General features: G+C 45.1%; 3 protein-coding genes across 6 annotated transcripts; all 3 read right to left on the bottom strand.

Moving 5' to 3' along the window:
* Nucleotides 1–165,664: 165,664 nt before the first annotated feature.
* On the bottom strand, nucleotides 165,665–235,939 carry CDV3 (CDV3 homolog). Of its 3 annotated transcripts, none has more exons than XM_069211905.1 (5): nucleotides 235,626–235,939; nucleotides 210,590–210,666; nucleotides 207,324–207,457; nucleotides 205,783–205,936; nucleotides 165,665–168,153 (listed from the first exon to the last, which is right to left on the bottom strand). In XM_069211905.1, the coding sequence occupies exons 1-5, from the start codon at nucleotides 235,806–235,808 to the stop codon at nucleotides 168,027–168,029; spliced, it is 675 nt and encodes a 224-aa protein (XP_069068006.1). In that variant the 5' UTR covers nucleotides 235,809–235,939; the 3' UTR covers nucleotides 165,665–168,026. The 3 variants fall into 3 exon arrangements, with proteins under 3 accessions (XP_069068006.1, XP_069068008.1, XP_069068007.1); XM_069211907.1 differs by having other exon boundaries at nucleotides 165,665–167,977; XM_069211906.1 differs by having other exon boundaries at nucleotides 165,665–167,708.
* An 81,941-nt stretch (nucleotides 235,940–317,880) lies between these two features.
* On the bottom strand, nucleotides 317,881–404,518 carry BFSP2 (beaded filament structural protein 2). The gene is made up of 7 exons (XM_069211904.1): nucleotides 403,959–404,518; nucleotides 376,165–376,247; nucleotides 373,439–373,595; nucleotides 337,329–337,490; nucleotides 331,800–331,928; nucleotides 326,496–326,716; nucleotides 317,881–319,471 (listed from the first exon to the last, which is right to left on the bottom strand). The coding sequence occupies exons 1-7, from the start codon at nucleotides 404,409–404,411 to the stop codon at nucleotides 319,468–319,470; spliced, it is 1,209 nt and encodes a 402-aa protein (XP_069068005.1). The 5' UTR covers nucleotides 404,412–404,518; the 3' UTR covers nucleotides 317,881–319,467.
* Nucleotides 404,519–425,116: 20,598 nt separating this feature from the next.
* On the bottom strand, nucleotides 425,117–1,047,406 carry TMEM108 (transmembrane protein 108). 2 transcript variants are annotated; one of them, XM_069211902.1, is made up of 6 exons: nucleotides 1,047,309–1,047,406; nucleotides 992,022–992,137; nucleotides 667,775–667,860; nucleotides 492,187–493,275; nucleotides 434,591–434,745; nucleotides 425,117–425,468 (listed from the first exon to the last, which is right to left on the bottom strand). In XM_069211902.1, the coding sequence occupies exons 3-6, from the start codon at nucleotides 667,812–667,814 to the stop codon at nucleotides 425,349–425,351; spliced, it is 1,404 nt and encodes a 467-aa protein (XP_069068003.1). In that variant the 5' UTR covers nucleotides 667,815–667,860; nucleotides 992,022–992,137; nucleotides 1,047,309–1,047,406; the 3' UTR covers nucleotides 425,117–425,348. The 2 variants fall into 2 exon arrangements, with proteins under 2 accessions (XP_069068003.1, XP_069068004.1); XM_069211903.1 differs by lacking the exon at nucleotides 1,047,309–1,047,406 and having other exon boundaries at nucleotides 667,775–667,856; nucleotides 992,022–992,096.
* Nucleotides 1,047,407–1,092,386: the final 44,980 nt, after the last annotated feature.

Here is a 1,092,386-nt window from a genome sequence, read left to right as displayed (position 1 = left end):
GGGCGGAGATGTCCACACATTACCACCACCCTTAGATGCAGATGTCACTTACTTTATATGTCAACTGACTCTGATACAGTCTCCACACACAACTTTGCCAGTTTCCCAACTATTTCATTCTGTGACTTCAGGAGAAGATGTGAGTCATGAACTTGCACAAGGCGTGCCTTCAGTGCTTGGGGTCAGGTCACGGTTCAAAGTTGTGTGATAAATGAGTACCCAGGCTGCCTTCTTACCTACAGTTGTGACACCTTTTCACGTTGACCCATTTATCACACTGCCAAAGTTTTTCACTCCATCTTACTCTTCCAAAGACAAGAAGAGGCTCCATTGTCATAAATCCTTAGAGGTCTTCGAGTTTCTATATTGATTGCACAAAAGACCTTTGTGTGGATGATCCTCTCTGTGGGATTCTGTGGTGCAGGAAAAGGATCCTGTTCAGATGGATAGTCCTCTGCATCAGATTCTTCTATGTGCTGGCCAAGAAGTAGCCCCTTGAGTGCTTTGGCTTCATTCCATTAGGGCCAAGGCTGCTACGACGGCAATGACACGTGGCATTGGTGCACTCCTTCACGAAACACCACTGCCTTGACAGTCCAAACTGATGTGAGGGCCATTTTGCCCACTTGGATCTGCAATCCTTCCTAATTTGAGTCCACTATTCAGACCCTTTGCCTTTGGGAGGTAATGCTGTGGTATCTGTTCTAGAGGTGAAGAATCAGAGGTTAGAAGTACCCTTCAGTAGAACAAGTAACTTACATTGGTATCACTCTTTATGGTGTATACTCTAATTGCAGAGTCCTGTTTGCCCTCTGCTGAAAGTGCCCTCTTTCTTGGCATGGTGTCTCCCCATTTTCTGTCTATTGTCAGTATGTTTGACTGTGTGTGACTGAGTCTACTGGGTTCCTGCTAACCAGGACCCCAGTAGTTTTACTCTCTCCTATGAATTGTACCTTTTTCTTCCCACAATTGGCATATTGGTCCCCCAATGTTAAGTCCCTAGTATATGGTACCCAGGGCATTGGGGTTACAGTGGATCCCTATGGGCTGCAGCAGTTATTCTGCCACCCATAAGGAGCCCATGCAAAAGGTTCAGCAGGCCTGCCTTTTCACTCTGTGTGAACTGGGTGCACGCACCCAGTTTCACTACAGGTCACTGTAAGTCACCCCTATGGTAGGCTCTCTCAGCCCAGAGGGCAGGGTGCAGGTACCTGTGTGTGAGGGCACCCCTGCACTAGCAGAGGTGCCCCCACGAACTCCAGCACCATTTTACTGGACTTTGTGAATGCAGGAACGCCATTTTATATATGTACTGGACATAGGTCACTACCTATGTCCAGCTACATAATGGTAACTCTGAACCTGGGCATGTTTGGTATCAAAACATGTTGGAATCATACCCCAATACTATTGCAAGTATTGGAAGTATGATTCCATGCGCTCTATGGGCTCCTTAGAGTACCCCCAGCATTGCTACCACCAGTCTTACAGGGTTTCTCGGGCAGTCCAGCTGCTGCCACCCCTCAACCAGGTTTCTGCCCTCCTGCTGCTTGATCTGATGAAGCCCAGGAAGGCAGCACAAGGGATTTCCTTTGGGAGAGGGAGATAACACCCTCTCCCTTTCGAAATAGGTGTGACTGGCTTGGGAGGGGTAGGCTCCTCAAGTCACTGGTTTGCTTTGAAGGGCACATTTGGTGCCCTCCGTGCATAAACCAGTCCACACTGGTTCAAGGACCCCCAGTCCCTGCTCTGGCGCGCAACTGGAGAATGGAAAGGGAGTGACCACTCCCCTGTCCATCACTACCCCACAGGTGGTGCCCAGAGCTCCTCCAGAGGGTCCCTAGGTTTGGCCATCTTGATTCTAAGGTTGGCAGGGAACACTGGGAGCATCTGAGTGGCCAGGCCATGCAGGTGATGTCAGATTCGGCTTGCAAGATTCCAGCAGGAATCCTCTGCAACCTTTACTTTGACTTCTGGCCACCCGGAACCCCCACTGGACTCTCCAGGAACCTACAAGCTGCAGATCCACGAGGAAGACTCTTCTGCAACATTGTATCCAGAGTTCCTGCCAGCTTTGCAACAGTTTCCTCGCCGTGCACCCTCAGAAGACTGCAATTCTTCATCCTACCCAAGAAGAAGAAGAAATCTCCCTTGGAGTGAAGGAGCCACTTCCCTGCAACCGCAGGCATCTACAACAAGTGACGACCGGCTGAGTAGATCCCCTCCTGCTGAGCTGTGTGGATCCCGCATCACGGATGGTGGTCTGGAGTAGTCCTCTTGGTCCTCTCTGCCAGTTGTCCAACTTTGGTGGAAGTAAGCCTTTACCTTCCCACGCAGGGCAGCACACCCGTGCACCGCGTCTCTTGCAGCTGCCAAGGCTTGTTTGTGTCTCCTACAAGGGATCTTCAGGCGACGTGCAGCTTCAGTCCCGAGCACTCCTTTCTGCAAATCCCAGCCTCCTGTGTGGTTCTCCGGCAGCGTGGGATCCACTTTTGTAGTGCTGCGTGGGCTTCTGTGGCCCTGTTCTGTGGGACTCCTGTGGGTGCTGCTTCTGCTCCTGTGGTCTCTCTGTGACGCTGAGGATCCCCTGTGATCCCCCCCCCCACCCTAGGTTAAGTCCTCCTGGGCCTTGCAGCACCTCTTTTGCACTAACCGCAAGTTTGCCTTTGCCAATGCTTGTTGGTGGAAATCCTGCACCGACACCCGTCTGCAATCTTCCTTCTGGTGTGGGGCATCTTCTGCATCCATCTGGAACTATTCACCGACTCCTGGGATGCAGTGCTGACCTGTTCTTCAGAACTGTCTAGCAACTCCTGCATCTACAGCTAGGTGGGTAGTACCTCCTACTCCTCCTAGACTCCACTGTGACTCTTGGACTTGATCCCCTCTCTCCACATGTCTTCTTTCTTCAGGAATCCAGAGCTGGTTTTCTTGCAGTCTTCTCTGGGTGTCTTATTTTCCTCCTTTTTGGTGGTTTGGGGAAAATCCAGTGCTTTACTCCTGCATTCTGGTCGCTGGGAGGTACTGTGGTACTTACCTTTGTGGTTTTCTAATACCCCCAGCTCCCCTCTACACATTTTACTTACCTAGGTGAGGGGTACCTTGTTCACATTCCATTTTTTTAGTGTATGGTTTGTGCCCCCCCACAGGGTCACTATTGGTTATTACTGTTTGCACTTTTTTCTAAGCTTTTCTATGCCTATTTCGGATTGCTAGTGTATATATTTAGTGTATTACTTACCTCCTAAGTGTGGGTCACCTGTCTAGTGATCTGTGATAATCTGTGCCAAAAATAAAGTACCTTTATTTTTGTACAACTGAGTGTTTTCTTTCAAGTGTGTAAGTGCTGTGTGACTACAGTGGTATTGCATGAGCTTTTCATGTCTCCTAGATAAGCATTTGGCTGCTCATCCACAGCTACCTCTAGCGAGCTTGGCTTCAAGACACTGCCTACACTTCACTAAGAGAGGATACCTGGACCTGGTATAAGGTGTCAGTACCTTGGGTACCCACCACACATCAGGCCAGCTTCCTACACCCTCCCATCTCATGCTCGATGGAGTCAACTCCTGATAATCATAAGGTTCCACCTCTGAGGGTGCAGAATGTTGAAAGATTAAGAAACTGACCGTGCGCAGGGAAGAGGGTAACATTTATACGCTGCTCCTCTCCATCACTTCTGGGGTGATACAAAGTCACCGTGGAGCCAAATGGCATGACCTATCAGAATTCAGGAGCATTACTGAAGAATTCTCAGGATCTAGACTGATGCCTGGGGATATTCTACAGGTAAGGCACCTGCAGTTGGATAGGGTACCTACCAGAAAAAGCATTACTGAAGGTAAATAACTAGTCCAGCAGGAAAACTAATATAAGTGCATTTGCTGCCTTGCCCTCTGCATAGCCTGCTCCCATCCTGGTGTGAGACCTGATGCGTTATACATGGATATTACGACCAACAACTTTTCTACATCCAAGTACTTAGAAAGTTTGAGCCATTTTGGAGTCTTAGTTGAATGAGCTGGTGCTGCCTAACTGTGCAGACCTTTTCAGGTTAAATGAGCTGATGAATCTTGGGCATAACTCATATTCGCTGAACCCTAATCACCTGAAATGTTAGCCAGAAATGTCCTTTTCTATGTCATGCACTGACCCATTTGAAGATGTCCCCTACTCTTATGTTTGTATGTATCGCGGCTCAATATGAATTCTCAATAATTAAACCTTTCATAGATTCAGATCATTAATTTTTGACCTAGTGATGGGACTATTCCTGCAGTTACAGTCGAGTAATTTTTAGGACCGTCCCTTGGACCGTTTTGCTGTCTCACTAGCCTCATCTAATAATAAAAAAAATTACAAAAATAGGTATACATTCATAGAAAAGTTTGGGTCGGCCCACGTCATTGTCTATCCAACTGCGGTTCACATTTATTTAGCTTCTGCCTACCAGCGAATACTATAAAGGGCAATGGGTCAAACGACTTGACTATTGGCTCGCTTAAACTGTAAGAGAAGGCATTTCGTCTATTCATTTGTACCTCCGTCTACTTCTTTGTTCTTTTTTTTTGTATTCTTTGTATTTTTTTTGTTTTTATTTATCATTGTGTGTTTAAATTACGCCTTCCAGTTACAGTAATTCAAAGCCAAAAGTGTCTTTTTTGCTCCAGTAATAATTACCTTTTCCTATGAAGTGCTTTAAAACTAAAATCAAGCACTAGCCATAGTCCTGGCTTTAAAGGAATGTTGTATGGTAAAGTGAAGCATTTTAATATCGCATGGGAATGGATTTCCGTATGCGTGGAAGCAAAGAAACGTAGGGAGAAAACACCCTGAATATTCTAGTTACTGAAGAGACTTTAATAGCAGTAAGTCAGGAGTGTGCCTTTGAAAGTTCAAGATCAAGCAGCTGGATAAATAAACAAAAAGACTACAAAGTGTACGTCAAACACTTTATTTGTAGAAGCACACAACGTCTGCCCAATCAAAACATGCATTCCTGGCACACAACGTGTGGGCGGTGCCAAAGCCCCTCTGTAGCGATGCTCATATAATTGTCTGGCGACCATAAAATGACACCTGTACCTGTTCCAAGCATATTTGCCCGATAGGAAGCAGTCGTACTGTTGTTTTGGAATGATATTCAGTGGGTGTTTTTTTTTCTTCAAATGTTACATTTTTACTCCAAGTCCGGGCTCTGCACACTCAGGAGGTATCATTTTTTTCTTTTTCTAGCATATGCTTGCAATTACAAGTAAAACGTAATCATCGCACCAGGTTGCTACGGCCAGACTTGTTGGCTTTCCTAATTCTTCTTTTTCTCTAGCACATGGACATTTCCTACATTGAAATAATTGAATTATTTCCTGTCATCAGCTCACAATGTGAGGGGATTGTGACCTGATGTCAAGTCATAACTAAAACGTGAATTTCTGAAAACATCAATAGAGAATTAATTACAGATAATTAGTTATTATCTTGCTTATCTCTGTGTGCCCCTATACCTGACCTAGTATGGATGAGAGGCTGGGCGGACTCACCGGGATTCAAATTGGTAACAACTCTACAATGCATGCATTAGCCCACTGAGCTACTCTGTCACCAGATGTACTGGACATTCTCATCCATGAAAGTTCAACCAAATATCACAGCCTTATAAAGAAGAGATCCCCTGTGCAGTCTGCCCTCTAATAGGGAGGGGGTGCTGTGCACCTGGATTTGCCCAGGCTTGCAGCCAAAGGTCATTTGCCAGAGGTGCTGGTTCTAGACAATTCATAATCCAGTGGCACTCGGCGAATTACAGAACTGGTCCCAAACAGCCATCCCGCTGATTTATTTCTACCAGTTATCAAATGCCGCAGTGTGAGGCCACAGAAAGCATAGGAGCTGTCAGGGAGGACGCCGAGGCAATGAGCTGTATTGAGACTGAGCCTGCAAAAGAGAGTTTTACAAACCTGTGAAGAAAGGGATAGAGCAAAGGAGTATCATGTACAAACTATTATTTGCAGTGGAGAAGAGCAATACGACCACTGTTGCCCTAAACTTCAAAGACACCAATACTCCTGCCTGCTAACTGACACTGTTGAAGGGAATCTGCCAAAATTGATTTCAATGAACTGGTGGGATATCTCAAATGAACCGCACCTGGAGCATTGTGGGTTAAATGCCAGAGACGGAAGAAACTGAAACCACAATCTGTAACAAACATTGGCCGTGCCAAAAAGGTCTGGCTTATGACTGAACGCACCTCTTCAGTCACTGGTGAGAACTGATAGACACCTAGCATCAGATTCCTTAACTTGGAATCTTCCACCGGCGCCAGCCTGGATCTGGAAACATTATTCCCTCAGTACGTCTGGATGTCGGCAGAGGGCATCACATGACTCCGTAATGATGTCGTCCACTGGATGTGATGTCAACGGAGTATATAACTCCCCCACCGACACACTGATGCCAGTTCCTTCTTTTCCGTGCTTCCAGCGTGGATCCAGAGACAGTTATTCTGTCAGTTTACAGCCTCCTTCAACGTTTTCATCATCTTCAGAAACAGTGTGCTATGTCATTGGGATTTAAACCATATAGGTTCTGCGCACGGTTGATGTTGGCTACGGATCCCCATTCAATGAGCCTTTGGTGCTTGTATGAGCACCATGACACTGAGGACTGTGGTTTCTGTCAGCAACTTCGGCCGAAGACTCTTCGCGAGTGATGGATGAAGCTTGTGGTGGCGCGGATGCCGGAGTCTAAGGGCCAGATGTATCAAAGGGTTTTACCCATTCTGTGTCTATGGGAAAATGCTTTAGTACATATGGCCCTAGGCCTTCCCATCGCAGAAAATCTTCCTTTTGGTCTGACTTCTGGTCCCGGAGCTGTTCAAGAAGTTGCTCTTGTGGACGCCATCTCCTTTGACATCCACAGGTAAGTTACATGGATGGTTGAGGCCTCAGCATTGACCTCACCGCACTCGACCTCTCGTCATTCCTCTGCTGAGGAGACGAAGTCAGGGTCTGCCCCCACACCTTCCTCCCTTTCCGGGAGATGGGGCAGTTCTAGATCAGATACATGCATATTATTCTTCCCTGCACGCCTTCTTTGGTCAGCCACCTTTCTCTGGAGCGCCTGTTTGCCCCCAGGAGGTGCGTGATGCGGGCACACCCTCAGTTTAAGTAAGGCCTGCAACATTACTCTGACATGCCTACTGCGGCACCGATGCACAGCCCTTCAGGGATCCCACCCTTTGCGCCGACCGACATTCGATCAGCCGACTTTGCTGGCTGTGCCCATCTAAGTTGATTTCTCTTCTCAGTCTGACATCGATGACGGTGTCGTGGCTTTGCCTTCTCAATGACAGGAACGATGCCAGTCCTTCCTCTGCAAAACTCAATTTCTGCTGCTCCTGCTGCAGGGGATGGTGCTGAGGCGGTATTAGAGGAGGGCCTCCTACAGAGGACAGCTGGTTATCTGATCTGGCTACTTCTAGTGGCTTGGATTCTTGTCTGGCCTCAGGCCTTCTGTCCCCTCCTGGATTTGCTACAGAAGCAAGTTCCTCCTTTGCGGATCTGCTAAAGAGGATTGCCGAGGTGTTGGGTCTCACCCTTCCCTTAATGGAGTTGGCTTCAGATCCTTTAATTGATATACTCCACCATAGCCAGACCGGGGTTGAGCCGGTGCTTCCTTAAAGCAAGGCTTTACATGATGTCTTGTTGGGTGCTTGGGCTAAGCCTGCTTCTGGGTCACTGGTTGTAGGAAGTTGGCTCTGTATATACCATCTCAAAGTGAGAGAGACTGTACACAGAGTCCAAGGGTTACCCTTAGATGTTGATAGTGGCAAAGTTAGATAATACTAATGCTCTATTTTGTGGTAGTGTGGTCGAGCAGTAGGCTTATCAGAGGGTAGTGTTAAGCATTTGTTGTACACACACAGGCAATAAATGAGAACACACAAAGACTAAATTCCAGGCCAATAGATTTTTATATAGAAAAATATTCTTTTCTTAATTTATTTTAGAACCACACGATTCAGAATTTAGGTAAGCACATAAATTGAAAGGTACTTCACACAGGTAAGTATGGAACTTTGAATTAAAACGGTAATGTACACAGTTTTGGCAAAAATGGCAATAAGCTATTTTAAAAGTGGACACTGCAAAAATCAACAGTTCCTGGGGGAGGTAAGTATTGGTTAGTTTCTCAGGTAAGTAAAGCACTTACAAGTTCAGTCTCCTGGGCATAGGCAGCCCACCGTTGAGGGTTCAAGTCAACCCCAAACACCCAGCACCAGCAACATAGGGCCAGTGAGGTGCAGAGGTCAAAGTAGGGCCCAAATACCATAGGCGCCTATGGAGAACAGGGGTGCTCTGGTTCCAGTCTGCTAGCAGGTAAGTACCTGCGTTCTCGGGGAGCTGACCAGGGGGTCTTGTAGAGCACTGGGGAAAGGGGGGGGGTGAATCCCAACAGGCACACAAAATACACCATCAGTGGCACAGGGACGGCCAGGTGCAGTGTGTGAACAAGGCGTCAGGTTTTGTATTGAAATCAATGGAGGGACCCGGGGGTCACTCTGGCAATGCAGGCAGGGCACATGGGGCTTCTCGGGCCAGCCACCGACTGGCCTAGGATGGGGGCCGCCTGCTGGTCACTCCTGCACCGGTGGTTGGTTTCTCTCGGTCCTGGAGGGTGCAGTGCTTCTTCCAGGCGTCGGGTTCCTTTGTTACCGGGCAGTCGCGGTCAGGAGCCTCAGGATCCTCTCTGCAGGTGTCGCCCCGGGGGTACAGGGAGGTCGACTAAGGGTGTCCACGTCGTTGGAGTCGCCTGGGGGTCCTCTCTGCGGTGTTGGTTTTTCTGGACACGAGCTGGGGGCGTTTGGTGCAGATTTGAAGACTCATGCTTCCGGAGTGAGGCTGGAGTCTCTTTTGGTTTCTTTGTTGCAGTTTTGGACAGAGCCTCTGTCCTGGGGAGTTTCTTGGTCCTTTAGGTGCAGGTCAGTCCTCTGAGTCCTCAGAGGTCGCTCATCCCGCTGGATGCGTTGCTGTGCAGGTTCTCTGAGTCTGGAGATAGGCCGGTAGGTCTGGGGCCAAGTCAGTTGTCATCTTCTCTGCGGGGCTTTCAGGTCAGCAGTCCTTCTTCTTGTTTAGGTCGTCAGGAAATCTGATTTCCTGGGTTCAGGGCCGCCCCTAAATACTGAATTTAGGGGTGTGTTAGGGCTGGAGGGCAGTAGCCAATGGCTACTGTCCCTGAGGGTAGCTACACCCTCCTTGTGTCACCTCCCTTTGGGGAGGCGGGCACATCCCTATTCCTATTGGGCTAAATCCTCCAAAACAAGATGGAGGATTTTCCAAGGAGGTGGTCACTTCAGCTCTGGTCACCTTAGGGGTGGACCTGGCTGAGGGAGGGACTCCTCCTTGTTTTTCTCATTATCTCCCTGGACTTGCCGCCAAAAGTGGGGACTGTGTCTGGGGGCAGGCATCTCCACTAGCTAGAGTGCCCCTGGGAATTGTAACACAAAGCCTGAGCCATTGAGGCTCACTGCTAGCTGTTACAGTTCCTGCAGGGTGGGAGGTGTTTAGCACCTCCACCCAGTGCAGGCTTTGATTCTTTCCTCAGAGAGCACAAAGGCTCTCACCCCAGAAGGTCAGAAACTCATCCCTCAGTGGCAGGCTGACACAGACCAGTCAGTCCTGCACTGAATGATTGGGTAAAATACCTGGGGCATCTCTAAGATGCCCACTGTGTGCATTTTTTAATAAATCCAGCACTGGCATCAGTGTGGATTCATTATTCTGAGAAGTTTGATACCAAACTTACCAGTGTTCAGTGTAGCCATTATGGAGCTGTGGAGTTCGTTTTGACAAACTCCCAGACCATATACTTAATATGGCCACACTGTACTTACAATGTCTAAAAATGAACTTAACACTGTAGGGGTATATTGCTCATACAGCTATGCCCTCACCTGTGGTATGGTGCAGCCGGCCTTAGGGCTTAAAGGCCTGCTAGAGGGGTGACTTACCTATGCCACAGGCAGTATTTTGTATGCATGGCATCCTGAGGGAGATGCCATGTTGACTTTGCTTTTTTCTCCCCACCAACACACACAATCTGCAATGGCAGTGTGCATGTGTTAGGTGAGGGGTCCCTTAGGGTGGCACACTACATGCTGCAGCCCTTAGGGACCTTCCCTGGTCACAGGGCCCTTGGGACCACTGGTACTTTTTGCAAGGGACTTATCTGTGTGCCAGGGGTGTGCCAATTGTTGAAACAATGGTCAATTTTTTTGTGAAAGAACACTGGTGCTGGGGCCTGGTTAGCAGGGTCCCAGCACACTCTGTCAAGTCAGCATCAATGTCAGGCAAAAAGTGGGAGGGGGGAGTAACTGCAACAAGGGGCCATTTTCCTACACACAGGCTGCTTTACATTTCCCTGATATGGCATCCCTTACCAATGCTCCTCCTGATAGGAAGTCTAGAGACCTAGATGTCTGTGGCAGACATATTTTTTCTTCCACAAGTTCTGCTCTACATTCTGTGAACACATCTTGGGGCATATTTATACTCTGTTTGCGCCGGATTTGCGTCGTTTTTTTTTACGCAAATCCGACGCAAAGCTAACTCCATATTTATACTTTGGCGTTAGACCCGTCTAGCGCCAAAGATCTTGGAGTTTGCGTCATTTTTTAGCGTGGACACCTACCTTGCGTTAATGATATGCAAGGTAGGCGTTCCCTTCTAAAAAATGACTCTAAGGCATGTGCGCCTTATTTAAACTCCCGTGCAAAAATGACGCACAGGAGTGGGCGGGCCTTAAAAAATGACATCCAGCCGCTTTTGCGTAATTTTTTAACACCTGGTCAGGGCAGGCGTTAAGGGACCTGTGGGCTTGGAAGGAGCCCAGAGGTGCCCTCCCATGCCCCCAGGGACACTCCCTGCCACCCTTGCCCACCCCAGGAGGACGCCCAAGGATGGAGGGACCCATCCCAGGGAACTTAAGGTAAGTTCAGGTAAGTATTTTTTTTTTTTTTTTTTTGTGGCATAGGGGGGCCTGATTTGTGCCCCCCTACATGCCACTATGCCCAATGACCATGCCCAGGGGACATAAGTCCCCTGGGCATGGCCATTGGGCAAGGGAGCATGACTCCTGTCTGTGCTAAGACAGGAGTCATTTCAATGGGGGTTGGGAGTCAAAGAAAATGGCGCAAATCGGGTTGAGGCCAATATTTTGCCTCAGACCTGACTTGCCCCATTTTTTGACACCCAAGCTCCATTTTCCCCTACGCCGGCGCTGCCTGGTGTGGGTCATTTTTTTTGACGCACACCAGTCAGCTGCGCCGGCTAACGTCATTCAATAAATAAGGCGCCCGCATGGCGCTTTGGAATGGCGTTAGCCGGCGTTAAAATTTTTGACGCACAACTGCGTTGGCGCAGTTGTGCTTCAAAAAGTATAAATATGGCCCCTTGTGTTTTTGGACGTTTCTCTCAATCCTTATGGGACTCTTTAGCTAACAGCTTGCCCTTGTTTCCAGACGAGGTCTGGAGTATTCTTACTCCTATAATTCAGGACGGGCTGAATGCACCTAAATTGATCTTTCACTGTGGCATGGATTCTACTGACTCTGTGGGTCCAGCTATGGCTTCCTCAGTTGCTCTTAGTCACTGTGCCTGGTTATGTTCCTCAGTTTTTTTTTCATCACCTTGTTTTTATTGAGAATTTTGAGACACAGCTTAGTTATCACAGCATTAAAAATATAGGTCTGATATCAATAGGGATAGCCATTAGTCTTTACATTTTCACAAAGTTTGAATCAGATGTGTTGATATGTTATTTCTTTCATTCGGTATCAGCCATAGATAATATATCCTTGTGATTAATGTCATCGTAACATATATGCAATTTCTTGTATTCTCTTAGTCCTCAAAAGTGCCTCATGTAAACTTAAGTGCGACTATATAACTTTAAGATATAAAGGATGGTAGTCGAGCAGGGCAGCAGTGGTCGAGCCGAGAAGCAGCTCGTCATAGGGAGCAGCAGATGAGTGTCCTAGACATGTCACATTCTTAAACTGTAAAGTTCACTTATGTTTGAGAAAGATGAAGTGCTCATATGTGAGCGTGGCACGCGAAGAGTGGCAAGCCTTGTGAAAGGAAGTGGACCCCAAATAAAATCAAAGCCTTTCCTAGTTTCCTCCATTATGTCTGTCATGCGCTCCATTGTGAGTGTTTGCCAAAGGTGAGCATGCCATTATGATATAAGAGGGGCCTCTAGTGGCAGCTTCTTTTATTGATGGAATAAGAACTCAAATGTTTCAGATGTTTATAATGATATATCCCAGTGAGCAGTAAATTAATTTTGCTGCAACAACTCTCAAACGTCAGGATCTCTCCTCTATGTAACATATCTGAAATAATTAGACATCCGCCTTCCCACCATCCATCGAAGGGACCTTGGTGTAGTTATGGTTGAAAGGCCTCATTGTAGTGTATGGGTGTATAAGGTGATGGAAATGTTGCCAAGTTATTTGTGTTGGTTACTTTGTTCCATACTTTCAGAGTGGTAGCTGTCGGAGTGCTTAAATATGCAATTTTAGGGCGATGTTCTTTGTGTTTTCATAGTATATCCCACATTTTCCTCACTACTTCAGCCCTATCCATGTGTAGCCATTGTTTCTCAGAGGCTTTGAGGGACAATTCTGTTATGACTCTTAATTGTGATGCTCTGTAGTAATTTGCAAAGTCCGGTAGCGCTTATCCACCGGCCTCTCGAGGGTTGCGGGACTAGTAAGAGACAAGAGCACATCATCTGCAAAAAGGTAGATTTTATTTCTGTGGAACGAAAAGGGAGCCCACAAATCAAAGAATTTCCTCGAACTCCTGCTGCAAAAGGTTCTATGCTCAAGGCAAACAACAACGGGGATAAAGCGCATCCCCGTCTAGTGCCGCGTGATAGACGGAAAAGCTCCGATGCTATCCCATTTACCAGTACTCTCAAGTTTGGGGAGATGTAATTGGCTCAAATCATATTTATAAATCGTTCATCAAATCCACATTTGCGTAATGTCGGAAAGAGGGAACTCCAGTCCCCTCACTCAAAGGCCTTTTCTGTGTTTAGAGCTAAAATAATTGCTTTTTTATTGGCCTTCCCAATTAAGTGTATCACTGTTAGAAATGGGGTCTTTGGTTGGCAGTCAGGTTACCCCCTGTCCAAGCAAGGACCCTCACTCTAGGGTAAGTCACACACAATCCAAATCATCCTGTGCCCACCCTCTGGTAGCTTGGCACTGAGGAGTCAGGCTTAACTTAGAAGGCAATGTGTAAAGTATTTGTGCAATAAATCATACAATAGAACACACAAGAATACACCACACTGTGTTTAGAAAAATATATAATATTTATCTGATAATATGCAGGTCAAAACGATTAAGATGCAATAAGTATATGTTGAAATATCACTGTAAAAATGATATAAAGTGTCTTTAGTCTCTTAATAGCAACAAATGTCTCTTGCAAGCACAAAGTACCTGGTTTGCGTTCAAATTCTCCGCAAGGGACCACAGAGGAGGAGATGCATGGAAAACGGGGAGGTGTGTGTTGATTTGTCCGGCGTATACAGGCGAGGCGTTGTCGAGTTTTCACGGAGGGCAGGCTTTGTGTCGATTTCCGGCACATAGACTGGGATCCTCTTCGGGTTGTGGGTTTTTTGGACGCCCTGGGGACGATGCGTTGAAATCCAGCACTGACAGAATTAAGTCACAGGGGTTGCCTCTATCTGGTGAGCATTGCGTGGAAACTTCTACCGCATGGCAGGCGCTGTGTCGATTCCTCTCAGGAAGTCAGGCTGCGTTGTTCCGGCTCGGCTTTGCATCGATCCAGTGGGCCGTGCTTCGAATTTTCAGGCGCTACGTCGATCTTCTCCTTGTGAAGTCTGGCTGTGTCATTCTAGTTTGGCGTGTGGTGATTTTCACACCGCAATGCAGGCTGTGCGTTGTTTTTGGCAGGCTGTGCATCAATTTTTGACGCACAGGGAGTTCTTCTTGCAGGAATGAAGTCTTTTTGGTCCTGAGACTTCAGGGAACAGGAGTCAAGCTCTCTCCAAGCCCTTGGAGAGCACTTCTCAGCACAGCCAGAGAGCAGCAAGGCAGCAGGGCAACAGCAAGGCAGCAGCCCTTCTCAGAAAGCAGTCAGGTGAGTCCTTTGGGCAGCCAGGCAGTTCTTCTTGGCAGGTTGCAGGTTCTGGTTCAGGGTTTCTTCTCCAGGAAGTGTCCGACTTGGTAGGGTCAGAGACCCTGCTTAAATACCCAAATCAGGTGCGTCCCGTCCTTTAGGGTGGAGGGGCCATACCCCCCCACCTTTTCCCCTCATGAAGACTGTCTGTCAGGCTGAACAAAGGTCAGCCTGACAGACACTTTTCATTTTCAGCTCAGACAGCCAGAAGTGAGACATGTGCGATTTGCGCACACTCTGGGCTGCCTGAGCTGAACTTTGCTGGGCTGAGGAGGTCACAGCTCCTATGGGCGTGACCTCCTCAGTTCAGCAAAGGTGCCTCGAGGCCCTCCCCTGGGTGACGAGGAAAGCATCACCCATTGACTTCGAACTGGGCGCTTCAGGTTTAAGCCCTGAAGCGCCCAGGGCGAGTGTCAATCAGTGACACATCGTCACAGAGTGGGGTGGGGTCAGCATTCTCACTGACCCCATCCCACTCTGTGACGAGGCTGGGATTGCTGCCTTCCCTCATTGGCTGACCTTAAGGCAGCAGTCCCAACCCTCCTGGGACCTCTGAGGCTGAACATAAGTGTGTGTGAGTATGTGTGATGTTTGAAAATGAATGTTTGGTGCGTGCGTGCATGTTTGAATGTTATGAGTGTTGTTAATGGATGTGTGTGTGTGTGTGTGTGTGTGTGTGTGTGAAAGAATGAGTGTGTGTGATGTTTTAAAATGAATGTTTGGTGCGTGCATGTTTGAATGTTATGAGTGTTAATGGATGTGCATGCATGTGTGAAAGAATGAGTGTGTGTGTGTGTGATGTTTTAAAATGAATGTTTGGTGAGTGCGTGCGTGCATGTTTGAATGTTATGAGTGTTGTTAATGGATGTGCGTGCATGCAGGCGTGTCTGTGTGTGAACGAATGAGTGTGTGTGTGTGTGTGTGTCTGTGCGCTTCCCGCCCACCCCCTCCCTCCTAAAGCTGCCGGCAGCCACTGACCCAAATGTGCCTTTGAAGTGGGGGAGACTTCAAAGAGTGGCTTAGAAGTGCACAAGGTTCCCTTTCAGTTCCATCCTGTCTGCCAGGGTCCCAGTAGGGGGTGTGGCAGTCCTTTGTGTGAGGGCAGGCTACTGTCCTTTGACATGTAAGTGTCAGGCCCTCCACCCTCCCAGCCCAGGAAGACCCATTCAATATGCAGATGTATGCAAGTGTGGCTGACCATCCTGTGTTTGGGGTTGTCTGAGTGAATGCACAAGGGAGCTGTCTACTGAACCTAGCCAGACGTGGATTGTAAGGCACAGAAGGATTTAAGTGTAGAGAAATGCTCACTTTCTAAACGTAGCATTTCTTAAATAGTAATATGAAATCCAACTTTACCATTAAGCAGGATTCTGGCCATACTAAATATGACCTGGCTACTCTTTTTAGATCTGGATCTACCACTCAAACAGTATATGAGGGTAACCCTAAAGCTATTCTCTGACAGGAGCAGGCCTCACAGTGGTGTAAAAACAAATTTAGGAGTTTTACACTACCAGGGCATATAGAACACACATGTTCATGTCCTGCCTTTTACCTACATAGCACCCTGCCCTATGGGCTACCCAAGGCCCACCTTAGGGGTGACTTATATATAGAAAAAGGGGAGTACTTTTAAATACCAAGTCGAGGTGGCAGTGAAACTGCAGACACAGGCCCTGCAATGGCAGGCTTGAGATATGGTTAGGGGGCTACTTATGTAGGTGGCACAACCTGTGCTGCAGCCCACTAGTAGCATTTAATTTACAGACTCTGGGCCCATGTAGTGCACTTGACTAGAGACTTACAAGTACATTAAATAAGCCAATTGGGTATGAGCCAATGTCACCATGTTTTAAGGAGAGTGCACATGAACTTTGGCACTGATTAGCAGTGGTAAAGTGCGCAGAGTCCTAAAGCTAGCAAAAATGAGGTCAGAAAAAGAGAAAGAGGAAGGCAAAAAGTTTGGGGGTGACCCTGAAAAAGGCCATTTCTAACAATCACCCTTCTTAGATTGTCATGGGTCTGTCTGCCTAATAAAACTGGACTGGTCTGGATGTATTAATTACGGCATGAGATCTTCAAAACAGTTAGCCAAGATTTATGTATATAATTTAGCATCTATATTCAGTAGAGAAATTAGCCTGTAGGAAGCACGGAGTTGTGGATCTTTCCCGGCTTTCGGGAGAATGGATATCAGGGCTTCCTCCATTGTCGGAGTCACAGTCTGGGATTCTACAATGTAATTATATAAGTCCATTAGGTGAGGGACTAAATCTACACTAAGGGCCATATTTATACTTTTTGACGCAAAACTGCGCTAACGCAGTTTTGCGTCAAAAAAATTAGCGCCGGCTAACGCCATTCTGAAGCGCCATGCGGGCGCCGTATTTAATCAATGACGTTAGCCGGCGGCGCTGCCTGGTGTGCGTGGAAAAAAACGACGTACACCAGGCAGCGCCGGCGTAGGGGGATATGGGGCTTGGGCGTCAAGAAATGGGGCAAGTCAGGTTGAGGCAAATCTTTCACCTCAACCCGATTTGCGCCATTTTTTTCGACTCCCAACCCCCATAGAAATGACTCCTGTCTTAGCAAAGACAGGAGTCATGCCCCCTTGCCCAATGGCCATGCCCAGGTGACTTCTGTCCCCTGGGCATGGTCATTGGGCATAGTGGCAGGTAGGGGGGCACAAATCAGGCCCCCCTATGCCACAAAAAAAAAAAAAAAAAAAACACTTACCTGAACTTACCTTAATGTCCCTGGGATGGGTCCCTCCAGCCTTGGGTGTCCTCCTGGGGTGGGCAAGGGTGACAGGGGGTGTCCCTGGGGGCATGGGAGGGCACCTCTGGGCTCCTTCAGAGCCCACAGGTCCCTTAACGCCTGCCTTTTGCAGGCGCTAAAAAACGGCGCAAAAGCGGACGTACGTAATTTTTTTTGACCCGCCCACTCCCGGGCGTGAATTTTGCCCGGGAGTATAAATACGACGCACATGCCTCGGAGTCGATTTTTTAGACGTGAACGCCTACCTTGCATCTCATTAACGCAAAGTAGGTGTCCACGCTAAAAAATGACGCAAACTCCATGGACTTTGGCGCTAGACGCGTCTAACGCCAAAGTATAAATATGGAGTTAGTTTTGCGTCGGAATTGCGTAAAAAAAACCGACGCAATTCCGGCGCAAACGGAGTATAAATATGCCCCTAAATGTCTTGTAGAAGTGTGCATTAAATCCATCCGGACCCAGGAATTTATGAAGTTTAAGAGTGTTTATTGCATTTTGTACTTCCTCCTTGGTTATGGGCCCATTCAAGATATCATGACAAGTTGGGGGTACTTGAGGCAGGGATATGGTTTCTAAATATGCAGATTGAGCGTCAACATTCATACTGTCAGCAGTGTAAAGCGTTTTATAAATTTTTTTAAGGTTTCTACCTTTTCTTTTTCAGTGTAGTGAGTTGACCCCGAAGGTACCCTTATTTGGCTAATATGTTTTCTTCTGTTAACCCTTAGTTGTCTCGCCAGGTGTGTGCCTGTCTTATTACCTCATTCATATGTGGTTCTCTTTAGTCAGAGAAGCGTTAATTCTGCTCTGTTGGAATACATGCAAAAACAACAGATGATGGACGGAATGCAGAAAAAATCAAACATTCACCCCCAGTCACAGATCTGGGTTTAATCCATCAGTTTTTTTGCCTGCCATGCCATGCCATGCCATTCCAGTTCAGACCCAGCCATAGGCAAATCAGTATTGACCCTGTTCCCCATGGGAACAGTCCAGCCCGAACTACCAAGCCAAGTCCTTCCCTGACCAAAAACAAGCATCCTGCGACCCATTTCAGGGTATCACCCTTCATCAGCCAGGCCAGCTTGAATCTGGTGGCATAGCAAGCATTGCAAGTATGTCTCTCGGTTTCTTTATATTCCCGGGGTACTGTGATCCCACCCGATGTACTCTCTCTAGCCGCAACTCCTGTTGATCTCCTCCCAGTACCTCCGAGAACAGTCCAACTATGAAAGTCTCTAGATCTGACTCCTCCAATCCTTCCTCCAGGCCCTTCAATCGAATGTTATCTCTCTGGGATCTATTTTCCAAATCCTCGCACTTAAGTTGTGCCATCTGTAGCTGTGAATGCATGTTGCTCGAAGCCTGATCCAAAGGTTGTAGTCGATGTTCAATATCCTAGCATTGTGTTTCCAACTCTATCACACGCTGGCCTACGGAGTCTAGGTCTGTTTAGAAAGAGGACAAGCAAGTGTTAATCTCTGATTTGAATGAATCGAATGAGGCAGTATATCAGATTTAAGTTCCTCCCTCAGTTCAGATTTAAAGTCGTGTAGTGAGGAGAGTAAGTCTTCTTTAGTGAGATGTATGGTTGTGTTTATTGGAGAGTCTCCGTCAGTCGACCTTGCTGTCATTGTAGGGAAGTAATTAGATAGTCGATTATCGTGATTCTTCTTTGGTGGCATATAGACCGTTAGTCCTCCGGTTTAGGGAAGATTATGTAAAGGAGTTACAATTATCACAATGCCTTATTTTCTCCCAAAATATTTAAAGGTACCCCTTTTCCATTGATTTCTCGCCTTATTTGAGTGTCCTTCTATTTGGCGATGATGGGAATCTTTGGGGGCATATTTATACTCTGTTTGCACTAAATTAGCGTCATTTTTTATGCTAACACAGTGCAAACTCAACGCCATATTTATATTTTGACGCTAGACCCGTCTAGCGTCAAAATATTTGTTTTAATGTCATTTTTCAGATGTGTGAAACCTCCTTGCATCAATGAGATGCAGGGTAGGCATTCCCTCCAAAAAATGACTCAAACCCCCAGCGCCATATTTATCCACCTGGACAAAAATGACGCACGGGTGGGAGGCGGACCCAAAAAAATTACGTTAACACTGATTTGCATCAAAATGTAAAGCCTGGTTCAGGGCGGGTGTTAAAATGAGGCAAACTCATCACTACTAAGGAGAACACACAGAAGCAACATTACCAACCCACAGGAGAAGATGGAGGTGATACTAATCCAGCTTGGGAGACGACACGGAGGACAGCAACAACGACAGCAATCACCACCACTACAACAACGCAGCCCACAAAGGCAACGCAGAAGGCAGGAGAGGCTCTTCAGAACCAGGACAACCCTCCTTGGCCTCAGGGACCAGGACATCATTAGGACCTACAGACTGAACCAGCAAGCCATACTACACCTGCTGCACCACATTGAACCACAAACCACAGCTAGCCTGCAGACCCCACACAATATACCACCTGTGAGAAAGTTGCTAGCTATCCTGCATCTGCTGGCAAGTGGCTCATTTAAAAAAACAGGTGCCCTGGTTGCTGGTGTCTCACAGCCATCATTGTCGGCATTCCTGCCAAAAGTGTTAGACACTATTATCTCCCTGACACCCGCCACATCAGCTTCCCCAACACCCAGCAGCAGGAGAACAAACATGGGTTCTATTAAATCCATGGCTTCTCGCATGTGCCCTGTGCAATGCACTGCACCCATGTCCGGCTCCTACCAGCTGTAGCAACCGAACACTTATACCGGAATCACAAGCACATGCATTCCATTAATATGCAGGCCATAGTGGACCTCCGGGGACTATTCATAAACATTTTGGCTGAGTATCCTGGGAGTATCCATGATGCCTTCATATTCCGGCACAGCAGGATCAATGAACAATTCCAGGAGGGACAATATGGAAATGGCCTACTTGTGGGTAAGTCAACAAACCTAGCATTAAACACAAAACACACCAACCCTGTAGGACACACAAGACATACACCCCTGCATTAACACATGGCCAGGGTAATACAGATGTGCAGGTAACAACACATATGCACCATGCTGCAGTACAGCACAATCAGTGCACACCACAAACACATACACCCACATGTACGTAACACACCCACAAATTGACCGGCACACCACGTGAAGGACAGGTGCAGATATGTACCCCTTGCTAACAGAACTGCCCACAGGTTGCCTACTACGTACACTTCACACACAGTACACCAAACAAAGAATAGCACAGCCATGTCAGTGACATACACCATGCCCATGTCATGTAAGTTCCATATAGGCACAGTTCCCTCAAGTCATGCCGTGCAAATCTTTGCCAGAACAAACTTCAAATACCAGACAACTGCTGCATATACCAACTACATCTCAACATATACCTGACTTACCTGTAGTGGGTAGAGACATACATCTGCCTGACGCATTGGCTCAAACACATAGGAATACAAGCTCAATGCCCATCACATACCATGTGCCAGATGTGTGATAAGTGGCACCACACCTCACATGCACCACTTACTGACCCACAACACCTTCATGTCTGTATCAGATACAATAAATGGCCCACCATGGAACAGAGTCACTTTCAGATAGTGCAGATCATGGATGCCATAGTGGGACTCTGTGGGAGAATAAAGGCTGCACACACAGAGCCAATTGTCCATCAAAATAGCGTTGTGTCCTTTCCTGCACAGATACATCCACCTCAACAAGGCAGCTAGCCAAGTACCCTCGTGCAAGGTAGGTAGTGTAGGTGCACGGCTTCATATGAGCAACTGGCGCAGGGTTGGCTAGTAACATGTCACGCTCTTGCATAGTCTACATGTTGCAGGACAGTGAAGCCAATTTTGGTGACGTATTGTGCATTGTCACTTACCAATTTTAAAGGCCCAAGTGTTGCACATCATCTACAATGACACATGTCAAAATGGATGGGATGTCCAGGCTCTGTAGTGCTACCATGTTGCCACCACACCTGACCCCTTTTTGTTGTGAGGATGTGTCATGTCTCCTCTAGTGATAGCAAACTGATACAAAGGTGCACTACACAATGCATGGTACATACATACTGACAATCAATTTGGAATCCAAATCATATGTCCCAGATCCTTGAGCCAAACACAAGATTGTCATGTCCAACAACCCAGTGCAAAGGAGACATTACATAAGGATAGTAACTCACAGCATACCACAAACACATATGAGTCACAACCAACTCAAAATATCAACTGCCATGCTACATGACAAACCTGCTGCAAGCCTTAACAACAACTTACTCCTTTAATCTTTTGTAGCGGATCAGAGTTATGGCATACGGCCACGGATGATGACCTCATTTCCCAACCCAAGCACAGCATCAGAGAGTGCATATAATGAGGGACATCGGAGGACACAGACTATTGTGGAGGGGACATTTGGCATCCTGAAGTCCAGATTCAGGTGCCTGGACAACATAGGAGGCAGCCTCCATTATGCCCCATACGTCGTCTGCAAGATCATATTGACATGCTATCCTGCACAACATATGTGTGTGGATGAACATCCCCTTATATGAGCAGGTTAATGACCTGCCTGAGGAGGAGGAGGAGGATGGTGGTGATAAAAATGAAGGGGAACAGCACAACACAGCTGCTGGGATATGCCGCAGACTGCACATCGTTGAGAACTTCTTCACTTAATAGGCACGTAACTCACCTTGTACATTTTGTCAATAAACACCTCACTTATTCAAACAATCCGGCTTTGATCTCTTCAATCTCCACAACATATACCTCAGGATTGTGAGTCTAACCTCAGGGAGCTTGTTACAAACATTAATCTGAAAAGTACTGTAGCAACATCACATGTGATGCGTAAAATTGAACTGCTACCATCACACATCACAAACAGCCTCATCACTTGAATGTGACAACTGAAGGACACAATCTATGGACCACAACATATTGGTTACATCCATGTTGCCAACATGTACAACAATAGCTCATCACACACAATTACAACATGTCCAAATAGGAGGTAAACAAGGGCCCCAACACATGAGGCAGTGGATGTCAAAATTCGGTGAGCCTGTAATGTTTGAACAGACCACTGTCACAACAAGTGTGAGAGTTGCAATGGCTGCATGGAGCATGTGTGACAAGGGGAGGGGGGGTTATTGGTAACAATGGTCATCATGATTAGCCCAGGTATGACAAGCAATGGAAGAAGTTGGGCCTGCACAGTACATCCATGGAAATCAGTCCTGCCACTGCCATGGGGCCAATCCTGACACAGGGTACACATGACCTCACACTTTGTACGGACACGTCTGTGGAACGCACATCAGAACGGATGAGAACATATGCAGCTAGGGCATCAGGTCCACCACACAAAAACAACAACCATTGCTAAATGTAATGAGTTTAATATGACATTTGTGTGGAATGTAGGCAGAGTGTGTCAATCACAGTATGTACCAAATATATACACGTCAGACATATGTGTAGTCCACACACACCTCACCATAAACTCAAGATCAACATATGGAGACAGTTGTCGGGTAACATTTCTTAGATAGCATTCATCAGCCATCATCAACAATGCCCGAGCTGTGTATGTCGTCTTAAATATTATGCTCTGTAAGACAACTACACACATCACATAAGTGTACACAATTCACAATCACATACCATAACTGTTGCATAGAACTGACTGCCATAAAAATGTGGATACACTGTTGTCACACATGCATACATATGCACAACGTGCATATATTTGCATGCTGTTGACTCTGTAACACACACACACATCGGTGTATCAAACCAATCACACACAAATCACATTGTTGCATGGACCATACACAATATGCCACACTGCAGCTCAGCCCATTCCATTTGTATATTGATACAGGGTGCATCCATAGACAATGGAACAAAATCAAGCAATCAGGAATAGAGTCAAATTAATTAACGCAAATGCGTCAAAAACATCCGCAAACGCAAAGTATATGACCCATAGGCCCTTAGCATGAATTCCCCCTTTGCACTCATCTCAATGCTGATTTTCTGTTAATTCAATGCATAAAGGTAATGCGTAAAAAAAAAAAAAGATGTACGTAGGTCATGCGTCTGAAATATGTAAATATCACATGCGTCAAATAAATACACGCATTACAGAAAACGTGATGCACGGAGACAGGATATGATGTAATAGGAAATCCTGTTTACTGGCATGGTACGCTGGGTGTACTTTCACTTTCTCTTTACATTCTGTGCCTCTTTTTAATGTGTAGTTGTGTCCTGGGATTGGTGGTGTTTTTGCTCAGTATTGTAACTTGTGGTGTCCCTCCTGTTGTGTTTTTTGTATTTTTGATTGTACTTTGTCCCAGTGTTTGTAAATGTGTGTGTTTGTTTGCATCTATCATTGGACTTGTGCTGATGGTGTCTGTCTGGGATAGTTGATAAGTTGGCTTAGTTGGGATACATTTTTGAACCTTAAGTTTCCTTTCTATTCATTTTGTTTATATTCATTATTGTTGTCAACCTGTACCTGATAAATATGTCTGGTAGGGGGGTTGACAAGGATGAGGGAGGAGGAGCTGGGAGGCTTCGTGTGGCTGGTAGCCCACTACCTGCCATTAATGTTGGACATGAGGGGCCGTGTGATCCAAGGCTACCAGACGGAGGTAAGGCGGCTGCGGAGGGGCAAGGTGCGCCACCACCTAAAGAGAGTGTTTTGCAGCAGCCACAACGAGCACCAGCTCAAGCATCCCTGGGCACATCTGGTGGCCAGGGAGCAAGATCTGCCTGACCATCCTGGTGTGAGGATCAGTGGCCCTGTTGGTGAGTCTCCCATTGGCATACTATTACTGTTCGCCACTCTTGAATTACACTAGCAGATGTGCTGGAGTGCTGCATGCAATGCTTGTGGACTGGTTGCATGCAACCAAAATGAAGTCTAACTGCACCAGTCTAGAAATGGAGTTCACATGTCCTACCATTTTACCAATGCAGGTCAGATGTTTGGAGAGTCATGCACAACCATCACAAAGTCACACATTTCAGGGACCATGGCAACACCTGTGTCCCAGCATAGTGTCATGTATGATAAGCTAAGACACTGCCAGAATACCATATTTAACTGGATTGTGACAACAAAGTAGGGCAATCCATGTATAGCGCTACATTGTCATCATTTCACATACATGATCCCTGCCATTATGTTAGCAAAGGGAGCAGTGGCAATGGGGAATTGGACCATCAGACAACTTTGCCACATCAGTCATGGATTAGTCAACCCATGATCATTGCAGACTAAAAACTGAGCTGCATGTCCATCACAAAGGGCCTCAGGGTGCCTTCCAGGACAAGCCAGAATACCTGAGTCAGTTGTCTTGCAGAGCAGCAGGGTAGTGTCATGTTTTTGTCACACACCTCCACCTCATACCGTGGAGATCCATCTTCTATAGCTTGCCACATATGGTTGTTGCAGGGTGTCGCATTACATGAGTCTCAGGCCCAGTATAAGTGTGCAGATATGTGTCTCTCACTCACCTGAGTGTCAGTGTCATCATGGGTTTGCAGTGGTGTGTCTGTTGCACTGTCTTACACCAGGATAACTAGCTCAATCATCTAAAATAGTACACACTGTAATATGTTGTCCACTAGTAGTGACAGTGATATGACACTAAGCATGGTTTTCCATCCATATCTTACAGGTGGACCTGCCCCCTACACCATCAGCGAAGTGGCAAGATTTGAGGACCCAAATGTTTCCAGTAAGTGTGATAATGTCTGGCCTGTGTAGTGATTGAGGGTTTTGTGTGAGTGAGTCATGTGTGTTGCACACAAAGCTAGACGTGATGAGCTGTCAAATGATCCGATATCAAAGTAGGCTGGATGGTGACATTGTGTCCCATTTAAGGTTTCCCCATGCACGAGCAGAGAGTCATATCTTGTGAGGCTTGTGGTGCTCAGTTGGCCGCATTGTGTGAACAAGGTGATAACAAGCCACATGTAGGCCCATATGTGACTAAAAAGTGTACCGCTGTGAGAACATTGGCACTAGGACACACCATCATTCTCACAACACAGTGATGCAACACTTTGAACACAAACTGGTGCATCCCTGTATTGTAATGTATATGTAGGACTGGGTGGGCAATTTCCCCCCACCATGGTGCCCCATAGTATGTACTCCATTTACGTGACACTTATGTGGAATGTAATAGGTGTGCATGCAGGTCAAGGCCACACGTGTGCTGGCATTGATATGGGTGTGTAAGGAATAGTATCAGGTATTGATGGGTGTCTACACCTGGACACATGAATGTAGATGTGATAGACCTACGGATATCATCTTCCTAGTTGGCAGCCCTACTAACATATGGTCCACTCCCTGACTCCATATATGAGTGGCCATGCCTTGCTGGATGACCTGGACTGCTGAGATGATGGAATGCATGGCCATCCCACCGGAGGCACAGGGGGAGAGGAACAACAAATATGTAGGTAGATGTGATGCTCACAGTGTAGGTGACAGTCATTTTGAACAGGCTTGCATGTGTACTTATAAACACTGACCCTTATGGTTACCAACTGCATCCCATACTCCCAATAACATATTCAAGTTACTGGTGATGTATGGTTGAAAAATGATGCTGATGATCAGGAATATTGGCCCTGATCTATGTGAAGTTGACGCTGCCTTTGCATTGTTACACATGGCACAAAATCAATGCACACCTAATTTGGTTTGGTTCCTAATCTTGTTGTGTGTCGCTTTGGTGTCAATGAAATGATGCAAAGGTAGCGTTGCCGTTGTATTTATCAGGGCCATTGTTTTATCTTGAATGTGAGTTGGAGTGCATGTGCAATTAGATGTAGAGTTTAAACTAATAATCTGTACATACGCCACACAATGCTGACACTGATGGTTGCCTGTCTCAATTTAACAGCTGCCAACATGAACAATGAGGAACTGCAGGCATTTCAGAAGAGGGCAGTCCACTATAGGCACATCCTGGCAGTGGAATCTGGGTTCCGGAGAATGGCACACCGCTATCGCAGGGAGTGATCCACCAGGGAATGGTGGGCATTCACCCAAGGGGGACCCACACTGGACACACAGATAGGACCAAGCACCACAGCTGTGCAGGGAGGCACAGCTGCCACCATCACTACAGCTGATGAGGTGACACCTCAATATCAGTCAGTCATGGAAAGAGTTACCTAGGCGGGGCAAAGCTGGAATAAATGCTAACACATGTACAATGGATCTACTGGATGGACTGCTTCCAGACACCCACACATATTTTTACATACTACATGGGATGTGAAATGGAGACAACAGAAGTGGTGTAGCAGGAGTGATGTCGTATGTGTGTGTGTGTGACACATGAGAACTCACAAATACAGACAATGTAAATGTACCTATCAAGTTGACAGGAGAAGATGTGTACTACTACCATCAACACAGGTCACATGGGACATCATGTCCATGTATTAGTAGACAATATTGCAGTATGAGAAGTGCACAAAGTGCTAACAGACCAAAGAATGGGAGCAGGGTCAGTATATCACCCAGTAATGTTGTCCACTTGCATAGCGTGGTATTTGGCATTTTCAAATGTGGAAGGCACAACAGAGACTTTAGGCCAAAAAGATGCACAAGAGAAATGCCAAGGACATCAAAACATATCACATGTACTAAGGGGCATATTTATACTCCGTTTGCGCTGATTGTGCGTCAAAAAATTTGACGCACAATCACCGCAAACGTTGCCCCATATCTAAACTCTGACGCCCGAGCCCGCGGACGACAAAATTCCGCAGTGTAGGCGTTCCCGTCCAAAAAACGACACAAACGGCCGTGCGTCGTATTTATGCTTCCGGGCAAAAATGACTCTCGGGCGGGAGGCGGAGCAAAAAAATGACGCACAGCCCGATGTGCGTCAAAATTTAACGCCTGGGTCAGGGCAGGCGTTAAAATGGGGCAAACACACCTGTATTTAATCAGAACACACAGAACAAACAGCAGAGCAGCAGAGCAGCAACAGGGAGACATGGAGGTGATTTTTATCCAGCGTGCACGTAGACGCAGAGCCCAGCAGCAACAACAGCAGCTACAACAACACCAGCAGGGACCCCAAAGGCAGCGCAGAAGGCAGGAGAGGATATTCCGCCCAAGAACAACTCTGCATGGCCTCAGGGAACACAGCATCATACAGAGGTACCGGTTGAACTGGCAGGCCATTCAGCAGCTGCTGCGCAACATTGAACCGCAGTTGGCCCCCACTTTAGTGACACCCCGCACCATCCCAACAGAAACAAAGCTGCTTGCCGTACTTCACCTGCTGGCAAGTGGCTCATTTCAAACAACTGGTGCCCTGGTTGGCCGAATATCACAACCATCATTCTCTGCATTTCTGTCAAAAGTACTGGATGCCATCATTCGCCTGACACCCCTCCACATCTGCTTCCCTAACACACTGCAGAAGCAGCAGGAAACTAAACAGGGGTTCTACGCAATCAGTGGCTTCCCACACGTCCTTGGTGCAATCGACTGCACACACGTACGCCTTGTGCCACCTGCTGCAACAGAACACCTCTACCGCAACAGGAAGCACACACATTCAATCAACGTGCAGGCCATAGTCGATCACCAGGGATTGATCACCAACATCGTGGCAAAATATCCTGGGAGTGTCCATGACTCATTCATCTTCCGTCACAGCACCATCAACCAACACTTCCAGGATGGACGGTATGGCAATGGACTACTTGTTGGTAAGTACAGAAACCTACTTATATACACACTGCACAGCAACCCTCTAGGACACACAACACATACACCACAACAGCAACATCTAGACAGGAACACACTGAGGTCCTGACATCACTAGCCATGTTTCTTAACTCACCATTGAACCTGTCACACATTGGAATTTACTGTACAGCCTAATGTGAAGACATTAATGAGTGTGGTTGCCAAAATGTCACCTTGCACATTTTAAGTGTCACAATGACCTTTACATTAATACATTGCGTAAGTTTCAAGGTATGGGATGTACAGGGTACTTTGATATGAACGTGTTAACAACACTTCCAAATTTAAATGTGCATGGAACTATCATCTCACCCTCAGTGAAGACACACGGACACCTGTATCACAAGTCACAATGCTAGGGAGGGCACAATGTACTGAAAATCCCAAAACATACTGCTGACAAACGGTTAGCAGACAAACACTTGCTCAGCCAAGGAAACAACACAATGCAGATGGTATAGCCTACAAGTATAGGATGTCACATTAGTACACAAAAGAGTCACACACAACACAAGACAACTACTGCCATTAAAGGTCTTTTAAATAGTGCCAGCTACATCTACATGATCGCATTCTGTGTTTTTCTTTCAGCTGATCAGGGTATGGCATCCAGCCATGGCTAATGACACCATTTGGGAACCCGAGTACTGCTGCAGAGCGGGCATACAACGACGCCCATAAGAGGACACGCAGCATTGTTGAGCGGACCTTTGGGATCCTCAAGTCAAGGTTCCGCTGCCTTGACATCACTGGCGGTAGCCTACTATATTCCCCCGAGATGGTCTGTAGGATCATACTCACATGTGCAATATTGCACAACATTTGTGTAAAAAGGAACATTCCCCTCCTCGAACCAGACCCATTCATGCCTGAAGACGAAGAAGAGGAGGATGCTGGCCTGCAACAGGAGGGGGAACAACCAAACACGGCTGCTGGAGTGCGTAGGCGCCAATACATTATAAATAATTTCTTTTCATAATTATCACCATCACCACTTAATGCACTATTGTAAATAAACACTGATAACAAACACCACATCATGGTTTGGCCTATTCATTTCTGCCCACCTTTAGCTTGAAATATCTGAAGAAGAATGTCGTCTCATTGAGCAATAATGATATAACAATCATGACACAAAAAAATACACCACAAATGTAATGGCCACCATACAATGGTCAAATACACACACAATGTAAATGACAGACATCCTGTACAGTTCACCTTTGAAGGGCAATAGCTGAGGACCACACATATGACTCACATACATGTAGTAAACATGGATCATCGCAGCAGATGGCAAACAACTAAAACACCATCACTCAACTAGTGGAAAACAGGCCTCATACATCAGGCAGTTCACATGCTAATGCTTCAGGAACAGGAATGTAGTACTAGACTCCTGCCAACAGTAATTCCAAATACTTACTATCATTAAATGACTATCTGTCACTAGAGTTACACATAAGCAGAACATACACAGAACAAGTGCTACACCTATGACAAGCATCCAGCACATCACATCCCATCTACAAGTCAGCTCTTTTCTAAATACATTACACACACTTGCAGCTGCTCACACCCCACCTCTCTGAAGAGGTCCCTGGAATGCCGATTTGTGTACACTGAGATTCCCTCATCTACACACACACACACTCACAAGAGTCATCCAGTGTGCCACACCCTTTCCTATGCCTACCATTGTCATAGTGCCATCTCACTGCATGGAACTCAGCTCATATAATACACTGGCTTAGAGTTTATAAGGCCTGGTATCACCTGTAGATTGATTCTTCTGTGAAAGGTACTGTAGGCTATTTATCAGCAAATCCCATCTGACAGGACTAGTGAGCCACTGATGGAGGCCACACCAGTGATCCCCTCCATGCACACCACCCAAATGTACATGCCCCGTCCCTGCTGATGCCTCCTACTGCATACATGTTTGAATTTCAGCTATGACATCATTAAGCTTTGACACTAATGTTGCCGTAGAAAACTTAATCAGGGTTCATGTGTCACCTTCAAAACAACACAGGACATACACAGTGTGACATCTCAACTGTCCACTGCTCCCTCTGACCAGTCCTAGTCAGAACACTTGATCATGTAATTACTGAAAGAACTTGCTCCTGATTGACTCAGCATCCTGTCAGCCTGACTGGCACCTGTCCGTGGGTCACTCTACAGATACCTGGGGTCCACCTATGGACCACACATGCTGTCCAAAACCTCTTGTACCTCAGACACTAATTTGTCATTACCCTCATCAATGTATACTCAAATACATAGTATTGCATCATCTGACTGTTATTTGCATCTGATTTGTGGCAGTGCCCTTGAATAGCCAAATCTTGGCCCTTCCGTTGTCTGGCCCTCATTAATGCCTAAACTACAAAGTGTGACAGTGGACCAGGACCATAGTGTATGATGGTGTAAATGGCCTCCATCAAAACCAGCAACCTCAGATAATGTCCATGAAAAGTCAACACATATGAGGACCCTGACTGTTCAAACGCTGAGTAACATTGTTCAAATGATAAAGATGAGTCGTGTGTGTTGAATACCAGCCATTTACTTCTGCACAGAGGCTATGATGTTTCCTGATACATTACCATCCACAGAGGCCAACTGGAGTACAAATGTTGCAATGACACATGCCGGATCCAGACACCTGAGACATTCTCCCACTCAGCACACCAAGGTTGCCCAGTTGAATGTCTCATTACATGTTTTCAGTGACATGGTGGGACCATCCATGTGTAGGTGACCATGTCCTCAATGGCTTCTCTCAAATTTTGCTACAAACAATACCCAATAGAAACAAGATTAGATGCCACTAACTCATGAGTAGACCTGGAAGTTACAGTGACAACATACACCCTGACAGTTGATACTGGATCAATATTGGACCACACACATGTACATTTACCATTCAATCAACAAAATATTTGCAAGCAGCCGATCACAGTAGTGTCCCAGTTGTAACCTAGCAGGAAGAATGAAACATGCCACTAAACCAGGTAATGCATAAAGGGCCACATACATCAACAACCTATTTGCTATCATGAGATGAGGAACGTTGAGATTTTGCAAAATATATCAATGCAAAATGGTATGTCAGATTTCTCCAAAGAATCAATAGGGCAAACGTAAAATGGGCAAATGGGATTACAGAATGGCAAACAGTGAATCATACCCTATTTGCTTCCATGAGCCTGCTGCTGAAGGTTTAGCATCACTGAATTTGGGAAACCCTTGGATAAATTTGCAAGTCTGGAAGAGCAAACCCTAGGGTGCTGGGGGCCTAAGTCCACCTCTACTGCCCCCCAAATATACATTACTTATGCACATGTGAAGCACACACATGCATAAGGCGCATGTGGGCCCTACATGTCAAAAGTAAAACACATTTAAGATACATTAACTCGTAATTAGGACATGGTTACCCCCTTAAAAAGTGTAGGCGACAATTGCACTACCTATTTGGCCTTTATATGATTTTGGTTACCGTGATAAATGTGGACACATTTTTGCTAAGGAATACATCCTGGTATCCCATTCATATTTTGAAAATAGCCATCAGCAATTACCCACATATGTGTACAATTATGAGTAATATCCATTCTGACCAATCATTACTATTGCACTGTGAATACCTTCTATACATCCTATAAGGGACATTTGCCATAGCTAACCCCAAATGTGTATCACTTAGCACCGTTTGGTCATGACAAAATTAATTTCTCAAATTGACAAATGAAAGACATATTTGTCATAATGCGTCATATTTCCACGCATACAGCTTGTGCGTCATAATTTTTGACGCACAGGAGTGCAGATAATGCAGAGTCAAAAAATATTTTCAAAAATAGATATTATATCCTGCATAACATGGCCTCCATTTTTTCCCATAATGCGTCATATTTCCACGCATACAGCTTGTGCGTCATAATTTTTGACGCACAGGATTGCAGATAATGCAGAGTCAAAAATATTTTTCATATTTAGATATCATATTTTCCTGAGGCTTAATTTTCAACTCTAGAACTGTAAAATAAGCCTCAAACAAATATAATAGACCACTGAAGATTTTTTTTTTGACTCTGCATTATTTGCACTCCTATGCGTCAAATAATATGACGCACAAGCTGTATGCGTGAAAAAATGACGCATAGCGGGGGGGAAACGGCGGCCATTTTATGCAGGATGTGATGTAATAGGATATCCTGTTTACAGAATCTGTACAGTGGGTGTACTTTCACTTTCACTTTGCAGTCTCAGATTATTCTAGACTGTGTGGCTGTGTGCAAAGTGTTGTCCTGTGTATTAGTGCTTTTGTGTCCAGTGTACTATCTCAATTGTGCTTTTGTCATCATTGTCTTGTTGTTGAATACTGTCTGTGTCTGTGTTGTATTATTTTGTCAAGTCCAGTGTTTTATTTATTGTCTGTGGGAGTCTGTTGTGGGTACTGTAATATAGGGGTTAGTTGGGCTCTTCTTCTTAGGTTTTCTTTGTATTTCACTACTCTACCTTTCCCCATTTCCCCCTTTTCCTTTTTCTACAACTTTTTCCCCTTTGTCAGTGCTGACATGTCTGGTAGGCCACGGCTTTCCAGGATGGGTGAGGAGGAATTGGGGGGATTTATATGGCTTGTTTGCCATTTCCTCCCACTCATGCTGGAGGCTGGGGGTAGGGTGATACAGGGGTATCACACGGAGGCCCATAAAATCCGTTGGGGGAAGGTGCGCCATCACTTGGTCCGTGTATATGGTAGCCTAAGGAATGACCATCAACTGAAGCACCACTGGGCTGATCTGATATCCAGGGAGCAAGATCTGCTGGACAACCTGGGAAACAGGATTGGTGGCCATGTTGGTGAGTACAGATCAATTACATGTGCACATTTTAAAGCTGTGTGGTGACATGTGATGATTGTTACCCAATCTGCCAGATAAGTAGCTGACTGTGTGTAATGCTAGGGAAACCTACTGGGTAATTGATGCACAATGTGAAGGAAGACAAATGCTAGCAGTCAGGTAGCTCATGTTTTCTACACATACCGGTTGCCTGTAGCAGTATGTAATGTAGTGCTGCCTTTGTGTCAGACAAGCGACACATTAATGACGCAATTAGGACTCTACAGGTCACAATAGCCAGTGAAAAATGGATGTTGAAACATCATACCTACATATGTAGACGCCATAGCTAGACTGACATTTGTAAACCCTACATGATGCTATAAATGAGTGCTGCCTTCACGTCAATTGAAGTTAGCAATGTTGTCCACACATATGTCACATGTGTGTCTGGTTGGTGTGTATGGAAACTGACCACATAGGCTGTTTGAGTTTGAGAGGTCATGCAGTCCTCAAGTAACCAGCTTTTGGATGTCTCTCTTGGATGCACATGATGAGATGAATGCACCCCTATATTGATGCTGCATACTAATGGAGGTGCATCTTTGCCACCACATGACTGTTCAGGCCACTGCATGTGTGTAGTAGGGTGTGTAACTGTAGCAGGAGACTCATCCAATGTAAATGTTGCTCATGAATAATTCAATGCAGTATGAGCATGTGTGAAAGGGTTTCATTACTCATGTCATATTCTCACATTGTCTTTGTAATTGCAATTGTTTGTCAGTGCACGGATTCTGAGTATATTCTTCCTTCCATGCTTAACAGGTGGACCTGCACTGTACACAGTGGGAGAGGTGGCTCATTTTGAGGACCCCGACACCTACAGTGAGTGTTGCATGTGTGCTATTTTTAATGTTTGCTGGTGATGCATGATGGACTACTGTGTGTTGAACAGAATTCAAGGTTTGATGCGCTGCCCATTCATTAGTATTGTTCCATTAGTGGGTTTTCAGTTATCACTTCATTTTGAGTTGACCTATGCTTATCCATTTCTCAGATTTTGGGTCTGTAGGCCATTCCAGTAGGGCCCGCTATGGTGAATGGGGTGAGTCATGTGGAATACACTGGTTAATGTAAGAGTTGCTCTGGGACTTGTCTCGGACTGAGTCTGCATTTCAGACTGACATTCTCCCAGATAGCTTCTGCAAATGGCTTGTCTGAAATCTGCTGCTTCCCTAGTTAACGATGGACTGAGTACACTGTAGGTTGGATCTTCCGGGGGCATGTACTTCCACAAGTTGTACTAGAAGTGTGTGGGACTAGAGTGCAATGGCCTAGGTGTACATTCTACTCATGATCATGGGTGTTCTTGCTCCTCTGTGTCTGTAGAAAAATATGCCTCACTGGTAGTATGTGATGTTGGCCTAAGTCAGTACATTTTGACATGTGTGGACCTTGGATAGGACAAGGTTTAGCTGACTCCGATTTCTTGCTAGCCCTTCACTGGTGTTGTGTGTGTGGAGGCAAAAACTTGTTGAGCTTTCTATACACTCCTGGGTGTGCATTGATTATGGGATTGTTGGATGTTCTTCCCACCTCCTCCTCAAAGACTGCCATGTGTTTGGGAATAGGGTACCTAGGACTGTAGCAACCAGTATGTTACACAAACTTGTGACCATTTGAAACTTTGTCTTGAACCTAGTGTACACACTCGGTTATGGCACATGAGTTCTATACTAGCAAATCCAATTACAAATCGCAGATATTGAGGGTTGTGATTGTTATCACATACACTGACATATGTAGTCAAGGCAAAAGGCGGAGGAGGTGCAGCCATAATGTCAGCTGCATTACTAATTATTTTGATGAGAAGTTTAGGCTGATGTCACCCATCATGTATAGACATGTATATGCTAGGTGTGAGATGCCCTTTGTATGCAGGCTTCCCATGTACTTCCTCTGAGACTTTCAATGATCTATGTGGTGATATGAGCTGCTACAACTACAGTAAAAGTAATTTCAAATTGACCCATTGTGCTATTCCACCCAATGCATTTCCTATGGTAAATAGTTGCCCTTTCTCTTCACAGCTGCAAACATGAGTGCCGCACAGAGGCATGATTTTGAGAGGCGGGCCATGAGATACCGGCACATCCTGCAGGTGCAGTCGGGGTTCCGACGGATGGCCCGAAAATACCAGGCGGATCGGGCCTCCGGAGCATGGTGGGCCTCACCACAGGGTGGGCCAACGTTGCCCACTACAGCCATCACCACCACAACCACCAGTTCTCCCCAAGTGGCCCCAGCAACGGCGGGGACAGTTGTCCCTGCCTCTGCAGCACGACCTGGACCCAGCAATATCAGAGCTGCAGGACAGTCCAGTGGGCTACAAACAACTCCCACACAGAGCACCTCTGCCAGCACACAGACAGCAGCAGCACCTCCAATTGACCCTGCGGCATTCCAGGCTTTAGACCGCAAAATGGACAAGTTCATTCGGAAGGTGGACAAGCTGAGCCAGGATGTGGCGTACATAAAGAAGCGGGTCAGGTCCATCAGGCGGACCCTACGGAGGGCCAACCTCTAGGACTTATATGGTCTATTTTAATTTATCCCTCCCCTCTCTCCTCTTTCCTTTATATCATGATAGGTGGGTTTTGGGGATTAGTGTTAGGTTAGTATAGGTTGTTAGCTTAGTTAGTGTTAGGGAGGAGGGTGGGGGGTCCTTATTCTTTCTATTTTTCATTTTTGAGTGTGTAGGTGGGTGGGTGGGGGTCAATGTTGGGATTCCTGTCTGTTTAGAAGGAAAAATAAAAATAAAAATAAAATACCAAAAAATAAATGATTGTTTAGGATAGTATAGTATGTGTGTAGGTTAGTATGTGTTGTCCTGCATGTGTCCTGTCTCATAATGGTGGGTGGGGGGTTGATGTTTAGATCGATTCGTTATATGTGTAGAGTAAGTTTAGCTTAGGTTAGTTAGGGACAGTTGTGGGTTAGGAGTAGTCAGATTAGATTAGTGTAGGTATGACTTTTCCCTTAGTTGCCTCTGGTGTGAATACTTATGAATAAATATATAGTTAACCCTTTGCATTATGTGTTAACTGCTACTTGATCATGGCCTTGCCATCAGTGTAGGTGATTGTTGTTCTATGACATTTGTGTCCTATGCTACACACCGAAGAAGAAAGAGGTTTAAAATGGCAGCTACCCCTGTGCTAACTTGGTAAGTATCCACCATTTGATAGAACCACCATTTGGAGTTTACATGGCTCACAAAGGATTTGTGTTGATGAGTATGTTTTCTACATCACAAAGTGTGCTTCCAGACTTGGTATTGTGGGGAATTTATTAGGTCGGACTGCAGTGTGATGTTCAGGGACATCTTTGTAGATGAGGTGTTGTTAACACTCTTGTCTTCATTACTGACATAGATCATGTGTGCAACAATTCTGCATGACTTCCCTTCTTGGAAGTATACTCAGAAAGGGTGATTGATGCTGTGTTTAGTTGTGTTTGCTTAGATTAGACTGCATAATTTAATGTTTTAGTATTGCATGGTGCCCACATTTATCAGCCACCATTAGTTGACTTTGATTGCTATTGATGGAGCATTATTCTGTCCGACACAGCATGATTGTGTGTGGTTTCTCCCTTCATCAGTTATTCTCCTCAGGATGGTCAGGCTATGATGCAATCCTGGCCACTGCACAGATGTATCAGACTACATGATGTCAGGACAGTTGTATTGACAAGCTACATGGTTGTCACACAGGCACTTTTGAGTTATCTACTGCACAGTTGATGTGTCAAATTACACAGAGACATATTAGGTGTGCAAGTGCTATTTATTGATAGGTGCTGTAGTGCAAAATGTACATTGTCCATGTTTGCTGAGTCCATTCTAGTGCATTCTTACATGGTGATCCTACAGAAGGGGTGTGGATGATGCTCCTGACATGCTGGGGTGATGTTACAGACAGTGCAGAGGGACAGGATTTGCCGATTAGTAGGAGAGAGACATTCACTGGCAATGCTGACAAGTCATACAGTGGTTAGCAGAACAGTCATTGAGTATAGTTGTAGTGAGACTGGCAATTGACAAAACGTAGGACCTTGGTCAAAGTAGGCCATGGTGCAGGGACTAGTGCTTCCGGGTACTCTTCCGTGTGAATGTGATCTGTTCCATGTCTTCTTCTTCTGATGTGTGTGTTGCCTGCTTTGTCCTTGTTGTTGTTGGTTGTGAAGGGGCAACACACACCTCAGTGTTAGAAGACGTGGAGTCAGACATCCCGGTGGCTGCTCCCTGTGAAGGTCTTAAGGGCAGTACTGCAGCAAGGAGGGCCTGATGGTTTTTGAGAATAGCAGCTACATCACGATGGTAGGCAGCCAGGTCGGCCCTGAGGGAGTCATGATTGCATTTGTGCATGCAGTGGAAAGTTTGGGGTGCGAGGTGTTGTGGCAACTCCCTTACTGCAGTGGTGAATTCCTTTATAGTTTCTTGTAGTCCTTGCAGTATGGATGTTAGGGCTTGCATAGCTGCTGCCTGATCTGCAGATGACATCATGCACGAGCGCACCCCCTCAAGGCTGGCTGCCATATTTTGCATCCCCACTGCACCTCCTTGGCCAGCTCCCGCTGTACTCCAACTACAGTTCTTTCAAAGCTGGTACCAGTGTCGTCAGAGTCCTCAGCTGTGTAGGAGCTGGCAGTTCTTGCAATTGGGGCGGTGGGTGGTTCTTCTGTGATGGCTGCTTGTTCTGTGCTCCTCCTTGTGACTGAAGGTGGGGTCTGGAGGGTTTCAAGGACCTTTTGGATGGTCTCCTGGGGAATGTTTATGGGCTCGTCATCCATGTCATCAGGGAAATCAGGGACAGGCATATCGGCAGGAGATCCATGTTCCTCTGCAATGAAACAGGGTACAATTAGTGTGTCTGTGTTGTGACAATTTTGACGTAACATGCCAGCCTTTTGATGAATTTACTTTGCGATCTTGTTTGGTATTGGTATCTGCTGTCCTTCATATGGGCATTGTTATAGGCCTATGGCCCACCTGTTTGTCACATGTATGATATTGAGTTATCAGACTTGTCTGCCTAATCGCCTCTAGGTGTTGCTTTGTACCAAATAGGGAATAGCCAGCTTTTTGTCCTACTCAACCCTCTGTGTATATCCATTCTTATGGTGAGACCTTTCACTGGCTGTGGTTGTTCTGATTGCCCTGGCAGCACACTTGCCTCTCAGGACCTGCCCCAATCCCTGATTGTTCACATTGACTTAATTGTAATTGACATGTGGCATATCCTATGCATGGCAATGTTATGATGTGATATGGATGTAGACATTGTTAATGTGTCCTGCTGATGTTGGGTAATGTGTGTTTAATTGGATTGTCCTGTTTATCGTATCAATGTCCTATTTGGTCCTCTGACTGTGCAGGTGTATTTCAGTGACCAGTTGCATGTGTCCCCTCCTCAATGCTGTTGTCTGAGCAGTATGACATTTGTGATGTTGCCTGGTTAGCCAGGCACGTGAAGGACCCTGACATATGCAGCATGGGTGTGTCCTTAGTGCTGTGTCGCTCCTATTGCTGTTTACTTTGGCTGATGTATGTGACAACTATGGGCATTGACATATGAGTGTACTGGGGCCTTTGTCTTGTTTCAGGAGATTGTTGCAGATGTCATCCTCACCCCCTAATTTAGGTATGTGTGTGCCATGGGGAGGTTACTGCCATTGGCTACTATAGCTGCACATAGATCAGAGGTGGTAGTGTCAACTGTTGTTGCAGTTACATTGCAGTTGTTGTTTTGGCTAGTGGATTGCTGATAGGGCCCTAGTTAATGTAGCAGATATTTTGGCTGACAAGTGCCAGGGTGTAAGTTTGACGTAGTGGCCTTCCCTCCTGTTGAGGCTTTCCCTTAGCTCCATTGTTGTTATGACAGGATGCCCCCATGGGACTGTTGTTGGTGTTGTGTTATGTTGTGCCCCAGCTTCTGTATGTGCAGGGCATGCCCCCCTGCGGTGCCCCTTTACCCATGCCACTCCATGTATATGCTGACTTACATGCAATGTGTAGTAGGTATTTCCCCCCCTGCTTACAGTCAACATTATTGCATTATAATTCCGCATGCGACTTACCCTGCATGTGCGTTGTCTCGTGGTAGTCTGCACTGTCCTGTCCTTGAATCCCTGTGACGATCTCCTCAGGGATGACGGCTGCGACCATCTCCTCCATGTGGTCCAGGGCCTCCTGGTGTGCTGGACTCCCCCCTCCAGTCTGCAGTGCTGCCTTCCTGTTCCTGGACATTTTTTCCTTTGTCCTACGTTTGCAGTCATGCCAGCGTTTCTTACACTCTGTGACTGTCCTGCATACTTCAGCCACACTGTTGATCTTGTCAACAATTTGTTGCCATATGGCCTCTCTCCTACTGATTGGCAACTTAGAGGTGATAAACAGTTGGTGCTGGTGTTCCGTCACCTCTTTAACCAGGATTTCCTGCTCCTCTGCACTGAAGCAACACTTTCTTTTTTTTCTATATATGTCCTGGTTCTTGTATGGATCATCCTGGCTGGTTCCTGGTCTGCTGTCATCTTCCTGGGGTCTGTAGTGGCATCTGGGATCCATTTTGGCTCTCCTCTGCTGAAAGGGCAGTGTTCGTGGGTATTTTTGACGCTATTGCGTAACAAAAAAACTTTGCTTTCTGGGTTGCGCTGTCGTAAATCGACCCACAGTCATTTACGTCGCGTTAACGTCGTTTTCCTTTACGACTTGACGCTGCGATGTGCGTAAAAAAAATGGCTCCCACCTGTTGATTGCACTGCCGTGCGTCAAAGTATAAATTTGACGCCCGCACGGCGCATCGAAATGGCGTTAGCCGGCGGTAACATTTTTGACGCAAAACTGCGGCGGCGCAGCTTTGCGTCAAAAAGTATAAATATGGCCCTAAATGTCCAAGATCAGCGAGTTGTACGTGAGAGGGTAAAGCTGACATCAAGTACGGCAGTGGTATATAGGAGATCCAGGATTGCATGACCACAAATATGTATGTGTCTGGTGGGGGTTGTGCAAAGTGCAGCTGAGTGGCAAACATAAAGAGGCTAGGTTTGTGCTCAATGTACCCACACACCACTGCTCTAGCTACATGCACATCTCTCAATGTTAGGGGCCTCATGCATGTGCATGGGGTGAAATCAGACTGGGGTTCAATTGACTAACCTCCTCGCATGCAACCATGCTTTTGTGTTGCTCTAGGAACTCACACTGTTGTGATGATGAGTAGCCTGGCAGCTATACCAGACTGCAACACTTTGACAAAGTGGTATGCCATTGTTTGTGACAGTCACAACTGACCCGATGGGGACAAATATGGGTGCCTAGTCGATGGCATGCACACATATGCCACATATGTCAGCACACATGGACCACTGTATTGGCTCAGCCATGGATGTATATGGATTGAGACCAAAAGGCAACCTGGCACAAAAGTAGGGCATAGGTGTAACAAAGTCAGTGACTGACAGAAATGAGCTACACATGTGTTCCAACATATGGAAACATAGGTGGCACTGATGTGACAACACATTCATTTGTCAAATGGCAACATTTGTCCATGCAGGACGAATGTAATGTGAGATTTCACGTCCCATGAACCCACCACTGTTGTCACTACAGGATTCACAAAACATATGTCCATGCACACACATGGCAGATACAAATCTCACACTACACGTGTACATGACATCTCCTGCACTTACAATGCTTGGGGACACAAATGGCACACGTAGCAGAGCAACATGATGGGAAATCCAACTACACAGCACGGAATGAACACACATACACAGGCAAATTGGCTGGGTTTTTGTGATGTTATTGCAGCCCAAGTCCACTGAGTATTGTGTGAAGATGTTTACATTGTTGTCACGTGCATTACCATGTGTTGGACACAGGCCACCAAACATGTTTGGTGTCGTAGGTATGTGAACACCTGTATCTCTGACATACCAATGTGGTCCACACTAAAATTAGCTTACGTACACATAGCACACATGTGCCAACATGTCAGTGGACACAGTGTAGCCACACATGCACATGTGCACAAGGTATTCAGTAATCTCATGCAGCACACTCACATATGAACCCATAGGTCCAACATCCCATTGTCACTGTGATGACAGTACTGGACATACACCCACATGGTGCCATTACACATATCCACCATAGTTATACACCCCAAGTAACATCTCAAGTCACTCAGGGTGCATTCAAGGGTCACAATACAAAAATCCAGGCAATACCGTCATGCGTGAAAAATGTTCACGCATATGCATTTGCCATACAATTCCCCTAGGCTAATAGACACAAAGTCCCTGTGCGGTTATCGGACGTCCACTGGCATTTTTCACGCTAATGGTGTGAAAATACGGCGCAAAACCGTTATGATTAAAAAAAACAACGCATGACTGAAAAATGTGACGCACACACCCAGGAAGTAATGTACCAGGACATCCTGCCTGCAAACATGCTACAATGAGTGTACTTTCACTTTCACTTTGCGGTCTGTTTCCCTGTGACTGTGTAAGGGTGTGTTTTTGTTGCTGGTGATTTTGTGTAGTGTTTGCAGTGTGTGTTGTGTACACTGTGATGTGTTCTGTATAACATTTGTATTGTTAGTGTGTGAATACTTGTCTTTTGTCTGTTGAGTGTACTGTAATTGTCTCTGTATTGTTGGGGGTTCGTCTGGAGTAGTTAAGTAGTTGGAGTCGTTTGGGTAGGAGTAGGGGTTAAGTTTTGTTAGACTTGGCATCCTTTGCGCGGTCTCCCCTAACTTTTGGCCTCTGCTTCCCAGGTTGTTTCTGTGTGCTGAACTCTGTTTTTTCTGTTTTGTTTGCTCTGGACTTTTTACCACTGCTGACCAGTGCTAAAGTGTGAATGTTCCCTGTATAAATTCTATGTGTAAGTTGTCTTTTCCTTGATTGGCATATTTGATTTACTAGTAAGTCCTCAGTAAAGTGCACCAGAGGTGCCCAGGTCCTGTAAATCAAATGATACTATGGGCCCGCAGCACTGGTTGTGCCACTCACATTGGTAGCCCTGTAAACATGTCTCAGACCTACCACTGCAGTGTGTGTGTGTGTGTGTGTGCAGTTTAAAATGCCAATCCGACTTGGCAAATGTACTCACTTGCCAGGCTTAAACCTTCCCTTTTTTTAGAGGTAAAACACCCCTAAGGTAAGCCATAGGTAGCCCCATGGGCAGGGTGCAGAGTATGTTAATGGTGGGACATGTACTGATGTGTTTAAATGTCCTAACTGTGAAATACTGCCAAATTCATTTTTCACTGTTGCAAGGCCTATCTCTCTCATAGGTTAACATGGGGGCTGCCTTTAAATATCATTAAAGCGCAGATTCCCTTTGGGAGCAGATAGAAATTTGGAGTTTATGGTCTCTGAACTCACTTTAAAAATACATCTTTTAAAGAAGTTGGTTTTTAGATTGTGTGCTTGAAATGCCACTTTTAGAAAGTAGGCATTTTCTTGCTTAAACCATTCTGTGACTGCCTGTTTGTGGATTCCTTGTCTGGGTCAGTTTGAAAGTTGGGCTGTCTATACTTCTCCTCTAGGCAGTGACACAAAGGGAGCTGGGTGTAGCCTGCATATCCTGATGGGCCATCTGGGCTCGAGGGAAGGGGAGGAGTGGTCACTTACACCTGAAAGGGCTGAGCCTGCCCTCACACAATGCAGTCTCCGACCCCCTAGTGTGTGTCTGGGGCCTGGGCAAGGCAGGATCTTGAAAACAACAGAGACTTTTCTTTGAAGTAGGCCTACTTCAAAGGCAGAGAAGGGTATAAGAGGAGGACCCAAAACCCCCGAAAATCAGATTACTTCTGGGACCAAGAGGAACCTCTGCCCGGGAGTAGAGCTGGAGAAACTGGAGGAGGAGTACTGCCCCTTTGTCCGTGACTGTGCTTTGCTGGGTTGGCCTGCAGTAGCTGCTTCTGCCTAAGAGACAAAGACTGACTTTTGTGTCATTTCCCACTAGTGAAGAATCTCCAAGTGCTTGAACTGAGCTTGCCTCCTATTGTTGAAGTCTCAAGGACAACAAAGACTTTTCTCTGCCAGAACCTGAGCTTTCTGCTGAGAGTCCTGCCTGCCAAGTGGTGCCCTAACCTGTCTCTGGGCCCCTGAAAGGCAAAGCTGGTGGAAAAGGACAGAAATCCACGCAAAGACAGCCATGCAGGGAAACGTCTGATGATCCACGGGTGATAAACGACGCTCTGCCGACCTCATGCTAAAATTGATGCTCCACCTGCTTCACAGCTGGGAGATCGAAGCAACCCGGCTGGAGAAATGACGCGCAACACCCACAGCAGCTGCTGTTACCGACGCAAGTCCCCACGCAGCGCGGTTTCTTGACATCGTGCGACTGGATTTCAACACAACATCGCTAGAGGCGGAACATCAACACAAAGCCTGCCCAGACCCGAGGTGCCCATCTGGGATTGACACATCGCTCTCTTGTGGAAGAGAAGAAACGACGCACGCCGACCAGACCGGAGGAGGAACGACGCGCGGTCTCGCTTGTGAGTGAGAAATCAACACATCGCTGGCCTTTTTCGACGCACACTCCCCCGTGGGGCTTCATTCACCTATTTTCTAAACATGTGTTGTCATTTTGTAGTGTTTTCACTGGGTTACTATGTATTGGTATAAATACTTTACATATTGCTTCTGAAGTTAAGCCTGCCTTCTCGTGCCAAGATACCAAGGGGATAAGCGCGGGTTAACTGAGGGTGATCCTCCTTTACCCTGACTAGAGTGAGTGTCCTTGCTTGGACGGGGGTAACTGCCAACCAAGGACCCCATTTCGAACAAGTTTCCTTTAATTTTTGTTGTTGTGTGACCTGCAGTCACCCCTGTTAACGTCTGGGAAAGGGAGGATGAGCCGGATGTCTGCTGAGAGTTGGGAGGGTTCCTCTGGCTAGTGGCACATTACCTCCGGATGATACAGCAGCTGGGTGGCCGGGTGATCCAAGGCTACACCCGTGGAGGCAAGGCGGCTGCGGTGGGGCAAGGTGCTCTACCATCTGTCCCGGATATTGGAAACTCGAAGGAACAACCACCAAATCAAGCACCGCTAGGCAGATCTGGTGTTGAGGGAGCAGGATCTGCTTGACCATCTGGGAGTTGAGATTGGTGAAACAGTTGGTAAGTTATTCATTGCCATAGAGCCCAAATTTGTGAGCATATGCATGACAGTTGCTGTTAAGTTTGAGTGCTGCATGTTATGCAAGTGGACATGTCGTATGCAAGCTGTATGAAGAGTCAATGCCCCACGTTAGGGCAGCATTTCAATTGTACAACAAGGAAGCAAATGCAGGACAGATGTGAATTTTAGCATGCACAGCCATCTCCAAGTGTTGTGATGAATGCATATTGTAACTGGGTAATGAGCAGCTACAAATGAGGCCTACGCCATGCATAAAAGCGGGCCCAAAAACATTGCTGTGATCCCATTTTTCATCCCCTGAGTAAGTAGATAATTCCGTAGGTATAATTTTTCAGCACTCAGAACGGCTGCTGTGTGATGTAGGCATACAAATGTATGAGAAGGGCCCTCATTTACTTAGTAATAGTTCTGATGATCAGGTTGCATCTCCTGCTGAGTGCATCACTCACCTTCACATTGATAGGTGATGTTGGACAACACATGCAACATGGTGTGACATACATCTGACTACGCATACACATGGCAGTGAGTGAGGGGTCCACTGAGGGCCACAAGGACAGAACAGATGCAATTGGTAATGCACCACTGTAGTTCTATCGGGCCCTTTGTGTAAATAGCCATGGCCATGTAAGGGTGCCTGAACATGCAATGGTCCAGACTACTGGCAGTTCCATGTTCCAGTTCGTTGTGTATCACTGACAGCGTATACGATGTCAAAAACCAGACACGTGCTGAGTCATTTCCACAGGCTTGCCGCTTGTCACTAACAGTATGGGGCTGCCCTGCATCAGCTCCATCACTGGCATACCACTCACTAACCTGCACCATCAGATGCATCCTCTGAGCACTGAGCAAGTGTGTCCGTGTTGAGGCGTATTTATGTGCCCATGTACTTATTCCTCAATAGACTGATAAAGGTATACTATGGCAGCAAAGGCAGGCCACATAGTATTGGCACTACATCCATGATTTCATCCAGTCCATGTGCAGGAAGGTACCTCAACATCATATGTGTACACTACCATAGCTATTACGATAGTATGTGTGGCTTGTGGCTTGAGATGGCACACACAGATTACTTACTTGATTGAAGGATATATGATGCCATTCCCCAAGGCCTTGGAATACCCACACAACCCCAGGGTAGTAGTTTGTCAGTTTGCCATGACAATGATGTGGATGTTTACAACATCAGATGCAGGCTGGAATGGCATGGGTGTTACAATGGGCCAGGCACTGCGACAACCATCGCATGCCCCTCAGATGGAAACAACATGATCAAGCAGTCCCATATGGTAATGGAGGTGTTGTGCTATCAGAAAGCTACATGACAATGTCATGCAAATATGGTGCAGTGAGAAGCATCACAGGAGTGTCAGGGACAATAAAGGTTTGGATGTGCGTGGGTCTACCTTATCTGAGAGTATGTGTGATAAGTGATCGTAGAAGTTGGTCAGTTACTGTGTTCTTCCACTAGGACGACTATCTCATTCAGCCTAATCAGTTTACACTGTACAAGGTTGTCCATGTACTGCAACTTGCCTTTTACACTAAGCAATGTTTTCCATTCATGTCTTGCAGGTGAAGGAGCCCCCTACACCACTGGAGAGGTGGCGCGTACACAAGACCCTGAAGCATCCAGTAAGTATCACAGGCCAACGTGTGCTGCCATGGAATTGTGTGTAATGGGAATAGTTATGGCTGACCACATATTCATAGCTGTCTTCCATCATGGGTCAAAGGGCAGCTGGACATGTACATAGCATGCCTGTTGACAACCACTTTGTCAGAGCACCGTTGTCAGCACTGTGTGCCACACACAACATACACATATTGACATGATGATACAGATGTGGGTTCTATCTGCAGAAGTCACTAGGGGGACTATGTAGGAAACACACACACCACAGATGCGCAAGTAACCTTCAGACCTAATGTGTTTGTAGGACAGCATGGAGCCATAATATGTTGCACAGCAGGCAGTAGTGTACACAATTTGTCAACAACTCCACTCCAGATGGTTGTGGGAAATGTCTATGATTCTCCCATGCAGGGGCCCTATGCAAGTGCCCCTAGCATCACTGGACCATCACTTGACATGAGGCTGCAGTCGTGCTAACTCAGCTCCATATTTGCAAAATTGTGTGACAAATTATTTTAGTTGTGTTATGCCGCCTTGTAACAATGGACCCCTCTGATGCAGTGTTCGACATCAGAGGGGCGTGCAATGGGTGTTGATATGGGCGTGCCACAGCAACACCCATTGCATTTTAATGGTGCCTCAGAACCACGAGATTCCGTAAACCTGAGGCAGGGCCAAAATCAATTGCCACCCCAGGGAAGGCATTAGCAAGGCGCTACAAGGAGAAATACTTTTGTCCTTCTCATTCTTCCCTTTTCCTATGCATGCTCCATTCTGCAGCACGCATAGAAAGAGCCACATTACCAGGATATTAATGTTAATGTGCAGGAAGGGACACCTTCCCGCACATGAACCATAACAGCCCTCAACGTAGACATCCATGCACAACGGTGCAAGGACGCCTGTGTTGGCCCAGACATATATATTTAAGGCCCATGCAGGGGACAAAACAGTGTGCACCTTATTATCCAGTTACAAAAGGCACATCCCTGTGTGGTGAAATTGATGCAGCATCGTGCTGTCATTTTCACATTAAGATGGGCCCAGATGTCTGCAGTCCTCACACCACTGTCCTGCCACCATGATAATTGTGAATGATGTGATTTATGTGTGTGTAGCTGGTATCTTGATGTGGTATGACATGCATGCGCTAATGATATAACACCTTTCAGGCGTCAGTTGCAGCAACCAATGCTGTGCCAGTATCACAGTGGGATTAAGGCCATCTATACAGCCTGTATGTGCCATTGTACACATGTAGGACTACACAGCACAGCGTAGGGGGATGCAGTTCTGTAATGTCCTGACAAGTGTAATGTGCAGCTCAGACTTTGCATACCCTTTCTTTGGCCAACATTGCATCAGCTGTACATGTGGGCACATGATGGCCCTGTGTAACATAAACTCAGGGCTGGTCTTACACCAGGACACATGAATGTAGATTTACCAGACCTCTGAATGGCAGGTTGGCAGTTAGCAGCCCCACAATGATATGGGCCACACCTTGACACCCTAAGGAGTGTTCAGTCCGTGCTGTATCACCAGGGGTGTTGAGGAGATGGAAAGCATGCCCACACCCCCTAATGACCAAGGAGGCAGTTATTTCAGACCTGTAGAGGCACGTGATCCTCAATAGTTAGGTGACACAAATGTTGATGAGGGTTGTATTAGTACCTGTCGGTCCTGCGCCCATTTTCTTTTCAATGGCTTGCTGTTATCTCACTGACATGTGCATGATACTGGTGATGTCTGGTTGATTTTAGACATAGATGAGGTAGAACTCAATGTTGTGGGACTGTATGTGGTAGTTGCTGTTGCAGTGTTAATTTTGACTCTGTACAAACTCCACCCAGTGCTGATACTGATGCTTGCTTCTCCTCATATTTTAGCTGCCAACATGACTCTTGAACAGCGCTGTGTGTTCATGAAGAGATCAGACGGGTACCACCACATCCTGGAAGTGGAAGCGGCATACCGCAGGATGGGCCGGCGTTATAGGCATGAGAGAGCATCTGGGGAATGGTGTGCCTTTCCACATGGTGGTCCCACGCTGCAGGCATCAAGGGACACAGGAGCCAGCACCTCAGGGATGCAGGGGGTCCCTGCTCCACCTACACCATCAACATCAGCAGCACCTGTTAGCACATAGCCACCAGCAGCCAGTGCCCCAACTCAGTCTGATTTGGACCACAGGAGGGGCTTGAATGCCATACTCAAGTGCCTGAAGAAACTGGAAGAGGAACTGGCTGACAACTATAAAATGTTGAAGTTTCCTAAAGAAGAAGAAGATTAAGAAACAGCACAAATGAACTTCTGTACAATTTTGACTATCCTCAGTTCCTTCCCCTCCCTATTGCTTTTTTGTTACTTTTGGGCTGAGTTTTAGATAGTTAGTAGTAGGTTTGTGTAGGGTAGGCATTAGTTAGGTTAAGTATGTAGGGGTGAGTTTTTATTCTAATGTTTTTATTGATGGGAGGTTGGGTAGGGGGTTATGTTGGGGTCTGCATATTCATATAAAAAATATATATATATATATATACACACATTTAAAACAATATATATATTTGTATAGTAAATATATGTTGGTCCATGTGTAGTTTAGTAATTGTTGTCCTACTTGTATTGTGCCTCCTAAGGGGGCTGGTGGGGGGGGGATGTTTACAGTGTGGTGTTTCATGTGTAGGATAAGTTTAGAATAGGTTAGATAGGTGTAGTTGTTTTATGAGTATAGTTAGTATATGTTAGCTTAGGATAGGGTAGGTTTTAGTTTTAATATAAAGGTTGTTGTTTTGATAATAAATCCTCTTAATATTCCCATTCATTTACTGTCATTTGCCTGAATATCTAGTTCTCCTCATGAGTGCACTGGACAATTTGGGGGAATGGCTAATGGAAACCTTCCTGTCTTGTCATCTGTGTTTTACCATGTCCTTCCCCTATTGACAAAAGAGATTTCACTTTGTCTGCAACATCATGTCTACTGGTCCATGCATTTGGCACCCAGTGTACTTGCCATTCACAATGTCCATGTGTACTTTGTTTGGGACAGGTAAGTCTGGTACTTCAGCTGTCATTGGATGGGGTTCTGTGGCTGGTATATTGAGATCTGTGATACATCTGACAACAGGCACAATTAGAACTGTATCCTGCAACACTGACAGGTGGCCATCACTGAAGAGGTTAGCTACCTCTGCACCACACAAACAAGTGGGACTGCCATCTGTCTATATTGGCATTGACTTGGTTCTCAGCCATAACTGCCCTATAATGTATACAATAGTGGCGGCTCAGTGACTAGTTGAAGGCCCAAGGTAGTTATAGTACATTATGAGGCATATATTTTTAGTCTCTAGTGTCACTGGAGTGTCACGTCAAGGGACGCTCCAGTGGCCCAATGTGCTGCGTTGTATTTACTAGGTGGCATTTGACCATTTCTTGTGCTTTGACGCCACCATGTAAATATCCGCCCCTTCCCATGCCGCATTTTGTGTGGAAGTGTGCACTGGCTGTTGCTATGGGTGGCCAACGCCAACACCCATTGCATTTTTACACAGCCCCAGATCCATGTGTTTTGGTAGAACTGGGGCTGCACAGATGTCTATCACCACCCCAGGGGTGACATTAGCAGAACGCAATGTCAACATATACTGTATTTCCTCTTCATGTTTACCTTTGTCAATGTGTGTGACACGTGTACTGGCAATGCTACAATGAGGTAGGGGAGCATTGTTGTTAGATACACCATCCTGAGGCCACTCAATGTTATTGACTACCGTCCTAGTGTCAGATGTCTACGTTGTGTGGGTACAGGAAGTCTGACAATATGCAAGGGGTGTTGTGATGGCACAGCCCCAGGCACAGTATATACATGTCCCTTCCAGACAATTTGTTGCATATTTACGTGGTGGAGAATGGCCCTGTTGATTGGTGTATATCCACACTGCGTATGTGTTGGGGGCATTGCACATCCAAGGAGTGCGTACATGTGTTGCTTGTATGGGATAGGGCATCTGGATTCAGGCACATGTGTCCCCCATGCACTCCTTTAGCATGCATTGTCTCTTAACTACTCCACCCTTCTGGCATCTGTTAGATTCCCATTAATTCCCCCATGCAACTTACCCTACATTTGTGTTGGTGGTTGATAGTCTGCGGTGTCCTGTCCTTGGATTCCTGTGACTAGCTCTTCCGGGATTATCGCTGCAACCATCTCCGCCAGCTCATCCAGGTGCTCCTGTGGTGCAGGACTTCCACCTCCAGTCTGCAGGACTGCCTGTCTGTTCTTGGCCAATTTCTCCTTAGTTTTACGTTTGCAATCATGCCAACGCTTCTTGCACTCAGTGATGGGTCTCTTCACCTCTGCCACGCAGTTGATTTTGTCCACTATTTGCTGCCATATAGCCTCTCTCTTACCAACTGGCAATTTGGAGGTGACGAAGAGCTGGTGTAGGTGCTGTTGTGCTCCTCCTCACTGAAGCGACACTTGCGCTTTTTCTTCTCCTCCTCCAGGGACTTCGGTGGATCCCCTTGGCTGGTGCTTGGGCGATTGGGGTCTCTCTGGGGTCTCTCCTGGGCTGCTTCTTCCATTTTCAGTTGCACTTACACTTTTCCCTGTTTTTGTGTTTAAATTTGGCGCTAATGCGGGCTAAAAATTGTGGTAACCCTTATGCAACATCTGTACGTGCAGTAGAACAGTTCTGCGCCACTTCTGAAGCATTAACATTTCTTTATGACAGGGAGCAATGGTTAACATCATTTCTTTTTTTTTTTTTTTACACTCACCATTCCTTTGTGCCGGCTAGCCCCATTCCATAAATTTGGCGCCCGGCTTGGGCTCAGGAATGGTGCAGGCACAAATGTTTGACGCAAAACCGCATTTGCGCAGTTTTGCGTCAAAAAGTATAAATCTGGGCCTTAATTTGCCTTTGTTGCTGGAGAGAGATTACAGCATCAAGATATGTGAGGATTGCTGAGCCATGCATCGAAAGGCGCTGAGGGAGCAGCCCCATAAGCTCTTCGCTGCCCGATGCTAAATGACCCTGCGACATTCCAGATCTCGTTTGTAAGGAAAGTCCTGAGATTGTTCGCAGTGCAGCGCCTGACATTTGTTGTCCCACTGAAAGTCATTGGGAAAATCCAGTAAGTCCCACGAGGAAGTTGAAGAGGTCTTCGACTTTGCTGCACAAATCTCCAGCCAAGAAACAGAGCTATCGGCACTTGAGACCTAGCTCTGCAGTGAAGCGTGTGCCCGGGCCCAGCCTAAGAAATTTTACGAGACCATTCATCTCATCTTTGGGTGGCCCAACCCCTCAGGAGGGGCCCCTACTGGTTTTCCACCAGCAGGCCTCCCCTTGGTGCCAGTTAGGCTCCCAGGATCCAGTGACAGATTTCCCCCGCCCCCCTTTTCGCTCCCTTCCCCAATGTCAGAGCTAGTGCCTTAGTCACATGACAGGCCTGCATTGGGTGATGAATGGGAATGGTCTGAGGACCCTTATGGTTACCAGCCATCAGAAGACCCAGAGTACACCTTGTATGAGGTTCTGGTGAATACCAATGGACTGGACACTTGTTCCTATGCAAAGAACAATTGCCCACCACCATAGCCCTGCCCCAGGGGACCCCAGTTGCCTCACCCAGCACCCTATCCCATAGTTTGGTGGTGCAGTCTTCCACTTCCAATGTCAACCCTGGTGCGTTCCCACTCCACTAGATAAGGAATGCAAGAGGCTGAATACCTTCAGAAAGAGTATGTTCTCTTCTGCCAGCCAGGCACTGGGGTCGGTGAACAATGCATACTTTTGGGGCAATATTCCCATACCATCTGCAACTCTGCTGAATAAATGATCCCTATGGTCTTGGGGGAGGACCGAGCTATACTCTCTCAAGCAATTGCTGACGGGAGAGATGCAGCCAGTGTATGAAGCTGGCTCTGTATATACTATTTCAAAGTGAGAAATAGTGTGCACAGAGTCCAAGGGTTCCCCTTACAGGTAAGATAGTGGCAAAAGTTGATAATTCTAATGCTCTATTTTGTGGTAGTGTGGTCGAGCAGTAGGCTTATAAGAGGGTAGTGTTAAGCATTTGTTGTACACACACAGGCAATAAATGAGGAACACACATTCAAAGACTTACTCCAGGCCAATAGTTTTTATATTGAAAAATATATTTTCTTAGTTTATTTTAAGAACCACAGGTTCAAGATTTACAGTAAACACTTTAAATGTAAGGTACTTCACTTAGATACTTTAGGAACTTTAAATAAAAGCAATATCCCATACAGTCTTTGTAAAAATGGCAATAAGCTATTTTCAAAGTGGACACACTGCAGAAATCAACAGTTCCTGGGGGAGGTAAGTAAAGGTTAGATTAGGAGGTAAATAAAACACTTACAAGTCTCAGTCCTGGGGCATAGGCAGCCCACCGTTGGGGGTAAAAGGCAACCCAAAGTTAGTCAGGTGCAGAGGTCAAACAGGTGCCCAAAACACATAGGCGCCTTTGGAGAACACGGGTGCTCCGGTTCCAGTCTGCCAGCAGGTAAGTACCTGCGTCCTTGGGGGGCAGACCAGAGGGGTTTTGTACAGCACTGGGGGGGGTCACAAGTAGGCACACAAAACACACCCTCAGCGGCACAGGGGCGGCAGGCTGCAGTGTGCAAAGCAGGCGTCGGGTTTCAGGTAGGAAACAATGGAGGGACCCGGGGGTCACTCTAGCGGTGCAGGTAGGCACGGGGGCTTCTCGGGACAGCCACCACCTGTGCTAGGCAGAGGGTCGCCTGGGGGTCACTCCTGCATTGAAGTTCGGTTCCTTCAGGTCCTGGGGACTGCGGGTGCAGTGTTGGTTCCAGGCGTCGGGTCCCTTGTTACAGGCAGTTGCAGTCAGGGGGAGCCTCTGGATTCTCTCTGCAGACGTTGCTGTGGGGATCAGGGGGGTCGTCTCTGGTTGCTCACGGGCTCGCAGTCGCTGGGGAGTCCTCCCTGAGGTGTTTGTTCTCTGGATCTCGAGCTGGGGGCGTCGGGTTCAGAGTGTGAAGTCTCACGCTTCAGGCAGGAAACGTAAAGTCTTTGGAAGTTGCTTCTTTGTTGCAAAGAAGTAGCTGGTTTTGAACAGGGCCGCTGTTCACAGGAGTTTCTTCCTCCTTTAGTCCAGGGCAGTCCTCTGAGGCTTCAGAGGTTGCTGGTCCCTGTCAGATGGTCGCTGGAGCAGGTTTTCAAAGTTGGAGACAGGTCGGTAGGGCTGGGACCAAAGCAGTTGTCGTCTTCCTCCTTCTCTGCAGGCTTGTAGGTCAGCAGTCCTTCTTGTTTCTTCAGGTTGCAGGAATCTGATTTCCTAATACTGAATTTAGGAGTGTGTTTAGGTCTGGGAGGGCAGTAGCCAATGGCTACTGTCCTTGAGGGTGGCTACACCCTCTTTGTGCCTCCTGCCTGTGGGGAGGGGGCACATCCCTAATCCTATTGGGGGAATCCTCTAAACTCAAGATGCAAGATTTCTCACGGCAGGGGTCACCTCAGCTCAGGACACCGTAGGGCTGTCCTGACTGGTGGGTGACTCCTCCTTGTTTTTCTCATGATCTCCTCCAGCCTTGCCGCAAAAAGTGGGGGCAGTGGCCGGAGGGGCGGGCATCTCCACAAGCTGGGATGCCCTGGGCGCTATAACAAAAGGGGTGAGCCTTTGAGGCTCACCGCCAGGTGTTACAGTTCCTGCAGGGGGAGGTGAGAAGCACCTCCACCCAGTACAGGCATTGTTCCTGGCCACAGAGTAACAAAGGCACTCTCCCCATGTGGCCAGCAACATGTCTGGTGTGTGGCAGGCTGGCACAAACTGGTCAGCCTACACTAGAAGTCGGGTAGGTATTCAAGGGGCATCTCTAAGATGTCCTCTGGGTGTATGTTACAATAAATTGCACACTGGCATCATTGTGCATTTATTGTGCTGAGAGGTTTGATACGTTTTCAGTGTAGCCATTATGGAACTGTGGAGTTTGTGTTTGACAAACTCCCAGACCATATACTCTTATGGGTACCCTGCACTTACAATGTTTAAGGTTTGGCTTAGACACTGTAGGGGCATAGTGCTCATGTACATATGCCCTCACCTGTGGTATAGTGCACCCTGCCTTAGGGCTGTAAGGCCTGCTAGAGGGGTGACTTACCTATGCCACAGGCAGTGTGAGGTTGGCATGGCACTCTGAGGAGAGTGCCATGTCGACTTAATTATTTTCTCCCCACCAGCACACACAAGCTGTGACGCAGTGTGCATGTGCTGAGTGAGGGGTCCCTAGGGTGGCATAAGGTATGCGGCAGCCCTTAGAAACCTCTCTGGCATCAGGGCCCTTGGTACCAGGGGTACCAGTTACAAGGGACTTACCTGAGTGCCAGGGTTGTGCCAATTGTGGAGACAAAGGTACAGTTTAGGGAAAGAACACTGGTGCTAGGGCCTGGTTAGCAGGGTCCCAGCACACTTTCAAATCATAATTTAGCATCAGCAAAGGCAAAACGTTAGGGGGTAACCATGCCAAGGCGACATTTCCTTACAGCCTGGTTTGCCAGATGATGTGGCTGGACACAATATGCTGGCTAGGCAGAGCAATTTAATAGTCAGTGGCCCTTAGGTGCCATGCCTTGCTGAGAACCACTGTCTTTTTGGGGGCTGTCCAGGCCTCACTCATAGACATGCCCTTTGGTGACTCATGTTTGTTTGAAGAGAAGGCGGACTCAGTGACAAATTACTTTAAGAACACCAGGAATATGGACAGGTCCGTGGGCCCTTCCATGGCCCCTCACCAACCTCAGGTCCCCTTCCACCCCTTTTATGGCCATGGAAGGGACTTTCAACCTTGTATTTAGCCTCCAGGGCCAGCAGATGTCCCAACATTTTTGGGACGAAGGACACGGTTCCACCAGACCACATAAGACAGGTAACCAGATGTCACCCTCCCAACAGCCGCAGCCTCCAAACCCCTTTAGTTTGCTCTCAACTCATCATGGGCATCCAGCGAGAGACAGTATCCACCATCACAACTGTTGGTCAATAACATACGACTTTTGGGTTTTGTAAATTATTCAAAGGTTATTCCCTCCCCTCTGTGACCAATTCTCCACCCATGCCACCCACTTACGACAGGCTGATGGAGGATCACCTCTCCTTACTGTCAGGGATCGTTGGTTCTCTTGGCTAAAGGAGCCATAGAAAGGGTGCCAGCATACAAATTAGGTCACGGATGCCTCTTTACTATACTAGATCTGCACCTTCTCAACCTCTTTCTCAAGAAGGAGGAATGAAAAATACTGCTCATGTTCAGTCTGCCCTGGACCCAGGAGATTGGATGATAGCCCTGGATTTGCAGAACGCATATTTTCACATCCCCATCCTGCCTGCTCACAATTGTTACCTGCGGTTCATGGTTGGTCAAGAACACTTCAGTTTGTTGTAATCTCCTTAGGCCGCAGGTGTTCACCAAGGTGATGGCAGTAGTTAAAACAAATCTGTAGAGTTCGGGGGTGCAAGTCTTCCCTTATCTCGATGATTAGACGTTGATGGCAAGCTCACCCCAGACAGTCATCTCCCACTTCTGAACTACGGTCAACCTCCTCCACTCACTAGGGTTCACTATAAATGTGCTAAAGTCACACCGGACTCCTCCTCAGACACCCTCCATGATCTAAGCTGTTCTGGACATGGTGTGCTTTCAAGCCTATCCTTCTGAGTAGTGATTCCAGCATATTCAGGCTATGATACAGATGTTTCAGCCTCTATCCTGGATTTCGATGAGACTGACTGAGGCTACTGGACATCCTGACCTTCTGCATCCTGCTTGACACCTAACCATTGGAATATGCAGGCTCTGCAGTGGAACATGAAGGCCCATATTTATACTTTTTGAGGCAAAACTGCGCTGATGCAGTTTTGCGTCAAAAATATTACTGCCGGCTAACGCCATTTCTTTGTGCTGTGCGGGCATCAAATTTATACTTTGACGCACGGCGGCGCAAAGCACAGGTGTGAGTCATTTTTTTTTTTACTCAAACCACTGCGTCACGTCATAAAGGAAAACTACGTTAACGCAGCAAAAATGACTGTGAGCCGGTTTACGATGCCGCAAACCTAATACGTGTCGTTTTTTTACACAATTGCATCAAAAAGCGATGCAAACACTGCAAAATGTCCATAGGAGAGCCAAAATAGATCCCAGATGCTTGCACAGACCCCAGGAAGATGACAACAGACCAGGAACCAGCCAGGAGGGCCCACACAAGGCCCAGGACAGGGAGAAGAAGAAAAGAAAGTGTCGCTTCAGTGCAGAGGAGCAGGAAATTCTGGTTAAAGAAGTGACGGAACACCAGCACCAACTGTTTGTCACCTCAAAGTTGCCAATCAGTAGGAGAGAGGCAATATGGCAACAAATTGTTGACAAGATCAACAGTGTGGCAGAACAGTCATCGAGTGCAAGAAACGCTGGAATGACTGCAAGCGCAGGACCAAGGAAAAGATGGCCAGGAACAGGAACGCAGCACTGTAGAATGGAGGTGGGAGTCCAGCACACCAGGAGGCCCTGGACCACATGGAGAAGATGGTCGCAGCCGTCATCCCTGAGGAGATCGTCACAGGGATTCAAGGACAGGACAGCGGAGACTACCAGGATACAACGCACATGCAGGGTAAGTCGCATGGGGAATTAAAATGCACAAATGTTAACTGTAAGCGGGGGGGTGGACATACCTACTACACAATGCATGTAAGTCATGGTATTCAGGGAGTGGAATGGGTAAAGTGGTACGGGGCATGGCCCGTTCTGAGGAAACCTGGGGCACACTACTACACAACACCAACGACCTTTGCATGGGGGTGTGCTGCCATGCCAAGGATGTTGCAAAGGTAAAGTGACATTGAAAACATACAGCACAAAATAACCACACTTTGGGATCCATAGTAACCTTGAGTGGTGGGCGCAATGGATGGCCGAATCTTAGCTAAGTAGCTTTGGAGTAGCTGCTAATGTAACAGCTCAGTTGGGATATGGTTGCAGCATGGGACACAAAAGCTAATACAAAAGAGACACTGTTCACTCATGGCAAGGCCCCGATCTACAAGCATTTGACACATACTGTAAAGGGTTACCTAGATATTTATTAAACAGTAAAAACAGAAGCTAAAACCAGGGGAAACACCTAACCTAACCTAATCTACTCTAACTACACATTAACCCCAACTGTCCCTAACTAACCAAAGCTAAACGTACTTATCACATTTAACGAAACGATTTAAACATCAACCCCCCTTATAAGACGGGACACATGGAGTACAACAGATACTAACCTAAACACATACTATCTAATACTAAACAAATATATATTTTTTGAATTTTTTTTATTGTTTTTTCTTCATTTTTTAAAACACCAAAACCCCAACATTGCCCCCCACTCGCCCACCCACACACATAATAAAAAACAGTTGAAACAAGTATGAAACCCCCACCCCCTAACACTACTACTACCTAAATTAACAGCCTATACTAACCTAACAGTAAGCCCCCTACACCCACTAAGTTAAAGAACCAGGAAAGAGGAGGGAGGGGAGGGAATCATGTCTGAGTATAAGCCTACAAGTTGGCCCTCCTCAGGGTCTTTTTGATGGCACGCACCCTCCGGTTAACTTGTGCCACCTCCTGCTGCAGTCTGGTCATTTTCCGTAGGTCACGGTCCAAGTTCCTTTGCATCTGGGCAAAAGCTGCAGGGTCTATGGCTGCAGCAGGAGTGGTCTGGGTGCCAGTGGATGAAGTATGGGCCCTTGTCGGTGCCATGTCCGTAGGCTGAGGTGCAGGTGGTGCTGTGACTGGTCCTGGAGCTGTTGCTGTAGATGGTCCAGCAAAGGTCCCAGCTACTGTTGTTGCCACCTGGGTGGTAGTGGTGGTGCTGGTGGTGGTGGCTGTGGTGGACACGGAAGGGCCCCCTTGTGCAAATGCCCTCCACACTCCGGAGGCTCTTTCATGGCGATATCGTCTTGCCTTGTTGCGGTACCCGGACTCCACATCCAGAATGTGGCGGTTACGCATTGCCCTGCGCTGAAACTCTCGAAGCTGAATGGGAGTCATATTGGCAGCTGTTAAGACAAATAGAAAACCAAACATTAGGTACTGCATTGTGTGAAATGGCTCAAGAAGTAAATCAGACAATACATCTAATGTACCTGTATCAGCCCATATCATCATACAGATCACTGATAGTCCCTGAGTAAGTACATGGGAAGCCAGCCTACACATGTCCTATAATCAAATAGCACATCCAAACCCTAAAAGATGGGTAACAACTGGAATGACTTTGGCATCATTGTCCTGCCAGTTGTCAGGTAAAAATCATGCTGCATATCCTCCACCACTGAAAGGCCAACAAATGTCTATGTTCTGGATGGCAATCTAGGTCCACAAGATCAAAGAGTTGTAAATGGAACTGCCAGTATAGAATGCACGTGCTAATCATGAGTGGGTATCCTAGGTTTTGACAAGTGATTTACTGATTTACATGTCTGTGTACCAAACTTGGATCATCAGTCCTAGGTACACTATTCACAACCCTACGCCTGTGTCTGAGGGGTGGGCTGGGGGGTGGACAAGCAACTAATAATTTCTAACAACAAGGACACCCAGGAAGCTTTGGAAAGCTGTACATGGGTTTGGCTAGCACACCACAGTGAAGGAGGAACTCCAAATAGGATACACCCAAACCTTGGACAATCCCATCAACACATATCCTTGGAAATGCAGACCATTGTCTACATCATTTCCAACCAGTAAGCCATGACTTACAACAAACAGATAGATGCAAGCACACCTCTGGCCATGAGCTGCATGCACACCTAGGCCATTGTACTCAAATGCCTCATACTCGTAGCACAACATGTGGAGCTACATGCTGCTAGGAAGTTAAACATACAGTCAAACATGTTCATGAGTGAATAGGGCAGCTGAAGTCTGTGGGTAATACTTTGGCATCCCTATTCTGGGAGAATCAGGGTCTGACTGGCTGACTAATTAACTAAGTTGGTCCACTGCTACATTTTCGGATCTGAAGTTTTATCCACATAACTCATCCCTATTCACATTGCCGTGCCTACAGGGCTGACCTAGAATCCCAAAATATGACAATACGATAAGGATTGGCCAACTCAAAGATGGTGATAAAATGATACTCCACTCAAGGAACAAAACAGATGATTGACCAGCGCATCACACCTTGCTATGAGTCCAACACACAGGTGTCAATCACATATCATCAGAAAACACAACACAGAACATAAATATCAACACTTACTGGAGATGTCTGGGTCCGCAAATCGAGCCACCTCTCCAACAGTGTAGGGTGCAGGTCCACCCGTAAGGCATGGAAGGGAGAAATGTGCTCAATGTCTGTGCACTGTACAACACTTAAAAATACAAATACTATGTGTTATATTAACTTAGAAAGTAAAGCCTCTCAGACATGATGATACTGCATCCTACATACCACTGCAAACATGTACAGACCCGGTGACTCCAGTGAGTGATACACACATATCCGCACACATACAGTGGCCCTAACTATCATGTGGTGGCAAACATGCTCCTTCATTAGTGAGCAGACAAAATCATGGAGTGTATTCCTCTCATCATGTGTATCCATGAGAGACATCCAAATCCACTTTCTGTGAGGACTGCAATGCCAGTCACCCAGACATTGTGACTAAGACCAATTTTAGACACACAGGTACAATGTACAGATGGCCAGGGACAGTTGTTAGCCCTCAATTTGTATCATTTTCTACATTTGATGTGCCACAGCTATGGTGAGTTGCACCAACTGTAGAGATATGAACCCGTGTGCATACCTTTTGCCAGCCATCACTAATTGAAATGTGGCACTACAAACTCAAAATATAAGTCTAAGATGTTACCTGAGGTAAGCTATAACTTGTTACGTATGTGTCAGAATCCAGTTCAGACATGTATCCGAAAACAATTGAGGGACACAATATTTCTGGAAAAGTTCTGGATTTCCAAGATATGTTTCCTGATACACTCACCCACCACACATGAAACATGTTTGAGCCACATTGTCATCATCAATTGAGGTGAAGCCAGCACTAATTTTCAGGCTCCTGTTGTGTTTAGAAAGTTAGTCTAGCTGTTGCGTCAACAAATGACGGTAATGTGTAGGAAATTTGTATACCTCACAGGCAACTGTGGCCCATATCTATACATATTTTGCACCACAGTTGTGTTGCTGTTTGACACAAAGGTGGCGCAAACTTACAAAATACAATTGTATTTTGTAAGTTTGCGCCTCTCTTGCAAAACAGTTCGCAATTGCGCTGCTAACAAAGTAGAAATATGGCCCTGTATGTTTCACTGGCATTCCACATGTTCGAAAACATTGCCGGCAGAATATGAAAAAATCAGCTACTGTCACTACAGAGCGTTTAAACGTGCACATTACTCTGATTTGTACTCACGAACAGGGCCACCAATCACAATCCCCAGGTGGTCCACCAGGTCTTGCTCCCTGGCAACAAGGTCAGCTCAGCGGTGCTTCAGCTGGTGGTCATATTGCGGTGTGTTGTATATTCTCTGCAGATGGTACAACACCTTTGACCACCGGAGCCTCCTTGCCTCTGTGTGATAGCCTTGGATCACACGACCACCTGCCTCTATCATCAGGGGTAGGAAGTGGCACACCAACCAAATAAATCCACCCAGCTCCTCCTCTCCCATCCTGCCAAGACGAGGCCTACCCAACATTATTGCACCAAAAATAAAGAGGGGATAAAGGGGTACAAAGGAGAATAGAGGGAAAGTAGGACAGGAAAATGCAAAATAACTACGAACACAGCCCTACTATACCCAAACTACCACTACCCACAACAGACTCCCAACACAACAAAGACAAATGTTGACAATACAAATGACCACAAAAACACTCAGACAGGATACCACAGACAGTTATTATACACAAAAAGACAATTTAAAGACCACACTGGAGACAAAATCACAAAATGCACAAAGAGACAAGTCTATACACAGCCATACAGTCAGGAAATATCACAGACTGCAAAGTGAAAGTACATCCACTGTACCACATCTGTAAACAGGATATCCTATTACATCACTTCCTGCCTCAAATGCGGCGCATATTTCTTGTTATGCGTCAAAATATTATTACAGTCTGTGCGTCATTTGTTTATGACGCACATGATAAGCAATAACCGTGCATCCATATTGTTAAATATGTTTCATACTTAACCAATTTCCGGGGGGACAGTGTGGGAATTACCGCTCAGGGCCAATGGATGTTTCAGGGCATTGTGCGTCATATTTCGATGCATATGCATAATTTTTAGACGCATGTGCGTCTTTTTTTACGCATATGCGTCAAACTTTCTGTCATTAACAGGGTCTGGGTCAATTCTCATTTTGAATGGGACAGACAGTTGTGACAATACAGAGATAGGCTGATTGCACCCACATTGGGTATTACGGTGTATGGTCACATGTGACACATCATACTACTGCGTACCATGATCCTCTACTTGGTGTACTGGATTTTCACGCTTCACTGACGCAATAGATCGGTAAACGTGTGGGATACAATTATGTATTACCCAGTTTGGGCATGTTTTGCGTAAAGAGAGGATAGCAAGGCGACGCAACTCACTACAATAACTCAATGCCTATGGGTCAATGTGTGTGATTTGGCTACTACTATTGTTGTTGACCCACTGTGTGAACATCACAAGATGCATTTTTGCAAATCTGCTTGTATGCATGTGGAGTCAATGTGTCCAACCCTCAGATGCAAGTCAGTGTGGAAATGAGAGAGGACATGTGTTAGTCATACACATACCAACAACTGCTTTGTGCACTCCTTAGGTTTTTTGGAACATAAACACCACCAATGACAAAGCATGCACTGGATAGATAGCAGACGGTTGTTCATGTCAATGTTCCAAAACTTAGCCATCACATCTCAGGGAATGTTGGATACTACTTCCTAGGCACTTGTTTGTTAACCCACCATGAGTCAGGCATGGGATCATACTATGTGGGTACTGCGTTTGTGACACGGAGTCACAAATATAATACACAATTGTAATGTTATGCCACAGTTGGAGTCATATGACAGAGCCATGTCTCTCCTGTGGCAGTGGAGGACCAGCAGGCCAAGCATCACGTGTTCACATATTTCCAGTGGTACAATGCACAGAGGTGTCTGGTTCATGTGTGTGGGCCAATGTTTAGCCTGTATAATTATTGGGGTCTATGTTGTCACAGTTACGTGCAGGTCTAGTCTGTGGAGCTATTTCCTGTATCTACAAAGTATCCTTTGCAGATCAATAGAAGGAAAGCCAATGAGGATTTGAGAACACACATGGGGATGGTCCAACCGTGTCACTTTCAGACGTGTTACAAGACTGTCAACAGGGCAACCTTGGTGTGCTGACAAAGTTAATGTCTCAGGATTCTTGTACCGGCAGGTTTCCTCACAACATTTGTACACAGGTTGGCCTCTAAAATTCCCACAGCATCTGGGAACATCAGTGCCTCTGTGCTGATTACTCTCACAGCTATTCACCACACAAGCCCCATCAATAAGTTGGGAGCAATGTGAATCAGCATGTGGACTGTCAGGGTCCTAACATGTGTAGGCATTTCATGCACATTATCTGACGTTGTTTGATGTGCTGGAGGCACCATACCCAATCCATGCATATAGCCATGGTGCACTGTCACAATTTGTCACTCATGCATACATGAGACCCAGACAAGGGATAGGCCATGATTCGGCTATTTGGAGACAAGGTCCCCCCCATGGTACAATAAATAAACTGATTATGCTATACAATGTATTTGAGTATGCATTGTAGACCCACCTGACACAATACCCCAGGAGGAATATGAGGGTTGGGAAAGCAACTATGATACAAATGTAGGCCCAAGGAACCTTTAGGGTAACGAAAAGACAGGAGCCAGTCAGGCTAACAGGATGCAGGGTCAATCAGGATCCAAACATTTCACAAGGTAAATACACAGTGGTCAGACTGAGAGTGGTCAAAGGAGGAACAAGACAGTGGAAACGGAAAAGTGTGTTTGTCCTGTGTGTTGGAATGTAACACATTAACCCAAGGGCTGTGTTACACAGCTGATTTATACGGCAAGGCATAACAGTGTTCTAGATGAAATGGCTGCTTCTATGCTGTTCCAAGCAGCTGCAAGGGCAGTTCATGTTCAAATGGCTGGTCTCCATGGAGGTGCTCACAGGTGTGTGCAGCATCAGTCTCTCACAAGTCCTGTAGGTGAGATTCAAGTTCAAAGGGCCAACAGTACCTTTCAAATGGGAAGCAATGTACAGGTGATAACAGGTCTTAGAGACTATAAGCCAGTGCAATATTTAACCTGATGTCCATGCAGACAGAAGTACAATGACTATGGCATACCATACTAAAGAGGGAAGCACACTGGATTTACATTGTGAGTCTGGGAGTGTGTAGAGGAGGGATTATCTGGGGACACATATTACCATTCCAGGGACCTTTGAAGAAGGGTGGGTGAGACCTGAAACATGGGTGTGTCAGGACTTAGGACATGGGCTGCCATGTGCAGGGGATGTCATGTGAGCAATGCTAGTTATACCTGGGGCACTTGTGCTATGAATTTGCTGCTTATATGGAAATCTAGTCACACATAGTCCTTGCAAAGATAGGTGATGTACGACTTACTGCTGTCAAGGGTCTGGTCATACATTCCTGTTACCAATGCAATAGCACATCCACTGCCTCATGTATGAGGCATTTTTTTACCTTATTGACTGATAGTGTCTTAGTTGTGTGCCATATGCTGCGATGAACCATGTTGCCAACATGTATGTGTGGAATAGGTGTGGTCCTCTGCTATTGCCCTTCAAATGTGAAATGGACAGGATATATGTCATTTACTGTGTGAGTGAATGTGGCTGTACATTCATACGCATCAAACTAGTTTAGGAATGTTCTGTGTCCTAGTCGGTATTTCAGCAGTGCTCCATGAGGCTACACTCTGATTCTGATAGTTAGAGATAATGCTATGCAAAAATGAATACCCAGACCATGATATAGTGATTAGCATAGGTGTTTATTTACATATGGTAAGACAGTGGTGATGGGTGAGTAGAGTTAAAAGAAATTTTGGGCAATATGTTGTCTCCGACGCAATCCTACAGCTGTGTTTGGATGGTCCCCCTCATGTTGATGGACAGCATCCTCCTCTTCAGGCGTTTGTGGGTCGGGTTCATATAGGGGAATGTTCCTTCTTACACATATGTTGTGCAGGATGGCACAGGTCAAAATTATTTTGCACACCATTTCAGGTGAGTATAGGAGGCTGCCTCCGGTGATGTCGAGGCACCTGAATCTTGACTTCAGGATGCCAAAGGTCCTCTTGACTTTGGTGCATGTCCTCCTATGTGCCTCATTATAGGCACGCTCTGCTGCAGTGCTTGGGTTTGCAAATGGGGTCATGATCCATGGATGGATCCCATACCCCTGATCAGCTGAAAGAGAAAATTAGTGAGAACATGTTGATGTACCTTGCACCATAAATATCACTTTGCATGGCAGTTGTTCTCTTGTGTTGTCTGTGACACATTGGTGTTTGTGTTATTGTGTGGATTCCTAGGCTTCTAGGATGTACCATCAACATTGGGTTGTTTCCTTATCTGAACGGGTGTTTGTCTTTTGACCAGTTGTCAGCAGTATTTTTGTAGAGTTGCAGTACAGTGTGTACTCCCTTGCATTACGACTTGTGAAATAGGTGTCCCTGTGTGTTAACTGGGGGTGAGATGATACTTCCATACACAGAATCAATTCGACAGTGGTGGTAACACGGTTGCATCTATGCATTCTGGACATCCCATACAATTTGACATATGCAATAGATTTATTTAACCATCAGTGAGACCCTTAGATTTTGCAAGGTGACAATGTGCAAAACATCTCCATACGTTGTGAGCACTGACGTGTTAACAATTGACTATGCACTAATTTCACATGTGTGACAAGTTCACTGCAGACCTATTTCTCTCCCTTGCCAAGTCGACTCAGGTTGTAACGTGTACCTATACTACTGAACATGTTCTAGTTCAGATGGCTAACTTGGTTGTAAGGTTGGCATTTAGAGTTTCAGAAGGTCCGTATGCCAGTACATCTGTTGTCTGTGTGTATAAGTTGTCACAATGCATATGTGTAGGAATGTGCACTTTCAATATTGTCCCATCAAGATGTGTTCTTCGCACAGTCCTCTTGCTTCTTGGTAGTGGGCAATGTGAGAGCAGGAGTGATGGGAGATATTTGTACAGCCTCAATGATTGCACGTCGTCTTTATTGTAGTCATCATCATGCTATGCGTGTCATGATATTTGACCTGCAGCAAAACACATTACACACCCCTTACACAGTACGTATTGGTTTGATGGGTGTTGGATTGAGTGTTATTTATGTGATACTGAAAGATTAATCTTCCCAAATGTACTGCCAGTTGGGGCCATATGTTTGTTATTGTGTTGTTTTAAATTGTTCCCTTGTGTCTATGGAGTTGCATCTGTTGTTATTTGGAACTGTCATTTGTCCCTAGGTGTGTCTCCCATTGGGTGAGGATATCAAACATGCCTAGCGGTGTCACAACCTCAGTGTGTTCCTGTCCACGTGTCGATGTCGTGGTGTATGTGTTGTGTGTCCTAGAGGGCTGCTGTGCAGTGTGTATATAAGTAGGTTTCTGTACTTAACAACAAGTAGGCCATTGCCATATCATCCACCCTGGAAGTGTTGATTGATGGTGCAGTGACGGAAGATGAATGAATCATGTGCACTCCCAGTATACTTTGCCACGATGTTGGTGATCAAACCCCGGTGATCGGCAATGGCCTGCACATTAATGGAGTGTGTGTGCTTCCTGTTGTGGTATAGATATTCAGTTGCAGCAGGTAGCACAATGCGTACATGTGTGCAGTCAATGGCACCAAGGACGTGTGGGAAGCCATTAATTTGGTAAAACCCCAGGTTTGTCTCCTGCTGCTTCTGCTGTGTGTTGGGGAAGCTGATGTGGCGGGGTGTGAGTGAGATGATGGCATCCAGTACCTTGGGTAGGAAGGTGGAGAATGGTGGCTGTGAGATCCCAGCAACCAGGGCGCCAGTGGTTTGAAAGGAGCCACTTGCTAACATGTGTAGTACAGCTAGCATCTTGGTTTCTGGTGGAGTGGTGCGGGGTGTCTGCAAGCTGGGTGCCAACTGTGGCTCAATGTTGCGCAGCAGCTGCTGAATGGCTTGCCAGTTAAGCCTGTACCGCTGAATGATGTCTTGTTGGCGAAGTCCCAGAAGGGTTGTCCTGGAGCGGAATATCCTCTCCTGACTTCTGCGTTGCCTTTGGGGTCCCTGCTGGTGTTGTGGAAGCTGCTGTTGTTGGTCCTGTGCTCTGCGTCTGCGTGCATGCTGGATGAAAAGCACCTCCATGTTTTCCTTTTGGAGCTCTGCTGTTGCTTCTGTGTGTTTTCCTTAAGTAGTGGTGTGTTTGCCCCATTTTAACGCCTGCCCTGACTCAGGCGTTATTTTTTACGCAAATCGGGTTGTGCATCATTTTCCGCCTCCGCCTCCCGGCTGTGCGTCATTTCTGCGCGGTAGCATAAATAAGACGCACAGGCGTTTAAGTAATTTTTGGGACGGGAACGCCTACCTTGCATGTCATTAACGCAAGGCGGTTTCCCGCATCCAGAAAATGAAGCACACAGCTGGATTTTGGTGTTCGCGAGCTCGGGCGTCAAAGTTTAAATATGGTGCACGGTTTGCGCCGATTGTACGCCAAAATGTTTGACGCACATTCGGCGCAAACAGAGTATAAATATGCCCTGAAGTTCCAATTGGCACAGCGTCAGGGAAATCTCTCCACCATGGCCCTGCAGGTTTGAGTGTTACTATCCTGGAGTGCAAAGAGGCCATTATTAGAGGAGTGCTAAGGTTGTGGTTCCTGGCGTGCTGCTTAGCTTGTGTTGGGGCCACAGAGCTCCTGCATCTGACGACTTCTTGTTTAAAGATGTTTCTATTGGACAGATCCATTGACCACAGGAGTACTTTGGGCCATATTTATACTTTTTGACGCAAAACTGCGCTAACGCAGTTTTGCGTCAAAAAAATTAGCGCCGGCTAACGCCATTCTGAAGCGCCATGCGGGCGCCGTATTTATTCAATGACATTAGCCGGCGTTAGCTGCCGGCGCTGCCTGGTGTGCGTGAAAAAAAATGATGTACACCAGGCAGCGCCGGCGTAGGGGAATATGGAGCTTGGGCGCCAAAAAATGGGGCAAGTCAGGCTGAGGCAAATTTTTCGCCTCAACCCGATTTGCGCCATTTTTTTCGACTCCCAACCCCCATTGAAATGACTCCTGTCTTAGCAAAGACAGGAGTCATGCCCCCTTGCCCAATGGCCATGCCGAGGGGACTTTTGTCCCCTGGGCATGGTCATTGGGCATAGTGGCATGTAGGGGGGCACAAATCAGGCCCCCCCATGCCACAAAAAAATACAAATAAAAATACTTACCTGAACTTACCTTAATGTCCCTGGGATGGGTCCCTCCATCCTTGGGTGTCCTCCTGGGGTGGGCAAGGGTGGCAGGGGGTGTCCCTGGGGGCATGGGAGGGCACCTCTGGGCTCCTTCCGAGCCCACAGGTCCCTTAACGCCTGCCCTGACCAGGCGCTAAAAAACGACGCAAAAGCGGCTGGACGTCATTTTTTTTGACCCGCCCACTCCCGGGCGTGAGTTTTGCCCGGGAGTGTAAATACGGCGCACATGCCTCGGAGTCAATTTTTTAGACGGGAACGCCTACCTTGCATATTATTAACGCAAAGTAGGTGTCCACGCTAAAAAATGACGCAAACTCCATGGACTTTGGCGCTAGACGCGTCTAACGCCAAAGTATAAATATGGAGTTAGTTTTGCGTCGGAATTGCGTCAAAAAAAACGACGCAATTCCGGCGCAAACAGAGTATAAATATGCCCCTTTGTCTTTATCAAAGGCAGACAGTCCTCCCAAGGCTGTGGTGGTCGCTGGGCTGCAGAACAGTCGTCTTCTGGGTGCAGGTTCTTTGAAGGCTGCAGACATGCAGGTAGGGCTGGGGCCAAGTCAGTGTCTTCAGTCTTCTCTGCAGGGGCAACTTAAGTGTTGTCTGGCTCTTCTTAGGTCAACAGGAATCTGATTCTAAGGGTCAGGGGTGTCCACTAAATACTGAATTTAGGAGCGTTACAGGGAATGCCAGGTGCTAGCCAATGGGCTACTCACCTTTAGAACTACTGCACCCTTTCTATGACCACCTCCTTTGGGAAGAGGCATAGCCCTAAAATAATGGCCTAATTCCTTCAATGCAAGATGGAGGGAATAAAAGTAGCGTCCACTACAGCTCATCCAACCTAGGGGTGGGACTGGCATGAAGTGGGCACTCGTAATTTACTTAATTTTCCAGCCAGTCCTGCTGCCAAAAGTGGAATCAGGAACTGAGTGGTGGTGGTGGTGGTGGTGGTGGGTGGTGGGTGTGTGGGTGTGTGGGTGTGTGGGTGTGTGGGGGGGAGCGGGGGAGGAGCGGGAAGTTGGGGAGGAGGAAAGGTCGTCCTCCACCATTTGGAGAGGCCTGGGTTGCATTTCAAATGCAGCAAGGCTTTTGACGCACCCTGCACTGGAATGTCCATCCTGTCTGACAGATAAGCGCACACCTCTGCCCAGAGCAGGCTTTTGTTCTGAGTCCGCAAAAGCATCGGCTGTCACCTCAAGGGGCCAGATCTCTGTATAAAGTGGCTGTACTAGTTTTCACCAGTCAGTGCCCACGCTAGGATTTGGTAGGTTTTCAGAGGGCACCTCTAAGGGCCCTCTAGGTGCATGAATTAATAAATCTGTCACTGGATTCAGTGAGGGTTTATTAATATGAGATGTATGATACCAAACATCCCTATTGTCAGTGAAGCAATCATGTAGCTGTCAAACCTGTAATGACCAGTGTCAAGCCCATGTACCTAAAATAGCTTCATAGTTCACTTACTATGTCTGAGAATTGACAAAGGCATAGCAGGGGCATATCTGCTCATGCAGGTATGCCCTCAGATGTAATATAATGCACCCTGCCTTTAAGGCTGGAAGGCCTGCTAGAGGGGTGACTTACATATATTACCAGCAGTGCAAAGGGGACAAGGACAAATGCCTACCTACAAACATTAGTACACAGATTTGTGCCAAAGAACAAGTTACTTACCTTCAGTAACAAATTATCTGGTAGAGACTATCTAGCTGCAGATTCCCTACCTTAGAATTCCCTGGCATCAGCTTTGAATCTGGAATTGTTCTGCTGAGCAGTACCCTGTGCGTGCCGTCGGATGGGGTCATTTGGATTGCGTGGCGTCGTCAGCATCATTGGAGCAGTCTATGACATCACGGTTGTCTATATAGACGCAACCTCAGTGCGTGTACGTTAGTTCTTTTCCCTCAATTTTCCACGCCAGAAGCGCAGTCATAGAAGAACCAACATATTTTAGTTTATCCTTTTCCACTTGATTGAAGAAAAAAATGCATGCCCTTAAGAAAGGCAAAAATACCAAAAACATGTGTGTATATATATATATATATATATATATATATATATATATATATATATATATATATATATATATATATATATATATATATATATATATATGTGTATATATATATATCATATACTAGAAACGAGTCCCGGAGCGCAGGTGCTCCAACACAGCGGTCCTGGATGGGCTCCGAGATGCCCAAAATATCCTTCACCACTCCCTTGAAATATCAGGAGAACCAGGACACCTCCGATGTGCAAAAACCAATTTATTTCAGCAAAACATCAAACGTGTTTCGGCAACAGCCTTTGTCACGGATAGATTGTTGCTATAATGATGCAAATAAATAACCCAAATCCAACATAGACATAAAAAATGGACAAAACCACAATTCACACACCATTAAGATTTCAAAACGGCGGCCATCTTAAGATGTTCAATTTTAACATAAATAAACAATAATTTATACACTAATCTTCTGCCAATGAGTTAAAGTCAAATTCATCTCTGATATGAATCAATGCTTGTAAAACATCAGATTTAAAAGCTTATACAGTGTAAAATACACAAGTACTCTTCATATTATTAAGTTATATATATGTATATCAGATATATCTGACCTATTTTCATCAGACTTGATAACGCCCAAGTGGGCATTTGTATTCAAAAAAGCTCCTATGAATCAAAAAGAATTATTATTTTTTTCTAACGTTTTTTACAAATCTATCTACCATAGTTGCATATAAGATTGATAGCCCAAGTGGGCAGATACAAAGAAGCTCCTATACTACTCAAAAGACTAACTATAAAAAGACCCACATCGTATAGTTGACTACCACCCTTAGCAGATACAAAATTAAATAAATATATTAAATACAGTAATGTCCTCATTAATCTAAACTATTACTCCCCTAAAAAAAGCCACCATACATCACCCAACATACTACAAGTGAATATCAATTATCCCAAATGGATACTCAGCTCTTCACTGGAGTTCAACCCCACAGGTTCTAATGTCTCAAAGTCTATTATATATTTCGACTCCATAATGCGCAATAATTGCTCTCTATTACCGCCCCTTTTACTTGTCTTAGCCTGGTCAATGACTACAAACTTCAACAAGTTCTCATTGCCAAAATGTTGATTGAAGAAGTGTCTAGCTACCGGATAATTTTTGTCATAGTTCTTGATAGCTCGTCTATGTTCAAGAACTCTCTTCTTAGCACTGTGTATCATGCTTCCCACGTACAGCTTGTCACATGGACATATCAAACAATAAACACAATATGTTGTATTGCAGTCAAAACTTTCTCTAATCACAAAACCTTCTATTCTCCCTGGAATTTTCAGTTTCTTACAGCTATTGCTGGTTTTACAAGCTTTACATTTCATACAACAGGAAAAACCTCCTTCTGTATTGTTTTTAATATTCCCTTTCGATGTTATGTCATTGCGACACAAATCATCCTTCAGAGATCTACTTCTTCTAAAAGTTATTTGAGACTATCATTGATCCAATTACTCAAAACTGGATCAGTCTGCAAGATGTGCCAGCTCTTATTCAAAATAGACCGTACTCTATAAGATTGATTACTGAAAGTTGTGATAAATCGAATAAAGTCATTGTCCTTCTTCTGAATTTTGTTCATCCCATACAGAATATCATCTGACTTTAACTCATTGGCAGAAGATAAGTGTATAAATTATTGTTTATTTATGTTAAAATTGAACATCTTAAGATGGCCGCCGTTTTGAAATCTTAATGGTGTGTGAATTGTGGTTTTGTCCATTTTTTATGTCTATGATGGATTTGGGTTATTTATTTGCATCACTATAGCAACAATCTATCCGTGACAAAGGCTGTTGCCGAAACGCGTTGGATATTTTATATATATATACTGTATAAGTCTGAGTGTGTGTTCCTCATTTATTGCCTGTGTGTGTACAACAAATGCTTAACACTACCCTCTGATAAGCCTACTGCTCGACCACACTACCACAAAATAGAGCATTAGAATTATCTATTTTTGCCACTATCTTACCTCTAAGGGGAACCCTTGGACTCTGTGCACACTATTTCTTACTTTGAAATAGTATATACAGAGCAAACTTCCTACATTGGTGGATCAGCGGTGGGGTACAAGACTTTGCATCTGCTGGAGTACTCAGCCAATATCTGATCACACAACTAAATTCCAAAAATGTTCATTAGAAACTGATTTTTTAAATTTGAGCTATTTTTCTAGATTTGTAAAAGTCCTGCTAGGGCCTTTCGTTAGTCCCTGTTAGCATTTCTTTTAGAGTTTAAACATTTTGTAAAAGTTTGGATTAAGTTCTAGAGATAGTTTTAGATTCTTAAAAAGTATCCCAACTTTTAGAGAAATAATGTCTAATACAGAAGAGATGGTGGTGGAGCTTAACCTCACTCCTTGCCTGCATCTTAGGATGTCAGAGTTAGGGACTCTGTAAAATCAAAAAGATAAAAACTGGATCAAACCCTACCAAAGTACAGCTCCAGGAGCTTTTGGAAGAGTTTGCTAGAGACAACCCCTCCGAAGACAACCTTACAGAGGGAGAAACTAGTGACCAGAGGGCTAATTTCCCCCCTCCTGTCCTAGTTAGGGAGCCCAGGGTTTCTCAAACCCTGACTCCACAAGTGATAGTTAGAGATGATGCTTCTCCCACAGGGGAGTCCAACAGCTCTGGAAGCATTGAGGGCAGCCTCAATGAAGATGACCTCCTGTTAGCCAGAATGACCAAAAGATTGGCTTTGGAGAGACTGAGTGTGTTCTAGCCATAGAAAGGGAAAGACAAGAGATGGGTTTAGCTCCCATCAATGGTGGCAGCAACTTAAATAGGGTCAGAGAGAATACTGACATGCTAGAAACCCCCAAAGGCATTGTAACAAAATATGAAGATGGTGATGATATCACCAAATGGTTCACAGCTTTTGAGAGGGCTTGTGCAACCAGAAAAGTAAACAAATCTCACTGGGGTGCTCTCCTTTGGGAAATGTTCACTGGAAGGTGTAGGGATAGACTCCTCACACTCTCTGGAAAAGATGCAGAATCCTATGACCTCATAAAGGCTACCCTGATTGAGGGCTTTGGATTCTCAACTGAGGAGTACAGGATTAGGTTCAGGGAGGCTCAGAAATCCTCGAGCCACACCTGGGTTGATTTTGTTGACTTCTCAGTCAAAACACTGGATGGTTGGATTAATGGCAGTGGTGTAAATGAGTATGAAGGGCTGTATAGTTTGTTTATGAAGGAAAACCTTTTAAGTAATTGTTTCAATGATAAACTGCATCAGCATCCGGTAGACCCAGGTCCAATTTCTCCCCAAGAATTGGGAAAGAAGGCAGACCATTGGGTCAAGACTAGGGTGACCAAGACTTCCACAGGGGGTGACCAAAAGAAAGGGGTCACAAAGACTCCCCAGTGGAAGAGTGTTGAGACATCCAAGGGAAAAAGTAGAGTCTTCTACAGGGCCCCAGAAACCTGCTCAGGAGGGAGGGTCCAAAGCCTCTTCACAATCCTCATTTGGGTACAAGGGTAAAAACATTGATCCAAAAAAGGCCTGGTGTCGTAGCTGTAATCAGCAGGGACACCGAACTGGAGACAAGGCCTGTGCCAAGAAAGGTTCATCTTCTACTACTACTCCAGTTAGCATTGGAATAGCCAGTCTCCAGGTGGGATCAACAGTGTGCCCAGAGCAAATCAGGGTCCACACTTAAGCTACATTAGTCTCTGAGGGTGGGGTGGACCTAGCCACGCTAGTTGCCTGGCCTCCTAACATGAAAAAATACAGGCAGCAGCTCTTTATTAATGGGACTAGTGTAAAAGCCCTGAGGGATACAGGTGCCAGTGTCACAATGGTGACAGACAAACTGGTTTCCCCAGACAATACCTGACTGGACAAACTTATCCAGTCACCAACGCTGACAATCAGACTAAAGTACATCCCATGGCTATGGTAACTTTAGAATGGGGTAGGGTCACTGGCCTGAAACAGGTGGTAGTCTCTTCTGCTATACCAGTTGAATGTCTGCTTGGAAATGATCTGGAGTCCTCAGCATGGGCTGAGGTAGAACTCAAAACCCATGCAGCCATGCTGGGTATCCCTGAACTGGTGTGTGTCAAGACAAGGGCACAGTGCAAGGCTCAGGGTGAAAAAGAGGTGTTGGAGTCTGGAATAATGGCCCAACCCTCCAAGAGAAAAAAAAGAAGACAGGGAAACCGGCTTCAGCACAGAAAAATAAAAATAACCTCTCTTCTCAGGAAGAAGTTCTATCCCCTGAGGGAACTGAGCCTATAGAGTTGGAACCTTATCAGGTTGAGCTCTTGGGCCCAGGGGGACCCACAAGGGAACAACTGTGCAAGGGGAAAGAAACATGTCCCTCTCTTGAAGGCCTTAGGCAGCAAGCTGCTGAGGAAACAAAAGGAAATGTCAGTGGAACCCACAGGGTCTATTGGGAAGATGGACTCCTTTACACTGAGGCAAGAGATCCAAAACCTGGTGCCACTAGGAGAGTGGTAGTGACTCAGGAGTTTAGGGAGTTCATTCTGACCTTAGTCCATGACATTCCACTTGCTGGGGATTTGGGACAAACCAAGACATGGGAGAGGTTAGTCAACCATTCCTATCGGCCCAATATGTCCCAGGAAGTAAAGGAGTTTTGTGCCACCTGTGAAGCCAGTGGTAAGACAGGTGGCCACCCAAAGGCCCACCTTATTCCACTTCCAGTGGTGGGGGTCCCCTTTGAAAGAGTGGGAGTGGATATAGTGGGTCCACTTGAACCTCCCACAGCCTCAGGGAATCAGTATATCCTAGTAGTAGTAGATCATGCTACTAGGTACCCTGAAGCAATTCCCCTTAGGTCCACTACTGCCCCTGCAGTAGCCAAAGCACTCATTGGTATCTTTACCAGAGTGGGTTTTCCTAAGGAGGTGGTTTCTGACAGAGGTACCAACTTCATGTCAGCTTACCTGAAACATATGTGGAATGGGTGTGGGGTGACTTACAAATTCACCACACCATACCATCCACAAACCAATGGTCTTGTTGAAAGGTTTAACAAGACATTGAAGGGCATGATCATGGGGCTCCCTGAAAAGCTCAAAAGGAGATGGGATGTCCTCTTGCCTTTCTGCTTTTCGCCTACAGAGAAGTGCCTCAGAAGGGAGTAGGGTTTTCCCCCTTTGAACTTCTGTTTGGCCATCCTGTTAGGGAGCCACTAGCTCTTGTGAAAGAAGGCTGGGAGAGACCTCTTCATGAGCCTAAGCAAGATATAGTGGACTATGTACTAGGCCTACGTTCAAGGATGGCAGAGTACATGGAAAAGGGAAGCAAACAACTTGAGGCCAGCCAACAGCTCCAGAAGATGTAGTATGACCAAAAGGCTGCTATGGTTGAGTTTCAGCCAGGGCAGAAAGTTTGGGTTCTGGAGCCTGTGGCTCCCAGGGCACTTCAGGACAAATGGAGTGGCCCTAACCCAGTGCTAGAGAAGAAGAGTGAGGTCACCTACCTGGTGGACCTAGGCACTAGCAGGACCCCCAAGAGGGTGATCCATGTTAACCGTCTGAAACTCTTCCATGACAGGGCAGATGTGAACCTGTTGATGGTTACAGATGAGGACCAGGAAGCAGAGAGTGAACCTCTCCCTGATCTCCTCTCCACTGACCCTAAAGATGGCTCAGTAGTGGTTTACTCAGACATCCTCTCTGGCCAACAGCAAGCTGACTGCAAGCAAGTCCTCTAGCAGTTTGCTGAGCTCTTTTCCCTAACCGCTGGTCAGACACAACTGCGTACCCATGATGTGGACACAGGAGGCAGCACGCCTGTCAAAAACACAATTTTTTGACAGTCTGATCAAGTTAAGGAAAGCATCAAAGTGGAAGTCCACAAGATGCTGGAATTGGGAGTGATTGTACACTCTGACAGCCCCTGGGCTAGCCCAGTGATCTTAGTCCCCAAACCTCACACAAAAGATGGAAAGAGAGAGATGAGGTTCTGTGTGCACTACAGAGGGCTTAATTCTGTCACCAAGACAGATGCCCATCCCATTCCAAGAGCAGATGAGTTAATAGACAAATTGGGTGCTGCCAAATACTTAAGTACCTTTGACTTGACAGCAGGGTACTGGAAAATAAGAATGGCACCAGGAGCAAAAGAGAAAACAGCATTCTCTACACCTGATGGGCACTACCAGGTTACTGTGATGCTCTTTGGCTTAAAGAATACCCCTGCCACCTTCCAAAGGTTGGTGAATCAAGTCCCTGCTGGCTTGGAGTCCTTTAGTGCAGCTTATCTCAATGATATTGCTGTCTTTAGCTCCAACTGGCAGGATCACCTGGTTCACCTGAAGAAGGTTTTGCAGGCCCTGCAAGCAGCCGGCCTCTCTATCAAGGCATCTAAATGTCAGATAGGGCAGGGTACTGTGGTTTACTTGGGACACCTTGTAGGTGGAGGCCAAGTTCAACCACTCCAACCCAAGATCCATACTATTCTGGACTGGGTAGCTCCAAAAACCCAGACTCAAGTCAGGGTATTCCTTGGCTTGACTTGTTACTATAGGAGGTTTGTGAAGGGATATGGATCCATAGTGACACCCCTCACAGAACTTACCTCCAAGAAAATACCCAAGAAGGTAAACTGGACTGTAGCGTGCCAACAGGCCTTTGACACCCTGAAAAAAGCTATGTGCACAGCACCAGTTCTAAAAGCTCCAGATTACTCTAAGCAGTTCATTGTGCAGACAGCTGCCTATGAACATGGGATAGGAGCAGTCCTATCCCAGACAAATGATGATGGCCTTGACCAGCCTGTTGCTTTTATTGGCAGGAGAATACTCCCCAGGGAGTTGGAGTGCCATTGAGAGGGAGGCCTTTGCTGTGGTCTGGTCCCTGAAGAAGTTGAGAATATACCTCTTTGGTACTCACTTTGTAGTTTAGACAGACCACAGACCTCTCAGATGGCTCATGCAAATGAAAGGAGAAAACCCTAAACTGTTGAGGTGAACCATATCCCTACAGAGAATGGACTTTATAGTGGAACACAGACCTGGGAATGCCCATGCCAATGCTGATGGCCTTTCCAGGTTCTTCCACTTAGAAAATGAAGACTCTCTTGGGAAAGGTTAGTCTCATCCTCTTTCGTTTGGTGGGGGGGGTTGTGTAAGGAAATGCCTCCTTGGCATGGTTATCCCCTGACTTTTGGCCTTTGCTGATGCTAAGTTATGACTTGAAAGTGTGCTGGGACCCTGCTAACCAGGCCCCAGCACCAGTGTTCTTTCCCTAAACTGTACCTTTGTCACAACCCTTGCACTCAGGTAAGTCCCTTGTAACTGGTACCAAGGGCCCTGATGCCAGGGAAGGTTTCTAAGGGCTGCAGCATGCCTTATGCCACCCTAGGGACCCCTCACTCAGCACATGCACATTGCTTCACAGCTTGTGTGTGCTGGTGGGGAGAAAATGACTAAGTCGACATGGCACTCCCCTCAGAGTGCCATGCCAACCTCACACTGCCTGTGGCATAGGTAAGTCACCCCTCTAGCAGGCCTTACAGCCCTAAGGCAGGGTGCACTATACCACAGGTGAGAGCATAGGTGCATGAGCACTATGCCCCTACAGTGTCTAAGCAAAACCTTAGACATTTTAAGTGCAGGGTAGCCATAAGAGTATATTGTCTGGGAGTCTGTCAAACATGAACTCCACAGCACCATAATGGCTACACTGAAAACCTTTCAGTACAATAAATGCACACTGATGTCAGTGTGCAATTTATTGTAACATACACCCAGAGGGCATCTTAGAGTTGCCCCCTGAAAACATACCCAACTTCCAGTGTAGGCTGACTAGTTTCTGCCAGCCTGCCACACACCAGACATGTTGCTAGCCACATGGGGAGAGTGCCATTGTCACTCTGTGGCCAGGAACAAAGCCTGTACTGGGTGTACGTGCTTCTCACCTCCCCCTGCAGGAACTGTAACACCTGGCGGTGAGCCTCAAAGGCTCTCCCCCTTTGTTACAGCGCCACAGGGCATCCCAGCTAGTGGAGATGCCCGCCCCTCCGGCCACTGCCACCACTTTTGGCGGTAAGGCTGGAGGAGATAATAAGGAAAATAAGGAGTAGTCACCCACCAGTCAGGACAGCCGCTAAGGTGTCCTGAGCTGAGGTGACTCTTACTTTTAGAAATCCTCCATCTTGTGGATGGAGGATTCCCCCAATAGGATTAGGGATGTGCCCCCCTCCCCACAGGGAGGAGGCACAAAGAGGGTGTAGCCACCCTCAAGGACAGTAGCCATTGGCTAGTGCCCTCGAGGGTGTAGCCACCCTCAAGGACAGTAGCCATTGGCTACTGCCCTCCCAGACCTAAACACACCCCTAAATGCAGTATTTAGGGTCTCCCCAGAACCTAGGAAACTAGATTCCTGCAACCTTAACCAGAAGAAGGACTGCTGATCTGAAGCCCTGCAGTGAAGACGGAGACGACAACTGCTTTGGCCCCAGCCCTACCGGCCTGTCTACCAACTTCGAAGAAAACTGCAACAGCGATGCATCCAACAGGGACCAGTGACCTCTGAAGCCTCAGAGGACTGCCATGCAACCAAGGACCAAGAAACTCCTGTGAACAGCGGCCCTTTTGAACAATCTGCAACTTTCTTGTAACAAAGGAACGACTTTGAAGACTTCACGTTTCCCGACGGAAGCGTGAGACTTTCCACTCTGCACCAGACACCCCCGGCTCGACCTGCAGAAAACCAACACTACCGGGAGGACTCCCCGGCGACTGCGAGCCCGTGAGTAGCCAGAGACGACCCCCCTGAGCCCCCACAGCGATGCCTGCAGAGGAAATCCAGAGGCTCCCCCTGACCGCGACTGCCTGTAACAAGGGGCCCGATGCCTGGAACCAATACTGCACCCGCAGCCCCCAGGACCTGAAGGAACCGAACACCAGTGCAGGAGCGACCCCCAGGCGACCCTCTGCCTAGCCCAGGTGGTGGCTACCCCGAGGAGCCCCCCCTGTGCCTGCCTGCATCGTTGAAGAGACCCCCGGTCTACCCATTGCTTTCTATCCAAAACCCGACGCCTGTTTGCACTCTGCACCCGGCCGCCCATGTGCCGCTGAGGGTGTACTTTCTGTGCCTGCTTGTGTCCTCCCCAGTGCCCTACAAACCCCCCTGGTCTGCCCCCGAGGACGCAGGTACTTACCTGCTGGCAGACTGGTACTGGGGCACCCCTGTTCTCCATTGAAGCCTATGTGTTTTGGGCACCTCTTTGACCTCTGCACCTGACTGGCCCTGAACTGCTGGTGTGGTAACTTTGGGGTTGCCTTGAACCCCCAACGGTGGGCTACCTTGGACCCAACTTTGAACCCTGTAAGTGTTTTACTTACCTGTGAACTTGACATTTACTTACCTCCCCCAGGAACTGTTGATTTTTGCACTGTGTCCACTTTAAATAGCTTATTGCCATTTTTGTCAAAACTGTACATGATATTGTGATTATTCAAAGTTCCTAGAGTACCTGAGTGAAATACCTTTCATTTGAAGTATTACTTGTAAATCTTGAACCTGTGGTTCTTAAAATAAACAAAGAAAATATATGTTTCTATATAAAAACCTATTGGCCTGGAGTAAGTCTGAGTGTGTGTTTCTCATTTACTGCCTGTGTGTGTACAACAAATGCTTAACACTACCCTCTGATAAGCCTACTGCTCGACCACACTACCACAAAATAGAGCATTAGAATTATCTATTTTTGCCACTATCTTACCTCTAAGGGGAACCCTTGGACTCTGTGCACACTATTTCTTACTTTGAAATAGTATATACAGAGCCAACTTCCTACATTGGTGGATCAGCGGTGGGGTACAAGACTTTGCATTTGCTGGACTACTCAGCCAATACCTGATCACATGACAAAATTCCCAAAATTGTCATTAGAAACAGATTTTTGAAATTTTAGCTATTTTTCTAGATTTTTAAAAGTCCCTCTAGGGCCTTGTGATAGTCTCTGTTAGCATTTCTTTTAGAGTTTAAAGATTTTGTAAAAGTTTGGATTAAGTTCTAGAGATAGTTTTAGATTCTTAAAAAGTATCCCAACTTTTAGAGAAATAGGTGGTCATTACAACCCTGGCGGTCGGTGTTAAAGCGGCTGTAAGACCACCAACAGGCCGGCGGTAAAAAAAATGGAATTATGACCGTGGCGGGAACTGCCAACAAAGACAGCCACTTTACCACTCCGACCGCCACGGCGGTACAAACAAACAGCTTGGCGGTCACCGCCAACAGACAGGCGGAGGACAATGTACCGCCCACAGTATCACAACCTACTAATACGCCACATTTTTCAGGGCGGATTCACCGCAAACAAAAACACGGCGGAAACAGGACTTCAAAGGGAAAACTCTCACCTCAACACAACCCACGAGGAATCCGGACGCCATGGAACCCGAACTCCACATCCTGCCAGCCCTTATCTTCTTGCTCCTCTACCAGGACCCCGAACGCTGGTGGCGAAGACAACGGTGAGTACTGCACCCACAACACAGGGGAGGGGGAAGGGAAAAGAGAGTGACACACATACGCAACACCCCCAGCCGCACCCACGACAACACACACACTAATACAGCATGATACATTACAGTTACACCTCCCAACCCCCCGGGAAGAATGCAAGGACAAAAGGAAATTAGTGTAACCATTGAAATATATTAAAATCCAGTACGCAAAAATATATATATATACACTATAAACAAAATATACACCAAGAATAGTAGTCCAGGTAGTGCTCCATTGAAGTCCGTGGAACATTGGGCCCACGGTATGGGCGAGGCCCACACTCAATCCCCGAAATGACAGAGAGAACACTGCAGGGGCATCAGACAGCAATAAAACAGGCACCTCAGGCGGAAGGGAAAGGGGGGGCACCTCAGCCGGTTGAGTGCATGACGCCAAATCCACGAGGGGGCCACATGCCCACTGTTCCATCCTGGGGAGTGCAAAGCCACAGTCTTTCAAGTCTCTACAGTGGGTGGTTTGCCCATTGTTCCATCCTGGGGAGTGCAAAGCCACAGTCTCTCAAGTGGATAACAGTCTCCACTGGTTCTGGAGGGGGCATTGTCCCCAGAGTGCTTCATCCTGCCAATGACAGAGGTAGTGGATGTTTGTCTCCACTGGTTCTGAAGGGGGCATTGTGCCCAGAGTGCTTCATCCTGCCAAGGACAGAGGTAGTGGATGTTTGTCTCCACTGGTTCTGGAGGGGGGATTGTGCCCAGAGTGCTTCATCCTGCCAAGGACAGAGGTAGTGGATGTTTGTCTCCACTGGTTCTGGAGGGGGATCCTGCCAAGGACAGAGGTAGTGGATGTTTGTCTCCACTGATTCTGGAGGGGGTTGTGTGCCCAGAGTGCTTCATCCTGCTCGTGACAGACTCAGTAGCGTCAGTGCCGTTGGCGCTCATGGGCCAGCGGTGCTTGTTGCGGCGGTGTCATTGGCAGCGGTGCTTGTGGCGGCGGTGCCCTGTTCAGCATACTTGTGGCGCTGGTGCCCTTTTCAGAGGTGCTTGTGGCAGCGGTGCCCTGTTCAGTGGTGCTTGTGGCGGCGGTGCCCTGTTCAGCGGTGCTTGCGGCGGAGGGGTCATTTTGCAGTGACTCAGCTGCTGGAGGTCCTTCATGGCCCAGTGGGGCTAGTGCTGGCGGTCCTGTCTGGCCCAGAGGGGCTGGTGCTGCCTCCTGGGCAGCAGGCCTGGTGCTGGCGGTGGCCTCCTGGGCAGCAGGGCTGGTGCTGGCAGTGGCCTCCTGGGCAGCAGGGCTGGTGCTGGCAGTGGCCTCCTGGGCAGCAGGGATGATGGCGGTGGCCTCCTGGGCAGCAGGGATGATGGCGGTGGCCTCCTGGGCAGCGGGGATGATGCCGGTCTTCTCCGCCGTACTGCTCTTCCCAGACTTTCTGACTTTCTTGTGGGCCTTACCCACCTTGGAAGGTGTTGCAGCTGACTCCACACTCCCACCTGCACCCCTGGGAGCGGCTTTGGTGGCTTCCCTCTCTCCCGCCGGGCACTGGCCAACTTTTGATGCTTGACAGGTGGGGGACTGTCCGTGCTGTGGCTCCGTGCCACACTGGCTGCCCTGGTGGCCGGTGCACTCCAGGTTCCGGTGACTACAGGCACCAATGGTCTGGAGATGTTGTGGCTGAGGTGCTAGGTTGGGACCTGGCGAGTCGGGCCCTAGGAGACGGACGGGGTGGGGGAGGTGAGGGAAAGAGGTCAAGGTTGGACCGGAAAAGTTTCTTGGGAACACTGGGACAGGTAGCTGGAGGGAGTTTGGAGTGGAGGAAGAGGCTGTGGTTGTAGGAGGTGTTCGTTTGGTGACTTTGGGTGAAGGTGCATGCGCTGGAGGCTGTCGTGAGGTGGATGGCTGTTGGGTGGGTGTGTGCCTGAGTTTGTGTATCTTGGGAGGTGGCGTCACAGACACACTACTAGAGGACACAAGGGACGTGTGAATGGCAGTGGGGGTGGTGAATGCACGTGAGCGGGGTGTGTGTGCTGGTGATGGAACTAGTGGCTGTAGATGTAGTGCATGCAGGTGTGAGTGGAGACGAGACTGGAAGGGAGGGAGGAGGGAGACGAGGAGGAGGGGGACACAGTGGAGGCAGTGGATGTTGGTGTGTCTGCATGTGTGTGATGCATGCGTGAGTGCCTGTGGGATGTGTGGTGCTTATGTTTGCCTGAGCTTCCCTTGTGTGTTGACGTGTGTGCATGCTGGTCTGAAGGTGTGCTTGGGATAGGCTGAGGTAGAGGGGATTGGGTCTGGGTGGAGGAAATTGGAGGGGGGAGGCTAGACACAGGGACAATGGCTGCCATCAGTGCTGAGGCCAGAGTCTGAAAAGCTCGCTGAAGGGCCGTCTGACCAGAATGAATGCCCTCCAGGAATGCATTTGTCTGTTGCAACTGCTTTTCTACACCCTGGATGGCATTCAAAATGGTAGACTGCCCAACAGTGAGGGACCTGAGGAGGTCAATGGCCTCCTCACTGAGCGCAGCAGGGGTGACTGGGGCAGGGCCTGAGGTGCCTGGGGCGAAGGTGATGCCCACCCTCCTGGGTGAGCGGGCACGGGGCAAAGGCTGAGTGGCTGCTGGGAGGGCAGTGCTGGTAGGGGGGGTGGCGCCTGTACCTGTAGATGCAGGGGGCACAGATGTTGCCGCCGCCACAAGTGAGCTCTCATCAGAGGACGAGTTCGTGTCACTGGTGTCAGCTCCTGTCCCCGCCGCGGTGCTCCCCTCGCCCTCCATCCCACTGGTGAGTTCCGAGTCCGTTGTCTCGCCCTCCAGGGCCATGTGGGATGCAGCTCCCTCCTGCTCCGGTGCCACTGCTCCTCCGTCTGATGATGCTAATGCATACAAGAACAGGGAGACCACAAAAAGGGGGGGGGGGATGGCGACAGAAGAAAGACATGTTGAGTGCTTGCATTACCGCTACCGTTGGCGGACACGACAGACACAGAAGCCCCCTGCACTACGCTGCGCACTTCTGGTCCACTGTTCAATCCCTGGGACATGGCCTACAAGGCTATGGCCAACATCTGCACACATGGATGACACAGGAGCCTGACTAGGTGAACTTGGCACTGTACACAGGTGGGGTGGGGTGCCACAGGGTCTGCCTGAAAAAGGGGACTTAACTAGCACACTCGCCCTGGACTAGGGAAACCCCCAGCCCACCTCCCCCACCCAGACACCTCCACTGCGCGCAAAATCAGCAGAATGAGTGTGTACTCATCCCCTTCTGGCTGCTGTGATGCCCTCAAGCGCCCATCCAACTCCGGGTACGCCACTGCCAGGATCCATCCTGAACATCAGGGGGGGTCATGATGCGACGGGCACCCCTCCCACCTTGGGAGGCCATCCCCAGCTGCCCCCCGTCCTCCCCCCCCCAGGAGTGAACAGGTGTACAGAAACCGGAAGAGTTATCATTCCATGAATGTGCAGATGGTGTGTTTGGCAGACCAGTACATCTCCCATGTGAATGCCAAATTCCCTGGCTCAGTGCATGATGCTTACATACTGCGGAATAGCAGCATCCCTTATGTGATGGGTCAACTCCAGAGGCACCGTGTGTGGCTATTAGGTGAGCACCTGGAAGCAAGTCAGTGGGAATAGTTGTCTGGGTCTGGGGATATCCATAAGAGTTAGTGTGTGTCTAACAGTTGTCCCTCGCCATTTGCAGGTGACTCTGGTTAACCCAACCTGTCATGGCTACTGACCCCAGTGAGGAATCCCAGGACAAGGGCAGAGGAACGCTACAATGAGGCCCATGGGCGAACTCGGCTGATAATAGAGTGGACCTTCGGCCTCCTGAAGGCCAGGTTCAGGTGCCTCCTTATGACAGGTGGATCCCTATTCTACTCACCAAAGAAGGTGTGCCAGATCATCGTGGCCTGCTGTATGCTTCACAACTTAGCTTTGCGACGACAGGTGCCTTTTCTGCAGGAGGATGGTCCAGATGGCGGTGTTGTTGCAGCTGTGGAGCCTGTGGACAGTGAAGACGAGGAAGCAGAAGAAGAGGACATTGACAACAGGAACTCTGTGATCCTGCAATACTTCCAGTGAGACACAGGTAAGAATACAAACCTGACTACTACATGTACTTTAACACTACTACCTCTCTACTGTCTGTCGTTTTCACCCAGTGTATGGTCACTGAGTTGTCACTTTCCCTTACGATTTCACAGATGTGGGTCCCACTGTGTGACATCTGTTGTGTTTCCTCATGGACTAGAGCTGTGTGACATAGGTATGTTGACATTACATTTGAAAGAGCATTTTGACACTGTAATTGCTAATACGCTATTTCGAAATCACAGACTGACTCCAGATTGGTTTGTGCTTCAAGGGTGTTTATTTAAGTGCTCAATATTGGGGGGGGGGTTGTAAAATGGTGAGGGGTGATGGTGGAGGAATGTCCATGGCAGAGCCCAGTCTATTAGTCTCACAGGTGCAATGCCCAAATGAGCATAGGAAGTGGAGCTGGGCAGTTTGAGGATGGACAGGGTGACAAAGTGGGACGGAAGGATGACATTCAGGGTGGTCTCATTTCTTGGCGGGGGTCTTGGCATCGTTCTCTGTCTTTGTCCTGGATCTCAGGGACCGTTTGCAGGGTGGTTCTCCCTCTGCAGGGGGTGGGGTGCTGGTCCTGTGGCGGGGCATCCTGTCCACTAGCGCCGGCGGAGGTGGTGGGCAGTTCATCGTCCAGGCTGGTGTCAGGGGCCCCTTGTTGTGCCACAGTGTCCCTCCTGGTGTTGAGTACTTCCTTCAGCACCCCTACGATGGTGCCCAGGGTGGAATTGATGGATCTGAGCTCCTCCCTGAAGCCCAAATACTGTTCCTCCTGCAGGCGCTGGGTTTCCTGAAACTTGGCCAGTACCATTGCCATCGTCTCCTGGGAGTGGTGGTAGGCTCCCATGATGTTGGAGAGGGCCTCGTGGAGAGTGGGTTCCCTTGGCCTGTCCTCCCCCTGTTACACAGCAGCCCGCCCAGTTCCCCTGTTTCCCTGAGCCTCTGTCCCCTGAACCGTGTGCCCACTACCACTGCCCCCAGGTCCCTGTTATTGTTGGGGTGGTGGGTTAGCCTGGGTTCCCTGTAGTGCTGGACACACTGCTGATTGACGTGTCCTGGGGACAGAGGTATGGGCCCGCTGGGTGGGTGCTGTGCTGGTGTTTCCAGAGGGGGGAAGCTCTGTGGTGGCCTGTGACTGTGTGAGGGGAATAGACTGTCCTGAGGTCCCCGAAGGGCCGGGCTGGTCATCTAGATCCACTTGGACAGAGCTGTTGTCATCACTGTGGGACTCTTCTGTTGGTGGGGTGGACATGTGTGGACCCTCCTGTCCGGTCACGTTGGGTAGGGGTCCTGCAGGGGTATAAAAGGATGTTTATTACATCTGTGTGTGCCATGGTGTGCAATAGGTGGGTGACCGTGTACACCCCAATGCTTGCATTCCTGTGTGGGACCTTGTGTGATGGTGGTTTAGGGGGGTGTATGGGTATGTGCAGTGGCCATGCATTGGTGATGGGTGTCCATGCTTTGTTGTTGCATGCAGGCCTTGGTGTTGGGATGTGTGGTTTGTGGTATTGGGACATTTCTGAGTAGTTGAAGTGATGGGGGTGAGGGTGAGGGTGGGGGTGGGGGTATGTGATAGCATGCAGGTAGGGTGGGGGATTTAATAGTTAAGATTTGACTGAGCAGAGTCCATTCCTCCATCTACTCCTGCGAGGTCCTCAAGATGCAGAATCGCCAAGACTTGCTCCTGCTATGTTGTTAGTTGTGGGGGAGGAGGTGGGGGTCCGCCGCCAGTCCTCTGAACCGCAAGGTGGTGTCCTGAGACCACGGAACGCACCTTCCCCCGTAGGTCGTTCCACCTCTTCCTGATGTCATCCCGATTTCTTGGGTGCTGTCCCACTGCGTTGACCCTGTCCACTATTCTTTGCCATAGCTCCATCTTCCTAGCTATGGAGGTGTGCTGCACCTGTGATCCGAATAGCTGTGGCTCTACCCGGACGATTTCCTCAACCATGACCCTGAGCTCCTCCTCAGAGAACCTGGGGTGTCTTTGCCGTGCCATGGGGTGGTGTGGGTGATGTGTGGGGTGGTGTATGTAGTGATAAGTGGGGTGATATTTAGTGGTGTGTTGTGTGAGGTGCGTAGAAGTTCTATGGGTGATGGTATTGTGTGTCTGTGGATGCTTGGTAGTTGTTTGTGGTCTCTCTCTCTGGCCTTCTCTTGGTGATTCTGGTCGTAGGGGTTTGTGGGTGATGTAGGTGTGTGTTTTATATTGTAATGGGTGTGTGGGAGTGGTGTGTGTATGTGTATCAGGTGTGTGTATTTCGAATTGTCCAATGTTGTTGTATTTTGTAAATTTGTGTGTATTTTGAGCGCGGCGGTGTGTGTACCGCCAATGGAATACCGAGAGTTGAAAGACCGCCGCGTGGATTCGTGGGTTGTGATAGTGTGGGCGTATTTCTGTTGGCGTGACGGTGGAGGTTTTGTTTTCGCCAGTTTATCACTGACCTTTGGTGTGGCGGACTTGTGTGGGTGTCTGAATTTTGGCGGATTCCGAGCTGTGGGTCATAATAGCAGTGGCGGATTTCCGCGGCGGTGTGTTGGCGGTCTTCTGCACGGCGGTAAGCGGCTTTTACCGCCAGTGTTGTAATGAGGGCCATAATGTCTAGTACAGAAGAGATGATGGTGGAGCTCAACCTCACCCCTTGCCTGCATCTTAGGAAGTCAGAGTTAAGGACTCTTTGTAAAATCAAAAAGATAAAAACTGGATGAAACCCTACCAAAGTACTGCTCCAGGAGCTTTTGGCAGAGTTTGCTAGAGACAACCCCTCTGAAGACAACCTTACAGAGGGGGAAACTAGTGACCAGGAGGATAATTTCCCCCCTCCTGTCCTAGTAAGGGAGCCCAGGGTTTCTCAAACCCTGACTTCACAAGTGATAGTGAGAGATGCTGCTTCTCCCACAGGGGAGTCCAACAGCTCTGGAAGCTTTAAGGGCAGCCTCAATGAAGATGACCTCCTGTTAGCCAGGATGGCCAAAAGATTGGCTTTGGAGAGACAGCTCCTAACCATAGAAAGGGAAAGACAAGAGATGGGTTTAGCTCCCATCAATGGTGGCAGCAACTTAAATAGGGTCAGAGAGAATACTGACATGCTAAAAATCCCCAAAGTGATTGTAACAAAATATGAAGATGGTGATGATATCACCAAATGGGTCACTGCTTTGAGAGGGCTTGTGCAACCAGAAAAGTAAACAAATCTCACCGGGGTGCTATCCTTTGGAAAATGTTCACTAGAAAGTGTAGGGATAGACTCCTCACACTCTCTGGAAAAGATGCAGAATCCTATGACCTCATGAAGGCTACCCTGATTGAGGGCTTTGGATTCTCAACTGAGGAGTTCAGGATTAGGTTCGGGGGGCTCAAAAATCCTCGAGCCACACCTGGGTTGATTTTGTTGACTTCTCAGTCAAAACACTGGATGGTTGGATTAATGACAGTGGTGTAAATGATTATGAAGGGCTGTATAATTTGTTTATGAAGGAACACCTTTTAAGTAATTGTTTCATCTGGTAGACCTAGGTCCAATTTCTCCCCAAGAATTGGGAAAGAAGGCAGACCATTGCGTCAAGACTAGGGTGACCAATACTTCCACAGGGGGTGACCAAAAGAAAGGGGTCACAAAGACTCCACAGGGGAAGAGTGTTGAGACATCCAAGGGAAAAAGTAAAGAGTCTTCTACAGGGACCCAGAAACCTGCTCAAGAGGGAGGGTCCAAAGCCTCTTCACAATCCTCATTTAGGTACAAGGGTAAATACTTTGATCCCAAAAAGGCCTGGTGTCGTAGCTGTAATCAGCAGGGACACCAAACTGGAGACAAGGCTTGTCCCAAGAAAGGTTTCACTTCTACTACTACTCCAGTTAGCACTGGAATAGTCAGTCTCCAGGTGGGATCAACAGTGTGCCCAGAGCAAATCAGGATCCACACTGAAGCTACATTAGTCTCTGAGAGTGGGGTGGACCTAGCCACACTAGCTGCCTGGCCTCCTAACATGAAAAAATACAGGCAGCAGCTCTTCATTAATGGGACTAGTGTAGAAGCCCTGAGGGATACAGGTGCCAGTGTCACAATGGTGACAGACAAACTGGTTTCCCCAGGACAATACTTGACTGGACAAACTTATCCAGTCACCAACGCGGACAATCAGGTTAAAGTACATCCCATGGCTATGGTAACTTTAGAATGGGGTGGGGTCACTGGCCTGAAACAGGTGGTAGTCTCTTCTGCTATACCAGTTGAATGTCTGCTTGGAAATGATCTGGAGTCCTCAGCATGGGCTGAGGTAGAACTCAAAACCCATGCAGCCATGCTGGGTATCCCTGAACTAGTGTGTGTCAAGACAAGGGCACAGTGCAAGGCTCAGGGTGAAAAAGAGGTGTTGGAGTCTGGAATAAAAAGCCCAACCCTCCAAGACAAAAGGAAAGAAGACTGGGGAACCAGCTTCAGCACAGAAAAAGAAAAAGAACCTCTCTTCTCAGGAAGAAGTTCTATCCCCTGAGGGAACTGAGCCTATGGAGTTGGAACCTTATCAGGTCGAGCTCTTGGGCCCAGGGGGACCCACAAGGGAACAACTGTGCAAGGGGCAAGAACATGTCCCTCTCTTGAAGGCCTTAGGCAGCAAGCTGCTGAGGAAACAAAAGGAAATGTCAGTGGAACCCACAGGGTCTATTGGGAAGATGGACTCATTTACACTAAGGCAAGAGATCCAAAACCTGGTGCCACTAGGAGAGTGGTAGTGCCTCAGGAGTTTAGGGAGTTCATTCTGACATTAGCCCGTGACATTCCACTTGCTGGGCATCTGGGACAAACCAAGACATGGGGGAGGTTAGTCAACCATTTCTATTGGCCCAATATGTCCCAGAAAGTAAAAAGGTTTTGTGCCTCCTATGCCACCTGTCAAACCAGTGGTAAGACAGCTGGCCACCCAAAGGCCCCCCTTATTCCACTTCCAGTGGTGGGGGTCCCCTTTGAAAGAGTGGGAGTGGATATAGTGGGTCCACTTGAACCTCCCACAGCCTCAGGGAAACAATACATACTAGTAGTAGTGGATCATGCTACTAGGTACCCTGAAGCAATTCCCCTTAGGTCCACTACTGCCCCTGCAGTAACCAAAGCACTCATTGGTATCTTTACCAGAGTGGGTTTTCCTAAGGAGGTGGTTTCTGACAGAGGTACCAACTTCATGTCAGCTTACCTGAAACATATGTGGAATGAGTGTGGGGTGACTTACAAATTCACCACACCATAACATCCACAAACCAATGGTCTTGTTGAAAGGTTCAACAAGAAAGTGAAGGGCATGATCATGGGGCTCCCTGAAAAGCTCAAAAGGAGATGGGATGTCCTCTTGCCATGTCTGCTTTTCGCCTACAGAGAGGTGCCTCTGAAGGGAGTAGGGTTTTCCCCCTTTGAACTTCTGTTTGGCCATCCTGTAAGGGGACCACTAGCTCTTGTTAAAGAAGGCTGGGAGAGACCTCTTCATGAGCCTAAGCAAGATATGGTGGACTATGTACTAGGCCTACGTTCAAGGGTGGCAGAGTACATGGAAAAGGCAAGCAAAAACCTTGAGGCCAGCCAACAGCTCCAGAAGATATGGTATGACCAAAAGGCTGCTACGGTTGAGTTTCAGCCAGGGCAGAAAGTCTGGGTTCTGGAGCCTGTGGCTCCCAGGGCACTTCAGGACAAATGGAGTGGCCCTTACCCAGTGCTAGAGAAGAGTGAGGTCACCTACCTACCACCTACCTACCAAGAGGGTGATCCATGTTAACCGCCTGAAACTCTTCCTTGGCAGGGCAGATGTGAACCTGCTGATGGTTACAGATGAGGACCAGGAAGCAGAGAGTGAAACTCTCCCTGATCTCCTCTCCACTGACCCTAAAGATGGCTCAGTAGTGGTCTACTCAGACACCCTCTCTGGCCAACAGCAAGCTGACTGCAGGCAAGTCCTCCAGCAGTTTGCTGAGCTCTTTTCCGTAACCCCGGGTCAGACACACCTGTGTACCCATGATGTGGACACAGGAGACAGCATGCCTGTCAAAAACAACATTTTTAGACAGTCTGATCAAGTTAAGGAAAGCATCAAAGTGGAAGTCCACAAGATGCTGGAATTGGGAGTGATTGAGCACTCTGACAGCCCCTGTGCTAGCCCAGTGGTCTTAGTCCCCAAACCTCACACAAAAGATGGCAAGAGAGAGATGAGGTTCTGTGTGGACTACAGAGGGCTTAATTCTGTCACCAAGACAGATGCCCATCCCATTCCAAGAGCAGATGAGTTAATAGACAAATTGGGTGCTGCCAAATACTTAAGTACCTTTGACTTGAAAGCAGGGTACTGGCAAATAAGAATGGCACCAGGAGCAAAAGAGAAAACAGCATTCTCTACATCTGATGGGCACTACCAGTTTACTGTGATGCCCTTTGGCTTAAAGAATGCCCCTGCTACCTTCAAAAGGTTGGTGTATCAAGTCCTTGCTGGCTTGGAGTCCTTTAGTGCACCTTATCTTGATGATATTGCTGTCTTTAGGTCCAACTGGCAGGATCACCTGGTCCACCTGAAGAAGGTTTTGCAGGCCCTGCAAGCAGCAGGCCTCTCTATCAAGGCATCTAAATGTCAGATAGGGCACGGTACTGTGGTTTACTTGGGACACCTTGTAGGTGGAGGCCAAGTTAACCACTCCAACCCAAGATCCAGACTATTCTGGACTGGGTAGCTCCAAAAACCCAGACTCAAGTCAGGGCATTCCTTGGCTTGACTTGTTACTATAGGAGGTTTGTGAAGGGATATGGATCCATAGTGACACCCCTCACAGAACTTACCTCCAAGAAAATGCCCAAGAAGGTAAACTGGACTGTAGAGTGCCAACAGGCCTTTGACACCCTGAAAAAAGCTATGTGCACAGCACCAGTTTCTAAAAGCTCCAGATTACTCTAAGCAGTTCATTGTGCAAAGAGATGCCTCTTAACATGGGATAGGAGCAGTCCTGTCCCAGACAAATGATGATGGCCTTGACCAGCCTGTTGCTTTTATTAGCAGGAGGTTACTCCCCAGGGAGCAGCGTTGGAGTGCCATTGAGAGGGAGGCCTTTGCTGTGGTCTGGTCCCTGAAGAAGTTCAGACCATACCTCTTTGGTACTCACTTTGTAGTTCAGACAGACCACAGACCTCTCAGATGGCTCATGCAAATGAAAGAAGAAACCCCTAAACTGTTGAGGTGGTCCATATCCCTACAGGGAATGGTCTTTATAGTGGAACACAGACCTGGGACTGTCCATGCCAATGCTGATGGCCTTTCCAGGTTCTTCCACTTAGAAGATGAAGACTCTCTTGGGAAAGGTTAGTCTCATCCTCTTTCATTTGGGGGGGGGGTTGTGTAAGGAAATGCCTCCTTGGCATGGTTACCCCCTGACTTTTTGCCTTTGCTGATGCTAAGTTATGACTTGAAAGTGTTTTGGGACCCTGCTAACCAGGCCCCAGCACCTGTGTTCTTTCCCTAAACTGTACCTTTGTCTCCAAATTTGGCACAACCCTGGCACTCAGGTAAGTTCCTTGTAGCTGGTACTCCTGGTACCAAGGGCCCTGATGCCAGGGAAGGTTTCTAAGGGCTGCAGCATGCCTTATGCCACTCTAGGGACCCCTCACTCAGCACATGCACACTGCTTCACAGCTTGTGTGTGCTGTTGGGGAGAAAATGACTAAGTCGACATGGCACTCTCCTCAGAGTGCCATGCCAACCTCACACTGCCTGTGGCATAGGTAAGTCACCCCTCTAGCAGGCCTTACAGCCCTAAGGCAGGGTGCACTATACCACAGGCGAGGGCATAGGTGCATGAGCACTATGCCCCTACAGTGTCTAAGCAAAACCTTAGACATTGTAAGAGCAGGGTAGCCATAAGAGTATATGGTCTGGGAGTCTGTCAAACACGAACTCCACAGCACCATAATGGCTACACTGAAAAGTGGGAAGTTTGGTATCAAACTTCTCAGCCCAATAAATGCACACCGATGCCAGTGTGCAATTTATTGTAACATACACCCAGAGGGCATCTTAGAGATGCCCCCTGAAAACATACCCGACTTCCAGTGTAGGCTGACTAGTTTCTGACAGCCTGCCACACACCAGACATGTTGCTGGCCACATGGGGAGAGTGCCTTTGTCACTCTGTGGCCAGGAACAAAGCCTGTACTGGGTGGAGGTGCTTCTCACCACCCCCTGCAGGAACTGTAACACCTGGCGGTGAGCCTCAAAGGCTCACCCCCTTTGCTACAGCGCCACAGGGCATCCCAGCTAGTGGAGATGCCCGCCCCTCCGGCCACTGCCCCCACTTTTGGCGGCAAGGCTGGAGGAGATAATTAGGAAAACAAGGAGGAGTCACCCACCAGTCAGGACAGCCCCTAAGGTGTCCTGAGCTGAGGTGACCCCTGCCTTTAGAAATCCTCCATCTTGAGTTTGGAGGATTCCCCCAATTAATTCAGTATTAAGGGGATCCCCAGAACCCAGTAAATCAGATTCCTGCAACCTTAACAAGGAGGACTGCTGACCTGAAGCCCTGCAGTGAAGACGGAGACAACAACTGCTTTGGCCCCAGCCCTACCGGCCAACTTTGAAGAAAACTGCAACAGCGACGCATCCAACAGGGACCAGCGACCTCTGAAGCCTCAGAGGATTGCCCTGCAACCAAGGACCAAGAAACTCCTGTGAACAGCGGCCCTGTTCAACAATCTGCAACTTTCTTGCAAAAAAGAAACGACTTTGAAGACTTCACGTTTCCCGCCGAAAGCATGAGACTTTCCACTCTGCACCCGACGCCCCCGGCTCGACCTGCGGAAAACCAACACTACCGGGAGGACTCCCCATCGAACTGCGAGCCCGTGAGTAGCCAGAGACGACCCCCTGAGCCCCTACAGTGACGCCTACAGAGGAAATCCAGAGGCTCCCCCTGACCGCGACTGCCTGTAACAAGGGACCCGACGCCTGGAACCAACACTGCACCCGCAGCCCCCAGGACCTGAAGGAACCGAACTCCAGTGCAGGAGCGACCCCCAGGCGACCCTCTGCCTAGCCCAGATGGTGGCTACCCCGAGGAGCCCCCTCGTGCCTGCCTGCATTGTTGAAGAGACCCCCGGGTCTACCCATTGCTTTCTATACAAAACCCGACGCCTGCTTTGCACACTGCACCCGGCCGCCCCTGTGCCGCTGACGGTGTATTTTCTGTGCCTGCTTGTGTCCCCCTGGGTGCCCTACAAAACCCCCTGGTCTGCCCCCGAGGACGTGGGTACTTACCTGCTGGCAGACTGGTACTGGGGCACCCCTGTTCTCCATTGAAGCTTATGTGTTTTGGGCACCTCTTTGACCTCTGCACCTGACTGGCCCTGAGCTGCTGGTGTGGTAACTTTGGTGTTGCCTTGAACCCCCAACGGTGAGCTACCTTGGACCCAACTTTGAACCCTGTAAGTGTTTTACTTACCTGTGAACTTGACATTTACTTACCTCCCCCAGGAACTGTTGATTTTTGCACTGTGTCCACTTTGAAAATAGCTTATTGCCATTTTTGTCAAAACTGTGCATGATATTGTGATTATTCAAAGTTCCTAGAATACCTGAGTGCAATACCTTTCATTCATTCAACTAAGAAAATATATTTTTCTATATAAAAACCTATTGGCCTGGAGTAAGTCTTTGAGTGTGTGTTCCTCATTTATTGCCTGTGTGTGTACAACAAATGCTTAACACTACCCTCTGATAAGCCGACTGCTCGACCACACTACTACAAAATAGAGCATTAGAATTATATATTTTTGCCACTATCTTACCTCTAAGGGGAACCCTTGGACTCTGTGCACACTATTTCTTACTTTGAAATAATATATACAGATCCAACTTCCTACACATATATATATATATATATATATATATATATACAGACACACATATCTGGAGAACGGGGAGGCTTCGGTGGGTGTAAAGAATCTGCAGCTAGATAGAGTCTCTACCAGATAATTTGTTACAGAAGGGAAGTAACTTGTTTATCTGATAGAGGCTGCTAGCTGCAGATTCCTTACCTTAGAATAGATATCCAAGCTATAATTCCTGGCAGTGGGTCCTAAGGATATATTTTATACCAGGAAGTCCTGCAGGACTGAGCGGGCAAAATGCCCCTCCCTTCACTATCCAGGAAGTAGTGTCTTGCAAACGTGTGCAAGGAAGCCCACGTTGCCGCTTGACAGATGTCAAGCACCGGCACGCCACAAGCTAACGCAGTGGTAGCAGCTTTACCTCTGGTAGAGTGAGCCCTCAAGCCCTCTGGAGTCTGCTTCTTGGCCAAAGTGTAGCAGATCTTTATACAGAGAACGACCCAGTGCGAAATGGAACGTTTCTGTACTGCCCGACCGTTCTTTGCACCAAAGTACCCCACAAAGAGTTGGTCGTCCACCCGGAACTCTTTTGTGCGATCAAGGTAGAACGATAACGCCGTTTTTGGGTCCAGCCGATGGAGACGTTCCTCTTCCTTAGAGGGATGCGGTGGCGCAAAGAAGGTGGGCAGGGTGATATTTTGACCCAGATGGAATGGGGTCACCACATTGGGAAGGAAAGAGGTATGAGTTATTAATACTACCTTGTGAGGATATATAGCGAGATACAGCGGTTTTGAAGATAAAGCCTGCTGCTCCCTCACTCTCCTGGCAGATGTAATTGCCACCAAAAAGGCTGTTTTAATAGTGAGCAGCCAGAGAGGACAGTTATGTAAAGGCTCAAAAGGAGTCCACATTAGGAAGGTAAGAACAAGATTAAGATCCCACTGGGGCATGACAAAAGGCAAGGGTGGAAATAAATGCACAAGCCCTTTCAAAAATCTTTGTACTACAGGAGACTTAAAGATGGTTGATCGGGCAAGCGTAGAAAAGCCGATAAAGCAGCAAGATAGCCCTTAAGGGTCCCTAAAGAGGAACCCTGTTGGGCAAGAGATAAAATAAACAAAAGGATATTAGATAGAGAAGAAGAAAGAGGATCAAAAGACCTCTGTACAATATGAAACGAAATATTTCCATCAGCAGGCGTAAATTGATTTAGTAGAAGCACGCCTGGCTGCCAGAATGACACAGACTTTGGAAGGGAGGTCATAAACCATCAACTGTCGCCGCTCAACCTCCATGCATGAAGCCGCAAAGTTGACAGGTTCGGGTGAAGAACCTTCCCCTGCTGCTGCGAAAGAAGATCCTCTCGAAGAAGCAACATAATTGGAGGACTGATGCTCATTTTGAGAAGCTCTGGATACCAGACTCTCCGTGCCCAATCCGGAGTCACTAGGATTACTTGGGCCCGGTCGTTCTTGATTTTCTTGAGAACTCTGGGCAGAAGTGGTATGGGCGGAAAGGGGTACAGGAGGCCTGAACTCCACTCGCAACAAAAAGCGTTGCCTAGCGATAGCCCCCTTGGAAACTACAACAAGCAAAACTGCTGACATTGCGTGTTCTCTACGGAGGCGAACAGATCTAACCAAGGCTCTCCCCACTACTGAGAGTCCTTGCGCCACCTCCGGATGGAGATACCATTTGTAATCCGCTAAGCATTTTCAGCTGAGCTCGTCCGCCCTGGCGTTCAAAGAACCCGCCAGGTGTTGAACCACCAGGTTTATGCCTTGCTGTTCCAGCGATGTACAGAGACGCAAAGCCTCTTGACAAAGGGTCCACGACACCACACTGCCCTGCTTGTTGCAGTATCGCATTGCTGTGGTGTTGTCCATGAACACCTGCACTACCTTCCCTTTCACAACAGGAAGAAATGCCTTTAATGCTAGTCGGATCGCCCAAAGCTCCAAGAAGTTGATATGAAGCCTAGATTCCGCCAGAGACCAGTGACCTCTGATCTCCATCTCTCCCAGATGGCCGCCCCATCCCAAAATTGATGCATCTGTCACTACTGTGAGATCTGGTTGGGGAAGGGAGAGGAGTCTTGCCTTTGACCCAATCGCAGTTCACTAACCACCACTGCAGATCCTTTGCAGTTCCCTCCAAGATCTGAACCACGTCGGTAAGATTCCCCTGATGCTGAGCTCATTGGAACTTAATGTCCCACTGAAGTGCCCTCATATGCCATCTGGCATGCTTGACTAATAGGATGCAGGAAGCCATGAGTCCCAGCAGCCCCAGAGTCTGTCTCACCAAAATCCAGGATAGTGGCCGAAACATCGGTATCATAAGCTGAGTATCCTGGACTCGCTGCTTGGAACGATAGGCCTGATACTGCACTGTGTCCAGAACAGCTCCGATAAAAGTGAGCTTCTGAGAGGGAGTCAGGTGTGACTTCGGCACATTGATAGTGAACCCCAGTGAGTGCAGGAGGTTCGCCGTCGTCTGGAGATGGGTGACGAGAGCCTGGGGCGTGGGAGCCTTCAGCCGCCAATCGTCGAGGTAGGGAAAGACTGAAATCCCTGACCTGCGCAAATACGCTGCCACTACCGCCATCACCCTCGTGAACACCTGTGAGACCGAAAGGGAGCACGGTAAACTGAAAGTGCTCTTGGCCCACCTTGTACCGCAGGTAACGCCTGTGGGCTGGCAGGATGGGGATATGAAAATACGTGTCCTGCAAGTCCAACGCTACCATCCAGTATCCTTGATCTAGGGCAGACAAGACCTGAGCAGGAGAGAGCATCCTGAATTTCTCCTTCTTGAGGAAGAGATTGATGTCCCTTAAATCCAGGATAGGGTGAAGGCCCTTGTTCTTTTTGGGGACCAGAAAGTAGCGGGAATAGCAACCACTGCCTACTTCTGATATCAGGACCTTTCTATGGTTCCCTTGGCCAAGAAAGCCGTAACTTCGTCACGGAGCAAAACCAAATGGTCCTCCATCAGCCGTTCCTTTGTCGGAGGGATAGAGGGAGGAAAAGACTGGAAGGGGAGGGAATATCCCTTTCATATGATCTGCAGAACCCATTTGTCCGTTGTGATGAAAAGCCAGTGGGAGAGATGAAATTGAATCCTCCCTGCAACTGGACGGACACGGTCCTGCAGCACCACACTAGGAGGGCTTGGGCGCCGTGGAGGGGGGCTGTGTGGTGGCCGACCATCGGTCAGACCCTCTGGGACTGATGGTACCACGTCCTCTTCTGGAATGGTGTGAAGCCTGAGGACGGTGGCTAAATTGTGGCAGGCGTGGTACCACGCCCCTTCCGAAGTCTCGAAAGGGGCGAAAGACAGACTGCTGTCATGCTGGTGCTGAAAGGCCCAAGGATCTGGCCGTAACTCGAGAATCCTTGAACCTCTCAAGCGCGGAGTTTGCCTTCTCACCAAAAAGGGGAGAGCCATCAAAAGGCATGTCCATCAAACTTGACTGGACATCTCCGGAAAAGCCAGTTGAACGTGCCACTGACGATGCAATTGCTCTGCCCAGCGAGTCGGTCGTGTCCAATCCACACCTGATCGTAAACTTGGCTGCATCCCTCCCATCCTTGACAGCCTGGGTGAGAGTGTCCTGTAAGCCCTACGGGACCCGGGGCAGCACCTGTGCCACTGTATCCCATAAAGTATGGGAAAAACGACCCAATAGGCAAGAGGTGTTTACTGACCTCAATGCCAAGCTGGTGGAAGAAAACATTTTATTTCCAAGCTGATCCAGCCTCTTGGATTCGCTGTCTGGGGGAGCGGAAGGGAAGGCATCACGGGAAGTAGAGGCTTGGACCACCAAGCTCTCCGGGGTGGGGTGTTGAGTCAGGAAACTAGGGTCGCTCAGAGCAGGTCTATGGCGGCGGCTGAGTGTCCTATTCACATGAGCCCATGTACTGGGTTTGGACCAGGTTCCCAGAAGTGCGTCCGTTAGGGCCTCATTGAAGGGCAACATCACCTCTGATGTTGTCACCCCCGGTTGAAGCACCTCTGTCAGCATAGTCATCTTGACTGGCACCATGGGCAAGTCTAGGTCCAAGACCTCAGCTGCCCTACGCACCACTATAGCATAAGAAGCTCCCTCCTCCGTAGCCACATTAGGAGAGAGCATACCAGTATCTGGAGATGTGTCAGTCCACTGGCCTCCCCTAGATCCTCGTACCAGTCCTGTTCTAGGTCATATTCTAGAGGGTCCTCAGACCCCTTCCATTCCTCTCCTGTGCCTGGCTGTTCAGAATCATGCTCAGACATTGATCTGGGCCGAGACGGCGCCGGAGTCGAACTCTGTGTCATACCACGTCGCATCATCTGGAATGAGGATGGAGCTACCACCGGTGAGCACCAGTGATAGAGGAAGCGTCAACATCGGACCTGGCGCCGGAGGAGGTCGACTGAGGAACCGGCGCCAGTCCAGATCAGTTATCGGATCTTGGGGTCCCCAACGGCGCTGAGGCCGAAGCTGCTGACGTCAAACCCGATGGGGCCCCTGCTGACCCCGAAGACCCACCTGAGGGTGCAGCCCACTCAAAAACAAGGTGCATGGCCTCGTAAAATTCTTTTATTTGAGCGGGGGTGTAGGAAGTTGCCTCTGTATGCACTATTTCAAAGTAAGGAATAGTATGCACAGAGTCCAAGGGTTCCCCTTAGAGGTAAGATAGTGGCAAAAAGAGATAATTCTAATGCTCTATTTTGTGGTAGTGTGGTCGAGCAGTAGGCTTATCAGAGGGTAGTGTTAAGCATTTGTTGTACACACACAGGCAATAAATGAGGAACACACACTCAGAGACAATTCCAGGCCAATAGGTTTTTGTATAGAAAAATATATTTTCTTAGTTTATTTTAAGAACCACAGGTTCAAGATTTACAAGTAATACTTTAAATGAAAGGCATTTCACTTAGGAATTTTAGGAACTTTGAATTAGCAAAATAGCATATACAGTTTTCACATAAATGACATATAGCTATTTTAAAACTAGACACAGTGCAATTTTTCAACAGTTCCTGGGGGAGGTAAGTGTTTGTTAGTTTTTGCAGGTAAGTAAACCACCTACGGGGTTCAAGTTTGGGTCCAAGGTAGCCCACTGTTAGGGGTTCAGAGCAACCCCAAAGTTACCACACCAGCAGCTCAGGGCCGGTCAGGTGCAGAGGTCAGTGGTGCCCAGAACGCATAGGCTTCAATGGAGAAGGGGGTGCCCGGGTTCCAGTCTGCTAGCAGGTAAGTACCCGCATCTTCGGAGGGCAGACCAGGGGGGGTTTTGTAGGGCACCGGGGGGTACACTAGTCAGCACAGAAAGTACACCCTCAGCTGCACGGGGGCGGCCGGGTGCAGTGTGCAAACAAGAGTCGAGTTCGCAATAGAAATCAATGGGAGACCAAGGGGTCTCTTCAGCGATGCAGGCAGGCAAGGGGGGGGGAGGCTCCTCGGGGTAGCCACCACCTGGGCAAGGGAGAGGGCCACCTGGGGGTTGCTCCTGCACTGGAGGTCGGATCCTTCAGGTCCTGGGGGCTGCGGGTGCAGAGTCTTTACCAGGCGTCGGGTCTTTGAAGCAGGCAGTCGCGGTCAGGGGGAGCCTCGGGATTCCCTCTGCAGGCGTCGCTGTGGGGTCTCAGGGGGGCCAACTCTGGCTACTCACGGTCTCGTAGTCGCCGGGGAGTCCTCCCTGTGGGGTTTGTTCTCCACAAGTCGAGCCGGGGGCGTCGGGTGCAGAGAGCAAAGTCTCACGCTTCCGGCGGGAAACGTGTGTTGTTTCAAAGTTGCTTCTTTGTTGCAAAGTTGCAGTCTTTGGGGAACAGAGCCGCTGTCCTCGGGAGTTCTTGGTCCTTCTAGATGCAGGGTAGTCCTCTGAGGCTTCAGAGGTTACTGGACCCTGGGTACGTGTCGCTGGAGCAGTGTCTTTAGAAGTGGGGAGACAGGCCGGTAGAGCTGGGGCCAAAGCAGTTGGTGTCTCCGTCTTCTCTGCAGGTTTTTCAGTTCAGCAGTCCTCTTCTTCTTAGGTTGCAGGAATCTGAGTTCCTAGGTTCTGGGGAGCCCCTAAATACTGAATTTAGGGGTGTGTTTAGGTCTGGGGGGTTAGTAGCCAATGGCTACTAGCCCTGAGGGTGGCTAACCCTCTTTGTGCCTCCTCCCTGAGGGGAGGGGGGCACATTCCTATCCCTATTGGGGGAATCCTCCATCTGCAAGATGGAGGATTTCTAAAAGTCGGAGTCACCTCAGCTCAGGACACCTTAGGGGCTGTCCTGACTGGCCAGTGACTCCTCCTTGTTTTTCTCATTATCTCCTCCGGCTTTGCCGCCAAAAGTGGGCCCGTGGCCGGAGGGGGAGGGCAACTCCACTAGCGGGAGTGCCCTAGGGTGCTGTAACAAAGGGGGGGAGCCTTTGAGGCTCACCGCCAGGTGTTACAGTTCCTGCAGGGGGAGGTGAGAAGCACCTCCACCCAGTACAGGCTTTGTTACTAGCCACAGAGTGACAAAGGCACTCTCCCCATGTGGCCAGCAACATGTCTGGTGTGTGGCAGGCTGCTAAAACCAGTCAGCCTACACGGGTAGTCGGTTAAGGTTTCAGGGGGCACCTCTAAGGTGCCCTCTGGGATGTATGTTACAATAAAATGTACACTGGCATCAGTGTGCATTTATTGTGCTGAGAAGTTTGATACCAAACTTCATAGTTTTGAGTGTAGCCATTATGGTGCTGTGGAGTTCGTGCATGCCAGACTCCCAGACCATATACTCTTATGGCTACCCTGCACTTACAATGTCTAAGGTTTTGCTTAGACACTGTAGGGGCATAGTGCTCATGCACTTATGCCCTCACCTATGGTATAGTGCACCCTGCCTTAGGGCTGTAAGGCCTGCTAGAAGGGTGACTTATCTATACTTGTAGGCAGTGTGAGGTTAGCATGGCACCCTGAGGGGAGTGCCATGTCGACTTAGTCTTTTTATCCCCACTAGCACACACAAGCTGGCAAGCAGTGTGTCTGTGCTGAGTGAGGGGTCCCCAGGGTGGCATAAGGCATGCTGCAGCCCTTAGAGACCTTCCCTGGCATCAGGGCCCTTGGTACCAGGGGTACCAGTTACAAGAGATTTACCTGGATGCCAGGGTGTGCCAATTGTGGAAACAAAAGTACAGGTTAGGGAAAGAACACTGGTGCTGGGGCCTGGTTAGCAGGCCTCAGCACACTTTCAAATCATAACTTGGCATCAGCAAAGGCAAAAAGTCAGGGGGTAACCATGCCAAGGAGGCATTTCCTTACAGGGGGTCACTCTGGTCCCCAGAAAAGGGGGAAGACGCAGAGTCGACCCTGGCGACTGCTCTGCAGAACCACGCTCTGAATGCAGATGTTCCCTTGATGCGTCGGTCGACAGGTGTGGCGAAGTCAAAGTCCGCTTGGACTTCTTCTTCTTGTGCCTCTTACCTGAATGATTAGATGACCTCGAATGCGAGGAAGAGGACTTGGGGCTCCGAGAGTGGTGCCACAACCTCCTCCCACTGCGGGACTGTGACCTCCTCAAAGTTGCGGCGACCGAAGACGGCTGTCGGGCCGCAAGCAGCTTGAGGGACCTCTCCCTCAAGGCCTTCAGAGCCAAGACCAGACAGTCGGAGCAGGAAGCGGAGTTGTGATCCTTTTCGAGGCACCAAAGGCAAACTCGATGCGGGTCCGGCACCGACATGGCGCAATGACATGCACCACAAGGTTTGAACCCAGTCTCTCTCAAAGACATGACTTCAAACAATCAAAAAGCAAAAATGCCTCGACGAATCTTCATCTTAGAAAAGGGTAGCTCTTATCCAGATCTGCGCTTAACCGGTGCGGAAGGAAAAGATCTGACGTACACGCGCCGAGGTGGCATCTATATAGATAACCGTGACATCAGACAGCTCCAACAACGTCACACGGAGCCGGACGACACATGTGGATCCGAACGATGCCACTCGACGACGATTCAAAGCAGACGCCAGGGAATTCTAAGGTAAGAAATCTGCAGCTAGAAGTCTCTATCAGATATCTTACACCTCCTTGAGGCAGGTGTAATGAGAAATGTTTCTATTGGTCTTCATTTTTCCTACTTTGCATTTGTGCCACATTGTACAGCAGTCCCATCTTCCATCTGTTTGCACACTGGCTAAGGATACAGAGGGACACCTGGGATCGTGAGACCAGGACCCAAGGGACACTACTCCCCAAGTGCCATTAAAGTAACTGTACCTGTAGTCAATTCTCTGAATTATGTTATACATCATATTGAAGTACTTTTCTTTACCAAAGTAAAACATCACCGGACACTGCTGTTTATGGTCTAGTTCTGAGCTTATGTACACCCACACTACCTTCCAGTGAAGCCTGTGTATAGGAAGCTGGCTCTGTATATATTATCTCAAAGTGAGAGACAGTGTGCACAGAGTCCAAGGGTTGATAGTGGCAAATTTAGATAATAATAAATCTCTATTTTGTGGTAGTGTGGTCGAGCAGTAGGCTTATCAGAGGGTAGTGTTAAGCATTTGTTGTACACACACAGGCAATAAATGAGGAACACACACTCAGAGACAATTCCAGGCCAATAGGTTTTTGTATAGAAAAATATATTTTCTTAGTTTATTTTAAGAACCACAGGTTCAAGATTTATAAGTAATACTTTAAATGAAAGGCATTTCACTTAGGAATTTTAGGAACTTTGAATTAGCAAAATAGCATATACAGTTTTCACATAAATGACATATAGCTATTTTAAAACTAGACACAGTGCAATTTTTCAACAGTTCCTGGGGGAGGTAAGTGTTTGTTAGTTTTTGCAGGTAAGTAAACCACCTACGGGGTTCAAGTTTGGGTCCAAGGTAGCCCACTGTTAGGGGTTCAGAGCAACCCCAAAGTTACCACACCAGCAGCTCAGGGCCGGTCAGGTGCAGAGGTCAGTGGTGCCCAGAACGCATAGGCTTCAATGGAGAAGGGGGTGCCCGGGTTCCAGTCTGCTAGCAGGTAAGTACCCGCATCTTCGGAGGGCAGACCAGGGGGGGTTTTGTAGGGCACCGGGGGGTACACTAGTCAGCACAGAAAGTACACCCTCAGCTGCACGGGGGCGGCCGGGTGCAGTGTGCAAACAAGAGTCGAGTTCGCAATAGAAATCAATGGGAGACCAAGGGGTCTCTTCAGCGATGCAGGCAGGCAAGGGGGGGGGAGGCTCCTCGGGGTAGCCACCACCTGGGCAAGGGAGAGGGCCACCTGGGGGTTGCTCCTGCACTGGAGGTCGGATCCTTCAGGTCCTGGGGGCTGCGGGTGCAGAGTCTTTACCAGGCGTCGGGTCTTTGAAGCAGGCAGTCGCGGTCAGGGGGAGCCTCGGGATTCCCTCTGCAGGCGTCGCTGTGGGGTCTCAGGGGGGCCAACTCTGGCTACTCACGGTCTCGTAGTCGCCGGGGAGTCCTCCCTGTGGGGTTTGTTCTCCACAAGTCGAGCCGGGGGCGTCGGGTGCAGAGAGCAAAGTCTCACGCTTCCGGCGGGAAACGTGTGTTGTTTCAAAGTTGCTTCTTTGTTGCAAAGTTGCAGTCTTTGGGGAACAGAGCCGCTGTCCTCGGGAGTTCTTGGTCCTTCTAGATGCAGGGTAGTCCTCTGAGGCTTCAGAGGTTACTGGACCCTGGGTACGTGTCGCTGGAGCAGTGTCTTTAGAAGTGGGGAGACAGGCCGGTAGAGCTGGGGCCAAAGCAGTTGGTGTCTCCGTCTTCTCTGCAGGTTTTTCAGTTCAGCAGTCCTCTTCTTCTTAGGTTGCAGGAATCTGAGTTCCTAGGTTCTGGGGAGCCCCTAAATACTGAATTTAGGGGTGTGTTTAGGTCTGGGGGGTTAGTAGCCAATGGCTACTAGCCCTGAGGGTGGCTAACCCTCTTTGTGCCTCCTCCCTGAGGGGAGGGGGGCACATTCCTATCCCTATTGGGGGAATCCTCCATCTGCAAGATGGAGGATTTCTAAAAGTCGGAGTCACCTCAGCTCAGGACACCTTAGGGGCTGTCCTGACTGGCCAGTGACTCCTCCTTGTTTTTCTCATTATCTCCTCCGGCTTTGCCGCCAAAAGTGGGCCCGTGGCCGGAGGGGGAGGGCAACTCCACTAGCGGGAGTGCCCTAGGGTGCTGTAACAAAGGGGGGGAGCCTTTGAGGCTCACCGCCAGGTGTTACAGTTCCTGCAGGGGGAGGTGAGAAGCACCTCCACCCAGTACAGGCTTTGTTACTAGCCACAGAGTGACAAAGGCACTCTCCCCATGTGGCCAGCAACATGTCTGGTGTGTGGCAGGCTGCTAAAACCAGTCAGCCTACACGGGTAGTCGGTTAAGGTTTCAGGGGGCACCTCTAAGGTGCCCTCTGGGATGTATGTTACAATAAAATGTACACTGGCATCAGTGTGCATTTATTGTGCTGAGAAGTTTGATACCAAACTTCATAGTTTTGAGTGTAGCCATTATGGTGCTGTGGAGTTCGTGCATGCCAGACTCCCAGACCATATACTCTTATGGCTACCCTGCACTTACAATGTCTAAGGTTTTGCTTAGACACTGTAGGGGCATAGTGCTCATGCACTTATGCCCTCACCTATGGTATAGTGCACCCTGCCTTAGGGCTGTAAGGCCTGCTAGAAGGGTGACTTATCTATACTTGTAGGCAGTGTGAGGTTAGCATGGCACCCTGAGGGGAGTGCCATGTCGACTTAGTCTTTTTATCCCCACTAGCACACACAAGCTGGCAAGCAGTGTGTCTGTGCTGAGTGAGGGGTCCCCAGGGTGGCATAAGGCATGCTGCAGCCCTTAGAGACCTTCCCTGGCATCAGGGCCCTTGGTACCAGGGGTACCAGTTACAAGGGATTTACCTGGATGCCAGGGTGTGCCAATTGTGGAAACAAAAGTACAGGTTAGGGAAAGAACACTGGTGCTGGGGCCTGGTTAGCAGGCCTCAGCACACTTTCAAATCATAACTTGGCATCAGCAAAGGCAAAAAGTCAGGGGGTAACCATGCCAAGGAGGCATTTCCTTACAGGGGGTCACTCTGGTCCCCAGAAAAGGGGGAAGACGCAGAGTCGACCCTGGCGACTGCTCTGCAGAACCACGCTCTGAATGCAGATGTTCCCTTGATGCGTCGGTCGACAGGTGTGGCGAAGTCAAAGTCCGCTTGGACTTCTTCTTCTTGTGCCTCTTACCTGAATGATTAGATGACCTCGAATGCGAGGAAGAGGACTTGGGGCTCCGAGAGTGGTGCCACAACCTCCTCCCACTGCGGGACTGTGACCTCCTCAAAGTTGCGGCGGCCGAAGACGGCTGTCGGGCCGCAAGCAGCTTGAGGGACCTCTCCCTCAAGGCCTTCAGAGCCAAGACCAGACAGTCGGAGCAGGAAGCGGAGTTGTGATCCTTTTCGAGGCACCAAAGGCAAACTCGATGCGGGTCCGGCACCGACATGGCGCAATGACATGCACCACAAGGTTTGAACCCAGTCTCTCTCAAAGACATGACTTCAAACAATCAAAAAGCAAAAATGCCTCGACGAATCTTCATCTTAGAAAAGGGTAGCTCTTATCCAGATCTGCGCTTAACCGGTGCGGAAGGAAAAGATCTGACGTACACGCGCCGAGGTGGCATCTATATAGATAACCGTGACATCAGACAGCTCCAACAACGTCACACGGAGCCGGACGACACATGTGGATCCGAACGATGCCACTCGACGACGATTCAAAGCAGACGCCAGGGAATTCTAAGGTAAGAAATCTGCAGCTAGAAGTCTCTATCAGATATCTTACACCTCCTTGAGGCAGGTGTAATGAGAAATGTTTCTATTGGTCTTCATTTTTCCTACTTTGCATTTGTGCCACATTGTACAGCAGTCCCATCTTCCATCTGTTTGCACACTGGCTAAGGATACAGAGGGACACCTGGGATCGTGAGACCAGGACCCAAGGGACACTACTCCCCAAGTGCCATTAAAGTAACTGTACCTGTAGTCAATTCTCTGAATTATGTTATACATCATATTGAAGTACTTTTCTTTACCAAAGTAAAACATCACCGGACACTGCTGTTTATGGTCTAGTTCTGAGCTTATGTACACCCACACTACCTTCCAGTGAAGCCTGTGTATAGGAAGCTGGCTCTGTATATATTATCTCAAAGTGAGAGACAGTGTGCACAGAGTCCAAGGGTTGATAGTGGCAAATTTAGATAATAATAAATCTCTATTTTGTGGTAGTGTGGTCGAGCAGTAGGCTTATCAGAGGGTAGTGTTAAGCATTTGTTGTACACACACAGGCAATAAATGAGGAACACAAACTTAAAGACTTAACTCCAGGCCAATAGTTTTTATAAAGAAATTTTTTAGAACAACAAGACTCAAGACTTGCGGTAAGTACATAAAATGCAAGGTGCTTCACACAGGTAGGTGTTGAACTTTGTTTTAAAACAGTAGTACACACAGTTTAGGTTAAAATGGCAATAAACTATTTTAAAAGTGGACAGAGTGCAAAAATCAACAGTTCCTGGGGGAGGTAAGTTTGGTTAGGTTTCTCAGGTAAGTAAAGCACTTACACAGTCAGTGTCCTGGGCATAGGCAGCCCACCGTTGGGGGTTCAAGGCAACCCCAAAGTCACCACACAAGCAACCCAGGGCCGGCCAGGTACCGAAGTCAAAGGAGGGCACCTATGAAGAACAGGGGTGCTCCGGTTCCAGTCTGCCAGCAGGTAAGTACCTGCATCCTGAGGGAGCAGACCAGGGAGGTTTTGTAGAGCACCGGGGGGGGACATAAACACGCAAAGAAAACAAAATCTCAGCGGCACAGGGGCGGCTGGGTGCAGTGTGCAAAGTAGGCGTCAGGTTTGCTATAGAAAGCAATGGAGGGACCCGGGGGTCACTTAGGCGATGCAGACAAGGCACAGGGGGGTTCTTGGTCCAGCCACGGACTGGGCTAGGAAGAGGCCCGCCTGCTGGTCACTCCTGCACAGGTGGGTGGTTCCTCTCGGTCCTGGGGGCAGTGGGTGCAGTGCTTGGTCCAGGCGTCAGGTTCCAGGTTCCTGCACCCGACGCCCCCGGCTCGACCTGCGGTAAACCAACACTTCAGGGAGGACTCCCCGGCGACTGCGAGCCCGTGAGTAGCCATAGACGACCCCTCTGAGCCCCCACAGCGACTGCATGTAACAAGGGACCCGACGCCTGGAACCAACACTGCACCCGCAGCCCCCAGGACCTGAAGGAACCAAACTCCAGTGCAGGAGTGACCATCAGGCGACCATCTGCCTAGCCCAGTCGGTGGCTGGCCAGAGAAGCCCCCCTGTGCCCTGCCTGTACCGCTAGAGTGACTCCCGGGTCCCTCCATTGATTCCTATTCAAAACCCGACGCCTGCTTTGCACACTGCACCCGGCCACCCCTGTGCTGTTGAGGGTGTGTTTTGTGTGCCTACTTGTGTCTCCCCCAGTGTGCTACAAAACACCCCTGGTCTGCCCTCCGAAGACTCAGGTACTTACCTGTTTGGAAGACTGGAACCGGAGCACCCCTGTTCTTCATAAGCACCTATGTGTTTTGGGCCCTTCTTTGACCTCTGCACCTGACCAGCCCTGTGTTGCTGGTGCGGTGACTTTATGGTGGGCTGCCTATGTCCAGGAACTTGAACTTGTAAGTGCCTTACTGACCTGAAAAACTAACCAATACTTACCTCCCCCAGGAACTGTTCATTTTTGCACTGTGTCCACTTTTAAAATAGCTTATTGCCATTTTAACTAAAACTGTATATGTTACTGCTCTAATTCATATTTCCTTACTTACCTGTGTGGAGTACCTTGCATTTTATGTAGTTACTTCTAATCTTGAATCTTGTGGTTCTAAACTAAAGAAAATATATTTTTCTATATAAAAACTATTGGCCTGGAGTTAAGTCTTTGAGTGTGTGTTCCTCATGTATTGTCTGTGTGTGTACAACAAATGCTTAACACTACCCTCTGATAAGCCTACTGCTCGACCACACTACTACAAAATAGAGCATTATAATTATCTAAATTTGCCACTATCATACTTCTAAGGGGAACCCTTGGATTCTGTGAACACTATCTCTCACTTTGAGATAGTATATACAGAGCCAACTTCCTACACCATTGATACACCTTTCTTTCTTGTAGAATGTGCCCTAGGAGTGACAAAGTTTTCTCTTTGCTTGATGTAAAATGTTTGGATGCATCTAACAATCCATCTTGCCAACCCTTGTTTAGATATAGGATTACCTTTATGCGGATGCTGAAAGGCAACAAAATGTTGTTTTGTTTTTTTAAAATCTTTAGTTCTGTCAATGTAGTACATAAGAGTTCTTTTGAGATCTAAGGTATAAAGAGCTCTTTCTGCCACCGAGTCTGGCTGTGGAAAGAAGACTGGCAATTCCACTGTTTGGTTGATGTGAAAAGGAGATACTACTTTTGGATTTGTCCTGAGTACAACTTTGTGTTTGTGTACTTGGAAGAAAGGTTCTTCAAGAGTGAACACCTGTATTTCATTAACTCTTGGTAAAGAAGTAATTGCTACAAGGAAGGCAACTTTCCATGTTAAAAATTGAATTTGACAAGAGTGCATGGGTTCAAAAGGTGGGCATATAAGTCTGGTAAGTACGATTTTGAAATTCCAGAAAGGTACAGGTGGTGTTCTGGGTGGAATAATGTATTTTCATCCTTCCAAGAAAGCTTTAATAACAGGAACTCTGAATACAGAAGTGTGTTGAATAGTTTGTAAATACGCGAATATCACAGTAAGTTGGATTTTGATAGATGAGAAAGCTAAATTTGATTTCTGCAAACAAAGTAAATAGCATAGAACATCTTGTATAGATGCTGTAAGTGGTTCAGTGTTTTTAGATGGACAGTATGTGAGGAAATGCCTCCTTGGTATGGTTATCCACTAACTTTTTGCCTTTGCTGATGTTAAGGTATGATTTGAAAGTGTGCTGGGACCCTGCTAACCAGGCCCCAGCACCAGTGTTCTTTCCCTAAACCATACCTTTGTCTCCATAATTGGCAGAACCCTGGCACTCAGTTAAGTCCCTTGCAACTGGTACCCCTGGTACCAAGAGCCCTGATGCCAGGGAAGGTCTCTAAGGGCTGCAGCATGTCGTAAGCCACCCTGGGGACCCCTCACTCAGCACATGCACACTGCCTCACAGCTTGTGTGTGCTGGTGGGGAGAAAATGACTAAGTCGGCATGGCACTCCCCTCAGAGTGCCATGCCAACCTCACACTGCCTGTGGCTATGTAAGTCACCCCTCTAGCAGGCCTTACAGCCCTAAGGCAGGGTGCACTATACCACAGGTGAGGGCATAAGTGCATGAGCACTATGCCCCTACAGTGCCTAAGCAAAACCTTAGACATTTTAAGTGCAGGGTAGCCATAAGTGTATATGGTCTGGGAGTTTGTCAAACACGAACTCCACAGTTCCATAATGGCTACACTGAAAACTGGGAGGTTTAGTATCAAACTTCTCAGCACAATAAATACACACTGATGTCAGTGTGCAATGTATTGTAACATACACCCAGAGGGCATCTTAGAGATGCCCCTGAATACCTACCCGACTTCTAGTGTAGGCTGACCAGTGCCTGCCACACACCAGGAATGTTGCTGGCCACATGGGGAGAGTGCCTTTGTTACTCTGTGGCCAGGAACAAAGCCTGTACTGGGTAGAGGTGCTTCTCACCTCCCCCTGCAGGAACTGTAACACCTGGCGGTGAGCCTCAAAGTCTCACCCCTTTTGTTACAGCGCCCCAGGGCATCCCAGCTAGTGGAGATGCCCGTCCCTCTGGCAAGGCTGGAGGACATAATGAGAAAAACAAGGGGGAGTCACCCACCAGTCAGGACAGCCCCTAAGGTGTCCTGAGCTGAGGTGACCCCTGCCTTGAGAAATCCTCCATCTTGAGTTTGGAGGATTCCCCCAATAGGATTAGGGATGTGCACCCCCCCCCCCTCAGGGAGGAGGCACAAAGAGGGTGTAGCCACCCTCAAGGACAGTAGCCATTGGTACCCCTGTTCTCCATAGGCACCCCTGTTCTCCATAGGAACCTATGTGTTTTGGGCACCTCTTTGACCTCTGCACCTGACCGGCCCGGAGCTGCTGGTGTGGTAACTTTGGGGTTGACTTGAACCCCCAACGGTGGACTGTCTATGCCCCAGGACAGAGACTTGTAAGTGTTTTACTTACCTCCTAATCTAACCTTTACTTACCTCCCCCAGGAACTGTTGATTTTTGCACTGTCCACTTTGAAAATAGCTTATTGCCATTTTTACAAAGACTGTATGTGATATTGCTCTCATTCAAAGTTACTAAAGTATCTAAGTGAAGTACCTTATATTTAAAGTATTAACCGTAAATCTTGAACCTGTGGTTCTTAAAATAAACTAATAAAATATATTTTTCAATATAAAAACCTATTGGCCTGGAGTAAGCCTGAGTGTGTGTACAACAAATGCTTAACACTACCCTCTGATAAGCCTACTGCTCGACCATACTACCACAAAGTAGAGCATTCAAATTATCTACTTTTGCCACTATCTCACCTCTAAGGGGAACCCTTGGACTCTGTGCACACTATTTCTCACTTTGAAATAGTATATACAGAGCCAACTTCCTACATTGGTGGATCAGCGGTGGGGTCTAAGACTTTGCATTTGCTGGACTACTCAGCCAATACCTGATCGCACGTCTAAATTCCAAAAATTGTCATTAGAAACTGATTTTTACAATGTGAGCTATTTTTTCTAAATTTTTAAAGTCCTGCTAGGGCCTTGTGCAAGTCCCTGTTAGCATTTCTTTTAGAGTTTAAAAGTTTTCTAAAAGTTTGGATTAAGTTCTAGAGATAGTTTTAGATTCTTAAAAAGTATCAGAACTTTTATAGAAATAATGTCTAGCACAGAAGAGATGGTGGTGGAACTCAACCTCACCCCTTACCCCTAACCTGCATCTAAGGATTTCAGAGTTAAGGACTCTGTAAAATAAAAAATATAAAAACTGGATCAAACCCTACCAAAGTACAGCTCCAGGAGCTTTTGGCAGAGTTTGCTAGAGACCACCCCTCTGAAAACAACCTTACATAGGGGGAAAACTAGTGACCTGGAGGATAATTCCCTCCCTCCTGTCCTAGTTAGGGTGGCCAGGGTCCCTCAAACCCTGACTCCAAAAGTGATAGTCAGAGATGCTGGTTCTCCCACAGGGGAGTCCAGCAACTCTGAAAGCATTGAGAGCAGCCTCATTGAAGATGACCTCCTGTTAGCAAGGATGGCCAAACGATTCGCTTTGATGAGACAGCTCCTAGCCATAGAGAGGGAAAGACAAGAGATGGGTTTAGCTCCCATCAATGGTGGCAGCCACTTAAATAGGGTCAGAGAGGATACTGACATGCTAAAAATCCCCAAAGGGATTGTAACAAAATATGAAGATGGTGATGACATCACCAAATGGTTCACAGCTTTTGAGAGGGCTTGTGCAACCAGAAATGTAAACAGATCGGGTGCTCTCCTTTGGGAAATGTTCACTGGAAAGTGTAGTGATAGACTCCTCACTCTCTCTTCAAAAGATGCAGAATCCTATGACCTCATGAAGGCTACCCTGATTGACGGCTTTGGATTCTCCACTGAGGAGTACAGGATTAGGTTCAGGGGGGCTCCAAAATCCTCGAGCCAGACCTGGGTTGATTTTGTTGACTTCTCGGTCAAAACACTGGATGGTTGGATTAATGGCAGTGGTGTAAATGATTATGAAGGGCTGTATAGTTTGTTTATGAAGGAACACCTTTTAAGTATTTGTTTCAATTATAAACTGCATCAGCATCTGGTAGACCTAGGTCCAATTTCTCCCCAAGAATTGGGAAAGAAGGCAGACCACTGGGTCAAGACAAGGGTGACCAAGACTTCCACAGGGGGGTGACCAAAAGAAAGGGGTCACAAAGCCTCCCCAGGGGAAGTGTTGAGACCTCTAAGGGAAAAAGTCTTCTGCAGGGCCCCAAAAACCTGCACAGGAGGGTGGGTCCAAAGACTCTTCACAATCCTCATTTGGGTACAAGGGGAAAATCTTTGATCCTAAAATGGCCTGGTGTCGCAGCTGTAGTCAGCATGGACACCAAACTGGAGAAAAAGGCCTGTCACAAGAAAGGTTCCACTTCAACTACTACTCCAGATAGCACTGGAATAGCCAGTCTCCAGGTGGGATCAACAGTGTGCCCAGAGCAAATCAGGGTTCACACTGAATCTACATTAGTCTCCGAGGGTGGGGTGGACTTAGCCACACTAGCTGCCTGGCCGCCTAACATGCAAGAATACAGGCAGCAGCTCTTTATTAATAGGACTAGAGAAGAGGACCTGAGGGATACAGGTGCCAGTGTCACTATGGTGACAGACAAACTGGTTTCCCCAGGACAATACCTGACTGGACAAACTTATCCAGTCACCAATGCTCACAATCAGGCTAAAGTACATCCCATGGCAATGGTAACTTTAGAATGGGGAGGGGTCACTGGCCTGAAACAGGTGGTAGTCTCTTCTGCTATACCAGTTGAATGTCTGCTTGGAAATGACCTGGAGTCCTCAGCATGGGCTGAGGTAAAACTCAAAACCCATGCAGCCATGCTGGGTATCCCTGAACTGGTGTGTGCCAAGACTAGGGCACAGTGCAGAGCTCAGGGTGAAAAAGAGGTGTTGGAGTCTGGAATAATGGCACAACCCTCCAGGAGAAAAGGAAAGAAGACTGGGGAACCAGCTTCAGCACAGAAAAAGAAACAGAACCTCTCTTCTGCTGTGGGAGTGGACATAGTAGGTCCACTTGAACCTCCCACAGCATCAGGGAATCAGTATATCCTAGTAGTAGTGGATCATGCCACTAGGTACCCTGAAGCAATTGCCCTTAGGTCCACTACTGCCCCTGCAATAGCCAAAACACTCATTGGTATTTTTTACCAGAGTGGGATTTCCTAAGGAGGTGGTTTCTGACAGAGGAACCAACTTCATGTCAGCTTAACTAAAACCCATGTGGAATGGGTGTGGGGTGACTTACAAATTCACCACACCATACCATCCACAAACCAATGGTCTTGTTGAGATATTTAACAAGACATTGAAGGGCATGATCATGGGGCTCCCTGAAAAACTCAAAAGGAGATGGGATGTCCTCTTGCCATGCCTGCTTTATGCCTACAGAGAGGTGCCTCAGAAGGGAGTAGGGTTTTCCCCTTTGAACTCTTGTTTGGCCATTCTGTTAGGGGACCACTAGCTCTTGTGAAAGAACGCTGGGAGAGACCTCTCCATGAGCCTAAACAAGATATAGTGGACTATGTACTGGGCCTACATTCAAGGATGGCAGAGTACATGGAAAAGGCAAGTAAAAACCTTGAGGCCAGCCAACAACTCCAGAAGATGTGGTATGACCAAAAGGCTGCTATGGTTGAGTTTCAGCCAGGGCAGAAAGTCTGGGTTCTGGAGCCTGTGGACAGGACAGATGGAGTGGCCCTTACCCAGTGCTAGAGAAAAAGAGTGAGGTCCCCTACCTGGTGGATCTAGGCACTAGCAGGACCCCCAAGAAAATGATCCATGTTAACTGCCTAAAACTCTTCCATGACAGGGCAGATGTAAACATGTTGATGGTTACAGATGAGTACTAGGAAGCAGAGAGTGAACCTCTCCCTGATCTCCTCTCCACAGACCCTAAAGATGGCACAGTAGATGGAGTGATCTACTCAGACACCCTCTCTGGCCAACAGCAAGCTGACTGCACGCAAGTCCTCCAGCAGTTGGCTGAGCTCTTTTCCCTAACCCCTGGTCAGACACACCTGTGTACCCATGATGTGGACACAGGAGACAGCATGCCTGTCAAAAACAAAATTTTCAGACAGTCTGACCAAGTTAAGGAAAGCATCAAAGTGGAAGTCCACAACATGCTGGAGTTGGGAGTGACTGAGCACTCTGATAGTCCCTGGGCTAGCCCAGTGGTCTTGGTCCCCAAGCCTCACACAAAAGATGGCAAGAGAGATGAGGTTCTGTGTGGACTACAGAGGGCTTAATTCTTTCACTAAGACAGATGCCCACCCCATTCCAAGGGCAGATGAGCTGATTGATAAATTGGGTGCTGCCAAATACCTGAGTACCTTTGACTTGACAGCAGGGTACTGGCAAATAAGAATGGCACCAGGAGCAAAAGAGAAAACAGCATTCTCTACACCTGATGGGCACTACCAATTTACTGTGATGCCCTCTGGATTAAAGAATGCCCCTGCCACCTTCCAAAGGTCGGTGAATCAATTCCTTGCTGGCTTGGAGTCCTTTAGTGCAGCTTATCTTGACAATATTGCTGTCTCTAGCTCCAGCTGGCAGGATCACCTGGGCCACCTGAAGGTTTTGCAGGCCCTGCAAGCAACAGGCCTCTCTATCAAGGCATCTAAATGTCAGATAGGGCAGGGTGCTGTGGTTTACTTGGGACACCTTGTAGGTGGAGGCCAAGTTCAGCCACTCCAACCAAAGATCCAGACTATTCTGGACTGGGTAGCTCCAAAAACCGAGACTCAAGTCAGGGCATTCCTTGGCTTGACTGGTTCCTATAGGAGGTTTGTGAAGGATTATGGATCAATAGTGACCCCCCGCACAGAACTTACCTCCAAGAAAATGCCCAAGAAAGTTAACTGAACCTTGGAGTGTCAAAAGGCCTTGGACACCCTGAAGCAAGCAATGTGCACAGCACCAGTTATGAAAGCTCCAGATTACTCTAAGCAGTTCATTGTGCAGAAAGATGCCTCTGAACATGGGATAGGAGCAGTCCTGTCCTAAACAAATGATGATGGCCTTGACTGGCCTGTTGCTTTTATCAGCAGGAGGTTACTCCCCAGGGAGCAGCATTGGAGTGCCAATGAGAGGGAGGCCATTGCTGTGGTCTGGTCCCTGAAGAAGTTGAGACCCTACCTTTTTGGTACTCACTTCATAGTTCAAACTGACCACAGACCTCTCAGATGTCTCATGCAAATGAAAGGAGAAACCCCTAAACTGTTGAGGTGGTCCATAGCCCTACAGGGAATGGATTTTATAGTGGAACACAGACCTGGGACTGTCCATGCCAATGCAGATGGCCTTTCCAGGTTCTTCCACTTAGAAAATGAAGACTCTCTTGGGAAAGGTTAGTCTCATCCTCTTTCGTTTGGGGGGTGGGGTGGGGGGGCGTTGTGTGAGGAAAAGCCTTCTTGGCATGGTTACCCCCTAACTTTTTGCCTTTGCTGATGCTAAGTTATGATTTGAAAGTGTGCTGGAACCCTGCTAACCAGGCCCCAGCACCAGTGTTCCTTCTCTAAACTGTACCTTTGTCTCCACAATTGGCACAACCCTGGCACTCAGGTAAGTCCCTTGTAACTGGTACCCCTGGTACCAAGGGCCCTGATGCCACGGGAGGTCTCTAAGGGCTGCAGCATGTCTTATGCCACCCTGGGGACCCCTCACTCAGCACATGCACACTGCCTCACAGCTTGTGGGTGCTGGTGGGGAGAAAATGACTAAGTCGACATGGCACTCTCCTCAGTGCCAAGCAAACCTCACACTGCCTGTGGCATAGGTAGGTCACCCCTCTAGCAGGCCTTACAGCCCTAAAACAGGGTGCAGTATACCACAGGTGAGGGCATAAGCGCATGAGCACTATGCCCCTACAGTGCCTAAGCAAAACCTTAGACATTGTAAGTGTAGGGTAGCCATAAGAGTATAAGGTCTGGGAGTTTGTCAAACACGAACTCCACAGTTCCATAATGGCTACACTGAAATCTGGGAAGTTTGGTATCAAACTTCCCAGCACAATAAATGCACACTGATGCCAGTGTGTAATTTGTTGTAACATTCACACAGAGGGCATCTTAGAGATGCCCCCTGAATACCTACCAGACTTCTAGTGTAAGCTGACCAGTTCCTGCCAGCCTGCCACATACCAGACATGTTGCTGGCCACATGGGGAGAGTGCCTTTGTCACTCTGTGGCCAGGAACAAAGCCTGTACTGGGTGGAGATGCTTCTCACCTCCCCCTGCAGAAACTGTAACACCTGGCGGTAAGCCTCAAAGGCTCACCCCTTTTGTTACAGCGCTCTAGAGCATCCCAGCTAGTGGAGATTCCCGCCCTTCCGGCCACTGGCCCCCACTTTTGGTGGCAAGGCTGGAGGAGATAATGAGAAAAACAAGGAGGAGTCACCCACCAGTCAGGACAGCCCCTAAGGTGTCCTGAGCTGAGGTGACCCCTGCCTTTAGAAATCCTCCATCTTGAGTTTGGAGGATTCCCCCAATTAATTCAGTATTAAGGGGATCCCCAGAACCCAGTAAATCAGATTCCTGCAACCTTAACAAGGAGGACTGCTGACCTGAAGCCCTGCAGAGAAGACAGAGACGGAGACGACAACTGCTTTGGCCCCAGCCCTACCGGCCTGTCCCCCAATTTCGAAGAAAACTGCAACAGCGACGCATCCAACAGGGACCAGTGACCTCTGAGGACTGCCCTGAAACCGAAGGACCAAGAACCTCCCGAGAACAGCGGCACTGTTCACCAACAGCAACATTTTTGCAACAATGAAACAACTTTAAAAGAACTCTCTCTTCCCGCCAGAAGAGTGAGACTTCACACACTGCACCCGACGCCCCCGGCCCGAGCTCCAGAGAACAAACACTGCAGAGAGGACTCCCAGGCGACTGCAACAACATGAGTAACCTGAGTCGACCCCCCCTGCACCCGCACAGCGATGCCTGCAGAGAGGGTCCAGAGGCTCCCCCTGACAGTGACCGTCTAGTAACAAGGAACCAGATGCCTGGGACCAAGCACTGTACCCACAGCCCCCAGGACCGAGAGGAACCAACCTCCAGTGATCAGAAGGCGGCCCTCTTCCTAGCCCAGTCAGTGGCTGGCCCAAGAAGCCCCCCTGTGCCCTGCCTGCATCACTTAAGTGACCCCACGGGTCCCGCCATTGCTTCCTATAGCGAACCCCACGCCAACTTTGCACACTGCACTCGGCTGCTCCTGTGCCACTGAGGGTGTGTTTTGTGTGCCTGTTTGTGTCCCCCCCCAGTGCTCTACAAAACTCCCCTGGTCTGCTCCCAGAGGATGCGGGTACTTACCTGCCAGCAGACCAGAGCACCCATGTTCTCTTTAGGCGCCTATGTGTTTTGGGCCCTCCTTTGACCTCTGCACCAGACTTCACACTCTGCACCCGACGCTCCCGGCTCGAGCTCCAAAGAGCCAAGACTGCCGAGAGGACTCCCAGGCGACTGCGACCTCGTGAGTAACCTGAGACGACCCCCGCACTCCCACAGAGACGCCTGCAGAGAGGATCCAGAGGCTCCCCCTGACTGCGACTGCTTGGAACAAAGAATCCGATGACTGGACCAAACACTGCACCCACAGCCCCCAGGACCAAGAGGACCCAAACTCCAGTGCAGGAGTGACCATCTGCACCTGACTGGCCTTGTGTTGCTGGTGCGGTGACTTTGGGGTTGCCTTGAACCCCCAATGGTGGGCTGCCTATGCCAGGAGACTGACTGTGTAGGTGCTTTACATACCTAAGAAACTTAACCATACTTACTGCCCCAAGGAACTGTTGATTTTTGCACTGTGTCCACTTTTAAAATAGCTTATTGCCATTTTAACCTAAACTGTGTGTACCTCTGCTTTAATTCTCTACTTACCTGTGTGAGGTACCTTGCATTTTATGTACTAACCTCAAATCTTGAATCCTGTGGTTCTAAAATAAATTAACAAGATATTTTTCTATATAAAAACTATTGGCCTGGAGTTAAGTCTTTTAGTGTGTTTTACTCATTTATTGCCTGTATGTGTACAACAAATGCTTAACACTACCCTCTGATAAGCCTACTGCTCGACCACACTACCACAAAATAGAGCATTAGAATTATCTAATTTTGCCACTATCGACCTCTCAGGGGAACCCTTGGACTCTGTGCACACTATCTCTCACTTTGAGATAGTATATACAGAGCCAGCTTCCTACAGTGAGCATCTGTCTTGGTGACCAAGTTGAGCCCTCCGTAGTCCACACAAAACCTCATCTCTCTTGCCATCTTTGGTGTGAGGTTTGGGGTCCAAGACCACTGGGCTAGCCCAGGGACTGTCAGAGTGCTCAATCACTCTCAACTCTAGCATCTTGTGGACTTCCACTTTGATGCTTTCCTTGACTTGGTCAGACTGTCTGAATATTTTATTCTTGACAGGCGTACTGTCTCCTGTGTCCACATCATGGGTACACAGGTGTGTCTTACCAGGGGCCAAAGAAAAGAGCTCAGCAAACTGCTGGAGGACTTGCCTGCAGACAGTCTGCGGTTGGCCAGAGAGGGTGTCTGAAAAGATCACGCCATCTACTGAGCCATCTTTATGGTCAGTGGAGAGGAGATCAGGGAGAGGTTCACTTTCTGCTTCCTGGCCCTCATCTGTAACCATTAACATGTTTACATCTTCCCTGTCATGAGAGTTTAAGGCGGTTAACAGGGATCACCCTCTTGGGGGTCTTCCTAGTGCCTAGGTCAACCAGGTAGGTGACCTGACTCTTTTTCTCAACTACTGGGTAAGGGCCACTCCATCTGTCCTGAAGTGCCCTGGGAGCCACAGGCTCCAGACTTTCTGCCCTGGCTGAAACTCAACCATAGCAGCCTTTTGGTCATACCACAACTTCTGGAGTTGTTGGCTGGCCTCAAGTTTTTTGCTTGCCTTTTCCATGTACTCTGCCATCCTTGAACGTAGGCCTAGTACATAGTCAACCACATCTTGTTTAGGCTCATGGAGAGGTCTCTCCCAGCCTTCTTTTACAAGTGCTGGTGGTCCCCTAACAGGATGGCCAAACAGAAGCTCAAAGTGGGAAAAACCCTACTCCCTTCTGTGGCACATCTCTGTAGGTGAAAAGGAGGCATGGCAAGAGGATATCCCATCTCCTTTTGAGTTTTTTAGGGAGCCCCATGATCATGCTCTTCAATGTCTTGTTAAATCTCTCACCACGACCACTTTTTTGTAGCTGGTATGGTGTGGTGAATTTGTAAGTCACCCCACACTCATTCCACATGTGCTTTAGGTAAGCTGACATGAAGTTGGTACCTCTGTCAGAAACCACCTCCTTAGGAAATCCCACTCTGGTAAAAATACCTATGAGTGCTTTTGCTACTGCAGGGCCAGTAGTGGACCTAAGGGGAATTGCCTCAGGGTACCTGGTAGCATGATCCACTACTACCAGGATATACTGGTTCCACTATGTCCACTCTCACTCCCAGCCCTGGAAGTAGAATGAGGGGGACCTTTGGGTGGCCACCTGTCTTACCACTGGCTTGAAAGGTGACACAGGAGGCGCAAAACTCCTTTACCTTCTGGGACATATTGGGCCAGTAGAAATGGTTGACTAATCTCTCCCACGTCTTGGTTTGTCCCAAATGCCCAGCTAGGGGAAGGTCATGGGCTAAGGTCAGAATGAACTCCCTAAACTCCTGAGGCACTACCACTCTCCTAGTGGCACCACGATTTGGATCTCTTGCCTCAGTGTAAAGGAGCTCAACTTCCCAATACACCCTGTGGGTTCCACTGACAGTTCCTTTTTCTTGCACAGCTGCTTGCCGTCTTAGGCCTTCAAGAGAGGGACAGGTTTCCTGTCCCTTACACAGCTGTTTCCCTTTAGGGTCCCCCTGGGCCCAGGAGCTCAATCTGGTAAGGCTCCAGCTCCATAAACTCAGTTCCCTCAGGGAATAGAATATCTTTCTGGGAAGAGAGGTTCTGTTTCTTGTGCTGTGTTGAAGCTGGTTCCCCAGTCTTCTTCCCTTTTCTCTTGGAAGGTTGGGCCATTATTCCAGACTCCAACACCTCTTTTTTCACCCTGAGCTCTGCACTGTGCCCTTGTCTTGACACACACCAGTTCAGGGATACCCAGCATGGCTGCATGGGTTTTGAGTTCTACCTCAGCCCATGCTGAGGACTCCAGGTCATTCCCTAGCAGACATTCTACTGGAATTGCAGAGGAGACTACCACCTGTTTCAGGCCAGTGACCCCTCCCCATTCTAAAGTTACCATTGCCATGGGATGGACTTTAGTTTGATTGTCAGCATTAGTGACTGGCACCTGTATCCCTCAGGGCTTCTACTGTAGTCCCATTGATTAAGAGCTGCTGCCTGTATTTTTGCATGTTCCGAAGCCAGGCAGCAAGTGTGGCTAAATCCACCCCATCCTCAGAGACTAATGTAGCTTCAGTGTGAACCCCGATTTGCTCTGGGCACACTGTTGATCCCACCTGGAGACTGACTATTCCAGTGCTAAATGGAGTAGTACTTGTTGTGGGACCTTTCTTGGGACAGGCCTTTTCTCCAGTTTGGTGTCCATGCTGACTACAGATTGGACACCAGGCCTTCTTGGCATCAAAGTTTTTACCCTTATTCCCATTTGAGGATTGTGAAGAGGCTCAGGCCCACCCTCCTGAGCAGGTTTTTGGGGCCCTGTAGAAAACACTTTACTTTTTCCCTTGGGTGTCTCACCACTCTTCCCCTAGCGAGGCTTTGTGACCCCTTTCGTTTGGTCACCACCTGTGGAAGTCTTGGTCACCCTAGTCTTGACCCAATGGTCTGCCTTGTTTCCCAATTCTTGGAGAGAAATTAGACCTAGGTCTACCAGATGTTGATGCAGTTTGTCATTGAAAAAATTACTAAACTGATGTTTTTTCATAAACAAGTTATACAGCCCATCATAATCATTTACACCACTGCCATTTATCCAACCATCTAGTGTTTTGACTGAGAAGTGAACAAAATCAACCCAGGTCTGGCTTGAGGATTTTTGAGCCCCCCTGAACCTAATCCTGTATTCCTCAGTTGAGAATCCAAAGCCCTCAGTCTGGGTAGCCTTCATGAGGTCATAAGATTCTGCATCTTTACCAGAGTGTGAGGAGTCTAGCCATACACTGTCCAGTGAACATTTCCCAAAGGAGAGCACCCCAGTGAGATCTGTTTACTTTTCTGGTTGCACAAGCCCTCTCAAAAGCTACGAACCATTTGGCGATATCATCACCATCTTCAAATTTTGTTACAATCCCTTTGGGGATTTTTAGGATGTCAGTATTCTCTGTGACCCTAGTTATGTTGCTGCCACCATTGATGGGAGCTAAACCCATCTCTTGTCTTTCCTTTCTAGGAGCTGCTTCTCCAGAGCCAATCTTTTGGCCATCCTGGCTAACAGGAGGTCATCTTCATTGAGGCTGCCCTCAATGCTTCCAGAGTTACTGGTCTCCCCTGTGGAAGAACAAGTCTCTCTGACTGATTTGTGGAGTCAGGGTTTGAGGAACCCTGTTCTCCCTGGTTAGGACGGGGGGGGTGTTATCATCCTCCTATTCACTAACTTCCCCATCTGAGGGATTATCCTCAGAGGGGTGGTCCCTTGTGCCAAAAGCTCCTGGAGCTTTACTTTGGTAGGGTTGGACCCAGGTTTTATCTTTTTGATTTTACAGAGACCTTAACTCTGACATCCCTAGATGCAGGTAAGGGGTGAGATTGAGTTCCATCACCATTTCCTCTGTATTAGACATTATAACTCTAAAAGTTGGGATTACTTTTTAAGAATCTAAAAAAGTCTTCTAGAACTTAAATCAAAACTTTTACAAACTTTTAAACTCTAAAAGAAATGCTAACAGGGACTTACTTACACAAGGCCCTAGCAGGACTTTTAAAAATTTAGAAAAATAGTTCAAATTGCAAAAATCAGTTTCTAATGACTATTTTTTTAATTTAGACGTGTGATCAGGTATTGGCTGAGTAGTCCAGCAAATGCAAAGTCTTAGACCCCACTGCTGATCCACCAATGTAGAAAGTTGCCTCTGTATATACTATCTCAAAGTGAGATAGTGTGCACAGAGTCCAAGGGTTCCCCTTAGAGGTTGATAGCGGCAAAATTCGATATTACTAATGCTCTATTTTGTGGTAGTGTGGTTGAGCAGTAGGCTTAATAGAAGGTAGTGTTAAGCATTTGTTGTACACACAGGCAATAAATGAGGAACATACTCAGAGGCCAATAGTTTTTGTATAGAAATAAATCTTTTCTTAATTTATTTTAGAACCACAAGATTTGAGATAAGTACATAAAATGCAAGGTACTTCACACAGGTAAGTAGAGAACTTTGAATTAAAGCAGTAGTACACACAGTATAGGTTAAAATGGCAATAAGATATTTTAAAAGTGGACACAGTGCAAAAATCAACAGTTCCTTGGGGGAGTAAGTATGGTTAAGTTTCTTAGGTATGTAAAGCACCTACACAGTCAGTCTCCTGGCATAGGCAGAGCACCGTTGGGGGTTCAAGGCAACCCCAAAGTCACTGCACCAGCAACACAGGGCCAGTCGGGTGCAGATGGTCACTCCTGCACTGGAGTTTGGGTCCTCTTGGTCCTGGGGGCTGTGGGTGCAGTGTTTGGTCCAGTCATCGGATTTTTTGTTCCAAGCAGTCGCAGTCAGGGGGAGCCTCTGGATCCTCTCTGCAGGCGTCGCTGTGGGATAGCGGGGGTCGTCTCAGGTTACTCACGAGGTCGCAGTCGCCTGGGAGTCCTCTCGGCAGTCTTGGATCTTTGGAGCTCGAGCCGGGAGCGTCGGGTGCAGAGTGTGAAGTCTCACACTTCCGGCGGGAAGAGTGAGTTCTTTAAAAGTTGCAAAAATGTTGCTGTTAGGTGAACGGTGCTGCTGTTCTCAGGAGTTTCTTGGTCCTTCGGTTTAGGGCAGTCCTCTGAGTCTTCAGAGGTCGCTGGTCCCTGTCGGATGAGTCGCTGTGCAGGTTCTTCTAGTCTGGAGACAGGCCGGTAGGGCTGGGGCCAAGTCAGTTGTCGTCTCTGCAGGGCTTTCAGGTCAGCAGTCGTCCTTCTTGGTGTAGTTGCAGGAATATGATTTCCTGGGTTCTGGAAATACTAAATTTAGGGGTGTGTTCAGGTCAGGAGGACAGTAGCCAATGGCTGTCCTGGAGGGTGGCTACAACCTCTTTGTGCCTCTTCCCTGAAGGGAGGGGGGCACATCCCTAATCCTATTGGGGGGAATCCCCCAAACTCAAGATGGAGGAGTTCTAAAGGCAGGGGTCATCTCAGCTCAGGACACTTTAGGGGCTGTCCTGACTGGTGGGTGACTCCTCCTAGTTTTTCTCATTATCCTCTCCTGCCTTGCCACCAAAAGTGGGGGCAGTGGCCGGAGGGGCGGGCATCTCCACTAGCTGGGATGCCCCGGGGTGCTGTAACAAAAGGCATGAGCCTTTGAGGCTCACCGCCAGGTGTTACAGTTCCTGCAGGGGGAGGTGAGAAACACCTCCACCCAGTACAGGCTTTGTTCCTGGCCACAGAGTGACAAAGGCACTCTCCCCATGTGGCCAGAAACACGTCTGGTTGTGGTAGGCTGGCAGAAACTGGCCAGCCTAGCACTAGGAGTCGGACTGGTATTCAGGGGGCATCTCTAAGATGCCCTCTGGGTGCATTTTACAATAAATCTCACACCGGAATCAGTGTGCATTTATTGTGCTGAGAAGTTTGATACCAAACTTCCCAGATTTCAGTGTAGCCATTATGAAACTGAGGAGTTCGTGTTTGTCAAACTCCCAGACCATATACTCTTTATGGCTACCCTGCACTTACAATATCTAAGGTTTTGCTTAGACACTGTAGGGGCATAGTGCTCATGCACATATGCCCTAACCTGTGGTATAGTGCACCCTGCCTTAGGGCTGTAAGGCCTGCTTGAGGGGTGACTTACCTATGCCACAGGTAATGAGAGGTGGGCATGGCACTCTAAGAGGACTTAGTCATTTTCTCCCCACCAGAACACACAAGCTGTGAGGCAGTGTGCATGTAATTGTAATCGTATTTATATAGCGTTTACTACCCCTGACGAGGCGTCAAAGCGCTTTTCGATGAGTAGCACGCTACTCCGGTACCCAACAAGAATTAGTGATGGATTAGTATAATTTAATAAGGAGTACAGTTTTAGTATTATTATGAGTTAATTTGAGTTGCGGATATGAGAGTTTGTTAGTTAGATTGACTGGAGTAATGGAGGGGTGGAGGAGGAAAGAAATCCAGAAGTGTTAATTGGGAGTTTATCCTTCATTTACTCAATCCAAAGGCTTGAGTTGAATAAAAGGGGAGCGGAGGGGAAAGAGGATGTGGAAGGGTTAGGGAGAGCATAGTAGCAGGGTGAGATGAATGCAGGAAAATTTAGTAGGGTTGTGTGGGAGGTCACAGAGGTAGAGTGAGGTTTGGTGAGTTAGATGTGGAGGTGGAGGGAAGAGCTTAGGCAGAGATATTTAGGAGATGAAAGTGGTCGAAGGGATTTGGGATGAGTCCGAGTGAGAATGGAGGATAGTTTGATAGAGACATGACATAAGAGTGATGAGTAGATAAGTGTGATAAAAAGAGAGCAGAAATTCATAGATATCTAGTATAACAACCCAAAAAAACCAGGAGCCATGCAATGATCCACAAACATGCCAGGCACAGAAACAACATATACACATACATACACATATATATATATATTTATACACACACACACATGAATACACACACATATGCACATACAATACATAATTAGAATCATGGGTAAAAAATACTTAGTCAGACAGGTTTAAAAGAGTGTGTGTGTATTTTATTGTTATTGGTTTAGTTTCTGTAAAATGAGCATCGTGGCCTACCCAACCGGAGTATTTTCTACGAGTATGTCAGTAAGCGTTACCTAGCATGTTTTATACGCCCCGTTTATATTGTACACTAAGGGTAAGTGATGGGCCACGGGGTAAACGTCTCCAGCAACCTTGTGTGCCTTTGGCAATGTAATTGTTACTAGTGCGTCTTTGTGGAGATGTCCTTGTGCTTCTGAGCATCAACAACGCACCACCGGAATCGGCGGTAAACGCATTGGGGTCGTTTTGGAAAGCTGTCCATCATTCTGGTAAAAGGCGGGAATTCCTTTACCTACTTCGAGGGTGGACGGGGCGTGGCTCAGCGGGTGGAGCTTACAGGTGCTTTATAAAGGGAGAACCTTCTACTCTGTGTCTCCAGCAGAGGAAGATAGAACCCACGCGTCTCAGTCAGATACAGATTACGCTCCAGTACATCATCAGTTCACCTCCAGGATGGATTCTAGATCTTTTTCTGCTATGGGATCTCTGAGCGCACAGGCTTGCTTTATCTTTGCCAAGCCCAAGAGTTAGGGTGGCTTGTCCTTTCCAGAAGCTGAGCTTCAACTGCGGCACCTGCTACGTTTATATTTCCAAGTGCTTCCTTTGAGGTTTAGTTTCTGTAAAATGAGCATCGTGGTCTACCCAACCGGAGTATTTTCTACGAGTATGTCAGTAGGCGTTACCTAGCATGTTTTATACGCCCCGTTTATATTGTACACTAAGGGTACGTGATGGGCCACGGGGTAAAACGTCTTCAGCAACCTTGTGTGCCTTTGGCAATGTGATTGTTACTAGTGCATCTTTGTGGAGATGTCCTCGTGCTTCTGCGCATCAACAACGCACCACCTGAATCGGCGGTAAACGCAGTGGGGTCGTTTTGGAAAGCTGTCCATCATCGTGGTAAAAGGCGGGAATTCCTTTACCTACTTCGAGGGTGGACGGGGCGTGGCTCAGCGGGCGGAGCTTACAGGTGCTTTATAAAGGGAGAACCTTCTACTCTGTGTCTCCAGCAGAGGAAGATAGAGCCCGCGCGTCACAGTCAGATACAGATTACGCTCCAGTACATCATCAGTTCACCTCCAGGATGGATTCTAGATCTTTTTCTGCTATGGGATCTCTGAGCGCACAGCCTTGCTTTATCTTTGCCAAGCCCAAGAGTTAGGGTGGCTTGTCCTTTCCAGAAGCTGAGCTTCAACTGCGGCACCTGCTACGATTATATTTGTAAGTGCTTCCTTTGAGGTTTAGTTTCTGTAAAATGAGCATCGTGGCCTACCCAACCGGAGTATTTTCTACGAGTATGTCAGTAAGCGTAACCTAGCATGTTTTATACACCCCGTTTATATTGTACACTAAGGGTACGTGATGGGCCACGGGGTAAACGTCTCCAGCAACCTTGTGTTCCTTTGGCAATATGATTGTTACTAGTGCGTCTTTGTGGAGATGTCCTCGTGCTTCTGAGCATCAACGACGCACCACCGGAATCGTCGGTAAACGCATTGGGGTCGTTTTGGAAAGCTGTCCATCATCCTGGTAAAAGGCGGGAATTCCTTTACCTACTTCGAGGGTGGACGGGGCGTGGCTCAGCGGGCGGAGCTTACAGGGGCTTTATAAAGGGAGAACCTTCTACTCTGTGTCTCCAGCAGAGGAAGATAGAACCCGAGCGTCACAGTCAGATACATATTACGCTCCAGTACATCATCAGTTCACCTCCAGGAAGGATTCTAGATCTTTTTCTGCTATGGGATCTCTGAGCGCACAGCCTTGCTTTATCTTTGCCAAGCCCAAGAGTTTGGGTGGCTTGTCCTTTCCAGAAGCTGAGCTTCAACTGCGGCACCTGCTACGTTTATACTTCTAAGTGCTTTCTGTTGAGGTTTAGTTTCTGTAAAATGAGCATCGTGGTCTACCCAACCGGAGTATTTTCTACGAGTATGTCAGTAAGCGTTACCTATCATGTTTTATACGCCCTGTTTATATTGTACACTAGGGGTACGTGATGGGCCACGGGGTAAACGTCTCCAGCAACCTTGTGTGCCTTTGGCAATGTGATTGTTACTAGTGCGTCTTTGTGGAGATGTCCTCGTGCTTCTGCGCATCAACAACGCACCACCTGAATCGGCGGTAAACGCAGTGGGGTCGTTTTGGAAAGCTGTCCATCATCCTGGTAAAAGGCGGGAATTCCTTTACCTACTTCGAGGGTGGACGGGGCGTGGCTCAGCGGGCGGAGCTTACAGGTGCTTTATGAAGGGAGAACCTTCTACTCTGTGTCTCCAGGAGAGGAAGATAGAACCCGCGCGTCACAGTCAGATACAGATTACGCTCCAGTACATCATCAGTTCACCTCCAGGAAGGATTCTAGATCTTTTCTGCTATGGGAGCTCTGAGCGCACAGCCGTGCTTTATCTATGCCAAGCCCAAGAGTTAGGGTGGCTTGTCCTTTCCAGAAGCTGAGCTTCAACTGCGGCACCTGCTACGTTTATATTGTACACTAGGGGTACGTGATGGGCCACGGGGTAAACGTCTCCAGCAACCTTGTGTGCCTTTGGCAACGTTATTGTTACTAGTGCGTCTTTGTGGAGATGTCCTCGTGCTTCTGCGCATCAACAACGCACCACGTGAATCGGCGGTAAACGCAGTGGGGTCGTTTTGGAAAGCTGTCCATCATCGTGGTAAAAGGCGGGAATTCCTTTACCTACTTCGAGGGTGGACGGGCGTGGCTCAGCGGGCGGAGCTTACAGGTGCTTTATAAAGGGCGAACCTTCTACTCTGTGTCTCCAGCAGAGGAAGATAGAACCCGAGCGTCACAGTCAGATACAGATTACGCTCCAGTACATCATCAGTTCACCTCCAGGAAGGATTCTAGATCTTTTTCTGCTATGGGATCTCTGAGCGCACAGCCTTGCTTTATCTTTGCCAAGCCCAAGAGTTAGGGTGGCTTGTCCTTTCCAGAAGCTGAGCTTCAACTGCGGCACCTGCTACGTTTATATTTGGAAGTGCTTCCTTTGAGGTTTAGTTTCTGTAAAATGAGCATCGTGGCCTACCCAACCAGAGTATTTTCTACGAGTATGTCAGTAAGCGTTACCTAGCATGTTTTATACGCCCCGTTTATATTGTACACTAAGGGTACGTGATGGGCCACTGGGTAAACGTCTCCAGCAACCTTGTGTGCCTTTGGCAATGTGATTGTTACTAGTGCGTCTTTGTGGAGATGTTCTTGTGCTTCTGAGCATCAACAACGCACCACCGGAATCGGCGGTAAACGCATTGGGGTCGTTTTGGAAAGCTGTCCATCATCCTGGTAAAAGGCGGGAATTCCTTTATCTACTTCGAGGGTGGACGGGGCGTGGCTCAGCGGGTGGAGCTTCCAGGTGCTTTATAAAGGGAGAACCTTCTACTCTGTGTCTCCAGGAGAGGAAGATAGAACCCGCGCGTCTCGGTCAGATACAGATTACGCTCCAGTACATCATCAGTTCACCTCCAGGATGGATTCTAGATCTTTTTCTGCTATGGGATCTCTGAGCGCACAGCCTTGCTTTAGTTTCCAAAGAAACTATAAATAAATAGAAATATACATATAATCTGAAAAAAATAATTATCCACATAGGCATATGCAGTTCATAGTTGTTTGAAAAAGGTGGTTATGAAGGAAAGAGCCAACTCTTGAGTAGTTTCCTGAAAACAAGAAAGTTATCTGTGGCTCTTGTAGTTGGGGGTAATGAATTCCATAGTTTAGCTGCTTGGACGGAGAAGGATGTACCACCTACAGTCTTTTTCTTGTATGGTGGTGTTCTAAGGCGGGGTGCCAGTCTTGAACGGAGGGTTCTTTGTTGGATGTATTTGGTAATTTTCTTTCTGATGAAAAGCGGTCCTGTTCCATGTATAGCTTTGGGGGTGATACAAAGCAGCTTGAAAGTGCATCTTCTGGCAACGGGTAACCAGTGTAGTGCTCTCAAGGCAGGGGAGATGTGACTTGCGGCTTTATATGTAATAGTAGCCTGGCTGCGGAATTCTGGATACGTTGTAGTTTTTTCATAACAGATAGAGATGATCCATGGTAGAGGCTATTGGCATAATCCAGTTTGGATAATACAAGTGAGATAGTAGCTTGCACCTTGTGTGGAAATCCGAGGTGAGGGAAAATGCATCGTAAAGTCTTTAAGGTGATGAAGCTTGTGCGTGCTAATTTGTCTACTTGGGCATTCATAGTTAGTTTGGAATCCATGGTGATTCCTAGGTTTTTCACTTCCTTGGATAATTGAGGAGGTGGTCCGAGATCATCAGGCCAGACGCACAGAGGGTCATAATGTTTCCAGTCTCCACATATGAGTATTTCAGTTTTGGAGGTATTTAGTTTGATATGGCTCCAGGTCATCCACTGATCAACGGCTCTGAGGCAACTGAAGATTTGAGAGTTTTCAATGTTTTTGGGGTCTTCTAATTGAAGTAGTATTTGTGTGTCATCTGCATAGTTGTAGCATGTGAGATGGAAATCATTGATCAGTTCTGGTAAAGATATCATGTAGATGTAAAAAAGCAAAGGTGAGATGATTGACCCTTGGGGGACCCCTGTTTTTGTGAGGTAGGGTTCGGATGAGAAGGGGGGTGAGTGGATGATATTTGCTCTTTTTTGGAGATAGGAAGTGCTGAGAGAGTGGTCACCAGGGTGGCATAAGACAGGCCGCAGCCCTTAGTGACCTTCCCTGGCCACAGGGCCCTTGGTACCATTTACAAGGGACTTATCTGTGTGCCAGGGCTCTGCCAATTGTGGGATCAAAGGTACAGTTTAGGGAAAGAACATTGGTACTGGGGCCTGGTTAGCAGGGTCCCAGCACTTTCAATCATAACTGGCATCAACAAAAGGCAAAAAGTCTATGCTTTACTCAGCGACGGACATCAATGATGAGTTTAAATCTTATTATACATGTCTGTAAAGTGCGCTGGGGGGGAACTGACCAGGACTCTCTCCAGGCCTGTCTGGTGGGTCTGCACTTGGTAACGGTGGCAGAGCAGGATAGGGCAGAGTTGGGGGCACCGATACGTGACCAGGAAGTGGGAGCTGCCATCAAAGCACAGGCGATGGGAAAAGCCCTGGGAACCGATGGGCTACCGCCAGAACGCTAGCACCCCGACTGACAGATATACACAGAGGCCTATGAGATGGGCAAATTACCACTATCGACTAGGGAGACCATGGTGATCGCCCCCCAACCCCCCCCCCCCCCAAAAGAGAAAATGCGCTGATATGATGGTGGATGATTATCGCCCACTATCCATGCTGAACACAGACATTGACTTTGAACTATACCATGTGGTGGCTCAGCTCCAGTGGCTGGCGAGATGGCACGGACCAAACTCGGATTATTTGCCTAGACGTGGGACATACCCAGGAGGCGGGTCTACTGTCTTGCCTGCTAAGGGATAGACACCCCCCTGCTAGAACAAACTTGCTGGTGACTATGGAACTGGCAGCCTGGCGCAGAGCCCTCAGACAAATACACAAAACAAGCCCCTATGCCCCTGCCCTCCCCACTGGTAGGCATCCCCGCACGGGGAACCCTGCTCCGCCTTCACTGCACGACAATTACAACCGTGGACGGAGGTGGGAATTACAACGGTGGGGGACTTGTCCCCGGGTGGGTTGATACCCTTCTGTGACCTGACCGATCAGACAGGCTTGGCAGCAGGCTAGTTCCTAAACTATGAGGCTATTGTACGGGCCCTGAGACACATCATCTGGGGGGGGAACCCACCACAACTGCGATCTTCCAGTTTATGACGACACTGGGCGCAGACCCCGCCTAGTAACAAGGTTCTACAAAGCCCCGAGTGGGATGGTGGACCACCCCTTGGAGGGACTGAGGTAGGTGGGACACAGACATAGGGAGACAGGTGACTGACGCTGAATGGGCTCATGTCCTGGCCTACCCACGCACAACCTCTCGAATCACCCATTTGCAGTATATCCAATAGAACTATGTCCACAGGACCTACCTTACCCCCCCACACAGAATTTATCGGATTTATGGAGAAAACATTGGGGTCTGGACGAGATGCCAGTTGGGTGGCGCCAACTTCTGCCATATGACATGGAGTTACCCGCGGCTGCAACACATTTGGTGGGAGGCTATTGCTCGACTCAACAGCACTCTAAACAGACCGATGACAATGGCCTGGCAGTCTGCTTACTGGGACTTTTGATAGGCCCCCTCCTAACAAGGTGGGGGAACAGATTTATTGATCTGACGCTGGGTCTGGTGCGCAGGAGGGTGGCGATGGCTTGGAAGTTTAGTTTGGATCTAGGCAGAGTGCATGTGTGACATATGTCACACGTTGTGCAAGGGCAGAGGAATGGGACCTTCAGAGGGAAAAACAGAGGGATGAGGCGGACCAAGAGCCCCCTTATGGACAGAAGTGGTGGGAACATGGGACACATTTGAGGCTGCCACGGACCAGCCTGCGAATGTGCCGCTTAATCAGTGACAACAGGATCACAGCTTTACTAGACGCAAAGGACCTCAAGGCATGAGCATGCACAGCCCATGGCCCCTCGCCCCTCCTCCCCTGTCTGAACTCCCTGTAGACCAGATGATTTGGTTTGAATAGCTGGACACGTTGTAATGTTTTGTATGTTGTGATTGTTAATCATTGCGCTTGAAGTAGTTAGGCGCCTGAGAACCTAGAGTTGACACTGGTGGTGTACTGCCACCCCACCTCCTGAACACATTGCACAGACCAAAGAGCCATCGAAAACCCATGCTGTAATTGGTCCCATTGTGCATGGAGAAGGACGAAGTTTAGTCAATAGTGTGACACACACACACACACACACACACACACACACACACACACACACAAAAGGATAGCAGTGATGGTTAGCTGTTTAATAATTGTAACAAACATGTGAATGGTATGGCTGTAACAGCGGGGTGAATCCTGTAACTAAGGTGATGTACCAACCAAAATACTAATAAACGTGTGTGTGTGTGTGTGTGTATATGGAAAATGTCACTTACCCAGTGTACATCTGTTCGTGGCATGGGACTATGCAGATTCACATGCTGTGCATTATCCTGCCATCTAGTGTTGGGCTCGGAGTGTTACAAGTTGTTTTTCTTCGAAGAAGTCTTTTCGAGTCACGAGATCGAGGGACTCCTCCCCTTTCGGCTCCATTGCGCATGGGCGTCGACTCCATCTTAGATTGTTTTTCCCGCAGAGGGTGAGGTAGGAGTTGTGTATATAGTAATAGTGCCCATGCAATGGAGTAAGTATGTATGTACATAATGTGTTTAAAAGTGATATATATTTACAAATTTACAAATGTACAAGTTTTATCAACATAATATATATATAATTTTTATCAACTGATAACGGCTACAGGCTCCCGGGGAGGCAGGAGGGCACATGTGAATCTGCAGCGTCCCATGCCACAAACAGATGTACACTGGGTAAGTGACATTTTCCGTTCGATGGCATGTGTAGCTGCAGATACCCATGCTGTGCATAGACTAGTAAGCAGTTATCTCCCCAAAAGCGGTGGTTTAGCCTGTAGGAGTTGAAGTTGTTTGAAATAATGTCCGTAATACTGCCTGTCCTACTGTGGCTTGTTGTGTTGTTAACACATCTACACAGTAATGTTTCGTGAATGTATGAGGCGTAGACCATGTGGCTGCTTTACAGATTTCTGTAATAGGTATATTTCCTAGAAAGGCCATTGTGGCGCCTTTCTTTCTAGTGGAGTGTGCCTTCGGTGTAATAGGCAGGTCTCTTTTAGTTTCAACATAGCAGGTTTGAATACACTTTACTATCCATCTGGCAATGCCTTGTTTGGATATTGGATTTCCTGCATGAGGTTTTTGAAAGGCTACAAACAATTGTTTTGCGAAATTGTTTTGTTCTATCAATGTAATACATTAGTGCCCTTTTGATGTCTAATGTATGTAATGCTCTTTCAGCTACTGAGTCTGGTTTTGGAAAAAAGACTGGGAGTCCCACAGTTTGATTTAGGTGGAACGGTGATATAACTTTTTCGTAGAAATTTGGGATTTGTGCGTAGAACTACTTTATGTTTGTGTATTTGTATAAAGGGTTCTTGAATAGTAAATGCTTGTATTTCACTTACTCTTCTAAGAGACGTGATAGCTATTAGGAAGGCTACTTTCCAGGTTAAGTATTGCATCTCACAAGAATGCATGGGTTCAAATGGTGGACCCATGAGTCGAGTTAATACAATATTGAGGTTCCATGAGGGAACAGGTGGTGTTCTTGGAGGTATGATTCTCTTTAGACCCTCCATAAATGCTTTTATGACCGGGATTCTAAAGAGTGATGTTGAATGTATTATTTGCAGATATGCAGATATTGCTGTAAGATGTATTTTAATGGACGAAAAAGCTAGCTTTGATTTTTGTAAGTGTAATAAATAGCTTACAATGTTCTTTGTGGACGCATGTAGTGGCTGAATTTGATTATTATGGCAGTAATAAGTCTTTTCCATTTATTTGCGTAACAATGTCATGTAGTAGGTTTCCTAGCTTGTTTAATGACCTCCATACATTCTTGTGTAAGGTCTAAATGTCCAAATTCTACGACTTCAGGAGCCAGATTGCTAGATTGAGCAATGCTGGATTCGGGTGTCTGATCTGTTGTTTTTGTTGAGTTAACAGATCTGGCCTGTTTGGTAGTTTGATATCAAGTACTACTGACAGATCTAGTAGTGTCGTGTACCATGGTTGGCGAGCCCAAGTTGGTGCTACTAGTATTAGTTTGAGTTTGTTTTGACTCAATTTGTTTACTAGATATGGAAGAAGTGGGAGAGGGGGAAAGCGTAAGCAAATATCCCTGACCAACTTATCCATAACGCATTGCCCTTGGAATGAGGGTGTGGGTACTTGGACGTGAAGTTTTGGCATTTTGCGTTTTCTTTTGTTGTGAATAGGTCTATTTGTGGTGTTCCCCAGTTTTGAAAGTAAGTTTGTAGTATCTGGGGATGAATTTCCCATTCGTGTACTTGTTGGTGATCTCGACTGAGATTGTCGGCTAACTGGTTTTGAATTCCTGGTATGTATTGTGCTATTAGGCGAATGTGATTGTGAATCGCCCAATGCCAAATCTTCTGTGCTAAGAGACACAGCTGTGATGTGTGTCCCTCCCTGTTTGTTTAGGTAATACATTGTTGTCATGTTGTCTGTTTTGACAAGAATGTGTTTGTGGGCTATTAACGGTTGAAATGCTTTCAATGCTAGAAACACTGCTAGTAGTTCTAGTTGATTGATATGAAGCTGGCTTTGTTGAGTGTCCCATTGTCCTTGGATGCTGTGCTGGTTGAGGTGTGCTCCCCACCCTACCATGGAAGCATCTGTTGTGATCACGTATTGAGACACAGGGTCTTGGAATATCCGCCCTTGGTCTAAATTTATAGGATTCCACCATTGAAGCGAGGAGTGTGTTTGGCGGTCTATCAACACTAGATCTTGAAGTTGACCCTGTGCTTGTGTCCATTGTGTCGCTAGGCACTGTTGTAAGGGTCGCATGTGTAGTCTTGCGTTTGGGGCAATGGCTATGCATGAAGACCTCATGCCTAGAAGTTTCATCACTAACCTCACTTGATAGTGTTGGTTTGGATGCATGTTTAGTATTACGTTTTGGAATGCTTGTACCCTTTGTGGACTTGGAGTGGCAATCCCTTTTTGTGTGTTGATTGTTGCTCCTAAGTATTGTTGTATTTGACACGGTTGTAAGTGTGCTTTTTGGTAGTTTATTGAGAACCCTAGCTTGTGAAGGTTTCTATGACTTATTTTGTGTGTTGAAGACACGGTTTCTGAGTGCTGGTTTATATTAACCAATCGTCTAGGAAGGGAATACGTGTATGTGCTGTCTCCTGATATGTGCAGCTACTACCGCAAGGCATTTTGTAAATACTCTTGGTGCGGTTGTTATCCCGAATAGTAACACTTTGAATTGGTAATGTACTCCTTGGATTACAAACCTTAAGTATTTCCTGTGGGAAGGATGTATGGGTATGTGGAAGTAAGCATCCTTGAGGTCTAATGTTGACATGTAGTCCTGTTTGAGCAAGGGAATCACGTCTTGAAGTGTCACCATGTGAAAGTGATCTGATTTGATGTAGAGATTTAGTGGTCTGAGATCTAAGATGGGTCTCAGTGTTTTGTCCTTTTTTGGTATTAGAAAATACAGGGAGTAAACACCTGTTCCTTTCAGATGGTTGGGTACTAGTTCTGTTGCTTCTTTTTGTAACAATGCTTGGACGTCTAGTTGTAATAGATCCAAGTGCTGTTTGGACATGTTGTGTGCTTTTGGGGGCACATTTGGTGGTAATTGTAGGAATTCTATGCAATAACCATGTTGGATAATGGCTAGGACCCACGAGTCCGTAGTAATGTGTAGGAAGTTGGCTCTGTATGTGCTATTTCAAAGTAAGGAATAGCATGCACAGAGTCCAAGGGTTCCCCTTAGAGGTAAAATAGTGGTAAAAAGAGATAATACAAATGCTCTATTTTGTGGTAGTGTGGTCGAGCAGTAGGCTTATCCAAGGAGTAGTGTTAAGCATTTGTTGTACATACACAAAGACAATAAATGAGGTACACACACTCAGAGACAAATCCAGCCAATAGGTTTTGTTATAGAAAAATATCTTTTCTTAGTTTATTTTAAGAACCACAGGTTCAAATTTAACATGTAATATCTTGTTTGAAAGGTATTGCAGGTAAGTACATTAGGAACTTTGAATCATTTCAATTGCATGTATACTTTTCAAGTTATTCACAAATAGCTATTTAAAAAGTGGACACTTAGTGCAATTTTCACAGTTCCTGGGGGAGGTAAGTTTTTGTTAGTTTTACCAGGTAAGTAAGACACTTACAGGGTTCAGTTCTTGGTCCAAGGTAGCCCACCGTTGGGGGTTCAGAGCAACCCCAAAGTTACCACACCAGCAGCTCAGGGCCGGTCAGGTGCAGAGTTCAAAGTGGTGCCCAAAACGCATAGGCTAGAATGGAGAGAAGGGGGTGCCCCGGTTCCGGTCTGCTCACAGGTAAGTACCCGTGTCTTCGGAGGGCAGACCAGGGGGGTTTTGTAGGGCACCGGGGGGGACACAAGCCCACACAGAAATTTCACCCTCAGCGGCGCGGGGGCGGCCGGGTGCAGTGTTAGAACAAGCGTCGGGTTCGCAATGTAAGTCAATGAGAGATCAAGGGATCTCTTCAGCGCTGCAGGCAGGCAAGGGGGGGCTTCCTCGGGGAAACCTCCACTTGGGCAAGGGAGAGGGACTCCTGGGGGTCACTTCTGCAGTGAAAGTCCGGTCCTTCAGGTCCTGGGGGCTGCGGGTGCAGGGTCTTTTCCAGGCGTCGGGACTTAGGTTTCAGAGAGTCGCGGTCAGGGGAAGCCTCGGGATTCCCTCTGCAGGCGGCGCTGTGGGGGCTCAGGGGGGACAGGTTTTGGTACTCACAGTCGTAGAGTAGTCCGGGGATCCTCCCTGAGGTGTTGGTTCTCCACCAGCCGAGTCGGGGTCACCGGGTGCAGTGTTGCAAGTCTCACGCTTCTTGCGGGGAGTTGCAGGGTTCTTTAAAGCTGCTTCTTGAAACAAAGTTGCAGTCTTTTTGGAGCAGGTCCGCTGTCCTCTGGAGTTTCTTGTCGTCGTCGAAGCAGGGCAGTCCTCAGAGGATTCAGAGGTCGCTGGTCCCTTTGGAAGGCGTCGCTGGAGCAGAGTTCTTTGGAAGGCAGGAGACAGGCCGGTGAGTTTCTGGAGCCAAGGCAGTTGTAGTCTTCTGGTCTTCCTCTGCAGGGGTTTTCAGCTAGGCAGTCCTTCTTCTTGTTGCAGGAATCTAATTTTCTAGGGTTCAGGGTAGCCCTTAAATACTAAATTTAAGGGCGTGTTTAGGTCTGGGGGGTTAGTAGCCAATGGCTACTAGCCCTGAGGGTGGGTACACCCTCTTTGTGCCTCCTCCCAAGGGGAGGGGGTCACAATCCTAACCCTATTGGGGGAATCCTCCATCTGCAAGATGGAGGATTTCTAAAAGTCAGAGTCACCTCAGCTCAGGACACCTTAGGGGCTGTCCTGACTGGCCAGTGACTCCTCCTTGTTGCTTTCTTTGTTCCCTCCAGCCTTGCCGCCAAAAGTGGGGGCCGTGGCCGGAGGGGGCGGGCAACTCCACTAAGCTGGAGTGCCCTGCTGGGCTGTGACAAAGGGGTGAGCCTTTGAGGCTCACCGCCAGGTGTTACAGCTCCTGCCTGGGGGAGGTGTTAGCATCTCCACCCAGTGCAGGCTTTGTTACTGGCCTCAGAGTGACAAAGGCACTCTCCCCATGGGGCCAGCAACATGTCTCTAGTGTGGCAGGCTGCTGGAACTAGTCAGCCTACACAGACAGTCGGTTAAGTTTCAGGGGGCACCTCTAAGGTGCCCTCTGGGGTGTATTTTGCAATAAAATGTACACTGGCATCAGTGTGCATTTATTGTGCTGAGAAGTTTGATACCAAACTTGCCAGTTTTCAGTGTAGCCATTATGGTGCTGTGGAGTTCGTGTTTGACAAACTCCCAGACCATATACTCTTATGGCTACCCTGCACTTACAATGTCTAAGGTTTTGTTTAGACACTGTAGGGGTACCATGCTCATGCACTGGTACCCTCACCTATGGTATAGTGCACCCTGCCTTAGGGCTGTAAGGCCTGCTAGAGGGGTGACTGACCTATACTTGCATAGGCAGTGAGAGGCTGGCATGGCACCCTGAGGGGAGTGCCATGTCGACTTACTCGTTTTGTTCTCACTAGCACACACAAGCTGGCAAGCAGTGTGTCTGTGCTGAGTGAGAGGTCTCCAGGGTGGCATAAGACATGCTGCAGCCCTTAGAGACCTTCCTTGGCATCAGGGCCCTTGGTACTAGAAGTACCAGTTACAAGGGACTTATCTGGATGCCAGGGTCTGCCAATTGTGGATACAAAAGTACCGGTTAGGGAAAGAACACTGGTGCTGGGGCCTGGTTAGCAGGCCTCAGCACACTTTCAATTGTAAACATAGCATCAGCAAAGGCAAAAAGTCAGGGGGCAACCATGCCAAGGAGGCATTTCCTTACATAATGTTTTCCCAATTTTTGTAATAATCGGAGTCTCCCCCCTACTGGTGTTATGTGTTGGGGATTTGTGACATTGGAGTCACTGTTTAGTTTCTGGGGGTTTTGGGCTTTGGAATTTCCCTCTTGTCTTAGGGAACTGTCCACCCCTATATTGTCCCCGAAAGCCTCCTCTTTGGTATTGGCCCTGGTATGTGGGTCTGGCCTGTGAGGTTGAAGGTTCTGTGCTTTGGTCCCGAAACCCCCCTCTAAAGTGTGGCTTCCTAAAGGTGCCTCTGCTGTGTGGGGAGTAAAGCGCGCCCATGGCTTTGGCCGTGTCCGTGTTTTCTATAGCTGTATCCACCTCCGGCCCAAACAATTGTTGTCCATTAAACGGCATATTCAGCACAGCCTGCTGGATCTCTGGCTTAAATCCAGAGGTGCGTAGCCATGCATGTCTCCGAATGGTGACCGCCGTGTTTACTGTTCTGGCGGCTGTGTCCGCTGGGTCCATAGCCGATCTTATTTGGTTGTTGGAGATACTTTGGCCCATCTCCACAACCTGTTGTGCACGCTTCTGAAACTCTTTGGGAAGGTGTTCAATGAAATGTTGCATTTCATCCCAATGTGCCCTTACATATCTTGCCAATAAAGCCTGTGAATTGGCAATTCGCCATTGATTGGCTGCTTGTGCTGCAACTCTTTTCCCTGCCGCATCGAACTTTGTCGGGTGGTGGTGCATCCCCAGAAGTCTGTGAGTTTGCCCTTTTCTGGGCTGCCCCTACTACCACAGAGTGAGGTGTTAGCTGTAATGTACACAGGGTCCGTACGGGGAGGTTTGTACTTCTTCTGCACCCTAGGTGTGATTGCTCTGCCTTTGACTGGGTCTTGAAACACCCGTTTCGCGTGTTTTAACATGCCTGGTAACATAGGCAAACTTTGGTATTGGCTATGTGTTGATGACAGGGTATTGAATAAGAAGTCATCCTCTATAGGTTCAGAATGCAGTGCTACGTTATGAAAAGTAGCTGCTCTGGAAACCACCTGCATGTAAGCAGTACTGTCTTCTGGTGGTGATGGTCTTGCTGGGTAGCAATCTGGACTATTATCAGATACTGGTGCATCGTATAGATCCCATATATCTGGGGCATCTTGGCTCATCCCTGTGCGTTGGTGATTGCATCATTGGGGGTGTTGCAACTGGGGACAGTTGCGGTGAGTGCTGTGGCGATGGCTGTGGTGAAAAACGTGGTGTTTTTTTTTTTCTTTAGTCACCTTTGCTTTTGGCTGTTTTTCAGTATCCTGGAAAGCGAGTGTCCGTTTCATTTTAATTGGGGGAAGAGTTCTTATTTTCCGTGTGTCCTTCTGTATATGGAGCCTTCTTTGTGTATAGTCTGGCTCTCCCATCTCTAGTTCTTGTCCAAACTTATGGCCTTGTAGTTGTGAAGAAAGGCCTTGTTCCTCGGTATAAGAGCTTTGTTTTGGCTCAGAGGCTGGATGTTTCGGCACCGAAACCTTTTCCGCAGTCTTTTTCGGCTCCGATGCTACTTTTTTCGGTTTCGGGGTGCCGATATCTCGGTGCAGAGTTTGGTCAGAGCCGGTATCTCGGTGCCAAGTATACTCTGTGCCGGTATCTCGACTGGAGTCGGATGTCTTCGGCTCGTGTGTGCCCTTTTTCGGTGCCGATGCTTGGTCACCGTGCTTACGGATTAAGCCATGGCCTGTCGGCGGTGGCATCCCCTGGGCTTTCATAATTTTGGAGTGAGTTTTGGCCGAGGCTGTTTTACTCACGGTTTGATGCTCGTCCGAGTCAGGAATGGAGAATGTCTCTTCTTCGACGTCAGGGTGTCCAACCGGAGTCAACGCCATTTGAAGCCTTCGAGCTCTCTGGTCCCGTAATGTCTTCTTCGACCGAAATGCCCGACAGGCCTCGCACGTATCCTCTTTGTGTTCGGGGGACAAACCCAAATTACAGACCAAATGCTGGTCTGTGTAAGGATACTTAGTGTGGCATTTGGGGCAGAAGCAGAATGGGGTCCGTTCCATGAGCCTTGAAGACGCACGCGGTCGGGCTGTCCAGGCCCCGCCGGGGAGTGGAAACCCCAAAGGGCTACCTGAGCTCTTCTGTTCTTCGGTGTCGATGTGCTCTTACTAACCCGATAACGAGCGCAAAAAAATACCGGCGAATTTTCCAAATGTTAACTAACTTTTCCGAACCGAAACACGGAGCGAAGAGGAACACGTCCGAACCCGATGGCGGAAAGAAAACAATCTAAGATGGAGTCGACGCCCAAAAGCAATAGAGCCGAAAGGGGAGGAGTCTTTCCATCTCGTGACTCGAAAAGACTTCTTCGAAGAAAAACAACTTGTAACACTCCAAGCCCAACACTAGATGGCAGGATAATGCACAGCATGTGTATCTGCAGCTACACATGCCATCGAACACACACACACATATATATATATATATATATATATATATATATATATATATATGGAAAATGTCACTTACCCAGTGTACATCTGTTCGTGGCATTAGTCGCTGCAGATTCACATGCTGTGCACATCCCGCCATCTGGTGTTGGGCTCGGAGTGTTACAAGTTGTTTTTCTTCGAAGAAGTCTTTTCGAGTCACGAGACCGAGGGACTCCTCCCATTTCGGCTCCATTGAGCATGGGCGTCGACTCCATCTAAGATTGTTTTCTCCCGCAGAGGGTGAGGTAGGAGTTGTGTATGCTAGTAATAGTGCCCATGCAATGGAGTAATGTACATAATGTAGTTTAAAGTAATATATTTACAAATATACAGATGTTCAAGATCAACTTCTAAACAGCTACAGGCTCCCGGGGAGGCGGGTGGGCGCATGTGAATCTGCAGCGACTAATGCCACGAACAGATGTACACTGGGTAAGTGACATTTTCCGTTCGATGGCATGTGTAGCTGCAGATACACATGCTGTGCATAGACTAGTAAGCAGTTATCTCCCCAAAAGCGGTGGTTCAGCCTGTAGGAGTTGAAGTTGTTTGAAACAATGTTCGTAGTACTGCTTGGCCTACTGTGGCTTGTTGTGCCGTTAGCACATCTACACAGTAGTGTTTGGTAAATGTATGAGGCGTAGACCATGTAGCTGCCTTACATATTTCGGTCATTGGAATATTTCCTAGAAAGGCCATGGTAGCACCTTTCTTTCTAGTTGAATGTGCCTTTGGTGTAATAGGCAGTTCTCTTTTTGCTTTAAGATAACAGGTTTGAATGCATTTAACTATCCATCTAGCAATGCCTTGTTTAGAAATTGGATTTCCTGTATGAGGTTTTTGGAAAGCAATAAATAATTGTTTTGTTTTTCGAACTAGTTTTGTTCTGTCAATGTAGTACATTAACGCTCTTTTGATGTCTAATGTATGTAGTGCTCTTTCAGCTACAGAGTGTGGCTGTGGGAAGAACACTGGTAATTCTACTGTTTGATTTAAGTGGAACAGTGATATGACTTTTGGTAAAAATTTAGGATTTGTCCGTAGAACTACTTTATGCTTGTGTATTTGAATAAATGGTTCTTGTATGGTAAATGCTTGAATCTCACTTACTCTTCTTAAAGATGTGATGGCAATTAAAAATGCAACTTTCCATGTTAAGTATTGCATTTCACAAGAGTGCATGGGCTCAAAAGGTGGACCCATGAGTCGTGTTAAGACAATGTTGAGGTTCCATGAAGGAACTGGTGGTGTTCTTGGTGGTATAATTCTCTTTAGACCTTCCATTAATGCTTTTATGACTGGTATCCTAAATAGAGAAGTTGAGTGCGTAATTTGCAGGTAAGCTGAAATTGCTGTAAGATGTATCTTAATGGAAGAAAAAGCTAGCTTTGACTTTTGCAAATGTAGTAAGTATCCTACGATGTCTTTGGCAGATGCGTGTAAGGGTTAAATTTGATTATTATGGCAGTAATAAACAAATCTTTTCCACTTATTTGCATAGCAATGTCTAGTGGTAGGTTTCCTAGCTTGTTTTATGACCTCCATACATTCATGTGTAAGGTCTAAGTGTCCGAACTCTAGGACTTCAGGAGCCAGATTGCTAGAGTCAGCGATGCTGGATTTGGGTGTCTGATCTGTTTGTGTTGCGTTAACAGATCTGGTATGTTTGGTAGTTTGACATGAGGCACTACTGAAAGGTCTAGTAGTGTTGTGTACCAAGGTTGTCTTACCCATGTTGGCGCTATTAGTATGAGTTTGAGTTTGTTTTGACTCAACTGGTTTACTAGATATGGAAGGAGTGGGAGAGGGGGAAAAGCGTAAGCAAATATCCCTGACCAACTCATCCATAACGCATTGCCCTGAGACTGATCTTGTGGGTACCCGGATGCGAAGTTTTGGCATTTTGTGTTTTCCTTTGTTGCAAATAGATCTATTTGTGGTGTTCCCCCAACTCTGGAAGTAAGTATTCAGTATTTGGAGGTGAATCTCCCATTCGTGGATCTGTTGGTGATCCCGAGAGAGATTGTCTGCTGATTCTGAATTCCTGGAATAAATTGTGCTAATAGGCGAATGTGGTTGTGAATCGCCCAATGCCATATTCTTTGTGCCAGGAGACACAACTGTGTTGAGTGTGTCCCTCCCTGTTTGTTTAGGTAATACATTGTTGTCATGTTGTCTGTTTTGACAAGAATGTGTTTGTGGCTTATTATGGGTTGAAATGCTTTCAGCGCTAGAAATACTGCCAATAGTTCTAAGTGATTTATGTGAAACTGTTTTTGGTGAGTGTCCCATTGTCCTTGAATGCTGTATTGATTGAGGTGTGCTCCCCACCCTATCATGGAGGCATCTGTCGTTATTACATATTGTGGCACTGGGTCTTGGAAAGGCCGCCCTTTGTGTAAATTTATACTGTTCCACCATTGAAGCGAGGTGTATGTTTGGTGGTCTACCAACACCAGATCTAGAAGTTGACCCTGTGCCTGTGACCACTGTGATGCTAGGCACTGTTGTAAGGGCTGCATGTGCAACCTTGCATTTGGGACAATGGCTATGCATGAGGACATCATGCCTAGGAGTTTCATCACCATTTTGACTTGTATTTTTTGTTTTGGATACATGGCCTGTATTACATCGTGAAATGCCTGAACCCTTTGTGGACTTGGAGTGGCAATCCCTTTTGCTGTGTTGATTGTCACCCCTAAGTATTGCTGTGTTTGACACGGTATAAGGTGTGACTTTGTGTAGTTGATTGAGAAACCTAGTTTGTGGAGGGTTTCTATGACCTACTTTGTGTGTTGTGAACACTTTGCTAGCGTGTTGGTTTTGATTAACCAATCGTCTAGGTACGGGAACACATGTATTTGTTGCCTTCTGATATGTGCAGCTACGACTGCTAGACATTTTGTAAAAACTCTTGGCGCAGTTGTTTTTCCGAATGGCAACACCTTGAATTGGTAATGTATCCCTTGGAATACAAACCTTAAGTACTTTCTGTGTGAAGGATGTATCGGTATATGGAAATATGCATCCTTTAGGTCTAGTGTTGTCATGTAGTCTTGTTGTTTGGGTAGTGGGATTACATCTTGTAATGTCACCATGTGAAAGTGATCTGATTTGATGTAGGTATTTAATGTTCGGAGATCTAATATAGGTCTCAGACTCTTGTCTTTTTTGGGTATGAGAAAGTACAGAGAGTAAACTCCTGTTCCTTTCTGGTGTTTTGGTACTAATTCTATTGCTTCTTTTAGTAGCAATGCCTGAACCTCTAGTCCTAGAAGATCTATATGTTGTTTTGACATATTGGGTGTTTTCGGTGGGACGTTTGGAGGGAATTCGAGAAATTCTATGCAATAACCATGCTGGATAATTGCTAGTACCCAAGTATCTGTTGTTATCTCCTCCCAATGTTTGTAAAATTGGCTTAGTCATCCCCCCCACAGGTGTTATGTGATGGGGATGTGGGACTTGTAAGTCACTGCTTATTTTGAGGAGTTTTGGGGCTTTGGAACCTTCCTCTATTCTTTTGGAATTGTCCCCCTCTATATTGCCCCCGAAAACTTCCCCGCTGATACTGGCTCTGGTAAGTGGGTCTTGTTTGTGAGGTTGTGGGTTCTGTAGGTTGTCCTCGAAACCCCCCTCTAAACTGTGTTTTGCGAAATGTGCCTCTGCTCTGCGGGGAGTAGAGTGCGCCCATGGCTTTTGCTGTATCAGTGTCTTTCTTGAGTTTATCAATAGCAGTGTCGACTTCCGGCCCAAACAACTGCTGTTCATTAAATGGCATATTTAGCACGGCTTGTTGAATTTCCGGCTTGAACCCTGACGTGCGCAGCCATGCGTGCCTTCTTATTGTTATTGCAGTATTTACTGTCCTTGCAGCCGTATCTGCTGCATCCATTGAAGACCGTATCTGATTATTATAGATACTTTGTCCTTCTTCCAGCACTTGTTGTGCTCTTTTTTGGAACTCCTTGGGTAAGTGTTCTATCAAATGTTGCATCTCATCCCAGTGAGCTCTATCATATCTTGCCAAAAGTGCTTGTGAATTGGCAATGCGCCATTGGTTTGCTGCTTGTGCTGCAACCCTTTTGCCCGCAGCATCAAATTTGCGACTCTGTCTGGAGGTGGTGCGTCCCCCGAGGTACGAGAGTTTGCTCTCTTACGAGCTGCCCCGACAACTACTGAGTCTGGCGTTAACTGCGTTGTAATATAAACTGGATCTGTTGGCGGTGGCTTGTACTTTTTCTCCACCCTTGCAGTTATGGCTCTGCCTTTAACAGGATCCTGAAAGATTTGTTTTGAATGTTTTAGCATTCCTGGGAGCATAGGTAGTCTTTGGTATTGGCTATGAGCGGAGGATAGCGTCATCCTCAATTGGTTCGGAATGCAAGGTGACGTTATGGAAAGCAGCTGCCCTTGCGATCACCTGTGTGTAAGATGTACTGTCCTCAAGTGGGGACGGCCTGGCAGGGTACGAGTCTGGGCTGTTGTCCGATACTGGAGCATCGCAAAGGTCCCATGCATCGGGATCATCTTGACTCATGGTAGTATGAGTCGGGGAGTGCATCAGTGGAGGAGTTGCTACTGGTGATGTGTGCACTGATGGTGGTGGAGACGGTGGTGGAGTTGTTTTCCTTGCCACCTTTGCCTGTGGCTGCTTGTCCTTTTCTTGAAAGGCAAGTTTTCTTTTTATTTTAATTGGGGGAAGAGTGGTTATCTTCCCTGTGTCTTGTTGAATGTGGAGCCTCCTTTGAGTATAGTCTGGCTCTACTGCTTGAAGTTCCTCTCCGAATCTATGTTTTTGCATTTGGGAAGACAATCCTTGTTCCTCTGTATAGGAACCTGTTTTCGGCTCCGAGGCTGGATTTTTCGGACGTCTTTTTAGGCTCTGAAGAAACCTTTGTAATTTTCGGCGTGGTGGTGTCTCTGTGCCGAATTTGTTCGGTGCCGCTGTCACGGTGCCGAAATTTCTCTGAGCCGATGTCTCGGGTCCGAGATTGCTGTGTGGCGGTATCTCGACCGGAGTCGGATGACTTCGACACCAGCGTGCCCTTTTTCGGTGCCTTGGATCGGTCACCTATTTTTTTGGGTTAAGCCATGGCCTGTTGGCGGTGGCGTCCCCTGGGCTTTTGTTGACTTCTGGTGAGTCTTATGTTTCGACGTCTTACTCACGGTTTTCGGCATTTCTTCGGCCTCGAGCTCTTCCGAGTCAGACTCGTGGATATAGAAAGCTTCCTCTTCCTCCTCGAAACGCTCTTGTTCTGTCGGCGTCGACGCCATCTGCAGTCTTCTGGCTCTTCGGTCTCTTAACATCTTTCTGGACCAAAACGCTCGACAGGCCTCACAAGTATCTTCCTTGTGCTCTGGGGACAAGCACAAGTTACAGACCAGATGCTGATCCGCATACGGATACTTGTTATGGCATTTTGGACAGAAGCGGAATGGGGTCCGTTCCATCAGCCTTGAAGTCACACGTGGCCGGGCTGACCAGGCCCCGACGGGGAATCGAAAAAACCCCGAAGGGCCACCGGAGCTCTTCAAAATTCGGTGTCGATCTGTTGTAACTAACCCGATACCGAACGCAAACAATACCGAAGTTTTTTCCAAGATTCTAACTAACTTTCCGACCCGAAACACGGAGCGAAAAGGAACACGTCCGAACCCGATGGCGGAAAAAAAACTATCTAAGATGGAGTCGACGCCCATGCGCAATGGAGTCGAAATGGGAGGAGTCCCTCTGTCTCGTGACTCGAAAAGACTTCTTCAAAGAAAAACAACTTGTAACACTCCGAGCCCAACACCAGATGGCGGGATGTGCACAGCATGTGTATCTGCAGCTACACAGGCCATCGAACATATATATATATATATATATATATATATGTAGGAAGTTGGCTCTGTATGTGCTATTTCAAAGTAAGGAATAGCATGCACAGAGTCCAAGGGTTCCCCTTAGAGGTAAAATAGTGGTAAAAATAGATAATACTAATGCTCTATTTTGTGGTAGTGTGGTCGAGCAGTAGGCTTATCCAAGGAGTAGTGTTAAGCATTTGTTGTACATACACATAGACAATAAATGAGGTACACACACTCAGAGACAAATCCAGCCAATAGGTTTTGTATAGAAAAATATCTTTTCTTAGTTTATTTTAAGAACCACAGGTTCAAATTCTACATGTAATATCTTATTCGAAAGGTATTGCAGGTAAGTACTTTAGGAACTTCAAATCATAAAAATTGCATGTATACTTTTCAAGTTATTCACAAATAGCTGTTTTAAAAGTGGACACTTAGTGCAATTTTCACAGTTCCTAGGGGAGGTAAGTATTTGTTAGTTTTACCAGGTAAGTAAGACACTTACAGGGTTCAGTTCTTGGTCCAAGGTAGCCCACCGTTGGGGGTTCAGAGCAACCCCAAAGTCACCACACCAGCAGCTCAGGGCCGGTCAGGTGCAGAGTTCAAAGTGGTGCCCAAAACACATAGGCTAGAATGGAGAGAAGGGGGTGCCCCGGTTCCGGTCTGCTTGCAGGTAAGTACCCGCGTCTTCGGAGGGCAGACCAGGGGGGTTTTGTAGGGCACCGGGGGGGACACAAGTCCACACAGAAATTTCACCCTCAGCGGCGCGGGGGCGGCCGGGTGCAGTGTAGAAACAAGCGTCGGGTTTTCAATGTTAGTCTATGAGAGATCTCGGGATCTCTTCAGCGCTGCAGGCAGGCAAGGGGGGGATTCCTCGGGGAAACCTCCACTTGGGCAAGGGAGAGGGACTCCTGGGGGTCACTTCTCCAGTGAAAGTCCGGTCCTTCAGGTCCTGGGGGCTGCGGGTGCAGGGTCTCTCCCAGGCGTCGGGACTTGGGATTCCAAGAGTCGCGGTCAGGGGAAGCCTCGGGATTCCCTCTGCAGGCGGCGCTGTGGGGGCTCAGGGGGGACAGGTTTTGGTACTCACAGTATCAGAGTAGTCCTGGGGTCCCTCCTGAGGTGTTGGCTCGCCACCAGCCGAGTCGGGGTCGCCGGGTGCAGGGTTGCAAGTCTCACGCTTCTTGCGGGGAGCTTGCAGGGTTCTTTAAAGCTGCTGGAAACAAAGTTGCAGCTTTTCTTGGAGCAGGTCCGCTGTCCTCGGGAGTTTCTTGTCTTTTCGAAGCAGGGGCAGTCCTCAGAGGATGTCGAGGTCGCTGGTCCCTTCGGAAGGCGTCGCTGGAGCAGGGTCTTTGGAAGGCAGGAGACAGGCCGGTGAGTTTCTGGAGCCAAGGCAGTTGTCGTCTTCTGGTCTTCCGCTGCAGGGGTTTTCAGCTGGGCAGTCCTTCTTCTTGTTGCAGGAATCTAATTTTCTAGGGTTCAGGGTAGCCCTTAAATACTAAATTTAAGGGCGTGTTTAGGTCTGGGGGGTTAGTAGCCAATGGCTACTAGCCCTGAGGGTGGGTACACCCTCTTTGTGCCTCCTCCCAAGGGGAGGGGGTCACAATCCTAACCCTATTGGGGGAATCCTCCATCTGCAAGATGGAGGATTTCTAAAAGTTAGAGTCACCTCAGCTCAGGACACCTTAGGGGCTGTCCTGACTGGCCAGTGACTCCTCCTTGTTATTCTCATTATTTTCTCCGGCCTTGCCGCCAAAAGTGGGGCCTGGCCGGAGGGGGCGGGCAACTCCACTAGCTGGAGTGTCCTGCTGGGTTGGCACAAAGGAGGTGAGCCTTTGAGGCTCACCGCCAGGTGTGACAATTCCTGCCTGGGAGAGGTGTTAGCATCTCCACCCAGTGCAGGCTTTGTTACTGGCCTCAGAGTGACAAAGGCACTCTCCCCATGGGGCCAGCAACATGTCTCGGTTTGGGGCAGGCTGCTAAAACTAGTCAGCCTACACAGATAGTCGGTTAAGTTTCAGGGGGCACCTCTAAGGTGCCCTCTGTGGTGTATTTTACAATAAAATGTACACTGGCATCAGTGTGCATTTATTGTGCTGAGAAGTTTGATACCAAACTTCCCAGTTTTCAGTGTAGCCATTATGGTGCTGTGGAGTTCGTGTTTGACAGACTCCCAGACCATATACTCTTATGGCTACCCTGCACTTACAATGTCTAAGGTTTTATTTAGACACTGTAGGGGTACCATGCTCATGCACTGGTACCCTCACCTATGGTATAGTGCACCCTGCCTTAGGGCTGTAAGGCCTGCTAGAGGGGTGTCTTACCTATACTGCTTAGGCAGTGAGAGGCTGGCATGGCACCCTGAGGGGAGTGCCATGTCGACTTACTCGTTTTGTCCTCACTAGCACACACAAGCTGGCAAGCAGTGTGTCTGTGCTGAGTGAGAGGTCTCCAGGGTGGCATAAGACATGCTGCAGCCCTTAGAGACCTTCCTTGGCATCAGGGCCCTTGGTACTAGAAGTACCAGTTACAAGGGACTTATCTGGATGCCAGGGTCTGCCAATTGTGGATACAAAAGTACAGGTTAGGGAAAGAACACTGGTGCTGGGGCCTGGTTAGCAGGCCTCAGCACACTTTCAATTGTAAACATAGCATCAGCAAAGGCAAAAAGTCAGGGGGCAACCATGCCAAGGAGGCATTTCCTTACACAACCCCCCCCCAAACGAAAGAGGATGAGACTAACCTTTCCCAAGAGAGTCTTCATTTTCTAAGTGGAAGAACCTGGAAAGGCCATCTGCATTGGCATGGGCAGTCCCAGGTCTGTGTTCCACTATAAAGTCCATTCCCTGTAGGGAGATGGACCACCTCAACAGTTTAGGATTTTCACCTTTCATTTGCATCAGCCATTTGAGAGGTCTGTGGTCAGTTTGAACTAGGAAGTGAGTCCCAAAGAGGTATGGTCTCAGCTTCTTCAGGGACCAGACCACAGCAAAGGCCTCCCTCTCAATGGCACTCCAACGCTGCTCCCTGGGGAGTAACCTCCTGCTAATGAAAGCAACAGGCTGGTCAAGGCCATCATCATTTGTTTGGGACAAAACTGCCCCTATCCCATGTTCAGAGGCATCAGTCTGCACAATGAGCTGCTTAGAATAATCTGGAGCTTTGAGAACTGGTGCTGAGCACATTGCCTGTTTCAGGGTGTCAAAGGCCTGTTGGCAGTCCACAGTCCAGTTCACTTTCTTGGGCATTTTCTTGGAGGTGAGCTCAGTGAGGGCTGTCACAATGGATCCATACCCCTTCACAAACCTCCTGTAGTACCCAGTCAAGCCAAGGAATGCCCTGACTTGAGTCTGGGTTTTTGGAGCTACCCAGTCCAGAATAGTCTGGATCTTGGGTTGGAGTGGCTGAACTTGGCCTCCACCTACAAGGTGTCCCAAGTAAACCACAGTTCCCTGCCCTATCTGGCATTTGGATGCCTTGATAGAGAGGCCTGCAGATTGCAGAGCCTTCAAAACCTTCCTCAGGTGGACCAGGTGATCCTGCCAGGTGGAGCTAAAGACAGCAATATCATCAAGATAAGCTGTGCTAAAGGACTCCAAGCCAGCAAGGACTTGATTCACCAACCTTTGGAAGGTGGCAGGGGCATTCTTTAAACCAAAGGGCATAACAGTAAACTGATAATGCCCATCAGGTGTGGAGAATGCTGTCTTTTCTTTTGCTCCAGGTGCCATTTTTATTTGCCAGTACCCTGCTGTCAAGTCAAAGGTACTTAGAAATTTGGCAGCACCTAATTTATCAATGAGCTCATCAGCTCTTGGAATTGGATGAGCATCTGTCTTGGTGACAGAATTGAGCCCTCTGTAGTCCACACAAAACCTCATCTCTTTCTTTCCATCTGTGGTGTGAGGTTTGGGGACCAAGACCACTGGGCTAGCCCAGGGGCTGTCAGAGCGCTCAATGACTCCCAATTCCAGCATCTTGTGGACTTCCACCTTGATGCTTTCCTTAACATGGTCAGACTGTCTAAAGATTTTGTTTTTGACAGGCATGCTGTCTCCTGTGTCCACATCATGGGTACACAGGTGTGTCTGACCAGGGGTTAAGGAGAAGAGTTCAGGAAACTGTTGTAGGACTCTCCTACAATCAGCTTGCTGTTGGCCAGAGAGGGTGTCTGAGTAGATCACTCCATCTACTGTACCATCTTTTGGGTCTGATGACAGAAGATCAGGGAGAGGTTCACTCTCTGCCTCCTGATCCTCATCTGTTACCATCAACAGATTGACATCAGCCCTGTCGTGGAAGAGCTTAAGGCGGTTTACATGGATCACCCTCTTGGGGCTCCTGCTTGTGCCCAGGTCCACCAGGTAGGTGACCTGACTCTTCCTCTCTAGCACTGGGTAAGGGCCACTCCATTTGTCCTGGAGTGCCCTGGGAGCCACAGGCTCCAGAACCCAGACTTTCTGCCCTGGTTGGAACTCAACCAGTGCAGCCTTTTGGTCATACCAAAACTTCTGGAGTTGTTGGCTGGCCTCAAGGTTTTTGGTTGCCTTTTCCATGTACTCTGCCATTCTAGAGCGAAGGCCAAGTACATAGTCCACTATGTCCTGTTTAGGCTCATGGAGAGGTCTCTCCCAGCCTTCTTTAACAAGGGCAAGTGGTCCCCTTACAGGATGACCAAACAGAAGTTCAAAGGGTGAGAACCCTACTCCCTTCTGTGGTACCTCCCTGTAAGCGAAAAGCAGACATGGCAGGAGGACATCCCATCTCCTTTTGAGTTTTTCTGGGAGCCCCATGATCATGCCCTTTAATGTCTTGTTGAATCTCTCAACTAAGCCATTAGTTTGTGGATGGTAAGGTGTAGTGAATTTATAAGTCACTCCACACTCATTCCACATGTGCTTTAGGTATGCTGACATGAAGTTGGTACCTCTGTCAGACACCACCTCCTTAGGGAAACCCACTCTGGTAAAGATACCAATGAGGGCCTTGGCTACTGCAGGGGCAGTAGTCGACCTAAGGGGAATAGCTTCAGGATACCTGGTAGCATGATCCACTACTACCAGGATATACATATTTCCTGAGGCTGTGGGAGGTTCCAGTGGACCAACTATGTCCACACCCACTCTTTCAAAGGGCACCCCCACCACTGGAAGTGGAATGAGGGGGGCCTTTGGGTGCCCACCTGTCTTACCACTGGCTTGACAGGTGGGGCAGGAGAGGCAAAACTCCTTAACCATGTTGGACATATTGGGCCAGTAGAAGTGGTTGACTAACCTCTCCCACGTCTTGGTTTGTCCCAAATGTCCAGCAAGGGGAATGTCATGGGCCAATGTTAGGATGAACTCTCTGAACAGCTGAGGCACTACCACTCTCCTAGTGGCACCAGGTTTGGGGTCTCTGGCCTCAGTGTACAGGAGCCCATCTTCCCAATAGACCCTATGTGTTCCATTTTTCTTGCCTTTGGACTCTTCAGCAGCTTGCTGCCTAAGGCCTTCAAGAGAGGGACAGGTTTCTTGTCCCTTACACAGCTCCTCCCTTGAGGGTCCCCCTGGGCCTAAGAGCTCAACCTGATAAGGTTCAAGCTCCAAAGGCTCAGTTCCCTCAGAGGGCAGAACTTCTTCCTGAGAAGAGAGGTTCCCTTTCTTTTGCTGTGTTGCAGTTGGTTTCCCAACTGACTTTCCTGTTCTCTTGGTAGGCTGGGCCATTTTTCCAGACTCCAGCTCTACTTTTTCACCCTGTGCCTTGCATTGTGCTCTCGTTTTCACACACACCAGTTCAGGGATACCCAGCATTGCTGCATGGGTTTTTAGCTCTACCTCAGCCCATGCTGAGGACTCCAGGTCATTTCCAAGCAGACAGTCCACTGGGATATTTGAGGAGACCACCACCTGCTTCAGGCCATTGACCCCTCCCCATTCTAAAGTAACCATTGCCATGGGATGTACTTTTCTCTGATTGTCAGCGTTGGTGACTGTGTAAGTTTTTCCAGTCAGGTATTGGCCAGGGGAAACCAGTTTCTCTGTCACCATGGTGACACTGGCACCTGTATCCCTCAGGCCCTCTATTCTAGTCCCATTAATTAAGAGTTGCTGTCTGTATTTTTGCATGTTAGGCGGCCAGACAGCTAGTGTGGCTAAATCCACCCCACCCTCAGAAACTAGAGTAGCTTCAGTGTGGACCCTGATTTGCTCTGGGCACACTGTTGATCCCACTTGGAGACTAGCCATACCAGTGTTACCTGGATGGGAGTTTGGAGTGGAACCTTTCTTGGGACAGGCCTTGTCTCCAGTTTGGTGTCCATGCTGTTTACAGCTATGACACCAGGCCTTTTTGGGATCAAAGTTTTTACCCTTGTACCCATTGTTTTGTGAAGGGGCTCTGGGCCCACCCTCCTGTGCAGGTTTTTGGGGGCCTGTAGAAGACTCTTTACTATTTTTAGTTTTGGTTGTCTCATCACCCTTCTGCTGGGGAGTCTTTGTGACCCCTTTCTTTTGGTCACCCCCTGTTGAAGTCTTGGACACCCTTGTCTTGACCCAATGGTCCGCCTTCTTTCCCAATTCTTGGGGAGAAATTGGTCCTAGGTCTACCAGATGCTGATGCAGTTTATCATTGAAACAATTACTTAACAGGTGTTCTTTCACAAATAAATTGTACAGCCCATCATAATTACTTACACCACTGCCTTGAATCCAACCATCTAGTGTTTTCACTGAGTAGTCAACAAAGTCAACCCAGGTCTGGCTCGAGGATTTTTGAGCCCCCCTGAACCTAATCCTGTACTCCTCAGTGGAGAATCCAAAGCCCTCAATCAGGGTACCCTTCATGAGGTCATAAGATTCTGCATCTTGTCCAGAGAGTGTGAGGAGTCTATCCCTACACTTTCCTGTGAACATTTCCCAAAGGAGAGCACCCCAGTGAGATCTGTTCACTTTTCTGGTTACACAAGCCCTCTCAAAAGCTGTGAACCATTTGGTGATGTCATCACCATCTTCATATTTAGTTACAATCCCTTTGGGGATTTTCAACATGTCAGGAGAATCTCTGACCCTATTTATGTTGCTGCCACCATTGATGGGTCCTAGGCCCATCTCTTGTCTTTCCCTCTCTATGGCTAGGATCTGTCTTTCCAAAGCCAATCTTTTGGTCATCCTGGCTAACTGGATGTCCTCTTCACTGGGGTTATCCTCAGTGATTTCAGAGTTGTTGGTCCCTCCTGTGAGGGAACCAGCATCTCTGACTATTATTTGTGGAGTCAGGGCTTGAGAAGCCCTGCTCTCCCTAAGTAGGACTGGAGGGGGGGAATTTCCCTCCAAGTCACTATCTTCATCCTCTGAGTTGCCATCCTCAGAGGGGTTGGCCTTTTCAAACTCTGCCAAAAGCTCCTGGAGCTGTACTTTGGTAGGTTTGGGGCCCATTGCTATTTTCTTTAGTTTACAGAGTGACCTTAGCTCTCTCATCTGTAGATGGAGGTAAGGTGTGGTGTCGAGTTCCACCACATTCACATCTGTGCTAGACATTATGCTTCTAAAAGTTGGAATACTTTTTAAGAAACTAAAACTGGTTCTAGAATCTAATTCAAACTTTTACCAAACTTTTAAACTCTAAAAGAAATGCTAAACAGGATCTAACACAAGGCCCTAGCAGGTCTTTTAAGAATTTAGAAAACTTTTCAAATTGCAAAAATCAATTTCTAATGACAATTTTGGAATTTGTCGTGTGATCAGGTATTGGCCGAGTAGTCCAGCAAATGCAAAGTCTTGTACCCCACCGCTGATCCACCAATGTAGGAAGTTGGCTCTGTATGTGCTATTTCAAAGTAAGGAATAGCATGCACAGAGTCCAAGGGTTCCCCTTAGAGGTAAAATAGTGGTAAAAATAGATAATACTAATGCTCTATTTTGTGGTAGTGTGGTCGAGCAGTAGGCTTATCCAAGGAGTAGTGTTAAGCATTTGTTGTACATACACATAGACAATAAATGAGGTACACACACTCAGAGACAAATCCAGCCAATAGGTTTTGTATAGAAAAATATCTTTTCTTAGTTTATTTTAAGAACCACAGGTTCAAATTCTACATGTAATATCTTATTCGAAAGGTATTGCAGGTAAGTACTTTAGGAACTTCAAATCATAAAAATTGCATGTATACTTTTCAAGTTATTCACAAATAGCTGTTTTAAAAGTGGACACTTAGTGCAATTTTCACAGTTCCTAGGGGAGGTAAGTATTTGTTAGTTTTACCAGGTAAGTAAGACACTTACAGGGTTCAGTTCTTGGTCCAAGGTAGCCCACCGTTGGGGGTTCAGAGCAACCCCAAAGTCACCACACCAGCAGCTCAGGGCCGGTCAGGTGCAGAGTTCAAAGTGGTGCCCAAAACACATAGGCTAGAATGGAGAGAAGGGGGTGCCCCGGTTCCGGTCTGCTTGCAGGTAAGTACCCGCGTCTTCGGAGGGCAGACCAGGGGGGTTTTGTAGGGCACCGGGGGGGACACAAGTCCACACAGAAATTTCACCCTCAGCGGCGCGGGGGCGGCCGGGTGCAGTGTAGAAACAAGCGTCGGGTTTTCAATGTTAGTCTATGAGAGATCTCGGGATCTCTTCAGCGCTGCAGGCAGGCAAGGGGGGGATTCCTCGGGGAAACCTCCACTTGGGCAAGGGAGAGGGACTCCTGGGGGTCACTTCTCCAGTGAAAGTCCGGTCCTTCAGGTCCTGGGGGCTGCGGGTGCAGGGTCTCTCCCAGGCGTCGGGACTTGGGATTCCAAGAGTCGCGGTCAGGGGAAGCCTCGGGATTCCCTCTGCAGGCGGCGCTGTGGGGGCTCAGGGGGGACAGGTTTTGGTACTCACAGTATCAGAGTAGTCCTGGGGTCCCTCCTGAGGTGTTGGCTCGCCACCAGCCGAGTCGGGGTCGCCGGGTGCAGGGTTGCAAGTCTCACGCTTCTTGCGGGGAGCTTGCAGGGTTCTTTAAAGCTGCTGGAAACAAAGTTGCAGCTTTTCTTGGAGCAGGTCCGCTGTCCTCGGGAGTTTCTTGTCTTTTCGAAGCAGGGGCAGTCCTCAGAGGATGTCGAGGTCGCTGGTCCCTTCGGAAGGCGTCGCTGGAGCAGGGTCTTTGGAAGGCAGGAGACAGGCCGGTGAGTTTCTGGAGCCAAGGCAGTTGTCGTCTTCTGGTCTTCCGCTGCAGGGGTTTTCAGCTGGGCAGTCCTTCTTCTTGTTGCAGGAATCTAATTTTCTAGGGTTCAGGGTAGCCCTTAAATACTAAATTTAAGGGCGTGTTTAGGTCTGGGGGGTTAGTAGCCAATGGCTACTAGCCCTGAGGGTGGGTACACCCTCTTTGTGCCTCCTCCCAAGGGGAGGGGGTCACAATCCTAACCCTATTGGGGGAATCCTCCATCTGCAAGATGGAGGATTTCTAAAAGTTAGAGTCACCTCAGCTCAGGACACCTTAGGGGCTGTCCTGACTGGCCAGTGACTCCTCCTTGTTATTCTCATTATTTTCTCCGGCCTTGCCGCCAAAAGTGGGGCCTGGCCGGAGGGGGCGGGCAACTCCACTAGCTGGAGTGTCCTGCTGGGTTGGCACAAAGGAGGTGAGCCTTTGAGGCTCACCGCCAGGTGTGACAATTCCTGCCTGGGAGAGGTGTTAGCATCTCCACCCAGTGCAGGCTTTGTTACTGGCCTCAGAGTGACAAAGGCACTCTCCCCATGGGGCCAGCAACATGTCTCGGTTTGGGGCAGGCTGCTAAAACTAGTCAGCCTACACAGATAGTCGGTTAAGTTTCAGGGGGCACCTCTAAGGTGCCCTCTGTGGTGTATTTTACAATAAAATGTACACTGGCATCAGTGTGCATTTATTGTGCTGAGAAGTTTGATACCAAACTTCCCAGTTTTCAGTGTAGCCATTATGGTGCTGTGGAGTTCGTGTTTGACAGACTCCCAGACCATATACTCTTATGGCTACCCTGCACTTACAATGTCTAAGGTTTTATTTAGACACTGTAGGGGTACCATGCTCATGCACTGGTACCCTCACCTATGGTATAGTGCACCCTGCCTTAGGGCTGTAAGGCCTGCTAGAGGGGTGTCTTACCTATACTGCTTAGGCAGTGAGAGGCTGGCATGGCACCCTGAGGGGAGTGCCATGTCGACTTACTCGTTTTGTCCTCACTAGCACACACAAGCTGGCAAGCAGTGTGTCTGTGCTGAGTGAGAGGTCTCCAGGGTGGCATAAGACATGCTGCAGCCCTTAGAGACCTTCCTTGGCATCAGGGCCCTTGGTACTAGAAGTACCAGTTACAAGGGACTTATCTGGATGCCAGGGTCTGCCAATTGTGGATACAAAAGTACAGGTTAGGGAAAGAACACTGGTGCTGGGGCCTGGTTAGCAGGCCTCAGCACACTTTCAATTGTAAACATAGCATCAGCAAAGGCAAAAAGTCAGGGGGCAACCATGCCAAGGAGGCATTTCCTTACAATATATATATGGAAAATGTCTCTTACCCAGTGTACATCTGTTTGTGGTATGTTCCGCTGCAGATTCACATGCTATGCACAGGTCCTTCTATCTAGTGTTGGGCTCGGAGTGTTATAAGTTGTTTTTCTTCGAAGAAGTCTTTTTGAGTTACAGATCCGAGTGACTCCTCCTTTTCGGCTCCATTGCGCATGGGCATTGACTCCATCTTAGATTGTTTTCCCACAGATGGTAAGGTAAGAGTGATAGAGTGAGAATAGAAAGATTTACATGCAATGGAATAGAGCTGTATGTACAAAGTTTAAATAAAAGAATGTTTATATACATATGTACAATTTGTAATTATAACTTAAACAGCTACATGCTCCCGGGGAGGACGCATGTGAATCCGAAGCGCAACATGCCACGAACAGATGTACACTGGGTAAGTGACATTTTCCGCTCAGTGGCATGTGTAGCTGCAGATACACATGCTATGCATAGACTACAAAGCAGTAATCCTCTCCAAAGCGGTGGTCAGCCTGTAGGAGTTGAAGTTGTCTGAAATAATGTTCTTAGTACAGCCTGTCCTACTGTGGCTTGTTGTGTTGCTAACACATCTACACAGTAATGCTTTGTAAAAGTATGGAGTGTGGACCAAGTGGCTGTCTTACAGATCTGCCATTGGTATGTTTCCCAGAAAGGCCATTGTTGCTCCTTTCTTTCTAGTTGAGTGTGCCTTTGGTGTAATGAGTAGTTGTCTTTTAGCTTTCAGGTAACACGTTTGTATACATTTCACTATCCATCTGGCTATGCCTTGTTTGGATATAGGGTTACCAGTATGTTTTTTTTTTTTTTTTTTAATGCGACGAACTGTTTAGTTTTACGAAATGCTTTTGTTCTGTCGATGTAATACATTAGAGCTCTTTTTATATCTAATGTATGCAGTGCTCTTTCTGCCACTGAATCTGGCTGTGGGAAGAAGACTGGGAGTTCCCCTGTTTGGTTTAAATGAAACCGTGAGATGACTTTTGGTAGAAATGTTGGATTTGTGCATAGCACAACTTTATGTTTGTGTACTTGTATAAAGGGTTCTTGAATAGTGAAAGCTTGTATTTCACTAACTCTTCGTAATGAAGTGATTGCCACTAGAAATGCTACTTTTCAAGTTAAGAATTGGATCGGACAAGAGTGCATGGGTTCAAATGGTAGGCCCATGAGTCATGTAAGTACAATAATAAGATTCCACGAGGGTACTGGTGGGGTTCTTGGAGGTATGATTCGTTTTAGGCCTTCCATTAATGCTTAAATGACTGGTATCCTAAATAGGGATTTTGTCTGTTTATTTTGCAAATAAGCAGAAATTGCAGTGAGATGTATTTTGATGGATGAAAAAGCTAGATTTGCTTTTTGTAGGTGGAGTAAATAACCTACGATGTCTTGTATGGACGAATCCAAGGTGTTGTGTTTTGCTTGGCAATAGAAAACAAATCTTTTCCATTTGTTAGCATAACACTGCCTGGTTTTAGGTTGTCTTGCTTGTTTAATGACTTCAATACATTCATTTGGAAGATTCAGATAGCCAAACTCTAGGATTTCAGGAGCCGGACTGCTAGATTGAGCATCGCTGGATTGGGGTGTCTGATCTGCTGTTTGTGTTGTGTTAACAGATCTTTCCCGTTTGGGAGCTTGACGTGTGGTGCTATTGAGAGGTCCAACAGTGTGGTGTACCATGGTTGGCGTGCCCACGTTGGCGCTATAAGTATTAGTTAGAGTTTGTTGACTAGAAATGGAATGAGTGGGAGAGGGGGAAAAGCGTAAGCAAATATCCCTGACCAGTTGATCCATAGAGCATTGCCCTTGGACTAAGGGTGTAGGTACCTGGACGCAAAGTTTTGGCATTTTGGTTTGTGGCGAACAGATCTATGTCTGGTGTCCAACACTGACTAAAGTATTTGTGTAGTACTTGGGGATGTATTTCCCACTCGAGTTTGCTGGTGATCTCGACTGAGGTTGTCTAATTGATTGTGAATCCCTGGAATGTATTGAGCTATCTGGTGAATGTTGTTGTGAATTGCCCAATGCCATTTTTTTGTGATCGGAAGCAAAGTTGCGATGAGTGTGTTCCCCCCTGTTTAAGTAGTACATTGTTGTCAAATTGTCTGTTCTGACAAGAATGTATTTATGAGCCAGTAGAGGTTGAATGCTCTTAGTGCTAGAGAGACTGCTAGCAGCTCTAATTGATTTATGTGTAGCTGCTTTTGCTTGCTGTCCCACTGTCCCTGAATACTGCGATTGTTGAGGTGTGCTCCCCACCCAATCAATGATACATCTGGTGAGAATGGCATGAGGCACAGGGTCTTAAAGAGGCCTACCTTTGTTTAAATTTGTGGGATTCCACCACTGAAGCTAATAGTGTGTTTGGCGGTCTATCAACACTAGATCTTGAAGATGACCCTGTGCCTGCGACCATTGTTCTGCACGGCACTGTTTTAAGGGCTGCATGTGTAACCGTGCACTTGGGACAATTGCAATGCATGATGCCATCATGCCTAGCAGTTTCAACACAAAAAGGACTGTGTAGTGATGATTTGGCTGTATTTTTGGCAACATGGTGTGGAATGATAGCACCCTTTGTGGGCTTGGACTTGCAAGCACCTTTTAAGTGTTGAGTGTAGCTCCCAAGTACTGCTGAATTTGGGATGGTTGCAGGTGTGATTTTTGATAATTTATCGAAAACCCTAGTGTGTAGGGTATCTAATACATAACATATGTGATGTTGACACTGTTTTTGAGTGTTGGCTTTAATTAGCCAATCGTCGAGATATGGGAATACATGCATATGTTGTCTCCTTATGTATGCTGCTACTACGGCAAGGCATTAGTAAAGACTCAGGGGGGTGTTATCCCGAAGGGTAATACCTTGAATTGGTAATGTTTTCATTGTATAACAAACCTGAGGTATTTTCTGAGAGCTGGATGGATGGGTATGTGAAAATATGCATCTTTTAAATCCAGTGTTGACATGTATTCTCCCTGTTGCAGTAATGGGACTACATCTTGTACTGTCACCATGTGGAAGTGTTCTGATCGAATGTAGAGGTTGAGAGTCCTGAGATCTAATATTGGCCTTAGCGTTTTGTCTTTTTTGGGAATGAGGAAGTACAGGGAATAGACCCCTGTTCCTTTTTGATAATGAGGCACTAGTTCTATGGCTTGTTTAACAGTGCCTGCACCTCTGTTTGTAACATTGCAAGATGTTGCGATGAAAGTGTGTGCACTTTTGGGGGAATGTCTGGAGGAAAGTGTGTGAATTCTATGCAGTAACCATGTTGGATAATTGATAGTACCCATGTGTCTGCTGTGATGTTTAACCATTGGTCGTGGAACATTTTCAGTCTTCCTCCCACAGGGGATGTGTGTTGGGGAAAGGGGATGACAAAGTCACAGTTTGTTGTTAGTGGCTTGCTTTGCGGATAGGAATTTTCCCCTGGATTTAGGAAATTGCCCTCTGTAAGACCCTCAAAATCGTCCTCTTTGATATTGTGTTTTGTATGGGGGCTTTGTTTGTGAGGTGGATGGCTCAGAGGGCTGTGGCCGAAGCCTCCTGTATACTGAGGCTTCCGAAATGTCCCTCTGTATTGGGATGAATAAAGCGCTCCCATCGCTTTAGCAGTGTCGGCATCTTTTTTCATTTTATCTATGGCTGTGTCCACCTGTGTGCCGAATAATTGCTGTTGGATGAAGGGCATGTTTAGGACAGCCTGATGGATTTCAGGTTTAAAACCCGATGATCTGAGCCATGCATGGCGCCTAATGGTAACTGCCGTATTTATGGTTTGTGCGGCTGTATCAGCTGAGCCTAGCGCTGATCTTATCTGGTTATTTGTTCTCGCCTCTACTACCTGCTGAACTCTCTTTTGGTGTTCCTTGGGGAGATGTTGAATAATGTCCTTCATCTCATCCCAATGAGCCCTGACGTATCTAGCGAGGAGTGCCTGTGAGTTTGCTATGCGCCACTTATTGGCTGCTTGTGACGATACCCTTTTTCCTGCATCAAACTTTTTACTTTCCTTATCTGGAGGGGGTGCATCTCCAGAGGACTGCGAGTTAGCTTTTTTCCTCGCTGCACTGACCACTACCAAATCTGGGGGCAGCTGTTGGGTGATATACACTGGGTCTGAAGGTGGTGGTTTATACTTTTTTTCTACCCTTGGGGTTATAGCCCTTCCCATAACCAGCTCCTGGAATATCTGTTGGGCATGTTTGAGCATACCCGTGAGCATGAGTAGACTTTGGTATGTTGCGTGTGTTGAGGACAATGTATTGAATAGAAAGTCGTCCTCGAGTGGTTCCGTGTGCATGCTTACACTGTGGAAAGCTGCAGCCCTAGCCAAAACTTGTGTGTAGGAGGTGCTATCTTCAGGTGGACAGGGCTTAGATGGATAGCATTCTGGGCTGTTGTCTGACACAGGGTCATCAAAAAGATCCCATGGATCTGTGTCTTGATTGACTGCATAGTGTGTGTAGGAGACTGTGCAGTGGGTGTAGCAGGTGGAGAGACAGTTTGCTGAGGAGAATGAGGAGGAGACTGGGCTGGAGAAAACTGGCGAGGCGGAGATTTCTCTCTTGGCACTTTAGCCTTTGGCTGATCAGTGTCCATACGTCCATGGAATGCCAGCTTTCTTTTAATTTTGAGGGGAGGTGCTGTGAGGATCTTGCTAGTATGCTTGTGGATCTGTATCCTAGCTTGTCTGTCATCGAAATAGTCCATTTGTTGTAGCTCTTCCTCAAATCTATGGCTTTCTTTAAGCTGTTTTGAAAGTCCATGTTCCTCTGTGTAAGACTGTCTTTTCGGCTCCGAAGCCGGTTTCTTCGGCACCGAAATGCCCGGGGTGGTAGTAGGCCTCGGTTCTGAAAGGGACTTTCAGGGCCTCGACAGGTCGGTGCCGTATTTTTTCAGAGCCTGTGTCTCAACTCCAGTCCGAAGACTTCGATGGGGGTGTGGCCTTTTTCGGTGCCAAAGGTGTTTCTTGGTCACCGCGAGTTTTTCCAGGTGGAGCCATGGCCTTCCGGCAGTGGCGTCCCCGAGGCCTTATGTTTGGTCTTGGTCTGGGTCAGGGCAAGCGTACTCACATGCTGGCCCGCTGTCGGTGGTCGGTTGACGTTAGATTTGCCGAATCGGATCCTTGAACGGAGATGGCAGTTTGGATCATGTCCTCTTCTTCAGCGTCGAGGTGTTCGGTGCTCTTTGACGCCATCTGTAGCCTTCTCGCCCCTCTGGGTCTCAAGGCCTTTTTTGAACGGAAGGACCTGCAGACCTCACAAGTATCCTCACAGTGATCTGGTGACAAACTCATTACAGACCCGATGTTGATCTGTGTACTTGGCGTGGCACCGAGGGCAGAATCGTAACGGGGTCCGGTCCATGAGGCTTTGACGCTTCTTGCGGTTGGGTGCGGGTGCCCCGAAGGGCAACCGAAGGTGTGCGTCCGCCGGTACCAAGGTGTCGATGCAAGATGGGGCACGATCGAGACTAATACCGACGAATGTCTTATGCCACCCTGGGGATCCCTCATCCAGCACATGCACACTGCCTCACAGCTTGTGTGTGCTGGTGGGGAGAAAATGACTAAGTCGACATGGCACTCCCCTCAGAGTGCCATGCCAACCTCACACTGCCTGTGGCATAGGCAAGTCACCCCTCTAGCAGGCCTTACAGCCCTAAGGCAGAGTGCACTATACCCCAGGTGAGGGCATATGTGCATGAGCACTGTGCCCCTACAGTGGCTGAGCCAAACCTTAGACATTGTAAGTGCAAGATAGCCATAAGAGTATATGGTCTGGGAGTTTGTCAAACACGAACTCCACAGTTCCATAATGTCTACACTGAAAACTGGGAAGTTTGGTATCAAACTTCACAGCACAATAAATGCACACTGATGCCAGTGTGCAATTTATTGTAACATACACCCAGAGGGCATCTTAGAGATGCCCCCTGAATACCTACCTGACTTCTAGTGTAGGCTGACCAGTTCCTGCCACGCACCAGACATGTTGCTGGCCACATGGGGAGTGCCTTTGTCACTCTGTGGCCAGGAACAAAGCCTCTGCTGGGTGGAGGTGCTTCCCACCTCCCCCTGCAGGAACTGTAACACCTTGTGGTGAGCCTCAAAGGCTCACCCCTTTTGTTACAGGGCGCCATGGCATCCCAGCTAGTGGAGATGCCCGCCCCTCCGGCCACTGCCCCCACTTTTGGCGGCAAGGCTGGAGGAGATAATGAGAAAAGCAAGGAGTCACCCGCCAGTCAGGACAGCCCCTATGGTGTCCTGAGCTGAGATGACCCCTGCCTTGAGAAATCCTGCATCTTGAGTTTGGAGGATTCCCCCAATAGGATTAGGGATGTGCCCCTCCCCTCCCCACAGTGACGAGGCACAAAGAGGGTGTAGCCACCCTCAAGGACAGTAGCCATTGGCTACTGCCCTCCCAGACCTAAACACACCCCTAAATTCAGTATTTAGGGGCTCCCCAGATCCCAGGAAATCAGATTCCTGCAACCTGAAGAAAGAAGGACTGCTGATCTACAAGCCTGCAGAGAAGGAGGAAGACGACAACTGATTTGGCCCCAGCCCTACCGGCCTATCTCCAACTTCGAAAACCTGCCCCAGCGACGCATCAGACAGGGACCAGTGACCTCTGAAGCCTCAGAGGACTGCCCTGGACTACAGGACCAAGAAACTCCCGTGAACAGCGGCCCTGTTCAAAACCAGCTACTTCTTTGCAACAAATAAGCAACTTCCAAGGACTTCACGTTTCCCGCCGGAAGCGTGAGACTACACTCTGTACTTAACCCCCCCGGCTCAACCTGCAGAAAACCAACACCTCAGGGAGGACGCCCGGCGACTGCAAGCCCGCGAGTAACCAGAGACTACCCCTCTGCGCCCCTACAGTGATGCCTGCAGAGAGAATCCAGAGGCTCCCGCTGACCACGACTGCCTGTAACAAGGGACCCGATGCCTGGAACCAACACTGCACCCGCAGCCCCCAGGACCTGAAGGAACCGAACTTCGATGCAGGAGCGAACCCCAGGCGACCCTCTGCCTTGCCCAGGTGGTGGCTGTCCCGAACAGCCACCCCTGTGCCTGCACCGCTAGAGTGACCCCCGGGTCCCTTCATTGAAACCTATACCAAACCAAATGCCTACTTTGCACACTGCACCCGGCCGCCCCGTGCCGCTGAGGGTGTGTTTTGTGTGCCTACTTGTGTCCCCCTCAAGTGCTCTACAAACCACCCCTGGTCTGCCCCCTGAGGACGCAGGTACTTACCTGCTGGCAGACTGGAACCGGAGCACCCCTGTTTTTTAGGCACCTCTTTGACCTCTGCACCTGACCATCCTGAGCTGCTGGTGTGGTAACTTTGGGGTTGCCTTGAACACCCAAGGGTGGGCTGCCTATGTCCCAGGACTGAGACTTGTAAGTGTTTTACTACCCTCCTAATCTAACCTTTACTTACCTCCCCCAGGAACTGATTTTTGCACTGTGTCCACTTTGAAAATAGCTTATTGCCATTTTTAAAAAGACTGTATGTGATATTGCTTTCATTCCAAGTTCCTAAAGTATCTAAGTGAAGTACCTTACATTTAAAGTATTAAGTGCAAATCTTGAACCTGTGGTTCTTAAAATAAATGAAGAAAAGATTTTTTCTATATAAAAACCTATTGGCCTGGAGTTAAGTCTGAGTGTGTGTTCCTCATTTATTGCCTGTGTGTGTACAACAAATGCTTAACACTACCCTCTGATAAGCCTACTGCTCGACCACACTACCACAAAATAGAGCATTAGCATTCTCTTTTTGCCACTATCTTACCTCTAAGGGGAACCTTTGGACTCTGTGCACACAATTTCTTACTTTGAAATAGTATATACAGAGCCAACTTCCTACACAAGTTTACAAACGAGTGAAAGTGATGGGTGCGATTAAAAGCGTACAAAAAAAAAACTTACAACAGGTTAAAGCACTTGCGCACTCGACCTAAACAGGAATAACTCGACCTAAACAGGAATAAAGGGTAAAGTCTTTTGAGAGAGACAGCATCAGCGACGACTCAGTCTTAAGTCAAATCCCGGTTGCTTTTGGTGGGGATATATTTTTGTGGAGTGAGCTGCCCCTTCTCCCCTCAACCCTCTGTAGTTCAACAGCTTGGCAGATTAGTTTGTAAGGTTTAGACATAATGGTGGGGGATGCAGAGTAAAGATTCTGTAAGGAACAAAATCATTGCTCACTGGGAGGATGCAGTAGAAAATGTCTTAATCAAATGTTACGATAGAGTAGGTATTATGATGCATACATACTGTGGTCAATTGCTCTTTAAACACAGTAAAAGAAGCTGTGAGGGATTTTAAACTGGGGATGATGACAGCAGCTTAAAGTGGGGTGTGTGATGGTATATGAATATTTGAATTGTATTGCACATGTTTGTACTTGATTTCTATTGACACAATTCTAAGATTGTTGAGTGGTGAGTACATGTCAGTGGTTTCTGAGGTCAGTGTACTTCTGGGTGGGAAATGCTGATGGAAAGTAGGAAAGGGGATTAGTGGGAAGGATCGAAGAGGGTAGGAGAAATGGGCTTCAAAGAGAGAAGGTGCAGGTCAGAGGAACCAAAGATTAGTGGCAAACAGGGAGGGTGTGAATTTTGGGAACAGTGTTGCCATCACAAGCTCCGTCATTGTTGTTAGTCCATAACTTGTTGTTAGTTCTTACACTGCAGTAGTTTTAGAACAGTTGGGTTTGTGAGGATAGTTTTTAGAGTTCTGTATTTTGGGCACCCACTTCTGGATTGATTGGCTGGTCATTGGTCAAAGTGATTGTGATGCATGGCCAGATTTTATTGTGTTTCGGTGGATGAACCTTTGTTTGGTGCTGGAATACAGCTGTGGTTTGATGTGCCTACGAGGTCTGGCATATATGTGTTAGGGATGCTCCAAGGACAGGAAATGAGCGAACAGTGGTGTGTAGTCTAATGCCAAGTGAAAGGGTAGAATGTAAAGTTATGTCATGCTGGATGGTACGTCAAGTGCTTATTTTATGCGTTGATGTGTGTGTGATCCGATATTTTTGTCTTGTGTTTGAGGTAGTGTTTATTATTTAACATTCCACCATGTCAGCTAACAGAGTCATGATCTCTTAACACACATTTAGAGCAAAACTAATATTGAACTCTGCATACAGGATACAATACTTTCACCTCAAGAGAGCAGAAGACAAAATTGATGCAGAAATTAAGTAGAATACTGACATCAATATATGTTGATGCCTAGAAATGGTGAGCGCTTTTAAATTAAGTGTACTTTACCACTAGTGAATACACTACAAATAATTTACATTTTGAGAGCAGAATGAGTGTTTGCGTTAGTCCCTTTGCATTTTTTTTTTTTTTTTTTATAGATCAGTGTTTACAGTCCGGAAGAAAAAAAAAAAAAAAAAAGACTCCATTGCAGTATGGTTGCTTTTTACTGAATTTATTAATGTTACAGGGTATTTTGCAATGTCAAAACCATGACCGAAAATTCAAAGGAACAAAATAGGTACAATGGATGGACATAGTCACCCATTATACAACATTCTTTATTCATGTGCAGTTTGACATTTCACAACCTTTCTAAAAAACGTTTTGAGAATGGGGATTTAAAATCTGTTGTAAGGTCTTCCGAAAGTATTGTTATTAAAAAAAAAAAAAAAAACACTAAATGAAAATTTTACAGCCTACCACACATTTCACATAAATAACCTTATTTCAATTTATAATTTTTTTAATTACATCTTAACGAAAGACCTCTCACAGCTGTTGGCAAAGGATTCATACTCCTAGAAATACTTGGCTCAAAGGCCAATAGTTTAAATGTAGGTCTTCACCAACAAGATTGCATTCTTTACTTTCCCATATCTATTTTTGTTTCAAACACTCCCACTGTTCGTACATTGTTTAAAGACCCTCTGGTTACTTTTAATGGCACCCACATTGTGCTATATGATTTCAGAGCAAAGGGCAGTGCGCTAGGGGATTTCCACCTCCATTAAATACAAGGTGTATGACCTTAAAGTTAACGGTTCAACATAAAGGAAGATAGTCCAGCCATATTTGGACTGCCTAGCTAGGTAGCATACAACGTGATGTTTATTAGAAATACAAGCATTGCGCATAATTGCATTATACTGAACCAATATGAGCAGCTTGTGTCATCATTCAAGTTTCACAACAAAGATTCATCCCTTGTAAGTACAAACCTAGAGACGTGAAATAACATGAGGAGCTGTTAAAGCAAATTGGAAGCAATGTTTATTCATCCTATATAAATAACCTGCCTGCATCCAACAGGTATCACCTATAGGATATAAGTTAAGTGCTCAATAGGTTTTCTGTGGCCAATATTGATAATTAATGAAGATCACTGAATAAGTTAACATTGATCCTGCTTGTAGAAGGCACCACTAGTGCTTTTCAGAAAATTATTTTTTTGAAGCCACAATTTACTTTGTGAGAACATTTTCAAAATAGGTGAGACGTTTAATATTGCCACAGTTACTGTAATACAAGTTTGCAAACACTTAAAACAATCACCCAAGAAAAGCCTGAGCCCTTCTCAGTCTTCAAATACGCATCACCAACATTTTCAGTATTGAGGTTAGGTATGTAAAGATGGTTCAGGGTTCAGTGCAGTGACATGAAATAACAAGATCAGTGCTGGAAATAGCAAATAAAGGAGCTGCTTTGTAATTCACCACAACTTGCAAGCTGCAGATTTTACTGTTCCTCCAAACAAAAAGTTCAAAAATGTGAATTTAGGAACAAATCAATACATTTAAAAATGTAACAAACGGGCTGGCTAAATGCCATCAATCAACACTGGTATCATTAGAAGTGAAAAATTTGAAAGCAATATCAAAAAGAGAGGAGATGAGGAGTAGTAAATATAATATTGCAGTTTAAGTTCTCAAATTGAGATGGGAAGATTCAAGCGAAGGGAGCAAAACACCACAACGACAAAATGGTTGAGCAATCACCGACCATTGTTAAATCACAGTTCCACTTCACTCCCGACCTCCATCCCCTGCCTTTAAAAAAAAATAATCCATTTTTTTTTTTAAATAACTCAAAAGCAATATTTTTACTATATTTGAAAGGTAGACACTACAGCTCTGCAACATTTGCTTTAACAGACAAAGCTTTCTAAAAGCGACATTTCAGACACTCATATGTTGCCAAGGTTTAGTTTTAAAAAGAAAGAGCAAGGTATGATGGGCGAGGGGGCACGTGAAGCTAGACTTTTTTGTATTAAGGTCACTTAAATCCGTCATTTAATCTGAAATGGCTGACAGCACGATCTATGTTCACAAACCCGGCAGAGCTGGTAGTTTGATTTCTCTTCAAATCAACGTTTGCCACAAAAAAGCAGTTGAACCTTCGGCTTTTATAGAAGATAAATCCACGAGGAATCCACCACAAGTGCAGCACATCTGAGGTAGTCAACCCACATGACGTTTAGTATCTGAACGTAAAAAAAGATTTTCAAATGACCACTGGATAGATATATATTTTTTTAACAGTATATTTATCAAAGAACCAGTGAATTTAGTCCAAACATTTCAGGTACATTTGACACTTTTTCACCATTTTGCAAGTTAAAAAGCAGTTGATAAGAATTGCCTTCGGTAATGCAGGTCATCCAAACACTGGCTCACGTAGGCTGCACTTGCTGCAGTAGATCCAGCAGTTCAAGATGGGTATGTCCGGAGTCATCAGCTGTAGTTTAGTTACCTTAGTAGAGGGGTTATCAAAAAAGCATTCCTTAATTGTTATATGTGGCTTACTGGTCATCTAGCACAGCATACTGGTTGCCTAGCTGAAGTTGTTGCGCTTGGTTTTTCGAGCCCTCTTCCCTACCTCTACTTTTGTGTTTTACTACTTCAAAGGTCTTCTCCATTTCTCTGTCTCTAAGGGAAAACAGATACAATAAGTTCATATTTTTTTCCTTATTCAAATTTGTGTTTTTTTGCACCTTTAAGAATTTAAAACAGCAGCCAATTAAAAAAAAAAAAAAAAAAATCAAACTATAATTTTAAACAATTTACTTTTGAATGGGTATACCAGACGCCAAAGCACCAGTTTTAGAATGCGGAACTAGAGTTGACCACCATGTTTACAAAAGGATACAACACAAGATAAACATAGCAAACAGAATCCTTTAACATCATCACAAGATTAGAATAGCTGTCCCATCTTGTAAGCATACAACACAAAATGCGCAAAAATGCAGTAATTTTTTATCAGTAAAAAAAGGTAGAAGAGCAGGTTTTTTACTGGAAGTGAAAGACAGTGGTTTTTCCCTGTTAAGACGATAACTAGTGTCTGGAACAAAAATACTATGAAATGGCATCTTTTTTTCCCCAGAATTTCTGTAGCATTCTTGCACCTTCTGCCCTTTGCCGATTATGGTCTACTTCAAATAAAAACTGTAAAAATTTGCACTTGTATAGCGCACTACTCACCCGTTAGGGTCTCAAGGCGCTGTACGCATACCGCTTTGGAACCCCTCCTGGCTTTTCCCTGTGAGGCGCTCACTCCTGGGCACCCCCAGGGTGAAACCAGGCATCCAAGCGCTGTCAGGGCCGTTGTGGAGAATAAGCAAGCTATTGCCCAGAGTTACAGAGTGGGACCCATTAATTAGATTAGGCACAGAGGCGAGAATTATCTGGTCCAAGGGAATTGAGCCCAAGACCCGCTGAGGCGGGAATTGAACCCTGGTCCCAGGCCAGATCTATGCATCAGGGTCTGCCGCTTTAACCATTGTGCCACACTTCTCCACTGCCAACACAGCCAATATGCCAACAAGGATATGGAACTGTTCCATATATATTTATGGCACATGTTTATACCATGTGATACCAACAAAAATAAAAACTTTGTTCTGAAATACACTATTAAAAGATCTGCTCAACTGCAGATATACAGGTTCACAGCTACCTGTACAAGTGCCTAAATGAAAATTACTCATAAGTTAGACTTGATTACTTTCGACAAGTGGCTATAAAGTGGGTAAACAGTATAAAATCGGCATCCTAAGAAAAAGGTTTAAATTTGGGGACAAGGTTTAAGAAATGGATAAATACATCAAAATGTTTTTAGGATTGAACAAATCAGTACTGGTCAAACTCTTCTACCTAGTGTACATGTGAATAATTCCCATTTATTTTAGTGAATACAATTAATAATGTCAGTCAATGAAGGTCTGTGAAATGAGCTAATACAACATGGTTTGCTGAAGGCCTCATAACTGCCCGTTACACCTATGTGATACACAATTTACTTTTTGGCAAGCTCAAATAGGACTTGTAACACTAAGTGTTAAGAGGCTGGTGGGGGAAAATGTTTGATAATCGAGAGACGAGAAATAAATGATAAAATATTGGTGTACTAAGTGCAAGGAGAACTGTTTTTCTGATGTTCTAGACGCAGTACGAATTACTGAAATGATTAGGGAAGTGGCCTGAGACAATATTTCACGTGTAGAGAGGTTAAGAATGAGATCCAACTATCAGAACAGTGTACAAAAAGCAATGGGAATAGAAACACTTGTTTAGGTTGGAGAATGAGGCAATGAACTGGATAGCATTTTAGAGTGAACAATTTATAAAAGTCTCCCTGTTGATCAGTGAGCCAGCATATATGGGACATCTAGCTTGTGAAGGTGGATGATAGCTTGGATAAATAACAGTGGTTAGGGTACTTCAAGTCATTTTGGGGCAACCCTAGATAGAGGGTGTTGGAGGAGTGTACTTGAAGAGCACGGAGAAGGGTCTTCTTATGAAAGGAGAAACATGAATAGTTTTCCGATATGGCGGTGGAGTGATCGCTGATAACATTGAGTGTTGAGTATATGAAGTTTGGATAGCACATTCTTGTTATAGTGGATTCCTCAGCTATTAACAGAGAAAGGAACTGCATTGGGTCGATTAATGGTAAAGGAAGGGTTTGAACAGAGCGATAGAGGGATGGCTGAAGGGGGAGATAGCAGACCGTAGTTTGAGATGGGTTACTAGGCCATCATGAGCATGTGTACCAAGAACAGACTGACGATTGTGCAGTGTCATACAGGTCCCTGCACTCTGATCCATCTTTGGCTACTAGCAGACAGGTGAGAATAAACTCAGCTGAGAATCAGGGCTAGAACTGGTTAGTTAGAACAGCAACTATGGATATCTGACCATGTTCAGAAGCCATTTTACTGAGCTCCATGACATTGGCTGTGACATACCTGAGACACCCCTGTTTTAAATGAAATGTAAGAACAGAATATGAAAAAAATTCAAACTAAGGACATGACAGAACATCTTCACAGCATCACTAAAAGCAGAAACCATATACTAATATTTTTGTACAAAAACTACTGCTTGAAAAATAACTAAACCTCATCTTACATACAGGTACCTAGACTATTAATACGTAGGACTTTTGTAAAGAAAGAGCTTAATATAATGAAATTTTGCAGATCTACAACAATCTGCCAGTATGCTCCCTTTCACCATTGAAAGAGAAATTAAAGTTATGCTTCCAGATAACAGAAAGTATAACATAAATGGAACCATTCTGTGACGGCACAATCCACTATGAGGTGAAGGAAAGAACGGAATAAAAATTGCAACCTAGCTTTCCCTTGTAAAATCAAGGGAAAACACAAATGGTCTATGTACCAATGTTCCATAATGGATCATTTACATTTGAAACAACAGAATTAATCTGTACTGTGCTTATAAACTTAGAACCTCATATCAGATATGGTGCATGAGGAGGGGTATAACTGAGGATTTTGGCGTGAGTTTTGGCCGGGGCTGGTTTACTCACGGTTTTCGCCGGCTGCTCCGTTTTGGGCTCATCCGAGTCAGCAATGGAGAAAGTCTCCACTTCGACGTCGTGGTGTCCTGACGGCGCCGATGCCATTTGAAGCCTTCGTGCTCTCCGGTCCCGTAGCGTTTTCTTAGACCAAAATGCCTGACAGGCCTCGCAAGTCTCCTCTTTGTGTTCAGGGGACAATCACAAATTACAGACCAGATGCTGATCTGTGTGAGGATACTTATTGTGGCATTCGGGGCAGAAGCGGAATGGGGTCCGTTCCATGAGCCTTGAAGACTCACACGGTCGGGCCGACCAGGCCCCGCCGGGGGATAGAAGCCCTGAAGGGCTACCGGAGCTCTTCTTTAATTCGGTGTCGATCTGCGTTAACTAACCCGATACCGAACGCAAACAATATCGTCGAATTTTCCGAGATTTAACTAACTTTCCGAACCGAAACACGGAGCGAAGAGGAACACGTCTGAACCCGATGGCGGAAAGAAAACAATCTAAGATGGAGTCGACGCCCATGCGCAATGGAGCCGAAATGGGAGGAGTCCCTCGATCTCGTGACTCGAAAAGACTTCTTCGAAGAAAAACAACTTGTAACACTCCGAGCCCAACACTAGATGGCGGGATCTGCACAGCATGTGTATCTGCAGCTACACATGCCATCGAACATGTTACCCAGTGTACATCTGTTCGTGGCATTAGTCGCTGCAGATTCACATGCTGTGCACAGTCCGCCATCTGGTGTTGGGCTCGGAGTCTTACAAGTTGTTTTTCTTCGAAGAAGTCTTTGAGTCACGAGACCGAGGGACTCCTCCCATTTCGACTCCATTGCGCATGGGCGTCGACTCCATCTTAGATTGTTTTGCAGCAGAGGGTGAGGTAGGAGTTGTGTATGCTAGTAATAGTGCCCGTGCAATGGAGTGAATGCGTATGTACATAATAAAGTTTTAAGTAATATATTTACAAATGTACAAATGTTTAAGATCTAATTCTAAACGGCTACAGGCTCCCGGGGAGGCGGGTGGGCGCATGTGAATCTGCAGCAACTAATGCCACGAACAGATGTACACTGGGTAAGTGACATTTTCCGTTCAATGGCATGTGTAGCTGCAGATACACATGCTGTGCATAGACTAGAAAGCAGTTATCTCCCCAAAAGCGGTGGTTCAGCCTGTAGGAGTTGAAGTAGTTTGAAATAATGTTCTTAATACAGCTTGACCTACTGTTGCATGTTGTGCAGTTAGCACATCTACACAGTAGTGCTTGGTAAATGTATGAGGCGTAGACCATGTTGCTGCCTTACATATTTCGTTCATTGGAATATTTCCTAGAAAGGCCATGGTAGCACCTTTCTTTCTGGTTGAGTGTGCCTTTGGTGTAATAGGCAGTTCTCTTTTAGCTTTAAGATAGCAGGTTTGAATGCACTTAACTATCCATCTAGCAGTGCCTTGTTTTGAAATTGGATTTCCTGTATGAGGTTTTTGAAAGGCGATAAATAATTGTTTTGTCTTTCGAATTAGTTTTGTTCTGTCAATGTAGTACATTAGTGCTCTTTTGATGTCTAATGTATGTAGTGCTCTTTCGGCTACCGAATCTGGCTGTGGGAAGAACACTGGTAATTCTACCGTTTGATTTAGGTGGAACGGTGAGATTACTTTTGGTAAAAATTTAGGATTGGTCCGTAGAACAACTTTATTTTTGTGTATTTGAATAAATGGTTCTTGAATGGTAAATGCTTGAATCTCACTCACTCTTCTTAGAGATGTGATGGCAATTAAAAATGCAACTTTCCACGTTAAGTATTGCATTTCACAAGAGTGCATGGGCTCAAAAGGTGGACCCATGAGTCGTGTTAGGACAATGTTGAGGTTCCATGAAGGAACTGGTGGTGTTCTTGGTGGTATAATTCTCTTTAGGCCTTCCATAAACGCCTTTATGACTGGTATCCTAAACAATGAAATTGAGTGCGTAATTTGTAGGTAAGCAGAAATTGCCGTAAGATGTATTTTAATGGAAGAGAAAGCTAGGTTAGATTTTTGCAATGGTAGTAAGTATCCTACTATTTCTTTTGCAGATGCGTGTAAAGGTTGAATTTGATTATTATGGCAGTAATAAACAAATCTTTTCCACTTATTTGCATAGCAGTGTCTAGTGGTAGGTTTTCTAGCTTGTTTTATGACCTCCATACATTCCTGTGTGAGGTCTAAGTGCCCGAATTCTAGGATTTCAGGAGCCAAATTGCTAGATTCAACGATGCTGGATTTGGATGACGGATCTGTTGTTTGTGTTGTGTTAACAAATCTGGTCTGTTGGGTAGTTTGACATGAGGTACTACTGAAAGGTCTAGTAGTGTTGTGTACCAAGGTTGCCTTGCCCATGTTGGTGCTATTAGTATGAGTTTGAGTTTGTTTTGACTCAACCTGTTTACTAGATATGGAAGGAGAGGGGGAAAAGCGTACGCAAATATCCCTGACCAGTTCATCCATAGTGCATTGCCCTGAGACTGATGTTGTGGGTTCCCTGGATGTGAAGTTTTGGCATTTTGAGTTTTCTTTTGTTGCAAATAGATCTATTTGAGGTGTTCCCCAAATTTGAAAGTAATTGTTTAGTATTTGGGGGTGAATTTCCCATTCGTGGGTTTGTTGGTGATCGAGAGAGATTGTCTGCCAACTGGTTCTGAATCCCTGGAATAAATTGTGCTATTAGGCGAATGTGGTTGTGAATCGCCCAATGCCATATTTTTTGTGTTAGGAGGCACAACTGTGTCGAGTGTGTCCCTCCTTGTTTGTTTAGATAATACATTGTTGTCATGTTGTCTGTTTTGACAAGAATGTATTTTTGGGTTATTATGGGTTGAAATGCTTTCAGCGCTAGAAATACTGCTAACAGTTCTAAGTGATTTATGTGAAACTGCCTCTGATGTATGTCCCATTGTCCTTGGATGCTGTGTTGATTGAGGTGTGCTCCCCACCCTGTCATGGAAGCATCCGTTGTTATGGCGTATTGTGGCACTGGGTCTTGGAAAGGCCGCCCTCGGTTTAAATTTGTACTGTTCCACCATAGAAGCGAGAGGTATGTTTGGCGGTCTATCAACACCAGATCTAGAAGTTGACCCTGTGCTTGTGACCATTGTGATGCTAGGCACAGTTGTAAGGGCCGCATGTGCAATCTTGCGTTTGGGACAATGGCTATGCATGAAGACATCATGCCTAGGAGTTTCATTACCATTTTGACTTGTATCTTTTGTGTTGGATACATGGCCTGTATTACCTTGTGAAATGTTTGAACCCTTTGTGGACTTGGAGTGGCATTCCCTTTTGCTGTGTTGATTGTCGCTCCTAAGTATTGCTGTGTTTGACACGGCAAAAGGTGTGACTTTGCGTAGTTGATCGAGAAACCTAGCCTGTGAAGGGTCTGTATGACGTAGTTTGTGTGCTGTGAACATTGTCTTAGCGTGTTGGTTTTAAGTAACCAGTCGTCTAAGTACGGGAACACATGTATTTGCTACCTTCTGATATGTGTAGCTACTACTGCCAGGCATTTTGTAAAAACTCTTGGCGCAGTTGTTATTCCGAATGGCAACACTTTGAATTGGTAATGTATTCCTTGAAATACGAACCTTAGGTATTTCCTGTGTGAAGGATGTATTGGTATGGAAAATGTCACTTACCCAGTGTACATCTGTTCGTGGCATTAGTCGCTGCAGATTCACATGCTGTGCATAGTCCGCCGTCTGGTGTTGGGTCGGAGTGTTACAAGTTGTTTTTCTTCGAAGAAGTCTTTTCGAGTCACGAGACCGAGGGACGACTCCTCCTTTGTTTCCATTGCGCATGGGCGTCGACTCCATCTTAGATTGTTTTCCCCGCAGAGGGTGAGGTAGGAGTTGTGTATGTTAGTAATAGTGCCCATGCAATGGAATGAATAAGTATGTACAAGATAAAGGTTAAGGTAATATATTTACAAATGTTGGAGATTACTTCCAAACGGCTACAGGCTCCCGGGGAGGCGGGTGGGCGCATGTGAATCTGCAGCGACTAATGCCACGAACAGATGTACACTGGGTAAGTGACATTTTCCGTTCGGTGGCATGTGTAGCTGCAGATACACATGCTGTGCATAGACTAGTAAGCAGTTATCTCCCCAAAAGCGGTGGTCCAGCCTGTAGGAGTGGAAGTAGTTTGAAATAAAGTTCTTAGTACAGCTTGACCTACTGTGGCTTGTTGTGCAGATAGCACGTCTACACAGTAGTGCTTAGTAAATGTGTGAGGCGTAGACCATGTTGCTGCCTTACATATTTCGTTCATTGGAATATTTCCTAGGAAGGCCATGGTAGCGCCTTTCTTTCTGGTTGAGTGTGCCTTTGGTGTAATAGGCAGCTCTCTCTTTGCTTTAAGGTAGCAGGTTTGGATGCACTTAACTATCCATCTGGCTATACCTTGTTTTGATATTGGGTTTCCTGTATGAGGTTTTTGAAATGCAATAAATAGTTGTTTTGTTTTCCTAATTAGTTTTGTTCTGTCAATGTAGTACATTAGTGCTTTTTTGATGTCTAATGTATGTAGTGCCCTTTCAGCTATTGAGTCTGGCTGTGGAAAGAACACTGGTAGTTCTACTGTTTGATTTAAGTGAAACGGTGAGATAACTTTTGGTAAGAATTTTGGATTGGTTCTTAGAACTACCTTATTTTTGTGTATTTGAATAAATGGTTCCTGTATAGTAAACGCCTGAATTTCACTTACTCTTCTTAGAGATGTAATGGCAATGAGAAATGCAACTTTCCACGTTAGGTATTGTATTTCGCAAGAATGCATGGGTTCGAAAGGTGGACCCATGAGTCTTGTTAAGACAATGTTGAGGTTCCATGAAGGAACAGGTGGTGTTCTTGGTGGTATAATTCTTTTTAGGCCTTCCATAAATGCTTTAATGACAGGTATTCTAAACAGTGAAGTTGAATGAGTAATCTGCAGGTATGCAGATATTGCTGCGAGATGTATCTTTATGGAAGAGAAGGCCAGATTTGATTTCTGAAAAAGTAGTAATTATCCTACTATATCTGTTGGAGATGCATGTAATGGTTGAACTTGATTATTATGGCAGTAGCAAACAAATCTTTTCCATTTACTTGCATAGCAGTGTCTAGTGGATGGCCTTCTAGCTTGTTTTATGACCTCCATACATTCTTGTGTGAGGTTTAAGTGTCCAAATTCTAGGATTTCAGGAGCCAAATTGCTAGATTCAGCGATGCTGGGTTTGGATGCCTGATCTGTTGTTTGTGCTGTGTTAACAGATCTGGTCTGTTGGGTAGTTTGACATGAGGCACTACTGACAGGTCTAGTAGTGTTGTATACCAAGGTTGTCTTGCCCATGTAGGTGCTATTAGTATGAGTTTGAGTTTGTTTTGACTCAATCCGTTTACTAGATATGGAAGAAGAGGGAGAGGGGGAAAAGCGTACGCAAATATCCCTGACCAATTCATCCATAGAGCATTGCCTTGAGACTGCTGGTGTGGGTACCTGGATGCGAAGTTTTGGCATTTTGCGTTCTCTTTTGTTGCAAACAGGTCTATTTGAGGTGTTCCCCAAATTTGGAAGTAAGATTTTAGAATTTGGGGGTGAATCTCCCATTCGTGTACTTGTTGGTGATCCCGAGAGAGATTGTCTGCTAGCTGGTTCTGGATCCCTGGAATAAACTGTGTGTAGGAGGCTGGACTGGCTTGTAGTGAGTACCAAGGGGTACTTGCACCTTGCACCAGGCCCAGTTATCCCTTATTAGTGTATAGGGTGTCTAGCAGCTTAGGCTGATAGATAATGGTAGCTTAGCAGAGCAGCTTAGGCTGAACTAGGAGACGTGTGAAGCTACCACAGTACCACTTAGTGTCATATGCACAATATCATACGAAAACACCATACACAGTTATACTAAAAATAAAGGTACTTTATTTTTATGACAATATGCCAAAGTATCTTAGAGTGTACCCTCAGTGAGAGGATAGGAAATATACACAAGATATATATACACAATAGCAAAAATATGCAGTATAGTCTTAGAAAACAGTGCAAACAATGTATAGTTACAATAGGATGCAATGGGGAAACATAGGGATAGGGGCAACACAAACCATATACTCCAAAAGTGGAATGCGAACCACGAATGGACCCCAAACCTATGTGACCTTGTAGAGAGTCGCTGGGACTATTAGAAAATAGTGAGAGTTAGAAAAATAACCCTCCCCAAGACCCTGAAAAGTGAGTGCAAAGTGCACTAAAGTTCCCCTAAGGAGAAAGTAGTCGTGTTAGAGGAATAATGCAGGAAAGACACAAACGAGCAATGCAACAACTGTGGATTTCCAATCTAGGGTACCTGTGGAACAAGGGGACCAAGTCCAAAAGTCACAAGCAAGTCGGAGATGGGCAGATGCCCAGGAAATGCCAGCTGCGGGTGCAAAGAAGCTTCGACTGGACAGAAGAAGCTGAGGTTTCTGCAGGAACGAAAAGGGCTAGAGACTTCCCCTTTGGTGGACGGATCCCTCTCGCCTTGGAGAGTCGTGCAGAAGTGTTTTCCCGCCGGAAGGACACCAACAAGCCTTGCTACACGCAAATCGTGCGTTTGGCGTTTTTGGACGCTCCTGGGGCCCAGGAGGGACCAGGAGGTCGCAAATTGGACCTGAAGAGAGAGGGGACGTCGAGCAAGACAAAGAGCCCTCACTGAAGCAGGTAGCACCCGGAGAAGTGCCAGAAACAGGCACTACGAGGATGCGTGAAACGGTGCTCGCCGAAGTTGCACAAAGGAGTCCCACGTCGCCGGAGACCAACTTAGAAAGTCGTGCAATGCAGGTTAGAGTGCCGTGGACCCAGGCTTGGCTGTGCACAAAGGATTTCCGCCGGAAGTGCACAGGGGCCGGAGTAGCTGCAAAGTCGCGGTTCCCAGCAATGCAGCCCAGCGAGGTGAGGCAAGGACTTACCTCCACCAAACTTGGGCTGAAGAGTCACTGGACTGTGGGGGTCACTTGGACAGAGTCGCTGGATTCGAGAGACCTCGCTCGTCGTGCTGAGAGGAGACCCAAGGGACCGGTAATGCAGCTTTTTGGTGCCTGCGGTTGCAGGGGGAAGATTCCGTCGACCCACGGGAGATTTCTTCGGAGCTTCTGGTGCAGAGAGGAGGCAGGCTACCCCCACAGCATGCACAAGCAGGAAAACAGTCGAGAAGGCGGCAGGATCAGCGTTACAGAGTTGCAGTAGTCTTTGCTACTATGTTGCAGGTTTGCAGGCTTCCAGCGCGGTCAGCGGTCGTTTCCTTATCAGAAGGTGAAGAGAGAGATTCAGAGGAACTCGGCTGAGCTCATGCATTCGTTATCTAAAGTTTCCCCAGAGACAGAGACCCTAAATAGCCAGAAAAGAGGGTTTGGCTACCTAGGAGAGAGGATAGGTTACTAACACCTGAAGGAGCCTATCAGCAGGAGTCTCCGACGTCACCTGGTGGCACTGGCCACTCAGAGCAGTCCAGTGTGCCAGCAGCACCTCTGTTTCCAAGATGGCAGAGGTCTGGAGCACACTGGAGGAGCTCTGGACACCTCCCAGGGGAGGTGCAGGTCAGGGGAGTGGTCACTCCCCTTTCCTTTGTCCAGTTTCGCGCCAGAGCAGGGGCTAAGGGGTCCCTGAACCGGTGTAGACTGGCTTATGCAGAATTGGGCACCTCTGTGCCCAACAAAGCATTTCCAGAGGCTGGGGGAGGCTACTCCTCCCCTGCCTTCACACCATTTTCCAAAGGGAGAGGGTGTCACACCCTCTCTCAGAGGAAGTTCTTTGTTCTGCCATCCTGGGCCAGGCCTGGCTGGACCCCAGGAGGGCAGCTGCCTGTCTGAGGGGTTGGCAGCAGCTGCAGTGAAACCCCAGGAAGGGCAGTTTGCCAGTACCAGGGTCTGTGCTACAGACCACTGGGATCATGGGATTGTGCCAACTATGCCAGGATGGTATAGAGGGGGCAATTCCATGATCATAGACATGTTACATGGCCATATTCGGAGTTACCATGGTGAAGCTACATATAGGTAGTGACCTATATGTAGTGCACGCGTGTAATGGTGTCCCCGCACTCACAAATTTCAGGGAATTGGCTCTGAACAATGTGGGGGCACCTTGGCTAGTGCCAGGGTGCCCTCACACTAAGTAACTTTGCACCTAACCTTTACCAGGTAAAGGTTAGACATATAGGTGACTTATAAGTTAATTAAGTGCAGTGTAAAATGGCTGTGAAATAACGTGGACGTTATTTCACTCAGGCTGCAGTGGCAGGCCTGTGTAAGAATTGTCAGAGCTCCCTATGGGTGGCAAAAGAAATGCTGCAGCCCATAGGGATCTCCTGGAACCCCAATACCCTGGGTACCTCAGTACCATATACTAGGGAATTATAAGGGTGTTCCAGTAAGCCAATGTAAATTGGTAAAAATGGTCACTAGCCTGTTAGTGACAATTTGAAAGTAATGAGAGAGCATAACCACTGAGGTTCTGGTTAGCAGAGCCTCAGTGAGACAGTTCGGCACCACACAGGGAACATATACATGCACACCTATGAGCACTGGGGCCCTGTGTGACAGGGTCCCAGTGACACATACATATAGGCCACAAACCTATGAGCACTGGGGTCCTGACCAGCAGGATCCCAGTGACACATAACAAACATACTGAAAACAGTGTTTTCACTATGAGCACTGAGGCCTGGCTATCAGGATTCCAGTGAGACAGTGAAAACAGTGACAAACACCCTGACATACACTCACAAACAGGCCAAAAGTGGGGGTAACAAGGCTAGAAAGAGGCTACCTTCTCACACTGTGCTATTAGGCGAATGTGGTTGTGAATTGCCCACTGCCATATCCTTTGTGCTAGGAGACACAGCTGTGTCGAGTGTGTTCCCCCCGGTTTGTTTAGATAATACAGGGAGTGCAGAATTATTAGGCAAGTTGTATTTTTGAGGATTAATTTTATTATTGAACAACAACCATGTTCTCAATGAACCCAAAAAACTCATTAATATCAAAGCTGAATATTTTTGGAAGTAGTTTTTAGTTTGTTTTTAGTTTTAGCTATGTTAGGGGGATATCTGTGTGTGCAGGTGACTATTACTGTGCATAATTATTAGGCAACTTAACAAAAAACAAATATATACCCATTTCAATTATTTATTATTACCAGTGAAACCAATATAACATCTCAACATTCACAAATATACATTTCTGACATTCAAAAACAAAACAAAAACAAATCAGTGACCAATATAGCCACCTTTCTTTGCAAGGACACTCAAAAGCCTGCCATCCATGGATTCTGTCAGTGTTTTGATCTGTTCACCATCAACATTGCGTGCAGCAGCAACCACAGCCTCCCAGACACTGTTCAGAGAGGTGTACTGTTTTCCCTCCTTGTAAATCTCACATTTGATGATGGACCACAGGTTCTCAATGGGGTTCAGATCAGGTGAACAAGGAGGCCATGTCATTAGATTTCCTTCTTTTATACCCTTTCTTGCCAGCCACGCTGTGGAGTACTTGGACGCGTGTGATGGAGCATTGTCCTGCATGAAAATCATGTTTTTCTTGAAGGATGCAGACTTCTTCCTGTACCACTGCTTGAAGAAGGTGTCTACCAGGAACTGGCAGTAGGACTGGGAGTTGAGCTTGACTCCATCCTCAACCCGAAAAGGCCCCACAAGCTCATCTTTGATGATACCAGCCCAAACCAGTACTCCACCTCCACCTTGCTGGCGTCTGAGTCGGACTGGAGCTCTCTGCCCTTTACCAATCCAGCCACGGGCCCATCCATCTGGCCCATCAAGACTCACTCTCATTTCATCAGTCCATAAAACCTTAGAAAATCAGTCTTGAGATATTTCTTGGCCCAGTCTTGACGTTTCAGCTTGTGTGTCTTGTTCAGTGGTGGTCGTCTTTCAGCCTTTCTTACCTTGGCCATGTCTCTGAGTATTGCACACCTTGTGCTTTTGGGCACTCCAGTGATGTTGCAGCTCTGAAATATGGCCAAACTGGTGGCAAGTGGCATCGTGGCAGCTGCACACTTGACTTTTCTCAGTTCATGGGCAGTTATTTTGCGCCTTGGTTTTTCCACACGCTTCTTGCGACCCTGTTGACTATTTTGAATGAAACGCTTGATTGTTCGATGATCACGCTTCAGAAGCTTTGCAATTTTAAGAGTGCTGCATCCCTCTGCAAGATATCTCACTATTTTTGACTTTTCTGAGCCTGTCAAGTCCTTCTTTTGACCCATTTTGCCAAAGGAAAGGAAGTTGCCTAATAATTATGCACACCTGATATAGGGTGTTGATGTCATTAGACCACACCCCTTCTCATTACAGAGATGCACATCACCTAATATGCTTAATTGGTAGTAGGCTTTTGAGCCTATACAGCTTGGAGTAAGACAACATGCATAAAGAGGATGATGTGGTCAAAATACTCATTTGCCTAATAATTCTGCACTCCCTGTACATTGTTGTCATGTTGTCTGTTTTGACAAGAATGTATTTGTGGATTATGATGGGTTGAAATGCTTTCAACGCTAGGAATACTGCTAACAATTCGAGGTGATTTATATGAAACCTTCTTTGATGTACGTCCCATTGTCCTTGGATGCTGTGTTGATTGAGGTGTGCTCCCCACCCTGTCATGGAAGCATCTGTAGTTATCACGTATTGTGGCACTGGGTCTTGGAAAGGCCGCCCTTTGTTTAAATTTATACTGTTCCACCATAGAAGCGAGATGTATGTTTGGCGGTCTATCAACACCAGATCTAGAAGGTGACCCTGTGCATGTGATCATTGTGATGCTAGGCACTGTTGTAAGGGCCTCATGTGCAATCTTGCGTTTGGGACAATGGCTATGCATGAGGACATCATACCTAGGAGTTTTAACACCATCTTTGCATGTATTTTTTGTGTTGGATACATGGCTTGTATGACTTTGTAAACATTTTGAACCCTTTGTGGACTTGGAGTGGCTATCCCTTTTGTTGTGTTGATTGTCGCTCCCAAGTATTGCTGTGTTTGGCACGGCAGAATGTCTGACTTTGTATAGTTGATGGAGAACCCTAGTTTGTAGAGGGTTTGTATGACATAATCTGTGTGGTGTGAACACTTTGTTAGGGAGTTGGTCTTGATTAGCCAATCGTCTAGGTAGGGGAACACGTGTATTTGCTGCCTTCTGATATGTGCAGCTACTACTGCTAGACATTTTGTAAAGACTCTCGGTGCGGTTGTTATACCGAACGGCAACACTTTGAATTGGTAATGTATTCCCTTGAATACGAACCTTAGGTATTTCCTGTGCGAGGGATGTATCGGTATGTGGAAATGCGCGTCTTTTAGATCTAAGGTTGTCATGTAGTCTTGTTGTCTCAACAGTGGTAATACGTCCTGTAGCGTGACCATGTGAAAGTGTTCCGATTTGATGTAGGTGTTTAGTGTTCTGAGATCTAAGATTGGTCTCAGTGTTTTGTCTTTTTTTGGTATTAGAAAGTACAGTGAGTAAACTCCTGTGTTCTTTTGTGGACCTGGTACTAATTCTATTGCGTCTTTTTGCAGTAATGCTTGAACTTCTAGTTGTAGAAGGTCTAAATGCTGTTTTGACATATTCTGTGTTTTGGGTGGGACGTTTGGAGGGAGTTGGAGAAATTCTATGCAATAACCATGCCGGATAATTGCTAAGACCCAAGTGTCTGTTGTTATCTCCTCCCAAAATTTGTAGAACTGGCTTAGTCTTCCCCCCACTGGTGTTGTGTGAAGGGGTTGAGTGACTTGTGAGTCACTGTTTGGTTGGTGGGGTCTTGGGACCCTGAAATTTTCCCCGGTTTCTAGGGAATTGTCCCCCTCTGTATTGGCCCCGAAAACCTCCCCTTTGGTACTGTCCCTGGTAGGTAGATGGTGTTGTTTGTGAGGTACTAGCTTGTGTGGTTTGACCTCGAAACCCCCCTCTGAAGGTTGTTTTGCGAAACGTGCCAAAAGTGCCTCTGCCCTGCGGGGAATAGAGTGCGCCCATGGCCTTAGCTGTGTCAGTATTTTTTTTCAATTTTTCAATTGCCGTGTCCACTTCGGGTCCAAACAATTGTTGTTCATTGAACGGCATATTGAGCACTGCCTGTTGTATCTCGGGTTTGAAGCCGGATGTGCAAAACCATGCGTGCCTCCTTATGGTTACCGCGGTATTTATTGTTCTTGCAGCTGTATCCGCTGCATCCATAGAGGAACGTATTTGGTTGTTGGAGATATTTTGTCCCTCCTCAACCACTTGTTTTGCCCGTTTCTGGAATTCTTTGGGTAGATGCTCGATGAGATGCTGCATCTTGTCCCAATGGGCTCTGTCATATCGCGGTAGGAGCGCCTGCGAGTTAGCGATGCGCCACTGGTTTGCAGCTTGTACTGCAACCCTTTTCCCAGCTGCGTCGAACTTGCGGCTCTCCTTGTCTGGAGGTGGTGCGTCGCCTGATGTGTGCGAGTTGGCTCTTTTACGAGCTGCTCCTACGACAACTGAATCTGGTGGCAGTTGTGATGTGATAAAAGCAGGGTCCGTGGGCGGTGCTTTATATTGCTTCTCCACCCTTGGAGTTATTGCTCTGCTTTTAACAGGTTCTTTAAAGATCTGTTTAGCATGCCTTAGCATTCCTGGGAGCATAGGGAGGCTTTGATAATTGCTATGGGCGGAGGAGAGGGTGTTGAAAAGGAAGTCATCTTCGACAGGCTCTGAGTGTAAAGACACGTTATGGAACTCTGCTGCCCTAGCTACCACCTGTGCATACGCTGTACTGTCTTCAGGTGGTGAGGGCTTAGTAGGGTACGACTCAGGGCTATTGTCTGATACTGGGGCGTCAAAGATCCCACGCATCCTGGTCATCCTGGCTCATAGTGGTATGAGCTGGTGAATGTGACGGAGTCTGTGCCGGTGATGTATGAGTTACCGGTGGTGGAGAGGGTGGTGGAGTTAACTTCTTTACCACTTTTGCTTGTGGTGGCTTGTCTTGTGGTTGGAAATCGAGTTTCCTTTTTCTCCTGATTGGGGGAAGAGTGCTGATCTTCCCTGTACCACTTTGTATGAAGATCCGCTTTTGGGTGTGGTCTACATCTGTGGTTTGTAAATCTTCCTCAAACCTGTTTGCGCATTTGGGAGGACAGTGATTGTTCCTCTGAGTACGAACTGGCTGTTGGTTCAGTTGCTGGTCGTTTAGGCACCGAAACCGTGTCTTTTGTTGTTTTCGGCTCCGACAAGATTTTTCTCTTTTTCGGTGTTGAACTTTCTCGGCGTCGGCCATCTTCGGTGCCGCTGTCTCTGTGCCGAGCAGCCTCGGTGGTGCTGTCTCGGTGTCGACCCTTTTCTGCAGCACTTTCTCGGTCCCGAGATTGCTGCGTGCCTGTGTCTCGACCCGAGTCGGACGACCTCGGCACCAGTTCGCCTTTTTTCGGTGCCGATGGACGGTCACCTACTTTATGGGTTGAGCCATGGCCTGTTGGCAGTGGCGTCCCCTGGGCTTTGTCTGTTTTCCCGTGTGGTGCTTGCTTCGACGTCTTACTCACGATTTCTTCGACGTCGAATTCTTCCGAGTCCGATTCATGGATGGAGAAGGCTTCCTCTTCTCCCTGTTCCTCGAACCCTCGTTGTCCTGTCGGCGTGGACGCCATCTGCAACCGTCTGGCTCTTCGGTCACGGAGCGTTTTTCTCGACCGAAACGCTCGACAGGCCTCACACGTTTCTTCCTTGTGCTCGGGTGACAGGCACAAGTTACAGACCAAATGCTGGTCTGTATAGGGATATTTACTGTGGCATTTAGGACAGAATCGGAACGGGGTCTGTTCCATCAGTCTCTATGTTGCACGCGGTCGGGCCGACCAGGCCCCGACGGGGGATCGAAGTTACCCCGAAGGGTTACCGGAGCTCTTCAGGATTCGGTGTAGATTCTAATCTAACCCGATATCGAACGAAACAATACCGACGTAGTTTTCCGAAGTTATGACTATCTTTCCGTCCCGAAACACGGAGCGAAAAGGAACACGTCCGAACCCGATGGCGGAAAAAAAACAATCTAAGATGGAGTCGACGCCCATGCGCAATGGAAACAAAGGAGGAGGAGTCCCTCGGTCTCGTGACTCGAAAAGACTTCTTCGAAGAAAAACAACTTGTAACACTCCGACCCAACACCAGACGGCGGACTATGCACAGCATGTGTATCTGCAGCTACACATGCCACCGAACATGGAAATACGCATCTTTTAGGTCTAATGTTGTCATGTAATCTTGCTGTTTGAGCAGTGGGATTACGTCTTGTAACGTGACCATGTGAAAGTGGTCTGATTTGATGTAGGTATTTAGTGTTCTGAGATCTAGTATTGGTCTCAGAGTTTTGTCCTTTTTGGGTATTAAAAAGTACAGTGAGTAAACTCCTGTCCTTTTGTAGATTTGGCACTAATTCTATTGCGTCCTTTTGTAGCAATGCCTGAACTTCTAGTCCTAGAAGATCTATATGTTGTTTTGACAGATTGTGTGTTTTCGGTGGGACGTTTGGAGGGAATTGGTGAAATTCTATGCAATAACCATGCTGGATAATTGCTAAGACCCAGGTGTCTGTTGTTATTTCCTCCCAAAGTTTGTAAAATTGGCTTAGTCTTCCCCCCACAGGTGTTATGTGATTGGGTTGTGTGACTTGTGAGTCACTGTTTATTTTGAGGAGTTTTGGGGCCTTGGATTTTTCCTCGATTTCTTGGGAATTGGCCCCCTCTATATTGCCCCCGAAAACCTCCCCTCTGATATTGACCCTGGTAAGTAGGCCTTGTTTGTGAGGTTGTGGTTTCTGTGGGTTGACGTCGAAACCCTCCCCTAAAAGTTTTTTTTCGAAATGTGCCTCTGCTCTGCGGGGAGTAGAGTGCGCCCATGGCTTTGGCTGTATCTGTCTTTTTTTGAGTTTCTCAATGGCAGTGTCTACCTCCGGCCCAAACAATTGCTGTTCATTAAATGGCATATTGAGCACAGCTTGTTGGATTTCCGGCTTGAACCCTGAAGTGCGCAACCATGCGTGCCTTCGTATCGTGATTGCAGTGTTTGTCCTTGCAGCTGTATCTGCTGCATCCATGGAAGACCGTATCTGATTATTTGAGATACTTTGTCCTTCTTCTACCACCTGTTGCGCTCTTTTTTGGAACTCCTTGGGTAAGTGTTCAATGAAATGTTGCACTTCATCCCAATGAGCTCTGTCGTATTTTGCCAAAAGTGCTTGTGAATTGGCAATACGCCATTGATTTGCTGCTTGTGCTGCAACCCTTTTTCCCGCTGCATCAAATTTGCGGCTCTTGGTCTGGAGGTGGTGCGTCTCCTGAGGTATGAGAGTTGGCTCTCTTACGAGCTGCCCCGACAACTACTGAGTCTGGTGTTAGTTGTGTTGTAATATAGATTGGATCTGTTGGCGGTGGCTTGTACTTTTTCTCCACCCTTGGAGTTATGGCTCTGCCTTTAACTGGATCCTGAAATATTTGTTTTGAATGTCTTAGCATTCCTGGGAGCATGGGAAGGCTTTGGTACTGGCTATGGCTGGAGGATAGGGTGTTAAACAGAAAGTCATCCTCAATTGGTTCAGAATGTAAGGTGACGTTGTGAAATTCGGCTGCCCTTGCGACCACCTGTGTGTAGGATGTACTGTCCTCAGGTGGTGACGGTTTTGTGGGGTAGGAGTCTGGGCTGGTGTCAGACACTGGAGCATCGTAAAGGTCCCATGCATCGGGATCATCCTGACTCATTGTAGTATGAGCTGGTGAGTGCATCAGTGGTGGAGTTGTCGCTGGTGATGCATGTGTTGATGGTGGTGGAGACGGTGGCGGGGTTGTTTTCCTTGCCACTTTTGCCTGTGGTTGCTTGTCCTTTTGTTGAAAGGCAAGTTTCCTTTTTATTTTGATTGGGGGAGGTTATCTTCCCTGTGTCCTCATGAATATGCAGCCTTCTTTGCGTGTAGTCAGGCTCTACAGCTTGAAGCTCCTCTCCAAATCTATGTAATTGGGAGGTTAATCCTTGTTCCTCTGTATAGTAACTAGTTTTCGGCTCTGAGGCTGGATGTTTCGGAACCTTTTCTGAAGAAACCTTTATTTTCGGCGTGGTGTCTCGGTGCCGAAATTCTTCGGTGCCGCTGTCTCTGTGCCGAAGTTTCTCAGAGCCGCTGTCTCGGCTCAGAGGTTGCTGCGTGGCGGTATCTCGACCGGAGTCGGATGACTTCGACACCAGCATGCCCTTTTTCGGTGCCTTGGATCGGTCACCTAGTTTTCGGGTTAAGCCATGGCCTGTTGGCGGTGGCGTCCCCTGGGCTTTTGTGGACTTCTCGTGAGTCTTGATTTTCGACATCTTACTCACGGTTTGGTGTGTTTCTTCGGCGTCGAGTTCTTCAGAATCCGACTCGCGGATGGAGAAAGCTTCTTCTTCCTCCTCGAAACGTTCTTGACCTGTCGGCGTGGACGCCATTTGTAGTCTCCTGGCTCTTCGGTCTCTCAGTGTCTTACTCGACCGAAACGCTCGACAGGCTTCACAAGCATCCTCCTTGTGCTCGGGGGACAAGCACAGGTTACAGACCAGATGCTGATCCGTATACGGATACTTGTTATGGCATTTTGGGCAGAAGCGGAATGGGGTCCGTTCCATCAGCCTAGAAGTCGCACGTGGCCGGGCCGACCAGGCCCCGACGGGGGATCGAAAAAACCCCGAAGGGCCACCGGAGCCCTTCAAAATTCGGTGTCGATTTGTTCTAACTAACCCGATACCGAACGCAAACAATACCGATGATTTTTTCCGAGATTCTAACTAACTTTCCGACCCGAAACACGGAGCGAAAAGGAACACGTCCGAACCCAATGGCGGAAAAAAAACAATCTAAGATGGAGTCGACGCCCATGCGCAATGGAGTCGAAATGGGAGGAGTCCCTCTGTCTCGTGACTCGAAAAGACTTCTTCAAAGAAAAACAACTTGTAACACTCCGAGCCCAACACCAGATGGCGGGATGTGCACAGCATGTGTATCTGCAGCTACACATGCCATCGAACATATATTTACAGCTGTACGTTTACATTCTTTCACTCTATCACTCCTTCCTATACCCTTTGGCGGGAAAACAATCTAACATAGGAGTCAATGGCAATGTGCAATATTAACGAGAGGAGGAGTCACTCGATCCCGTGACTTGAGAAAAGACTTCTTCCAAGAAAAAAAGACTTGTAACACTCCTGGCCCAACACTAGATGGCGAATATATGCATAGCATGTGAATCTGCAGCACTACATGCCACGAACAGATGTACGCTGGGTAAGTGACATTATATATGTGTGTGTGTGTGTGTACATATGTATGTGTGTACATATGTATGTGTGTACATACGTATGTCTGTACATATGTATGTCTGTACATATGTATGTCTGTACATATGTATGTGTTGGCTCTGGATATACTATCTCAAAGTGAGAGATAGCGTGCACAGAGTCCAAGGGTTCCCTTTAGAGGTAAGATAGTGGCTAAAAGAGATATTTCGAATGCTCTATTTTGTGGTACTGTGGTCGAGCAGTAGGCTTATCAGAGGGTAGTGTTAAGCATTTGTTGTACATACACAGGCAATAAATGAGGAACATACACTCAAAGACTTACTCCAGGCCGATAGGTTTTTATATAGAAAAAAATATTTTCTTAGTTTATTTTAAGAACCACAGGTTCAAGATTTACAAGTAATACTTCAAATGAAAGGTATTTCACTCAGGTATTCTGGGAACTTTGAATAATCACAATAGCATGTACAGTTTTGACAACAATGGCAATAAGCCATTTTAAAAGTGGACATAGTGAAAAAATCAACAGTTCCTGGGGGAGGTAAGTAAATGTTAAGTTCACAGGTAAGTAAAACACTCACAGGGTTCAAAGTTGGTCCAAGGTCAGGTGCAGAAAACACATAGGCTTCAATGGAGAACAGAGGTTCCCCGGTTCCAGTCTGCCAGCAGGTAAGTACCCGCGTCCTCGGAGGGCAGACCAGGGGGGGTTTTGTACGGCACAGGGGGTGGGGGGGATTGGGAGAAACAAGCAGGCACGGAAAGTACACCCTCAGCGGCACAGGGGCGGCCAGGTGCAGAGTGCAAACAGGCGTCCGGTTTTGTATTGAAAGCAATGGGGAGACCAACGATGCAGGCAGGCACGGGGGGGGTGGGAGGGGGGGGGGGGTTCCTCGGGGTAGCCACCACCTGGGCTAGGCAGAGGCTCGCCTGGGGGTCACTCCTGCACTGCAGTTCGGTTCCTTCAGGTCCTGGGGGCTGCGGGTGCAGTGTTTGTTCCAGGCAGTCGCAGTCAGGGGAGCCTCTTGATTTCCTCTGCAGGAGTCGGGGGTGTTCAACTCTGGCTACTCACGGGCTTGCAGTCGCTGGGGAGACCTCCATGTAGTGTTGGTTTTCCGCAGGTCGCGCCGGGTGCAGAGTAGAAAGTCTCATGCTACCGGAGGGAAACGTGAAGTCCTTGAAGTTGCTTCTTTGTTGCAAGAAAGTTGCCGATGGTTGAACAGTCCTCTGAGGCTTCAGAGGTCGCTGGTCCCTGTTGGATGCGTCGCTGTGGCAGTTTTCGTCGAAGTTGAGAGACAAGCCGGTAGGGCTGGGGCCAAGCAGTTGTTGTCTCCATCTTCAATGCAGGGCTTCAGGTCAGCAGTCCTTCTTTAGGTTGCAGGAATCTGATTTCCTGGGTTCTGGGGTGCCCCTAAATACTGAATTTAGGGGTGTGTTTAGGGGGTGGGGGCAGTAGCCAATGACTACTGTCCCTGGCATCAGGGCCCTTGGTACCAGGTACAAGGGACTTACCTGAGTGCCAGGGTTGTGCCAATTGTGGAGACAAAGGTACAGTTTAGGGAAAGAACACTGGTGCTGGGGCCTCAAATCAAAACTTAGCATCAGCAAAGGCAAAAAGTCAGGGGGTAACCATGCCAAGGAGGCATTTCCTTACAATGTCCCTTTGAAATTATATCTAGGACCCACTTGCCCGAGGTTATTCTGGACCACTGTCGGAAATGGTTTGTGATTTCCCCTCCGATTCGAGATGTTGAGGCAGATGGTGTTAGGTCATTGTTTTCTAGAATTTCTGCCTCTTGCTGGCAACTTGCCTTTGGATCTGTGTCTATAGGCAGCTGCTGGAGGCTATCTGTATTGTTGATGCTGTGAATACGGAAGCCAGTAGTGCGGTTGTCCAGGCTGAAAGTGCCTATACGGTTGGTAACCTGCTCAAAAGGAATAATTTCCTCTTCCCCTAGCTCCTCGAAAGGGTTGTCTTCGGTAATGGAGCGTTTCAAGGGACTTTGCTGTTTCTGTGTCAGTCTTTGTAGATTACAATGCATCTTCTACATGCCTGCCAAACAAAGATTTACTGTCAAACGGCATGTCTAGAATGTCAGTCTGTATTTCTGGGTGGAAGGAAGTGGATTTTTAGCCATCCCTGTCTCTGATGCAGCAGCCACTGCTAGTTGCCTGAATCCGGTAGTAGATGCATCAAGTGCACAGTCGATCATTTCCGCTGAGACGAGCCACCCCTACCCCCACCCCCACCCCCAAACCCCCACCCCCAAACTCTCCTGTAGGATCTCGCGTGCTTCTAATTTCTCGTTCTCCGGCAAAAGGTCTATGTATGGTGCCATGCCTGACCACATTTGGCGATCATAACGAGCTAAAAATCCAGCAAGTTTGCTGCTCGTACAGTGGTGGCTGCCATTGCAGAGAATCGAGTTTTGTTTTTTTCAGACAAGGGAAGCTGGCGAATTTTTTTTTATCAAGGCATGGGATTACTGGAGATATAGTAGCTGGATTTTTCATGGTTTTGAGCCCTTCTTGCCAAATAAAGTCTATTACTGACTTCTTCGTGGGTTCTTTGAAGCCATACAGGAAACAGTATGTCTCCCTTGTTAATAGCAAACCTTTTCGCTGCTCTGTCCATAAGGTTATGGAATCCCCCAATGTCTTCTGGAGGGGAATCCACCGGTGTTGCCAGAGGTGGAAATGAGGTAGTGGTCCCGCTCATCTTGATCAGTTGTAGTCTCTTATTTCCCCGTTTGGGTTTGAAATAGGCGTTCTGATTGTGCCCTCTGACTTATAGGTGTGGCAGGTGTTGACGGTGGGAATCTACAATAATAGTTCTGTAACATATTGTAAATTTGTTATTAGGGAAGCAGGAATTGGAATAGATTGTTCCTGATGTTCTTCATGGAATGGTTCAGCTTGTTCACCTGCAGTAGAGTACCCCTTATGTTGTACATCGTCATCCTCTCCATAATCCTGACATTTCACCCGTCATTGGGACAGGCTGCTAGCCACACCAAAAGGGCCTTCATCGTCTGACTCCTCGTCTTCATCCAAGAGGTGTAAATGTGGGTAAGGCAGTATTTTACCTGGGAAGTTTCTTGGTAAAATTTTTGATTCTACTGACTGTTTTTATGGGCCTTACTGATATCAGAGGAAACGTTTTCTCAGCCCGAATGGATTTTCCCATATCTCCATTAACTATATCCTGTGCTGGATATGTGTTCATTTCTTGTCCTGTGGACTTTATTTGCAAAAACGTTTTCTTTAGTTTTTCTTCAGTCGATGGATTGACAATGGTGGTGTCGTCAACGAGGTCTTTTTCTTCTCTGGTGTCTTTTCAGTTGGTGTATTAGTTGACAGATGATGATGCCTTCTGTGGTGTTTGGAGGTGAGTCCCGTCTTGTAGTCTATGTTTTTAAACAATGACGGGAAATTCAAGAAAGCTGTCGATGGAACCTCCGCCAATTGACGCTTGACATTTTTTGTGGTGACCATTGTAGTACTAGAAAGCGGTGATATTCTAATCAGAGAGCTGGCTGTTGTGAATGTTGATGTCCCAGTTGTTGATATAGTTGCTGAAGGTATTTTTTGTGCTAGTTTACCGTCGATGATACAAACTTATCACAGGGAAGGAGTAGTAGAATCCTACCTAACTTTAGAGATAAGTCCTTCATGTTTAGAGGTCAAAGGATAAGCCTTATGCACACTTCCATAGTCAGGGTCAGTATTTTTTACTGACATTTGACAGTGGCTCTGAGGAACGCCTGGTTTCCTTTCTTTTCCTTCAAGTTGTAATGTAAGAGGAAATTTCACTGTCATCCTCTGACAATGGATACACCCTAGTTTCCAACTTTTTAAGCCACAATAAGATCCTTCCTTCTCTGTCCTTCAATGTCTTGTGAAAAGGTGCAACAAAATTGACATTCCTTTACTTTATGCTCTAGATAAAGGCAAGAAATGAATTTTTTATGTGGATCTTCTGAGTGGAGCCTTTTCTTTCGACAGGATTCACAATCTCTAAACAGGCCTTTTTTTTTTTTTTTTTTAGATGTCTGGGACATTTTTCCTAGTCTGGAGTAAGTAGGAGAATGAAATACCTCTTCAGAAGACATTTTTCTGGATTAAATAGGTGAGGAAGACTGGTTTGAGTAAAGCTCAAGGAGACTCCCTTCACACAATGTGCAGTAAAAAAATAATCTGAGGGCTTCAGCCTTTGTTGGGAAGGTTCTAGAGGGTGCTCTCGTCTGATTTGTTAAAGTGAACTGTAGTTTTTTGTTTGTTTTTGTTTTTGATTAAAAGGATGTAGATCGGTGTAAAGAAATGGCTCCCTGTTGCAGTTACCCCCCACTTTTTGCCTGATACTGATTTGACTGAGAAGTGTGCTGGGACCGTGCTAACCAGGCCCCAGCACCAGTGTTCTTTCACCTAAAATGTACCATTGTTTCCACAATTGGCACAACCCTGGCCCCCAGGTAAGTCCCTTGTAAGTGGTACCCCTGGTACCAAGGGCCCTGATGCCAGGGAAGGTCTCTAAGGACTGCAGCATGTCTTATGCCACCCTAAGGACCCTTCACTCAGCACAGACACACTGCTTGCCAGCTTGTGTGTGCTGATGGGGAGAAAATGACTAAGTCGACATGGCACTCCCCTCAGGGTGCCATGCCAACCTCCCACTGCCTGTGGCATAGGTAAGTCACCCCTCTAGTAGGCCTTACAGCCCTAAGGCAGGGTGCACTATACCACAGGTGAGGGCATATGTGCATGAGCACTATGCCCCTACAGTGTCTAAGCAAAACCTTAGACATTGTAAGTGCAGGGTAGCCATAAGAGTATATGGGCTGGGAGTCTGTCAAAAACGAACACCACAGCTCCATAATGGCTACACTGAATACTGGGAAGTTTAGTATCAAACTTCTCAGAATAATAAACCCACACTGATGCAAGTGTTGGATTTATTAAAAAATGCACACAGAGGGCATCTTAGAGATACCCCCTGTATTTTACCCAATTGTTCAGTGCAGGACTGACTGGTCTGTGCCAGCCTGCTGCTGAGAGACGAGTGTCTGACCTCATGCGGTGAGAGCCTTTGTGCTCTCTGAGGACAGAAACAAAGCCTGCTCTGGGTGGAGGTGCTTCACACCACCCCCCTGCAGGAACTGTAACACCTAGCAGTGAGCTTCAGAGGCTCAAGCTTCGTGTTACAATGCCCCAGGGCACTCCAGCTAGTGGAGATGCCCGCCCCCTGGACACAGCCCCCACTTTTGGCGGCAAGTCCAGGAGAAATAATGAGAAAAACAAGGAGGAGTCACTGGCCAGTCAGGACAGCCCCTAAGGTGTCCTGAGCTGAGGTGACTGACTTTTAGAAATCCTCCATCTTGTAGAAAGAGGATTCCCCCAATAGGGATAGGAATGTGACCCCCTCCCCTTGGGAGGAGGCACAAAGAGGGTGTACCCACCCTCAGGGCTAGTAGCCATTGGCTACTAACCCCCCAGACCTAAACACGCCCTTAAATTTAGTATTTAAGGGCTTCCCTGAACCTAAGAATTTAGATTCCTGAAACTACAAGAAGAAGAAGACTGATGAGCTGAAAAACCCCTGCAGAGGAAGACCAGAAGACACCAACTGCTTTGGCCCCAGTCCTACCGGCCTGTCTCCTGCCTTCCAAAGAACCCTGCTCCAGCGACGCTTTCCAAAGGACCAGCGACCTCTGAATCCTCAGAGGACTGCCCTGCTTCAAGCAAAACAAGGAACTCCCGAGGACAGCGGCCCTGCTCCAAAAGAACTGCAACTTTGTTTCAAGGAGCAGACTTAAAGACCCCTGCAACTCCCCGCAAGAAGCGTGAGACTTGCAACACTGCACCCGGCGACCCCGACTCGACTGGTGGAGAACCAACACCTCAGGGAGGACCCTCCGGCGACTCCGAGACCGTGCGTAACCAAAGTTGTCCCCCCTGAGCCCCCACAGCGACGCCTGCAGAGGGAATCCCGAGGCTCCCCCTGACCGCGACTGCCTGAACTCCATTTCCCGACGGCTGGAAAAGACTCTGCACCCGCAGCCCCCAGCACCAAAAGGAACGGAACTCCTGTGCAGGAGTGACCCCCAGGAGGCCCTCTCCCTTGCCCAGGTGGTGGCTAACCCGAGGAGCCCCCCCCCCCCTTGCCTGCCTGCAACGCTGAAGAGATCCCTTGATCTCTCATTGATTTACATTGAAAACCCAACGCTTGTTTCTACACTGCATCCAGCCGCCCCAGTGCCGCTGAGGGTGTACTTTTTGTGTGAACTTGTGTCCCCCCCGGTGCCCTACAAAACCCCCCTGGTCTGCCCTCCGAAGATACGGGTACTTACCTGCTGGCAGACCGGAACCGGGGCACCCCCTTCTCTCCATTGAAGCCTATGCGTTTTGGGCACCTCTGACCTCTGCACCTGACCGGCCCTGAGCTGCTGGTGTGGTAACTTTGGGGTTGCTCTGAACCCCCAACGGTGGGCTACCTTGGACCCAAACCTGAGACTTGTAAGTGATTTACTTACCTGACAAAACTAACAAAAACTTACCTCCCCCAGGAACTGTGAAAATTGCACTAATTGTCCACTTTTAAAACAGCTTATTGTGTTTTATGTAAAAAGTATACATGCTAATGTAATGATTCAAAGTTCCTAAAGTACTTACCTGCAATACCTTTCAAATGAGATATTACATGTAGAATTTGAACCTGTGGTTCTTAAAATAAACTAAGAAAATATATTTTTCTATAACAAAACCTATTGGCTGGATTTGTCTCGGAGTGTGTGTTCCTCATTTATTGCCTGTGTGTATGTACAACAAATGCTTAACACTACTCCTTTGATAAGCCTACTGCTCGACCACACTACCACAAAATAGAGCATTAGTATTATCTCTTTTTGCCACTATCTTACCTCTAAGGGGAACCCTTGGACTCTGTGCATACTATTCCTTACTTTGAAATAGTGCATACAGAGCCAACTTCCTACAATAGGCTTTTCCTTTCATGTCTTTATGGGCATTTCTGCAGCCTGATCGTAAAGCCAGTAGACACCAGGGATGTTTATTTACTTACTGCAAACAATTAAGGGGAGCGGCCCCTTGGGCAAGGGTTTCTCCCGCTTAGGTGGGGGGGGGATGGGAGAAGCATTTTTCTTATTAGGCCTTTTTTGCCCCCCTTTGAATCCCCCCCCCCACCCTGGAAGTTTTACGCAAGGGGAGCGACCTTAAGCAACAGTCACTCCCTTGGGGGACAAGTTTATTTTAGGCCATTTCTGCCCCCCTTTTGGGTCAGATGGGCCTATTTTAATTAGGCCGCTCTCCCCCCCCTTGGTGGCAGATACCACTAGGCATTTTGTTTTTTTACAGATGGGGAGGAACCAATTAGGCAAGGGTCACTCCCCTGGGGTTCAATTTTATTTTAGGCCATTTCTGCCTACCTCGGTGGCAGATCGGCCTATTTATATTAGGCAGATCTACACCCAGGGGTGAGGGTGGGGGCAGAAACCACTTAGGCACCAGGGATTGATGTGTGTTTTGTGTGCAGCTCCTTGGGCAAGGGTCGCTCCCCATGGGGGCACATTACTGCTGGCCATTTCTGCACCCCTTGGTGGCAGATCAGCTTATTTTTGTAAGGTACATCACCCCCAAGGGGGTCAGAAAGCCCATCAGACACCAGGGAAGATTATTTTTTTTTTAAATAAAGAATGGTTGGTATGGCCAAACTCCAGGGGAGAGGGGGGGGGGGGGGGGGGGGCGGGGGGGGGGGTTTGAACATAAAGTTTACTAGATGCCAGGGAAGTAATTATATATTAAAAAATAAAATAAATAAAAAGGTGGGGTGGTGACTGGCAACCAGTAGTTTTCAGAAATGCCTGGGTTTGGGAAGGCTTCCCTAGATGGCTGCTGAGCCCAGGACAAAAAACACAAATTCCCCACCCCGCAAAAACAGTTTTGTATTTGATCATTTTGATCCACGTAGAGTTTTGGGCCATTTCCTGTCGCAGGCACTAGGCCTAACCACACAAGTGAGGTATTTTTTATTTTTTTTCCCTCTTTTCAGGAGACTTCGGGGAATGCTGGGTGGAAGGAAATTTGTAGCTCCTCTCAGATTCCAGAACTTTCTATCATTTATTGCCCAAATTGAGGTTTACAAAGGATTCTGGGCAACAAAACCTGGAGAGAGACCCCCAAGTCTCCCCATCTTGGATTCCTCTAGGTGTCGGCTGAGCTAGAGGCCAAAATCCACAGCTAGGCACTTTCCAAAAACACAGATTTCAATGTAAAAATGTGATGTGTCCAGGTTGCGTTTCCTTTTGCGGGCACTTGACCTACACACTCAAGTGAGGTACCATTTTTATCAGGAGACTTGGCGGAACACAGAATAGCAGAACAAGTGTTATTCATTCCCCCTTGTCTTTCTATACATTTTTTCCTTCCAAATGCAAAACACGGAGTAAAAAAGACGTCTATTTGAGAAATGCCATGTAATTCACATGCTAGTACGGGGACCCCAGAATTCAGAAATGTGCAAATAACCACTGCTTCTCAACACCTTATCTTGTGCGCATTTTGGAAATAGAAAGGATTCCCGATACCTATTTTTCGCTCTTTATATTTCACCAAATGAATTGCTGTATACCCGGTATACAGTGAAAACCGAGTGCAAGGTGCAGCTCCTTTATTGGCTCTGGGTACCTAGAGTTCCCGATGAACCTACAAGCCCTACATATCCACGCAACCAGAAGAGTCCAGGAGATACAACGGTATATTGCTTTAAAGAATCTGCCATAGCTGGAAAAAGTTATAGAAGAAAATGTGGACAGAAATGGCTCTTTTTTCACCTCAATTTCGATGTTTTATTTTAGCTGTTACTTTCTGTAGGCAAACCTTGAAGGATCTACACAAATGACCCCTTGCTGAATTCCGAATTTTGTCTACTTTTCAGAAATGGTTAGCTGTCCGGGATCCAGCATTGGTTCCACACCCATTTCTGTCACTAACTGGAATGAGGCTGAAAGCACAAAAAAACAGTAAAAATGGGGTATGTCCGAGTAAAATGCAAAAATGTTGTTGAAAAATGTTTCCTGATTCAAGTCTGCCTGTTCCTGAAAGCTAGAAAGATGGAGATTTAGACCTGCAAAACCTTAAGGGAAGGGAGAAAAAAGAAAAAAAAAGAAAAAAAACACACATGCTTTCTTCTGCAGTTCCTTTCCCCCCCTTTTTTTATTTTTATTGTTCTCCTCCAGGGGAACCCACAAACTATAGAATCCCTAGGATTTTGGGAAAAAAGGACACAGGTTTGGCGTGGGTAGCTTATGTGGACAAAAAAGTTGTCTTACCGTGAACTGCCCCAAATAGGTGCCAAGCCTTTTTTTTTGGGGGGGGGGGGGGGGGGGGGGGGGAGGCCTGGCAGCGAAGGGGTTACTGTACCGTGGGACTCCCACTTCGACGACGGGGTATATTCAAGCATATGATTCTATGAAAGATCCAATACTGGAAAACGTTCCTCGATCCGTTCTAGGCATGTAAAGAGGGGTGATGTTCAGGCAATATAACACACACACTGGAGAATTCCAGACTGCAACAAAAGACATACAAAATGGCACTGTCCCCAAACAGTGCTCAGAGGAAAAGGTTATTGTGCCTGGGATTCTAATAATCCATTCCCAAGAATTCTCTTGTTGAAGATCAGGAATTGTTTGGATGCTTAGTTTCTTGTGGTTAGGGACCCTATGAAGGAGAGGGGTGCATCAGGCTATAGGTACCTGTCACCTTAAGTGTCTGCCTTAAGGTATGCTATATAAAGTCACTACAGTATTTTTCCTTCAAAGTCTTTAGTGCCCATACAGTTTTGAGAAAAGGCACGTATAAAGTATAGGTGTCTTCAGTCAGCAAGTCGGACTTTTGAAAAAGCTCAGCTACCAATATTACATTCCCTAAAACAATTTTTGGAATTTTACTTAGAATGGAAATGTATACATTGCAACCTGCATCCTAAAAAGTATACTTTTATATCGTTTTTACTGTCTTACTTCATGCCTTAGACATTATAGCTTTGTAAGTGGAAAAGATAACTTGTACTCTTTTAAATAGCGGTGTTCAAATACCCAGATATTAGCTCAAGAGAGATCAACTCATCAGTTTAGAGAATTGCAGAAATGATGGTCTTTGACTCTGTATCCTGACAACAGGATATAATCCCACCTAAAGCCAAGAAGAGAAGCACCTCATAATGGATTAGAAAGTGTTTGAGTAATGACAGATTATCTTAGATAGCTTTCACAGACCAATGTAAAATATAAGTATTTTGCTTGCTTTAATTCTAATAGTTGACTGTACTAAATCTGTAATGACTGTGTAGGGAGCTAGGGTTCTGGTGACAGTAACCCTCCTTTTGCCTGGTTTTTAGATGCAACCTTGCCTTAAGTGCACTGGGCTCCTGCTAACCAGGTTCCCCAGTCTCAGTGTTCCTCCCCTAAAACAAAATGCCTGGTCACTAGATCCTTAAGTGAGCAGACCCTTCACTCCCACCCCTGTAAGTCTCTACTAAATGGACCCCTGGTGCCTAGAGCACGGGTACTGAAGAGGGCCTCCCAGAGCTACAGCACAACTTATGCCACTCTGAGGGACCCAGCACCAAACATATGCAGACTGCCATTGCAGGCTGTGTGACAAGGTGCTCCCAAAATTGAAAACACTAAACATTTGTGTGCCATGCCCCCTAAAACAAACACTGCTTGTAATATCTGAAAGTCACCCCTACAGCAGGCCTTCAGCCCCAAGGCAGGGTGCATTATATTACAAGTGAGGGCATATATGCATGAGCAAATATGCTCCTACTGTGTCTGTCAATTGTTAGATTTTGTAAGAGTACAGCAAGCCATTTTAAATACATATGCTGGACACTGGTCACTACAAGTTTCCCAGGTTTATGATGGCTTTTCTGAACCTAGGGATGTTTGGTATCAAACATCTGGTGTTAATAAACCCTTTCTGATTTTAATGATGGATTTATTAATACATGCACTCAGAGGGCACCTTAGAGGTGCCCCCTAAAAAACCTGCCAACTGCTAGTGAGCTCACTGACAGGTTCTGGACGGTCTGCCACCAACAGAGGAGAATCTGACCTCCCAGGGGAAGGGACTCTACTCTCAAGGGGTCAGAAAACAAAGTCTGTCATGGCTGGGGTGTTACCCACCCCTCCTCACAAAATGACCTCCATTCTAAGGCAGGAGCTTCAAAAACCTTTGATGCAGAGAAGTGGCATTCCTCAGAGGAAGATGCCAACCCCCCCCCCCGTCCAAAGGTCGATCTGCCACCTGGACAGGTGGGAAAATTAGCTATGCAGGAGTTATGTCACACTTCGAGACTGGAAAACCCCTAGGTGGCCAGCCTGCAGTGGACAAAACTAAGGAACTCTGGACAGGATGATGCCCACTCCCCACAGGAAGTGGTCATCTAGGGAGTGTAGTGACCCCAAAGGTAAGTAGTCCATTGGCTACTACCCTTCACTCCCACTAATATCTCCCTAAATTGAATATTTAGGGACCCCCCTGATACCAGATTCTCAGATCTTTACTGGACACAAGTGTAGAAGAAGACTGCTGGACCCGAGAACAGAGTACCACGAACAAACAAGGGGCTAACCCTGCCGGCCTACCTGCTGCACCCAGCCCTCGAGGAGCAACTGACCCGTCCTGCCGCTTCAACCTCCAAGAAACAAGGGGAGCTGACAGTGTTTTGCCTATCTCCACGAAGAACTCCCATGGAGTAGAGGAGCTGCGCCCCTCCATCTGCAGGCACTCAAGAAAGCCGAGAGGATCGGGACTGCCAAAAACCCAATGACTAACATCACCACTGCAACCGAGTCACCCAGCCTGTGTTGAAGTCGGCCAACAGTGTTCGTGTGGATCGCAGGCCCTCCAGAAAAGAAGCTCACCCTGTTCTTGCCTGCCCAGGAGGCAAAGACCCTGACACCCTAGTACACCTCTGCACCCATCTGCCCTAGACCAAGGATAAGAGAACCAAGGGTGTCCCCAGGTCTCCCCACCTTGTGAGACTTGAGCCCATTGTTGGCTTGGTTAGACTGGACCCCTAGTCCACACCTGCATCGTTTCTGCAGGCCCCCCTGCAACCGCAAGGACTCCAGTGCTGGACCAGACACCTGAAGGTCTCCACAGCCTACAGCCTGAGATGGAGTAAGACCCACGTGCCCCAGGACCTCAAGGGTTGGGTCACCCTGTGGGTTCCCCTGGACTGTCCTTCCAGTCCATCCCTGCAGTGACTTTGTAACTGGACTGATACCCATAGACTTGAATAGGACACCTGACACTGTAACACACCTCTGCACCCAGACACACCAGTGCTCCAGGAGGTGACCTGTTGGTGTGGCCTTAGATCTTGCCTCCAAACCCCTCCCACAAGTCCAGGAGATTGGTCCCGTAAGTCACCATACCCCACCTGGATTGCTGTTTGTTTTCCTCCATAGGATTGCATGGCAGATTTCTGAAAAATGCACAGTCTACTTTAAAAAAAAACTAAAAATTCTTAACTGGAAAAGTACTCATCTGACTACGGTGATCTTGGTTCAAAGTTTATACAAAAGAAGGTTTTTTTATAAATTGGTGTTGGATTTCTTTATTGAGTGTGGGTCTCATTTACTGCATGAGTGTGCCTTCAATGCTAAGCACTACCCTCCGATATGCCTAACTGCTCGACCACACTAACCAAGAAGAAAGCATTTGGGATGTCATTTGTGCCTCTGGATTAGCTTTGGGGATTGCTTGGACCCTTTCCACAGGGTTCCTCGTTTTCGTCCACTATATAAAGAGCTGGTTTTTTTTCATAGCTGGAATAAAAGTCTGACGGCCAACCATTCATTCCAGGTGTTTTCCCGTGTGCCATTTGTTGTATTGCTTTGGCAATTTCAGTTTCTTGGATGGGTGCGTCTAGGTCAGCCACCTGAGGCACGTAAATGTGGGAGAGGAACCGAATTTAAGGAAGTGGCAAGGTGGTGTGCTTTGCCCTGTGTCATTACTGAGTATAATTTAGTGTAGAAGGAGCAGAATGTTGTATTGATGGAGCCAACTTGTGTCGTCTCAGATCGCAGTGATAGACTCTGGGTACTCTGGCCGTAAAAGCTAGGCTAAGAGTTTGCCCGCCATGTCTCCTTCTGTGTTTTTTGTTTTTTACATTTTTTTATTAGGTTGCCCCTTTAGTTAAGCTTGCCTAATTTGCCCAATGTCTTCGGATGTTCAAGTGGTGTGCTCGCCAAGGGGGTGTGGGGGGAGCTACAGTCTAGTCCCTTGGTTGTCTTTGTTCGTATCTCCTAATGTCTGCCTCCATGTTTGGTAGTTCCCTGTGCAACATCTGCTTGGCACAATGGACTGATTTAATAGTGTGTCCATGTAAAACTATTTTAAAAGCATCCTATTCTATGCCAGCATTGGGGGCTATGTCTGTATTTATCTTAATGTATGCAGTGAAATGGTCATCAGAGTACTGCGGAATGTCTAATCTTGGGGGAGCTGCTACTTGAAGCCCACATGTGGGCACACACGGATGTCTACGTCCCCAAACTAATTGCAATTATAAGGGGCAGTGATCAGAGAGTGTACCTGAGGTATTCGGCACTGGTAACTGTCGGGAGTGCCTCTGGGCTGCAACAGACTTGGTCAATTCTGGTATGCAAGTCATGTAGTCCAGAGTAATTTGAATATTCCTTAGTCAGAAATTTGTGTATTAGCTGAACCATTGTTTCAGGTATTGTGTAAGGGCAGTGGACTGCACGTCTGGAACCAAGGGGTGGGACCATTCCCAGTCAAGGTCTAAGGCACAATTAAAGTCACCACCCCAGTAACAGGGTGCGAACAGGTTGTGCAGTAGAGTTGGTGTATGCGACTGTAGAAACTGGCCTTGGTTAGTATTTGGGGCATAAAGGGCGATCCGCGAGAGAGGTACACTGTTCCTCCAGTATTACATAGCCGTCCTCTGCAGCTATTTTAGTCCTGGGACTCCTGGATCCAGCCATATTAGAACTCCGCAAGCGTATCTGGAGTAGGTAGTCCCCACCAACCTGCCACACCAGCACCTGCACTGAAAGTCTGGAGTGGTGAGGTGGGTTTCCTGAAGAAGTGCTACATGTATTTTGCATCTGCTGAGTTATTGGTCACTTGGTACCACTTAAACCCTGCAAGCCCTGACATTCCAGGACAACATCTATTGCGTCATGTGTTTGTGTGCATTGCAAGCCATTCAATAAATGACAACCACAATAGTCTAGTTGCTCCACCCTACCACCGTCACAGAATGCCACCTCTAATCATCTACCTGCATATTTTTGTGTACCAAAAAATACATGAACAAACCCCTCATAGAACTTTGGGGACAACACCAAACATTTCCCTCCCTGCTGGTGCGCCAAAAGTCGACCATCCAATAGGACTGCATTGCAAGTTAATGCTAACATTACCAACTAGTCTATTACGGATGCACTACCTTTGAGTGGGGAGCTGGCAGTGAAGGTATGCAAGTGCCTAACTGATCATAGACAGGGTCCGCTTGCCCACCATATGAGGTGCATTTGCCATCCACTGTGGGCCGGTCAGTACATCAAGAGATAACTCAGGGACATGTGTACCAGTAGTGAATAGGTGGTCATATGACATCCTTGGCTGTCTGGGGAGTCACCACAGGGCCCTCCCCTTGTACAGAGTCCAACAGTAGCAGCAAGGCATCTGTTGTGTCATCTTCCAGTTATCCTGTTACTGAGTCAGTTGGTGAACTCTGTGCTGCCCTGTGCCACAGCAGCTACCAATGGCACCCTTCTCCCTCGCGGCTTGATCTTTTGTAGGACCTATTGATGGATGACCATGGCAAGGCTTACGTCTCCTCTGTACAGTCCACTCCCCCACAGAATGGCCGGTCCTTCAGGGGTGTGACTGACAAACTCCTGCACTCCATCCAAGCTTCCTCCAGCATTGTGCAGAATGCAGTGGTGTCATCGTGTGTTATGCAAAGAGTAGCAGGAATTATTATGTTCTCTTGGGCTCTTTTGCACTGGCATGAAGGAGGACCTCTTGCGGTGCACCTACAGGGTGTAATCTGGGAAAATACTGACTTGGTAGTCCCCAACTTTCCATGCGCCCTTCAGGCGAGTAATTAGAGTGTCGTCCCAGTCTCTATAATTGAACAGGTGTGCAACCACTGGATGTGGAGGGACCCGGTGTGCATGTTTCACTGAGAAAAATGTGGAGTGTTTATCCTGGAGGATTACCATTAAGAACCATTCCTCAAGGTACAGATAAACGCTTGGTCCTTCTATATGCTCTGGCAGACCCCCGATGCACGTAAGGTTATGACAGGATCCTCCCTCCTGGTCATCTGCTCGCAGTCTCAGAAAGGACTCCTATTTCTGGAGGGCCTTAATCTGGGCAGTAGCGTTCTTTACTGAGGGTACTAGAGATGATAAAGTAGACTGGATGGTTTCAACCAGATCCTTCAGTTTTTTGTGGTCCTCCCTTATCAGACCTCTGTTTGAAGGGTGTTGATTTTGGGTTCCAGTGTAGATTTAATGTAAAATATTGGTCGGAGGATTTAGTCAAACATACAGGAGTGAGATGCCAAGGTATGTTACAAGGAGTCCTCCTGAGTGTGTGGCTTGCCTCCATCCTCAGTGTCTTTCTGTGCACCAGCCACTCCAGGCAGCGATCAGTCTTGTTTTGTGCATCCCACTGTGTTATCGATCAATACCATTTGGTGTGGTACAAGGTATCTGTTACAGTATTATGTGTTCCAGTCTTTGCGTTTGGGGAATGACAAAACGCAGACGTAATAATGCTTTGTGATCACCCTGCTGGTGGAGTGTGCGGGTCAGTCTGTTGTGGCAGGTACAAGGTACAATTGTTAGCCTGTGCAGCTCATCTGTGTAATTCCAATATGTACTTAATAAGGATGTACAGAAGTTCAATGGCCAAGAATTGATAAAGAACAGAGGTTCTCTGATATACCATGAACAGGAGGCACTCACAGGTGAAATTCACAAGACAGTAAATAAGGCGAAGCAGAGCTGATCACGTGGTCTGTTACATTTTTTACAATGAGGGGTCAATTGCCGCACTATTGCCAGGATTTTACGGGGCGTCTTGCTTCAGTTGATAAACCATACAAGACTATTTATTGTTCTGCCATAGGATGATTAGCAGCGTTCACAGTGCCATATATTACAGGTTAAAAGTGGTAGCATCTATTATGTTTTTCGTCATTCAATCCCTTCTGCCTTGTCAGGATGATCCTGGGGACAAATGACGGCTGCTGCGTTGTGTTCAAGTATACATAACGTTTACCTTCTCTTTGCGAAGCAGCACACAGTACCTGGTAAACACCCTAGGGAGTAGGTATTGGCACAGGGAGGGAGTCTGCAGCAGGGCTCACAAGGTCCCCGCTCAAGTCCATGTAATAGTGTGTGGAGTTCCACCTCTGCCCGGGGAACCTCCTCGGTGTGTTTTCCTATCGGCACTGTTGTCTGATACCCCAGTGCTGCACTGCATGCCACAATGGTGGACCCAGTATTTAATGCAGGATTATGTTCACACAAACCAAGCGCCGCAAAGCTCCGCTCTATGCGACTGGTATGGTCACCATCTTGGCCATGCCCCCATTTTTCTACCTTAAAAGAACACGGTATCTGCATTACTATTTGGTGCTGGTCACAAGACCACACTTCTACATTATCTAATAATGCATGCTTAGAGAGGGCATGCTACCTCCAGGATCCACTTAATTAAAAAAAAAAAAAAAAAAAAAAAAAGGAGACTTCGACAGTTGGCATAACACACTGACAGATCAGTGTCTTTTTTTGTAACTTTTTAAGTGGAACTACATCAGTCTCTCCGGTAATGTAAAAACCTTTGGAACTGGCCAGCATGTGGGCAGGCTGATTGACCCCCACAAGCATTTTCCTCATGGCAGGCTACTTCTTAAGAAACCGTGATTGACAGTAACACTTGTCTTATTTATCACTTCACATGCTTTCTTTTATAAAGATACCCTAACAAATGTGGGTGGAGGGTACAAAGTAGGACTTTTAAAAGGTCAAATGCTTGGGAGCAGGAAGATTTGACCTATTGCTTTACATTCTACCTCCGCTTGGAAGATTTTTGACTTTGACCAAGGTACCCAGTCTGCCCATGCCAGCAAGAACACAGAAAAGTATACCTATTTGAGAAACTAGCCCACAGATCAAAGTACCCATATATTTCATTTAGAAGTGCAACACTAGAGACAACACAAAGTGGCAGATTATGGCAAAACAGGTACAGAAAAAACAGTCAAGCTCTAAGACATACGATCTTTAAAATATATGTTCATGCTTACTTTCGAGATTCTACATGTTTGGCAGTGGACTGCAATGATGGGAATTGCGAATCGTTGTAGATCTCTGGAGGTCCTTGCGGTTTCTTCGTTGCAGTGCCAGATCTAGCACCCGGAGGCCGATATACACCAGACTGTACGGGTTCTGGAGTTTCAACTGAAGCAGAAAGCCATATTGTAATGCCACTGGTTTGCCATTTCTCACTTTTAAAAACAATAAGTACCTGCGTAATGTGCCCGCAAAAACAAAGAAGAAAAAAAAAAAAAAAACACACACATCCTGCCTAATGTCTGCCAATGCCTTACAAACTTTGCTCCTTACTACAAATTAAGATAGCTTAGAGTGTTTGTTTACTGCTCGCAAGGTAAAATGAACACAGACTCTGGCCAGTATTGAGTCTTGCTTTAATGGCTGCAAAACCTAGTGTTATTTTGTTACTCATTTTACAGATGCAGAAATAGATATGATAGAAGAAACAGCGCACCGAGGATACTACTAGGCACCTTCCGTGTTACAGCACTTAATAGGCTTCTTAGGCATGTCCTAACATGCCTACAAAACCGTGGCACCAGTAATTTGATTTAAAACTTATGAAGGTTAGCACAGTGAAGGAAGGACAAATGTAATAGGAGTGAGGGCAGAGACATGAAAGGAGATCGGCGTGGGAGAGGGTTGCTAGGAGGGGAGGGCTGGTGTTACTACAACTCTTGTCCGAGACAAAGGTATATCAACCCCATAACTCACATCTTAGGGGGCAGACCGCATAACTGTATGGAATAAAGAAGGACTAAACGCTATCCTTAACATAAAAAACAGAAGAGTGATTACTGTACACGCTATGTTAGAACCGTTGCGAGTACAAGTATTTCTAATTCAATCACCCGCAGGACCAAAGGAGGAACATTGTTTTTTTTAGCTAATCGCCTGATCTGCAAGTAGTCTTCAAAGGAGGAATAAGGGGGTAAGGGCAATCACTACATGCATAAGACCAGCAGTAAGAACACTGCCAACTTGTGGGTCAATAAATGGCATAACTTGTTTCAGAGTAGGGACAATGGGAGCAGAAAGATGGAAGACTATCAGTACAACTCTAAAAATAGATGTTGGCGCTTAGTTTCACAAAAGGAATGCTAATTTTCACTTTTGCTAGATATAGCCATTTCACACAATACAGAATCTCTGCTCCTTTTACACAAATGGTTTTGATTGTTTTTTCATATCCCTCTTACATTAAACGCAAAGGAGGTCTTATGTGTCCTTCTCAAGGTAGTTTGTGACATTTTAGTTCTCACATACAATTCAACTAAGAATAATCTGTGCAAACATGATTCCAACTTAAACTACCAATGATTGTCAACAATATGTTAAACGGGAGCATTTGTCGTCAGCTATGAATTTAAAGCGAGCATTCAATATATTCAACAATCACATGGTATAAAATATGTTTTTCTTGAACTGAAATAGGAAAAGAGTGACACATGGACAAAACGACACTCCAGCACACTTTGCAGCCACGTACTTAAAGGGCATGAGCTAGACTTACCAACAGGGGCAGGTGCTTGAGCAGGAGCAGTCTTATTCCATGGGCCAGTTGCTTTCTCTGTGCCACCACCTTGATCTTCCCAATCACCACCTTGTTCTTCTCGCTTATCACCATCTTCATCCTCCCTTTCATTGCTTTTGAGTAAAAAGATGACAAAGTGAAACTAGGACGATTTACAAGTCTGAGATAAAGTTTAAGTGTCAAAAAGACAAACTGGCTTACATCAGAGTCCACTAGTTAAACTGCTATTGACAATAATTTGGACCCTTGGGCTTAAGCAGCTGGGCCAGAATGTCTGATCAACTCTTGTACTTCAGCCACCAGAAGTGTGTTACAAAAAAAATCCAGTCACTCCTTAAAAGTGTACAAAATGTCTGGTGGGCTCAATGCCACAATGAACCATAATGAACAAACATTTATTGCCAGTGCCATCTGGCCAAATCCACGAGAGAGAGGTCTCCATTATAGGTGAAAAGAGGCAGAAAACGACAGCAAATAAAAAGTTTCAAAAGCCATAAAGTGGCAACAGCAAAAAGCAAACATGCATAACTTAACAGAAGAGACAACTGCCTTTCACTGTAAAACCAGTTTTGCATCCAGGGATACTCCGAATTGTCATACAGTTGACATTTCCACGTGTTCCATAACAGGACACACATTTAACATATTCTTAAGACAAAATGCCCAGTGTTGACCTTATTTTTAAAATACATAATGCAATCAGAAAAAAATCCTAGCAATACTTTTTGAAAGAAAGTAAAATAATGTGTACAATAGTGTGGAACTATCTGGCCTCTTAAAGATCTCTGGAAGCTTCTGTCTGAAAAGGATCTTCAATCACTGAGCAAAGATCCCAGAATGGTTTTGTTTTTTTGAGTGACAATGCAGTTTTGTGCCTTACATGAACTCTTGATGTTAATAGACATAACAGATGAGCTACCTTTGGTATCAAAATGCCCACAAGGATCACCATGATCTACAAGGTCTATCTTCTGTATCGTTGCACTGTTAAAGACTGCAGGGTCTGCCAGAAGCTGTCTGGATAAGCTGGAAAGGCAGAGCAAGATCTGGAAAATCATTTGGATTCTCCTCCCATAGGGTTCTTCTCACCAAAATGGTCTATGGGTTTCCTCCCCTCCACTTTCATCTCAGAAAGGATTGTTCAATGCCCTTCACCCCACACCCTTCAGGGACCAATTCTACACACAGAGGACTGGATCAATGTCCAAGTGTGCAAAGTCTTGTAAAGAATTAAACCACGGTCTCCTTCACCTGGCTCACTGATGCCTTGGGCTGAGAAGCCTATACCAATTCAGGCTTTGGAGGACAACATAGCTGTCCCACTGCCCGCAATGCCAGCTTCACCAGTGCCAACTTCAGCTCGAGCTGGTCTGCCTCACATCTTACCAATCCATAACCAAGGGAAGAATGCATTATTTAAAAAAAAAAAAAAAAAGAAAAGAAAAGAAAAGAAAAAAAAAAAAAATCACAAGCCAAGGACTCATAGCCACTCGAGACAACTAATCCAAGAAGGAACAGCGAAGAGAAAAGCCACAAAAGGAACTCCCGTGAATAAGACACTAGGCATTTGTGTCCTCTCACTGAATCCTGAGACAGTGGTCTCTAACATTTTCTGTAATAAGAGCTACTTCCGATCAATGAAAATCAGCCAGAGCTACCATTATTAGTGTTGTAATGGTAACAATATCAGGCAATATTAAATTAATGGCCACCATTTGCAAGATTAACAGCAGTAATCACCTCAGTTCATCAGGCACTGTTGAAAAAGTAATACCCAAAGTGATGTGCATGGCCTCAAACAGTTGGGCAGGGCACGCTCTGACTTTCGGAGTATGCCCAGGTGCAGGCTCCACCACAGAGCTAGGCCTCAAGTATCAACGACCCAACAACTTGTCCAAAGACTTGTGTGACAAAGTCAAAGACCCCTTCAACAACATTTTTTCTTGTGGGACTTACTCAATGTCTTAGAATGGGATTAGAAATGCAACTTCATGAAGGATCTTGGGACCTTCCGCACAACTGAGATCTGGAGTGTTGTGGAGTCCTTTGCCGTGAGGAGTTCAAAGGACTGCTCCCCAGCACATGGGATGCATGGCGCAGCAATCCGCGCATGTCTTGGCGTAGTGGTTTCACTCAATACACTAGAGCCAAATCAAGTGTGGGTTCGTCACGGACATCTGTCTGTGACAGGCGATGCATGGTTTAAAACCTGCCTTTCTGATGGGCAATCTACATACCAGGAGACAAAGTCAACACTTCGACAAAAGGCCAGTCAACAAAGTGACCAGGAGAACCTCTTTTCAGATCTATGATGACTGGCGTGAAAGGAACGGACGTCAGCATGCTGGGGTGGCACCTAGATAGGCACTGTGCACATCAGATCTGGTGCACACGACGCCGCCTTCTGGCATGCAGGAGTACTGCTCCCCAACTGTTCCTTTATCCAGTCTGAAGCCTGGGTAATATTCTAAAGGTAAGGAATCTGCAGCTAGAAGTCTCTATCACATCATTCAGGACTGTGACAGATAAAGGCTAAACGGAGTACCGGGCTGTTAAAGTCATCTATATTGTGCAGTTTGTCTCAGTTTCACAACAATTTTGATTTGGTATCTGCAAGCCAACATGGAGCCTAGCTCCATTGGTGGTTAATACTAATTTAGGAAGCCCAATATATTTCAAATGTTTCTACTAAGCCATACAAAAGTTTCAACTGTGAACAAAATAACTGTAACCCAATATGTGCATTTGTGAGGTGCATGTTCACCCTTTAGGGAATCTCTGAACTGAAGAACAGAGGTTTGTTACTCAATTCAATGATACTCATTTTATCAAGAGCAGAAAGATGAAAGGCTGAGTGCACTAGCTGCATTTTAACCTACGACCCTGAGGACAAACATCACTGTAGTGGATGTATTTGTTCATTGAGACACCAGGCACGTCTTAAGTTCTTTCCTGCTGTATACTTTTGAAACCTCTTAATTTACAGCTCAATACAGCAGCTGGTGAAAGAAGTTTACAAGTTCAAACAAGACGACAAGTTTGTTTAATTAACATTTAAAGTCTTTGAAGTGGATATACTTTTAAGTGCACTACTCCAAAACGCTCACAGTAGAAGTGGCCACTAAGTGATCCAAAAGTTAGTTTTTATAAATTAGGATATCACGTGTTGCGGATACCATTAATTGAAACAAAGCCAACCCTTAAAAGGTGGTGCAAAATTGAAAGTCGAGTGAAAAAATACCAACCTTATCTGTAATGATTGGATTCGAAGCCCACTGTAGTCAACCTCCTTTTGCTCAAACTCCTTCCACTCATCTTCTTGCTGAAAGAAAATAGTAAAGTAAGTGTTACAAACGGGCTAGCCTTCCAAAACGTATTCCTTTCTTGTTGATTCTGGTGGGACATGCTGTAATTATGCACTGCCTTACAAAAAGACACCACAAAGGACACATGCATTAGCCAGACCCCAACGGAGAGGGCAATCCATTGTCATGAACAATTTGAGGAGTGCAGTACTCAGAAGGCAAGGGAACTGCCGAATGTAATGTGGAAAAAGTAACAAAATAAGCTAGAAATATCTGCACCAACCAGTCCAGAAAACCATTTGGACAACACCCTGAACAGAAGCAATTTGTTAGGCATTATACGAAGCAGACAAGAATGTTTGCAAATGTTATGTGCCACTCAGTATCCAGAGGTCATACTTTGAGCAAGTGATATGTGGATTCATGACTAAAACCATCGCTACCACATAAAAAAAAAAAAAAACTACATAAATGAAAACAAAGTATAAAATCTAGAACTTGTGTTCAAGCCTACCCTTATTTATGAGCATAATGACTAACATGCTTCATACAGGTAGGAAAACAAAATGTTGTAAAACTAGCATGGGGGGCGGCAAAGCAATAACAGGGTTGTGGAGAGGGGGGACAGGCAAGTAAGGACGGGCTATGGTAAAAGCTATGATGGTGGGGGAAGCAAGCAACTATGGAGGGTGGATCTGGTGGAAGGGCAAGCAATGGGGAGCATGTGGGAGAGGCAGCAACAGGAGGGACGGGGCAAGCAACCACAGAATGTGGGTGGGTTAGGAGGGGCTGGTAGAGACAGCCAGCAAAACAATATGCTGTTATGGAGTGCATCATTAGAAAGTAAAAGTAATTAAAAAATATACATTTGCATGCTCGCAGCCAGTGGATGGACACAAAGGAAATTGTACTTGGTCGATGCTCCACGGAATTGGACATACACAGGAAGAAAACAAGAAACAGAAGGCACTGACCATCGAGAAGCAAGGAAATGAGTGACCGAGAAGCCAAACAATGGTAAGTGAAGGTAATTAATGGGTGAGCTCTAAGCCTTTTCTGAGTATGTTTTTTTTTTTATTTACAACATGCCCTCAAGCAGCAACGCATGCATGCCCAGTCTCAGGCAACCTTAAAATGTACCTCTCTGTGACATCTGTGCCTCTGCACTGGTCACAATAGATGCATGCAGTGTGATAAGAGTGCTGTGTGACAGAATCATACAAGTTACAGAGCGCAAGACGAAGTGCGGGTGGAAGAGACAGATATCAAACACATGCTACTGGAGTGCTCCACCAAAAAGAAAAACATTTTGCTTGAACAGCAAGCAATAGAAGCAGAGATTTCAGCCACTCAAAGCAAAGGGATAGACGCAATGCACCCCAAAAGTGATAGAATACTGACAAGTTAGGGCACCAATAAGAAGCAGGAAACTGAGTGACTAGGAAGGCCAACCAATGGTAAGCAATAAGCGGGCTCAAGTGCCTGTTTTTCATAAGCTGCAATTGCCTTGCAACAGACCGTACATGCCCCATCAAGAGATTTGAGCTATTAATGCAGTAGTGGAATGAAGAATGTGGGGGACCTTATAAAGGTACATAAACTATGATGTGAAAATTGCAAGTATGTAACAGAACAGCAAAACCGATCTGAAATAAAGTTGAAATGAAAAGAATGGAACAGAATAAACCAGACTCACTTCTTAAGTATATTTTTAATAACAAGGTACATGCCACATTCAGTGAACCACTCCATCCTCCCTCCCCCCGAAAAAAAAAACTTCTGCACGTGCATATGTTAAAGAATAATCAAGGGGAGAAGATGAGCTCCAACGGACAATGCTGTATGCACTTTAGATCTGAGAATCTAGTTTGAATTCTGGTGCCACTGTAGCATTGCTATTCTTGGCAAATCATGTATTCTTCCTATGTGCTACAAAGAAAACCTTCTATAAAGGAAGCTGGTGTGCATGTAGAGTTCTGTGATGCCCTTAGACCTAGTTTGGAGAAAAAGAACAAATTGTATAAACAGCAATTTTCGCAAGGCAAGGTGGCAAATGATGTTCTATTGTAAACCAACAAATACAACTCCCAGACTGGCTGCAGGGAGATGACAATAGAATTTGAAGGGTGACTGCAGCAACATAAAGCGTGTGATTAACGTTTGTGGAAGGGTTGAACCAAAGCAGGGAGCGCATGAGCATGGGTGTGATAGTAATAAGATCCTAGTTTTCCTTCTCTGAAGAAATGGAGTGTATTATATGGTGTGGCTGTGCGACCTCACTGTGTAATACACTTACCAAACCCTTTAAAACCAGTAGGTTTTTTTTGTTAAACCTCTAGTTCAACCCTGTGTAGCTGAGGCACTGATCCGTAAAGCATTTAAACAGCACTGAAATAATTGAATACCTGAGACGTTCAAGAAACCCAAAACCAAATTATAAAAATAGATCATACTTTCATGTATTTAATCCACCGAAACTAAAAAGGTCCACCAGAGGATTTCAGAGATACAGAATGTATAAGGTATAGTAAATATGCACTTTTTTACTTAACCGCAAACAAGCACTGGCAAATTCAATTAATGTGACAAAAAAAAAATTAAGAAAAACATTAAGTATCGATGAGGTTACTTTTATTTTACCTTAGGAGACCAACTCCAGCAGGGAGCCAGTCGGGGGACCAGCAAGGTCAACAGACAAAGTTAACTTGAAGGAAGAAGCAGTCTTCAGAACGTTCCAGGCCTTTTTATTCCTTTGCTATAGTTCCTATGGAAGTGGTCCTGATCAAGGGTTACAGGATTGTGAAGAGGCTCAAGGAGGCTGTAGATACAATGCAGTCAACAGGGGTCTTTTTACAGCTATTCCTCGGTCCACAAGCTTGGGGAGACAATACTGGACACAGCAGTTGTGGTACCTCGAAGTCCTCTTGGCCTTCACATACATCTAGTCACCACTGGGCTACCAGTCGTCCGGTATTGCACTCACAGTGGAATCCTTCCTTTGACGATAACTTGCCTCCTGGGCAACCAAGTTGCACTCAAACTCTCCCAGTTCCAGCAGACTTAAGTGCAACCTTAAGCGTTGGGTCCTGGTCTCTGATGCTACACAATGAGAAGTGATGGCTTAAAGTTTTGGCCTATCAACTTGCCCCAGCAGGCTTCTGCAGCTGTTGGGGCCCTGTGCTCTGACCAATAGGGCAGCTCATTGCCCCCCTGAGTCTCTTGCTTCAAGTAGGCTCCGGAGAGAACTTTTCCACAAGCAGGACACAACATGCACAGTCCCTCTCCTTTGTTAGCCACCAGGTTCAGCAGGTGCAGTCCATGACGGTGCAGTCTCTCTGCTTGTTCCTTTGTGCAGCAGGGCAGTCCTTCTTTGGTCCTTTCTAACAGTGTCAGGATCTGAATTCTGGGTGCCAGGAATGCCCTTTTTATTCTCAGAAAATGCACTTAGGGTTGCCGCGATTAGTAGCAAATGGACTACTAGTTTCCCTCCCTTCCTTCCTTCAGATGACCACTTCCTACAAAGTGTCGTATTTGGCTATTGCATGATGTATTACTCTGCCCACTTCCAATACAGCAGAACACCTCTGTGTGCAGGGCTCCCTAGCCATACCCAGAGGTGTTGCTACTAAGGGGGCTTCAGGCCCTTGCAAAACTGGTTTGGCAACCGGATTCCCCTTCCCGAGAGCCAGCCTGTCTACCTAAACGATAAGGTAACCCCTCTGCCAAGTGTTCCCCATTTGCTCTCCAAAGGCAACATTACCTTTGAAGCTCGCCTTTTGGGCCAACACCAGTGTGGCTTCCTGCCAGAGAGAAAGGCAACACCTCTCTCCGGTAAAGGCTCTTATTGTCTATCCCGGAAGCAGTTTGAACATGTCCACAGGAGGGCAGAAATCTGGCTCAGGGAGAAACCCTGTGTGCAGCCGTGGATGGGCACAAAGGATTTAGGACAACAAAGTGGCAACTTTGGAAAAGTTGCACACTGCAACAATTTATATTAGTTTCGACTTGGGCATCAAGTCGACCTTAAAGTAAGCTGAGGGCATTGAGTAACTCGTTTTTCTTGCTTTGGTGGCCCCCATGTTAATTTTCCTGTGCCTTCAAAGAGCCCTAATGTCATCCCTCTTGAGGTTGGGCAGGTTAGCCATGTTCCTTGCTGAAAGTGGCTTGTTAAAGTTTTCAAACTCTGTGAAACTTTCTCAAATTTTTCTACTTTTTAGAACTTTGCCACAACTTCCTCAAACTTTTCCCAACACCTCGAAAGATGTTTTAGCAATCCTCTGGAAAGTCCTTTGTTCTTAACAGTAACTCAAGAAATTCTTGAGAGGCACAAGAACCTTTTTTCTAAGTGTCCAATAGAGGGATTCTCTGTGGTCTCAGGCTGTAGGGTACTGCCAAACACAAGTTCCTGGAAAACTGGTTTGGCAACTCTTTCCCCCCTTCCCAATTGCTAGTCTGTCTACCTAAACAATAGAGAAGCACTTCTTATTTTCTGTACCCTGTGGTTCACTGTTTTGTCTTCCAAGTCATTTTCTCAGGCAGCTGGTTTAATCTTTGTGCACTGGATATGTAGGTCTGGCTGCTGCACACAGTGGTACTTCCTTGCTGATTCGAGTGATGCTGCATGATCCATTTCACAGCTTACAGTATGATTTCAAATGAAATAGGGGAAATGGTTGATGGATCACTGCTGATACTAAAGTGCTGCACGTGCTTATTATGTAGTAAGGCAGTGTTTTCATTCACTGTGTTGTGTGTAGTAGTGAGGGTACAGGGAGAGTAGAGGTAAAGTCACAGACCTTATTACCTGAAGTATAGACAGTATGAGGTGTTCTGTTTTACCACCAAGTATGGCCTCCATGCTACTATGAATTGGAGATCAGATTTTTTTTACATTTTATTTTTTGCACTGTATCTACTGCTCCAATTTTAATTAAGAGAAGTGTCTTTGCGCATGTTGCACCAGGAGCTTTACCATTCTTGGGCTGCAGTCCTACTTGTTTTTTTTAACTAGCCTGTTTGCGTCCTGAGTATGAGACTGTCACTTGTTCATCTCCATGCAGCACCAGTGAGCTTGTTTCTCTCTTCACCATCCACAAAGATAATGATAACCTTTTAGAATAAAGAGGATGGAAGGCTCAGCTGTCCACCATCTGGAAAATGGATCAACTGAGCAGCTTGAGTAAATAGGTAAAAGAAATCAGTCAACGGTTAATGAGGACCGCTAAGCTTGTCATTTTAGAACTTTTTTCTGCCATTTTCCGGTTAGGCATACTGTGCTTAATTAGAAGAAGTGTGTCAAAACTGGGAGGTGTGGCCTAAAGACCATACAGTCCATTTTGAAACAGGGGGTTCTGGTTCGAGTCCAGGCAGTGGCACAACACTGATCCCCAGCAATTCACCTTATCTCCTGATGCAGGAAAAAGAAAACAAAAACATGACCGTATTTAACGGGGAGAGACGAGGGACAGACGGGAAACATACTCTTTTGGACTGCTCATACATAAAGAAAAAAGTTCTCTGGTAGCGAGTGCAGTCAGAGAGGCATGTTCCGTGGCAAGGAGAAAGACCGTGTTGACAAGCCAGGACACAAATAGGAAAGAAATGAGAGGGATGAGGAAAGTCAACCAACGGCTAGCAATTGGCGGGCCAATCCCCTCTATGTTGTTGGTAAGCCACAATATGCCTCGGACCAGACAGCACATGCATTGTCTAAAGGCTCCACCTAAATCGAAGAACTGAACTTCCCCTCTCAGGAACCATAAAGGGAGGACCTCTAACCTCGTCCAGTCTCACCAATTGCTTTGTTCCAAAAGTAGAGGTACTGCACACAGCAGAAACTTCCTAAGTTGAGGAGTACAGAAAGGATAAAGGCAAAACAACGAACACAAACAATACGTAGGCAGTGAAGAAACCACAAAGTTACTCTTTAGTTAAGCTTGAAGGCTGGAGGAGCTGGGCTCATTGGGATGACTCCAGAAGTTCTCCTTAAAGGGATAAGTTGTCTCAAGCTATCTTCTAACCTTCAAGGTTACGGTCTCATAGGTGGATTTAGCAAGTTCTAAAGAGAACGTGGGTTTGAGCAACAACCAAGGAAAGTTGTTCTGGATGGGAGAAATGTATTCTGTCCTTCGGAGCTAAGTGCAGGCATTAAGGAGAAACTTCAGTGGGACTAGTGTATAGTCAAGACTGCAAACAAGTAGCGGGTCACCACTGTTCATGAACAGGACGAAGGCTTGGAATGAGGGCCATTCATAGAGAGGACTGTGGCAAATGCCTGTATGGAATTTAGGCAATGTATGTTCTGAGGGAAAAGTTAGTGTCAATACTGAAGCCAAGTTATTTAGCATTCAAGTAAAGCTGGGCTGAGATGCTAAGACCTCTCCTGGGTCTGGACTTATCTGGTGCTGATGGGGGTGATAATCTGATCTTAATTAAGTTTAGCTTAAATCAATCACAAGGTTATCAGGATGGGGTGATGGAAGACCTAGATTGTGTAGAGTTTAGTGCTGTCAGCGGATCTCAAGTCTGTGGTTGGTAAGATGGACCGAAAAATGCTCCAATTAGAGGCAGAAGAGGACACAGGGTGAGGATAAATCATTTAAGACCTCTGCAATTTACTTGAATCCATGAAGATGGAGATGTCTGTTAGAAAACAAGCATGTGCAATGCAATAGGTCTCACATTTGCTCGAGTTAGAGCTATTGGCACTGTAAATGCACAATTGGACTTTTCTTGCCACATACATTGGTTAACTCTCCCTCATTATTTGGTCCATTCCTGCCACACAATTCCAGTGGACCTGCATATAGCTGCAACAATCGTAACAGCAATGACAACTTTATGCAACCTCAGTGTGCTTCTGCAGGTCAAAGTTGGGGATTTGCAAGCGGCTCCAGCAATTTACTGTCCAGCTGCGGTCCTAGTGACAGCATGAAACAGTGCAACTCACATGAAAATATTGTAGGGCTTCCCTGGGAAAGAGAACAAAGGCGCAGCCCAAACTGCTTACGTGCTCGGCAATGAGCAACCACAACACTGTAAACCAAGAGTGGAACGAGCAACACCGAAGGAAGCAGGGGCAGAAGCCAGAGTTGATAAAGTTTCCAGGCAAAGAGAGGCGCCTGGACCAGCAGCAAGCCACAGAGAGCAGCAGCGGCAGCCCCAGCATACAGCTTCACAGCTTGTAAAACGAATGCCCCGCAAAGCATTACGGGACAAGTTTCCTGAGTGCAGTTTATATTGTAGTATTGGCTATCCCGCTGTGTCGGGAGAGACGCTTCGATGATTTGTGCATTTTTAATGTAAAGCATTTACTAATTGTGGGAAGCTGGCTCTGTGTATATACTATATAAAAGTTAGATGTATTGTGCACAGAGTCCAGGTGTTTCCCAAGAGGCTTGACAGGGCCAATAATAGATAATACTAATTCTCTATTTGTGGTAGTGCAGTTAGGCTTATCAGAGGGCAGTGTTAAGCATTTGTTGTACGCACACACAAGCAATAAGTGAAAACACACACAATGACTTAACTCCAGACCAATAGGTTTTTATAGGGAAAAATATTAATTTATTTCTAGAACCACAAGATTCATTTAGCAGGTAAGTACATTAAATGAAAGGTACTTTGCATAGTAATGCTTATAACTTTGAATGGAATCAACAATGTAGTTTTTCTTAAAATAGCAAAAAGCTATTTTAAAAGTGGACAGTGCAATTTTCAACAGATCCTGGGGGAGGTAAGTAAAGTACAGTTTTTGCAGTAAGTAACAAACTTACGGGCTTAGTCTCCGGGGCATAGGTATCTCACAGTTGGGGGTACAAGATAACCCCAAACACCCAGTACCGGCAACACGGGCCGGGTAGGTGCAGAGGTCAAACAGGAGCCAAAATACCATTGGCGCCTATGGAGACAGGGGGTACTCCAGTTCCAGGCTGCTTGCAGGTAAGTACCTGGTGCTGTCGGAAGGCAGACCAGGGGGGTTTGGAGGAGTACAGGAGGGGCCCCAAGTAGTCACAGAAACCACACCCTCAGCTACAGGGGCGGCCGAGTGCAGTGTGTGAACAGGGTGTTGGGTTCTCAATAGAATAGAACTCAATTTAGGCGCTGCAGGCAAGGCATGGGGGGCTTCTCAGGCAAGCCACCGACTGGGCAAGGGTGAGGGCCACCTGCTGGTGGTTGCTTCATCAGTGGTCGGTTTCTCTTTGGCCTGGGGGCTGCAGGTGCAGTGCTTCTCCATGTGACGGATTTCTATGTCCCAGGCAGTCGCGGTGAGTGCGGGTCGTCCGGATTCGAGAGTTGTTAGCCCAGGGTGGACACGTTGTCAGTCGCCTGGGGATCCTCTCTGGCTAGTTGGTTTCTCTGGACACAGGCCCGGGGCATCAGGTGCAGAGTGGTTTTGGACTCACGCTTCCGGAGTGAGGTGGGAGTCCCTTCAAAAATGGTTTCTTCTTTCTTATTGTTGGGCAGGTCCTCTGTGATGCAGGCAGTCCCCTGGAGGATTTTCGGTGGTGGGCAGGGGGAGGGGGGGGGGGGGGGGGGGTTAGGGTTGACACTGGTCCTGCAGAACACGTTGCTTCTTCTCTTGCAGCTTTTTGAAGCAGGAGACGGGCTGAGTCAGTTGGTGTCTCCTCTTCACCGTGGGGAGATCGGCCCAGCGGTCCTCCTTTTGAGTTGGTCAGGAATCTGAAGAGCGGGGTTCAAGGGTCACCCCCTAAATACTAAATTTAGGGGTGTGTCAGGGTGGGGGGGGGGGGGGGGGGGGAGGGGGTCATCTCCACTGGCTGGAGTGGCCTGGGGCACTGTAACATCAGGCCTGAGCCTTTGAGGCTCACCGCCAGGTGTTACAGTTCCTGCAGGAGGAGGTGTGAAGCACCTCCACTGAGGACAGGCTGTTTCTAGCCTCAGAGTGCACAAAGGCACTTAGCCCATGCGGTCAGAAACTCGTCAGGCACTGACCGGTCAGCCTTACACTAGCAGTAGGGCTAACATACTGGGAGGCATCTCTAAGATGCCCTCTGTATGCATTTTTCAATAAATCCCACCCTGGCATCAGTGTGGGTTTATTGTGCTGAGAAGTTGGATATCAAACTTCCCAGTATTCAGTGTAACCATTATGGAACTGTGGAGTTCATTTTTTACAAACTCCCAGACCATATCCTTAATATGGCCACACTGCACTTACAATGTCGACGAATGGACTTAGACACTGTAGGGGCATAGTGCTCACGCAGCTATGCCCTCATTTGTGGTATAATACATGCTGCAGCCCTTAGAGACCTTCCTTGGCCACAGGGCCCTTGGTAATAGGGGTACCTTTTACATGGGACCTAAGTGTGTGCCAGGGCTGTCCCAATTGAGGAACAAAAAGGTACAGTTTTAGGGAAAGAACACTGGTGCTGGGGCCTGGTTAACAGGGTCCCAGCACACTTTGAATCAAAGTTGGCAACACTAGGCAAAAAGTGGGGGGTAATCATGCCAATAGTGGCAATTTCCTACACCAATTACAAGGGTTTTTTGAAAGCCATGAAGCTCGAAGGAGAGAGCCAGAAGCAAAGCTGAAATGACTCAGATTAGGTAACAGTGTGAACAATGTGAAGAGCTCTCCAATACAGCTGATCAAGTTCGAGCTGTTTGTGATGGGGAGCGAAGGGGAGTGACAAAAGAAACAAGCATTTACAATGCAACGGGTCTCGCGTTTGCTCATGTTAGAGCTGATCGCGTTGTAAACTCCTAACCCAACTTTTCACCTATCGGGCAAAAGTGCATTTATGTACACAACCCGAAAAGTGAAATTAACAATGTAAAGCGCTCGACTTCTGCCAAGCGAGATCGCGCTCGTAAATTAGAGAAAAAGAGGTCCACGAGCCCGATAGAAAACAGCGAGCCTCGCATGTTTTCTGTACTTGGTCGCTGCGCTTGAGGAGGGATAGCCACCGGAAAAGGCATGACATATGCTTGCCTTCGACTAATGAAAGCAAGCAGGTTTTATTAGGCAAGCCCACGAACCAATAAAAAACACTGACGTGAAGTTGACAGGGCTCGGAGCCCTTTTCTAAATACATAAGCGTCTCGCTGCGATACGCATGCGCGAGCAATGCAGGCTCGACCCTAAAAAGTAGTTTGCCCATGCAAAGTACACTGGCAATCGTGCAATAATTCATGTAACAGGGTCAGTCTGCAAGGCATAACAAAACAGCCTCAAGGCGGGACAAATGTAAAGCATTTATCAATGACATCAAGGGATTTTTGAAAGGCAGGCCCAAGAATGAATGAAAGTGATGGGCATGAGGCAGGTGTTGTTAAACCCAAAGAATACTTGCAATCAGTCGGAAAGCGCTTGTGCGCTCAACCTAAGAAGGAGAACCGTGCACTCAACCTAAGAAGGAGAACTGCTTGAGTACAATGTCTACAAGCTCTATGCATGCTACCACAATGCCAACTGTGGCTTGAGTACTGGCCTCATAAGCTGCCAAGAAGTCAAGCAGAACCAAGAGTTATAGATTTCAACAACCAAGACCTCAACTAGTATAGTATAGTGCACGTCCCACAAGGGGAAATAAACTCTTGCCTTGAACAATAGCAGCAAGCCAGAAATCACAATAGGTCCCTAGAGCACTGCCCTGGGTCCGTCAACCGAGAGCCAAATTTTCCCTGTTCCCTGGGTACAGGACTCCGGTAGGATGACCCCATGCAACAGTACATTCTGGAACAAAACAGGTGACAGCCAACACAACAGCCTTTAACATTGTTCGCTGCACTTCCAACACTTGTCTTCAGCCAATCAAGCATTACCTAGAACCAGCAGGCACCAACTTAGGTGCCCAATATTTGGGGCTGATGGCTACCCCACCAGCAATTTCAGGGTGAAAGTAATTACATCTCAGTCCCTAACTCGTAAAACAGATGTAGTGTCCCTTCCTCCACTGTAATCCACCATCTTCTTGCCCATTACACCACTACCGCCAACTCTATCCACCAGCCATGGAGTTTGAACAGCAACAAAGGACAGCAGTTTCTCATTAAAACAAACTGATGACAAAATCATTGTTAAAAGCTTGCGAATAGGAAAAGGCAAAACAACAAGGTCTTTCCCCTTGTGCCCATATAATGTATGTCCAGAGTTTAAAATATGCAGTAAAATAGACTTGAGGACTAACTTCCAAAAGTGAAACGCCTAAGGTTGTTAATTGAAGAGTCCAAAAAAGAGGTGATTACGCAGCAATACAACAGAATATTGTCACATCATTGATTCACACTTAACTATTTCTAATGTATTTTCATATCTCCTTACCCTCATACCCCACACACCCCTAATTTCTGGCTATTCCAAACCTCTGTGTTACTGCAGAGAGCATAAAACTATCCAGAAGCAGGGCCCCCTATTGAGAATTATGAACAATATGTGGTCGGAGTTCCAACAGATGTAACAGATAGAAGATTTGCAATAGGGTCATTTTGCAGCAATTACGACTATCAACATAGGTTTTCCTATGTACTGTTAAAGTGAGCATTTTTTGTATACCGGAGATAAACAAAACATTGGCTCCCAGTCAGCAAAAGGATCACCTTCCGTCTTCTCACCCACGCACACAAAGCCCTCCACAACAAGGGACCGGAATACCTCAACAGACGCCTCAGCTTCTACGTCCCCACCCGCCCCCTCCGCTCCACTGGCCTCGCACTTGCTGCCGTCCCTCGCACCCGCCGCTCCACGGCGGGTGGGAGATCTTTCTCCTTCCTGGCGGCCAAGACCTGGAACTCCCTCCCCACCAGCCTCAGGACCACCCAGGACCACTCCGCTTTCCGGAGACTCCTAAAGACTTGGCTGTTCGAGCAGCGATAACCCCCCCTCTCCCCCCTAGCGCCTTGAGACCCGCACGGGTGAGTAGCGCGCTTTATAAATGTTAATGATTTGATTTGATAAACCAAGCAAAGAGGAAATCAAAATACCTCTGTATTAAAGTGCCATACCCATAACTTCTAATCCACACAAGCTGTGTGCATTCATTTTTTTGTGAATTAGTGCATCTGGCAAACCAGCTAACTGTCCAAATATCTTCAATCACTTATATAGGAACTGTAATACCTGGTTGAAGGCTCGAAAGATATATTGGATACAAGGGTGTGGCTTCTTTAAATTTAGTCCAAGATTCCCAACACATTAAAAGCCACATGCTTTATTTGTTCTTTAGCTCCAAAGGAAAGGACAGAAACTCTTCAGGTCAAAGGGAATGCACCAACCCAAGAACATAGAAGAAAATGCCTACTGATAAGTAATCCAAGAAAAGCTATCAAATGGCACACTTAAACAAGGAGCACGATGAGTAAAACCTTTTCTCAAAAAAGCGAGTCCATAGATACCGTTTGTCGTGTCAAGAATGCAAAGCTTCCATGAAGAAGCTGATTAACAGCTTGTGCAAAGGAATGGGAGATATTCTCAAATGGAAAGGATCCTGGAATGGAGGAGGAGGTAGGTATAATCATGTTGCAAATGCGAACCATAGGAAATAATATGAAGCCCTTCTGACACTCAGGAAAAGAATACCCTACAATGACAACATTTGTGCTACACAATCATGTACCTTCATTACATGTGCCAGAACAATCAATTGGATCTTGCTAATTAATGCCATATACATTTATATTGAGAAGATGTTGACTGTACAACTGCAATCCGTTGGCAGGGTCACCATTAAATTCTGCACGCAAATGAGACTTGTATCTACTCATTTAAAGTCAGAATTTAGTTCCATCCATTTTGAAAGACATCAGAGCTGGACCGAGACGGTATTTAATTTTGTTTGGAATTAAAACACTTGATCATATATTCTTGTTAATCTGTGTGTGAGGTAGGAAAAGGATGTCTGCCCTTTGTACTCTGTTCCTTCTAATAAACTTTTAGCACACAAACTTAGCCTTTCAATCGCTGTGCATCACTTGCAACTGTGGGGCCCACCGGGTTCTTCTACCCGGGTACTGGTGACTGACTGCTGGGATAGGACCTTGCTGTGATCTTATGTGTATTAATTATGTGACTACTTTGGGGAATATGCATATGACATTCCACTTTTCCATCATTGGCAGTCAAAATCTAATTTCAGCAGTTGTGTAAGGTAGCAATTGCAAACAGATGTTGGCCAACAAATTAAAACTGTTTGGCTCAAAGACATGACGGAAGGTGCTAATAAGACCTAGAGGCCTGCAAACATCAGACCAACTTAGGCCCTCTCAGCACCAGTGACTACTGAAAAAGAACTGAGACTCTAATTAGGCTAGCCTTTGGTCCAGACATTACATCACAAAGACTAACTTTGTCCATCTAAAACTACTAAAGGAAAAGCCCCCCCCCCCACTTTGTTTTTTTATACTACCTCAAACACTCAATCTGCAATAGACTGGATATGGGACCAGAACTACACAAATAGTATTTATATGGGCTTAAGAGAATTACTGCATCATCGACGCAGCAATAAGTCAAGTATGGCTTTGTGGGTGGATAGCTAAGCCCATACTGTTCCATCTCCCATGATCATTGCATTTTCTGCCAGACGCCAACGTGCTTAGTTAAAGGCTCATTGCATTGTACAATCTGTGGACAAAGCCTACTGGCTTGCCATCCGATTAAAAAGATAACTGCAGCCAGACATTGCAGCCTTCAGATATATTTGTTACTTAAAATTCTGGAATGCAAAATGAATTTAAAAAAATACAGAATCAAATCAGGTCACTTACCTGTTGAAGCATTGAGGAAGTCTTTATTTTTAAGGAAAGTCAATTAGCACTGCTGTGACCATTTGTTTGGAGTGCTAAAGGATAATTTACCGTTCAGTATACCATAAAAGAATTAAATAAAATGTTCAAACTATGAGCACTGTTGAGATGAGTGCTAGAGTAACAATTACTACATTTCTCACCAGCCTGAAAAACTCCTTCCAGACTGGACGAAAGCATCAGAAGACAAAAAAAAAAAACCAATAAAATTAAGAAATTAAACAGACTGTAGTACATGCATTCAATTCTATTTTTTGCAAGGCCTACGATTCCTTTTTGGAGAGCCAGCAACCATTTACTGATGGCCATTACCGACTGGGAAGACTAGGTGAGTAAATGAGGTCAACATTGACCATTTTAATTCTTCCAAAGTCACAAAAACCCTCTCTCAAACAGAACCCCAGTGGCTTAACAGAGAATGAAGGCCACTGCCCCAAGCAGAAAGAAAAAAAATATATATCTATATACATATAAACACACACACCTGCTATTTCTGATAACTCGGTGAAGCTGAGAAATGATTAGGGAGACCATAAGCAATACAAATGCCATTTTATTGGACTGAGAACTGTTTTGTGGATCTCTGAACACAAACCAGCAAGTGAACTTTGTGAAAAACAAGACTGCAATCTGCTTCTTTCAGTCAGTGGCCCTACATCAAGCACAACTTGCATACAATACAAATGCCCTCAATTGAGGTTTGACATCCAAGCATTCTTTGGACATTGCACCAACAACAGTACTTACTCTGGACATGAAAACTCTCAGAAAATCTCTACAGAGTTAGACATATCTAATAAGGGAGGGCCAAAAGTCCCTTTTAATGACCCAGAACAATAAAGAGGTCAAGGCCATTCCTTAGACAATCTTTATCAACAGCTATTACTCCCACCCTTTTAGTCGGGGAGTTTATGCTGGTCTTTGAGCATATACAGCACACCCTGCTGTCTTCTGGCCAGGTTCGCACCAAAAATATTTCTTTAAAAAAAAAAAAAAAAAAGATACCACCTACATACATAAACTTTCACCCATGAAAACAAGGCACATTTGAAAACCAATTGAACGACCAATAATTCACGAGATCCGAGCATCAATGAGACTGTGTTTTGACCCTGTGAAAAATACAGACAGTGGTACAAGAAATCCATCATGAGTAAAAAAAACAAATCCCACTATTCCAACCGTAACGAGTAGGCAACACATTTTCAACAGGTTCAGTGAACTGGCAACTCTTAGCATTGCTAAGATTCCCATACAGTTTTGGTCGCAAAAGTAAAGAAAGAATGCCCTTATCAGATCTCTCCAACTGTCTACAGACTTAAAAACAAGACTGTGTCCAAACTTCTGGCTGAACCTTGCCAGGCAGTATTCCAAGGTTGACTCTAGACATAGTGGGCTTCCACGACGCGCAGCTACCTGGGGGAAGCATTTCACCCAGTTCTGGAGAAGATGAACCAGTAATCCCTGTAGGGAACCATTCTGGGAACAGGTGCTGCTTGAGTATGTGCAGCCAAGCGTGGGGGTGTGGGGTGATCTAGCTTTGCAACCATTATTAGATCATTTAAATTACAGGTTTTCAGAGAATTGGAAACGTTGATGAAATTAATGTTCAAATAACAGAACAATGTAGTGTACACTTATGTGACGACAATAATCACCGGTCACGCATCAGAGACTTCTCTGCTGGAAAAATAGACCAGCGAGTTGAAAACCTGACATCAGCTGTAACATGTCAGCCATGAGGTTGAAACCCAACAATCCCAATTATCTGCAAGCCTACGGAGGTTGATGAACTGAATATTAATAGAACTGGATAACAGTGGCACAAGTTATAAATATCATATAAAGTTATATATAAAAACTAGTTACTTATCTTGCGGTCCCAAAATGCATTCATGTATTTACATAGAAACAACTGCGGAGTCTCATTACCAGGATACTGGTGGCATAGGATTCCCCTTTCACTTAACCAGATACAAGACCACAGTGCAGTCTTTTTGCTAGGTCTAGGCTGCCTATCACGGTCCTTCCCATGCACCCAATCTTCGTTCTCCTTTACAGCTGCTTTTTCATTCTGAAAGGTAAGTCATTCCACCAGCGATGTGTTCACACCTTCTACAAGTAACAGGAGTGTATGGCTACTGTGATGCAATTCCACCATGATGGTACAGTATTGCTCATTTTACAGCCATAAAATAAAGCATTCCAGGTGAAAGAAGGGAGAAGACGCCAGCACTAATTTTAAAGATGTTTTTAAATAAGGTTAAACTATACGGTTTTCAATGTCTAAATTAATAAGAACGAACTCACAAAATTATACATCTATCCACTGCTGCTCCCCAGATCTCTTAAGCAAATAGTCACTTACAGCCTGAACTCTCCGTGGTAATAGCCACTTTGCAGTTGCATCATAGCTATTGCTATTATTACCCGCTTCTATTGCGAGCATTAATTTCCCTCTGGAAAAGTTCAGCTAGCTAGAATTCTTAGCAACGATCACTGAGATCAACAGAACAGCCTTGTAAACCTACTACCATGTGCAAATATTCTCAGGTTAAATTTCATTCTAGGGTAATAGACCACTACCCCTCCATTTCACTCCCCCTCTGTTACGCTTGTGTGTAAAAATTGAACCTTATATGATGAAACCCACAAAAGGCGATGGGATGGATGCTTGCAATAAGTATAACCAGGGAAATCGCTCATAGTAGCATTCCAACAGATCGTTCTTTAGCCCACCGTGCCCCTCCGTTTCAAGCCACTCACATGCAAATCAGTTTTGACCCTGCTCCAACAACAGTCCAGCCTGTACTGCTAGGACCGCTCTGAACAAGAACACAAGCAGCCCAAGTCAGATTTCGATCAGACTGGGGCTTATCAGTTGGGTGTCAATGGCACAATGATCACTGGACCCACTTCTGGGCATACATGGTCACTTAAAATGTAATAGGTGAATGTTTTCTGACCAGTTTTTGTTGGCTTTAGGACTGAGCACTTTACCACTGCTAATCAGTGCTAAAGGGCATATGCCCTCTGTGTAAATTGTACTGTTGATTGGTTTATCTATGATTTGCACATATGATTTACTGGTAAGTCCCTAGTAAAGTGCAATAGAGGTGCCCAGGGCCTGTAAATCAAATGCTACTAGTGGGCCTGCAGCATTGGTTGTGCCACCCACATTAGTAGCACAGGAAACATGGCTCAGACCTGCCACTGCAGCATCTGTGTGTGCAGTTTTAAAAGGCCAATTTGACTTCCTAAACCTTTCCTTTCATTATATGTCAGGCCCTAGGTAGCTCCAGGGTCAGGGTGCAGTGTATGTTTATGGTAGGACATATACTAGTGTGTTTTATATGTCTCACCAGTGAAATACTGCCAAATTCAGTTTTCACTGTGCCGGGCCTATCTCTCTCATAGGTTAATATAGGGGCTGCCTTTAAATATCCTTAAAGCGCAGATTCCCTCTGAGAGCAGATACAAATGTGGAGTTTAGGATCTAGGAACTCACAATTTAAAAATACATTTTTTAGTAAAGTTAGTTTTTAAATTGTCTGTTTGAAAATGCCACTTTTAGAAAGTAGGCATTTTCTTGCTTAAACCATTCTGTGACTCTGCCTGTTGGTGGATTGTCTGTCTGGGTCAGTTTGACAGTCGTGCTGTTTTGCACCTCTCTCTAGACAGTGACACAAAGCGGATGGGGTATAGCCTGCATATCCTGATGATCCATATGAGCTACGAGGGAGGTTGAGGGGGGGGGGGGGGGGGGGGGGGGGGGCCTGTCCAAGGAAGGATCTTGCAAACACTTGAGACTTAGCTTTGAAGTTGGCAAACTTCAAAGGCTGAAAGTGGTATAAGAAGAAGACCCAAAGCCCCAGACTTTAGAATCTTTCTGGAATCAACAGGAACCTCTGCAAGGAGAAGAGCTGGAGGAGTACTGTCCCTTTGCTGTGTTGCTTTGATGAACTGGCGCCATTGCTGCTTCTGCCTGAAAAAGAGTTCAAAGGGTGAACTTTGCTGTGTGTCCTGCTTGAGAAAGTTTTCCAAGGGCTTGGAGTAGAGCTTGCCCCCTGTTGGAAACCTCAGAGACACCAAAGACTTCAGTTCCCTCAGCCTGCAACACTGGGAACTGTGTGTTCTGTGCTGTTCAAGAGGAGAAACCACTGCGACGCCGCCAACGACGCTGCTGGCCTACACCGTGACTTGCCAATGATGCACGGAGTCGCATTGCCCAGCTTTGCACTGCAACCCTGGTCTCACCGTCGCCATCATCGAACGACTTCACCGAGCTGCTGCCCGCACCGCGACCTGCAGGCCCCGCACTCCGGCATCGCCTGCTCACACCGCAGCCTGGGCATCCTTGCCGGTGACGCTCCTGCTGACACCAGCGCCGCTGCCTGTGCTGTGGTTATCGCTCGTGAGGTACACGAAGCACTGTCCTGTCCCGCACCGCAGCACCGGTCCACCGACGCCAGCATAATCAACTGTGTCGTCACCAGGCATCCTGCCTGCACCATGGCCTGTGGACACTGCTCGTGAGGGTCATGAAGCACAGTCCGGCACCGCTGGCTTGGGCCTACTGACAACAGCGCTTCAGCAACAACGATGCTGCCTGCACCATGACCTGTGGACACTGCACGTCGCACTGACCCACACCGCAGCCCTGGTCTCACCAACGCCGTCACAGAGCCGCTGTCTGCACTGTGGGCAACGCACGTCGCACCGCAGCCCCGATGCCACCCACGCCAGCGCACTTGATGTCACCAGCCCAGAGTTCGATCCACAAGGCGTGTGAACTTCAAGAGCCCAGCGACTCCTGCACCGACACCGCTCTCGAGAGCTCACCGCGAAGATCACAACGCCCTGCAAATCAAAGGTGCTGTTTGCGGGTCTTCTCGACAGTGGTTGGCCTGCAACGCTGCAGCCGGCCTGAAGTGTTGGTTTTGTTTATCACAACACTGTGACTGCCCCAGGTGGAGTTATCAGCTCCAAGGAACTGAATTTTTGAGTAAATCTTGCAGAATTCATATTTTTATTACTGCATATTGGATTTTTACTGTATTTGTTATTGTTTTATATAGATAAATAAATATTGGCTTATTTTCTAAAACTGGTGTGGTGTCCTTTTGTAGTGTTTTCACTTATTACTGTGTGTTATGTGCAAATGCTTTTACTAACGCAGATGTCTTCATTAGAAATTATTAATGAATGTTTATGTATTTTGAATAATGACTTATGTAGAAAAATGAACGTAGGAAAATAATGTGCACGTTTGAAAATGTGACCTCGAAGAATGGCCAGCAGTGTTCACGAAATGTACTAAATGATTAATCCACATGAAATATTGAAAATGTATTAGATTAATGTAGTAATATATCATTAAGGGCTATGAATTATGCTCATGCTTACTAATTGTAGGCCGTAATTTAGCGAGTGTCCTGGCCTAGTTTGGCAATCCTCATGCGGAAGCTAAATTTCTTAGTTTATTCTGTCGGCATTTTTCATTAAACGCTAACTGTGAAATGATCATTGTTTAATAAAAGTGCTTAGCAGAGGCTTTCTATGAGAACCGACGGACAGGAGATGAGGTCATCCAATCAACGACATGAGTACTGTGAATTATTAGAATTCATAGATTTGGTAAAAGGACTTTATTGGGTAGAATAATAATATACGATTAAATGACCAATTGGAAATTGAGGGCTGGTTTGGGGAACTTAGATATAACAACGTGACAGAGGAGACCAAATTCAGATTTGAGGAGACTCTTGTCAGACTTATCCGGATTTTGTGAGGCGATATTGAGGCGAGGAGATTCGAGATTCTGTCATTGGGCTCATACTCTGAGAGCCTGATGTTTTGCTGATCCACTGATGACCTGAAGACGAAGACCGATTCTGCTTGCTGACCCACACTGTGGATAGGCAGATATGACAATGACTGAATTGCATTTTTATGCCTTTTCTTTCTAGGTACCAACTGCGCTGACTTAATACTATTTTTTCAGGTAGATGTTTTCCAAATTTGCGTTCTAAATTGTTTTGCATGAAGCCCCACATGCTGATGCTAATTGTTGTTAGCTGAGGTTACTCACGGGATGACTGAAATTACAGGGACAAATCTTGCTGAACTTCATGGATGTCATAGTTTTACTGAATTGAATTTTATTAATGTCTTGTGTTGATGCCTTAGAATGTCTTTTGATTCAAGCTTTGATTAGATCAAGTCTTTTGCGACTTGCTGATTAACAAGTTTATTAGAATTGTTTTGATTAAAATTGATTACAAATTCATGACTTAGTATCGTTAACGAATAGGCAATAAACTTACTAAACTTATAATCAAGGTGTGGTTATTCATGGGTGAAGTGTCATGGTGTGTGAAAATTACTGACTCCATTGATTATAGATTTGACTAATGGTTATTAATTATTGTGCATTGATTTCTGATTCTGTGGCGAAGCTATGGTAAGAACACCCTGTACGAATCAAAAGGTTCATTGACTTATACCCGTCCCCTTGTAAGTTTACTTATTAAGGACAGACATACCAACACTTCACACATTGCTTCTAAGATAAGCCCGACTGCTCGTGCTAAGCTACGAAGGGGGGGAGCAGGGGTTATCTGAGTGGGTATCTTCTTTATCCTGACTAGAGCGAGGGTCCCTACTTGGACAGGGTGTAAACCGACTGGCAACTAGAGACCCCACTTCTAACACTTGCATTCAGCCTAACCACTGGCAATTGATTGGGGTAGCTTTCCATCCCATTATTATTTTGCTCACCAAGCCACCTCAGTTTGGAATCAGCCATTTGCAAATCAGTTTTATCTCTGCTCTAATAGCAACAGCCCAGCCCGAGCTGGCAAGCCAGGTACTCTTGGCTTAGCAGTCCTGGCTGGACTGTTTGAATTGGAGGAGGGTTAATACTGATTTAGATACGCCTGGGTCCAAACTGAGTCGGTATACTGGGCAAAAGAACGATGGGTTGGAAGGCTATCCCAAACCACTGCCAGTCATTAAACTTGTTGCAAGCATTCCTCCAATTACCTTTTGCATGCCTGACCATATATGATGACCACAATTATAGTTCCCTGCGGTTTTCCATAGGTACAGTGAGGTGCAGCTCAATACCCATAGGACACTGAACATAGACTGGGCATATTGGTTACATACCTTCAGACTCCTCTCTTGATCCAGTCAGCCATCCTGGTTGGCACTCTTCTGAATCAGTCAACAGCATTTCAAAAGAAATATAAATTTCAGAAAACATGTGAACCTTCCTCATCAGACCAATTAAGCCTATGCCAGTGGCTAGACCCAAAGGACTTTCTGCAAGCCTGGGCATGTGTTTCATGGAACAACACTGTTAGTTTGGGCACTTAAACAGTCACTGTTCTGTCTTTAGCTGAAACGAATAAAGAAAACGTGCTCTAGATTTCTCATAAAAATTCCACACATGGTCTGTATTTACAGACAAATATAATTTTAGATGTACTACTTAATTCAAACGAAGGAAAGGAACTCAATTTCCAGCAGAAATCTTTACACTATAGCACTCCAAACAAAAGTACATCTCAAGCCACATTTCCAAGAAAGTAGACTGGTTGCATATCAAGTCTAACCATATTCTTCAATTGTTACAACATCCGATGCCAAGCCAGATCCAGGCCAGATATTCCTTTGACATTACCTCAAAGTCAAATCTGCAGCATTCAAGGAAAATAACCAACGGGCTGAAAAAATGAAGCCATAAAGCTAAAGCTTACAGATCAGTCGTGTGAAAGCATAAACATTGGTGTATTTGAAAAAGTCGCATTAAATGTATAGGTTACGGCTATTTGGAGTAAACACCCTTGCTAAACAATTAACAAAAATGTTTTTATGCCTTCCTAAAAGACGAGTGAGAAGTAATAGATTGAATACTAAGAGGTATAATTTTCTAGAGCGGAGTCTCTTGGAAGGATAGGGCACCCCATCCCTAGCCTTAACAGGAGGTACTAAGAATAATAAATGAATTTTCAATTGATTATAATGTTTAAAGTGTTGAAGCGGGAAATCTCCTAATGCTGCAGCAGCGTCTATGCATCAAACAGTTTTGAAAACAGTGTAATTTGATTCAAAATTACAGAACTTGATCAATGTTCTTTAGTCCATTATGAGGCAGGGATTCCTTGGTGAAATGTATTACAGTATTCAATAAAATGAAGGATACAGAGAGACCATTTCGATGTGAAGTCACTTAGATAAGCAAGGAAGAGTCTTCTTTATCACTCTTAGCTGGAAAAACACACTGAAGAAACTGCAATGATCAATTATTCCTCTACAGTGAGGAATCGCGAAGACTACATCCAAAGAATTAACCTTATAGGAGGGGGAGGGGAAGGTAGCTAAAGAACTGGTCCAGATGTAATCCTGCCACCTGGCAGTGTCGCTTCCAACTAGCAAAATATATTTTTTATTAGTTTTCAGCTGGACAAAATGAAGGGGCATCAAGAACTGGACAGCAGATAAGAACTCAAATTAGCTGCTAAGCAAGGAGTGTGAACATCCTTACGATCAGCTGAGTGTCATCGACATAAGAAATTACCAACCAGCTGAGAAATCTATTGAGAAGACAAATGTTGAAGATAGGAGACAGGGAGTGCATCAAGGAGACAACTCCCATGACCCTGCATAATTTGTCAGGCTCCCTTCCGTCAGAATACATTCTTTTACAGATCACTCCGCTTATAGTAAAGTGGGCTGACCAAACAGTTTCATATGGTTCGATAGCAGCTACACCTTTTGGATTAGCAAAAAAATAGGTTAATGCAGACTACCATGTGGTGAGTACGTTTTAGTGACCGCTGAGCTAAGCCTCTAAATCACTGCAGAATTTTTTTTATTATTATAATGTCCCTTGAAATGCTTTGGTAGTGATCTCCAGGAGACAATATTGCATTTGTAATGACATCAATCAGATCCTCCATGAAAGAGCCATCAATGCCTGGTTGGTGGGTAAAATAAAGTGGTTAGTCTAATGTTATCTGAACATCAGAATGGACGCATCCGAAGGCGTGAGACATCGACAGTTGTTACTGAGCAACTGATGGGGTCCCTTTGCTTGTAATAATCCATTTTGGTTTCTCTAGCTTTTCTGTGGCATTTCACATGTTTGGTAGGCAGGTAGATCCTGGAGAAAATGTGCTAAACGGGAAACAAGAGTTTCAGTTAAGAATAACATATCAAGGATGTACTGTAAAACTGAAATCAGCAACAAATGGGAAACTGACTTAAATTCTGCAATTCAAAAGGGAATTTGATGTGGTCTCCAGTTTCATAGTGGGCGCTAGAGCTCCTCTTAAGAATACTCCATATACGGTGTCAATCAATTTTTCGTCTTAAGGGTTTGCTGATTGTGTTCTGAATATTACATTTCTGATGAGTTATTTGAAAGATAGCTAATTACCAAGCAATTGCAAGGTACCCGTCTTCACCAGAAGAAAGTAGGATATCGGCTTTGTAGTGACAGCCAGAATAGACAGTGGTTTGGGATCATATCTAGTTTTATTAATAGGCCAAAAGGTTCTTGGACTGTTCGGGTCATCTAGAAGAACGGTGAGACATGAAGGAGAGTCATGGGTGTAGAATTTAATAGCTACTTGTCGATGGGTCAGATTGTTTCATATATCTACTTGTCCTGTTTAAAAAATAATATATATATCTACTTATCTCTTTGGTGCCATGTAGAGCAGTGACAAATTCTGGCAGCATCTCATGAGAGCTCTAACAGCCTCTCAGATTATGCCAGGGTTAATATAATAGGGCTTGAATACTAGCAATTTCCTTATTTAGCTACCTTTCTGCAGAGCTACAAACTGGCGTCAGCAGTAAGCAATAGTTCCAGGGGCGATATGTCCTTTCAGAAGAGAAACCTATTCCAGAGTTAGGAAAAAAGTAGTTGGAGGGAAAGTGAAACTTTAAAATCTTGTGTACACCATTTTTTTTTACTGGAACCATTGTCAGTGAGGTCCGAGCTTATAACATTTATTTCAAGTGCTCAATGTAATAATAAAGGCTCTGCATTAATATACTACAACCACAAGTTTGAACAGTATTATTATATGGACACAAATATTACCTCAACTGCAGGAAATTCCCTCTCCTCCTCCATATTGTGGCAATGTAAATTGGCAGCCAAAGGGTTTGTGCTGAAGCAGATTGGGTCTACTTGTCCCAAGGACAAAATAAACCTGAGAATGTGTCTTTGACAACAAACAATATGCCATGGGAATCGGGCTGTAGAAATTCCACACCCCTGCAGAGAGTGAGACTGCTGTGCAGACAGTGGGGTAGTGTGCTACCTACCTTAGAAAATGTGGCATTTGTTAGGATCTGGGTATTACAGACACTAGCAACGTGTTGACGTGGCTCTCGGGCTCCAAGTCCAATTCGGAGCGAAGAACCAAATTAAATCTCTCTAAGGAGATGCCAGACACGTCTGTCCCAGTCTACCTATAAATACATTTCAGGATTGTGACTGGCTAATATCACACAGGGCCCTACCTTTAACCAACTACCCAGCCCACTGGAGTACTTTTTCTACCACTAATTCGCACCACTCAACATAAGGGAAGAACAAAGCCCAAGGGGAACAACCCCAAAGTATACTGACGCCAGGAATAAACAGTGAGCAAAACAAGTCAACACTTTTCTTGTTTTTCTCACTGCGTACTCTTGGTTTATGTAAATCCGGGGCACATTTAAAGCACATATGCTCTGTTTAAATTGGGATGTACTAAAATTGCATCAGAGTAAACCCTGTATAGATCTTAGATCACCCCAGTATAGGGCGCCATCCTAAGGCTTTCGGTGAAGCGCCCAGACCATCCAAAACACAGACCGCACCTTCAACCCACGTCTTGCCAACATTGACCATTCGCAAAAATTCGGAACAGTCCAACATGTCCACATCTTATATAACACCATTTCTTAAAATGCTCTATACAAACCACACACAGCCATCCAACACCGTTTCCTTGATAAGACACAGGCCATCCACAATTAACTCAAAATCATGCGCTACTATTGTCTGTCTACTCAGGTCACAGCATCCCTATGCCCCCAATTACCTCAAAGCACCGCAATCTAGCCCTAGGCGGTCAGTAGACAACAAATGTGGTGGGGGTGAAGACGTGCCCAAAGAGGTGTAGATTATAACAGTACTAACCACAGGCTTCCCTGCGGGCCGGCCCCCCGGGGTACCACCTTCGGGCTGCGGCCTACTGGCGCCTGTTGCGTTGCTGCGGGCTCCCGCTGCCCCGGAGCCTCCCGTTCCGCTTTTGTCCTTACGCTTCTTTTTATCTCGCTTGGCAAAGAAGTCGTCGAGGGTCCTCTCTTCGGGTTCTGCCATGGCTGACTGACTGGCGGGCGGCGGCGGGTTGGGTTGGGTTCCTCTCTTGCCTCCCGGGGATGGGACCGGCCTCGCTTCCTGCCTCACAGGGGCCTCGCGCACAGCTCGCCGGGAAACAAGCCACCAGGCGGAGCGCGTTCACGTTTCCGACGCGGCCTGACCAACTGTCACCTCATCCGGAGGGGGTCTGGGATGCCTGCTTCAACGAGGAGAGATGGTCACACGAATATAGACACCCCTCTGTTTCAGACATGGTATAATCCCAGTGGATGTCATAGACACAGAAGAGGGATAATAGCGGGTTTGTTGAAAGGCTGTTTGATTTAAACTTGGCTATACTGAAAAGATGGTGATGACATTTAGGATTCCAAGCTTTTTAAAATAATTCAGAGGCGAACATCGTATAGCAGGCATTTCTATAGTATGACTCTTAAATTTTACTTACAAAAATACTTTATTTTATTCATTGCGTGAGTTGATCTATTTTCTCCTTGCTGAATAAGATAAGCAACTTTAGGGAAAGTATGCCTGTTTTATTAAAAAGAAACAATAATGGTAGCAAAATATATATATATATTTTTAATTATGTCGTTCTCATTTATAGAAAGTTGCCTAATGTCTGACAATCATGGACTGGAATGTTTTGTTTCAGATTCGCAATGGCCTAGTTCCCAATAGGCGCACAGAACAGAAGCATTTGAAAGCCATGCGTTGGACTACAACGTAGCGCTTAGGAATGACGTCATTTCTACGCGCCTTTTCAGTCACAGCCGCCGGGTGGCTGACACGCCGAGGGGGGAGCGTGACGGGAGTTTCTTTGAATGAATAATGCGTGGAATATTTTATTGCAACGTTGGCCCTCGGCATTTTGAACAGGGGTCAGCACTAAGGCTTGGATGTCATATAGTCTCATGCGCCCGCATTTAAAGCCTTTTTGAAGGGATTGGCACCTGTGTGCCTGTTTTACTTGCGCTGTATTGAGGGGTTACCACAATTTCTCAATGCATGGAAAACTGAAGAATCAACACAAGTAGCATGTCTCTTGAGGATTTTCAGTGCGCTGACGTGGCATATCGCCTATCAAGCAATACTAGTGAGAAAGGTGCCAAGGCGTGCATATTCAGTAACTTATCGTCCTATTCGTTCCTCCCAGTGAGTTAAGCAACCACTCTGTCTTTAAGCTGTGTCACTCACGCCTTAAGTGTACATGTTCCGTAGGCGATGAAAGCTTGTACAGCTCTGCCCTGCTGGATCTCTTAAAGGTTGCACTTACTGCCTTCTGTGAGAGAGGGAAGCTTGCCCTGCTATTGCCTTACTGTCCTTATTCTGTGAGGCAGCGAAGCTTGGGTGCTGTACACGTGCTCTTTAGAATTAAAACTTAACACTGTTTATGCCCAAGGTGTATGTTCTATGACGGGGCTTGTTTCCACTGCTGTCGCTCCATCTCATTGAAAAAAAAACCACTAAAGACATTTTGAATTCACTGACATTGCCTGATCAGGATATTCAGTAGCTTCTGTTGGGCCCAGGGCAAAACTAGTATTGGGACCATGACGCACAGACCCTAGTTTCATTTGGAGGTTCCCAGATTGACCAAAGTGTGTCACCCTGGGCAATTATTTTCTTCCATTCTCCTTTTCAGTCAGCATCACCTTTGGGAGCACCTTGAAATATTTTAGTTCAAGATGTGCAATGTACAAGTAAATAAACCCCTCATGTATATAGTTGAATGAATATACCATAGTATTCCTCCGTCTATAGCGGCAATATTGGCCTTTTATTGGAGTCACAAGACAACAGCTTCCTTCTTGGGTCTCTAATAAGATTGTCATCAGGCCTGAAGGGGAAAGAATCTGGGATCTGAGTTGCAGTGTCTAATCGGGAAACCTGCTTACAAACCCAGCTTCCAAGCTTGAGCAAACACTGACTCTAGTAAATTATTTTTCATCACTGTGCCTTCTTTTCAATGATCTTCCCATTTGAGAGCACCTTGAAATAGTTCAGGATGTACTCTGTACAGCAGCCTCTCTTGTGCATGGTTTATTAGACCATAATGTTGCTCCGTATGTAAACAAAAAAGGGTTATATTGAAAAAACAAGTAATTAATTAAATGTTCACAGCAAAAAGTGTGTGGTTCACTACTTTTGATACAGGCTATTACATGCAGTGGTATAATGTAAGGTGCTAAAGGGAAACAATTCAAAGACGTAAATAAAGTGGCAGTCAGTTATACTTGCAGCAGTGTAGAAGGTCCAGGCTGAGCTAATATGTGCTCCCCTCAGCCTTCATAGAGCTTCTTTTGTAGACATGCTTACTCAGCGATGGGGCTATGGAGAATTACTGGGCCTGGCCATCACCACCTCAATTCCACTGTCCTATTTGCATTGGTAGTGAGGTGAGAGATGTTTTGGTGTTGGGCACTTATTTCACAGTCTCAAGTTCAGTGGCAGCCGGCAGGTTTAGGAGGGAGGGGGGCGGGCGGGCGGGCAGGACACACACACTCATTCTTTCACACACAGACACGCACGCACATCCATTAACAACACTTATACTATTCAAACATGCATGCACGCACCAAACATTCTTTTAAAAGATTGCACACACTCATCCTTTCACACACACACGCACGCACATCCATTAACAACACTCATAACACTCAAACATGCACGCGTGCACCAAACATTCAATTTAAAACATCACACACACACACTTACCTTCAGCCTCCAGGTCCCAGGAGGGTTGGGACTGCTGCCTTCCCTCGTTGGCTGACCTAAGGGAAGGCTGCAGTCCCAGCCTTGTCACAGCGTGGGATGGGGTATGTGAGACTGCTGACCCCACCCCGCTCTGTGACGAAGTGTCACTGATTGACACATGCCCTGGGCACTTCAGGGCTTAAACCTGTAGCGCCCAGGGAGAGTGTCAATTGGTGATGCTTTCCTCGTCACCCAGGGGAGGGCCTCGAGGCACCTTTGCTGAGCCGAGGAGGTCACGCCCATAGGAGCTGTGACCTCCTCAGCCCAGCAAAGTTCAGCTCAGGCAGCCAGGAGCCTGCGCAAATTGCGCATGTCTGCTCCTGGCTGCCTGAGCTGAACATGGAGAGTGTCTGTCAGGCTGACCTTTGTTCAGCCTGACAGACACTCTTCATGAGGGGCAAAAGGTGGGGAGGCGTGGCCCCTCCGCCCTAAAGGACGGGCCGCCACTGCTCAAGGCCTATGCACTTCTTCTGTCCACACCCAGTAAGCTTCAAGTGTGGCTTGGGAACATGAATATGGTCTGTTTCAAGTGCAGGCTACGATTACAGTGACTCGCCATGTGAAACATTTTCACATGTTCACAATCTCACCAATAGCAAATTGTGAAACCTCTTCAAATAGCTGGTTCTCAGGAAATTTTCCCCATTGCCCGCAGGTAAGTCTGGTGAATATGCCCTATGACTCAAGGATTATTTCACAGTATTTTATGTGAGATACTTGTATTCATCGGGAAAATGCCTGAGCTCATTGGGGCATATTCATTCACTGAAACATGTTGACGGAAAAGAGAAGTAGGGCCCATTGCTCAGCCCTACAGTTATTAATCTTGTGGTTGGGAGATATTAGTTAAGCATGTTTTTAGGTCACCCACATAGAATTTGAATACAGGTGTGACAATTTAACAAAGGGAGAACATAAATGGTGACATAGCCTCACCCAAACAAGAGAAACCCTAACTAGTAAACTGGACTGCCAGTGAACAGTACAACACTTAAATGCTTCCAAGAGCACAATATGGACTCTGCTGATGAAGCATACAATACAAGGTAGATGATCAGTCCTCTTCCTGTGTCAGTACAAAAATGTATAGTAATTCCATAAGAGGTTTGTTTTTATTTGCAGGAGTTTTGTACTTCTTGTGGGTTTGTCTGTTTATTAAAATCATACAACAGCCTTTTAACTCCATTCACTTATACTTTAGTGTGTTACCTACCTGTGCTGTACCTGCCCTATATATGTGAGAGAATGGTGTGATGTTTCTTCTGCTAATGCCACAGATGCTTTTCTTATACTTGTCTTAGGGACGGTTGCCCTTCAGCTGTCTAAGTTGTACCATTATTGTGTTGTGAAGCTCAGTGTAAAACTTTCCATTATGCATAACAAAATATGATCCACATTCCCAATGCGTGCTTTAATACGTGAAATGAGTGAACACTCACCAAATGTGTGTGCAGGGTTTACTTTTGGTTTTACATGTCAAACAAGCAATTTTTGAAATGGAGAAGGTGACTTTGCAAAATGTTTAAACCTAGCCAATACCAACTTTATTTTTCATCTTCACAAGTGTAAGCAATACAATATAAAACACAGGTCAAGGGATTACAAAAGATAAATCATCACAAAACCAGCTAAAACACATTAAAAATTATATATCCATTCTATACTTTAGATTTTGTCTCCCTAATATTGCAACTCAATAACCAACATTTATCCTTGTTATTACTTAAAAAATAAGCCCAAATCTGAAATACAACCTGATCAAAGGAATGTCAAATTTAGATGGTTTGTTGATGTAGCATATTAGTGGAGGCTTATCATGTCTAACACATTCAGCCAATTTTGGCATTTTGGTCAACAGTATTCTGCACCCTGGGGCTTTGAACCTATAATGAAACTGTTAAAAGCAAAACTGCAAGCCCCACAATGCAACGTGCAGTTGCCTGAAAAAAATACATGATGATATGCTGTGCTACAGTGCCAAACTGAAAAGTTTTGAAATTCAAAATAAAATGTAGTGCCTGGCTTTCTGCCTTTTTCTTGTAGGCACTCACAGCTTAAACAGCCCAGTGGGTGAGAGGGGAGAGACAAACTTTCAGATGCAGATGGGAGCATCTCTTGCTAATGGGCTATCATTAAAATTCCTTCGAAAACCTGCATGCTAAAATACCTTAGCTACCTGCACAGCCAGATCATTAGCCGTTAGACGTGCCCAGAGTCACGGAGAAGGAAAATGAATGACCTGTAACCCTGACTTCTTGAGCCCATCCTTAGGGGTTTGTGTGATTTAGATGGCACATTTACAGTACCGCTGTGAGTGCCTGCAGTGTTTTCCTTACATAAGCCCTTTTAGTATTGTAGGTTAGGTAAAGGTCAGTGCGTTTATTTTTAGAAGTGTACAGTGTCACCAGGCTTGTGATGTTGATCTTTGTCACACAGAGGTAGTGTTTTTAAAAAAATGTGCTTCCACCCAATAAGCGCCTCTCATCTGCCAGACTACTACTCGTCAGACATTAATACTAAATGACAATGGAACAGTAGAAATGACCTCTTTGTTCCTCGTCCCAGTCAGTGGTTACAATGGTCAGGCACTGTCCGATACAAAGTACTACCTGCACTTGTTCAATTTGAAAGGGTGAGTACCTGCACTTCTCAGCATTGCTGCAATACATTTAGTAGAAGAGTACCAGCACTTCTCGGGGTCAAACAGTTACTCTAAAAAGTGAGTGACTGCACTTCTATATTTCAATTTAAAGCACTGGTCTTAGTCCTTACTTCACAAAGTCCGTACCCATTTTGAGAGATTGTAAGCAAAGCAGGAATTCTTCACCCACCTACACACACCCTCAACTGGATGCTATAAACAGCCTAGAATTCCTCTGCACTGGTGTGTTTCCTGTCTCATGCGAGGAGGGAGTGCTACGGTTCTAGCCACATACCTGCCAACACACCCATGTTTGATGGGTGTCACCTCCTTTTTTCTTGCTTTTTCCACATTAACCTTAATGAGATCACCCTCTTAAACACCTGGCTTCCTTTGCATATTTTTCATCCTTGGGTCAACTGGTATCCCTCTAAAACGCCTGACTACATTTGCATTTTTTTAGTCCTGAGCTTAACAGGAATGTAGTCAGATTATGACCATGTTCATTTTTTGAAATATTATATAGTGCAAACTTGACCTGAAAGGCTTGGAGCGCTTTACATGAGCACCAGTTATAGTACACAAAGTCACATTCATTTTTTAGGTATGGGGAGATGACATGATTTGCCCAGAATCACAGGGTGTTGAGCTCACACAGAGGCTTGGACTTGGTTCCCAAGTTGGCAGTTCTGTCTGTAACACCACATACCCTCATTAATTCAGGGATTTCTCCTAAGGCAGGCTTGAGTGGAGTGCACTGCTTTCATGCCGCCCTGACAGTCTACTGTAAGAGCCAGGTTTTGAGTTTTTTAATGACATTTTAGGATTGAGCTTGCGGCTCTGATGTGCTGGGGGTGGTTCTTTCAGGCTTAGGCAGCCAGGTACAAGAAAGCTGGCCTACAGGCTTTACAGATGTGGGGAACATGGGCGAATAGGAGGCTGGCTGAGTAGAGGTTTCTGGTTGATGTGCAGAAGCTGATGTGGCTGTTCAGATATGCATGGCCTGGATTGTGCTGGACTTTATAGGTGTGTACAAGGAGCTTGAAGAGTGCCCGTTTGTGAACTGGGAGCCACTGGCGGTCTTTGAGATGCATGGATATATGAGTGTAGGTTGGGAGATTGAGTCTGGCTGCAGTGTTTTGGATGACCTGAAACCTCTTGGTGAGCTATGTAGTTATGCTGACATAGAGTGCATTGCCGTAGACTAACTTGCTTATGGTCAGAGCTTGTGCGTTGGTTCTTCGGGAGTCGAGCAAAAGCCATCTGAAGATTTTTCTGAAGAATTGGAAGGTGTGAAGCATCAGGAGGCAACAGAGTTGATCTGGAAGGTCAGAGAGATTTGATTGCCAGTTACTATCCTTAGGTTCCTGCATTTATTTGATTGTTTTGGTTTCGGTCCTTGTTCGTATGGCCACTCATTCCAGAGCAAGGGTTCTTCCCGAAGGCAACACTTCCGTCTTGTCTGAGTTGAGTTTCAGACAGTTAATCTTCAGTCAGTTGGCGACTTTGGACATGCAGGTGGTGAATTTGAACTGGGTGTTAGAGGTGTCTGGGAGGGAGAGGATGAGCTTGGGTGTCTTCGGCATACAAGACAATGGTGACGCTGTTGGCACAAATGTGGTAGGTGAGTGGTGTTATGTAGACATTGAATAGCATGCGGCTAAGCGAGGATTCATCAGGGACTGCGCAGATCAGATTGCAAGCAAATATATGTTTGGAAGAAGGCTCAGGTAGGAGTTTATCCTTTTCCATATATGCCAGTGTTGTGGAGGTGTTGAATGAGAATATGGTGAGAGAAAGTGTTGAACGCCACAGAGAGCTTGAGGAGGATGAGTGCCACTGTTTCTTACTTGTACATGATAAGGTGGATGTAAGGAAATGCCTCCTTGGCATGGTTACTGTGAAGATGTCTTGTGAATCAGGGAGTGGGGGTGGAATGTTCAAGGTCTATGAGGTCAGATATGGAATGTGGGAGACTGGAGGAGAAGAGGAGAAAGGGAGCTTGAGGAAGAAGCTGTGCTGAAGGTGTTGTGTACTTGAAGCTTGAATAAAGAAAAAGCAGAAGTACATATTTGCTGTGATATCATCTTTATACTGGCGACGAGGGAACAGTCTGTGCGGGGGGGCGATTAATTACATTGGACACCTTCACCCCTGGAAATATTATCCTTCAAAATCTACATTAAGACCGTTGAACCTGACGATCAAAGGCAAGTCCATTTAATAGCTATAACCTGGCGTGCTGTGGAACACATGATTGAAATCCTGACGACTTTATTGAAGATTACCAATCACAAACGTTCATTTGTAAAGTATATACATTGTGCCTTGTGCGCTCATTTAAAAGAGCGAGTTTTTTTTTTAATAGTCAACCGAGCTGAGCTGCCAGCTCTCCGCGTGTGTTTTTTTTTCCACCTTCATGTACTGTTAAGCGTTTTATATATGCTGTGCCTTGTGCGCTCGTTTAAAAGAGCAAGTTTTTTTTTTTTTTAATAGTCAACGGAGCTCAGCTGACAGCTCTCCGCGCGTGCGGCGCATTGATCGTGATCAGAGTAGCTGCACTGATGTGGCAACAGTTGCCAGGCACTCATGCTCGGCCACGGCAGCATGAAGTTACCTCGTGCTAGTGACTGTGAGTTACGCTGTTTCGGTGCGGCCGCACAGCGAACCAGGAACAAACAAGTTCTTTCTATGCCGCGGAACTAAGAAAACAACGAAAAATGAATACCTTAAGTATTATCAGTACAGTACTGGGAGTAACACGAGCTGCATCATCCAGGAAATGAAATAAGAAGATTAACATAGAAAAATGACTATGAACAATAACAGGACATGGTCATAAAAAGGAGACTAAAAGGAGTTCATTATATTAGTTATTTTTTTTAGCTTGTTATATTAATTTATTATATAATTTTTTTATTTAATTGTGTTAGTTTTTTATATTTATTATATTATTTAGGTGCAAGAGACAATATATTGAGGATACATATAATACAATGGGGGATCAAAGCATGACATCCCCACCCCCTTTCAAGTCAACTCCGGGTGAACCTACCATACCATGGAAACAATGGAAAAATATGTTTTTGACTTACATTTTGGCAATTGGGGGTGATCGCTATAGCCCTGTGAGAAAACAAGCCATTCTCTTGCATCATTTGGGAGTTGAAGGGAGAGAATTTATGAGGATTTGCCTGAAGTATCTTTGGGGATGGGTGATGGGCAACCAATGAATGTGTTCCATATGTCATTACAAATGTTGGACATTCAATTTATTCCTAAAGCAAATTTAGTTTTGGAACGCCACACTTTTTTTTACAAGAGTACAAAGGGCTGATGAGGACATGGCATCATTTGTGGCGGCATTAAGAGGATTGGCACTATTGTGCCGTTTTGAACAACTGACTGACTCATTGATAAGAGATCAAATTGTGAGATGTTCTTATGAAAAAAAGATAAGGGAAAAATTGTTGATGAAGGATCCATCCTTGGAAGAGGCCATACAGATTGCAAAGAGAATGGGACATACAGCCATGTGGTTGCAAGAATTTGATAAGCCAACGCATGAAACATACTGTACTGTTGAAGAGATAAAAAAATAAGTCTGAGTTGAACAAAAGTAGGAAGGATAAAAGAAGTGTACCGTGTGCAGAAGGTGGAAAAATGAAAAATGAGGGATCTGAAGGCCAGAGAAAATTTGATTGGAGGGAGAGTAAATGTTACCGGTGTGGAGCCCTGGGACATATTGCATCCAATAAAATGTGTGCAGCGAGAAATGCAATATGTAGAAGCTGTGGGGAAAGAGGGCATTTTGCTAAAGTGTGTAGTTTCAGATCGGAGATGAGTAGTAGTAAGAAAGTTCATGTAATTGATCAAGACACTAAAGACAAGTGCAAGAATGTTTATGAGATAGTCTTGACTGTGGATGGAGAGTCTCTGGACAGTATGTCGAGTGTTCAATGTGTGGGTGGTTCGACAAGGGAAAAGATGCAAATAAGAAGCGAGAGTAATGATGAACTGAGAAAACCACATGCTCAATTAAGTTTAAACAACATGTCTATCAGTGTACTAATAGATTCTGGGAGCTTGTTCACACTTATTTCTAGGGTGACATTTCAATTGAAATGGCCAAATACTCAAAATTCTCAACTTGATGAACCGGATATAAAGGCTGTGGATATGCTGGAAAACGAATACAAATTCTAGGAATGAAATGGATGACAATTACCTTCAAAGACATGGCTGTATATGGAAGGGTGTATATTATTGATTATGGGACGGACTTATTAGGGTGGCAGCATCAAAAGGACTTGGGCATAATTTTAAATCCTAATGCGAAGGAATCAGTAATGTTAACTGAAGCTAACGCGGAAATTAGTGAGGTACTTTGACAAGATTTGTTTGAAAAATATCCAAAGGTATTTTCTACTAAGTTAGGCTTACTGAAAGGTTTTTCACATAAGATTATATTAAAGGACAAAGCTAAACCTGTAGTTCATAAAGTCCGCAATATTCCCTACATGATGAGGGACCCATTGAAACAGGAGTTAGACAGACTATTGGATGAAGGCATTATTGAACCTATAGAAGCTTCAGAGAGGTTAGCGCCAATCGTAGTGGCGCCAAAGGATGGAGGAAAAATTTGTTTATGCATTGACCTTCGAGATCTGAATAAAAACATATGGGTTGACAGACAACCACTCTTAATATTTCTGAAATGCTAACAATAGAAGGGAAAGGTGACGTAACGTATTCAGTGTTCTAGATATGTCATCCGCGTATCATCAGGTGGGACTGCATGAGCATTCCAGACATTTAATATCTTTTGTTACGCCATTGGGGGCGTTCCGATATAGAAGGATGCCTTTTGGTCTAGCCTCACTGTCTTCTGTTTTTCAGAGAGTGATGACGAATATTTTTGGAGATGAAACGTGTGCTATGTTTTCAGGATGACATAATGACTGTGGGGAGAAATGAAACGGAACATGACTCGTTGTTTGAAGAAGTAATGAATAGACTTGAGGAATATGGTTTAACCATAAAAAAAGGAAAAGTGTCAAATTAAACAACGTAAGGTAACGTATTTGGACATGTTGTGAGTAGTGAAGGGATCAAACCAAAAAAAACATTGTAACTGCAATTGAAAATGCTCCAGTACCTGGTAGTAAGGACGAGCTGAAATCATTTCTTGGTCTGGCAAAATATTGTTAAAAATTTGTGAAGAATTTCTCTGAGGTGGTGGAACCTTTGAGGAGACTAATGAAAAAAAATGTAGAATATGTATGGGACGAGCAGTGTGAGTGTGCTTTTAGCGAAGTCAAAAGATGTATTGCGCATGCGCCCACGTTAGGACATTTCGATGTAACGGCGAAAACTCATATTACTAATAATGCCAGCAGGGTGGGCATAGGTGCAATTCTAACGCAGGTCAAGGATGGTATGGAATATGTAGTAGGATTTGCTTCTAGGAGGTTGCAAGGTGCGGAAATGTCATATTCGGTTATTGAGAGAGAAGCCTTGGCATGCTGCAGGGGGATCAATCATTTTAAGTTTTACGTATGGGGTATACCTTTTAAGCTGAGAATGGATCACAAGCCCTTGACATACATCTTCAAAGGTGGTAAGGGTTTGCAAGGAAGTATCACTCCACGAATCTCGAGATGGTTATTAACGGTAATGGGTTACAATTTCCAGATTGAATTTTTACGAGGAAAGAAGAATGTGCTAGCAGATTCTTTATCAAGAATGCCAGTGGAAGCAGGGGAAGAGAGGAGGAAGATGCAGTAGTGCAGGAAGTTGGAGAACTTTTGTGGAGTGTAGCAGTTAGTAAAGAAGAATGGGAACTTGCTAGAAGAGAAGATTTAATCATGAATGAGGTAGAAGAGGGAGTTGTGCGTGGTTTGAAGGATGAGGATGGATAAAAGGGTGAGTTATCTAGCTATTTTTAAGTTAAATATCAATTGAGTTTGCAAGGCGGCAAATTAATGAGAAGAGAACAGTTAATTCCACCGGGGGGAGTTCGTAAGCACATAATTAAGATTGTTCACGAAGGCCATTTGGGTAGAGGGATGATGAAGAGGAAAGTGAGACAATTCTTTTGGTGGCCAGGAATGGATCGGAAGGTGGAGGAAATTGTAATTGTACGGCATGTGCAAACAGTTATAAGACTAAAATTGTGCGGCAGCCTCCCTTGAGGGCGGTGCCATTTCCGAGCAAACCATGGGAGAAGTTAGCTATAGATTTTATAGGTCCTATCGCTAAACTTGGAGAGAAAAGCAAGTACATAATAGTTTTGGTGGACTATCATTCCAAGTGGTTTTTGATCAAAGCTGTTGGGCATGTGACTACGTCAAATGTTATTGATTTTTTGAGGAAGCTTTTGTGGAGGAAGGTATACCTAAGACGATTGTGTCGGATAATGGTGAGCAATTTGTCTCTAGGGAAATGACTGATTACTTGACTAGGATGGGAATAACTCATGAAAGGGTTGCCGTGTTCCGTCCGCAAGCTAACGGCTTAGTTGAGAGGGCGACTCGCATTGTAATGGAGAATATTCAGTTGTCGCTAGCCAATCATCTTCCGTGGATGCGCGAATTAAAAAAAATTATATGGGCACATAGGACGACCCCTCATTCAGTAACAGGAGTATCACTGTTTGTGTCCTTGAAAGGTAGAGAGCCTGGAGTGAAAGAGTGTCCCGTGTGGCTAAGGGAGAAAGGAAGGGTGATGGTGGATCGTGAGCTTGTGAGGAAGAAAGTAGAAGAGAAACTGTAGGAAGTTGGCTCTGTATGCACTATTTCAAAGTAAGGAATGGTATGCACAGAGTCCAAGGGTTCCCCTTAGAGGTAAGATAGTGGCAAAAAGAGATAATACTAATGCTCTATTTTGTGGTAGTGTGGTCGAGCAGTAGGCTTATCAAAGGAGTAGTGTTAAGCATTTGTTGTACATACACACAGGCAATAAATGAGGAACACACACTCAGAGACAAATCCAGCCAATAGGTTTTGTTATAGAAAAATATATTTTCTTAGTTTATTTTAAGAACCACAGGTTCAAATTCTACATGTAATATCTCATTTGAAAGGTATTGCAGGTAAGTACTTTAGGAACTTTGAATAATTACAGTAGCATATATACTTTTTACATAAAACACAAATAGCTGTTTTAAAAGTGGACACAGTGCAATTTTCACAGTTCCTGGGGGAGGTAAAGTATTGTTAGTTTTAGCAGGTAAGTAAACCACCTACGGGGTTGAGATTGGGGTCCAAGGTAGCCCACCGTTGGGGGTTCAGAGCAACCCCAAAGTCACCACACCAGCAGCTCAGGGCCGGTCAGGTGCAGAGTTCAAAGAGGTGCCCAAAACACATAGGCTTCAATGGAGAGAAGGGGGTGCTCCGGTTCCAGTCTGCCAGCAGGTAAGTACCCGCGTCTTCGGAGGGCAGACCAGGGGGGTTTTGTAGGGCACTGGGGGGGACACAAGTCCACACAGAAAGTACACCCTCAGCAGCGCGGGGGCGGCCGGGTGCAGTGTGCAAACAAGCGTCGGGTTTTCAATAGTTTCCTATGAGAGACCAAGGGGTCTCTTCAGCGATGCAGGCAGGCAAGGGGGGGGCTCCTCGGGGTAGCCACCACCTGGACAAGGGAGAGGGCCTCCTGGGGGTCACTCCTGCCCTGGAGTTCCGATCCTTCAGGTGCTGGGGGCTGCGGGTGCAGGGTCTTTTCCAGCCGTCGGGAAATTAGAGTTCAGGCAGTCGTGGTCAGGGGGAGCCTCGGGATTCCCTCTGCAGGCGTCGCTGTGGGGGCTCAGGCGGGACAAATTTGGTTACTCACGGTCTTGGAGTCGCCGGAGGGTCCTCCCTGAGGTGTTGGTTCTCCACCAGTCGAGTTGGGGTCGCCGGGTGCAGTGTTGCAAGTCTCACGCTTCTTGCGGGGAGTTGCAGGGGTCTTTAAATCTGCTCCCTTGAAACAAAGTTGCAGTCTTTTTGGAGCAGGGCCGCTGTCCTCTGGAGTTTCTTGTCTTTCTTGAAGCAGGGCAGTCCTCTGAGGATTCAGAGGTCGCTGGTCCTTTGGAAAGCGTCGCTGGAGCAGGTTTCTTTGGAAGGCAGGAGACAGGCCGGTAGGACTGGGGCCAAAGCAGTTGGTGTCTTCTGTTCTTCTTCTGCAGGGGTTTTTCAGCTCAGCTGTCCTCTTCTTCTTGTAGTTTCAGGAATCTAAATTCTTAGGTTCAGGGAAGCCCTTAAATACTAAATGTAAGGGTGTGTTTAGGTCTGGGGTGTTAGTAGCCAATGGCTACTAGCCCTGAGGGTGGGTACACCCTCTTTGTGCCTCCTCCCAAGGGGAGGGGGTCACATTCCTATCCCTATTGGGGGAATCCTCCATCTGCAAGATGGAGGATTTCTAAAAGTTAGAGTCACTTCAGCTCAGGACACCTTAGGGGCTGTCCTGACTGGCCAGTGACTCCTCCTTGTTATTCTCATTATCTCCTCCTGCCTTGCCGCCAAAAGTGGGGCCGTGGCCGGAGGGGGCGGGCAACTCCACTAGCTGGAGTGCCCTGCGGTGCTGGAACAAAGGGGGTAAGCCTTTGAGGCTCACCGCCAGGTGTTACAGCTCCTGCCTGGGGGAGGTGATAGCATCTCCACCCAGTGCAGGCTTTGTTACTGGCCTCAGAGTGACAAAGGCACTCTCCCCATGGGGCCAGCAACATGTCTCGGTTGTGGCAGGCTGCTGGAACCAGTCAGCCTACACAGATAGTCGGTTAAGGTTTCAGGGGGCACCTCTAAGGTGCCCTCTGGGGTGTATTTCACAATAAAATGTACACTGGCATCAGTGTGCATTTTTTGTGCTGAGAAGTTTGATACCAAACTTCCCAGTTTTCAGTGCAGCCATTATGGTGCTGTGGAGTCCGTGTTTGACAGACTCCCAGACCATATACTCTTATGGCTACCCTGTACTTACAATGTCTAAGGTTTGGCTTAGACACTGTAGGGTGCACAGTACTCATGCACTGGTGCCCTCACCTATGGTATAGTGCACCCTGCCTTAGGGCAGTAAGGCCTACTAGAGGGGTGACTTATCTATACTGCATAGGCAGTGTGAGGTTGGCATGGCACCCTGAGGGGAGTGCCATGTCGTTTTGTTCTCACCAGCACACACAAGCTGGCAAGCAGAGTGTCTGTGCTGAGTGAAGGGTCCCCAGGGTGGCATAAGATATGCTGCAGCCCTTAGAGACCTTCCCTGGCATCAGAGCCCTTGGTACCAGGGGTACCAGTTACAAGGGACTTATCTGGATGCCAGGGTGTGCCAATTGTGGAATCAAAAGTACAGGTTAGGGAAAGAACACTGGTGCTGGGGCCTGGTTAGCAGGCCTCAGCACACTTTCAATTCAAAACATAGCATCAGCAAAGGCAAAAAGTCAGGGGGTAACCATGCCAAGGAGGCATTTCCTTACACAACCCCCCCCCCCCAACGAAAGAGGATGAGACTAACCTTTCCCAAGAGAATCTTCATTTTCTAAGTGGAAGAACCTGGAAAGGCCATCTGCATTGGCATGGGCAGTCCCAGGTCTGTGTTCCACTATAAAGTCCATTCCCTGTAGGGAGATGGACCACCTCAACAGTTTTGGATTTTCACCTTTCATTTGCATCAGCCATCTGAGAGGTCTGTGGTCAGTCTGAACTAGGAAGTGAGTACCAAAGAGGTATGGTCTCAGCTTCTTCAGGGACCAAATCACAGCAAAGTCCTCCCTCTCAATGGCACTCCAACGCTGCTCCCTGGGGAGTAACCTCCTGCTAATGAAAGCAACAGGCTGGTCAAGGCCATCATCATTTGTTTGGGACAAAACTGCCCCTATCCCATGTTCAGAGGCATCTGTCTGCACAATGAACTGCTTGGAGTAATCTGGAGCTTTTAGAACTGGTGCTGTGCACATTGCTTGTTTCAGGGTGTCAAAGGCCTGTTGGCATTCTACAGTCCAGTTTACTTTCTTGGGCATTTTCTTGGAGGTAAGTTCTGTGAGGGCTGTCACAATGGATCCATATCCCTTCACAAACCTCCTATAGTACCCAGTCAAGCCAAGGAATGCCCTGACTTGAGTCTGGGTGTTTGGAGCTGCCCAGTCCAGAATAGTCTGGATCTTAGGCTGGTGTGGCTGAACTTGGCCTCCACCTACAAGGTGTCCCAAGTAAACCACAGTTCCCTGCCCTATCTGGCATTTGGATGCCTTGATAGAGAGGCCTGCAGATTGCAGAGCCTTCAAAACCTTCTTCAGGTGGACTAGGTGATCCTGCCAGTTGGAGCTAAAGACAGCAATATCGTCAAGATAAGCTGCACTGAAGGACTCCAAGCCAGCAAGGACTTGATTCACCAACCTTTGGAAGGTGGCAGGGGCATTCTTTAAACCAAAGGGCATAACAGTGAACTGATAATGCCCATCAGGTGTGGAGAATGCTGTCTTTTGTTTTGCTCCAGGTGCCATTTTGATTTGCCAGTACCCTGCTGTTAAGTCAAAGGTACTTAAGAATTTGGCAGCACCTAATTTGTCTATCAGCTCATCAGCTCTAGGAATGGGATGGGCATCTGTCTTGGTGACAGAATTAAGTCCTCTGTAGTCCACACAAAACCTCATCTCTCTCTTTCCATCTTTGGTGTGAGGTTTGGGGACTAAGACCACTGGGCTAGCCCAGGGGCTGTCAGAGTGCTCAATTACTCCCAATTCCAGCATCTTGTGGACTTCCACCTCGATGCTTTCCTTAACTTGGTCAGACTGTCTGAATATTTTGTTTTTGACAGGCATGCTCTCCCCTGTGTCCACATCATGGGTACACAGGTGTGTCTGACCAGGGGTTAGGGAAAAGAGCTCAGAAAACTGTTGCAGGACCTTCCTACAGTCAGATTGCTGTTGGCTAGAGAGGGTGTCTGAATAGATCACTCCATCTACTGAGCCATCATTAGGGTTTGATGACAGAAGATCAGGGAGAGGCTCACTCTCAGCTTCCTGATCCTCATCTGTTACCATTAACAGATTTACATCAGCCCTGTCATGGAAGAGCTTAAGGCGGTTCACATGGATCACCCTCTTGGGGCTCCTGCTTGTGCCCAGGTCCACCAGGTAGGTGACCTGACTCTTCCTCTCTAGCACTGGGTAAGGGCCACTCCATTTGTCCTGAAGTGCCCTGGGAGCCACAGGCTCCAAAACCCAGACTTTCTGCCCTGGTTGAAATTCAACCAGTGCAGCCTTTTGGTCATACCAAAACGTCTGGAGCTGTTGGCTGGCCTCAAGGTTTTTACTTGCCTTTTCCATGTACTCTGCCATCCTTGAGCGAAGGCCAAGTACATAGTCCACTATGTCTTGTTTAGGCTCATGAAGAGGTCTCTCCCAGCCTTCTTTCACAAGAGCTAGTGGTAGGCCAAACAGAAGTTCAAAGGGTGAGAATCCTACTCCCTTCTGAGGCACCTCTCTGTAAGCGAAGAGCAGACATGGCAGGAGGACATCCCATCTCCTTTTGAGTTTTTCTGGGAGCCCCATGATCATGCCCTTTAATGTCTTGTTGAATCTCTCAACAAGGCCATTAGTTTGTGGATGATAGGGTGTAGTGAATTTATAAGTCACTCCACACTCATTCCACATGTGTTTCAGGTATGCTGACATGAAGTTGGTACCTCTGTCAGACACCACCTCCTTAGGGAAGCCCACTCTGGTAAAGATACCAATGAGGGCCTTGGCTACTGCAGGGGCAGTAGTCGACCTAAGGGGAATAGCTTCAGGATACCTAGTAGCATGATCCACTACTACTAGGATGTACATATTTCCTGAGGCTGTGGGAGGTTCAAGTGGACCCACTAATTCCACACCCACTCTTTCAAAGGGGACCCCCACCACTGGAAGGGGAATGAGGGGGGCCTTTGGATGTCCACCTGTCTTACCACTGGCTTGACAGGTGGTACAGGAGACACAAAACTCCTTAACTTTCTGGGACATATTGGGCCAGTAGAAATGGTTGACTAACCTCTCCCACGTCTTGGTTTGTCCCAAATGCCCAGCAAGGGGAATATCATGGGCTAAGGTCAGAATAAACTCTCTGAACCCCTGAGGCACTACCACTCTCCTAGTGGCACCAGGTTTGGGATCTCTTGCCTCAGTGTACAGGAGTCCATCTTCCCAATAGACCCTATGTGTTCCAGTTTTCTTGCCATTGGACTCTTCAGCAGCTTGCTGCCTAAGGCCTTCAAGAGAGGGACAGATTTCTTGTCCCTTACACAACTCTTCCCTTGAGGGTCCCCCTGGGCCCAAGGGCTCAACCTGATAAGGTTCCAGCTCCATAGGCTCAGTTCCCTCAGAGGGCAGAACTTCTTCCTGAGAAGAGAGGTTCTCTTTTTGGTGTTGTGTTGCAGTTGGTTTCTCAGCTGACTTTCCTTGTCTCTTGGTAGACTGGGCCCTTTTTCCAGACTCCAGCTCTACTTTTTCACCCTGAGTCTTGCACTGTGCCCTTGTCTTGACACACACCAGTTCAGGGATACCCAGCATGGCTGCATGGGTTTTCAGTTCTACCTCAGCCCATGCTGAGGACTCCAGGTCATTTCCAAGCAAACAGTCTACTGGGATATTTGAGGAGACCACCACTTGTTTCAGGCCATTGACCCCTCCCCACTCTAAAGTTACCATAGCCATGGGATGCACTTTAGTCTGATTGTCAGCGTTGGTGACTGGATAAGTTTGTCCAGCCAGGTATTGACCAGGGGAAACCAGTTTCTCTGTCACCATGGTGACACTGGCACCTGTATCCCTCAGGCCTTCTACACTTGTCCCATTAATTAAGAGCTGCTGCCTGTATTTTTGCATGTTAGGAGGCCAGGCAGCCAGTGTGGCTAAATCCACCCCACCCTCAGAGACTAATGTAGCTTCAGTGTGACACCTGATTTGCTCTGGGCACACTGTTGATCCCACTTGGAGACTGGCCATTCCAGTTTTAGCTGGAGTGGAGTTAGAAGTGGTATTTTTCTGGGGACAGGCCTTGTCTCCAGTTTGGTGTCCAGGCTGATTACAGCTACGACACCAGGCCTTTTTGGGATCAAAGTTTTTACCCTTGTACCCAAAATTGGTTTGTGAAGAGGCTCTGGGCCCACCCTCCTGTGCAGGTTTTTGGGGGCCTGTAGAAGACTCTTTACTATTTTTGTTTTTGGCTGTCTCACCACCCTTCCCCTGGGGAGGTTTTGTGACCCCTTTCTTTTGGTCACCCCCTGTGGAAGTTTTGGACACCCTAGTCTTGACCCAATGGTCCGCCTTCTTTCCCAATTCTTGGGGAGAAATTGGTCCTAGGTCTACCAGATGCTGATGCAGTTTATCATTGAAACAATTACTTAATAGGTGTTCTTTCACAAATAAATTGTACAGCCCATCATAATTACTTACACCACTGCCTTGAATCCAACCATCTAGTGTTTTTACTGAGTCGTCTACAAAGTCAACCCAGGTCTGGCTCGAGGATTTTTGAGCCCCCCTGAATCTAATCCTATACTCCTCAGTGGAGAATCCAAAGCCCTCAATCAGGGTACCCTTCATGAGGTCATAAGATTCTGCATCTTTTCCAGAGAGTGTGAGGAGTCTATCCCTACACTTTCCTGTGAACATTTCCCAAAGGAGAGCACCCCAGTGAGATTTGTTCACTTTTCTGGTTACACAAGCCCTCTCAAAAGCTGTGAACCATTTGGTGATGTCATCACCATCTTCATATTTAGTTACAATCCCTTTAGGGATTTTCAACATGTCAGGAGAATCTCTGACCCTATTTAAGTTCCTGCCACCATTGATGGGTCCTAGGCCCATCTCTTGTCTTTCCCTTTCTATGGCTAGGATCTGTCTTTCCAAAGCCAATCTTTTGGCCATCCTGGCTAACTGGATGTCCTCTTCACTGAAGTTATCCTCAGTGATTTCAGAGATGTTGGTCCCTCCTGTGAGGGAAGCAGCATCTCTGACTATTATGTTTGGAGTCAGGGCTTGAGAGGCCCTGTTCTCCCTAAATAGGACTGGTAGGGGGGAATCTCCCTCCAAGTCACTATCATCATACTCTGTGTTGCCATCCTCAGAGGGGTTGGCCTTTTCAAACTCTGCCAACAGCTCCTGGAGCTGTAGTTTGGAAGGACTGGGGCCCATTGTTATTTTCTTTATTTTACAGAGTGACCTTAGCTCCCTCATCTTAAGATGGAGGTAAGGTGTGGTGTCGAGTTCCACCACATTCACATCTGTACTAGACATTATGGGGGTCATTCTAACCCTGGCGGTAAAAACCGCCAGGGCGAATGACCGCGGTAGCACCGCCAACAGGCTGGCGGTGCACCGCTGGGCATTCTGACCGCGGCGGTTCAGCCGCGGCCAGAAACGGAAAGTCGGCGGTGTCCCGCCGACTTTCCGCTGCCCTTGAGAATCCTCCATGGCGGCCAGGAACAGGATGGCGGTAGGGGGTGCCGCGGGGTCCCTGGGGGCCCCTGCAGTGCCCATGCCAATGGCATGGGCACTGCAGGGGCCCCCGTAAGAGGGCCCCAAAGGAATTTCAGTGTCTGCCTAGCAGACACTGAAATTTGCGACGGGTGCTACTGCACCCGTCGCACTCCAGCAACTCCGCCGGCTCCATTCGGAGCCGGCTTCATCGTTTCTGGGTCTTTCCCGCTGTGCTGGCGGGCGGCCTATTGGCGGTCGCCCGCCAGCACAGCGGGAAAGCCAGAATGGCCGCCGCGGTCTTGTGACCGCGGTGCGGTCATTTGGCGGTAACCGCATGGAGGGCGGCGACCGCCGCCCGCCGCGGTTAGAATCACCGCCTATGTTTCTAAAAGTTGGAGTACTTTTTAAGAATCTAAAACTAGTTCTAGAATCTAATTCAAACTTTTAAACTCTAAAAGAAATGCTAAACAGGATCTAACACAAGGCCCTAGCAGGTCTTTTAAGAATTTAGAAAAATAGCTCAAATTACAAAAATCAATTTCTAATGACAATTTTTGGAATTTGTCGTGTGATCAGGTATTGTCTGAGTAGTCCAGCAAATGCAAAGTCTTGTACCCCACCGCTGATCCACCAATGTAGGAAGTTGGCTCTGTATGTACTATTTCAAAGTAAGGAATAGTATACACAGAGTCCAAGGGTTCCCCTTAGAGGTAAGATAGTGGCAAAAAGAGATAATACTAATGCTCTATTTTGTGGTAGTGTGGTCGAGCAGTAGGCTTATCAAAGGAGTAGTGTTAAGCATTTGTTGTACATACACACAGGCAATAAATGTGGAACACACACTCAGAGACAAATCCAGCCAATAGGTTTTGTTATAGAAAAATATATTTTCTTAGTTTATTTTAAGAACCACAGGTTCAAATTCTACATGTAATATCTCATTTGAAAGGTATTGCAGGTAAGTACTTTAGGAACTTTGAATAATTACAGTAGCATATATACTTTTTACATAAAACACAAATAACTGTTTTAAAAGTGGACACAGTGCAATTTTCACAGTTCCTGGGGGAGGTAAAGTATTGTTAGTTTTAGCAGGTAAGTAAACCACCTACGGGGTTGAGATTGGGGTCCAAGGTAGCCCACCGTTGGGGGTTCAGAGCAACCCCAATGTCACCACACCAGCAGCTCAGGGCCGGTCGAGTTCAAAGAGGTGCCCAAAACACATAGGCTTCAATGGAGAGAAGGGGGTGCCCCGGTTCCAGTCTGCCAGCAGGTAAGTACCCGCGTCTTCGGAGGGCAGACCAGGGGGGTTTTGTAGGGCACCGGGGGGGACACAAGTCCACACAGAAAGTACACCCTCAGCAGCGCGGGGGCGGCCGGGTGCAGTGTGCAAACAAGCGTCGGGTTTTCAATAGTTTCCTATGAGAGACCAAGGGGTCTCTTCAGCGATGCAGGCAGGCAAGGGGGGGGCTCCTCGGGGTAGCCACCACCTGGACAAGGGAGAGGGCCTCCTGGGGGTCACTCCTGCCCTGGAGTTCCGATCCTTCAGGTGCTGGGGGCTGCGGGTGCAGGGTCTTTTCCAGCCGTCGGGAAATTAGAGTTCAGGCAGTCGCGGTCAGGGGGAGCCTCGGGATTCCCTCTGCAGGCGTCGCTGTGGGGGCTCAGGGGGGACAACTTTGGTTACTCACGGTCTTGGAGTTGCCGGAGGGTCCTCCCTGAGGTGTTGGTTCTCCACCAGTCGAGTCGGGGTCGCCGGGTGCAGTGTTGCAAGTCTCACGCTTCTTGCGGGGAGTTGCAGGGGTCTTTAAATCTGCTCCCTTGAAACAAAGTTGCAGTCTTTTTGGAGCAGGGCCGCTGTCCTCTGGAGTTTCTTGTCTTTCTTGAAGCAGGGCAGTCCTCTGAGGATTCAGAGGTCGCTGGTCCTTTGGAAAGCGTCGCTGGAGCAGGTTTCTTTGGAAGGCAGGAGACAGGCCGGTAGGACTGGGGCCAAAGCAGTTGGTGTCTTCTGTTCTTCTTCTGCAGGGGTTTTTCAGCTCAGCAGTCCTCTTCTTCTTGTAGTTTCAGGAATCTAAATTCTTAGGTTCAGGGAAGCCCTTAAATACTAAATTTAAGGGCGTGTTTAGGTCTGGGGGGTTAGTAGCCAATGGCTACTAGCCCTGAGGGTGGGTACACCCTCTTTGTGCCTCCTCCTAAGGGGAGGGGGTTACATTCCTATCCCTATTGGGGGAATCCTCCATCTGCAAGATGGAGGATTTCTAAAAGTTAGAGTCACTTCAGCTCAGGACACCTTAGGGGCTGTCCTGACTGGCTAGTGACTCCTCCTTGTTATTCTCATTATCTCCTCCGGCCTTGCCGCCAAAAGTGGGGCCGTGGCCGGAGGGGGCGGGCAACTCCACTAGCTGGAGTGCCCTGCGGTGCTGGAACAAAGGGGATAAGCCTTTGAGGCTCACTGCCAGGTGTTACAGCTCCTGCTTGGGGGACGTGATAGCATCTCCACCCAGTGCAGGCTTTGTTACTGGCCTCAGAGTGACAAAGGCACTCTCCCCATGGGGCCAGCAACATGTCTCGGTTGTGGCAGGCTGCTGGAACCAGTCAGCCTACACAGATTAAGGTTTCCGGGGGCACCTCTAAGGTGCCCTCTGGGGTGTATTTCACAATAAAATGTACACTGGCATCAGTGTGCATTTTTTGTGCTGAGAAGTTTGATACCAAACTTCCCAGTTTTCAGTGCAGCCATTATGGTGCTGTGGAGTCCGTGTTTGACAGACTCCCAGACCATATACTCTTATGGCTACCCTGTACTTACAATGTCTAAGGTTTGGCTTAGACACTGTAGGGGCACAGTACTCATGCACTGGTGCCCTCACCTATGGTATAGTGCACCCTGCCTTAGGGCTGTAAGGCCTACTAGAGGGGTGACTTATCTATATTGCATAGGCAGTGTGAGGTTGGCATGGCACCCTGAGGGGAGTGCCATGTCGACTTACTCTTTTTGTTCTCAACAGCACACACAAGCTGGCAAGCAGTGTGTCTGTGCTGAGTGAGGGGTCCCCAGGGTGGCATAAGATATGCTGCAGCCCTTAGATACCTTCCCTGGCATCAGGGCCCTTGGTACCAGGGGTACCAGTTACAAGGGACTTATCTGGATGCCAGGGTGTGCCAATTGTGGAATCAAAAGTACAGGTTAGGGAAAGAACACTGGTGCTGGGGCCTGGTTAGCAGGCCTCAGCACACTTTCAATTCAAAACATAGCATCAGCAAAGGCAAAAAGTCAGGGGGTAACCAAGCCAAGGAGGCATTTCCTTACAGAAACAAAGAGAAGCTGCTTTGTATTATAATAGGAGAATGAGAGACAAACAAGGCCACATATGTGTGGGGGATTGGGTCGTAGTAAAGAAGGGAAAGATCGTCCAAAAAGGGGAAAGTAAGTATTCAACTCCTTATAAAGTAAAGGAAGTCAAACATAATGTAGTGATCCTTGAAAATGGGTCGGTATGGAGTTTAGGGAATGTGTGTAAAGTTCAATATAGATGAATTTCCATTTTGTGATTTATGTAATAGGGTATAAATGTATAGCAGTAATGTTTAGAGTTTTGTATTTTTTCGTTATTTATATTATTGTTCAACATTATAAGGGGAAAGATGTGTGAAGATGTCTTGTGAATCAGGGAGTGGGGTGGAATGTTCAAGGTCTATGAGGTCCGATATGGAATGTGGGAGACTGGAGGAGAAGAGGAGAAAGGGAGCTTGAGGAAGGAGCTGTGCTGGAGGTGTCGTGTACTTGAAGCTTGAATAAAGAAAAAGCAGAAGTACATATTTGCTGTGATATCATCTTTATAGTTACCCCCTAACCTTTTGTCTTTTGTTGATGCCAGTTAGGATTGAAAGTGTGCTGGGACCCTGCTAACCAGGCACCAGCACCAGTGTTCTTTCCCTATACTGTACCCTTGCTCCCACAATTGGCACAGCCCTGGCACTCAGATAAGTCCCTTGTAACTGGTACCCCTGGTACCAAGGGCCCTGATGCCAGGGAAGGTCTCTAAGGGCTGCAGCATGTCTTATGCCACCCTGGGGACCCCTCACTCAGCACATGCACACTGCCTCACAGATTGTGTGTGCTGGGGGGGGATAAAAAGACTAAGTCGACATGGCACTTCCCTCAGAGTGCCATGCCAACCTTACACTGCCTGTGGCATAGATAAGTCACCCCTCTAGCAGGCCATACAGCCCCAAGGCAGGGTGCCCTATACCATGAGCACTATGCCCCTACAGTGTCTAAGCAAAACCTTAGACATTGTAAGTGCAGGGTAGCCGTAAGAGTATATAGTCTGGAAGTTTGACAAACACGAACTCCACAGTTCCATAATGGCTACACTGAAATCTGGGAAGTTTGGTATCACACTGATGCCAGTGTACAATTTATTGTAACATGCACCCAGAGGACATCTTAGAGATGCCCCCTGAATACCAATCCGACTTCTAGTGTAGGCTGACCAGTTTCTGCCAGCCTGCCACACACCAGATATGTTGCTGGCCACACGGGGAGAGTGCTTTTGTTACCCTGTGGCCAGGAACAAAGCCTGTACTGGGTGGAGGTGCTTCTCACCTCCCCCTGTAGGAAATGTAACACCTGGCGGTGAGCCTCAAAGTCTCACCCCTTTTGTTACAGCGCCCCAGGGCATCCCAGCTAGTGGAGATGCCCGCCCCTCCGGCCACTGCCCCCACTTTTGGCGGCAAGGCTGGAGGAGATGATGAGAAAAAGAAGGAGGAGTCACCCACCAGTCAGGACAGCCCCTAAGGTGTCCTGAGCTGAGGTGACCCCTGCCTTTAGAAATCCTCCATCTTGAGTTTGGAGGATTCCCCCAATAGGATTAGGGTTGTGCCCCCCTTCCCCACAGGAAGGAGGCACAAAGAGGGTGTAGCCACCCTCAAGGACAGTAGCCATTGGCTATTGCCCTCCCAGACCTAAACACACCCCTAAATCCAGTATTTAGGGGCACCCCAGAACCCAGGAAATCAGATTCCTGCAACCTGAAGAAACAAGAAGGACTGCTGACCTACAAGCCTGCAGAGAAGACAGACGAGGACAACTGCTTTTGCCCCAGCCCTACCGGCCTGTCTCCAACTTCAAAAACCTGCAACCAGCGACGCATCTGACAGGGACCAGCGACCTCTGAAGCCTAAGAGGACTGCCCTGGACTAAAGGACCAAGAAACTCCCATGAGTAGCGGCTCTGCTCTAAACCAGCAACGTCTTTGCAACAAAGAAGCAACTTTCAAAGACTTCACGTTTCCTGCCGGAAGCGTGAGACTTCACACTCTGCACCCGACGCCCCCGGCTCGAGATCCAGAGAACAAACACCACAGTGTTTCATGTGCCTACTTGTGTCCCCCCAGTTCTCTACAAAACCCCCCTGGTTTGCCTCCCAAGGGCGTGGGTACTTACCTGTTGGCAGACTGGAACCAGAGCACCCCTGTTCTCAAAAGGCACCTATTTGTTTTGGGCACCTCTGCACCTGACCGGCCCTGAGCTGCTGGTCTGGTAACCTTGGGGTTGCCCTGAACCCCCATCAGTGGGCTGCCTATGCCCAGGAACTGAGACTTGTAAGTGTCTTACTTACCTCACAAACTAACCTTTACTTACCTCCCCCAGGAACTGTTGATTCTTGCACTGTGTGTACTTTGAAAATAGCTTATTGCCATTTTAACAAAGACTGTATATGATATTGCTTTTATTTATAGCTCCTAAGTTACCTATGTGAAGTATCTTGCATTTTATGTGTTTACTTCAAATCTTGAACCTGTGGTTCTTAAAATAAACTAAGAAAATATATTTTTCTATATAAAAACCTGTTGGCCTGGAGTAAGTCTTTGAGTGTGTGTTCCTCATTTATTGCCTGTGTGTGTACAACAAATGCTTAACACTACCCTCTGATAGGCCTACCGCTTGACCACACTACCATAAAATAGAGCATTAGAATTATCTAATTTTGCCACTATCTTACATCTAAGGGGAACCCTTGGACTCTGTGCACACTATTTCTTACTTTGAAATAGTATATACAGAGCCAACTTCCTACATGTGTCATTGGTGGTGGCGATGAGGGCAGTTTCAGTGCTGCGATTGAGCTTAAATCTGGATTGTGAAAATCCAAGAGGTAGCTGTCATCTAAGTAGTAGGCCAGACTTTCATTGCTGAGTTTTTCCAGGACTTTAGCCTGGTAGGGTAACAAGGAAATCAGTCTTTAGTTGGCCAGAATCTTTGGATTTGCTGTAGGTTTCTTCCATAAGTGCAGTATGATGGTGTGTTTCTAAGGCGTCCAGGAAAGTAGCAGTGGTAAGTCATTGAGTATTGGGGGAAGTGCAGATGGAGTCAACTCCTTTGGTGAAGATGAAGTGAGGACATTGGTCAAACGGACCCTGAGTGGATGAAACACATGGTAGTGGCAGTATCCATTGTGGTGATGGTGGACCAGTGGGTCAGCCCTGTTTCTGGGGTGCGCGTCTCTTTGGTTGAGGGGCAGTGAGGGTGGACAGGTCCAGTGCTGAGCAAAGTTGTTGTAAATGGTGCTGATTTGCTTGCTGAAGCAGCAAGAAAAGTGGGTGCAGACATCCGGGGGCTGGTGGGGTGTGACTGTTGGGAGGACAATTCCTTTTCTATAGAGCATATTTCTTTTGAGTTGTTGGAGCTGTTTTTGATTCATTTGGTCAGAGCTGCACTCTTGCCACATCTAAGTTGTTAATGTTAGATCCAGAGTGCTGATCTGTAGGTGATTTTGTAATTTTTAGCCTGGGTGTGTCCCTATCAGGAGGTGATCCAGTCATTAAAATTGGTGTTGGATTGGAAGAGGTCATCTACGTGCCAAGGGTGCCATTATGAAGTTCTGTTGTCTAAGATTTCCTCTGGGACATTTTTCCAGTTGTGTTGGACAGTTTAATAGGTGCAGTTCTGCGTTGGTAGTGGAACTGTAGGTCAAATCAGACGAGTGAGTGGTCGGCCCCAGGGGGTTGGAGTTGTCCACTGTGATATCAGAGGAGATTGAGAAAAACATATCGCTTCTGCATCAGTGCGACCATGACCTCATCTTGCCCTTCGTACTCGAGTTGGTATCTGTCTCCTGCAGTTATTCCTGTGAGACGCTTGTTCAGCTCCTGGCTCGGTTCCTTTCTCTTCCTTTGTTTGTGCTGTCTGTTCTATCTGCCCCCTGTCTCTGTTTAACTGCTCCTTTTTGCAATCTTTGTACCTCTCAACTGACCCTTTTTGAATATTCTGCTCCTTTTAATTTTAATGCTCCGTTTTGCATCTTGGTCTCTTCTGTCCAGTCGCATCTTCCCCGCTTGCCGCTTCCACCGGGCTTTCCCGCTCTCCCTGACGGATTTTCCTGCTCTTGCTGAGAATGCCCACCACCCCCTGTTTTCCTCCCACTCTCCAAGGCCCATTGCATTGCAGCCCTGACCTCGTCTTGCACTTCTGACTCCTGTTGGTATCTTTCTCCTGCTGTTTTTCCTGTTAGCTGCTTGTTCTACCACGACTCAGTAACTACTCTGTCTTTGTTTGTCCCATCTGTTCTATCTACCCGTCTCTGTTTAATTACTCCTTTTTGCATCCTTTGTTCCTCTCAACGGCCCCTTTTTGCATCTTTTGCACCGTTACTGCACCGTTTTGCATCTTGGGCTCTTCTGTCAGTTTTTGCCCCCTGATCTACTCCACCTTTCGCATTTTCCTGCCTTGCTGCTTCTATCGGATTTCCCTCTCTCCCCACTGGAATTTCCCACTCTTGCTGAATTGCCCACCACCCCCCCTGCACTCCTCCCGCTGTCCAGGGTCCTACTTGATGGAGGCCGTAACACACCCTGTGTGTGCCTGTCCATGCCAGGACCAGGAACCTGCCAGGAACCCTGGTCCGAATGCCTCTTGCAGCTACACTGCAGACGAATTCCGCCTGCTTAACCCTGGATGCCACCACAAATGCTCCCACCGCCTACACAGTCAGGAATCAAGCCCCTCACACACCACCATACACCCACTCCACAGAACAACACTCACTTGCATGCATACTCCTTAACACACGCTCACTCAAGACTTGAGACCTCATTGACTCAACGCACTGGACCTCCTCTTCCTCACTGAAACCTGATTCAACCCCACATCAGTGCCGGACATCGCCACAGCCATCTCTACTGGATACAAAATCCTGCACAACGACCAACCCCCTAAACCAGGAGCACCCACCATCATCAGACGCGACACCGTCAAGTGTACCTCTTACACTGACCTAGAAACCAATTTTATGGAACACATGCACTTCAAGCTTCAGACAGGAAGTAAATCCACTATTAAAGGCACCCTCGCTTACCGCCCCCCAGGACCTACCACCTACTTCAGCAGCCTCCTCACCAACTTCACTACACCCCTTGCCATGGATATCAAATACTTCAAACTCCTAGGCGAGTTCCACTTTCATTTCAATGCTCCCACAGACTCGTACTCCATAGACTTGCTCAAAAGTCTACAAAACCTTGTACTCACCCAGCTCGAAGAAGGTCCTTCCTACATCATCGGACACACCCTGGACCCCATCTTCTCCAATGACAAGATTAAAGTATGCTATATCACTCCACTCACCTGGACATCCACTCCATCCTTCACTTCCACAAAGCCGGGCTCCCAGCCTGCAGAGTCTAGCAACACTCCAAGCTGCTGCTGGAAGAAAGTTACAGAAACAGAATGGCTCAACGCCCTCCAAGTACACTACCCAGACCCCACCAATGACCTTCTCAATGACAAAAACAGCTTCAACAATTGGATCGCCATCTGCATCAATATCTTGCCTCCCCTGATAAACCCCAAACCTTAAAGATCCAACAAACAAGCTTGCTGGTACACTAATCTCCAAGATTCCAAGAGAGTTTGCAAACAGCTCAAAAGGAACTGGAGAAACACCAGAGGAACCACTGTAAAACAAACATCTACAAGGCTGTACTTAGACACAATCACCACCAAGTGAAAGAGACCAAGAAAAAGGCCGTGGCCCTTAGAATCGAATCTAGATCTAACAACTGCAAGGAACTTTTCAACATCATCAAGGAATTTACCAACCCAACAGTCGCAACCGACACCATCATTCTACACAAGAAATTTGCAACAACCTCTCCGACTTCTTCCACTAAGAAATCACCAAGATCTACAGCAACTTTGTTCCCCAGCCACCCCCATCAACTTTCCCAGCCTGGTAACCACATCAGTCAAGGACTACCAGCTGGCCGCATGGAACCCTCTAGCCAGCGAGGACACTGCAGCAATAATGAAAACATTTCACTCAAGGGCGCCATAGACCCCTGCCTCCACCATATCTACAACCTGGAAAAAGCCACAAATAGTGCTGCACTCACTTTAATCATCAACACCTCCCTCAAGACAGCCACCTACCCAGATAGCTGGAAATACACCAAAGTCACCTCCCTCCACAGAAGACCTTCAGCCGACCCCAAAGTACTCAGTGACTACCAACCTATCTCGCTGCTCCCCTTCCTAGACAAAGTAATCAAGAACACCATCAACAGAGTACTTTCTGACCACCTAGGATGCTACAAACTCCTTTGTGACTTGCAACCAGGATTCCGAAACAACCACAGCACCAAAACAGCTTTCGTCTCTGCCACAGATGTCATACAGACCATCCTCGACCCTGGACAGAACGCCACCCTCATCCTCATCGACCTCTCCCCGCTTTCCACACTGTCTCCCACCATACATTCATCACCAGACTACACACTGCAGGGCTATAAGGACCAGCACTCAAATGGATAGCTTCCTTCCTCTCCAGAAGAACACAAGTCAGCCTCATGCCATTCACATCAGAACCCAAGGATGTTATCCGCAGAGTCCCACAGGGATCATCACTCAGTCCCACACTTTTCAACTTTTATATTGGCTAAAATCAGAGCCCACAGAATCTACATCATCTCCTATGCTGATGAAATCCAGCTCATTTTTTTCCCTCTCAAGCAACACCATCACCACCAAGATAAACTTTAAAGCATGCATGACCGGGTAAAAGAGAACTGCCTCAATCTAAGCAACACCATCACCACCAAGATAAACTTTAAAGCATGCATGACCGGGTAAAAGAGAACTGCCTCAATCTCAACACTGACAAAACTGAAGTGCTGATCTTTGGGAATAAGAGCTGACCTTAGGACTCCACCTGGTGGCACAGCGAACGCAGACCCACACCACCCCAACCGACCATACTAAGAACCTGAGTCTCCTCCTGGACACCAACCTCACCATGAAGTCCCAGGTCAACTCTGTCACCTTTGCATGCTTTCATATCCTCTGCATGTTAGGTAAAATCTTCAAGTGGCTCCCACTGGACACAAGACGTACCATCATGCAGGCCCTAATCAAAGGCAGATTGGACGACAGCAATGCACTCTACACCTGCATCCGAATCCATCTTCTTCACAGACCTCAAACCATCCAAAAAGCCACAGCCAAACCCGTCCCTCCCGATTCAATCCCACACCACACCACTCCTCAGAGAGCTCCACTGGCTCACCAACCAAAAGTGTTGCCAGTTCAAACTTCTCACACACACATTCAAGTTACTACACAACATGTGATCCGCATCATCAGCTTCACTTCCACCAACCCTCCAGTCCACTTCACTGAGCATCACTTTCACTCGCGCACACACCCTGCATCCACGGAAGCAGAACTGGAGGTCAGTCATTCTCTTACCAAGCTGCCAAATCTTGGAATGATCTCCCCCAATACATCAGGGCCTCCTTCTCACTTTTTGAGTTCCAGTAGAAGCTAAAGACTTGGCTTCATATTAGTCTTCCTTGCAGGACCATTGAGACTGCCTGTACTCAAGCCCAGCCTCACCACACACCTACTCTCACCTCAGTGCCTGGATACCCTCACGGGTGACAAGCAGCGCTCTACAAATCCACTGTACATTACATTACATGGTCAAATGTCTGGCAGTGGGTGTGAGGTCCTTCACACAATGGATGAGCCCAAGAGTGTACAGATTTTCCAGAAGATTGTTGGTGTTCTGGTTGGTAAGGACCTCCATGTGGAAAATGAGGTTGCTGAGGAGGAAGAAGGAGCTGGAGTCAAGCACTAACTGGATTATGAGTTTCGTTATGGCGTTTTCAAGGTTGTATCTTGATCAGGAAAGTCGGTAGAGTAGGACCCCTCCCAGGGTGTTATTGGATATGTTGAATTTGAAAGCTAGGTGTTACAGGTGGTGACTGGAACACATGCACTTCAAGCTTCAGACAGACAGTAAATGACTGGAGTTAGCGGATGTGACAGACAAGTACTCTCCAGCCTTGTAATGTTGAGGCTGGCGGGTAGCCGCTGCAGTGACGGGAGATGATGTTAGGTTGAGCCAATTCTTGGTAAGGAAAAGAGGTCCGGGGAAAGGCCATGCAAGAGGTCCCAGACTTTGATGGCATGTCTAACAATTGAGCAGCTGTTGAGGAGGTTGGGTACATGTTGAGCTTGAGGGTGCGGTGTGGGGTTCGTTAGGAGAGGAGAGCGGCAGGGTTGTGGGCAGGGAGACACGCAGGAAAGGGGCAATCAGTGCAGGAGAGTATGACTTCCATGCAGGTGGAGGAAACTCTTTGCAGCTCCTCTGCGGTCATCCAATGCTCAGGGCATGGAGATGTGAGGCCAGGGAGTGTTTGGGGCTGCAGTGGAAGGGAGGAGGATCAGGGTTGCTGACGCAGGGTGCAGGCAGGCTTATCCTTGACACATCTTTGGTGTATTACTGGCGCATACGTGCAGCGGCCGCTATTTAGTACTCCTGGGATGATGGAGGAGATCCCTTTTTTGGAGGGTGGGGCTGGGAGGGGTAGGAGGAAGCAGAGGAAGCAGCAGGTAACAAAGGCTGGAAATGCCTCAGCGTGGGAAGAATGGGTGCAGAAGAGGTCAACGTCTCTACAGAGAACGGAGATGTACAGGAAAAAATAGGAGAAGGGAAAGAGCAGCAAATGCAAAAAAGTTCAGAAACAGGCGAAGGAGGCAGTGAAAAAAAGAGGAAATCAGATGGCAAAAAGAGGCAGACAGTGCACAAGAGATGGTGAAAAAAGAGGCAAAAGATACTGGAAAGTTTGTAAAATAAAAAGGCAAAAGGTGGCGAACTGTGTAAAGCATACCGTAACGATTTAAAGGTTCCCAGCTCTTGATTGTATCGTAGGCAAATTGTAATATGGTGACTGTTAAAACATACCATGGGGGTCAAATCGAGATTCCGCTAATTGATTCTGTAGGTAAGGCACACAGAGTGACCCTGCCTGAGCTTGAGATGCTGTTCGTGCACTGCTTGATCACCAGTGCACGTGAACATACTTTTCTTTTCGTATTGCACATTGGGAGTTTGACTTCATAGAAGAGGGCCCTTGTGATCTGCATTTAAGGTGAGCTCTTCGGATTTTAATGTTCTAGTAACCCGACGATTGTTGTGGTTGTTCACTTTGTGTATTATTGTAATGTGCAAGCACACTGCAAAATATAGCCATATGCCTCCTTCCTCCTCTTCTGCCAGACCCCTTTCCCTCCTAAAAGAAGCAGATAGATACAGGTCAAAAGAATCAGGAGAATAATTTTGCATACTTAGGCATCTTCAAAGTAGAAGAGAGATGGAAAAAATATAGCCTGTGGCAGTTTATATTCTGAATTATCTGCATCAGAATACATGGATAGCGCCTTTCCACCAGACCAAAAAGTAAAATATCTTTCAGCATAACTGTTGCCAGACCAGCTCATTCAGGATAGATATTGAGGGTTTTCCGGTAGAAAAAGCTTTGGCTTTTCTGAGGACGCTATTTAAAACACCACCATTTGTTCGGGTCCAATTCATAAGTATGTTATTGATGTAAATGTTGTTCAAATGTGAATTTACCTTTAAAGGACAGAAGACAAGAGGCATTAGGAACGGTTCGTTTAATTAAACATTACGGCCAGGAGAGCAGCTACAGAACCAGGGTCTGAGGACTGTCTCTCGATGTACATCAGTTTGGAATGTTTTTTTATAAATTTCTCTGAGTTCCATAAAATAATTAAGACATTTTTTTTTAGGTTTAGAATGCGAACAGTTGTCATTGTGTCAAAAATAAGGTCCTGATAGCAAATGTAGGTGTACCTCGACCTGGCGTGGACACAACGTGGGCCAGCGAGTATGTGTCCAGATGTCCGGCCTTAGGGGTACATGATTGCTTTATGTTGCTGAATGTGCTGTGTTCTGATTGGTTAAGTGTTCCTAACTATATGTGGCATCCAAATTTATGGTGTTGGGGAATGCGTGCATCCCTGTGGCCATGTGTGTTTTATTGGGACTATTATGTCATTGTGCCTATCTGTGACCTGTCAGCCAGTAACCTCAGGCCTAGGTCTCAGAGCCTGCCTGACCATGTACCTTTGTGCAGGGGTTGATGGAGAGTTCATGACAAGGGAACCTAATAGTGATGATGTGACTTTGGGCCATATGTACGAACACTTTTTCCCATAGACACAGAATGGGTAAAAACCTTTGCTACATCTGGCCCTTTGTTCTTAAATGTGAATGTATTATTGTGTACAGTGACTATTCCAATATTAACATTCCCCCCAGTTTAATTTTCAACTACACCATCTAACCCATAAGTCATGACAGTCACATGGATGGGGGCCTGTTGTCCCACTTCCCTGGCAACTTGAATTCTACCCACTTTGAGTACGGTGTTTTTACAGCAGGAAACCCCCACTTGAAGGAAACAACACAAAAACATTATTATGATGAAAATGGGCAACAACTGTGAGTACAGAATGGTCAGCCAGCCAGGAGAACCAGTTTATGGCCCACTCCTGCTCAGGGGCACCTCCCGCTTCATGCATGTCTTTTTGTAGTTGGTGCAATGCTTGGATGGTAAGAGTCAGAGTTCCATTGTCCATATCATTGCCAGGTATGAACGTATAGCAAGATGCAACGATCTTCGTACATACCCCACCCTCCATTGTGGTAATCAAGTCCAACACATAGCGATGTTTCATCACTATAAGGTGGATGGCTCTCAGTTCTTCCTTGATTGCAAGGCGGAGCTCAGTGCTGTTCATCATTTTGAGCATCTCCCACCTATTTATTTGCAACCAACGGGCATTCGCTTTTGTCTGCAAGGTGAAGAAGTGTACAGATCCTCCCACTGATACTTGTGCATCAGTGAACAGCATGAATTCCTCTGGGATGTCCTTGTACTGAGCCCAGCCAAAATAATCAGCCGTTCTTTTGTCTTGAGCCTGATACAACAGTGTTGTCTTCTTCCTTCGCAGGTGTTGGTACAGTTCTGACAGATCTTCTTTGGGAATTACCAGGATTGGGGTGTGTATGGTGACGAGGGAGCAGAGACCACCCCTTTCAGAGACAAGCTGAGTGTATGTAAACTCGCTGCATTGCCAGTAAATGTCCATCAGTGTGAGAGTGCTCCATTGCATATCCGGAATGTGTAGGGTTGTGCCACAGTTTTCATTCGTACCTAGCCGAATGGTTCCTTTGCCTTTGAAACATAAGCAATACAGCGTGAGTTTCCTTACAATTAGGGGTTGCCCCTTCCCTTCTATCAAAGTATACCTCTCTGCCTCGGTGTCCCAGATTACCTGACACAGGGTATCTATGCTGCTATTAGACCCTCCCCTAGGAAACCCTTTTTTCTTCGTATTATTGAAGTGGATGGCCCTGCACTGAAACTCCATGTCCGGGGTCCACTTGTTGTTAAAGAAGACACCCCCAGTTGCACTAATGGCCACTCTGGGGCCACAGATGGAAGCAGGAGTGGATGCGTTTGTGCACTGTTAGTCAGTTTTGCTACCTCCAAGAATCTTTTTTTAGGGAAAGACTTGGGGACAAACAGTATCCTCCCCTACGGTGCTCTTCCTGTGCATCCTATCTAGCTCAGTTTGGAGATCGCTAGGCTCAGTGAGAAGATACAATGCAGTGGAATTGGTCTCGTAGGGAGTCCGATTTACCACTACCCTGTGGGGCTCTTTTAGGTTGTATTTTGGCCCTAATCCTACATAGGTATATATGGAGAAGACATTTTGCTTTTTCAAGGGCTACCTCTTGGGAAAAGTAAAGCCTATCTGCGCCTACTGAATGTGGTATCAGCAAACAGCCATAACATGACCCAGCTGATGTCTCAGAATCCACGGTGGTCATGTGCTGATACCATATGTTGTGTAAAAGGGCACTGTGTAGTGTGTGTGGAATGCAAGATTTGGGTGCAGTGTAATTATAGGTGGCTTCAGAGAGGTCCCTACGCAAGCGCAGTGGTAATTTCTTAATGGACTCCATAAGACCAGGCTGTTCCTTGGCAAATGAATGTAATACTCATAATAGGCGGAAAAATGTACACATGCCAAAATTATATAACTTACTAAACATCTTGGGATGAATCCAGGGGAGATGTTTGTCGTCCCATGGTGGTTGGAGCTTTTTAGTTTTGAAAGTTCAAAAAGGTTTGTGGTGCAGTTCATAGTTCTTAATTTGGGATTGTTGATGTGTTACAGTTTGGGAAAAAGTTCAAGGTGCAAGTCACAGTAAGGTGGTTCTGTTGCGTGGTCGCTGAAGAAAGAGGTGATGGCACGGTGTACAGGTGATGCACGCAGAGGCTCGATTGCAGACCTGTTGGATAAGATCTAGGTTTGTTTGTTCCTTGAGAAAACATTGCATCCTTAAATGTCGCCAGTTTTTTCCAAGGAATTTCTGCATTTTTAATCATTTCAGTGGGCCACCTGAAGGCAGCCCCACTCGAGGTATTTAATTTAGAAAAAATAGGTTATTGTTCATGAACATATTGATTTTATGGGCTGTTGGGCCTCCCCTTCTCCGTGCCTGACTAGGTGTACAGCTGTATGTTTTACGGGGTGATCTCTTGAGCCTGTGGGTACATTTAATGATAAACTGGCTCTCTGTCATAGTCGCTAGCCCGCCCAGTACCCTAGTCTGTGCATGGGGGCGTCCAGGTGTTTTTGACTACGCCCTTTTCCTAGAGACTTCTTTTTGGGCTAGTTTTGGGCTTCTTTTTATTGGTCTATGGGCGCTCCCCTAGACCTTCGTATGATCTATCGTTTTAATTGTCATGAAAGGGAGGGGGTCAGAGAGTTGCTTCGCAGCCCCCATGTGCTTCTGTTATTGCGGTGTCCGAGACTGAGACCATGGCTCCCTTTGAAAGGTGTGCGCAAGCTCTTGTGTGTGTTGGCTAATTTCTATGCCTGATATAGGAGGGTGAGCACATTTCTGTGTTCTGTGGTGCTTGAAGTGGTGGTAGGTGTTTTGTACTCCCTTTCCCCGGCACCCCCCTCTCCATTGGACCATTTTTTCCTGAAAATCTGGACCGGCGGTTCCCAGCTGTTACTTGAAAAAACCTTATGGGAAAGGAGAAGGCAAAATATTGCCATATGGAGAGTCCGGGGCAAAGCCAAAAACTCATCGAAGCTTGCCCAAACTGTGGGGATGAACTGGGGTCACAAGATGATCTGGTAAACCCCCTCTACTGGCTCGGCGCAATGTGGTGCTTCGTAATCTGTCAGAACACGTGCATGTGCACGCCACCTCACCTGCGACCTGTCAGTCAGTAACCTCAGGCCTAGCTCTCAGAGTCTGTCTGACCACATATCTTCGTGCCGGGGCTGATGGAGAGTTCACAGCAGGGGAATCTAATAGTAGTGATGCAGCTTTGTTCTTTTATGCAAATGTATAGTTGTGAGCTACAACACCAACTATTCTTGAATGTGTGAAAACACCCCGATAAAATTAATCTGCCCAAGTTCATGCTAAATTATATCAGACGGATGACATGGAAGATAATTTGCCAGATACTATCAATGTGGATTCTGTCATTGCTAGCCTTCAGTGGTGAAAGACATTTTTATAAGACTTGATTGAAAAGAACAGAAATGCTGCCCCTTACCAGGTTTATTCTGGGTCACACTTGACTTTGTGGGCAGGAGTTTTTGGAGTTATACTTCTCAATGTCTGTTTAAAAATCTGTGTACACACTTTCAAGAGCGTTCAGCATTGTGGGAAAATGTGGAATGTCAAATTGAATTTCTTTTGACATAGCTTTTAATGCAGATATCTGCTTCTGTCTGTGGTGCATCAGGGGCTGCACGTCACAGCCTTTTTCTTGAAGACTGGAACACGGACTCTGAATAAAGATCTACAGCATTTAGAATGCCATATGAAGGAACAAAGCTGGGGCAGGACTAAAGATACGTTAAACAAGATTTTTAAAGAAAGGAAACATTTTCTCAAATCGTCAAATTGGAGGGAGCTAACAGCAGTGTATTGTGCTCTCCTTTGTGTCCCTCAACAACTGCATCACTCCAATGTGTTGGTAGGATCCAGCAACACTGTGACAATAGTCTGCATAAACATCAATAAAGCACTCACTCACGGTCTATGAATGAGATTGCATGCTTTGGGAGAAGCATCTGCTATCTGTATCAGTAGTCCATACCAGGGGTCTGTACAGCATGGAAGCGGATCAACTCAACATGGTGTTCTCATTATCCCAGAATCTGAAATGGTCAAGAGCAACATCCCAGAGAATTTGCAAAATGTTTAGCACCCCTCTCATCAATCTATTTGCCGCTAGAGCCAACACCCTTCTTCGGAGGGTTTGTTCCAGGTTCTCAGAGCAAGGGCAAGACAAGTGGATGCTCTCTTCCTGTAGTGGCCAAACAAACCATGCTTTCACTCTGATTATTTTGATGCAGAGTCTGTTACTAAAATGCAAATGTAATGCTGGATGTTCCATCCTGGCCACTCAGGTTGTGGTTCCCATTGCTCAAGAGAATGTCTCTTCAACCTCCTTGGGTTCTTCCTCACTTCTCGCCTCCTCTTAAACCTGTCAGTCCACTTCTTCCTCTAAAAATTGCTATTTTTGGTTAAAGATTGAAAGGCCGAGGTTGTTGAACAATTGCTTACCTCTCAGTTGGTAGATGCAGTCCAAGGGTTCAAGGAGGCCATCAACCCAGTAGTCAGACTTTAGACATTGGGCAAACACGACTCTTGATATTTGTTGGGATGGAAAAGTCCCTTGCTCAGTGATGGACATCCACTTCTGGCCTAAGTGCAGCAGCTGCAATGCTATTTGGATTCATTGTGCTGATGTTTGTTGTCATGGGCAAACATGTATCATGCATGTGCACCTTAACATAGCAGTTTGCAGTCTTTGGAGGAACGCCCAAAGTGCTACCTTCATAGTGGTGAAAGGCTACTGCCTTTGCTAGGAGTTAAGAAACGCAAGCCTGGTGATGGCAGCATACTGTGCAGTTATCAGTAGGAGTGAACAGGTCTTTCTACCTGTGTCTCTGGAGTGAGTACTACTGGCTCCCTCCTGTAAAGTCCTGCTGCTGTGTGCTTAACTCACCCTTCAACTCATCAAGTTGGTATATAGTGCTGTGCAACACATGGGTGGTTGCATATATGTGTTGTGTGTATGTGTGTTTGTGAATTGTGCAATACATGGATACTCTGGGTTATTTAGAGGAGCGCAAGGAGGTAGAGGAATCACCCAGATTGCTGCATTCCTGGGAGCTGGGCTGTACACACACAGGAGCCAGGCTCTTCAGTACACTTCAGACAGGTGTGGGCACATCTCAAGAATGAGATGGGGCTGATAAGAGAATCATAAAAAGTAGGTCTGAGCCCCTCTGTAACCTTTTGATGCACATATCACTGTGGTTGACATCCAGGTGTGAACTCCCATGGCCTGTGTTGTGAGGTTATCAGATTTGGAGTCACTTCTGCTGTGACAGACTGCTTTCTGGAGGGAGGGAAGGGTAGAGGAGTGGAAACCTCAAAAAGAAGCAGACCCCCATCACAAGCTTCATAGTCTGAGACCCTAAATCACATTTGGGTCTGGAAATGGGATATAAGAAGGGAAGATTTAGGGTGCCAAAATTGTCAGCCATCAAGCAGCCAGTCAAACTGTATGTCAGGGAGGAGAAGTTCTGCAAGACCTGCCTATGACCTGCCTATGACCATGCCTATGACCAGGGCTTGGGGTTAAGCCATGCCATTTAGGGGGAGCGCCGTCCAGTGGAGGGATTCTGGTGCATTGATCTCCGTAGCGAGGTGTGAGCTGACGTCTGCTGTACAGCTCGGGTTGTCGCCCATGTGTCATATTCAAGTCACAACCCCATATGCCAGAGGGGATACTGTAAAGTTACCCGTGGTTGCACCAATCTGGCTGCCGCACGTGTGCAGAGTGGAGTCGGTGACTCTGTATACCAACGGGGGGCTGCCATTGTGAGGAAGTTACTGCCATGCCGTTGAGAAATCACTCATCTGCGGAGTAAGGTTGGGGACTCCGTATTTTAGAGTGGGCCATCGTGAAGAACAAGGAGCGTCACCTTGTTCTGCTGCTTTTCGAGAGGAGAGGAGGCTGTGGTGACCTGTGAATGCTGGAGCCCTGACTGAGGATTTGAACCTGTGAGACCGTACCACCACCTGTGAGGAGGATCAGAGGAACTTACTGCCATGGTTTCCCAGCCGCTGCCCCTGCACAGCCATTAGTGCAATTGACCGAAAGCAGCCTCTGGAGCCCTCCGTGACATCTGAAAGTGAAAAGCTTCAAGGGACTCCAGTTGCACAATCTCTGCATGAGCAGGTAGAACTGATCTCAGGGTCGTAAGGCTACAGGAGAACTTGTTCTGCTGTATAATGCTTCTGGTGCTGAAACACTTTTGACTGGAAAAGTCAGACTGGTACTCCTGAGACTGTCTACTTGTGGGGCTTAACCCGACTATCCCATGTTGTGAAGGGGCAATAACCGCTTGTGTGTGCTCTATTTTACTTTGTGTTTATATATAAATGGTCTTTTTTGTCATAAAAGCAAGTATTTGACTGGACAGTCGTTTATTGCTGTTACTGAACATATTTTGGCTTGTGAACCTTTGTTCACCCCCCTTCATGTACCTCTCCTCTGAGAACCCTTGGGCTGCTCAATCCAAACTACAGCTGAAAGTCAGGTGGTGAGATGTACTTGGCTCAGTTGCTCAGGACCTATAGTAAATCAGGGCCAGGACATCAGGAATAAAAGGCTTCCCCCACTTGGGTCCAGTAACGTCTGCTTGACCCATGGCCCTCTGCTAGGGGTTCTGAAAATGTTCCTGTCATGATGTGTCTTTTGCCTCTTGTTTTGTCCCTTTTATACTTAAGTTCATGTCTTATGAGTTTCACAAAATTCTGTCTCTTCCTACTCTTATATTGCAGTGGTTTGCATTTAATGCTTCAGGAATCTGATGTATCCTTGCAGAAAGCATGGGTTTTGGTTTCCAGGCCGTTTGCGAGCGCCACAATTTCAAGACCTTTATGTCTCTCTTTGGCCCCTCCTTGGGATTTTCCTTTATTTTTTTAATGCTTACAGGCCTTTCCTTTTGAACAGTTGGGTGCAGCTGATTTAAAATTTCTGTCTTTTAAGCCAATTTTTGATGGCAATCAGTTCTTCACGTATTTTAGGTCAACTCTCTTCTCTTTCGCCCTCCATTCTTAAGGTTTGTAGATGCTGTATTGGATTTGGAACCTGACCTTTCTTTTCTAAAATTATTTCTAAATTGCATTGTACTGAAGAAATCATTCTGTCCTCTTCATTTGGTTCTCTCTTCTCTGAACAAGAGAGACTGTTGTACTTATTTGTTATAAGACATTATTTATCTGTTTACAGTAACAGATCCAGTGAATACAGAAAAACAGACAGTTTATTTATGACTTTTGGGTTGCCTGGTAAAAGTAAGAAGGCTTCTACAATGAATATAAGCCTATGTTTGCCTTTTCAAGCCAAGAGGGAGCAGTTCCATAGAGATTGTTTAAAGATGCTCTACCAGTATCATGGGCAGGATTGCAGGCAGGGTGTACCAATGCAGGAGATATATAGAGCTGGAACTTGGCCTTCTGAGCACACCTTCCCTTTACTAGACACTATCATCTGCAAAACTTTCTCCAGGAAAATAACAATTTTAATTCTTGATTATTGCAATCCACACAGAATTATTTATGGGTCTTGCATTATTATTATTGTTGTGGATGTTATTTTCAGTAACTGTATTTGTACAATACATCAAACTGTTGCATTATATTGCGTCTATTTACTTTATGTGTACTATGCCAAAAGCCTTATGACTTGGCTATGCCTCACAATGTAATGACCGAGACAGTGGTGAGCGATGTAGAGGTAATGGCCTAATTACTTACCAATAACCTTCTTTACTCTTAGCCCAACTCATCCTTGCCACAGTCTTTACAATTCTATGTCAGGACCGGAGGCTCAGATTCTTCTTCTCTTTCTATGCTTTAATTATATCAGCAGCCAATCAGAGAAGTTAATATTAAAGAAAACATATCCCAACATTCAATGTATAACACGTGACAACCATAGAGTATACAGTATATAAACACATGAGACTAGGGTTCTTCCTCTTTCTTGGCTGCTTCCGCAGCCAGTTAAGTGCATTTCTATATTCTTACTGTTCCGATTGTGAAATTTCTAGCGCTCGCGTTCGCTGCTCTTGTTGTTTTTTCTACTTTATATTGTGGAGCAGGAGCGAACTACGAGGCCTTCGCCCATAGTTATATTGCAGTCCCTTGGAACTTGGAGCACTTGAACGCGCGCACTCGCGTGCGCATGCTCGTTCATCTTTGCCGCCCGTTTTCTTCTTTTAAGGGATTACGGCGGTTTAATCAGGTGCAACGATCGCGTGCTTGCGATTTTTTCCCATTTTCTCCTTTCTACCTGCCTTTGTCACCAGCTTTCTTGCAGTGCTCCAGCATATATATATTATTTTGGCTCCCTCACACCCTAGGACCCTTTTGATTGGCTCAGGGTTGTACAATCCACATAGGCTTTGCCTAGAGTGGTGCAGGTTGCTCCCTCCACGTTTTATATTTGTGTACTTTAGCCTGCTGGGGTTTATTGCACTCCCCCTAACTGTAGCCTTTGGCTACCATAGAATCTACAGTCCTTTGGACTTTGGTACAGTGATTATGGCTCACTCTTATACCTATGAGGAGGATGAATATTTTGGGGGTGACACCCCATCTTTTGAAGAGAACCTTGTTGATGCCCTAGATAATAGCGTGCAGCTCTCCGTGAATAAGGCATTAGCAAAGGCTCTTGGCCCCCTCACTCATCACTTTGAGAGTTTTGCACGTCATAAGGGCTGGCTTCCCCCGTTACGCCTTCCGAAGAAGCTCAATCGGGGCAGACCTCTATCTCTAAGGGCAAATCGAAAGCCAAAAATTGGGCCCATTCAGAAATTTTTTATAAGCTGTCTGCTTCCATACATAAAGAGCACGGCTATAGCTCCTCTCAACAGCAGGAAGCTCATGAGACAGACCAGTCTTCAGACCATTCTCCTTCCAATCCTTCTTCAGACTCTGATTCTGCGGCAGATCTTGATGACCGCCCCGGCCCAAGCAAACGGAAAAGGTCAGACAAGTCTAAGAGCCCAATACCTAAGGCCCCTTGAGTGCTGACCTTTAACCCTGAAGATATTGTCCATCCTCGCTCTTCGAGCTGGACTACTCCTCCGGAGGTGGCATCTTGTATTCAGGAACACATCAGAGCAGGATTTGACAAGGATGTGAGGGCCAGACTATGAGCAGAATGCCCTAAACCAGACCTAGAGGGAAAGGTCACTCCGGATATCGACCCTACGATGGTCACTTTTATGAAAAAATGGGCCAAGGACCCAAAGAAGGGCCTTGACTGTGCTTGGAGGTCCTGCCAAGATAAGCTACTTGATCTCTCCGGACCCTTTGCTAAGATCCTAGAATTGGCATATTTGGCTAAGGAATCTAATGCTCCGATCGACCCAGATGTTATAGTGGATTGGGCTCAGAGAGCCATTTGCCACCTGGGTAACGCCAACGTGACAATCTCTACCAAGAGAAGACGCTCTATTCTAATGCGTATTGATCCCCAACTGAACGAACTCGCTACTTCTGAAGAGGGTCAGGTGGCCCAGGGCCTTCTCTTCGGAGCCCCTTTCATTAAAGATCTCTGTAGGTTCGCAGCCACCTTCAACTCTATGGACAAAGCCCAGTTATCCTTAAAGAAGGTATTCAGGGAAACTCTTTTTCGGAGGGCCGTGTGCGGGGTCGCTCACTGGCCACCCCGATTATCAAGGCCCCAGATGTGAATCCTTTGCCCGCGGACGTAGTTACAACAGAGACCAACAGGCAGACTCTACCTTCGACCCCTCTCGCCCCCGCGGAGGACGAGCTTGTTACAGGAAGAACTACTACATAGGACAACAAGGTGCCTCCCAAGACTCCACCAATACAGGTGAGACTCATTCCTTTCTCAGAGGTGATCCTTGGGGGCAGAGTTCAAACATGTCTCATAGAATGGCAAAAATTGACCAGAGACCCATGGGTGTTAGAGACCATTCAAGGTTTCAAGTTAGAGTTTTATCAATCCCCTCGCCAACAGTCCCTCCCTCCCCTTCCCCATTTTTCCCGTAACGACCAAGAGGTCATAAGCTTAGAGGTTCAAGCTCTCCTGCAGAAAGGAGCTATCTGCCAGTCTTCCCAACACCCAAGGGAGTTTATCAGTCCCATCTTTCTGGTAGACAAGAAGGGTGGAGGATCAAGACTAGTGCTCATTCTCAAAGAGTTCAATGCCTGGATAGTCTACAGGCATTTCAAAATGGAGGGAATCATCTTCTAAGAGACCTCCTCCAAGAAGGGGATTGGTTGGTACACCTGGATCCAAAGGATGCATATCTGAGCATCCCAATATTTCCCCCCATCAACGTTTTCTTCAATTCTTTTGTCTAGACCAATGTTTCGAGTTCCAGGTCCTTCCCTTTGGGCTTTCTTCTGCTCCTTGGTGCTTTACCAAGGTGATGAGACTGGTGGTATAGTCTCTTCGCGCCCGAGGGGTGCGCCTGATTGTTTATCTCGACGATCTGATCATAATGGCTCAAGATCCTGTAGTCCTGCAAAATCACTTGGCGTGCACAATCCTCCTTCTTCAGAATCTGGGTTTCCTGATCAATCAACCCAAATCCTGTCTCCTTCCGACTCAGCAGATAGACTTCTTGGGTTTCCGGATAGACTCTGTGAAGACTCAATTGATTCTCCCTCCTCAGAAGGTTTGCAATATAAAGAAGGAATTGCACCTTCTTTTGTCCAAACAGATGGTGTCCTTGAGGGACTTAGCCCGGATGGTGGGGCTTTTGTCATCCTCGATTCAAGCTGTCTTCCCGGGTCACTCCAGAGCTCTTCAGCATCTCAAGATATCTCAACTGCAGAAGGTCCTGTCTTATTCGGACCTCTGCCTCTCTCAGTGGAAGCCCAATCGGAAATGGCATGGTGGCTACATCATATAGAGGCCTGGAACGGTCGAGGGATTTTCGGCAATTCCCCGGATGTTATTCTGGAATCGGATGCCATTAGATGGGGCTGCGGAGCTCGTTGCGGGTCTTTGACCACAGGAGGTGGGTGGTCAGAGGAGGAACTTCACCTCCACATCAATTGCCTGGAGCTTCTAGCCAGTTCCTTTGCGATCCGAAGCTTATCGCCCCTGAGATCGGATTGTTGCATTCTATTGAGAATGGAAAATATCTCAGCGGTCAGGTATGTGAACAAACTGGGTGGTACAAAATCTCAAACCCTGGCTCGGATTGCCAAGGAGTTCTGGCAATTTTGCCTTCAACATCGCATCTCAGTAATTGCGGAATACCTACCAGGGGTGAACAATGCAGTAGCGGACTGGAATTCCAGATTTCTTCGGGATGGCAGCGATTGGATGCTCCTCCCAAAGTGTTTCATTATCTGAACCAGAACTGGGGTCCTTTCTCGATAGATCTGTTCACCTTGAGACTGAATCGCCAGCTCCCCCTCTTCTTCATTTGGAGACCAGATCCGGAAGCGGTGGCCACGGATGCCTTCCTTCAGGACTGGTCCCTTCATCGCTGATATGCCTTTCCCCCGTTCAGCAGGATTCCTCGAGTCCTGACTCAGGTTCACCGCCAGAAAGCAGAGATTGCTTTAGTGACCCCCATTGGAGAGCTCAAGCCTGGTTCCCTCTAGCTCTGGAGTTGATATGCGACTTCCCCCTTCTGATTCCCCTGCAGTTCAATCTATTGCTGGACCCTCTCGGGAACCCTCATCCTTTAATTGTGACAGGCAAATTGCATCTGGTAGCATGGAAAATTCCCGGCAACAATGGCTCCTGCCAGGCATTTCTGAACAGGCTTCAAGCAACATTCATCGGGCCTGGTCCTCGAGCACACATAAATGTTATGCCTCCGCTTGGAAGCGATGGGTTCATTGGTGTGCGGAATGGGATTCGGATCCCTTTAGTGTCGATGTTAATCTCGTAGTTAATTTTCTAGCATCTTTAGCAGCTTCTGGTTTGGCCTACAGATCTGTAAATAATTATTGGTCATCTATTTCTGCCGGACATATTCCTGTCTCGGGTAAACCGGTTGGTGAACACTTTAAGGTTTGTAAGTCGATGAGAGGCATCCACCTTGCTAAGCCTCCCATGCCTCGTTACTCGTCTCTTTGGGATGTCAATGTGGTGCTTTCTTTTCTTTCTTCCTGGTCAGATAATAGGTTCTTATCATGTAAACAACTGTCAGCTAAACTTACCCGGTTGTGTGTAGTTCATTGCATGAAAAGCTTACGGTACAGTTACGGATGAGTTCAGGGGAGACCCTGGGGGCCAACTTTTAATTGCTCTTCAGAAATTGATGTTTCCATTTTCGGGGCACACTCAGTTTGCGGGGCTATGGCCTCAAAATCCTTTAATTTGGGAGTGAGATTGGAGGATATTATGAGAGCAGCAGACTGGTCCTCTGAGTCGACATTTAAGGCTTTTTATCACAAGCCCATACTAGATATTGTGGTGGTAAATCAGCTTTGAACTAGCACAATCTGAGCCTCCGGTCCTGACATAGAATACAATTTTTTCGAGCTTTCGCTTCAAGAATTTTCAATTCTATTAAGGACAGGGAGGCGAGGATTATCCCTCCCGTATTACATCAATAAGACATCATTTTACGAGTTAAGCATCTTGATTTAAATTTTATTGTCTTATTGTATTACCCACCCAGTCTATACGTCATTTTAAACATGTTTCTGACAATTTGTTCCTTTCAGTGTCCTATGACTGGTTATGTCCCTTTTTCCTAGGATTCAAGCAGAATTAATGCTAGTCCTAGCATCGGTTGGATTTCGTTGGCTTGTATTTTCCCTTCTGGAATGCTGTATCCCCCTTGGATGTTTGGATCCGTTTGAGATTGCTCCTGGATAGGATGGTTCATTTTATAGACTTTCCTTACTGACTTTTGTTAATTGAAGCGTTCGCAAAGAAAGAGGAAGAACGCTAGTCTCATGTGTTTATATACTGTATACTCTATGGTTGTCATGTGTTATACATTGAATGTTGGGATATGTTTTCTTTAATATCAACGTCTCTGATTGGCTGCTCATATAATTAAAGCATAGAAAGAGAAGCATAATCCTCGCCTCTGTGTCCTTAATAGAATTGAATATTCTTGAAGTGAAAGCTCGAAAATATATTACTCTCCCATCCTCCCTAAACTCCAGGCCTTTCACACAGCTTGGGATTGCAGGAAGTGCTGGGGAATGGTACGATATTTATAGCACCCAGCTGATGGTGGGTGAGGCTAGGTGAAGCATTCCAGCTTTGTTTCCTATCTCTGAGAATGGGTACAGACTTCATGAAGTAATGACTGGAACAAGAACAGTTTGGACCAATAGTAGTTAGGATTATCAGTGATTTATTTGGACCTTTCCTACTTTGCCATGAGACGAAAGAGATTAAATGATTAAAAGAGTATTAGGCTGCATATAAAGGGGAGATGGGTGTTGGGCTGTTTACTTCAGTTGGAGGAAACAGGATGGAAGAGAGTGGAAAAGCTTAAAAAGATTAGTAAATTAAGTAACTAGTATTTAGTATGGTTGGGAGAAGGTGACATAATGTGGTCCTTTGCATGCAGCCTGTCATTGATGCCGCAGATTTTCTTGAGGCCGTTCACAAACGGACACACTGCCAATCAGGCTGTGGCATAGCTTGTTTGTGAAAGACTCCCATCTTCTTTATTCAAAGATGAAAGTGTTTTCCATCTTAAATTTGTCATCAATCCAATGTGAAAATAAAGTTGTGTTTTTAAAGCTAAATCCAGCTCTTAGGTGTTTAGCTGTTCCTAAATTTTGACATATAAGCTGTTGGCATTTTGACTGCGTCTGCTTGCTCTAAGGGATCCTGCTCACATGGCTACTGTCTTTGATGAGATTCCCATTTCATTTTTTTCTCCTGCCTCTGCAGATTTCTCTTATGGTCTCATTTACAGTCCAGCAAACTGAGTATGTACACCCGGCATGGCAGAGTACTTTGTTAAGAGCATGTTGAGGGTAAATCTCCCACGGAATTTAGAGCTGTCCTACGGCCCAGAAAACATTGGCAGGAACTGCCATCACAGAGGTCCTGTCAAATCATATATAGTAAAATAAAGCATAGACAAGGAAATTACAGAATATGTTCTACATGTCTAATATTGCATGATACATTTTTCTACAGAACTGAGAACAGCACATACACAGGATGGTACATTTCTAAAGAAAGATTGCTTCAGCTAGCATACAGTGATATTTCATGGAGGGTGTTCTAATAGCAAGCCTTGCAACATAATGTGTTCGAGCAACAATTTAATATCAGTAGTCATAGTTGTTGTAGGTCATTCAATGTGAAACCAGAAAACCTGGCATTAATCCCAGCTTCCCCTCTTTACCTACTTGTGTGATCCTAGGCAGTTGTTTTATTTCACGTTCCCTTCTTTTTGTTCATTATTGTATGTAAGAGGACCTCACAATGCATGGCTTCCGGATGTGCACCGAGCAAACCTTTCTCCTGTGTTTAATTTAATAAATTATGAAGTTGTTCATGTATCATAGGAAATCAGGCCAATCAAAGAGTGCAGATAACAACTGACTTGCCTCTTATTTCACTATTGACATTGTTATGAAGGTGGGGGATGAATTAATGTTTCTGAATTTATGTTTGAAATCTATCATTATAAAAAAAAAAAAAATACTTCTCCATGCACTGATATTATCTGATGTACTATGATGAAATGGTTCTGCGTGTTAATGTAATTAACTTTTTGAATTTTTAAGAACCCTTATCATAGTTGTAGACATTTGCTGCAAGATTTCTTAAAGAATGAAAATGTTCCTGCATTTAAGCAGTGCAGGGCAACTTCCTTACCTAATCTTCAAATAATGTTTAAATAAAGGATTGCCTGTTAATTTAACATCCTCTTGACATTAGTGCTCATTCGAGTAAACATCAACCTGGCCCAACTGGTGTCCTGGGGGCCACGTGTAAAGGTCAAAAGGGCCGCATGCGGCCCTCAGGCCGTCCTTTGAGTAACACTGCTCTATGACAACCTAAACTTTGTGATGAAGGGGTGCGATTTCTGTTGTGTCGCCACTCCTGGCATTGCAATCGTTTTCTAGCTGGCAGTGACGTGCAGTAGCCTTGCTGCAGGCATTCTTTGTTAGGACTGTCATCAGTGCCACTATCCCTATTACCAGCACTTCTATCAGCCACGATCCCCAACCACAGAACCAGGCCCGAGTGTCCCCAGTATTTCTCCTGTATCTGTTGAAACCAACACTTCCTTCACCCTGAGTTGGCGTGGGGTGCCTGTATGCATTCCCATTGCTCCCTTTCCTGCCTCAGATTCTGAAGTAGATCAGGACAGAGTGGGACCAAGTCATTGTAATTGCCCCAGAGGGGACCAGGACAAGTGTTGCACCCAGTGGTCCTGAGCATGGCCGTCCAATCAGGCTACCACTTTGGGAGCACCATCTACCTCAGCAACAAAGTAGGGCCCTGCATCCTACCCACCAAAGCCTACTTCTCCATGCACAGAGATTGAACAGCAGCAACTGAATGTGTTTGATTTGGCTACCAGAGTAGTTGATCTCATCTTTGCAGCCAAATGCCTGTTTACCAAGAACTTTTATGCTGAGCAGTAATTTGTTGCCTTGTGTGTTATCTGAAATATTACCCTTTACAGGTTGTGCTTTTCTTTGTTCTTGCAATAGGTACCACAAAAGGTTGTTTAGTTGGCCTTTCTGTGTGTACCAGACCAACTGTCCTTGTTAAAGTCACTGGTCGTGATGCATTTCATTAACCATTTGACCTATATGTTCCCACACCCCAAACTGTTTGTGATGTCCCAGTGGGCCCTTAACCTGGTCTTGACATTTTGTTTATGTACACACCCTTTGAGTCTATTCACAGCTGCTTCTTAAGTTCTTAAGATTGAAAACAGCTTTCCATATTGCCATCATGCAGCTCTCTTCTCTTTTTCAGACAAGTTGGTTCTAACACAGGCTGAAGTCCTTCTTAATGTTGTTTCATCCTTCCACCTTAGCCAGTTGATCACTGTGCCAGCCCTCTTTGCTCTGCCTCACTCCTCGAAAGAGGAGGAGAAGCACCATTGCCTTGATCCAAAGAGGGAGTTAAGTGTTTTATATCAACCGCATGAAAGACCATAGGGTAGATGATGAGTTCTTCATCAGGTTTTCAGATGCAAAGAAAGGTAGGGCAGTGCAAAAGAGGACACATGTCAAGGTAGATATTCCTCTGTATCACAATTTGTAAGCTACTGGCTAAAAAGCAGCCCCTGATGGTTTAAAAGCTGATTCTATCAATGCCAAAGCCACTTCAACTGTGTTGGCATGGGGGGTGCCCGTTCTTGAGATCTGTCAGGCTGTGACATGGGTATCAGTACATATGTTTGCAAAACACTACTGCCCTGACAGCAAGGTCTGGCAGGAAGGTCACCTCTCCCGCTCGGTTCTACAGGATTTTTGGGCTGAGTACTTCCGAGAGCTTCTACTTTTGTGAGGTAATGATATCATATCTATTTTCAATCTGTGGAGCCTGCAGTTAGAAGTATCCATCAAAATAACAAGTAGTTATCTTTGGTGATGCTTTTTCTTGTGGAAACTCAACCTATCTGCATATTCCTCACTGTCGTTTCAACTCCCTGTTATTGAATTGTCCACTTTAACATCTAAAAAGTTCCCAAGAGATCGGCACACTGTTGCCCACAAATTGTTCAATGCTCCATTTCCAGATATGAGAAAAATGAATAAAACTGAAGTCAGAGTTTATGTTCTACTCCTCTCTATTACTGACTGAGGCAGTGCGGAGTCACTGAGAAGCCGCATGATGACACCTACTGGCATGAAGGAGCACTGCTAAGAAAAATCTCCAGATCGAGTCTGGCGCATGTGCATCCTCTAAAGATTAAAAATCTCCCAATAGGTTACCCACCAGAAAGAGCTAAAGGTAAGTAACATTTTCTTTAAAGCTATCTAGGCCTGTGTAGCAAAGCCGACACAGTGAAATAGTTTCATGCACCCCGTCTGATTTTTCAATAATTCAAACACGGTCAATTGTTCATTTCAAGTCTTTGGGACCAGCAGCCATTCTAGCATATTCATTGAAGGCCACACAGTAAATTGACAGTTATCTTTTATTTTTAACTTTTCTTCCAAATCGAATTCTAAAATATTACTCTTTAAAATGATCTAACTTTTTGGTTCACTTTTATCATTTCAGACCTGTACAACAGCTTTCCTCATAAGTCAGTCTGTCCCATTTTGAAGGTATTGCTTTTTGAATAAACTGTGCTTTTCACTCATACCTCAGTTTTTCTGTATTTAGTTTACAGGTTCTGCCTCAGCCTTTCATTAGCACTCAAATTAGTATATTCCTTCCCCTTCTTGCCTGTCAGTTTCTCTAGAAATTATTTTTGCTGACATTTTGTTTCATTTGACTCCTTTTCAGCAATACTGCTTTGCTCTTCATTTTTGCTAGTCCTGATGATGATCCTTTAGTATATTTGGGTCCAAACACTATTGATGTCTTATAGGCAAATGGACAACATTGTGCAACCATGCATAGCTGCATTCGTACATACTTACATAATATCATACAGCTGTGACAAAGGAAATATTCCTGTGTCGTGAATGTACAAAATACACACCCTTTTTAAATCTCTTCACATTTTGTGCTGTGTGTTCACATTGCACTGAGCACTGTTTGTGAGTTGATACTTCTGCATTTGTATAAAATGTCTGCATTTGTATAAAATGTTTGTGATTGTTGTCAAGTTTCTGTTGATGTATTCCATTTCATCATTATAATACTGATAAATAACCTTCTGATATTTCCCCTAGGGAATAGTTAAGCACATCAACAGAGTTCTAATCATTTCAGTGTCTAAACTAACTATGAGTTTATTATTAAACTGGGTTCTCTAAGTAGGGGATGGGAATTAGTAAATATTTTATATATATATATATATACACACATACATATATATATATATATATCTCCTGACATTGAACGGAGCGTTGAAGGTTATATAAATATATATATATACATTTTTTATTTCACTTAAAAAAAACAAAGGTTACAAGGACGTTAGAGTTAGTTTCTGAATGTACTCTCATTAGATAAGTGATTCATTTAGCTTCATTTTTAAGTGAGTTTAATGAGTTATATATTTTCCATTTAAGGTGACATTAGAGGTTCTGCATAATGGAACACCTTCAAATAGCTATGGTAATTTGTAGCTTGGTAACATGTAATATAGCCTCATGATATAAGAGTCTTTCAATTCTGAGGTTTTGTGTGAGTGAGACATTGAATGATTAGGTCAAAATGGGTGAGTCTGTGCAAAGACATAAGGGTATTATGGGTGGAAAATAACAGGTTTGAAAATATGTTTAATCATGATAATACTGAATGTATATAGTTGAATTATTATGTCAAACATTTATGTTAAGTTGTATGTATAATGTTGTTTTCTTTTAGTGTAATTATGTGCTATATACAACCAATTTTATGTCCTAAATTTATTGATGGAAGAATAAATCAGTTAAGCCCTGGAGATGGTGGATAATCCCAAGCTGTTCCACTGAAACATGTTGACCCGCTTTTAATCACAATTTTCTGGTACTGAATAATTGGATAGGGCAAATTAGGTCATAATTGTATTGTGACATAGGCCCTCATTTTAACCCTGACCACCAGGGTTAATGTGGCGGTATTGCCGCCAACAGGCTGGCGGTACATACCGCCACATTATGAGGTATGAGCCGTTAGGACGGAGATATTCATCTCTGATCCGGAGGCCCACTGGGTATCGTCGGTGGCATTATGAGCCGGCCTATCGCCATGGTTTCCGTGGCATTAGCAATGCCATGAAAACCATGGCGGTAGGCCCTCCCAGTGACAGGGAATACCTTTCCTGTCACTGGTAGGCGCCTCCCCCGGCCCCCCAACACTCACCTGACACCCCTTCCATCCAAACACCCCCCACCCCCTCCGATACATGCAATTACCACCCCACCCCCCATAAACGCACAAACATGCACACATCAGTTCCCTCCCCCTGCCTCCACAAGTCACAGTGACCCTCACCCCACCCCACTTCCTGCATAGACGCACACATACACCCACACACACCACGCATACACCCATTCACGTACACTGGCATACATGCATTCACTCATTCACTGGCATACACGCATTCACATACGCATTCGTCCAGACATACTCACAGATATTCTTACACACAGACACACTGACAATGCAGAAATGCACTCACTTCACCATTTTTACACGCATTCACTCACACAACACACAAACGCATTCACACACGCACTCAGAAACACACACACAACATCCCCCACCCTCCCACCCCCCTCCTCTGTCAGACGCCTGACTTACCTTGGGCGAGGAGGTCATCCGGCAGGGAGCGGGAAGGGGCGCTGCTACCACCAGCAGCGTCCCGCCAGCAGAACACTGCCAGGCAGTATTAATCCTCAAAATACGTCTGGCGGCGTTCTACTGGCGGGGCGGTGCTGGTGTTAGCAGTGCCAGGTCACCACTGTCCGCCTGTATGAACACTGCCAGATTTTCCGCCCTTATTGTGGCGGAAGTCAGGCAGTGCTCATAATCTGGTGGACAGATGGTCGCCGCCACGTGGTATGGCGGAGGCCGTCACCGAGGTGGTAGACGGGTTTTACTGCTAATGTTAAAATGAAGGCCATAATGTGATAGATGTGTATGTTTTTATAATGGATTCATATGACTTTGTTTAATTCTTTTGTGGTGATGTCTTTTATGATTATAGACTCTTCCCCTCCCAGTCCTAGCGGAGGCAGTTGACAAGGGTTTAACAGCCCTCATTTCCATGGAAACAGTCTAGAGACCTTTGCTGGATCAACCTAATAGGAAGTCTGAAGGGCTAAATGTGATACTCATTGAGGTTTATAAAAGGCTTAGTGCAGTTTTTCTTCCATTGTTTGAAAACATTTTAACCATATTCTTTTGGCTGCCAAAGTCCCCCACCCTGGCAGCCTTCCTTGTTTGCTGTCTTTAATAAACCAGGGAACGTTCCTTGACTATATTCACTCTTTCTGCCCCGCTTAATAAACAGCAATCTGTGATTTTGTTCAGTTATATGCAAAGATTTTGGCTGCTAGGTTGATTTGGGTGGCTTTGAATGTGGATCAACAGGGGTTTACTCCATCACACTAGTAAACAAGTCTTCTGCCTATTCTAGTTCTTGCTGTTGGTTGGGCAGTTGTTAAAGAAATACATGTTGCAATACTCTTGTTTGATGCAGAGAAGGTATTCAAATGTGTGTGCTGTTGATATTTGAAGGTAATTTTAGTCTACTTTTGATCCCAAAGAGTTTTGTTTGTGGAATATGTGTATTATATGGTCATTACAAAGCCAGTGTTGTGCTTAATGGCTATGTTTCTAAAAACCTTTTTGTATGGTCGAATTACATGACAAGGCTACCTACCCAGTCTCTCCTGTTTTGTTTTCTTTAGCTATCACTCCCTTAACTAAGTAACTATAGTAAGGTAGGACTATACCTCCTCAAAGGGAATCTGATCAAATCTAAGTTCTGTGATGATGATAAATTTATTCTAATTATATATTCTGATGATGTCATGTTGTGGGCTACTCTACCTATGTTTGTGGAGGTTGGCCTAGTCGCCAGGAATAGAGTGAATGGATAGAAATGTGAGTTAAAGCAATAGAATAGCTGGTACCCTATTGATTTGGAAAATATCAAGAATTAGGTATTTGGGAATCAAGAAAGTTAATTCTGGGATAAAATGATTGTTGCAAATGTTAAGAGCGTTCTAACCAAAATTTAAACTGTGCTTAAAAATAGGATAGATGTTATGTGAATTTGTGTGGCTGGACAAATGCAGTTATGATGGCAGGCCAACATTTACTTTCACTTTCCCCTTTAAGGCTGTCCCCTTGTATGAATTTCTTCAAAAATCATAGATAGATATTTATACATTTTTCTTAGTATCTAAATGTGGTTGGTTAACCATCTTCTGGTTGTTGATGAGTAGCTGAGCTTTCTCTCGTAGTGCCCGATTACGAGTGGACTGATGTGGTACCCCCGAAGGGGGACACTGCTCAAGGCCATGTTGAGTTTCTCAGTGCCTCCAGGCTCAAAATGATCAAGTCTGCAAGCTCTGGACCCTATGATTCTGGGCCTGGAGGCACTGGACCAAAACGTCTGCGTGGAACTGTGGGAGCCCAGCCTGCACTATCATTGCAGGCCAAATGGAACAACAAGCATTCTCCCCTCACTTGCGTTGCCCACCACTCATCCTAGTATCCAAACTACAAGTCTTTATACAGTCCCCGCACACATTCACCACCTGCTCCAAGTGTTTTTATAATTGTAAATGTGTGGAAATATTGTGCATGTTAGTTCCCTTGGAAGGGGGGGGAGGGGGGAAACAGGCAGAATTACGCCTGGTATTTGGCGAACATATTATTCCCTATTCAGGGGGAAATAACTCATAAACCCTGTATATAGGAACAGGCATGCTGGCTTCAATCAGTGAATCTGGCCTTCTGATATCCCTCCACCTATATCTGGGAAACCCATAATTAGGGCCCAAGTGGAAGGTAGTATTGGGCTTCCCTTTAAAAGATGAGCGTATTGAGAACTCATATTTTTAAGCTAACTTGAAAATATCAACAATTTTATCTCCTGACTTTGGGCCTCATTATGAGTTTGGCAGTCCCAGGGTCGACATGTTGGCGGTCACACTGCCAACAGGCTGGAGGAGAAGATCACCATTTTATGACCTAGACTGTTGTAAATTGTCAAACTACACACGCACACACAACATACCAATCAGGAACGGATGGTGAGGGTGAAACACACACATGTAACCTGACACTGACACGCACACTCACAGATAGCCACATACACTTTGCACATTCTCAGTACACACACTACGGCCATCACACACACACACCTCAAAAACACACACCTACTCCCAGAAACACAGCCCCAGCACAGTCACACACAACAACACACAACATCCCCAAACAACCCTACAACACCACAACCACAGAACCATCAATGCTTTGGCAAGCACCCACAATAGACACTACCCATTGACACATCACACATACAACACAACGTAGCACCAACAGGGAACGAACACACGCACAGCATTCGACATACCCAGCAAACACACATCACAACGTATCTGACAAACCATTCACGACATGCACACTGTCAAAGCACACAAAGGGGCACAACACTGCAACAAACACGTCGACACAAACACAACTCAATACCATAACAACAGCATGTCCCCAACATACACATGGCCATCACACAACACACACCCATCACTGAGGGACAAATGTACTGCATACACTCTCCCATGCTGCCCAGACAAAACAGGTAGCACAAGCACCACTTACACACAAATAGTCACACACAAACAATGTCAGCCATTTACAAATATGCCCTAAGAAAAGAAGTCCAGGACAAATATATAACGTTGAAACCAATAACTGGTTGATCCAATAATCTATTCTAAATAAGAACAAATAATTAAATGTTCAAGGCCATAGGCCAGTCCAAATAGAAATTGTGCAGCATGTACTTGATCCACATCTTCGTGCCACAAACTTGATTCCTGACTGCCATGTAATTTCCACAGGTAGGAGCATCAAGGGGGCAGGCAGGCACCTCAGGGATTATTGGGGGGGGGGGCGGAGGGGAGGGTTTGGGCTTAGGCGTGGGAGGGGGTCCTTTGGGATTGGGTGTGGGGGGGTTAGATCTAGGCATAGGGGAGGGTTGGGTTGTCTTGGAACGGGTAGACGTCTTGGCAGGGGAGGGGCATGGGTACTTGCAGGGAGGTGGGGGAGGCATTGGAGGTGGAAGGGATGGACCTGGAGAGGGAAACAGAGCATTTAGGGGGTCTCATGGGGGACAAGACGTAGGGAAAAGGTCAAAACATGAAAGGAACACTTTTTTAGACACATGGGGACGATCATCAGAAGGAAGTTTGGAAGTGGTGGGTGAGGGAGTGGTTGTCTGACGTGTTGGTGTGGTCATGGTGGATGAGTGTGTGTAGGAGGTATGCTTGTGGGTGGTGGCTGTCTGTTGGGTGGATGAGGGTGGGTGTTAATGTGTATGGGACTGAGGGGGGTGGAGGTGCTGGAGGATGCCGTGGTAGGTGAGTGACTGTCTTTTGGGGTGGTGACTGCAGGCATGATGAATGTGCTGCATGTAGGAGTGTCAGTGGTTGTGATGTCTGCGGGTCTGGTGTGGTGCTGTCTGTGGGTAAGATAGGTGTAGTGGCTATATCTGTGAATGTTGGTGTGGTGTCTGCAGGTGTGTCAGGTGTTGTGTCTGTGATGCTGGGGGTGTCAGGGCAGGTTGTGACTGTTAATGTGTGTGCAGGTGTATGTTGCTTTTGTGTATGCCAGTGGTGTGTCTTGTGGTGCTTGTGTTTGTCTGAGCTACCCATGGATGTTGACGTGGATGCATGCTTGTTTGTCTGTGTGCTTTGGCTGGGTCGGGGAAGAGGGGTTTGGGATTGGGAAGAGAAAAGTGGAGGGGGGAACGAAAGACAAAGTGTGACTGGCTGCTGTCACTGTGGAGGCCATAGCCTGAAAGGATCTCTGAAGGCCAGATAGTGCACAGTGAATGCCCTCCAGGAACGCATTACTCTGTTGGACTTGAGATGCCAGTACCTGGATGGCCATGGATGGCATTCACGATGGTCGACTGACCCACAGAGATCGACCTCAGGAGGTCAATAGCCTCCTCGCTGAGAGCAGCAGGGCTGACAGGGGCAGAGGTGCCTGCGGCAAAGGAGACGCCCACCCTTTTGGGTGAGTGGGCATGGCCAACTGGGTGGGGAGCTACAGGGAAGGCGGTGGTAACAAGGGGCGTGGCAGACAGAGATGGTGCTGGGGTGGTCCCAGATGGGTCTGCCACTGCCAGGGAGTGTCCACTGGAGGAGGATTCCGATGTAGAAGACGTGGATCCTGTCTCCTCCGTGGCACTCTCCTTGCCCCTGGGTCCCTCGGTGTCAGTGGTGTCAGCACTCCGGGTCCCGTAGCTGGCAGCTTCCCCACTTGGCTGTGCCCTGTCTCCTTCGCCTGCCAATGCTGATGCACAGAAAGAGTGATAGAGAGACAGACAGAGAGAGAGAGGGTCAGCACATTCTTCACACACACATACATTACAACATGCACAACAGTATCAAAACAGCTTTTGAAAACAAAGCCCCAGTTACAAACCATTCAGAGCTCACAACATAAGCCAACCGTCTGACCGCTACTTCACCATCCCATCAATTCAGCTGTAACTGAAAAGCATCATGCACCAGATGGATTGCCTCCATCAAAAATCTTTCCCCATAAAGATCATCACTGTCCATCATCAAATCAGTCTAAGGAAATCCAGTTGACTGATAACACAAATCATGCCTACTGCAACTCCACACCTGCCCATTGCATCACCAAAACTCATGTTGCATGAAAGTAAACTCATTTCACTTCACATCAAGACACAATGTTGCTTTTCAATCACATGCCTAACTGATCTATCTGTACACAACTTACACAATGGCAAAAACCTCAGATGAATACACTACATGTGGCATTCCCATACAGTGTGCACCACAAAATGACATAGCGTGTCATTGAAACACCTATCTAAATACTTGGAAAATATACCTTAGGAGTTTCTGCACCCACTAATGTGATACATTGTCACATAGACAACAATTCTATTTACTGCAATAGGGGCCTACCTAGCACACACAATACATCCACAGACAACCACAGGGAGCATAGTTACACCAGCAAAACAATGGACTCCACACAATGTTATGAAGGGCTCATACCACTCCACCATACATGCTGAATAGAAACCTCTACATGACAACATCTAAACACCTAAATCACTAACAACTGTCCAGACTTGTGATTCCCACTACTTAAGTCCAGAACTAACTCTTACACAACTGATTACTAATGTACCCATGAATGACACACACACCTAGTGTCATGCTAATTTAATGACAACATATTCCACAGTACCAACAGATGTTTCTGAAATGGAACACCTGCTGCACCATTAAGTCAGACATAAATGAGCATAGTCATAACCAAAACTGTCCAAACAGCCCTAGATTTGCAAAGGGAAGTCTGGGGAAAAAAGAGTCTGCAATAACAAATCAGACACAAAGTATCAATTGACACATGATGTAGTCAGAAAATAGCATATGTTGCACTCACATACGTATGGTATTGGCCTATGTAGCATGGACAATACACATGGCTAAGGGTTCAGCAGCCTAGCCACTTACCTTTTCTACTTCAAATATGTTAGAATAAAAGGTATTGTACACGTCAGTGTAATACCATGAAATGTCAATGTCTTATTGTCACCATGAGATCCACATTGTAGGACATCCGCCCTTACCAAACCTCACATTTCCCAATGCATGAATCTGACATGACAATGGGGACACCTCCTCAAGTCTCATAGGGAGTGTAGTCAGTTGCCCATACCAAAAGCCTAATTTAGATGACAGCCTCACATGAAGTGTCCAACTATTTCAGGACACAGGATTACTTGTCACTGTTACTCATCTGTCAGACCCAATGTTGCACATAGAGCAGATTCAGTGGAATAGGAATATTTAGAGCCCAAAGAGCTATACAACTCACCATTTGGGTAAATAGACTTGGGAACACTAGGTAGGAAGGATGACACAACAAATTTGTATGGCTGAGTAGAGTCACACATATGACTCAGTCACATGTGCATCTCCACATACAGTCATACTATCTGGTAGATAAATGTGATTAACATGTTCCCATGCACAATACAATGGCCACATCTGTGTTTGTATGTTGGCAACTGTAGTACCATGTCTTCCTAATATTCACCATACCTGTAGCACGTACCACTTTGTCACAGCTGCAATACTTAGACATCATACACTAAACTATAAGAGGCAAGTACATGGGTTTTGTCAATACTTACCCCTTTGTGGCTGCTCTGCCGTCCTCAAACGCCCGTCCACCTCCGGGTAGGCCAAAATGCGGGCCATTAGGGGAGTCAGGGTCTGATGGGTACCCCTCCCTCATTGGGAGGACATCCCCAGCTGGGCATCTGCAGTCATCCGGGTCCAGGGTCTCTGTCCTCCCACTGCTTTCTACAGTGGGTGCTCCGCCGGCTGTGGACCCCCAGTGTCCACACGTGCTTAGCGATGTCACGCCAAGTTCCCTTCTTCTGATGGGCGCTGACCTGCATGGATGACGCAAACAAAAGGAAAAAGTCATGTCCACGTGCACCATACCAATAGTCTTGGACAGTACACATCAGTGATAGCAAGTAGGTAAACATTCCCATCCTCTCCACTCAGACTCATTTTTAGATTATCATCTGCATGCACCAACACCTTCACTACTTTAAATTTCAGATACACCATCATTCACCACACCTATCGCACATTGGTATTGCATTGGACTCACCTGCACATCTGGTGCACCATATAGCTGTTCATACAGGGATAGGACCTCCTCCATGAGCTTCTCCAGCTCCTCAGGGGTGAAGGCTGGGGTGTGGCATGATAGCTCCCAGAGGCAGTACACAGCAGCTCAGGTAGTGGAGGTCTTGCTGGCAGCAATGTCAGGAGTCAAGTGAGCAACACTGCAGAAGATGGCAGTCACATTCACCACGTACATGATTGTCACCGCCGGCGGACATCGCCATTGGCCTAAGTCTGCCAAAGACAGCAATGTCTTCTAATGGCAATTTCCACCACGGTTGCGGCTGACTGCCATGGCGACTTCCGTCGGCGGACTTAGGTCACTTCTTTGTGTCCAGTACAGTAGGTCAGACGGCTGCCATTTTAAGCACATTAATTGTATGAAAGAGTGTTATCATCTGAGTCATTAACTATACCCATATCGTGCAGTACAACTGTAAGTACTACCTTGATGTTTAGTTGTCAAATTGTGCCTCAGTGCAGTAAAAGCTGCGTTACTGGAGGACATGTGTTGATAGAAATGTACATCTTCTCGGATGTTCCCATGTGCTTTAAAAAAGTTGATAATGTGCAACAATATGTGTAAGACATGTCAAATCGGTTGGACTTACAACCATGTACAGTTACAGATGTGTAGTTCAATACTTATTTGGGGTAATGTGCACCAAGGAGGGTGTCCACGGGTTCATACCTATGTGATGTACTGTAGATATCTGAGTTTGTAACCAAACTTGATAGCAGATATGTGTGAATTGTGTATCTGACTTTACAAGATGTCTTCATGCTGCATGTCACATACTATTTTGAATTTTTTCACATAGTTTTCAAGCCATGAGGAGAAGACAACAATCACCAGTGTACCATCCACTAGACCTGCACACCATGGAGGAGTGACATTGTATCCAGAGATATCGGCTGAATCGTCATACTATCATGGATCTTTGTGATCAACTGGAGCCAGATCTGGTGCCTGCCATTCGCAATCGCTATAGCATACCTCCCAGCGGTCAAGTCTCATCAGTGCTGGACTTCCTGGCCACTGGGTCCTTTCAGAATAAAGCGCCCCTAACTGCAGGAATGTCTCAGCCCATGTTCAGTCTGGTTTTGAGGGATGTACTGTGTGCATTGTTGAAACACCTGGACAGCTACGCTAGGTTTCCCCAACTGCCGGATTTGGCCTATTTGAAGGCAGCGTTTTATGCTATGGGACACATCCCACATGTGGTTGGAGCTGTAGAGGTAGGCTTGGTTCCCCCCAGTGCCAATGAACAGGTGTATAGGACAGGAAAAACTACTACTCCATAAATGTTCAGGTGGTGTGTCTGGCAGACCAGTACATTTCACAAGTCAGTGGTAAGTATCCAGGATCAGTCCATGATTCCTTCATCATGCGGAACAGCAATGCCCCACTGCTGATGACATGACTCCACACAAAGAGGGCCTGGCTGGTTGGTAAGTTACAACTGAAATGTGTGTTTGCAATGTATGTCTCCTGCCATCTCAATGTTTGATGTCCCACATATATGTGTTTGTTATTTTACCAATTTGTTCACAGGTAACTCTGGCTGTCCAAACCGTCCTTGGTTGCTGACACCAGTGAGGTACCCAATCATGCCAAGGGAAGTCTGCTACAATTAGGCCCACGGAGGACAAGGTGTATCGTTAAGCAGACTTTTGGGCTCCTGAAGACAAGATTTCGGTGCTTGGACAGATCCGGAGGAGCCCTCCTCTACTCACCCAACAAAGTATGTCAAATAATAGTTGTTTGCTGCATGCTCCACAATCGTGCCCTGAGATGACAGGTACCATATATATAAAATGAGGGGGGGGGCAGCAGAACCTGTGGGTGGAAATGCAGATTTGCCAAGTGATGAAGAGCCTGAGGAAGAAGAAGCAGGAGACTCTAGGGCAGATCTCAACAATCAGTACTTCAACTGATTAAAAGGTATGTGAAGTAGACGTAATGTTGTGGTTCAAATTTAAAACCTGAAGTAGTTGGGTAGCATGTCACCTCTTTCCTTGCATCATTGTGGGGTTGTAGATAGCTCCAATGCCTATAAGTGAGTTGTGCATAAAAACTGTAATTTGTATTTTGTACAGAAAGAATGGTCTACAGTCTCATGTATTGATATAGCAGATGCAAAGTTACACTTCTGGACATGACTTCTCTGATTTGAGGAGTGTATTCTGCTCTGTCCCATCCCTCTTCTCTTACAAACACAGATCTACCTAGATCCTGTTTGGATGATCAACCTTGGCAAACAACAGACAATTGTCAGAAGCAGATGGTAATGGCGGACAGACATGTCTGATACCAGGTACTTTGAGTCTTGATTATGTGGTGCGCGACTGACATTGTTAGACTGTCAGAACACTTGGGTGGAAAAGTGTTTTCCCATTAAGTACAACTGTAGGGTAGAGGAGGTTGTCAAAAGCTGTCATTTGTGTCTGAATATGTGTCTGACTAATGTGTAAATCTAGTACCATAGCCTCTCCCTGCACAATGATAACAGTTTTCTATATCCTACCTTGAATCTAGCTGTCAGTTTGTTCCTACTTTGCAGACCAATGTGCATGCCACTGTGGACTGACATAGGTGAGTGACAAGCCTACAGGTATGTGACCAATGCAAGTGAAAGTTTCCAGGTATGGGTAGATCAGTACTGATCTTGGTCTGTACCATGGGATATGTATATTTGGAAGCTATGGTATGGGTATATGATAAGGCTTTGCCAGGTGATACAAAAAACCAATCTGTGTGCCTCCTGCCTTGTTGGTATAGTGGCATGACCCTAACTCCCGTATCAGACATCCTGATGGTACTCTCAGTCATGCTGTTTGTGCTGTTAGCATATATTTCAGTGATTGTGTGTAGTTGTAGTTTATGACCTATTTGGTATCTGTCCTGTTACAATCCTATTGTAATGAGTCTCCTGCTGATGGAGTCGACGTATGGGGTCCTTAACAATGGGTGTACAATACAGAGGGACATGATCAGCCTACAGTTGGCATGCCTAACTATTGTACATGTTTGATAAATGAGACATGAACAGGACCTGTGTTAAAGTGTGATTTATTGTGGAAATACAAGAACATATGTGACCATAAACGTTAAACACGCACAAACAAGTGGTGATAGGTTTAGTCATGGTGGATGACATCAGAGAAGAGGCTACACTATTCAGGAACAAAGGTCCAGTGTCCTTGCACCATAGGAAAATATAGATTGGTTACAGAACAGTCAACACGGTGTATCTGTGGCATACAAGTGTCACAGTGTCACAGTTTTCACTGGGCTTACCGTCGAAGTTGATGAGGGTTGGGGAACGACCCCGGTTCTGGCAGGATCTGCTCTGGCCGAGGTAGGGGCGTCCCCTTCCGGTAGCCACGGTGCTGTTTGACAAGAGCAAGCCACTACAGTCCGTGCCCTCCAGAAGGAGTCCCAGAGGAAAAACCCCAATAGGGTAAAAAACCTCCAACAGGAACTCCCTGAAACAGAAGGAGGACACAAGGGCGTTAGAACTGAGGATCCGAGAGTACAGGAAGACTGGAGACGAAGACAGGTCAGGAAATACTGGATTCACAAGAAGAAACCAGCCGGAGCGTGACTGCCACCAAAGGAGTGTTGCAACGCAATGAACAAGCAGCTGAATTCCCCTTATATACCCCTAGACAGGAAGTAGGAAACAGGAAGTAGAAACACCACCATCTTGGATTGGGGAAAAGAGTATAACATTTAATAAAGAACATGCGTCCAACAAAAAGAAACAATGCATGCTGGGAAGAGAGGAAGTGGGCAGCATGCTGGGAAAGGGAAAAGGCATGCATAAAAACACCACCATGTGCAGGTATCCGGCTTTTGCCTGTGCATACTGGTAAGTGCAGAAGTACCTAAATGCCCAAATGTAAAGTGCACTAAATGCGCTATGCGCGGCAGGATCAAGACCCAACTCGGGGTCTTATCTCCTGCCGCGTCTGCCTTTGCTGTAAAGACAGAAGAAGGGGGCGCAGCGAGTGCCACGACCCCTGGCTGGACTCGCGGCTTCCCCCGCGGCTTCCCCCGCGGTCTGCATGCAGGCCACGGCTTCCCCTGCGGCCCGCATGCAGGCCGCGGTCTTTATCAAATGTTGCGCCGCGGCCGCGTGACAGTAGGCCCCCCCCGAGGCCCCAGGTTTGTGAGGGAAGAGTCGGAAAAAGCGACGGACCAAAAGAGGGGCATGAACTGAAGGGGCATCCTCCCAGAAACACTCACTCATAGGGTAGCCTTTCCAATGAATAAGATATTGGAGGCACCCATGAAAAAACCGAGAGTCACAGATTTCCTGGACCTCGTACTCGGGCACATTATCAACCAACAGAGGGGGAGGACAGGAGAATTGTCTGTGAAAAGGATCAGGAAGGTAAGGTTTAAGATGAGAGACATGGAAAACAGGGTGTATCTTCCACGTCCGCGGCAGGCGAAGACGCACAGACACTGGGTTAATCTTTTTGAGAATCAGGAAGGGACCATAAAAACGGGGTTTGAATTTGTTCTGAGTGAGTCGGAGAGGTAGGAATCTAGAGGAGAGCCAAACTTTATCATGGACCTGATAGTGAGGAGCCTCACAACGTCTCTTATCAGCTATCCTATTCATGCGAGACTTAGTGGCCACAAGGTTGGAATGGATAACACGTTGGACACCTCGTAGTTGTCGGACATAGGAGGAGATGGCAGGAAGATTGGAAGTATCTTTCAGGGGAGTCGGAAAGGCCTTAGGATGGAAACCATAGGAGCCATAGAAAGGGGAGACCTTTGAGGCGCTGTGTATGGAGTTGTTGTAGGAGAATTCTGCAAGCGGTAAATAGGTAGCCCAATTACTCTGTGTAGCATTGCAGAAACTACGTAAATATTGTTCGAGGCATTGATTGAGTCGTTCCGTCTGTCCGTTAGTTTGAGGATGGAACCCTGATGATAAGGCCACTTCGATTCCCAAGGTCTTACAGAATTGTTTCCAGAATCGGGAGATATATTGAGGACCCCTATCCGATATAATGACCTGAGGTAATTCATGAAGTCGAAAGATTTCTTGTGTAAAGATTTGACCTAAATCTTTTGCCATTGGCAACTTTCTTAAGGCCGTGAAGTGAGCCATCTTAGTGAAGGAGTCCACAGTTACCATTATTTCGTGATTTCCCATTGAAGAGGGTAATGAGCACATGAAATCTGTGGAGATGGTGTGCCATGGGCCTGGGGTAACTGGTAGTGGGCGAAGTAAACCTACTGGTTTAGTACGGGGTGTCTTGGCTTGAGCACATATAGGACAGGATGATACATATTCTTCCGTATCTGTCTTGAGAGTTGGCCACCAGAAGGAGCGAAGCAGAAGTTCTTGAGTAGCTTTCATTCCTCGATGACCTGCGATGGGGGAATCATGGCACATGCGTAAGGCTTCAGTTTGTACTAGTTTGGTGGGTAAGAACAGGGCCTTATCATGGTAGTAATACCCTTGATCTATATGAAGTTGCGGCCGCAACTTATTCAATTCTGTGTCTTCTAGACGGGCATATTCGGCCCAACTTGGTCTAAAAAAGTCTGTACTAAACCAATGATTTTGTCATTGTCAAATAGGTTCTGAACAGGAGAATCACTGCACTCAGGGTAACGTCGGGACAAGGCATCCGCCAGGATGTTCTGCGAACCAGGGATGTATGTGATATAAAAGTCATATTGGCTGAAAAAGAAAGCCCATCGAGTCTGCAGGCTATTCTGACACTGAAAGTTTCTTAAGCACTGTAGATTTCTGTGGTCTGTCCGGGCTTCAAAGGGTTCTTTCGAGCCCATCAGAAAGTGTCTCCATTCTGTGCATGCGGTCTTTAAGGCGAGTAATTCACGTTCTAGCACGGAATAGTTCAGTTCTGAGTCTGATAAGATATGGGAAAGGTAGAATACCGGGTGCTCTAGATCATCATCGTCTTGTCTTTGCAGTAAGGCAGCCCCAATGGTTCTTTCGGATGCGTCTGCGACCACAATGAATTGTTTGCTGGTGTCTGGGTGTCGTAAAATGGGGGCTTGAATAAAGGCTTTCTTTAAGTCTTGAAAGGCTAACTCTGCGTCTTGTGTCCAACAAAAGCCCTTTTTTAGATGGTCTTTTTTAAGGGTTTGAGTAATATAGCTGGTTCTCTGTGCAAAGTCTGCTATAAATTGTCGATAGAAGTTGGCTAATCCCAAAAAACACTGAGTCTCCTTGATGGAAGAAGGAGATGGCCAATTCAATATAGCTTGCACCTTGTCTGAATCCATGGCGACTCCGGTTTGGTTAATGCAATACCCCAAGTATTTTACTTCCGTCTGGTCAAACTCGCACTTTTCCGGTTTGCAGAATAAATGGTGTTGTCGGAGTCGCTCTAGAACTTGGCGAACATGCTTAGAGTGTTCCTCTGGGTGAACAGAAAAAATTAAAATATCGTCGAGATAAACCACTACTGTTTGTTGCAAAAGATTGGAAAAGATAGAATCCATGAACCTTTGAATAATGGAAGGGGCATTGGTGAATCCGAATGGCATTACTCGATATTCGTAGTGACCAAAAGGTGTTCTAAAAGCGGTCTTCCACTCATCACCTTCTTTAATTCTTAAAAGATGGTAGGCTCCTCTGAGATCCAGCTTGGTGAATCTTTTTGCCCCTCTGACTGCTTCTAGGATGTCCTTAATGAGGGGTAACGGGTACCAATCCTTAATAGTGATCTTGTTTAATCCTCTAAAATCAATACAGGGACGCAAATCTTTAGTCTTCTTAGGAACAAAGAAGAGAGGAGCCCCTGCCGGTGAAGAGGAGGGAGCAATCAACCCGCTCTGTAGGTTCTCATCAAGGTATTCCTTAAGAATCTGCTTCTCAGGTTCTGTGAGAGAGTACATTCGCCCGAAAGGAACCACTGTATTTGGTTCTAAAGGAATGGCACAATCATATTCTCTATGGGGTGGCAGTTCAGGTTTTTCTGGCTTCTGGAATACATCGGCATATTCCTGATATTGCCTGGGAACTCCCTGTAGGATGTTAATAGAGCGTCCCACCTTAGCGGGTGCGGTTAGAAGACCTTTTGGGGACCAATAATCCCCTGCTAGGTAGCAGTGGTGCTGGCAAAAATGAGAGGATAAAGAAATAGTTCTTGTTTCCCAGTTGATGTAGGGGTTGTGTCGTGTGAGCCATGGAATTCCCAGGATCATGACGTGGTGTGGCGATGAAATTAAATCAAACTGTAGGCAGAAAGTAGGGGTGGTATATTGTACGGGTCCTGAGGCCAAGAGTGACCCATCCACCGTGTGTACTTGTTCTGGTACTTCCTTAGGTAATTGTGCTATCTGTCGTTCCTTGGCCCACGCTTCATCTAAATAGATGCCACTGGCTCCGCAGTCCAATAAAGCCAGGGTTCTTTCTTCTCGGCCATCAGTCAAGTGAAGGATAACTGGTAAAAGAAAAAGAGCAGTTCCTTCCTCCCTGGAAGAACAAATGGAAGGTATTTCACAATATCCCGTCCACACCCTTCTCACTGAGGACGGGAGTTGGCGTTTCCCAAAGGCTTGGTTGGACGAATGGGACAGGTGCGAATTAGGTGACCAGCTGCACCACAATATAGACAAAGTCCCTTCCTTCGTCTGTGTAAAAAGGTCCTCGAGCCGTATCAATGTGCATTGGCTCTTCCTCGGTAGCCCCCTTAGTTTCAGGACGGACTTCCTCGGTACGATGAGAGAAGGTGCGAGAAATCACTGAGTGTGATGGCAAATGACTCTTCCTTTTCTCCATTCTTCGTTCATTCAACCGATATTCTATTGTCAGAGTCTGATTCATCAATCCTTTAAGGTTCTCTTTTCTAGCAGAGTGCACCAGTTCATCCTTAATGTCCTCTCTGAGACCTCTGCGGAACAGTGTCACCAAGGTACGTTCCACCCAGGACGTTTCTGCTGCTAATTGTCTGAAACGGGTGATGTATTGCAATACATCTTGATTCCCTTGTTGGATATCGCAAAGAGCTTCTTCTGCTGAAGCCTCGAGTCCGGGGCGCTCAAACATCTGTTTAAAGGTAGTGACAAAGGTGGAATAATTAGACAGGCAGGGATAATTTCTTGTCACTAAAGGAGTGGCCCAAGCCAAGGCTGGCCCCGATAAGGCGCTAATCAAATACCCCACCTTGGTCTTGTCTTGCACAAATTTCGAGGGGCGAAAGGCAAAGTAAACCGTCAAGGCATCCAGGAATTCTCTCAATTTGTTAGGCTCCCCGGAGAAACGAGGTGTAGTGGCAGATACTGAGGGGACATCAGTGGTCCTGGATGCAAAGGCTTGTCGGTAGACGGTATTTTCAGTACGTAGCTGTTGGAGTTCTTGAGTCTGTTGTTGTATTGTCATGAGCAGGGTCTGACTGGTGGGTTCCGTATTTGCCACTGGATTATCCATGGTTCCGGACTGCAACTGGATTTGTGGGCATTGCAATCTGTCACGGTTTTCACTGGGCTTACCGTCGAAGTTGATGAGGGTTGGGGAACGACCCCGGTTCTGGCAGGTTCTGCTCTGGCCGAGGCAGGGGCGACCCCTTCCGGTAGCCACGGTGCTGTTTGACAAGAGCAAGCCACTACAGTCCGTGCCCTCCAGAAGGAGTCCCAGAGGAAAAACCCCAATAGGGTAAAAAACCTCCAACAGGAACTCCCTGAAACAGAAGGAGGACACAAGGGCGTTAGAACTGAGGATCCGAGAGTACAGGAAGACTGGAGACGAAGACAGGTCAGGAAATACTGGATTCACAAGAAGAAACCAGCCGGAGCGTGACTAACACCAAAGGAGTGTTGCAACGCAATGAACAAGCAGCTGAATTCCCCTTATATGCCCCTAGACAGGAAGTAGGAAACAGGAAGTAGAAACACCACCATCTTGGATTGGGGAAAAGAGTATAACATTGAATAAAGAACATGCGTCCAACAAAAAGAAACAATGCATGCTGGGAAGAGAGGAAGTGGGCAGCATGCTGGGAAAGGGAAAAGGCATGCATAAAAACACCACCATGTGCAGGTATCCGGCTTTTGCCTGTGCATACTGATAAGTGCAGAAGTACCTAAATGCCCAAATGTAAAGCGCACTAAATGCGCTATGCGCGGCAGGATCTAGACCCAACTCGGGGTCTTATCTCCTGCCGCGTCTGCCTTTGCTGTAAAGACAGAATAAGGGGGCGCGGCGAGTGCCGCGACCCCTGGCTGGACTCGCGGCTTCCCCCGCGGCTTCCCCGCGGTCTGCATGCAAGCCACGGCTTCCCCCGCGGCCCGCATGCAGGCCGCGGTCTTTATCAAATGTCGCGCCGCGGCCGCCTGAGCCTGCGGCCGCAGCCGCCGCGGCCACCGCGGCGCGACAACAAGGGGAACAGTTCAGGAGAGGTTTACTTCCTGGCAGTGGGTTTGGTCTTGGCATCTGCTCCTTCTGGATGTCTGCGTGGACGTCCACGTTTGAATGGGGGTTCTTCAGCTACAGAGGGTGTGGTGAATGAGGCATTTCCTTCTGCTGGCAGGGCCTCCATCCCACTAGCGGCCGCAGATGTAGGGGTCCTGATGTATCATTGCTAGCTGAAGGGGTCAGATGTTGGGTACAAGACCTACTCAGTGTGGTATTTAAGTCTCTCAGCGCCCCTGCAATGGAAGCCAAGTGGGAATTTTGTGCCTGCTACTGCTGCATGACTTCCTGGTTGTTGTACCTCTGCAGCTTTTGGATTTCTCCCAACCTGGTGATAACTTGGGCCATCCTGCTTCGGAAACTTTGGTAGGCTCCTAAGGCTTGGGAGATAGTTTCCTGGTCAGAGGTGTCCTTTTGAGACCCAATCATCTGGCCCACAGCATCTCTCCCACACACCCTGCCCCCACGTGCTTGTGCCCTTGGCACAGTGTGCCCAGTCCCAGTGGTGGTAGGTCCATCATTGTCGAGTGACAAGGTGAGACTCAGGTACCTGTACTGTGGGGCAGACAGTGAATGAAACAGTTCTTGGGACACAGTTTGGGGGTCGGACGGTTGCCTGTGATGTAGAAGCAAAATGGCTGGGAGGAGTTGATGTGGGCATGGTTAGGCTACAGTTGTTGAATGACCAAGTATCCCAGATGGACCAGGTTCTTCATTAGTGTCCAGACATCCAGGGGTGTTGTCCCGACTGGGGCCTTCATCCAGAGGGGTAGTTCCACTCTCTGGTATCCTCTCCATGCTGACAATGGCAAGGTTACCTGTGGAGGGAGTGGAAGACAGAGTTCAGGTTACAATGATGGTTTTGTAGCAGTTGTGTGAGATGCAGACAGTGCCTTGACATGATCCCCAGCAATTACTTTGACAGCTGATGCACTATGTAACTTGGTACAACATGGAACTCTGTAACTTCAAGCCCATACACCATGTTTTATGATGGTAAACTATGCTGGTAGTGATAGTACAGCTGTTGGCATCTGATATTGTCTGATGAATGACATGGCTGTTCATCTCTGTTACCTAGTTAACTGTCTGGCATGATTGCTGGCACAAATAAGAGCTGTAGAATGCACACTGGTGTATTTGTAGGAACACAGTATATGAGTTTACAATGGACATTGACCCGTATCTTGCATGTGCATCCACTCAGGGACCTGACTTTCCAAACCAGGTGAGTATATTTGTAACTTGGGATCTTTGATATGTGGCTATTATACATAGGCACTCAGCTATAGCTGTGTTGTGCTTGGGATGTTAGTGTGTGTGAGCCATTGTATTGCTGTCATTGCCATGTACTGTTCCCCATTAGCGCAATCAAGATGGGTTAGATCGGATATTGGTTTGACATGCATGACAAGTAATATTTGGTGCAGTGTACTGGTGTTGAATATGTTGGGATTTTGCATTCTGGGAGTTGTGGTGCAATCATTAGCTAGTGCTTCACGTGCCATTTCCATGGGCTGTGCGGCTACAGGTGTTTAGTGGATATGTGGCATGCCAGGGAGGGGTATTAGGTGATTAGGAGAGAGTTGTAGTGGGTGGAGTGTTAATTGGGGTGGGTATAGGTGGTGAAAGAGCATGCAGGACAAGACAATTGTGTGACATGCATGTTGTTGGTACTTACCAGACTCCACTCCCCCAGGTATTCCTGTCAGGCCCTCAGGATGCAGGATGTCCAAGACCTTCTCCTCCCAAGATGTGAACTGTGGGGAAGGAGGTGGGTCCCACCACCAGTTTTCTGTACCGCTAGCTGGTGCCTGAATGCCATGGAACGTACCCTCCCCCTGAGGTTGTTCCACCTCTTCCTGATGTCCTCCCTTGTGCGTGGATAACTGCCTACAGAATTCACTGTTGACTGTCCTTTGCCACAACTCCATTTTCCTGGCAATGGATGTTTGTTGGACCTGTGCTCCGAACAGGTGTGACTTTAACCTGACAATTTCATCCATGACCCTCAACTCCTCATCTGTGAAACATGGGTGTTTTTGCGGGGACATGGTAGTGGTTGTGAAGATAGAGCGGTTGTGTTCAAAGTGAAAGGGTGAAGAGTTAGTTAAATGGTGAGGTGTATGTTCTGTGATGTGAGTGCGCGATGGGTGTTGTGGACTGTGTGTGGTACAAATATGTGTGTTTTGTATGTTGTGCAGGTGTATGATGTGTGTGTAGTAAAGTGTATACGGGTGCCTATTCTTGCTAATTTAAACTCTCTGGGATGTTTGTTGTCAGTGCCTTTGTGTGGCGCCTTGACTGCAAATGATTGTGGGTTGTTGTAGGGTTTGTTATATAGTGCAGTGAGTAGGTGTGTCGGTGTGTGGATGTGTATCAGATGTGGGGTATTCAAACTATCCAATGTGGTGTGGTGTTCTGACAGAAGTGAGTTGAGACTGCTGTGGTTTGCACCGCAAAGGGTTTTCCGCCATGGAAGAACTGCTGTTGTGATTTGTGGATCGTAATTTGATAGGAGGATTTTTGTCAGGCTGGTGGTGCTGTAGGTCGGACCGCCTCTTTTCGGTCCTCCACTGTCCTGGCGGTTTTGGTAATTTGGCTGTTTTTTGGCAGACTTCACAGTGTGACTCTTAATACGTCGGTTTGACTGCCGCCAACATGGCAGTCTTTTGGCAGCCACCACCGCAGTAGCGCCCTTTGTCTCTCCAGATGGGCTAGCCAAAATATTGAAGCAATACAATGCTGTGCCAAATGTAAAACACAACAAGCTTCTCTCACCCATGTGCTTGCAACCTGTGATTTTTATTTAGCTTTATAGGGTAAAGTTGTTAAGTACTCAAAGTCTTTTTAGATGGTATGGTAACTAAACCTTAAGTTTGAACTATTCTTTGACCATGATATCGTGATCAAAATATTGTGACTACAAACACATTTTAAGACATTCTATTGATAGCAAGTATTTTTTTTTTGGTATATGTAAAAAATATCTATGTTGAAAATATTTGCCAAAATATTATATTATTTAATATAGTTCATTTTATTGTTCTAATTTGAATGTTTAATAATATATACTTTTAATTTCGGGATCAATTATTTTAAGATAGGTAATTAAACATTTACAGTTACATTTTACAGATTATGGGATTTAATGGTGGGTGCTATTTTAATGGTTTATTAATATATACATTTTTTATTTTTGGACACTAGAAATGTGAATTGTGCTAGGTTATAACTCATTTTATGGGTGTTTATTTGGAGGGTAGTGTTATAGTTATACAGTTATTTCAAAATATTTAACAAAATTTAAAATTGGATACATTTCTAATTTGTCTTTAAATATATTTGGATTTTTAAACACATGTATAAAATATATATTTTTTATCAAATATATTTGACATTGTTTTGTACTTTTTGTCTTTTGAATGCATTTTGAATGCACTATTTTAAAATGGGGCAATTTGTAAGTTATTTAAATATTGAATTTATGAAAAATTTATTTTGTAATTAATATTAAATGTTATATTTTCTTCAAAATGTTGGTGTATGTATGTGGTGCATTTATTTTATTATATAAAAGAATTAGGCTTAATTACCACTGCTGAACAAATAAAAGGAGTGTGAGCAACAGGGCCAGGTAGTGGCAGGAGTGTAAAGTTCCTCTGAAACCTGCCTGTTAACACAAACTATAAATGCACAGGTCCTTCCTCCTGTAAAAGCAATCTGTGGCCTGGCTTCCCACGTATCCCCGTCTCGCCTGACTATCTCCCTCCCCACTCCTCTTTGTTTTCCTCTGATCCACTTCCCAATGTTTCCTCTGTTCCTCCACCTTTCTGCTGCACCCAAACCCCCTTGCCTCCTCTCCTCCTGCGACTCGTCTGACCGAAACCCACCACTCATTGCCTCGATTCCCAGGACACTCTGCTAACCTATGTCCCTCCCTTCTACTGATACCTATACTGCCCTATGCATCTTTGGAATTAAGGTTATAGGATGCGAGAGAGAGCAGAGTTTTTAAATCTGCACTCTCTGGCACCAAGCACCCTTACAGAATGTGACTTAGCAGAGTCTCATGAGTGACAGACCACAGTACAAGTGGTATTTTTGTGTCAAGCATATTTTCTGACTTCTGAGAACATATTGCAAATTTTGGGGTTTCGGCATCCACATTTTTTTCCCCACAATCTTTGCTTTTCCGGGCTACAAAATACTGGATTTTCTGATGAGTCAACAGCTTTCCATACCTCTTGGTCATTCTTTTATTTTCTGCACTGAAGTGGATCTCCAGTGCTCAGCATTGTCTAATTTGGTTAGAAGGAATCTTACGTTAATCAGCATTTTAGCACCTCTGGCAAAGTCTGTGTTGTTAACCAAGCCGGGTAAGTGTGCATTACTGTCTAGTTCAGTTCACGAGCCCACTACTTTATACAAGTTGAAAGAGACCTTGTTGCAGTATTTCTGGATGCCTGGGCATCTTCACACTACATGGAAGACGTTTCCTTCAATGCAGGAGCATCATAGGCAGCTCATTGAATCCCTGCAGTCTACATACCACAGACATTTAGGAGTGCAGTTTAATTTGTGCCGATACTTAAACTGGGTCAAACGGAGGGGTACCATTTTTGCTTTGATCCACCCTTCTTCAGCCATGGAACCCACGTCTTGTTCCAATTTTTTTCAGAAGGGCACAAGATCAGGACCATTTCCAATTAGTGCTCTAAATTCCTCTGACAATCCCTTAATCTTAATGAGTTCAACAGTCAGCTTAGTCTTGAAGGGACTGAAACCTCGAGCTACCTAAGAGGTTTGGAGGTTTTGGAGGTATGACCCCAGAACACATCTTACTTACAAGTTCTCATAGAACTGTGGTTTGTGAAGATCATGTTCTGAGGCAAGGTTTGAGGATGACTTAATATGGTTGCTTTTCCATATGTTCACGAGACCAGTTAAATACCAGGACTAAAAAGTTGCTTTTGGCACCACTTGGGGTTGCCTGTTACCCATCCACAATGGAGCTTTTGTAGTCACTTTACCTGCCTAATTCTCTTGAGCACCTTGCACCTGCCGGAAAGTTCCACCTAGAATTTCGCCGACATATAGCAGTTGAGTACAGGAAATTCCTCAAACAAGTCATGTTCTAGCTAAAAGTTTGAGTTATGTCTGCACCCAGACAACCAGTCGTTCACTATGCTGAGGCATGTGACAGTTATATAATTGGACGTCCACCCTCTCTAGCCAGCCACTATATGTATACCTGTAGTATTCACATTTGCCCCTTGTAGATGGCCGCACCAGTTTTATCTGTAGCCCATTGTGTGCCCACCCAAAAAAACATTTCTAGAGACGCCAGTGCTTATTGAATAACAATTGGAGTAATCTCCCGCTGTGAAAGACTGCACCGGTGCATTAATTCCATTTGTCCTATTTCAGCAGAGATTACTTATTTATTAATCATTTATTAATGTAGTGCAAACCATGAGCAGACAAGGGACGTCGGTGTGCTTCATATCACAATGGAGGAATATAATAATTCAATGGATGTAGTAAGTGAAAATGAACATTGGAGTATGGGAGAAATGCAATGCAAATAAGGGAAACTTCTACTACAGTGTAAACAGACTGTTGGCAAAAGAAAGAAGCCCAACAGAAAGAAATGGTAACAGTGGCATTTAAGGCAGTCCCACGGTATAATGCTACAATTGGTAAAAAACATTGTTTAAAAACACAGTTATACAAGATATCTACAGAACGTTACTGAGGCATGTGAAAAGGGAAGGTCTGTAGTGTGGAATAATGAATACCGACTGTCAATGAGACAGAATATTGTTACAACAATATTGAGGGAAAAAATATTGAAAGGTAACTAAGCGCACAGATAGAGACAAAGGTCTGCTATTCTTAACTCCACATCTACGTACTTGAAGATATATATACATATCTATATATATCACCAAGGTAAGCATATGTGGAGTTAGGTATACAAAATGTATAGAAAGGTATCTTTTGATATTTTGTCCCTGACATTGTAACAATATTCTGTCAATTTGATATTTGGGATTTGATACTCCCAGCCTACACCATTTAGGAGAAAATGAATTTTGTAAAAGATGTTGTCCTGAGTCTTGTTTTCAATGCATTACAAGATCATGCTTGCTTAATGTGGGAGATGAGGGCATTCCACATTGAAGAGACATTACCAGAGGCTGTGTTACCCGCATATTGTTGGGAGAATTGTCTGACATAAATTATGGAGCCCTCAACATTAGCTAAAGAAATTAGTCAAATTGGAGTTGATAACGAAACTCTACACTGTTGTTGTAAGTATTGTGGCCTTTTAACCATGCCAATGTCACACTTCCACGTGTTTGTTGGTTTGCCTTTCAAAAATCACTTGATGTCTTTGGTAAATGCTTTACGTTTGTCCCGCCTTGACGCCGTTTTTGTCACGCCTTGCAGACTGCCCCAGTTACATGGATTATTGCACGAATGCCGGTATACTTCAGCGTGGGTAAACTATTTTATTTTGTCTCTCCCCTGCGTGAACTTGATCGGTGGTATTGAAGCACTGGTCCTATTGTTCACAGTTACCTAATCAGAGTAATTTCTTGTGGCTCTCCCCTTAAAATACTTGAAATTAGTAAATGCTTTACATGAAACAGAAATCCTCAAATCCAAATCAGCTCTCCTGGCACAGTGGGAGGGCCGATACTACAATATTCACTGCACTCAAGAAAACTCGACCAATAATGCTTTGCAAGCATTCTTTTTCATAACATTTTTGTTCATAGCTCAGCCTGTGGTGGTCCTAGGACAATGGGACCATCACCAAAACGTTCAGCATGATGGGCTCTTTCTGTCCAGGTCATCTCTGGGTCCCCTCACTACGTTAGTGGGGACACCAAAATATTAACCCCTCCCACCATTCAACGTCTTTTTCAGCATTTTCATGGCTGGAACTTTTGTTTTCCAGCTGAGATTAGCTTGTGTTTTAAGGGCCTTGTTTGTAAAGTCATTGTTATAGGCCTGCTACACTTGAATATATGTAATGCACTATGCCCTCTAGGGGCTATATATATGGTTACTCTGAATTATTTGTTGCCCTTTTCTTTTTGAGTGGTATGCTTCTTAGGGGATAACTATATAGTTACATGACCATGCTATTTTCATTGTGGTATCCTGTAGGGGTTGTTCTACGCTTAACATGTTAAAATATTGGTTAAACGGAAACTTGCCCCATAATACTCCACAGGCCATTACTTTTACAAAACATTTCCGCGTATAACTCAGCCTGTGGTGGTCCTAGGACAATGGGACCACCTTCAAAACACTGACCACAAGGTGCTCTTTCTGTCTACACCATCTCTGGATCCCCAAACTATGTTAGTGGGGACTCCAAAATAATAACCCCTCCCACCATTCAATGTCTTTTAAGCTATTTCAGGGCTAGAACTTTTGTTTTACAGCTAGGAGAAGTTTTGTTTTAAAGGGCTTGTTTGTAATATCATTGCAGTAGGCCTGCTAGCCCTGAAATCACCCTTTAGGGGCTCAGTACATGGTTACACTACAATACTTTCTCCCGTATTTTTCATGGGGTTCTGCTCTTTAGGGACAAACACTATGGTTACATGACCATGTTTTTTTTACAAATAATATTTTTGTTATGGTGCCCTATAAGGGCTGTTTTGAGCATTACAGTCTAATGTCAAACATGTATTTCTGATAAAGGTTTAAATTATAATTGTATATGTTTTAATAATCACTCCTTATTACAATTATGACCATCATTCAGGCCACCTTAACATCCTTATTACACTATGACTGTTTGAAATCTCTTGATATGTGTGGATGACCCTTCTAGCTTATTTCTCATCTGTGGCTGTCTTGTGTCTTTTTTGGGGGGAATTGTGTTAGCCAGCCGACAACTCTGATGGCTGGGTGGTGAAAGTGGTTTTCTATTGGAATCAGCATGTCAGATTTAGATTAGGATGCTAAATGGAAACATTTTCATTTCAGAGGAAGAAGGTAAATGGAAATGCATTAGTAATATGCAGGGCCACTGGAATTATATGGCAGGAAAAGACGAAATTATGAGGCAGGGTTCACCAATTTATGTGACAATAAAATTCCAGTTATGAATTTACAATGCCAATAGCTCTAACGCAAGCAAATGCATGACATATAGCATTGCAAATGCTTGTTTTACCTGCAAGTGTTTATATGAAGAGTTTATACAGGTTATTTTTCATGTACCCTTCGATTCTGGTGTAACCATTAAAGGCAAGTTAGATTAACAGGCAAAGATACTTCCACTTCAGTGCTTGTTCACACATTATTATTTAAGTCTCAACCTTTGTTCCTATTTATGGTTGCTCTCTAACACTTTCAAAAACCTGTGTTTTTCAAAATGCATTTGCTCAGTTTTAACTTTCTGGCCTGTTACTTTGAATATGATATCTAACTACACAACATATCAGGTCCCCATTTGAGTATACTTTCAAGCAGCTATCTATGGTTTTTATGTATTGACTTTCATGTGATGATGTCTGTGTGCTGTAATGTGCCACTGAGGAGTCAATGAGGGGGTGTCAGGTTTAGCAACTGCTTGCCCTTTGGTACTCATGGCAATGAAATTGACACACCCGGTTTCCTTGGTCATCAAGGAGCTGGCAGAAATATAACGTTTGCCGTATTCTACTGTCTGTGTTCACTTGATGTTGTGCACACTCCTTTCCCTAGCCCCTCATGCCTAGATAGGAAACTGATTGAGGACTAGGACTGGGTCTATGTGTGATTCCATTTAAGGTCAAAGTGTGCGTGATGTCACTTCCGTCCTTGCTGACACTAGGTGAATTGACATCTTTGTGTGCTCTCTATGTATGTGAATCTGAAACTAAATTCTGTGTCATGCTCAAGTGGGTTTTCTTGATTTTACTTGAACTGGTGATATTTGACCACAAAGATTGACGGAAGTGCTTTATTTGGGGCTTACAGGAGATTTTATTTTCAACAATAAAGGCTGGTGCGCTCATCCCTGAATGGACATTGTTTCTATGCTCACATTGTCAATTTACCTAGCTAGAGGCCGGTTGATAACATTCAAAAAATGTATCAAGTGCTACTAATTTTGGCCTTTCAGATGGCACATCCTTTCCATTTTGATGTGATTTACCATAAACAGACTGGGGATTGGATACAACCTGTAAACGTTTTAATTCCAACTCTATGCTGCAGTGAGTGAGTGCAGAGAAAGAGCACTCAATGGTGTCTTCCGGGCGAGCCCCTGCCCAGACAAGCGTGTAAAAATATGATCACACATTTTCTACAATTTGTAGATATATCGGCAACAAGCCATTGTTTTAGAGACTGTTCAGAATGGGAACCAATGAATATTACAATATTTGCAGGATCTGGGACTGTATACAGGAACAGTATTTCTCTCTTGCAGCAAATCATAAATGTCCCTATTAGGAAATGATGTGTTTGTTACAAAACTAAACTTGATGTGCAGCTTGCATATGTGTGCGTCGCCAGAGTAGCAATGCATATTTAATACAGAGTTTCCAGTGGAAAAAGGCTTATTGAAAATTATATGCCAAGAGAAATAACAGCAGTTATAGATACTGTACGCCTAGCAATAAAAGCAAAGAAATAAAACCCAGAGATCTTGAGGTGTTTCAGTTTATATATCAAATAAGGTAGTTGGATACCACATTACTAACAACATGGGTTGTAAGATCTTGATTTGGATTCACAGAGAGGGCGCCTCTGGTTCTAATAGACTACAAGCCATTGTGTTTTTGGGTAAGATGGTTAACGCTATTGTACAGACACTGTATACAGATGTGCATCAATCCAGAAAATTGGAGTGGATCCATCCTATTCCTTATTTACAAGAAAGGCTTGTCTACTGTACCATCTAGTTATTTCCTGGTTGCATTACACGATGTAGAAGGCAAATGATATGCCGATCTATTACTGCAAGAGGTAAAATCATGGATAGGTAGAGAGTTCATGTCTTTTTAACAGATGGTTCCAGCAGGGCTGAGGTGTAGGAGATATTTATACATCATGTTACAAAACTGAAGGGTTATTCACTATACACAACATTATAGATTTCAAAACAGCACGTGACATTGTGGACCAGAATTTGTTATGGTCCAAATTTCTCAGTTTGGGAATCACTGCTAAGGCAATGTTCCAAGGGAATTAGTTTATTTGAATATTAAAATATAGGTAAAAGTGAAGATTGGCATCTCCATAGTTACCACAGAAAAGGTGTGTATTAACTAAGGACTTAAACAGGGATGTGTATTGGTTCCTGTGCTTTTTGATTTGTACATCGCTGACCTTTAAAAAGCCCTTCGACTCAGTAACTCATTCCCACCAAACTCTGAGATCAGCCTCTTCCCCTTCTACAAAGCACTGACAGCACAGTAATTGTGGTCCACACCTCGTTGGTTTATATAAAGAACATTATTAAGTTTGGAAGGTTATTGTAAAGCAAACAAACTTACTATCAACTCAGAAAAAAACTAGATTTTGATATTTGGTAGGAAAATAGTTATAAAAGAAAAGTGGTTTTTGGAGAACAAAAAATTAGAAAACACCTTGGCATCTGGTTTCAAGAAAGAGCAGGAGCAAAACAGCCCCTGGCACCTTAAAAATCAAATTCCTTATCTTTAAACGCATCTTTCCTGCGTTTGGACAGGAAACTGACTGGCTCTTCATTAGACCTAGTTTTACAGATTATGTCAATAAAACTAATGGCTACACAAAATGTTTGCATGGTGGCTCACCATTGCATACGTTCTTACTTTGTAGACATTCTGCAGTGCAGACATATAGGCCCAGATTTAAGAGGACCTGGCGCCATCTAACGACTCATTAGCACCATTTTTTTACGCTAATGTGGCGTCAGATTGCCAAAAATGCCACACCATATTTACAAAGTGGTGCAATGCATGCATTGTGCCACTTTGTAACCTTTTGCGCCGCATTATGCCTGTGCTAGGCATAACGTATGCAAGGAGGGCGTTCCCCGTTAGGGGGGCCGCAAAAATTGCACAAAGAAATCGAAGAGATATTTTTGCATAATTGCTTTGGGCATTAGTAGTGTCAGAAATTATGACGCTATTGCCCCCTACCCTGTGCCATGGTGTGCCAGTAGGGGCGCAGATGGGCCCCCAAGTAAAGTGGCGCTGCATGTAATGTAGCGCCACTTTTCTTACACCTGGTCCATAGAATATTATTTGCGCTCTCAGGATGCTCTGCACAAGCTCATGTTAGGCTTGAATTTAAACTGTACAAGCAACAATCCATAAAACATTTTTATAACACTCTATTTAAAGCTAAGTTCAGCTTAAGCTGACACATTCAGGGGCATATTTAAGAGCCCTTGTACATTCCAACGTTACACTAGCGTTATTTTTTTACGCTAATGTGGTGTTAGAAGGCCAAAAATGCAGCACCATCTTTACAAAGAGGTGCAATGCATGCATTGTGCCACTTTGTAACCCTTTGCGCTACATTATGCCTGCACCCGCCATAATGTATCCAAAGGGGGCGTTCCCCCATTAGTGGGGCCAAAAAAATGGTGCAAGGAAATCTAAAAGATTTCCTTGCGACATTTTTTTTTGGGCACTTTTAACACCTGCTCGTTAAAAGGAGGCTTCCATTAGTTACAACGGGCCTCTGGGTGCTTTGCAGGATTGGCGGCAGAATTCTTTACGCTAATCCTGCAAAGTGGCGGACTGGCTTAAAAAATTCTGAAACTAGTCCACTAACTACCACCATGGTGTGCCATATTTTAAATATGACATACACATGGTGGCGTTAGGGTGACGCTAAGGGGTGCAAGAAAAGTGACGCTGCAAGGGTGCAGCGCCACGTTTCTGAAATCTGCCCCTAAGTATCTACTGTGGCACGAAATTAAAAAAGACCACCAGCTGTATAATAACCCCTCAAAGCAATAGTTAGATCTTTCAGTTAAAAATTTGCTGCTTTTTGATCTCTGGAAAGCAGCGTTTCCATTTTTGCAGTTGAAACATCAAATCAACCAGGCCAAATTTAATCAAATTTACTTAGCACCTGGATACCCTCACAGTTGTTGATTAGCCGCGCTCTATAAATCCTGTTTGATTGATTTGATTATATCGCTTTCCTCTTTTATGGGTTGAACACGCCGTTTGTTTTTTCTTAATCTTGTCTCAACAAACCACTTCCAGGATATGAGAATATTGCTGACATTAGGCACTTTTTTGAAAGTTTTTTTATATGTTCCACCAATTTACAAAATTGTATAAGCGTTAGCATAGTGCCAGATTCCATGATGTATAATTAAGTACAGGAAAGCTCGTTTTCTCCCACTCATCAACCTGGCAGCACTTCTCTTAGACCTGCCTGCAAAAACTAATGTAGATCCTATAAAGTCACTCACTCTGGCCTAAGAGCTACAAGTTATCAATACATTTGTTCGTTTTGCTCACCAAGCTAAGTTAAAGAATTAAAAAGAGGGGCTCCACTGGTCTGCTGTGGCTGGTTGGTGGCTGGATTAAAAGAGAGGTGGAACACCCATCTGAGACAGCAGCGGGTAGCAACATGAATGGGATGGAATAATTACTATATTTAGCAGGCACTATGGAAACTGCATGGCAGATTGAAATATTAGGTGACATACTGGGGTAAAGCAAGCTACTTTGAAATTGTAACTGTGAGATGCTGTGTAATCTTCAAATGACCTTTCTAGTTGTTTCTGTAGTTGCATGCTCTATTTCAAAATCCAAATTTCTTCTGATCAAATGTACAAGCTTTCTTTGAATTGCCAACACATTTTGCAACTATTTCTATTGTTTCATCAGGGCACGAGGACTTTATTTGTTAGGCTACAATTTAAGCATGATAATCTTATTTATACATTCCAACAAATTCCAGTTTGATACAGACGTCTCTTTAAAACATGATAGCACTAGACATAGATTCAATTACTTATTTCACAAACATAAGACAATTTTCAATGTATTGTAGTAATTATTAAGAACCAAATGATAAAATCAAAATTGGAAAATTCGAAAATAAAATTTGAATATTGTAGCTTAAATCACAAAGAAATTTCTCAAAATAGAAAGTCAGGAACCCAGCACAGCAAAGCGCTGTTTTACTTCTTCCGGAGTCAGCAGTTAACTATAACTTAAAACAATTAATCACACTTATTTGTTTTTACATTTTCATACTGTACAATAATTAAAGATATCATTGTCCTATTTGTACTAGCTTTTGTTATGCAAATATTGTCCTCTGCCTTAAGTTAGATAAATTAAATCCTTGATAATTATTAAATATTTATGATAAAAAATGCCAAATTCACTAATTTTCTGTGTGATTCCTCCACATTACAATGCAACACAATCTGTGTAGGTTGCAACACAATGAGAAACAAATGCTGCAAGATCTTTTTGTCGTTTCAGATCATTTCAAATGATAAAATGTTACTACACTATTAATAGTGAGGACTGTCAATCATTTCTGTATGTTGAGATAGGTAATGGCGGTGCATAAGAGTTGATTTTAAGAGCGCACTAGTGCCTGCTGGATCCAAGAAATCCCTATACTTTTGTAAAACTTTACCTTTCTAGCTGTACTGCTTACAGGCTGTTGGTTTGATAGCTGCTCCTTTTTCACTTTTTTTGCAGTTAGATTTGGCAGATGGTAGTGAGTACATCGGTTAGCTGATGAAGGTGGGATTGTTGGCAGCTGCGGGGTGCAGCTCGATGGTCAAGGGATAAAGAAACGTTTCCATCTGGCTGCATGCCTGCTACCAGCCCATCCAGCCATACAAGGAGCACAGACACCCCAGAGATTTTTAGGGCCCACTTAGCCAGTCTGGCACTGACATTCTGTATATCAATTGCAGAGCTGGATTCAATTTGTCCAAAAAGCCCCACCTTCAACAGTAAAATTAACTTTTTTTGAAACACAATCACAACATATCACAAATAGTTCACTGTATGTCATCAAAGATACAGGCCAGACTGGTGATGATGATTTTTTATTACAGGTCAGTGTCATTTTGACAGTGCAGGCAAATGGAAACCTGTAAGCAGAACAGGGAACGGCAATGGAGGACATTTATTTGCAGCTTTACATCTTGTGACTAATATCACATTTTTGCCAAACTCTGGATGAGTACCTCCTACATTCTGCACAATTGCCATCTACACAAAAACAGAGAAGTACAACAGCTTTTTATGTGGACTGTATGAATATAAACCTGTGAGAATTGTCTCAGGCAAACAGTCTTCAAAACTACATCCCAATCATATTGAATCAAAGCAAACCGGAAAACGTTTTGCTGTGTGGTTGCATTCAGAAAATCACAGAATCATTCCTCCGGAGTCTCAGGATACATGTTGTATTTGTTGGTTATTTTACAGAGACTGGTGGTTGTAGACTCATCTAGAAATGAAAACAAATGAGAATGTTAGCCCCAGATACAGTGCATCTCATATATTTGCTCCTCATTGTTGACAACAGACTTTCTACGTTGCTTGACAAGTAAAGAAAGTGGAGTGAGTAAAGTACCGACCTTCAAGGTGGTCATATTACTGCAGGCATCTCCAGCGAGTAGCTTGTGAGCTACTAGAAGCTCTCCAGCTTTCTGTAAGTAGCTCTCCTGTGTGCAGCCCAGCTTTCTAAATCATAAACCATCACTTGGTTGAACAAAAATGAGTATCCCAATATTGAAAAGTGTGTGTGTGTGTGTGTGTACAGTATTTTAAGGAATCTGATGTCTGGAGAAAATGGTTGGATTTCCAAAATATATATAATATGTTTAAAGCTTATGTGTCTGATGAATCATGAGGCATTGGACAGATTTATTACAAATATTATGACCTTTGTGCCACCAGAATTACTGCTATGGCTGTCATGCATTACTCATATAGAAGCAGTCCAAATTGATAAAGCCTGCTTCACATTACCGATGGCAACACTACCTGATGCACTGAAGTGATCCTTGCTAGTAGTATTGCATTGTGTGGCCACTACACTAAAAATACTAGTAGTTCTTTATGATTTTCCTTGAGCATGAGTAGCTCTTATTGCTCCAAACGTTAGAGACCCCTGTATTATAGTTAATGTACCTGGTTGGTGAATGAAATTCCCACCTGCAGGCAACCGAATATAGACTGTAAATTTAGATAATAAAGAACGTACAGAGAGAGACCTTGCTATATTGCCCAGGAAAAGGGCTTTGAGAGTTTCAGGAATACTAATTGGTGAAATTGTGCATGTAGATGGAAATAAATGTGGTCATGAACGGGATGTGAAGGAGCAACACAAATCTGGCCTTCGGAACATTTAATGGTGGGTTTTTGGAAGCACAATGGGTCACTAGCATGGCATGTTGTTAGCCAGAGACTATGTCAGTGCTTAATTTGAGCTGGTGGTTTCCGGTGTGCGGCACCGCCACTTATTTTTGAGGGCCGGCACGTATTTTTCTGCCTCAAGCATTTACTGTAAGCAAAAGACACATATGGGAAAGACGGAGGAAGAGAAAAAACAAAAGGCGTCACTTAGGGAAAGCCAGAAAGCTGCAAGAGTGAGCTGAAGGGGCAGGGAATGGCTGTAAAGGGATTAAAGAGGCCCGAGATGGCCTGAGATAGGATTACGCTGCCTCAGTATTTCGTGGTCGCACATTTATTTGTAGCAGCCGCGTGTTTCAGAGGAGGGCTTTGGGCCCGGCACATTTTTATCTACAAATTAAGCACTGGACTATGTACAATTGTGGATGCTTGCCAGCTGTTTTGTTCATTGGAAAAACACAATTGATGTTGTCCAGCTTCCAGTATTATATTGCTAAACTGGGGAAGCTCATGTTAGGGAAATGATTAATTAATCTTATGATGTTAGAACTTCCCCGTAACAGTGGGTCATCATGTTAACAAGCCACCCACCAAATGTGGATTTTATGTTAGACTCTTATCTATGTTGCACCCATTCTTACTCTTGCAGGGAGCCAGAGGAAGCCACTGTTTCTTGCGCCTTCATAGGGTCCTTTCTGGATTATTACACATCCTTGTTTATCATTACATCAAAAAAAGCTGCTGACCACCCTGCAAAGGATCCAAACCCATGCAGCTATGATTGTGGTGAGGTAGCACTCAATGATCATCCAATTATCATACCAAGTAGCCTACACTGGCTGTCCATTGCACTATAGTGACCTCTCCTTTGATTATAAGACAACTTATATTATTAAATGGCTGCTTATTGCACTTTTGAAAGATACACCTTAAACAGAGCCCTGGCAATCAAATCCATGGAACCACTAATTATGCTGGAGTATGAGGCAGTGTGCTCCCCTTTTTTTGTGTGTCTAATTGACGGCTCCCGTGAGCCTACGAGCTGACGAGCTCTGGTGATGCACCTGTTCGCCTACTGAGTGGTACAAAAACCTGTGAAGACGTTCGGCGGCACTTCAAGCAACCCCTTCAGATATATTTTCTCTCTGCTGATGACGGCCGAAAGCCAGAAACACGTGTCCAGAGATACGGCACTTGCTGCACCTACTTAAGGTGAAAGACTTTTTGAAAAATGTCTCTATCTTTAAATCAAATGACTGCATTTACCATGATGCATAGGGGCTATTTTATGCTGGAGTGTGAGGCAGTGTGCTCCCCTTTTTTTGTGTGTCTAATTGACGGCTCCCGTGAGCCTACGAGCTGACGAGCTCTGGTGATGCACCTGTTCGCCTACTGAGTGGTACAAAAACCTGTGAAGACGTTCGGCGGCACTTCAAGCAACCCCTTCAGATATATTTTCTCTCTGCTGATGACGGCCGAAAGCCAGAAACACGTGTCCAGAGATACGGCACTTGCTGCACCTACTTAAGGTGAAAGACTTTTTGAAAAATGTCTCTATCTTTAAATCAAATGACTGCATTTACCATGATGCATAGGGGCTATTTTATGCTGGAGTGTGAGGCAGTGTGCTCCCCTTTTTTGTGTGACTAATTAACCCTATCTTGATCAGGAGTATGCTAGTTGTCAAGTTGCTTCAAGTTGTGGGGGAGCAGTTGTGGGATGAACTCCCTCTAGGTATTAAGCTGGCAACACCTCTGAGATGGTTCAAGGCAATATCATATATGCTCCTTTTTGAGAAGATTTGGATGATTGCATACACCTGAATGACCAATATAAGCGTACAGGATGTGCTAAACAATGGACCACATCTTTCCAACACTTGAAAACTAAAGAGCCAAGCACATGTGCACACCTAGGTACCCAGCAACTAGCTAAGTGCATATGACCACATTTGCAGGGCAGAGGGCCAAGAAAATGCAAATGCTTCTGTACTAGACAAAGAGCCAAGAACAAATAAGCTTAACAAACAAAGGATCAAGAATTTAAAACATATGTTTACTGCACATTCTTTTGTGCTGTCACTCAGCAACTGAAGTGTCTGTTTTCATATAAATTTCAACTTAATAAAAACATTCTAAGCTGAAGCATATCCTTCATTAACACGCAAAAACATATCATTTCATCATAACTTCTGACATTTCAATGACAAAAACATCCACTCTTTTAGCCCAATATACTGGCTGTTTCAGCCCAATCTATTTTTATTTGCAATTTGAAAGTGTCCCTAATTACAGGTATAACTTTGCTGTATTTTAATCCAACATAACACCAGTTTCTATAAAACAGAGGGCTAGTGTATTGATTTTCAGTGCCCTGATATAAATAGCATTTTGCTGCCCATTCAGACATGTATAACCTCTGCTGCTGGTGGGATCAGCTAGTTGGCTAGGCTGTGCCTTTCTTCAGGAGCTTTGGAGTCTTTTATCAATATGCTAGGGGCCAATAAATGATGTGGTCCCACTTTTTTAAACTGCTGTGAAAGTCACTCAGAGGGCCAAACCACAAAATGTTTTGACTGGAGCCATTTTGTGTTGTTGGTGGTATGTTAAGGTAGTGCTTGGTACAAACACCTTTACCTTTGTATTATTAAAACAGGATCCAGGAAGTGGTAATGTGTGGCAAGAACGTTTGAGTACATTTGTTTTATGGCATTTTGCTATGGTGGTGATGTGTTCATTGTGTGTTTTGTACCTTTGTGTGATGTGCTGCATTATTGTCATCTGTTGTTTACTTCAGATATGCCAACAAATGCTATTCTGTTTCAAGTCAAAAGCAGTACATTTCTTGAAAGTTCCTGTGACAAGCAACCATTTACCACTAAAGTGCTAAAATCGTACTGCTCCAGCTCTTCAACTATTTCAAACACCAGTCAACTCCAAACTGTAGCAGAAACGGTGTCCTAAGTGATGCCAGTGCTCACTTTATATGATACAGCCCCTAGCCTCCACCAGAGCTTCCAGGGCTGGCTCCTTGAGTTTGGGTCTCACACAGGGTCCGGAGAATTCCCCTCCTAACTTGGTATCTGCTTCTTCCACCCAAGGAGGAACCCATCTTCTGCTTTTGTGTCCCTGACCCGGTACAGAAAACCCATCAACTGAGAGAGCCCTTCCAGTCCCTCTGCCTAGCCCATCAACTGAAAAGCGCTTCCAGTCCCTCTGCCTCAGTAGAGAAATCTGGATATATCTCTGTCTTATTCAACTGCAGATCAGGCAGAATCTTTCTGGTACTCGTGAGTCTTCACATGCCCAAAGGTGTTCTGATGTGGCGGTGGTGGTTTGGTGCCATTTTTATCCAGTCCACTAACCAGTGATTAATAATATTCTTTCAACCAATCCCTGCAAAATTCCCACCATCAACCAACCCATCTTTTCAAAATGTCCTTATAGACTGTGTGTAAACTACCTCAGAAACCTATGTTCAGCAGTTGCAGGAGATAGGAGTCAGCACCCATTCTTCAGAGCTTCTAGTGCCGTCACAGGTCCCGCCCTACAGCAATCAGGGTTCAACCGCTATAACTGTACTGGAACAAGTTTCCCTCATTGGGGCACAGAGACAAAAGTCTGCAATGGCTCACTAAAGAGAAGTTTCTTGCACTCCAGGGCATGCTCGGAATAGACCGGTCAAAAGCCAGATGTCAGATTTGGCCACCTGTTGTTGTCCACTGCCATCAGCTACATTCCTAGATAAATGGCCAGTGATTACCCTTCCCCATCAGTCGTGGCTCACCAGGGTTACAGGGGGTGGGGTGGTGCACGGGGGAGGTATTTTTTTATAAACTTAAAAAATAAAAATAAAATAAACTTACCTCCACTCCACTTCTTGCCGTGCCACCGCTCCTCCGTCTTGCAGGCAGAGGCTCCCAGTCTGCCTTGTGGCCAATCCTGATGCTGCTCAGAGCAGCATTAGGATTGGCTGGGAGTGCCCTGCCAGGGTGCTCCCAGGCAGACTGGAAGCCTGTGCCTGCTCTCTCCAGCCCGGCAACACAGTACCAGGCTGGAGAGAGTCTACTGCGCATGTGTGTTTAGCCGGCCTGAGACAGCTGGCCAACCATGCATGCGCACTGAGGGTAGTGCTCTGTGCTCTCTCCTTACTGCTTGTGACCCCCAGCCCCTTTCACAACAAAGGGATATAAAAAAAATTGTTTACTATTCCTTTGTTGTGAAAGGTTTGCAGCTTATGCTGCTGACGGGGGGCAGCGCTCCTCCACCGTAGCAGAGGAGCCGCCACTGTTCCCCATCCGTCCTGCTGCCAGAGGCCGCCCTATTGTTTCACTGGCAGATAAACCTTTCACGTTTTATCAAGGATTAATCACTGTCAGCAGTGAAGCCCAATAGCACAAAGTATGGTTTTAATAAAGGTATATTTCCAATATAGGTAACCTAAAAACAACTAGAATGGGAATACAATGGAAATATTCAGGGCATGTTATATAGAAAGAGTACAGATGGAAAGGAATGTGCCCTCTTTGCACTTTTACCAATAGGGGCCAATTCACACGGCTTGAAAGTTTATGTAAAAGAGTACTCCAGGAGTACTTTCCATGTTCATAATTGCTTTGTGAATCTGACCCTATGTTGCCAGTGGTGGAATAGAAGAGGGACAGAGGTAACGCCTCACTCTAGCATCCTCTGTATTCTTTATGTGTAATTACAATTTCCTGTCTCAGGTTGACTACTGCAACACATAGGGTGTCTAGTTGAGGACAAGGATTGAAGACTGCCAGTACTCTAGGTGCAGGGCTTACTCATACATAAATTATCGGTGTTATAATGAGAATTCACTGAAATGTTGGGTTACTCTAAAAATTACTTCAAAAGCATTGTCATCAACCATGTTGGAACCATTCATGTTATCATACACAAATTAAGGAATTGTGAAGAACTCACCTTTAAATTATGGATGTCATTTAGGGGTCGCCAGGGGTGCAGCTGCGACCCCTGGCATACTCCTTGCAATCCCCGACACTGCCTTTGCGACCCCTAGCACCAGAGGTGGGCAAATTAGTGCCAGGAACACAGGGGCAGCTCGTCCTAATGGACGCCGGTTGGGGATCCGCTTTTCTCGTTTTCTGTCAATATTTTATGATACAAATAGTAAATAACATTCACTGTTTGAATACTAAAAATGGAGTACAATCAGCTGGATTGACCCTATCTAGCACTTAAGGTCAGTGACAAATGCTTTTAAATATATGTTATATGCATGCTTGCGAGTGAGTGGGTTTATGTAAGAGTGTGAATATGTGTGAATGTGTAAGTATGTGTGTGTGAGTCAAAGTAAAGGTTAAATGGGGTGTGATGGCACTTCCACTACCCCTGGCTTTCTAGTGAATTAATGCCCACACTTTAAACAGTCGCGGCTCGCAGGGGCTACAAGGGGCGGGGCGTTACGCGGGGGGTGTTGGGCTAATATTATTACTATAATAATGATTTTTTTTTAAACTTACCTGAGCACCACGCCGCCGCTCCTTCGCCCTCTTAGCAGGCCCAGGCTCCCAGCCTGTCCTGCGGCCAATCCTGACGCTGCTCAGAGCAGCATTAGGATTGGCTGGAGCGCCCAGCCAGGGCACTACCAGGCAGACTGGGAGTCTTTGCCTTTTCTCTCCAGCCCAGCAACACAGCACGGCCGGAGAGAGCAGAGTATACATGTGTGTTTGGCTGACCAAACACACATGTGCACCTAGGGGAGTGCTCAGTGCACTCCCCTCGTCCCCGTCATCCCCCATGGCCCCACCCCTCTAACAAAGAAAGGATAATAAATATACTTTCTTATCCTTTCGTTGTTGGAGAGTTGCAGTGGCTGCTGCTGGTGAGTTCGGGGGAGGCCACACTGCTCTGCTATAGTGGAGGAGCCACCTCTGGCTTTAAATAAGTTTTTTATGAAAGTTATGAAAGCTGGTAATCTCCACCATCAGCCACCATCCATAATCTCTCAGGTACTGCTGCCTGTGCCCTGGAGATACCTCGCTTCACTGGCAAGACAAGATACAGGAATACTTCCATCTCTGCCTAATTACTTAAATAAATGTCAAAGGCACACTTCCACTTGCGAGCCACCTGGTTTCTTCTCCGTCCAGGAGGCAGTGATAGGTCGATATCTCCTTTTCCAGCTGCATCTTGCTGCTGAGCAGGTTCTCGCGGTCCCTCTGCTGCTGCTCGGTGTCTCCGCGGATCTCTTCCAGCTCTGCCTCCAGCTTGGAGATGACAGAGCCCAGGTTCTGCAGCTCGATGTCGTGCCAGTGCTTGGCGTCATGCAGGCAGTTCTCCAAACCTCTTTTCTGCAACGGTAAAAGTAATCATATTACATACATGTGGGAAAAAGTAGTCATACGCCATTGAACATCACAAGTAAATAAACGTGTGTATACACACTCTTAAACTTCAGAATCAGCGAATGTAATAGTAAAGGAGGATAATTATCCATAAATGATCAGCCTATTAATTCTAATACCAAAGTTTACTTAAGTTTACGTAAGTCATCCTTTTGTTTTATTGCTGATATTAGAAATCTCTTCACTGCTCTAAGTCTTGCGCCACATTATACCTGCACCAGGTATAATGTATGCGAGGGAGCGTTCCCAGCAGGGAGGCTCAAAAAAAGTGGCGCAGTGAAATTTACAAGATTTCTCTGCACTGCGACATTCTAGCATCTTTTTTTAACACCTGCCCAGGGCAGACGTTTAAGTGACACTAGGCTTTTTCCTATGGGCCTCCCTGAGCTTTGCTGGACTAGCATAAAAATATTTGGCGCGAGTCCAGCAAAGTGCCACAATAGCATAAAAAATGTTGATGCTATTGTGCTAACGTGCGCCATGGTGCTCTTTATTTAAAATACAGTGTTACCATGGTATCGTTAGGAGGGGGGTGCAGGGCGGTGCAAGGAAACTGGCTCATTGGATCCGATGTGTCAGTTCCTCGTAAATATGCCCCTATATAAATAGGTCTGAGTCAGTTGTGTATCACAATAGAGGTACACACTGTTTACCAATTTTGGAGAATCTTATCCACGTGCAGCACTTGAGCCTCCAAATCATTAGTTTACACCTACAACCATTCATAAGACTTATGTTTCATAGTATTGCAGCTACCTCACTCGGTTGATGGTGGAAGTTGTAGTTCATCTTGTTATCCTTGTCAGAATTTAAAACTAGGGGTGAATCATCTCTGTCGATCCATGGATCAAGTTAAAAATCCACAAAGATAGTAAATTGAGAAATGTGGATCAAAATGGAAGTCAGGATGAGATTGTCACAGCTTCGTTTCACATACTGATATTGTAAAGTGAGTGCTCAACTTGTCTTACTGAGCTGGCATTAACTTCCAGCACTGGGTTAGATCTGTTTAGTAGGATAAATGGACCTATTCAAAAAGGCATTTTGGAGTACGTAAGGCGTACTCCTGTACTACCCTTTTAAATATTCCTTTGTGTCTTTGTACATTTACCCCAAAACCTCTAAAATGGGAATATTAAGGGAACATTCCCACAAATAAAAATGACTGCTCCTTATTTGCACTTTTATTAATTGAAAATTGAACATTTCAAGGCTGATTCACAGAGGAATGTAAAAGTATGTAAATGAATATTCATGTAGGGCTGCGTCCTGTACTCATACATACTTTTGTAAATTGCATTGATTTGTAAAGACCCACGTGTTCTGCAACAGATGAAAAATGTTCGTCACCACTGTCACGTATGCAGACATGGCTACAACAACATAAGAGTGTTATGATTGTAGACAATATTGAACTTTGGCCCAGATTTAAGAGGGCCTCCTGCCACTTCAGTGCCGCCTTAGCTTTATTTTTTTACGCTAGGGCAGCGCTAAGGTGGCCTTTTCCCTGCGCCATATTAACAAAGTGGGGCAAAGCATGCATTGTGCCAATTTGTAGCCCTTTGCCCTCGAATATGGATGCGCAATGCATAATGTATGCAAAGGGGGCGTTCCCTTATTAAGGGGGCCGAAATTGTTTTGCAAAGAAATCTAAAGGATTTCTTTGCATAATTTGTTTCAGCACTTTTAGCGCCTGCTCTGAGCGGGCGTTAAAAGGGGGCACACCATTGTTTACACTGGGTCCCTTTGTACTGCCAAAATGTTGGCGCTAACAGTACATCAATAGCATCAAAAATGTTGACCCTTTTGCCCCAAGCCCGGCTCCAAGGTAGCTGTATGGGGGGGCGCTAAGAGGCGCAAGAAAAGTGTTGCTGCCCTGGGTGCTGCACCACTTTCTTTAAATCTGCCCATTTATAACCCAGAATATCTTGTGACCACGGATAAGACCACTCCTCCAGTATCTCGGCTTAGTGACTCAGCTCAAGTGGTAGTTTTTCAGAAACATTAAGATATGAGTATATTGTCATGCCACAATTTTGTCACTGCCATGAACCTCCTACCAGTTACCCAGCGTCTTCTTCTTCCTCAACTGCAAAAGAGCACACAGAGAGAAGCTGGGGAAGAGGAGGACGCATGTGCACAAAAAAACTGATTTATGGGGAGACCAGGGCGGAGGAACCACTCCCTGATAAATACAGAGCTTAATCAGTTTAAGATCCAGTATTCAAAATCTCTGGTCATTTAATACTTTCTAAAATCCAGGACTGACAACAGCATAGGTGCAGATTGACCAAGGACACTGGCAGAGGTTTTGTGAACGGATCAACACAATAGAAACAAGCATTGATTACAATCATGGTGCCAATTCCATTTCAGGTACAAACTCCGGGGTAGGCGCTATTTACCTAAGGGATAATTGCCTACTTTGCAAATCGTGCCCTCTAGTTTCAGCAGGAAGTCACGCGTCTGATGACTGTCATTCAAAACAAAACCAGAGAGCACTCCATAAAGCCACAGGGAACACCATTTGACAGCAGCTCTGAGGAACATGTCAGAACCAAACAAAGAGGCTTGCACAGACAGGCTCTGGTGATTAACACTGGGACTTGAAAACAAGTGCTCAGTCACATTACCAAATGGGAACAAAATGTGGCTACCACAGTCCTGGAGTAATAAAATTGTAGGCACTGCTGCAGCTGACAAGGACCAACAAGGTAAGTAGTCACTTTCCATTAAAACCTTTTCCTGTATGCCCCATCTAGGGGTAGGAAGGACTAAACAAATACTGGAATACAATATAATATACATGGAACAAGACCGCTTCTCATCAGAAACAAATTAACCAGATACATTCAACAAAGAAACCTCCGCTCAGGATTGGTACCTCGCCTTAAAACACCGCTGTACAAGAAAAAGACAATAGGTGGTACATCCTTCTCCGTTCAAGCAGCCAAATTATGGAATTCATTACCCCCAAATATAAGATCCATGGACAACTATCTTGTCTTCAGAAGACTACTCAAGAGTTGGCTCTTTCCTTAATAACGACCATATCCAAACAGCAATGGACTGAATATGCCTGTGTTGATAAATATTTATAATATGATTATGTATATATTATAGATAAGTATAGTTCTTTAAGAAATATGTATAGTTACTATTTCATAATAATAAATTATACACATAGGGGGTTATTACAACCCTGGCGGTCTTTGACCGCCAGCGCTGTTTTGGAGGAAGCACCGCCAACAGGCTGGCGGTGCTTTCAGGGGGATTACGACTGCGGCGGAAGCGCTGCGGTCGCACCGCCGGGACTGGCGGTTTCCCGCCACTTTTGTCCCGGCGGGAGTAATCCTCCAGGGCAGCGCTGCTTGCAGCGCTGCCCAGGTGGATTACGAGTCACCCTCCCGCCAGCCTTTTCATGGCGGTAAAAACCGCCATGAAAAGGCTGGCGGAAAGGGGGGTCACGGGACCCTGGGGGCCCCGTGCAGCTTTTCACTGTCTGCTGTGCAGACATTGAAAAGCACGACGGGTGCAACTGCACCCGTCACACAGCCGCAACACCGCCGGCTCCATTTGGAGCCGGCTCCTGTGTTGCGGCCGAGATCCCCGCTGGGCCGGCGGGCGGAAACCAGGTTTCCGCCCACCAGCCCAGCAGGGATCTCATTATGGCTGCGACTGGAGTGTGGCTGCATTGGCGGCCGCCCGGTGGTCCAAAGCCGCCTGCCAAGGTTGTAATGAGCCCCTTACTCTTTAAGCCTGTTTAACAAATGTATATTTACTCACGGTTACATGTATGTATATGTGTATCTGTGTATATGTAGCTGTGTGTGTGTATATACACATATATATATGTGTATATTAATCTATGCTTAACATGTTCATAGGTCATTGCATAGCTCCTAGATAAGTTGTTATATTAGATACTTATGAATCCCTGCTTTCTTTTTTTATATCACAATGAGCAGATATTATTTTAACTATTTAACAGCAAACATTTTGCTATTGAAAAAGTGAGGAAAGATACATGAATGTTAGAAAAGTACACTTATTAATTAACATCAATATTACAAATCTTGAAAGTCTGTGTTTACACAATACAACTTTACTTCTCATAATAATATACCCATTATTATATTTCTTGCACATATATTCCCTTACTATGCATTTACATTTATTTATTACTCTAGTCCTACTGTACTAGAGAAAAATAAATACAAATTAAAAAAATTAAATAAATAAATACAATCCAAAAATTAATAATTACATTAAAAAAAATAGAAAAAAAATAATAATAATAATAACATTTACTCTCTTGTGAGCTTTATCTGTCTAACCATCACCCAATATCTCTATCAATATATCCTCCATCCACACTCTGACTCATCCCAAACCCATTGTACTACTTTGATATCCAAAATAACCCTGCCTAAGCTCTTCACTCCACTATCGCATCTAGCTTTCCCCAAACCTCAGTTTACTACTACAACCCAACTAAACCCTTCTAAATTCTCCCTCATTTATCTCACCTTTGTCTCATCCAAAACCCCTTCTGCTACTATGATCTCCCTAACCCTTTTAGACAGACTTCTCCCTCCTCCATCTCTCATTTACTCATCCCAAGCCTCATTCTATTACTATAAACCTTCAATGAACACTTCTGGATTCATCGCTCTATCCCTCTATTACTCTAGTCAAACCAACTAACAAACTCACATATCCTCTGCTCAAATTAACTCATACTAATACTAATACTGTACTCATATTTCCCTATACTAATCCACCACTAATTCCTCTTGGGTTCCGGAGAAGTGTGCTACTCACCAAAAAGCAATTCAACTTGTCATCAGGGGTAGTAAGCACCATATAAATGCAATTACAATAATATAACACACGCTTGCAGGGTGGAGGCTGTAGGTGGATGAAGCAGATGAAGTTGTATTTTGTGAAGGAGATGACTAGAGAGTCAATGAGGGGGATTAGACTCCTGCGTGACACTCTAAATAACCTGGAGTCAAAAATTGCTTACCAAGGTTCTCAATGACTCGGTCTCTGCTTGGAGGCTTTGAATCTTACACGCAGTGTCACGAAACTCCTCCTGCAGGCCCTCCACCAGCTCCTCTTCCTGGCTCTGCTCTGCAGGTACAACAGCTGATTCCTGTGTGTAAAAACAGGTACTGGGTGGAAATAATACCATAACAATGCTTTTGTGGTATATAATGACCATACTGTTGGTGACGTGCAAGTACCAGAATATAGTCTTTCGTCAGTCTTATATCGTTCAGGTATTTATTGATGCGGTAGTGTGAGAGTTGTAGAATGATCTTATGAATATACCAATATAATTCTCGATATTTCAGTATCACATAAGTGTTAAGAAACAATTGTCAAAAAGAAACATAAAAGGGAAATATTGTTCGACCAAGGATGTTTTTTCAAAGTAGATGTTTTTAATGAGTCATTTTATGAAAATGTGCTATAGTACTTGGAGATAAATATTTAGTATGATGCCTGATCTCATTTTATTTTCTAGATTTAAGAGTTGTGTTAAAAGTATTTATAGGATGTTTGTTCACCATAGATTTCTTGACACTAGACCATTAGAATCGAGAACCTGACAAGGGTAGGATCTGTAAGGCTGGACAGACTATCTAGGTTTTCAAAAATCCCATAAAAGGGCTAAATTTGGTTATGACGTGATTTGTTTGGCAAAGCATTCCAAAATTTTGCTGACCGTTCCTTGCAGCTACATCCTCCTATCATGCTTTTGTTGAATGTAGGCTTAGGGAAGCTGAGCACAGTGTTCTTGTGAGATTCTTTCTTTTTACTCCATTTCTTTTGAATAAGGGGGCCTATGTATTTAGGGATACATGGATGGTACAAAGAGCCTTAGACTGAGTCTCTAGTGATGTTGATAAATGTCGTGGTTGCATGAGGTAATCTGGGGGCTCCCAAGACCAAGCTCTACAAATCAAGATGTTCAATAATGTGGGGACTGTGAAGCCGGTAAAACAGAATGGCTAAATGTTGGGTATTAACATATTCGTGTCAGGGACCAATAACAGCAAACATGGCCCCTCTTTTGCCATTGTCTTTCTGGATTGGTAAGATTTTCCTCAAGTGTTTTGAGTAGAAGGCACAGATGGAGACAACTGAGGAGACTAGTTACTCCTAGACTTTTTACAGATTTTATGGGGAATGGCAGATCTGCCAACTCCGGTGGCTAGCGAGAATCAAACCAGAAACAGTGTTTCCCATTTACCACAAGTGCTTCCATTTTTCTAAGTATAGTTTAAGACAGTCACTTCTTACCCAATTCCAAATGATTTTCTTACATTGCTGGAAGAACTGCCTTGATGTTAGATTGCCTCATAAGTTTTGACTATTGTTTGCGTATATGTACTATATAAGCGATAGTGCTTCCAAAGAGGAAGAGAGAGCAAATTCTTGGGGAATACCATATTTAAAGGACAAGTCTACTAAAATTATTGTGTTAATCTTAATCCTGCCCTGGTCTGCTACAAGTCTCTGATCATTTAAACTGTGAATAGACCAGACCTAGTTCTATGAGCAGGCCAGAAACCTACTTGTGTACTCCGCAAGACTGTAGTTCCTTGATGTTGTAGGCATAGATGTTCTACTCACTACGTGAACCTCAAGAAGTTTAGCAAGTTTTTCTTGAGGGTGTGATCAGAGCCAAGTTCAGGGCTGATTGAAGTTGTAATCCAGTATGAATAATAGAATTGTTTGACATTTTCAATCTTTTGTTTATATTACTTTTTTTCACATTTATTTTTAAAAACAGGTTTTGCTGCCTCATATGGCGTTCAGATTGTTTTATTGGATTTAATACAATCTTTGGTCTTGATGCACTACATACTGTTGTGGTTTTTACATTACAATCAGGCATATTTTCCACGGCAAAATAGAAGTAGAGGAAACAGAAGCCTAAAATTCAGAGCACAGGATGGAGGGGTCTTAATGGACTATACCTTTTGTAGCACAATCAAGGATAATTTGAAGATGGTTGGTCCTGAGTCTAACGGCACAGTGAGCAAAAAATACTGGGATGGAATGCTGTGTAGAGTACTTACAACTGGTCACAATAAATTATAGGAATATATCTATCATCACTTCCTTATTAAAGCAAGTGCATGTACTTTACACTTTTTAAAAGAAGCTGGCTGTACCACAGTGCATTTTTCTGTTGCCTAGAGCTTGATTGCAGTTATTAAAATGGTGTTTCTTCCACGTTTTCTTTATCTATATCTCAACATTACAATCCTACTCAATAATTCGTCTTTTCTTACTCTCCATGGTCTACTAATTAAACTTATCTGGGCTGGCCGGAGACAATGTATACACTGGGACAACTTGATGCTCCCCTATGAAAAAGGTGGATTTGGGGTCCACCATTTTCTGCTTTACTACCTAGCTGCCCAATGCCAATACGCTCATCATTGGTATCATGCAGGTGATAGATTTTGCTGCACCCTCTCCCCATGCCTCTGTCCAGCCAAAAGGTATCCTCCGTACCTTAAGGATATTCAAACTCTCTCCACCACCTGCCGGATCTAGAGAAAACTCCAACACTTCCTGGGCGGAACCTTCCTTTACTTACCGACGTTGATACTGGTGGATAACCCATAGCACCCTATTATTGTGAGACTTTAGTGAAACACACCCTATCGCGACATGGCTTTCATACGTTTGATGACTTTTTTCCGGATGGCCATGCCCTAATTCACTCCACAGACACATATTTCAGAACAAACTCAGATCATATGAGGAACATGACCTGGGTAGGCCTATCACAGATAAAATATGGGCAGCATGCTGTGCCCAAACCAGATTGGTATCTCCAAACTATAGACATAAGCTTCTCCATTTTAAATTTCTATGGGTGCCTACATATCCCCTGCCGATCAACATAAATATTATCTAACACACACCTCAAACTGTCCTCAATGTCATATTCCTGGAGTAGGTTTCATCCATATGGCTTGGTCCTGCAAGGCTGTTCACAAGTACTGGGTCAAAATGTTCCTAAAACTATCCCAAATGCTTGAATTCGAACTTGATGCATACCGACTACTCGCCCTGATGGGCTATACCCTAGATCTCCATGAAGAAACTAGACGATTCACCACCATTGCTCTCCTTCTCCCTAAACTAGAGGTTGTGATCCATTGGGGTGGGTGCTTTCCTCCTTCCACGGCTAAGAGGCTCACCAGCATGACATATTGCGACACTACTAGTGAAATATATGCATCCCTGCAACTCCTGACCTCCAGAGCCAAGGATATCTGGCACCTGCTGTGCTTCTTTCTAATATCCATCACCTCTGAGTTCCAGGCGGCCCGTTCCAACATGATCGAACACCCCTCCACCTACCTGAAGTGCTTCACATTAATATGTCTTGGGCCCTACACCGATTATAATTTTTTCAGTTCACTCTTATGAAAAGACCCACACCAGTGTAGTAAGTCCTAGTTTGTTGTAATGGGTTACAGGAGTTAGCTTAGCCTTTGGTTCGCAGACTCGTGCCCTTGTCACCTAGGGCCATATGTATGAACACATTTTCCCATTGACACAGAATGGGAAAAACCCTTTGCTACATCTGGCCCCTAGTGACTTATACCCTACTTAGCTTTCTCTGTTTTAGCACATTTATTCAATTAAATCTTTTAAGATGGCTGCCTTGTTTTTAGTTAGGCCCATGTTTTAGTTTGCGTTATCAGTGCCACCGCGCTAAGGCATCAATATTAAGCGACAAAGATAAACAAACTGTAGGTGTTCACTTGAGGTTCTTTACCTCTTCACGCTTTCGAGGGAATTGTTTATAAAAATTACCGTCCCAAGCATGCCTTGTTATCTATTGTTTGGGAACAGACCTACGTCAGGGGTCCAAACAGATCTGTATAAATACTCCTCACTTAAAGAGCTAGTCAGAGAGATTCCGACCAGATACCATTGCTGCTATCGATGCTGCACGTCGCCTTGGCGCTGACCCAGTCTTCGTGTCCCTATGGAGTCTGAGCTAGAGACCTCATTCCAAGGTAACAAGGGTTGGGGGCTCTTCTCATGGACATGGCATTGGCAGATTAGGTTTAACACATCTAGCTCTCTTCTAGGTTAGGGATTAGGCACATGACCTTAGGGTATTAGGACATATCCCATACTTTATCTCTTTCTATATTATTGCAAGGTGGTGGGGGTCTTTAATGACTCTTGTCTTTCCATTCTGTTTCTTGCATTGTTCATTATCCTAATCATTGCAGCCTGTGCAACTTATCGCAGATTGCAGTTTTGCTAAAATAAAACCTATTGAAACTTTACTGCATCTTCTTCATTGCCTGTGTTTGACTGAGACATGTTGTTAATGTGAGAAATGGGTAATCTCCGTTTAACCACAACACTCCCCGAGATGTCACACTCTTGAGTCCATGCGTAAAGGCTGCCACAAATCACCTTTTACTGTTTGGGTTTTTGGTGAGGTGCTGCTTGTGAGCCGGGAGGGTTGGGACGACAGTTGTGACTTGTTGTAGGACTGGCATAGTCGCCTACAAACATAAGTACTGTCATCCTTAAACCAGCAGTCTTGCCTAGAGCAAGAGTCCAACTACGTCACCAGTGATACAATGTCGGGACCCTCTCACTTATACATTTATATGCACCATCCCCTTCCCTAGTCCACACTCCTGGGAGAGAAATAAAACCTTGTTGATTCATGCACACAGTGTTAAGGACAACAAAGTGATGGGACCACATTAACTCACCAATTAGGATGTGATTTACCTTTTCTGAACCTTTTTGTTTCTATCACTGCTGTTGAGTTCACTTAAATCCCACAGGGGAGATGGCACATTTGGACTATGCTATACTCCTTTGTCACTAATGATGACTAGATGTATGCTGTTGACTTCATTTATCAATGTCGGTATTGCTCTAATGTGTGCCTCTGCACTTTCCTCCTTCGTGGGAAAATGAAAATAAAATAGTATAAAAACAAAACATACAGCTTGATTTAGTTTCTACCTGTATTAAGGAGATGCTATTTATTAATATGTAAATAATATTGAAGCTATCTGCAATTTTTCCTTTATCTCTAAAACTGCAGGAGGCGGGTGAAAGACCATTGGTGCTGTAGAGACAGCTGAATTATTCACTGGCATGCACTCCAGTTCTCAGGGCCTGGGAAAAGAAACTGAAGAGGGGCCCAGTAAGGACAAGAACACACTTCAACATTTAGAATAAATTGCTCTGGTTGCAGAATTGTATTTAATGCAGAAAGCCAATGGTGTGTATTTAAAATTATCTTTGATTCAATAGTGATGTCCATCATAGGCCCTGTAGAGCCGGATTCAAACTAACTTTTCAGAATAGCCAAATGTGATAATGTGATAAATTTACATATAATGAATCTAAAAACAACCTTTTGAACACATCCATTTACTATCTTGAAAATCTGGCATGGGTCCTATTCTCTTGGACCTATGCTGGAGACCCATGTGGAACACCAAGAGATACAGGTCAGAGACAGCAGCCCCACACTCACCTTGGCCTGCAGCAAGGTCCCGGCCTCGGCACGGTTCTTCTCTATGTCCTTCTCCCAGTGAGTCCTTATTCTCTCCAGGATGTCATCCAGCCCTGTCCCAATGGGGGAGTCCACTTCTTCCAGCTGAGATCCAGCCAGCTGTTTGTACAGCATCTTCACGTCCTGCAAGAAATATGCCCATATGGTCTCACTACCACTGTAGGTGTGGTGACAAAACATTTACAAGTGTATTGACATATGTCAACGTGGTAGCCTTATGTGAGCCTTACCAAATGCCAACCATGGGTACCACCAAGTTTAGAAATAATTTCTGAGTCTTAGTCCCTTCCATTTTTAACTCTGGCTTAGGAATAGCTTTAGCTCTCTTGCCAGCCTCATGTAATAAAATAAAATGTGAATAAAAAAAAATACATACATATATGCGTACAAAGAGAAGCTTCAGGTCAGGGAGCTACACCCATTGGTCTGTTCACCTGTCATTCACATTTTGCCTCTGCCCTTCACAGCATGGGCCAATGGTTCATTCCACTTCAGTCATGGGCTCTTTTGCACTCTGAATGACAGCATTTTGCCCCATGTGCAAGTCTGCTTAAAAAAACGTGAGCTTCAGTGGCAGGACTAGTGACAAATGGTTTATTTCTCTAATATTTTTTTTTAATCCTTTTCTATTTTTTTAGTAATTCTTGTGTCTTTAATTTATTTCTTTAGGTTCCTGTAATTTAGAGCCAATTGTACTTCTTTCGTGGTGCTATACGAATCATATTTTCCTGTGTTCAACATTAAAAAAAACCCATAAAGGGTTCCTATCCCTGTTGTAATTGCCCCAGCCTGTTAGGAAGCACCCATACTGTTATATTACATTTCTAATCGATGCCTATTTTTTTTTTTTAATTTACAATTTGTATTGCAAGCATTTGGCCACTACGTGTATGCGGTGGTGTGTTTTCTGGTTTTTCTTCCTTTATTATACAGTAGCAAATGCTTACAATATATAAAAATAAAAGTTTAAATATCGCATCAGCTTGCCATGGTCTGGCATATTAGCCCTGCCAGAACTTGCAATGTATTTCTAAAAGCGTGTGTTCTTGTTGTGTTAATCCCCTTCACTGCCCTCCTGACATCGGCATACATCATAAAATAGTGCTTCAAGCACTCCCTGATGACTCTGGCATATTCAAGTCTTGGCAACGAGGCGCAAAAGTCAAGAAGAGTGTCTCAGGATGTTTGCACAAGGTCACTGTAAACTCTGGTCTGACACAGGAGTGCACTGAATGTGACAGGCACCCCCCTCCGATAGTCCTCGCACACCCACATCCAGGACAGCATCGGCCTGGAGATGAAGAAGTGCAAAAACAAAAGACAAAAATAAGGCAACACGCCTTCTCCATCTAGTACCCAGGATCTGAAATGCCATCCTCAAAAAATTTGAATATATGAGGCCAAGCCAGCAGCTGGGCATGGAGGTAGAGTTTCCCTTCTTGAGCATGGCATAGGCTTCCTATGAGGTGCCTGCTGAGCTGTTCTGAGGATATAGTCCTTCAGAATGTGGTAGATTGGTAGCGAGGGTCTGGTGTTAGCCCCAACACAATTTCAGGAGTGTCAGCTCTTCCTCCTAGATGCCGTGCAGGAAAAGATGGGCTCCCTAACATGCTGCCAGGGGGCTGTCCCAATCCCTAATCTGCCAGGGCAGGCCAAGTGGATGCTGAATGAGGCATGGAAACTGAAACAAACAACAAAAAAGGGGCAGGCATCAAAGGAGCTGTGGGGGAGTGGTTTGACCAGTGGTGAGTGGTGGCAGTGAGAGTAGGGAGGCGGGATAGTCCTACATAACAGAGGTTTAGCAGTACGAGACTCTTGAGTGCTTTGAATGTGGGCATTCCCAGCTAATGATGGTGGGTGGCAAACTCAGTGTAGAGTAACCAATGCTGGCTTGCTCCCTTTAAGTAATAAAAATAGAGGTAAAATGCTATTTTTAGTGATTAAAGAGAAAGCTGGGTTCAGAATACCTAACTATGGAAAGCTGGGTTCAGGATGTCTAATTATGGAAATCTGGGCTCAGAATGACTGCCTATGGAAAGCTGGGTTCAGAATCTCAGGCTACAGAAAGCTGGGTTCAGAATGACTAACTATGGAAATCTGGGTTCAGAATGTCTGACTATGGAAAGCTGGGTTCAGATTGTCTGCCTAAGGAAAGCTGGGTTCAGAATGCCTGGTTATGACAAGTGGGTCCAGAATGTGTAACTGCGGAAGGCTGGGTTCAGAATGACTGACTAGGGAAACCTACATTCAGAATGTTTCACAATGGAAAGTGGGTTACGAATGACTGAGTATAGGAAGCTGGGTTCGGAATGCCTGACTACAGAAAGCTTGGTTCAGAATGTCCGATTACAGAAAGTGGGGTTCAGAATGACTGACTACAGAAAGTTGGGTTTGTAATGTCTGACAGCGGGAAGCTTGGTTCGGAATCTCTGGCTAGGGAAAGCAGGTTCAGAGTGTCTGACTAAGGAAAGATAGGTTCAATATGGCTAACTATGGAAAGGTGGGTTCAGATTGTCTGAGTTGGGCAAGCTGGGTTCAGAATGTCTGACTACGGAAAGCTGTGGTTGGAATCTCTGACTACAGAAAGCTGGGTTTGGAATGTCTGACTACGGAGAGCTGGGTTTGGAATGTTTGACTACAGAAAGCTGGGTTTGGAATGTCTGACTACAGAAAGCTGGGTTTGGAATGTCTGACTACGGAATGCTGGGTTTGGAATGTCTGACTACGGAAAGCTGGGTTTGGAATGTCTGACTACAGAAAGCTGGGTTTGGAATGTCTGACTACGGAATGCTGGGTTTGGAATGTCTGACTACGGAAAGCTGGGTTTGGAATGTCTGACTACGGAAAGCTGGGTTTGGAATGTCTGACTAGGGAAAGCTGGGTTTGGAATGTCTGACTACGGAAAGGTGGGTTTGGAATGTCTGACTACGGAAAGGTGGGTTTGGAATGTCTGACTACGGAAAGCTGGACACTGAAAATCTGACTACAGAAAGGCCAATACTGCTTTAACAGGCCCAAGTAATTTTTGAAATCATGACTTCACTAGAACATGTTTAAAGCTGCGCGTAGCTGAAACTGCACTGCTGCATGCTGCATTATTTACAAAGTCATCACAACTGGTACTCCCCGCCTATCTGGCTGACAAGCTCACCACCTCCAGTGACCCTCGGCACACGCAGATCCAGGACACCATCAGCCTGGAGACAAAGAAATGCAAAGAAGACAAAAACAAGGCAACAAGTCTTCTTCATCTATGCACCCAGGATCCGGAGGGACATCCTCAGATCAATCAGGAGCACTACAAGCCTGCTGCGATTTAAGAAAGGGTTGAAAGCACACCTCTTTACAGAACACTACATCACAATGCAGGAACAGTCAACCTCTGCTTTCAGCACTCAGCTACCCCTCCAGTCACTCGATTACTGTATCCTTGCTTTGGACCCTTTACATTGCACCATTGACATTTGGCTAGGCTTGTGCAATACAAATACCACATGCAAAAAGACCTACAGGTGGTTGTAAAAAAACACCTTTATTAAACAGCACAGGCATCACTCCCACTACGTCAAAGTTTGGAGGTGCCTATCGAATCACACTGAAACCTTTACTACACCAGGAGATCTTGTGGGCATTAAAGGATGACCTCAAAGGACAGAGACTAAGAGGTAGATGTGTTGTAGCAAACATGGGTGGCGATTGTACCATTTTGTGAATCACTCTTCAGGCCTTACCTGAAGTACTGTGTCCAGTTCTGGAGGCTAGAAGAAGGCAGGTTTGAGCCAGACAACAACATTCGTCTATGAGAGCAGGATAAATGCCAGTTTGTGAAATTCACATTGAATACATTTCAATTAAAAGACTTGGGACCAGATGCACGTGGGTTCAGATTTGCGATTACCAAATAGCACATTTTTGCGATTCAGTATTTGGTAATTGCAAACACCCATGTACGAAAGTGTACTTTACACTTTCTGTGATTCCCAATGAGTCGCAAATAGACCTACCTCATAAAAATGCATGAGGTAGATCTCGCATTGCGACCCATAGGTAATCGCTAAAATCACAGGGATGGTGGCCTGCTGGGGTCAACAGACCACCATGTCTGTGATTGCCTTTAAATAAAGCATTTTTTTAAAATGCATCCTGTTTTCTGTAAAGGAAAACGGGATGTATTTCACACAAAAAAAAATAAAAGTTTTAGTTTAATTTTTTAAGAGTAGGCAGTGGTGCGTGGGACCACTGCCTGCTTTAAAAAAATATTTTTACAACCCTTTTCAAAAGGGAAAGAGTCCCTTTCCCATTTGCAAATGGGTTACCACCTACTGGAAGAAGGCTGTAAAATGCAAATGTTTTCCAACCGCAGTTTGGTTTTAGGAAGCCCAATTTGTGATTCGGTAATAGGTTACCCAATCGCAAATATGGTCTTTGTACTTGTGAAAAAGCTTTTTTGCAGTGGCAAAATGCCCAGTCCTGCGTATTGGGCTGTTTGCGACCTCAAAACAGCTTCATACATCTGGCCCTTGAAATGGGAATGATTTGCATAACCAGTTTTTATCCAGTAAATTAGTCACATATCAGTCCATCATGGACCAACATTAGGGCACCATTATTTTAAATTAATGGTTGATTAGTATCTCTCCATGTTTAGTTACATATGGCTAACAACAGTCCAAGCTGGTAGTGCAGATTTATTGATTCAAAAAGCAGATTTTGTTGTTCTTCTCAGGCTTCACAGTTCCCGTGCAGCTTTCGTTGTTCCCCACAGATTCTTTACATTATGTAAATTGCCTGCAGATTTTCGAGCTCTCCCTACATTTCCAGCCATAAAGATAGGGATGACAAGGTGGTTGGGCCAATCCAAAGGTATGAGAGGGTTGTACTGGAAGATTGGTAAGGTGGAGAAGACAAGGTCAAGGAAGTGACCCTTTCTATCAGATCTAAATCGGTGGGTGGGTCTATGCTTTATTGAGTTATTGAATGAAAGCATATGCAGTGTATCTGGCATACGCAGTGATTAGGGATATATAGAAAACCAATATTCGGAGACAGGTGAAGGCCAGGTTGCATATCAACACGAAACCCAAAGATGTTTTGTATAGAAGAACATCAAAGGAAGTTGGGCCCTCCCTCGTGCAGTTTCCAGAAAGGTTGTGCAAAGCAAATTCTATCTGGACCTGTCTGTGTGAGAGAACCTGCACCTGCGACTGATCAACCTTTTGATGGGCGGCATCAGGCTTGAAGGCGTAATTAGATTTTTAATATTTACTTATTTAGTTATTTTTTGAGAAACTTCAACTTCATGGAACAGGATGTGCCTGACTCAATCAAGTGCAGCAAATCAGGGTCTCAAGGCGCTTCTGGACTTGCTAGCTGCTTCGCGGTGCTCTGTTCATTCGAACAGCCATATCTGGAGCCCTTTTCTGAATCCTGCCTAGAAAAGCTTTGTGAGTAAGACCTTGCCATGTGACACTGGTGACCAAAATACAGATCTCAAAGGTACAGTTCCAAAAAGTCATGCAATAATTGGTCCACGAGCAATTAATTGAGTATTCTAGCTGAGGCTGCCTGCCAGCTCTTGAAAGGGACCTCAGACCACTTCCCAGGCACTCCTGTCCTTCATTTTTAAACCAGGGTTTGTGACTTTCTGTTTTTTCAAACCTGTGATGCCTGTAGGGTTTGAAAGAAATACTCTCAGCAGTCCTTTAGCTTTGTCTCCTTCCGTAGCAGTTTCACCAAAGAGTTCTAATAAACAACTCTCACCATGGTGGGTGTCACTCTTTGACAGAAGCCATTGCTTAGTTTTGAGGTAGGATTAAATGACCTTTGTTAGGGCGAGCTGACATGAACATGCCTGGGAACTCGCAGGAACTGACCCTGAGTGTCAGGGATTTGAGTTCAGTCCAGGCACAGAGGACATTATTTTAGGGTCCCCATCATTTTTTAACAAACACCATAAAAACTGTTGAACTTCCGCCTTTGATTCTTCTTTGCAACTTTTAAAAACTGCTAGACTGTTCAAGAAGAATGTTTTTTTAATTGAGTTTGAACATATAATAGTACAGAAAGAAGCAAGAGAGCCCATACATCCTATCAGAAAGCAGGGGAGGGGGAACGTGGTAAAGGGAACAGCCAGAGACGGGGGTGGGGGAGCATGGTTACACATCAATTCTAGATACCAGAGTAGCAGCTGGACACATCCCGCACATAGTGCAGTTGGATCCTGATGCACTGCTGTAGGGCATCTGCCTTCAGTGTATAGCTGAGAGGAGCTGTCTTTGTTGGGTGTAGAGGCAGCGGGAATAGTTGGCACATGTGACACCCCTCTTAGTATTGGGATACTTGGTGCTCAGGTTTCTGGTGATGGGTCGAGTGTTGTAGAATCTATGGGGTGTGACCACCTTCTGTAGGTTTGGGGTGTACTTCCGGCACATGGCGAAAAGGAACGGCTCCCTGATGTCCCTAGGACTGGAGCACACCGACATCTGTTCCCAAAACGTTGATAGTTGCACCTGGCAGTATGTAGCGTCCTGTAGCCAGGCCTCATTGGTGGAGAGTGGGCGCTGGCCCCAGTGTATGACAACCCGGCATTTAGACAAGAGTAGGAGCACAGCAGTGAGTTGACGGTCCTGAGCAGAAACATCTTTGATATAAACCAGGGGACCTACCAGTGGGGAGTTCAGCAATGCATGTTCCGTGATGGTGTGTATGTGGGAAAAGACCCTTCCCAAAACCACGCCACCCCAGGGCACTCTCAGGAAAGATGTAGGAAGGTAGCCCACAGTGAACTGCAGTGCAGACAGAGGGCCTCCTCCACAAGATCCAACTGGAGCAGCTGCTCTGGTGTGTGGTACAGATGATGAAGGAATTTGAATTGTATTAGCCTCAGTCTATAGTTAGGTGATAGGAATTTCATCTGATCACAGCAGTAGGACCAATGGGCATCTATGATGGGGGGGGGTCGATGTCCCTCTCCTAGGCCATGCGGGCTGTAGGGGTCACAATGGGTGCTGTGGATTGCACAGTGGTGTAGAGCCTGGTACATGTTTGCACAGCGACAGGTTACTGAGAACGTGTCCAGAGCCTGGATGGTTAGGGGGGTGCAGGGAGGGTATCATGCAGTGTCAGCAGGTTGCTCATAATTGATGGTACAACAATGTCTCCAGCACTGTGGGATGGGTGGTTGCTAATGTTTCAAAAGGCAGAATAAAGTGGCCATCTGAGTAGAGGTCAGAAAAAGTCCTGAGATCCCTTCCATGCGCTCTTGCCCTGGCACCATCATCTACCAGGGGAGGCATCTGAGGGTTATGGCTGAGTTGTATAGAAGGTGCATACAGACATGACTGACCTGAAAGTGTTTACAAGTTATCCCAGGTCCACCATAAGTATCCCACCGTGTTCATCTCAGTCCGCGTGGCTCTGTGGGGTTCATATAAGTCTGTGACCAAGGACAAGGGATTTGCCCAATCGGCCTCCATGGCCATGTGAGGCTGGAAAGGTGTAGGATGTAACCACAAATGCAAATATGAAGCCTGAGCACACATTGCGTAGAGCAATATGTCGGTGCAGCCAAGTCTCCCTGGGAAAGTGGCAGAGTGAGAAGGTCCCATTTAACACAGGGTTGTTTGCCCGTCCATGTTAACGCAACAAGATTGGAGCAGAGACGCTTAAGAAAATGCACCATGAGTGGCAGAGGCACATTAAGGAAGAGATACAGAAATATCAGCAATAGGACCATTCGCGATTCCTCCAGCAATGGACAGTGGAAGTCGGGCCCAGATGGGTATCCTGTCCTCTAGCCATACCATAGCTTTGCCGTAGTTGGCTGTCCAGAGTTCATTCCGGTTGCAGATTAGCCAGATTCCCAGATAATGGACCAGCTCGGTATCCCACTGATAGGGGTAATCTAGTAGGAATGACTGAGGGCGTGGATTTCTTCCTCTTAGGCTGCCAGCTTCTCCTTTCAGGGTCCCAGGAACTGGATGGGCACCACTTGGCAGAGTAGGAGTCTCTCCAGAGACTCCAGGTGCTGGCAGAGAGAAGTCTTTGCTGTCCCTGAGACTTCAGACAACAGGAGGCAAGCTCTAAATCAAGCCATTGTAGATCTTCACAAGATGGAAGGCACACAAAGTCCAGTCTTTGCCCTCTTACTCTGGCAGAAGCAGCAACTGTAGGATAGCTCCACAAAGCACAGTCACAGGCAGGGCAGTGCTTCTTCCTCATCTCTTCTCCAGGCAGAGGTTCATCTTGGTTTCCAGAAGTGTTCTAAAGTGTGTGGTTTTGGGTGCCCTTCTTATACCCATTTTCTCCTTTGAAGTAGGCCTACTTCACAGCAAAGTCTCTTTTGAATGTGAAATCCTGCCTTGCCCAGGCCAGGCCCCAGACACTCACCAGGGGGTTGGAGACTGCATTGTGTGAGGGCAGGCATAGCCCTTTCAGGTGTGAGTGACCACTCCTCCCCTCCCTCCTAGCACAGATGGCTCATCAGAAAATGCAGACTACACCCCAGCTCCCTTTGTGTCACTGTCTAGTGTGAGGTGCAACCAGCCCAACAGTCAAACAGACCCACACAGGGAATCCACAAACAGGAACAGTCACAGAAATGGCATAAGCAAGAAAATGCTCACTTTCTAAAAGTGGCATTTTCAAACACACAGGGCCTGATTCTGAACGAGGCGGGCGGCGGTAGCCGCCCGCCTCGCGGGAACCGCCATATGGCCGCTCCGCGGTCGAAAGACCGCGGAGGCCATTCTGGCTTTCCCGCTGGGCTGGCGGGCGACCGCCAGAAGGCTGCCCGCCAGCCCAGCGGGAAACCCCTCCCCACGAGGAAGCCGGCTCCGAATGGAGCCGGCGGAGTGGGTATGTGCGACGGGTGCAGTTTGCACCCGTCGCGTATTTCAGTGTCTGCATTGCAGACACTGAAATACACAGTGGGGCCCTCTTACGGGGGCCCCTGCAGAGCCCATGCCATTGGCATGGGCACTGCGGGGGCCCCCAGGGGCCCCGCGGCACCCCCTACCGCCATCCTGTTCCTGGCAGGCGAACCGCCAGGAACAGGATGGCGGTAGGGGGTGTCAGAATCCCCCATGGCGGCGCAGCAAGCTGCGCCGCCATGGGGGATTCCAAGGGTAGCGGAAAACCGGCGGGAGACCGCCGATTTTCCTTGTCTGACCGTGGCCGAACCGCCGCAGTCAGAATGCCCTGCGGGGCACCGCCGGTCTGTCGGCGGTGCTCCCGCCGACCCTGGCCCCGGCGGTCTGAGACCGCCAGGGTCAGAATGACCCCCACAATCTTAAAATCAAATTTACTAAAAGATGATTTTTTAAATTGTGAGTTCAGAGACCCCAAACTACACATGTCCATCCGCTCCCAAAGGGAATCTACACTTTAATCATATTTAAAGGTAGCCCCCATGTTAACCTATGAGAGGGACAGGCCTTGCAACAGTGAAAAAGAATTTTGCAATATTTCACTGTCAGGACAGTTAAAACACATTACTATGAGGGTCATTCTGACTGGCCAGGGTCGGCGGGAGCACCGCCGACAGGCCGGCGGTGCCCCGCAGGGCATTCTGACCGCGGCGGTTCGGCTGCGGTCAGAAGAGGCAAACCGGCGGTCTCCCGCCGGTTTACCGCTGCCCTTAGAATCCCCCATGGCGGCGCAGCTTGCTGCGCCGCCATGGGGGATTCTGACACCCCCTACCGCCATCCTGTTCCTGGCGGTTCGCCCGCCAGGAACAGGATGGCGGTAGGGGGTGCCGCGGGGCCCCTGGGGGCCCCTGCCGTGCCCATGCCAATGGCATGGGCACGGCAGGGGCCCCTGTAAAAGGGCCCCGCAAAGTATTTCAGTGTCTGCTAAGCAGACACTGAAATACGCGACGGGTGCAACTGCACCCGTCGCACCCCTGCAACTCCGCCGGCTCAATTCTGAGCCGGCGTCCTCGTTGCAGGGGCATTTCCTCTGGGCCGGCGGGCGCTCTTTTGGAGAGCGCGCGCCGGCCCAGAGGAAATGTCTAAATGGCCGCCGCGGTCTTTTGACCGCGGTGCGGTCATTCAGCGGCGGTACCTTGGCGGACGGCCTCCGCCGTCCGCCAGGGTCATAATCAGGCCCTATATGTCCTACCTTAAACATACACTGCACCCTGCCCTTGGACCTACCTAGGGCCTACCTTAGGGGTATCTTTTATGTAAAAAAAGGGAAGGTTTAGGCCTGGCAAGTGGGTACACTTGCCAAGTCGAATTTACAGTTAACACTGCACACAAAGACACTGCAGTGGCAAGTCTGAGACATGATTACAGAGCTACTTATGTGGGTGGCACAACCAGTGCTGCAGGCATACTAGTAGCATTTGATTTACGGGCCCTGGCCACCTCTAGTGCACTGTACTAGGGATTTACTAATACATCAAATATGTCAATCATGGAAACCAATTACATACACATTTTGTAAAGGAGCACTTGCACTTTAGCACTGGTTAGCAGTGGTAAAGTGCCCATAGTAACAAAAACAGCAAAAACAGAGTCCAGCACACATCAACAACCTGGGAAACAGAGGCAAAAAGTTAAGGGAGACCACACCAAGGATGAAAAGTCTAACATGTAGGATGTCCCGGTGTGAATCCAGATTGGTTGGGCCGCACCATTTTCTCAGAGTTCTTTATGACTTACTTCATTATTACCTGTGGACAGGACATTAATATTTGCCTAGAGGCCACTTCCCACTCATAGGCATTATTAAATGCTTTTAACATAGTTTGTAAGCAAGTTGCAAAGCATTTAACTCACTTAGTTATCAAGAATGGGAAACCTATTAATAGATGGTTTTACCATAAATGCTGGGAGGCTCACAGGAACTTGTTGGTAGCCTTGAAGAAGACTTCTAGAATTAAATAAAAAACTATAAGGTAGCAATAACTGAGTGAAAACATGAAATCAGAAAAGAAGCATGGGAAAAACTCCTGCAGGCCAGTACTCTGTTATGTAGCATCAGATTCTGGGAAATAGTCAACCAGCGGTATTTTGTAGGAAACAATAGGGGAGCAGTAGATTGTCATATTGTTCCTAACCGGGTGCAGCATTTTGAAAGGTTATGACTTTCCTGAAACGGTACTTACCAACAGGGAGAGGCCTCAAGGTAAACTAATATAGAATTTCAGGAGTTGGAGATTAATGAGGCAATTCATCTGTCCAAAATCAAGGCCCCAGGCCCAACCAGAGTACACACTGATCTGTCTAAATCAGATTCTTTGAACTGGGTGAAAATACTAACCAATACTTTAAATATTGCATGCAAAGTGTATGTTGTGGCCTAGATCTATAATCATACCTGTGTTTAAGAAAGGGCGGAGAGATGAACCGCGATGAGCCACGATGCTTTAGGCCCATATTGCTTATAGCTTCTTTGGCCAAGGTTAAGGGGTGAGTCATTCTTTCCAGGTTAACCATTTGGCTGGATAAAAAACATGTTTTGTCTGTTTATCAATGTTTCAACTTACAGATTACAGTAGAGAAATATACAGTTGTTAAGGGTGGAGCGCTCAATGTGGCCTTTATGGACCTCACGTCAGCTTTTGACAGAGTTAATAGGAACACACTATGGACAATCATCCTTAATATGGGAGTTGACAGGGATATAGTGGATTTTTAGCATGAATTACATAGGGACCTGACACATGTAGTAAGATATGGTCCCCCATCCCCTTCTAAGGTTCAGCGAGGGGGGAGACATGGGTGCATTTTGGCAACACTTCTGTTTACACTATATATAGACAATCTGGGACCAACTGTAGGTGGCTCATGTCATGAGATCCCATGGGTGGGGCCTCATCTTATCCCTGCCCTACTGTGCGCAGGTGATGCGGTGTTGATAGCGAGAACCCCTGTGCGCGTGCAGCAGCCCCTTAAGTCTTTTGTTACTTATATGAATAGTTTGGGCTTAAGTACCAATTATAACAAATCAAATATAATGGTAGTGGGCTCCAGGAGCACGGTTTCCAGCAAGTGCATCTGTAGAGAGATGTGACGTTACTAGGGTCAAGGCCTCCTCTTACCTCACTGTTTTATTTGATGATAAAAGCTGGTGACAGCTAAAAGAAATCTCCTGGGTAGGGTGGCTACTTCTGTGTTTGGTTTTGCATCTTGATTGGGTGCGAAACCCACTAATGTCTTGATAAACATTTATCAATCTAAATGTACATCCACAGCAAGTTATTGCACCAGTATTTGGGGAGCGGCCAGAGAGCTGTGAGTAATATAAAACAAACTTATGAATTGTTTATTATGTGTTCCCCAATCCATCCCTTCCAATATCTTGCATGAAGAATTAGTGGTAGGATATTTATCAGTTTGCTGACCCTGTGACACTTACCCAGGTTGTTTTCAGTATAGCTAAATACAGATCTAGGACTGAATCAGGCCATAGTGAAAGACTGCATAAACCTGAATAGGGCTGGTAGTATTCCTTGGCTTAAGTACATTAAATCTGCTTTTGTTGATTCAGGATGCCCAGAATTGTACAGGTCTCCAGAATGGATTGTCCGTACCGATTTACTATGGTTCAAGAGGCAACAGATATCCATACTTCGGGAAAAGAGAGAGATGAGTAAAGCCTCTGTACGTGCTTACGCCACATTTAAGTTATGTACGTCCATGAAACCATATGATAGCTGTGGTCCGTTCTAGACCACTAGGACCCAGTTCAAATGTATTTTTTATAATACTTGTTTCTGAACCTTTGGGTTTTATTCCCTAATGCTACTTATTTAATTGTTTTATCTTTTAATAGGAGTTGATTTTACAATGAATTCAGGATATTATTATGCACTTTGCTTAATGCGAGAAGTATTGATTTAGCTTGCAAGTTTTTATTTAATTTGCTGTATCTTTTACGAAAAGTAATCAAATAAAAAACAATTGATGAGGATGAAACAAAACAGACAGTTGTACACTAAAAAATTCTATATTTGATTGGCTCATAGCAGGACATTACCTACCCAAGGAATTCCTAATTTCCTCTTCAATCAGTCTGATTTGATACAATATTACTTATGTAAAAAAAATGTAATTGCCCCTATCCTGACCAACCTCCTTAACGCCTCTCTCACAACCGGTCAGGTCCCTTTGCAGTGCAAGCATGCTGGAGTCAAACTGCTGCTAAAAAAGCCTAACCTTGATGCCACCTTTTTCAACAACTACAGACCCATCTCCCTGCTTCCTGTTGTGTCCAAGCTGATTGCTGATTGAAAAACATGTCAATACACACCTTTCAGGCTTTCTTGAGGAATATGAGATCCTCCAGGAGACACAAATGGGCTTCAGACCCCAACATAGCACCGAGACTGCCTTGCTTGCAGGGTTGTTGAAGACATAAGATGTCGTCTTGATCAAGGGGGTTCCTCGGCCATCATTCTACTGGACCTTAGCGCGGGATTTGATACCGTAGACCATACCATTCTGGTACAAAGAATATCTGAGGCAGGTATCAATGGCCTTGCCCTGAAATGGCTTTCCACTTTTTTTGAGGATCGGACCTTTCAATTCCTTGATTGCTCCTACCTCTCCAACACTCTTTTCCTCAGCTGTGGTGTGCCTCAGGGTTCTTCTCTGACCCCACACTATTTAATCCCTATATGTTACCTTTAGCCAAGATTGCAGAACCCTATGGTCTGTCGTTGGTTTCCTATGCTGACGACACTCAGCTGGTTTTCTCATTTTCCACAAATTCAAATCAGGATCAACCCCGACTTAACCCCTTGTCTCCAAGCAGTAGCCAGATGGATGGCTGACTGCAAACTTAAACTAACTGATGACAAAACTGAGGTGATGACATTGGGGAGCAATCTTCTTCATAGGTCTCCGTCACCAGTCCTGGAAGGCCTGGAGAGCCTGCCTCCACCAAAAGAAAATATAAAAAGCCTACAAGTCTGGCTGGACTCCCGTCTCACCATAGGCCTTTAATCAAAAAAGCTTGCTGCCACCTGTTTCAGTTTACTTAGGCTCCTAGGGAAAACCTTTAAGGTACTCCCCTTCCTAGCCAAAAGACTTATTGTTCAAGCCCTCATAATTTCACGCCTAGACTATGGTAATGTTCTTTACTATAGTTCACCCCAACATGTGGTCAAAAGACTTCTAGTGGTGCATAATGCAGCTGCGTGTCTCCTTATGAACCTTCTAAGGCACCAATCCATCAAACCTTCCATGGGTTCCCTCCACTGGCTCCCAGCTGAACAATGCATACAATTCAAAGCCCTCTGCATTACGCATAGAGGTTTGTACAACAGGGGCCCTGCCCTCCTTAGGCCTATTGCCTCTCACTATATCCCTCACAGGCCCCTCAAATCCTCAATGGCCTCCCTGATGAAGATCCCCCAGGTTAAGAGAGCGAGGTGGGGTGGCAGGTCCATGACCTAAAAAGCATTCATTCTCTGGAACTCCCTCCTCTTGGAGCTTTGTCAAAATAAACCATGAACTCTCTTTCCATAGGAACCTGAAAACATTGTTGTTCAGCGCTTAATTCGTTACTTCGGCTGTCTGCTTTGGTTCTGCTTTAGCGCTGGGAGGCCTCCGGGTAGCCATGCGCTCTATAAATCCTTTAAACTTAAACTCAAAATAGATTCTAATTTTTCATTAGAAAATTGTTGTGAAGCTATGGTAGTACACAGAGGAGTTAACTGACAGATTCCTGCTGGTGTTGGAAGTGTATGAATCACCAAGCACGCCAGATGATTTTTTTCCTAAAATGGATGTGGAAGATATATGGGAACTTATTGAAAATACCACCTTTTGAAATATGAAATTTTAAATATCTAGAGAACTCACCATAATTTCTGTGACAAAACAAAACCCATTAATGTTTTTATTATTGTATTTACTGCAGTGTGATCCGTAGGAAATACTTTCGATTCTCCATCTCTGGTTCCAGAAACATGGCGTCCAGGTGTGCCTCATATTTGTTATGATTATAGAATGTACAGTTCTAACTATTCATTAGAACTCATTGGTGAAGCTGGGATGCAACCCTGTGGAATCAACTGACAACTGTTGCTGTAGTTGGAAGTGCATCTTTACTCAGCATGTCAGACTTTTTCTGACATAGCTGAGAAAGATATTTGTGAATTTATAAAAAATGCTTTCTGATTTTAGTTTCTGAAGCACCTGCCATAACTAGAGAACACCATGAGAGGAAACTGATTTTTTCTTAAACACACTACATTAAATCCAAGCAGATGATCAGCATAGTTCCCAACATTAATATGATAACATCAACAAAGAATTTCTGTTGTAATTATAATCTGTTTCACCATTTATATGTGTTCTTTTTGGACCCCAAAACCAGTCATTCAATACAGTGAATTTGGGTAGAACAAAAATGAAGGAGCCTTATGATCAAGAAAATCGAACAGTTATTCTTCTTAGAACGTCCTCCTAAATATTGCCAGAAAAAGCACACAATGTAATGACTACTTATGTGACTATCCATCCAAATGTTGGGGGTCTGATTTACAACAGCAATATTATCCAAGGGAGTGTAGGACACTCACTTTCACCTCTGGCTCTCAGACTCTACCCCAGTAAATAACTGATTGGGAGTGCCCTCCACCATGGATAATATTGCCTAATGAAAACATTGGTGTAGGAAAGTTGCCTTTTCTGCGTGGGTAACCCTGGACTTTTTTCCTTTTGCTTCATACATTTTTGCTAGCATAAGACCCTGTGCTCTTTAACCATGTTAATCAGTGGTAAAGTGCCTGTGCTCCCCCTTTAAACATGCTTGAAATTGCATATTCCTAATTGATATTTTTAATTTATCAATAAATGCCTAGCATATGGTACAAAATCTACCCAGGGCATGTACGTTAAATGCCACTGGTGGACTGCAGCATCTTTTGTGCCATCCACTATGGTGACATGGTAAAACATGGTTTCAGGCCTACCACTGTAGCCTGATTGTGGCAGGTTAAACACTGCAATTTGATCTGTCAAATTAAACCCTTTGACATAGCTGCCCTAAGCAGAAAACCAGAGTACAATTTAAAATCTGGGGATGTCTCTGGAATGGAACTAGCTAGAAAAATAATTAAACAACTATTTTAACAGTATTAAAAATCTGATTCCTTGATGAAGTTGGGTTTTAATAAATATTATGGAAAAGTCACTTTTAGAAAGTTACCTTTTCACTGCCTGAAGTTCCTGGAGGTTATATTTGCATTTGCTCTCCTACTTCTGCTAGCCAGTAATTAGCATTTGAATAGGTCTGAAAAAAGGTGTGAAATGCTACTTGGGAACAAACAATGTATTGAGCTGAATGAGCAGAATAAAACTCTTCTGAACATGGAAATATGCAGGGCGGGGTTGTGAGAATCATTTTGACATTACAGTGTCAATTCCTTTGTGAATGATATCCCATGGTTGGCAGGTCTGGGTTTTTTAATTATAACACTGGCAACGCACTTGAAAAAGAAGGCAAATAGGATGCCAAAGGAATTTTTGTGTATCCACTGTCTGTTTGCGGGGAAACCCTGCTTAGTTATACCAGATGTCTGCCTCTAGATTTATTAGGGGCACAGTGAGTGTCCCAAACTGGACTTTAATGTTAGAGGTGGAAGAACACTAGAATTACCATAGCATGCTCTACACACACACACACATACATTCACACACAGTCCTCAGAGCCCACGTTTAGTGTGGCTAAAGACATTTGCCATCTTGAAAATAACCAAAGTGGGTAGGGTTGGCGTGTGGCAACTTTTACCTTATTGGCTTGGGAGTGAACAAGAGTCATTCCCACCCACTAGTTTCAGCCAAGCATAAATGTGGCATCTCTAGGAACCCACGTCAGAGCACTCCTGAACTTGACGGAGATCAGAAGAGCACTAAAATTGCTGTCTGCAGCCTCAGAGGAGCCCTAAGGGGCTAGATGTGCTCTCTCTTTTACCAGGACAAAGAAGTGAACATCAAGTGTCATAAGGCTGAATTTCTGTTCAAGCTACAGGGACACAACAAGCTACAGGGGGCCTTTCCTGAAATTGCCCAGCTGATCAGTGGCAACAAGACCTAGACTGGACCCTGCTGTTTGGCCTCTGCCAAAACTCAATGGGTCTGTAAGTGCCTCTACTGAGGTCCTGGGGGCTTTAGAAAAGTACTTCCATGAAGATTTGGGACTTAAAGGACTAAAGTCAGAAGGTAAAATCTTTGACCAGAACGAAACTGTTTGATGTATCCGACCCACGTGCCATCGATGTCAGCATGAAATTGATCCTAGGTCCAGCACCAGTGCGACTATTGACTATCATTGGCACTTTAAGCTTCTTGGGTCTATTTTACTTAAAACTTTAACAAAGAATATCTTGATTTCCCTGTATTGGATTTTTGTTATTTTTATGTCATTTTGTTATTTAAATTTTACCCTATTGTTCTAATCCAAGTTGGTATTTTTAATTGTTTTGCATTTTGACTTTGCTACTATTTTGGTACTACACAAATACTTTACCCATTGCTCTAAGTTAAGGCTGTCTGCTTTGTGCTATAGCTACCAAGGGTTTAGGCTCCGGTTAATTCATTGGCATTGAGAGTTCACCGTCACAAGGGTTGTGAGTGTTCCTTCAGGTGGGTAGTCACCCACCCAAATATTAATACAATTCCTTCCAATTGGAATGTTGATAGCTTTATTGATGATAAAGGAGCAGCAGTGGGCTATAAACAATGGAATAGGTCCTCTGCTGTCAACTTCCCAATGTCATAATCACACCCTTTGATTCTATGTTTACTCTGCATCTCTACAGGCAATGTGGATTGCGCAGGGGAATGAGAGAAGCAGAGGCTGTAGAGGGTGCCCTCTACAGCCTCTGCTTCTCTCTTACCATTTCTCTCAGTGTCTCTTGGGCCTCAGAAGGAAGACGGGTAAATTCTCTACAGGGCCTGTCTCCCTTTGATCTGCCACACTAAGAGAAGATTGACAGAGCCCAAGGAGAATCAGGAGCTAATCGCTGCCCACTTCCACAACTCCTGCTGTGTGCGCGCTAACAATTATCAGGCACACACACATACCAAGAGCTGTGAAAGGCATTAAAGCTTCAGAGACACACAAGTTTATAAACCCCCTACGTCTCCCAGGAGGCTGCTAATGGGGCAGAATGTTCTAATAACCTTGTAGCCCTCTGTAGCGGGCTATACTGGCCATTGAAGGCCTGCTCCCTTGTTATGGGCCCTCACCTTCTGCTCGTGCCTATAACACTGGAGAGGGCCTTTAAAGGCCGGCAGCCGGTTATGATGGTGTTTATGGCTATAGTAGAACATTGGAATATTGAAACCTCCATTGAAGACAATGAAGTAGCTCAGGGACAATGGCTGGCATAGCCCTTCTGCTTCAACATTCTAATGTTCGTTTATCTGTTCCTCCCTTTTTAATATACAAAATTCTACCCTCAGTTGGCAGGAAAGTTCTAACAGCTCTATAGCCCGTCTGCCTTGGGCTACACCAGTTGTTTGAGGCCCTCTCTATAGGCCCTTGTCTGTGGCTTTGGCAGATAACTCTGGCTCAGAGCCCTTAGCAACTGGTATATACCTTTGCAGCAAATTATAATACTTCATTATGTCACATACACTGTGGTGAGGTTTTCCTTAACTAGAAATATACATTTTTAATAATATGAGTTATTTGCAATTGAACCAAAAATTGCAATGTGCAAAACTGTACCTATGGCTGAATGCTAACTAGACCTCAACTGCGTCTTTATAAATAAGGCTGTTGACTTTATATTAGTCAATATGGCCCTCATTACAACCCTGGCGGTCGGTGTTAAAGCAGCGGTAATACCGCCAACAGGCCGGCGGAAAAAAAAATGGGATTACGACCATGGCGGACACCGCCAACATAGATAGCCACTTTAACACTCCGACTGCCACGGCGGTACAAACAAACAGCACAGCGGTAACCACCAACAGACAGGCGGAAGACAATGTACCGCCCACCCTATCACAAGATGCCAATCTGCCACCTTTTCCGGGGCTGAACCAACGCAAACAAAAAGACGGCGGAAACAGTACACAGAAGGGGAAATCACTCACCTCTCCGCACCCCATGAGGAACCAGGACGCCATGGAGCCAGAACTTCACATCCTGCCAGCGATGGTCTTCCTGCTCCTCTATCAGGAGCTCCAGAAACGGCGGCGACGACCACCGTGAGTACTGCACCTACAACGCAGGGGGGGGGAAAGAGAGAGACACACACACACACACGCAACATGCAACACCCCCACCCTCACCCACAACACCATACACACAAATACATGCTGCAACATTACATATACACCCCCCACCCCCCCTTGAATAACGCAAGGACATAAGAAATTGATTTGAACGATTGTAATCAATAAAAATCCAGTATTCAAAACTCTAAATACAGTATATACAATTATGTACACCAACTACACAAGTCAGGATAGTGCACCAATCATTGTCCGTAGACCACTGGGCCCAAAATGCATGGGCGAGGCCCACACATGATACCTGACTCCAAACGGAGAGAACACTGGAGGGGCATCAGATCGAAAATAAACAGGCACCTTGGGGGGGGGGCACCTCAGCCTGATGAACGCACAACGCCACTGCTCCACGAGGGGGCTCCATGCCCATTGATGTATCCTGGGGAGTGCAAAGCCACAGTCTCACAAGTCTCGCCAGTGGGTGGGTTGCCCACTGCTTTATCCTGGGGAGTACAAAGCCACAGTCTCTCAAGTCTTTTACAGTGGGTGGGTTGCCCACTGCTTTATCCTGGGGAGTGCAAAGCCACAGTCTCTCAAGTCTCTCCAGTGGGTGGGTTGCCCACTGCTTTATCCTGGGGAGTGCAAAGCCACAGTCTCTCAAGTGTCTCAAGTGGGTGAGTTGCCCACTGCTTTATCCTGGGGAGTGCAAAGCCACAGTCTCTCAAGTGTCTCAAGTGGGTGGGTTGCCCACTGCTTTATCCTGGGGAGTGCAAAGCCACAGTCTCTCAAGTCTCTCCAGTGGGTGGGTTGCCCACTGCTTAAAGCCACAGTCTCTCAAGTGTCTCAAGTGGGTGGGTTTCCCACTGGTTAATCCTGGAGAGTGCAAAGCCACAGTCTCTCAAGTCTCTCCAGTGGGTGGGTAGCCAACTGGTTTATCCTGGGGAGTGCAAAGCCACAGTTTCTCAAGTGGATGTCTTTCTCCACTGGTTCTGGAGGGGGCTTTGTGCCCAGAGTGCTTCATCCTGCCAAGGACAGAGGTAGTGGATGCCATTCTCCACTGGTTCTGGAGGGAGCTTTGTGCCCAGAGTGCTTCATCCTGCCAAGGACAGAGGTAGTAGATGTCATCCTCCATTGGTTCTGGAGGGGGTTTTGTGCCCAGAGTGCTTCATCCTGCCAAGGACAGAGGTAGTGGATGTATCTCTCCACCAGTTCTGGAGGGGGCTTGGTGCCCAGAGTGCCTCATCGGACGAATGACCACTGAGGATGGCAGCCATGTCTGCGGTGGTGCCACTGGCTCAGGATGTCGCGGGGCCACTGGCGGTGCTTGCGGCGGTGTCAGTTGCGGCAGTGCTTGCGGCGCTGTCAGTCGCGGCGGTGCTGGCTGTGGGCTCTGTGGCAGCGGTGCTGGCTGCGGGCTCTGTGGCGGCGGTGCTGGCTCGGGGATCTGTGGCGGCAGTGCTGGCTGCGGGCTCTGTGGCGGCGGTGCTGGCTGCGGGCTCTGTGGCGGCGGTGCTGGCTGCGGGCTCTGTGGCAGCGGTGCTGGCTACGGGCTCTGTTGCGGCGGTGCTGGCTGTGGGCTCTGTGGCGGCGGTGCTGGCTGCGGGCTCTGTGGCAGCGATGCTGGCTGCGGGCTCTGTGGCAGCGGTGCTGGCGGCGGGCTCTGTTGCGGCGGTGCTGGCTGCGGGCTCTGTGGCAGCGGTGCTGGCTGTGGGCTCTGTGGCAGCGGTGCTGGCTGTGGGCTCTGTGGCGGCGGTGCTGGCAGCTGGCTCTCTGGCGGCAGTCCTGGTGGCGGGCTCAATGACAGTGGTGCTGGCGGCGGGCTCTGTGGCAGCACTGCTGGTGGCGTGCTCTGTGGCGGTGCAGGTGGCAGTCTTCTCCGCCGTATAGGTTGGCGTCGACGTGGACAGAAGGTGTGACACTGGTCCCTCAGTCGGTGCCACCATGCCCTCTCCTCACCTGCCCTTTAGTTTCTGTCCCTTCCCCACCTTGGATGGTGGCGCAGCTGTCTTGCCACTATCGCCTTTCGTTTTCCCTGAGCCCTTGGTGGCAGGTGTTTACTGCTTCTCCCTCTGGGATGTGGGCAACTTTTTTAGTTTTGCAGGTGGCGTAATGTCCTTGCCCTTGCTCCATGGCACACTGGCAGCCCTGATGGTTAGCACACTCCAATAGCCCGCAGTTGCTGGCACCACTGTGCCTGGGGATGTGGTGGCTGAGGTGCTGGGTTGGGACCTGGAAAGCCTGGCCCTAGGGGACTGCCGGGGGGAGGTGTAGGGAAGAGGTCAATATTAGCCAGGAAATGTTTTTTTGACACACTGGGATGGGAAGATGGAGGGGGTTTGGGAGTGGAGGAAGAGGTATTGGTTGTAGGAGGTGTACGTCTGCTGAATTTGGGTGAAGGTGCATGGGCTGGAGGCTGTTGTGAGGTGGATGGCTGTTGGGTGGGTGTGTGCCTGCGTTTGTGTACTTTGGGAGGAGGGCTCACAGACACACTGGGAGAGGACACAGGGGATGTGTGAATGGTTGTGGGGGTGGTGAGTGCACGTGAGCGGTGTGTGGTGATGGGCGTGCTGGTGATGGAGGTAGTGGCTGAAGATGTAGTGCATGCAGATGTGAGTAGAGATGAGACTGGGAGGGAGGAGGGAGACATGGAGGAGGGGGACACAGTGGAGGCAGTGGATGTTGGTATGTGTGCATGGGTATGGTGGTTGTGTGAGTGCCTGTGGGATGTGTGGTGCTTATGTTTGCCTGAGCCACCCTTGTGTGTTGAGGTGTGTGCATTCTGGTCTGATGGTGTGCTTGGGATAGGCTGAGGTACAGGGGATTGGGTCTGGGTGGAGGAAGTTGGAGGGGGGAGGCTGGACACAGGGACAATGGCTGCCATCAGTGCTGAGGCCAGAGCCTGAAATGCTCTCTGTTGGGCTGCCTGGCCAGAATGAATGCCCTCCAGGTATGCATTTGTTTGTTGCAAATGCCTCTCAACACCCTGGATGGCATTCAGAATGGCAGACTGCCCAACAGTGAGGGATCTCAGGAGGTCAATAGCCTCCTCACTGAGGGTAGCACGGCTGACTGGGGCAGGGCCTGAGGTGCCTGGAGCGAAGGAGAGGCCCACCCTTCTGGGTGAGCGGGCACGGGAAACACACTGAGGGGCTGCTGGGATGGCGGTGCTGGTAGGGGGTGTGGCGTCAGTACCTGTTGATGCGGGCGGCACAGAGGGGCCCGACACCGCAAGGGAGCTCCCATCAGAGGAGGAGTCGCTGTCACCTCCTGTCCCTGCCATGGAGCTCCCCTCACCCTCCGTCCCACTGGTGGCTTCAGACTCCGTTGTTTTGCCCTCCAGGGCCAAGTGGGATTCAGCTCCGTCCTGCTCCGGTGCCACTGCTCCTCCGCCTGATGATGCTATTGCACACAAGAACAGGGAGACCACAAAAAGGGGGGGGGAGATAGAAGAAAGACATGTTCAGTGCATGCAACACCACTACCGTTGGCGGACACTACAGACACAGCAGACTTCTGCACTACGCCATGCACTTATAGTTCCTAGATTATTCACAGGGCCATGGGGTACAAGGCTATGCCTGCTTGATGCACACATGGAAGTCACAGGATCCTGACTAGGTGTAGATGGCACTAACCACTAGTGGGGTTGGGGTGCCACTGAGCCTGCCTCACAAGGGACCTTGCCTACCAAGCTTGCCCTGGCCTAGGGGAACCCACTGGCCACCTCCCCTACCCAGACACCTCGTAATGCACTCAGAGTCAGATGATTGTGACTGTACTCACCCCCTTGTGGCTGCTGTGAAGCCCTCAAACGCCCATCCAACTCCGGATACGCCACCGCCAGGATCCGGAACATCAGGGGAGGTCATGGTGCGACGGGCACCCCTCCCACGTTGGGAGGCCATCCCCAGCTGGGCCTTCGCCGTCTTCTTACTCCAGCGGCGAATGTCCTCCCATCTTTTCCGGCAGTGGGTGCTCCGTCTGTGGTGGACCCCTAGGGTACGGACGTCCTTGGCGATGGCACGCCAAATATCCTTCTTCTGGTGGGCGCTGACCTAGAGGAATAGTACAGGGGAAAAGAATAATCTTTACCCGTCCGGACCGTCATACTCATTGGCCCACGTTCCCACCCTTGCCCTGACCCACATACACTCACCGTCCGCTCATGCAGGCCTCAGTCTCCCACACCCCATATATCTTCCATCCACACCACTCCAAACAGGCATTGCCCATGCAGCATGTTCACAGTGTACACACCTGTTTTTCTGGAGGACCGTAGAGAGCGTGTACTGGGGGAGGACCTCATCCACTAACTTCTCCAGCTCCTCCGAAGTGAAGGCAGGGGCCCTTTCCCCAGACTCATGAGCCATCATCGCTCCCAGACCATGTCACAGCAGCACTTGCAGTGTAGGTCCTCTCCTGTCGAAGGTCAGGTATCAAGTGAGTGAACAGACAGAAAATGGCATTCACGTCCGCGGCGGTGCGTACCGTCACCGCCGGCGTACATCGTCATTGGCTTCTGGGACCCATAGGGTCCAATGTTAACCAATGCAGGATTGCACAGCGGTCTTCGACCGCCTACCGCGACTGTGCGACTGTGTTGAACGCCAGCGCAGTTACCTCATATCCCCTTGTCCCACCTTACAGGTCAGGTAGCCGCCATTTCAGGGTGCCACATGGCATTAATAATAACTGCGTCACACCTATCTAGGCCTTGCATACACACAGTAACAGGCACATTGCGGATTAATAACTGTGTGCAAATGACATTTTGTGATACCTCAGTGTTGGCTGACTCTCTACTCGCTGTTCTCGTCCATAGGGCACGTCCGCTGGGGCAGGTGATGAGATGGCGGCATCCTCCGGTGTACAGACCGCTGGTGGACTTGTCGACAATGGAAGAGAGACACGTAATAGTCACCTACAGACTTGATCGTGGTACAATACATGAACTGTGTGCCCAGTTGGAGCCAGACCTGATGTCAGCTATCCGCCATCCCACAGGGATCCCCCTGCTAGTGCAGGTCCTGTCAGTACTCCATTTCCTGGCAAGTGGGTCTTTTCAAACAACAGTGGCCATTGCATCAGGGATGTCCCAGACAATATTCTCTGACGTGTTGTCCAGTTGTCTGCCCTGCTGAAACACATGCGCAGCTACATCGTTTTCCCTCAGGTGGAGGATTTGTCCACAGTGAAAGGTGACTTCTATGCCCTGGGACATATCCCCAACATCATAGGTGCCATTGATGGGACACATGTGGCCTTGGTACCCCCCGCAGGAGTGAACAGGTTTACAGAAACCGGAAGAGCTACCATTTGATGAATGTGCAGATGGTGTGTTTGGCCAACCAGTACATCTCCCATGTGAACGCTCAATTTCCTGGCTCAGTGCATGACGCTTTCATTCTGAGGAATAGCAGCATCCCTTATGTGATGGGGCAACTCCAGAGGCACAGTGTACGGCTAATAGGTGAGGACAAGGACCCTATACCCTGTGAATGGTTCCAACAACTCTCTCTTCCTCCACTTCCAAACCTTCACCCTCTTCCCACCCCAGTGTCTCTAAGAAGCTTTTCCTCTCTGCCGTTGACCTCTTCCCTACCTCTCCCCCCTGTCCTTCACGTCGGGCCAGGGTGGTCACAACCCAGGCTAGCACCTCAGCCACCCAGTACATGGCCACAGTAGTGTCGGCAGCTACTGCAGGTGGGAGAGGCTCCAGGGAAGCAACCATCAACACTGACAGCGTGCCTGCACCTGCTGCCAAGGGGAAGGACAAGGAGGCACCACCAGCTGCCAAGGGGAAGGGCAAGGAGGCACCAAAAGCTGCCAAGAGGAAGGGCAAGGAAGCACCACCAGCTGCCAGTGGAAGGGCAAGTAGGCACCACCAGCTGCCAAGGGGAAGGTCAAGGAGGCACCACCAGCTGCTAAGGGGAAGGGCAAAGGGCCTGCACCTGCAGGCAGGACAGACAGGAGGCCTGGTGCTGGGACTGATTCTGAGCCCCCACTACCAACCATGGCGGTTCAGCCGTCCGAGGCTGCAGGGGAAGGGCTGGAGCCTCCCCCCACCACTGGCATCCCCGACACCAGCACAGCCACCAGCACCACTGCCAGCAGCAGCAGCCCCAGTGGGCAGCCTTCCGAGGCTGCAGGGGATGGGCTGGTGCCTCCCCCCACCACTGCCTGCACCGCCACCAGCACCACCACCAGCACCACTGCCAGCACCAGCAGCCCCAGTGGGCAGCCGTCCGAGGCTGCAGGAGATGGGCTGGTGTCTCCCCTCACGACTGTCAGCCCCAACACCAGGACCGCCACTGCCACCATTGAGCAGCCGTCACCACCGGCGGGCAGTGTGTAGTCCTACCTCCATTGGCTGTAGTGCGTCCTGGACCCTGCAAATCCTGTGGGTCGGACACCCAGGTGAGAGACTGTGACCTTGCACTCCACAAGATCTGCCTCACAGGGTACAAGGCCCCCTCCAGAACCAGTGGAGAAGCCATCTACTCAATTCCCCTCCATGCAAGGATGAAGCACACAGGGCACAAGGCCTTGCACTCCCCAGGACAGAGTGATGGGCATGTAGCCCCCTCCAGGACCAGTGGTGTTGTACCATCTTCCGGCTGAAGTGCCCCCCCATTCCCTGTCCCCCTGAGGTGCCTGTGTATTTTCGACCTGATGCCCCTGCAGTGTTCTCTCCGTGTTGTTGCAGGAGTCAAGTGGGACCTCTGCCTATGTGATGTGGCCCTGTGGCCCACGGACATTGAGGACTGGGCAGTGTCCCTCCACTTGCATATATGTATATACTATTTTGATTTTGAATCATAAATTTATAGTATTGTATCTCATTACACTCACTTTAATCAATTCCTTTTGTCCTTGCATTATTCCTGAGGGGTACAGTGTGTATATGTAATGTTACTGCATCTGTTTGTGTGTATGGTGTTGGGCGTGGGGGTGGGGGTGTTGCGTGTTGCGTGTGTGTGTTACTCTCTTTTTCCTCCCCCCTCCCTTGTGTGCTAGGTGGTAGTACTCACCGTGGTCGTCTTCACCGGCGTTGATGTTTGTAGTGAATGAGGAGGTATACAATCATGGGAAATATGTTCAACTCGGGCTCCATGGCATTGTGGTTCTTCTTTGAGTCTCAAGAGATGAGTCCTTTGCCTACTGTGGTCTGTTTCTGCCGTACTTTTGATGTCGTTGGTACCGCCCCGGAAAAGGTGGCGGATAGGCCTGTTGCAATACAGTGGGCGGTACATTGTCTTCCACCTGGCTGTTGGCAGTTACCACCATGGTGCTTGTTGCTACCGCCGTGGCAGTCGGTGTGTTAAAGTGGCTGTCTGTGTGGGCGGTTTCCGCCGTGGTCATAATTCCATTTTTTTTACCGCCTGCCTGTTGGCGGTATTACCGCCACTTTATCACTGACCGCAAGGGTTGTAATGAGGGCCTTAGTCTATTTTTCAGATTTTACTTAATGCTTTATTTTCCCTAGATTCTGACAGCCTTCATAGCAGTTGATTTCTATGTATTTTGATTGATTCAATGAGACAGCTGCTGCATTTGCATGTTTCATTTTCCTGTATTGCACTTTAATAATTTAATCTCTCACTTGTGCCAACATCTCAGAGAAGGCAAAACCAAATTTTCCAGGTATAGATAGAAATAAGAGCTATTTAAAGGTAAAATTAGGAAACTCATAAGACTCCACACAATACTCGTTAAAAGGCCAAATTATGTGTTCTGCATATCTGAATGGAATGCAATAATCCCAAGTTATAGTAGAAACTCGAAACAATTGAATTTAAACATGTCAAATGTGAAAATAAAAATGAAAAAATGCAGAAAGAAAGTGTGAGATGCCCAATGTGGGTCTGATATGAATGGAGAAGTATTCACACATGGCTAATTATAGAGTGGGGGTTGAAATGTTGCACTGTCATGAAAACTGCAAATAGTGTTATCTTAGTGGCAGCCGGGATACAAATTGCTTGTGGTTGTAAGAGTTTAATGATGAACTTTTTCATGTGTGAATGTGTGTGGCTGCACAAATAAAGAAGACTGCAGGCCTTCCTCTTCGTCAATAGCCCCATAGCAAAGGTTAAATCTATTTTATCTTTGTTAAAATAATTTTGTATGAGCACCCAAATCATGAGTATGTGACAGCTGGAGACTTTAATCTTCGTAACCTGGGTCAGGAGGCTGTGCTCCCTGAGAATTCTGCAAGAATGACCTTAGGAAAATGTTTCAAAGATTTTGGATTGAGAACGACTAACCATAATGAAATTGTAGTTGGCACACTTTTACCAACATGTTGAAATATTTCTACGCTAAATTACATTTTTTTAAATACAACTCTGTGGGCTACATGGCTAAGTCATCAGGTTATTAACTGAACCGAAAGCGACCGAAATCGGTCTTGGAGTGGCAAAGCATCTGTCCTATATACCTACTGGGAAGCAGCTATCATCTAGTTTATGCCCATTGGCAAAATGGATCAAATGGGGCACGGCTTGTTCCTCCAAGTGTTCATAATGGAAACATGCCAATGGTTCTCCAAAGCTCGAAATTGGTGCAAATCGGGTGGCGGACTAGTGGGGAACCATGATTAATATGCTCCATGGGGCTATCAATGGCTCCAGCCAGCATTGGCAATTAGGGGTTAAAAGAAGCGCAGCTGACAAATTTTCAGCATCCCAGGAGTACCAACGAAGCAAAAAGGTGTGCAGGCAGGTGGAATCATGATACAGGAAAAATAAAACACCTTCTATGGAAGCTTTTAGAAAGAACATAAGAAAATAATTTGGAGACTAAAGACAAAGGACACAGAGGAATGCTGGATACGAATACATGCATTGATGTCACCAAGGAAAAGCAGAAAATTCTGGGGTTATGTCAGCACCCTGCTATATACATCTTCCAGCAAGGATAGTGTGGTTTCTGCTTGTGACTGGGAAAGTCATGTGGTAAAATTATATGTGGATCCCGACTACGTAGACGCTCAAAGTGCCACAGGGGTGCAACATGTATTAGATGGCCTTGATAACAGGACGCTAAATGTTACTGCCAAGTCAGTGCAAACCATCCTTAGCAGTATTCAGCGTGATGAGGCTCCAGGACCAAATGGCTTTCCAGGGAGCATCTTCATGGATGACTACGATTTTTGGGTTGAGCCCATGGCTGTTCTATTCTACGACTGCTTACATTTTTCTGTGGTCTCGGAAGCCTGGAAAGGGTCAATACTGCATCTAATCTATCAAAAAGAGAACATCACTTGACCTGAAAATTTTAGGTTGATAGCATTATTGGATGTGGACAGTAAGGCCTTTGCAAAGGTCCTTTTATAAGATCTCAAAAACTGTATCACTGAAAAAAATTATACCCATGTATCAGACCGGGTTCAGATCCAGTTCTTCCACTATAGATAATGTACTTGCTCTTTCATACTTTAGTGCAAAGGCACCGAAGTCTCCATCCCAACCGCTCTATGCTTGCTTCATTGACTATAGTGCGGCTTTTTATGGTGTTGAACGCCATACTCTGTGGAAGAAACTGGCCGCATGGGGGATACCCAAAACGTTGCTGGTGTCTATAACTGTGCTATATTCTGACACCTGGGTGTGAATTAAGATATCTCAAATGCATGCAACAGAAAAAAAAAAATACTAACAGAGGCCTAAAACAAGGCTGCATTTTCGCCCCCACTCTTTTCAATCTTTATACGGCCGACCTGGATGCGGAGTAGCTTAAAGGGAATACATTCCCCTGAAACTGGGTCAGACTGTGCTCCCTATAATTCAGTATCCTGACGATCTGGTCCTGCTCGCCCAGACTCGGATAGGGCTGAAAAGAGGTCTGGATATATTGCATCGCTACAACCTAAAAAATGCTTTATGGGTAAATGCGGCCAAGACTAAGGTTCTAATTTTCCACCGCCAAACTAAAAAACATCAGATGAAATGGAATCTCGGCCTGCTAAAAATAGAGACAGAAAGTAAGTATCACTATCTTGGAGTTTGGATATCAGACTCTGGTAAAATCTCACATCAGGCAGCATCATTGGCAGAAAAAGAGGAGAGAACTACTATGCCCTGTCCAAACTTTACCATCGGCTTAAATCTCTGACTGCAGAGTCAATTAGGAAAGTCATCAAGGCCAAATTATTACCAACAATTACCTATGGCCATCTTGCATATCCTGGTAGGCTCACCGCATTGCTTGAGAACTGTCGAGTAAAAGCCTACAAGAAAATATTTCAGATTCCTAGACTCGCTAGGCATGGATGGATATGTCTGGAATTTGACCTGGTAAGGATGGATATAGAATGCAAAAAGGATGCAATCAAGTTCTATCACTGAGTTTGCAGGGCCAACACTGATAGCTTGCGGAAGTCCTTTAAAGCAATCTTTACAGATAATTCCAACAATTGGGCCAAGTACATAATGAGCGCCGAGGAATTCTTCGATCTGGCTCCTACTTACGTGCAAGATTCCCTTATAATGACGGCCCAGCTAAAAAGGACTTTGAAAGAGCATGGAGTGCGAGCCTCAAGGGAAAGTGATATTGCTAGTATTATTAGGAATATCAGTGGGGCTGATGGTCTAGTGGAGTCATATGTGGCTACAAGCGACCAACCATACTTAAAAGCAGCATTGAGTGCTCAGTGCTCATGCTTTTCAAAGTATTTTGTGGATAAGACTCGGAACTCTTCTTGCCTGGGAGTATAGACGACATTAGAAGTTTCCACATGGTTTCCAGCAACAATGTACCTTGTTTAAATATCATACTGAATCAGTAATTCATCTTGTATGCTGCTGTCCGGGATTGGCCTCAGAAAGACACTTATTGCTAAAGCCTCTATTTTTGAAATGTTGGTTGAGAACATGTAAAGAGGTCCTGAAGTACATGTTCACATGTTGCCTGCTTCTTGAGTTTTTTTGCTGGAGCAAGCAGGGCCCTTCAGAAAGTGCGGGCAGTCTTGTCCGATTTTATGGCACATAGGTAAATACATGAGCATTGGTTAAGTCGATGACCTGTACATAGGTCATGTGTGGTGGTTTTGTGTTTTGAACGTTATTACTTCTAGCATCCCTTGTTAAGATCGTAGTAAGATCTCCTTGTATCTCCTTATTCCAAGAGGATGATTTTAAATGATGGTATGCACTATTTATGCACGTTAATTCCTCACCCCAAGAGGGTGATCCTAAACAATGGTATGTACTATTTATGTACTTTAATTTCTTCATTTTTCTCAAGTCCCTTTATTAATGCTGCAAGAGGATGATTCTAAATGATGGTATGCATTATTTATGCACTTTAATATCTTAATTTTTCACAAACCCCTTTATTAATGCTGCAATGATATAGTGCCTGATATTGTGCACTTCTTTCATTACCTTACTGTTCTGGGTGATTTGTAATATTTTACAAAGGAGGAAGTTGTTTGTTATGACGAAATGTAGCATTTCTCGCTAACATTGTAGTATGTTAGCCCTTGACAGTAGCATGCTTCTTAACATTTCTCCATCTATTGTTAGTAGGGGAGTATGCATCCTATTCTGTCCGTGCAGGCAGATGACAATCAGGGAATGCACTTTTGGTCACATATTTTACTCACTTGGGGCCAGATGTAGCAAAGAAACATTTTGCGACTTGCAAATAGCGAGTCATAGCGACTCGCTATTTGCAACTCGCAAAATGTTATGCAGAATGGTGTCTCAGACACCGTCTGCGAGTCGGTATGGGGTCGCAATGACCCACCTCATTAATATTAATGAGGTGGGTCGCAAATTGCGGCCCCATACCGACTATGGGCACTCACTGACATGGAGGCCTGCTGTAGTCAGCAGACCTCCATGTTCGTGACTGCTTTTAAATAAAGCAGTTTTTTTTTCTTTTAAGTGTAGCCCGTTTTCCTTAAAGGAAAACGAGCTGAACTTAAAAAAAAATCCAAAACCTTTAGTTTCGGTATTTTTTCAGGGTAGGTAGTGGTCCAAGGGACCACTACCTGCCCTGAAAAAATAATTTGGGGTCCATTCACAAAGAGGAAGGGGTCCCATGGGGACCCCTTCCAATTTGCGAGTGGGTTACCATCCACTTGAAGTGGATGGTAACTGCGACACCATTTGCGACCGCATATGCGGTCGCAAATGGTATTGCATACCACTAGGAATCGCAAATAGGAAGGGAACACCCCTTCCTATTTGCGATTCTGAAATGCATTTTGCGAGTCGGTTCCGACTCGCAAAATGCATTTCTGCATAGGAAACTCCGGTTTGCGACTCGCAAAAGGCAATTTTTGCCGTTTGCGAGTCGCAAACTGTTTCCTACATCTGGCCCCTAGTTTTTTGATTCTTATTCCTGTCTTATTTGTGCAATGTACTGTTTTATATACAGGCAGATGACGATTTGTGACATGAGAATGTACTTTGGTCGCATATTTTACTCATACACCTCTTCTGCTTTTTATTTTGTTTTATCTGTGCAACGATTTTAAGTAATCATGCAATAAAGTTATTTATTAATAGCTCCATATAAACATAACATTTTGCACAAAAGAAACACAAATACAAACTGACACTCATATTTTAGAGTGGAATAAATGTAATTTAACGTGGGGATTATTAATGCAACACTATTTAGACATTGCTTCCCCAAGAAAATACAATGTAATTAATGTAATGTCAATGGATACACCAAAAGCAGAGATGTTACTGGTGGATATAATGTTTGTGACAAATTGCTTTAAAGATAGACACACAGGGGCAGATTTACTGAGTTTGCACACAACGCAACACAGAAATCAAAGTTTCTGTGCTGCAGTGTGTGAAAAGCAGGGAGCATATTCAGGAGCGGCTCGCGGCAGAAGGGGTGGGGCGGTGTGCAAGGGGCGGGCAGGAAATTAAAATAATATATATATATTTTTTTAAAGCACTTAACTTAACGCCCCGTGCCGCTCCACTCCTCCGTCTCCTCGATGCAGACACAGGCTCCCTGCCTGCCCTGCGGCCAATCCTGGTGCTGCTCAGAGCAGCGTCAGAATTGGCTGGGAGCGCCCCGCCAGGGCGCTCCCAGGCAGACTGGGAGCCTGTGTCTGCTCTCTCCAGCCCGACAACTGTGTTGCTGGGCTGGAGAGAGCCTACTGAGCATGTGTGTTTGGTTTTCTTTTAAAGGTTTTTCAGCTGCCGCTGCTGGCGCGGGCGACACTCCTCCGCCCTAATGGAGGAGCCTCCCCTGAGCATATTTACTGACATATGGTGCTGCTTTCCTATCTCCCTCTGCTGGTGCTCTTTAGGCTTCCATGCGCTAATGCACACACGCTTGCCCCATACTGTAATGCTGTGTACATGATGTCACTGTTTTGTACTGGAAGGATACCCTTTCAGTACAAAAAACTATACTTGGACATAGTTTAACACTTTTCCCACTGTGTGTGTGTGCTGTACAGTGCAGCACACAAGCAAAGTTGAAAAGGTTTAAGAAAAAGAAACCTTTTTGTAAACTTTATGCTTGCATCAAGGAGGCATTCGTTTTTGGTGCAATTCCTGCCTCTTTTTAGTACATAGGGTTTTGTGTCAAAAGCCATGTGTGGGTGCATAGAAGAGCCCATGTATCATACATGGAACACACACTTGACACAAAGTAACACAAATTAGCACAAAGTGCTACTTTGCGATTTCTTAGGGGTAGTTACCAACGCAAATGAACACTTGTGCTGCAAATGTATTAGTAAGTCTGCCCCTAAATATACGTTTCACACTCCAGCTGACTTATGGTGCAGCCTGTGCAGAAAACCCTGTTGCCAAACAAGTTAGTTGCAGGTGTTGTTCTGTAGACTTCTGAAAGTTTTGGAACTTGTGCGTTGAATGGTGAATGCTGTGAGATGACATTATTGATTCTGTGGGGAGGAGATGTGGCCTAACAACTAACTTCCACAGTGTTAAACGCCTGCTACTTTTTGAACCCCAACTTCCCCCTTTACTGATTGGTAGAGCCCTAGAAGTGGCACACTAGAATTCATTGTGTTCCCCTTAAGAACCTCTTTTAGAGATGGCACTAATCTATGTGTGTATATGTAAAGAAATGGCTCCCTGTTGCAGTTACCCCCCACTTTTTGCCTGATACTGATGCTGACTTGACTGAGAAGTGTGCTGGGACCCTGCTAACCAGGCCCCAGCACCAGTGTTCTTTCACCTAAAATGTACCATTGATCCCACAATTGGCACACCCTGGCATCCAGATAAGTCCCTTGTAACTGGTACCTCTGGTACCAAGGGCCCTGATGCCAGGGAAGGTCTCTAAGGGCTGCAGCATGCATTATGCCACCCTAGAGACCCCTCACTCAGCACAGCCACACTGCTTACAAGCCTGTGTGTGCTAGTGAGAACAAAATGAGTAAGTCGACATGGCACTCCCCTCAGGGTGCCATGCCAGCCTCTCACTGCCTATGCAGTATAGATAAGACACCCCTCTAGCAGGCCTTACAGCCCTAAGGCAGGGTGCACTATACCATAGGTGAGGGTACCAGTGCATGAGCACTGTGCCCCTACAGTGTCTAAGCAAAACCTTAGACATTGTAAGTGCAGGGTAGCCATAAGAGTATATGGTCTGGGAGTCTGTTTTACACGAACTCCACAGCACCATAATGGCTACACTGAAAACTGGGAAGTTTGATATCAAACTTCTCAGCACAATAAATGCACACTGATGCCAGTGTACATTTTATTGTAAAATACACCACAGAGGGCACCTTAGAGGTGCCCCCTGAAACTTAACCAACTATCTGTGTAGGCTGACTGGTTCCAGCAGCCTGCCACACTAGAGACATGTTGCTGGCCCCATGGGGAGAGTGCCTTTGTCACTCTGAGGCCAGTAACAAAGCCTGCACTGGGTGGAGATGCTAACACCTCCCCCAGGCAGGAGCTGTAACACCTGGCGGTGAGCCTCAAAGGCTCACCCCTTTGTCACAGCCCAGCAGGGCACTCCAGCTTAGTGGAGTTGCCCGCCCCCTCCGGCCACGGCCCCCACTTTTGGCGGCAAGGCTGGAGGGAACAAAGAAAGCAACAAGGAGGAGTCACTGGCCAGTCAGGACAGCCCCTAAGGTGTCCTGAGCTGAAGTGACTCTTACTTTTAGAAATCCTCCATCTTGCAGATGGAGGATTCCCCCAATAGGGTTAGGATTGTGACCCCCTCCCCTTGGGAGGAGGCACAAAGAGGGTGTACCCACCCTCAGGGCTAGTGGCCATTGACCCCCCAGACCTAAACACGCCCTTAAATTTAGTATTTAAGGGCTACCCTGAACCCTAGAAAATTAGATTCCTGCAACTACAAGAAGAAGGACTGCCTAGCTGAAAACCCCTGCAGAGGAAGACCAGAAGACGACAACTTCCTTGGCTCCAGAAACTCACCGGCCTGTCTCCTGCCTTCCAAAGATCCTGCTCCAGCGACGCCTTCCAAAGGGACCAGCGACCTCGACATCCTCTGAGGACTGCCCCTGCTTCGAAAAGACAAGAAACTCCCGAGGACAGCGGACCTGCTCCAAGAAAGGCTGCAACTTTGTTTCCAGCAGCTTTGAAAGAACCCTGCAAGCTCCCCGCAAGAAGCGTGAGACTTGCAACACTGCACCCGGCGACCCCGACTCGGCTGGTGGAGATCCAACACCTCAGGAGGGACCCCAGGACTACTCTGATACTGTGAGTACCAAAACCTGTCCCCCCTGAGCCCCCACAGCGCCGCCTGCAGAGGGAATCCCGAGGCTTCCCCTGACCGCGACTCTTTGAATCCAAAGTCCCGACGCCTGGGAGAGACCCTGCACCCGCAGCCCCCAGGACCTGAAGGACCGGACTTTCACTGGAGAAGTGACCCCCAGGAGTCCCTCTCCCTTGCCCAAGTGGAGGTTTCCCCGAGGAATCCCCCCCTTGCCTGCCTGCAGCGCTGAAGAGATCCCGAGATCTCTCATAGACTAACATTGAAAACCCGACGCTTGTTTCTACACTGCACCCGGCCGCCCCCGCGCTGCTGAGGGTGAAATTTCTGTGTGGGCTTGTGTCCCCCCCGGTGTCCTACAAAACCCCCCTGGTCTGCCCTCCGAAGACGCGGGTACTTACCTGCAAGCAGACCGGAACCGGGGCACCCCCTTCTCTCCATTCTAGCCTATGTGTTTTGGGCACCACTTTGAACTCTGCACCTGACCGGCCCTGAGCTGCTGGTGTGGTGACTTTGGGGTTGCTCTGAACCCCCAACGGTGGGCTACCTTGGACCAAGAACTGAACCCTGTAAGTGTCTTACTTACCTGGTAAAACTAACAAAAACTTACCTCCCCCAGGAACTGTGAAAATTGCACTGTGTCCACTTTAAAAATAGCTATTTGTGAATAACTTGAAAAGTATACATGCAATTGAAATTATTAAACGTTCCTAATGTACTTACCTGCAATACCTTTCAAACAAGATATTACATGTTAAGATTGAACCTGTGGTTCTTAAAATAAACCAAGAAAAGATATTTTTCTATACAAAACCTATTGGCTGGATTTGTCTCTGAGTGTGTGTACCTCATTTATTGTCTATGTGTATGTACAACAAATGCTTAACACTACTCCTTGGATAAGCCTACTGCTCGACCACACTACCACAAAATAGAGCATTAGTATTATCTATTTTTACCACTATTTTACCTCTAAGGGGAACCCTTGGACTCTGTGCATGCTATTCCTTACTTTGAAATAGCACATACAGAGCCAACTTCCTACAGTATAACTCAGGCTTGATTGGACCAGTGGCCTCCATAAACATAGAAGAAAGACTATCCAGGGAGCTATACAGCAAAAGTGTGTGACACACAGCAATAGTTTGCACTCGTTTGAGTGCCTCTATAACCCACCTCTTCATGATTGCTGGACAGCAGACCCAGCTCCGCCTTCATGCTCTCTATCTGACTCTCCAGGTCCATTTTTGTCAAATTGGCGTCATCAATCACTTTGTAGAGGGAGTTAATTTCCTCTTCCACTGCTTTTCGGAAAGGTTGCTCGTTCTCATATCTGGAATGACAGGTTGTCAAGAAATGCATGACCTGCAATACCACAGCCAGGACCGGCCCTGCCTTTTGGGCACCAGTTATCATTTATCAATGCCATTCCTCCTAGATCTGTCCTCAGGCAGATGTTATGCAGCACAAGTCGAATTGGTAACAGAAAAAGACAGTCTCCCAGTGATTTATCTTGTTGCGACATGCAATCTATCAGGTGTGTGGAAATGGGGAATGCAGACTATGTGAAATGCATTTGAGATTCACATACAGTGTTGTAGAGAAACATGCACTGTACACTTTGCACTTAAAAAACAAATTATGCTATTTTCACAGTAGCTTCGTGTTCTCCTGTCCTCATAGTGCAAGGGTGTCTGCATTGAGGGGAGTGAGTGTTTATGTGCAGGAAGGGACACCATCCTGCTCATAAACAATCATCCATGGAACTTTGCTTCATCTATTTGTGCTGCAGAACGCAGCACACATAGAAAAAGCAAAAAACAAGGAGGAATAAAAGCATTCCTCCTCCTTTTGCCATGCTAATACCACCCCTGGGGTGGCGTTAGTTTTTGGTGCTGCCACAGATTTACGATTTTTTGTAAATCTGGGGCAGCGTCAAAAGCAATGGGTGTTGCAACAGAATACCCACTGCAAAACCATTTGCACACCCCTCTGACACAGAAAACTGCACCGGATGGGACCATACTTACAAGGAGGCGTAAAGCTACAAAAAGTGGCGTTACACCTCCTTGTAAATATGTAGCAGTGGTTAGTGGCACCAGAGTGATAGGGCCTTTTAAATCTGGGCCTTTTTTTGGTGCAGCCATGATGCTAAATCTATTTTGGGATTTACAAAGCCACAAAAATTGCAATTCGCATACCTTTTTTTATTTTAAAGTAACGCATCGCACTGCCTTACCTTAACTTGCATCAGGTAGGAGTTACATGGATGGTGCTTGGGTGTTCCTGTGCATCCACTCATGTGTTTGGATGCAACACCATAATTGCAATAGTTGTAAACATGGGTTAGTACTAAAATGGTGCACCTACCAGAGGCTGGCCTACAGAAGAGAAATATCTTTATTTCTCCTGATTTTGTCATTTTTGCATGTGAGCTGCCTTGTGCAGCACACATACAAAGAGGAAATAGCTTCAAATGATAGCTTTTTTGCAACAAGGTATTCCCTGCTGTACAAAACTATCCTGACCACAGTGCAGGCACCCTTGTGACATGCTGCAAAGGTGCCTTTGTTAGTGCTAGTTAGCCTCAAGCGTGCCAGCGGTAGAAGAGAGCAAAACTGCAGCATATTTCGAATAATATTGAGCAGTTCTGCTGTTTCCCTTTCATACAATGCAGCATCTTTAGTTGCTGCACTGCGGTGCGTTACGTGAAATGTTAGTAAAATAGCCCTTAGATTCACAAAGGCACCTTAAAAGCTTCTTGCAGGCTTACACCTAAGTTTTGGTGTGGAGTTTGAACTTCTGGAACCTAAAATTGTCTCTAGGAGCAAGGTTGTAGGTGTACTCCTGAAAATCCTTTGAAGAATCCCCATTTACACCTGTGCAAAGGTGGTTTTGTATGCATACCTGTCCACTCTGCACAGTTAAACTCCAGCAAATATCTTGTAGAGAGCAAATGTACTTTTTTAACTCCCACCCATTTTCTTTCTTCCCTGAAAATGTTTGCCTTGATGACTCCCTCCCCCAACACCTTTGCTACTTTTAGGTGTGTTACATTCCTATTCCCACCTTGGAAATAGTTGTCGATTTACTCCTGCCCTTGACAGAAATAAAAATAAAATCGTTTCCAGGATAACAATTGCCTGAGAAGAGGTTTGTTGATACATACAAATTCGTGTGTTTGTAAGTGTGCACAAACTTTCCTGAGCATCGTCGCCCTGGTGGAATACCCACCCCTCCACTTGAAGCAGATATACTCCCAGATACGATTACCCTAAATCAGGGTAAATCATGTGGAAAAATAATGTATGCGTGCTAATTCACAATTTGTGAGTTTAAGAATGGATCTGCCTTCATAAATCTAGACCTCTGCATGTGCAAGATGAGCTCCGATGCACAAATGGATTCGTTAATCAGGCCCTTTTCGTTTGCATTATTTTAAATAATTAGACACCTTTCATGAATTGTGTATTTGAAAGCATTATGTATCATTTCCACAATAATTCTGAATACATTTGAGTCCTAACCAGGCATCTGTTACAATTAGCTGTGATTGCTCTTCAAAATGATTTATTCTGTGTACATGCAGAATAAGTTCAATATGATGTGTAGTATTTTTCTGTGCTTAAATGTATGCTTCTTTTTGCATTTTGTCTAGTAAACTGAAAGAATCCTTGCATTTTCCACGGACTGTGCATTTCTGTCATGAGATACATTTATATGTAACATTCCAGACGTCTCTGTGAGTTTTTTGTTTTACTAAAGGTTTTGTGCATCTGTGGAAGAAAATCTAAATTTTTTACAATTTCTCAAACTGCAATGCAAGAAAAGGTAGAACTATACGATCTTGTGAAAGGGCAAATCGAAAAGTATGGAGAGCATGTCCACACCCAATACTATACCTGTCCTTAAAATCTTCGCCGCAGGCTTGGATATTCTCTGTCTGTAACATGAGGCGAGCGTTCTCCAGGACAGCATCGCTCACCTGAAAAAAAGACAATGACATGGTTCCTTAAGTCACTATATTGTCAAAATATAGATCTCATCTTCAATAACGCATAACCAGCTGTGCACAGGTTGCTTTTAGTTGTATGGGCGTAACCAGGTTCATCCTACACCCTGTGGAATTGACAACATGTGACAATGCTCTTTGACAATAGAGTGAAGGTCATGTGTCATGGTGTGAACAATACCCATCACTATGCTAGAAGACCACCCCAGGCTAATCAGGCCTTGCATGGCTTTGTAAATCCCAAATAAGCTATTGCGTTGTCCTGCAATGCCTTGCGCTGCACAGGGGTGATGCAAAGGCTTAGTAAATCTGGGCCTTGGTCTGTAGCTTAGAGCTTGCTGTGACATTCTTGATTACTCTCTTGCATCTATCTCAATTCTCATTTGTGACTGTTACTAATTCCTTTGCTCTCATCATCTTGTTTTATGAGGCCTTGTTCTATGAGGTCTCACTTTTACAGAATACATTTCTGCAGTTGGAGTCCATGCAGTGGAGGCGAGCCTCACTACATTCTCACTCTTCAAACACTTCTGCAGTGGTAGTGCATGCAGTTTCAGATTTACTGGTAAGTTTAGTGTGAGCCCTAAAGTGATGCAATAGAGTCCTACATGTTACACAACAGCCTGAATGGTATCATCAATCCAGTTTTGCGCACAAATAGATATTTAAACTGCAAGTTGATGCAAGCACACTAATAAAAAAGCATTGCATCACAAGTGTGAAACCCCTCATAATCCATGCAAAGTAAACAGAACATGGCAGGAACAGGAACTTATAGGAGTCCACACAAAACCAGATCAACTAAAGTAGGGTGACTAGCTTTTGCATGGAATTCTAGCTCAAAATAAAACTGAGCATGCATAATTGGTAAGCTGAACATGGTGTTTCATTGTCAAGAAATAATACATTTTATGAAGCTCACCATGGGGCACTTGTCTGCAAGCAGAATTTTGTACTGGAGGGAGCTCATGCAAGACATTTATAGCTCACCTTGCACTATGACACTTTATTTTGGCATTAAGATACATGGCATTTTTACCATGAGTGCAGTCTGTCATATTTTTGGCACATGACTGTTAATGAATGTACTCCTGCACAATATTCTCCTGTACATGCAATGCAGTTTTGTATATTTTATGGCAGCACTGTGACGTCTGATTTGTTAGTGAATCTGATTCCTAATTATTTAGCACTTATATCAGTATTTATCATATGTTCAAACTTTTGATGAAATCCATTCAATGGCAAAGCCGTGCAAATTGCTTTTTTCTGCTGTAAAACTGCACACTCACATTTCTAATCCTACCGGAAATTAACTTTATTTTTAACGACTTCTGCGCTGCATATGTGATGGTTAAAAGATGTGGCACAATTTCACATCAGACTTATAAATGATCTCAAACCTCTTTCTGCTTGAAGACAAGGGCCAGTCTAATACTGGCGCAACCAGTTTCTGTACATGTTTTATGCTGCTCCACAACTTTGTGCCCTACAAGTGTCACTGAGGCTTGTCTAAATTTACACTTGGAAGCCTTCACAGGCAAATCCTACTCTTTCAGCACATGCAACATCCCTTCTAACCTTTTATGTTGCTGTTTTTCACCTTTCAGATCACAAGAATATAGGGCCTGATTACGACCCGGGGAGAAGGGATTACTCCATTACAAATGTGACTGATATCCAGTCCTCCATATTAAAAGTTCCATAGTATATATAGGAACTTGTAATACAGCAGGTGGGATATCTGTCACGTTTGTGATGGAGTACTCCTCTCTGCCAAGGTCGTAATCAGGCCAGTAGTCTTTTAAGTGAAGACAGCATACCTTGGACCTGCAAAGCACTGCTCAGTGTAAGTTTTATTGTTTGTGTCCAACAAAACAATGATATTGCATTTTGGAACTCTATACAGTGGGGGCAATAGTTGTATGGTCTTAGGTAAGTGATAGATTTTGATTTAAAAGTTCTATTGAGATCATTTAAGTCCACACATATACATATTTTTCCACTGATCTTGTGGGTTACAACCAAAGGAGCCATCCAAATAAAAGATTAAATGAGATAAGGGCTATCTAATTTCTCCAACATCTCAATTTACGTTTCCATTTGCTTATGGTGCTAATTGGATTGTTCTTGACCAGCAAAGGGAAGGTAGCAATCTTGTTCAGCACTTTTATATGCACAAACCTTTTCAGCTTTTCAGTTGTGAATACTTTAAGGACTTTCTTGTGACACACCACCCATAAACCAAAACACAACTGTGGTTCACTATTCTTTGCGGAACCTAAATTGTGCTTTTAAGTACTGGGGGAACATTTGGTGGCCAAACTCTTCTGTTGTCCTAATCTGACTACTGATGGTCCTTCTTTGTCATGTGCGAACTAACATTCACCTTTGCCCATTGAATCTATACATTAACATTTTCAGACTCACTAATAATAAGGCTTTGGCTGCTATAAGCTGCTGTGGCAGAAGCCCTCTAATTTAAAGGTATCCACAATGTTAGCAAATATTTGATCCCAAACTGGTTTCCACATACATAATAGGAGCCACTGTGGGGAAAACAACTTGCCAGCAGGCACCCCGGGTTTTGCTATTTGGAACTCTAAATCCCCCGGGCCCTAAATGAGGTAGGAGACCAAGGAGGTGCTAGATATCCACTATAGCCTTGTTATCCACCTCCTCTAAATCAGTTAATTTCCACCTAATTATATCAATACTACTAGAACTGTATATTTGTTGATACGCCTTGTGGGGAATCAACCAATTACTGAACTTGGACTGGAAATGTTCCCTTGCCACTTTTATGGCTACTATGGAAAATGAAAAACTTAAGCCTGATACCTCTGTCTACCTAAGCCCTCCCATCTCCATCCAACATACTGAGGACATGAAAGACTGAACCAAATAACAGTTGTTTCATGCTACAGCCTTACCTATATTTTCTTATGTGACCATTGTCAATGTTAATAACTTTACTATGTCACACTTTCTTCTGACTTCTGTACCATCACCCATTTACTAAGTTTGACTTTTACAGCATTAGCAGACCTGTCAGTTAAATCTTTCCTTGTTTCCACCATGATAGCATTGTCAGGGAAGGTTCCTTTTTGATCCATGACCTTTCTGGTCTTTCAGAGCTATTCAAGTGCATGACTAATTGACACTTAACTAATTTATCTATGATTGAACTGAGCATTTCCAGATTTAAAAGCAGAACGTGGACAGCTGTGTTCATCCACTCTGTACATTCACAAGATCACATTTCGGAACTAGTGAGACTTGCTGTAGTGGAATGTGACTGAAAGCATCAGGCCAGTTTAACCTCTTTGTGGTTTTGACTGCCCTCAAAAGAGCACCTAAATAGCAATCTGAAGCATTTCCAGTGAACGCCTTCTAGAGAGACCATTCAGCCTTGATCTTAAGGCCCACATGGGTTGCACTTAGAAAATGTAGGAATGTGACTGATCCTTTTTGACAATGGCAGAAGAAGCAGACAAGGCAAGAACACAAAATGATGATGGGAGCAGGGTGGAGAAAGGGCCTGAAAGGTTGACAGGTGATGAATAGGGGAGCACAGGAAAGTGGACAGTGAAGGCCTAAGACTCTTTCAGCAGCTTTTAGCAGCATAGGCATTCTTAGTTCTTTACAAGTCTTGTCAGAATATCATTCATTCTTTTATTGACCACCTAAAGGTAATCTTAAGGACAGCAAGTGGAGGTATTAGGTCCTAAAATTATCTGTAGCATCATCCATTCTGACTTCCCATCTTCTTTATGGCTTTCCTAGTGGGGATCATCCGACTGGGTTTTGCTCCACTCTTACGTTCCCCTGTTCTCTGTCTGCCAAAATACCCCCACCCAAATCTGCCATTCTGGATTTTGGAACATTTCTTGAAAAAATCTATCCAGACTGTTACCTTCCGACTTTTCTTGATTCTGTAGCCAAAATGCCACGTGGTAAGGTGAAAACGGCAGCAGGGCTCCCTACATTACAAGGGAGGACAAAGTCTCATATTAAAAAAATGCCTGCCCACATTTTTGCAAATAAGAAATCGACCCCCATTAATCCATATGTAGCACAATGAAATATCAATGAAGTCGTGTTCAAACAGATGATACCCCTGAGCAGATCAGTGCTACCGGCAACTGCATCCCAAGGCTTATCCGGCCATAAAAGAAAGCACAACAACCTCCACCCATAGACGTGAACATTAAAGAGATAGGACAAGATGAGAAGAATTTTATCATCATTTTTGCTTGTTATGCATTGTTTATGCATCAGCATGTAAGGCTCGCATGGGAGGCACTGCACCATATATGTCTGGCTTTGCTTCATGGTAAAATCCACCCAGGCCAGATGTGGATAAAGTTGCAAGTTGTCATTAGAGTAGCTAAACTGGAGGACTGAACAAGATTGGAAAGTCACTGGTTGTACAGGAAATCCCCTCCACACATAAGATTATCTGGTGAGGTGGAAGTAGTTAATTAAATATGGTCCTTACAATCTATTTTCAGACCTTAGTTTCATATTTCCCTGGACATTCGCAAAAGTGTACATCTATGTCAATCAATTCTAAACTGACATTTTCTGTAATAGATTAAATAATGCACCTCAAGGACCCATACAAAGAGGCCCCTCCATCTGTCACTGCATCTTTTTGGGCAGCTTTGCTCCTTCATTCTTAAGCAGCAACTCAGGGATGCGATATTGGCTACTCTCAGGGACCACATATCAAAGAGCGTTATTTCAGGATGCTGATTTTCACGGGACCCTTTGTCTCAGTGATGCAGTAAATGATCCTGGATACTGGATAACCTTGTACAGCCTAAGTCTGTCAGATTAGAGGATTCAGTCTCCAATACAGGAATGATCTGTCAGAAGCTGATGAGTGCCCTAGAGTTGTGAAAAAAAGGTGATAGGTGAATACTTCAACTAATATCAGCCACTGGTGATTACTCTGGACTGCATACAAGCCATTCTCCCTCCATATGGCCTCTGACAAGTACTAGCTGTATGTGCGTTTAGCCTTGGCCCTGGTCCAAAAGGAACAGTCTAACCGAACTGCCAGGCCATGTCCCCTCTGAATGACAGCACAAGCAACCCTGGAGACTGGTTTTGGCTAAGACAGGCTTCGTCAATCAGTCATGTGGCAAAGTGCACACAGAATGTACATCTGGCATACCTATTTACACTTAATACATGCCACTGAGATAAACAAACAATTATGAATGGAATGCTTGAATTAATCTCAGCCATGGGTATTTACTCTGGTCAATCGTTTTTTGTCCACATTGCCACATCAGACAGGAGCCAGCCATATGCATAGCAGCCTTGGTCATGCTACAATAGTAACAGTCCAGACTGGTCTGTCCTAGGTTCCTTCTATACTGAAACACAACCAACCCCATAGTGCCTCCCTAAGGGTTTTTGGAACCCCAGGCAAGACATTTTGGGGAGCCCTGTTCAGAACACATTACTTTTATTATCAACTGTTATCCAATCCAAACCCTCCTGATGCCTAACAATATTAAATTACTTGATACATTTTCTGAAACAAAGGCACAGAAAAGAAAAACAGCTGAAAGTTCAAGCTGGCAGAAGATCATCAGCCAAATAGTAACAAACGAAAGCTTGAACATGCATAAATAAAGCCATATATTTTAGCTCTTGAATCTACATGTTTTTGTCTTGCAACAGCAATGTTTTAGATGGAATTCAGTCTCTAGTCCTTATTTCTTCCAGCTCTATAAAAGGCATGGTAAAGTTGCTGAATGTTTAGCAGAAGCTGACCTGAAATTATAGCTTTAATTGCCAGATGTTCGTAAATACAACTAGATCTTGATTCACATCTGGCATTCCTGCTGCATCCAGGAAGATCAAAGCACTTCTCATCATTTGAAATCTGATTACTTCATCTGCCCTCTCTCTCCTCCTCTGTGGCTATGAGTACAGGTCTCTGGTTACACAGTGACCTCTGGCTCTGCTGGGTAAGAGAAAAGGGAGGTGGCAGGAGACAAGAGAAAGAGAGGTAAAGAGGGTGATATAGAGAGAGAGGAGCAATGGACACAGAAGCAGAGATGAGATAAGGGAGGGATGTAAGTATAAGAGAAAGTTGAGATTGTCAGAAATAATGATACAGAGGGTAGAAATAGGAAGAGTAGTTAGAGAAAGAGAGGTAGAGAGACAGGTAATGTTTTAGTGTAAGGTAGAGAACTAGAGAGCACTATAGAGATGAAGTAGAGAAAATAGAAAGAGGGAAATTGGAGGACTACACTATGGTATGGTAGAGAGAGGGGTGCACCAGAGAGATAAACACAGGGAGAAGGCAGAGGTGGAAAGGTGCGGTAGTCAGGGAAGATATGGCTGAGAAAGAGGTGAAGCAGATGAAAGAGAGATACAGGGAGGTGAGATACAAACAGGGGAGTGAAGGGCTCAGGTAGAGAGAGGGATTAGAGAGGTAGAGATAAGCACTGTGAGTAGTAGGGAGAGTGGTGGAGAGGGAGATGAGGTTGTGAGAGACAGTGAGAGGTGGGATAGTGAGAGGTGTTTTAAAGAGGTGAAGCACACAGAGGTGAGGCAGACGGATTAGGGATCAGGCTGAATTAGGCACAGAGAGCAGCGAAAGTAGAGAAAGAGGTCTGGTTGATGAGGTGAGGTGAATAAAGGAAAGAAACATAAAACAGAAAGATAGTTGAGGCATATAAAAGGAGGTGTAAGGTCTTAGAAGGAGTTGCCATAGTGGTAGTCAGGGAGAGGAAGATAGATAAGTGAAGTTGAGGGAAGCGCAGAGATTAACTGATTGGTGAGGTAGAGAGAGGTGAGATACAAGTTAGAGACAGAGAGATGAAGGAGAGAAAAGTGAGGTGGAAGGAGTGGGTAGGGGTAGAGAGAAAGGCATGGCAGGTGGAGGTATGACAAAGAGCCTGATTACAACCTTGGAGGATGGGATACTCCGTCACAAATGTAATTGATATCCCCTCCGTCATATTACAAGTTCCATTATATCCTATGGAACTTGTAAGTAAAAATATTAATTCAAGCAAAAACAAGTCCTATGGAACTGGTAAAACGGTGGGCGGGATATCAGTCACGTTTGTGACGGAGTATCCCATTCTCCAAGGTCGTAATCAGGCCCTAAGTTAGCTGGCAGTGGAGAGAGAAGTAGAGAGAGAGGTAAAGAGAAGTAAGCAAGGAGAGAGGGACGATAGAGATACGTGAGATAGGGAGAGGTGAGGCAGATGAAACGAGGTATATAGAAAGCTAGTGACTGATGAAATATTAATAGGAAGAGAAAGAGTCAGAGGTAGTCAGAAAGAGGGAAAGAAGTTGAAATAGTGAAATTGAAAGAGGAGAGGGGACAGAGATAGATAGAAAGAGCAAGAGGATCTTCTGGCTGCCCATCCAGTCAATTTATCAGGGAGTCCCTTGGATGGTAACTGCTTTGGGTGATTGGGCACTTTGCCCATACCTTAAAGTTCTCTGCAACCTCAGACATGTTTTGGCCTACTTAGGCCTCATTAATGAGGTCTAGCTGGAGTTCTGAGGTAAATCCAGCAAATGACCCACATCTGTGAATGCTATCATATTGATGATGTGAACAATGACAAAAAGAAGAGGGATGGAAGGAATGCCTGATTTAAGTATCAACCACTGGCAATTGCTCAGACCGCAGTCCAGACCATCATATTTCACCCACTATGCCACTCTAGACAGAGGCTAGCCATATGAAAATCAGTCTTGGTCCTCCCAGGCCAGGTCCCCTTCAGATAGGAACACAAGGTGTAGTATCTGGATATGTAGAATGCAGGAAACAGGGAGCCAAGATGATTCCTGAGTTATTCAGATGTATTTGTTCAGATTCATCTTTACATAAGGAAACTCCATCCACTCAGTATCCAGACTCCTTTCCATCCACTTCTTCTCTCCATTCCCTTCTAGGATCTCTCCACTGGCCCAGTACAATAATACCACAGAAAGGGATGAGTGGAACATACCAAATAAAACTTTGATACAAAATGAAGTTAACCTAAATAAAAATACACATTACCAATAAACAATACTACATTACCCCCCCCTCCTTCTTTAAACAGAAAATAAAGAAAACATACAATACAATTAATATAAGGTATACAACATAGCAAAAGATCCAAAATCTCAATTTTCAATTTAGTTTCACAACTCTATTCATATTCCAAATACAACCATCATCAACTTTAACAGCCCCTTTAAATACTTTAATGACCTTAAAGATCTTACTAAAATGAGAATATTCATTGCTTGTTTTTCCTGGTAATTTTATTTTTACTGAATCTCTCACCTTCACCTCTATTCTTTTAGCTGATTTACATATGTCGTATGTATGTTTTCTTATTTCCTGAACATGTTTTTCTTTTTCCAGAGCAATTCTTTTCTGTTCCTCACAAACATTTCCATCTTTAACGTACAACTTAACCCATGGTGGACTTGCTTTTGTGTGCAGTACTTGTTTTCTAAACAACACAAAAGGAGATTGACCAGTGCTAGAGTGAGGAGTATATCTGTATTCTTTGACTTTCAATTTAACCAACTCTATCCAACTTACACCCATCTTTTTAGCCACTTGAATAGTTTCTTTTAAAGTCCTGTTAAACCTCCCAACCACCCATTGGATTCAGGATGATATAGAGCATATTTCTTATGTACAATACCTCTTGACTCAAGAAAATCACACATTAACTTAGATGTAATCTGAACCCTCTTATCAGTCAATATATTCTTTGGATTTCCTTCTCTTGCAAACACTTCAGTCAAAAACGTCACTATTGTCATCGATGTAACATCAGAGGTTACCAAAGCCTGCGGCCAACGAGACAAGGAATCCATCAAAACCACCAAGTATGTCATAGCAGATCTGCAATTTAACGGACCCATATCTAAGGATACTTCTTCCCATACCTCTTTAGGAACCTCCCTTATCACCATGGGATGGGTCCTTGTCTTCAAAGTTTTGTCAGCCACTTTACATTGTGCACAGTCTCTAACTTTCCTCTCCACAACCAAATCCATACCTGGCCACCAATATGTGCGTCTTAATCTTTCTTTAGTTTTGCATGTACCTTGATGTCCTGAATATGCCAGACTTATGAAACGTTCTCGCAAACTTGTGGGAGGAATTAACCTACTTCCTCTTAAAATCAATCCTTTTTCTACAGAGAGGTAATTCCACACCTTCTTAAACACCAATAAACTATTTTCCTGACTCACTGAAATATTACCTGGCACCACCAAATCCATGACTTTCATCAGTTCCTCATCCTTCCTTAATTCTGCAATCCATTCCTTTTCTGAAATACAATCAACAGTTATACCACATACTTTGATTTCATCATCAACCCACCACAACATTTCTTCCTCTTCAACATCCCCACTTTCACTCCTCATCCTCAACAAACAATCAGCAGTTTTACTTTCCCACTCAGGAATATATTTAACCACAAATTGAAAGTCTTGTAGTCCTACAATCCATCTGCATATACGTGAAGATACACAATCTAACCCCCTTTTCTCAAAAACTTCTTGCAACGGTTTATGATCAGATTGCACTACAAAACGTACACTCCACAAAAACTGCCTTCATTTTTTGATGGCCCAATATACTCCTAAGGCCTCTTTCTCAATTGTAGAACACCTGATTTCTGCTCTACTAAGCGCTTTTGAAGCAAAGTCTATAGTAATCTCTATTTCATTATTTATCTGCTTAAGAACACAACCCAAACCCTTGTCACAAGCATCGGTTATAATACAACAGGGTAGTCCTGGTTGAAAACTTTTAAGAGATTGTGCAGAAGATAAGACATTCTTTATATCATTAAACTTATCCTGACACTCTTCTGACCAATGAAACTCCACTCCTTTCTTGAGTAACTCCCTGATGGAAGATGACCTGTTGGCAAAATTTGGTACATATCTAGCGTAAAACTCCACCATTCCTAAAAAAGCTTGAACCTCCTCTTTTTTCTTTGGATAGGTAAGGTTAACTATGGACTTCACTAAATCATCCTTAGGTCTCACCCCCTCAGCTGATATGACGTGACTCAAATAAGTTATTTACCACCTAGTGAATTTACACTTTTCTCCATTTAGAGTAATACCCTTCAATCGAAAGATTTCCAACACTTCTCTAACTTTCAGAATGTGATGTTCCAACGTATCCGTGAAGATAAGAACATAGGTCCTCATTACAACATTGGCGGTAAAAGCTGCTTACCGCCGTGCAGAAGACCGCCAACACACCGCCGCGGAATTCCGCCACAGCTATTATGACCCACATCTTGGAAACCGCCAAAAGTCAGACAACCACACAAGTCCGCCACACCAAAGGTCAGTGATAAACTGGCGAAAACAAAACCTCCACCGTCACGCCAACAGAAATACGCCCACACTATCACGACACACGAATCCACGCGGCGGTCTTTCAACCGCGGTATTCCATTGTCGGTACACACCGCCGCGCTCAAAATACACACACATTTACAAAACACAACCACATTGGACAATTCAAAATACACACACCTGATACACATACACACACCACTCCCACACACCCATTACAATATAAAACACACACCCACATCACCCACAAACCCCCACGACAAAAAATCTGAAAGAAGGCCAGAGAGAGACACCACCAGCAAGAACAACAGCATCCACAGGCACACAACACCATCACCCACACAACTTCCATGCACCTCACACAACACACCACTACATATCACCACACTTATCACCACACACTCCACCCCACACATCAACTACTCCACCCCATGGCACGGCAAAGACACCCCAGGTTCTCGGAGGAGGAGCTCAGGGTTATGGTGGAGGAAATCGTCCGGGTAGAGCCACAGCTATTCGGAGCACAGGTGCACCACACCTCCATAGCTAGGAAGATGGAGCTATGGCGCAGAATAGTGGACAGGGTCAACGCAGTGGGACAACACCCAAGAAATCGGGAGAACATCAGGAAGAGGTGGAACGACCTTCGGGGGAAGGTGCGTTCCGTGGTCTCAAGACACCACCTGGCAGTTCGGCAGACTGGCGGCAGACCCCCACCTCCTCCCCCCCCACAACTAACAACATGGGAAGAGCAGGTCTTGGCGATTCTGCATCCTGAGGGCCTCACAGGAGTAGGTGGAGGAATGGACTCTGGTAAGTCAAATCTTAACTATTACATCCCCCACCCTACCTGCATGCCAGCACATACCCCCACCCTCACCCTCACCCCCAGCACCCCAACTCCTCACAAATGTCCCAACATCACAAACCACACATCCCAACACCAAGCCCTGCATGCAACAACAAAGCATGGACACCCATCACCAAAGCATGCCCACTGCACATACCCATACACCCCCCTAACCATCATCACACAAGGTCCCACACAGGAATGCTAGCACTGGGGTACACGGTCACCAACCCATTGCACACCATGGCACACACAGATGTAATAAACATCCTTTTATACCCCTGCAGGACCCCTACCCAATGTCACCGGACAGGAGGGTCCACACATGTCCACACCACCAACAGAAGAGGCCCACAGTGATGACAGCACCTCTGTCCAACTGGATCTAGATGACCAGCCCGGACCATCGGGGACCTCTGGACAGTCGGTTCCCCTCACACAGACACAGGCCACCACAGACCTTCCCCCCTCTGGAAACACCAGCACAGCACCCACCCAGCGGGCCCATACCTCCGTCCCCAGGACACGTCAATCAGCTGTGTGTCCACCACTACAGGGAACCCAGGATAACCCACCATCCCAACAACAACAGGGACTTGGGGGCAGTGGTAGTGGGCACACGGTCCAGGGGACGGAGGCACTGGAACACAGGGGAACTGGGAGGGCTACCGTGCAACAGGGGGCGGACAGGCCAAGGGAACCCACTCTCCACAAGGCCCTCTCCTCCATCATGGGAGCATACCACCACTCCCAGGAGACGATGGCAACGGTACTGGCCAAGTTTCAGGAGACCCAGCGCCTGCAGGAGGAACAGTATATGGGCTTCAGGGAGGAACTCAGAACCATCAGCTCCAACCTGGGCACCATCGTAGGGGTGTTGAGGGAAGTACTCCACACCAGGAGGGACACTGTGGCACAACAAGGGTCCCCTGACACTAGCATGAACGATGAACTGCCCACCACATCCGCCGGTGCTAGTGGACAGGACGCCCGCCACAGGACCACCACACCAGCACCCCACCCTCTGCAGAGGGAGAACCACCCGGCAAACGGTCCCTGAGATCCAGGACAAAGACAGAGAATGATGCCAAGACCCCGCCAAGAAATGAGACCACCCTGATTGTCATCCTATTGTCCCACTTTGTCACCCTCTCCATAATTAAACTGCCCCAGCTCCACTTCCTATGCCCATATGGGAAATGCACCTGTGAGACTAACGGACTGGACTCTGCTGTGGACACTCCTCTGCCATCACCCCTCACCATTTCACTACCCCCTCCAATTTTGAGCATTTAAATAAACACACCTAAAGCACAAAATGATTTGGAGTCTGTCTGTGATTTCGAAATAGTGTATTAGCAATTACAGTGACAAAATGTTTTTTAAATAGTAATGTCAACATACCTATGTCACACAGCTCTAGTCCATTAGGAATCTAAGCAGATGTCACACAGTGGGACCCACATCTGTGAAACCGTAAGGGAAAGTGACCATATACTGGGTGAAAACGACAGACAGGAGGGAGGTAGTAGTGTTAAAGTACATGTAGTAGGCAGGATTGTATTCTTACCTGTGTCTCACTGGAAATATTGCTGGATCACTGAGTCCCTGTTGTGCATGTCTTCTTCCTCTGCATCCTCCTCATCACTGTCCACATGCTCCACAGCTGCAACAACACCGCCATCTGGACCATCCTCCTGCAGAAAAGGCACCTGGCGTCGCAAAGCCAAGTTGTGAAGCATACAGCAGGCCACGATGATCTGGCACACCTTCTTTGGTGAGTAGAATAGGGATCCACCTGTCATATGGAGGCACCTGAACCTGGTCTTCAGGAGGCCGAAGGTCCGCTCGATCACCCTCCTAGTTCGCCCATGGGCCTCCTTGTAGCATTCCCCTGCCCTTGTCCTGGGATTCCTCACTGGGGTGAGTAGCCATGACAGGTTGGGGTAACCAGAGTCACCTGCAAATGGTGAGGGGCAACTGTTAGACACACACTAACCTGGAGGGATAACCCCAGACCCAGACAACCATTCCCACTGACTTGCTTCCAGGTGCTCACCTAATAGCCACACACGGTGCCTCTGGAGCTGACCCATCACATAAGGGATGCTGCTATTCCGCAGGATGTAGGCGTCATGCACTGAGCCAGGGAACATGGCATTCACATGGGAGATGTACTGGTCTGCCAAACATACCATCTGTACATTCATAGAATGATAACTCTTCCGGTTTCTATACACCTGTTCACTCCTGTGGGGGGGGGGCAAAGCCACATGGGTCCCATCAATGGAACCTATGATGTTGGGGATATGTCCCTAGGCATAGAAATCACCTTTCACTGTAGGCAAATCCTTCACCTGAGGGAAAACGATGTAGCTCCACAAGTGTTTCAGAAGGGCAGACAACACTCTGGACAATACGTTGGAAAACATAGGCTGGGACATCCCTGATGCCATGGCCACAGTTGTTTGAAAAGAGCCACTTGCAAGGAAATGGAGTACTGACAGCACCTGCACTTGAGGGGGGATTCCTATGGGATGTCGGATTGCTGACATCAGGTCTGGCTCCAACTGGGTACACAGTTCCTGGATTGTGGCACGGTCAAGCCTGTAGGTGATTATCAAATGTCGCTCCTCCATTGTCGACAGGTCCACCAATGGTCGGTACACCGGAGGATGCCGCTATCTCCTCACATGTCCCAGCGGACGCTGCCTATGAAGGACAACAGCAAGCACAGAGTCAAACAACTCAGAGGTACGTAAACACAGTTTACCCAGAACACCAATCATACATGAAAGGTGGCCTGTATGTGTGTTGAGACTAGGCCTAGGTATGTATGACGCAGTTGAAAATGAACCCATGTGGGCCCCTGAAATGGCGGCTGCCTGACCTGTAAAGTGGGACAGTGGGATGTGAGGTAACTGCGCTGGCGTTGTACACCGTCGCGGTAGGCGGTCGAAGACCGCTGCGCAATGCTGCATTGGTTAACATTGGACCCTATGGGTCCCAGGAGCCAATGACGATGCACGCCGGCAGTGACGGTACGCACCACCGTGGATGTGACTGCCATTTTCTATCTGTTTAATCACTCAATACCTGATCTTCGACAGTAGAGGACCTACACTGCAAGTGCTGCTGTGACCTCGGTCTGGAAGAGACAATGGCTCGTGTGTCTGGGGAAAGGGCCCCTGCCTTCACATCGGAGGAGTTGGAGAAGCTCGTGGATGGGGTACTCCCCCAGTACACGCTACTCTACGGTCCTCCAGACAAACAGGGAAGTACACAGGGAGCATGTTGTATGGGCTATGCCTGTGTGGAGAGGGCTGGATGTAAGAAGGAAGGGGGCAGAGTGCTTCATGCATGAAAGACGGTGAATGCATGTGCCACATGGCAAGGGTAGGGATAGGGGCCAATCACTTTGACGGTGCAGTTGGTAATGACTTCTCTTCTTCCCCTGTACATTTCATGTAGGTCAGCGCCCACCAGAAGAAAGATATTCGTCGTGCCATCACCAAGGACGTCCGGACCCTGGGGGTCTACCACAGACGGAGCACCCACTGCCGTAAAAGATGGGAGGACATTCGCCGCTGGAGCAAGAAGACAGCGGAGGCTCAGCTGGGGATGGCCTCCGAAGGTGGGAGGGGTGCCCATCGCACCATGACCCCCCTGATGTTCCGGATCCTGGCGGTGGCCTACCTGGAGTTGGATGGGCACTTGAGGGCATCACAGCAGACACAAGGGGGTGAGTACACTCTCATTCTGCTGACTTTGCGCGCAGTGGAGTTGTTTGGGTGGGGGAGGAGGGCTGTGGGTTTCCCTAGTCCAGTGCGAGTTCCGTAGGCAAGGCCCCTCCGTAAGGCAGGCCATGTGGCACCCCAGCCCACCTCTGTAGAGTGCCAAGTACAGCTATTCATGGCCCTGTGTCATCTATGTGTGCAGATGTCGTCCATAGCCTTGTAGGCCATTTCCCAGGAATTGAACAGTGGAGCCCAAGAGCACGGCGTACTGCAGGGTGCTTCAGTGTCTGTCTTGTCCGCCAACGGTAGTGGTAATCCATGCACTCAAAATGTCTTTCTTCTGTCATCCCCCCCCCCTTTTTGTGGTCTCCCTGTTCTTGTGTGCATTAGCATCATCAGGTGGAGGAGCAGTGGCACTGGAGCACGAGGGAGCTGCATCCCACATGGCCCTGGAGGGCGAGACTACAGACTCAGAATTCACCAGTGGGACGGAGGGCGAGGGGAGCTTCACGGCGGGGACAGGAGCTGACACCAGCGACACGGACTCGTCCTCTGATGGGAGCTCCCTTGTGGTGGCGGCAACATCTGTGCCCCCGCATCTACAGGTACAGCCGCCACCCCCCCTACCAGCACCGCCCTCCCAGCAGCCCCTCAGCCTTCGCCCCGTGCCCGCTCACCCAGGAGGGTGGGCATCACCTTCGCCCCAGGGACCTCAGGCCCTGCCCCAGTCACCCCTGCTGCCCTCAGTGAGGAGGCCATTGACCTCCTCAGGTCCCTCGCTGTTGGGCAGTCTAGCATTTTGAATGCCATCCAGGGTGTAGAAAGGCAGTTGCAACAAACTAATGCATTCCTGGAGGGCATTCATTCTGGTCAGGCGGCCCTTCACCGAGCTTTTCAAACTCTGGCCTCAGCACCACACATCCCACAGGCACTCACGCAAGCAACACACACATGCAGACACACCAACATCCACTGCCTCCACTGTGTCCCCCTCCTCGTCGTCTCCCTCCTCCCTCCCAGTCTCGTCTACACTCACACCTGCATGCACTACCTCTACAGCCACTACGTCCCTCACCAGCACACCCACCAGCACACCCCGCTCACGTGCAGTCACTACCCCCACTACCATTCACACGTCCCCTGTGTCCTCTCCCAGTGTGTCTGTGCCGCCCCCTCCCAAGATACACAAACGCAGGCACACACCCAACCAAAAGCCATCCATCTCACGACAGCCTCCAGCGCATGTACCTGCACCCAAAGTACCCAAACGTACAACTCCTACTACCACCACCTCTTCCTCCACTCCGAAACCCCCTCCAGCTACCCGTCCCAGTGTGTCCAAAAAACGTTTCCTGTCCAGCCTTGACCATTTTCCTCACACCTCCCCCACCCCGTCCATCTCATAGGTCCCGAAGTAGCACCTCAGCCAGAACATCTCCGGGACCAGTGGGCCTGTAGTCACCGGTATGTGGATTGCACCGGCCACCAGGACAGCCAGTGTGGCACGGAGCCACAGCACAGACAGTCCCCCACCTGTGAAGCATCAGAAGTTGGCCAGTGCCCGGCGGGAGAGGGGGAAGACTCCAGCCACCCAAGCCGCTCCCAGGGGTCCCGTTGGGAGTGTGGAGTCAGCTGTGACACCTTCCAAGGTAGGGAAGGGCCACAAGAAACCCGGCAAGTCTGGGAAGAGCTGCACGGCGGAGAAGACCGCCATCATCCGTGCTGCCCAGGAGGCCACCACCAGCCCCAGCCCAGCTGCCCAGGAGGCCACTGCCAGCCCCAGCCCAGCTGCCCAGGAGGCCACCGCCAGCACCTGCCCCGCTGGGCCATGAAGGACCGGCAGCACAAGCCCCGCTGAACAGGGCACCGCCAACTCAAGCCCCGCTGAACAGGGCACCGCCAACTCAAGCACCGCTGAACAGGGCACCGCCAACTCAAGCACCGCTGAACAGGGCACCGCCAACTCAAGCACCGCTGAACAGGGCACCGCCATCTCAAGCACCGCTAGCCCATGAGCGGCAGGGGCACTGACGAAACTGGGTCCGTCACGGGGTGAGTGATGCACTCTGGGCACCAGTCCCCCTTCAGAACCAGTGGAGAGATCCATCCACTACCTCTGTCCTTCACAGGATGAAGCACTCTGGGCACCAGTCCCCCTCCAGAACCAGTGGAGACTGTTATCCACTACCTCTGTCCTTCAGAGGATGAAGCACTCTGGGCACCAGTCCCCCTCCAGAACCAGTGGAGACTGTTATCCACTTGAGAGACTGTGGCTTTGAACTCCCCAGAATTGAACAGTGGGCAACCCACCCACTGTAGAGATTTGAGAGACTGTGGCTTTGCACTCCCCAGGATATGGCAGTGGGCAACCCACCCACTGTAGAGACTTGAGAGACTGTGGCTTTGCACTCCCCAGGATTGAACAGTGGGCAACCCACCCACTGTAGAGACTTGAGAGACTGTGGCTTTGCACTCCCCAGGATATGGCAGTGGGCAACCCACCCACTGTAGAGACTTGAGAGACTGTGGCTTTGCACTCCTCAGGATTGAACAGTGGGCAAGCCACCCACTGTAGAGACTTGAGAGACTGTGGCTTTGCACTCCCCAGGATTGGACAGAGGGCATGTGGCCCACTTGTGGATTTGGCATCGTGCACTCAAGCGGCTGAGGTTCCCCCACTTTCCCTCCCCCTGAGGTGCCTGTTTTCTTGCTGTCTGATGCCCCTGCAGTGGTCTCTCCATCATGGTCGGGGATCTTGTGTGGGCCTCGCCCATACCGTGTGGTCCCAGTGTTCCATGGACTTTCTTTGTGCAGTACCTGGACTACTATGCCTGGAATGTATTTTGTACATGGTGTATATATATATTTCTGCCTACTTGTTTGTAATATATTCGATGTTTACGCTCGTTTTATTTGGTCTTTGCATTCTTCCGGGGGGGCTTGGGGGGTGTAACTGTGATGTATTGATATGCATTAGTGTGTGTGTTGTAGTGGGTGAGGGTGGGGGTGGGGTTGTTGCGTGTGTGTGTGTGTGTGTCCCCGTTTTTTGCCTCCCCCCTCCCCTGTGTCGTAGGTGCAGTACTCACCATGGTCTTCGCCGCCGGCGATCGTGCTCCTGGTAGAGGAGCAGGAAGTCTATCGCAGGTAGAATTTGGAGTTCCAGTTCCATGGTGTCCTCGTTCCTCGTGGAGTGTGTAGAGGTGAGCGTTTCCCTGAGAAATTCCTGTTTCCGCCGTGTTTTTATCCGCGGTGTATCCTCCCCGGAAAAGGTGGCGGATTGGTAGGTTGTGATACTGTGGGCGGTACATTGACTCCCGCCTGTCTGTTGGCGGTGACCACCGCGCTGTTTGTTTGTACCGCCGTGGCGGTCGGAGTGTTAAAGTGGCTGTCTTTGTTGGCGGTTTTCGCCACGGTCGTAATTGCAATTTGTTTACCGCCGGCCTGTTGGCGGTCTTACCGCTGCTTTAACAACATCCACCAGGGTTGTAATGACCACCATGACCCCTTCAATTTCCCCATGTATCTCATTCATAAGCCTTTGAAACACCAAAGCTGCAGAACAAAGTCCAAATGACATTCTGTAAAATTTATAAACACCAAAAGGAGTTGCAAAAGAAGTCAACAATTTGGACTTCTCACATAACTCTACTTGATAATATGCAGAACTTAGATCCAACGTGGTAAATAAATTTGCATTCCCTAAGAAGCTAACCATTTCAGTGATATTGGGCAAGAGGAATTTGTCCTCAACTACAGCCTTATTAAGGTGCCTGAGGTCAACACAAATTCTGATGTCACCAGAACTCTTCATAGCTACTACAGTTGGAGCAATCCATTGGGCTTCCTCCACCTGTTCTATGATGCCTTCTGATTGTAACCTTTTTTCAGTTCCAATTTAACCTTTTCTTGCAAAACTGAAAGGCATGTTTCTGACTTTACAAGAAACTAGTTGCACACCATCCTTCACACAAATACACTGCTTGTAACCCTTAATGCATCCTACTTTGGAGTCAAAAACATCAGAAAACTATTTCATGAGAACATCCTTTACATTGTTAATTTTTTGAACCTGTACCTCAGGTTCTGAATTAGGGTTGAATATGATCCCCAACAGTTTTTGATGAGGCCAACTCAAAATGGTATCACCTACTATAGGTACATACACTTATCATAACATCTTGTTACCCTTGAATACAATAGTAGCATCAAAATATCCTTTTAATTCAATTGGTTTCCCACCATAGCTGTACGGTGTAACATCTGGATCATGAAGTATTACTCTTCCTTGAAAATGTTTGAGATAATCGGCTTCAGAAACAAGTTACAGCTTTGCTCCTGAGTCCATCATCATCGATATGTTAATACCATTCACTTCAACAATGTCAGAAGGATACTCACAATGAATGCTAGAAACACAGTTAATATCATTTACAACTTGTAGAATGAAATCACGCTCCTCCTCGCATTCAGCTTCGTTAATTTTGGTTTTAGATTTCGTTAAAGACTTACAAAATTTAGCAAAATTCCCCTTTTTTCCACATTTATTACAAACAATATTCAGAGCAGGACAATCTTTGCAATCGGCCAAATGAAAAGAGGATGCACATCTAAAGCATGACAATTTTGCTTTAGTAGTCACCTGATTCTTATTTTTGGACTTCACATCAAGTGCCTGAACATTAAGAGAATTACTTTTTGATTTTTTCAATTCATCAATACATGTCATTGAGTGCTCAACTTGTTTGGTATCATTAATACCTCATCTAACATGGGATCACTTTTAGAGTGATCAGTGCCGTTCTAATTTTGTTACTTTTACATTCAAGCATAAACTGGTCCCGAATCCGCTCATCCATACTCTCCCCAAAATTGCACAGAGAAGCTAGTTTGCATAACGCTGTCACAAAATCTTCTATTGACTCATCATCGTTTTGTTTACGCTCACCAAAGTAATATCTTTGAAGAACAATAGGAATTTTTGGTAAATAATGTTTGTCTAATTTGAGCAATGTAATTTCAAATTCATTCAAAGGAGTATCCCCTTCTCTATCCTCAGGGGAAATAATAGATGGTAATGTCTCCAAAACTTCCTGCCCTTCTGCTCCTAGACAGTGTTGTAAAACTGATGTTTTCCTTTCACTGATAAATTACTACCACAAACCTGTAAATAAGTTAGAAAACCTTTTTCCATTTAGGCCAAGGAATGGGTGGATCCCTAGGGATAGACAAAAAAAAGGGGGGTGGAGTAATATTTTACATTTTACGTGTAGTTAATAAAGACAATAAAAAAACACCTGCAAAAGAAATAAAGGTTAATGAAAATAACTAAGATAAAAACACCTTATAAAAAATGAACACCTAATAATCAGATAACAACAAAAAATGCTCAATTCAAATAGAGTAGTAGTCTGCCTTCTGAAGATAACCAAGTTGAACAAATGTGTCCTTTCTCTATGTTTAGTAAGACTCCCGAAGAGTTAGAAAGTTCAGTCCTTCTTCAATGTCCATGCAGTATACAATCAGAAAAACGAATGGACAGTGAATCACATGTATGTAAAATGTATTCCTCATGCCTCCTTAATATTTGAGAAAGTATGCATATGGATGATGTAATATTGATGTGAGAAAACTCTCCAAGATCCCGAGGTGACCCGTGAATTTGTAGATTGCTGGACATACGCTTGATTAGACGTGCCTGGTAATAGTCATAGTAAACATTTCGAGTGCGTAGAAGACAGTACTTTCCGATAAGAAGCGGGAGCTTGAGATGAAATGTGAAGTTTTGTTTCAGCATACGCTCATTAACACTCACATGGTAACGCGAGTTGTAAATATTACAAGCGTGTAGAAAACAGTAGCGGGATGAGAAGAAAATGTGAAGTTTATTTTAGAGCACAGTCATTAACAGCTGCTCGGTAACACGCTTAGTAACCAAGTAAGCGTGTCCAAGGCAACACATTCCAAGAATAGTGCACGTTTAAAGCAGCGCGAGAAAAACAGCGTGAGGAATGTTTTGATTTAAATGCTCCCAGATAACGGTGGTGCTCTTAAAATCAGAAGCAAAGATGCACCAAATTGAAGAACTACAAAAAAATTAATAAATATATTTTTAAAATATATATCACTGTACCTTTCCTTCAAAATTATTTTTCAAAATAAGATATATGTGTTGAAGTTTCGCTCTGAAGGTGAAAATTGACACGAAGGGTCCAACCAGATAGTCGCCAAATTGTAGTATCAGGATATGCAGAATGCAGCAAACAGGGAGCCAAGATGATTCTTGAGTTATTCAGATTCATCTTTACATAAGGAAACTCCATCCACTCAGTACCCAGGCTCCTTTCCAACCACTTCTTCTCTCCATTCCCTTCTAGAATCTCCCCACTAGCCCAGTACAATAACACCACAGAAAGGGATGAGTGGAACATACCAAATAAAACAGAGATACAAAATGAAGTTAACCTAAATAAAAAATACACATTACCAAAAAACAATACTACAGTGCGCACCTAGCTTACCCTGAAATTCATGAATAAGCCATGCCTAATCTATGTGAATTGGGCCCACCTTGGTATCACACCAGACCACTAGGTGAAAAAAAGGACTCATTTATGAAAACCAGCAAAGTGGCAGTGAGGTAACCTAGAGGGAATTGAGAAGAATAATTACATTTTTTAAGCAATTCAACTTTCAAAAGAATGCTGTCTGCCCAGACATCAACATGGAAAAAGAACAAGTAATGAACGGAATGCTGAACAATGTCAAACATTCACCCCAGGTACAGAGATCTGGGCCTAAATCCCTCGTTTTTTTGCTGCCCATCTCATTCCAGTTTGGACCCAGCCATATGCAAATCAATCTTGACCCTGTTCCCCAGGGGAACAGTCCAGCCCGAACTGCCAAGCCAGGTCTTCCCTGGACTGGAAACAAGCATCCTGGGACCGGTTTTGGGGTATCACCCATTCTCAGCCAGGCTAGCTTGAATCCAGTGGCATGGGGAGGACAGGACCCACCTCTGGGCATACCCTTCCCACTTAGGGCGACAAATGGAAAAAGAACAAGTGATGGACTCAATGCTGAACAATGTCAAACATTTACCCATAGTACAGAGATCTGGGCCTAAATCCATCGTTTGTTTGCTGCCCATGCCATTCCAGTTTGACCCAGGCATATGCAAATCAGTCTTGACCCTGTTCCCCATGGGAACAGTCCAGCCCGAACTACCAGGCCAGGTCTTCCCTGGACTGGAAACAAGCATCCTGGGACCGGTTTCGGGGTATCACCCCTCCCCAGCCAGGCTAGCTTGAATCCAGTGGCATGGGGAGCACGGGACCCACGTCTAGGTATACCCTTCCCACTAAGGGCAACTTTAGCAACACAAAAGGATGATGGACGGAGTGTTGAAACTTCTCAAACACTCACTCCCAGTCACAGATCTGGGTTTAATCCATATAAGAAGCCATGTCTTCCCTCAAAATAAGAACTTTAGGACCTAACCCACAAAGAAGTAAGAGGGGCTACTTTCTCTTTTGTAGATGTGAGAGGTGAGTATCCAGTCATTTTCACGGCCTTCTGGCCCCAGGAAGATAATATGGCAATCAGGGCCTACAGTGAAGGAGACAAAAGGCACCTGACTAGGTTGGTGCAGGACAAAGCATTTGGAATTTAATGGGGACCCAAGAAGGGTTGCAGAATACTTTAAAATTACATCCTGGGAAAAAGTGATTGTCAGTGAAGGAGTCCACAGTATTAGTGAAGGGGGAATCTCTGCAAGAGCCCACCTCTAAGATGGGTGCATGTGGAGAGATTTGCCCCTTTTGAATTGCAGCTCAATAGCAGCCATTTTTCAGGCAGGAACTTTCTGTATGTAGACTATCTTGGGCAATAATCTACCCCATGAGTTGTTTGGTTGGCAATTTCTGCTCTTGCGTGCAGGGAAACTGTGTCCTAGGCCTGGGCTTCCCGCGACATATATTTTGAGCCATCACCAGGGGATTGGGACCCAGGACCACATGCCTCCGTTCCCTAAATATGTAAACGTGTCACCCCCAAGGGTCCTGGCCCACCCCAGCAGCGTTTTTGTTCCAAGCATGGGAGGCAGATTTTTTTTTTTTTATGTTGCCACTGTTTCGCGGATCTATCACAAATTAGAGCCAAAATGTAAAAATGAAAAATATTTTTGGCCCCAGGGGGTCTCTCCGGGACAGCCCGCCCCCCCCACCCTCCAACCAGGCTACCCCACCCCTTATATCTTTTTTTACTTTTATTTCAGGACTGTGGACTGGGTCTCCTGAGTTGGCTACTGTCACATTGTTGCTGATGTGGTGGCAGCCAATTAGACTTTTTCTTGCGATCTGTTGGCTCTGTGGGTCCTTTGTGTGTGTTTTAGTAGCAAGAATAAAACTAGGAGTCAAGGAAAGGCATGGGTGCATGACCCTTTTGGTTCCAGCCTGCTCTGCAATAGCTGATCCCATATGTGATGCTTCTGTACGTCTAATGTGAACCATCAATCCAGGAGTAAAGCACGACAACCCAGTCTCTCGCATTCACGTGAAAGCCCCAGGCTTGTCCATTTCACTATGAACAAAAAAGGTTTAACTCTGGTGTTTTTGTTCCTTCATTACATTGTCAGTTCATTCTGACAACAGACGAAAGACTCATTTTACAGACTAAATTACAACTTGCACAGATTTGAAGTTGTAGGGGGCAGGTTGCTCATCCAGCCATAGGCAAAAATCACTGTAAATCTGGACCAATTCTGGCTTCATGATACCAACCCCCTTCAGTCCACACATTTGGGTAAATTTACATTGTGAACCTCTTTTACGACAGTGCAAACTTGAAACCAGCCACAAGAAGATACCATTGTGCAGTTTCAACAATTACTGGTGTAGTGTGAGGTTGCCTTCTTAAGCATCCTCCTTGACTCATGATCTTTCCATCTTCCAAAAGATGAAGTGCTCTTTTGGTGACCCTGCCTAATGTTTTTCTAAAAGGTCCATCCTTTACACCTCAAAAATCCAAGACCTAGAGTTGAAGGAAATTAATGGAAGAAGGGGGGTGCACACTCGTGTGCCTCTATTTTGTCTATTTCTCTACTGATTTATGACATCTTACTTTATTACGTTTTCTTTTCCATTGTTTCCACCATACCTCAATGTGGGATATTTCATTTATGTCCTTTTGCTCACAATAGACAGACTCTGCTCCAATGTTCGCATTGTGGCTATTTTCTGTGTATTTTGTATTTTTTGAGAATGTGTGCCAGTAAGGCACTGCATGGCTCAAGTTGGTTTGTAATGGCTTAATAATATTTAATTATTTTACAAAAAGGAACTCCACCCCTTCTCACACCGTAGAATCAAATGTGAGCTGTTTTTAGTGTGTCCGGCAGATACAAAATCATGGCATATGGCGGATGTTTACATTAAACTGTTAAAAACATCATGGCATGAGTGAAGCAGCTAGGAAGACCTTCTAGTTCACATGTTAACATGAATCGCATATGTGTGGCTCTGTATGCCTATTATCTGTATTGCAGACTGGTCAGACGTTTTGGGTTTGCCAATGCTTATTGTGAGTAGCGCCTGTGGCACTGTGGGATGTGGAAATGCCATTGGTCTACTTATGAGGAGGTCACTGGTAGCTACAGACTTTTATGTGATCAAAGTGCACCATTCCTCCTTTATGACTTCACAAATACTACAGTGCAATCTAAAGAGGCCAAAAATACACTATCTGTCCTAGACCAAAAACTCTGCACTGCTTCCGTATCACTGTCCCTACTTATGCCAAACAGTACTGGATTCTCTCTATATCATAGGACAGTGTTCCCTGTCTATGTGACCTCATAAGTGGTAATAGGATTGTCAGTAGACCAGCTATCGGCTTCACAGGACAGTGTTCCTTGTCTATGTGACCTCATAAGTGGTAGGCAGATTGTCTGTAGGCCAGCTCTCTGCTTCACAGGACAGTTTTCCTTAACTATGTGACCTCATAAGTGGTAAGCTTATTGTCAGTAGACCAGTTCTTTGCTTCATAGGACAGTGTTCCTTGTCTATGTGACCTCATAAGTGGTTAGACCATTGTCAGTAGACCAGCTATCTGATTCACAGGACAGTGTTCCTTGTCTATGTGACCTCATAAGTGGTAAGCTGATTGTCAGTAGACCAGTTCTTTGCTTCACGGGACAGTGTTCCTTGTCTATGTGACCTCATATGTGGTTAGACGACTGTCAGTAGACCAGCTATCTGCTTCACAGGACAGTGTTCCCTGTCTATGTGACCTCATAAGTGGTAAGACGATTGTCAGTAGACCAGTTATTTGCTTCACAGGACAGTGTTCCCTGTCTATGTGACCTCATAAGTGGTAAGACGATTGTCAGTAGACCAGCTATGGCTTCACAGGACAGTGTTCCTTGTCTATGTGACCTCATAAATGATAGGCAGATTGTCTGTAGACCAGCTCTCTGCTTCACAGGACAGTGTTCCTTGTCTATGTGACCTCATAAGTGATAGGCAGACTGTCTGTAGACCAGCTCTCTGCTTCAAAGGAGAGTGTTCCTTGTCTATGTGACCTCATAAGTGCTAGGCAGATTGTCTGTAGGCCAGCTCTCTGCTTCACAAGACAGTGTTCCTTGACTATGTGACCTCATAAGTGGTAAGACGATTGTCAGTAGACCAGCTATCTGCTTCACAGGACCGTGTTCCTTGTCTATGTGACCTCATAAGTGGTAAGCTTATTGTCAGTAGACCAGTTCTTTGCTTCACAGGACAGTGTTCCCTGTCTATGTGACCTCATAAGTGGTAGGCAGATTGTCTGTAGACCAGCTCTCTGCTTCATAGGACAGTGTTCCCTGCCTGTACTAACACAAGCATGATGAGCATTGTCAGTGAACCAAGCTCTCCACTTCAGAGGGAAGTGTCTCCTGTCCATGACAACAGAGGCAATATGTGGGTTGTCAGTAGACTGTATCTTGCCATAGCATCACAGTGTTCCCTTTCTATGACATCACAAGCAGTAAGTTAGTTGTCAGTAGACCAGATCTTGGCAACAAATGACAGTGTACATGTGAGTGGACCAGCTCTTGGTACCACCGGACCATGTTCTCCTATCTGTAATATCACAATAGGTAAGCGGATTGTCATTTGATCTGCTCCTGCCATCACAGGACAGTGTTCCTTGTCAACGATATCACAAGTAGTTAAGTGTATTGTCAGTAGGACAGCTCTCGTCATCAAGGGACAGAGTTCCATGACCATGACATCACAGACAATAAGTAGGTTGTCAATAGACCAGCTCACTTCATCACAGGATACTCTTCTCTGACTCTGACATCACAAGCTGCAAGGGGGTTGTCAATAGATAAGATCTTGCCATTTAAGGTGCCCCCTGTCTGTGACATCACAAGCAGTAAGTGGCCAGTGATCCCATCCACTTTCATCATTACATTCCTTGTCAGCAATTACACAAGCAGTAAGTGGGATGACATCCCTTCCACTCTTGCCAAGCCAACACAGTGACCCACAAGTGCTCTATGACACCACAAGCAGTAAGTGGGTGGTAGGTTGACTACCTCTTGCAACAAAGGACAGTGTTCATGGCTCAGCTCTCTCTAGCACTGGACAGTGTTCTACTTTCTGTAATATCACAAGAATTAGAAGCACTGTCATTTGACCTGCTGTTGTCATCACAAGATGGCATTCCATGATTATGACATCACTGCCAAAAAGCAGGTTGTCAGTAGACCGCTCTTACCATCACAGCAGAGGTTTCCCTGACTATGACATCACAGACAGTTGATGGGGTGTCAGAAGACCAGCTTTTGACAACAAAGGGCAGTGTACCTGTCTATGGCATAACAAGAGCAAGTGGATTGTCTACAGACCAGCTGTATGAGGTTGAAAAACATATATTTTATAAATGTTGAAAATACCCATAGGTCTAGTCACTGCGAAAACAATGTCTTAAAAGCAAACCGAGTGCCCAAGTGCACAGAAGATTTGGGACACTCTTACCATATCTCTTCCACCTTCACCTCACCAGCATTCCCCTAATGATATGCACATTCTCGAGTCATCTACACAACTTTTAACAGTTCAGGATTGTCATAAGGATGGGACGTAGGACTTTGGTGGTGAGTGGACTCAGACCCAGTGTTCATGGCAAACATGGCCAGTCATCAATGATCTTGTCAAAATACTCTGTAGGCACAAACCTCAGTCAAAAGAAGTACCTTTAAATCCAGAGTTGGCTTCTAATGCCTGCATGTAGTTGTCATTGTGTTTTACAATACTGACTAATTGTGCATTTTTTACCTGCAAGATTCAACAAGAAAGGATAATTCCCCAATACAAAAGATAGATAACATGGTTGTCAACATCAACAGCCCCCTTTTCACCTACAATAGTCCACAATATGCAACCTTTAACACTTGATTGTGTTATGACTCAAGTAGACTATTACATCCACATCCTTACTGTGGCTTCCAGCTACTGATCTGTGAATGTATTCCTATGCCAGTTTTTGGCATGCGAGGGTGGCTAGTAAACAAATAGTCCATTTCTGCTATAAAGAAAGATGAAGCTGATAAATGACCTGGACAGAAATTCTGAGCCTGCAGCAGGACTTTTTTGTATCTCCCAAATTTTACATCACATGACAGCACTGACAGGGTCTTAACTATAACCTTTATGCATTGCTTGGCTGAAAGACATGGTTACTTACTTGATGGTATAAGCCTTCCCAATTCTCTCTCAAGGACCCCCAGTTGCCGACACTTGACGACTTCTTGTCCAGGTAGACGCGTATGTGTTTCCCCAACTCCCGGTTCACCTCTTCCAGCGCTCTCACCTTCTCGATGTACTCTACCAGGCACCCATTGAGGCTCTCGAAGGTCGCTCCTCTCCCTTTCTCCAGGCTCTGGCCTAAGGGGACCACCGGGCCGGTGCTACGTAGACCCTGCAAGAAGACACTGCTGATACCAAGGGCCCGGCGGGACACGCGGGTCCCTAAACTGCTAATACCCCCAGCGGGAACACTCCCAACATAAACACCTGGGGGCCTGGAGGTACTTGTGGCATTGCCAAGGCTGACCCTACGGTTGGTTGCCCCAGAGCTATCTGTTGAAACTGAGGGCTGTTGCCCGAAGAATGAAGACCTACGCCGGGGTAAAGGCATCACGAAGCCTGGCTCAACCTCACTGAGCTGGTTGACTCTCCACCCGTTAGCAATGCTCTGCTCCCAATCACACCATAGCTGAGATAAAGATGGCTAGATACTGTGTTTTTGTCACTTTACGCTTTGTTTGGTCATCAGCGTTTCTAGAATGATGCCCAGGGACGCCAGTGATTATTGCTGGGGGTTTCACTGTATTGTGTGGTACTTTTTCCTGTCTCAGCAGATTCCTGTTTCAGGAATAATCCGTCTGCTGCATGCCCGTCACGTGGCGCTGGCCGTCTGCCTCGCTGTCCAATGGAGACAAAGGACCCTTTGACATCACATGACATCACATTCAGCTCCAGTGAAGTGTTCAAAGAATGCGGTGTATCAGTTATTCGGAATGTAGCAATGATGGACCTGAAATGTGTAGACTTTCGAGATAGTGATGAACTACAGTGCATCAGCTGGCAGAAAGTACATTTCTTGACAGTTTAGAGCTCAACAGAGGTGTCTGTTTTCGTGGCTTTAAGGACAGTCGGGGCCAATTATGTAACAACAAAAGCAACACATGTTTTTTTAAAAAAAGGCATTCTTTTGAAAGTTTTGTTGTGACGCTTACATAAAATTCCTTACTTTTTGGTTTGATCGGGGGATAAGGGGTCGTAGAATGGTGCTAGTCTAAGGCACCGGAAATGACGTACCCAGTGTGCCCACGGACCAGAGATAATCTTTCTGAGCCTCTGAACTCACAAAGTAGGCTTGTGGACGGGTACAGAGCTGTGATGTCTCAGTTCTTGGACTCTCTGCTGAGACTGTCGATGGGTCCAACAGCTTGACACTAGTTAGGATACCTTAGGACTCCATATCACCAGGACAAAACTTTTCTCGCTCTGAACTTTCCTTTTATTAATGAATGTTTTCATGTTTGATATACGAGAGGTCCAGGCACAGGACATGAAACAAGGTGCCTGGCTTACAAAATATTGCTGCTAGCATGTATTATTTCTGTGATGCTCTTTGCTTCTTTTGGAACTGCAGTAGCAAACCAGGAGTACTTCAAGCGCAAGTCAGAGTCAAATCTTTCTAAATCGGCCCCTAAGAGTCTTCAAGACACATAATAGTATGTTACACTTAGACAACGGGGATTTTATGGAAGAAACCCTTCAATCAATCGTGTACTTGGAAAGAAAGCAGCAAATTATTGTAAGGAATTATATTAAATCAAAAGTGAAATGTATGACATTTAAAGGGGCGACTCAGAGTACTGCAAGGAAATTATTTTGTCTGTGACATCATGGTGAACACACAACTGGACCCAGTCAGTCACAGGCTAGAATTTTCAGAGCCTAATTTCTGGGGACGATAACTGCCCATGCCCATGAGCGGAGGTCAGAGAGGGAGAGAAATGGCTCACTTGTGGTGGGCAGTTTTGTCATTCTGCACTCCCACGTAAGCCCCAGATCTGACAAAGCAGGCTGAGGGTGTGGCAAATGCTCCCACACCCAGTTTGTGATGGACTGTCAACCAGCGCCTTTGGCCTCTCTGCCCACTTGTTGGCCTAGGTGATTGACTGTCTTCGAAGTTTCATAAGTGCTTAATTTGTAAAAAAAAAAAAAACAACAGACAGGGATCTGCTCAGGATACCAGCAGCTTGCAACACCCATAGCTCCCACCAATGACAGTACCAACGCAACTACTAACCACCACACTGCTAAAAGTGCGACAATTCAGGCTATCCCAGGTCCCCGAAGCTATAAGAATGGCTTGGGCGACAGTCAATACTTATTTTTAATGTACTTTGAATTAATAAACAACTGTTGTTGTGCTCATCTCTAAATTAAACAGACAGAACCACCATGCGGTAGACAACACAAGCCCTGGTGAGGACAAATAAGTGCTGGTGCTGATCTCCGTAAACCACCAGCTTAAATTAAGCACTGGATTTCACAGGACCTGGTGTGTGTCTGTCTTGGTTGCATGGAATACTGTGTTATGCTATGATTTTTGGACTGTTTGATGCTCGGTTGCTGGACCTGCAAGGCTCTTGTTGTTGGTACTGCATGGTGCATGTTAGAATGTTTGTGGGACTCTTGCCATGGACCTTTGCCCTCAAGGTCATCTGGAAGCCTGGTGTGGTTGCCTTTTCTTCTCTGGTTGCGCTTGGACCGCTTATGGTCTGCTTTAAATGGGCTGTAATTGTTTTGCCTGTATAAGTTACGTCAATGTTTGGGCTGGTACTCCCGGACATTGGGGCAGCTTCCAGACAAGGTCAGCCCCCATGTTGGCCCCTTGGTAGCAGGGGGTGGTCTCTGCCCTGCATAGATAATTTCTGATGTTCTCAAAGGGCTCGGTTCACACATAAGCACTAAGGCCCATATTTATACTTTTTGAGTGCTGCATTTGTGTCATGATTTGATGCAAAAGTGGCACAAACTTTCAAAATACAATTGTATTTTGTAAGTTTGCGCTGCCTTTGCGTAAAAAAATGACGCAAATGAGGCGCTAAAAAGTATAAATATAGGTCTAAGATGGCTAGGTGTGTGTCATGAACCAAGCCCACTGTGAACACTGCAGGTGTGTTGATTATACATGTATTGGAGGACCGCCCTTGCTTCAGTGCAGGGCTGACCTTCAGAATCCAGCAGGAAACTGGTCCAGCTTGTTCGGCTGATGCGTCAAGACCAGTCCACCACAGTGCTAATTTGCATGTCTGGCCCAGGGGTTGCAGGACAGCTAGTCACATGAATACAGTCTGTGCATGTGAGTAGCTGTGTAGCAGAGGAGCATGTCACGTGGTTGCTGGGACCACCTCCTTGCAATGTGGATTGTCTGTAGGGCATGTGAAGACTTCATTGGTGAAAGGTAGCCAGGCATGATGGACACCTTAAGCTTGCTGCTGCAGGAGCCTCTGCAGGGTGCATGGAGTCTGGGTGCTCTGTAGGCATGCGAGGACATGTAGAAAAGTACCCTCTTTCTTGGCCAAGTTACCCCCATGTTCTGTCTGTTGTCAGTGTGTTTGACTGTGTTCACTGGGATCTTGCTAACCAGGACCCCAGTGATTATGCTCTCTCTCTCTAGATTTGGTTACCTGAACCACATACACCCCACATTTGGCATACTGTAGCTCCCCATGTAAGCCCCTAGTATATGGTACCCAGGTACCCAGGGCATTGGGGTATCAGGGGATCCCCATGGGCTGCAGCATGTGTTATGCCACCCATAGGGAGCCCATGTAAAATGTCCCCGCAGGCCTGCCATTGCAGCCTGCATGAAAAGGTGCATGCACCTTTTCATGACAGGTCATTGCACCAGGTCACTGTAAGTTACCCTTACGGTAGGCCTTCCTAGCCCAGAGGGCAGGGTACAAGTACCTGTGTGTGAGGGCACCCCTGCACTAGCAGAGGTGCCCCCATGAACTCCAGTTCCATTTTCCTGGACTTATTGAGTGCGGGTTCGCCATTTTATGCGTGTACTGGACATAGGTCACTACCTATGTCCAGCTACATAATGGTAACTCTGAACCTAGGCATGTTTGGTATCAAACATGTCGGAATCATACCCCAATACTGTTGCCAGTATTGGAAGTATGATTCTATGTACTCTGGGGGCTCCTTAGAGGACCCCTAGCATTGCTCCTAAGAGCCGTCTGGGGTTTTCCAGACAGCCCAAGCTGCTGCCACCCCTCAGACACGTTTCTGCCCTCCTGCTGCTTGACCAGCTCAGGTCCAGGAAGGTAGAACAAAGTATTTCCTTTGGGAATAGGTGTTACATGGCTTAAGAGGGGTAGCCTCCCCAAGCCACTGGTATGCTTTGAAGGGCACATTTGGTGCCCTCTGTGCATAAACCAGTCTACATCGGTTCAGGAACCTCCAGTCCCTGCTCTGGCGTGAAAATGGACAATGGAAAGGGGAGTGACCACACAAGGGGTGGTGCCCAGAGCTCCTCCAGAGGGTCCCTTGATGCTGCCATCTTGAATCCAAGGTGGGCAGAGGCCTCTGGGAGCATCTGAGTGGCCAGGTCAGGCAGGTGACGTCAGAGCCCCCTCCTGATAGGTGGTCACTTGACTAGGTGACCAATCCCCCTTTCAGGGCAATTTAGGGTCACCCTCTGGGTTGGGACCTCTACTTTGACTTCTAGCCACTGGATCCGCGACTGAACCCTCCAGGAACCGACATGACAAAGAATCTGCTTGTACCATTGTTTCCACGGCTCCTTCCAGCTTCTGCAACATTTCCCTGGCTGTGCATCCTCTGAGGACAGCAAGTCTTCAGTCTGCATGAGAAGGAAGAAGGAATCTCTTTTTGAGTGAAGGAGTCACTCCCCTGCATCCGCAGGCACCAACTGCAACAATGACTGGCTGCATGGATATCCTCTTATCCTGAGCTGCGTGTATCCTGCATCAGTGGTCTGGAGCGGTCCCCTAGGTCCTTTCTACTAGTTATCCAACTTTGGTGGAGGTAAGTCTTTGCCTTCCCACACAGGACAGTACCACATGCACAGCATCTCTTGCAGCTACCAAGGCTTGTTGGCATCTCCTCCAAGGGATCTACAGGCTCTGTGTAGCCCCAGCACTCCTTCCTGCAATGCACACCCCTCTGTGTGCTTCTCCTGCGGCATGGGACCCTTCTCCAGTTGTGCTTTGTGGGCTCCTCTGCGACTCCTGGTTCCTCTTCCAGTGTGGGGGCTGCTTTTTCTTCTGTGTACTCTCTATCTTGCTAAGGGTCCCCCTCAGGACTCCCCATGGGTTGAGTCCTCCTGCACCTTGCTGGTCCCCGGAAGCTCCACTTTTGCTTCATCGCGACTTCTAACTTTGCCAACGTTTGTTGGTAGTTTTTCCATACCACTAACCAACTGCAATCTTCCTCCCGGCGTGGGACATCGACTGCATCCTTCAGGAACTCTTCTCCGGCTCCAGGACTGCATTGCTGACTGTCTTCGTTCCACAGTAGACCTAGACCAATTCCTGCAACCACAGTCGGGTGGGTAGTGGCTCCTGCCCACACCGGACACTTCTGTGTCTTCTGGACTGGTCCCCTTCTTCCACAGGTCTTCCTCTTCAGGAAACTACCACTGGTTTCTTGCAGTCTTCTCTGGGTGTTGCAATATCTTCTTTTTCATCCTTTTGGGTGGTTTGAGGAAAATCCAGTAATTTACTAATTTCTTCCTGGTTGCTGGGGGACACTGTGGTACTTACCTTTAGGGGTTTCTTGTTTCCACAGCTCCCCTCTACACACTCCACTTACCTAGGTGGGGGTCCTTCATTCGCATTCAATTTTGTTTACTATATGGTTTGGGCTCCCCTCAGGGTCACTATTGCCTATTGCTATTGGACTGTTTTCTATTGCTTTTTATGTCTACTTCTGAACACTCGTGTACATATCTAGAGTGTTACTTACCTCCTATTGGAGGGTTGCCTTTCTAGTACTTTTTGGTAAGTGTGTCACTAAAATAAAGTACCTTTATTTTTGTAACACTGAGTGTTTTCTTTCATGTGTGTAAGTGCTGTGTAACTACAGTGGTATTGCATGAACTTTGCATGTCTCCTAGATAAGCCTTGGCTGCTCATCCACAGCTACCTCTAGAGATCCTGGCTTCTAGACACTGCCTACACTACACGAATAGGGGATATCTGGACCTGGTATAAGGTGTAAGTACCTTAGGTACCCACCCCACAACGGGCCATCTTCCTACAGGGCGGATGAAGAAAAAAGGGCCAGCTCCCTAACTCTACAGCACAGTTACACATAAAAGACATAACAGGAGAGGAGGGAAACATCGGGCTACTGACCGGCACAGATAGCAGGCCTTTGAGGTGCATGGATTCATCATCAGCTCATCACCAGTGTGAAATCCAGGCCATAGCACATGAATGGGCATGCAGCAGATGGCTGACCTTTGTGGTTTATGGATTCTTCTCCTGCTCATCACTAGTGTGAAATATAGGCCATAGCAGATGAATGGACATTCAGCAGATAGCAGGCCTTTGTGGTGCATGGAATAATCTCCTGCTCATCACCAGTGTGAAATTTAGGCCATAGCAGATGAATGAACATTCAGCAGATAGCAGGCATTTGTGGTGCATGGATTCATCTCCTGCTCAGCACTAGTGTGAAATCTAGGCCATAGCCTATGAATGGACATTCAGCAGATGGTAGGCCTTTGTGGTTTATGGATTCATCCCCTGCTCATCACTAGTGTGAAATATAAGCCATAGCTCATGAATGGACATTCAGGAGATGGCAGGCCTTTGTGGTGCATGGATTCATCTCCTGCTCATCACTAGTGTGAAATCTAGGCCATAACTCATGAATGGACATTCAGCAGATGGTAAGCCTTTGTGGTGCATGAATTCATCTTGTGCTCATCAATAGTGTGAAATCTAGGGCATGGCACATGAATGGCCATGCAGCAGATGGCTGACCTTTGTGGGGCATGAATTCATCATCTGCTCATCACCAGTGTGAAACCTATGGCGTAGCACGTGGATTGACATGCAGCAGATGGCAGGCCTTTGTGGTGAATAGATGCATCTCCAGCTCATCACCAGTGTGAAATCTAGGGCATAGCACATGAATGGACATGCAGCAAATGACAGGCCTTTGTGGTGCATGGATTCATCATCAGCTCATCACTAGTGTGAAATCGAGGCCACAGCACTTGAATGGACATGCAGTAGATTGAAGGCTTTGCAGTGCACAGATTCAGCTCTCTCATCACCAGTGTGAAATTAGGTGAGATCAAATGAATGGACATGTGATATGTAATAGGCCTTTGTGGTCATGGATACATCATCAGCTCATCACCAGTGTGAAATCTGAGCCATAGCACCTGAATGGACATCCAGCAAATAGAAGGCTTTATGGTTCATAGACTAATCTCTCCCTCATCACTAGTGTGAAATCTAGGTGATAGCACATGTATGGACAAGTGATATGTGACAGGCCTTTGTGGCGCACAGATTAATCTCTCTCCCATCACTAGGTTGAAATATAGGCCATAGCACATGAATGGACATGCAGACAAACTCTTACTATGTTATGATCATCTGGAGGGGCTCACTATGGTCTATACTCTCCTTTACTATACTCTGAGGGCCATATTTACAAGCGGCCTGCGACGCCGGTTCGTCACTTTTTGTGGCACACCACAACTGCAGGGGGCTGACCCATATCTACAAGGCCATGCAAAGCCAGTTTGCGTGGCTTTACATGGCCTTGTAGATATGGAGTAATGCAACACAGCACAAGTCACTGCGTTACCTTACTTTGCGTCAAGGAGGTGTTTCCAAGAGTGTTGCATGGATGTTCCCGCGCAACATTCATGGATTTTGACGCATTCTCAGATTTACAAGGTTTGTCCAAAAAAATAATACAGCAAAAATCTAGGCCACCACAGGGGTAGTGTAAGAGTGACTCAGCAGGGAGAAATATCGTTAGTTCTCTTTGTTTTTATCTCCTCATGTGTGTGCTGCATTCTGCAGCACACAAAGAAAGAGGAAATCACCTCCATTGATTGTTTTTATGCAGGAAGGTGTCCCTTCCTGCTAAAAGACAATCACCCCTACAACACAGGCAGCAGGCGCATGGCAGCACTTTCTGCGTCAGCGCAGAAGGAAAGGCTAGAAATGCGCCATATCTTGTATATATGCATCATTTCTGCCCTTTCGCAGTGATGCAGGGCAGTGCAGCAAAGCACTTTCTGCGTCGCCCTGTGCCACAGGCCCTTTTAAATATGGCCCTAAGGGACTTTCAAGTCAGAAACCAGGCTTATACACAGCAACAACTAGGGACTGATTTAGATATTGTCGGACAAGTTACTCCGTCACTACAGTGACATATATCCCTTCCACCAAAATCGAAATCCCATAGAATATAATGGGATTTACATTTCAGTTAATGGGATATCCGTTACCGTTGTGACGGAATAACGCGCCCGCCAAAATCTAAATCAGTGCCTCAGTGCTTCAATCCTAGCGAAAGGCTTTTACTTATGTTGCAGGGAACTCATTAGGTGTTGTGAATTTGAGACCCGACAGATAATGATAATCCCAATTGAACAAATGGGGTTTAGAGATGGCCACTAACAATAAACCATTGCCTTTTTTTTATTGTCGATCATGTGAGTCAGTCGAGGTTAATGCTTTATTATTATGATACATGGGATCTGTAATTCCTGTACAAACACAAGTATCTAATTTCTTTATAATCTGTGACTTGTGATGCACCCAGTCGCCGATCATAAAGAAAAGACGTCAGAACTCGACTATTATAAGTTATTACAGTGGATTTCTGATGTCACAATGCCTGCTGCCAGAGCCAGCAGCCAAGGTGAAAGGCAGGTCAGATCACAGAGCATATTTGAAATATCTTTTTAAAGCACCAAAAACAGAATGTTGCTTTCTTTCGCTCTATTTCTTAGCTTACAATGACAAGCAGAGAGAACATGTTTATTTTTCACACTCCTTAGTTTGAGAAAAGCTAGAATGTTTCTGCATGTTTCTACGCATTCTGTGATAGTGCAGCTTTTGACCTATACTGAACTTTTGTCTATTATCTATTTGCAAAAAATAACAAATATGTTTTTTATGTGTTTAATTTTGCGCTAGAGTTTTTACTTTTATTCTTGATGTTTCAACATGATCAATCTTTCATATAAAAGTGGTACGCACTCTGGGGCATATTTACTGGGAATTGGAGTAGGGCAGCAGCGCAAGTCTTTCTGCTGTGCTGCCCTACGCCAATTCGAAAGGGGAGAAATGCACCATATTTACAAGATATAGTACATTTCTGTCCCTTTCCTCTGTGCTGGTGCACAAACCGCTGCCTAGCACCAACGCAGGCACCCTTGCACCATTGTTGAAGGGTGTCTGCGTAGTTGGCACGATTGTTTTTGTGCAGGAAGGGGTACCTTACTGCACAAAACAATCCAGAGAGGCATTTTCCTCTTTCTATGTGTGCTGCAGTTTGCAGCACACAGAAAGAGGAAACAACAAAGAGAAATTAAGGTATTTCGCCTGCTTGCCCTAGGGGTGCGTACAGTTGTGACGTATCCCCAGGAATACATGGTAAGGATATTGCAAGTCATCTCAGAGTTCCATAACCTTAGAAAGGAACTCAGCCTTCAGGACCCATTCCTCTATTTGGGATAGAATTCCTGGGTGACTTGCAATATCCTTATATTGTATGGCAGGCGGTACGTTAATCCCTTGTATAATATTCCTTTGTGGACTTCCGTACAGCTTTTGATCCTGTGGATAGAGAGAGGTTTTGGTATAAACTGCAGCAATGGGATATTCAAGGTGGAATGCTCTCCATCTTGAAAGTGATGCATCCAGGAAAATGGGTCTCTGTAGAAGTCAACTTTCTAGATGGGTTATCTAGTCAGGTGGTGGCATCTAGTAGCCACAAACAAGGCTGGGTATTGGCCTGCTGCTGTTTGGGCTTTACCTTGCCATTCTCCCTAATACCCTGCAATTAACTATTTTTTATTTACCTAAAATTTTTGGATCCTATATACTCTTCCTTCCTTATGCGGACAATTGAGTTTTGCTTGATTTGACATCCATTAGGTACAATGAAAATGGAATGCCCTTGGCGAGTACTGTACTCTATCTTGGAACATTGCAGGGGCCAGCAAAATCATGCAAGACCCAAATTTGGAAGCCTACTTGAACGACTTCAAAATCATCTGCCTACAGGAATCTTGGAAAGTATCCGAAAACCTGTTAGCCGGATTTGAAGAATTTTTAAGCCCGGCAGCCAGACCTAAACCCAAAAGGGTACCCAAAAAGCGATCTTTCAATCTACATAACTGTATGCAAATCTTTCAATGCTAAGATCATAGACCTGAAGTCAGCTCACATGTTAGCTATCATTATCAAAAACTGGATGTTGGAACAAATACCCATGTCCATCTTAATAATAAATATTTACATCAACCCTAACATGGCGCGTAACCAGCACCTGCTAGACACAACCAAAAAAGAGTTACTATCTCTAAAACGGCATTCGGAAATGCCCTCTGGATCATCACAGGTGATTTCAACCTTAACATGGCCAATCATGGCAAAAGGAGCTCCAGAGAAGGTGCCCTGGACCAGTGTCTGGGCATTCCACGACAAGAATGGCCTTTTAAGGATAAGGACAAATGTGATCACTCCCGGTCAGACTCCTAGAGGCACTAGGACTAAGGGCCCTAAATGGCAGATTCCCTAACAACATCCCTATAAACTCGAGCCACACCGCCTAGAAGTCCGCTTCTAACCTAGACTACACTTTTGTCTCAACGGACATCTTCAAGTACTTCCAAGACTTCAGCATAGAGATGAGATGCGAAAGTGACCATCACCCACAAACAATGAAAATAGCGAACAATAACGTTCTTGCTGCTCCACTACATGGGATAGTCAAACAAGACCCAGGAAGTCACCTTGATCACATAAGATGGTCCAACAAGTGCATGGAGGAATATGAAGTATGGAAAGCCAACTTAACGCCGGATCAAACGGAACAGGTGGACACAATTTCAAAATGGGAGGCCACATTAACATCATTAAGGAACCCGCTAGAGACATAAAAACCATTCAAGCCCGGCCCACTACTGAGCAGAAAAGGTTGGTTCACGCAGACATCAAAGCAACAAAGACAACAGCTTAACAAAATCGTCAGATTCCTAAAGAACCAACCACCAGGTAACAGCTACCAGAGCACCTTCCATGAACTAAGAAAGGAATACAAGAAGGCAATATGGGAAGCAAAGCAGGCTCACATAGATGATCAGGAATGGATCAGAATTGTGGAAGTCACTAAAGAAAAGAACAGTCGATCGCTGTGGTTTATTGTCAATCAGCTGGAGCGCAGGATAACCGGGATCCAAAACAACACGGTTCCAGAGAGAAAGAGGATTGAACACATCTCCAACTTCTAAGGCAGCCCTAACGCAGAGAAGCCATCGCCCACCGCAAGCAAGTGAGGCAAAGCCATTATTATTCGAAATACAAAACGTCAAAGAACTACTATGACGCTGCAGACAGAGTCGGGCTTCTGGGCCAAATGGTCTCCCAGCAGGAATACTAAAACACAACCCTGCCCTTTGAAGAGGTTGCAGAGCAGGCAAGTCCAATGTCAGCAGCATGGAAAACAAAATTCCGGATTCCTGGAAAGGGACAATTTTCCACCCAATCTACAAGAAGGGCCCCTACGGAAACCCAGACAGCTACCGACTAATATCACTGCTTGACATCGACGCAAAAATATTTGCGGGTCTCCTGCTCGAGGATCCCAAAGAATGGGCTAGCAAATTCAATCTAACACTTCTGAATCAAACCGGCTTCCGGCCCTCGGCAAGCACCTCTGACAACCTGATAACGCTAGCCATGCTAGCTGAAAAATATACAAATAAAAAAAGGGCCCTTTACACATGCTTCATGGACTTGTCCAAAGCCTTTGATTCAGTGGACCGGAACAAGCTGTGGAGGAAACTAGCAAACCTTAAAATCCCACCAGAGCTGCTAAAAGGAATACAGCTTCTGTACTCAGAAAATTGGGCAAGGGTGAAAGTTGGAAATAATGGAAGAGTGTCGGCCAGAATTCAGACAGACAGAGGTGATAAGCAGGGCTGTGTTCTGGCTCCAATGCTTTTCAACCTTTACCTGGCAGATCTGTGCACACAACTAAACACCAGCAGCTCCCATCCCCCCAAACTGAGTAACCGCCCCCTAACAGCATTACTATATGCAGATGACATTATCTTACTGAATCTCTCAGGTACAGGACTCCAAAAAGTGCTAAACACCTTTAATCAATATTGCACGACTAATGAGCTGGTGGTAAACACGGAGAAAATCAAGGTAATCATCTTTGGAAAACGGATAATTAAGAAAAATAAATAGTTCTGTGGGAATCAATCTGTGGAAAGAAGCAGAAGCTATAAATAACTTGGCGTTTGGCTACAGGAGCGCTGATCGCATCACCTGCACCTAAACACCCTGAAAGTGAGGTTGGCTCTACTTGCATCAGTCCTAGCCCTGGCCTCAAAACTACAAACCCCAATCTGGTCTCCACTCCTTACAGTGATAAAAGCAAAATTCCTGCCAGCCTTAACATACGGTTTGGAAATATATCCAAGCAAACTGAACGACTTCATGAACATTGCACAAAGCAAGGTCTTTCGCCTTCTCTTCCGCCTTCCACACAGGTCCTAGCCAGCTCAGATTAGGCTGGAATTCGGATTACAAGATGAAACATTAGTACAAGACGGGGCATTGCTCAAATATGCATCCATGCTAAGACAGGCCCAACCAAACACACTTGAGGCACTGATTTGGGAGGAAATCATCACAAACGAGGCGGAAGTCCCAAATCCATGGCTAAAGAGATTCACTTTCGCCGTAAAGCATCTGCAAGCAGAGGAGCTATGGCAAAAGTCTTTACCCCATAAAAATTTCAAGCAACTTCTAAAAAAATAAATCAAGATGCTCTCCTGGAGCAAGGACAAAGATAAGTTCAGAAAACGATCACACTCTTGGATGACAATTAACACATATAAGGCTCCAAAGGCACAACCTTACATGGCAGAAATATTAAAAACGTCACTAAAAATAAAGGTGCTACATGCCAGACTTGGACTACTACCTGCATTTTAGGCCGAACCAAAATGGCTTAGACCCACAAATAACAGACGATGCAGACTTTGCACACATCACTGGGAAGACTTCATACACATCCTCTGTATTTGCCTTTCTCTACTACCATGGAGAAAGCTGTATCTGAAAAACATTTTCATCGCCAATGGTATCAGAACATGCCGGCAGGCTATCCTGTTTAGTCTGAAAGGACTGACTCCGCAACACATGGCCTGTTTTGCTAAATTTATTTTAAAAACAGAACGTTTCTTAAAACATGCCACAAAAAACCAAGATGAGAATACAAGCCCTCAACTGGCATAGGAAATTAACACTGTCAGCTCCAGGCTTATGAGTAATGGCCGCAGCATTCTCATCAACGGCCCTCAGCATATTCCACCTGTGGACTGAACTATTTATATTTTATCAGTTAAAAAAAAACAAAAAACTGTTTTCTGTTGTTTTTTCACCTAGATTCACTTTGAGAAAAGTCTAATTTAACAGTCAGTAACTCAGTCTTCCAATAAGTAAGACTATACATCTCAAGACGATTAACTCGTGAACAGGGCTTAACTGGATTAAAAACCACAAAGAAGGCAAGAATGTATTCATTGTTTTATGGTGTTTTTAACGTCTCCTCTTGTACAGTTGCAATGATTTTAAGTAATTATGCAATAAAGCATAAAACTCAAAAAACTGTACTCTAAACCATCTTGCCACAAATATTGAGAAAACAAAGATATATCAGAACCTAAAGATACATAAACTAATTTGGTAATCAAATAGCACTATCTTTGAATGTGTCTAGGCGTATAAATATTTGGGCTTAACATTTAAATCCAATTAAAAGAAAAGAAATATGTCTATCCTTTGAGATGCAAGCTCTGTCCTCGATTGTCGGTTGAGGAACTTTGACCGTGTGCACAGTGGTAAATCTGTAACTCCCTTCTCAGACATTTTGCAGAGAAAATGACGTCACTAGTATTTTATGGTGCTGACATACTCACCTTGGATAGAAGATCCTTATGGGACCTGTTGGAAAGCTTTTAATGCTCCCCGGGGTCTATAATTCAAGAAATGTACAGGGAAGGGAATAACACATTTTTGTTAACTGTAGGGATATAAAACGGTCTCTTAAATTGAAGTTGTCTCCCTAGAAGAAAATATCTCTCATGTTGGCATGATCTGAATCACAGCGAAATACACTGATGGAAATGCTCTTGTCTTCAGGATTCAAACTATAAAACTCTTCAACAACTAATTAGGTCTATTTCTGGTTGGTCTCCTTTCCACAGCTGCAATATTTCTAGGACCTTAGCAAGCACAGTGTTTCTGGTGACAGATAGTTTATATATTTTTAGCAAGCACTTGATTTATTTAATTTACGAATTTTTAATGGTTCCAAAACATTTTTCTTTCTAGATGAATTACCCTCTAGAAAAGTAAGTTAGGATCGGTGTTTGGTCTTTCAGCGTAAGAACAAATTATGTAATGTGAATAATGTAAATGGTAGAAATTGTTTTTAGATATGTATATGAAATTTGATTTGATGCAATAACGGATTGTCTATTTATTGTTTTATTATATCATCAATTGTTGTATTGTAAGGTCAGTTAAAGCAATATGTTTAATAGATTTTGGAAAATTAGGTAATACCCCCAGTTTTATTATCTCGATCCACCCTGCCTTTGCCAATGGTAGTATGATCCAGCTACTACTACCTGAGGCCTCAACTTGTCCACTGGGCCATAGTTATCTCGGATCAAGCCTTGTACATCACTTTGGATCTTTGTCCCCAGATATATCATGGAGAAGGGGCACCATTTCAAGGGGCATTCTGTATCAAGCCTGGCAGTGTTTAGAGTAAGAGAGAACAGCTCTCTTTTGTTCTAATTAATTGAGAGCCCTGAATACATAGCAAAACTAATCATTTTCCTCATTATTGGGCAGGTTCTTACTGGAGTTTTTGATGCTAGTTATATGTTATCAGTTTTGAGTGATAGTAACATCTTCCTGGAGGAAACAAAATCCCTTGGTGGTAATGACTGCCTCACCTTATAAGCCAAAGGCAGTAGTGCCAGTGTGAATCAGAATGGGGGTAAGCGTACCTTTGCCGTTTGTCCCTACTGATCAAGAAGTATGCTGAGAGAATACTATTCACCTGCAATCTGCTCTTCGGGCCTGTATAAAACAACTGCACCAGACTATTGGTGTAGCTTCCCAGACCTGTCCTCTATAAAATTACTTGAAGGAAGGGCCACTCCACAGAGTCAAAGACCTTCTCAGCATCCAAGAAAGCCAAGACCACCTTGACCTCATAATGAATTTGCTGTATCATTGCGCAACATGTTTGCAGGTTTTGCCTATCCTGGTTATGAATCCTCAGTGTTTGGATAGTAACAGTTTATCCATGTAAGGGGACAGTCTGGTGGCAGAACTTTTGGCAAGTAACTTATTGTCCATATTAGGTAAAGACAGAGCACAGTAAGATTGCCACTTAGTGCAATCTTTGCTAGACTTGAGTACAGAAATAGGCCTATTTCAAGTGCTTCATTATAGACAGTTGACTGATGGGAATCCAGGATGTCTTTTGATAGAACTCAGTAGTGAGCCCACTGGTTCCAGGAGTCTTCCCTCCTAGAAAGCTTCTGATTGCTTTAATAATTTCACTGACACCGAGAGGGGCCTCGAAAGGCCCTCTACAGTCATCACCTACCCAGTCCAGAGCGACTTCATTCAGATAGGCTCATGTTTCATTGAGTTTGGGAGGGACCTTTGAGGTATTCATTTCAACATAATAAGATGCAACTACATCTAGTATCTCTTTCCTGGATGAGACCCTCACCCTCCCTTGAGTGTGTAAAACAATGATTGCTGGTGAGCGATAATGTGCTGTCCTAAGTAACTCTGCCAAGGTCTATCCGAGATGCTACCCTTCAGCATATTGGTGTGCCAGGACACATTTGCAGAGGAATTTCACCCCTTGCTCAGCCCAGTGTTTATGTTCTACGAGCAGCTTGTTTATCTTGCCTACTAGTGTGTGTGTGTGTGTGTTTGTGTGTGTTTGTGTGCGCGCGTTTATGTATTTGTCGCCTATTATCTTTTGGGACCCCATAGTGCTTAGCCATTGCCATCCCCCATATGTTAAGCTTAAATGCCTCCTGAACCATAGAATACAGAGCCTAGATTATGCTAAAAAAAATCTGTTATCTGAATCCGAAGATCCTTACTAAGTACTTGGCCATGGAAGCCTTGGAGGAAAACCTCCAGTCCACACAAAGTGGTGGTGTCCAGTGCTTAATTTATAAAAAACATAAGAGTCAGGGCCCTCATCATGTAACCGCAGCAGCTCGCACCACCCATAGCTCTCGCAAGTGACGGTGTCAACACAACTTCCAACCACCAGACAATTCTGCCTATTCCAGGCCGCAAAAGCTATAAGAATGGCCGGGCAGCAGCCAATAGTCATTTTTAATGTCTCTTGAATTAATAAACAACTGTTGTTGTGCACATCTCTAAATTAGACAGATGGTGCCACCATATGGTAGACTATACAAATCCCGGAGTTGTCAGTTAACTGCTGGTGCCGAGCACCGGAAACCACTACTCAAATTAAGCACTGATAGTGCCAGAGTTAATTCTAGGCCCATTACCAATGGGGAATGATCTGAAAATGTATGTGGTAAATATTCAATGTTTGACACCCAGGCCCATATTTATACTTTTTTAGCACTGCATTTGTGCCGCTTTTTGGCGCAAAAACGGCGCAAACTTACAAAATACAATTGCATTTTGCAAGTTTGCGCCGCCTTTGCATAAAAAAATGATGCAAATGCAGTGCTAAAAAAGTATAAATATGGGCCCCAGTGTGTAATCTCAGAACTAATCAAACAATAGTCTAGCTTCATGTGACTGTCATAGACTGATAAATAAAATAAGAAGACCATCTTGGAGCCTCCTAAAGCTGCCATTTGTCTGAGAGTTGATGTACATCTAATATCCAAGAGATGGGCCTCACCGGTCTAGAATGACTTGCCAGATTCAGGCCTGTTCTCTCAAGCAAGCCATCAATAACTAACATAAACTAATCCCCAGTGGTGGTCCCAGTGGCATAACACAAGCCCCTGCAGCCCCTGTGGTGCCAGGGGACCCCCAACTCTCTAGGGGGCCCCAGACCTTCTAAGGGGGGCCCCATTCAGCCAAAGGCCAAAGAATATATGTGAGATATGGGAGACTTGGGGTTCTTCATCACATCATTTTGTGTTACACCACCGGGTGATTTGTTATTAGGGGGATATACATTTATAATTATACAATGGTGTCCACAGAGTAGTACGGACCCTGCAGGTAGTCTACCATCAGGATCAGAAAACACATATACCGATAAGAAGTGTTTTTCTGATTAAAATTAGATGATGCTCATAGGTGCTCACGATGTGGTCCACATACAGGGAGTTCAAATAAATCTGCAATGGGAGCACAGGAATTGAGTGATAGTGCAACTGAATATACAAGATGTTTACTCAGTAGATGGGTGAGTCTAGATAGGTTCCCTTTACTGTGTTGGACCCTGGTAATTTAATGGGTCAGGACTGTCAACATTTGAGAGAAGCAGCGAACCACAGACTGTCAAAAATGACACATGACACATGGATGCGTTAAGTGTAAACAAGCAAAATAGGTGTTAAAAAAGGTAAGTGCCCAAATTGGCTACTCACTATGGGCGATAATTAAGACTCAAACTGGGTAAAAATCTAAAAAATAATTTGCAGTGAAAATCGAATGCAATAGGTGAGACAAAACTAGAGTCCGTCAACAACACACTGTAGTTGGCACTTACATATAGATGACTTGATTGTACCAGATGAATCTAAAAATAAATGACTTAACATGAGTACCAATTAATCTAAAAAAGAGACAATTCAGTGAAGCAGCATCTGTAAGTTGCTGTAAACCATGCCTTTTATAACTTCAAAAAATGTGCATTTTGTAAGGTGGATCACCACAGGGATCACATCCGACATGGAATTGGTAAAGTAAAGATCCGCCTCAAGGCAGAGAGGCAGCATCTCTAACGATGCAGTGTGAGTGTCTGCAGTGGGAGGTAGCAACTTACACCTTGTGTCCTTCTTGGCACTTATCTTACTCTGGATTAAGACTGTTTTTCCAACCACCTGTTGCACCTAATGCTGTTTTCAGCTTCGCACTTGCAACTCACTACACAGGATGCCTTCCGAACAGACAACCCATCATCAATTTTCTTAGCCACTTGTCCAAACTTCTTGATCAGGCTTGAAATGTTCCAGTCCAGATGATGACCCACCATTCATGAAAGGGTAGAAATGCCATCAATGCTCCCAGATATCTTGACTCAAAAGTAACAAATCACATTTTAGAGCGCATATATAATAATAGACATTATTACCCTCATGTGCTACAAACTTTGAACAGGGTGACACCATGTGACTTTCATTTATACACTTTTGGGAAACCTTATTCATGTCACATCCACTGAGTGATTCCTTATTGCACTGAGTACCTTTCTGTATTTTTTTGCAGTAGCATCTTTTGAACACAGTAGAACTACATTGAAAAGAAGTGACATAACTGCAATGTAAATGACTTCTTGCCACATCTGTTCATATTGATTGTTCACATGGTTTACTAAGTATGCCTTCCTTAATGACTGCAATTATTATTTAGCTATCATTGATTGTCAGTATTAGTTACTAAGTATATCTAGTACCCATTATTACAATAACTTTTTGTAACATAAAAGATGCCTCGCTGAAACATTGTGGTATTGGTCACCCAAGAAGGCCAGTACCTGAAAATGGTTTACTTTGATATTCTTTATTTTTTAAAGTCTTTATTTTTGATATTTCAGTGGGCAACTCTTGGCTCTGGCCTACCTAGAGTTGTGTGGACCGCAATCACCATTGCTGCTGATATTTTGCCCCTACACCATGGGGCTGGTTTGTGTCATCAGTGATTCCTGCGGTCAGTCTCGCTGGTCAGCGATGATATCCACCTCCGACCATTCATCTTACAGGAAACCTTGAGGTGGGCGATGGAAACCAGGTATCATGTACACCTTTTACTGACGGCTGGCATAGGACCCTGTGGTTAGAGTGGCAGGGATCATGTCATATGTGGCCATCAGCCTGCAGGTAGAGGACTAGGTCTCAGGTCCCCTTTTTTACAAACATCACGCAAAACACCCTTTGGGAGACATTAGGACAGCTCACATAGGTGGGTTAGCTCCTCAGCGGAGTCTGAGAACCAAACTAGAACTCCATCTTGCAAGAGTATGGATAGGTCATTCTTGAAAATTGAAGCATCTTCTAGGCATTGAAGAAGCCTGCATCAGTCAGAGTTGCTAATGTGCCATTCCACGCTTGAGCCCTCTTTTCCTGGTATGAAAAAAGGTGACTTGGTCCAGAGTGTCAGTGAAGGCACTTGATTTCAGGGACCTTCCCTTGCATGCATCTCCTAAGCTAAGCTGAAGGTGTTTTTGCTCCATGTGCCAAGTGACCCGGCGTCTACTAAGGATGATGTGAGGTTCTCCATGAACAGTCTAGAACGTATGGCCTGGTCATGGCCTAATATTAGCCCATTAGTTCCAATGGTGGGGGCCAATGTCTATCTCAAACTATCTAGGGCATTTGACCTAAAAGAGACTAATATTGGCCAATTAGGTCTACTGGTGGGAACTGATATCTACTCATACTATTATGGACTAACATTGACCCATTAGACCAAATGGTGGGAATAGCTGTATCGATCTTCCAATTGTAAACTGTGGCTCCTTTTATACACAATGCAAGTCTTCATCAGTGTCAGTTGGATGTTACATCTTCTTTTCGGAGAACCACAGTACTGCATTTAAACGTTAACTTTGTGAAACATTTATAAATAATCTTTAAAGAGTTATAACTTGGGAACGGTTTGTCACAATTAGACGGGGTTTCACCTACATCCTTTATTGCTTGTTGTATTTCTCTTAGGTATGATTGGTCTTACGAATAAGTGCATTGACAATGTTTGATCATTGTTTACTGAGTCTGCATGTCAGACAAAGATACATTCACCCACTAGCTGTTTAGCTGCTGGTTTCTCAACCGCAAACCCTAATGATTCAGTTCAGGAAGCAGATCTGATTTCATAGACCTACAGTTCTGGCACAGCTGCTTATTGTTTTCTTGAATTTGAAGCAATCTGCTTGAGCTGCAGTCGACGAGGCAGACTGCAAGGTTGTCCGGTGCCACCATAAACAAGATGACTGATTAATTGAACTGGTCACCATCCCACGGATCCGCCAGACCACAGCTGGAGGAAGATCCTTCTCCTACCTTGCTGCAAAGACCTGGAACTCCCTGCCTCTGCACCTCAGGCTATCACCATTATTGACGCAATTCATGAAGGACATCAAGACCTGGCTCTTCGACTAAACCACAGATCTACCCCCCACCAGCTCCTTGAGACCCTTACAGGTGAGTGGTCGCGCTTTATAAAAACCATGATTGATTGATTGAATTGTGTGCAGGATTCTAGACTTCCACCACTCCAGGAAAACTTATCATGCATCATTTATGTGGACTACATTAATCAGGTATCACTAAGATCCACAAACTACATATCTAGCCTGGATTTATAAATATAGTTTGCATGTAGTTACACCATCCTTTGTAAAGAAGGGGAATACATGCCTATGATTATTGATAGGTGTGAGTGAAGTTGCAAAGTTTTTCTTCTGCATACTTTATGAACTCTTATTCAAAACTTTGCAAGTGTTGCAAAAATATGTGCACTTTAAACTCTGAGATTTGTTTTGGAGATATAGAGTTTGCATAAAACGATCTCTGTATACCTAAGGTTTAGTGCACAAATGGTCTTAAAAAGATAATATTAAAAAATTCCTATTTAAGCAAAGCTTTATGAAGTCTGAATGCAAAATTTAAATTTCACTCATCTCTAGTTAAAAAGTATGCTGTAAACAGTGAGTTTCATTCTGCGAGCAACCAGATTCTATCAAAGAAAGCTCAAAGACAGCACAATTACTGTGGAAGGAGAAATGCGCGGAAAATAATTCAGATTGTCGTTTTGCTTAGAAATACCTTTATTTCTTATAAAGCCACATCGTGTCCTGTAAAGTCTGACTACACTTATAAAAAACATGTCAACAATTGTTAGGAAAAGAAAGCCGAGAAGGTGTCTGACAGGCCCAGGATTACACAGAGAGAGTATGCGCATACTGTTGAGTATTTTGTATAATTTAAAGACACTGAACTGCAACACATGGGCGGGAGCGGAAGGGGAAGCGGAAGCTGGCGTTATATGTCAGACACGTGGTCTCTGCCGAATAGGGTTTCTTGGCAGAACGGGTTGACGAGGACCATCCCGCTGGATCTGTAGTCACCATTAGCTGGGGAGCGGGGCTCAGATAGATGGTCCTAGGAAAAACAGAGAACGTTAAATCGAAAACAAGTGAATACTGGGTGAAAAGAGGAGAAGGAAGAGAGCAAAACAGACAACAGGGAGAGAGAGAGAGGGAGATATACAGAGAGAGGTATATGGATAGAGAAAGAGAATTACTGAGCGAGAGAGAGTTCTAGAAAAAGAGAAAATGAATGAGAGAGACAGATAAGACAGTGACTTACATAGAAAGTTATAGTAATTGAAAGACACAGGGACTTTGGCCCATATTTATACTTTTTTAGCACCACATTTGCGTCAACCTTGGACGCACAACCTTGCAAAATACAGTTGAACTTTGTAAGTTTGCGCCGTTTTTGCATCAAAAAGCAGCATAAATGCAGTGCTAAAAAAGTATAAATATGGGCCTTTGTTTTTCCATGTCAAGCCTGAGGCCACACTCAGTATGTCAAAATGGAGATCTGGTACTGGGCACCGGCAAATCATGGCTGCGGTGAGGACTGAAGGTCTGAATTGTTTTCATAGGAAGGCTTCTCTCCACTTGGCAACTTGCAACTGCTGTGCAGCTTTTGTGACATTAATGTATTTATGAAACATGAAAAAAGTTGGACCCCAGGCACAAGGTGACATTACAGATAAGTTTGTCAATACGATGGCTGAAACAGTTAGTGAAAGGAATTTGAAATGCCGGATGAACTCACATGTTTTGGATGATGAATTCTAGGGCATATCTAAGAGCCCCTAGTGCCACCTTAGTGCCGCCATAGAGTCATTTTTTTAAGCTAAGGCAGCGCTAAAGTGCCTTTTCTGCCGTGCCATATTTACAAAGTGGCGCAATGCATGCATTGCACCACTTTGTAACCCCTTCCACCACATCATGCCTGCACCAGGCATAATGTATTCAATGGGGCATTCCAGTGCTAGGAGGCCTGCAAAAATGGCGCAGTGAAATTTAAAAGATTTGCTCAGAGCAGGAGTTAAAATGATGCTCCCATAGTAACCTAGGGGCCTCCTTGCACTTTGCTGCAATAGCGTCAACATTTTTGAAGCTAGTGTAGCAAAACGCCACAATAGCATCAAAAATGTTGATGCTTTTGTGCTAGCGACTGCCAGGGTGCCCCATATTATAAATACAACGCAACCATGGTGTCCTTAGGTGCCGGTAGGGAGTGGCAAGAAAAGTGGCGCATCATAGCTGATGCATCACTTTTTCTTAAATATGGGTCTAAGGGGGTCATTCCGACCCCGGCGGGTGGCGGGCACCGCCCGCCGGGCGGAAACCGCTCAAACACCGCCCCGCGGTCAGATGACCGCGGGGGGCATTCCGACTTTCCCGCTGGGCCGGCGGGCGATCTGCAAAAGATCGCCCGCCGGCCCAGCGGGAAAGCCCCAGCAAAGATGAAGCCGGCTCCGAATGGAGCCGGCGGATTTGCTGAGGTGCGACGGGTGCAGTGGCACCCGTCGCGATTTTCAGTGTCTGCCAAGCAGACACTGAAAATCTTGCTGGGGCCCTGTTAGGGGGCCCCACAACACCCGTTCCCGCCAGCCTCTTCCTGGCGGTGTAAACCGCCAGGAACAGGCTGTCGGGAAGGGGGTCGGAATCCCCATGGCGGCGCTGTTTGCAGCGCCGCCATGGAGGATTCCTTTGGCCAGGGGAAAACCGGCGGGAAACCACCGGTTTCCCTTTTCTGACCGCGGCTTTACCGCCGCGGTCAGAATTGGCCAGGAAGCACCACCAGCCTGTTGGCGGTGCTTCCGTGGTCGTGCAGGGTCAGAATTACCCCCTAAGTCTCCTAGCTGCAAGCAGCACAGCTGTTTGAAATAGTCATAGGCCCGTATTTATACTTTTTTAGAGCCGAATTTGTGCCGCTTTTTTACGCAAAAGTGGCGCAAAGTTACAAAATACAAGTGTATTTTGTAAGTTTGCGCCACTTGTGCGTCAAAATATGACGCAAATGCGGCACTAAACAAGTATAAATATGGGCCATAGTGTGCACATTCATTTTAAAGTGAAAGACTCAATTGCTATCTTTTCCATTATGGCAGCGAATATGCATGTAATACCAGTTTAAATATCTCTGCTGGTATTAGTAACATTATTGAAAAGGTATAAAGCACTTTACGAGGTGTGATTTATTAATGGAACTAGTTGAGCTTTTAGGCAGCAGCAGTACATTGTTTTCCATTTTACACATTGGGTGCTTTTATGAGTCGAGTTTCAAATAAGCTGCCTAAAGGTTTTTGTTATGTTTTATCAAGCACAATGTTTTCACATGTTATAATTGTGCAGTATGAACACAAAGTATAAGTGAAATTAATTACTACTTACAGACATTGCAAAGTATATTGTCTATGTTTACTGTGAGTATAACTGCAGCATCAAGATGGCGTTCTTCAGAATGAGAAAGGCTGGTATATAGCCGTAACGCGTTTCTAGACCCCTTTCAAATTACCGGGTCGGGAGAGGCCCAACGCATAGAATGGTGGGAAAGAGAGAGACGTGTAGAAAAAGTGATCAAAAGAATGGTAGATTCAGAGAAAAAGACTAAGGGGGTCATTCCGACCCTGGCGGTCATGGACCGCCAGGGCCGGGGACGGAGGAAGCACCGCCAACAGGCTGGTGGTGCTTCAGGGGCAATTCTGACCGCGGCGGTAAAGCTGCGGTCAGAAAAGGGAAACAGGCGGTTTCCCGCCGGTTTTCCCCTGCCCCAGGGAATCCTCCACAGCGGCGCTGCAAGCAGCGCCGCCATGGGGATTCCGACCCCCTTCCCGCCAGCCTGTTCGTGGCAGTTTACACCGCCAGGAAGAGGCTGGCGGGAATGGGTGTCGTGGGGCCCCTGGGGGCCCCTGAAGTGCCCATGCCACTGGCATGGGCACTGCAGGGGCCCCCTAACAGGGCCCCATTAAGATTTTCAGTGTCTGCAAAGCAGACACTGAAAATCGCGACGGGTGCCACTGCACCCGTCGCACACCAGCAACTCCGCCGGCTCCATTCGGAGCCGGCTTCATCGTTGCTGGGGCTTTCCCGCTGGGCGGGCGGGCGGCCTTTTGGCGGTCGCCCGCCTGCCCAGCGGGAAAGTCAAAATGACCGCCGCGGTCATTTGACCGCGGTACGGTCTTTTGGCGGTCTCAGCCCGCCGCCCGCCGGGGTCGGAATGACCCCCTAAGAGTTTGATGTAGATATTGGCAGAGGAGTTACTCCGTCACAACAATGACGGATATCCCTTCCGTGGAAATCTAAATCTAATGTTATTTAGATGTTGGCGGACGAGATATCCATCACTGTTATGATGGAGTAAATCATCTGCCAATATTTAAATCAGGCTCAGAGTGTCTCATATAGAAAGTTATAGTCGTTTATATATTTCTCTCTCTCTCTCTTTCCCTCTCTCTCTCTCTCTCTCTCTCTCCCTCTCTCTCTCTCTCTCTCTCTCTCTCTCTCTATATATATATACATATATATAGCATGTATCTAGACATGACATGACAAAAAGACAAAAAAGGCAAAGAGCCAAATTTAGAGTGTAGTAGAGTACCCTTCCTGACAAACTGACAGTTGGCCCACCCTATTCAGAGTCGGCCTGACTATCATGTAGCAGCGACTCGCCATCAGAGGGCTTATTCTGGCAGTTCAAAGTAGCAGGGTCCTTTGGGGAGAGGACATCAAACAGCCCGTTGTATTTAGAGCTGATTGTCTGATGTGTTTTTTCTGGCCTTCACCACCAGGAAAAACATGAAGGCACTGAACAGAAAACCCCCCACAAAAATGACCACCAGACCCTGAGACCATGGGAAAAACTGCCAGGGTGTGAGGATCATTAGTCTTTAGTTTTTAAAAAACAAAGTCCTGCTTTGGAAGTTTGTTTGAAAATCAAAAAAGGTTTGTGCACAGCTGTTGAAAAACAGCAAAAGGCCACCAAACTTGCAGTGGCCTCTAAGGAACTTTCGTGACACTGAAAATGGTTGGGGCTTGGAGACAGAGTTATAGTGCAAGTGACAGAAAACAGAAAAAGAAATGGTGGAAGATTGAAAAAAAGAGGAAAAGGGGTCAAAGAAAGAATGAATGATGGATAAGACCCAGTCAATGAGAGAGGAAAAGAAAAACAGGAAAAGAGACAAAACTGTTTGAAGGTCCGTTAATCATTCATACACTGTTTTCGCTTGTGCCCATTTGTATATCTGCATGTATTTCGTTATTTTGTGGTTATGTAAAGTTCTAGTTGCTGTTATCAAGTCTTCTCAAAGTGTTGGAGCGTATTATGTGCTTAAAAGTGCACAGATTAGGTGCATTCCTGTGATGGACCGTTTAGGTGACATCTACCACATCACCTGTGGTGAGGTTGTGGTGCCTCCTATTAGAGGCTGCAGTAGTCCTGTTTTTGTCAATGTACAGTTTGTTCGTGGCTTCTAAGCCTTTCATTTAAGGGCAGATTTTTTTATTGTTTGATATGATACAATGTTGCTACTTCTGGCCTTTACTGAGTTCTGCTGCTATCTTCACAGAGAGTTGCCCTAGAAAGAGTATCTATCTTCCCAGCCCAACATACAGACGATTCGATGTGGATTACATTTGCTTGAGGATGCTGCTAGTATATATTCTGTGAATACTTACTGCCCCTGAATAGATTTAGATCAGAGGAGCTAAAAATTGTACTTTCATTGATATGAAAGCCGTAGACTGTCTCTTGTGTTCCATTGGACAGTAAGGGTAAAGTGTGAAACATGAAGCCTGTCCTACAAGCCTATGCACTAATATCCCTCTATCTATTTTCAAGGCATCTTCAATCAACGAATAAGAGACTTAGGATGAAACTAAGGCCCATATTTACAAGAATCTGATACATCAGTACTGATGCGCCAGATTTCGTTCATCCCCACCACCTACCGAAACCATTGGTGCGCAGTATTTACAATACGGTTCACCATGGCACGCGTTAGGCCAACAGCATCAACATTTTATACGCTATTGTGGCGCTCTGCTGCACTAGCATCAAAAATATTGACGCTAGTGTAGCTAAGTCCAAGAAGGCCCATTGATTTCCATGAGTGCGTCCTTTTAACACCTGTAAAAATGACACCAAAAATGGCGCAGTGATTTTTTGTAGATTTCATTGCCCCATTTTTGCGGGCCTCCTAACGCTGGAACGCCCTCTTGCATACATTATGCCAGGGGCATGCCTAATATGGCGCAAGGGGTAGCAAAGTGGCACAATGCATGCATTGCTCCACTTTGTAAATATGGTGCAGCGATTTTTGCCTTCTTGAGCCACATTAGTGTAAAACAAATTACACTAATGTGACGCAAGGAGGCCCAAGGGCCTTGTAAATCCCGCCCTAAGATTTCACTGTACCAATATGGAGTGAAGAGTCTTTTTGATAGTGAGACTATGAAACCATGCCGGTACTATAGAAATCACTGAGCACTTGTTCAATGACTTCTTGGAGACGTTTACCCCTACCATACACCTTAAAATCTGGTAAAGGCCCTAAGCCTACTTTATAGAGAAATAATTACTGGTCTCTAAACGCCTTGGGAGGCTGTAAAAAGATTAGAGCCCATATTTATACTTTTTTAGCACCGCATTTGCGCCACTTTTTGACGCAAAAGCGGCTCAAACTTTCAAAATACAATTGTATTTTGTAAGTTTGCGCCGCTTTTGCGTCAAAAAATGACGCAAATGCGGCGATAAAAAAGTATAAGTATGGGCCTACGTGTATGCCAGTGAGGAAGGTCGTGCCTTCCTCCTTGCAGGTGCAGATTCTCTACTGTTGGTGTCTGCCTCAAATGGCTCCTACATGTCTGCTCCACAGTGACCCTGGCAGAGAAGCAGCATGCTCACAGCCTGTAGTCTTTTTTTCATTTCCATTTTCAGTAAATAAAAGGGCTGCCAAAACCTTGAATGGCTAAGAGCATGTGTGTGCGAAATTCATATTTTTAGTTTTGCGTAACAAAGCAAAATTGTGTAAAAATTAAATGAAATCATGCCTAATTATTCAAAATATAAAACTGGCATCTTGGTACGATATTTTAAAGTGAAATGGATCTTTGCATCTATTTTGGACACAAGGTCGCATTTGGTTTAAAATTTTAAAAATACAGCGGAAAAAATACCCCAGCACTACAAAAAGAAGCCGCTTTCTTTTTGGTCCTTAATGGCGTTCCCATGCACTTGTGCTCAATTTTTGTTGCGAACATGCATAATTATGCAATGTGGCATAATAGCGTACTTTCAAAGGTTCTGTATAATTAGCATTACACCAAATTATGCAAGATTACACTAGCGTGGGAACATTTTTGCCAGGCCCAATTTGAAAATAGCTATATCAGTGTCATTTTAATTCTTTTCTCATGACCTTAGTGGACACGAAAGGGGGACTGATTGTAGTCTCCTCCTGCTGGATGTTAAAGCAGTTGCAGATCGGAGACTGGACAGTCAGACAAGTGGCAAAGTGTCCAGGTCCTCTGAAATAAGTGCCTGTGGTATCCTCTGGAAATCACAAATTAAGTACTGTAAAGGCTCCATGTATAGCAGGCTTTGGGGGCTTTTAACCACGCCCATCACTTTCACCCGTTCGTGGGCTTTCCTTTAAATAATCCTTTGTTATCATTGGTAAATGCTTTATGTTTGTCCCTACTGGGGGGCGGCTTTGTTACTGCCTTGGACACTGATCCTGTTACATGGATAACTGTACATCTGCCAATATGTTTGACTGCGAGCGAACTTCTTTTTCCTTTTGTGTCTCTCCTTCGGGCACATGCTCATGGCGGCCGTGGCGCTTTGAATCGGTTCACTTCTGTGAGCTGTTTTACTTTTCATTTTCAATGTATGTGGCAAGAAAAGTCCAGTTAGTAATTTACAATGCCAATAGCTCTAACTTGAGCAAATGTGAGCCCCATTGCATTACAAATGCTTTTTTTAGATTGTGGTCACCTTTCTAAATGGCCCTGGACCCATCAAAATTCTCAGGCTGGGAGGCACAAGTAATTTATAAATGCACTTTTTCAGGCTGGTTTCCCACTCATAGGGCTAGTGAAGTCCATTGGGATCGGCCCAATGCTGCAGAGAAAGACCTACAATGCTTATGCACAAGAGGGAGGGAGCTAGTGGTCCCATCAAATCTTTCTTCTTGCACGCGGGCGACCACAAACCGACATTTGATATTTGTCCTTGAGTCTTGGGTTTGTTCATGAGCCTATAATTCATCACATGTACCCGCTGGCAATGGCCCCAGACAATACATAAATTAATGGCCCCAGATAGCCATCAACATCAATGGCCCAAGTCGGTAGCAAGCATATAGATAGATAGATAGATAGATAGATAGATAGATAGATAGATAGATAGATAGATAGATGGATAGATAGATAGAATGACCCCAGAGAAACAGTACCATCAGTATTGTCCTCAGACATTAATGAGCATCAAGCTGCTTGTGTAGATTCGTATTGTTGTAGTCCATGAGCATTCACAGAGTAAGAAAAGATGATGTGGACATTATGGTGTGCAACCTCTTTCTATTTGACTATCTCGTTTACTATGAAATAATGAAAAATTCCCGAAGTTAGAACAGAGTTTAACAACAATGCCACTTTGGCGTAGAACATGGAACAACAATAGAGATGCTGACTGTGATCCAAATGTACTTCGTAATTGTGTTTGGATATAAACAATAATTTATTAAATAGTTTTATGTGTTAAAATACAGTATTGTAATAACGTCTGCGTATTGTTAGCAAACAATATTGAGTAGGAAGGACTGTTTTTGCTGTTTTTAAATAAATTGTATTTTTTAAAATCATTTTTTACTTTGTTATCGAAAGTTTGTAAGATGTCACATTCTACAGATATGTGGACATTCAAATGAACGATTTATTAAGATGATGATGATCAAAGGCCAAAGGTCAGGCGGTCTGTACTTCACTAACCCAGGCAATACTTACATAGGGTGGGGGGGGCAGGCATTAATAAACAGTAATACCCCAAGCAGTTATGGTTACTACTACTACTTCTGCTAATACTAGAGTGATCACTTAAGTTACGAGCACTCCCATGTCTGCTACTAGTACTGCTAATATTAACATGACTACTAATGTTACTACTACTAATGCTGGTAGTACCTCTAGTACCAGAGCTACTACTACTACTAATACTATAGTTATTACTAAAGCTATAAGCTCTCCCGTGTCTGTTACTAATACTGCTTATACCAAGCTGACTACTAATGTTGGTAATACTACTGCTGCTGTTAGTAGTACCAGTGGCGTAGCGTGGGTTGTCAGCACCCGGGGCAAGGCAAGTAATTTGCGCCCCCTAACCCGGGGCAAGGCAAGTAATTTGCGCCCCCTAACCCGTGGATTTTAGCACTCGAGTCTCTTCCAAGATGTTGCGCCCGGTGAGGCCGGCCCCCCCTGCACCCCCTACGCTACGCCACTGAGTAGTACTAGTACCACAGCTGCGGCACTGCTACCAGTACTGCTTCTACTAACCTGACTACAGATGCTGCTACTACTGCTGCTGGTAGTATTACTCTTACCATGGCTGCTACTACTACTGCTGCTGATACTAGAGTTGTTACTTATGCTACGAGCACCCCCTTGTCTGCTGTTAGTACTACTTATACTAACATGACTATTGCTGCTGCTACTACTGCTGCTGGTAGAATTACTAGTATCACAGCTACTACTACTACTACTACTACTGATACTAGAGTTATTACTTACGCTATGAGCACTCCCATGCCTGCTGTTAGTACTGCTTATACTAACATGACTATTGCTGCTGCTACTACTGCTGCTGGTAGTATTACTAGTACCATGGCTACTACTACTGCTGATAATAGAGTTATTACTTATGCTACGAGCACTCCCATGTCTGCTATTAGTACTCCTTATACTAACATGACTATTGCTGCAGGTAGTATCACTAGTACCATGGCTACTACCACTACTACTGCTGATACTAAAGTTATTACTTACGCTATGAACACTCCCACATCTGCTATTAATACTGCTTATGCTAACACGACTACTACTGCTTGTAGTATCACTAGTACCAGATACTAGTACTATTATTGCTAGCAGCACTACTGCTGTCACTCCAACTACTGCTAATGAGACTAGTAATAATGGAGCTCTCACCTCTGAGTTGTCGAGGGACTGGATGTCCCTGGGTAAGTCCACTGCATGCCGGTTGAAGTAGTCCATGGTTATTGCGTTGTTCCAGTAGCTGAGGTTATTCTCAGGGTTGGATGTTTTCTTCTTCCTCCTCATACAGCACACGGTAAGCAGAACCGCTGGCAAGGGAAAGAGGTAGAGGGGTCACTCATGGCAGCATAACACTGCAAACATCTTAGACAGGCTTCTTGCTCCTAAACAAACCATGGTCTAAATTATTAATTCGAAAATTGTGCATGGAGCACAGACTAGTGATGGGATTATTTTTTTTGCAGAAAAGCAAATGTGTATCCTGGGAAATTGCATATGTTCTACTGGATTTGATTCCCATTTGCCCCCCAAAAAGTGAGAAAATGAAGGCAAAATGGATCTACAGGTCTCGTTTCTCAGGCATTCGCTGTCCTCTGGCTATACAATTGCCTGCTGCCCTTTACTATGCAGTGGCAATTACAGACACAGCCCTGTTGGGGGTGGGGGAGGCATCATAGCTGCTGATCAGGATATTACAGCCTTTTCAATTCTCGCCACTAATTAAAATGATGTGGAGAAGAGGGGAGACAGAGGATTTGGCATTAAGGCCATGGTTTAGATTTTGGCGGATGGGATACTCCTTTATAAAGGTGATGGAGTAACTTCTCTGCTAAACTCTAAATCAGTCTCTAAGTTTTTTATGATTCATGAAACAATGCCAAATTCTCTGTCCCTCCTAGAGCACTTTAATGACCAACTGTCTCCTTTGTAGAGGGAGAAGGTGAGATAGCACTTCCCCTTTACTTCTAATAATTTGTTTTTTGCATCAGTGTCTGGAAAACACCTTCACAGGAGCAGCAGAAGATATTTGAGATCAAGCTTCTCAGATCACCATTCATGATTCAAGAGACTTCTGGTCTAATTTAGAGTTTGGCGGATGGGATACTCCAACACAAATATAATGGCTACCCGGTCTGCCTTATTACTGCCATTCAATAAATTCACTACGGTGGACGGGATAACCGTCCCGTTACTGACAAAGTATCCCATCTGCCAAAGGCCTGATTTAGTTTGGCAGACGGGTACTCATCACAAACACAATGGATATCCCCTTCGCTTTATTGCAAGCGCACAAGGACTGTAACTGGGATATAGTGCACTTAGAATATGGCGGATGTGAGATCCGTCACTTTGATGATGACGTACACGTATGCCAAATTCTTTCTGAGGAGCCTAATGCCCAATCTGCCCTTTCCTCAAATTTGAAAGAGATCAAATTCTGGGCTCTGATTTTGCATGAAATTAGAGCTTTGAAAAAATACTAATTCCACCTACTTTTAATTTTGCACAACAATTTCATACAGACCTAGTAAACTAATCCAAGGACTTGGGAAATCTCTTGTCTCACTGGCCCACTAAATGGGCCCTGAGCATTAGAGGTCGACTCACCACATTATCAAGTCCGCCGAGCACCTCCACTTCACAATCCACATCAACGCCAACAGCACACTCAGAGGAACACTGGTCTACAGACCCCCTGGCCCTAGACCACAGTTCTGCGACACCATGAGCTCCCAAGCCCTCGCCTCAACGGACTACATCCTCCTCGGCGACCTGAACTTCCACCTGGAGAATAACAACGATACCAACACCACCAACACCACCAACCTAATCGACAACCTCGACAACCTCGGCCTCAAGCAACTCGTTACTTCACCGACACACTCCACAGGCCACACACTTAATCCCATCTTCTCAGCCAGTAACCACGTCTCCTTCAGCCACACCACCGAACTCTACTGGACAGACCACCAATGCATCCACTTCTCCTACCAGAAACCAGTCACCCACCACCACCGCACACAACCTCCCCGACGCAACTGGAGCAAAATATCTACGGATCAACTGATCTCCACCCTCGCCCGGGCCCCCCCGGTACCCCGGACCCCAATACAGCCGCCACCAACCTACACCACTGGATAGAAGACTGCGCCAACACCCTTGCACCGCTCAAAAAACACCCAAACACCCCCCACAGAATCAAGGCCAGCTGGTTCACCCTGGATCTACAGGAATCCAAACGACTATGCCGCAGAATGGAAAAAACTTGTCATCGTGACCCTACCATCTCCAATCACATAGCCTTAAAGGATACCCTACGCAACCATCACCAACTGATCCACACCACCAAAAGGACCCACTTCAAAAACCGCATTGACACCAACGCTCGGCATCATTAAAGAGCTCTCCACCCCCCGGGCCTGCTCCAACGAACCCCCGCCATCACAGGAGCTCTGCAACTCACTCGCAACCCACTTCCGTCGAAAGATAGAAGAAATCCACAACAGCTTCAACCCCCAGACCCACCAGCTAGCTACAAACACCTACGAACCCTACGCTCCAAGCAGCACCCACTTCCTCCACACCTGGACCCCTGTGAACATAGAAGACACCGCCAGCGCCATGGCCTCCATCCACTCCGGATCACCATCGGACCCCTGCCCACACCATATCTTCAACAAAGCTAATACCATCATCGCTCCCCATCTCTGCAACACCATCAACAGCTCCCTCGAATCAGCCACCTTCCTGCTAAAGAAACCAAAGGCAGACCCTGATGACCCCAAGAACTACCGACCGATCTCCCTCCTTCCCTTCCCAGCCAAGGTCATCGAAAAAATCGTGAACAATCAACGATCCCGGTTCTTGGAAGATAGCAAGGCACTCAACACCTCCCAATCCGGTTTCCGCAAAAACCACAGCACCGAGACCGCACTCATTGCTGCCACAGATTACATCAGGACCATGCTCGACGAAGGAGAAACAGCAGCACTCATCCTCCTGGACCTCTCCACAGCTTTCGACACGGTATGTCATCACACTCTCCGCGCACGCCTCCACAACGCTGGAATCCGCAACAAAGCACTGGACTGGATCTCGTCATTTCTCACGGGCAGAACCCAGAGAGTCCGCCTCCCGCTGTTCCTGTCAGAAGCCTCCGGAATCACCTGTGGCATCCCTCAAGGATCCTCGCTCAGCCCCACACTTTTCAACGTTTACATGGCCCCCCTCGCCAACATCGCATGAACATACCACATCAACATAGCCTCCTACGCAGGTGACACTCAGCTCATCATCTCCCTCACGAAAGACCCTAATACTGCAAAGGACAACCTCCACAACGGACTCCACGCCATCGCCAGCTGGATGGAATCAAGCCACCTGAAGTTAAACACAGACAAGACAGAAATACTCATCTTTGGCACCAACCCCTGAGCTTGAAACGACTCCTGGTGGCCCACCTCCCTAGGATCCGCACCCTCACCCACCACCCACGCACGCAACCTGGGCTTCATCCTGGATTCCACACTCAGCATGACTCAGCAGGTCAATGCCATCTCCTCTTCCTGCTACAACACCCTCCGCCTGCTCAGCAAAATCTTCAAGTGGATTCCCATCGAAACCAGGAAAACCGTCACCCACACCTTGGTCAGTAGCCGATTGGACTACGGAAACGCCCTATATGCAGGAATAACAAACAAACTCCAAACAAAGCTGAAAAGAATTCAGAACGCTTCCGCCCGCATCATTCTAGACGTCCCACGCTGCGACCACATCTCACCCCACCTCAGGGACCTACACTGGCTACCAGTATCAAAGAGGATCACCTTCAAAACCCTCATCCACGCACACAAAGCCCTCCACAACACAGGTCCCGCCTACCTCAACGACAGACTCACCTTTCACACCACCACCCGCAACCTTCGCTCCGCCAACCTCGCCCTCGCCTACGTCCTTCGCATCCGTCGCTCCGCCGCTGGAGGAAGCTCATTCTCTCACCTAGCCGCCAAAACCTGGAACTCCTTAGGAACTCCTTACCGCTCCAACTCCGCCTGACCCAAGACCTTCTATCATTCAGGAAACACCTCAATACTTGGCTTTTCGACCAGTAGCTCTCCACCCCAGCGCCTTGAGACCCTACCGGGTGAGTAGTGCGCTCTAAAAATCCTTGATTGATTGATTGATTGATCTATTGATGTTATTGCGCTGCCTTGGAGTAAAGCAATCTCACAGACAAACAAAGCAGTCCATAGCTATTAGCAACATTTAAGTTCTAGAAATATTTGCCTTTGTTTTGCCTACTGTTCCAATCCGAATTGAAGTGGGTGATAATACCATCTATACTACTTGATATAGGTTTGCACTTCCTATTCCCTCTCCACAGGTTAAGTAAGGTTCTTATCACGACCCCTGTCCTGTGACAATTTTTTAAGTATTGAACCAGCCTACATATAGAACTACCAGGGATGATGGCATACAGATGGCCTTGCACTTTTAGACCAGGAGCTGCAGCCATATTTATTTCCAACAACTGGGTGAGAAAATTCAGTCTTTTGCGTTCACAAACTTTTTGTAAGTCGATGATTTCCAGGGGCTACTGAAGTTTGGTCAGGTGTTACAGGAAAACACCCTGCTCCCTCGGGATTAGCTCGCAGTAATCCATGGATTCATGGATTGATGATGGTGCTTACTGTGTGTCAACAAGTATACCTGTGACTTTTGTGGTTTTGAAATCTATTCTGTTGAAACGTAAAGTACAGCAACATACTGCCACTTTTGGAGTTTGAACATCAAGATTAGGAATATTGAGATACACAGATATCATGGACGAAGGGCCTCATTTACAATAAAGTGGCGAGCATGGCGCTGTGCCAATATTGGCAGCGCTGCGCTGCGTCACTTTAGAAATGCAGGGAGCAACCACATTAACAAGAATAAGGCGCACCCCTATATTTCCCCCTGTGCTGGTGCTAAATTCACTGCCAAGCGCCAACGCAGCCATCATTGCGCCATGGTGCAAGGATGGCTGAGCTGCAGGGTAGATTGTTATTGTGCAGGAAGGCACACCTTCCTGTCAAACACAATATTCAATGGTGATCTGCTCTTTCTATGTGTGCTGCAGAACGCAGGACACATAAAAAGAGCAAAAAACGAAGAGAATTGAAAGCATTTCTCCTCAATGCGCTATTGGCATTAGATTTTGGCACTACCTCAGGTTTATGAAATCTTGTATGTCTGGGGCAGCATCAAAATGCAACGTGTGTTGCTGCGGCACGCCCACAGCCGTATCTACAAGGTGGCGTTAAGCCACAAAAAGTGGCTTGACACTGCCTTGTAAGTAGAGCGCAGTGCACAGCACCACCAGAGCGTCACCAAAGTGAAGCTCAGTTGGTGCAAGGGGCTTGTAAATGAGCCCCAAAATATTAAAGCCCAAAAAACGAAAAGTACGCGCGCAGAGGGGAAGTATACATTTACTATACACCACATCTATGCACCATGAAGATACACATATCATCAAAGCAATAGATGTGGAGTTAGTGGTACTGGGAGCAGCTCAATTTGACAGAAAATAATATATTCATAAAAGCCATTGCATTTTACTGATTTTCACACTTGTGGAACAAAATGCTATTTTTCATGAGGTACACACCCTGCCAAAAAGACATCAAAAACATCTGGACGTGCTTGCACTAAAACCTTTAACCACGAATTTCCCAGTGGCAGCCTGTAATTTTAGCAGGCAGGGGTGCAGTTGGGGCACAAACGTACACAAACACTCATGCATTCACACATGCAAGCACACGCACATACACATAGCAACCCACAACACTCTCTCCAAATTATATTCACGCACACACGCACCAAAAATTAGACGCCTCGGAGATACCAGGAGGGTTGGAACTGCTGCTTTTCCTCATTTGCTGACCTTAGGTCAGCCAGTGAAAGAATATTGCGGTCTCTGAATCGTCACAGAGTGGGATGGGGTTCGTGAGACTGCTGACCCATCCCCACTCTGTGATGAGGTGCCAGTGATTGACCCTTGGCCATGGGTACTTCAGGGCTTAGAACTAATTGGCTGAGGTCCGAGGCAATCAGTGATGCTCCCCATCATCACGAGGGGGCTTGAGGTGCTTTGCCAGACTGAAGATATCACGCCCACAGGAGTTGTGACTTATTCAGCCCGGCAAAGTTCAACTCAGGCAGCAGGGAGCCTGCATATTTATTGCATGTCTAGCTCCTGACTCCCTGACCTGAAAATAAAGAGTGTCTGTCAGGCTGACCATTGTGTAGCCTGACAGGCTGAGGGGTGTGGCCCCTCAGCCCATTAGGATGGTCACGGCTGGAAATTCCAGAATTTTTATATCTAATCCCATTCAACACTGATTGCTCCTGCAGGAAACAAAACACATTCAGTGTAGTTGTAACTCGCATCAGACAGAGCTGCTGCAGACATCCTGACACAAGTAAACTAAACTGAGAAAAATAAAACCATCTGCTGAAATCAAGCATAGAGACTGATATGTTAAAAATTCAGGCAGAGCAGGTGCTCATCCTCTGAAATTCAATCTCTCCTACCTTTCAGTCTGTAGCACACTTGCAGCCCCCCCCCCCCTTTAGTCTTTCCGCAGTCCATGCAGCGCATTGATTAACATTGCTAGGGATCTTACTGGCACACAGAACATCACCATCCTTAAGCAGAAGAGGAGCTATGCGCACTTGCAGCCATTTGCCCTCATCACTGCACAGCACAGGTTGGCGCTCCTGCCTGCCTCCCTGCTAAACCTGCCAGCACGCGCCTGCAAATCCATAGGGAGCCATGCTCCTACTTGGAGGTGTGCACAGGCAGGCCTGAACAGGTCTATCCTTTAGTTTTCCTCTCTCAGCAAAATGATCCAACCCTTTGCCTCCTCCCAGGTTGATGGACAGCAAATCAGAGTCCATTGAAAAGCTATTGGGGGGGTGGTGAAGAGGTGGGAGCCATAACAAGTAAACTATATGCCCCGTTTTACCCTCTTTGGCAGGTACTGTCCTGCAATGCCCAAGTCAAGGTCACAAAGGCAGTTACAAAAGTTGCAAATAGGAAGCCTTGGGCAGCAGCGACCTCCACATGATGTCCATGCAGTCAAGATCAAAAAGTGTGGCCATGGGCTTCCTGACATGCTGCTGTCCTATCTGAGGCACTAGAAGCAGGGGACGTCTCCTCTCCTGACATTCTCGCTTTTTTTTTTACCCCGGAATGCCACTGATCACTAAAAATGAAAGTGGAAATTGTTCTGCTGGAAATTCTAGAAAGTCAGGAGGGTGCCTCCCGCACTAAACTAGAAAGGGGAAGGGTATCTGGGATCTAAGAAAAGTATCTGGCTCGCCTGGAGGGGAGAAATCAGCAAGATAACATGAGGCAAGCAAAACCCCGCTCACAGTGTCAAAGCAGCAACCAATCAAGGGCTTTGTCTCTCAGCCTCACATGCGCACGTGCCAGTCTGGCCAGGGTCACAGGCACAACATGACTAGGGTTCACCTACCTAGTGTTCGCCTACCTTTGGGAGCTTGATAGGGGCTGGGAGTGCGAAACCCTGCCCAATAGTTTGACTCCCTTTGGGGTAGCAGTTGTAGGTGTAATGTAGGTCTTGTAAAGATTTACGCTGCAGTTACCATCCTTGTTTGCTGTTCCACTTCTTTCTTTGTTCATGGGTGTATTTGTTGAGCAGCAGGCAGAATCATTTTAATTTTAAAAGTATCTGTCTCCTCCTCATGTTACCACTTCCATTTCTTGTACTTTTGGCATACTTTTACTCATTCAGCACCATCTCCGCATGGAGCACGTTTCCATGTGCATTATTGGACCTTCTCGGATCACCCCTCCTTTTTTGGTGTATACACACTGACCATCCGCCGCCCTTATGGACAGGCTGATGCTCTATAGCTGCCTGTGTGTTTTTTGTCTTTACTACAATGATAATTTGTGTGTCTATCTCCCACATACCCTCATCCATAACACTGCCAGGATTGTGTCCCATATCATGATAGTCACACCTCTGTGGTGATCAAGCATGGCAACAAAACTTCCCACAAAAGCTCGAAAGAAGAAAAAAAACACCCTTCCAGCCAAACACCCTACACGGTGCAGCTTCCTATCTGTATGACTCAGTGCTTCAGAGCTCCAAAGAGGGGTAGTAGGTGCTGTACAAATGCTACAATACAATACAATGGGAATTTATTAATTGAACCTCTGCATCATTGCTAGGGAAAGATGCACGAGCACGGAGAGGGCCCTTATCCTGTCCCACCCCATCTATGCAAATGCTCTCTATGGACTATTGCCAAGCCTTCAGAATATGTTGGTGGTGCCTAACCTGTGGGCTTGGAAAATTCAAGTTTGTTTCTGCCGCGCTTTGCGACCTACATCGTCTTCCAGTCAACCAGCACATCCCTTTAAAGTACTGTGTTTTATTCGGCGAGTATTCTATTGCAAACTCTCGATCTCCAGCCAAGAAACTGTGATCTTCAACTCATGCCATCTTGGAAGCCCATCTGGTCATCGGACCTTTTGTGATAGACAGTTCTTTTGGGTCCACGGCCCCAGGTTTCAAAGCAAAGTACCTCTACATCTGCATCTGATTTCACACTTTTCTTGCTTCACAAAATGCTCAAAACTTGTTTCATTCTATTGAGGTTATGTTTAAGTGCCTGTGACTCCCCATGTCTGCACTGCCTACTGGCAAGATGCCCTTCTCAGCGAATGCTGTGTTATACAAGTCAATAAACAAATAAATAAGTAAAAACTGAAGCCCATATTTATACTTTTTTAGCGCCTCATTTGCATCATATTTTGATGCAAAAGCGGCACAAACTTGCGAAATACAATTGTATTTTGTAAGTTTGCGCCGTTTTTGCGTCAAAAAGCGGCACTAATGCGGCGTTAAAAAAGTATAAATATGGGCCTGAGTTTTTAACACTGTATAAACTTGTTAATTATATCATGTATTTTTATGGACATTGTAAATAAAGATATTTAGAGCGTGGCTGGCTGAATGGATTCATTCTGAATATATTGTAAAATTACAATGGAGAACAGAGGCCAGAGTTTATAAGTATTGCCCTCGTCCCCACTTTTAAGGCTTGCAATCTTGAGTTTCTCCCCACATGTTTACCTGCCAGACAGTTGAAAGTAATTTCTGGTCATGTAACTGGCACATTAGAGCTATGGACCACCATTACAGCCATTGTATGGAAATAGGAGCCCCCCCCCCATTCCCAGGGTCGGACTGGACACAAAATAGGTCTGGGCACCAAAATAAAGGTGGTGCCTATAAGCGAATCAGATAGGTAAAAAAGTGGCCAACATTTGCAAATCAGAGCGGTTTTGAACTTGCATAGATAGACTGTATATGTGTTTTACAATGTATGGGCAGAGCCACTTGAATTATGTGGCAGGAGAGGACCAAATTATGTGGCAGTGTTGACTAAATTATGTGGAAAGGAAAGGCAAATTATGTAGTGTAATCTGGCACATTTTGTAATAGCATTACTGCCTTATTTTGTCATTTTTACAAATGGTAACATTGTCTGGCCAAAGATTTCACCTTCACAATGAGTGTGGACAAGCATTGCAACGTTTATAGTCACATTCTTTTAATTTGAGCTAGAAACATGTTTTTAGTTAAAATCTGCAACTTATGCAGCAACTAATGGAATTTGTGGCTATCCATAACTTTGCAGAAAACGGTGTGGCTACAGAAATGCATTATTTCAGAGGCCCGGGGTATGGGAGACTGCGCACATGTACTGCTGCACTTAATGTTGGTGGTAACAACATGGAAATTAATTGTAAAATAGGCCCACCAGATCATAAATAGATATGCAAACAGAAGTCCCGGCAAGCTAAATTAGTAGAGTGTTGCATGGCGGGGGCGACGACCACAAAACAAAACAAAAAAAAAAAAAAAACTACCTGACTCCCCTCCGCATTGCTGGACTTCATACTGCACTGAAGGCACAGACTCCCAGCATGCCCTGCGGCCAAATCCTAAAGCTGCTCTCATGCTGCTGTCAGTCCCTGTCAACCCCCATTGCCCCACACCTTTAAAAATAAAACAATAATCAACATGGTTTAATCAACATGGTTTATTATTGTTTTACTTTTAAAGTTTTGCAGCTGCTGCTGCTGGTGGGGGGCGACGCTTCTCCGCCATATCGGGAGCCGCCGCAGACAAAAAAGCCCACACAATGTTTTGATAGACCAGCCACACTGACTTGTCAGACAAGCCAGACTGCTTGATTGCCCTATAGGCCAATTTGACGATGACTATGCCCTATTACTGACACCCTTTCTCATTCACATGTTCTTGTTTCCAGGAGCGGCTGCCAGGGTGCAGAAGGGGTGGGGCGGCGCGAGGGGGTGGTAAAGGGGGAAATAAACATTAAATAAAAACATTTTTAAAACCACTTACCTTCTCCGCTACCGCGCTGTGCTGTTCCTCTGCTGCAGGCAGGCACAGGCTCCCAGCCTGCCCTGCGCCCAATCCTGATGCTGCTCAGAGCAGCGTTAGGAATGGCTGGGAGCGCGCACCCAGGCAGACTGGGAGCCTGTGCAGGCTCTCTCTAGCCTGGCAACTGTGTTGCTGGGCTGGCAAGAGCCTACTGCACATGTGTGTTTGGCCGACCCGAGACAGCCGGCCAAACACACATGCGCTCTGAGAGGGAGTGCTGTGCATTCCCTCTCGCTGCTCGTCACCCATCGACCACCCCTTTAAAAGAAAACGATAATAAACAAAGTTTATAATCGTTTTCTTTTAAAGGTTTTTGTAAGGAAATGCCTCCTTGGCATGGTTGCCCCCTGACTTTTTGCCTTTGCTGATGCTATGTTTACAATTGAAAGTGTGCTGAGGCCTGCTAACCAGGCCCCAGCACCAGTGTTCTTTCCCTAACCTGTACTTTTGTATCCACAATTGGCAGACCCTGGCATCCAGATAAGTCCCTTGTAACTGGTACTTCTAGTACCAAGGGCCCTGATGCCAAGGAAGGTCTCTAAGGGCTGCAGCATGTCTTATGCCACCCTGGAGACCTCTCACTCAGCACAGACACACTGCTTGCCAGCTTGTGTGTGCTAGTGAGAACAAAACGAGTAAGTCGACATGGCACTCCCCTCAGGGTGCCATGCCAGCCTCTCACTGCCTATGCAGTATAGGTAAGACACCCCTCTAGCAGGCCTTACAGCCCTAAGGCAGGGTGCACTATACCATAGGTGAGGGTACCAGTGCATGAGCATGGTACCCCTACAGTGTCTAAACAAAACCTTAGACATTGTAAGTGCAGGGTAGCCATAAGAGTATATGGTCTGGGAGTCTGTCAAACACGAACTCCACAGCACCATAATGGCTACACTGAAAACTGGGAAGTTTGGTATCAAACTTCTCAGCACAATAAATGCACACTGATGCCAGTGTACATTTTATTGTAAAATACACCACAGAGGGCACCTTAGAGGTGCCCCCTGAAACTTAACCGACTGTCTGTGTAGGCTGACTAGTTCCAGCAGCCTGCCACACTAGAGACATGTTGCTGGCCCCATGGGGAGAGTGCCTTTGTCACTCTGAGGCCAGTAACAAAGCCTGCACTGGGTGGAGATGCTAACACCTCCCCCAGGCAGGAGCTGTAACACCTGGCGGTGAGCCTCAAAGGCTCACCCCTTTGTCACAGCCCAGCAGGGCACTCCAGCTTAGTGGAGTTGCCCGCCCCCTCCGGCCACGGCCCCCACTTTTGGCGGCAAGGCTGGAGGGAACAAAGAAAGCAACAAGGAGGAGTCACTGGCCAGTCAGGACAGCCCCTAAGGTGTCCTGAGCTGAAGTGACTCTAACTTTTAGAAATCCTCCATCTTGCAGATGGAGGATTCCCCCAATAGGGTTAGGATTGTGACCCCCTCCCCTTGGGAGGAGGCACAAAGAGGGTGTACCCACCCTCAGGGCTAGTAGCCATTGGCTACTAACCCCCCAGACCTAAACACGCCCTTAAATTTAGTATTTAAGGGCTACCCTGAACCCTAGAAAATTAGATTCCTGCAACTACAAGAAGAAGGACTGCCTAGCTGAAAACCCCTGCAGAGGAAGACCAGAAGACGACAACTGCCTTGGCTCCAGAAACTCACCGGCCTGTCTCCTGCCTTCCAAAGATCCTGCTCCAGCGACGCCTTCCAAAGGGACCAGCGACCTCGACATCCTCTGAGGACTGCCCCGGCTTCAAAAAGACAAGAAACTCCCGAGGACAGCGGACCTGCTCCAAGAAAAGCTGCAACTTTGTTTCCAGCAGCTTTAAAGAACCCTGCAAGCTCCCCGCAAGAAGCGTGAGACTTGCAACACTGCACCCGGCGACCCCGACTCGGCTGGTGGAGATCCAACGCCTCAGGAGGGACCCCAGGACTACTCTAAGACTGTGAGTACCAAAACCTGTCCCCCCTGAGCTCCCACAGCGCCGCCTGCAGAGGGAATCCCGAGGCTTCCCCTGACCGCGACTCTTTGAATCCTAAGTCCCGACGCCTGGGAGAGACCCTGCACCCGCAGCCCCCAGGACCTGAAGGACCGGACTTTCGCTGGAGAAGTGACCCCCAGGAGTCCCTCTCCCTTGCCCAAGTGGAGGTTTCCCCGAGGAACCCCCCCCTTGCCTGCCTGCAGCGCTGAAGAGATCCGTTGATCTCTCATAGACTAACATTGCGAACCCGACGCTTGTTTCTACACTGCACCCGGCCGCCCCCGCGCCGCTGAGGGTGAAATTTCTGAGTGGGCTTGTGTCCCCCCCGGTGCCCTACAAAACCCCCCTGGTCTGCCCTCCGAAGACGCGGGTACTTACCTGCCAGCAGACCGGAACCGGGGCACCCCCTTCTCTCCATTCTAGCCTATGCGTTTTGGGCACCACTTTGAACTCTGCACCTGACCGGCCCTGAGCTGCTGGTGTGGTGACTTTGGGGTTGCTCTGAACCCCCAACGGTGGGCTACCTTGGACCAAGAACTAAGCCCTGTAAGTGTCTTACTTACCTGGTTAACCTAACAAATACTTACCTCCCCTAGGAACTGTGAAAATTGCACTGTGTCCACTTTTAAAACAGCTATTTGTGAATAACTTGAAAAGTATACATGCAATTTTGATGATTTGAAGTTCCTAAAGTACTTACTTGCAATACCTTTCGAATGAGATATTACATGTAGAATTTGAACCTGTGGTTCTTAAAATAAACTAAGAAAAGATATTTTTCTATAACAAAACCTATTGGCTGGATTTGTCTCTGAGTGTGTGTACCTCATTTATTGTCTATGTGTATGTACAACAAATGCTTAACACTACTCCTTGGATAAGCCTACTGCTCGACCACACTACCACAAAATAGAGCATTAGTATTATCTATTTTTACCACTATTTTACCTCTAAGGGGAACCCTTGGACTCTGTGCATGCTATTCCTTACTTTGAAATAGCACATACAGAGCCAACTTCCTACATTGGTGGATCAGCGGTGGGGTACAAGACTTTGCATTTGCTGGACTACTCAGCCAATACCTGATCACACGACAAATTCCAAAATTGTCATTAGAAATTGATTTTTGCAATTTGAAATTTTTCTAAATTCTTAAAAGTCCTGCTAGGGCCTTGTGTGTTAAGTCCCTGTTTAGCATTGTCTTTTAGAGTTTAAAAGTTTGTTAAAAGTTTGAAATTAGATTCTAGAAACAGTTTTAGATTCTTTAAAAAGTCTTCCAACTTTTAGCAAAATAATGTCTGATACAGAGATGAATGTGGTGGAACTCGACACCACACCTTACCTCCATCTTAAGATGAGGGAGCTAAGGTCTCTCTGTAATATCAAAAAAATAACCATTGGCTCCAGACCTACCAAAATTCAGCTCCAGGAGCTGTTGGCAGAGTTTGAAAGAGCCAACCCCTCTGATGATGACCTCACAGAGGAAGAAATTAGTGACTTGGAGGCCAATGTCCCTCCTCCAGTCCTAAATAGGGAGAACAGGACCCCTCAAGTCCTGTCTCCAACTGTGTTAGTCAGAAATGGTGAGTCCCTCACAGGAGGGTCCCACACTTCTGAAATCACTGAGGATGCTCTCAGTGAAGATGACCTCCTGTTAGCCAGGATGGCCAAAAGATTGGCTTTGGAGAGACAGCTCCTAGCCATAGAAAGGGAAAGACAAGAGATGGGCCTAGGTCCCATCAATGGTGGCAGCAATATAAATAGGGTCAGAGATTCTCCTGACATGTTAAAAATCCCCAAAGGGATTGTGACAAAATTTGAAGATGGTGATGACATCACCAAGTGGTTCACAGCTTTTGAGAGGGCTTGTGTAACCAGAAAAGTGAACAGATCTCACTGGGGTGCTCTCCTTTGGGAAATGTTCACTGGGAAGTGTAGGGATAGACTCTTCACACTCTCTGGAAAAGATGCAGAATCTTATGACCTCATGAAGGGTACCCTGATTGAGGGCTTTGGATTCTCCACTGAGGAGTACAGGATTAGGTTCAGGGGGGCTCAAAAATCCTCGAGCCAGACCTGGGTTGACTTTGTTGACTACTCAGTGAAAACACTAGATGGTTGGATTCAAGGCAGTGGTGTAAGTAATTATGATGGGCTGTACAATTTATTTGTGAAAGAACACCTGTTAAGTAATTGTTTCAATGATAAACTGCATCAGCATCTGGTAGACCTAGGACCAATTTCTCCCCAAGAATTGGGAAAGAAGGCGGACCATTGGGTCAAGACAAGGGTGTCCAAGACTTCAACAGGGGGTGACCAAAAGAAAGGGGTCACAAAGACTCCCCAGGGGAAGGGTGATGAGACAACCAAAACTAAAAATAGTAAAGAGTCTTCTACAGGCCCCCAAAAACCTGCACAGGAGGGTGGGCCCAGAGCCTCTTCACAAAACAATGGGTACAAGGGTAAAAACTTTGATCCCAAAAAGGCCTGGTGTCATAGCTGTAAGCAGCATGGACACCAAACTGGAGACAAGGCCTGTCCCAAGAAAGGTTCCACTCCAAACTCCCATCCAGGTAACACTGGTATGGCTAGTCTCCAAGTGGGATCAACAGTGTGCCCAGAGCAAATCAGGGTCCACACTGAAGCTACTCTAGTTTCTGAGGGTGGGGTGGATTTAGCCACACTAGCTGTCTGGCCGCCTAACATGCAAAAATACAGACAGCAACTCTTAATTAATGGGACTAGAATAGAGGGCCTGAGGGATACAGGTGCCAGTGTCACCATGGTGACAGAGAAACTGGTTTCCCCTGTACAATACCTGACTGGAAAAACTTACACAGTCACCAACGCTGACAATCAGAGAAAAGTACATCCCATGGCAATGGTTACTTTAGAATGGGGAGGGGTCAATGGCCTGAAACAGGTGGTGGTCTCCTCAAATATCCCAGTGGACTGTCTGCTTGGAAATGACCTGGAGTCCTCAGCATGGGCTGGGGTAGAACTAAAAACCCATGCAGCAATGCTGGGTATCCCTGAACTGGTGTGTGTGAAAACCAGAGCACAATGCAAGGCACAGGGTGAACAAGTAGAGCTGGAGTCTGGAAGAATGGCCCAGCCTACCAAGAGGAAAGGAAAGTCAGTTGGGAAACCAACTGCAACACAGCAAAAGAAAGGGAACCTCTCTTCTCAGGAAGAAGTTCTGCCCTCTGAGGGAACTGAGCCTTTGGAGCTTGAACCTTATCAGGTTGAGCTCTTAGGCCCAGGGGGACCCTCAAGGGAGGAGCTGTGTAAGGGACAAGAAACCTGTCCCTCTCTTGAAGGCCTTAGGCAGCAAGCTGCTGAAGAGTCCAAAGGCAAGAAAAATGGAACGCATAGGGTCTATTGGGAAGATGGACTCCTGTACACTGAGGCCAGAGACCCCAAACCTGGTGCCACTAGGAGAGTGGTAGTGCCTCAGCTGTTCAGAGAGTTCATCCTAACATTGGCCCATGACATTCCCCTTGCTGGACATTTGGGACAAACCAAGACGTGGGAGAGGTTAGTCAACCACTTCTACTGGCCCAATATGTCCAACATGGTTAAGGAGTTTTGCCTCTCCTGCCCCACCTGTCAAGCCAGTGGTAAGACAGGTGGGCACCCAAAGGCCCCCCTCATTCCACTTCCAGTGGTGGGGGTTCCCTTTGAAAGAGTGGGTGTGGACATAGTTGGTCCACTAGAACCTCCCACAGCCTCAGGAAATCTGTATATCCTGGTAGTAGTGGATCATGCTACCAGGTATCCTGAAGCTATTCCCCTTAGGTCGACTACTGCCCCTGCAGTAGCCAAGGCCCTCATTGGTATTTTTACCAGAGTGGGTTTCCCTAAGGAGGTGGTGTCTGACAGAGGTACCAACTTCATGTCAGCATACCTAAAGCACATGTGGAATGAGTGTGGAGTGACTTATAAATTCACTACACCCTACCATCCACAAACTAATGGCTTAGTTGAGAGATTCAACAAGACATTAAAAGGCATGATCATGGGGCTCCCAGAAAAACTCAAAAGGAGATGGGATGTCCTCTTGCCATGTCTGCTTTTCGCTTACAGAGAGGTGCCACAGAAGGGAGTAGGATTCTCACCCTTTGAACTTCTGTTTGGTCATCCTGTAAGGGGACCACTTGCTCTTGTTAAAGAAGGCTGGGAGAGACCTCTCCATGAGCCTAAACAGGACATAGTGGACTATGTACTTGGCCTTCGCTCTAGAATGGCAGAGTACATGGAAAAGGCAACCAAAAACCTTGAGGCCAGCCAACAACTCCAGAAGTTTTGGTATGACCAAAAGGCTGCACTGGTTGAGTTCCAACCAGGGCAGAAAGTCTGGGTTCTGGAGCCTGTGGCTCCCAGGGCACTCCAGGACAAATGGAGTGGCCCTTACCCAGTGCTAGAGAGGAAGAGTCAGGTCACCTACCTGGTGGACCTGGGCACAAGCAGGAGCCCCAAGAGGGTGATCCATGTGAACCGCCTTAAGCTCTTCCATGACAGGGCTGATGTGAATCTGTTAATGGTAACAGATGAGGATCAGGAGGCAGAGAGTGAACCTCTCCCTGATCTTCTGTCATCAGACCCAAAAGATGGCACAGTAGATGGAGTGATCTACTCAGACACCCTCTCTGGCCAACAGCAAGCTGATTGTAGGAGAGTCCTACAACAGTTTCCTGAACTCTTCTCCTTAACCCCTGGTCAGACACACCTGTGTACCCATGATGTGGACACAGGGGACAGCATGCCTGTCAAAAACAAAATCTTTAGACAATCTGACCATGTTAAGGAAAGCATCAAGGTGGAAGTCCACAAGATGCTGGAATTGGGAGTGATTGAGCGCTCTGACAGCCCCTGGGCTAGCCCAGTGGTCTTAGTCCCCAAACCTCACACCAAAGATGGGAAGAAAGAAATGAGGTTTTGTGTGGACTACAGAGGGCTCAACTCTGTCACCAAGACAGATGCCCATCCAATTCCAAGAGCTGATGAGCTCATTGATAAATTAGGTGCTGCCAAATTCCTAAGTACCTTTGACTTGACAGCAGGGTACTGGCAAATAAAAATGGCACCTGGAGCAAAAGAAAAGACAGCATTCTCCACACCTGATGGGCATTATCAGTTTACTGTTATGCCCTTTGGTTTAAAGAATGCCCCTGCCACCTTCCAAAGGTTGGTGAATCAAGTCCTTGCTGGCTTGGAGTCCTTTAGCACAGCTTATCTTGATGATATTGCTGTCTTTAGCTCCACCTGGCAGGATCACCTGGTCCACCTGAAGAAGGTTTTGAAGGCTCTGCAATCTGCAGGCCTCTCTATCAAGGCATCCAAATGCCAGATAGGGCAGGGAACTGTGGTTTACTTGGGACACCTTGTAGGTGGAGGCCAAGTTCAGCCACTCCAACCCAAGATCCAGACTATTCTGGACTGGGTAGCTCCAAAAACCCAGACTCAAGTCAGGGCATTCCTTGGCTTGACTGGGTATTACAGGAGGTTTGTGAAGGGATATGGATCCATTGTGACAGCCCTCACTGAACTCACCTCCAAGAAAATGCCCAAGAAAGTGAACTGGACTGTGGAATGCCAACAGGCCTTTGACACCCTGAAACAAGCAATGTGCTCAGCACCAGTTCTAAAATCTCCAGATTATTCTAAGCAGTTCATTGTGCAGACTGATGCCTCTGAACATGGGATAGGGGCAGTTTTGTCCCAAACAAATGATGATGGCCTTGACCAGCCTGTTGCTTTCATTAGCAGGAGGTTACTCCCCAGGGAGCAGCGTTGGAGTGCCATTGAGAGGGAGGCCTTTGCTGTGGTTTGGTCCCTGAAGAAGCTGAGACCATACCTCTTTGGGACTCACTTCCTAGTTCAAACTGACCACAGACCTCTCAAATGGCTGATGCAAATGAAAGGTGAAAATCCTAAACTGTTGAGGTGGTCCATCTCCCTACAGGGAATGGACTTTATAGTGGAACACAGACCTGGGACTGCCCATGCCAATGCAGATGGCCTTTCCAGGTTCTTCCACTTAGAAAATGAAGACTCTCTTGGGAAAGGTTAGTCTCATCCTCTTTCGTTTGGGGGGGGGTTGTGTAAGGAAATGCCTCCTTGGCATGGTTGCCCCCTGACTTTTTGCCTTTGCTGATGCTATGTTTACAATTGAAAGTGTGCTGAGGCCTGCTAACCAGGCCCCAGCACCAGTGTTCTTTCCCTAACCTGTACTTTTGTATCCACAATTGGCAGACCCTGGCATCCAGATAAGTCCCTTGTAACTGGTACTTCTAGTACCAAGGGCCCTGATGCCAAGGAAGGTCTCTAAGGGCTGCAGCATGTCTTATGCCACCCTGGAGACCTCTCACTCAGCACAGACACACTGCTTGCCAGCTTGTGTGTGCTAGTGAGAACAAAACGAGTAAGTCGACATGGCACTCCCCTCAGGGTGCCATGCCAGCCTCTCACTGCCTATGCAGTATAGGTAAGACACCCCTCTAGCAGGCCTTACAGCCCTAAGGCAGGGTGCACTATACCATAGGTGAGGGTACCAGTGCATGAGCATGGTACCCCTACAGTGTCTAAACAAAACCTTAGACATTGTAAGTGCAGGGTAGCCATAAGAGTATATGGTCTGGGAGTCTGTCAAACACGAACTCCACAGCACCATAATGGCTACACTGAAAACTGGGAAGTTTGGTATCAAACTTCTCAGCACAATAAATGCACACTGATGCCAGTGTACATTTTATTGTAAAATACACCACAGAGGGCACCTTAGAGGTGCCCCCTGAAACTTAACCGACTGTCTGTGTAGGCTGACTAGTTCCAGCAGCCTGCCACACTAGAGACATGTTGCTGGCCCCATGGGGAGAGTGCCTTTGTCACTCTGAGGCCAGTAACAAAGCCTGCACTGGGTGGAGATGCTAACACCTCCCCCAGGCAGGAGCTGTAACACCTGGCGGTGAGCCTCAAAGGCTCACCCCTTTGTCACAGCCCAGCAGGGCACTCCAGCTTAGTGGAGTTGCCCGCCCCCTCCGGCCACGGCCCCCACTTTTGGCGGCAAGGCTGGAGGGAACAAAGAAAGCAACAAGGAGGAGTCACTGGCCAGTCAGGACAGCCCCTAAGGTGTCCTGAGCTGAAGTGACTCTAACTTTTAGAAATCCTCCATCTTGCAGATGGAGGATTCCCCCAATAGGGTTAGGATTGTGACCCCCTCCCCTTGGGAGGAGGCACAAAGAGGGTGTACCCACCCTCAGGGCTAGTAGCCATTGGCTACTAACCCCCCAGACCTAAACACGCCCTTAAATTTAGTATTTAAGGGCTACCCTGAACCCTAGAAAATTAGATTCCTGCAACTACAAGAAGAAGGACTGCCTAGCTGAAAACCCCTGCAGAGGAAGACCAGAAGACGACAACTGCCTTGGCTCCAGAAACTCACCGGCCTGTCTCCTGCCTTCCAAAGATCCTGCTCCAGCGACGCCTTCCAAAGGGACCAGCGACCTCGACATCCTCTGAGGACTGCCCCGGCTTCAAAAAGACAAGAAACTCCCGAGGACAGCGGACCTGCTCCAAGAAAAGCTGCAACTTTGTTTCCAGCAGCTTTAAAGAACCCTGCAAGCTCCCCGCAAGAAGCGTGAGACTTGCAACACTGCACCCGGCGACCCCGACTCGGCTGGTGGAGATCCAACGCCTCAGGAGGGACCCCAGGACTACTCTAAGACTGTGAGTACCAAAACCTGTCCCCCCTGAGCTCCCACAGCGCCGCCTGCAGAGGGAATCCCGAGGCTTCCCCTGACCGCGACTCTTTGAATCCTAAGTCCCGACGCCTGGGAGAGACCCTGCACCCGCAGCCCCCAGGACCTGAAGGACCGGACTTTCGCTGGAGAAGTGACCCCCAGGAGTCCCTCTCCCTTGCCCAAGTGGAGGTTTCCCCGAGGAACCCCCCCCTTGCCTGCCTGCAGCGCTGAAGAGATCCGTTGATCTCTCATAGACTAACATTGCGAACCCGACGCTTGTTTCTACACTGCACCCGGCCGCCCCCGCGCCGCTGAGGGTGAAATTTCCGTGTGGGCTTGTGTCCCCCCCGGTGCCCTACAAAACCCCCCTGGTCTGCCCTCCGAAGACGCGGGTACTTACCTGCCAGCAGACCGGAACCGGGGCACCCCCTTCTCTCCATTCTAGCCTATGCGTTTTGGGCACCACTTTGAACTCTGCACCTGACCGGCCCTGAGCTGCTGGTGTGGTGACTTTGGGGTTGCTCTGAACCCCCAACAGTGGGCTACCTTGGACCAAGAACTAAGCCCTGTAAGTGTCTTACTTACCTGGTTAACCTAACAAATACTTACCTCCCCTAGGAACTGTGAAAATTGCACTGTGTCCACTTTTAAAACAGCTATTTGTGAATAACTTGAAAAGTATACATGCAATTTTGATGATTTGAAGTTCCTAAAGTACTTACTTGCAATACCTTTCGAATGAGATATTACATGTAGAATTTGAACCTGTGGTTCTTAAAATAAACTAAGAAAAGATATTTTTCTATAACAAAACCTATTGGCTGGATTTGTCTCTGAGTGTGTGTACCTCATTTATTGTCTATGTGTATGTACAACAAATGCTTAACACTACTCCTTGGATAAGCCTACTGCTCGACCACACTACCACAAAATAGAGCATTAGTATTATCTATTTTTACCACTATTTTACCTCTAAGGGGAACCCTTGGACTCTGTGCATGCTATTCCTTACTTTGAAATAGCACATACAGAGCCAACTTCCTACAGTTTTGTTGCTGCTGGTGGGTCTGGGGGGGTTGGGGGGAAGACGCTCCTCCACCCTAACGGAGGAACCGCCCCTGCTTGCTTCTAGGAAGTAGGCTGCTTTCATCATTGCGTGAATATTAATCTTAGGGGAGTCAGTACTGTCAAGAGCTCTGCCAATTTTTGCGCTTTTTAGAAATATAGTAGCCTAGTAAACTGGTCCAGATGTGTTCCAAGGAAGATTGGTTGCGTGAAAAATCCAAGTAGCTTTTTTTTTTTTTACTGATTTATGGACTGTTGCAGGATCAGCGGTTTTAATGGAGTATAAAACTCAGACAAAAGTTTTACGTGTGATATTTAAAACACCCACAAGGTGGCAGTAAAGTACAATGCAAATTATGTTTTAAGGCCGAATCTAAATACATTAATTATTGTCGAAACTGGACTGTACCCAATGTCTCCTGTATGTTAGTGTGATATCATTTGTAGGGGGCGGACAAAAGAGGGAGGGAGGGGTCGCCTTATCGGGCCCATATTCTTCATTATGGCTTTTAACGTCCAGACAGGGTCACACCCGCGCTGTATATTTGGCTGCACCGCCGTCTCGCGCCCTCCGGGGTTTTATTGCTGTTTTCAGCTGTCACATGGCTATGGTGAATACGGTATTTGTATTTTAGCTGAAAGGTAGCACGTGCTGGACACTGGGGCATCATATATACACTTAGCTTAGAGAGTGGAAGTATGCAGCGGCCGCTGAGTTCTGAGACCGGAGGTGGATTAATTACTGTGTCAACAAGTGGTGATCTTTAAAGAGTTCGCGTCTCACTCTCTTCAGCACTTTCATAAATACAGAAACCTATGGAAAGTGTGCATTCTGCATTGCAGGCCCTTCCCGTTCCTCCGTATTTGCTGTACAGCTGTACTGCACGGGTAAGTGTATAAGGCCAGGAGTGCCCACGACATTGCAACATTCTTCTCTCCAAAGTAAGCCCCTTCCTTAATGATTTATCGCCTTTCAACCCCTCTCTCACCCCTTCCCCCCCGGCCACTCACTCATTCATTTACGGTACCCAGATTCAGGCTCATATATATATATATATATATATATATGTATATATATATATATATATATATATGCATATATATAAAATATCTGACAGTTTCTAGCATTCGCCTGCGGAACTGGAACGATAGATAACAACTTGCGGAACTGGAACGAGATATATATATATATATATATATATATATATATATATATATATATATACACACACACACACACACACACACACACACACACACACACACACACACACACACACGAACCGTGTACCCTGGAGACCACAAATGTTTTTTGGGGTCACCAAGTTGTTATCTATCGTTCCAGTTCCGCAGGCGAATGCTAGAAACCGTCAGATATTAATTAATACATTGATTCCTTCCACGGAAATCCAAGTTGTAACATTGTAATGAATACTTGTGACCAGTAGAGCGCAGTAGAGTACAAAGGTTATCCAGTTATTTCTATAGACAGAGCAATTTAAGCACGTACCATATGACCACGCACAGCGTTGCCATCCAGGGGAGTACTGCAGAACCCTGCAGCCCTTGTGGCGCAAAGGTCCCTGGGCCCCCAACCATTCACGCAGTCCCATTCAGCCCAAGGCCAATGAATACTTGTGACACCTGGGAGACACGGAGGCTCGTCACTTTCTGGAGGGCCCCCATTGTTTTCTGTTAAGCCAGTTCTGAAATCCACAGTTTTAGTATTTTAAAAGAACATATTGCTTTGTCAAAAACGAAATTACATATTGCAATATGGCAGCTTTTTAAAGGTACACGAGGTTCTGGACGCTAAAAAAAACATTTTTTCGCTGATGCAAGCAGCCCTGCCAAGTTTCCCCGGTACATGCGTGATGCACTGCTGTAGACCGGTTTTTTTATTTGAATTCTGGGACTTGTAGTTTTGTTTATTGCATTATAAAGCAGGACTACATGTCACAAAATTCAAAGAACAAACGTGAAGTGGAGCAGCACATCATGCATGGACCTGGGAAGCTTGGCAGCTATGCGCAAATGTAGCATGTCGCTGAAGACACACTTCAGAGTGCCAGGGTACACCTGCTCTGGTGGGTTTGAAAGTGTACGCACCTGAGGATGCGTTTGTCCGTGAGTCAGTGACGCTCTTTCGTGATCACTCCCTAGTATCTGGACATGTGTGGTGTTTATATCAGAGTGACCTGTTCAGGGCCCCGCCCACCCAGGATGATATGGTCGGGTTCTGCTCCTTGGGGTGGGTGTCAGGGCCCGCTAACCCAGGATGGTATGGTTGGGTTCTGCTCCTTGGGTGGGTGTCAGGGCCCCGCCCACTCAGGATGGTATGGTCGGGTTCTGCTCTTTGGGTGGGTGTCAGGGCCCCGCGGGTGGCAGGGCTCCGCCCACCCAGGATGGTATGGTCGGGTTCTGCTCCTTGGGGGGGAGGCAGGGCCTTGCTCACCCAGGATGGTATGGTCGGGTTCGGCTCCTTGGGGGGGGTGGCAGGTCCCCGTCCATCCAGTGGTCGGGTTCTGCTTCTTCGGTGGGTGGCAGGGCCCCGCCCACCCAGGATGGTATGGTCGGGTTCCGCTCCTTGGGTGGGTGTCAGGGCACCGTGGGTACCAGGGCTCCGCCCACCCAGGATGATATGGCCGGGTTCTGCTCCTTGGGTGGGTGGCAGGACCCCGTGGTGTTAGGGCTCCGCCCACCTAGGATGATATGGTCGGGTTCTGCCGTGCCAGGGCTCCGCCCACCCAGTATGATATAGTCGGGTTCTGCTCCTTGGGTGGGTGGCAGGGCTCAGCCCACCCAGGATGATATGGTCCGGTTCTGCTCCTTGGGTGGGTGTCAGGGGCCCGTGGGTGGCATGGCTCCACCCACCCAGGATGATATGGTCGGGTTCTGCTCCTTGGGTGGGTGGCAGGAGAGCACAAGGAATAAAAAACATCGTTTAACATCAGCCCTAAACTCCACTGAGCAGGCAGTGAATGAAGAAGCCACCCGTTTCTCACAGCGTTCTGCGGGGTCTCCTCCAAGAAAAGTTATAAAATACAGGGATGAGTTTTATGGCACAATTTATCAGCTGCATTGGCTGCAAAGCAGTGGATTCTTATAGACTAGGGAGTCCTGAGGGAGTACTAATGAAATATCCCAGTACACCAGTGTGTAAAGAGCACCATAGCGAGGTCAGTATTGTTTCTATAGTCACGTTACTTTCTGAAGCGCTTCGCTGTGTAAAGCACTTTCAACAGGTAGGTGTCCACCATTCCTGGAGCACCATCCCAGGGCCAGTATCCTCGGTAAAGTTGTAAGTGAAGCAACTGTCACGAGGCCAGCAGCACTTTCCCTAGGCCAGTCTTCTCACTACTCCTGCAAGGAAAGCAATTTTCCCTAGGCCAATATCTCCAAAGCCCTTGTATCTACAGCACCTTCTCTAAGCCGGAATCCTCAGTTACCCTATGAGTAAAGCACCATCCCTAGGCCAGTATCCTAAATGTCTCATTGAGAGCACCATGGCTGTGCCAGCATCCAGAATGTACCAAAATGCAAGCGCAGTGTTTATGCCACAACCTGCAGTGCAAGTGCCCAGAAAGCAATTCCCTACCGCTTCAGGCTAGTTCCCATAATCCTCCATCATGTAAAGGGGGGTCTCCACGTCCTTTTTGAACGCAACAAAGTTTTTTGTCTGGTTTAAGGGACATTCCATGCACAGCCATCCATGGATATTAATGTGCTTGCCCCACATTTTTTTTTACTCTATAAGATTTAATATTCAGCATTTTGCCGGAAGGGCTGCGTCTAGGTTTCCGGGAGAACCATGACATTGACGGGACCATGAAATCGAGACTCGTGTCAGGGGAACCTGCTGACACAGGACAGCGCCGTTGAATGAAGCAGATATTTAGGGGTAATGGTTCCAGAGTCTAGGGACAATTTAGAAGTCTGTTGCCCATGAAGGCTAAGCTAGACCAAGGTTCATCGATCATCTGGAATAGGTAGTCGTGCTTATCCAGAGACACAGATGTGTAAGTGTCAACCATCTCAGACAAGTTATTTCCTTCAGAGAAGCACAGGAGGAAAGCTGTGCTCCTGAGGACCCCAGCACCTCCTTAATAAACAAACAAATAACGTACAGCAGTGGTTTCCAACCTGTGGTCCGGGGACCCCTGGGGGTCCGCAAAGCCTTCTCAGGGGGTCCGAGAGAGCCTAGAAAATAAAAAAAAATATTAACAAATATTGACAAATTAGGTCCCCAGCTTCCAGTAATGAATCAGGCGGTGGTCCCCGGATTCCAATAATGATCAGGGAGGGGTCCCTGGGTTCCTTTAATGTTGAAGTGGGGGTCCACAGAAATCAAAAGGTTGGGAACCACTGACGTACAGAGATCTGAAGTGCTTGGACCAAAAGGTAATGAAGTAAACCATCAGAGATGGCTTGCGGATGTGAAACTAAATTAACGTCAATTGACCCAGAATTAATGCTGGTACCAATGTATGAGATTGAAACCCAATGAGTGAGATGAGCGATTTATTTTCTCACATTGTTAATGTAAATTGTTTGAGACATCCCTTCGCCCCTGGTCTGTGCTTTGATTTTCAAGATGTGAGTTATGTGTCACTTTCTTTTTGGTGGCAGTGATGGCCTTCTGGGAGTCTAGCAGTTGTACTTCCTAGTATTGGTTGCTGAAATGGGTCATTCTTCAGGCTACCATCTACAGCCTGTGCCAGGCATTGAGCCTGACTGAGCTGATTTACTGAACAGATAGGGCGCAATCCTAATTTAATTAATTGGGATTTGTAGGAACAAAAGTTCAGAGCTGTATCTTGCAGGTGTCGCATCCTGTTTCTCCTTGAAAAAAAAGTCATCCTGTTAATTTCTATTAGTCTGCAACCCAGGAAACTTGCAGGCTTGCGGCTGAGACCTGCCCCCCAGCAGTTTAGTGCTATGTGTCCTTATTCAGTCCTCAGAGTGATCTGCCTTGCCAGTTTGTGGGGTTGGTGGCAGTCTGTTGTGAGTGTGGTAAAGCCTTTTTAGGGTCAAGCCTGCGTTGCATGCGCTCGCGCATGCGTATCGCAGCGAGACGCTATTGTATTTAGAAAAGGCCTCGGAGCCCTGTCAACTTCACGTCAGTGTTTTTTATTGGTTCATGGGCTTGCCTAATAAAATCTGCTTGCTTTCATTAGTCGAAGGCACGCATACGTCATGCCTTTTCCGGTGGCTAGCCCTCTCGAGCGCAGCGACCAAGTACAGAAAACATGCGAGGCTCCCTGTTTTCCATCGGGCTCCTGGACTTCTTTTTCTCTAATTTAGGAGCGCGATCTCGCGTGGCAGAAGTCGAGCGCTTTACATAGTTAATTTAACTTTTTCGGGTTATGTACATAAATGCACTTTTGCCCGATAGGTGAAAAGTCGGGTTAGGAGTTTACAACGCGATCAGCTCTAACATGAGCAAACGCGAGACCCGTTGCATTTTAAATGCTTGTTACTAAAGTTATTGAGGACGTGGTCGGAAGTCTGCCCCCTCATGTCTGAAATCCGAACAACGCCCGTAATTGGATCTTCCTGCCCACAACATGTGTGTGATAAGATTACATTTACATGTAGATGACATCCCTTCTCAGGGGGTGTTTTCTCCCACTATTATGATCCCCAAGAAGAAGCTAGCTCCTGGATATGGCCCCTTCGCTTGGAAGCCACTGCCATTACCCTGTGTGACTATATACATAGTTTTTGATATCTGGCTTGGGGCTGGAATACACAATGCTAGCACAAGCCAGGTAAGCCCCGCGTGCGCCTTTCCTTGGGTGATAAACACCAACAGTTCTGAAGAAGGCTCCTTTCTGTTTGGGTTCTGGGGCTCTGCACATGAAGTTCTGCAATGAAGTCCTATACATTGGAGACTTACATTGACCTGAAGGGTAGTTACCGGACTTTGGGTCAACTTGTTAACTCTCTCCTTATCCACAGGGCATGTCCCTCACACCTTCAAGAGAAACAGCAAAAGCATCAAATTTATATATGGTCTCATCTCTGTCGTAGGTAACAGATAAAAACAGGTAGCACACCTGTCAGGTGCCTCGTGACACGAGTGTTGCGCACACACATAAAAACGTACTGGATTTCAATAAGGATATGAGGTGCAGGAAGGTACGTGGACTCCGTGGCAGGATCTATAATCCTATATCCTGGACTATGGCATCCTGAACATGCCAGGAAGTACTCCTGCCCAAGTGAATGTCTGTCCTCTGATGGAGTGAACGAGTGCGAAAATCCAGTTTGGGAACAACATGTATCAATTACTTTTTTTCTTATTTGATTGTAACTGCTGGCCATGATGCTGATCACAGTGCATTTAAAATATAAATTCTACTCCTTAGTAGGCTTTGTCATCATTTTGGGGCATATTAAATGGCAGATATCTGCAGACACTGTCCACCCCTGTCGGAATCTCTTCTATATGAAAACTCTCTAACCTTACATGTACCCTTACTGAAAAGCAATTTGCAAAATACATTTTAAGTTTATTTGAGTGTTATATTTTGTGAGAACCTTGCCCATTGTGAAAGCGGATCAAGTTTAATTACGTCAACTGTAGCAAAAGTTATCCCACCTTACCTATCCCAGGCTCTGAATTCCTGCCTCAAGATGTCCTGTCGGCAAGGGGTAGCCAAGGCCTTTTAAGGGTTGACTGAGTATTGTATAGAATTATATGAACTGAGTTGGTCCACTGACGGTCTTGACTTCCTAGATGTAATAAAATGATTCAGCTGCACCTATTTGGCAGAAGGAAGTTGGCTACTGAGGCTGGAGTATGCAAATCACCACCAGGCAGCAAATGGTTGTACACCTAGGCCTACTCATGCTGAGATTTACAAATCTGTGTAATTTACCCCATGGTGGTTCAGTACGTGAAACTATAGGATATGCATTAATACGGTATATGGGAGCTTGGGCCTGCTGGTTGGACCTGGGTTTGGTTTAGAAGTTTCTGTAAATCTGGTCTCTGGACCTATCAACTGGGAAGAAAGATGCCAGCTGTAAATGAACAGATAGGACGAAAACGGATCTACAGACAACGCAATCGCATGTAAAGTAGCTGATTGCTAAGGTCCTTGAAACCTTTAAGGAGTAATTATCTAGACTTTTCTAAGAGAAACCTTGTGACTGCACCTACGAGTGGTGTCTTCTGTTAAAAACATCTGCACCCGGCACGTGCACCTTCACCAGCAGACAGTCCACAAACCTTGACTATCATGACGGGGGTGGGGGTCATTTTCTAGTTCACTTCCATGACCCCCTGCTAAGTGGCAGTAATTCTAAATGATAGGCCCCCCTGCAGAATGTCACAGGGCGCCCCTGAGTTTCGCATATCTCACAAATATTAATTGTCCCTGGAATGAATTGGGCCCACCTTGGGGGGGGGGCACCTTGAAGTGTCGGGGGAGGGCTACCCTGCACTGCGATGACTGCAGGGGCACGAGTTACCCCCTTGTCCCTTCAATCTTTAAATCATCTTAAAAAAGGGGGCATTGACATCTGCAAAAATAAATGGCTGCAGCCAGCCACCGTGTGCAGAACAAATCTGACATCTTCATCAGATACTTGTAAGAAATGCAAGGAGCACTTACAGAGTCGAGCTTGGTAGCTAGCACAGCAGCATCGATTGCTCCTTCTCCGCTGTCCGCACCGAATTCTTCAGGCTTGCGCTGTGCCTAGTTCAAGGGACAAAGGATAGATCTGGACAGATCTCTTGAAGTCCTGCCCAGATCTGTGACTATTAGGGGCACCAGCCTCTCAGATGAAGAGTGGAGGTTAAAGATATGGGGGTGCAGGGATCTGAAAGAGTGGAGGTACTGCCAGTCCCTAGCCCTGCAGGGGGAAATACCAGTTTCTTGCCTGATCTTTCTCCGCCAGAGAGGATTTGCATGGACTGTCACTGGCTCAACCAGGGCACCAGGTAAGGGAAGGTCAAGGTAAACTGGAGAACGAATCACAGGGGTAGAGGAAGTGACATCAAGTTCACTGGCCTCCAATGACATCACAGTGCCTGACATTATATACATCTGACTTTTGATAAGGGCCAGCATTAATTCAAAAGACAAACAGAATAGAAATATTTAACAGTTATTAAAAAAACAATTGCAGAAAGTGTCAGAAGCTAAAGGCACATTTACTTTGAATCAGTATTCAATTAGATTAATCACAGTGGTCGCAAGGCGGTCTATACTGGGTGCAAACCAAGCAGTGACTCTGGGGCAATTAAAATATATTCAAATAAGAGCAGGGAACTCTGGGTAGATCTCAAATTTTACGCGGTCAGCAGCTCCTTAGAATGGACCACTCTACAACACTACCAACACTCCAAATCTGCTCACCTCAAATGCTTTTCTAGCAGCGTTGTTAATCACAAGCCTAAAAACTCTGAAGGGAAAACAGACATTTGAGGTGGGTGGATATGGAGTGTGTGCAGTGTTGTAGAGTGGTCCATACTAAGGAGGTGCCTAGAGAAAGACGTGTGGCCACTACCACGGAAGGAGGCACCCGTTGCATGAAGGTGTTCAGCAGTTACTTAGGGGCATTTGGTGAAACTATATATATAAAAACCTGTACGTGAGCAAGGCTACGGCTGAAACACGTTGTACTGGGAGGAAGCATTGGTGATTAAAGTAATCTGGACTTCCATTTGTGTCCGGGTAATCTTCTATATGGTTTTAGAAGAATTGTGTAATATATATATATATATATGTGTGTATGTATATATATATATATATATATATATATATATATATATATATATATATTGACCGTGAACAAGACTCAAAGTGGAATTGAAACGCGTTGGTAGTTGCTGTTTGTGTGAACAATAAATGCTATAATTGGATTCTTTGGAGTGCGGTGAACAATTCTTTTGGATACACACACATATATATATATGCCACCGAAATTACATATATTATATATATATATATATTTATTTATATATATATATATATATATTCACCCAAATGCTGCTCATTGTTACCAAACTCTATCAGGTGGGTGCCTTCTTCGTGCAAGCAGCACTGCACGTAATTAATGTCCAAACCAAGCAGCTCCACTACAGAGCCAGGGGCACTCTTGGATTCCACTTCCTCACCCCAGCATGACGTGTTTCGGCGAAGTGCCTTCTTCAGGGGTGAGATGTGGCAAGGTGAAATGGATCATTAGAACTACTGATAAAGGGACACACGCACGTTTTGAAATTTGAGTAAGAGAGAGATGGAGGCTGGGAATGCACTTGCCACTACAGTACAGCTAAGTGCCCAAAACCAAAATGTTCTTGATATTACAATCCACTGAGAGAAAATATGATTGGGACTGTGTAAAAACAATTAAGAAAAATCAGAATGATAGCATATATATATTTGGTTTTGTGCAAATTTTTTATTAGGGTTTCTTAGTTTGATACATTATAAACATTGGTCATTCCTGTACCTATACGATTCAGTAGGATTGACAGGATACCTACCACGCAAAGCATCTTTGTCTGTTAATAAAATACAGTATGCGTAAATAGGGCATACCAGCGTCCACAATAGTAATCAAAATCATAACCCCTAACATTCCCTCCTCACAATAACTTTAACAAAGTTGTCACCTGAGGGAGAGTTTTTTGCATATAACCACACTATTTTGAGACTTTTAGAGGAGGTCGCAATGAAACGGATAAATGGATAGCCTTGTAGATGGGGACCATGGAGCAAGGGTGGAGCACATCAATCGCCAAGTTGTAATAGGCACAGAGCTCACTCTCCGTGTCAGGGTCTGAGTCATATGCCTTAAAGGCCTTCAATAGTTCATCCCACACCATAGAAAATGGTCGTTTGTGAAGACCCCTATATTCCTCCCAGCGCAGGGCCATGCTCTCAGCCAAACCCCAGCACTCCACCTCCTCCCGCCAGACAGACAAGTGAGGAGCCCTTGAGGATTTCCAATTCCTAGTCAACAATCGTTTTATAGTAACAGGGCCATATTAGCAAATCTAAGCACCACCTTAGAGCCCCAGGGTCTGGGGTATATATATATATATATATATATATATATATATATATATATATATATATATATATATATATATATTAGGACTTAGGGCCTGATTCTAACTTTGGAGGACGGTGTTAAACCGTCCCAAAAGTGGCGGATATACCACCTACCGTATTACGAGTTCCATAGGATATAATGGACTCGTAATACGGTAGGTGGTATATCCGCCACTTTTGGGACGGTTTAACACCGTCCTCCAAAGTTAGAATCAGGCCCTTAGTTTCCACAGGAAAATAATTTTTTGTTTTGCCTATAACTTTGGCGCTGTTTGACAAATTTTCACTAATTTTTCAAAACTAGCTAGCCACTCACTTCAGCTGCTGTCTTGAAAGTTTTGATGTGATTTGTCATGTGGGGGCTGAAAAAAAGGGGGAGGGGATCAATAAACGTGTTTTTTCCCGTGCAATTTCCAATAGGGATTTTAGACACAACTACAGCCCGAACCGCAGAACGGACTTACACGAGATTTGGAAGAAAGCTGCATCTTTCTTAGTTTTTTGTGATTTAGTGTAAATCCATTCAGCAGTTTTTGAGTTATTAAATAAAAAAAATATTTATGTATATTTTTTCTTGAGTCTCAGCTGAGTCCCAAAAAAACTGAAAAATAATAAGGGGTCAGGGTACGAATACCCTGAACCCCCCCCCCCCCACTAGACCGGTGCTGTGCTCCTTCAGGGACCACTCCGGGGGCTAAAAATGTTTTTTCTTCAAAATAAAATTCCTGTGAATGTGCTGTTGATCTGTGGGAAAATAAAAAATAAAAACAAGCACAGTTTCCCACATTTGCTTCTTTGCACCTGAGGTGGACCAGGTCCGGGGGAAATGTTATTATTACATTACAGGGAGGGGGTGCATGTAGCCCCTATCCCATAGGCCGATTTCGGCCCTGGGGACCCCATCTCCCAGGGCTGGTCCTAAATTGAAAATTGGGAGCGGGCTGCGCAGCCCCTGTTCCTGGGCCGATTCTGGCTTTGAGGACTGCCACCCCGGGGTCAGGCTGTTTCAAAAAAAAAGGGAAAGGGAGGGCACATGCCCTTCTTCTTGTACCGTTTTTGGCCCCGGGGACCCCAACCTCTGGGGCCTTACCATGCACAGAAAAGGGAGAGGGGCTGCATTACCCCCCTCCTGGAGCCATTACTGATCTTATTATTCGTCCCCTAAGATAACTAAAACTTGCGCCCTCGCCATGCACTGCTAATTATCCCACATATTACATCACTCACAATATCTTCTATGACATCATTGATAATATCACTACAACATTTGCTGAGAAAACTGTGCATGACGGGTATGCAAGTTATAGTTACCTTAGGGCATGAGTTATAGTCTCTTCAGATAAGTGTGACTATAACTGCTGAATTTCGATGGCTTTGTGTGTGTAAAATCTGAACCTAACTATAACGCTATAACATCCCTGTAACCTCTGGCTTTTTCAGTGGAATATATATATATATATATATATATATATATATATATATATATATATATATATATATATATATATTTTTTTTTTCCAAAATAGTCCTCCTCACCCTCCTTTTGTGGTTAGAAACGAGACACTTGATTTTGCATGTGATTATTATGGTGAATAGATATGGATCATTATTATGTTATGTCAATGAATTGAATTAAGACACACGCGATATGAAATTGTGTAAAGAATCACCTTTTGAAAGATGTATTTCAAACAGAAGTCTTTCCTTTATCTTTACAGTGGTGCCTAGTGTGACGCGCCATTGGTGTGCATTTTTATAAGAACATGAAAAAAGGACTGCGGATATGGGGCCAGATGTAGGTAGAAATGGTTTTGCGACTCGCAATTTGCGAGTCGCAAAACCATATGCAGAATGGTGTCCCTGACACCATCTGCGAATCGCAAGGGGGTCGCAAAGACCCACCTCATTAATATTAATGAGGTGGGTCGCAATTTGCGACCCCCTTGCGATTCCCTGCACTCACAGGGATGGTGGCCTGCTGGAGACAGCAGACCTCCATGTCTGTGACTGCTTTTTTAATAAAGCATTTTTTTTTGTTGTATTGCATCCCGTTTTCCTTAAAGGAAAAGGAGTTGCAATACACTCGGTAAAATGAAACCATTTGGTTTCATTTTTTCAGAGTAGGCAGTGGTCCATTGGACCACTGCCTGCTCTGAAAAAATATTTTTGGTGCCATTCACAAAGGCGAAGGGGTCCCCATGGACCCCTTCCCTTTTGCAAATGAGTTAGCACCCACTTCACATGGGTGCTAACTGCGAATTGCTTTGCGACCGCGTTTTCGGTCACAAAGCAATTCTGCATCGCGGTGCGAATCGCAAATAGGAAGGGGCACACCCCTTCCTATTTGTGAGTCGCATTCCCATTTTGTGAGTCGGTACCGACTCGCAAAAAGGGAATGTGCATCGCGAAGCGCGTTTTGCATGGCGCAAACTGCGAATTTCGCAGTTTGCGCCATGCAAAACGCTTACTACGTCTGGCCCTTAGTGACTAAGACCCCTGTAAAGTCGAAACGCATCTTTCAGGCTTCTGCCAGGGGTGAAATAAATGTGAATCACTAAGCAAACTAATCCAGAGTGGCTCGTTTCTCTGCACAGAAGGAGGGTGAGGGGGAGTATTTTGAATATATGGTGGCAGTGTCCGCTTGCGAGCCCAAAGCCATCTGGCTCGCCGTTAGGCAACTTCTGTTGTCTTTTGTGTATATATATATATATATGTGTGTGTGTGTGTGTGTATATATGTATATATATATACACATACATGTATACATATACATAGATCTGGCTGGGCGTTAGGCAATTGCCGTTGTCTTTTGGATATATATATATATATATATATATATATATATATATATATATATATATATATATCTTTTCTGAAGATTCTTATGGTTGCTTCTTTGGCTAATAGAAAATTTAATTTAACATTGAAGAAAGACTCATCCCTGCCCTATATACTGTTTTAAAAGGTGAATATTTAAAATGGAGAGAGCAGGAATGCACCATAATTACTAACATATGGAGCATACCTGATTAGTGGTAGGCTGCTTGTTTAAAAGCAGCCCAAATGTTTGCAGATGGAAAAGGGAGAAACCTTGACATTAAAGCGGTTTGGCCAGAGTGGAGAAGTGCAGCCCCTTACTTGTGCAACAAAAACTGCTGAGGTTCAAAGTCTTTCTTAGGACGCCACTGCCAGAGCTCAGAATATCAGGATTGACAAATTCCAAGGCTGCCTTGTGTTAAATTCACAGCTCAGCTTTTTCTCTACCCTACACTTCCTCTCTTTTTAACTTACTCCTGCAGGCTATTGTTCATCCCTGCTTTGTCCACTTGTCACTGTTGCCCTGTCTTTCTCTTCAGCCTCCTTTCTCCTTTTGCTGTCTTTTTCTCTTTTCGTCTAGGTGATAGTCAGATGATGAAAAATAAGTTCTGGCCTCAAACCCTGAGTGCTGGTGCCCAGCACCTGCAACCACCAGCGCAAATTAAGCACTGTTCAAGTGAGAAGGTCGGGGCTAGAACTCAAACCTTCAGATTACACAGTTTTCAATAAACTCATCATATCAGACATTCCTTCTCATGGGTCATCACTTTGGGTTTGTTTATATTTAGTTTTAGGACCCATTTTTGCAGTATTTGACTAGGCTACCAAAGGAGAGATTTATCAACAGAACGCAGCTAGTCAACTTGCTACACTGTCGAATGGAGAGAGCAGGAATGCACCATAATTGCTTACATATAGCGCATTCCCTATCACTGTGTCAATGCACTTGTGGCTGCCAAGCTGCATTGCAGGCCCCTGCACCATGGTGCAAGGTTACCTTTGTTACAGGCAGCATTGTTTTTGTGCAAGAAGGGAAGCCTTCCTGCACAAAAACAATCTTCAGATGTATTTTCCTCTTTCTACGGGTGCTGCAGAGTGCAGCACACATGGAACTAAGAAATAATTAGGAGAATTAAACATATTTCTCCTTGTTACGCCTCTGTTGGAAAGGTGTTATAATTTGATGCATTGCCAGTTTTACTAGACTTAGTAATTCTGAGACTGCACCAAAAATCATTGTTGGATGCATGGGAATACCCATGCTCCACCCATGGAACACCTTCCCAATGCAGAGTAACACATGGCAGCGACTTGCGCTGCCTTGTGTTACTCCAGGGTTACTAAACCACATAGAGTAATGCAAGGTGGCTCTGCATGGCACAGTAAATCTAATTTAAGGGCTTGTATTGCCTTGAGTCGCCTAGTATGACACAACAGCATCTCAAGTCCTTGATAAATGTGAGCCCAAGGTGCTGCGATGAGTACAACATTATTGGGGTAAACACATATTCATAGATGCATAGATGTGTGCATTCCTTGGCAACAAAACAGGTGTCAGAAGTGGCACTGTATGCTGGTCTGCCGAAAAGTCCCCTTTAGCTGTTGTTCGTGGATTCTGGAAGTGACAAAAGCACACTTCACACATCATATTCCTACAGGTATGAACGCTCACCCAATGAAATCATTCACACCTTGAGATATAAGGGCCCCAGACAACCATTATTAGAGGCCTGAATATGCACCACTGTTTCTTGGTGCATCCCTGACCTGCCATGAAGAGTGGAGGTAAAACGCCAGAAGAAGGTCCCCCTTTTGTGTTGGTCCCTGCTCTTTGTCTGTTTCCATAGGAAACAGCATCTTGTGTGACTCGTGGACGTGCTGCCTAGTCCAACTTTTCTGCTTACAAGATTCAAACACACTAGGCTATATCTAGGAATCATTGTTCCCAAAGAAGTACATTTTGGATTATTAACAATAAACTCAACAGGTAGGGGTGTTTTAATGGGACTTACTGGAAACAAAGAATACAGAAATATAGACACAAAGGAATTGGCTTGTAATAATAAAGAGTCGATATGCACCCAATTCTGTCATGTAGCAGTAGCCCCCAGTTGTACAATGGTTGGAGACAGAACATTAATTTAACCCTCTCCTGCAATCGGTGAGAAGTGCATTTGATTAGATTTGGGAATTATTACATTGGAGATGTTTGTAACTAGATATTTTTGTATGGTCTTTAGTTTTGTGGTATAAAAATCTATATGGAACCCGGAATAATGTGAAAGGGGGTACCCTGATCTCTTGCCATTATTGCCAGTAACCTACCCATTACACCACACCTCCTACGGAAGGACTATGTTGCCAAGTGGCAACTTGGGCATGTTAACTTTGTTCATCAAAGTTGTGGGGGTACCAGAAGCTTCACAATATTCAAAGTGTGACACCCAACTGCAGTGCAACTAGTAGCATAATGGCAGCACATGATGAGCAGCTCTGTGATGGGTAGAGGAGACCTGCTGTCCATGTTAGTGAATCAATGACAATGATGACCTGAGGACCTTGGGATGCCAGAGCACTCACTATGATGAAATATTGCTGAGCACTTAGGATTATTCATCACCAACTCACCGATTTGTATGTACCTATACCTACACACCTGTCACAGATAGAACACCTGAATATTTTGCGTATAACACTGTCCATGTCTTATCAATTCTTCCTATGAATGTGCCCTAGAACCATCCACAACGTTGATGATGTTTCCTCGAGTTTTGATGATAATCAATATTAATATCACTTTAATAACCCTGGAAGTAGAGGCCTGGGGTCAGCCATAGGAATTAGAGAATACTTATAGGCTCATTTACTGTGCAGTCAAAATATTGCTGTTATGACACAATATCCCCTACCATGCCTTATACATTTTCAGTATCATGCATCACACACATATGTTAGCACTGTGCAAGCAATATTAATACTGAGCATCTAGGGTGATAGATCTTTTGTTTTCGGACGTGGCGAGAGAACCATAAAATACTTCAAAAACCGGACTTTTCCAGAATTGTGAGGTCAAGATTGCAATACATGTACAATGAGTTCGATGTAATGCCAGATTAACCTTAAACACATGTAGAGGCCACTGATTGGCGAGTGTTTCTATTGGTCATGGTCAATTTGACACAGCAGAAACCCCATGACTTGTGTGGATTCAGGCATTTTAGCTCACATGCATGGTTGCTCTTAGTAAGGTGAGGATACACTTGTGAACTCAGGTGTGAGTACTGTCTTGTCTCTTTGACATTATTGTACTTACCCAATCTTCTAAAATGCCTTTGCCTTTACTTTAAATTGCCCATTCTGTTGCCTTAACTACCCTCCTATTCAGCATCATGCCTTGGCTTTCCTATCATCCATCCCTGCTATCCTTGTGTCCTGGCCCCATCCTTTCAACTCCCATAGTCTCCTCCTTCAGTGGGACGACAGACGTGGACTAGAGACAGACATCTCTTTCTGTATTGCGTATTTTCAGATGCTATCGTACTCTCTAGGCCAGGACATATTCCAATATCCTTATACACCACAGTCTCAATATGCTTCTGATGTATCCATCAGAAGGTACAGTGTATATTTGTCTCTGGCGCAAAGTCTCAGCACCCATTTGAAAAGCTTATGTACATGGTAGTGATACATTTACGTAACATTGCCAAGAGTTACAAAATCCTTTGTATGTTGAATTATCAGACGTAGATGAAATATATGTGGGAATTTTGTAGCACTTTAGTGGTCCACCGACACTGTAGGAGTTAATTTCTGCACACATCTCTGGTCATGACATTGAAGTACTGAGAGCTAAACTGTAGTTGGCTTTGCTGTCCCTGTTTTTGTCTTTTGATTGGGAGACGATGTATAAAAAAATACACAATCTTTGAAAAAGAAGGACAGTTCTTTTATTATTCATTAGGCATATTTACATTTCGCATGAGTGAGTCAAGCATTCTAGAACGTTTTTTTAAATTGATCATGAAAATGCAGTTCAACTAAAGAGGCCAATAAGTTTTCAAGCCACTGCAAGAGGTATAATTGCAACATGCAAAATGTTACAAGTACATGAAAGAACTGGAACTCACTTTTAAAGTGGCACTAGGCTGCAATATGTGGATAATGGTATGTGACATAGGACCTGGGCAAGGTAGATACTGAATGCAGTACGCGTATCGTCTATTATTCCGTTTTGCCTATGGGTGTTCACAAGGTGCATTAATACTTCTTATACCAGGCTGAAGTGACCTCCCTGTGATTGGACGGTTTAACCCCCCCTCAATGAGATATCTATCCTAAAAGTGTGCCTTTTCATACTGACTGCGCAAACACCCCCTAGGAAATTGTCAGCTAGCCTTACGTTTTTACTGGCGAATAAACAGGGGCGTAGTTCAAGGGGGGTGTTTGGGGTGTTACACTCCCCCTAATACATTTATTTTCTGGTAAATTGTTCGGTGCAGGTGCCTTTAGTTGGGTATGGGGAGGTGTCTGTTGGATTTCACCACACATTTTTACATTCACACAGACAAAAATATTGGTAACAAAATACTGTGGAGCATAGTTACAAGAAAGTGGTGCATCAGCTATGATAGGCCACTTTTCTTGAGCCCTCTTGTGTCCCCTAACGTCACCATGGTATCGCTGTATTTACAATATGGAGCACCATGGCACACATTAGAGCAATACCGTCAAATTTTTGACGTTATTGTGGCGCATTGGTCAATTAGCGCCAAAAATGATGGTGCTAGACCAGCAACACGTGGGGAGGCCCATTGGAAACAATGGGAGAGTCACTTTAACTCCTGCCTTGGGCAGGCGTTAAAAATGACGGGAAAAATGATGCAGTGAAATCTCGTTAATTTCACTGCACCATTTTCTGGGCCTCCTAACTGGGGAACACACCCTTGCATACATTATGCCTGGCGCAGGCATAATTTGGCGCAAGGGGTTACAAAGTGTTGCAATGCTTGCATTGCGCCACTTTGTAAACCTGGTATAGGGAACAGGGCTCTGTGACGCCACCTTAGCATAAAAAAATTATGCTAGGGTGGCGCAAGTAGGCGCTATGGGCTTGTAAATATGCCCCTGTGGTTCCCCTTGCTTAGTACCCCTACCAATCTACATTCCTTACCCTTTCCACTGCCCTTTAAATCCCTCTCATGCACCCTGACCCCGTGTAATGCATTGTAATACTATGTGCCAGTGTGATCGTTGGGAAAATCTGAATCTCACACCCCACCAATTTTGCTGACCAAGCTACTACCCTGCCAATAAACTGCAGTAAATGTTCCATTCATATTTGTATTGCTGTTTGACCTAAAGATTTATGTATTCAGCATTTTTCTGTATACGTGGATTAATATTATCCCTTGAATACACTCTGGGCCTCATTATGAGTTACTCCTTGGGTCGGAAGACCACTCCGGTTTTCCGCCCGCTGGCCCTATTATGAGTTTCCCGCTGGGCCAGTGGTAGAAACAGCGTTTCCACCGACAGGCCCAGCTGGAACCTCCCTACAACATTGACGCCGGCTTGTAATCGAGCCTGCAGCAATATTGCGGTGCATTGAGTGCGAAAGCACCCATCACTCTGTTTAATGCCTGTAAATCAGGCAGTAAAAAGCGCAACGGGCTGTCCATGGGGGCCTCTGCACTGCCCATGCACTGGGCCCCCGGCACCCCATCCTTGCCAGCCTTTGCATGGCGGTGGAACTGCCATGCAAAAGCTGACAGAAACGGGAGTCATAATCCCCAGGGCAGCACTGCCCTGGTGGATTAAGACTGCCGGCACCGCCAGGCCGTCAGCTGGCCTGAAAGTGGCAGTGCCGGTGGTCCGACCGTGGCGTTTTTGCCACAATCGTAATGTGGAGTTCGGAGTGCCACTTTGGCGGCGTTCTGACCACCACAGCGAGTGTGGTGGTCTGAAGAACGCCACACTTGTATTGAAGGACTCTGTGTTTCTTTGATGATCCTGACTCCGTTTGCTGTGCCGTGTTTTCCATCACACAGGCACCGGGGTGACTTTAATCTCTGTGTCACTCCTTTTGTAATCTCTCATTTTATATCCTCGTAATGTAGGCACCACACTTTGCTTCAGTGACATACTCAGGCCTTAAATCTGCATGCATTCCTCCAGCTGCTCTTTGCCTGATACAACCTTAATCCTCCCTTCCACCAGCTGTCTCTGCTACACCTGTACCTCCTGGCCTGTCAGATGAACCTGATGAAAGGCCTCCCCAGCCTTGGCAGTAACAATCTGTCTTCCACCTCTTTATCAACATGTCTAAATGTGGAATGTATTTTCACTCCTTTTTTCTCTACCTGTTCACTCTTTTCATCCGACCAAGCTATGCAAACCGCACCAAAACTGACAAGACCGTTCAGTCTTTATATACTATTCTGCCTACTGATGATTTCTCTTCATACTTCATTTCTAAGATCAAAAGTATTTGTGTCATTTTCACATCTTAATCCTATTGTTCTTTCTCCAGCAAAGTTTTCTACTCACAAGGAGTGCGCTTTTCTGCACTTTGCCTGCGTTTGTGGCTGACTGACATCTCAAGGGTAAATCCAACTGCTTCAGTTTTGGGCTCCGAGTGTGCAAGGGGCATTTTCACTCCTAGTACTGATGAAGCAGAAAATGAAGGTTTTGATTTATTTACGCATAAACGTAGTGTGAAATAATCATGTGTGACATTAACCGAACTAATAAAGATTGTACGGGGACAAAATGTGCCCTCAGAGTAGTTTGCCAACATTATACGCGTGCTTTATATAACGTGTTGTATTAGAATTGCACTAATCCGACATAATCATAAACGTGTGCTACGATTTGCTTGTTTGAACTACGTTAGCTTAGCATTACTTTAGAGGAGGCTTTGGCCTAGTGGCCTGGTCTCACGGTTTAGATGTTCGTATTTTTCCAATGTGCTATTAAACGTGTATTTCTGCTTGAAGCTGTACTTTTCCACAGAAACTGTTCACATGCTTATCTTAAAGTTTCGTGCCAGCTTGGCATATTTTCTCTTTAATTCAAGGTCGACTTGCAGGTGCGGACAATGGAGGCTCTGAAAGTTAGCTAATTGGTAGACAATGTTGCGATTTGCGTACCCATCTCCAAGGATAATGTATGCTTAAGTAAAAGCTTGAGAACTGTCGTTTTTGATTGGACAATTTGAAGCTAACCTATGAACCCTCCAATGGAGACCCTACTGGATTCGAACTGTTGTCTATAAAACCGAGGTGCACGAGAAGAAATTAGGCCATTACCCAGACACTACGCCATTTTGCAGACTTCGTAGCTATTATGGCCCACTTTGCTGCGACGCCATTTTGAGAGACTTTGATGCTTTCTCTAATCGAGAGAAAGAGACTTTAATGATTCTTGCCCTAGAGACTTTAACTTTGATTTGTCCCTTTGCATGAAGTAGTAGTCTTAGCTTGCCGCCGTGAGGCAATTGCCCCGTTCACCCCTGCCCCTTTGTCCTGTCCCATGCTGATCGAGAAACGGTACCTGTGAGACGAAGACTTCCTTGTATGCTGATCGTAATTGGTAAATATGAAAGGAAATTGTAAAATTGCATTGTGTTTCTTTTAGGTAACCAACTGCTGATTTTGATAAGAGCCCTAGCTAGGAGTTTTTCTAAATTTATGTTGCTAAATTGTTTTTGCATGAAGTCCCACATGCCGATGCTAATTTGAAGTTAGATGAGGATTCCACATGTTGCACGATGCAATTTGAGATCTTGTTATGCTGACTAAATGTACGCAATTAGCCCATTACAGATTATCGTATTAGTGCTTTGCATTGCTATTATCGAATGCCTTGTGATTCAAATGCTACATAGATTACACTTGTTTCGACGTTATGGACAGCTATTAATGTTCATTTATGTTTATCATTTGGTGTTGAGACACATCTATATCGTGCTAGCTTTGTTAATATAGGGAAATAAATTCACTAACTTTGCAATAAACTGGTGTGGTTATTCCTGGCTGAAAGGTCAGGGTTCGCCGAAATGTATTCTGGATTAATCATTAAGTGTTATGTTGATCAAGGTATTGCTTATGTACGTTATTGATTATTGATTTGATGCGACTGATCGATTAAGAGTACAGAGAGTTCCCACTTAGTCAAAAGATTCATCGGCCTAAAGAGCGTCCGAACACAGGTAAATTGTTACTACGGTTCGCTCTATCAGTAGATGGTAGCAGAGGACGGTTACGTCTTTTGGGACCCTGTACTATTAGAGTACATGGTGTTGAATTAACGGTTACGCATTTTGAGGCCTCATTCGAGAAGTTGAATTAGATTTTCTTGGATAAAATAGATTGACAGAATGATGATGGGTTAGGTCCACCGCGACTTTCCCGGGATCTCGGAGCTTGCGAATGGAGAGAACGGAGGTGTGGAATCAGCGTTGGCGGTACTAGTGATGGTATGAGTGAAGTTAGGGTTTTGCGCTTGCACAGCTTATTGCCGCAGGGTGTGTGAAAAGGTTGCGAGGATTTTTCTTTTAAAGGATAGCGGAGGTGCGACTCCGAGTGTAGAAGTAGAGAAGTCGTCGAACTTCATAGAAACAGCGGAGGTGCGGCTCCGGGTGTGAGAGTAGGGAAGTCGTCGAACTTCATGTGCGTGTGGCGCTTTGTGCATAAAAAGGTCCACGTGGTTGTTGTTGTTGAGACGGGCCCTGCGAGGTCAAGAGACTCCGGAGTATGTTGATCCATGTTGTGGTCTGGGCGGTTTAGTAGGTTGATCGGGCGTGGTCAACAAGTCGGTATGTGTGTTAGGGAGTGAAAGAAACTTCGACTTCGGGCTCTGACAAGATTCTAAGTGCACTAGAATAGATCATTGACAAGTTGAGAGTAGGTCTGCAGGTCAGATTTGCTTGCGAACGTGGGGACTGAGAAAGACGGAATAGCGGCCGAGGCTAGTGAAAGGTACCGAGGCTAGTGAAAGGTCCCTAAGGTCCTGAAGCGATTGTGTTACCCTTCCTGTAGTAAACCGACAGATCTGTTTTATTTTTTGGTAGCTCGCAATATATGCAAGAAGTTGTTACGAAAAGAGGTGAGTGAAGGAAGACTAGCCGCGAGGCTTTGTCAGCCGCAGTGTGTGTGTGTGACGTCACTAGGAGCCGCGCTGGGATAGGTTGGTTGGAGAGAAGGGTCGCGCACGGATTGGACGCAGTCCGTGGGGCTCGTTTGGAAGGGGAAAGGCAAGCGAAGAGTATTCCGGGAATTAAAGTCACCTATTGATTACAAATTTTGTGGAATAAAAGTGACCTATTGATTATAAACTTTGTGAATTAAAAGACGAGAAAATGAAATTCCTTAAAGCATTTAGGAGCGCGATGAAGGGGGAGTCTTACATCAAAGCGAGCGTAGGAGAGGAGACGCCGCCCGAGGGCACACCAGCTTACATTGTAATGGAGGAAAAAGGGGTAGCTCCGTGTCTTTGGCTAAAGCAATGGCACAAACTGACAGAGAAACATGGGAGCGTAGCGTTCCCGATACATGGGACATTCAATATAAGGATCCTAGAGAATTTGAGATTCACGATGTACGACATGAAGGTGCCTCCAAGGCCGGCACAGTTTGAGGCTCTAGCAATCTGGGAATTAATGGCTAGACAGCAACAGAAAAATAAGTTTGAAACAAGGATGAGGAAGGTAGAAAAGACACTAGCAGATGCTAGGTGGGATAATGCGCAGAAGGTGTGGAGGTCAGATGTATTGCAGGGAATAAAATTGTTTCCCGCAATTACTAAGGAAGAAGAGGAGACAGGTAAGAAAGCTACCTGTAAGACAGACAGGAAGTGTTCCAAGGATAGAGAGGACGAGGAAAAATTGAGAAGAGAAGAGGAGTTAGAGGATGAGGAGTTAATAATGCAATTGCTGAACGACCGTCCACCACCTTATGCGGAGAATGGACAAGGTCCAAGTACCAGTTCTGCCCCTCCGGCATCGGTACAGAACAGTGAAAATCAGAGTTCAGGAGCACCATCGGGATCTAAGGACCCGAGTTTACTGTTCACCCCGCAGATACCGCAGGTTAGGAGAATATATCCAGATGTGCCCATAATGAAACCAGCAGAAAATTATCAACCGCAGATGCCAGGGTACTACAGCAGTGACAATAGTGGAGGAATGGTTCTAGAACAAACAGTAAGGGGAGTACAGAATGGTCACAATCCAACAATGACACAGGCTGAATCAACTCAGTTTATGATGCCCCAAAAGCAGATGCAGGGAGGAAACGCTCATGCTCAGATGACGGGGAGTCAGGTGGGCATGCCGGCAATGATGACCCATAGTATGGGGATGAACATGCCTCAGAACATGGGATATGGACAGAACCCAGACGCGATATCACTACCCATTACTGTAGGTCCACCGGTACCTCTGTATAGCCAGCCTAACTTAGGCATGAACAGTCAGGGATCAATGCTGCAGAATGGGACAGAGAGGAGGTGCATAGAGAACACTCCAGGGATAACTCCGATAGCGGCTCAGCCAAGTGGATCTGGATCCTTGATGGAGTTTAGTCCCATATGTGCTCAGTCTACACTGGTGAGGTCGAGCCCCCCACTGATAATACCTTTAACATCGAATACTGAAAAGTTGCCGCAACCATCAATGGCAGTCGATGTGAATGCTACACTGATGGGGGTAAATGCGCAACAGCTGACACAGTGGTTCAACAGTTTAAATTCCACACAAAGTTCAGCCAGTGGGAAAGGAGAAGACTATATGAATAGGGTCAGGTTGAACATGGAAGCACAAGAATTGGTGGAAGGGACTATGGGTGTAAATAGGCTAGAATCCTACACGGAAGAAGAACTGAGGTATCTATGTCCCAGGATTACGAAGGAAGTGAACAAGGTACATAAGGGCTTGCAGGAAGCAGCTGACAGAAACGGGGTTGACATAGACAAGATGAAACACTTGAGCAGAAGCTACAGGTTGGATTTTGGGACCACAGATTTTGAACATATGAGGTCAGCAGGCATGAAGACACACCTCAGAGAATTGCTACAGAGTGCACAAGTGTGGAGGTGCTTAGTAAGTGGGAAAGCAGATGGGTAAAGAGAAAGGAAAAGAGGAGGGACAGTGCTACAGAGCATAATGAGAAGAGACCACAAAGCAGCGAGACAGTAACCATGTTACCAATGAGGGAGACAGCAGGGGGAAAATTAATACATGTACCATGGCACAGAAGCGACATTCAGTCATTTACGGATGATTTTCCCAAACTGAGAGAGAAGCCGATTGAATGGTATCAACAGACTGATAGGTTTGTGAAGCTTGCAAAATGTCTCTGGGAAGACCTGAACACTCTCTTTGAGATTGTGGTTCCGGCAGATTTGTGGGAGGATTGCAAAAGAGCTGTAGGTTGGCCGACAAGTGAACCAGAGAGAGACAGGGAGACGGGTGCACCATCACCTATGGTGATGAGTTTGTACTATAAGGTGATTGAGCATTTGAAGACGAAGGTTGCCGCGAAAAATGTGGATTGGCAGAAGATTGATCGAACGGCCCAAGAGGCAAAAGAATCGATTCATAGTTACTATGAGAGGTTGTTGAAGGCGTTCAAGAATTACAGTGGCACAGAAACAATCGAGGCGAAAGATATGCTTCATTTTGTGTTCAGATTTGTGGAAGGGCTGAGACCAGAAATAAGTCAGATGATAAAGTCGCATTTGATTTGTTGGCAGTCTAAACCGATTGATGAGGTCTTGACTTATGCGAAATATTGTAGCGACGAGATTGAGGTGAAACAGAAAAAGCTGAAAGAGAAGGTGATGATGATGCAACTTAAAGCAGCTCAGACAGGTCTGCAAGGTTTGCAAGGGATGCAAGGGTTCCAACAGCAGGTACCGCAACCGCAGCCGCAGTTGCAGGGAAACATGCCGTTTCAGCCACAGGCCAGAGGCAGAGGCAGAGGAGGTTTTGTGAATAATGGTCCGGATTTAAACACTGTTGTGACGGGTGTGCAGGCAATGAAGAAAGTAATGCCGTGTCACGTGTGCGGAATTGTAGGTCATTGGAAACGCGAGTGCCCGATGGTGGTGCAGGAAGGTGCAGGTGTAGGTGTTGGTCAGCAAAACAATGATGTCAATGCATTTCAGACAATGAGAGGACCGAAAATGAGAGGTCCAAACCCAAATTTTCAGACCATAAATCAATTGCAGGGATTACAACCTATGCAGCCGCAGCAGATGCAGATGCCTCGTATGCAGATGACGCAAATGCAGCCGATGCAACAGCAGTTACCCATGGTACCTAATCAGCAAATGCAAATACCTTTGGCACCAATGAGTCAGCAGCAAGTGATGGTTCCTCCACAGGTCTCGGGTCAGGTAATGAGTACAAATGGCACCGTACAACAGTTCCCATTACACAGTGAGAGTGGAATAAACAATGTATGGGAGAGTGAAAGCTCAGAAGAGGAAGGAGATTGTGTGCTTGCGGCATCCTTAGAAGTTGATCAAAAGGGTCCGTACGTAGAGGGAAGAGTAATGGGTCATCGTGTTTCATTCTTGGTGGACACGGGAGCCACACGTTCAACTGTTAAGAGTAGTGAAGTACCAAATTTGCCACTCTCAGGGAGGACAGTTCAAGTGGTGGGAGTAGCAAACAGGCACCTGACAAACCCAATAACAGATCCGGTACCAGTCAGCATCGGTAACTATCAAGGGGTGCATCAGTTTGTGATATGTGATTCAAGCCCAATAGCGCTGTTAGGGAGAGACCTATTGTGCAAGCTGGGATGTTCGATCATGTGTTCGAACGAAGGAATAACAATCCAGACGAGCAGTGATGGGGAAGAAGAGGACAGTGTAGAGGGGGATGAGATGGAAACTGTCGATGAAGAGTATCCTCTGATTTGCCTTTTCCCGATGATAACTGAAGAAGATATTCCAGCTGAATTACGGGAGACAGTCGGAAAGGAAGTGTGGGACATGACAGGGAAAGAGGTGGGATTGATGAAAGGAGTGGAACCAGTGAAAGTGACTGTAAAGCCCAATGCAATCTTTCCCCAGACCCCACAATACCACATGGCACAAGACACCCTCATGAAAGTTGCCCAACTCATTGACGAATTTGTGAAACAGGGGGTACTGAAAGAAGTGTTAAGCAGTCCATGTAATTCACCAATAATGGGACTAATAAAGCCAAGTGGAAAGGTCCGACTTGTGCAAGACTTGAGGAAAATAAATGACATCATAGTCAAATGCTGCCCTGTTGTACCGAATCCAGCTGTGATAATGTTTCAAATTCCTTGCGATGCCGAGTGGTTCTCAGTCATCGATTTGTCACAAGCATTCTTTTCTGTGCCTCTTCATGAGGACAGCCAATTTCTCTTTTGTTTCAAATTCCTAGACAGAGTATACAGTTGGTGTCGAATTCCTCAAGGGTTTTCTGAGTCACCGTCAATATTCAATCAGATTCTAAAGAAAGACTTGGAAGAGTTAGAGTTGCCATTCGAGTCAACCCTAGTACAGTATATTGACGACTTACTGTTGCATCAAAGTCAGAAAGTGGCTGCACAGCCGATACCATTGCTCTGTTGAACCATTTGGGAAGGAATGGACACAAGGTGTCTCCTTCCAAATTACAGTTCTGTCAGAAGAAAGTGAAATACTTGGGTCACCAGATAGAGAAAGGGTCACGGAGGATAATGAAGGAAAGAATTACAAGTGTACTTCAAATGAGTCCGCCCAAGACGAGAAAGGAGGTGAGGAAGTTCTTGGGAATGGTGGGCTACTGTCGCCAGTGGATTCCCAACTTCTCGACTCTAGCGAAGCCTTTACTGAAACTGACCCAGAAGGATGCTTTGGATCAAATTGAGCTGAAAGGAGATGAGATGGATGCCTTTGTTGAATTGAAAGAATGCATGTGTAGGGCTCCAGCTTTAGGTATGCCTGATTACACAAAGCCTTTCACATTGTTTTGCCATGAACGTGATGCATGTTCTTTGTCTGTCTTGACTCAAGCCCATGGTGGCGTAAACAGACCAGTAGCGTATTTTTCAGCTACTTTGGATCCGGTCGCAGCAGCACTCCCAGGGTGTTTGCGCGCCGTAGCAGCAGTTGGTATCAGCCTCACTCAGAGTGAAGGAATAGTGATGGGACACCCAGTAACAGTCATGGTCCCTCACTCAGTTGAGATACTTTTGACCCGCTCCCGAACGCAGCACATGACTGGAGCAAGACTCACAAGGTATGAAACGATAATTTTGGGCTCACCGAATGTGCAGCTGAAAAGGTGAACTACGTTGAATCCAGCAACCTTGCTTCCTGGAGAAAATGCTGAAATTGAGAACGCTGAAGACGTCGAGCATGACTGCCTTCAGGTGACTGAATTTTGCACAAAACCCCGACCGGACATTAGGGATACTAAACTTGATGAAAATGACCAAATTCTTTTTGTTGATGGTTCATGTCTAAGAGACGGGATGGGGATTTTGAAAGCAGGATACGCTGTATGCACTGTAACAGGGGTCTTGGAAGCGGGATGGCTTCAAGGAGTCTATTCTGCACAAGTAGCAGAACTTGTAGCCCTTACCAGAGCATGTCAACTGTCTGCATTGATGAAAGTCACCATTTACACTGATAGCCAATATGGGTTTGGGATTGTGCATGACTTTGGACAAGTATGGTCACAGAGAGGTTTCCTGACTTCTTCAGGATCCCCAGTGAAAAACGGGGAGAGAATAAGGGAATTGTTACATGCCATTCAAGTGCCAGCTGAAGTTGCAGTGGTAAAGTGCAGCGCTCACACGAAAGGACAGGACTATGTTTCTCTGGGAAATGCATATGCAGATCAAGTCGCAAGATTTTGTGCCTTGAACTGTATATTACTGAGAGATGAATGGAACTCAATAAGTGAGCCAGAACTCGAACCAGCTGAAGCATTTGCCTTGAAGGTCGTAGATACGATAGAGGAACTAAAAGCACTACAGAATAATGTCAGGGAGGATGAAAGAGATTCCTGGATTAAATCACAATGTATAAAGAGACAAGACGAGTTATGGGTTTCACATGAGGGAAAATTTGTTTTGCCAAATAGTCTCTTATCACAGCTTGCGCGGTTCTATCATGGGCAAGCTCACCTAGGGAGAGATGCCATGATAAGATTGTTCAAAACTGATTGGTTTAACCCCAGATTTCGTCAAGCTGCAGAAGCAGTTTGCCATCGATGTGTCACTTGCCAGCAGATGAACCCAGGAAAGGGAACAGTTGTGAACGCGAGCCACATTGGTAGGGCAAGCGGTCCTTTTAGTCGTATGCAGATGGACTTCATTGAGATGCCTGTGCATGGAGGTCTGAAATATGTGTTGGTGATTGTGTGCATTTTTAGTCACTGGATTGAGGCATACCCCACACGTAGAAATGACAGCCTTACAGTTGCAAAGCTATTATTGAGAGAGTTGATACCACGTTTCGGATTCCCGATCTCTTTAGAATCAGATAGGGGAAGTCACTTCAACAACGAGGTGATAAAGTTACTTTGCGAAGCACTGAACATTGAGCAGAAACTGCATTGTAGCTATCGCCCTGAAGCATCAGGACTGGTGGAGCAGATGAATGGTACACTAAAATCAAGAATGGCGAAAATATGTGCATCGACAAATTTGAAATGGCCTGACGCATTGCCCTTAGTGCTAATGTCAATGAGAAACACTCCTGATAGAAAGACTGGATTGTCTCCGCACGAAATTCTCATGGGCAGGGCTATGAGACTTCCTGCAGTTCCCGCAAAAGCGCTTTTGAATATTACAGATGATATGGTGTTAGACTACTGCAAAGGTCTGGCTGACGTGGTTCGCTCTTTCTCTCACCAGGTGGAAGCAACCACCTTGCCACCGATCCAAGGTCCAGAACTCGCACTGAAAGCAGGTGACTGGGTCGTGGTAAAGAAGCACGTGAGGAAGTCGTGTCTGGAACCCCGTTGGAAAGGCCCTTTCCAAGTGATCCTGACGACAACTACCGCTGTGAAGTGTGCGGGGGTTCCCAACTGGATTCACGCCAGTCACACAAAGAAGGTGTTGTGTCCCACAGATGAGGAAGTTGAAGCGCTGAAATTGCCAGTACCTGATAAAACAGTGCCGAGTGCTGAGACAGAACAAAAGCGAACTGAAAGCGAACAAGCAGAAGCAGGAGGGAAAGAGATATTATTGGAGAACGAAGAGTCCGACTCACTTGGGGAAGACCAAGGAGAAAGTTCAGACAGCGACGAAGAAGCTGCAGGTGACAAAGAGCCTGAAGCAGCTGAGGGTAGCAAAAAGCCTGAAGCAGCTGAAGGTGTCAAAGAACCTGAAGCAGCTGAAAGTGATACAGAGCCTGACGAAAGTAACGGTGACGAAGGGCTCGAAAAAGGTGAAAAAGCAGGAGAGCCTGATCAGAAGGGGGCTTTCCCAGAAACAGACGATACAGAAAAAGAAAAAGAGAACGTGATCGATTCCCCTGAAGGAGGGGACAAGGCAGAGCAGAACGAAAAAGTTCAAACCTCTACAGAAAAGGTCGCAGGTCCATCAAATGGACACGGTGCAAAGAGGAGACTAAGTATATCACCAGTAAAACAAAGGTCTGGAGAAGGATTGAACGACGGAGAAAGGCCAAAAGTAAAAGAAAAAAAAAAAAGAAGTGTCTGTCGTGGTACCAACCTCGAGTGAAGAAAAAGACTTGACAAAAGAGGAAAGTACCAGTGAGGCAGAATCGAAAAGAGAAGCAAAATTGAAAAGGAAAAGGATACCGAACAGAAGGTATTCCGGTCCAGAATGGGCATATGCAGTCAATGACGATTGGACTGACGAGTTTGTATCTCTAAGCATCGAGAACGAAGAAGAGGAAGAGATACCAATAGAAAAGAAAAGTTTCATGGACAGTGTTGATTGAAGGGGTGATAAATGATATTGCTTGCTGCAATCTAACGTGAAACAAACAACCAGCTGAGATATTGCTAAACCGGATGAGACATTTGCTAAACCGATAAAGACTGAGTTATTGCCGAATTGAGACAAATGCTGCTAACCGATAAGTGACTGGCCTCTTGAAGAAGACGGTGTGAACATTGTGCTCGCTCAGCTTTGTAACTGAATTGCTAAATAAGTTTCATTTATAAGTGCTTCTAGCTCTCTGATTCTATACAGATCATGACGCAAAACAATAGAAAGAAATATTGTAAATATGTGTGTATAGGCTTGGTAGTTACATGTGTACTAATAATAATGGCAATTGTGCTTGGAATGCATGGAAAGGGTGAGAATGAGACTATTGAGGCTTCTACTATTGCTCCTGTTACTATCACTGAACTAACCGCATTGAAAAGGCTAGCACTGGATGAGAGACTCTTGCATGAAAGGAAAGAGCTTTCGTATAATGTTTTCTATCGCTTACTAACAGAATATGTTGAGACAATGGATGCGAAAGATTGTTATGTGTGTACCCAGATACCGACATCAGTGAAGGAAGGGGTGACATATCACCACATGCCTCTTACATACGGGATTACATGTAGTATAGTAATGTCTAGATTTTATGGTCAAACTAACATACAGTATTTTTACTCAAACTATGATGTTACCTTTGCTTATGTTCCTATAATAGCACAGCTAAGCCAGACTGCAAAGGATTGGGATGCAAAAATTATGAGGGAATTTTTCGAGCCAATGCTACCTTTTGAAACGGCTCACGCTCATAGGGAAAACCTTACCTGCTCACTCTCTGCAGTAGAAATAAGCTTTTTAGATCGCACAGATGATAGAAGGGCTCAAATGAAGGCGAAATTAGAAAAGGAGTTACATAAGAGGACTTCAGTAGATAATTATGATTTTGCTGCAATAAAAACACAAGGGAAAATTGCTTTAGATGCTTGGCATGTAGGGAAATTTTGTATATATCGAGGTGAATCTTATTATGACAACATTTTTGTAGGAGCGAGTGAGTGTAAACATACGTTTATCTTTAAGGCCAAATGGACATTCATGATGGACGGACTTGACCCTGTCATTCCAGGTGTATATTACATTTGTGGCTATAATGCCTATTATCGTCTTCCAAAGGGATGGTGGGGAAGATGTTATTTGGGTATAGTGTTCCCAAAGGTTTATCAACTGGATGACCTATCGATGATTCAAAAGACATCTGGATCCCATCGTATCCAGAAAAGAGAGACCGCAGCTGCTGTGGTAGGTGATATATTTGGAGCCATGATTCCTTCATTGGGAGTTGTGCTGAATTCCATCAAAATAAGAAAGTTGTCTACTATAGTGGATAACATGTTGACAAAGTTTTCAGGTGCTATAATCCTGATAGATGCTGAACTTGCAGCGGAAAGAGCTATGACTCTTCAAAATAGGCTTGCTTTAGACATTCTTTTAGCAAAGGATGGAGGTGTTTGCAAAATGCTTGGTGCAAGACACTGTTGTACCTATATACCTGACAATAGTGTGAAAATTAAAACTATGCTTGCTAATCTAACAAAAGAAAGTGCAGATTTGAAGGAACTGAAAGAACCAGGAGTGTGGGAGAAGGTTGGAAAAGGACTTGCTTCAGTGGGACATTGGATTGGGGGAATTTGGATTGGAATATTGCTAAAAATAATAGAGGGAATTTTAATAGTGATAATTTGTGTATTTGGAATTTGGGGAATAAAAAGGGGAATAATAATGATTATGGAAAGAATAAAAAGAAGAAAGGAGGAGAAAATTATGAAAAGAATGGCAGAAGAATACAAAGCACAAACTAGGGGAACTAAAAGGAAAAGGGAACTGACAGAATTTTAATGGAATAAAATTTGTGGGCTTAATCTGTGTGATGACAAGTAGTCATCAGAGGAGGGATTGATGAAGCAGAAAATGAAGGTTTTGATTTATTTACGCATAAACGTAGTGTGAAATAATCATGTGTGACATTAACCGAACTAATAAAGATTGTACGGGGACAAAATGTGCCCTCAGAGTAGTTTGACAACATTATACGCGTGCTTTATATAACGTGGTGTATTAGAATTGCACTAATCCGACATAATCATAAACGTGTGCTACGATTTGCTTGTTTGAACTACGTTAGCTTAGCATTACTTTAGAGGAGGCTTTGGCCTAGTGGCCTGGTCTCACGGTTTAGATGTTCGTATTTTTCCAATGTGCTATTAAACGTGTATTTCTGCTTGAAGCTGTACTTTTCCACAGAAACTGTTCACATGCTTATCTTAAAGTTTCGTGCCAGCTTGGCATATTTTCTCTTTAATTCAAGGTCGACTTGCAGGTGCGGACAATGGAGGCTCTGAAAGTTAGCTAATTGGTAGACAATGTTGCGATTTGCGTACCCATCTCCAAGGATAATGTATGCTTAAGTAAAAGCTTGAGAACTGTCGTTTTTGATTGGACAATTTGAAGCTAACCTATGAACCCTCCAATGGAGACCCTACTGGATTCGAACTGTTGTCTATAAAACCCAGGTGCACGAGAAGAAATTAGGCCATTACCCGGACACTACGCCATTTTGCAGACTTCGTAGCTATTATGGCCCACTTTGCTGCGACGCCATTTTGAGAGACTTTGATGCTTTCTCTAATCGAGAGAAAGAGACTTTAATGATTCTTGCCCTAGAGACTTTAACTTTGATTTGTCCCTTTGCATGAAGTAGTAGTCTTAACTTGCCGCCGTGAGGCAATTGCCCCGTTCACCCCTGCCCCTTTGTCCTGTCCCATGCTGATCGAGAAACGGTACCTGTGAGACGAAGACTTCCTTGTATGCTGATCGTAATTGGTAAATATGAAAGGAAATTGTAAAATTGCATTGTGTTTCTTTTAGGTAACCAACTGCTGATTTTGATAAGAGCCCTAGCTAGGAGTTTTTCTAAATTTATGTTGCTAAATTGTTTTTGCATGAAGTCCCACATGCCGATGCTAATTTGAAGTTAGATGAGGATTCCACATGTTGCACGATGCAATTTGAGATCTTGTTATGCTGACTAAATGTACGCAATTAGCCCATTACAGATTATCGTATTAGTGCTTTGCATTGCTATTATCGAATGCCTTGTGATTCAAATGCTACATAGATTACTCTTGTTTCGACGTTATGGACAGCTATTAATGTTCATTTATGTTTATCATTTGGTGTTGAGACACATCTATATCGTGCTAGCTTTGTTAATATAGGGAAATAAATTCACTAACTTTGCAATAAACTGGTGTGGTTATTCCTGGCTGAAAGGTCAGGGTTCGCCGAAATGTATTCTGGATTAATCATTAAGTGTTATGTTGATCAAGGTATTGCTTATGTACGTTATTGATTATTGATTTGATGCGACTGATCGATTAAGAGTACAGAGAGTTCCCACTTAGTCAAAAGATTCATCGGCCTAAAGAGCGTCCGAACACAGGTAAATTGTTACTACGGTTCGCTCTATCAGTACTCATGATGTACCTGTTCTGCTGATGCATGAAAAGCCCATACTCCTGATACTCATCTGGTACCTTTTTACCCATTAAGTGTGTGCATATAACGCTTGCACCGCTGCTGCATGTGCTATTCCTGTCCTGTGTGTAGGAGGGAAGCTTGCATTGCTGAGTTCCATGTGGTACATTTATTGTGTGTGAATTGAAGTTGCATTTATAGTGACTATATTATAGCAGGTGTGTATGTGTGTGTGGGTACACGTGTATGTGTGCGCAGCTTATACTGCTTCGGCCTGTCCTATACTTTATCTGTGTGTAGGAGAGAAGCTTGCACTCCTGATGCCAATTTGGTAGCTGCTTTGATGTGTATGTCCAGGGGAAGTTGTCACAACTGATGCTTGTGTTAGTTTGAGTGTGTTTGACAAGCTTGCACTGATGTATGTGCTGGACCTGGTCTATGTGTGCGAGGGGACTGCACTCTAGATTGCCACGCGGTCCAGTTCTTTGTGTGAGGGAGAAGCTTGCACTGCTAATCAGAACCGGGTTGGCTGCCGGGTATTTCTTTATAACTAAATAATGCAGTTACATATGCTTTGAAAATAAGCTTTACGCCCGCTTTAAAATATTTTGTTTTTGTGATGTTTATTCAGAAGCACTGCAAGTAAGAACGTGGCAAGTCCTCTGCAACAAAACCAGCCCCCATGGCAGTGAAAATGGCACCCACCCTGCCAGCCCACCGACAGGGTTGGCAGACAGTCCGGGCCTGGTGCCAATGCCCATGTGGTACCTGTATGAGGTCTTCAAGGAACAGTTTCTCTCTTACCTCCTAATGGAACCTGCTCTCTGCTTGGACAAAGTGTCGTGAGGGACAGCCTGTTCTTTACCTGTTGTGTGTGCAAGGGTGGCACAAATATGCCATTCTTCTGTGTAGAAGTGATGGGAGCATGCCCTGCTGGTGTTGGTGCCTCTGCTGTCTGCGTTGGTATAAGGGAAGGCTGTGCCACACTAACTTTGCACTGTGGCTCTCACTCTCCTCAGACCCCGCGCCCCTCTCCATTTGCATCCTGCATTTCCCATCCCCTTCTATCCTATGGTCCAACTCCCTTTGACCTCTGGACTCCCACTCCTCTTGCACGCTGTATTCACACTCATAGTGAAATAATATTCACCAAGCTCACACACACACGCACGCACCCCTCCCCCCATACTTCTTAGCCTCTTCTGCAAACTACATTTGTCAAGTGGATAGCTGCTAACAAAAACTCACTTTTCAGATGCTATGGAAGTTCTAACCAGATCAGTGTATAAATCTGTCTAGCATTTGAGATGTATATAAATATATTAAAAAAAACAATAAAGGGCGTTTTAACTTTTTGCCAGCTAGATCTATCTGGACCCCTGTGGCCGACAAGTGTCCCGGAAAATCTTGATAAAGCGTATTGCATTGACCCATTTCTAAGTAGGTTTGTACTTCACTGGCTGCACTCAAAACAGTCACATAAGTACATGTGCATCATTTAGTTTTCCTGTATCCTTGTATTGGTTCAATATTTTATAGATGGTTGATTTGCTTCTTTGTCTTAATGCTATGATTCTGCTTTAATAATAGGCTTAGTAATACATTTATCCCACTGAATCAGATTACTAATATTTATACAGAATTAGATTGGTGACCCCTATGAACACTTGAACCAGTGATGCTGGGAAATTCTAAGCATTTGAGATTATCTAGGATCTGACTAGAGTTTGTCAATACTTTCATCGTCAATAAGACTTGCTTGGTGTTGTTCACTTTCTCAGTTTCGGCAAGGTATTAGTATAGGACTCCTAATTACATAACTAATGAAAATGCCCCCTTATGACTACTTTGAAAGCATCCCCTATAAACATTATGGGGGTTATTACAACTTTGGAGGAGGTGTTAATCCGTCCCAAATGTGACGGATATACCACCAGCCGTATTACGAGTTCCATAGGATATAATGGACTCGTAATACGGCTGGTGGTATATCCGTCACTTTACCGTCACTTTTGGGACGGATTAACACCTCCTCCAAAGTTGTAATAACCCCCTATATGTGCACTTCTCATGTTACTATGAACGTAGGACTTAATGTGCTCGCTAGCAAATGTAAAAAAATCTGACCCTTTTATAATTCTAATGAAATGTCAATCACATCATAATGATAGTTTGTTTTATAATCTTTATCTCGAAGACTACTGAATCTTTCCCTGTGCATTAATTTCATAATGTGTCTCACAGTTTAAATGTAAACCTGTTCACATCTAGTAGACTTCAAAGTCCTACCCCTCCGACACTAGGAAAGCTTTGGGAGTGCAGCCCATCACTGGGTGTAAGGTGATTTTGAAGTTGTCACGTATAGCTAGAAAATCCTTGAGCACGGTAAGCACCAAAAGAATCATTGTTATTATTTGGCACATCTAATTAACAAACAGACGACCAGAATTAAAGTCTAAGTGAAGCATAATTAACTTGCCTTGTGAATCTGTCTAGGCTTGCCTATAGTTAAAACTCTGAATCTCCACTCTCTGTATATTAAATATTTGAGTAATGCCCCATTTACGTACATTCATCATAAAGTATACTTGCTTTATAAGCTTAGTGAACTTCTTGCAAGCTCATTATGTTAAGTTTCTGGAGCTGGATATGACCAAAAATGAACTAACAATTGTTATTTCCTGGCATGTCTCAGTCTGATTTACTTATACTGGCCTTACCCATTTTTCACTGTTTCTGTGTGTTCCTCCATCATCATGTGTTCTTAACCCTATGCCACTCAGAGGCCTTCGTATCTTCCCACACATGCCATGACTTTATTCTGTAGTATTAAAGTTACCTTTACTGCCTTAATATTTGTGATAATACATTCTTTATGTCACGTGCTTCATATTGGAGGAAGGTGGTAGACAACCTACACAGAGAGAATTGTTGTCAATTGGGCCTTTGCCTCATAGATTGACAAGGACTTTCACGGGATGATTTCTACAGTATTCACATCAAATCATAGAATAAATAAAAACAAGTCTTTCATGTATTTAAAAAACAATATTGTCAACCAGCCAGTAGTTACAGCAGGGGAATGAAGATGCAAGAATTTTAAAAGAAAAAAAAATACTTACAACAGGATGATATTGGCACGCTGATGGCTAAAATTATCCAAGCGATATCCACTTTGCTGAGGCAAATAGTGGCTCTGTGCTGCGGTGTGTCCCCTTCGGTGACATGAGAGATGTTTCCTGGCATGCCAGGCTTCCAGGTGCTAGCAGGCACAAGCCTGTTTAGAAAATTCCCAGTTGCTGTGGATCCAACAGTTGAGGCAGAACTGGGCGCCCTGAACGTAGGCTCAACAGGGAGAACGTTGTCTACTAGGGTGGTAGGGCTGGTGGTGTAATGGGACATGAGAGTCCTTGTGGTGTCCTCCACTGAAGGCAGACCATCGTTTGCATCCGTAGGACTGGGAGCAGAGAATGATGTGGCCATTCCTGGATCTGCCAACGAGGATATGTTTATTCTTGGGTTTGAAGTTAGCAAAGAGTCATTTCTGCTAAGTATGTCCCACAAAGTGGTTGGAAAAGGCACAGTGTCTGTTGTGGCATTGGTCACTGAAGCAGGAAAGGCTGTTGTGCGTTCTCGCCTTTGCTCCTTTACCTGTTGCCCCTTGGCTGGCTTGACTCTTTTAAGGCCTTGTAAGATGTCAGTGGGTAGGTACGAGTCTGGGTTAATTGGAGATGGTAGCAAAGTCCTGTTACGATGAGTTAAAGTTGCAGTACGGGATGGAAACATGGGTTTTTTAAAAGTGGCCTTTGGTGGAAATCTGGATGGAGGCAAAGCTGTTGTTCGATAAGGCCTTGTGTAATTTATATTCTGGGATTGGGGGTTCCGAATAGTTTTGTCCTTGTGGCGAAGAGTTCCTGGAAGGTGAGTGCTCTTATTGTACAAATCTCCCATTTCCTTAGCACCACTGTAACCATCCTCACTCGGTCTCTGGGGCTCAACCCAAGAAGCTGCTACTTGGGCACTGGTGGACCTCATCATGGGATGCATGGTAGATAAGGTGGGCTCTGTCAAGGAGTGTCCAGTGTACCTGGGTACCACTACGGATGTACTTTTATCCATGTCGTCTAGAATGCCCCAACTTGGTGCACTTGGTGATGGTTCTTGAACAGCAAATACAAGTCTTTCAGTATATGCCAATATCAGCAGAACACCTAAAAGAAGGAAGAAAATCATAACGTTAAAAGTAGTAGAAAGCTTATCTCACATTTACTCTGATTTTACAGCCTATCTGCCCATATGTTTACACATTCTGATAGGTAGGGAGCCAGAACACCATTCATTGGATTATATAACTACTGCTTTTACAGGATAGCTCCAATTGATTTGTTTCTAGGCGCTTAAATAATACGTGTTTTTCTAACTAACTCAAGGGCTCTCATGTGACTGACTGTAGAAGGGTGAAAAGCTGAGTTATCCAGGCTAGGATTTGAACCTGTGATTTGCAGGTTTCTCAGAAAACATAGTTAACACCGTGCTAGGGGTACTTACATAAAAATAACTTGTACTTCTTCTCCTTTTGGGTACAGGGGAGCAGTATATGATGTGGATTCATGTTATTTTATTTTTTTCGATGAACTGTTTGTTTTTAAGGAGGTATGATATGATAATTTTTAATTTTATGGCTAAGCTAGCCGAAAACATTATTTGATTGACAGAGTGAATCTGAACTCCAATTCCCAGCACTCACTGGGTTGTCATCAGAAAGTCCAGGATGGCACATGGTGTCTGGTAGCACAGAATCATCTCGTAACTTTAATCTAATTAAGAGCACCGAAGACCTATAAAAGGCCAGAAAATATTTCTTTACCCATCAGTAAGCCATGTTTATCACTGCATGCATGTTTCTGCGGAGGAGGTTTTGGGAGGAGAGGATGTGTAAAAGGTTACATCCCTGCTTATGCACCCAGTGTCCGTAGTTTCTGATCTCGACTGCCCCCTCTTGGACAGTGTGGTTCTTGGAAGACAACTTCCGCTCTGTCACTCTCAGTTCCCTTTTCTGTTTTAATTGGGACGTCCTAGACCTGGAGTACACATCATCTGAAACTGCTCATAAAACCTGGATCCGACATCTGGGAGAGTGCAGGGAGAGAGTGAGCTTTGAGACAGCACCATTCAGCCCATGGACGTCACTTAGGGGTCGCCAGGGGGCCGCAGCTGCGACCCCTGGCTTGCCCCTTGCAACCCCTGGCTTCAGAGGTGGCAAAATCAGTGCCAGAAACACAGAGGCAGCTCGTCCTTATGGATGCTGTTTGGGGCTCCTTTATCCTTGTTTTCGCTCATTTTTTTTATTACACTGATAATTAATAATATCTAATTATTCACTATCAGTTTAATAAAAGAACGGAATACAATTCGATGGATTAGACCCTCCCTCACAGCAGAGGTAAGCAAAAAATGATTTTAAACGGTGTGTGAGTGCTCGAGTGTAAGGGTGTTTAGAGGAGCGAGAGTGTAAGTGTGAATGTGTGTGTGAATGGAATTGAAAGTCAAAACGGGTGTGTGACGTCATTTCCGCTACCCCTGGCATTTTGGTGAATTGATGTTCGTGCTTCAGCTACTGACTTTCATACGTTTTCATTATTTGCCTTTGCTTGGGTTGGACTCGTCATCAAGCCTTGGCATGTCACGGATGATTACAGTGTTCCACGTGTTCCCTTTAGGTTTTGGTAATGGGAGATTAAATAGTCCTTCGGTTAGACTGTAAAAGTGACAGGACATACAGCTTTTAATTGAGCTAGCTGGTGTTCTTTGGTGTATATGCTTTGCAGCAATTATGACAATACAACTTCTGATTTATTGCTGTTTTGTTTAAGAGGTGGGTGCTCTTTGGATGCCTTAGCCTGTCTTTAAGACACAGTGTTAGCCACTAATAGCCTTTGAGTGCTCATTTGTTTTACTTGGTTGTCTAAATAACGCTCTACTGGAGTTACTTTGTAGCATGTGCTGAAGGGTAATGCAAACATTGACTCCAATGCCAATTTCCAGAATAATTTACTAGCATATTTATATGCTTACATCTTTGTCTTCCTGTACCATAATACTGTGTCCCCCCATCTCTTTTCATAAACTTTCCATTACATTTCTGAGACTCCCCCTTCCTTTCTGAACACTTTCTTCAACTCTTGAAGCAATGCATAACGATTTCATACCAAAGCACATATATTAACGATGTCAAAATAAACACAAGAGTTAAGCATGGTTCCTTAACATCTCTATCTAGAGCATAATAAAATCAAAATATTACAAGTCAAACCCATACGCTTTTTTTCATTCAATTTCTTTGTGACACATCAAATATTGCATTGCCGCCTGTGCCAATGTGTAGTTATTGCCAACAGAAAACTCATCTGCACATGAGTCATGATATCACATTTGGACATTTATGTAACCTTGGAAAAATTACCTAATAGCAAACTGGTTTGTGATGAACTCGTCCACTCCAGATTTTTTGGCAACTCTGCTGTTTCATCAGATTTTCTTTCACCCTTGTTCGATGGAGAAATGTGAGGGGCTGGGTATAGGTGGGCGACCTGCACCCCCAGCTCTACTCGATTTTTTTACTTGCTTGGTCTCGTTTGACACCTGTATTCAGCACAGACATTCACTGCTCAGCCACGGCCGCACTTTGGGACAGATTTACAAGAAAACTGGCTGAAACTGGCGCATCGGTGCTGATGTGCCTTATTTCTTGCATCGCCTAACGACACCATGTGTGACCCGTATTTATAATACAGCGCACGGTGGCACACCTTAGGCCAATAGCGTCAAACTTTTTCACGCTATTGTGGTGCTTTGCTGCCCTAGCACAAATAATGTTGATGCTAGTGCAGCAAAGTACAAGGAGGCCCATTGAGTACTATGGGAGTGTCACTTTAACGCCTGCTTTGAGGGCCCCCTAATGCCGGTACGCCCCCCCCTTGCATACATTATGCCTGACGCAGGCATAATGTGGCTCAAGTGGTTGCAAAGAGGCACAATGCATAAATGCATAAGACGTATTAGCGTAAAAAAAATACGCTCGTGTGGTGCAAGGAGGCGCTTGGGCCTTGTAAATCTGGCCCTGTGTGCTTCAAGTTCACTTTCCACTCACATTTCCCCAAATAGAAAAAACACTTGGGACACAGTCTTGCACATACACAGACAACATAGCTGCACTGGATTTAGTACCAGATGCAGAGGGGCAGAGGGGGCCCAGACCTGGTTGAGACTTCAGCATCCTGGCATAGCATTTAATTAAAACACTATTTCTTTCCCTGGCTTTGGTGGAACATTTTCACAAAACGGTGCTTTATTTGTAATATAAAGCTCCTTACTTTGTGGGTAGACATTATTTGGGTAATACTTACAAAGAGGTGATAGTTTGCATTTATATCTATATGTTTTGGAGACAGGCGATCAATCCATTCTAATCTAGTCCTTCAATTGGAGATTAATGTCGCCAATTGATGGGCTGCAAATATGCCAGTTGTGCAGAACATGAAAAAATCCATATTTTAATGTAATTGAAAATGGCTGGGCTGTGAAGAAGTTTTTCAGTATTCTTTAAGATTCATCCTACACCAGAGACATTCTTCTCAAAGGAACCATTATATCAAGCTAAGTTTAGAAGAAACCCAAACATTTCACTCCTTTTTTTAAAGTCTACTGTCTTACATCGTACAGTACCTCTTAATGAGACCTTGCCTAGTATATATGTAACATACAATACTGTTCCACATGGCTGTTTGTAGGAGTGACTTGACCACACAGGACTTCAAGAATTATTATGCATATGGAGAGCGGGCTTTGGCTCCATCTAGAGGAGGGCTGCCCTCTCATCTCATGCTATTGGCTGTTTGATGTACAGTTCACCCTCCCAGGGAGTGTTTGCATTACAGTGCGTGAGGACCATTTTACATTCCAAAACTACACCGAATCATCACACATTAAATTATGTATCTTCTATATGCATTGTGTAAGAAAGCAATTTTGATTTTATGATTTGTTTTCTTTTTCACTGCAACAGGATTTTTTAAAATGTTTCGGTCATGCCTTAAGGGGGTGTGGTCCCTGTTTGTCCTTGCCTTTTCTGTCAACTTTATATTTATATTTATTTCATGTTGTTTTGCCCCGTATTTATTTTCCTGTTCTTTTCTCCATCTGTCTCTTAACCAATGTCCATCCTCCTCTCTTTTCACATAAAAAAGCTTTGCTAAAGTCAGTGGGTTTGGCTTAGAGAACACACACATGCAAATACAGATACCCTCGCCATGTGTAAGCACATTAAAGCCAAAGATATTGGCTTTGCCAATGCTTGTCAAAGGGAAGGAAGTGCTTCCGGAGGCCCTTTAGTGCGAACACATGATAAATCAAAGACTGGAGGTCGGTTTGTTTTAAAAGAATCCTGGGACGCTTAGATTAAAAGGGGTGCATCTATTGTTCAAGGAGTGTGTACATCTAGGCTTGTTTATGTTGACTGCAATATTTCAAGGGGTGGTCGCCCCCCACTGGCCAAGAGCCAGGAGATGAAAAATAAAACAATAGTTACACTATTGTTTTATTTTTCATCTGCAGGCTCAGCCAGCTATGAAGGGAGGGGCAGGGCTGGGCCACGGGAAGGGAGAGGGGGACTGGAGTGCACCTAAGTGCGCATGTCTGTTTGGCCAGCCGTCTCAGGCCGGCCAAACATACATGCACACTTAGGTTTCTCCAGCCCGGCTCTTCACTGCACAGGCCCCAGGGTTGTGTCTGAGCGGCAGTCCAAGCCACTCAGACTAATTCTGGAACTGCTTTCATGCTATATTTAGCATGAAAGCAGCACCAGGATTGCTGAATAGCCTGTGCTGGTGTCAAAGTGAATACTGGGACACCACAAGAAGAGGGGCAATGAGCTAGGCGACAGGAGCCGTCGGGAAAGGTACGTTTTTTTTTTTCTTCTTGTTTTCCCCCGTCTCCCCACTTCCACCCCTCGTTGACATTAGCGGGAGCCGCTGCTGAAAATTTCCACAGAATATTTAACTCAGGGAGTTGGAAAGGAATGAGTAAATGAAGGGGTGTTTCTGTGCTTCCATGTAAGAGAAAATCATTACTTTTTGGTGAATAACATTTTTAATGTGATCTGCTAAATTTGTATAGAGTTTTGCTCAAGAAATATTTGTATCTTCTATTACATTTGAGTCTTGTTTCTGTGTTAAAATGTAGAAATAGCAACACCACTATGGTTTATAATTCCTCGAAATTGGTCTTTCATTTTCACATACTTTAATCAGCCTTGTTGCATAAACTCAGTCCCAATCCTGCACAATTTCTGTGCTCCTGATTATATGTAGGCCTGAGCGCAACTTGAATTACGCCAGCGTAATTTGTGAATTTTTCAAAATTTCCCAACATTTTTTATGTAAAATTCCAAGGAAATTACAATATTAAGCTATTTGGTTGAACGGGAAGTCCCTTGGGTAAACATCCCATTGCTGGAACACAGGAACAACATGAACAAAGTTCATTCGCGTGATTCTGTTCAGTGTATATTTGTTTTTTGTGCTATATAGTTTGTTTTAGCATGAAATACATTCACCACGTCCAGAACTGATGTGAGGATGCATTTCACATTGAAATATAGTGTGGAATGCCAAATTTTTTCTTTCACGGAATTTCACATAACTTCACATAAATGTTCTCGAAATTTCTTGTAATTATGCAAAAGAAAATTGCACAAAGTTTGCATGCCCCTAAATATGTCATTGAATGTAAAGTATGTGAGTTAAATCTTCAGCGGTACAGGTGTGCACAGTGTAGTATGTAGTTCGCTGTCCTGTTTCCATGTCGAGTAAAAAGGGGGAAGACCTCACTGGCCCCCCCGCCAACAGCAGCAGCTGCAACCTTTTACTACAAAACGATAATAAACTATGTTTAGTAGTAGAAGGGGTGGGGCACTGGGAATGACAGCCACGGAGTGGAGTTCACAGAGCACTACCCTCAGTGCGCATGTCTATTTGGCTGGCCGTCTCGGGCCGGCCAAACACACATGGGCAGTAGGCTCTCTCCAGCCTGGCACTGTGTTGCTGGGATGGAGAGAGCAGACACAGGCTCCCAGTCTGCCTGGATAGGTAAGCGGAGGTAAGTTTTTATTTTTATTTTTTAAGTTTATTAAAATTCCTCTCTCTCCCCCCCGTGCACCGCCCCGCCCCCTGTAACCTTGGCACACCACGACTACTGGCCTCCTGTGATGACATCACTGCATGCCACACAACAGCACTGGAAACTCATTGCAGACCCAGGATGAAGGCTTTTCACCCTGCTCAACGCACGCACGCACTTTCCTCTGCATCATCTCCATTTATTAATTCTCATTAGTAGTGAGTTGGCACTTCTTGTTTGAATTAATTACTTTTTGACCTTTCTGATATCTTTACTTGTTGCCTCTGAGTTTCTGTGCTCGGAGACGGCGCGGGGCTCCGCCGGCACAGACTAGTACATACTGTAATTACATTGCCTGCTCCAAAGGTCAGGCAAGAGCTTTGATTGAGTGTGGCTGTTTGAATATTCATCTCACTGACGCAGAATCTAGTTCTGAGACAGGCAGATCCACGTGCAGCTGTGAGGAGTGGGGAACAGGGGCAGGGGGTGAATGGTACTGGTAGATGGCGACAGAGGCGCCATGGATGCTGCATGATGGTCATGTCATTCTGGAAACCTGGGGCTGGAGAAAATGAAGCTGCCTCCAGGGACCAGAAGAGAACTACAAATAATCACATCCATTTTATTCTTTCTCTTTTTGTGGTACTTCTTAATGTGATATTCATGGATTTCAATTATCAAAATGCAAGGCGCACCTGTCTGGGCTCTGTCTGGCAGTTCAGGATGGACTGTCCAGATGAACAGCAGGGTCAGTACTGATTTGTGTAAGGTGGGCCTCTGTTTAGAGTGTCACAAGGGGTGAAGAACGATGGGTTGGAATGCTGCCCTAAGTTATTGCCAGCGGTGAGACTACTTGTAAGCCTTCCTCCCATCACCGTTTGCGTGTTAAGGGTAGCACAGTTTACGTACCGTATCCTTTGACCCTCATGGACACTGTTTGGTGGAACCAATGTTACATTCTTAGCTGCTCACTGTTGGTGGGCAAGAAGGAGGGAAAGGTGTAGAAAAAACTGAAACTAAACCACGGTTCGAGATCCTCTTTTACATTTTGCCCATGGTACTCCTGGTTCCCAAGACTAGAGGTAGGGAGGCAACACATGAGGTAACAAAATTCATTTACATTTTGTCCCTGTTGCTCCTGGTTCCCAAGACTAGAGGTAGGGAGGGCAACGCATGACGTAACAAAAAACAAAACAAGCCAGAGGTAGCAGCTGACACTTTTAATTATTGCAAATTAATTTACATGGTGGCAAGTTTATACTATTGCACCCCATCCTCCCCACCATCAAGAATCAATCTCACATCTTCCCCCATTTCTACCTGTTTCTGCACAGTTCCAATGTGCTGGGAGTCTTTACTGTGCTCTGAGACTTTGTACATTTTCAAACTTTCAAACTACTGAACAACTTAATGATTCATCCAGTGAAATGTAAACAGCCAGTCTTCTTTAGGGTAGAGTAGCCTGCAAAGTCTTATCCCAAGTCCTGGCATACATTCCGTTCTTCTTTAAGGAGACTTCCAACGTCTGCTGCTTTTGGTCTGAGCCTGCCTATGCACAGTGTACGATGTTCTTTCATGAAAAAAGGTGAATAAAGAATGACGGATAACTTATACCCAGACTGATATGTTTTCCGGATCTCTGTCCAGAACACAGCTCAGTAGTTGTCTTTTCAGCCCCCCCGGCACCAGGGACCATGTCAGTGGACCAAACCTGAGACAGTATGCCAGATGAACAGCAACCATCCCGCCACCCACTGAGCATTACTTGAGTGAGATGCACTTTAAGTAACAATCAATCAAGTGAGATATCACAGCGATGGATAGTAGAACCCAACTCTTCTATTATCATGTAAAGGCACTTTCAAGAACCAAACCAATAATATTTTTACAGTATTTATTTAAAATCAAAACCCTATTCTTGTGCATACCACGTGAATAGTAACTATTATAAAAGTAAGCAAAATAGTGGCAATGATAATTATCAGTAGGGTGAACAATATAGTCTTATAGCCCGCTGCCGAGGGCTGTACAGGTTGCTAAAGGCCCTAAACTCTAGTAAAGGCCTGTAACTAGGGAGAGGGCATTTAATGACTGGTATAGCCTGAGACAGAAAGGTTAGAGGGCTATTAGAACATTCTGCCAACTAAGGGTCGAATGTTCTAAATTAGAAAGGGAGAAACATAAAGACAAATATTGGAATGCTGCAGCAGAAGGCTTGTACCATTATCTTTAATGGAGCTCTCAACATTCCTATGTTCTAATAAATAATACTAGAAAATTGTGGCTATATCATGATGGATATTAATATTGATATTTCTCACACCATCTTACTCACAGCTTTAAACTTTAAACTTAGTGCCAAAAGCAGCCTACTTTGAAATCCGAGATGGTTTACACCGCAATACCTGTTTTGAACAATAGAACAAATGTTTAGCAAAGTAACAGCATCTGTTATTCTTGTATGCTCAGGTTGAGTGAAGGGTAGATGTGGCTCCCTATAATTTTCAGCAAAGGATGGGGCTTATGGCAGTGAATTGCCCTTCTGTCTTGAGTCTCCAGGGAGAAGTTACTCTCTGGTCTATTACACTCTGTTCTGTTTATATGCTTTACCTGGCCACTGTTGAACATTTTCAGATTAAATAATTAGTAGAACGTCACTGGCATCCTTTCAGTTACTTACATTCTGTGAAACCTTGCCTATTGTTTTAAAACAATACATGTGAAGTGAAGTTATCATCTATGAAACCTTGTTCATTAGGTAAAACCACCTGAAAAGAGAATTTGGTCTATACAAAAAAGTGAACATATTCAAGTAGTTTTATTATCACATTACAATGAATAATAAGATGAATAAATGTACACTTATATTTGACATGTATCTGTAATTAAACAACATATGTAATTCAAGAAAGGGGAAACCTAGTAGAGAAAACATATGCTAATTATAACAAGAGTGTTTTTGGGAAGTAGGTTATTAATTTAGGAAGAATGAACCCTTACTAACTTAGTACATACCCCTAATTAGGTGTCACCTGAAATCTCTGTGAAACTCTGTTCAACCCGCAGAAGCTATGCATAAGCAGCAGGCAATTTCTAAGAGAAATGTGTGTTACGTTCAAGCAGTAACAACAGATTTGAAGTGAAGGAAACACAGTAACCTTCACGAACCAGGCTAGAAACATTAGGTTAAACTTAATTACCAAAACAATTAAAAGTGGATGGGGAAGATGGAGATATGAGTCCTTGAAGTTCCATGACCCTGTAAAGGAGCTCACCTTCAGCCTCATTCCTCCAGATGGTCATGCATGCCCTGGTGATGTGCAACATACTTATAGCAGAATACAGGGACCATATATATATATATATATATATATATATATATATATATATATATATATATATAAAAAATATAATAATAGGTTTCCCTACACAGTGCAGGCTTTGTTCCTTTCTCTGTGTCATTTCAGTGTTTTTTTTTAACTGCAGCCTAGCCATGCAACAGTGGTGATCCTGAAAGCAATGCATTTTTGCCATGTATGTGGCTGGTGTGAATACATGCTGCAGTCCATATATGATAGTTAACTTCCACATCACTACTGTAATTCCTGCATCAAATACTATGACCTTATAGGAAAGTTAAATAAACCAATTGGCAGAAACCAACTGTGACAGAACCATTTTAGTGCCAGAGCACATGGCCTATGGCTCTGAATTGCAATGTAAAAGAACACAGAGTGATAATTTCCAGTAAAAAAATAGTGTCCAGAAGAGAGTCAAAAATCTGGGTTGACCACGATGAAAAAGGTCAACCTTTTAAAAGTGCATTTTCCTCTGATGTCATATGCCTCAGTAACAACTAAGGGGAACAGTCACTATGATTTCATACATTAGAATCAGGTGATTGCTGTCCAATCAGGGGCTGTTGCTGGGTCCTGAAATCTCGGGCACCAACCCATCACTTTGCACAGGGAGTGCAACATTTGTCATGCGTCTGGCCACAGTCTTTTGTTCAGGTGTTGCTCTTCTGATCAGTAGGCTAACTGACTGCAATTAGCTTGGTCCAGGGTGTAAAGGATCTTTCCCTCTGCATTCTATTTTATCTCTTCTCAAACCAGGAACATACACTTGGTTTGCACTGTTTTCGGCAGAGATGAGCTGTTCAAGGGACAGTAGTCACCTATGATGAAAGGAATACCATTTGGGGTGTATTCCTATCACTCAACTGAGTCTAGCTCTATTAGTTAGGGAGCAACATCTAAATCATGTATAGGACCAGTCAATGGACTTGCGATATGAGCCTCCTGTAGAGAAAAATACACTAGGTCGGTCAAAATTAAAAAATGCAGCACATGACTATTGCATCACAGACTTTCCTCTCTGCAGAGCCCAATACCTTTCTCACAGATAAAACTCAACAGTTATGAAAATACTTCTGTCAGTGAATGGACTGGACGTCAAGAAGGTCCTGTTGAGTTCCCTTGTTGACTGCTCGAGGAAATATGACTCTCCTAGTAGGTGTGGTGCCACTCTGTACAGAATGATATACATGAAAGGAGTCATGTTTGTCCTTAAGAGAGTCACCGATAGGAAGGAGAGACCATAAAAGGTAAAAAAGCCTCTATGACAATCTTGTAGCTCTTGGTTGAAGATAAACACTCCTCCTGATATCAAGAAGGAGAAAAGAAGCAGGCAAAATCCAGTCGTAGAATCGGATACAAGTTCCATCTGCTAGGAGCTAAAAATCAGACACAAAAATAGAACCAAAAAGGCTAAAAACACAGCAAACAATCAACTAAACAAATGTGTTGCAGCACATCTAGGCCCAAATTTAAGAAAAGTGGCGCTTCATTAGATGAAGCGCTACTTTTCTTGCGTGCCGTTGCGCCCCCTTAACACCACCATGTGTGCGGCGTATTAATGATACCGCACACCATGGCGCGCGTTAGGATCAATCGTGTCATAATTTCTGAGGCTATTGTGGTACTTCGCTGGATTAGCGGCAAACATTTTGGCACTAATCCTGCAAAGTACAGAGGCCCATTATAAACAATGGTGTGCCTCAATTTAACGCCTGCACTTAGCAGCATGTGTTAAAAGTGATGAGAAAAATGGCGCAGTGGTATCTAGGATTCCACTGCACCATTTTTCAGGGCCTCTTAAGGGAGGAACGCCCTCCTTGCATGCATCATGGCACAGGCATAATGTGACACAAGGGTTTACAAAGCGGCGCAATGTGTGCATTGCACCACTTTGTAAATTTGGCGTAGCGTTTTGCCAACCTAATGCCACATTAGTGTAAAAAAAATGATGCTAATGTGGCACCTGGTGGCACTAGGTTCTTCCTAACTTTGGGCCCTACTTTTTGTGATCACCTGCCTTTTATAGTTTTCAAGCAGGAACTAACATCACAGGAACAGACACTACTACATATTGGATTGGGAACCGCACATAACATCCTATAGACAAACCTCCATTATAGGAAGGGCTGTTTGTAAGGGTTCTCTGATCCCTTTCCGGGCATTTCTGACATTGTTTTGGCAAGCGAAGAAGAAGCAGAAGTTTGACATCCTTCATGTCATGCTGAATTCTGCAATCCCATCAACACCTTCAAGTTTCTGGACTTCAGATTAATCAGGGAACAAGCCTTCATGTGACCGTAAGTGCAAGGGCACCAGAACAATCCAGACAATGAGGCCGACCCGCCACATGATCTATGTGTGTTGTCCAACAACATGCTGTCAGGCAGCACATGGAGTGCTCCTTCCTTATATAGCTCTTTTCATACATAGCTCAGTCACAGTACAAGCCACATAAAATGTATGGTCATCCGGAGCACCTGGCAACCAACATAACATAGAGTGGGACCAGACTCCCATTTGCCCATGCCTGAAGACGTCCCTGGTTTACTTGGGTGATGTTTTGGTAAAGTGTGCCACCTGGTACTGGCACTTCAGTGACTTGAAGGTTATGATGGAAGTTAATAAAAAAAAAAGAATTGTGGTGGCGTCTGTGTCGACGAGACTTAAAAGCCCACAGTCAATATGACTCTGCAAGTGGCTGATCTTGGAAGACCTAAGAGTACTGAATGACACCCGGGACAAGACATAAGGATTTTCCACGTAGCATTGTACTGGAAGCCTTCTCTGAGTTGATTGTTTTGTCCTTTGGAAAGAATTGTCCTCTGATGGATTTCTGCTTCCGCTCCCAAAGCTGTGCTCTAGTTGCCAAGGGTAACAGTTTGCACATGTGGATGGCTGCGCAGTCAAATTCTGTTGCTGACGCCATCTACGTCATTGTGCAGTCCTCGCAGTCCACAGATGTGTCAGCAAAAAAGGGGCAGACGCTAAAAGCTGAACGCCCTCGCAATCAAGACTGGGTCAGCAGTGGAGTTTCCCTGAAAACTCTCAGTAAACGCTGAAACAAGCAGGATGCAACAGGCAAACCTTTTTTCATCATCAGCAATGACACAGCAAACCCTCAGCATAGGAACTCTCCATTGTATTGTCCCTGACACTCTTGCTAATGGAGCAGGACTCTGTGGCTCAGATTTTGGCACAAATCCGTGTCTACAATTCTTTGTACATTGGAAATAGTGTCAAAACCCCTAGAACGCTGCCGCCAAGCAAATCAAAGTAAAGCAGCACACTGTGCAGCTTGTGTTACTTTTGGTTACACACGATTTGTGTTGGACTGTAAATGCCACCTCTACACTTTCCATCTGGTTTATATAAAAAATGTAGCGCAAACCCAACACAAACTGTATGTAAACTTGTGCCTGCGTCTTACCTTTCTAACATAGCAACATTTTGCTTCCTGTGCAAGAAGTGGGATGCAGGGGCAAGAGAAGGACATTTATACATTGGCTTACCCGTTTTCTAAATAAGATTCTATTAAGTTTGTCGGACCCATAATGCTGATGTTTACATTTAGTAAGAGTGAAGCTTTCTGGAAATTCTTTATATCTGGTTTTAGCCAAGACCTTTAGAGGCTGATTTAAGAGCCTCAAGCGCATCCTTGACCCACATTAGCATCATGTTTCCGCTAATGTGGCCCAACGATGCCAAAATCGCTGTGCCTAATTTACAAAGTGGCGCAATGCATGCATTGCACCCCATTGTATACCTTTGCGCTACATTATGCCTGCGCCAGACATAATGTATGCAAAGGGTGTGTTCCCCCGTTAGGGGGGGGGGGTGGTGCAAAGAAATCTAAAAGATTTCTTTGTGTCATTTATTTTGGCTCTTTTAACGCCTGCTCTTCAGGCCACTGCCAACTGCCGTCATACAGCACAAGAGACCAAAACCCAATGCTCAAAGCTGCATCCAAGTCCACTGACCCCCAGGAGAGTCATTGGAATTAAACCTGGTCACCCAGAAACCAAGTTATTGCCCAGGGAAGAATTTGGCTGTGACCACGACATCTGGTGACTGGTAGCCCAGTGGCGACTAGACTTCTTTCAGCACCAACAAGACTTCAAGGGACATCGACCCTGTGACCAGGACCACTTCACCCGCTTCATGGACCGAGGAGTAGCTGCAGGAATACCCCTGTTGACAGCATTGCATCCAAAGCATCCCTGAGCATCTTCAGCATTCGTCTTCCCTTGCATCAGGACCACTTTCATAGGAATCCATTGGAAAGGGGATAAAATGCCTGGAGCTGGCTAAAAGCTGCCCACTTGTAAAGGTAACTGATTCTAAGGGCTTTCTTGGTCCCCCTGACCGGCTCCCTACTGGAGATGGTCACCTAAAGTGATTCTAAGTGACCGCAGTACTAGACCAACATTTTGGTGAAAAATGTGTTCAATATGCTAGTGCTTGCTCGCTGTTGAGCAAAATGCTTTAATTTACTAGACCTTGTAAATTCTACATCTCTGGAATCCGCCGGTGGATCTTTTTCTTTGTGGTGTCACAAAATACATACAATATTGTCTATTTTTATAAATCTGTGTTGGATTTCTTTGGCGGCTCATCAGTTTCTTCTTCAATTGTTTTGGTGCTGTTTAAATACTTTACCCTTGCTCCTATGTGTAAGCCTTGCTGCTCAGAGCCACAGCTACCTGGGGTTTAACTGAAGGTTTGATAATTGAAACCTACTTGCCCTAAAGTGGTTGGGAAGTTTATTATGCGGAGCGGTCGCACAGCCACATATTTAGTACACCCCATTTTCTCACTGTAAACATTAGTCCATGATAGGAATCTATGCAGTAGTGACCTTTCCCATCTACCGAGTGCCAGACTCTGGTTATAAGCCATACCTGTGTCTGGTTTCAAAGAGATATATTCTTCCACAGTGTGTTTCCGTCTCCCCCTTGTCCTCCCAGACTAATTGCTCACCATAAACTGAGATTTCACCAAAGGAATAAGAAAAGCCTATACATTTTATGGTTACAAATACATAAGCCAAGCAGGGAATGCTATGAGCCTTATGTACTTTTAGGCAATCTTTTAAGGTGGAATGGCTGAGGGTGGCCTCTGAACCCGCCTAGACTGAAAGCCACACAGCTAAAGGGGCCCATTTTATGCGATACTCCAGGTTTCCAAGGTCCTCGATACGGGTGTGGTGGTCCTGGGAGCCACACTCGTGGTGATGGCCGGACCGCCGCACTCCAGGCGGTCCGACCACCACATGACAACCCTGGTGGGCGGACCCGCCTAAAGACCGATGTCCCTGCCAGGAACATGGCTCCCAACGTTGTGACGGCGGCCTTAGCCAGGGTGGTGTTGAACTCAGCACTGCCTGGCTGATTACAATTCAGCTTTCCACCAGCCTTTCATGGCGGAACCCCACCATGGAATGGCTGGCGGAAAGCCAGTGCCGGGGGCCACAGGGGGTCCCTTGCACTGACCATGCCAAAGCTATGGACAGTGCATGAGCCCCTCCTACCTTGCACCACTGGAATGCACACTGTCTGCTCCCTTAATGGAGCCGAGACCAATATCGTAGCACTGTTCCCGCCAAGCAGCACAGTGGGAACATTGTAATACACTTGGGGGGACATCACTACCATGGTGGTGTCGTCCTCCCTGTGAGTTTGGCGGTCCCGCAGACAGACCACCAAACTCATTATGAGGCTGGAGTCATAGACAATGGGTTGAATTATTTGCTGTTTACCATGACAGACCATAACATGAGACTTGCCAAAATTTGTTGTGAGATCTAAGCTAGACATACATTCAATAAATGCATTGACCGACGATCACAAAGTATTCGGTGTTGGCACTATCAGCACTGCGTTGTCTACATATAGCAGAGCCAGTAGTGCTTTATTGTTGATAATCGCAGTGTCACATGAGGAATTTGCCAAAGATGTTGTTAGATTGTTAATGTTAAACTAAATAACAAAGGGGCCAACACACAGCCCTAGCCCACTCCTCTGCCCAATGAAAAAGGCTGTGTAAGCTCCCCTGAAACCCCATATTTAACTACAGCTGTCAGGTTCACATGAAGTGAGTGCAGAAAAAGGACTAATGTGTAGCCCAGACCAAATTTCAACAAAATCTACCATAATTTGGAGCAGGTGACTGAGTCAAACGCTGTTGACAAGTCCATAAATGCTAGATACAGTGGGCAGCCCTTGGCAACAGTATATTTTCCCAATATAGGATGGAGATTAAGGCACTGCTCTGTACCCAGTTTCTCCTTAAAACCATACTGAGTGGGGTGTAAAATATTATTACTGTAAGGCCAAACACCCATCCTACTAAAAACCATCCTCCCAATTATCTTGCCCGTAATGTCAATAAGTGATGGCAGGCTGTAGCATTTGGGATCACTCCATATGCCTTGCTTAAAAACTGGTACTATTACTGAGGAAGGCCAGGAGCCAAGGAGATTAATGCTAGCCAGATTATTATTCACATTGGTCAATAAGGGTGCCCATAGTTCCACACTGCATTTCATTAAATCAGTCGACAGTTCATCCGCCCCAGGTACCTTGCAGCTGGGGCTAAGGGTCTCATACGAGTGTGGCAGTCTGTAGACCGCCACACTCACAGTGGCGTTTAAGACTGCTACTGATCCCGGCGGTGGCAGAGATCGTAATCTGCCAGGGCGGATTACGACCTTGTTCTCCACCAGCATTTTCATGGTGGTAACACCACATGAAAGGCTGGCAGAGAACAGGTGCAGGGGGCACAGGGGAGCCCCTGCACTGCCCATGCACTTGGCATGGGCAGTGCAGGGTCCACACTCTCCAGCCCCCTCGCAATGTTCACTGTCTGCTTTGCAGACAGTGAACATTGCGAGGGTGCTGGTGACCTCTGCTGGCTAAAGCATTGCTGCCAGCTCGATTACGAGTCGGAGACAATGCTGTAGCCTGTTTCCTGCTGTGCCAGTGGGCAGAAACTGAGGTTTCCGCCCACCGACCTAGCGGGAAACTTGTAATAATTCCAGCAAGGAGGTTGCCACGAAGGTGACGGCCACCCAGTCAGGAGTTTCATGGATGGGCTTTTCCCTTCTGCCAAACTCAAAATGAGGCCCTAAGTTAGATGAATTCCTTAACCTTGTCTAATTTTACATTCAAATTGAAAGAATGAGATCTTCTGAACTCCAGGGAGATAGATGGCAACACACCCACCGACATGCTATATACTAAAGAAAAATGGTGGGTCCACTCTGCAGCACTCATATGGAAACTGTTTTGGATTTCATTGCTAAAGCCTAGTTTACACACTTAGCAGTGGTGCAGAATTCCTGTGTATTCCTTATTTCCACTGCAGCTACCAAGCGTTCCCAATTGGTTTCATTAATCTTTTGCTTCCTTTATTCAGCGTAACCTTATAGCACCTTTGCACCTGCGCTACCTCAGCTAGAACTTTAGAGTTCGCCATGAAAGCTAGCCTCAGTTGCCTATTTGCCTTCATGCATTTGAAATCAAACCATTTCGGGCAGTCTGAAATTTTCTCATCAGTCTTCAAAAGGGCTTGTTTTACAACATCACAAGGTTCTTAATGGGTGTATGTCAGATGCATACTGTTTGCAGTATCACTTAGACACTGCAAAAACTGTTTCAGTATTAGTGCTAAGTAAAACACCTAGGAGGCTAATGGGGCTTTCAAGCTTCCAGCTTAATCGTAGCCTTTTATCAACCAGTATTGGGTGGTCAATGGATTTGTCGGGGAGAGGGTATTTTATATACAGGAAAGTGGAAAGTAATGCTGTGAAAGCATTATGATGACAAAAAGTAGTTTTCAATAGCTACTCTTGCACTAAGTTGTGCAGTAAACTTCAAGAGGCAAATATGAAGTCAATGGTGGAAGCTGTACTCCTACCTCGGGAAATTAAGAGATTACTTCCGTTGACATCTGTGAATGAGATTACACGGTTTATGCCTGTCGGACAGAGAGCAACTCTATCTTGGTGAGCAAAACAACAGCACAATGCAAAGACACAATGGTATAACTTCTGTAGTGAACAGAGTGAATGACAAAAATATTGTTTCAAAAACATCAAGTTGAATTATAATTCTATCAAAAATATTGTTAATACCAAAATATTGAAGTACAAAATATCAAAGGAAAGATATTCTTTTTATATGTCTATAATATCATTTTTTTAAATATCTTTGCATATAACACTGTTTACTTTAATATAGTTGTGCTCAATATCTTTTTTAAATATATTAGATATTATATCAGTTTCAGCTGTTAGCGTTATTGTTATAATTGACTTACAATTTTAGTACAGTGTGTAATTTTTAATGTGTAGTTAAAATGTCACATTTAAATAGTAGTATACTATTTAGTAGCATGTTGTTGGGTTTGTAGGAGAGGAGGGTGGGACGTTATATAAACCATAAAGTAGTTTTTTATTCTAAATTATTTTTTATGTTAATTAAATATTTAATTTGTAAATAATTATTTGTCTTGTTCAACTGATTAATCGTTATTTCAGTTAAGTTTTTTCTGAGTTTTAATGTATGTTCTATGTTTCTATAATTTGGCTCCTAATTTATAATTTGTAGCATGTTGTTGGGTTTGTAGAAGAATAAAGTGAGAAGTTATTCGAATTATACATTGTTTATGTCAATTAAATATTTAGTTGTGTTAAATATTTATTTGATTATTCGCAATGTAAATTACTTGTATTCTAATTAGACATTAATTTATGATAGGTATTTTTATTAATAAACTGTAAATGTAAAATGTATTATAGGTTTTAATTCTATTTGTTTATGCAATTACTATTTCAATGTTATAACTGCTTTATTTATAATTTATTTTACCCTATTTGGGTAGTGCCTTTTGGTACTAGGGAGAGAAGTGTATTTATTTTAAATTAATGTATTTAGTTTTTATTGGCTACATTATAAATGTATTATTAATTTATTTCTATACATTCACTTTTGATTGTTTATAGAGCATATACTTTTTATTTTAAACATGTTTTGTTTTATGCTGTTAGGTATTTATTTGTTTTTATTTATTAGGATTTGGAATTGTATTGATAACCTTTTCTAACTCCAACACTTGCCCTGCTTTTGCTTATGTTGGAGTATGGATAATAAATCTAATCCCTACAAAATTCAACACACTCCCTTATTTTGTTTAGATTGGAGTGAAACAGTAATCTTACCATTTCAAAGTCTAACACTTTTCTTCATTTTGCTTATGTTGGAGTTAGAATAGTAATTTTAATGTCTTCAAAGCCCAGCAACTTTCCTACTGTTGTTGGTATGCCAGTATGTGTCAGGTTTTATAATTCAGCAAAAACGTGTTTGTATTTTTGATTTCACATTCTTTTACACACAAAAAAGTAGATTTTCTTGAATAATAACACCTGGCAAGTATTATTGTGCATTTAAATATTTACTTTGATTATACTTTAACTAAGCATCTTTTTATCATGCAGAATGTGTTGCTTTTAGTGGAGGGGCCGTCTTTCTTTTCAAGAGGACTTCTGCTTTGAAGCAAAGAACCTTATGTTTCCTGCCACCTGGAACTGCTCTTGTGAACAATGCAACCCATGTATTGTAATTGGGAACACTCTCTAGACAAACTAATACACCTAATACAAAATCAGAGAGCAGCATGATGGGAAAGAAGAGGAAATACTCTGGTGGGCTGATCCAACTGTGAATGACACTTTCAACAACCAATGTCTGAAGGGCAATGATCCAAACAGTTCTTACAGTTTCCGATGCTGAGCACCGGCACTTACTTTTGAGGGCCGGCACTTATTCTTCTCCCTCAAGCATTTGCTGCGAGCAAAGGACAAACATGAGAAAGACTGAGGAAGAGAGAAACGAAAAAGCGTCACAAAGGTAGAAAGCAGAAAGCTACCAGAGTGAGCTGAAGGGGCAGGGAGTGGCTTTAAATGGACTGAAGAGGCCAGAGATGGCTTCATGATTACGCTGCCTCAGTATCCTGTGCTCGCACATTTAAATGCAGCAGCTGCATGTTTAAGAGGAGGTCTTTGGGTACCAGCACATATTTATTTACAAATTAAGCACTGGATCCAAAGCAAATATTCCAAAGCAACCAATGGCTGAAGAATGCTGATGCAAAGTCCTCCTCCCACGTATTATTGTATTCATGAGAGAAGCTCTGGTACACAGCGAAAACAGTATTTAAATGAATTATAAAAAACTTACTTTAGCTATTCGGATACAGATGACTGCACTCTGGCCAACCATGCCATTTAAGCAAAATCAAAGGGTATTAGAACTGATATCATACATCTGTTAGCCCAAGATGACATGAATGAATGAATGAATGAATGAATGAATGGCCAACCATTGGCACATCATGATAACTGATCACTGTACTATTTTTTACATTTTCTATAATAAATTGCAAGGTGCAGAATCCTACAACGATCTACAGAAAGTGTAAGTTACTAAAACTGACAAGGCCTGAAGGCCTGACTACTTGTAAGGGATAAGGTAGGTTGGGTCGCATAGGGGCTGATTGCACGTGTCCCATGGGGGTTGTAAACAGCAGTAATAAGACTTTGGTGCCACCCAGTGAAGCCCTGGACTGTATGTTTGGCGAGACATGTGACCTCTGACCCCTCTGGTGATTCTATGCTCTCAAGTAGGACTACCCACGAGCCAAGCGTGCGACTTATCTCCTTTGGTGAATTGCACTCACTCCCTTTTTCTTGAGCTGTCTCTCATAGTTACTGCAATGAGCTGTTCAGCTGGTAGTCAGACCAGGCAATAATGGGATACAGACGAGCAAGAAGGCTCGTTTATTCCCTGTCACTTTGTATTTTCTTGGCACAGGACTAAATTCCAGGTCATTATCACATCTGGAAATGCAGGAGTGCTGTTGCAGCAACAAAACCTCAGTATAACTAAACCACAGGAACGCTGGAGCTGAGCTGATAGAAAAGTGACCCTTCCCCGAGAGTGGACGAGGGATGTTTTTGTGTGGACATCTCTCTTATAGTCGTCCAAATCCTATGTCTCGGAAGACACAGATGAAGGAATATTGTCAAAGTAGATGGCGCATAGGGACATAAATTGGTAGGCACAAGATCACACCTTATGGTTAATAGGGAAAGTTAAGGTTAAGATTCACATGTCCACGTTTGACAATTTAGGGCGAGATTATGATACGGCATTCGGGAAGATGGCGCCAAGCCGGCGGCCTCCCCACCGCCGTATTATGACACTACCACCGGGCTGGCCGTAGTGTCTACGGCTGCGTCACTGCGCAGACATGCTTCGGCTCATAACGTGAGCCTGAAGCACATGCCGCTTCAGTGCAGTGCCACATGCACCTGGGGCGCACTGTGTGCCATTGACAATGTTGTGCATGGCACACAGTGTGCCTCGATAGTACAGGCATAGAGGGGCACAGTATGTGCCCCCAGCCACACCACCCAAATGGGCAAAATAGCCCTAGGCCCTGTCTGGGGACTCTTCCCTGCCTTTCTACCGAGATTTTCATGGCGGGTCCCAGCCTTCCTCGACCGCCAGGGGATCCAAGAGCCTGGCGGATGCAGTAGACTTGTGGTGCTCTGACTGCCAGCTTCATAACCTGGAAGTCGGACCGCCAAGGAAGCTGCAATCCGACCGCCACCACGGGTATGGCAGTCCTATGACTGCCCTACGTGTAATCAGGCCCTTAGTCACTGGAACGCAAATCTGAAAAGATGCTACAGAAATAATAAACGCATGAAGCTTTTGTGTAAATTTTCCAAAATTGTACCTTTTGGAGAGTTGTTTCATACCTGCTGCTGATATTAAGTAGAATTCTGATGTACATTTTTTAGCTTTAAGAACTAAATTTTATTTTATTTTTGTTCGTTTTTTTGTGAAAGTGCTGCATACCACCAGTCAGTAGCTTAGGGTTCCTCCAGAGAAAGGGCACATGCAAATCTTTTCTGTGCGGGTGGTAGCATGTGGTGGGCACTGGCACCCACTTTTAAAGCCCTGTACATATTTTTCACTGTGAGTTTTTGATCCAAAGCAAGACAGAAAAGGCAGGAAGAAGGAGGATGAGTAAGATAGTAAAATAGTGACAAGGGAGACAGTAGAGATGGAAAAAGAAGCTGAAAGAGTGAGCTAAAGAGAGAGGAAGTGCAGATTGGTTGACGAAAGAGGAACAAGGTGGAATAAAAACGAGGTAGCTTGGTTTACAACTGCCTGGGTATTCTATATAGCTGTAGATGTAAGAAAAGCCTGGAAAACCTCAATTTATTTAGTATCCATTAAGGACCAGGCACCAGAAATCCCTCAAAACATTGCCTCACCCCTGCTTCCAAGGAAAGGGATGCACTTTGCCTAAGATGCCAACGATCTCGAAAAAAGCTTTGCTTGGTCTAGCCATAGCCAATGGGCTTTCAAGTTTAACTAGCTTAACAGCAACCCACTACATTGCTAACCTTGGAAACTTCTCTTTGAAAGTAGACTTTCAGGTAAGATGCACGACCTGCATTGTAAGCCTATGCTCTGTAATGACCAGTGGTAGCTCCTCCATTAGGGCGGAGGAGCGTTGCTCCCCAGCCAGCAGCGACAGCTGCAAACCTTTTACCAAAAAAAAGATTTTAAACTGTGTTTATTATCATTTTTTGGTAAAAGGTGTGGGGTCACGGGAGTGATGAGCACTGAGGGGGAGTGCACATGTATGTTTAGCTGGCTGTCTCGGCCAGCCAAGCACACATGTGCAGTAGGCTCTCTCCAGCCCAGCACTGAGGCAGTGCGCATGTATGTTGGCTGGCCGTCACGGCCGGCCAAACACACATGCGCAGTAGGCTCTCTGCAGCACAGCTCTGAGCAGCGTGAGGATTGGCTGCAGGGCACGCTAGGAGCCTATGCCTGCAGCCAGCAGATGATCAGATGGAGGGACACGGCACGGCAATGGAGGTAAGTGTTTTTTTTTCATTTAATTTTTATTTAGCCCCCCCAGCCCCTCACCCCGCCACCATGCCCCTTCTGCTCACTGCGAGCTGCTACTGGTAATGACATGTTAAGGCCTTGTAATTAAACTGTGGTAACAACCCCATGTGTTCCTGCAGCACTACCCTCTCTTTGATGTGAGTCAATGATAGGTATGTGGGCACCTGACATGTTCCTTGGTGCCATGCATGGAGGCTGTTGTAGTGTGGTCTGCCAAGCATGTCTTTGCAAAGTGTGACAACTTTTGGCCATCCTTGCTGAGCATGTAGAAACTTGTAGTTTCACTTTCTCCAATTGAACTTTGGGTCTAATACTCAAAGTCCTTCATAAACAAGTATTGACACAGCCAATAGGTCTCACCTATGCAAGAGCTATTGGCTTTTTCAATATGTTTTAGCCATGTTGTATACCAGTGTGGATGCCATTCAGCATGGTTCATAAAGAAGAGCATCTAAGAGTGGAGTGTTGTAAAGTGGAGCAGAGTGGAGTGAATTGGAGTGGTGTTGAGTGGAGTGTAGTGAACTAAAGAGTCATGGAGTGGCGTTGAGTGTTATAGAATGTTGTGGAGGGAGTACAGTGTTGTAGGCAGGAAGTGCATACAGTGGCGTAGAGTGTCACAGAGTAAAGTGGCACAGAGTGACATGGAGTGGTGTAGAGCAGAGTGGGGTGGGGTGGCTTAGAGGTTGTTGTTTTGAGTTGAATAGAGTATTGTAGAGTAGAGTGGTGTAGATTGTCATGAATGGCATAGTGTAGGAGTGTGGAATGGCATAGAGCGGAGTCTTGTAGAGTTGTGTGGCATAGAGCCGCATGAAGTAGCATAGCGTGTCATAGAGTGGAGTGTCAAAGTGGAGTGGCGTTGAGTAGAGTGGAATACAGTGGAGTAGAGTGTTGTAAATCAGAGTGGAGTAAAGTGGCATGGAGTGGCATACAGGAAGTTGTATAGAGTGTTGTAGAGTGGAGTAGTGTTGTAGGGGGGCGTAGAGTAGAGAGTTGTGGCATGGCATAGAGTGCAGTACAGTGCAGTAGAGTGAAGTGGCATAAAGTACATTGGCACAGAGTGCAGTGGCGTACAGTGCACTGGTTTTGAGTAATTGCATAGAGTGCAGTGCAGTGGCAAGGAGTGTATGGTTTTGAGTAAAGTAGTGTAGAGTGCCCTGGCATGGAGTGCAGAGGCACAGGACAGAGTGCCATGGAGCGCAGTGGTGCAGGGTAGATTGCGGTGGCATAGAGTGGTGTGGTGTAGAGTGGAATGGCATGGAGTGGAATAGAGTGGCATAGAGTGCAGTGGCGTAGAGTAGATTGTTTCAGACTAGAGTGCAGGTGTGTAATGTGCTGCAGCATAGAGTTCAGTGTTGTAGAGTGCAGTGTTGTAGAATGCAGTGGTGCAGACTGGAGTGGTGTAGAGGGGGGCGACGTACAGTGAACTGGTTGGGTGCAGTAGAGAAGCATAGAGAGGTGCAGAGTAGAGTGCAGTGGTATAGAGTGCAGTGGTGCAGTTAAGAGTGGCATAGAGTTCGGTGGTGAAGAATGCAATGTTGCAGACTAGAGTGGCGTAGAGAGAAGTGTTGTAGAGTGGAGTGGTGCAGAATAGACCGGTGCAGGGCAGAGCATAGAGTGTAGTCATGTAGAGAGCATTGGCATAGAGTGGTGTAGAGGTCAGTGGTGCAGAGCAGACTGCAGTGGTGTAGAATGGCAAAGAGTGTAAAGGCAGAGTGCGCTGTTGCAGAGTAGACTGTTATAGAGTGCAGTGGTGTATAGTAGAGTAGGGTAGAGTGAATTGGCGGGGAGTGCAGTGGTATAGAGTAGTGCACAGTAAAGTGGAGTAGAGAGCAGTGGCATTGAATACAGTGGTTCAGAGTAGAACAGGGTGGCTTAGAGTACAGTGGCATTGTGTGAATTGGCATATTTTGCAGTGGGATAAAGTGTTGCAGAGTAGAGTATAGTGACAGAGTGCAGTGGTGCAGAGTAGTTGGTGTAGAATACAATTTCAAAGAGTGCATTGGTTTTGAATAAAGTGGTGTACAGTGCATTGGTGTAGAGTGCAGTGGTACAGAGTAGAGTACAGTGGCGCAGAGTGGAGTGGGGCAGAATAGAGTGGAGTGGTGCAGAGTGGAGCTGAGTGTAGTGCCATAGAGTGGAGTGGCACCAAGCGCAGTGGCATAAAGTAGATTGTTTCAGAGTGGAGTGGTGCACTTTAGAGTACAGTGGTGTAGAGTGGCACAGAGTGTACAGCAGATTAGAGTGACGTAGAGTGGACTGGCATAGAGCGCACAGGTGTGGAGTGGTGCAGACTAGAGTGCATTGGCATTGGGTGCAGTTGGAAAGTAGAGTGATATACAGTGGGGTGGCACAGACAGTAGAGTGCAGTGCCAAACAGTGCAGTGGTGCATAGTAGAGTAGTGTGGGTAGCGTGCACTGGCATAGAGTAGTGTGATGTAGAGTAGAAAGGTGGAGAGTGAAGTGACGTAGAATGGACTGGTGCAGAGTGGAGTGGCATAGAGTTGAATACACATTGTGTGGTAGCACACTACCATTACAGACAACACATCTTCAGATGAAATTACCATTACATTTGTGCAGACGTACAGTTTCATTGATGGAAGTATATAGAGCATAAACAATAATATGTGGAAATGTCATCACATAGTGTATTGATTTGTTTTTATCACACACAGTACAGAATTACTCAAATCTGTGCTTCATTTGGGCTTTTCTAGTTCTGAAATATCTACACAGTTAATTTACAGGCATTTTAATGTGTGTGAGAAAAAATAACAAGGAGAGCCTTCCTCAAGCACTTCACTGGACCCAGCATGATTGTCACATAAATCATCTTACTTTAAAGTCAGAGAAAGAAAAGTAAACATCAAGCTCCCTGGAAGACAGAGCCTGACATTTGACCTCTGTCTTTGAATGCACAACTAAAGTGACCAGATAAGAACAAGATTTAAAGGCCTATTACAGAAATCGAGCATGGTGGAAGAATAAGGTTATTAGGATTTGGGCAAGGGAAGGGATAAACTCGAGCTGGATAGCCTAAAACAAATAAGGCCAGAAAATAAAAAGCAAGCAAATGTGAGTTATCTACCTTAAAGCCAATGGTAAAGAACGGGTGGAATGCATTCCCCGGGAAGCTTTCTGAATGTCCCCTAGATATTGTTAGCAAAAAAGACAGCTGCCTTTCTGGTAGGTTTTAACCTAAATAGACATAATGTTGGCTATAAAGACAAGCCTTTTTAGGGGAGAAGGTGAGGCGTTATGGCCAGAGCTGCTGACTTTGGAACTGGGGAACCATGTTCAAGTCTTGGCATCAGCTCAACTTCCTGTGATTCAGGGCAAATTACTTAGGGCCTTATTACGACATTGGTGGTACAAGGACTGCCAATGCTGTGGTGGAGGTCGGTTTGGCGCTGTTGTGTGGTCTGACTGCCACATTACGAGGTTGGTGGGCAGACCCGCCAACCTACCTCCGTCCCTGCCACGATCTTCTATCCCGGTACGCTGACAGCAGGTGCAGCTTGTAATCACCCAGGGGGGCACTGAAGTCAGTGCCGCCCTGCTGATTACAACCTGGTTCTCCATGGCAGTACCATGGTCATGAAAAGGCTGGAGAACAAGTGCAGGGGGCCACAGGGGACCCCTGCACCCTCACAATGCGCACTGTCTGCTGCAGTGCAGACATTGCGAATTCTGAGGGTGCTGGTTCCCCCTGCATGAGGCAACATTGCCGCCTGCTAAATTATGAGCCGGCGACATTGCTGCCACCAGGTTCCTGCTGGACTGACCGGTGGAAACCTTGGTTTCCACCGATCAGCCCAGTGGGAAAGCCATAATGGGGCTCGCGGGGAGGTCGCCAGCTGGGCAGCGACCACCCCGTCGGGAGTTTGGCAGATGGGTGTTCCCATCCGCAAAACTCATAATCGGCCCCTTAAACTCACTGTGCTGATAACAAAATTGTAGCCTACTGTAATGTAATTGGTGCTCGTGTAAAACGTTCCAATACCTTTGCAGCAAGTTTGCGCTACAGAAAACTGCAAAAAAACTAAAAGTAAAAAATAAAGATAGGAATGACTGAAGGTGTCACCCGTGGCACATGGCCACTTGGCAGCTGTTGGTTTCAGTGAACACTGTATCATCAAGGGGGTGCTTAAAGACTGTTGTGGGAGCGGCTTGGAAGACGAACTTGGCTGCACAGTGGGTAACAGCAATGAAGAAAGGTTTACAGATAGGTTTGCTAATTGCTCGCAATTTGATGAACAAGTCTGCTGGGTGACACGGGAATCCATATCTAGTGTCCAAAGATTAGTCATTTGTTTTCAGTCTTGAAAAATGATATAGCACTATGGGTTAATGTACATGGGATGGAGAAAAACACGATTGATTGTTTTTATGTTCTCAAAGCCATTTGTAACTCGTGTGTTCACGGCTGCTGCTCCCCAGAGTTCTGGCTGCTTTATTAATGCTGCTGACTTCCAAAAAGGCGTGTGGTTTGAAAATTGTTACAAATGACCCCGTCGTCTAGCCTGATGTATGGTCTGGCTGTATCATTATCTCAGTCAATCATGTATGTATAAAGGTTCTGGCCTTTAAAGTCCATGGCTTACCACCCCCAAATTGCCTATACATAACTAGGCCCTGATCACGTGTATAGGTGCTATTTATTGCACCTGATAAATTGCAAAACCCAGAGCTTAATTTGCAAAAGAATGAGTGCCAGTGCCCAAAGTCTGCTCAGAAGCCCCTGTGCCGAACACCAAGGTTGGGCAGTCTAGAATCCTCCTCATGCCTCTTTAATTCATTGCTAGCCACTCTCTGCCCTTTATCTGACTCTTGCGGTCTCTGCTTTCTTCCTTTGTGATGGCTTTACTGTCTTTATCTTTTTTATTTTTTCCATTTGTGTGTGTTTTACCTCTCTTGCTCTCAGGAAATGTCTAACGAGGAAAAATAAGTGCTAGTCCCCGAAAATGAGTGCTGGTGGCTCCAACCGGCAACCACCAGCTCAAATTAAGCACTGATGATACCACAGGGTATGTTATATATTGGGTATGATAAATAGCACCTATTAAGAATTTTGGGGGAAGAACATGAGAATTCCCTGATGTTTAAAGCATCAAAATCTGCATGATACGGCAAATACCATATCCTCCCCCTGTTAAATTGCGGCAGGTTTTACTTCATGAAATGTAATAAAAGTTGTGATATTTAATGCATTCCTATAATGTTTTGAGGTGCTAAATACAACCAAACATGTAATTCCCAGCCATGCATCAGAATACACTAACCCACTTGTAATCAGGCCCTTAGAGTGGGAGGAGAATAGATAGCTGAAGCAGCCTGTAAGCATCCGAGGATAAAAGAGGTAAAGAAGCTGAAACAACTTTTTATAGGTAAAAAGAGAGTAGAAAGATGAAGCAGCTGGTAAAGACCCAAGGTGAAAAGAGAATACACAGCTGAAGCAGCCAGTATGGACCACAGGGTGAAAAAAGAGCACACAGCTGAATGAATTTGAGTGTGTCTTTTCGCCTCCATTTGAGTGCTTGCATTAACTGCATGAGGGATTTCTTTACAAAATATCCATGTCTCCTCCTGCTGGTTCCCTCCCCAATGTCTCCCTCTAATGTTCTAATTCTGCAAGTACTGAAACTGTAAACCCAGACCTAGAGGCTTTGTCAATGCTTGTTAAATTTGACAAAGCAGCACAGATCCCACCTGTAGAAGTCAGCAAAGATGGTTATGTTCTTCTCTATTCTGTTGAGTTTTCTGCTGTGTGTGCAGTGTGATTCCATTCCCTGCATGTGTGGGCTGGTGCAATGTTATGACTTAGATTACAGATATATCTTGAAAGGTTTCCGTTCTCCATTTAAATGCTGTGTGTGATTTGTCTGCATGCACACAGCAGATGGAAAGCCCCTAGGCTCAAGTTGGCCTGGCCATCCCATTGTCATGAACATAACTTCTGGCGAGTGTGTTTGTATGTAGGGTAGGTGTTTTTTTGCCTAGATAAATCATTTTCTTCTACTATGGCTATTTTTCCTGCACGAGCATCAATTGGGTCACTCTTATTTATTCATGGCTCAGAAGCATTGAGGTATGCTGCTTCCTTGAATACTTCTTTTGTTACTCTTGTTTATTTATGTCTCAGAAGCTTTGTGGTGTGCTGCTTCCTTGTATACTTCTTCTGTTGCTGTTACATATTCATGGCTCAAGAGCTTTGTGGCATGATGCTTCCTTGTATACTTATTCTGTTGCTCTTACTTATTCATGGCTCAGAAGCTCTGTGGCGTGCCACTTCCTTATATACTTCTTCTTCTGTGGCTCTTGTTTATTCCTGACTCAGAAACTTTGTGGCATGCCACTTCCTTGTATATTTCTTCTGTTACTCTTGCTTATCATGCTCAGAAGCTCTGTGGTGTGCCACTTCCTTATTTACTTCTTCAGTTGCTCTTGCTTATCTTGGCTAAAAAGCTTTGTGGTGTGCTGCTTCCTTATACACTTCTTCCGTGGCTCTTGTTTATTCCTGACTCAGAAGCTTTGTGGCATGATACTTCCTAGTAACTTTTTTTGTTGCTCTTGTTTATTCATGGCTCAGAAGCTCTGTGGCGTGCTGCTTCCTTGTATACTTCTTATGTTGCTCTTACTTATTCATGGGTCAGAAGCTCTGTGGCGTGCCGCTTACTTATATATTTCTTCTTCCATGGCTCTTGTTTATTCCTGACTCAGCAGCTTTGTGGCATTCCACTTCCTTGTTTACGTCTTCTGTTGCTCTTGCTTTACATGGCTAATAGGCTTTGTAGTGTGCTGCTCCTTTGTATACTTCTTTTGTTGCTCGTACTTATTCATGGCTCAGAAGCTCTGTGGCGTGCTGCTTCCTTGTATACTTCTTCTTCTGTGGCTCTTGTTTATTCCTGACTCAGAAGCTTTGTGGCATGCCACTTCCTTGTATACTTCTTCTGTTGCACTTGTTTATCATGGCTCAGAAGCTCTGTGGCATGCTGCTTCCTTGTTTACTTCTTCTGTTGCTCTTACTTATTCATGGCTCAGAAGCTCTGTAGTGTGCTGCTTCCTTGTTTACTTCTTCTGTAGCTCTTGCTTATCTTGGCTAAAAAGCTTTGTGGTGTGCTGCTTCCTTATATACTTCTTCTGTGGCTCTTGTTTATTCCTGACTCAGAAGCTTTGTGACATGCCACTTCCTAGTATACTTCTTTTGTTGCTCTTGTTTATTCATGGCTCTCAAGCTCTGTGGTGTTTGGCTTCCTTGTTTACTTCGTCTGTTGCTCTTGTTTACTCCTAGCACAGAAGCTTTGTGGCGTGCTGTTCCTTGTTTGCTTCTTCTGTTGCCTCGTTTATTCCTAGCTCAGAAGCTTTGTGACTTCTGCTTCCTTGTTTACGTCTTTTGTTGCTCCTGTTTATCCATGGCTTACACGTTTTGTGCCATGCTGCTTGCTTGTTTACTACGAGTGTTGCTCTTGTTTATTGATGGTTGGTTACAAAGGTAGGTGTGTCCCGTTCCATTGCCTGCATGTGTGAGCTGGTGCTTGGAAAGGTGAGTGATTGAAGGACTGTGGTGATGTAACAGAATGTTGGCGTGTGGGTGATGTTGTTAGCCTATTTCATTACAGATGGAGCGAGGATGACGTCATGACAGAAGCCGAGGCTGTAACCAGGCCCTAGAACAGGTAGCAAAGACACACAACCTAACTTGCTTCAGTCTCTTTTCGAATGCCTTGGCTCAGAACCCCAGGGGATTGATTTACCGCCCGCAAGCCCCACTGATGTGGTGTTGTGTGTGTACACGCCAGTGCTCTGACGAAATTAACGCACAAGGAGGATCCCAGGGGCCTGGATTAAGAGTCCAAAGAATTTCAAATTCTAATGTAATTTTCCGCTAGCCCTGGTGCCCCAAGCAAGATTAATGCGCGTGTTACTTCTTACCGGGCTATCCAAGGAGCGGCCCCAATGGAATAAGGCGTCCATCATTTGTTTTATTGAGTAGGCCGCGGTGATTTCTTTTCACCTGGCCGTGCTGACGTCAGCAGGCTTGTATCAGGGGCTCGCGAGATCAAGCGAACCATTATGAACCTGAACGCGAACTTCATATTTCTCATTTAGATAACATTTATGCAAGAAATAGCAAGAAAGGCCAGACACTGAAAAAAACTTACATTATGAAAGCTCGTATCTCCTTGACTTACTGGCCTTGTGTAGATTCCCTACCAAGCATTGTCGAGCTGGTGCAATGATTTTTTTTTTTTTTAGTTTTGTTTTTATTTTTATCGCAAACATTTTTCACAGGCAGAAAAACATGCTGCTGCCTTACAGTAGGCCATACATTTACACTAAAATTAAAGTTTTTTTAAAAAAAAGTACAACACGATGCTTCCCATCAGGCAGGTGTACTTAGAACATCCAGAGAAACCTTTTGACTTTTAATGGCAATCACCGGAAAACATGAATGTTAGTAGCACAAAAACAGGTGCTATTGGCTTTTAACTATCTTAACCTGAAGACATGGTTTAAGTACACAAGGATGGCTGAAAAGTCAAAAAAAGATAAAGGCTAGAGGGGAACAATCATTGTTAAAGTATTGGCCTATCAGCTACTTCTTTTTAGTTGGATATGCACAAGCAAATTGCATCACTGACACTGGAAACACCCAATGGCTAATGTGTTGGGTGGAATCAAAATGGAAGGAAAGTGTTGATCCAAAACCCCACTGTATATGTCTGTACGTTTCTAAGTAATTTTTATTTATTACCCGTTTATTGCATGGGGCTGGTGAGAGAGCTAATGTTGTCTCTAGACCTCTTGTTCTTTAGGTCAGAAATAATATAGGTATTTATTATTTGCACACAATTATAGAAATGACATACCCTTTGTATGGGTTATACTTTTTCACTGATGCTACTCAATCAGGATACTGCACGTCATCATCAGAGCTGGACTGGGAACCAAAAACAGCTGTGACAAATTTTGTCAGACCGACCCCCCATACTGCATGTAAGAGGCTAGCCTGGCCACTGCTTGAGGAGCTTGCGGAGGGTTCTCTGCTCAAAGGTCTTTTTTAAAGAACTGCAAATATGTTGCGTTATTGAACCTTGCACACTAATTGAATGGATGGATAGAGACTGGAGACCAAGCCGCATGGCTCAATGATTAAATAGTTGGGTCATGAGGAGTGGGTCGATTAATTAATTGAACAATGGATGAAAGTGAATAAAGATTTATAGCTATGTGGGAAAAATGGTCTTAATTCACTGATCAATGGTAGGTGCGTTGGATTTCAGTCTAGCTTCCGCATTAACTGAAAAGAGCACACATTCATGTGAAACTCATAAAAAAATTATTAAACATTAGGGCAGGAGTTCCTGCAACTGAATTGATCATCAGATCAACTGTTTTCATCTGAACAGTTACTCTTCTGTCAGAGTTATCATATTAATATATTTTATGCACCAGTACTCAAATACACGAAAAACATTTATTATAATTCACCATAAACATTAGACAGATTATTTTTCGAAAGACACAAACACATAGTGCAACAAAGTCCTCCCCAAGTGAACAAACATCAGAAAGAACTGTAAATTGGGAATTTCACTGTCATTTAACATTCATTGGTGTGATAATATTTGACCATCCAGACAACCTCCAACCAGTTTTATACAAATGCATCCATAGGGAAGTTCATCTATGGAATGAAGGAAACATAAGGATTGTCTTATTGGTTGAGCATTATTGTGAATTATAATACATGTTTTTTGTGTATTTGAGTACTGGTGCATAATATATCATTATCAAAACCCTGACAGAAGAGTAACTGTCCCGATGAAAAGAGTTGACCTAATGATTAATTCAGTTGCAGGAACTCCTGACCTAATGTTTGATAATTTTTAAGGAGTTTCACATGAATGTGTGCTTTTTTCATATATTAACCCAGATTCACGTGGACATTTTGGTCCCTCTTGTAACTAATTTAGCTTCCGCATTAAAACATCACCCCCCCCAAACTTTACTACCACCAATTGTTATGACACATGCATAGCCTGGGTGTATGTAACACACTACATTGATATGGAGATTCAAAGAATTAAACTCTGAGCATTAAGCTTGAATCTAAAATTCAGAGATGTGAACAGATAAGCATGTAGAGGATGAATTGCACAAAAACCGTGCATCAATCCCAGCATCGTCTTGACCACATTGATGGATCCTAGGCAATTACTTTTTTTTTACAGTGCCTCCTTTTCCTTCATCAACACATGAGAGCAACTTGAAATACATCAGTTCAGGGAGTGTGCTGTGCAAGAGCAACAGGCTGTAATGTTACTCCATTAGTAGTAATACCTTAGGCCACGTATAGGGGACAAAACACAGCTTTCCCCGTGGTTCACTAATAATAATGTCATCAAAGTGGTGGTGGGGACATGAATGTTTATAAGTTCATTATTGGAATCTTTCACTTCTAACAATTGCAGCTTAATATAATTATATAGTTTAATATACTAAAATGAAATGCATTGCAAAGATCACATCATATTAGGGATGAAGTACCTCCTGCTGTACAATCGGAAGATATTGCAAGTCTCTGAGGAGTTTCATAATCATACAGAGGAATGTGGCCGAATGCCAAATTCCTTTATAAGGTTATGGAACTCTGAGGTTTCTTTCAATATCCTTATCATGTATGCTGAGGGGTACTTTATCCCACATAATACATGGTCACACCATCACCTTTCAAACAACTTAAAACCTTTGTGTTTAGCTTTTTCATATGAACGAGGAAACATGTTTGCAAACATGGAGAATAAAAATAAAACCTGTAGTGCAAAATTATACGCATCAAAAACCTGTTAGATATTTGTTGCAAACAGATATTAGAAACAGTTCAATACAGGTGTGTGTTCTTTTTTTTTTTTTAAAGAAGCTGCAGTAGAGAGGTAGGTGTAGAAACACGGAGAAAAAATATAGTTTTTTTACTATTTTAGGAGTGTAAAAAATAAACATATTCTCTCTGCTTGTCATTGTAAGCTACTAAAATAGAGCAGAAGAAAGAAAAGCAATGTTCAATTTATCACTTTAAACAGCTGCTTTAACTCCGTGACCTGACATGCCTTTAACCTCGACTGCTGGCTCTGGCAGCAGGCAATGTAATATCAGAACTTGATTGTAATAACCTAATAATAGTCAAGTTCTGATGTCTGTTCTGTATAATCGGTGACTTGGTGTTTCACAAGTCGCCAATTATAAGGAAATTAGTGGCTGCTCTTTATATAGGGATTTCAGAATCCCATGCACTTATAAAACATTTTAAAGAGCCTTTATCATGTATGTACTGGACTCTATGAGCTAAGCAACACGGATCCCTCACTCCACCCACTGAAGGCCATGAAGGTCAGTGCTGCTTGTGGCCACCCTGCAGGAGACAGGAACCACCCAAATGCAAAAACAACAGTTATATTGCCACATGACTACAGATTGAGAAGCATTAGAAATTCTTGGAATTCTGTAGTGAATTATATTGTCTCTGTTATGTGCAGTTGGAAGTCTGGTTTATCAGTTCATCCTTACCCAGTTAATGGGTGAGGGCCTGTTGTGACTGGGTCAGAGGTACGTGTCCTTATCAGCAAGGTAAGCCCTGAGTTAAAGTGACATACATAACCTAAAATGGAGGCTCCCCGAGCAATAGCAGAGTGGCCTCAGTGACAGCTTGCTCCATCTATTTGTCAAGATGGATGACTCTGCGATTGGCCAGGAGGTTGAAGGGATGTTCCCGGTGTCTGTCTATTGACTTTTTCCTGCTGAATGAGCCAGCATTTGAGTCTTCAGGCAATATACTATCACCAGGAAGGTTCTTCCAGGTGCGCCCTATCGGGAGTTGTTTCTCAGAGGAGAAAGTTTAACGCATTGAGCCATCCAGGTGACCAATTGCAGTTAAAAGTAAATTGTGATGTTAAGAGTAAACCTAGAATGGACATGATAAGTGCCAAGAGGTTCTGCACAGCTGCAAATCTAAAGCAGTTGTCAATAGAATTGTCAATTTTCTAGCACTGTTGACATTTTAATACAGTGCAAGACAGAAAATAGTGTGTGCATCCTTTAGCATACTTTGCGACGCCCACTGCAGAATACATTAAACTAATCTTGCATTGTGATTATTATAGATTCCTCCTCAATGGAGGGATCAGCAAAAGGGTTATGGTCAATTAAAGCACTATTTACCATCTCCCTCTCACCTCTAGCAGTCCCATGTCTTATGCTGTGACCACATTCTACAGTTTTTTATGCAGTGTTTATTAGAATTAGTGAACCACACTTCTGCCCCTATAAGTTTATTATTGACTCAAGAGGCAAGCCAGTTGTCTTGTTTCTCCCACATAAGCCATTTTTGTGCTAGATTGGCTAACATTATGGTATATTAAACTGCGTACAAGAGAGATTTTTGTATATTGTGCATCATGAACTGAGTTAATGACGTTTCATATTTGCAAAGACTTGACACTTTTGATCATGCTGTGATGATTCTTTTGTTTTATTAACCTGTTATGTAAGACTTGTGTGTAAGAATACCTTGATTCTGGCATTTATTCGGTACCACTTGATTTTGAAATTATCATAATTAAACCTTTTAACTTTCCTTGATTTAGAACTCAAATACTGAGTGGTCCTAGTTACTTATATTTATTGCTCTGCTAAATTGATGTCAGGGAGGGCGCCTTTTTATGCAATTTCTTTCAATGGGAGTAATATTTTTGGTGTTCTGAATTTTGGGGTGTCCTAAATATTGTACAGTTTTTGCTCCCACACTGCTGCAGTGAGAATATGCAGGCCTAAAAGAGGGATAATTTTAACATGAACTCAAGGCGTCTAGGCTGGGTCTTGATGTATTTATCCCGACTATGCTGTCTGGTTGTATGCTTGAACTTTGGATGTCCTAATAAGTGTACCCTTCATCAGCCCTGGATATGATTACATTATACTGGCTGTCTGTACATGGCCAAGGAAGAACTAATGGGTCTTTTTCATGGAACAACGTCTGAAAGGCCGTAGACATTGAAGAGGGTTTCTGGACTGTCTCTCCATTTTTATAAATATGGAGGAAAGACTAGGTCGAGAAATGGCCTTTTTACATCGGCTCATGGAAAAGTCTGGGTCTGATGATCCAAAATGCTATGAAAACCCAGAGGAATGTGCAGCTGAAACACAGCTTTGCTGCACAGCATGCTGCGCTTTGACTGGTTGGGAGTCAGAAAGCTACAGAAAGTGACTGGCTCATCGATGAATATTAAGATAAAGGGATCTCACAAATATTAGAACACTGGAATGCTGGGGGCTCCATTGAAAACAATGGAGTGCTGCAGGCTTTTACTGGCCGGTAAAAGCCCGCAGCGCCAACATTCCAATGTTCGCTTTGTTCACAGCAACAGCTGTGAACAAAGCCTCACGGAGCCCGAGGGAATTTTAATCCCCTCGGGCTCCGTGAACATTTTTTTTTTTAATAGAACATTCTGCCCTGAGTGGCAGAATGTTGTAATAGCCTTAGAACCCGCCGTAGCGGGCTCTACCGGCTATTAAAGTCCCTCTCCCTTGTTAAATGCCCTCGCCTTCGGCTCGGGCATTTAACGCGGGGAGCGGGCCTTTAATAGCCGGTAGGAGCCCGCTACGGCGGGTTCTAAGGCTATATTAGAACATTGGAATGTTGGAAGCTGCATTGGAGACAATGGAGTGCTCTGTGCTTTTACTGGCTGGTAGAAGCCCGGAGCATCAACATTCCAATGTTCTTTGTTCACAGCAACAGATGTGAACAAAGGCCTCACGGAGTCCGAGGGGATTTTAATCCCCTGGGGCTCCTTAAGGACTTTGTTTTATTTATTAGAACATTCTGCCTTCTGGTGGCAGAATGTTCTAATAGCCTTATAGCCCATCGTAGATGGGCCATACCGGCAATTAAAGTCCCACTCCCTTGTTAAAGGCCCTCACCTTCGGCTTGGGCATTTAAGGCTGGAGCGGGCATTTAACGGCCGGTATAGCCCGCTACGGCAGACACTAGGACTACATGAGAGTGAGTGAAGTAACCAAACGTCAATGGAACCAATTAACTGAAATGTCCACCAGAGTGGGTACCAGATCATCAAAACTGTTGTTACCTTTGTAGAAGTCCTATCGTGGGTGAAGTTGAATTAACTCATATGCTTGTGACCCCAAAAGTCAACTGGGAATGGGGCTCTCCTGTCGCACCAGAAGAAGTGGGAGAACTAACAAATTAACAGGGAGAGCTGGTCCAAAGTCTGTCTCAGATCTTAGAGCCTGTTCAGGAACTCAGCTGTAATAACATGTGTTACCTAAATCTAATCTAATCTAATGTAATCTAAACAAACCATATAAAATATGATAAAGTCTTTGCAAAGTTAAAAACATGTATTTTGTGGAAGCTTTGATATTATTAGAGTACATTATAGCACTGCAATGAGAAGTCTTAATAAAAAGTGATCGATTTGTACAACTAATAGTCGGAACTCATGCACTTGAAAGTGCTTTCATACACGATAATGAAGAAAAAAGAGATTTGGTGAAATGACATATTTGCCTAAGATCACACAGTTTAAGCAGGGAAGCCTTGATTTAGCCATGTTTTCTGGTTTCACTCTGTACAGATCATTCAGTAAATGGGTATCTATTTTTCGTTCCTTATGATAAGGCTTTCTTTTGAGCTCTTATACATTTTTCTGCAGTTTTTAGAAAATAGTGCAAACTCTAATGTTTTGGAGCGCTTTACATAAGCATTAGTTACATTACACAAGGTCACCTGCATTCTTTACCTGCATGGAGAGATCTCGGGCCAGATGTATCAAAGGATTTTACCCATTCTGTGTCTATGGGAAAATGTGTTCGTCCATATGGCCCTAAGTCAGTTGCCCCAAATTACATTATGTTCAGCCGGTGCTGAGCCTCGAACTTGCTTTCCGAGTTCCACAGTCGGCAGCCATGGCGGTAACACCACATCCTGAGTAGAGGGAAGCAGAAGCCACATGAAATTTCCACTCGTTATGGGCTCGAGGATCCAATGGGACCTTGAGCTGAGCCACAACTTGGCTTCAGACTCGAGCCTGCCTCAAGTTTTCAATGGCTCGTCTACTTCTACGCACCTGCTTACACTACTCTTACTGAAGTTTGGTTGGGACCTGCTCTGCAATCCCATAGTCCCTGCTGGGAGTGGATTCCACCCCTTTACAGAACGTTTGTCATTTAAAATAAATTTGAGCACAGACCAGCAGTGTTTGTTTATTAAAACCACAACAGAACTCATGTTTCTCGCTTCACGAGTCTCCTGCAGGCGATCACTCATATTCTGCAAGTTCTTGTGAATGTGTAATATACACTGGAGTGCAGTAAAGCACCACTTCCCAGAATGTAATTTCAGGATGTGGCCCCAGGCCACGCGTGTGTGTTTAATGTCCTCCGTTCACTGCACTGTCAGGGCAGAAGGCTTGTAATTAAAGGCGCGTCTGCAGCCTCTGTGAGTCAGCGTTCGGCTCCAATCGATTTTCAATAAGTAACTGTGATCAGCCCACAGCCACAGGTGCATGCGCAGAATATTTTAAATTCTGATTCTTTAACTCCTTCGCTGCCAGGCCTTTTCCCCCTCTTATGCTGAGCCTTTTTTAGGCTATTTGGGGTAGGTTGCGCTTAGGCCCTAATAACTTTATGTCCACATAAAGTATCCACGCCAAATTTGCATCCTTTTTTCCAACATCCTAGGGATTCTAAAGGTAACCAGAGTTTGTGGGTTCCCCTGGAGGAGACCAAGAATTTAGCCAAAATACAGCTAAAATTTCATTTATGGGGGAAAATGGGAAAAAAGTACTGCAGAAGAAATCATGTGTTTTTTTTCTCTCCTGAAAATGGCATCAACAAAGGATTTGTGGTGCTAGAAATCACCATCTTCCCAGCTCAACATGCAGACTTGAATCAGAAAACCACATTTTTCAACACAATTTTGGCATTTTACTGGGACATACCCCATTTTTATAATTTTTTGTGCTTTCAGCCTTTTTCCAGTTAGTGACAGAAATGGGTGTGAAACCAATGGTGGACCCCGGACAGCTAAACATTTCTGAAAAGTAGGCAAAATCTGAACTCAGCAATGGGTCATTTGTGTAGATCCTTCAAGGTTTTCCTACAGAAAGTAACATCTAAATTAAAACAATATTGAAATTGAGCTGAAAAAAAAGACCAATTTCTGTCCACATTTTCTTCTGTAACTTTTTCCAGCTATGACAGATTTTTGAAAGCAATATACAGCTATGTCTGCTGGACTCTTATGGTTGCGGTGATATATAGGGTTTGTAGGTTCATCAAGAACCCTAGGCACCCAGAGTCAATAAATGAGCTGCACCTTGCAATGGGTTTTCATTGTATTCAGGTCACACAGCAATTCATTTGGTAAAATATAAAGAGTGAAAAATAGGTATCAAGGAAACCTTTGTATTTCCAAATTGAGCACAAGATAAAGGCCCTCATTCCAACCCTGGCGGTCTCAGACCGCCAGGGCGGAGGGCAGCGGAAGCACCGCCAACAGGCTGGCGGTGCTTCCAGGGCTATTCTGACCGCGGCGGTAAAGCCGCGGTCAGAAAAAGGGAACCAGCGGTTTCCCGCCGGTTTTCCCCTGGCCCAGGGAATCCTCCATGGCGGCGCTGCTTGCAGCGCCGCCATGGGGATTCCGACCCCCTTCCCGCCAGCCTGTTTCTGGCGGATGGCGGGAACGGGTGTCGTGGGGCCCCTGCACTGCACATGCCACTGGCATGGGCAGTGCAGGGGCCCCCTAACAGGGCCCCATACAGATTTTCACTGTCTGCTTTGCAGACAGTGAAAATCGCGACGGGTGCCACTGCACCCGTCGCACCCCTGCAACTCCGCCGGCTCCATTCGGAGCCGGATTCCTCGTTGAAGGGCTTTCCCGCTGGGCCGGCGGGCGGCCTTTTGGCGGTCGCCCGCCGGCCCAGCGGGAAAGCCAGAATGGCATCCGCGGTCTCCTGACCGCGGAGCGGCCATTTGGCGGTGACCGCCGCCCGCCGCGGTCAGAATGAGGTCTCAATGAGTGTTGAGAAGCAGTAGTTATTTGCGCATCTCTGAATTCGGGGGTCCCCGTGCTAGCATGTGAATTACAGGGCATTTCTTAAATAGACTTCTTTCTTACACACTGTCTCACATTTGGAAGGAAAAGATGTAGAGAAAGACAAGGGACAATAACACTTATTCTTCTATTCTGTGTTCCCCCAAGTCTCCCGATATAAATGGTACCTCAATTGTGTGGGTAGGCCTAGTGCCCATGACAGGAAATGCCCCAAAACACAATGTGAACACATCACATTTTTCTAATGAAAACTGACGTGTTTTTTGCAAAGTGCCTAGCTGTGGATTTTGGCCTCTATCTCAGCCAGCACCTAGGAAAATCTACCAAACCTGTACATTTTTGAAAACTAGACACCTAGGGGAATTCAGTATGGGGTGACTTGTGGGGCTCTCACCAGGTTCTGGCACCCAGAATCCTTTGCAAGCCTCAAAATTTATCTAAAAAAAACACTTTTCCCTCACATTTCGGTGCTGCAAAGTTCTGGAATCCGAGAGGAGCCAACTTCCTTCCATCCAGCATTACCCCAAGTCTCCAGATAAAAATTGTATCTCACTTGTGGGGGTAGGCCTAGTGCCCGCAACAGGAAATGCCCCAAAACACAACGTGGACACATCACATTTTTCTAATGAGAACTGACCTGCTTTTTGGAAAGTGACTAGCTGTGGATTTTGACCTCTTGCTCAGCCGGCACCTAGGGAAATCTACCAAACCTGTTCATTTTTTAAAACCAGACACCTAGAGAAATCCAGGATGGGGTAACTTGTGGGGCTCTCACCAGGTTCTGGCACCCAGAATCCTTTGCAAGCCTCACAATTTATCTAAGAAACCCACTTTTCCCTTACATTTCGGTGATGGAAAGTTCTGAGAGGAGCTACAAATTTCCTTCCACCCACCATTCCCCAAGTTTCCCGATAAAAGTGGTACCTCACTTGTGCCCCAAAACACAACATGGACACATCAAAATTATCTATTACAAAACTACCTGTTTTTGCAAGGGGGGCACCTGCGTTTTTGGTCCTGGGCTCAGCAGTCTTCTAGGGAAACCTATCAAACCCAGACATTTCTGAAAACTAGACACCCAAGGGAGTCCAGGGAGGTGTGACTTGTGTGGATTTTCTTACCCAGAATCCTCAGCAAACCTCATATTTAGCTAAAAAAACTATTTTTCCTCTCATTTCTGTGTGGGATCACCACACCGGCACAAATTTCCTACCACCCAACGTTCCTTTCAGTCTCCTGATAAAAATGATACCTCACTTGTGTAGGTGGGCCAAGTGCCTGTGACAGGGAAGTGCCGCAAACATGTAGACATTGAGGGGGAACCAAAGTTCAAAAGAGCAGTTTGAAAAAACAAGTTTTTTAAGCTGACAAGTGGGGCAGAAGTTGTATCAGTATAGATGCAACTATGCCGGGTGGTAGGAATTTTGTGGATTCTGGAAGGTTCCATCACAAAAATGTATGGAAAATGCTTCATTTCAAGCAAAGTTGGAGGCTTGCAAGGCATTTTGGGTAAGAAAATGGAAATGGTGGGGATTGCATGTGAAGCACAACACCCTGGACTCACCCGAATGTTTAGTTTTCAGATGTGTGTAGGTCTTCTAGATTTATCTAGGTGGCAGTGTCCCAAAATCCAAAAAGTGCAGCTGCTCACCATTCCAAGTAGAACGATATTGAGAGTTGGCCAAGCTCTCTTGGCCCAAATGTAAAATCAAAACCCAAAATAATCAAATGTCCTCTTGCTTGCCATTGGGATAAGATCCTTCAGTTTGCAGGGGGGACTGAACGACTGTTACCCACTTTAGTTGGGGTGGGGGGCATAACCATGCCTATACTGGTTGGCAGCCCCCACCCCTCTAATTATTTTTTTCCCCTGGCATCTAGTAGGCTTTCTGCCCCCCGGGGAGTAATTGCCCCATCTGCCCACCATTGGGAAGAACAACTTTGACCCCATTTATTTGCGGTTGGTATATGGCCATACCTCACCCTCATTCAAAAAAATGATTCCCTGGTGTCTAGTGGGCTTCCTGAGGGCCTAATAAAAATAGGCCGATCTACCCCCAAGGGGTGCAGAAATGGCCAACAGTAATGTGCACCATGGGGAGCGATCCTTGCCCGAGTGGCTGCCCCCCACCAAACAAAACACACACACACAACAATCCCTGGTGCCTAAGCGGTTTCTGCCCCCCTTGGGGACAGATTGGCCTGATAGAAATAAGCTGATCTTCCCCCAAGAGGGGCAGAAATGGCCTAAAGTAATATGCCCCCATGGGGAACGACTCTTGCCTATGGGGTCACTCCCCTTATGAAATTATGTATATAAAAAAAATCCCTGGTGTCTAGTGGGTTCTGCCCCTCTTGGGGGCAGATTGGCCTAATAAAAGTAGACCGATCTGCCCCTAAGGGGGGCAGCAATGGCCTAATATAATATGCCCCCCTGAGGAGCGAGCCTTGCTAAGGGATCGCTCCCCTTATGAAATTATAAATAAATCCCTGGTGTCTAGAGATCTAGTGTTTCTCTTTGCGAGCGTGCTGCAGAAATGCTCAGAGAGACATGAAGGGAAAGGAAAAGCCTTTTCTTTCCTGCCTCTCCGACGTGCCCTCTTCTCCCGTCTGAGGAGAAACAAATCAGTTTCTCCTCGGTTGGGCTGATGAGGTCAGTTCGTAATTGCGTGCTGACATCATCCGACGTCACTTGAGGGGGTTGGGGGAGGCAGGTGAAGTGCTTCCCCTGCTATCCCTGCCCAGGGGAGGAGGGTGGGAGGTCCATGGTGGGCTTGATGCAGGACGTAACATGCCTTACGTCCAAGGTATCGATCTTTCCGGCCCGGGGGCTCAGAGGTACGGATTCTTTCAGCTCTTCATGGGTTGGTGACAATTCTAGTCCAAACAATAACCTCTCAATTTTTCTTTTACTACTTTTGTTAAATTTTTTCTTCTTCATTTTTTAGAAGTTATTATTTCAGACCTTTGCTGATAGAATGTTATCACAATCATAGTGTGAAACTGCATGCATCAACCAGTCAGTGTTCACGATCATAATTGATTTACAAAATGCATGTAATATCATTAATATTACACTACTGCTAATTATATATATATAAATATATATATATAGCACTGCACTGCAAAGGTTGGCCGCCACAGGCACCCCCCCTCGTGCGTAGCTTCTGGCCTTGCTCAACATAAGGTTCACCGCAGGGCCTGGCCTGTGACCAGGTCCTGCAACGAACCCCGTGGCAGTTTTTAGGTCGAGAGTGCAAGCGCACTGACATGTTGTAATCTATCTGTGGACTTTTAACCACGCCCACCACACGCCCACCACTATCACTTGTTCATGGGCTTGCCTTTCAAAAATCCTTTGTTATCATTGATAAGTGCTTTACGTCTGGCTCTCCATGGGGCAGTTTTGTTACCGCCTTAGACACCGACCCTGTTACATGGATAATTGCACATTTGCCGATACGTTTGACTGCGAGCGAACTTCTTTGTCTTTTGTGTCTCTCCGTGCTCATGCTCAAGGCAGCTGTGGCGCTTTGAATCGGCTTGCTTATGTCAACTGTTTTACTTTTCTTTTTCAATTTATGTGGCAAGAAAAGTCTAGTGAGGAATTTACAACGCTAATAGCTCTAATAGCTCTAACTCGAGCAAACACGAGACCCATTGCATTGCAAATGCTTGTTTAACATAGGGTTGGCACAGTGTCATGGATGCTAACATTAGAAAAAGCCAAAGCCATGTGACATTTTTGAAGCAAAGTCCTTAACCATAGATTAGTTAGTGTTAGTCACGCCGAGCTTTAAAATGACAAAAGCATTTTATCACTCCAGAAACAGTATTCCATCTTTGGATTAGTAAAATATCTCCAAGCTGACCTGGAATGCTTAAAAGCAATCCTGACACATGCTTTTCACTCTTATTAGAGCTAATCAGAGAGGTACAGCTTTGTCCAGACACAAGGAAGCACCAGTACAAGTAAAAACAATGCCCTTTTCCGGCTTAGAGTAGGTATATAATAATAATAATAATAATAATGATAATAATAATAATGATAATACTAATAATAATGCCATAACTACTGTTACTAACAACTATAATTGAAATTAATTATACTATAACCTTTTTTACACACGTTCTATAAAATGCCTTCAAGTGGCAGTCATCACAAATATTGCTCTTTAATTAAAAAAAACAAAAAAAACTGAGTTCTAGCCTAGTGTGACGAGGAAGGCTGTTCCGCTAGCTCACCCCAGGTACCCTTAACTTCTACCTCCTGCAGGGGACAGTTTAGCGGTGAGTTGAGGTCAGTCGCGGCTGGCGACTGGGCAAAGTGGTGGGGCGGGGTAATAAAACAAAAATAAAAAACACCTTACCTTAAGCTCACCGCCGCAGCACCACTCTCCGCGGCTTTCCAGGCACAGGCTCCCACCCTGCCCTGTGCCAATCATAACGCTACTCAGAGCAGTGTTATGATTGGCTGCAGAGCCCTGGCTGGGTCCTCCAAGGCAAAGTGGGAGCCTGGGCCTGCTCTCTCCAACCCGGCAACACAGTGCCGGGTTGGAGAGAGCCCTGTGCACATGTGTGTTTGTCAGGCCCGAGACGGCCGACCAAACATACAGGAGCACTTAGGGGAGTGCTCTGTGCACTGCCCTCCATGGCTGTCATCCCCCCATGGCCCCGCCCCTTTTAAAAGTAAAACAATAATAAACATTGCTTATTATCGTTTTATTTTTAAAGGTTTGCAGCTGCTGCTGCAGGCGGGGGCCCAATGCTCCACCGCCATAGCAGAGGAGCAACCCTTTGTTGAGGTAAAAGGTTCTTGTCTCCTAAGCATAGGTCTCAGGGTAACACCTTTTTCTCTGAAATACAAAAGGGTGCTTCCTTCCTCACAATTAAACTGCATGGATGCGCATTTGTATTTGCCCTGTGTGGCAACTGAAAGCCAAACAAGGGTTTGTTGGGCCTAGATAACTAGGGGCCAGATGTAGCAAAGGGTTTGCGCTTCGCAAACTGCGAAAATCGCCGTTTGCGAGGCGCAAAAGCCTCTTTGCTATTCAGCAATGCATATTGCGAGTCGGGAACGACTCGCAATATGCATTTCAGAATCGCAAATAGGAAGGGGTGTTCCCTTCCTATTTGCGATTCGGAGTGGAATGCAATTCCATTTGCGACCGCATATGCGGTCGCAAATGGAGTCGCAGTTACCATCCACTTGAAGTGGATGGTAACCCACTCGCAAATTGGAAGGGGTCCCCATGGGACCCCTTCCATTTTGTGAATGGACCCACAAATATTTTTTCAGGGCAGGGAGTGGTCCAAGGGACCACTCCCTGCCCTGAAAAAATACCGAAACTAAAGGTTTCGTTTTTTTTTTTAAGTGCAGCTCGTTTTCCTTTAAGGAAAACGGGCTACACTTAAAAAAAAAAAAACTGCTTTATTTAAAAGCAGTCACGAACATGGAGGTCTGCTGACTACAGCAGGCCTCCATGTTTGCGAGTGCCTATAGTCGCTATGGGGCCGCAATTTGCGACCCACCTCATTAATATTAATGAGGTGGGTCATTGCGACCCCATAGCGACTCGCAGACGGTGTCTGAGACACCGTTCTGCATACCAATTTGCGAGTTGCAAATTACGAGTCGCAGGGACTCGCAATTTGCAAGTCGCAAATTGGCGTTTTGCTACATCTGGCCCTAGGTCATTTTCAGATTGAGGACTGGCTAGTATAGGGTGATCAGAATTTGAAAGCCCAAATCTGGGCCATTTCAAAACAATAGAAGAAGGACTACAATGTTCCTTCAACCATGTGCACAGAATGACAACGCTTATCGGCACAGAATTACAGGAAAGGCACTAAAAACATAAATAAAATGCAATTTTTAAAGCCAGTGTAATGTCTGTTAATTAATTTGCTTCCTGCTAGCACCTGCAAATTATCTCTACTTTGGAAAACGAGAAAAACACCTCCCACCATTTTCAGGCGACCCTTCTTAAAAACCGGGACACGGGCTAAATTTCCTGAAACCTGCCGGGACAGCTGGTGAAAAACCGGGACTGTCCTTGCAAATCCGGGACGCCTGGTCACCCTAGGCTAGTAACTTGTAAAGGGCTAATAGTTCTAGTAAGAGAAGATGGAAACTTGAACAACAGAGCAGAGCATCTGAAAGCACTTCATTTATTCTCCCTTTATATAGTCTCATTTTCTTATCCTCGATTTATCCCAGTCTTCCATATTACCAAGGTGTCCGAATCTGCCTTCCCACAATGCTACAACCTTTCGGGGCCAACCTTTATGACCTCTAAAGGATCGCCTAAGGGTGATAGGCTTTCTAATGAACTCCTCCTTAAACTGTGATAGCTGTTATTGCTGATCACCCTTTAAAATGATTATGCCACACTGCAAAGTGCAGGTTTTCTCCTATTAAAAGTATTACTCTCCTGCTGAGAAGCACTGGTACTCTCCCATTAAAACGATTGCTACCCTGCTGAGATGCACCAGTATTCTCCCATTGAAAGTATTGCTACCCTGCTGAGATGCACCAGTATTCTCCCATTGAAAGTATTGCTCCCCAGCTCAGATGGGCCAGTATTCTCCCATTACAAATATTGCTCCCCTGCTGAGATGTGCCAGTATTCTCTCACTGAAAGTATTGCTCCCAAGCTGAGATGTGCCAGTATTCTCCCATTGAAAATATTGCTCCCCAGCTGGGATGGGCTAGTACCCCCTCCTTGAAAGTATTGCTCCCCAGCTGAGATGTGCCAGTATTCTCCCATTAAAACTATTGGTCTCCTGCTGAGAAGCACCATTATTCTCCCATTGAAAGTATTGCTCCCCAGCTGAGATGCACCACTCTTTTCCCAGCTGAGTGCCAGTATTCTCCCATTGAAAATATTGCTCCCCAGCTGGGATGGGCTAGTACCCCCTCCTTGAAAGTATTGCTCCCCAGCTGAGATGTGCCAGTATTCTCCCATTAAAACTATTGGTCTCCTGCTGAGATGCACCAGTGTTCCCCCATTGAAAGTATTGCTCCCCAGCTGAGATGCACCAGTATTCTCCCATTAAAACTATTGCTTCCCAGCTGAGACGGGCCAGTATTCTCCCATTGAAAGTATTGCGCCCCCTGTTGAGATGCACCAGTATTCTCTCATTAAAAGTATCACTTCCCAGCTGAGATGGCGTAGTATTCTCCCACTGAAAGTATTGCTCCCCAGCTGAGATGGGTTAGTATTTTCCCATTAAAACTATTGCTCCCCTGCTGAGATTGGCCAGTATTCTCCCATTAACAGTATTGCACCTCTGCTGAGCAGTGGTGCTACTTTCCCATTGAAAGTATTGCTCCCCATCTGAGATGCATCAGTATTCTCCCATTAAAACTATTGATCTTTGCTGAGATGTGCAATCAATCAATCAATAATTTGTATAGTGCGGCTTATCATCCATGGGGTCTCAAGGTGCTGTCAAAGGAGAGTCGGTCAGTCAAAGAGCCAGTTCTTGAGGTCCTTCTTGAACTGATTTAGCGATGGGGGCTGCCTGACATGGATAGGTACTGTGTTCCAGGTCTGTGTTTCCCATGCCACTGGATTCAAGCTAGCCTGGCTGATGAGGGGTGAAACCCCGAAACCGGTCCCAGGATGCTTGTTTCCAGTCCAGGGAAGACCTGGCCTAGCAGTTCGGGCTGGACTGTTCCCATGGGGAACAGGGTCAAGACTGATTTGCATATGGCTGGGTCCAAACTGGAATGGCATGGGCAGCAAAAAAATGATGGATTTAGGCCCAGATCACTGTACTGGGGGTGAATGTTTGACAATGTTCAGCATTCCGTCCATCACTTGTTGTTTTTGCCTTGTCACCCTAAGTGGGAAGGGTATGCCCAGACGTGGGTCCCGTGCTTCCCATGCCACTGGATTCAAGCTAGCCTGGCTGATGAGGGGTGAAACCCCGAAACCGGTCCCAGGATGCTTGTTTCCAGTCCAGGGAAGACCTGGCCTAGCAGTTCGGGCTGGACTGTTCCCATGGGGAACAGGGTCAAGACTGATTTGCATATGGCTGGGTCCAAACTGGAATGGCATGGGCAGCAAAAAAACGATGGATTTAGGCCCAGATCACTGTACTGGGGGTGAATGTTTGACAATGTTCAGCATTTCGTCCATCACTTGTTGTTGGGAAGTGGGAAGGGTATGCCCAGACGTGGGTTCCGTGCTTCCCATGCCACTGGATTCAAGCTAGCCTGGCTGATGAGGGGTGAAACCCCGAAACCGGTCCCAGGATGCTTGTTTCCAGTCCAGGGAAGACCTGGCCTAGCAGTTCGGGCTGGACTGTTCCCATGGCGAACAGGGTCAAGACGGATTTGCATATGGCTGGGTCCAAACTGGAATGGCATGGTCAGCAAAAAAACGATGGATTTAGGCCCAGATCACTGTACTGGGGGTGAATGTTTGACAATGTTCAGCATTCCGTCCATCACTTGTTGTTTTTGCTTTGTCACCCTAAGTGGGAAGGGTATGCCCAGACGTGGGTCCCGTGCTTCCCATGCCACTGGATTCAAGCTAGCCTGGCTGATGAGGGGTGAAACCCCAAAACCGGTCCCAGGATGCTTGTTTCCAGTCCAGGGAAGACCTGGCCTAGCAGTTCGGGCTGGACTGGGTCCAAACTGGAATGGCATGGGCAGCAAAAAAACGATGGATTTAGGCCCAGATCACTGTACTGGGGGTGAATGTTTGACAATGTTCAGCATTCCGTCCATCACTTGTTGTTTTTGCTGTGCGAAAGTATTCTCCCATTGTATGTATTTCTTCCCAGCCGAAACGGGCCACTATTCTCCCATTTATAGTATTGCACCTCTGCTGAGAAGTGCTTATACTCTCCCATTAAAAGTATTGCTAACCTGCTGAGACATGCCAACACTTACTCCTCAGCTGAGAACTGCTGATACGCTCCCATTTATAAGTGAAAATATACAATATACGTACCCACGTAAAGCACTGACTGCCAGAAAGTGGCTAACAGATTCATATTGACAGATTGATTCTGATGTATAAATGCAGCCCTTTCCACACCCCTTTCTACCTCATTATCTGAATGTTCAGCTTTATTTTGTTCCAAAAGCGAAAGGTAAGTATCTCTCTTATGCATCCCTGGCTTCTAGGACCCACTAATAATTTCTGCCGTGTGATATATTAATCTTCGATGTGACCACTCACAGCTCTGTAATGCACTTAGACCCAAATCTATGAAAAAGTGACCAAGCGCGAAGCTGCACCACATTTGGCAGCGCCGTGCACCGTCATTTTCAAAACGCAGGGATGCGTCGTATTTAATAGAATACAATGTACTCCTGTGTTGCCCCCCGCTCCGGCGCTAAATTTGCTGCTGAGCACCAATGCCGTCACCTTTGCACCATGGTGCAAGGATGGCTGTGCTGCGGGGGAGATGTTTTTTTGTGCAGGAAGGGACACGTTCCTGCAGAAAAACAATCCTCAATGGCCTTTTTCTCTTTCAATGTGTGCTGCAGAATGCAGCACACATAAAAAGAGCAGAAAACAAGGAGAAATGAAAGCATTTCTCCTAGCGCCATGCTAATGCCACACCTGGGGTGGCATTAGATTTTGACCCTGCCTCAGGTTTACGAAAACTCGTAAATCTGGGGCAGCATCAAAATGCAATGGGTGTTGTTGTGGCACGCTCACAGCCACACCCATTGCACGCCCCTTCCAAGCAAAGTGTTGCGTGTGAAGGGGCCGTACTGACAAGGTGGGGTTAAGCTGTAAATCTGGCCCTTAATGTTTTTGAAACCGCTCCTCGTGACGTCAGCGAGTCTGTGATTCACACCTTGTAAATGATCTGACTCACTCATCGAAAACACTGTGCATTTCTCCAATCAGTCTTCCCATCCATGGCCCCCAGAGAGTGGATTAGGGGCTATTTGGCTCAAACTCCAAAGGGGGCACAGATTTAGACATCTCCCTTTTTATTTGAAACTTTACGGAGGTAAAATTACGGCTAGGACCCTGGAAATCTGAAGTGTCCTGCCATGTTCTCACCCTTGGAAGGGTCAGTAATCATTTTACAGAGTTGTTGTGCACAAGAACCAATTTCCGGTGACATTCAGTGTGCTTCAGTGGCCCTCATTACAAGTTAGGTGGAATAGGGTGAGGTAAATGACATTTCCCCTGGGTGAGGTATTTACCACTTGTGGTAAATTCCTCCTATTACATGTTTTACGTTGTAAATGATGAAAAGTGTGTGGAATTGGTATTTAACACATGGGCTTCTGCATGGTTTGCTATTTTTACAGGCCTTTCCACCCAATAACTTTCGGCAAGTTAGATCTGCTGCAGTCCACCATGGTAAAATTGTGAGAGTGTGATTACCACACAGCTCGTACTTCTGATCCCTGTGCATACACGTGTTTGTACAGGGATCGGAGTTTAGCCCAGACCTTGTAAGGAAGTCCAGTGTTCTCAGTTTCACTAGCGGTGGGTATACATCCAGTAGAATTAAATAGTTCTCCTCACATATTTTGTTTCGAGATAAAACCAGGAAGAAGATGTGTGCAAACACGTGCCCAGAACTGGGAATTCCATGAGGTATTGGACACAGTAATTTCGGGTCCAGCTGTTCCCCATTCTGAGCTCAACAACTCGTAAAGGAGGGTGACTGGAATGGAGATAGCGGCAGGAACCGGTGACCACGGACCTGGAGACTCAGTTACCGACCGTCTCGGGATCGGGGCCTTAGTAGGCATGTCCTAGTCTGAGTGCAGAGGGGCGCTATGCAAAAACGGAAAGTAACAAACATGAATACGTCAGTAAATAAAAACATTCAACGGAAAAAAAAATACAACCTTAAAAAAAAAAATCAATAATAAATAATTTATCAAGAGAATGCCAGTTGAATTATGTAAATCTTCAAAGCACAAAGCTTAAACCCTTCAGAAGAGGTTAGTCATGGGCGTCAAGTGGGGGGTGCCAGGGTAGCACATGAACTCTTCGATTCTAGATGTGACGGGTGGCGCTCTGCCGCAGACCACTACTGGTACTACTCTAAGGAGTTCACTGGTGGGTGAAGATGGGAGAGAGTGAGTGAGTTGCCTGTCCCTGGGGGGAACCACTACATATGTTCAAAAGTTCACCCCCATTGTCTTCTTTTACATAAATGTGTCCAGAATAGACAAGCTTTAAAGTGCCCCATTAAGACATATAACTAAACTTTCTGCTAACAAGATGCTTGGACTGCTTTATGGAAGCCCCCCCCCCCTCAGTTGAATAGTTGATCTTGTGTTCGGTCTTAAGATCCTGTGTCTTCTGGATTTTATGTTTATGGATCATGCAGCAAAATGCCCACTGTCAAGTGGGAGTCTTTTATCAAGTGGGATTCTGCTACAGGTGTAGAGCACTCTGGCCCTAATTACGGCCCTGGCGGTCTTCTGACTGTCAGGGGTGCGGTGGCGGTCTGACCGCCGCCAATGCGGTGGTCTCACCACTTTGGCGGCGGTTAGACCGCCACAATATGACTGTGGAGGGACTGGCGGTGCTGGTGTCCCTAATCCGCCAGGGCAGCGATGCATGCAGCGCCATCCTGGGGATTACGAGCCCCTCTCTGCCAGCTTTTACAAGGCGGTTGCACAGCCATGCAAAATCTGGTGTAGACAGGGTGCAGGGGGCCCTATGGGGGCCCCTGCATTGCCCATGCACCTGGCATGGGCAGTGCAAGGGGCCCCATGGAGAGCCCTGTCGTGCTTTTCATTGCAGTGAAAAGCGCGACGGGTGCTGTTGCACCCTACGCACTGCAACATTGCGGCCGGCTCAATTATGAGCCGGCGTCAATGTTATGGGCTGTTCCTCACTAGGCCAGCGGGCAGAAATACTGTTTCCAACTGCTGACCCAGCGGGGAACTTGTATTGGGGCCGGTGGGAAGGAGGCTGCACTGGTGGAGTTTGACCTGCAGCCTTTTTCGCCGCCGAACTTGTAATGACCCCCTCCATGTGTATAGAGTAGGTCACCCATCTGGACACTGTACTCCATGGATATCTTTATGTCAGAGAAACAAGCAGCTAGACATGATGTGTCAAAGTGTGGAACCATTTACGTGCATAGGATGTTGCACTGAAAGCCCTCTGCACATTGCACTGAATGTATGACATCCTGAATGTGCAGTGAGTGGCATAGTCATTTGAGTGGCATAGCCATTTTGGCACAAGCCACATATATATAACCTCTGGGAAAGTCCAGGAGACCTGGGCCTGGAATTGCTGCTTTTCCATATTCCATCAACTCTCGAAGATGGAAAGAGCACCTACCCCACAAAATATGGGCTCTCTCAAATAGTGTCAGAAACCCTTTTAAAATCTAGCCAGTTTCCCTGTCAAGACAGCAGGACACCCCCTAGCCTGGGTGAACCCCTATACATGCAGTTAGTGGAATCGTCAGTTGGGCATTCATTTCTATTTCTTTATTACCGAAATGGAGTCACAGGGCTGGAATGGAACACAATAAAACAAGTTTGGGAAAAGCTTGCGAAATGGAGAATAAATAACAAAGGAAGGCATGTAGAGAGGGTATTTAATTTCTTGGAGAGTACCAATCAGTATCAAGATTGATTTCAAGGAGCCGCCCAGCGGGTGATATCATAATTCATCTAAAAATCAACATGGCATCATCAAACAAAGCAACATTCGAGAACTCCTGTTGTTGGGGATTGCTAGTTTGCTGCCCAGGTCCAAAGTCAACAGCTCTTGCCCTAAGCCATATCCATGGTGGCGGAAGGCAGAAGCCACATGTGAGACTGGCTCGTTATGAGCTCGAGGTTCCAACAAGACCTCGAGCTGAGCCAGGACCAGGCTTCATGCTCGAGCCTGGCTTGGGCTTTCAGTGGTACGCCCATCTCTAGTTAGTTATACTGGGCTCGTAAAGAGAACATTTTTTTCTCTACCCTGGATGGCTCCTTTAAATTTCCACAGTTCTGAATACATTAAGAATTAATAAAGTGGCAGAGTTACGAGGGAGAAGTATTGGGGTTGGATAACTGATAGTGGTTTATAGTGATTAATAATCCTGGGGTGCTCGGACACAATATTGAGTCAAAAATATTGTGTGAACAAAATATTGTGTAAAGCATTACGAGAACAAGAATATCGTGAAGGTACGTTTCTACGAGTATTCAGTTTTGCTATTCTTAACTCCATATATATGTACTTTGAAAAATACATATCCTCAATTACATAGGTGTAGAGTTAAGAATAGTAAATCTATATTTACCTATTTGCACTTATTATATTCTGTAGGTGGTCCATCCTGGGGGAAGATACTGTATAGGAGGCTAGAACAAAGTAGACAGAAGGTGGTGGCAGATCAGAAGTTGTTTCAGTTCACTCTTTAAGATCTGATGAGAGGTGGTCAGGAAGTGTTCAGAAGGAAGTGGATTCCAAATTCTGGGGGCCAATCCTGAAAAGGAATGAGAGAAGGTGCAGTATTTTAAGTCATGGGTTTCAAGGGCACATTTATCTGCAGGGAGTGGTGGAGAGAAAACGAGGGTATCCATGGAAGAGACCTGTATGTATCAAACAGGCAGATGTGATTTGAAGATGCAGATTGTTTCAATAGGGTGGGCCTGTGGTGCAGCCAGGACTAGGGTCATGTGCTTGAAACAGAGAACATGAAAAGTAGCTGGATGGGCAGTCACAGGAAGCGCTGTCTTCGGGGATGTTGGGTAGACCTAAGGGAGGCCAGTGAGTAGAGTGTTAACATAATAAAGCCTGGGTACAACCAGGGATTGGACAATTAGGCCTGAAGACCGCCAGCTGGTCCGCCATGTTACTACCATGGTCGGACTGCCGGCACTGCCACTTTTCGGCCGCCCGACACCCTGGCGGTGCCAGCGATCCCAATCCACCAGGGCAGCGCTGCCCTGGGGATTACGACCCCTCTCCCTGCGGGTGTTTACATGGTGGTTTCACCGCCATGTAAATGCTGGGGAAGACGGGGTGCTGTGGGTCCCAGAGGGCCCCTGCACTGCCCATTTACTTGGCATGGGCAGCGCAAGGTCCTCCCTGTCCAGCCTCGTTGCGCAAATCACTGTCTGCTTTGCAGAAAGTGATTTGCGCGATGGCTGCTGGTGCACCCCATGCACAACAGCATTGCCGTCAGCTCTATTATGAGCCGGTGTCAATGTTGTTGTGCATTTCCTGCTGGGCCAGCAGGCAGAAACTGTGTTTCTTTTTACCTGTGCAGTGAACTTCACCGTAAGTTGGATATTCCACTGTATGTGATGATTCCTATTAGTGCAGGGGGTGGAACAGAAAGGTGGAAGTTGGACCTCTCACTGCTGTGCATTGAGGGCAGTGCTCTGCTATGGCTAGACATTTTGTCTGAGCACATTTGGTTGAGCAATTCACTTCATCTGTGCCCCTTTTTGGTGCAGTAAGTCTGCACAGACAGTTGAACCTTCCACTGCATATGTTGACCCCTGCATGCACAGGGAATGGAACTGCCAACTTGTGCATGTGTGGAGCTTTTATCATTGCCGTAAGCAGCACTGTCAGTTGACCATTCCGCTGCATGTGCTAACCCCTGTATGTGCAGTGAGTGGAATAGCTAGATGGACAGTGGACATTCCAGTGCATGTGTTCACTCGTGTGTGTGTGCATTGAGTGTACAACAGCTGGATGGTGGATTTAAGTGCACGTGTTCAACCCATTATTGTGCAGTGAGGGGAAATGACATCAGGACAATGTACGTTTTGCTGCATGTGTTGCCCCCTTTGTGTGCAGTGAGTGGTTCTCACAGCTGGAATTTTTACATTCCATTGCATGTGTGGCCCTATTTTTGTGCAGTAAGTGGCGCAGTCAGATGAACATTCACCTGCATATGTTGGCCTCTGTATGTTCAGTGAGTGGAACAGACAGCTGTATACTGAACATTCACTGTATGTGCAATGTTTAGAACTGGCAGCTGGACTTAGGACATTCCACTGCACCTTCTGTGAGTGAGTTGGGGATTCTGCTTTACATGATGGCCGCTGTACGTGGGGTGAGTCAACAGATAGCTGTATATTTAACTTTCTACTGCATGTGTTGGGTGCTGCATGTGCGGTGAGTGGAACTGACAGCTGGGTGTAGAACAGTACATTGCATGTGTGGACCTTTTATCTGTGTAGTGAAGTGTATAGTGAGTTGGACATTCCTCTGCATGTATTCACCCCTGTATGTGCAGTGAGTGGAACAGATAGCTGTATATTAAACATTCTGCTGCAAGCGTTGACCACTGTATGTGCAGTGATTAGAACCAGCAGCTGGGTTAGGACATTCCTCTGCATGTGTGGACCTTTTATCTGAGGTGCATAGTGAGTTGGACATGCTGCTTTATATGTTGGCCCCTATGCGTGGGTGAGTGCAACTCATATTGAACATTGTACTGCATGTGTTGACCACTGTATGTGCAGTGAGTGGAACCAATAGCTGGACCTAGGACATTCCACTGCTTTTGCGGATCTTTTATCTGTGCAGCGAGGTGCATAGTCAGTTAGGCATTCCATTAGATCTGTTAACCCCTGCATGTGGGTGAGTGGAACCTGCAGCTGGATTTAGGACATTCCACTGCTTGTACAGATCACGTATCTGTGCAGTGAGGTGCATAGTCAGTTAGACATTCCACTGCATGTGCTCTCCCTGTATGTGGGGTAAGTGGCGCAGTTATCTGTACACTTGACATTCTGCTGAGTTTTGACACCTGTATGAGAGTGAGTGGGATAGGCAGCTGGATTTAGTACATTCCACTGCATGTGTTCATCCCTGTATGTGCGGTGAGTGGTACAGTTTTCTGTGCACTGGACAGTCAGCTGCATGGACTGACACTTGTATGTGGGTGAGTGGAACCGGCAGCTGGATTTACGGCATTCGACTGCATGTGTTTACCCCTGTATGTGGAGTGAGTGGTACAGTTATCTGTAAAATGGACATTCCACTGCATGTGTTCACCCCTATATGTGAGGTGAGTGGTAGAGGTAAGTGTTCTCCCTGTATGTGGGGTGAGTGGTGCAGTTGTCTGTACACTGGACATTCTGCAGCATGTGCTGACACCTGTATGTCAGCCGCGGCCCGTCCTTTAGGGCCGAGGGGCCACGCCTCCCCACCTTTTGCCCCTCATGAAAAGTGCCTATCAAGCTGAGCAAAGGTCAGTCTGACAGACACTCTTCATGTTCAGCTCAGGCAGCCAGGAGCAGACATGTGCGATTTGCGTGGACTCCTGGCTGCCTGAGCTGAACTTTGCTGGGCTGAAGAGGTCACAGCTCCTATGGGTGTGACCTTCTCAGCTCATCAAAGGTGCCTGGAGGCCATTCCCCTTGGTGACGTCACCCATTGACTCCGACCTGGGAACTTCAGGTTTAAGCCCTGAAGCGTCCAGGGCGAGTGTCAATCAGGGACACCTCGTCACAGAGTGGGGTCAGCAGTCTCACTGACCCCATCCCACTCTATGACAAAGTTGGGACTGCTACCTGACGTCAGCCAGTGAGGGAAGGCAGCAGTCCCAACCTTCCTAGGACCTCCGAAGCAGAGCTAAAGGCAAGTGTGTGTGTGTGTGTTTTTTTAAATGAATGTTTGGTGCATGCGTGTATGTTTGAATATTTGATGAGTGTTGTGAATGGATGTGCATGTGTGTGAATGAATGAGTGTGCTTCCCACCTGCCCCCTTCCCTCCTAAAATTACCGCCCGCCACTGCTGTATGTGTGTGCCTCTTTTGACTGAAGATGGGTGGGTGGGGGGGAGGCGTGGTGGTGTAACAGACCCAAGTGCTGTATCACAGAGAACATTCGTCACCCGGGACCTGCTGGCTCCGTAATGAGTGTGGTTAGCTGCAGCACGGATGAGCGCTGAGGCCGTGCGAAGCCAGGAGATGGCGGTTTGATTTAATATCAATTATCTCTCATCTCGGAAATGTTTAAGAGGGGATCCAGCACCACGCAGGCGCAGGCCCCGCAGAGAGCAGCGCCCTTTGCAGAGCCAGCCCCATGCTTTTACAACAAAACTTAATAACTTCACTGGAAATTCATGGACGCAGCATCTCCTGCACATTAAAACCTATGTTGTGACAATACGAAGCAATATATTTCTTTTTTTTCTGCAGAACAGCGCAGGCCTCAAAGCGGGCCTTCAAAGTAACTCACACAGATAGGAGCTTAACCTTGTTCAAAGAGGGATGGTAGTTCCAGTGCTTTATTTGTAAAATTATAGGTCCTGGGGCCTAAATGTTTTCCAGAAACCTGCGGCGGCCGCTATTGAAGGTCAGTGGGTAGTCTTGTCTCTTTAATCCACCACCAGATACAACTTGCCTCTGTATCTCACTCTCAGAGGTTCATTTTCATCCCTGCTTTATCCCTTCCTCACTGGTTTTCAGTCTTTCTCTTTTCCATCTTTCTCACTTTTGTGTGGTGTTGGGCCCCACCCCAAACCACCAGCTCAAATTAAGCACTGGTTAGTTGTCGTTGTTGTGTCTGCAAATAAGGAGTCCTTAAACTTGGCAGCTGTATATCATTATGTTTGTTTGAAAGGGACCATGCAGTGTAGAGACAAAACAATTCTCTTTACCAGGTCTTGCATTACTAACAATCACCGACAACAGGCATTCTAGAATGTTGCTGTTTGATGACGTTTCAGAACTATTTTAGCATCATCCACCAATGGCCTTTTTGAAATCTTTTCTAACCTCTCAGTGTGAAAAGAAAAGGAGCAGTCCTTCACAGAAGGATATGACAACTAGACCCAGGTGGAATATTACATTCCACTGGCAGAACTGGCGGAATTTGTCAACTCCATGTTACTCTTGTAATACGGAGGGCCATATTTATACTCCGTTTGCGCCGAAATTGCGTCGTTTTTTTTGACGCAATTTCGACGCAAAACTAACGCCAACTAACGCCATATTTATACTATGGCGTTAGAGGCGAATAGCGCCAAAGTTCCCGGAATGTGCGTCATTTTTTAGCGTGAACCCCTTCCTTGCGTTAATGATATGCAAGGGAGGCGTTCCCGTCTAAAAAATGACTCCCAGGCCTTTACGTGGTATTTATACTCCCGGGCAAAAGAGACGCCCGGGAGTTGGCGTGGCTAAAAACGGCGCATTTGCGCCACTTTTTAACGCCTGCTCAGGGCAGGCGTTAAGGGGCCTGTGGGCTCAAAATGAGCCCACAGGTGCCCTCCCATGCCCCCAGGGACCCCCCCTGCCACCCTTGCCCACCCCAGGAGGACCCCCAAGGATGGAGGGACCCACCCCAGGGACATTCAGGTAAGTTCAGGTAAGTATAATTTTTTTTTTTTTACATATTTTTTTGGTGGCATAGGGGGGCCTTATTTGTGCCCCCCTACATGCCACTATGCCCAATGACCATGCCCAGGGGACAGAAGTCCCCTGGGCATGGCCATTGGGCAAGGGGGCATGACTCCTATCTTTACAATGATAGGAGTCATGTTGATGGGGGATGGGCGTCGAAAATAAATGGCGCAAGTCGGGTTAAGACGATTTTTTCGACGTAACCTGACTTGCCCCATTTTAAGACGCCCATGCGCCATTTTCCCCCTACGCCGGCGCTGTCTGGTCTACGTGGTTTTTTCCCACGCAAACCAGGCAGCGCCGGTCTGATTGCGCCGTCTAACGCCATTCCATAAATACGGCGCCCGCATGGCGCTTCAGAATGGCGTTAGACGGCGCAAAACTTTTTGACGCTAAACTGCGTTAGCGCAGTTTAGCGTCAAAAAGTATAAATATGGGCCGGAGTTCCATCCAAATGCTGCCAACCACTACATGAACTGACTTTTTTTCCTCAGAGGTTCCAGAAATTTGAGGACGATTTGGCTATCCCTAGCCCAATTTCCAGTCACTAGGAGAACTTCTGGTGAGATTTTCTAACGCGGGCGTTCGCAAGCGGTCACGGTCAGCGGGCTGCTCCTCAAGCACATTTTCTACTCAAGCTGCAGCAAAATCAACTCCAATGGCTGCACAGTATGTTGTGCCAATCACACCGATTTTTCAGCATGGAACGCGCTACTGGTGCTAAATCGCAGCACAACGTGGATATTTCTGCCCGTTGGTGGAACTCTGCAGCACCTCACAGACTTTTATGTAACTCAGCAGAATTCCGTTGAGTGAAATTCTGTGAGTTCTGCCCACCTCTAATGATGACAGTCCTATTGGCAAGGGTTCAAGGTTTGCACTGAAGTGTGATAAGATGTGTTTACAGAAGGAGTAGGAGCTAGTCATCAGTCTCTAGAAGGTAGACATAGTTTGAAGCAGACTACACTATGCGTTTGTATCTTCATATTTAATATAAACAGAAGACAAGCCAACTCCACACCCTGCAAATCAGCATACTGTCCAAGAGATTTTTTTTTTTACTTTTCTGAAAGCTTTACTCCGTCTGACCATCACCCTATATCTCTATCAATCTATCAGTCATCTATCTCCACTCTCTGACTCATCCCAAACCCATTCTACTACTATGATCTCCAAAATAACCCTTCCTAGACTCTTCCCTCCTCTACCCCTCCAGGGTGATCCCAAACCTCAGTTTACTACTATGATCTCTCAAACAACCCTACTAAATTCTCCCTCATTTATCTCTCCTTTGACTCATCCCTGACCCCATTTAACTACTATGATCTCCCTAATACCTTTCTACAGATTCTTACATCCTCCACCTCTCCTTTACTCATCCCAAACCTCATCTTACTACTATGATCCCCCAATTAACACTTCTGCATTCTTCCCTACACTATCCCTCCGTTATTCTATTCAAATAAACGAACAGACTTACATGTCTTCTGCTCAAATTAACTCATACCTCCCTATACTAATGCTAGTACCATACTCACATTTCCCTATACTAATCCACCACTAATTCTTTTGGGTTCCAGAGTAGAATGCTACTCGCTGAAAAGCGCTTTGACGACTCATCAGGGGTAGTAAGCGCTATATAAATACACTTACAATTACTCCCACAGGTTGAGAGCTATCTGCTTATGCACCTCTTCAAGAATCAGCTCGAGGCAGCCTTGCCAGTTGTTGGATTATGTTTCCCTTACCTCACTTTACTCCCTGACATGGCTGCATAATCTTGAATCATCTCCCCACTCAGGTTTGTCCTCATGATGGCTCAAAGTACAGTATTCGTTGCTCTCAGCTAGGTTTGTGCTGTAGGAAAAACTGCACAGACCTAGGCATACAATTGTGGAGTTGCCATTATGAAGACGTGAACTCGCAAAAGCCAGTGGTTTTGTCACCATGGTGACATAGCATGAATGTCCCATTACATGTATAAATTCTAATCAAAGCCTTTATCATTAGTTTTTGTTTTTTAAGAAAAAGATCACTGCATGGTTAAGTGTGGCACAATATTTAAGGCAGATTTAAAAGTAAATATTACTTGAAAATGAAATGTAGAAGACTTTGCGCTGTTATTTGGACTGCCTGTATGAGGGCCTGGTGCAAAGAATCAAGCAGGTCTTTTGTGAGTCCAAGTAGATGATCTGGCAGTGATTTAGTCTTGAATTTTTCCTGGCAGGGTTTGGTGTATAGTGTTATGATAAAGAGCCTTGTTGAGTCAGGATTCATGCTCTAGTCTCCCTCAACCAATATATTTAGCAGGCGATGAGGGTCAGATTCAAACGTCTTACTCGAACTGACAGTCCTGATTCACAGACGGGGTTAACCAGTTGTTAAATTCTGTAAGTTGTGTGATTGTTGGTTGGCACCTATTGATGGGATTCTTTACCACCTCCTGGACTGTCCCACTCTCTGTCTGAGCAGAAGAGGCAGTCTTTCATTTGTTTCTAACGAGCTCAGAAATGGAAGGCCAGCCAGTACATCCAAGCACCCGACAGGTCTCTCCCCACCCCTCATTCTCAGGCCTGCCCTTACTTTCCACCTGTTGTCTGCAAGTTGCACTGCTATCACTGCTTTTACCTGCTATCACTGATTCTGCCCGGTTTCACTGATGTTAACTTGTTATCTTTGGTTGTGCTCATTCTTCACGGCTTTCTGTTTCCAGCTTACTCTTTTCTGCCATTCTGCTTGGTGTACCCCGATCACCTCAGGGATCTTTGCCCCACTTTCACTCTCACTCTCCGCAGGGTGCTTTTGTTTTCTGCTTTGAAACTTTGACCCTTTTGCTCCTATTTTCAAGCCACCTTACCCCAGTGCTTAATTTGTAAATAAAAAGGTGCAGGTGACCAAAGCCCTCCTCTTAAACACGCGGCTGCAGCAATTGAATGTGGGAACACGCAATACTGAGGCGCCGTAATCCTGAAGCCATCTCGGGCCTCTTCAATCCATACAAAGCCACATTCTGCCCCTTCAGCTCACTCATGCAGCTTTCTGCTTTCTCCCATTGTGACGCTTTTTCGTTTTTTCCTTCCTCCGTCTTCCCCATATGTGTCTTTTGCTCACAGCAAATGCTTGAGGCAGAAGAATAAGCGCCGGCCCTCAAAAATAAGTGCTGGTGCGCCGCACCGGAAACAACAAACACAAATTAAGCACTGCCTTACCCCTTTTTCGTGTAGATTTTGTGTCGTATTTTCAACTTTTTCACTGTTTCCATATCCTATCCCTCTCCCTTGGTTCTCCCACTCTTTTCATCCCTCTTCTATCCGCATGCTCCTTACCTTGTTTCCCACCGCCCCTTCCCTCCACTTTCCTGCTCGCCCCCTTCCCTCACCCAGCGTCCACTCCTCACTTTGCCTGCTGCCCCACCCCCACTTTCCTCCCTCATCCCAGGACCTTCTTAATAGTGCTGCAGTGCTGATGCGCTGCTGACATGTCATCGGTGCACCCAAGGCCAGGCTTTTATGTGCCTGGACAGCGTCATGCCCAGGAACCCTTGTCTGAATCCCACCCTCTGCTATGTCACCGCTCTCTTCCGCGCCCTCAGTCCTGGAAACCACTTGCCACACTACTGCAGCACTGCACCACACAACACTCAGGAAACTTTTACCTGCGCCTCCTGCAAGTTCCCATGCAGTCTATCTCACCCACCTCTCTCCACTCCTGCATCGACTACACCCAACACCCCACTCTCTCGCACTCTAACAGACCAGCTATCACCCACAAAGCATCCTGCTCCCTAATGCACGCTTCCCGACACCCGCTCACTCATGAAACACGCCATAGAGATGTAGGACCTGCTGCAAGACCACACCCCAGACCTGCGGTTCCTCACAGAAAACTGGCTGAACCCCACAGCGGCATCAGACATTGCTAAAGCCATGAACCCTGGAAACAAGATCGCCAGGCAAGACAGACGTCACAAACCCGGAGGCAGAATCAGCATCATCCACAAGACTGCCATCAGCTGTACCATCTTTGCGGACTTACCATTCACTAATATGACATTTCTGTCATTCAAGTTACACATCCCCACCATCTTCTCTCCGAGTGCCACTCTCATCTACAGACTGCCGAAACCTCATGCCAACTTCTCTGAACCATTGTGGGTTCTGTCACGTCACTCATCCTCAATGCAAGCAACTGCATCTTGCTCAGAGACCTGAACTTCCACCTCAAATACATCACCAACCACTACTTAAAAACACTCCTCGATAACCGCGGAAACCTGGGCGCCAGCCAATGAGTTTATGGACCCACTCATGTCACCGGACATATCCATGATCCTATTTTCACTTCCTTCAAAAACGTCCATGTCAAAGAACCCACTCTGGTGACTTGTACAGACCATGCCATTGTCAAGTTCAGCATACCTGTCCCTTCCCAATGCACATGAATCACCATCCAAACAGCCTCTATAACCTGAATGTCTTGGATAAGGACTGAAACATTGCCTTCAACACCCACTGACCCGAACACAGCAGCAGTCTCCATAAAGGCATCACAAACTTCAACAATTGGATCACTTCCTGTGCCGGTCCCTCGTACCCCGTAAGCACAACAACACATCAAGCATGCTGGTACATGGAGGAACTCAGGCTGATGAAGCAGCACTGCAAACAACTGGAGCATGATGGTGAATGAGCAAGAAAAACAAGTATAGGAGCACATTCAATTCAACACTAAGATGCTATCATCAACTGACCTGAACCACCAAACGCACCTCCTTGTCCGGACAGCATCAACAACAACATCAACAGAAGCAAGGACATCTTCACCATTGTGAAAGGTTTCACCTCACCAGCATGCACCTACAAAATCCACCAGCTCCTCACAAGACCTCTGCAATGATTTCTCTCTATTCTTCAGCAACAAAACCACCACCATTTACAGCAATTTCAACCCACAACCAGAGCGGGCAGACTTTGTTAACTGACTCCTGATCTCATCCAAAGACCCAACACTTACCTCTTGGCTCACCATCACTCCTGAAAAAAACTGCCACCACAAAGTCCATCCATTTGGGCCTCATGAGATCTTTGCCCCTCCATGCTTACTTTTGAATACTGCTACCGATAACCGCCATGTTCACACCCATCCTCCATCTCCTCAGCAACCTTCACTGATGCTTGGAAACATGCCACAGTACTCTCTTTGCTGAAGAGACTCTTCTATGGTCAATAACTACAGACTAATCTCCCTGCTGCAATACCCACTCCATTTATGAGAAAAACATCACAAAATGCTTCACTAATACCCCATTGATTACCACATTTCCAAGTCATCAACACCTTTCAACCCAGATTTAGACCAAACCACAGCACTGAAACGGCCCTCATTGCCACCATGGACTATATTCACATAATCCTAGACAGAGGAGACATGTCAGCCCTCTTCCTCCTGGGCCTCTCTACAGAATTTGGCAGGGTCTCCCACTCCATCCTCATTCAATGCCTGCATGATATTGGAATCCATGGGTCCATGCTCCACTGGATCTGCTCCTTCCGTGCTGGCAGGGCCCAGTCAGTCAGCCTAAGGCCTGTCACCCCGGACGCATGAGATCTCATCTGTGGAGTCCTGCATGGACCCTCCGTGAGCCCAGCCATCTTCAACGCATATACAATCAGCTGGCCAGCATCATCAACTCCTACAATTTCAATGTCCTTTCCTATGCCACGAAACACAACTTATCCTCTCCCTTATGGACAAGACACCAAGCACCCCGACGGAACAGGTTTGTGGCTTGCATGTCTGAAATTGCTGACTGGATAAAGTCCAATTCCCACCACCACCTTCCAAGCCAAGAACCTCGGGGTCATGATGAGCTGCAAACTTGACATACCCAAGTCAACCTTTCTACTGCCTCATGATTCCACACCCTGAAGAAGCTGAAGAAGAGATTCAATTGGCTCCCTATCAACACCAGTACAACTGTCATCCATGCTCTTATCACTTGCATGCTGGACTACCGGAACACCTTCTATGGCGGGATCATCAATCAACTTATCAAGAGGCTACATGCCATCCAGAACTTGGTGGCCAGAATCACTCTCAACCTCCCACACCATGCACATCTCTCTTCACTTCAAAGAGTAAAATGACTTCCCATACACAAAAAAGCACACTTGAAACTTCTGACCCACACCTTCAAGGCACCATATAACTCAGGCCTTGCATACCTCAACAAGTGCATCAACTTTCACAAGCCCTCCAGACTCCTCTGCTCAGCCATACTACTAGTGGCACTCATCCCACACATACAAAAATCTAGATCTGGTGGTCGAACATAACATAACATACAATATTCCTTAACATTCCAGTGCATTGGCAGCCCTTGTTCTATTTCCATGAACTACAAGGAAAAATTAAGTAGGACTACTGTTTCTCTCCTGGCCAACGTGCATGCTGCTCACGCACCAAGATGACTGCTCAGCCAATGGGCAGCCACTGTCGGAGGTGGTATGAGGCTCTGTTTAGCAGTGGTACACAAGATAGGAACAGCCTCCCAATTTATTTATTTTTACAAACAAATTACTGGTGGCAACAGATAATTTTCTGGACACTGGTCATAAAGTATCTTGAATCAAAAACATTGTTAACATAATTTCCTCCGTAAGTGTAATTTTGGAAAGAAATTAGGGGCAATATGTACGAACACATTTTCCCATTGACACAGAATGGGAAAAACCCTTTTCTACATCTGGCCCTAGGTCTCTTTAGCCAAAATAATTTCTTCCTGAAGTGTAATTTTAGCTGGAAGATTGCCACAGGAATTACGTTCTGTGTACAGAACTTACATTTATGGAGGAAGTTACGTTACCACTGCTTTTTTGGACTAAAGAAAATGCCGTCAGTCCTGAGGGCTTGTGACAAGGCAATCGCACAAACCCCTTTCTCTGACCTTCAGCGTGGAGAGTGATCCACCTGCAAAATCCATTCAGAATTAATATATGGAAATGAGCGAGATGGATGGAGTACGGCGCGGAAGCTCTTACGCGAGACTGGAGGGCGCAAAGACGGTCTGACAGAGCATGACAGAGGGGATTAAATGGCGATCGACCGACCTGCGTAGACCCGTCTGAAGCAGCGGAGACTCGAGCTGTTACTGAATTAAATGTGCGTCACAGTCGTTCGCCTTGCATTAGTTTCAGAGCAATTAGTTTTGAGGGACTCAGTCAGAAGGAATTAGAACTTAGGGAACCATTTACTGCCATGGCAGAAATCTAATTCCTCAACCAAAAAATGGTTTATGAAATGTATTGTTGAGTACCATTAATAATGTCGGACTGGTTGCTGTGGAAATGGAAGCTAGAGGGTGAGAAGGTTGACCCACCAAAGTGCCATGGGCAGTGGAAGTGAGGCTGTGCATCCTTTGACTCCATATGACATCTCTGAGGTGGACAGTTTGGGACAAATCTACAAGAAACTGGTGCAGCGCAGTGCTGCGCCAAAAATAGCAGCGTTGCTCTACACCAGTTTTGAAACACAGGGATGCGCCGTATTTACAAAAAGATGGTGCACGCCTGCGTTTTCCCCTGCGCTGGCATTCAATTAAACATCCTGCACCAAGGCAGGCATCCTTGCACCATAGTGCAAGGGTGTCTGCATTGAGGGGAGTGATTGTTTATGTGAAGGAAGGTGCCCCTTCCTGCATGTAAACAATCTACAAAGGCAATTTGGCACTTCTATGTGTGCTGCAGAATGCAGAACACATAGAAGTGCCAAATCATTAATGGCCTTTTGCTATTTCTATGTGTGCTGCAAAATGCAGCACACATGGAAAAAGCAAAAAACGAGGATGAATAAAAGTATTCCTCCTCGATGTGCCATGCTAACACTACCCCTGGGGTGGCGTTAGTTTTTTGGTGCTGCCACAGATTTACGCCTTCTAATAAATCTGTGGCAATGTCAAAAGCAATGGGTGTTGTGGTGGAACGCCCACAGCACAGTGCGTAATTTGTGCTTGTTGTTTCCGGTGCTGAGCACCGGCACTTATTTTTGAGGGCCAGCGCTTATTCTTCTGCCTCAAGCATTTTCTGTGAGCAAAAGACACATTTGGGAAGGACAGAGGAAGAGAAAAACGAAAAAGCGTCACAATGGGAGAAAGGAGAAAGCTGCAAGAGTGAGCTGAAGGGGCAGGGCGTGGCTTTAAATGTATTGAAGAGGACCGAGATGGCTTCAGGAAGGATTACGCTGCCTCAGTATTCCGTTTTCCCACATTTATTTGCAGCAGACGCGTGTTTAAGAGGAGAGCTTCTGGCACCAGCATGTTATTATTTACAAATTAAGCACAGCCACAGCAATACCCTTTGCACGCCCCTCTGATGCAGAAAACTGCATCGGAGGAAACCACATTTACAAGGTGGCGTTAAACCACAAAAAGTGGCTTAGCACCGCCTTGTAAATGTGGTGCACTGCACAGCGCCACCAGAGCGTCACCAAAAGTGACGCTCCGGTGGTGCTAAGGCCTTGTCAATCTGGCCCTTCGTCCTGCCCATAAGGGTCCTTTGCTGCTGTGGGGCAGACCTGTCTGCCTTCTGTTCTACTTGTTGCCAACATGACCAGAGTCAAGGGATAGCCAAAGCAGTCCCTGGGCACAGCTAGCAGCTGCCATTAGTTGATGCCCCCGACTGACGCCCATGGTGGTGTGGTAACAGTTTACAGCGAGCAGTACAGGATTCTGTCCAGAAAATATATCTTCTGGGTATGTCTCCTTTTTTGTTTTTATCTCCGTTTGTAAACTTGTTAGATGAAAAATGAATTGTTCTATTTCTGTTTGTTTTTCTAAGTAAATATACTTAAAAAATCTTAAAATTTTGTCAATCTTAAAATCAATAGAGGTACGCTCTTAACTCCAGGATGAAACTGGTGAATTAATTGCGTGGCTTTGTAGGTTTGTGGTTGGCCATCTCTATCCCGTGTTACCAATACCCTTGAACCACACATGCCCCTTGCCTGTCCTAAGAAACTCCTTCATGTCTCAAAGGATACAATGGAATAGTTATTGTGGATTATACTAGGCGCTGAGTAAGTCTTTGATAGGACCACTAAACAGCATTAAGATGGCTGCCGTGTTAGACCGCTAAGATCTGTTGGAGCAGAACAGGTGACTCTGCATTCGTCAGTTTTGCAAAGATATTTGGCTTACAGATAAAAGTGGCGGATCTGGAGGGTACAGAGGCAACCTCTTAATGCAAGAACCAGGGCCATATTCATTGCTGCTTTCTATGCTCCTACCATCCCCTCATTTATAAGCATGTTTCTGGATAAAAAAGAACCCACGCTGACAAAGAGTTGCTGTTAACTTTGCTTTGGGCGCTGCGCTTAGCGCTTCGATGAGAGAGGAGTGGAGCTAGAGATGCGTAGTTTATGATTAGTATAGTGCCGACATCTGCGATTACTTCTGCATGTCTCATTATTAATGTTGCAATTAAACCTCTCTGCAGGGCTATCCCCAAACTTTTTGCCTTAACCCTCTTGTTTTCTGAACCCGTTTTTGGCATTTAGGACTTTGCACACTTTACCACTGCTACCTAGGGCTCAAGAGCTTATGCTCTCTCCTTTACACATGGTAAAACTGGCTTACACCCAATTGGCAAATTCAATTTACTTATAAATCCCTAGTAAAGTGGTATTAGAGGTGCCCAGGCCCATGAATTAAATGCCACTGGTGGGCCTGTTACACTTATTGTGCTACCCACTTAAGGAGCCCTTGAAAACATGTCCCAGGCTTGCCATTGCAGTCTATGTGTGCAGTTTTAAAATGCCATTTCGACCTAGTAATATAAAACTTTTTTCAGGTCTAATCCTTCCTTTTTAATACATATACGTCACCCGAGGGAAGGTCCTACACCACCTGCAGGGCAGGGTGCACTGTATTTAAAAAGTTGGACATGCACTTTCAAGTTTTACATATTTTGGGAGTGAAAACCTCCTAAATTTGTTTTTCTACTGCAAGGCCTACCTCTCCCATAGGATAGCATTAGATGAGCTTATTACATTTAAAAAGTGATAACTTTTGTGTGGGAGCAGGTTAGGAATGTTGTATTTGGTGTTTGAAGAATTATGATCTAAAATGCTCTTTAATGGTAAAGACAAATCTTAAGTCACAGTTTTGTAAATGCCACTTTTAGAATGTTGTCTTTTTCTTGTCTTAATAATTGGATGTCTGCAGCCAGTTCCTGGGCATGTGACTAGGTACTTGGCAGTTGACCTTTGTGTATTCCTCCCAGACAGCATCACAATAGAGGGACTAGGGGCCAGATGTAGCAAGGGTCTTGCGACTCGCAAACGGCATTTTTCGCCGTTTGCGAGTCGCAAAAGCCGCTTCGCTATGCAGAAATGCATTTTGCGAGTCGGATCCGACTCGCAAAATGCATTTCCGACTCGCAAATAGGAAGGGGTGTCCCCTTCCTATTTGCGACTCGCAATGCTATGCAATTTCATTTGCGACCGCAAAAGCGGTCGCAAATGAAATCGCAGTTACAATCCACTTGAAGTGGATGGTAACCCATTCGCAAATGGGAAGGGGTCCCCATGGGACCCCTTCCCCTTTGCGAATGATCACAAAAACAAATTTTCAGAGCAGGTAGTGGTCCTATGGACCACTGCCTGCTCTGAAAAATACCGAAACAAAAGGTTTCGGGTTTTTTTCTAAGTGCAGCTCGTTTTCCTTTAAGGAAAACGGGCTGCAGATAGAAAAAAAAAAACTGCTTTATTAAAAAGCAGTCACGGACATGGTGGTCTGCTGTCTCCAGCAGGCCACCATCCCCGTGAGTGCCCATACTCGCAATGGGGTCGCAAACTGCGACACACCTCATAAATATTTATGAGGTGGGTCTTTGCGACCCCATTGCGAGTTGCAGAAGGTGTCTGAGACACCTTTCTGCATAGCAAATTGCGACTTGCAATTTGCGAGTCACACGGACTCGCAAATTGCAAGTCGCAATTTGCTTTTTTGCTACATCTGGCCCTAGGTGTTGGCAGGATGGGCCATCTCTGGCAAGATGAGGGGGCAGAGCTGTAACCTACTGCCTGGATCTTCAAGGAGAACTGCAACTGGAACTGTCTGAGCCCTGCTGGCCTCTGCAAGAGTGAGTCCTTGATTCCCAAGAGGTGCCTCCCCAAGTCTTGGACCCTTGGCAAGCATTAAAGTGCAGTGCTCTGACTAAAAATGGAGAAATCTTGAAGTTTTGACCTCTTTGTGAACGGACCCATTCGCATTGAGAGCTTTCTACTTGCACAGACCGCCAACACAAAGATACAGTGAACCTGACTCTTCGTGCTACAGTGACTGCCAGTGACAACCAGCAATGCGAGATCTGCACTTCGTTCTACAGCATCGACAGCCTGCAGTGATTGTCAACGCTAATCTCCAGCAAAGACCATCAGCAATGCCTAACAGGGTTTTCATGCTACAGCGATGACCGTCTGTGAAGCTTGCACTTCTCTTTCGTGCTATAGCGACGACTACAGGGATGCTCTCCCTGCTCCTCGGTTCTCCTCCACCACGAATGGAACTCTTTGTGCTGGGCTCTAGAAGGTAACTTTATCAGCGGGACTAATCTGGTCCCTGTATCCGGCTCCCACTCCATTGCCACTGGCCTGAACTTGTGACTTTCACTTGGTCTCACACAACCAGACAACTAGTTGCGCTTTGTACTTTTAGGCACTATACTTACCTTAAATCTTTGAAGCTGCATATCTTCAATTCTACTAATTGGATTTTTGTGGTTTCAGTTCATATCATTTATTACATTTTAATCTACTTTTCTAAATTGGTGTGGGATTTTTCTTGTGTTGTTGTTTCACTTTATTACAGTTTGTGTGCTGCAGAAATACTTTACACATTCCCTCTAAGTTAAGCCTGAGTGCTTTTGTGGCAAGCCACCAGAAGTTAAGCGCAGGTTGATTTAGTGACTTTTTGTGGTTCACTCTGACAAGGATTATAGCTGTTGCTTGAGAAGGCCTCCCCACCCCTGTCAACCAACAACTAACTTTCTCAAAATTATATTTATCACTTCTTTATCCTGGGTGCAAATTGATATGAATGCAGCGTGGGTTGCCCATTCTGCATTCTTATGATCTTGGGGAGAAAGGGAGGTATACAGAGTGAGATGGGAGGCTGGGCTTTTCTCTCACTAGAGTACCGCTGATGCAGGACTTGGACCAGCTGGGCAGGGAGGCATCGCACAGGTGTTGTGGGCTCCTTCTTAAACTGGCACCCTGTGTGGAGATTTGGCTAACTCCAAGAGATAACAAGGTGGTGGGCGCAGGTAGGGACTGATTTGATCGCCACTCCGCGCACCTTGGCTCAGTACAGGATGGATTCGATGTCCCTTACCATGCCACTGTTCTGACGAAGGATAAAAATGGTGCTTCAAAGATGCCGCATTGTTCGACTTCCAGAGAAAAATCTTTTGTGTAGCATAAGTGGATACGCTTCAATAAAGAATCTTCATGCATTGACTGGAACCCTAGGAGGCACGTGGCATCTATTTTTTTGTATTAGGCAATGCGAGTTTTCTTCTCTAAGTCCATTGTAGAGGTTAGTTTCCTAGGCTGTGTTCATGCAAGCTCCTTCTGTGCTCGGGCGGTTGCCAGGTAACCACAACAATTGTTTCATTCCTGTTCGCGCGCAGTGGACTTTAATTCCATGTGTGTTTTTCTTTGTTAACGTGTTTTCCGACAAATGAGGAAATGGCCATCTCCAGAAGAGACAAGCCACTGCGAGAAGTCGGCGTCAATCAGGCCATGACAGCATCCTCAATTTAAAATGAGATCCTTAAAAGCTCTGGTGGGCAGAAGAAGTCAGAAAACATATGTCCTGCTGTTTCTGCTTTTTTTTTTTTGCATATTGCAACGCATAAGAACGCGAAGAATTAAAATAATGAAAAATTAAAATTAAAGTGTGTAAAAAAAAAAAAATTAGGGATGGTTTGCCCAATAAGCAGTGTTTCTTTCATTTGTCCCGATTATTGTTGGTCGGAAGCACGTGCACTCATTTTTGCCGACCGGGATTTATTTTCATCATCCGACTTTGATGAAAAATGAAGATTGAAAAGGTAGAATTACAAAGATAGGAAAACTGTGCCAATTGGAGAAACCCAGGATTCGAAAGAACCTGGGAGTGACAAAGAGACATGCAGTGTAGGGTCAGTGCTTAATTTGTAAATAAAAACATGCCGGTGCTCAAAGTTCTACTCTGAAACACGCGGCTGCTGCTAGATGTGCGAGCTCAGAAAACTGAGGCAGCCTAATCCTAAAGCCATCTCGGGCTTGTTTAATCCATTTACAGCCACTCCCTGCTCCTTCATCTCACTCTTGCAGCTTTCTGCTTTCTCCCTTTGGGATTCTTTTTTGTTTTTCTCTTCCTTCATCGTTCCCATTTGTATCTTTTGCTCACAGTAAATGCTTGAGGCAGAAAAATAAGTGCCGGCCCTCAAAAATAAGTACTGGTACCCCGCACCGGAAACCACAGGCTCAAATTAAGCACTGTGCAGGGTGGAGAATGAAAGATGCACTAGGTGGAATCAAGACAAGGCAGCCTTAATATTTGGCAACCATGACATTCGGCAGGGCCAATGGTGGGTTCCTGAAGAAATCTTTGGATGTACACTTATTTTGTTTTTTTAACAAATTAAGCACTGCCCAGTAAGCAAAAAATGGATGCGCTCAGGGGTGCTGGCATCTACGGACTCCATGCTCACTGTCCTCATTTAAAAACTTTGTCTTGGGCCAGCAGAGTAGTGTCACAGAGAAGATACCCAAAAGAGAGATGGTGTAGTAGTGCTGCTGATGAGGGGATGCCAGAGGCAATGAACCCAGGGGCAGAGGGGATTTGTGCCAGGCTGACACCATACTAAAGAGAACCCACAGATATGGGGCAATTCTACTTGCCCCGAATAAAATGTGTCTTTCTGAAGATCCCCTTCCCCTCCCAAAATGTTGTACAACTGGCAAAGAAGACCAGGGAAAATGTCAAAAGCTACAATGTTAATAATGCATTGTTTCAGAGATGTAATGAAGAAGAAATAGATATTGTGCATATTTTAAGGGAAAAGATAGAACACAATTTACAAGCTGGAAAAATATATGAAAAGATAACTGACATATAATAGACATATTCAAAGGAAATAAGAACATGTCTGTCACATGTCTTTGCGGGAATGTATAAGTTATCTAAACATATTGTGGAGTGTATAATGACTACAGGACACACCTTCCAGCATGGAATCTTATACTTGATGAGTGACCTATTGAAGGCTAAATCAATCAAGCACAGAGCATACACCAGGAATGATCAGTATGAAGGGCAGTGTGGCATAAATTCACTGTAGGCAGTAGCCTTACTTGTCCACTGCAACAAGAGGTTGCCAGAGCACAAATGGCCTAAAAAATCCCGGATATCAAAAGGTGATGAGGAGGCATTCTGGGAAGGTCCCCCGAGACTTCGTAAGGGTGATGGAGCTGACACAATAGTATCAGTAGGGGCAAATACTGTGGTAAAGTAAAGTAGGGTCAAAACAAGAGATAATTTACACTCCAAAAAAGTGCACCAGCACTATTTTAGTTCAAGGACTATTACCATTTCAAGGTGGTCAAAATGACTTGAAAATTGTGGTGGTTCACAAACTGCATGTTGCAGTTGAAAAACTACAATTGTGACTTTCAAAAAACACAAAAAATGACAGTTTTAAAATGAAGTCTAGGCACTGGTACAGGACACAAGGCATGGCCAAACGCCATGCTCTGCACCCGGGGTGGGTACAGGACTTTTGCGCACATCAGAACTGATCACATAGTGTGATCTTTGGTGGCACAAACATAAATCAAGTAGGTGGAGGTTGAATATTTTGTACATTTCTCACCATAAAACACTAATTACGTGTTAGGCTTTTAATATTGTATATTTTATTAACTGAAAAAAACAGAAAAACAAAAGTTACGTTATGGATAGGTCTGGTGATAATATCTTACTTTATGGTAAAAAAAACTTTGAAATTCACTGAAAAAACAAAGGTTAAAATGGCATCATAGTTAGGTGGAACATCAGTTAGAAATACAATTTTAAAATAAAAAAACAACGAAATTCACCACTTAGAGCTTACTAAGCTAACTATAACTTGTGCCTCTGCCATACACTGCTTATGATCTCCCATAATGCATCACTCACGACAAGTTCAATTGCATCGTTGATGACATCACTGATGATATCTCAAATTATATTATTGATGACCTCACGGATTACATCATCCACCATATTGCATTTCAATTTACTCTTGAAACCACCACATCCTTTGAAATATGTAAAAATGGACTAAATGCACAGAATCACGTAAAGCATAGATTACAATGAAGGGAAGGAGGAGATGTGAGATATTGAGAAGATTTTAAATCATACAAATGCACAAATAATCCCAAGAAAAGTGAATTGCAATTATCTATCCAAGATAGAAATAAGGCTTGAATCACAGTGTTTCTGGTGGTCCTGTATAGAAAAGGGCACATTTAATGCAGGAGTTACATATAGTGCAGGTAAGTGCCGGATACCCTGCTGAATTTCAGTAGCACATGAGAGAGTCTGATCAAACAGGAACCCCAGAATACAGTTTTCGTTAATTGGGGTGGCCAGTGGCCCTACTGCCTCAGGCTTACCCTGAAGTGGCCAAGAGGCTCTTTCTTATCTGCGTTAATTTTAAGAAAATAAATGTGCATCCAGTTAACAATCCCTAGCAGACATTGTTGGAAGTGCTGTGAAGACCATGAAAGCCAGACTGATCATCATCCAGGATTCCATTATGGTCGAGGAATTAGGAGAGTTAAACATTCACTTCCTTTTCTTGAAGGGATTAGGAGAGTTGAACGTTTACTTCTTTTTATTAAAAGCCAATGGTAGTAACTGAGTAGCAATAATTGCTCATTATGGAAACATGGTCAAAGGTTGTTTTAGAAGAGGTAAAACAATATATCTAATTTCCGTGTTGGGTTGGGCATTAATTGGGTCATGCAATAACTTTGTACATTTGCTATATTTGGAAAAGAAAGGAAGTTGTAAGTATTTTGGATTTGTGTGATTTATTTTACCAACGTAATGATAAACAGAAGCATAACATCAAAATGTTCCTTCTTTAATAAATAATCCAGAGTTATGAATAATGTATTCTCTTCTTCCAAAATATTGTCTTTACCGCCATCCAATCAGGAAGACTCCAGATACATAAGTAAGGTCAATAATGGCTGATTAATTGAGCTGGATGTGGACATCTTGTATTCATCTTACAAGAATTGATATATATTATTTATCATCCATGCTGGATTTATTGATGTTGGTCTATATGGGGAATGAAAAAACTTGTCTTGCTGATGGCTGACGCAAGCAACATCGAGTGAGCTATGTATTTCTGCCACACTTTATGAAAGTGCCACAAAGTATCTCATTTTTGGGCCGAGGTTTTGGACAGAGTGGACCTGGTTTTGGATTGGTATTGGCAAGATATCCGATCTCGGGTATTCTGATTATCGTCCTTCTGATGAACTATGTTGAATGTGCATGGATGTTCCACACCTTTGTGATGTGGTAGATTAGAGACTAAAAATTTGGTTCTAGGATTTCAGAACCCTTCCTGGTTTGAAAGATTAGATATATGAAGTTTTATTGGCCCCAAGATGTTGAGGACATTTAGCAAACTGTAACTGTAAGCGGTCATGTTGTTTATGTTATAGCCTCTCGCATGTACCCACCGTATAGATATGTAACATTCCTTTTATAAGGCCGCTTGTTCCATTTTATGTGAGAGTTTATTTTAGACAATCCTTTTTTACACATTCATTTTTGTTTTGTTGAAAATATCACATTGGCATTGTGTGAGTGGGTCCAATCTGAGGGTGTTGCACCTGCATTCTTCTTGTTGTCAGTTGCATTTTGAGTGGCCATACTGAACTCCGACTTTATTACTTCTGTTTTTGCCTGTTCTGTTAAGTAACTGCTTCATTTTGGCGATGACTACCTGAGACCACCTAGAACCTACCCCACCTGCCAGTTTTCCCATTCTGAATCAGGTCCTGCACGTCATTGCTACATACCGTGCTCCTTCTCTGTCGTTTGCTGGTATTGGTGTCTTAGATGTTGAGACACTTATGGTCTCTGTAAATGTATACCCTTTGTCATGGGTTGCCATTCTGCACAGTTGGGACTATGGGTCAGGAGTCTGTAGGCGTGTCCGTCCTCATTTTCAATGAAGACCATTCTGGAGACACTTGTGTTAGTTACATTGGAGTCCAAGAGCTTGTGTCTTAGGCAGTGTTCCTCTTTTCTCGTGTAGCAGAAATCTTGTACTTCTTAACAGCTTGCTGCAGTAGCCATCTTGCGTTGGAGTTTTGTGTTTGTTTTTGTTTGCACAACAATGTTATCCCACAATGTGTTTAGTGCATCCCAGAAGCACTTAGGTTTTCCGGAGTATACCTGTGCATGTGGAAATCCTGCAGATAAATACATAGAAAAGATAGGCAGGAAATTTCCAACAGCTTGGAAAAATATGATATCAACCTCTTTCTTCTCACTAAAGCATGGTTCAGGGACATAACTCACGAAATCATAAATCCTCTGCTTCACTACTACTCTATCATAGGTCTCCATCATGAGGGAAGACCTGCGGTAAGGGCTGCATTAATACAAACAAATTTAGTTTAGAGCAGAAAGAATGCGGTTACCTTGTTCTCTTCTTTCCACTATTGGACTGTAGGAATTAAAGCAGAGCATTTCTCTTCCATCAGACTTAGGGCTTTATTTAGATATTGGTGGACAGGTTACTCCATCAAAATGGTGACTGATATCCCACCTGACGAAATCTAAATCCCATTATACACTATGGGATTTTGATTTTGGCAGCATGATATCCAACACTGTTGTGACTTAGTAACTCGCCTGCCAATATCTAAATCAGGCCCTTAATGTTGCCTATAACATGCATAGAGACCACATGACTTTTCATGAAGAATTCCGGAACCCATGACCAAATAGCTTAAACTCTCTGATACCAACATCTTTCTAGGGGATTCAGAACCTGGGGAGACTCAAATGATGGTCAAGTTGACCTATTTTCATAATTTCTTTCTGGAAACAACCTTTCTCAACCCTGCTGTATATAATTCAATTGGGCAATCCTCGACCTCTTAATTCCTAAATGGAAACGTATCTCAGCATGTGACCTAAATGCTTGTTGATTGATCCAATAACCACTTGATTCCTATTACAGTGTTCTTCTGTTAACTGTGGACACATTAAAGAAGGAATTTGCTAGGCTAAGGGATGCTAAGAATCTCTACCTCAAACCCTTAGTGACACAGGATATAGAATGTCATTATCTGCAACAATCAATCCCAATGATGATGTCAATATCTCCACAGATTATCTCGATGACTGCTTGCCAGATGCTCTAAAAAAGCTACCTTGTGTTAAATGTAAATAAAGAGGGTTGAAAATAGGGGTGGGTGTAACTGGCATAATTCTCCCTAGCGTAATTACTCGCAATTACCCCCAAATTACTCATAATTATATAATTGTGTGAAAAGCATTTTCCACCACTAAGGGCCATATTTATACTTTTTGACGCAAAACTGCGCTAACGCAGTTTTGCGTCAAAAAAATTAGCGCCGGCTAACGCCATTCTGAAGCGCCATGCGGGCGCCGTATTTATTCAATGACGTTAGCCGGCGTTAGCCGCCGGCGCTGCCTGGTGTGCGTGAAAAAAAACGACGTACACCAGGCAGCGCCGGCGTAGGGGGATATGGAGCTTGGGCGTCAAAAAATGGGGCAAGTCAGGCTGAGGCAAATTTTTCGCCTCAACCCGATTTGCGCCATTTTTTTCGACTCCCAACCCCCAAAGAAATGACTCCTGTCTTAGCAAAGACAGGAGTCATGCCCCCTTGCCCAATGGCCATGCCCAGGGGACAGTCCCCTGGGCATGGTCATTGGGCATAGTGGCATGTAGGGGGGAACAAATTAGGCCCCCCTATGCCACAAAAAAAAAAAAAATACTTAACAGAACTTACCTTAATGTCCCTGGGATGGGTCCCTCCAGCCTTGGGTGTCCTCCTGGGGTGGGCAAGGGTGACAGGGGGTGTCCCTGGGGGCATGGGAGGGCACCTCTGGACTCCTTACGAGCCCACAGGTCCCTTAACGCCTGCCTTGTCCAGGTGCTAAAAAACGGCGCAAAAGCGGCCGTACGTCATTTTTTTTGACCCGCCCACTCCCGGGCGTGAATTTTGCCCGGGAGTGTAAATACGGCGCACATGCCTCGGAGTCATTTGTTTAGACGGGAACGCCTACCTTGCATCTCATTAACGCAAAGTAGGTGTCCATGCAAAAAAATGACGCAAACTCCATGGACTTTGGCGCTAGACGCGTCTAACGCCAAAGTATAAATATGGAGTTAGTTTTGCGTCGGAATTGCGTCAAAAAAAACTACGCAATTCCGGCGCAAACAGAGTATAAATATGCCCCTAAGTGCTATTTTTTTACAGCAAAATGCACCATCACATCCAAAATGGGTCTGAGAACGCATTGTGCGCTAAGAAATTAGTACCAAATGCTACAGGACATGAACCGCAGTAGCCAGCAGCTGCTCGCTGTCTCTTAGTTTTTTGTTTGTGTTCTCCTGCAGTAGGAGTTTTGCCCCAAATTACTCCTAATTACTCAAACTGGTGTAATTGTGTAACTATGGCAATTTTGCATCACACGATTAATGCATAATTACTGAAATTACTCCAGTTAGTCTTGTGTAATTAAACTTTCTCCCAGGCCTAGATGAAAACTTCTGTCCCGTGGTTACCAAAGAGTTTTTGTGAGGAACTATATTGTTAAGAACACTACAAAACAAATTGAAACAATCGACCTCCCCCTTCACTTGGAAACCCACAGGGCAGAGAGAGGATATAAAGGAAACTTCTTCAAGACCATGAGCACCCATAGTAAATCCTTGACAGATACCACAAACAACTGCCCCAAAACACTCTTCGACAGAGTGAAAGCTGCCAACAATCTCCCCAATGTGAAGATCTAAAGATCCCAATGCCAAGTCTGAAGAGTACTGCAAACCTTTTAAACAGAAAGTCGACTCTACAGACCAATCTCTACATAACCCCAGAATCTAATAATGGCCTTTAAATTATGAGCAAAGCAAAGGAAAAAGGACAAAGTTCAACCTTTTTCAGAATGCAATTTATTGAAAATGTAAACGTTCAAATCATTGTCTTTGTCTCATTCAGGGGAGTATAGCCAAATGTTTGACACCACAACTTCTGCCTCATGGGACAAACCTGGCCAATCTCACTCTTGCACAAGGATTGGTGCCTGATTGCCTAAAAATGCCCAAATTACACCTGTTAGGAAAAATGATCAGCAGATGCATAAGATCTCAACGCTTTTGATGTTATCTCAGGTCTGCCTTTCTATCAGTGATTCAGATGCTTAGCCACACAACTCACCCAATGCATTATGGATAATTACCTCTTTGATGAGCTTCAGTCAGGCTTTAGACAAGGCGGCAGTATGAAACTACATGGCTTCAGGCAGTAGATGAATTACTCGGCATCCTTGACTCTGGCAGCTACTGTCTCTTGGCCTTGCTTGGTTTTTCAGAAGTGTTAGCTGCCATGAATTATTATTGTGTGTATATTCAGTAAATACTCCAATAGTAGATGTTTGAGGCTAATTCACATAGGCATGTAAGAGTGTGGTGAAAAAGGGTACTAGGGGAGTACTCCTCCAAAATGCCTTCATGAATAGGCTATTTAGACCTCAGCTGGTTCACCTCTTATTTAATCAACCAAGCTCAACAGATCCAAATTAACAATGTCTTCCCTAGCCCTGGTACTTTGACACAATCATGTCCAGCAAGTGTCCATTCTGACTCTTACCCATTTCAAATTCTACATATAACCCCTTGTTGTCCTATTCAAACCTTCTGGAATCCTGTGTCATCAGTGTACAGAGGATAATCAAGTCTATCTCCATATTATGTCACATAAGCATTTTCTAGTCAAATCTGTGCAAAAGGACCAAGCCTGGGCGACCTTACCTGAAACTCAGTCTCATCCAAACTGAAATTCTCATCTCCCCCACTCACTTGAGCCTACTAGCAAAATCCTGGCTTGACTCCTGTGGTTTGATGGATTGCACATCTACCTTTGTAAACAGCATCATATCTCTAGGATTCATCCTTAACAACAGACTCAACCTGCAAACTCAAATCAAACTGATGGTCAATAGCGTTTGCTTTCAACTATGCTTTCTCTGGGGAATCCAAGGGCTTGTCCCTGAAGAAGACCTAAAAAACCTTGTTCAATATTTTGTACTCAAGCAGATTAAAAAATGCTACTTTCTTCTGACGAGTCACCCTAAAAGTCATCTTGCTCTTCTCAAAGACATCCTAAATGTAGCTGCTCACTTTTTTGGAGGGTAGGTGGGCAGAAAATGTGACTATAACTCTCCTGTACTTTCAAAGATTAACCGGCTTCCTGTAGATGACAGAACTTTCCTCTAGATTGCCTGCATTACACACAAGGTCCCATGCACCTCCTCCACCCTTATCTTACCTCTAAATTAAAGTCATCAGGTGAGCTCAGATTACTTTGAACCACCAGAACTCTGCCCGTAGAACCACCTGGCTTCTAGATGAAAAATGTACATACCAGCACAGGCTTTTTCTGACCATGCGAATAGAATCTGGAACTCACTCCTTCCTAGCCTTCAAACCACTGCCTTGATAGACACCTTCAAGAAGCTGAAAAATCTTATTTTCCAAAAGCACCTTTCTATCGGCCTTTAAGAGATCCTGACCCTATGTTTCACCTTCCAGTTTCTCTTCCTTGTTCCCTTCTCTTCTTGAGCGGCCTTCACCTATCTAACAATTGCCCCTCCCACACACACACCAGGGTCCTGGCTATTCTCAAGATACCTGCTCCTCCCTTTCCACCTATCCAAACTCCCCTCTAACTCATGCTGTAGATAGGTGATCTTCATTTTTTGCTCTTGCTCTTTGGCTGAGTATAGGTGTACTTATAGTATAAGAAATCTAATTGCCACTTTATACTGAGAGTCTTTTTTTGTATATTGCATTATGTGACCCTTGAATCAGCCTTCATAAAGATGCTTTTGGGAGCTATATAAAACTGTATAAATAAGTAAACGAACAAACAAATAAATAAATACTTGTACACAAAAAGGTTTGTGTCTAATGTATCTGCAGTCACCCGTGCTGTGGAAGTTATCTTTCTGCGTTGATGATTATGTAATTAAAATTTGCCCAAGAGAGGGGTGATTTAACTTAACTTGTTAACAATGGGTTAATGGTGAGCACACATCACAGGTCATGGTTCATTCCAGGTTCATCCAGAGCTAAGGGCCTGATTTAGAGTTTGACGGATGGGTTATTCTGTCACAAACGTGAGGGATATTCCATCGGACATCTTACGATGCCCATAGGATATAATGGGATCGTAATACGGCGGACGAGCTATCCTTCACGTTTGCTACGGAGTAACCCCATCCGCGAAACTCTTCGTTTGTTCCGGCGTTTGACAGTGCTCGACGCTGGTGGCATGTATTTATTAGAGTCTGCGTCATGGTGCTCCTCTGTGTGTGTGTGTTATTTTTTTGTAGCAGAGCTCAGTAGTAGGACATTTGGCTATTTAATATACCTTAAAGTGATAAAATTAGGAGTTAAACCTACAGTTTAAGGTGAGAAGTGAGTGATGCCAGAAGCTGTGGCCTCATGGGAAATACCTTGGGCCCTGGCACTCCATTTTTTATTTTAAATTAAGGATTAGGTTCATCCCTGATGAATTCGCATGGGGTGAATCTTGTGAGCTTGATATGCCAGTCCGTACACCCCCTGCATCGGTTGCAGGCTTGCACGAGTTTGTGTGCTGCAGGACAGAGGTGTATGCGTCTAGGGTTTGCTGATGTTCATACAGTCTTATGAATGTTCAACAATACTTTTGTGATCTGAGCCTGTAGCTTTTAAACTAGTGTCAGTGTCAGAATGTTTTCTGGCTGTCTTGTGATCGGTAATATAGCACAAAGACCCGCCATACATTCACATAGTGTTCCTGGGAGGCACATCAATCGTTTCTTTCCCATGTTAATCTGGAATTACATTCAGTTATGAAGTGGAGACAGCATTACAGAGGAACTACCGAGCAGCCAATTTCCAACCACTGTGGCCTTTGCAGAGAGAGTATAATTAAAGCAATAATGTATTTATATATAATTACCATTTACCGGTACAGGAGATGGCGATTTTACACAGCCTACACATTAATGACAAATGAATATTCAATATTGGTAATTAGGGAAGTCAGTGGAGGGAATTCGCCATTTTCGAATTAGCGTGCTTGTTAGATACATTTTTTTCCAAAAGAAATTATTGTCCAGCTCACAATTCACACTAATATGAATCTATTTTAGAAATGTATGAAAGTAGGCGCACAAATGCAAACCTAGTTAATTAAGCATTATAGCCCTACACTGAGGTTGCTAATGGGAGTTAAGTGCCCTTTGTTGAAGGCGTTAACTGCTAATTGCTCACCGGGAAATTATGGGCCTAAGGAAAATGCTGTTCACTACCAGCAGCATGTGACCATAAGACTAATTTCCTGGGTCCCACAAACTCACCCCCAGCAGCAGAAACACACACACTCCCCCCACCTGTTTATGTGATATGCTTCACACTGTCCCTGAATCAGAATGCAGGCCAACAATATTAGCTAATGCCAGCCTTCTAAGCAAACATACTTTATCCCAGTGTCACTGAAGCTTTCCTTAGCCCTGAGTGACCACAAGGAAACACCATTCCTGCAGCCCAGCAGTACCATCTCCTTTCCCGGCTGCCAGAAGTCTCGTCCTGCAGCTGTTAGCACCAGGGAAAGGTGATGTGCTGGTTATTTGTGCAACACTGCATTGTGCTTTTAGGAAGAATTGTGTTATGTGGATCAGGGAACCAAGGGGTTATTCACAGTTCAGAGGCACGGGACTGCATGCGTTTTGGCACAGGATGATGTGCAGCAGGGGGCCAGGGTGCTGAACGATGGGGACACAGGTAAAATTGAACAGGTTGGGGACTGCAGCGAGACCGGTCATATTTCAAACCACTCAGACATTATACACCCACAAATCTGTAACTGATTCTGCAAGGGACACCATACAAGAAGACATTATTGAGTCAGAAAATAAAACATTCTTTGGCCGTATTTATTACATCTTATAAACACGACAACATTTTTCTTTCTCATGTTAAGTTACAATACGTACAGAATAGCATTGTAATTATCACATGCACATAACTAATACATGAATATTCCTAGCAAATACCAAATAAATGAAAGCACTCATGGATGACCACCCCCAGGCCTCTTGCAGCATCGACTGATTGAACTGACTTGGACCCTAGATGGAACCCTGCTGGTCCCTCAATAAGATGTCGTTTACAAGGCGCACTCACTTTCCCCCTCAAGACAGAGGGAACTTGGGTCAGCATGACAGATGGTCCCTCAAACAAGCATGCCAGAGCCAACCCAATACGTGGGATCCCCCCAGGCACCCATTGGGAGATGGGCCTTGGTACCGGGCTATATCTGATCCCCTGGCACAGCCCATCATCCCCCAGTATCCCCAGTGCCATGTAATGGAGTACCCTGACTGGCTATGGACAATCACAGTAGCAGACGTACTTAGCCTTCCAATAAAGACAGTAGTACCCCTGCCCTGGCTTCAGCTAAAGGCTTAAAAACTGATTCCATCCTGAATTTGCCTGCACTTACATCCTTGATCCGAAGGTTGTCTACCTGTTTTGTGGCCAAACATGAATCCTCCTCTGCCACAGGAATGTTTGTTTTCCCGACCAGCTAGGCCTCCCCACATTCTGTTGCAGTATATTGTGAACAATGCCATGTATGAAATTGCCACCAAATTCTTCATGGACCACTTGTTGCCCTTCTTTGTGGAGGACAACTCACCTGGAGGCACCACAAAGAACTGTCTTTGACAACCTGTGTGTCAGCAACGGTCTCTTGTTCCCTATGCCTGACTAATTCAATTCAATCGGGATCTTAGAAGACCGGTCCCACCTCCAGACTATCCCTCAGCATGACATGGTACCCCACAATGGCCAAGCCCAGACACCTTCAGCCAATTGCACCATTCTCCTCATAACGTTTTCAAATAAGATTCTCCTTACAACATTGCCAATCATTGCCACCAATAAGGGGATGATGACTGCAGGCAGCTGTACCCCTTGCCTGAGACCTCATTGACGAACTGGTGTAGATCACCCAAGAAGTGACTGCCTCTTGCAGCCTTATTGGCACCGAAGACTTGCTTTTGTTGCCTGTCTGATAAACTGGTTCTGAGCATGTTGACCTTGCACTCCGCACGAACAAATGATCGAAGATCCAAGCACTGGCATAAGCCATGTGACCTAATGGAAAAAACTGATAGATACAGAATACATGGCATTACCAATGTGCATCCATTGCATCCACTTCATGTTAAGGCGCACTTAGTGTCACTTCAAGCCGCTGCTTTCTCCCTTCTGACCCTCTTTACTGTCTATCTGGGATGATGCAGTCCCATATTAAAGAAGGGTGCAAAGTTATTTGGAAAGCAGCATGCCTGTGGTGTTGACTAATATCGGGGGATGTGCCTGGGGCATATCTGCAGGATTTTTGTGTGTTGCGGACACCAATGACACCAATCAATCATACTAGATTTCTTGTGCTGTTCCCTTCGTCCCCACAAATTAATAGAAATATAGCAATATCATTTTTTGCCCCTGTTTTAAATTCATTCACTCCTACAGCCCGATTCAGGCTTTTCAATTAGTACTTATTAATGTATGCATACCTGTGATTCTCTGATACTGCTTGAATTTCTAAATAGTTGTGGACCCTATTAAGCCTAGCTCTGCCCTCACAGTTCTATGGACTACCAGTTAAGAACCGCTGTGTCCTGTGTTCAAGAGTGACCGGGCCTCAAGAAAGGGGGGGGGGGGTAGGGGAAGTTTGAGCAGATTTCTGGTATTTAGTAGTTGAATCTTAGTGGAAGGGTTGATTCCTTACGTAAAGTTTCCAGGCACTTATTAGATGTTTTCTGGAACAAAGGTGATAGGGAACCACCAAGCCCCTGAATTAGTGTGGGTTCCATGTCAATCCTGACTTTACAGCATTTGGGAGAAAAATCTGTCATTTGAGTTGAGTATGTCACAGTAAGAACCACTTGCTGTGTTGCATAATGTTTTGGCTGAAACGTATAAGAGCCCCGATGGGACAGCAAGTTAAGCAAGGGCTCTGACGTGACTCAATGCTAACTGAACTCTGATGCAAACTCACATTACTAAGTACTTTACTCCTAAAAGTGCTTGTTATCACCTATATGTGTATTTTGTCTAATGGTCCTTTATTATATAGAACTGTATACCCTATTCCAGAGTGACTTTGTGCCAGCTCAAATACAGCCACAAAAAAGTGCATTTTTAAGGCCTTTAGCAATCATGACCCAATGAATACTCCCAAGATCAACTGTGATGAAGGTCCATATCTGGCCGATCCCCACAGAAATGCGTCTTACTAGCTTCCTCTTAGGGTGGTTTGGTATAAGGTTGCGGTTTAGGGAGTCCAAAACAGTGCTGGAAAATTGAGTTGCACCTCAGTGTTAGAACAATTAATAGTAGTTAGGTTGCTACCAGGAGTCAGTGCAGGCTTCCCCGAGCTGTGAAAATGTGTATGTTTTTTGGCTAGATTGCTCTTACCGCAGAATTCTGCAGCATATGAAGCCCGCTGACATTCCTTATTAAGAGGCCCCCACCAGCGGGGCTTTACATTATCCATTCTAGCACATAAAACAACTCAGGCAACAATCAATTGATTATCTGGTATAAGTGAATGTTGACTTTTCTTAAGTTAAGAGTTAGAGCACTGGATGTACAGAGTGATTTAAATGTATATAATAACACATTCATCAAAATAATCTCAGTGATTTTGACCACAGATGTTGGTCTGAATATCGACCACTACCAAACTGAATGACCTACGTTCGGCACTACGGTTTGATTATTTAGTATTGGGCTATACCTACGATAAGAAACTATGGTTGGGGTGCATTCACGCTATGTCAATTCACCCTCTGTTCATTCCCAGATTCTGGCTAAATACCTCAGCCATCTTTGGATGACAACATTGAGTTCAGAGGTCAGCGGGATGACCCCTTGTGAGCTGTTTCAGTAATTTTGAAAAACGAATCCCATGCTGTATCGAAGTTGGTAGAAGGACCAGATATGAATTACTCCTCACCAGATAACAATATCCCATTCAAATAGCTTAGTGACTTCTCCTCAGCTAGCGTTGGCAGCACTTACCAATGCTCCTCAAACTGGGGTATGCTTAGTGTTTTGAAATGATCTGTCCAACAAAATAAACCTAAGCATGTGATAATTGGTAAGTAAATGAACATTCCTGTACTAAAATGAGGTAGAAACCTGAACTTATCCTGTTTTATGGCACCAGACATGTTGTGGCTACAGAGCTACTTCAATTTATGCCACTGGTGGCACCAGAGTTGGCAATGGTTGAGGTGGTATGCACTAGATACTACTTTCCCTAGTTAAATTCTTTCAGTATCAAACTTCTTGCTGGGTGTGTAGCCCAAATATACTTTCTTTACACCTTGTGTACTATTCTCCTGGGAGTTGGTTTAATCCAAGGAGCAGCTGTAGGGCCTAAAAATGGTACCCGTATTTGCCAAATAACTTGCTTAAATCTAGTCTTGACAAAACGCCTTGCAATTCATTTTAAACTACACGTTTCCATCCAGTGAGAGATTCAGGCACCTCTCCATTAAAATAACTGACCAGAGGCATAGCTTGGTGATTAAGCTTGAGGGGTGGGGGTGCAAGTGCCAGATCTTCCAGCAAATACATTGGCATATCATTTTAAAACACATTACATTGCAAGTAGGGCACATGAGGGTGGCCAAAGAGGCCAAGGAATGGGAAAAGACACCAGGGGCACCAAGTGAGAGAAAAAATAACATTCTGCAAAACAACCAACATCTCTGAAGACCCTAAAAAAACAGGGAGAGAACATGTGTGCATGTGCCCGTCATTTTTTTTTTTTTGGGGTGAACTCTGACAGACACCTCACCATACTCGACTGAAAGCAACTGCACCCAACCATCCACCATAAAATACCTCCATGAGGGGGGTAGCAACGAGGGGGGTAGCAACACCCCAAGCGCCCTCCCCAAAGTCAAACTGACTGACAACACCTGAAGCCAAGACCCCATGAGTGAACACATGCAACGCTGAGCGACTGACAGTGCAGTGGGATCCCCCTGCTGTGCCCAGTGACAGTTTGGCAGCAGAGACCAAATCCCGCCTTCCTGAAAGTGCGCCACATGCGCAGACATGTGACAACACCAAAGGGAATACATGCCACCTACCCTGTGTAGATACACACACACACCGCTGATTGACACACTAATGAACAAAAACGCCCCATGAGAAATCCCAAAAAAGACCTGAGAATCAAAGAAAATGTGATTAGATGGAAAGGCAACTTCCCAAGCGACTTGGGCAACTCACAGCACACAGCACCTGGCCACATCACGCTGCACAGACAAAGTGCTCGGCCAAGAAACACGTGCAATGATTCAACAGGAACTTTCTTCAAACGTCATCAGTTATGGTTGCCATTAAGTAACTCTCTCTCACTCACAGCAAAGGAAATTGATTTTTCTCCTCCTTTTTAAAAAAAATGTCAATATATTTCACGTTTTTCTTCTTATATATACTTATTTAATCCTATTTCGCTGTAACTAATGTCTATTACTTCTCTCTCCACATGGCTATCACTTGATTCCCTTTTCTATCCCTATAGCTCTTCTCCCTCTCCCTCTCTCTTTCTTCTTTCTTTATTCAAACTTGGAGTCTTTGATACTATATTGCTGTATATGCCTAACTCATTTACATGTTTAATATGCATTTATAAGTACAATATTCCTTATGCATATATATTCCCAACTGCATATCTCTGTCCGGGTAATGTTAAGTTAATGTTCTTGTATTTGACTCAATAAAAAACATCTTTAAAAAAAAAAAAGAAACACGTGCAATGCCACATCCAAACATGGTGAACCCTACTCCCCAAAAACAGCCGTTTTCGATGTTGCCACAGTCTACAAGAGGCTCTGTCCCTTCCAAACAAACAACATAAGCCATTCTAAAGGTACACAACGTGGATCCTGCAGGTCAAGAGATAGAGGCCCATGACAAACAGAGATTCGTGCGCCCTGACCCATGCTTGGCGCAAGCAACAATGCACAGCACTGCTGCGGGTCTATCACTTCAAACTGCTGTGCAAGGTCAGAGACCCAATCAGTTACACACTAGCCCCACCTGCTGTACTGATCATCACTAACTTACAGAGTGCGCTGTTTATCAACCTCATAGGAATGAAAGGCTTAGCCTGCTTTACTGTGATTGGAACTTGTGACAGGCAAGTTATACCGGATGTCAACAAACAGTCTTAACTTGCTGAGCCATCTTGGCAGCTGCACGAAATCACTAATTGGTAAACCGAGGAATGAAGCACAAGACAAGCACTGGATGAGCACAAGACAAGCACCGGATGAACAACGGAACACTGTGCTGGCTCTGAGGAAGCCGCCACCCCCACGGCCAGCTTTCTCCTGCAGGCAACACCACTAAGCCAAGACTGCACCACCAGGGGCCCCATCCCCCTCACCGCTCCCTCCGAATTGGCCGCACCCGTCCAGGATCTCCGATGACGGCATCCAGCAGCTGGTCAAGAGCTGGACCTCCAAATACATAATGAAGCAAGTTCCCCAATGTCTCCACAGCCGCCCTTGCTGGAGCTACCGAGAGGTGCCCCCCAGCATGCCGACGAGAAATGAAACAGGTGGCCAGGCCCGCCCAGATAGCAAACAGCAATGACACCCATCCCAATCCAGGAACAAAAGAAGAAATCCTTTGCGAAAGTTCAGGGGACACGTTGGCAGTCATCAGGGGCAACTAGCAGTGAAAGGGCCATCAGGTAGCATTGCCCATTATGTAACTAGTGCTGTTGCCCCTGATGCTCGCCCAGGCGACCACGCCAGTCTCATAGGAATCAATGGCTGCTCCCTATGGGAGACCGCCAAAATTCAAAATCAGAGCCACCCTTGGCCACTGCTGACTGGTCCGATCTGGCCTGCACCTGTCTACAGGGCCTGGGAGCTCTCGCCTTGTCCCCCAGTTCAGAGGTTCAGAGTGAAGGAAACGCGCAGCAGAGTAGGCAGGCTACAGTGCAGTGGATGGGCGTAAGGTGATACCTAATGAGAAAAGAGGACTCTTTTCATCCCTTCTGTGCTATCAACTCTTTGGCCCATATTTATACTTTTTTAGTGCCGTATTTGCATAATTTTTTGACACAACAGCGGCGCAAACTTACAAAATATAATTGTATTCTGTGAGTTTGCGCCACGTTTGCGTCACAAAATGACACAAATGCGGCGCTAAAAAGTATAAATATGGGCCCTTCTGTGCAGAGCACCCTGGTCTACTCACACACACACCTGACATGTGTGATGTTGAGAACTGTATTTATTGTTATTTTCCTCCTTTCGGAGGAAAATGTTTTATTGTGCTCAGCTCTCACACCTTTTTGTTAGTCTAGATTTCCATAGCAAAGGTTAGACTTGATGGACCATTTAGAAAGTGATGGCATTTCATTTTTATGATGCAGTGATAGACACACAGACTGTTGGAGCAAATACCCAGCTACACAACAGTTCCTGTGAAGATAAAACTTGTTATTAGGTCTGACCTAGAAACAGCAATAACTGTCTCACAAGCCACATGTAATAAAAAAAGAAATCATAAATAAAAAAATACATATATGTGTACATAGAGTAACTTTGAGTCAGCCCTCTTCATCCATTGATCTGTTCAGCTGTCATTCACATTTTGCTTTTGCTCACCACCGCTTACTGCACGGGGCAAGGAGTCAGCCCGCTTCTGCCACTGACTCTTTTTTACTTTGAGCAACGTAATTTTGATTAATCACATTTGTACATCCACCTGAAAATAAGTGCACTGGAGGGCTGGCGATGAATGAACTCGAGCTATCTCAGTTTAAGTCCATCTAAGTCAGACATTCTGCTCACTTGCAATTCTTCCAGTGCTTAGGAGAATCACCTATGGTCACTCTCTATGGGTGTGTGCCACAACCTAGCCTCTGTGGGAATCCTTAGTACCTTTGTACATTCCAAACCTTCCTAGATGCTTATGTCTCTTCAAACTCAAAAAACAGTAATTTTTAATCTTTGCACTCTCCCTTTCTGCCGATAAGCCAACAGGTTTTCATAAAAAATGGCTTTATTAACTCCAGTATTGATTACTATAGCACAATCTTCCTCGGCCCTGGTAGAAAAAGTCTTGCCAACACCAACATATAAAGAATGCGCAGAAAGAATCATATGTAGCCTTCACAAATTTTGCCATGCTTCGACTAAGATCAAATCTCTGTACTGGCTGCCTCTTAAGGAAAGGATCGTCTTTAAATCACTTCGGGGAAGATTTACAAGAAACTGGCGCATCGGCACTCATGCGCCTGTTTGCTTGCGTCACCCCTACCTCACCTAACGCCACCAGGGGTGCGCCGTATTTACAATATGGCGCACCATGATTCACGTTAGGCCAATAGTGTCAAAAAAATGTACGCTACTGTGGCACTTTGCTGCACTAGTGTCAAAAAGTGCAGCAAAGCAAAGGGAGGCCCATTGATTAAAATGGGTGCGTCACTTTAATGCTTGCTTTGAGCAGGTGTTAAAAATGGCCTTACATTGGAGCCACTTTATGCAATAAGCTTCATCAGTCTTTCAGAAATATAGGTAACCATCTCAATTTCTGGAAAATGTTAAAAACCTGACTCTTTTAGTTCTTTTCTGCTCACTGTGTCGGCGTTCAATATTTTTCAGCCTCTAGGTTCTATCGGAGCTTTTTTTCAGCCTCACATGACTTCTATGGGGTGTATGTTTTGTATTCTATAACTCTCAATAGAGAACAGAATAGACATATGAGGCATATGTGTAGCTTGCCAAGGCCAGACCTCTTGGTTTTGCCAATGCTTGTTTGACATTGTCAATAACTACCACAGCAGTGTGTAATTCGAGGGCAGGGCTCAAACTACCTCCACATTTAATAGAATATACTTGCCTATCTTGTCTGTTGTTTCACTTGCCAACATTACAATTCCACACAGCCTATCAGAGACCCTTCTTATAGCTCAAAACAGTTGGCATTAATAATGCCGTAGGCAGCATTCATTAGGACAAATTTGAAAAAAAGGGGAACTGTGCTTCCGGATGCCAATGAAAGCACATTTTATGTTTTGGTAGTCAACGAGATGCCACTTCGGGCTGTCTGTTCTATTTCTTAATGTAGGAAAGAAATTATGACTCATCCTGTTTACACAGTGGAATTTTCGCCCACACCATCCTCTCTTGTTTTAGGTCAAGAACAGTTTTATTCGTCAAACCAGAATCAGGTAATTTTTTTGCAACTTACCAAAATATGAATCATTCAACTTGTTGACCCAAATGTTTTGTCCCAAGAAACTGAAACAAGCATTTGCAATGTAATGGTACTCGCATTTGCTTGGGTTAGAGCTATTGGCAATGCAAGTTCAAAACTGGACTTTTCTTGCACATAAATTTGTCAACCCTGCCTCACAATTTGGTCTTTTCCTGCCACATAATTCCAGTGGCCCTGCATATAACTAAAGCACTTCCATTTACTATCTTCCTCTATCTACTGACAAAATTAAAATGTTGCCATTTATCATCCTAATTTAAATCTGCCATGCTAATGCCAATAGAATACCGTTTTCACTACCCCACTATAAGAGTTGCTGGCTGGCTAGGACAGTTCCCAAAACAAGACAGCCGGGGAGGAGTAACAAGGGAAATAAACTAGAAGGGTCACCCAAACTTAGCACACTATTTGTAAATGCTCTTTTACACACCACTATTTTCACTTGCGGTAGAAAACATTTTATTTTTTAATGTATTCAATAAACTATTGTCTGAAATGTCTAAAAATAATTATACTTTTTTGTACACCCTGTGCTTATGCTAACAGTGATCGATTCCTGTGGTTTAACGCTATTGATGAAGATTAAGCGAAATTCCAGTCCTAAGATTGACTCTTGTTAAGTTATTTGAAAATTCAATAATAACTACCTTTAGATTTTCATTTGTGTTGCTCTTGTCTGTATCCAGATTTCCAGGTGGATATCAGTTTGACCATGTGAACCACACTGGACCGCTCTGCTTTAAATATAAACACCATAGCCCTTTGGAGAGATTCTCATTAAGTGCCCTTAAATGATCTCCACTTTACATGGGGCCTCATGTACTAAGGGTTGTAGAGTTCGAAAAAACATCACATTTGGGAAATCAGAGGGTTTGTGAATGCTAAAGCCCTTTTTAAATTGTACTAAGCCCATGTAAGATACAGCAAAGGGATTCTGAATTGTTACTTGGGTTTAGGAAACCATTATGAATCAGTATCTGTAAGGAGAGTATTAAAGGCGTCCCTTCCAAATGGTATGTAATAATGGTCTACGACTGAGGTCCGCCTAGTGACAGCCACAGGTAAGAAAAGAGTTTGGAGAAAAGGAGTTTGTTGAAAAGAGCGCAAGGAAAAATATTAAACTGTGAGACCAAGAACAATAAACTCAGGACAGTTCAGAAGTGAACTTTACCAGCTGTGAGAGTGTTACTGACCAAGCTACACAGCCTGTGAGTTTAAATACAGGGGCGGCCCCTCTGTTATGGCGGATGAGCGTCGCCCTAATGCTGAAAGGCAGCAGAAAGCAGAAAAATAAAATGATAATAAAAGTATTTTATTACCATTTTGTTTTTCCACTTCAGTCCGCCGAGTCTAGGGCGGGGCGAGGCCATCCTCTGCGTCAGCAGGAGGAGGAGGAGTAGTCGGTGCACTGTAAGTAAGCATGTCGGTTTGGCCAGCCGTCTTAGGCCGTCCAAACCAATATGCACACTTAGACCTCTTCACCTGAGCTGTGGTGCACAGCCGGCGGAGAAACAGCGCAGGCTCCTAGTTCCTAGGAGGCATTTCAGCACGCTCAGGCCAATCCCGGCGCTTCTCTCATGCTGTGTAACAGCTATATGTGTGTCTGTATGGATTGTCTGTGTACATTCGAGATTGTATGTGTGTTGTATGTACACCTATTGTCACTCTATAGGGGTGCCTCTACATATGATGTGTGTGTGTAAAATTTTTCGAAGTTGACAACCACCTGCAATTCTGCAAATTAATCTTTGCAAGCAGGATTTTTTTCCGGGCACAGAAAAAGGAGATAGAAGGCAGAGGTTGGAACACTGCCCCATCCCTGTCCAAAGCCCTCACCCACTGGCACAGTTCTGTGTCTCATCGCAGTGCTGTTTTGTGCCCGCTTTGCCCGCTTCAAAGAAATGAGGATTCCTAACTATTCCCGAATTTGCATGCACGATCAACACATTTGGCATACCCTAGTGAATAAGTGCCTGAATGAGTGCATCAAAGAAATTAAGTGCCTGATTTAGAGTTTGACAAAAAAGGTTACTTCATCACAAACGTGACGGGTATCCTATCATCCTTATTACGAGAGCCACAGGCCATAATGCGCTTCTAATAAGGTGGAGTAACTCATCTGCCAAGCATGTATTGTATTGTATTGTATTGTAATAGTATTTATATAGCGCTTACTACCCCTGACAAGGCGTCAAAGCGCTTTTTGGCGAGTAGCACGCTACTCCGGAACCCAACAAGAATTAGTGATGGATTAGTATCGGGAAATATGAGTACAGTATGTACACATGAGATGTTGTTGCCTTTGTCTGCATGTATAAGATAAAAGCTATATAGGCTTTGCCAAGCTTTGTTTAGAAAAAAAATGTTTGCTCTCTAAGCATGAGCAGGGGTGAAACTGCAACGACCACATTGTAATGTCACCACTGAGCTGCAAGAAATCAGAGGGACTCGGCGGGGGGGAGGGGTGCGAGCAATTGAATACAGGAAATTTGACATTTTGTAGCGACTCAGCAGACGGCATTACTCAGAGATGGCATGCTCGTGCCAGGATGGTGTCTGTCTTGGCCAAAATCAGTTTAGTTATGGATCATAATTCATGGTGGACGCCTGGTTTTTTTCTTCGTTTTCTCTCGGCTGGCACCGGTGCTGCGCTTCCTGTAAATGGCTGCATGATTACTGAAAATAAAGATTAAAATGTAGAATATTGAACGTTATGTTCTTTAGCGGGCCCAGGACCTGTCACATTACGTATGACTGAGATGGCAATATACTCATTGCGAGATTCCACTGGGAACATTTGCATGATCCCGTTCTGGGTGTTGCAAATGTGTCCGCCATTACGCGGGAATCGATTGCGGCTAGAGGCACTTGAAGCTATAGGTATTAACTCACTGCAATTATTTATTTAGCATTTTTAAATGCGGCATGACGATTTCCAGTCCCATCAATGTCTTTTGGGATAAACAGAGATTGGCAAAGGCCAGGAGAATGGCCGTTTGACGATGGCACAGTTCGGGCACTGGGTCCGCGAGGTTGGTCAGAGAGATGACTGTCACCATCGTCTAATTTGCAGGTGGAATAAGTTAAAAAAAACGTTGAAGAAGAAGGAAATAACAGCATGTCCTTGATATGAATATAACTGGATTGATAAGTATCATTCTCTGGGCTCTGTCATACATGATAAAAACCTGAAACCAGGATGACTCCGTCTCTCTTTTTACGTTTGTTCTTTCCTTGATTTCACTTGTCCTTAATTTTATAGTTTTCTTATACTAATTAGAAATTATTACATTGCACAATGCCACTGCGGTTTGATAGAATTTTATATACTGAACTTTTTGCCATGCATATTGCATGCTATTATGGTACCCTTTTGAAAGTGGCAGAATACAGTACTTTAAAATCCATTGCTTGATATATTATTTAGGGGTTCACCAAATAAACCCGGGATTCAACCCATTATTCCAGGACCTACATTATATCAGGGATGGGCACCATCTTGCCATGGATGCTCATAATAGTTCAGGAATTTGATGCTAGGGCCAATACTACGCCAGAGGCCTCACAATTATGCCTAAGATGCCCACAATAACCAAAGAAATGCAACCATAATGACATCAACACATCATCACGCTGATGGTCTGGAACTGTGTGACAGGGACAGTGCTCACCAGCGTCAGAACTTTGGAGTGACAGGAACATTTGGATGTTCTACGGACGCCAGACCTCCATCTCGGGGTATCCATTGTCTAACGGAGTGAATCCTCCTCTTTGTTACATGGCTAGGAGCTAATTGGGCTAACAGCAATATTACCAATGCTCTAGAAAAGGAAGCCCTGGATGGAAAACGAGAAACATAGAGCCACCTGGAAACAGTTGGGCATGCAACACTGTACATTGTCTCCAACTGCTATGCCAGTGGTATCGCCAGTCCTGAAGCCCTGTCCAGTGCCTCTGCTTCAACTGGGCAGTGGAAACGACCCCGCCTCATGATACCCTGCAAGATTTCTAATGAACCAAAGTTCTGTTTCTGCTCTGTTATCATGCAGGGTGAGTGAAATATTGGCAAAATGAGCTACATTTACCACTTTGGTAGCTGCAGTAAGCAAAGGGTTGAACTATAAGACCAATTTGTCTATTTCCCTACAGCCTCAAACTGACATGAGCCCTTCTCAAACTGTGTTTAAATACTTTAGCCTCAAATAAATAGTTTTAGAAAACTTTGTAGTTATATTAGAGCTACTCCAGCGGGTGGGCACTGTGACAAGATGGCCCATGAGCGAAGGCTAACTCACTAGACCATTTTATTCTGGACATCTAGACCCACTACTACCTCTAGGTGGGAAAGAGAATATCACCTATGTGCTGTGTCAAAGGTTTATGCTGGATGAACCAATTTAAGCTCTGCTGGTGTAAACCAAGCTCTTTCTCCGCCTCTAAATAGAATAAGGGAAATGCAACTTTGCTGGGACAAGAGCATCACTGATTCACGGTGGTCCTCCCGCGCCTTCAGACTCTAAATGATGCCCACAAACTTTTACCAGGTTCATCACTGAAATCCCCAGTTGAGCAGATTCAAAAGCATTGAGCTTGATTGAGCCTTGCTTGTAACCATTGGCCATGTGAAAGAACCTTGGTATGAAAAGGAGAAACAACAAAAGGCCATGTGTGGATCCTACTTGGGTGTCCAGCAGGACCTGTTCCTGCTTGCTCCTGGTTTTCAAATTTAAGGCAACTCACAAGAGCTCCTATGAGGCTGATATGAAGTCTGCAGCCTTCTTCAGATTTTGCCTGTGAATCCTCTAATGATTGAGTGGATTTTTTCAGACAGCCATCTGTCTGAAAAATAACCAAGTGGAACCCACTGTATGGGTGGCTGTGCACACTGTGTATGCCTCTGAAGACACTGGGCCTGATTTAGAGTTTGGCGGATGGGGCTACTGCCTCACAAACGTGACGGATATCCTGTCCCCCGTATTACGATCCCATGAAATCCTATGGGAATCGTAATACAGCGGACGGAATATCCGTCATGTTTGCGTCTCCTGTCTGTACCGTTTTAACCACTTCAAACCACCATCATCCAGGGATACTGTTGAGTTGCTGAGATGGCATAGCACCCACTTCAGATGTACTTAGAACCTACAAAGTCTTCTAATTTTAAAGAAAACGGTTTTCAATGCATCATACACCCACCTACAGGCCAAACAGACCCACTCATGGAACAATCTCATCATTGATCCACTAAAAAAAATAAAAAGTTGATTACAATGTTTAATAGAACATTTCAGTCCTCCCATAGACTCAACTTTTTCCTCATTGATAATTTTCATTACAAATTCCCATAGACCATGGGTAATCAATCTAAGTCCAGGTGGGCAGGATATAGCTAATGACTATAAAAATGTGTTAGATTTTGATGCACTGTATGTAAATGTATGGTATGTGGTTATCCTCAAAACAATGCATAGATCGGGCTCTCCTTGACTCACACTGGACTCTTCTCACATAGACTGACCTTATAAATGAGGTAGGTTTATTTTTATTCAAATTTATACTATCTGGTTCTCCCATATTGGCAATTCAGTGTTACTGTTTTATATCTGATGCTATGTATTTCATAACTTTAATACATGGACCGTGATGATTTCTTCAGAATATATTTCAAAGTTAAACCCTGGGCTTGGCTATACTAGATAAATTAGGAGCTGGGGGGTTCTCACTGTACATTTCCCCCCCTGCCCGTAATAGGTGGCTTGTGAGTGAGACCGAGTGGCTGTTTAGCCTCCAATCGCTTCTCCATTCTCGGTCCGCAAATGGACTTCATCATAAAAACGTAAGCATTCCTTTTCCTGGACACTGAAAACAAGGATTGCCAAAAAAGGTCAGTCTGGAATCCAGGATCCATGAAGTGTTTTGTCCATTGGGCAACTGCTTTGATATTGAACATACTGGCCTAGATTAACTGTCCTACAGGAAATGGTTTGTTGGGGTAAATATTGCTGTGTTGCCTTTTGTGAAGAGTAAAAATCAATTATGTAATTGGTGGTGCACCTGCAGAAAAGAATGTGTTGCATGTGCTCAGGTGAGTCAGACGTGTCTACTGCGGTATGTGTGCTTGAGGTACACCATGCAGTATATATCTGCACATACACCTGTGCAAAAGTAACCCATGTAAATTGTGTAATTTAACACACAACCAGGTCAGGCTATTGTGGCCGATCTGACTTTGTCTTAAACCCATCGGACTGTTCCACCCAAAACATGCTCACTTGACTGTCCTCCTTTTTTCAACCCTTGGTTTGGTCCTCCTGACTTGCTCCTTTTCTGCCTTTCCTTATTTCCTTGACCTCCCTCCATTTTCCATCACTTACTCAGGTTCTCCTGATTAAAGTAGAATGTTAGAACACATTGAGCTGATGATCTGAGAACTTTCCGGTGGGGCTCTTCTGAGCAGTGTTTTTCTGAGATAATTCAACTGTGAAATAAAGAAGATTGTTTTACTTCACTTAAGATACCAGGGTCTACTTCACAACAACAGGAAAGAAGACTGACCCTATCATCTATGCTGCAAAGAGCCACTTAGTGTAAAGTAAGTGCCCGCTTGAACCTATAAGTGATCTGGGAAACTGTCTGCAGGGCAACAAATAAAATCTCTGTTGATGTAAACACTGGGTCATTGGCTGGTATAATAACAGTCTATTGAATGCAGGTCAGCCAGGATATGTCTCTGGCTGGGGGCAATCGAGAAATGAGAGCTGTTTACCCACAATCCTCTGGAATTCTGTGCGGTACGTGTACTAGCACGTAAAGTGCCACAGTTGGACTGCTTACAGGACACCTTATTCACTACTCGAGGCGCCATTAAACTGTTCCTTTAATTGATCCAGTGAATGAACACCGCTTCCGGTTATCGAGAACTGACAATGGGTTCCCCAGCAGAGATGATGGTTAGCATCAGAGCAGTGAGTGATCATCAACATTAATGGAAGGCTCAGATGCTTGTCTCCTGTGAGCTGGGAAGGGTGAGCAATATAATAGTGCAAAGGGTGAAACCGCCTCAACTGTGCCAATAACCATGGATTGGATGCCAATTCACCAAAATGTCTGGGATAGCAGAAATGACATCATGATCCCTTTGATCACAGATTGCATCACAGTTTGCGCCCCTTGTCACTTCTATAGCCCTTCAAATGCTTCCTATTTGCTCGTGAGTTGATAGCGGGAGGTTAAAGTGTGGACACTTGGAAGGTACACATGAATACACAGATTGTTTTTGCTTTCTGTTCCTCTCCTGTCTTCAAGAATGCTCAGACCAGGGGTAGCCCGGACAGTGCCATGGGTACCAAAGTGCAGATCAGGGTAGAAACATATTTTCTCAAGACCTAGGCAAGTGCAGGTGTGGTCGTTTCTATTTTGAGTCCTTTCCCTATGGTGGTGCTTTTCACCAAGAGACTGAATCGTGTGAAATTCCACCTAAGTGGCGTGACTGTAGTAGACCAATTGGAGTCACCTGTGAGATGTTCCATATGAGGGTTTCAGTTCTTATGGCTTTCCACCAAAAATCCAGACTTTCTGGCAGTGCTGTTGACCATATAGGCAATCCCTGAGAGCCTTGGTACTGTGAACAGGACCTTGTGGTCTTCAGCAGCTGCTCAAATCTTTCACCATTACAAACTATTTTGATGTGATAGGAGCAGATGAGACCAGCCAACCTGGGTGGGGCAACCAATGGGCGCGGTAGGGAAGGAAGGAGCAACACAGCGCATGGACTTGGTGGAATCGTCACAGGAGAGCAAGAGCAAATGGGGCAAGCAATGGATGAGGTGGGGAGGAGGGCGCAACACAGAGCACATAGCCCGATATTTGAGGTGGGGAAGAAGCACACGAGGAAGAGAGCAAGAAAACACATGCCTTCTCAAGGCATCTTAAAGAAAAAAGTAGTTCCTTCAAAATGAGCAGTAGAAGGATACAAGTCATTCAGGCAAAAGGATGGTAAAGAAGCAAACACAAATTAGAACAGGAAGGAAAACTATTAAATGGGAAGCAAGCATATGACAGTGACATTATATCCACCCAATAGTGACCAATGGGCTGGCTCTAAACCAGCTGTAAGTTTTTGGAAAGGTCAAAAAGACATCTTTTGACAACAGACAAGTTATGTTGCGAACAATATTTTAGAGTGCATGAAAGTAAGGAGTCAATTGAAATGCTGCACTAAAAGGCAGAGTTTCATCGAGTGAGGGACCATCTAGGGAGACGATTTCCATCCTGTTGCAGAGCATCACTGTGCACTCAGGTGGCATCGTTAATGGCACATCTTTTCATGCACCTGAATACCTCCCGTGCAGTTCCCAGTGGGTGTTAAACAATTTTAAATGAAGCAGCAAATTAAGAAACCCTGGGCTAATTAAGTTTTTCACTTAAGATCGTTCTGCAGGTTTGCAACTGATTAGAATACAGAAGGGCACAAGGGACACAGAAGAACTTCTAAAAAGTGCCTTATATGCATTTCAAGGGCTCGAATTTTCCCCCAAAAGAGTACATTCATGAACTGGAGACTTCAACTTATAAGTTGAAGGAGCCACAAAATACTAAGTTATTCATTACAACCACATGCTAATGTGATGAAATTGCCCACACCCACAAGTTACCAACACAGTGGGGACCAGTACTTCCTGGGTGATGGATTACCGTACCAGTGCAAGCATCAGAACCCGGGATAAATCAGTTTATCCACCAAATATTGGGGACCTTTCCTCAATCCGATTTCATCACGTTTTACCTGGAGAATTATGATTAGGGGAATTCTCTACCTGTAGGCTTTTCTGTGGAAATCAGAATCCTGGTTCGGCCATACACTATGTAAAAAGGTCTTAAGATCTTGCATTCCGAAACATAACATTTAATCATATGGTGACGTTTCTTGCCCTACTTCTTCTGAAAACATGGGGTTGTCTAGGGAACTTTGCCACTTTAACTGTACACTTCATATTTTGTTTCCATGTGTATTGTAGTTGTAAAATGTATTGGACGTGTTTTGTGAATACCCACAAAGGTCGTTATGGAGTCAGACTTGGACTTAACGACCCAGAGCACTGTGGGAGTTGTAGTCCTGGTTTAGTTGATCCAGCTGAACCAAGGCAGGTGATCTGTGACGGAAGAGCCCAGGTTTGGAGCACTGTATACTTGGTGGCATGGAGTCATCTTGTAACCTTAGACTTTTTGAAGTTGGGGCGAGGATAAATACTCCTCTACTCCACCCCACGGATGGCCTGCAAGCTTATCTCACCCTCAACGCCACGTGAACAGTAGAACATTCAGGACTGAGGAATAGTGTCAAAATAGCAGAATTGAAGAATGCAAATTGATATACATTCGTGTGGTTTGTTAAAACATACCAGTTGTGAACATGTAAACAGCCAGGTTTTGTGCCCTGCGGAATGCAAGATGATAATGCCCTTTCAGTGGTATCCAACAAAGCAAAATATAAACTCAGGCCTTAGAACACACATTAATAAGTCCCATCCTGAGCTGCTTAAGTTCAGTAGGAAGAGAGTATGGGAAAGGAGGCGCACATCTCAGTGTTGTCAGCTTACTGATCAAGCTTTTGGATAGTTTCCACCAGTGACATACACACATGATAAACAAAACCAATATGAAATGCTGTCACCTTCAACAACGGAGACAGTCATGTGGGACATCTGGGAGACACATGGGCTCAGAAGGTCACTTACTGGATCTTTTGCAACAGGAGCAATAACCCAGACTCAGCCTCTTGACTGGTTCACAAGAACCTAGACTCAGCTCTGTCATTGGTTCAAAGTCTGATTGGGTAGGCCTGAAGAATCCAGTTAGATCTTAGAGGAGAGTGGACCCAATTAGAGTAGTATGGACCCAATCAGAGTTCAGTGCGCCGGATTAGAGCAGGGTATAGCCAATTAGAGGAGAGCAAACCCAAATTGGAGTAGGGTAGACCAAGTTAGAGTAGAACAAACCCAATTAGAGTTGGGCAGACTAAGGGGGTCATTCCTACCCTGGCGGTCCGAGACCGCCAGGGTAGGGGACCGCGGATGCACCGCCAACAGGCTGGCGGTGCATCCAGGCCCATTCTGACCGCGGCGGTAAAGCCGCGGTCAGAAAAGGGAATACGGCGGTTTCCCGCCGGTTTTCCCCTGGGCTGCAGAATCCTCCATGGCGGCGCTGCAGGCAGCACCGCCATGGGGATTCTGACCCCCTTCCCGCCAGCCTGGTTCTGGCGGTTTTGACCGCCAGAACCAGGCTGGCGGGAACGGGTGTCGTGGGGCCCCTGGGGGCCCCTGCAGTGCCCATGCCAGTGGCATGGGCACTGCAGGGGCCCCCTAACAGGGCCCCACTTAGAATTTCAGTGTCTGCTTAGCAGACACTGAAATTCGCGACGGGTGCTACTGCACCCGTCGCACCCCTTCCACTCCGCCGGCTCCATTCGGAGCCGGCTTCCTCGTGGAAGGGTGTTTCCCACTGGGCTGGCGGGCGGCCTTTTGGCGGTCGCCCGCCAGCCCAGTGGGAAACCCAGAATGACCGCCGCGGTCTTTTGACCGCGGTACGGTCTTCTGGCGGTTCCCGCTTGGCGGGCGGCTCCCGCCGCCCGCCAAGCTTAGAATCACCCCCTAAATTAGGAAGGTGGATCCAATTAGTGTAGTACAAGCCTAATTGGAGTAGGGTACGCCCATTTAGAGCAGTTCAAAACCAATTAGAGCCGGGCACAGCCAATTAGAAAAGTGCAAACCCAATTAGAGTAGGGCAGACCTAATTAGAGTAGTCCAAACCAAATTAGAGTAGAGCGGACACAATTAGAGTAGTCCAAACCAGTGCTGACTTACTCTTTTGGTCTTTAGGGCTAGGCCTCCTTATTTTCTGGGGCATTTTTGTTATACCAGAAGTGAATAATAGTATATTACACATTGTTGGTATAGTAAAAAAAAAATCTCGACTTTTGGCTTCAGCAACAGCCAGTGACATTGTCTGATGGCTTTCGCAACCGCATCAATGCACCTGCGCCACCATCAGAGCAACTTTCCAGGGCTGGGGAAGTCTCAGTCTTGGACTGAGGGGCCTAGCATGCCTAAGGGCCTCCGTATCTGTGGCCTGCTTAAGTGTTACTGCTCTGGGATCTGTAGATTTAAGCCCAGCAGTATTTGGGGCTACATGCCAATTAGCCCATCACCCCAACTTTTCCCATCTCATCACAGAGGGTCTCATTTAAGGTTTGGGTGACGGTACAGTCCTCAGCCACCTTGACGGATGGAGTACTATCTGTTAGGTTTAGAGAATACTGCCATTCAGGTGGCCATTACTGTATATCGAAAAAAACCACCATCACAGTCGTCCACTAAACTTTTCCAAAGTTTCTGTTTTTCAGAAATAAACTCCCAAAGCAGCTTGGGTGTAGGTGGTCATTTTTCTTTTGGACATTTCACCATCCATCATAAATAGGGCGATCTGTGTAATACTCTTGCCAGGGATGACTCCACTCCATCAGACTGTCAGAGGCAGCTTCTCTTTGACAGATCCAATGGGCTTCATTGACAGAAAACTATGCACACTACCACTCTCACACATGCACATAATACTTAAAAGTATTTTGTTTACTTACCATGCTGCCTACGCAGGTCCCGTTCAGGCTATGCACAGCTCCTTCCCACTTCAACCAGCACTAGTGCATGACATTGAAACCTCTAACCTGCACAGTCGCAGTTAGCAGGTTTCAATATCTGCTCTTTCACACCACCCTTTCCCAACTCTGTGCCTGATTTAGAGTTTGCCAGATAGGATAACCCCCAAACTTCTTGGTTCGACAACCTCATATAGAGACAGATGAATCACCTATTATAAGCTAAAATAAAATATAATATTTTCTAGGTCTGTTTGAAATTCCCAAAATAGTCATTCTGTTTTGTAGATACAGCCAATAAGTATTTCACCATTTATCAGCCTGTAGGCCAGGGCCTCAAGGAAGGGGGATCTGCCTGTTTTGATGGACTGCGGGTCATCCCTCCTGAATCCCAACCCCTCATCCTATAATTTTTTCAAAAGACAGGAAACAAGCATTCCACACAGAGGGACCAATCCCTGTAAGAGTAGGAAGTAGTAGAGAGTGCATGACTTTCCTCCATCCCTATGTAAGCCGTGGTCCCGGGGCAGTGTAGGAGTTGGAGCGGGGCTGTTAGGAGCAGACCTGATGTTCCAGTGTGGTTTCTTGCAGGGATGCTTGGAATACCATATGTTGAACCTTGACAAAGGCAGGATGCTGGGAAAATATGTATGTTAATGGGACGCAGCAGTAAAACCAGCCCAGGATTTTCAGAGGAAACAAATTGAGAGGGAGAAGACTTGTTCATGCCATGAAGGAATGTTAATGTGCACGTATATTTACAAAGAAGGATTGGTATCCAACATATTTTTTTCAATTGCAATGTGACAGCTGGTGTTAGAAGGTGAACCTTCTTGAACTACTTGATGCCACAGAAAACATCATCCAGACGTTAAGCCCCAGTGAAACATCGTGAGACTTATTTTATGAGACCATGTTCTGGCAGATGGCTGCAAGCGAATGCCACTATAAAAGAAGATATCTGTGACCTTATACATTGAGGCACTGCCCTGACTATGTAAAGGTCACTCAGTCCACATCCAAATCCAACAGTAACCAATGTAGTGGAATGTGCTACAGCTGAACAGAGGGCTATACTAGTAGACCAACAGCCCCACCAGAGGTTTCCAGATCCGGACCAACAACTCCAATGGCTGAAATGAAAATGAGGACAACAGAAGAAGTCAGAGGCCGGGTACGAGGAAGTTGACAAGAGCTTAGACCTTAAAGGCCCCTTAAAAGCAGAATATGCCATGCTTGGGAAGTGAGGGCATACAGCCCAGAACTGCCCGCACAAAAGTAAAGGTATAGATATAGGACTGCTGGGCGTCCTTTATGGAGAACCGGACCCCCATCTGCGTGACATGAGTATCTATTCGACATCCACCCTCAACTTGGCACATATTACCTAAATAGTTGCCAGTCTCCACCTTTGTGACTGAGATCCCAGGGGACAATGTATGAATATAACTTGTTTACATGGGGATGCTAAATGTTACCCTGCTTCCTGAGTTGCTCTCCAAGTCAAAGAACACACCTATTAGATGGTATTGGGTGTCCTCCTCAATTTTTCTCAACCAGTGAAGTTATGTGCATACATACCTGAGGTTTAACAGTTGGTTTTAGGGAACCTGATGACATACAAGAAGGGTTGAGAGAAGTCCCTTTTTTGTAAAGAGGACGTTTTCTCTTTTTCTGGATTTTTAGTTTCCAAGGGCAGAAAGGCAGAAAACGTTAAAGGGTAAAGTGAAGACAAAAAACATGAAGGCTCCTCATGGGAGTGACCTCGCATTTTCGAGCAGTAGGTAACTAGACAATAGAACAATGGGCCAGATGTAGTAAGCCGTTTGCATGGTGCAAACTGCGAAAATCGCAGTTTGCGCCATGCAAACAGCCGTCTGCGATGCACATTCACAATTTGCGAGTCGGTACCGACTCGCAAATTGTGAATGCGACTCGCAAATAGGAAGGGGTGTTCCCTTCCTATTTGCGACTCGCACCGCAATGCAGAATTGCTTTGTGACCGCGAATGCGGTCGAAAAGCAATTCGCAGTTACCATCAGTGTCACACCATCCCTGTGAGTGCAGGGACTCGCTATGGGGTCGCAAAATGCGACCAACCTCATAAATATTTATGAAGTGGGTCTTTGCGACCCCTTAGCGAGTCGCAGACGATGTCTGAGACACCGTTCTGCATCAGGATTTGCGTTTCTGACCTTGCTACATCTGGCCCAATGTTTAGAGAAACTGAGGAGTATAATCCAGCGTTGAGCTATGCTCTAATCCAAGCCTAAAAAGAAGATGATCTGGATGAGCCACCCACTGGTCCTTATTTGAAGCATGAGAAAAGATTGGCGTATCAGATAATGTCACACAACAAACAGCTACCCAATCATACTGAGCAGCAGTTTTACATCTGCCCTGTAGTCACCACTCCGAAGGACATCAGAGGGCTGAGAAAACACAACAATTTACCTACAACACTTCTACCAGCCAGGTATATGTCGTAAAGCATGACAATATTGTCAAAAATGTCTGCAGAGCAAATACGTGCACCAGCCATTTGCCAAGCCCCATTACAGTCCCTTCTGAATCAGCAAACACCATTTCAATGGATTCACATGGATATATTAGATCTCTAAAAACCTCCAGGAGGATGCATAAACATTTCCTAGTAGTGGTGGATTACACAACAAGATCTCCAAAATCCTTCCTGATGTGCAAAATTTAAGGCACCAATGTGGCAGATGTTTTACTCCTGTTGTTTTTCACACTGGCGTTGCAAGATATGTTGAAAGGCAAAACACAACAACTATGGAAATCTACTATATAGTCATATGCACCAAGATGGCAGTGCACCATCCTCAAACCGATGGTTTCGATGAGCGGTATAACTAAAGCATAAAGCAGATGCTCTCTAAAACCACCTGGATTGCCTGAAAGAATGAGATAAAGTGCTTCCCCTGGTTTTGCTATGGCTGTGATGTTCCTCACAGGCTACTACATGATTCAGCTCTTTCAAACTGTAATTTAGATGACAACTTCATAATATAATGGACATGGCTTTGTGTGAAAGTGAAAGGAGAAGAACAGGAAACAACTAAATTGGTGTAAAATGTATTTGCCCTGCCTCCAAGCCATTAGAGAGTAAACTCTGAAAAACCTTCACAAAGTACAGACAAATCAAAAAAACAGTACAACCAGAGTACTTGTCTAAAAATATTTAGACTGGGAGATGCTGTGCTGATACTACTACCAACTACAAGTTACAGCCTCAATTGCATTGACCTTGTAAGAATAGCGAGGAGAAAAATATTGTGTGACAAAATTATTGTTGCAAAACTATTGAGCAAGAAAATATTGAGAAGGTAAATATAGTTAAGCATAGTGAAACTTTGCTTACCAATAGAAACTTATCTTCACAGTACCTTTGTCCTCAATATTTCTGCAGCAATGATACTTCTGCCACACAATATTTTTAGTTTGATATTCTGATCAAGCATGTTAGCTAAAGAACTGAACAAGATGAGTGGACACCCACCATACACGAATATCATCCAACTCTTTTCAAGAAATGGATTGATGCCATTTCCTGCCTCTCCAGCCCCACAACATTACACACAGTAAAGCACTTTCCAAATGAGACAGGCAGTTCTTGCCTCAACTTAATAAGTGAATCCTCTGTTGCAGTATAAAAGAAAAGGGAAAAAAGGAATTGAAGGAATACACAAGAAATTAAAAAAAGTGCTCTCCACCTGGGTGTACCTTAGTTAAATGCAAAACTGACAATAAGCAAAGTGTCACCAGCAGAGTCCGACCACGTCATATCCCTAAAACCTGACACCAAATCATTACTGTAATTGACTTGGACCATTATTATACTCATAAACATAATCAGTTAGTTGCTGAGTAAACAATCATCACAAGCTTTATTGTGTAATAACAGAATGGGAGATAAGGTTGACTTAGTACTGTGTGGAGGAGGGACACAAGGTGATGAAAGCAGATAAAATTTGGATTTTCAGATTTGTTTAGTTTTTAGGGGGAAACCATTAACTCCATTTTAAAACCTTTTATGGCTCCTTTCAGACGACTGTTTTATATTTGTTCAGGATCCATTCTTTTAACTGGTTCAGTGCATCAGACGGCCGGAAGCTGTCCAACGCTGCAGTGCTCATATGCGTAGGATGGCTCGCGGCTGTCTGTACACATGGCACTTGAAATCCCTCTGATGCAGGCACCACAAGGATTTCTTCTACAAAGAAACAACCTGGGGAGCTTGGGGAGAACTTCCCCAACTCCAGATGCTGTTTCTTTGTTTAATTAAAATAACGAACAGTGTGCGTGGCGCGTTGACGTAATTTCAATGCAAACTAAAGAGAAATGAGCAGATCGGCTCATTTCACTTTCTCTGCAATGGTGCTCGTGGGGCTATCTCAGCCCCCAGAGCACCGATTCAGGCGGGAAAGGTATCATTGGGAAGGGGAGAATGCCCAAGGAGGGCGATCCCCAAGCAGGGGTCCACCCACTAGACACCAGGGAGGTGGAGCAGCTCCTTGGGCAAGGGTTTTGCTCCCCCAGTATTTTCTGGGAATAATTCAGTCTTTCTGTCCCCTCCCCCCACGGGTGGCAAATGGGGGAAAAAGCCCCTGATTAGCCCCCCGGGCAGAAAATGCACTAGACGCCTGGGACTACTTTTGTTCATAATCTATATATGGGCGGGGGTGCCCAAAATGAGCATGCCAATGCCCCCACCCCCATATAATAAGTGGTCACAGTCTTTCTGCCCCAGCCCACAGGAAGCAGATGGGTGGAATTACTCCCGATCTACCCCGGGGGCGGGGGGCGGGTGGACAGAAAGCCCACTAGACACCAGGGATTTTTTTTTTAATAAAAGAAGGGTGTGGGTTGCCCACAATGGGCATGGCATGCCCACCCACACCCTTCGGGGGCTTTCTGCCCCAGATTGTGCCCCCCCCCCCGGGGTGGACAAAAAGCCTACTAGACATCAGCCATTTTTTTTTAATTGAAAAGTCTAGGGATGGGGGCTGCCCAGTTTGGGCCTTGCAATGCCCCACCCCCAAAATGGGAACAGTCTTTCTGACCCCCCACCCACTCCCCAGGGACAGATGGGGTAATTACCTCTGATCTGCCCCCTGGGGGATAGAAACCCCACTAGACACCAGGGAATAATTTTTGGAAATAAAGCAGGTTGAGGCTGCCCATCATCATGGGGATGGTTATGCCCCCACCCCAACTGAAGGGGGTCAACAGTCTTTCTGCTTCCCCTGTGGACTAAAGCATCTCATCCCAATGCCAAGTAAGAGGACTTTTGACTCTTTTATATTTTATATATGTGCCATGAGAGCTTGGGTCACTAACTCCATGTAACGTCCCACTTGCAATGGGGAACAGCTGCACTTTTGGGGCTTGAGTAGGTTGCCACCTGGAAAACCTACCAGACACTTCTGTAATCCAGACATCTGTGGCAGTCGAGGGTGGGGTGCTTCACATGCATTCCACACAGGGCTTTTATTGGCAAAGGGGGGGCAATGCTGGATAGTTGGAATTTTGTGGATTCCTGCAGATTCCATAAGTTTCCATCACAAAAATATAAGACAATTTGTGATTTCAGGAAAAGTTTGAAGTTTGCAAGGCATTGTGGGTGAGAACCATGCAAATCACACCAGTCTGGATTTCCCTAGGTGTCTAGTTTTCAAAAATGTAAAAATGAACAGGTTGGCTAGGTTACCCTGGGTGCCAGCTGAGCTAGTGTCCAAAACCCAGAGATACCCACATCAGAAAAAGAGGGTCTGTTTTCAGTGGGAAAATGTGATATGTCCACGATGCGTTTTGGGCCGTTTCCTATCGTGGGCACTATGGCCTACCCACACACATGCTGTTTTAGGAAACCTGGGGGAATGCTGGGTGGAAGGAAATTTATGGCTCCCCCCGATTCCAGAGCTTTCCATTACATTACAGAAATGTGAGGAAAATGTGTTTTTAGTCAAGGTTTGATGTTTGCATGGGGATTCTGGGTAAAAAAAAAAAATTAGAGAAACCCATGCAAGTCAGCCCATCCTGCCTGGATACCCCTCAGTGTCTAGGTTTCAAAAATGTACAGGCTGACTAGGTTTCTCCAGGTGGCAACTGAACTAGGGTCCAAAATTTTAAGCTATCCACATTGGGAAAAAAGGGTCAGTTTTCAGTGGAAAAATGTGATGCGGTCATGTTGCATTTTGGGCTATTTCCTAGTGCAGGCACTAGGTCTACCCACACAAGTGAGATTCCATTCTTATTGTGAGACTTGTGGGAGCAAGAACAGTAGAACATTTATTATTACCAATTGGATTTTGCTCCATTTGTACCTTTCAATTGAAAGCCAATGTATAAGACAGATGACATTTTGATAAATACCCACAACATTATGCGCTAATATGGGTACCCACAAATTCAGTGATGTACAAATAACTACTGCTCCTAAACTCTATATCTTATGCCCATTTCAGAAATACATAAGTTTCCTTGATACCCATTTTCACTGCCTATTTTGCTATAACAATTGGGCTATACTTGGTACTCAATGAAAAACCATTGTGCGGTGCAGCTCAGTTGTTGGCTCTGGGTACCTTGGTTTCCTGGAGTACCTACAAGCCCTATATAACCCCACAACCAGAATGGTCTAGTGGACGTAATGGTATATCGCTGTTGTCAATGGGCCATTGTGACAAAAAGTTACAGATGAAAATGTCGTCAAAAATGCACATTTCTTCTTACTCCTTTTCAATATTTCTTTATTTCAACAGTTATTTTCCTTGGGAAAACCTTGAGGGATCTACAAATAAGACTCACTGCTGAATTCACAATGTTGTCTCCTTTTCAGAAATGTATAGCTTTTCTGGAACACCCATGAGTTTCATGCTGTTTTCCACCACTAGTTGGAAGTAGGTTGAAAGCACAAAAATAGGGCAAATAAACTCCCTACTAGACAAATGCTAAAACTGTGGCACAAATTTGAGTTTTTGGATTCAGCATTGCATGTTTGTGATAGCTGGGGAGATGGTGACTTTAGTACAGCAAACCATTTGTGGATTACATTTTTAGGGGAAAAAAACAACGCTGTTATCTGGAGCACCTTTTTCTTATTTCTCTCACAAAACTCATGTTTTTGCTATATTTTGCCTATTTTCTCAGTCCCCTCCAGGGGACTCCACAAACCTTGGGCACCTTTAGTATCCTCAGGATGTTGGAAAAAAGGACGCAACTTTGGCGTGGATAGCTTATGTGTACCAAACATTTTGGAGGCCTAAGCGCCATCTACTCCAAATAGCCAAAAAAGGGTTCAGCACTGGGGGAACGGCTTAGCAGTGAAAGGGTTAACAACCTGCAGCTTTATGATTATGTACCCAAAAGATGTACTTATGATTATGAATGACAATAAGAATGGTAATGTTTGATGATAAATCAATTTCAGTAGTCCAAGCAAAACTCTGAATCATTCTTCCTTTTTTATTTACACAGCCAAGCACTTCAACTGAGTTTTAGGAAAGCACTGTAAATTTTAATTCTAATCCTTAATATTGATTCTTTTTAGGCATTATACTTTTCTTAAATTTTCTTCACACAATCAATCAGTTAGTGCTAACAAACTACGGTGATCTAACGTTTTACAAATATTATACCTAAACCTATTCTACCTATACCTTTCATTTTTTAACGTGTGTATTACCCATTGCTCATTGTCCCTTAACTCAATGATTGACATATACATTAATGAATAAGTGACTCAGTGTCTCTTCTTAAAAATAATTATAATGATATAGGATTCTCTCATAAAGGGTAGCCCTGCACTTATATAACAGTTTAATGTTTTAGGCTAAATGCAGAAGTAATCAATGGAGCTCAGTGGGCTTGAAAATAAGGCTCTGTTTATGAGTTTCAACCTCAAGTGGATTCATATCCTAGATATAATTAGATTATGTTTGCCTTAAAGAAGGACATGCATACCCTTTTCTATGTAAAGAAAAACTGAAGCCTTGCTACACATCATATGTTGTTGCCCTTGGCTTGTCCAAAGGTGTCTAACAGTGGTAGAAAATGACTTTCTGTGTGCTTTAGTGGAACCTGATCTTATGAGACTATGGGGATGATTACGACCTTGGCGGATGGAATACTCCATCACAAACGTGACGGATATACTGTCCGCCATATTACAAGTTCCATTATATCCTATGGAACTTGTAAAACGCCGGGCGGGATATCTGTCACATTTGTGACGGTGTATCCCTTCCGCCAAGGTCGTAATCACGCCCTATGTGACAAAGTGAACTATTTTGAAAAGATTTTCTATGTAAGGTTAAGTAATTTTCTTTTAAACTGTTGATGTAAAGCTTATATGTTTTTTAAAAATGACAACTAAACAAATTAACAAACTTAAAAAAAAAGAATGCTTTAATGGATTAGTCTCAATCCTCTCATGTTTTCTTCCAGTTTGTAAACCAATCAACAAAATACCTAAATACTAAGTTTTTATTGGAGTCATTGTTGGTTCAATCCTCAAACAGATTATATGACTTTACAACCTTTGATTGATTTTAGAGGTATCAGGTCCAAACCTGGACTGTACAGCTTTCTGTCCATGGGAAGAATTAATTGGTTGCCAGTTCAACCCAGAGTGACTTGCACTGCTTTCTGCCACGGTGTATATTTTAGAGGCTACTAGTCCACCACAGGTGTATTAATATTAGAAATGGGGTCTCTAGTTGGCAGTCAGTTTAAACCCTGTCCACGTAGGGACCCTCACTCTAGTCAGGGTAAGGGAGTCACACACCTAAGATAACCCCTGCTCACCACCTTGGTAGCTTGGCTCAAACCCCACAAGAGAGATGAAACATCAGTTACTGGTCACACAGCCTCGGTTCCTTTCTGCGGTGTGGGGTTGATGTGAAAATGATGTCCAGGGATGATGTGTGGGAAAATCCAGATGCACAGTGATGGTAGAGCTGTGGTGGAGCAGGTGCTGCGTCAGTCCTACAGGTGCTGTGTCTATCCTTCCACCGCATGGTAGGCACTGCGTCGATTTTTCAGCCGCAAGGCAGGCGCTGCGTTGATTCTTCTGCTGCAAGCCCAGTGATGCATTGATTTTCAGCTGCGGTGATCCGATGCGTGGATTTTCTTCCTCAGGACACCAGTTTCCACTTCCAAGGTCTGGATTTGGCACCACTTGGCAAGTCAGGACTCTCAGCAGAAGGCACTGAGAGATGAAGTTTTTGATGTCCCTGAGACTTCTCAACAGGAGGGAAGCTCAGTTCAAGCCCTTGGAGAATCTTGGAAGGCAGGAAGTAGAATGCAAAGTCCAGTCCTTTCACTCCCAGGATAGAAGCAGCGAGCAGCAGGCCAGCACAGCAAAGCAACAGGCAGAGTGGCAGTTCCTCCTACAGCATTCAGCTCTTCTTCCTGGCAGAATGTCTTCAGTATTGGACCTCAGAGATCACAAAAGTTGTGGTCTCAGAGATCCAATACATATACTAAATCAGGGCCGAAGTTTGGTTGATCAAGTCAGTGCCATTACTGACGTAAGCATTTGGAACAAATGTTCTAGGAAAAATGTCCACATGTTTACTGAGAGGTTCTAAAATCAAACCACTTCCTGATACAATAGTTCTGCATGGGGGATGCTCAATAGTTTTCTGAACCATGGGGATATGCACACTGTGCCTTGTTAAGAGAGAGAAATTAATTATGACTATGATGTTCACTTTTTTATCACATTCAGAATAGTTTTCCGAAATTCTTTGAGAGGGTTATGAATGATCAGTACATAATGCTTGCTGGGTCTCGCCTTCTTCGTTGCGCCAGAGGCGGTTCATGTACGTTTTCCTTTATGTGTGGATCTCAATACTCCCACTTTTATCCCCTCCCAGTTATTTTTTTACCTGAGTTGAACATTAGTTGCTCGGACTGGCTACCTCGCTGATGTGAAACCATGTAAATGACTTGGTAGCTATAATCCATGTTCTGGATGCATTTCTTTCTTTTGTATATAGGTGTAGAATTATAATTACTTTTTTATTACCTTGTAGGAACCATGTGTGTATGGCCACTGTCCTGGCGATGACTTAAAACACTGGTTGAAACACCGTTGAAGATTATGGCATCAAAGATACATCAAAATACTAAACTTCAACAAAGTGTATATGATGGCCAATAATTCCCTGTACATTCTGCAACTCTTCTGCAAGACTGTTACCAAATCTCACGTAGCACTGTTGGGCTTCTATCCACTGATATTATTCTGCACTGTATATTCACTTTTTCAGGTCGGTGCACTTTTTGTTCCACCTAAACAAATGTAGTTTACTTATTTCTACTGACATATGGCTATGCTGACCTACCTAACAGTCTGTTTACATAACCGATTTATTTTCTTTGTTGAATTTATTCATTGTCAATATGATTTATTAAACATGTCACTCCCCAAACATGGTTGCCATCTGCTTGAAATAAACATACTAAATAAAACAAATAACTAACTTATGTAGTTTAAGTTGAAAAGCAGGTAAATATGCATAAAGCAAGTGTAGAAATCCTTATATTCGTTTTTTTTAATAAACAATTTTTATTGATTTTTGAAACACAGAAGTGTCACACACAGGTCTAATTAGATGATAGTTACCAGTAGGGAGTGATCGAGCCAACGTCACAGGATGCTGTAGAACAAGCACAGTGAGTGATAAGGTACTGCATCAAGAGTCTTTCATCGATAGGTTCGAGTCCAAGCGTCCCCACCACATGCCCCATATCTGTTGATGTTCAGAAGGACAACCTCTGGCTTCATACACCAGCTTCTCCTGCACGCATCAGTCCACCCTTATAGCGTATGGGGCTCGGTCTATTCCAATTGGCAGCAATGTCTCGCTTGGCCCCCATAGTGGCCGTTCCCAAAAATGCTCGATCAGCTCTCGACCCCGCAGGCCCTCCAAGACCCCCAGCAGCGACATCAATGGTGAAAGGTCCACCTCCGAGCTCAGTACCTCCGACAGCTCCTCCGCAATGATAGTCCAGTAACTCTGGATTGCAGGCCACACCATATTACAAAAGTCAGCAGGGACACAGGAGCACCGGGGTCAGGTGGGACCAGGGAGGAGGCCCGCCCAATGCAAACGACTTATGATAGTTTTAATGCACATCAAAGGAAAATATATATAAATTTATTGGCAGACGGAAAAGGTCCTATTGTCTTTTGATTACTGTAACCTGAAGACATTGTTTGAACACAAAAGGATGAATACAAAACTTAAAAAGATAAGGAATGGAAAGGTAAAAACATTGGAAAAGTAAAGCACTGTCCCACCAGTCCTGGCACTGAAGTGTGGATTTGCACGTGATTAGTCATCGCTCTTAGTAGAGAGGGCCAATGTCTGAATTGGGTTGACCCACTTGCCAATGCCGTATATACTCCGGTGGCCGGTAGCAAAATCTGAATGACAACTGATCAGACAAATCGATGAAAAGGGCTGACCGTAAGCCCCCTCTGTATGAATGTATGCATGCACTTTTTAGTTGTCATTTTTTATTACAGTAGGCTGTGACACTTCTGAAGCTGTCTGTAAGCTAGACCCAAAAAGAGGACTGGGTGAGTTATTCATGCCTAACACTGGGCAACGTGATATCTGAGCATGACTGAAATGCACTTATATTGGCTGGCCTTTTCCCTGGGGTATTAAAAGGAGTGAAAACATTTTAGTCATCCAGTCTAAAAATCACCATGGACAGATTGCATTAACTTGTGCTTTAAATCGCAGCAAATCAAAAACTCTAGCCTGTTGGCTCTGCAGTGCAAGAGGCAGGGAAACCTTTCTTGTAGACATGAAATTGAATTTATTGTACACACCCTATTTGGATATAGCAAGTGGGCAGATCTGACCTTTGTGGAAGTGTTTTTCATAAGCACACCATCTGTTGATGATAAAAGAGCAATGGCCCAGAAAGTGGCGCTGGACTCCTTGCATCAGCATCCGAACACCGAGCTCCGTTCAGGGGCAGGACCCCTCCTCGGATGCAGTAATTGAGGCAGCCTGGACCAGCTGCTGCTCCAGTCCTCGCAATCACAGAGCTCATTCAGGCTCCAGCAGCAAGATGGGCGGATTTATTTGTATGAATCACAGAGAAGAACGCAGGCACGTGGCCGTCCACCGTGCTGGGTTCTTCACACTGGAACCCTGCACTAAAAGCTGGTCATTTCATCTTTCTCTTGATGGTGGAATAATCCGGCTTTAGAGCATATGTGTGGCCTTTATGTTTTTCTATTGCCCGCCACAGTCCTGCCACAGGGATGCACCACTCTCCAGCAGGCCATGTGCACGGTCTCCCTTCAGCAGGGGCCGGAGTAAACACCTGTGAATGTGGGGCCACTAATAACAAGTATTTGCAATGCAATGGGTCTCGCGTTTGCTCGAGTTAGAGCTGCTAGCGTTGTACATTCCCCCAGTATTTGGAATGGTCATTAAAGGTTGAGAAGGAAGGGCCAGGATGTGGCTGAAGGGAGGAGTAACTACCCATGAAACATTAAATAATACAAACAAAAGGTCATAAAAAAGGGGATGGATTAAAAAGAAAGAACTGCAAAATAAATAGGGAGTTGAAACAAATATAAAGGTATAATTTTAAGGAGTGACGTTACTAGCAACATTGAATCACACGACAAGTATGACATTTCTGGTGCTTTTCACATCTCTTGATAAGTTAACCCTGCATTGCTTATCTGAAAAGCATTGTAAACAGCCCTGCCATTGAAGACAAGGGTGCAAAATGGAGATCACCTCATCGGGTCTACATTCTGTGCCCCATCCACCACTGAGGTACTATTACATGTAAGAAAGCACAATCTGGGACGACAAAGGATTCCAAGCATGCACAGGGCATGTTTCTATACAACATTGTGACAGTCCCTGCTTGTAAACCCACATCCTGGGCTTTAAGCCCACTGTCCCTGCTTGTAACCCCAAATCCTGGGCTTGAAGCCCACTGTCCCTGTTTGTAACCGCACATCCCGAACTTGAAGCCCACTGCCCCTGTTTGTAGCTGCACATCCTGGCCCATTGCCCTGCTTGTAACCCCAGATCCTGGGCTTCAAGCCCACTGCCCCTGCTGGTAACCGCATGTCCTGGGCTACAAGCCCACTGCCCCTGCTTGTAGCCGCACAATCTGACCTTGAAGCCCACTGTCCCTGCTAGTAACCGCACATCATGGGCTTCAAGCCCACTGCCCCTGCTTGTAGCCGCACATCCTGGACTAAAAGCCCACTGCCCCTGCTTGCAACCGCACATCCTAGGCTTCAGTCCCACTGCCCCTGCTTGTAACCGCACATCCCGGGCTTCAGGCCCACAGCCCCTGCTTGTAACCGCACATCCTAGGCTTCAGGCCCACTGCCCCTGCTTGTAACCGCACATCCTAGGCTTCAGGCCCACTGCCCCTGCTTGTAACCGCACATCCTGGGCTTCAGGCCCACAGCCCCTGCTTGTAGCTGTACATCCCAAGCTTCCAGCCCACTGCCCCTGCTTGCAGCCGCACATCCCGAGCTTCAAGCCCACTGCCCCTGCTTGTAACCGCACATCCTAGGCTTCAGGCCCACTGCCCCTGCTTGTAACCGCACATCCTGGGCTTCAGGCCCACTGCCCCTGCTTGTAACCGCACATCCTGGGCTTCAGGCCCACAGCCCCTGCTTGTAACCGCACATCCTAGGCTTCAGGCCCACTGCCCCTGCTTGTAACCGCACATCCTGGGCTTCAGGCCCACTGCCCCTGCTTGTAACCGCACATCCTGGGCTTCAGGCCCACAGCTCCTGCTTGTAACCGCACATCCTGGGCTTCAGGCCCACAGCCCCTGCTTGTAACCGCACATCCCAAGCTTCCAGCCCACTGCCCCTGCTTCCAGCCGCAGATTACTGCTTCTAATAAGTTATTTAAACAAGGTGCTGAGTGGACCCATCACGTTTTGCACACAGGGTACTTTTCCCTCAGTTTTTATGAAATGGTGAATCTTTTGCCAGCAGAGTCGTAGTTCTACCCCATAGTCCAATGTCAAGTACGGATTCCTCACTCCAATCCCAAAAGGAGCACTGCTTGGGCATCTGTAAGTGCTTTCGTGCCCTCATTTTTGCACTGCCGTTGTATTGGGTACACCGTGGAGTGCAATGTGCCCGTAGGATCTATCTGACCAGACAAACAGGGAGGCCTAAAAGACCGTGGGACTGATTCACATGGTCAGGAAAATGCTTCGACTCATCTTCAGTATTATTATATTTCCATATTTATTTATCCAAATTTATTTATGAGCGCTTTATTGGTATTTATCCATGTTTATTTTTTTATCAGTGAAAAAAGTTGACATTTTTAAGTTTGCACATTTATTTACCGTGAAAAATTGTCTCTACTAATCGTAAAACATTTTTTTCTGGCTGTTTGCATTAGTTTCTAACTGTAAAAGTGGAATACCAGATGCCTTATTTATAATGTAGACATCTATACCTTATAAGTGATTCACAGTAGTAAACAGGAGTGTAAACATATGGGAGTGTCAGAGGAGGGGCCAAGGTGCAAAGCAAATTAGTTTAACACCCACAGTAGTGGAATTTTGAGTACTGAATCCACAAATTGGGATGATTTCACTTTTTACACTGATCTATGCACCCAATTCATATCCAAATGGATATGGTGCAGAAAATATGTGAAACTGCACCAAGCGTCCACTTTTTACAGAATGAGTGCTGAAGAATTACCAAATAAGTCATAAGGATTGGAAAGTAATTATTTAAATATAATTTATATAACACTTACTACCCCTGAAAAGGCCTTAACTTTCTGTTAAATATATAAAATATATTCTATGCTGAATTAGCCCAACCTCAAAGATCAATGCATAGTTTTGACTCCCCAATTCCCAATGCGTTTCGGGCTTTACCGAAGCCCTTCTTCAGGGCTTAACGTTCCAGACCTGCATCTCTGATTGCTGCGGATGCGCGACTCAATCCCTGCTGGTCAGACAGCCATCCCGCATGGATGGAGTCGCACATCGGCAGCAATCAGGGCTGCAGAAGCAACCATAGGGAACCTCAATGAAACGAGTTTTACATTAACCGCCTGAAGATAGAACGTGTACTAAACTATCCGAAAGAAAGTGTGTGTAATTTTGGATATCCTAATTGAATGTAAAGGAGAAATATGAAGCATGTATATGGGAAAGAAATGTTTGGCACATCCATGGTTGCTCAACAAAGGGATGACACCTACCCAGGGATGGGAAAACAGGCAAAAGGCTGGTGATCAGATGCAAATCAATAACTGAGGAACACTTATCTAACACTATACAAAAGTAATAAAAAGGGTGAAGGCAGGATAACTGATGGACTAACATGCAATTCTGTTGTCTTGTGGCCTATGATAGCAGAAGGTGGCACCAGCAAGTAACACCTCACCTTACCCAGACTCTTGTCTATCATTAAAAAGCCATGCAAGCAACTCTGTGACCTGCTTCTGGCATGTTTAAACATTCTCAATTGGAGAACAGCGACACGTTAACCTTTGAAAATATATCCCATAAATAAACCAAACTAACGCATACAATACTTTAAAATTGTTTCAGATCATTCTGCTCACAGCCTTATACGTCTGTCAGCCACTCCTTCAATTTCACCACTTTGACATTGCCTGGATCCTCACCAGGGCCATGAACTTTTGAACAACTAATTCCTGCCCATGATAGTTTACGCCTACAACAAATTACAATCAAGATCACCAGATCTAGGAATTCATAACTTTAAGTGACCTTGCAAAATTGTGAAGCCCTTAGTAAGGTGCAGGGTTTTGTACCAGGATATAATGACCAAAGGTTGATGCCTGCTATTGGCTAATGTGATCCAACTTAAGGGATGATCTTCCGGGAACTTTGCACAATACTCCACCAGATTGTAAAATTGCAGCAAATAGAACTATATCTAATTTTCTGAGATTGTGGGTATTCGTATCCGCACCATGGAACTCCCTCCCACCAAATAAAACAGTTATTCCTTTTTTGTGACTGAGTTGCAATGGAAGTCAACAACGTATGGATTTGTCCAGTTTTTAGTTTTGGCAAAAATAGCTCATTTTTTGCAAGAAAAGCATCCAGTTTACATGGTCTTACGTTTACTGTTATGAAACAGTGAGATCCAGCCATGTACAATCGCAAATGCAGAGATGACACAGTGACATATCGAAAACAAGTACATGGAACAGAGGCGTAACTAAACATGAGGGCCCCCCCTGCAGAGTACATGGAGGGGGCACCCCGTCCGCCCCACCACCCATCACTTTGCACAGTGTTCTGTGCTGTGGGGGCCCCTGGAGTTCGAAGGCTCCCCACACTGTGGGGCTGCGGGGGCTAGTGTTACCCCAGTGACATGGAAACAGTGCTCTATTCCATCCCAATATATTCTCCACTGCTCTGAAAGAAAATCCATGTCCTATGGACAAAGTAAATTTTTAATTGATTCGAGAATTTCATCATATTTACTTTAGACCCCGAAATTCACTGTTACGTGTGTTTACTCTGGTACAATGGGTGCCAGGCGAGCAATGCAGGGGAGGCTTGTCCATCTTGAAAGTCTCCCTGACAACATCAGGAGGCCGCAGCCATGCTTTTCTGGTGCCCTGTCTTTCATCACATAACAGGGACATGTAGCCACTTTACACGCCTTGTTAGGGCATGTTCTTTTTAATTAGAACAGTGGTTCCCAACCTTTTGACTTATGTGGACCCTCACTTTATCAATACTGGAACCCGGGGACCCTCACTGAATAATTATTGGAATCCGGGGACACCCCAAGTGAGTCACTACTGAAGGTTGAGGACCTAATCTGTTAAAATTATGACATTTTCTAAGTAGTCATGTACCCCCTGAGGAGGCTTTGTGGACCCCCAGGGGTCCCTGGACCACAGGTTGGGAACCACTGAATTAGAACATTTGTACAGCTGATGGCACGAGCAGGATTAATGTTGGACAAGTCACGCTAGAGGACCATACGACGCAGTGAGTCCTGTACACAATATTCATAAAAAGACAGATAGAAAATATATTCGAAAATCAGACAGGCGTAGGAACGTTCGGTTTGTAAGGCTGGCTTCATATGGCGGGTCACTCGTACCCTCTGTGTCAGTCCCGATTTTTCTCCATCACTTGCATGTGCTTCTGGCTGTGGAAGCCAGGTGGCCACAAACCCATTTGCAGGAGAAGTAAGGCCTAGTAATGGTAAATGGGATTCAAATCTAGGGGACTGCCTGATTAGCAACGGTGGGATATGGTGGGCACTTCCTATCCCCCAGCTATTTGCCCCTCCCAAAAAAAAACAGATTACCTTAGAACAACGTTCTGCCAGTTACACTGGACATGACATATTTAAATAAGAAACTTGAGGGTTGTTTGGTGGCCCTCTAACTAAAATAATTGTCACTATAAATATCAAAAGTATGCATTTGTCAGACCAACAGGCACATTAAAGATATTACGTGTGTAAAGAAGAGAATTATGGCATGTACACCCCCCATAAAGAATTTTTACAAAAAAGATGCATAGCTGTAGATTTCTAAACACATCTGATGCATTCTTTTTTGAAGAGCATAAATTCCTAATAAGTACATCTGTCCATAGGCTCATGGATGTGGGAAGTGGTGGGCACCTATATACGGACTAACTGAAGATCTGAACCATGCAGTGATGAGATCTAATGCACATCCTTCAAATGTCTCTGCCTGAGAAGGCTGCCTGCCAGTTATTTGGACAGCTTCTTGGAGGGACCAGTGCTGCGATACCTGGGATGGGCAGTGAGTGCGTAAAGGAAAATATATTAGGCAGAATATGAATTTGCTAGATCTCTGGGATGCAGCCTTCCTTGTCCCCCACGAGATAGAGCCAACTCTTGGTGCTCATGTGAAGTTTCACTTCTTTCACCATGGATGGGAGTGGGTATAGACAGCCTCCCAGGAGTGAGGACAGTCTCAAGACCGGTGAAAAAGTGCAGTGCTTGGAGGCAGGATGCCTGGCCCACCCCGGGGAGGTCTTTGAAGGCACACAATGGGAAATGGTTTGCAAGAAAGCATAGGCTGCAAAACTAACATACAGGAGGAACGAGGGTGCTACTACATGAGGACATGCGGTTCTACAGGACCACAGTCAGATACGGAGGAGCGTATTAGGGTGAAATCAAGCGAGGTGACTCAGGGATGTTCTAGCCGGTGGGGGTAGGTGGGAGACTGCAAGGAATGATATTAGCCACGTGCACCCATTTTCTGTTTACTTAAAGGCTCATCCTGAGTTACTCAGCTCTGAAGATCTTCCAGCAGGGGAGGGATGGTGTACCGTTCAAGTAGGGTTTAAACTTAGTGCATGACCCTGTTGGATTCACCCATGTTACCAATAATAATAATGTTTCTTCATATACTGCTTCATACAGCAATTTAACCTTTTCTAAGCGCTATAAATATCAACTCTAGACTGAGCATCCTTACAGTGCCTAATAGTCAGAGACCTTGGAAGTGTGCACAGCTGTTTTGGCTTTGCTGGGATTTGAACGCAAGACCTGCAATCAGATGACGTCAGTGTCATTGTGGTTTATGCGGTATGGCCCGCAGAGGAGGTTTGGTGTTAGGAATAAGCAACAGAAAGGTGTCCAGTCAACCTTTGCAAAGGACCTTCCACTGCGCGGCAACACGTGTCACTGCTTTTTTAGCAACTATTGAACCATATGCGCTAGAAACATTTTTTTTGTTAAAATCTGCAGATCATGCAGCTGATGATGGATTATGTGACAAATGCGGCCAATCCATAATTATGCGAAAAACGCCACAGCAGCACAAGGCACAATTCCAGTGGTTCTGTTTGTAATGCATGTACTATAAAAGTAATTGCACTTAGGGGTCAAAAGCAGGTGAAAAGGTCACAAGCACAAGCAACATCTGACAACGAGAAAATGCACTAAAATCACTATATTAGTAATTAAATTGGAATTCAAAATATCTAAATCCAGTAAATATAAATATTAGAAATGCCATAAAAATAATCAATACAATAACAATCAGGAAAAAGGGGGATAATGTACAATATTACTAGAGTTACAAATAAGGCAACACAAATACACAATTGTTAAAATAGCAGAATCTTCACCTACTTACAAACTGCTTCAAGGAAAGAGACACATTTTAAGGTAAATGCAGCATGATCTAAAGTTTAGGAAATAGCATTGTGAAACAAGCATTTGCAATTCACTGGGTCTCGCATTTGCTCGAATTAGAGGTGTTAACGTTGTAAATTCCTAACCGGACTTTTCTTGCAAACTAGATTGAAAATGAAAACTAAAACAGTTGATATAGGCGAGCTGATTCAAATCGCAATGGCAGCCATGAGCATAAGCACGAAGGAGAGACACAAAAGGAAAAAGAGGTTCGCTCGCAGTGAAACGTATCAGCAGATGTGTAATCATCCATATAACATGGTCGATGGCCAAGGTGGTAACAAAACTGCCCCAAGGAGGGACAAACGTAAAGGATTTACCAATGATAACAAAGGATTTTTTAAAGGAAAGCCAATGAACGAGTGATAGTGATGGGTGTGCATTGGGAGTGGTTGAAAGCCCACAGAGAGATTACAACAGGCTACAGCGCTTCTGCGCTCAACCTAAAAATCCACACCAGGGACTTCGAGGTACTCACCAGCAATCACTCTGAATCCAACAAATCATACATCACAAAGGTCAGGCAATGCTAGTTAAGCAGACAACTCCTCCAGCGTGTAGAGCACCACCACCTGATCAACAACCACCAATCAGGCTTCTGACTGTCCAGACAACCTGAGAGGCCACTTCTCAACTTGTTATTGTGCCCCGAAACACCTGATATTTCAAATTGTATGCATTCGTTCATAGTGCATTTGCACTCACAAATCGAACTTGGTACCACAGATAGTGCCCCTGTGTGGCCACATTTTAAAAACACCAAGGGCCTGATTATGACTGTGGTGGGGATGCCCCTGCCAGGCATCTGCTGTTTCCCCCAGGCAATTCAGGGTTGCGGCGGTAACATCTATGGCTGCATTGGTCAGAGACCAATGCAGCCGCGCACAGGGGGCTGTGCAGCACCCACGGAATGCGCAGTCTGCTCATGCAGACAGTGTGCATTCCATGGGTCCTGAATGGGGGACCCCTGCACTGTCCATGACATGGTGGTGGACAGTGCAGGACCCCCCTAGTGACCCCCTTTTAGGTTTCCCACAGCCTTTCGGTGGCAGGAAACAAGCCATGGAAAGGCTGGTGGAAAACCATTTCATAATCAGCACAGCAGTGCTGAATTCAGCACCGCCGCAGCTGTTTACGAAATGGGTCCGCCACCAGCCCGGCGGGACTTCTGGTCCTGGTAGTGATGGCAGATCACTGAAGGTCCAACCGTCAGCTTCCTAATCTGGCGGTTGGGCCTCTGCCACGACCCTGAAAGCAGTTGGCGGTAGCCCGACCGCAACATCCTAATTGGGCCCTAAGTATTTAGAGAAATGGTGGGAACCAAGAATTTCCAAGTGGTGATGAGGAGGAGTAGGGCAGCTATTACAGACAGCGGAGACTCCGATTTTGCAACCCAGTGTGAGCACTATGGTCTCAGTCTGCAGAATGCATTTTTTGCTTTGGTAATCCCACACTAGTTAAATGCTGACACTGTACTGTGTGGTATTGACCTTGTGCAGTATTATTGTATTCTGAGCATCACAACTTGGCACCTGAGAAGAGAGAATGACACGAGCTAGAAAACTCAGAATGGGCAAAAGTTAGCTTGGAATGGTTCTGACCAATTTTACCTGGCTAAATTTGTGGAGAATAAATGTGGTATTACATACAGATGAACAGAATGAGTGGTAGTCTGTCCCTCCCCTTCCTGTCCATCCCCAATACAGGAAATGTGCTGGGGATAACTGTAAACGCTAGCATGGATTACTGCAGTGCTCCTTATGCTGCCTAGTGCCTTGAAGCTCCCTTGCTTGCAGGCTGTAAACAAGTGCTTAGACTACTGCAATGCTCTCTATGCTACCCAGTGCCTTGAAGCCCCATTGCTTGCAGATTGGAAACGCTATCATGGGCTACTGCAGTGCTCCTTATTCTGCCTAGTGCCTTGAAGCTTCATTGCTTGCAGACTGTAAACGCTAGCAAGGACTACTGCAGTGCTCCTTATGTTGCCTAGTGCTTTGAAGCTCCATTGCTTGTAGGCTGTAAACACTTGCTTAGACTACTGCAATACTGTCTATGCTACCCAGTGCCTTGAAGCTCCATTGCTTGCAGACTGTAAATGCTGGTACAGACTACTGCAGTGCTCCTTATTCTGCCTAGAGCCTTGAAACTCCATTGCTTGCAGGCTACAAATGCTAGCATGGACTACTGCAGTGCTCCGTATGCTGCCAATCAATCATCAAATTTATAAAACACACTAATCACCTGTGAGGATGTCCAGGTGCTGTTGAAGCCGCGTCTGTCTCAGTGGAACAGGCACATCTTGAGACCTCTTCTGAACTTCTGGATGGAGGATGATGCTTTTAAGGGAGAGGGGAGGCTGTTCCAAGCTTTCGCAGCCAGGTCTGAGAAAGAGCGGCCACTATAGGTGCTGCAGTGAATTCGCAGTGTGATTGCAAGGGAGAGTGAGGCTGAGCAAATAAATCTGAAGGGGTGGGGGAAGTTTATGCGGTGGTTGCGGCAAGCTAGTCCTAGGTTTTGCCGGAATTTGTATGTGAACGTCAGAAGCTTGAATTGGCATTGTTTGTGTATGGGGAGCCAGTGGAGGTTCCGTAGGTGGGGGAAGATGTGGGTCCATTTTGGGAGGTCTAGGATGAGTCTGGCAGTTGAGGTCTGGATTATTTGAAGTCTTTTCGTGAGGAGTGTAGTGAGTCTGGCATAGAGTGCATAGCCATAGTCTAGTTGGCTAGTTATGAGGGTTGTGTGATGGTACGTTTGGTACTGAGAGGGAGCCATCTGAAGATCGTGTCGAGCATCCGGAAGGTAAGAAAGCAGGCGGAGGAGACTGTGTTGATCTGACGCTTCATGTTGAGTTTGTTCTCTATGATAATTCCTAGGTTTCTGGCCTGGTTTGTGAGGGTGGGGGGCTGGCCACCAGGAGTCATCCCAAAGTGAGGTGGTGTTACTGAACTGTAGTACCTCTGTTTTGTCGGTGTTGAGTTTGAGGCATTTGCCTTCATCCAGTCCGCGACGCTGTTCATGCAGTTCTGAAAGATGAATTTAGCGGTGGAGGGGTCTTTGGAGAGCGTGATCTGCATGTCATTACCTTAGGAGATTATGTGAAGTCCGTGGTTTTTGATGATGTTGGCCTGGGGAGTCATGTAGGTGTTAAAGGGAGTGGGGTAAGTGATGATCCCTGGGGGACGCCGCAGTTGATGTCCTTGGGCTGAGAGGTGAAGGGCAGGAGTTGGACTCTCTGAGTTCAGCCTGAACCTTGAAGCTCCATTGTTTGCAGACCATAAGTGATTGCTTGAACTACTGCAATGCCCCCTTTGTAGGCCTAGTGCCCTCAACCTCCATTGCTTGCAGTCTGTAAACACTTGCTTGGACTACTGCACTACTCCCTTTCCCACCTAATACCTAGAAGCTTAATCGCTCGCAGACCATAAATGCTTTCTTGGACTATTGCAATCCTCACTATGCTGGCCAGATACCTGCAAGCTTCACTGTTTGCAGACTGTAAACACTTGCTGATTACGGCAGTGCTCCCTAATGGCGTCCTAGTTCCTTGAAGCTCCATTGCTTGCAGACTGTAAATGCTTGCTGACTACTGCAGTGCTCTCTAATGGCATTCTAGTTCCTTGAAGCTCCATTGCTTGCAGACTGTAAATATTTGCGGAATACTGCAGTGCTCGCTAATGGTGTCCTAGTTCCTTGAAGCTCCATTGCTTGCAGACTGTAAACACTTACTGGATAATGCAGTGCTCCCTAATGGTGCCGTCGTTCCATGAAGCTCCATTGCTTGCAGACTGTAAACGCTTGCTGACTACTACAGTACTCCCTAATGGCGTCCTAGGTCCTTGAAGCTCCATTGCTTGGCGTCCTAGTTCCTTGAAACTCCATTGCTTGCAGACTGTAAATGCTTGCTGAATACTGCAGTGCTCCCTAACGGCATCCTAGTTCCTTGAAGCTCCCTTGCTTGCAGACTGTAAACCCTTGCTGACTACATCAGTGCTCCCTAATGGTGTCCTAGTTCCTTGTAGTTCCATTGCTTGCAGAATGTAAACCCTTGCTTGCTACTGGAGTGCTCCCTAATGGCGCCCTAGTTCCTTGAAGCTCCATTGTTTGCAGAATGTAACACTTGCTGAATACTGCAAGGCTCCCTACTGGTGTCCTAGTTCCTTGAAGCGCCATTATTTGCAGACTGCAGTTGGTTCTTTGCCCTTCTGCAATTCTTCCTACGCCTAGCACCTTGAACCTCTATTGTTTGCAAAGGACACAGAATGTCACCGTTCACCGGGACTCGGGCCCCAAACAATGAACCACAGCACCACAGCCATGAGATCTGTGCACTAGTTATCAAGAAAAGAGTGATACTGCTCAAACTGTGTCTTATATTTTGTGTATACATAATTGGAGCCCTTCTGCCTTATTAATCATATTCACTCTGACATCCATGCCGGAGATATCAGAAGCCCACACCTCCAACTAGTTGAGGTGTGGGGTTGAGCGAAAGCCACGTGACAGCCACCCATCCCATGGCCTGCTGGAAAACCCTAGGCCAGGGTTCCGCAAAGTCAGTCCTGGAGAGTGGGTCCATGCCAGATTTTTAGCATATCCACTTTAGATAAATGTAGATTTTTGAAACATCTTTTTTCTAAATGTGGATATGTTAAAAACCTGGCATGGACCCGGCTCTCCAGGACCAACTTTGCAGAAACCTGCCCTAGCCCATTAGACTGGCTCGTCCATTAGGCAACATGTACCCAACAAGATTGCTGTGAGCCCAAATTTCCTCTCCTAATCTTCCTGGGAGCCCCACCGTACTCTGGCCACCCACACAGCATCTTTCTTGGCATACAAACAGCCACTGCACCAACCACCCCCCAGGACAGGATTCGCTGCCCTTCTTTGACACCTCACATAGTCCCGTGGGAGGGTACACCTTTCTTATGCCCATTTCCTGTCCCTGGGTAGGACATCTTGAAGCAGGAAACAGAAACATGTTTTGCCACACATGCGTACAAGTTTCCCACTTTTATCACCAACAACGTATGCTAAGGCAACATTTGCAAAGTGCAAATTTTCAGTCCATTTCCAGTTACTTGGTAGCAGAGTAAGCCACTGCTTTATCTTGCCTTTTTAAAGTGTCCCTGATGGAAAGGGCGTCAGTTCCTTACCAAGGATATAGTCAAGTTATCCCTGAAAGGTCAAAATGGTTATATATTCTGCAGCAAAGCCCCTTCCCTCCGTGGAAGATAATTGGCCCCTTAAGGCCTAGACTGGTGTTGTGCGCTTGACAGAGGAAGGATTGTTATGGAACAGAGAGACCAAGTGGTAACATACATCAAGACACTAAAAGGAATTACTGTTGGATTAAAGTTTTGAAGGGGATGCGCTGTTTAAGGAGATTGGGCTATTGTGTCTCATCAGCTGAGTGCAGTGACCTTCGCATTATAGCAAGGCTGGCATTGTGCCCTGCACTGCCTCTGGTGGTTTGGTCACCCAGCTCTGTCAAAGAATGATGCTCGCCCTGCATCTTTAAGTGATCTTCTATTTATTGTGATTTCTTGGAAGCAGGAGATGCCTAGAAAGGAGGATAACAAACAGTGAGTTGATATATTTTCCAGGAAGGGTGGAGACAAGGTCACACCTCAGTGAGCTAAGTGGGCTTTTCATTTGCAAGAATTCTCATTTTCCATGAAATAAGCCCCTAGCAGTAAAAATATAAATGCTGATTGTCCCATTTACTTCTGAGGGAGGGGTAAGGATGCTGGAGAGCCAGGTGAGCCAGATAATTGGCCGGTTGCTGATGTGAGTGATTGATGATAAGGGGCAGTTTGTGAGGAAGAGTGCTGTTGATGAGGATGTGGCGTTGAATTAAATCAAAGACTGTATGCATAGTCGGTGGTCTAAAGTGAAGGGTGTGGTTTACAGAGGAGACACATTCTTAGTTCTGGGATCTTTGAGGGAAAATTGGCTGGGATTTGTGCATGAGGGACATAGCAGCATGTCTGTCATGAAGCAGAAGGTAAGGTGTTAATTTTTGTGGCCTGGACCGGGCCTTGTGATTGAGAGGTATGTTTGATACTGCATGTCTTGTACCTGGATGATAAAACTCATAATTCACATGAAATACCCATGGTGCCCAGCAAATTTCCCCAAAGGCCATGGCAAAAAATCAGCAAGATTATCTGTATGCCCTTCACAAACAGGGGAGCGAACAGAGGATATATCTTGGTACTAGTAGAATAATTCTACGGCTAGAAGTTGGGTTTGTGGATATGAATAGTGCAGAGACAGTGAAAGAGTTTCTCAGCAATGATTTCCCATGAGAGGTTGTCTAAGAGGAAGTGGTGACTGATAATGGCTCACAGTTCATTTCACATCAGATTAAATAATTTTTGGCAAAAATGGCATCAAGCGCCATTGAATCGGTCTGTACAGTCTTCAAGAAATTGGATTGGTTGAGCGGGTCAAACAAGTGTTAGGAGAATTTGTCTACTTGATTGTGACTATCGGATTGGTTTGGAGGCAAGCAGTCCGTAAGATGTTATGCAGTTGTAGAACAATGCCTCACAGTATGATGGGGATGTCGCAGTTTGTTATGCTAAGGGATAGAGCTCCATATTCAAAAGCTTGTCCCAGGTGGATGATCAAGGAGGGTAATGACGGGGATGATTCGTTTGTGGTGAATTAAAGGGTATTATGCTCCACCAAGAAAAGTATTGTACTAAGCACAAAGAAAAAGCTTGGTTTAAATCTTGCAAATTTTAAACAGGTGAGTCGGCGAGAACTAAGTTGTGTAGGTGATCCAGGGAAGGAGATTACAAGTGGTCACAGCATAAATAAATCTTCAGGACCAGAGGGAACAGTGTTGCATTGGAGGGTGGAGGTACTTGAGATGCTCACAAAATACCTTTGTGCCACCACTGAGAGCCGAAAAAAAATGATTGTATTTATGTAGGCTGATTATATATACTGTTTACCTTAGTACATTGTCTGATTTCAATCCTTGTTTGAATTATTTGTTGGGAAAGCAGGTGTGTTGTATTTAATGGCACGCTGGTTGGTTCTATTCTTTGAGTGCAATGATGAGGGCGGAGGGTTCCAAGAGCAGCATTTGAGGCTAATCTAGGGCAGGTGAAGGATGAGGATTGTTACTTCAGTAATAAAGATACTTCAAGAAAGTGGTGTACTGAGTTTAAACTCCTGAAACTGAAATAACCGAGTGCTTGTTGTCGACATGTGGAGGAAGCTAATGGCCTCTCCCATTGAGCAGAACACCATCTGCCCCAGTGACAGGGAAGTTCTGATCTTAATGGCAGCATAGATTACTGCTACCAAAGTCAATCCAAGTCATTGTATCGACCTCAGAAGATGAAGCAGTTCTGTGGACCTTTAGTTACATCAACTTGTGATCCTGAGACCATACATACATGTTTGAAGTGTATGCATTACTCCATCGCGGGATCTTACCAATAAACAAATAAACCAATGTTGGCATATAGAATGGATTTTTCCTGCATTACAGATTTAATGCTAGAGAAACATCTGCCCCAGAGAAACATCTGAACCTGTATTTCTTGCTGAGTAACTGCGCTCCACACCCTGCTGCCCAAATGTGCTCTGTTCACCTGCCTCAGTAGAAAAGTGATGCATGGAAATGATTATGACAATGTTGCTTTATCACTGGACACTCCTCTGGCCATGTGAGGTTCGCTAGGGGATAAAGGTATGCCAAATTGTGGATCTTGAATGAAATAACCACAAAACATGCCTGGGTTTCTGTGTGTTGCGACGCACGGTTAATATATCCAGGATACTTACTTGTGTGATGTGGTCAAGGCTTATTAGTTTATCTGTTATCACTTCTGTGATAGGAGACTAAGCTAAAATTAATGGAGTGGAATGCTATCTTGTGAGACTTACTGGGGTTAAAATGCATTGGCTCAAGCATTTCCATTCCTTGCTTTAGTTTCCCGCGGCTTTCTCCTTCATTGCAACTAACCCTCTGAGATGGCAGCCTCGTCAGCGTGTAATGGAAAACTGAAGCAGAGCCAGTGGTAATTCAGGCTTACTGTAAGAATGAGCCAGTTCATCACATCTCTATTGAGTCCCACTGAACAGCCAGTAATCTCAGGCACGCAAGCTACTATTAGTCAGCTCAATCTCCGCCGCCGCCTAAGTGGAGCTTCCATTACTGGATTTATCCAAAATGGCCGACACGAATGAAAAGGCTGAGCTGCATTAGAGATAAGACTGGCAATAAAGCTTACGGGCACACTAGAAAGCTCAGAGGCTCTCGGGATACAAATTAATCTTTTTTTTTTGCCTTTCCTATTACTTGAACTAGTCGAGAACTGCACTGTTAATGTTAATCCAACAATCGACCGAGCAGCGATCCGTGTCTGGTTAGAGATTACAGAGGGTTTAACTAAATTGTATTCTTGACTGAAATCTTGAGGGTTCATATACCACAGAAATGCAGGGGTCACTAGTGAAAGATTACTGCACTTTGGGATTACTTCTTGTACAGCAAGCTCATCTGCTTCACTTGATTGTAAAGTTTGAATAAAATTTATTTTTTAATGTTCACTTCCATTTTAGTGTCTACATTTGTGATCTTATAAAAATCATTGGTTGTCGTGGTAGAGAATTTTGGTGAACTGGGCAAGTAACATTTTATCATTCCCCTCCTTGACAAGGGGACTACATTTTATGCTTAGAGGAGGAATCTGGCACACTCTTGCTGGAGATGCCATAGGCCAGTGCTTCTTAACCTCTTGACTTCTATGGTTCCCTACATAATCGATAATGGAATCCGGTGTCTGCTATGGAATCCTTATTGGGATCCAAGGACCCCCTCTCAGTCATTACTGGAAGCACAAGACCCCAGCCTAAAAAATATTGATGATTTTGAACTGCAAAACAATACACAAAAAATACAGAAACAGGCATTCACCAAACAAAAAAATAAATGATGACATATATTATTTAATTCGCAAATAGAACATAAAAATCAAATTTTGAATTTTTATGGGAATTTTGGAGCTTTTCTAAATTCAATTGGGGTCACCCATCATCCATACTGTTTTCTATTGATGGACGTGCACTGCTTCCCTGAATCAATTTGAGGATAATATCTCAATATTTAGCCTCCAATTTCAAATATCGTCACACACATAGAAAGTCTGAAAGTTTTTCAGTGTGGTTATTTATTTATATACGATTTATTAATCTTTTAATAATATTTAATTTCCTTAGCAGTCTCCGACCCCTGAGCACGTACTGCGTACCCCCCCCAGGGTCCCTGGACCACAGGTTAAACACCACTGCCCTAGACAGTTGCCTAGCATGGCCCTAACGTAGAATCGACTATTCAAACTTTTCGACTACATTATTAGTACAGGCAACTAGTTTGTTAGCTGCAAAAAAAGCACTGAGCTGAAATTCGACATCTATGCAGCAGTCTCCAAATGAATGTCTTTCTCTGGCTTGCTCTCTGTCCTCTGGGTCAAAGATCGACGAATAAAACTAAGCCCCATTCACCCAAAATTACTGCCAGGAGTAAAGAAAGTATATATTTCATAAAACAATATACATAAATATTTCTAGTCGCTTCAAGATCAGTTCGAGCCTTATTAAATCTTGCTCAGCCTAGTAGTGTAATTTAGGATGTAGTTTTGCAGATGCCACTGTGTGGGAAGATACGAGTTTGGGAAATAGTAGGGAAAGGACTAGCAGGGTTGGTCTGCACCTCAGGGGGCGTTTTTAGGTTGAGCGCGCATTGACCTGTTGTTAGTATTGTGGGCTTTAACCACACCCACCACACGCCCATCACTTTCACTCATGCCTGGGCTTGCCTTTGAAAAATCCCTTGTTATCATTAGTAAATGCTTTACATTTGTCCCTACTGGAGGCGGTTTTGTTACCGCCTGGCAGACTGCTCCTGTTACATGGATACATTTGCGGTTACCAATACGTTTGACTGGAGCAAACTTATTTTTCTTTTTGTGTCTCTCCTTCACGCTCATGCCCATGGCGGCCGTGGCGCTTTGTATCGGTTCGCTTATGTCAACTGTTTTACTTTTAATTTTCAATCTAAGTGACAAGAAAAGTCCAGTTAGAAACTTACAATGCCAATAGCTCTAACTGGAGTAAATGTGAGACCCATTGCATTGCAGATGTTTGTTTTGGATGAAGTTAGCTTTTTGTACCCGAAAGCCCCAGCCTTGTTCCTGTGCCTAACGTTTTTCCCAGATTCCCACAATTTCTCTCTTCGTAAGGTAGGTAGTAAAATGGTAAACTCTTGTTTTCAGCCCTGGCAAGATCTCTAAAATAAATCCATGTCCAGACTGACAAATCATGCAATTAATTCCTGATAAGTCTCTATTGGAAAAGCAATTAATTGTGACAACAAACATTTGACTGATGGGCGTGATAAAGGCAGCGTACTCTTAACCACAGAACATTATTGGAACAGCAACCTATTCCATCATTTTGAGATCGTCACTATCATTACATAATAAAAACAGCCACATGTAAATCAATGTTATCCCCATCCTTTTTGCCAGGTTGTCATTTGATTTCACTCAGTGTATGTTGTTAATTGTATTCTTATTGTTTTGATACATGGTGTAGGCTTGGTGGAAGGATTTGTTACCTCCCAAGTGAAGTGACATCTTCCCACTGGGGTAATCTGGCTCCCCCTACTGGTGGTTCCTTAAGAAGTCACCTACTAATGCTGTGTCCTACAATCAACCGGGCAATGTCGCTCAATGAAACAAAATACAAATTAGTTTCTATTTGAACCTATGGAGATTAGGTAGCGCGTGAATACAGAAATAGTGCGCATAGGATGAAGATGGTTGTAATGATGGTGTCTGAGAATAAGTTAAGAGATGGGGCTTACCTGAAGAAAGGATGACAGCATCTGAAGAATTGATGCTGAGGCGCACAATCGTACACGACAAGAAATTTGATTAACACCTATACTGAAAGAAAGCTACTTTTATAATGCAGTGATACTCAAGGCAAGCAGGGCAGAGGGACTGGATAGTTCTTTGATAGAGTTCCCGAATATAAGAGGGTTGGTTATTCTGCATGACTATCCTGTTCCTGTGTAGCTGGTGAGTGGCAGTGGATGGGGCGTTTTGATGGGATCGTGAGAGTTTGGGGAGACAAGAGTGTACTATATAACTTGTCAAAAAACATGTCTAAAAGAAAGTCTTTATGAGGGTCATTTAGAGTTAGGCAGAGTGGTTGAACCACCAGGTATTGGCAGCTCGGGTCCATCGTCGAACTCACAGTCCCCCTTGCCATATTTAGAGCTGGGGAACCATATGGTGTGGGGGGGTGCCAGCTGGCTCTGCCAGTAGAAACCCTTGACCTGAGGGCAGTTCTCCACTTAGCCACCAGGTCACAGTGACTCCATCCCGCCACTGGATTTCCCTGTCTGCGTCATATGATGGATGGAGGTTCAAGGGAAGGGACATTTTGCAAAGGCCGTGACGTGCAGAGCGAAACCCCATGTGCATCATGACCACTGATTTGGTATCTTCCAAATAGAAACTCCCATTCTTGGAATTTGATCGAGAAAAACAATACATTTTGCAGAGTGAGTGTAACACACTTGATGACTGCTTGGCAACCTTTCAGAATTTGGAGCAACCGCCATATCTCAGTAGCTCACAATGCAATGACAGTCAGGCCAAGCAGGCGGGATCTCTAAATCTAGCGGGCGATCCAATGCCAGGACAGCGGAGGCTACATCCTTGCCTGACCTGATGGGCCAGTGGGCTGCCGTCCTCTAAATGACAGCCTATGTTCTATGTTCAGTTTGTAAGCGCAGCGCTTTCTCATGTAAGTCGAGTTGGAAGGGCATATGTTTGTAGGTGACACATAAGGGAAGCATTGGGTGTCATTCATGGAGGCAGGAAGGTTTGTCCAAATGTGCTGTCTGCAGATTTTGAGTTTTTAAAAATGTTTATGTTGTGTTCGGCCACCCAAATCATCTGCCTCTACTTCCAACTTATGCGCTTGGGAAGAGGAGGGGCATATATAATGTAAAAAAATGTTTTAAAAAAAACTCGCCCCCTGCCACCAACCAGAGAAATATCCGCCGCCCCCTGTAAATAATAAATACCAAGCCTGCTGCCAGCCACTCCCGCTGCCCTCTAAATAATCCCCTTGCCAGATCCGAATATAAAAAACACCAGGCCTCCAGCCATCCATCCACACCCCCTCCCATACTGGGCACAAAATACCTGGTCTCCTGCCACCCTCATCCACAAAGCTCTGCAAAACCCTTCCCATCACCTAAAACTCAAAAATATTTACCTGGAACCTTACCGCCTATCCCGACCACTCTCTGCCCAGTCCCATCTCCTCCCACCCCTGCTGGGATCTCCGCTCTCACGCTGAGAGCAGAGACTTTGCACCACATTGACAGTGGCTCTGTGAGAGAAGCTGGTCAGCACGGGTCATCGAAGACCTGCATGGAGAGGGGAGAAAGTGGTTGGAGCGGGCTCAGCGCCGCCCGCATTCTCCTGTCTACCTCAGGTGAGAGAGGTGGCAGAAGGCATGAAAACACCAGCAGGCATCATACCCCAACGCTCAGATCTCTTGAGACCCAGGAGAGATGGCGGAACAAAGTGGAAGCAAGCAGGTCCCTTAGTGACATCACAACACAGGTTAACCAGATTTGATCCGTAGTTGACAATAAAGGCTTCTTATGGAAGCCATATGCAACAATATTATTTATATATAATGACAGTGCTTTTCAACACAGTGTACTTGACACTATTGCATTCCCTTAAGAAATTATGGTAAGAACAGTCTGAAAAAAGATTGAAACAGTCACCTGTAGAGGAACTGCTCTTAAGCAGCGCTTAGTTTGAGACGGTGGTTTCCAGTGCTCGGCACCGGCACTTAATTGTCAGCAATGGCACATATGACAGTCTGCCACACAGTGGCGCTGTCTGTCTTATTAAGGAATGAGCACCTCAACAGTTGTTTATTAATTAAATATACATTTAAAACGGCTAATACTGGCTGCCCAAGTCATTCTTTTAGCCTTGGAGCCCTGGATGACTAGTCTAGGTTGTCACACTTGTAGGAGTCTGATGGTCAGCAGTTGTGTTTGTCCTGTCATTGGCGGCGTTGACAGGGTCAGTGAGTGGTGCAAGCTGCAGGGGCCTCATGACGAGGGCCCTGACAAATATGTTTTTACAAATTGAGCACTGCTGTTAAGTGGAGTTAAACAGCATCATAACATACTCATTCATGTTTTCATTGTCATCACCTAAGTCCCATCTTTAGTCGGTTTCAGCTCCATAAGCAGAGTTTTAGCATCTAAAGTAGTCCTGAAATTTTTTACAACCATTTTAGTGGTGTCTATGAAAAGGGTTAGCAGTTTGTAAGTACTGCCGATATTGTCTCATAAGGGAACCGAGGTACCAATAAATAAACTAATCTGCCCAAGATCACACGATTTAGTTCTCTGGGGAAGCCCACGTTACCAATAAAGTTTCCTAGTTCCACAGCAGGCTCTTTGTTAGGAAGGTAAAATATAACAAGTCTGTTCATCCATGACCTTCCAGTGGCATTGTCTTAAAGGTCTTCTTATGCCTCGGTCCCCTGGGTTCTCGATAGACAAATGTACAAAGCGTTCTAGTGTATACGGGAGAGAAATGGCTAAAGAAGATACTGGAACGAAGTTAAAACATGGGGGACAATATTAACCAACTACATCAATGAGCAGCACAGTCATCGGATTCTGCGTGGCCTCCTGAGGATGGAATGGAGACGTCCGAACAGGAACAGTAACCAGGCATGAAGCACACAGAGACAAACTGGAAGACGAAACCAATATAACAAGCAGGCCGGCGGCCAGGCTGCTGAACTGAGCCAGACAAACGTTTTGTCGATTTAGGCTTATTTTGCCCAAGATCACACATGGTCCTATTTGGAATGTGAATTATAGTTTAGGTTTATTTTGCCCAAGATCACACATGGTCCTATTTGGAATGTGAATTATAGTTTAGGTTTATTTTGCCCAAGATCACACATGGTCCTATTTGTAATGTGAATTATAGCTTAGGTTTTCACTGCCACCAGTATATAAAAACTGTCCCCTGTAACCGTGATAGATACCTCGAAGGAGGAACCTCTCACAGGGATGAACTATCACGTCTATAATTTGTTTCTAGGCACAGATGGGCCTGTCATCACCGCCTGCTGGAGGTAGAATTCCGAGGTGGCTTGAGATGAAAGCGCGCAGTGGTCACAAGGTGTAATTGCAGAATCATTTTACCCTATGGCAAAAGAATCCAAACCATCACAAGGGTAATTTGGCTTTGGGAACGGATAGTGTTGGGGTAAATGTGCTTTTCTGTAAAGTCTTCTTTTTATAGCGTCACAACAAAAAAGTGGGAACAAGTGCTCTCCAAAAAGGTTATTATCAGTACCTTGACTATAATTACAAAGATAATCAAGAACAGAATAGTCCTGCTGGCTTCCGCCTGTTGCTGAAATCTTTGCACAACATGGATCCTTTCTGTTCTAATCCCCAAAATGTCACCGCAGTCAATAAAATGAATATCATTTAGTCGGATTAAAATGTTCTGTTTTATTAGAATATGTAAACTAAGCCTTTATCATTACATGGTTTACTTATTTAAAAGTTGTATAGAGTGTGAAATAGTCAAAAGTAAAGTGCAATAGCACAAAACAGTGAAAATGTAAATGAGAAAACACATAAGCAAAGCCAAGAGGTGGGTCTGTAGCACTCATACACGCAGGACAGACACATTGGACGGAGCCATCAGGAGTGAATAGAGGGGACTATAGTCCCTCATGCAGTTTAATGTAAGCACTCGATTTGCAGGCAGAAGGATACACCCAAAGAGCCAATAGCGTTAGATGGGAGGCGTATGCTTCAATGGGCTGAGCCAATAATTGAATAACAAGGTCTCAAGCCAATGGCTGAAAGAGGCTGGTAGAAGTAAGCCCACGACTGATTGGGGCAGATTCAGAGCCCACTTTATGGCCCGATTCTGAGTTGCATTTTACTGACGGGTGTAAAATTTGCATGCACATTTACTATTACTGTGCAGTAAATCCACACAAGTCCGGTCAATTACAAGGTAAACCACATGGAATGAGGAATTACTTTGTGGGAGTGGATTTATAGAGTAAGGGAGGGAATGGAAATATAAATTCTGTCAGCGGCCCCATACCCCACAACCCCATTGAAAAAAAACAGAATGAGGATAGTCCGTTAGTACATCCCAAAATTTTGTTACAATTTTCCCACACCTGGGAAAATTGTGTGTGAGGGCACAAAGCCACTGAGAGACAGGCTGCGCGGAATTCCCTCTGATAATACCGGTCTACTAGACTCATAATCAGGGCCTAGGTCTCTTTCACAGCTCTGCTGTCAAAACCCAGACCAGAAAAGCAGCACAACCTCCAGGCAGGGAGATGAAAAGAGAGCGAATGAGCGAATAACTGTAAGAACTTACCTGCTAGAAAAGATTTACAAGCATATCTTGGATTGCTCAAGAATGTAGCAAAGTAGTTACATGAAGCAAGAAAATGGAGGTGGGCAGAGGCCTGGACAGTCCAGTCACATTGCACAAGGACGGGGAGCATGAGGCGTGTTTAGGAGCGAGACAGCTGGGCATAGAGAAAGGCAGTCAGCTGGCTGCCCGGGCAAGATGTACTTAAGCACCATTTCACTGCTGCATCAACACTGAGACATCTCAAGATGGCTGCCTTACAGTGACTGTTACATTAGAGCACTTTTTAGCTGAGCTGCTGAATTTTTAATGAAAAACTGCTAGCCCTTCTCAGCAGGGCTGAGACACTAGTAACGGACAGTGACCTTAGTGAGCAGAGCTGCTACACTAGTAATAGACAGGAACTGTACTTTTCAGCAGGGCTGCTATGCCAGTAATTCTCAGCAGGACTCCTATAGCAGTAACAGAGAGTACATGTACTTCCCAGCAGGGCTGCTATCCCAAAAACAAAGAGTACCTGTACTTCTGAGCAGGGCTGCTATACCAGTAATGGAGAGACCTGTACTTCCCAGCAGAGCTGCTATACCAATAACTGAGAGTATCTGAACTTTTGAGCAGCTCTGCTATACCAGTAATGGAGAGACCTGCACTTTTGCGCAGGGCTGCTATAGCAGAAATGGACAGTACCTGTGCTTTTGAGCAGGGGTGTTATACCCATAACAGATAGTACCCAGAGAAGGGCTGCCATACCAGTAATGGAGAGTATCTGATCAGGGCTGCCATACTAGTAAAGGATAGTACCTGTACTTCTCAGCAGGGCTGGTATACCAGTAACGAAGAGTACTTGAGCAGGGCTGCTATACTGGTGACGGTCAGTAATGGTACTTCTCAGCCCAGTTGCTGCACCAATAATGAAGAACAACTTTAATTCTCAGGATGTCTGTCCCTTTGGTAACTGACAGTCACTGTACTCCTGAACACGGCTGCTCTATCAGTCAGACTGTAACTGGACTTCTCAGCACATTTACTTTACAAGTAACAGAGAGGGCCTTCAATTTTCAGCCCAGCTGTTACACTTCTGGCAGCTAATCAGGCCTGTTTCCCCAGCAGAGACAGGATCCGTGCCCTTTCCACCGTGTAGAGGGGCAGGTCACAGCTCCTAGAGGCCGCCTTCAGCTAATGCCTTACAGGAAGTCCTGAGCAGAAAGCTGGCTCAAGTCGCTGTATCTATCACTTGATTTAAAACACTTGAATTGCTCCAACTCGCACCAGTGCTACAGAATCATAAAATATGACGCGTCCCAATTCACAGAATAGAAGATGCCGCGTGAATTGTAAACTCCTCTTCCAAACTAACCTACAAATTCCTTTTTGTTTCTATTATGAAACGTCAGAGCACAGGAGGAGGGAACCTCCATCGGGGTGATAGACTCTCCCCTACTCTGACGCCTCAGAGAAGGACTCGTGTGTCTCTGGGACAAGGTGTGACTACGGACAGTCTCTCTCCAGACTTAGTGCTTGATTCCGCCTGCATCTTCCTCACCTCCTCATCACAGTGACCATACACCACACTGGAACACTTCCGGCCAGAATGCTGGTGTGTGTGTGTGTGTGTGTGGTGGGGGGAGGGGAGTTCCGCTGCATTCTGGCACAAGGGCAGCACAGGGCAACCGGGGTTATAAAACTGACTTTCAAACGATCAGCAAAATATTTCTTCCCTGAAATCGTAAACTCGCATGATGACATTTTGTAAGTAGTGTGTGATGTAACAACAGCGTAGTGTGCTGTGTCGGAGTGTCCCGATTACATCCCCTCCCAATCACATCCTCTTGTCTCTAATTTGGTTTAAATCGCCCCCTAGGAAGACATGAACACCAGTGTTCCACCTATAACAGCTGAGCTTCGAGGCACTTCTGTTGCGACGTAAATGTTCTCTGTATGGTGTTACCTTGGTCTTTGGAGCTAATCACTTCCCATATTAAACTTCTCAAGGAATGTAAAAAACAGAAGTGTGGGTTGGGAAGGTGGAGGCTGGACGCACCAGAGGCCACATTGAAATTCCATACATTGATAACAGACAACCAGTGCTTAATTTGTGTTTGTTGTTCCGGTGCTAGGCACCGGCACTTATTTTTGAGAGGTGGCACTTATTTTTGCGAGCAAAAGACACACAAAGAAAAGACGGAGGAAGAGAAAAACGAAAAAGCGTCACAAGGGGAGAAAGCAGAAACCTGCAGGAGTGAGCTGAAGCGGGCATGAAGTGGCTGTACATGGATTAGAGAAGCCCGAGATGGCTTCAGGATTACGCCGCCTAAGTATTCTGTGTTTGCACATTTAATTGCAGCAGCCGCGTGTTTAAGAGGAGAGCTTTGGGCACCGGCACGTTTCTATTTACAAATTAAGCACTCCATGCGCACACTGTAGTCAAGGCACAAATACTGCACAGACACGACCACATGAATGACATGACTTAAAAAGGGGCCCCCTTTTTGGAGTAGTAGACATCCTCTCCTGCCAGATCAGCTAAAGTAACTCCGCACACTAAGGGTTCAATTGGTGAAACGTGTGGAATCTAAAAGCCACATCCTTCCAGGGTCAACATAATGAGTGCCTCTGAGCTGGGTACCAGCAATGGCTGCTTAGCGATGCCTGCTGTCACAGCACTTTAAGGCTTTCATGGTAGCGTGCTAAACAAGAGGCCAATTACTAACGTTACCAACAAATTACACACGGAGGGCACCTCGGCAAGGAGAAGTTGTGGGGTGGGGGATGTTTCCTGAACTTACGAGTGAATATAAGGTGGTAGTTATCACCACTTATGGTCCAAGGAGTGCTACACCCAGCTGCTGCTAAAATGCAAATAAGACTGCCTGGAACCTCCACTCCTCTGCCACCAACTGCTGAGCTGCACAGTGTGTGACCATCTGTGGCAGGCGTGCTCTGTAGAAACAACTGAGTGGAAGTCATTAGGAATGGGCCCTGCCAGGCAGGCTGCGCCTGTATGTGCTGTGAATCTTAATGAGCTGTATCCAGATCCAAGATGGCTGCCGTGCCATGCAGCACACACCGGACTGCAGCGCCGGCACGCGGAGAAGTAACCAGAAGTGTTATCACAGCTGTCTGGCCCCACTACACGTGAATAAATAAGGAACAACAACAGGGGTTTGGACTTTATTAGCAAAAACATGGTAAATAGTATTAATCAGTAAATATGTTTTCTAGCACTGAGGAGGCAGTGCAGGAGGGGGGTAATAACACCGAGAGGGCAACTATGGAGGAAAGTCTCATTGCTGGGTCCCTACTGCAGTGAGAAGGCAGTGCAGAAGAAAGTTCACACTGTTGGGCTCCTACTGCAGTGAGAAGGCTGTGCAGGAGAAAGTTCACACTCCTGGGATAATCCTGCAGTGAGAAGGCAGAGCAGGAAGAAGCTCACACTGTTGGGATCCTACTGCAGTGAGAAGGCAGTGTAAGAGGAAGTTCACACTGCTGGAATAGTCTTGCAGTGTGAAGGCAGTGAGGGAGGAAGTTCACACTACTGGGATAATCTTGCAGTGAGAAGGCAGTGTAAGTGGACTCTCACACTGCTGGAATAGTCTTGCAGTGTCAATCAAGGTAGTGAGGGTGGAAGTTCACACTGTTGGGGTCCTACTGCAGTGAGAAGGCAGTGTAAAATGACTTTCACACTGCTGGAATAGCCCTGCAGTGTCAAGGTAGTGAGGGAGGAAGTTCACACTGTTGGGGTCCTACTGCAGTGAGAAGGCAATACAGGAGGAAGTTCACACTGTTGGGATCTTACTGCAGCGAGAAGGCTGTACACGTGGAAGTTCACACTGCTGGGATAATTCTGAAGTGAGAAGGCTGTGCAGGAGGAAGTTCACACTGCTGGGATAATCCTGCAGTGCGGAATCAGTGAGAGAGGAAGTTCACACTGTTGGGTTAATCCTGCAGCGCGAGGGCAGTGCAGAAGGAAGCTCATACTTTTGGGATAATCTTGCAGTGAGAAGGCAGTGTAAGAGGACGTTCACACTGCTGATATAGTCTTGCAGTGTGAAGGTAGTGAGGGAGAAAGTTCACACTGTTGGGGTCCTACTGCAGTGAGAAGGCATTGCAGGAGGAAGCTCACACTGTTGGGGGTCCTACTGCAGTGGGACTGAAGAGCAAGGAGAAGCTCACCGCGCTGGGATCCTACTGCAGTGAGAAGGCAGTGAAGGAGGAAGACCATTCTGCTAGGGTCCTATAGCACTGGAACACTGGGATGGCAACACTGGAGAAAGGTTACACTGCGGGGGTCCTAGAGCACTGAGAAAGGCACTGCTAAACCTATGCCACACTACAGAGCACCTGTAGCAATGAGAGTGAGAAAGAGCACTGCAGGAGAAGGTCACGATTCTGTGATCCTATAATGCTGAGAAGGCACCACCAGAAAAAGGTAGTAATGGTGTGATCCTGTGGCACTGACCGGGCAGCAATAGGGGGAGGTCACAACACTGTGATCCTGTGGCACCGACAAAGCAGCACTAGAGGGAGATCACAATACTGTGATCCTGTGGCACTGACAGGGCAGCACTAGAGGAAGATCACAACACTGTGATCCTGTGGCACCGACAAAGCAGCACTAGAGGGAGATCACAATACTGTGATCCTGTGGCACTGACAGGGCAGCACTAGAGGAAGATCACAATACTGTGATCCTGTGGCACTGACAGGGCACCACTAGAGGGAGGTCACAACACTGTGATCCTGTGGCACTGACAGGGCAGCACTAGAGGAAGATCACAATACTGTGATCCTGTGGCACTGACCGGGCAGCACTAGGGGGAGGTCACAACACTGTGATCCTGTGGCACCGACAAAGCAGCACTAGAGGGAGATCACAATACTGTGATTCTGTGGCACTGACAGGGCAGCACTAGAGGAAGATCACAATACTGTGATCCTGTGGCACTGACAGGGCAGCACTAGAGGGAGGTCACAACAGTGTGATCCTGTGGCACCGACAGGGCAGCGCTAGAGGTAGATCACAATACTGTGATCCTGTGGCACTGACAGGACAGCACTAGAGGAAGATCACAATACTGTGATCCTGTGGCACCGACAGGGCAGCACTAGAGGGAGGTCACAACACTGTGATCCTGTGGCACTGACAGGGCAGCACTAGAGGGAGGTCACAACACTGTGATCCTGTAGCACTGACAGGGCAGCACTAGAGGAAGATCACAATACTGTGATCCTGTGGCACTGACAGGGCAGCGCTAGAGGGAGGTCACAATACTGTGATCCTGTGGCACTGACAGGGCAGCACTAGAGGAAGATCACAATACTGTGATCCTGTGGCGCCGACGAGGCAGCACTAGATGGAGGCTACAATACTGTGATCCTGTGGCACCGACAAGGCAGCGCTAGAGGAAGGTCACAATACTGTGATCCTATGGCACTGACAGGGCAGCGCTAGAGGGAGGCTACAATACTGTGATCCTGTGGCACCGACAAGGCAGCGCTAGAGGGAGGTCACAATACTGTGATCCTGTGGCACCAACAAGGCAGCGCTAGAGGGAGGTCACAATACTGTGATCCTGCGGCACCAACAAGGCAGCGCTAGAGGAAGGTCACAATACTGTAATCCTGTGGCCCTGACAGGGCAGCACTAGAGGGAGGTCACAACACTGTGATCCTGTGGCACTGACAGGGCAGCACTAGAGGGAGGTCACAACAGTGTGATCCTGTGGCACCGACAGGGCAGCGCTAGAGGGAGGTCACAATACTGTGATCCTGCGGCACCAACAAAGCAGCACTAGAGGGAGGTCATAATACTGTGATCCTGCGGCACCAACAAGGCAGCACTAGATGGAGGCTACAATACGGTGATCCTGTGGCACCGACAAGGCAGCGCTAGAGGAAGGTCACAACACGGTGATCCTATGGCCCTGACAAGGCAGAGTTGGAGGAATGTCCTACTCGAGGGGTCCAACAGCACTGAGAAGACAAATCTAGAGGAAGGTGACACTGCTGGAGCCCTACAGAACTGTGAAGGAACTAGTAGCTGAAGATGACTCCACCTGAGATCCTTGAGATCTGATAAAGCATCACTGAGCTCCTACATCAATGAGAAGCCACTATTCGATGAAGGTCACAAAGCTTGGATGTAAAGCACTTATTAGATGCTTCTGGTTGAAGGTCACACAGCTGGAGGACTCATTGCTGAGAAGGCCCTTCTTAGGTAAGAAGACAGTGACTGAGACCCTAAAGCACTAGTAAGGCCTCAGTGGGGAAGCCACATTGTGTGGCTCTGAAGGCATTACCAAAACATGCCTGGGAAAAGATCAGGGTCCTAGAGTCTCTAGTTCTGACATGACACTCTCGGGGGACCAGGAAGTTCAAAGTGCTGATATCATCTGTGACCGAAGAGGTCTCCCTCTTACCTTTCAAGCACATCTTGAAGGTTACGGTATGTTATTTTTTTGCTATCATTATAAAACGTGCCACTGCCTAAAAGGTCCTAAGGAAAACAAAATTAGCCACAGATGGAATTAGTGAAGCAAAACCTCTCTTACTATGCAAAGAGCAAAGTTTTTAAAGCCTGAAAGTTAGTATATTATTATAGGTGTGCAAATGAATCCAGCAGGTTCCAGGTTTTTGCTGCCACAACTGAGATGGCTTGTCTATCCTAGTCCGGCTAAATCTAGGAATGTAATGTAAGGTGGATTTGTGGAGCACTGCTTGTCACCCATGAAGGTATCCAGGCACTGAACCACCAATAGAAAAGTGACAATCTCAACTGGCACAAAGAAACATAATGACAAAACTGTTGTTGTAAAACCAGAGAGCCAAAATGATGAAATGCACAAAGTGCATACAAAGTGCCTTCAAAATAATTCCTTTAGATACTGGCAGCCAATGCAAGGTCTTAAGCGTGAATGAGGCAGAAGAATGCAGAGGCCACTGAAGAGTGAGTCTAGTTACAGCATTATAAAATCTCTGCAGCCGGTTCAATAGGACCAAAAAAGAATTTAAAATCAGTGAGTTACAATAATGAAGCCTGCTGAGGGTTGTAGCGTGCACCGCCAAAGGGTGAGTATTAGGAGAAAGCAGAGGGTTTCTATAGAAGACTCATCTTCTGAAAACCTATGGAGGACAAAGGGTTGACCAGACTATTTATAGAAAGGTCAGCAGCCAAGGGAAACCCAAGGTCACGGACTGACGTAGTTGGAACGGGGACAAGCCCAATCAAGGTGGCAAAAGGCCAGTGGGGAACGCAGCTGGAGCCAAAGAGTGGTCGTACAAGGAAGATGTAATGCAGTCAAGAGCTGGGACAACAGACCCCAATTTCTACCAGCATTGAAGGCCCGACTCTCACATGACACAGTGTTGAAGGCAGCAGATAAGTTTAACAACATCAGAGAAGAATAACTCTGCTAGTCCCCCAGTATACGCAATCCAGGAAAAATAAATGGAAAACAGTACTATTTCAGTACTATGCCCAGAGATATTTCACCTAACCTGTGTTCCTGCTGTCAGTAACACACTCGCTCAGACTACTGGCATTGCGTGGGACTTTCTACTGCCTCTTGTCCTGCCAGAGGACTCTGTGGTGAGTTGGGAACCTCTGGGCTTGGGCTGCTGTCAGGTCCCCTCGCGCAATCTTGCTGTTCTAAGGGATAGTGGTTTTGTGACTCTACATGCTCTCATGCTGCTGGTATCGTTTCTGTGGTGGGCCAAAGGGGCAACTGTAGGCAAGCCCCAGAGGTGCCTGCAATAAAGACCTGAGGCCTTTGACTTCTCATTTGTCCTGGGTTGGCCTGGCTGGTGCTCCTGCTTCACTTGCAGTTGGGCCGGCCATGGCACCACACACTAGACTAAGGTCGTGGGGTTTACCTAAGCTGCTGTTGCACTCAAGCCACACAGACAGCAGGTTGTCTAATCAAGCGATCGCTCAAGGTCTCAGGCTCTGTGTCTCTTCTAGGTGCTGTACATTTGGTATCGGTGACCTATGATGCTGAGACTGACGTGTGTGTGTTGTACAGGTGAGCTTCTGAGTTTGTACCTCAGCCTTTGTGGGAGTGACTCTGCCACTGGAGAATTCACCATACCACTTCTACCAGATGGAGTCCGGCCCTGAGGTGTCCATGGCTGCAAACTCTGGAATACCTTCAACCTCAGCCTGAAAACACAACCCAAAACATTCCAAGTTCAGAAAACTCCTGAAGACTGAACTTCTTGGATAATCTTGTGCCGGCAAGGTTGACTGATAGAGGAGCAACCTGCAACCTTTTGTTATTGCTAAGGTCTTGTGCACAGATTTAGTGAGTTGAAAGGACTGGTGGTCATTGTGAGAAATATAAACTCTCTTGCAATTAAGGGTGAGTCCAAATCTTTCCATTATTTCATTGTGATTGAATATGTTTTTTGTGTACCATACATTGCAAACTGAGTCAATGCTAAGTGCACATTTATATTCGGCGATTGAGGGAACTGGGCCACAAACATGAACCCATGTTCCCAAGATTACACGTTTTGGTCAAATTGGAAAGCCTTGATTTGAACTTATATATGCTGATTTTGATATCTGTATCATAAGACCTTATTTACTCCCACATAACCCTTTCAAAGAATCACTAATGTCAACCCATAGTCTTCCCCCTTCAATGTGCACATCTGGAACCTGGTTGAAATTGACAGAAAGGGGAAAACAGCTATTTTTATTTGTAAATGTTTCTTTTCTTTTTCTTCAATGCAACTGCACACCAGTTCCACACTGGCCAATGTTCAACATGGCTCTGAAGAGGTGACTATACTACAGCAGCAAGTGTTAATCTTTCATTATTTCTGTTTACCTCCCAAGAGCTTATCTGTTTATAATACATGGAGTTCTGTAATCACTGTATAAATGCCAGTCTCTAAATTCTTTATAATTGGCGACTTGTGATTATATAGAAAGGCTATCGGAACTTGACTATTATAAGTTTTTGACAGTTAAGATCTGGTGTCAGGATGCCTGCTGTCAGAGCCAGCAGCTGAGGGGAAAAGCAGGTCAGGTCAGTAGCAGCTTTTTTGTTTTAAAAAAAAAACACACTTGTATTGAAGTGTTTCTAATACCTATTTGCAACAAATATATAACAGGGTTTTGATGTGTTTAATTTTGCACTACAAGTTTTATTTTTATTCTTCATGTTTGCAAAGATTCTTGCTCTTTCATATGAAAGAGCTAGGCACCAAGGTTTTAAGTGGTTTCTGGGAAAGGTGATGGTGTGACAATGTATTATATGGGATAAAGTACCCCCTGGCGTACATGAAAAGGATATTGCAAGTTACCTAGGAGTTCCATAGCCTTATAAAGGAACTCGTCCTTCTGCCTTGTTCTTCTATATGGTTAGAGAATTCCTCTTTGGCTTGCAATAGCCTTATAATGTACGACAGGGGGTACTTCGGTCAGCAAGTACTTCCATATTAGTTGAATTTTGGCAACTACATGATTCAGTTTAGGTAAATTATGAGGCAGCCATATCAAAAACACTATACCTGTACTGGCAGAGCAGTTCCCTGCCACCTGGTCCTCCCCATAGTCTGCTCTCACTTCTTCAAACCTGCCAACTCACACAATGCCACGGTGTGACACACGATATGGACGACTCTCTTCACACGGTCACACGGCGAGGAGCTGATATCACATGGTGGCAGGAACAACAGGGTGAAAACCACTGTAAACAGTGTTTTCCAGCTTGTTTTCGGGGAGCTTTGAATTGCTGACGCCCGTTAATGGGTCTGGAAACACCCCAGGACATTGGCAACAACCTCAACAACTTGTGTTTTTTTTTTCCCAAGGAGACGGTTTGGGCCGTGGTGGGGGCACAAGTGCAACTTAATGTGCTTCTCAGCACAAGGCACAGCCCTCTCCAGGGCCCCATCCCCTTCTCACACCGGTCTGCCTCTTTTGAACCCTTGAACCTGCTTCCACCTCTTCACTACCTCATGTCCGGAGACGCCATTTCCAACTGATTCTGAAATGAAGATGCGCGTGCTGAAAGCCCGCGTGGCGGCGGCGGCTGGGGAAGGTTTGACAGTAATATGAAGACTTTAAATTCAATTACGCGTAAGGCCTCTTCGACTTTCTGAGCTGGAGACATTTTCTTGCTGTTGCATTTAATGAACATGCACGTGGAGAATGACAGGAACACGAGGGTGACTCATGTCCCCAGTGGGTTTACATCGATGTTCAATGGCTACATCCTAGGCCTGTACGGTTTGTCGAACGTGGCACTTTGAGCCAGAAAAGCCAAGCACTGGCCAATTTTACTTCGGGTGTGTATTTGTTTGGAGAGAGAAGTGGCACGGTGAAGACTCAACATGGCAGTAAACAAGAGCCACCTCGCTTTACAACAAAGACTGCCGGTATGACAGCGAATAAGCTAGCACAGAAAGTTAATGCATGTTCTGCAGCACATGCGTGCGGCATGCACCTCAGATGTGCCACCTAAAAATGACAGAGTTTACAAGGTTTCTCCCTCAAATGCGAACAAAAACAAAAGCAAATCCCAGGTGGGAAGTAAGGTTGGAGTAAGAAATTGTGTGCAAGGCTCTGGTAACAAGTCACGTAGTTCTGAGAAAAAACATTATTTTGAGGCGATAGAGAAGACCTTTGCCCATTTCCTGCACCCTGTCTTAAATGTGCCAGTGAGCACATCTTCCATCAGAACTATCTGTCTGGAACGAGGAAATGTGTGACAACATGTTGTGAGCATTATAGGGTGGTCCGCACCATTGAGACACACAGATATGATGATGGCTTGACTCCATTTGAATCTATGTGGTTCTTTCAATCTTAAACATGGTCACACAGGGACATCTTAAGGATTTTGTGGGCCCAGGGCCAAAAGTATTTTTGGAGGCCCAGTTCGGAAGAGCTTTGAATTTATGATCCAATTTCAGCTCATTCATGCCCTCTTTGGCCAGGTCCCTGATAGGGCATAGGCACGTTTGTCCAAATTCTAAATGTCTTTACATCTGTTAGAAATGGGGCCTCTAGTTGGCAGTGGTTTGCACCCTGTCCAAGTAGGGACCCTCACTCTAGTCAGGTTAAGGGAGATACCTGCTCAGATAACCCCTGCTCACCCCCTTGGTAGCTTGGCACAAGCAGTCAGGCTTATCTCAGAAGCAATGTGTCAAGAATTTGCACATAACACACAGTAACACAGCGAAAACACTACAAAAGAACACCACATTTTAGAAAATAGCTAATATTTATCTATTTAAAACAAGAACAAATACGATAAAAATCCAACATACAGTAATAAAAATATTAATTCTGCAAGATTTACTCAAAAATACAGTTCCTTGAAGTCAATAGCTCCAACTGGAGCTATCACGGCGTCGTGAGCAACAAAACCAACAGTTCAGACCGGCCGCGGCGTCGCGGGCCAGCTACGGTGTCGGGAGGACCCGCAATCAGTACCTTGGATTTGTAGGTCGTCGTGATCCTCGCGGTGGGCTCCCGACGGTCAAACTGACCCAGACAGACAATCCACAAACAGGCAGAGTCACAGAATGGTTTAAGCAAGAAAATTCCTACTTTCTAAAAGTGACATTTTCAAACAGACAACTTAAAAACCAACTTCACTAAAAAGTGTATTTTTAAATTGTGAGTTCAGAGACCCTAAACTCCACATTTGTATCTGCTTTCAAAGGGAATCTGTGCTTTAAGGATATTTAAAGGCAGCCCCCATGATAACCTATGAGAGAGATAGGCATTGCACAGTGAAAACCGAATTTGGCAGTATTTCACTGTTAGGACATATAAAACACACTAGTATGTGTCCTACTTTAAACATACACTGCACCCTCCCCTGGGGCTACCTTGGGCCTACCTTAGGGGTGTCTGACATGCAGTAAAAGGGAAGGCTTAGGCCTGGCAAGTGGGTACACTTGCCAAGTCGAATTGGCAGTTTAAAACTGCACACACAGACACTGCAGTGGCACATCTGAGCCATGTTTACAGGGCTACTTATGTGGGTGGCACAACCAGTGCTGCAGGCCCGCAATTAGCATTTGATTTACAGGCCCTGGGCACCCTAGTGCACTTTACTAGAGACTTACCAGTAAATCAAATATGCCAAACATGGATAAACCAATCAACAGTACAAGTTACACAGACAGCATATGCAGTTTAGCACTGTTTTAGCAGTGGTAAAGTGCCCAGATTCCTGAAGCCAACAAAAACTGGTCAGAAAAATTAGGAGGAAGGAGGCAAAAAGACTGGGGATGACCCTACAAAAAGGGCCAGGTGCAACACCAATCATGGTTAAACCAATCACTTTTACCATTTGGACAGGGAGCATTTGCACTGTAGTACTGGTCGGCAGGGGTAAAGTCCCCAGAGTCCTAAAGCCAGCACAAACGAAATTCAGCACATGATCAAAAACAGGAGGTCAGAAGCCACAAGACAGGGGAAACCACGCCAAAGGCTGACAGGTCTAAAAACATCTAATATTTAGGGATAGTGATGTGTGTTTTAAATATTGCAACCCAGCAGCATTTCACTAATATCGCTGCAAATAATATCTGTGGTACTCTCCATGTTCTCATATGTGATGTCCTGTTTTGATCCTAAAGAAACTTTTTGTATGGATGTTGCAAGAAACCAGCACAACATTTCTCTGCAAAATGTCTGTAATAGACTCTCAGACATCACCAACATTAAGAATGCATTGAAGAAAAACGGTATCTAAAACAATCTGTTTAAGAATTTTTCAAGGTCATCTAGGCAAGAGTCTCTGAAGAACAGAGCTGGCTCTATCACGGGCCCCATGGAAGGGTGGAGCCCTGGGCCAGAGCCCACTTTGCCCTTGCCTTAAACCGTCTTTGTTCACAGTCCACCAAGCTTCACCACCACCTTTGCAAATCAAGGTGCATGAATGCTGCAGATTTTGTAAGTTGAGTGCGCTTGTACAAGAGCATTGGCTTCATAAAGGGCTAGCTCAGTGCACTTATCACAAGACTACAGTTTCTAAGACGTATTTACAGATAGTTGTTCCTATTGCAAATGTTCAGTAGAATAATCTTCATATCTAGAAACCGTATATTTCTCTACTAGGGCCACTGGTTCCACACTGAGGCAGTGGTTCACACGTATAATAGGTCCGTGGTTCTTCTAGTGAATTAGTACGACCTAGCAACTTTTTTATTACTTTTGCTGTTTGTGAAGCGGACAGGATCTTGAAACGGAAGGGTCTGGTGTGGACAGAGGAGATTTGAGCTCATCACTGCCAGCCAACAATAGAGATGGTGGCAAGGACGAGAGGCGTGGCTTAGGGCCCAGACTGTCTGAGGAGACCCCTCAAGCCACCAAAATATTTATCATAGAGACTACTGTGACCACTGCAGACCAGTGGCGGATGGTAATTTTAGCAGGCAGAGGGTTGGACGGGACACATTCACACACATACACACTCACACACTTGCATTCACACACGTGCACACACCCATCCATATGCAACACTCAGTCCCAAATATTAATACATGCACGCATGCACACACACATGTACCAAACACTAATTTAAAAAATCATACTTCAATGCACAGCTCTGCCTCAGAGGTCCCAGGAGTGCTGACACTGCTACCTTCTCTCATTGGCTAACCTTAGGTCAGCCAATGAGAGGAGGCAGCAGTCACTACCTTGTCAGAGTGGGATGGGATCAGTGAGAGTTGCTGACCCTACCCTGCCCTGTGATGAGTTGTCAGTGATTGACATTCTGCCTTGGGCACTTCAGGGCTTAAAACTGAAGCGTTCAGGTCTGAGGTAGTTAGAGACGCTCCCCCTCATCACAAGGTGGGGGGGCTCGAGGTGCTTTGCCATGCTGAAGAGGTCACGCCCACAGGTGCAGTGGCTTCTTCAACCCAGCAAAGTTCAGCTCAAGCAGCCAGAAGCCTGCACATTTGCTGCAAGTGTAGCTCCTGGCTACCTGCCCTGACCATTGCTCAGCCTGACAGACATTCTTCTTTTGAGCGAAAAGTGAGACGGTATGACCACTTCAGCCATTAGGACGGGCTGGGGCAGCCACATACGCCCTGGCCTAACTCATGATGGATGTCATCTGGGTAGAACCTCCACATAATAAGCTGGAAAGCGGCTCTCATTCACAGATTTCCAGCTCACTTTGTGCACAATGTATGATATTAGATCTTCACTGGGCGACAGTGTAATGAGAGCCGATATCATGTGATATTTGGTGGCACCGTTTGATTTGGCAGGTCTGCAGACTTGCTACTTCAGGAAGTGAGATAATTCAGTACATTCACTAGAGGACCATTGCTCTGCTAATTATTTTTTATTTCACACATGCAACAGGACCAAGGCTCTGCTAGTGAGGTAGCTCATTGCACTCAGTATGGAATCTGCTAGTGATAGAGTTCCAAACACTCACCACAGGACCAGGACTCTGCTTGTGTGAAAGTTCCTCACACTCATTTCAGGTCTCTGGCTTTAGTAGTGAGAGAGGGCATCACACTCACTATCCGACGACCCAAGGATCATGGTTCGGCTAATGAGATGGTATCTCACACTTACAACTACTCCTGGTAATTGGTTCTGCCAAAGTAATAGTGTACTATGCTCATTAGTGCTGGACCAGTACTCTGGTAGTAAGATAGCTCATCAAACTCTGTAAAACGTTGCTATTGAGCTCAGAACACACAGTACAGCACCCTGTGTGACAGCTCTTCACACTCAATGCAGGGACACTGCTCTGCTAGTGTGGGAGCAAATCACACTCAATGCTCAGGGACCATGGAACTGCTAATTACATTTACTACTAACAGACCATGGCTAAGCTAGTGAGATAGCACCTCACACTGAATACTAACAGACCACTGTCTTACTAGTGAGATAGCACATTACCTGTACTAGTACTAGTACTAGACCACGGTTCTACTAGTGAGATAGTACATCACCCTTACTAGTACCTGACCATGGGTCTACTAGTGAGATAGTGCATCACCCTTACTAGTACTAGTCCATGGATATACTAGTGAGATAGTTCATCGCTCTTACTAGTAATAGACCACGGTTCTGCTAATGAGCTAGTCCAACACTCTATACTAGTAGTAGACCATGGATCTACTAGTGCGATAGTACATCACCCTCACTAGTACTAGACCATGTATCTACTAGTGAGATAGTACATCGCCCTTACTACTACTAGACCATGGATCTACTAGTGAGATAGTACATCACCCTCACTAGTACTAGACCATGGATCTACTAGTGAGATAGTTCATCGCCCTTACTAGTACTAGACCATGGATATACTAGTGAGATAGTACATCACCCTTACTAGTAATAGGCCACGGTTCTACTAGTGAGATGGTACATTACCCTTATTAGTACTAGACAGTGGATCTACTAGTGAGATAGTTAATTACCTTTGCTAGTACCAGACTGTGAACCTACTACTGAAATAGTACATCAGACTTACTAGTACTAGACCACGGACCTACTAGTGAGATAGTGCATTACCCTTACTAGTACTAGACCACGGATATGCTAGTGAGATAGTACATCACACAATTGATGGACCCTGGCCTAGCTACATCTTCTACTGCAGGACAACGGCTGGGTCAGTGAAACAGCACATCACACTCACTATGGGATCATGACTCTACCAGTGATATAATACCTCACACTTACTGTAACCGGACCACAGCTCTGCTACTCAGATAAAGTATCACGCTACTACCGGACCACAGCTCCGCTAGTGAGAAAGCACTTCACCCTCACTACAGGATGATGGCTCTGTAGAGAGATATTTCAGAACACTCATCATATACTTTACTTCCTCTGCTCTCCCTGGGAAAGTCTAGTTGTCTGGGACAGAAGGTTTTGTTGCTGAATTCATTAATTGTTTCAAAAATCATATCCTACTAAAGGCAGTCGAACCTTTGATATCAACTATTCTTCAACAATCGACAATGTTTAGAGCTTGCAACACTCTGAAGGCCAAAGGCGACATATGTCTAGAGTACAGCAAATCAGTGGTAGGTTGGGAGAGACAGGCTGAGGGCATTACTGCCACACAAGGGAAGCCTTGTTCTTGCTAGATTATACTTTTACTAAGTTTTTAAAGGATGGGGGCCTTGATGGCACATAGTTACCAGTGTACCCCAGTAGTCCACATTGTTGGTTACAGTGTCCCTTACATGTGTGTCGTATATGTCTGTCCTGGATCTCTAGCTTGACTTCACAGCTGCATTTCACCATTCCAAAAATTGTGAACGTCCTTCCATATTCTTTCAGGATACTCGCCAGAGTCAGACCTTCGCTGTATACATCCCCAACTTAGTGACTAGTCCTCCACTCGCTATCAGGACACTGGGGCTGAATCAGTCGGCCTATACATCGCCATATTTATGAACAATTTCAAAACTCCGTAAGCACTCTAGTCCCGAGTCAGGCCTTCACTGCATACATTCCCATATTGGTGAGAAACTTTAATATCACTAACAGGACTCTTGGGCTGTACTAGAATTTCTTTGACCAGTCGGTCCCATATTGGTGAATAACCCTTCTGTTGCTATCAAGACACCAGGGTAGAAGGAGTCTTTCTAAAACCAGTCAGTCCCATAATGGTGACAGCCTAAGAGTCTTGTGCAGGGCACCAGGCCAGAGTCAGGTCTTAATTGGACGTATCCACAAATTTGTGAACAGTTTAAAACTCCATCATTGCACTAATCTCGGTTTTTGCACCTAAAATATCATTGGAAATGTGAATGTGAATGTCAATGTGCCTTTGCTCCTGTATTTTATCAGAGCATCCTTCTGTACTCCACCTCACAGCCGTTCAGACTAAGGTCAGTCAGAAAACAATACTTTCTATCGAAACTGTGAGAGGCCTGGCTTAAAGTGAACACTAATGTTTCTAAATAGGGGATTACTTCAACACATCATCCTTCTGAGATTTCTTGCACGTGTGTCTTCAAGCGCGCTCCCACGGTCTTCCAAGATAGGTGATCCTAGCTGCATATTGTGTCTCACCGGTTGCAACTTGTGTTATCTCCTCTGCTGATCCTCACAGGAAGGTACAGTTCACTTTCTATTGTTAGCACCTCTTACCCATCCCCTGCCAAGGACCACGATGGTCTTTTTAAAATCTTACAAGAGCTCTTTATTAAAATCTGTATCCCAAACGCTGTAGGAGAAGCAGAGAGCAGCAGAGCTCCCAGAGAACTCGGGGATGTTTGTCTCCACCAGGTGCAGACCTTTCTGGCGGTTTTCATCCCCTTCGATATGCCATGTACCTCAGTTTACAGAGTCTCTGGGCTGGGCCCCCACATTTTACAAAGGAGCTGCAAGGAGAGCTTTGAGTTTCATATTTCCAGTTTGGGGAAGATGCAGCACTAAAAAGTTGCCATTTATGAATGGAAAGGGGACTGGGTGGATATTTGCGAACACCTGAGACAAAGAGACTTGCGTTGTGCCCTTTGTCCATATCCTGAACTCAGCTCGTGAAGATGTGCTGTTGCCCAGGCAACAGCATCTGATTGGCTGAGATGTGTCGGGAGGAAATTCACATTAATCGGGATCTACCTCCATCCAAGATTGCAAGTGTGGCTCAGTATGGCAGTAGCTGGTTAGCGTTAGCCGAACTGCCCCAAATTTTGGGATGTAATCTGCCTGTTTAGGTCACAATTACATCTACTCTGACACCTTCACTTCGTTTACATTTACTTCGCTGTTCACTCTTGTTAATTTAATGAACTTCTATTTCTACATGTTGACTTTGTGACGTGTCTTCGCTTTGTTCCGAATTGGCTTCCAAAGTGACCTTTTCACCCTTTTGAAATCGTTTGGTCCGTTTCCAAATTTAAAAACTGAAAAATTATTTTTTCACATACACAAAGTAAGCCCATCGCCCATTGTAAGCAGGGAAAGAGCCATGGACCACAGGACACAGGTCGGATGCAGCGTTCCCGTCATGCACTGCTACGCACGGGCTGATGAAAGGCAGAAGCCCCGCAGGGCCGCGGAGTCATTTGTGACAAGGAAAACACATAACCAAAGGAGGTGAACCAGCTCTGCATCACTTTAAGCCGCTGGGTGTTTAAAATGTTTACTCAATGAAATATGTGCAAAGCCAGAAATGAAGTCATGTGTCTGGATGTTTAAACAAACGTTACAGTGCTTTTAAGACTGAGTGGGCGCTCCATTAAAGGAAACCACGAGAGAAGTAAATACTAGCAGCAAAGTATATGAGGAGAGGTAACTGCTGGGTGAAGTGAAACTGGAGGAGTAAATGTCAGACAACATGAGGAGGTAGACTGAGAAGGAGTCGGGGGGGGGGGGGATAGTGGGCCCTGCTAGACTGAGGAGCCGGTGATGAGCGCATGGCTATGCTAGACTGAGAAGGAGTCGGAGGGGAGCGCGAGGCGCTGCTAGACTGAGAAGGAGTCGGAGGGGAGCGCGAGGCCCTGCTAGACTGAGAAGGAGTCGGAGGGGAGCTCGAGGCCCTACTAGACTGAGAAGGAGTCAGAGCGGAGCGCAAGGCCCTGCTAGACTGAGAAGGAGTCGGAGGGGAGCGCGAGGCCCTGCTAGAGGCCCTGCTAGACTGAGAAGGAGTCGGAGGGGAGCTCGAGGCCCTACTAGACTGAGAAGGAGTCAGAGGGGAGCGCAAGGCCCTGCTAGACTGAGAAGGAGTCGGAGGGGAGCTCGAGGCCCTGCTAGACTGAGAAGGAGTCGGAGGGGAGCGCGAGGCCCTGATAGACTGAGAAGGAGTCGGAGGGGAGCGCGAGGCCCTGCTAGACTGAGAAGGAGTCGGAGGGGAGCGCGAGGCCCTGATAGACTGAGAAGGAGTCGGAGGGGAGCGCGAGGCCCTGCTAGACTGAGAAGGAGTCAGAGGGGAGCGCAAGGCCCTGCTAGACTGAGAAGGAGTCGGAGGGGAGCTCGAGGCCCTGCTAAACTGAGAAGGAGTTGGAGGGGAGCGCGAGGCCCTGCTAGACTGAGAAGGAGTTAGAGGGGAGCTCGAAGCCCTGCTAGACTGAGAAGGAGTAGGAGGGGTGCGCGAGGCCCAGGTAGACTGAGAAGGAGCTGGAGGGGACTGCAAGGCCCAGCTAGACTGAGAAGGAGCCTGAGGGGGGCGCAAGGACCTGCTAGACTGAGAAGGAGTCGGAGGCGAGTGGGAGGCCCATGTAGACTGAGAAGGAGTCGGAGGGAGTCGGAGGGAAGTGGGAGGCCCTGCTAGACTGAGAAGAAGTCAGAGGGAAGCGCTAAGCCCTGCTGCTTTGAGCTTCTAAACCCCCTTTCTCCACCAGGGAATAACTACGTGGCATCCATGACAAAGGACTAACACTGCCAGACCTATTTGCTGCCTATGACACTACTGATCGCTCAATACTCCTTCCTTGCTCGTCTTGACACCAATGTCAGCTTTCACGGAAAAGCCCCTTACTTGGGTATGATCCTTTCTCTCAAACAGGAAACAGTGACTCAAATACAGACAGTATAAATTTAAACAAAGCAGCATCTAAGGTAGGGTCCTGGAAGGTTGGTGCCTCTCCCTTATAGTTTTTAATACCTATGCATGACCCCTAGATGATGTAATCTCAAGCATTGTCCTAAAACTCCACGTTTGATGACAACGCTCAAATCCTGAAGAACCTCCATCAGACCTTGAACATCCTCAGGCTCCAGTTAAAACAGCACACAATCTGGGAGTCATCTTTGATGCACATCTCACCTTTACCCCAAAGCCCATGCAATAACTAAAAGCGTGCTTCAGCTCTTCTATAGCTGTAAAATCTGCCCCATACTCGTCAGACCTAAAAGGGTCCCCCTCATTCAAACTCTAGTCTAATCCAGACCACTGCTACTGCTCATCAGTTTTCCTTGATACCCGACTGAAGACCCTGACAAAACGGCAAATGGACGAATATAGAACTATAGGAGTCACCCTGAAAACACTCAAGCACTTGTCCTTTTACTGTTCCAAACTAAAGTTATTGCCCACCAAACAAGTCATATTAAACACCCCAAATATTACTCCAAAAGCAACACCCCATAAGTCCCCCAAGTATGGAACAGAGCCATTCACAAAGGTCAAGCTGGAAAGCAACCTGTGCGCTAACAAAGACACCAAGCTTTCTAGAAGCAAATGGAGAAGAAAACGTCTAGAAGGGAACAAATCACCACAGCAGGTAAAGAAGTATGAAAAACACTACCCCCCCCCATGCAAAGATGCCATGAACCTGGCCGACCGGGAGCCATGGCCTCGGCGGACCCCTTCTTTGCTCCTCGACTTCTGCTCCACGATCCGTTCATATGCAACTGTTGCAGTCGAGCACGGGGGTGGGGGAAATTTTTGGATAGTAAAATTGTGTTGCAACATGATGTACAATTTTGTCTTAAATGGCAATAAAAATGTATACCAAAAAAAACATAAGAACCTGAAGACATTTAAAGGCAAGTTGAAGAAACACCTAATCAAAGGCATCTCCCCTGATGCCTAATGATCTCTGAATCAGGTTTGTTAGGACCTCTCTTTAATTTCACCTCCTTTTTCAGAAGTGGTCCTCCTCCTTTCCCTCCTTTCTACTTCTCTCCCCTGCGCCTTGAAACTAGATTGTTGTGGTGTATGTTGTGAACGATAAATAAATACAAATACAGGTGTTTCCCTTGCAATATTTTCCTGTTAGAGTTGAGCCTCTGACTGCCAAAGGAAGACCCTCCAGTAGGACAGACACCTTTATTGTGGATACAAAAAACCCAGTAGACAACAGTGCTCGCAGCATCACACACGCACACTCACGCAGTTGGGTTTGGGGTGCTATACGAAGCATAGGACACGTTGCCCATATGACCCGAGCAATCCTAAACATATGTGTAAAAGAGGGAAGAAGCACCCCAAAGATTAAATGCTTATAATATCGCACTTGTGAACTGTAAGCACCCCAAATTGGTTCCCATTTTAGAGCCTCAAAATAACAATTCTGACAAAGTGAATAATGCTACTGAAAGTGACTCTTTGGCTTGCATGTTTACACACATGTGCATTCAGATCTCAACAAGAAAAGAGGTCTTCATAGAGGAATTTTGAATGACTTCACCTACTTGGAGCGGGGTTTGATCAAATGGAAACAAATACCTAGATTCTGGAGGGAAAGGTTATATTAAATTTCTTTTGCTTCTGAAATTGCAGTGGATACTTTCAGAAATTAGAGGATTCCTCAAGGATTTCTTTAACTATATACCAAAAAATAGGTCTACGGCATTGGAGTAATATTACAGCCCTGATGAAGTTCTGATGACAAAACGAAACTGTGTTGGCTGGGCAGATCAAGTGAGTTTTAGATGCATGCCTTCGAAAAAGCATCAGAAGAAGTGAAGGCTTTGTCCGGTATTATTATGTTGGAACGTTAATATAGACCCAGGGTGGCTCCTTTGCATTGGTGGAGGAGCATCGCCCCACTGGCTAAGAGCCAGCAGCAGAAAAATAAAATGATACTTGAATATCGTTTTATTTTCCTGCTACTGGCTCAGCCAGCAGGTGCAGGGAGGGGCGTGGCTTGGCCACAGGAGGCGGGGGGGATGTGGAATTGTGTGCACTAAGTGCGCATGTGTGTTTGGACGGCCTAAGATGGTGCTCTTAGGTTTCTCTAGCCTGGCTGTGTACACAGCTGGACTGGAGAAACTGCACAGGCCCCAGGGTTATGTCTGAGTGGCAGTCACTGCCGCTCAGACCAATCCTGACGCTGCTTTCATCCTTGCTTTAGCCTGAAAGCAGCACCAGGAATGCTGGGGAGCCTCTTCTGGTGTCTCAGTGAATGCTGGGACACCAGAACATGAAAGGAGAACGAGCGAGGTGGCAAGAGAGGACGTCGACGACGAACTGTACGTTTTTTTTCTTTTATCCCCCCGGCGTACCCATCATCCACCCCGCCCCTCCCCTTGATATCTGTGGCAGCAGCCACTGAATAGATCAACTTGGGGAGAATACTGTTCACAAGTGGACTAATATAATAGAATAATTTAATCTCCGGCATGCTTCATCGTCCCTTTCAAACACCTTTACTGTGGGTTACCTGCGATTCTCTATAAGGAGGTGCGAATTTCATTGATTTGCTTTTGAATATTTTCATGACATTTCACCAAAATTATGTGAATTTATGCATACAACATGAAATACAAATCTGTTGTTTAGTGCCATATTTTAGCACGAAACGTGTCCTCGTGTCACTGTTCGACCTGTGGCTGTATTTCAGGCTAAAAAAGGGTGCAAAAAACACAACTGTTGTGAACAACAGCCATTCACGTTCTGGCTGTTTGTGTTGTTTCTGCACTATAATTTGCCGTGAATGGAGGCACAATTACATGATGTGATCTAAGGGTGTAATTTGGAGGAATTCACTTAACAGGCAGAACATGAAGTTCCTGAAATTGTGTAAATGACACCAGCGTGGTTTTCATTTTACCCAGGCCTAGTTCTCTTCCTTTCATGCAACATATTCAGATGCTCCTCCAGTGCTTAAAAAAATAAGTGCCAGTGGCCAAACATTTGCTCAAAAGCCGGCGACCAGTACTACTGAATGTTGGTGTGTCGAGATCTAAGGGTTCATAGTCTTAAATCCACCTCAGGGTGCTTTAATCCACCATCAGCTACTCCCTGCCTGTTTACCCCAGCCTTGCAAGTTCTTGCTTTTTTCAGCTCTTCTGACTTTCTCTTCCTCTGTCTTTCCCTCTTGTTTTTTTTCTCTCTCGCACTGGATCGAATTGTAATTAGGAAAAATAAGTGTTGGTCTCAATAAATGAGTCCCGGTGGACCCTACCTGCAACCACTGGCTCAAATTTAGCACTGCGCTCCTCTTGCCGTGTCAGAGGGCCTTATCCATTCTCCCACTGCTGAGGAAAACCCTGAGGTGCTGACCAAAAATGTTGTCTCTCTCACAAAAAGGCTGTGGATGGCCACTTATGCTGGTCCCTGGTGGTGTTACTTTCATATTCCTGTCATCCCTTTGGAGGTCTTGTGAGGCTGGGCCATCTACCTGTCACCTGCAGCACTGCCAGTTCTGACCGCTCTGCAATGCGCACTGATCCACCAAGTCTGGCGCATGCAATGCGTCAATGGGACCATCGAGGCGTCATCCAAGCCTACAGCTGGTACTGCAGAAAAACAAGTCTGTCCAAACACCAATGACATGCACAAACAAATTGTGCTCTCCTTGCCCACACCTGAAGCACAGCGCCTGGCCACACCAGACAGATGAACACACAGGCGTTCCTCATCACCCAAGAACACATGCACTTTTGGAACCGAGATATTCTTTTTTAAAATAGACATATTATCAGAATTGGTGGAATCATATGGCTTGTGAGCTATGATATTTGTACTAGACTGTTAAATCTTTTTGCAAACAATGTGCATTTCTTAATGGATTGCCCAGTACATCTGTACACTCTAGGGGCTGGAGAACAGGCTGACAAGTTCTGCTAAACAGAACTGCAAAGCTCTCCAGGCATCAAGGATGATGAACATTTTCTCCCCAGAGGTTGTTTAAAGTTACTGTAAGTAAACTGAAAGACCGGGTGGCTTGTTCACATGAAAATGAGAAACTACTTTATAAATAAACTCTCTTCGACTAACAAAACTACATATGAACAACTGGCAGACTTTAATTATAACATAACTGTTAGGGTTCGCTTAGGACTGTTGATGCAAACATAGAGTACTGAAAATTACTTAATAGCATTAAACATGTAGGATATTCTAATATGTTCAGTTTCTGTTGGTTTTCTTTTGACACAGTTAAATAATAAATGCAAAATGCATGATCAAAGGGTGGGTCGGCCATTTACATGCATCTGAAACGGGCACTGCCATTTAGGCACTTTTCATATTTCAGTGGCCAATAAGTTATTTTTTGGCATCCCTGGCACTTGCATTAGCATTCCACCAGGTCACACCCACAGCCCGAGGCGCAGGAAAGATGCTGTGCTCATTGGACAATAAAGGACTTGCATGGCACTGCATTCCCCCTGCTAGGGCACGGAACCTCTAACTCCCGAATTTAACCAATCACAGGCCCCAAAGCGCCTCATCTTTACTGCGTGACCAGCTTAATATAAAACTCAGAAACAAATGCAGCTGCGACAACAGTGGTGAAGCCAAAGACAAGTAGTTAGCATATGGTCTTTACAACCAGGGTCTTCTCTCTAAAAAGGGGAAAATTCGCCCTAAAATATTCACCTGCAGACGGGAAGTTTGCTTTGATCTCTGCAGAAGAATTCTTCAAGACAAATTGCAACCAGCAGATCTGGTGGCGAGTCTGATGCCTGCCATAGCAACAGACTGCCAGGCCTGCCATGTAATGAGTGCATGCTACATAACTAATAAAAAGTCTCACTTCACCTCTCCTAGAAGAGCAGAACTACCTAAAGAGATTAGTCATTACATAGCATATTTATTTCACCTTTCATTCGACTCTCTCGTTTTCTTATTGGCTCTATTTTAAGTGTTGCAATCTCTCTCAGTTTGAATCACTGGTAATAAATATATCTAGATGTGTGTGAGTATTTAAAATAAGCTGATTACAATCAATTTTTATGACCTTTGTTGGATGTGGGGAGGGGCTTGACCCCCACAGGAGAGTATCTCGAGTGGCCCACTGGGCCCCTCCCCTTCCTCAGCAATGATAATAAATGGCTTATTACTAGGTTTTGCTATAATGTTCTACTGAGCTGCATGTATAGTTTATGTCAGCATCTTTTTTCCTGTGAAGAAGTAATAAATGCTATTTAAGCAGAACTGGAGCATAAGGTGCTAAATTCGACCTCATTAAACAGTATTTGTAATATGAGCTCAGTCGATTTCCTATGTAAATGTATTGTAACACAGAGTGTGTAATTTGTCCATTTAGGCAGAGGGCCCTACTTGTAATAAGGTAGAACCTTATCTTGCAGTCAAGCATTAATTGACTAAATGCAGGTTTTTCGTACAATTGTTCCCAATAACAAGTCTTCACGGCACACTCTTATTTTCACTGGTGTGGCACGATTATGTAGGCAACATTAAGGCCTCCATTTTACAAAGAAAGTATTTTTTCACATTCTGGACCAGTCTCACTTTTTTTGCAGTGTAGCATCTTAGACATGCTGAGGTCTGCACAGCGGGACTGAACACCTGGAAACAGATATTTCTAGCGGGACAATTCTTCATAGACATTGTGAATTCATTGGAGGCGAGAAACAGGGGCACCTTCATCACAGCTCTGAGAAATGGCTGACCTGGAGTTGTACAAAGGGGTCCGGTTTAGGGACCCATGAAGTTAGTTTGCAAAGAACCGAGCTCTTGTGTAAGTTCTCATCAGTCATTAAGGGGGAGTATTTGCAGAGGGAGCGCCAACTGTGCACCACATAAAAGTCTGTTAAGGTCCAGTGCCCCCTTCCCCACGCGGAAGCAATCCACACGTATGGATAGCATGCGTTACAAGGTGTCTGCGGGCCGGTCTGACACCAGGGACAGACCATGCCACTATCACGGTCACCATAAGTTTAATGAGTTTGTCAAATAATTGCAGAGATGATCTTGGATTTATATAAATATATACTGTAAAAAAGATTTCCAAAATCGAATCCATGAAAATGCTTTTTAACCACAGAGTCAAAAATACCCAGGCGTACGTGCCCTGGTGGGGACAGTGTTAGCCAAGCCATACATCACTATAGTCATGGACGCCATTAGGGGGTCGCTGGGGGTCGCAGCTGCGACCCTAGCTTTCCCTTTGCGACCCCTGGCACTGCCTTTGCGACCCCTGACTTCAAAGGTGGAAAATTCAGTACCACGAACACAAGGGCAGCTCATCCTTATGGCCGTCAGTTGGAAATCCACTCTCTTTGTTTTCTGTAAAAAAATGTATTACTCTAATACAGCACAATAATATATCATTCACTATTAGTGTAATAAAAACGGAGTACATTTAGCTGGAATCTGCCCTTCCATGGCAGCTGATCTAAGTGAAACATGCTTTTAAATGTATGTTGTGTGTGTGCTTGCAGGTGAGAGTGTGTCTATGTGTGAGCAAGAGAGTGTATGTAAGTGTGAATTTGTGTGTATGTGTAAGCATGTATGTATGAAATTTAAAGTGGAGGTCAAAGGGCACGTGATATCACTTCCGCTACCCCTGGCATTTCGATGAATTGACCCCCATGTATACACAGGATGTCATCCGGCGACCCTTTCACTGCCGAATGGCGGGCAGCCATGGACGGGTGTGAAAAACTGGAGCCAATCTACAGACCCAGGGGTTGCTCACATCCCTAAGGTCAGTGGGAAATGGGGAAGTACTATAATGTTTCTGTGGGTTGAAACAACATGCTGCATAATATATTGTGTTTTGGGACGAATTCATGGTATTTTGACTTACACTATGTAGTTGCCTGAACGCCAGTTCACCAAAATGCCAGTGGTAACGAAAGTGACACCACATGCCCTTTGACCTTCAGTTTCACTCACACACATGCTTACACATACACACTCATTCACACACTCTCGCGCATAAACACGCTCTCACCCACAAGGACGCATGCAACATACATTTAAAAGCATTTTTTACTTACATTACTCATAGTGAATACAGCAAAGCATAATGTGATGTAACATGATAGAATGTAACATAGGGGGTTATTCTAACTTCGGAGGAGTGTTAATCCGTCCCAAAAGTGACGGTAAAGTGACGGATATACCACCAGCCGTATTACGAGTTCCGTAGGATATAATGGACTCGTAATACGGCTGGTGGTAAATCCGTCACTTTTCCGTCACTTTTGGGACGGATTAACACCTCCTCCAAAGTTAGAATAACCCCCATAGTGTCCTTGTTGCCCCGCACCCCTCTATCTTTCTCTGATCCGGCCTGGGCTCTCTCAACAACCCCCAGCAAAGGCCCTGCCTTCTCTAGGATCACTTATGCAATATACAGGTCTTTCTTCTTTTTAATTGGAACCTGACGCTGTCACGCAACACAACACAGTGACAGCACTAAAAGCTTAAAGTTCAATATCTATAAGATGCATTTTTATTGTTTATGTACTATATCAGTGATTCCCAACATTTTGAGTTTTGTGGACCCCCCCACTTTATCATTACTGAAAGCTGGGGACCCCCACTAAATAGTTATTAGAATTATTAGAATCCGGGACCCGCTGCTGGATCATTACTGAAAGCTGGGTACCTAATCTGTTAGTATTATTTAATTTTCTTAGCAGTCGCGGACCCCCTGAGGAGGCTTTGCGGTCCCCCAGGGGTCCACGGACCACAGGTTGGGAACCACTGCACTATATGTTTCGCAGAAGTCTCCCTCTCGATATAAAACCACGAAAACACTTCACAAAGTATGAAATAACACCCAATTCATGTGGGTCCTTTAGCAAGGTATCAATCACAGCCGCAGGCAAGGATCTTTGCACCCAGAAAGGGAGCATTAGCACTTTGTCTAAGACTATACAATGCTATGCCTTAAAATAGAATATGTGGGTTCGGCCCCATTTCCTAAACCTACTTATCCTATGGCCTCATCACCCATAAAGTACTACTGTGGCTAAATCACATCAAAAAGTGTCATTTTAGCATTTTTCACTAGCTTCACACAACAAGGTGAAACCGCAGTCACTTGAGCCTAAAGTATGGAATAAAGTGTGCAATGCACACAAACTGGATGGTTGTGGAGACATAGCCAGTCAACCTTCTTTGCAGTTTCTCCTTTGATAGCTTTAAGGCCTGATTACAAGTGTCCTGTTAAATTTCCATCCCTCGCACCTGTTTGCGGGATGCCACTACAAGTAGTGGGATGTTTAGCGCACCTGGTAATTATCAAGGTGTGATAACGTTCTAGCTGGTCAAGCCTCCCAGGATTAACAAGGGGAAAAGGACCATTATTCACTTGCTAGGCGGATTCTCAATGCACAAGCACTAAAATCTGCATGTTATTCCCCAACAAACTTGGAATTTGTTATAAGAAGTGCGTTCAATAAATTCCGAACACCTCGCTATCAGATTGTGACCCACTGATAATCAGGACCTTGGTCGCTTTAAAAACATTTAAATAATCAAATGAATCCAGCTTTTGTAAAGCGCGGCAAATCACCTGTGAGGGTTTCAAGGCGCTGAATTGTAGGCGCGGGGAGATTAAAGTGATTTGGTGAGACCAGTGGATTATTGATTATCTCTTGACACTTTTTAAGATAAACCAAAAAATTAAATAAATAAGCTATGATTCTGTGGGCTACAAATAGTTTTTCTGTCCACCTCTTCACAAATCAGCGGATCCAGGCATCCAGGAGAGTTCTATATAGAAACAATAAATAGGAAAAAAACAAATCTTGAAACCCTATTCCAAACTACAGAGGCGAGCAGCACCACTGGGCCGCCTGTTTTATTTATAAGATAACGCAATGCTTTATACGAGCCACAAAAATTCCTCCCCTGCCAGGGAGCACCAGGTGTTTTCTGTTGTTAGTGTACCTTAATGTATTCTGCTAAGCACAAGGGATAGCCATAACAAAAACTGCCCTCACAAACTAAACAAAGCTTTGTTGCTTCCTTACTGCTTCCCCAAGACTGCAGTGTCTATTTATTGTATGAGCTGTTGTATTTTTAAGTATGGCTGCCTGCAGGACATATGTGGAGCTATTGTTGAAATACTTTAAAATGTTTATAAGTATTTAGCATTTGTACAGAGTAAACCAGCCAAAAAGGAAGCAGAGCACTCTACAGCAGATATTCCCAATCTTTTGACTCCTGTGTACCCAACGTTATCATTACTGGAACCCGGGGACCACCACTGAATCATTATTGGAAACCAGGGACCACCGCTGGATCATTAATGGAATCCGGTGATCCCCACTGAGTCATTGCTGGAAGCCGGGGTTCCCGGCCTAAAGATTGTCGATGATTTGAAATGCAAAACAAAGCACAAAAAATATAGAAACAAGCATTCATCAAACACATACACAAATGATAACACATTTTGTTTAATTTGCAAACAAATATATATATATAATTTTTTTATTTTTTTATTTTAATAGGAAGACTGGAGATTTTCTAAATTCAATTGAAGCCACACATCATCCGTACTATATTCTGATTGAAGCACCTGCGCTGCTCCCACAAATCAATCTGAAGATACTAATTTCATTTTTAGCGTCGAATTTCAAATTCCTTGACCCTTACAGTACATTTTAAAAATTTCAGTTGTACATTTAGCCACTTAATGAATATACACTTTATTAATCTGTTAATATTATTTAATTTTCCAAGCAGGCGCGGATCACCTGAGGAAACTTTGTGGACCCTGTGGGGTCCCAGGACCACAGGTGAGGAACCACTGTTTTACAGTGTCAAAGGCAGTAGTACAGTCAACGAGCTAAATGAACAGGAGTTTGGCTCTCAGTGCAGAAGAGTACTATTACTTCATTGTGATACAGGGTCCTTTAAAAAGATGCGTCTTCAGCTCTCTCCTCAATTGGAGCATATTTGAGGCTGTGCTGGCTGTTTTGTTGAATTGATTTTATTTGTTTTTTCTCATTGACGAGTTACATATAATTTGGAGTATCCTGATCAACATGAGGGTGTTGTTCCAGATCTTTATCTATTTGTTCATTTAAGGTACTTTATATAGCGCAACTATCATCCCATAAGGAGTCTCTTAGTGCATTATAGTTTAGCTCTCTGTGTTCAGGTATGCATAGATTTAATCTGCTGTGCAAAGAGCAATATGTTTAAGGCTTTCCTAAACTTCAAGATTGTTGTCTGGGCTCTAATTTTTAGAGGAATTTGGTTCCATAGCTTGGCTCCTTGCAGTCTGGAAGCCATGGTACTCTATATGGTACACAGAATCTCAAACATGTTTCTGTGAATGAAAAGGAGATTTCTAAATGCAATGCCATTCTTAAATTTACAAGATAGAAATCTGGGGCGATTCGATCAAAGATCTTAATAATCACAAACACAGATTTAAAAAGAATGTGTTTCGTCAAGGCAAACCAGTGTAGTTGTCGCAAGAAGTCTGAAACGTGATCAAATATTTCAGTTAAACAAGGCTCTAATCATGGAATTTGGGATTTTTTGTAATCCACTGAGAGATTTTAGAGGAGGAATAAAAATGCAGAGTTGTTGTAATCCAGGCATGCCAGGACAAAACACATTGCAATGAACAAGATTTGGTGACATTATTAATTTGACTCTCCAAGCCTAGTTTGAAGTCAACTATGACCCCCAGGTTGAGGACTGAAGATGCCTCAATATGTCAGGCAGCTAGAGTTGCGGGCCAAAGAAAGGGTTCCCAGAGATTAATGTTCATAAAGCTCGAAAGACAATCAGTCTTGGTTGGGTTGAGTTTCAGAAAATTGTGGTCCATCCAGGAAGCAAAAAAGGTGAACATTGCCTAGACGCTGGTTGTTGGGTTAAAGGGGTCATCATTCAGGTTGATAACCATTTGTGTATTATCCACGTATGGTAGGCTTTGGCCTTGAATTAGTTAAGTAGAGTTGCAAGTGGTCGAAAATATAGGTAAAATAGGAGTGGGGAGTGGCCGGAGCCATGGGGGGTGCTATTGGATTGGCAGTGTCAATGGACTTAAGATGTGCCGCTTGAATTTTGTATTCTAGGTACATTGATGGAAATCCCTGCTGCCTTGTCTTTTCAAATTTTACACTATTTAGTCTCCAGACTGTTGGTGTCCTGGCTACAGGTGGGATGAGAGCCACCAAAGATGGTGCGCATATCAGCCGAAGTGGGCTTTCGCTCCTCCCAGAGGACCTTTTATCTGCCACCTATTGCTACTGGATGTTTGGTGCATCATTCCACCTTCTGTGGAGTGTCTGAAATCTAATGCATGAGGGAAAATTTGACAACTCAAAAGTACACTAAATCATCGCATTCAATTATTTACCTTATAGAAGCACTGAATACACAAATTAATCATGTGTGTTTTGTTTTTTTATTTCATCTGGCTTTTTTCATGTTTTAGTCATGACTGACTCAGTCCCTGCCTTTCGGTCTTCTGTAGCCCTAGCTTATTTGGCACATTCAAATATTTTAAGACAGCCATGCCTGCGGGTGTGTTCACAATATACTGGCTCACTAGAATGATCATTTGAAATAGGGAAACGTAATCACCTAAGAGAATAGAGTGCATCAGGGATATGCATGGCCTGAAAGGGATTATTTAAACAGGAGGAGGTTAGCAAAGAGCGCATGATTTGATTAGAATTTGTAGAGCATGTCTATGCCTCAAAGGCTTTGCGACAGTAGGACTAAACTGGGCAGAAGCAAAAAAGAAGTTCACAGGAAGGAATGGAACTCCCAGGAAAGATATGTTCCAGGAGATTTCCAAGAGATTTACTGAAAGTACTACTGTGTGTTTTGAAGTGGATGGAAAGAGTTCCAGTGTTTATGTGCGAAGACTGAGATTGCCTGGTCCTGGCAAAAGTGCTGCTTAATCGAGGGGATATCATTGAGGCATTTACCATTTAAACATAGTGTTAAAGTGGAGAGATATGAAGCAAATTTTGCAAGGATGAATCTTGTCAGGCCAATAGAAAAAGACATGGCTGAGAGAATGAATGAAGAGTCTTAAACCTAATTCTCTGAGTGATCGGTATCCATTGTAGGGCTCTAGGAGACCCAGTGATGTCCCTGAATTTGCATGAAGTAAATGCCAGTCAAGCAGTCATGATTTGGATCCACTACAAATTGTTGGTGGCAGAATACAGTAGTGATCCGTAATTAGTGATGCAAGTGCTAGCAGCAAGAGTGTGAAGTTCTGGACGAAGAGTAAGTAAATCTTGTGATGTGAGGAAAAGGGGAATGCTTTGTTCTGGTTAGGGAGATGAGGTCCTTATCAAAGCTAGGAAAGTTATCAACCTTAATGGGCTGAAAAGAGAACTTGTAAATTCCACAAGAAGAATCCTTTTGAGTTATAAAGACTGCTGTCTTATCTGTGATGAGTTTTAAAATGTGTTTTTAAGTGGTTGTTATTATTTCCTCCATGTTATATATATATATATATATATATATATATATATATATATTATATATATATATATCATAGTTGCTCTCATAGTCACCTTTTTGACTGTTAAGCTTTTTAGGAAACCTTGTTTTGCTCTGTTAGAGTATTCAACCAATTTAATAGAAATATATTGAGAAAAGTAAAAAATAAAATTGTTTCTCATCCAGGGTTGGATGGCTGCCAAGCAATTATCCAGAGACACGAGAGTGTTTCTCAATATTTGGTCTAACCATACAATAGTATTGAGCTGAGCATCATCAGTGGAGGAAGAAAAGCTGAAGGACTGGGTCAAGGCAGACAGATGCTGCTTATTTATGTTGAACAAAGCTAAATGCGAGAGAGGAACCCTGAGGAACACCACGGGCTACAGAAATGATGTGTTGGGAAAGGTGACTGTCTATTCAATTCAAATAAATTAGCATTTATAAAGCGCGCTACTCACCGGTAGGGTCTCAAGGCGCTGTGGGGTAGGTCTTCAAGATTCAGTCGAAGAGCTAGGTCTTAAGGTCCTTCCTGAATTGAGGTAGTGATGGCGACTGCCTGAGGTGGAGAGGCAGGGTGTTCCAGCATTTATCCGCAAGGTAGGTGAAAGATCTCCCTCCAGCTGCGGACTTCCTTATGCGAGGATACGGTGGCGAGCGACTGCTGGGAGGAGCGGAGAGGTCTAAGTCTTCAACCCAGGTTCATGAGAAAAAGAAAAGCAACGATGGTTGCTTCTCATTGTCAAACTGAAGTAGGTTAGAGGGACACCATATATTACTGTGGCAGGTGACTGTTCAGAGTCAGTAGGTGGCTGCAGTGACGAGGTCACTGGTACATCTGTCGGAACGAGGCAAGTGGATGTGGTCTGGGTGCACGCTCCAGTCGATGCCTAGTGGGCTTAGGGCATCTGACAGCTATTTCTTTGCCACTGGAGGGTAGACTGATGGGCAGGGCCTGGCTATCAATGTGCCTCGTGTGAGTGAGCTATCGGAGGCCTGCCTGCCCTGAAGGTTCTCTGAGGCACGGAAAACTCTTCAGACAGCAGGACATCTTTAGGTAGACAATTGCAGAACACGCAGCTGTATGAGCCCCCCGGGGAAGGCCCTGCTGTAGATGGAGTGGGACTTGAAATGAGAAGGATCTTAATAATTGACCAGGTTGGCACCGGGCCCATCTGGAGCCGCTGGCAGATAACCACACAGGCGATCCTTCTTTTTCCACTTTCAGAGAATAAAATCGCTCTGTGCTAGCAGTCAGCCCGTGGGAGGGCCCGAGGAAGAGAGCAGTCATTTAGAGGAATCTGTCACAATGAGGGCCAGAATGCCTGTGGTGGGTCAGGCATCTGGAAGGTTTGCTGTGATTAGCCTGATCCCATTGTACTAACACAGGGTACCACACCTTGGGTCCCATTCTAGAGAGGAAACAGAAGTACACCCTGACCAATGGCACAAATTCACTTAGGAGGTCTAGGCGGCACGAGGAGCTACATTTAGAAGGTCAGCACTTTTTTATTCCATTTTGTTTTGCCCCGAATAACAGCTGCACAATAAATGATTTACAAGTCAACGACACAGGCAACCATACCTACAAATATACAATGGAAACATTCTCTCCATTTGTTATAACTTAAAGCCCCTCAACAGGTCAAGCAAACAGGGCAGAAGCACATGTAGCATAATTGTTTCCATGGTAACCAGCAGGAAGGAAAGCTAGTTCACTGGTTAATAAAGCCCTTATTTATGTTATATGGATTCCACTGAGTGCCCTTCTCCTGGGCCCTCAGCAGCAAATAGGAGGGGCTACGAATGAGACAATAGTTAACCCTTTAACGTCCTTGGGGCCAAAGGGTGTATCCAGTGGCGTAACAAAACTTGAGGGGGGTCCCATGCAAGCTGTATGGAGGGGCCCCCGCGCAGATTCAATCAGGCGGTCTCAGGCCAGGGTACTTGGCTGAGGGGGCCCCTGGAGCGCGGGGCCCCCTCACTGCAGGGGCTGCGGGGGCTAATGTTGCGCCTCTGTTGTGCATCAGGTCACTCGTGCTTCCCCTGATATATTGGTGATTTGACCTTCAAGTGTGCGGCATCGGCGTGATGTCATCAAAATCAGTGGGTTAGCTCAAGTGGCATACCGGGCTAATTCGAACCCTCGATGCCAAGACAGGAAGTGACATCACAAGCCTTTTGACCCTGATGACCCACCGCGGTAATTTTTTAAGCAAGATTTACTGAAATCTCACAGGTGCACCAACTTAACTTAGGGTGTTGTAATACAGGCACAAACTAAAGCTCATATCTAAAGTTAATGGGTACTTTTTGGATTGATTGAAAACATTGGATGCTCCAGAACAGGGGCATCGTTTCTCGGTATGGATATGACATAGGAATGTGACTCATACATTAATACTTGCAAAGAGGCAACACTCAAAATGAGCACATTTGGATTAAAACGATGGCACACAGTTCTGCCAATGTTGATGTAAAAAAAGAATGCTGTTCCACCCATGTGGCAGGTGATATGAGCTTTTCATTCTTGTACCTTTTGTGCATTTTCAAGTGCTACGAAGCAATTTCCTGTTTACCACTGTGCTAAGTAAAAACAACCAATGGAATAATATAAATGTGTAGAGGGCTTTGCTACTAAGTTGTGAAAAGTCAGAAAAGTGCTTCTGATTGAAATAAAAGTCGACAGGTGCAGCCACACGGTCTTGTGCTTGGCGTTTTATGCTTTCAATACTCAGTACTAACAGAGCCATCCAGCAGTTCTTTGTTGGCACTAAACCACAACTCCAAGAAGAAAGCAAATACTGGCAACGCCAACTAGTCTGGTTTTGGCAAGCTAGGGCTTTTCTCTTTATTTCTTTTTGCAGACATATGGAACAGATATTGAAAGTGTAAAAGCAATATAAAGTAGAAACGTCTCTGACTACAAGTGGAGTGCATACAAAACAAAAACATGCCCATTGCAAAAATTATTGAGAAAAACATGAAATGAAAGCAGACATTATTGCAGAGAGTGGCCAACCTGCCCGGACAATCAATGGGTAATGTGTTAGACGTACATCCACGTATACACAAGCAACACACCATCACTCACACTGAGGAGAGCGAGTGGCTACAAATGGATACTCTATTGTCCTATGCTGTATGCAGTGGCGAGCAGAAGCAAAATATGAATGATTTGAACAGGCCAATGGATGAAAAGAGCTGAAAATGTCCCTGCGTATACATATACATAGGTATTTTTAGTATTTTTTCAGCATGAGGCTGGCAAGACAGGTTTGCCTATAGGCCAACCCTCTCCATCCCCCCAAAATAGAAAAAGGGTAATATTGCAAACCGCTGTTTTAATTCTGCTGACATCATTATGAAAATATACAGTCCAACCCTACAGTGGACCTTACCATGTCATCATCATTCTTACAGCTGCTTCGTTCCTATTCGCCAGAATTCTGGGAGATGGACCAATCTCGTTGCCTCAGTATTTGCATGACATGCACATTTTTTCCATCCACATGGAGAAAAAAGGTTCCTCTGGAAAATCCTAAAGCTTGCAATGGTCTCCCAAGGCAACCTTGGCAACAGACTGAAAACAACACTGTGAGCTTTGGAAAGTACCAAAAGCAAGTCTTTTGTGGCAGATTCTTTTACAATGAAAAACTGGTACAGTTGGTTGTCGTCACTAAAAGTTCTTACAGGTTCAGTGGCTTTAGTTCCAATTAATGACTAAAAATGTAACCACCATTCAATTTTTCTACACTAATGCAGGTGTTCGACAAAGGGCAGAGCCTTGCCTTGCCAATTATTATTGGGATTCATATGTAGCTTAACCTCAAATAAATATTCTGCAACCTGACATTCTCTCGTGGACCAATATTGGACACCCCTGGTTTAAAGGTTTGTAAATTTGAGTCCCCTTTAAAGATCAGATGCATTTGATACGGATAAAAACAAGTCAAATCATAACATTTGAACTTGGTAGACCAAACTAGCCACATTTTGTAGGACGGGTCCATACGTGGTTAAGATCCCCATCTACTTGCCTGTAAATAAGCCACAACTTTCATTTCGGATGGATGCTGTCCACCGATCACATTGGACTGCTTTTATTCGCCAGACCAAAATGAGACTCGTCTACTCTTCACACTTTTTCAGACTCAGATGCTATGTAATGAGCTTGTTTGCCTTGAAAATGCAATGCCCACACACAACTCGGATATGGGAGAAACAGGTGTCTGCAAAACCCTTATTGTGGCCTGCGTGTAATTCAATGGAATTTTTAGGTCAAAACTTACAAAAATCTCAATTTTAATATCAAATCTATCTGCTCTACTTACAAATGGTAATTACTTTTTACGTATACGGATATCAAACTGTAGTAAATACTGAAATATCTAACTGATTCTTCAGCTGACTAGATGACTCCAATCATCAGGGACTACATTTCCCAGTCATTGCCTTTATTTTAACAACCTATTGTATTACAGGAGCGGCATCCCTGGTCCATGTCCACAAAACCAATTACACTTACACACCTGGAAACAGTGGTTTTAAAACCATTTATACCAAGACTAGAACAGCAGGCGCATGACGACATGGGGTCATCTGAGAGCCGCATCGGAAGCCTTTATTTGTAGAAGCACAATTCTTCCAAAAATGAAAATGCATGCTAGCATCACACTTCCTGACATGCACCACCATTAATGGTGCAAAGAACAAACCAGAAACCAACTAGTCATAAACATGAAAGATGGAAAAAACATCAGAAGGCAGGCCTTCTCAATTCAGGCATCCATAATCTGGAACAACCGAACTGCCCCAACTCTCCCACAGCTCAGGGAGCAGCTAAAACACATCTCATTAGGGAAAACTACTCCCACACCCTACTCACTGTGCTTTCGTGGTATCTACCACTCTTACAGGCCTGTGTTCAGGGCGTAGGTGCTGACAACTAGTTCCACACTTTGCAAAGACCAACATACACTTATATACATAGCGGGATGGGGCTGATCCACAAAAGCATTTATCAGTAAGGCGAGCAGTGCTGCAGGGGGTCTCTTTCACTGCTCACATCCCTTTGTGATCCGACCACAGTCAAACTCATTGTAACTAAAAGTGCAAAGAGGGCAGGTCCGTTCCATGTGTAGTAATGACATGTGGATCTTCCCTGAACGTGTCCGTCTTTTTTGCAATTTTAGATGCAGGGGGGCCGATTCACAAAGGCGGGGAAGGGTATGTGAGAGTACCCCTGAAGTATTACCTTATTACTCCAAAACGCCTTTGGGAACAGGCCCCGTCTCTTACACACTGCAGTGGTTCCCAACTTGTGGTCCAGGGACCCCCTGGGGGTCCGCAAAGCCTCCTCAGGGGGTCACCGACTGCTTAGAAAATTTAATAATTTTAACAGATTATGTCCTCAGCCTTCAGTAATGACTCACTGGGGGGTCCCCGGATTCCAATAATGATTCAGTGGGGGTCCCCGGGTTCCAGTGTTGATAAAGTGGGGGTCCACATAAGTCAAAAGGTTGGGAACCACTGATTTGTACCATCCAAGGGCTCTCCCTCACAGAGACACGCGTTATCCCCAATGACAACCCACCGGACGAAGGGAAGGGTGACTTACTCAACAGTCGGCAGCAGAGGGCCTGTGGACTTCTCTTCATGGTATCATCTGCTCCGGCTGGTTTTCCAGTTTATTCATGGTTCTGTCTGAGGAAATAAAGAAAAGACTCTTAGCGACGCGACCACCTTGGAGTGAGCTCGACGCTGCGCCCCGCCGGCTGCGACCATCACATGGGGTTGGAAAGAGGCTGAGATGGCGGTCGGCGCCGGCGCGGCCTTTATTATCAGGCTTCGGGAATGCAGAACAAACCGCATTATCTGCAAAGTCTGCAATCCAGCGCGCCAAACGCTTGCTCAGCAGCCGGGGGATTAAACCCGTACACTTCTGCTAAACTCGCCTGGCGGGTAATCCTCGCGGACGGAGACTTTTCAGGGAAGCCGCTGCCGCCTGCAGGGGTGCACCAGGTCACACAGACTCGCTCGCGAGTGCGCCGGGAGTGATGCAACCCTTCTTCGACCAGCAATGTTTTAAAAGGCATCAGAAGCATGAGAACGAACGCTTTTTTTTTTTGTTCAACGCACGTCAGCATGCGTTTAAGTTTACACATTTTGGAAGAAGGGAAAATATGGACAGGGCAGTGATGTCGAATAATGTGGGCAAGATCACACATGTAGATTAAATGGGGGAGCCAGGAGTAGAGCACTGGTCCCATGGTTCTATAAAGAAACATATTGGTCCAATTCATTCACTGAAATTAATACACCCAGGGATAAGTAGATGTACATTTAACAATTGGTTAGATATATCACTTTTTTGTTATAGTGATTGGAAAATTCAAGGGCAATTACTACCCTCTTCAAAGTTCAACCAAAGAGCGCAAGGGTATCACAAATCCGTCCCTTAACAACTATAGCACATCTCCTACCCGCCTAGGACCAAATAACTAAGGATTGTGTAAAGTAATAATATCTACCGAATTACAAAGGCAAAGATCTCCCATTGTCTTTCCAAAATCCTCTCTATGTTACATGTGCTTGCACTTGCAGCGCCAGTGACGGGACACTTCTCAGTTCTCGTGATTAAGGGCCAGATGTACAAACTTCCTATCTTGCATTTCCTAAATAGCCAATCCTAAGAAATCGCTATTTAGGAAACGCAAAACGAAATGTACAAATATAGAGATTTTTAGGAAATCACTATTTAAGAAATGCTGCACCATTCATTCGTATGGGCCTTAGGCCTATAGGTACGTATTGTGTTGCATTTCCAAATTTGCAATTTCCTAATAGGAAATCGCAAATTAGAAAATGCAAACCCAAGGGTGCTGAAGGGCCTACGCCCCCCTCTTGATGCACCCCCCCAAAAAAAAAAGTAGTGCACATGTAAAGCGCACAATGCCTAAGAGAGTCTGCATGCTACATGGCACTTTAAAAAAATGCATTTTGACTGCTTTTTTTTTAAACTTGCACATGTTTACCATCCACTTGGAGTCGATGGTAATAGCATTTCCTAAATGCCCATCTCGCATTTAGGAAACACTTTGTACACATGCTGAAGAAATAGCACATAAGAAATTCCCATCTGTGATTTTCCATTGGCCTTTGTACATCTGAAAAGGCAATTTAGCATTTCTTAACGGACAGAGATTGCGATTCGGTCCGTTAGGAAATGCTTAATTCTTTCGCACATCTGGCGCTAAGTTTCTGACTTTTGCTAAAGAAGACATAGATATGAATCTGTCTCCCCATTTCATCAGATTGTGTGATCCTGGACAAATTATTTCATTTCCTTCAGCTGCAGTCCCCTGTCTGCCAAAACTATCAGTGCTTATACATTAGCTAAAACCGAAGGACGCCCCTCTTTAAATAGTTTGGCATTCAAATTTATGCAGTGTACTCAATTGTGAGCTTTTTACAGCTCGGACTTGTTTTATTATTTTATTGGGAGTATTTATAAAGCATGGATCTTGAGGCAAAGGTTTACGGGTCACTGTGCTTGCAACAGGATGCATAGCTAACATCCAAAGATACAGAGAGATGCAACAACTTTTTCTGTATTAACTGAGGGGATTAACTCCATACTCTGAACCCATATGACTGCAGGGCAGCTCGGCCATCATTAGGTTCAGTGATGGGCCTAGAGATGCCACGTGTTGACCCGAGTGGGAGACACTACATTCTGAGTGGTCCACTGTGTGCTCTTGAGTTGACCAGCCTCATACTGTCCTGCAGGCTTCTACTCAGTGCTTAATTTGTAAACACATAAGTGCCAGGGCCCTCGTCAGGAGGCCACAGCAGTTTGCACCACCCATTGCCAGCGCTGCCATTGACAGGACAAACACAGCTACTAACCACCACACCCTACCAGTGTGGCAGTTCAGACTATTCGAGGCCCCAAAAGCTATAAGAATGGCTTTGGTGGCATATATTAGTTTTTTTTAATGTATTTTGAACTAATAAACAGCTGTTGTTCTACTCATCTCTAGATTACACAAACAGTGCCACTATGTGGTAGCTTTCATAAGTGCCGGTGTTTAGAATTAAGTGCTGGTGCCGGGAACCGGAAACCACTGGCTCAAATTAAGCACTGCTCCTACTGCTAGAAGGTGCAGTGTAAGAGAGACAGGTGGAATGGGGTGGGTGTGTAAGCGTCTGGTGTCAGAAACTGAGCCAGTCTAGGGATGAAAACTAAAGACCGCCTGTTAGAAGAATATAAGACATCAGTAAGAGGGTGATGTTATTTACTACTGTGGCAGTGTCTGCCCCCTTACCTAGCCACCTGCCTCACTGAACCATACGTGGGTCTGTAGCTACCCGTAAGCTGAAAAAGGCGATGGTGTGAGTTAGTTGTAGCTAAGAGGTAGACTCACATTCATTTCACTAGGTGGATGGGCACTGGGATGGCAGAGGTGCCAGGGTTTCTTTCAGTAGTAATGCTCCTTAGAATGCTGCAGGCCCTGCCCTGGCACACACATATTTTTAAGGACATATCTAGAGAATGATTTCACAGTAGATCTCAAATCCCACTCTGACATCATCACACTGATATTCTTGAAAACCTATTATTGCTGATTGTTAGAGATATAGGTCTGGGAAAAGAAAACACATTTTCTTCGCCACTGGATGGCCCCTTTAAAATGAACTGTCTATGCGGTCTGTCTGTAAGTTTCCAGGTGTCTCTTCTGTGATAGGCCAAACCACCAGGTTCTATACACAGATGGGTGGGCTGGGTTCTTCTCTCGGCAATCAGGATAGGGAATCCACACTGTATGACCAATTACATTTCCCTTTCTGGGGAAACTAAGTATGTTTTGCTCTGTCTTTCTAAAGCAGGAGCGTCCAGTGTTGGTTGACCCTGATTTTTAGCCTGACTGGTGACTTCATAAATTATGTTCAGTTCAATTTTCTAAATGTACATTTATTTTGTGGCCTGCAGATTACATCAGTTTTCAATGGCAATGGTTTACTCGTTCATTATGCGTTTTTTAAAGAAAATCCTTACCTTGTTACAAGATTTTAATGACAAAGTACATTTGTGTAGCCCTTAACAATCATTAGAGTATTTTGCACAGTGTAAAATGTCACAATTTCTATATGCATTTATGCACACTATGCCTTCAATACGCACTACCCATAAAAAAATAAGGAAAACCAACAGACTTCATCGAGTACACAACTCTATAGATTTAATCAAATATTTATTTGTCCAGCACAAGTTTTTGCAAGATACACAGCTCAGATAGGCGACAGGTGGAGTTGTTGGCACATTATAGCAACTATGGTTTATTCCACAGTCAAAATGTGAGAAGCAGTGTCAGTCTGCCTATTGACTACCATAGATCATAAATGGCTGCCCCTTTCCTTCACTTGCCCACCTGTAAAGTCTCTCGGTGTCTACGTCACGCCATCCTGCATTCTTGTATTCTTTTTACCTCTAACCATCTGAAGTGGGACTCTATGGATCCACTGCTCTTTCCATTCTCAAGTTCCTCAACTGTGACTCCTTGTATTAATTTGCAACGCCTGTTTACCTCTGCTTCTGATATCCTTGGTGTATTTAACTGCCCAAGTCCAAATGCCTCACTGAGTTAAACCCTTGTCGCTGACATGTGCTATGATGTTAGTTACAAGTTCCAATACCAGCAAGACCAATTCAGCATCCAAAGCCAGCAAATGGAGTGCCATTACGTTCGATGATAACAGCACTTGTTATTTAAAGTGCTTAGAAATGGCAGATGTGTTGTATGAAGCAGATATGTTGTATAAACAAGCTTGGGCAAAATTAATCGATCTGGCGTGCATTTTGAGTCCTGACTAAAATATTGCAGTGAAAAGCAAACAGAAAACTTGACTTCTTGTACCGTATATCTATGAAATGAAGAATTTAGTGTATGATGATTCAGTGAGCTTTTGAGATGTAAAATAATTCCTCATCCAGCATAATCAGGGCCACTGGAATTATGCGATTCCGAGGCCACGTTTTTTATTGCATTATTATACATTTGCTGCATTTGCCACATAATCGATCATCTGTTGCATAATCTGCAGATTTTATTTAAAAAAAATGTTTCTAGCTCAAACGGATCAAAAGTTACTAAAACGTTATAGCATGTGTTTGTGTGCAGTGGACGGCCCTTCAGCAATGGTAAACAATAGGTACTAAACAACTGGCTGTTAAGCCAGACCTAAGAACACATTCTTGGCATTATCATATGTTCATTGTACCTCATTCTCATTGCAGTGTGCATGCATATTTGCTTTCAGTACCCTTCATATTACATTGAATTGCTGCCCCTTCAAAAGGTTATGGGTCCCTCTAAGATTGCTGCTGAGTTGACAATATCACTCTCCGAGGGTGAAGCAACTCACCCTTGTTTGCTACAACAGTGTTTCATAATCCTTTCATCACCTTCTTCCACCATTTTTTAATTTGCGAGCACTGACTGTGCTTTTCAACTACCGCCTCCTACCTCCTACGGTTTCACCAGATTGAGGTCGTCAGATGTGATTGCCTCCCTCATCTCTTTATACGAGAAGGAGACAACTGAAATTAAAGATCAGGAGCTCTGGAAACTATGGAGGAAAAAGAAGGAAAAATACAATCTCTAGTCCTATACATTTACTTGGTATAACTAAACCCTTTTAGTTATTTATGCTCTATTGTCGAGTACCAAAGCGAACAAATGAATAAAAACATTTTTAAACATTCTAGCAATTGTGGACTTTCAGTGCACCTCCCTTACTGTGCACGGCAGAGTTAGAATATATTCAAACACGCATGTAATCTACGGGCGGACTGGAACCAACACATATCAATGCAGGGTGGATCCTGATCCAGCGTGCAAGGGAGACCTCGGAAATATGTCAACAGCATCGGGATGACCAGTAGAGATTCAAGGGTATACTAGTGGCATATTGTACAGTATACAAATAAGATGAGATGAGATGAGATGAGATGAGGTAAGATAAGGTAAGACTGATCTGGCCCGTCAGAGAGAAGACAATTAAATGCAAACAATACTTCAATGAATTCCAACCCCCAAAGCTGCAAACTCTCTTCATTTCTTCAGTGTGCATTTGCTAGTGATTTAACCAGGTCCCAAAATCAATCCTTCAGAGTTTCCTTTAAGAGATGTCGGCTGACATTACACACACGGCTACTCATTATGCTGCACTCCCCGGCCTTTTAAATGCCAAAGAGATTATGAAAGCGGGAGGGCATATTTGACTTGCAGGTTTCATCTCTTTTTATATTACTTTTACCGGTATCCCTTGCCCCCTGTTGCTGTCGAGTGATATTAAAAAGGATGACAGACATAGGATAAAGAAGCGCCTTTGTGCAGCTTGAGCCATCAATCGCCACCCAGACAATTCCATAAAGATGCCAATTATTTTGAATTTGTGCTTGGTTACTGTGGTAGGATGTCATTTACTGTTGGCTGCCTGCTGGCGGTTATTTGCATCACTTACTGCGATCATTACGTGCTTCCTGATGTACGACATGCGCGTGTTCCATAATCAATGACAGCCAGCGAGAAATTCTCCTTGGTGCCATTGCCTACTGTTTGGAGGCCTTTCATCTAATCACCCAAGGAAGTACCTTGTGCCTGCTTCATGGGTCCCCTGGCACTCATCTGTGCTTGGTTTGCAGAGATCCTTCCGAAGGACAAGTATCTTATGACTGTAAATCCCTCCTTTGCCAGAGAAGATGATGGAGGTTAAGACAGAGTAATTGTCAAAGAATGACGAAGGTGTTGAAAAGAATACTCAAGTTTTTTTACCTCTGCTGATGAGAAATAACTTCCCACCCCTCAAGGTTAATGATCATTCTTATGGTTTTAGCCGGTGCTACTGATGTAAACAACAGGCCCCCACAGGGAACAAGTGTGGAAAAAATCCAACAGGACTGACTCGCACATTGAGTCCTGACTAAAACATTCAAAAAACTGCTGCAGTGAAAAATCGAAGTAAAAAAATGATTACTTTCTATGTGCATGAGATAAGGAATTTGGGGCCAGATGTATGTCCATTTCTCTTTTCTGCGAGCCACAATTAAAAACTCGCAAACAGAAATATACAAATGTGTCTCAGACACATGTAGTGATTCCCAATCGGGTCGCAAATGACCTACCTCCTCAGTATTCATGAGGTAGGTCGCAATTTGTGCCCCCGTTGGGAATGGGTGCGCTCACAGGGATGATGGCCTGCTGGGGACAGCAGACCACCATGTCTGTCACTGAATTTTAAATAAAACAGTTTAAAAAAAATGCAGCCCGTTTTCCTCAAAGGAAAACAGGACGCATTTCAAAAAGAAAAATGAAAGGTTTCAGTTTCATTTTTTCAGAGTAGGCATGGGACCACTGCCTACTCTGAAAAAATATATTCTCATCCATTCAAAAAGGGGAAGGGGTCCCTTGGGGTCCCCTTGCTGTTTGCGAATAGGTTACCACCAATTTGAAATTGGTGGTAACTGCGATTATTTTTGCAACCGCAATTGCGGTCACAAAACAATCATACATTCCCCTGTGACTCGCAATTAGGAAGGGATGCCCTCAGCACGCCCTTTCCAAATAGCGACTCGCAAATCTATTTTGTGATTAGGTAAATAGATTACAGAATTGCAGAATAAGGCTTGTACATAGCAAAATGCTTTTTTCTTGTCGCAAATGGCCCGATTCTACAAATCGGGCCGTTTGCGATAAGAAAAAAGCTACGTACATCTGGCTTTTGATGAATGATGATTCACTATACTTGTGAGAAGTAGAATAGGTTCTCATGCATTGCAATGCATGCGCTTTACAAGAGATGGACTGATAAACCAAACAGTTAATAGCAAGAGGTGAAAGAGAAATATTCCTCAAGGCAGAGCTAAGGGCCATTCTATGTATATTTTAAAGAATTGGTAACAACAGGTAATGCAGACTGCTACACTGCCAAGCCAGACCTAAAACAGTGCTTGGATGATCCCACTCCATCCTTATGAAGTGGCTATTTGACTCACAGATCTCAAACAGGGTTCATGAGATTTCATTCTCAGCTTGTAAATCTGTCCTTTTGTATAGAAGATAATGGAGGTTAGAAAATGGTGCTCATGATTTATTATCTGGCTCATAGGCTTGTTATCAATGTTGAAGCTGATGCCATGAATCCTCTTGTTTTGTAGACTTCTTCTGATGAGAATTACCTTCCCATCCCTCAATGGCCCTAACTAGGGGTCCTGCCAAAAATGCTTTTGTGAACACCAGGTTCACCCTTACTGGCTGACTACTAACATCTAAACTTTGGTGAAGTAGCCAAGGAATGTCATCCTTTACTTTAAAACCTGTTGTTCTCTCTGCAAGATGATGAAGGTTTGGACACTGGGCAAGATGTTCATTGATAGTTTATACCCCTCATCAAACTTGATTTGATTACCATGCAGAATGACATTTTGAACGGGCAGAGATGTCCCCTGTCATCTCTGGTGCGCGCCCTGGCAATGGAAGACTTTGCAGCCATCACACAAAAGTGTAATCAGGATCTGGGCTTGAGTTGAAATGGGACAAGTAATTTAATATCATTGTAAGCTGAAGACATAATTCCATTCATTCTTATGAGATGAAACAAGTGGCACGCCCCAACCATTACTAAACTCAGCATTTTTTAGAGCATCTTGGGGTTACGCAACAGTTAGACTGAATCATCCGTATACCCTTTCTGATCAGAAACAACAAAACCAAATAACAATATAGTAAGAATATTATTAGATGGGTGAGGGACACATTTCCCTACTTGGGCATCCATATTTGCTATACAGACTTGAATGTGATAGAAGGCAGCCTACGTAGAGCCATTGGGGTCATAAAAGATTCTATATTCTTCTGGAAAACCTTCCCTCCATTGATCCAGGGTAGAGTATCCCTTACCAAAAATGATAATACTGCTGCACTTATTATTTTACTCTGTAAATTTACCTCTGTTCTTAGCTCCATCCTTGAGGCACTTTCTAAATTACAACTCCTCATGGACAAAGGCGGACTGGGGGTACCGGATTTTGAGCTTTACTACATAACAGGGCAACTAAAATGGCTAGCTAAATGGCTTACTGAACCACCTTCTGTGGAGCTAAGTACTTTGTTCTATACTGTAACAGGAGATGGGTAGCAGGGTTAATGATACAAAATAGCACTCCCAAGGATACACTTTTGACACTAATAAAGGTGATTAAGCACTGCTTGGTCAGGTGCCAAAGATGGGCACTAAAACCATCAGTATATTCTCCAGAGCTGATCCAGGTACATTCAGGCCTGCACACAGCTGCATGGAGGCGGGCACTGAGAACTTGGATAGATGCTGTGGTACATCAGGTGCCAGATCCATATGAGGTTGGTATCCTAGAACCCTGTCAAGTCCTTGTAAAAGAGATGGTACTGCCACATGGCCAATTCCTAACATAAGGAAAAGTAGTTGCAGTCACGCAAAATATTTTGAAAGAAGGCAACAGAGAACCCTCCCACACAAGAAATGTTATCAAAGATACACTGTAAGGGGCAAAAAGGCAATGACACATCTACACAAAGTAGTGCTGGATAGTTTCAAACAGCCACCAACTGAGTTAAGTATGAAATGGGTGGCAAATATGAGGAAAGACATCTCAGACTTTGACTCAGTACTGAGACACACTTTCAATATATTCAGAAATACATGCCTAAAGCTAATAGAATTTAACTCTCTCCATCGGACATATCTCAAGGCTCAGAAAACATTGAAAATACACGCAAACTCGAGATGCAACCGCACCGAGGCTGGGATATACCATATGTCCTGGGAATATCCAGTGATAGCTCAGTACTGGGAACCCTCTTTAGAAATAATCAAGGAAACTACAGACAGGGAAACCCTACCACAAGATGAAAACTGGCTACTGGGGCTAATGCCCAGACTGAGAAAGAATAAAATAGGGAATAGGTTTGTTGAACTAATTCTTATCTTAGCCAAAGGTAACAGCTCCATGAACTGTAAATCTCCAATAATGACAAGCATAGAGAATGTAAGAGTCAAATGATACAGAGGGCTGCCATAGAGTTGTCTGCACTGCACATAAACTGGCAGAAAGGCATCCCAAAGGCACCATAAAGCCGAAGGCACTCTTGGCTTGGGATGATAGCATGATGCTATAGGTGCTTACTAGGCATCCATGGCTAGATTAACTCAAGGCTATCATTGAAGTAGGAGCGCTGATTATGTGTGCCTCATTCCCAATGCTTCCTAGGTTAGAAGTCTCTACAAAGATAACCTGAAGCAAGCCCATAGGAAGATCCACCAGCACCCACCGAAACGTGTTGGAGTGTGATCAGCACATAAAAGAGTAGCAGCCATCGACTGCGAAAGAAGCTGGCAACACATTTTTTTCAGTTCTTGCGCTTAATTGAAAGATTCAAATTAGAGTTACAATGCACACATTACAATAAATATGTGTATTAGAGCTACAAGTTAACACGATTTAAAACCAAACCTAGGTTAAAAAACTTAGATTTAAAAGTTCAAGTGATAACAATGTGAAAATACTGTCAAGTTGTAATGATACACGTGATTGAATTGCGTGCAACTGATACAAATAAAAATATGCTAAAAATGAATGATGACATTTTGTAGATCTCTACGGCTTGCAGTCAAGTTCCCATCCATCAGAGTCGATGTCCACTGCTGAGGGCTTTAATTGGGATACTGTTGTGAACACCGTGAATCATGGCCTAAAAGTCCCACCAGACCTGACCTTATTAGAGGTCTTGTATCGCATTTGAGGGATATAATTCACTGTTATAAATCATCCCTCTGCCTGATGAGGCATGTCAGGACACCATGTATGAGATTCACAGACGACCTTACACACAAGCTCTTGTCACAGCTGATTTGGTGACATTGAGTACCCATGTCTTTTATAGCTCTTCTAATAGGAAACACCCCCCTCCCATGAAGTCCAATGACCACAATTATCTCTTTAAAGATGTTAGCTTGGGCCCATCTTGTCAATACCAGGACCCGGGCTTGAAAAGGACCTGTCACCGGGAGACTGCATAGATAACCAGGTTTGAAACAGAGTTTAAGAGATTACATTTTCCACACTGTTATTTCTTATCTGGCACTGAGACCACCTCTGAGCAGACTTTAAAACCATCTCATGGCTTGTCTGGAAACACGTGGGAAACAAGTTGATCATCTGAGTCCTGTTTGTTCTGATCAGTTGTTCAAAAAAGGGGCTCAACCACTAGAGCTAGTGTCTGCTGTTGCAACAAAGGAGTTACAGATTGAATACGATTTGAGTGTACACTACCTTCTAGTGCTAGGTTCACACAAGGGGGTACAATGAGGATTCTTCCTCCATTGCAAAAGACTTCTGCTTACAGGTCTACTACGTCTCATGCACTAATTGAGTCAAACACCAGTTCAGTCAGCAGTGAGTGTCATTCACTGGCCTCTTATGAGAATGTTCTATGAATTGCAGACCCTCTTTTTAGGTCCAGCCTACTAGACCATGCATGCTCTGTCTTTTGCGAGGCATATTGTGACTTACAATGAACATAGAGGGCATGGGTTCAGCCAATTGTTTACTATAGGTTGACTTTCCTTGTCACTCTCATTTGCTTGCTTCTTATTCTGTCCCAGTATCTGATGTCCCTCCTAAGGAACATTGCCTCTTCACCATGTGTGTTGTTTACCTAGTGTCTCAGCTCGACATTAGGGGACTACTTTTTTTCTTTTTCTGTAAGCACTCACAGAAAGTGCACGTATTTTTGAACAATTTAGCCCATGTACCTCTGTAATCCCCTTGTGCTGCTGCCTCTCCTCTTGTCCTTCTCCCCATCCTCGGTTGCGCTTGCACGTGTTGCTTCTGTGTCTCCCTGCCCTTGCTGTGTTGCTTCTACGTCATCCGTCCTACTCTTGTTGCTTCCATGGCACCCCGCCTCCACCTTGTTACTTCTGTGTCCCCCGCCTCCCCTGTGTTGGTTCCGCCCTTGTTGCATCCACTCTCTGTTTCTTAGGTTGTCTTTACAAAAGAATTTGGAAAATGACTTTGTAAATATTGTTTTGTTTTTAGCTACTCAGATAAGTAACTAAAAACAAAAAAAAGTGCCTGTATCATTTTGTAGGGTCACGCTTGCATGGTGCACACGCCTACAAATTATGCAGGACGCCATGTAATCATTGTTTTTTGTTTTAATTCACCTTCCAGAACGATGTGCGCTGTTGTTAAAAACATTTGGCAAAGCCAGTATGTCAGAAAAGCAAGACCGCTTGGCTCTGTCACAGCTTGTTTAGTTCAGGTCAGTGTAGCTTAGTTCCTTTCAGTTCTTTTTGCTTAGTTTATTTTTACTTAGTTTAGTTCACTGTTCTTCTTTAGGTTCGAGTGCACAAGCGCACTGGCCTGTTGTAATCTCTCTGTGGGCTTTTAACCACGCCCACTACTGCTGTTCATTCTTTTAGTGCTTGTTTGAAATGCTTCATTTTTATTGGTGCATTTTTTTTAATGACCCTCCTTTGTTTGCTGAGTTCCCTCCCAGGAACACTTTTGTTGACCATCACACTACGTCACACTTCCTCCTATTACAGCGTGTCACGGCCCCTCCTCCGGTTTGGGTTTGCCTTTCATCCCAGCCGCGATCCTTTCTAGACATTCACGCAGGGAGCCAATAACTCTTGCGCTCACGCTCATGGCGGCCGTGGCACGTTGAATCGGCTCGCTTATGTCAACTGTTTTACTTTTCATTTTCGATTTATGTGGCAAGAAGTCTCCAGTTAGGAATTTACAACGCTAAGAGCTGTAAGTCGAGCGAACGCGAGGCCCATTGCATTGCAAATGCTTGTTCTCATTGCATTTAGTTCAGTCACATTTAATTTAGTTCTGTTTACTTCAGTTCATTTTACTGGAGCTGAGGTCCATTTAGTTTACTTTAATGTAACGTCCTTTAGTTGCGTGTACTTTATTTTAGATTTTTTTCCCTTTAGCATCGTTCTGCTCCGGATGATTTAGTCTAGTTTAGTTCTGGTTTGCACAGTCTGTCCATTGGTTTATGGGATTTAACTGGCGGATGCCTGCCACCAAAGGGGCATTGGTGCCCACCCTTCGCACACATTCTGCCCTATTGATAGGGCACGTGCATTCAGTGATCACACACGTGGGAAGAAGAACTAGATAACCAGGCGGCATTGTAATTTCTTTCGAGACTTTCTCTTCCGTTTCCCAGGAAATTGACTCACTTTTAGAACAGAGCCCCCTGGGGGCTGATTTGTGTCTTTCCTCTCATTAACCTGAACGTCTACTACATGAGCCTGTGCGCTGTCACACTGCCGGTCTCCTAAAGATAAATGGCGCAGTAGGCCCTTCTAAGATTTAACCTTGTACCCATGAGCCTGCACACACAGCAGATGCATAACCTTGTGAGCTATCCTTCCCCGGAGACGCCCCGCACGCCTTCCCCTGCAGATGCAGCCTAATTGTGTCAGTGCAGATTTACAGGGATTGGAATTATAGAATTTTATATGCCAATAAAGCCACAAGGCACCGAACAAGCGCTATAAATCCACCCAACCGCGCTGCAGAACTGCGCACCGAAGCATGGATTTCACTGGTTATCGACGGCGAGCAGGCTGGCCTCCCGTGGCGCATGACTCCTGCAAAGTCAGTTTGAAGTTTGTTTTTTTGTTCAGCAAAATAAGTGAACCCACTCCCAAACCCATCTCACTTATTTTGATGAAAAAATCGGCACAAAGAAAATTAACACAAAAAAATTGTTTTGACGGGGCAGTTTCGTTATGGTTGTAAAGAGACAAAAATTAAACTATATCTCTTGCTCCGTTTCATAAAGTGCAAATTTTTGAATTTTCGCACAATACCACCACCAGAATTACCAGTTTGCCTCTCCATCCCCAAATGGCAATAGTCCGAATCTGATCCATTGTATGTAAATAGATTTTATGAATATTAATTGAGGAAGTCCCGAATACCTTATTGGATTAGACCATGGGTACTCACAAACATTTTCCCAGGGGCCAAAAGATGTGGTCTGTTATGTGTCCGAGGGCCGCATTGATGTCAGCGGGGTGTGGTTGGGGTGGGGGTATTGGGGGGGCATTGGTTGTAAGGTGGGTGTAGATGAAACAAAGCATTTACATGTGGTTGCTGAATTGCACAATGTGAAACCAGAAAACCTTGGATTAATCCCGGCTTCCCCACTTTTACCAAATTGTGTGATCCTAGGCAATAGTTTTATTTCTCTTCCCTTCATTATCACATAAACAGGACCTTAAAAATAGATGATTTCATGATGTCCGCTGTACAAAAACCTCTCTTATGTTTGATTTAAAAAAACTATAATGTTTTACTTGTATAATAGGAACCCAGGTCACCCAAAGGGTGCACATAACAACCTACTTGGCACATTTCACTGTTGGCAGTGTCAGGGTAGGGGGAAGAATTGATGTTTCCAACTTCATGTTTGAAAACTATCACTTTTAAAATAATACTTCTCAATCCGCTGATATAATCTGACGTACTGGAGTGAAAAGGTTCTGCATGTTAATTAAATAAATTGTTTGAATTTTGAGACTTTATCATATGTTTGCACTTCACTGCAAGATTACTTTAAAATGAAGGTGCTCCTAAAGTTAAATGATGCAGGACTTAGTTGCCTTCTTTTTTTTAACACTAATAATGCTTTAAATAAATGCTTGCCTGTTTATTTAACATCTTTTTTTATTGTTAGCATCTATTAGTGTAAACAGCAGCAGAGTGCAGCTGTGCACCAGGGGGCCACATGTCAAGGTCGAGAGGGGCACATGTGGCCCCCGGGCCGTACTTTGAGTATAACTGGATTAGACCCTTGTGGAGGGACTTGATACCGGAGAGTAGCAGTAGGTGGGGTTGATTCAACTTGTGGGAGCAGCTCAAGGAACCTCACAACCATTTACCTTTAAAAGGATTCCTGGACAGACACTGAAATAACACCTTCGAGCATAAAAACTGACATTACTGAATGTTGAATCCACAGAATCAAAGCTGGTGGAATTTTACTTCCATAAAGTGTTGACAGTACGCCAAGTTGACAGAACTGTAGTATCCAGAAGTTTATGTTTCTGGGGTTCTTTGAGAAATGAAGTAACAGCACCACAAATGTATATGTTTGTCAGTCTCATTCATTCTGCAGGTGGCTTCCTAGCTTTGGAAAATATTCTGATTTACTCCTATGAAAAAACAGGAGTAAACGCCTTTCAATGGCGGGAAAGAGGATGGAGCATCTCCATATTTAAAATGGGTGTAGTCAAAGGGGTTTTTGCACAGAGTAAAATATTTTGCAAGTCAAAAAAGTAATTACATTTGCAAAATCACATTTATACATCAGTTACGCATGCCGAATTGATCACTTCATGAAATTCTCTTGAATTGTAGCCCTTCAGAATATCTACGGATGTCATTGGTTTTCTCGAATACTCCTGGGATTCCTTGCTAATCTCTAAATTTAAAAATTCTGATCTCAGTTCAATAAACCACCATGCAGGAGCAGGTCCACCTTTTTAGGGGCGAGCACAAAGTGCTCTGTCCATTCTGTAATCTCTCTTTGGACTTGAAACCACGCCCATGCCACGTCAGTCACTTACATTGGTTCGTGGGCTTGCCTTTTAAAATCTGCTTGCTTTCATTTTTGAAAGGCATGCAACCGTCATGCCTTTTCCGGTGTTTAGCCCACCTACACAGCACCCGTAAAGTACCCAAAACATACGAGGCTTGATGTTTTCAGTCTGGACTACTTTATCTGTTTATTTTCCACGCAGCGCGATTGCGCTGCGTTTTTTTTTTGCTTTACAACGCTAATAGCTCTAACTGGAACAAATGCGAGACCCGTTGCATTGAAAATGCTTGTTACAAGTGGCTCTGCAAATCTGATCTTCAGGAAAGAGCTCCATGTTCAGACATACACAATTTCTGAACATCATAATGTACTTTTTCCTGTTCCATTTGTTGAATGTATTACACGATTGACTTTTTCCTAATCGTAACTTGTCTCTTTTGACAGCAGTTTTGCCATGAGAAGTGCTGTAAGTAAGCAAGTATTTGCAAAGCCAGTAGGTCCAGGTTTAATGTGATAACCCATTTAGTGTTAGCACATTAGAGCCAGACGTTTGGGAGGGAGCCAGCAGGAGCGGATAGACAGGGCTAGAGTTGTAAAGTAGTCCCTCAAGCAGTTCAACACAAGCAGTGGGACAGAGGTGGAGGTATACATCCAAACACAATTAGGTGAGAGATGAGTACTCCACTGGACTGAGCCAAGACGGGATTGACATCGTTTTAAAGCAATTGCTGAAAGCCAGTGGTTGAAAGAGTGGACCCAAACTCGCTCTGTGTATATTGTTAAAAATAGCTATTTGGCCATGTGTACTGGCAAAACCCAGACCTAAACTTGTGACTACATCAGAAACCCAGAACCACAACGGAGACCCACATTTTGAAAGGGCTTCAAAATCATACTAATAATGGGAATGTGCTATAGAAAAACACATAACTTAACATAGCATAGCACAACATATCATAGCATGACAGAACATAACATAAAAAGATATATTATAACTGTAAGAAATTGGGGTTTTGATTGGGACGGGGAAGACCCTTCTCAAGCAACAGCTACAGTTATTGTCAGGATGACTCACAAAGATCACTAAATCAACTTGTGCTTAACCCTCTGGTAGCTTGGCATAAAACCAGAGAGGCTTAATTTAGAGGCAGTGTGTTAATTATTTACACAGCTTACAACCAGTAATAAAGTAAAAGAGCAAAACAAGAAAAGTCCTACACCAATTTAGAAAAATAGAGAACATTTTAATAAATAATATGAGACCAAAATGACTGAAGTCCAATCAATAGAACCAACGTTATGAATTTTTAAAGTTTAAAGTGAAAAATAGTGCCAAAAAGAGCAAAACGGCAAATGTGGGTATCTGTTCACTTGAGACTGGGCCAAAGTCGAAAGTTAAGGCTGACTGTGATGGAACGCGGTTCGGATACATGGAGTGGATTGGGCCTGGTGTGGCTTCCTTTCAGATTTAAAAAAATGAAGTAAATTTCAACGTGGGAAGATAGCCGGCGGTGTCCACAGAGGAGGCATCGTCGTCAGTGAGCCACTGGACAAAGTAGCGGTGAAGAATTCTATGTTCAGACTTTTTCACTTTTTTAAAAGTTGAAAATGCCCAGCAGGATGAAACTGAAGACTGCAGACGACGATGGCTCCATAAAGCTGAATATCCTTCTAGAGAGGAGCTGCTGTACTGGATTTGCTGCCAGGGAGAAGAATGTAGCCGGAGCTACTGCAAACGCTAGCAAATCGGTGATGCATCTTGGTCAGATTTGCAAGCAGGTAGGGCCTGGCCTGCTGCCAGCTCTCAGGCCAGGTTTTAGTGGAACATTTTCCAAGTCCCAAGTCCCAAGTTTTGTTTTTTGATCTTTAGCACAAGGTCAAAGGGTCAAGGACTGGGTGGGTACCAGTTGGAGCGTAGTGCTTGCTTTAGGCAGATTCCTGGTCCCTCTAGCTCAGAGCAGGTGGACAGCCAACTAGTCCTTGGAGTCAATCTGGTAGTCCCAGCTTCAAGCAGCAAGGCAGACCTCCAGCTGCAGGGCAGTCCTCTTGTAGTAGCATGACAGTCCTCTAAAATAAAAAGCAAGATTTACGCAGCAGGGTAGTTCTCTCAAATACAAAGCAGTTCTTGGGTCTGTGAGTCCTATTTTTATACCTGTTTCCAGCTATGAAGTGGAGGAAAAGTCTGGAGTTTTCTCCCCCTAGATGGTTCTGGACTTTCCTTCCTCCCTGCCCAAGCCCCAAGATGTCTGGGGTGACAAAAGCCTGTTGTAAAGTTATTTGTGAGTGTACTGAGGCAGCTCCTTTGAAGTGTAAGGGGGCAGGGACAAACTCTGCCCATCCTGGCATGATGGCCCATGCTGTCAACACCTAGCCCCTCTTTGTTACGCTCTCTGGGAGGAACACACAAAGGCTGACTGCCAGCTAGTTCTAGTGAGGTGACCCAGGACTCTAAATGGTTAGGAAAAGAAAATGGCAACCTTATAAAAGTGACATTTTCAGAATTGTGATTTAAAATCTGACGTTATCATTAAAAAGATGAAATTACAGTTCATTTGAGTCCAACCATTACATTTCTACCTGTTATGAAACAAAAGTTATCACTTATTAAAAGCAATGAGGTAATGCTATGAGAGAGGCTGGCCTTGCCCTAGTGAAACACAAATTTAGGAGTTTTTGCAGTACCAGGACATATAAGACTCAAAAGTACATGTCCAGTTTTTAAATGCATCTCACAGTGCCTTAAGGGCCTTTTAGGGCCTATCATAGTGTTAACATGTGTATTAAAGAAGAAGGTTTAGGCTTGGCAAAAGGGTTATTTTGCCAAGTCTAATTGGTAGTTTAAAACTGTGCACAGGCTGCAATGGCAGGCCTAAGACATGATTTAAAGGGCTACGTGAGTGGGTGGCACAATAGGAGCTGCAGGCCCACTACTAGCATTTAAGTAACAGGCCTTGGTGAGAGATAGCACCACTTTACTAGGGGCTTATAAGTAAATTAAATATGCAAATCAGGTTTAGGCCAATTTTACCATGTTTAAAAGAGTGAGGACAAGCACTTTAGCACTAGTTTATAGAGCAATGTGCACAGAGACCTAAGGCCAACAACAACGAATTTAAGCAAAACAGGAGGGGAGAAGACAAAATGTTTGGGGAAAGGCCACCCTAAGGCTGTCAAACCTAACAATAACATACAGGAAACAAACCTTTGACCTGTGGTTATGCATAATTCTTAGTAGCATCCAGTCAAATTATGCAATTTCCTGTACTTATCACTTATGGCACTACACCAGATCTGCATTTCAGACTCTCACTTGGGAAAAGAATGCAACTTTATTCCCCATTTGTTCCAGCACATTAAAAAAACCAGAGTGGTATTCTGGTTGAAGAATGGATGCAAATATATAGCCATCTTCCTTTTCACTTGTCTTATTAAACTGCTGAGTTAGGCATGCCAGGATTCATGCCTTTGTCTTGCATTTTACATTCAGTGTTCTACCCTAGGTGATCATCTCATGGGACACATTTGTTGCTAAAAATCTTGGTGAATTCGCTTTCAACCATTTTACTCTTTATTAAATAAACTCAGGAGGCAGGTAACCAGGGTCTAATTACATAAACTTTGCATTGGTGAAAAAATAGAGCAGATTGTAATTTACACCTCTTTTGCTGAATGCGTGATAGGCTTTCTCTTGAGAGCATAAAGATTTTTGCACAAGGGCAAAAGTAGACTAAATTGATTTTGTTCTGTTTTTACATAAAAAAGAAAAGAAGATGTGTAGTTTTCTCACCTTTTCAAACATCAAAATAAACCTGATGCAAATTCAGTATGGTCCATTTCATATCAGTGATGCTGCATGAGTGATGAAACAAGCATTGTCAAAGCTATTAGGTCTTATCATCGCAACCTATTGGCGTTGCCAAAGTATTTTAGCCACCATGCACAGCATCCCATGCTGTGCAACATGTCTAAAGTTTAAACAAAAAGTAAACAAAAAAGCCTTTTATGCAGCTGCTGGCGTCATTTTGTGGATGTGCGCATCATGCATGCGTGTGGCCAGAAAATAGCACAGATTTTTTTTAAACTGATCCAAGTTGGATCAGTAAGTGAAAATAAAATAAAATGTGCAAAATGTTTGTTTTCTAAGCTGGCAGGCAGGGAAATGGAAGCAACACAGGGAGGGTGGGGGCCTAAGGTAAGCAAAACGGGGGATAATGGTGAAGCACAGAAGCAACACAGGAAGGTTCGGGAATTAAACAGGAGAGGGCTGGAGGGGATACCAAAGCAGCATGGGGAGGGTGACAATGATGCAACAGCAACATGTGGAAGGACAGGTGGGACTTGGATGCAACACAGGAGTTGGGAGAAAGCTACATGTCGGGTGGTGGAAGCAATGAGGAGAATCAAAAAGGCCAGTGCAAGAGGTGGGTGGTGGGGAAAAGAAGACAGGCAACAGAGAGCAACAAGAAGTGCACTAGGAGACACATACATGAGGAAAACACATGCACTCTCGAGGAGTGCTTAACACAAAAGAAAAAAGTAGTGCTTGAAAAGCAAGCACTGAAGCAGAGAAGGCAGTCAGTCAAAGAGACTGTAAAGATGCAATGCTCCATGGGAAGGACAAACACAAGACTGACAAGCCGTGACATGAATAAAAAGCAGGCAAGAATGACGGACAAGGAAAGTCAACCAATGGTAAGCGATCATTCTACAAAGAACGCATAGACAACAACACACACAACAGCAAGGAACTCTTTGCCATCATCAAGGAACTCACTAAACCCAAATCCTGCACCATCGACCCCCCACACTCTCAAGACCTCTGCAACTCCCTCTCCAACTACTTTCACTGCAAAATCGCAGACATACACAACAGCTTCACAACACCCTCATCATCAACACCCACCACCGCCACCACTGACTCAACCAACACCACAACATCCTACCGCACCAACCGACTAAACATCTGGACCCCCAACAACCATGAAGAAATCGGCAAAACCATGAACTCCATCCACTCAGGCTCCCCAACAGACTCATGCCCCCACCACATTTTCAACAAGGCCAGCCAAATCATCGCTCCCCAGCTCCGCACCATCATCAACATCAACAGCTCCTTCGACACCGCAACCTTCACAGACATTTGGAAGCACGCCGAAGTCAACCCTCTTCTCAAAAAACCCAAAGCAGACCCGGAAGACCTCACAAACTACCCTCCCATTTCTCTTCTCCCCTTCCCCGCAAAGGTCGCTGAGAAGATAGTCAACGTAAAACTATCTCACTTCCTTGAAGAAAACAACATGCTCAACACCTCCCAATCTGGATTCCGCAAGAACCACAGTACTGAGATCGCCCTCATTGCCTGCACAGAGGACATCAGGACCAGAGTGGACAAGGGCGAGACCGTCACCCTCATCCTCCTAGACCTCTCTGCAGCTTTTGACACCGTATGCCACCAAACCCTTCGCGCACGCCTGTTTGATGCCGGAATTCGCCACAAGGCCCTGGTCTGGCTCACCTCCTTCCTCTCCGAAAGAACCCAAAGAGTTTTCTTCCCTCCTTTCCGGTATACAGCCACCAAGATCATCTGTGGGGTCCCCCAAGGATCCTCCCTCAGTCCCACCCTCTTCAACATCTACATGGCTCCTCTCCCCAACATCCTCCGACCCCACGGCATCACCATAATTTCTTACGCTGACAACACCCAGCTCATCATCTCCCTCACCAAGAACACAGCCACTGCCAAGATTAACCTGCACGCCGGACTCCTCAACACCGCCAAATGGATGACAACAAGCCACCTCAAATTGAACTCAAATAAAAAAACAGAGATCATCATCTTCGGCCCCAACAAGACAGCATGGAACGACTACTGGTGGCCCACCACCCTCGGACCACCCCCAGCACCCACCACCCACGCATGCAACCTTGGCATCATACTGGACTCATCCCTCTCCATGACCCAGCAAATCAACGCCATATCATCCTCCTGTTTCAACACCCTTTGCATGCTACGCAAGACTTTCAAATGGATACCCCTAGAAACAAGAAGAACAGTCACCCACGCCCTCATCAGCAGCAGACTGGACTCCGGCAATGCCCTCTACGCTGGGACCACAGCCAAACTTCAAAGAAAACTCCAGTGAATCCAGAACGCAGCCGCACGACTCATCCTCAACCTCCCTCGCCACAAACACAGATCCACCTACCTCAGATCCCTACACTGGTTGCCCATCAACAAAAGGATAATTTTCAAAGTCCTCGTCCACGCTCACAAGGCCCTCCCCAACACCAGACCGGCCTACCTCAACGAACGAGTAAACGTCCACATACCTACTCACCTGTTCCGCTCCACCGACCTCGCCCTCGCCACAGTCCCCCGCATCCAACGCACCACCTCCGGCGGCAGATCCTTCTCCCACCTCATCTCCAAGACCTGGAACTCCCTCCCCACCAACCTACGCAAGACCCAGTACCTCCTAACCTTCAGAAAGCACCTAAAACATGGCTTTTCGAGTAGTAACCGGGCATTCCCCCGCCCCCAGCGCCTTGAGACCCTACCTGGTGAGTAGTGCGCTTAAGAAATTATATGATTGATTGAATGTGCGGGATTCAAGACCCTCTATGTTCTTGCTGACCCACAATGTTCCTTGCAACAGAAAGTGCATGTGCTGTCTAGTAGGCTCGACCTAATAATTGTTTGCATAATATTTTTTCAAATGTTATTCTTGCAGGGGGTTATTCCTTTGTTAAAAACGCTGTTGTCCATATTTAACGGTGCAGAGTGAAATCATGCGTCAATAATTTATTTTACAATTATTTCTCTGTCTTTATCGAGCCTTTTGACGGATTTGCAACCATCTTTACGTGCTACTGAATATTTGGTGGTTTTGCAAAAACTGCCTTTTATAAAGGAAATCACTGTTTTCGCACTAAACTTGTATTTTTGTGAGTATTATTGTTTTTGTATTTTCACATCATACAAATGTATATGTTTATACATTAGTTATTTTTGGTTAAAACTCGAAATAAGTAATTTTAATTTAATTAAAATCTGTCTATATAAAAGATACCAGAGCAAAATCTGTTTGCTCAGTTCATATCGCTGCAAAATAATATTCAATCCATTTTATTACAGCAGTGCAAAATTAATGCATTCTAGGTCCAACTGTATGTCAAAATCTCTTTGCTCCGATCATCATTTGGTTAGTGCTCAAACAGACAAAATCTTGCTTCTATCCTGTTATCGTGCAGGAATGGGGTGGATAGTTGAGACCTGCTTCACCCCCGGAACAGTGAAATCAAAATTGTGTGATCTTGGGCAAATCATTTATGCCCTAGTCTTCATTTCCTTGAACATCAGTATTGGAAGCGCTTTGGAGCAGGATAAACACTGGGATTACACGGTATGTAAAACAAACATTGGCAAAGCCAAAAAGGTCTAGCTTGCATTTTGTGCAGCTATGAAAATATTTTAACAAGCCAGTTTCAATATAGAAACAAGACAAAAATATAGTTTTTGCAAACAATACTTTTTCTTACAATACAATAAAGAATGTAATGCATTGCAGTTCAGTGTATGTTTGAAATGTCTACAGTCCTTCATGAATAGTAAGGCACCCACTTCATTTGCGGTGGAATGCTACATTGAACAGCCAATAAAATTGGGTGATAGGGAAATACTCCTTTAGGAGGAGCCAAGCCCACTCTGTTTATTTTAAGGGATTGGTAACAGTAGCTGACACAGACAGATGTGCTGATATGCCAGACCTACAAAACCCACAAATACATATGATATTGTTGTAATCCTTGCCTGCTGTTTTGTATACAGGAAGGTGGGAGGTCTGAGAACGTCAAGCAGAGCTGCTTATAACAGGCTCTGCACACAATGTCCCAACAGTTCATTAACAGAAGCAGCGCACAGTGACTTGAGTTACATTCTTACTCGGTGCTCAAGGGGAGTGGGATGGGCTTGTGGGTGGTCGGGCCGTGCCTTCTAAGGGAACGCAGCATAAACACAGATTTAGAGAACTCTAAGGTGCTTCCTTTCTTCTCCTTCATAGCACTCTCAGGCCCTGGGCAAGGTGTCCCATCATGGGTGTCAAATCAGTGCATCGACAAGGGAGAAATTCCGATGTAAAGAATCAGTAGTGACACATTTTTTACCCTTGGAAATTGAGGGCCATAGTGTAGGAGGCTGGCCTGGCTTGTAGTGGGTACCAAGGGGTACTTACACTCTGTACCAGATCCAGTTATCCCTTATTAGTGTAGAAGAGGTGTTTCTAGCAGCTTAGGCTGATAGAAGGTAGCTATAGCAGAGCAGTTTAGGCTGAACTAGGAGACATGCAAAGTTCCTACTATACCACTGGTGTCATATGCACAATATCATAAGAAAACACCATACACAGATATACTAAAAATAAAGGTACTTTATTTTTATGACAATATGCCAAAAGTATCTCAGTGAGTACCCTCAGTATGAGGATGCCAAATATACACAAGATATATGTACACAATACCAAAAATATGCAGTAATAGCAAAAGGAAGTAATGCAAGCAGTGTAAAATTACAATGTATTGCAATAGGAGCACATAGATACAGGGGCAACACAAACCATATACTCCAAAAGTGGAATGCGAATAACGTATGGGCCCCAAACCTATGTGAGCTCGTAGAGGGTCGCTGGGACTGTAAGAAAACAGTGAGGGTTAGAAAAATAGCCCACCCCAAGACCCTGAAAAGTAGGTGTAAAATACACCTATATTCCCCAGAGAGCACAGAAGTCGTGATAGGGGAATTCTGCAAGAAAGAACAACACCAACAATGCAACCAAAGTGGATTTCTGGACGAGAGTACCTGTGGAACAAGGGGACCAAGTCCAAGAGTCGCGACAAAGTCGAGATTGGGCAGATGCCCAGGAAATGCCAGCTGAGGGTGCAAAGAAGCTGCCACTGGATGGTAGAAGCTGTGGATTCTGCAAGAACGAAGAGGGCTAGAAACTTCCCCTTAGGAGGATGGATGTCCCACGTCGTGTAGAAGTTTGCAGAGGTGTTCCCACGCAGAAAGACCGCAAACAAGCCTTGCTAGCTGCAAGGGTCGCGGTTAAGGTTTTTGGATGCTGCTGTGGCCCAGGAGGGACCAGGATGTCGCCACTTGCGTGAGGAGACAGAGGGGGCGCCCAGCAAGATAAGGAGCCCTCACAGAAGCAGGCAGCACCCGTAGAAGTGCCGGAACAGGCACTACAAAGAGGAGTGAACCGGAGCTCACCCGAAGTCACAAAAGAAGATCCCACGACGCCAGAGGACAACTCAGGAGGTTGTGCACTGCAGGTTAGAGTGTCTGGGACCCAGGCTTGGCTGTGCACAAAGGAAATCCTGGAAGAGCGCACAGGAGCCGGAGCAGCTGCAAATCACATGGTACCCAGCAATGCAGTCTAGCGTGGGGAGGCAAGGACTTACCTCCACCAAACTTGGACTGAAGAGTCACTGGACTGTGGGAGTCACTTGGACAGAGTTGCTGAGTTCCAGGGATCACGCTCGTTGTGCTGAGAGGGGACCCAGAGGACCGGTGATGCAGTCTTTTGTTGCCTGCGGTTACAGGGGGAAGATTCTGTCGACCCACGGGAGATTTCTTCGGAGCTTCTAGTGCAGAGAGGAGGCAGACTACCCCCACAGCATGCACCACCAGGAAAACAGTCGAAAAGGCGGCAGGATCAGCGATACAAGGTTGCAGTAGTCGTCTTTGCTACTTTGTTGCGGTTTTGCAGGAGTCCTGAGCAGTCAGCGGTCGATTCCTTGGCAGAAGGTGAAGAGAGAGATGCAGAGGAACTCTGATGAGCTCTTGCATTCGTTATCTAAAGAATTCCCCAAAGCAGAGACCCTAAATAGTCAGAAAAGGAGGTTTGGCTACCTAGGAAGGAGGATAGGCTAGCAACACAGGTAAGAGCCTATCAGGAGAAGTCTCTGACGTCACCTGCTGGCACTGGCCACTCAGAGCAGTCCAGTGTGCCAGCAGCACCTCTGTTTCCAAGATGGCAGAGGTCTGGAGCACACTGGAGGAGCTCTGGGCACCTCCCCTGGGAGGTGCAGGTCAGGAGAGTGGTCACTCCCCTTTCCTTTGTCCAGTTTCGCGCCAGAGCAGGGCTGGGGGATCCCTGAACTGGTGTAGACTGGCTTATGCAGAGATGGGCACCATCTGTGCCCATCAAAGCATTTCCAGAGGCTGGGGGAGGCTACTCCTCCCCAGCCCTGACACCTTTTTCCAAAGGGAGAGGGTGTAGCACCCTCTCTCCGAGGAAGTCCTTTGTTCTGCCTTCCTGGGCCAAGCCTGGCTGGACCCCAGGAGGGCAGAAACCTGTCTGAGGGGTTGGCAGCAGCAGCAGCTGCAGTGAAACTCCGGGAAAGGTAGTTTGGCAGTACCCGGGTCTGTGCTAGAGACTCGGGGGATCATGGAATTGTCTCCCCAATGCCAGGATGGCATTGGGGTGACAATTCCATGATCATAGACATGTTACATGGCCATGTTCGGAGTTACCATTGTGACGCTGTACATAGGTAGTGACCTATGTACAGTGCACGCGTGTAATGGTGTCCCCGCACTCACAAAGTCCGGGGAATTTGCACTGAACGATGTGGGGGCACCTTGGCTAGTGCCAGGGTGCCCACACACTAAGTAACTTAGCACCCAACCTTTACCAGGTAAAGGTTAGACATATAGGTGACTTATAAGTTACTTAAGTGCAGTGATAAATGGCTGTGAAATAACGTGGACGTTATTTCACTCAGGCTGCAGTGGCAGGCCTGTGTAAGAATTGTCAGAGCTCCCTATGGGTGGCAAAAGAAATGCTGCAGCCCATAGGGATCTCATGGAACCCCAATACCCTGGGTACCTCAGTACCATATACTAGGGAATTATAAGGGTGTTCCAGTATGCCAATGTGAATTGGTGAAATTGGTCACTAGCCTTTTTTGTGACAATTTAGAAAGCAGAGAGGGCATAACCACTGAGGTTCTGGTTAGCAGAGCCTCAGTGAGACAGTTAGTCATCACACAGGGAACACATACAGGGCACACTTATGAGCACTGGGGCCCTGGCTGGCAGGGTCCCAGTGACACATACACTAAACAACATATATACAGTGAAATATGGGGGTAACATGCCAGGCAAGATGGTACTTTCCTACACAACCCCCCCCCAAACGAAGGACAATAATACTAGCCATGACCTGATGAGTCTTCATTGTCTAAGTGGACATATCTGGAGAGTCCATCTGCATTGGAGTGGGTACTCCCAGGTCTATGTTCCACTGTATAGTCCATTCCCTGTAGAGATATGGACCACCTCAACAATTTAGGGTTTTCACCTTTCATTTGTTTTAGCCAAAGTAGAGGTTTGTGGTCTGTCTGAACAATGAAGTGAGTGCCAAACAGGTATGGCCTCAACTTCTCCAGTGCCCAGACCACAGCAAAGGCCTCCCTCTCTATGGCAGACCAACGCTTTTCTCTAGGGGTCAACCTTCTGCTGATAAAAGCAACAGGTTGATCTTGGCCCTCAGAATTGAGTTGTGATAAGACTGCCCCTACCCCTAATTCAGATGCATCAGTTTGAACAATGAATTTCTTGGAGTAACATGGGCTTTTTAGGACAGGTGCAGTGCACATGGCCTGTTTCAGCTCCTCAAAAGCTTTCTGACAGCTAGCTGTCCACAATACCTTTTTAGGCATTTTCTTAGAGGTGAGGTCATTAAGAGGGGCTGCTATGGAGCCATAGTTCTTTATGAACCTCCTGTAATACCCAGTGAGGCCTAAGAAGGCTCTCACCTGGGTCTGAGTTGTAGGGGGAACCCAATCTATAATAGTTTGGATTTTCCCCTGAAGTGGTGCAATCTGGTCTCCACCTACCAGGTGTTCCAGATAAACCCCTTTCCCCTGCCCTATCTGGCACTTTGAAGCCTTGATAGTGAGGCCTGCCTTTTGCAGGGCCTCCAAAACTTTCCACAGGTGGACCAGGTGATCATTCCAGGTGGAGCTAAAGCCAGCTATATCATCTAGATATGCTGCACTAAAAGCCTCCAACCCTTGCAGGACTGTATTCACCAACCTCTGAAAAGTGGCAGGTGCATTTTTCAAACCAAAGGGCATTACTGTGAATTGGTAGTGCCCTCCAATAGTCGAAAATGCAGTTTTTGCTTTAGCATCCTTTGATAACTTGATCTGCCAATACCCTGCAGTCAAATCAAAGGTGCTTAGATACTTGGCAGATGCCAGTGTATCTATGAGCTCATCTGCCCTCGGTATAGGGTGAGCATCAGTTTTTGTTACCTGGTTGAGACCTCTGTAATCTACACAAAACCTCATTTCTCTTTTCCCATCTTTAGAGTGAGGCTTTGGTACAAGCACCACAGGAGAGGCCCATGGGCTTTCAGAGTGCTCAACCACTCCCAGTTCAAGCATTTTCTGAACTTCTTGTTTTATGCAGTCCCTGACATGGTCAGGCTGCCTATAGATCTTACTGTTGACAGGCATGCTGTCTCCAGTATCTATAGTGTGCTCACACCAAGAAGTGGTGCCGGGCACAGTAGAAAAGAGTTCAGAAAATTGACCCAGGAGATTTATGCAGTGATCTTTCTGCTCAGCAGTAAGACAGTCTGCTAAAACTACACCTTCCACTAGAGCATCTTGTTCTGTGGAAGAGAAGAGATCAGGGAGAGGGTCACTCTCTTCTTCCTGTCCTTCATCTGTTGCCATGAGCAGGGTGAGATCAGCCCTGTCATAGTAGGGTTTTAGGCGATTGACATGGAGCACCCTAAGGGGACTCCTGACAGTGCCCAAGTCAACCAAGTAGGTGACTTCTCCCTTCTTTTCAACAATGATGTGGGGTCCACTCCATTTGTCTTGGAGTGCTCTTGGGGCAACAGGCTCCAGGACCCACACCTTCTGTCCTGGTTGGTACTGAATCAGAACAGCCTTCTGGTCATGCCATTGCTTTTGGAGCTCTTGGCTGGCCTGAAGGTTTTTACTGTCCTTTTTCATGTACTCAGCCATTCTGGATCTTAGGCCGAGTACATAGTCCACTATGGTGGTCATTCCGACCTAGGCGGGCGGCGGTTGCCGCCCGCCCGTCGGAAGCTGCCTGAATACCGCCCCGCGGTCAATAGACCGCGAGGGGTATTCTGACTTTCCCGCTGGGCCGGCGGGCGATCTGATTCAGATCGCCCGCCGGCCCAGCGGGAAAGCGCCTTCCACAAGGAAGCCGGCTCGGAATCGAGCCGGCGGAGTGGAAGGCGTGCGACGGGTGCAGCAGACACTGAAAAGCCTAGTTGGGCCCTGTTAGGGGGCCCCTGCCGTGCCCATGCCATGGGCATGGGCACGGCAGGGGCCCCCAGGGGCCCCGTGACCCCCCCTACCGCCATCCTGTTCATGGCGGCTTTCCCGCCATGAACAGGATGGCGGTAGGGGGGGTCAGAATCCCCTCGGCGCCGCCTTGGAGGATTCTAAGGGGCAGTGGAAAACCGGCGGGAGACCGCCGGTTTTCCCGTTCTGACCGCGGCCAAAGCGCCGCGGTCAGAATGACCAAGGGAGCACCGCCGGCCTGTCGGCGGTGCTCCCGCCCCCGTTGGCCCTGGCGGTAGAGAACCGCCAGGGTCAGAATGAGGGCCTATGTCTTACTCAGGAGCTTTTAAAGGTTGTTCCCAACCCTCCTTTACAAGTGTTAGAGGATCTCTTACAGGGTGTCCAAATAGGAATTCAAAGGGGCTGAAGCCCACTCCTTTCTGGGGTACCTCCCTGTAAGCAAAAAGGAGGCAAGGTAACATGACATCCCATCTCCTCCTGAGTTTTTCAGGGAGTCCCATTATCATTCCTTTGAGAGTTTTATTAAACCTCTCTACCAGTCCATTTGTTTGTGGATGATAAGGTGTGGTGAATTTGTATGTTACACCACATTCCTTCCACATGGCCTTCAAGTATGCAGACATAGGGGGTCATTCTGACCTTGGCAGTCCATGACCGCCATGGCGGAGTGCGGCGGAAGCACCGCCAACAGGCTGGCAGTGCTTCCTGGGCGATTCTGACCGCCGCGGTAAAGCCGCGGTCGGAAAAGGGGAGCCGGCGGTTTACACATACACAATACAATACACAGATATACTAAAAATAAAGGTACTTTATTTTTATGACAATATGCCAAAAGTATCTCAGTGAGTACCCTCAGTATGAGGATGCCAAATATACACAAGATATATGTACACAATACCAAACATATGCAGTAATAGCAAAAGGAAGTAATGCAAGCAGTGTAAAATTACAATGTATTGCAATAGGAGCACATAGGTACAGGGGCAACACAAACCATATACTCCAAAAGTTGAATAACGTATGGGCCCCAAACCTATGTGAGCTCGTAGAGGGTCGCTGGGACTGTAAGAAAACAGTGAGGGTTAGAAAAATAGCCCACCCCAAGACCCTGAAAAGTAGGTGTAAAATACACCTATATTCCCCAGAGAGCACAGAAGTTGTGATAGGGGAATTCTGCAAGAAAGAACAACACCAGCAATGCAACCAAAGTGGATTTCCGGACGAGAGTACCTGTGGAACAAGGGGACCAAGTCCAAGAGTCGCGGTAAAGTCGAGATTGGGCAGATGCCCAGGAAATGCCAGCTGAGGGTGCAAAGAAGCTGCCACTGGATGGCAGAAGCTGTAGATTCTGCAAGAACGAAGAGGGCTAGAAACTTCCCCTTTGGAGGATGGATGTCCCACGTTGTGTAGAAGCTTGCAGAGGTGTTCCCACGCAGAAAGACCGCAAACAACCCTTGCTAGCTGCAAGGGTCGCGGTTAGGGTTTTTGGATGCTGCTGTGGCCCAGGAGGGACCAGGATGTTGCCACTTGTGTGAGGAGACAGAGGGGGCGCCCAGCAAGATAGGGAGCCCTCACAGAAGCAGGCAGCACCTGCAGAAGTGCCGGAACAGGCACTACGAAGAGGAGTGAACCGGAGCTCACCCGAAGTCACAAAAGAAGATCCCACGACGCCGGAGGACAACTCAGGAGGTTGTGCACTGCAGGTTAGAGTGTCGGGGACCCAGGCTTGGCTGTGCACAAAGCAAATCCTGGAAGAGCGTACAGGAGCCGGAGCAGCTGTAAATCACGCGGTACCCAGCAATGCAGTCTAGCGTGGGGAGGCAAGGACTTACCTCCACCAAACTTGGACTGAAGAGTCACTGGACTGTGGGAGTCACTTGGACAGAGTTTCTGAGTTCCAGGGATCACGCTCGTCGTGCTGAGAGGGGACCCAGAGGACCGGTGATGCAGTCTTTTGTTGCCTGCGGTTGCAGGGGGTAGATTCCGTCGACCCACGGGAGATTTCTTCGGAGCTTCTAGTGCAGAGAGGAGGCAGACTACCCCCACAGCATGCACCACCAGGAAAACAGTCGAGAAGGTGGCAGGATCAGCGATACAAGGTTGCAGTAGTCGTCTTTACTACTTTGTTGCGGTTTTGCAGGAGTCCTGAGCAGTCAGCGGTCGATTCCTTGGCAGAAGGTGAAGAGAGAGATGCAGAGGAACTCTGATGAGCTCTTGCATTCGTTATCTAAAGAATTCCCCAAAGCAGAGACCCTAAATAGCCAGAAAAGGAGGTTTGGCTACCTAGGAAGGAGGATAGGCTAGCAACACAGGTAAGAGCCTATCAGGAGGAGTCTCTGACGTCACCTGCTGGCACTGGCCACTCAGAGCAGTCCAGTGTGCCAGCAGCACCTCTGTTTCCAAGATGGCAGAGGTCTGGAGCACACTGGAGGAGCTCTGGGCACCTCCCCTGGGAGGTGCAGGTCAGGGGAGTGGTCACTCCCCTTTCCTTTGTCCAGTTTCACGCCAGAGCAGGGCTGGGGGATCCCTGAACCGGTGTAGACTGGCTTATGCAGAGATGGGCACCATATGTGCCCATCAAAGCATTTCCAGAGGCTGGGGGAGGCTACTCCTCCCCAGCCCTGACACCTTTTTCCAAAGGGAGAGGGTGTAACACCCTCTCTCTGAGGAAGTCCTTTGTTCTGCCTTCCTGGGCCAAGCCTGGCTGGACCCCAGGAGGGCAGAAACCTGTCTGAGGGGTTGGTAGCAGCAGCAGCTGCAGTGGAACCCCGGGAAAGGTAGTTTGGCAGTACCCGGGTCTGTGCTAGAGACTCGGGGGATCATGGAATTGTGACAATTCCATGATCTTAGACATGTTACATGGCCATGTTCGGAGTTACCATTGTGACGCTGTACATAGGTAGTGACCTATGTACAGTGCACGCGTGTAATGGTGTCCCCGCACTCACAAAGTCCGGGGAATTTGCCCTGAACGATGTGGGGGCACCTTGGCTAGTGCCAGGGTGCCCACACACTAAGTAACTTAGCACCCAACCTTTACCAGGTAAAGGTTAGACATATAGGTGACTTATAAGTTACTTAAGTGCAGTGATAAATGGCTGTGAAATAACGTGGACGTTATTTCACTCAGGCTGCAGTGGCAGGCCTGTGTAAGAATTGTCAGAGCTCCCTATGGGTGGCAAAAGAAATGCTGCAGCCCATAGGGATCTCCTGGAACCCCAATACCCTGGGTACCTCAGTACCATATACTAGGGAATTATAAGGGTGTTCCAGTATGCCAATGTGAATTGGTGAAATTGGTCACTAGCCTGTTAGTGACAATTTAGAAAGCAGAGAGAGCATAACCACTGAGGTTCTGGTTAGCAGAGCCTCAGTGAGACAGTTAGTCATCACACAGGGAACACATACAGGGCACACTTATGAGCACTGGGGCCCTGGCTGGCAGGGTCCCAGTGACACATAGACTAAAACAACATATATACAGTGAAATATGGGGGTAACATGCCAGGCAAGATGGTAATTTCCTACACATAGTTACTAACATTTTGGGCCTGATTGCAACTTTGGCGGATGGAACAAGTTCCATAAGATATAATGGAACTTGTAATGCGGCGGATGGGATATCCGTCACCTTTGCGGCGGAGTATCCCTCCCGCCAAGGTCGGAATCAGGCCCAAAGTGTCATGGTTGCACCACGCTTGTGGTGCTGTCACGCAGCAAATTGTTAGTAGATATTTATAGAGCCACATAAGGGGTGATTTGCGCCGCCTTGTGTGGCTTTGTAAAGAAATGTGAAGCAACGCAGCCACTTGCGCTGCGTTGCATTAATTTAATTCTGGAAGGCATTCCATGGGGGGAGATGGTCGTTGCCATGCACCCACCCATGTTTTTCATGCATTCACAGATTTGCAAAGATTCGTAAATCTGGCTCCAGATTTGCTGCTATGGAAATTTCACTAGTGTGGTGGAAATTCAAAATTTGGAAATGTATACTACAAAAGCAAGTGAACCCTGAAAAAGTAGTACGTTTGTGGATACTCCGGTGTATCCACATACCTAGTGCAGATAGCATCTGATTCTGGAAACGTGCACAAAGTTACTCACATCAAAAGTGAAGTAAATGCATTTCCAGGAATGATGTGTTGTGGAAGAAACAGGGGCGTCTCCCACAACGGCAGAGGACCGTCACCCCCTTGGCGAAGAGCCAGTAGATAATAAATATAACAATAGTGACACCAACCTTTCATTTTTCATCTGCTGGTTCAGCCAGCAGTGCAGGGAGGGACTGGACTGGGCCGCAGGAGGTAGGAGGGGGGAAGAGGAGAGAGTGCACCTAAGTACGCATGTGTGTTTGGCCGGCCGTTTTAGGCTGCGCACTTAGGTTTCTCCAGCCCGGCTGTGTTGTACTCCCGGGCTGGAGAAACTGCTCCCCAGGGCTGTGTCTGGGCGGCTGGCAAGCCACTCAGACCAATCCTGACACTGCTTTCATGCTAAGTTTAGCATGAAAGCAGCACCAAGTTGCTGAGGAGCCTGTGCTGGTGTCCCAGTGAATGCTGGAACACCAATCATCAGGAGCAGAGGAGCGCGAGGTGGCAGGAGATGGCGGGAAAGGTAAGTGCTTTTTAATTTTTTTTTTTTGTTTGTTTTCCCGTCTCCGTCGCCCTACCTTGACATTTGTGGCACCACTGCTGGGAAGGGTGCCTGATCCTTCTAGGGGCCACAGTGAAAGTGGTGTATGCATGGGGAAGATATGTTTCCCTTGAAGAATCAAGAAGAAAAAAAACATACATGTACAAAACACCTAGCAATGGCTGTCTTCAGAAACCTTAACACAGCAGACAAGACTGTCTTTAAAATAAATAACTGAGCAGCCAAGACTGAACAGGCATGGCCACAGGTAACCATAGTGAGGCCACCCTACCTGAATCTTCCTGCTAACATCAGCTGTCTTCATAAACCATCACCCAGCAGACAAGACTGACAGGCATGTATATATGTAGCCACCGGGAGGCCGCCCTATCTGAATTTTTCTGCTAGCATCGGCTATCTTCAGAAGCCATCATCAGTTGTACAAGAATGAACAAGCATGGATATAGTAACGCATAGCACCCCCCCTTAATCTTCCTGCTAGCATAGCTATCTTCACAAACCATCACCCAGCAGACAAAACAGAAGAGTATGTGTATAGGTAATCGTAAGGCGGCTACTTCTCATAATCTTCCCTCTAGCACAGGATGCCTTCTGAATCCTTCACCCAGCGCACAAGGCCACCTTAAGAAGCCCTGGCCCAGCTGGCAAGGCCGACCAGTGTTCTTTATAGGAAACCACACGGAGCTCCCTCCCGTCCTTTCCTTGCTAGCGTGAGCCACCATGAGAAGCCCTCACCTGGTAGAAAAGACCAAACCATGCTTTAAATAAGTAAGCATGGTAATTCCTCCCACCACGAAGACTTGGGAGAACCACACCAGATGGATATGACTGAAGAGCATGTGTATAAGTTGGCACAGGGCACTCCTGACCCCTAAATGTTCCCTCGGCACTGGTTGCCTTCAGAAACCTTCATTCACCACATGGGGTATTGCCAGTTTCATGCCAGATGGGGCAATATAGGCAGCCAAGTGATAAGGCGACGGGCTATGGCTTCACCATCAATCTCTTAGTAGCAGGGTAGAAGGAGGTAGGCAGGTAGAATTCACATGAAAGTTCGGCTCCTTATGGTCTCAACATTTCAACAGGATGTTGAGCAGAGCCAGAATTCCGGCTCGAGCATGGCTCGAGCTTTCAGTGGCTCGCCCACCTTTATATAGAACATAAAATGTTGTCCAATGAGGAAATGAGGATGTAACAGGAATACAACAAATAACCGATATGGAATAGAAGACACTTCCTCCAACTGAGAGGTACCTCCAAAGTGCAGGCAATGATAGTACACCCCCACAGGGGTTGGCCAGCAGATTACACTACACACCGCTTCGTTGGACTGCTTCTTTTGGAATGAACCGCAGCAAAAATCGAACATCCAACGTAATGCAAGCACCACACTCGGCCAGCCACCGACAGCACCACAGTAAGCCCATAACAACACGCATACACAGTTGCACCTAGGAATGTTAGGGTCAAGTTAAATAATGAATGGGTACTATAACATAACATATCTTCTGTATAGAAGTGAGGCTGCACTGCAATCACTGGCTCTACATGCTAGCCCCCATCACCCAGGACATTGATTTACCAACGACAGCAAGCATCCTCTCAGATATACTGTGTCATGTCATACAACATTAGAAAAGGGGCATTAGGAGGCACAGCAGCTGAAATATATCACATGCAATGCAATGTCCCTGTTCTGATACTATCAATGCTGCTCCTTAGTCATCATTAAAGAAGGGACTTTGCATTTATATCTACTAGCCTTTTTAATCAATCGTATTACTCGATTTGGGTGAACAAACTATCAAATATAAACAAGATGTCAACATTTGTGTAACTAGTACCTGTACTTTTCTGTATCAAGCTAGTTCGCATGTGATCAGTAACTTGTAAAAACCTACAGCTAAAAAGTAAACATTTAATGCAATGAGCTGTCTGCTTCATTGTTCAAGTTAATTTCACCTAAAGTTATAAAAATTAGTACACAACCACCCACAGACCATAAATACTTTGCAGCTCCCATCTGGGCCCATATTATATATGAAGGGTACAATGCCCTGGACTGCACAACTTTAACTGTGTGTGCTGGGTGCAAACCAGGTCAGTGCACCTTATCACAATGAATATGCTTCATCCAGAGCATCCACCACCACCTCAAGTATCCAAGGAAGTTAAAAACCTTGGAATCACCAATCAATCAATCGATCAATCAGGGATTTGTAAAGTGCACTACTCACTTGTGAGGGTCTCAAGGTGCTGAAAAGGGGAAGGGGGAAGGGGGAGGGGGGAGGAGGCGGGGGAGGTGCTGCTACTGCTCGAACAGCCAGGTCTTGAGAAGTTTCCTGAAGATAAGGAGGTCTTTGGTCTGGCGCAGGTGGGTGGGAAGAGTGTTCCACGTTTTGGCGGTGAGGTGCGAGAATGATCTACCGCCGGTTGAAGTTCTGCAGACCTGTGGGATGATTGCTAGGGTGAGGTTGGCGGAGTAGAGATGCCGGGTCGGTGTAGAAGGAGAGTCGTCTGTTGAGGTATTCTGGTCCGATGTTGTGCAGTGCTTGGTGAGCATGGGTGAGGAGTTTGAAGGTGATTCTCTTGTTGACTGGGAGCCAGTGGAGGTTTTTCAGGTGGTCTGTGATGAGAAAGTTGCGGGGGATGTCCAGGAGGAGGCGTGCGGAGATGTTCTGGACTCCATGGACTCCAAGTTAACAATGAATGCTCACGTGGACAAATTAGCACAATCAAGCTTCATTACCTTGAAGACTCTGTGACGCGGTGCAGGCTACTATCTCTCTTGTGCTGTCTAAACTGGATTACGCCAGTGGCCTCTATCATGGATCATCTCTATCTACTATGAAAAAACTACAATGTATTCAGAACTCAGCTGCCAGGCTACTATTACATGTAAAACCACAAGCCCACATCTCCCCTGCCTTGAGAGCACCACATTGGTTACCGGTTTTCAGAAGATCCACCTTCAAGCTGCTTTGTATCACCCACAAATGTAAGATCCATGGATAACTATCTTGTCTTCAGAAGACTACTCAAGAGTTTGCTCTTTCCTTTATAACCACCATATCCAAACAGCAGTGGGCTGCATATGCCTGTGTTGATAAATATTTATAATCAGATTATGTACTGTATATATTCTAGATATGTATAGTTCTTTAAGAAATATGTATAGTTACTATTGCATAATAATAAAATATACACATACTCTTTAAGCCTGTTTAACAAATGTATATTTACTCACAGTTAAATGTACATATGTGTGTATGCGTGAGTGTGCATGTGTGTATATGTATATGTGTATATATATATATATATAGCAAAATGCTTGATGTTAAAATAGTTAAGATAACATTTGCTCATTTTGATATAAAAAAAAAAGAAAGCAGGGATTCATAAGTATCTAATATAACAACTTATCTAGGAGCTATGCAATGACATGAACATGTTAAGCATAGAATAATATTCACACATATATATATATAACAAAGCAAGGTTGTCCTCTGTGAAAGCGCACTCCCAACAGATTATATAAATGGGAAGAAAAGCAAAGCCAGCAACTCACAGTGAATTCTTAAAGCATTTTCATTATTCCAGGCCTTATGTTGTAAAATCATCTCTGGACAGGTGTTTCTGGGTTAAATCTGTTGGGAGTGCGGTTTCACAGAGGACAACCTTGCTTTGTTATATATATATATGTGTGAATATTATTCTATGCTTAACATGTTCATGTCATTGCATAGCTCCTAGATAAGTTGTTATATTAGATACTTATGAATCCCTGCTTTCTTTTTTTTTTATATCAAAATGAGCAAATGTTATCTTAACTATTTTAAGATCAAGCATTTTGCTATTGAAAAATTGAGGAAACATGAATGAATGTTAGAAAAGTACACTTATAAATTAACATCAAGTATTGCAAATCTTGAAAGACTGTGTTTATACACTACAACTTTACATCTCACACTATTATACCCATTATTATATTCCTTACACACATATTCCCCTACTATGTATTTACATATCTATTTATTTATTACTCTAGTCCTACTGTACTAAAGAAAAAGAAAAAAAAGAAAAAAAAGTTACAAAATAAATAAATGCATAAATAAAAAACAAATATATACAACTAAAATAAAATAAAATGTACTGTCTCGTAAGCTTTACTCTGTCTCCCCATCACCCAAGGTCACTGTCAATCTATCCTCCATCCCCACTCTCTGACTCATCCCAAACTCATTCTACTACTTTGATCTCCAAAATAATCCTGCCTAAGCTCACCCCAAACCTCAGTTTACTATGATGATCTCCCAAACAACCCTACTAAATTCTCGCTCTTTTATCTCACCTTTGATTCATTCAAAACCCCTTTTACTGCTATGATCTCCCTAACCCCTTTCCACAGACTCTTCCCTCCATCTCTCCTTTACTCATCCCAAGCCTCATCCTATGACTATAAACTCCCAATTAACACTTCTGGATTCTTCCCTCCTCTACCCCTCCATTATTCTATTCAAACCTACTAACAAACTCACATACCCCCGCTCAAATTAACACATACTAATACTGTAGTCATATTTCCCTATACTAATCCACCACTAATTCCACTTGGGTTCCAGAGTAGCATGCTACTCCCCAAAAAGCGCTTCAACGTCTTGTCAGGGGTAGTAAGTGCTATATATATATACGTACAATTATAATACAATACAATACAATCCAGAAACTCGCACCTGCAGAGCATTTGTGAAAGGCGGACCAGCCCGCTGAAACTGACACTGCCTGCTTAAAGTCACCAATCTGCCTTTTACGGTGCAGGTAGCAATGCAGCCTACAATTCATGGGGGGGCAGATATCCCTATGCCGGTGTGCGCAATTAGTAACTGAACCTGCTTGGTGGGGGATTTCTGTTGGGTCCATAGAATCCAGTATTCCCCATTCCTATGGTGCCCTCAGGAGATGTCTTCTGATGGTCTCTTTGCCTCTGCCCCCAAATCTGTAGGATGGTGCGGGCGCAGAGGCAAAGTGTTTTCCCATGTTCATTGGGCCACTCCACCGTGCACATAAAGGATGGCTCTCTGGAGGTCACGCTAGTGCACAAGCATGATCTGCATTACAGAATGGGCCGCACAAGTGTTTGTGTTTCCTTCTGTGATGTCAATGTGCCCTGTGCGCACAAAAAGCTGGTGCACACTCCTAGGGCTCTTTTGATGACACTCCTCTTTGGGTTTAAAGGCTACCTGCACTGAACGTGAACATGTGGAAATATGGAAAACCGTTCACTCTTTAACACTATGGCCCTCATTCTGACCTTGGCGGTCGGCGGAGAGACGGCGGTCGGACCGCGAACAGACCGGCGGTATTAAAAATGGCATTCTGACCGCGGCGGTCACCGCCGCGACCGACCGCCACTTCCCCACTCCGACAGCCACGGCGGTCATGACCGACGGGCTGGAGTCTGCGCACTCCGGTCCGGCGGTCGACCCAAGACCGCCAACGGTATCATGACCCTGCTTACCGCCGCGGTTTCTGGCGGTCGGGAACCGCCATGCGAACCATGGCAGTAGGCACTATCGGGGCCAGGGAATTCCTTCCCTGGCACTGATAGGGGTCTCCCCCACCCCCCACTGCCCCCCGAGTCCTCCCCCCACACCCTCCACCCCCCTGCCACCCCCCAGAGGTGGTACGAACCCCCTCCCCACCCCCACCCCGACATGCACATACACGCACCCCGACATGCACACACCCCCTACATGCACATATACACACCCCCTACACACACACATACCCAACGGGGACACATACCCGCACACATACATGCCGACATGCGCACCCGCCGAACTACACACATTGCCCATAGGCACAGCAGCACTCCCCGCCCGCATGCACGCACTCACACACCCCCTCTACACACTCCCACGCACACCCCAATGCACGCACACATCACACAACACCCCCCCACCCCCTCCCCTCACGGACGATCAACTTACCTTGTGCGTTGGTCCTCCGGGAGGTGACAGGAGCCATGGGGAGGTGACCGCCAACAGAAGACCGCCAACAGAAGACCGCCACACAGAAATGTGGGTCGTAATTCTGTGGGCGGTGTTCTGCTGGCGTGGCGGTGGAGGTTGACCAGTCTCCACTTTCCCGCCGACCGCCAGTGTGGCTGCTGGCGGTTTTCCGGCGGAACGCTCCCAGCGGTCAGAATGCGCACAGCGGCATACCGCCGCGGTCGGCGGTCTTCACCGCGGCGGTAACTCGCCAGTCTTGCGAAAAGACCGCCAAGGTCAGAATGAGGGCCTATATTTATCTGTCACAGAGTCTTATGGGATCTTGGCCCTGACTTAATTCGCTCTAGAATCATGCATTACACCCAGAGGGGTAAGATATACACAACTGCAGCCTCTCTCACATCTGGCGTCATATCTTGCAGTCTCATCTGGGATGCTGGGCTTTTTGTGACCTTGCTTTCAAACAATGGGATGTGCTACCACTTCCTCAAAGGCAAGAAACTCACTATAGTCACTTCTGCCAGGATCTGAAAACATGGCTAGGATGGTGACCCTCAACTGGAGTTCCCTAAGGACAAAGTTCCAGAACACTCATCTTTGGGTATTTGCTGTACATTAGAGCAACATTAAGCATCATCATCCTCTACCTTTTTTAATAAAATGTTAATTTAAAAGTAAACATACTACAATACATTGAAAAAACATGTTGCACACATTTCCCAACCTTGTATGTGTTATATCTTCAGAATGGTATTGCTAGTTCCTTGTTCCTCACTCCCTACTTATATTGTTTCTTCTTTCTCTCTCTTTTCTTCATGATTATTGAAACAGACAAACATTGAATGAACTAAATCTACATAGTTTATAGTGCATTCCCATTTATATGGGACCCACTAATATGTTCTCTTTTAGATGCAATACTCACTGGACACCGTAGTTAGTATTGCATAGTAAGTATGGAAGATGTATGTAGCACTTACTACTTCTGACAAGACATTAAAGTTATAGCCAATGTAATTGTTTTAAAACATAGTTCTACAATTAAACAAGAAATGTTTAACTTTAAGTTTAAAATGCATTTTTCTTTTCATCTGGCTATCCCATAGTCCTGAAGCTGCACGAATTATAGAAACGAAACTGTTTTCAACATTTGCTTTCACTATTTGCTTGTTAGAGATTCCAGGGTGTCTGTTAGATTATTTTCTACCATATTGTTTAGTCAATATTTTTTGGGCAGTCATGAACCCCAAAGAACTCTTGTTTCAGTGAGAGGAGGACAACAGTTAGTGAAAGGGAAGGTGGGCACTCGAGAGACGTGTAGCTTTCATTTGAAAAAACAAGTATTTGCAATGCAATGGGTCTCGCGTTAGCTCGAGTTAGAGCTCTTTGGGCCAGATGTAGCAAGCCTTTTGCGCCTCGCAAACTGCGAAAAACGCAGTTTGCGAGGCGCAAAAGGCCAAACGCGATGCACAACCGCAAATTGCGAGTCGGTACCGACTCGCAATTTGAGGCTGCGACTCGCAAATAGGAAGGGGTGTTCCCTTCCTATTTGTGACCGCATCGCCATGCAGAGTTGCTTTGGGACCGCGAATGCGGTCGCAAACCAACTCGCATTTACCATCCACTTGAAGTGGATGGTAACTCATTCGCAAAAGGGAAGCGGTCCCCATGGGACCCCTTCCCCTTTTTTTCAGAGCAGGTAGTGGTCCTATGGACCACTGCCTACTCTGAAAAACCCGAAACCAAATGGTTTCGGAAGTTTTCTTTTTGCAGCTCGTTTTCCTTTAAGGAAAACGGGCTGCAAAAAGAAAAAAAAAAACAGCTTTATTCAAAAAGCAGTCACGGACATGGTGGTCTGCTGTCTCCAGCAGGCCACCATCCCTGTGAGTGCCTAGACTCGCTATGGGGTCGCAAACTGCGACCCACCTCATTAATATTCATGAGGTGGGTCTTTGCGACCCCATATCGAGTCGCAGAAGGTGTCTGAGACACCTTTCTGCATTATATTTTGCGAGTTGCAAATTGCGAGTCGCTGGTACTCGCAATTTGCAACTCGCAAAATGTATTCTTGCTACATCTGGCCCTTAGCATTCTAAATTCCTATATGGACTTTTCTTGCCACTTAAATTGAAAATGAAAAGTAAAACAGTTGACATGAGCGAGCAAATTCAAAGCGCCATGGCCGCCATGAGCATGAAGGAGAGACACAAAATAAAAAGAAGTTTGCTCGCAATCAAACGTATCAGCAGTTGTCCATTTATCCATGTAACAGGGGCAGTCTGCAAGGTGGTAACAAAACCACCCCAAGGAGGGACAAACATAAAGCATTTACCAATGATAACAAAGGATTTTTGAAAGGCAAGACACGAACGAATGAAAGTGATGGGCATGTGGTGGACGTGGTTAAAAGCCCACAATTCTTACAACAGGTCAAAGCACTTGCACGCTCGACCTACCAAGACTGCAATATTAGAGACTCCAAAACATAGACTGCCAAAATAGAAAACATACACAATTCAAAAATGCCTAAATTCCCCGTTAAATGCGCTGTGTTACTTTACTATTCTAATTCTGATCGTATCATATTTGGGACAACTGCTTGACAGGGATCTTCGGTAAGTGCAAAAACTTTATAGGAAAGTGTGTATGGTAGCTTTTCATGTTACCTGAACATGTAAAGGATTCTGGCCATATACATGTATGGTCGCAAACCTCTTTGTCATGTAATAGCTACAATAGGGACTCCGCTATATAATATTCTCATCCCTGTTTTCTGGTCATCATGGTGGATATTTCGATCGTCAATTTGTGTACCTTGCTGGAAAAAAAGTGTATTTCATGCTTTGCGGAGTATAACAGCATTGCCAAGTGTACGTCACACTTTGCAGAATATAATAACATTGCAAGTGCATTTCACATTTTGCGGAACATGAAAACATTGCAGAAGTGAAGTGCGCTCATTGGTTGTTTTCAAGCAGTATACAATAAAGTCATTACATGCGCAGATGGTCCATCCCCAGACGACTCATTACAAGATTTGATTAGCGCCTCCAGGTGTAACAATGGAAACACCCAAACAAACGTTGAAAATACAATATGAGAATAATTCATTCTTTCCCTGAACTTTGGATCTAGATATTGGGACAGAGAGGTGGGTTGGCCACAGAGGCTGCAGAGGTCTCCATGTGAGACAGGCGCAGGGGTTCTGGCTTCAGCAGGATTTACTGGCTCACAGTTGTGAGTAGATAACGTGATAGTGAGCTGTAATCTGGTCTCAAACGCCCAATTAATGACCCCCTTATAGTGCATAGCATGGGAGAGGAAGCTGATCCTAGTATCAATGAGAGTTACCCTTGATGCTAGCTAATAACCAACTTGCACTTATTTATTCACTTTGCCCTTCTATAAAGCGCCAAGATGCCACGGTTCAGCCGCTACAAAGCACCATGCATACAGGAAGTCAAAGCGTGGTGAGGATTTCTTTAGGTAAGAATGGGCTGTGTATAAGGATTTGTATAGCTCAGGGTGGGTATCGGGTAACAACACAAACAAGTGGTCCTCGTGGATAACACAATCAATTGCTTTGCATGAAAAAGGAGTAAATCTTCAAAGAGCAAACTAATTGGTCAAGGCTTAACTAATGTCAGAAAGACAAAAAGCATACCATACCCACCTACAAATGCAAAGATGTCATATATATCAATACTCTATAGTTACAAAATACAATTGTTGGTCCATAATGTGAAAAAGTGATAAATGTCCTCGTGCTAAGTGACAAGAAGTGATTATTTACAAATGAAACCAATGAGTCAATTGCAGTGCACCCGGGGGGACTGCACATAGCCTGTCTGCATTAGCCACTAAAGCTAGTTACAAACTCATCAATTTGAGGGTCAACTGCTAAGCCCACAATTCCCTCCTAAGGAGTAATATTGCGCGCTGGGACACAACTGAACCTTCTTCAACGTTTCAACCCTAAGAAGAGAACGGAAATTCAGGACCCTAGGACAGGGTCGTTATCAGGACAGTAAAGTTGCAGAACAACCTTCAGCGTTCCAGTCAGTGAACCCTTAATTGAGTATTCAAAACTATATAGTGAGTACAAGGAGTGTAGCGCAACCTGCACAATAAATCCAGAGAGTTTTGTATGTGCAGCAAAAATCAATATAAACCCCTTCGCATTAGAGTCGCGATATGGCGTTGCCCTTGTGTGTGTTGAAAACCAGAAAGCTCTTCATCCAATTTTATAGAATGAGCTCACGTGGATTCTGTCTATCCGCACCAAGAAGATCGCCATAAGCCCAAAAGCTCTTCCTAACAGTAGTTGAATGGGCTCACGCTGCTACATCATATCCTTTTTCAAAAACGATTCGATATCTTATAAAAGTAGAGGATTTTTCAAGGATGAGAAAGTTCTTCACCTTAAATATTGAATGAGCTTGCCCTGATACAGTGTATCCAGCTGGAGAATGTTCTTGCACTCTTTGAGATCTTTGCGTTTGTAGGTGGCTCTGGTGTGCTTTTTGTATTTCTGTCACTAGTTATGCTTTTAGCAATTAGTTTGCTTTTTGAAGATTTATTCCTGTTTCATGCAAAGCAATTGATTGTGTTATCAGTGAGGACCACTTGTTGTTTTTATTGATCTATACCCAGGTCTTTTGATCACTGGATTTCCTCATTATGTTGTAATTGGTCTCGGGTAACGGCAAAGTTCATCTGGCAGATGTGCGTGTGTGCTGGGTAAACTATTTTTAGGGAAGGCATTACCCAAGACCTTTTCATTTTACAAAAATGGCATTTATGACATCCTTAGTTACAGAGGCTTTCAGCTAAACCTCGTCGTCCATTGGTGGGCATTCGTGTCATTCACATTGTCATCTCTTACAGCATGGGTCAGCCCACTTCAGCCATTGGCTAACTCTAACTAAATGATGGCATTGTAATCTCTCACAATGAGCACATCTGCACACAAAGCACTTCCCATCAGTGCCAGGGGCTACTATGGCAACGTGTGCTTTTTGAAAACATTTGTTTTTGCTCTAAACCATTCGATATATGGAGGAACGTGGCTGCTCCTTCAAAAATACAGTTTTACAAAAAACAAGAGAAGACAAAACAGGCATTGACACATCTGAAAAGCCTGGCAACCAATGACAGAACTGTTGTCTTTGCCAATGTTTGTTTACTATTGAGTACTTCCTTATTGGGCCCCTCATTGCCATTTTCTCCCTGTGCAATCTATTGCCAAAGTTCTATTTCTCTTGTCCCCTCTGTTACAGGCTCCTTTAATAAATCTGCATTTTTTAAAAATCTTAAAACTCTTTGTTGAACTGAGTGACAACAGCAGCTGGAGGTGGGGCGCTCAAGGGAGCAGCTCTCCCAGGAGCTTCAAAGTGCCAGCAGACATCATATCTTGACCTTAAAATACATTTTTATTTCTGTACCTTGCACTTACATGCTAGCTGCTGCCCACTCCAGCTCCTTTGCTGCCAACCTTCGATGGCATTCAGCAAACCCCACCTGCTGTCTGTTGTGTGGCAACCAGCCCAGGTCTGGGCATTGTCTTCTAAGCAAACCAAAGCACAATTAATGCCCACTGGCTCAGTCAATGCAAATTGGGTTGCAATCAACATGTACCAGCTCAGAAAGAAACACATCAGACAACCTTTGGTAAGTGCCAACGTGCTCAAGAAAAACACCCTACAATGCCAGAAAGTGACCTTAGTTTAATTCAACTGAGAGGCTGTTATTAGCTGTCAAAATGATTTCATTGTGTATGTGCTCCTGTCCATGTTTTACAGGACTGAGGCAAAGACAGTCCAGCCACACTCACCTTATGATTCTAAATTTAAATAAGGGGCATTAGTGGTTCAAAGGTCATTTTCATTTTGTTGAGCCTTAGCGACAAAGTGGTCCAAAGCAATTTTAGCATGTTTTGTGGAAGAGATTCACTGGCAAAACAATTCCATGCACTTTTGTATCTGGCTGTTATAAAGTAAGCCTGAGTGAAATTTTAATTACGCCAGTGTCATTTTGGGAATTCTGCGCTCCTTAATCGAAATTCCAGAAATGACGCCACGAGGCCCTGTTGTGTAATTACGCTGTTGTTCGCGGCACAATGATTGCACAGGAACAACCTGAATACCTGAATAACCAGAATGCACGGCGCTAAAATATATTTCTGAAAGACGGAATTGTATTTTAGTTAATTACGCAAAATTTCATACAATTTTTCCAACATTTTGCATAATTTCGTGAAAGCAAATTAAGTAGATTTCACACATCCCTGTTAGAAACCTACACAGCTCCAACTCTACAGTCTCCTGCGGAGAGCCGTGTGTGGTAGGCCTTCAGCTGGCAGACCTCTATGGTTTGCTAGCCAGGTTGGCCATATGGCGGCAGGGCCCAAATAGCCTTCCATCTGTGTCCTCATCCCGAAATACTGCACAAACAGCCAGAGCAGGTCTCTTCTGAACTAGACGTCCACTCTAATGGATCTAATGATGCATGTCAGTGTTACAAACCACTAGCTCAGTCCTTTCATCTTTCTTGCTCAACCTATCTCTGTCCCAGAAATATGCTGACAATATTTTCTTTCATGTGACTACTGAAAAGTATCTATTAGCCATCACTATCTGTTATGACTGTTATAACGAGGGCAGGGCTCAGGGGTAATACCAAAATATCATTGTTAGAATATCATGTGACATTAACATCATAAACTAAATATATTCTGATAAAATATTACCCATTGGAATTAATATTATAACATCTAACCCAATGGAGTGATACTTTAGTAAGTGAGATTTAGGACATAAATTGCATGTCAGACTGTATTTCTGTTTTTACTCTATTTTCTCTCTCAGTATTATTCTCTTTGATGCATAATTGTTTCTTTCTTTAATATATCGCAATACGTCTCATCTTTATGTACTTTTCAGTATTTTGCTATGTTTCCTTATGTTAACTTTCAATAAAGCATTTTTAAACTAAAAAAAAGACTATATTTCTGGATTTTATAGTTGGACAAACAGCCCTCAGCTTGCCAACCCACCAAATTATAAAATCCAGTTTAGATTTACATATAAATATGCAAAAGAACTCCACTGAACATTTTTCTATGCACATTTTTCTCATACATTTTTGATATCCTGAAAACCCGACTGGATTTTACTATTCAGTGTAAAGACCAACTCATTCTACCTTTAACTCTTCTGGGTCCAGTGCAAAGGTCACAGTACTGTGGCTTTAACACTATCAACATTCTTCTAGTATGACTTAGGTGGTTATTTTGACATTGGCGGAAAAATCCGTCTACCGGCGTGGTGACGGCTGCCAAAATACCGCCACAGTGGCTACCATCCATCCGCCATATTATGAGCACTGCCAGACTTCCGCCAGAAGAAGGGTGGAAATCCGTCAGAGTTCATGGTGGCAGACAGTGGTAAGGTAGCGCTGCTAACACCAGCTTCGCCACACCAGTAGAACGCCGCCAGACGTATTATGACAAGTACTACAGCCTGGCGGTTTTCTGCTGGCGGAGCACTGCTGGCGGTAGCAGCGCCCCTTCCCTGCAGGAAGACCTCTTCGCGCTCAAGGTAAGTCGGGCTTCCGACAGGGGAGGAGGGTGGGAGGGTGGGGTGTTGTGTGTTTGTGTCTAAGTATGTGCATGAGTGTGTGAGTGAGTGTATGAATGCATCTGTGTGTGTTGTGTTGTTTGTGTGGTTGTACGCGTGTAAGAATGGTGAAGTGAATGAGTGTCGGCATGGCAGTGTGACTGTGTGTAAGAATGTGTGCAAGTATGTCTGTAAGTATGCATTTATGCCATTGTGAGTGATTGTGTGTATGAGTGGTGCGTGTCTGCGGGTGTATGCGTGTATGGAGGAGGTGTGTGTGATAATCAGAGGGGATGGGGGTGTGTGTGATGATCGGAGGGGGTGGGTGTGGGTGTGTGATGATCAGAGGGGGTGGAAGATGTATGTGATGATCAGAGGGGGCAGGTGGTGTGTGTGTTTGGATCGGGTGGGGGTGTATTTGAATGTCGGGCGGGGGTTAGTGTGTGTATGGGGGGTGGGAAGGGGGCTTTGGATGGAGGGGGGTGTCAAGTGTGTTTTGGGGGGGTGGAAGGAATTCCTTGTCGTCAGTAGGGCCTACCTCCATGGTTTTCGTGGCATTGCAAATGCCACGAAAACCATGGTGGTAGGCAGGCTCATAATGCTGCTTGCAGCACTGTGCCAGCCGCGGGCTGGAAATTGATATCTCCGGCCCAGCGGCTGATACTGCCATGGCGGTATGAGCGGAGAAGTGGCGGGTTGGCTGCAGCCATCCCGCCATTCTCATAAAGTGGCGGTATGTACCGCCAGCCTCTTGGCGGTAATACCGTCACATTAACACTTACCGCCGGAGTCATAATGACCCCCTTAGTCTTGACTTGTTCTTTCACGCTCCTGCATCTCCAAGGTTAAAGGCCTGATTTAGAGTTTGGCGGATGGGTTACTCCATCACAAACGTGACGGATATCCAGTCTGCCATATTAGGATTCCCATAGGCTATAATAGGATCGTAATACGAAGGAGGGGATATCTGTCATATTTGTGACGGAGCAATACCAGCCGCCAAACTCTAAATCAGGCCCTAAGTCGCACTTAGGGTCTGATTATGAGTCTAGCGGTCACAAGACTGCCAGACTCACGGTTGCGTTCGGACTGTCACAGCTATGGCGGTCCGACCGCCACATTACGTGTTTGGCAGGCAGACCTGCCAACTGTCCGCTGTCACCGCCAGGATTCAAAATCCTAATGGGTTGATGGTGGTCCAGGTTGTAGTCAGCCAGGGCATGGCTGGACTCAGTGCTGCCCTGCTGATTACAACCTTGTTCTCCGCCAGCCTTTTCATGGCAGTTTCCCCACCATGAAAATGCTGGCAGAGGACAAGTGCAGTGGCCACGCCTGCCCAGCACTCTTGGAATGCACACAGTCTGCAGATGCTGGTCGGCCCCATCTGTGCTGTGAGATAGTACTCGGCTCCTTAAGTAGCCGAGTACTATCTCGTAGCAGTGTTCCTGCCAGTCTGACCAGCGGGGACACTCTATTTCAAGGTTTTTGCCAGTCAGCCAGGTCAGACCTGCAGAAATTTGGGGGTGGGGGGTGCCACCGCTGTGGTAGTGGTCTCCTTGTGAGTTTGGCATCCCACATTGGGACTGCCAAACTCGTAATCGGCTTCAGAGTTTTTATATGTTATGTTATGTTAATTGCTTCGTACAGCACTAACGTTTCCACAGAAAGGGTGTCCTGACGCTAGGGTTGGTTGAACAAATGTCTTCACTTTGCTCGGATTTGATAAAGGTCTTTCAGAAAAAAAACATTACAGAAAGGAGCTGAGTTCATACTAGGGCATGGCAGATTCATTCATAGTCTATCTGGACTCAGCCTCTCACCTGTTGAAAAGCTCTTGCAGACCCGGTACTGGTCTCGAGAGCCCTGGCATGTTCAGAAAAGTGAAACTTGTGGCAAGTCAGATGTGTGCTCCAGACATTGCTGTGAGCCAGAGTTCATGGATTTTAAGTGCAATAAGAAAGAAGTAGCTCTTGAAGCCCAATGATTCATAAATTATGCAAAACAAAAAGAAGGACCCTGGGTAACTTTTATTTTTGGCTGGGAATATTCCTAGTGAAACACATCATTTCCAAAGCAGATTGTCACTGTTGGATTGATATTTTTTTTCTTGGAATGCAGCCGACTTAAAATGAAATCTATACAGACTTCCTCCTTCTGTTAAGTAAAGGGAAATTATCTCATGGTCACAAGCACGTCCATCATGGCTGCTGAACCCACACAATTTGTTTCATTAACCGGCCATTCAGGAATAAACTTGCTCTTGAAGCTAAGAGTGGAAATTTAATTCAGCACTCTGCAATAAATGTGTGTGCTCTCTGCACAGGCTAAAGATGTCCATGTGCCTGTTGATGTTCAGACAGATGGCCAATGGGAGTTGGACTGAGAACAGAGACTTGCATAGCACTGGCCAATGATCAGGCACCCAGATTATAATTACTTATTTTATTGATTGACGTTTGGGAGAAAGGTTTTCTACTCTTTTGCCAAACGACTAAACTATTCACCTCCACAAATCACCTTACAGCGAATATGTTGTCTTGTTTCGCATACAAGTAGATAATGAATTCTCGTAATTATTGGCCAGGAAAAGAGACACACGGCAACACACAGATTTACTAGAGAACACACAGTTTCACTCAAAGGGACAGCTGAGGAGCAAGCCAAGATCTGCTGGTACATTAGACTGCAACGTGGAAAGTATACCACATCTCCAGATGAGAGTTAGAATGAAAAACAATGCAAACACACTCCTTATTATTCTAACTTGAGTTTCCCCTTTCCCCTTTATAAAAAGCTTCTTCCAAGCTCTGGCTAGGTAGGACAAAAATAAAGGCTGCTTTTCCCATGCATAAATTCCTCAACAGTTGACAGGTTGATTTTGACATATGTCTGCCTTCCACCTCAAATGAAAGCGACACCTTTATGCTTTGAGATATTGGTCTCTGTCCCTTGCATTGTACTTTACAAGTCAAAAATGTGATTATGTGTCGTTAGGGACCCCTAAAACTGTACATCAAATAACTTATGCTGGCTTAACCAAAGGCGCGCCGGTAGGGTGATCCATGCCTAGCCTAGAGTCGCGAGTAAATTGAGTCCGGCAGGACTCAGCTGAACATGTCACAGTCAATCAAATGTGGCTTATGCTTTGCTTTAGGACAACAGGCGGCATTTATTAAAATATGCATCGCTGCAATTATTCTCCAAGGTTATTGGCTGCCCATCCCTGGGATCCAAGTGCGAACTACGGCTATGTTTCCTTGCCAAGATCTTATGTTATTAAAATTTATTATTTATGAGGCACAGTAATATAGGCAGGCTTTCATATCAGGAAGCTTGGATGTATAATTCAGGGCAGAGTTCTGCAGGGAAGCTCAGCTGATTGCCCTATTAAAAAGTCTAACGATTCGCCCTGATGAAGACGACACGCTGTCAGAACGTGTTTGCAGAGCGCATAAAGAGGGCTGCCTATAAGATGGAGGCATGGAAACTGCTACAGCAGGCTTCTTTGGACAAATTTAATTTCAGTTTTTGCATTTGCTAGCTTAGCTGGTGTAGAGCAGTGGTTCCAAACCTGTGGTCCGGGGACCCCTGGGGGTCTGCAAAGCCTCCTTAGGGGGTCCGCGGCTGCTTAGAAAATTAAATAATATTTATAGATTAGATCCATAACTTTCACTAAGGACTCAGTAGGGGGTACCTGGTTTCCAATAATGATTCAGTGGAAGATCCTGAGTTCCAGTAATGATAAAGTGGGGGTCCACAGAAGTCAAAAGGTTGGGAACCACTGGTGTAGAGCATTTGCAGCCTTCAGTCATGTGATTAGTTGCCACTTTCTATCCAGCATATGGTGAGGCAATATGGTGCCTCTTTTGGTGATGCCCCAAATTGCAGACCATTCTTACTTCAATGAACTACCTCTTTATTGTGTCTGTAGTTTTTATTTATTTGTCACAGTAGCTTTATAATGCCTTCAGATGTCAACTTCTGGCAACTTTGCAAGGCCTGTTGCTAAAGTTAGGCCCAGATTTAAGAAAAATCAAGCTAAGGTTGCTGTGCTGCATTGTGAGAAAGGGAGAGAGCAGCACGGCGTCATATCTATTAAGATAAGGCCTGTTTTCCCCTCTCCCTGCGCTGATGCACTTTAAGCTGCCATGGGCCAAAGCACACACCATTGTGCCATAGTGCAATGGTTTGTGCATTCTATAAAGAATAGTTATTGTGCTTTAGGGGTACCGTTCCAGCACAAATTGATCCTTTCACACTTTTCTGCTTTGTATGTGTGCTGTACAATGCAGCACACACGCAAAGTGAAAAACAAGGAGAAATGAAATTATTTTCTCTTGTTATGCCTCCCTCGAGGAGGTGTAAGATGTTGGCGCAAATTTGTAGAAATCTAAGCAAATTTGTAGATGATGGATTTGCATCAAAACCCTTGAGAGGTTGCATGGGAATGCCCAGGTACCACCCATGGGACACGTCCTTGAAACACAGTTACACAAAGCAGTGCATAATGCAGCTTTCTGTAACTTTGAGAACCTATCCAATGCAAATCTTGATTTGCATTGGGCAGTAATTCATAGCATAACACTTTGCTCCGGTTTCCATCACAAAAGTACTGTATTCCAAGCACAAAGCGTTAGTAAATCTGGGCCATAGTTTTCATGCTATTTGTACATTCCAATTGGTGATCTCTCCATGCAGGATCTGGTAAACAGTTGTTTATATTAGCTGGTGCATTTAAAAAAAATCCACCTACTGGAAATGGTTTGTACAGATACGGTGCAGTATCATTGGAGGTCAAGGGTTTCAGGGACCCACGGCACCAACTACTCCCTTCATAGCTGCCAACTGCCCCCAATTAGAGCAGCCTTTTACTAAACAGCTGGGGGAGCATTTTGCTTGCTTGCATTAAAGCACGCGGTCAGCAAAGCAATCCGAATTGCCCACTGGACTATCGCATGCACCGATCATTCAATCAAGTAAAACTCTAAAGATACTTACAGAACAGACCTGTCCACCCTACAGCACATCTCACATCAGTGGGATCTCCATGTCTGCACAAACTTTTCTCCAGGCAAAGCCAAGAAACATCTTAGGTAGCCTGGTATTGAGGAAGGCATGAAAGACCTGTCTGTTTCCTTATGCATGACTTTCAATAGCAACGACCACAACCAGAACTAATCACCCTCACAAGGGCGGTAGGCTCGATCACATGTGTTTTCACTCTCACCCACCTTTGCACCACTCCACGCATAAGTACAGCTACCTGATGGCATTAACATGGTTAGAGCAAGTGGTTGCGCATCATGCACAACACCAAAACACATTCCGACCATGGCCTCAGTTGGAATTCACACCTTTCCAACAAGACCCAGTAGGTCAAGAAGCTGAAGAGCTCTGTGTCTCACTACTCTTTGCTCAACTAAATGCTCATGCCCAATGACATGCACTACAGAACGATAAAAGCACCACTGTGATTATCACAAGCAACAGTGTGACAGGAAAAGCACTTTTCACTAAGGTCGCACCACAAACCCACGCTATTCCAACCACGTACAACCTAAGAAGTAGAATGCTGATCCTTGTCCAAAGCGCATCGGCACCTCTGAGCCAGTTACGTGATAACAATAATCGTTACACAGCATGCCATTTAATTTAACACTAGAGGTGGCCGAGCCACTGAAAGGTCGAGCCATGTTCGAGCCTGACGTCTGGCTCAGCTCGAGGTCTAGTTGGAACCTCGAGCCCATAACACACCAAGGGGCACATTTACAAGCCCCCAGCACCACCATGTGCCGCCATAACGTCATTTTTTTTCTCGCTAAGGCGCACTGAGGTTTCTTTCCCCCATGTCGTATTTACAAAGTGGCACAATGCTCGCACATTTTGACAATATTTTCCTAACAACCGCCATTGTGTGCCGTGTTGTAAATACGGTGCAACCATGGTGTCGTTAGAAGGGCAGGAGCGATGCAAGAAAAGCGGTGCATCGAGGCCGATGCACCACTTTCTTGTAAATATGCCCCCTCGCCTGCAAGTGGCTTCTGCCTGCTACTCTACCTCCAGGGAGTATGTGGCATCAAAGCCAGAGCTGCCAACTCTGGAACGGGGAACCGGATTCGAGTCTTGGCCGTCGGCTGAACATCCTGTGACTCTGAGCAAATCACTTAACCTCCCCTTGGCTACCAAAAAGGAATGTGATGTAGTGTCATGCTGTAATGTAACTAGCCCTCACTCCAATACTTTCGGGTCGAGTTTGTGCTACACACAAAATACACCACAAAACCACGATACGTCGTGGCTTACTGCTTAAATGAAGTGATCTCATGCAAATAATCTATTTCAGCAAAAATCCTGTTTTCATTATTGCTTAATAAAGCACCTTGAAATATGTGAGTTCACAATACCACTTATACAAAACCAATTGTGTATTTCTCAGTGCAGAGCTGTAATGTGAGGTATTAATGTCTAAGCTTCCACATCAAAAAAAAAAATTTAATTTTCAAGGGGCGGTCCCACTTTTTATGTGACGTTTGTTGTATGATTTAGCAAACATTTGCAGAACGGCTTTAAGATACGAGCTAGCCCTCTGTTATTTTCTAAGCTCGCCCACTTCTATTTAACACCCAAGAAGGCTGTTTTTAGAGTTGTCCCGTGATAACCGGAAGATGATCTTTTTGCACGCGCCTCCGATGTTCATGGCATTCACACTTTCGTGATGGCCGCCTCCTTCCGCCCTCGTTTTGTCTAAGCACAAAAAACTCCTTGACCCCCTATATTTTCAACATCTGGAGGTGCTCTGACATATTTATCGCCATAGCAACGGGCTTTGTGCAATCAGCTGTGATGAAATAAAGCTATCGGGCGGCCCGTTTCTGTCGTCATGAAGGGCTGAGCTGCCTCCAGTCACACTGGCGGTAATTTCTGCTGTTCCCTCGCCAGTTGTCCTGACTGTGGGTATCAATTAAACGTAACGAGCTGCGTCACAAGCGGAAATATATCAATGCAGTTATTTGGATTTTTTTTCAAGGACGGTCAAGTTATGTGACTCGAGAGAGGCAAAATCTACATCAGACAAAATGGGATTATCCTATTGATTTACATTCAACTGCCCTCAGCTCCTTTATTTGATAACATATATGTTTGGTGCTGGCTATGTTTTACGACTTTAGGGGCCAGATGTAGTAACTTCGGGTTTGTGGTTTCCTAATAGTGAATGTTTGCGATTCCCTGTTAGGAAATCACAAACAGCTGTGTACACTAGTGTGTTTTACACTGTTTGCGATTCCTGATGGGTCGCAATTGACCCACCTCATTAATATTCATGAGGTAGGTTGCAATTTGGGACCCATTGGGAATCGCTAAAAACACAGGTATGGGGGCCTGCTGGGTACAGTTTACTTTGGGGCGGATTGGAGTGGGAAGATTATTTTGGATTGGAGTGGGGTGGATTGTGGTGGATTGGAGTGAAGTGGGGTGGATTGGGGAGGCAGTCGGGTAGATTGGATTGTGGAGAGGTGGATTGGATTGAAGTGGGGTAGGTTGGATTGGGGTGGATTGGATTGGTGTGGGATGGATTGGAGTGGGAGTGAGGTGGATTGTGGTGGTTTGGAGTGGGGTAAATTGGGATAGAGTGGAGTGAATTGTGATGAGTGGGTGTGTATTGGATAGGGAGGATTAGGGTGAGCTGGATTGGAGTGAGGAGGATTGGAGTAGGGTGGATTGGAATAGGGCAGGTTGTTTTGGACTGGAGAGGGGGCAATTGGGGTGGGATGGATTGGAGTGTGGCCAATTGTTTTGGATTATAGTGGAACACATTGGAGTGGGGTGGAGTGTGGGAGAGTGGAGTGGTGGTGATTAGACTGGGGCAGATTGTTTTGGACTGCAGTGGGGCAGATTGGAGTGGGGCAGATTGTTTTGTATTGGGGTGCGGCAGACTGGAGTGGGATGAATTGGGGTGGGGCAGATTGTCTTGGACTGGAGTGGGCAGATTGTTTTGGATTCAAGTGGGTCAGATTGGAGTGGGGTGGATTAGAGTGGGACAGATTGGAGTGGAGCGGCAGGTTGTTTTGGAATGGAGTGGGCAGATTGTTTTGGATTGGAGTGGGGCAAATTGTTTTGTATTGGAGCGGGAAATATTGTTTTGGATTGGAGTAGGGCAGATTGTTTTAGATTGGGGCAGATTGTTTCGGATTGGAGTGGGGAAGATTGTTTTGGATTGGAGTGGGGCAGGTTATTTTGGAATGGGGTGAGGCAGATTGTTTTGGATTGGTGTAAGACATATTGGAGTGTGGCAGATTGTTTAAGATTGGAGTAGGGCAGATTGGAGTGTGACAGATTGTTCTGGATTGGAGTGGGACAGATTGTTTTATATTGGAATGGGGGGGTGGATTGGATTGTCTGGAGTGGACTGTATTGAGTGTGGTGGATTGGTGTAGGGTGAGGTGGGGTGGATTTGTGTGGATTGGAGTGGGCGGAGTGCAGTGGGGTGGACTGGGGTGTACTGCATGATTATGTGTTATAGCATCATTCAGAAATTGCACATAACAAAAGAAACAATGTTGCTTTGCAATATTTGGAACACAATAATCCTATTTTTTGGAGAAACGCACCCACAAGCAAAATCAGAAGGAAACATGAGTGCAAAGCGAGAAAAGAATACTTGGCATATGAAAAGAAAGTTGACAATAGAAAATAAATCTTTGCAATTTTGTTTGTCCTGCTGGGCATGTTTTTGCCAGTCACTCACCTTCTGTTGGCATGTAACTAAAAGTTAAAAAGAACAAAATAGTACCTCAATCATGTAAGGAGCATCGGACGGACACTGATTAAGTTGAGTCAATCAGTGCTTGGTCCCTGCTCCACAGAGAGGAACGGAAACGTTGCTAAGCTGTAACAAAGAGTGCCAGGCAAGGTAACAAATGGTAAAAAACGGGTGGGCTCAGCCCTTATTGTTAACACCAGTGTCTCGCAAGCGAGATGCATACACTAGCGCATGCTCTCGCAGGCTTGACCCTAAAAATAGACGTGGCGGGAAGTGGCATGGAAGCAACAGAAGAGCAGGTGGAGGCACGGGGAAGGAAATACTGCTGAGTGACAATAGCAAGGGGGTAGAACAATGGAAGAGGTGGGGTATCTATTTTGTAAAACATTTAAAAAGCAGAGAGGGATGAGAAGGAGCGAGGGAAACAGAGCAGGAAAGACTCGAAAATATGAAGGGCAAAGCAGCACATGGAGAGAGAGCAAAAAAACACATGCTACTTCCATTGAGTGCTGAAAAAAAAATAGCCACTCAGCTGAGCAGTGGAAGGATACAATTCATCCAATCAGAACAATGTGTGACGAAATGGTCCTGAGTGGGACAAACAGAAGAACAGAGAGGAAGAAAGTGAGTCCGAACATAAAGCCATCCAATCATGAGCAAGGTGATGAGCCAAATCCAATCCCACTTTTGGAAAAATAGGTCTGTCTAACAAACAGCTAAAACTGTGTATCAAGACCCTAGCGTTGTCTACATGCATATATACAAAGACAGGCCTGTAGGTCAGCCGTCTTCAGCCATTTGTTGTTTCAGCTGTTGCTCACATTTTGCTTCTGCCCACCACATCATGTATGATATAGCAGTGATTCAGCTTACTTAAGCCATTGGTTGTATTAAACTATGAGTGACAGCATTTTGCTTGATAGAATGGTGTACCTCTGCCTAAACAGAAGTGCAATTCAGTGCCAGGGATTGGGGGCCAGTGCTTAATTCTGCCATTGGGTTGTTCTTTATTTCCATCCTTTATCTTTTTTTAGATCTGGCTTGGCAGCACAGCTGTCTGAACACTCATTGTTATAAATTATTAAAAATATTCATAGGGTTGAATAATTCTCATACTATTTGCTGTTTGGTGTGTTATTCCACCTCCTGGGAATTACTTCATTTCGAATGCATTCGGGACCATGTCCTTCTGAAAGTATCATCAATCATCACACTGTTTGTCACATTCAGTTCTGTATCTCCTATACACATTCTCAATAGAAAGCTATCCTTCATTGCTATTTTTCCCTGACATTGACAAAGCTAATAGGCTTTGTCTTAACATGCCAAACAGCATTTGTGCATGCAGCATATAGAAGCAGCATTTGTGCCTTTAAAACTGGACTTGTCGGTTTTACCAATGCTTGTTCATTATAGCCGTGCATTTACAAGTCCCTGGAGTGTAATTGCTGTTGCATCAAATTAAAAGGGGATGTATGGTTAAAACGTTGCCTTTTACATTTTGCGAAGGTGCTAAAGTCTGCAACTTCACAATATTGCAATGTTAATACCCTTTGTAGATATTTATCATTTCAGGCAAAAAAATTGTATTGTCCTCAAAATCTACTTTTGTGGAATTTTTGAAAATATATATCTTCATAAAGCAGGCACATTACAACTTTCCAAATTTTGCCTCTCCCTTTTACACCTTTCCTAGCTAGCTTCTTATATCACCATCAACTGTCCAGGATGTGCTTCTCTGCACTTCTGCTTCACCGCTCAGACTGGCTCTTCCAGCTCCCAGACCCTTCGCCTTTCCCTAACCTGCCTCATATGTGTGAGATGACTTCAACTCTCAAGTTAAAACTGTTGCTAGGATGTTGTGTCGGAGGATGGTGAAATGTCCATAGACTCAATACTATCCTTCAGAGATGTTCTATGGCATGGGCAAAGTGGGCAATTGCCCAGGGCCTCTGCCTTCCAATGGCCACCCTGGGAAAGACAACTTTCCCTTTATCCAGCTCACCTCTGCCTTTTTCCATATTTCAACCTCTCCCTTCCCTTCTTATTGCTACCCCTAAGTCTCTACTTCTTTTCCCAGTGTCATCTCAAGGAATTTTGTGGGCCCTGGAAAGACATATTTAAAAAGTTCGTCTGTGAACCCCATTGTTGAAAGTTTGTTTGGCATCAAGTCGCCTTCAATTAGAAGAAAATGGGCAGTAAAATTAACAAAGGGGCTCTAAGCTATCTCTTGCCTAGGGCCCCCACAATTCTTAGGACGGAACTGGCATCCTTTGGGGGAGCTCCTGGCCCACAACCATTCATCCATCACTATGTACTTGCCATGACAACCTGCAAAAGGTAAGGAATGCCCTAACACAGGTCAGTGGAAGCAAACCGTTTCTACCAGGTAGCACTGTCTGCAGCACTTAGTCAGGAGGAGCCGAAGCCGTGGTGTCTCCAAGTGCATCTATGTCCGACACGCTTAGCAGGAAACGCCAATCTGAGTGCTCTGAGCCAGAACAAGTATGATTGTCCTGGGCAGGCAATACACATGTTCTAAGTCAGGATAGAGTATGTGTACCCTGGGCTATAAACACACATGTTCAGGATAGGGTAGGTTTGCCCTCAGCCAACATTGTGCTTGTTCTAAATCAGGATAGATCATGTTTGCCCTGACCCAACAGAGCATATGTTCAGAATGGAGTAGGTTTGCTTGAACCAATAGAGCACATGTTCTAAGTCAGGACAAATAATATTTGCACTTAGCTAAGAACATGTTATAAATCAACACATAGTAAGTATACTTAGACTCAACAACGCACTTGCTCCAAGCCAGGATGGAGTATGGTGCCCTACGTAACTAGTGCACAATGTCTAAGTCAGGATAGGGTATGTGAGTGCTGAGCCAAAAAGGAGAAGTTCTAAACCAAAATAGAGCATATGTGCCCTCAGCTAATAGAGCTTGTGTCCTAAATCAGAATAGAGTATGTATGCATTGAGCCAAACAAGCACATGTTCAGGATATGGTACGTTTAACCTGAGCCAACACAGCACATGTTCTAAGTCAGGATATATGTGTCCCGAGCCAACAAAGCACATGTTCAAAATCAGGATATATGTGTCCCGAGCCAACAAAGCACATGTTCAAAATCAGGATAGATTATATTTGTCCTGAGCCAACAGAGCACATATTCTGGGACAGTATAGAGTATGTGTGCTCTGACCCAAAAGAGCCCATGTTCAGGATAGAGCATGTTATCTCTGATCCAACAGAGCACATGTTCTAAGTCAAGATAGATTGTACTTGCCCAGAGCTAACAGATAATATATTGTAAATCAACATAGACTAAGTATGTTCTGAACCACCAAAGCACTTGCTGTAAGCCAGTGTAGAGTACGTCTGCCCCGACCAATAGGGCACTTCTTCTAAGAAGCCCCAACAAGGTAAGTGCACCCTGAATCAAGATAGAGTATGAGTGCCCTGAGCCAACAAGGATTACGTTCACATCAGGATAGAGTATGTGTGCCCTGAGCCAACAAGCATTGTGTTCACATCAGGACAGAGTGGGTGTGCCCTGAGCCAACAAGCATCATGTTCACATCAGGACAGAGTATGTGCACCCTGGGACATCAAGCATCACGTTCACATCAGGATAGAGTGTGTGTGCCCTGAGCCAACAAGCATCACGTTCCCATCAGAATAAAGTATGTGTGCCCTGGGCCATCAAGCATTAGGTACACTTCAGGATAGAGGGTGTGTGCCCTGAGCCAACAAGCATCATGTTCTACATCTGAGTAGAGTATGTGCACCCTGGGCCATCAAGCATCACGTTCACTTCAGGATAGAGTATGAGTGCCCTGAGCCAACAAGCATCACGTTCTACATCTGAATAGAGTATGTATGCCCTGAGCCAACAAGCATCACGTTCTACATCAGGATACAATATGTGTGCCCTGAACCAACAAGCATCAAGTACACTTCCGGATATACTATGTGTGCCCTGAGCCAACCAGCATCACGTTCACATCAGGATAGAGTATGTGTGCCCTGAGCCAACAAGTACCATGTTCTACATCAGATAGAGTATGTGTGCCCTGAGCCAACCAGCATCACGTTCACATCAGGATAGAGTATGTGTGCCCTGAGCCAACCAGCATCACGTTCACATCAGGATAGAGTATGTGTGACCTGAGCCAACCAGCATCACGTTCACATCAGGATAGAGTATGTGTGCCCTGAGCCAACAAGTACCATGTTCTACATCAGATAGAGTATGTGTGACCTGAGCCAACCAGCATCACGTTCACATCAGGATAGAGTATGTGCACCCTGAGCCAACAAGCATCATGTTCTACATCTGAATAGAGTATGTGTGGCCTGAGCGAACAAGCATCACGTTCACATCAGATAGAGTATGTGTGCACTGAGCCAACAAGTACCATGTTCTACATCAGGATACAATATGTGTGCCCTGAACCAACAAGCATCAAGTACACTTCAGGATGTACTATGTGTGCCCTGAGCCAACCAGCATCACGTTCACATCAGGATAGAGTATGTGTGCCCTGAGCCAACAAGTACCATGTTCTACATCAGATAGAGTATGTGTGCCCTGAGCCAACCAGCATCACATTCACATCAGGATAGAGTATATGTGCCCTGAGCCAACAAGTACCATGTTCTACATCAGATAGAGTATGTGTGCCCTGAGCCAACCAGCATCACGTTCACATCAGGATAGAGTATGTGTGCCCTGAGCCAACCAGCATCACGTTCACATCAGGATAGAGTATGTGCACCCTGAGCCAACAAGCATCATGTTCTACATCTGAATAGAGTATGTGTGCCCTGAGCCAACCAGCATCACGTTCACATCAGGATAGAGTATGAGTGCCCTGAGCCAACAACCATCACGTTCACATCAGGATAGAGTATGAGTGCCCTGAGCCAACAACCATCACGTTCACATCAGGATAGAGTATGTGTGCACTGAGCCAACAAGCATCACGTTCTACATCTGAATAGAGTGTGTGTGCACTGAGCCAACAAGTACCATGTTCTACATCAGGATACAATATGTGTGCCCTGAACCAATAAGCATCAAGTACACTTCAGGATATACTATGTGTGCCCTGAGCCAACCAGCATCACGTTCACATCAGGATAGAGTATGTGTGCCCTGAGCCAACAAGTACCATGTTCTACATCAGATAGAGTATGAGTGCCCTGAGCCAACCAGCATCACGTTCACATCAGGATAGAGTATGTGTGCCCTGAGCCAACAAGTACCATGTTCTACATCAGATAGAGTATGTGTGCCCTGAGCCAACAAGCATCACGTTCACATCAGGATAGAGTATGTGTGCCCTGAGCATCACGTTCACATCAGGACAGAGCATGTGTGCCCTGAACCAACAAGCACCATATTCTACATCAGGACAGAGCATGTGTGCCCTGAGTTGACAGAACATGCGTTCTAACTCAGAACAGAGTATGTGTGCCCTGAGCCGACACCAAAAAAAATCTAAGCCAGAATAGAGCATGTGCGCCCTGAACCAAAAGGGCACATGTATGTACTTCAGAATGGATTATGTGTGTCCTGAGCCAAGAGAGCACGTGTTCTAAATGAAGCCTGAGGCAACAGCGCATGTCCCAAATCAAGCGAGAGTGTGCGTGCCATGCGCCAACGGAGCATGTTTGTAGTGTTGAGTGTTTAGTTTTTTTAAAGAGCTGCTTAAATGTCCGCAGAATGTATCGGTGTAAGTCTTCGGTGCAGCCTCGATGTATGCAGACTGCATCATTGCAAGGAGTCTATGTTCTCGGACTGTCGTGGTTTGGATTGCAGCCTGGGCACCAGTTGCAAGGAGGCAGTGTGGCTACCCGATCACTGATAAACGTTCTCCTGAGCTACAACTCGTGTAGCGCGTCACTGCAATATTCAGAATGAGGACAGAATATGTGTGACCGGAGCTCACAGACCACCTGCTCTAAGTCAGGCCAGGGATAGGACAGAGTGCTTGGTCCTTGAGACATAGACAGCGGTACCTAGGCCCAGGCAGGGCAGGTGTGCTGTTTCTCAGACTGAAAGGAAGGATAGTAGGGTCATAGAGGGGGCGTGAACCATAAGTCTAGAACTCACACAGCAAAGGGCATCCACAATCAGGCAGAAAGAGAAAAGGTGTCTCCCTCGGGCAGTGACGTGAAGAAAGCACACCAGTTCAAATAAAGAGTACAGGGATCTCTGTCCTGACACAAAGATAAGTGAAGCAGGCATTTATTAGACTAGAGGAATAGAATGGAAAAGTACACTAAGTGATGGTTAGACTACTCTAAAATTCGTATAATAAACTGGATTAGGATTTTAATAACGGATTCTAATGAACTCACACAAGACTGAAAAATATTCTGGAGCTCGTAAGGTGTCATTAAGTTGACAACACATAAAAATCTGATGGGGACACGCCCCTTCGGCTGTCCAGCCAAACTGTACAATATACAGCTGGCCCAAAAGAGTTTCTCAGGTTTGAGGCTCAGGAGTGGATTTAGACACTCTAACATAGATGAACAAGCATTGGCAAAGCCAATAGGTCGTGCCTATGGAAGAGCTATTGGCTTTGTCAGTGTGTTTTCGCCATGTTGTACATCAGCGTGGCTGCTATTCAGCATGGCTAAAGGCTAGTGGTGTAGAGGAGAGTGGCTAGGAGTGTCATAGAGTGGAATGGTGAAGAGTGGAGTAGAGTGTTATAGAGTGGAATGGCAGAGAGTGTCGTGTATTCTAGTGGCATAGTGTGGAGTCACATGGAGTGACATACACCAGAGTGGCATAGTGTAGAGTGGACTGGTGTAGAGCGCATTGGCATAGAGATTTGCAGAGTATAGAGGCATAGAGTGCATTGGCATTGAGTCTAGTGGCATTGAATTCAGCGGCATACAATGCAGCTTCATAGAATGCACTGGCATAGATTAGAGTGGTGCATAACGGAGTGCAGTGGTGCAGAGTGGAGTTGATGCAGAGTGGAGTTGATGGAGAGTGGAGTGACACAGACTAGAGTGGAACAGAGTAGGGTGCCATAGAATGCAGTGGCATAGCAAGCAGTGGCATAGACAAGAGTGGCATAGAGTGGAGTGGTGTAGAGTTGAGTAATGCAGAGGGCAGTGGTGCAGAGTAGAGTTGAGTGTCAGAGAGTGTGGTGGCATAGACAGCAGAGTAGGGTCAAGTGACATAGAGTGTACTGATGTAGAGTGGTGCAGAGTAGAGTAGCATACTGTGGTGCAGAGTAGAGCATAGTGCCATTGAGTGCAGTGGCGTAGAGTAGGATAGCATGGAGTGGAGTAGTGCAGACTAGAGCGGCATAGAGTTCAGTGGTGGAGAGTGCAGTGTTGCAGAGCAGAGTGTCAGAGTGCAGTGGTGTAGGGTGGAGTAGAGTGGCAAAGAGAGCAGTGACGTAGATTACAGTAGGGTTCAGTGGTGTAGAGTGTGGTGACATAGAGTGCAGTTGTGTGGAGTGCATTGGCACAGAGTGCAGTGGCTAAGAGTAGAGTGGCGTAGAGTGCCATGGCATAGAGTGAAGTGGTGTAGAGCTCAGTGGCATAGAGCAGATTTTTTCAGAGTAGAGTGAAGTGGTGTGGGGTACAGAGGAGTAGAGTGCAGTGTTGCAGAGTAATTTGGAGTGGAGCTCAGTGGATTGGTGTAAAGTGCTGGGGAGTAGAGTTGAGTGCTGCAGAGTAAAGTGCATTGGCGTAGAGTGTATTGGCATAGAGTGCAATGGAGTGCAGTATTGGAGAGTGACCTAAAGTACACTGGCGTAGAGAGGAGTTGTGCAGAGTAGATTGGTGTGGCCTACACTGGAGTGTAGGGTGGTGAAGAGTGCATTGGCATAGAGCAGAGTGGTACGGGGTAGAGCAGTGTGTAGAGAGGCGTAGAGTGTATAGAGTGGCATAGAGTGCAGTGGTGTACAGTGCTGTGGCATAGTGTCATAGAGCGTAGTGGCGTAGAGTGTAGTGGTGCAGAGTGCAGTGGCATGGAGTGGTGTAAAGTGGAGTAGTGCAGTGGTGTGGAGTGGTGCACATTAGAGTGGAGTAGAATATTTGTGGTGTGGTAGCACACTGCTATTACCGACAACACATTTTAAATTGAAATGACCATTACATTTGCACAGACATACACTTTTTACTAATAAAACTATACAGTGCAGAGACGAAAATGTGTGGAAATTGCATCACCTGGTGCAATGATTTGTTTTTATCATATTCAAATATTTGATTTCAACACACTTCGGAAATAACAAAAAAAAATGCTTCATTTGTGTTCCTAATTCTGATATTTTCTGAAATGCTTCCACAGTTCATTTAAATGTTGATATATGCTAGAATAAAACCTCTTTCCTACCACCAGTATCCAGCAAGTAGTATCTCACTTTGAAGTCAGAGAAAGAAAAGTAAATAAGCACCCCTGGAAGACTGCACCTGACATTTGACCTCTGTCTTTGAATGCATAGCAAATGTGATGAGAAGAGATAAGAACAAGATTTACAGGCCTGTTTACATGAAAGGGAGCACTCAGAAGAATACTGTAAATAAGGTTTTGGCAAGGGAAGGTTTTGGTCAAGCTGGACAGCCTAAAACAAATAAAGCCAGCCAATGGAATGTGAGTTACAAACCACTAAGCCAATGGCAAGCAACGAGCAGAATGCATTCATAGGTAAGCTTTCTGAATGTTCCCAAGATGTCTTTAGCAAAGCAGACAGCTGTGCTTTCTGGTAGGCTGCAACCTAAAAAGGACAACGTGAGGTTAAATCCCAACATAGTCATGTCCACAATGCACAGTACAGAGTCCGAAGTATAGATCACACTCTGGTTTGTGTGTGGTGTATTTTACACCCGGGAGAAGCCTTCTTGTGGATAACTGCTGCCACAATAATATCCTTATGGAGGGGGAAATTCCACTATTGTAGTCTCCACCAGTTGGAATACCTGCCAAGCCTTTCAAATTCTGCTCCAAATCATTAGTTGGACAGATGCCATCCAGGATAAAATCAATAAAAGACCACTAATTTGCTATTGCTTATTAGGACCCTCTCATCTTATTTTGCTCAGAGCCTTCCCATAAAACACCAAAGCCCATTTTCAGGTCCTTATCCAATTAACGTTTGCTGCAACTCCTGTGACCCATCATGGAGGGAATACTTGGTGGTGTGTCCCTCTCTGAGATCTTTTTTTCTCCATCACCTGTTTACATCATTAGATCTCAAAAGATCAAGCAAAAAGAGCAACGTTTTTAAGTTTTCAAAGTCACATCGTCATAAAGGGTTGAAACTGCCTTTATGTAAGACGTTTCCACAGGTGTAAACAAATGCTATGCACATTTACACATGTGGAACTGACTTTGCCCTTTACTAATAAGGATTTTACAGGCATTTTTCAGGATTATCCTTCGGATAATGCAGCTTCCTTTCCAGAAGTACTCCCGGAAACATATGTGAATTTCCAAAAAATTGGAAATTTACTCCAGACTGTGTAAGAGATATTTGTAAGTAAATTTTCTGATTTGTTTGGTGAATCAGGCCCAAAGCATGAAAAGTAATCCCATTTTGGCTTTGAATTACTGAAACCTGAAGACATGGTTTAAATACATAAACATGACTAAAAATAAGAAAAGGATACACATTAAAAAAACAATTGGTTTAGTATATTATTGGCTTACCAGCTCTGGCACTGAAGTGCTCCTCTTTTTAAGGCAGCTGTCGTGCCTTCATGTTATCAGCAAGAAAGCCAATGGAGGTCTGAGCCATGTCTCCATGTTGCATAGTGTGGTGGACAGAAGAAAAATGTGAATGGCAGTTGAAAAGGCCAATGGATGAAGAGATGTGGCCCAGTGCCCCTTTGTGCATTCATAAAATAATTTGTTTTTAGTTATGCTTTGTTAAAAATGATATGACACCTGCGAGAAACCTATATCTGTCCCTAGGCCAGACCTAAAAGCATTATCTCACTTTGGCTTAATTAACATTAAAGCTATTAAAATGATTGGAAGTACACAGACAAACCATGAATGGCAAGGACTGCAACATAAATTCAAGAGTAGTTATAAAAATATAAGCACTGGGAAATCTAGCACACCAGCTATTCTCAAAGCCTCTTTCATACTGATATTAACAGATGGATTTCCTTTGTCTGCTAACAGGGCATTTAGAAAGGTATCCTCTAAATCAACTGCTATGTAGATGTTGCTCAGGAAGGGGAAGTGTGGAAGCAGCTTGAGATTATTAAACTAAAGGGAGACCCCTTGGTCAGATAGGATCCACCAAAGGCAAATTAAAGAGTTATAACCACACCCCATAGTTAATTTTAGAGAATCAAATCATATTTGATTTGGTCCCTGAAGGATGACTTCTGGCAGATGTATCATCTAAATATATTGTGAGGGCAAGGTCAGAAGCTGTCAACCACAGAGCAGAGCATCTAACACCTGCTTTAGGAAAGAGTGTGCAGTCCAATATTATGAAACAGAGTGAACAACATCTGGGCAGGTAAAGGAGTCATTACTATGAACTTGTATTAATTATATATTTCAGTTTTTATGTGGTTGATATTGCCACAAGGACAAAGGAGAGCTCCACAAGCATTACACAATATAAGAGAAAATGTACAGCCTGCCATATACTAAAAAGATATAGCAAGTCACTGAGAAGTTCTGTGACCATATAGTGGAGTGAGAAAGAAGCTGGGTTTCTTTATAAGATAATGGAACTCCAAGTTAACTTGCAGTATTCTTTTAATATAGGGCACAGATATTTTATAGCTTTATAGCCCGCCGCAATGGGTTTAACCGGCCATTAATGGCCTGATCCGGTGTTATAGACATGAGCCAAAGGCAAAGGCCTGTAACAGGGGAGAGGTACTTTACTGGCTGGTATCGCTTGCTACGGTGGGCTAAAAGGCTATTAGAACATTCCTCCCCATAAAGGCGGAATGTCCTAATTAAAAACAAAGGCCTCCGGCAAGACAGAGGAGGTTGAAACCCCCTGCTTCTCTGAAGCCTTTGTTTCACAGCACTTGCTGTGAATGTTCAACAATTACAGCTGTGTGCAGGGCCATGGCTGTTAATTGTTGCACATATAAACCAACAGCTGCGAAAGGAGGCGTGAGTCGGCCCCTGGATCTCTCTGGGCTCAGCCAAATTACTTTTCCTTATTCAGCCGATCCAGGGAGAACTAGGAGATGAGTAGAATTCCCCCTCCCTCATTTTCGAGGCTCCAATGACACTGCAAGCTAAGAGAAGATGGCTCCTGTGTGTCCTGGTCAGCAGCCTCTCTCTTTTCCCTGGGCAATCCACATATCCTGGACAGGCAGGGGAAAGAGATAGACAGACTATGGATTAAGACAGTGTAATGAGAACAGTGGGTCAGTGTCAAATATAGGCTGCTGATGCTCCATTGTCTTCAATGAAGCTCTCCACATTCCAATGTTCTTCAATCCTTCAATATACATTTTCTCACATAGTGCATCCCACAAACTGCTTAGATACTTAGGGCCAGATTTACAAAAAAAAGTCATCAAAAATAATTACTGGTTTAGTCGACTTTAAAGAGAGGGTGAGATTTGCAAGTTTCATCAAACCTTCATGAATTTCGCAAACTTTTTAAAAAAGTACGTGGTTGAAGCAATCCACTAATGGTAAATTCTGAGAGGGAAAACACAGCAAAAAGCTAATTTTAGTGGAATACATTACCAGGAAAATGTAACCACATGCAAAGCAGCGGTGGCTCCACTGCTATGGCACAGCAGCATCGCCACACCCCGCCCCCACCAGCAGCTGCAGCAGCCTCAAAACTTTTACAATAAAATCATAATAAACTCTGTTTGTTATTGGTTTATTGTAAAAGGGGTGGGACCAAGGTTGATGACCGGGACGGAGGGGTAGTGCTCAGTGCGCATGTATGTTTGGCCAGCCGTCTCGGGCTGGCTAAACATACATACGCACTGATCTGTCTCCAATTCCCAGTTCAGAGAGAGCAGGCAGAGGCTTCCACTCTGCCTTGGAGCGCCAAGCCACGACGCTTTGTCCAATCCTAATGCTGCTTTCATGCTGCCAGCAGCATAAAAGCAGTGTTGGAATTGGCTGCAGGACTGGGAGCCTGTGCCTGCAGTGAGGACAGTGGAGCGGTGAAACGAGGAATGTAAGTTTTAAAAAAATTATTATTTTTATTTTGTTGTTGTTCCCCCTCCCTGCCACGCACTGCACTGCCCCTTCCCTTCCCCCCACGAGCCACGACTGATGCAAAGTTGTTAAGCTCTGCAACTTGGTGATGGGCAAAAGATATCAACATCATCAAGTTTTGCTGATGAAATGTTAATTGTGCATACTTCCATTAAAAACCCCAGAAAGAGCTTCACAAGCAAGGCTGTTACGTAGAGAGGTTTTGTCAAGCTAGCGCTCTAAATTGCCCTTGCCAGGGGACTCCCATTGACCTCAAGTTCATCAGTTTCAGTTGCAGACTCTAGGACAAGCTATGCAAGTGGGGCAGCATTTTTATTGGCACAAGTGAGATAACACTGGGTGGTAGAAATTTGAAACCTGTTGAGGTTTGAAGGGCATTGTGGGTAAGAAAACCTTGCAGAATTAATGTAAGGTACACCACCCTAGATTCCTCTGGTTGTCTAGTTTTCAAAAATGGTTGGTAGGTTTCATGGGCGACAGCAGAGTACAGACCCCAAACCCCCAGCTATCCCTATCTCTGATCTCTCCACATAGTGCTTTAAGGCACAAGTGGGGTACAGCTCTTATAAGGAGAAATGTGGGAGCTCAGGGTGGTAGGAAATTTGTGGCTCCCTGCAGAGTCCATAGGTTTACGTCACAGAAATGTGAGGAAAATGTGTGTTTTTTACCACAGTTTGATGATGGCAAGGGCTTCTGGATAAAATTACCTAGTCATGCACTCCTGGAATCCCCCAATTGTCTAGTTTTCAGAAATGAGCTAGGGCCCAAAACCCACAGCTACCACCTTAACAAAAAAAGGGTCATGTTTTAATGGAAAAATGTGATGCATTTTGAGCCATTTCCTGTTGTGGGCACTAGGTTTACCCACACAAGTGAGGAGCTATTTTTATCGCAAGACTTGGGGGAATGCTGAGTAGAAGGATGTTTGTGGCTCCCGACAGATTCCAGAACTTTCCACACAGAAATGTGAGGAAAATGTGTTTTTTAGTCAAAGTGTGGAGTTTGCAGTGATTCTGGGTAAAAAACAACCTGGAGAGAGGCACGCAGGTCATCCCAATCTGAATTCCCCCAGGTGCCCAGTTATCAAAAATGTGAAGTTTTACTAGGTTTCCGTAGGTGCCGGCTGAGCTAGGGCCCAAAATCCCTATCTACCAATTTTGCACAAAAAAGATCAAGTTTGAGTGGAAAAATATGATGTGTCCGTGTTGCATTTTGGGCCGTTTCATGTTGCAGGTACTAAGCTTACTCACACAAGTGATGAAACATTTTGTTTGTGGCTCTCCACAGATTCTAGAACTTTCCAACACAAAAATGTGAATAAAATGCGAGTACAATGTGTTTTTTAGTCAAAGTGTGAGGTTTGCAAAGGATTCTGGGTAACAAAATCTTGTGAGAGTCATGCAAGTCACCCCAACCTGATTTCCCCCAGGTGTCTAATTATCAGAAATGTATAGGTTTGCTAGGTTTGCTAGGTTTCCATAGGTGCCGCTGGAACTAGGGCCTAAAGCCTGCAGCTACCCACTTTGCAAAATAAAGGGTCAGTTGGAGTGGAAAAATATGATGTATCCATGTAGCATTTTGGGCTGTTTCCTGTAGAGAGCAGCAGGCTTACCCACACAAGTGAGGTACCATTTTTATTGGGAGACTTTGGAGGATGCAAGGTGGAAGGAGGTTTGTGGCTTCCCACAGATTCCAGAATCACCATCAAAGAAATGTGAGGGAAATGGGTTTTTTTAGTCAAAGTCTAAGCTTTGCAAGATATTCTGTGTAAAGAAAACCTGGAGAGAGGCATGCAAGTCAATGCAACTTGGTTTCCCCTACGTGTCTAGTTTTTAAAAAATGGGCAGGTTTGCTGGGTTTCCCTAGGTGCCGACCGAGCTATGTTACAAAATCAACAGCTACCTACTTTGCAAAAAACATGGTCAGTTAAGAGTGGAAAAATATGTGACCATTTTGTGTTTTGGACCATTTCCTGTCATGGGCACTAGGCTTACCAAAACAAGTGAGGTACCATTTGTATTGGGAGTCTTAGTGAAATGCACTGTGGAAGGAAATTAGTGGCTCTCTGCAGATTCCAGCACTTTCTACCACAAAAATATTAGTAAAATGTGTTTTAGTCAAAGTGTGAGGTTTGCAAAGGACTCTGGGTAATAAAACCTGGCAAAAGGCACATGAGTCTCCCCACCCTGGATTCACCGATGTGTCTAGTTATAAAAAATTTGCAGGTTTGTTATATTTTCCTATGTACCTGCTGAACTAGGGCTGAACACCGACAGCTACTCACTTTGTAAAAAAGATGGGCCAGTTCTGAGTTTAAAAATATGATGGGTCCATGTTGCGTTTTGGGACAATTCCTGCCACGTGCACTAGGCTTACCCACACAAGTGAGGTACCATTTTCATCGGGAAGGCCAGTTCTGAGTTTTAAAATGTGATGTGTCCATTTTGGTGGTTTTGACCCATTTCCTGTTGCAGGCACTTAATCTATCCACACACATGAGGCACCAGTTTTATTGGGAAACTTTGGGGAATGAAAGGTAGAAGCATGTTAGTGGCTCCCCACTGATTCCAGAACTTGCCATCACAGCAATGTGAGGAAAATGTGTTTTTAGTCACTTTTTAAAGTTTGCAAGGGTTTCTAGGTAAAGAAATCTCGCGAGAGCCATGCATGTCATCCCACCCTAGATTTCTCTAGTTGTCTACTTTTAAAAATGCACAGGTTCACTAGGATTCCCTAAATGCACAGCTCTCCACATTGGGAAAAAGGTGAATTTTCAGTGGAAAAATGTGCTGCAGCTACGTTGAATATTGGCCAATTTCCTTTTATGGGCACTAGGTCTACCCACACAACTGAGGTACCATTATTATCAGAAGACATGTGGGAACATGGAATGGCAGAACATTTGACATTATCAATTTGATTTTGCTGCATTTGTGCATTCCAAATTCAAGCAAATATGTAAGAAAGAATACATTTTGAAAAGTTCCCTCTGAATCACATGGAAGTATGGATACCCATCAATTCAGAGTGGTACAAAAAACCACTGCTCATAAACGCCATATATTGTGCTCATTTCAGAAATATATAGGTTTCCTTGGTACCCATTTTCACTCTACATATTTCACCATATGAATTGATTTTACTAGGTACGCAATGAAAAACCATTGTATGGTGCAGCTCAGTTTTTGGCTCTGGGTACCTCAGGTTCTTGGAGAACCTGTAATCCTTCCGTATCCCAGCAACTAGAAGGGTCTAGTGGACATAATTGAATATTGCTTTTGTTAGTTGGCCATTGTGACAAAAAGCTACAGATGAAAATGTATCACAAATGGCTTTTCTTCCTACTCATGTTCACTATTTCTACAATTTAACCGTTTGTTTCTTTGGGAAAACCTTGATGGGTTCACACTGGTTTCCACAACAAACTGGAATTAGGTTGAAAGCTAAAAAAAATAGGAAAAATTAGCTACCTTTTAAAACAAGCATTTGCAGAGCAATAGGTCTTGCATTTGCTTGAGTTAGAGCTATTGTTGTTGTAAATTCATAACTGGACTTTTTTGCATCAACCCTGCCTCATAATTTGGTCTTTTCCTGCCATATAATTCCAGTGACTGTGCATGTAACTAAAACACTTCAATGTCCCTTCTTCCTCTATTTGCAGCCAAAAATGAAAATGTTGCCATTTAGCATCCTAATTTAAATCTGCCATGCTATTTCCAATAGAATGCCACCTTCATCACCCCACCATCAGAGTTGCTGGCTGGCTAACACAATTCTACCAAAAAAGACACAAGACAGCCAGCCAGGAGTAATGAGAGAAATAAATTAGAAGGGTCACCCAAACATATCAAGAGTGTCACAGTGAAATAAGGATGTTAAGTTGGCCTGAATTATGGTCATAATTGCAAAAAAAGGACAGATTAATACGATTATCAAGTAACCCCAATAAAAATTGTTATCTGAAATTAATGTTTGGTATAAGACTGTAATGTTCAGTACAGCCCTTAGAGGACACTTCAATGAAAATAGCATTTGTAATAAACATGGTCATGTAACCATATAGTTAAACCCTAGAGGACATAACCACATGAAAAGAAAATGTCAGAAAGTAATGCACTGTAACCATATATTTAGCCCCTACACAGCGTAGTGCATTACACATTTTGAAAGCTAGCAAGCCTACTGCAATGATATAACAATTAAGGCTCTTAAATCAAAATTGCTTTCAGCTGCAAAACAAAAGTTCCAGCCATGAAAGAACTTAATAAAAGACACTGAATGGTTGGAGGGGGTATTATTTTGGGGTCCCCACTAACCTAGTATGGGGACCCAGAGATGAAGTAGTCGGAAATAGCACGTTCTGGAGAATGTTTTGAAGGTGGCCCCATTGTCCTAGGACCATCAAAGGCTGAGTTATGAGCAGAAATGTTTTGTAAAAATATTGCAAAGAATTATGGGGTGAGTTTCCATGCTGCGAATATTGTACTATGTTGATATGTTGACTGAAATGCTTAGAACAGCCCCTGGAGGAAACCACAATTAAAATAGCTTTTGTGAGAAACATGCTCATGTAACCATATAGTTAGACCCTAAATGGCATAACCACATGAAAAGGAAATGGCAGAAAGTAATGCAGCGCAACCATATATTTAGCCCCAAGAGGGTGTAGTGCCTTACACATTTTCTGAGCTAGCAGGCCTACTACAATGATTTTACAAACAAGGCCCTTAAAACACAAACTACATCCAGCTGTAAAACAAAAGTTCCAGCCATGAGATAGCGTAAAAAGTCACAGTGGTGGGAGGGGTTATTATTTTGTACCCCTCCTAACCTAGTATGGGGACCCAGAGATGTAGACAGACAGATCACGTTGTGGTGGTGATCCCATTGTCCTAAGAACACCACAGGCTGAGTTATGAGCAAAAAGTGTTTTCTAAAAGTAATGGCCTGCAAAGCATTATGGGGCAAGTTTCCTGAGTCCAGTGAATATTGTAGTATTGCCTCTCCCGCTGTGCTGGGAGAGGCACTTTGAGGATTTCTGTTTTTTTTTACATAAAGCATTTATCCATTACAAGTGTTTTTGTGAAAGCGTAAAGGGGCGAGCTAAAATAAATGACTCTGATTAGGTAACAGTGTGAACAATGTGACCAGCACTTCAACACCGCCGATGGAGTTTGCGCTGTTCTGCGCTTTTCACACTGTGAATCCCACGGCTGCCATGGAGCACAAAGAGGAGGCACATAGAAAAAGAAATAGTTCCCCCACACTCAAGTATATTGAAAATTGTGCAATAATCCATGCAACTGTGTCAGTCTGCAAGGGGGTAACAAAACCAACCCAAAGCGGGACAAACTAAAGCATTTAGCAGTGACATCAAAGGATTTTTGAAAGACAGGCCCACGAACTAGTGAAAGTGATGCGCATGAGATGGGAGTGGTTAAAAGCCCACAGAATACTTACAGCAGGTCGAAAAGCGCTTGCGCTCGACCTAAAAATGCTTCAACTGTGATTTAGCTATGCATGTTCTTGAAAGCTGGAAATATGATGACTTTAGCACAGCAAACCATACATTGATGTCATTTTTAGGAAAAAATACACACTTTTTTGCAAAGCACTTTTTCCTTTTTTCCCCAAAACTCAAAATATAGCTATATTTTGGCCATTTTCAGGGTCCCCTCCAGGAGAATCCACGCAGCCTGAGGGGAGGGTGTAAAGCCCCAGCAGTAAATGGGTCAATAAGAGAAAGGGGTCAACGTTTCAGTTGACGCGATGATAGTAAAAATATTTAAGCACATTTAGAATGCTCAGGAGTGGCACAAAGAGATTGGTGGTGGTGGAGCTGCGGGAAAAGAGTTGGTGAAAATATTTAAGGAAATTTGGAATGTCCAAGAGTGCCAAAAGGAGATCCTTTTTAGACCTCCATTATGAAATTGGTGGAATTTAGTCCAGGGATAGGGGGGGTCTGGAATCTTCAATTCTAGTCGGTATCCCCACACCAAGTTTGGATAATCACACGTTTTTTACCCTATTCCGGGGTGAAAACTGGTGACATTTCCCACCTGCAGGGGGAAAGTGTCAGCCGGACAGCTGGAGGTGGCGGAGTGGTGGAGTGGGGTGCAGGCTTTAGTCTCTTCAGTGGTGGTGCGGTTGAGCGAGGCAGATATTTACTGCTCTCCTCTGCTGCAGCGGGGTTGGATGCTAGCAGCAAAGACAGGTTCGGCGACTCGGGCTCAGAATTATCGGGTTCAGAATTTGGGCACCTGGCTGGCAAGTCTGGGCCCGGAAACATAGTTATCACTCCAGGTGAAATTCTGCCACTGATAATGAGGATCCGAGTAAGGAGTGACAGATAAGTTGGAAGAAACAAAAACAAGGAAACTTGGACTATCTGGGAGTAGCACCCACAGATCCTTGTTGGTGGAGTGCTAAGGTGTCCTTTGGTGGAGATAAAGACAATTAGGGAAATGTAAAATACCAAGGAGTTGCATGCAGGGAGCTTTGAGAAGAATGCCAATAGTCAAGTTCAGTGTTTGGTATGTTATCAGGTGCAAACATTGCCTTTTGGAGGCCCAAAGTACATTTATCAACCATTAATTTGTGTGCAGTAGGGCCTCCATTTTGCTAATGAGTTACACAGGATATAATCAAATGAATGTGGACCAATTTTAACATGTTTCCATTTACTGTGGTTTAGATCTAACCCATTAAGTGAGCCTCCCTGCAAATTTAAAGAGACTTAAAAGATTTGTGCATCACAAAATGTCCCTTTCTGACTCCGTCCCGGGATCCCATCGAGGACACATCCCTAAACTTAGTATCAGTCAGCGCAGCCTTTAATCACTTGACTTGAAAGGGGTGCACACCCACCACAGCGGTGACAATTTAAAATTAAAATTCTCTTTGAGAAAGAAGCTGGCTTATTTACTTTAATTATCAGGGAAACAGAGTAACACAGAAGTGTCAGCGGGAAGCGGAGGAGAAAAGGGAGGCAAAAACTTGAGTGATTTTGTTTAAAGAGATCTAACAAGGTAGGGATGGTGTGGCTTAATTAAAAGACTGCAAGATTCATTTTAAAATAAATTATCCTTTCTAACATTTGATCTAAATGCAAATACTGGTGGAAGACATTATCCTACTGTCACAGTGCATTATGGGGGATCCAACCCCTAGCAAGGATAATGCAGGGAAAACATAACTGAGCTGATTTACAAAAACATTTATGAGTGTGGAAGTTTTACTACAGGAGTACTCTTTTAGATACTTCTACATGCCTACGTGAATCAGCCCTGAAGCGTCCATCTCACGATTAAAGTGAAAAGAGGGCACAGTCCTTTCTATTTGTACTAATTGGATATGAATATTTCCTTAAGATTCATATTTTATTGCCATTTTAGATGTATAGGTGCCAGTTCGCAAACGCATGTACGAGTATGTAAAAGGGTGCTAGAGGACTATTACTTTACACACTCAAAACGCCTTTGTGAATTGGCCCCTAAGTCTGTTAGTGCTTTGTAGCCCCATTTCATGCTTGACGCCTCTAGCCTGGCCTGAGTTTTTATCCCATGATGCTTTGCATTCTAGGACCCTTAAGGACATACCTCTATTGACAAAGTGAAACTACAAGTCCCAAACTGCACAGTAATTGTGTGTAAGAGCTAGAACTCTGGCCACTATGTCTGGGGTTAGTTAACGTGTTAAAGTTTAAACAACAGAAGTCTGGATCTTGAAAACATATAGGGGGTTATTACAACTTTGGAGGAGGTGTTAATCCGTCCCAAAAGTGACGGTAAAGTGACGGATATACCACCAGCTGTATTACGAGTCCATTATATCCTATGGAACTCATAATACGGCTGGTGGTATATCCGTCACTTTACGAGTCCATTATATCCTATGGAACTCATAATACGGCTGGTGGTATATCCGTCACTTTACCGTCACTTTTGGGACGGATTAACACCTCCTCCAAAGTTGTAATAACCCCCATAGTTTTTTTAAATAATTACTTGGGACATATTCTAGGTTTTTCTGTTGTATTGTTGCTTTAAATCAGGGATCTCCAACCAGGGATCTCCAGGAGGCCTGACTCCATGTCTGGTGTTTGAGGCAGACGAAAAAGCTTCCACATTTTTTTTATGTTGGAGAGAAGCTTAGCGATGAGGTATGGTTTATTCCTTCTGAGGCATCACTGAAATTGGCTGCTATATACTTGTCACCATAAATAAGTACAATCTTTGTCCTAACTTTTCATAATAAATAGAGAAGATATATTTCACCTGATTTAATCTTTTTCAATGGACAAAGCGGGCCTGTGGACTTTATGGTTGGCTTGTCACTTACAAGAAGCACACTCCTTTTGCCCAAAGAAAAGATTGGATGTAGAGGGGAAGATGAAAATGTGGTTAGGGTCTACTTTTGCCTGATGCTCTTTTTTTATGATGATCATATAATGTCAGAGCCAGGCCTGAAGATACATGTTGGGGGGAGGGATACTATTTGTCTTGTGATCCTGTCACTGGTGCTGCCAGACTTCAGATCTGTGAAATCAAAGCTTCACCCCACCCCCTCTGTACACTGTTTCTATATTTCCCTATTGAAGATACCTTTTTATCCCTTTAACTCTTTGACAGTATCCTCATATCTTTGTTTTCCTTCTCCATCTCTCTTTTACTGTGGGGCAAGGTCCAATAATTAAAAAATATAACTTTTGCCCAAAACATGAGCTCTTGTGCCCATCACCAGCAATTACTGCCACAACCCCTCAACTCCGATTTATTAGGTGCATCATCAGTGTGGGGGTTCAGAAACAAAAATAGATGAAACATTAATTAGGGGTTGCTAGGTTTATTTTTAAGAACCCAGTCACTGGCATAGGTGGTGAGCACTGCAAGCCTGCATGTAGGGAATGACCTATGGAAATCAGTACACATTCATTCTTTGGGTCTGGGAGTGTGGGTCTGGTCGCCATGTTTAAAGGTAAATCACACAGGTAACAGCTGTGTGCCTGACATGCATGAGAGATACACTAACGTAACGAAATATGAGGGAGTTGGGGGGGGGCTACAAAGTACGTTGAGGGGGCCCCTCCCCTTGGACCCAGTCAGGGGCCTGCCGCCCGTGCACAGTGTATTGTGCTGTGGGGTGCCCTTGGATCTCGCGCCCCCCCCCCCCCCCGGGCTGCGAGGGCCTTTGTTATGCCGCCGGAGAGATACACGGGGGAGCATTTCATGGATTCTCGTGATACCACGGCGTGACAAGCGCGTGATTCCACGGACATTTCCCTGTGGGCTGGGGCCCTTGCAAGCCGGTTTTAAAAGTTCAGGACCACCCCTGCTGCCCCCACCACTTTCCTCAGCATCCTTGGGGATAACTGCAGCAGGTGGGGGAAGCCTTCAAGGGAAGCAGAGAGGGGGGAGGGAGAAAGTATTCAGATAGGGAGGAGGGAGACAGCAGAATGAGAGAAACAGAATGGATGGCCGGAAAGAGAGAGAGGGGGTGGGCGGAGACTAAGGGAGTGTGGCAGATTTGAAGATCTTTTGCCGGGACTGCTTTTCATTACCGAGACTTGATCCCACGAGTATAGCGGAGATCGCATGGAGTACCCCAGTAATAACTGTTTTTGTTTTTAGGGTTTTTCATTTCTTTCCATTTGGATTCTTCAAACAACAAGCTGAGCAGTTGCGCAGAACAGAAATGTCAACGTCAAATTAATAGTAAAGTCTCACCAAACCCCCCTCACGCTGCTTGCACCATCTTAGTTGGGGGCGTGGGGGGGGGGGGGGGGGGGAGGTGCTACTGCATTGGACACTGATTATGGATTTTTTAAATTTCAGTCTGACCCCACTTGGAGTGCACAGCATATCTTTACACCCTTCGGTCTCGGTCCTCAGCTCAGTAGAGGGCAAACTGGAGTAGTGACTCGGTGAGTGTGTCACGTGCCACCTAGGAACCATAGAGAGGTGTCAGCTCAGTGAGAGTGTCCGTCTGTCTGGGTGCTCTGCTACTCTGTGGTTGTGACAGGAAGCACACCACAGGATCTCAGTCACAGGCCACTACAAGGATCTTGTTTTTCAGAACATAACTTCCAAGAATTCTACTGCAGTGTACTCAGTGCTCATGTTTAGATTTGTGGCCAATGGCGGCGGGGGAGGGAGGGGGGGGGGGGGGTGTCAAAGCTATTGATAGACATCCAAAGATCCTGCCTGTGTTTGGCATGCACTACTTTTCTTCCTGGCCGCTGGCAATAGACTCAAGGGAGTGTAGTTGGCCAACGACTCATCAGCAGGAACGCTCCATGACCCTCTTCCTGACAAGGCATGTGTTGGCTGAGAGCATCTTTTGGTTGGTGTGACAGTTGATGGTTCTCATGTTGGCTTCCCCTACACTGAGGCTTTTCTCGCCCACCTTCCCGCTCTCACACTTGAAGTGGCGTATACCATTGCCTCTCACTTGCTTGGGGATGATCTGTTGTAAGTGTGAGTTGTATGTACCGATAGGCGGATGTGCTTTGTCTGGTGTTTGTGTGTTTTGTGTCATTGCCGATAGAGGAGTCTTCATCATTCCTAGGTCTATGTGGATTTTGAACATGACTATTCACAGAACTAACTGACAGACAAACAAAAGTACTGGATCGAAACAGTGTGGACACAGGACTTTAATGCTGTGCGCCGAAGATCACTGAGGCAGTTCTAGGGGAGGATTATATGTGGTTGATAGACATACGTAAAGTTATGATCTTAACTCGATGAGTGTGTTTCTTAGCAGTGTCCCTGACACCACCCTCTCCACATATGTAACGCATCTGTCCTACAGAGCACACAATTCACTACGGTAGAGAGGCCCAGGCGTCATGGGGGTGCATCACTATTGCCCTGTGAGGTCTCAGTGGCTGTGGCCTCCTTCCACTGAAGTTTATTCTTCAGTCTGTGGTACCTGCTGCTTGCGGCGTACTGGCTTCCACGTTCTGTGTCATTCTCGCTGTAAGACCAAAGACTGAACTTCACTTTATTACTCAGTCATTCAGTCAGGGGAAAAGAAGCTTTGTGTGTTTTATCCCTTTTAGTATTTTCTCCTCCACCAGTGATCGCCTCTAGGCCTTTGTGACACCTTCCTGCAACCACAGCACAGTGCTGTTCACTCATTCGCACCGTGGAGCACCTCACACCACATGCCGCGCGCGTGCAGCATGCTTCTTATGACATTCACATCATTAAAGTGCTTGTCACTATTACTGCACAATGCAGCGTCATTAAAACACTAGCCCTAGTAGGGACACTCACGCTCCTTAATTTGAGCGAGAATGGGCGCCGCAGCACATCCTGTTATAAGTGAAAACAATGAATGTGCAAATTATCACTGTTCCGATCAATGCAAATTTCTCTCCTGAAGAGTGATAGCCCAACTAGAGTTGGCACTCAAGGATCATCTGCGGGAGCCCTTGCCTATGTCGTTGGCGCTGTTCTCATACCCCATTGTCCTAAATGTCCCTTTCCCCCCTGAACCCTCCATAGGCCCTGCCGCGTTGCTGGGGTGTTGTCATCAGGCCCGTTTGCACGATTATGCAGCAGGCGTCCCTGGAGCCCTTTCACAGCTCCTTTCTCCTTGAATCGATCGCATGAGAGGGGGGTGAGCGGTGCCATCTGTTTCGTTAACAGCGATTAAAGAGGCAGGATCAATGCTATTCATTTGAAGATTGTTTATAGCTTCCAGGCCATGCCTATGGGGGCGGGGCTTAGCAGCTCCTGCTTTAAAAAAGAAGAGGAGCCTGTAATGCATGCATGCACACATACACACACCACACACGTACATAGACACACACACAGCACACACATACACCCACACCCATATACACACACACCACACACATATACACACATGCACAGCACACACCCATATACACACACACCACACACCCATACACACACACACACCACACACATATATACACACACACACACATATACACATACCCATCACACACCCATATACACACCACACACACCACACACACATATACACACACACCCATACACACACCACACACATATACACACACCACACACATATACACACACACATACACACGACACACATATACACACACAAACACACACCACAAACCCATATACACACACAACACACATATACACACACACCACACACATACACACAGCCATATACACACACCACACACATGTATACACACACACACCACACACATACACACACACCACACAGCCATATACACACACACTGCACACATGTATACACACACACCACACACCCCACACAAACATACACACACATACACACACACACCACACACCCATATACACACACACCTCACACTTATGCACACACACACCCACCACACACACATATACACACACCACACACTTATACACACACACACATACCCATACACACCACACACCCATATACACACACCACTCCTAAATATATTTACACACACCACGCACATATACACATACACACCACACACCAATATACACACACACCACACACATATACACACATGCACACACACATATATACACACACCACACACCCATATAAACACACACCACACACATATATACACACACACACACATATACACATACACATCACACACCCATATACACACCACACACACACCACACACACATATATACACACACACACACACACACCCATACACACACCAAACACATACACACACACACACACACATTCACACCACACACACACACACACACCACAAACCCATATACACACACACCACACACATATACACTCATACCACACACATACACACAGCCATGTACACACACCACACACATACACACAGCCATGTACACACACCACACACATGTATACACACACCACACACATATACACATACACACCACACAGCCATATACACACACATGTATACACACACCACACACCCCACACAAACATACACACACATATACACACACACCACACACCCATATACACACACACCTCACACATATACACACACACACCCACCACACACACATATACACACACCACACACATATACACACACACACATACCCATACACACCACACACCCATATACACACACCACACACAAATATATATACACACACCACACACACATATACACATACACACCACACACCCATATACACACACACACCACACATACACACAACACACACACATAAGCAGACAGACAGATACACACACAAAACTCTCTCTCTCTCTCTCTCTCTCTCTCTCTCTCTCTCTCTCTTTCTCTCTATCTCTCTCTCTCTATATGTCTCACACACAGAGATGCAGGGCTGGACCACGAGGAAGACCTGCACAAAACACTTTGAAATGTAAATGAGCAATGCATCCGTCTGAGATTCTGCTAGTCCAATGGTGGTCCTCCCAATCCTCAATGCAGTGACCCTAGCCACTTGGTCTCTTTAGCCAGCCCAAGGGTGGCAAACCACCCCAGGCCTGTTGACTCATTTCAAAGAGACTACATTAAGCCTCGGCCTACAGCCCATCCTTCCTGGGGATGAGCATCTTAATTTAATCTCCCCTTGGGAAAGGCGATTATTCTGGCCCTAATTGGCAGCCATTATGAAATCCTTGTGAAGGAGAATTTAGAGAGGTTTGGAATCAATCATTTGATCTGCTGATCGGCGGAGCGAAGAGCGCCCCCCCAGCTCCAGGTCCCCTTGCAGTGTCAAGAGGCTTAGTCAAACATATGCGTGCAGGGTCAGAGGGCGCCCACTTCATCAGTGCTTCTCAGTGGTCTGCCAGGAGTACCCCTCCCACCTACTAGTAATTTGTGGGATAAGTTCGGCCACTCAGCCACAGCAGATGTCTCAGTAAGGTTCGCCCAGTAAGGTGGACTAATGTTTATTAATAAGAAAAGTCAGGTTTAGATTATATAGAGTGCATCTCTGCACTGACAGCAGGTCTGGCGCAACAGTGCAGTCGAGTGAATACTATTGTTAACAGATATTTAAAATATGCATAAAATTGGGTCTGGCTCCACCTCGATAACATTTACCATCCATCTCATGTTATTGGCTGGTTGTTGTAGCATTCTGGCTTATATGTACTACTTGCATTGTAATGCATGTGGGACTATTTTACATCTCAAAAGTACTCTGAATCATGACACATTAACTTCTTCATCTCTTAGATACATTCTCTACAGAAAGCAATTGTTTTTTCCAACAGATATTTTTAGACCAGGCTCAACATGCGAGTCAGGCCTATTGGCTTTGCCAATGATTCTTAGATCTGCGGATTTTGCACCATCCTCTCTAACCAGCAGTACTCTTCGAGGGAACAGATTTCCAACCCTGCCACTGCCTGGCTGTTTTCTAAATGCGCCCCATTAGGCTTTCATTGTTCGATTAATTCTTAATGTGCATTCAGCATTTATTTGCCATAAAATGAAACAGGTTACCAGTGAAATATCATGGACTGTTCTTCAGTAACCTTCTGCCTGATGGCTTCTTGTCTCAGGGTCGATGGGCACAAATATTCACTACAGATGATAGCACCCCCGCCCCACGCTGAAAGGAGCCACCGTTGTCTCACTGGCAGAGGGTCAAGGTGATGTCCATGTAGGCTCGACTCTCCCAGACAAGTGACACAGATAATGTATCAAACATAACTCAGGTGTAATAACACCACTATATTATTGCTAATATAGCCAGTACGTTAATTGTTGTTGTTATTATTTTATTATTAGTATTATGATGATGATCATCAGTATTGTCACTATTGATGTCATCATCATCCCCATCATCATTATTATTAGGCAATTATTTTATTGTAATTGTTAACAATATTAATAGTAGTAACAACAAGAATAGTACTACTACCACCACTAGTACTACTACTAATAATAACAATAACAGTAAAAATAATAATCATCATCATCCTTATGCTAGTTGTAAATTCTTATAATTAAAATGACTTGTTTTCTATATGCCATATCCTGCCATATAAAGTATGGGTTCATAATCCTGTAAATAGCAATTGTCGCCATTTGCTAACTTTTTAAGCATACTCAAATTGTTTAGAGTATTTGTGAAAACATTTAGACATGAAAATGTGTTTTTAGTCATCTCCAGCAGTACTGCGTGTCTATTAATAGGATACCCTTATGTGGATTTCAAAAAGATCTTAAGGTTTTAAGTAATTTATTTTGGTAGTAGGTTTTTGATGGATTATTGATTACGGCATTTGAATTTAGTTTTGTCTTGATGTATCACAAGTCAGCCACAAGGGCACTGAATCAACCCCCTGCCTGGCCCACCTAGTGCCCACTCCATGGTAAAGTGCAATGCCACCAACCTCCTCTTCAGTGAAAAAAGACAGACAATCTGACAACACATTGCCAACACAAACCCTGCTTCATTTTATTATGCTCAGGACTTCTCATGGAATCATACAATGGTCATACTTCAAAGCCCTATCTCTTGCAGATCTCACCAACATACTCAACTTCCTCAAAGTCACTTTTTATGACGATGATGTCTCATCCTCGCCCTTCATCAGACACCTCTATGAGATGCTCTTTCATCCCTGCTCAGGATTATCCTTGTCTCCACACCTCAAATCATTTTCCAAGGTGCTCTTAAGAAAGGGCACATATTCCCACTCCTAAAGAAATGTACATTAGACTCGTATGACCTTATGAACTATTGTCCTGCCACATAACTACCATTCATCTGCAAGATACCTGAAGAAGGTGTCTATGTTTAGCTCCAAGATCTTATTAATGCTAACCATCTACTGCATGATTACCAGTTTGACTTCATGTCATGCTGCAGTACAAAAGACCAATACCTTACACATCGTTAAAGATGTTCTCCTGACCAAAGATGAAAATAACCTCTCCCTCATATTGCTGGACCTCTTAGCTGCCTTCAACACAGCTGATGACCCCATCCTTTAATACACCTTAATGGTTTGCAAACCTAGACTCTTTGTCATTTTTGTGGAGCCAAACATGATTCACATTATTGAAATGTATTAATTGTAATCTTTGGTCAGAACTAAAGGTCCATCTGCTTGGGTGCAGCCTTTACTTGAGCCTGCCCCAGGGATTTGCACAGTGCAAACTGCTGCAATACCTCCAACCAATCAAATTAAAGGACTTCCTATCAAATCCTACCCCTGTCAACCAAGGAGTTCCTCAGGGCCCTATTCTAGTTCCAACTTTTTTCAGGCTCTACATAGAGCCCACATCCTCGATTTTTCACTAGGCCTATATATCATGCCATCTCTACACAGAACTGGATATCACCTCAAAATCGTTCGAATGTACAATCCTAGCTATGAACCAACCACCTAAAAACTATTAAATACTGACTTCCTTCTCATCGCTCCACCCCTATCCAATACACTAGTGGCTTCATTACTTTAATGCACTCCAGAAATCATATACTGCACTGAATCTCAATCTCTCTGAATCTTCTTTGACATACACCGAAACACGATTGTCCACATCAACTCCACCACCAAAGGAGCACTATGCCAACCCAGGCAACTTAGAAAATGAAGCCTTTGTCCTTTGGCGCTACTTCCAAAATATAGTACAAACCGTTGTAATCTCCGGACTAGACTATGGTAACGAGATGCTAACCAGTACACCAAAAAAATAGCTGCTCCATTAATGGTTATGTTCAACGTGGACGCTAGGCTAGTGTCAGTAATGAGTCGATATGATCATATCACTCCCTTTTTGATCGCTCTCAAGTGGCTTCCTGCCAAAGTATGTTGCATCCTAAAGATAGTTTGTATCACAGACAAAGAACTACACAATGGAACCCCCAAACACCTGGCCTAGAAGCTTACCATGTTCACTGCATAGCTGAAAATCTCTACTTTTATAACCACCTAGATTAAAAAAGAGTGTATCTAATCGTTCTCCTTCACTGCTAGTGCACTCAGGATATGAAACTCTCTTCTGCTGGAGTTCTGGGCAGCCCCATCCTCCCTGGTTTTCAAGATGAGTTTTCAATATCTACCTTTTGAAAGATACTCAATGCAGCAAAGGCTCTAATTCTACGAGGCTCGACAATAGCAATGTCAAATCTGCTATATTAGCTGTAAACTTACCAATGTAACTTGTTTGAATGGAACCTTCAATTGGGTGCCGGCTGCTCAATTATAACCTACCACTACATCTATGCTGTTTCGTATCTGTATGATTGCCTTACACTGTACAGTGCTGTGACACCTTCGGGTCATGGTTGTGCTCTTTAATGAAATAAATTCATTGAACTGGGGGAAAGATAATTACCTAATTTGCTAGTATAGCAAATAAGAATAGATGGGTTTGTTATGTAATTATAGCCCTGATTTACAGTTTGGTGGAATGGTTACTGTGTCACAAATGTGGTAGATATTCTGTCCACCTGCTTACAAGTGCATTATATCCTATGGCACTTGTAATATGTCAGACCCGCTCTCTGCTACAGTTGTGATGGCATAACCCCTCCACCAAACTCTAAACCATGCCCTATGTTTTCAGAGTTAGTAGTTTTGCTGTAAGGTAGGTGCTTCATGGAACATGGTGCACTTAGAATAAATTGGAGCTGTGGTTACGTTATCTCCCCTTGTATCTAATACCCTGTACCCAACGCTGGTTTAAAGGTTTCATGGCAAACTCAAAATAAGTTACTGTCTAGCAAATTAATTTATTTATTGTGTATATTTGTTAAATTTTGGGACAGGAAGTGATTAACAATGGTGTTTTGAGCGAGCACTATAAGAGGGAGATCTGTAGAGACAACAAAAATGTTCAGTCTAGAATAGACAACTGTTAATAAGGAGACACTGATGAAAATCGTTCAGTAAAAGAGAAATTAAATCAGAAGTCAAGTAGAAAATCTCAGATGGGCCGCGCATGGAGGGGGCTGATTGTATAAAGAAAGGTTGGTAAGGAAGGGGTGCAACTACACAATGAAGGTGCCAGTCCAGGGATAACACATCTCCTGAAAACTAACACAAAGCTATAGTAGCAGATTCTGAAACATTTTGAGGTATCTGTCAGCGTTGGCTCAAGTTAGGAGCAGAAGATGTAACACAGCAAATGGAGAAGTCAAATTATGGCTGGCGGTATTCACTGCTATGGAAGGAGTTGTCACACAAATTGATGGACATGATCTTCAACGCAGAGACAAATACAAATGTCATGCCCAGTCCCTACGTGACAGCAATACAAGCAAAACCCACAAGCTGAGTCAGACATATTGATGTTCTTCAGTTGTTTAGGATATGGACTGTGAAAAGTCATTACAAGTAATGCGCTGTATGTAGGTTCTTATGTATAGATTGTGTGTGGTATAGTCTTAAACTGTGCAGCTCTTCTGTGAGTTAGGTTAGATCAATTCTATTATACACACACCCACACCTTCAGCTTTCCAAGGCTTCAATACTCCCAACTCCAAATGCCCAAACTGTATTCCTAGATTCATAAATGACAAAACCCTGTATCCAGATTGTGTTAACCTTAAAAGGTCATTCCACTGGCTCTTTGTCAATACATCATAAAACCCAATGCAGAAAGAAGCAATCTCTAAAATACGTGTACTCCACTGGTCACTAGCTGTGCTCATTCATCTAGAGATCCCTCAAAGATGCTGCTCTTCAACATGTGGTTAGTACCTCATAGTCAAAAGATTGCTCCATAATATGAACTTCCGGTGACCTTTCCCTTAATATTAGAGGTGGGCGGAACTCATGGAATTTTACTGTGTAAAATTCTGTGGAATTGCATAAAACTGTTGGATTCCTCAGAGTTCTGCCACTGGGTGGGACAAATGCTAAGCATGCTGCGATTTAGCACAGGTAGGGCAGTCCATGCTGAAAAATCAGTGCAAACCGCAACAAGCGGTGTGCAAGAGCATGCAGCCATTCAAGTAGATTTTGAGAAGCAACCGCGTTAGAAAATCACACCTTGAAGGCTTCCTAGTGACCAAGAATCACACTAGGGGACGCCAAATGTTGCTCACACTTACCAGCTCGCTTGCTGGAGCCTTGCATTGTTCTCGCTGTCATCATGTTGCTCGAACGGGAAAAAATTCTGGCAGAATTTGGCCAAAACTCAATGTTAATAGAATAAAGTGAAGTCACCAAATTCCTCCAATTCCGTAAGCAGAATTAAAAATTTCACCAGGGTCTACTTAATATGCACCAGCTCTCCAGGAAACAATCTGATACTCCTCTGAATTCTCTGTACAGTAACCTCGCCAAGGTAGAGATCACCTTTGAGTCCTTCAGATCACAGAGCTAAGCTATACAAGCCTTGTCAACTATTCTCTCGATCTACGTTCATTGTTCAGCTATGAATGGCCTACCACCCAAGCAGAGCACATTCTGATACATCAGTTTCTATCAGCTCATCACTGGAATCCCTCTTGGAGACATACTGTGCGCTGTGTTCCAGACTCCGGCATCCGCGAACCCTCCAGGCAGATGCAATCTCCATGATTGGTACTGTAAGAAATCACGCAGTCGCAAATTGAATAACCTAAAATTAGTGGTGAGCACGCATCCACCTTCGCCCCAAGGAGAATGCACTTATTCCGCTGTAATTGAAATGTTTTCTGATTTTTCTTCCATTTAATGGGTAATTTGTCGGCTCTTTTCACCGAGAGAAATGTCAGAGTGCTAAACCACATGTTTATTAAGAGGGATTATTTAGTATGTGCAGAGACAAAGAGATTTTGCAGGGGATTTTTTTGGTAATATGCAGTGATCTAAAGGGCACAAGTTTGAATCCAGGCAAGAAAGACTTCCATCCTTTTGGGTCAGTAAATTGAGTACCATGAATTAGATAATAATAACATCTGTTATTTACAGCATCAGGGGATGATTATCATGTTCACTGATGCAGCCTCTCACAGTGTGTGGTGATAGATAAACAAAAAGAAATAATATTAATAATTTGTCCTTTGTGTTTTAAGAAGTGTGTGTGCTTCCCTTTAACCACCCTTCCATTACAACATTGCTAACCCTTCCATTTTTGCTGATCAGTCTTCCCTTTTCATCCATGCCCCTCTGTTTCTTCCATTGACATCATCAGTCTTTGTAAGCAGTAGGATTCATTCGCTGAAGGTGACGAGTTTGTGATACTGCAGGGTTTGGTCAAGAGAGGGATCTGTGACAGTGGAAGGACAGTCAGTGGATCAAGGATGTAATGCCCTGTGCCCTATTTCATTCCCTAACTAATGAGTCTCCTCATGATGTATCAAATGCAGCAGGTCCTACCACACTCCTGATATTAGAGCGAGGAGGTATCGGTCGCTTTGAGTATAGCAGATTTTGAAGCAAGGAAAGGACTGACAGCCATGTTCTCAGGCGGCCAGTGGGATCGTATCTACTGCTAATCTTAGAGAGAGAGAGAGGCTGCTTGAGCTCTGTTGCACATTTTGAGGTGAGGAAAAGTCTGATCACTGAATGGGCTTGTCTGACTACTGATCTTGGAATGAGTCTACAACCAATTTCTGCCTCATTGTGGGCTTTGAAGTGAGGCAAGGCCTGGTATCTGGACCTTCTCCAGCATTAATCTTAAAGTAAGGTGGCATCAGACTGTTGCTCCATTACAGATTTGAGGTTAGAAGAAGGTAGCCAGCTGGACCGTCTCCACTTCTAATTTTTGAGCGAGGTGGCATCAGACTTGCTGCATTACAAATTTTGAGATGAAGAAAGGATGGTCAGCTGGACCCTTTCCACTTCACATCTTAGGGTGAAAAACTTTTGCTCTATTGTCAGTTTTAGGTAACGAAAGGCCTGACGGCTGAAAGTGCTCGACTACAGATCTCGGAGTGAAGGTCCATCATAGGTGTGACCATCCAAGGAGGAGCTCTTAAGATTAGATATATTTCTCAGATGAATGTTTTCTAGTACAGACCTTTGGTTTCAACGCTGAGGTGCTTTGGTTATAAAACATATAGGCCCTCATTATGACTTTGGTGGTCAAAACAGTTGACTGCCGAAGTCATGCTGTCCAGGACACCGCCAGTGATGGCGGTCTTGAGACTACCATATTATGACTCCAGGCAGCTCTCTGCCATAAATTGGGCAGAGAACTGCCAGGAGCCGTACTGGCGGTCGGTGGCCTAGTGAAGGTTTCTCCGCTGCCACCGCCACGCCATCACAACACCGTCCGCCGTATTACAACTTTGTATTTTGTAGTGGCGGTGTTGTGGTGATGGGGCGGTGCCGGCGGAGCAGGCCCCATGGACCCCATTCCCTCCCAGGCGACCACCAGGTGAGGTGATCGACCGACAGGGGAGGGGGGTGTTGAATGTTGTATGCGTGAATGTGTGTGTGTGTAAACGGAGGGGGTGAGGGAGGTATTGTGTGTGTTTGTGTGCGTGTGTGTGCAAGTGTCTGTGTGCTTGTGTGAATATGTGTATGCGGGGTTTGGGGGAAGTGTTGTGGCCATGTGTGCATGTGTGTGTGAATGAGTGAGCATGGATGTGTGGGTGTATGTATGTATGTGTGGATGTGTGCGTGTATGTCTGTATGTGCGGTGTGCGCATGCGTGGATCGGGGGTCAGTACGGGGATCGGGAAGGGGGGCATCACTGCTTCGGGGTGGGGGGCTCCTGATGGGGTTGGGGGGGCTACTACAGGGTGGGGGAGTTGGGGAGTCCTGTAGTGGCAACAGGAATTAGTATTCCTGTTGCCAGTGTCCTTACCAACAGGGATCCAGGGATTTCGTGGCGGGGCTGCCACCACGGAATCCCTGGCGGTATGGATACTCAGAATACCGCAGCGGTGTTAGATGGACTGCTGTGCCGAAGGTGGTCAACCTTCGGCCAGGCGGTCCTACCCCCTTGGCGGTACAGGTGGTGAAATGGCTGCAATGCAGCCAGTTCACTACCCCTGTCATAATTTGGCGGTCCTGCACCGCCACACTGTCAGCGGTCTGGCCACCACCGCCTGCGTGGCGGGGCAGGACCGCCAGGGTCATAATGACCCCCATAGCATACTGAGATGTTTGTAGCCACAAGTGTTGACCAGTTCTCAGCAGCTGTGTTATTAAAAGTGATCACTCATCAGCCACCTGTCGTACATTGAAAGGGGCTTCATATTGCAGGAGGTCCTGATTTTTAGGGTTCTCAAGGGCATCTTTGAACCTTTGGAGGAATTGCCATTAAAGATGCTGCCAATAGATATTCTTTTTTTTGTGGCAATTACTTAGGTGTGTTGCAGTGACTGAATTTGGCCTATCATGTGTTCATAACCATTCTTAAGGTTCCTTTCTGAGGCTCTAGGCCTGAGACCTTTCTTTTGGTACAAATGTGTTTTCTTATTTTCATATATAGGGCGTGACTCTGCTTTCTTAAGGTTTGGAGTCAGTTTTACTGGGAGCCAATGGCTACCTTTGATTACTCAAATCCGCTCTGGTATTCTTCTTACCTGGTCCCACGGCCAGGAAACCATTCACTTTTACTGTTGGATCACGATCCATCAGATATCTGTTGCCTGGTTTATGGTCAGGGGCTTGTTGGCTATTTTAGTATAAACAAGTCAACTTAAGGGTTGGCAGCTTGCAGGGCTAAGTGTGGGAGTGCTTCCATGTCCCTTATTTGTAAAGTTGCTACATGGGATTCCTCATACATACAGGTCACATCATCTTTTAAGATAAACATGCTTTTTTAACCTTTCTCCTGCTTAAAACGTCTTCTACTTAAATGTAAGCTACTAGACAAATGCAATTCCCCTCAGTTTTTCCAGATCTCACTTTTATTTGCTCTCAAATGTTGGCATCTGCTAGAACCACCTTTGTCTCACTTTCCAAATGTGTGAGGCATAGCAGGGGAGGTTCATTAGGTAATACTTTGATCAGGGAAGCGTTTATTACCTTGCTGATAATGGCAGTAAAATTGTGAATGTTACAGTAACAAGAATCTCTCATTTGTTGTGCTTTGTCTTAACTCAGGTCAGCTGAAGCTATTTCTAGAGCTTTGCAGAAAATATGGCTATTTATGATTATTGTCTGAGAGCACTGGCGTTTCCCAGTAACATGTAACCTGTGTCAGACCAAAGACCCCCTTACCTTCAGGAAACTTCTCAAGACCTGGCTATTTGAGCAGTAGCAGCACCCCCCCCCCACCTCAGCGCCTTAAGACCCTCACGGGTGAGTAGCGCGCTTACAAAAATTCCTGATTGATTGATTGTAAAGAAAATTGCCTGAAATAAAACATATTTAGAATAAATAATTGGTGCATGCACTTCACACAGTTTTAAGACTCGTGTCGTCTATGGGCGCTGATAAGAGGGGTTATTATCCGAGTCAATTGTGCTCGTTTTATGGACTTCGAAAGGTAAAAAGGATAAGCATACCCAGGAGGATTTGTGTTAGAAATGGGGTTTTTGGTTGGCAGTCAAGTTACCCCCTGTCCAAGCAAAAGCCCTCACTCTAGTCAGGGTAAGTCACACACAATCCAAGATTATCCTGTGCCCACCCTCTGGTAGCTTGGCATGAGCAGTCAGGCTTAACTTAGAAGGCAATGTGTAAAGTATTTGTGCAATAAATCATACAATACCACCATATAGCACCACAAAAATACACCACACAGTGTTTAGAAAAATATATAATATTTATCAGGATAATTGTAGGTCAAAACGAATAAAGTTGCAATGTGAATTTGTAGAGATATCACTGAAAAGTGATATAAAGTGTCTTAAGTCTTTAAAAAGCAAACAAAGTCTCTTTCAAGCACAAAGTACCTGGTTTGGAGTGGTAAATCTCCTCGGAGGGCCACAGAAGAAGAGATACGTGGAAAAAGGGTGTGTGCGTCGATTTCTCCCCAGCACACACGGACTCGCATCGTTATTTTTCACGCGGGGAAGTCGTGCGTCGTTTTCCGGCGCGCAGACAGTCTCTTTCTGTGGATCGCGGGGATTACCAGATGTCCCGGGTCTGTGCGTGGATTTTCCTGCTTGTTTTCCGGCTGCGCGTCGTTCTGCGGGGCTGCGCGTCGAAATTTCGATCTCACGGCAGGCGTCGCGTCGATTTCTCCTCTGGAGGTCGGGCGGCGTTGTCCTTGCGAAGCCGTGCATCGAAGTTCTGGTCGTCCCGAAGGCGTCGCGTCGATCAGCGTCGGTGTGCGGCGTTTTTCTCGCCGCGGAACAAGCTGTGCGTCGAAAATTTCGGCGCACGGAGCGTCCAAGTGAAAAAGAGAAGTCTTTTTGGTCCTGAGACTTCAGGGAACAGGAGGCAAGCTCTATCCAAGCCCTTGGAGAGCACTTTCACAGCCAGACAAGAGTTCAGCAAGGCAGCAGGCCAACAGCAAGGCAGCAGTCCTTTGTAGAAAGCAGACAGGTGAGTCCTTTGAGCAGCCAGGCAGTTCTTCTTGGCAGGATGTAGTTTCTGGTTCAGGTTTCTTCTCCAGCAAGTGTCTGATGAGGTAGGGCAGAGGCCCTGTTTTATACCCAAATGTACCTTTGAAGTGGGGGAGACTTCAAAGAGTGGCTAAGAAGTGCACCAGGTCCCCTTTCAGTTCAATCCTGTCTGCCAGGGTCCCAGTAGGGGGTGTGGCAGTCCTTTGTGTGAGAGCAGGCCCTCCACCCTCCCAGCCCAGGAAGACCCATTCCAAATGCAGATGTATGCAAGTGAGGCTGAGTACCGTGTGTTTGGGGTGTGTCTGAGTGAATGCACAAGGAGCTGTCAACTAAGCCCAGCCAGACGTGGATTGTGAGGCACAGAAAGATTTAAGTGCAAAGAAATGCTCACTTTCTAAAAGTGGCATTTCTAGAATAGTAATATTAAATCCAACTTCACCAGTTAGCAGGATTTTATATTACCATTCTGGCCATACTAAATATGACCTTCCTACTCCTTTCAGATCAGCAGCTACCACTTCAATACTGTATGAGGGCATCCCCAATGTTAGCCTATGAAGGGAGCAGGCCTCACAGTAGTGCAAAAACGAATTTAGGCGTTTTACACTACCAGGACATGTAAACTACACAGGTACATGTCCTGCCTTTCACCCACACAGCACCCTGCTCTAGGGGTTACCTAGGTCACACATTAGAGGTGACTTATATGTGGAGAAAGGGGAGGTTTAGGCTTGGCAAGTACTTTTAAATGCCAAGTCGAGGTGACAGTGAAACTGCACACACAGGCCTTGCAGTGCAGGTCTGAGACAAGGAAAAGGGGCTACTTAAGTGGTTGGCACAACCAGTGCTGCAGGCCCACTAGTAGCATTTAATCTACAGGCCCTAGGCATAGAGAGTGCACATTACTAGGGACTTATAAGTAAATTAAATAGTCCAATCAGGTATGATTCAAGGTTACCATGTTTTAAGGGAGAAAGCATATGCACTTTAGCACTGGTTGGCAGTGGTAAAGTGCTTAGAGTCTAAAAGCCAGCAAAAACAGTGTCCAAAAAGTGGAGGGAGGCAGGCAAAAAGTTAGGGGTGACCACCCTAAGGCTGTCAGGTCTAACAATTTGAACCTGTGACCTTTAAGTGAGACCTAGATCTTTCCAATTGATGCTTTAGTTCACTGAGCTATTTTGCTGGGTAAGTTTTAGGGAGCCGTGAGTCTGAGGGTAATTGTCCTACTGGGAAAGTGCAGTTTGGACAACTAGTGTAGACTTTAATATTGCATTAGAAGGGAATACTATCAAGAGGTCAAAGAACTAGCCTTGGGCTTCCATGTCTTGATAAAAGTTGAGAAGGCTGAACCCAGGAGATACAAACTTCAAAGACTCTACAAAAACACAAACTCCAAAATATACACTACTAAAAACTCGACCTTCCATAAATCTCTTTCTTAAACGTTGACCTGCATTTATCTCTAAATCCAGCCAATCTAACTCCCCACATATTTAAGAACATGGGTCTAATGTAATATTCCAACTCCAGCCATAGCATAATTGAGGAAAGTGCCCGATAGTGGTACTAGGAAATGCTTGTAGGATCTACAGTATGTAGGGTGTGTATTTTGTAGTTTACATATTTGAAAAACATCTTTCTTGCAGGCTAGGTTTTCAGATGCTACAGAGCTGGCTTTAGGATGATAGACAAAACTGAAAGTAAACACGCAAAAGCATGACCAACAACCAATAAATATTAAATATATCAAGGTGTAAACATCAGACATTGGTAGATAGAGCTTTTGTGAATGTGAACTATGGTAAAAAACTGGGAATTCAAAGAACTTTTGCCACCTAATGACACTATAGTGCATTTCACACACGGCCAACGAAAGAGGGATGGTCTGAATCAAACCAGCAGGAGCAGAATTAAAATGCCTTTGTGAATTGCAAAAAAATGTGAATTCACACAAAGGTGTAAGATTACCTTTGTGATTCAAGCCCTCGGCCTATTTGCCTCATTCTTGCAGATTCATTTTCAACATTGCTTTCTTTCTTCGCCTTTGTTAGTTCCTTTAGGACTTTATCTCTTTCATGCTCTGAGTCAAAATGTGTTGAAAAATAAGTCCTGGTACACAAAAGCCAATGCCCACCACCTGCAGCACCGGCAGAAATTAAGCACTGGCTGGCTCTTGAAAAATGAAGCTAGACTTAATTTTCTATTCTGAATTTTGCTGCAGATCTCTAATTTTCAGATTAGTGCCTTTATTTCTTCAAACCTGGCCATGCAGTCTCTTTTTTCCGTATCTCAAACAGAAAGAAGGGCGCATGTTTATAATTTAACGCTTTCTACAGACATTCATAGTAGGGAAAAGCCCTTGAAAGTGTGCAACCTGTCCCAAGGCCTCGCCTGAATATACATCAGGGCTCTGAAGAGAGGAGATAGCTGAAGTGAAGTAAGGACAAGCAAGGCTGATTAATTACTGTGCTAAACCTGCCCCCGAGCTGCAGGCCAGGCTTGAATGCTAAACCACGCACCGCGCAGCTGCACTGCCAGGTTCACACAAGAGGGCCCCAAAATAAAACATTGAGGCTAATTTATCAACTTGACAATGATAGGCTTATTATTATTCAGAAATTGTAGAAAAATGTATTCACGTGGAAAAAATACAATAAGCCGGAGTGAAGTGACATTTAATTTTACTGGAAGTCATCCTTATTGAATAAAGCAGCGTTACACTGGGTGAATTACATTGTCTCAGTGAGAGCCAGACATCCCCACATGATAATCACCGCTGGGTGGAAACACAAAATACAAATTATACTGCACTGTCACTCCAGACCTCTGCCTTGTCCTCTCCAGGTGCCTGTCTACATCTGGAATGTGTTCCAATTGCATTATGTTTTTCGTCGTCATCATACACATCTTTATTCGGTTATATTCAACCATCAAAGCAATAACATCATAAAAATACAGAAATAATATCAATTTCAAGAAGAGAGGACACAACTATCGTACTATCAGAAATAACGTAGGAGGAGAACAAAAGCATAAATACTTAAAATCATAAGCATACTTCCCCGCAAATTGTATTTAACCACATGAAAGCCCATTTCTCTTAGCAGTCTCATTAACAGCTGGTGAACAATGTTGGAGATTTCATTTGTGAAAGATGGCACATAATGTCAGCACTTTATTTTTTTCAAACATATGCGGGATAAAATACCCATGCCATGCACTGTAAGGTTACTGTGAATCACTGACAAGTTCTGTGCTCATGTAGAGGAACGAAATCAAAGGCCAAGTTCCTTTATATTGTCATGGAACTCGAAGGTGACTTGTAAAATCATTTGAATCTATAGCAGGAGGGTATATTATTCCGTATAATACATGGTCATGCCCTCACTCTTCCAACAAAGTACTTAAATCCTGTGGGCATAGTTACTATTATTTCACACAACGTGGTGGGCTGTGTGATAGAGTAGGTGCAGAAGTGCTCCATCTTTACAAAGATGTGGAGTATTTCTGCTCTCTCATTGTGCTGGCACCTAATGCAGACACCCTTGCACCATAGGGCATTTCTTTGTACTTACTAAACTACGCAAATTGGCTTTGCATAGCTTAGTAAATCCCCAAAACGATTTTGCAGCACAGCTGTGCCACAAAATTGATGGAACCCTGACACAAAATCAAAGTAATTCTCGGCCTTGGTGTCTTTATCTCTCATGAAAGAGATAGCATGTTTGGAGCCATCAAGAATAAAACCAGAATCTGTGGTGCAAAATTAAACACACCAAAAAGCAGTTAGTAATTTGTTTAAAAAATATATTAAAACCAGTTTAATGTAAGTCGGATGAAAAACATGCAGAAAGGTTCTATTTTTCCTGTAATGATCCACAACATGAATATATCTCAAAACTAGACATGGGTTTCCATACAGAGATTGCAGGGTCCCATGTATTATGTATTTAATTGAGGTATTGGGTTATTTCTCTTCCTGGTGTGAAAATGTGTAAATAAAAATACGTTTTTCCAATGTCAACTAATATCTCGTAGGGGTAGAGATGGGGCCAAAATAAAGATGAGAGAAAAGAGACAAAGCATATAGCTCAGAATACCTTGCCACAGACACCACAAGGCCATAAGTGATGCCATCTCAGCCCTCACTGAAGAAGCCACCAATACCTACACAAAATCATCCTACAAAATATCAAACAAATTCACAGTGTAGGTCTGTTCCATCTGTGTTCTTAAATATCTTAAACTATTTAATTTCATCCCATAGATTACAAGAAGTAACACAATTGGTACTGTCTCACTTTGATTTCACTCCTTTGAGTGGCTACTCCGTATTTTGTCTGTTAAAGTATATACATTTGCTCAGAGAATTTCTGAGTTATAGATACAAACATTAGACATCTCAAAAGAAAAAGAAAAACAGGCACACCTCTTTATGCTGGGCCAGCGCAGCTCTTCATGATATAACCCCCCCCTCCCACAGCAGCGGCAGCTACAGCAAATCTCAAGGGGGGCCGACGGGGGAAATACTTAAATAATAATTTTTAAAAAACATACTCTCCCCGATGTTGCCGCCGCCTCGCTCCTCTGCCCTCTTAATGGTGTCCCAGCAGTCCCTGGGACACCAGTACAGGCTCACCGCACAATACTGGCACTGATTTCATGCTATACCTAGCACGAGAGCAGTGCCAGAATTGGTATGAGCCGCTTGGTCTGCTGCTCTGACAGTGCATTGGGGTCTGTGCAGTTTCTCCAACCCGGCTGTGCAACACAGCCGAGTTGGAGAAATCTAAGTGTCCGCCGGACAAACTGATATGCGCACTTAAGTGCACTCCGCTCCTCCTTCCCCTTCCCATGGCCCAGCCCCGCCCCTCCCTGCACATGCAGGCTCAGCCAGCAGCTGGAAAATAAAATAATAATGAAATATCATTTTCTTATTCAGCTATTGGCTCTTAGCCAGGGGGGTGACACTCCTTCGCCATTGCGGAGGGGCTGCCCCTGCAGGCTACGCACTTTGCAAAGCTCTTTACATTTAAAAAAGAAACGTAAGGACCCAAGTCCACAGAATACACAACCTCACAAGTTCCTGCAAAGAACAAACAACTGCTCAGAGCACACAAGGCAAGAAGCCTCTGTAAACATGCTGAAATGAATTCCCAGATCCACGTATTCCAGATAGTAGTGAGCGCAACGAAGAAAGAACAAAGGCTAATGTGCGCTACATGCACACAGGGAACGCTATTATTATCATTGTTTTACACAGCACACCATATGTTCTCTTGGCCAAGAGATCCGGGTGTATTTCTGTACCATTTGGACCTGGAGTAGGGTGTGTGTGCTTCAGCTAATATTCACACATAGGGGCACACACAGTCACTATGCACTTACACAGACGCACACACACTTGATTGAGTATTGTATATTTCTTGCCACATAACCAGGGAATGCTTCTCTCATGTTTCACATCATTAACATTTTCTCTTATCTTGCATAAATTACACATCTCTACACTCTTTCATTAAAACTGGGATTGCCAGGCTGCAGTAGGCTGTAGATAAGCAGGCGATGCTTTGATATCAGGTGTGTAAATTTGCAAGATCTTTATCGCCGGCCATCTAAACCCCCTATACTGCTGATCTGATGCTACAGAACAAAGGCTGGATAGATTTAGCTTCTGTGTGTTTTCGTGTTGACATGTGGAAATTAAAACAGGAGGTTCCTCAGTATTGCGTTGCCTTTTGTCACCAGCTGTATTCTATGAAGCAGATGAATGAATGAAGCATGGAACCACCTTCCCAGACACCTGAAATTTTTAGAATTCGAAGCCGTGCCTAGAAAGTAGCTTGAAACATGGGCCTTTGGTATTCCAGACCCACTCCGTTTTTAGCTTAAGCTCTGTTCTGTAGGATTTTGGTATGTAGTCATATAAGTTTCCGCCCAGTGCCAGGATGCTCCTTTCGGAGTGGCAGTGCACTCTATAAATCATTTCATTCATTCATGAGTATTAAAGATGAATTACCCATTCATCCAAAAGAGGACGACCCATCAGTACCAAGGGAAAGTGAGTAGAGAAGATTGCTGTGTCTAAGCTGTTGCATTAATGCAACATCTGAGGATGGGTGTGGTGTTCGTAAAAAATGTGTTTTGGGCCACATTCCAGTCCATTGTTTTATTTTGCCCAATGCACCACTCCAAGGAAATCAGACTAGGCCCTGACCCAATATGAATCCTCCTGCCAGAATTGGCAGACCCCATTCCCTCTGATTGGCAACACAAGCAACCCCCACACAGGATTCAGTCTTGTTAGGACTCATCAGTGAGGAGCAGTGTGATCCTCTGTCACAGCGAGCAGGGGACCCAGGGCATATTCATCACACGGGGGGCCTCCCAGTAAAAGGCAATGTCTGCCCTAAGTGCCTCAGCTATGACTGATCCAAGATCGCTCTTTAACAGAGTCGTAAACTAGTGCTCAATGCAAACTCGCCAATTACACTGGCCCAAACACGTGTGAGGGTGTGCATGCACAGGCGCGCGCGCGCGCACACACTCTCTCTCTCTCTCTCCCTCTCCCCCCCATCTTCCTGGTGTTTCTTCCCATGTATTGCTCTAGCAATGAATTGTCCGAGACCTGATGTATTTCTCGCCTCTTCCGTTTGATCTTAAAAGGTCTATTATCTTCGATTCCATTATTATTTCGGTCTCACTCTTCACAAAAATATTGTTTTTTTTCTGAACCTTTTCCGTGCACCCCCAGTGCCTTCTGCAATGCGCAGTCTAGCTGAGAATAGCTGGCTTCAGCAACTGGCCTGAAATGAGTAGATGATGGTGTGCTTTGGGCCCATGCCCTGCCTCGTTTTGTGCCTTCTTGAAATAAAACTACAACCTCACTGGCCCACCTCACTCATCTTTGCAGCCTCCATTCAATGACAGACTCATGCTGGCTCAGCTCTAGGGTCCCACCCACCTTCTCAACTCCACTGTAGCTCTCGCCTGCAGCATCCACAACCTCATTTAACACACAAACACTGCCCTCATGTCAGGAGAGCCACAGTGGCATCACTGTTTCATCACACGACCTGTCTGTCAAGTGCTTCCATTCTAGTGGAAACAAGTCCCACCTGGCACATAGTGACAGCATCTCAGCACTATTCTCATCCCGAACACAACTGGCCATGCATGTTACATGAATTCATGAGGCAGTGGGCATTTTGGCATACTTAGATCTCCTCAGTGAGGCTTCTATCTAGAGTGGCATGGTGGACAAAAAACAACGGAATGAAATGTGCCCCGACCTTACCTGTGGTTGAGATTTATTCAAGTATTCCTTCTGTTGCTTGTTGCTGTGTACTTCCTGCGTACGACGGGCATGCACTAACATAGTTCCTGTGCTACAGCAAGCAAGGTATATGGAACTGGAAAGGTCTAAATTTGTGTGTTGTCTCATCTACAGGGAGCTGGACTCATGTTCGCGTTGGACTCTTCCTTTAGGAGAAAGACCAAGACTCATTTCCATAAGTCTCTGTCTAGAGTGGCATAGTAGGTGGGAAAGGATGGATTGATATTTGGGCCACATTGATTATCAGCGGCTGAGATTAATTCGAACATTCCTTCCATCAGTCCTAAGTGCAGCAGGTATGCCCAGATGTGGGTCCTGTAGGACTTAAGCTGTACTACTGAGGCGTGAGGGGCATGGTGGGTGAAAAATGATGGACTGGAATGTGGAACTGACTGATTGACACCCGCTGAGTTTATTATAGGCAGCATTCCTTCCATTACTTTGTTGTTTGTTGCCGTAAAAGTAGTCATGCCAAAAACATTTTAGGAGAGTGACTGCATGTAGCTTATGCAATTTATCAGGGGCATCTCATGCACATCCACGGTCACCCCATTGCTTTTATGGCTTCTCCGCAGTTATTCTGCCACACATAACGCTGGTGGTGTTCTCATTTGGCAGCAGTATTGCTCACCATATGTGGCAGTTTGTGGCCCATGAAGGAATGCCAGCTTCTGCCTGAATTAAAGCTGTAGCTTTATTTTTAATCAGAACCTCGCTGAAGCCATTCAGGCATGTTAACGAGGTCAAAACATGTTGGGGAGACGCTAATTGGGTTCGGAGCTCATAATTAGCTGACAAAGTTTTACCACTTTTTTTCAACAGTACGCTAATTTCACAAGAAATACAGGAGCTTCGCACCATTTGCTGAAATCTGTCACACTTGCAAAGGAAGAAGAGATCCAGAGCTTGGCATAGATTAAAATTTGAAAGAAACCCTCTCTTGTTTTAAAAAAAGGTTTTGAACAGCATGTAAACGTTTGTCACCTAAACATCCCCCCCCTGCATAGCCTTAGAATCATTTAAAAAAATGCCACTGAAATCGATGAGTGCAGCCGAATCAGTTCAAGGGACGGATTTAGATGTCAGTGGAGGGGATTAGTCTGGCATAAATGTGATGGATATCCTGTCCGCCGTATTACAATCCCATTATATCCTATGGAGATCCTAGTATTGCGGAGGGGATGTATGTCACTTTGGTGATAGAGTATTCCCTCCGTAAATCTAAATCAGGCCCCAAGTCACCTAGACGCCATGTTTTTGCTCTGAAAGTCTTTCCACTGACAGACCAGTTACCAGCTCTCAATGAAAGCAAAAAAAGACTATAAATCCCAGAATGCAATGAATTGTTAGGTGATTAGAGGTTGGTGTTTTGCCTTTCTGTTAACTCTGACTAGCACATTGCCTATTCCAATCTTCATCTTCAAGTTAATATAACAGATGGACAACTTTTGTCTAAAAAGGAAATTGACAAACAACGTACCCAAATTTATAGGCACCCACACAGAAACAGCTAAGAAATTTCTACAAGGTGAGTTACCTGGATCGTAGTGCAGGGCCATCTGCCACTTTCTGACTATGGTCCCGCATTTGCCAAACTGTAAATCAGGCCCGAAGTACCTTTCCCTTTAAAGCACTGATTGTGGCAATACATGAGCCTACATGTTTCCTTCGAATGTGCAGATTTGACGATTTGACTTTCTATGTATGTATATCTCTCTCTCTCTCTCTCTCTCTCTCTCTCTCTCTCTGTATATATATTTATATATATATATATATATATGTACATAGATATGTTTATCTACAAATACGCACACACATGCTCTTCATGTTTGCCTGTTACAGGACGCCACACCAGATCCATCTAGTGCCCTTTGTGTACCCTCTAATAGTCACGTCTAGAGATGCAACTGCTGCATGAATGGAATCCCTGTTGGATGCAGCTTACCCCACTGGCCTAGATCGGGACAAGAGGAAGCCCTGTTGCATCTAAATGGATCTTATGCGGGTATCCTGAAAATATGGCATGAGTTTAGTCCTCCATGATCTGCTTTGGACACCTTTTGATTACATTGTGTGGATATTATTATTTTTTTTGTTCATTCTTTTCCTCTGAAAAGGAGTTTATCCAACGAGTGGGTTCCCTGTTTATTCCACACCATATTCCGGATTGAAGTCACATCTACACAACCGCTGCCATACAGGGCACCGCGACAGGGCTACTTTCACTTTCACAAGAGCTGGCTCTGAAAGAGGTAATGGGGCAGGTTCTGAATTGTGTACCAATAACCTCACTGGTAATGACACAACACTGAACAGGGCAGTATTTACATTGTATACTGCTTAGGCAGATGTTTCTGGATTTCCCCAGGGCCTGTGAAAGGATTATTGCTGTCACAGGCAAAGTAGAATTTTGTGAACTCCTCTTTCTATCCCTGGAGGTGGAAGGTGGTAACATTTGCTGCAGGAAGATGTATTAATCTGGCAACCTCTTCCTCCCTTGGGTGTGGAGGTAGTAAGGTATGCTGCTGGAAGGGATAGTAATCTGGCCACTCCTTTCTTCCCTTCCAGGTGTGGGGTGGTAACATTTGCTGCTGCACAGGGCAGTAATTTGGCAACCCCTTTCCCCCCCTTGGAGGTGGTTGGTGGTAACATTTGCTGCAGAAAGAGGTAGTAATCAGGAAACTCTCCTCCACCCCTGGGGCGGGTGGTATCTGGCAACTCCTTTCCTCCCTTCGAGGTGGGTGGTGGTAACATTTGCCGCAGAAAGAGGTAGTCATTTGACAACTCCTTTCCACCCATGGAGGTGGGTGGTATTTGGCAACTCCTTTCCTCCCTTCGAGGCGGGTGGTGGTAACATTTGCCACAGAAAGAGGTAGTAATCTGCCAACTCCTTTCCTCCCTTGGATGTGGGTGGTATTTGACCACTCCGTTTCTTCCCTTGGAGGTGTGGGGTGGTAACATTTGCTGCTGCAAGAGGCAGTAATCTGGCAACCTCTTTCCTCCTTTGGATGCGGGTGGTGGTAACATTTGCAGCAGTAGAGGTAGTAATCAGGCAGCCTCTCCCTCCTTTGGAAGTTGGAGGGGGGGTGCGGGTCAATATTTTCTGCTGGAAGGAGTAGTAATCTGTTAATTCCTAACTACAAGATTGGTGTAAACATCATGCGCTGGGTCTGCACGCAGCACCAGTCTGTCGCAGGGTGCATGTGTCTCCTGCCGCCAAGGTGCACACTGCCATTGGGTGTTAGAATCCCTTATTTGTAACAATAGAAGGGGTCTTGTTGGCTTGGACAATCGTGATCTCCCTGATACGATGATGAGAGTTGGCAGGTCGATTCACATGTTCACAAACATCGCTCTGATGATCAATGCTGAGCGGATTATAAAAGCGCACATCCCAGTGCGGGTTGGCAGCAGCGCCTGTGCTAGACGGCAGCCATCTTGAGCCATTGAAGTCGCTAATCACCGCCTTGCATTCAGCATGAATGGGCTTCAGCTCATTGATGCTAATCCGTAGAGCCATCTGTTCTTCAGCAGGTAATTGACTATCCTGATTCCCGACACATCACCGCGCTTCTCGAGGGACGAGTGGGTTGGGTGCATGTGCTGCCAGGTGTGACATCTTTTGCAGATGAAAGAAAGCTTTGGTAGGGCAAAAGCATCAACTGTCAACACTGTACACCCTGACAACACTTACACTGGCTCATGTACTCCAGTTCACGAAAAGGCCAGGCACAACTTAATTTTTTAATTTTTTTAAACAAATGAAGACAAGGTCCTAAGGGCCAATTGCCAATGGTGCATTCTATTGATTCCATCACATGCCTCTTTTTTCCAGTACCCTATACTTCCTGTCTCTTTATCTTACTCTGTTGGTTCTTTTGTTATCCCTGATTTCTCCATTTGTCACTGTTCCCTATCCTTCTGTCTCTTCTCTGCTTTTTTAGCTTGAGCCTACCACACAACGCAAGCTGCCTAGTTAAGAAAGGTCTATTGTAACTTACAGGGGGCTTACAGCCTGCCATTGGCTGGCCTTCTCGTCACTCTCATTTGCTTGCTTTTTATTCACCAGTTTGACTTCTTCTCATGTTTCCCTCCCCTATAGCATAGGCAATTTACAATATTTTTGATTTCCTGACCTGAATCCTTCCATTGTTCACATTTGAGGAACTCCTTTTTGCTTTTTCCCTCAACACTCTATGAGAGTGAATTTCTTTGCTCCCTCTCTCTCTCTCTCTCCCTCTCTCCCTCTCCCTCTCCCTCTCCCTCTCCCTGCCCCTCCTGCACAAAAACAATCCGGCTGATAGCACAGGCACCTCGGCACACTGGTGCAAGGGTGTCTGCATTGGTGCTACGCTGCTGAAAAGTGCTAGCGCAGGGGGGAAGGACAGAAAAGCAGTGTATTGCATAAATACAGTACATTCCTGCCCCTTCACTTTCCTAGGGCAGCACAGCAAGGTGACTTGCTGTGCTGTCCTGTGCCGAAGTCCTGTAAATGAGGGCCTAAGTCCCTAAGTTAAAGTTCACTGCGCTACTTTTTTACCTTTTATGGATAGTTGTATCTGCTAAAACTGTGTTGAGTTGGGTAAGATCAGTATCCCTGTCCACTACGTATAACATATGTATGGAGGTATCATTTTTCCATAAAACCACTGTAATATTCCAGTATTCAAAAATGTATTTAAAAATTAAAGGATGCCCATTCAAATTCATCAGATGTAGTTCTTTAATATATAAACAGTTACAAATCAAAGACATTTGCATATTTGAAATTAATCGAAGCACCTATCAAAACTACACACTTTCAAAGTTGCTCCACAAGTAACACAATACTCAACACATAGCGACTTAGGGCACACAAGTAATATAAAGGTATATTTTCTGGTAGTTTGTACTACATATACATTGTCAGCCAGTCAAGATGGAATGATCAGGAAGGTAAGGCCAGCAAGACGACTACATTAGGGGGTACACACGCCTGCTATGCAGATTACACATACCTCGATCAGCGTGAAATAGGAGCACAAGGGGTCTACTGGAAAAACATTGATCTATACATTCTAATTTGACGTAACAAAGCACTCCAGAATATGATGTAAACTGAAAACGTGCAAGATCAAAGACCGGGAAGTTAAAAGAAACAATATCCAAGAGATTATGGGGGAAATCAGCCTTTGATGTCATAGACTAGACTGATCAGTGGATCTACAAAGGTGTCATTTGCAGGTTGGGAGAATCAGATATTCAGAACAGACGATAATAATCAGAATTCAATTTACATTGTGCACATCACACACATGGAAGCCATTTATTGATATAGGTGTATGTTTGTTTTGAACCATCTAGAAATGTTTGGTCACGTCACATTTTAGCATTAAGAAGCAATGCATGTAATTTACAATTCTAAACCTATGTAAATGTTTTGAAATATATGTATACGTCAGACAGCCGGCTAGCGGATGTTATTTTATATCTTAACTGGCATTTGAACATTTCATATCATTTAATTTAGCCTGCCCTAGCCTCAGTAAATTACAAAAGGTTGTTTGCTGTTCAGAAAAATACATGTAAACAGCTCGAGGAACAAAGGAGCAGCAGTATTTTCGACTGTTTGCAATTTGACCTTTTTGTCATTTGTCTGCTAGCACACCACATAATACAAAAAAAAAAAAACAGGTTTCACTTTTGCCCACTGTCTGGCTGAAGTCTCCCTGGAATCTCTGGGGTCACTGCAGCAGTTACCACACCCCTATTTTCAGTGCCCATTTAGGAGTTCTGGGGTCGCCAGATACTGGCTATAGCTGCCTGGAATTCCTGTCCTTACAACTTAGGCCTTCACGGATTGGGGAATAATGTGTGAGTCCAGATTTACCAGGTGGAATTCTGCATGGTATTCCCGATTCCAGGGGGTTTAACAAAGACGTCTGCGGTCTGCTATGAGCAGGTGGTAAACGGAGGCCGGGAAGCTAGGGAGGGTGGAAGAGTGAAGGCGCTATTGTTGGCGGCAGTGGGAGCGTGCTCCCTCCTGCCTATGCAGTTAGGTGTCAGGGAAGAGGTCTGGGTGATATGCTGTCCTTTCCAATGTGATTGTACCAGCCTGACCTTCCAGCCGCTACAGGCAGGTCTGCTGTTTCCCCACTTGGGAATTTTGTGGAGTCGAATTCCACACAGAAATTCATCCACCCAACTTGTAATCAACTTGAAGTGGAAACAATGAATGGGGAGTAGTTATGAATATATATATATATATGTATATATATATATATATATATATATATATATATATATATATATATGTATAGATATATATATATATACCTATCCCTCTATTTATATGTGTATACCTCTTCATCCAAACCCAAACTGTCCTAAGCACACCACATCGCCCATCCCTATATTAATACGAACATACCTCTTCATTAAAACCCAAACTATCAGAGGCATATCTCTTCACCCATCCCTCTATTTAATAGTGTATACCTCTTCATCCAAACCCAAACTATCTGAGATATATCTCTTCACCCATCCCTCTATTTATAATATGTGTATACCTCTTCATCCATACCCAAACTATCTGAGGTATATATCTTCACCCATCCCTCTATTTATAATATGTGTATACCTCTTTATCCAAACTCAAACTATCTGAGGTATATCTCTTCCCCCATCCCTCTATTTATATGTGTACACCTCTTCATCCAAACCCAAACTATCTGAGGCATATCTCTTCACCCATCCCTCTATTTATAATATGTGTATACCTCTTCATCCATACCCAAACTATCTGAGGTATATATCTTCACCCATCCCTCTATTTATAATATGTGTATACCTCTTTATCCAAACTCAAACTATCTGAGGTATATCTCTTCACCCATCCCTCTATTTATATGTGTACACCTCTTCATCCAAACCCAAACTATCTGAGGTATATCTCTTCACCCATCCCTCTATTTATAATATGTGTACACCTCTTTATCCAAACTCAAACTATCTGAGGTATATCTCTTCCCCCATCCCTCTATTTATATGTGTACACCTCTTCATCCAAACCCAAACTATCTGAGGCATATCTCTTCACCCATCCCTCTATTTATAATATGTGTATACCTCTTCATCCATACCCAAACTATCTGAGGTATATATCTTCACCCATCCCTCTATTTATAATATGTGTATACCTCTTTATCCAAACTCAAACTATCTGAGGTATATCTCTTCACCCATCCCTCTATTTATATGTGTACACCTCTTCATCCAAACCCAAACTATCTGAGGTATATCTCTTCACCCATCCCTCTATTTATAATATGTGTACACCTCTTTATCCAAACTCAAACTATCTGAGGTATATCTCTTCACCCATCCCTCTATTTATATGTGTACACCTCTTCATCCAAACCCAAACTATCTGAGGTATATCTCTTCACCCATCCCTCTATTTATATGTATATACCTCTTCATCCAAACTCAAACTATCTGAGGTATATCTCTTCACCCATCCCTCTATTTATACGAGTATACCTCTTCAGCCAAACACCCAACAATGTGAGGTATAACTCTTCATCTTTGTCCCTGGTTGCATGAATTATACCTCTTCATCTGCCAATTAAGTTGTACGAGGTATCACTCTTAAGCTACACATTTATGTAAGCTATATATCTTTGAGCTAAATTCCCAAGCATGTGAGCTATATCTCTGTACTCACCCCTCTATTTATGTGAGGTATGCATCTCTGTTTTCAAGCTGGGACTGAGCCTCAGCAAAGGATTATGGCGAGGTGCGTAAAACCCTCTGGTACAAGGGACACTGCCTCCGTTTCGTCCCATCAGAGTTCTGTATGGGTTCTAGAAAGAGTATACTTTCATCCAGCAGTGAGGCCTCTGGATGATGCGCTATGATAACCTCCCACAAGAAGACTTCTAACAGCTATATGCAATTAGTGTAAACTATGGCTTTTTGTTTACTCACACTGCCACATCTGTAGTTGGTTATTTCTCTTGATTTGAAAAATCCTAACAAACATGTTCTGGCTTGCTTACTAGCAGTCAGTGACAGGTGTTATAGCTGGTGATATAAAGTCATTAATAAAACATAATTAAAAATAATAATTTGTTATCCATGAAGCCACAGTGGCCATGTGTTCAGGCTTGGAACCATTCATCAGAGTATTTTTAATTTCTTGACACCGACTGCCAAGTAGATGCTTAGCCCTGATTCCCACCTGCTCCCCTTCAAAGAAATCAGGCGGATTTGTTAAACTGCTAGAGACTTCTGATCAGATGGAACAAACCTATGCCCTGTGAACCACAGGTGTCCGCTCAACAGTCCCTGTTGGGGCGTTTTCTACCCGTTGCAGAGTCTTTTTCGGCAAGCTGTGGGAAGCTGTTATTCATGAATAGTGGTTCCAGAGCTTTATAACAAAATCGCTTAATGCTCATCACTTGCCTCTATAAACGCAGAAAACGGAGATCCAGGATAGGAGGAAAGAGAAGGAAAAGTGCGGGAAAATGAAAATCAAAGATGGCAGATGAGCCACGAGGTTGACTCGCTTATCCCTTTAAGCAACAATAAAGCCTAGAACGTATTTTAAAATATAGATGTGGTTGCAAGGTGTCTCGGCTGCTCTTCGTGATTCACTGTTTAATCCTTGTCAACAATGACAGTGATAAAAAAAATAGTCAGAATCCTGTTCTGCGTGGTCAAATCTCATTTATCATTCTGCCTCATATCCCCTGGCTGAAGAGTCATTGTCCTGCACAGACAAATCCCCAGAAACATCGTTTGCCCCCTTTTGACTTCAGAAGACTACTTAAGTGAAAGAAAACATCATCTTCAGGCTAGTAACAGCATGACATTCTAGAGGCTTGAAGTACTGCTTAGCACAATACTCAACTGTCTCTTGCCCACCCAACTCCCCCCAGACACCCTTATGCTTGAACCACAATAGTGAACTACTGTTAATATCTCTCATTTGAAATGTACATCTACTTGCTGAAACATTTATTAAATATATGTATCTATTAATTACTTGCGCTCGGTTGTTTCGCATCTGATTTACAAGTATTGTTGGTAAAACATTTGCTGTACCTACAAATTACTTCCAAATTATACCTGACAGAAAAACAATCATGTCAGTGAAGGTGTGCTCATTTGGAGTTTATTCACTCATTAAAAGTTTCCATAATCCAATCGATTCAGCCCAAAAGTACTTTGTTATCACTTTGTTTCTAGCCCCCCTCCCCCGCCCCAGAGGTGTTTTCCCTTTTCTGGAAGTCTTTCTTTGATAAGTGGCTGTATATTCTCCTGTTTCACGCACAACCTCGGAATCAACTATTTCAAAGACAGCAAGAGCCCACCACTTGGGGTGCGTGAAATGGGTGTAATTTGCTTTTACAATTACTCAAAATTTCGGCAAAAATTACACGAAATTGCGTCAAATTAAAATCTTTCTTTTAGTGTGAAATACGTCATACAAATGTTGTGTTTAATTAAATATTGCGAAAGCACAGTTCTTGTAAATACCAGTCACTGGCTTTGTCTGTGTTGTTCTCGCCCTCCTGCGTTACATTGTTACCACAAATTGCGGCATAATTACGTGGCAGGCATAATGGCGGAATTTCAAAAAACGTGAAAGACCCAAAAATAGGCGAATTATGCTACTGTCATTTTACTTTTGCCAAGGCCTGTTCATCATCTCATTGCCTGTCAGCAGAAATACTCAGTGGCAGAAACTTTTCTAGATACCAAAGAGGAGAAAACTGAAACAGTCACCTTGTCGGCTACTGTGACGTGCAGCATTTCCATCTCTACCAATGGGACATCATGGTATGGTGACTGTGCTTTCTCAGATTCTCTCTTTTCTGGTTGCAGAAACGCTGTGGTACTTTGGCTGCAGGGGAAATAGGCAATGATATGTTATGTCTTGTCTGCAGTCTTTGGTCTTCTGTCAGTGTTGTAGCGTGTGAGTGATGTAATGTAGGACGTATGCGTCGGGGGGGTGGGGTCCACCTGACCACCATTAGGGAACACTCGTGAAAGGATGAGTTAAGAACAAGTTCCGGTGGGGTGCTACTGCTTCAATAAAAATGTGATTAAACCCTCTTCAACCTACAATGTGTACAGTATCCATTACGATCCTCATCACCTATGGTGCAATACAAAGTTTCCTCTGTAGTCAGGCCTCATCAGTACATGTGGGATGCTTCTTAGTTCATTCATTTCCATGTAGATTCCAGGAGGAAGATGCAAGGGATGCAGGCATGGTAATAGGCATCCCATTGAGGCCAGGACATGTCTGCTAACTCTCCCAATCCCAGCTGATTTACACAGACAGCACTCCACGCATACAGCATTCCACTCTGGCACTACCACTCAAGAAGGTTGAGCAGTGACACCTGGCAAAGGGCACAGATGTAAGAGATCTATGTTCATTTGGGCATCTTAAAGGGGTTGGATTCCAAGATACCTGGAGACAGGGGTGTAGCTTCGTGGTGGGTGTTTTGGGTGTTACACTCCCCTATAAATATATTTTTCAATAAGTAGTTGGGTACAAGCACTTTCAGTCGGGTATGGGGAGGTGTCTGTTGGATTTCACCTGGGATTTATACACACACACTCTTTCCCTCTGTCTGTTTTAAATGTCTTCGAAACTGTTGGTTATTTTACAAAATATTGTGTTGTCTCTCACTTAGTACCCCTATCGGTCCACATTCCTTTCCCTTGCCACTGGCCCTTCGGTCAGTCTCATGCACCCTGCTTGTGGTATAATGTATTACAGCATTAAATGCCAGTAAGAGTATTGGAAAATCTGAAGCTCACCCCCCTCCAGTCTTACTGGCCAAGCCATGCCCCCGCATGGGGATATGAGGCCTTCTTTTTCAGCTCTTGCCTGAGCCGGACACTCGTGATCCACTTGCAGAGTTTTTCTGTGCTGATGACCTAGCATGGAAATGTTTTGTCATAACCTTCCACCTGGAGTGTCCTATGTCTACACAGTCCAAATATATGGACTGAAATACACCACATGGGCACAATCTGTGGTCCTTATATACTTCTCCTCTGAGGAGAAGGGAGAGGTGTGGCACCTGCCTCAGACACTGGTGACTCCCACCCACTTCCCTCTTTCTCTCTCCCTTTAGACCCTCCCTTCTTGCCTTTCCTTCTCTCTCCCTTCATTTTTTCTTCCTTCTTTCCTTCCTCTCATCCTTCCATAGTTTAGCTTAGCTTCAGCTTGCAGGCTTGTGTCCTTTTACCTAGATAAACATGCTCTGTATTTTTTTCAACTTTATTATTTTTAGCACTGCTTGCATTTTTAGACTAAATGTTTTTATTTCATAATCAGTTGCCATTCAGTGAATGCGTAATTATCAGTAATGTTAGCATTAGATTGTCATCATGTTCTTTTACTTTATGTTGACAAAGAACAGAATGTGAACATGTCAGGCAATTGCTATGATGTTGTCGATACAAGTTTGAGCACATGATCTAGCGTTTAGGTACATATGCACGTCAGCATGTCTGAACGAACGATAACGTGCCTTATAAAAACACCTTGTGAGACCAAGGCCATTAGAGGGAGTTCTACCCAAGATATTCCATCTATACTGCACGCCACTTTACAGCAGACCTCAGCCTTTGTGTCTCTTTGAAGCCTGATTTGGAGACTGGAGGCCAACCTTGTCCTAAGGTAATGGAGGTAGGATTGCTTTTCATGGACATGGAATGGGCAGATGAGTTCTTTCACTCCTTGCTCTCTTTAGGGTACCAAATACAGTTTAGGAAGCAATTTGCATATTCATGTTTATTGAAATATGTTGGGGTTGTTCATATTTACATTGCTTATTTTCACAATCCTGATCTTGTTACTTGTCATTATCCTAATCATTGCAGCTCATGCATTTTATCACAGATTACAGTCTTTTCAATAAATGTTTTGAAAACTATCCTGCATCTTCTTTCTTGCTTGTGTGTGTAAGAGCCTTATTGCTAAACGGAGAAAAGGGTAACGCTTATTCCACCATGATTTTCCCTGAGAGTCTTCCAGAGTCCATGCGCTTGGCTGCCTGAAGTTACATTTACTCTTTGGGTTTTGGTGAGGTGCTGCTGGAGAGCCGGGAGGATTGGGCCGGCAGCTGCCACCTGGTTGTAGGAGTGACTCAGTCGCCTACAAACAGAGGTGCTGCCGTCCCTAATCCAGCGGTCTCTTAGGGATATGAGAGTCCTTACAGCATGTTCTTTATTTCCTTTGTTTCCCCCTTCTTTCATTCCTTTTGCCTTTTTACATTATTCTTTTCTTCACTTTTTCTTTCTTTCCATACTTATTTGCTTTTGTCTAAACTTCCTTCCGTCTTTCTACCCCTTTTTTCCCTCTCTCCTTCTTTCCTAATTTTCTTCCTCTCCTTTAACACTCCCAATCTACCATCGTTCAATTCCTCTCTCTCCCTCCCTCTCTAGCACACACCCTTCCTTCTCCCTGTATTCCTCCCCTCTCTCGCACTTCCTTCAATCGTGACTATGATTTCTCTCACCCCCGCCCCCCCTGCCCCCACCACCACCCGTCTTCTCTGCACGAATATCACAAAACAGGAATCATGCAGTTCTCCTCGGCACAGATGTCGAGCTCACACTGCACTTCCGTCAGGGCAGCCACCGGAAACAGGTTACACCGAGCAAATGAAACCCGGTTGCTGTCCAGCGATGCTGGTGCTGAAATTTTAGAGCCGCGCGACCCATGCAGAAGAGAGCTCAGGCCGGTCACTTTCGTATCAGCATTCACAGCACCATCTGCAAGAGATCATAGTCCACGCGGACTTCAGTTCCTTTTAAGGAAATACTTAGTAATCAGATGATTACTTGAGAACTGCAAGCTCTGTTCATAAGCACGCCCTCTATTTTACATTCGGGGTCAGCGCATTTTTTTGATTAGGTTGGCTGTTTGTGCCGCGAGCATGTTTTGTGTTTAACACTTGCCACAGCGGAACCCAAACTAGATTGTTGATGGGGAAATGAATGTGACGTCACAGACGTTCTCCGCAGGGGCCTTTGTTACGAAATGGGCATCTCGCCCTGGGATTTAACTCCAGGTGACACAGCGCATCTGCCAATTCTAAGTGTCTCGGGGGCCAAATTATCGGGTCTGCAACTCCGGACCCGATCAATCTGGGCCCGGTGGCACTCACGCCGAGTCTGCAGGGGCAGGAGCTCAGGGCAGCGGCACAGCCTGGCCCCCACCCGACCCCTGCAGCGGCACAGGGGGTACAGGCAATGCTCCTCCGGCGCAGACAGAAGTCTGCCCTAACTCCGTCTCCCTGCCCCTCCTTTACCCCCTACCCAGCATTTCTGTTACCGCCACATCTGGATTGGTAGTTTATTACTTAAATAGAGACTTTTTGGATGTTAAGAACAGTAGAAAGCTCTGTTTAAAAGTAAGAGGGGAATTAGGAATTACAGGGCAATTTGGACCCAGGATTACCAATTGCCCTGGTTATTCCTCATTCTTAGTGGACCATCAAGGTCCAACAACATAAGGGGCCAGAATTTAGGCACTCTCAGAATTATACCATTACCCCCGGTATCAGTAACACCAGGGTGGGGGAAATCCAGCCCATTTTCCGGGCGACTTGTAATAAGGACCTTAATGGCTTATATACCATGTATAGCCTTGACTCGGGTCAGCAGACTTTGCCTCCTGGTGAAACCCTATGCTCAGATGTTCAATGTTTGCATAATGTTCGTCAAAACAAAATAGCTCAATAATTGGGGTTCAGATAAGTGGAGGTATAGTTTTCACCCATCCTTGAGTATTCGTTTTATTTGTAGAATGTGAAACATTAAGCAAAGCAGCCACTGTGTATGCAATGAACTAATAATACATTGTATAGGGCCCCAGATTTCCTAACATCCGTGGCATATTATTCACAAAATCTGGCACTGTGCGCCCTCGGTGCCGAACAAAAAAAAGTGATAGATTGAATGTTTAAGTTAATCACTGGCATTACTCTGAGCACACAAAAACTAAAATGGACGACGGCACTGAATGGTGCAATGCCAACATACATACACAGACTGAAGAATGCTGGGAAACATAGTTCATCCAAGACTCTGGGTTTGGTCACAGGAAGTGACATCACCCAGGAAGCAGTGTTAAACAGCAAACGACATCTTGCATGAAGAAAAAGCCTTTAGCTTAGGATCACCAGACGGCTTCTTACCACAGGAGAAGCCATGGTCCGATCTTGTGTTTTCATTTTGTCATATAATGCTTCCTGGCAACTGTAGCCTGTTTTATGCCCTTTGAGAAGTAGATACTGTCATAAAAAGCAATCAAGCTGGAATGAAAAGATTGTGCAGCCCGTATCTTCTGCTGCCCTAGGCGAATGTTTGGAGGTGCCCGGTTTCGGAGCCAGGCCTGTCATAGCAGGTACTTGGTTGGACAGCGTGGCTTCTCTCAAGATCCTGGTAGACAGACAGGGGCCAACTGACATAGAAAATAGGCCCAGGCAGGAAAATAAAAGTGGCCCTCGTTAGTGAATTAGATTGCTAAAAAAGTTGACTGTGTTTACAAACTGGGGCAGTTCTGAACTTGAGACACACATTGTGCTTGCTGCAGGTAATGATTGTTTTAATATCAGGGAAATTAACAATAAAAATCCGGCCTAGAAGATCAAAAAACAGGCCCACAAAGAGCCAAATCAAATGGACCTCAAACTGACCTGTTAGTCCAGTCTTTCGGGCACAGACGAGTATCAAAACAATGTTCTTTTTTATGGGGGATAGGTTTTACTTCTAGTTTTACACAATCTCTGGAAATTCTGAATTATCTGTTTAATTACCAATTGTCTCACATATATTTCTGCATCGCACTGCATTCCAATGAAAAAGAACCCGAGGGCCTAATTTATCATTGGATATTCCATCACAAAAAGTGACAGATATCCCAAATGCCAAATACAGGTGCCATAGGGTATAATGCACTTTTAATATGGTTGTCTTGATTTCCGCCAAACTCTGTTTTATAATCTCAAAATATAACCAAGCAAGTTATATAGCATTCTTCTTCTTTAGTTTCATTCTCGATCCACCCGCACACAATACTTGGTATAGTTATTTAATAAAGCTAATAAAACACAATAATGAACAAGTACTTATTTATTGATCACTCTCATCAATTCTGATGAAGGTTTGTAAGTAAGTAGATGTTCACTGACAACAGGGTGTCAAACGTAGATCCAGGACGGTTGGGTCCACTGCAGACATTCAGGATAAACATTATTTATAGAAATGTGCCCTTTCAGATTCATTATATACAAACATTATGTATGTGGTTATCCTGAAATCTGGTTGAGATCTTGGCCTCGTGCACCTACACTGGACAACCCTGACCTACAAGGTGTTTATATTCCCTCTCAACCCATTCTTGGTATTTCTTCTTACAGGTGAAACCACCCTTCTTAATTGTCACTCCAACACACCTCAGGTTGCTGCAACATCATGATTGCATCGAAGATGGAGACCAAGGCTGGTCAAGAAAGGAACCCCCTGATCCTCTCACAAACGGAACCTGATAGCTTATATCCTGCCCCCGAGCTCATGAGGAGTTAATTTACAGCTTTGCAGCCAAAACTGAAAAGGCGGGACCCCCACATCCAGATTTTCTGAGTTCTAGCATTTCTATAAGCGCCCGGCTCTTTCAGACCAAATCTTTCCTCATCACATAACAAATGTATCAGTAATACAGCCTGGAGCTTTCCTATACATACCCTATGAAACATATAGATCACAAAACATCGACTGCTCCACAACTATGTAGTTTGACCATGTAAGATATCTTCAAGGAACATAGATGTGAAGTTAAAAATAGTGAATCTATACTTACCTAAGTATGTTTACCTTCACAAAACAGTGGTAGTTAATATCCTGCACTCCAGATGTTTGCAGGACAATATTACTTGCTTTGATATTGTATCATCCAGTGTCAGTCTCTTTCTCTTACACGGGTCCTGCACCTCAGCTAAGGGGAGACCCCAATACACGAATAACTGTAGCGCTGACACAACAGTGATTTCCTATGTGGAAATTATGCAAAATGTCCTAAAACATGAGGCGAAGAAACATGGCATTTCACAAAATGTCGGTTTTGGCATTTCTCATTATTTTGTTAGTGGGAAATGCACACTTGTACCGATTTTTGGTGCATGTGTGTATTTTTTCTGAAACCCCCCCACTAAACCGCACATGATGCGAACCGTAGCAGGTGAAGTTTAGTCCATCAGTGTTCCTTCCGTGCTCTTGCAATAGGATTTGTACCTCAAGTGTTGATTATGTGACACGGCATAAAGTGAGGCATTTGGCCTAAAAATCATAATGCAAAATGTCAGAAATTACGCAAGGTTACGCCAATTGACGTAAATGTAATTTCACTATGGCCTACTAGGGCTTCTCTAAAAAAAAAATTCTTCCTTCTCCTGTTACCAGACCTTTCTCTGTAAAAACAAATCCCTGCGCTCATTCTGTCACTCAACTCCCCCTCGTTCTCCGAAGACCTAACAAGGGTTGTGTTTTTAAATTATCATCTCATTTCTTTTACTTCTTTGCTGCACGCAGATTATCCCTTTAATTTAGTGCAATAAATTGCTCGTAAATTGGCAATTGTTCCAAATATCCTTGGCTCTGGGGCAGAGTTTCTGAGAGAGATTTCAGAAGTACTCCAGTGTTCTCAGACAGGAAGATTGTCAAAGAAACAGGAAACTGGATTTTAAATGCCCAGAACCCAAGTAACAATAAAAGAGAAAAGGCAGACATTGCAGCTCACTGTGCCCAAAACAAACACATAATTTCAGGGAACTCGAAAAGAGCATTCAGGTTTAAGCTGCTCATTAAGTGAGTAGGCGCTGGACAGAGTGCCAAGATCGGGGGAAGAAACTTGCAAGTAAATGATGAAATAAAGAGGGGGTGGGAGGGAGGAGGAAGGTTGACACACTTGTCAAGCTTTCTTTCTTAGCTACCGACAGCGTCAAAAATACAAAAAAAATAGAATGTCAAACAGGCAACAATCGCAGGTTGTTTCAAAGCACCTGAAATATCACTACATATTGAGAAAATAGAAAATCGTATTGAAAACATGTCATGAGGCTAGGGAGATTTGGATCGACTTGTCCACAATCCAGCATGAAAGGATGCCCGAGGCGTCAAAGACTGATGTGAAGCTTGTGCTAGAGGAAGGCACAGTAGCGAATGGTTTTCTGCAATCAAGTTTTCGCTTTGGGGACCACATGTAAGGCAAACTCTCATTTGTCGCTCACTGTGTCTGTCTGGTTGATACCTTGAAGGTCAAGTGACGGTGAAGTGGTAAGTGGACTCTTGGAAATTGTGACCAGCCTGCTCTTTTGTTGACCTGGAGGCCGTCCACCCTGGATTAGCACAGAGGGATTCGTACTCCCATGACTAAGAAGGGGGAATGGAACAGGTGTGGGGTTTTGAAAGGCTGCCCCAGGCATTGAGCCTATCCAAAATCTTTGAGTGAATGCTGAAAACGAGTCTCTTCGGGAGAAAGACCCAACCAACATCGATGCCAGCGGAACTACCACCTAATGAGGGGCAGAGCACCACTGGCATCAGTCCAAATCCTGCTGATGTTTCAGAGTTGTAGACCAGATTTAATTTTGATGCCCAGCAGTTCAGTCTATGTGCCACCCATGAAGGGATTTGGTTCATCCTACCACTGCTGCCAACACAGCAGGCCACGAAGCGGTGATCTGTGACAAGCCAGCGTTTTATAAAAAAAAGTTTAAAGGGTCATCAAAGAAGGATGTCACAATAAACCACCACCATCAAAAAAGCTACATGCTAGAATGTCCATTATTGGTGATTGTTTGCGATGCAGGACTGAGTAAAGAGAACTGTTTTTTTGTTCTACACTGATATTGCTCCCTAAGGACACCTCTAAATGCCCCAATATAGGCTGTGAGCCACAGTATTTAGTTTCCCACCCCATCCCTTCCATCACGTCACCTCTGTGATGACACTGTGTCTGCCGTTGATGCCCAGATTGTATATAAACATACCTCATTTCCACTAAACTAATTAATATCAATGGGACGCAGGGCTACAGGCCAGTGAAACCACACCTATTGTTTTCTGCACACAAACCACCTAGAAGGAATGTGTATGGAGGAGGACAACACGCTGCAGTAATCCTGCTGTAAACAACTCTAAAAGAAAACTGTTTTAGAAGAGTTGGAAAACTTTTGGCTGTCTAAAAGTGGAGCAATTGTGGTCAGATGGTTCTGTAAAGACCTTTTAATACCTGAAATTCACAAATGGATTGAGCAAAATTGAGCATTTATAATATTTTAGGTTTCACCTACAGTCAGCTTTTAGCTGTCTGCTGTCAAAAGCATCTCTGATGCAGCATACTAAAAACATATTATTGGCTGAGATGCATCCCGGAGCTTACATTTGTTGTATGTATTGTCACTCTAGTTTGCTTGCCTCTTATTTAATGCCTTTCCTTCCTCTTCTTTATTGTGACTAATATCCTTCCACTGCTTACACTCAGGGAACTATCTTTTTCTTTTTCATTCAGCACTCCATGAGAGTGCCTGTGTTTCCTTGCTCTCTCCTTTGTGCGCTGCTCCGCATCAAACCTACTCCCTCCCAGGTGCTCCATGTTGCTCCCTTGTCCCCAACAAAAGTCATTGATAAACGAGGCGGTCACCAAAAGTAACTGCAGTTCTGCAAAACGCTGCTGCATTTTGTTTGCAGAAGGAAACATTGTATCTTTTCAGCAGACCAGCATCTCAAAGAGAGGTCACTGATGGGGTTTGCTCTGTGGCTGTAATCCCATTTTTTGATTTCCTGGTACGATAATGCACCAAGTACTTCAGGTTCTTCTTTTTATTCCGCCCAGCCTTCAGTTTGTCCTTTGATTCCCTGACCCTCTCCCTACTGCCAGCCTCACCTGAGCCTATGTTGGTTCTTCCCCCTCACATACCTTTTTTGGAAACTTTTTTGAGGAACCCAGCATTTGCTGCCAGGCTACTTCAGCAAAAGTAAGCGTATTTTTTAAATTTACTACTCTAAGTGGTGTGCTCCATCTAGGAACATCAATGAAAAAAATGAAATAAAATGTCGCCTTAGTCATTCTTAAGGCATGTGCATGCGTGGTGATGCATGTGTGCATACGAGATGACAGATGTGCATGTATATGGAGTGTCTCGGCATGCCGCGTACACATGCGTTTGTGAGTTTGCATCATCTCCTATTTCTTTTTTCTCTAGGCTGCAGAGCATCAGCAAAATGCATTGGCAATGCCAGCAGGTCAAATCACTTATTTTAGAAGTCTTCTAAAGTCATCCCAGGTGGGATTTATGATTATGAAATATTGAACTTCCAGCAACAAACAGTCCAAGGTTTCTGTCTGGTTATGATAAAGTGATGAACCATGAACAGATGTGAAGAGTCAAAGAGGGGGCAGGGCTAGAGATTGATCTGGATCTAACACTGTGAAAGAGGAACTGCAGGAATTGTGAATGTTAAAGTGATCCCACTGAGATATTGAAACATACAGTAAACACTCTTACCTCATGCGTGCACGCGCTCACACACACAAACACACCACATACACACACACACACACACACTCTCTCTCTTCCTCTCTCAACAGGACTATAAATTAATGAAAAACAAACGAAACATACAGACATAACTCTGATTAATACAACATTTAGAATCAGACACACATTGAGGCACAGATTCTCCACCCTCAGATATTTAAAGATACATATTACACAGATAAAGCTACATACTGAATGTTTGCTAGTAGTTTCAAAGCTCATATTTCAGGGGTCTAACCATGAATTATTTGCCACAACTCCCAGTTCTGAATTCATTTGTGGGATATTTAGATTCCTTTAACCGATAAAATAAGTTAAACACAACCTTCCATTTTTCTTTCAGTGTTGGCAAAAAACACTTTCACAGCTCTGAGATCATTAATCGATGCATCTGACATACTCAGCTTGCAGGACAACCCTTGATAGAAGCATCTACCAATGAATGAGTGTGTGAAAATAAATATTGTAAATCCGTAACCCTGTCAGCAAAAAGCTACATCCCCCACATTGCACTTTATTTCCTTTCTTTATATGTGTCTTATTGAACATACTGTACAGTGTTAATGCACTACTAAAGAAAACACATTTTAAAAAGTGTGCTTTTAATTTTCTTACAATGCACTTTGCATTTAAAATTTGATTTATACTAATATACATTGTTGCACAGAACACATTTTAAATATTAGCACATTATCTCCAGCAAAAGCACACTTTTCTCAAATCATTGATAGACATGTCTGCAGTCTCAGAAAAACAATGAAAGCTAAATGGATGACACTCAAATGCTCTAAATCTTCCTGAGAAGTACTAGAGTCAATTGATAAATCGTGTATTAAAAACAATACTAATGAATAAGATGTTTAATATCATTCTATATTGCTATCTCAGTGTTCAGGTGACATTTATAAACCACTTGACCTTTGGCCCCATGGTTTTTAATGTGAGCAGAATCCCCCTGGTGGCCACATAGGCCCACATTACACAGTTATGCGTTATCTGTGCTACATATTTCCTTCATCCAAACATGCAGATCCACACAGCCTAGGATTCCAGTACAAACCAATTGTCACACAAATATATTAGCCTGAAAACAAAGATCAGCACACATGGCCCTGGCTATATTGCATGTGCTACATTGGATGATAATAATATCATATTAACTGCATAAACCTAAACACTACATCACAGAGTAAGTTTATGAAAGTGGATGAGAAATAAGGAATAGTAAATATTTGCTTGTCCTGTTATGTAACCGTTAGGTCTATGTAAGGGTATGCAAAGTTATAGTAGATGGATATTATTGTCTGGATAAAGTCTCTATCTCTTCCTCCCTTACACACACACATGCACGCACGCACGCACGCACGCAAGCACACATGCACGCAAGCACACACACACACATGCATGCACAAACACCCAAACATTCCAAATATGTCCCTAAACAATCAATCGAACCCCAATTCACCCATACAAAGACATCCATTCAGAGAGCTGCCCATGCATGCAAACACCCACATGTAGAACGCATGTAAAAAGAACAGAAAAAATTAACACGCATGCTTCCACGTAGTTCAAGAAAGCCATGCATCACCCTGTCCAAAAACACCCAAAGCAGATAAATTGATCCACCCTCACACTTATGATAATATGCACACTCACAAACCAATACGTATTCTCTTGAATGTTCTAATGCAAACTGCTAGACTGTATAGATAAATATTGTGCTCTCTGTCTGATATGACAGGTTCTCAGACAGTATACCAGGTATCTAGACCTATGGAAGTTACACAGAGTAATATTTGGCCTGTATGGGCCACAATGAAAAACACTTATTTGAAAGATGGAGTATTCCCATGATTAGTCATCCCAGAAAGCATAATGATGTGCTTTACTTAGCATGTTGGCCAACAAGCATTCAAACCAGGAGTTGGCTTGAGTTTTTGTTTGTCCTAGGAGTGTGAGCATTCTTTTGTTGGACCTCTTTTCTTTCGAGACTTTAGGACTCATGATAAAAAGTTCAAGTTCAATTGAGGCAGAAAAGAAACAGACTGGCACAAGTGCTAAAAGAAACGAGAAGGTCACCAACAGTAACAATCCAACTTTCAGCCATTACGCCTGCAGGTAACACACATTGCATCTTTGAGGCAGTCCAGCATCTTAGAGAGGGCTCACTGCTGGGGTTTGGTCTGTAATTCACTTCTTTGATATCCTCTGAGGACTTTACACCTGGAACCACTGACACTGCACGAAGGAATTTAAGCGATGACGTAATCGGAAAGTCAGACTTAGGTCTTCTGAAAGTGGGTTTTTACAGGGGATGTTTCTGTAATAATCACTCAGAAGCATAAGTATCAAAGCAGTTTTACAGTGTTTGCTGCCAATGATTAGGGATGGCTGCAGGTCCGGGGTCATCTCTAAATTCAGAGTATGGGTGACCCGTCAGGGCAAATTTGTATTTTACTCTATTACCGCAACATAGTAAATATCATACTCCGCATACTTAGAATCAAATGTCTGTCTGCATTTTGCCCATTTTTCTCCTCGTTTGGCGGACATACATAGTGCACCTTCACTGGGCACTTATAAGGCTCCATCTTCACCAAGTGCTGGTTAAAATTAGCAAGGCCATTCCCTGCTTTCCTCGGTCACTATGCGACCATCAAAGGATGGCTTGTCGTGTCTCACTGGACTACGCTGCCCTAGCAGAGACAGGCTGCTAATGTGTCTGACTCTGACATCACGCCCCCATCCAACTGTTCAGCAGTGTAGTACCTGGAAGCTGTAGGGACATTACCTTAGAGGACCAATTCAAGGGTCACTAATCCATTCTCCTCCTTGTTCAGAAGCCTTTGGAAGAGGACAGACCATCACTGAATTTATGTACAAAATCACCACCGTTCATCCTTCCAGGAGGCTAACATTACAGTCTCTTCTGCCTCAGAGTTCACCAATTAAAGGGTGCATTTCTGCATGTTTTGTCTGTAGTGGACATGGTTTTACCAATAGGAAGACAAGTTTTCATTGATTAGGCCCACTCCTCAGCATCTTAAAGGTTTAAATAATTGTTAAGATGAGGGCTGATGTACATCTTCACAGACAATGCCTTCTTTAGGTGACTATTTGAAAGTGTCAGAGCCATGATCATTATCAGCATTATTATCAGCAGTTAAGCTACTATTTTGCATTTTCCATTGTGCCATATACATATACTACCCTAAATAAAATGCTTTATTGCATTCATTGGTAAGGTCTGTAGCTGTATGTATGCATTTACATCTGTACGTTTGGAAACACACTGGATTTCAGCATCTTAGCATAGATTGAGGTTAAGAGCCTATTCACCAAACCCCGACAAGGGAGCTCCCAGACATCATTGTTTTAATGGACTGAATTGACTTAAGCCCCTTTGAGTGCCTTGCCTACTATTCCCTGGTGAATAGTGGCACCGAAGTTTGTGACATTCAATCCACACGCAGGGTTTAGCCTGCTCCTGCCTCTTTGTTCCATGTGACACTAATCCCACCTCTGGGGTTTCCTGTTGCCTGGCTGATGCCTGCAGCATGTGCACGAACAGAAAGGGCAGCCCGCGGGCATGCAGATGATTCAAAATTAGCAATGTTGCTTGATTGCAGCCAAAAGGAAGATAAAGCTCAAATGAGTCATGTTTGTGTTGTTACATTTACAAATGCTCATTCATAAGGCACAGCTGAGCTATAATAGCCCGAGGAAAGCTAATAAGCGGTTGGGAAATTGAAATGTGAAGATATGCCCAGAGGGATTTTTTCAGGAGTGCAGGCAGCCATCTTGTCAGTCGCTGCTCGCAGTGCTCAAAAGGGGCGGGGCGGCACAACGCGTGGGGGGAATGACAAACACTATAAATACATTTATACAAACTTACCTGATTTGCGACCCCCTTCGCTGCGCCGCTCCTCGGTCCTCATCACAGCAGACACAGGCCCTCAGCCCTGCGGCCAATCCTAATGCTGCTTTCATGCTGCTGGCAGGGCGCTCCGAGGCAGACTGGGAGCCTCTGCCTGCTGTCTCCAACCCCGCAACACAGTGCCGGGTTGGAGAGAGCACAGTGCGCATGTGTGTTTGGCCGGCCCGAGATGACTGGCCAAACACACATGCTCACTGAGGGGGGTGCTGTTCACTCCCCCTCCATCCCTGCAACACCCCACCCCACGGCCTACCCATTGAGCAATAAAACAATAATAAACATAGTTTATTATCATCTTATTGTTAAAGGTTTGCAGCTACTCTGCTGGCGGGGGCGACGCTCCTCTGCCATAGTGGAGGAGCCGCTGCTGCGGCTTTTATAAAGGCTCTTCCATAACTTGGCACCAAGGGCTGGGAGATGCCTTCTACTGCTTCAGAAAGTGTTCCAGAAACACCCACAATTGTTACCAAGCCGCTGAAATTGATCACATCGTCAGTCACAACCAGCTGAATTTTGAGGCATCAACAACGTTTAAATGCTCAGTTTGCATTGCTCAATATTTTGACACGAAGCATGGCTGGGGCTGTCTTTCCAGATGGAGCAAGAGTGAAGTATGATTCAGTTTTGCTGTTTCGTTTACAGGGATTTTGTTATTTTCATTAGTCAGGCATTAACTCTCGATGAAATACATCTGTTCCTCTTTACACATTGGTGGTCATTCCGACCTCGGCGGTCTTTTCCTCAGACCGCCGAGGCTGGGGGAGACAGAATACTGCCATTGCCGGCGGTATTCATGCCTCCCTATTCCGACATTTCCGCTGGGCCAGCGAACGGTAACAGCGTTACCGTCCGCTGGCCCAGCGGAAATGGCACATCAACATTGCCGCCGGCTCGTAATAGAGCCGGCAGCAATGTTGATGTGCAGCGGGTGCAGTAGCACCCGTCGCACATTTCACTGCCCGAAATTCAGGCAGTGAAATGCGCGATGGGGCTATGCCTGGGGGCCCCTGCACTGCCCATGCCAAGTGCATGGGCAGTGCAGGGGCCCCCAGGGGCACCCCCAGTCCCCTTACTGCCAGCCTTACAATGGCGGTGTTTACCGCCACGGGCAGGCTGGCGGTCGGGGACTCATAATCCCCAGGGCAGCGGTGCTTGCACCGCTGCCCTGGGGATTATGCCCGCCAGGCGGAAGCCTGGCGGGAAAGTGGAGGGGCCGGCGGTCTGACCGCAGCTTTTCCGCCACGGTCAGAATTGCTGGCGGAACACCGCCAGCCTGTTGGCGGTGTTACCGCCAACATACCGCCGGCCGCCAGGGTCGGAATGACCCCCATTGTGTTTTGTTATTTAAACAACCGGATATATATTTATTTATGTTTGTCCTAAGCATTATTCCTGGGTCATTTTGTGGCTCACATGCATTCCAATCAATGTAGGAAACATAGTTAAATACTGTAGTTGCAAATGACTGCAATGGGTGTGTGACGGCAACAACCACATACAGGAATCCTAGGTTTTTCCTACCAGGGCAACACTTTCTGCAATTCAAAATTACTACTTTTCAATACTTCCTAAAAATACCTGGGAAATGTATAACTTCTCCAAAAATATTTCAGGACTGGAGTTAGAATAGTAAATAACCCTCTGAAACATTTGGGGGAAAGTTGCTCTTTCTCTAAATATTCTAGGACTGGAGTTCGAGTAGTAAAGTTGACCTTCCAATGTCTGCCACGTCCACTGTTGCCTTGAGAGCACAGTGCAGGGCAAGAAACACGCCGTGCCGCTTTGCATGCTGGGTCTTTCCAACAAATAATTGGAAATGCTAAACTATATGGCGCAAAAAATGCGCATACAAAGGGATGTTCTAGGCATCATCTTCTAGTCATTGCTTCTGCCGCAGTGATGGTGATGATGCGTTGATGCGTTAAAGGTTTTTAGATGCTCTTGCCTACCTAAGGAATGTGGTGAGGATATCGCAGTTTGGTAGAAAAATGTCATTTGTGACAACCAGATGAGATGTTAGCTGGCAGGGAGAAGAGTGGTTAACTTTGGACGTGCTGGAATGATCCTGGATCACCAAAAAATGCTGGAGACTCCGAGACAGCGCTCATGTGATGCTCCAATAGTTACAACGTGTGCCAGGTAAGCCTGACCCTCCCCAGGAGCATGAGAGGAGGGAGTCAGTTTGGGGAGAGGAAAGACTAACCATCCAAACACAACACAATTTCACTAAAATAGTTATTACAAGCAGTTAAGACATTTAGATACACAATCTCACACAGCCTATCACTTTAAAAAAACGCATTTATCTTTTCTTCTCGCTTCCACATTTCACTTCTTTTTATTTAACCATCCTGCACATTCCAAATAGATTTTCAGTCATATAGATGATGACATTCCTTCCCACGAGCCATCAAATAAAAACAGCTAAGGCAGCTAGCAAACATCATCAGTCTCCAGAGCTCTGCATGAATTATCATTCTAATATCAGCTTTTGGAAATGCAATAAACCTGTTCGAAAACAGAATTACACTTCTGAAAATACACACATTTGCTATTTATGAGTTATAGGTCTGGGGATGAATTGATTACTTTCTTCTAAACGCTGCATATATCTGATGAATTTAGTCTTACAGTTGTGTTATTGTTTCACAGATTTGCTGGATTTATTTGGGCAACGATTAGAGCATATGTTTGCGTTCTGTTTAAAATAAACACATAAAAAGAAATGTGATTGTATCCAGACTCCCTCCTGCCCTCAGCAATTAAGACATAATGCTGATCTATAGTGAGTAGGAAAAAAATCAACAAATAGCATATTATGCTCATACTACTGAGAATTATGATTGGTGAGAATGCCTGCTAGACCTATTTGGCTATTAGAACTGATGCTTTAATGTGGTGGGGAGGGAGGCTGAACCATGGACCGCGAAACATTTATTTGAGAATAAGGAAACTTACATGGTTAAAGGGTTGATGCAAAGAAGAGATATCTTGATGTCGAACCCTACTTGGAAACTATGCAGCCTGGCTCCTGGTCCAATGCACCAGCCACGTCAACACCCCGAATGTAAGCAAAGCCATTACAGGGCCTTTGAGGGGTCAATCCCATGGCATAAAGCCATTAGAATATCTGTTTGAAAACAGGTGCTCCCAAACATTTTTGTTTATTTTTTCTGAAATGTTTTAGAAGCCCATTAGGCATAAAATGTCATATCTATGACAAACGTGTATATGGTTGCATCAGATATTTTGTGTGCATTGGCATCTTTTCTATGGTGAGGCAGTGCTTTTGGAATCTTATTGCCCCTCGTCATGCAATGCTAATGCACCTCCAATGACCTCCCACAAGATATCGCTCATGACACCTTAATATAATTATTGATGACATCACTGATGACATTATCAAATCACATCATTGATTACATCACCCGGTGGTACCAATGCTATTGTTATTTCCCGTTAAGAAAATATTTAAAGAGTAGATTAATAACTGCTAACTTTTAGCCTAAAGTACCTAATGATACACTAATTACACATAATTTGCCTTGTATGCACCATGTGATTATACTGTAACAACTACAATAGAAACATAACTCTCCTTCTCACATTAGTCCACTGCCTTGTTATAAAAAAGTTTAAAAACATATGCAGCAATATTAAGACAGATCACAACTGTGAATATTCACTATAACAGAAGCAACATACTCACTATCTCGTTAACACATATGCACTACCACAACATAAAGCAAGTTCCATAATAAAACCACACACCTTCTGTAAAAAATAAAACATTATATACCATGGTACAACATGTCTACCATGATTTAGAAACACTCCAATGAAATGTAAACATCAACCTGGATCATAGAAATACACATCTACTTGTAAATACAAAGAAAAGCGTGAGTTAATTTGAGTACCACAAGCATTAACATATATATCAATATACATATAAAATCAATATACACTCTTTCACTATGTAACACATAGTAATATATACATTAGCATTCAAACACAAATGTCGTGTCAGAAACCCACAAACCCACTTCAGTAGAATCACAAGCAAAGCCCTTATACAGACATTGACTATTATTACAAAACAAGAGATGCACGATTATGTTACATACATAACAATCAAAATGAATTAATTACTTTTTAAAAAATAGTGCCATAAAAACAGTAGGTCTGAAAAATGTTGAATGTGGTGCATGGTCAAAAAACATCAAAATGCACAGAAAAACTATTCAAGTATGTTATAGTTCCCTTTGGTTATAACACCTCAATTTAGGTATAAACACTTTGGGAATTTACCTAAAAACACAGCTGACGTGCAGTTATGGTTACAAACTGAAATTTAAAAAAAAACACTGAAATTCACAGCTTATGGTTATGACCACAATCCATAACGTGCACAACAGCCAGACAAATCATTATTTGAACGCCAAATACAATGCGTGTGATCTCACGATTATGCAACAGATTAAATTACATACATTGTAAATTATCCTACAAATGAGACAACATCAGATTTTCCTTGCCACTTTGAAAAAGAAGATTAAAAGTGTAATATTAAGTTGTGGTTTTAATATTTGTAGTTATTTGATTGTAAGTGTTGTTATTTATTGGTGTCAATGCTGTAATTCCAAAATCACTGCTTTTGGCATGTCTGACCTGCTGCACATGCCAATGTTTGCTCTGTACCTTTGTCGAGATGCTGCACCCAAACCACTGTGGATGCCCAATGCATGCTGCACATGACTGAAGGCCAAGAGTAGCGGGGGTTGAGTGAATGCAGCTGTAATGCACCAAATTCATTTCACGTTGTTTGTTTGAAATCTGTTAGTGTTGTGATGGAATTGCATATTCTGAGACCCTACGACCCTAAGAAGGTATGTGGGACCGAAGAGGGTCAAAGATTTCCGAATCCAGATCAGAATTTGTGGATTCTTTGATAACAATATTTTCTGCCAAGTCATTTTGAGGTCCCTCCATCGGCTTGTGGGTAACAAAAATTGTTTTGTGATGGCCAGCCATAAGAACAACAGATTAATCAACCTGCAGCCAGGTTTGCCAATCCACAATGGACGAGGGGAGAAAAAACTCCCTATTCCAGTGGCGTGCCTACATTTTTTCCACTGGATTTGTGAATCCTTGATGAATTTGTGAATCTGTGGAGGATCCACAGAATAACAGTTCAGCTATTGTAATAAGTAACTCTTTCATGCCCACGAAACACTTTTTCACGCTAATATCTTGAAAAATATTGAGCATATTTATTCCAAACCAATTAAAGGCTCTTTCTTGAGTAAAGTTCTATTTTTGTGCCACATTCGGTGCAATTGTCCAGCTAATCTCAAAAAGAGTTCAAATCGAAAATGTCACTTTTTTTCAATTCGCCCTTCCCCGTTACATCCCTTCATTATAATTCTGCACCCCCTCTTGACAGAAACTGCCATGCCAGACTCAATTAGATTGTGGAAAGTTCCAAGCAGATTCCTCAAATTATGGCAAAGTTGCAATGTTATTAAGAAAATAAGAAAATATATTTTAATGGGAATCCTGACCCAACAATAAGTACATAATGGCTATCGCCAGAGGTATTATACAGATGTGTATAGCATATAGCATAGCAAGTCAAGGGGCTAATTGAGACATTATGACATACCTTTACAGTTAGCAGCCACATTTATGAAATGCTGTATGGTTGTTTGAGGAGTAAAAAATAAACACATAGTAATCTGGAGATAAAGAACTGAACAACATGTTGTGGCCTACTTTGGTACCGCCCAAGGAAATAAGGACAAAGGTCCTCGTATCTTCATTCAAGTGAGGAAAACAAGGAGGATTGTTGTTCCAGTAGAAATGGGATAAGCGACTGCAACGACTCAGGCCAACCAATTATGTGGCAGTGAAAATAAATATGGCAAAATAACTTGTGTTGTTTAAAACAACTGCACTAATAAACACATATGGCCTTATTACGACTCTGGCAGTTTCATGACCGCCAGGATCGCGGTGGCGGTCGAACTGCTGCCAATGCAGCAGTCTGACCGCCACATTACGATTGCGGTGGAGAGACACGTAAAAAAGAAGCTATTGAGTAAGCTATATGGTTTTCTGTGGTTTGTATTGTTTCAGTCAGAACCATAAACATTGATTTTTTCAGCAAATATTTATATATGTGCACTGAAAAAACAATAGTTAAAGGGACGTTATAGTGAGGTGAAAATGTCTTTTAAAATATATTGGGGCAGATTTAAGAAAAATGGCACTGCACATAGTATAGTGCCACATTATTTGTGCCCCTTAGCGCCCACCCTACCTTCCAGCATGTACGCGCCGTATTTAAAATACGGCACACCATGGCACAGGGTAGGGGGCAATAACATAAAAATGTTCGACTTGGCATTTAAAAGTGATTGCCAAGCCTTAAACTCCCCTTTTTCTACATATAAGTCACCCCTAAGGAAGGCCCTAGGTAGCCCATAGGGCAGAGTGCTATGTAGGTAAAAGGCAGGACATGAACATGTGTGTTCTATATGTCCTGGTAGTGTAAATCTCCTAAATGCGTTTTACAATGCTGTGAGGCCTGCTCCCTTCATAGGATAGCATTAGGGCTACCCTCATATACTGCTTAAGTGGTAGAGTCTAATCTGAAAGGAGTAGCCAGACCATATTTAGTATGGCCAGGATGGTAATAGAAAATCCTGTTTACTGGTGAAGCTGGATTTTATATTACTATTTTAGAAATGCTACTTTTAGAAAGTGAGCATTTCTCTACACTCAAATCCTTCTGTTTAGTTGACAGCTCCCTTGTGCATTCACTCAGACAACCCCAAACATAGGATGCTCAGTCACACTTGCACACATCTGCATCTTGAATGGTCCTTCCTGGGCTGGGAGGGTGGAGGGCCTGACACTTATATCTCAAAGGACAGTAGCCTGCCCTCACACAAAGGACTGTCACACCCCCTACTGGGACCCTGGCAGACAGGGTGGAAAAGAAAGGGGACCTTGTGCATTTCTAAGTCACTCTTTGAAGTCTCCCCCACTTCAAAGGCACATTTGGGTATTTAAGCAGGGTCTCTGACCCTACCAACTCAGACACTTCTACTTCACAAGACACTTCTGAAGTCAGACACTTTGGACAAGATTCCACTGGTGAAGAATCCCTGAACCAGAACCTGCAACCTGCCAAGAAGAACTGCCTGGCTGCCCAAAGGACTCACCTGGACTGCCTTCCTGAGAAGGACTGCTGCCTTGCTTTTGCCCTGCTGCCTTGCTGCTCTCTGGCTGTGCTGAGAAGTGCTCTCCAATTGCTTGGATAGAGCTTGCCTCCTGTTCCCTGAAGTCTCAGGACCAAAAAGACTTCATCTCTGCAAAAGAACTCCTTGTGCGGTGAAAATCGACACACAACCTGCAAGAAACAACACACAGCCTGCACCACGGTGAGAAAATCACTGTACGCCGAACTGGAATGACGCAGCCTGACTTCGCAAGGAAAAGATCGATGCAGCGCCAGCGTTGCGACGGGAAATTCGACGCACGGCCCACTGGATCAATGCAAAGCTGAGCCGGCATGACGCAGCCCGACTTCCTGAGAGGAATCGACGCAGTGCCTGCCATGCTGTAGAAATTTCCACGCAAACGCCCACCGGATCGACGCAGCCCCTGTGACTCTGTCCTGCAAGTGCCGGATTTCAACGCATCATCCCTGGGGCATCCGAAAACCCCGCAACCTGAAGAGGATCCCAGTCTCCACGCCAGAAATCGACGCAAAGCCTGCCCTGTGTGAAAACTCAACAACGCATCATCAGGGTGCGCCGAAAAAATCGACGCACACCTCCCTGTTTTTCACGCAACTCTTCCTCTGCGGTCCCTTGCATAGAATTTGAACGCAAACCAGGTACTTTGTGCTTGCAAGAGACACTTGTTGCTTTTTAAAAGACTAAAGACCCTTTACATCATTTTTACAGTGATATCTCACGTATACTTATTGAATCTTGATCGTTTTGTCCTCCATCTTACCAAATACATATTATTATATATTTTTCTAAACACTGATTGGTGTACTTATGTGGTGTTCGACTGTGTTACTGCATGATTTATTGCATAAATACTTTACACATTGCCTTCTAAGTTAAGCCTGACTGCTCAGTGCCAAGCTACCAGAGGGTGGGCACAGGATAATTTGGATTGTGTGTGACTTACCCGGACTAGAGTGAGTGTCCTTGCTTGGACAGGAGGTAAGCTGACTGCCAACCGAAGACCCTATTTATAACAGATGTTGCAGTGATGTTATCAATGATGCCATAGAATGTCATGAATGATGTAATATGTGAGGAAATTAGCAGTGCATGGAGAGTGAGCGAGTTATGACTACTTTAGGGTACACATTTTAGTAACAACAACTAGTGAATTTCAGTGCTTTTGTCAATTTAGACTAGTATGTTTAACTGATATTTTCACCCAACTGTAAAGTCCCTCTAACCTTTGTTTTTTCTGTGAATTTCTAAGGTTTTTGTGAACACCTTCCAGACTGGGGCACCACCATGAATCAAAATGTATTCAAGTAAGCCCAAGAAGGGCAATATGGGGCACTGTTTCCTAGACCAGTGAATAATAAATGAGTGTTTCTGGCTGTTCATTTATTATTCTTTCTTTTTTATTATTATTATTTTTCTTTGTGTCCCTGTCCCACATGGGACATTCACATCTTTAAAATAAGTTCAGAGCTGCTGCGTGAGCTTCAGGGCACTTGCGGTCCCTGCCTGCTCACCACCCAGAACCCATCCTGGGTGCTGGCGGGGGTTGGCCACTTTTTGTTTTTCTGGGTGCCCTGGTGCCCCACATCGTTAAAATAAATTTAGGGTGGGGGGAGCTCCAGGAGCCAACGGCCCCTGCTGGCACCCCGCCAGCACCCATCCTGAATGCTGGAAGGAGCTGGCACCAATTATGCTCCTGCCCCGTGGGATCTGATTTTCTCTCTACTCCTGCAGTGGGAGCAAACATTCTTCCCTGCCCATTAAAAAAAGGAAATGTTTGCTTCCACCCGTCGGGAGCATTAATGCTCCAGCCAAAGGTAAAAGCTATATAATGAGTCCCAAGGGTGGGTCACGGGGCCGTACTACAGCTCAGGGAGGTGGCCCCACACCCCTCCCATAAAAATAAAGGCCCGGGGGTGCTTTATATTAGGCGTCAAGTTTGAGGTAGTTAGTACTACCTAGGTTGAAGGTGAGGCAAATAAAAAACGATGCCAATCTTATCTTTTATCCACAATGTATACATTCTTGCTACTAAGCAGTTGAGCTCCTGCTGACCCAGCTACACATTTTTAAGTACAAAATGGAGTCTTGAGTTTGATAAAATGGCTTTGAGAGGTAGTTGATAAATGAGCACAATTTCATTTAGATTTACTCCAGTTCCTATTTCTAATTGAGGAAAGAGGTCCTGAATGTATTCCTGTGGGTGCCCCTTTCATGCAGGCTCCCTCCCCTCAATTAATCCACAATAAGCAGTCACTGCATCTTAATACCTCCCTCGCCATATGCAGCTGAACGAGCACTTCTGTGGCGGTGAAAACAATCCCTTCTCTAGGAGGAAACATGAGCTTCGTCAAATCACCGGTGGTTGTGGTGACACAGTTATGGGGGCCCCCACCTCCCCGTGCAGGTAAACTCTAATTGACATTGAATTGGAAATGTGATTGCAGAGGGTAATTATGCTTCCCGGTGACAAATAGACTGGCATTGCAATCTGTCTCAAAAAGGAGCAGAGCTCTCAGGTGCCCCTGAGGGATGGCAGGGCTGCAGTTCACAGTGAAGAAGGCTGTGATTAACTTAATTCATAAAGTAAAAGATATTCTACTTGTGACGTATTGCTCCCAGAGGTATGGCCATGCTTTGGGGTACTTTACACAGCTAGAACCACAACACAGTGTTTTCTTAGCAATGCTAATCCTGGGGGTCCACTGTATTGCTGCATCAGTGTTGTTGGTCCTTTGCGTTGCTGTGCTGGCCAAGTGTGTCCATGGTATTGTGCATATGGTATGGCAGTCCTGGCCCTGTGATTGCATGGTACTACTGTGCTATTCCCATGTGTCCCTGATGTTGTGCACATGCTATTCCAGTCCTGGCCTTCAACACAGAGTATTCTTAGCAATGCTAACCCTGGGGGTCCACTGTATTGCTGCATCAGTGTTGTTGGTCCTTTGCGTTGCTGTGCTGTCCCCATGTGTCCATGGTATTGTGCACATGATATTGCAGTCCTGACCCTGTCAGTTCATGATACTACTGTGCTGGTCGCATCTGTCCAAGGTATTGTGCAGATAGTATTGCAGTCCTGGCCCTGACAGTTCCCTGTACGTTTGTGCTGGCCCCACGAGCCCATGGTATTGTGCACATGGTATTGCAATCCTGGCCCTCTGAGTTCATGGTTCTACTGTGCTCTCCCCATGTGTCCATGGTGTTGTGCACATGGTTTGCAGTTCTGCCCCTGTGAGTGCCTGGTACTACTGTGCGGGCCCAATGTGTCCATGGTATTGTGCACATGATATTGCAGTCCTGATCCTGTCAGTTCATGGGACTAATGCGCTGACCCCATGTGTCCATGGTATTGTGCACATGGTAGTATCGTCCTGGCCCTTTGAGTGCATGCTTCTACTGTGCTGGCCCCATGTGTCCATGGTATTGTGCACATGGTAGTATCGTCCTGGCCCTTTGGGTGCATGATTCTACTGTGCTGGCCCCATGTGTCCATGGTATTGTGCACATGGTAGTATCGTCCTGGCCCTTTGAGTGCATGCTTCTACTGTGCTGGCCCGATGTGTCCATAGTATTGTGCACATGGTAGTATCGTCCTGGCCCTTTGGGTGCATGCTTCTACTGTGCTGGCCCCATGTGTCCATGGTATTGTGCACATGGTAGTATCGTCCTGGCCCTCTGAGTGCATGGTTCTACTGTGCTGGCCCCATGTATCCATGGTATTATGCGCAAGGTAATGTAGTTCTGACCCTGTCAGTTCATGATACTACCTTGCTGTCCCTACGAGGCCCTGGTATGGCTATATTGGTTTTGTTGGTGTGTGGTGGTCTGTGGTGTTGCTGGGCTGACCCGGTCGTCAAGGTTAGGTTACCTTTGCTAACTTATAAAATAAAATACCCTCATATTCTGTCTACAGGAAGCCACTTTTGCGCTCAGTTAGAGATCACCAGTAGGCACAATACATCTTTGCTAAATCTGTAAAATATGTTTTTTTTCTTTCAATTACATCAATATGTTTCTATTCACACAAAGGTAGTATTACTGCATCAAGAAATGGAATAATAGTCTCTCTCTACAAAGAAACTCCATCCTTGGAGTAGGCCTGCGGCAGCAACAAGTTCAAGTAGAGCAGTGATTCTCAAACTTTGGTTCAGAGACTGCTAGGGGTCCGCGAAGCCTACTCAGGGGGTCTTCGACTGCATAGAAAATGAAACAATATTAACAGATTAATAATGTGTATTAAATAAAATGGCTAAATGTACAATTGAAAATTTTAAAATGGACTGTAAATGTCAAGGAATTTGAGATTGGATGCTAAAAATTAAATTAGAATCCTCAGATTGATTCGTGGGATCAGTGCAGGTGCATCAAACAGAATATAGGTGGTCATTACGACCCTGGCGGTCATGAGACCGCGAGGGCCGCGGTGGAGGTTGGACCACTGCCAAAGCAGTGGTCCAGCCTCCACATTATGACTGTGGTGGAGCCGCCATGGTCGGACCGCCGACACGGCCAGGTTGCCGCCAGTTGCCAGCCTGGTGGTGCCAGCGGTCTCATTCTGCCAGGACAGTGATGCTTGCAGCACTGACCTGGGGATTACGAGTCCCCTTTCCACCAGCCTTTACATGGCGATAGCCCCGCCATGCAAATGTTGGCAGAAAGGGGGTGCCTGGGGCCCCTGAACTGCCCTGTCGCACTTTTCACTGCCCAAATTATTTGCAGTGAAAAGCGCAACAGGTGCTGTCACACCCGATGCACCACCACATTGCCGCCGGCTAATTATGAGCCGGCTTCAATTTTAAGGCCCTGTTGCCCGAATAGGGCCAGCAGGTGGAAGACCGGCAAGGCGGTCTTCCATGCGAATTAGTTTGGCGGGCACAATGACCAATGTGTGGCTTCAATTAAATTTAGAAAAGCTCCAATCTTCCTATTAAAATTTAATTTTTCTTTTTTATTTATATTTGTATGCAAAATAAGTAAAATGTGATATCATTTGTGTATTTGTTTGATCAATGCTTGTTTCTGTATTTTTTGTTCATTGTTTTGCATTTCAAATCAACTACAATGTTTAAGACGGGTCCCTGGCTTCCAGCAATGACTCAATGGGGGGGTTCCTGGATTCCAATAATGATTCAGTGGTGGGTCCGAAAAGCTTGTTACTTGGGGAGCTGTGTAAACACACATTCTGTTTCTCTCTCCCTCTTTCTCTCTGTTTCACTCTCTCTCTTTCCCTCTCTTCCTCTCGCTTTTCTCTTTTTGCCTCTCCTCTTTGTGTCTTTGGCCGTAGTTTGATTGATGCCTAAAAGCTTCTTATTAACTTCAGATCATCAGTCAACATAAAGATCTAGCTTATTATTACCATGGGATTATGTTACTTTCATATCTGTTGATTTAATAACAGATGTAGTAACTAGTCTAGAGAATGTGCACAGGGGTGAAGCAAGGAAGAGATTTGCTACTCACTCAGATGATGTCCAAAATGGAGTACTTACATTGCTAAATCGTACCTCCTAGCTAAATGCTCATTTGTGCATTTTTTAGTCTAGGGAAGCTTGGTAAACTTTGACCTGCACAACAGACGCATGATAAGTGACATAAAAATAGGGCCTGTAGCTCAGACTATCTTTAAGGACAATTTGTAGAGCTGTGTCCTGCAGCCGGTGATAGATGTCAGCCTAGCTGTATACTGACATGCAAGACTGCCAGACACAGCAGGCCATCAGGTAAACAAAGATACCCTATGCCCACAATGTTAACCAAGTGATAAATCATCTGAAAGGCGTTTTAGTTTATGGGTCGCTCTCTTAAAACTAAAGAAAATGTGTGTGATGATGACAGAAGGACATGGAGAAACTAGCCTATTGAACTGTTGGACCTCCAACAAGATTACCAGCCAGGACCTCCAACAAGACTACCAGCTCGGCCTATCACTATATTCAGATACGCCACGTGCTCAGGGTGATACTTCCCAAGGGAATGATACTCCCTGAGTCTTCGCCCTTGGAAGACGTCTATTAGATGAACACATGCCTCAGAAGGTGACCTCCCCAACGTATAAGAAACTACTCAACAATACTCCTGACACACTACAGCACCTGAGTGAGCAGTGGGCACACAGCCTTGGGAAATTGGAAGGCGGCGAGTGGGCGGAAGCCCTGGCATCCCCATGGGAGAGGACCACACATTTCAGAATGGTACAGTTAAAAACACTCCACAGAATGTACTACTCCCAATTCTTACTCTTTAAAATGAGTTGAGTGACGATGGAAAGTTGCCAGCGTGGATGTGGACATCCTGGCACATTCTATCACACTATATGGACCTGCCCTGTAATCCAAAATTAATGGGCTGAGGTGGAGGAATGTATGGGGGAAGTGAAGCCCTTAGCGAAGTGGTGTCTCCTTAACATCTGGAATGAGGCTGAGGTGACTCACATGATGCAGATATGGTAGACACTGGGTCTGATGGTGAACAAACGTAACATTGCAAGAAGGTGGGGGGCAGAGCAGATGCCTGGACTGGGGTATTTTGGCTAAAAGGGTGGTATCTGAGGGACAGGGTTGCCCCCGATAATGGACCAACATTTGCAGGCTTTGGAACGCCTACAGGGACGACATCTGTAATGACTTTACTTCTATTGGACCTTTGGGACCACGGCCTGGTTCTCCCAGGCTTTCATGATTGTTGATTGATAATTGTAAAAGCTGGAATTGCCATTGGGGGTGGTGGAGCAGAGCGGGTGGATCTCTCCTACTGTATTGTCAGTGGATCACCAAGCTATGTATCTGCCATTTATATTACTGTCAATAAACAGAGACACGTGATCTGCAGGCTACAACACATTTTCTGTATGTGATACTTTAGCCATCTAAGATAGTTTATGATTCTAACCTCTGCCTAATTAATTGTAACCAACATGTGCTGTGTAGCAATTGCATTAATCAACGAAACAATCTTGCTAGTTTTTTACCCAGACAATTACCGGATACACGTACATGCCCTTACCCATAAACGAATGTGGTTGGTCAGAAAATAAAAGGGATAAGATGGCTCAATCATTTATAGCTCCTACTGCAGTCAATTCATGGCATCCCATGAAGGCCATATTTGCAATTCTTGGTGCAAATAACCCAACCTTTTATTTTACTAGTCTGCAAAATGTGACAATTTGTTTTAAAAAGTGCTGCAATGGAGTGTGTCATTTTCATGTGATTAGGAATTAAATTCATGTTGCACTTCAAGCAAAGATGGCAACCCTAGCCAAACCCTCTTTAAATCCCAGGGAACCAGCACCTCTTTCCTGACTCTAAGAAGCTGTGTTTTCTGACACTGGTTAGTAATATACAGTTTTGGGTGCTGTGTATGGCTGAACAGGGCAGTTTGGACAAAGGCTCCAATGATGGGGAAAAGGGCATAGTCAGCAGGCCGGAAGGCCTGGTAGGGCTCGTACAGCCATTGCTGATATGTGCCTCGTACTCCTTTTCCCTCCTCAAATAGCCTTCAGCAGACCAGACTGAAGGCCAAAGCCTTGGCTTTAAATAATCTGTACCTGAAATAAATACAGCGCGTGAACTAAAAAGCAAGAACTGGTGTGTGATTGCGTCATGCGCTGATTGGGTATATTTCAGCCTTGGAAGAACTGCCGGATATGAATCCCCTAGAGGCAAAACAATTATTGGGTGAACTGGGGCCTCAAAAAATATGACAGATTTACCACTCCATGGTTAATAACACACCATACTCATTAGAACGGCTGCTCCTAGCATGGATGCTAGATTGACTCAGCGATAGCATTTAGATTCTGGTGAATTCAGCTTAAATATCAACATAAGGTATCAACATAAGGTATATCTCACGTGACACAGACTATGGAAAATGGAACCGAGAGCCTCCAGTGAGATGTTGTTCCAGCTTGGGGACTGGCTGCACACAATCTGGGTTTGCAGGTTGATTGCAACTTTTTGGGAGGGTGGTATTGAAGTTGAGATTCACCAGGGATCCATAACTCTTTATCCTGCAGGTTACTACTGACTTGAAGATCAACATAAGCTATAAGATGGCATTGTTATGGCTGTGACTAGTTGTGGTAAAAAGAAACATTGTACATAAATAGAAAGACACTGTGGCCCCATCCTGAGGGAGTGGAAGAAGGGTCTGGGTTATTGCATGAGCGTGGAAAAGCTTGTATACAAGGTTAGATGTTGCCCACAGAGACATTCTAAGATCTGGCCAGACTGGAGCCAACACAGAGGAATTGTGATAAACCTGATGGCCTGCAGGACTACTCTAATTGGAACTAAAGTTAGAGGATATGACCCCTAATGAGTGGGCTGGGGACGCGTGATGCCCAATCTGCATGGACCTCTGCGGTTGTGTCTCCTTGCATTGAGTCGTGAACAAGTCCCGCGAAGTGGAACAAGGAAAGGGGGAAAAACAAGGTGGTTTGGTTTCTATTATTTGTATCTTCTGTACTTATTGTTAGTTTGTTTTCTGTATACACCATTTGCCCACAACACTGTGGGCGCAAAAACCAATAAGAAATCTGCTGTTATAAAAAAAAGAACGGGTGTGCATTAAAAAAAAACTTTTCTAAAAATTGTATATTCGCTCTTCTTTTGATAATGAAGTGTCGGTCAGAAAACTCTTCCTGGGGAGCCATTATTCAAAATGTGTGAGAAAGGATCTGAATACAATGGGACAATAATAATAATGTTGAAAAAATGTGAAAAGTTCCCTGATCCTGCTGCCCAAGTGAAGCAATGATGTCTAGAACACATATTCACCTGGACCGGAGGCCATTTCAGGAGGCACTCGGTACTCTTTTATGCTAAAAAAATAGATGAATTGAGCAAATACCCCATATCTTCAAATTTAATGATAAATTATGGCACATCAATATCAGGATATACTGATACTTTACCTTACATTAGACACAACTCCTGGCACCATCATGCACACAATGTGCCTGATTGATTGATGATTGTATTAGACACTCATTCACCAAACTAGGCATCTCAATGCGAGGAACAATAAAATGGAAAGAGTAAAACAATTAAGAGTAGATCAGCAATAAGGTAGTTTTGAAGGCCTTTCTGAAGCCCAGCTGAAATTGAATACCATTGGTGGGCGGGGGGGGGAGGGGTTGCAGCTCTAGAGTTGGGGGCTGAGTAAAATGGACAGAATGGCCACCTGTCTGGGATCTTGGTGGACTGTGAAATAGGAACTCAGGGCCTGATTCACAAAGGTCAACTTACACCTTTGTGTACATTTATGATTGTTTGCTATTCACAAAGAAATGTTATGAGTAGTATCGTTATTACTACTCCTGGTGTAGACTCCGCACATAAAAATATAGGCAGTCATAAAACTACTACTCCCAAACATCCCTTGTGAAGTGCAAAACATTGTAAAACATACACAAAAGTTTTCCTTTGTGAATCAAGCCCGAGACCTCAAGCTCATATTTATTGAAGAATTGTAGTGAGTGAAGTGTGACAGGGAGGTGAGCTTTCTGCATCACACAAGACAGAGAGTTTAGAAGAGAATTCAGTTTTTCACTCGAAGGCAAAATTGTTACTGGCCACACAACAAATCCTCCTGGGTTGTCAAAAAGAAAGTTCCAGCCAGTCCAAATCATGGGTGTTACAGTGGTCAGAACTTGAAAAAACTCCAGCTGAAGCTACAAGAGCATCAAGATGGCGAGGCTGCTATAGAAGAATGTTCCTTAAAAGTGTCAGAAAATAGAAATATGCTGAAGGAATCGCACTGATCTGGCTCGTCAACTGAAGCTCAGAGGACAAACACTCTTAGGGCCAGATGTAGCAAATGGTTTTACCCATTCTGTGTCTATGGGAAAATGTGTTTGTACATATGGCCCTTAGTACCTTCAGACAATTACCGGTGAGTAGCTGCGCTTTATAAACCCTGATTTGATTTGACTGATCTGGGCTTGAAAAGGGACGTCCTAATCCAGCACGGCCCCTAATGATTTGACTTTAGTTGGTGGATAAGGGCAGCCTCCCATATTAAGGCCAAAAATTATGTGATTGCGCAATGGTTTTATGCCACATAGTGGGCTACGTATTTGCCACCTCAAGAACACATTAATATATGCAGAAGATAATGATGTAAATTTACCACACTCATGGGCACCAAAGCCACATGACGGACAAAGATACCTTGAAACAACCGTTACTTGGAGCCAAGGAAAATTCAACCAGCAGTAGAACTAAACAAATTACCACCCTCTTTGACACACACATCCACCCACATTATGCTCCAGACTGTTCCAGAACCTAAGTTTAGCCAGTCAGCATCCAATATTACCTATCAATGACCAATAGACCAGTCTCACCTAACCTTGCTGAACACCATCCCAAGCAGCAAATCTCTATACAATGAGAATTACAACAAAATACAGTGTCATCAGACCACTTTGACTTTGAGAATCCCAAAGTTTGAAAGCACTATGTACTGTTCTATATACAGCATATCATAGTCCACATGCTCGGATCAACAAAAAAGTTTTATGTGAAGGGCTAGGCTCGCGCGGTACTGATTAACTAAATACATTAGGCAGAACAAAATAGATAAGGGGTGTTTGCAAGGCAGGGGGAGGACACTAGTAATAAGCACCAGAACTGCATGCTCTGTTTCAACTCATTCATGCCCTATTTTTAAGCTCTAATCAGGGGGTAGGTGAAAGAGGTGATTACTGTCAATAACTATCAATGTCCTCATTTGTGTGATTGCGGTGCAAATAACAGGAGTAACGCCTTTAACAAAATAGTTTGTAGTATTAAACTCAGCGGCCCGGATCATAACCCACCACAGACCCCACACCCATCACCCCGCAGCTCAAATAGTCCACTGGATCCTATCCCCCAAAAGAGCACGTTTAAAACTGGTCAAACGCACAAACAAACGGTTACACAACATTGGCCCCACGTACCTCAACAACTGCATAAACTTGTACAAACCTACCCAAGACTTACGCTGAGCCAGACTAGTACTCGCACGCGTTCCCTGCATATGCAGAACCAGATACATCGTTGTGTCTTTTCCTACCTTGCTCCTAGTGTCTGGAATGACCAGCCTCTGCACATCAGACCCTCCTCATTTTTTTAATTCCGCAAGAAACTGAAGACCTGGCTCTTCACCTAGCCCCAGGCCTGGGCCAGCCCATACAGCCCCTGCTTTCAGAGCCAGATACCCTCCCGGGTGAGTCATGCACTGTACAAATGCACACAACATATTATAGCATAGCATAACATAACGTAACACAACGTAACATAAGGCAACGTAATGTAACATCATGTAACATAACATATCATAACATGACGCACTGTAACATAACATGACATAACATAAAATAACATATTGGTCGTGCCCTAATAATTGTATAATAGTATTGCTGAGAAACCAGGTGTTAACTATGGAAAGCATAGCATGTGTGCTGATCAATGACAGAACCAGATATAAAATCTGCATGTGTTCAATTTTGTAAAATATCTCTTCAGTCCTGATTATGAAGTTGGAAAATCGGACCTAAGTTTACCAGATGGTAATTCCACCCAATAAAACCGTAGGAGTCTTGGCAGCAGCAACCACGACTCTTTTTGTGTTCTTTTTCTGATGGGGATCAAGCAATGCTTCCCCCTTCCAGAACTTAGGCCCTCATTATGACTTCGGCGGTCTTTTCTTAAGACCGCCGAAGCCACGGGTTCCAGAATACTGCCAGTGCTGGCAGTCTTCCCCGGCCATATAATGGGTACTGCCAGATTTCTGCCACACTGTGGGTGGAAATCTGGCAGTATTCATGCTGGCGGTCAGAGGCGCTTGGGCGGTGCTACCACCTGCACCTCCCCACTAGAAGGACGCCGCCAGACGTATTAAGACCATTAATACGGCTTGGCTGTGTCCTGCTGGCAGCGCGCTGCTGGCGGTATCAGTGCACCTTCACGTTCCCTGCCGGACGAACTCCTCGCCAGACAAGTTAAGTCGGGCGTCCGACAGGGAGGGGAGTGGGAGGGTGTTTGGTGTTGTGTGTGGTGTCTGCATATGTGTGTATGAATGTGTCTGTGCGTGTCTGAGTGTGTCTGTGAGTGTTGTGGTGTATGCATGGGTGTATGCGTGTGAGTGAATGCGTGTATGAATGTTGCAGTGAGTGCGTGTCTGCATGTCAGTGTGTATGCGTGTGAGTATGCGTGTGAGTATGTTTGTGTGGATGCGTGCCTGAGTGCGTGTCAGTACGTGTGTATGGATGAGTGTGAGTGGATGCGTGTCTGAAAGTGGAGGTGAATGGGTGCATGCGTGGTGCGTGTGGGTGTGAGTTTGCACGTATGCGGGGAGGGGGGCACTATGTGTGTAGGGGGTAGAGGGTGCTATGTGTGTAGGGGGGATGGGGCCAGGTGCTTGCTGGGGGAATAGGGGGGCCGTTGCGTGATACCGCCGCAAAAACCATGATGGTAGGCCAGCTCATAATGCCGGCGGCGGTCTGTTGTGGACACCTGGGTCGGAGATTTACATGCCCGGCAGTTCATACCGCCATGGCGGTATGAGTGGAGATGTGGCGGGTTGGCAGTGGCCAACCCGCCACACTCATAATGTGGCGGTATACACCGCCAGCCTGTTGGAGGTGATTCCACCACATTTACCCTGGCAGTCAAAAGACCGCCAGGGTCTTAATGAGGGCCTCAGGCCCTCATTATGATTTCGGCAGTCTTTTCTTAAGACTGCCGAAGCCATGGGCACCAGAAGACCGCCAGTGCTGGCGGTCTTGTGCCCGCCATAAAATGGGTACTGCCGGATTTCCGCCCACAGTATCCATGCTAGCGGTCGTAGGAGCCTAGGCGGTGCCACCGCCTGCACCACCCCGCTAGAAGGACACCTCTAGGTGTATGAAGACCATTAATACGGCTTGGTGTTGTCCTGCTGGCGGGGTGCTGCTGGCGGTAGCAGCGCCCCTTCCCGTTCCCTGCAGGATGACCTCCTTGCAGGACAAGGTGGGGGAGGTGTTGTGTGTGAGCATGTGGTGTCTGCGTGTGTGAATGCGTCTGTGAGTGTTGCGGTGTATGCGTGGTTGTATGCATGGAGTGAATGCGTGTATGAATGCTCAAGTGAGTGCATGTCTGCATGTCAGTGTGTGTAAGTATGCGTGTGAGTATGTTTGTGTGGATGCATGCCTGAATGCATGTCAGTATGTGTGAGTGAATGCATGTATGGATGAGTGTGAGTATGTGTGAGTGAATGCGTGTATGGATGAGTGTGAGTGGACCCGAGTCTGAAGGTGGAGGTGAATGGGTGTATGTGTGGTGCGTCTGGGTGTGCGTGTGCATGTATGAGGGGAGGAGGGTGAGGCGTGGGGGGACTATGTGTGTAGTGGGGCACTATGTGTGTACGGGGCTGGGGGTGTTATGTGTGTAGAGAGGGTCAGGTGCTTGTTAGGGGGGGTGGGAGAACTGTCTACTGGTGACAGGGAAGGAATTCCCTATCACCGGTAGCCCTACCACCATGGTTTTCGTGGCAGTGCTACTGTTGCGGAAACCATGGCGGTAGGCCGGCTCCTAATGCTGCCGGCAGTCTGCTGTGGACCTCCGGGTTGGAGATGTACATCTCCGGCCCGGCAGTTCATACCTCCATGGCGCTATAAGTAGCTATGTGGCGGGTTGGAGGCCAACCCGCCACACTCATAATGTAGCGGTATAAACCACCAGCCTGTTGGCGGTGATACGGCCACATTTACCCTGGCGGTCAAAAGACAGCAAGGATCCTAATGAGGGCCTTAGTCTCCTCTCACTCCAACAGGTACACTGCAATTTATGTCCCAACTGCTCAGCGGGTCCTCTTACACAGGGCAATCCTTCATCAGACTTTCAGGGCCAAGTATACAGAAGACCAGCTTTGCTGCCCCTTGAGATCACTTCCAGAGCTTGGGAGAGCTTGAGCCCAAGCTTCAGTCCTGCTCCGGACAGGCGGCGGGCTTATGTAATTTCTTGGTTCTTGTGGTCTCTACTGCATCTAGTAGTGAACTGGTGAGCTGATACCGAAATCTATTTTGCATGACACTGGCAAGTAATTGGTGACAATTCGTGATCCAGTCCTAACAACATTCTCATTCATTCAGTCTACGCTTTAGCAGTTCCTGATAGCTTTCCTGCAAACTATCTCATAGTAGCTTGTTCTGTAGTCCCAGAGCTCCTACAATCCAATCACTGGGTGCCATATTGAAATAAGGATACATCACTGCCTAACCTTCCCTACTGGTTCTGGGAACAGGTATACCCCAACCACGAGCTGAGAGCCTTCCTTACACTAGAATTCGGTTTGATATAACCATGCCAAAAGGCCATAGAGGTGCCTGGTCCTTTGTGATAACATGTTTTCCTGTTCAGTAAGAGGTCGGTGATTACTGCTCCCATCCATTCTTTGGAATGCTGCGAGTAAGCTAGCCAGTTAGATTGCCTGGAAAATAGCTTTATCTAATTTCAGTGGCTCACACTTGAAGCCAACACACAACACAGAGCTCACTGTGGAAGGGACAGAAAAAGTCAATGATCCATATCAGGTTCTGTTGGAAGTCTGTTTTTTTTGTGTTTCCCTTGACTTTTCACATCTTTTAAACTAGGTTTACCATCAATCTTTACTGTGGTAGTCTGCTACACAGCCTCACTGCACCTATGCAGGGAGGCTGGATTCCAATGGATATGTGACCATGTATGGACAGACACCTATTGTCATTTAATTGTATACTGCATCAATGAAGATTGAGAATATCGCTTCATCTCTTCGATATCAGCACCCTAAGGTAAATACAACCTTTTAGTAAAACTCCCGTTTTTCAAACACTTTGAAAACGATCACAAGTTCGCCATAACTAGTATAATGTACTGCAAATAAGGCGCTCCTACTTATCTCTGTCAGCTCTGAGTTTGACAATATAAGGACATTTCAGAGCAGAAATATTAGCATAGCGAGTGACAGCTCAGAAATAACTAATACACAAAGAAGAGTTAGGAAGGTTCAGGTAAAGCAAAGAAAACCAGAAGGATGCTACAAAATATTGCATTAAATCTAGATGCCTTCATTTAAAACAGTTATCACTATAGTATTCTTGTCTGTTACGTGCCTGCGTATGCTACAGATGGTGATGCATATTAGATTTGGAAGTCAAGTTTATGATTGTTTCACCTCGTTCCATTTTAGGGAGCCTTCATCAGGCCACACAAATTGTTTAGCTCCTTTGGTGACACAACTCACCTACTCCTTGTAGCAAACTAATGATTAGGAACATGCAAGTTCTACTCTGCACTGGAGTTTAGTTTAATCCACTATTTTGAATATAGTCTTTGTTTCATTGTCATAGCTGCCACTAAGGCTGACTGTAAAATGAATAGTTGTTTAGATATAGGATTCATTATTTAGTTATAACAGGCTCAGACTAGTCCTTTTGTTGGCAGTTAGATAGCTTGTTACCTACAGCCTAATATGTAACACTTTCTGCTGTTCGCTCCATTGTCATTCACCTTTAAAGTAAATCTTGATTTTAACTGCATACAATACCAGCAACAGTGGTATGGGCGGGGAGAAAGGCAAAATGTCAGAATGCATGCAGTAGATTTTGCACTGTTTCTATACACTGGCTTCATTAAAGCCCTTTCAGATTTTTGTGAGCTGAAAACGTGAATGAATTATGACAGCTATTCAATTTGATAGACTTTTTAAGGATGCTGCCCCTGAAAGAAACTCCAGATTCTCAGTCAGAATATCTCCGCACACAGCCTTTAAATTTCAACACGTGCTTTGAGTACTCCAGTGGTTGATGGTTAATTTGGCAGCAAATTGCTTTAGTAAAACAGTGGAAACAACCAAGATTGACTGCCCGAGAAGTGCGAGAGTCTAAAAATAAAAGGACAAATTGAAGACGTTGCAGAGTGATTTCCCGTCTGGCTTCCACTTTTTAATTATGTACGAGTCTGCTGGTGTTAAGTAGGATATATTAAGGCCTGTTATCGCCAGAGCTCAGGCTGTGCCAGGTATTCCCAAGACTTCAGTTCCTTTGTGATAAGTCACCGGCCCAGACTCCCATTCCTTCTAAGGAACGCCCCTTGTGACAGAATCCTTTATTTGGTGGCAAGGCTTGTATTTAGGGGGTGGAATCCAAACAGGTAAGGAAAGCCTTTTAAATAAATCACGTGGTTCAACCCATACAAACAATGTCCTTCAAATCTTTCCCTTTCTGTCTACAGATGAGCTAGGGACAATTCTGTTTGAATATGTGAAATGAGGTAGCATTCTCAGCCTAACCCCTGATAACTGTGCTACATCTGGTAGGATACTGATTCTTCCTTCACCTTCAGAAAACAGATCTAGTTCCTAACATCAAAAATCCCAAACGCTGGAAAAAATATTACAATGTCAAACCATTCCAGATTTATTGCATTACTGGCTTCAAAACAAAAAAAAGTAAAAAATCAGAAACGAAAGTATAAGGATGTACTTTTGCTTGTATTTTATAAAGTGTAAGTCAACATCAATGAGTTGCCAATAAATCCACGTAATTCCACACACATTAGTAGTTTATTTGGGGGATTTCTAAATGGCTGTAGTAGCCCCAATGCATTATGGGATAATCTATAAGAGGGAGCAGAATTTTAGTCTTCGGAACTTCCCTGGCAGTCAATCAGGCAGCAATAATGTAAAATCATCTGCCTCAAGTTCTGACCTATCTATGCTGATGGAGAGGTGGTAAAGCCTTAAAAAAAACCTTAAAGAAAGGTCAACAGAGCTAAAGGGGACCCAAAAAAGATGGGGGGAGGGGCACTTAATTAGTCATAATCCGATCAAAGCCGAGGTGAAGCTAGCAGAGCTGAGTGGAGTCGACTAACCATGCACCCATGGTTCTGAGTGTGTTTGCAGTAATGAACTTTAGCCAGATGTCTCAAGTTTCCCAAGTCCTTGCTTGAATAACCCATGCAATCATTTTTTTTTTTTCTGAATGATGTGATAACTACCACAGTGCGAATAAAATACCTGGACTGGAGGATCAACTCAAACATAGACTTTGGAAACTTGGGAGCACCCCATTAGTTGGAAAAGAAAAGAAACTGAGAAAGAATTAACTGAGATCAACTGTTCTGCATTAGAGTTTTGCCTGCCACTTGCCTGCTCAGTCTCCGTGCCCTGGTTTATTTGAGGGATAAGAATGCTCTACTTAGCCAAGGAAGACCAATGAAGCAGAAATATGTCGTGTTTTCCCATGTTTCAGCTAAGAAGCCACACTGCCCAGCAGTTCAGGCTGGACACCCTCTTTGTAGGCGGGGCATAGAGTGATTTACATATGGGTGACTTATTTTGTCATGACACAGTAAGCAAAGAATTATTGCAGAAAAACACTACCCAGAGTAAAAAACACATTGGTTTGAATGGCTTCAAGGATTTCCATCCACCGCTTTATTTCTCGCCCACTGAGGCACTGGTACGCCCACACGTGAGCCCAGTAGCTTGTTGCCCAATGAGCTTCAAGCTGCAGCTCGCAGTCTGACATTGCTTGGGTTCTAGTTTATTTGTTTCCATTTCATTCTGTAACGGCTCAAAAAGAAAAAAAACAATGGAATGGAATATCACCTAGAGTAATTGCTAGTGGTCTCAATTAATTCAAACGTTCCCAACTATCACTTTTTATTTCTCATTGGTGTGAGGAAAATTAATTGCCTCTTTCATCCTTGCATTACGCACAACATATATACATATATACGTACGTAGAGATTGCAAATGGAAGCCAGTTTGACACAAGCCATAGACCCTCCCTATGCGAGGGGGGTATTCTCGATGGAGCCAGTAACCGGAGTTGCTTGCACCAATAGGATTTACAAGTGGTACGGAATTACCACAGCTGGTATTTTGGGGGACAGTAATACTATATTTTTTTTACCAGGGTTAAATCCTCAAGTTCTTACCTGGAAGACATTTTTCCTGGTAAAAAGATGGGAATTGCAGGTTTACAAATGGAATTTACAAATGGAAAACAGGTGTGGTAGCAACAATTCCCGCATAGTACTACCCCTTTTTTGGCCCCAATTCGTGGTTACGCAGTAATAGTGGGACCTGTTATTACAATACTCCTGGTATCAGTACAACCAGATGCGGTATTACCACCGGGGAACACACTGCATGCTTTAATTAAGGCCATAGTGTTTCTCTCTAGAAAACAGTTTAAACAATAAAGAATACACAGAAATCGGAGCTCCTAGACTCCCGCAGGAAATTAGATTGGATTGCATTAGCACGCGTCCAGCCTGGCAGTACCAAGACTGCCAAAGTGTTGTGAACACAAGGGAAGAGTCCATATGTTTGGCTTTGTGATGTTGACAATTCCCTTTGATGTTGCCTGATTCTGCCAACATTGTCAGTATTGAGCGCGCTCACTATGACATCATTAATGAACATTCCATAGGGCTTTATCAAGCGATAGCTGCTCACCACCTGAAGCACATGCCCAAGCCCATGGTACACAACAGGGATGAACTGTAGTTGTCTATATATAAGATGATGTTTTCCAGAACGTTCTTTAATACTATCGGTATATTTCTGCTGGGGGCAGAAATATACCGGGGCAGTAGCGGTTCGAAAACATTTTGATAAACACGCAAAGCAATGCTGGTTGACGCATAATGTGGCGTGACATGTAATGAGGAACTTGAGATAGGCTAAGCAGCAGAAGGAAAACAAATAGGGCCACAATCTGATTGGATGAAGCGCTTTAATGCATCACGTGACTCAAGATTCTGATGAACAGGCCTTAATAAAGCATTGGTGCCTGCAGCTGTGTGCAATAATATCTCTTAACTACTCTTCTCTGCAAATAGGGGCCTGAGTCACTGGCAGAGAGTTCATCTGAGGGGAGGATAATCAAAAGCTGTCATTGCCCCGCCAGTAAGGACAAAAAGCCTATTAGCTGTCCCTTCCTAAGTGGTGAATTCAGCTCTCTGTAGGGTGTCCAGACGTCCGGGATATGCCGGTACAGTCCTGGTTTTTCACCAGCTGTCCCAGCAGATTTCAGCAAATTTGACTCTTGTCCCGGTTCTTAGAAGGGGTCGACTGAAAACAGTGAGAGGCACTTTTTGAGCTCTTCTAAAGCTGTGCTAGTTAGCAGCTGGTATAAGTAAGGAGTTTAATAAACAGGCATGATGCTGGTATTAAAAATTACATTTTATTTATTTTCTTAGTGCTTTTTCTGTCTTCCTATGTTGATGAGAGTTGTCATTCCATGCTTCTCCAATGATGTTAAATTATAGTCCTTCTTCTATTTTTGCAAAATGTCAATGTTTTCGGGTCTCAAGATCTGGTCGCCTTAGCTCTCTGGACAAGAGGCTCCTCGTACCAGCGGAGCAGAGCATTTCCAGTTCTCTAATCAGAAGCCGCTCTCTCTGCCACACTGCGCTGGCCACTTCCCCCTCCTTTCCTATAAGTAAAGGCCGAGATGCCCAGTAAACATAAATAAACATTTCAGTTTGTTTATTTTTTCACTAGTTGTTAGGGCTTGCATTCCCTTCCAAGCAAAGGACGGGGAGGAGCTTGAAGAGTGTGGCATCTCACCAATGACAGTGGCACTCCACTGCAGTAAGCAGGTAGGATCCCTTCATCCCGTTGAGGAGGATGCGCCCAATTCAGGAGTCGGTGGACAGGCTTGTTGAAGAAAGAAAGCAAACGTGGGCAGGGCACAGCAAAGGAGCAAGGACTGACAACCAAATCTCCTTGAGCATTTATAGCCCACAGAGGGAGCGTTCTGATTGGGTATCCAGCTCCCAATTTTCCATGCAGGATGTTATTGCCACTTAATGGCCTCTTTTGATCACGAAGATTTACCACCATACCCTGACTATTCCGTTGCACGTTCTGCTTTAGCAATTTCTCTGACAAACCACCTAATGATTTGGCCGCACCCTTAGCTGTTTCTGGCATTAAGATTTGTTGTATCTGAATCTACCATTTGTTTGAAATATCAATCCTTCACAATAAACGTTTAAAGAATTTTGGACATCTTTCAGGAATAGAGTTCTTAAGTTGAGAAAGCAATGGGTATTTTTACAAAAACGTTAAGTTGATCCTGCTGTTTGGGAGAATCTCTATCTTTACTAGCAGAATATATGCTGATGGTACCTCGCAGTATAGCAGAATATATGCTGATGGTACCTCGCATTATAGTAGAATATAGGATGATGGTTCTTCGCATTTTGGCATCATTTATGCTGATGGTACCTCACATTTTAGCACCATATATGCTGATGGTACCTCGCATTTTGGCATAATTTATGATGATGGTTCCGCGCATTTTAGCAGAATACATGCTCATGGTTCCCCACACCTTAGAGTTTGTGCTTGATGATAGCACATCTTGGCGTAGTGTATGCTGATGTACCTCACATCTTAGTAGAGTGCATGCCTGATAACACACATCTTAGCAAAGCGTACGCTTGATGATAACTTAAAATTTAGCTGAGTGTACGCTTGATGACACCACACATATTAGCAAAGTATACGCTTGACAATAGCACAAATATTAGCTGGTTGTAAGATGGATGATACCACACAGAATGTATGCTTCTGGGTACCTCTCTTCTTGCCTTATGCCCTGTAAGGGATGTTACCTCATTACAGAAGACCCTATGGAGGTGATACAGCATGTCTTAAAGGATGTGTCTGCTTACCAGCACCTCCAAGGATCTGCTGTAGATAGAAATAATAATGCATTTAGCAATGCTGATGGAGCACAGAGTAGAGCTGGCAGTTAGTCCTTATTTGTTACATTCCTGATCCTTGCATACAGATTGGATTTCTGAAGGCCCCATAAGGAGAAATGGTGAATGGAATCTGCCCCTGTACAATGAATGGTAAACATAACACTGCTCACACTTTGTTCACTTTCTTACTCTGTACACACACGAGAAGAAAATATTAGAAATATTTCTTAAACATGGAAATCTGCCTGGGATACTTGGTACAAAATTAATGTGCTCTTTTCCTACAGCGCGTGTCAATTTTGAGCAGAAATTAGCCTTGCCAATAGCCCACTAGATACGTTGGAGAAAAGTTCAGATGTTCTATTTGAAGTGAAAGTGTGGATTTTGCAATTTTTATTAAATTTGAAAAAATAGAAAATGTACCCAGAAAAAAAGAATAATAAAGAGATAGAGGAATAGGGAAATTCATTGCTACACAATTTCGCCTTACATTGTAGGACATCTGCAGCGCTTCATAAGCATTCTGAATTGTGTTATAAATTAAGCTCTTTTCATATGGATTATGGAAGAGGGAGTTGCAAGCTACCCGAAACAGATCAGAGAACCCCAGAAGGATAGGTTTAAAATGAAGGTAGTTTTGCATTTGTAGTTTTGCAATTAAAGCTGTCGAGCAAAAGGAAGTTGAAAGACCACAGATGAGAAGAAGAGAGAGTTGTGAATGCGTTGAACTTTAAATATATTTTAAAGTTAGTTGGGTCTGGGGAATTCTTTAAAATTGTTATGCCTGTAAATTAATGCAGCTTTGCAACCATCAGCTCTCACACAGCTGTTCCCAGCATCTAAATTGGTGCATTAGGCTGCAATATTGTCTCCTTGTAGTGAAGAGTAAGCAGTGTTAAGGCATTCAGAATTTCCAGCCTGCCAAGGAGATGGCCTACCAAGGAGATGGCCTACCGTGTTATCTGGCCACACACACCAGCCAGACCTCACCACATTTTTTATCAGGCCATCACCACCTTCCCCACAAAAGGAGTAGCATTAAAGGGAGGGGGGATAAAGTAACAATTGTTATTTGCAGAAAATTTGGCAGAAATATTATTTGACTGTGATATAACATCGTTACTATATATATATATGTACAAATATATATATATATATATATATAGAGAGAGAGAGAGAGAGATCACCACCCCAAAAAACACTTTGCACTGCCCCTCTGTTTGGGGCCCACATTCTGACCAAGATTTGTGCCACATAGACCTGCCTCACTCACCATTTGACTACTTCACCTGCCTCACCTGCCATTTGACTACGTCACTCTAACCCTTTGTTAGTGCAGACCTCTCTCAACCTCAATGACACTAACCACATAGATTGGAACCAAACATGTCACCGCTGCTATCAATCAAAGGGCGCCTTTGTTAGTAAGAGATCCCAAAGAAGTCCTAAGACAAGCCTGGAATTGAAAAGTTCCCTCCTCTCTTCTTTCCCATCCAAGATCCCTATAATGTTCTCATATCCATGCTGAGTTCGACCTCAGATGCTGCCTAGGATCACAAACCATGCTGCCACACTATATACGTATACACCATATATAACAATGAGCTTAGGTCCCTGTGTCCCTCCCTGTCCTGCTCCAGATCGGCGTCTACTTGCAATCCTCTGTGCTGCCTATCCTGACAGATGCTTGGCCCCAGAAACTCTGCAGTCAAGGAACCCAGAAACTCTTGTTGTCAAGGCACCCACTTACCTCTTGGAGTCCAGGGACCCAGGAAGTCCTGGAGACCAGTGACCCAGTAACTCCTGGAGTCCAGGGACCCAAATAACTCCTGGAGACCAGGGACTCAGTAACTCCTGGAGTCCAGGGGCCCAAATAACTCCTAGAGTCCAGGGACTTAGTAACTCCGGGAGACCAGGGACTCAGTAACTCCTGGAGTCCAGGGGCCCAAATAACTCCTAGAGTCCAGGGACTTAGTAACTCCTGGAGACCAGGGACTCAGTAACTCCTGGAATCCAGGGACCCAAAAGGACTCCTGGAGACGGGGAAGAAAAGAAAACTGAAACTGCTCTCTTTTTGACTGGTTTATTTCTTCTGAAGGGCCCCTAAATTGTCCTTGTATCTGCAAACCTGCAGTTTTAAAACTTTTCACTGTGAGTGGAGTGTCCAGGGCCTTCAAGAGGGTATGACATTGTAAGACGCACTGCTTGAGAGGAATTTCTACCCCTCCCCCCCCAACACAAAAACAGTACAAAAACTACAACAAAAGCTTCTGAGGCAGCCCCTGATGTACTTGGGAGGTTCCAAGCTGATAATGGAGGGTGGCTATGTAAAGCCTCCAAATACAAGCTGGAAACTCTGTGCAGTGGGTTTCCAGCTCACCTTGCATTCCACCGTGTAATTTAGCTCTTCACCAGGAGGGAGACAATATTGTGTGACACTGTAGTAGTGGTACTGTGTGAGTTGACAGATGTGTCTCTGCCTGACCTCCCACATGATGTCTGGCTGGGATGCTGCTTTCCAAACACACTCTTCTTTGCAGCGTAGTTGTGGCAAGCTCGTGTAGTTTGTGTAGGAAGACCAGAGAAGCTACAATGCAGATAGCGAGGCCAGCAGAAATGCCAGGTTGAGCATGTGTGGTGTGGTCTCACATTACAGCACGTTACCTGCAGATACCAAGCTGAGCCATCACAGACAGCTGAAAGTGAACACAAGGCCAGCTCAGGGAAGTGATTTATGGGCTACGTGCAGTGCACCAATAAAGAATGGCCTGTGATGGTGACAGGACCCGTTCGACGGTGTGGATGTGTCACTTGTGATGCAAGGTGCACCAGATCAAGAACATTTTAAATGGATTTTGCTACAACTGGGGCCTGCCAACTGCTTAATAAACGAAAGAGTCCCCATCCCCTAAAATAAGTGCTTCTGGGCCTCACCAGCACGCACCAGCAGAAAGTGATCACTGCCTACTGTGAGCTCCCCACTCGGTTATGAAGGCTTCATATGTGCCAACAAATGTATAATGGATTATAGGGTTACCCCGTTACTACGAAACACCCTGTGTGAAACGACCCTTCCTTGGAGAAGGTTATCAAGTCTGCGGTACCGAAACATGTGATCTAATCCCGAGCCAGGCCTGGGATTTCAAGTTAGTGGGGTAAGATTGTTTTCAAATATCTAGACTAGACAATTCATCTGTCCCCGTTTCAGATGTAAGACTTTTAGAGTCCTGGCAATGAGGTATTTGTAGTTTTAGCTACTCCTTGTTAAAAATGATGCATGCAAAATACCAGCGAGTAAACCGATATTAGCCGAACGGCCAGGACTGGATGGAAAAGGGGACTTTCTAACCACACAGGAGTGCCAGGTGCTGTTTATAATTCAATACATAGGCGGTCATTCTGACCTTGGCGGACGGCGGAGGCCGTCCGCCAAGGTACCGCTGTCAGAACACCGCACCGCGGTCAAAAGACCGCGGTGGTGATTCTGAGATTTGCCCTGGGCTGGCGGGCGGCCGCCAAAAGACCGCCCGCCAGCCCAGGGCAAATCAACCTTCCCACTAGGATGCCGGCTCAGAATTGAGCCGGCGGAGTGGGAAGGTGCGACGGGTGCAGTTGCACCGTCGCGTATTTCAGTGTCTGCTACGCAGACACTGAAATACTTTGTGGGGCCCTCTTACGGGGGCCCCTGCCGTGCCCATGCCATTGGCATGGGCACGGCAGGGGCCCCCAGGGGCCCCGCGGCACCGCCTACCGCCATCCTGTTCCTGGCGGGAGAACCGCCATGAACAGGATGGCGGTAGGGGGTGTCAGAATCCCCATGGCGGCGGAGCGCGCTCCGCCGCCATAGAGGATTCTGACGGGCAGCGGAAAGTCGGCGGTACACCGCCGGCTTTCCGCTTGCCCGGCGGAGCACCGCCGGCCTGTTGGCGGTGCTACCGCCAACCTCCGCCATGGCGGTAATTACCGCCGGGGTCAGAATGACCCCCATAATGTGCTGTTCACCTTGCTTATGCCACTAATAACACATACTGGTTTTCTGTTCCTTATCAACTACCTACGTACAAAAATGAATGTCCTCTTGTGCAACATTTCTGAGCAAAATGTTTCGGATGCACCACACAAATTAATATTAAGGTGTTATCAGTTAACTGCCCCATTGCTTATGGGTTCATTTAATTGCCCCTTTCCTTAATGATACACCTTTGGGTGCAGCACATATCTGTATTTTGGACAATCAAAAGACAGTAATTCACACAGTGGAGGGCACTCATGTTTCCTCAGCAAACAGAAAGCATACAATGGTGCATTGCCTGCTGGTTCCTGCACCATACGTTCGGTGAAGGCCCCAGGGCCATGAAACAGCTTCTGCCTCTGTGAGAAGTGGTTGAACAGGTGTTCCAAGTTTTATTTCCCACAGGCTGCCGCCCATTAACTGTTGTAGCTGTTGTTAGAGGTTCTAGGTCAGGCCCATAAGTGTGAGAGAGGAAATTAACACTAGTTAACACCTTCAGAAGCATGCCTTAGCTACTGTGAACGCCCTCAGGTGATGGCAATAACTCTTAATTATTCAAGAAACTCGTGAAGTTTGAGCATGTATATAGCTGTATCATGTTTTATGCCATTTTATCAAACCTATGAGTATTACATTTTGAAGCTCCCTTTACATCATACCAAAATCCTTGCGTTGGATGATTAACACTATATCTGGAAAAAGATCTGCAGCCCTTATAGAAAAAAAGCAAATCTCTTCTCCTAGCAATTTGCATTCCGTTGGGTCCTGTGTACGCGAGCCTTCATCACTGCACGCCCTTGATATTAGCCAGTGCTTGACAGCGAAGTACATAACACTCGGGTCCATTCATCTCTACGGTGGCGATCAGTCCTGTTCTGAACCTGGTGTAATTTGTCAGCTGGGAGGTAAGCTCTCAGTAGCCCGAAAGAGGTGCCCAGAATCCTAATCAGTTGAACGTGCAAAGGCAACCTGCCAAGTAAACCCGCTGTGAGTAATGTGAAGCCACATTGGACCCGCTGCCTCCCTAATAGGTCTTTGTGGGCGGACCTTGCCTGCTAGAATTTGTTTATGAAAAAGATGCTGTACGTATTCTTTTTGACCAATACCATGGTCGTTCCTTTGATTTGACCTGTAGCATCCTTCTTCTATACAGCAGATGGCATGGGTAATCATTAGACTGTGCCATAGGGTTGTCCCTTGGCCATAGTCAACATGGTCAACATATAGACATTAAGGGGCAGACTTAGGAAAAGTGGTGGTGCCCCTTGTGCAGCGCCACTTTTCTTGCGTCCCTTAGCGCCCCCCTAATGCCACCATGGTAGTGTCGTATTTAAAATACAGTGCATCATGGCGGTAGGTAGTGTGACTAGCATCATCATTTTTTATGCTAATCTGGCGGTTTGCAGGATTAGCATAAAAAAAGATGACGCTACTCCTGCAAAGCACCCAGAGGCCGATTGTGGTCAATGGGAGCCTCTGTTTAACGGCTGCACTTAGCAAGAGTAAAAAAATGTCGATAAAAATGCAGCAAAGGAATCTTAGAGACTCCTTTGTGCCATTTTTACAGCCCCCTTAGCACCGGAACTCCCCCCTTGCATACACTATGCCTGTGGCAGGCATAATGTGGTGCAAGGGGTTACGAAGTGGCGCAATGGAAGCATTGCGCCACTTTGAAAATATGGCACAGTGTTTTTCCCCTTCCGGCGCCACATGAGCGTCAAAAACATGACGCTAATGTGGCGCTGGAACGGCGCAAGGCCAGCATAAATCTGGCCCTAAAACGGCATTTAGAATATTTTCAGGAGAAAAACATTGTATCTTGTTTCCCTGGTCATTCCCTGGTCATTTGTTTGATAGTTCCCATTTTAACTTCTGCCCAAAAATGGGGACTCTTTTCTTGCCCAAGAAAAAAGAAAGAAGACCGCCTTGAACTCTGTTCTCGTGAAAGCATCATCCCTCCAGCCTGCCTCCCTGCCTTTGCCCTGCTGCCACATGCCAGCAATGTTATTATTCCACCTTCTGACTGTTTAACAGGAAGGCTAATGGTAAATTACAAAGGTATTACTAGATACAGGGTAATTTTTAGAGAGTGGGGCCTGATGTGCAAGGATATTTGCAAGAGGAAAATCCATTATTGGTTGAGAAAACCAGGAAAAGTGGGATTTTGCCTTCAAAATGAAATGAAAAAATGAAAATTGAAATACAGTGTGAACAAATCTACTACAATTTGTTAGTAGGGTGCTCCCCTATGGGGCTAATCATTAAAGATCACCCAAAATGTCACTGGTTTGTGCATATTCAGCACTGTGTTGCAGGTAGTTTTCCTAACCCATATATATGCTTTTACATTTGCACCTGTCAAGAGCAGCTTTATATGTGTCTTTGGAAGGGAAATACGGACCCCCTCTAAAACTGATGGGGACGTATTAGAAGTGGCTTCTCAATGGAGAAATACTCACAGTGGGAAGAAAAAAACAAAGAAAAACAATTTTTGAAGTAGAAATTAACTTTTTTTCACATTTCTGCATTGGGAAGGGTACACCTGGTACATTTCCTATGAAGAAATGTGTGTGCATGTGAGTACGCTTACGGAATTACAAACAGTCACACAATCATGGATGTCATTTAGGGGTCGCCAGGGGTCGCAGTTCCAACCCCTAGCTTGTCCATTGCAACCCCTGGCACTACCTATGTGATCCCTGGCCTCAGAGGTGGCACAATCAATGCCAGGAACACAGGGGCAGCTGTCTTTATGGACGTTGCATGGGGCTCCTCTTCCTTGTTTTCAATCAGTTTTTTTATTACACAATAGATTCACTATCAGTGTAAAAAAAAATGGAGTACAGTTAGCTGGAATATGACCCTCCTTGGTAGCAGAGGTAAGTAAAACAAGCATTTGCAATGCATAAGTCTCCCGTTCGCTCGAGTTAGAGCATTTAGCAATGTAAGTTCCTAACTAGACTTTTCTTGCCACATAAATTGAAAATGAAACGTAAAACAGTTGACATAAGTGAGCTGATTCAAAGTGCCATGGCTGCCATGAGCATGAGTGCGAAGGAGAGACACAAAAGGAAAAAGAAGGTCGCTCCCAGTTAACGGTATTGGCAAATGTGCAATTATTCATGTAAAAGAGTCGATGCCCAAGGCAATAACAAAACCACCCCAAGGAGGGACAACCGTAAAGCATTTACCAATGATAATAAAGGATTTTTGAATGGCAAGCCCATGAACGAGTGATAGTGATGGGTGTGGTTAAAAGCCCACAGATAGATTAAACCAGGCCAGAGCGCTTGCGCTCGACCTAAAAACACTTTTAAGTGTATGTTGTGTGCATGCTTGTGGGTGAGAGTGTACTTATGTAAAGGAGAGAGTGTATGTGTGTATTTGTGAATGTGTTTGTATAAGCATATGTGTGTGAGTGACAGATGAAATGGCGTGTGATGTCACTTCCACTACCCCTGGCATTTCAGTGAATTGACACCCATGGACACAATCTCATAAATACTCCAGATCTCTTTTGTAAATTCCAACCAAGTCTAGAGCGTACTGTACATAGAATCATTAGCCTGCAGGAGTAAAAGTCTGACTGTTTTTCAAGAACCTTTGAGGATCAGGAATTAGTTGCCTAGGTTTTGATTTTGATTCCCAAGGCAGAGATATTTGGAGACAATTGCCCAGGGCTCCCACCTTCCAAGGGACCTTCTGGGAAAGTAAACGCCCTCTCTCTCCCACTCACCTCTGTGTATTTCTATTTATCAATTTCTCCCCTTCTTTCTATCTGCCCCTACCTCTCAATATGTATGTTTGCCCAACATCACCTTAGGGAATTTTATGGCCCCTAAAAAGACATTTGTCAAATGTTTTTGTGTGACCCCCATTTCTGAAAGTTTGTTTTGCATCATGTGGGCTTCAATTATCAGGAAATGGGTAATCAAGGTCAAACTTGTTTTGGGCGGTCAGACTCAAGATGTACCTTGCCCAGGGCCCAAAAAATCTATAAACCAACACTGTGCCAGGGGGGCAAAATGGCGTGTCCCAGGATCTCTTACGACCATTTTGTGATTTTAGCAATCACCATTTAACCCCAGGCACAGAGTATCACTATGAAATAGAGATATTTTACAAGCATCACAGTAACACTTCTGTGGCAGGCCATACTGATTCACCGTTAGAAGTCAGGTTCCTTTCTCCTAACATGTGCACTACCATAGCTGTTGGGACAGCATGGCTGACCTAATCATAGATGGTTAACCAGTTTAAAATTTTCGATGCCACAATTCACCATTGCATGCCTCTCTGGCATTAGTCAGGTCTTTTACATTTTCATTCACCTGGTAATCACTTGTCCTTCTTTTCCTCTACCTACACACTCAAATAGTTTTCCTCTTGAAAGTGTTTGTTGGTGCTACTAGGTATGATTGTGCATGCGAGTGCATAGCATGCTTTCTTTTTCTTGTGAGAACTGTGTTACAATGGGGACTGCAAACAATGTGTGCACAAGGCAATGCTTTGCTTAGCTCTTTCTTGCAGGTGACTAAAGCATGCAAAAAGCGTGCATGCATGACTAGCTGTTCCAGTCCAGGTTATTATTATTTTTTTTGCACTCTGGGACTTGTAGTCTTGTTTATTTGATTCTAAAGCCAACACTACAACTCCCAGGATTCACTGACAAATCCTGGACTTTTTGGTATACTATAGTCTTGAATCCTTTCAGTCGGACCCTGGCCACTGGATCCTATGGAGTCTGTCAACCAATGCCATACATGGGTCTCAAGAGTTTCTCAGCAAGGTGGTTCCTTTCAAAGCCTTACATAACCAAAAGCACCAGAGAAGGTTGGGTGACTTCATTCGAATGTGATGCCACATAAAACTGAAACTACAACCCTCAAATGACAATGGAAAACAATCCATTACCAGATCATGAAAACGGTGACAACTTTCTGTAGCCAATCATGACACGCCAATGAACTGAGTAAGGCTAGCAGTATTGCCCGATCACCACCAACAAACCTATGTTTCCTTAATAAGTTCAAAAGCGTCCTCTCAGTATTGTCGGCAGCCATACAAGCCAGAACCATCAATAACCCATAATTTCAACCAAAGAGTACACAAAGGAACTAAAGACATACAGCATCAAGCCAATATTGAAAAAGCAAGGGCTTATCCAGTTGGACAAGTTGGACATGGCAAACTATAGTGCAAAATCAAAGGACCTCCTTTGGGGAATCTCATTGAAAAGGCAGCTTTCATTCACATGTCTAACTTTCCTGAATAAACAACCTTCTAAGACCGACAGACACAGGTAGCCCAGGAAGAAGAAATGAATCTGTGCCAACTGCAACCTAGAATAATCAGTAGATTTTGATGGAGTCGCTGCCCTCCTCCTACTTAACCTGTAGTCAGCCTTTAACATTAGATCACAAACAGTGATTCCTGATTGTATTTCACATTGGAATTCAAGGCATTCATGGCGTGACAGGGCCATCCCATGTAGAGGAAAAACAACAGTTCTTCTAGCCCAGTCATGCATCTCAAACAATCATCAACAGAAGGCATTCTGGAATGATGCTATGTGTGATGATGTTCGCTGGGTTTTTGTAATGTGTTGTGACATCATTCACTGGATGACTCCTTTAAATCAAACTGTGGAGAAAGAGCACAAATCATCATATATCCTCCTTTTGCTCACCACCGTTCATCCTCCAGGCTCAACGGTCATCCTTTCGTCTTCAGTACACAGCTGTCTCCACACCCAGAGGCTGTTAAGTCTATCAAGCTTACCTGCTTTGGTTACACTGATGATACACAGACTATTCCAAATCTGGACAAGCCTTTAAAACTTGATATAGCAAAAAGTAGCCTAATCCTACAGGCAACAGGCAAATGGATGCTACAGAACCATCTAAAGCTCCTCCACTCCTCAATACAGATTAAATCAGGCGCCTACTCAACTAAGGAGCGACACTAGCCTTCATCCTCCTCGACCTATCCTCAGCCTTCGACACCGTCTCACACCACAAGCTTATCTCCAGACTCCACAGCATTGGCATTCAAAACAACGTACTCAACTGTATTGCATCCTTCCTTTCCAGCCGAACTCAAAGGATCCTCCTCCCTCGCCATACTTCTCCACCCCCAACAATATCATCTGTGGCGTCCCCCAGGGCTCGTCCCTCAGCCCTACCCTCTTCAACATCTACATGACTCCTCTGGCAGACATCACACGCACCCATGGACTCAACATCGTTTCCTACGCTGACGACATCCAGCTCGTCCTCTCCCTTTCAGATGCACTGACCAACTTCCAAAAAATCAAGACTGACATTGCCTCCTAGATGAGGGTCAATTGCCTCAGATTTAACTGAGACAAAACAAAGATCCTCATCTTCGGGAACAAACCCTAACCCTCGAATGACACGTGGTGGTCCATCGCCCTCAGTTCCCCATCCACTCCCACCAACCACGCACGCAACCTCGGGATCATCCTGGACACTCAGTTGACCATGAAACAACAGATCAACACCGTCTCATCTTCCTGTTTCCACATCCGCTGCATGCTCCGCAGGATTTGCAAATTGATCCCTATCTCTACCAGGAAAACAATCACTCAGGCCCTCATCTCCAGCTGGCGCGACTATGGAAACGTACTCTATGCCTGAACCACCAAACAGCTCATGACCCACCTCCAGACCATCCAGAACGGAGCAGCAAGACTCATCCTCGACCTCCCCAGAAGAACCGGCATCACCCCACAGCTCAGGACCCTCCACTGGCTCCCCGTCCAGCAGAGATGTCTCTTCAAGCTTCTCACTCACGCATACAAAGTCCTCCACAGCGTCGGACCCACATACATCAACAAGTGCCTCTCCTTCCACCAGCCAACCAGAGATCTCCGTTCAGCCTCGCTCTCCCAGGCCCACGTCCCCTGCATCTGCTGCATACGCTACAGAGGTCGCTCTTTCTCCCACCTCGCAGCCAGATTCTGGAACGACCTCCCCCTCCACCTGCACTCCTCTTCTTCCCTGAAGGGTTTCAGGCAGAAGCTTAAAACCTGGGTCTTCAACCACCAGCAACAGTGTGACGAGGCATGCATCATCCCCCCTTCCCCCCCAAAGCACCTGGAGTTCCCTTGAGGTGAAAAGCTCACGCTCTACAAGAACCAGTGTAATGCATTGTATTAATTCCAGAGATATTCAATTGTTTAGCATGGCAAGTATATGTTATTCCACCATTTGACGTAAGGAAGTTGGACTTTGACCAAACACCTTGATGGAAGTGAAGAATCTTGGGCTGATTGTGGAATCCAACCTATCACTGAAACATCAGGTTAAACAACAGACCAAAACTCAGTTCCAAACTATGAAGATTCTACTTTTCAAACACAGTTCACTACCATTTTCTTCACTTCTCCTATCACAACTAACATGAATCATGGACCATAGGCTACCTTCGCCATGCTCGGCAAGCCTTTGTAACAGCCAATAACTTATTCATTTATATTTAAAAGTTCATATCTAGAAAACATCTAATTTGCGCTCCACCTTAAAGACTAGCATCTTCTTGTTACCATAAATTGCACCCAACTCCACCACCCCTGATGTCTCATACAATACCTGCTGGCCCCCAGGCGGGTTGAAACTCAACTCAGACTGCATGTGGCTGAGCAGAGTTTAGATGCCCACAGAGGTGCCTTCTGCACCCTGTCCTGGAGCATACATCACAGACTGGAGTGTCAGTGCGCTAGGACCTCTGGAGGAGCCTTTACCTGCAGAGGGAAGAACTGCCAGTCACCTGGGAACATAGCTGAGGCTGATTAAAGCTAATCAGGAGGCTTTTAAACCTGCTTGGAGAAGATGTGGGGGGGTGAGAGCAGCAGCGGGTAAGAAGCTCTGTACTGCCTGCAACCGCATTTGCCTTTGGTTTATGGGCATTTAGAAAGTGGGATTTTGAGACACAGGGACCAGCATCGCATGATTTAAATTCCTGATTCTGGAAAATAGACCGTTCATTGCCAGGGCTGTGAAATTTAGGGCCAGATTTACAAGCCACCTTGCTCCACAATAGCGTTTTTATTTTTTGTATGCTAATGTGGCTCAATGAGGCAAAAATCACTGCGCAAAATTCACAAAGTGGCGCCACTTTGCGACCCCTTGTGCCACATTCTGCCTGCGCCAGGTATAATGTATGCAACTGGGGCGTTCTGGTGTTAGGAGGCCTGCAAAAATGGAGCAATGAAATCTACAAAATTTAATTGTGCCATTTTTGGCATAATTTTTAACACTTGCTCAAAATAGGCGTTAAGAGGACGCACCCACTGAAGTCAATGGGCCTCCTTGCACTTTGCTGCACTAGCGTAACATTTTTTGATGCTTTTGTCCTAATATGTGCCATGATGCACCATGGTGTCATTAGGTGGCGGTGGAGGGGCACAAGAAATCTGGCCCATCAGCACTGATGCACCAGATTCTTGTAAATCTGGGCCTTAATTTCAATTGAAGCTTTTCGGTGCCTGGACTATTGCATACTTTCTTTTTCTCTCTTGGAGTTTTAGAAACATAAAATGAGATGTGGCTGCTCAGCATTCCATGCTGCATTCAGACTGTTCCATGTGTTCTCTGCACTGTCCCTAGGTTTATACAAGCCACATATGCAGCAAGAGGTGTGTGAAGCATGCACAAACTAACATAGATCAGGGAGGAGAAGAGATCGATATAACAATCTTGAAGAAAAGGCTTTTCAACTCTCCAGCCAACAAATTACCTTGAAATTGATCAACCATAATATTGCGAGAAGTGTTCTACAAAAATATCATAGCAAAAATATTGACTACCAAAATATCATCAAACTACAAATATACAGGGAAGGATAGGTTTATGACTCAGAACTCCGCAGCTATGACCGGTGATGATGCAAATATATATTGTCACAGTATGTAGATTTAAAAATAGTAAATCTATACTCAGCTGCATATACTTACCTTCATTTTATTTTGGCTGCAATATTTTTGTAGCACAAAGTTTATGTCCACGATATTCTGCCATTCAGCCCTTTTTTCGGGGTTTGTACCTACTGTGTTTTAACAGTTAATTTATTAAATCCCTTTTTCTCCATCATGCTACAGCCCAGATCTACAATTTTAGGCAAAAACTGGGCTCAGCTGCATTTGAGTCCGGACAGGGGCGTCTTAAACCCCCTAGCCTCTTCTGTCTGCAACTCGGCAATAAACGTAAAACGATAGGAGGGTTAGGCGATGGATGGATGGATGTGTGAGTGAATTGCTGGATGGGGGACTAAAAGGGTGGATGGACAGCTACACGGATGAATGAGTGAAAAGATGGATGTAAGCATGGATGAGTAAAAGGGAGGATGGATGGATGGCTGAATGAGTGAAAGATTGAATAGAATGGTGAGTGAACGCATGGATGGCTAGATGCATGGATGAATGTGTTTACATTTGGATGTAAGGATGGATGAGTGAAAGGGAGGAAAGGTCAATGGATGGACGAGTGAAAAGGTGAATGGATGGATAATGAGAGAAAGGATGTATGAGTGAGTGAGTGAAAGAACTTATGGATGAGTGACAGGGAGCGTAGATGAATGGCTGGATAAAAAAGTGGACAGATGGATAAGTGAAAGGGTGAATGTATGGATTGATGAGTGGTTGGATGGATGGAGTGAAAGGATGGATGGACATATGAGTGGAAGGGTGAATAGATGGATGAGTGAATGGGTGGATGTAAGGTGGGAGTGTGAAAGAAAGGATGGATAAGTGAGAAGGAGAGTAGACCGATGTCTGGATGAAAGAGTGGATGGATGGATGAGGGAAAGGGTGAATGGATATACAGATGAGTGAAAAGGTGGATGGATGGATAAGTGAGTGAAAGTACAGAAGGATGAGTGAAAAAGTAAATGGTTGGATGGATGAGTGGATAACTGGGTCAAAGGGTGGATGGATGTGTGAAAGAATGGATGGATGAGTGAAAGGGTGGATGGATGGATGGATGGGTGAAAGGGAGGATGGATGGAGTGAAAGAGTGGATGGATGGAGCGAAAAGATGGATGGATGAGCAAAAGGATGGATGGGTGATTGAAAGGATGAATGGATGAAAAGGGATGACTGAGTAAAAAGATGGATGGATATGTTTGATGGATAGGTTTGAAGGTAGATGAGCGGATGGATGGACAGAATGGTGACAGACAATGTTGGATGAAAGATTGATTAGATGACAGATTGTATGGGTGAAATGGTGGATATATGCTGGAGGATGGAAGGATGAAAGGATGACTGGATAGATGATTGGATGGAAGAGACAAGTAAGCTCTTTTGGGGAGGATCGCAATGACTTCCTTCACTTGCTTAGTGCCATAAGAGCTTTGGTTCAAAGTGGGGGGTAGTTTAATTTTCTGGCTACTCCCTTAGTTCCAGATATGACTGATACAATGTCCAGATGACGAAGGTCTTTTATGGAGACTGTTTAAATTGTCCCACAGCATCACTTTGTTACATTGAATAAAATGAGTTCCATACAAAACCACTCGTTGACTATTTTTCAAGGCTTGTTGTAACTTCCTTACAATCTAAGAGAGGAGAATGGGTGGCTCCTACAGACAATGAAACAAGTAGGAACCTGTTGGGTCAGTGAACAAAGATCTAAAAATGTATTTGGCGTGTAGATGCCTATTGGACCCTAAAGAATACACTGCTGCTTCAGAGTATCAAAGAGTACAGATAGTCTGTAAAATGCTGGGATACACATGTATGCGAGTATATGGAAAGGTTTTGAGTTTTGAGCCATGAAATGACCTTGTTCCCGCTGAATCTGCAAAGAGGAAGTTGAGAAAATTGTTGTATGAATGAGTTCAAACACACCATGAATAAAGTCTGAGAATTTTTATTGAACTTCAGCCTGCTTCTCAGATTGCAGTAGGATCTTAGAGTGCACCTCACTAATATAAGTGATGAAGACAGTTAGGTCAACAAGTTCAAGGAGGCAACATCACCCGGCGCTGGATAGGTAGCAGTAGATACGAAAGTAAGGTTTAAGGTGAAGTGCAGCAACATATGTTTTGGCTCTCTTCCTCCTCCTACCCCGACACCAATGTGCATTTTTCCACTCAAATGACCACTGATGATGAGTTATACAGGTGGTAGACAGCGTTTATGACAAAGAGTACCTTAGTGTTGCTACCATGAGGTAATCACATATATTTTTTATATTTTTCAATGTTTTTGCCAATTGTTTTGTTTTAATTTGATTCAGCTGATATATATATATCTATATATATAATTATAAATAAATAAATGTGCATATATGTGCGTGTGTGTATATATATATGTATATATATATATATATACATTTATTACCTACTGGCGCTTGCCAGTAGGTAGTTAGAGTTAGGTCCATGTTTCCATAGAAAAAACATTTTTTGAGTTGTCTATATTCAACCGATTCTTGAATCTTCACAAACATTTCCAAAAAAAAAGTGCCCTGCTGATTCTTGTTGCACATTGAAAGTTTTGGGGTGATCTGTTAAGTGGAGGCCGAGAAAAAGAGGGTGTCCAAAAAGTTGTGTTTCCTATGTTAATTCCCATAGGACCTTTGAATATGACTGCAGCCCGAACCACTGGACGGCATTACACCAAATTTGGCAGAAAGCTAGCTGTCGGTACACAGATTGCGCTTTTGGGTGTTTGGTGTAAATCTATTCAGTAGTTTCTGAGATATTAAAGAGAAGATACATTTGCATATATTTGTGAATTTTCGCAAATGCACGTGTGAATAGAGGCGCTGTAATTGGTTGGCCAAAACCTGACCAGAAAGTTGCAGCTGCCATTTTAAGGACCCCGGGAGATGGTCTTGGGCCTGAAAAGCAAAATGAAAAGTAGCATAAGTGTCGGGGTGGAAGTACCCTGACCCCAGGGGTGTGATATAGGGGTGTTTGAGGGTCAAATTATGGGTTTAAAAAGATTTTTCTTCACCATGCGTGATATTCATGACTATCCTTGAATATTCAAGGATTGTCGAGAATATGCAAAACGAAATTAAAAACAACATTCACAGACTCATTCATACACTAATTAATTCACTCATACATGCACTCAATGACTCATGAGCCCACTCACACACCCACTTAGACACTTATGCAACCACTTACACTCACTTATAGACTCACTCACCCACTTTCAGACCCACTCAGTCACTCATGCACGCACTCACATATCCACTGACAAAGACAGGCCCTGTGGTCAACTCCTGCTGCGCACGGCCAAAGGCCATGCATGGCATGGAGTTAAGTGGTTATAAGGGCTGGGCTACAGTGCCTGGCCACACCCTGTGGGCAAAGGCAGTGCGTGGCAGTGGTTGGATTAACGTATAGTAATTCAAAATACTTGACATAAAAAAAACACATAGAAATTCACTGATAAAAACAAAGGTTACAGTGACGTTATAGTTAGGTTCTGAATTTACTCGTACAAAACCATAGAAATTCAGCAGTTATAGTTATAGTTATTTCAAGTAACTATAACTCGTGCCCTAAGGTAACTATAACTTGAACCTTTGCCACTCACAGCTAGTTACTCCTCATATTATACCATTGATGACACCTTCTATAGCATCTTTGTTATTATCACTGCAGCACTTCCAATAAAATTATTGATGAGAAAACTGTGCATGGCGAGGGCACGAGTTACAGTTACCTTAGGGCGTGAGTTATAGTTACTTGAAATAACTCTATCTATAATTGTTGAATTTATATGGTTTTGTACAGTAAATTCAGAACCTAACATTATTTCTATGATCATTAAATGAGGTGTATTTAAAGAACAATCAGGATGGTGATGTCATGATCGAGAAAGGCTGAGGAAGCAGCGGAAACGTGTCTCTAAGATTTGTTGTTCTGCTGGATATATGAAGTTATGGATTATCAACCTGGCACATTAAAGTTATTAAATACCGTCCATCTGCGAGTGCGGGTCCTCTTTTTGGACTGGAAGAGGAAGTGTTGAGTATTTAAAGCGCTTGCGGTAGAGACCTTACATGCACCACCTGCGTTCTGGAGCAAGCCGGTACCGCAACTTCATGTGTTTGTTGTTTATTACCGATGGACCCCAGGTCCCCCCCCGCAGACATGGTGAGTAGAATGGAGACGATGTGAGGAATGGGGCAGGGGTAGAAGTTGGATGCTGAGAGTTATGGACTCTCTTGGCGAGGACTATTCCCCACTGTGAGAAATCCCATTACCTGGTAACCAATGCATGGAGCAGGGCACCACATAGAAAGCGGTGGAGATGGAGGTAAAGAATATATTTTTTGCGGACCAGGATTGCATGGATTTAAGGATTTTTGCAATATTAGTGCCCCATGTGTTGGCCTGAACATTGTGGAACATCAAAAGAATATTGTGGCCTAATTGTTAACAGATGTGGGTGGAGCGGGTGGCACAATGTTTGAAGGTGTCATACGGAGTGAACTTTTATTTAACAGTACATTGCGGTAATTTGTAGTGGCAAAAGTAAAAAACCTAGGCACTTTAAAAATGCACCATATCCTATTATAGGTGTTATGCATGGAAAGTTCATAAGTAATAGTGGTGTTTGGAGAGCCAATATATGTATTTACAAAGACTGGAACACGATAAACATTTTTTCTATGTTCATTAAATGAGGTGTATTTAGAGGGAAATCAGAATGGTGATGTCATGATTGAGAAAGGCTAAGGAATCAGCTGCAACGCGTCTCTAAGATTTGTTGTGCTGCTGGATATATGAAGTTATGGATTATCAACCTGGTACATTAAAGTTATTCATTACTGTACATCTGTGAGTGTGGGTCATCTTTTGGGACTGGAAGAGGCTTTTGAGGATATATATATATATCTATATATCTATATATACATATATAGATATATAGATATATATACAGTCGAGGCACGCGGCATGCAAAAGGGGAGGGGCGACGTGGGGGGATTCAATTAAAAATAATAAAAAACAAAACCACTTACCTCCGCCGCCGCCGCTCCATTCACTCCTCCCGCTCCTCTGCGGGCACAGGCTTCCAGCCTGCCCTGCGTCAATCCTGACGCTGCTTAGAGCAGCATCAGGATTGGCTGGGAGCGCCCAGCTAGGGCACTCTCAGGCATGCTGGATGACATGATCATTCTAAGATGGTAGATGTCATTGTTAGAATGGTAAGATAAAATTGAAAAAAGAAAGACTACACTTGCAAGCAAAGTCTGATAATATGAAAGCGGCCTGGTCTCACTGTGCAGCTGCTGGGCCCTTGTAGAAATAAGTAAATAAATACATTTTCAAGGATATATGATCAGCATGGGAAGCAAGACTTAGAAGGGGACTGTAGTGGGGAGCATTGGGCTAGAAGTGAGGGGAGTGAGGGGAAAGCAGGGGAGAGACAGGAAAAATAGGGGGGGAAGCAAGGAAGCACATGCACTTCGATGGAGTGCTGAAATTAAAATAAAAAAAGTGCCCTTCAAGAAAGCAGTGAAAACATGCAACTCATCCAATCACTGTGGGACAAACACAAGAATAGGGAGGAAAGGTATCAGGCCTGTAGCACAAATCTGAAATAGACAACAAAGCCATCCAGTCGCAAAAAAAGAGGCGAATCCAGGGCCCACTCCAAGTTTCTTGCAATATTGAAAACAAAAGGTCTGCCTCCACTTAGCTGAAGCGAACTGTAGCCCAGCCTAAAAATTGAACAAGGTAGAACTGCTCCTACTGTGCACATGCAGATAAGTAACTGTTACTGCACATGCAGCTGCCCCGTTTTTAAGGTCAAGCCTACAAGACAAAACAAGTGTCTTGTTGAGAAGACATAGGCCCTCATTACAACATTGGCGGTTTTGACCGCCTACCGCCACGGCGACGGCCGCCAACATACCGCCACCGTGGCTACCAGCCATCTATGCGTATTATGACCGCCGACGGTATTCCGCCAGAAATCTGGCAGAACACCGCCGACGGTCATGGCGGCGGACGGCGGTAAGGTGGTGCTGCTGACAGCCACGCCAGCAAAACACCGCCGACCGTATCATGAGCAATGATACGCCTGGAAGTGTTTTGCTAGCGGACGCTGCTGCTGACGTGGACCGTCTCCAACTGGAGGACCCCCTGCAAGCAGGTAAGTCAGGTTCTCCGACCGGAGAGGGGAGTGTTGTGTGTATGTGGGGGAAGGGTGTGTATGTTTTGGGATGTGTGCATGCGGGTTGAGTCGCGTTGGATGTACGTGTGAATGAGTGATTGTGGGTGTTGTGTGTTGTGGATGCATGTGTGTTACAACGTATGTTGGTGTGTGTTGTGGTGTGTGGGTATGTATGTGTGCATGCGTGGGTGGAGGTGGGTATGCGTTTGTGCATGTGTGTATATGGGTGCGCGTGTGGGTGTGTATATGTGTGGGGGGCAGGAGCAGGTGGGGGATAGTGGGGGAGGACTCTGGGGAGGGGGTGGGGGCAGAGACCCCTATCAGTGCCAGGGAAGGGATTCCCTGGCACTGATTGTGCCTACCGCCATGGTTTTCATGGCAGTACAAAACCCACGGAAACCATGGCGGTAGGCCGGGTCGTAATCCTGAGGGTGGGAATGTGATGGCCGCCGGGCTGGAGACCGAAGTCTCCAGCCCGGCGGCCGTTACCACCCTGGCGGTCTGTGTGTTAAAGTGGCGGTGTTGGATGGCGGTATCCGCCAGGGTCCAAATCACAGTTTTTTTTACCACCGGCCTGATGGCGGTATTACCGCTGCTTTAACACCGACCGCCAGGGTTGTAATGAGGGCCATAGTGTGGACTTATCAAGAGATTACAGGGGCGTATAACCCACCTACTGCTTACAACTGGTTGCCCTCATTGTCACTCTCAGTTGTTTCTTATTCAATGGATTTCCTTGTCCCTGCGTGTCATTCTTGTAATTATGCCACCACTGGACCCTGGACCCTTTTCATCTCTCTAATTGGCTGGCTTCATTTCTTCCACTGCTCACTTTTAGGGAACTACTTTTTTTCTTCAGCACTCCATGGGAATGCATGTGTTTTTTCCGTTATCGAGCTCAGCTTCCCTACTGAAATGTCTCCCCACAACCCCGCTCGTCAGCCTCCCCCTAGCACTCTCCCTGTTTCCCGCCACTGACCCCCACTCCCAACAAGCAAACCCTTGCACAGAACACTGCAGCGCTATGCCACACTAGGGCAGTCAGCTTTCGTCAGTCGGTGGAAAGCCCAGGCTTGCTATGTTGAGTAGAGCACACTGGTCCATCAGTTGAGTGCATCAAAGATTAGCTGGCCCTGTCTTAATTAAACAACACTTGCTTGCAGGCTGGTGAGCCAAAGCAATGGCAATCGAGGGCAGCTAAGTTTATAACTAATGTTTGATACAGAACTTTTATGAGCAAAGACTTTCCGCGTCCAAACATGGTTCATCTGACCCCCTGTCCTCTTTTTTCGTTGTATCGTAAATTGAGAAAATTGACATTTTGAAAATGTAACTTTATTAGAAAAGACTTGGTAATGCAGGGGCAGTACTCTAACGAAAAACAGGGTGATGGAAATTAAACCGTGTTCTTGGTATCGCCCATTAGAGGGATAACGCTGGGGGGCAGAGATGCTGTATTTGTGAGAGGCAAGCAAATGGTTCCATGCATCCTTTCTGCACAGACATAAAATCACCCTTCCTGGCTAGCTGCACCCTCATTGCAAGTTAATTACACCCTGGAGAATGGGATGCCCAGGAAACATCGCAAGCGCATCCTAATGGTATTGTTTTCTGTTTGGGTTGTGTGTTTTCTCTCACAGTCTATTGATAGACAGAGACACAATTGCTTTGCAATTGGGACTCGATGGGGGCAAGTGCTGACCTAAGACGTTATTAAAGCATTTTAAGTTGTTTTTGTTGGGAAGCAGTTTGGCTGAGCCAATTTACATCAGATATATGCCCAAACATGTTTGAAGTTTCCAAAGAGAGTGATGCATTTTCGAAACCTGGGAGTTAGGACTTTTAAGGGGAAGGGTTGGCACCTAGCTACAGTCTTCCAGCTATCCGGTTTCAATATTCCTTTCAGCAGTGGTGTTTTTTCTGATCGTAGGAGTGCCCTGATCTCAATTCAACTGTATCACTGTGTGTGACCTATAAAAAAAACATAATATAAACTCACATTTCTCTACTCTATATCATTTAATTATCTTGGAGGTACTTCTTTTTAAAAAACATGCATATGACAGTTTGTAAAACTATATTTGTTGCCGATTTAGTTCTCTTTGAAATTCACATATACAAGGCATAAATGTGTGATTACAGATTTGTGCCCATTGTGCTGTTTTGTTTTTGCTGTTACTGTTTTTGAATTAGCAAAGAAGCATTTTATATTTCTTTTTGCTGATGGGGAACAGAGTCAGTAAGAAAGCTTTGGCAATTCCAAAAAGGTCGGGTAATGCAGTTAAATGGCGGGACCTTTTTGGCTTTGCCAATGCTTGCTTTGTCTTGCTTAAGCATCGGGGTCTTCAATAGTGCCACTGGTGTTGAGGGGTTGAGGACAGTCAGAACTAAGGGCTACATGTACGTAGCATTTTGAATCGGGCCGTTTGTGATGTGCACAATGCACTTTGGGATGTTGAAACCCATTTTTGCGATTCGGTAAACTATTTACCGAATCGCAAAAAGGGATTGCGAGTTGCAATTAGGAAGAGGTGTCCCCTTCCTAATTGCGAGTCACAGTCCAATGTATGATTGTTTTGTGACCGCAAATGCGGATGCAAAACAATCCAAGTTAGCACCAGTGTCACACTGGTGCTAACCCATTTGCAAACGGGAAGGGGTCCCCAGGGGACCCCTTCCCCTTTGTAAATGGCAGTAAAACATTTTTTACGGACCACAGCCTGCTCTGAAAAAATGAAACAAAAATGTGTCGTTTTTTGTTTTTGAAATGCATCTTGTTTTCCTTTAAGGAAAACGGGCTGCCTTTCAAAAAAAAAAAAAATGCTTTATTTAAAAGCAGTCACAGACATGGTGGTCTGCTGTCTCCAGCAGGCCACTATCCCTGTGAGGGCGGCCATTCCCAAGGGGGTCGCAAATTGCAACCTACCTCATGAATATTTTTGAGGTAGGGCATTTGCAACCCCCTTGCGAATCGCAAACAGTGTCATTGACACTGTTCAACATAAGGTTTTGCGACTCGCAAATTGCGAGTCGCTCTGACTCGCAATTTGCGAGTCGCAAAACAATTCTTTCGTACTAGCAGCCCCAGCTTCTTTGGTGCTAACTGAGAAATATAACAGAAAAAGTTTCTTAAAAATAAATCCCTCTTCGGAGATGCCCTATATCAGACCTGTGGACAGAAGTGCTAGAGGACTGGGCGCATCCGAAGGGGGTTGTACCCTCAGACCAGGACACACAAGAGGGGCGAGATGTAGAGAGCCAAGGAAATGGTGGCCCAGAGGAGGGGACAATGACTGATCCCTCGGTAAGCAAATAGATGACTTCGGCATGCATACATCGCTTCATACCCTAGACACGGCATTGATTGTACCCCCCCCCCCTCGGCAGATGTGTGAGGTGAATGGCACGTCCTGCCACTGGATGTAGAGACCACTTATTTTGGTAAAAACTACTTGACATACACACACAGCCAACACATGCTCAGAGTTGCTCCCCTGGCCTGCCTCCCCTCGCCCCTCTGCCTCCCGTGGGCTGCTTTCCCGAGACACATTAGTTATACTCTTTAGTTCTTTTGTTTATCTTGTATTCATTGGTTCCACAAGTTGGGGATGTTAGATTTTGTTACTCTCTCAGTTCTTCCCTTATGCTTTACTCCTGACACAGAGTGATTTGAGATAGTTGGGCCCTTCTTAATGTGGGGACAGCCTTGAGGCTTGGGCATGGAGGATAAAGAGCACTTGTCCATAGGGTTGCATATATAAGCTCTGATGGGAGTTCACATGGGCGAAGAGATGTAAGACTCAGTTAGGAATGTATCCTGCAGGGTCTGGAAAATGATTTTTGAGTATGTCTCTTTTCGAATGATGTGCCCTCCAACTTGCCGGACTGCTATACTGAATGGACACTATGGAGGAATGACTTGAACTACTGTATAACTGTTTGCAGTGATAAAAAATGCACAAAAAAAATCTTTAAAAAAAAAAAATTTAATCCGTTTAAGTCAGAATATTCCTTACAAGAAATTAAGTTAATCCCTGGAAGTGGCAGATGCTACGTTTGTACACTTCTGTCTAGATAGTCACCCTCTCCTCTATTACTGACTTCAAACCTCACATTCGTAAGTAGGAAATACCTATTTTGTTGTTGTAAGCTTTGTGATTTTCTGCATTGAAGTATTTGCAATTTCAAATTAGGTTGGTACATCTGGCCCCCATATCTTCTAGTATCCTGAGGTCAGATCAAGACCGGGCAGTTGGATGATTAAAATGAAGTCTGGCAGGTGTAGATTACGTTCTGCCATGGGTTCTTTCTGATAGGGCCAAGAGACCTCCTTAATAGGATGAATGTCTGCATTTTTTAAACAATCTGCATACACAGATAGTGTTTGCAATAAATGTGCTTATGCAAAGACATGGGCCAGTGACAAAGGGCCTCAATATGAGTTTAGCGGTCCTAGGGCCGCCAAACTCATGGTGGCGGTCGGACTGCTGCTGTCCTGGTGGTCGGCCCGCCAGATTACGATCCTGGAAGTCAGACAGCCAGGCGACCGTCTCCTCCACCAGAATCAGGGATCCCGACAGGTTGGTGGCAGTCAAAGTCATGGTCACCCATGGCAGAGCTGAGTTCGGCACCACTGTGCTGATCACGACTTTCCTTTCTGCAGAGTTGGGGGCCTCAGGGCGGCCCCTGCACTGCCCATGACCATGTCGTGGGCAGTGCAAGGGCCTCCCCTGCCAGCACCCTCCGAATGCGTGCTGTCTCTTATGGCAGACAGTGCGCATTCCGATGGTGCTTTGTGCGAAGGCATTGGCCTCGGCTCAATTGTTTCCAGCGGGCTGACCAGCGGGAACATCGTAATACAACTTTTCCACCGGTCAGCCGGGTGGAAACATCGTAAAATGACAGTGATGAGGCCATCGGCTTGATGGCCGCATCACCCCTGCAGAGATCGTAATCAGGCTCTAAGTCCCAAGAGTGGCACAAACACCTAAACCCTGAAGTCTGCAACCCATGGTGGAAATTCCAACATATTCAGGCTGTGTTCAAAGAAAGATGTGCAGCAGAGTCTACTTCCCGAAAAGAATGAGCAATATGTATGCAATTTGCAGAAATCAAGAGAGCAGTTTAAATGGCATGCAGTTATCACAGGCTTGGATACTTGTCAGCTAATTCAAGGCACAGATAACAATTATGTGTGATTGTCCATTATGCCTCACTCAATCTTCACACTTCCTTTTACTCGGAAAAAGTTTAGCATTTCTGTGAAAAAGAACATAACGTTCCTCAGCAAACGCGTTATTGGCGGTTCTTCTGTAAGTAATGCCAAAGCAAGCTGCGTCTGGACTGATTAGACCTCGCTGCAGTGTACTGCCGCTGCCTTTTCACGCCCGCCTTCAGGGGGTGCCGCCATTTTCGACCTTGGGAGCCAAACACCATCATTACAGCGCGCCAGCCAATAGGCAAGAGGCAGGCCTCGCGCTGCGGTGACTCATCCACCTGGTCAAAGTCCCAGCCCAGGTTGTGGGAAGCTGTCAGAAACCAGGGAACAACCTCGGCGGGCGTCCAATCCCTTCCCCTGGCTCAGCCGGTATAAAACACCATCCCTGCGACGCCTCTCCTTCATTCAGTGAGAGGGTTGACTCTTCCTCACCGCCCCACTCGCCACTTCCGCCCCTCCACGTGTGCGTGGTGTCGAGTCTAATTATCACCCATCCTTTTAACAAAGACATTGAAATAGATGTCAGCTGGGCGAGAACAGAGGGGGCCCCTCTTCAACAGCTGCTTCCAAACTAAATGACGAGCCTGTGAGCCTGGAATAGGAGAGCTGATCTTCTCAGCCCAGATTTACAAAGATAAATTTAAGACCCAAAACATTAATAAATACTTGAATAAATAAAAGGTTTTGCACTCATTTTTGAAAGAAAACTCCACAAAAGAAAGTAACACCGCATTGTGCTTTGTGTCAGGGAGGTATTCAATGGGTGGGCGTGTCTGGTAATCCACCAATGGATTTTGATGCAAACCTATGTCTACAGAGAGATGTTGACATGGATTAGTGCCAAATTCCTGCATCTCCCTGAGGCTAGCCTAACAAGGAGAAATATCTTTATTTCTCATTTTCTCTTTTGCGTGTGTGCTGCAACGGTCCTGGCCACAACGCAAAAACCCTTGCACTATGGTGCAAGAGTGCCTGAGCTGGGGCTAAGACGCAGAAACTGTCCCACCATATGGGGAGAGCACAACTGCACCATTTCCTTGAACAGCAGTTCTGCTCTCTCCAGGTGATGCAACACAGTAACTGCTGACTGTGCTGTGGTGCAGCACTTGCTAGTAAATTTTGCCCGATGTGTCCATGTATTTTGTTATTATGTAGAAAGCGCAGTGCTACCCAGAGCCTTCATGAGCTCAAAACACGAAAACACACAGTAGATGCAACAAAAGACATACATAAATTTAAGGTCAAACATGGCTAAGGGCTGCTGATGCAGGGAACAGCTAACTTCTGAAGACAAACTAGCAGACAAGATGTGTTTAGAACAACCTGCGGAGATGTCAATAGCTTCCTTAGCGCTTACCTCCCATAAGAGAGTTTCAGAGCCCCGGAGCCAGGTAGCTGAGAGAAGGGCTTCCTTTGCGTCCTTTCCTAACATAGTTGAATGACAGCAGGCACATATTTTCAGAGCACAAAGAGCAGGCTGGGGTGGTGGGTTTTAACTCTTTGGATTTTGAGATTTCTTGCCATAGTAAAGGAACACTTTGATGAATACTGAGATCTTTCAAATGAACCCTGTTCTGCAATGCTGGCCCCTGTAAGGCTTTGGAGGCCCTGAAACACAGTCACATTTTGCTCCACTTTCACTGTGAAATTCTGGTCCCACAGGAACATGTGCACTAGATCTGCAGCCACACCCAAGTAACAGCTGCAGCAATAGGCGAGCCTAGACCCATGTTGCAAGCACAGGACTTGGCATCTCTCTTGGGGGAAAGGACAGGGATCTTCGCAAAGTCCACAGAGTGGGAAGACAAATGGAAATCACAGTTTTGCCTTGGAATTGCGAGGAAGCCTCATGGTCAGCACTCACCCTGGGCGCCTATATGTTTGTCAACTCATTCTCTAAAATCAGACGTGGTGACGGGTACTGCTGGCATAATATTTCAATCTGTGGTAAAACACAGACTCTCCCAGTTTCCATTCTTCTACTCAGTCCACAAAACACACTTGAGATTCTTGTCTACATTTCGATCCTTCCCTGTCTCGTGGGGAATGGCTTCAGAGTGGTTCAGGCTTCTAAACTGGCCAAACAGGGAGTCATACAGGAATCCACAAACATGAACCTAAGAAATAATAAAACAACAGTATACCATCCTTTCCTGTGCATCTTTTGTGCTCTTTGTTAAGTGATGGCCAGTGCTGGAGAGATTCACCCAGCACATCCCTTATCCAAGGACATGTCCTTGAGGTTATTCTGGCTGAAAGTCCATCAGTGAATACTCAGATGAACGCAGTGCACAGAGCCTGCTTCTTTAACCTGCACATTTTATGACAATTTTTGCTCCAAGAAGAGCATCATGGCACACTAGTAGCCGCGTGTGCCCTGGCATGACTACTGTAACAGGCTGCACCTGGGCTTACCGGGTTGCGTGATTACTAACCTGCACCTGGTCCAAGTGCACCAGTAAGATTGATTGGCCATCAGAAGTTCGATCACATGTTGCGTGTGAATAGAGACCTACGCAGGCGGACGGAGCTGCAGACACAATTTAAATGCATCCGCTTAATACATGAAACCTACCAATATCCAGAGTTTCTACTCCAGCATACCTTTACCAGCCCTGGGCCCGATTCACACACGTAAACTTAGACCAAAAGTTCAAGTTTAGACCTAAAGTCTAACTTTACTCATAGTAAAGTGAGACTTTTGGTCTAAGGTTACACTCTTGGTCTAAGTTTAGACCAAAAGTGTAAACTTTTAAACCAAAAGTCTAACTTTACTCCGAGTAAAGTTAGACTTTTGGTCTAAGTTTACACTTTTTGTGTAAACTTAGACTTTTAGTCTAAGTTTACCTTTTCTACGAGTAAAGTTAGACTTTTGGTCTAAGTTTACACTTTTTGTGTAAACTTAGACTTTTAGCCTAAGTTTACCTTTGTGAATCCCAGCCCAACGTGTTAATAAATATCCTCTCCAATATAAGACACAGATTTCTCTCTAGGCTCCTAGTGTTCATCACAGCATGCTGGTGCCAGATTTTTTAAAGGACCAGGCCCTAACCTAAGGACCAACCTACCGTTGCCACTGAAAAAAAAAAAACTTCACCCCAAATGGGTTTTAGAAAGTCCTTAAAACTTTCCTTAGATGATAACTTATAGTCAGGCCACTCAGGTTAGTTTGATTTTGCGTTTTGCAAAAAAGAAATCATGAAATCAGCGTCGGCTTTGGAGACCTACTATCAGTAGAACAAAAAGAGGGCCCTGTCTATAGATCAGAAGGTTTTTGTTCATGGATACAGTGTGTGTACATCATACGTAATGCACTGACTCGACAAGCCATAGATGTTGCAGCAGCATGGCTGATCATGGTTAGCTCAAATGGACAAGTTTCTGAATCCTTAGCTAAAAGTCTGATTATTTCTTATTGTTTTTAGTGTCTTTGTTTTGTTTAAAGCCAGAGGATGTCACATCTTGATTTTTGACTCATGTACTATCTACTGTAAACATTATAATGACCTGTTTTGATGAAGTGCTTTAACGTAATTATTATTTTATCAATAGTTTAGTAGTGCATTTAAATATTATTTTTTTCTAGCTGTGGATGGGGGTTCTGTCTTCTAGACAGATTCGAAGCATTCGGCATCCTTCATCATTGGTTCTGCAGACAGAGTAACCAGTGGTGGCTCCTCTGCTAGGGCAACAGCTGCAAAACCTTTAACAAGGAAGGGATAAAAAACGAAGGGGGTTATTTCAACTTTGGAGGAGGTGTTAATCCGTCCCAAAAGTGACGGTAAAGTGACGGATATACCACCAGCCGTATTACGAGTCCATTATATCCTATGGAACTCGTAATACGGCTGGTGGTATATCCGTCACTTTACCGTCACTTTTGGGACGGATTAACACCTCCTCCAAAGTTGTAATAACCCCCTATGTTTATTATCCTTTCCTTGTTAAAGGGCGGGGCATGTGGGGTGACGAGTAGTGAGGGGAGTGCACTCCCCTCACTGCGCATGTTTGTTTGGCTGGCCGCAATAGGCTCTCGCCGGGCTTGAGAGAGGCTGCACAGGCTCCCAGTCTGCCTGGGAGCACCCTGGCTGGGCGCTCCCAGCCAATCCCGACACTGCTCTGAGCAGCGTCAAGATTGGCCGCAGGGCAGGCTCGGAGCCTGTGCCTGCAGCATCCGGACAACGGAGAGGAGAGGAGCGGCACGCAAAGTGGAGGTAAGTTTTAAATTTTTTTATTTTATTTGTATGTTTTGTGTATTGTCCCCCCACCCTCTCCCCCATGCACCGGCCACCCGCCCCCTGTGAACCCCACAAGGTGCGACTGAAAGTAACCGCTGAGCAGTGGGGGCAAGTGCAATGTGCAACTGGTTTGTTTCATTTTTGACACAGAAATTTCCTTTGCTTCGAGGAGTTTCATCATGATGCAACCAGATTCTTATATCCTTTAGCTCACCCATTAATATCTGTTTTTGTCTAATACTATATACATTTAGTGACATCATCGCAAAAAATAATCAAACAGATCATACATTTATGTCCTCTCTTCCGGAGTGCCTCACAGGATGGAGACCCAACCCTAAGGAGAGAGCCCTTAGGAGTCCTTTCTAGTAAATTCCTGGGCATTCTCTTGCAGTTTCACAGACTCTGTTTGCTCTACAGACACTCTGTAACATTGAGAAAAACTAGTGCAACTTCAATGATATATTTGCACGTTTCTCATGCCATCATTTGGCAGACCAGTCTCCGGTTGGCCAAACATTCCGCCAACAATCCCTCTGCAGGCTAATCACTATTAGAGGTGGGTGGAAAGAATGTTTGATTCCGCCCATGGAATTGGCAGACTTGGTGATTCAATGTTACTCTTGCTATGCGGAGTCCAGCCAAACTCCGCCAATCGCTGCATGGTTGAATTTTTTTCCCGTGAGGCTCCAGAAATGCTAGCAAGATTTAGCGTCCCCTAGCACCATTTTCTAATACAGGTGGTCACGAGCGGTCGATGTCAGCGGGCTGCTTCTCGAGTAGAATTGCTGCCGCTTGAGTAGATTCTCTACTCAAGCGGCAGCAAAACCAATTCAAATGGCTGCATGCTCTTGCGCATGGTGCTATTTGCGCTGATTTGTCAGCACTGCTCGCGCCACTGGCACTAAATTGTAGAGCGAGCAGAAGTGGGACATCATATTTTCTGCTCGTTGGCAGAACTCTGTGGAATCTTGCGCAGTTTTTATGTAACTCTGGGGAATTCTGTGGAATGAAACTCTGTGAGTTCCACTCAGCCCTAGTCATTATCACGCTAGAGCTGACACTGCCTCTTCCTATCTAGCAGCCACTAACAATCTGCACTGTTGCCAAGAAAGGAGCACATGCTGGTGAGGGTATAGTTGGAAAATAATGGAGTGCTGCGCTGATGACATATCGTATGATCCCCATTAATCTAATAAATGCTTTCTCAAACACTCTTCTAGCATATGTTTGGAAATTAATTTCAGTGGCTAGTGCCAGAGATTTGAAACTGGCTTGAGTGATTCCCACTTCCAAGTAATATCTGTGGAACCAGCCAAAGCAGCCAATTTTCACCTGGATCTAATGGTATACTTTTCATTACTGGAGAACACCAGGACAAGAAAGAAACAGAATCTTTGGGTACTAAAATTCCCTAACTCTAACTTGGCAAAGGTCAATGAGTGTGGAAAGATACATGTATTCCGCCTCTGAATGTCTTGCCTTGTGGACCAGTGTACTATAATGGAGATTTTCAGCGCATCTCCCACATTACATGCCACTATTGCTTGGAGATTTATGGGATGCTTTCATTTTTGTGAACATGCCCAAATATATTAAAGGGCCAGTCCAGTGTAAAGAAAAAAGACAGTTCATTTGACCTAGTCCTGCATCACTAACAGTCACTAATAATGAGCATCCCCAAATGCCTGCTTGTTTGATGATGTCTGATTGGGTTTTGAGTCCTATTGTGAAATAATTCATTGGATTGTCCTTTTAAAAAAATTGGTCTAACTCTGGGGTAGGTCTCTGCATTACCAAGGATGGAGCACAGTAAAGTCAATGAATTAAACTGAATTGACATTTGAATAAAATGAAGGTTAAATGGTGTCCCTCATGCGTCTCTTGGGCAAGTAGGTTGTGGTTGCTTGGTGGGTGAATGATAGAATGTTGCAGTGTGTTCTGTCTGAGCCCATCCATACCTCTGGTACAGTGGGATTGTCTAGTTTTCTTAATGTAAGTCACCCTTCATCATTTGCTGCTGTGTAGGTCAAATTAACTTAAAAACCGAGCAGTTGCAAATCCCACATGAACCGTCTAACTTTTTGCTGTTGATTCTGTGCTGTTTTTACTTTGATCTATTATACCTGCAGACACTTATTTTGTTTTCTGACTCATTTTTATTGACTCTTGTTTAGTTTACTGTTGTTGATGTCCAGCTGCTCTTCTATCTACAATGCTATGATGCTCTCTGGGGGGCTTGATAAAACTGCAAATATCAAGTATTGCAACCAAAAAAAAATTCACCAATACATAAGTATCATTTCTATAAATAAACCACTGGGGAGGTATCAATATGCATCAAGTAAAAACCAGACTTCTCCAAGGAGCAGCTTGTGAGCTACTAGTAGCTCTCCAGCTACCTGTGAGTAGCTCTCCTGTGTGCAAATTAGCTTTTGCTTAGTTAAATTAATATACATATAATACAATAGTGATTGAGGGGAAGATCCGGAACAAAGCATCCGGAACCACGCCTGCGTTGTTCACGCAGACGGAACAATGCTTGCCTGAACAGCATAGGCCTTTTTCTCTGCCTTAACCACGCATGTGCTGAACAACACACATGCATGGTTAAGGCAGAGAAAAAGGAAGATCCATCAGGAGAGGACGTGGTGAGGTACGTGGGCCTGGGGCAGGGTTGGGGGTAGTTTTTAGGTGTGGGGGCGGGTGTGAGGGGCTTGTGTGGTTAGGTTATTTTATTTTTATTAAGGAGTGGGGGTGAGGGGGACAGTACTATGGTTTTAGGGCGGGTGTGGGGGTCCGGGTTATTTTGTTTTTAGGGGTGGGGGTCGGGGTAATTTTGTATTTAGGGTGGGTTGGGGGTCGGGTTTTTAGGGGTGGGGTAATTTTGTATTTCGGGCTGTGGGGGGTCGGGTTTTTAGGGGCGGTGTGGGGGGTTGGGGTAATTTTGCATTTAAGGCGGGTGGGGGTGAGTTATTAGGAGTGGGGGTGGTCAGGCTATTTTTGTGTTTAGGGTGGGGTGGGTTTTTATGGGTGGGGTGACCGGGGTAATTTTGTATTTAGGGTGGGTGGAGGGGGTGGGTTTTTAGGGGCGGGGTGGGGGTTGGGGTAATTTTGTATTTAGGGCAGGTGGGGGAAGGATATTAGGGGTGGGGGTGTCAGGGTAATTTTGTATTTAGGGCGAGGTGGATTTTTAGAGGTGGGGTCGGGTTAATTTTGTATTTAGGGCAGGTGGGGGGGTGGGTTTTTAGGGGGGTGGCGGGTTGAGGTAATTTTGTATTCAGGGCAGGTGGGGGGGTCGGGTTTTTAGGGTAGGGGTGGGAGGTTGGGGTAGGTTTGTATTCAGGGCAGGTGGGGGGTTGGGTTTTTAGGGGCGGGGTTCGGGTAATTTTGTTTTTAGGGGTTGGGTTCTTTTATTTTTGGGGGTGGGGGTTGGTTTTAGGGCGCAGGGTGGGTGGAGGGTATTGGAGTCGTTTTTAAGGGTAGGGGGTCAGGGTACTTCTGTTTTTAGGTTGGGGGCGCATGCAACAACCATGCATGCGTTTTCCACACATGCATTTACTAGGCATGTCTTTACAATGAAAATCGTTGTAAAGGCATGCGTGGAAAAAAAGCGGTCTTTGTTCCAACCGTGATGTTCAGGCATGCATGATTGCCACATGTGTGGTTCAATCATACAACTGTGATTGAGTATTCAAGGCCAAAATGTGTTTATTTTCAGAACTCCTAAGTTGATATGTGAAGAAAATGGCTAAATTTCCAAAATATAGGTAAAGATGATATTTGAATGATAAATCATGTGGCATTTGGGAGACATTTTACAAATGTTATTACCTTGGTAACAGAGGCATTGCAGCAATGGCTGTTATGTATTACCCATATACAGCCATCACATATGGAGAGCCTTTATTACGTTACTGCTGGCAACCATTCCTGATGCACTGAGGTGATCGCTGGTAGTAACTTACATGAAGTGGCCACTAATGTAACCTTGTCTGATGTGGACACTATTACGACACTAACGATACTAGTAGCTCTCCATGAATTTCGTTGAACATAAGTAGCTCTCTTTACAGAAGACGTTGGAGACCCCTTACTAATACACTTTTGTTAACATGGGAATCAGCGTAATTTTTTATATAGTCTTTTGTGAAGCCTTCAGTGACTGTCGGAGAGACATAGGACAGTGAGAATGGCAGAGTCAAGAAGACAGTGGATTCCAGCAGCAATGATATGGGGGCTTGACTTGCCATCCTATGTACGGTTCGCCTAATACGTTAAGAACATTTTGTGCAGGAAAACCTAAGGCGCCAATTGAGAGGCTGGCGGGGCACATAAAATCTGCAGAATCACGGTAGATGTGGTATGTATCAGAAGAAATACCGCCGGTGGAGTTGCCACCCACAATATTATTGCTGCCATGCTCCAACATGGCGGGTCTTTTGGTGACCACTGGTGGATTCTGACTGATGGTGACTTTACTACATCTGCTGAGAACCTGTAGGTTTTAAATTATCTCAGATACCTAAGTAAGACCCAGTGTGTTGGCAGGAAGATTTCACCCACCCAATGCCATTGCTGTTGGTTGACTTCTAACTACAAGTTTGCACAGGGTGAACCAGCCCTATGGACCCGACCAGCTTGGAAGGGATTAAATACATGAACAAATTGACTAGAGTTGCAAACATAATTATGCCATATGTTAGTATTAAATGAAGGTACAGCACCACATAAAAAGTATTACAGGAAAGAGGCCTTGGAATGTATGGGCATCGCTAAGTTATTTCATGAGTGCAATGCCTTGATGGTCAATTAGATCAGAAGTATTTCTTCACCAGAAGTGGCTTCTTTAAGCAGAGGAGTCAGAACAAGGATAGAACAGGATTTGATACCAATTATTACTCTACATCAAATTTAATTCCATCAGCAGAGGATCTGAAAAATATGTGGACATGCTACCTGCATCCATACATCCAACTTTCTCTTACTCCGTTTACGACTCAGTCCCTCTACGCAGTCCAGCTTGTGTGCCATCCACATGTGTTGGTGTTGTGTGGGTGTTTGGGACTGTGGTTTAATTGGTGTGTGTTTTTGTTTGTTATGTGTCGGCCACTGTTTATTGGTTAGGGTGCATGAGTACCTGCCTTGCCTTGGGACCTCTCTAGAAGTCTACCATGTTTCCTCCTTACCTGGCAGATCTCTGTTTCCTCACACATTGGCCTCTACCTCAATATACTCCCTCGTTCCCTCTAATGCTCCCTACTTTTCTTTCCTACGTCCTCCTACCTCAGGTTGGCTACTGATGAAGCAGAAAATGAAGGTTTTGATTTATTAACGCATAAACGTAGTGCTGACATAATCATGTGTGACATTAACCGAACTAATAAAGATTGTACGGGGACAAAGTGTGCCCTCAGAGTAGTTTGCCATCATTTATACACGTGCTTTATATAACGTGGTGTATTAGAATTGCACTAATCCGACATAATCATAAACGTATGCTATGATTTGCTTGTTTGAAATGCTTTAGCTTAGCATTACTTTAGCGGAGGCTTTGGCCTAGTGTCCTGGTCTCACGGTTTAGATGTTCGTATTTTTCCACTGTGCTATTAAACGTGTATTTCTGCTTGAAGCTGTACTTTTCCACAGAAACTGTTCACATGCTTATCTTAAAGTTAGTGCCAGCATGGCATATTTTCTCTTTAATTCAAGGTCGACTTGCAGGTGCGGACAATGGAGGCTCTGAGAGTAAGCTAATCGAGAGACAATGTTGCAATTTGCGTACCCATCTCCAAGGATAATGTATGCTTAAGTAAAAGCTTGAGAACTGTCGTTTTTGATTGGTCAATTTGAAGCTAACCTATGAACCCTCCAATGGAGACCCTACTGGACTTGAACTGTTGTCTATAAAACCCAGGTGCACGAGAGGAAAGCTCTCTCTCTCTATCATCGGACATCCCGCCATTTTGACTTCGTAGCTAGTATGGCCCACTTTGCTGCGACGCCATTTTGAGAGACTTTGATGCTTTCTCTAGTCGAGAGAAAGAGACTTTAATGATTCTTGCCCTAGAGACTTTAACTTTGATTTGTCCCTTTGCATGAAGTAGTAGTCTTAACTTGCCGCCGTGAGGCGATTGCCCCGTTTACCCTTGCCCCTTTGTCCCGCCCCATGCTGATCAAGAAACGGTACCTGTGAGACGAAGACTTCCTTGTATGCTGATCGTAATTGGTAAATATGAAAGAAAATTGTACAATTGCATTGTGTTCCTTTTAGGTAACCAACTGCTGATTTTTGATAAGATCCCTAGATAGGAGTTTTCTAAATTTATGTTGCTAAATTGTTTTTGCATGAAGTCCCACATGCCGATGCTAATTTGAGGTTAGATGAGGATTCCACATGTTGCACGATGCAATTTGAGATCTTGTTATGCTGACTAAATGTATGCAATTAGCCCATTACAGATTATCGTATTAGTGCTTTGCATTGCCATTATCGAATGCCTTGTGATTCAGATGCTACATAGATTGCACTTGTTTCGACGTTATGGACAGCTATTAATGTTCATTTATGTTTATCATTTGGTGTTGAGACACATTTATATCGTGCTAGCTTTGTTAATATAGGGAAATAAATTCACTAACTTTGCAATAAACTGGTGTGGTTATTCCTGGCTGAAAGGTCAGGGTTCGCCGAAATGTATTCTGGATTAATTGTTAAGTGTTACGTTGTTCAAGGTGTTGCTTATGTTCGTTATTGATTATCGATTTAAGGTGATTGATCGATTAAGAGTACAGAGAGTTCCCACATAGTCAAAAGATTCATCGACCTAAAGAGCGTCCGAACGCAGGTAAATTGTTACCACGTTCCGCTCTATCAGTAGATGGTAGCAGAGGACGGTTTCGTCTTTTGGGACCCTGTACTATTAAAATACATGGTGTTGAATTAACGGTTACGCATTTTGAGGCCTCATTCGAGAAGTTGAATTAGATTTTTCTTGGATAAAACTGATTAACAGAATGATGATGGGCTAGGTCCACCGCGACTTTCCCGGGATCTCGAAGCTTGCGAATGGAGAGAAAGGAGATGTGGAAACAGCGTTGGCGGTACTAGTGATGGTATGAGTGAAGTTAGGGTCTTGCGCTTGCACAGCTTATTGCCGCAGGGTGTGTGAAAAGGTTGCGAGGATTTGCTTTTAAGGATAGCGGAGGTGCGACTCCGAGTGTAGAAGTAAGAAGTCGTCGAACTTCATAGAGATAGCGGAGGTGCGGCTCCGAGTGTGAGAGTAGGGAAGTCGTCGAACTTCATGTGCGTCTGGCGCTTTGTGCATAAAAAGGTCCACGTGGTTGTTGTTGTTGAGACGGGCCCTGCGAGGTCAAGAGACTCCGGAGTATGTTGATCTATGTTGTAGTCTGGGCGGTTTAGTAGGTTGATCGGGCGTGGTCAACGAGTGGGTACGTGTGTTAGGGAGTGATAGAAACTTCGACTTCGGGCTTTGACAAGATTCTAAGTGCACTAGAACAGATCATTGACAAGTTGAGAGTAGGTCTGCGGGTCAGATTTGCTTGCGAATGTGGGGACTGAGAAAGACGGAATAGCGGCCAGAGGCTAGTGAAAAGTCCCGAGGCTAGTGAAAAATCCCTAAGGTCCTGAAGCGATTATGTTACCCTTCCTGTAGTAAACCGACAGATCTGTTTTAGTTTTGGTAGCTCGCGATACATGCAAGAAGTTGTTACGAGGGGAGCTGAGTGAAGGAGGACTAGCCGCGAGACTTTGTCAGCCGCAGTGTGTGTGAGTGTGACGTCACTAAGAGCCGCGCTGGGATAGGTTGGTTGGAGAGAAGGGTCGCGCACGGATTGGACGCAGTCCGTGGGACTCGATTGGAAGGGGAAAGGCAAGTGAAGAGTATTCCGGGAATTAAAGTCACCTATTGATTACAAATTTTGTGGAATAAAAGTGACCTATTGATTATAAACTTTGGGAAATAAAAGACGAGAAAATGAAATTCCTTAAAGCATTCAGGAGCGCGATGAAGGGGGAGTCTTACATTAAAGCGAGTGTAGGAGAGGAGACGCCGCCCGAGGGTACACCAGCTTACATTGTAATGGAGGAAAAAGGGGTAGCTCCGTGTCTTTGGCTAAAGCAATGGCATAAGTGGACAGAGAAACATGGGAGCGTAGCATTCCCGATACATGGGACATTCAATATAAGGGTCCTAGAGAATTTGAGATTCACGATGTATGACATGAAGGTACCTCCAAGGCCAGCACAGTTTGAGGCTCTAGCAATCTGGGAACTCATGGCTAGACAGCAACAGAAGAACAAGTTTGAAACAAGGATGAGGAAGGTAGAAAAGACACTAGCGGATGCTAGGTGGGATAATGCGCAGAAGGTGTGGAGGTCAGATGTATTGCAGGGAATAAAATTGTTCCCCGCAATTACTAAGGATGAAGAGGAGACAGGTAAGAAAGCTACCTGTAAGACAGACAGGAAGTGTTCCAAGGATAGAGAGGACGAGGAAAAGTTGAGAAGAGAAGAGGAGTTAGAGGATGAGGAGTTGATAATGCAATTGCTGAACGACCGTCCACCACCTTATGCGGAGAATGGACAAGGTCCAAGTACCAGTTCTGCCCCTCCGGCATCGGTACAGAACAGTGAAACGCAGAGTTCAGGAGCACCATCGGGATCTAAGGATCCGAGTTTACTGCTCACCCCGCAGATACCGCAGGTTAGGAGAATATATCCAGATGTGCCCGTGTTGAAACCAGCAGAAAATTATCAGCCGCAGATGCCAGGGTACTACAGCAGTAACAACAGTGGAGGAATGATTCTAGATCCAACCATAAGGGGCGTACAGAATGGTTACAACCCAACAATGGCACAAGCTGAATCAACTCAGTTTATGATGCCTCAAAAGCAGATGCAGGGAGGAAACGCTCATGCTCAAATGACGGGGAGTCAGATGGGCATGCCGGCAATGATGGCCCGTAATATGGGGATGAACATGCCTCAGAATATGGGAAATGGACAGAATCCAGATGCAATATCACTGCCCATTACCGTAGGTCCAGCGGTACCTCTGTATAGTCAGCCTAACTTAGGTATGAGCAGTCAGGGACCAATGCTGCAGAATGGGACAGAAAGAAGGTGCATAGAAAACGCTCCAGGGATAACTCCGATAGCGGCTCAGCCAACTGGGTCTGGGTCCCTGATGGAGTTTAGTCCCATATGTGCTCAGTCTACACTGGTGAGGTCGAGCCCCCCACTGATAATACCTTTAACATCGAATACTGAAAAGTTGCCGCAACCATCGATGGCAGTCGATGTGAATGCTACCCTGATGGGAGTAAATGCGCAACAGCTGACACAGTGGTTCAACAGTCTAAATTCCACACAAAGTTCAGGCAGTGGGAAAGGAGAAGAGTACCTGAATAGGATGAGGCTGAACATGGAAGCACAAGAATTGGTGGAAGGGAATATGGGTGTGAACAGGTTAGAGTCCTACACGGAAGAGGAGTTGAGATATCTATGTCCAAAGATCACGAAAGAAGTAAACAAGGTACATAAAAGTTTGCAGGAAGTAGCAGACAGGAACGGGATTGACATAGGCAAGACGAAACACTTGAGCAGGAGCTATAGGTTGGATTTTGGGACCACAGATTTTGAACACATGAGATCAGCAGGCATGAAGGCACACCTTAGGGAATTGTTGCAGAGTGCCCAAGTGTGGAGGTGCTTAGACAAGTGGGAAAGCAAATGGGTAAAAAGAAAGGATAAGAGGAGGGACAGTGCTACAGAGCACAATGAGAAAAGACCGCAGAGTAGTGAGACAGTAACTATGTTGCCAATGAGGGAGACAGCAGGGGGAAAATTAGTACATGTACCATGGCACAGGAGCGATATTCAGTCTTTTACGAATGATTTTCCCAAACTGAGAGAGAAACCGATTGAATGGTATCAACAGACTGATAGGTTTGTGAAGCTTGCGAAATGTCTCTGGGAAGACCTGAACACTCTATTCGAGATTGTGGTTCCGGCAGATTTATGGGAGGATTGCAAAAGAGCTGTAGGTTGGCCGACAAGTGAACCAGAGAGAGACAGAGAGACGGGTGCACCATCACCTATGGTGATGTGTCTGTACTATAAGGTGATTGAGCATTTGAAGATGAAGGTTGCCGCGAAAAATGTGGATTGGCAGAAAATTGATCGAACTGCCCAAGAGGCTAAAGAATCGATTCATAGTTACTATGAGAGGTTGTTGAAGGCGTTCAAGAATTACAGTGGCACGGAAGCAATCGAGGTGAAAGATATGCTTCATTTTGTGTTCAGATTTGTGGAAGGGCTGAGACCAGAGATAAGTCAGATGATAAAATCGCATTTGATTTGCTGGCAGTCGAAACCGATTGATGAAGTCTTGACTTATGCGAAATACTGTAGCGTCGAAATTGAGGTGAAACAGAAAAAACTGAAAGAGAAGGTGATGATGATGCAGCTTAAGGCAGCTCAAACAGGTTTGCAAGGTCTGCAAGGACTGCAAGGGTTGCCAGGGATGCAAGGGTTCCAACAGCAGATGCCGCAACCGCAGCCGCAGTTGCAGGGAAACATGGCGTTTCAGCAACCGCAGCCGCAGTTGCAAGGAAACATGGCGTTTCAACCACAGGCCAGAGGCAGAGGCAGAGGAGGTTTTGTGAATAATGGTCCGGATTTGAACACTGTTGTGACGGGTGTGCAGGCAATGAAGAAAGTGATGCCGTGTCACGCGTGCGGAAACGTAGGTCATTGGAAACGCGAGTGTCCGATGGTGGTGCAGGAAGGTGCAGGTGCAGGTGTAGGTGTTGGTCAGCAAAACAATGATGTCAATGCATTTCAGACAATGAGAGGACCGAAAATGAGAGGTCCAAACCCAAATTTTCAGACCATAAATCAATTGCAGGGATTACAACCTATGCAGCCGCAGCAGATGCAGATGCCCCGTGTGCAGATGACGCAGATGCAGCCGATGCAACAGCAGTTACCTATGGTACCTAATCAGCAAATGCAAATACCTTTGGCACCAATGAGTCAACAGCAAGTGATGGTTCCTCCACAGGTAACGGGTCAGGTAATGAGCACAAACGGCACAGTACAACAGTTCCCATTACACAGTGAGAGTGGAATAAACAATGTATGGGAGAGTGAAAGCTCAGAAGAGGAAGGAGATTGTGTGCTTGCAGCATCCCTAGAAGTTGATCAAAGGGGTCCGTACGTAGAGGGAAGAGTAATGGGTCATCGTGTCTCATTCTTGGTTGACACGGGAGCCACACGTTCAACTGTTAAGAGCAGTGAAGTACCAAATTTGCCACTCTCAGGGAGGACAGTTCAAGTGGTGGGAGTAGCAAACAGACATCTGACGAACCCAATAACAGATCCGATACCAGTCAACATTGGTAACTATCAAGGGGTACATCAGTTTGTGGTATGTGACTCAAGCCCGATAGCACTGTTAGGAAGAGACCTATTGTGCAAATTGGGTTGTTCGATAATGTGTTCGAACGAGGGAATAACAATACAGACGAGCAGTGATGGGGAAGAAGAGGACAGTGTAGAGGGTGATGAGATGGAAACAGTTGACGAAGAGTATCCTCTGATTTGTCTTTTACCAATGATAACTGAAGAAGATATCCCAGCAGAATTACGGGAAACAGTCGGAAAGGAAGTGTGGGACATGACAGGGAAAGAGGTGGGATTGATGAAAGGAGTGGAACCAGTAAAAGTGATGGTAAAGCCCAATGCGATCTTTCCCCAGACCCCACAATACCACATGCCACAAGATACCCTCATGAAAGTTGCCCAACTTATTGACGAATTCGTGAAGCAGGGAGTACTGAAAGAAGTATTAAGCAGCCCATGTAATTCACCGATAATGGGACTAATAAAGCCAAGTGGGAAAGTCCGACTCGTGCAGGATTTGAGGAAAATAAATGACATCATAATAAAGTGCTGTCCTGTGGTACCGAATCCAGCTGTGATAATGTTTCAGATCCCTTGCGATGCTGAGTGGTTCTCAGTCATCGATTTGTCACAGGCATTCTTTTCTGTGCCTCTTCATGAGGACAGCCAATTCCTCTTTTGTTTCAAATTCCTAGACAGAGTGTACAGTTGGTGTCGAATTCCTCAGGGGTTTTCTGAGTCACCGTCGATATTCAATCAAGTTCTAAAGAAAGATTTGGAAGAGTTAGAATTGCCATTCGAGTCAACCCTAGTACAGTACATTGATGACTTACTGGTTGCATCAAAGACAGAAAGTGGCTGCACAGCCGATACCATTGCTCTGTTGAACCATTTGGGAGGGAATGGACACAAGGTGTCTCCTTCCAAACTGCAGTTCTGTCAGAAGAAAGTGAAATACTTGGGTCACCAGATAGAGAAAGGATCACGGAGAATAATGAAGGAAAGAATTACAAGTGTACTTCAAATGAGTCCACCAAAGACAAGGAAGGAGGTGAGGAAGTTTTTGGGAATGGTGGGATATTGTCGCCAGTGGATTCCCAACTTCTCGACTCTAGCGAAGCCTTTGCTGAAATTGACCCAGAAGGATGCCTTGGATCAGATCGAACTGAAAGGGGATGAGATGGATGCTTTTGTTGAATTGAAAGAGTGCATGTGCAGGGCTCCAGCTTTAGGTATGCCTGATTACACAAAGCCTTTCACATTGTTTTGCCATGAACGTGATGCATGTTCTTTGTCTGTCTTGACTCAAGCCCATGGTGGCGTAAACAGACCAGTAGCGTATTTTTCAGCTACTCTGGATCCGGTTGCAGCAGCACTCCCAGGGTGTTTGCGCGCCGTAGCAGCAGTTGGTATCAGCCTCACTCAGAGTGAAGGAATAGTGATGGGACACCCAGTAACAGTCATGGTCCCTCACTCAGTTGAGATACTTTTGACCCGCTCCCGAACGCAGCACATGACTGGAGCAAGACTCACAAGGTATGAAACGACTATTCTGGGCTCACCGAATGTGAAGCTGAAAAGGTGCACTACGTTGAATCCAGCTACCTTGCTTCCTGGAGAAAATGCTGAAATTGAGAACGCTGAAGACGTCGAGCATGACTGCCTTCAGGTGACTGAATTTTGCACAAAACCCCGACCGGACATCAAGGATACAAAACTTGATGAAAATGACCAAATTCTTTTTGTTGATGGTTCATGTCTAAGAGATGGGATGGGAATTTTGAAAGCAGGATATGCTGTATGTACTGTAACAGGGGTCTTGGAAGCGGGATAGCTCCAAGGAGTCTATTGTGCACAAGTAGCAGAACTTGTAGCCCTTACTAGAGCATGTCAACTGTCTGCATTGATGAAAGTCACCATTTACACTGATAGTCAATATGGGTTTGGGATTGTGCATGACTTTGGGCAACTATGGTCACAGAGAGGTTTCCTGACTTCTTCAGGATCCCCAGTGAAAAATGGGGAGAGAATAAGGGAATTGTTACATGCCATTCAAGTGCCAGCTGAAGTTGCAGTGGTAAAGTGCAGTGCTCACACGAAAGGACAGGACTATGTGTCTATGGGAAATGGATATGCGGATCAAGTCGCAAGATTTTGTGCCTTGAACTGTATATTACTGAGAGATGACTGGAATTCAATAAGTGAGCCAGAACTAGAACCAGCTGAAGCATTTGCCTTGAAGGTCGTAGATACAATAGAAGAACTAAAAGCACTACAGAATAATGTCAGGGAGGATGAAAGAGATTCCTGGATTAAATCACAATGTATAAAGAGACAAGACGAGCTATGGGTTTCACATGAGGGAAAATTTGTTTTGCCAAATAGTCTCTTATCACAGCTTGCGCGGTTCTATCATGGGCAAGCTCACCTAGGGAGAGATGCCATGATAAGATTGTTCAAAACTGATTGGTTTAACCCCAGATTTCGTCAAGCTGCAGAAGCAGTTTGCCATCGATGTGTCACTTGCCAGCAGATGAACCCAGGAAAGGGAACAGTTGTGAACGCGAGTCACATTGGTAGGGCAAGCGGTCCTTTTAGTCGTATGCAGATGGACTTCATTGAGATGCCTGTGCATGGAGGTTTAAGATATGTGTTGGTGATTGTGTGCATTTTTAGTCATTGGATTGAGGCATACCCCACACGTAGAAACGACAGCCTTACAGTTGCCAAGCTATTATTGAGGGAGTTAATACCACGTTTCGGATTCCCGATCTCTTTAGAATCAGATAGGGGAAGTCACTTCAATAACGAGGTGATAAAGTTACTCTGCGAAGCACTGAACATCGAGCAAAAGCTGCACTGTAGCTATCGCCCTGAAGCATCAGGACTGGTGGAGCAGATGAATGGTACACTGAAATCGAGAATGGCGAAAATATGTGCATCGAAAAATTTGAAATGGCCTGACGCATTGCCCTTAGTGCTAATGTCAATGAGAAACACTCCTGATAGAAAAACTGGATTGTCTCCGCACGAAATTCTCATGGGCAGGGCTATGAGACTTCCTGCAGTTCCCGGAAACGCGCTTTTGAATATTACAGATGATATGGTGTTAGACTACTGCAAAGGACTGGCTGACGTGGTTCGCTCTTTCTCTCACCAGGTGGAAGCGACCACCTTGCCACCGATCCAAGGTCCAGGACACGCACTGAAAGCAGGTGACTGGGTCGTGATAAAGAAGCACGTGAGGAAGTCGTGTCTGGAACCCCGTTGGAAAGGCCCTTTCCAAGTGATCCTGACGACAACTACCGCTGTGAAGTGCGCGGGGGTTCCCAACTGGATTCACGCCAGTCACACAAAGAAGGTGCTGTGTCCCACAGATGAGGAAGTTGAAGCGCTGAAACTACCAGTGCCTGATAAAACAGTGCCGAGTGCTGAGACAGAACAAAAGCGAACTGAAAGCGAACAAGCAGCAGCAGGAGAAAAGGAGATATTATTGGAGAACGAAGAGTCCGACTCACTTGGGGAAGACCAAGGAGAAAGTTCAGACAGCGACGAAGAAGCTGCAGGTGACAAAGAGCCTGAAGCAGCTGAGGGTAGCAAAAAGCCTGAAGCAGCTGAAGGTGACAAAGAACCTGAAGCAGCTGAAAGTGATACAGAGCCAGAAGAAAGTAACGGTGACGAAAGGCTCGAAAAGGGTGAGAAGGCAGGAGAGCCTGAGCAGAAGGGGGCTTTCCCAGAAACAGACGATACAGAAAAAGAAAAAGAAAGCGTGACTGATTCCCCTGAAGGTGGGGACAAAGAAGAGCAGAACGAAAGAGTTCAAACCTCTACAGAAAAGATCGCAGGTCCATCAAACGGACACGGTGCAAAAAGAAGACTAAGTATCTCACCGATAAAAGAAAAGGGTAAAGAAGGTTTGAACGAAGGAGGAAGGCCAAAAGTGAAAGAGAAAAGAAAGGAAGTGACTGTCGTGGAACAATCGTCAAGTGAAGAAAAAGACTTGGCGAAGGAGGAGAGTGCCAGCGAAGCAGAATCGAAAAGAGAAGCAAAATTGAAAAGGAAAAGGATACCCAACAGGAGGTATTCCGGTCCTGAGTGGGCATATGCAGTAAATGATGATTGGACTGATGAGTTTGTATCTCTAAGCATCGAGAACGAAGAAGAAGAAGAGATACCAATAGAAAAGAAAAGTTTCATAGACTCTGTTGATTGAAACGGTAGTAAATGATATTGCTTGCTGCAATCTAACGTGAGACAAACAACCAGTTGAGACATTGCTGAACCGAATTGAGACAAATGCTGCTAACCGATAAGTGACTGGCCTTTTGAAGAAGACGGTGTGAACATTGTGCTCGTTCAGCTTTGTAACTGAATTGCTAAGTAGTTTCATTTATAAGTGCTTCTAGCTCTCTGATTCTATATAGATCATGACGCAAAACAATAGAAAGAAATATTGTAAATACGTGTGTATAGGCTTGGTACTAACGTGTGTACTAATAATAATGGCAATTGTGTTTGGAATGCATGGAAAGGGTGAGAATAAGACTATTGCTGCTTCTACTATTGTTCCTGTTACTGTCACTGAACTAACACCATTGAAAAAACTAGCACTGGATGAGAGGCTCTTGCACGATAAGAAAGAGCTTTCGTATAACGTTTTCTATCGCTTATTAACAGAGTATGTTGAGACTATGGATGCGAAAGATTGTTATGTGTGTACCCAGATACCGACATCAGTAAAGGAAGGGGTGACTTATCACCACATGCCTCTTACATACGGGATTACATGTAGTATAGTAATGTCTAGGTTTTCTGGTCAAAATAACATACAGTATTTTTACTCGAATTATGATGTTACATTTGCTTATGTTCCTATAATAGCGCAGCTAAGCCAGACTGCAAAATATTGGGATTATAAAATTCTGGGGGAATTTTTCGAGCCAATGCAACCTTTTGAAACGGCTCATGCTCATAGGGAGAACCTTACTTGCTCAGTCTCTGCTGTAGAAATAAGCTTTTTAGATCGCACAGATGATAGGAGGGCTCAAATGAAAGCGAAATTAGAAAAAGAGCTACATAAGAGGACTTCAGTAGATAATTATGACTTTGCTGCTATAAAGACACAAGGGAAAATTGCTTTAGATGCTTGGCATGTAGGGAAATTTTGTATATATCGAGGTGAATCTTATTATGACAATATTTTTGTAGGAGCGAGTGAATGCAAACATACGTTTATCTTTAAGGCCAAATGGACATTCATGATGGACGGACTTGACCCTGTCATTCCAGGGGTGTATTACATTTGTGGGCATAATGCCTATTATCGTCTTCCAAAGGGATGGTGGGGAAGATGTTATTTGGGTATAGTGTTTCCAAAGGTTTATCAACTGGATGACATATCGATGATTCAAAAGACACCTGGATCCCATCGTATCCAGAAAAGAGAGACCGCAGCTGCTGTGGTAGGTGATATATTTGGAGCCATGATTCCTTCATTAGGAGTTGTGTTGAATTCTATCAAGATACGTAAGTTGTCTACTATAGTGGATAACATGTTGACAAAGTTTTCAGGTGCTATAATCCTGATGGATGCTGAACTTGCAGCGGAAAGAGCTATGACTCTTCAAAATAGGCTTGCTTTAGACATTCTTTTAGCAAAGGATGGAGGCGTTTGCAAAATGATTGGTGCACGTCACTGCTGCACCTATATACCTGATAATAGTGTGAAGATTAAAACTATGCTTGCTAATCTAACAAAAGAAAGTGCAGATTTGAAAGAACTGAAAGAACCAGGAGTGTGGGAGAAGGTTGGAAAGGGACTTGCTTCAGTGGGACATTGGATTGGGGGAATTTGGAATGGAATATTATTGAAAATAATAGAAGGAATATTAATAGTGATAATTTGTGTATTTGGAATTTGGGGAATAAAAAGGGGAATAATAATGATTATGGAAAGAATTAAAAGAAGAAAGGAGGAGAAAATTATGAAAAGAATGGCAGAAGAATACAAAGCGCAAACTAGGGGAACTAAAAGGAAAAGGGAGCTGACAGAATTTTAATGGGATAAAATTTGTGGGCTAAATTTGTGTGATGACAAATAGTCATCAGAGGAGGGATTGATGAAGCAGAAAATGAAGGTTTTGATTTATTAACGCATAAACGTAGTGCTGACATAATCATGTGTGACATTAACCGAACTAATAAAGATTGTACGGGGACAAAGTGTGCCCTCAGAGTAGTTTGCCATCATTTATACGCGTGCTTTATATAACGTGGTGTATTAGAATTGCACTAATCCGACATAATCATAAACGTATGCTATGATTTGCTTGTTTGAAATGCTTTAGCTTAGCATTACTTTAGCGGAGGCTTTGGCCTAGTGTCCTGGTCTCACGGTTTAGATGTTCGTATTTTTCCACTGTGCTATTAAACGTGTATTTCTGCTTGAAGCTGTACTTTTCCACAGAAACTGTTCACATGCTTATCTTAAAGTTAGTGCCAGCATGGCATATTTTCTCTTTAATTCAAGGTCGACTTGCAGGTGCGGACAATGGAGGCTCTGAGAGTAAGCTAATCGAGAGACAATGTTGCAATTTGCGTACCAATCTCCAAGGATAATGTATGCTTAAGTAAAAGCTTGAGAACTGTCGTTTTTGATTGGTCAATTTGAAGCTAACCTATGAACCCTCCAATGGAGACCCTACTGGACTTGAACTGTTGTCTATAAAACCCAGGTGCACGAGAGGAAAGCTCTCTCTCTCTATCATCGGACATCCCGCCATTTTGACTTCGTAGCTAGTATGGCCCACTTTGCTGCGACGCCATTTTGAGAGACTTTGATGCTTTCTCTAGTCGAGAGAAAGAGACTTTAATGATTCTTGCCCTAGAGACTTTAACTTTGATTTGTCCCTTTGCATGAAGTAGTAGTCTTAACTTGCCGCCGTGAGGCGATTGCCCCGTTTACCCTTGCCCCTTTGTCCCGCCCCATGCTGATCAAGAAACGGTACCTGTGAGACGAAGACTTCCTTGTATGCTGATCGTAATTGGTAAATATGAAAGAAAATTGTACAATTGCATTGTGTTCCTTTTAGGTAACCAACTGCTGATTTTTTATAAGATCCCTAGATAGGAGTTTTCTAAATTTATGTTGCTAAATTGTTTTTGCATGAAGTCCCACATGCCGATGCTAATTTGAGGTTAGATGAGGATTCCACATGTTGCACGATGCAATTTGAGATCTTGTTATGCTGACTAAATGTATGCAATTAGCCCATTACAGATTATCGTATTAGTGCTTTGCATTGCCATTATCGAATGCCTTGTGATTCAGATGCTACATAGATTGCACTTGTTTCGACGTTATGGACAGCTATTAATGTTCATTTATGTTTATCATTTGGTGTTGAGACACATTTATATCGTGCTAGCTTTGTTAATATAGGGAAATAAATTCACTAACTTTGCAATAAACTGGTGTGGTTATTCCTGGCTGAAAGGTCAGGGTTCGCCGAAATGTATTCTGGATTAATTGTTAAGTGTTACGTTGTTCAAGGTGTTGCTTATGTTCGTTATTGATTATCGATTTAAGGTGATTGATCGATTAAGAGTACAGAGAGTTCCCACATAGTCAAAAGATTCATCGACCTAAAGAGCGTCCGAACGCAGGTAAATTGTTACCACGTTCCGCTCTATCACTACCTTCTACAACTCATCATTTGTAAGGTTCCTTTCCCCTCTCTCTCCGTTGTTCCCTCCTTTCCACACCTCTATTGTCTCTACCACTTGTAGAATTTGTTATGCCTCGAGAGGCATGCCACAACATTCAAGCAACCATCTTAACGCAAGGTAACACATGTGTCTTGGTCATTGCGTATGGGTGATTGCAATATCAGTGGACTATGTGCATGGGTGCCTGTTTATTTGCTCTTCTGTGTGGTGGGGTCTGTAGGTGCATTGATCTCTGTGATCGAGATATGCTTCTCTGTCTGCTTTTGAACACAATGTGTGCCTAGTTGTTGTGGGTCAGCAATGTACAAAGGTCAATCTACTTGGCTTTGCCAGTGCTTGTTTCGCCTGAATATGTACACCAACGTATTACTTAATCTTGATTGGACTTTTTAAAGGAGCAAAGTATATCAGGTTTGTGGAAAAAAACGAACCAGCTGTTAAGTTGATCTGTTTTATTTAAATTTTCAAAATCACAACCTTTCAAAGCAACAGCGCTCTAATAAAATTGCATTTAAGTAGTTGTGTTGCTTCTCACCTATATCAGATATGAACATTCCATAACGCAGTGGAATAGAATGTGAAGCCAAGGATTGGCTGGCCTAGCTTGTGATTTCTGTGCTCTTAGAGCTGCTGACAGCAGAGAAGCCCTGCAAATATGTCCACAAACATTAAGGGGTTATCGTGGTCCTGATGAAGGCCTGCGAAAGACCGCAACTCATCATCTCTTCTGTATCCTTTAGGCCCGGCACAAATTCATCAACGCAAACATCTGTGGTAATTTAACTCACACTGTCACGTAAGATCCCCATGTAATTTAGTCATTAGTGCTAATATTAATCAAAAATTACCACAATCAGGTGCTCTTTCATACCATGACGGCTGACAAATGCAAGCGGTGATACTGCGGCAATGAAGTTCGTGCTTTACAACATGGAAATACCTGCCCTGACAGCACGGCAGGATGCGTAGTTTTCATTTATTATAATTTTCCCCTAAGTCAAATATGAATAATGAATAATTCATTGTAAAAAAAATCTAGTTGTATGATTGGATTTGGATTTTGATAAACATGCATTAAAATACATTTCGAGCATAGGTGCCAAATTCTCCCAACTCAGGGTTCAGTAGTTCTTCTTTTTTCGATCTTAATTTGTACAACTTGCAGTTTTGATTTTCCATCTATCATTTCAGGGCTGCAATAGTCAGAAAACGTTTTATAAGCCTGATATGATGAAAGCAAGTGGCAAGAACGAAAGGCTGAGTGAACTCCGGCCATGGTCATACCAAAGACTGCAAGTTACAGGGAGAGCTTAGCAGAGGACTCTAATTCCCTGTGCCACTCACCCTAGCACGAGGCACGCAGCAATTCTCGCAATTTAAACTGTTTGCAACTTTATCTAAATCTTTGCTTCACCTGCCATGTTAGATTCTCCAGAGCCCATCATCTTTAAATAAATTTAACAAGGCATAAATAGTTCCATATTGTCACCTCCTAATAAATAAGCAAGCTTGATGTAAACGTAGGCTGTCTCTGAAAACACTTTAAAAATGCCCATTTCTACCCCCTGCCAGGAGACGTTGGGCAGATCGAAAATACATGCCTGACAACCTCAAGTGCCTAAAATGGCTGGCCACCTCCAATGCATAAAATGTCTGACAACTCTCACCACCTTCAATGCATAAAATGTCTGACAACTGATGACTTAACACCTTAAATGCTTAAAATAAAATAGTTGACCTCCTCAAATGCTTAAAATGGCTGATGGTATGATTTTACAATCCCTCATGACACTTGACACGTTAAAAAGCCAATAACACAAACATGTCTTATAAAGTCACAGTTTCCATCCCATCTATCATATCCCAGTTGGCAACATGAGAATACCAACATTTAATAATAATTTCCTTGGTTCAGATGCATAAACAGCTACATTTCGGCTGTGACGTGGTTCTTTTCAAAATAACTATGTTCCACTGCAAGTAGACTTGTTTAGTTGTGTACATTATAGCGCCACGAGACAAATTTAGATTGCACTCGCACTCAATAGATCGTCTAAACTACAACACCGGAAACTGAACTGAACTAAACTGACGGGAGGAAGGGTACTTTTTGTTAAATCTGCCCTAGTTACCTGACTTAATAGTCATTAACTAAGATATGTTATCTCTTAATGCCATTGTTCACCAGTTCAGAAAAAACAGCGATTGACAGAGCGAGCACGGAATCCATGGCAGAGCACACTTCCTACATTTTGGCACCACACTGAGAAAACCAAAAGGGTGATGGATGGAATGCAGGAAGCAATCTCAAACACTGATAACCACTGTTAATCACTCTGGGCGGACCCCATAATTTCTTTTAGCTCTCCTGCACTTTGACAGACAGGGTACAGCCATATGTAAATCAGTCTTGGCCCTCCCCCAAATTGGATAGTCCAGTTTGACTGCTAGGCCTGGTTTTATCAAATAAAAGCAACCTGAGTCTGGTTTCAGCCTTATCGGGCCTCAATCATTGAGGTAATTCTCGGGGAACATATGAGGTTCAAGAAGGCTGGATTTTTTCTGGGTTGCTTTTGTTCTCATTTAGAGGGTTCTATTGAAGCAGGATCAAGGCTGATTTGCATATGTTTGCTCCTCACGCATCAGTAGGACAACAATTGGACATGGCCAAGTCAAACCGCTGTTTGATTCGTTGTGGCCTCAATCAAATGGAGGGAGATTGTATAGTCCATATGGTTTCCAGTATAGTGCACAGCAGCTGCTCCCTCACTTCCTCAGAAATATTGCCTGTGGGGTCACATGAGGTCACTGCCTATAATGGCATTTATTTTTCAAGGTCTCAAGGAATTTCAATCTCACAAAAAATATCTTGAAATGCTGAAAGATACAGGGGTTTATGAAAAGCCTGTAGATGAATGAGATGCTGGGTTTAGGCCAAGACAAATAAATAGCTGATCCCCTCCATAGATTCTATTACTTGTCTCTGGATGTCTCTTTCCAAACCAATTTGTGGATAGAAAGATTTCATCATACAATTCCAACTGGATGAAAGATCATCATTCTTCAAGATTCATGCAAAGGACTTAAATCTTAGATGCTAGGAAAAGTGATTGGTGGTCCAACTAGTCATTTATGTCCATGGATTATGGGACATGTGAGAATGAAGGCAATTATTCTGCAGGGCTCCCCAACATCTAACCCATGAAGTACCAGCAGCTCTCCAGAGACATGTAGGGAGCACCCCTGTATGCAGCCCCACTTAGTACATTTAGAGCTTTTGTTTGGTTGAGACAAGTATGTTTCCAATAATGAAAAACATGTACTTGAGAGTAAAATGTATGCAATTTCAGAACTGATAAGTGATGTTTGGAGACAAAATGATTAAATTCACACAATATATTTAAAGCTAGTAGTTGGATGATAATTCACACTACACTGGGGAGACTTACTACTGATCTTGTTTTCTTGGTGCCAGAGGACACTGTAGTTATGACACTCCCTGCAGCCAAAGTATCCACCAGCACCTTGCTCATTTACTGAATGCATCAACAGATTCCTACCTTCAGCAGCCTAATTTCATCCAACACCCCACCTCACTAGCCAGCTGAACCAGCAGCACCGATGATGCAAGATTAAAGGTTTTAGGCAAAATGGAAAAAATGACTAGGGGCCAGATGTACCAAAGGATTTTACCCATTCTGTGTATATGGGAAAAAGCTTTCGTACATATGGCCCTAGATGTGCTAAGGTATTTTCAATTATTCCTTGCAACCTTAGATTACATTGGAGCGCATTCAAATAACGCCTGACCAGGAGCAATGATAAAGTCTCTCTTTCAACTTTTCAAGCTTAATTGAGCCAGCTTTCTGCTGTTTGCTATACCACCTCTGCACACGTAAACATATGCTGCTCCATACCTTCTCCACTACAGCAGGGAGACCCCAGACATATGCACAACCTCAGGACATGTGTAAGTCAAAGCAAAACACAGATTCTTGGAAGTCAAATTTCAGTCTGACCAGCCCAAAGTAAAATTTAGCAGGGCCTGCTGAGCAATAGGTGAAGTGGCTCACACAGGAAAGGGTCAACAGTTTGAAATATTCTCTTTGAGGTCACTGCCCTCCAGAGGCATCTCCAGCAAATCCTGTGGTCAGTGGGATTCACCCTGTCCCTGTGCAATTGACAATGTAAGCTATGTATAAGGAGTACCATGTTAAAAAGAGAAGAGGTGACTTTCACAACTATTATGAACAGAGGAAGTGCACTGAAGCCTAAGGCCCTGATTATGAGTGGGTGAGTGTTTATGAGTGGGTCAATGTTTTCTGATTCATGCGTAAACTCCTGTTTTTGTAAAGCGGTCGGAATTCTGCAGTGTGGAATTTACCACAACCAGCAATTGCTGGGGGCGATAAAGTGCTCACCCTTCATTACATTTCGGCAGGCCAAACCTGCTGGAATTTGAAAGGGAAAAAGGGTATGGTATTTACTGTGACAGACAAATGTGGATGCAAAAGCATCAAAATCCATGTTATTCCCCCAAAACTCAGAATAGGTGCCATTTATCTCACCTAATAAATTTCGAACCTCTGTGAGTCAGATTTTATCTGGTGCAATATACTGCACCTTTTCGCCAAACCAACTCATAATCAGGGCATTGGCACTGCAGCTTTCGCCGTTGACCTTGTAATTCCACAAAAACATAAGGCCTGATTTAAGGAAAGTAGCACTGCACCGAGTGCAGCGCGACTTTCCTTCCGTCGCTTAGCGCCCCCTGACGCCACCATGTGTGCGCCGCATCTAAGATACGGCGCACCATGGCGGTAGTTAGGGAAACTACCTTCAAACTTTTTTACGATAGTTCAGAGCTTTGTAGAACTAGCGTCAAAAGTGTTGACACTAATCCTGCAAGGCCCATTGAGGCCCATTGAAAACAATGGTGCGCCTCCTTTTAACGGCTGCTTGGAGCAGGTGTCAAAAGTGCTGAAAAAAATGGTACCAGTTTTTCACCCTCCCTAACGGGGCAATGCCCCCTTTGCATAAATTATGCCTGGCACAGGCATAATTTAGCACAAAGGGTTACAAAGTGGCACAATGTATGCATTGCGCCACTTAGTAAATTTGGTGCGGCGATTTTGGCCTTGTTGGACCACAATTGCGTAAGAAAGAATTGCGCTAATGTGGCGCAAGGAGGCGCTAGTGGCTATTAAATCAGCCCTCGTATATTCAGGCAGTGAGAGTGAATCCACCCATTTGTAAGGTGTTGATGAGCCACATTTGGTCAGAACTAACAAGTTATACATTTTAAACAAAGTCACCATTGAGTACGAAAGGGATTTTGCTTCCCCAGAATGGCTAATTTGACCACTCCGTTAGGATGTCTCGCTCAGTGGAAAACTACCATATGTCATTCCATTGTATAATCAGTCGGTCCTACATTGTAGCTCTCTAAATGTAATTTACATTTATATTAAAGTGTTTCATAAAACAGTGTCAAATATATGAGATCAATGTGTCTGAATAAAATTATTTTATTTTGACCTGCCTACCTTAGATGTGTTTTCGTGGGAAAGTAATTTCCTTGCTCATATTTGTGTAGTATTCTGTATTGTGTCAGTGCAAGGTTTAGTTCATAAGCTACACATGGTGGTAAATGCTGTATATTGGAATTACAGCAACACTAAGGATAAATAGGGGAGAGCAATGTATGCAACCTTTGTGTTGGCTGAATGCTTCTACACCTCCTATATATATGCCACGGCCTCAAAAGGTGTCAAACATTTCAATGATTAATACGCTACATTGGAGAAAAGCGGCAACCGTGAGTACTGAGATGTAACACAGGAATATAGCCATGCCTAGGAATGGAATTTACATGCCCGTTCATAATTTTTGAACAAACTTTGCTTTATTTATTGCAAGCATTCTTATCTGAACACATTGCCTTCGTTAGCCCTGATGAAGATGCCTGTGCACGCATTGTAGGGGTCGAAACAATTGTCAACAGTTTCTTTTCATTTACTGCATGGCCTAGAAGTTCCTACATTGATGTTCACAATAAATATTTGTTTGTAACAATGATATTCATTCCCACAAACCATTATCTTGGAATATCACACTTTTCAATATTTCCTGATTTTCTTGTGAGGCTTATTCTTCCATCTTTTTAAGTTTGACACTCGTGTTTCAACGGCTCTTAATCTTCTGAGTACCATTTATAAATATTAAATAGAAAAGAATAGAAGAAAACAGACGAGAATAGAACAGATATATTTATAACTGAGATACAAAATATTATATTAATCGGTATAGAATTCATTAACAGTCAGGAGCCAGAAATTACACTGTAACCTACCAACCAAACAATATCAGTACTCTTCTGCTGAGCAGTACAACAATTTTTATTTCGCTCATCCAAGATGCTCTAATACTTTGAACCTTTTCCTTAAGAACGCTCATGTAAGTACAGTGAAGCGTGTGTGGACTGTGACTGTTTTCATGGCGCCCAACACATAAATGTACAAGGAATTTGCAATTCAATCATACTCTTGATAATTCTTCTTTTTGACTACAATGAAGGTTAAAGTGCTGAGACACTTCTTAAGCCACACTGCATGGTTTTACTAGGTTAAGGGACGTACCCAGACAGTTGTTTGTAGCGCAAGTGCCAATAATTATATGAAAGTAATGCAAGATCTATCATCAGTTCAGATGCATTATTCAATGTAGAATTAATATTATAAAATCTAATATCAGTTTTGCTAGGCCTTTGTCCATCTCCTCAGTGTTGTAAGTGGTAATCTTTGAGTATATACTTCACATATGCTTATCTCCACCGTAAGAAATTGGATTATTATTCGGGGTGGGTGGCTATCCACCTCAAGGAATATTCACAACCCTTGTCAGGTTGAACCCCTAAAGTCACTTAAAGTCACTAAATAACCTGAGGCCAACCCCTGGTAGATATGGCACACAGAAGGCAAGCTTAATTTAGAGGCAATGTGTAAATTATTTATGTAGAGCAAAACAGTAATAAAGTCGAAGACCAAAACAATAAAAATCAGAATTAGAAAACTACAGTAAAAATTGATAACAAAATTACACCAAAATGACAAAAATCCACTGGAGGAACAAAAGATAAGACTTTTTAAAGTTTTAAGTAGAACTACAGACAAGAAGCATAGATTGTCAATGATAGTCAACAGTCCCAGGAGATATGCACCTAGGTGCAATTTGATGCTAACTGCGATGGTGCATGAATCGAACACATCAAGCAGGTTCCTCCTGGTCAAATATTTTAAACTTCTCACTTTAGTGTTTTAAGTTCCCTATCAACCACAGAAGTAAACTTCAATTGTCCTTCAGGACGTATGGGGAGGCACCTAGGAATTCCCAGGGCATCAGGCAGCGGCCAAACAGCAAGATTCAGTCCAGATCCAGTTGCTACTTGTCAGCTCAGCAGTTGCAGGAAAAGACCTCTTATAGCTTGTGGTGTTCTTATAGCTTTATCAGGAAGTCCGCGTTGTGACCCTGGGAGACCACATCTTTGTCCTGGATACAAGACAGAGCATGTCCAGTCATTCTCAGGCAGTGCTCAATTTTCAAATAAATACATAAATAAAACGCAGGGGCCTCATTGGGAGCCCACTGCAGCTTTAACCACCCAATGCCTCTGCCAGCACTGCAGATGACAGTACCAACACAACTACTAACCATCAGACTCCCACAAGTGTGGGAATTCATACTATTCCATGCCCCCAAACCTATATGACTGACTTGTACGGCAGGTGTTATGTTAATGTGTTTTGAAACAATAATAAATAACTGTTGTTTTACTCATCTCTAAATTAGACAACCAACACCACTGTAGTATAACTCATCAAACAGCATTGAGTTTCCTTGTAGTTTATTCAAATAAGAAAGCACGCCAACACCAGTGTCTGCCTGTTCTCCACCCTGGTCAACTCCAACTGCCCCTTCCTCCAGTTCTCCACATCCTCCCCATTCCATTCTTTCAACTACAAACATTCCACTAACTCTACATTCTAAGTAAGAACTACATTACACAACAACCACCATGTGGCAAGCTATCATAAATGCCAGTGTTGACAATTAAGGGCTGGTGCCAAGCACGGAATCCACCCACTTAAATTAGGTTCTCAGGTCTCAGACAGCAGCTTCAGTCCTCTTTTGATCTTCTTGAGCTCCAGGACAGTTCTGAAGTGGGTGCCTGGAGAAGCTACATATACCTTGCATGAGCTAGTGAGAGGAAGGACTGCTTGACACACCCTAATTAATGGGGTAAAAGTTCCTAGGGCCTACCTACTTTGGGCAATTTTAAGATGGCACAATTTGTCGGCCTCGCTAACCATGGGCTCTGATGGCTGTGGTTATGTGTGAGAGAGTGTACAATGCTAGTCTGTGTCCCGACCCTCCACCCCCACGTCTGACAATAAAATCTAGTTTGGTGCATTCAATAAACCCAGAAATGTGTGGTAGAACAAAGCAGGGGTTTCCAGCAATCACACATCCTAGATTTTGGCATCCTGTTCCCTTTCTTCCAAGTGTGTCCCCAGTGTTATATGTATACTCATCAGACCAATTTGACATTCAAGAAGGATTTGACAATGAAATGTCAAAAAGGATGCTCAAAGCCCCAGCCTGCATATTCTGTCAGGTTCAGATGAATCATCTTTGCCTATGCAGGTCATCCTATTGTTGCTTCTGGGAGGCACTTTCCACCTTTTTCACACTTGTTCATATGTTAAATACTGGCTGGAAGAAGTGAGACATCAAATGCAAATTTAGCCTCCAGGAACTTCAGGCAGGGAAAAGGTAACTTTCAAAAGTTAGTTTTCTTTCATATTGTTTTAAAATCCAACTTCACCATTGAATTGAATTTTCAATAACTATTAAAATAGTTGTTGAATTATTTTTGTATCTATTACCATTCCTGAAATAAAGAATTACGACTGTAATCTGTACTCTGGTTTTCAACATAGGACATCTAGGCCTGCCACAGTGGAATAAAGCTTTTGGGTATACCGTGCACCCTGCCTTGTGAACTACAACTACACGCCTAAACTGGGATGACTGTCAATAATTAAAAAGAAGGTTTTGACCAGTCAAAAGAGTTTATTTTGACAGGTCGAATTGCAGTATTTACACTGCTACCATCAGGAAACAATGATAGGCCTGAAGCAATCACTTTGTCACTGAGGTAGATGGCACAAAAGGTGCTGCAGACCTCTAGATAGATTTAACTTAAAGGTCCTTAGAACATTTTGTACCATATACTAGGGACGTATTTGTAAGTTAAATACAGCAATTATGAAAATGCTATTTCATGTTGAAATTAGAAATTGGGCTAGACTGTTCTCAAGGGGAAAGGGTCAAGACTGATTTGCTTATGGCTGGGTCCAAACTGGAATGGCATGGCAAGCAAAAACATGGCTGGATTAAACCCAAATATGATACTGGGGATGAATGTTTGATTTGCTCTGCATTCTGTTTTATCATATATTGTTTTTGGGAAATGAGAAGCAGAGGCACTTTACCACTGGCTAGCAGGGATAAAGTGCACAGAGATCTACAGCCAGCAAAAACAGTCAAGGCAAAACTCTGGGGGCACATCATGCAAAAGATGGTCAGTCCTACACGTACCATGTCAATAATTGGATTGCTGACAACATATAGACATGCTTTGAAGGCACAGTTCATATTTCCTGGTTTTCCTAATCCGCTAAAGATTGAGGGGTACCCCTGCCATAATTTGTGGCTGAATGTTTCAAGGCATTCTACCACTATTAAAAACCATTCATTGCCTACAGATTGCCTTCTGATCACAATTCTCAGTGCCCAGGCTCTCGAAGCTAATAAAGTCCTCGTATGTGCTGATGGCTGTGGTACTCGGTACGGTGCCAACGGCGTGCCAATCTATTCACAGGAAAAATGAATAATGAAAAAGGCGATAATTCACTCCTCGAGTTTTCTGACACCTAGTCTGGCTGACGCACTTTGAAGTTCTTCATTCTGCTCTGTTTAATTAGGTTATAAAGATCTTCTGGCTGAAAGATGTCTGAGAAGAAGATCTATGGGTGTTTGTGGGGCACAGAAGAACATCCACACCTTCATTGCATCTTCAACATGTCAGGGACAGGCAATGCAAATAAATGTGTTGTTCCCTGACCTGGAAAAACTGACCCACTTCTGCAAGTTTAGTAAACCTGCAGTGTTGGAACTTTTAATATGCTAGAATATCTTGTCCTTTCGAATGAAGAATGAGGTGTCTATATTACTTTGGATGCAGCAAACAACACAGGTGCAAAGATCCTCTGATGATGAATCTAGTACTGGGCGGTCTGAGCAAGCTTGCATTAAAAAGGCACTTTTTGGAAGAATTCACCTTCCCTGGTCACAGTCGGCCTTGGACCTAGGATGCTGCTTGTCTCCCCGTTGTTGGTAATTACTGGATGGAGTACCTACTCTTAGGGGATCCATGAATGCAGGCATCTTTTTTTGCACATGGCTACGAAGAATCATGTTAATTTATGTTGTGTTTTTCCTACTTAGTATAGCGCGGCGAATCATACCCAAGGTATATCTTGGCGCTGGGCCAGTACAAAAACATCACAACATCTAGAACAACCAAGTCTTCAAAAGAATCATGTAGAGTTTCATGGCACGGGTCATGGCTGCAGTTCTCTCTTCATGGCTGTAACACTACTGATGGTGATGGAGCTTAAGGGCTACTTACTTACCACCCCATAAAAGGGTCTTGATTTGGCCCTCAACCAAACTGACAGCCATGCCAGACTGCAAAGCAGATGTTTACTGTATCAATTTATTTGGTACCAGCTGGTCTGCAAGGAAGAAGCTTTATGTATCATAATGTCTGTTTCAATGAGGAGGTCTTGGCTGTGCAAGTGTGGACATTCCATATCCCAGTTTCAGGTTTAAGGTAAAGTAGAAAAAGCACAAAAAGTAGCAAGTTTGTAAATCGTTTTGTGCCCCTCTTTCTACGTCTGTTTTTTATTATCTTGGCTCATGGTTTTAAATTAAGTGCCCTTACTCGTTACTAAACCGTTGTATTATAGCTAAAAGAGGGAAGAGATGCGTTCACAATTGAAATTTGTGGATGCGAAGATCCTGGAGAAAGATGTGATTAAGGACAGAGGGGATGGGCAGGAGAGGCCACTGCTTAACCTCTGAAATGAGGTGACAACAGTGCTTAATTTGTAAATAAAGACATGCCGGTGCCCTCTGAAACACGCTGCAATTAAATGTGCGAGCACAGAAGACTGAGACAGCGCATTTCCGAAGCCATCTAGGGCCTCTTTAATCCATTTACAGCCACTCACTGCCCCTTCAGCTCACTCTTGCAGCTTTCTGCTTTCTCCCTTTGTGTGCGCTTTTCAGTTTTTTTCTTCCTCCGTCTTTCCCATATGTGTCTTTTGCTCGCAGCAAATGCTGGAGGCAGAAAAATAAGTGCCGGCCCTCAAGAATAAGTGCCGGTGCTCCGCACCGGAAACCACAGGCTCAAATTAAGCACTGGGTGACAACCTCTACTGACAAACAAAAAATAATAATAAAAAAAGACAAGACGTGCTTGGTGATCCATTCCCTATTTCACTCTGAAAATGGATCTCCGACAGCCCTCGACTGGAGTAGAATTCCTACAAGTTTCAGGGTGAAAACTGGACCGAAAGGAGTTCGTGAATGGCCACAAATGTATATGTTTGAGGACGCTCACAAATGTCCGTGGCTATCCACACTTTGGAATGAGTGGGATTTATGGGTCTGAACAAACTCCACAATCCTATCAGATGTCTCCCCGCACCTTCATGAGCTAACACCTGCCGGGTGTCCCTCTGTGAATTCCTGGCAGGCATAAAAAGGTTGATTCAGTTGCAAATGTCCCAAACATACTCAGGGCCCGATGTACTCTACATGTATGAAAACAAAGAAGTGCACAATTCACATTGACTGGTTGGTGAAAGAGGGTGTAATGTATGATGCAATATGTATTAATAGGCTGCATTTCATGCAAATTTCCCATTCTCAATGACCTGCCTGGCTAAGTATACAAAGTCTGCCTCCTTTTCTGTCATCAGCACATTGGAGAGCACCTTGAAATAATTCAGTTCATGATGTGCTCTGTACATACGCCTTTCTCTTGTGTGGTTTATTAGATCGTACTATTGCTTCATCTATTACAACAATAAAGGCTTTGTGTAGGTGGCACAAGACAACTGATGTGTCTTGGGTCACTAATGAAATTGTCATCAGGGCAGAAGGGGAAAAGAATGTTATACCTATCCAGGATTGGAATTGCGCATTGTCTAACAAGGAAACCCAGTTTCAATTCTGGATTCAAAACATGACCAATCAGTGTGACCCGAGGCAATTACTTTTCTTCCTTGTGTTCCTTTACCATGATCATCATATCAGAGAACACCTTCAAATAATTCAATTCACGATGCACACTGTACAACACTTTCTATTGTGTATGACTTACTAGGCTACATTGTTGCTCCATCTAAAAAAAAAGCAGGCTTGTATAGAGGAAACAAGACAACTGACTTACCTCTTGAGTCATTAATAGATTTGTCATGGTAGAAAGGGTGTGCTTCACTAATTTTATTAAAGGCCACCCCACACAGTGATATAATCTAAAGTGCTAAAGTGAAATAATCTGATGATGCTTTTAACAGGGTTTGATGTCCCAGATGAGCTAAGAGCTGTTCTCTTTATCCTCTCTGGTTCTGATTTTCCAGACAGGATCCACCACAGGTGACGCTGTGGAGAATTATGGAACCCAGCTGTCATTACCTTAATACCACTGAATTTTGACACTGGTAGCGAAGCAGAAGATGCTTTGGTGTTGAGTGAGTAGTGTGCAGTCTCAAGGCCTATGCACTCCTGCCTCCTGCACCCAGTCAGCTGCAAGAGTGGTGCGGCAGTGTGGGCATAGCCTGTTGCATAGCACATGCTACGATTCCAGTGACTCGCCCTTCGAAACATGTTGCACGTCTGGACATCCTCACCAATAGCATGCCTCTTCAAGCTGTGCAGCCTGAGGAAACTTGCCCCATTGCCCTCATCCCACTATCTCCTTTCTGAGGCTTCTGAACATACACTAGGAAGTAAGCACAGATTAACAATATTTGATGTGAGATATCTGTATTCCATGGGAAGATGCTTGACCCCAAGAGACAATATTCTAGCACCTAAACATGCAAATGGAAAGAGGATTAGAGTCTGTTGACAAACCCTCTTTTTAGGTCGAGTGCGCAAGCGCGCTGACCACTTGTAATCTTTCTGTGGGCTTTTAACCACGCCCACCGCACGCCCATCACAATCACTGGTTGATGGGCTTGTTTCATCTTGTAGTAAGAAGACACCAGTAAACACACTTTTTATCTCACCCACATACAATTTTAGTATAGGTCTGAAAGTTTAACTAAGGAAGAAAATAAAAGTTTATATAATAGACATGCTCGCACCGAAACTAGGGAAACCATACTAGGAGACTGTTCAGCAAGTGGCCAGTACTACTCTTGAAGGTTTTCCAAGATGTGGAACCCACTGATCAAGCAGACCACACTAGGTAGGTGAGAGTTCATCATTCTATACAAGTACATGAATGTGTGTTGATTCCATAAGAGGTTTGACTGTTTCTGTCAGCAGTTGTGTGCTTCTTGTATGTTTATGGGAAATGTACAGCAGTCGTCTACCACCTCTCACACATTCTTTACTGTGTTAGCGATCTGTGTTGTACCTGTCCTGTATGTGTGAGAGAATTGTGCTATATTTCTTCTGCTTCTGCTATCCGCAACTTATTTGTGTTAAAGAATATTGCGATGCAGCTAACCATGTTGTCTCTTTATTGTGTTATAAAGCTTGGAATAAAACCTTTAACTGCACATTAGGAAAAACTCTCTCTTTGTTGGAAAAAGCCATCCATTGTTTAAGAAGCCTTCATGCAAAAATTAAACAATGCTTAAGATGACTACATTTACGTCCTAGACGACTGTAGAGTATTCTCTATGTCCTTAGGTGGAAGTAGAAAAATATATTTGAGTCAAAGGGCAAACTTGGGGCTCATCTTTATTAAAACAAACAGGCAGCACCACACTAATTATTTATAAAGCGTTGGCACTAAGTTTATGAAAAGAGAGCGGTCAGTCCATCGCAAAACTCAGCGGCAGAAGCAATATAATTATCCTAAAATCTTGGGTGAGTTATTTATGTCCTTGTTGATGAAGGAAATTTGTTTTCCATTAATAACAGCTTTGTGATAGTGCTTTAATGGAGCAGTGAGTGAAGATTTATCATCAGCTGGACTGGAGGTCGGCCATTGAGATTCAATGCAGCCTCAGAGGCGGCTAAGTGATGCTCAAGACTCATTGAGCCACCCAGGTGCAGCATTCAGAGGCTTGAAGGGGCCAGACACTCTAGAGAAAAAAATAGTCCTTTAGCCCAGTCCTGCATCCCTAACAATTGCTAACAATAGGCGTACTAGAAGTTTGCTTTATGATGTCACCTCAGATCGATTGTGACATCACACACTGGATGACCCTTTAATTCTTCTAACAAGAGTGGCTTGATCATCTGATAGCTTAATTCCAAGGAAATGTTTTAATTTGGTGCCATATCATGCAGACTTTGGTAGTTCATGGTCTTAATCTGTTTAAAAAGAGGTCCTTACCATCTGACGATAGCCACAACCAATATTATATATCAGTGGCGTAAAGAAACTTGAGGGGGGCCCCCTGCAAGGTACATGGAGGGTCCCCACTCCAGACTCAGTCGGGAGGGCTCAGGCCAAGGTACTGTGCTGAGGGGTCCTACTAATTTGGTATTATGGAGCCAGCAGAGGTAGAGCACTCACTACCCAGAATCAGAACCAGCTCTTTCCTTAGATGTCACTAACAGCAGGTGACGGCGGGTCAGAGCTTCACAAAGACCCTCTCTGTCAGGCAGAGGAATCACCACTTTGCGTTACACTAGAGTAAGGAGGCAGCGGGCAGAAGAATATGCATGGGTGCACCTAAGTAAAGTCAAGTTAGTTTTGTGACCTTTTTCTCGCTTGGAGAATTCTGTATAGTAGAAAGAAATTGGGCCCATTAATTCAGCTAGTATAATGGCAGATCACAAAATTGTGGTAGAAATATTGTCCGACAAAAATATTGAATCCACAATATTTACTGAGCTGAAAGTTGTCTATGTGTCTTGTCCTCAAGGCCTTGACCGACACAGGGCTTAAGTATCTCAAAGAAATCTGGTTACTTTGTAGTCCTCTGCGGCACCTAAGATACTCCTGTGTGGGTCATGGAGATCAAATAGGGAATATCTTTGTACCTTAATATTGTAGCCAAAATAGTGAGAACAAAAATATCAACACGTAATTGTAGACTTTCATTATCAGACTCCATATCTATGTACCTTAAAGGTACATCGATCTTCAGGGTACATGGATGTGGAGTTAAGAATAGTAAATCTATACTTCTCTATATTCACTTATCTTTCAATATTTTAGTCCTCATTAGTTTGGCTACAAGATCAAGGTATAACATTATCATTTGGAACCACTTCCCAGATCAAAACTGCTCTATCACCAACTACTCGAGTTTCTGAAAGATTGCAACCTAGTTGTTGTTTTTCTCTCAATCTCGTCTTCTTTTTTAACCTCTTCTCCCTCTCCCAATGTACCTGACCCATCCCTTTGTGTATATGCCTTCTCAAGCCCTCAAAATACATGCCCTGAAAAATATACAATACCATTCACCAAAATAGGGGTATAAGTTGAGGGTAGATGTGGGTAGATGGCATGTACCCACTTTTTTCACAGGGTGGAGGCCGTCTACCCTGCCAAGAGGTTGGGCCCCACAAAAATATGCTAAACTTGTTCCTGTGTAATTTTTAGAAACTGGGAAAAATTCAGTACCATCTGCACGTTGACTGCTTTCATTAGCAAAAACAATGTTCAGGTGGGGAGGAAGATTATCAGATTCCAGTTGGGCTATAACAAAGGCCGAAGTTAAAGTGCCATCAGGTCTCCTTTTGTTGGAGTATCTTAGCTGGGAGAAATCGGGAGCCTCACACCTAAATGCAATGGAGGGTAAACAAAGGCACACAATTTATCACTTCACAGGTAGGTAAGAAAGGCACACTTTTGACTTTGTTCAGTCCCTCTGTATAAGACATATGCATGCACTGTAAGAATGTCAGATGTGTTGGCCTGTCCCAGTATTTAGACAAATAAGAACTTAAATGCCACTATTTTGTTTTATTTCTTTTATAGCGCTAAAGCGATACTCATCCAAAAGCAGGGTGTCAGAGCACTTTACCTCACAGATGATTAACCGGGCACACAAAGATTTCTGCAGCAGGTGTCTTAACCCCATAGGATATTTTAAAAAGCATTCTTTGCAGCCAATTAATCAGAACACATTTACAGCCATGTGCCTCCTTGTTGCCAATTTCTGTAACAGGGTTTTTAAAAATAAATGTATATGTTGATGCCCAGATTTTGTGTCGGTGTTGCGTCACTTTTTTGGCACATGCTGACGCAAAATCTAATTTGTTAAATATTGTAATGCAATCAGATGTACTCATGATAGAGCTGCTAAACAGATGTGAAAGGTCTTAAGATCTGATGTCACTTCTTGCGATGTCACTTCCTGTGACAGTCATGGGGCGTGATGCCACTTCCTGTGATGCCATGTGCGATGTCAGGCACCGTGATGTCACGTAACATGATGTCATGTACTGTGATGTACTGTGATGTCACACGCCATGCTGTCACTTGCATATTTTCTAACTTGATTAGTCTTCCTACTTCTTTTTTAGGACTTATGCACTGACCAAAACCCTCCCAATATAGGGTATTTCGACTTGTACCTTATATGAAGATTCAAGGGGGAAACAGACAGATAATTTTCTAAATAGGGTCTTAGAATACTCTAAACAATTACTTTCTACTTCTGACACCAGTAAAAGACAGCATCTCAGGAAAAGCATCTTTCAGTTTCTCATTGTTCATCAAACACTCCAACTGGAAGCATCTGTCTCATCCACCCCATTTCTGTCAATTTCAAACAGCTCAGGTTCATGAAAAATAACTAACTAAAATATATTCCTTCAACTCGAAGAGCATCTGTGTGGGTTGCTAAATTGAATTTGAAAAAATATTTTGTTTCAACTCATATTCCGCTAGGATTTCGAGACATTTTATATACTATAGAATAATGGGTGATTGAATTAGTCAAATGGATTAAAAGTTCATCAGGGAATGATTAGTTGGGTTGTCTGATCTCCTGAGTTCAGAGTGGGCCAAGTTATGACTGCGTTTTTACATTAATTTCACTTTCACAGAGCTTGTTGTTTTGCATTCCTTCTCTACATTTTACAAAAAATATCTGCTACAAGGAGCATGTTAATTTTGCCAGACATCTTTCTATAATTTTATCATTTATATGATGAAGATTGGAAGACATTCAGCAGTACAAGGGGTTCCTAATTCACAAAGCAGGGGTGAAAATCTTGAAATTTGTAAGTGTATGGACATATTTCTGACTTTTTAGGGATATACACGTATATATATATATATGTATATATATATATATATACATATATGTAGATATATATATATATATGTGTATATATATATATATATATATATATATACACACTTGAAGATAGAAACCTACATGTTACTCATCTTAACAAAAATATTCCTGAATCATATTGGTGGCTCTCGCCTACTGTTCGGTGCTCTGTTACTCCCTAGTGAGGTTTGTGCTATATAAATATTTCTATATAAATACAATCAATTTCCAAAAGGAGGAAAAATCTGCCTGCGCCTATTTGACACAAATGCAGTTTTTTTCTAAGCAGGAAAAATACTTTTTTCCCCATGGACAAACCCCTTCCGCTAGACTCCTATTAAATGTAGGGATATTCCCTCTCTATTCATTCTCCAGAAAACCTCTTACTCCTGAATTTGGCAGGACCAAATCTTTTAAGCATTCAAAGGACGGGAAACCACAATGCAAAGGACATTTAAATACCCGCAAAGGTATAAGATTGTATCAGTTTGCTTATTTTTTTCAGTGTGGTCCATCCAATCACACCCACAATTACACACCTATCCCTAATCTTCCAAATATATCATTTCTGTTCTATAAGCAGAACAGCCACATTTATAGGAGCATCTTAAGAACATACAAATTCTAAAAACTCTGCTTTTGCGAATCCAGATTCATAAACAAGGAAAATAGACGACTACAGAATCTGAAACATTTGCTAACCTTTCTATATTCCATTGTCCTGACATTACAAGCACTACTAAAGATAGTGTATAGCCTCTAGCTACAGGAATCCATGCTTCCACCAGAGAGCACCTTCAGATAACCAGTGACTTCAGGTTTCTAGATCCACTCCTTGCCTCTTACTGTGTCCGTCCAGTCATTTCGATGGGAATGACCATTTAAGTAGCATCCATAATCTGCACCCAGTCATACACTCAATCGTGTACCCTTATGCTTCTCCAAAACCTTTGCAAAGTATTGACCAACAGAGGCAGCTGAGTCGCTGTTGATCACCAAAATCACCTGGGCCTGTATCACCATAAGGGAGCATTCTCCCTGTTTGTGCCGTGGCACACCTTAAAACAGGTGTGCTGGGTGCAAACAGGGAATGTGTGCCCTATTAAGATGATGTGCTGCCCTTAGGGCGGCCACAGACTCATGCTGTCCTGGGGGCAGCGCATTCAAGTGAAATACGGAGCTGGTGTTTAAAAGTCGCTCTGTGTTTCACTGTGCAGGTGGCAAGGCGGCTGCACTTTTAGGAGGTATTAGAGATCCCTTTGCAGGCGGGTGCAGTGAGTGACTGCACTCACCTGCAGGGGAATGTCGGGGGGTTTCATGGGACCCTCTTTCTCCCCTCCACTGGACTGCTTTTAGGTGGCGCACTTTTAGTGTGCTTCCTAAATGCATGTATGCCTCTGCGGCCACATCCCTAAATCGGTGCAGGCACAGAGGCAAAGTGACTCCCTCATTTGCATGGGGCAATGCCCTATATTGATAGCACTAGTGCTACATAGGTGTCAGCTCCATCAGTATTACAGAAGGCGATGCACCAGCATCTGCAGCCCCTTCTGTAATACAAAAGTGCCTCTGGTGTGCACAAAGAGGGTACATATGCCTCTTGTGCTCCTGGGGCACTTTCTGTTATAGCCCCTGGGGTGCAAGCATTTTAAAAACACAACCTTTCACCATCAGAAGTTTAAATCAATGACTTTCCAAAGCAGATCACTCAAAATCTTCTTTGAGGTCTTACGAGTTGGAAGTCCTGGAGTCTGTTTCAGAGGGATATCCCTTTTATGTGTTTATTATAATTTTCCAGAAATATCCTGGTATGCAGATTCCAAGGCATCAATGTGGCCATGAGATCCACAGCACATAAATGGGTATATAATGAAACAAACTGCACCTCAATTACATAGCCAGTGGTTATCCAGAAAATAAATCTAGGATGGTTCTGACCACTGGGGATACACTGGACACCTCTAGTTTAGAACAGCATCTGCTCCAAGATGCTTTTCCAAGGAGTGGGAAGGAGAGAAGAGGCCTGTCAAAAGATTCACATATGGCAGAAGCCTAAATTATTCTCAGACATATGGCATCCCACATTGCCAGGACGGTGAGTTTCCAGCAGCCCCCCTCAATAGGTTAGAACCTCCAAATCAAGAAGATCATGACAAAGGGATATGCTGTTGTTTGGCTACTTTTCTGTAAATGAAATGCTTATTCATGTTTCTGATATGCTGTGTAATCTCATGAACGTAAGGGTCGTGCATATATTTTCATTTGTATTAATTACAAAATAGATAGTTTAAGGTATATAGGGCCAGATTTACAAGTCCCTAGTGCCTCTTAGCATCACACTAGCGCCATTCTTTTTATGCTAATGTGGTGTTAAGGAGGTCATTCACCTTCGCCATGTTTACAAAATGGCACAATGCTAGCATTGCACCACTTTGTAACCTCTTGTGCCACATTATACCTGAGCTAGGTATAATGTATGCAAGGGGGGCGTTCCCACACAGGGAGGCCGCTAAAAATGTCATAGTGAAATCTAAAAGATTTCACTGTGACATTTTTTCCGAAATGTTTAATGCCTGTTCAGGACAGTTGTTAATGTGAAAGGCCCATAGTGGCCTTTGCTGCGCTAGTGCCATAATTTATGGCACTAATCCAGCAAAGCGCCAAAACAACGTAAAAAATTATGATGCTATTATGGAAACAAGCGCCATGATGTGCCGTGTTGTAAATACAGCACAACCATGGTGTCGTTAGGTGGGGCACGGCAGCGCAAAAAAGTGGTAATTGGGACCTATGCGCCACTTTCTTGTACATCTGGCCCATAGTGTTTAATCTTTACCTACATCATACAGATTGTACTACTGAACATCGAGGATATGGATATTGTGGTAAAAGAATATCATGGACAAAATATCCAAGACCAAAATATCAAAAGGTAAGTGCATAAACAGGAATTATAGATTTACCATTCTAATGTCACATATACATACCTGAAAGTACTCATCTACGTACCTCAAGATACATATATGTGGAGTTAGTTACAGAAAATCCATACTTACTTACCTTTTGATATTTTGAATTTGATATTTTGCCCTATGTATTCTCATACTTCGATATTCCTCCTTCCATATTCAGGTGACACTCCCCTCGTTAGCCCAGCACCATTCATATTAACCACCCATCAATTGATTTGCGATCCTAATATATTTCAACTACCTGTCCCGAATCTTTCCGACAACATCCCTGTGTCACATACATTTCTTCTTCAAGTAATACATTTTTGTCTATCTGTCTAAGCCACTGCATGGGTGACTTGGGTCTTCCATCTCTCACAATGTCTTTTTTCAACATCAACATTGGACAGTCTCTTGGTGTGTCTAGCTGGCTCTATATCTTCCACTGTTCACAAGGCATGTTTCAGGCTCAGCTCCACAATCTATGCCAGTACCTTGGCCAGTATTACCTTGATGTCTTCCTTATACCCTGTTGGTAGGTTGATGCTGCGAGCATGAAGCTGTCTCTTCCGCTCAGCACCAGCATTATGTGGGGTCTGTGCTCCAACCAGTGCTTAATTTGTAAATAAAAGCGTACCAGTGCCCAACACTCTCCTCTGAAACATGCGGCTGCTGCAAATAAATGTGTGAGCACGGAATAATGAGGCAGTTTAATCCTGAAGCCATCTTGGGCCTTTTTAATCCATTTACAGCCACTCCCTCCCCTTCAGTTCACTCTTGCAGCTTTCTGCTTTCTCCCTTTGTGACGCTTTTTCGTTTTTCGGTTCCTCCGTCTTTCCCATATATGTCTTTTGCTCACAGCAAAGGCAGAAAAATAAGTGCCAGCTCTCAAAATTAAGTGCCGGGCCCTGCACTGGAAACCACTGTCTCAAATTAAGCACTGGCTCCAACCAGGGGTTGCTCCTCCACTAGGGTGGAGAAGCGTCATCCCCCCGCCAGCAGTGGCAGATGCAAAATGTTTAAAAGAAAAGGATAATAAATTTTCTTTATTATCCTTTTCTTTTAATGGGGCAGGGTCATGGTGGTGAAGAGCAGCGAGGGGGAGTGCTCAGCACTCCCCCCTCAGAGCGCATGTATGTTTGGCCGGCTGTCTCAGGCTGGCCAAACATACATGAGCAGTAGTTGCCGGGCTGGAGAGCGCCTGCACAGGCTACCACGCTGCCTGGGTGCTCCCAGCCAATCCTGATGCTGCTTTGAGCAGCATCAGGATTGACCACATGGCAGGCTGGGAGTCTGTGCCTGCCTGCCTGGAGTGACGATGGACATAGGAGCGGCGCGTGGCGAAGGAGGTAAGTGTTTTTATTTTTCATTTAATTTGTATTTATCTCCCCCCGCGAGCACCACCCACCCCCTTCTTGCTACCGGGAGCCGCGACTGGCTCCCACCCATTATCAAAGGATTGGCTTTCCTACATTATGTTCATGTGCTTGAGGCTACAGTGGCACTTGAGTCTGAGTATGAGGAAGCCATGCCGGCCTGAAGGAGTGGATGGATGTGAGAGGATGCTACATTGTGTGCGCTTGGCTAGGAATTTATTTTGCCACAACCATACTGACTTTCTAACCTGGTCTCTACATCTCTCTTTTGTTTCAGCTCCCCTGCTCCCATGTTTGCCTTTAGCAGGACCCTGTAACTCTAAACAATGATGTCATCATAGGTCATGAAGGGCAGGGCCCATATAGGGTCACCACCTCCATCCAGGTCACTGTGAACACTGTTTCCAGTCCTGATTTTGGGTGATAGCCTAAATCATTCGGGGATTTGTAGTCTCGTTTTGCTTTCACTGAACTAACTCCACTAACATATCTTAAATAAATGACTCGTAGGTGAAAAAGTCGGGACTGGAGATAGTATACATAATGATTTGGAGTGAGAGGTGCTATATTTTAAGTATAACCTCTGAAATTGTATTGTATATCAACCAAAATAATTCGATATCAAAATAATAATACATAATGCATGTAATAAAATTTCACAACAAAGCACATAAGACAAATAAAGATAATGAATAATTAACTCCTTGAAAATATCTGCAGGCAACGTGTGCCAAAGCTAATATCATACAAAAACCACAAAGCTGACTCAGCCCATGAGCTCCCTTTGTACTCACTGTATGTGAATTGATCTTATGTAGGTATCCTGTACAACCTGGCATGGACCCAGCCTACTGGACCGACGATGGGCACCTTGGCTACAGAATCTTTAAATTTCCCAATTAAAGTAAAATTCTTCTGTTTTTCAAACATGGGAATGAGTGGCTGCAATTTGTGCACAGCGGATGTTTACAAAAAAGCAGCCCTTGAAAAAGAGAAAGCGATGACTCACACTTTAGCGCACACTGATAATAGGGAATGTGACTTTTGCACTCAGGGATGCTAACAAGATACAAAAGATACATTCGCTTCTGGTACCCAGCGGGAGAAGAACGAAGAACAAAGTAACGCCCACCGCCACAGATCCTCTCCTCTCACGCTAAACAACATGTTTCTTTTTCCTTTTGTCGAGGCCGTGATGATTTGTTCAGGTGCCTCTGCCTCGCGCTGAACAGAGTAAGAGTTTAGATTGGCAGATCCTTGGACCTGGCACAGAATGGCGGACAGCATCTGCCGCAGCAGCCGGTCTCTGAGGAGTGATGTGCCTAGCAGACATTGCTGCTGATTGACCCATTCCTAACTGCCTCCCGCGTTGAATCCGAGTCCTTCTATCCAAGGAATATTCTTGGCGGCAATACACATTCTATAATGTTTCTAGCAAAGGAGTGAAGCCTTTCCTGTTCACCCCCGAGCGTCAGTGCTTAATTTGAGCCGGTGGTTTCCGGTGCGGAACACTGGCACTTATTTCTGAGGGCCAGAACGTATTTTTCTTTATCAGAGTGAGGAGAAGGGAGTGGCTGTTGATGGATTAAAGAGGCCATAGATGGCTTCAGGAATACCTGCCTCAGTATTCTGTGCTCGCACATTTAATTGCAGCTGCCGCGTATTTCAGAGGAGAGCTTTGGGCACCAGTATGTTTTTATTTACAAATTAAGCCCTGCGGACAGAGCTATTAAATAAATTGCACCTTCCAATGAGCCCATGCGCTATCAACGTTTGTGTATCCTGGTGGGTCAGCGTCACTTTAAACAGGTGTTTACAAAACCAGGGGTGTGGGAACTGTAACATGTCGTAAGGGCCACACCTAAGGCCCGATGGAAATGAGCACGCGTGCACTTGGTTGCTGGTTCAGGGGAAAACTGCGTCAGCACAGCCCCTACTTTATTACATAACCTCGGTTCCGCGTTCCATCCGGACACACGGAACTGAATACAGATAAAAGGAGAGTCCGGGTGGCTCTCTACATCCCTCCCATGTTTTACTTCACATAGAAGAGAAGAGAAAATAGACCAGAAAACGAAGAACGCAAGGATGTTTCCTAGGAACCCAACGTACAGACAAAGGGGGTCATTCCAACCCTGGCGGTCGGTGTTAAAGCGGCGGCCAACCCGCCAACAGGCAGGCAGTAATAAAAATGGAATTCTGACCCTGGCGGGAACCGCCAACACAGGCCGCCACTTTAACACTCCGACCGCCACGGCGGGACAAACAAACAGCGCGGCGGTCACCGCCAACAGACATGCGGCAGACAATGTACCGCCCACACTATCACGACCCACCAATCTGCCACCTTTTCCGGGGCGGGCGCCCCGCCGATAAAAACACGGCGGAAACAGACTACGAACGGGAAAACGCTCACCTATACACACTCCACGAGGAATCTGGACAGCATGGAACCCGAATTAAACATCCTACCAGCCATTGTCTTCCTGCTCCTCTACCAGGAGCACGAACGCCGGCGCAGAAGACAACGGTGAGTACTGCACCTACGACACAGGGGAGGGGGGAGGAGAAAAGGTTAGGGGCACACACACATACGCGACACCCCCCCCCCAAATGCCCACACACCAATGCAGAGCAACAAGTCAGAGTGACACCCCCCAAACCCCCCGGAATAATGCAAAGACAAAATAAAATGTTCATTAAAATTGAAGTATATTAAAGCATATTTGAACTTAAGTGAAATATGAAATTTATCAAATAAATATATTACAACATCAAAAATATATATACATAGTCCAAAAGTCCAGCACATATTGGCTACATTCCATTGTTTGTGGGCCAATGTGCATAAACACATGGGCAAAGCCCACACACGAGACCCGATTCCATTGGAGAGAACACTGCTGGGGCATCAGATAATAAAACCACAGGCACCTCAGGGGGAAGGGAAGGGGGGGCACCTCAGCCACATGAGTCCACGACGCCAGATCCACGAGGGGCCTCCATGCCCACTGTACCATCCTAGGGAGTGCAAAGCCACAGTCTCTCAAGTTTCTACAGTGGGTGGATTGCCCATTGTACCATCCTGGGGAGTGCAAAGCCACAGTTTTCCAAGTCTCTACAGTGGGTGGATTGCCCACTGTACCATCCGGGGGAGTGCAAAGCCACAGTCCATCAGGTGGATTACAGACTCCACTGGTTATGGAGGAGGCATGTTGGCCAGAGTGCTTCGTGAAGCCCTGCCCGACACAGATCCGGCCCTGCCAATGGGCCAGCGGTGCTTGACAGGAAGGGCCCAGCGGAGCAGTTCAGAGACGGCGGTGCCCAGCGGACCGGTGCTTGACAGGAAGGGCCCAGCAGAGCAGTTCAGATACGGCGGTGCCCAGCGGAGCGGTGCTTGAGATGAAGGGCCCAGCGGAGCAGTTCAGAGACGGCGGTGCCCAGCGGAGTGGTGCTTGACAGGAAGGGCCCAGCGGAGCAGTTCAGAGACGGCGGTGCCCAGCGGAGCGGTGCTTGACAGGAAGGGCCCAGCGGAGCGGTGCTTCTCACGGCGGGCCCTGTTCAGCGGTGCTTATCTTGGCGGGGCCCTCTTCAGCGGTGCTTCTCACAGCGGGGCCCTGTTCAGCGGTGCTTCTCACGGCGGGGCCCTGTTCAGCAGTGCTTGTCTTGGCGGGGCCCTGTTCAGCGGGACTTCTCACGGCGGGGCCCTGTTCAGCGGTGCTTGTCTTGTGTTCCTAGGGAACCAGATCTGGCCAATAATTCCCGCTCAGTCGCCATCCGACCTTTCGCTTGCGAGGCCCTCCTGTGCTGGAGTCCTGGGCCCGTGGATGTCCTCCGTCACACCCCAAATGGGGCTGGTGGGGCCCTCCTGGGCAGCTCGCCTGCTGCCGGACTTGTCCGCCCTGCTGCCCTTGCCCTCCTTGGCAGAAACTCTGGGGCCCTTGCCTCCCTTTGTGGATGGGCCAGGTGACGGTGCAAGGGTGGTGTCCTTGGGGGCAGCCGTCTCAGGCCTGTCGCGTCGGCCCTTCCCTTTTTTGCTTCTTTTCCCAGGGGGTGGGCTGGCTGTCCCCTTGCTGCTGGCCGATGTTCCTGCCCTAGGAGCTGGTGGACACCAATAGCCCTGAACGATGGTCCTAGTAGGTGCAGGGCTTGTGGTGGCTGAGGTGCTGATTGGAGTCTTATGAGATGGAGGGGGTGGGTCAGTTGTTGGAAAGAGGTCAAGGTTGGAAAGGAAAATCAATTTAGAAAGACAGGGACGGGTAGTTGTAGTGGGTATGGGAGTGGAGGAAGAGGATGTGGTTGTAGGAGAGTGAAGTCTGGTGTCTTTGGGTGCAGCTGCTTGTGCTGGAGGCTGTCGTGAGGTGGATGGCTGTTGGGTGGGTGACTGCCTGCGTTTGTGTGGTTTGGAAGAGGGGGTGACAGACACACTGGGAGAGGACACAGGGGACGTGTAAATGGCAGTGGGGGTGGTGACTGCACGTGTGCGGACTGTTCTGGTGGGTGTGGTGGTGATGGACGTACTGGCTGATGGTGGTGGGCATGCAGGTGTGAGTGGAGACGTCACAGGGAGGGAGGAGGGAGACGAGGAGGAGGGGGACACAGAGGAGGCAGTGGCTGTTGGCATGTCTGCATGTGGATGTTGCTTGGGTGAATGCTTGTGTGATCTGTGGTGCTTATGTCTGGATGAGCTGCCCTTGGGTGTTGAGGTGTGTGCAGGCTGGTCTGTAGGTGTGTCTGGGATAGGCAGAGGAACAGGGGAGTGGGACTGGGTTGAGGAAGTTGGAGGGGGGAGGCTAGACACAGGGACAATTGCTGCCGTCAGTGCTGAGGCCAGAGCGTTGAACGATCGCTGATGGGCTGCCTGACCCGAATGAATGCCCTCCAGGTATGCATTGCTCCGATGCACCTCCCTTTCTACCCCCTGGATGGCATTCAAAAGGGTAGACTGCCCAACAATGAGCGTCTGGAGGAGGTCAATGATCTCCGCACTGAGGGCAGCAGGGGTAACTGGGGCAGGACCTGAGGTGCCAGGGGCGAAGGAGATGCCTGGCTTCCTGGCCGAGCGGGCACGGGGCTAAAGCTGAGGGGCTGCTGGGAGGGCGGAGCTGGTGCGCTGGGTGGCGGCTGTACCTGTTGTTGCGGTGGGCACGGATGTTGCCGCCACCACAAGGGAGCTCCCTTCCGAGGACGTGTCGGTGTCGCTGACGTCTCCACGGGTCCCCGTTGTGGAGCTCCCCTCGCCCTCCGTCTCACTGGTGTACTCGGAGTCGGTTGCATGGCCCTCCGGGGCCATATGAGATGCAGCTCCCTCGTGCGCCGATGCCACTTCTCCTCCGCCTGATGATGCTAATGCACACATGAACAGGAAAACAAAAAAAAAGGGGGGGGGGGAAGAAAGAAAGACATGTTGAGTGCATGCATTGGCGGCACCGTTGGCGGAGAGGACAGACACAGAAGCCCCCTGCACTACGCCGCGCACTCGGGGTACACTACTCAATTATTGTGACTTGGCCTACAAGTCTATGGACGACAAATGCACACGTAGGTGAGCCCGGACCATGGATAGCTGTACTTAACACCCTACAGAGGTGGGGGGCGGGGGCATAGGGCCATGCCTAACAGAGGGGCCTAGCCTACAGAAACCGCCCTGGCCTAGAGATAGCCACAGCCCTCCTCCCCCACCCAGACACCTCCACTGTGCGCTAATATAGCAGAATGTGCTGATACTCACCCCCTTGTATCTGCTGTGATGTCCTCACGCGCCCATCCAAATCGGGGTAGGCCACTGCCAGGATCCGGGACATCAGGGGGGTCAATTGCCGTGTGGCACCCCTCCTAGGTTGGGAGGCCATCCCCAGCAGAGCCTCGGCGGTCTTTCTGCTCCCGCAGCAGATGTCCTCCCACCTCTTGCGGCAGTGGGTGCCCCGTCTGTTGTGGACCCCCAGGGCCCAGACGTCCTTGGCGATGGCACGCCAAATGTCGATCTTCTGATGGGCGCTGACCTATGTGACATGTACAGGGTGGAACAAGAAATATCATCACTTTTCTGCATGGTCGATGTGAGTGGCCCCCCTCCCCAACCTTGCCATGTGGCACATGCTCTCATCTGTCGTGCGTTGCACTCCTCATTCGCTCCCCTCCCCACCATCTTACATCCACCCCACTCAACACAGGCATAGCCCATACTACGTGCTCCCTGTGTACTTACCTGTTGGTCTGGAGGACTGTAGCGTAGCGCATACTGGGGGAGGACCCCATCAACAAGTTTCTCCAATTCCTCAGATGTGAAGGCAGGGGCCCTTTCCCCAGTCGCAGCAGCCATTGTATCTTCCAGACCGAGGTCACAGCAGCACTTGCAGTATAGGTCCTCTCCTGTGGATGATCAGGTCTTGAGTTATTAAGCAGTTAGAAAATGGCGGTCACGCCCGCGGCGGTGCGTACCGCGGCGGTGCGTACCGCGACCGCCGGCGCACATCGTCATTGGCTCCTGAGACCCAAAGGGTTCAATGTTAACCAATGCTGCTTTGCGCCGCGGTCTTCGACCGCCTACCGCCACGGTGTGCCACGCCAGCGCATTGACCTCACATCCCATTGTCACACTTCACAGGTCAGGCAGCCGCCATTTCAAGGGCCCACATGGCTTAATTTCTACTGCGTCACACAGGCCTAGGCCTTGCATTGCCACTCATACAAGCCATTCAATGCATAGCGAATCGTGTACTGTGCAAGCTGTGGTTACGTACCTGTGGGTTGCTTGACTCTGTGCTCCATGTTGTCCTTCCTAGGCACCGTCCGCTGGGACTTGCAAGGAGATGGAGGAATCCTCCCGTGTACAGACCGCTGGTGGACCTGTCGACAATGGAAGAAAGACATGTCATACTGACATCCAGACTTGACCGAGCCACTATACAGGAACTGTGTGCCCAGCTGGAGCCAGACCTGATGTCCCCCATTCGCCAACCCACAGGGATTCATCCTCTGGTGCAGGTTCTGTCAGTACTCCATTTTTTGGCAAGTGGATCATTCCAAACAACAGTGGCCATATCATCAGGGATGTCTCAGCCTATGTTTTCTAAGGTTTTGTCCAGAGTGTTGTCTGCCCTGATGAAATACATGCGGAGCTACATTGTTTTCCCTGAGGTGGGTCAGTGCATGACGCGTACATCATGCGAAATAGCAGCATCCCTTATGTGATGGAACAGCTACAGAGACACCGTGTGTGGCTAATAGGTGACTCTGGTTACCCCAACCTGTCGTGGCTACTTACCCCAGTGAGGAATCCCAGGACAAGGGCAGAGGAACGCTACAATGAGGCCCATGGGCGAACTAGGAGGATTATAGAAAGAACCTTCGGCCTCCTGAAGGCCAGGTTTAGGTGCCTGCATATGACAGGTGGATCCCTAATGTACTCACCAAAGAAGGTGTGCCATATCATCGTGGCCTGCTGTATGCTTCACAACCTGGCTTTGCGACGCCAGGTGCCTTTCCTGCAGGAGGATGGTCCAGATGGTGGTGTTGTAGCAGCTGTGGAGCCTCTGGAGAGTGAAGAGGAGGAAGACGACGGGGACGACACAGACAACAGGGACACAGTGATACAACAGTATTTTCAGTAGCACACAGGCACGAATCAACCACGCCATTTTAAATTTACTTAAAGTCTCCTGCCTCTCTACTGTCTGAGTTCCCCCCCAGTTCCTGTTAACTGAGTTGTGACTTTCCCTTCCGTTTTCAGAGCTGTGGGCCCCACTGCGTGACCTCTGCTTTGTTTGCCCATGGACTACAGCTGTGTGACAGTGGTATGTTGTCATCACAATGTAACTGAACATTTTTGCACCGTTATGTCTAATACATTTGTTAAAAATACAAGCAGACTCCTGATTTTTTAAGTGCAATAAGTGATTTAATTAAAGTGCTACATTTAGGAACATGATTGTAAAACGGTGATGGGTGATGGTGGAGTAATGTCCATGGCAGAGTCCAGTTCTCAGTCTCACAGGTGCATTTTCCATATGCCTGTGGAAGGATGGAGCAGGGGCAGTTCAAGGTTGGACAGGGTGACAATGTGGGACAGTGGGATGACATCAGGGGGTATCGTTTGCTGGCGGGGGTCTTGGCATCCTACTCTGTCTTCTTGTGAGATCTCAGGTTCCGCTTGCGGGGTGGTTCTTCTTCTGCAGGAGGTGGGGTTCTGGTGGCCTGTCGTTGTGTGGGGGCCTCCTGTCCACTAGCGCCGGCGGAGGTGGTAGGCTGTTCCTGGTCCAGGCTAGTGACAGGGGCCCTTTGTGGTGCCACATGGTCCCGCAATGTGGTGACTATCTGGTTAAGGGCCACGACGATGGTCCTCATTGCGGAACTAATGTTCCTCAGTTCCTCTCTGAACCCCATGTACTGTTCCTCCTGCAGTACCTGGATCTCCTGGAACCTGGCCAGTACCGTAGCCATCGTCTCCTGGGAGTGGTGGTATGCTCCCATGATGGAGGAGAGGGCCTCTTGGAGAGTCGGTTCCCTGGGCCTGTCCCCCCCCTGTCGCACAGCAGCCCTCCCAGTTCCCCTGTTTCCCTGGGCCTCTGTCCCCTGGACGGTGTGCCCACTACCACTGCCCCCAGGTCCCTGTTGTTGGGGTGGTGGGTCAACCTGGGTGCCCTGTAGTGGTGGACACACCGCTGATTGACGTGTCCTGGAGACAGAGGCATGGGCCCGCTGGGTGGGAGCTGTGCTGGTGTTCCCAGAGGGGGTTAGGTCAGGTGTAGCCTGTGGCTGTCTGTGGGGAACCGACTGTCCCGAGGTCCCCGATGGGCCGGGCTGGTCATCTGGGTCCAGGGAGACAGAGCTGCTGTCATCACTGGGGGCCTCTTCTGGGGGTGGGATGGACATCTCTGGACCCTCCGTGGTGGTGTGGTGGCGTTCGTGTCCTGCAGGGGTATGAGAGTATGGTTATTGCTTCTGTGTGTGGCATTTCGTGTAATGGGTGGGTGGCCGTGTACCCCAGTGCTGGCATTCCCTTGTGGGGGCTTTTGTGACGGTGGCTTGTGGGGGTGATGGGTGTGTGCAGTGGGCATGCTTTGGGGATGGGTGTCCATGCTTTGGGGACGCATGCAGGTCTAGGTTTTGGGATGGGTGGGATGTGATGGTGAGCCATTTGCAAGGAGTTGGTGTGATGGGGGTGGGGGTGAGGGTGGGGGTATGATTTGGCATGCAGGTGGGGTCGGGGGAATGAAGTAGTGGAGATTTGCCTTACCAGAGTCCATTCCTCCGCCTACTCCTGCGAGGCGCTCAGGATGCAGGATGTGCAAGACTTCCTCCTCCCATGCTGTGAATTCTGGGGGAGTAGGTGGGGGTCTGCCGCCAGTCCGCCGTACCGCGATGTTGTGCCTTGATACCATGGAACGCACCTTCCCCCGTAGGTCGTTCCACCGCTTCCTGATGTCGTCCCGATTGCGTGGATGCTGTCCCACAGCATTGACCCTGTCCACTATTCTTTGCCATAGCTCCATCTTCCTGGCAATGGTGGTGTGCTGCACCTGTGCCCCGAAGAGCTGGGGCTCTACACGAACTATTTCCTCCACCATGACCCTGAGTTCTGCGTCAGAGAACCTGGGGTGTCTTTTGGGTGCCATGGGGTGGTGTGGATGAGGTGAGGGGTGGTGTATGTGTTGTAGAGCGTTGTGAGTGTGGTGGTGTATGGTGTTTTGTGCGTGGAAATTGTGTGGGTGATGTTGTGATTTGCCTCTGTGTGATGGTCTACTCTATGCTGTGCTGTCTCTCTCTGTCCTTCAGTCGCAATTGTGGTCGTAAGGGTTTGTGGGTGATGTGGGTGTGTGTTTTATATTTAATTGGGTGTGTGGGAGTGGTGTGTGTATGTGTCTCAGGTGTGTATATTTTGATTTGTCCAATGTGGTAGTGTTTTGTAAAGGTGTGTGTATTTTGAGCGCGGCGGTGTGTACCGCCAATGGAATACCGCCGTTGAAAGACCACTGCGGGGATTTGTGGGTCGGAATGGTATGGGCGTATTTCTGTTGGCGTGACGGTGGAGGTTTGGTCATCGCCAGTTTCCCGCTGACCTTTGGTGTGGCGGACTTTTGTTGGTGTCGGGTTTTTGGCGGTTTGCCAGTTGCGGGTCAGAATGACCGTGGCGGTTTAACGCGACCGCGGCGGTGTTATGGCGGTCTTCTGACCGGCGGTAAGCGCCTTTTACCGCCGAGGTCAGAATGACCCCCAAAGTCTCTTAGCTGACTGTTCGGCACCGGGTTGAGGCGTAGATGATAACGTCCACCCCTAGTAAGGGATCTTTCTTGGCCGGTGTTTTCCCCCAGAGGGTGTCGGGCACTTGGTGCCGCCACCGGAGCATCCCCTCTCCACACCTCTTCAGCAGTGGGTTCAAACATCGAGTCGTCGACCTCTCCATCCTCCCCGGACATGACCAGAGCCCCTGCTCTCTTGAAGTGTGATGCGTTTCTGGTGACCCTCTGACTGCCTTGTGCGGCTGTCACCATGGCACCCCTCACACTGATGACCTGCCAGGGTTCGGGCTCAAATGGAGTCTGGAATTTCCCTCCTGGCCGGCGATTCTTCACTACCACCTTGTCCCCTTCCTGAAAGCCCCTGTATCGACCTCGCCGTCGCTCAGTGGCTTTTCGATTGGTATGTTCTCTGCACTGCTGAGTGGCTTCAGCATCCAGCTCGGGTGATGTCCATTGAGGACCAGACGGGATGCAATCCTGAGGCGGAACTTTAAACATCAGTGCGGCCGGGGCACATCCTGTAGTACTATGAGAGGTCTGGCGATAAGCACTCAGAAATTCTTGTAGACATTTCTCACTGTCTTCTCTTTGATCAACACCTATTCTGAGGGCTCGGTTTAGAGTTTGCATAAACCTTTCGACATCCCCATTAGCCTGCGGCCAATAGGGCATGACCTTGCGATGATGTATAGCTAACCCTTCGAGGTAAGACCGAAACTCCTGTCCACGGAACGGTGGGCATTGTCTGTTCTGACTTTGTCAGGGAGGCCAAACATGGAAAACGCCTTTTGAAGTACCGGCCTCACATTCTCAAACGCCGTGGACGACACGACATCAACAACAGGGAACTTTGTGCAAGAGTCAATGAGGATGACGGTCAACCGCCCGTCCAGAAAGCTCCCAAAGTCCATACTCATTTTTGTCCATGGCTTCAAACTAGCCGGCTCAGTGACTACTGGACAGCAGGGTGGTTCCCCTGATGTGATTACACAGGAATGGCATTTTCCCACCAATTCGTCCACCTGACTGTCCATGCCAGGGAACCACACCTTTGCCCTCAATCTTGCCTTGGTCTTTGTAGCGCCTTGATGGTCTTGATGTGCTAGCTCCACTACTTTGGCCCACAAACTCTGAGGCAGCACAATTTTCCTTCCTAGCAGGACCAGTCCTTGCCCATCCCTGGACAACTCATCTCGCACCCTCCACATCCCTTGCATTGCTGCTTTACATTCGTGATTGGCCACTTTTGTCTTTTCCAGGAAGAGCTTCCATTTCCTGTGATCAAGTGCTTCTTTGACCTGGTTGAGTGCCGTATCCACCTTGGTAGCGTCCACAATGTCTCTTACACTCAGGGCTTTGGGACATGCCGATTGCACCACCATATTGACAAATACCTCATTGCTCTCCTCGTCTTTCTCTTGAGAGTCATCGGTCGTGATTGGGGATGGGTGGCGAGACAAATAATCCACCGGGTTGTTCACTCCCGGCCGATAGATGACAGTAAACCGGTAAGGTTGCAGCAAAACAGTCCACCGCTCTATTCGCGGGGGTGCCAAACGAGGGCACCCGGCAAACAATGTGACTAGAGGCTTGTGATCAGTCACCACCTGGAATTCTTGACCATACAGATACAGGTGAAAATGTTTGCACGCCCACTGAATCGCCAAAGCCTCTCGTTCTGTCTGGGCATATCGTGTTTCAACCAAAGACAATGCTCTGCTGGCGTATGCAACCGGAACCCACTCCTGCGGGTTTTGCTCCTGTAGAAGAACAGCGCCCAGCCCTACTGGACTTGCATCAACTACCACCTCAGTACGTCCATGAGGGTTAAAGTAAGCCATCGTTGACTTGTCTAGCAGCGCTGTCTTGATGTCAGCAAACGCCTTGTCCGCCATTGGGCTCCATTCCCACCGATGCCCAGTCTTTGTGAGCTGTCTGAGGGGTTCCGCCATGGTCGCAAATTGTGGAATAAAACTTCCAAAATAGGTTGCCATGCCCAGGAAGCTCCTAACTTCTGTGGTGTTCTTCGGAATCGGCGCTTGACGGATGGCATCCGCTTTACGAGGGTCCACTTGTAGACCATCTTTTGAAAAAACATAGCCGAAGAACTCCACTGACGTCTGATAGAACGCACACTTGTTCTTGTGGAGTGTTAACCCTGCCTCTGATAACCTCTGCAGTGTAGCCCTGAGGTGTCAATGATGTTCTTCTCGGGTTTTGGAGTAGATGAGGATATCATCACTCAAATTGATCACCCCTTGCAGTCCTGAGAGCGTCTCCCTTATCACATTTTGGAATACTTCAGCGGCCGAAGATACCCCAAAGCTCAGTCTCTTGCATCGCCGAAGCCCCACGTGCGTTGAAAAAGTAGTGATATTCCTACTATCAGGTTCCAGCTCCAGCTGATGATACCCGGCATTGAGGTCCAACTTCGAGAACCACTGTGCACCATTCAGATCCGCTATGATATCATCCATCGTAGGTATTATGTGCCGCTCTCTTTTGATGGCCTTATTGGGGAGGCACATATCAACACACAGACGGATGGCGCCAGGTTGCTTGGGTTTTGACACTATTACCAACGGCGACACCCACGGTGTGGGCCCTTCGACCTTCTCGATCACTCCTTGGTCTTCAAGCAGCTGTAGTTCCTTTTCCACGGCTGGTCGCAGATGAAACGGAACGCGTCGGTGTCTGAGGGCAACGGGCGTAACTCTGTGATCTATGTGTAACTTGACACTTTTACCTTTGAGTCGCCCCAGTCCTTGAAAGAGCTGCGGAAATTTATTAACCAAGCGTTCAGTGTGGGAGTCATATACTTGTCGCGCAAAAAATACTAATTCTAGCTCTTCTGCGGTGTGGCACCCCAACAGAGTGCCTCGGTCTCCAGCCACCATGTAGAACCTTGCCAGTGTTGACACCTGCCCACTGGACACTGCCACCTCCACCGTGCCCTTTAGAGGAAGCGGCTCTCTGCCCCCATAGTTGTAACTTTTGGTGGTAGTTGGGGCAAGCGATGGTGCTGGGGTCAACTGCCTGAACAGAGACTCATCCATCACATTCACAGATGCTCCTATATCTATGAGCACCGTCGCCGACTTGCCGTTGATCTGGACATTGCTCATGGGTGGCGGTCGCTTTTTCTGTTGCCTCCCCCCGGCGAACGAGATCACAAAAATGTATTTGTCTTCATCCTCTTCGAAGACTGGAGTTCTTTGAGCCGTGGTCTCACCAGATTCATCAGTCTTTTTGGTCACGCTTCTAACCTTGGTGTCCCTTCCTTTCTGGTTTCCTTGCCAGCCTTTTCCTGACCTGCACACTCTCGCAAAGTGGTTATCTTTCCCGCACTTGTCACATGTTTTCCCTTTCACTGGGCACACCATTGGTGGTTTGTGATCATACCCGCAGCTTCTGCAGGTCCGTGCGTTCTGTCTGCCAAAATTTGCTTTTCGTCCTGAGGGTTGATGAGTTTGGATGGCATCTACCTGCTCTTCTTTCACCTGGACTGGATGTGCGGTTGACGCAGCTGCCAGTGATTGTCCCCTTACATCCGCCCTCACCGCTGATAGCTCGTGTGAACGCGCCAAAACCAAGATGTCATCGAGGGGCATACCTTGCTGGCGTAGGATGAGCTTCCTTAGTGCATTTGATCGGCATCCTTGAATAATCTGTGCTCTGATCTCCTCTTGTTGATTAAGGCCTACACACGAGTTTGCTAGTTTCCTTAGTCGTGCGTAGAACATCTCCATTGACTCAACATCAGTTTGCTGAGCCTGCCGGAGTCTGAAACGCTCAAAGTCTGAATTTAGTTGTGGGTCAAAGTGGTTGTTCAGAGCTTCCACTGCCGCATTGAAATCCGACTTATCGCCAGTATTAGGGAGTGCATCAAACAATTCTTGCAGCTCATCTCCTCCCATGAGCAGCATGAGAGATATGCGCACAGCTCCGTCTGTCTCTCTTGTGGTGCAGAAGTAATTTTCTAATCGGTTTAACCATAGGCGCCATCTTGGCGAGGCTGTGGCCGGGTCAATCAGTTGGCTGAATGGGGGCAGCGCCGTTAGTGAGGAGTGAGCACTGGTGCCTGCTTGCACGGGCAGCTGGGGGTTTTCTTGCAGTGGGGCGCTCATGATGTTCCTATTCTTTTTATAGTGGTATCTCTTTTTTTTTTTCACACGTGCTCTTCCTACTCTGGAGTGTTCTGTACCTTTGATGAGTTGTACCCCCTCCTCTGTCCTTTTGTCAATATATATATTCTTCTTTTTTTTTTTCCACTGGGGCTTGACTTGATTATTAATGTCCACTTTTTCTTTTTTTTTCAGTTGTTGCCCCCTGTTGTTTATAAATATCTTTCTTCCCTTCTTTTTTTTTTCAGGGCCTTCTGCCCCTCTGGCTCCTGTGCTGCGTTTCCCTCCCTGGGGAGCACAGCTCGAGTGGCGCGCTCCCTGGAGGTGGGGTGTGCGCGTGTGTTGAGCCGCGCACAGCCCCCACGTGGTGCTGCAGGGCCTCCGGGTACAAGCGCTGTCTTAGTTTCAGTGCCGGAAGTGAGGCCGCTTGCAATCTTTTCTTTTCCGTGCGCACGCGCCTTTCAGGCCGCGGCAAAACCTTGCGGGTCTTCGGGACACGGTCGGGAGATACTTATCAGCAAGGAGGCGGGGTGCGCCTCACAGATCAGAGTGCGGCGCGCTTCTTGCCTTGACAGCCGAGCGCCCACCCTCGACGCCTTTTCAGCGGGGCGCGAAGTCGCTGCACTGGTCTAGTTAGTTTCTGCTAACAGGGCTGTCCATCAGCCGTCTCGGGATCTGGCTGCGACGCGGGGCTGTCGGTAGCCCGCTCGTCGCCACTGTAACGTGTCTTGAGGGCCACACCTAAGGCCAGATGGAAATGAGCACGCGTGCACTTGGTTGCTGGTTCAGGGGAAAACTGCGTCAGCGCAGCCCCTACTTTATTACATAACCTCGGTTCCGCGTTCCATCCAGACACGCGGAACTGGATACAGATAAAAGGAGAGTCCGGGTGGCTCTCTACATCAACTACTGTAGTTTCCCGCCTTTTTCCGTACCCATTGTCACTTTTTAGTAATTTCAAAGTTTTCATTCCAGGGAATCAGTGACTGCCTTGGCCTAGGACATGCTGACACAACAATGCTTTACAATAGCAAAAAATTGGAGGGAGTGGGTCTTAAAGAGGTGTGGCTTAAGGGGACTACCTAAGAGCTCTATACCTGAGGCATAGTCATCAAACTAAGGGGGTGGTTTAAGGGGGTGAACTAGAATGCTGTGCTTAAAAAATATAAGTAGTTTTACTCAACAAACAATAACTTACATCATCAGGCTACAAGTTATTAATTTAACAGTTTATGTAGTAGTAGTATCATGGGCCCTAAGCAGGGGCACTGGAACTATGCAACAGGTGAGGACCAAGTTATGCTGGAGGATTTTCTAAACTATGCATCAGGAAATGGCAAATTATGCGGCATAATGTGGTAAATTTTATGACAGTATTACCTCATTATTTTCTCATTTTTACACATGATAAAACAAAGGATTTCACCTCATTAGTACCAGTCTGACACACAATACTGCAAAAAGCAAAAGGAAGGTGACCGGCCTCTGGGAAAGGCCTTCTGCTGCGTTGCAACACGGGTTGCCACGTTTTTAGTAACTTTTGATCCGTTTGAGCTCCAAAAAAATGTTTTTGTTAAACCTGCAGATTATGCAATGGATGGATTATGTGGTAACTGTGGCAAATCCATAATTTCGGAGAAAGCGCAGTGGCAGCAAAATTGAATAATTGTCCCTGGCGCTAAGCAATAAAACACCTGACATGGTGCACTTTAAAAGTAAGCCTTGCCTTGACTGTTTTCTATCACCACCCCTGAGAGATAAGTCCACAAAGGAGATACCATGGGTATTCAACTGGAAAGAAATAGTATTTAAGGCCCAATGATAGCAATGGTAAACAGACACACTCCAGTAAACTCATATTACCCTAGAACTCACCGGATATGCTTCAAAATCTCTTGTCTGCCTTAATGTCTTTGGCACTGGTTTGTAAACAGGCTCATTTCAGGTAGTGAGTGCTCTAAAAATACCTTGAAAGGACCCTCAACAAGGCAGGCAAATTACTGGGTCGAGCAGACAGCACCACTCACACCACTTTACTGGCATATGTTGGTGATAAATGTGTCAGGGGGACTCGGAACGTAGCATTTCTATGTGGCCTTGCAGCAAGCAGTTATGTATTGTCATTTTGGTTTGTTTATTTGACCAAATTGTTTGATCTTGGGCAAATCATGTTATAACTAGCCTCTGCCCCTTATCTGTCAATATGTGAGGATTGCTGGTCCCCACATACACTTCAGTGCATGTGGTATATGAGAAGAGATTATATAATCCCTGTGATACTAAGGCCCATAATTAAGAAAAATGACGCATAACTGCGTTAATGCAGTTGTGCGTCAATTTTTTTTGCGTGAGCTAATGGCATACGATAGTGCTATCCATGTGGCATATTTAACAAATAACGCAGGATGGTGCTAACGACTGGCTAGCGTAAACAAAATGACGTTAGCCTGGCCGGAATGGCGTTAGGGAAAATGGCGCTAGTGGGTCAGAAATGACGTTAGGCTGGTTAGCGGCAATAAACATGCCACTAACCAGCCTAGCATCATTTTCTGATGCTCTACCACCCATAAATGACTCCTTTTTTAGAAAAGACAGGAGTCATGCCCACCACCCCAATGGCCAGCACAGGGGACCAGTATCCCCTGGGCAAGGCCATAAGACCCAGTGCCAGGCAGGGGGCCCCATGTCAGGGGCCCCCAATGGCACACCCACCAAACTAAAATAAATACTTACCTCTACTTACCCAGGACGGGGTCCCCCATCCTGTGGTGTCCCTCTGGTGCGGGTGGGGGTGTTCCTTGGGCTTGAGATGGGCATCTGTGGGCCCATTCCATGTGGTTTGGCTATGGAAATGGGTCCACAAGTACCCTAACGCCTGGTCTGACCCAGGCATTAAATAATGGCGTTAAGCAGGCTTCCCTCCATTATTTGGGTCCGCCTACTCCGTGCACATCGTTTCTGTTCCAGAATATAAATATAGTGGTAGGGGGTTAGCATCATATTGTGGACGGGAATGCCTACCTTGCATCTACTTCACGCAAGGTAGTTTGCCGCATCCACAAGATGACGCTAACTCCTTTATTTTGACACTAGATGGGTCTAGCATCAAAATATAAATATGGAGTTACGTTTTTGCCATTTTAGCTAAAAGAAATGACGCTAACGCGGCGCAAGCCACCCATTAATATGGCGTAAATCTTTGCTGGGAGCACATTCAACTGGCATACAAACTTTTATATTTTTATTTTTTCACTCAGCAAATTCTATAAAATTTGGTCTGGGTGCATTCATGGGAATGATTAATTCATTAAAAACACATACAAACAACAAAAATCTACATATGGCATGTACTTTGTGGTTTGTTAAAAAAAACAATTGTAGTCCTGAATTGAAAAGATGTTGGTCCAAATTCACAAATATTTTGCTTTGACTTACTCATGTGATATTGCTAAATCACCCCTTTATACCAAGATTCCCCGAAGTTCTGAGTAAGTCAGGAGTAAAAAAAACAAAATCATACCTACTTGTGACACAACTTCTGTGATTGTGGCCAGTTGTGTGCTCCCTGTAACAGGACACATTCCCCATCAGAACAGTGCTGCAGTGTACAGACACTTGTGCTGAGACTGTCCATAATGGCCTACATACTGTAATAAAAAAGGTTACTCTAGTCTGTAGTCTTGTAAGTATTAGGAGCAATGTGAAACTCTGCTGGAATAAAACCCAATTTGTCACAAGCGGAACAAAACTCATTCAGATATTGTAAATTAAAACACACCTTGGGTCCTGAGTTGGGCAACAGGAAGTGACGTCTGGGGCTGTCTCACTTCTACTAAAGGGTTATGGTCCCCAGATTCTCTATCTGGCACATTCCATGGATACTGCACAATACTGCGCCTAGAGGTGGTGAGTTTGCACTATTTAGTATGTAAATTCACATGCCAGTTTAGATGTAGGCTGAGCTGGTGGCACTGCCTCACTTCTTGCTCATGTCTAAGTATGTGAATATGTGCCCACACCCTCAGTTGTGCCCGCTCCTTACGAAAACTGACATCGCTGCCAATTCCTTCCCTTCTTTGAATACTTTTTGTGTTTCACCACTGTGGGAACCTTTACCACAACCCACCATTATCACTCGCTTTTGGTCAGTAGGATGTCTCATTGGGTTGATGCACCTCCTGCTAAGATGTGTATATGGGCACCTTAACAGCAAACCCAGTCACATCAGGGGCTGTAATAAACACTGAGTTTCGAGGGTGCAAAGGGCGTGTGTGCCCACTTTGTGCACCCCCAGGGTACAATGGTATGACAGAGGGGGCTGCAGACAACTGTGCCTCCCCTTCTGTAATACTGATAGCACTGTCACATATGTAGCACCAATGCTATCACAAGAGGATGTTCCCTCATTTGCATGGGGGTGTGGCTCATTGCACCATCCTGCAGGGGGTCTCTCTCCCTTACTTAAAGTGCAGGCTGGCAGCAGGGTATACTGTGAAACACAGAGCTGCTTTGAAGCAGTTGTTTCGTATTTCACTGAATACGCTGCCCAAAGGGCATCCCGAGTTTTCGGCTACCTAGGGGGCAGCACATTTTTTGTGATAGGACATTATCCCTGTTTGCAACAGCACAAACAGGGACAGTACAGTATGCCCGCTCCCTAAAATGGCCCCTGCAGTGTAATGCTAAATCCTGACCATTCCAGTGATTCAGGCAGAATGTCCTATGTTGATCTGTGAGGGACAGAGCCCAAACATGTCAACACACACAGAGGCACCGTAAGTCTCACGATTTTTGTTCCCTTCACACGGTCACCTAGTGTGGAGCCAGAATCACACAGAAGCAGCGAAAATGAGCTGAAAACCAGTGTAAACAATGGATTTCCAGCTGTTTTTTGGAGGGAGTAAGCAGCCGATATCCATTAAGAGGTGTAAAAGCATCCCAGGACTTTGGCAACAGCCTCAATGACCCTTTATTTTTTTTGGACAGGTTGGGGGTCTTGGTGAGGGGCAGAGTCCCTCTAAGGTAGCTCTAAAAATGAGGCCCTACCCCTTACTCACAAAGTGAAATTCATTTGTAAGTTTGCAGGTATGTGAGCCTCCTCAGCTTTTCAGAATATCCGTGTGAGATCATTTTACATATATTGTATCTAAATGGGAATCTTTTACGTGACAGTTGCGTTGAGCTACAGGAAAGAGGTGCAGTTTATAAGCAAGGTTTGCTCTTGCATAAGTTGGTGATGTAAATACTGTCAGCCCAAGCTGCAAAGATTCTGGTATGAAAAGATGGGCCTTACTCTTTAGTAATCCTGGATTACTCCTGAATCTCAGGAGTAAGCCAGGAGAACTACTGCAGAGGTACTTACAATGACAATGGGCAGAGCCAGAGATGTTTTAAGGCTAGGACAAGGTGAGCAATTGCACAGGGCCCCGACATATCAAACCCTCCCCCATCAGAAAGCTATTGCTCTCTCTCTCATCTCTGTCCAATTATCTCACCCTCCTCTATATCTGCCTTTCTCTCTACTTAGTGTCATCTATCGGATTTCTGTGGCCCTGGACAACAAATAGGCTGTTTTATGATGCCTGTTTCTAAAATGTTAAAGCATCACTCTACATTGCTTGTCATCACACGGTTATGACTTATCAGAAGATTGGTAATAAAATTCAAAGTTGCTCCAACAGGCAATACGTCTTGCCTGGGCCCCCAAGATAACAATGGGATAAGCAATGGAAATAAATGCATCTGATTAAATTGAATGCATAATGTTAACATTGTCATTAACGATGTCCCTAATTATCATCCATTGAACAAACAAACCCAAGTTTTCACCTTATACACTGAGCAGTCCACAGAGCAACGAGCCTTACCAGCCGAGCCTTGTTCTTTTTTTTTTTAGAAGAAAAGATAATGTGTGTAGAATAGTACCATGGCAACTGAAATGAAAAAGAAACTACATTAAAAACTAGCGGTTTGTGAGCACCCCCTGGTCAGCATCGATTGCCATAGTAACTGCATCCGCGCGGTGCCCTTATCAACCACTTCTTCTCCGCCTGCGACGGGGCGCGCGCTGGCACTCGCCTCTGGGGGAGAATTAGATTTTTGGAAGATGAACAGCCTGGTCGTTTGTGCATCTCTCTGTACTTGTTCCCTCTCTGTGTGATATTACATTGCCTAAATGAATGATGCTCTCCAGCCACCGGAAAGTATTTCTACCGCTGTCACCGCCTGCTTCCTCGAAACTGACCTACCCGGGACCACCCAGTGAGCGAATGAGCACGTGATCGTAGGGCGCACAAAGGCAGCCCAAACAGTAGCCCAATCAGCCCAAAAATGTGACAAAGTGCAAAGCTGCAAGGTTAGGTTGGAGGTAAATGAATCAGTGAGTTTGTGGAGGGCTATGGTTGTCTGATTGGGTGCAAGTGTTAGTGCTCACTAAAGTTGTAAAATTGAGATCGTTTCTAAAACTCCTCAGCAAGCAAAATGTGTTATTTCATTTTATTTATTAGTATTAGTTTTTAATGTAATTGCTTTTTCATTTCAGTTGCCATGGTACTTTTCTACACACATTACCTTTAAAGTGACCAAACAAGTCTTGGGTACAAGTTATCCCTGTCTTTTTCCAGCTTTGCAAAGTCATGCCTTACCCCACTCAGGAGGACAAACACCTGGCTGCGTCTACCATCATCGGCTAGCACCTTGATGATGGCAATGCCCACTAGTGAGGAGTTCCACAATGTTTGCTGATGTGTCAGTAGCTAACTAAAAACAAAGCTGCCAGATTGGTGACTGGTGCACCTAATTCCAGTTGTGCAAAATCCCTGCTGCATAATCATTACTGGCATCTCCTAGATTCCAGAAGATCTTTCAAAGGCCTGCATGGTCATAACGCTACACTGCATTGAAGTCTCTTCAAGTTATGAAAATTCTTGAAAAAAAACTAGGTTTAGTAAAATGAATTTCTAGCTTCTTGCACCTTTGTTTTGGAACTCTTTATCTGTGGAGCTCAGATTCTTTCCTGGCCTTACCAGGTTTAACAAGCGCTTAAAAAGTTGGCCCTTTAAATCTACAAGACAACAGTTTACACTGGTATAGTTCCAACCTTCTAGCGTCATTCATTTTTACTGGTATATGTGCATAAGATATAAAAGCCTCATAAAATGATATGATCTACCCTGGCATGACATGACATGACTTGACCTGACATGACCTGACAGAACATAGCATAACAACACAACATAACATACCTGTCCTGCATTGCAGTACCTTCAAAGAGCTTCTCTCGGTAGGGGAATCGAAGGGGTCAATCTGTTCAGACTCGCGTCTTGCATGTCCTAATATAGGAGGAATGCAAATTAATAGATTGGCCCTATAAAGTGGCGGGATGCTCTGAGTAAGCCGCTTCGGGGGGGGCAGGACCACAAGCCCCAGACTTCCCAGCAGGAGAAGGAGGAAGTGGGAACCCGGGGGCCTCATTAACAGCCTCGCAGTCACTGCAACGAGGGATGCTCCGAGGAAGCCACTTCAGTGGGCGCAGGACCACAAGCACCAAACCGCCCAGCAGGGGAAAGAGGAAGTGAGAACCTGGGGTCCTCATTAACAGTCCCGCAGTCACCGCAGTGTGGGACACACGCAGGACGTGCCCAGGCATGTGCCCGGGTGGAGACCTGGCCCGTCTTTGCCCTTCATCGGCCGGGCCAGGTCCCCTTTCTGTCCCTGCGTGCTTTGGCCGTCATTTCTTCATGAGTTGATCTGGGCTTGTGAGTAGTAAATTCAGATGGGGAAGAGAAAGATCAATGTGCAAAGTGACGGAAGCATTCTGGGCTCTTCAGCCCAACCGTCCACTACTAATTATTTGTCATCGGTTATGGGGTCATAGAGTCTGAATTAGAGCAAGTGGGGGTCAAGATTGGGGCAGTGCAGAATCTCTCCCAGAAGCCTCCCCTTGAACCTCTCGTACTAATAAAGCCTACTTTACCTGAGCTTCATCCCAAAAGCTCCTGGTTACAGACCCTCCCCAAGCTGGAACTATAGAACATCCTTCACACCCTAACAAGCAAGGTGTGAGCCCAACTAAGGTTCTAACAGCACCTTTAACAGTTCTCTCCCCGGTGAGTTCCCCAGCACCAAAGGAGAGAAGGGCAGGGGTAAGAAAGCAGATGGGCTCTCTACGGAAAAAAGGGATGTAACACACATCGAATAGAAAGGAACTGCGTCCAGGTGGCAGATGACATGATGAAGGAATGCCCAATGGGAAAAGCCATTTTAAAAATAACTTTATGCACAAAATTGACGCCACTTTAAAATCATTTTGTTCATCTCTGGAGGGGAAACTCAGTAAACTGATCACGGAAAAGATGGATCTTTTGCAAGAAATGGTGACCAGTGTGTCGCCTCAGCTAACCAACTTTGAGTCACCCCCACGAGGAAAAACCCAGATAACTAACATAGTCTCTTACATGTGGGAACACTTATAGCTTGGAGTGGGCAACAAGGGAGGGCAATTTCACGCATAATTCAGGATTTTCATAGCCGGGTCCACCTCCAGGTCAACTCCAAGTTAGAACCTGATTAACAGAGCAAAAGTATATCCTGGGTACTCAGAACTGTGTTCACTCCAGTTGCTCAAATCCCTGATGTTTTAATACTAATGCAACTTCGGAAGGGGTTTTGTATCTACCTCGGGAATGTGTGTCGTATGTCCTGGTAATGGAAAATGAGCCTTCCTTGATAGGGGTAATACGGAGGATCCAAATGCCCTGATGAGAAAGTCTGCTCAATGACTGAGGGCTAAAACCAGCTTCCTGGGGGATTTGAATAACACAATCATATTTGCGCGAAGAGTGAATTGGGTTGGTCTGTCAAAAAATTCCTCTGATGGAGATTGCATTGTGATTAATTTTAAAGACCCCCTGCTGGTGAGGCGCCTGTTGGAGATTTTAGATCTCACTGTAGGGGCAAATGGAGGAATCATAGTGCATTAGTTGGGCTATTTTTATGACCCAACTATTTAACTCCCAGATCGCCCAAATGTGTCATATAACAAAATCTCACACAACATTTCCCACTGCAAATTGCTTTGAGGTATTAAACTCTTTAGATGGAAATGGCTGACTGGCAAATAAATTATTGTATAGGAGGGGTGCTTCTGACATCCTATGGGAAGGAGTAGATCAAGAATTAACTCCCCTAGACAGTGTGGTGAGTCCCCCAAGTACTCTGCTTGTGGTCCTCGTCCCGTCCTTCACGTTGGAAGAGCCAGAAGCTGGTACAGGCCAAAAATGACTATCAGTTATTAGGTGGAACATCGCAGAAGTCCACCCTAAATTACAAAACCCAGATTGGTTAAAGTTTGTGTCCTCACATGATATAATTTGTCTCCAGGAGACTTGGACGACTGATCCCTTCTTTTTGGATGGTTTTTAACCCTGCACCAACCAGAGATTCCTTCTACAGCAGGAAGGGTTAGAGGGGGTCTTGCCATCCTTCTCTCTTTGAAGTTAACAAAGACAAAGCCATTATTAAAATGAGCCTCCCCTTTTTTATGACTGTTTTATTATTGTGTGAGGGGAGCAAAGCTATCCTGTTAATAAACTTTTATTATAGAGCTCCACAAGGCTCCTTAAAGAAAATTCTTGAGGAGGCATTGGATTACCTCGATTTCTTTACCTGGCTCCAGGAAAATGAGGTAACCATGCTTTGGGCTGGAGATTTTAATATGTTGTTATGTCACAAGGAATATTCTAATTTGTGTAGGTTCTCATGTGAGGGCAGAGAAATGGCAACCCATTTTAGACATTGGGAAGCTGGGGATGTGTTGAACACATTTATTAGTAAATATGATCTTTTGTTCACCAGGGAGACAACGCCCCAACATACTCACAAACCCCCCACTTACATAGGGAATTCAAAGGGAGTATCATAGATTTTATTTTTATTAGCTTGGTCGACTCACATTGAATTTTTTATTTCAAAATAGTTCCCTGTTGCGCTAGTGACCATAACCCCCTGTGTGTTATTTTAGCCTACATTACTAATTCAGCCCTAAAGAAAAGGGAAGGGAGAGGAATTTCTGCCTTAACAAGAAACACGGATATGCACATTAAATGGGAAAAGGTGGATCAAATGGCGTTTAACCAGAAAAATATTAAAGAGAAGTTAGACTCCATTAACACCTGTTTAGCTTATTGGCCTAACCATGAGCTTATTGTGCAGGAATACCGGTCGTTATCCAGTGCCATGTCCACGGCTCTGACCACAGATAAGTTAAATTCGGCCCCAGCAGCACACCACTGGTTTAACTCTGCGTGCATGGCTGCCCACCTAAATTTAAAAAATGTACTTAAAGTACTCCACTATTCTCCTGATCTAGCTAAAGAGGCAAGGAGCCAGTATAAGGTAACATTAGAACTGAGGAAATCTGAAATTAGAACCAAGGCTTGGGATGACCTAATGGCCGCAACCCAATTGAAGGACACCTCCAAGTTTTGGAGGGTAATTAATCACCAATATTTCTCTGAGCAAGATATTAAATGGGATTACTGCTTGATCCCAGAGGATGTTTGGGTACGGCACTATGAAAGGGTCTTCCAGGCAGAAATTGAACATCCCCTTGAAGGGGCTAGTAGAACATGCCACAATCGTGTTGAAATAAATCCAACTCCATTAGACCCCCCTATCGACTTACAGGAGGTCATTACAGCAGTAAACTGTTTCAGGGCAGGGAAAGCACCCAGGACTGATGGAGTTTCAGCAGATTTATTTACAACATTCACAAAAAAAAGGTACACTGTTCCAGCAAGAAGAAAGAAGACACAGGGTAACCCTTCTGTTAGAAGCAAAAGCTCTCACACATGCAATTGGATGTCATGCTTCATCATTGGGCATGCTCCTCGTCAGACCGGCACTGCAATGTCTGACGGGCTCCCCATGAAGGGAGCTCTTTGCCGGAGATCTTTTTCCCAATGTCTCTGTGCCGTGGATGGAGGTATAATGGGCAATGCCGACCTACAAGCACAATAAGGATAGGAGAGCAAATAAAGAATAAAATTGGCTCAAAACCTAGCACTCCATCATAAATTTATTGGATCAGTAAATGGTTTAGGCCAAGGTTAAAAAACAAGAGGGAGTGCCACATCTGTGGAGACCTTTAGTCACAAACGTCCAGAGAAGTGCAGTAGTGAGCCACATTCCCTCCTCTTGGAAATTGGCCATAATAATTCCTATTTTTAAAAAAAGGTAACAGGCAAGATCCAACATGCTATAGGCCAATTACCCTCATAGATTCTACCACCAAAATTTTAGGAAGAATGATTCACTCACGCATGGAGGAGTGGTGATGGAGCAAACAATTATTTCCCCAATTCAGTACACCTTCAGGCTGAGTTTAAGTAGAATAGATCAAGTCATAAATTTGCAGCGCATCCTTAGTAAATATGTAACAGTAAAAAAAGGAGCCATTCATATGGCATTCATTGACCTCTCTAGCGCTTTTGACCTGGTAAACAGAGAGAAGCTCTGGCAAACATTGGGATACCTGGGCATTGATACAAATTTGTTGAACTTAATAAAACGCTTACATATGGATCTTAGTGTGTTAGTGTGGTATGGGACAAATGGAGAGAGAACGTGCCCTATTCCCTCAAGACGGGGAGAAAGAAAGGGTTGTACCTTAGATCCATTGTTATTTTTAATATATATAAATCAGCTTTACGACTTTCCACTTAGTCATGGCAAGGACTTCCCCAGGATGGGTCGAAGACAGCTCCCAGTCTTATTATATGCTTATTATATGCTTTTTTAACTTTTATGCAGGACCGGGACCTGAAGGTAAACTTTACTAAGTCGTATGTAATGACATGTGGGCCCCAAACACAAAGTCTAAACAATTTAGAGTGGGTGGAAATGTCCTTAACAAAGTGAAGGATTTTTGCTATCTGGGTATACATTTAAGTGCCTCTATGTTATGGAATTCCCACTTGAAGGTTAAGACCCAACAACTTTCAAGGGATATTGAAGCAATCTTTTGTTTTGCTCATAAATTAGGTCACAAACCCATAGCTCAGATGGTTTCCCTCTATAAAACCAAATGCCTAATGGTAGCTACGTAGGGGGCGGGTCTGTATGGCCAGGTTAAAAGGGTATCTTTACAATGCATTGAGAATACATTTATACATAGACTGTTGTTGGTTCCCAAGAACGTAGCCAAAATAATATGTCATAAGGAACTGAGTCTGCAGCATCTAGAGGACGTGATTGCTGTTTCCCCCTCCTATTGTGGATTAGATGCTGGAGAAACCCAGAGGCCAGTTTGGTGCAGGACTGCATGTCTGAATGCTTACAACTGGCAAACATGAATAGGATCTTGTGGCTTGCATACTTAAAAATGACCTTTTGAAATCTGGGGCTTGAAAATATGCTTGTAGACCCTAAATCGCTGCCAGAAAATGCAAAAGAGGTCACGAGGCAGTGCTTTAGAGAGTATACTACGACACTCAGACTACAGGGTGCACTAAAGTTGAGATCAGTTGAGCCTTTTAACCAGATTTCAACTACAGACTCATTGGAACCTTACTTGGCCTGGTTTAATAGTCCATTAGTATGCTCTCTCTTAACCATGGTCAGGCTAAACTTAACCCCCTCAGAATGGCTTTTCCTACGCAGTGTACCTGGCGAAGAGATCAGCTCCCTTGTCCTTGTGACGCAAAGTCCAAGCAGAGCATTTGTCACTTTATTTTTTTTTGTACATTGTATACTGACCCAAGATCTGCTTTCATAATGCCAATGTTGAGCAGGGCAAATGTTAGACATCATAAGGAAGCAATGATCTATATACAAAATCTTTTGACGATCAAAACTTGCCATTTTATATGACATTTTATAAGATCTGCTACTGCTATTAGGAAACGTTATGAACTAGTTGATTTACCTGCACAACTGTAATTGGATATATGCTATGAAATGTGAATGCTCTACAATCCTCCTCCTAGTAATAGATAAGGGTATGTTTCTAATGGTTGGTATTTTATAATCTGTTATTTTAGTTGTATTCATGGTACACATGCATGACCGTGATGTAAAGCTATATGTTATTGAATTTTAACTGTATGTAAATGTTTTTAAGTGTTTCTATGGCAATTGCTGAATAAAGAAAGATTTTGACTGACCCTGACAGTCAGACTCTCTTTGAGTCTTAGACGGAGAGGGTTGGAGCTCCAGGTGGAGATGCCTCAATTGTAGCGAGACCTTTGCTGGAATGAAATGTGGCTTCAGGTACGTACACCTTACGCATCTATTCTGACGATATTGACCTTGGAGGACCTTGGAGAAATATTTTGTGATCCACTTAAGTAGTTTTCTCTGGGTACCAAGACACATAGGGGGTCATTCTGACTCCCGCGGGTGGCGGAAGCCGCCCGCCTGGCGGGAACCGCCAGAAGACAGTACCGCGGTCAAATGACCGCGGCGGTCATTCTGAGTTTCCCGCTGGGCCGGCGGGCGACCGCCAGAAGGCCGCCCGCCGGCCCAGTGGGAAAGCCCCTTCAACAATGAAGCCGGCTCCGAATGAATGGGTGCGACGGGTGCAGGGCCCTGCCACGACACCCGTTCCCGCCATCCTGTTCCTGGCGGTAAGAACCGCCAGGAACAGGATGGCGGGAAGGGGGTCGGAATCCCATGGAGGATTCCTATGGCCAGGGGAAAACCGGCGGGAAACCGCTGGTTTCCCTTTTCTGACCGCGGCTTTACCGCCGTGGTCAGAATTGGCCAGGAAGCACCGCCAGCCTGTTGGCGGTGCTTCCGCGGTCGTTGGCCCTGGCGGTCCATGACCGCCAGGGTCAGAATGACCCCCGTAGACTGGAATATTTTCGTTAGACTCAAGATATCGTTGAACAGAACAATGTTCTATGTACAATACGGTTCCAAGATGACCACCATCGTTTAGAGTGATTTTTTTGCTATCTTGGAATAATTTGTCTTTTGTATGAAACTCTTTTCTGATGCTGGAATTCCTTCTTAGAAATCCCTGTGTCTCACAATCCAGAGATCAATGTGCAAAACCAATATGAAAGAGGTGTAAGCATGGGATGCCATCTTTATTAGTTGATTATATGTCTTTACATTAACTTGTCTCTCTAATGGATCATCATGAATGAGGTTTGTGGGTTCCACATTGCCCCAGCTTTGGTTGATTTTCCAATTGAAATTTTTTAATATTAACCATTGTCAGCAAGCTGTTTTATAGATGAGCATGTTGGTGATGACCCCTTGACTGGGTAGGAGGTGGAGCCACAGGGTTCTTTTTTCCATCCCCATGGGGTGTGGCACCCGGGCCATGAGTCTCAATGACATCAAAGCATAGCCTGCATAATGCGAGCTGGCACAAGAAGCTGATGGGAGTTTAGTGGCCTCTGCTGGAGAGGGAGTAGAGCTTTCTGGCATTTCATGTAAGTATAAAAATGAAGAACACTGATCTGGTGAAAGACACTTAGAAATACTGATCACCCTGGGGATAAATTTACCCAATGCAACATTCCACATCTGAGAGGACAGAAAATCCTTATCAAATTTCTGGGTCAGCTGATTCAGCATTCTTCATGGTCATCCATGGCTAATTCAGAAAAACAGGTGCATTTTTGAGAAGAGAATAATTGGATAGATTAATTTGTGTCCATTTAAAATAATAGCACACCTTTACATTTTTTCAAATAACATGTTACCATGGGAGGAAGGCCATACACGTTTTATGCTTACATTAAGTAATCTATCTCAATAGGGGCTCAGAGTTAGCTGTTCATACCTAGACTCGTGATGGCACTCTTCCTCAAATCCATATTAGAATTCAGACATACCATTTGATAATATTATTTATTTAATTTTATTTTACTATGAATTTTCATTAAAATCGGCAAAACATTTTACTTACTTATTGCCATTGTCACTCGTGTGTTTAATCAGCAATCTGCTGAATAAACTATTGAAGAGCTGGGGCTGTCCTGTGTCATTTGTGAATATGGTCAGGCTGATTTGCACATAGCTGGGTCCAAGCTCAGATGGCATGGTGAGCAAAATAACAATAGGTTGCAGTGCTTCCCCATCACAAGGGCTGTAAGAGAAGCTTTGAAAGTATTGCAATTATTGGGAACTGATGCACGTGAAGAGCATCTTTTTGAAATATCATCTGTTAATAAATAATTATTAAACTTCAATGTGCTATTAGATTTCTTTACAAGGAGCAATTCTAAAGTATCACTGATAGGGCCATTGTTAGAAAGAAAAATATACCCCATCTCTGCTCTAAGTGAAATTGTAATGGATGTCTACACAATCTAACTTATCAGAGAAACGTGCAGATGAAAGAAAAGCAAATTCATTGGAATCACGACTGCAAGTTCTCCAGGAGAGAGACAGGGATCTTGTGGAGATTGCAGCTTCTGATGCTGTATAATTCATATCAGAAGCACATATGTACTTGATCTCTCAGCAAGAAGGTGTCTATCATTCAGCAATAATGACTATCATGTTGGTCTTGTAGAAACGACACAATTTAAATGTGTGGATGTTCTGAAAGGATGAGTTGTTTGAAGCTTTGAAGCACACATTCAGTTTAAGGAATGGAAATTGTGTCCTATTGATAAGCACTTACTTAATTTTTTGGATTGCATAACCCTTTATGTTATATAATGTAAGAAATCATATTAAACTTATTTAATGTTGCTGTTAGTTGGGAAAGGCATAAAATAAAAAAATAAAAAAAAACAAATAATATGAAAAAAATTGCCGGGGTTCCATTGTAGATTTCTAAAATAAGATCTACAAAAAGTTCCCCAACAACAAGAGAGAAGATGGGAGGAGAAGAAAGGGGTAAAAACAAATCAAATAAATAGGTAAGCCAGAAGGTAGACAAAAATCTGCAACTAAGGGACAGAGGCTAAATTGAAGACAGAGCAAAGAAACAAATGCATAGAGCTCCTTGAAACTATCAAGGTAGCTTGAAAGGTAACGACCGATGATCATGTTTTTGGCCCATTATTTGCTATATGGACTGAATTCAAAGTGCTTTCTAGATTATGAAAGGTTCCCCTAGCTAAGACAGACTTAGCTTTTACAAACATTTGCATTTGCATACATAAAGTGAATGCTGGGTGAAATCTCTTCATAGACCAATTTTGTAGGGCACAGTTACCTCAAAATCAAAATAAAGTTCTGTCTTACCCCCTATTCAGTCCATCATTCAAAAGCCCAACTCTTTATTGAAACAAGACTATAAATGTTGTGAAATTTTATAGGCCCCAACTCCTGGCCACATTTAAGTAACATTAATTCAAATGCAATAGTTGATATGAGCAAAGAGGGATAGTTTTTCCAGGTAGTTGCAAAATAATAGTCTTAGGTAGAACCAGGAAAATAGAGACCCTCATTCTTTTCATCTAGGCTTCTATTTAAACTTGCTATCTTATTGACTCTAAAAACAATTGCATTATCTGCTTTCTTAACCACTGAATGCTAAGTACCCTATTACATGGCTTCATTCCAATATGGTAAGAGAACAAGAGTGGCGACGGTTGAGCAAAACGAGTTGCTCTGGAAATGGAACTAATCCGCCACTCAGCCTAGTACCACAACCTGCAACTCACCCACCCACCTCACCACAGCTTAAAACTGAAATTCTCTCATCAAGGCATTCTTATAACATTGTTCAAAATGCAGTACACATATAAAGAGGAACAAACAGGTAGAAATATTGTTATTTCTCCTCGTTGTGACACCCTTACGCCACTGGGGTGCCGTAGGAACCTAACGCATTCCCAGATTTATGAAACCTTGTAAACCTTGGAATGCATCAGATTCCCTGGGTATTGTGTGGGAACAACCACAGCAATACCCATAGAATGCCCCAGAGTAAAGCGTGAAAGGGCGGCGATATCTATAAGGCCATGTAAAGCTACGCAAAGTGGCTTTACGTATCCTTGTTTGACATGGCCCTGCACCACTGATGCGTCAAAAAAAGTGACGCACTTGCAGGACAGGCCACCTGTAAATGAGGCCCTGAGTAAGTAAATTGTTTCTGTTGAGATACATATCAGGCAAATGCATCTTTTTGAATATCTCTGAATAGATCTTCCTCTGTGGTGGGGATCTACAAGTGAACCCTCAGCGGAGCAGAAACATGTTCAGATACAGACTCTCTTGCACCTCCACACAAATCGTGCTCTTGCAGAGTAATGAGGCACTGTGATGTGATATACTGCAAGACAGGCTTGCTATTAAGGAAGGTGTGCCATGCTCTACTTCAGAGCCTCTGTTGAAACCACTGTGCAGCGAAACTTCTCGCCGCTTTCCATTAGATACACCATTTGCAATCTGACCTCATGGTGGGAATATAAATGGGCAGGCCTGAGTGCTTATCAGAAAGGCATATTTCAAAACAAGTTGCTTATTGTGCCTTGTCCGTCTGACCGAGATTTATGTATGTGGTCACAGGCAAGTCTAAAGGTTTTGAAGAGCCTCTGTCAATAAACTCACATTTTGTGCCCTCAGCTATTAGTATCTATGTTAGATGCCTCTTCATGAGTAAATAGAATTCTAAATATAGTTAAATCTATAAACAAATAATATTGCAGCATACAATCAGATACCTGAAAAAGAGTGGGGCTTGGGTAATATTACCTCCTCGCTCCTCCCCCCTTTGACTGGCCTGTATATAATTAGTGCCACTGCAAGTCTAATCATGGCACAATTAACTGCCACCTGTATTAGAGATGGAGAGTGATCCTAACTAGGTGAGGGTGAGTCCAGCAGTAGCACTTGACAGCACTCTTAGAAAATGATCATAGTATAGGAAATAAAAAAAGAATTGACAAAGCCAATAGGCCTGACTATTATTTCTTGCACAAAAATGCAAAAAAAGCAACCACACATTCACGCACACAAGCACACACACTCAAAATATCCGTGGCTATGTATTCTTGGGATGAGGGTTGTGTAAACCTAGTGAAAATAATCATCCACTATATTTAAAGTTGTACGCTTCCCTTAGAAAGAGGGGGAGACAGAAAGAGACTGCGTTCCCTTTACTGCGAGTCAAGATCTTAGGTGCCCCCATGTGCTGTACTGTCACAGCTGTAGACTATCACATACATTTTGTATAAGGATTGGCTTTAGTGTTGATGGTGCCCAGTGCGACGAATATTTTGATGCCCCCAATGACCTCCTTTCCTGATTCCCTCATTATCACCCGGCAAAAGTGCCCCACATCTCTCCAGAGCCCCTCTTTCACATACAATTCATTTGTTTTAAAGCACTGGTAACAACAGGCCTTACTAATCCACTCAGCTATCCACATAAAACACAGATCTGTTCTTTTTAACCCCCTGCCTTACTTTATGGCGAGTTAAAACTGCCACTAGAGAAAACTCAGATCTCTCTTTCCTGCAGGAACATTAATCACAAGAGTTATCTTGACTTTTTTATTGCTGCCTGACCACAAGGATCTCTGCATCAGTGCTTTCAATTTTTAGTTATTGCTAAACACCCCTCATAACCTCCCCCCCCCCCAGGCCTGTGCCCTCCTCCAGGTCAGCGCCCAGTGGGGGCGCACTGATCGCATCTCCCTAAAGCCGCTCTTGTTTTGTATGTTTGTTTTGGTGCAGTGGCGTAGCGTGGGGGTGCAGGGGGGGCCGGGCGCACCGGGTGCAACATCTGGGGGGGGGCGCGCTCGCACTCGCGAGTGCTAAAATCCACGGGTCAGGGGGCGCAAATTACTTGCCTTGCCCCGGGTGCTGACAACCCACGCTAAGCCAAAGTGCTTTGAACCTCTGACACTGCCTCTAACCGCTGGCAGTCTGAGAAGAGCTCTCAGAGCTGTCTGTTGAGAGAACTGCAGGCCATTTACCCTCTGATGGATGAATTCCATCATCAGAAGGGTCACAACGTTTCAGCAAAGGATTCACACGTTCACTTTTGTTCTCTGACGACGAAAGCATTGGACCTTGGTGGAAGAGAGCAACCCTCAGTTTTACCAATAAAGGGTGCTCTTTATATAGCCCTTGTATCTGTAGAATTTATTTCGTTTTTCTGCATTAATTAACATATCCACCTTAGAACAAATAGCGTTACAAATGGGAGAATGAATTGATGTAAGAGTATGCGTCTTTGACTGGAGACCACAAAAAAAATCTTAGCAGTGAACGCTCAGCCTACTGAACTCTAGTAAAGTACACAATGTATAGCTCTGAAATTACAGATAAGAGACATAGGATAAAACAGTGCAGACATTGTATAAATACTTCTAGATCAAATAGTGTCTACGTACACAGAAAATTAGACCCAATGCCATTTGCACCAGGGATATGACTGTGATCTCACTTCCTGGAGGATTCTAATTTGCGCACTTGCTTATACCTTTAAATGGATAATGTTGTTCTGTTGAACAAACATGGACTCCAATGGAATCTTGTGCTTGCATAAGCCCATGTTCATCCTTGTAAGGACTCACACAGTTTGTGTAAGATCTTAGATGGGCTATACTGCAAAGCTCAGTACAAGGAGATTCTGTATGAACTCAGGCAAATAGGTATCCAAGAGTAGCCACCTTCTGGCAGGAATCATCCTTTAGTTACTGGACTTGCCATAGAACTTGATCAGACAGATATTTCCAGATTCAGTGAGTGGGTGCAATGAGTCAAACAGGATCATGGGTCAATTCCCTCAGCACCACCCTCCCTACCTCCTCCAACAACCTAGACCAGAATGTCACAAACTTCAACAATTAGATCACAACTGCGCCAACAGCATTGCTCCTATTGGCAGCAACACTAACAGAAGGTCCATATGGTCTCCCACCACACACTCATCACAAGGCTGCACAACAAAGGCATCCAGGGAGTTCCTCACCGGAAGAACGCAAACATCCCCTGACCCCCTTCTCCTTCGAACCCAAGGAAATCATCAGTGGATTACCCCAACAATCCTCACTCAGCCTCACCCTCTTCAACACTTTTATGACATCTGTGGCCAGCATCGCAAAAACCTGTGCACTCAACATCGTATCCTATGCTGAGGAAACACAACTCATCCTTTCCCTGTCTGAAGACACCACTGAGTCCAACTTCCACAACTGCATGACAGACTTCGCCAACTGGATGAAGGACAACTGCCTGAAACTCAAGACGAACAAAAGAGAGGTACTGATTTTCAGAAACAAAAGTCCCACATGGGACACATCCTGGTGACCCTCAGAACTCAGACCTATTCCTATTTCCACTGACCACGCTAGGAACCTAGGCATCACTCTGGACAACAAGCTAGCCATGACAACTCAGATCAACTCAGTCTCCTCCACCTGCTTCCTCATCCTGTGCATGCTTTGTAAGATATTCAATGGCTAGCCTAAAGGACCAGACAAACCAACATTGAGGATTGGTGGAGTGGAGCAGGTGGTGCCAAGTCAGAGTTAGCAAAGGCTCCTGCATCATACCATAGACCCTCTACCAGCCATTTTTAACTATGCAGGACCTGCCAAGCACAGTATTGGAAACACCATCTAGGAGCAATTATAAATAGCGGTGATACAAATGTTTTTCATCTGTAGTTAAAGAATGCTTCACAGTCCATGCATTACAATGCAAGAATTCCATAGGTGGACTTATATGCCCAACACACTGGTAAAATGGCTAGAGGCTGGTGAAGAGACAACACTCCTCTGGGCTCATTCACTCTGAGTCTGAAAACTTTCAAAAAGCAATTGCTGATGGGAGCTGACCCAAAGCAACCACTGGATGAAGGGCTGACTTCAAACCCCTCCCAGTGGTAGGAATGACCACTGACAGCCTCATCTGCCTGGGAGACCTTGTGTTTCCAATACTTTAAAATGTACATATAAGACGTAGTACGGGGGAGTGAGGATTGGGTCAGCCCACTCCACCCATTGGCTTGCATGGGTTTTTTGTGATTAACCCAGGACCACACTAGGGAACTAAACGCAGCAGTTTTGATCACCTAACTGGTGTTGGTTGCTGGAATAACAGCTTTTTTGTTCACAAAGTAAAGCTGTGTAGGGAAAGCTTTCCTGCAGCTTCATCCAAGATACTGATCCATTGTGAAAAGTATCTCCCATGCAATATTTTGCTGTTATTGCCAGCTATGTTCATCATTTACAATCTAAACATCATCTTCTGACTCCTTGCCATAGTACACTTCATACAGGGTTCAGCCTAAGTGTGCTCAGGCAGTCTGTTCTCCACAGGGCTCAGCTCACAGATTCCACTTTGTTGTAACCAAAGAGAATACGTCATTGTTGCATTTTCTGCCTAGGAAAGCTGGAAGTAACACCCAGGCAAGGTCGTCCACTTCTCCCAATCAAAAGTCATAACGGTTAGCTTTTCCAATGCATTTTTATGAAAAGTGAGACCTCGTGCCTTTGCCAGTGCTTGTTCTTCTTGACATTAGCTCTGGCAATGCTAAATCCTTTGGTGCCATGAGACTAGTGGTCCTGGGAACCATCTGTTTCATTCCAGCCTGCTCACGCCTTGTGGTGCCCTCTGCATCCAAGCCCTGGAGATGGTATGAGTTATGTAATTGATCCAGAGTGGCACCCAAGGGTGAGTTCACGAGGAGCTGGTTTAAACACCTTCAAGACTGCCTGGAATGTGCCAACAGTAGTTAATGCACTCATTCCCAACTCTCTGATTAGTTACTCATTCAACTGAATCCTCAAATTAGAATGGAAGAAGGCTCCTCTAAAACCCTTCTCTCTATCTGTGGTTCTTGGGTGCATTGTTTCAATCTGTCAAGAGCATAAAAGGTCAGGTCAAGATCTCATTGACTTCTCCCAGGTGAATTCACGCTCGCTCTTGGTTGTAACCAGATCTCACTCCTACTTTTTTCTACTTATTTTATAAATCACTCACTCACCAATGTATTCAGTTTGGCAAAGAACTGAATACACTTTTCTTGGTAGCATGTCTAGCGAGAGCTTGCCCCAGTTTTGTCGTTTGTCTAATGTATGTGTGAATAAGTGTGTGCACTGTGTGCATGTGTGTGTGCACATATCTGTGTGTGTGTGCGCATGTGGGGAGGACCATGATGTGCATGGTCATAGATCTGTATGTGTGTCTTTGTATGACTTCATGCGTCTTTTTCTCTTTGTCTCTACTGGGCTGTGTGTAATTGCCTGGTGTCTTTGTAGGTCTGTCTGTGTTTTTGTGTGTATGCCTGTGTGCCACTACATATCTGTATCCATGTGCTTTTGTTGGTGTGTGTGTGTGCAACTGCACGTGGGGCAACCAGTGTATGTGGGAGTCTGCCTTTGTACACATGCATGTATCTGAGCATCTGTGTCTGGGATTGAAACTGCTTCTCTGCATTTGCGCTTGTGTGGGTCCATATGTGGGCCTGTGGGTGTGTTTATTTATGTCTCAACGCCTGTGTGTGTTTGTCTGTTCCGACTCTTTTCAGACAATGAAAAATGGCCATTACCGTTCCCCAGCAGATGGCCAGGTAACCAGGGACGTTTAATCCTACATTAAAGGAATGCAAAGCCCAAGTGTGCTTTGCAATCACAAATCATTATTTACAGCTAATTCTGCAAATTAAGGAATGGGAGGTGTTCATCTTCATTATGTTTTCCCATACCTACCCCCCCAAAAAAAAAAAATGTAAGTGAATAGTTGAAGCAAATTAAAAAACACAATGCAGGCTCCCTTTCGCATCCCAGTAATGAGATAAACAAAATATGTTTTTGAACTGATCTCATGCTGACGGCCGCTTGCGTTGTTACAAATCCCATAGCATCTGTGGCATCAGTACTTCCCCAGTGCACGCCTGGATGCACAGGCAGGGTGTTTCCAGCTCCCAGTGAAGGTACTGGATCATAAACATTATGATGTGGTGTATGGTTACATGACCTTGAGGGTTGGAAAGACAGTACAGACACCTTTTACCATCGCAATATGATAAGGTGTGTCAAGGATGACTGTGTTGTGCGACATTTTGTTGTGGTAGTGATGTGTTCTGTGTATTTTGTGCTGTTGTGCTGCATTGACCCCAATGTTATGTTGCTGAGTTGCACTGTGGATGTTGAGTGCCATTGTTTCACTTGTTTGTTGTGTTGTGCCTATTCTGCTTTCATTATGCTGATATGTAAAGTTCTGTTGTTTACTGTAGTGTCAACAAATTTTGCTACATCTACAGCCAAACGCTCCATATGTCTTTCAATTTCCTGTGACAAGTAACCATTTACCACTGTCCATGGAGGTAGAAAATGCTGCCCCAGCTCTTCATTTAGGAGATCAGTCAGGGGGAAGCTTTGATAGAGACTGGGCCTTAAATTAGCACGCGCAATGCTCACTTTATGAGATATGGCCCAAGGTGTGGAAAAGACACAGGGGCATATTTACAAGCCCCTATCACCACCCGAGCGTGATTGTTTTTACAATAAGGTGGCATTAGGGAGGTCTTTCTCCCGCGCCATATTTACAAAGTGGCGCCATGCTTGCATTGCGCCACGTTGTAAATCCTTGTGCCACATTATGCCTGCGCCAGGCATAATGTATGCAAGCGGGACATTCTGACGCAGGGATACCTGAAAAAATGATGCAGTGACACTTACAACATTTCACTGCTCCATTTTTTCCATCATTTTTAATGTCTGCTCAGAGCAGGCGTTAAAATGACGCACCCATTTTAAACAATCGGCCTCCCTGTGTTTTGCTGCACTAGTGTCAAGATTTTTGACTCGAGTGCAGCAAAGCGCCACAATAGCGTCAACAATTTTGACACTATTGTTCTAACCAACGCCATGGTGCATTATATTGTAAATACAGCGCAATCATGGTGTCGTTGGGTGGGGCAGGGGCGACGCAAGAAAAGTGGAGCATTGTGACCGATGGCCACTTTCTTGTGAATTTGCCCCAAAAGGTGGTAAAAAGCAGAGTTAGCAAGCAAAACAGAAATCAGATTTTTTTTTTGCTGAAAGCTTACATCTGATAGATGGCACACCGTACTTACAAACGTCTCGGTCTTCAAATGACACAATGTGGTGTAATGGCGTGATTTTTGGAATTTCGCACAAGTGTAACATCAAATGCCAGACATTACGTGAAAATAAAAAAACAATGCAGGCCCACCTCTCATAGTGGGTCTTGAGTATGTGGTTCTGTCTATGAGATGCCATGGTTCCCTTCCTGATACTTCCTTACCACAACTGTCTCTGATTACGCTTTTGAGTCCCTCTCAACCCTCTATAACCTGACAGTCATTTTGGAATACATTTCAGTTTTATTAAATAACTTTGTTAACCATTTAACTGTTTTGCTGGCTAACTCTACTAACTTTTTTCCACAACTTTTATCTTTTCCACAACTTGGACTATATCACATAAAGTCAGTGCTTAATTTGAGCCAGTGGTTTCCACTGCTCAGCACCGGCACTTAACTGCCAGCACTTGACAGCTGACACATGGTGGCACTGTTTTTGTAATTAAAGATGAGCCGAACAACAGTTGTTTACTAATTCAATACACACTGTAAACTACTAATACCTGTCACCCAAGCCATTCTTAAAGCTTTGGGGGCCTCGCACAGCATGAATTGTCCCCCTTGTAGCAGTGTGATGGTTAGGAGCTGTGCAGGTACTGCCATTGGCACAGCTGACAGTGACACTATGTGGTGCAAGGTACGGTGGCCTCCTGACAAGGGCACTGACACGTGATTTTATTTTTACAAATTAAGCACTACATAAAGTGCAGCCTGGATATGTTAAAGTTCACATTTACCATGGTTCTAGGAGGGAGTGGTAGCACTTCATTGTGAACTGCCTGGAGTACTTGGAAGAAAGAAATAGGCATTATTAGTAGGAAGTTGCAATGTGTATCTGTGGGAGAGAATCTGCATGACCTCATAGTGGAAAATACAATGCCACATTTTATTTATTGTCACAATAGCTAAAAGGTAGTACTTGTATGTCAGAAGTGCCCGCCATTTAATTTATGCATATGTGTGATAGGGTAGATTGTTGTGTATTCATTTCATCAGGCTGAAATTGTGCCAGAGTTCTGATGTTGTGTTAGTTTCTGGACTGCATGCATGCGTCTGGTTTGACAGGCAGGCATGGAAGGAAGGAAAGCATCCCTGCAGAAGAAGATGCATGTAAATCCATGCACACGTGTGAAGTGATTTCAGAATCAGCTCTAATGTTTTTCCTCTGGAGTGCATCCCTGTGGTGTTGTGTCAGTGGCAGTGAGGCAGATTGGGAAGGAAGACAGTACCTCGTGCAGTTTGTACTGTATGTGTGGAGATAGTTTACTGGTGGACATTGTGTTGCACATATAGACATTGCATGCAGGTTCAGTCAGATTTTTGTTTAGCATATAGGAACTGTATTTGACTTCAGATATTTTGTCTTTTTTTTGTTTTTTCCCAGGCAATTCCATCCTTGTCAAGATCTAGATTTGTGTTTTACATATGGACATTGCATACAGGTTGTAGATTTGTGTACACATTGAGATCGCCTACGATTGTGAGGTGGATTTGTGACATTTACTTTTGTGACATGTATGTGAAATTGTGATGTGGTATGAGTGTTGGGACGACAGGGTCTGAGTTGGAGGCTTGTCGTGAATAAATTACAGTTCTGTTATCTGCCACTGTTCTTTGGTTCACCCTATATTTCTAGTTGGTGTCTGGGATGCTGAGAGTGGATGATGTAGGAGAATGCTGATGCAGATGTATGGAGTGGAAGCCTAGAGATAGTTATAGTGGTTGGAGGATGAGTTCATGACTAGAGTCGTGTACAAGACAATGGATCCAATGCAGTGCCACTTTTCTTGAACCCCTTGGTGCCCCCTTACCGCCACCATGTGTGCGCTGTATTCAATATACACCACACCATGGCACAGGGTAGAGGCAATAGCTTCAACATTTTTGACTCTATTGATGTACTGTGTAGGATTAGCACCAACATTTTGGTGCTAATCCTGCAGAGTACCTATGGGCCCATTGAAAACAATGGTATGCCCCCTTTTAACGCCTGCTCTGTGCAGGCATCCAAATAGCAGCTAAAAATGGTGCAGTGGAACCTCTTAGATTCCACTGCACCATTTTTGTGGTCCCCCTAAAGGGGGAACACCCCATTGCATACATTATACCTGGTGCAGTCATAATGTGGCACAAGAGGTTACAAAGTGGCTCAATCCATGCATTGTGCCACTTTGAAAATATGGTGCAGTAAATTTGGCTTTGTAGTGCAAGGAGGCGCTAGTCTCTCCCAATGTGGGCCAATGTATAGCCTAACATGTCCATAAAGACAATACACTCTTCTCCATGGCTGTATCCCAGATGATCTTTGAAGACCCTTCTGCAGAATTTTCAATGAGGTCTCCCAGATAGCAAAATCCCTCTGTAGCCAGGTCACAAAAATGCTATGGTAATCGGCAAACACGGACCTGGCGGGTTGGTGGGGGATTGTGAGGTTATTGCTTCTTTGATTTTATTTACCTGTAGTTTACTTTTTCAATTTGTTTTTGCATACAAACTCTTTCCATTGAAGAAGAGAAGAAGAGGTATTTGTAGTTTTCAAGTACTGAATGCTGTGTTTTTATGCTTTCCTTACATTCCAGCCTAGCCCTACCTAATGTATCATATGGCCCAGCATTTTGATTTAAATACATTTTTATCAGAAAATATGTTGATATCTATAGTCATATTTTGAAACACGTTCACTTATTCGAAAACAAAATAAAAAATAATTGTACCAAAAATTAAAACCAATCTGTTTAACACAATAGCCATCAGGATGCTGCTCTATGACCTCCTTTGACTTGACATCATCAGTTGATATTAAGGCGTGCCTGCATTTACAGCACTCTTGGTCAATTTTGAATTCCTTTCCACAAAAGCCTTCCGATGCCAAGTAGTATCGGAGAACTATTAGCGAGTGGCTAGAGCATACTTGGTTGCCTGTTTGGAATTTGGGCCTCCGAATAAGAGACTAGCAAACCTCTAGCACAAAAGTGACATTCCCTTGTTGCCTCTTGTGAGATGATTGACTAATTTGATAACTGACACTGAAAATTGATTCCTGCTCAAAGATGAGAATTCTTGACTGTAAGTGTGCTTTGCAGATAAATGTTTATGATCACTTTTGTGCAAGGTAAGATTACCTCTGGTGTATGGGTCGATTAATATGGTTCAACATTTTTCAGCAATTTGTTACTTCAGCTATATTTAAGCTTTTAGTAGCAAAAGATGCTACCCTAGGTTCTTCAGACAGCATTTCCCTTTGTTGGTTTCCACCACACTGACACTGCACTATTGAAGTAAGCATTCTAAGCCTACTAAGCACTGCAAAGATCATGTGTGTAGTACCTTATGAGTGGGCCCTGTCACCGAAGCTGTTCAATTCTTGAATAGTCATGTTTTCTAACATTCTGAAAACCCATTAAACTAGTTATTACATGCATCTAGACAACAGATATAGCTCAAGCAAGATGCAATTCTGGGTACCTTCTGAATGTGTCAATATTACTTTTCCACAGTTCACCAATGGATGCAGAAAAACGTACTGTGCTTGACTTCTCATATGACAACTACCCCAATCCTTGTGGTGGTCATGTGTAGGGGTTTTTGAGAACTTTTAGCTATATATGCGCATGTGAGGAGCCTGAGGTTATTAGGCAGAATTTATGGATTTTCCTCCAGCATCCCAGTGTCTCCAAAATTTTCTTGGTAGTTCGTGAAGGGTTTATCCCTATTTTAGGTGTGTGTTTATATGAAAGTTCTTTCTAGTGGATATCTGGATAAGAGTTTTCTCCATTGTTGTCTGGTTGAGAGGGCGCTGAGATACTAATAGGCACAAGGCCGTTCCCGGGGAGAGGATTGGGGTGGCGGGGAACATGCGTGAAAAATGTTGAAGGGTGAGTTTACTTAGGGAAGCCCCCTGCAGTTCTCTGCTAGTGCTTTGATAGAGTACCAGTGCGCTGCGAAGGGGAGGGAGGCTTCTGCCAGCCACCATGCAGGAAAAGGCAGCGTCAATAAATCTGTATCCAGCAGCGAAGAAGCTTTAAACAAAGCTGGCTGGGCCTTTTTGTTGCCAATTAATGGCATGCCAAGAGGAATAACGATTATTAAAGAGAAAGGCTTCAGGGGAGGGGAAGGCAGAAACATCGAGTACAAGTGCCAAGACAGGACGTGACTGAAACCAAGCTTCTTTTCATGGTGGGACTCGTCAAGAAGCTGATCTACACTGCCTCAAACAGGCTTCTCCTGAGCGATGTGTAGTGTCAGCTGAGAGGCCCGAGACAAGGGTGGGCAGCAGGGTGGGCTTTAACGCTGGTAGCGCCGTGGGCGACAGTCTTTTTTGGCGCCCCCCACTCCCATGACCACCTCCTCGAATTCACACACTACTACCCGGCAAATGTGCCCCCATCTCTCCATAGCCCCCTTTCACATACATTCATTTGTTTTAAAGAGCTTGTAAAGGCTGGCTTTACTAATCCACTCAGCTGTCCACATAAAATATAATTCTGTTCTTTGCAGCAGGCAGTTTAACCATCTATGCTACTTCAAGGCTGCCCCTAGACAAAACTCCAGTCTCTCTCCCTAGCAGGAACATTAATCACAAGAGGTATCTTGACATTTTAATTGCTTCCTGAAAGTTGGGCGCACAAGGAGCTTTCCAGCAGGTGCTTTTGAATAAGTTATTGCTAAACACAGCGCCCCCTTGAGGTCAGCGCTCCTAACCCAGATCAGCACCCGGTGTGGCCGCACTGCTCGCACAGCCCTAACGCCGGCCCTGATGGTCAGTCCCTATGAACAAACCATTGTATGCCCTTGCTCTCGTCCCGTTAGTTCATATATTGAAGTGCACTGGCTTATGCAGTGTGAAGGTATTTGCACTGCTGCTACTATGGCGGTGTGAGGGTATTTACCCTCCTACCATCTTGCTAATTCGAGAGCATTCGCAGCTATGCCGCCTAGCCTGACTGAAGGCATTAGCAGTACTGCCAGTAGGTCAGTTACGATTCACTTGATCTACTGTCACCGGAGCTGGGCGAGGATATCTTAACCGGTAACATATGGCCAGTGCGACAGAATCTGCAGCGATGCCAGGATCCCTGCACTAGGAAGTGGAGGTTATTTGCACAACTGCCAGCCTAGCAGTGAGAGACAATAAGGTCCATATTTATACTTTTTTTGCGCTGTATTTGCAAACATAGAAAATACAATTATATTGTGCAAGTTTGCGCCGCTTTTGCGTAAAAAATTACCCAAATTTGGCGCAAAAAAAGTATAAATATGGGCCTATGTACTCCTGCTACCTGTGCATTGTGAGGGCATGTGCACGGTTCCCACCTGGGCAGTGTGAGAGTAATAGCATTGCCACCACCTTGGCAGTGTGAGAGTGTTTACAGTCCTACCACTTGGGTAGCGTGAGGGTATCTACACCACGTGATGGTACCTACACGGTTGCCACCTATGTAGTGTGAGGTTATTTGATTGCCATCACCTGGGAAGTGTGAGAGTATTTGTAGTCCTGCATCCTAAGTACTGCCAGGATATCTGCACTGCTGTCACCTGGGAAGTGAGTGTTTGTTTTGCACAACTTCCAGCTGAGCAGTGAGGGTCTGTATGTGCTGGCACCTTGTGTGAGGATATTTGCATGTAGCCACCTGGGTAGTATGAGTGTAATTGCATTGTAGCCATCTGGGCATTGTGACAGTATATACTATGCTGTCACTTGGGCAGTGTGAGAGTACTTACAGTTCTGCCACCTGGGCAGTGTGATGGTATCTACAACATGTGATGGTATCTACACTGTTACCACCTGAGTAGTGTGAGGGCATCTACACCATGTAATGGTATCTACACTGTACCACCTGGATAGTGCGAGGGTACTTGATTGCCACCACCTGGCCAGGGTGAGAGTATTTGCATCCTAAGTACTGCTGACAACACTGCACTGATGTCACCTGGGAAGTGAGTGGTTTTGCGCACAATTGCCAGCCATGCAGTGAGAGTCTATATGTACTGCCACTATCTGTGCAGTGTGATGGCATTTTCACCGTTGCCACCTGGGTAGTGTGAGGGTAATTGCATTGCTGCCATCTTGACAGTGTGAGAGTATTTACAGTACAGCCTCCTGGGTCCCTACGCCATGTGATGGTGTCTACACTGCAGCCTCTGGGTAATGCGAGGAGTATATTTGCACTGCTACTCCGTGGGCAGTGTGAGGGCATATACACAGTGCTTAATTTGTAAATAAAGACATGCCGGTGCCCAAAGCCCACTTCTTATACATGCGGCTGCCGCAAATAAATGTGACAACAGGGAATACTGAGGCGGTGTAATCCTGAAGCCATCTCGGGCCTCTTCAATCCATAGAAAGCCACTCCCTGCCCCCTCAGCTCACTAGCAGCTTTCTTCTTTATCCCTTTGTGACGCTTTTTCGTTTTTCCCTTCCTCGGTCTTTCTCATATGTGTCTTTTGCTCTCAGCAAATGCTTGAGACAGAAGAATAAGCCCCGGCCCTCAAAAATAAGTGCTGGTGCTCAACACCGGAAACAACAAGCACAAATTAAGCACTGCATATACACTTCTGCCATCTGGGTAATGTGAGGCTTTCCACACTATTGTTACCTGAGCAGTGTGAATACTTTTACTCTTCCAACCACTGGGCATTGTAAGGGCACTTTAATTCGATATATACTGCAGAGACAGTCTCTTCGAGTCCCAGAGGGTCACTCATTCTTTCATGTACCATGTTTTCCACCACAAGCCAGTTTGAGTAAAGTTGACATCCTCCGACTTGAATTTTCTGGTGCTCCAAGAAGACTGCCTTGTGCGACGCACATCCTGGCAGTATGGTGCAGAGGTGAGTGTGTGCTGTCTAGCCCAACATGTGCTCTGAAAGCGTCCCCTTTTAGGACAGATTCCTATGCTTAGACACACACACAGAAGGATCTCACACATTGTATGTGTGTTCTGTAATTCAGCAGCCATGCAATGCTTGCTTTTGTAGGAAAACTCATATTTCCCCTTTTTAACACCTGTTTTAAGTAAGTGTTTGTTTTGATGCAAAGCCCAGATAGGCTATCTTAGAATTTGGCTATCTTAGTAGAACAGGCTTTGTGTCAAAACCTAGGGAGTTTCCTGTGATCCACTCCAGCAATTTCCCCTTGAAGCAAATCGAGACAAAGCAGCACAAAGCATTTTGTGTACTGACAAAAGTGCATCTTTCTTGTGCATAACACCTTTCGCACTGGACAACAAGGGGCTGATTTAAAAGCCCTTAGCGCCTCCATGCGCCACTTTAGCGTCATTTTTTTATGCAAATGTGGCCCAACGAGGCCAAAATCGATACGCCAAATTTATAATTTGCATTGCATTGCACCACTTTGTAACCCTTTGCACTACATTATGCCTGCGCCAGGCATAAGGTATGCAAAGGGGGCATTCCCCCGTTAGGGGAGCCCAAAAAATGGCGCAAAGAAATCTAAAAGATTTCTTTGCGTCATTTTTATCACCACTTTTAACGCCTGTTCGGAGCAGTCTTCAAAAGGAGACACGCCATTGTTTACAATGGGCCTCAGTGGGCTTTCCATGATTAGCGTCAACATTTTTAATGCTAATCCTGCAAAACTCCAAACTAGTGCCAAAAATTCTGACGCTAGTTCCCTAACTACCGCCATAATGCGCCGTGTCTTAGATACGATGCACAAATGGTGGAGTTAGGGGGGAGCCAGGAAAGGGGGGGGTGCAAAAAAAGTGTCGCTGCACTGGGTGCAGCGCCACTTTTTTAGCATCAGGGCCTAAATGTCATGCGTCAATTTGCACCAGCACAGTGATTTCATTCATCTTTTCCTTTATGTCTTATTAATTGGTGCAAATCCTGCTTGGCCCATGTCTTTGTATTCATACAACATTCGAATACAGAAAGTAAGCATAATTTCTGCAAATATTTGTTTCCACAATGTTCACTAAGCAATAATGACTTTGCAATCATTTTCCTTAAAAATACATTTCATTGGTAGAAAACAAACTACTGGGCTACACAAAGTCACATTACAATTATAAAAAACAAGAAACTACCTTGAGCTGAGATTAAATATCTGGCCATCTGCTGTCTAATAAGTGAGACTTTTACAGCGATGTTGCTATAATTATATTTTTCTTTTCTAATTCCCCTTCTGCACAAGTTCTGGATGTGGTAATTTCGAACTGTCTGAAAATGATATAATATTAAAGTCTGGCTGTCCGATATTCACATTACGATGAAGTGGAATTGGGAACAGGGAGGGAGCGAGAACAATTCTACTGCATACAATGATTTCATGGAGAAACTAGAGCATTTCAAGAATATAAATATGGAAAGATTTATTGGAAATCAGTCGATTTAGTGCAAAGCATCGAAATTTATCAAATCCTCTTTGGAGAATCAAGGACAATTGATGCATAGTATCCTAGAAATAATCCAGTCCTCTGCTAAGTACCCTGTGTCTTTTACTCTTGGGGATAATTAAACATTGACGTGATGCAGTCACAGGGGCGGCTCCTCCGTTAGGGCGGAGGAGCGTCGCCCCCCTGCCAGCAGCAGCAGCTACAAAACTTTTACAACAAAACCATAATAAACTGGGTTTATTATGGTTTTGTTGTAAAAGGGGCGGGGCCATGGGGCATGACAGGGGCTTAGTGGGAGTGCACTGCACTCCCCTCAGTACGCATGTATGTTTGGCTGGCCGTCTCAGGCGCACTAGACTCGCTCACTCTGTTGCCCGGTTGGAGACAGCTGGCAGAGACTTCCACTCTGCCTCGGAGCGCCCCACCAGGACACTCAGTCCAATCCTAATGCTGCTTTCATGCTGCCAGCAGCATGAAAGTGGCGGCATTAGGACTGACCGCACGGCAGGATCGGAGCCTGTGCCTGCAAGTACTGACAGCCAGAGGAGCGGATTGTAATGTCGGGGCAAGAATGGTAGTTTAAAAAAATATATATTCTATATATTTTTTTGTCATTTCCTCCCTCCCCCCCACCATGCGCCACCCCTTTTCCCTCCCCCGGGTATTGACTGGATACAGAGTGTCTGCAGGTTAAACGTTTGAATCTCTAAACTTTTAGCACATACCTGGCAAAATGCTAATTTGAAATTAACATTGGGATCTACAGGCGGTATCATGCTACAGTGAAGGATTCCGAGAATTTAGAAACAGTAGGTCTCAGTTCTCTCATTATGGCGACATCTACAGTTCTGGTCAATGGAACCAAAGGTATTAAGGACACTCTGATATGGTTGCCCTTTGACCTGGTTCTGAATCACTTGTGGTGCAGAAGAGGACAAATTGGGGGATGATGGATGAACTCAACTAGCAGAGAGTATGTGACCTGACAACTGCTTGTCCAAAAGTGAATTGGGCTTTCTAGGGCACAATTAGACTCATCCAAAGTCAAAGTTACCGTGTCATGTTAATTGGGTAACAGGACAGTCAGTGACAAAGAGGACAAAGAACACGGTTCAATAAGAAATCAGTCACAGTCTCAACAACTCTTCACAGTTTACCCAGAGAAGGTCCCTTCTCTCCTTAGGCAGTGCCGTGGAAGAAAGGGCTGCTGCTCCTCAGTAGAATCAAAGATCTAATCAACAATTTAGCCTACCCATAGCTTGGTGCATGGGTAGTAGCTAGACTCTAATTCAATGTGGATGACGGCACGTTTCGGTTACACCGCCAGCCAACAGAGGCCTTCATTCTGCTAGAGAGACACCTCAAATGGGCTCACTGATGTCCAGTCAACTGGGAGAAAACTAAAGAAGAGGGCAAGATGGTATCACAAACTGAATAATGTGAGGACCTTCATCTCTGCAACACACATTTGTAGGATAATGTTTTCCTTTTGAGACCTTTGTTCTTGTCCCATCGACATACCAAACAACCCCGTTGTGAACTTCATACCTGGATGCTCAGAACTTTTTGATCATCACAAATTCTTAATCTCAAAGTTCCTTTGGCACAGTATGCTGCTAGTATTTTAAAATGACCTAATACTCTTTCTGGTAAGTGACAAGAGTCATGCACCATGGATGTCTCTTGGTTGTTTTCTCATGCCTATCCTTGCAGAAGTTCTTATTTGGACCAGCGATTTAAACCATTGGCACCTCCTCATGTTTTAAGTTGGGTGAAGGCTTCATAATGAAAAAAACATGGGCTAAGTTGCAACGCCTGAGAAACCTGGTACTCTCATATATCATGAAATTTGGTAATTTACCAGGATTAGTATGAGACGTGTAGTATGTAGTCCCAAGTGCAGTATGGTTATTGTCTCAGCACAGAAGAACAAGATCATGTGAAATGTGCATCTCTTGTGGGATTGCCCTGCAGCCGTCCTGCCACAAGCATCAATCAAAGGCCCTTTATGTGCAATCCTTTTTGCAGCTTGCTTACCTAACGAGGAGAAGGTCATGAGAGATCTTCAGCTGCAGGCATCAGAAGAATGCTGTAGTAAGTATCAGTTATTTGGATAATTTTGGTTCTTTAGCAAGAGAAGAAGCAGATTTGGAATTACTTCAGAATTGAAGAAACATTAAACTCACAAAGAAACAAGGTGCATATTGCATGTAAATGGATTCTCTCTCTCAACAAAGAAACTAGCTGATATTTCAAGAAGTGACAATGATTATGAATATTCCCGCACAATGTATGTTAAAAAGGTCATGTGTCAAAATATCCTTACCAAAACTATTATACCACTGGGTTGTGGATTTTCTATTATTAGCTCCATTGGGGTGATATTTTTGAAAACAATACTTAGGACACATTATTTCTGTCAAACAATACTGAACTGAAGGCAAACCAAGAGACTAATATAGACTTTTACTGATTGCAGTATTGCAAACTGCTCCTTGAAATATTGTCTAAATGTATCATTAACCTAGGTATAGTGCAGCCGTTCACCAGCAGACCAGCAGGACTGCATCCTCAAAGACCTTTTGTTCCAGAGTATGGCTAAAACATTGATAAAGACTTCAAGCACTAAGAAGGAATAATAGACAAAAAGGCTGTGGTAAGGATTGTTAATGATATTTAGAAGATTACTATATTTTGGCACTCTTATGGCTTCATGGTCTTGCTTCTCTAAAGTGTGAAATGCTGTACTCTCCAATGGTGCTTTTAGAAGGACAAGGCATCAAGGCTAACAGACTTTTTTTGCAGCCTGACTTGATGGATGAAGAGTAATCACACAAAAAATAGCAGATGCAAGCCTAGGTAGAGCATTTGGATGGCTCAAAAGCAAGCAGGATTGGATGGCAATCTGGGAAAACACCATTGAGTTATGTGCAGCACGGAGGCCAGGTCTGATCCCTCTCATTTGTTTAGATCTTTTCTGTTAATTTGCAACCTCCCTCTTCAGTGGCTGATCTTGTGAGAGATGCTTAAGAATTGATGGTAACTGGTTTCTCCATTTCATCCATCAATGTAGGGGAGTGTAGGAGGCACCATAATATTTGATGAAGGTGATTGTGTCAGGTTTTTGCTTCCATTCAGAATGGTGCTGGGCCATAATGTTGACTCCTTGAATTTTAAACACATTTAGTGCAGAATACGAGAGTGAAAAGGATTGGATCTGTATAGTTCTGAACTTGAGGAAGGTGTTTTGCTATGCATGTTGAGGAAGGACCTGGTTATGTTTCTTGCCAAGGTTGGTACAGATCCCCTGCACTTTGGTTCTTGAAGCTCACTTTCCAGCACAAAATTAGAACGCAGAATAATTATTTTGACTACAAGACTTATTCCAGTTATAGAGGTGCTGATATATTCTGATTGGTTGCATGTCACTATTTCGTGGTTATAACATCGACCTACCAAATATCATGTACGTTACATCAACTAACATCATTGTCGAGGTGAGTATATATAAGGGACTATAGATATACTATTCTTAACTCCACATCCACTTACCTTGGCAATTTGCTGGTACTCAAGATCATGGGTACAATATTTTGACAGGTTGTTATTAAAAACACAATATTGTCATATAACAACTTCTGGCCAACAGAGCAGATTTCCAACAGATACATCACTCAAATTCTAAATCAGAATGAACATTGGCGGTAGTAGTGAATCTTGGCTTGCGGAAGTCTCCTTTTGTAGATATTAATGGACACCAAAATTGTGAATCAGAATTATATATATATTTATATATATATATATAGGTGGATTTATATAGTGAGCACCTAGTAACAAAACAACTAATCACTGTACATAGTAGGGAATGGGATGCCCTCTGGCTACTAATGGGAAGCAAGTGGTCTGTGCATGCTGAAATCACAGTACCTTTAAGCAAATATCTCCAAATGGTATTGAACCAGAATTTTGATATGGGGAAAGGGTATATGTACTATGATTAACCAGCTAAATCTGGATGGTACAGTTAAAGCAGCTTACCAAAATGCTTGAGTCAGAGCCTGTGTATCAACAACATGTCCTCGTTCTCCTCACCACCCACCATGAACCACTGTCCTACAGAAGCCGACCAGAATGGTTGGGTGTTTGACTTGTCACCACATTGAAAGTATTTTTAAAACTTGAATGATGCTTGTCTGTGATGAGCTAGAGAATAGTCTGGGTTGCCAGCTATTTGATAAATATGGAAGCAAAATCTATTCTGTCTCCCGTATGGTGCACTACGCTATATTTCAGTGGCGTAACAAAGCCCCCACTGTGCCAGTGGTGCATGGGGGCCACGAGCTCCAGGTGACCCCCTCAGCACAGTACACTGGCATGAGACCTCTTAAGTGAAAATGGAGAGGGGGAACCATCCATGTAATCTGCAGGGGGCCCCCTCAAGTTTCGTTACGCCACTGCTATGTTTAAATTGATTTGCTGCACATTACAGGTTCATTATTTATTCAGTTAGCACCAAGATGTGCAGAAAATGTTCTGTGTGAAGGAAAGGATGCAGAGGATGGAACCCCTAACTGACTTTCTTCAATCATGGAGAACCATCAAGGCATCAGAAGGTTTATGGCATTCCACAACATGGGCCTTTGTACTTTCAGCAATCTTCAGTTCACTTTGAGGCACACGTAGGGCTGTTGATTGATTTAATGTCTGATCGTTAATTGTCATTTCCTTGTGGCCTCTTAGTGGATGCCAGTTTCTGTAAATATCCTAGACATTTGCTCCATCTAACTTTGTGCACAGAGAAGTAGACTATGTACCCTGAAATATCTCTCAACAGAATTGCAAACTTGCCATCAAAGCTCTTCGGTAATGCTCCTGCTCTTCTATGGCTATTGCGTTTTTTCATCTAGTACAAAATTCTCCTAAATATCGAGGAGCATATTTTCAAGAAGTGATGCATTGCTGCATCAAAAAAACTTGTGCTGCTCTACGACAAAATGCAGCAAGATGGATGCACCATATTTATGGTATGGCACATTATCTTGAGAGCTCCCAAGGTGCGTCAGAAATTCTGACGCATTTGTGGGAAGGATGCTGCAACATATCTGCTTCAAAAGAGATGCATTGCTGAAATTGGCCTTATGACAGACACAACTTCAGCAATGCATCAAAAAACAGAGGTGATTTGTCGGTTCTGACTGACGCACGTAGCCTAATGTGTAGGGACCAAGGTAATGGAGTGAGAAATGGTTGAAAGCTCATCTTGGACACTATTCCATTGGTCATGAATGTAAAGCATACAAGTGTGAAGTATTGTTATGTGTCACAATACAGTGTGCATAGTCTACTTATGTGTGCAAGGATACTTAAGTTTGTGTGACATATTGAGTGACACTTTAATGTGAGTGGATACAAGTATATGTTGCAATGTAGAGTGGCAATTTACGTGTTACCTACCTTATGTTTGGGCTTGCCTTTTGTGGTTTGGCTGAACTTGGGGATCCATCCCATATGGAGATGTGGCAATCCTGGCCTGTCCCTTACATGGAGTACAACATGTCACATTGCATTGCTGCAGTGAATGAAGATATCATTGCTGCCATACTCACAGGTTGGTCAAGGGGTCCTACAACATGACTGTTACATGTGTAGAGCTGCTACTAATTGAGGAGGTGTGATTCACTTACTTATTACTGTGTGTTAAGTGACTTCAGCTGGTCAGTTTCCTATTCTACAGCCACTGCGTCACTTCCAATGCCTGGGCTACCAAGGCGTAGGAATTTTGACGAATTCCGGGCTTAGCATGCTGCAATTAAAAGATGCATCACAAATTGAGAAACTAATAAATACCACTGCATCAGTTCTAAGCGAGATTTTATGAAGGCACGCCTACCCTTCATATGTTAAAAACTGCATGGCACATCCGATTCCAGCGCAGGTATTTTCTGACGCAGGTCTACAACAACTGACGCATTGGACCAAAAGCGTCACCTTATAAACATAGAGTACTGAATTTGCCGCTGCAGCATCAAAAATAATGATGCCATGGCAGTGCAAGCTCCTGTTAAATATGCCCCTAAGATTCTTGAAAGACGTTCAATAAAAGTATTTCTGTCACGAAAGACTAAACTAATGACTTGGCCATAAATGTCTTTTAACTTGAATTACAATCGAAAATACAAAAAAATTCAAGGACGTGCTAGAAAACTAGGTGTGTTTTTTGGCCTAGACAGCTTTGAGGTTGGCATCACATCTTCATCCTTCCTGGGAGGATGGACCATAGTTTAAAGCAGCTACACTGAGAATATGGTCCAGTGATTTGTGTACTGTGGTCTTGCAAGCAAGAATCCTTGGTCTGACTTCTAGAACTTTCTTGTGGACAACAAGGCATGTTCTTTCTTCGTCTAGAAGGGAGCACTTCTCTCGGGCCTGTCCCAGTACGGCTTCTATTCCTACCTTGGCTCTAATTGTTTGATCCATCTATAAAACATTGCACCAGAGTACTTTATCAATCAATTGCCTTTATTTAGCTCGATTAGCTTTTAGGATGCTGAGATGAAGCATGCCATAAAGAAGTGGAACACAATGCTTCCTCTTCTCCCCAGGTGCATATAAACCAGCGGACACCAATCAAGATGTGCATTAATCTAAAACATCTTCTTGAGTCTACATGTATTTAGAGGCCTAAAGTGGTCTTTTGGCCTCCTCTGTTTGTAATTCATCTTTCAGCTTACTTTAATGCACATTATGCCATTCAATAGCAAGCACAAATGGACCCATGGCCTTATAGTGGTCTGTATGATTATACACTCGCCTTAGTACCCTCCCTCTACCTCTGTAAACACCCCATACCACAACATCCAGAGGCCATGGAGAATTTTCATGACTCTATAATTTTCAGGTATCCAATATTTGCCTTTCTTAGTTTGATTGCTTTAGGCAAAGTTATGCTCCCGGGAGTAATTTGCTTTGTAATATGTGCCAAAGAAAAAATAAATACATATTTATCCAGCTTACAATTTCTCCCGAAGAATGCTTGCTGTAAGAATCGAATGAGAAGAAGAAAAACACCCCTCCTCCCCCGTCATAATTCCTGCAGAATAGACACAGTACTCAAAATAATTGTCTAATCAAATAATTAAACGTCTAGTTACGCGGCAATTCAGACTTCAGGCAATTGTTATCTGTCATTTACAGTGTTATTGAGCCCATGGTTTGTGCCTGCAGGTGTTGTCGGGAAAACAAGCTATAATTGCTGTTTTATGAACAAGCTAGGAAGATAAAATATATTTAAAAAATATATAAATACTGGAAAGCACCCATCTGTGTGATGTCGGCATGCTTATTTGCGGGTGGTTGTAATACCAACTTCACACGGTCATCACAGCCCCGAGCAACCGAGGAATGAGTGCACGAAAACGTCTTTCAAATGCCTTCTTTCCCATTTTGAGCAGAGTAAATTTAAAAAACACGGCTGCACTAAAAGGGCTCAAAAACCCCTCCAGCAGCAGCGCCCCCCCTCCCAGTAAAGACATTCAAGGGATGCCATCTTCCCATCATCCCCGGTCCGTTATTCCACCTCTCGCGAGGTGCGGGCGGCGGTGAGATATGATAATTTGCACCAGGACGGCGGCTGCCTGGGACTATTTTTCGCTGGTGTGAAATGGATTTTTGATAGAAGCCACCGGCAGAAAGACAATGGCTGTTTGATGTTGCCGTTTATCGGACGAACAATCGTTGATATGAGCTACCGCCGCTCCTAACAATTTCATATATAGGCTCTCAGTCAATCAATCTATTAGCCTTCCTCAATTCATTACCATGGTTGTGTGCAATCGGTTGTCAAAAAGTGCAGTGTTAGGGGTGTATTTTCAACCAAAAGTGGTCTACATCAGTGGTTCCCAACCTGTGGTCTCGGGACCGCAGGGGGTCCGCGAACCCTCCTCAGGGGTCCGCGACTGCGTAGAAAATGAAATAATATTTAAGGAATAGGCCACAGCGTTTAGTAATGACTCGGTGGGAGGGTCCCCAGATCCCAATAATAATTACGTGGGGGACCCCAAGGTCCAGTAATGATAAAGAGGGGGTCCAGAGAAATTTTAAAAGTTTGGGAACCACTGGGCTACGTAGTACGAACTGGCAGGTTGAGATCCATGACAGTTGAATGAACCACAAAGGATGACGTGGTATTAGTTGATGAGTACATGGTGTGGGATTTACGAACACACACCCACACACACGCAAACACAGACACATCAAAACACACACCACACACCCTGCACACCGTACACACATCAACACACACAGCAGAAACACACACCACATACACACACAAAGACTCACACACAACAATATTTTAAGTAATGCTCCTACCTGCATGCAATGAGCAGTAACATCGTACACAGGTATTGACACTGTGGGTATATTCACATCTTGGTGGTTGCAAAGTGGAAGGGTGGGGCTTGGGTACGCCAAGTGTTAAGATGAAAGGTTTTAGGTTTTATGTGAGTTCCATTGTGGAGTTGGTGTACCTTGTATGGTTTGAGAGGACATTTTCCCAGAAGAAGCGTGAGAGCTTTTATGTGCAAATGCCTTATCTCATGCTACTCTAGGTCACCCCTTTAAGCTCACACTGTCTCGGGCAGTTTTCTCTCATACCTCTCCAGCACGGGCACTCCTCAAATTCATCAACATGCAACCTACCTCAGTGCACACCGACTCTCCATTCCGAGTTCAGTCTGAAATGGGAGGCGCAACATGTGAGCTAAGGGGGGCCATGTCTAACGCTACCTCTCCAAGAGACGGGTTTTGGACTCGGGAGGCCTGCTTGCTGAACGCAAAGCTTAGAAACTCTTACACAACTGAAATTGTTGTATGGGCATAGATCCGTAAGTGCAATTTGGACCACCACACAAGCTTTCTGAAGTGCCTATTATCCTTTGCAAAAATCATCACACATTCTTTTCCCAAACTTCATCAAACAGTGAGAACTATTTCGCAAATGTCACTATGAATGCAATTTTAAGAAAATGTAGCAGCAAACATTACAAAAACAGATGATTGGTATAACAATTAAATAGATTTACACTGCAGTACATTGCCCTACAGTAGAGGTTTTTGTTGGAAAACTAACGCCAAAGTCATATTTAGTCAGAACGATCATAATTTCACATTTTTAAGAGTTGCAATACTATGAGTGTTATGCTAGTGGAATTTACATTTTTGCATACCGTAGTAATCAGTCTCAGCCATTGTCTAGACATAGGGATACAAACTCCTAATTCCTCGGATACCCTGATACAGAACACTCGCTCTTCGGATACCTGATACAAAACCCTCGCTCCTCGGATACCCTGATACAAAATCTTACCTCCTTGAGTACACTGATACAGAATCTTGCCTCCTCTGATACCCTGATATAAAATACTACCTCGTTGAATACCCTGATAGAAAATACTACCTCCTTGGTTACCCTGATATAAAATCCTGCCTCCTTGGACAACCTCATGTAAAATACTACCTACTCAGAATCCCTGATAGAAACTCCTGCTTCCGCGGATACCCAGATACATAATCTTGCTTCCTCCAATACCCAGATACATAATATTGCTTCCTCAGATACCCAAATACATAATCTTGCTTCCTCAGATACTCAGAAAGGCAGCTTTTCCTCCTTGGATACAATTATACAAAATTCCATCTCCTTCGATACACTGATTCCAAATCTTACCTCCTTGGATATCCTTCTACAAAATCTTGCCTCCTCAGATACCTTGATATAAAATCTTGCCTCCTAGGATACCGTGATATAAAATCGTACCACCTCGGAAACCCTGATCAAAATTCCAACCTCCTTGGATATCTTTCTACAAAATCTAGCCTCCTCGGACACCATGATATAAAATTCTACCTCGTTGGATACTCAATATAAAACCCTGCCTCCTTGAATACCCTGAGATAAAATCCTATCTCATCGGATACTTGATACAAACCCTGCCTCCTCGGATATCCTGATATAAAGTCCTATCTCATCGGATACTTGATACAAACCCTGCCTCCTCGGATACCCTGATATAAAATGTTACCTCCTTGGGTACCCTGATACAAAATCTTGTTTTCACTGATACTTTGATACAGAATACCATCTCCATGAACACCCTAATAGAAGATACTACTTCCTTGGTTACCCTGATATAAAATACCGCCTCCTTTGATGCCCTCATATAAAATACTCCCTTCTCCAAAGCCCTGATATAAAATCCTGCTTCCCCGGATACCCAGATAGATAATCCTACCTCCTTGGATACAATTATACAAAACTCTACCTCCTCAGAAACAATGAGTCAAAATCTTACCTTCTTGAATATCCTTCTCCAAAATCTTGCCTCCTCAGATACCCTGATACAAAATCCTACCTCATCGGATACTCAATACAAAACCCTGCCACCCTGGATACCCGGATATAAAATCCTGCCTCCCCGGATATACTCCCTCACCCATCATCAACCATCAGCCAAGGAAAACACCCTTTCAGCATAGATAACATTCAGGACTCTCCCTTTTGTGTCCTGTTGAAAAACGCAGTTACATGGTGACTAGAAGAGCGGATAGTCTGAGCTTCTACTGATAAATACCAGAGATACATCCCATTGGACCTGACTCCTAAAATGTAAAGAGCTTGTCATTAGACATGACATTATTTTCAGCCTGTAAGTACAAGGATATTAAATTGGATCTTTAAATGCCACACACAGGGGGGACATGGCTATTAACCTCTTGTGATTGCTTTTCTAAATAGATTGCACTCAGGAGAAAGATCAAGGGTTCTGTCTGCTCCCATGACGACCTATAATTAGGTATGGTATGTACTCCACCTTACCTGTAATAATTATATTTATACACACACACACACACTCACTGAGTTCTTACACATTGAGTCTTCCTTTGATAAGGAAGCTTTCTCTTTCCATCAATTTATTTAATAGCAGAGCAAAAAACTGTGGCTCTGCACACACTGCAAAATTTTTAAAATAGTAGAGATAAATTTGAACAGTTTGGTGCTGAGAGGCTTGGAATAACTTACCAACCACGCTTGAATGAAAAACAATATATACATGCATCAATAAAATATTAGGACTCTCCCTTTTTAGTTTTAGGTCTGGATTAACAGCACAGTCGTCTGTAAGATGTATTGTTGCCAATTCTTTAAAATGTGCATTGATTAGGCTTTGATTCCACTCAAATGTGTGTTACTCGCCCACCAAATGCTATTGGCTATTTGATGTAGCATTCCACCTTCTGAAAAGTGCTTCCACTAGAATCCTTGAGGGACTATTTTACATCTGAAAATTACACTAAATCATCACGCCTTTTGTCACATTATGTTCTGTATCTGATATATGTGTATTATAAACACAAATCAATCCTTTCTTTGCTTTTTTACCCAGGATTGGCAGAGGCGCCAGGGCAAGCTTTAGTGTGATAAACAGCATTTGTACATGCAGCATATGTCAATAGCATTTGTAAATGCCTGTGTTTATATGCTGTGGCGGCCTTCAACATTTTGACCAGGTGCAGCACCAAGGTGGGATTTTGTGTTTTACAAAATTCCCGAACTTGATTTTATTCAATGTTGTGTAATTACATGCCATTTGTGGAAAACTTTACTGCAAATGCGCCATGCGTGCTAAACATTTCTTGCAATCGCACAAGAACAACTAGAAGCGTGGCTTTTTCACACTTTTTTGTGCAAAATACGTACTCATGTCAAAAATTAATATGCCACATTTCACGCTAAAGTATAGCACTAAATGATAGAATTGCATTTCACATCATTACCAGTCATTTAGCATAATTTCTCAAATTTTTGTAGTTACGTGAAAGCAAATTCCATGAATTTCACCACCCACAAAACAGACTACACATATGTAGCATACTTTTTTCATGGGTGTCCCAATTGTGAATGCAATATCAGAACAGAATCCCTTCTGGCTGGATGTGGTGACCATATGATGGCAAATGTCCAGCTGCTGGTGACTGCCAGAGGTGGATTCCAAAGCACACAGAATGATAAATGGCGACTAAGGTGATGCAGGGGCATTCATATCACATCCTTTCAAGAATTTATATTCTCCTAATCTTTGCATCTTGACTCTTTGGTTCCAGTTTTAATCAAGTGTCTCTCATTAGCATCAAGCATGTTTCAGAGGCACTAGTTAATTAAATTTAATTAACTGACGAGATTGTCTTCTACAATAAGAACACTGTTCTTCTCTGAGACACTGAATTTTAGAGATGGTGTAGCACGTTGACAACAGGATTGTAGGACCAGGCTGGATGAATATTGATTAATGTAAATTGAAAGGAAATTTGCACGGCAGAGGCCCCCATGCTGGCTCAAGCAAGATACATTGGGGTGGTCCAAGGACTTTATACACAAATCATGTAACTGTTCAAGCTAAAATTAATGTTTAGTGGTGTTGTACCAATAATGCAATCAGCAGGTCAATTTACCCCATAGCAATAATGTGTCTGTTTCAGTCCACTTGTTGGCACATGGCCTTCACATTTGCTCCAAACCAACTTAACAAATTTGGTCTGAACTATTGAAATGCACCCTTCCAACCAATTTACCCTCTACGGCAGGACAGGTTTTGGTATGTAAATATGAAGATATTTCTGTATGCTTTATTGATAACACAAGTTCTAACAATGAGTATTGTCTAGCTTCTAAGACCTAAAAAGATCTATCTTCAAATATTAATATTTGTTCTGTTCAGATAAAATTGGAAGCCATAAACAGATCTATCTCTCAAGCCAAGCTGTCCCTTTCTCCTTTTAAAAATACAGTCATGAATTATCCCCTGCTAGCTCCAACCTGCAAGTCCCTAATGTCGTCTACTGATGATTTATGCCAGTAATTTGAGAAAGTGTGTTTGATAATTCGACATCGATACCTTTAACAGCAGAGCAGTTGTTGCTTTTGTACTCTCAAAGCCCAGGAGGGATGTATAATCCCATATGTGTCATTAAAGGGGGCTCTATGTTGCTTATTAGCACTTCTAATGTCCAGATGATCTTACTGGGTTAATCCATCCTAGTCAAGAAATCAATTTGAAAAATATAAATTAGCTACCTAAGCACTGCCGCCTTTCTATTACACAAACGCAAACCAGATGGAGTGGAGCCAGGGGTGGATGCTATGCGCTAGAACAGACTTGTATACAGATGTTTGTTGTATTAGTTGTATTATTTCTGTATTTGTTTTGGGGTGTTTCTAAGGTGCAACATATATCCTCAGCGCACCTGGTTTAAATTCATGAGTTATTGTACAGAGAGGGAAAGTGGTCCTTAATCGAGAATGCTATATTAGCACCAGATCATGTTTCTTGCTTTCATCTCTCAGTTCTTTTGGTGAAATACCGGGGTTTAGTGATGTCACTCAGTTTTGTTGAGTGTGTGGTTTGCCTTGTAGGCCCATCTGTATACAGTAGTGGTGCAAGATACTGAGTAGCCATAGATCGAAGAGAGATTTTGCCCCATCCCATTGGACTGGGAGAACATCCCAAACTTTGTCCTCTTGTTGGGGCATCCGAGAGAACTCTTTGTAGGGCCCTGACCACCCCCTATGTTTAATTTATGATTTAATTGCTCTGCATCCTTAAAAGATCCATGAGCTGTGGTTTCAATGGACAGTCTCTGATTGGATGGCCGTATTTGCATCTTCTTTTATCAAGGCAGAGCAGACAGTTCACATGCATATTAGTAACACCTCTCTGAAGCAATGACGTAATGTAAACTGATGGGGGCCCTCCAAAATATGATGAGGGGCCCTGTATCGATGAGGGCCCCATGTCTCCCGTATCTAACATCTCACAGATATTCATTGGCCGTTGGCTGAATGAGGCCTTGCTTGGAGGGTTGAGGGCCCATGGTAGGTTTAAGGCCCCCTGTGCCACAGGGGGGCAGTATTAAATCCTTGCTCTGTGGGACTCTGTCATTGGGAGTCTGGGAGGCAGTGCTTAATTTGTGATTGTTGTTACTGGTGCAGAGCACCAGCACTTATTTTTGAGGGTCGTCGCTTATTTCTCTGCCTCATCGATCTACTGCGAGCAAAAGACACATATTGGAAAGACTGAGAGAGAGAAAAACAAAAAAGCATCACAATGGGAGAAAGCAGAAAGCTACAAAAGTGAGCTGAAGGGGCAGGGAATGGCTGTAAATGGATTGAAGAGGCCCGAAATGGCTTCAGGATTACACTGCATCAGTATTCTGTGTTCCCAACGTTTGTAATTCAGGATTTCCTCACCTTGCAATTGAAGGAAGTTAAGGAATCGATCTGAAAATATTTTCTTTCTGTGAAACTCATGTGTAAAAATGTAGTAATGCATATAGAACACAGAGCTGAGTAGGATATTGTTATGCATTTCCGACACATGTTTTTTTATTTCTATTTTTTTACAACATACATTGTTATTTGATCAATTTACATCAACTCTGTGTAGTAGGAATTTAAGGAATGGAGAAATTATTGCATGCATGACAGAGTAGAATATTACTCACCATTAATCTCTGGCTATTTCCCCTTATTTTGTGGAATTCATCCTCTCTCCTGGCTTTCTTTCCAGCACATCCAATCTTCACTTCTCTTCTATCTAATACTCAACTTGATTTCTGGTTTCATAGCACTACACACTTTACAAAGGCGAGGCACTTGTTAAGTACGGTAGTTAAGGAACAGTATGACAGCATACAGTTCCTACGCATATCCAAAAACCTGATTTACACCTAAGTTATTCAGGTGCAAGTAGCAAAAATGTGGAGAAATACACCATTAAATAGAATTTTGTCTTGTGATGTTTGATCAAAGGTTTTTATAGGGTATTTCACTAGTTTTGAGAAAACAGCTTTGGTCTTAAACAATTATTTAGTTAAATATTCAGTCTGTTTTTGCATTTTATTAATTAAAATTAGTTCAAATTTCAAAAAAACAAAAAAATTAAAACAAGAAGCCCAGATCTTAAGTCTCACAAGCCAGCATTTTGAATACATCAGCCCACCACTTAGCAAAGTGGCCAAAGGGCAGATACGCATGCCCTCACTCCAGTTACCACCATGTACTGTGTCCCTCATGTACTTTAGAGCAGGAAAACTTGTGCCACACAGCAGACACAGTCAGACATAGGCACTGGAAGTAGGAGTGCTGGGGCTCCTGTAGAACCCCGACAATAACGATGCTTGAGTTTAGAAAGTGAATAACCAATGAAGATGCTTTTAACTTTATTTTTTTTAGTGTCACGCTTGCTCTAATTGAATGCAGAGGTCGAATATCAAGCTATGCCATTTAACAAATCACAACTTTCTCTCTCTCTCTCTCTCTCTCTCTCTCTCTCTCTCTTATATATATATATATATATATATACGTATATATATATATATAGTTATTAAGTCATTTGAGTACATTCAAAGTACAACAAAACAAGGTGATGAATAGGGGTGAATGGTGGATTCTGCTTTGCCCGCGGAGTTTGCAAAGTTTTTCCCCCTCCGCTTAGACCGCAGAGTTGAGAAAAACTCCTTGTTGCAGAGTTGTTTTCCTTGTTCGCGCTCGCTAATGTTAATTTGGCGAGGAAAATCTTACTCCAGACCACCTCCCGTCGAGATTTCTCAATGCGGGCGGTCACGGATGGTCGGTACCACTTGTGTTGAGAAACCTTCCGTTCACGTTGAGGAAGGTGCCGCTCGAGTAGAGAACCTACTCAAGCAGTAAAAAAGAAGCAGTGCCTTATTGCGATGCGCGTGGTACGGTTCATGCTGATTTTACAGTGTGGGACAAACACCTGGCACTAAAAATCAGCGCGAATGGCGCGATCTAATGTACTCCACCGCTTGTGGAACTCCACTTTGTGCAGAGTTTTTTGGTCACTTCACAGAGTTCTGCATAGCAGAACATTGTTCAGGCCCAGTCATGAAATGACTATCACTAGTTGTAACCGTACCAGTGATCAATTGTGATTCAAAAACTGAATGTACCCACAGCAGGAGTAAAATATTTTTTTCTCTGACTGCAAAATTAGAGGATTGAGCGTTAGAGGATTTTGTAAAATTAACTATCGGACAATGTTGCTGGGCTACATGCCACACCCTTCCCACTCTCCTGCTGAATGGGATTGGCTCATTTGCTATACTTTTTCTTCGTGTGATAGTTGGAATTTTAACAATCTGTGACTTCATTAAAGTAGCACTGATGGCAGCATCCTACCCTGAAATTTGTTTCAGCATGGCTGCAATCAGAGCCCTGTTCTTGCACGACTATATTAACAAAAGGTCTTTGCTACTGTAGGGCCATCATCTTCTTTAGACAAACCTAAAACTTCTCACTTGCTCTCACGGGTTTTGCCTTTTAACTAAGATTTATACACAAATAATAATATTAACGTGTTTTGAAGAGCTTGCCATGTTACTGGCATTTCTGATCCTTGTAAAACAACAGATGCTAATATTTCCAAATAATTTAAAGGCTTTCAATATACATTTAGAATTAAGTAGAACCAGCTGCTCTGTGTGACTTGAAGTTGGCTCCTTGGAGCGCTTCTGTTTTTTAAGAAGTCAGGGCAAAATCCCTAGAGAAATTCCCAATCCAAGATATCCAAAATCAATCCACTGGAATCTTAATCCTGCTGGATTTTTAGAAAACCACAAAGATAACTTTTCCCACAATTAAATTGTATGAAATGAATTTGTATAGCTATGGGTTATCTTGCGAATCAGGCATGGATTTGGCCCTCGTGGACCGATGTTGGACTCCCCTTCCTCACAAGAGTTGTCCGAACATTGCCATCACACATTTCATATCCGCAACAGCCATGCAATGTCACGCAGTGACCTTCGCTCCCGTGGTACCCGGCCTGGAGGGCCCGTATGAAAGCATCTCAAGCGCTCGCGCTGTTGAGGCCTCTGATTAATGTTATAATTACCACGCGCCGAGGGAAGAGGTGTTCTCGTCGTGCACGTTTTTTCATTACATATAATTGCGCATTAAATTATGCGTGTGTGTTATTTCTGTCAAATATGTCACAACAGTCTGTATTCGATGAAAACTGCCGTGACTCATCAGGCTGTGTGAAAATAAAATCTCCCCCGTAGTGGCGGGTGACTCAGCCTTCCGAGGCAGAAACACACGTCCCGCTGTTGACATGAACCCTCTCGCAAATGTCACATCTCCCAGAAAGAAAATTACACTGGGGCGGGGGAATGGGAGGGGGGTGGGGGTGTTGTGGAGAAGCAGTGGGCGGGGCAAGGTACAAGAAGTGTGATTACCCCCTGGAAGCTCTGATCTGCAGAAAGCGTTTCCGGCACAAGGAATAAGCTCGGAACATATTTATTTCTGCACTGGTGTATTTGTTTAGATGCTTTTCTTAACGCCAGCGCCAACTTAGGGTCCTGGCCTCACTCGTGTTATTAGTACACTAGGGGCAGATTCACAAACCTATTTACGAAAGTAAACTGACGTTTGTGGCCGAAATGCCTCAATTTCAGCCTGCGAGAATTCACAGCAGATATAAATGGTTTTACTACAGCGTAATTTTACTCCACAACTGCATACGATTACGCAGTATTAAACCCAACACAAAGGGTGAAAGGCAGTGGCTCAAGGCCTAGTTTCGCAAGAAAGTTTGAGCATTATGAATGCCCACATAATTATGAATTGTTTGGCATTCCTTCACTAACTCCTCTCTAATCCTTGACCACCCTCGAAATGATAAGAGGTTTGAAGTAACTTCCTTTTCAGGGTGGAAAGGGGAATTGAGCACCCAAAAGTTCGTGGTTGTGTAATGAAGGTTTCTACCCGGACGGAGAACGAGCAAACAAACATTGGCAAAGAGAATAGGTCTGGCTTTGGTCATCAGCCGTTTTGCTTTGTCAGTGTTTGTTTTGTTTTATCATGTTTATAGCAATACTTTATTATTGGTAAAACTGCCAGGCCATCTTCAATCCAAATTAAAAACTTGGCTAAAGGTAAAAATATTTTTTGGTTTTAAAAAACTCACATACTGCCATAGTAATAATCCCTGGCACTTAAAGTAACTAGTTTGATGTGGATGTACTCCTGGTGAAAGGTGAAAAAATGCTGTCACTCACAGTGAAGTTAGCCAATGCCTGAAGTGGGCTGACCCACTGCCACATGCTGGATGCTGTAGTGGTCTGAAGAAAAATGTGAATGACACAATAACAGACCAATAGACGAAGAGGGCTGGCTGAAAGCCCCTGTAACTGAATATACTATGCATATAATTTCAGTAAAATAAAAAAGAGTCAAACATAAAAATGAAAAAATATATGGACGTGGAAGTTTAACTCTGCCCTGGGGCAGTAGCAGAGGTCACCTGACACTTCTATGCCTGGAAAGCTGTGACTGGCGTGGTTTTCCAGGTGTATCACTGGGAATGTTTGCAAATTCCCAAAAGTCATCCATTTTCATTTGTGCTTGGGAGTAAGTGTGTGGGTGAAAATGTATGTTATTTTCTTGTGAATCACACCTCATGTTTATACTCAAAGGCGTTCCTAATGCAAATAATTAAGGCCTTTCTAAAAAAAACTAATGTACACTGGCAAATTTACGGCCTCGTGATTTAGTCATATATTGCCTTCACACAATTGTCATCTATACTGTTGGCCCTGTTTTCCCAGCCCCAAGTTTACAGAACAGAAAATCTGCAGTTGCATTATTAGCAAAAATGTGCAATTACACACCTATTTCTTTCTCTTTTTCCCTGAATGGAGAATATTTTTGTGTGTAAAGGAACCATTTTTCACTCCTCCCCCCAGAAGGTGTGAGGGTGTAGGACACTTTCCAAAATTAACTGTATGACTCACACTCCCCATACTGGCAGTGCCACCTCGAACACTATGGCCAACTGGCAGAAGTTCTGCTGGAAGAAGTGCCATGTGCATTCTGAATCCTTGCTGGCGCTGAGGCAGTTCTTTGCACAAGAAAGTTTCCTGTACACCTGCAAAACGTTCTAAAATTGTTCCCTTTGTTTTTAATTGGCTAGTGCAGTCTTTTCAAAGGAAGTAAACCAAGACTACAGGTCCCAGAATGCATTAGGTTGTCGCATGAAAACCCAATTCAGGAAAGGTACCATCCCGAAGACACAATGCAAGGTGGCAACCCTACCGTAAACTGTGTTGTCAGGGATACCCAGCAGCATCAACTCTGATGTTTTGTGACTTTTCTAGAATTGGATTAGTAACATTCCTTCTGATGAATTTTATTTTTCTAGTCAAAGATTATTTTTCTAAAAAAAAAAAAAGAGCCCAATTTTGTTTCTTGCATGCCATGTTAGAAAAGACAAGAGTCATGGATCCAACTCCTGCAAACATGCACTGATGGATGTGCTCTTTTGGATAAACACAATGGGCAGATAATATACTGGTTTAAGAAAAGGAAGTGTAAAAGTCACACAAATTAGCCACAGTGGCATTGACTTTGAGTTATTTAGTGCCTTTGTCATGTTCCATCATCTTGTCTTTCCTCATAAGGTGATGCCTCTAAAGACACTGGCCTTGTTGAGTATTCCGTGATACCCCAGTAATCCTCCATTTTGTGTGTTATGTGTGTTCATGTGCTACAACGCAACAATGCCTTGACCTTGTCTATCAAGTGTGTAAGTCTTGGTCCAGCTTCCAGAGCTCTAGGTTGGGGGATACACAGGGCTTTAAGAGGGATGATAAAAACAAGGGATAAAAGGGATGTGACCTATGTAATTAAGGTCATGGTTTAAACACATAAACTAATATTTATGATGGCACTAGCGCCACCTTGCACCACCTTTGCGTAATGTTTTTAGCAAATGTGTCATTAAGGTGGCATTCTCTATGCGTCATATTTATAAAGTGGCGCAGTGCATGCATTGTGCTACTTTTTAAGCCCTTCCACCACATTATGCCTGTGCCAGGCATAATGTACGCAAGGGGGCGATCCAACGTAGGGAGGCCCCAAAAAATGGTGCAGTGAAATTTACTAGATTTCACTGTGCCATTTTTAGCGTTGTTATTAATGCCTGCTTAATGCAGGAGATAAGACAACGCTCCCACTGAAAACAATGGGCCTCCCCATGCTTTGCAACATTAGCGCCATAATTTATGGCGCTAATCCAGCAAATCGCCACATTAGCGCCATTAATTATGATGCTAATGTGAACACAACTGCCATTGCGCACACATGGTGTCGTTAGGGGGGCGCAATGGGGCACTAGAAAAGTAGCGCATAATGAATGATGTGCCACATTTCCATAAATATGTCCTTAAATGTCTGTGACTCCTGCAGTGTGTCACTCGACCATTATTTTGTTTCCTCTCCTAGCTCTTTGTTATTCCATCCCCATATATAACACAAACACTGACATACACCTAAAACCACCCTGGAACTATTGGCTATGACAATGGTTGTTAGCTGTTAATGATAAAAGAGTAACAACAATACATTTGTTGTAAGTAATGCTTCAATTCTGAAACTGTAAGACTGATTTAAACATTACTAGTGCTTGTGCTCTCTGCAGAGAGGCCAATAACTGGATGACCATGTATTCTGAACACATTTTTGACCCACTGACAGGCCCCATGAGAAACCCGCACCGCCTTCAGCCTCAGATCCACTGGTTTCAATTGTGGCCTATTATAAAGAACCTGGAGGTGACTCTGTTCAAAACATGCTCTACACAACGGTAATATGCTACACAAAAAATATCCTGGAAACAGATAAAACTCTTATTGAAGCAAAATTAAGTAAAACATGAAAGATAAACAGGAAGTAAAGCGCTGACATGGGTTACCTTAATGATTTTAACATTCATTGTGCAGAAACCAATCCGTATTTTTGCCATTAGTGCTAAGGACATGAGTAGATTTGTAATTACTACAGGATCTGAGACCTGGACGGACCCAACCCTGGTGTTCCAACTTTTCCATGTGCCTAGACAGTCATCTAAGGAGCTCACACTCTCAAAAACCTTCTTGCTGTGTCCTATGCAGTTCAGCAAAGCCTCGAAAGCATAATGCCTTCAGATGTGATCTCAGTTTCTTTAACCACAGCTGAACCTCCTATTGTCGCGCCGCGCGGTGCGGCGCGAGCCGAGAGCTCGACTTCGACCGGGCGTTCGGCTCGGGCCGCGCACCGCGTTATTAAGACGCGGCGCGCCCCCAGCCTCTCCTGCGCGTTTCGAGGCCCCAGATTTGCTTGGGGCCTCGTTCTTCCTTCTGCCTTTCACTGTCCCAGGGGTCTCTGAACCCTCTTACCTGTTTTTCTTCGTTTCTTTGTCCTTTCTTCTGTTTGCAGTCTGTTGTGTGCCTTTCTTTATGTCTTTTCCTCCTTCCCAGATTCCTGTGCTTTCCCAGCATTCCTTGTTCCCTATTCTCTATGGTTCCTCTACTATTCTGTTCTATATATTGTTTCCCTATCTAAGATGGTGTCCTTTTACTTCCTGTGGGTCACTTCCGGTTTGTTGGTATATAAGGGCTGTGTTTTTCCTCTTTCCTTGCGCTGCAACACTTTCTGCTCAGTTGGTGTCTTCGCTCCTGATTTCCTTGCCTTTTGGTTTTGGACTCAGCATTCTGTATTTTCTGATTTTTGCTCCTTTTGGATTCCTGTTTGTTGTTCTTGTTTTTCTCCAGGACTTTTCCTGTTTGGAGGTTTTTCCCCTTGGAAGGGGTTTTTCCCTCTGGCGCTACTTTCTGAAGGGCACGGTCTGTTCTTGGTGTCTCCATTGCCTACAGCACCGTGGCTACCAGAAAGAGTCGCCCCTTTTTGGGCCAAAGCCGAACATTGAAGATTCACGCCACCCGATCTGCAAATTCCAGGCGCAAGCAGCACGTGAGTCGTGACAGATTGCAGCGCCTAACCATTCCGACGTCCTCAAACACCATGGATAATACAGTGGCGGCTGCTGCAGATCCGGAGCAATCTCTGTTAACCACGATTCAGCAACAAGCCCAGGAGTTGCAACAACTACGTAATGAAAATGCTGCGTTACGACAGGCTTTGGCCCTCCGCACCAGTGATGTTCCGACAATCTCCGCTTCTACCCCTTGTTTCTCTGGTGAACCAACCAAGCTTCGCGAGTTCTTGGATGCTTTAACGGTGTATTTCGCCTTCCGACCTACTCAATTCTCCCACGACAGGACCAAGGTGGGTTATCTTATCAGTGCCTTATCCGGCCCAGCCTTGGCCTGGGCAACCCCGATGGTGTCCTCCGACGACCCTGTATTGTCAGACTATTCCGCCTTTGTGAGTCGCTTCAAACAAATGTTTAGCCGTCCTGGATTGGAAGCCTCCGCTGAAGAAGCCTTGTGCGACATCCAACAAGGCTCCCAAGACGTCCTGCAATATATAACCCGTTTTCGTCAGCTGGCGGCAGAGACCACTTGGGTGGAACGTACTCTGGTAACATTATTTCGTAGAGGACTCAAAGAAGAAATAAAGGATGAACTAGTGCATTCTACCAGAGCGGAAGATCTTCGTGGCCTGATGGATCAAGCACTGTCCATCGAATATCGTCTTCGGGAACGGAGATCGGAAAAGAAAAGGAGTAGAGGGTTTACCCAACCAAGTAGCTCCCGTGCATACCTGCAGCGTTCCGAGGAACCTCGCACTCCTGCTAGAGACATCGAAGGGGAACCCATGCAGGTGGATACTACCCGAGGTCCGCTCTCTGCTAGTGAACGAGAAGACAGACGCAAGAGAGGGTTGTGCCTGTATTGTGGTTCTGCTGGTCACATACTCCGTACCTGTCCAGTACGTCCGTCCAGACCTTCGGGAAACGCCACCTCCCGTCCTCTGTAAGAAGGGAGAGGACGGGATCTACAGCTATACCTTCCATCAGCTCCTTTAATGACAATACAACTGCCTTGTTCATCTTTCCTGTCCTGTTACAACTTCCTGACGGTCGTCAAGAAAAGACTATGGCATTACTAGACTGTGGTGCTAGTGGTATATACATGGACAAGACATGGGCTGCTGCTAACCTAGTTCCTACTCAAGCAAAAGAAGTACCCGAACAGGTACACACTGTGGATGGATCTTTGATATCCTCTGGTCCTGTAGACACCACTACCCTGATGTTAAGTCTACAGGTGGGAAACCATCAAGAACACATCTCCTTCGATCTTATTACGTCCCCTAACCATACCATCATTCTTGGAATTCCGTGGCTCATTAGACATAACCCATATATAAATTGGGTTACCCGGACAGTCTCTTTGTCTTCGCAATTTTGTCACGAGAACTGTTTTACTTCCGACAAGTATTGGTCTCCGAAAAGATCCTTAGCTACTGAAGGTGCCACTGGTATGTCCATTAATACGGTCCAAGGGGTCCCAGACCACTATTTGGAGTTTCAGGATATTTTCCAAAAACCGTCAAAACCTGTGCTACCTCCACATCGAGAATATGATTGTGCAATTCCATTAGAACCCGGCACAATTGTTCCTTTTGGGAGGATGTACTCCCTCACGGAACCCGAAAGGGAAGTTCTAAAGGAGTATCTGGACGAAAATATACAGAGTGGTCTTATTGTCCCATCGTCGTCTCCGGCTGGGGCCCCTCTCTTTTTTGTGCCCAAGAAGACTAAGGATCTTCGTCCGTGCCTGGATTTTCGAGGTCTGAATAAAATCACCATTAAAGATCGTTATCCTTTGCCTCTCATCAGGGACATACTGGAAGCAATCAGAGGGGCCCAACGTTTTACTAAATTGGATTTACGAGGAGCCTACCACCTTTTACGCATAAGAGAAGGCGACGAATGGAAGACAGCATTCAGGACCCCATTTGGCCATTTTGAATATAGGGTTATGCCGTTTGGTCTTACTAACGCCCCGGCAATCTTCCAGAGATTTATGGACTCAGTGTTTTCAGACCTACTTAATCAGACAGTCGTGATCTACCTAGATGACATTCTTATTTATTCTAGAAATCCTGAACTCCATACTTCCCATGTGAAACAAGTTCTTCAAAGACTTCGTGATCATCAACTATTTTGCAAACCAGAGAAATGTGAGTTCGACATAACGGAAGTCAAATATCTGGGCTATCATTTAAGTCCCACCGGCATAGCTATGGACCAAGAAAAGGTACAAGCTATCCTAGAGTGGCCTTCTCCTTCTACCATAAAAGAAACACAATGTTTCCTAGGTTTAGCAAACTTCTATCGACAATTCATTCTAGACTTTGCCAGTCAGACTAGCCACATAACTCACACCTTAAAGAAGGACAATTTAAAGAAGGGATTTGTCTGGACTGAGGCTGCTGAAGCAGCCTTTCAAAGCTTAAAGAGAGCCTTCACCCAAGCCCCCATCTTAAGACATCCAGATACCACCAAGCAATTTATAGTAGTAACTGATGCTTCTGAGAGAGCCATCGGAGCTGTCTTACTCCAACGACAAGAGGATGATGGCCTTGAACATCCTGTTTTCTATTTGTCTCATATCCTTTCCACAGCTGAACAACATTATTCCGTACTTGAAAGGGAATTATTGGCTCTGAAAACAGCCTGCCTTGAGTGGAGGCAGTTTCTGATGGGTTCCAAGGAACCATTTGAGGTGAGGACAGACCACCGTAATTTACAATGTTTAAGAAATTTTGTATGCCAGAATAGTCGTCAGGCCCGCTGGGCCTTTTTCTTCAGTCAGTACGATTTTTATATTACATATATTCCAGGATCCCAAAACATTCTGGCTGATGCTCTGTCTCGCCGATATCCAGAGTGTTCTCCTTCCTCATCCCAGTATCTTCTAGAACCCAGTAAGATCATTGGAGTGGCTCAGTCTTTCCTGGAAGAAGTACAACAAGAATACGCCAACCAATCGGACCATGACATGGAAGAACTAAGACCATTATTGTACAAGAAACAAGGATATTTTTATTACCAAGACCTGATATTCCTCCCTACAAACAAGGTGCAAAAGAAAGCATTACAAATGTGCCATGATTCCCCTGTAGCTGGTCACAGAGGCATCAAAGCCACACAAGAATTACTTTCACGATTTTTTTGGTGGCCTACCTGGAAACTGGATGTGGAAAGATACGTTCAGGCCTGTCCCATATGTGCCCAAGTCAAAATACCTCACACCAGACCGGCAGGATTACTACAACCTTTGCCTGTTCCATCGGCCCCATGGCATACTATCTCTACTGATTTTATGTGTTCGCTCCCACCATCAGCAGGAAACCGGGTTATCATGGTCACAGTGGATTCTTTCACAAAGATGGCTCATTTCACTGGCCTAAAAAAGCTGCCTACTTCCCAAGAACTAGGTCAAATATTCATAGATCATGTCTTCCGTCTCCATGGACTTCCACATACCATAATCTCTGATAGAGGACCTCAGTACATCTCCCGATTTTGGAAGCATTTTTGTAAAATACTGAATATGAATAGAGCCCTGTCTTCAGGGTTCCATCCTCAGACCAACGGACAGACTGAGCGTCTGAACCAAGGACTAGAGCAATATCTTCGATGCTTTTGCAATTCTACCCAAAGTAACTGGAGCACTTACCTCTCTTTAGCTGAATTTTCCTACAATAACTCAGTCCATAGTGCCTCCAAGGTCACTCCCTTTTTCTGTTCCTATGGTTTTCATCCTACCTCTTTCCCTACTTCTCCACAATCCAACTCTCCTCTACCTGCTATTAACTATTTCTCCAAACGCCTTCTCCAACTCCATAAACTAATTCGATCTAATTTGTTACATACCAAGAGGTATATGAAGAAGGCTGCAGACAAGAGACGTACAACCAATCCAAATTATCATCTGCAAGATAAAGTCTGGCTCTCCTCCAAATTCTTGCCCTCACGTCTCTCTCAAAACAAGTTCACACCTCGTTACTATGGGCCTTTCCGTATTCTCCAGTTGGTCAATCCTGTCACTGTCCGTCTTCACTTACCCCATACATGGAAGATCCATCCGGTTTTTCATGTTTCTCAGCTTAAACCTTATGTGCCTGATCCTTACTCACGTCAGTTTCCTTGTCCACCTCCTGTCCTTGTGAATGATGCACCTGAATATGAAGTGCAGGAAATCTGTGACTCTCGTCTTTTTCATAAACGACTTCAGTATCTGATTCATTGGAAGGGTTATCCTCTCAGTGAATGTTCATGGGAAGATGCCTCTTCCGTTCACGCTCCTCTCCTGACTCAACGCTTTCACTGTTTATTCCCTCTTAAACCTGGGCCTTCGGGAGGGGGACCTACTGTCGCGCCGCGCGGTGCGGCGCGAGCCGAGAGCTCGACTTCGACCGGGCGTTCGGCTCGGGCCGCGCACCGCGTTATTAAGACGCGGCGCGCCCCCAGCCTCTCCTGCGCGTTTCGAGGCCCCAGATTTGCTTGGGGCCTCGTTCTTCCTTCTGCCTTTCACTGTCCCAGGGGTCTCTGAACCCTCTTACCTGTTTTTCTTCGTTTCTTTGTCCTTTCTTCTGTTTGCAGTCTGTTGTGTGCCTTTCTTTATGTCTTTTCCTCCTTCCCAGATTCCTGTGCTTTCCCAGCATTCCTTGTTCCCTATTCTCTATGGTTCCTCTACTATTCTGTTCTATATATTGTTTCCCTATCTAAGATGGTGTCCTTTTACTTCCTGTGGGTCACTTCCGGTTTGTTGGTATATAAGGGCTGTGTTTTTCCTCTTTCCTTGCGCTGCAACACTTTCTGCTCAGTTGGTGTCTTCGCTCCTGATTTCCTTGCCTTTTGGTTTTGGACTCAGCATTCTGTATTTTCTGATTTTTGCTCCTTTTGGATTCCTGTTTGTTGTTCTTGTTTTTCTCCAGGACTTTTCCTGTTTGGAGGTTTTTCCCCTTGGAAGGGGTTTTTCCCTCTGGCGCTACTTTCTGAAGGGCACGGTCTGTTCTTGGTGTCTCCATTGCCTACAGCACCGTGGCTACCAGAAAGAGTCGCCCCTTTTTGGGCCAAAGCCGAACATTGAAGATTCACGCCACCCGATCTGCAAATTCCAGGCGCAAGCAGCACGTGAGTCGTGACACCTATAGACCGAGATGGTTTGACTCCATGCACTGTGGGCAACATGCATCTCTGATTTAAATGCTGGCAGCCCCCAAACACCTTCTCTGTGGATGTGGAAATACTCAATTTCACACCAAATTTTATTTAGTTGGACTAAAAATTGCTCGAAATAAACTCAATAAAATTTAAATTTCATCTTAAACATATGCAAATCTGTAACCGGATATTAGATAGATATGAACAAAATACTCCATATCTGAGTATCAATCTGTCGAAACATCAGTAAAATGATTTCATTGACACCAACATTGTTTTGACGCCATGTCAAAAACTGAAATCTTGGCTTTAAGCATATTAGTGTGCCTCCCTAAATATGTTACAATCCTGCTTCAATAATCGGTTAAAGTGAGGAACAACACATAAATGGATCAAATAATACCAGTCCTTTCCTGCAGTTTACACTTAGTCATACGTTCCTTGTGTGGTTTCAACAACACATTTTCCATACCCAGCACATAGACAAATTGCCCTCTTGTAATTTGTTGAATACATTCTTGTCAGTTTACCCAGAGACTGGAGATGCCCCTACCTCTGGCTATCTGTGCACACTAGCAAGGCTGACAAAATCGTGCATCAGGCTGATTCATCAAGAACAAAATAAACTTAAATCTACGCCAGAATGACCAAACTTGGGTGTAAGACCCCAGGAGCTAGCAGTTGTTAAAGAGGTGTCAACAATGTTAGCTTACAGTCTGGATCATACCATTATATCATTATCTTATTCCATTGTGTGTGAAATGAAAGGACCAAGCAAAGTGAAGGATAGGGCAGATGAAGGTATCAAAATCAGACATAAACACAACATCTCACACACTGGAGAGGATGTGTGGAAAGTAGGGAAGAGATCCAGGGGAAAAGGATGAAAGAGATTGGTAGATTTAGGTGATTTGGGAGATTTACAGAAATATAGGGCCAGATGTATCAAGGAGGCCTTTTGCGAGTCGGAAATAGCGATTTTTAATAAATCGCTATTTCTGATTCGCAAAATGCAATGTATCACATTTGCGAATCGGTAATAGCGATTTTGTAAAAATCGCAAATGCTATTACCGAATTGCAAATTGAGTTTCGGGCCCCATTCGCACCTATGGGCCCATATCTGTGAATTTTTTGCATTTCCAAAATTGCGATTTCTTAACCAGAAATCGCAATTTTGGAATTGCAAAACCCCAGGGTGCTGGGGGCCTAAGGCCCCCTCTGCTGCACCCCAAAATACATTTTTGCTACATGGAAGGTGCACACACATGCCAAAAGGGCATGTGTGCTTTCCATGTAAATTTTAAAAATGCATTCTAAATGCATTTTTAAAACTTGCACATGCTTACCACCAGGTTCAACCTGGTGGTAAATAACGATTCCTAAATGCCCAAATCGCATTTAGGAATTGTTTCTTACATGTGCTAAGAAATCGCAAATTAGGAATCTTTATTTGCGATTTCTTATTTAGAGAGTCACAATTTGCGACTCTCTAAACAGGGTCGCAATTTTAAGGAATCGCTATTTTTGCGATTCCTTAAAATTGTGTTCAGAATGTCTTTCATACATTCTGAAATGGCTTTTTGCATTCGCAAACGGGCATTCGCACCGTTTGTGAATGCAAAAAGCTTTCATACATCTGGCCCATAGTAATTTTCGTGCGGATTAAAATGGAAATGGTTGCAATTCATCTAAACATAGAGATAAAATTAGGCCCAGAAGCAGATGGAATAGGCCCGCTTTATGTTAACGGTGCAGAACCGAGGTGAGCACTCATCAGTACACCTTCTGAGGCTTCATGGAATACAACAATACTGGTGGGACATGTACTCAATCATGAACGGAGCTGTGGGTCAAGGATTTCTATTTGGGCCAGATTGCATAAATGGAACTAATAATATATATGTGAAACAGTGTGGTTGTGGTATAATAGTGGTCAAAGGGTATATTACAGTGAGTTGCAAATAGTAAGCTGGCTCCCTACGCGTGGAAGTGGACTGACAGAGATGGTCAGCTGCCTGGAGAATGATAAAGAATTCTATGAATGTTAAGGTTGTGAGAAAAAAATACTTTTATGCGGGCCCTTGATAAAGCTATCATGGTTGCAATAGAATGCAGCAACTAACCATGGATGAGTAGAAAAGGCTGGAAATAGAATGCTGGGTGTGTAACATGTTGAATTTCTGTCATCTCAAGTGTAAAATATCTGTGGTTACAGTTGAAGGGTCAGAACTATGCTTACCCAGTTTAAATACAAAAGAAATGAAACAATAATGGAAAAAGTGGGGCCTAAATAAACCTTGTTATGTGAAATTAAGGACTATTTAGTCACACCTTTAGATATCTATGTTGCCAAATATTATGAAAGGAGAGCTGAAATTAGAGTTTTTTTTATCTGCTTAGCATCTACTAGAAAGGTACAACTTTGTGAGAACAAACACGGGGGCTTACCACAGACCTTGACAAAGGCTCTGAAAACTAAATGGTGGAACGATTGATCACAGTTTTGCTTTATTTAACCACAAATGTCTAGGAAACCATACCAAAAAGCCATATTAAAAGGCAAATGTAAGATACTTTTTAATAAGATCATCAGTGCAATAAAGTCAGGGCTGGGCTGGGAACCCAAAGAAGCCCTGACAAATTTTGTCAAATAAGCCCCCACAGGGTGCATAGCAAGCAAGCCTGATGACTACAATTGGGCTTGGCGGGTTTTCCACGACAAGAACTGTAAACAAAATGGCAAAAACCTTGCATTCTACAACACATTTTTCATTATTTATTCAATTGTATTAGTTTTTAAAGCATAGTAAATGATGACCTTACAGTGCACCAGGATACAGGCAAAGGTGACTACAAGGTGTAAGATTCATCGATACTGCTAGGCATATTTTAAGAGAGCTGGGTCTGCGGAAGCATAAACTCAGGAATCAGAACATAACACAGTGGTTAGGGTTGACTATACTAATAATTGTTTTCTACCCAAATAAACCCTTTTCAGCAAAATTAGGATTATCAAAAGCTGGGAAAAAACATAACTTTCCAACCTGTGTCATGCAGTTTGCGTGCAGCTCTTTGAACAGTTCATAGCTTAGTGTGCTAGATTGAGGGCCTCATTTACAAGGCCCTAGCGGCACACGGCGCCACCAGAGCGTAATTTTGTTTTGAAGCTCCGGTGGTGCAGTGTGCCGGCTCTTATTTACAAGGCCAGGCAAAGCCACCTTGTGCGGTGGCATAACGAAACTTGAGGGAACCCCCATGCAAACAACATGAAGGGAGTCCCCATCTGGACTCACTCAGGCCAAGTGTTGTGCTGAGGAGGCCCCTGGAAGTTGGGGGCCCCCCCACAGCGCAGGGGCTGTGGGGGCCTTTGTTAAACCAGTGGTCCTGCGTGGCTTTTCATGACCTTGTAAATATGGCCCCCTTTCATTGCATAACTCTGCGTGAAAGGGGTGTTCCGTGGGTGTTGCTGTGGGTGTTCCTATGCAATACACATGGAACCTGACGGAATCTGATGCATTCCCAAATTTACAAGGCTGGGAATGCGTCAGATTCATTTTCCACCTCAGGGGTGGCATTAAAGTGGCGCAACAGAGAGAAATAACATTATTTCTCTCCATTTTTAGGTCGAGCCTCGGCAGCGCACATACGCTGTCTCATGACATGCTGTAATCTATTTCTGTGGGCTTTCACCATGACCATCACTTTCATTGGTCCCTTAGCTTGCCTATCGATATCTTATCGCTGAACCACACCACATTTCTGTAAAGTACAGACACATATTTCCTCTACATCACATGAATCAAACCTTTTTGGATACGTGTAACAAACTATTCGATTGCTCCCAAACCTTTCTCCAATCCAAGATGGCTGACGCACAAGGATGTGGACTGGCCTCTTGCTGCTGTTATTCTTCCTTCTCTGTGACGTTACGTCGGGACTGTAGTGCATGTCGCGTGCATGGGCATTGTGGCACTAGTCGCATGACGGAAGGGTTGGAGCCAGCATGAGAGGGAGGAGGCCGAGAGGGAATAGGAAGTGAGGCTGGAAGTGCCTGACAGCACCAGCGTAACACTTAGTGGTCACACTGTGAGCCTCTCGAGCTGCCTTTGGACTATGCAATCCCAAAGTAGTGAAGAGGCGATGGTTGTAACTCAAGTACTGGAAATCAACCGGAGAGAGGAGACACGGCATGAAGACTTTGAGGACTTGATTAAAGGTGACTCAAATTGGTTGGGTGATGATATGACAGGTCCGATATAGAAGACAGCCGACGGGTCGGTAGTTCTTTAACATAAAAAACAGATACAATTGTAGATATCTGACCAGTGCAGGGACACAATGAGCAAGCACTTTCATACCTTCTTCAGAGAAAAGATTTAGGGGCACTATTTAACCCCTCTCCTCTACCGTAAAAACCAACGTAGCGATTACCTATTACACAATTCCCTGACCCCCAGCCTCTCGTCGTGTCTCCAAAATGCAAATGCATGCCGGATGTCTTTGCCAGGCATGGAGAACACTTCCCCACCCTGCCTCTCTTTCACTCTCCCAAATTCCCCACCTTTGACACTCTTCCCAAATGTTCCATTTTTTAAATTTCACATACTACCCTAAACCCTCCGAAATACTAAAATACTCTTGTTCTCGCTGCCAACCCTTTAGTTCCCTTACTATCTTGGCCTAGGCTAAGTTTCTCTGTGACTCCTTTTTCAAATTAGATCCAGCCAGATGATACATTTGTTGCTTGAGATGACCCCCTAGGTTCACAGACTGGCAAAACTGTCTGCTCAGGCTTATTAGACTCCACTACTTAATCAAAATTTCTCAACACACTTTCCCTTTTTTAGGTCGAGCCCAGGCAATGCTCATGTGCTGTCTCTCAACATGCTGTAATCTATTTCTGTGGGCTTTTACCACGACCATCACTTTGATTGGTTCCTTGGCTTGCCTTTCGAAATTCCTTTGGTTTGTTAAGTAAATGCTTTGCATTTGTCCTGCCTTGAGGCTGTTTTGGTACAGCCTTGAAGACAGACCCTCTTACATGGATCATTGCACGTTTGGCCATCTCCCTTACTGTTGCACACTACTTTTTTCTTTTGCTTTGCGCTCCATGGCGGTATGTCATTTGGGTATGTCACTGTTTCTTTGTTGCTGTTTCTTTGTGGTGTCTGCACCCGTCAACTTGAAGGTACTGGAGCACTTTTTTCTTTGCTGTGGCAATATGTTGTTTCAGGCATGTCGCTGGTTGTTGTTGCTGTTTCTTTGCTGTTTCTGCGTCCGTCAACCAAATATATTGGAGCGCTTTACATGAGCACGGGTTACATTGGAGAAGGAGACATTCTTTTTTGGTAGTCACTGGGAGATTAAATGATTTGCCCAGAATCACAGGATGTTGAGCCCATGTCAAGACCCGAACCTGGTTCCCCAGCTACAAAGTCGGCAGCTCAGGCAATTACACCACATCTTCTCCCCTAGGGTCTGCGTGCAACAGGCCTACAATTACTGTGATTGGTCACAATGTACCAGAGCGGGCTGCTTTGACTCCGTCTTTGATCTCAGCCTGTGTTATTAGACCCGGTATTGCCTCTTGTTTTAATGTGGCAGCACTTTAAATATTCACTAAAGAAACTGCTATTTTCGTCTCCCCCTCTATCGCGACCAAGTGTTGCTCTTTCACTACCCGTGTGCTTCTCTGGCACCCTCGTCTGCGATGCCCTTGTGTGCTTATCCCCCTGCACTGCTTTTTTTAACCATGAGCTTCTCTCTCCAGCTCTATATTGTGCTCTCTTTCGTCTGCTTGTTCCTCTTCATATTCCTCTCTGTCAGTTTGCTTCTTCCTATACACGCCATGGGCAGCCTCGCCCCACCCCCTGCCGTCGCCTTGTTGTCCCCGCCCCTAACCCCCGTTTACTTATGTGGCCTCTCCTACCCCCAAAAAATCATGCCTGGAGATGCCACAGCCTATAATAGACATTTGTCTACCCGCCGACTCCCCTATGCACTATCGCGGTGCATGCTAAAAATAATTTCTATAAAACCCTCACAATTTTTGGAAATCACCTTTTACATCCATGACCATAACAGGAAACACCAATTGATCACCTCTTATATTTCATGATGTCTTCTTTTATTTCAAGGCTGACTCAACGGTGGGGTTTTAGTCCTTCTCTCCAACCCTCTAGTATGTCACTCTTTTCGTGTCCTCTACAGTCCTCTTTTATTCGCTGCTTATTACCACATCAGTCTTCTCCCAGGGAGTGAAACCACACTATCACCCTCACCATTGTCCCTAGTGCCAAGATGTTACACCCTTCGTCCACATATTTAGTTGAGAATTGTTTCTCTTGTCACTTCAAGATTATGTAGAATAGGTGCATCTACCTGTAATCACATTTCTTTGCTCTTAAGTTCAGTGTCTGGCTTGAAGAATGTTCCTTTTACTACTCTGAGTGGTGACATGTGTAAATTTAGTGAACTGCACACGTGTACATCTGCTAAACTGTCCTAGCTTCCACGGTTTGTTCAGTGAAAGGCATGCATTTTCTTTAATGCCTGAATACCTAGAAAGAAACTCGGCCGCAATTGTTTTATATTGAGGCAAATGTGTCAAAAGCATGAACTTTGCTAGCAATTCTGTGCAACTTTTGGGAAGAAACATTGACAAAATACAAATGTTGTAGAATCCACTGAAAGTGACAAGTAGGCCCAGTTTAGGAAAAAAAAATGTTTGCATTTTTATTCTTGCCCAAATAACAGATACAAATAAAATTAACTTGCGACTATTTTAAAAATATTGCACATAACGTGAAACAAAATAATGTATTTACAGTATCTAGTAAACATTCACAGTAGAACAAGGTTTAAAACAAAACTATTTAGAACCACAGAAAAGGTAATATTTACAGTTTTCTAAATATATCACATTGAAAAACAGCATAAGAAAGCAAAATTTTACCAAAGATAAATGTTATGTAATTTTGCTGCAAGCACCATGTAGTTACGTGATGTACTTGCATAATTTCAGAAATTTCATAATAAAAAGCATAACACAAAGTTCACAAAATAGCGCAAGGTATGGTGGTGTAATTTAAATTTCCCCAGGACAAGTTACCATGATATAATACTACCACTTTGCTCAACATTTTGTTCCTTTCCAAATTTCCATCAGGATTTTCATATGCTGTCCAAAGAGCGATTTGATTTGCGTTACATGCTCGACTGTTGGACTTGCTACAGCGCTGCATGTTTGTAGAGAAACTGCAGCACCATTAAAGGTAATACACATCACACAATTCCACCCCACACAATTCCACAACTAACAATTCCAATCAATCCCACATAATTCCACTCCACACCACATACATCAACTTCAAACCAAAACACATGGGTCGAAGGCATTGTCATTTGCAAAGCCAATAGCTCTAACTCTCGCAAATGAGAGACCTATTGCATTGCAAATGCTTGTTTTCTCTTTCTATGTATACTGCAATCAGCAGTATACATAAAAAGAGGAAAACACCATTAATGATTGCTTCTGTCCAGGAAGGGACACCTTCCTGCACATAAACAATCATTTCTGCAACACCATGGTGCAACGGTGTTGGTGTCACCCTCGCTGAGGAAAGTAAAGGGATGCGTTGTATTTCTTTAAATACTATGCATTTCTGCACCTTCAAAATGACTCAGCGTGGTGCATCAAGCTGGCTTGCAGCACCACAGCGCGTCATTTCCTCATAAATGAGGTCCTATGTTTGTAACTTACGACCTGCACAGTAACAAAAGGAGGTCTGTGACAAAAGCTGTATCCCACTGTGCTATGCCCAAACAATACTGTTCTGAGATCTGCACAGTACGCGCTCTTTGCGGCAGGCATATTAACTCTCTCCTCTAGCCTAGATGAGTCAAAACTGCCACTAGGCAAAACCCATCTCTCTCCAGCAGCAGAACACCAGGGTTTTCTAGGACACTTTTAGGGCTGTCTGCATGGGCGCAGGAAATGTGGGGGACACAGGGGATGTATCCCCCCTAGATTTTGGAGTGTGTGGGACAAGGGTGGGGGGGGACAAGTGGACAAAAGAATTTCCTCTCTTACTCATATGATTTACATGGCCATTTCGATCCGATGTATTTTGATATTGTTAGAAGCGCCCACACACACTTTCAGAAGCTCTTTCATTCCTTGTGGGCAGCATGGGAGAGGGTTTCTGATTTTAAAATTCTGCTGGCACAGGACAAAGGTTGAAATTAAGGGGCCATCAGGCCTCCATTTGTTTGATTATTCTAACTGGAAGCTATTTGGAGCCTCACACCTAGCTACTATTTAGGAAACAAAAGCACACAGCTTGCTATTACTTCCAAGAGAGACATGGTTTTGACTTTGTTCAGTCCCAGCATATAAGAGATAGGTATGCACTGTAAGAAAGTCAGATGTGTTGGTCTGCCCAGGTATTTACACAAATAACAATTTAAATACCACTATTATATTTTATTTCTTTTATAGCGCTACTTAATCCAATGCAGAGTGTCTAAGCGCTTTACATCATACACATTATTATTATTCCCTGAGATATACTGGACACACAAAGATCTCTTCAGCAGATGCCTTAACCCGCACAAGATATCTTAAAATGCAGACTTTGCACCAATTAAGCAGAACTGATTTACTGCCACATTTCTCCCTTATGCCAATTTCTTTGTGTTAGAGCCTCTAAAAAATAAATATATACATTGAGGCCCAGATTTTGTATCAAGGTTGCCTAACTTTTTTGGAACAACTCCAAAGCAAAATCTAATTTGTTAAATATAGTAAAGCGCTCAAATGAACTCATGATAGACCTGCTAAACATATGACTTAAGGTGTTAAGATCTGATGCCACCTTCTTTGAGGTCCTGGGTTGTTATTGTTATTGTTATTGAGACTTATATAGCGCCAGCTACCCGGAGGCCTCGTAGTGCTGAGGTGACGCAAAGTGCAATGTCACATGCCATATTGTCATGCGTTGTGATGTCACTTGCATACTACCTAACTTGGTTAGTCCCCCCACTTCTTTTTTTAGGACTTGCGCCCTGAGTATTTGTAGTTGGCTAGGATCACACCATTTAGTGAACAAGGAAGGCGAGATTTTATCTTTTCACACTATACAATTTAGCTACTAGAAGGGTATCTCTTTCTAACATTTACACGTAACCGAGATCCGCCCCAAGTGCAGACGTAAAGATACTATTTGTAAATGTCCTTTGTGAATTCTCAAACATCGTAAAATTAGACGTTTGGTCTAAATTTAGACCAAACGTCTGAGTTTACCTTTGTGAATCCGGCCAAATGTTTTTTATCTAAGTAATAAAGGGTTGGATTACAGTGTGGCTAACAGGGAGAAGCCATGTTTCATTTTAGGCAGTTTGCCTAGCGTTATTAGTTATGTTGTTGTTATTGTCACATACTTAAGCATATTGAAGTATATTATGTTTTCTGTATTCAACATTCTCGTTTGACTTGCATTATATATATATATATATATATATATATATATATATATATATATATATATATATATATTTTTTTTTATTCATTTTCAATTTTTATGAGTAGAGACAGAAACAATGGCAAATAAAGAATAACAGTTACATGAGGATACATTGGTGATAGGTCCACTAGAATTATGCAGCAGGGGAGGGACAATTATGTGGCAGGGTTGACTAAGTTATGCAGGCAGAAGATGCAAATTATGTGATATAATGTGATAATATTTCATTATTTTGTCATTTTTACACTTGTTAACACTCTCTGGGCTTAGGTTTCACCTCATTAGTACCAGCTTAACACTTAAATATAGCAACAAGCAAAAGAAAGGTTAGCAGTCAACGTTTGCAAAGGGGCCTCCCACTGTGCACCAACACATGTTGCTGCGCTTTTAGTAACTCTTGAACCGTTTTTGTTTAAATCTGCAGATTATGCAGCAGATGTTAGATTTTGTGGCAAATATGACAAATCGAAAACTATGCAAAAATCACTGCAGCACATAGTCGCATAATTCCAGTGGCCCTGGTGATAGCCAACCCAGGCATCAGAAATACAGTGTTTGTATCAATGCATTTGCATAAATCTGCACACATTTCATAATGTTACAAAACAATACAGCAGCCCTGGCCCATAACAGCGTGTGTAAAAGGCCCTAAATAGCAAGGTAAAGTTTGGCTGTCGCAGACACAGAGGAGTTCCATAAAAATATATAGGAACTAGGATGAAGGCTGAGTTCATTAGATCAAAGTTGTCTGGTTTGCTATAGTCATTTAGAGGACATTTGGAAAGCTTCCTTGGGAATGTATTCCATCCACTGCTTACCTTTGCCTTTGCAACCTACATTTGCTCGGTTTCTATTTGCTAGCTGTATTTGATTTAGGCTGCCCAGCTTAAGTTTGTCCCTCCTGTAGAGCGTCTCTTGTATACTGTATCCTTCCACAAGTGTTCGATGTCTGTAAACAGGCCTTTAAATATTGTTCTTATCTTGTCCCACTTGCTGTGCATTCAAACACCAAGGTCAAATTACAGGCTCTGTCTTCCAATGGAGCTTGGCGTTTATCTTTCTTTCTCAGACTTCAAAGTGAGAGAACTTATATGACAATTCTGTTAGCTACTGGCGGTGTGGTGGAGGAAGGCTATAGAATGCTAATTTTATCTACCATACAACAAACTTAAAATGTTTGTGAATGAAATGTGCAGATACTTAAGAATATAAGTGTAGTGGAAACAAATATTTTAAGATGATCGAAACAAATCAATACACTAGGTAATGACATTTCCACACATTAACATATGTGTGCCGTGTGTTTTTATCAGTAAAACTGTATGTCTTTGCATATGTAATGGTAATTTCAGTTGAAGATGTGTTGCTTGTAAGGCAGTGTGTGCTATCACACTATGCATACTCTATGCCACTCCACTCTACTCTGGATCACTCCATGCCACTGCAATCTACTCTGCACCACTCCATTCTGCACCTCTCTACTCTACTCTGTACCACTGTACTCTATGCCAATGCACTCTACCCCACTCTAGTCTAGGCCGCTCCAACCTACTCTGCACCTCTGTAGACTACGTCAATGCACTCTACCCCACTCTAGTCTAAGCCACTCCAACCTACTCTGTACCACTGTAGACTACGTCAATGCACTCTACCCCACTATAGTCTAAGCCACTCCAACCTACTCTGTACCACTGTACTCTATGCCAATGCACTCTACCCCACTCTAGTCTAGGCCGCTCCAACCTACTCTGTACCACTGTAGACTAGGTCAATGCACTCTACCCCACTATAGTCTAAGCCACTCCAACCTACTCTGTACCACTGTAGACTACATCAATGCACTTTACACCACTCTACTATTCACCACTGTACTTTACTGCAGCACTCTACTCCACTATATTCTACTGTGCACCGCTGCACTCAACACCACTGCTCTCTACATCATTCTACACCACTGCACTCTTTGACACCCATTGCACTGCAACACTGCACATTACGCCACTCTATTATACGCTGCACCACTGTACTCTATGCCACTCTATGAGACTGCACTCTATGCCAATGCACTCTAGGCCACTCTGCTCTTCACCACTGCCCTTATGACACTCTACTATGCAACAATGCACACTTTGCCACTACACTCTAGACCACTGTACTCTGCACCATTGCACTCTACTCGCCACCGCTCAACTCTGTGCCACTCTACTGCACTCTTCACAAATGCACTCTATGCCACTACACTCTACACCCGCTATGCTGCATCACTGCACTCTACGCCACTCTATCTTGCAGCACTCCACTCTACCATATACCACATCACCCTACGGCACAGCACTCTGCACCACTGCCCTCTGTGCCACTGTAATCTATGCTGTACCACTCCACTCTGCCTCTCTACACTTTGCCACTAGAGTAGTACACTCTACTCTAAACCAGTGCACTCCACACCAATGCACTCTACACCACTTTACTAAAAAACAATGCACTTTATGCCAATCTACTCCGCACCACTGTACTCTTGCACCACTACACTGTAGATCACTCTACAACACTTCACTCTATAACACTTCACTCCATAATACTCAGTTCTGACACTCTACTCCATTAAACTTTACTCCACTCTGTGCCACTATACAACACTTTACTCCACTCTGTGACTCTCTACACAATTGCCTCTACACCACTCCATGCCACTTTACTCTGCTCTATTCTATGACATACTACTCCACTCTATGCCACTCCATGACATTCTATTCCACTTCAATCTACAATGCTCTTCTCCACTCCACTCTATGACACTCCATGCCACTGCACTATACCACAAAGTACTATGCTCAATGACACCCTATGCAACTCTCTCTATGGCACTCCACATTACTTTAGTTCATTCTGTGCCACTCCACTCTTCTTTATGCCTCTCCACTCCACTCCACTCTACGACACTCTACTCACTCCTCAACACTCTATGCCACACCATTCAACAACACTTTATGACATCATTCTCCTTTATGCCATTAACTTATAGCCAAGCTGAATAGCAGCCATGCTAGTTTACAACATGGCTAAAACACACTAGCAAAGCCAATAGCTCTGCATAGGTGAGACCTATTGGCTTTGCCAATGCTTGTTTATAATGTATGGAACACCAAGATGACTTGCAGCATCCTTATCATCTACGCCAAGGGGTACAATATCCCATATAATACATGGTCACACTATCAACTTACCCACAAGCCACTTAAAACCGTAGTGCAGCAGTTCCCAACCTGTGGTCTGGGGCCTCCCAAGGGTCTGTGACACATTCCCAGGGAATCCCCAGACCTGGGCCAGCAGAAAGGCACTTCTCCAGCTGGGGTATCTAGAAACACATGTGTTTTATATTTATTACTTCCTTTGTGCAGCAGTTTTAAAAGCACTGCAAAGCTTCTTGTAAATCCAGCAGCAGCGGCTGCTCCGCTAAGGGGGAGGAGCGTTGCCCTACTGCTCTGAGCAGTGCGTAAAAGGAAAAATAAAATGATAATAACAGAATGTTATTATCATTTTATTTTTCAGTGCAGAGCCAAGTTAGGGCTGGGTGGGCTGAGCTGTGTCACACGGAGGAGCAGTGGAATGTGCACCATAAGTGCGCATGAAGGTTTAGCCGGCCATCTTGGGCCGGCCAAACAGACATGCGCACGTAGCATTTCCCCACCCGGCTGTAATGCACAGCCAGGTGGAGAACATGAACAGGTTCCCACTCCCTGACTGAGTGCTGAACCAGGCTGCTCAGACCAATCACGATGCTGCTGTCATGTTGGTGACAGCAGTGTTTTGATTGGCTTAGGGGAGTCAGGAAGCCTGTGCGCTTCCATGCTGCTGGGACTCAGGAAGAGAAGAGGATAGAGGAGAGATGGCAGCCATACACAGATTAAGTGTTCTTTTTTTTATTTTCATCCCCCTGCCTCGCCATCCCCGATTCTTAGCAGTCACCAGAGGCTTTCGGGCAAAAATAAAAGCATCAAGATAAGTCTGGTGATTAATGTACCTGTGGGAGAGAGGTAGGGGTTTTGTCTAAAGGCAGTTTTGACTCATCTAAGGTAGCGCAGATGGTTAATATGCCTGCTGCAAAGAACGTGTATCATGCAAAGAACAGTATTTTATGTGGCTAGCACAGTGGGTTACTGCTTTAGTCACAGAGATTCTTTAGTTACTGTGCAGGTCATAATTACAATCCTAATCTAGCACAGTGAGCTATGAACTGCCATCATAGAGCTGCATGCAAACTACATGGCACAAATTAGGAAGTTATGTTTTGTTTTCACAGTCTTTCATTTGTCTTATGCTGCTAATAAAGGTTTGCTTTCTAGAAATATATTCTTATTATTAAAGTCAAAGCTAACCATTGTGTTACATTCTGAATCCCGGGTTTGTGCTTCTGCACACCAAGCATTCTTAGAAAATTCCTACCAGTGTGGATGACATGTGAATCCTGCACCTTATAGTCCCCTGTAAAGTGCTCCAACACCCTACACTGGTATGAGAGGTGCTATTAAATAGATAGATGAATTATGTGTGACAGAGAGGCTATGGAGAGATGAGAGGCCCTTGTGGTTTACTTCCTTTCCCCACCACATACGTATGTGAAAAAGCTTTCTCAGATCTTATGTAGCTAAAAAATAAAAACAGAAATCGCTTCGGAAATGTAGAATCTGACCTGAGGATTCAGCTTTCCTAAATAAGACCAAACATTGAAAAGTTAGTCGCAGGGATGCAGCCCCAACCTTCCGATTACAATTTTTTCGATTCTTGGATATTTTTTCAATTTAAAATAATTTGAATTTTAGTCATTCGAGTATTTGTTTGGTGTGAACTTGTTTGTGTATTTTACACGAATTACTGTTTTAATGTTTGGAATTTAAATTAAACAATTAGCTTGGGGGTCCCCGGCTCCCAGTAGTGATTCACTGGAGGTCCTCAGGAGTCAAAAGGTTAGAATCACTCCCTTAGTGCTATGCTTCTGTAATTTTAGGATATTAAAATAGAGCATAAGAAAGAAAAGCAATGTTCCATTTGTTGCTTTAAACAGCTGCTTTAATTATGTTCTGAGTCCTGACCTGCCTTTCACCGTGGCTGCTGGCTCTGGCAGAAGGCAAGTCAAAACTGGACTGTAATAACCTTATAATAGTCAAGTTCAGACATATTTTCTTTATAATCTGTGACTTGATGCACCGATTATATAGAAATTAATGACTGCTGTTTATACAGAGATCACGGAATCCCATGTATTAAATACTCTGTAACAATAAGACCTTCTTCAGTGTAAATGCTCAGTTTTGACTGATGTGGAGCTGACCTGCCCAAGATCGCACAGAGGAGCAGAAGTGTTATTAGAACTACGGTTTCAGAGCACAGTTTACAATTATTGTACCTGATCGTTTTTGATATCTCTAATGTGGTTTCAATTTGCATGAGGTGAGAGGCACGATCGGTGCGGGGCACAAAGGGGTTTGTTCTTCCTTTTCCCCCTCCTACCTTTATTTGCTTGGTGCATGAAGATACAAGGTTAATCAACATGATTATTTCACATTTGGTCTAAACACTTTGTGAATGTAAATAACAATAAAACATACTTTCAAACTGACAACCTGCCATCTTTTCTATTTCACATCCAAACTATATGATTGTGTATATTTATTGGAGCCTGCATTTCACAAACAATGGGTGATTTGTATAGGGGCAATTGAGAAGTCCCCAAGGCTGTCGGTGTCCCCTCAAATGTATTGTCTCCTACGCCCCTGGCTGCCTGAAAACTGTTGGATATACAAGGAACTCTGCCGTACTTTTAAAACTGCTGCACTGCTACCTGCCCCCACAGACAAACTCCCCCCTCCGCCCCAACCCCGGCTCCCCAGAAACAAAATCGGCGCCGCCCATCCTTCTAGCCTCCCGGGGAAACGCCCATGCCAGGTAAGGCCAGTCTGGTCGTGAATAAAATCATCCAAAGAATGTGAATGATCAGTTTATTAGTCAGATTTAGCAATTTTGCACGGCCGACAAGGGCAATTTTGTATCAGCTTTTGTAGACCCCAACCAGCGGAAATTGACATTTACCCTGACCCATGCGCGGAAGAACAACATTTGTGCTGACCGAATATAGCGTAGAAGTTTTGTCTATTGCAAATTCAGGGGGAAATGTTCTCATCCACCGAGCAAAACTGCTGTTCAGCGCCATGCAAGAAACCCCGAAAACCTTCTAATACGATGATCATTTTTGTGGGAATTTGCATTGTTCGTTTTGAATGACTCATTTGGCTTTTAGGATACATCTCACAAGCTGCGCCCTCTGGGGGTTAAGTTAGACCTACGTGAAGATTCTGCGCCCGGAGGCTCTCTGTTGGCTGATCTGGGCCGTGACTCAGCCCCCGCGCGCATCACTAGAAAGAAATCACATAAAAAGGTCACTTAAGAGATTCGGGGCTTGGGAGAGCGACACCAGCCCTTGCACCCCCGGGCGGTGACTCAGCCCGGCTTGTGGATCACAGCTTCCGGCGGCAGAAAATGAATTTTAAAAGGTGTATCTCACCCCACTGGTGCCAGCTCGACCGCCTTTCTTGCGTGTTTCTGCTGGAAATATAGTTCAACTCCTTTCCAAGAAGAAACCAAGATGTGGCTCGCGCCCCCAGGCCCTGCTGAGGCCTTGCAGCTGGAAAGATTGTGTTAGATTTGCACCTTAATTGAAAACAGACTTATGGCCCTATATAAGAGGCCAGGAGCAGCGATGCGCAATTATAGCATTTACTGTTGTTTTCTAGAGGAAGACAGATGTTGAAGCAGCGACGCCCCCTTCTGCTATGTCTAGGATGGGAATCAGTTCATCAGAATGCGGGGTACCATAACTTGACGCACTCTTTCAATCAATCAGCATTTGTAAAGCGCCGCACTGTCACCCCTGGGGGTATCTGGGTGCTTCGTGTCTCTGTCGAAAAGCCAGGCCTGGAGTTGGAGGGGCGTTCTAGGTCTTGGTGGCAATGTAGCAAGAACCGTGCGATGCGGCTGCGCCAGATGCGGGGGTGGGGGTCACGGGTGCGGGGGTGTGGAGTGAGCGTGGGAGAGAGAGTTGGAGTGCAGATGACTTGTCCCCTTGATCCTAAGGACATCAAAGGCGAGTGCAACATTTGCATAATTTGATTTTCTGTAATTATCCAACATTTACACAAAATTGGGTGTAACGCTGAATGCAAATCCATTATTAATCGTCATATTGTAGTGCAAAATGTGCCCTTGCATCAATATTTGGGATAAAAAAGGTGAAAAAACACAAGTGATGCAAACAATAGCCGCTTGTATTATAGCTGTTCATATTGTTCCAGAGTGCTCCTGCTAAAATTTTGTCATAAAGATTGTGTAATTACTTGACATGGCATAATGCAATACCTAAAATTACGCAAATTACACCAGTGCAACTTTTGACCCTTGGCCCCATCCGTAGCTAATCAGCAATTTCCTATGTGCAGAGAAGCAGAAAGGGAACAGGAACAGCAAGGAGGAAACCAATAGAAAGTTATGGTCTCTGTCCTTGTGACTCAAGAGATCAGGGGTAGAAAGAACAGTGCGTGGGAGTGGTGGCAACTGCCCACTCCTAGTTCATCACCTCCAGGCTGGTTGCTATATCTTCCTGTAAGTACATAACTGTGAGGAGTTACCTGGAGCTCCAAGAGCGAGGGAAGAAGGTGGCAGATGCTAACAGTGGGTTCCATCGCATCGGCTCTGCCATGATAGTCACCACTGGTGGAAGACGCAAGAGGAATGGGGATGCCTGCGAACGCAAGAAGTCAACAATGAGGATCAGAAGGTGGTAGGAAAAGACTGCATGATCACAGGAGCCCGGGCACAGGCAAGACGAGGGAAACAGTCAAAGGAGTGAGACTTTTCTGGAGTAGCACCAAGGAAGCGAGATCAGTAAGGGGTGGGTAAGAAGAATGTGTGCATGGGCATGGGGAAGGTCTATGTACCGCGTAACTACGTATATGTGGAGTTAGGAATCCAAAATCTTGACTGACTTAAATATTGATTTTTTTAATGCTATTTTGTCCTCAATATTGAGTCCCATCAATATTCTGGGGGCGAATTCCAGGGTGCACACCTTCGATAATGTCTGTTCCCTGTAAGCGAGCATCTTGCCATCTATACTATTATGAATCTATATTTTATTTGCAAAATTGTGTTAATTCAATGGGACATTAGAATCTCCCTGTTTCTCTCTCAAAAATGAAGACTGCACCAGAGTGGACCAAGTTTCTTAAAAGTTAAAGTAGATAGAAATATTTTCAGTGTCAGTTTATTCATAGAAAAATCAAGAATAGAATGTAAATAATATGTGCACTAGTACAAAGAAGGTTGTAGAGCATTTCTATGAAACAAAATGTATCGTTTAAAAGGGGGGTTCGAAACTCATGTAATTACACAAACTTTATTAAATAGAAAAATTACGAGAAATTACATGAAATGAAAAATCAGCATTTGGGGCCTGATGTACGTCACCTTTTAGCGGTCGCAAATGGTGGAAATCGCAGTTTGCGACCGCAAAATGTGCATGCACGATATACCATCCCTATTTGGCGAGTCAGCACTCATTTACAAACTGGCAAAATAGGGATTGCGACTCGCAATTAGGAAGGGGTGTTCCAAGGGCGTCCCTTCCTAATTGCAAGTGTCAGGGGGATGTTTGTTTGTTTTTCTGACTGCAATTGTGGTAACAAAACAATCACAGTTACCAACAATTTCAAATTGGTGATAAACCCTTTGCAAACGGGAAGGGGTCCACAGAGAGTTTTTCCCTCACCGGGGGATATAAAAAACCTTAATCTTTTATAACGTCCCTGCTTATAGTTGTATGGTGCCCTACCCCTTGGGTATCTAGGGAAAACCCTAGGGATGATTTATATGTAAAATTAAGGTAGATTATTACTTTGGAAGTACCTTAAATTCCAAAGTCTAATTTGCACACAATGTACTTTTTAATGACAGTCTGCAAAGCAGAGCTGCCTTTAAAATTGACAGCAGCCAACACAGCAGTGCACACTCCAGTGCAGAAAATCTACTGGGCCTCTAATCTCCCCTCCCTATTGTATACTAGAGACATACAGGTAGTTTGTATCCCCATTGCCATATCGTCTACTAGGGACTTAAAAGGGTCTGTCATTGCCAATTGTAATTGTATCATTGTGACATGTACCTTTTATTCAGAGCACTGGTCCTTGGCCTGTTCAGCAGGGCCCAGGCCACAGTCAGGGTCAGTTACTACCAGTATCAGTCACAAACATTGGGGTGAACATGCCAAAATGATGACTTTCTCGCAATCAGCTTCAAGATGAGTATCATCTGCATACATATGGAACCCAGTCTTGTAGGAATCCTGGATGCCAGCAAAGAGCAAAGGAGGTCATGTAAATATAAAATAATGAGGGAGACAGCGCTGATTCCTGGGAAACACGGCAGTTAATGTCAGCTCTACTAAACAGGAATGGGCCAGTTTTACTTGTTGCATGCAATTCTTAAGAAGGAAATAAAACCATTCAAGGTGCTTGCCTCCCATGCCTACAGATGATGCCAGACTGTTTATGTGTATGTTATGGTATGATTCTGATTGGATGTCACCGAGAAGGCCGTTAGTCTCAATGTAATGCAACAGTTGATGAGAGACTACTGTCACACATTCTTTGGCCACACAGGGGAGGCCTGGGATGGATCTATAATTGTCGAAGATATCCCAATCTAATGAGGATTTCTTGAGGATGTGATTTATGATGGCGTGCTTGAGGAACTGAGGTATGTCCCTGCTGGCTAAAGAACAGTTAATGAGATGGGTGATAATAGGTGTTAGGGATGGAATGCCAATGTTGCTGACTGTAGCATTAGCTATGCCCCAAGGGATTGAGGACTTCTTGAAGGAAAATAAGATTTCTTACTTCGTATTCTGTGACCGCACAAGTTCAGTAGTGGTATAACAGCTCATTAGTTAGGCAACAGGATGTTGGTGGTCAAGGAGGGGTAATAGTGATTCGGCGATCTTAGCTTTCAAGGTGTGGATTTTGGTGGTGAAGAATGCATGAGATTGTAGTTTATAATTATTGATGTATTCCGTTTTTACTAATTGCACTTTTTGCATCTTTATGGCCTAATTGAGACCAAATAAAGTTATTTTGACTGCATGAGATTGTTGCAGTGATCTTGTGAGGAGGCAATGGAATTGTTGCAACAGCCAGGAGATATCATCTCCTTATAGATGCTGAAGAGCTCTTTGGTGGGATTGGTGGATGCAGTGATGCAGGACTGGTAGTAAGTTTTTTTAACCATTGCGCAAGAAGGCTTGTAGCCCTTGACATGTATGCAGCAACGATTCATAGGCAACAAAGTTTTATGCCAACATCTTTCAAGTGTTCTTGCTGTCCTTTTCAGTCGGTGCAGCTGGTCAATATACATCAATTAGTAGGTTTAGAGGGATTTTGAGCCCTTAGGGAGGAATGAGCCAGTCAACTTGGAATTCAGATGGTCTAAAATATCTGCCAGTAAACTGAATGGGGATGGACATGATCTAACATATCTGATTGGAAGGTGGCCCTGGATTTCATTGGTGGGTTATAGATAACAGCAATGACCAAAGAGAGGGGAAGGTGTGACATTGACAAGCATATAAATTAATAATTTTGAAATAATAATGAAAAAGGAAATTAAGAATTCTGTAAGCATTTGTTGTATTAGGATGCTTTTGTAAAGCTTTTTTTTCATGAGACAAATATTATATGTGGGAAGCAATGTCAGCAAGGCCAGACAGTAATTGGTTGAGCAGATGTGAAAAATTGCCCCAGTAGATTCCTGCCTCAGAGGAAACCTGGATTCAGCTGTCTTTTTGTTAGGGGCAGATCATACATACCTTTCCTGACATGGGACTGCCCTGGAATACACTGCACATGTCAAGCCTGTGTATTGAAAGTCTGTCACTGAGAAATTAAAGTCTCACCTCCTGCCTGACAGAAAAGCACCTTAACGCTTAGGGCCTCATTCACAAATGATTGACAAATCTGTATTCTTGTGTATATGTGGTGTAATATATTGTACATGGGAGGAATGGGTAGGATTTTTCTAAGGCAGAGATGTCCTTAAAAAATTGTGAATATGAGTTTTGGGGCATTCAGAGACTTCCCATGAATGTTTGCTGCCATATAAACAGTGAGAGATGTTTCTAGTCAAAGGAAGAAATTAATTAATTTTGTGTCTGTGAACAGGAAGAAAACGCAGCAGAGGTGACTAGGAACAGGTTCTTTATTCGAAAACATATTTTCCCAGTGGAGGAAAAAATAGGCAAATATGCAGATGTAAAGGCATTTTGACCTGTGCAGTTACACTATAAGTTCAATTATGCATGTGGAAACTGCCCTGCATGTGTTATTAAGATTTCACAAAACCTTTTTATGGGCACTACTCGACACCTGCAACAGTTTTAGGTTTCCAGGGGAATTCTACGAAAACATGGAAGACTATATTTCTTATTATTAAATAATGTGTGCTTAACATCATGAAAAGTTTGCCCCTCATTACAACCCTGGCGGTCTTAAGACCACTAGGGCCGTGGTGGCGGTCGGACCGCCATCAATGTGGCAGTCTATCATCCACAATTACGACTGTGGCCTACCGCCAGCACCATCACTTCTCCTCAACTGGAGGGGCTGGTGGTGCTGGTGGTCCTGATCCGCCAGGGCAATGCTGTAAGCAGCGCTGCCTTGGGGATTACGAGTCCCATCTCCACCCACTTTTCCATGGTGGTAGCACTTGGCATGTGCAGTGCAGGGGCCCTTATGGCCAGCCCCATCACACTTTTCACGCCTGCTTTGCCTACATCCACAATTACGATCGTGGCAGTTGCACCATGGTCGGTCCGCCAGCACCGCCACTTTTCCTCCACTGGAGGGGCTGGTGGTGCTGGCAGTTGTAATCCACCAGGGCAGCGCTATGAAGACAGGGTGCCCCTGCACTGCCCATGCAGTTTGGAGACAGTGAAAGGCGTGATGGGTGCTGGTGCACCCTACACGCCGCAACAATGCCCCCGGCTCAATTATGAGCTGGTGTCAATGTTGTGGGTTGTTTCCAGCTGGGCCAGTTAGCGGAAACTCTGTTTCCATCTTCTGACCCAGCAGGAAACTCGTGGTAGGGGCCACGAGAAGGAGACCGCACTAGCGGTACCTGGCCGCAGGACTTTGGCAATCGGTCTTTTCCGTCCGTCTAAGTCCTAATTAGGGTCATGGTGTACAAAATGAAAACACTGCAAAACCGTATTTTTCTGTGCTTGATTAAACTAGGCCCACATTAGCCCTGACTCCATCTTGAATCTCAACCAAGCATAAATGTGATTTTTTTATTTCTTCGCTCTATGCAAGTAGCAACATGTGCACTATTGAAACACTCTGTATTGACATGCTGTTCTTGTGGAACCCTGGAAGAAGTTTCCCATTCTTTTGTAGCAGTTGAAGGTTCTTCCTGCCTGCACCACTCAGGACCTATTTGTGTTTTAGCTTGTTATTTTACTGTCACATCCATTGACATTAGGTCAAACAGGGATTAATTATTATTCTATTTAGTTTGATATTGCTGCCTATTGCTGTATTTTGATTGGTTGAGCCATGCAACATTTAGCTCATTTTATGCTGATTACTTGTCTTTTCCTGTGCATTTTATTTTAAATAGGTGTATCCCAATACTTGTCAGTCTGTCTCTTAATTTGGACTTCCCTGAGACTGGACTTGCTGTCAGACTAGAGTTGGCATCTTTTTTTGCTGGCCCACCTAGAAAAACAGTGGCCAGAACATTTCAAGCCAGCCAAGGTGGCAACCCAATGTTGGACTCTCCGCTGCATTGGATTAACCTTTATGCTAATCCCATTTATTGAATCGCTATGCATTTTAAGTAACCATTAATTTTGCTTTCTGTATTTTACCAGTCTCAAGGAGGCTTATTTATTTGGCTGTGCTGAATTAGTTGTAGTCTATCTACCCTCCCTAGGGATACATTGCCTCATATGTTATTGAGGACAGCACTGTCCCCTATCCTGCATTGGCACTTTACCTTACATTATCTGATGTAATAATGTCAACGCCATTTTGAATTCATTACATTTGTGAATCGTCAGACACAGGATGCAATAAACCTGCAAGTTCAGTTTGCCAAATTCTTTGCACCATTTGGCCTGCATGTGACAAATTCACCTGTCTGTGTTCCAAGTAACTAGTGACCTCCATTCAGAACATTAACCCCAAGCAGTAACATAGAGATTGATGCTTTCCGACTTCTGCTGCCTACAACAGCATCCTAAATCCATGAAAGAAGAAAGTTGGGGGTGATGCTTGTGCCATCACTGGTTCTATCGCTTGATCACCCACCTCCTTTCAGAAGCGCTTGATGCCAGCCATCTCACTCTCCAAAAGCTCTTTCACTCTGTATCCTCTCATTGCTATGTTGAATTCCACATTACTATATAAAAAGTTATCCCATGCCCGCTGGGTATGGGGCATGCTTCAGAAAATTTTGGATAAAATTAGAAAACGGTGAAAACCATCCTAGAGACTTATTCACAGTGTTTAATTTGTAAAGAATTAGAAATTGAGGTGGGTATAGTTTTCCGGTTGCGGAATACAAGTTGCCTAGCCTTGATTCCATCTCAGGCCTCTTTCTATCATCTCTGCCTATTTCCTTTCTCGTTATATCACACTTGTTTTTAATCCCTGCCCCTTTCCCTTGTCACTGTTTTCCTATTTTTCTCTTACTACTGGTTTTTAATTTTTCTACCTTTCTCTAATCTTCTGTTTCAAAGCCTGGTGAAAAGTAAGTCCCTATCCCCAGAAGGAGGCGTCCCTGCCCACCACCTGTACAAATTAAACTCTAACTCTGGTTATTCACCTAAGGAAAGAAATAGCAACTTGCGAATACAAACAAATGGTGGGAAGGGTTTTTAACTAATTGTCCCACAAATGGCTCATTGTTAGGCCCACTCTGCAGGCAACATCTTCCAATCCAGGAAACCCCAATAGCATCTATGCACAAAACAGCTGCTTCCTAGGGAAATAAATGAGATCCAGTTTCTAAAATAAACATTGATCTATGCTACTATTCACGATTATACCATAAGAAGCTATGATTTTCTTCCCTGTTTGATCTTACTGTAGATGAAAAGGCTCCAGGCGAGTCAGAGAAAGAATATTTTCCCTCCCCTTCCTGTAGTGGTCCTCAGCTCAGTAATTATGTAATGAAACTGCATGCTGTGCTTGTTATTGCTTTGGAGTTAGTCATTGCCAAAGATCAGGCTTCGGCGCCTTTGTTATTACAGCAGGCCATGCATTAAGCACTACAATGCACAGTCATGTACAGTAAATCGCAAATTAAGGCTGCATCTCTTCTATTGTTTTTTCCCAGTGGCCTCATTTAGATATGGAGCTAAATTTTGCCATAATGTCCAAATGCACAATACCATTAGGATTTCAGCAGGCTATAAAGGTGTGCGCAAACAACTAGCAACAAAAAATTGACAGATCCTTAACTGCATATTTACGTTCATTGTGTTCACCATTAGGACAAGCAAAAAACTGCTGGTAACTGAACAGAAGCGTCCATTTATACTGGGGTATTACCCCATATATGCAAAAAAGGTTTTATGGCAAAGGTATACAGGAACCTGATTTCTGAACAATGTTATCCTAAATTTTCATAACTGTGGGATTCTAAATTAGGCCACATTAAGTTAGGAAATGTTTTCTACACGTGGTAATGTGAACTGAATAACGTATCATTATTATCAATCAATCACTATCCAGTATGTGTGACAAATAGCAATTGAGGAGCAACCTGAGGAACAGTGTCTTAGTTCATTGATAGTGTAGATGGCTTAGATCCAAAGATATTCAAGTGCCTTAGAGTTTGACAGGTGGGCCATATTCCAGGAGTGTCTAATGCATGTCAGACTTAAAAAGCTTGAAATAGATGTATTTCGAGGTTTTAATTGGATAGGAGTTGGCCCTTTTTTTCAAAGGAGAAGGTTGACATTGTCATCTTAAGGAATTTGAGGACCTGGGGTAAAAATATTTAGGCCCGTATTTATACTTTTTTTGCGCCGCATTTGCGTCGTTTTTTGACGCAAAAACGGCGCAAACTTGCAAAATGCCATTGTATTTTGTAGGTTTGCACCGTTTTGCGTCAAAAAGCGGCGCAAATGCAGCGCTAAAAAAAGTATAAATACGGGCCTTAGTGGCCAGTGTTCATAACAACTTGATTTTCCCCTAGATTAAGCCTTGTAATACCTAATAATATAGGATTATATAGTAGAGGTTGAGACAGAGGAATAGACTAGAATTAAGATAGAGAAAAGTGTCACTTTTCTGGGAGGCCGCTGGAAGGGGGCGCCCTAGGCAATTGCCCACTTTGCCCATGCCTTAAAACACCTGTTCTCATTGGTAATGGGTATACAGAAAAGGTCCTTTTCTCAGTGAAGTCCAATCTTTAATATAGTTCATAGGTTTTGTGGACCAAGTATGAAACTCTAGAAATCTAGCTAATTGATTGAGACTAGACCTGATGTTATTTAGCTGATGATAAGACTGGGCCAAATAGCAATGTGGGCGGAGACCACCTCACTGGGCTCTGATTGGGATTTTGGCCCTGATCCCGACCTTGGCGGATGAGATACTCCGTCACAAATGTGATGGATATCTTGTCTGCCATATTACAAGTTCCATTATATCCTATGGAACTTGTAGAACGGAGGGGGGGGTATCCGTTACGTTTGTGATGGAGTATCCCATTCACCAAGGTCGTAATCAGGCCCTTTGTCTTATCTGTAGTCACTGAAGATTAGCTGTGGCAATACTACTGTTTCAATGCACCCCCCAATGCAATGATGGCCCGAATTAAGTTGATGAAGGCTTGATTTTCAGGAATATGCAAAAGGGTGACAATGACATACATTTTATTTAAACTTGTCTTACTTGAATAACTTAAAACTCTGGCATGGGTCCTCCCTCCCCCCAAGGCCTATAGTGGACCTGTATGCACCATAATCACTCCAATCAAAGTGCATTTGTGTAGCGCTAGAGACCCGGAAGGGGTCCGCAAAAGCCCACTTATTCTGAACACAACATCACGTGAAGCACCTTCCCAGTAATTTCAGCTGTCACTTTCATGGTTTGTTCGCAGTAACCGGCCACCCCCACAGAAGCTTGCCCGAAAGAAGCTCATTCAGTAAAACAGCCAGTTGACTTTGAGAAGGACACAGTTGATGCACGCTTCTTTATTCAACATCACCAATCATTCTTGGACACGATGCATCAAGAACCCGTTAAGCCTTAGTCATTCATGCAGAATACAGTAGAGTGTGACGGATCGCTTCTCACTGACGCTACTGGCTATCCTACTCCCCAAAATGACATGTCAAGGCTTTTCTGCACATTGGCGGTGTCCTAATATCAAAAGATATGACTGTGATTGACACATGCATTGTCACAGACCATCCCTTTCGGATATTGAAGATAAGATGCTAATGGCCGTCCAATGCCACTGTGACCGCGGGATGCCCGAGCACAGTCAGACAAAAATCAGAGGAAACCTAACTCATGGTTTATGGATCCTTGTGGTTCTAAATATTTAACAGAGGGTTTTGGGGTCTACCATGTTTTGTTTAACAATTTTTGAAGAAAATGTCTCAACACGAAACTGGCAATAGTTCAAGTAACATAGTACTTCATAAATGTTCATAAATGGTAGTTGGATATATTTGCATTGAAAAGGTAAAAAGACAACAGCAAATCATGTAAGGATACCCTTATTGTGCTAATATGTATCTTAAGACACAGATTTCAGCATCAGATAGATTTCCTGCTCAGTTATCTTCGTAAACTGGAGAAAGAGACTTGCTTGGTACCCAGAATGTAATCAAAATATGTGTTAGCTTAAAAATAGGCCATCTTTTGAAGCAAGATATTGTATTCACTTCAAAACAATTTTTCTATTGGTTAATGGCATTAAGAGGAAGATCCAATTGCTGTAAAACTTTGAAGTTTATTCAGAGTTTGGTGGATGAGGGACATTTGTCAACAATGGACAGATGTCCTGTCTGTCCTTTTTTAGAGCGCATGATGCCCCCTTTATTTATAGTGAGCACATTCCAAACAGGGCAGATGGGACATCCACCAATTTCTGAGAGATATCCCACTCACTCTAAATAACCCTCTTGTCTTTATGATTCTCTGGTATCATAAAGGCTCTAGCATGAAGCCCTGAAAGTGCGTCTCCTACCAAGGGAAGTTCATATAACATGCACTTGGTCGGTGTTTCTTTACTGCATGCAGTATTAACTTTTTTAGTGCAAATAACTATCATGCAAAGTGTCAGCATTGTATTTTTAGTTGAGTGTTGTTTTGGCACTTCTTCCTCTGTTAATGTGCACGCACAGATTGGTATCACTGATGCTGCAGCTATCTGTCTTTAAGGCAGTATGTTCACCATAGGTGTTCATTCATCGTATGTATATTCAAAGTGCATTTATAACAGAATAAAAGTCATCTTTTACCCTCAGGTGAGAATAATACCTTCATTGATGAACGCATCAAGTACATTACAAAATAAATGACAATTGCGGAGAGCAACATCTTCCTTGTGGATTTCACTCTACATTGGAATAATGCTAATAACAGCTGACAACATATTCTTTGTGTAACTTCGTGACAACAATCTCCCTCAACAGTGCCAAAACCCTACACTCTCCAAAGGCTTCATGCTTGACTTGATCATTGCAAATGATGTCCTGCTGTCCACTGATGGACCCATCCTAGTTAACTAGACTGTTCATCTTCAGATCCCTTTCACAGCCCTAACAGGTTTCCCAGGTCCATGCATAATGTGCTGCTCCAGTCCAGTTTTTTTTTTTCGAATTCTGGGTCTTGTAGTCTTGTTGAGTTCACTATAAAACAGGACTACAAATAAAAATTGCAAACCAGAGCAGCCCATCGCACAATGACCTGGGAAACCTGGCACCTATGTTTTCACATTAGCCTATGCCCACTGCAAAACCTCTGACCAATTAAAAAGGGGACTGTATGGTTGTGAGACACCAAAAATATTCAACTTTACGCATTGGCAAGTGGGGCTGGTGTGGACCTTCCCATATCAGATTTCACCAAGACATTAATTTCACCACAGTGAACATAATGATTGCATTAAAGACCTCATTGAAATTTGTGCTTCACTAAAAAAGTAAGTAGGAAGCCCTCTACTCCCTGATTCTCAAAAGAATCATTTGAGGAAAGAAACTTACTGTGATGACATAAGAATAGAGAGAGACAACCCACTCACTCTCTAATTCGACTCAGATTAAGGTGACCAGAAGAAGCTACAAAACTCACTTCTACTTCACAAAGTCCTTAGACATGAAATTACTATAGGATGCTTCCAAGAACCGACCAGACTAAAGTAAGTAGTCCAAAAGCCCAGGGGAGGCTGAAAGGGAACTGGGTATTCTTTTAAAAATACAGGGGCACTGAAGGATATGGGTGAGGAAGCCCTTGATGCTCATACGTCCCCCGTGATACCACTTCTCCAGCACAGTTTAACGAAATGGAGTTTGCTCATAGGTCAACCACACAACATACAAATGAAGCTAGGTAGCTATCAAAAACAGTGAGTTTGCCTTCAAGGGACACATAGAGACCCCAACTTCGTTTTCCTTGTTTGCTATGATGTCACTTGGAAAGAAGCCCTCTGGCTGCCAGCTGTCCACATATTTTCTAAGTATTGTAAGGTACCCTTTGCTTTTAAGAGGCAGAGAGCATGGAGAAATGGTCTTTCTTTAACATTATTGAGACATCAAAGCAGTGAATAATACATTGTGATGTCAGAGTAGTGAATACATGGATTTTCCAAAGTGCATTGTTGATAATAATAGTGCATTGGGCCAATAGAGTCAAGATGAAGGGGACATTCTGTAGATGAACATAAAGTGGAAAAGAAATCTTGTCACTTCCGCAAAGATTAACGTTTACATCAGTCTAGAGCAAAGAGCCAGTGAATCTTACAATATCAGCAGAAATCAACATTTAAAAAAAAACACAATTCAGTATACAAACAGTTAATCAACAATATCTACAAACTTCTGCCATGTGCAGACTTTAGTTCATCTGCGCTTGGTTTATAACACAGGCTCTCTTGGCTTTACAGCTAAAAGGCAATTTTCTAGAATTGTTTGCTTAACTTTCCCCAAATCCTATAAATTATTCAGAGAATGTAACAAGCTTCAATCACCAAGAGAGTTCCCTGAACCTTTTGTGAAGTGGAACAAGTGGAATGTTCAGAGTTTTACATACAAATTGTTATCCAGACACATGTAATCACAGTTTACATAATCAGTTCACCAAGCCCTGAAAGTTCCCCCTTGAATGCTGGAGGAACCTTCCAGAAATATGGTTGATTTATGGTTGCTGTTCAGCATTTTGTCTGCAGAGATTGGGTGAGATTGAGAGGTTGGAGAGCAATACTCAGTCCATCAGTCCGTCAGTGTGGTTAGGACATTACCATGGTAGACCACCATCTGGCAAATTTAGAGATCACCTCTTGCCCATTGGTGATCTCTGTACCCTGACAGGAACTGCAATCAGAGCAGGTAAAAATACAACTGGCAGACAGCTGCCATAGGTTTTGTTGACCATCAACCAAACTTTTACAAACTTTTATGTTTTTCAAAAACCTGGCTGCCATGATCATTATTTGTATCTTCCTGTCTCTCCGGAAAGAAAAATGGACTTCAAATTGTTCACCCTCAATACTGTGGGTGATGTAATGGCCTTCCTCTGACAGCCCATACTCATTCAGAGGAATCTTTTGTCGAGAGAACCAAAGGGGGCTCTGATGACGGAAAGCTGACGGTCTTCTAACCCTAAATAGGATAGACACACCATCACTTTGTTGGATAGGGTACTTTGTCATGTTTGCAAGTACCTTGTTCACCAGAACTCTAAATCACCCTCTCTGTCTCTATACATAGTTCTGCTATGTAACAGCTCAATGACTGAATGTGCCTGATGCTGTAGTGTTTAGCGTGGAACATAAAACCACAGTGTAGAAACTGCTTTTCATTGGTGCAAGGTTAGTTAATGGAGTAGGACTCAAGGCAAAAATAGCTGTTATAAATATACCTCAAAGCCCAATGTTATTTAGCACAATGTCAGCCCATGCGGGATCGAAGTTATCCACTGGTGCCCCCAGCACCCTCTGACGCCTCCGCACTCTACTCTTACCTAAGCGTAGGATGCGAAGAGGCCGTCAACCATGGTAGTGCTCTCACGGTCCATTGGGTTTGTGGTCTTGTTTTCCTCAGATGTGTCCTTGCATCCCTGGCTGTGGCTTCAGGGACCTGCAATCATACAAGAGAGCTGAATTACCTGGAGCAGATCATCACATTATCTATAACTCAGTACTGCTGGTCACTGTTACTCATACTCCCTTGATTACAGTCACTAACCAGCTGCTGCCACCTTTATTGTACTCATTCATGTGCTTATAACAGCTAGTATAAACCTACTGATGGAACTGCCAATTACAAACCAAGGAATGCTTTGTGCTTGTCAAATGTCATTTACATCAATATCCACTTCCCCAATCTATTTCAATTTGGAAGGAAGATATACTCTGTTTATATATGCATAAGCACAGTCTGCGGCTCCTGCAGATGCGCACAGTGATGATCCAGCCACAGCGGCCCAGGTGTTCCCAAGGTCTGCGGATCCTGTACGGCACACAGTGAATGCTGGGCAGGGCACAGAAAGTTCATTATGAAGTCTAGGTGACCCAAAGGTGCATCCTTCTCTTTCAGCACCAGGTCTTTATTGTAGTCACTGCATAGGGATGTCAGCTTTCCATATCTCATGCACCTTCTTCTGATGTTCTCTCCCAGCTATCTGCTGTGTGCTAATTGACAAACATTTCATTCAGATGATTTTAAATCACATGGTCAATATTCATAAATATATAGTAATCTTAGAACCTATGCTCGCTTTGGGTGCATTACTGAATTGAACTCACTGGGACCCAGACCTGCAACAGATTCATGTATGTATGATATTTACATGGCATGGACCTAGCTACAAACGATGGAGGTGCTGTAGAGGAGAGAGGTATACGTTATAGACATGCTGTTGAGTGCAGGAAGTGCTGTGGGTTAGGGTAAAGGTGGCGGGGGGAAGGAGGGAGTGTACATGCGTGAGAGAGTCAAGAGGTCAGGAGAAGTGAGGTTCTTCAGACAGAGTTCAACATGAGATAAATTATACTGTAATGAGGTGTTGCTTGTGGGTCATCAGCTTTTTTCATAGGTCGAGAAGAGATGGGGTCTGCTAGATCTGAACACAGATCGAGTTCTATACCCTGGGTGTATAGTAGGGGAAGGGTTTGTGTCCCATCTTTAACTTCTTGCAGTTTCATGTTTCCAGTCTGCACATTGTGTATTTTGTTGCTGTTGTTTAGATTTATGTCACCAGGTACGGTGATGCTGATTGCTTCATAGACACTGCAGCCATTCTCGGGTGTGATGTGGGCAGACAGCGTGAGCCATTGGACTTCCCTAAAGGTGGGTGGAATTGTGCCATATTAGCGAAAACCTTCAATGAGAAGGGCTCCCACAGGAAGTGAGTCTCTAGGACTCTGGCCAGAAGAGACAAATGTGTGAACCCCGTTGACAGCAATGCACTAACCAACAGAGTTGTCTCATTGGCTTAACCCAAAAAGAACAGGTCACTGTCATAAAGGATCTTGTCACATGCACCTGATGTGTGACACAGCATAAGACAGCAGCGTTACTCCAACCTTGGTTTCATGTGTCTAATTAGGTTCGACCTGCTCTGGAGTGCATAGCACTCAGCCTAATATAACATCTTCCAGGGTTTGTTTTTTCAGGCAGCAGAACCGTATACATTGACCTGAAAGGACCTCTTTTAGTACCAGCCAAGGGCTCGTGCTAAGATACCTTCAGTACTCTGTATTCCTGTTGGGTGCACTGCTGATATCCAAGCTTCTCTGCTGTGAAATCGAGAGTCAGGGATACTTGGGGTGGTCTCGTTTTCTTGCTGCATGTAATTGTTGAAACATAAGTGAAAATCCCAAACTTTTGATGTTTGTCTCATTCACATACCTATGTCCTTGCTGACGAGGAGTTATAGATGGACTCTAAGATACTGTTTGGAAAGGGCAATGAGTGGGTACCTATCCCTGTAATGTGTGCTATGTGCATTTCAACTCTGTGATGCTTCAGTTAGAAAGTAATTAGGGCACAAACTAAGAAATCAGATATGTGGACCGGATTAAATGCTATATCCTGATAAATGCATTCACTGATAGCCCTGTTTTCAAATGTACTTAATGCAACTTCTGTGGTCAGTCCACCGATTCTTTGAAATTCTGGAGGAATTCCCCATTCATGATACAGCACATGTCAGCTGAATGGCATGTGTAGATCACTCACTGTGGACAATGATGTCACCATAACATTGCCAGAAGGGAGAGTGCGTTAAAGGAGTAGATTTATGACACTTCAAAAAGGATCTTCAACATCACCATATGGGATCATACATCAAACCAGAAGAAACAGTTCACTTTCAATTACACTTAGATAGACTGTTCCTGGATGCGGGGAGAGAGAAGAGGAGGAGAAGGAGGAAGGTCTCGTTGTGTCCACCTCTTGTCCTTTGGTTATACACTTTACACCGATACCAGATAAAGAGGCATCTAAAGAATAGGGCTCCTTTAAAATGGGGTCACCTGCTGACCCATTCCCCCCTGTATAATCTACAGCAATCTAGACAATAGTAGTTCCCATCTTTTGAACATAATCTGGCTTGCCTCAAGCGAGGCACTGTAAAAGACCAACTTAAAAAAAGCCCTCTGGAGATACTACTGACTTCAAGAACCATTGTCCTATCTTCCCATTTGGGAACAGATTCATTCATTTGATTTCTTCTTCTAAGCCTTTGTAGATGACTCCCAAATCTTATTTTACTTTTATGTCAAACATAGGGACCTCTCTGATAATCTTTGATCCTGCCCTCAAAATGACTCTGAATTAATGTCAATTAACTCTTTTATACTCTTATATGTTCAGTTTTGAAGCAAATGCAGCCACGTCCTCTGCAGTCCTCTACTAGTCTGAACCACAGCTTGGTGGTTGACAGTTTAGGGTCTGCCTATGCTCCTCAAGGTGGGCTCACCTCAAGGGGATGCAGTCCAGCAACTCCCTTCCCTAGCAGGCAAACACCTACATCTTCAGAGAGCCCACGGCTCTCCTCATCTTACTTCGCAGAGGCACCAGAGCTACACTGATATAGGGGGATAAATGTCCTTGCACTTTGATTTGCTTGTGCCTTCCACTGACAGCCACATTGCGTGCCAGCTGCTCAGCGTGCCACTCCAGATGTACACAGCAGTCTGCAGTTTGGTCTTTGTGGTGTGTATGTTCTTGATCTTATGGGGAGACTGAGTTGGACTCCTGCTCCAGACTCTTAGGTTCTTACTCCAGACACCCACTGGGTGACATTTTCTACACACATGCTGTGATGGAAAATAGGGAGATCGAGATGGATCCCGGATCTTGAAGCTGTTTCCGGCTGAATCTGGGATCTGGCCGACCCAGGGAAAAATGCTCAATTTGTCCTGGCATCATTTTTTGACACCAGGGCACATTTCAGAAGCGCCCGCACTTTTTCTGCATGCTATTTAGAGCAGCACTGTGCAGGCGGCAAGAGGGTTTCTTATTTACACTTTCAGATGGGCTCAAAACAAAGGTCTCATTTAAAGGGCCATCAGCCCTCCTTTAGTCAGAGTAAAATACTTGATAGGAGCTATCTGGAGCCTAACACATGGACGCCAAAGAAAGGAAACAAAGGTGCACAGCATGTTATCACTTCAGAAGTACCTAAGAGAAACTATGATATGGAGACAGGTTTTTAACTTCGTTCAAATGCCTAAATAAGAGGTGTGCTTACACTGTAAGAATGCAAGATCTATCTGTCTTTATGAGAAATTACACAAATATCAATGTAAATGGCACCTGCTATTTTCTTTTATTTTTATTCTTTTATGGTGCAATGTATCCAAATTTAGGGTGTTAGAGCACTTTATATCTCACACAGAGGCACAGTAAATCACACATGTGTGCAAATCAATGCACAGGAAACGTTACATAGCATAATCAGGGTTATAACTAATAAGGTGTAGGAATCACATACCATCCAAACTTGTAGTCATTATACATTAAAAGTGAACAATCAGGAGAAGCTCAAACTTAGGATATAAAACCTACCTCAGTGATTGTGTCTGTCTGGACTAATAAGACTTTATCACTTCCCAAATTAGCCCTTCTCTCAATCTTAGAATTGAGGGAAAAACAATAAGGATCTAAACTCATAACTTACAGTCTGCATGCAGCTCCTTGATGCCTGCAGATAGATCACTGTGCTATATTAGAAGGATTGCAGCTTATAAATTGGAAGAAACAAAATTATCTCAATGTCAAAAAGGTAGACAATTTACCTATCTACATAAAATACAAACCTGTGAGCTGAATGTTACAAAATGTGCTTTGCAGCAAGCATATTAGCTCTCTATGCTTCTTTATGAGTCAAAACTATGACTGGACAAAACACGGAACTCTCCCAGAACTGTGTTTACCACCAGAGATATTTTACAGCTATTATAATCCCTTCAAAATTGCTGGACACACAATGATCTCTGCAGCAAGTGTTTTAATCCTGTAAAATATTGTAAAATGCAGCCTCTTTCTGATCAATTAAGTAATCTAGAACAGGTATACTGTGACATATGTCCTTGTTGCTAATTTCTTTGCAGCAGTTTTTTTCAAATTAATATATAAATTGACTGTCAAACTCTGCTTTTCAAGGTCCGACCCTCACAACTCCACCCCCTTTGCTATACCACACTTTGAACCCCCAATGTATGGGTTCCTAGAGTAAATGTTTTCTAATTCCAACACTGTGCACATGTACAGGCATATGCTACTTGCTGTTCCTACCTGGAAAAAAACACATGTGTAATGGCTGCTGTTTTGAACTGGGGAAGAAATGGCCACTCGCAATCCGTGTAGCCATTAAAATAGCTCCCAGCTTGCAATGTGCCAGAAAATTCCAAAATCATCAAATGGCCAGTTTGGCCCTGCTTTTACAACCATAAATCAGTCCAAGAATCTTGCTTCAGAAGCAAGGTTTTTGGACTGATTTATAGTTGTAGAAGCAGGGCCAAACTGGCCAATCACAGATATGGGGGTCTGCTGACCTCAACATTTCACCATCCCTGTAATGGCTGGCATTCCTAATGGGTCTCAAATTGTGACTTACTTCATTAATATTCATGAGGTCGGCCACAACTCAGAGAGTTGTAACAGTGGAGCCAAAGTAATCACAAAATATATGGTAAAACAAATACATCTTATCAGCCCTATGTGAGCACACCACCTTCATAATGCATTCAGGGCATTTCATGTCAGTATGCTAGCACAGATAATTACCAGAAAATCAAATTTCCCCATTTGGCATATAGATGCCTTTGCCTCTCACAAAAACCATGATTTTTACATGTAGAGGTCCCCTTTAAAGCTTGGTGCAAAGTGAAACAGATCATTACGGCACCTGTTTCAAGTGATTTTATTAAACCGTCGTGATTCTGAAGTAAGCTTCCTTACCCAGTGAGCGAACTAGGGCGCGAGGGTGGTACTTTGAGCTACAGGGGTTTTGTCTAGCCTCCACCTGCCCCGCCTGCACCACTTGTACTCAAGAAAGCTGCAGTGCTTTCGTCTAGTCTCACACTTCCCCTCCCCCACCTTCCCACACTACCATCCCTAGGAATCACAGCAATTATCATTTTTTTAATTACAATATACTGACACTTTAGGGGGATAGTCTCTTATTTCTTTTTTAAGAAATCAGATTGCTAAAATCCCACTGCAATGCTTCATGCCAACCTTTACCTGAACAACTTGCCGGGAACTCTGTAAGGTGCCTTATTCACCTAGGACATGTCATAGCATTTCCAGACAATTACCTTATGGCAGTCGGTAACTAAAATTAAACAATGTGTTGCGCATGGTTGCTTATGTTCAGCGGCGGCTTGCACCCTTTGAAAGTCGTAGGGCGGGTGAAGCTCACCACCACTTCGCAAAAACAATAAACTAATAAAACACCCCCTCCCTCCAAAACCCCAAAGTAAACCACCCCTCCTTCGAAAAGCCCAAATAACACTGACTATAAAATAAACACAACTACTACACTTGCATGCACTACATGCTTACATGCATTGCACACATGCATTACACTTTTTTTTTAAAAAGGCACTTACCTACTAGTTGTGCGTCCTCCTCCGTATTCTTCTGCTCCCTGATAGAGGAGGAACTCCCCTAACCAATCCAGATGCTGCTCTTATGCTGTTAATCAGCATGAGAGAAGTGCCTGGATTGGATGGAGCATCCTGGCTGGACGCTCCTTCAGGCCCTGGAGGTCTGTGCCTGGCCTCCACCCAGCTGTCTTAAGACAGCTGGATGGAGAGCTTCAAAGTGCGCATGCCACTTTGGCTGGCGAAAAACAGCTGGCCAAAGTGACATGTGCACTTTGGAGTGTCCAGTACAGGCACTGCTCCAGTCCTCTGCTGCCGGAAGGCAAGTCAGTCCTCTGCTGCCGTCAGCAGATGACATGCCCCAGCATGTCTTTTGGCTGGTGTGCGCTGTGCAGAAAAAATAAAATAGCAATGAAATGTTTTCATTGCAATTCGATTTTTTCTTGCACGGCTCGCAGCGGGCGGGGGTGGCACCCTCGAGAAGAAACTGCCACTGCTTATGTTTTATTCATTTATTTGCTGTCATACTTAGGGTGAACTTCACTCAATGGGTTTCATATCGCTGTACTGAGTAAGCGTCAAAACATGACATATGTTGACCATATCTTGATAAACTTAGGTTGGCAATGCACAGAAATCAAAATTTTAAAGTGAAATTTCAGCACACAGAATGTAAGCATGAAGGTGGTGAAAGTACGCGTCATCATTGCAAAATACAGATTATCAACACAGTGGTCTTGCAAAGCATAATTGTGGCAGCATAGATGGACAATGCTTGGCATTTTGTTTTTCATTTATTGGCGGAATAAAACCCCAATTTGTAGTGCACTGACCATTGACTGAACGTTAAACATCACCTAAGAGTTTTTGACCAAACACTATTCTTGGGTTTATTAGAAAAGTTGATAGTTGAAAACTGAAGCTTGAAAGCTTTTGCAAAGCTTATGAAAGCTTGAACACAAATTCCATATATAGACCTGGGTAGAGCAGTTTCCATCCACATTCTTTATAGATTTTAATGAATGATATAAAATAGAATGCTTTACATCCAGATCAGTTGTAGATGGCATTTTGGGCCGGATGTACTAACATTCTTTACAGTAGTAAATACTCTAGATTGAAGTGTGCAACCTCAATTAGGGGTGTTTCTATGTTTCAATTCCATTTTAGGAGTCTGTAAAGTTTTACCAACACCTACAATGGGATTGTGACTGGATACCGGCTGTGTTGGCCTGGCTTTTCAGGCAGTCTGGCACTAGCCTAGCTTGAAAGGGTAAGTGTGTGCAGCATTTTGTTTTGGTCCTATGGACGGGACCAAAAAGGAAACAAAAATCCACACACTGGCCCTTGCAAGTTGGCCCATGTGCACATGCCAGATGCCCAGAAAGGACAGTTCAACACTGGATACTAATTCAGTATTTGAAGGGGGTGTCCCTTCTAATTACCACATCTTTCCCTTATGTATCCCTTATGTCTCAATGGTTTGTGATCATAACTATTGTTGCAAAATATTCAACAGTTACTGCTCACCAAATTGTGATGGTAACTCGTTCTCAAAAGGGAAGGTGTTGCCTTTGGGCCCCTGGACCCTATCTCATCTATGAATTGCAAGAAAAAGTTTCTGGCAGAGAAAGAAGTAGTCTAGGGGACCACAGTCAATTCTTATTTTAAAAAAGAAACATCTTTAAACAAAAAAAAACTCAGTTTTCTTTAAGGAAATCAGACTGCTTTAGAAAAAAGAGTTATTTTTTCCATTTGAATGCAATCTCAGAAATGGTGGTCTGCTGACCCTCGCAGTCCACCAGTGCTTAACTTGTAAGTAAAAAGGTGCCGGTGCCCAAAGCTCTCCTCTGAAACACTCGGCTGCTGCAGTTAAATGTGGGAGCCTGGAGTACTGAGGCAGCGTAATCCTGAAGCCATCTCGGGCCTCTTCAATCCATTTACTGCCTCTCCCTGCCCCTTCAGCTCACTCTTGCAGCTTTCTGCTTTCTCCCTTTGTGACGCTTCTTCGTTTTTCCCTTCATCCGCCTTTCCCATATGTGTATTTTGTTCGCAGCAAATGCTTGAGGCAGAAGATTAAGCCCCGGCCCTCATTAATAAGTGCCGGTGCTCAGCACCGGAAACAACAAGCACAAATTAAGCACTGAAGTCCACCATCCCTGTGACTAAACCCAGTCTCAGAGATTTGCAATTTGTGACCTACCTAATGAATATTATGAGACAGAGTTTTACAAACTGACCAATTAATACATTGATTGGTACACAAAATGTAATATTGGTATAAAAAAATACTGGCTAAAAACTACGATCAGTTTTGCATCCAGTATAATGATACCTCTGGCCTTTTATTCCTGTTAATAGCGCACATTATATTTGCATACATTATGTATTTGTCCATCATTAAATTTTACTGAAGGTATTTTAACGAAAGGCAAAGTGAAGGCTGTACGATTATTTGAAATATGTTCTGATGGTGGCATTAGGAAGAGAGACTGTGTATTCTAGGTTATTGATATGGCTCAGCGCAAGGGCTCAGGTTGACTTAGCCTCAGCTATGCTGGAAGCTGGAGACTACGGGCCTGATTCTGATTCTGGCGGGCGGCGGAGGCCGCCCGCCAGAATTCCGCCCTCCAAAATACCGCGCCGCGGTCAAAAGACCGCGGCGGGTATTTCAAGTTTTCCCCTGGGCTGGCGGGCGGCCGCCAAAAGGCCGCCCGCCAGCCCAGGGGAAAACGACCTTCCCACGAGGATGCCGGCTCGTAATCGAGCCGGCGGAGTGGGAAGGTGCGACGGGTGCATTTGCACCCATCGCGTATTTCACTGTCTGCCAAGCAGACAGTGAAATACTTGTAGGGGCCCTCTTACGGGGGACCCTGCAGTGCCCATGCCATTGGCATGGGCACTGCAGGGGCCCCCAGGGGCCCCGCGACTCCCCCTTCTGCCATCCGGTTCCCGGCGGGAGAACCGCCAGGAACTGGATGGCGGGAGGGGGAGTCGGAATCCCCAAGCCGGCGCAGCAAGCTGCGCCGGCTTGGAGGATTCCTGGGGGCAGCGGGAAACCGGCGGGAGACCGCCGGTTTCCCTTTACTGACTGCGGCTAAGCCGCCGCGGTCAGAATGCCCCGCGGGGCACCGCCGGCCTGTCAGCGGTGCCACCGCGTCCCGCGGCCCTGGCGGAGGAAATCCGCCAGGGTCGTAATGACCCCCTACATCTCTTGTCTTTATGTCTTATGTTAATGTCTTAAGTTTAAAAGGGAAGAGTCCGTAATATTACATGTTCATAGAATGAGAGGACATACTACTTTGATTTCTCTTTAAGAGAAATGTCAAAACATACCCCCTGCACTTGGATTATTTTCCTACATTCTTTGTGGCCAGACCCAACTTACTTTTGCAGTGTTTGTTCATTATAGATAATTTAAATATCACAAGGGACTGAGTGCCGCCCTGAAAGTGGTATAAATGGCATTTCAGTTCTTCAGTGGGTGCAGGTGAAAGGATCTGGACTTTTTTTTTATAAGGCTGATTTATCTCTTGGTTGTAAACCTCTTGTTTCCCTCTTTTGAATTCAGAATAATTCATCTGGTACACAGTAACACATCCGCTGAGCTGTAGCTCAGTGATCAGGCCGAAATAGGTCAAAATAGTTCTGGACTAGGTTGTGTTCACCTCTGGAGGGGACCTGGCTTAGCAATTGGACTGGACTGTCCAAAATAAAAAAGGAGCAAGGCTGATTTGCATGTGTCTGGTCTCTGCCTAGAATGGCATAGAGGGCAAAAAACAAAAGCCTGTAATGAGGAGCCAAGTAATTACCAGTGGCTGATATCATGTTAAGCATACTCCCATATTCTTTTTGTTTCCTTCAATAAAAACAAATGCGCACCATCCACCACCTCAACTGTGTAAAAACTGGTCCACACATGGACACTGATCGACATGTGAGGCAGACCTGCTTGTCTGAGCTAAATACACATATTGGGCAGAGAGAGGTGGAACAATGTTAGGTAGCAAATGTCCTCTCAGAATGACCACTCTGAATAAACGCATAGGATTCCTGGGTGACATTCATGCAGTCTGGTAACAATTGTGCCATTGTCTTGCAGAGCCTCACTGTTGGACTAGGCCATCCCCAAACTTTTTGCCTTCACCATCCTGTTTTCTGAACCCCTTATTTGTTGGCTTTTAGGACTCTGCGCACTATACCACTGCAAACTAGTGCTAACATGCTTGTGCTCTCTCCTTTAAACATGGCAACAGTGGCTTACCACCAACTGGCATATTTAATTTACTTGTAAGTCCCTAGTAAAGTGGTACTACATGTACCCAGGTCCGGTAAATGTAATGTGACTTGTGGGCCTGCAGCACTGCTTGTGCCACCCAATTAAGTAGCCTTTTACAGAATGTCTCATGCCTGCCATTGCAGCATGTAGGCGCAGTGTTAAACTGCTATTTTGACCTGGCAAGATAAACCTTTTGCCAGGCCCAGTCCTCCCTTTGTAATACATATAAGTCACCCTAGGGTAGCTTCTGCACAGCACTTTAGGGCAGAAACCAGTGTATTTAAAAAGTTGGACATATACTTTTAAGTTTGACATGCCCTTGTAGTGAAAAACTCCTAAATTTGTTTTTCACTACTGCGAGGCCTTCCTCCCCCATAGGATAACATTGGGTTCCATTATTACATTAAATGAATTATAACTTGCAATTGGAAGCAGATAGTAATCTGATTTTAAGTCACATTCTGAAAATGACACATTTAAAAAGTTGTCATTTTTTGTTCTAACCATTTGGTGTCTGCAGCCTGTTTGCTGGGTCACATAACTAGCTGCAGCTTGCAGTTGGCCTTTGTGTATTGCTCCCAGACAGTGAGACAAAGGGTGGAATAGGTGTTGGCAGGATGGGCAATATCTGACTTGTTACGGGGAGGAGCTGTCACCTACCACACTTGCACATTGCAAAGCCTCTGCACCAGTACACCCGCAAAGGGTTTAACACTAGTCTTTTATGCCCCCAGACAAGCTGGGGTCAGGGCAGGGAGGCAGAAAATTCCAAACATCTCTGGGAGTGGAAACCTTTAGAAACTTCTCCTACTTCAAAATGGGCAAAAGGTATAAATATTTGACCCTCAGACCCAACTCTTCAGTGCACTCCTGGACCTGTGGCTACTGCAGAAGAAGAGAGCCCTGCGCAGTGCTCCTTGAGGCCGGCCTTGTTTGCTGATACAGCAGATTGGAACTCCACCCTTCATCCCAGATTGAAGTAACTTCAAAGGTCAGCTGACTGACCTCCTGCTTTGAGCTACAGGGACATACCAATCTCCAGAGGCTCCCTACATCTGCCCAACTCACCTGCTGCCTGGATCTGCGACTGGACCTGCCTGACCCCTACAAGCCTCTGCTAGAGTGAATTCCAGATCCCCGATAAGTGCCCCTCTGGCCCAGAACCTGTAGCATCAGTGGAGCTCTTCTTTGAAGAAAAAGAGAAATCTTGAAGTTTTGTTCTCTTCGCGTCTACGAACGGGCTTGTTCACAATGAGATCTTGCTGCCCGTGCCAGCCACCAACATAAAGCGCTGGTGAACTTGGCTCTTTGCACTACAGTGACCACCAGAGATGACTGGAAATGTGAGAACTGCACTTCACACTACATCATCGAAAGCCCGTGGTGGCCGCCAACTTGAACCTCCAGCAACGGCCGCCTGCAATGGCCAATATGATCATCACACTATAGTGACTACTGCCCTCAACACCCGGCTTGCTCTTTGCACTACAGTGATGACCAGCCGCAGTGCTCTCTTTGCCCCTTGCGGACCCCTCCACCCCGAACTGGACTCTTTGTGCTAGACTTTGAAGGTAAATCTTTCAGCAGGTGTTCCTAGTGCTTGTATCTGGCCCGTGCTTCAATCCGGTTGGGCTGAGATTGAGAGACTCACTCATTCTCACACAGCAAGATAACCAAGAGTGGCGCTTTGTGCTTCTAGATGTTATACTTACCATAAATCTTTGAAATTGCATAACTCCAGTTCTACTGACTTGATTTTTGTTGTTTTTAGTGTCAAATAATGTATTAAATTTACTTTGTTTTTAAATTGGTGTCGGATGTTTCCCGCATTGTGTTTTCACTTTACTACCGTTTGAAGTCCTGAATAATTACTTTACACATTGCTCTACATTATGCCTGGCTACTTTTGTGCCAAGCTACAAGAGGGTTAATCTGGGGTTTGCTCTTGTTTCACCCTGACAGCAACTGTGGTTGCTGCTTGAGTAGGGTTTCACCCCCACAACCAGTAACCAAAATTACTACACTAACTTAATGAAATCAGCAAAGACTTGTGTTAGAAAGAACCTCTGATTTATTCAAGTCATTTGACAAACAGTTCCTTAGAGATCTTTAAGAAGCTCTCATCTCTGAATATAATTTAGTAATAGTTCATTTGGGATCTTCGTGGTGCTGGTCTAGGCCTAACTTGTGGAACCGTCCGTGGGTAGAAGCACGTGAGCAGTCTCGATTGATACATTGGACTTTATGTACAGATTCCTTCATAAGCAATATTTTAACAGGATGGTTAGCTTACTGTGTAGTCTGGACAGGACAAATGTGTGCACAATAGGAGGCTTTATCTTGCCGTACACTCTGTGGGGATGTATTGACATGAAATATTTGGGAGCAGTTTGAGGGTGCCATCAACTCCATTTGTAAACATTTCGGGCCATATGTACGAAAGCTTTTTCCCATAGGCACAGAATGGGTAAAATCCTTTGGTACATCTGGCCCTTCATGCCTTACATGTTTGAGATAATCTGAGCTGACCTTACAATAACCACCAAATGGTAAAGAACATGCCCTGTCCTCCCTATGAAAAATATATCATTGTCCTGGAGTTTTTTAGGCTGGGAGAAAATATTGTATTTTGCCATGACATTAAAGAGATCATTCTTGCAGTATTGCATCTCTGCAGAAAAACACAGACAGAATTTGGGATGATTAGAGTACAATTGGTTGTACTGTAGACAAGCTTTCAATGGTCTCCTCTGTGATTTGGTATACGTGAACTACTCTGTTATGGCAGAGGAGCATCGCCCCACTGCTGTAACCAGCAGATGAAAACAAGTAAAATAAAATGATAATAAAGCAATTAATAAAAAAAACTGGCTTATTACCATTATATTTGACATGATCGAGCCGGACCTGAGTCTCCAGGCTGTTGCATGGAGAACAGCAGGCCGCCCGCTCCGCCCAGTCCCAGTGCTTCTCTCAAAATGGGTAATACTAGCATGAGCGTTGCATCTGGATTGGTGCAGGGGAGTCTGTGAGACCGTGTACTGGGAGCTGAAAAGCATTGAGGCAGCGAGGTGGCGGGTGACAGGTACGTTTTCTTTTCTTTTTTTTTTTTTACTACTGTCCGCCGAGCTGCCCCGCCACTTTTCCCTGCTAGCAGCCTCCACTGGTGAACTCTTGTTATTGCATGATTAGGATCTGCTCTTTCTACTTTTTAAATCTCACCAAGAAACAGATTTAGCTGTCTGTTGTTGAAAAACTATTGTCTACAACACAATATACAGAGCGGGAATTGGGTCCGTTCCTTGCTCACGACTGGATGTATTTTTGTCCATACTCCTTATCCTCCCATGTTGGCCAAAGTGTTGAATCGTAAGGGGTGGCAGCAGCACACGGATGCCAGGTTGCTCACCCCCCATCCGCGCAACACTTTTGTTTTGCTATTTTTTGTACGAGGTCTCGCCAGCTGCACAATGCTGCTTGCCCGGTCGCTTCCCCATCTGTTGCCCTCCACCTGTTCTCAGATTGTCTTTGCCCGCGTACCTACGCATAAGTTATAAAGCACCAGCAGGCATTTTGCTATTTGAATGTTACCATTCCAAAGAGGGTAAGGCCCATTTTAGATTGGCAAAATAAAAACAAAATCTATGTGCAGGAGCACAAAACATAAAATCATTACAAACTTTGTAGGTCACCTTTTAAAAGCAAGTTCTATTGGGTTTGGTTATTTGACTTGGTAATGTGGGTGTAAGGTTATAAAATGCTGGCTGCACAAATATGAGTGCCTTCTTCTATGACCTTGCTACTACTTGTACCTCCCAGCATTTAATAAATGTCTTGTCCCTCTATTTAACAACCCTGTTAAACTAAAACAGTTTCATTCCTGCATGCCACGCGCGTGCAGTTCTCATCCCCTCCCATTTTCTTACTCTCTCCTCATCAGCAAAAATCTTGATGTAGTCTTTGACTCATCAAAGTATTTCTATCATCACACCTCTTCCGCGTCCTGTGAAATCAGAGCGCCTATCACCTCTAAGGCAAGAAACCGCCTCATACTTACCCAGGAACCTGTGACCAAAGACAAAGCCCTTTTCAAAGCGCCTGCACTTAAGCAAAGTTGCCTGGGAGAATCTAACCTGTTCTTCCAAGCAGCCCTGAAAGTAGATGCTCTCAGATCCAAAAGAATAGTGCACAAACAACTCGACTCTTCTCCTCTGCTAACAAGAAGCACCTCAAGCCACTTTGTTAGGACAGGCAAATGTGCAGACTAATTGAGTATGAATGTTCCCTCAATTGTCTCATTTTATTCCCCCTTGAATGTTTTGGGGCCAGTTCATAAAGGCATGTAAGAGTACATAAAAGGGTACTACAGGAGTACTACTTTACATACTCCAAAACTCCCCATGTCTAATTAATGGCTTCTTCTATTTCCACCCTGTCTCCTGAAATAATTTAGTTACAAACATCTTGTGATCAATCGAATTGTGGGAAACCACAATGATTTCAGAAATTGTGGCATACCAGGAGGGATCACAGCATGATATGATATTATATAACGAAATATGATACAATGATATATGACATACCATTCTGCATTGTAACATACATAACTTACCGGCATGCAGCTAAAGAGAACATAAAATTCTCTAACATTACAAATGCTTCATTAGATACGGTGACGTATCAAAGTGTTAAACAAAAAATAACATATTGCTACATAATTTAAGAAACTGAGCAAAACACACCCTAATATAACATACTGTAACAACACATTATAACATATTGCAATAAAACTTAACATATTGTAAGACAACACATAGGACCAGATGTACGACCCCGAGTTTTGCGACTCGCAATTTGCAACTCGTATGTAAGTTGCAAATTGCGAGCTGCAAAACCTTATGTACAACAGTGTACTTTATACTGTTTGCGATTCGCAGTGGGGTCGCAAATGACCTACCTCATGAATATTCATGAGGTAGGTCGCAATTTGCAACCCCATTGGGAATGGCTGCCCTTACAGGGATGTTCGCCTGCTGCCTCGATGTTGGAGCTTTTAAAAGTTTCCTTTTCAATTTTTCAGAGCAGGCAGTGGTCCATGCCTGCTCTGAAAAAATATTGTCGCTGCCATTCACAAAGGGGAAGGGGTCCCATGGCGTCCATGGGGACATCTTCGCGTTTGCGAATGGGTTAGCACCAGTTTGAAACTGGTGCTGACTGCGATTGTTTTGTGACCGCATTCACAAAACAATGCTACATCGCGCTGTGACTCGCAATTAGGAAGGGAACGCCCCTTCCTAATTGCGACTCGCAAACCTATTTTGCGATTCGGTAAATAGATTACTGATCACAAAATAGGCTTTGTACATATCAAAATGTTTTTTTCCTGTCGCAAACAGTCCGATTCTGTGAGTCGGGCTGTTTGCAACAGGAAAAATGGTACGTACATGTGCCCCATAGCATCTTCAAATAAAATACAATACCACGTCACTCATACCATGCCACACTGTGCCATACATTAGCACACCTCCCCATAACACATCATAAGGGCCATAAGATACCACACATTGCTGTAGTGGACCAGACCAAGGGTCACTAAGACAGTAGAGGACCAAATGATGTGAAGAGGTTGAGTAAACTGTGCCGCAAGGAAAGACAACTTATGAGGAAGTTATGCAGCGCCTCTTTCCATTAAGGAACTGCTCTGAAGAGCTGCATTTTATATTTTATATTTAATGTATATGTAGCCCACTAAGAAGTACCACAGGATTTAAGACATGACACCTCAAAAGAGATGCAACAGTTGTATAATTCTTCTAAAGTCTGAGGTGCTAATTCTGAGTTTGGCGGGCGACCGCTGGTGCCGCCAGGACACCGCCGGCCATATTCCAACTTCACCGCAGGGTCGGCGTGCGGAAACAGTGTTTCTGCACACCGGCCCTGCGGTGAAGAGGGCCTCAACATTGACGCTGGCTCAGAATCGAGCCGGCGCCAATGTGACGGTGCAGCGGGTGCAGCAGCACCCGCCGCGCATTTCACTACCCGTAATTCAGGCAGTGAAATGCGCAACAGGCCTGTGCATGGGGGTCACTGCATTGCCCATGCCAAGTGCATGGGCAATGCAGGGGCCCCCAGGGGGCCCCCAGCACCTCCATTCTGCCAGCTTTTCCACAACGGTGTGAACCGCCATGGGAAGGCTGGCGGAATGGAACTTGTAATCCGGCAGGCAGCGCTGCCCTGGCGGATTGCAACCACCGGGACCACCAGGCTGGAGGCCGTCCCCGGCATGGCGGTGTCAGTGGTATTACCGTGGCGTTTCAGCCACGGTCGGAATATGGCGGATCAGACCGCCACTACCGCGGGGGTCCGATGTCCACCCCGAGTCTTGCGGTCTCAAGACCGCCAGACCCGGAATGAGCACCTGAGTTTCCTCTTGAAATAAATGTTGCTTTGAGGACAGTCTGTCTGTGACATCAACCTGAATTCGATTTTGGAAGTTTTAAACAAGAAGCACCATGATAGAGAGGGAATCATTTAACTCACCAAGTTTGAATTACATTAAAGTATTTACGGTTTTAGTTTCCTACTGCAGACAAAAACTCTTCCCCAGGACCATCAAACAGGGATATTTACAAGAAAAGAGTAACTTTGTTACCTATTTAAAAAGCTGCTTGCAAAAATCAACAGCTGACGGTGACAAGTTAACTTTGACAAAGTGGGTGGCTTGGCATTGCACGTGTGCACAGACATTTCCAAAGCTTCCAAAGCTTTTCATCAGTTGGAGCCAGAGACATATTTTTTGTTAAAATCTCCAATTTATGCAGCAGATGGTGAATTATGTGGTCATTCCATCAAACGTTTACACTAAAAAAGGCAAGGACACACAAGCAAATGTTTCCAGTGGCCATGGTCATATCGTGCCACAACACAACACATAACCTGCATTGATTTCAATTTGAAATTAAAAGCAAGTTCATTATAATCCCAATGCATAAAAATGTTTTGTCTGTGAAATGTATATTCCACTTCTGACTTCATTGTGATTTACTCCTGAATTTGGAGGAGTAAGATATAATTACTCACAAAATGTGATGTGATTCTGCCCACAGAGCTACAAATGATATCTCAGTGTTAGTTGTGATAATGTTCCCTGTTACTCTTACCCTTTAGACTTTATAATGGACATCTGGTACCAGCAGCCATGATCAAGACAGGATGGCTTGAGATCTTGTTGTTTCATTTTCTGCTAAATAATATCCCCCATTAAATGTGCCTTTGTCTGTTGATGGATTTCACCAAATTCAACACGTAGGTTCTGATTTAGAGTTGGTAGTAACTGAAAATTTCTGGAGAAAATTCTAAAATTCAGAGAATCCACCAGGAGTATTTTTTCACCAGTAGAGATAGTAAATTTGAGAAAATCTGGTTGGTAACCTAAGCCTTTATCCTTGACATTTCACAATGATGAAACCCCAGGGGAATGAACAGGGAGAGGTACTTATTTGCTGAAGATTCATCTGTGGCAGTAGTTCCTAACCAGTGGTCCGTAGACCTGTGGATCAACGAGGACTATTGAAGGGGTCAGTGATTGCTTAGAAAATTGAATAATATTACCAGAATAATAAAGTAAATGTAAATAACTAAGCAAAATTGAAAATTGAAAAATGTTCTGTGTGAAGCAATTTGAAATTCCCGGCAAAAATTAAGCCTGCATCTTCAAATCGTGTCATGGCGAGGTGCAAGGGCATCAAACAGAATATGGTATGGACAATGGATGGCCTCAATTGAATTTAGAAAAGCTTCACCCTTCCCTTTAACACTAAAATTTAGATTTGTTTTTACATCTGTTTGTGAATTAAATAAAATATTTAAACATTTGTGGTTTATTTGATGAATGTTGGTTTCTGCATTCCTATGTATTATTTTGAGGTTCAAATCATAGAAATTACTTAGGCCAGAATGGCAGGCTTCCCATTATGTCTCACTGGGGAGTACCTGGATTCCAATAATGATTCAGTGGGGATCCCTGGATTCCAGTAATCATTAAGTGGGGGCCCACAGAAGTTAAAAAGGTTAAAAGCTGCTCTGTTGAGGGGCAGAATGCAAACTAAAAATTATAGTGACTTAACTATCAAAGCAAGTCAGGTAGGAACTTAACCCACATAACGATTTACATTTCTTACTCCGACAGGATATGTGAACAGTGTATTTATCAGCTTTCCTGTGCCCATGTACAAGCCAATATGAAGGACCACCCTTGTCTTCCTTCTATGGAAAAACATTTCATTTAAATACATTTGGCACAGGTAAAGTTTACTGTCAAATTTCTATTCACGAAGGAGCCCAAGGGCCAGGTGTAGCAAAGGTTTTTACCCATTCTGTGTCTATGGGAAAAAGTGTTCGTCAATATGGCCCCAAATTCGATTGACATTCAAACATCATCACAAGAGCGGATAGTTGCAATTTTCTTGAGGAGCAGAAACATCCAATAAAACAGGTAGGATGAATGTGCTAATGAGACTTTGTAAGTTCTTAAAGGATCTAACTACACCATGGTTATTGCACATGTTGCTTGATGTGAATGGAATGGTGTACTTTTGTGAGTTGCATAGTTTCAATTATGTGTTGGAGCACGTCTCATTTGACTTCCTCGTACAAACATTCCTTATTTGTGGATTCCTTGGAGAGTCAGTGATTTGATGACTGCATGCATGAAGTATTAGCCCTCTGAACAGGTGAAAAGCGAGTGATTACATGAGTGTGCCAGTGAGAATCACTGACTGAGTCAAGTATGCCATGACAAGTAAGCCGATTAGTGTTTATGTGGGAGCTCACCTGCAATACTAGGCCACTACTGTGCCAAGTTTATAAAGTCTGCATATGTGAAATAACAGGTATAGAGAAAGTACAAATTGGAATTCAAGTGGCAGAAAGTACACAAAATACAACAGAGACCAAAACTTTAAAGCAACACTGTATAGAAGTAAAATCAAGGTTCCTGGCTGTGATCGCCATATATTGTTTGCAATCCCTAACTGACTGCGAGCACTGGCCCATTACTAAGGCAAAAGACACAACACACAAAGATGCACTTATGGAGTACAATACAAAATGTAGGTTTTACATTACTGCCACTAAAACCAAGCTACTTTATTCATCAGTAACTTTTACTGTTTGTAGACAACAAAAATCCCAGCTGAACGTCTAGGTCCAGAAGGTGCTCAGCAAGCTGGAGGGAATAACAGTTCAGGCAACAGGGCATGTCGCAGCAAATCGGAGGCAGTGAATCCTCCTGATAGAAAGAGTTCAGCCAATCAGACGAGGTCACTGTGCCTCTTGTCACAAAGGTGCCTGGGAAAGGTATTTTCCCAGAATGCTTTGCAGAATCCCTGCCTATGTGCAGATGTCCGGATGCACATCAAGTGTGCCTCCCTTGAGAGAATTCTGCCCATTTCCTCCTGACTGTCCTAGAAACAGAAGAACTGGGGGGTGGGTTGCTCCTCTGTGGAGCTATTCATAAATGTTCTTGAATAGCTACGGTTAACCCTACCGACAAGTGCACTGATAGCGTTTGTGACAGACTTTGTACTTGCACAAGTTGAAACGATTGGGATCTGTATGGTAGAAAGTTAAGCGCCTGAGAGATACAGAAATTATAAACACAAAACACCAATCCTGTTAGCTTCAAACCTCTGCGCTTAATTTACATGCAGACGCATGAATGCAGCAGTGTGAATCTGGGAAAGTGTGCAATGGTAAAATGGTGTGAGTGGTAGGATCAAACCAGTGCTTAATTTATGCCGGCGGTTTCCGGTGCGGGCACCGGCCCTTTTTGTTTAGGCCCGGAACTTATTTTCTGTATCAGGCATTTCATGCGAGCAAAAGACACATATGGGAGAGAAGGAGGAAGAGAAAAACAAAAAAGCGTTGCAAAGGGACAAAACAGAAAGCTGCAAGGGTGAGCTGAAGGGGCAGGGAGTGGCTTTAATAAATTAGAGAGGCCCGAGATGGCTTCAGGATTACGCTGCCTCAGTATTCTTCGCTCGCACATTTAACTGCAGCAGCGCGTGTTTCAGAGGAGAGCCTTGGGCACCGGCAAGTTTTTATTTACAAATTTAGCACTGGATCAAACATATTCATAAAGCGGGTTTTATATTGCAGCCAGTTAGATACCTAAACGGTATTTATGAAATGGTACATTTAGTAGAACTGTTCATCACAAGGCATACTACATTTCACACTGCTTTGTGGTTTTTATAAAGCCCTTAGGCTACTATACTTAACATACATTCTTAAACAATACAATGCGAGATCTAGCAAGATACTTTTAATTTTTTTTACAATTGCAATTCCCGATAATATGTCCCTGTGTATCTTTTATTTATGGCATGCCGTACTCATTAGCAAGACTTTGGGGGTTAAGGGTTTGATTACGTGCAACGGATAAAGAGGCGACCCTGTTCTTAAGGTTTTTATTGTGATGAATTCTGTGTTTTTACGGTTTTAGTGTAATCCGTGCCCGTGTTTTTTTATTTATGACATGCTCCATGATTTGAGGAATTTATAGGGAGTCGATAGCTTGATTATGAGTAGATAAGACAGTGACAACTTTGTTAAAGATTTTTAATTGTAATGAATTGTGTGTTTTCATGATTGTACCATATAGATGTAAATTGTGCTTTTAGGTCTTTGTGTATCAAACCGAATACACAATTGCATGATTGATTGACTGTGACAGGCCTAGAGCCAGTGGTCATCTATATGTCTTTCATCACTTTAACTCTCAGATTTTCTTGTCCCTTGATTTGAGAACCCCCAGTTGCCTCATAACATATTGAACATATGCTGCCTGGTCAGGGTATACCAGCCCCGCTGTGTATGGAACAAGCCTGTTGGGCGCCACATTAGCAAGAATCTTATTATCCATATTATTCAATGACACTGGCCTCTAGCATCTATCTGGTTTCATGTTACCAGGCTTGGGATTACAAAACTCAGGGGTAACTGGGAAATTCAATCAAGTATTGCTCGTTGTTTCACTTCCAGGCAGCTGGCTGTCAGTAGGCCTCAGTCAGGTGGACTTTTGAAGGTGGATGGAGCTCTCAAGTGGGCGTGCCCAGCACAGACAGGAAGTGGGATGGCATGCTTAGGGAACAACAATAATGGTGCAGTGTCGACAAAAAGATTCAGAGGGTGTTAACTTGGCAGAGGCGAATAACCAAGCAAGCTACTCTGGGAAGGCTGGTGGCACCTCAGATCATGGAGGTAAAGGGTACCAGTCATCACAAGGGGAATGTGTGTCAGTGGCAATCTGCACAAAGGCTCTGGTGTAGCAATAGCTTTTATGCAGCTTTGAACAACAGGACTCTGGGATGTGAAATGCGTGAGAGGCACGAAAGATAATCTCTTATTCAATGAGATTCTATGTCAGGACCGAAGGCTCAGGTTATGCTTCTCAAAGTTTACTACTCAACAAACTGCAGCCAATGAAAAAACAGTAAACATTAACACTACATTTCCCATGAGGCTTTGAACCCCGCTCTCATCAACCCACCAATAAGCAGGCAACATCACATACAAAATAGGGAGGCACCATCTAGAATGCCCCTTTCTCTGCTGCTCCACAGTCAAGATAAGTGCCTCTCTATTCTGCTTCATTAAAGTGTACTAACAGTGTTCATTTTGATTCATAAAAGTGTATTAACGATGTTTAATTTGATTGTTGCAATAGCATGAGTGCACTGTGTAGCTTGCTTGGGAGGACGTCCGTGTTTTGGCGTCAGGTATTGGTACAGCTCGGTGAGCTCACCGATCGGCTGACGCGACCGCGCTCTGGCTCGCATTCCGATTATTTTCTGATTCTGCTAGAGAACTCGCCAACCGGCTGCGGTGACTGCGCTCCGGCCAGCGAGCTTACGGGTGCCTCTGGATGCACATTGGGCCTATTAGCACTTCTCTCTGTGGCCCATTGTTGTTCTTGCGTGTTCTTGGTTGGCCTGCGTCCTCAGGGAGCCGCACCAAGGCAAAGTGCTTCCCCCCTCTTGGCTGCGAGGTCACGTGGGTAGCACAAATGTATGTCGGAACAATGCATGCTGGAACAACGCATGCCTGAACAACGAGGTTGGAACAATGACTGCATTGTTACCACTAATGCCTTTACCACGAATGCCTTAACAATGATTTTTAGTTGTAAAGGCATTCCTGGTAAAGGCAGTAGTGATAGGCATGCATGGTTCCAGCATGCGTCCCCTCTGGCCCCCCACCCCCACCCCTAAAAATTACTGCGACCCACCTACCCCCTCCCCTAAAACCACTCCAACCCCCCACCCTTGCCCCTAAAACTACCCCAACCCCCACCTCGTCCCTAAAATTACCGCGACTCCCATCCTGCCCCTAAAACAACCCCAGCCATGAAACCTAAAGTACCCCAACCCCCACCCCTAAAACCACCCGCCCCTAAAACTACCCCGAGTCCCCCACCCCGCCCCTAAAACCTAAACCACCCCCAACCCCCGCCCCTAAAATTACCTGACCCCCCAACCCACCCCTAAAACCTAAAACCACCCCAACCCCCACCCCTAAAACAACCCCAACCCTAAAACCTAAACTACCCCAACCCCCACCCCTAAAACCTAAAACACCCCAACACCCCCGCCCCTAAAACTACCCCGATCCCCCCACCCCGCCCCTACAACCTAAACCCCCCCAACCCTCCCACCCGCCCCTAAAATTACCCGACCCCCAAACCCACCCCTAAAACCTAAAACCACCCCAACCCCCACTCCTAAAATTACTGCAACCCCTCACCCCACCCCTAAAAACCTAAACCACCCTGAACCCCCACCCCCAAATACTAAAAATACCCGTCCCCCCACCCCGCCCCTAAAACTAAAAATACCCCTCCCCCAAACCTAAACTGCCCGACCCCCACCCCTAAAACTAAAAATACCCCGACACCCCACCCTCGCCCCTAAAACTAAAAATACCCTTCCCCTCCCTCTCCCGCCCCTAAACCTGAATCGCCCGACTCCCCTCCCCTAAAACTAAAACCCCAACCCCCCACCACGCCACTAAAACTAAAACCCCGACACCCCACCCCACCCCTAAAACTAAAAATACCCCTCCTCTCCCTCCCCTCCCCGCCCCTAAACCTAAACCGCCCCTAAAACCTGCCCCTAAAACAAAAAATACCCGGACCCCCCACCCCGCCCCTAAAACAAAAAATACCCCGACCCCCCAGCCCCACTTACCTGACTCATTGCGTCGTCCTCCTCAGCCGACTCCCTGGTTCTGTGCCTTAACCACGCATGTGGGTGGTTCAGCACAAGCGTGGTTAAGGCACAAAACAACAAAGTTGTGGTTAACAAAAGCATTGTTCCGCTTTCGTTGTCCACGACTTCGTTGTTACGGAATCTCGGTTCAGGGCGTTTCCCGGGTAGCACTTTTGGGTATGCGCCTGACCTCTTCTGTGCATCTTGGATCACTCCAATCGCTTGAGTGACTCCAATCTGCCTTCCTGGTGACGTCTTTCCCCGGGGCTGTAATAACAGGGGCCTCAGCAGGAATCTGTCACTGGGGGTGATAACAGTAGCTTGATTGCAAGGCTATTTCGAGAGTTCCAACCTCTCCATTATAAGTCCTGTGCCAGAGTCAAGTGGTGATCATAGACTTTTCTTCCCTGCTGCCAGCTCTTTGCTCCCTTCGACGTACTGTGCCTGAGCTGGGCAGGGCTGCAATAATTGGCAATTCGGGGTCTTTCTCCCTTCCTTTCTCTCTCAATCGTGTGTCAAGACCGTTGCTTCCCTCTGGGGATTTTTGAGAGTGAAATTTCTTCCTTCAATTAACATGTCTGAATATGAGTCATTTTAGAAGGGCCTGGAAGGCTATGGCCCTAATGAACATGAGGACTATTACTATGATGAAGGCATGGAGGAGATTATTGATAAATCTGTACAAAGGACTCCTGATAAAGCCCTGAGTTCTGCTCTGCGTCCCATTTCTCAACGACTTGATAAATTAGCTGGCCAGGTTTCCGGTATTCCACCAACTGAAAGCCACCCATGCCACCACTTCCACCTCATACTAAACCTTCGGCTTCCTGGCCGCATTCAGCGTCCATCATCAAAGTGGCCCATGCAGCATTTTTTGACCATGCCTACAGTTCTGGGACAGGCCAAGCACCACCTCCTCCTGATGTCTCCCCTGATACCGACTCTGATGCAGACTCAGACTCTTCTTACGCATCTCAGGCCCACAAGCGTACCAAAAAACACAAACGTTCTCTGTCCACTCTCTCCCTGCCCCCACCCCTTTCACATTTGACCCATCTGAAATTGTTCATCCTAGATCTTCAGATTAGACACCTCCTCCAAATAGGATTCGACAAAGAGGTCAGATCAGAATGTTCCAGATAGGATCCCCCCACAAAACTGTTCTTACCCCCAATATTGACACGTCCACACTTACTTTCCTTAAGAAATTCAATAAAGACCCCAAGGGATCAACCTTACCCTTCAGGCTTGCAAAGAAAAACTTTTGGATGTCTCCGGTCCCCTAGCTAAGATCCTTGAACTAGCCCTGCATGCAAAGGAGACAGGGGCTATAATCCACCCGTAAGTCTTGGCAGGGTAGACCCAAAGAACAATCTGACTGTTAGGCAATGCTAACTGCGCGTTAGCCTCAGGACACCGCAAGTCGGCGTTGATGCGCATTGATCCACAAATAGTGGAACTGGCTTTGGCCGAACAGGGTCCCCTAGCAGAGGGCCAATTATTTGGCGAACACTTTGTCAAAGACATTGCAAAATTTGTTAACACATTCACCTCTTTGGACAAATCCCAGACCTCACTGAAACTCATGTGTAACCCCCTTTTTGGCCGGGCCAGCCGTGGCAGAGGAGAAGAGACTGTCTGATTTTACCAGCAAGGTCCTCCGAGAGGAGTGAACCCCAGATGTGCGGGTTATGTTCAGGAACCAACCCAAGCGGGTTTCCATCCAACCAGGTCCAGAGGTTAAGGACGCCGATTTAACAGATGGGTCAACAGAGGTTTCCGCGCCTCAGAAAACCAATCTACAGGTAAGGCTTTTCAATCCTCCTTCTTCTTTTCCAATGGGGGGGCAGGCTGAAACATTTTGTTCACAACTGGCCCAAAATTACATCAACTGCTGGGTGATGGAAACCTTTCCGGGCTACCGTATAGAAACATTCCAAGTGCCAGCAGTTAATTCCTCTCTTCCTCCTTCTCTAATTTTTTCCCAACAAGCCGAACCTTTTATAGAATCAGAAATTCTAGAGCTTTTAACAAAATAGGCTATTTCATCCACTGCTCAGCATCCACTGGGTTTTTGCAGCAATGTGTTTTTAGTTCAGAAGTGGAGGTCAGAGACTGTTTCTAAACCTACGACAGTTCAATCCTTATGTGATACAGCGACATTTCAAGATGGAGGGCATCCATCTTTTGAGAGACTGCTCCAGGAACAAGATTGGATGGTTCAACTCTATTTGAAAGATGCCTATCTGTCAGTTTCCATCAGTCCATCCCACAGATGGTATCTTCGATTCCGCTGGAAGGTTCGATGGTACGAGTACCTGTCTCTCCATTTCAGTCTTTCTTCAGCCACTTGAGTGTTTACCGAACTTCTGAAACTTATGGTAGTCCGCTTGAGGGAGATGGGGATGCACATGATCATCTACCTGGACGACATGCTTCTCCTAGCAAAAGATAAGAATCAGTTGTTGTCACACCTTTCATCAAAGGTGTCTCTTCTCCAGGAGTTGGGGTTTGTGATCAACTCCAAGAAATCAATGATGACTCCCTCTCAACAAATAGAGTTCTGGGGGTTTCAGGTGGACTTCATAAAAGCCCAACTATTGCTTCCTCCCCTGAAGATAAAATCCATCAAATGGGAGCTGAAATCTACTCTATAGAAACAGATGGTGTCTTTGAGGTCCCTAGCTCGGATAGTGGGCTTCCTTGATTCTGGCTTTTTCCCAGGTCCATTACACTACAGCACACTTCAGTGCTTGAAGATCCAGTATCTTCAGCAGTGCTTCAGTTATGACCATTTGATTCCGTTGTCTCAGGACGCCCAAGAAGAACTTCATTGGTGGCTCCTGCTCATGGAAGCATGGAACATCGAGGCCATTTTCGGGGCCTCACCAGACATGGTCATCGAATTGGACACCAGTTGTTGGGGCTGGGGAGCAAGATGCGAAGAGTTCTCTACAGGCAGTCGGTGGTCATCAGAAGAACTGCAGCTTCACATCAATTATCTGGAAATTCTGTCCGGCTCCTTTGCCAAAAGGCCCTTTCTCCTATCAAGACCAACTGCTGCATCCTTTTACGGATGGACAATCTCTCCACGGTTCGTTACATCATCCTCCTGGTGGGGACCAAATCAGGCCTTTTGGCAAACATTGCTCAGGAGTTTTGGCATTTTTGTCTCTCCCAGAAGAGAACAGTCTTAGCAGAGTTTCTCCCAGGCAAGGAGAATCAGGTGTCAGATTGGAACTCCAGGGTCCTGTTAGACTACAGTGATTGGAAACGTCATCCAAAAGTTTTCCAGAAGGTTGTTCAGTTGTTGGGGCCATGCCACATGGATCTTTTTGCATCTCGCTTGAACACTCAACGCAAGAAATTTTACAGTTGGAGACCGGATCCGATGGCCATGGGGACGGATGCTTTCCTGCAGATTTGGACAGGCCCAGTGAACTATGCCTTCCCACCGTTTGCCGTGATTCCGCAAGTAGCGTCCCAAGTCACATGTCAGGTGGCAGTGGTAGTTCTGGTTACCCCAGTGTGGAGAACACAGTCTTGGTTTGTAACTCTTCTAGAAATGTCAGTAGCAACCCTCATCCTTCTTCCAGTTTTTCCGCACCTTCTCTTGGATCCATTAGGATCCCCACACTCTCTGGTTCTGCAGCTCCTCATGGTTTGGAAGATTTTGGAAGACTGGGCCACTTGGCAGGTCTTTCATCAGCAGCTGCCAAATATATACACCAAGCTTGGGGTCCTTCCACCCAGAAACAATACTCTTCAGCAGGGAAGAGATGGTTGGTTTGGTACCTTAAACGGGAGGTGGATCCCCTGGGCAATTTGAAGGACATCCTTAATTTCCTTTCTGAATGTGCGGAATCCGGTTTATGTTACAGGTCGATAAATAATTCAGATCTATCTGCTGGCCACAACCTTATCAATGGTAAACTGGTGGGGGTCTACCTTAGGGGATGAAAGTTGCTAAAAGGCACAAGGGTGGCTAATCCACCTAGACCAGGATATTCTCACTTATGGGATGTGACACAGGTTCTATCCTTATTTGAAGCATGGCCTGCTAATGCTGATTTGTCTTTAAACAACTTTCTGCTAGGTTGATTATGCTTTTATGTTTGAATTCCTGCCATCAGGTTTCTGATGTGAGGGCCATGGATCTTGTAGGTAGGTTATTTTCTCCGGAAGGGGTCTCTTTTTTGATTTCCAAATTAACAAAAACTATGTCTAGGTCTGTAAATTATCCTGTTTTCCTCACAATGAAAAATTGTGTGTGGTGCAGTGTCTTAAAGTTTATGAAGAATGTACTTTTGCACATAGGATGGACCCCCTGGGTCCACTGTTGTTGGCCATTCAGAAGCATTTCCGTCCAGTCTTGGCAGCAACAGTGGCTCGTTGGGTTCGCTGGGTGATGTCTTAAGCTGGAATTGGTGTTTCCTATTATGGTAAAAACTTGGTCAGAGGAGCTATGGCATCAAAAGCATTTGCTTTAGGTCCTAGACTAGAAGATATCCTTCAGGCTGCTGATCGGTCATCTGAATCAATGTTTAAGATATTTTATTACAAACCTATTGTACATGTGTCTTCTGCTGTGGTTGGGCAGCTTTCAACCAGCATAATCCGAGCCTCCAGTTCTGACAAAGAATAGAACATTTTCTAGCTTTTGCGACAAACATTTAGATTCTATTAAGGACACGGAGGTGAGGATTATCCCAACCAAGCGGTCAGACAAGATTGATAATATCTTGATTGTTTCAATTACTGTTTTGCACAGTATGTTTTTACTGTCCCTCCCTTATGATCATGTTGTTCATGGGGATGAGATCTAATTTGTTATTTTTTCAGGAACTGAATCGAAACAAGCCTGAAGTGCTGGTGAAAGTGTGGATGATCACATTCTGGTTTTGTTGGATTTCTTCCTGTGGGAGATGCAAATTTGGTCTTGGATTACTCTACGTTGGGGGTCATTGATCTTTTAGTTGTTAAATTCATGGACATGGTTCTTATATTTGGAATGCACTGGCAAAGAAAGAGGCAGTCACATGGTGCCTCGTTATTTTGTGTGTGATGTTGCTTGATTATTGGTGGGTTGATGAGTGGCGGGGTTCAAAGCCTCATGGGAAATGTAATGTTAATGTTTGCTGTTTTTTATTGCCTCCTATTTGTGGAGTAGTAAAGTTTGAGAAGCATAATTCTCGCCTCTGTGTCCTTCATAGAATCTAAAATTCTTGTTGCAAAAGCTAGAAAATGTTCTATTCTTCCTGGGTCAGTGTTAAAAAACACAAATAGGTAGTGAAGGGGTAAGTGCTTTTATTCCGGCCATGGGTGGGGTGTTTGGGGTTTTGCACCCTGTTCATTATATGGTTTGCAGTTGAATGCATGGACTCCCAGTCGGGTAGGCAGTACTGAATTTCATTTTTCATGAGCAGTATAGAAGAGTTTAGATCGCAGTACTCATCACCCACCCACACAAATATAGAAAGACAGAACTTATGCATATTAGAACCTGATAGCCCTAATGGTACAAATAGGCAACCAATTTGTGCTTCTGCTGTACAGTTAAGCCTATGGTGGTTATAGGATCAGATTGGTACCCATTTCAAAGTCAGTTTTTACCTCACAAGGACACATCTCTTACTGGCCTGAACAAAATGATACCTGCGTTAGTCTAATCTATAAAAATGAAAACGTTATTTTTTTTTAACATGCGCAGAGTACGTGTTTCACTTTAGTACATTAGAGACTCTAATATAAAAAGTAAAATGACCGAAAACATATTAAAGAAAAAATGGGAGCATTTTGCCTGATGTTTCTGCAGGGGTGTAGATTCATGTGAGGTGTTTGAGGTGTGATGGGGTGTGAAACCCTCCAAATGTATTCTTGGTTTGACAGTAGGGTCAAGGGGCCATGAGTCGTGTCTACATCGTTTTTCATATATATATATATATTTATTACCTAGTGGCGGTCGCCACTAGGTAGTTATAGTTAGGACCATGTATCCATAGAAAAAGCACTGTTTGACGAATCTTTACGAAATTTACCCAAAAAAAGTGTTCCTGAGAATCTTGTTGTACATGGGAAGTTTCGGGGTAATCCTTCAAGCGGGGGCAGAGAAAAAGGGGGGCAAAAAAGTATGTTTGCCATTAAAATTCTTATAGAGATTTTGAACACGACTACAGCTTGAACTGGTGGACAGAATTACATCAAAGTTGGTAGAAAGGTAGCTTTTGGTCCAGAAAGAAGCCTTTGTGTTGTTTGGTGTAAGTCCATTCAGTAGTATAAAAGAAAATTAAATACAGATATCTAGAGAATCAGAGGGTTTCCGAATAATAACAAGCTTGTGCAGGTAAATGGAGAACTCTGATTGTTGCTAACATTTTAACCAGGAAGTGTTGGGAACCATCTTGGGACCTGGCTTCAGCTGAGTCCCAGAAAAAAATGAGAAAAAGGGGCAAGGTAAGGTAACCCTGAGTCCTTAGCTCTGATGCTGGGGTCCCAAAGGGACCCCCCAGGGAAAAAGCATATTTTTTTTATTTTTCCTGCAAATTTGTAGCAAAAATAAAGAAAAAGTGTGGGGTCCTGCGCTTGTTTAAATGGAGCCCCTGGGTGGGCCGGGTCCCGGGGGCATTGGAATTTTGAATGCAGTGACCTAAGGTAACTATAACTCGTGCCCTCGCCATGCACTGCCAATTACCCCACAAATAACGGCACGCATGACATATTGGATAACATCATTGATAATTTCAATTTAATATTTGCAGTAACTTTTTTGACAAAAAACTGTTCATGGCTGGAGCGCGAGTTATAGTTACCTTAGGGCACGAGTTATAGTTAGTTTAGATAACTCCTAACAATTGAATTTCTATGGTTTTGTACATTTAAAATGTGAGCCTAACTATAACGTCCCTGTAACCTTTGGTTGTTTAAGTGAATTTCTATTTATTTCATTCTATTTCCTAACTATAACATTCCTGTAACTGTTGTTTCTTTCAGTGAGAACAAAAATAAATATATACATATATATATATATATATATATATATATATATATAATTCTTCAACAGATGGACTAATGGCCATCTGACGGCTGCACCGATCCCGTCGAATGGATCCCAGTTATCGAAGCAAATTCATATCCTATAAGCTCGTATTCAGTTCGCAAATTTATTTCTTTATGCAGGTAACACAGAGTCCTGAAATGTAATGTCAACGCGTTTCGGCAAAACGCCTTCTACTTCTATATATATATATATTTTTTTTTCTCTAAAATATTCACAGTGAATACATATATATACATATATATTGCAAAACAATTGGTCGGAAAAGCGGCGTGCTCTGACTGCCGGTACCAGCATAGGGTTGAGACCAGGACCCTTGAAAAATAAGCCAACAAGAATTGCCACTTTCAGAGTCCTTCTTTAATTGTAGCTGATCAATATTTGTGTTCTGCTTATTTCACAAGTAAACAAGCTATGAGAAGTCATAACAGTCTCCATGTTGTTTATGCTCAGTGCTCTTATGCTCCTACTTCCATTAATAAAGATGATATTCACATAGAGTTAATTCATTAGCAAAACATGTGTTTAAACATTTCAGTAAAATGTTTTCTGTGGGCATACTGTTCAAAATAAATCTTTCCAGAATAACTCCTTGCCAGCCCCTTGGACCTCTGTCTCTGTGATAATTAAAATTGTGATTTACTGCATTGCCTGGGCCCCTTTCCCCTAAATAGTTATTCAGTTAGGGCTGCATTGGTATTGTGGCACAATAATTGTAGGACTTCAACTCACCAAACATCTTGATAAGAATGCCCCACTGATTTCAGGATGAGGCAAGGCGCATTTGAAGTTTTCATATTTATCCTCTCCAAGTGTATGGTACACATGCAGGAACTTAGTATTTCTTCACCACCTGTATCATTCAATAATGTTTCCATTCCAAAAAAACAGGCGCTGCCACTTATAAATTAATTGCAAAACATTTTTTTTTCACTGAAAAAAACAAAGGCTACAGGGACGTTACAGTTAAGTTCTGAATTTACTCGCACAATACTAAAGAAATTCAGCACTTATTTTTAGAGTTAGTTCAATAATTTGACTGCTAATGTTAAATTTATATTTTTAATAACATTATAGAAGTTGTCATGAGTGCTTTAATATCCGTGGTAATTAACAGTGCATGCCGAGGGCACGAATTATAGTCATCTTAGTTCGCCAGTTATTGTTACTTGAAATAAATCTAACTATAGCTGCCAAATTTCTATGGTATTGTGCGAGTACATTCAGAACCTAACTATAATGTCCCTGTAACCGTCGTTTTTAAGTGACTTTCTATGTTTAAAAAAAAATCTATTTCCTAACTATAACATCCCTGTAACCTTTGTTTTTTTCAGTATTTTTTTTTTTTACGTAAAGTAATTTTAATTACTACATGTTAATCCAACCACCATTGTGCAGGGCCTTCGCCCTGCATGGCAGGGGTTGGCCAAGGCCAGGTCCTGCTGCCAACCCTCTATAACCACCCAACCACCAGCCCAGCACAGCGATGGTTGGCCTGTGGCCAGGCCTTGCGGCCAACCTACTATAACTACCCAAGCCTGTGCCACATAGGGCCTTTGGTCGTGCACAGCAGGGGCTGGCTGCAGGCCCTGCAGTCATCCCCCTATAACCACCCAACCCGTGCCACGCATGGCCTTTTGCTGTGTGCAGTGGGTGTTGTCTGTAAGGCCTGGCCTGTGGCTAAGCCCTGCGGTCAACCCCCTATAACAACCCAACCCCACATACATAAGTCTCTGAGTGTGTGCATGGGTACCTTAGTAGGTCAGTGGGCGCATGGGTGTCTGAGTGGGTCTGCAAGTGGGTGCATATCTCTCTGAGTTAATGCGTGAGTGGATGCATGACTTTTTGAGTAGGTCTGTGAGTAGATGCATGATTGTTTGAGTGGGCCCCTGAATCCCAGAAGAATTTATGATTTCAGAATGGAAAGAAGCATTTGCAATGTAATGGGTCTTGCATTTGCTCAAGTTAGAGCTATTAGCGTTATAAGCTCATAATTGGACTTTTCTTGCCACATAGATTGAAAATGAAAAGTAAAACAGTAAAACAGTTGACATAAGTGAGCCGATTCAAAGCACCACGGCTGCTATGAGCATGAGCGCAAAGGAGAGTCACAAAAGGATGCTCACATCAAATATAACGGCAACAGTGCAATTATTCATGTAACAGGGTCAGTGGCCAATGCGGTATCAAAACCCCCCCAAGGAGGGACAAACGTAAAGCATTTACCAATGATAATAAAGGATTTTTGAAAGACAAGCCATGAACGAGTGATAGTGATGGGCGTGTGGTGGGCTTGGTTAAAAGCCCACACATAGATTACGGCAGGCCAGAGCGCTTGCACTCAACGTAAAAAGCATGTCAACAGGTTAAGCCGGCATCCCCTAATGCACACTTTAACTTTATGTAGGTTCATTACTTAAATAGAATCTGCATGACACCAAAAAACCTATTTAGGATCTACCTAGCATGCCACTGCATGTTGAAGATGAGGGCAACCCGATTTTCTCCATGTGACATGGGTGTGTTCCCGGATTGTGGGCCTCTAGGGGAGAGTGATGCAAGTTCTGTCTCATGTTGTGGGTCTCGAACTGGAAGGGACTATAAAAATGTGGTAGCTGTGTATAGTGTATAGTGCCAAGACAGAAACATCTTAAAATGAAAATTAAAGTGGGTATGGTACTGGCGAGACACTGAATCGCCAGACACTGGACGGATTGCGAGCCCCTCATGGAAAAATATGAAGAAAAGATTTAGTAGAATGGATGCGAGTTGATGAGCAACACATGAAGCTCACCCGATGGGATTCTAAAATTACAGAGGATGTACTAATTTAGGGGAAATACTCCCACAATTTTCAGATCCTCCAACAACAGACCTCTTTGCTTGGCTGTCGAGGAGAGGGCTGCGAGATAAGTTAGCTGGAGGGATGTGGCAGTGGGTGGAAATTACAATGTACTGATGCAGAGTTATTTTTATCTATCTATCTATCTATCTATCTATCTATCTATCTATCTATCTATCTATCTATCTATCTATCTATATATATACATATATATATGTATATAAATATATATCTATATAGATATATCTATTTAGATATATATATATATATATATATATATATATATATATATATATATATATATATAATTTTAATAATGCACACCAATTGAAATGTTTGGGTTGCAGGTTTTCATTGCTCATGTAAATTTGATAAAAACAAATGCAAAAAAAGCGTTGCTCCACAAATTCGTACATATTCTTTTGTCACTGAGTCTAAGTGAGATGTCTTCATGTCCTGAGATTTGCATATATTTTGTTACTATTCCGAGTGGTGTATTCTTCACCTGTGATCGTCAGTGCTGAGATGGATCCACACCGACGTGACAACACACTGCTTCTGGGACAGTTTACATGTCTTTGGCCAGAGTTAAAAAAACACATACCACCAGTGTTTAATTTGTAAAATAATAAGCTCCGGGGTCCTCATCAGGAGGCCTCTGCAGCTTGCACCAACCCGTTGTTCCTGCCTGCACTATCAATGCCATTACCAGCACAACTACTACCCTCCAAGTGTAACAATTCAGACTATTCCAGGTCCCCAGAGCTATAGGAATGGCTTGGAAGGCAGGTAGGAGCAATTTTAAAGTATAATTAACTAATAAATAACTGTTGTTGTGCTTGACTCTATATAAGACAGACATCGCCACCATGTGGCAGACTGCCATAAGTGCCGATGTTGACAATTAAATGATGGAGCCGAGCACTGGAAACCACCAGCTCAAATTAAGCGCTGCGTACCACCGGCATGCAGAACCCTTCACTACAGTCCATTCCTGCCGTAGGGAATAAGGCATGAGCAGGAAGCCGACCTGAGCTTGCCTGTCCATTCTGACAGGTGTACAAAGAGAATAAGGTTACAGGGACTTTGACCGAAAATGTATTTCATGTTGTTTTTTTTTTTATCTAATAATAATGGCTATATAAGCAGTGCACACTGCAAACAGAAGTGGACTTAGGAAGTTGATCAAAGGATGCTGGTACTACCAAGATTAATAGAACTCAATCTATCAGCATTGAGAAGTGCAAATGCAGTGTACGTGAGCCAAGATATTATACTGTGACTTGTAGGACTCTCAGCATAACCTCACCCACTGAGCTATATAATATGAAACATGGTCCTAGCTCCTGACCTCACTTTGTGGCCAGCACTGGTGCTACATTAAGGCCATTGTAGGACGCTGCCTTACGGCAACACTATTGCTGAGTCGCCAATGGCCAGTAAAGTAGCCAAATTGAAATAAATGGCCTCAAAATGTTCTTGGTATTAGTTAAAAGGGAGTGACCAAAGGCTAAAATATAATTTGTTTTTCTGGGGACCTGGAAATCCTTGCACTGGAACGGTCTGTGGAAAACTTTGCTACAGTATCAATCTACCAAACAATGGATGTCCAGGTTATTGCAAGGAACATCAGTATTTAGAGGCTGTGGGCGCTCTCTCCTCATCGCTATTCCTGCTGCCCTTCTTTTTCTACTCTCTGGGTTTGGTAGAACCCACAAATCATGCCTAAGTCTCTAATCTATAAGTGAGTTAAAAATGCTGATTAGGACCACACAAAAACAGATGTCATGTCCCAGCCAGAAAAGTGAAGGGCACTTTGCTGTTTTTTTAGCTCGCTTGCACTTGAGGAGAATGGATCCTCATTTATAGGGCGAGACCTGTCACACATGGGAAGTGACCACGGCCAATGGGGCATGGTCTTTACCCCGGTCTCAGTCATCCAAAGCATGTGCTTGTAATAACCACCTGGAGCAAGAGCTTCAGAGGGGATCTGAGAATTATTGGCATAAGTGAGGAATAAAGGTTGCAGACCTTTTATTCCTAAACAACACACATGAAATGAATACAATCCAATGGAAGCAGTAGATATGAAGGGTGAATAGGGCACAGGATGACCAAACTCAGGTAGGATCCATCATGGTAGCTGGGTTGCAATCAATGCATTGCTTGTAGATGCAATTTAATGCCTCAGGCTCCAGGTGCTTTAGGCAGCTGCCTACCACTGTTGTGCCCTAGGTCCAAGCCACTAAAAAGATCTAGCTGCCAAATGCTGCTTTTGGAGGCACAGGATTGGATCAGCGACCTACAGACATGACCATTCCTCAGATAGTATAATCCTCGTACCAGTATTATTTACAGGAGTGTTAACCTGCCCTCCATTTCAGCAAGCATCTAAAAGTCTTTGCGGTAGATTCACAAAGGCTATGAAACATTCTATTAATCTTATTTATAAATAGTAATAGTTCAAGGATTTTCAGCACTAAAGGCAAAATAGCATTTCCCAGTCTAAGCATGCAGTACCTCTTAACAAAAATGCAAATGTTAAGCCTGTTTTTGGAATATGACACAATTTAGTGATGGTGCCTCAAAGCCTTTCGCCCCCTACAGGAAGTCCCACCCCTCTACACATAAGTATGTTACAGGCAAGGGAGGCTGGCCCACGAGGATTCATTGTGCCATCCACATATGGGTTTGTATCCCCTTCTCAGCATCACTTTTTCTATGGAAACTTTTTGAAAAATAGGAATCAAATGAAGTTTAAGGATGAAGCTTTGTTACCAGCTCCTGTCATTAGTTTGTCGATCGTCCATTTTTTCTTTTGTGTTTTCTTTTTTTCTTAGTAGCAAACAAAATATGAAAACATCATTAACACCAACAAGCCAATGCAAACCACCCATACACCTGACGGAACTGACCACTTCACCGTCCCTATCTCCCTCCTCAGTATTCTTCCAAAAAACAAAGGTAAACCCAAAAGAGAAAAACAAATCTTTACATCCTTCAAAGGCTTCTCCATTGACCCTATTAACTCCTCGTCCGACATCAACATCCTTCGAAATAACTTCAACACATTTTTTTTTAATCTCTGTGAACATCCATGGCCCTATTTAAAAACATGAGTGCTAGACAAATCATTCAGCCGCTGGTACTCTAATGACCTTGCTGACAATAAATGGCCCATTTGTAGACGGGAAAGAAAATGGGAGAAAAACAGAACTGCATATGACCTCAGGAAACTGAAGATCCTCCACACAACTGTCAGTCATCTCATAAAATTAGCTAAAGCAAAGCACTATACCAACACCATCAATGAAGCCACCAACAGAATTGAACACTTTTCAAGAACTGCATCAACCCCTTCAAGACCTACCTATTTCACACCCCACAGAGAAATGCAATACTAGCAACCGAAAATACAGAAGATTCAACAGCAAATCAACAACACCAAGCCTTCTTTATCTCTCATGCCTATCACTTCCCGTACATTCCCACACTGCTCATTCTTCTAAGCCGCATCTCCTGCAGATCTCCCTTAAGTATTCAACTTCTTCAAAACTACATCTTATGACGGTGACATACAGTCTTCGTCAAAGCTCTCTCTAGGGAAGCTCTCTCATCCCTACTCACCATTGTCAATACCTCCCTCTCTGGGCATCTTCTCAGTAGCTCTCAAGATTGGCCAGATCTTCCCACTCATCAAGAAACCTGCATTAGATCCTGATGGCCTCACCAACTACCAGGCCAACACGCTTCTGTCATTCATCAGCGAGAGCATTGAAACAGCAATCTATGTTCAGCTCCAAGATAACATTAATGCTAACCATCTTCTGTGCAAATACCAGTCTGGCCTCAGATTACGCTGCACCTGGGAGACAGCTAGCTAACATTTTATAGATTGTGCAAACCAGACCAGAGATGAAGATGACCTCTGCCTCCTTATATTGCTGGACCTCTCAGCTACCATGGAGAGAGACAACCACCCCACCATCATGTCTTGGAAGTGATTTTTTTAAGTTTGACACATGACGCCATTAAAATGATAAAGCTGTCAGTCAAACTTTTTATTTATTTTCAAAAAGAAAATCCCAAAATGGGATACTTTTTGAAAATAAGAATAAATGCTCCTGTCGCCATGGGGGTTTTCCAGGTGGCGATGAGCAGTGAAAACTGACTTGTATGTCCGTCTGTCTAAACTAAGTGGGTAGACATATGGGTCAACCACTGATGGCCCGTACTGCATCGGACCTTCGGAGGGGTGTAATCATGGAAGAGACGTAGTAGTATCCACGTTGGTTACACCAATGTTCCACCTGCTTCCAAACCTGTCGGGTGACCCTTATCTTGGCAGTAAGGATACTTATTCACCATTTTGACAAGGTATCCATGGAGCCAAGATATAAATCATGCACATAATCCTTCAATAGAAGGAGTGAATTATTTTCCTACCTTTTCCAGGATTATTACCTACTACCTTCAGCTTCAAATGTTAGGCTATGTAAGCTTAGCTCCAACCTTGGAGCTTCAATCACTCTACAAGCTTGGTAATGACAGGCCTTTTTCCAGGCTTTATTTTCAACTATCGCTTAAGGTCATATGCATGGTCACTAGAATGGTCCCTCTTAGGGACATTAAGACACTATTTATTGTGAATCAGGCCCATAGCCCCTACTTGGTTCTAGAAATGTGCTTTTACAGCCAGAGGCCTTTTAAGGCATGGGCGAAGTGGACACCTACCCAGGGTCCTCACTGGACAAGAGACCCCTTGATAATGTAAATCTCTCTCTAGTTCATTTCTATTTTAATATTTTAACTTCTCTCCTCTCTGCCTGCCTCTCCCCTGAGTCTGTTTGGCTTTGTCCAGTGTAATTTCATTTCGGAACCCATGGAAATATATATTTGAACTGATGTTGTGTGACCCTGTCCTGAAAGTTACTCAGAGATGTAGGATGGAGTTAGAGATTCAGAACCTAATAGGCAATCTAATACAAATTATTAAACCAATGTTAAGCCAGTGTTTTTTAAGGAAAAAAATGATTTGCCTTTGCACACATCACAATACTCAATGTAATATTCAGAGGACACGCTACATATCTCACCCGTATTGCAATCATGGGTCACAGTGAAAGTGGAGGAACAGCCCCTACTGTTCTACTTCTGACATACCCCAATCAATAACTGTGTAAAAACATATTTTGTCCTCCTAAAGTCATGCCCAGGAAAATTGTCCTGACGTGTATCCCCCAAACATGTTTGGTTGCCCCTGCACCGGGAACTGGTCAAGTTCATGTTTGATGGCGACATGGACTCCTTCTTGTTTCTGGAGTGGCAAGTTAGCAAAGCATCCTCTTCTTTGCTTGTGTGCAGGTCAGGCCTGCAGCGATCAGTGGACATCGCTGCTCAGAGTGAGGCGCTCAGGATAAGGCCCACTGAGAATGGATGGTTTGCTTCTTGAACCACACAGCTGACATGTTTGTAGGCCACAGCAGCTGCCCACACACCAGCCAAGTCAAGTGAGTGATGACTGCGCCATTAACAGCAGTGAAGTAGCTGTGTGCAGTGGCTTCAGACAGCATGAGTGTATTCCAACAGTCAGCTCTGGTTCCAGTTTTGGGCAGTCTCATCCTTTAGCTTATGACTTTCAGACCGGTCCAGCCACAGTCTTTTTCATCTGCTGTCAGCAAGAAGGTGGGTGGATTTAGGAGCCTCCTGTAAAAGAAGAACTCAACCAGGGGCATAAAAGAGGGAGAAGGAATCCCACTTGAATGCCAGTGAACAATTGACCAGGGCTGGGCAGGGAAACTTCTATAAGCTTCAAAGGGGCCATCTTTCTCCTCTCCTCCACAATCTCAATTCTGACCTGCTCCAAAGGATCTCTGGAATGTTTTGAGGGAGCGCTCTGTCCGAGGCTCTCTCCATCCTCCATCCGAGATAACACTTCGAGTCAGGAAAACAAAATGAATTCCTTTGCTGGCCATAATCACATTTAATATACACACTCCACACATGTCCTCAACAGCCACAAGTAACACGTGTACTTATCATCAATGCCTTATATCGATGGAGTAAAGGACCTGGTTGCAGGGTTCTAGCACTCCAATTTAAAAACCGGCTTATGGGGGACAGGACAGGCCCTGAGCCCGTGTGAACGGGTTTCCCAAAGCTCTGCTCAGGCGCTTTCCACTGCGCCCTACTGAAGCAGGTGGGAGGCCGAGCGACTGGGTGGCAAGAATGGGGGCTACTTGGGGATGTTGGCATGCCTATGAGAGTGACACAGAGTGACACTGTTTGCAAAGAGCCATGGAATCTCATGGGCCTTCTCCGATGAGAAAGCTGTGGAGATCAATGTGGCGCTAGTCGACTTCTGCGTGGTTGAAAGTTTTGGCCTGTCAGAGCAGTCAACATGGATTGGCCCTCTCATAGTCCCGACTGTGGGCGGAATGGGAAGTAGACCGAAGTTCCTGCCGGGATACTGGCCGGCCTGGACGACAGCGGTATGCAGCACGTTTAAAGGAGGATGTAAGCGAGGGTCCAGGGCCTTCGAGCCCACTGTGTACAGCACACAAATAACTGCACAAAGAAGATTATTTTTAAAGGAGTGGCAGTGAGTGCTATTCTACAGTAAAGCAGCCGGAAACAGCATATCCGGCTGATCTTGTGATGCCCCCAAACAAGAGAAAGGGAAAAGCAAGATGTATTCAACCCAGAATCATGGACTAGACCAGGATTTGGTGTGGCGAGGGAGGAGAATAGGCCAGAAGAGATCTGACCAGGAGAGAAACCATGATTCTGACTTCCCTCCAAACACTGCAACAAACTACTGCAATAAAAGAAAAGATGGTTTATTATGTTATTGAGGTGACACTAGAAGCTATGGATAGCAGACTGGCATAGAACAAAGAGGACCTTAAGAAGGTCAAAGCCACGGTCTCTAATCTCGAGAAGACTTTTGAGGACCTTCAGGACTCTGAGAAGTCCTTACAAAACTTTCAAACCTGTGTGGTGCCAGCCATGAAACAGTTGGGGTTCCAGCTTGCGTCCATGAAGACCACTGGAAGGGCTGAAATTTACACATTTTGGGCTTTCCATCCAGGGATGAAAAAGAGGTGCCTCTAAGTGCCAAAATGCAGAGGTTTCTAGATGATGAGGTAACGATGACCATTTATCCACTGGCAGTGGTGTCGAGGAGGAGGTATTGACTATCAACAAACGGGTCACCGTGGTGAACTGAGCAGCTCACAAGACCCGGGATGGGACTGATCCTGTGATTCGCAGGGGTGCCTTTGGTGCAAACAGAAGATGCAAGTGATAAACAAGGAGGCTGATAAGGTGATCTTGACTCCTACAGTGTGCAGTCAGCTAAGGTGGAGGCGGAAGGTAAGCAACACGTGTTTATGAAGCTCCCGACCGCCCCTGCATACCTGGACTCGAAAAATAAATTGCTAACTTGATCACATATTATGTTGAGTGCTGTGTTGCTGAACTCTAGATGTGCATGGGTATGGTCCATTGTTTACGGTTTTATAAGCGGGGACTCGCTGTGATTTGTTGGTGTTGGATTTGTAATGCTTGATAGCCACCTGCCGCCCTCCAATCCTTCTTTCCAGTCCCATTATGGCCCACAGCTAGTTTGGGAATCTTAGTTCTTGAATCTTGTGATGTAGTCAGATATTTCTCATTCTAAATTTTTGGTAAGGCTGTTTGATCTTGCAGGGACTTACTCTGACTGAACTTGGGTAACTTCTAATTGTTTGACCCGCAATAAAAAATGTAAGCCTTAAAAAGAAGACGAGTAGGGGCCTCTCCCCATGAACTCGAGGCAGGCTCTTCAGAGGCGGGCAGAGGACCTTTTTACTGCAAATAACTACATTAACGAACAGCATCACCATCATTTCTTATGAAGAGGTGCAAACCCAAACAGAGCATCAAAGAGCTGCAGAGAGGCATGAAATGTGCCCTGGAGAGATTTAGCGGTTAAATGACAGCGTTCTGTATTTGTCCTTAAATGGCATAAGTTGCTCATTCAGTCTTGTGCCCTGCAGCAAATCATTCCACTTTGAAGCTTTGGAACGAGCTGTGCCTCCATATTGGGCCTTGTAATCACTTTTGAGTTGACACATTTGGATTTCAGGGACATTAACAAACATTGACCTGTGAGTCTTGACTTTTCTCTTCCTTACATGGTAAATTAATGTTATTTTTGAAAAGGAAGGGCAAAACAATCTCTCTAGGGATGTCATCAGCCACTGCCCTTGCAGCTGATCTCTGCAGCATCTGTAGCATTTAGGCCTCAGTTTGGACAGCAGATCTGTCCAACAGACTTGCTGCTTACAATGTACCTAGAGTGGGCTTTCAACCGCTGGCGTGCTTTGACCAGCCTCTTTCAGCCATTGGCTTGAGAGTTTGTCAATCACGTGTTCACTCAACCCGGTGGAGCAGTTATCTTTCACCTATTGCTATTGGCTACTTCTGTCTATACTTCCGCTGCCAATTGAGTGTTTGCATTGATCTGCTTAAGAAACTACTTTAAACCTATATCCATCTCTGTCTGCTCCAGCTGGCTTCCTCCAGCCTGTCTTGGTCTAATGTGTGAACTCTTAATCCATTAGTACATTAATCACAGACCTGCTAGCTTAGCCAATGCTTATTTGATATTCTCCTTCCTTGTCCCAACCATTGGCAAGTCTAATTTGTGCAATTTTTAACTAATGATTGCTCTTGTGACAACTGCCCTATCTGTTTCCCTATACGATGGACACACTTTCCTTAGGTGAAAGTTCAATACAGACTAAACTAAATTGGTGTGCCTGGCTCCTGGGTGACTCCAAGATCATATTGTTTTCACTCTATAGTGCGACTTAATAGCAACTGCTCCCACTAAAAAGAGAGATATTTGTGTTATTCAGCTTTGTTGTTTTATTTGATGTTACAATTATATAGAACCAAGAGACACATTGAAGAACATAGTAAATAAAAATGTACCCATAACAATTAGAGCACATCTTGTATATACAATGTTAACACACACAATTAAAGAATTGGCTAAACAAAGCATATACATTATTCCATTATTTCGATGGATATTTTCTTAGACTCCCCTTGGTGCCTAGGCCTGATTTAGCGTTTGGCAGATGCCGAGCACGTGCCAACAAGTAGTGGCAGGCCCCATCCACTCTGTGTAGAGTGCACAAACATCACTACTCTATAATGCCGACACTCTCGCATCCGCCAGTCTGTAAATCCACCTCTTTTTTCTTTTTGCTCGTTCATGCTCAGACAACTTTCTTCCATCTGTTTTTATGTCTGGATTTGCAGCCCAGCTTTCTCCATAACCCATTGTTATCAATGTAATAAATTAGTGCGATCTTTGGTTCCGCACAGAGGCGTATTAATCGCTTGCCACTTGCTATAGCCTTTTGACATATCATTCCGCCTCTGTTTTGCCCTGACTGAGGTACTACTTGCCACCTGAAGAGTGCACTGCGTCACCATGCATTTATCTTGTTGTCCCATAAAAGTGTGGCATCCAGATAAGAATCGTGTTCTGCTAAACCTTTTTTTCACGGCTGCAGGACTTTTTAAACATGTTAATCGGGACTCAAATTTAAACCTGTTGGTTTTGCCAGTGCTTGTCTAATATTAGAAATGGCATTCTGGTCAAGCTTTAAGTCTTTTCCTGGGTTGACTTGACAGGTGAACCATGGCCTGGTGACATCGGCGTAATTGTGGAACGGAATGTGAATGCTTCGTAAAAATTATGTGGAGGGTGGACATATGAGTAAAGTGCTGAGCCTTAGAGAGTGAGCGACTCCACAAACCATGCGTCGCCAATACTTAATCTGGTAACTTTATATAAAAAATAATCTCCCTTTCACCATTTGTATAACTCCTCCCAGATAAAGAATGCTCTCTTGGCGCTTGAAAACACTGGGTTTATTATCATTGTCAAATTCTTTGGCGCTGATTTGATCGACTTCGGAAGAATGAAAGGCTGCATCTTCCATACTAGGGTGCAAAATAACGTATAAATCGAGGTAGCGCATAGTTGCACGTGCTCAACCTGCAGCGCTATCTCATTTGATATTTGCGAGGTACTGCCTCAGCTGAACATGCAGCACTCTGCTACGTCATCATTTATTCGTAATACGTATTCGGATATTCGTGTGGTATTTTACTAATGGACTGTGCACGCTGGTATTTACAAGAGGCCAGCAAGACAACTCAGTTGGCCAGTGCATTCACGGCAAAAGTATATATTTAACCACCAAGTCGTGAGCGGACCTAGTCAGCGTTTCATCTTTCCCTGGCAGGACAACGAGCATATTTTGACTCAGTTTATATTATTAGTGATTATAATTAGCGCTGGTAGACATTTCAGTTTGTAAAGTCTGACCAAATCTCTAAGTACAGTAATAATGACAGAAAAATCAAATTGCGTTTTATACATGAGCGTCTCGCGGCTCGTTGTCTGCCCCATCCACTTAATTCAGTGTTATTTCTTGACGTCAACCCTCAATTAACACCATATCGTGTTTTCCTCTCCTGGCAATCTATTCTGGGACTGGGAAACAATATAGGCCCGAGTACCCTGATTAAAGTTGCCCCTATTAGCGAATTAGATAGCCAAAAGGGTGGCCCATGTTTTGAACTGGTAAAGCCAGGCTGCATGGGTGTTTGCAAGGTAAGGAAGGCTGCATGCATGTGTGTTTGCTGCAGGCAATGGCGGTGTTAATATCATAGAAATCAACAGTAAAAACCGGTTCACCAGACCATTAACAGCCAAAAATTCAGCCCACGCTGAACTTTCAGACCAACCCTTCTGGCACTGGAAGATTGCCCTCTAGGCCATTCGGACCCTGCCTCAGATTTCCTCGTGGGGGGCATGAAAGCACGGCCCTCGGCATCGACTGGGGGATTATCCGGCTGCCACGCACGGATCATGACGGCTGACACCCCCCTCCGGCACCAGATAGAGCCGCTGTCAGCCTGCCCCGGGCGGGGGGGGATTTCCAGCGTTTTATCCAGGTTAATTTAGATATTGACTCCCATCACTCAGGGCAGCTGCCCCCGCCGCCCACAGCAGGCTGCAGCAAAGCGCTGACGTGACGTGGAGAGCGAGGGTGCAGACATCAGCTGACAGGTCGCCCAAACCCAGAGCTTCATTTTTACCAGAGCTGGACCTTTAATGTAGCGCGCACGCCGGCCCGGCCGTCTTCTGGGCACCGTATCGTACGTCATGAGCCTTTCGCCCTGGCACCATCCCGCACCGTTAAGTCAAGACCCTTCATGACTGCATCAGCCGTAACCATTTCATGACTGCGACACCTGTCTCATCACAGCCATTCCATGATGCACCCCCCACAAGAGGTATGACGCTTCCATGCCAACATCAGCCCATCAACCATGACCCTTCCATGACAGACTCAACATGAGCTATGACCTTCCATGTCTGCATCACCTGCCCCATCACAGCCATTCCATGCCTGCACCCCGACATGAGGTATGACGCTTCAATGCCAACATCAGCCCATCAATCATGACCTTTCCATGACAGACTCAACATGAGCCATGACCTTCCATGTCTGCATCACCTGTCCCATCACAGCCATTCCATGCCTGCACCAACACAAGCAGCATGACGCCTTCATGCCAACATCACCCCATCAACATGACCCTTCCATGACAGATTCAACATGAGTCATGACCTTCCATGTCTGTCACCTGTCCCATCACAGCCATTCCATGCCTGCACCATCACGAGTAGCATGATGCCTCCAAGCCAACATAAGCCCATCAGTCATGACCCTTCGATGTCAGCCTCATCACATATGTCATCACCCTTCCATTCTAGCTCCATCCCATGAGTCATGACCCTTCCATGACAGATTTAGAATGAGTCATGAACGTCCATGGCTGCATAGCCCGCCCTATCACCGCCATTCCATGCCTGCACGTACACAAGTAGTATGACGCTTCCAGGCCAACATCAGCCTATCAGTCATGACCCTTCCATGACCTTCCACGTCTGCATCTCCTGCCCCATCATAGCCGTTCCATGCCTGCACCTTCTCAAGTAGCATACCGCTTCCATGCCAACATCAGCCCATCAGCAATGACCCTTCAATGCTATGCTTCTCACACCTGCCATGATGCTTCAATTCTAGCACCATCATGACCCTTCCATGACAGTATCAGCCCATGAGTACTGACCTTTCTATGCCGGCAACATCCCATGTAGTCTATCCATTCCAGGCTGGCATCAACCCACTCATTATGGCTCTTACTTGTCCACCCTATTCAAGGTCCATGAACCTTTCGTATCAACATCATCCCTCCCACCACGATTCCCTCCATGTCAGCATCATCAACATGCCATCACACTTTTATGCCATCTTCATCATGCAGACCAATACCTTTCGCTGACAGAATCATCAGTGTGGCATGACCATGGCATGCTGGCACCTGTCCATGTGGCATGACATTGGCTGCCGTGATAATATCGTTCAAAGTGCCATGTCCTTTTCATCTTACACATCCCATACCCCAGAATCCTTAGAAGCGGGCAATACCCAACATATCACTCTCCATCAGTGCTAACATCAGCCCTATGCTGTATTTTGGCCAACATATCACTCTCCTCTGCACTATATATCAACCAACATATCACTGTCCTCTGCGCTGTATATCAGCCAGCATATCACTCGCCTCATCAATATATCAGCCAGCAGATCACTCTCCATCAGTGTTGGTGTCAGGAAATATATCACTCTCCTCAGGGCTATAGACCAGCCAACATATCACTCTCCTCAGCACTATATATCAGCCAGCAGATCTCTCTCCGTCAGTTCTAGTGTCAGGTAACATATCACTCTCCTTAGCGCTATATACCAGCCAATATATCACTATCCTCAGCACTATATAACAGCCAGGATATCACTCTCCTAAGCGCTATGTATCAGTCAACAGGTCAATCCATCAGTGTAGTGTCAGCCAACTTACCACTCTCCTCAGGACTATATATCAGCCAACATATCACTCTCCTCAGCACTATATATGGACCAAAATATCACTCTCTTTCAATGCTAGTATCAGCCAATATATCAGTTTCTATCAGTGCTAGTATCAGCCAACAGATCACCACCTTTCAATGCTATTATCAGCCAATATATCACTATTATTCATCGCTATTTATCAGGCAACATATCATGGTCCTTCTTTGCTAGTGTCAGCTAAAATATCACTGCCCACCAATGCTAGTATCAATTAGCATATCACTGCCCATCAATGCTAGTATCAGCCAACATATCACTGTAGATCAATGCTGGTATCAGTCAACTTATCACTCTCCTTCATATATCAACCAACATTTCACTGCCAATCAATGCTAATATCAGCCAGCATATCACTGCCAATCAATGCTAATATCAGCCACCATATCACTGCCAATCAATGCTAGTAGCAGCCAACACATCACTGCCAAATAATGCTAGTAACAGCCAAGATATCACTGCCAATTAATGTTAGTAGCAGCCAACATATCCTTGCCAATCAAAGCTAGTATCAGTCAACATATCACTGCCAATCAATGCTAATACCAGTCAACATATCACTGCCCATCAATGCTAGTAGCAGTCAACATATCACTGCCAATCAATGCTAGCATTAGACAACATATCACTACCAATCAATGCTAGTGTCATATCACTGCCCATCAATGCTAGTATCAACCAACATACCACTCTCCACCAATACTAGAATCAGCCATTGTATCACTGCCCATCAATGCTAGTATCAGTCAACATATCAATATTGATCAATGCTGGTATCAGTCAACATATCACTCTCCTTCAGCACTATATATCAACCAGCATTTCACTGCCAATCAATGCTAATATCATCCAACATATCACTGCCAATCAATGCTAGTAGCGGCCAACATATCACTGCCAATTAATGCTAGTAGTACCCAACATACTCTTGCCAATCAATGCTAATATCAGTCACCATATCACTGCCCATCAATGCTAGTAGAAGTCAACATATCACTGCCAATCAATGCTAGCATTAGACAACATATCACTACCCATCAATGCTAGTGTCATATCACTGCCCATCAATGCTAGTATCATATCACTGCCCATCAATGCTAGTATCAACCAACATACCACTCTCCACCAATACTAGAATCAGCCATTGTATCACTGCCCTTCAGTGCTAGTATCAACCTCACGCATCTTTACCTTGCCATGTCAGTATTATCTTAGGTATAATAATGGCATCACACCACCTCCAAAGTATCATGACTTTTTCATCTTCATGTTGGCATTATAAACGCATTGTGAACTTTCAGTGCCAGCATTATTCCGTGTGTTATGGCCCTTCAATGAGGGCACTATCCATGCGTCATGACCCTTCCACGTGAGTGTCATCCCTCGTGCCATGACATATCCATGCAGCCATTATCCACAGAGTGTGACTGTTCCATGCCACCACTGTTAATGTTTCTTGACCCTTAAGGGACATCATTGTCCACTCACCAGACTATTATGTGCTAGTGTCATCCCTCATGTCAACAGCCATCCATGCAGGCATGATCCCAGCATTTGTGATCCATCCATGCTACTATACTTCAGGTGTCATAATAATTCAGTGCTGGCGTTATCCATGCATCGTGGCCCTTCCTACCCCATCCTTTTTCCATGTCCTATGATACTGCTAACACATCTTGTGTGCCATGATCCTTCCAAAGTAGATATCATCAAGTATCATGATCCCCGATGACAAAACTTTCTGTGCCATGAGCCTTCCAATGTAAGCAGCACCCCATGATTTATGACACTTTTTTGTCCCTCTCAAACAACATTAGAGTTGCATGCTAGTGTGAACTTGGGTACCATAAGCCCTCCAAGATGATGTCACACCAGGTGTCATGACCTTTGCCTACTGGTATCATCTCCAGCTCAATGACTTCCATGAAGGTATTCCGCCACGTGTCATGACCCTTTATCCACTGTGTCCTCAGGTCTTCACCCTTCTATGCCCATATGATCCTATGTTTTGATGATGCTTCTATGGCAACACCTCCAATAACATCTTGAACCTTCCGTATACATATCTGGCCAGGCGAGATGTCATTTAAATGCATGCATGATCCCATGGTTTTATGACACTTCCATGTCAACACCCTCAAACGAATCATCACCCTCCCATGGAGGTATCAGGTCATGACCCTGGCGCGTCCATGTGATACCATGTGTTTTTAACCTTACATGCTGGCACCATATTACATATCATGATGCCACCACAGTGGCATCGTCCAATACGTCATGACCCCTCCATGCTGGTGTCAAGCGGGTAATATTACCTTTTCAGGTTGGCACCATCCCACGCATCATGACTCTTCGATGTTGGCGTCATCCAGGCATCCGGACTCTTTTATGCTGGCATCCAAGGCACAGTGACCCTTCGAGGGTAATGTAGCCAGGGTTTCATGGCCCTTCCTTGCAGGTGTGATCCAGGCTTCATGCTCCTTCAGTGCAGGCGTGATCCAGCCTCCATGGCCCTTCCATGCAGACATTATCTCAGGCTTCATGGCCCTTCCATGCAGGTGTGATCCAGGCTTCATGCTCCTTCCATGCAGGTGTGATCCAGCCTCAATGGCCCTTCCATGCAGACCTCATCTCAGGCATCATGGCCTTTCCGTGCAGGTGTGATCTAGGCTTCACAGCCCTTCCATGCAGGTGTGATCCAGGCTTCATGGTCCAGGTTTCATAGCCCTTCCATGCAGGTGTGATCCAGGTTTCATAGTCGTTCCATGCAGGTGTGATCCAGGCTTCATGGCCCTTCCATGCAGGTGTGATCCAGGTTTCATAGCCCTTCCATGCAGGTGTGATCCAGGTTTCATAGCCCTTCCATTCAGGTGTGATCCAAGCTTCTTGGCCCTTCCAAGCAGGTGTGATCCAGGCTTCATGGCCCTTCCATGCAGGTGTCATCCAGACTTTATGGTCCTTCCATGCAGGTGTGATCTAGGCTTCATAGCCCTTCCGTGCAGGCGTGATCAATACTTCATAGCCCTTCCATGCAGGTGTGATCCAGGGTTTCATGGCCCTTCCATGCAGGTGTGATCCAGGGCTTCATGGCCCTTCCATGCAGGTGTGATCCAGGCTTCATGGCCCTTCCATGCAGGCGTGATCAATACTTCATAGCCCTTCCATGCAGGTGTGATCCAGGGTTTCATGGCCCTTCCATGCAGGTGTGATCCAGGCTTCATGGCTCTTCCAGGAGGTGTGATACAGACTTCATGGCCCTTCCATGCAGGCGTGATCCAGACTTCATGGCCCTTCTATGCAGGTGTGATCCAGCCTTCATGGCCCTTCCATGCAGACCTCATCTCAGGCACATGGCCCTTTCATGCAGGTGTCATCCAGTCTTTGTAAGCCTTTTATGCTGGCGCCATCGTCGGCGCCATGACCCTTAAATGCTCTCGCCATTCCCGGCATCATATTCCTTCTATGCGAGCACACTTGGCCATTTCATCCTCCCATGCTGGTACATCTAGCCATCTGGTCCTTCAATGATGGGCATCATGGCTGCTCCATGCAGGCATTGTCCCAGACACCATGCCCTCTTTCACACTAGCACCATACCAGGTATCATGACTCGTCCATGCCAGGACTTTCTATGCAGATGTCTCTTCAGGAATGGGGTCACATAAGGATGTTGCTGCTCGACTATGTGTAGAAAAGCATTGGCGCCTGACTTACTCCGAACATACTATAACAAACCATTAATGCTTCCTCTGTAAACACGCGCGCTCGTGCGTCTGTGGACCCGGAAAGACTTAGGTTCCCCTCACTAGTCGGACTGGCGCAGCCTTTCATCAAGTTCAGGTAGACAGATGTGCTCTATTAATCTGTCTTTACAGCCTCTGGTTGCTTGGCGGGTTATGAAAAAGCCAGCCTGAGGGTCCGGAATGCAGGTTACAGATGCATCTGCGTATCACAAGGAGTTGCACTGCTATCTGGGAGAATCTGCTCTTGCATCGAGGGGCACCGGTCATGCACGGTGGCAAACCTTTTCCGCCAGTGGGCTGCGATGGCCTTAAGGTGGCTTGACTAGCCCAAAAACGCCCGGAGGACTTTACGAGGCTCCCTACACCCAACGACGTGGCACTGTTGCCATGGGCATTAGGGCAAGTAAGGAATGTGGGCTTCCCGACTGCGAGCTGGGTAGAAAAGTACGGAAATAGAGTGCAGTGGGCCCCTCTCAGACCGCCGGTCTAGAGGGCACCTGCTCCTCTGTTGATCTGTACGCCCCTGTTTACACCTGGAAGACGCTCAGCCTCTCAGCTGCCCCCTCTTCTTTAGGTCTCTCGCTCGGTTTATGGTAAAGGCTACCTTGCTGTGAGCTCTGTAGCAGTGAGGCGATTGCGCCACTCCGTGCGCCTGTGTGCGCAGCGCCAGTGGTGGCGGCCCTCGTTCGCGGCAGTCGTGCGGCCCTCGCTAGCGCTGGCGGTGTCCTCGTGCATGAACTGTCCAGTGCCCCTCGCCCTCGTGCATGCCCGGTCCTGTGCCCCTCGCCCTCGTGCATGCCCAGTCCACTGCCCCTCGCTCGCGCTAGCGGTGGCGGCGCCCTCGTGCATGGCCGGTCCTGTACCCCTCGCCCTCGTGCATGCCCAGTCCAGTGCCCCTCGCCCTCGTGCATGGCCAGTCCTGTGCCCCTCGCCCTCGTGCATGCCCAGTTAAGTGCCCCTCGCTCGCGCTAGCGGTGGCGGCGCCCTCGTGCATGCACAGTCCTGTGCCCCTCGCCCTCGTGCATGCCCAGTTAAGAGCCCCTCGCTCGCGCTAGCGGTGCCCTCGTGCATGGCCGGTCCTGTACCCCTCGCCCTCGTGCATGCCCAGTCCAGTGCCCCTCGCCCTCGTGCATGGCCAGTCCTGTGCCCCTCGCCCTCGTGCATGCCCAGTCCAGTGCCCCTCGCTCGCGCTAGCGGTGGCGGCGCCCGCGTGCATGCACAGTCCTGTGCCCCTCGCCCTCGTGCATGCCCACTTAAGTGCCCCTCGCTCGCGCTAGCGGTGGCGGCGCCCTTGTGCATGCCCAGTCCTGTGCCCCTCGCTCGCGCTAGCGGCGTCCTCGTGCATGGCCAGTCCTGTGCCCCTCGCCCTCGTGCATGGCCAGTTCTGTGCCCCTCGCCATCGTACATGCCCAGTCCTGAGCGCCTCGCGCTAGTTTTGAGCCCCTCATGTAACCACAGTCCTGTGCCCCTCGCGCTAGTTTTGACGCCCGTCGTGTGCTCCTCGCCTCGCGTTAGTTTGGGCGCCCCTCGGGTATCCCTAGTCGCGTGCCCCTCGCCTCGCGCTAGAAGTGGCGCCCCTCGTGAATCCCCAGTCGTGCGCCCCTCGTCTCCCGCTGCGCTAGCTTTGGCGCCCCTCGTGAATCTCCGGTCCTGCACCCCTCGCCTCGCGCTAGTTTTGCGCACCTCGTGTAAGCACAGTCCTGTGCTCCTCGCCTCGCGCTAGCCTAGGCGCCCCTCGTGAATCTCCGGTCCTGCACCCCTCGCCTCGCGCTAGTTTTGCGCACCTCGTGTAAGCACAGTCCTGTGCTCCTCGCCTCGCGCTAGTCTTGGCGCCCCTCGTGAATCTCCGGTCCTGCACCCCTCGCCTCGCGCTAGTTTTGCGCACCTCGTGTAAGCACAGTCCTGTGCTCCTCGCCTCGCGCTAGTCTTGGCGCCCCTCGTGAATCTCCGGTCCTGCACCCCTCGCCTCGCGCTAGTTTTGCGCACCTCGTGTAAGCACAGTCCTGTGCTCCTCGCCTCGCGCTAGTCTTGGCGCCCCTCGTGAATCTCCGGTCCTGCACCCCTCGCCTCGCGCTAGTTTTGCGCACCTCGTGTAAGCACAGTCCTGTGCTCCTCGCCTCGCGCTAGTCTTGGCGCCCCCATGTATCCCAGGTCGTGCGCACCTCGTCGCTAGCTTTGGCGCCCCTCGTGCATCTCTTACTCATAGGGTGACCAGATTTTGAAAGCCAAAAACCGGGGCATTTCCCCAAAAAATAGAAGAAGGACTAATTTACCATGATCTAAGGGGCACAGAATGACAGCGCTCATCAGCATAGAAAGCCAAACGAGGCAATAAACGAATAAATACGTCAGTTTTAGTACCCACAGCATACATGTTATTTAAACATATTAACAGCTGCTAGCTAGTACTGCTTTGTAACACATAAAAAGTGTCACAGTTTGAAGTCGACCCTCACTGAATATTGCGACCTAACCCAAAATTGCAGAAATCTGGCAGGACAGCTGGTGAAAAACCAGGACTTGCCCGGCAAATCCGGGACGCCTGGTCACCCTAGTTACACAGCCCTGCATTCGCAGACGGCGTCTCGGGCTCTCTTCCTACAGGGTCTGGGGCTCCATCTATGTAGCGTTTCCCAAGGGGGCACCCGCAAAATGAGGGCTCGAACCCCGCCCACCTTCTGAACGTGCCCGCAAAAGGACAAGGCGACACGGGGCCAACTGTGCCCAGACACAGTCACCCAGGTGTGAAAATGAATGAGCTGGTAAGTTAGCTCAGTGGGTTAAAGCACCGGCCTGCAAAGCCTGAGTGACCAGTAAATCGGAGGTTTTTAACCTGGCAAAGTGACTCCACCTTTCACCATCCAACAGTGGATGGAAAGATAACGACTAATTACTCTCAACAAGACACGAGGGCACCCTTGGCAACTGCAACCACCCTAGAAAACACGTGTTACTGACATCCACGTTTGTGTGCGTGTGTGAATGACGCATCAGCATAGTGTAGTTATTCTAAACAAAGTGAAAGCCGGATATTCTTTAAATAAACGCCAGCCCTGCAATCTTTATTAGCATTTTTTTCAGAGAACCGATGCGTCTCTAGCTTGATCATTGCCCTAAAGCTCTATGTGGTGCCCAAGACACCGTCGATAAATGCACACAAATGATTTCGTGCAAATGCGGGGTTTTCAGAGCTATATATTTAATATCACGCTGAAAACACATAAACGCGCTCCTAGAGTGTTTACCCCGATGCCTGGTGCCTGAGCCCCCTTCCTCGATGCAATGCCCCTCACAGGAAATACAGATGTGTCATCTCATGGGAAACGAGTATAGTTTTGGAGAGCAAAATAAATAGCAGACCTGCTGCTGACAAGGCATTTCTCATGCTGAATCGCAGGACAGGGCCTGCAGCCCTGCAGCAGACACTACAGGTGCGCACTGCATCCCTGCAACAGACACTACAGGTGCGCACTGCATCCCTGCAACTGACACTACAGGTGCGCACTGCATCCCTGCAACAGACACTACAGGTGCGCACTGTATCCCTGCAACAGACACTACAGGTGCGCACTGCATCCCTGCAACAGACACTACAGGTGCGCACTGCATCCCTGCAACTGACACTACAGGTGCGCGTTGCATCCCTGCAGCAGATACTACAGGTACACCCCTGCAACTGACACTACAGGTGCGCGTTGCATCCCTGCAACTGCCACTACAGGTACGGGCTGCATCCCTACAACTGACACTACAGGTGCCCGCTGCTTCCCTGCATCTGGCACTACTGGTATGGGCTGCATCCCTGCAGCAGACACTACAAGTGCGCGCTGCATCCTGGCAACTGACACTACAAGTGCGCGCTGCATCCCTGCAACTGACACTACAAGTGCGCGCTGCATCCTTGCAACTGACACTACAAGTGCGCGCTGCATCCCTGCAACTGACACTACAGGTGCGTGATGCCTCCCTCCAACTAATACTAAAGGTGCGCGCTCAGGTCCTGTAGCAGGCACTATTGGTGCTGCATCCCTGCAACACTACAGGTACGTGCAACCGCCCGCAGTGGACACGACGGGTGCTGCAACCCCGAAACTGACACTACAGATGCGTGCTGCAGCTCTGCAATAGAGACTATGGGTGCCTACCGCAGTTCTGCAGCAGACAATATAGTTTTTGCAATCCTGCAACTAACAGTACAGGTCCGTGCTGCTGCTGACACTACAGGTAAGTGACGCAGCCTGCAGCAGAAACTACAGGTGCTAGCCACGGCCCTGCAGCAGCCACTACAGGTGCGCCCTGCAGCAGACAGTGCAGGTGTTTGCTGCAGCCCTGCAGTAGAAATTACAGTTTGTGCATCCCTGCATCTGACCCTACGGGCACATGCTGCAGCCTACAGCTGACAATACAGGTACGTGCTGCAGCCTGAAGCATACACTACAGGTGCTTACTCCAGCCCTGCAGCAGCCACTACAGGTGCGACCTGCAGCAGACACTACAGATGCTCGCTGCAGCCCTGCAGCAGAAATTACAGGATCGGCATCCCTGCATCTAACACTACAGGTATGTGCTGCAGCCCGCAGCAAACACTACAGGTGAATCGTGCAGCCCTGCAACTGACACTACATGTACGCGCTGCAGCCCTGAAACTGACACTACAGGTGCATGTTGCAGCGGATACTATAGGTGCTGCAGCCCTGCAACTGACACTACAGGTACGTGCTGCAGTCCCGCAACAGACGCCACGGGTGCTTGCTGCAGCCGTGCAGAAGAGATTACAGCTTTTGCAGCCCTGCATGTGACACTACAGGTACGCGCTGCAGCCTGCAGCAAACACTGTGTGATCCCCAAACCTTGCTAAGGAAGGACAGCAACAGAAGCAGTGACTGCAAGAGACGGGGTCCTTGAAGCATCGAGGGTCGGCGAGGAGGGGGGGCACCCCGAGAAGGGTGTGGAGAACGTCTTACCTCGGGGGGACAGTGTCACCGGGGCTCGCCGAGCAGGAATCACTGCTCCGGCTCCGCACACAGCTCACATCCAAAGGGATGCTCCTTCACAGCACTCTGCAGCACCGAGGCCAATAACACATGGTGCAAGTGACTGCGCACGTGCCCGAGCCAGCCAATCCGCTGCTCGCTGCGCCTCCTCCTTCATCCCGGGGGATGGCTTCTCGCGCTCCCGCATGGACCGGCCCCGACATGACTGAGGGGTCCAGGCTGCTCTTCCCTAGACATGCACAGGTGCTGTGCCTGGCATGGCTGGGGGACAGCAGCGAGGTGGGCACCGAGGAGTGCCCCTCACACCCAGGCAAGGATTGAGAGAGCACCCTTTGGCACTGAGTGACCACCGGAGCTCTGAACCCAGACACTGAATTTTAACTAGCGACAGCAGGAACAGGGTATTAATGCGACCATAAGAGGCAGGGCCCCAGGCACTAGGGTGACCACCCGTCCGTAAATTTCACGGACTGTCCGTAATTTCGCCCTGCTGTCCGTTGTCCGTGATGAAAGCTTTAACGGACGGCATTTGTCCGTAATTTTAGCCTTTCACCTGAAGGGCAACGGAGGAAGGGCGAAATTATGGGCAGAGGAGTTTCCCCAGCTGGGCTTGAAGGCAGGGGGTCTCCTGTGCTCTGAGGGAGGGAGGGGCAGACAGATAAGAAAAGGCCTTCTTGCCAGGGGGTCTCCTTCCCTAAAGACATGCAAATGTGCCCAACTGGTAAATCTGCAAATACAAAGGAGCATGAGAACCTGCATTGACTTTACTAAAAGGAGTCACTTGAAGTTTTCTGGTGGCAAAGATATTTCTTTCAGAGAGGTATTGTAAAGGTGTTCCAAGGTGAGCTGTGGAGTGTTTGGTTTTAATGGAGTGTTATAAATTTTTTTAGTACTAGGTACAAACCGTATATTATTCAAATCTGTATTTGAGAAGCACTTTTTTTTTCTTTAACCAAAATGTATCTGCGCATTTTGTAGCAGCCTTTATTATGATGTAATTGTATTTTTCACAGTTCTTTCAGGTACTTCGGTACCTCATAGTACTAACAAACATTGGCAAAGCAATAGGTCTCATCTACGAAAGAGTTATTGGCTCTGCTAATGTGTTTTAGCCATTAGCCATTTTATACACCAGAATAGCTGCTGTTCAGCATGGCTTAAAGTTAGTGGCATAGTGGTGTGGAGTGGAGTAGAGTAGAGTAGCATAGAAGCAGTGGCGTAGAGTCCAGTGGTGCAAAGTACAGTGCAGTGGGGTACAGTGCAGTTGTTTAGAGTGTGTTAGCGTAGAGTGCAGTGGTTTAGAGTGCAGAGGCATGGAGTGGGTAGGACAGAGTAGAGTGGAATTGAGTGGCATACAATAGAGTGGCAGAGAGAGCAGTAGTGTAGAGTGGTGCAGTGGCATAGATTGCAGAGTAGACTCACGTTGCAGGGAGTGCAGTGGCGTAGTGTAGAGTGGTGCCGAGTAGAGCAAAGTGCTGTGGAGTGATGCAGAGTAGAGTGGCATAGAGTGCAGTGGCATAGAATGCAGTAGTACATAGTACATTGGTGTATAGTACAGTGGTGGAGAGTGCAACGCTGCAGAGTAGAGTGTCAGTGCAGTGATGTAGAGTGGAGTGGAGTAGAGTGGCACAGAGAGCAGTGGCATAGAGTACAGTGGTACAGAATAGAGGGCAGTGGCGTACAGTGCAGTTGTTTAGAGTGCATTGGTGCAGAGTGCAGTGGTATAGAGTGGCATGGGGTAGAGTTACATAGAGTGCAGTGGAGTAGAGTGGCATACAATAGAGTAGCAGAGAGTGCAGTAATGCAGAGTGGTGCAGTGTCATAGAGTGCCGAGTAGATTCATGTGGCATAGATTGCAGTGGTGTAGAGTGGTGCACATTGGAGTATTGTAGAGTGGTGTAGAGTATAGTGCCTAGAGTGCAGTGGCATAGAGTAGAGTGGTGTAGAGTGCAGTGGCATAGAATGCTGTAGTACATATTACATTGGTGTATAGTACAGTGGTGGAGAGTGCAACACTGCAGAGTAGAGTGTCAGTGCAGTGATGTGGAGTGGAGTAGAGTGGCACAGAGCAGTGGCGTAGAGTACAGTGGTACAGAGTAGAGGTCAGTGGCGTACAGTGCAGTTGTTTAGAGTGCATTGGCGCAGAGTGCAGTGGCATAGAGTGGCATGGGGTAGAGTTACATAGAGTGCAGTGGAGTAGAGTGGCATACAATAGAGTAGCAGAGAGTGCAGTAATGCAGAGTGGTGCAGTGTCATATAGTGCAGAGTAGACTCATGTGGCATAGAGTGTAGTGGTGTAGAGTGGTGCAGAGTGGAGTATTGTAGAGTGGTGTAGAGTATAGTGCCTAGAGTGCAGTGGCATACAGTAGAGTGGTGTAGAGTGCAGAGTTGCAGAGTAGAGTGTCAGTGCAGTGGTGTAGAGTGGTACAGAGAACAGTATAGAGTGGCATTGGGCAGAGTAGAGTGACATAGAATGCAGTGGAATAGAGTATATTGGTGCAGAATGTAGTAGTACAGAGCAGAGTGCTGTAGAGTATAGTGGTGGCCAATGCAGTGTTGCAGAGTGTCAGCTTCTAGTGGTGTAGAGTACATTGAAATAGAGTGCAGTGGTCAGAGTGGTCTAGAGTACTGTAGCGTAGAATAGATTGTTTCAGAGTAGAGTGCAGTTGCATAGAGTGGAGAGGTGCAGGGTAGAGTGCAGTGGCATAGAATGCAGTGGCATAAAGTAGATTATTTCACAGTAGAGTGAGGTGGCTTAGAGTGGAGAGGTGCAGGTTAGAGTGGAGTTGCATAAAGTTGCATATAGTGTGATGGCATAGAGTAAAGTAGTGTAGAGTGCCGTGGCATAGTGTGCAGAGGTGCAGAGTAGATTAAAGTGATGTACAGTGTATTGATGTAGAGTGCAGGGGCATACAGTTGAGTGTTACAGAGTAAAGTGCGTTGCATAGAGTGTATTAGCTTAGAGTGCAGTGATGTACAGTGCAGTGTTGCAGAGTGGCAGAGAGTGGAGTTGTGCGGATTAGATTGGTGTTGCCTAGACTGGAGTGGTATGGCGTGCAGACGAGCAGAGCACATTGGTGTAGAGAGGCGTAAAGTGCACTGGCATAGAGTAGAGTGGTACAGAGTAGAGTAGAGAGGCATAGTGTGAAGTAGCATAGAGTGCTGTGGCATAATGTGGAGTGGTTCCGAATGGAGAAGAGTGCAGTGGCATGGAGTGGAGTAAAGTAGAGTGATACAGAGTAGGGTGCAGTGGCGTGTAATGGTGCAGAGCAGAGTGGAGTGCAGTATGGATGATATGCTAACACACTGCCATTACAGACAACATTTCTGATTGAAATGACCATTACATTTGCACAGATATACAGTTTTTCAAATCAAACTATACTGTGCACAGACGATGATGTGTGGAAATTGCATCACCTAATGCAATGATTTGTTTTAATCATATAAAGGTATTTGTTTCCAGCACAGTTCAGAATTAACAAAAATGTGCTTGATTTGTACTTCTAATTCTGATATATTCTGAAGTTTATTTAAATGTTGTCATGTAATAGAAAAACTCTTTCCTAACCCCAGTATCCAGCAAGATTGTCGGATAAATCCTCTCACTTTGAAGTCAGAGAAAGGAAAGTAATCACTAAGTTCCCACCGAAGACAGAGCCTGACATTTGACTTTTTTCTTTGAATGTACAGCAAATATGATAAGATAAGAACAAGATTTACAGGCCTGTTTACAGAAAGGGAGCACTTGGCAGGATACTGTAAATAAGGTTTTGGCAAGGGAAGGGATGAATTCAAGCTGTATAGCCTAAAACAAATAAAGCCAGCAAATTGAAAGCAACACATTGTGAGTTACAAACCACAAGGCCAATGGCAAGCAATGGGCAGAATGCATTCACAAGGAAGCATTATGAATTTACTTAAAGTGACAGCTGTGAGATACTTTGTGGGGAAAGTCCAGTATTTTAGTCCATATCTTGCAGAGGTTTGGCTACATCAATCACCCAGGTAGTATGACGAGAAGACCTGGAGTGGTTTCCATGTTGCAGGATAGGTTTGTACACCAATTCTATCAGTTTGCCACCATTTCCTATGGTACAGAGCTTCTGGCACACCTCTTGTAGGGTTAGTGCTAGGTGGCAGACATGAAATAGGGCATTTAATTATTATTTAAGGTGGTTGTAAGTAAGGAGTTGACCGGGGTGAAGATGGTAGTCTGCCACAAGGGTTTGGAAATTTAGTAGCTCACTGTTCAGAAACAAAGTCCCCAATTTTAAGACACCTGCAACATGCCACTGATGGAGTTGCTCTGAGCACAGCCATCCTGTGTGAGCGGGAAGGCTTAGGAAAGGTAGTGCAGGAGCATGGGGTTTCTTCGTGTCAGTGAGTTTACAGGTTCTGGCAAGGCAAGAGAGCCGTGCATGATAACCCCGGATGGTGATCTGTAGAATGGTCAGTAGGAAACAATGAGCTGTGCATTAAGCCTTCCTTAAAAGTCTCTATTGGTAAACCCCATCTCATGCAAGGAGGTGGTCAGAAAGCCAGTGAGCCACCCATTGGACCTGTGCAGCTGAATAATAGCATTCTAAGTCCAGAAGACCTAATCCACCCGCAGTCATGGGTAGCTTTAGAGTGGAAAGAGCTCCTGATGGCGCTGCAGTGACCAAATCAGATGTGGGGCCTGTCTGAAGAAGGAATGAAGGGCAAGCAGGGGAAGGTTTGCAAAATAATACTGTCATTGGGGTAGCACACCATCTTCACTAGTGCTACGTGGCCTTTACAGAAAGCAGAAGAGAAGACCAAAAAGCAAACTGGGCTTGGAGGGACCGTTCGCTCTGCAGAGATTTTCATCCTGGAAATCAGTGTAAGAATGGTAGATATGAATCACTAGGTATCAAAAGGTAAATGGTTCCCGGTTCAATCTGAGATCCAATGGTATATGAATGCGAAAACAGTGCCATATGTTAAAGAAACACAAATTACATTTTAAAATTTGTAACTTTTGTTTGTGGAATTTACATCCCAAATATTTTGAAGATTCTATGTGTACTTGACACTTAGGGATAACCCAGATCTCTAGTTTTGCTTTTGCTCAATTTCAAAACCATATAAAGACATGGACAAAGCGGGCAATTGCCTTGCCCAACCTTGCAAGTGGTCTGGCCCCTGTTCACCCTTCAAAAGCACTAACAGCGGACCATTGCACCAGAAGAGTTTGCCAAGGTGGATGGGTGATGCTTGTTCAACTACTTGGCAGTGCCCCTTCTGTTTCGCACCTGTGTGCAGAAAAATCTCCCCAGGTACCCAATACCTTCGAACAGTCTTGGTGGACCGATCTTGTCTGATTTTAGGAATTGTCCCACCTTGTTCTTCTCTTCTTTATTTATCCAGTTTTTAGCAACAACCCTTTGAATTAATTGCCGTGGATCTCCCATTTGATCTCGATTTCATCCTCCTCTTTTATTATCTTTAATTGGTAGTCCGGGCACCCATTGCTGAGATAAATGTAGAGCCCCAGACATACACTCTAGTGCAGTGAGACTACAGACAAGTTATGGGTACATCACATCCTGTCATTAGGTGTGAGACTGTCGCCCACACCATCTGCCCTGCGTCTTTAAAAAAAAATTAGGTTGAAAGTCCATGGGCGGTTGGGGTAAGCCAGATGTTTTTGTTCAATTTGTTTAAACTAGCATAAGGTTAATTACCTTAATATTTCCCAAACTGTTTGCCAGGGGTTTTAAAATGTTCAGAAACATAGTCAAAAAATTTGCTGTTACTTTCTCTTCAGGAAAGATCGGGTAGATTTGTGTAGGGGTGATGGCCTTGCCGCAGTACTGAAGGGCATTAATTTACTACTGAACAAGGACGTAATGTGACACCTGAATGTAACATACCAGGAGGCAATCACAAAATGTCCACAGTGAATAAATAGTGCTAAGTTAAAAAAGAGTAAATAAATGCACTGACAACATAGTGAGGCATGGCCTCTCTTGCGTGTGTCTGTAAAACTGACGTTTGTTCTTGAATTTTTGTCCTGAATTTTGACACGTTGTCCTGAATTTTTGTCCTGAATTTTGACCCTTTGTCCTGAATTTTTTACAGTCCTGTCCAGAATTTGCCTCAATGCCAGGTGGTCACCCTAGGCAGGGCGACCCCGGCCCGCACTACATCAGACATAATTGCACAGAGATGAGTCCTCATCTGACGTGTGAGGAGAGGGCTTAAAAGGATTTGGACACGAAGTAAGCATAATTAATGATGTGGGATACTAATGAAAAGCCCTCTCTGTGAAGCACCGGCCTGACCGCTGACCGCTTTCATATGTAAAATCCTTCACAGAAGACAGGCTTGGTTTTGCCTCTTAAGTTTTTTATTATGTAAAAAAAGAACAAACATTGAGGATCCTTTATTTGTGAGCACTGGATTTACGTGGATAATGGAACAGAGGCAGTGGGAAATGAACTGATGTGCCTAAGATCAAACATCTTTGCCCAGTGGAAAGCTCAGTATTGACAATAGGGCTCATTCTCTAAAGGCATGAACTCATTCACTACATCAAATGGCATTGCAATTGGATTTATATAGCGCTTACTACCCCTGATGAGGATTTGAAGCAACCGCAACCCAAAGGTAGTGGCTAATCAGGGGTCATTCGTTATTGTTGCACCTTGTTGGATATCAGGTCAGGCTTAGGGAATTGCTAGAGGTACTTTGTGCCATTTCCTTTGCTAGTTCAGGTCAGTAGGAGTTTGGTGAAATTATTAGTGGGAGTTCCGGGAAGTTGAAAGTGGGATCAGTGGATGGCGAGGAGTGGCTTAATAAAGTTAGACAGATAGGAGATGTTACACAGAAAGAGAGTTCATGATTTGTGAAAAGCAGTGAGTCAAACTGAGTAGTGTAGGCCTTAAAAGTTGAGATGTTGTTATTTTGAGATTGTGAGGAGAGGTTTGGTTAGATTGCTGAAATACACTGAGAGAAAGGCGGCAGGCATCCTGCAGAGTAGAATACAATCAGAGGCGTTCAGGGATGCAGAGGAGAGGACCATTAAATAGAAAAGGAGGAGACTGAATAATCATCTGCTATAAAATCAATCAAGGTCACATTTTTATGCTGGACATTAAAAGGGCGGTGGGAGTAGGTTTTAGGGATGGGAAGCCGTCTGAAGATGTTAGGAGTAGAAAGAAAGGATGCGTGTTGGTTCCTGTGACCAAGTACTAGGTTGTTACTTCTTTGGTTGTTTTGTTTAGTTTATTGATGTTGTTGACAGGCTGTCTGTTTTTAGTTTATTACAATATGAGGTACCATAATTACATGGTATGTCCGAATAGCTTTTCCTTTACAATTTGTTTGGTAAGATTTGAAGGCTTGGGCTTTCTCTGAGACGTGCATTTAATTATTATGTTAGGAATTAGTGTGAGATGATGTGTGGGTGACGTGTTTCTAAGGGCACGTTCTTATCCTTGAAATTAGTAAGGGTTACTTTATTAAGCTATTCTTCTGAAGCAGCTCTTACTTGTTCTTAGAGGGTCTTGTAGGGGCATCTGTCAGTAGGCTGAGAGGCCAGAAATTGAGCTCTCTTGGCTCTACCTGGGAATAACCATGTCTCAGCCATTCCTATGAACTCTAAGTGTAAGGAAACACCTCTTTTTGCATGTTCAGCCCCACATTTTTGGACTGAAGTTGCTGGTTTTTCAACTCTGAGAGTACACTGAAGCCTGTTAACCAGACATAAGTGACATTATTTTAATCCCAGACAAATTGCATGTCGAATTAGATACACCCAATTGGTAAGGCCTAACTTACTTATAAGTTCCTAATATATGGTACATGGGGTACCCAGGGCATGTAAGGCAGAGTGCTCTCTCAGGGTTGAAGCATTATTTGTGCTGCCCTTCATGTGACAACGTACAACATGCCACTGTAGACTGGAAGGGCAATATTTTCACTGCCAGTTTGACTTTCCCGTGTAAACCTATAGCAAAGCCACCCAATCCCTTAACATTATATGTAAGTCTCCCCTATGGAAGGCCTATTGAGTCCCATGGCAGAGAGCAATATTTTGCTACGTAACACATATGTTTTACGATGTGTCTTAGCAGAACACTTCTAAATTGTCATTTTACTGCAGGTAAAATTGGTAGCCCCATTGGCTAACATAGGGTTACCACGTGGCATCCCCACCTGGCTAAATTGTGACTGGGACTACCAAACTGGGTCATGCGAGGTATCAAGTTAATCATGGCATTAAATGTGACGTGATGCCAAGGTTGAAATTAATGTCACTATTATTGATGGGCAGCTTTTAGAAAGTTGCCCCTCTGTGCTCTGCTTGTCCAGCAGCCTCACAAAGACATTCACACTCAGACTGGTTTCTGACCGCCTGGGGAGACATGAACAACTTCAAGGCTTGGGAACAAAGGTAAGTGCTGCAGCAGCGAGGTGTCACCTCCTCTGCCCGGATAGCTACTTGGGGGTTTAGCTCAGATGCGAGCTCCAAAGCAGAAGTCACCTTTGATGGGCCGCCTGGCCTAACACCCCTGAGCAGGATGCCTTTTGTTCCCACAGACAGTGTGGAGACAGGGCCAGAGAAGGGGAAACTTGCTACCAAACCAGTTTTACACTGGGCGTGCTGCCCTTGCCTATCCACACCCCTAGGGTAGGCTATCTTCCTTTTTATGGCCGAAGAAGGGTTGTGCCACCTTAAAAAAGGGCAAGAATAAGGTATTGTGGGATAGCCAGATGCCACACATCAGAGGAACGTTGTCACTAGGTAGGAGAGGACCCAGTAGTCCATTGGCTAGTGACTGTGTGGTTCCCTTGAGGCATTTTCCAGGAATAAATATGACACCCCTGGCATATTGATCCTCAGTACTTGCTGGACTTAGAAGTAAGACAAGAACAAGACCGCTTTGCACCTATTGGAAGCGCACAAAGAGACGCTGCGATGCTGGAGATACTGCACCAATAGCACCTTAGGCTAGCAGAGTTTGGACCCAGTTCTGTGTGCCTAGCTTGGGGAAGAGTTTATTCCCAGTTCAAAGCACAGACTCCAAGGGTCAGTTAGGTGGCCCCCAGGATGGCACTGGGGACAATAAAGCTGGAAGAGCCCAAGTTGCATCTCTGGTAGCCACAGCAGAAGTTTTGCAGGTACCAGACACCTGGCACCCCATAGGACAATTTGGAGATAGCCAAAATGTGCACCCATGCCTGTGGACTCGTGCGTGTTAGTTGTGACAGAATTCATCACCCTAGGTGGACACCTGCCTCCACTAAAGATTTGCATCGTGACCGCTGTGTTGCAAAGCGCAAGGCCTGCATTTGGCAGCCCTTGGAACCCTGATAAGAGGACTTTGTGGGACCCTGAGATCTGTAGACAGAGTCACCCCCACTCACCTGTGGACCGAGGACTCGAACGGACTATGCCCTTGTGGACTGCATAGCGTCAGAAGCATCCTTGAGCATCTTTAAGCCTGCATCCCTCAGCAACAGGACAACTCTATTCTCATCTATAGCAGTCATCCAGTAAAGTTTGGATGTTGCTTTAAAAATACTATGGTGGCCAGGAAACTGTCCAGAGTATCCTTTCTGGCTCCCTAGACCTGTATCTTCTTGGACTTAGTCACCCAACTTGGGCCAGAGTTGTCAAACTAAGGCCCTCATTATGACCTTGGCGGTCTTTTCCTAAGACCGCCAAAGCCAAAGGCGCCAGAAGACTGCCAGTGCTGGTGGTCTTTTGACCACCATATTACGAGTACTGAAAGATTTCTGCCACAATTTGGGTGAAAATTCTCCAGTAGTCGTGCTTGCAGTCGGAGGCGCAACGGGGGTTCCACTGTCAGCCCGCCCGCCAAAAGGACTCCACCAGCCATATTGCGACCTGTAATATGGCCTGGCGGTGTACTGATGGCGAGGTGCTGCCAGCGGTGGAAGCGCCAGGTCCCATCCCCTCAGGGAGGAGCACCTCGTTGGACGAGGTGAGTATCCTCCTCAAGGGGAGGCGGTGGGGTGTATGAATGGATGTGTGTGAGTGTGTGTATATGCGTGTCATTAATTGGGGAGGGAGGGGGGAGTGTTTGTGCATGCAGGCGTGTGTGTCTACGTGTAAATGTGGTGATGGTGATGCGTGTGTGGGTGAATGTAAATGCTAGGTCAGGGTGCATGTGTGTATGCATGTAGACAGGGGTGGGGCTTGTGTGTGTATCTATGTTGAGGAAAGGAGGGGGTGGGGAGATGGAGTGTGTATGCATGTCAATGGGGGTGAATGTAGTGAGTGCGCGTGTGAGTGTGGGTGTTGTGCTTGTGTGTGTGTATGGACTTGGGGGTTTGCATGCGTGTGTGCATGTGAGTGGAAGGGTGTTGTGAGTGTGAGTGAGTGGGTGTCATGGTGCGTGCGTGTATGCAGAGGGGGGTCACTTCTGGGAGCGGGAGAATTACTGGGGGGTTTGGGGAGGTGGGAATGTTGTAAGGGAAGGAGGGTGGGGGCTGTTGGGTAGATGGGGGATGGGTGAGTCGTGTACCGGCAACAGGAATGCAAATTCCTATCGCCAATAGCCTTTCCACCAGGGATTTCATGGCGGTGGTACCGCCACGAAATCCCTGGCGGAAAGGGGACTCCTGATACCGCCAGTGGTATTGGGTGGATGCTGATCTCCGGGCAGGCTGTCCAACTGCCCTGGTGGTACCAGCAGGAATGTGGCAGTTTGGCACCGCCAGGGTCGTAATCAGGACCTAAATGTCCAAGTTTTCAAAAGTTTCGAAACTTCTTGTTTTTAGGTGATTTAAAAGTTATTTATTGTTTCTAAAATCTGTATCTCCAGAACCCTACTATTGATTTTGATGATTAAGGTCTTTAAAAATTATTCAAAGAAAGCCTTATTTTTATAGGTTGGTATCTTGTTTCTTCCGTTTCATGTGACTTTGTTATTTTTTTGTTTGGTGCTTATAAATGCTTTACGCATTGCTCCTATGCTAAGCCTTACTACTTGCAGTCACAGCTACCAAGGGATGAGCTTAAGGTTGATTAAATGTACCTGACTAGACCCAAGATAGTGTTTGCGAGTGTTCTGCATGATAAGGCTACCCAGCCACATCATATACTGTAGTATACCCAAATCCTCACACTTAGTGATTGGCTGTGACTGATCGTTGAAGATAAGGAGCTCCATAGTTTTGGGACTTGAACAAAGAAGATACTGCCACCAATGATCTACCTCTATGCATGCTTTAGCTTGGAGCATAAGTTCCTGGTTTGGGAGTAGGTGGCGATTTTTGCTTGAATGAATGCAGGTCCTTTGCCATTTATTACACTGTGTGTGATGCATAGTAGGGTGAAAAAGGATTTTCTTTTAATAAAACAGGGAAGATATAGGTTTGGATATTTACATTAGGAAATAGTCTTGCTGCAGGGCTTTGGATTCTTTGTAGACTCCTGAGAGTGCACAGTGTAATACTGTGGTATAGCCCACAAACATAATCGAGTCTGGTGAAGATGAGTGATGTTGTTGCTTGTACCTTTTGAAGAAATCCAAGACGTGAAAAGATGTGCCTACGTGTTATCATCATGTACAACGTTGATTAAGACAGCCTGTCCACTTGGGTATTAATGGAAACTGTAGAGTCAAAGAAGATCCCAATATTTCTCAAGGTCTCAGTTCATCTGGCCAGAAAGACAGAAGATCATACTTTTTGCCTCCACCGCAGGTCATTAGTTCAGATGTTGAAGCAATTAGCTTGAAGTGATTCCACTCCATACATTGATCTGTGGACTTGAAGCAGGAGCTGAGGTTTGATGTTCCTATTTCCTTTGGGTATGTCAGTTTGAAAATTGCCTCAGTATCATCTAGATAGTTCTAGCAGATGAGTTCTAAACTGTTGATAGGATTTACTGGTAGCGTTCATGAATATGTTAAAATGTAGAGGTGAGATTATAGATCCTTCTGTGGCTAACATTTTAATTCAGTATGGATATGATGAGAAAAGGGTGTGTGAATCAGGTAGGACCCCTTGTTTAGGTAACAGCAAATCTAATTCAGAGTGATATCATCTTTACTAATGTCTTATGGTCTAAGAAGTAATTCATCATGGTGTACCCTGTCAAAAGCTGCCAAAAGGTCTATTAGTAGTAATGCTGCTACACCAGTTTTGTCCACTCTGTTATTTAAGTCATCCCAATGTGTGATTAAGATTGATCTGGTCCCTCTTCTTGGCAGGAATTCTGTTTTCCAGACTCAGACAATTTGTTTTTTCACCCTATGAATTCTGAAATCTGGCAAAAGGCTTCTTCCTTTGTAAGGTTTCTACAGAATGGTGCATTGATGACTAGTCTGTAATTGTTGAGGTTCTTAAGAGCACAAATTGTTGTTCTTAAGTAGTAAGCATATGTATGCCTTCTTTAACATCTCTTGGGAATTTCATATGTTTAGTGAATTATTGATACTCTTTCTAATTGGGATAGATGCAGCTATTGATTGAAGGAACCTTTTGAAAATGTGGGAATGACAGGGGCCCAACAGACTCTGGCTGCTAGCTAATAGTAGGTCTTTTTAATTTGGAGTTTGTAATTCCTTGGAATGATGATATAGATGGAGATTATTTGTATGTTGTGATTTTTATTTTTAGTTGTACAACAGGGAAGCATTTTTTTCTTCTTGATTGTTAGATTCAAATCTAGTTTTTCAACTTCGGTTCGGTAATGTTTTGCAAGTTTACTGCAGAAGTCTTGTAAATGTAGGGGTGATTTAAAAGCGCTCTGCATTGCAAAATTCTGGTAGGAATTTATTGAGTTTGTTGGTTGGGTATTTGGCATTGTCAATCCTGCTAAAGAAGTGGATTTCTTTGGCTTTCATTTTCTACGATTTTCACATTCTGTTGTGTCGTCAGAGTTCCTGGATTTTAGCCATCTGCATTTAAGTGTTGCAGTTTGTCTTTTTCAACTCTTAATTTTTCAAGGGTCCTTCTTCTTTTTTTTGGTCTTGTTTTGAAGTTGATTTTGTGATTAATATGTCAAAAGCTTAGGTCATCCATTCATGGAGCTTTTCTATTGAGTTTTTTTGTTTCCAATTGAGTATTATTAGGTGTGGTTCCAACTCCTTCATGATACTTTGTTTCACTGTCTGTGAGTTGTAATGGGCTGGTGTTTGTCAGTAAAGAGTGGGTAAGTGTGTGTATGCGGTGCAGGGGGAGGTGGGTGTGAATGTATGTATGCATTGAGTGGAGGGGGTGATGAAGCAGAAAAAGAAAAGACTAACAAACATTCACATATCATGTAATAAAATCGTATAAGACAATGTGATTTTAGTAAAGAAGAATAATGTATGTAGAAAATGTGCCCACGAAGTAGTTCGCCATTATTATAAACAAGCTTAATTAATCATGAAAAATGGACAATGTAGTAATCCGTCATAATTGCAGATGTATTTTATGATTTTCTTGTTGAAACTGTTATATGCTTAGCTTAAATTTAGAAGAGGCTTCGGCCTAGTTTGCCTGATCTCAATTTTAACTGCGTGGTTTTCACTTGTATTAACAAATACGCATTTTAAACTTTAAAAGCTGTATTTTTCCAGTAGAATGACTAATACACTTATCTCAAGGTTTTGTGCTAGGCAAGTTTCATCCCTTTGAAGCAAGGTCAGTTTCAGCAGGTGCAGACAATAAAGACACAGATGCAGAATTAATTGGCAACTTTGTTGCTACTTGTGTTCCAAAACTCCAAGGACACCTTATGCGTAGGTGAACATTAAGAGAAGGACACTATTCATTGGTTAAAGAGAAACCACACCATGGACCCTCCAATGGAAGAACCTGAAGAATGTGGAACGTTTCTTACTTAAACCCACCGGACAAAGAGAAGTCAGCCATTTTCTTTGATGCCATTTTGAAGCCAGATTCAAGAAGCCATTTTGATGACACTTTGATGTTTTTCTCTGTCCCATAGAGAGAGAGACTTTAAAGAATTCTCACCCTAGAGACTTTAACTTTAACTTTATCTTGCCCTGCCCATTCCCTAACTCTTGTTCCCCCATTTTCCTTGCGGCTGCAAGGAAAACTTGCCTTAAAACTTTGGCTCCTTTGAATTCTGCCCCATGCTGATCGAACTGGTATATGAAGGACGAAGACTTACTTTGAATGCTGATTGTATTTGGTAATTATGAAAGGATAAATGTAGTATGCATTGTGTTTTCCTTCTTAGGTACCAACTGCTTATTTTGACAGAGCCCAAGCTAGAATTTTTCTAAATTTATGTTGACTAACTTCGTTTTGCATGAAGCCCCACATGCCACTGCTAATCAGAGGTTAGTTGAGGTATTCACTTGATGCACCGTGCTGAATTTAAATCTTGTTATGCTGACCGATGAATGCAATTAGTCAAATTCAGTTACTCTTATTAGTAATTTGCATTGCTATAACTGAGTGCATTATAATCCAAATTTTGCGTAGATTGCGTTTCTTCCGTCGTTATGGACAGCTAGTAATGTTCGTATATGTGTATCATTTGATTTTGAGACTTACTTATATTGTGTTAGCTTTGTTAATATAGGGAAATAAACTCATTAACTTTTAATAAACAGGTGTGGTTATTCATGACTGAAAGGTCATGGTGTGTCAAATTACTGATTACTATTGATTCTTAATTTGTTACTCGATTACTAATTGAGTATTGGCTATTGATTATAAATAATTATTGATTATTGATTTGAGGGATCAGACTATTCTTGGATGAGGAGAACTCAATCCGGTCAAAAGGTTCACCGACTCCGGCTTGTCCAAGAATAAGTAATTTATAAGGACTGGACGCGCTATCAGGGGAGTGAATGCATGCGTGTATGCAGTGTTTGTCAGTGTGAATGGGTGTGTATGTCGCGTTTGAGTGGGTGAGTGGGTGTGTGTTTATTTGTGTGTAAAAGTGTGTGAGTGCATGTGTGCAGGTATGTGGACATGTGCAAGTGTATCCTGGTGACAGGAATGCTTATTCCTGTCGCCAGGGTGCAAGACCGTCAGCTTTTTCTGGTGGTGTTACCGCCAGAAAAATTCTGGCAGTCTCCCGCCTCGTGATACCACTAGCGGTATCACACCATCCGCTGTGCTGGAGGTGCTCACCTCCAGCACGGCGGAATGCAGTAATGTGGTGGGACGGGTGGAGGGTCAGTGGTTCGGCTTTGCCAAACTGCTAATTTGGCTGTTTACCGCCAGCCAGTCAGCAGTGACACCGACACAGACCACCAGGGTCGTGATGAGGGCCAATAGCTAGTCCACCTCCTTACTCTCCTTTTAAATTCTGTGCAAGTGTTCAAAATCCAGGAGGGATAGCTTTAAGCAGTACTGAATCAATGTCTTTTTGCAACCAGATTTCAGTAGTAAATAGTTTGGGAATGATTAAAAATAGTAAAACGTTTTTGCATAATGGGCACTTTTGAGTATGTTTACTACTCTTGGCTATTCTCAAAATCCGTGTGTAAGTTACTAATGAAAAACAGTAGTAAGTCCAGCACCACACATGGCTAAACACTGTTAATGCAGCACACTTTCATAGAAAATAAGAAAGGTAGGGAATTTAAATAAAGCCCCATATCAAATATTGTTAAGCGAAACTAAATGACATTATTTAAACATAGCTAAAAACAATAATAAATACAATTTAATGCTCAACTAAATATACAAATGCTATGTATTTATTATTTCATTATGAAATATTTTAATACCCTATTTTGAATTTGAAAATTAGTGAAACAATAATTTTATTAAAATATTACCAAGTTAATTCTAATTAATTCTATTCATCGCTCTTAATAATTGATATTGCATAGTAAATATTATTTTTTCTTTAGGTGGCAAGTTATTTTAAATTTTAATTCCCCCAAAATAATTGTAATTTAATATATTTCCATTAATTAAATATTTATTTCAAAATTAAGATAATCATTTGTATCATTTTTGTTTATTTTGTTGTACACTTAAAATAAATATATCAAATTAAATTACATACATTTTTAATGTAAGGGAGACTCCACAGTCGGGCTGGAGACATAAAGGGTGGCAGTAGAGTAAGGTAGATTTGGATTGGATAATGGACGGGAGGGGTGACAGGTGGTAGTGATCTATTAGTGGTGGAATGAGGTGTGGTTAGAAAGTAGGCGGCTATAGTAGTTACTCGGGATAGCAGTGTGAAAAGAGGTAGTGTAGATGGGATCTTGCGCCTTAGAGAGTAGACAGAAGAATAGGGAGAGGAGCGGAATAGATATGATGTGGTTATCGGTGCATGTTTGTTTAAATTGTAATGAGAATTCATAGAGAATCACTGTTATCTCTCCTGGGGTTGTGTGGGGCTATATGTGTGGAAAGAGTTTACTTGCTCCAGGGATAATTATCTTACATTTTGTTAAAGGGGGCTAGTGTCTGATTGTATGTACTGGATGGAAGTTTGGGCAGAGTTTCTGGCCCTAGGCCTTAACGGGCCAAACAGACAGCAACCTAACCTGACACTCTCTACCTGGACACCCTGGAGCCTCTGTTTATATAAGAGGTGGAGCCCTAATGATCAAGTATCCTGAACCAATGGAAACATTAAGCCATAGCATCAATAGGGACCCAAACCTCAAGGCCTGGAGCAATAGAAACACTAATCATGGGAACCAATAAAAACCCTGGGACTGACAACCAATAGAATCCCCAGTCCTGAGGCTTAGAACCAATAGAAACCCTAGTTGAGGGAACAAGTAGAAACCCCAGGACTGGCAAACAATAGAAACCCCAGCCCTGCGCCCTAGAGCCAACAGAAACTCTAGCTCAGGGAACCAATGAAAACCTTACCCTAAGCCCTGGAGCCAATTGAAACCTCAGTTGGAGAAACCAATATAAAATTTAACACTAATCTATATAACCAATAGAAATCATAGATCATTGGCCCTCCACCATAGAGCCAATAGAAACCCTAGCCGAAGGAACCAATAGAAATACTAGTCCTAAGCCAACAAGGCAATAGAAACACTAGCTTTGGTGATTAGGTGACCTAATCTTGAGGGGATGGTGTAGTGGAAGGGGAGGAGAAGTCCAGATTCAGGTCACGCTAGGCAAAACTCAATCACATAGCCTGTAGTTGGTATGAGGAGTGGGCAGCCTACTCTTTTCTGCTCAGATTTCCTCACTTAAAGGCAACCCCAATAGACACTTCCTGCTCCTGGGCGGGACTGAAGTAGACAAAACTGCAATATTTTTATGCTATCACACACTTCAGAAAGTCTTCTCTCAAGCACTAGAAAACACGCTTCGCAATGGCAAACAGATTTAACACAGCCAAACAGGTTATATAAACTATACACCCTTGAATTAAACCCGCGGAACACCTTTTCAAGCCATATTTAAACAGCAGACCCCCAACCAACAGATATAAATGCACAACAAAAAAACCACCTGCACTTACCAAATTCCTTCTGGTATTCCTCGGGTTCATTAAGGATGTTTGTTTTCCCAATGAGGTATTTCTAATGTGGTATCTAAACGAGCAAATACTGCAGGGTGTCATATTCATGTACTTGCATGGGGATAGTACTGAACTTGCAGTCAGGATTCATGTGCCTTTAATGGGTTTGCACTGTATTTCATATCAGATCCATGTACTTGTTGGCGGATAGTAGTGCACTTTCCATAGGATTCATGTACCTCTAATGGGTTAGCAGTGTATTTCACATTTGGGATTCATGTATTTGTATAAAGATAGTGCTGCACTTGCATTCAGGAGTCAGGCACCTTTAATGAGTTAGTACTGTATTTCACATTAGGATTCATGTACTTATATGGGGATAGTACTGCACTTGCAGTCAGGATTCATGTACCTTTAATGGGTAAGCAATGTACTTCATACCAGATTCATGTACTTGTATGGGGATAGTACTGCACTTGCAGTCAGGATTCATGTACCTTTAGTGGGTTAGCATTGTACTTCATACCAGATTCATGTACTTGTATGGGGATAGTACTGCACTTGCAGTCAGGATTCATGTACCTTTAATGGGTAAGCAATGTACATCATACCAGATTCATGTACATGTATGGGGATAGTACTGCACTTGCAGTCAGGATTCATGTACCTTTAATGGGTAAGCAATGTACTTCATACCAGATTAATGTACTTGTATGGGGATAGTACTGCACTTGCAGTCAGGATTCATGTACCTTTAATGGGTTAGCACTGTACTTCATACCAGATTCATGTACTTGTATGGGGATAGTACTGCACTTGCAATCAGGAGTCATGTACCTTTAGTGGGTTAGCACTGAATTTCACAATAGGATTCATGTAGTTGCATAGACATAGTGCTGCACTTGCAATAGGATTCACGTACATTTAATAGGTTAATGCTGTATTTCACTTTAGGATTCATGTAGTTGTATGGGGATAGTACTGCACTTGCACTAGGATTTACCTACCCTTATTGGGTTAGCACTGTATTTCATACAAGATTCATTTACTTGTTGGAGGATAGTACTGCACTTTAATAGAATTCATGTACCTTTAATAAGTTAGAACTGTATTTCATATGAGAGTCATGGACTTGTTTGGAGTTAGTACTGCACTTGCAGTAGGATTCATGTACCTTTAATAGGTTAGCGCTGTCTTTCACATTAGGCTTCATGTAAGTGTGAGCTGTAGTACTGCACTTCAAACCACAATTCACATATTTTTAAAGGGATAGTACTGTACCTCTTATCAGGATTCATGTACTCATATTGGGATAGTACTGCTCCCAACCAGAATTCATGTATCTTTAATGAGACAGGACTATTCACTGAGACTCATGTCCTCATAAAAGCTGCCAAGGAATAGTAACACCTTTCTCGCTCATATTCGTATATTTTTAATGGTGTTGTACTGCCATGCTCACCAGGGGCTGTATTAAGGAAAGTGCTTCACGGGCCCAAGGGGCACTTTGATATCATAGAAAGGGCTGCAGATGCTTGTGCGGCCCTCAATGTAATACAGATATATAGCGCCAGAGCTATCACCAGAGGGTTCCCTCATTTGCAGGGGTGTCCCCGTGCTGTAGTATAGATGCGGGCACAGAGGCAAAGACGATCTCAGGCAGCGCACTGACAGTGCGCCCCCTGATGGCAGCCCTCTGGAGAGGGAAAAGAGGGGGGTCCTATTGACTCCCCAGACATACCCTTGCAGGGTGGTGAAGTCACCCACTGCACCCGCCTGCAAGGGGATCTCTAATCCCCCTTAAAAGTGCAGGCGGCTTGCCACCTGCACAGTGAAACACAGAGCATCTTTAAAGAAGCCCCTCCGTTTTACACTTGAATGCAATGCCCCCAGGGCAGCGCAAGCTCGCGACTGCCCTGGGGGAAGCGCAGTCAAGGTAATAGGGCACACCTTTTCTGTTTGCGTCCGGCACACCACGCAAATTAAGAAAGTGCCTGCATGTGCACAGGGCCGCAGAAAATCTCTGCTCCTAATCGGGTGGCACTTAACCTGTGTATACACAGTAGTTTTTCTTCCACACTCTTTATCTGCTGTAATTTCGTGCGTTTTTTTGAGTGCAGTAATCTGAGATGCAGATTCCACTCTGGATTATAATTTGTGCTTCTCCGCTCATCGATTGCACGGAATAACTGGACAATTGTTCCTTTTGTATAGACCTGCTGTTTGTTTCAACAGTGGTATTTGTTATTAAATTTCAATTGCACAATTGACATATTGTGAGCAAGGCTCCACAACGACAAAATACCAAGACCACATTTTCAACAGCATTATATGATGTGTAGTGGACCTGCTATCATACTAGACAACCATATATAACTCAGTGTATGACAATTAACAGAAAATAAATAAACTTCACCCCCGACCCAACACCAACCCTTCTGCAGGATACTTTCCTTTTAACACATCTGCAAGCATCACACATCATTAGATACTCCTAAGTGTGTTCGGAAGTTACTTCCAGTTGAAATATTTCGAAGACCAATTACTTTGGAGAATTATCGTAATTGTCCAAGACAGTCCCACCAACAGCCTCCTTCTTGACCTCTGGTAATGTGCAAATAGTTTTAAGGCTTTCAATCTCTGCAAGCATGACATGGAAGGGACTCTTTCAGATAAATAGGAAAGCAATGGACCCCACAACTTTTCAAAGTCAGTCTTCCTCTCCTCTGTACTGGTACCCAGTTTCTCCATGGCGACGAGGTTCTACAGATGTGCATGCAGGTGAGTAATGGGTGGAGAATCAGCTCTAGCCCACCACTGGGCTGCCACTGTAGGGTTCTTAGCACCTAGGCAGTTCCATAGTATAGTTTTATCTGCTTGAGTTTGATATGGCAAAGTGAGTGCCTCACCCCCAAGGGTATTGTGGGGAGATCCAGTGGATAGGATAATCTAAAATGGTATTGAGTGCCACTACGATATCAGACCAAAATACAAGTTACTTGGACAGTCTCACCGAATGTCTTTTAAATCTTCCATTGAATCTCAGCCCCTCCAGTACTCCGGGCAGGTGAGAGGGTTTCACTGGAATACAATGCCAGTCTAATAGCAATTTATAATAGAATACTGCGTACATTTTGGCACTCGCCGATACATTCTCACCGCTCACACAAGGGGGCCTAGGCACACCTAACTACGAGCTGTATTACGCAGCTGCGCAATTATATTGAACATTGCGCTGGATGCAGAACCTTCCTACTACAGAGACAAATTCGGTACACGATAACTTGGGCCACACCAACGTGCTGCAATGGCTATTAGACCACAATAGCCCCCCACAGCGACATAACATTCTGTTGGAAGTGGCACGCAAGTGCTGGTGCCATTACATACTAGACGGGCACCTGGATCCACCGTATTCACCCAGGATCCCACTGCTGGCCATCCCCGAGGTGTGGAAACTGGATGAACACCACAACTGAACTTCATGGCCTGAAATGGGCATACAAGCAATTGGGGACATGTTCAAAGAGTGTCGCATTATGTCCTACAGTGATCTCACATTAGCACATGACGTGGGGCCGGGACAGTTCATAACTTATTGCGCACTACAACAGCTCACACGCAGAATGTGGTGAAACGGGGACAGCAAACCCCTAACTTCCCCTCTCTTACATGACTTGTTAGCCGGCCTAGGAACTCATTGCAGCATATCCCAACTGTATGGTATTCTACTTGGGAGCCCGGACGAGGCTCAATCAAGAGCAAAGGCTAGATGGGACTGGGTTCTCCCCACACTCACAAAAGGCATGGGGCACTGCACTTAGTCTGACATGAGAGGTGTCCTGTAACCCAAGATTCCGCAACACACAATTTAATTATTTGCACCAAACCTATTTATCCCTACACCGGCTCCGGTGCATGTTCCCTCAGACTAATCACGAATGCCCGCAATGCGGCGAATCGGATACCACCTTCTACCACATGTCGTGGGACTGTCTGCTGGTCTTACTGTCCTGGCACACCAGGACTGAACTGGTGGAACACCCACTGTTCCCCACGACCGAATCCTGTCTACTAGGTATCCGCTCAAGGGTCCAAGGGGGGGAAACAGGTACACAGGTGCATTGAACTGGCATTTGTGTTGTTTAAACACCTTCTGGCAATGTAATGGGAAGCGCCGAGTATGCCGGATACACACGGTTGGCTAGGCGACCTGCTGAAATGGGCAAAGGCGGAGGCACAGGTGCTACACTCACTCCAAGACAGAAGGATGACGATCAAAGGATTAGACACATGGGATAATCTTATAATTTCACTCGAGAAAAAGGACGACACCCGCCCCCCCTGAAATCATTAGAAATGCCACCAGACATGTATGTTTCACACATCAGTAGCATAGCTCAGTTGAGGTGCCGCTAGGGCGTACAACTGGGGCAACTGGACCGGCACAAACACTCCATACATCGGGGTTGTACACAATTCTCCGGGGCGACCCGAGTTATACAACCCAAGATAGCTACAATCGTTACCCACAGTTACACCATCATGTGCATCTGTAGTGGGTTGAGAAACACCATGTACCCGCTGGGGCGTCTGACACATGGACCAATAACACACAGATTAACACATAGAGTGCTATCAACTGCTGTGACAGCACTGATGAACCGTCTGTGGCTGCCTGCCGCCAACTGTCAATTGTTACGTCAGAGACAGAATCATTTAACTTGTCAATTATCATGTTGCAATGGGTGCATCCCCCACATTTCCTCCACCCTCCTTGTCGGAGATTTCCCCCAAGCCGTCACTACCTTATTTCTTTCTTCTCGTTTCTCTGTTTTTTTTCTTTCTTCTTTTCTTCTTTTTTCTCCTTTACTGTCTTCTCTCCTTATTGTTGAATGATCTGGTTGCACTGCACGGAAGACAGCATTTTGGCACTCAATTGTATATGTTGTTGTATATTATATAACAATAAAGAGATTAAAAAAAATAAAGAAGGTGCTCTGGGGATACCATACAAATACCTCAACTTCAGCAGTAAGGTTTGTAGAGGTATAAGGTGGGAAGTTAAGTAATTAATAATTAACTTAATATTTTAATATTATATTAAATAGTAGATCGTTATTAAAATTGTTTTTGAAATACTAAATAAGTATTAATAAAACAGTATGTAATGATTTTAATTGATAATTATTTAATTGATTACTAGTTATGTAAATTGTTATGAATATTTTATGTAATATAAATTTTTAATGTTATTTAATAATGTTTATATTAGGAGTTTAATATTTTTTCAAAATTAATATGGTAATTCAAATCTGTAATGCATTTGAAGTGAAGTACATTCCCTGCGGTTGCATAGGCTGGAGTGCGAATAGTAAATTTAACTCCTCTGAAATCCAATGCTCTCGCAACTGTTGCATAGACTGATGTGGGAATAGTAAACTTAAACCCTCTGAAGTCCAGCCCTTTCTTTAATGCTGCACATACTGAAGTGGGAATAGTAAATTGAAACCCTCTGAAGTCCAACCCTTTCACTACTGTTGCACAGACTGGAGTGGGAATAGTGAATCCTACCCCTTCGAAGTCAAACACTTTCCCTACCATTGCACAGAAAGGAGTGGGAATAGTACATTTTATTCCCTTGAAGTCCAACACTTTCCCTACTATTGCGTTGTTGAGAGTGGGAATAGTAAATGTAACCCCTCCTCAGTCTATCACGTTTCCTACTGTTGTACTGTTTACAGTGGAAATAGTAAATGTAACTCCTCCGAAGTCCAACACTTTCTCTACTTTTGTGCTGTTTGGAGTAGGAATAGTATTTGTTACCCCTCCAAATTCCAACACTTTCCCCACTATTTGGAGTGGGAATACTAAAGGTAACCCCCTGAAGTCTAACACTTCCCTAGTATTGTGCTGTTTGGCTGTTTGAAGTAGGAATAGTAAATTTAGGGCCAGATGTATGAAAGCATTTTGCATTCGCAAACGGTGTGAATGCCCATTTGCGAATGCAAATTGCCATTTCAGAATGTATGAAGTACATTCTGAACGCAATTTTAATGGAAATGCTAAAATAGCGATTCCTTAAAATTGCGACCCTGTTTAGAGAGTCGCAAATTGCGACTCTCTAAATTAGAAATCGCAAATAAGGATTCCTTATTTACGATTCCTTAGCACACGTATGAAGCAATTCCTAAATGCGATTTTGGTATTTAGGAATCGCTAATTATCAGCAAGTTGAACTTGGTGGTAACCATGTGCAAAATTTAAAAATACATTTAAAATGCATTTTTAAATTGTGCATGTAAAGCACACATGCCCTTTTGGCATGTGTGCACCTTACATGTCCCCCCCAAAAATTTGGGGTGCAGCAGAAGGGGCCTTAGGCCCCCAGTACCCTGGGGTTTTGCATTTCCAAAATTGCGATTTCTGGTTCGGAAATCGCAATTTGGGAAATGCAAAAAATTCGCAGATATGGGCCAACAGGCCCATAGGTGCGAATGGGGCCGGTATCGCAATTTGCGATTCGGTAATAGCGTTCGCGATTTTTAAGAAATCGCTATTACCGATTTGCAAATGTGATACATGGCACTTTGCAAGTCGGAAATAGCGATTTCTTAAAAATCGCTATTTCCGAATCACAAAAGGCCTTGATGATACATCTGACCCTTAATCCCTCTGAAGTCTAACACTTCCCCTGCTGTTACACCTAGAGTTGGAATAGTAAATGTAACCCCTCCAAAATCTTCGTTATCCCTACTGTTGCTTAGATTGAAGTGGGAATAGTAAATTTAGCCTCTCTGAAGTGTACCTCTTTCCCTGCTGTTACACAGACTGGAGTGGGAATAGTAAATCTGTCCCCTCCTAAACACAACATTTTCCCTACTGTTGCGCTGTTTGGTGTGGGAATAATGCATTCAACCCCTCCGAAGTACAACAGTACTGGATTGGGAATGCTATATATAATATTCCCAGACTCCGATACCTTTCCAATTATTTGTTACATATATATTTTTGTCTAAAAACAATACCCTTTTAGGCTTAGAGTGCTGTATAAATCATGCACAAATAAAGCAGAGAACTCTGGTTAGGTCCCAGGTTTATGTGGAGAGCAGCTCCCATTTAGAGCACCCTACAACACCAGCAGCACTCTAAACTCTGCTCACCTCAAATATTTGTTTTCCTATGCTTAAAATCTATATCCTTTTGTGTCTCATGGACCAAAACCTCTCTGGGGCTTTATGACACTATTGGAGGAGGGCTGTGCGGAACTCCCCCTTATTGTCCATTGGGCTCTTCTGAGCCCTAGGGACCACCACTTCCCTGGAGCTTTATTTACACAATGGAGGGGGCCGCACTGACGCCCCTCCTGGGCCTTTGCCATGCCCAGAGACCACCACCTTCCTCGGTCTAAATATAAAAATATGCTGAGGGCCCCGTGGGTACATGTAATTAAACGTGGGAGGGGGCCTCGCTGTCCCCCTCCTGGGCCATATATGGCCAAGGGGACAACCACCACCTCCCTGGGGCCTGTCTGTGCCAATTAAAGGAGGAGGGCCATGCTGCCCCCTCATGGAGCCATTAATGGCCCTGGGGACCGCCACCCCCCAGAGCTGGCTTCTGTTATCTCCCTATCCCCAGGGCCGGCTCACATGCTATGTTCTTGGGTGCCAACGCCGGGTCATAGCAGATTCCCTGCCTGCACTGGCATGGGTAGGGAAACCTGTGTTTGCTATCCCTTGGTAGAAGCAATTTTAAATCTCCAGCCAAGCGGGAGCAAACAGCAAGTCTGCTCCTAGTAGAAAGACGCTTCTAAAGTGCTTCCAAATGCTGGTAGCAGACTTTTCATCTGGTTCCCTGCCTACAGTGCCCACACTATGAAAAGCAGATATATATATATATATATATATCTGCTTTTCATAACAGTAAATTTAAAAAAGTCACCAAAATACATGTTGTATATGTTTCCTACTATGAAAAGCGTATATATACATATGTGTTTCATAGTAGTACATTCAAATAAATTAACAAATAAAGTTAATATAATGTAAAATATATATTTGTAATAATTATATTACACTGTATATATATATATATATCCAAACGCAATCCTGCTCGATATGGACCTCTGCACCCGTAGAGGGGTGGAGTGCATGACCAGATGAGCAGAATGGTCAAATTATAAAAAAGTCCCAAAATTGTAAACAGCACTCACTCAGGCACGGATACGATAATCAAGGAGAGGGCCGAACCAACTGCCTTGCTCACACAATCACCCTGGTGTGCATATCGCGTGAAATAGATCAATCTCCTTCACAAACAGTAATGATGGACTAACATTCTAACCATTCACCTTGTTGAACTTATACGGGCGCCATCTTAGTATATACATCATTCCATTATGTTATAGAGAGATACAGGAGCCTTAGAATCTCTCAATCCTGTTTCATCCTAATATGCAAAATTACGACTTGATATATATATATATATATATATATATATATATATATATATACACACACACACACATATATATATATATATACATATATGTGTGTGTGTGTGTGTTTTATAAGTATATATTTATTTATATAGAGAGTTAAGTATTAGCGATTTTATGTCATTTATATTCCATTAATGTTATATACTAATTTATTTGAGATGTACTACTTTACATTATATATACACTGAAGAAATTATATTTCAGTATGTTTTGGGATGATATTAGTGTTAAACAATATTTTATTTCAATTATATTCTGCTTACCATTGTAAGAATTGGGACACAATAATTTGGTAAACAATATTCCAAAGTTTCAACAACCACTACAAATCCTCCACAAACCACACCTATACACACTTCTCCCCCAACTAATACACGATGGCACTTCCATTCTCACACAAAATACCACTTTTCTCTGTACCACTAACAAATTCACACATCACGAACACAACATAAAGCCAAACTTTACATAACTTTAATGCATCCAGGCACACACTCCCTATTCATACAGAACACCAGCTCCATCCTCCATTTGCAGACCTCTTTCTATTACCACCAAACCTATACTCAACATTCCATCATATCATCCACCAGCACTCTCCTCCTAATTTTACCTCCACTCCACCACACATATTAACTCTTCCAGTGACCAAATCTGACACACTCATAACTCTTGTCCATCCCCTCTTACACACCACAACCCCTCTACCATTCAAATTCCATGCTACATTTCTTTACATACAAAACTACTTAATCAGTAACTCCTCTCACCACACACACACACCAGCACATCAAAATCTCCCACGCACACGCATTCATAATACTTTCTGTCACAAATCAGAAACATACACCCGCTCCCACCCTTAAGACTATTCAAGCAATACACATCCTTAACCATCTTTACTCCCACATTTTAAATCTTCACCAACACCAATCACAAATACACCAACACAATAACTCTCATTCACCACCTCTCATCCAATGCACAATTAGAGCCTTAAAATATGACCCGCATGCTCCATCACCAACCCTAACCCATACACCCTTCCACCCTAAACAGAGGCAAAGAAAATAAACAACATGCCACTCTTCACAACTTTGCATCACCATGTCAATTACACAATAGGGTCATTCTACAAAAACAACACTACTCACCATCCAACTCTTAAACACCATCTTCACCACCAACACACACACAGACCCAATACATTGTCTTCTAAACCTGCTTGACAGGAATATGATGTGAAAAACAACACTGTTGTGACTCTTATGCAATTAATACCAGCACTAATTACACACCTGGTACAAGTTCAAAATGTACTGCTCATTTTTCTAGAAAACAAAGTCACACCACTACCAAAACACACACTCTAAACTGCCTACTAATAAATGCTTGATCAGTCGCTAAAAGCAAGCACCACATCTATGACCTACTCACTGACACACAACCTGACTTACTCTTCATAACCGAATCATGGTTGGGAGATGTCATGGCTCCAGTGTTGCATGAAACCATTCCTCCAGGCTATCAAACTATTACACAAAATCATATAGGCAAAAGAGGAGGTGGACTAGCTGTTATATTCATGCAAATAATAAATCCACCCAAACTGAGGACATTCCCACACAAAGTTGTGAGGCCCTCACCAAAGATGCAACCCTACACGAACTTCCTCTTGTAACTTCCTGCTACTTTGCAGACCACCACGTAGCAGTACAACATTCCCAGACATGTTCCTAGACACAGTATCAAGCCTTATAACTCTACACTCTATCCTATGCATTCTTGGTGACTTAAACATTTTGTTTGACAAATCCAATACGCCCCATCCAAAAACTATCATAACCAGTCTAGTCTCACTTAACCTACATCAGATCATGCACAAAGCCACACACATTGCTGGACACATCCTAGATGTCATTTCTGCATGTCCAGAACTAGTTACCTTTCAAAGGATTACTTCAGTCACATGGTCAGACCACCATTTGGTAGCTTTCCAATGTAAAACACCACAAATGATCAAACCTACTTACATGCACCCATCTATCTACCATGGAACAAACTCAATTTTGACTACTTAGAAACACAACTAACATCCAGTACAGATCTAGACACAATAAATTCAGTTCAAAACCTTTCTGAGTGGCTACAGGAAGCTTTTGATATCATAATACCACTAACAACAAAAAACAGGACAAAAGAAAACAAGCACCTTGGAGAAATACAGAACAAAAAAGATAAAACAACAAATTAAAATCAATCAATTAGAGTATTTGTAGAGCGCACTACTCACCTGTGAGGGTCTCAAGGTGCTGAGGGGAGGGGAGGGCGAGGTGGGAGAATGATCTGCTGCTGGTGGTCGTTCTGTGAATGGGTGGGACGGTGGCAAGCGGTGTAGAAGGAGAGCCGTCTGTTGAGGTATTCTGGTCTGGTGTTGTGCAGTGCCTTGTGAGCTTGGTGAGGAGTTTGAACGTGATTCTCTTGTTTACGGGGAGCTAGTGTAGTTCTCTCAGGTGGGCTGTGATGTGGCAATGGCTGAGGATATCCAGGATGAGGCGGGCGGAGCCGTTCTGTATGCGTTGCAGTCTTTTCTGGAGTTTGGCTGTGGTCCTGCATAGAGGGGATTGCCGTAGTCCGATTTGCTGCTTATGAGGGCTTGGATGACCGTCCTTCTGGTTTCAGTGGGGACCTATTTGTAAATCTTCCGAACCATCTGGAGGGTGCTGAAGCAGGAGTAGGAGATGGCGTTGACTTGCTGGGTCATAGGTAGTGAAGAGTCCAGGATGAATCCCAGGTTGTATGCGTGGTCGGTGGGTGTCGGTGCGGTTCCCAGTGCGGCAGACCACCAGGAGTCGTCCCATGCGGAGGGGGTGGAGCCAAAGATAAGGACCTAAGTCTTGTCGGAATTCAGTTTCAGGCAGCTGTTCTTCATCCTTTCGGCGATGGCCTTCATTCCTTTGTGGAGGTTGGTCTTGGCGATGGCGGCGTCCTTAGTGAGGGAGGAATCAGCTGGGTGTCATCAGCGTATGAGACGATGTTGAGGTTGTAAGATTGGGCGATGTTAGCGTGCGGAGCCATGTAGACGTTAAAGAGGGTTGGGCTGAAGGTCGATTCCTGGGGTACACCGCAGATGATTTTGGTGGCTTCAGAGCGGATTGGAGGGAGGCAGACTCTCAGTTCTGCCAGTGAGGAAGGAGGTGATCCAGTCCAGGGCTCTGTTGCGCATTCCTGCGTCGTTGAGAAGTGTGCGTAGGGTGTGGTGGCAGACGGTGTTGAATGCAGCTGAGAGGTCCAGGAGAATGAGGGCCGCGGCTTCGCCATTGTCAAGTATACTGGCACAAGATGGCCGCGAGGAAGGAAGCACCTCCCGGAGCTCCGGAGGGACGGGATCACAGTTAGTGAAAATACCAGGATTTCCCTCAGGCATCCCTGGCAACCGCCGCACCGACAAGAAAACAAACGAAACATACGTCAGGAACATCCATCACAACTATGAGAACTCCATAAGAAACACTCTGAAATATTCTTTCAAGCTCCTCCTTCACTGAATCAACAGGGAACAGAGCCGCCTACACAGAAAACAGTCGGCTCCAACAACAGGCAAACCCTCAGGCTTAGCCGAGTCTTTCTCCAGTCTTCAGCCGCCTGCCTACTGCCCAGCCGTGGTTTGGACTCCTGGATCCGGAACCCCGTGTGCGAGGTGAGAGCCTCCACACCCTTGCCTCCCTCCGGGCTGGAGGGCAGCCATTCTCACTGGAATCCAGCAGCTGCCTTCCTCCCGTCACTGGCTTCCTGGCCGCTCAGGGAGCCCGCTATTCCACGCGTTCTCTGCTGGGGGCTGCTCCACGCCCCATCCTCCTCCATCGAGCAGGGTGCGGATCAACATCAGAGCGGCTGCTCCCCACCCCTCCTTACCCCAACGAGCAGAGTGTGGACAGACGCTGGAGCAGCTGGGGAGGCACTCGTTTTGGCCTTGCCCTTTCCTGCCACACTTTGTTCTTCGAAGGCCTTCCAGACTGCCTTTGGAAAGCGCGTCCTCCTTTGTGCTCCCTCACTGGAGGACACCCTCCCCTAAAGGGCACCCTCCTGTCCCAAACTCACGATGGAGTGGCTAGAGGGCAGTCAATTTTATCCTGCCCCAGCCCGCTACTCGCAGACTCCTAGACGCTATCAAGCTGCACGCCATCCTCCGCGCCCCAACATCAGAGGACGCCCTCCCACAGGTGACAAAGTCGAGAAGCGTGCCCTCCTCTGCGCCCCCTCACCGGAGGACACCATCCCCTGGAGGGTATCCTCCTGCCCTAAACTCGCAACGGAGTGGCTGGAGGGCAGTCGTTTCTGTCCTGCCCATACCCACCACTCGCAGTCTGTCAAACGCTTTCAAGGAGTGCGTCCTCCTCTGTGCTCCGTCACCGGAGGACGCCCTCCCGCAGGGGTCCAATCCAACACTCACTCTCCCACCCCCAAAGCTCATTGACTGGCTCTCGCGGCACTGGCCTGCGAAGATTCACAGAGGATCTCAGGTGTGTCTACGCTATGCTTGAACTGAAGGCTACTTAAGCTCTAAAGGGCACTTCCACGGTCGAGACCGACTGTGTCTCCACACAAGTCGGCCCTCGTCCTGCCCCCGCCCCCCCAGTGCTATGTATTAACAAGGGCCCGACCCCTCCCAGCCCCCGACCTAGCATTCTCCCTGACCATACGCCCTTATGTTATTCCTCCTGAGGGAAAATAGGCCCTCAAGCATCTGCCCGTCCCTCGTTGAAACCTACCTGCACGCATTTCTCAGCCACCCCCCCCACTTCCCCCTGGGGTCCACCATTTTCGCACCCTCTCTGATCCCATGCTGGCCCCCATTTAGAACCTAAAGCGAGCACTGACACTATAGTAGGACTAACAATAAATCGCCAACTGGCAATAAACACCAAAGTAGGACCACCCAATCCTAAACTAGTAGCAACACCAAGGTAGGACTACTATAACCAGCGCACCCCCCTCTAACCCCCCCGATCACTAAAAACTAACAGAGGACTATCCTACAACACCTTCATCCTGACCCTATAATCAACACTATAGCAGGACCAATCCCTGACCGAGCATCACCCCAACCATAAAAATAAAATAAAGAAAAAAAAATACATATATTTTTTGGAGCTCCTTACATCCTATTTGGGCATCCACTAACGGGGTCCCTCCCATTTCTTTCTCCTCTCCGCCCCACATCCTACTTCCGCCTCCATAGCTCTCAGATATACACTTCAAATGCATCCAACCTCCAACCTGCCCTACCAATAACCCCCACCCCAAACTATAAAAACCTATGATGTTGATCTCCGCAGAACCCGCTAACTCACCCATTTCCCCCTTTGTGAAACCCCGCGGTCCCAACTCTTTCTCCATATCCCCCCCCAACAACCTCTCCCCCACTGCGTTTAGAAACTTTAAGCACAAACTGTTCAGGCAACACCCTGAATTGCTAATTGCTGACACCTACTACTATGAACATAAAGGTCCTAAAAGGACAGATCTTATCTTCTTCACTAAGCGCCCAGATAGATGGAACTCTTTCCTTACCAGCTACCTCCTCACCTCCTCACCTCCAAATCCACCAACATCCCATATGGCTGCAAACTAACAATCTCCAGCTTGCACACATTCCAGGGGAGTGCCATTATCTCCATCTTCAGAAACTGAACCATCATGATACAAGCCAATGACACTAACCTCCGAGCTTTCAAATCCATATGCCCCACTCTAAAATCAGTCTTCGCACAACCTCAATCCCCCCAACACACGAGCCCCCCCAAGGTCCCTATCCTCACAGAATTACATTCTATCCCGACTACCAACCCCCCTCCAACACAACCCTCAGCACCCCCACCTCTTAAAGGATAATCTCTACAACCTGAGTGGCTCACTCATCGTCACAAACCCCACTCCCCCTGACTCTGCCCCTACACCCAACAACCATCAATCCCAACATCCTGAAATTCTCACAAGCTTACACCACCACAATCCACTCGCACAAAACCACCCCTCTCCCTGAACCCACCCAAGATTTCCCCAGAACAGCTCCCTCTCCCAACCCCCCTCTCCTGCGTCCCACAAACAGACAAAACTCAACTAATCGAAGAGACACCCATGTTCCGCCCACATCCTATGCCACTTCTAATGCAGTCCCCGATACCAATCCCAACTACTCTACTGCTGTCTCCTCCCATTTACCACCCAAGGATTTAGAGAACCATCAGGCCCAATCGCATCAGACCCCACACAGTAGGAAGCACATCACCCGCACCCCCCTCCAATCTCACTCTCACATCTAAAATCAACGAGCGGCTCACTAACCTAGAATCCCAACTAGAGACCATCATACAGGTCAGTAAACATGATAGCAAGAAGCCTTAATCCGCTTCTGCACCCCTATCTGATCCAGGCACACACTCAGCTCCCTGATATAACCACCCCCAGAGTCTTAACTGGCCCTCTAGACCCTACTACCTCAACACCCAAAGGCCAAAAAGAACGAACGCTCCACTGTCACACAATGAAGCAGTAAAACTCGCCCAATCTTACAACACATCCTTGCCCATACCTAACCCCCCATCCAATATCCAGGTCCTCACTGGTCTAGGCCGAAATCTCACACCTTCAACCTCACCCAGGCCTCCAGCTCACCTCGTCAACATCCCCCTGATCCCTTCCACTCTAGACCCCAAGGTCTATCAGCAAACCAACTGTATGCTCATTAACTGCAGATCTGCAGTCAAACATGCAGTGGATCTAGCTGATGCCATCCTTAACCACAACATTGACATTGCCTGCATCACAGAAACTTGGCTGACTGAACACTCTCAACCGATCATGGATACCCTTGTTCCGCCAGGTTTCTCAATTACCAACAAAGATAGAAAAGACCGCCATGGGGGAGGCATTGCCATCATTCATAAAAATAATATAAAAATTGAGATAAAAGACACATTCAGCTACAACTCATGTGAACATCTCAATGCTTCCTTCAGGATGAGTGGCAATTCCAATGTAAACTTCCACCTACTCTATCACCCCCCAGGCAACACCCTTCCTTTTGGGGATCACCTAGCTGACCTAATAACGCACTGCTCCCTCTCATGCCCCAATTTAATCATCTTGGGTGACCTCAACCTCCAATGGAATGACGATAATAATGCTCTAATCCAATTCTTAAATGACCTTCTCCATAGCAAAGACCTTGCCCAGCACTGCAAGGGCCAAACCCACATCAAAGGAGCCACACTAGATGCGATTATAGCTGAAAAAGATTCACTCACAATCAACAATATTCTTCCTGTTGACTGATCAGACCATCACATTATTCTATTCCATCTTAATAAAACTCCCCAACACACTAACCACTCATAAAAGACATTCAAATGGAAAAGAAACTTTGACCAAATCCCATTAACAAGCCTCGAAGAAAAAATCAGCTCCTTACTACCTCCCTCATCGGCAAACCTCTCAACTACTGATTTAACCACCCAGTACAACACAACTATTACTAGCATACTTGACCAATTCGCCCCCATGAAACTGAAAAGAGTGAGAAACACACCATCCAGAGCCTGGTTTAACAATGATCTCAATACAGAAAGAAGAAAACTTAGAGCAGCCGAAAGACCCTGGAGATCCGACCCTTCCACAACCTACCTTGAAGAACTCAGAGGGGAACGGAGAAACTACAAAAACACATAACCAATGAAAAAAACACCTTCTTCCACAATCATCTAGACAGAGCCAAAAACCGCCCAAAGGAGCTCTTCAACATCATCAAACAACAAACTACTAAACCCCCCCCCCCCAAATTCCCCACCTACAACCAAAGACATTTGTGATAATTTCACTAACTTCTTCAATGATAAAATAACCAAGATTGAGCTTTCCCTTGAACCAGATACTCCACCAAACACAGAGGCGGTCATTCTGACCCTGGCGGTCAAAGACCGCCAGGGCGGAGGACCGCGGGAGCACCGCCGACAGGCCGGCGGTGCTCCAATGGGGATTCCGACCGCGGCGGTAAAGCCGCGGTCGGACCGGCAACACTGGCGGTCTCCCGCCAGTGTCCCGCCGCCCCATTGAATCCTCCAAGGCGGCGCAGCTTGCTGCGCCGCCGAGGGGATTCCGACCCCCCCTACCGCCATCCAGATCCCGGCGGTCCGACCGCCGGGAACCGGATGGCGGTAGGGGGGGTCGCGGGGCCCCTGGGGGCCCCTGCAGTGCCCATGCCACTGGCATGGGCACTGCAGGGGCCCCCGTAAGAGGGCCCCTACAAGTATTTCACTGTCTGCTGCGCAGACAGTGAAATACGCGACGGGTGCAACTGCACCCGTCGCACAGCTTTCACTCCGCCGGCTCGATTCCGAGCCGGCTTCATCGTGGAAGCCTCTTTCCCGCTGGGCTGGCGGGCGGCCTGAAGGCGGCCGCCCGCCAGCCCAGCGGGAATGTCAGAATTACCGCCGCGGTCTTTCGACCGCGGAACGGTAACCTGACGGCGGGACTTTGGCGGGCGGCCTCCGCCGCCCGCCAAGGTCAGAATGAGGGCCAGAGTCTCCCCCGCCTAGCATAAACAAAAATATCCACTGCCTATCCCCCTCTCACAACCCGCCTTTTAGAACTGAAGTCTATCACCCTTACCACAATCAAAAGTCAACTCCCACTAGCTGGGTAGCCTTCCACCCACTCCTGGCGATGGATATCTCCAAACCTTTGTCCTCCTCCAAAGCATCCTCTCACCTGGCAGGCCCCCTCCCATCCTTCCTGGCATAAAAACTCCATCAGTCCCTCACCCCTGTCTGGAACAAAATCATGAACAGCTCCCTGCAAACTAGCGTGATTCCTGACTGCCTCAAACTGGGTCACATCACATCGATACTAAAGAAAGCAGGAGCTGACCCGAACAACCTTCACAACTACAGACCAGTCTCCAACCTACCCTTCCTTGCCAAAACTCTAGAGAGATGTGTTCTCCATCAACTAACCCAACTTATAGATAACAACATCCTTCTTAACCCTCTACAATCAGGTTCCAGAAAAGGTGATAGCACAGAAACAGCCATTCTCAACATAGAAGATGACCTGCGCAACTCCCTTGACGCTGACCGATGCTGCCTTCTGATTCTCCTAGGCCTAACAGAATAGAAGGTACAGTCCTCTGCTGGTTTTCTTCCTTCCTACAAAACCGAACGCAACGAGTAAAAATAAAAAACATGACCTCGCCAGCCCCAATAATCACCAGAGGAGACCCCCAAGGACGCGTCTTCTCACCCACACTCTTTAGCATCTACATGGACCCACTCACTTCCTTCGTCAACCAAGCCAACATCCCCTTCCATCTTTACACACGATGACACTCAACTTTACATGGAAATATCCTCTATAGAAGACATACACCGCCTGAACCACACCCTTAAAGAAGCTCAATGTTGGCTATCTCACAACCACCTGAAACTCAACCAGGAGAAGACGGAAATACTCCTCCTATCAAAAACGAATTAGCTACCCCAGATGCAAGAATGGCTGAAATCCATTGACGCTCTCAAAAGCAATCTTACCCCTACGAACGCGGTCAAGTCACTGGGAATCACTCTGGATACCACCCTGACTATGCAGGACCATATCAAGAAGAATGCCAACACTGCTTTCCACAGCCTAAAACTGCTGAACAAAATCCAATCTTTCATACCCCAAGACGAAATCAAACAGCCCACACAAGCACTGGTGCTCTCCAGACTACACTATGGGATCTCCATCCTTACCGGCAGTGCCAAATCCCAACCTGCCCCCATGAGGTCCACCCTTCATGCAGCCGCCAGATTGGTGACTGGAATTAAAAAATATGACCACATCTCCCCTGCCCTGAAGAGTCTAAAATGGATCCCAACTGAAGCACACTGCAAGTTCAGAACTACCTGCTTAACCCATAAAGCCCTTCACACCGGGAAACCAGAATACCTCGCCAATAAACTCCTGAAAGTAGGTCAAACAAGAACACTAAGAAGCTCAAACACCTTCCTCCTCATCCTGCCCAAAACCCAGAAGCAAAAAACTCAGACATGCTCCTTAAGCAACGCCCCTAAAATCTGGAGCTCCATAGCAGTCCACATCAGATCCAACCCTTCCCACCGGATCTTCAAAAAGCAAATAAAAGAATTCCTCCTCAACCAACCTTCACTTCAAAAAGAATCTACCACCCCCCACCCCATCACCGCTGGCACTTTATCTCTTTTGACCCTGTGAAACCTACATGTATAACTGTCTCTTTGAACTTGTTCGTTTATTACCTATACTGTTGTAAAGCACTCTGATACCCTCGGGTCTTGCCAGCGCTATAGAAAACTATCTCAATAAATAAATAAAATAAATAAAAATGGTCCTGATATCGTCGGTGGCTGCGATGAAGGTGGTTTTGGTGCTGTGGTTGCTGCGGAATCTGGATTGGGATGGGTCCAGAGTGTTGTTCTCCTCGAGAAAGCAGGTCAGTTGTTTGTTGACAATTGTCTCTATGATTTTTGCCAGGAAGGGGAGCAGGGAGATGGGCCGGAAGTTCTTGAGGGCGTTTAGGTCCGCCTTTGGTTTCTTGAGGAGGACGTTAATCTCGGTGTGTTTCCAGCTCTCCAGAAAGGTGGAGGTCTCGAAGAAACTGTTGATGATCTTCCGGAGTTGGGGTGCAATGACGGAGCTTGCTTTGTTGAAGATGTGGTGAGGGCAGGAGTCGGATGGTGAGCCGGAGTGGATGGTGTTCATGATTTTAATGGTGTTGTTGTCGTTGACGTGGGTCCAGGAGCAGGAGGCTGGTGGGTGGTGAGTCTCTAGTGTCGGTGGTTGACGGGGAGTCTGAGTACTGAAGCTGTCATGGATGTCTCCGATCTTGCGGTAGAAGAAGGTGGCTCGGGAGTCGCAGAGGTGTTGTGATGGCAGGATGACATTGACGTTGGAGCCGGGGCTGGAGAGCTCCTTCACCATTTTGAAGAGCTCCTGGTTGCTGTGTGCATTGTTGTCGATGCGCTCTTTGAAGGCGGTTCTCTTGAGGGTTCGGATGAGTTTGTGGTGTCTGCGGATGGCCTTCTTGAAGGCTGTGTGGTTGTCCAATGACTGATCTTGGCACCACTTCTTTTCAAGACTTTGGCATGTTTGCTAAGATTCTTGGCAGTCAGCGGTGAACCAGAAGGCCTTTCTGTCGGTGCGTCTGTTGGAAGGTTTCTTGATTTGGGCGAGAGTGTTTTGGCACAGTCGTCCATCCATTGCCTGAGATTGCGGGCTGCTGTATTAGTGTCGGTGGTGTCAATAGATGGGTTCCGGTAGAGGAAAGTGATCAGTTGGTCTTCGGTGACCTTGTTCCATATGCGGAAGGGAATCCATTGCGGGTGATGGTGTGTTGTGGGTTTCTCTAAGGAGAAGTGGATGCAGAGGTGGTCGATCCAGTGGAGTTCAGTGGTGTGGCTGAAGGAGACGTGTTTGCTGGTGGAGAAAATGGGGTCAAGCGTGTGACCTGTGGAGTGGGTGTGTGTTGTGATGAGCTGCTTGAGGTTGTCAAGGTTGTCAAGCAGGGTCACAGAGTTGTTGTCATTGGTGTTCTCGAGGTGGAAGTTCGAGTTCCTGAGGAGTATGTAGTCTGTGGATGCGAGGGCGTGTGTGCTGATGACGTCGATGATGGAGTCGCTGAACTGCTGTCGGGGACCGCGGGGGTCTTTCTAACAAGGGTCCCTCTGAGGGTGGTGTTTGGGTCAGTGTGGATCTGGAAGTGCAGGTGTTCGGTGGTGCCAAGGGTATCTTCGGTGCTGGTCGTGATTCCGAGGGTATTCTTGTGGACAATGGCAATGCCTCCTCCTGGTCTGTTGGTGCGGTCCCTGCGGGTGATCTTGTAGCCATCCAGGATGGCTATGTGTAATGTAGCATGAAGTCCACTATAGGAAGTAGTTTCTTTCAAGTTTAATGGCGGAAACAGAAGATACAATCAAGACATATAAACATCCCAACCTCCAGTCCTCAACATCTCTCTCCCTCTGAAGCTCCTTGCCTCCCGCTCCTAGTAGCCCCAAGATTCCAAGCTCTAAAACCATGGCTACAGATGAAAGTTCTGAGCCATGAGAAACATGAATACAACCAATACAACACATCTCCCTCCCATTTGAATTAACAAAGGAAAAAACAGGAAAACAAACATTTATAAAGAGTAAAGTACATTCTATAACTTGATATACAAATATTTACATTTAGACCTTTCAGGTCAAAATATAGGGGGTCATTACAACATTGGCGGTAAAAGCCGCTTACCGCCGTGCAGAAGACCGCCAATACACCACGGCGGCGGCGGGAGACCGCCACAGCTATTATGACACACATCACGGATTCCGCCGAAATTCAGACACCCACACAAGTCCGCCACACCAAAGGTCAGCGATAAATATGCGAAAACAAATCCTCCACCTCCACACCAACAGAAACACACCCATGCTATTACGACCCACGAAACCACGCGGTGGTCTTTCAACCGCGGGATTCCATTGGCGGTACACACCGCCGCGCTCAAAATACACACACACCTCCAAAACACCGCCACATTGGACAATTACAAATACACACACCTGATACACATACACACACCACTCCCACACACCCAACACAATATAAAACACACACCCACATCACACACAAACCCCTACGACCACAAATTAGAGACGAAGGCCAGAGAGAGACAGCACAGAATAGATAACACCATCACACAGAGGCTCACTACACCATCACCCACACAACATCCACGCACAAAACACCACATGCCACTACACTCATCAACACATACACCACCCCACACATCACACACACCACCCCATGTCACGCCAAAGACACCCCCGCTTCTCCGAGGAGGAGCTCAGGGTCATGGTCGAGGAAATCATCAGGGTAGAGCCACAGCTATTTGGCTCACAGGTACAGTACACATCCATAGCCAGGAAGATGGAGCTATGGCAAAGAATAGTCGACAGGGTCAACGCTGTGGGACAGCACCCAAAAAATAGGGAGGACATCAGGAAGAGGTGGAACGACCTACGGGGGAAGGTGCGTTCCACGGTATCCAGGCACCACATCGCGGTACAGCGGACTGGCGGCGGAACCCCACCTCCTCCCCCACAACTAACAACATGGGAGGAGCAAGTCTTGTCCATCTTGCATCCTGAGGGCCTCGCAGGAGTCGTTGGAGGAACGGACACTGGTAAGTCAAATCTCCACTATCATATACCCCACCCTACCTGCATGCTATCACACACCCCCACCCTCACACCCTCCCCTATCACCCTAACTCCTCACTAATCTACCCATAACACCAACCACCCATCCCAACCCCAAAACCTGCATGACACAACTAAGCATGGACACCCATCACTAAAGCATGCCCACTGCACATACCCACATCAACCCCCAAACATCACCACACAAGCCCCCACACAGGAATGCCTGCACTGGGGTTCACGCCCACCCAACCATTGCACACCATGAAACACACCCATGCAATAATCATGTACTTATACCCCCGCAGGAACCCGAAGGAACGTCACCACACCAGAGGGTCCAGACAACACCACTCCACCCCCAGAAGAGGCCCACAGTGACGACAGCAGCTCTGCCCTACTGGATCTTGATGACCAGCCCGGACCATCGTGGGCCTCAGGACAGTCGGTTCACCTTGCCCAGCCACAGCCCAACACCGAGCTTACACCCTCTGGTAACCCCAGCACAGCACCCACCCAGCGGGCCCATACCTCCCTACCCAGGACAGGTCAATCAGCGGTGTGTCCACCACTACAGGGCACCCAGGGTAACCCACCACCCCAACAACAACAGGGACCTGGGGGCAGTGGTAGTGTGCACACGGTCCAGGGGACGGAGGCACAGGAACACCAGGGAACTGGGAGGGCTGCTGTGCAACAGAGAGAGGACAGGCCAAGGGAAACTACTCTCAACGAGGCCCTATCCTCCATCATGGGAGCATACCACCACTCCCAGGAGACAATGGCAACGGTCCTGGACAAGTTGCAGGAGACCCTGCGTCTGCAGGAGGAGCAGTATTTGGGGTTCAGGGAGGAGCCCAGGACCATCGCCTTTGCCCTGGGCACCATCGTAGGGGTGCTGACGGACATTCAAAAGACCTTGAAGGACACTGTGGCACTCCAAGGGGCCCCTGACACTAGCCAGGACGATGAAATGCCCACCACCTCCGCCGGCGCTAGTGGACAAGATGCCCCGCCACAGGACCAACACACCAGCACCCCACCCCCTGCAGACGGACAACCACCACGAAAGCGGACCCTGAGATCCAGGAACAGGACAGAGCAAGATGGCAAGACCCCCGCCAGGAAATAAGACCACCTTGATTGTCCCCCCACTGTCCCACTTTGTTCCCCTGTCCAGCTTGGAACTGCCCCAGCTCCACTTCCAATGGCCAGATGTGCAATGTACCTGTGAGACAAATAGACTGGACTCTGCCATGGACATTCTTCCACCATGACCTCTTCCCATTTCACAACCCCCCCACATTTTTATGCACTTCAATAAACACCCTTGAAACCTCAATAATATTGGAGTCAGTCAATGATTGTGAACTTTGTATTGTCAATTACAGTGTTAAAAAAGGTTACCCATTGGAAGGTCAACATACCAATGTCACACATCACAAGCCTTTCAAGGGTGCAAGCTGTTGACACGTAGGTTACCACATTACTGAAACTGAAATGGAAGAGGACAACTCAGTTACCAAATAGGGAGTGAAATGTAGGTACAGGATAGAGGTAGACGTGTGAAATGTAATATATTGTGAAACATGAAATTGTACTCACCTGTGTCTCATTGAAAATATTGCTGTATGACTGACTCCCTGTTGTCGTTTTCATCTTCATCAGCTTCATCCTCATCACTGTCCACAGGCTCCACAGGCTCAACCGCTGCAACAACACCGTCATCTGGATCATCCTCCTGCAGAAAAGGCACCTGGCGTCGCAATGCCAAGTTATGGAGCATGGAGCAGGCGATGATGATGTCGCACACCTTCTTCGGTGAGTAGAATAGGGACCCCCCTGTCATATGGAGGCACCTGAACCTGGCCTTCAGGAGGCCGAAGGTCCGCTCGATCACCCTCCTAGTCCGCCCATGGGCCTCATTGTACCGTTCCTCTGCCCTGGTCCTGGGATTCCTCACTGGGGTCAGTAGCCAGGACAGGTTGGGGTAACCAGAGTCCCCCAATAGCCATACATGGTGCCTCTGGAGTTCACCCATCATATCAGGGATGCTGCTATTCCGCAGGATGTAGGCGTCATGCACTGAGCCAGGGAACATTGCATTTACCTGCGAGATGTACTGGTCTGCCAAACAGACCATCTGGACATTCATGGAATGATAACTCTTCCTGTTCCTGTACACCTGTTCATTCCTGCGGGGGGGACCAGAGCTACATGGGTCCCATCAATGGCACCTATGACGTTGGGGATATGTCCAAGGGCATAGAAGTCACCTTTCACTGTAGGCAAATCCTCCACCTCAGGGAAAATGATGTATCTCCTTACGTGTTTCAGCAGGGCAGACAACACTCTGGACAAGACGTTGGAAAACATAGGCTGGGACATCCCTGATGCCATGGCCACTGTTGTCTGAAAAGACCCACTTGCAAGGAAATGGAGCACTGACAGCACCTGCACGTCAGGGGGGATTCCAGTCGGATGGCGGATTGGTGACATCAGGTCTGGCTCCAACTGGGTACATAGTTCCTGGATTGTGGCACGGTCAAACCGGTAGGTCATGATGACATGTCGCTCTTCCATTGTCAACAGGTCCACCAGCGGTCGGTAACTGGCGGATTCCGCCATCGTCCAATATTTCCCAACTGACGGTGCCTAAGAAGGACAACAGCGAAGAAACTGTCAGCATTCCTCCAGGTATGTACCACAGTCACACACAAGACTACACCAGACAATTAACCCATCCGGGAAAGGTTTTGAGTGTAGGCCTCGGTATGTGTGACGCAGTAGTAATTGAAGCCATGTGGGCCCATGAAATGGCGGCTGCCTGACCTCTAAACTGGGACATTGGAATTGTGGGGTAACTGCGCTGGCGTTGGACACCGTCGCGGTAGGCGGTCGTAGAGCGCGGCGCAATGCTGCATTGGTTAACATTGAACCCTATGGGTCCCAGGAGCCAATGAACAGGTGCGCTGGCGGTGATGATGCGCACCGCCGCGGACGTCACCGCCGCGGACGTCACCACCATTTTCTATCTGTTCAATCACTAGATACCTGACCTTCGACAGGAGAGGACCTACACTGCTAGTGCTGCTGTGACCTCGGTCTGGAAGCGACGATGGCTGCTGCGTTTGGGGAAAGGGACCCTGCCTTCACTGCACAGGAGTTGGAGAAACTTGTGGATGGGGTCCTCCCCCAGTATACGCTACTCTACGGTCCTCCAGACCAACAGGTTAGTACACAGGGAGCACGTTGTATGGGCTAGGCCTGGGTGGAGAGGGCTGGGTGGATGAGGGAATGGGGCAGAGTACATAGAACAGTCATGCATGGGGATGAATGGGCCACAGGGATAGAGTTGGGAGGGGGCCAATTACAACAACGGTGCAGTAGGTAATGACTGTTCCTCTTTCCTTGTGCATGTCATGTAGGTCAGTGCCCACCAGAAGAGGGACATTTGGCGTGCCATCGCCAAGGAAGTCCGGACCCTGGGGGCCCACCAGAGACGGGGCACCCACTGCTGGAAGAGATGGAGGACATTCGCCGCTGCAGCAAGAAGACGGCGGAGGCTCAGCTGGGGATGGCCTCCCAACGTGGGAGGGGTGCCCGTCGCACCATGGCCCCCCTGATGTTCCGGATCCTGGCGGTGGCCTACCCGGAGTTGGATGGGCGCTTAAGGACATCACAGCAGACACAAGGGGGTGAGTACAACCTCATCCTATGGCCTTTGCGTGCAGTGGAGCTGTCTGGGTGGGGGTGGTGGGCTGTGGGTGTCCCTAGGCCAGGGCGAGTTAGGTAGGCAAGGCCCCTCCGTTATGTAGGCCATGTGGCACTCTACCCCAGCTCAAAAAAATGGCAAATTGATGTATAGTTGCCCCTTTGCCATCCATGTGGGCAGATTTCTACCATTGCCATGTAGGCCATATCCCAGAAATTGCATGTGCAGAGGGCAGGAGCATGGCGTAATGCAGGGGGCTGCTGCGTTTGTCTTGTCCGCCAACGGTAGCGGTATGCCATGCACTAAAACTCTCTTTCTTCTGTCTCCACACTTTTTCTGCTCTCCCTGTCCTTCTGTACATCAGCATCAACAGGCGAAGGTACAGTGGCACCGGAGCACGAGGGAGCTGCATCCCACATGGCCATGGAGGGCCACACCACAGACTCTGAATTCACCAGAGGGACGGAGGGCGAGGGGAGCTTCATGTCGGCCACAGGATCACCAAACAGCGACACAGACTCGTCCGCCGATGGGAGCTCCCCTGTGGTGGCGGCACCATCTGTGCGCCCCACTTCTACAGGTACAGCCGCCACCTCCCCTACCGGCACCGCCCTCCCAGCAGCCCCTCAGCGTTCGCCCCGTGCCCACTCACCCAGGAGGGTGGGCATCACCTTCGCCCCAGGCACCTCAGGCCCTGCCCCAGTCACCCCAGCTGCCCTCAGTGAGGAGGCCATTGACCTCCTCAGGTCACTCACTGTTGGGCAGTCTACCATTGTGAATGCCATCCAGGGTGTAGAACGAGAGTTGAAACACGGTAATGCATTCCTGGAAGGCATTCATTCTGGTCAGGCTGTCCTTCAGCGAACACTGCAAGCTGAGGCCTCAGCACTGATGGCAGCCATTGTCCCTGTGTCCAGCCTCACCCCTCCAACTTCCTCCACCCAGACCCAATCCCCTGTACCCCAGCCCATCCCAAGCACACCTACAGACCAGCATGCACACAATCAACACACACAAGTAGCTCAAGCAAACATAGGCACCACACACACCACAGGCACTCACACAAGCATCAGACCCATACAGACATAGCAACATCCACTGTCTCCACTGTGTCCCCCTCCTCCTCTTCTCCCTCCTCCCTCCCAGTCTCGTCTACACACACACCTGCATGCACCACATCTATAGGCACTAGGACTCGCACCAGGACACCCAGCACCACAAGCCGCTTACCTGCACTCACCACCTCCACTGCCATTTACACGTCCCCTGTGTCCTCTCCCACTGTGTCTGTGACGCCCCCTCCCAAAGTACACAAACGCTGGCAATCACTCACCCAACATCCATCCACCTCACGACAGCCTCCAGTACCTGCACCTGCACCCAAAACAGCTAAAGTGACACCTCCTACAACCACCTCCTCTTCCTCCACTCTCAGAGCCCCTCCAGCTACCCATCCCAGTGTACGTCAGAAACTGTCCCTATGTCAAATTGACCTTTTTGCCCCCACCCCCCCTCCAATTCATCAGTCCCGTCGTAGCGCCTCAGCCAAAAAGCCTCCAGTACCAGTGGTGCGTGTACCAGGTTTTTGGAGTGCCCCGTCCACAAGGGCAGGCAGTAGGTCCCGGAGCCAAGGCACTGTCAGCCCACCCCCTGTAAAGGCTCCGAAACTGGAGAGTGGACGACGGGACCGTGTCAAGACCCCTGGTGGGACAAACAGTGAAATGGGATCCAAGGCGATTGGTGAGTCAGCTGTAACTCCAAAAAAGGTGGGGAAGGTCCAGAGGAAGTCTGCCCAGCCTGTTGTGAGTGTCACGGCAGAGAAGTGCGCCATCATTTCCGGCGGTCCAGACACAACTGCCAGCACCGTCGTTACTGTTCATGAGACCACCGCCAGAGTCACAGCCCAGGAGGGCTCAAGTATCGTCACTGGTCAGGAGACCACCGCCAGAGTCACAGCCCAGGAGGGCTCAAGTATCGTCACTGGTCAGAAGACCACTGCCAGAGTCATAGCCCAGGAGGGCTCAAGTATCGTAACTGGTCCAGAGACCACCACCAGAGTCATAGCCCAGGAGGGCCCAAGTATCGTCACTGGTCAGGAGACCACCGCCACCGCCGGAGTCACAGCCCAGGAGGGCTCAGGTATCGTAACTGG

This window comes from Pleurodeles waltl, chromosome 10 (assembly GCF_031143425.1).
Source record: "Pleurodeles waltl isolate 20211129_DDA chromosome 10, aPleWal1.hap1.20221129, whole genome shotgun sequence".
Lineage (NCBI taxonomy): Eukaryota > Metazoa > Chordata > Amphibia > Caudata > Salamandridae > Pleurodeles > Pleurodeles waltl.
Note: the sequence above shows the minus strand (reverse complement) of the source record. Positions and strands in the feature narration are given on the sequence as shown.

What these genes read in the sequence shown, in the direction of transcription:
- CDV3 (XM_069211905.1), bottom strand. Translation starts at nt 235,808, where the DNA reads ATGGCAGAACCCGAAGAGAGGACCCTCGACGACTTCTTTGCCAAGCGA. An exon ending in GGCCCGCAGGGAAGCCTGTG is followed by an intron (nt 210,667 to 235,625) that starts GTTAGTACTGTT and finishes ATTTTCTTTCAG; the next exon opens with CAAGAAGATGAGTGGAAGGA. An exon ending in ATCCAATCATTACAGATAAG is followed by an intron (nt 207,458 to 210,589) that starts GTTGGTATTTTT and finishes TTTACTCAAAAG; the next exon opens with CAATGAAAGGGAGGATGAAG.
- BFSP2 (XM_069211904.1), bottom strand. Translation starts at nt 404,411, where the DNA reads ATGCCTTTACCCCGGCGTAGGTCTTCATTCTTCGGGCAACAGCCCTCA. An exon ending in GGGAAGGCTTATACCATCAA is followed by an intron (nt 376,248 to 403,958) that starts GTAAGTAACCAT and finishes TCTTTTTTTCAG; the next exon opens with GTGAGCGATGCTGTCCTGGA. An exon ending in GGCGAAGATTTTAAGGACAG is followed by an intron (nt 373,596 to 376,164) that starts GTATAGTATTGG and finishes CTGTCATTCCAG; the next exon opens with ATATGAGAACGAGCAACCTT.
- TMEM108 (XM_069211902.1), bottom strand. Translation starts at nt 667,814, where the DNA reads ATGAAGAGAAGTCCACAGGCCCTCTGCTGCCGACTGTTGA. An exon ending in CGTGCCAATATCATCCTGTT is followed by an intron (nt 434,746 to 492,186) that starts GTAAGTATTTTT and finishes TTCCCTTGCCAG; the next exon opens with CGGTTCTGCTTACCGTGTGC. An exon ending in AGTCCCTCGACAACTCAGAG is followed by an intron (nt 425,469 to 434,590) that starts GTGAGAGCTCCA and finishes TGTTTTTCCTAG; the next exon opens with GACCATCTATCTGAGCCCCG.